Source organism: Leptinotarsa decemlineata, unplaced genomic scaffold, assembly GCF_025532065.1.
Source record: "Leptinotarsa decemlineata unplaced genomic scaffold, Ldec_3_MD MMD2_tig00001393_RagTag_RagTag, whole genome shotgun sequence".
Classification (NCBI taxonomy): Eukaryota; Metazoa; Arthropoda; class Insecta; order Coleoptera; family Chrysomelidae; genus Leptinotarsa; species Leptinotarsa decemlineata.
The window spans coordinates 6,918,107-8,071,539 of record NW_027412562.1 but is presented as its reverse complement, the minus strand read 5'-3'; the positions used below and the strand labels follow the sequence as shown (position 1 = coordinate 8,071,539).

At 34.5% G+C, this 1,153,433-nt stretch overlaps 24 protein-coding genes and 1 pseudogene across 43 annotated transcripts; 12 read left to right on the top strand and 13 right to left on the bottom strand.

The window, feature by feature from the left end:
* Window positions 1–18,527: 18,527 nt before the first annotated feature.
* LOC111506658 (uncharacterized) lies at window positions 18,528–21,234 on the bottom strand. The gene has a single exon (XM_074175944.1). It carries the CDS (start codon window positions 21,092–21,094, stop codon window positions 18,959–18,961), a length of 2,136 nt encoding a protein of 711 aa, XP_074032045.1. The 5' UTR covers window positions 21,095–21,234; the 3' UTR covers window positions 18,528–18,958.
* Window positions 21,235–24,357: 3,123 nt separating this feature from the next.
* LOC141482511 (uncharacterized) lies at window positions 24,358–25,646 on the bottom strand. The gene is made up of 4 exons (XM_074175942.1): window positions 25,106–25,646; window positions 24,861–24,914; window positions 24,670–24,774; window positions 24,358–24,562 (listed from the first exon to the last, which is right to left on the bottom strand). Exons 1-4 carry the CDS (start codon window positions 25,374–25,376, stop codon window positions 24,423–24,425), a joined length of 570 nt encoding a protein of 189 aa, XP_074032043.1. The 5' UTR covers window positions 25,377–25,646; the 3' UTR covers window positions 24,358–24,422.
* A 6,196-nt stretch (window positions 25,647–31,842) lies between these two features.
* Window positions 31,843–94,230, top strand: LOC111506660 (uncharacterized). The gene is made up of 6 exons (XM_074175945.1): window positions 31,843–31,978; window positions 55,806–55,895; window positions 60,719–60,977; window positions 65,110–65,166; window positions 86,830–87,172; window positions 93,867–94,230. The coding sequence occupies exons 1-6, from the start codon at window positions 31,858–31,860 to the stop codon at window positions 94,008–94,010; spliced, it is 1,014 nt and encodes a 337-aa protein (XP_074032046.1). The 5' UTR covers window positions 31,843–31,857; the 3' UTR covers window positions 94,011–94,230.
* A 5,769-nt stretch (window positions 94,231–99,999) lies between these two features.
* Window positions 100,000–101,375, top strand: LOC111506661 (nuclear factor NF-kappa-B p105 subunit). The gene is made up of 2 exons (XM_023161790.2): window positions 100,000–100,463; window positions 101,077–101,375. The coding sequence occupies exons 1-2, from the start codon at window positions 100,202–100,204 to the stop codon at window positions 101,352–101,354; spliced, it is 540 nt and encodes a 179-aa protein (XP_023017558.2). The 5' UTR covers window positions 100,000–100,201; the 3' UTR covers window positions 101,355–101,375.
* Window positions 101,376–104,547: 3,172 nt separating this feature from the next.
* On the bottom strand, window positions 104,548–107,826 carry LOC111506662 (uncharacterized). 3 transcript variants are annotated; one of them, XM_023161791.2, is made up of 3 exons: window positions 107,749–107,826; window positions 107,222–107,363; window positions 104,548–105,165 (listed from the first exon to the last, which is right to left on the bottom strand). In XM_023161791.2, the coding sequence occupies exons 1-3, from the start codon at window positions 107,784–107,786 to the stop codon at window positions 104,665–104,667; spliced, it is 681 nt and encodes a 226-aa protein (XP_023017559.2). In that variant the 5' UTR covers window positions 107,787–107,826; the 3' UTR covers window positions 104,548–104,664. The 3 variants fall into 3 exon arrangements, with proteins under 3 accessions (XP_023017559.2, XP_023017562.2, XP_023017561.2); XM_023161794.2 differs by lacking the exon at window positions 107,749–107,826 and adding an exon at window positions 107,444–107,583 and having other exon boundaries at window positions 107,222–107,402; XM_023161793.2 differs by lacking the exon at window positions 107,749–107,826 and having other exon boundaries at window positions 107,222–107,499.
* A 4,435-nt stretch (window positions 107,827–112,261) lies between these two features.
* On the top strand, window positions 112,262–279,528 carry LOC111506663 (mitogen-activated protein kinase kinase kinase 7). Its single transcript, XM_074175941.1, has 8 exons — window positions 112,262–112,468; window positions 112,745–113,041; window positions 113,933–114,112; window positions 126,761–127,000; window positions 133,450–133,695; window positions 137,210–137,282; window positions 253,625–253,809; window positions 272,636–279,528. The coding sequence occupies exons 1-8, from the start codon at window positions 112,388–112,390 to the stop codon at window positions 272,867–272,869; spliced, it is 1,536 nt and encodes a 511-aa protein (XP_074032042.1). The 5' UTR covers window positions 112,262–112,387; the 3' UTR covers window positions 272,870–279,528.
* On the bottom strand, window positions 279,101–280,509 carry LOC111511221 (uncharacterized). Its single transcript, XM_023167238.2, has 3 exons — window positions 280,181–280,509; window positions 279,973–280,124; window positions 279,101–279,512 (listed from the first exon to the last, which is right to left on the bottom strand). Exons 1-3 carry the CDS (start codon window positions 280,361–280,363, stop codon window positions 279,239–279,241), a joined length of 609 nt encoding a protein of 202 aa, XP_023023006.1. The 5' UTR covers window positions 280,364–280,509; the 3' UTR covers window positions 279,101–279,238.
* A 1,176-nt stretch (window positions 280,510–281,685) lies between these two features.
* On the top strand, window positions 281,686–299,170 carry flr (actin-interacting protein 1 flr). Its single transcript, XM_074175940.1, has 9 exons — window positions 281,686–281,928; window positions 282,003–282,124; window positions 282,184–282,274; window positions 288,039–288,367; window positions 292,037–292,321; window positions 292,394–292,721; window positions 296,654–297,030; window positions 298,349–298,499; window positions 298,666–299,170. The coding sequence occupies exons 1-9, from the start codon at window positions 281,913–281,915 to the stop codon at window positions 298,773–298,775; spliced, it is 1,809 nt and encodes a 602-aa protein (XP_074032041.1). The 5' UTR covers window positions 281,686–281,912; the 3' UTR covers window positions 298,776–299,170.
* A 6,887-nt stretch (window positions 299,171–306,057) lies between these two features.
* LOC111514015 (zinc finger and BTB domain-containing protein 24) lies at window positions 306,058–311,148 on the bottom strand. Its single transcript, XM_023170242.2, has 4 exons — window positions 310,886–311,148; window positions 308,753–308,923; window positions 308,111–308,348; window positions 306,058–306,385 (listed from the first exon to the last, which is right to left on the bottom strand). Exons 1-4 carry the CDS (start codon window positions 311,102–311,104, stop codon window positions 306,102–306,104), a joined length of 912 nt encoding a protein of 303 aa, XP_023026010.2. The 5' UTR covers window positions 311,105–311,148; the 3' UTR covers window positions 306,058–306,101.
* A 3,793-nt stretch (window positions 311,149–314,941) lies between these two features.
* On the bottom strand, window positions 314,942–319,630 carry sds22 (protein phosphatase 1 regulatory subunit sds22). Its single transcript, XM_023170238.2, has 5 exons — window positions 319,408–319,630; window positions 318,630–318,930; window positions 318,415–318,577; window positions 318,052–318,360; window positions 314,942–315,200 (listed from the first exon to the last, which is right to left on the bottom strand). The coding sequence occupies exons 1-5, from the start codon at window positions 319,448–319,450 to the stop codon at window positions 315,027–315,029; spliced, it is 990 nt and encodes a 329-aa protein (XP_023026006.2). The 5' UTR covers window positions 319,451–319,630; the 3' UTR covers window positions 314,942–315,026.
* Window positions 319,631–333,043: 13,413 nt separating this feature from the next.
* On the top strand, window positions 333,044–367,334 carry LOC111514014 (synaptic vesicle membrane protein VAT-1 homolog). 2 transcript variants are annotated; one of them, XR_012465569.1, is made up of 6 exons: window positions 333,044–333,271; window positions 333,327–333,518; window positions 336,259–336,469; window positions 358,458–358,706; window positions 363,817–364,057; window positions 366,913–367,051. XR_012465569.1 is itself a non-coding variant. In XM_074175939.1 (5 exons), the coding sequence occupies exons 1-5, from the start codon at window positions 333,203–333,205 to the stop codon at window positions 367,302–367,304; spliced, it is 1,113 nt and encodes a 370-aa protein (XP_074032040.1). In that variant the 5' UTR covers window positions 333,188–333,202; the 3' UTR covers window positions 367,305–367,334. The 2 variants fall into 2 exon arrangements, 1 of the variants encoding a protein (XP_074032040.1); XM_074175939.1 differs by lacking the exon at window positions 363,817–364,057 and having other exon boundaries at window positions 333,188–333,271; window positions 366,913–367,334.
* A 2,509-nt stretch (window positions 367,335–369,843) lies between these two features.
* On the top strand, window positions 369,844–371,478 carry LOC111512487 (zinc finger BED domain-containing protein 5-like). The gene has a single exon (XM_023168621.2). The coding sequence runs from the start codon at window positions 369,844–369,846 to the stop codon at window positions 371,476–371,478; it is 1,635 nt and encodes a 544-aa protein (XP_023024389.2).
* Window positions 371,479–377,662: 6,184 nt separating this feature from the next.
* eEF5 (eukaryotic translation elongation factor 5) lies at window positions 377,663–386,628 on the top strand. Of its 2 annotated transcripts, none has more exons than XM_023168617.2 (4): window positions 377,663–377,821; window positions 378,265–378,496; window positions 384,493–384,731; window positions 386,051–386,628. In XM_023168617.2, exons 1-4 carry the CDS (start codon window positions 377,771–377,773, stop codon window positions 386,090–386,092), a joined length of 564 nt encoding a protein of 187 aa, XP_023024385.1. In that variant the 5' UTR covers window positions 377,663–377,770; the 3' UTR covers window positions 386,093–386,628. The 2 variants fall into 2 exon arrangements, with proteins under 2 accessions (XP_023024385.1, XP_023024386.1); XM_023168618.2 differs by lacking the exon at window positions 377,663–377,821 and adding an exon at window positions 377,896–378,104.
* A 3,515-nt stretch (window positions 386,629–390,143) lies between these two features.
* LOC111512490 (5-taurinomethyluridine-[tRNA] synthase subunit GTPB3, mitochondrial) lies at window positions 390,144–415,873 on the bottom strand. 5 transcript variants are annotated; one of them, XM_074175936.1, is made up of 7 exons: window positions 415,659–415,736; window positions 415,024–415,572; window positions 410,887–411,063; window positions 408,899–409,122; window positions 396,448–396,730; window positions 390,706–391,192; window positions 390,144–390,648 (listed from the first exon to the last, which is right to left on the bottom strand). In XM_074175936.1, exons 2-7 carry the CDS (start codon window positions 415,139–415,141, stop codon window positions 390,396–390,398), a joined length of 1,542 nt encoding a protein of 513 aa, XP_074032037.1. In that variant the 5' UTR covers window positions 415,142–415,572; window positions 415,659–415,736; the 3' UTR covers window positions 390,144–390,395. The 5 variants fall into 5 exon arrangements, with proteins under 5 accessions (XP_074032037.1, XP_074032039.1, XP_074032038.1 ...); XM_074175938.1 differs by lacking the exon at window positions 415,024–415,572 and having other exon boundaries at window positions 415,659–415,873; XM_074175937.1 differs by lacking the exon at window positions 415,659–415,736 and having other exon boundaries at window positions 415,024–415,617.
* A 1,996-nt stretch (window positions 415,874–417,869) lies between these two features.
* LOC111512491 (uncharacterized) lies at window positions 417,870–422,423 on the top strand. Its single transcript, XM_023168626.2, has 3 exons — window positions 417,870–418,090; window positions 418,151–418,342; window positions 421,502–422,423. Exons 1-3 carry the CDS (start codon window positions 417,977–417,979, stop codon window positions 421,865–421,867), a joined length of 672 nt encoding a protein of 223 aa, XP_023024394.2. The 5' UTR covers window positions 417,870–417,976; the 3' UTR covers window positions 421,868–422,423.
* A 3,695-nt stretch (window positions 422,424–426,118) lies between these two features.
* LOC111512489 (tax1-binding protein 3 homolog) lies at window positions 426,119–427,208 on the bottom strand. Its single transcript, XM_023168623.2, has one exon. The coding sequence runs from the start codon at window positions 426,951–426,953 to the stop codon at window positions 426,597–426,599; it is 357 nt and encodes a 118-aa protein (XP_023024391.1). The 5' UTR covers window positions 426,954–427,208; the 3' UTR covers window positions 426,119–426,596.
* A 4,888-nt stretch (window positions 427,209–432,096) lies between these two features.
* Window positions 432,097–456,379, bottom strand: LOC111511000 (Myb-interacting protein 120). 2 transcript variants are annotated; one of them, XM_074175932.1, is made up of 8 exons: window positions 456,361–456,379; window positions 453,535–453,693; window positions 453,210–453,461; window positions 449,726–450,423; window positions 448,130–448,258; window positions 447,527–448,066; window positions 438,718–438,905; window positions 432,097–432,610 (listed from the first exon to the last, which is right to left on the bottom strand). In XM_074175932.1, the coding sequence occupies exons 1-8, from the start codon at window positions 456,362–456,364 to the stop codon at window positions 432,424–432,426; spliced, it is 2,157 nt and encodes a 718-aa protein (XP_074032033.1). In that variant the 5' UTR covers window positions 456,365–456,379; the 3' UTR covers window positions 432,097–432,423. The 2 variants fall into 2 exon arrangements, with proteins under 2 accessions (XP_074032033.1, XP_074032032.1); XM_074175931.1 differs by lacking the exon at window positions 456,361–456,379 and adding an exon at window positions 453,984–454,148.
* On the top strand, window positions 454,212–479,624 carry LOC111510997 (voltage-dependent anion-selective channel). 4 transcript variants are annotated; one of them, XM_023166985.2, is made up of 5 exons: window positions 454,212–454,534; window positions 471,139–471,461; window positions 476,232–476,459; window positions 477,452–477,672; window positions 479,134–479,624. In XM_023166985.2, the coding sequence occupies exons 1-5, from the start codon at window positions 454,346–454,348 to the stop codon at window positions 479,223–479,225; spliced, it is 1,053 nt and encodes a 350-aa protein (XP_023022753.2). In that variant the 5' UTR covers window positions 454,212–454,345; the 3' UTR covers window positions 479,226–479,624. The 4 variants fall into 4 exon arrangements, with proteins under 4 accessions (XP_023022753.2, XP_023022754.2, XP_023022756.2 ...); XM_023166986.2 differs by having other exon boundaries at window positions 454,266–454,534; window positions 477,464–477,672; XM_023166988.2 differs by lacking the exon at window positions 454,212–454,534 and adding an exon at window positions 458,490–458,706.
* LOC111510999 (small ribosomal subunit protein uS2-like) lies at window positions 469,012–470,041 on the top strand (annotated as a pseudogene).
* On the bottom strand, window positions 479,609–491,078 carry CSN4 (COP9 signalosome subunit 4). 2 transcript variants are annotated; one of them, XM_074175934.1, is made up of 5 exons: window positions 490,851–491,078; window positions 487,919–487,998; window positions 487,190–487,859; window positions 483,287–483,549; window positions 479,609–479,838 (listed from the first exon to the last, which is right to left on the bottom strand). In XM_074175934.1, the coding sequence occupies exons 1-5, from the start codon at window positions 490,928–490,930 to the stop codon at window positions 479,705–479,707; spliced, it is 1,227 nt and encodes a 408-aa protein (XP_074032035.1). In that variant the 5' UTR covers window positions 490,931–491,078; the 3' UTR covers window positions 479,609–479,704. The 2 variants fall into 2 exon arrangements, with proteins under 2 accessions (XP_074032035.1, XP_074032036.1); XM_074175935.1 differs by lacking the exon at window positions 490,851–491,078 and adding an exon at window positions 490,727–490,773.
* A 314-nt stretch (window positions 491,079–491,392) lies between these two features.
* LOC111511001 (PTS-dependent dihydroxyacetone kinase 1, dihydroxyacetone-binding subunit DhaK) lies at window positions 491,393–500,481 on the top strand. Its single transcript, XM_023166991.2, has 5 exons — window positions 491,393–491,754; window positions 491,808–492,605; window positions 492,706–492,921; window positions 499,673–499,943; window positions 500,071–500,481. Exons 1-5 carry the CDS (start codon window positions 491,538–491,540, stop codon window positions 500,321–500,323), a joined length of 1,755 nt encoding a protein of 584 aa, XP_023022759.1. The 5' UTR covers window positions 491,393–491,537; the 3' UTR covers window positions 500,324–500,481.
* A 20,292-nt stretch (window positions 500,482–520,773) lies between these two features.
* On the top strand, window positions 520,774–588,898 carry Swip-1 (EF-hand domain-containing protein D2 homolog Swip-1). Its single transcript, XM_074175930.1, has 3 exons — window positions 520,774–521,161; window positions 585,536–585,818; window positions 588,392–588,898. The coding sequence occupies exons 1-3, from the start codon at window positions 520,992–520,994 to the stop codon at window positions 588,527–588,529; spliced, it is 591 nt and encodes a 196-aa protein (XP_074032031.1). The 5' UTR covers window positions 520,774–520,991; the 3' UTR covers window positions 588,530–588,898.
* On the bottom strand, window positions 569,963–581,435 carry LOC111509751 (endoplasmic reticulum oxidoreductin-1-like protein). Of its 2 annotated transcripts, none has more exons than XM_023165559.2 (4): window positions 581,064–581,435; window positions 579,950–580,320; window positions 578,052–578,461; window positions 569,963–573,725 (listed from the first exon to the last, which is right to left on the bottom strand). In XM_023165559.2, the coding sequence occupies exons 1-4, from the start codon at window positions 581,286–581,288 to the stop codon at window positions 573,313–573,315; spliced, it is 1,419 nt and encodes a 472-aa protein (XP_023021327.1). In that variant the 5' UTR covers window positions 581,289–581,435; the 3' UTR covers window positions 569,963–573,312. The 2 variants fall into 2 exon arrangements, with proteins under 2 accessions (XP_023021327.1, XP_023021328.1); XM_023165560.2 differs by having other exon boundaries at window positions 578,052–578,449.
* A 433-nt stretch (window positions 588,899–589,331) lies between the features above and the next one.
* On the bottom strand, window positions 589,332–1,099,264 carry LOC111509749 (cGMP-dependent protein kinase for). 6 transcript variants are annotated; one of them, XM_074175924.1, is made up of 12 exons: window positions 1,098,743–1,099,263; window positions 1,015,391–1,015,842; window positions 988,484–988,812; window positions 971,923–971,970; window positions 738,409–738,575; window positions 606,978–607,197; window positions 601,337–601,573; window positions 601,133–601,279; window positions 595,483–595,817; window positions 594,937–595,239; window positions 592,866–593,037; window positions 589,332–590,100 (listed from the first exon to the last, which is right to left on the bottom strand). In XM_074175924.1, the coding sequence occupies exons 2-12, from the start codon at window positions 1,015,544–1,015,546 to the stop codon at window positions 589,935–589,937; spliced, it is 2,280 nt and encodes a 759-aa protein (XP_074032025.1). In that variant the 5' UTR covers window positions 1,015,547–1,015,842; window positions 1,098,743–1,099,263; the 3' UTR covers window positions 589,332–589,934. The 6 variants fall into 6 exon arrangements, with proteins under 6 accessions (XP_074032025.1, XP_074032026.1, XP_074032027.1 ...); XM_074175925.1 differs by lacking the exon at window positions 1,098,743–1,099,263 and adding an exon at window positions 1,070,639–1,070,841; XM_074175926.1 differs by lacking the exon at window positions 971,923–971,970 and having other exon boundaries at window positions 1,098,743–1,099,264.
* Window positions 1,099,265–1,122,177: 22,913 nt separating this feature from the next.
* On the bottom strand, window positions 1,122,178–1,146,068 carry LOC111514137 (uncharacterized). The gene is made up of 7 exons (XM_074175922.1): window positions 1,143,227–1,146,068; window positions 1,141,513–1,141,742; window positions 1,135,667–1,136,037; window positions 1,133,899–1,134,242; window positions 1,130,176–1,130,254; window positions 1,128,506–1,128,968; window positions 1,122,178–1,123,047 (listed from the first exon to the last, which is right to left on the bottom strand). The coding sequence occupies exons 1-7, from the start codon at window positions 1,143,512–1,143,514 to the stop codon at window positions 1,122,327–1,122,329; spliced, it is 2,496 nt and encodes an 831-aa protein (XP_074032023.1). The 5' UTR covers window positions 1,143,515–1,146,068; the 3' UTR covers window positions 1,122,178–1,122,326.
* Between the last annotated feature and the right edge of the window lie 7,365 nt (window positions 1,146,069–1,153,433).

Here is a 1,153,433-nt window from a genome sequence, read left to right as displayed (position 1 = left end):
AAATACTGTAAATGATTTCCGTGGCAACGTTAGTTTGAAACGCCTTGTCTACTTGCTTTTTATGCTACATAAGTTATCAGTATTTTAATTCCAGTTTAAAGTTCGTTAACTTCAAGTCTGACAAATGGTTACATTAACGGAAATGCATAAAATAACTGTTTTAGAAATGATTATTTACGGAGATGAAACCCGAACGCAACAGAAAGTAGCTCGCCTATTTCATGAGAAATTTCCTGATTTACCGCTCATATCTCAAGGAACAATAAGCAAAATAGAGAAGCAGTTTCGGAAGATTGGTCATGTGTGGCATATAAAAAAATAGCTGCCAATGCAATGAGTAATGAACTCAAATTAGATGTGATGCTTGAGTTTGAGGAAAACCCACATACATCAAGTAGAATATCAGCCATACATCGATAGTAAATATATTAAAAGAAAAGAAAATGCATCTCTAATAAATGATACTTACTCAGGAGTTCACGGAAGACGAACTTATTTTTGTGAACAAATGAAGGACATGTTGGATAACAATATCATCCAATTAGAAGTTTTCTAATGAGTGTACTTTGTCTCTAAACGGTCATGCTAATCGGCAAAATTGCCGCTACTGGTCAACAGAAAATCCTCACTGGATAAGAGAAGAACACAAGCAATACCGTCAAAAGGTTAATGTTTAGGCAGGAATCTACTTCTTTAACATCCATAGTTCTTTTTCGTATTAATTTACATTTGAATTGTATTGGGATTTTTTTTAATAAGTACAGTAACCGAAATAATGTATTTATTACATTTGGCTTTCACACACTGTATACTGATCGGTAGAGAATTTTGTACTCTATACATGAATGCTGTTCATTTTTCCCAAATTTCAATTTTTTGCCATTTCTGTTCAACTACAGTTGGTATGAGGTTGTCTCAAAAGTATTGTCCATGTAAAAAAAGTTATTTTGATGACACTGACAAAATATTTGAATTATTAGGTCATTTTAGAAATTTTTTTCCGTTTTAATGTCATATGTTTTGAAGCTCCATATCTCAATAAATATTCATCCTACTTAGTCGTATTTATATACTGTTTTATATAAACATATATTGTAAAACAATAGATAAGGCAAAATTGTAAAATTAATTCAGGTTGGTATACCTAAATAAGTTCAAAAAGATCTCGCAGTTGTTTCCATGTGGTGTAGAAATAATGTGTTAGAGGTAAACATCGATAAGTGTCAAATCATTACGTTCGCTGAAATTAGAAGTCCAATATTCTTTGAATATACATTGAATGAATAGCTCTTAAAAAAGAAACATTTATTCGCGATCTGGGAATTAAATTTGACAGCGAAATTAATTTCAATCTTCAAGTATCAGAAATTGTGGCAAAAAAGTCTCAAAATGATAGGTTTTGTGCTGAGAATTTCTACTGATTTTTCAATTGAAGCAAAAGAGATTTTGTATTGTACTTTCCTAAGGTCCATTCTTGAATACTGTTCGGTTATATGATTTAACTATGATTTTATAAACTGAAATTATTTTATGTTGTTATCGAAAATTTTCGCATTTTGATAAAAATGGAAATCGAAAATGAAATCTTCATAAAAGATGACCAAGATATCTTATATATTATAAATTTTGGGTTTCCTAGAAGGCGTTATGATCGGAGCGATTATTTCGATTCAATGGACAATACGTTTTTTTTTCGAAGGTTTAGGTTGACTAAGCCTAGTGTTTTACATTTATTGGAATCAGTGGAGGAAGGAATTGAATTCAGTAACGTCGTGTGAGTACAGATACCGTGTCCCAATACTTTCCATACCTTCGATATAACTTTTTCATCAGACTATTAGGTATACCTGTAACTTCATTACTTTATGAATTTTTAGGAATGATGGTGTAACTCCCGTAAACCAAATTTTACTACTCCCAGTCTATATTCTTATGGTGGACACCAAACTGCCATTTGAGATTTTGTTGGTACTCATTAAATTAAAATTTCCAGAATTGTGAAGAGGGTGACAAAGGCTATTGCTCGACTTTAACCGCAGTTCATAACTGTGCCAGAGGAAAGAGGGAGTCCCCAAACTGGGACATCATTTTATAATGTAGCTCGGTCTCCTAAAGTGTTAGGATGAGCTACTAATGGAAAACAATTTTTTTTCTATTAGGAGGACCAGATGGTGAACTATATCGCAATAGGAAATCATTTTTTTCCATTAATACCCAAATATTATGCGACCATAATCTAAAAATCAGAGATATTGCATCAATGTGGCCTGGATCTGCCCATGACCAAACAATTTTCAACAACAGCTGAATAAAGGCAAGGCTTGAAAATAATGAGTTTCCTGGCTGTATTATATTAGGTGAGTGAAGTATATTTTATATTGACCGTTTCGAAATTATTCCAGATAACTATATTCTTTTCATTTCTCTCATTCTGGGCGGTGTAATTTTAGACACAGTTCTTTATCTTGACTCACTTTTTCAGGGGATAGTGGATATACAAGTAAAAAGTAAATTCTGACCCCTTGCTTGAACCCTGCTACCAGAGCAGAACAACTCTATAATGAATCTCTCATCCGCACCTGGAATACAATAGAGAGGTAAATAGGAGTGTAGAAACGAAGGTTTCCTATAATAGCATTTGGTTCAAGGTACAGCTGCATATAAATGTTGCTGTACAGCTGTACTGCATAACCTTGCCATAGATAATGATGAGAGATTTCCACAGTTACCAAATTTCAATTTTTTGCCATTTCGGTTCAACTACAGTTGGTATGAGGTTGTCTCAAAAGTATTGTACATGTAAAAAAGTTATTTGGATGACACTGAGAAAATACTTGAATTATTAGATCATTTTAGAATTTTTTTCCATTTTAATGTCATATGTTTTGTAGCTCCATATCTCAATGAATATTCATCCTACTTAGTCGTATTTATATACTCTATACAATTACTCTGTTCATTTTACTTCCACATTCTATTTCTTGTCTCTTTTCAGCTTTAAGCGATTTTGGGATATTTTTACTTTTCGAATTCAAATTGAACCAAACCGCTGATGAAACAGCCCGAAAAATCAACTAGGAATTTGGCAATGGTGAACGCTCCGTTCGACGTTGGTTTGCGAAAATTTGTTCCGGAGATTTCAGCCTCGAATATGAGCCTCCGAGTGGTCGACCTTCAGTAATCCAGGACGAGGATTTGAGAACCTTAGTAGAGACTGGCCCATCACAAATGGTACATGGGATGACAGGAGAACTGACCGTCAGCTCTCATGAAATTTTTTAAGAATTAAAGCGTATTGGAAAGGTCAAAAAACTTGAAACGTGGGTGCCCCACTATTTAAACGATCGACAGAAATTACAACTTGTCGAGGTCTGTTCTTCTTTGTAGATCCTCTACGACAACAGAAGACCTACAGGACAGTAGTTGGACACCGAAGAGTCATCCAGGCACTACCCAAAGGCGAAAACCCATCAAAAAAAGACCATGGTCACTTTATAGTGGTCAGCGGCTGGTGTGATTCACTGTAACTTTCTGCAACCGGGCCAAACCATCACAGCATAGTCCTATCGTGAAGAAATCCTGGTCAGAGGTCCAAACCTGCTCCACGACAATGCCCGTCCGCACGTTTCACAAATCACCTTCCGAAAATTAAATGAACTGAACATCCACCATACTTCCCACACTTCTCGCCATCCGACTACCATCTTTTCAAGCATTACGATAACTTTGTCACCAGTAGAACCTTCGCCAATCAGGATCAGGCAAAAACGCCCTTCGTCTACTTCATCGAATCTCGGGCACGCAATTTTGATGCTGACGGAATCAAAGGACTTGTGCTGCAAAAGTGAACTGATTCAAATGGTGCTTATTTTGATTAAATTGAATAAGTATTCACTGAGATATTACAGTTCAAAATAGACTCATGAAAACGGACAAAACTTTTGATACAGTCTTATATATTATTCAACGAGCATATAATGATGGCTATTATTCACGAGCCGCAGGCGAGTGGCCTAAATCACCTAGAGAATAATTACCGTTATACGCGAGTAGAATACTATACTTTATACACGACTAATAAAAAAAATTTTTTGAGTTTTTTTTTCCAACAAATATTTCATACAATACATTATTGTTCATCTATACACAGTATACATACATAGTATACTATACATAGTTATCAAAAATTATAATAATCAACTAAAGCAACCTTGAATTACAGATTGTAATGAAATAAATATGTGAAAGATTTACTCTAACCTTTGTTGCTGGGTATTTATCATCAGATTGACTTTTCCGGCAATAAATTTAGTGAACTTTGGCAGCTTATCTAATTTCTGGTGGTGTTAAAAAAAAGGCATTTTCATTTTCTATATCCATTTATAGTTCGTTTTTTAACACAATTTAACATAAAATATCAAAACACTGAGAAAGCTCAGCACACAAAAGCTATTTCGATGTATGAAATGTTTCGAAAAACATGGTATGTTAAAAAACAGATTTGACACGCACGCTGGTAGCTCCTGTAGATGGTCCTTGACGGGTCCCCGGTTCGAATATGGTCTAGGAAAATTTATTTTTTTATATGTAGGTACAGAACTGAATTGAAAATATTTCGTGGATAAAATTTTAAAAACTGTGTTAGAGGTAAACATCGATAAATGTCAAATCATTACATTCGCTGAAATTAGAAGTCCAATATCCTTTGAATATACATTGAATGAATAGCTCTTGAAAGAGAAGAGAAACATTTATTCGCGATCTGGGAGTTAAATTTGATAGCGAAATTAATTTCAATCTTCAAGTATCAGAAATTGTGGCAAAAAAGTCTCAAAATGCTAGGTTTTGTGCTGAGAATTTCTACTGATTTTTCAATTGAAGCAAAAAAGATTTTGTATTGTACTTTCGTAAGGTCCATTCTTGAATACTGTTCGGTTAAATGATTTATCTATGATTTTATAACCTGAAATTATTTTATGTTGTTATCGAAAATTTTCGCATTTTGATAAAAATGGAAATCAAAATGAAATCTTCATAGAAGATGACCAAGATATCATATATATTATAAATTTTGGGTTTCCTAGAAGGCGTTATGATCGGAGCGATTATTTCAATTCAATGGACAATACGTTTTTTTTTTCGAAGGTTTAGGTTGACTAAGCCTAGTGTTTTACAATTAATGGAATGTGAGTACAGATACCGTGACCCAATACTTTCCATACCTTCGATATAACTTTTTCATCAGACTATTATACCTGTAACTTAATTACTTTAATAATTTTTAGGAATGATGGTGTAACTCCCGTAAACCAAATTTTACTACTCTCAGTCTATATTCTTATGGTGGACACCAAACTGCCATTTGAGATTTTGTTGGTACTCATTAAATTACAATTTCCAGAATTGTGAAGAGGGTGACAAAGGCTATTGCTCGAGTTTAACCGCAGTTCATAACTGTGCTAGAGGAAAGAGGGAGTCCCTAAACTGGGACATCATTTTATAATGTAGCTCGGTCTCCTAAAGTGTTAGGATGAGCTACTAATGGAAAACTTATCACAAAATATTTTTTTCTATTAGGAGGACCAGATGGTGAACTATATCGCAATAGGAAATCATTTTTTTCCATAAATACCCAAATATTATGCGACCATAATCTAAAAATCAGAGATATTGCAGCAAGGTGGCCTGGATCTGCCCATGACCAAACAATTTTTAACAACAGCTGAATAAGGGCAAGGCTTGAAAATAATGAGTTTCCTGGCTGTGTTATATTAGGTGAGTGAAGTATATTTTATATTGACTGTTTCGAAATAATTCCAGATAACTATATTCTTTTCATTTCTCTCATTCTGGGTGGTGTAATTTTAGACACAGTTCTTTATCTTGACTCACTTTTTCAGAGGATAGTTGATATACAAGTAAAAAGTAAATTCTGACCCCTTGCTTGAACCCTGCTACCAGAGCAGAACAACTCTATAATGAATCTCTCATCCGCACCTGGAATACAATAGAGAGGTAAATAGGAGTATATAAACGAAGTTTTCCTATAACAGCATTTGGTTCAAGGTACAGCTGCATATAAATGTTGCTGTACACCTGTACCACATAACCTTGCCATAGATAATGATGAGGGATTTCCACAGTTACCAGAAGATATATACGTGGAAGAGGTGAATTTTTTGATTGTGCAAGGCAATGTTGATTACATACCTACTGAGGGCGTGCCCGAGCGAAACGTTTTCAACTTCAAACAAAATCTCATTAACAATTATTTTAGACCATTATGACCATTTATGGTCATTAGCAGATAACCTGATTAATTCACTCCCTGTTAACAACACCGAAGTTACGCAATTTCCGAAAGATGTCCCAACCCCAAATACAAACACTTCTTTTTTCTGAGATCCTGTTACACCCGGTGATGTGGCTGATGCAATCAAATCTTTAAAAAATACACATACTTACGACATTCACGATTTAAACTCTCACAATATGAAGGAGACTAGGCACTTTTTGATACAACCCTTGACCGGCATTATCAATGCGTGTTACAGACCAATTTCAATCATTCAATAGAGAAAATAATTAAGATTAAGCTGACAAAGCATTTCGAAAAATACGGTCTATTGCACGGAAATCAATTTGGATTTAGGAACAAATGCTCCACAATAGGTACGATATGTAAAATTGTGGAAAATATAGTCGAAGGCCTTGAGGAGGGCAAGCATACTGCCATCACGCTGTGTGATCTGAGCAAGGCCTTCGACAGTGTATCCCATATTTTCTTGTTGAAAAAATTATCCCATTATGGTATAAGAGGACTACTGCTTAGATTTTTTGAATCGCAGAAGGTATTTGTTAACAACAGATACTCTAGTTCCAAGCCAGTTACACACGGTGTACCAGAAGGGTCAGTTCTTGGACCACTTTTGTTTATTATCTTCATCAATGGTCTGTTCTTTCATTTGTTTCCAAATAATATAGTGATGTTTGCTGATGTTGCAACACTCATAAACGCGGATAAAAATACGGAAAACTTGGAGATTATTATTGAACAGGCACAAAATCAAGCGGAGGTGTGGTATAATACCAATAATTTAAAATTAAATAGAGAAAAAACTCAAAATCTTGTTATTTCAACAAATCATAACGTTGCGGCAGGTAATGAGGTCACATTGCTTGGAATTGTTTTGGATGAAAAACTGAACTGGTCCAGGCACATAGAACAACTCAATAAGAATGTATCAAGCTATATTTATCTAATGCGACAACTAAAATAGGTTGTTAACATTAACACTCTGCTCTCGGCGTACTACTCATTGATACATTCTCAGATCACTTATGGAATTCTTCTGTGGGGGAACTCAAGCTATGCTCTGAAAATATTCGTTCTACAGAAAAAAACAATGAGGATAATTAAAATCGTTGGTGCGGACCTCAATGCTCACTGCAAGCCAATTTTCGAGAAATATTGCATCTTGCCTCTACCTTGCCTGTTTGTCTATTATGCCATGATATATATTCACAAAAAGATACATTTTTATTCGAACGTATCCGAATATCATAATCATAATACGAGATCAGCGAATCTGTTCAAAATACCTTTTTATCGACTTCACGTGTCTAGGATTAACTCAACAAAACTGCAGTTATACAACAAGTTACCAACTAGTTTGAAACAACCTCCTCTAGGATTATTCAAGAGAAAATACAAAGTGCTGTTATTAAAATATTGTTTTTATTCCATCAATGAATTTCTCAAAGCTCCTTGGAACGACAACTCCATTTGATATTGAGGTTCAGTGTGATTTTTAACAATTTTAGACAATTGTATAGTATATACTCTTTTTCTATATACTTTATATACTATGAAGGTATAAGTATATTCATGTGTTTGTGTGATGTTCCTATTTACAGTGGAAGCATTGGTCTTTCTATTTAAATTGTACACTACTTCAGTTCTTGTTTCGAAAGGTGGAACACTGACTTGGTGTATGGATATGTAACGTGGCCAATAAAGTTCTATTCTATTCTATTCTATAAATAAAAAAACGAATGTTTTATTGTTTATTACCAAAAAACTAAAAAGAAATAAAAAAATATTCTTAGGAAATAAACAACACAAATTCTTTTAACAGCTGTAAAATATCACATATATCAAAAAAGTAAACAAGAACACGAAAATAAAAAATATTCTGAGGAAATAAACAAAAAATATCATCTGAACAGTTTAGTCAAAGGATAAACTCTCTTATATCAGTTTATCACCCAAATGATACATTCAAATACTAGATTGTCAAAATATTCATAACTCCAGAAAAATTCAACATACGTAATTGACGAACTATTATTACAAGTGAAATTTTTATTTCCTAAGTTTTTTTATCTAATACTTTCTAATATAAGGAAGGTTTACTACTCATTGTAATGTTATTAAATTCAGATCACTCTCAAAAAGTTCTTTATTATTGTCACCATGGATGCAACTCAACTCTAATGCAGAATTATATAACATATCTCCTTTAAAAGAAAACCAAACTATTTTTCGTAATCCCATACTGGTATTTTGATTTAACGGTAGGTATTCAGATGACAATTGAAAAGTTAATATTAACAGCCTCGGTCCGTTGAGATTTTTTAACGGCCGGCGGCCGTTTCAAAATTTTAATATTCTTTTTGGTATCACTCTCAAGTTATTTTCGGCAGTAAATCAACACTCCTGCACATGATTCTCTCAATATTTCTAAAGAAATTTGATTTTGTTCCTCAATTTCTTCCATTTCATCCATGATCATTGTTAAAGCGAACTCGCGAACACAAAAAACTGACGTTGTTTATAAATATTTCCGTAATCCCGTAATAATCGATTTTGGTTGTTAGTCTGCCATCTGTTGTTTGGATAATCAACCAAATGGTCTCATTATATGCATTTGAATAATGATGTAGTAGTTGTTTGAAGAAAAAGAAGGTTTCCATCTAACACACTCACCAGAAGTTATTTACAATAACCTGTAACGACAAATGCTGTAACCATTGTCTCTGTAACATTGATTGAAGGCATCTAGTAAGACAATTCAGTTGAGTTTCTAATCAATAGATGGCAGACTAACAGCTAAAATCAATAAGGATTACCACTTCGGAAGTCGTCAGAGGGCACAAAAAGTCGAAAAGACGACAGTTTAGCCACAAGTATAATGCTAAACATTATACGTATGGTTTGGCACTTAAATAACTAATAAGTACCTGATAAATGAATGTACGATTTTGGTTTTTTCAAGAATATAGGAATGTAGGCTTTCACGGCTGGCGTCAATGTTTTGGTTGGTTTCAGGGTTTTGCCGTGGTATTCTTTGGATATTATCTCTAAACGTTTCTACTGCAACTGCGGGGGTATAACTATTTTGCAGGTCAGCAAATTGTTCTCTGAAGAAATTGCTCACGTAATCTTGTAGGAGGACAGAAATTCTTGCAGGTCGGGTGTGCCAGACATGAATCTCGACCAGGTTGATCATTTTCGACAGAAAAATTTTCCAACCCCCACCCAGAAGTTTCACAATTCTTAAAAAATTGAAAATAAACTGCAGGTCGCCGGAAATTTTTGCAGGTCGGTTCTGCCAGACATGAATCTCCACCAGGTTGATCATTTTTGACAAAAAAAATTCCAACCCCCCACTCTTTGAGTAGGGAAAAATTCCACATTTCTCATTAAATTGAAAATAAACCTTGCAGGTAGGAAGAAATTCTTGCAGGTCGGATCTGCCAGACATGAATCTTGACCAGGTTAATCATTTTCGACAGAAAAATTTTCCAACCCCCACCCAAAAATTTCACAATTCTTAAAAAAAAATGAAAATACATTTTGCAGGTCAGCGGAAATTTTGGCAGGTCGGGTCTTCCAGACATGAATCTCAACCAGGTTGATCATTTTTGACAAAAAAAAATCCAACCCCTCACCCTTTGAGTATGGAAAAATTCCACAATCCTCATTAAATTGAAAATAAACCTTGCACGTCGAAAGAAATTCTTGCAGGACGGGTCTGCCAGACATGAACCTCGACCAGGTTGATCATTTTTGACAAAAAAAAATTCGAAACCCCACCGTTTCAGTATTGAAAAATTCTACATTCCTCATTAAATTGAAAATAAACTTTGCAAGTCGGAAGAAATTCCTGCAGGTCGGGTCTGCCAGACATGAATCTCGACCAGGTTAATCATTTTTTACAGAAAAATTTTCCAACCCCCACCCAAAAATTTCACAATTTTTAAAAAATTGGAAATACATCTCCTAAACCAGTGTTCCTCTTTGTGGATAATTTGAGCTTGAGCACACTGAGCCCTGCTATTTCGGATTTGCTGGTTTCTCCTCGCTATGTGTGTTTCTTGAGCTCAGCAATGCGAACTTTTAATGGCCTCTTAGTTTCACCGATGTATGATTCTCCGCACTCGCAGGGTATCCGGTAAATGCAATTCTTGGAATCGCAGTTCGCGTTTGGTGGCCTGGTTTTCGTGAGGCTGTTACGTATAGTGTTACCGGATCTGAAGCAGGTGCTGATGTTATACTTGAACCCAATCCTTCTTATCCTTTCCGATAATCCTCCGATGTAAGGAAGTACAATTACCTACTGGTTGCGGCGGCTTCTCTTCCTTGTGGAGCTCTTGCTGTCTTCTAACTAAAGCCTGTTCTACCATCACTCTGGAGTAACCATTCCGTTGAAGGTTATTTTTGATTATGTCTAGTTCCTTTTCGAGACCTTCCTTTGTATTACAGAGCTCGAAAGCACGGTCTAGTAGAGTCTTGATGATTCCTCTCTTAGTCGATTGATGGTGGTTGGATTTCTGGTTCAGATACTGTCCTGTGTGAGTCGGTTTTCGATATACAGATGTTTCCCATTTAGTGTCGGGTCTCTTCACCAATACATCTAAGAAAGGCAATTCGTTGTGGACTTCCTTCTCCATTGTGCAAGTGATGAAAGGACTCACGTTGTTAATGTGCTTCAGGAAAGTGTCTAGTTCTGCATTCCCATGGTTCCATATTATAAAGGTGTCGTCTACGTATCTCAACCAGACTCGGGGCTTCTTGTGTGCTTCTTCAATGGCCTGAGTTTCAAACCACTCCATCGATATATATATATATATATATATATATATATATATATATATATATATATATATATATATATATATATATATATATATATATATATATATATATATATATATATATATATATATATATATATATATATATATATATATATATATATATATATCTAATTTGAAAACAGGCTATTGGCCTCATAAGCGCGGTGCATATATATATATATATATATATATATATATATATATATATATATATATATATATATATATATATATATATATATATACAGGGTCCTGCAACAGTGGCGCGGTGTTCCATATCTCTATATAGGAAGCAGATAGGAATCTAATTTTCTATAATATTACCTTATTGCTCGAGCTCGACAAAATAAAAATATTGGCGGACACACAGGGTGTTCGATTTTTTCTGGGCGGATCCCAACTGTGTCTTTTTAAATGGCAACCTATATTTTTTATCGCTTTTTCGGTTTCTTCATAGAAAATAAAATAAACTTTATGTATATCTGCACTTCGAAAATATTGATGGTTTTCGAGATATCTAGCATGACAGGTTTTTTTTTCCAATATTCGTCACTCAGAATATTTGAAATTATAAAGTGGTGCCAAGTCCAGTTGAAATTTTTTTTTCATCGAATATTCTACATTGGTAACTCTCTCAAACGATATATCTGAAATCGACCTGTGATATACAGGGTATGAAAAACCGCTTGCCAAATATTGTAAATGAAAATTTGCAAAATCTTCCTTATATTAAATGGAACACCCTGTATATTATTGATCCATAAGAAGCGCCAACGAAACCTCTACAAATTTCATTAAGTATTCCCTATGGCTAAGTTCAATAGTTTTTCTTAAATGAGCATTTCTTTCGAAAAATGGTCATTTTTTCAAAGCGAAATCCATTTGACGACTGATAAGAATATACGAAAGATATCTTGTTTCAATTTTGTACATTAGAAGGTGTCCAAACAAATATTTTTTAACGAAATAAATGTATGTAAAAATACCCTTTCCTTAAAATATCGCCCATTCCTAAAATTACCTGTTGCTAGATAAACAAGTTGCGAATTGCACCACAAAATGGACGTTCTTGAATAGTTACAATAATTTCAAAAATCTCGGAATTTGTGCCATATTCTTTCGGTCTAAAACAACCTTTCAGCGAATGAAATATTTATTGGAAATCAAGTAGTCTGGCAAATGACAGAACAAAATATTTGGCTGCAAATGAATATTGAAATTTTTAGTCAATCGTGAAGTTGAACTGTCGGTATAATTTCATCAGAATGTTGTTATCAAAAAGTGATTTGATTGATATGATTTTCATATTAGGTGAATCAGACAGGAATTGTTTATTGGCAAGTAGAATTTATTCTCAACGGTATCCAGATAGAAGGCATCCAGATGAAAGATCTTTCCGAAAGGTCTTGGGACGATTCGTTGAAACTGGATCTATTAATTATTCCAAACATGAGCGCATCAAGCCAGCTACTAATGAAGATAATGAATTGCAAGTTCTTCTTGCTGTTGAAAAAGATCCTAGTAGGAGTCAACGACAAATTGGGGAAATAGTGGATATAAGTGAGAGATCAGTGCAACGAGTATTGAAGAAACATCGCTTGCATCCATACCACGTTCAGTTACATCAAGAACTACTGTATGCTGATTTCGAGAAAAGAGTGAAATTTTGCAATTGGGCCATGAACAAAATTCGTCGAAACGAATATTTTTTCAATAATATTTTATGGTCGGATGAATCGACATTCCATAAAAATGGATTTGTAAATCGACATAATTACCATTATTATGCGACAGAAAATCCTCACTTATTGAGACAGGTGGATTATCAACATAGGTGGTCGATAAATGTCTGGGGAGGCATCATTGGAGAATATGTAATTGGTCCATACTTTTTTGAGGGACATATGAATGGTGCAATGTATCTCAATTTCTTACGAAATGATTTACCAGGTTTGTTAGATGATATTCCTCTTGACCTCCGCAATAGAATGTGGTTACAACATGATGGTGCACCTGCTCACTATTCGGCAGAAGTGAGAGATCATCTAAATGAAGTATTTCCCAATAAATGGATAGGACGGAATGGGCCTGTACGGTGGCCAGCTTGATCACCAGATTTGACGAAACTAGATTTTTTCTTATGGGGATACATAAAAAATATGGTTTACGTTGAGCCACCAACTTCTCCCGAAAATATGCGACTTAGAATAACGAATGCTTTTCGAAGCATTACACCAGCTGTCTTGCGCAGGGTAGAACAGTCTTTCAAACATAGACTTCAGCTCTGCATTCAAGAAAATGGAAGACATGTTGAACATATTTTATAAAAGTTTCATTATCAACCTTAATTAAACTCTCCCTTTTGTAGTTTTGTAATTTGCCAGTTGACAAATTTGAATATCTAGAACTCAAGCTCTGAATGAATATAATAACATGAAAAAAATAGTTATTTATAATGTTTCTTTCTTTTAACTTGTTTGGTTTGATATTGCACGATTTATGAGTGAAATTCTGCATCCAATGAAAAAATAATTTTCCATTTAGCAAAAAGTGATAGATACATACATTTATTTCGTTAAAAAATATTTGTTTGGACACCTTCTAATGTACAAAATTGAAACAAGATATCTTTCGTATATTTTTATCAGTCGTCAAATGGATTTCGCTTTGAAAAAATGACCATTTTTCGAAAGAAATGCTCATTTAAGAAAAACTATTGAACTTAGCCATAGGGAATACTTAATGAAATTTGTAGAGGTTTCGTTGGCGCTTCTTATGGATCAATAATATACAGGGTGTTCCATTTAATATAAGGAAGATTTTGCAAATTTTCATTTACAATATTTGGCAAGCAGTTTTTCATACCCTGTATATCACAGGTCGATTTCAGATATATCGTTTGAGAGAGTTACCAATGTAGAATATTCGACCAAAAAAAAATTTCAACTGGACTTGGCACCACTTTATAATTTCAAATATTCTGAGTGACAAATATTGGAAAAAAAAACCTGTCGTGCTAGATATCTCGAAAACCGTCAATATTTTCGAAGTGCAGATATACATAAAGTTTATTTTATTTTCTATGAAGAAACCGAAAAAGCGATAAAAAATATAGGTTGCCATTTAAAAAGACACAGTTGGGATCCGCCCAGAAAAAATCGAACACCCTGTGTGACCGCCAATATTTTTATTTTGTCGAGCTCGAGCAATAAGGTAATATTATAGAAAATTAGATTCCTATCTGCTTCCTATATAGAGATATGGAACACCGCGCCACTGTTGCAGGACCCTGTATATATATATATATATATATATATATATATATATATATATATATATATATATATATATATATATATATCGGACATAGCACTCATGAAAGTGGCAAACCATAGACACGTGTTTCGGGCTTTTGGCCCATCATCAGTATGGTGCAGCCAAGTGTAAGGATGGGCAACACTTGGTTACCAAAAGATAAAAATACAAATGCACGGAGCCACCAACAGGAGCCAACCGCACATTTGTGGTTTCAGTTGATAGATCTCGTGTTCACAAGAAAACTATCAAAATCACCACGGAGGCAGCTATAGCTACCTGCGTGACATCCGGGTCCAGGAAATTATACAAATATGAAAGTTATTGAGTGTCTTGATATATAAACAGAAGTTAATATCGGACATAGCACTCATGAAAGTGGCAAACCATAGACACGTGTTTCGAGCTTTTGGCCCATCATCAGTATGGTGCAGCCAAGTGTAAGGATGAGCAACACTTGGTTACCAAAAGATAGAAATACAAATGCACGGAGCCACCAACAGGAGCCAACCGCACATTTGTGCGGACCCGGATGTCACGCAGGTAGCTATAGCTGCCTCCGTGGTGATTTTGATAGTTTTCTTGTGAACACGAGATCTATCAACTGAAACCACAAATGTGCGGTTGGCTCCTGTTGGTGGCTCCGTGCATTTGTATTTCTATCTTTTGGTAACCAAGTGTTGCCCATCCTTACACTTGGTTGCACCATACTGATGATGGGCCAAAAGCCCGAAACACGTGTCTATGGTTTGCCACTTTCATGAGTGCTATGTCCGATATTAACTTCTGTTTATATATCAAGACACTCAATAACTTTCATATTTGTATATATATATATATATATATATATATATATATATATATATATATATAGCTTCTTCTGTGTTATTTGAAGTGCTTGTTCGACAGGAACGTTGGTGTAGAGGCTTTCCACGTCGAAACTGATCACTTGATCCTGCTCTTTGACTTCGATTTCCCCTAGTAGTTCAACAAAATGTCTTGAATTTTTCACAAAAGATGATGTTTTACCTTGCAATGGTTTAATTATTGGTAGCTAATGAACAAATGTTCCGCTCAGACCAATCATTAGCTCCAGAGATTCAGCCACTCAGCCAGGTTTTTACTAATCAAGCGAAAAACGACCGACTCCCGCCAAACGGTCATCTTCCGCTAAAACCAATGAAGCGGAAAAAGGTGATAAGTGAAAGTACTCGAATGACCTATAGTCAGATCTCGGAGGAATAAATCCAGTTATCACCCAAAGACGATTGTGGATACTAACAATCGAAACGTCGTGACGTAACTTGGTTTGGAATCCTTTAATTTTTATTTTTCATTTTTTGTTAATAATATTTTTTAATTTTCAGCTTTTATTATTATTTCAATTTTTATTTTTTGGTTTAAGCTTGTATGTTATTTCCTTGTAATTTCAGTTTTTGTTTAATAAAATTGCTATTTTCGGTTAATATTTTTATTTTTTCAGGGATTTCAAATTAATTTATATTATATATTAGACAATGGAAGTCCGAACTGATGAAATAGTTGAACCTATGCTTCCGCCATTACCCACCATCCGAGATTACCCCACTTTCCCCTAAGTATATCAATACAGTAAAACACGTCTGAAAATCACGTTAATAAAAAAGGAAAATTATCGTGATATTTCAAAAGCATGAAGTACATATTAAGAAAATTCAGGAGCTCCTTTAAGAGAATTGTAATTTGTCATTTTCGTAGTTCAAAATAAGGTAGATACATTTGATTTGAAAATTAGATTCATCTGTGAATGGATGAATAATTTCTGAACTTAAAATAAATAGTAAATCACCTTACCTTATAAATGATTAGAATAAAAAAGAAAATTGGTAACTTAAGAAACCAAATTCTCATTTGTATATACAATTTGTGCTTTAAGTTTGTAAATTTTTCTAAGAAATATTTTGAAAATAAATTGATATACAAAAAAAAATATTAATTTTTTCATAATATTCGTGGGCAAGAAAAATGTTTCTGTTTAATCGATTGAAATGAACATATTGCACATAAATCGTAAAAGTGGGATTCTGAAAGAATCGAAATGCGTCCAATGCCACAATTTGAAAAATTTTACTTTTGAGCAAATGCCTTATTCGTGTATAATAATAATATAATACCTAACATATAATAATTCTCTGATCACCTTAATAGAGTGATATAATAGAGTATTAGCACCTAAGTGTTGAACACTTTTATTGTGCAACTCTATTATATATGCAGATTTTAAATTAGTCTTATCTCAAATGATATAATGGCTCAGGATTAATATTAATACATTAGTGATAACTTCATATGCATATGTCAGTGAAGATTGTAAATGTTGCAATTAATTTATTGTTAGAAAAGTGTGATAATTATGGAAAATATATTTTTTTGATAGAACATTAAATTTCTTGAAAGTTTTATCTCTTTTATACAGGAAAGAAGAAAGTTGAATGCTTTAGGTAACACCCTGTATATTAAACATCTGTGAACTATATTTTTGCTACAGTTGGGAATTCTTAAGTAATGACGATTTGTGGCACTAATAATTCTATAGTCATATGAAGGATGATTCTGATGCTTGTATTTGTTAGCATGTAGGTATACATAGGCTATAAAAATATAGAGATCTTATGTCACCAACATCTTCAGAATACAATTATGTATGACATATAGTTTTTGTAGTGCATTTTTGTACATTCCACCCCATACTAGAATACCACAACGAAAAAGTGATTCATAAATTAATAAAAGAGATTTTTAGAAAGGATCTCTCGTAATTGGTAAAATTAATACATAAGCTATCTCACTTTATTTGTTAAAGAGTCAATATGGTTACCCCATTTTAAGTTATCATCAATTATAAATCCTGAGTACTTGATTTCTTCCACCTCTGTAATTTCTTTGTTGATATTATTAATTTTTATACTACTGAAGATTGGTATGTTAACTTATGATGTAGAGAATGCAATGTAGTGTATTTTCTTGATATTCTGGTTCAATTGGTACCTACTTTTCCAACCATCTTTTGGTAATTTCCATATCTCTTTCCAGAAGATCTCGTCTCAGTCCAGTATGACGGTATCATCCGCATATGAAATTACTTTTGCATTTGTTGATGAGGATAAGAATGCGTTAAGTAATGTATGTTGAAAAGAAAATAGCTCCAAGTACAGTGCCCCAAGGTACTCCTATTTTTATAATTTCTTGGATTACTTATGGTGTTACTCAATTTAACTATTTGTGCGAGACATTCAGTATTGTTCCTCATAGGTACTCCATAGCATTCCAGTATATGGACGAGCTTTCCACGATTCACAGTATCAAATACCTTTGCTAAATCAGGAAACACTGCGCGACATTTCTCATTAGCATCTAAATTTTCAGTAACTTCTGTTAGCACCGAGCACATTGCACCAGTGGTAGATTTACCATTTCTAAATCCAAACTACTGTTGGTGGTTGATATTGTTCGAGCCTTGAAAGTGTACTAAACGATCTTTCAAATATTTCTCAATTTTTTTTCCAAAATTATTGAGAACACTGATGGGTCTATCAGTTTCATGCCCAGATTTGTTTATGGGTGAAATAACAGATGATTTAAACTTCAATGGCACGATGTTTGTTTGGAATATGAGATTGAATATATGTACTAAAGGTGTGAGAATATATAAATGAATTTTTATAATGATATCAGTTTTAATTCCATCAATGCCTGGTGAACTACTATTTTTTGAAGAAGAGATATGTTCCATTAGTTAATTTTCCATTATTGGAGTCAGAAACATGCTATTAGTATTAGTCGAAATACTTTCAGTAATGTCAGGATCAACTGTGATATTTTTAAGCATGTCAAGTCCAATATTAATAAAATGATTATTACAGTGGTTTGCCATTATTTTTTATCACTGATAAAGTTTCCATCAATAAGGTTAATATTTGTTGGAAGGTGGTTGACAATGTTTCATGGTGAATTTCATTCGTTTGGACTAATATGATATAAAATTATTTGAAATTCCTGAAAGAACCAATAAAATTTGAATAAATGTAAAGTTTACACTTTGTTAATAAGGTCATCATTTATTCAGTCAATAAAGTATATTTTGAATTAGATTATACTGCCCTCATCAGGCTGTTAATTCATATGAGGCACATGAACTTGTAATCATGAAATAATGTCAAATATTCAGTCAATAAATATTTTGTGGTTCCTAAAAAATCTTTGATTTATTTGAATCTTCTATAGTCCACTTGTGATTTACAGTTACTGACTACTCATTACTGTTCCTGAATACAAGTTATTTTTTACAACTGTACAATGTCTCCTTCTTCTACTTGATAAAATATTAATATATTGATTTGTTAGCTTTTTCATCTAGACATACTTAATTATTGACATTAGAAAATAAACATGTAACAATATTTGTATTTACGAATTAAAAAGTCAACAATTACTAATAGTGATATTTACTTCTTTGAAATAGTCATTTCTTCTTTGTCTTCTTAGATTTTTTTCTACTATAGTCACTATCACTACTGTCTGAAGAGGTCCTTTTTCTGTTTTTCTTATTCTTTCTTCTTTCAGTTTCGCTATCACTAGAGTCACTTTCGCTGCTAGAATCACTAGAATCACTGGAAGAGCTGTCACTGCTGGATTCACTGGAAGAACTGTCAGTGCTGGAATCGCTGGAACTACTAGAGTCACTACTTTCTTTTGGTTTTCTTTTCCTTTTTCTATTATTATCTTCAATCTTACTAGGGTTTTTTTTAAGATTGTATTTTTCTTTCTGTTTTTTGTTATTCCTACTATTAGATTGTTTGGAATACTTTATTTCTGACTTATTTGCCTTTTTTCTAGCAAGGCTTGCCTTTTCATCTTTCTTCGATATCTTTTTATTTCTGTCTTCAGGCTCCGATTCTTCAGAAGGATCATGTTCTTTTCTACGAGAGCTCTCTTCAGATTTACTTTTATATCTGTCTTTATCATTTGAAGACTGATGTTTTTCTGATTTTGATTTTTCATCTCTATTTTTTAAATTGGGTGACTTGCAGGTATATTCTGCCTTACTATATCTATGATTATGACTTGATTGAGAACTTTTTTCTTTTTTTCTAGTTTCTTTAATATATGTACTGCTAGGTCTACTATGCCTAGGTGATCTAGATCGATCTCTTTTTCTACCATAGTCCTCATTTCTAGAGCGATGAGATCGATCTCTTCCATACGATTTTGACATTTCTCTCCTCTTAGGTGACATGTCTCTACCATTTCTACGGGTAGGTGATGGTGAATTATGATGCTGCTTTCTTGGAGACCTCGAACGAGATCTTGATACCCTTCTTGAGCTTTTATGTTGCGAATATTTCTCTGTCATATTATCCTTTTTCGTGTTTTTTGATACTCGTACGTCTTCTAATCGTTCTGACATATAATTAGTTCTAGAAGGCGACAATGAATAAGATTTTCTCCTTTTATTTCTGTCAAAGTAATTCACATGGTCTTTGGTGCTTATAGCATCACCTTTTCTTGATATTTCACTTCTTCCATTAGAAGAAACTTTATAGTCACCCTTGCCAATGCCCTTATTATTGTCTCTGGTTTTCCGTCCTTTGTCATCAAAATGTGTAACGCCTCTGCCTTTCCCATGCCATTTGACTTTAGAAACACTCTGACTGAAATCAACATGGATTCTTCTGTCATCTATCAAAATATTGTCCATTTTGAAATAGGCATCTTCACAGGCTTTTTCGTCTTCAAACTCGATAAAGGCATATTGAAGAGAATCATTAGTCTTCCTATCTCGTATAACTTCACATGATTTAATTTTTCCAAACCGATTGAAAATAATTTCCAAATCTTCGTCTGTAGTAACAGGATTCAGTTTGCATACGAATAAAACGTTTTCAGGGGGCGCCATTTCAGCATCAGGCAGATCACCAACTATTTCCAAAATAGTTGCTCTGGCTTTGGCTTCAAGTTCGGCTTGCATTTCGGCAATTTCACGAACGTCTTTTCCCTCGGTTTCATCTACACATTCATCTGGAGCAATTCTACCACCTTGGAGTCGTTCGGCACTAGGTGAAGGTGATCTAGAAGGGGCCTGTAGTGCCTTTGGATCAGGATATGGATCATTCAATATCACCGTATGAGTAATACGAATATCCTTGTAAGGCCTATCATCTGAATCACAAATAGCTTCATTTATAACTTCCAGGACGTCGAACCCCTCTACAACTTCACCAAATACACAATGCTTCTCGTCTAGATATGTTAAATCTTCTCCTAAGGTAATAAAAAACTGTGAACCAATCATTCTTTCCTCGTTACCCACAAAAGAGATCAATCCCATCTTGGTGTGTTTTATTCTTGGTTCGTTTTCGCCTTCAAAAAACCGCTTTGATGGGCCCTCTAACAATCCGAATAGCGATTCACCTCCACTCCGTGAACCAGTGGGGTCTCCAGTTTGGGCCATGAAACCCCGACTTACTGTATGAAACAGATTGTAGTTATAATATTTTTTCTTGCACAATTTCAAAAAATTATAGGAAGCTCTTGGTCTGTGATTCAAAAACAGATCAACTGTTATGTCCCCAGACGTTGTTTCTATCACAACAGACATCTTTTATTCTCAGAGTGTTACCAAAAAACGCGAAGTAAGTATAATTTTTGTTCAATAAACATATATGTGAAGGTTTACAATATTACGATGTACGATGAGGTTAGAATGCCACCACTACAAAAAGCACAAAACCATAAAAATAATAAAACGTCACTGTCACTGTTCATAACAAATAAATTAGGAATGACACTGTTAACTACTTATCTTCTTCTCATATTTTATTTGTCTTTGCTTCAGTGTCGTCGCCAACAGCCAACCTTATTCCGTTACGCTTGTATATCTGACGCAAATCAGTTCGCGCATACGCTCTATTCAAAATTAAATAGCACAGAACTGACACTTTGTGTACCGTTCAGATAAACACTACTGAAACTTTCAGGAATCAGGTCAATGCTCACTTTCAACCGCGCAACTCATTAAATTATACCTATTTTTCTGAATTTACAGCAGTTCATTTTTGAAAGCTGTCATCTCAACCAAATATTTCATGGCTTGAAATAATGATTTTGGAATTGGATTTATTATATGAGGGGATTACCTAAAAATAAAAAAAAATAAACATCACACGGTAATTTCATATGAATAGGTACTTATAAGAGATCAAAAGTATACATATATATTTGTTTAATATAAATAAAAATAAATATTAATTCGTTCACGTACGTAGTCAGTATAGAATTGTGAACAATAAAAAAACATTATCAAATCCCCAGTTAAATAACGAACATATTACGTTTAAATGAAATGAATAAAAACACTTTGGTCTAACTACCACTGGAAAATTTTATTTTACGACCGGTTTCGGGTTTGATACCATTATCAAGTATACAACTTGATTTATTTTTTTTATAGTTTTATACTTGATAATGAGATCAAACCCGAAACCGGTCGTAAAATAAAATTTTCTAGTGGTATTTAGTTAAAAGTGTTTTTAATAATTTCATTTAAGTGATCATTTAAGTCATTTAAGTCATCATTTAAGTCATCAATCACACATATTAGAACATATTAAGGTCCGAATATTTTGTATTCAGTGTACAGTTGTAAACAATACAATGAACTCTTGAAGGATCATTCGCGACAGGTCTAATCCATCCATTTGAATTGGAATTCGAATGTTGAGAAAAAGTTTGTTTTCGAAACTTTTGAACGTGTCCCGTTTTCGTCAATTTCAACTGCGGTAATTCTTACGCTCGAGCTACAATCGGATGAACTGTCTTTCATTTCCATTGTAATTGGTTCCATATAATTTAAAATACTCGAGACTTTCAGTTTCAAAATATTTGAGGTTATACGAATGAAAATATTTAACAATCTTCTTATTCTCTTTCATCATGTAATGTGATGGTCTCAGGTATTAAGACCATGAGGAACCTTTTTCCTGAGAATAGTACAGCAGTACCGCGAACGTGTCACGAGAGGCAGCACTAGTAGTAGGGACAAACATAAACTATTCACATATAAAACAGTGTTATTTACGTAATATTAATTTATTATTTAAAAATATAAATCTGATATAAAAAATCAATGTGTACCAGTATAATTCCAACAAAGCATTGTTGTTTTGCTAATTGTACGTCGGATAATCGATATCCGGAAGAAAACGCGTTCCATATATCATTTATAAAATCTCATATTAATGGGGTTAGAAACAGTGCCAAAATTAATAAATATTCATATGTATGAAATGAATAGTACGTTTTTCATCGTTAATTACCATTGATTAGAATGATATATAACCTCAATCGTTTATTAAATCATTTTCATTCTTTATATTTATTTAAATTTATTTCATTACCATCTACATTTGATCCATATTTCACTCGGAAATGAATCTGAAATTCACAATTATTTTCAATTTCATTTATTACAGTTTGAATCTACCGCTACTTTTTTACTAGAGTCTGTATACTAACCTGTTAATTCACATTTTTTTCAGTTACTTTTGATTTACGGCATGCAAGCCAACGTTTAATGTTACAACATTGTTATCCTTTACAGTTGCAAATTTTAGTTTTACTCTAGGAACATCTTCTTCTGTTGAAAACATTATTTTTTAATTGTACTTTACCAAATGTTTATATGAGGATTAGGCAGTGTTTGTCCCTACCGAACTTTTAGCACTGCTAGTGAGTAATTTTTCGTACTTCAGGAAAGATATTCATTGTCAGCTGTTAGCTTCGAGTGCTGTCCACTGCCTCTTCTTCGAAATTTTTTTCAATATTGATTCATCCTCATATCCACTACGTCGCTTCCGTCGAATAAATTCCGCTAGGATGACAACTTTGCTTTACTTCCTTAGGCGCAATAGACCAAGCTGTGTAGCTTCATTTATGCAATATCCAGGAATAGCTTACATTATGTTTCTTGTCGATCGGTAGCCAGGCGGTTCGACGTGGGTACTTGGTTCACTCAGTCAATCGGCCGATGTGTGAGTCGATGATCACAAAACAGCCACACATAGAACGGTAACGGCAATGTTGACGACAGAACCACTTTTCTCAGCGCCTCCAGTGTTTGGCAGCCGAACCTAAGAGATATAGCGCGAAATTCAAATAGTGACTGTTCGCATTTTACTTTTTTGTTGAAACTTTTCCTAGAGATCAATTACCCTAACACCAAACTGATATTTTTGCACTCGACGCGCGTTTCGCTAACAGGGTTAGCATCTTCAGAAGAAGAAAATTGATACAGTATCAATTTTCTTCTCCTGAAGATGCTAACCTTGATAGCAAAACGCGCGTCGAGTGCAAAAATATCAGTTTGGTGTTAGGGAGATCGATCTCTAGGAAAAGTTTCAACTGTTACACCACAGGTTCCAATCTCATCATTTATTGTTATTGTTGCTTCACTACCGGTCAGGTTTTGATTCCACAGAAATCATCTGGGAAAAACCTTGACCAATCAAAAATATCAACAAGTGAAGCAACAATAAATATGTGAACTGAATTACCTCAAATTATGATCAACCATATTTATTTTCAGTTAAATTTGTGTAAATGTGGTAATGAAACTATATGAACTCAGTTCAAAATTTATTGGAAATACGTAAACCTCAACTTACACTAATGTTTTTTCAATAAACGATTCTTTTTCTTCAAAAATTTTTCATGAGCAGACAATATAATTGGATCAATAAAATCGCTGTTTGTCTGGGTGTTCAAAAACCTAATGAATTTTTTATCTCTTCCCCTAGCAACCAAATTGACTTTTCTACACCAAAAATACAAACAGCATCTAACAATCAGATGACACAGTTTTGAATCATTGTCAAAATGATCTGGACAGTTGACTAGGTTAAAGGATAGTTGCTCCAGTATTATTTTCCTCAAAATTTGTGAAATATTTGTAAAATTACACAAACGCTTATTCTATTCCTTGTTGGTGTCCGGAAATGACTTTCTTGCTCTTGCTCAAAAGTGGAAGTTGATGGCTGGTTTATATAGCTATTATCACAGCTTCCATGACCTGAAAAATTACATGAATATATAATTTCTCTTTCTTTCTTTCATATATTGTGTAAAATTAACAAATTGGTGTGTATGATGAACATTCCAAGATTTTTCTATTCATACCTTGGGTAACACTGATAATTTCATTTCTGGAAGGTGTACCAAAACAAATTTCTTGCTCAGGTATGGAAGTGGAGGGCTGACACATGTCCTCATATTGTTCTTGGCCTATAAAATGAAATTGCAGCATTTGTATGGATTTTTTTCTATAAACTACATATATTTTGGAACTACAGTTTTACAATAATTCTTACCTGCCACAGAAGACCTACTCATTCTTGCCATACCTCTTGGTTCTTCGATAGTTTCTGAAAACATATAGAACACTATTATTCAACCACATGATAACATTTCTATTTTTCTGCAAATTCATATAGCAATACTTATGGTGCACTCGATAAGTGGTTAATCAAATTGTTTAATAATGAGAATATGATGAATAAGATATATAAACTAGAATTGCAAGATATCGAAAGGAGTAAGGATTATGCTTACTTACCAGGAAGAAATAAAACAGGTACAGCATGTCGTTTTAAACCTCTTCTGCTAGTAATTTTATCTTCAACAGCGAAATGTCTGTCACAAACTCGTGAGTTACAATAAATTGTCTCATGGGGTACATTGAAGAGTTCTTTATTGTTTATATTCTTGAGCCAAACATCGAAAACAGCGGGGTCATCTTTGGGAAACCGATGTTGACTACTCTTCCTATCCTCACAAGAAGGAACGCAGCACTTTTTTCGATATCGTTTATGTTCGGAAGTACTCATTACGATAAATAAAAATATGAAACTGACAGTACACAAGCAAAAACACAATTTCAAAAGGAAAACAGTCCCAAACCATATTTATACATTATTATCACAACAAAACTAACGGACGTCCTGCCTAATTTAAGTTCATTCTTCTTCTGTAAACAGTAATTTGAATCATGCGCGCGCAGAAGGCACGTGATTCATTACAGAAAACTGGAGAAAACCCCGATAGTGTCGCCATCCCTGGTTTGGCAGCCGCGTAACATATAACCAAGTGTTCCCATTTAACTTGCATTTCTATGTGTGGCTGTTTTGTGGTCGATGATTCAAGCCCCAGGCTGAACGCTCGATTTTCACTTGCTATCGTACACGTGTGTTACGAATCACACGTTAAATGATAAGACCTCGTTAGTCCTTAGCTCACACAAGTTTCGACTTCTGAGGGTTGTCGTTCGTAGGGGTGCGATATCTGGGTAACGGAAAAAACATATTTTAAACATATTTAAACATATTGTACTCATTGGCGCTTTCATCAGGACTGCCTTGATGAAACTCTTCCAAACCTCAACATCATTCAATCGATTTAGAAGTAATAAAACTAGACGCGTTTTGTCAACACCGTAGATTCATTGGTAATAACTATCAATGAAGCTACTGTGTTAGCGGAACCTGCCGAAATTAAAAATTTCATTTGTGAAAATTGCTTAATTATTATCATGTATAGATCAAATTTACTGAATGAAAACCCAATTACAGAATCATTATTTCAAGCTTAGAAATATGTGGTTGAGACGACAGCTTTCAAAAATTACCTGCTATAAATTTAGAAAATTAGGTACCATTTATTGGTTGAGCCCTCAGCCTTAGAGTAATAGTAAGACATAGAGTTGCCATGCCAATGCAATACAGGTGTTTAGAAACGGGTATCGTACTATCCTTTTCTGTACAATTTATTGGCGAGAGGGGGTGGCAGGTAATGAGAGGTTATGGAGAGTTTGTTTACATTTGAAGTAAATGGGACCATAAAACAGTGGCGGTTGGTTTAGATGATAATCGGAGGGATATTATATATTTATAAAATAAATCATTTCAGGTGAAAACATATTCTATTCAAATAGTTCCTACGACAGGAAATTTGATTTATTATTGATTATTGAAACAAAGCCAGTTTTTCTACCACCTACTAGATTTTTATGTATGACTTTATAATAAAGCGCGTGGTTTACTGGGTTAAAACAAGCGGTACAGTTTGTAAGGTCCGATATAAAGAATTTTCGATTAGAAATCATGAATATTTATAATTACGATTGAGGTGTGATATTATTATGTGATTTCATTCAAAATTGCTATCTAAGGGTCTTTGTGGACCGACATTATGTTTTTGTTTAATAATTCATGCTGACGAAACTACGAAAATTCATTAATGTAAATGAAAAAAACTGTATTCAAAAATGAAAAATATGTTTTTCATATGTGTGCCATAGGTCATATCCATTCTGTGATCAACAGATTAAAAAGCTTTCTGCTCAATGTTCAGTTTGTATACTAAATAGTTATTCTTGTGCAACCGGTGTTATATCTGTTATTGCTGACTTTAACAACTAACTTACGTCACCCAAAGAATATGATCTCCAAATCATTGAACAGAATACATTTTCACCTGAAATGATTTATTTTATAAATATATAATATCCCTCCGGTTATCAACTAAACCAACCGCCACTGTTTTAAGGTCCAACTTACTTCCCGTAAATAAACAAAGTTATGCTGCCTTCAAGGTATGGATGGAAAAGACCTCTCTTTTGTTACTTTGAGGTTGAGCCACAAGTCACTTACTTCACGCTTCACGGAAATGGTAATGGTCGGAGATGCTTTTGTAGTTCGTTGTGACCACCTGTAAAGGTCGCAGCAATAGTTTGTCAAACTATGAGCATGCGTAGTTGATGCCAATGCTGCCCGCTGACAACGATTTTCAGCTTCATCTATAACTTAAAATCGAAACTTAACAAACAATATGATCTCCGTTTTGGTTTTTCTTTCTTTGCACGAGGCTTTCGAGTTGCATACAGACAATATTCAATAAGAAATGACGATTGTCATTTTTTTAACCTCTTTTTGGTTGGCATATGTCAAATAATGAAATAATGTAAACCTAGTTTCGAAAACTTCATTTATAAGAATGAGATCAAAAAAACGATCATTATAACCATCAAAAATATCCCAAGAAATTTATTGCTCGGCATGTTCTCAATCAGATTCGAATTCGAAGCTGAAGGAATATTATCAAGAATGCAAATAAAGGATAAAACTGTGCTTTTTGAGACATTGAAAACTAATAAATTTGCATTACACCAATTATATAGATCATTATTGTTAGTTTTGTGTCATAATATTGTCGTCGGCAAATAAAGTAAATTTACCCTCTATATCGATGGTAGTCAAGTCGTTGATATAGAGCAGAAATAGGGTAGGTCCGAGTACTTAGCCTTGTGGTACTCCGTTAGATATGTCGGAAACATCAGATACTGTTGTATATTCAACCCTTTGACGTCTACCCTATAGATAAGATTCGAACCATTTATGAGTAATATCCTCAATGCCATAGAGATAAAGTTTTCTGAGCAGAATCTCGTGATTAACACAATCAATGGCTTTAGAGAAATCACAAAAGACTGCTGTTGTGATTTCCCCCTCTATTAATATTACTATACACATCATATAAAAATGAAAATATGGCACCATGAGCATTTTTCTTTGACTGAAATCCAAATTGTTTGGAGCTTATCATATTACCGAAATTCAAATGTTCGGTTAAACGTATTTTCACCAGTTTTTCAATAATTTTTGCTAACGATGGAATGAGATAAATTGGGCGATAGTTCGAAGGATTCTCTTGATCACCACCTTTGTAAAGAGGGATTACCATCGAAGTTTTTAAGAACGAGAGAAATGAACCCTTTAGAAATAAATGATTGATTGCCTTCGCCAATGCATTTAGGGCAGTAACAGAAATATTTTCATCGATAATTCGTCGTTTCCAAATGCCGTTTTATTTTAAAATGAACCGATTATCGCCTGTAATTCGCAAACATTAGTAGGGTATAAAATTAGTTTCTCGTAAGAAATTATATTGTGTAATTTCTCAAGGGGATCAAACGGTGAGTCAGATTTTTCAGTCAAAGTGGGGGCTATTGAACAATAATATTTATTAAGGTCATCTTGGTATTGGTATTTCTACTCGTTTATTTTTACACTTACCTCGAAAATCATTTATAATAGACCAAGTCTCTTTAGCTATATTACTTGCGTGAGTAATCCTTGTTTGATAAAATTTATATTTTGCATCGTTAATCAGTTTTTTATAATTATTTTGGTATTTTTTGACATCGTTATGAAATGCTGTGTTATTTGTGAATTTTTTAATGTAGTTAGGCGATCGTAGATTACTAGAAGAGATTTTTGTTCCTTTGCATAATTCAATGTATTTGTATGAAGATATTTTTTTGGAATTGATCGCTTTCTATTCTGTTCTTATCACATTTTTTATATAAAGATGGAGAGGTAGAAAGCCAAAAACAAATTTTTACCGAGAACAATATATAATGAATTTTTTACTATTTCTCAAAGGGAGCTTTAGGCAGCATTTTCGATAAACGCTCGAACAAGTAATGCTGCCGAACCGACTTGAAAGCATTCCATAACATTTTGGAACATTCTGGAATGTTCAGGGATAGTCTGGAACATTCGGGAAAATCAAATCCCGGAACATCCCAGATTATTGTGTAATGATCGAGATAGTTATACAGGGTGTTAATCAAGTATGTACCATACATTTAACAGACGATTCTTTAGGTAATTTCAAGACGAAATGTTCACATAAACATGGGTCCGCAAATCCTTCGTTCTCAAGATACAGGGTGTTAAAATAAAAAAAAAAAAGTTATTCGTAAATATCTTCAATATCCTTCACCTAATTTTGTTGTCATTTGGCAATTGTATTTATAACATTAAGGAGCTAATTTAGCCCGAACGCGATTCAATTTATTAAGTTCAGTGGCGTCTGGAGTGGGATTTGAACTAATATTTTTGACTTAAAAATGTACGCCACTGACTTTTGTGCAATTTTTATTATTTCTTTGGATTGAGCAATTAGAAATACAACTTTTTTGCCTCTTGAATTTTTTTCGTATCTTGCTTAGTTTTTTAAAAAAAAAGGCGACCTAATTGCATATTCCTGGACCTCACAAGGAATAATATGAGGAATTAAATGTTTTTTTTTGGAAATTATTATTTTTACAATTTTTTATTACTAATTATGTAACAATAATAACACATATTAAATATCATTAACATCTAAACTAACGAATTGCACTAAATTAAGTGTTGAAAATGGCCTCCTTCGGCTTCAATACAACCGTATATCCGCCACATCATTGAATTTCGCACTCTTTTGAAAATACCTGGCGAATTTTTCGTTATGTCACATGAATTAATGATTTTAATCCGTAAATCCTCTTCACTTTGAATAGCAGTTTTGTATACGAACGCTTTAAGGTGTCCCCAGAGAAAATAATCTAAGGGATTCATTTCGGGCGATCGAGGTGGCCATGGGTGTGGGCCTGCTCTCCCAATCCAATGATAATGGTAATTTTCATCCAAAAATTGCCAAGCCACTACACTAAAGTGTGGTGCATGCACCATCGTGCATGTACCACATACGGAATCTTTCCATGACTGGAATTTCTGCCAGTCATGGAAAGTCCAGGTAAAACAAATTCTAAAAACCTTCGGTATTCTTCTCCATTAAGTCTAGGTGAAAGAAAGTGACGCCCAATGAGATGGTCACCGACAATTCCAACCCAAATTTTAAAAGAAAACTGTTCTTGAAAATTATTTTCTATCAAAGCGTGTGGATTGTTTTCGGCCCAAATGTGATTGTTGTGGAAGTTAATAATTGAATTGCGAGAAAAACAAGTTTCATTTGTAAACAATATTCGACTAAGGAAACCTGGATTTCTACTTATTTTACCGCGTAACCAATTTCATTTAAAACAGCTTCTTCAATTTGAACTGTTGTACCGTTGCAGGCCTCCCAATGACAACCGTCGATCTTTTAAAGCTGCCTGTTTCAGAAAGTCGTGCATGGAGACGTACAAAAGTTCTTCTATTAGGCACTACACGCTGAGGAAATCTTTCATGGTAAATACGTTTTGCAGCATTCGAGTTTCCGTGAGCCATTCCATAACAGAAATACATATCTGCCATTTCACTGTTAGTGAATTGAACCATGTTTTACAAAAATGATTCGAAAAATAACCACTAAACACACTTTTTATAACAATTATAAATAAAAAGCTTATAAAGTTGACAACAACTGTCAAGTTGTTTATTAAATGCTGCAATCGTTTTCCAAAGCAACCCTTGATTATTATTTTTGGTATTTTCAGAAGAGTGCGAAATTCAATGATGCGGCAGCTAGACGGTTGTATTGAAGCCGAAAGAAGCCATTTCCAACACTCAATTTAGTGCAATTCGTTAGTGTAGATGTTAATATTATTTAATATTTGTTGTTATTGTTACATGATTAGACCCACTCACTTGAGACATACATAATTAGTAATGAAAAATTGTAAAAATAATAATTTCTAAAAGAAACATTTAATTCCCCATATTATTCCTTGTGAGGTCCAGGGATATGCAATTAGATCGACTTTTTTTTCTTAAAAACTAAGCAAGATACGAAAAAATTCGAGAGACAAAAAAGTTGTATTTCTTATTGCTTAATCCAAAGAAATAATAAAAATTGCATAAAAGTCAGTGACGTACATTTTTAAGTCAAAAATATTCGTTCAAGTCCCGCTCGAGACGCCACTGGACTTGATAAATTGAATCACGTTCGGGCTAAATTAGCTACTTAATGTTGTGAATACCATTGCCAAATTACAACAAAATTAGGTAAAGGGTATTTAAGATATTCACGAATAACTTTTTTTTTATTTTTATTTTAACACCCTGTATCTTGAGAACGAAGGATTTGCGGACCCATGTTTATATGAACATTTCGTCTCAAAATTACCTAAAGAATCGTTTGTTAAATTTATGATACATACTTAATTAACACCCTGTATTGTATTGATAGCTCTCTATCCCCCATCCACTGAAAGTTTCGCCTCATAGAAATTTGTAGTAATACAAACAGAACAATCGAGAGTACTGTAGAACTTTCCACAACATTCCAGGCGCCGCGTATGTATAGTGATTATCGTTCTATGAAGTGTAACATAACTGTTTCTCTGAAAATTAGTCTTTATTAGTCTACAAACCCTGTTTTCCATTTGTGAACCCTTCATCATGGATGTCTGCCTCGACTTCTCCAACATCCATCCCTCTACGTCTCTTGAACGAGAATGCGTAGTAGGCCGTGCCCAACAGATGAAAACGCCAGCCCGGTTTTCAGTTTTTCAGTCGTTTCCAGCACCCCAGTAGAGCACTCACGATGGGACTGCGCCAGGTCTACCTGGATCTCCTGATTGTTGCTACACTAGTTGCTTCAGCGGCTGCGATTCCCACGTCTTTGGTTGAAGAGATCAAATCCAGTGAGCTTAGGAATAACAAAGGTGAGAATTGAGTTGAATGTGTATCTTTATGCTCTGATTTGTTTTATTCCTGGGTTTGAAATTCAGTGTTATTCATATACATGGAATATTCATTATTTTTACAAAGTTTAGTGAATGCATCGCATTATACAGGCCGTTTTTTATCATGTGGTAACATTGCTACATTCTAAACCGTAACAGATACGGAGACGATTACATGGAAAAAAAGGTAACTGTCATCGGGAACAATACAACGGTCGAAGAAAATTAACGGGGACTCTCGCCCTTTTCGAGTTATGCGGGGAAAACAAAAATGCTGTTTTTGTTTTTTTTTTAATCCTTTTCATTGAGGTAATGAACTTCCTGTAGCATTTATATTTGTTCTTTTTCAAAATAGTTCTGGTGGATTTTACAGAATTCCCCATTTCGTGGGCAATTTTTCGTAAAGAATAATCTTGATGAGCATAACTTTTGTATCTGGCCAATCCTAAATTTAAAAAAAAAATGTTTTCACTATGTAAATTTTTATGTGGTAATATTTGCTTACCCATAACATTTATTTGATTCCTCACAGTTCCAGTAACAACACATTATCTTGTTTTCTTTCAGTCAAATGCACCATAGTCCCTCCTATTTCTTTCTAATCGTCTAAACATTTGGATGTTCGGAATACGACGATTCGGGTCTAGCTCAACATACATATTAATTGCCAAAAAAGGATTTCTATTTGAATTTGCATAACTAAATAGCATATCAGTCCTTTCATCATTTGAATACATCTTTGTTCATAAACGTCTGATAGTTCTCAACAGATATCAACAACGCATTCATTTTTCCTATGAATTGGGATGCTATTTGATCACACCAAATTATACAACAATCGAATTTTGACCAAAAACTAATATTCTCGTTACTTACAGGATTGAGAATTATAAAAATATTACGAATTATAATTGATTAGGGAGAAATAAGCCTTGAAAGAAAGATTACGGCAATACAAAAATTTACAAAACAAAAAAGTACGAATTTTCATTGTGTTTGGGTATCTACCTGTCGAATTTATTGGGTTGCCTGAATTATATTTTGAAGAAAACGAAACAATTTACAAAAGAAGTAACGACAGGATTGTAATTCAAAACTGTTGTCACTGCGATGATGGTAGTTATCTCAGATGAAACGCTATAAAAATATCAAATGTGATATACCCTTGGTTGATGGTGGCCATGTTGACATGAAACATTTTATCGAATATTTATTATTACATCGGCATGGTACACTTTGATTACTATAACTTTTTTTCATTTTTTGATATTCTCCGAAATAACAGTTCCATTCGAAAAACAGCATTTTTGGTTTTCCCCATATAACTCGAGAAGGGCGAGAGTCCCCGTAAAATTTCTTCCACCATTGTATTGGTCTCGATGACAGTTACCTTTTTTCTCATTTAATCGTCTTCGTGTCTGTTACGGTTTAGAATATAACAATGTTACCACATGATAAAAGAAACGGCCTGTATATTTGATTATATGCTACCCACACGGACTTAATTTTTTGGGTTTTCTCAGATTTCTTCACACACTATCACAGTAGCTTTTTCGTAGTTAATGACATATTGAAAGTTGAATTTTTACTATAATTTTATATACATATACCTATACTATATAGTAAGAGCTACCTACCCAGGTACTTCTTCGATCATGATTACCTAAAGCATATTATATCAATACTACATCAATAATAAAATGTCTACAAAGATTTAGATACATTGGTTTATAAAAAAACAAGTTCAGTAATGGTGATCTATTTTAATTTAATTCATCATTCAATGAAATTTTTGAATTTTCTAGTTTAATAATTTTCATTGCTTCCCAATACTTTAGCTTCAAACCCTTATCTTATATGTGTAAGAAACGAAATTTTCGTTAAAGATATGATTTTCTTCTATGAGATGATTTGAATATGTTGAAATCGTCTTCTTATTTACATAGTTCATATAATGTTCCTGGATGCGATTTCTAAATGATCTGCATGTTTGATCAATATATAACTTAGGACAAGTTTGACAATTTAATTTATATACTTCCTGATTTCTGGAATTTGAATATTTTGTCTTTATAATTTTTAACTATCTTTACCAACGTATTACTTTTCTATATGCAATTTTCATATCTTGTTTATTCAAAAATGGAGCCACATTTTTCTGTTGTTTGTCCAAAATATGTTGAAGCTTTATAATTTTGATTTTGATTATCTAACTTATCAGTAGGAAAAACCTTCCGAATTGCTTTTGCGTACACTTTTTTTGAGAATATTGATTTCACTTTTACAGTTTACTGCAATTTTCTTAATGATATTGAGTTCTTTATTAACATTGCCCAATCTATGAATCATGACATTATAAGATGTTATTTTGTGTTGGTACTGTTTAAATCTGTTTTTACGTTAACCAGCTGTCGCCCCCCTTACGAACGACAACTCTCAAAAGCCGAAACTTGTGCGAGCTAAGGACTAACGAGGTCTTACCTTTTAACGTGTGATTCCTAACCCGGGATGAGTAGAATTGCAATGTATAGTAATATCCGTATGTTAAGTTCAAGAAATTGATTGAGTTTGAGTTATCTGCTTCTACTCCAATAGTGAATTTACTGTTTTCATGAATTTTGTTAATATCCCTATGAAAAATATCTAATTGTTAGTTCCTGTGAAACATACCGAAACGTCATCCACATATCTATGCCAATACAAGAAATTCTTGATCAAAGGATGTTTAGGAATCACACATTAAAAGGTAAGACCTCGTTAGTCCTTAGCTCGCACAAGTTTCTCATTTTCTGAGAGTTGTCGTTTGTATAGGGGCGACAGCTGATTAACGGAAAACAGATTTGAAATAGATTTGAAACATATTAAAAATCGACTTCTCTAAGTTATCCATGAAAATTTCCGCAAGTAAGGAGCTTAACGGATTTCCCGTAATTAAACCTTTTGAAAACAAATGAACAAAATTCATGAAAACATTAAATTCACTATTGGAATAAAAGCACACAACTCAAACTCAATCAATTTCTTGGACTTAACAATTAGTAGAATGAACAACAAACTTGATTTTTCAATTTATCAGAAACCGTCCTATACGGATATTACTATACATTACGATTTTACCCATCCATATCAACACAAAGTAGCAGCTTATAATAGAATGATTCAAAGATTAGTCAATGTTCCTCTTTCAATAGATAATTTCAATAAAGAACTCAATATCATCAATCATCAAGCAAATTGCAGTAATCAATGGGTTTAAAGATGAATTAATAAACAAAATACATTCCAAAAAAGTCTACGCAAAAGCGATTCGATACGTTTTTCCTATTAATAAGTAGGATAATCAAAATTATTTTGGACAAATAACAGAAAAAAAAGCTTCATTTTTGAGGAAACGAGATATTAAAATTGCGTATAGAACATGTAATACGTTGGTAAAGTTAGTTGAAAATGATACAGACAAAACATCTGAATTCGAGAAATCGGGAGAATATAAATTGAAGTATGGAATGTGTCCTAAGGTATATATTGGTCAAACTGGCAGAACATTTAGGAATCGAATCCAGGAACATCATTCGAGCTGTGTAAATAAGAAAACAAGTCCAACATATTCACATCATCTTTTAGAAGAAAATCATATCTTTAATGAAGAATTTGAAATTTTACACATAGAAAATATAGGTTTTGTTAGGAATGCCTCACTGGCTAACAACGATATTGAAACACTTATAACACCACCAACTTTATAACATTTATTAGTCTATTCAACAACAATGTCAGTTTCAGACTGCCCCACTTAAACATATTTCAACACACAAAGGAATGTATCATCCTCTTATGTAAACTTATCAGGTGATATTCAGGGCTGTCCCATCCAGTACTCCCAACAAGATAATGTCCAGGGCTGTCCAGAGCTCTGATCCTAACGCACTCCCTAACATTCGGCCATCCTGCTACCCCATTTGGCCTCAAATGGGTTCAAACACCCATCAGAACAATCTGTAACAAACTTTCCAATGAAAACCTATATAAACAATATATTTTGTATATGTGTATGTGTCATAACTTAGTTTATTCCCTAAGTTATTATGTCCGTTGGTTTAATCCCCAACTTTTGTATATGTATGTGTGTATGTGTCATAACTTAGTTTAATCCCTAAGTTATGCATGTCTGTTGGTTTAATCCCCAACTTCTGTATGTGTCTGTTGGTTTAATCCCCAACTTCAACTCCCAGTCATGAATTTAGTTTAATCCCTAAATTATGACTGTTTTTTTTTTGTAACTCAGTTTAATCCCTGAGTTATCATTGCCGGTTGGTTTAATCCCCAACTTCAACTCCTAATCATGAATTTAGTTTCAATCCCTAAATTATGACTGGATTTTCACTCACTAATTGTCGTCTCTCACTGTGAACGGTTTGAGATGTTCCACACCGATGACTCCCTCATAACGGTTTGCGTTTTGGCACCTTTCTGACCCTAATTCTTCACATACTTTATATCTATCATTTCCTAAATTCTGTTTTATCTTGAATGGCCCTTTATATTTTTCGACTAATTTCTTACTGTTTCCATCATTTTTGAAATTAGTTACTTTTACGAGCACCAAATCTCCTCTTTTGTAAACCGGAGCTGTTTTTCGTCTCATATTGAAAATTTTATTCTGCCTTTCACGATTTTCCTCCAATCTTTTTGCAACATCCTGCCTCAATTTGGTTACGTCAATCGCTGGGGGTTCGTGGACATGAGTGACGTAGCGGTCATTCCCCAAGTTCAATTGAAACCCAACTAAAACTTCACTTGGTGTCGTCTGTATTGTTTTATTGAAGGTACTGTTGATTGCTAACTGAATTTTAGATATGTTTGTGTCCCAATCTTCTTCCTCCAAATTAGCACTCATTGTTGCGGCAGCGTCTACAATTGTCCTATTGTATCGTTCCACCTGACCATTTGCGCGAGGCATAGCTATAGAGTTTTGATAATGGCGAATACCTTGTTCATCGCAAAAATTTTTAAATTTGTTGGATGAAAATGCTTTGCCTGCATCCGATATTATACGCAGTGGTACTCCAAAAATGGCTATTAATTTACGCAATTCGTTCAGAACCGGGGACGTCTTGGTATTGGGAAGAGCACTCAGAATTGTGAACTTTGTGAACGAGTCGACCATAACAAAAATGTATTTGTTGCCGTTTCTACTTTCAATAAATGGACCAACATGATCAACATGGATTGTATGAAAAGGACGAGGACATTTATGAATGGAAAATAAAAATCCTGGCTTTTTCCCCGTGGGCATTTTATGGTACTGGCAGTGTAAGCAAGACTTAATATATTTTTTTACAAAATGTCGCATTCTAGGGAACCAATATCGTTCCTGCAACCTGTGAAGAGTTTTCTCTACAGAAAAATGTCTCAAATCATCGTGATTAGCCTTTACTATCTGCCATCGACAGTTTTTCGGAACAAGCCAACGCCGACCATACTCAGTAAGCTTGAAAACTTTTCCTGTCCTTAAATCATAATTATAAATAATATCTCTACTTACATCACCTGACTCCAAATTTTCTTTAATTTTCACAATTTCAGGATCTTTGGCTTGAACAGCCGCCAACCAATCACCTTCAGATATTTTCATAATAATATCTGTTTGTATACTTTCGCTAGTTACGCATGGATTGCGACTCAAAGCATCCACGTGAACCATTTGATTTCCCGATTTGTGAATAATTTGAAAATTATATTCCTGTAAAGAGAGGACCCATCTGCCAATGCGTGGGTTTATATTTTTTTTTTCAATTGTTCCACGAACAGCATTACAGTCAGTTCTGATGATAAATTCAGTACCCAATAAATAATGACGAAACTTTTGTAGTACGGACACTATTGCCAACAACTCTAACTCGAATGAATGAAATCTTTTCTCGCTCTCGCTTGTTTGCCGACTATAAAATGACACTGGCTGCTCTCCCTTGTCGGTTATTTGCATCAGAATGCCACCGATTCCGTCTCTACTTGCATCAGTATATACAACGGTTTGACATTTTGCATCAAAAATAATCAAAACGGGTTTATTAATCAAAATATTTTTGAAATCCTCAACAGTTTTTGAATGTGCCTCCGTCCACAGCCATTGACTATTTTTTTTAACAATTTTGTTAGTATACTAGCTTTTTGTGCAAATTTATCAATGAACTTTTTAAAGTAACTCACCAAACCGAGGAACTGACGTTATTGATGAATATTTTGTGGAGTAGGAAAATTTTGTACAGCTTTTACCTTATTGTTACCAGGACGAATACCTGATTCATCAATTTCATAGCCTAAAAAGAGTATAATGGTTTGTAGAAATGAACATTTGTCCAAATTTAACGTTAAATGATTTTCCTTTAAAATTTGGAAGACATTTTGTAAAGTTTCAATATTTTCTGCCTTAGTTTTAGTTGCAATCAAGATATCATCAAGGTATATTATAATTTTATCAAATCTTAAATTTCCAAAAATTGAATGTATAGCTTTTTGAAAAAATACGGGTGCATTACAAAGGCCAAAGGGCATACGTAAAAACTCGTAATGCCCATCCGGCGTAACAAAAGCTGTTTTTTCTATTGAATCCGGGTGCATCTGAAATTAATAGTAGCCAGATTTGAAATCAAGACTTGTGAAAAATCGGCATCCCTTCAATCTATCTATCAAATCTTCTATACAAGGGAGAGGAGATTTTTCTTTAATAGTGATTTTGTTAAGCTCTCTATAGTCGACACACAAACGTTTTTCATTATTTTTCTTATCTACCAACAAAATAGGACTAGCAAACGGAGAACTGCTTTCGCGAATTATTCCTGCTTCTAATAATTCAGACACCAACTTTCTGACTATTGGTTTTTCACTTTGTGCCAACCTATACGGATTTCGTGCAACAACTTTCGGGTGACAAAGTTGAATTTTCATCAAGAACTTTTTAATACCCTTAAGTGATTTGAGAGAAGAAGCTACACAGTCACTATTTTCACGTAACAGGTCGTTTATCTCTTGATCAGAGTGAATCGAAATTTTTAAAATATTTTCAACTTTCTCTAGAGGTTCCTGTGCATAACTGAATGTTAAGTCATTGCCTACTCTTTGGTAACTGATTGCAATGTTTTCAGTAAAATTTCTACCAACTATACACTGACAATCAACTGACAAAGAATTGATAACATAAAATCGACAAAGCAATGTTATCTGATCGATTGTTACAGAAGCCTCGACAATCTCGTCTACCTTTGTAATGTTATCTAAAAAACCTGATAATAATGTAGGAACTGATAGTTTGCACACTTTTAGTCCAAGCTCCTGTGCCAATTCATGTTCCAAAATAGAACAGTCACTACCAAAATCAATAAAAGCCAAAAGGGAAGTGTCATTGATTTTAATTTTTCGATAGAATTTATCTTTATTGGAACTCTCGATCACATTAAGTTTTTGTGGTTTTTCTATGAACTTCTCTGATTTTACCTCGGTCTGTCTTTTTTGTGAGTAACAATCGGCTTCGATATGACCTTTTCTATGACAAAAATTGCACTTCCTTATATTATAACTTCTACACTCGCTTCTTTTGTGTCCCCGTTTATTACAATGAAAGCATTTAATTTGAGTGTTTTGTATTTTTAAATTTTTATCATTCTTCCCAGTAGGTTTTGGCTGTTCTAATTTGATATTTGAAGTATTGTTATATATTTGTTTGTGACTTGGCCCTGACTCAGCATATGTTCTGTCCCTCAAATAACTTGCTAAAAGATTGAGATCTGTAATATTAGCTGCTCTCACAGCCGACGCAACCGTGTCATCCCCGATTGCGCCAACAATGAGTGACACTTTATCAGCATCTGAATAATTCGCTTTCAATGCTTCTATTTTAGCTAGGTGATCGAAATGAAAACTGTACAATGATTCCCCCTCAAATGGTTTGTGATTCGCAACTTCCATAAAAAATTTATGGGTGTTCCTAACAGACTGAAATGTGGTAGAAAGAATTTTTTTCCATTTAGCCCACGAATAATTCGCCCAACCGATTTCCGTTTGAATATAAGTTTGAAACCATTGTGATGCAGTATTTCCAAGTTTACTCAAAGCAATAGTTTTTGTTGTATTATCGTCCCATTTAAAACATGTTGCATGTTGATCCACAATACTTAACCAGTCTCTAACCGAATCAGACTTTGGGTCAAATTCACAAATTGTAGAAACATTTTTCGACTCACCTCTTTCACAAAAATCAAAATAGGTGCTTCTTACCCTGGACCTCCGACCTTTACGTTTACCCGATTTCTCTCTATGTGCTCGTCGTTTGGGTTCACTGCTGCTAGACGACTCTTCAGAACTTGATGAAGATGAAGATTCTGAGGAACTCGACCTCCTACGGCGTTTTGTTGATCGCCGTCCTGCCATCTTCAAACATTCAACGTGGAGCGTAAGAAAAAAAAACGACGTAGATCCCACTTCTGAGATGTTAGGAATGCCTCACTGGCTAACAACGATATTGAAACACTTATAACACCACCAACTTTATAACATTTATTAGTCTATTCAACAACAATGTCAGTTTCAGACTGCCCCACTTAAACATATTTCAACACACAAAGGAATGTATCATCCTCTTATGTAAACTTATCAGGTGATATTCAGGGCTGTCCCATCCAGTACTCCCAACAAGATAATGTCCAGGGCTGTCCAGAGCTCTGATCCTAACGCACTCCCTAACAGTTTGGAACTGAATCATTCGGAAGCAATGAAAATAAATAAACTTAAAAATTCAAACATTCTTATGAATGACCAACTGGATTCAAATAGATCACCATTATTGAACTTGTTTTCTACCGAGGAAGTATCGTTATTGATATAGAAGGGGGGTAATATGCTTCAGGTAATCATAATTGAAGAGGTACCTCAAGTATACAAAAGTTGGAGAGGTTTAGGTAATTTGATAGAGGTAGTCTCAATTGTAGTTGCCTGTGGTATATAAATATTAGCGTAAGAAGCAACTTGTAGTATTCAAATCACTGTTGAAGAAGCTACTGTGTTAGCGAAACATGTCGTGATATATTTCTCAAATAAAGTTTGTGGAGATCAAATCGTAAGATGTAGTTTATGAAATTTATTACTAAATTCTCGAGTTTCTCAGGTTTTCAAGCTGAAATTCTTAGGAGTTTATTGTCAATAAATTGTCAAATACTCTCCTAGCTAATACCTCGAGGGGCGTTGGAATATATCCGACAGGTGCAGTCAGCAAAACATCATTATTATTTTTTATCTGAGTCGAGCCCGATACATTGAGGAGAGCGCGCTAGCGTTATCAACCAACGACTAATCCCCACAACGTGGGGCAAGTGATCAGTGGGTCCAGGAATCATGTGTCTTGAGCAAAGGCAGTGAGCCAAGAACGACAGCCTTCTGCATTTGTCCGGCTAAGATTTTTACCTTAGTGCGGTAAGCCGGCAGTAGAGAGAGCGTTATTCCACCAAGAACTACACTAATCAGAACAACCATCTTGACAGAGAGTGTGTATAGAGTCTATAAAGTTCGAAGAGAAAATCTCGAAATTTCATCCGTTTTCCTTTTCGGAAGATAATCGTCTACCAGGAGCTGAAAACTCCACGACAAATATGTTCTTGCTCTGGTGGTCGAGACTGACTCCATCAGGCTTATCAGCTTGCACGAGTATTAGCCTGAGGGTGGAGATCAAATAGTTCCAATAAATTTGGCACTTCTCGTTTCTCACAACGGATTCAATATCCCTCGGAGCGTAGGGCAATACCGGTGTCTCGTCAATACCATAAAAGGACTGTAGATGGTGATAAAGCACTCCTAGGGCTGCGTTATGTCGATGGATATGAGCTAAGATCGCAGATGCTGGCCATGCTGCAAGTGTATTAGGATCTCAGACGCCTCGTGGCAGGTCCTGCACCTCATGGTGCAGGTCCTGCCACGCAGGAAAAAAGCCAAATGAGGGGTCTATGGTCAGTGATGAGTTTGAAATTTCTTCCGAACAGGTATGGTCGAAAGTGTTTCGCAGCCTATACAATCGCTAAAAGTTCTCTGTCAATCGTAGAGTACTTCGATTCAGCGTTGCATAGTGTTCTGGAGGCGGATGCTATGGGAAGGTCTTTTCCTATCGGTCCTTGTGAAAGAACAGCTTCTATTGCAAATGCGCTAGCATTTATCGTTAAGAGGAAAGGTTCTTCGAAGTTGGGATAAATCAAAATTGGACTAGAAGTAAGGGCTAATTTCAATTCGTTGAATGATTTCAAACATTCTGAGTCGAATTTGAATAGGGTATCTTTTTGTAGTAATTTTGTGATTGGTTTGGAAATTTTGGCAAAATTTTGTATGAAGCGTCGATAATAACCAGCTAAACCTAAAAAGGATTTGATTTCTTTTGGGTTTTTTGTTGGAGGAATTCTTGGATGCATTCAACTTTGGAGGGGTTTGGTTTAACGGCGGTTTTCGTGATTACGTGTCCAAGATAAGCGACTTCTTTCCTTAAAAATTCGCATTTGTCAGGCTGAATTTTCAAGTTGGCTTTCCTTAGTCTTTTGAATATTTCAGTCAGTCTTGAAATATGTTCGTGGATTGTTGGTGAGTATATAATGATATCATCTATATATACAAGACAGCGCTTGTTTTGGATGCCAAGGAGGATGTTATCCATCACTCTTTGGAATGTGGATGGTGCGTTCTTTAATCCAAAAGGCATACAAACGATATCATAGTGACCGTTCTCAACGGTCACTATTCTGAGACATTAGAATCTGGCAATTCTGTGACCTAGAACATGCAAATGTGAGGCAGTTTAGTTTCTACATCTAATAAATAGAGAATAATTTTTTCCTTTATGATTCAATGTGTAATGGCATCTTGATAAAGCTTGTGTATTCTTCTCATACTTTTAAATTTGATTGAGAAATTACCACTTTCAGATTATATATCGGATATCAGAATATCATGGTATAGAGCAGGGGTCTCCAAACTACGACCCGCGGGCCAAATCCGGCCCGCCAGTGTCATCAATCCGGCCCGCGACAGCCAATGATTAACTGTCATCAATCTGGCCCGCGACAGCCAATGATTACCTAATTGTTATTACTATTGCTGTGATAAGTTGAAGAAGAAAACACAGAATGATAATTATTCGGTTTTATTTACTTGCAAGGTAAAACTTAACGACAGAAATGATGACAAAGAAAACTTAACTGAAGTATCTAAGTTTATCCATATTAATAACTAACAAATAATTGAAATGAATCACAGTAAAACAAAAACACTAATGAGATTTATGTAATTGTGATTTTCCACCGACAATACTTTGTAGTTGTGGATCAATTTTACTTGTACCAATTATCAAAAGAGATTTAAGATGCTCATCGGTCAATTGAGATTTGTAAATTATTCTTCAAAGCACTCAAAGTTTCGATTGCAAAATTGACGGGAAATTCAGTCTCTGTAGTGTGGCTGAATATTTCACATGTTTCAAAATGTGTGAAACATTTTTTACGTAATTGCGATTGAAATAGTATTATTTTCTACCTGGATTTGATATTGGTGTATAAATCAGGGAGAAGCTGATTTTCTCCTTGCAATCTCAAATTCAGTTCGTTCATATGATTTGTCAAATCGACATAGAAGGCTAACTTCCACATCCATTCACTATTTTCTAAATCGGCAAAAGGGCGCTGCTTCTCATTTAAAAAAATTTCGATCTCTGCTCGAAGTTCAAAAAAGCGCTTAAGGACTTTTCCGCAACTAAGCCAGCGTACGGCAGTATGATATGGTAAATCATTTTCTCCAATCTGTTGAATAAACTCGCGGAATTGTCGGTAATTTAGCCCAGTGGATCTGATGAAGTTAACAACTGATATGACTGGTTTTAGAACTTCAGACATATCCAAATATTTTCCGCACAAGGACTGTTGATGAATGATACAATGTAAGACTAATGGTTTTGAACCACCATCATTTTCTACAGCCTTTGACACAAGTGTAACCACTCCTTTATTTTTACCATACATATTTTTGCCTCCATCAGTTGTTATAGATTTCAAATTTCTCCATCGAAGGTTCTTTTTATTAATGGCATTTTCAACTCCCTTAAAAATATCTGCTCCAGTTGTCGTACCGTGAATACTATCTATATCAAGTTCTTCATACACTTCATAGCTTTTATCTACTCCGCGAATAAAAATCAACACCTGAGCAGTATCTGACACATCCGTTAACTCATCCAATGCTAGAGAAAACCACTCATGATGTCCATTTTTGTCAGACAGTTGAGATGACATATTTTCTGTGATGTCTTGCACCCTCCGAGCCACGGAGTTTGCTGACAAACTGACACTGTTAAATAAATTTACCTTTTCGGGGCATATTTCTTCGGCAACTGCAATCAAGCATTCTTTTATCATTTCTCCATCGGTGAATGGTTTGCCACGTTTTCCGATTTCAGCAGCCACACGAAAGCTGGCGCGAGTTGCAGACTCTTGTTCAGTATTCGCTTTGGTAAACAAAGATTGCTGCGATTTGAGTCCGCGTTTCAAAGCTCCAAATTTTTCCTTCCGCAAACTTCCTGTATACTTGGAGTAACTTTGAAGATGTTTCGATTCATAGTGTCGTTTAATGTTATAGTCTTTGAGAACAGCTATGGTTTCATTACAAATTTAACATAGCGCCTTATTACTGGACTCAATCACAAAATACTGAAAGTTCCATTTTTCTTGGAACGTTCTGCATTCACTGTCGATTTTTCGCTTCTTTCACATACTAACAAATCACACATAAAAACAATAAGTCAAACCAAAATACTTTTATTGACAAGTGTTACTTTATTTCACAATAGACAGTTTCGCTTCCTTCGCCTTTCCTACGCAGACCAACTCGCAGTTGCGCCGCTAGTCTTTTTATATGCAATTATTACTGCCATTTCGAGGTTATCGGAATACACTAGCTAGAACCAGAACTTTCTCGAACCAACGTGGTAATTCCAAATATTTAATTACGCCTAATATCACCTAGCGGGTATCTGAAAAAGATAGTACATAGTACCATTACTCGCCACTAGATGTCGTTAAGTGTCACAATACACAATAATGATTGAAATGCAAAAAAAGCGTAAGTTTGCTTAGGTCACGCACTTTGCGACTATCCTAGTCTAGAAATATAGTTAAGGGCAGAAATTGGCCCTTGGAACAAACTGAAAAAATCATTATGGCATTATGGCCCGAAGGCTTCAAAGTTTGGAGACCCCTGGTATAGAATAATAAAATTTATAATATGTTGACTAATATATATATATATATATATATATATATATATATATATATATATATATATATATATATAAATATGGTAAATAAATATTATTATTATTATATTATTATTATAAAATTTGACCCTCAGACACAGCCATCAGTTTTCATCTATCTAATTTGAAAACAGGCTATTGGCCTCATAAGCGCGGTGCATATATATATATATATATATATATATATATATATATATATATATATATATATATATATATATATGTATTACTCCCTAAGTAAAAGAACTAGACCAAAGAATCAGACGCAATTGTATTCTTTCACAATTTATTTGAGGTATTTCTTTTTTGCCCACCATACTTTTTTCTCAAGACAATTACAGAAGTAGGCTATTTTCATTCCATTTGAAACTTCAACTCGAATCCTTGCATGCAACAATAGCAAATGATCAAATTTCATTTCCAATGAAAAGTTCATTATATGCATCAACAGGTATACATATCAAACCTCTCGTTTCAGCTTATGTACCTACACTTCGATCGAAAACTAATTATGGCCCGACAGATGTTTCCTGTTTGTTGTCGAAAACTAATTTTGTTGTTGCGAAGATGGATTAGCAAACACATTTATCAGCGAATATTCCCCAGTCGAATCGATATTTCACTGTGAGGTGTTATAAGTTGATTCATTTACTTTATTAGTAATGATAAAAACACACCACAAAGTATAAACAAACCGATTGCTTGCAGGTGCTAAAATTGCACTAGGGCAGAATGTCACTTTACTTTATTTGCCGAAATAATTATTGTTGTATTTGTAACGTTAACAAAATGAGGTAGTTTTGGAAGACTTTTTCATTCGATAGCAACGCATCTATAGTATAGTTCAAGTAAACAATATAGTGCAACCTACCTTCCAACAGCTCCTCTTTAATAATATAGTTAGGGAGCTAACCAATTTCGTTAGTCAATAATCATTTCTGATTAATTATATAAGAATATATAAGCATAGAGCTAGTGACGAGACTTGGGGGCAAGGGATAGTGCGACCACTGTTTGTCTGCATAAGATGACCGATAAGCTCTGATTGCTATGAAGGAACTAGCTTTTCTCAAACTCACGATAGTAAGTAGTCTCATCAGGTGTAGGAAATTGTAACTGTGTTTTTAATTTGTTCACAATTATTTAGTAACTCTTGAAGAAGGAAATGAATATTTCCGAAAGCTTGACGCAATACCCAAGGGTTTTTTCTTACTCCCTGGTATCCTCGAAATTGACTGCAACCTCACTAACAGAAATCATATATATATATATATATATATATATATATATATATATATATATATATATATATATATATATATATATATATATATATACAGGGTCCTGCAACAGTGGCGCGGTGTTCCATATCTCTATATAGGAAGCAGATAGGAATCTAATTTTCTATAATATTACCTTATTGCTCGAGCTCGACAAAATAAAAATATTGGCGGTCACACAGGGTGTTCGATTTTTTCTGGGCGGATCCCAACTGTGTCTTTTTAAATGGCAACCTATATTTTTTATCGCTTTTTCGGTTTCTTCATAGAAAATAAAATAAACTTTATGTATATCTGCACTTCGAAAATATTGATGGTTTTCGAGATATCTAGCATGACAGGTTTTTTTTCCAATATTCGTCACTCAGAATATTTGAAATTATAAAGTGGTGCCAAGTCCAGTTGAAATTTTTTTTTGGTCGAATATTCTACACTGGTAACTCTCTCAAACGATATATCTGAAATCGACCTGTGATATACAGGGTATGAAAAACCGCTTGCCAAATATTGTAAATGAAAATTTGCAAAATCTTCCTTATATTAAATGGAACACCCTGTATATTATTGATCCATAAGAAGCGCCAACGAAACCTCTACAAATTTCATTAAGTATTCCCTATGGCTAAGTTCAATAGTTTTTCTTAAATCAGCATTTCTTTCGAAAAATGGTCATTTTTTCAAAGCGAAATCCATTTGACGACTGATAAGAATATACAAAAAATACCCTTTCCTTAAAATATCGCCCATTCTTAAAATTACCTGTTGCTAGATAAACAAGTTGCGAATTACACCACAAAATGGACGTTCTTGAATAGTTACAATAATTTCAAAAATCTCGGAATTTGTGCCATATTCTTTCGGTCTAAAACAACCTTTCAGCGAATGAAATATTTATTGGAAATCAAGTAGTCTGGCAAATGACAGAACAAAATATTTGGCTGCAAATGAATATTGAAATTTTTAGTCAATCGTGAAGTTGAACTGTCGGTATAATTTCATCAGAATGTTGTTATCAAAAAGTGATTTGATTGATATGATTTTGATATTAGGTGAATCAGACAGGAATTTTTTATTGGCAAGTAGAATTTATTCTCAACGGTATCCAGATAGAAGGCATCCAGATGAAAGATCTTTCCGAAAGGTCTTGGGACGATTCGTTGAAACTGGATCTATTAATTATTCCAAACATGAGCGCATCAAGCCAGCTACTAATGAAGATAATGAATTGAAAGTTCTTCTTGCTGTTGAAGAAGATCCTAGTAGGAGTCAACGACAAATTGGGGAAATAGTGGATATAAGTGAGAGATCAGTGCAACGAGTATTGAAGAAACATCGCTTGCATCCATACCACGTTCAGTTACATCAAGAACTACTGTATGCTGATTTCGAGAAAAAGTGAGATTTTGCAATTGGGCCATGAACAAAATTCGTCGAAACGAATATTTTTTCAATAATATTTTATGGTCGGATGAATCGACATTCCATAAAAATGTATTTGTAAATCGACATAATTACCATTATTATGCGACAGAAAATCCTCACTTATTGAGACAGGTGGATTATCAACATAGGTGGTCGATAAATGTCTGGGGAGGCATCATTGGAGAATATGTAATTGGTCCATACTTTTTTGAGGGACATATGAATGGTGCAATATATCTCAATTTCTTACGAAATGATTTACCAGGTTTGTTAGATGATATTCCTCTTGACCTCCGCAATAGAATGTGGTTACAACATGATGGTGCACCTGCTCACTATTCGGCAGAAGTGAGAGATCATCTAAATGAAGTATTTCCCAATAAATGGATAGGACGGAATGGGCCTGTACGGTGGCCCGCTAGATCACCAGATTTGACGAAACTAGATTTTTTCTTATGGGGATACATAAAAAATATGGTTTACGTTGAGCCACCAACTTCTCCCGAAAATATGCGACTTAGAATAACGAATGCTTTTCGCAGCATTACACCAGCTGTCTTGCGCAGGGTAGAACAGTCTTTCAAACATAGACTTCAGCTCTGCATTCAAGAAAATGGAAGACATGTTGAACATATTTTATAAAAGTTTCATTATCAACCTTAATTAAACTCTCCCTTTTGTAGTTTTGTAATTTGCCAGTTGACAAATTTGAATATCTAGAACTCAAGCTCTGAATGAATATAATAACATGAAAAAAATAGTTATTCATAATGTTTCTTTCTTTTAACTTGTTTGGTTTGATATTGCACGATTTATGAGTGAAATTCTGCATCCAATGAAAAAATAATTTTCCATTTAGCAAAAAGTGATAGGTACATACATTTATTTCGTTAAAAAATATTTGTTTGGACACCTTCTAATGTACAAAATTGAAACAAGATATCTTTCGTATATTTTTATCAGTCGTCAAATGGATTTCGCTTTGAAAAATGACCATTTTTCGAAAAAAATGCTCATTTAAGAAAAACTATTGAACTTAGCCATAGGGAATACTTAATGAAATTTGTAGAGGTTTCGTTGGCGCTTCTTATGGATCAATAATATACATTCCATTTAATCTAAGGAAGATTTTGCAAATTTTCATTTACAATATTTGGCAAGCGGTTTTTCATACCCTGTATATCACAGGTCGATTTCAGATATATCGTTTGAGAGAGTTACCAATGTAGAATATTCGACCAAAAAAAAATTTCAACTGGACTTGGCTCCACTTTATAATTTCAAATATTCTGAGTGACGAATATTGGAAAAAAAAACCTGTCATGCTAGATATCTCGAAAACCGTCAATATTTTCGAAGTGCAGATATACATAAAGTTTATTTTATTTTCTATGAAGAAACCGAAAAAGCGATAAAAAATATAGGTTGCCATTTAAAAAGACACAGTTGGGATCCGCCCAGAAAAAATCAAACACCCTGTGTGACCGCCAATATTTTTATTTTGTCGAGCTCGAGCAATAAGGTAATATTATAGAAAATTAGATTCCTATCTGCTTCCTATATAGAGATATGGAACACCGCGCCACTGTTGCAGGACCCTGTATATATATATATATATATATATATATATATATATATATATATATATATATATATATATATATATATATATATATATATATATATATATATATATATATATATATATATATATATATATATATATATATATATATATATATATATATATATATATATAAAATAAACAGATAAGTACTCTTTGATCATGCCCATATTGATTTCAATTTAAGAGCCACCGGTAAACAGTTGTTTCAGCCTATTGGGCATCGTCAGTACTGCGGGCAGGCGGTCCTCAATTGAAGACAAAATGAGAAAAAACCAAGAAAGCACTTGATAAAAATAGCTGTGTAAACGCAAGCGAAACATAAGTGGAACCACCTATTGGTGTGACACCCAAGTCAAATTGTCAAGTTTTTATGTCGGTATTGGTGGTTTGACCAATCAACCGACAACTGCGATAGCAGAAATTGGGAAGCTAACCTGAAATGCCATCGGAAAACGAATCCACATGTTTCTAGAAATGATATGAAATCTAGAAAGGTTAATGCAGTCAAGCTGCTGGAAAATAATTCCATGAAAATCAAAAAATAAACAGATAAGTACTCTTTGATCATTCCCATATTGATTTCAATTTAAGAGCCACCGGTAGACAGCTGTTTCAGCCTATTGGGCATCGTCAGTACCAGGCAGGCGGTCCTCGATTGAAGACAAAATGAGACGTTATCCATCTTGATTTTGTTCAGGTTGAAGCCTGGCTCCCTTCCCCTTTTAACTGGTACAAAATGAGAAAAAACCAAGAAAGCACTTGATAAAAATAGCTGCGTAAACGCAAGCGAAACATAAGTGAAACCACCTATTGATGTGACACCCAAGTCAACTTGCCAAGTTTTTATATCAGTGTTGGTGGTTTGACCAATCAACCGACAACTGCGGTAGCAGAAATTTGGGAAGCTAACCTGAAATGCCATCGGAAAACGAATCCACATGTTTCTAGAAATGATATGAAATCTATATAATATATATATATATATATATATATATATATATATATATATATATATATATATATATATATATATATATATATATAATAGTACATAATAGTATATATAATAAAAATTTCGTTCATATAGGTGAGTGGGAAAGTTGGGATTCAAATAACAGCGTTGTCAAGAACTATTTATTCGCATCCAAATTTGGGATCAACTTTTGATGCTTTATAAAGCTCAGATCAGACCTTTTTTGGAGTATTGTTCTCATGTATGGAGCTCTGCCCCCAAACATACCCTGAAGTTGCTGGATTCCATCCAGAAAAAAGCCATCCGCCTGATTGGAGACGATAACATCACGTGCAACGTTGATAGTCTGGAACATCGAAGAAAGGATGGAGATTTGTCTGTCTTCTATAGATACTTTCACGGAAGGTGTTCAAGTGACTTGGCACATTGGATTCCACCAAGAGCGGTACATATCAGAAATACGCGATGGACTGTGGCGGCTCATCGTTTTGAGGTTCAACTCAGTACACTTCGAACTTCACTGTTTAAGAACTCTTTCATCTGGATTTTATGTGGAATAAACTTCCTGAGAACGTTTTTCCAAATGGATTTAATCTCCAGCGATTCAAATCCAATGTGAATCGCTACTTTCGCACAAGCACCGCTCTGAGAGCGCTTTACGTGTTTTGTCCTTAAAAAATTAAAAAATTATGGGAAATACAATTGGTGACACACGATTAAAATCAATTGATTTGTAATTTTTTTCACTTTCTACGGTGCACTATATCTAGCTGGTACTAGCATTTTTGTGGAGACTGTAAACTGTGATAGGTTAGGTAGTCGTATCAAATATGTGAATGAACAGAATGATAACCATGAAGGTGAAATTAAATATGAATTCCTTAGGAACCACAGGGTTGTGTTTGTAATTAAACGTAAAGTGTTTCGAACCAACGAGCAGCTGTTACAAAAAGAGAGACATTAATGAATTCGAGCAAACTAATAACTGATGGTTTTGATGTGGGTTCGATTGTATATGCAATATCGATCACATCGACGTTGGATTTTAATTAATTATCAGCGTGACTTGTGGAAATTTGTGGTTTTTCATGCCACGTGACATAAGTAGCAAATAAGGTGCAGTAGTGCTTTTACGCTCCTAGCAATCGTGAAAGTAATTCCTGAATTAAATTAGATTCGAATTTTGGAAACATGTTTCTGTTTATCTAGTATTTATAACGAAAAATTAGTTAGAATAAAAGCAAAAATCCTTCAGATATATTAATAAAGTATAACATGGACTGTGTTATCATGAAGTGATCCATTGTAATCATTTTTATAGATGACGTTTCCAAGCTTTGAATATTGAATTAAATAATCTCGTAATAATCACATCTTCTGCAAAATTGTGAAATGTCAAACGTATCTCCCAATTATACAATAAAAGTATGTTGTTAAGGACCGAAATTTAATACGGTTCTGCTGACAAGAACCCTCAAAATTGCATTTGTACACTCTTATATCTCAATTTGATGCTTGAAACCAGAATGGATATCGTATATCGTGTACATCGTATATCATAACTTCTTTGTTTCAGCTTATTTTTCCACTTTATTTGTCAATAATAAAAATGATAATAATAATGCAGAAGGCTATCATTTTCAGCTCATTGTGTCTGCTCAGAACACATCATTCTCGCACCCAATGATCACTAAACTCACGGTGTGGGGAGTGGCCATTGGTTTATGATGCTGATGCGCATCATCGGGCCACAGGGACAGGGTTCGACCAGCTCAACCTCCGGACAAAAAAATCATAATAATAATAATTTTCTCTTTCGCTTTTCTCAGGTCGGGTTGGCTGAAGTCAGAAACTGTGGGGGTTCATCATGGCTTACCAGGATGGTGTCTTCAACACCTTAGTCTACCGCAGTCGCGTGATGGGTATAGAGGTTCCTGACACAAGGTGCAGGGCCTGCCGCGAGGCGCCCGAGACCCTAATGCACTTGCTATCAGCATGTCAAGCATATGCGGTCTCAACCTATATCCATCGACATAACGCCGCCCTAAGAGTGCTATATTACCATCTACGGCACTCCTACTGTATTGACAAGACACCGGCGTTGTCCTACGCTCCGGGGAATATTGAATCCGTTATGGGGAACGAGAAATGCCGAATTTATTGGAACTATTTGTTCCCCACCCTCAGGCTCATACAAGCTAATGAGCCTGATGTAGTCCTTCTCGACCACCAGAGCAAAACGATATTTGTCGTGGAGTTTTCAGCTCCTGGAGAAATGAATATCATCCAGAAAAAAGGAGGAAAAACGGATAAAATATCGAGATTTTCTCTTCGAACTCCACGGACTCTATCCAGATCACTCTGTTAAGATGGTTGTTATTATTATTCGAATCTTAAAATCATACCGGCTTGCCGCACTAAGGCAGAAGTCTTAACCGCACAGATTCAGAAGGCTGTCATTCTTGGCTCACTGCGCTTGCTCAAGACACATGATTCTCGGACCCAATGATCACTTACCCCACGGTGTGGGGAGTGGTCATTGGTTGATGATGCTGGCGCGCCCTCTCGAATGTATCGGGGCTTCGGGGGATAGGACCTGACCAGCGCACACTACGGTGAAAATAATAATAATAATAATAATCATACCCCACGGTGTGGGGAGTGGTTAGTGGTTGGTAAAGCCGGCGCGTCCTCCGAATATGTCGGAACTTCGAGACCCGCAATTGTATCTGTTCTTTCACCAAAATTTTGGTAAAAGCAATGTGGAAGTGGCACTCAGACCATATGCCAGGTTATTTAATTTCCTGCTAAAGATAAAGTGGACAAGATGAAGAAATCTGGGTGCTTTTAAGCTCAAGTGTCCGGAGCGAAATAATGTTTATGTGAGACATTTTCAAACCATTCTTTGGAATGCAACCACAAGTACCCGAATCTAAGGGTTGGAAACTCAATTATTTGGAATTCTTGGAAATTCATAGGCATAAGCATTGCGGATGTAATTACTCACAGTGGTGTTTAGATATTATATAAGGGCTAACATTAACAATTATTTTCAGTTCATTGTATTAGTTTGAAAATGTCCTTATAGGAAGAAATTGTAGTAACGTTAGTAACAAAAATACAAGTGGAAAAAAAGTTTTATTTCTCATTTTTCATGAGAAATCTACAAATCTACAAATATTTGAAAAGAGTTGGAATTATTTGCTTTCTTCCTTCCTTTGGAAGATACCCACATTTTTTTGTATGAAGATGGAGAAGTAGACAGCCGAAACCTTTCCAAAACTCACTGTTATTATAATATAAATAAAGAATACTTCTTTCAACTGATACCCAAAGTATTTCCGTTAGTTCTAATTTCATTTTGAGGAATGATGACTTCTGTAAATAATGTTTGAATAATGTTTGAACAATCAGAAGTTTGAAAAAAAATAAAGCACCTGGGAAAGATGGGATAACTGCCGAAACTTTAAAACTTATAGCTAATCATATATACAAACCATTGACGCACATCATGAACCTCTCACTGAAGAATGGTATTTTTCCAAAAGCATTCAAAACGGCAATTGTAAAGCCTCTTTTCAAAACAGGATCAAAATGAAAAGTCTCAAATTATAGACCAATATCACTAATCTCAAATCTAGCAAAAATCTATGAGAAACTTTTGAAACACAGAATCACAACATTTCTTAAAAAATATGAATTGATGTCGCTATTAACCTATTAACAACTGAAATAAGTCAAGCTGTAGACAATAAACAACCTGCTCTATGCATCCTGGTGGATCTTAAAAAGGCATTCGATACTGTCTGCCATGAATTGCTTCTAAATACTTTGGAAAGTATAGGTTTTAGAGGTACTGCGTTTCAGTTATTCAAGAGTTACCTGAGTAACCGAGAACAATGTACCGAAATCAACGACTGCATAAGTTTTACCCGAGTCATTGAATTTGGTGTTCCACAAGGCACCGTCCTTGGTCCCATACTCTTCAATATATATTTGAACGACCTATTCAAATTGAATTCAGAAGGAAATGTGATGAGCTTTGCTGATGACACCGCAGTATTCTATAAAGCCAAAACTTGAGATGATTTGAAAATTTTAGTAGAACGAGACTTCGGAATTATCCTTGAATGGTTTGACGGGCAACTACTAACAGTAAATAAGGATAAAACATACTTCATTCCCTTCACTTCTTACTCCAAAAACTTACCTAATTTTGACACCATACAGATCAATCAACCTAATGAAGTTGTGAGAATTAAAAGGGCAGACAGTCATAAATACTTAGGAATTTACCTTGATTGTAACTTGAAATGGAACGTACATGTAAATTATGTAGTCAAGAAATTGAGGAGTATTCTATACAGGATGAAACACTATTCGAATATACTCACCACAAGTCAAATGAAAATATTATACTACGCGCTGATCGAGAGCCACCTCAGTTATGGAGTCATTGCTTGGGGTGCAGCCAATAAAACGTTTCTTATAAATCTGGAAAAATTGCAGAAAATGATTCTCAAAGTCATTTTTAGAAAACCGTATACTTACCCTACCGAACTATTTTTTGATGAATCGAAAATCTTGGATATTAGACAATTATATTTTGTGAGCACTGTAGTCCGCCAACATATATACAAAGCAAGCCTACAAGCCATCAGTCATCCATAACTAACACGACAAAAATCCAACATGTCGCAAGTAGCAAGACCATCAAAAAACATACTACAAAGAAGTTTTTTTTACTTAGGTCCAAAACTTTATAATGAATTACCAAAAACCCTGAAAAATATACATAACTTAAGAGTTTTCAAACGAAAAACCAAGTTATGGGTTCTCCGAATCCTCCGCCTTCGAATACATCAATATATTGATGTAAAAAATATGTATTACTCATAATATTTATTTTTTTTTTTTTTTCTCTCAAGACGTTTCACTCTGATACATAAGTTTGAATCAGACTTGGAAATGCATTATTTTTCTTGTGATCATGTGTTATTTGGGTATATGTCTAAAAATGTATAACTAATAGTTAAGCATCTCACGCTCAAGGTTTACCTTTTGTGAGTTATATTAATTTATTTGCAACGCATTATTTGCACACTAACTTTGTATAACTGTGTAACTTGTATGTGAATAAATTATTATTATTATTATTATTATTATTGCAGTAAAACGAGCTCATCCACCCAATTTGGCGAGTTCCGAAGAAAATGAAGGAATCATCCCTTACTACACTAAACCATCGGCAATAAAAAGAGGTAATGTAATATTTGTAATTCCGTTTTTTTTAATCATTCGTTATTTTCAGTATATTGTCAGTTCAATTCTCCAGATGTGTTAGTTTTCTTCTGAATCTATTTCAACAGATTCATCTAATATTTTTACAAAGGTTGTTTATAAAGGGTACGACGCAATGACTGTCGATTAGCTGTATTTTGGAAAATATTAGTATTCATATTGTGAAAATTGGCGAATATTGGATAAATAATGGCGTTTTTCCAACACTTCCGGTTATAAAAAAAGTTGATACCAACTTCATTAACTCAAATGTAACACCCTGTATATTTTTCCATTTTTGAAAACCTGGTATAATTCTAATGTGAGTTTATGCAATATAACCTATAGCAAAAATTTACCATTCGAGATATTCATTTGTTTACGAAAAAAAACTAGGTCAAACAATTGAGACAAATTACATGAATGAGCTATTATTGATTCATCAAAATACTTCATTCCATAGTCTTGTAGGTGTAATATTTCCAAAATGTTATACAAGGTAATCGGAATCGATGACTAATTGAGAATATACAAAAATGGGCCAAAACTCAGTTCTTTCAAATGGAACACCCTGTTTTGAAATTGTTTTGAGTGATTGTCATGACTCATTCCCTGTTTCAAAAATCAACCATTCACAAAATATTAATGGCAGCAATCAGAATGTCTGTTAATTTCTTGTTTGTTAAGATTTGTTGTGGTTGTGTTGTGCTAGTGGTTTATTGTAGAACTTGATGTTTTTATAATGAATCAAAATTTCATTTTATTTCCATAAGTTACACTCTGTTTTTTCAGATGTGATTTTTGTGAAATTATTTTAGTGCAAATAATAAAAATATTTTATGAATGTAGTAGAAACTACTTGAAAACTGACTTTGAAAGCCAGAATTTAATGTTTCAACTACATTTGACTAAACGTGGAAAGATACATAATTTTGCTTTTTGTAAGGATGAAAAAACTGATAGTTTTCATGTTTTGCACAAATTTATTGCAGGCTTCTTATTTTTAGGCATCTGGCATAATTCTAGTATGAATTTATTTAATAAATCTAATAGCAAAAATGGACCATTCTTAAGATATAAGTAAATATATCTTTCAAAAAGAAAACAATGCAACAAACGAGTTGAATATAATACGTAAAAGAGATATCAATGATTCATCAAAATTCTTAAATTCATCTTTTGTTTGAAGGTGATTGACGATGTTTCAGGATGAATTTCAGTCAACAATAACTAAATGGAAACAATCAATAGACCAAGGGCAATATATAGTGGCTGTATTTTTGGACCTCAAACGTGCATTCGAAACAATTGATAGCAGAATTCTTATAATGAAGCTAAAAAGCATTGGCATTGATGGTAATGTACTCGACTGGTTTATTGATTATTTGTCAAACAGAAGCCAGATCACAAATATTGACAACTATTTATCGACTCCTATATTAAATGAATTTGGTGTGCCGCAAGGAAGTGTCTTAGGACCTCTCTTGTTTCTGATATATATTAATGATAAAAGCTTTGCTCATAACTGTGATTTCATAAATTTATTTGCTGATGATACACTACTTTGCGTTACCAATAATAATCTAAATGAAGCAATTCGTAAAATGAATACATCATTGGAAACTATGACAACCTACTTGAATACAAATAAATTGAAACTCAATTCTGCTAAAACTAAGGCTATTATTCTAACTACTCCCTTCAAGTATGCTAACCTTGACATATCTGAATACCACATTAATATTGAGAACACAGAAATTGAAATCGTTACTGAATTCAAATATCTTGGTTTTATGCTTGATAACAATCTTACTTTTAATAAACATTTTTTATATACCTATAAAAAGATTTGTAAAAAATTATATTTTTTCAGTCGTATATCAGCTAGTCTCTCAGCTTTCTCTAACATTACTGTGTATAATACAATCATAAAGCCACACTTTGATTATTGTGCAAGTTTGCTCTATTCATTAGATCAAAATAAAATATCAGCTTTACAGAAACTGCAGAATAGAGGTATGCGTATAATATTAAAATGCAACCGTTATACAAATATATCATTAATGCTGGATCAGCTTCAATGGCTCTCCGTGAGAGATAGATATTATCTGAATACAATTATTTTCATTTTTAAAATTTCAAACAATCATCTCCCTACCTATTTTAATGACTTCATTGTTTTCAACTCTGATATTCATAGATATTCTACAAGAAATAATGCAAATTTTTATTTACCTAGATGCAATCTGTCAAATACTATAAAGTCCATGTTCTATAGGGGTTTGAACGATTCCAATAAATTACCGAATGATATTAAAAAAGCTCAGACTGTTAAGGAATTCAAAAAACGCCTTATCAGATTCATACAAACTGTGAAATAAATTTGATACCTATTTTATATTGTTTTGTCTTTAGCCTGTAACTACCTGTATACTTATTTTTATTTGTATTTTTTATTATTGGTCTTGTCAGAAAGTTAATAATAATAATTTTTTTTAATATTACTACATGTAATTTTGTATGTAAATTATGTTTTCCTATTTTCAATAAACTGTTATTATTATTATTACAAATTGTGAACTGAATTTGATATCAATTTTATATTTTATATTGTTTTGTCTTTAGATGAATTTATATGTAACTACCTGTATACTTATTTTTATTTGTATCTTTTAATATTGGTCTTGTCAGAAAGTCAATGTAAATTTTTTTCCTAATATTCCTACAAGTAATTTTTGTATGTATATTAGGTTTCCTATTTCAATAAAAAAACTATTAATCCCTGAAAAAACTAATAAAAAATAAAAATTAAAGAAGAAAATTGCTGAGAATAACAATTATATTACAAACAAAAATTTAAAAAATTAAGAGATTCCCAGCCAAGTTACTTCACGACGTTTCGATTGTCAGTATCCCCAATCGTCTTCGAGTGACAGTTATCACCCGAAGGAATTATTACAAGAAAGTGGATCAAAATCATCTCAGAATTTCAAAACTGCCCTGAAATATAAAGTATTCGATTTAAAAAAAAGCAAGTTCTGACCCATTCATTTATTCTATCCAACTCATTAATTTCATGGGGAATTACTCAATAGTGAAATTGGTAAAGGTAATTTCATAAACCCATACTAGAATCTTGAAAGTTCACTATTTGAAATAAGAAAATTTTGAATCGACTTCCAGTATAACTGGAAGTGTTAGTAGATATTCTAAAGATAATTATTGATTATTTGATTAAAAAACGCAAAGTAATCAATTTAAAGTAAATATTAATTCCACGATGAATTTGCATGTATAATTTGACCAATTTCACACTTAAAGAATAATAATATATTCTCTTTGTTTTCATTTGACTGCATCTTTTTGTTATAAACGAGTAGAAAGATATCTGTAAATTCAGTAACTGTAACTGTTATTCAAGCCATAATAATATTTGATGAAAATTTTTGTAAATACCGCTCCACTGTGGCTTCAATAATGTGCCATTTAAACAAATTAGATATTTGCTACATTCACAATTATAAGTTGGAACTTCCGTAATAAGAGGTACAACAGACTGATGTGTGTATTCATTTGAAATAATTTCATCTATGTATTACGAAAACTATAATATCAAACTTCAAAAGTATCATATATAACATAAGGAAAATAACAAATTTAAAAAAAACTAATGCAAAATTTGAAATATTTGATTGACGAACCGTGACGAGTAGTAGTACATCGAGTGAAAGTGGTAAGGGATGTTAAATCTATTGACAGCAAAAAATAGAGATGTTGGTATGAAGGGCATTATCGTTAATAATATATTGAGTTTGTCATATATCGCGTGCGGAGACGTGGGAATTTTGAAAGTCATATGAGAAGCATATTTGAAGTTGCAGCCACTTGTCATTGTCAAAATCTTACTGATTTTGCCAACAAAGAAAAATGAAAAATTGGTAGGATCTTCCAAAGTTATTTCAATTGATTTACTTCACTCAGATGTTTTCTGGTTGGAAATTGGTTGGGAAGAAGTATAAAATACATTATGAAATTATCTATTTTTACTCACGTTAAAGGGATGTACTAAGTGAAAAATGGGAGCTTTGCATAGACAAATTTCGAAGTTAGTGGTATGTGGAGGACAAATTACAAATGTAGTAAATGAAGTTCATAGAATAAAATATGTTTGAGTCGAAAAGTTCATGACAAGTATAGGGCGAAGGGAAAATGGCAAATAACTGTGTATTGTTTGATATACATATATTATGTAGAAAGAGAAATATGAAGAGAGACCGTTAATGGAATGATTAAAGTTCAAGAATACGTGAGATAACATACCTAGTACAATTCGTAGTTATCACGAACGAGAAAAAAATCATAAAGTTAGAAATGGCATGTGAGGGGAAGTAAAACTGTGACTTGAATTTGAGTTGATACGAGTATATCTTAGAAGACTGTCAATAAAAATTCAATATTCACATTTGACGGAAAAGGTGGGTTAGTATGTAAACAAGTCAGTTGATTTCCACAGGAAAATTATGTATACCGAAGAGTTGGTACATGCACGAATGATACGGTCTACTGAAAGTATGGAATGTTGTGAACTTGATGTTATTCATCACATAAGTTCGAAGAAATAAACAATTTTCTGAAAGCAACTCTTTATGTAGAACATCCTAAACTTAATATACATTCTGTAATTAAAAACGTGTCTATGCTTTGATGTGTCCAAACCTAATCTAACTTGATTATCCTGGCGGGCAATTCATCGAACATCGTGGATATTCAGCTAACGAAGATTGATAGACGTTTTGTTTTCCAGGGGCGAACATCGATCTGAAATCGCTGCCAGATCTCGATTGGGAAAGAGAGCAAGCCGACTTCATAAATAGAAATACTCTTCCCAACATCTCGTCAAGTCTTTTCCAATATCCTGAGAACAATTTCGATGACGATAAAACTATCGCTGAATACGAAAAAGGATATAGATACGGAACGAACAAGGAAAAACTGGATGAGGCGTTGGAAAATGCCGTATTGAAATCGGAAATCTACGAACCGACTTCAATCAACCAGTACAGGTGAGTTGTCAGTTTACTATATTGATTATAGTAAGTTCACCTCGAAATTCGAGATACCCAGCTGTAAGTCTCTAAATACTTGTATATTGACACCCTAAAAGTTGTCTCAAAACCTACATATGGTAGGGTGTAAGCAACTATTAAATTTCAAGGTCAAAGGTCACAAAAATCGGTTTTTTGCGTTTTTTTTGGAAATATCTCATTTCCTATGGGTTTTTTGCTATTTGTATTCACTATCAATATTGTAGAATACAAAATTCTCTACAAATTTTGTTTTGAAAAATTTTTTATACGGTGAACCGTTTTCGAGATAGAGGGCGGAGAGCACGCGGTCACAGCATCACTTCAGGTCAACCGGTGCCTCCGGTCGAAAACGCGCCATATATAGTTGATGAACTATCGATAAATCAATGATTATAAATATTTGTCAATTTTTATTAACTATTATATTATATTTTATCATTTTTTTCCTAACTTATCCACTTTTTATTCAGTATTAATTTATTTAACAACACTTACCTGCCCATGTAATTGCAGAATTGTTAATGAAAATATAGGAATTATATTTGAATTTTAACCTAATTAATATTTATAACTTCTTACATGATGAAAAAAAAAAACAAATAAATTATGAATTAATCTTTTTATTAAAAAATATCATTGAATACATTTATTTTTATTGAAAGTAAAGAAATGGAATAGAGGGTACAAAAACTACAATTTATAATTTTAATCATCTTCTTCCTCTTCATCGTCGTCTTCTGGCTGCTGGTAAATTTCAAACTGGTCTTCATTATCGTCTTCAACGACATTTGTCTCAAGTTCTTCCATGATTTCGGGGTCAAAGGTTCCATCTTCGTTAATGTCGCTCTGATATGGTAGAGCATTGAGACAAGCTTGCCCATTACATTGGCCACAAGCTAAAGAGCATTGCAAGCCCGCTTTCCTGCATCCGCATCGCGAACCACAACCACTCTTGCAGTTGCAGAAAATTGTATTTAGCAAATCTTCTGGAGCAGGTGGTAAAATTGTCATGATAGGCTCCAGAAAATCGTTTCGCATTGCCCAACCCCATACCTGGGACCTGGGGTTCCAAATCATGTCCTAACCAAGTTTGAACTTGATAATATACACGGTTGAAATGTTGATGAGCAGCTGCACTTGTTGGTGGAATATTTGAAAGCTGCACAGGTTTATTAAGTTTTATAGACTTGACGTAATGCATATAACGAAGATGATCGAGACTTTTCACAGATTTCGGAGCATTATAGACTGCCAATAAGGTTTGAGTTCCACTCTCTAATAATCTCTGGGCCGAACAATTTTCTTCCTCAAATGCTGCAGCTAGTTCATCCAAATTTGTCAGTTTCTCAAAAACTTTTAAAAATGATTTTTTTCCCTTTTTAAAAAGCGCAGAAGTTGTGTCACAGCCACTTAATGCGTGCAGAAATAAAATATGTTTTTTAGAATGAGGATAATTATCAAAACTTTTAGTCGAGTATATCTCCGTTTTTACATTACCTTTCCCAACTTTTTTAAAGAAAATTTCTTGTTCGTAAGACAGTGTACGCCCAATTAAAATGACAAGTAAATCAATATCTTGTCCTATTATAACTGCAGTTTTTTTAGACTTTGATTCTTCAATTGCAGTTTCAACAATAAGAACATCCGCATCATCTTTGGCTTGTTTAGTAGTAATATTTGCAGCTTGTAATTTTTCAATTAACATATTAATGAACTTATCTTTGTTATTTCGATTTGATAAGAATTTTTCTTGAGTAACTGGTACAACCATTGTTTCATCGAAACAAACTTCATACGTTTTTGAAAGTGCAGCAGATCTTCTCTGCTGCTCCATAGCTTTTACGTTCTTACTGTAGTCTGAATATTCGTCAAATACAACAATTATTTTGGAACTGTAATGCCTTTGTAAATAATTTATGTATTTATCAAAAATAATAGAAAAAGTATCTTCTCTGCTCCATACAATATGAATAGATATAGATTCAATGCATGAAGAAAATGATAAAATATAATATAATAGTTAATTAAAATTGACAAATATTTACAATCATTGATTTATCGATAGTTCATCAACTATATATGGCGCGTTTTCGACCGGAGGCACCGGTTGACCTGAAGTGATGCTGTGACCGCGCGCTCTCCGCCCTCTATCTCGAAAACGGTTCACCGTATAAAAAAATTTTTTAAACAAAATTTGTAGAGAATTTTGTATTCTACAATATTGATAATAAATACAAATAGCAAAAAACCCATAGGAAATGAGATATTTCCAAAAAAAGCGCAAAAAACCGATTTTTGTTACCTTTGACCTTGAAATTCAATAGTTGCTCACACCCTACTATATGTAGGTTTTGAGACAACTTTTAGGGTGTCAATATACAAGTATTCACAGACTTACAGCTGGGTATCTCGAATTCCGATATTCTTACCTAATTTAAGCTTAAATGACTGGATTATTACTGAAGTGTAGATTGCAAATTTTACTGGTGAAAATTTATCGAGACAGTTTCAAACCCGATTCACTCTGTCACTGCCTTCTTCTAAACAAAAAAGCTCAAATGACAAAAGAGTTAGCTCGACTGGAAGTTGAGGAATAACCTTGTGAACTTGAACAGGGTACAGCAGTCAGAGGCAGAAATATTGTGAAACACTTTTTCGAGCTTTCGAAGCTTTCATTGTCTTTTCATCAGGAACTCTATAATTATGAATGTAATTAAAAATTGGAAATCTTGAACAAAAAATCGATAATTTAGAACAGCAAGAGAAACTTACTAATATATGCCTATACGGGATGTCCGAACAAACGGATGAAGAATTACCCAGCGTTTGATTCAATTATTTAATGAAAAGGGTCAAATATATATCAAGAGGGATGACATAAGAACTGTTTTCCGCATCGGACATCAAAAACCCCAGTTTAAGCCCCGGCCAATTATCCTGAAATTCCAGCAGTATGAACACAAACTTCGGGTTATGAAAAATGTAGGGAAACTAAAAGGTTGTAATATCTTCATCGCTGAAGACCTTACCAAGAAACGTAAAACAATCCTTCTAGAAGCCAAGGCAGTGTTTGGAGAAAGAGCAGTGTTGACTTTTAAAGGACATATATATGCAAAAGTTAACGGGAGTGAGATCAGAATCAATGATATTTCTGATATCGTAAAGTATAATTCATTTGTATTTTTTTAGTAATTTCTTTCTTTTCATACACTCTGTAAATAAACCAGAGGCTTGGGGCAACTATAGTCAATGAATCTAATTGCGTCTTATCTCACTAGTCTGTAAACAATGAATCCAATTTACGAATATCCTTCATTGTTATTATCCTCTTTTATATAATAATTGACTACTTAGATGTACTCAAGGGCTGTGTGGAAAGAGAGACTCTGGTATTCGATAGTATTGTTGAAAATTTTAAAAATTTCTCAGGCAACGAATATCTTAACATATTACAATTCAACATAAGAAGAAAACTTCGATGAACTTCTGTTATATATTGAAACATTTGACACAAAGAATCTAGACGTTTTGATTCTCTCTGAAACTTGGTCAATTAACAACGTGAACAGCTTCAACATTCCACAATTTGATATAATATATAACGATTCTAAATTCAATCAGAATGATGGAGTTGTTGTATATCTCAAAACCACCATAGATTACATAACCTCAATATCATCAGGGTAGCTGTGAATTTCGGTGTGATGGAGACACCGAAGATGATTGGTTTTCATACAGTAGAGTAAGTCATTACATGACATTCAATAAAACCTATATAATCAATAAGTAGTAATTTTGTAGTATAGAGCCAGGAAAATTCGTTTCATAGTTTCATTTTTGTTTATATCATTAGAGTTCTCTAGGTTGACCGACAAGGTAATGTATTACAAACTCATAATGCTGCTGTTAATTTAGTCAAGATGCAGGATGATAGTAGTTGAGATGAATACTTTCTCTATCCTTTAAGAGTTGCGAATCATTCAGTATACTTATACTCAAGACAAGCTTTAGTGCCCTTCTCCTAATTCCCAAACCACCCACGACTTCCCACTACACAATACATCTAAGTTTCTTCATATATTCACCTTTCTCATCCTCTTAATTCCAGATACTTTGGAGCAGAAGCAGCCAAAAAGAGGAAGAGACGAGATGCGAAGAAATTAAGGTAGGCGTAATTTAAGCATGTAATTGAAATGGAAATTCAGAATCAAACGAAGTAAAGCAGATCAAATCCGGTAAACTTTTGATTGAGATTAATGATGGAAATGGTCTTTGGGTTATTGTTTTATGGCAGTTTGCTCCATATTTACCAGAGACTTAATCTGCTCACTGAATACGAAATAGGGTTTTATTGTTCGGAGTCATAGTGAATGTTTCGTGAATTATGAATGTCAATGAGGAATTAAATCTGTTCTAAGACAATGCGACCTGACATGAATGGTTTATTCATTGTCATTAACATAATATTAGTTGCTGGCTTGTGCGTAGGAGATTTTGTACTTATCCTCTGGTGTTCTGATAATTGTTGACAATTGATATGTTGATATTGATATCTTACATCGATATCCAAACAGAGACGAAGCCAAAAAAAGCCCGTAGCCTGATCATATATCAAGGTTTTGCTTATTGTTTTTTTTAATAACCATGGCGAAGTGCATCAGGAGTTTTTGCTACATAAAGTTGTATTATTCGATAAAATTCAAGTTACTTTTTGACTATTTTTGATCACTTCAACGTTTACGGTAATATTTGGAAAAAGTTGATATGTAAGACTACTTAAACCACTTATATTTTTTTATTTTTTTCTATAATGATGATTTCTCAATTATGGACTCAATTCACTAGAGAATCGGTTTTAAAGAATTAAGAGAATTTCCATCAAAATAATTTCATGTCTCAATTATCTGGAAATGACTTCATTGTTTCTCTATAATTTATGATTCATTGAATTTTCATAAAAATGTGCATTTTCCCATACTAATGAGATTCCGTAAAGTTATTTATTGTATTGATAACATTTAAAAAAGTTCAAACATATGAATTTTACCGTACTGATAAAAATTTTGTATATCTTCATGTTCTTCCCTCATTTTGGGTCATCAATACATTTCATTAAATATATTAATTAATTAGTAACCATGGTTTCGAAGAGTTATTTGGAAAATCCCCACTGGAATAGATCCCTTTCTCAATTTTCTGAGAACGGCTTATCATTACTCTATATGTTTCTGTTTTGTATATTAGGTTGTTTCAAAAATTTATTCCGTTCTTCAAATTTATTCTCCTTCAAACTGCAGTATCTCAGTCATTCAATTCATTCGAAATAAAGGCCGTCTTTGCGGGTTAAAGGGCACGACAGGAGTGAAGGTAATCGCATTGCCGACTCTTCAGCCAAGAAAGCGGCTGGACTAAGAATTTCAGGACCCAGTGGCACCTAATGGGAAATGTTCCTCAATTTGGGTTATTACAGCAAATGCAAGTTTGAACAAAATAAAGTTGAGTTTGATTCATAAGATTTTCAAATTCACTTCGAAAAGTATTCAAAAAATCGGTGTTTCAAATGTTGGGTTTCAATTTTTGAAGGGATTTGTTTCCAATTCACATATTGGCAACAGCACCTATATCAAGTTGAAATAATTTATACGTACCTAGATATTCTACTTTAAAAAAGGAAAATTATCTTTATAAATCAATAATTAAGGCAATTTATATAGAGGAAGATAGGATAGGTGCACAAAATGTCATATGTCACAGAATGTCTCGGAACTCGGAACATAAGTAAACAGAACAGCACGCAAATATGTCATCTTTGTTCGTCTCATACAGGTAACAGATTCATTGTCCTTTATTAGCTATAACCGATGTTGCCAAATGGTGATATAGAAACGAATCCCTTTAAATGTTGAATGCATTATTTCATTCTTCTTTTTTAAGTATTAAAATATTTTTTTAAAGAAAAAGGTTGAAATGATAAGTTTAAAATGCGTTGTTTTAGAGCTCTTTCATGAAAACTACTTGATTTTCGTCAGGAGGAACATTCCCCATTGCAGAACTAGTCAAATGTTACACCCACGCTCAATTCCTAAAGAGATGGGATGGAATCAAAGGATGCCATCTTGCCAGGACCACCTGGGAAGCTGGCGCCGAAAAAGTATCTGGCGATGACCAGGAAAAATCTACGCTTAACAGTAGGATTTCTGACTGGCCACTCTCAACTAAGGAAACACCTCCATGATATGGGGCTAGTGGACACACCTCTATGCAGGAAGTGTGAACAGGAAGATGAAACTGTCAGGCATGTCCTATGCGAATGTCTGAAGTTATCGTCAATAAGAGAGTCTGTGTTCAGCGAGTCTTGGCCTACACCTGCCGATATAAAGGAGATGTCTCCCAGTGAACTGTCCACCTTCCTGGAAAGGACAGGATGGACTATGACCTAGGAGGATGTACAATCGGGAGGATGTACAATGGTTCACATGTGCTGTGGGCTTACACTCACCCTCCCTACTCTACAGATACAGAATTCCAACAGCATGAAAATCGCGTATTCGGGATTCGATGAAGTCGACAAAAGCCGTCTTTGCCTGGTCCTTACCTGTGCCGCCTGCTGCGGACGCAATTTTCGGTACAATTCGTCGATTTCTTCACAACAGAACTCTGCTGTAATGATTTAGCCCGGTTGCAGAAAATTATTTAGTGAATCTACTATTCAGTAATCATGTTTTTTTGGTGAGAACTGACGCCTAGTTCTTCCACCATCCCACGCACCTTTTGTGATAGGTCAGTCTCCACCAGGATCCTCAAATCTTCGTCTTCTTGGATTACTGTAGGTCCACCACTTCGGAGCTCATCTCCGAGACTAACATCTCCGGAACTAAATATTTCAGACCAACGTCGAACAGTACGTTCATTAACACTATCATTGCCAAATGCCTGGTCAATTTATCGAGCTCTTTTGGTGGGCCATTGGTTCAATTTGCATTCGTAAGAAAAAATTGGCCCAAAATCGCTCAATGACGTCATATAGTGAAAAAATGAGCTGGAAAAAACAGCAAAACAGTAAAATAAAAAAATAACAGCATCAATGTATCTATAGAGTACAAAATTGCCTATCGATAAGTATATTCCACGACACAGTAGAATATTTATACAGTGTGTAAAAGCCAAATGGAATAAATTCATTATTTCCGTTACGGTATGTCAAATGTTAATTTCAATTTGACACTCTTCAACGTGAAAATGGCACCTCTATCTTCAACCTTCTTCGAATGATAGGAACCACCCCAATATTTTAAATTGGAAGTATAGACTTGTGATTTGTTGCTTGAAAGGTCTCTTCATTCTCTATTCAAAAATGTTATTGCTTTCAAGTTTATTGCAACAATTAAGATAAAATGTTTCAAAATCATGTGGTTATCGAAATTTGATAAAATACACTCAAAACTCATTGCAGTATACTCAAAAGTTATTTCATGTTGAGGTAATGATTATAAGAAAACGAGCAAAAACCATATCAATGTTTTTTTTAGATGATATCCTTTAAAAACTGTAAATAGTTTCCGTGGCAACGTTAGTTTAAAACGCCTTGTCAACTTCTTTTGTATGTTACAATATTACTTGTCAGTATTTTAATTTAAGTTCAAAGTTTGCATAAAATAACAGTTTTACGGAGATAAAACCCGGACATAACGTAAAGTACCTCGCCTATTTCATGATAAATTTCCTAATTCACCACCCATATCTCAAGGAACTATAAGCAAAATAGAGAAGCAGTTTCGCGAGCTTGGTAATGTGGGGCAGATAAAGAAAGCAGCTGCCAATGCAAAGATAGATTAACTCAAATTAGATGTGATGCTCGAGTTTGAGGAAAACCCACATACATCGAGTAGATAGGGATCCACTACATTCAATGTTAGCCTTACACCGATAGTAAACATATTGAAAGAAAGTAAAATGCATCCTTATAAAATGATACACTCAGGAGCTCATGGAAGACAATTTTGATAAAAGAATTTATTTTTGTGAGCAAATGATGGAAATGTTCGATAACAATATGAGTCTACTTTGCTTCTTAACGGTAATGCTAATCGGCAAAATTACCGCTACTGGTCAACGAAAAATCCTCACTGGATGATAGAAGAACACACGCAATATCCTCAAAAGGTTAATGTTTGGGCGGGGATTGTAGGAAACCAAATTATTGGTGCCTTTTTCATTGAGGGTAACTTGAATGGCGATAATCATTTGGCACTACTTCAAAATGATGTCATTCCAAGTTTAGCAAATTTATATCCTGATCCAGGAAACCCTCAAGTGCCAGTGAATAGGATATGGTTTCAGCTGGATAGAGCACCACCACATTACCAAGTTAATGTCCGGCAATACCCCGCTACAACATTTCCCAATCGGTGGATAGGGAGGCGAGGATTGATTGAATGGCCAACGCGATCACCTGATCTTTCATCATTATATTATTTTTTATGGGGATATGTAAAGAGCAATGTGTACAAAACTAAACCTTCAGAATTTAATGACTTAAAAGAACGAATAACGCTTGCGATTAGGTCGGTCACGCCTGATATGTTAAATAATGTTAGAAGACAGTTTTATTTGAGATTAGGATGTTGCCAAGACGTTTGCGGTGAACATTTTGAACACCTACTTCATTAACATCCATAGTTCTTTTTCGTATTCTACATTTCATTACGCTTTGCATTATATTTTAGTTTTTGAGTGTATTTTATCGAATTTCGGTAACCACATGCTTTTAGTTTATCTTATCTTAATTGTTGCAATAAACTTGAAAGCGATAACATTTTTGAATAGAGAATGAAGGGATCTTTCAAACGATATATCACAAACCTATACTTCCCATTCAAAAAATTGGGGGTTGTACCTGTCATTCGAAGGGGGTTGAAGGTAGGGGTAGCATTTTTACGTTGGAGAATGTCAAATTATAATTCACATTTGACATGTTTCGGGATTTTTTTAAATATGTACAGTAACCGAAATAATGAATTTATTCCATTTGGGTTTTACACACTGTATGGAGCTACAAAAACACATGATATTAAAACGGAGAAAACTTCTGAAACAACCTAGTGATTTTCATGAAAATATGTTTATTATATTAATTTGATCGTACTAACGAAGGAATTTGAAAACGTTGCTCTTTTGTGTTCTACAACTTTTACAATCACTTCGTAAAAAACACTCCATTTTCATATCAAATGTAGGTTCTCAAATTAATCTTACATTCTTTTCGCGAATAAGAGTTGTGTTTGAAAAATAAGCATAGTATTTCTTTTCCCGAGGCGCAATTTTCACATTCTCGACTTACTCACAAGTAAAGGCCAAGTAGAATCAACAGGCTGAACTCGTGACTATCAATTACCAGAGAATATCTGCTAACAAGTTCACTATGACGAGAAAACGCCGGGAACTCGGTGCGGATAAAAAGAAATAGAAAATAAATCGATTAAAGTGCGTCACTGTAGCCTGTCTCCTGTAGCAACCCGATTATGGATGTGGAGGCGTTTTCTGGACGCTCTCACTATGAACCGTAAAATTGATGGCATTTCTTATGAAACACTATCGCTTTATGGTTCTCAGTCTCCAGTGATTATGACTTTTTATATTTCAATTCATTTCCCAACTTTGAAAGAATCAATTTAATGTAATGCTTTTAAATCCAACGTTATATCTCCATCCAGACAATCCATGTTTCGACAATATGCGGAAGCAAATACTTTCAGGTAGATCCATCATGATTATCATCAATCAAAATTGATTGAGATGACAATATACACACATCGGAAAAGTCTAGGGATATTTTTATAACATACTAAATATCATAAAAATAAATGCATGAGGTCGTTTAATTTCGATTAAATTGGTACACTCGACCACCCTGTAGATTTCTATGGGTTGAACAAAGCCTGCAAAAACGGTAACTAATCTTTTATCAAGTTTTTTACAAACTGTAGGTTTTCGGCTAAAATGAATAATCTGAAAGTGTCGAGTTTGTATATTCTATGCAGTTCTTGCTCAGCAATTAAACTGGAAATATTGTGCTTTAACTTGGAACGCCATCACTTACCATTGGCTGAGATGAATGGAGCTGTAGGGCTTCTTCAAGGTGGCATGCGACAAAATGATGTAGCTCTTCGTTTAGGGGTCTCCCAAAGTGTTATCAGTCGATTGTGGCGGCGTTTCCGTGAAACTGGCAGTCCAGCCGAACAACATCCAGGGCGAGGACGCGCTACAACTGCAGTTCAAGACTGCAGTTGTAGCGCGTCCTCCACCTTTGTCGAGAGGCAATCGCGGTAGAAGATTAGAGTGGTGTCAAGAACATCAAAACTGGGATGCAAATGATTGGGCCACAGTTTTGTTTACAGACGAATCCAGATTTGGATTTCATCCATATTCTCGTCGAGTAAGACTGTGGAGACGACCTGGAAATAATGAACGTTTGAGACACGTCCAGGAAGTCCACACATACAGAGGTGGTACAGTAATGCTATGGGGCGGAATCATGATCGGCGGAAGAACCGATCTCGTTTTTCCAAATCGCTCCCTCACAGCTCGACAGTACCTCGACACCATTCTTCTACCTATCGTCCGTCCGTTTGCTGGTGCTGTTGGTGAAAACTTCCACCTAATGCACGATAATGCTCGTCCACATGTCGCGCGTCTAGTGACTGACTGGCTCACCAACTAAGGAGTTGATGTATTGCCATGGCCAGCACAATCACCGGACCTGAATCCCATCGAGCATGTGTGGGACATGCTTCAACGAAGAATTACTCCGCATATGGGGAACATTCACACAACGTTTCAATTGAAAGAGCTTTTAATCGCTGAATGGGCAAATGTACATCAACAAGACATTGACAATCTCAATTTGTCGATGCACGATAGATGTAGGGCCGTAATAAACCAGCGTGGAGGCCATACTTTGTACTGATTCCAATTTTTTTGTATTATTTTTTTTTCGGGGTGCCAAAAAAGAGCCATATTATTTTTTAGTTTTGCTTATATGCGCACTCAGTATTTTTGACCATTTAATAAATTTTGTTGTAAGTTACATTCGTTTAATAATCACCCGATCTAAAAAAAAAGTTATTGCCATTTTTAAAAATATCCCTAGACTTTTCCGATGTGTGTAATTCGTACTGCCTGATCATTCCAAAATTATAATAATAATCGTCTTTATTGTTGCTGTAGTTACATACAAATATTTAGATAAATTGCAGAGGTAGTTGCTGATATAACATAAATATTGTTTAAAAAACTAAAAGAAACCTATACTGCAACAGCCTATACTGTAACAAACTAAATTAGGGTGGATCATTGGTGGTCCTCTATATGATCATTTTGGTCATTCTAATTCATTTCTTTGTAATGTATCTACAACTGAATCTGCAAAGTTACAAAGACAATTAGAGGTTTTTTGCCTCATTGAGGAATGCCCTAATAAACAAATCTGCTTCACAAAGGAAGACTTTGAATGTGAAAAAAATTTTATTGATAACTTCAGACGTGATGCAACTGGCAGATTCATAGTAAAGCTTCCATTGCGTGATAATTATAATGAACCTGGAGATTCCGTAGCAATGGCAATACAAATATTTCAACCACTTGAACGTAAGTTTGCAAAAAATAGTTCCATCAAGGAACAGTATTGTCAGTTCATGGACGAATACTCAAGTCTTGGACACATGTCTCCCATTGCATTCGAAAATAATAACAATTTAAAATACTATCTACCCCACCATTGCATATTAAAGAAAACATTCCTTACTACGAAACTGAGCGTTGTTTTTGACGCGTCCGCAAAATCATCATCAGATAAATCTTTGAATGATATCCTTATGATTGGATCCAGAATTCAGGAGGATATTTTTTCCATAGTTTTGCGATATAGAATCCATAACACAGTTTTTTCGGCAGATATAGAGAAATGTTATCGGCAAATAAAGGTTCATCCGGATCACCAAGATTTCCAAAGAATAGTGTGGAGATCCGATCCCTCAAAGCCTCTGGCGCACTATAAATTGCATACGGTTACCTACGGTACAGGTCCGGCTTCTTACTTGGCTACGCGATGCCTAAAACAGTTAGTGATTGAAAATCAAAACAAATTTCCTTATGCTAGTAAATCAATAATTCAGAATTTCCACATGGATGACTGGCTTTCAGGTGCGAATAGTTTCGATGAAGCTCTTGCGCTTATTTGTGAAGTGAATTCAATTCTCGGTAGCGCAGGAGTTGTACTAAGGCAATGGATTTCCAACGAACCCCGTATAATAACTCATCAAAATAGCAATCAAACTAATAAAATCCAGTTGATGATTAAGGACAATCAAACTTAAAGAACGTTAGGAATTATATGGGATACAGTTCATGACAATTTCCAGTTTATAACCAAGGTTCCCGTTTATTTGAACTTCATAAAACGTAGAGTACTTTCTATCATGTCCCAAATCTTTGATCCACTTGGTCTTATTGGACCAGTTGTAACAACTACTAAGCTCATTTTACAGAAATTATGGCAATTGCGAATTCGCAATTGCCATAATTTCAGACAATTGACTGGGATCAAGAATTACCTTCTGAATTATTCAAAATGTAGTATGAATTTTATAAAAATATTTTCCTTGTGAACTCGATCAGAATTTCAAGACACATTCTTTTACAGGATGCCTGTTATGTACAAATTCATGCCTTTAGTGATGCGTCACAACTGGCTTATGGATGTTGCATATATGTCAGGTCAAAAAACTCATTTGGATATGTTTCAGTCAAGCTGGCTTGTTCCAAGTCCCGTGTTGCTTCTCTAGCTGGAGCTACTATTCCACGGCTAGAATTATGTGGTGCCCTTCTAGCTGCAAAGCTATGCCAACAGGTTATAGAATCAATCAAATTAAACATTGATTGCACTTATTATTGGTGTGATTCAACGATAGTTCTTGCATGGATAAATGCAGATGCCAGTCGTTTGAAAACATTTGTATCCAATCGAGTCGTTACTATACAGAAAATTTCTAATCAAAAAAATTGGTTTCATGTGCCAACTGAATCCAATCCCGCTGATATTATATCAAGAGGAATGAGCCCTCAGCAGATAAGTAATTGTTCCTTATAGTGGAACAGTCCTTCTTGGTTGACTGCAGAGTCTCATTTATGGCCTAAGCGTGTTGATTTTGATTTTTTAGATTTACCAGAAGTAAAGAACATCAATCTTCTCGTTACGCCTAATATTTCCGATAATATGTTGAGTCGATTTTCTTCTTTTCCAAAAATGATTCGCGTATTTGCATACATTATTCGATTCAAAGCAAATACCAGTCGAGGGTGTATTGATAAACTCATAGGTCAACTTTCTCTAAACGAGATTTCCCTGAGTACGCAAACAGTGATCAAAATTGTTCAAGGCCAAGAATTATGTGTGGAAATTGATTTGTTAAAGCGGAACAAAGCGTTCATTCTCGCAGTAAATTACGTTGCTTAAATCCATTTTTGGATGAATGTGGAATAAGAGTACGCGTACAGTTAGTACATTCTGATTTATCTTTTTCCAATAAACATCCAGTAGTGATTCCAGCAGAACATTATTTCACAACCTTATTAATTAGACATGAACATCATAAAAATTTGCATGCTGGTCCACAATCGGTTCTTTCTAGTATACACCTGCAGTATTGGCCATTGAACGGAAGACAGGTAGTGCGTAAGGTGTTGCGTAAATGTGTCAGGTGTTTTAGTGTTAAACCCATCAATAGTCACTACAAAATGGGCGATTTACCCTCTAATCGGGTAACCCCATCACGACCTTTCACAATTATTGGTGTGGATTATTGTGGTTCATATCTCATTAAAGACAGTAAATTTAGGAATAAAAAATTTATTAAATCTTACATATTCATATGCTTTTCATCAAAGGCTATGCACTTGGAACTCGTAAGCGATCTTACCTCTGAAGGATTTCTTAACGCGCTCAAACGATTTGTTTCAAAACCTGGACTATGTAGTCACATCTATTCAGACAATGCAACTAATTTTATTGGTGCCGAGAATATTCTCAACGAATCATTTGAATTCTTAGACTCTGACATTAGTAAAGATTATCTAATCCACAACAAAATAACGTGGCATCATAGTCCTCCCCGTTCTCCGCATTTTGGAGGTTTGTGGGAGTCAGCTGTTCGATTGACAAAGTATTGTAACGAATTAAATAATTAACTGTCTTAATCAAATTTATTTTTAACAATATTTCACTATCACAACTAATTTATGTACAACACTTAGTAACTAACGCTTAATTTATCTTCACAATTAGATTCCTTTCCTTAAACGCACGATTCAATTTCTAAGTACAGACTACTCTTCGGGACGGAGAGCGACGTTTTTATATCGTCAACGAACGTTCCGGATCCCTCTGCGGATTTCGGGACCCATCCGGACCTTTCGCGCTATTTCGCGATGCGTCATGCGTTTGCTGACTGGGACATCAGTCAGGGCCGGCTTCAGATTCATTACATTGCCCCCTTCTTAAAGACGTTTCGCCCCGAAATGTCATCCTTGGCGTGTGTCGATACCTGCAGAACTCTCCATATTTGCACTGTGAAGTTCGATGGAAGTAACACTCCACAGTCTTTATGCTCGGTCGTGGAAGATGGTTACCACACACCAAAATTTGGATGCCGCTGGATCTGAAGATCGTTTCCAACATGCTTCTCACAATTCTCCAGTCCAGCCTGTCGAGCCCAGAGGCTAATTTCGGGATTGCCAACTCCACGAGATTCTGGTCGAGCATCGTCTCCTTCAGTCTAGTAAGACTCCTCCAGACATCTTCATAGGACGGTTTGTCTCGAGAATGATTTTTGGTCACCAAGTAGATGTTTCTCTGGCCCTTCTTCAACTGTAGCACTCCTCCGACTTCTGGATTCTGTTCTCGTAATGTTTGAAGCTGACCGAATTTCTTGTTGAATACCACAGCGATGCCCTTGGACATTTGAAGATCCTCTGCCACGCAGTGAGCTAGGGCGTAATCAACTGGAACCTTGAAAAGGTCTCGTGGCTCTTCTCGAGTTACCCCATGTACGACCTTCTGTCCGTTCGAGTATAAGGATATGAATTGCTGGAACGTCATTTCATCCTCTGGTGGTCTGAGGGCGCGAACTTGGTCGTGATTTCCAGCATAAGGAGCCAGTCTATTAAAATGGACGACCCTAGGCTTTCCTCGAGGTGGCTTATGGATTCGGTAGACGAGGTCATTAATCTTTTTCATGATTTTGTACGGACCTTTCCACGAGTTCCGCAACTTCGGTGATAAACCACGGCGGCGCTTAGGATTGTACAGCCAAACTAGGTCGCCGATTTCGAATCCTCCAGCATTCGCCTTGATGTCATAGGCCTCCTTCATCCTATCGCTGGCACTCCGGATGTTCAGACGGACTCAGCAGTACTCAAAAATAGTGTTCCCAATAATCGCAGCACCCATGCGTCTAGATATAATCACTTGAAGCTCATGATACAGTACTTTTGGTCCAGATGAAAAAAGCATTATTTACACATTTTGCAGCAAAGGACTAAATGGCAGTATAAGTCTCCATCCAAAATAGCGATAGGGTCTGTTGTGATCCTAATGGAAGAAAACACTCCTCCTGTACTCTGGAGAATGGGACGCATTACGTTACTGCATCCAGGTGATGACGGTGTGGTGCGAGTTGTAACCGTAAAAACTACTAGTGGCGAAATGAAGCGTGCTGTCACAAAAATATGTTTATTGCCAATCGATTCTGAACTTTAAGTTAAAAATTGTGATTTGTTTTGATTGTTGATATTTCATTTGTATTTTCAATTAATCTGAAGGTTCACGACCTTTCAAGGCGGGGACATATGTTGAATTTCTTATATGATACGCCCCTATCATGTTTTATGACAACTATCATGATGACGGAAGAAGAGGATTGTCAAACAACGACAGTTTGAAATGTTGGTTTTTGTAACTCCGTAAAATATACATTCATTAAATATATGCAACAGCATTTTCAATTACCAGAACCAGCGCAGATTCGAGTGGTAGCGATAGGAGTACAAAAATAACGATACAAATACAGTCCACTTCAACAGCAAGGCACTCCAGCACCACAAGAATATACAACTCCAGTAATATTCAAATAGCAAAGTTTTCATTGAAAAATGGAAATTTATTGATGACGTTTTGAGGTCTTGTGGTGATTACTATCGATGAACATTCGAAGTTTGGGTGGAATTGTGAAAGTTTATAAAACAAATCTTAAATGAGATCCTTGTGGAACATTTTATTAAGCTCTCCTTCCTTTGATTCTAACGATATTATGAGGTCATTACTGAGTCTTAGTTTTTCTCTGTTACCATGCTGACATAAAACCTTGTTCTGGACATTATCCTAAACCCATTAAGTTATTTGTTATCTCCAGCGGTGGAACAAATCGATACATCTAACATTATTCGCCACCCGGGGACCAGTAAAAGCCTTTTCTCCATCGCTAATAGCTTCTCGATGTTTCCAGAGATATCATGTTGATAATTTAATTGATCACGTTCCGATTCTTCTCATGTATTTTCCGGTCATAGCTTTTAATTGAGCGTTGGTAGTAATGGGCATTATCTCTCGAAACTCCTAAAAATAGAGTGAAGTGCTTGTTGTTGGCACGCATAAAAATCGTTAAAACTTTTGGTCTGTTATAACACTCATTAACTAGATAGTTCAAGAACACGTTCGCTTCGATCCTACAATCAGAGCTCATTATGAATTTCGCTTCTATTTATACAGGATGTGTCTTGATAACATGGTTATGAATACTCTTACCCGTTACTTACTTATAATTGCTGGAGATTAACAACAAAAATGAATTTGAGCCACATTATATTTATATATTTTTGATTCGATGTTTCTATGGTTGTATGTTGATATATATTGTCAAGTTCAGTTGTTATATTTTACTAGAAATAAAAATTATAAAAATCCTCATAAAGTTCTCATCTTAAATATAAAGTATCTTCAAACAGGTTATGGGCCCAGGCACGTTTCAATAAAGCTGGCATATATAAGTAAAACTGTTGTTGATATGGATGTGACAAAATTCAACATAGTCAGGCTGAATGGCAATACTTACCAAATATGGAAATGCAAGGTTGAAATGCTTCTACTGAAAGAAGAACTATGGAGCATAGTCACTCAAAACCCACCTGAACAAAAGAACAGTGATTGGGATGCAAAATATGGTAAAGCGAGAGCTACAATTGGTTTACTAATCGAAGATTCACAAGTGATACATGTTAAGAATTGTAAAACAGCCAAAGAAGCCTGGGAGAATTTAAGGAAACAATATGAAAAACCAACTCTCACCAATAAAGTTTTTCTGCTGAAGCGGTTATGTAAAACAACATTACCTGAAAATGGTGACATGGAAAAGCACATGAGCATTATCGATCAGTTAGTCACATTGGGAGAAAATCTAGCAGATAATCTACAAGTAGCACTACTTTTATGCAGTCGCCCAGAAAGCTATGAAAATCTGGTAACAGCATTAGAAGGAAGGGCAGAGTGTGATCTGACTCTAGAAATGGTAAAAGGCAAATTAGTACAGGAGTATCATAGGCGGAAGGAGAATTCCACATCAACTAGTGAAATGGCTCTAAAAGTTTACAAGAAAGGGTCTGTTAAAAAGGCATTCGAGCACTGCAACTCGAAAAATGTGATATGTAATTCCTGTAAGAAAAGGAGACATATAAGAAATCGAAAAGACAATCAAATACAGCCAATGTAGTTTCTACAGATAATGAAGAAACTGAAGAAAACACTCATGTTTGCTTTAACGTTAGTGATAAAGCTCAAGCTCATGAATGGTATATAGACTCTGGAGCAAGTAGCCATATGACAAACAATAAGGATTTTTTCAAGCATTTCAAGGATTTGCTGAGTGAAGTTGAATTAGCCTACTGTAGAAAAGTTCGTTCTTATGGTGTAGGAACTGGACAGTTAACTTGTATTCTGGATGACAATAAGAAAACAGAAATCACAGTGAAGGACACCCTTTATGTACCCGAGCTCGGTACAAGTTTACATTCGGTCAGGAAATTAACACTTCTTGGATTCAAAGTCGAATTTGATAAGCAACAACTGTATCAAATCAAATGATACATTTGTTGCTCAAAGAACGCTGGTTGGTAATTTATATAAACTAAATCAGTACAATTCAGCAATGACTGTATGGGAAGGCTGTAATGACGGCTGCATTCATTTATGGCACAAAAGGTTTGGCCACCGTGATTCTACCATTATACGAGAAATTACAAATAAAAACATGGTGAATGGAATGAAAATCAAAAATTGTGGACGTTTATTGACATGTGCAACTTGCATTAAAGGTAAACTGTCAAGAAAATCATTCCCAAAGAAATCTTTGACAAAATCTACCAAAGTATTGGATTTGGTACATATACTGATGCTTGTGGTCCCATGCGTACTATAACTCCTGGAGAAAAGTATATACTCACCTTCATAGACGATTATAGTAGATATTCCATTATTTATCTTCTCAGTCAGAAATCCGAAGTATCAGAGAAACTTCAAGATTACGTCAGAATGGTCGAAAATAAATTCTGCAGAAAACCAAAAATCATCAGATCTGACAGAGGAGGCGAGTATATGAACACAGTAGTTAGGAATTTCCTGAAAAATGAAGGTATAGAAATGCAACTCACGGCGCCATATTCAAGTCAGCAGAATGGTGTAGCTGAACGAAATAATAGATATTTAACAGAGATGGTCAGGTGCATGTTATGAATACTCTTACCCGTTACTTACTTATAATAATAATAATATAATGAAATATGCTTGATTATTCAAAGAGTTAGTCTTATTGGCAAAGCAAGATTTGCGAATGAAAACACTCAAATATGTGACGATAAAAAATACATTAAAAAATGTAAATATGAATTAATATACCGGGTGATTCTCTAAGGTGGCTCACCCCCATAACTTTTTTATTATTGAAGATAGAAAAAAGAAATTTAGGAGCTGTGTATTATAGTTCAATTTAAATTTTTTGACATTTTTATTCGCTTTGCCGTACTTCCCCTTTGACCGGAAGTGTCTTCAACTTTTGATTTTTAAATGGAACATCCTATATATTTTTACTTATTCCGATCGAGAATGACATTCCAAATACAACAATACTTCATTTGTCAATATTTGATGGATAGAATCATTTTTATTCAATTTTTATTTTTTGATCTAGAATGCCATGAATCGTGTAAGTCGTTTCATTCTTGATCAAGTAACATGGGAAAACTACGACTTTGAGGCTTATGACTTCACATTCGTTTTAAAAATTACTTCACATTCGTTTTAAAAATTACTTCACAATCTCAAATATTAATTTTTCCAGTTAACTAGATTTTTTCGAATGGAAAGGGGGTGGCTCGTCGGCTTTTTGTGAAAGATCATTTTCTTACGAATAATTTGATGCCACATACTTTCACTTTATTTTCTCTGTTTTTCTAAATAATTACAAGAAACGATTATACCTAATTACAAATAATACCTGTTCGGTATACTTATGTTAGTCTAGTTATCCGTGACAAACAAGTGAAGCTGTTGTTAGGACTACCTAAACAAATAGGCTAATGAATATACTGTCACTTTTAAAAATTTATTTATTGTTTAGTTTATAATTAGATATGGCAAATTATACTAGAAAGAAGGAAATTGACATGTTGCTAATTTACGAAGAAACAAAAAAGAATGCAACTGACGCAGCTCGAATTTATGCTCAGAGGTTCCCTTATCGACACCATCCCACTCGGCATTATTTTCCAAAACTGGAAAGAAAAATGCGAAATGAACCAGAAGAAAATGTCAATAACTTCATTGTCAGTGAAGAAAAAAAAGTAGACGTGTTGGCCTAAGTTGAAGTGAATTGTGAATTGTACGGCGTCAATTCACCAAATTGTTTCTGAGTGTGATATGAGTTATTCGTCCGTTCATAAATATAATTATCGATCATTCAAGTACCAACTACACCAACATCTCTACAATAATGATCACAACCAAAGAATAACTTACTGCAACTGGTTTTTGACTAAATACAAAGAAGATGTACGTTTTTCATTTAAAATTATTTATTCAGATGAAACCCGATTCACCAACTTGGATATGTTCAATAAGAATAATAAAAGGTAGTGATCTCAAATGAATTTACATCTGATGCAAGAAGAAAATTTTCAAGAGCGATTTGGTTTCAATAGCTGGATGGGTATTATCAGAGGAAACATTTTCGACGGACAACTGACTGCGGAAAGATATATACAATTCCTTAGAAATCAAATCAATGATTTCATTGAAGATTTGCCACTGGCTACCCAAGTTGATATCAATTTTCAACAAGATGGAGCGCAGCCTGACAATTCTCAAGTCGTAAGAGAACATCTGAATGTCAGTCGGTAGCCAAGAGGTTCGGCGTGGGTGCTTTGTTCACTCACTTGAATTGACTGCCGTGTTGGTCGGTGGTTCAAGCCCTAGTCTGAACGATCGATCTTCACTTGCTACCGTCCAACCCGTGTTAGGAATCACACGTTAAAAGGTAAGACCTCGTTAATCCTTAGCTCGCACAAGTTTCGACTTCTGAGGGTTGTCGTTCGTAGGGGTGCGACAGCTGGTTAACGGAAAAACAGATTTTAAAACAGAAACACTTTCCCAGAAAAGTGGATTGTCACTTATAGACCCATTCAGTGGCCTGCGAGGTACATTCTTGAGTTGTCATATTTTTATAAATGTATTATTTCTTTTTCATATTCTAGATCACCAGATCTTACTCCGCTAGATTTTTTTTCTCTGGGGAACAATTAAAAATCAGGTTTACAATACAACATCGACTACTCGTGAAGAACTAGAGCATAAAGTGGCATTCCAGATCATCACTGAGGAACAGCTAATCAATGTGATGCGCGCAACAATTGAAAAAGTTGAACTTTGCCGTGATCAAGGAGGAGGCCATTTTGAAAATGTATAACCTTAATGGACTAATTTGGCGACTTTCTTGCAGTTATTCAGAAAAATAGAGAAAAAAAAGTGAATGTGTGTGGCATTAAATTATTTTAAAATATTCAGATAACTGGAAAAATTCATATTTTCGGCTGTGAAATAATTTTTAAAACGACTGTGAAGTCATAAGTCGTAGTTTTCCCATATTACTTGATCAAGAATGAAGCGATTTACACGAGCCATGGCATTCTAAATCAAAAAATAAAAATTGGAATAAAAATTATTATATTTATCAAATGTTGACAAGAGAAGTATTTTTGGATTTAGAATGTCATTCTCGATAGAAATAAGTAAAATATATAGGATGTTCCATTTAAAAATCGAAAGTTGGGTCATTTCCGGACAAACCGGAAGTACGGCAAAGCAAGTAAATATGTCAAAAAATTTAAATTGAACTATAATACACAACCCCCTATTTCGTTTTTCTATCTACAATAATAAAAAAGTTATAGGGGTGAGTCACCTTAGAGAATCATCCGGTATACTCAGTCCAACATTGAAATTTACCATATTTTTAAATTTTCTTCAGTTATCAATTGTTCTATATTAATAATACTTTCTCCGATAATAATTATATAATTTTCACAAAAAAATTTTGACTACTGTAGCTATCTATATAAACAAGTTATCATCTTGAAATAAAAGATGAAAGACTATAAAAAAAATATATATATATATATATATATATATATATATATATATATATATATATATATATATATATAAGTGTGTAACAAAACTTATTATTCAATCTGTAATACATACAGTAATTAGTACTGAACACTTTTTCCCAATGAGACTCCTTTTGCGTCCAGCAGTAGTCTGCGAACATTGAGAAGCTCCATCTTCCCTGGTATATTTTTTCCACTTCGAAACAAACCGAGATATGTAGATATTCATCAGTCTCTTATTAAGGTTAATTCGCAACGTGATTCATCCACCTTCTCGTCCTCGTGGTTCTGGTTCCTTTTCAATGGAAGAGCTTCATGAAGCAAGAGCCGAATCGATCCCTCTACGAAACCCTTCATCACTTGGAAGGATCGATTGCAGCTTGAGAAATGATTCTTTTGCAGATTCTGTGAAACATGTTCTTCCTTACGAATCAGTAGAGAGTTGATAATTTAGGAAACACTTGTTACATGAATAGCATTTTACAAGTGTTGTTACGAAGAATTTAAAAAACGAGGTTTTAATGATGAACGAGAAAGAAAATATTTCCTACTTATTCATCAAACTCAAACACCTGTTCATGCAGCTGCAGTTTCGTTAGAATGTATCTTTTCCTCCAATCGGTTTCCTGGAGTCTTTGAAATCCACTAGATACTCGTTAGGACAACAAGAGGATTGTTCTAAATTCATGGGGTTTTGGTTGAATACTCTTCATGAGCAAAACAATAGCAGAATTAATACTTCTGACGCTCTGGATTGAAGGATTCCGTACAGTCTATATCGACTTGTGTTTGTAAATCATTTGCTGGAAAAATCCTCACTTGACTTTGTAGTAAATGTTCAAGAGTTAGCGAAAACGTATGTGAATTTCTGGAACTTCAACTAGCGTTTCCTGATATAACTAATAACCAGTCCGTGCAAAGCTTATTGTTAAATCATCTGAAAATGGAACTTTTAACAGGTGATGATCAACTGTATCGCCAAACATACGCCAAACTAACTGACTGTTATAAGAAAACAAGTATATCTGAGGCACCAGTCAATCTAATAATAACACTGATAATCTTCAAACATGACTCAACCTCTGATGGAAACACCAAACTCTTACGAGTTTCAAAATTGATGAACACTTCAATCTAGCAGACCACTATTATAATCTATATGCAGTCATTGTTCACTATGGTTCTGGCGTTGAATCTGGTCATTATTACGCCTTGGTCAAAGACGAAACGGACTGGTTTGAGTTTGACGATAGTTATGTCACTAAGTGTTCTGGCGATGTATTGAATTCATTGGAGCGTCTGGAGATACCCTACGAAAGAGATGACATTGGCAAATCAAGATCTTCAGATGATATGGTGCTGCAGGTTTTTCCGGGCTTTCCTGCAGCTGAAAAAGCAAATGCGCCACTAGAATCTTCTTCACTCATATCTCCTAAATTTTCTGGAAAGTAGTCGAGGTGTGAATGAAAAAAATGTACCTCCAAACCCATCAGGCAACCTGAAGCTTGAAATGCTTTTAAAATTTTTTTGGCGATTTGTTTGTAGTTAGGCTCTTTTGTATTGCCTAAAATTTTATCTATGACCTCTTTGAAGGCAACCCACCCCTCTCTTTGAGAATCCGTCATGGTTGTGATGAATTGTGGATCAGCCATAAGTCGTCTAATATATGGTCCAACAAAAACACCTTTTTTCAACTTTGCCTCTGAGAGGCCTGAAAACTTTGATATCAATTATATGAAGCCATTTATATCTCTTGGAAGTGACTTTATCTCTTGGAAGTGACTTCAAATTGCTTCATCAATCCCAGCTTTATGTGAAGCGGTGGTAGAAGAAATTCATGAGGAAGCACCAAACTTCATGCAGGATGTTTTTGTTGCCAACATTATGCTATCAGAGGCCAACACTTTTTGGTGCAGTAATTTGCTCGGTCTCTACAGCCCACAGACACAAAAAGCAAAGGAATTTGGTAAACCCAGATTATTGTCCGAGCAACATACCCAATATTTTTAAATCACCGCACACTTGCCAACCGTGGTCTTCATATTTTAATTTAGAAAGAATCAATTCCAGGTTTTTGTAGATTTCTTTGAGGTGTACGGAATGACCGAGAGGAATGAAGGCACCGCCACTGTGGAACAGAACTGCCTTAAGGCTTTTTTTTGAAGCATCTATGAAAATACGTCATTGCACTGGGTCATAGTGATATTAAATGTATCCATCAAACCTTCAATATTAATACAATACACCAACTCGTTCTCTTAGGCAAAGTTGGGTACAGGGCATTCTTTATTTAAAAAATAATGATAGTTATGGCAGTAATAAAAATAAAATTGTACCCATTTATTTGTGACTTCAAGTTAGCCCAGAAAATCCTTTGCGTTTTGCAAAATAACCTGACATTCTGAAATTTTTTGAGTATTTTTCAGTTTTCAAAACACCTAAATACATAGAAATCAGTTGAAAACATCCATACAGCTTTTTGTTGCTGTGTGTATGTGTGTTGGTTTGTGGTAAATTGCGAAATTATGTTTCTCGTTAATTTCTGTAATTGTGTAAAATGTTTGTGTAAAATGTTTGTCAAATTATTGCTATCAAGTTCTTTGCAAATTTTATGTTTTTTGTGAATAGAGTTCCACCTCACCAACACTATAACTTTCGTAGGTTCTGCCGCTTCAGTGTAAATATTCGAAAGGAATACCCATTTGTCAAAAGTAATTTTTATTTTCTTTCTGTCATCTCAAAACCTACCACAAGTTATTTCACGGATTTATGTTCATAATAAAAAAAAACAACCCAAAATATATAATCGAGATTCACTAGCTATCAAATAAATTACACTTTAATTACACTTTTACTAGTTTTAACACAGAGGGCCGTGATGGAAGCAAAAGTTACAAGCAAAAAGCAATAAGCTTTAGGTTTCATTATAAACAATGCTAAGGAGAATATGTACAAGCTATATGAATTTTCCAATCGGAGACGTTTCCTATTTTGACAGTTTGACTCAACTTCAGTATTGTTTCATGCCAATGCTGAACATAGAGCTCCTCTTGTGCGATTTCTTCTTCATCTACAGTGAATTGATTCGCTATATTCTATAGTATAATTGCGTTACGGCTTCGTTGTAAAGGATTCGCGACATTATGATGGATATTGACGACATTGCTATTATTACATTTGAAAAATTATTCATGCGCGCACAAGCACAAAGTTCGTAACCTCAGTGACATCTGTCATAGCCTAACAAAGCAATGTCGACAATTTTTGATCTTTTTTCACTAATTTTTGAAATGTTTCAATAGTTATTCTGCTATTCCAGGCGTAGACAAATCCAACAAATAAAATATCACGGGAATTGCTTTAGCCGTTCCATTCTTGAATTATAAATGAAGTAACGATTTCGCGGCTTTCTTTCATATAACGAAGTTGGATAATTTTTTTCTTTGACTCTCAAAATGTTTCAATATTATTTTACTATTCCAGGCGGAGACAAATCCAGTAAAACTAAAATGATGGAAATCGATGCAGTCATTCTGTTTTTGAGTTATAAATGATGGAACTAATGTGACTCTCGACTTTGTTCAATATATAAGATACGTTTCTTCTTAATTTTTCAAATAAGTTATTCTGCTATTCTCCAATATGTCAAATTTTGATGACTGATAAAATTCGAAACTTTGACATCTCCCAACGTTTCTACAGTGTAGTATCTGATAAATATCAACCGGAAAGCAATTACTTTCCCGGCTAATATCACGCTGGACATTGAATCAAATTGCCACACTGAGATTAGTAGCAGATTCTCGCTGAAATGTCGAGTAGATCGACCAGTTTCGGGATATTGCCTCTCGCCAGTGCAGAAAAATTCCAACCCAAATAGTTCTGTGCCTAAGATTCAAAATGTACATTTCATTAATACGCCTTAAACTCTCCTCGACAGTCATCAGACTGATTTTGAATTCTCTCCTTTATCATCAAGAATAATGTTTATTCAGAAAAAAATTATCTTCATTTATATCCACTTCATGCCCTTCATTAAATGTTTCATCATTTCTGTTAGGCTGGAATCCCGAATGAAGCGAGAAGTAGACCTGAGCCCCGAAGAAATCCTGACCCTGCTTTCTCTTTACGAGAACAACCACCCACGACAGCAGCCTTCAACCGAGAACTACCGATATCCGTGGAACAGATTCGAGCCAAATCTCGACCTGGACATCAACCAAGACGATTCCCAGGATCAGGACGGAGAAAACTGGCTGGACAATCCTGTTTATCCCCACGCAACGGCGTTTGAAAAAGATCTTGGACCTAAATACATGTACGAGCCTAGTGGGCCTCAAGTGTTTGAAAACAAGGAAAAGTGGAGGGGGTTTGGCGGAGACAGCAGGAATAAGAGGTTCATGGTGAGAGATATATGATATTTAAACTAGTTGATATTCGTTTGGGAACGTCTACCCTACTATTTTAAATCCCTTGAAATATCAGAGAACACATTTTTAAACTGGTTTACCTATAAGCAATTTATTGTGTGAACCTTCATTACCACGTATTTTTTCACATCAGCTGTAATGAAACGTGTTCTTTCTATTCGTTGTCTGCAGTAACCAACGGGTTTTAATGTCTAACGTTTTGTCTGCGGTAGACATCATCAAAGGCGATGAGGCAACGAGCGAAGTGCTCAGGCTGAACTCATAGTCTTTCAAGGTTTAAGCCTACGGTGTCATTCCCTTGGCGATGGACATGGCTTCATTTCTATTGGCTGACTCAAATAGCCTCTTATTATGAGTGTAATTTATTGCAGGTAGCCAGACTTCATTGATGTTAATTCGTTTTTCTATATTTCCTCCCTCTAAAATCTTGGGTAGTAGATATCAAGCACTGGGGTCCCAAACATTAGTGTCGAATAAATCAGAAGTTTATAAAATTACTTGTGGTTCTTGCCAAAACTTTATACAGTGTCATCCCCAAAGTATGCACTATATTGAAAACTCATTTAAGGGTTTTTCGACAAAAAGTTATTCCTGATAAAAATTTGTGCATCCTCTAAAACTGAACATGCACCAACAAAATACAGATAAACACACGTAATATACGAGGAGTCTTCAAATATTTGATTTTGAGTCAAGAGTAAAGTACTCTTATTTTGGAAAATCTCGGGAAATGTTATTCAGAAAAGTTGTTCAATATTAAAAAAACATTTGGATTTGAAGTCATGGACATCTAAGTGGAGTTTTTTTTGCTTTTTTTTAAATGGGGACTACGAAAAAAAAATTGCTAAAGCTATTATCATCCTCGCAACACGGTTTTACAGCTAAAGAAAGTACCGAGACAGCCTTATGCGAATTCCAAAACAAAATAATTCAATCTTTTGATAATGAAAAACTTGTTATGGGCCTCTTCATAGACTTTTTTGAAGCATTTGACTGTTAGTCATGAGATTTTATTATCAAAATTGTCAAGGTATGGACTGAGGGGAACGCCGTATAGCTTGCTAGAATCCTATGTATCTGACAGACAGCAAATTGTTAAAATAAACAACAATAACAGTAATCCCTTAGGCATTACGCAAGGTGTCCCTCGAGGATCAATATAGGCCCCCTTCTATTCATAGTATTTGCCAATGGCCTCAAATCATACTTAACGAACACAATAAAATTATTACATGTTATGCAGACGACACAAACATTTTAATTATAGAATAATATTTAGTATCATTAAAATTATTGGATGAGACTACCTATGCTAAGATGATAACATGGTCATTGCTATAATTTAATAATTAATAAATCAAAGACTAATGCCCTGATGTTTTGTTCAAATAGTCGGGAACACCTCCAGCTTTTGTTGTATGAAAATAACAATAACGTCGTGTCTTCTTCTGAATCTATCAAATGCTAGGAATTACCTTTGATTCAAAGCTCTCATGGATTTCACATACTGATATTGTCTGCGGCAAACTTAAAAAAGGATGTTATGCACTCAAGTTTATGTCGAGTCATTGCAGTGAAAATATCCTTCTGCCTTTATACTTTGCCCACTACCAGTCTCATATGAGATACGGAATTTTAAACTGGGGAGCAAGTTCCTCTGTACAAAGAGTGTTCTTATTACAAAAATACGCAATCAGAATAATTGCAAAAGTGAGTAGAAGAGAGTTATGCAGAGAGATTTTCAAAAAATTAAATATTTTGACTGTTATGAGCACATACATCCTCGAAACGTGTTGTTTCATTTTCAAAAATAAGGCCACTTATAATGCCATCAGAACACACCATGAACATGGTACCAGACGAAAAAACCTTATTTCACCCAACCGGCATACCACCGTCCGGTATCTAAAAAACTTTGAATATATTGGATGCAATTGCTATAATTCTCTGGCAGATTACATAAAGAATGCAGCTTCCTTAATAATTTTTAAAAATCTCCTGAATAAACACTTACTCCGCAAAAACTGCTACACCATCGAAGAATTTTTTAATTAGGAAACTTGAATTTCAAATGGAATATGTAGGCAATATGCTTTTCATGTATATGCGAATTAATGTTTATTTATGTATGTAAACATGAATGTGTATTTATATTTATATTTATGTGAATATCTACAATTTTTTCAATCTGTATTGTATTATGTTGTTATATTACCTTTTGACATTTTTCACAATTTTCATGTATTTTTTTACAAGTTAATTGCTGAAATAAAGAAAAAAAAGACAGCATCCTGTATACGACGGTTTATTTTAAAAGCCTGTAATATTACAAATTACACAACTATGGTGTTAACCACGGTCAATTTTTTTGAAGAGTTAAATAATTTTTTCTAAGTTTTTGGTGCAAAGTTATTTTTATTTTTTGTTAACACCGAAAATTATACGGTATTGTAACAAGAACTCAATATTCAATAATATCAATTCACAAAACATCAAAATATAATAAGTATTTCGGAACAAACTCCTTGATTTGCTTGTCCAAAATAATTCTTATATTGGCTTCAAAAACAAAAGCATGTTTCCAAAAGAAGTATTTTACATCTCAGTATGATGTTCATCCCGAAACGTGCACAGTTCGGTTCTTCTTACACAATCCTTGACTGCATTAGTAATGTGCTTTGGTTGAATGGTCCTGACACAATTAATAATCACAGTTTTCAAATGTTATCTATCCTTAAAAAGACGATGTTTGTAAACTTCGTTCTTCAATAAACCCCGTAAGAAGAAATTCATTGGGATTAAATCATCATTTAAAAATTGTCGTATTGCTACACTATAGTGAACACTAGCTCCATCTAACTGATATCAAATTCTTTCTCTTTGTCTACGCGGCATTTGATTTGAAATTGGTAATAAGTCTTGTTGTAAAAATTGAAAATATCGGTTGGCATTAAGGTTTCCATCAATGAAAAAGGGACCAATCACATTATTATTTAACAGTCCACATAAGACATTTACCTTAAATGAGTATTGGCCCTTGTACTCTATGGTGAAATGAAGGTTTTCTAAAGCCCACCATCTACAGTTCTGTGAACTTACTATTCCATTAGTTGTAAATGTTGCTTCATCAGTCCGTAAAATATTTATTAGAAACCATGCGTTTATAATTTTGGTTTGGAAGCTTTGAATTTATTTTTTCTTGAAAATTTTTGTACAGTAGTTAGTAATAGTTACATCAAGAGAAGTTGTTATTTGTTTAATCGATGTCTTACTATTTTCAATAACACTTAAACACACTTCCTCTTTCACTTCTCTGTGTGAGGTTTTTGAAATTGTTATTAATACTGCCTGTTTCTTTAAATTTATTCAAAATAAGGGTAACTGTAGTGTGATTTACATTGTGATTAGGATGTCTAGCATTAAAAATGTCTGTAACTTGTCTGCTTGGAGTATTTTCCCCACACAACAATATAATCTCAACTTTTTCTTCCTTTGTGAGCATATTGATGTTATTTAAATATTACTCATTATAAAATGTTAACAAAAAAAGCAGTAACAATAACTACATAATGAATATTTAGCAAATATGTCACGTCAGTGTTGCCACAAGCTATCTTTTCATCGAGGTAGATTTCTGTAAGGGAGCGGGTCAGAACCGGGGTGTATCCACATTCACTTATTGATACCAATCACAGTGATGCATTGACGTATACCTAGGATTGTCGTTCTTTGTTCAATGATCAATCAATCAATCAAAAACATAAGTCACATGTCATCGAATCCAAATTTGGGATCAATGTGTTTCCAAACCATTCCTCGAAAATATTAGCTTCCATGGTCTTATGATAGTCAACATTGCAGTCCTCAAGTTTTTCTTCATATCACTTCAAAGAATTCGGAACCCATCCTTTACTTCCTCCGCAATGAACAATGATTAGTCGCGATCCTTTGTTTGCAGGCTTGTTAGGTGTACACATTCTCGAACCATCAGTCCAACCTTTCGTAACTGTGTCGTGAGTGTTATACCAAGTTTCATCCAAAAAGAAAATTGGCCGTTGTTCTTGTCTATATTTAGTTATTTGTTCTGAGTATTTGTTACGCAATTCCACTATTCTTCTGGTTTCCATAACTGTTTGACGTTTGTTTATTATTTTAAATCTAAATCCTAGTTTTTTTATCCAATTCTGAAGAGTTTTGTCACAGCAGCTCGCGTTATGGCCGGAAGTATTCTATTTCTTCCTTATGATTTCTGTTGTAGGAATCTCATTGCTTTTGTACCAGTCGTACATTGTTTTTTTCAATGATTTAATTAGATGAACATCTAAAGGTTTTGGTAATCCTGTATCACATCACGAATTATATTTCTCGTTCACACAAAAGGGTTTTTAAAAACTTTTTATTTGAACAGAGTAACAACTAATAACTATGAAATATAAGTACTGGCTATTACAAATCAATTGCACTTATTTATATATAAATTATTGCCGACTTTGCAGATATCAGCAAAATAATTGATGTCGTCTTCGGGTCATCGAACAATATCCTGCTGATGTAAGAGGTTATCGAACTGTAACATTTTACGTAGAGTTGAGAACGGAATTTCTGTCAAATCTGATGTTACTTGTAAAAGTTTCTTTCCCTCGAAACCAAACTTGAGATGTATATTCTTATATATTTACATTAAAACATACTTTCTGTGTTTTAATATTCAAATGCATCCGAATCTTATTCACTGGTATCTCTTTTTCGCATTGTTCACCATCGCTATTGAAATCACTACCCTGGAAAAAGTCTACGTTGTTATCACACTCGTTATTACTATTAGTATTCGTCCAAGGACGCCACATTTTGAACAGATAACCAAAATTTCAGGTAATTATAACTGCACCAACATCGAATTTCCACACTCAAATCGCGATCAGTTCCTGAACTGAACACGACGGCGATAACCAAAGGCCGCTTTCCCAGATTTCTATTCGTCAGCGTAACATATGACTTCTAATTTAATTTTATGACTCTTCAGCCAATCACAAAACTCGGTTAGTAAAAATTATCCAATACGAACCGCCAAGTCTCTACAGTCCACGTGGACTAGTTTGCTGCCGGTTCATTTCTATGTGTTGGTTTTTTTGGTCTTTGAGAGTGCCGACAACTTTAAGAGTGCACAATATCGGTTACTTCGACTATACATATACCTACATTTATATCACAGACTGATATTGCACATAATATAAACATTTCCATATTTACATTCTCAACTTTAACTAAAAATGTCGAATGTCATGTCACAAACATCAAATAACATTTCACACGCACAGAGCATGATCACGTCACTCGGTATCATTGGAAGAGCAGAAGAGCATTGTAGTGTAACTCAGTACTCAGTCACAGAATATCGGAACTATCGGTGTAAAATTGGGTTGTAAGACACAACCCAAGGAACCACCGCCAGCGGTGCCAGACACTCAGTCTACGCCAACTTTGCCACGGGTACTCGGCTCGTGTAACGCGGTAGATTCAAAATCAAACCTCAAATATTTGTTAATTTTTTCAATTTTCATTTTACATTCTTTTTCTTTATATCTGAGCGGGGTAGATTCACTTGAGGGGAGCGAGAGGGTGAAATTAAGTTCAAGAGGGGTAGAACTACCCCGTACGGGGTAGCTGTGGCAACAGTGTGTCACGTACTTGATGTCGAACATATGTTTGGTTTCAAAGCCAACTTAAAACACTTATTTTGGATAAGAAAATCTACAGAAAATGAATGAATTTGTTCCGGAATACCTATTTCATTTTTATGTTTTGTGATTTGTGAATGAATATTAAGTTCTTGTTACAATAATGTATAATTTTGAGTAATTATTGGTGTTAACAAAAAATAAAAATTACTTCGCACCAAAAACTTGGAAAATTATTCAACTCTTCAAAAAAATTGACCGTGGTCATCACCATAGTTGTGTAATTTGTAAAATTATAGGCTCTTAAAACGTCGTATTTATCGTTTTAGCAATTTTTTTTCGTAGTCCCCATTAAAAAAAATAAAACTTCACTTGGATGGCCATGACTTCAAATCTAGATGTATTTTCCAATGCTGAACAACTTTTTTAATTAACATTTCCCGAGATTTTTCAAAATAAGAGTACTTTACTCCTGTCTCAAAATCAAATATTTGAAGGCTCCTCGTATATTATGTGTGTTTTAATGTATTTTGTTAGTGCATGTTTACTTTTAGAGGATGCACAAATTTTTATCAGGAATAACTTTGTCGAAAAACCCTTAATAAATGAGTTTCGCATATGGTGCATACTTTGGGGATGACACTGTATACGCCAAACGGGGAGGACCTTTTCCCAAAAATAAAAGAGCAAAGTATAGTTTCTTGAATGGGGAGAGGCATGAGTCAGAGGAGCATACGTTAATTTAGAAGAGAGAGGTTTGAAACACAATCTTTTGAAATGCTTGGAAATCTTCATTGAATATTTCCCATTTCAGTAAACCTGTTTTTCTAATGTTGAAGTTGATTATTAGTTTTACGTAAAATAGGTATACTCGGGTAATTTTATTTTATTACATGCCCATTCAAATGACTATAATGATTGATTTTTGAATTTGTCATTGTGTCACTCCTTGATTTTTCCTTCATTATTTTTTTGTTCTTTTTTCCCAGGTTGCGAAGAAGAGAAACGTAGATCCAACTCACGAATTGAGATACATTAATGGTCCGAACAAAAACGATTTTTATACCCTTTCTCAGCTGCTGAGTAACCAGCGAGAACCTAATCTTCCAGTATACCATCGCTTAATTTTGTAAAAAAAAATACTGCCATATCAATATACACGACCCATTTGGTGCCCCTTTCCATCCTTAATATAATATTGTTCCCAAATCGATTATTCATTCAATTATAGGTTACAAATTGGTATATATTTTCTGAGATAATATAATGGAAGTCAGTCGGTATAATATATGCAATATATTCAATAAATGTACGTATGTATGTTGTATTAATAAATTATGCAAAAACCTCCAACAGTTGTTTTCTTTCATCATTAGTATCGAACATATTTATATTCAATTATCAAAAATAAATTTACATCTTAACGTATTAGACATATTATTATTATTTTTTCAAACCGTAGTGGTGGACGAGGAGAACTACATCAGGCTTATTAGCTTTATGAGCCTGGGGGTGGGGATTGAGTAGTTCCAATGAATTCGGCTCTTCTCGTTCCCCACAACGGATTCAATATCCCCCGGAGCGTAGGGCCTGATGCTTTGTTTCAATTTTTCCCAAATCAACTCGATTTGATTAAAAACACAAAAATATGGGGGAAGTCTCAGTATAGTGTGTCCATATACTTTTCCGTAATACTCTCAATGGTATACACTTTTTCAAATGGTTTTGTCTGTAAAACTTCAAGTAGTTGGTTTTTGGTATAGTAATCTTCAAAATACAAATATTGTTATCCATTAAAAACTTTGTATTTCATCTTTCCTCGAATTTTTATTCGGTACTTTGATGAGCTGTCGCGAATGATAGGAAGCGTTGTCAAGAACTATTACACTATTTGCATCCAAATTTGGGATCAACTTGTTTTCAAACCATTCCTCGAAAATATTATCTTCCAAGTTCTTATGATAGTCAACATTGCAGTCCTCAAGTTTTTTTCCACATAATTTCAAAGAATTTGGAACCCATCCTTTGCATCATCCGCAATGCACAATGATTAGTCGCGATCCTTTGTTTTCAGGCATATTAGGCGTACACATTGTCTAACCATCAATCGACCCTTTCGTAACTGTGTCGTGAGTGTCATAGCAAGTTTCGTCCTAATAGAAATTTTGCCGTTGTTCTTGCCTATATTTAGTTATTTGTTCTAAGTGTTTGTTACGCAATTCCATCATTCTTTTGCTTTCCAAAACTGCTTGACGTTTGTTTATTATTTTAAATCTAAATACTAATTTAGATTTTTCGTTATTCCGTTATGCCCGGAAATATTCAATTTCTTCCTTACGATATCAGTTGTAGGAATCTCATTGCTTTGGTAACAGTCGTATATTGTTATTTGCAATGATTTTATCAGATGAACATCTAAAGGTTTTGGTGATCCTGTATCACATCGCGTCTTGCGTTCATAAGGTTTGTTTTTGACTATTTTACGTACGATTGAGAGAGGAATTTCGGTCAAATCTGATGTTGCTTGTGATAGTTTGTTTCCCACGAAACCAAACTTGAGATGTAGATTCTTATATACATTGAAACATACTCTCTGTGTTTCAATATACAAATGCATCCGAATGTTATTCACTGGTATCTATTTTTCGCATTGTTCACCATCGCTATTGGAATCACTCCACTGGAAAATGTCTGTGTTGTTATCACACTCGTTATTACTATTAGTACTTGTCCAAGGACGCCACATATTGAATTCAACACTCAAATCGCGATCAGTTCCTAAACTGAACACGACGGCGATAACCATCCTCGCATTCCCCTATTTTTTTCGTCAACGTAACATGACTTCAAATTTAATTTTATGATTTTTCAGCCAATCATAAAACTCGGTTAGTAAAAAATTATCCAATACGAACCGTCAAACAGTCCACGTGGACTAGTTCACATTTCTATGTATTCGTTTTTTTTGACCTTTGAGAGTGCCCCCAACTTTAAATGTGCACAATATCGTTTACTTCGACTATACATACTCCAAACATTCGTTGTGGAATTGAAATAGATAGTTAGGGGGAGGTGGGAGAATTGTACGCACCTAAGCGAGGTTTGATCCTACTGCCACTGGATGAATATCAGAGGAAATGTGTAAATAACAATGTGTAAAATAACAATTCTATCAAGTGCTATCATCAAAAATGCTGTAGTTGTTTTTGAAAAAGGGGGTTGGTTGGTTGGGTAACAGGATCAATTTTTTCTAAAAAAAAATTGTATTCTTGCCGACGTTTCGAATTTAATTTAATTCTTCTTCAGGGCTCGAAAAGTAGTTTTTTCGTGTTGATGATAATACTATTTCAAACAACATCAGACATATTAGATACGTATTTGAAAAATAAAAATAAAAAACACATTGCAAACAACAAATTTTCGAGACAACACCAACACAAAACGACATTAAACAAACGAATGAGAAGTAGTTGTTACCTTAACCACAAAAAAAATCAAAGGTACAAAAGTGCATTTGAGCACAATTCCCCATCCTATGGGGTAATGGTGCGCTTTGGGTGGGAAATCATGCGCGTAGATTACAACAAGAAATAGTGAGAAATATTTATTATTACAACGATTTTATTAACGGTTAGGGGAGTCTTCACCGGTACACGCTGCATGGTCCCATAAGCCACAAATGACACACCTATACCATAACTCGGTTTTCCCTTGTTCCTCACAAATTCCGCATGTAACATTTAGTGGTTGTTTCTGCGGCGATGGAACATAGCTGGATCTTAGCTCGATATCATCTAACTCATCATCATCACATACGTCACTGTCACCCATGTCATCAGTTATTTCGGAAGATTCAGAGGATTCCAGTTTTCCCTTTTTTCCTTTTTTAATTTCAGGTGATTGGTCTATAAGCCTGCGTTAACTTTCTCTGGCTCCTGATATTTATCTTTTTTTTGTAGAAACTGGAAGTTGAAATGGTAAAATAAGCCTTTTCCAGTCCATCGTTATTATTCCCCCAGTTTGTGTTACTAATTCCTGTGTTTCGACTTTTGAAACTTCAACTTTTGTTTTTGAGTTACTTTTCTTGGTCGTTCCTTTTCTCTACTTGCTTTAGGAACAATTTGTTTTTTTTTCTTCTTCTCTTCAGCTTCTTTTAATATACTTTTCATAGGAGTACTCGTAAGAATTGCTTAGAACGAGAAACTATTTTTACAGTTCGTTTAGATCCTATGTTTATTTAATTTGGACGTAGACGGCAAAGAATCTTGTTCGAAGTTAGAAGTCGATAGTATATTTTCCTTTATTGATTGCGTTTTTATAATTGTAGCACATTAGTTAACTTGACTCTCTGAATTTTTTTGGAGAAGTTGGAGAATCAGAAACATTATTCAGTTCTTGATTTAATTCAGAAAATGCGGAGTCGTTTTTTGCTTCGTCTCCCGCCTCTACAACAAGTGATCTTAATTCTTGAACATGAGCAAAATCCTCTGCACTAAATTTGTTGGGGTTTAACGGAAATATTCCTGAGGAACGAAATCTGGATCCTGCTTTATCCTTGGTGGCCACTTTCAACAGCTCTTCAATATCGTACTCAGTAATGTTTCCATGACAAGTGGATGTTAGATATAGATCATATTCTGTATAAAGTGCATTCTTCAATGGGTAAAAAAAGTGAGATCAAGGGGTTGCAACCGATGCGAAGTATGAGGTGGCAGAGACACTACATGGATATGATTTGTCTCGCAGAAATCATACGTTTGTATCGATATATGGCTGGAGTGATTATCCAACACAAGTAAAACTGCATCTCATTGGTGGATTTAACATGTTTTGCAAAATGTTGTAACCAATCATAGTAAAGTTTTTCGTTTATCCACCCACTGTAGATGGCACCGACTGGACCATTTTTTTATAATGTAGCAGACATTATTTTTTTTGGGATATATTAGCATGGGTGGAATGTAGAACCCCGAGCACTCATGCAGAATACACTTATCGTCCTACTCGTCCGCCTCTAGGAGCAGCTCTTACTCTTTTTGCTCCTTTTTTACTGTAAACTTTTGGGAATTTCTTTTGGATGGTAATTATGCCTATCACATCCATATTGAAGATTCGTTTAGTTTTGAACGGTTTCTTTTTTAAAATCACTTCTAGGTTTGAAAAAAAGATAATAGATTCTTCTAAATTAAATTCTGCAATTCTGGTAAGGCTACTTTCTTCAGGATGTCTTGATCGTTATTCAAGATTTCTATTTAGATATCCGTACAGTCAATCATTACCAGGTGAACGAGTATCTTTTTAGTTGTGTTTTATGTTGTGGGCTTTGGCGAATTTAAAGGTTAACTGTCGAAGATGCTTAGGTGTTTTCCCATAAAATACTTTTCCAAGGTTGAGAATATATTGTTTTAAATCATTTTCAACCGCACTGGCGACTATTGACTTTCGACCAAGACGGTTGGTTTTAGATTCATTTTGTAATAGTTTTTTCTTAGTGTTGATTCTGGTATATTGAAGGCACTACCAACTTCTCTGTAAAACCAAATCACTTACAACAGCGAAAAAGACTTCGTTATATTTAACCAAAATACATGCATATACGCAGTTATTGGCATTTTTTTAAATGATATCAGTTTTAGAACAATCCAATTAGAATTGAAAACTTACCATTTAAATTCGTCTAGGCGTAAAATAATAACAAGATACGTTGATACATATTCATTCAAATATTGTAAACAACTAAAATGCTAGAGTCACCGTTTATAGTCCTGGCTGACCACAGGACATATACCTATGGCTAGTTGCCAACACTTGTTATAAAATACCGCGAAATTCAACTTTTTCGTAATGTGCACGGTTCCCCACCTTCCCCTATTCACAGTGACGCCACACAACTAATATTTGAAAAACTATATTGATGTAAAATTTCACTTACATATAGAACTCGATTATCCTTAAGGTGTGCTTTATCAAAATTTCGGGTTAAAAACATTATTTATTTTCGTTTCATAAAGTTGGACAAATAAAAAGTCTAAAAGCGTTTTCCCAAAAATTGATCACTCCTAAAAATATTCTATTTTCAATTTAAACCAATATAATTCATATAATTAATACATTATGCGGGTTATGATGCACTGTTTGGAGCCTTTGGTGTAGTAATGAAGATTACTGGAGTTTTTTCCCAACACCAAATCGTTATGATATCTCCCCAAACGAAAACGCCATATGGGATCGACAGAAAAGTCAATCCTCGAATATCAATGGTAAATGAGGCTCCCCAAGGAGGTCAGTTGCATAGCCAAGCTTAGACGTCAACCGCCGAATGAGATTTTTCATCTGTCTTTCACTACAAAACAACTAATTGATATCAGAGCCCATAAACGAAGCATTCGTGATTCAACTCCAGACAGTGCTGTCTCAAGCCATTGTAGGTCTCATTAATGGTAATGGGCCGAACTACGAATACTTTGTTAGACTTACTTGCGTGGTTCTTACTTGCTCATCTAAGTACTTACTCAGGCTTATTCTTTAAGAACAGTTGAGTTCAGCATTGCTTGTCTAGAACCACTGATGAAACAAAGGACGCTTCGAAAAAAGTTATGTGGTGTAGGTTCATAAAATAATTTTGTTTTTGGGCTCTGGATTCAACGAATTCAATTCAATTTTTTTGATTTTCAATGAATGATGGTCCTTAAAAAATTTCTCAGCTGATTGCACACGCAAGTTCAAAATATCTGCTCAATATGATGTAGTAAATAACTGACTTCATCCAAATTTCGAGTTTCATATTGAATTTTTGAATTTCAAATCGAAATTTCTATTCTTTAAGTCAGAATTATTGAGTAACAAATATGGTACAGGAGTAGGTACAAATATGTAGCCTTTTTGTTTTGTATAGGTATCTCTTCAACTCCAATTATTTAATGGTCGCTGATCCTCCATATTAAACCCATAAGTGGCTACAGAGCTTACAAGTTCAAAATGTTCTTCTATCGGATATTTCAACAAGTAATAAACTGTAAAGTTTCATTTTTTTTTTTAGTCCACACCGAATATTTCTTTTACGTGCGCCTTTGGAGCTGTACATATACTGATAAATTTCGCTGATAACTTTATCGTCTGCTATGCATACCGATGTATTACACTTCGGAGTTAAACCGCATGGTCTGTTAAAATATTATCAGTAAACTAACATGTTGAGTAAATATAAAGTAATAGATGATAACGAAGAAACAATATGATCTATCGGAAGAGATAACAGATAATAAATCTAATTAATTTGGGGACAGAAACAATAACATCCGACTTTTTTTAAAATATAGCGACCATGTCTCAGCACATGAAACGTGCCAACGAAAGTAATTCATTCGGGCAAACCCCTTTGCATTTGGCAGTGCGGATTCAACAGTTTAGTTTGGTTCATAATTTGATACAAAAAGGGGCAAATATTAACACAGTAGATATTTTCGACAATACACCTTTATCTCTGGCATGTATAGAGAAACCGGACCAGAAAATGGTTGCATTTCTTTTACATCGCGGAGCAGATGTTAATTTGGAAAGACGTCTACACATGGATTTATTTTTAGGTAAGAAATTTCGAATTTCAAATTAATTTGTTATTTATTCGTATTCTCAAGTACTTACTAGCTCATTCGGAGCTAACTATATAGCTGTTATTACTTTCGACAAATTCACTACACATTAAGCCACCGTGAACAGTCTTTATTTTATAATATACCTACATCGAAAAATAACATAATAGGTAATGAAAGCTAGTTCAAGCAATACAAGATGTTATTTTTCATGATATCTATAATAATGTTATAAACTATTAAGATAATGTGTTAAAAAAATACAACCGTTGTAGGTAGAGAAAACAAACTATTAATTGAGTCTTGTAAAGAATTCCAGCACACTGAATAAGTGATTCAGAATTCACCTGAAAATAAGTAAAAATTTTTCGATTGAAATCAAGACACCCACAGAGTGTCTAAGTGATATTTTCAAACAAGAAATGTCGACTTCAAACTCAAAAGAATGTGAAATCTAATGGAATTCGACTATAAACTTGAATTTTTGTTAAATTCCAGCTTCAGACTCGAAATTTCTAGAAAGAATAAATCACGTTCTTCTTTGACTAGGTATATAAAAAAAAGATCATTCATCAGGTGTGATTTTATGATTTTTTTTCTTTTTTAGAATGTGTCTTGAATTGTTATTCGATCAAACAACTAGAAATAATCAATTTACTGATTGACGAAGGCATCAATGTCAACACAACCGACAAAGTCAACAACAGGAACTGCATGCATATTGTAGCAATTACAGGGTATATACCTTTGGCCGTATTTCTTCTAGAAAAAGGAGCAATATTGAACATCAAGGACAACTTCGAAATTACTCCAATTTTGTTGGCAAAAATACATCGAAACACTGAAATATTGAAATTGTTTGAATTGCATTTGGCGAACGGATAATAAATATTATCTTCTCACAGATACGTTATTTGTTAGTGTGGAACAAAAATACATATTACAAATCAAACTAATAATGAGTCAAGTGGAGAACCTAATTAAGAAAAGTGGACCTACAAGGGTAGACAGTGAATCTTAAACTCGAATGATTTTACCAGATAGACATATTAATTGATTGTAAATGCTGACACTAAATCAAGTGCAAAAATATCAAGTTTTCATACAAATGAGTTTCCATTTCTAAGATTCCTTCAGTTATTCGAAAATTATTTCTAATTCCATATCATAATTTTGTGTAATTGACTAGCATCACAAAAATAGTATCTATATGACCACAATCAGAACTGTTAAAACTGATGATGTAAACTTTTGACAAGTCTACCTACTGATATATCGAGTGACAACGAAATCATTGTACAGTTAATGAACCCAAGTCAAGAATTTCAAGTAAAACCTTATATTTCAGACTGTTTGATATAATATAAAATTCTGTTTTCAACGATGTAACACAAATGACCAATTAATTACAAATTGACGTCGTATGAACATTTTTTCTAAATTCAATATGGCCGCAATGACGTCATCTATGGAAATATTGTCAAACAACCTGAAGTAATGAGAAACAAAAAACGATATTGGCTCAATTTAAAAAAAAAAATAGTACCGTAAAATGGGGTCCATATGTGCGACTTTTTCATGTTTTTATATGTTGTTGCGAAAATATTGTTAGAAAAAAATTAAATATATGACTGATAATTAAACGCCGCATAGTTTGCGAATGCATTACAGTACAAGGAAGTATAAAAATAATTTTAGTCATGTCCGAAACCTGTCACCCCAATAGCTGGGTTGAAAATGTGCCATATCGGTTTTCAATGCATATTCAATAGAGAAACACAACTGGCATGTTCTCACCTTTATGTTTTCCTCAATAAATATAGGGCTAAATAAATTTACACAGTTGTGTACAAAAAACATATATTCTATGAAGAATTTGTATACAAATAGAAGAGAAATGTACCTATCTCTTAAGGTTGACACAAATAAAAACCAAGCTAATAACATCAAACACAAAATAAATCAAATTTTAATGAGCAAAATATTCAAGTTACGGTAATTCAGGGACTTTGAAGATTTCTCTCTTAGATATTTGACATGGCTTGTCAATTTTTCGTTTAATGTCATCATAGGAATACCAAATCGTATCTGGTTTTCTGGGCCACTTTCAATTTCCCCAACACTTTTCCATTGCTGAAATCAAAAGGGTATGCTCAGCCACTTCTTTTACTTGTCCCGGATACAGGACAAGTGAATATGTATACATAACGAGTACATATTCACCAGCATTAACTTTGTTTTTCTGTACATTTGTGTCAGGAATTTCAATGGCTACCGTGTCTGTATCAGATCGTTCGCTCAGTTGAGGTGAATAGGGACTTTGATCGCTTTCTGCATAAGAAACATGTCCTGTACTGTCATTTTCGCTATCAGATTCGTCATCAAGTCTTGTAACCCTTTGAGGAAAATTAGGTTGCTTATGAGTCTGTCCTGATGAAATTGAAGGTTGATTCAAGCTCACTGGTAAGTTATGAATATCTTGCGGGTTGATGCGTCGGAAGCTGTGATACTTTTTCCTAGAGGAACGTTGACTCTTCTTCTTTTCTTCGTGGTCCTTGTAGACGTGATGGTCTATCTCTTCGAATTAAGGTGTTCAATAAATATTTCATCAATCAATGATTTTACAGCAGGTAAGGCTTCAACAGTATACAAGGGCAGTCTTTGTAATACTTCGTGACGATTTGCAGGAAGAATACCGCATTAGTATGCAATAGTTATTAAGGTATTATCATGATAAATGAATGGGTAATCGAAATTATCTACCTGAATGTCTCAATTTGTTCCACAAACTTCTCACCACCAAAAAGTATACAGACTTTTGGAACAAGTAGAAAATACGCGTTATTCATCAACGCCAACCTCTCAACAAATAGCGGGAACCACACAGTTCGGAATTGCGCCACAAGTTTGCAAAACTTGTACAGTTATCATAATAAAGACTGGTTCACATAACCAGAGCATAACGAGCGCACGAATTTCAAATATCTGTAGAAAGACACAATGGCCTATTTTCACCTATGCAAGCACATTTTAACCCCGATCTACGGTATTTGAAATTTTTCACAAATTTTTGTAGATACTTTAGCTTAATTTTTTGATATTCCATTATTTACTTCATACGTCACTCAAAAATCCTAAATAAAAGGTAGAACCTACTTTATAATATGATAAAGTAGGAAGCTCTGAAACTTTTACTTTTTCACTGGCACAAAAAAATAAACTGCATAGTATCAATGACATTCTTTGATAATACAAGAGGTACCAAGATGTATGTAATTTTCGTAGTGTAAGATTTTAATTCTTATTTTTTTCTTTGAAAACTTAGCAAATATCGAGTTGTTTCTCACCAAAAAATATTAACATAGATGACATATTTAATTCAGAGAAAAATGAGTTCTATGGCGACATTTCGAAATAAAATGATAGTCTGTGTTACGTCGATGAAAAGAGGATTTCATTTTCTATCAAATGGTCTAAAAATATACAGCAGGGTTCTATCTGAAATTCTCGGCTTGGGTTCGAATTATTGTCAGGCGAAATTAATTACCCTGAACTCCAGAACTTCTCTCTTTGGTTGGCCTGGGAGTCAAGTAAAGAATAACAAGAGATGATAGAGCTGTTTTCGTTAAGAACTCACATTCTTCCAACTATGGATTTAATAGTCCATTCCAATGTCAAGAATGTTAAGGGAAGCTAATACATCAGAACTTGATTTTTTTACTTAGGTACTCCTTGGAGGTCTTCAAAAAGTCTGCAGTCAATTATGTGTTCAGTCTATAGATTTATGCTTCGTATGCTTGTCAGTTTTCAGTGGTGTTAGCTATAATTGTTTTATTTAGCATTTAGTTTCTAAAGTTGCTTTTTATTTTAATAATTTCAATAAGTGTACCAATTTTGTATTTTATACATGTATATTTTACGTTTCAACTTAGGGTTCTCCCGTTTATACCGAATAAATAAATGAATGAATTTCCTGCTAAACCGAAATAGGTTGTCAATTGTTTTTCGTTACAAACTTCGCTCCAATGAACTATACTTTCGTTAACAGAAAAGGTCAAATAAAAACAAACATGCCATATATGGGATTGAAAAAATATATTACAGGACTTTTCTGAACACACAACCAAATCAATATGTCTAGGTATTATTTACGTTTTGAGATCTTCATATTTTGGATTCCCTCACTCTATCAGTTTTATTCTTGATTGTCACACCCTTCTTGAGAAACCAGCTTATCTGCATCACTGTCTTTGTGTAGAGGTGTGCCTGAGTTTTCATTTGTATCACCTTCCCCTGAATTCATTGAACCCATTTCTCCTCTACCCATATTATTTTTTTCAACTGTACCAACATCAGCTTGTTTGTTTAGATTCTCTTCAATATTTTTGACCAGTGTTCTATCTTCATCATCTGTAGCATCATTTTCATTTCCTTTTACGCCCTTACTCAACATGTCACAAGTTTCTTCATTGTTTTTATCATCAGAGTTTTCAATTGTTTTGTTATCTTTGTTCTTGTTGTTCAAATGCTGATCTGTTTCCTTTTTCTCTGAATCGGATAATTTGCCTTTTTCCTCTTTTTCATTATTACTACCACTAGTGATTGTTGATAAAAATGAAAAAGCTGAAGAAGGTGGGACTGGAGGTTTTGATAAGGCAGTAAAATTAGCAAAGGCACTCTTTTTGTTTGAATCATCCTAAAAATAAAATAATTTGCATTAGATCAAAACCAAAGTTTGAGGAATATCCATTTCCTTTTGATATTGGAAATTGGTAAGATATTCATCAGAGTAAAATTATTATCTAACTACTATATTTCAACCACTAGACTAGTTCATCTACTGAAGATGCAGTTTGGTTGGTGAAACGCAAGTCAAGGAAAATGTTGCATTTTTGTGTTTACGAGCAGTGTTTGTTGAAGGAATAATTCTACTTAATTCCTTAATTGTGATTTTGCATAGGCAAGCTACCAAAGTTGATTGGCAGTACTTAGCATTTGAATGATTTTTGCATTAACCACCAGAAACAAAGTTGAACTCAGGTATTTTCTATAATGACAAAATGTAACACAGGTTTTCTTTCCCTTCGTCATTTGTATAGGCTCCCTCACTGCATTTAATTTTCAAATATGTAGATAGCTTTACTGTTGGAATAAATATTTGATTAGACAAATCATCAGAATCTTAATGAAGAAATCAAGATAATTATTTGTTGTTTATGAAATACCTAAATACAACTCAAAGAACTCTATATAAAACATATGAACATTTTTTGTAATAATGTTTTGAATTGACTTCAAATATTTTGTAGACACTGGACATGCGAGCAACTAAAAATATTGAAGAAAACTTATATGTACCATGTTTGATTGTTCTCAAGATGTTTGACAAAATAAATTCCATAGATTCTATCAATGGAGATGAAATGAATGTAAATTTTATTTTATCAAAAAATCCAATAGGGTTGTAGATATCGCAAACTGACTAATAAAAAGTTAAAATATGAAAATTTTTGTTTTCAGTCAGCCCAATAATTAAAAAAGGATATTTTTTCCCAGAATCATTAGTTCATGAATTCTTTTCGAAAAACATGAAAACTAAAAAATGTGCTCAGAAATAATTTCAATATAAGCAGCATAATCATATTAATATCTTTACTGACAACCAATTATAGTTTGAATAACTATGTTTAGTCATCGTATTTACATAATCGGTAATCAATGTCAAAACAATTTTTTTTTAATTTTTTTTATTAGTTGGGAAAGGAGTCAAATATTTGTTCGTAGATTAACAATTTAGTTTTTTGCAAATGTTTTCGATTACATAATGCAAATTATTATAGTTTTTAATAATCTCATATTAGGTAAAAAAAAACAAAGTTTACCAGAAAAACAGGTTATCGGAACATGAAAGAGATACAAAAAAGTTGAATATTGCCAATCCAACATCCCTCATTGAACACACAAGAGAAAACAACCACAATTTTGACTTTGCAAGCCCCAATATTTTATATGTTTAACCTTTATTAGGTAAACAACAACTGTTTAGTGAGATGATCCACATTTTCAAACAAAAAAGTGTTAACACTAGAAGAGACATAGAAGGTCCGAACAGTGCTCATTTCAATTTGTTAAATCAGATTACTCAGCAGTTAATTACAAAGAAGTTTCCACCATCCTGTGTACTCTGATATCTTTCTAATCAGTTGTCTCCCTTGACAGCGTATTCATTTTTAATGTGTCTGTGGTTGTATGAGTTTCATGTAGTTAGTCCTTATTTTCCTTTGTATTCGTACCTTTGCTGTATGTTATATATGGTTATGTATATTTTTAACATGGATAAACTAATGTTTGGTAAGTCCACCTGTTAGTTTTTTCTACTAAATATGACATTAGAGCCCTGATGACGGATTTAATAAAGTCCCAAACATCGGCAAAAAACTAAATAGTTCATCTACGAAAAAATGTTTGATCCCTTTCACAATGAATAAAAAAAATTTGAAAATATTATTTGGATCACCAAACCTCACAAAGTGAAAAATTCATGATTGAAATTAATACTTTTTAGATTTTGAGACATTCCAATCTTTTCAACGCCTATCCATTATCCTTTTTTCTGGAGGAGCTTGTTGTCATTATTATAATAGTTATTATTTAGTATTTGATAATAGGTTCGGTGCTTCAAGTATTATATCAAGACATGTTGAAGATTTGTAAGATCCTCCTTTCCTGGCTACTAGAGCAAAATAACACACCTCATTCACAATAGGTTTCTTTCTTCTTGCAGTTTTTATGACCCTTTTCTTCAATTCTTCCTCTGAAGCCCTTTTGAAGGTTCCAGCGTCTTCTGGTTCCTCTTCTTTATCCCAGTTATCATGATTTAAATCACTTGTAGGTCTGCGTTTTCCAGCCATTACATAAAAAAATAAAATTAATCTAAATATACAAATAAGTGACAAAAATAAAATATACACAACCAAAAATTGAATGTTGCCTGTTTGAAAAAATTACTAGAAAGAAACCAAAAATATACTAGATCAAACATAAAAATACCAAAATATTCTTTTACGCTTTTCATTTAATTCAAATCCATATTTGACATTTGACATTATTTCATTATTAATAAAGGGCGATTGAATAGAGAACACGGATATGTCTCATTTTTAAAATATTTTGATTTCAACAATAAATCCGTGGAAACATCGTGGAACCACAACTAAAACTTCAAATTCTCAATAATACAAAATTTAAAATGAAGTATTAGACCCACCAAGAAACGTACCCTAGGCGATTTTTGGAGGACAGATGAAACGTATACATGTAGTTCTGATTTAACACGAAGAGGGCGTTTCAGTTGCCAACATTGAAGTATCCGGTGGTTTTAGGTAAAATCTGTTTTTCCGTTAACTAGCTGTCGCTTCCCCATGTACGACAACCCTCAGAAGTGAAAACTAATACGAGCTAAGGATTGTAGAGGTCTCACCTTTTAATGTGTAATTACCAGTTCTTACTGTTTAAGATATCTAAGAAACATGTCAATTATGTAAATGTTTAAAAAGATACATTCGTGTTTACTTTTCCAGACATCGTGTGGATATGCTCACAGGATCCGTTCGAAATGTTAGCTCGTTTGGTTGAAGCAACTCATAATAAAGACAAATGTTTGGTTGAATTCAAGAAGTCGCTTATATTCACACACAAATATTCCCATGCAAATACTATTCTCACCCATGTTGATCATTTTGAGGAAAATAAATCTGTACATTCTTTGATTGCTCACAAAAAAACTCGCAAACCTCAAAGAGAATGAGGAGGATTATCGAAATGTGAAGTTCACGCTTTCATATCGTTTGATTACGGTAAAATTAGATCAAAAAGATAATAAAGATGGCACTGCCACAAAATTCAATGAATTACAAAATTGAATTCCAATAAACAATATACATAATAGACAATAGACAATAATATGAAATGACGCGCTTATTCCTTGTCAACTGTCTCTTCATTTTTTCTCTTGGTACAGATCAAGATGCATAGAATATCCCTGATACTTGGTGTTATCACTTGGACCCATTCCGGCCTACGGCACTCTTGATAAAGAAATAATAAGATTACCCAATGAAAATCAATATTTTATTCACAGAGGAACTGAGTACAACTCATGTAAGGCAGCTTGACAATGTCGAATCTAGCATCATCTGTCAACATGTACAGAGTGGGTGAAACTCTGTTTTCGAACTAGATAGATGAAAACTGATGGCTGTGTCAGAGGATCCAATTTTATGACAATCTCAATGGTGAAAATCATATATCGATATTTATCATCGTTTCTGAGTTACAGCATGTTTTTCTAAAATGTTCATTTTCTAAAAGTTGCTGTAACTTTTTTCCTGTCAAAAATTTCTTATTTCTATGAAAACTTTTTTCCGCAACGCTTCCTTACGTAGAATTCAATGGTGTGAAAAATTATTCTTTCGAATGATATACCAATATTTATTGATGGAAAGCTATTTTTTAATGAAACTGTATATTTCTGATAAAAGGTTATTTCCTCTCTGGATACCTCTCGTGATACAAATTGCTTGCTGCTCCTGCAATTTTTTATAATTCTCATACTTCATTGCGAATGTGTTTGAAAATTGAACAAATAAGACCACTGATTAAAAAGCTGCTTCACTTCTCAAATCAAAATTTAGCAGCTACCAGTAAAGATTTGCATTCTATTTTATCGCCGCATCGTCCAAAGCCTACTTGATGAAAATGTGGGTTTCAAATTCAAAGTCTACATGAAAAAATCTTGAAGCTCTGTATTTCAAAGATGACTCTAGCAAAACATCAAGTGTGCTATATTTTTGGAAAGGTAATTTTGAGCTCTATTGAAATATGCATATAGAGACTTTTCGCAAGATTGCGACACAACCTAATTGATGGTGGTCAATTTGAAAAGAAAAATCCAAAATTATATGAATCAAATACGGATAAGAAGTTGGAAGAAATAGTCGTTTTAGGAGCTGTTGTGAATACTACTAAAACGTCAACGCGAAGTTTGAAAATATCGTCAGGCCTAACGTTAAGGACTAACGTTAGGAGGATTTTGAAAAGACACAAATTCAAAATTCAAGCCATACAAGACCAGAAGAGTTCATTAACTCAGACCAGGAGAATTTGAACGCCGCATGGCTTTTTGGGGGTGGTTCCTGTAAAGTTGTAACCAAGTGCGTGATTTTTCATTAAATTGTTTGGACAGATAAAGCTTATGTAAGCAGTACCGGCATTTTCAACGCCTACAATTTTTATACTTGGGCACAACAAAATCATCATATAATTGTGGAAGATTTGGATTTAGTGTGTGGGCTTCGGTTTTCAGGGGTAGAATTATCGGCACCGTTCATTTATAATAGCACTCTCACATGTCAGGAGTATTTAGATATATTAAGGTAAAATACTGAACCCCGTGTTGATGAATTGCCTCTAATGTAGCTCAGACGGAGCTTCACCTCACAACACTGTAATTGTTACCAATTTTTTGGCATCAAATTTTGCTAATTCATTTATTTACAAACTCTACAGACCATGGCCCAGTTACATAGTAGGAAAGGTAAATATCACAAATAGATTTGTTCATACAACAAAATGACGAAAGAGTTATTAAAAAAAATATTCAACAAAAGTTAAACAATTTCATACAACCTATTTCTAAAACTAGTAAAATTTTAGAAGAAGATATCACAGTCATTTTGTACATTATTATAGGCATTGCACATAGCATTTCATGGAGCATTTTGATAATAATTTGTTCTTGCCGATTCAATATAAAATATGCAAAACGATCTAGTTTCATAAGCATTGAAATTGTTTTTTGATAGAACACAGGGATCATTCACTTCACTGTGTATCATGTATCATCTGGTAAAAGTATATATGTATATTAAGTATGCAAATACTATTCTTTTCTCGAGGGTTTGAATGTTGTACTTTTCAAGTAGAACTACTTTGGATATATCAAGGTCATATTAGTTACCTGTTTCTTTGAAATGAAAATATCTCAGAAAATTGTTTTGAACTTTTTCAATGCTATACTTGTAACAGTTACATTGAGGACACTAGATAATGGAATCATATTCCAAAATGCTTTTGGAATATGATTCCAAAAGCAGCATGATACAAAGTTTTGCTTCTCTCACTCCTATTGAAATGATTAATTCTACGAGGAAAGGTATAACCTGTGTGTAGGAGAAGCTGGTATACATTTCAAACACCTTCTCTGAAGAAATATATCTCATTGTTTGTTCTTTATCATTATTATTATTATGATTGTTGAAATTTCATTTATCAGTAAAAAAAATCTGTTCTGTATAAAATCTGTTTTTCCGTTAATCAGCTGTCGCCTCCATACGAACGACAACTCTCAAAAGTTGAGAACTTGAGCGAGCTAAGGCCTAACGAGGTCTTACCTTTTAACGTGTGATTCCTAATACGGTAGTAAATATAGTATGAATTGTTATCAGTTTTATTGAAACTATGCGTTTTAATTACCTATTGCTGCGAAAAGCGTTGTCAACGTTTGATAGCTATACTACTAAAACATTTATTTCTGTTATATCGCCATATCGTCCAAAGCCTACTTCATCAAAGTGTGCGTTTCAAAGTATACATGAAAAAATCTATAAGCTCTGTATTTCAAACATCGAGTGTGCCACATTTTTGGAAAGGTAATTTCGAGCTCTGTTGAACTATACAAGAATATACAGGTTGTCTCATTGAAAAGAAAATAGTTTTCCATCAAAAACTCTATTGATGACATCTCATTTGAACAAATAAGTTTTTTACACCATTTAATTCTACGTAAAAAACTGCATTGGAAATGTTTTTATAGAAACATGAAATTGTTGACGGGAAAAAAGTTACTGCAACTTTTCGAAAATGCACATTTTCAAAAAACATGCTGTAACTCAGAAACGATGATAGATATCGATATGCGGTTTTCATCATTGAGTTTGTCATAAAATTTGACCTTCAGTAACAGCCATCAGTTTTCATCAATCTTGTTTGAAAAGAGGAGTCTCTCTTTAAAGGTGTCCAATTTGGCCCATTCTGTACACAAAGTCGGGTCAATCTTATTTTTCGCGTCGACAGTTTTGACAAAAATACTATGGTTTTTATGCATCTTTGTACTGATTATGACTATAATTATGGCTGAAGGAAATATGAATGTTCTCTCAAACAAAATAATAAATGAAAAACAAAAACACTGCATAAAAAAGTAAACTACCCCATAATCTAAAAAAGCTGTTTCATTCCGGTTATGGGTTCAAAAATGTTCGCTCCAGGACACTCTGCACTCAAACACTGCCTCAATATACGGCTCTGATAATAATTTCTACCGCTATTCAAACGATGATCGAAATAGCTGAAACATAGGCTATGTTTATAGTTTTGGGTTTTTAGTCTTGAGGTTTACTGTGTTTTAAGTTGTTAAATGGTTAATTTGTTGAGGGAAATATTTTTGTGTGATAATTATAGGTATGGACACTTGAAAAATAGGTAAAATAAATTATTTTGGCTGACTGAAAGCACAAAAAAACACGATCGTAAAAACAGCTGACAGGACTTTGTTTTTGTTTATCTTCTGGTTCAGTTCTGATATTTCCGATAGACATTGTATCTGGACGATGAATTTCCCGTTTGCACCATTGGTGGTAATTGCCAGAACCAGTGTAGTGTAATACAACACTGGCTTTAACAATGGAAAACGCTATATTGTTTCTGATGTCAACTTTGACGTTTCGACTTCTGACATTAATTTTTTGATCTTAAATTTCTAACCAAAGATTTACTAAAAAATAAATATTCTAAACTATTTATTAATAATTCGAACAATTAAAATAGTTTTATACAAATATGTGATAAAACAGTATTCGATGGCCACTACGGATCAAACTGATCATGAAAACCAATATAACGTCAGAGAAATTGATCACAATGAGATACAACAGTTAGAAGTAAGAAAATAATACATTCCAGCAAAAAAATAAGTAATTTGCAAATTCAAAAAAATCTACTCGAGCTGCTTTATGTTAGAGAATATAAACATTGAAATAATTTCAATATTTTCATTGGAATTCATTGTGTTATTCAATATCAAAAATTAGTTATATTTTTGACATGCAAAGAGTACAAAATGATAATTAGCTGTTTGGTCCCTTTTAAGAAGTATTTCAAATAGAATCTTTATTGAAAATGTCAGCTTCCAACAGTGAATGAATAATTATTTGTAGATTGTAGGAGAGGGCAGCTTTGGAGTGGTTTACAAAGGGATATGGAGTGGTACATTAGTAGCTGTAAAAAACATAACTCGTGAAGCAGAGAAAAAATCCTTTCTGATAGAAGTACGTCAACTCTCAAGAGTGGATCATGAAAACATAGTGAAATTGTATGGTGCCTGTACGAAGGGTTCACAGTTTTGTCTTGTTATGGAATATGCTGAAGGGGGTTCTTTGTTCAATGTTTTACATCGTTCGAACTTTGAATATTCCCTGGCCCATGCAATGTCTTGGGCTTATCAGTGTTCTAAGGTATGGATTCTAATTATGAAATAGCAGTTGATGTTAGTATATCATCTCTTTCTGAAAATGTATTCAAATTTCAACTAATTTTGCATATACATCATTTTTTATAATTGTATTGTATTCAAAAAACAGTTACACCATTGTTTAGGAAAGTCACAAAATATTCCCAGTATATTATATATTATATTTTTGATTAGGAATGCTTTCATTTCTTGCTTAAAAATATGATGGAATTGCAGTTGTTGATGAGAATTCAATGGTAATATATTCAGATAATACTTTATTGTAAGATTTTTACTACTCAACAGTTTACGAAACCACCTGAAGAACCTATTGTATAGTGAAAGATTTGTCCAAGTTTTGTTTGTTGAAAATTTCACAATAAAGGGTTATTTCAATATTTTCTTTCTCAAATGTTTTTCTTTCAAGTATTCAAAGTATGTAAAATATGTTTATTGTTCACTGCTTGAACAATCATTTGGGGATCCATTCCCTATATTATTTGTCGAGTGGTTTGTTAAAGGAAGATTCATCAATAATAAAATGCACCAAAATAATTGAAGAAAAATCATTTCAACATCGTTTAACTGCCAATCGGCTTCCCTCCAATGAGGGAAGACACTTATGTTTTGTGTACGCACTTGGCTCAAAGATTGGGATCTGAGTGATTTACAGAACAACCTAGTATGTGGTATAAGTCACATTGGGAGGGTTTTAAAGTCCTTTTTATCAGGTAGGACTTGAACCATTTTTCTCACAACACTACAATTTTACTAGACACTATATAGCGAAGAAAAAAACAGTTCAAATTTATCAAATTCTTTTGATTTGTAAACATTCTGCGTTAACTATCAATTTATATAATTGAGGCTTTATTTTAGTTGTTTTTATTTTCAGGGTGTACAATATTTGCATGCAATGCAACCAAAGCCGTTGATACATAGAGATTTGAAACCTCCAAATTTACTTTTGATAAACGGAGGTGTTATTCTAAAAATTTGTGATTTTGGAACTGCAGCAGATAAGAATACTTACATGACAAATAACAAGGGTTCTGCTGCATGGATGGCACCAGAGGTAAGAAAGTAGTGATAGTTCTTCGTCCATTAGTTGGAATAAGTAAATTCAAAGTTTTTAACAGGATCTGATGTAATTTAGATAGATAGATAGATAGATATTTTTATTTGTTCAAGTGTACAATACATAATACCAAGAGGGTGTAGAACATGTTAATAATAATGATAGTAATAGTTTATTGAAAATAGGAAACCTAATTTACATACAAAAATTACATGTAGAAATATTAAGAAAAAAAATTCACATTGACTTTCTGACAAGACCAATATTGAAAAATACAAATCAATATAAGTATACAGGTAGTTACATATAAATTTATCTAAAGACAAAACAATATAAAATATAAAATTGGTATCAAATTCTGTTCACAATTTGTAATAATAAAAATAACAGTTTATTGAAAATAGGAAAAACATAATTTACATACAAAATTACATATAGTTATATTAAAAAAATTATTAACTTTCTGACAAGACCAATATTAAAAAATACAAATAAAAATAAGTATACAGGTAGTTACATATAAATTTATCTAAAGACAAAACAATATAAAATATAAAATAGGTATCAAATTCAGTTCACAATTTGTATGAATCTGATAAGGCGTTTTTTGAATTCCTTAACAGTCTGAGCTTTTTTAATATCATTCGGTAATTTATTGAAATCGTTCAAACCCCTATAGAACATATACTTCATAGTACTTGACAGATTGCATCTAGGTAAATAAAAATTTGCATTATTTCTTGTAGAATATCTATGAATATCATAGTTGAAAACAATGAAGTCATTAAAATAGGTAGGGTGATGATTGTTTAAAATTTTAAAAATGAAAATCATTGTATTTAGATAATATCTATCTCTCACGGAGAGCCATTGAAGCTGATCCAGCATTAATGATATATTTGTATAACGGTTGCATTTTAATATTATACGCATACCTCTATTCTGCAGTTTCTGTAAAGCTGATATTTTATTTTGATCTAACGAATAGAGCAAACTTGCACAATAATCAAAGTGTGGCTTTATGATTGTATTATACACAGTAATGTTAGAGAAAGCTGAGAGACTAGCTGATATACGACTGAAAAAATATAATTTTTTACAAATCTTTTTATAAGTATATAAAAAATGTTTATTGAAAGTGAGATTGTTATCAAGCATAAAACCAAGATATTTGAATTCAGTAACGATATCAATTTCTGTCTTCTCAATATTTATGTGGTATTCAGATATGTCAAGGTTAGCATACTTGAAGGGAGTAGTTAGAATCATAGCCTTAGTTTTAGCAGAATTGAGTTTCAATTTATTTGTATTCAAGTAGGTTGTCATAGTTTCCAATGATGTATTTATTTTACAAATTGCTTCATTCAGATTATTATTGGTAACGCAAAGTAGTGTATCATCAGCAAATAAATTTATGAAATCACAATTATGAACAAAGCTTATATCATTAATATATATCAGAAACAAGAGAGGTCCTAATACACTTCATGGTGGCACACCAAATTCATTTAATATAGGAGTCGATAAATAGTTGTCAATCTTTGTGATCTGGCTTCTGTTTGACAAATAATCAATAAACCAATCAAGTACATTACCATCAATGCCAATGCTTTTTAGCTTCATTATAAGAATTCTTCTATCAATTGTTTTGAATGCACGCTTGAGGTCCAAAAATACAGTCACTATATATTGCCCTTGGTCTATTGATTGTTTCCATTTAGTTATTGTTAACTGAAGCGCAGATTCACATGAATGATTTTGCCTAAAGCAAAAATATACATTAGTATATTATTGACATTCAAATATCTCAATAATTGTTTATATATGACAGATTCTAGTAGTTTCTCACTTTCCGGTAATGTATTAATTGGTCGAAATTCACATGATTTTATGGAATTTGGAATTTTTTGTATTGGTACAACTTTACTAGTTTTCAAGTCATTTGGAAACTTTCCATACGAAAATTTTTTGCCAAAAAAATTATCCTATCAAATTTGTCTATTTCTAGTCATGTGTGTCGAAATAACCAATGAAACCATCATTACACTGAACATTTTTTGCCAAAAAAATTATCCTATCAAATTTGTCTATTTCTAGTCATGTGTGTCGAAATAACCAATGAAACCATCATTACACTGATAACTACCCATGGATAGTTTTCACGGGTAGTTATCACTTATGTCATGACATTGCTAAGCAACCAACACAATAAAGTTGTTTGACATTTCAGTAATTCAATTTATTTCGAAAATGTCACTTCCTCGCTTTGGTGTTCAAAATGATGCGGCAATTGACAAAATCATTGAAGAAAATACACCAAAAAATACTGTCAATAGTAAAAAATACACTTGGAAAATATTTATGGAGTTATATCATTATACGAATTGTTCTTTTAATAACTGTGTGTTCAATAAATAATTTTGTTCGAATTGCAAAAAATTTTCTCACCGAATATCCCTCGAACATTGATAAATAACTCATAATTTTATCACAACTTTCTCAAGCACGTTATTTTAGGTAACATCCCTCCGCCTTCGGCGTCGGGATGTTACCAAATAACGTGCTTTCGAAAACTGTGATAAAATTATTTCGTTAGTTATCAATGTCCTTGGGATATTATAGCTGATAAAGAACTGTTAATAAAGTGAAGTAACACATGCCCAATGACTCCAAAAGTAGTTTTAATGATTTAATAAACAGGTTATAGCTAAAAGAAGATGAAAGAAGAGAAGAGAAAACCCACGAGGGTAAATCTAATAGCTTATGAACTAAGATTACACATTAAAAGATGTTTTCACCTATGGTACATAACATTTCATAAAATTATCACATATATTGAAAAAAGTAAATTTATAGAGGACCATCTTCAAAATATTTTATTTATTGGCATTTTCTTCAGATTATTGAACAAATGATTGATAATGTTTTAACTGAAAATTCCACATTCCTTTGAACATAAGTATGTAGTCATGTTTTAGTGTTTTGGAGAGTTCATTAACTAATATTACACAGGGTAGCTATCTCCATTCGGGTTTGAAGGCTGTCGTAGTTTGGAACTGCATCCTAAAGTTTTGCCAGCACGAATGGCTGGCTTCTTCAGAGCTTTATTCATCTTGATGATTTACCGATGACTCATCAAGATGAATTAACCTCTGAAGAAGCCAGCCACTCGTGCTGGCAAAACGTTAGTATGCAGTTCCAAACTATGACGGCCTTCAAACCCGAATGGAGATACTAACACTGAAATTCTCGGCCACGAAAGCCTTAACTAATTTATCAATACACAAGGTGCTCCATTTGAAATAATCAACTTTCAGTCACTCTTTCAAGCAAACGAGAAAACTGTATTTTTTTACCACCCTGTATTGAAGTAACAGAGATTACGCTGAAGTGTGGGAAACCTCCAAGTATCACTTAACTCCAAACCAAATTTTGGTACCATAGTACTCCTCAACTCAGAGATATCAGCATTTTCAAAGGTCATGATTTCCAAAGAAAAAAATTTAAATTGATTCATATTTTGAAAACCGTAACAAATAGGTATAGGGAAATATCAAGAAAAGTTGTCGAGTAATTGTTTTAGATTCCAAAACAATATTATATACAGGGTGTTCCATTTGAAAAATGAAAGCTTTCTAATGGAAGTGGCAACACCGCATTGCCGAAAATATTTTTAGTTGGGTAGAGAATGTGCGAATATGCTATCCATTGAATTTGAATAGTGAGCCGTCATCTGGTTCACCAGAAACGTCTATCCATCCACTGTGGATCAGCGTGTATAGTCCCACCAGGGTTAGTACCTCTACCTTTGGAAATATATTTTTGCAGCTATCGGTTTATTTCATACTCAGTATGCTTATCAAGCGTCTTTTTTGGATTACGAAAATTCTGTGGGCATCTGTGGAATTTGACAAAAAAATAATTCCATATCTAACACGAGATTGGATGTATGAATGATATACAGCCTCTATGTATACTGACTAAGTGCATAGTACTACCCCGCCATATAATAGTCAACATGTTTTTCCAATGCAGTACATAAAGCATCATATAAAATCACAACAATTAAAAATTAACTGGCGATACAGTTTTTAATCTGACACAGATACTTCGTATAAATATTATTATACTTTTTCTAATTTTTTATATAAATTTCAAGATGACTTTCTCTGAATTATGTATAAAAAATCATTTGGATCCTAATTTTGATAAATGTGCAAATATGAAAAAAAGAGTATTGTACACAACCGCAAACACTTACGACACTTCACAGCCTTCACATGTATATAAAATAAAATGAATATGAATTTAGTGAGTATTCAACACAGTCATGTGCCCTTGTTTTTCATAACCCTTATATTTCTCTTTTTAATAAAAACCATTCTCACCAAACACAATTTGATGATTTTCACCATGCACTTCTATTAATAATAATATTTATTTATCCTTTGAGACGTTAACAACGTATAGGACATAAAGAAAATAAACATACATTAAGATAAAATATTTCAGTAGTTTTAAAGTATAAACATGTATAAAATATAAAGAAAAAAAACAAGATTAGTCAAAATTGGATGTATAATAAAATAATAAAATCAGGATGAAAGTCTGGACCGCAATCAGCTAAAGTCGTCTAAAAGGAATTCACTGACACTGTAATAAGCCTTAGACAGGAGCAAATTTTTAACTTCTCTTTTAAATGACATCAAACTCATGGTTTTGAAGTGATCAGGTAGGTTATTGAATAATTTTATTCCCATATATTTGGGTGACTGTTCAAATTTAGAGGATCTGTGTCTAGGAATACTTAACAATTTTCCATTTCTGGTTGAGTAACTGTGGTAAGAAGAATTTGTGTTATATTTTGTTAAATTATCGTGGATGTATAGTTAGCATTTAAATATGTAAATACAAGAGAATGGCAGGATTTGATATGATATGAAGTGCTGTTTGCACGATTCTCTCCATGGGATATCAAATAATTTTCTGATAATTTTTTTTGGGAAATAAAAACCCTATCTTTGTTGGTGGCATATCCCCAAAGAACCACATTGTAGCTTAAATGGCTGTAGACCAAGCTATAATATACGTCCAGCAAGGCATGCAAGGGCATAAAATGTTTTATTCTGGAGAGAGCATAGTACGCTTGGTTAACTTTTTTACAAGTGACTGTAATGTGTTCAGACCATCTTAAGCAATCATCCTCATAGACTCCTAGAAATTTTGTAAAATTCGTTGATACCAATTCCACCCCTTTAATATCAAAGACAGTAGAATCTTTATCAAGACCGATGGAAGAACTAAAATGGATATATTTTGTTTTATTCAACTTAACAATCAAATTGTTTAACTTGCTCCAATCTAAGAAGTGTGTTACAAAACCTTTCCGTTGATGACTTTAATTCCTCTAGGCCAGTCTAGGCTGTGTGCTGAGACCGCTAACGAGGTATCGTCAGCAAAGAGAGTGAGACTATTGTTGTTGATGTTAAAGTATTTGGGTAGATCATTGACGAATAATAGAAAGATAAGCGGTCCCAGGACAGAGCCTGGAGGAACTCCTGAACTGATTGGTTGAGGATCAGATAGTGTATCTTTTATTTTTACCAACATTGTATGGTCTGAAAGAAAATGTTTGAGCCATTGCAAAAATACACCCCTAAATCTTAGATTAAAAAGTTTGGTTTCAATAAAGTCATAAGATAGACAGTCAAATGCACGTGAGAGGTCAAAAAATATTCCTGCCACGTGCATACCATTGTCTAGGGAGTTATAGATGATTTCAGCAAAACTACAGGCAGCTGACTGTGTGGACTTGCCTTTACGAAAACCGTGCTGGCAGTCAGTGAGAACCTTAAAATTCAACAGAAAGTTAGCCATTCTCTCGTTAACTAGTTTCTCAAAAATTTTTGAGAAAATACTTAAAAGAGCAATAGGACGATAGTTAGTCATATCTGATGTTTCTTTACTTTTGTGAATGGGAATAATAATGGCCGTCTTCAAGAGTGATGGAAATTTGCCGGTTGTGATAGACTGATTGAACAGGTGAGCTAGATGCTTAGAGATCAATACCCCATTACTTTCATTCACCCATAGAATATTGAAACAATGAAAGTAAGTCAAGGATGTAACATTGTTTTTGTTAAAGAAACAATCATAACTTGCCCGCATTAAATCAATTAACTCACTGTATTAGGTATCTATCAAGAATTAGCATAGGCCTTTCAATTAATACATTGAAACTTCCATGTTGTTCATTCATAAGATCAAAGTCAGAATATTCATTCTTTATGTGGTGTTCTTTGAAATCAATATATCGAATTTCACTAGAAAGATCAGAATATTCATTCTTTGTGTGGTGTTCTTTGAAATCAATATATCGAATTTCACTAGAAAGATCAGAATATTCATTCTTTGTGTGGTGTTCTTTGAAATCAATATATCGAATTTCACTAGAAAGGGATCAGTGTCGACATATTGACTTATCGTTCCTCTTCAAGTTGTTGTTGGAACACTTTCATTCTCCCGAACTTTTGAAGGCAAAGTAAAGAAAAATGAAGGATGAAAAATCTGAAATTATCTGGAAATACCTTCAATGAACTTAACAATGAGTTCAAACAATATGGGAATCAGTTGTCTAATTCTCATATTGCTCTGAAAACAAGATACACTTCAGTACTTTATTTGACCATTTTACATACTCTAGTATATTTATGGCAAGTCACAAATACAGAAACCCTTGTTCGGAGTTACAAAGATTAAATTCAAATTCAAATTTTTTATTTGGTTCATAACAAAGCTACAGCTTTAGAACATGTCACAAAATACCATCAAATTAACATATGCCAAAAGTAAAATATAAAATCTTCAGAAGATACAGTGCAATAAAAATAATAATACAGTACATACATACAATCGTGAAAGGCATCTTTGCTCTATGGTCCCGGGAGTGAATGGAAAAAGTCATTAATACCCTATAGGGGATTTTCCGTAAGTAATGTCTTTAAATGTTTTTTGAATTTACTATAGTTCAGAGAACGTACTGTAAGAGGTAGGGCATTGTACATTTTAATATCAATAGTATCGTCCATTCTTTGTAACCAGGTTTGAGGTAAAATCAAATTATCTTTATTTCTAGTATTGTGACCGTGTATATCGGACACAACAGAGTAACTATTAATGTTTTGTTTGACATATAGTAACTTTACAAAAATTATCAGAGAGTAAAGTGTCATTATTCTCAACGTTTTAAAGATTGGTTTGTAGGAGTCTTCAAAATTAGCTCCTATGATACATCTTACAGCCCTCTTCTGAATGACGAATATAGCATTTAAATGAAACTGTGTTGCCGAGCTCCAGACAGACAAGCCATATCTAATAATGGATTTGAACAGTGCATAATAAGTAGTTATTGCAGCGGATTGGTTAATAAGTTGTTTAACTTTTCTTATAGCAAATACTGCACTATTTAGTCTATTACAAATTGTATATATATATATATATATATATATATATATATATATATATATATATATATATATATATATATATATATATATATATATATATATATATATATATGTATATATGTATATATGTATATATGTATATATGTATATATGTATATATATATATATATATATATATATATATATATATGTATATATGTATATATGTATATATGTATATATGTATATATGTATATATGTATATATATATATATATATATATATATATATATATATATATATATATATATATGTATGTATGTATATATATGATGTGTTGTTCTTCCGGGTGTTCATCCGTTGTGTACTATTCGATAGTCGACGTTTCGCCATCATCTCAGATGGCATTATCAAGACGAGTTACTGCTTCGCTTCGCTGCTCGTCTTGATAATGCCATCTGAGATGATGGCGAAACGTCGACTATCGAATAGTACACAACGGATGAACACCCGGAAGAACAACACATCATATTCTACCATCCGTGAAAACCTACATTGTAATATATATATATATATATATATATATATATATATATATATATATATATATATATATATATATATATATATATATATATATATGATGAGCTGTTTTCTCGGGTTTCGCTCCGTGTTCTGTGACATCACCAGACATCACCAGAAGATGGCAAATGAGACTTTGCCGAAACGTTGTGAAAATAATCCTTATGGGGAGAAAATACACAGAACACGGAGCGAAACCCGAGAAAACAGCTCATCATACTTTATCCGTGAGAATCTTCGAGTTAACATATATATATATATATATATATATATATATATATATATATATATATATAAAATGTATGTTCCATAATAGCCTGACATCTATATTTACACCCAGAAATTTAGTGTGCAACATGTCTAGGTCGTTTTCTACATTGTAGAATAGCCTGGATTCGAAAATGAGACTTTTGGTTTTTTTTTTTCATTGAGTATGAGCTTGTTTGTCAAGAACCAGGTTTTTGCTTGTTCCATAACTTCCCCAAGTATTGTAGCCGGACGCTCCCCTTTATTGATACTGATGCCAAATGTGGTGTCATCAGCATATATAATTGATATTTGAGGAGAACATATTTGGCAAATCGTTTATATAAATAATAAAGAGAAGGGGGCCCAATATTGATCCTTGAGGAACTCCCCTACTTATTATCTGAGGAGTGCTTCTCTGATTCCAATACAAATTACTTGAAATTGATTGGACAAGTAGGATTTGATTAGTTTCAGTGCCACTCCTCTTATTCCTTAGTACTCCATTTTCCTCAGTAGTATGTCATGATCTACACAATCAAAAGCTGCACTTAGGTCTGTGAAGATTCCCAAAAATTTTTCGTTTCTTTCAAAACTAGCTTTTATAGCACGAGTTAATGACTTGATAGCATCCAAAGTGGACATATTTTTCCTAAAACCATACTGCTGAGGACTCAGGATTTTGTTCTTATCGAAGTAATCAACTAGTTGATTAAGTATAAAGAATAGTTTCAAATATTTTTGAAAAGCAAGGCAATCATCTACAAAAAAAATCAATAAACTAAGATTTAATGAGATCTTTCACAAGACCCTGCCACGTCAATATATTCCTCAATGTTATATAAACAGTGTTTTAGAAAAAACTTTTTAATAGTAGATTTTAATTTTGTGAGGCTAAGTGACTTCAGAGATAAGTGAAGATGATTATACAAATGTAAGTTTAGTGAATTTCTCTTGCTAATTCTTAATTTCTGTCTGGGCAGATTCAATAAACTTGCGGATCTCATTCCACATTCATAAATATCACAATGTTTGTTAAATTTATCAAAGTTTTCATGAATCTCTCTCTTGTGGCATCTGAAAACACTTATGGAGTTACCTGAATGACCCCAAATCATAATAGGTTCTTTTGAACGTCATCAAGCTGACAACATTATTTAATCGTCTCAGTATATACTGTAGTTTTTCAGATATGTATTACCTAACAACATATATCTGAAAGAGTGTAAAAAGCTAAAGTCCACCACGCATTCTGTATTTATCTTAAAGGTAAATAGAAGCACCCACATTTTTAATGAACGTCAAATTGATATTGACATTTGTCTGTGTTCTATAGGGTTAGGTTAGGTCCAAAGTGAGTGGGGTCTATTCGACCCTCCACCGCAACCTGTAAAGGTGCATTGTGGGTCTCACCTATTCACACTCGACCAAATAAACCCAGCTGCTTAACGCAGTTGATTAGTTTGTATGGTGAGTGGTCTTTCAGGTCAGATGGTAAGATAGTGATTCGGTCCCCAGCGGGGACGGAAAAGTATATGCTCTGCTGTTTCATCATTAATGAGATAGTCAGATAGTCAAGGTGCAAGATTTCCACCTTAATACCCGCGACAACCTTCCCATATGATGGTTTTTGCACGTCAGTTACACCTGACGATGCCTTGGGTTCAACCGTGTAGGGCTTTTTCGCCTCTGGTTTTGGTGAATCATCACTTGAGCGCAAACGTTTGCTAACCTGCTCATGGGGGGTTTGTTCCTCCACCTGAGACAGATTCTGCGTACGCCTCTCAAGAATTTGATTCAAGGCGGTTTTATAAGGTACCCCGCTCTTGGGAAGCTGATCAACAACTTTTTTTTTTTAGGTTCAGTTATTGGATCAGGAGTTGGGGAGATGAGAAGCTCTCGTTTCTGAACTACATTTACAGGGAGGTCAGTCGGTGTCGTAAACTCGACATCCATCTCCTCTGTAGACTCATTCCTGATCTAAATTTACAGGGAGGTCAGTTAGAGTCATAAGCTCGACACCCATGTTTTCTATAGACTCAGTCAGAAAGAATTTTTAAGTTTATTCTGTCCATAAAAGTCCCACGAGTAGCTAGGGAAAGACGGTCAATCACGGCAGAGCCACAAGTGATTCTGTCATTCCCGTATTCAGCGGGGCTACGTGAAAGCAGGCATCCGATGGCCGGTTTGCTCAACTCCCACATCCCAAGCGAATGCACTCGCCAAAAATAGCATGAACAGTGGTTCAGGCAGTGAAAAATGAACTATGACAGCCAACCCGTCTCTATAGGGTTAGGTACCATTTTAAATTCTTGCTTGTTGCGATATGTTGGCATTTTTATGTGGTTGAAATAAAGAAGAGAACTCTGTGTTTTAGTTATGTGGGTGAAAAAAGCCTTTTGGTTTTCTTCTTCTTCAGCTTTGTATAAAACGGAGAACTGAATAGTTCCGTATGAAAAGTTTCTGTGTAATATAAGCCTTTGAAGACTCCTTCACAAAAATAATGTCTTCCAAAGAATATTATGATATGCTTCTAGCATAGTATAAAGATAAATTATCTTTATCTATATACTTCCAGAAATCTGATCTCATACATATTTCATTACATTTTGTTTAAATTTTGTGTAAAATTGGATTTTTCAAAGTTGGATCCTTCTATTTGATCACAATATTATTTTTGATAAAGTTTTTTATTCAAAATGAAAATTGTATAGTTCTATTCAATACAGCAGTTTAATATACTACTAAGAATGACCTCTCACTTTTGAGTTATATAACATATTTTATTAAAGAACTCAGGAGTGACAGGTCATTCTTTGAAAATTATTTTCAATTTTGAAATCAGTATAGCAATGATTGCAAAAGTGATGGAACAGTTTCAACTTTTTGTGTTCCATATGGTTCGGTTTTGGCTCCACGTTTCTATTAACCCTGTGTTGATGAAGTTGAAAATATAGATTTGATGGATGATCACTTCTCATTTGCAGGTGATCTTGTACTCCTATTTCATTCAGAAAAAAATAAAAATTCGTGGTTGAATGACCTCATTTTAACAATCAACTTAGAAAAGATAGTTTATATAATCTTCAAATGAAAAATGTGAACAACATTGAAGTGAATATTAATAAAGAATACAAATTAATTAACCAAGTTGAAAAATCATAAGTATTTTAGCACAATAATTGACAAGAATCCAAATTTTGAAAGTCATGTAAATAAAATTGAAGATTCAATTATATCACTTGTGAGAGCAGTCAGAACAATTAATTTCACAGATACTCATATGCAAATTTTAATTTGTAATGACAATTTTCTACCTCGAATTAGATATCTTATCACAATTTTATCATCCTGTACTAAAAGACAAGAAAAAATAATTCACCGTTTAATGAAAAAAGGTATAAAGGTTTTTTATCGACCTTTTTTGGGTAATTATTACCTTCCACAATCTGAAAAAATATAAAAATTATAATGGAGAACTTTATACAAGTGTAGAAGGGCAAACTTTTTAGTTTACCCCGATAAGTTACTGCGTAAAAATCAAAGTATTTTTCACAAAGAAAAATCTTCTATTTAACACTAACTTGTATTTAACAATTTCGCCTATCAAAAAAAATATTAAGAAATAATACTTATCTTTTACGTTTCGGAGGCCAAAATCTGCCCCCGTCTTCAGAAATGGATAAAAAATTCGAATATATTCGTAGTTATTCCTTTTTTGATAGCTTATTTCTTTACTTCTTCGACAGATGTATGACACTTGTATAAAGTTCTCCATTATAATTTTTATATTTTTTCAGATTGTGGAAGGTAACAATTACCCAAAAAAGGTCGATAAAAAAACTGATTTTTTCCTCCACAAAAAGTGACTTTCGTTGAATATGGTATAAAGGTCTTATTTGAAAAACTAGGATACTTCATTGCATCTTCGAAATTTGACAAAATTGCTGAATAGCCGCAAAAATAAAAAAATCTAAAACAGTTCATATATTTTCTAAGAATTTTTTTGAGGGTAATCAAATTGTAAGTAAATATTTTCGTATTATGTAGAAGTTACTTATTTTTTCTTAATAATTTTTGTTAACTTCCATATATCAGAATATGAAAGTTTCGTATAAAATAAATGAATAGAATGAAAGAATATTGTGTACTTTCTTATTAGAATCTTTTTTATTAAAGAAGTTAACCGTTGTTTTTTTAATTCATTTTGAGGTTGTTTTGAATATCTTATGGTTTACTTAAGTTTACATAACTCTCTTCGATATCAAAATTGTAGTTAGTTTTAAACTTCAAGAGAAAATGTAAATGAAACTTTTTAGAAACGTTGGATGTTCTTTGAAACCCTAACACTGATTCACTGGTATTTTTTCAGGTTTTCTCATCCTCCCATTACACAGAAAAATGTGATGTTTTCAGCTGGGGCATAATTTTATGGGAGGTCACCTCCCGAAAGAAACCATTTTACAACCAAGGAGGTACAGCATTCAGCATCATGTGGGCCGTACATAAAGGTAAAAGACCTCCTTTGTTGAGAAATTGTCCACAACCTATTGAAAATTTGATGACTTCTTGCTGGGACCACGATCCATCAAAGAGGCCTAGTATGGATGAGGTATGTATTATGATTACTTCAATTTTTCTCCTTTCACAATTTGAAAAACAAACAAAGCTAAATCAATAGAGAATTTGCTGGAGTGTGATGAAGGGCAAACTGAAAAGTTCAACCTGAAAAGTTATTGTGTAATATAAATCACTGAAGAGTTCAATTAGTCAGTAGTAACTTGTCTTATTCATAAATTTTGCCTACAAATTGGAAAAAATCAATCGAAAACATTAAATTTCTATACTTAGCTTTCTGTAGTGATCGAGATTTTTGCCGTTTTCAAAAACCAAAATTCATTTCGAATTCCTCGTCTCAAATTGTAAAAAGCTTTGATTCTCTAATTTTTTAACGAGTTTCTCCTGTGAGGATTTTTGTTTCGCTCCATATTATAGCGGGATCACCAGATGATTTTAGAATATGCTCCGTTATTCCCGATCCTGTTACCTGTCTTCTCCTTATATATTCATGATGTTCATTTTTTCTCAAATCTAGGGCTCTTTAGGTTTGACCTATATAACTTTTTTTTGACATAAACAAGGTATATTTCAAATACAATTTTTCATTTTTTTAACCGTAGTTTCGGGAATTGTTTATGTCAAAAGAGATCTCAATATGTTGGTAGTTGTTCTTACATTATATCTATAACCGATACCTCTCAATTTCTCACACAAACCGAGAAAATAAGGTATGACAGTAGTTAAGATGTATATGTATTGCTGTTAGGCTTGTGATGATTGTGGAATCTGTATATGTTGTGTATTGCTTTTATCCACTTCATTGAGAGGTCTTCCCACAAACTGCTCCGGATATGCGTTTTGCTCCAAAACCATTAATGATAGTTATTTCCTCTTTTCAGATTATTACCTGAACTGCAAACTGTCTTTAGCCTATCACACAAACATCTAAACTATATCCATCCTACAAACAAAGTAACCCAAACAAAGATAGATGATTTATCAAAGCATGATCACGGCGCACATTTGCATCTATTGGGTGAAGAAATAAACAAGTCTCCTTATGCTGGCCAATCAGATTTAACTGCAATCGGCTGGCGGAATTCATGTTACAGTGTCGGAGTCATGATTTGCGTTTTAACATGTGTGGTGTGTACAAATACGGTATTTCAAAGTTTGAAATTATACGGCTGAAGAAACTGCTTATTTGTTGGGAAAGAAAGTTTTTGGCTTTCTACTACTCCTCTTGATACAAAAAAAAAATGTGGGAATCTTCCAAAGAAAAGAAAGAAGTAATCAATTTGAAAATAAGTAACTATACATGGATGTCTAGATCATGCAAAGATCACAAACTGGAAGAAAGCCCTCCTAAAACAGCTACTTTCATATAAACATATAAACTTTTAAATGAACCCTGAATTATACAGAAGATAGTTTTCTTTGCTCAGTTTGTTTTCCAAACATTCGTTATGGAATGAAATTCAGATATCATTCACAGGAGTTCTACTTTAAATGAATGGTAACAAATTGCACTTACATGGAACACTGTCATCCTCACTGGTATACATCAATGTTTCGCCATAAGACACTTGGGGCTCTTCAGTACCAAATTGGATAACATAGAAAATACACACAATTCATTCGTGAATTACGATTTTTAATGCCACGGAATAAGTTTGATCTAATCATGTCTAAAAAAGTTTCCTATACCCAGCCGCATATCATAAAAAAAATTGGTCGTTGCTTAGTCCAACTCTGTACAAGCAGCCTTGTCTGGGAGGTCCGGTGCTTAGAGGGACAGAGTATAACTATATCTTTTTTTGACGCTAGCATAATGATAAGATTTACAGTGGAGATATCTAATAGTTTATTTTTCTTGCGATAAACAAAAGTGTTTATTAATTTTGGTTGCCATCAGTTATTTAATATTGGAAAAATTTCAATTGGACAATGAAGTCTGGAAATAAATGTTGAAAAATTAGTCATTTAATGTATGTAGACAATAGGTTAATTAAGTATTTTGTTATATAAATTTGAATAATATCTAAAATACATAAGCCTGCAATGGGTTTCAAAATGGGTTTTTTTCTTACTAACTATTTTTCTTATGCACATGCTGTCGCAGCCAAAAATTCGAGGGGTTATATTTATTAGTAACATAAGGGTGGTTTCATACCAGTCTCAAGGTTCAACAAGTCTTAAGTATTCAATTTTTTTATTTGTTACTACTGAAAGCTTACAACTTATGCACATAGTTATAAGATAGTTTTAATTGAAGGGATATATTTTTAGTTGAGATTGATTTTTGGGAAAGAAAGATAGTATTTATAAAATAATATTCCCACTGGAAATTAATAATTAGCTGCTTAAGATTTCATACGACTCTCAATATATGGTTTAAGACACTGAGCCAAGTAAATTGTTACGTCTAGATTATTATGAACACAAATATTATTAGAAAATATTATTATTACTACAATAAATATCAACAACGAAGTGGTAAGAAGCAATCAGTAAATACTTGGGGGTTAACATTGACCAAAAAATCAACTTGAACAGCCATACAAAAATGAAATGAAAGAAATGCATCATCTGAGGAAAACATTTTCGGAGTCTGACATTTAAAAAAAGAGGAATCAACAGTTAAACTGCAAATAATATATATGAAATGATCTGCCTCCCACTTTTCCTAAATAATCTCCAAAAAGCTGAAACATTTACACTAAGGAGTATTACCAAAATATGTAACTCTCAGAACATACTACACAATCCCTCAAACGCACTGCTGTATGAAACTACAAAAATGAAATCTATAAAGGAGAGACTGCCGTAGAAAACCGCTTTGCAAAAAACGAAACTAACATGGAGACCCTGCAGAGACATTTTGTAGGGAAAGAGCTGAAGGACCACCAACCAAATTTAAATAAGTACCCGGAAAAAACTCTTTGGGAAAACATCAAATCTATTATAGTCTGTTTTCCTTTTTTTTCCACAAATCTAATGTATCTCAATTCTATTATGTAAACATATGTAAAAATCGCTGTAAATATTTGTATTATTATTATTAATCACCCATCATGTTAGATATACTATTTTACTAAATAACCAACCTCAGTTTAATAATATGAAAGAAGAATTGAAAATACCAATTTCTACGTTTTGTGTATCTTTTTGTGAAAACTTGAGAAGTGCGATTTAGCACCCTTTTCTTCCTTAAAGAGAACATACACTTCTCCGCTCACTAGGGATTTTGATGAAATTGGTGGTACACAAATTGAATCAAATCGAATCAAAATATGCTTTATTACCCAAGATCTGAACATACATACCAATTACTCGATAGAACCTTGATAGAATTCGTCCACACTATAATAGGACCTCTCAACAACGAATTCTTTTACTTTCTTTCTGAATTCCTTTTCATTATACAGGGTGTAACTAAATAAGTGTAAAACATTTGAGGAGGTGATTCCTCATTGAAAAAAAGATAGGATCTTTCATATAAAGAAATTTCATTGCAGCATCTCTTGTTAAGATACATCCCCTTAAAGGGGGTACATAATATTTATATAACAATTTTTTTCACAAGCACTAAAAAGTTACAATATTAAAATTAACCTGACGTTTTGTACTACCAAAAAGACACTTAGCCAGAAATTTATTTGGTTTACCCCATGGTTGTAAGGGGTGGAAAACGCAACCCGTAAAAGTTATTTCCAATGTAACTTTTTGTCTTATTAATTGTTTACCATTTAAAAATTTATTTCTGATAGCCTGTTTCATTCTAAACAAAAAATGTCTCTTGGGTTTTTTGCCCAAAATAAACCAGATCTCAGCAAAAAATTATTTTATTCGCATTTATATCGTCATAAATGCGAAAATACGAAACTAATCTATCTAGTAGGTCGCTATTAGCGATAGTGACAATTAAATTGGTATGACGCTGTCAGTTTGTGAATTTTCGAAATTGAATTAATACTAATTGTGTGTTGTTGTTCTGTTCTCAATCTGTTACTTTAATAATTCACTTGTTATTAAAATGGCATACACAAATGAGGAAATGGCTGATATGCATTACGGTTACGGTATGTCGCAGGGGAATGGGTTAGAAGCTTCTAGAAGATATTCTGAAATGTATCCTCAACGACAGCATCCTTCACATAGAATATTTACTCGACTTCATCAACGATTACGAGAATATGGTTCATTCGACAAAAAAACGCAGGATTGTGGTCGCCATCGAGAAGTACGAACACCACAGCTTGAGGAAGCAGTACTTAATTTGATTAAAGAACAACCTACTACCAGTACTAGAAAGATTGCTTTTTTGCTAAATGTTGATCATATGACGGTATTTCGAATTTTAAAGGAACAACTCTTATACCCTTACCATCTGCAACAAGTATAGACCCTGTTACCGCGAGACTTTCTGAACCGTCTTAAATATTGCAATTGGATGCTGGAAATGATTAGAAGAAATTGTGACTTTCTGAAGACGATAGAACTCACAGAAGAATGTAGTTTTTCTCGGGACAAGATTATTAATTTTCATAATTACCACATATGGGCTATGAAAACCCTCACGCTATTGTCGAATCTAACCATCAAGAACAGTTTTCTCTTAACGTGTGGCTCCGAGTTATTGGGGATGATTCAATTGGGCCTCATTTTCTACCTCCTCGAATAAATGGTGAGGCATACGTTCAATTTTTAAGAGAAGTGCATCCAGTACTGCTGAGGAAGTTCCTTTGGGCGTCAGAAGGGATATGTTTTTATGCATGATGGGGCTCCCGCCCATTTTAGTCAAGTAGCACGTCAGCATTTAACTGAAACATATGCAAATCAGTGGATAGGTCGAGGAGGACCACATAAATAGCCCACTTGATCCCCGGATCTCAATCCTCTCGATTTCTCTATTTGGGGCCATTTTCAGCATTTGGTTTATCGTACTCCTGTTCGCGATGTAGAGGACTTAAGAAACCGCATCATTGATGCGTGCAGCTTAATCAGAGAGATTCCAGGAATATTTGAGCGAATACATGGCTCAATACGCCGAACCAAGTGTAATGTCTGAAAGTAGACATATTGAACATTTACTATGATTTTTACATATTGTGTGTTTTGTTATTAATAAATTAGTTTTGTTTATTACCCTTTCGTATTTTCGCATTCATGACGATGTATCTCTGTAGTTGTTCGTAAAATAATGTTTTGCTGCGAACTGGTTTATTTTGGGCAAAAAACCCAAAAGACTTTTTTTGTTTAGAATGAAACAGGCTATCGGAAATACATTTTTAAATGGTAAACAAATAATAAGACAAAAAGTTACATTGGAATTAAATTTTAGGGGTTGCGTTTTCCACCCCTTACAACCATTGGGTAAACCAAATAAATTACTAGCTAAGTGTCTTTTTGGTAGTACAAAATGTCAGGTTAATTTCAATATTGTAACTTTTTCATTGCTTGTGAAAAAAATTGTTGTACAAATTTCATGTACCCCCTTTAAGTAGCTGTATCTTAACAAGGGATGCTCCAATGAAGTTTCTTTATATGAAAGATCCTATCTTTTTTTCGATGAGGAATCACCTCCCTAAATGTTTTACACTTATTCAGTTACACCTTGTATATTCGCCCAAATAAAAAGACATACTATGTTTTTTTTTTGCTTCACAAATAATGGGCGGCATGAATGCCTGTACTAGCCTTGCATAAATATCTGATGTTTATTTTTTTGTAGAGGGAATACCATATTGAAACGAAATTGTGCCAATTTCCCCAGAAACAAATTCCATAACTTAAATAGGACTCAATTTGTGCAAAATAAACTGATCTTGTAATAGTAGTATCTAACTCTCTTGCAACAACTCTCACTGCATGACATCCTGCTGCTAGTCTTTCATATAAGTAGTCGACATGTGAATCAAATTTTAGATTTTCATCAATGAAAGAGCCCTAAAAATTTGTTTTTGTCCAGAGTATACTTTCTCTATGTTACATCTAAACGTGACCACATTTGTTTTGTCGATGTTGAATGATAAAAGATTGGAATCACACCACTCTTTCACCCTTCTTATGTCAACAATGATTTGATCAAGTAAATTTGAGGCGGTGTTGCTATGCCAGAGGATAGTGGTGTCTTCAGCAAAACAAATGAATTTACCACTTATGTCAACATGGACTAAGTCATTGGCATAAATGAGAAACAACATCGGTCCCAAAACGGAACCTTGTGGGATCCCACTGCCAATGAAACGTTCCTCTGATGAAATTCCATCTAATAGAACATTCTGCCGCCGATGATAAAGGTAGACACGAATTATATTATCAGAACTTATATATGTTTGGGATTAATGAGGTCTCGCTTTTCATCATGCAATCCCTAGCACGTTGTAGAATTACTACAACTAAAGTTTTGAATTTTAAATGACTAGTCGATCCTCACTCCATATTCATCAATCAAATTTGTTATAAACTCCTTAATTTTCTGAATCAAATTTGTTGCAGATTGTAGATAGAATGAAAGCAATATGTTCTCTACTACCTGGTAGCGATAAACCAATTCAACCTTCTAGTTACAATTGTGAAGAATATGACGGTTTGAAAGAAGAAGAAGAAGAGGAGGAGGAATATGATACAGAAGTTCAAGAAATTTTCAACAGTAATGTAAATACTAATGGAGATAACATTTTGAAAATTCTACCTCAACCCTCAAGTGAATTTCTCAAACCTCTTACTTTGGAATGTGATCAGGTAAATAATATTATAATTTTATTTACGGTTATCTGAAATAAAAATTTAACAGTATTCTGTAATTGAGATCAGAATTTAACTATAATAATTTTTGTTTGAAGGTGATTGACAATGTTTCATGATGAATTTCACTAGTTCGGGCTTCCATTGTCTACTATATAAAATGATTTGAAATCCCTGAAACAACACATTTCAGGTTTATTTTGGTTAATATAATTCTTATTTTCAGCTATAATAATTTTGGTAAAATTCAAGCTCATTCTTGAAACTTTGGCAAAATTGTGACCCTATTCTCGAAAATGTAATCAATTCCATCTTCAAACTTACACTTTTATTGGATTTCCTTCGAGAATTCCAACTTTACACTCAGAATTTAGTGACTTTTTTCAAAATCACTCACCCACCCCCCACCCTTCGTGATCAACCCAAAATTACAAAATAAAAATGCATATACCGCACTGTAATAATCAAAATTCTTGCGACTGTCAGATCATAGAACAAACCACATCTATAAAATACCTCGGAGTTATTTTAGATCAGCACCTAAAATGGATGAAACATATCAACTTTGGAGCAACAAGGCTCAGAGTAATTATGCACACTTTTTATGAACTAGGTGACATACTGTCAAAAAAAATCTTATAATACTCTATACCTCTCTTGTCGAATCTATAATGAAATATTCTGTTCCTCTTTGGGGTGCAAAAATGCTATTAGTGCATTACAAACTGCTCAAAACATTTTATATCTTTGAAAGAAAATAGACTATTTTCAACAAGAGAGTTATATCAAGAAACCAACATGTTAAATATTCATTCACTATACATTTATCATTGTCTAATAAGAATGTTCCATAAACGAGCAGATTTCGATTGAATTGAATTCTTTAGTAAAACGGTCACCCAGAATTCTTTTTTCTTTTATGGTCCAAAAATATTGAATGTCTTACCTTAAAATATAAAATATATAACATCCTTCAAACAATTCAAAAAAGAGGCGAAAAAGTATTGACTGAACCACTCTTGAAGTTTTCTATAGATCAAATGATGTTTGTACTTATTTTTTAACACGCTTTTATTACCTTCATCTGTATGTATGTATGTATGTATGTTTGTTTGTTTGTAACTCTCAAGCTCCGGATCTGTATTTAACAGAATTTGAATTTGACATTATTGCTTGATCTATTCGCGGGCAGATGGCGCTGTACGTAACCTCATCGATATAATTCAAAATCACTTTACATGTATTTCTTCATTTAAAAAAAGGATTTTTTATTAACACGCGTGCCTGCTGCCTTATTTGTAACGCTCATTTGCGCGCCAGCTGCCTTGGGCTTGGTAGCTGATTTTCAGGCTCCCTTTCCGGAATCGGAAAATATCAATGGTCATTTTTCTAAACAATATACGGCTGATTGATCCCAAAGTTCATATAAAATGAATATAGTTCAAAAAGACTAAAAAAACATCGACAACAAGACAAGAACATCGAAGTTAAAAGTTGAAAATGTTTTTTTTTAAATAAGCTTAAAACAATATTGAACGAAAAATACTAGTATTATTGAAGTATTATTATCACATGACACAAAGCGTAGGCGCTTTGTGTCATATGATTTTTTTGCTTGTATCTTTTTGGCAACACTGTTTTTGATAGATCACGTGTGGATCGTATCTTGTGTCATTGTCAAGCTTGTTCAGTTTAGTCTATAATTTAACCATGAATCGACTTACGAATGAACAACGCTTGCAAATTATTGAATTTTATTATCAATATTCATGCTCGGTGAAGAAAGTGCATCGTGCACTTCTTCCATTTTATGGGCAGTTTCGTCGGCCTACTGAGGGAGAAAATATTGCGGCTGTATCTGCCAGTGTTCGTGATGACCGTGAAATATCGATTCGTCGCCGTTCGCAGCAATTGGGCCTTCGTTACTCCACCACATGGATAATTTTGCAAAAGGATTTGAGTGTAAAACCTGATAAGATACAGCTAGTGCAAGAATCGAAGCCACACGACCTCCCACAACGTCCAACATTTGGTGAATGGGCGCTGGCAAAGTTGGAGGAAGATCCACATTTTTATCGAAAAATTGTGTTCAGCGACGAGGCTCATTTCTGGTTGAATGGATACGTTAACAAGCAAAATTACCGCATCTGGAGTGAAGACCAGCCACAAGCATTGCAAGAGCTACCGAAGCATCCCGAAAAAGTCACTGTTTGGTGTGGATTATGGGTCGGTGGCATCATCGGGCCGTTCTTCTTCAAAGATGACAATGGCCGGAACGTTACTGTGAATGACGAGCGGTACCGTTTGATGAGTGACAACTTTTTGTTGCCCAAAGTGGAAGAATTGGACATGCCTGACATGTGATTTCAACAAGACGGTGCCACATGTTACACGGCACGCGAAACAATGGCCCAATTAAGAGCCGCCTTCGGTGAACAGTTTATCTCACGTTTGGGACCCGTCAATTGGCCGCCTAGATCGTGCGATTTAACGCCTTTGGATTATTTCTTGTGGGGTCATGTTAAGGCTCATGTCTACAGGGATAAACCAGCAACGACTGACGCTCTGGAAGCCAATATTGAAGCATTTATACGTGAAATACTGGTCAATATGTTAGAGAGAGTGTGCCAAAATTGGACCTTGCGCATGGGCCCTCTAAAGCGGAACCGCGGATAATATTTGCATGAAATCATCTTCAAACATTAAATTATATTGATCGTTCTGTCGATTCCAATAAAAATTTCATCAATTTTCAAATTTTTTTGTGTTGTTTTGAAAATCAAATCCTATACCTCTTAGAAAATCACCCGTTACTAGTTTTTTCGTTCGTTATTTTAACTTTTTAGTTCGATGTTCTTTAAAAGCATGTTTTCAATTTTTTTAAACTATATTTATTCATTCTTTTGTTTTGTTTCTTATTGTTTCATTTTTTATTTCATCTCCATATATAGTGTAATAATGTTTATTATACAAGCTGTAAATTTTGTTTTTAAACACAGTAATTGCAAAGGCTGCTTCTCAAAAGCTTGGAACACTGTTCCGAACCAGAAAACTGTATACACCTTAACAACTTCTGATGCTTTATAAAGCTCAGATCAAACCTTCTTTGGAGTATTGTTCTCATATATGAAGCTCCACCCCTAAGCATATCCTGATGCTGCTGGATTTCATCCAGAAAAGAGCCATCCGCCTGATTGGAGACGTGAAGATCACTTTCAATCTTGATAGTCTGGAACATTGAAGAAAGGTTGGAGATTTGTCTCTCTTTTATGGATACTTTCACGGGAGTTGTTCAAGTGACTTGATTCCACCAAGATCGGTACATATCAGAACTTAAAAAAGTGTAAAGTCCCAGATAGTGAGAGATTTCAACATGTGACCAAATGAGTATGATCAGTGAATAAATGTAAATATATATTGAAGGATCCGAAACTATTTCATTTATATGAGTTGTTAAATTAACTAGATAAAATGCTGTCCATTCGATTATATAACTTTCTCATTGTTACAGGGAGCTTTGGATCTTGAACAAAGCTATGATATGCAAACAATGGCTGGTTTCGACAAAGCAGTTCCTAAAAACGGTAAGTTCTTAAGAATGCCTTTCATTTGCAACTGTGAAATACAAAAATAATGCATCAAGATGTGAGTTTCAGAGATAAGATTTCTCATAAAATAATTATGATAATGAGAGATGAAATTTATTCATGTAAAGGACAAGGCATGAGTAAACATAATTTTCTTACTGTTTGTCTTTCACGAATTCAACTGAGACATATTGAGATGAAATAAAGATTTATCCTAATATTGAAATGACGAGACACCACATGAGAAAACATCAGTTTGATTTTCAGTTTCAATTATTTCTGGATATAGGTAGCTATTATCAAATCTACTCCATCATCACTACAACTCCATCTATGTATTGATAATGTCGCCAAGTTGTAACCCGTTCAGTTCAAATCCATAGAGATCACTTCATTCCTGTGGCAACGCGAGGATAAGCCAATGCATGGGGTTCTCTTCAAAACCATTGAAGACCTTGACTTATCAATGCAGCTTCAGAACGGTGATCAGGACGGTGTCTTTAGTCTACTGCAGTCGCGTAATGTTTATATCGGTTCCTGAAACCACATGCAGAACCTTCCGCGAGGCGTTCCAGACCCTTATGCACTTGCCGTTGACATGTCCAGCATTTGCCTGTCAACCTGCAGCCAACCTGTCTCTAAAAACGCTTTATTACCATCTACGGGCCTTTTTAGGGCATTGATGAGACAGCAGTGTTACCTTATGTTCCAGGGAATATTGAATCTTTTGTGGGTAATGAGAAGTGCCGAATTTATTGAAACTATCCATTTCTCATTTTCTTTGCCTATCAGAGTAAGACAATATTCGTCTTGGAGCTTTTAACTCTTGTTGAGGCGATTACCATCCAAAAAGAGAGAGAAACTAATGAAATATTGAGATATTTTCTTTGAGACTTCAGACTCTATCCAGGTAACTTTGATAATATGGTTTTAGTGATTGTTGGAGTCCTTGGAATAATAATGCCCTCTCGAATCTCAAAGTCATGCCAACTTGCGCAGTAAAACAGAAATTTTGGAAACACAAAATCAGAAGGCTGTCTTCTTGGCTCATTGTGTCTACTCAGGACACATGATTCTCGGTCCCAATACTCACCTATCTCTTGGCGTGGGAGTGGTGATTTGTTGATGATGCTGGCATGCCCTTCGAATATATCGGTGCTTCAAGGACATGGTCTGACCAGTGCAACCTTGAAGTTTAATGACAATAATAATAATTATTATTATTTTGTGTCATAGGCATCGACTACATTGGTCATTAGACTCGTGACCTGGGTAGGCAATGTTGATAACTCCCCGAGCCACCTAGGGAGCATAATGGCTATTCGAAGTCCGTCAGCCATGTAACATGGCAGAATAATCCCAGCTTCAACTAGATACATTATCTCAAGAAAAATATCTGGTCGAGGTTAATTATTATCATTAACTTTTTTTTTCTTATTAGTCAGTGGGCTATGCTTGAAGACTGGCAGTAAACAAATCTAAAGAAATGAACTTTAAACGTTCAAGCCAGTCTCGGATATCCCAACTTAGGAAGAGGAATGAAATACTCTGAAAGAATTCCGATTTTCAATTATGGAATATTATTGATAATGGCCACTATCTTGCACAGACGAGTGGCTAATGAGCCCGAAACCGGTCTGCAAGTGTGTCCGTTCCAAAATTGAAGGTCGTCTCTTTCAATTGTATTGCCAATTGCATTAGTAGGAAAATTTTCTGTGAAGATTCCTGCACTGACGCCTGTCGGATATAATCCAACGCCCTTCGTGGTATTAGCCAGGGGAGTAGTTGCTTTCTGATAGGCGTCAGTCCATTCAACCTTCTGTGTAGGTATATCCGAGACTGGCTTGAATATTTAAAGTTCATTTCTTTAGATTTATTAACTTTTTTAGTGCAGCATAAAACTTGTATTTTCAATTGTTGCATTATAAATAGGCGAGTTCTTAAATGTTATAATCTTGTTACTTGATTCTTGACTGTTAAATAATAATCAACCGATATATTAGTTTCAAAAGATAGCAGGTTTTTTCTAACATACTATTTATAAATTGTGTAGCACCAGTTACGAAACAGATTAAATATCTTAAAGACACATTTGCTGAGAATAAAATGTAAAGACAGGTAGATTTTTAATTCAAGGGGGACATCCTTCTATCATAACCTCAACTGTCATACCTTTTCCCCCGCCCCTAGATGGGTTACGGTACCTCCCTTTTCAAATTCTAAGACACAACTCAAAACTAACATAACCGTCAACGACGTCTGCCTGTCCGTGTTCGGGTCGCATTCTTGGCAATAGCGCTTCATTGCTTAGACTATCTCTCTACCCCTGCGCATCTTCCCCGTCGTCTCACAGTAGACGCGACGCGTAATGGCTTACTGCACTGCATCAAGTTAATCTTATCGTGATAACTTTTAAATGATTCATCCAAACTACTTAGTGTTAAAGAGAAAGTTTATTAAATACTTAATAGGACAATAATATCAATTTTTATAAGATATTGACAGATTTTCTCAAATGTGTATGTAAAAAAGTTTCCAATTTAATTGTATTTATGGCTTAGTATTTTGCATTTAGTAGTTACCATATAAGAGGTAGATATATGCTATTGCGGACTTTTATTTAGAATTATTCAAGATAAACAATCTTACAGTACATTATCTGCATGTAACTCCAACTGGCTGCACATGCTACTGGCTGCACCAAGATAGCTCTCAGGGAGCAAGAATATATAACCAAAATTACACAAAACTTTTGTAAATTGTAGACTATATGTTATTAAGCTGTATTTATGTGAAGTTTCATCTAAATCCGTTCAGTCGTTTAGGCGTGAAAGAGCCACAAACAGACATACGTACATCCATCCTCACAAACTTTCACATTTATATTAGTATATATATAGATAGATAGATTCATCCATATGTTATCAATTTGTTATTGTATCTTCAACAAACATAGATATACAGTCATATTCTGAAAGATAATTGACATACACTACAAAAAGTAAAGGTTCCTGAACTGTGCCTTGAGGAACTCATAATTTCATATGATAGAGTCATATTTGTCTGTCATTTTACGACCATTCATATTATAGATTGTAACCAATTCAGTATATTATTTTGGAAACCAAATTGAATATACAAAACTACACTGAACTGTATCGAATGCCTTTGAAGCAAAAAATAGAATTGTTATGTTATTAGTGAAATTCATCGGTAATTAATGTCATATCTTTCTCTTTTTTCATTAATAACTGAATCCTTTTTGAAGTCATTGGAAGAGTGAGTACACTTGCATAAGAGACTAGTTCAAGAAATATGCAGTCGCCAGAAATACAATTCCCTTCTCGACGCGCGTTTCATCAACGAAATTGTCATCTTCAGGAGATGGAGAAACTTCGTTGGATCTCTCCCAATACCACTTTTCCTCTGTAGTCCCAGTGTTTTTATATAAGAGCAATATCAAGCTCTCCTGTAACCTTTGAAAGGACCGTGGAAACCCATATTGTAGGTTTTATTTACCACTTTTTATTACAAATCAGATGAGTCCTCCTCCTTCTGTTTATACTTGTGTTTAATTCCCCAACAAGTAGTAACCATTAGCAGCAACCATTTATAAAGCTGGGAAATTAAATGGGACAAATTGATTCGATAGTATTCTATGGAATTTGGTCGTTGAGTATGTAATACCATAAACATTAAACAATTAAAATTCATATCTGTATATTTAAGTTATATCAGATAAAGGCTCCTGTTACATTATTATTGCATCATCATTATGACTTGTGAACACTATCTGTAGGTTTTTTTTAGAGAAAACATGGAAATGAAGTATTTCAGTTCAAAATAACATCAGATATATGATGGAATCGGCCGATACTTGATGAAAATCCATAACTAACGTATTCCAAAAACACTTTATTGTGAGATTTTCACTAAATTGTTTTACAAAAACGCAACACGTGTTTCGCCATACAATGGCTTCATCTGGCGTGTCTTTCAACTAATTCTACACATTCAATACTAAATATATATATAGTTTATGGAGTACCTGAAATCAAAGTACCTGTAAACGAAGTACCTGAATTTTAAGTAGCTGATATTTTACCTGAGTTTCTAACGAATTAAATTACCTGCACTTATGTTCCATTTTCACATTTGAAAAAATATATTCAGTAACGGAGAGTTATTGAGTTCTAAGTGATCATTCAGTAAATTACCCGAATTCCTGAATCTATTGATTTCTAAATATTCTAGATGATTAAGTTTCAAACTCTTCTCTTCTAAATGTAACACCTCGTACTCATGATCCATCTTTTAGCAGAAGGACACGAGTTCAATCATGAGTACGAGGTGTTACATTTAGAAGAGAAGAGTTTGAAACTTAATCATCTAGAATGTTTAGAAATCAATAGATTCAGGTTTTAGCATCTTTTAGCAGAAGGACACGAGTTCAATCATGAGTACGAGGTGTTACATTCAGAAGAGAAGAGTTTGAAACTTAATCATCTAGAATGTTTAGAAATCAATAGATTCAGGAATTCGGGTAATTTACTGAATGATCAATTAGAACTCAATAACTCTCCGTTACTGAATATATTTTTTCAAATGTGAAAATGGAACATAAGTGCAGGTAATTTAATTCATTAGAAACTCAGGTAAAATATCAGCTACTTAAAATTCAGGTACTTCGTTTACAGGTACTTTGATTTCAGGTACTCCATAAACTATATATATATTTAGTATTGAATGTGTAGAATTAGTTGAAAGACACGCCAGATGAAGCCATTGTATGCGTTTTTGTAAAACAACTTAGTGAAAATCTCACAATAAAGTGTTTTTGGAATACGTCAAAATAACATCATAAGTTGAAATTATATTATAGGTCTGGCCTTATTGGTGTAGTATACTATCCAGTTGGACACCACCAAAGACGTTTCTTCACACTCAAAAGAAAAAGAAAAGTTCAGAAAGATCTGTACTTTTATCCGAATTGGACTTATTAGTCTATGCGAAGTGAGGTGATTAGTTTCACTTTTTTCAAAATAAACTACCTATTCGTCTGATGTCATTCTTCAACTATTAAAAATAAATTTTAATAAAAGCAAATCTAACACAAAAAGAGCTCTAGAGATTGGTCGATATTGGGGTTGTTGGACGTTCAAGGTGCAAGATTTCCACGTTGATGTCCACAGCAACCTCCTCATGAGCTATACCTGATGAAACATTTGATCCAGCCAAGCAAGGCTAGTTTGGGTGAATCGTCTTTTTTAGCGTAAGCGTTTGCTAATCTGCTCTGGGGGAGTCTATTGTCTCCCCTGATGCAGAATCTGCTTCAGCTGCTCCAGAATTTGATGAAAAGCAGTAATTATAACATATCCTGCCCTTGAGGAGGCCATTATTCGATTTCTAGCTACACCATTGAAACTTCTATTTGTTCAGGATCAAGAGAACTGAGAAGCTCTTGATTGGGCAACTGTCAACTAGGTAGATAATTCAATCACCAACATCAACTAGGTGCATCAACTAGTTTCGTTGAAATTGTTGGTAATTTGAATGGTTCTTATTTTAACCCTGTTATTCCATCGGAAGTTTACAATGTTATTCTTGGACTCAAAAATAAAAATTCCACTGGCATGGACTGTCTCTCGACAAAAATAATCAAAGCCATTTCTGAGTATATATGTGAACCACTTGTTCCTCTCTTAAAAAGAAATGATCCCTTGTTGATTGACAAATACCGACCAATAACTATGCCTAGTATGTTGAGCAAAGTAATTGAAACATGTATCTATGAACAACTACTTCCTTTCTTAACGAAACATAATGTAATTGACAAATGTCAAAATGGATTTTGCCCCGGTAGATCGACGGAAAGTGCGACTACAGCTTTCTTGAAAAATATCTCGAGAGGAATTGGCAAAGGAAAGTTTGTGGCCGCACTCTTTTTCGATTTATCAAAGGCTTTTGATTCTATAAATTCAATATACTGGCCAAGAAACTTACTGTAATTGGAATTCAAAGTAAATTTCTATCTTTCGAAAGATATACGTAGAATGGGATAATGTAAACTCGAATATGGAGTTCCACAAGGCTCAGTCTTGGGACCATTAATGTTTTACTATACATAAATGATTTACCACAACATATCGGCACTACTTCGATAGTTCTTTTTGCCGATGATACTTCTATTTCTGCAGAAGCCGACAGTCCTTTGGAACTTCAAGAAAAATTCAATGTAATAAGTAAAAATTTCTCAAAGTGGTGTCAAAGAAATAGAATTATGGTCAATACAGAAAAAACAAAAAACAGTATTGCTACAGTTTTCTTCAAGTAAATCTGTGGAACATCCTATACATGTTATTATAAATAACACGAATATATACCCTTCAGAATCCACAAAGATTTTAGGAGCTCACACTCATTGAATTGGCAATTTCAAGTCGACTATGTGAGACTTATTAGCAGTTTCTATGCCTTAATGCAGCTTAAAAAAATACTGAAGAACAACTGTTAGATGTTTACTATGCTCTTGCACAATCCAAGTAATACTGATTCATGTAGACCTGTTTTCAAGCAAAGGAAGATATTAACAGTACCTTCTATCTATATTTATAACTGTCTGCTCTTTGTGAAAAAATGCACACTCGAATTAGAAAGTAACTCCTAAATGTCATGATTACGCAACAAGGAACGGGAATTTATTCAAACTACAACAACATCGTACAAAATTATTCGAAAAGACGCCATCTCTAGCAGGTTCCAAATTTTTCAATTGTCTACCTTCCGGCCTAAAAAGTGTACATCAATTTTAGTATTTCAACGGAGAATCAGAGAATATCTGATTAAAATATTAATGAATATTTTGAATATTAACATTCGCCAATCAACAATTAATATCATGTCAGCATTATCTATTATGTACATGTATAAACACTTTTGATTGTTTATTTTAAACAAGCACGCTCATGTGTTAAATTTATGCATTTTGTAATACTGTTGTACTAATGTTTATATACATTTCATGTTTATTACCATTGACGACTTCTATATCATTGTGAAGTGATCATTTTAAGGAATAAAGATATTTATTGCATTGTAATTTCACGTAATAATAGCATTTCCTGTACTCCTGATGGAAATAAATCGTTTTTTTTGCGATTTTTTGTTGGCAAAATCATCGATGATATCGTCGTAAGTAATATTGCTAAGTAATTCTGACTCTATGCAAAAAGAGTTAAAGCGATTTTTTTTTACTCAATGCCGATCTCAGATATTTTTTACCCGTTTTAGACAAGCGAAGCTTCTCTCGCCCGAACAATTCGTCGTGGAATGTGCAATGACAAGTGAGAGAGCAAAGTTATCGGCAAAGTTTGTTGCAGGCTTCTATTAAGAAAACCGTCATGCCAAAATCTATATGGTTTCCATGATGTAGCGAAAAAAAAATCGGTCCCCTAAGTTGCCGCGCCAAAAATCTGCGGCCCTAGGCTCAATCCTACTCAGCCTGCTGGTAACTCCTCTACCGCAGAAAACAGAAGGAATGTACTACATGCTCCTCAAACGGAAAACACATTTTGTTTCAACCTGTACGGCTCTTAATAGTCATTTCTGGTTTTTCTAAGCCGGTTACATTAATCATTTTAGGAATTTTTGATACTATATTTCCTTTATAAACTGCAAACCTAACAACAAAAATGTATTATTGGAGAAGCTTTTTTATATTTCCTTTGGTCTGAATTGCCGTCTGCGTCCTATTGAGTTTCAAAATAGATTTACTGGAACCTACATAAAATAATAAAAAAACCGAGCTGGCGGTCATATTTCGCTCTTTTGTTGTGACCATGTTGTTCATTGTGTTTATTTTCGTAGACGTGACTAAACCAAGAAACGCAGCAGCGAGTCAACACGTGATTTATAATGCACCTGCTGTCATCTTTTACTCTGAATGTGTTCCGTTTGTTTTCGTTTGGTGGCTATAATGTGTCTTTAATGGATTTCTGATATGTTGTATTCCCGTGGGTGTTTTTTAAAATAAACGTTACACTAGAATGGGCACCCTTCCGAGATTTCGAAATTAAATGAGAGATTTGTGATTTGTATACTGATTGGATCTCAAACTTCGGAAAAATATCTTGTTTAAAGTTGAGTTTTCATGTTGCAGACCTTCAAACAGGCCATTAAATTCATTAAGCTGACATTTACCAGTCTCGATTTCTTGATAGATGGCAAAAAATAGATTTTTATTACTATTGAAAAATGTGTCGATTATTAGAATAGACATTTTTCATTTATACTGAACAACAAACAATGGTTTCCACTTACATGATGCACAGTTTTAAAGTTCCTTACATATAGTATTCATTCAGTACCATTGATACACTTAAAATCGATATTAAATATAACAATATGAAACAATAAATAATAAAATGACCGTAAAAAATTCAGACACATTTGAGCATTCCAAGGAGTGTTTCCTCTGTAATACTGAATATATCCAATTCACAGTTCCTCACCATTTTGTTAACGGTTTCGAGACATTGTTTAAGAGGAGACAAATAGTTTGAGACAGTCTCACGTCAGGTACAATGAAATCATTAGTATAGAGAATTTCACGGATGTAGCTCTCTACAATCGACTCTTAAGAGGAGCTCTGCGGGAAACAGAGGTCCTGACTCCTGGCAACAATGAAGAACTGGAAAGGTACACAGTATCTATCCACAACAAAATAGACACTGCCTATAAGGAATCCTGTCCAATGAGGATGGTTCAAACGCATGGCACAACCAACACATGGTGGTGCCCTGAATTGGAACACCTCAGGAAGACAGCGAGAACGACCTTTAACAAGGCAAAACGTACAAGACTCGAAGAGGACTGGGTTATATATCAAGCCAACCTCAGAGAGTTCAAAAAAGTCTGCAGACAAAAACAAAGAGAAGCCTGGAGAGCCTATTGTGAGGCAGTCGAAGACTTTCCACTAGCTTCTAGGCTACAGAAGGCACTCTCAAATGACCACCAAAAGACTATCGGCATCCTGACGAGGAAAAATGGCGACAAAGCCGCCAACCTCCAGGAGAGTGCTGAGATTCTTATGGAAACTCACTTCCCAGGTTCTGTCTTTCCTGGAACGGCGAACTGGACGGATGTACCAATAACACCCTCACAATATGACTGGCAATATGCTAGTACAGTAATTGATGAGGACAAAATAAGATGGGCTATATCGGGCTTTTCCCCCTTCAAGTCACCAGGGCCTGACGGTATAAGGCCAGCCCTACTTCAGTGGGGACTGGACACTCTTATGCCACACCTGGTTGGAATATTCAGAGCCTCTCTAGCTCTGAGGTATATTCCCAGTAAGTGGAGAGAAGTAAGAGTAGTATTTATACCCAAACCAGGTAGGATGGACTACACCCTACCAAAAGCATTCCGACCAATTAGTCTCACATCGTTTTTCTTAAAAACCATGGAGAGGCTATGTGAGCGGTACATAAGAGATGAAGTACTTGTTAACAACCCACTTCATCCAAATCAGCATGCATATACCCCGGGAAGGTCTACTGATTCTGCCCTTCACCATGTGGTTGGCAGAATCGAGAGATCATTGGACAACAAAGAATCCACCCTAGGTATATTCATAGATATTGAGGGAGCGTTTGATAAAACAACCTTTCCAACAATTACCCAGCAACTACACTCCAGGAATGTACCCCTGGTAGTAGGAGAATGGATACTCCAGATGCTCTCTAGCAGAGCAATAAGTATTAATGTAGAAGACATCACAGTTAAAGGACTGGTCATGAGGGGATGTCCACAGGGAGGGGTCTTATCACCCCTTCTCTGGAACATAGTTCTGGATACCCTAATTAATCACCTTAACAAAAATGGATTCTACACAATTGCATACGCAGATGACATAGTTATCTTGCAGACCGGCAAATTTGTAAACACACTGTGCGATAGAGCGCAGGATGGGCTCAAATTGATAGAAACATGGTGTAAGGAACACTCACTGTCGATCAATCCCAAGAAGACTGAGATGGTCCTTTTCACCAGGAAAAGAAGTTTAACGGGCTTAAAACCTCCCGAATTCTTCAAAAGCCAACTGAACTTCTCTGAAGAGGTGAAATACCTTGGTATTATCCTCGACAAGAAGCTAACATGGAACTCTCATCTACAGAGCAGAGCAAAAAGAGCATACGTGGCTTATGAGCAATGTCGGAGGACAGTGGGACGCGCATGGGGTCTTTCACCCCGTGTAGTCGCCTGGATCTACACTGCAATAATAAGACCTATGTTAACGTATGGAGCCATTGCATGGGGACCGAAAGTTCTACAAGCAACGGCCATCCAAAAATTATATCAAATACAGCGACTGGCTTGTTTAAACATCACAGGAGCCATGAGAACAACACCAACCGCGGCAATGGAATTAATCACGGGTCTGACCCCTCTGGATCTGTACGTTAAGGAGGTTGCGTTAATGGCCATGATACGATTGCACACGGCTGGTGTAAACCTAGAAGTAGGAATGGGTCGATTGAGGCTGGGCCTATGGCGGGAAGCGCTTACTGCGCAACCTCTGCTGCAGGCAACAAGTGATGCAATTGAACCCAGGTTTGTGTTTAATAAACCCTACAAAATACAAATTAAGCAGAACACAGAGTCAGATGCTACAAATGCAATACGGATTTATACAGATGGCTCAAAAACCAAAGAAGGTTCAGGATGTGGAGTGTACTCCAGATCACTAAGCCTAAGGATTAAATGGGGAATGGGAAGAAATACCAGCGTGGTTCAAACAGAACTGGCTGGTATCTCAATCGCCACAAAAGAAATAACCAAGAAAAGAATTTCTGGCAAAAACATTACAATCTGCACTGATAGCAGACAAGCACTATTAGCCTTGAACAGACACCGTGTTACTTCAGGACTAGCACTAGAGTGCCACCAAGATTTAGCCAAAGCCTCGGTAGATAATAACATTATCCTGAGGTGGGTTAAAGGGCACGAAAGGAGTAAAGGTAATCGCATTGCCGACTCTTTAGCCAAGGAAGCGGCTGGACTAAGAATTTTAGGACCAAGTGGCACCCACGGCCTGATGACATCGACAATTGCGGAACTAGTCAAATGTTACACCCATGCTCAATCTTTAAAGAGATGGGATGAAATCAAAGGATGTAATCTTGCCAGGATCACCTTGGGCGACCCTGGGAAGCTGGCGCCGAAGAAATATCTGGCGATGACCAGGAAAAATCTACGCCTTACAGTAGGATTTCTGACTGGCCACTGTCAGCTAAGGAAACACCTACATAATATGGGGCTAGTGGACACACCTCTATGCAGGATGTGTGAACAGGAAGATGAGACTGTCAGGCATATCCTGTGCGAGTGCCCGGAGTTATCGTCAATAAGAGAGTGTGTGTTCGGCGAGTCTTGGCCTACACCTGCCGATATAAAGGAGATGTCTCCCAGCGACCTGTCCACCTTCCTGGAAAGGACAGGATGGACGACGACCTAGGAGGACAACTCCTCGGGAGGATGTACAATGGGTCACATGTGGCCTAAGTGCGTGGGCTTACACTCACCCTCCCTACTCTACAGATACAGAGACAGATAGAGAATTTCAGGTACTTTCAGTCTTCTAAGAATGTTAAAAACAAAAATGACTTCCGAGGACTCACGGCGGTCTTTCAATGGTTGCATATTAAATTCTTGTAATTGGCTAGAATGCGATACCTATAAATAAAGGCCAGACATTGTGTTTTCTGGACTTTTTCTATAGTATCAGAATATAAAAAGATCTTTGAATTCCAAATGACACAACTATATTCCAGCTTAGAACGAACAATGGAGTTAAAGAGTAACAAACAAGTATCGTAATTGAATTCATGGCTAGATCTTAAGAAAAAAAAACTCTTTTTTCTATAACATCAAGATAATAAGTATTCAATGTGCCGAGAGAAAAAGAACACACTAGTAAAAATGATCCCGAGATCTTTCATCTCATTGATTATCTGTAAATTGGTGTGATTAATGAAATAGTCTTTGACAGTGGGTGACTTCCTTCATGTGAAACTAATTATTTTGCATTTAGCTTCGTTGAGAGATAGGTCAGATACTGAAAAGTAAATAGATAAATTGATGGATGTAGCCGTTACTACGTGGTAGGAAATCATAATGCAGAAAAGAGAAATGAAACTTTCTATGTTTTTTACCACCTTTATTTGTAACTATTGTTACTGCAGTTTCGTCCTATACACGTTGTATAAGACGAAACTGCAGTAACGTTAGTTACAAATAAAACTGGTAAAAAACATAAAAAGTTTTCTTCAACTAAATAGATTATTGAGATCATCTTGAAGCATATCAGAATCTTTTTCGCTTTCGATTCTTGTAAAGAACTTGAGGTCATCGGCATATAGAAGAAATTGATAATGCCCGAGAAACGTCATTAACAAATAACGCGAAAAGGAGAGGTCCCAAAATCGAGCCCTGCGGAACTCCCGAAGTAGCGGTGAGTCTCTTGTTCAGTAAGTTTTGGTGAATGAGATTTGCCAGCGAAAGATTCAGGTTGGTCAGATAGAATACCATTCAGTGGAACCTTCGTTGCATTCCAACTGAAACAAGCCACGCCAAGTCAGTCATTTGGTTTCAAGAATGTTATAAAATCGTAAAACACACCAACTTCAGTTTTCAGGGGGATACATTTTTGCATAGGATTGAACGACTTGTCAGCCACACTTTGGTTGTATTTTTTAACCTGTGGGCACATATTACAGGCTGAACTTGACATTGAAAACAAAGTAGGATAACTTTTGGAATCAAGAAAAAATCTGTTTAAAAAAATCTGTTTTTCTCTCAGAAGTTGAGAAACTTGTGCGAGCTAAGGACTAACGAGGTCTTACCTTTTAACGTGTGATTCCTAACACGGTTGCAGAATCATCCCAACTTCAACCAGACACATTCTCTCGAGAAAAATATCTGGTCGAGGCAGGAATCGAACCCACGGTCTTCCGATCGTGAGTCGGGCGCACTACCACCGCGGCCAACTCCACAACAAAATTCTCTGAAATATTTGGTTTACTGGTCATTATTTCCAAAACACTGCTACGACTGTAAATTATGGTACCATAATATGTCAGAGTAAGAAGCCCCCCCTCTCTTTTTAATTTTGCTGATAAAATTGTATGATTATTTATTTATCTTAATTACAGTCACTATTTCATTAAAATGTATTCATTTTCTGTATCGGATTATTTTCATAATAATGAAGATAACAAAGAAATAACGACTTGCTATCGTTCAACTCTTGTTAGGGATTACACGTTAAAAGGTAAGACCTCGTTAATCCTTAGCTCGCACAAGGTTAGACTTCTGAGGGTTGTCGTTCGTAGGGGTGCGACAGCTGATTAATGGAAAAACAGATTTTAAACAGAAATGACCGTGAGACTTGTTATTCATCTCGGACTATATTCCAGAGTTAAAAAAAACAGTACCTATAAAACGTGTTCTTTAAATATGAGGTAGTTATTTAAAAAAAATTGTAACCTATTAACATTATTTGAAATACATACTGACCCAAAACTTAATGAGTAATCTGTGTTGCTCCTTAGAATATTGAGAATTCCATCGCTGTTTTAAAAATAAATGATCGACGACTGAATACTGGCTATTCTAAAAATCTGATTAACTTGAGAAGAAAATATAATATTGGGGCAAAAATATGAAACTGTTATTAAATTAAACTGTTGATAGACAAAACATGAAAATTCATTTTTCCAGAGACTAGGAAGTAGTAGAAACAATGGATAGCTCCTAGCGAATAGAAACAGAAGAAAGCCAATGTTGTTGTGTTTATCAATAAATAACGTCGCACACTTCTACTGTCGTAACGACAAACATTCTAGAAATGTGCTATGAATTAGTTCCCCATCTACCACATTCTTCCGATTTGACCCCATCCGATTATTAGTTATTCCCAGATTAGGAGAAATGGCTCGGTAGTCGGTAATTTTGGTTGAGACAAGAGATCATTGCAGAAACAGAGAACTTCCAGATGTTGCATCATTCGGGGAGCAACAAAAATTTGGAGAAACGTTGGACGGAATGTATAGAACTTAAAGGTGGGAAATAAAACTAGTTTGGACGAAAAAAGTTGCATTTTTTCTAAGGCCTACTACCTATCAACCCTGTCTCGTAGCATTTAGGATAATCCAATTACACAACCTGACACCCCTCTTGACTACATGAGTGACAAGTATGTAACTGAAGAATTTCAGCTAAATGGGAACCCATCACAAGATTTCCTCGGGAAGAGTCTTTGAGAATATGTTGAAGCTTGGTATTTTCCGTTTTTTTGAATCGTAGTCTGAAAGTTAACCATGAAAACGAAGGAATTAACATCAATTAGGTCTGGCTACCTACAATAAATGATTGATTTACGGGTCTATCTCCAATAGTAATAGCAAGGTGCACCATTTGCCAATCTAGAAAATCGAGATATTGGGCTATCATCTGAATAATTAGTTTGATGGTAAGGAACCGCAAAAATTTGTGAGTTACGAGTACTTTGCTTCGGGACTCTGAAGCTTATCAAGGATACCAGATCGGAACAGTATATGTCCCCTAAAAGCATTTAAAAAAAGTGCAATTATTAATTTACTTACGGTCCAATTCGAGGGTTCTCACCCTTGTCCTAACTCTCACTTCAGCATAAGTTCATTTTTCTCTAGGAATGAGAAGAAATTTATTCTGTATAGACTCGATTCTATCAATATGCACCTGATAGAAAGGTGACCAAATAGCATAATTAAAAAAATATTTGACTAGAGCCATATACAGTAATCGGGTTGATGATAGAGATAGTTCTGAATCCTAATCGGCTTAGACCATAATTAACAGAGCATAATTACACTCGTAATGGAATAATACCTGAGACTCAAACCTTGACTGTAGTATCTACTACTTCATCGTCTGTGATTTGAACATGGTTCGGTAATTTATGGAAACGACAGTTTATATTCCTATACATAAGGGCTGAGTTCAAGGTGAATTACCAACCAATTTCGCCTATAATCAGTTTAGCCAAAATAATAAGACTTCAAAGACATGGACGATCACGTTTGTCATCACAGTTGCGGCATCCACGTGGCAGACAATTCCACATTCCCAAATATTTATGCAATTTTTTTTGGTACCTTGGGAGCTGTCAAACTTGTCCATTTAGTCCAAGTCTCCAGAAAACACTGCAGCTTTTATTCTTCGTTTATTCTTCTTTATTCTTCCATCTTCTCATGACACCCATTCCATCAGTCTCGTTCCCTATACTAGTTTGTACAGGTTCCTTGTTGGATGTTCGTCATATACTTCTGGACGTTATTTCGTACGTCCACATATTGCCTGCCTCATGTGATTCAGTGCCTCACATTCGCATAAGACGTGTAGAGCTGTTTCTATCCCTTCGTTGCATAATCTGCAGCTGAGGTCTCCGTTGTACAGCCCCATTTTATTCAGGTGTCCTCTAATCGGACAATGACCGGTTAGTAACCCTGTGATTATTCTGAGCCGATCCCTACTATATTGAAGTAGTTCTTCGGTTCTTTTCTCGGACGGTTCCCTAATGAAGGTTCTACTGTGTTTGTTGCCAGGTACTTTTGTCCAGTACTCTGTATGCTTCTTATTGTTCCATGTCTAATCTGGTTCTTACCAATGATTTTGGTACCCCCAGAGCTGGTTCAGGACCTATATATGAAGTTGATGATCCGCGTCTAGCGCATTCATCAGCTTCATCATTATAGTCGAAGTAACTGATATAGTAAGTTTAAAGATGTCGGCGAAGTCAAAGGCCAAAAAATCCAATACAAAGGAATTATGCCGCAACGAATTAGTCCACGTGGACTGAAGAATTGGCGGTTCGTATTGGATACTTTTTAGTAACCGAGTTTTATGATTGGCTGAAGAGTCATAAAATTAAATTTGAAGTCATGTCACGGTGACCAACAGAATGTAGCGATGAGTACCGCTGTTGTGTGTGTGTTATTAAAGGGGAACTGCTGGAAGGTAGGGGGCAATATATCTTTTATTTGAACTATACCTGTGATTCCTGAATGCCCTGGCACCCAATACAAAGTTAATTCGTTTCTGTTTTCAAGTTCATTAAGTTCTTCATGGCATTCCCAGACCAGTTTTGATGTCACCTTCGGGTTTGTCAGAGCCCCTAATGCGCTCTTGCTGTCTGTAAAAATATTGATCCGCTCATTTCTTCGAGGTCTCAATTTAATAAGCCTTGCACACTGCAAGGTAGCATACACTTCCGCCTGAAAGACGGATGTGTATAGTCCATCCAAAATCTTACTACCAAACACTCGTCGATCATCTAATATTTTTATATGAAAAATGCATAGAAAATATGGTGTTTAAACCTATTCGCTTTTGTTTTGTCAAGAGTTCTTGTCGCGTGAAATGAGATTGATCCAGCATTGTACAGAGGGGGCCAAATTGGACACTTTTGAGAGGAAACTCCGGTTTTCAAACTAGATAGATGAATACTGAAGGCAGTGTCTGAGGGTCACATTGTATGACAAACTTTATGGTAAAAACCGCATATCGATATCTATCATAGTTTCTGAGTTACAGTTGCTGTAACTTTTTTCCTGTCGAAGATTTGATGTTTCTATGAAAATATTTCCAAAGCAATTTTTTACGTAGAATTAAATGGTGTTAAAAACTTATTTTTTCAAATGAGATATCAATAGTTATTGATGAAAAGCTATTGTTTAATGAGACTCCTTCTATATTCCTGCCTATTTCAATAGAGCTTAAAATTAACTTTCCAAAAATGTAGCACACTTGATGTTTCGCTAGAGTCGTCTTTGAAATACAGAGCTTTTAGGTTTTTTTCATGTAGACTTTGTCACGCACACTTTGATCAAGTAGGCTTTGGACGACACGGCGATAAAACAGAAAAAACAGAAAACATTTGTTCAATAGTAGCTTTCAAATGTTGAGGAAGCTTTTCACAGCAGTAATTAAAACGCATAGTTTCAATGAAACTGATGAAAATTTATACTAGGTATATTTACTTCTAATGAATTAAACTTCAACAATAATAATGACAAAGAACAAACAATAAAATGTCTACCAGCTTCTCCTACACACAGGCGATACCTTTTCTGAACGTTTTTTGCTGAATAAATTAGTTCAACAGGAGTGAGAGAAGCAAAACTTTACATTACCGGCGCTTCCAATTCGTATATAGAATTGGTCGGCAAAATTAGATTTTCAACCTTCCCCAGAGGTAAAAGTCCATAGGCGTTAGGTCCGATGACCTGGCCGGCCAACGGTTGGGTCCTAGGTTGGCTATCCAATTATTACCACAATTTGCAGGAAAAAAATTGGAGACAAATGCAGTGTTATGAGGCAAAGCCCCGTCTTGTTGAAAATATATTTTTCTGAGCTCCGTAAGTGACTATTCATCACCAAAGGGTTCAATATTTTGCCTTGAAATTGTTAAATACCTGAGATGTTAGAGCGCTATTATAAGTGAACGGGCTGATTCTACCCCAGAAAGCACCTAAATCCAAATCTTCCTTGACTTATCTGCACCACAATAGAATAAGATTTTGTTGTGCCCAAGTATAAAAATTGTAGCTGTTAACAATGCCGGCACTGCTGTTCAAATATAATTTTACGAAAAATCACGCACTTGGTTACAACTTTCCAGGAACCACTGGCAAAAAGCCATGCGCCGTTCAAAATCTCCAGGTCTGAGTTGATGCACTCTTCTGGTCCTGTATGGCTTGAATTCGTGTTTTTTCAAAATCCTCCTAACGTTAGTTCTTAGTAGGCCTGTCGATATTATTGAATTCTGCGTTGAGTTTTTAACAGCTCCTTGAACAACTATTCCTTATACTTCTTATTCGTATTTGATTCATATAATTTTGGCCTTTTCTTTTCAAATTCATCACCATCGAGTAGGTTGTGTCGCAATCTTGCAAAAATGTCTCTGAAAGGTTGTCTTTTCTCTGGATACCTCTCTTGATACAAACTGCTTGCTGCTTCTGCATTTTCCCTGGTTTGTATAAAACAGACAATCATATCCCATTTTTCATAATTCTCATACTTCATTGCGAATGTGTTTGAAAGTTTAACAAAAACCACTAATCGAAGAGCGTCTTTACTGCTTAATTCAAAATTTGACAGCTAGTAGTACGGTTTTCACCATTATGCTTGTCATGAGCATTTTTTTTACAGTTGTGTTATACAAAGATGATTCATGGGGCAACCTGAAAAGCAAAATCGAGTTAGATTTTGAAAGTGTGTTGAAATGGTTTGACCAGAATTATCTCACAGTAAACTATGACAAGACCAAGTTTATGCCATTTGCCATCTACAAAAACAATTTACCTCAGTATGAAACGATTTTTATTCAAAGAAATGATAAAGTCGAACTTATCCATTCCACAATTCGTTTTAAATATTTGGGAATAACATTAGATCGACACTTGAGATGGGATATACACGCTCAGAATATCGTTAATACTCTAAGGTACATGCTCCCAAAATTCAAATATTTGGTGAAAATTTTAAATAATCACCATATGAAGGTTCTGTACCACGCATTAATAGAATCAAGATTACAATATGGGATATTAGGGTGGGGAGGCATAGCAGATGTCCACCTAAAAAAAATTGAAATTTTGCAAAAAAGATTCCTAAAAATAATATTCAAGAGACCGTATAGGTATCCTACAGACGAACTATATAAAGAATCGAAATGCTTCGATTTGAAACAATCTTTTTTTTTATAGCATTTTAGTTAACCTATACAGAAACAAACACGAACCGAAAACAATAGAACATAAATACACAACAAGACAAAAAAGCAACTCTGATATTCGTACGAAATCCTCAAAAAAAGCGGTAGGGCAACGATGTTATACTTACCTCGCACTTCGGCTTTTCAACTTCTTACATAAAAGTTTAAAGGATCTCATCACTCACATCAACTCTATCACTTCAATCAGAAAAAAACACATTTAATCTAGACAGAAAAGTAATTCACGATATATTAAGAGTACAGTACAATTAGTTGAAAATTAAAGGGTTATTTCCCCTATGTTGACTACAATATTGAAAAAATTATAAAATACCTCTACATCAAACAATAAAATTTATGAATAAACAGGAAAAAACCCCAGGCACAACCTTGGTTTCTGTGGGTCTCCCTGTTTATTCGTGGAAATCATCGAAGAAACTGATATTCATTATTGTACTCAGAATGATACAGAAACGTATAATCACAACAATAAGTATTAGTACTATTACATTGTTAATATAATATTGTCCAACTTAGGAGTGTTCTCTACAGTGTCACCGATAAAGTCCGAATCAAATGGGAAACTTTTTTATTTATCGTTTTATGTGAAATTTGATTTTGGCAGTAGATTTTGCTTAAGAAATGATGTCAAATGACGTCTACAAAATAGGTCACGTGATTTCCTTAACCTGTCAAAATTGACATTTAAAAAAAGAAACATCGAAAAATGACATTATTCTTCAAAATATCCAAAAATATCAAAGGATAAAAACATTTTCTTTTGTAATTTTATACCCACACACCAAGTTTCAAACCCATAATAAGTATTTTATATTTTCACTATTTTTCCGCACTCCTGCTTTTTCTACTTATCAAAATTTAAGCACACCTGTACTAAATCATTTATTTTAACTAAACTCGTCACCAAATTTCTTTTTTTGTAATATAATAATATTTTAAGAGCCTCTTTGATGTTAAAAACAAATTTTGAAAAATAAAAGTTGTCAAACTTGATGCAAAGTTCATCTAGTTTCAACGGGGCTTTCAAAACTATACAGTACTTGAGTTTTTTAATGAGCAAATGGCCTCACAATATGAATTAGAACAAAACGGAACATTAGGAAACATCATTTCGTGATTCTTGAAGCCCATTCAATAAAAGAAAAAAACTCATAGTAATTACATTTACCTACTCCGCTAACAACACTAATTTTAAAAAAACAGAATTTTTTTTTTTAACAGAAAATTTTCTTACAAAATCCTATGGACCGACGAAGCTACCTTCACATCGAACGGCGTAGTCAGTTCCCAGAATTGTAGGTGGTGGGCTCAGGAAAATCCTCATTTTGTGATAGAATGTCGGGACCAATATTCATTTAAAACAAATGTGTGGTGCGGTGTTTTAAATAATGAGGTAATGGGACCATTCTTTTTTAGACACAATTTAACTTCTCAGGATTATTTGCAATTTCTAAATACTGAGATCAGTGATATAGTGGACAATATGCCGGTTGAAATAAGACACAGTCTGTGGTATCAATGTGACGGGGCTCCTATTCATAGTTCAAGACAAGTCAAAGAGAAACTATTAGAAATGTTTAGGGGCAAAGTTATTGGGCGAAATATGGAGCAAATATGGCCGCCTAGGTCGCCAGATTTAACCCCACTAGATTTTTTCTTGTGGGGTTACTTAAAACAAATCGTTTATAAACAAAGACCTTTTCGTGACGTGAATCACCTAGAAACTGTTATTAGAAACTCTATTTTAAACATAAACCCTGTGAGTATCAGCAACTCAATAAAAGATGTATCAAGAAGGACAATTATCTGCATAGAACGCGATGGAAGACATACAGAAATGTAGTGTATTTAATGTCGTGAGTCTTTTTTTCGTGTTTTTTTGCTATTAGGTATAGGTACATGTTTATTTTCAGTTCCTTTTAATTAAGATTAAATTCCACTGTATTTTTTGTTAAAAAAACAATAAACACTCTAAGATATTGTTTCCTAATGTTCCGTTTTGTTCTAATTCATATTGTGAGGCCATTTGCTCATTAAAAAACTCAAGTATTGTATAGTTTGGAAAGCCCCGTTGAAACTAGATGAACTTTGCATCAAGTTTGACAACTTTTATTTTTCAAAATTTGTTTTTAACATCAAAGAGGCTTTCAAAATATTATTATATTACAAAAAAAGAAATTCGGTGACGAGTTTAGTTAAAATAAATGATTTAGTACAGGTGTGCTTAAATTTTGATAAGTAGAAAAAGCAGGAATGCGGAAAAATAGTGAAAATATAAAATACTTATTATGGGTTTGGAACTTGGTGTGTGGGTATAAAATTACAAAAGAAAATGTTTTTATCCTTTGATATTTTTGGATATTTTGAAGAATAATGTCATTTTTCGATGTTTCTTTTTTTAAATGTCAATTTTGACAGGTTGGCGTCTATTTTGTAGACGCCATTTGACATCATTTCTTAAGCAAAATCTACTGCCAAAATCAAATTTCACATAAAACGATAAATAAAAAAGTTTCCCATTTGATGCGGACTTTATCGGTGACACATATGCATCATCATTATTATTGTTTTACTTTATACATTTTGATATTCTGCCCACGCACAAGTTTTACTTTTGTGGGTCTTCTTTTCTTTTATTTATTCCATTCTTCTTTTATTTATTTCACTTTTGTTATATTTTTATATATATATATATATATATATATATATATATATATATATATATATATATATATATATATATATATATATATATATATATATAAATATGGTAAATAAATATTATTATTATTATATTATTATTATAAAATTTGACCCTCAGACACAGCCATCAGTTTTCATCTATCTAATTTGAAAACAGGAGTTTCCCTTTAAAAGTGTCCAATTTGGCTCACTCTGTACACATGTCTATAGATGGAACAAGAATTGTCTCCAAACGTAAATATTGGCGTGCGCTTAGCGCCTCTGTGAAGGGAATGCCTAAGTGCGTTAGATCTCCTAATTTCATAAAGAATCAAGAGTGCCGTGGATCGTGTGTTTTCGTCAAAATATTTGACATAAAAGGGGTTCAAGTTGTTACACCATGGTATATTCATCTATTCATTTTGCATTCCATGGATTTTATCGGCCATTTCTGGTATGCTTACCTCATTTGGACCGCCTAAGATGATCATCATAAAGTTGATACAACAGCTTTACAATTCAGCTTTTAGTGTTTCATTATTGATTTTGCAGGAGTACTGTTCCCATAAACATTGATTGATTCTGGTCGTTTCCTTTTTTAAAAACAAGAATCTAATGATTGCACGATATTTGAGCTTTATAAAAGGTTCAGAGAATGAGTAATAGCATGGAACCTTGAGGAATTCCACACTTAATAGTCTGCGAAATGTCTGTTACTCATCTCGATCATTTAGATATTCGTCCTTCGACGGCATTGCATCTCCAACGTGCTAGTCTAACAACGGAAACTTCCAACCCGTCCCATATAAATAGCTTCCCCGCGACCATACATCCAGACTTATATAATAACTCCACGGGCCTATAAATCGACTTTCGGCTCTGCTTCCAGGAATGCCTTATTGCTAATAAAAAACAAGTGGCACGGAGCAGTGAATCATCGGAACAGAAGGCAATGCGCCCAAAGATTTTCCGTGTCGACTATAAATACAATGGGCGATGACTGTAACATGGCACACGGCCCGACAACTGTTCAAATAAATGCCGCATGAAAATATCGCCAGCCTCGTTGTTTGAAGTGTTTCAAAAGTGACATGAAATAATGGGGACGATTTTTAAGAATGATTCAACTGGCAGAGCATATCACAATAACACATTTTCATCGGTTGGTGCGCGACGTTTGTACAAAGCATCTCGATGAAAATCGGGAAACAATTTCGCTATTTGCTGATACGGATACGGTGAAGAAAGACTTGGTATTACATTGTACATTATTATACAAATTCCCTTCGATATCCCATCAAGTTGCGGATTAGTTGCCTCGTATCTATAGTACAATTCCTTATTAGTAGGCACTAAATTCTCACAAATATTATTTCATTAAAACGAAAACATTGTTGTGCTGACAAGTTGGATCATAACATTCTTATCAATAAACTTCACCAATATGGATTTAACGATCAACTCTTAACCTTTTCCGCTCATACTTAACTGAACCTATCCTATTATCCTATTCGTAGATTATAGGGATCACAAGTCGAGTCGTTCCAATTTATTGCAAACAATGGTGTCCCTCAAGGAAGCAATTTAGCACCTCTTTTATTTTCACTCTTCATTTACGACATAGGAAATGATCTCTCTAGTAATTTCTTACTCTTTTCAGATGATTTGAAAATCTTTCGGCCCATTACATCACAGGAGGACTGCTTAATCTTACAAAAAGACCTTGACTTTTTGTAACTTTGGTGTACCGAAAATAATCTTCCCCTCGATACAAACAAATGTAAATACTCAAAATACACCCTTAAAGATAATGTTATTTCTCATGATTACTGCATAAATAACACACCTCTTCAAATAGCACTCATCAAAGGGATCTTAGTGTCACATTTGACCCTAAACTGATTTTCTCCATTCACTATGACACAATAACATGCTCAGCCAAACGGATGCTAGGGCTCATCTATCGTAACTGTAAGAACTTTCGTAGCAGAGACAGTGTTTTAACTCTTTTCAATGCGTACTTCAAATCTCGGCTGGAATATGCCTCCCTTATATGGTCACCCATATACAATGTCCACGTAAACAAAATCGAGTCTATACAAAGGCTTCATGAATTATAATACTTACAAGCTAGAAGAAGTTTACCCTGAACAAGGCATCGACAACAGAATACTAGTGAATAAATTTAATTTATTATCACTACTCTATAATTTTCATTTATAAACTAGTGAATAATCTGATTGACTGACCCGAACTACTTTCTCACTTCAACTTTCATGTTCCACGAATTAATTCTAGAAATTAACTTGACTTTTTATCTACCAAATTCTAGAACAAAGATATTAATCAAGTAACCAGTTGTTGCAATGAGCAAACGCAATCAACTCTGTGAAAATCTCGACATTTATTGTGAACCTATTGGTCGAGTTAAGAAATATGTTAAGAAACTTTTACCCTCTAATCAAAATACATGAGGCCAAATTGAAAGTTACTTTACCATGTGAGCTTACTACTACTATTATTGCTAAATTATGTTTTTTGTAATACACCTGAACTATGTTTTTACTTGTTAGCTCTACATCTGACTTATGGTTTATATATATATATATATATATATATATATATATATATATATATATATATATATATATATATATATATATATATATATGTATATATATATATGTATATATATATATATATATATATATATATATATATATATATATATATATATATATATATATATGTATATTTTATTGATGCAACTAATTTTCCTTTATTTTGAGTATTTCGATATTAAATTCTACAAAAAGGATTTGAAGCTTTATATCTTCTATTAATTATCTGCGAGCGCTTTCGACAGTTGGTAGTACTGTCATCTTCTGGCACTCCTCAAACTGCAGTTTGGTGACTTTGAAGGATTGTTTTGAGTTTGACCTTGAACGACCTTGACCTACGTCACACGACGCAGGCAAGGTGACTTTGAGGTGGTGTTGGGTTTGACCTTGAACGATCTTCATTGATTCACGCGGCTATTTGGAAGATTTAAGGAATCGGCCTTGAACGACCTTCAGATGCAAATCTTATCAGTCGAACAAATATCAATAGACGACCTTCTTACCTTTGGAGCAATGCAATAGAGAAACACTGAGTCTCGAGCTATTGCGCAAGAACTTTGACTATGTCTATCATGAGGAATGAATAACGAATACTCGATGTTATTGTTTGATTGATCGTCTTTGTTCATGGCTCTCCAGCTTTCTTCAATAACATTTCATACAAGTAGCCATCGATGAACCATTCTCAGATACTCAGTTTCTTGTGCAGAGCGAGAAACAACAACTACACTCTCTCGGATACGTTTATCATCAACGATGGTGTTTTTCTGGAATTTATATTCTTTCAACCCTTTTTCTGTTATCGATCATCGATTTGTTGGAGTGGACCGCAAATCCTATATTCAGTTTGCTGAAGGCGGATTTTTTTCATGTCGATGCTTGAACATCAGTTGCCAAAACACATCTTTGGCGGCAGGCAATAAGAGGTTTCATATTTTATTGAAGATATGAGAAAAAACGACTTGGGATAGCAGAAGCCAAATAGAATTTGAAGTTACGAAAACGCAGACCAAAGTTCCTCCAAGAAAATGTGAATGCGATGAAACTCGACATCATAATTTCGGGGCATCCAATTTCGCCAGCTACCTCATTCAATTTGTTTGATGTTAAATTAGATACCAATATCTTTCTTGGCTTACGCTACTGGCAAGCAAAGTCAACTCGACAAAAACCTGGACAATATTTCAAACTGGAAAGTTGTGCATACTTCAGCGACTTTCAATGCTTCATAAAGCTCATTTTATGGAATTCTGTCGAATATTGCTCACATGCATGGAACTCCGGTTCTAAGCATACCCTGGAGCTGCTAGATTCTAACCAGAAAAGAGCCATTGGATTGATTATAGTCCACAACATCGCAAGCAACTTTAATATTCTGAACCACAGACGGAAAGTTAGGAAATTACATAGAAGATTGGATTTCTATCTGAATTCTTAATCTCATAAAAGGTTCTCTATTTTTTTAGTACGGTTCTGCCGAACTCTAAAAACCTGATTTGGTTCCCAGCGGAGCAGGCGCAAAGTATGTGCTCTGCTGTTTCATCATTTTCCAAACAGAGGCGACGGACACTGTCTTCCGACAGTGCAAGTCACTCCTTAAGATGATTCAAACGGCAGTGACCTGTAAGAAGGCCTGTTAGACATCGTAGTTCATCCCTACTGTAGTCCAACAACTGTTTGGTACCAAGCTTCGAAGGGTGAATAAATGCCTTGGAGTGAGACAATCCTGGAAGATTCTGTATCTGTTAAGTCTTTCTATCGAGGAGAGTCGTTTTTGGCAATTTGCTACCAATTTAGACGTTGCTTGGTAGAAGCCAAGAGCTTCTAACGCCGCTTGACTGCCCGAGAATATTTTTATTGACTTATGTATGAGGTTGGATTCTTCCAATCTCTCCGCACACAATTCAATAGCTTAAATTTCCGCTTGAAATATAGTCGCATAGGTTCCTAGGCAAGTTGATATCTCTATCCTGGGCCTGCGACTGGAAACCGGCCCCAGAACCGGAAGGTGTTTTTGTTCTATCTGTGAAACAACAACTGTCTGCTCCTAATATTTCCTTCTCCCGGTGGAGCCAGTCCTCTCTACTCGGGAACAGTACTTTATAAGGCAGTTCGTAGTTGACAGTTGGAGGCATAAAGACAGAGGTCATTTCCAGAATACTGTGACTTCCAGTTTTAACCAACAGTCTGTTGCAATTGGCAATGTGCACAATATATGCAGTCCATCTAGCCGCTCTCTCCAGAAAAATATGGAGAAGAGAAAGATCTAGAAGGATCTCCATGGCCGCTGACGGTGTGGTACCTACTGATGGCCAGACTGAAGCCAGAGAGCTTCGCCTAGGCAGCATAAGTGATCATTGGTCTGACAATCATCTCATAAATCCAATGGATTTGTTTGGGACCCAAACCCCAAGTTTTACCACAATTCCTTCGACATGTCCATAGGGACAGTTCGGCTTTGTGTAAAACTTTTTCCAAGTGAGCGTTCCCGGTGAGTTTTTTATCAAGGACAATGCCAAGATATTTCACCTCCGTTCCAAATGGAATGACCTCACCATTGAGAGAAAGTGGCGATGGATCGTCCAATTTTCTCCTCCTGGTGAAGGGGATAATCACAGTTTTACTGGGGTTGACAGACATCTGCTCCTTCAGGCACCAACTGTGAACAATATCCATCGTGCTTCGGAGGACATTACAAGCTATTCTTCCAGACGTGGACCTTGCCAAGATGACAAGGTCATCTGCAGTATCCTCTTAAGTCATTTCAAGGAAGGATGTAAGGCTGATTGGTTGTACCAATTAAGGATGTGGTTCTTTCCCACCCACTTTTGGTATATATACCACCCTTGCTGCCAACCAACTGGGTGGTACTTTGAAGTAACACAATTATCAAAAATGTCTTCGTAAAATTGATATTTCAAATTATTCCCAAATATCCACTTCGTGATAAACACTGTATTGCATAAAATGATTTCTTTCGAATAACTAACACATCAACGTTTTCTACAACGCAATGTTTACACCCATCTGCTCGAAGCTGTACTCAACATATTTATATATTTCCTTTTTATTAGTAACCGACGAAATACTTTCTTCAGAGCTCCAAAGAAAACAAACGAGATATAGTATGTGTGTATACTAATTCAAATTCCGACATCCAAGAGATGAAAAGAACATAGACAAAAATTCTAAAAATACCATTTCGTCTCTCATTTATAATTCATCGATAGACCGAGTTCCAACTTCGATCATCGATTAACATTTGATAGTGTTATTTAACTTCGACTTGAATTCTCAATTTAAGAGATAAATTTAAATTTTAAGAGTTCCAAATCATATATTGTTCTCGATGAAAAAGGCAAGTTTGAGAAATTGTACTGCGATGGGGACATTCTACTTTTTCCTCGATAGTACAGAATTAATATATTGAATTTGTTAACCACTACAACTTCAGCACCATAAGTATTGAACTGCAGTGGATGTTGTTAGAATATCCTTGCCGGGTGAAGTGTCCCCGTGGAGAGTCCTCCGAAATGACGCCTCATCCTAAGTAACCAAATAATCCCGATCTTGAATCAACAGAGGAGATTAACGGCGACTAAATGACCCCAACTCTCCTCCCTGTAACATAGAATCGAGAGCAAAATCTCCTTAGTTCTCCAACTCTTGATCCTATCATAAAACCTAAGAGGCTAAGTGAAGCAGCCAGGGAGCGACTTATCGCCTCCTAAAGAGCACAATATCTCATGAATCGGACTTGCGCCAAATTCTTGAGAAGCAGAAACAGAATCTGCAACAGGAAAAGAAATAAACCACCCCTGAACAGGCCAGCAACTGCATACGCTCATACGATGATTCACCCAAACTATAAACGAAAAAGTCCTGCCTCTAAAGTATTGTCATGTATAGTTGACTTTCAGAGGCCCTTGTGTGAGTAAAGTTGGTGAGAATAACATGGTGACACCTTGAACAAGAAGGTGGTCCACGATTCCAGAGCTGTACATTCTGGTCTGAATAGCTACAGGTTACCCGTGAGAACTAGGAGAGCATCTCCTGGCTGTTGAGTGTAGTCAGCACTCCATGGGAAGGCGTCTCCATGAAATGCGTCGCAGCAGACCTATTTCTGACGAAAGTAGTCGCCAACTATCGTTCAGGTCGTCACTAGATTGTGAAAAAATCTACAACGGTATTTCTGCTTTGGACGCAATTTCGCGAAGCAGTGATCTCATCCTATTATGAAAACTGTCCACTGAGGGTCAAAAGAGATAACCGCAACTCTTCTTGGTGGAACAAAAGCCTGGAAAGTAAAAGAAAAGAAGTTCGACGACTATTCAATCGAGCTAAAGATTCAGGTAACTGGGAGCTTTATAAAACCATTCTAACGACATAGAACAAGGAAATTAGAAAGGCAAAACGGGAGTCTTGGAGGAAGTTCTGTGAGAGTATATCTGATTTACCTCGCAGCAAGAATTCACAAAATTCTCTCTAGAGAGCCGACTGCTGAAACTGGGTCGCTTAAACGACCCGATGGAACATTTACGACCTCTAGTAAAGAAACGTTAGAGCTTTTGATAGAAAACTATTTTCCTGAAAATCTGACTCTTGATAACAACAGACCGCCTATCTTCGAGGGCGCTAAACGCCCAAAAAAGAACGACTGGGACGTCGCAAAAAAAGTTATCACAGCACCGGCAGTTGAATGGGCTATCAAATCTTTTCAACCCTTCAAATCTCCTGAAGAGGATGGCGTGGAACTATATACCACCCAGTTGGTTGGCAGCAAGGGCCGGAGAGACCCACACCCCAAATCAGTACGACCAATCAGCTTTACATCCTTCCTGCTGAAAGGACTTGAGAGGATACTGGACGGACATATCAGGAGGGTAGCATTATATGCATCTCCCCTGAATAACCACCAGTATGCTTATCAAACCGGCAAATCGACAGATTCAGCATTAAACAACCTCGTTGAGAAAATCTCGCAATCCCTTGACAACAAGGAGATTGCCGTTGCTGTATTTCTTGATATTGAAGGAGCATTTGACAATGCACTACCTAAATCTATAGGATTGTCTCTGGCTAGGAAGGGTATAGAATCGACCATAACTGGCTGGATCTATGCCATGCTAGTAAACAGAACTGCAACTACGACTCTTCAAGGCGAGGCTATCAGGTTCAGGGCCACCAGGGGCTGCCCTCAAGGTGGGGTACTATCACCCCTTCTGTGGTCGCTCCTGGTGGATAGTCTGCTTGATGCCCTCGACAGAAGAAAAGTTGATCTGCAAGCTTATGCAGATGACCTTGTCATCCTGGTCTACGTCGGTAATATCCTCCAAAGCGCGTTGGACGTTGTTTACAGATGGTGCCTGAGGGAACAGATGTCTGTCAACCCCAGTAAAACTGTGTTAATCCCCTCCACCAAGAGAAGAAAATTGGACTATCTAACGCCACTTTCCCTCAATGGAGTAGTCATTTTATTTGGAACGGAGGTGAAATATCTTGGCATTGTCCTTGATGAAAGATTCACCTGGAACGCTCACTTGGAAAAAGTTTTACACAAAGTCAAACTGTCTCTATGGACATGTCAAAGGATTTGTGGTAAAACTTGGGGTTTAGATCCCAAACAAATCCATTGGATTTATATGATGATTGTCAGACCAATGATCACTTACGGTGCAATTACTTGGTGGCCGAAGACTTTACAGAAAACGGCCCAAGCGAAGCTCTCTGGCTTACAGAGACAGGCTTGTCTGGCTATCAGTGGTGCCATCAGTACCACACCGTCAGCGGCCATGGAGATCCTCTAAATCTACCTCCTCTCCACATTTTTGTGGAGAGAGAGGCTAGATGGACTGCATACAGACTTGTGCACATTGCCAATTGCACAAATCAATTCAATGCAGAGTGCAACAGACTGTTGGTTGACATTGGAAATGACATCTGACTTTATGCCTCCAATTGTCAACTACGAACTGTCTTATAAAGTAATATTCCCGAGTAGAGAGGACTGGATCCTCCGGGAGAAGGAAATATTGAGAGCAGATAGTTCACACATGGATCAAAAACACCTTCGGGTTCTGGTGCAGGTGTTTTCAGTCGCAGACCCAGGACAGAGTTATTTACCTGCCTAGGAACTTATGCTACACTCACCATACAAACTAATTGGCTTCGTTGAAAAGCACAATAAATCCTTGTTGGGTGTAGTCAGTACTCCATGGGAAGGCGTCTCCATGAAATGCGTCGCAGGAGACCTATTTCTGACGGAAGTAGCCGCCTACTAACGTTCAGGTCCTCACTAGATTGTGAAAAAACGTACAATGGTATTTCTGCTTTGAAGAGAAGTATTCCTCGTAAGGTAAATCAGGCACTCGTATAGAGCATATAATCTGTATATGCCTCGTCGCAGACTGAATAAGATTGTCAGCATTTATAAAGTGCCACTCTTTCCAGCTAACCTGGTTATTCTATTTGGTTGGAGTTGGATTAGGTATGAGCTACCACAAGGGTTGCAATAGAGGGTCGAATAGACCCACTCGCTTTGGAACCACCCACCCACCCTATGTCAATGATTTGGTTATTCCAGTGAAGGGTAAATTTAATAATATAATGAGGGTACTCTTCTAACAGCAGACCGTAAACCCAACTAAGTTATTCGTAGTAGGGAACTCCACCCAGTGGTCTGAAATAAATAGATTAGGACCTCTGATGTATTCGCTCCAGACAGTAGTGAGTAAACCCATGATAATGTGTGCATCTTTAGATTGATAGGCAAAGATGAAACAGGTGACAGTTACTAACAAACTAGAGAGGATGCAAAGAATTGCCAGTTCGGAAACAACATCTGGAATGAGAACCACACCAACAGCAGTATTGAAGACGCTCTCGAATCGTCCCCTTTTGTTGTAATGGAAGAGGTAAGAGTAGGCCAACAAAATATAATTTTTTTAATATCTGGAGGAACGAATATCAAATGAACTACATGGCACCATAGTATATTTCCGGCACTAACTTGAAGAGTAGATGATGGACAATGACCAGTCATCTCGAGTACATGCTAGGTAGAAATATCTGGTATACAGACGGGTTCAAAACCGAAAATGGGAGAGGAGCTGGGGTATATTGTGCGGGTAGAAACTTACGTTACAGCTACCCAATAGGTAAATACGCGCGAATGAACAAAAAATATTAACTTTAGGTCTCAACGAAATGATCTCTTCGATATTTTCTTAGCCAGGTTGGATTCGGAGCATTATGGAACCCAAAAGTGATATCGGCAATTATCTGGGATTGCTGTGAAGAATTGAGAAAACTGTCTGCCAGGAATACATTGATCCTATATTGGGAGAATCTGCGGGGCGACACCTCAACAAAATATGGCTGTATAGCGATGAAATAAACTGCAGGAAATGCAACAAAGGAACAGAGAGAGCTCATACGTTTAATGCGAATTTGAGGAGGGGATCACATGAGGCAAGTGATTCAGAAAAAATCCAATAGAGGAATATGACAAACATGCAACGAAGAACCTTTTCGAGTTAGTATGGGCAACAAGATTATTGGAATGGGTGTCATAAAACGGTGGAATGGAAAACTCAATAAGCCTTTGAGGCTGCAGTGTTTTCCGGAGACTATGATAAAAGGAAACGATGTCATTTTATGTTCAAAATGCAGCTTGTCAAGTGTAGAAAATGGTTTCAAAATTTGTATATGTTTCTTCCTAATAGATGCGCTTTAAAAGACGGTGAAGACGCTTAATAATAACGTAGTGTATACGCTTACATCGGAGTACGGCGGTATAGTACAGTACTACCACTAGTTTCCATCCTCTTTCGTCCTAATGCTTACTCTGCTAGGGAAAGCGCACAATTGGTATAATATCAGAACCAGTCTAATGATTTTTTTTTCAATTGCGAATAATTCATTTTCTGGAACACTTCATATAAGAAAAAAAAGGTCCTGTATGAGACATATTTTTTATCAACAAATACAAAAAAAATATTACTGGAGTTTAGTCCCAACAACAAACCGTAATTTTCAACACCTCGACACGTGTTTCAATCACCAAGTGATTATCTTCAAGAGAAAGATTGAGTTTGAAAGTTTAATCTTTCTTATGAAGATGATCTCTTGGTGATTGAAACACGTATCGAGGTGTTAAAAATAACGGTTTGGTGTTGGGATAGAACTCTAGTAATATTCATCACTACACCAAAGGTTCCAAATAGTGCGTCACAGTTTAACCTTCCTCTTGAAGATTGTCACTTGTTGATTGAAACACGTGCCGAGGTGTCAAAAATAACGGTTTGGTGTTGGGATATAACTCTAGTAATATTCATCACCACACCAAAGGTTCCAAACAGTGCGTCATAGTTTAATCTTTCTCTTGAAGATGTTCACTTGGTGATTGAAACAGGTGTCGAGGTGTTAAAAATAACGGTTTGGTGTTGGGATAGACCTCTAGTAATATTCATCACCACACCAAAGGTTCCAAACAGTGCGTCATAGTTTAATCTTTCTCTTGAAGATGTTCACTTGGTGATTGAAACAGGTGTCGAGGTGTTAAAAATAACGGTTTGGTGTTGGGATAGACCTCTAGTAATATTCATCACCACACCAAAGGTTCCAAACAGTGCATCATAGTTTAATATTTCTCTTGAAGATGTTCACTTGGTGATTGAAACAGATGTCGAGGTGTTGAAATGTTGAAAAATGTTTCGTAAGCTGTGCGAGGTTAATATTAACGAGGTCTTACCTTTCAACATGCAATTATTACCATGTTAGTAAATCAACAAATTGAAAAAAGCTGTAAACCCAAACGGGTCACTTACTTGATAATTTGAAGATTTCGTCTCTGATATTTTTTCAAAGTAATATCAACAAAACAAAGTGTAATGAACTCTATTTATTATAAAATATCTTTGTTACAGGTAAGTCTGTTCTTCTTCAATCAATCCACCTGACTAGGTAAGTGAATCTTTACATGTACACTTACATTTTTTTTAATTTGATCGCTTTCCAAAATATTCAAAAGCGGATACAGCAAAAAAAAACAAGTCACTTTGAAGATACCATTCCATTCTATTTGTAGAAAAGAAATTGGACCTGTAGCAAAATAAATCATAGATGAAAACATTAACGATTGATAGAATTTGTAAACACAAAAACAAAAGTGAAGCATACAATCTCAAGAAATCATTATGAATAATTAGCAAAATATTTTCAGCAGAATAAAGTCATTGTATGAAAATGTTGTATTGAAATGCAGGGGGGTGGAGAGACATAACTAATTACTAATTCCATATCTTTCAAGTCACTAGTGATTGTAACACAAGGAAAGATTGAATTTTTCTATCCAAAAAATATTTGAAGAGCAGTATCAAATTCCTAGGTAAATGGAAGTTAAAATACTCACTTTTTTCCTCATGTCATAAAGTGTTTTCATTTGAAAAATAAATACATTTTGGAACATTTAATTTAATTAGTAGTTTGATCCATCACTTCATATAAATTTAACCGTGTTCGAAGTTTTGGTGGAAGCATTTGTTCATATTTATTCCAAATTCGTTTTGAAGTGAACGTATTCACCATTTGCTGCTGTAAATGCATATCGAGCTTAAAAAAATATGTTTAAAACAAGGTCATCGGTCAGAAAAGTAGGATATTTTTCTGACACTTTTACTAACAGGAAGGTTGCCAAAAGTGATAGTTGTGAGCGAAATCACTCGGCTGATAATTATAATCTATTCTCTCCTAAGGAAGTTAGCAGTTTCAGTTTTTCCTAGTAGCCATTAAAAAAAGTCAAATCAACGACGTCGTGTCGATTACTTTTTTTATTATTTGAAATCAGAAAACTTTTGTATGGTATTTATACAAAAAATCAGTTATTCTTTTCAAAAAAATAAATCGAAAATTTGAGGAACACATACAATTTTATAAAAAATGTACAGCTAAAACAAAAATAGGTTTATTAGTTTCCTCTGCAAAAAACTGACCTAATATTAATATTGATTGAAGTGAAATTGACAGATGAAACTTTCAAGAGGGCGACTGGGCACCATCTGGGAAAAAAAATTAAATGGAAAGGGGGGTCTTGTGACATATCATTTTGAAGCTCCTGACGAATACTTCACAACCCTAGAATATGAAGTCAATATCTTCACCTACTACGGAACATTTAGTAATCTCCTGAAGAAGTAAATCCTGAACATTCTACTTATTCCGTCGCAAATGTTTGTGAGGTGTCTCCTTCTACTGTGTGGAAACACAGTATCCACAGGAGTAGGTATCATCCATACAAAATTAAAATGGTACACCAATTAACTGAAGATGACCCTGATCGAAGAGCAGAATTCTGCGAAATCATGACGGAAACCATTGCAAGGCATCCTACCTATCGCCACAATATTTGTTTTAGTGACGAATGTACGACACCAACCCTCACGTTTTCCGGAAAACACATACCCAATATCCAGAAAAAATTAACGTTTGGGCAGGAATATTGGGACACTTTATTTGAATATGCTGGAAACTACTGTTAACCCTCTCATCCCTGAAACCGCCGAAGCGAATCCTAATGAATTCGGTATGAATATTGTATTCTAATAAGATGGAGCACCACCACATTACTCCAGACAAGTAAGAAACTATCTGGATACTACTTTTCCCGATCGTTGGATTGGACGTCGAGGTCCTACAGAATAGCCAGCCCGCTCACCAGATTTGACACCTTGGGACTTTTTTTAACGGGGCTATTTGAAGCAAAAGGTGTACGAAACTGAGCCTGTTTCAATATTGGATACACGGCAGAGAATAATAAATATTTGTAGAGATATTGACGTTACTGTGATCGAAAATATTCGTCGTAAAATATTGGATAGGCTGTTCATATGTCAAGAAGTTCAAGGCAACCATTTCGAACATCTTCTGAACTGATCTCAAGCTTATTGCCTCATATTATGTAGTTAAATGTGAATGTATTCAGGTAATTATTAAAAGTTCCGCCATTTTGTAGTAGTTGAAGATTTCGACATAATATTCTAGGGTTGTGAAGCATTTGTCAGGAGCTTCAAAAAGATGTGTGACAAGACTCCCCCTTTCCAGATAGCGCCCAGCCGCTATCTTGAAAGACTCATCTGTCAATTTTACTTCAAAATAACGTATTCATGTATTAATTTCATTATCCCAAATTTGAATTTTTTGAGTTGACCTGTTCAAAAAATAAAAGGGGGGGGGGGCATTAAAAATGCACTGTATAGAAAATAATGGGGGTCATTCAATTGTACAATCACCTGAAATGATGTAGTTGTTGTAGTAGAGGACATTGATGTGTCAGTGGTCTTGAAAGCTTTAACATCTGATGATAAATAACATTTTCTCGTAGCTTTTGACTCACAACGCGTTCTTTCGACAAAAAAAGTCAAATCGAAACTTTGCCTATTTCACTTTACAATGCTAGAGCTCCAATAAACGGTCTTATGTACAAAATAAAAAACATAAAAACATATATACATCTCTCCCACATACAGGAGTGGGTGGTAAGGATGAGGGGTAAGAAGAAGGAAAAGTATAGGGAAAAAAGGGAGACCAAGAGGAGATTTCAATGTTGAGCCCAGGATGTTTACAATGAAAACGACACCATATAGCCCCACGGTGGGGAATGGGAAAAGTCATAATAACAATTACAACAACTCATCTGTTCTTCCTTCCTGCGGTTACGTAATGTACTACATCCACTTCTTATGATAACAGGAAGAATTATTTTGATAAAATTGAAAATAATTATTGTTGATAAATGTTAGTATTTTCAATGAAATATTGATTATAGTCTTGCAATGCCAAAAACTTTAAAATGAACTGAAATACAAACATAGCATAGTGATAGCTTCAAACAATTAAAGTAAAGTGTTTTCAGGGACATACTGAATTGCTAATTTAATCCTGAATCTTAAAACCAGCAGGTATGCACTGGACAGGGATCAAAATGAATTATTGATTGACAAATTGGTTAAGGCTTTCGCGGCCGAGATTTTCTTTGTTATAATCTTCATTCGGGTTTGAAGGCCGCCGTGGTTTGGAACTGTATCCTAACATCATCGATGGACCATCAAGATGAATAAACCTCTGAAGAAGCCAGCCACTCGTGCTGGCGAAACGTTAAGATACAGTTCCAAACCACGACGGCCTTCAAATCCGAATGAAGATTATAACATTATTGATTGACAATTTGCATACTTGATGAAAATCCATAACGTATTCAAGTAATTTTTCACGGAAAAACTCGTGAAACTGTATCACATGAATGTACGTAAGTACAGTCGATTATCGGTTTTTTTATTTTTTCATGTTGGTACATTTGTTTCGAAAAAATGTTCACAGTTTCAGATGTTAATAGTGTTTAGTTTGTTGGTGAGAAGTGTAAAAGTTTAGAGTGTTTTGTGCATGTTCGTCGATTTTCTGCTATTGAAAAAAATGGATGATAGAATTTGCATCAAATTCTGTGTAAAAAAAGGAGAATTAAGTGATCAAAACACTTGAAACGTTGACAAAGGCATACGGTGATTGTACTCTAAGTCAGGAAAAGGTTTACAAGTGGTATAAGCTTTTCACAGAAGGTCGACAAGAAGTGAATAACGATGCTCATTTGGACTCATCCAGCACATCAACAACCGATGAAAATGTTGAGAATGTGAAGAAAATTGTTATGGAGAATCGTCAAATCATTATTAGACAAGGATGCTGAGGAAGTCGGCATATCGGTTGGTTCATGCCATGCATGAGCAGCGAAGTTGGTTCCAAAATAGCTGAATTTTGAACAAAAAAATCCGTCGCATGAGCATCGCTCAGGAATTGTTGAATGACATCAACGCCGATCTAGATTTGCTTAAAAAGGTCATAACTATTGAAGTCTGATGGATATACAGGGTGTCCCAAATAAAACTCCGCGGGCAAATATCTAAAAAATGTATAAGAATATCCATATTTCGTGAAAGCAGATAATTTTGGTGTCAAAGGGTCCTCTTATTTACGTAGAGATCCGGTACTAGGCGTCATCCGTTAGGGCTTCGCGACACCGACGCCGATTTTTTTAAATGGTAACCCAGTATTTTCAATTGGTTTTTAAATTCTGCATTAAATTTTTAATTCAGTCATTTAGCACACTTGTAGTTTTTCTTGAATACTGATGAAAAAAGGAAATTTTATTGCGTATCATAAATAGGGCCATGAATAAGTCAAAATAAATGCAATAATGCATTTATCGATCTGCCAGAAGACCTGTCAGATTTGACGAAAGTGTATTCAGCTTTGTGTTGGTTTTTCGTAAAATTGAAAAATGGTTCAATTTTCAAATGCAGAAAAGTTGGATATGATATGTATTTATGACGAAGCAAAAAGGAATTCAAAAAAAGCAGTGGGAATTATACGCTAATCGGTATCCTGACAGAAAATTACCGTCAGACAAAACATTCGCTGGCTTAGCCAAATCTTTGACACGAAATGGATGTTTTAATGAACGGAAGCGAAAAAACCAAAAACGGCTACTGATGAGAATCACAGTGTTGCAGTGCTAGGTCAAAAGTTTTTGGAACCACCAGAACCACCAGACAATTAGCAATGAATTTTGACATTTCGAAATCGTCAATACAACGTATTTTGTCAAAAAACAAATTCCATCCATAAAAAAATACATTTGGTTCAAGGGCTACATCCAGGTAATAATAATCTTCATGTTTCATTTTTAATAACTAAAATATATTTCCATATTCAGGAGATGCTGATAGAAGATTGAACTTCATTGCATCATTGATCAGTTTCTGAAAAAAATATTATGGAGTGATGAAAGCCGTTTCCATAACAACGGTATAATAAACAAACCTAATTGTCACTATTGATCTGACGTGAACCCTCATTGGGTGCAAGAAACGAGATTTCAGTCTGTGTGGGGGGTTAATGTTTGGTGCGGAATCATTGATGGTTATTTGATAGGACTTAATTTTTTAAAGGAATTCTCAATGGGGAGAGGTATTTGGTTTTTCTAAATGTGTTGCCGAATCCTCTTGGAGAATTTACCAATACAAACTCGACTGAATATGTGGTTTCAACAAGATGGGCACCTCCACATAATAATAGAATGGTTACCCAATATTTGGATGATACTTTTAATGAGAAATGGATTGGAAATAAGGGTCCAATACCATGGCCAGCTCGAAGTCCAGATGTTACTCCACTAGATTTCTTTTTGTGGGGATATATCAAAGACTTAGTTTATATGCGACGTCCACAAAATGTAGAGGATTTGAAAAATAGTATCTCAAATGTTTGTGCTTCCATAACGCGAGAGACGCTTTTAGCTCTCACGAATCGGGAATTACTAAAAAGATGAATTTATTTATATTATTGATATTCTTCAGGTCTATTGGAAGCATGTTGAATAGTTTTGGACCAAAAAAAGAGACGAATATCTGCGTATGGCTGTTTATATAAATTGGTATTTGGATATTTGAGGTTTTTGAGAATCTTGTAGGTCTGGGTATATTAGTTCTGTATCTGTTAATGTTTGAGAACATCCATATTAAACAGTGGTAGCTGTACAGACATCTTACATTTAATATCTTAGTTTCCTTGTAAAGTTTTTCCGTTGAGAATCGGCAATGTTTTTTCAATATTACTTTCAGTAGCGAGTTTTGTACCGATTGTAAGTGATTCAGCGTATTGTTGAAAGTACCACCCCATACTATAATACAATATCAAAATATGGATTCTGCTAGCAAGTTTTTTCTAGAGAGCATGTCTCGGAGGTTGTAAAATTTATGCATGAGAAGTCTCATTCTTTTAATGATATGTGACACTTCATCCCATCTCAAATGGTGGTCAATAACTACACCCAAATATGTCATGGATGTTGTTTTCACAATAGTGGGACAATTACAGAATAACCGGTTTGCGCAACTAGGTTTATGTAGATACAAGTCGATATTGATTGGCTGAGTACTTGAATTCAGGGAGAGAGTCATGAATTTAGTTTTTTTGACATTCAAACTAAGTAAATTATCATTTACCCACATTAGTACTTTTTGCAATTCTATTTCTGCACTATGTAAAACATCATGCCATGTTTCACCTTTTAATATTAAAGCTGTGTTATCCGCATAGCAAACTAGGTGCTCCTGAAAATCTCTGATCTGTGTAATACTGTTTATGTAAGCAACGAACAGAATTGGTCCCAAAGCTGTTCCCTGAGACACACCGACATATATATTCAACTGCTCACTGATTCCATTACCGATTTTTACTCTCAATGCCGGCTGTGATAAGTAACTTTGCATCAACTGTAAAGCGATCCTCCGTATGCCATATCCAAATAGTATTCTCAATAGTATGTCATGAGGCATTTCGACGACGTATCCAAGGCTTCCACTGTTTATTCAACAAAATCTAGTATGGCATTTTCAGAACTTTTGTTATTTACAAATCCAAATTGCTGTTTAGTTATCACGTGATGTTTATTGAAAAAGTCCACTAATCTTTTTTTTACTGACTGGTCGAATAATTTCATGAAATTGTTAATCACCGAAATTGGTTAATAATTACTAATGACATTATGTTTGCCACTTTTATACACAGGAGTTACTCTTGAATCTTTCTACTGATGTGGAATAGTTCCGTTTTAAAAGCACAGGTTAATTACATGAACAAGTGGGTTCAGTATTTGATTATGGATGATTTTAATAAGTTTCAATGATATTCATTCCTCATTTTCCCTGATTTGATTTGATCTTTTCGTTTTGCGTTGTGGGTTTTTTGAATCTATCAAGGTTACATAAATTTGATCTTTCTGATTTCAAATAATGAAAAGAAAACGATAAATTGGAAAACATCATCAAAATTGGAGCTATTTGTGAGTACTTCCAAAGTTTGCCTGTTTTTACGTATTCCGTTCACAAACGGGTAGTATAATGGATTTTGAACAGCATCGATCATCATCAATTTAAATTTCAACAATATTTGCTGAATAATTAATAGCTTATGTAAACCGGATTTGACATTTTACTCTTAGAACTATCTGGTAAACAAACAATCTCATTGATCAAAAACGTTATTTTGGAAATCCCAAAAATTCAAAGAAAGATTAATTTAAGATTAGCATCTGGAACGAGAATGCTTTAAACCACAGGCTATTAAATCTACACGGCGTAAACATGAAACAGAAGAAGGAACTGTTCCAAGTCATGTACGAATTTATGATTTCTGGAAAGAAGGATCAATATATTGAATCTGGGAAAACGTTCAAAGTTCAAAGCGTTCCAAATAGTCGATAGGGAATTAGTATTGTAAAAGAAACAGTGTTGCCAAGAGTTCGAGGAAATATTGGTAACTGATGGCATGTTTTTGAAACAATTGTGGATATCAAAAAAAAAACAAAAAAAAAGGGAGCTGCAAGATTTCCATCCAGTAATTTTGACATACGACTGAACCAAAAACTAATCAACTACAAAATATTAATGTTTCAAGGTCAATGAATATCCTCAAACATTATAGCAGGTTGTTTCAAAAGTTTTTTCGGTTTTTATGAATCCAAGTTATATTGTAATATCTCAGTGAATACTTATCGATGAAGGTCGTTTTTGCCTTGTCCTGATTGGTGAAGGTTCTACCGATGAGAAAATTATCGAAGTGCTTGAAAAGATGGAAGTCGATTGGCGAGGGGACTGAGGAGTATGGTGGGTGAGGCAGAAATTCGAAGCTCAATGCATTTAATTATAGGGCCGTGGTTTGTGAAACTTGAGGACGGACGTTGTTGTGGAGCAGGATCGGACCTCTTCTGTTGGTACATTGTGTCGATTTCCTCACAATAGAACCCTCATGTGAAGGTTTGGCGCGGTTGCGTGGGTGGCTTATCGGTGTCCAACCACTGCCCTAAACGTCTCTTGTCGTAAAGGATCCACTTTTCATTAAACGTGACGATCCGACCCAAAAAAGGATCGTTCTGGTTGCGCAGAAACAAAGAAGAACTGACTTCGAAACGTAACAATTTCTGTCGATCGTTCAAATCGTGGGGCACCTACTTTTCGAGCTTTTTGACCTTTCCAATACGTTTTAAACCATCAAAGCCGCATGGGAGCTAATGCCCAGTTCTTCCTCCGTCCCACACGCCGTTTGTGGTGGGACAGTCTCCACCAGGATCCTCAAATCCTTGTCCTGTATTACTACAGCTCGACCACTTCGAGGCTAGAATCTTTGGAATTCAATTTCTCAAACCAATGCCGAACAGTGCGTTCATTAACATTACCTGATTAATTTTTCAGACTGTTTCGGCAGCGTTTTGGTTCAATTTGAATTCGTAAGGACAATTGGTCGAAAATCGCTCAGGGACATCATAAAGTAAGTAATAACCTGAAATGTGGCAAAAAATTGAAATTTGAAAAAAAATTACATCGTCAATGTTTAGAGTACAAAACTCTATCGATCAGTATATACCACGACATAATAGAATCAATATTTATTGAGATATGGAGCTACAAAACCACATGACATTAAAACGAAATAACCTATTAGAAAAAATAATATAAAATCAAATGCGCTGTTTCATTTATCTGTCTCATATTTTCCCAGATGAACAGTCAGGTTATAGAAGTAGTTATAGCTGCGATTAGTTTGTATGGTGAGTGCTCTTTCAGGTCAGATGGTGAGAGTACGGATCTACCGAACTCAAAGAACCCAATTCGGTCCCCAGCGGGGCAGACACAAAGTATATGCTCTGCTGTTTCATCATTTCCCAGACAGAGGCGACACACACTGTCTTCCGACAGTCCAAGTCGCTGCATATGATGACTCAAATGACAGTGACCTGTAAGAAGGCCTGTTAGACATCGTAGTTCATCCCTACTGTAGTCCAACAACTGTTTGGTATCAAGCTTCGAAGGGTGAATAAACGCCTTGGAGTGAGCCAATCCTGGAAGATTCTGCCAAAAGTCCATGAATCTTCTTGCCATCCAGATGTTCAGTGTTTGTTTGGCAAAGCCCAAAGCCATGCCAATGACAGCTTTTGGTCTGATGAAGCCGCCTGCAGCAACCTCCTTTGCAAGAGAGTCCGCAGCTTCATTGCCTTCCAGGCCAGTATGGGCAGGAATTCAGACCAGAGACAATCTGTTAAGTCTTCCTATCGAAGAGAGTCGTTTTTGGCAGTTTGCTACCAATTTAGACGTTATTCGGTAGGAGCCAAGAGCTTCCAACGCCGCTTGACTGTCCGAGAATATTTTTATTGACTTGTGTGTGAGGTTGGATTTATCCAATCTCTCCGCACACAATTCAATAGCGTAAATTTCCGCTTGAAATACAGTCGCATAAGTTCCTAGGTAGGTAGATAACTCTGTCCTGGGTCTGCGACTGAAAACACCTCTACCAGAACCGGAACGTGTCCATCTGTGAGCCAACAACTATCTGCTCTTAATATTTCCTTCTTCCGGAGGGTCCAGTCCTCGCTTCTCGGAAATAGTAGTTTATAAGGCAGTTTGTAGTTGACAGTTGGAGGCATAAAGTCATAGGTCATTTCCAGAATGCTGTGACTTCCAATGTCAACCAACAGTCTGTTGCACTCTGCATTGAATTGATTTGTGCAATTGGCAATGTGCACAAGTCTGTATGCAGTCCATCTAGCCTCTCTTTCTAGAAAAATGTGGAGAGGAGGTAGATCTAGAGGGATCTCCATGGCCGCTGACGGTGTGGTACTGATGGCACCAATGATAGCCAGACAAGCCTGTCTCTGTAATCCAGAGAGCTTCGCTTGAGCCGTTTCATGTAAAGCCTTCGGCCACCAAGCAATTGCACCATAAGTGATCATTGGTCGGACAATCATCACATAAATCCAATTGATTTGTTTGGGACCTAAACCCCAAGTTTTACCACAAATCCTTTGATATGTCCATAGAGACAGTCTGGCTTTGTATAAAACTTTTCCCAAGTGAGCGTTCCAAGTCTTTCATCAAGGACAATGCCAATTTTCTTCTCTTAGTGAAGGGGATTAACACAGTTTTGCTGGAATTGACAGACATCTGCTCCTTCAGGCACCAACTGTAAACAATGTCCAACGCGCTTTGGAGGATATTACAAGCTACTAATCCCGACGTGGACCTTGCCAGGATGACAAGGTCATCTGCATAAGCTTGCAGATCAACTTTTTTCTGTCGAGGGCATCAAGCAGAATATCCACCAGGAGCGACCACAGAAAGGGAGATAGTACCCCAACTTGAGGGCAGCCCCTGATGACCCTGAACCTGATAGCTTCGCCTTGAAGTCATAGTTGCAGTTCTGTTTACTAGCATGGCATAGATCCAGCCCGTTATAGTCGATTCTATACCCTTTCTAGCCAGAGACAATCCTATAGTGAAAAGAGAAATGAAAATTCATACAATAAACTCTAGTGTATAAGTTTGAAAATGTCCATATAGGACCAAACTGCAGTAACGTCAGTTACAGATAAAAGTGGTAATAAACATAAACTCTATTGTATAAGTTTGAGAATGTCCATATAGGACGAAACTGCAGTAACGTTAGTTACAAATAAAAGTGGTAATAAACATAGAAATTTTCATTTCTCTTTCCATTATGATCTCCTACCACGTAGTAACGGTTACATCCAACAATCCTATAGATTTAGGTAGTGCATTGTCAAATGCTCCTTCAAAATCAAGAAATACAGCAACCGCAATCTTCTTGTTGTCAAGGGATTGGGATATTTTCTCAACGAGGTTGTTTAATGCTGAATCTGTCGATTTGCTGGTTTGATAAGCATACTGGTGGTTATTCAGGGGGGATGCATATAATGCTACCCTCCTGATATGTCCGTCCAGTATCCTCTCAAGTCCTTTCAGCAGGAAGGATGTAAGGCTGATTGGTACAACTAATACTATATTTGAAAATGAAGCAACCATTTTAATTTTTTCGGATTACTCCAAAGTATTTGACACTATCAATCATAAAATACTTCAGAATTACAATTTTTTGGGTTTAGTAATATATCAGTAATGTTGTTATTCGTGTAGATATTGTTCATAATGTAGATTCATGAAATTTCTTCCACCTGGAAAGAAGTTGAAACGAGAGTTCTACTGCTTTGTCCACTGAAAACTTTGTTTTTCAGTTTACTGTTCGAAGGCATTTTCAAAGACAACAAATAACTCACAGTTCACCACACAGAATAATTTATCCACTTACTGTACCAACACGATGTTCACTACTCGACGTTAATGAGCTCTTGCCCCACTCCGTCAGCTGATCCACTACACATCCAACATTCAAAGACACAGTTAAATTTCCCAAATTCTAACAACGATTCAAACATTCATTCACAACATGAGTGATGTGATGTGCTTTTCACCAGGAAAAGAAGTTTATCAGACTTACCTCCCGAAATCTTCAAAAGCAAACTAAACTTCTCTGAAGATGTGAAATACCTTGGTACTATCCTCGACAGGAAGCTAACATGGAACTCTCACCTACAGAGTAGAGCAAAAAGAGCATATGTGGCTTATGAGCATTGTCGGAGGAAGGTGGGACCCCCATGGTATCTTTCACCCCGTGTGGTCTCCTGGATCTACACTTCAAAAATAAGACCTATGTTAACGAACGGAGCCATTGCATGGGGACCGAAAGTTCTACAAGCACCGACCATCCAAAAAGTATATTAAATACAGCGGCTGGCTTGTTTAAACATCACAAGAGCCATGAGAACAACGCCAACCGCGTCAGGCAATGAAATTAGTTACGGGTCTGACCCCTCTGGAGGTATACGTTAATTGCGTTAATGGCCATGTTACGATTGCGCACGTTTGGTGTAAACCTCGAAGTAGGAATGGGTCAATTGAGGCTGAGCCTATGGCGAGAAGCGCTTACTGCACAACCTCTGCTACAGGCAGTAATGCAATTGAATCCAGGTTTGTGTTTGATAAACCCTACAAAATACAAATATAACAGACTGCTACAAATGCAAAACGCAGGGTCTCTCACGACGAGCGTTCTTTAGGAATATGTGGAGAACGATTCAAAATAAAAACTAGAAATTGTGTGGTAGTGGGTTCTACAAAATGGCCTTCTCAACTAAAATATTTTCATCTTCCGGTCTCTTTTCATTATACCAAAAGTTGAGAGCAACTTCCTCATTTCAAATATTTTCTTACATTTTTGAATTTCTCAGCACATTTTCGGCCCACTTTGTATAACAATGCCTATACGAGATATTAATTTTTTTCTGAAAAATTTGACAGTTACGGCACCACTCCGAAAAAATTATAACTCATAGACAGTGACAGTTGAAAATGTGAAATTTCACAAAATCACACCTTAAGTAAGCATCAAGTCATGAACAGGTCCATCGAATTTTCGAAAATAATTTACAGGGTGGTCGAAATTTCCACCTAAAACATAACATCGAGAAAACTGATGAAACACGATTTTTTCAAATGGGAACCATACACCATTCTGTTATTTTTGGATACTACGAAAAAAAGGTATCAAATTCATGAAGAATGTCCTTTACCTAAAATACACCCCTGGCAAGATATATCTGATTATGGGAAATATTTGAAATGTAAATCATTCGAAGCAATACCAAACCAAGAAAGCTTTGAAAACAAATGAAGTTACAACAAATATGTCAAAATTTGATGCGATATAATTGACGTGTATTTCGTAGTTTTCTATTTGTGTGCAAAATGTCTCGTTTGGGATATTCTAATGAACATTTTCTGAATTTAATAATCATTTATTAATTATAATTATTATTTAATTTATGGTGAATGCAATGCAATAAGATAATGGATAGAACTGGTCGTGTTTTTGCAAAAAGATTTCCAAATCTACACAGATCCAATGAAAATATTCTGAAAAGACTTCTAGAAGCTGCCGTGATTTCGGATCTTTTTCGTCTGTCATCAACAAAAAAAAAACACTCGTAAACAATGGGGACATCGAAATTGTAGTTTTGACCTACTTCACAGCCTATCCAGAAAATTCGTTGAAAGACGCAGAAAAGTCACTTAGAATTTCATGTTCGTCAATAACCCGAATTTTGATCAAACATAAGTGGCGTCCCTTTTAATATCACCAGGTTCAAAATCTGAAACCTCAGGACTTACCTGCACGAGTGGAATTCTGCGAATGGTTTCTTATCAAGATACAGGAGGACCCGGAGTTCATGAAGAACATGATATGGACAGATGAAGCCAAATTTGCCAAGAAACACAACCACCATAATAGTCATTTTTGGGCAGCAGAAAATCTAAAGCTCGTTCGCCAGCGCAACTTCCAGGATTCATGGAGTTTTAATGTTTTTTGCGCTATAAAGAAAGACCGAATTTTATGTTTATATCTTTATGAAGAGAATTTGAATAGCGATAGATATAGCATATAATTAGGAATGTGGTTGGTGAATCCATAAGGTATGTTTCTGAACAATACCGTTTCAAGTTATGGCATCAGATGGATAGAGCCCCTGCACATAGTACTGATACCTTTGCTGGGTTGTTGAATGGGATGTTCGAAGATCAGTGGCTTTGCTACAATGGGCCATTTAAATTTTCTTCTCGCTCTCCAGACCTGACGCCACTGGACTTCTTCATCTGGGGATATTTCAAAGAAAATGTTTATGCGGATCCTGTGAGTGATAAAGAAAACAAGAAACGAAAAGTTCTGAGAGATTTCAATAATTTGATTCCTGACTCCATACAGAAAGCTACAAATAGTGTTATGCAAAAAAGAATATATTCTTGTTCAGAACAAAACGGCAATGTCTTTGAACATCTTTTGAAATGAACCACAATATTATTTGAATTTGAAGAAATTGAGTTGAATTCTAAAATTAAAGTAAAATCTAACCTTGAAAATATAAACAAAATAAAATTACTATATTCGATATCAATAAACAAAGATATAATTCATCTCTCTGATAGTATTTTATTTCAATCCATCCATTTTCATGTTGAGTTACCTTTTACCAACGACAGAGTTAATATTAGTTCATTTGTTTTCAAGGCCTTCTTGGTTTGGTATTGCTTTGAATGATTTACATTTCAAATATTTCCCAAAATCAGATATATCTTGCCAGGGGTGTATTTTAGGTATAGAACATTCTTCATAAATTTGATATCTTTTTTTTCGTAGTATCCAAAAATAATAGAATAGTGTATGGTTTCCATTTGAAAAAATCGTGTTTCATCAGTTCTCTCGATGTTATGTTTTAGGCGGAAATTTCGACCACCCTGTAAATTATTTTCGAAAATTCGATGGACCTGTTCATGACTTGATGCTCAAGGTGTGATTCTGTGAATTTTCACATTTTCAAGTGTTGCTGCTTCCGGTATAACAGAAAGAGACAGGAAGTTGAAAGTATTTTAGTTGAGAAGGCCAGTTTGTAGAACCCGCTACCACAAAATTTCAAGTTTTTATTTTGAATCGTTCTACATATATTCCTAACGAATGCTCGTTGTGAGAGACCCTGTATATACAGATGGCTCAAAAACCAAAGAAGGCTCAGGATGTGGAGTGTACTCCAGATCACTAAGTCTAAGGATTAAGTGGGAAATGGAAAAAAATACCAGCGTGGTCCAAACAGAACTGGCTGGTATCTCAATCGCCACAAAAGAAATAACTAGGAAAGGAATTTCTGGCAAAAACATAACAATCTGCACTTACAGCAGACAAGCCCTATCAGCCTTGAACACACAACGTGTTACCTCAGGGCTAGTATTAGAGTGCCACCAAGATTTAGCCAAAGCCTCGGTAGATAATAACATTATCCTGAGGTGGGTTAAAGGGCACGACAGGAGTAAAGGTAATCGCATTGCCAACTCTTTAGCCAAGGAAGCGGTTGGACTAAGAATTTTAGGACCCAGTGGCACCTACGGCCTGATGACTTCGACAATTGCGGAACTAGCCAAAAGTTACACCCATACTCAACCCTAAAGAGATGGGATGGAATCAAAGGATGCAATCTTGCCAGGACCACCTTGAGCGACCCTGGGAAGCTGGCGCCGAATAAATATCTGGCGATGACCAGGAAAAATCTACGCTTAACAGTAGGATTCTGACTGGCCACTGTCAACTAAGGAAATACCTCCAGAATATGGGGCTAGTGGACACACCTCTATGCAGGATGTGAGAACAGAAAGATGAGACTGTCAGGCATGTCTTATGCGAGTGCCTGGAGTTATCGTCAATAAGAGAGTGTGTGTTCGGCGAGTCTTGGCCTACACCCGCCGATATAAAGGAGATGTCTCCCAGTGACCTGTCCACCTTCCTGGAAAGGACAGGATGGACGATGACCTAGATGGACAACTCCTCGGGAGGATGTACAATGGGTCTCATGTGGCCTAAGTGCTGTGGGCTCACACTCACCCTCCCTACTCTACAGATACATGAGTGATAACATAAGTATATATAATCTCAAATGTATTTCAAAGCAGAATCATATCAATATTTATATTGTCAGGTCCAAAGACTCACATTTCATATTAAGCAAAAAGCTGCTAATGTTGTATACAGGGTGTCCCTGGACTTCCTCTTTTCCTCTCGGGAATGTATAGATGATTTCAAAGTTTTGGGGTGTGGACCATCGGGGGTAGTCCGTTCCTGACTTTGTAGCAAAACAACTGACTCCTGCATGAAAGCTCATCGACGGAATTCATTTGTTTAGTCAATTACCAAAATTTGGATGATTTTGAATATTCACTTGAAAAGTTATCAAAGAAAAACATTTTTCATTTTGTAACTTCGAGGGCCCGTAACTTGGTTACGAAGACTTTTAGGAAAAAAAGTTATATGAAGTACTGGTGATATTTTGACCCCATCTATACATTCCCGAGAGGAAAAGAGGAAGTCCAGGGACACCCTGTATAATAAAATATGAGTAAACTCTCAGATATTAATGATTGTTTTGTATCCAAATCAAAAAGAGGTAATCTCGCGGAAACAACATTCAAAAATTCACGGCAAACCTCGAAACGTGTTTCTAGCTAATTGCCTCATCAGCGCCGTGCAGCCGAGTGCAAACTTTTGTTTCTGTAACATAATATTTCAAAGAAATTTCAAAACACAATTTTACTATTACATACAAGAAAAAAATTGCAAATTTCATAGTCTAGTGGTTTACGAACAAGTGTTGCATGGAAATTTGATATTTTATCTAGTAAACATCCAGTATCGGTCAATTACATAAAAAAATCACCCCGTATAATTGCGATAGCTGACATTTTCTTTGCTATCCTTGATCTGGCAACGACCAGGAGATTTCGTTTACTCCGTCTCTCTCCTTTTAGATCGAGTGACTCAGATACCTAAATTTAGAATCGGTTTGTTTGGTTGCCCCGTGTGATTTTGTCCGTTCTTGTCGTTCTCTTGCAGGGTCGCACTTTGATTGATCGACCAACTGGATCTACGTTCGTAGCGCTATATTTGGCATATCTCGACTGTATCGTCAGTTATTTTGAAACCAGGTCACTGCAAATTGAACATGCCTGATGTTTATGTCACCTTCCGAGCGACATAATTATCCAATTGGTTCTAGAGATAAACTAACACCTGATATTCACAAAACAATTTTTCTTCAAAAAACTTTCTTTATCTTGAACCTAAAATGTTCAAATCGAGATTTAAAAAGGTCCTTATTGAAAAGCCTGCTACAAACTTCTTTCAATAATCTCCTTCATATATCGAACAAATAATATCCCGTGCAATGAAAATGCTACTGGAATATTGGAAATGGAATATTGTAGCTCCATATGGAATCCTTGTCAAGGAAAATATATATATATATATATATATATATATATATATATATATATATATATATATATATATATATATATATATATATATATATATATATACAGTGTGTCAATTTGAAAACTTCCCACCCTCAATATCTCCCTTCCAGTACATAATATGAAAAAATGGTCAGACAGGTCAACTTTATTTGCAAGGGGGACACTCTGAATGAATATTTTCAACCCTCGGGGTTCAACCCCCTAGGAGGGGTGGATGTTACCCTCAGAATTTCAAATGGAAAGGGGGGTCAAGTGGCACATCATTTTGAAGGGCATTCAATTCTCTTGCCAATGATACCTTTTTCATTAGTTTTTGATGAGCAGTTTTTGAACAATAACGTTCCAAACGAACGATGATTAGAAGTGAATAAGAATAAATGATTAAAACTCGCCCGCACTAGATGTTTGGTATTCAGGTTGGTATTCAAAACAAATGATTGTAATGGACTATTGGAAAAGGTGAGCATCGTACTAGGTAGCATCGTTCCAACCCTTGAGTAATATTCGAATTCGTGGATGTGAGAGGAATGTAGAACTACTTAGTTAACGAAATACGCATCGAGTGCAAACAAAAAATACTAAATTGCAAAAAACAAATTTCAACCATCTTGTTACGCTTTATCTGATAATATGTTCAAAATGTTGTCCATTCTGCTCTAAACAGTAATACAGTCTGTTTTCGAACTCCTCTCGAACATTTTGGAAAACTTCACCACTAATTGACCGAAATGCTGCTGTAATTCGTCCTTTGAGGTCATCCATATCAGTGGGCTGTGTTTTATAAACGACAGATTTGAGATATCCCCAAAGAAAAAAATCTAATGGAGTCAAATCCGGTGATCTCGGTGGCCACTCAATTGATCCCCTTCTGCCAATCCATCTCTCCCGGAATCGCTCGTTCAACCATTGTCGGACGGGGCGAAAATAATGAGGTGGCGCACCGTCCTGTTGGAAATGTAACAAATCTTCCTGCAACAGTAAATTACCGTGTGCATCAATTTGAGTTTCGAGCTCGTGAGTTATAAGTGGATCGATAGGTGCTTGAAGCATATCTAGGTACAGATCACCATTCAAGTTTTCTTCAAAAAATAAAGGTCCGATAATGGCATTTCCAAGAATACCAGCCCAAACATTAACTTTTTGTGGGTGTTGTGTATGTCCTTCTCGAAAATTGTGAGGGTTTTCGTCACTCCAATAGCGACAATTTTGCCTATTAACATTGCCATTCAGGAAAAATGAACATTCATCACTGAAACAGATATTGAACAAAAGATTAGGTAAAGCATTGATTCGAAGAGTCATGATTTCACAGAATTCTATTCTTCTGTCATAATCATCCTCATGGAGCTCGTGGAGAATCTGCATTTTATATGGATGAAATTTGTGCATTTTCAGTGCTTTCCTTACAGTCTCGTGTGACATTCCCGTCTGTTCTGCTACTGATCGTAAGGAGCTAGTCGGCTCTGCAGCAAATGTTCCCAACACCTCAATTTGAGCATCCTCATTCAGTACTCTGGGGTTATTCCTTTTTTTATTCTTCACCGAACCAGTTTCGGAAAACTTTGTCACCAAATCAAGCACATACCGGTGACTTATATTAAGATTTGGATTTCTTTCATTAAAAAGAGATGCCGCCCTTCGTGCGCACTTGCCCACCTCTCCATAAATAAAAATTATTTCAATTCGGTCTTGGATAGTGTAAACCATTCTTACAATTTATACACTTTCTAAGGTATCGCTGATCAGCTCAACAAATGAAACTGAAATGATAGTACTACCAAATGGCTTGAATGCGATGAACACCTTTTTTGCTCAAAAAACGATACTTTTTATAGCAGAAGTAACAAAAAAGGGATAAGAGTTTTAAATCCGATAATAAACCCAAATGAAAGTCACCGAAATCAGATAACTAATTAATGTAAATTTTTTGAGGCTTGTCTAATTTTACCCCTGATGGAAAGTTGAAAAGCTGACCCGTCATCACAAGTTTTACTTATAAGAGAGTCAATAAATTGTATTTCTTTGCATACTAACTTGATAACCAGGCATTTTAGTATAGGCCAATTCTAATTACTTCTATTAGTTTAGAACTACATTTTCGGATACTGCTGATCGGAAAATAATAAATGAGGGCACCGTCGGCAAGCGAATTGAATGCCCTTCAAAATGATGTGCCACTTGACCCCCCTTTCCATTTGAAATTCTGAGGGTAACATCCACCCCTCCTAGGGGGTTGAACCCCGAGGGTTGAAAGTATTCATTCAGAGTGTCCCCCTTGCAAATAAAGTTGACCTGTCTGACCATTTTTTCATATTATGTACTGGAAGGGAGATATTGAGGGTGGGAAGTTTTCAAATTGACACACTGTATATTGTATTGAAGCAGTACAGAAAAAGTTTCTGAAATTTCTTTACTTGAAAAAGCATGGTTCTTACTCCATAAGAGAGCATAGCTATGATTTACTCTTGGGAGAGTTCAACTATACATCACTTTAAAAATGCCACCAAATTAACGACCTAATTTTTATGTACAAAATTATACATAATCAAATCAACTCTTCTCCTTTACTTTCATCATTGGATTTTAACGTTCCTCGTATAACTTCCAGGTCACATATAACTTTTTACATTTACGTACCTAACTCACAACACCACTTTCACTGTCCTTTGGCATCTATGTGTAGAAGCTACAATAGTCTACAAAATATCGTTATATTCTTCTTACCCTTATCTCAGTTTAGGAAAGCAATATACAGGGCTATTCAAATTCGTTTCTGTACTTGGGGATCTCGTAAACGATAAGAGATTGTGTCTGTTAAATTGTGGCAAAGTTGCGTATTTTAGAGACCTATTCAATGATGTAAAAAAATCGAATTTAGCTTTTTTGGTTCTGGAGATATACAGGAAAAACCAAAAAATACCAAATTATTTTTTTATTCGCAGAAATATTGACAATCTGTCTACATTTTGCTATTGGCTCTTGATGTGGGCGATCAGAATATGTCCATGAATCTTTTATACAGGGTGTCATCTGACTTGGGCCACTCCCATCTTTGAAGTTTTAAATACGGACCTGTATTTTTTGTTTCGTCGACGTTCACTTCATACTGAGATATCATATTCAATTTTATATTTCGAGATGTTTCGGTAATATTTGATTATAATTGGGTGAATTATTCCCTTTCAAATTACGGCCCTGGAAATTGGTTGACTGAGTTAAATAAAAACACGATAGGAACTTTCACATCTCCCTATGTACCGTAGAGTTTTTTTTCGTTTTGAGGTACCTATTCATATTTTTTCCATTGCTCTGAGCATTTTCTACAATGAACTTCGAATAAGAAAATGATTATCTGAAACATATCTACAACAAAAATATATTATATGTGTTTTGATGAGCAGAAAAAGAAATGATAGCAATAATAACATCCGAAACGAACACTATAATAGTAATGAAAATTGAAATGAAGTAATTTATATACACAAAAACATTAATGGCACAATAAATGTTCGAATTGGAGTCCTTCCATTTGGAGACAAATAATGGGCCAATAAGATGGCCTGCAAGATCACCAGATCTTACTATTTTGGACTATTTTCTATAGAGGAAATTGAAAAATAGGATTCACGCTGGCAGAGACATAGAAAATGTGGAAGACTCGAGATTGAGGATTTTGAATGATTTCGCAACAATGCAGCAAATAAGTGTATTAAGTGCAATAAATAATATAAAAACCGAGTTCAAAAATGTCTTGAAATGGATGAACTCCAATTCGAACATTTATTGCGCCATTAATATTTTTGTGTATAATATACATTACTTCATTACAATTATAGTGTTCGTTTTATGGCAGACAGGCAATTTTGCCTAGGCTAATGCGGTCGATCTCGAAATTTATTCAAAAGAGCTATACGTTAAAATTTCGATACTTTGTACTCTAATTTTAAGGAAATAAAAGTTATTATATAGGGTGTTCCGTTTGAAAATGAAACTTTGATGATATTTCCGGAAAAAACAGAAATTGGAAAAAATCTCTCCTTACGTCAAAAAATGCCTGTTTGTGAGCACATTCAATATTTCGAATTTCGTAAATTAAAAAAGGGGGTATACGATGAATATATTACAGACTTACACAGACTTTCGACAACTTCAGTATAAGCCGTGAATGAAAAGTTTTTCTTCGCATTAAATATAAAAAAATCATGATGAAGAAAAGAGGATTGAAAACTTTCTATGTTTTTTTACCACTTTTATTTGTAACTGACGTTACTGACATTTCGTCCCATAAGGATATTTTCAAACTTATATTCAATGGTTTATTAGATTAGCCCTTATATAGCATCCCTGTAGTTGATAATAGAGGTATTTGGCTTGAATGAGTACCTGAATTTTGTTTACTGTTACAATGCGGATATGCTAATTTGAAAACCGGTGAGTAAACTAAATCGATTTGATAATTTAACAGGTTGCACCCGCAATGTTAATGCTTGTGAAGTTACAAGGATTCTAAATAATTGAGTTTGTAACCCTTCCTTGCATAGTGCAAAATTTTCTTATCGTTTAGATTCGGAAACTTGTGGTTCCATGCCAAGGAATGGTTCGAAAACGTCGAATCATTTTTTCCTAGTCTGAAGGACCTTTCATGTTCAGCATACTGTTTTGGGAAATTTCGACCACATTGTCCTACATAAACACTCCGGACACTTAAGCTTATAAAAAACTCCAGATTTCTCTAACTTGTCCACTTTATCTTTGGCATTGAGAAGGAAATCAGATAACCTGGCATGTGGTCTGAATGCCACTTCCACATTGTTTTTTCTGTTTTTTCACAAAGGCAGTGAAAATGCTCTGTGCAACATTGAATTGTAGGCTGCTGGACGGAAAGAATCGCTTGGGATGGTAATGTCTGTATAGCTAGGTTTTCTGAAAACATTGAACTCAAATTTATTCTGATTGTGTGTAATGGTCAGGTCTGAGAAATTTATCTGTTTCTCCATCTCTGTTACGAGTGTGAACTGAATTTTGCTATTGAGATTATTCATGAATGTCATAAATGGGTTCAGCTGTCGTGTAGTACCCAGGCGAGAATATCGTCTACATATCTGTACCCTTATTTTAGATAAATTGGATCAAGGTAAAGTAGACCATATCACTTCCTTTGAAGTTTGAACAGCTTTCGATGTGTGCCTAAATCATAGCTACCTACAGTCCAACAACAAATTTTATAAACAGGATTCAGATTTACCAATGGGCTCACCCCTTAGTCCACTTTTAGCAGACGTATTTATGAACAGCTTGGAGATCACTATAGTAAATTCCGACCTGGCTAAAAAACATATTCATTTTTGGTACAGATATGTAGACTATATTTATGACATTTATGAATAATCCTGATAGAAACATCCCGTTTACATTCGAAACAGAGATAAAGAAACAGATAAATTTCTTATACCTGACCATTACACATAGAAGAAATTTGAGTTCAATGTTTTCAGAAAACCTAGCTATACAGACATTACCATTCCAAGCGATTCTTTCCATCCAGACAGTCATAAATAATGGTTTCAACGCAGATACAATCCAGAAGTTAGAAAACAAAGCGTAAATTCACTTACAGATTAATATACCCTCAGGTCAAACAACCAGAAATCAAGATATGGGTAATTCTAACATATTTTGGAAAAAGAACAGAGATAATTGCGGGTTTCTCCAGAAAAAACAATGTGGAAGTGGCATTCAGACCACATGCCAGGTTATCTGATTTCCTTTTCAATGCCAAAGATAAAGTGGACAAGTTGGCTAAATCTGGAGTTTATAAGCTTAAGTGTCCGGAGTGTAACAGTGTTTATGTGGGACAATGTGATCGAAATTTCCAAAAACGGTATCCTGAACATGAAAGGTCCTTCAGACTGACAAAACATTATTCGGTCGACGTTTTCAAACCATTCCTTGACATGCAACCACAAGTTACCGAATCTAAACGATACGGACATTTTGCACTATGCAAGGAAGGATTATAAACTCAATTATTTAGAATCCTTGGAAATTCACAAGCATAAACAGTTCGAATGCAACCTGTTAAATGATCAATTCGATTTAGTTTACTCACCGGTTTTCAAATTATTATATCCGTATTATAACTGGTAAACAAAATTCAGGTACTCAATCAAGCCAAGTACTTCTATCATTACCTACAGAGGTGCTATATAAGGGCTAATGTAATAAACCATTGTTAGTTTATTGTCCTTATAGGACGAAACTGCAGTAACGTTAGTTACGAATAAAAGTGGAAAAAACAGAAAGTTTTCAATTCTCTTTTCTTCATCATGATTTTCTTCCACGTATCAACGGCTTCATCCATCAATTTATTATAAAAAAATCGATCCTAATTTTTGCCATGTTATTTTGTAAGTGTTACTTAAACAAAATTTACGTAAATACCGAAGGTAGCTGTAATAAATGTACCTAATTTGTTGATCCTTCGTCAGATTTCATACTTGATGAGAAAATATTTCAGAATACTGTTTTTTTTTTAGGTTTTCAATTTTTATAATTTCTTCATTTTCGTTGAGAGATATAACTTATAGAAGAAGATATGTTTAAAAATAAAGGTGAATTTCAAATTTTTTTTCGAAAAATATTCATTTATTCATCAATTTCTATTTTATTCCTTTCAAAGAAGTCACCCTTAGATATGATACACTTGTGCCAGCGTTTATGTCAATTGCCGAAGCAGTTCTGATGTGCACTTGTGGGTATGTCTTTCAGCTCTCAGCGATTCAGTTTTTATGTTCTCAATCGTCGCAAAACGCCATCCTTTCATGGGCCTTTTAATCTTGGGAACAGGAAAAAGTCGCAGATAGGGCAAATCTGGTGAATACGGTGGTTGAAGCATGATTATTGTGTTGTTTTTGGCCAAAAACTACGACCAAGCAATGAGCAGGTGCATTAACGTGATTCGTGATGCAAAAGCCACAATACCGGACATTTTCTTCGAATTGCTCCTCGCCAGCGGCGAGTCAAGATAATACCCCTTATTGACCGTACGATCATGTGGCAAGAACTTCTGATGTACTACGCCACGGTAATCGAAACAGTGAGGTTTGATCGAATGTGGGGTCCTTATTTGGTGTTGGCTCTCCTGGGCTCTTCCATTGGAATCTCTTTTACATTTCAGATAATAATTTCCCCTCACTGCTTTTATATGGACGATGTCTGCTAAGTATAATCTGTTTTCTGCCTTTTGAATTTTTTGTTGCGACTTGAAATCCTTCCAGAGAAAAAAGTCTGTGTGTTTCATTTCTTTCACGTCCACTTTTGACTTATTGGCACTTTGAACAGATTCTGAGAAATCCCTGAAATCGTATGTTTTTTTCTGTTTATTCAAAGCAGCTTCCACCTGATGGTGAAAGCTATCAGCAGACATGAATGTGTGACCGGGCACAAAGTACTGTATATCAATTTCGTCAATGCCTACTTCATCTGAATTTACGATGTATACCAGAAAACTTAGAAAACACCAATTTTTATTTTGGCTGGAGCAGTTGTCCAACCACAGAACAATACGTGGTGAATCTCTATATTTAAAAAAAATGCGTAGAAGGTACTAATAATGTCCTCCTTGTTTCGACCAGTGATACCCTCATGCCATAAACACGCAAGTGGCTTTTGATCTGATTTTTTCCCTACTGGAACGAAGCTTTCGTTATATACAATGATCCTTTTTGTGAAGATAACTTTTTTGAAACAGTCGACACGTGGCAACATAATTACTTTTTGTAAATCTGCTGTGTAAATCTGCTGAAAAACAAAGTGTGCCATCTGCAAATGACTGTTGTTGAGCATGTTCGCGATATAGATTTCGAGCTTTAGTGGCCTTATCTATGTGAATTTTCCAGTTTTGACATTGATCACAATGGAGTTGTAGATTTTCTTCTGAATGTCCATGTAATTTGAAACTCTCATGATCTTCGCATTCTTCATGGCCTAATAATGCAAACGATATACGCAAGCTCTCAAATTTCTGTCGGTACAATTCATAGGATAATTTTAAATCTGGATACTTTTCTCCAAAATCTTTGAACATTATAAAAATATTCACATCACTGGGTAGATATCTAGTCTGCGGTGCATGCTCACGACGATAATGAGATATTGTGGGATTAAAAGATTCTATATGTTGTGTAAGTAAATCATCGTGTTGGAATTTATTGCGTTTTTCATGTTTTCCGCGTTTATCTCGATTTGGCTGAAGTTTTTGACAACACTTCTGTTATCACCCGATCATTTGTTTTCTTATAACCTAGTGAGGTTAAAAAAAACACCTTACAGCTTTCGGCAGAAAAAAAAATACTTAAATGTATTTTGTTTTTTCTCAGTTTCCGCAGATTTCGGACGTCTTTTCACTGCAGAACGCTTGCAAGTATTGAATATGAATGTTCGTCTCTCTAACCAAGACAAATTCCAAAACTGCTCGTTGATTTCTGAACGTCGAGACCCAGATATATAACTGTTGCATTTCTTCTTGCACTTCTCAGGATCACATGGTAGTAATAATTTGTGATTTCTTGTTAATTTGTTCAGTTTCATACGATTTCGTGTTTCCTTATTTACATTGTATTTTTCATTCTGGTCTTTTAAAATTTCTTGGGGAGTACTTTGCAAAATTATATAATTATTGTTGGTAGTGTCGCTCTGCAGAAAGTCATTGTCTACAACAGCATTGTCCATCTGTGAGATTTCAGGATGATTTCCCGTGGCAAGTACAACTGGTAATGATTCCAACCACTGCATGATATCATCTGAAAAATGTAATTTGATGTGATATTGGTTTTGAAACTTGGTAATGACGTTCAAAAATTGAAAATAATTAAAATATTCATCGATTATTGTTGAATTTCTCAGTTACGTTTTATTATTTGAGAATAGTTTAATAATTTGTAACAACTAACCACGTTGTGTTATTTCTTGTCCTTCCTGCAGGAAAATAGCTTGCCTTTCTGTTTTCGATACTTCATGGACATCACAAGAAAGCGACGTCGGGAAAGATTCTTCCAAAACTTCAATTTCTCTCCCTTTCACCGATGAACTACTCATCATTTGTTTAGAGTCTGTATTGTAATGTGCCATAATTTTATCAATACGTCTCGACATCGTAAAGTCACTTATGAGTCCTGATAAATTAATACACCGGCGTAAACAATCAAACAAAAACTACTACTTATTTGTAACCTCCAAACAGACAGTTAACAGCGCATCGCGCCATCTCATCAACTTACTAAGCAAAAAGGCAGTAACTCACATATGCTAAGAAAGAGTGCCGTATGTACATTGCATATGCCGCACTTTTATATGATGGAATCGGCCGATACTTGATGAAAATCCATAACTAACGTATTCCAAAAACACTTTATTGTGAGATTTTCACTAAATTGTTTTACAAAAACGCAACACGTGTTTCGCCATACAATGGCTTCATCTGGCGTGTCTTTCAACTAATTCTACACATTCAATACTAAATATATATATAGTTTATGGAGTACCTGAAATCAAAGTACCTGTAAACGAAGTACCTGAATTTTAAGTAGCTGATATTTTACCTGAGTTTCTAACGAATTAAATTACCTGCACTTATGTTCCATTTTCACATTTGAAAAAATATATTCAGTAACGGAGAGTTATTGAGTTCTAATTGATCATTCAGTAAATTACCCGAATTCCTGAATCTATTGATTTCTAAACATTCTAGATGATTAAGTTTCAAACTCTTCTCTTCTAAATGTAACACCTCGTACTCATGATTGAACTCGTGTCCTTCTGCTAAAAGATGGTTTGCAAATGTGGAATTGGTCTTTCTATTTACAAAACTACTCCTATGTTCTTTAATTCGTTGGAAAAATGTTCTTCCTGTTTGCCCAATATACAGTTTTGGACAGGAGCCACAAGTCAGCTTATATACTCCTGATCTATCCGACACCAAAGTTTTGTCCTTATTGTTTTTAATAAATTTACTTAGGTTATTATTCGTTCTATAAGCTACGTTTACGCCTTCTTTCTTCAAACAGGAATATTGCCCGTTTTTTGAAGAAAGAAGGCGTAAACGTAGCTTATAGAACGAATAATAACCTAAGTAAATTTATTAAAAACAATAAGGACAAAACTTTGGTGTCGGATAGATCAGGAGTATATAAGCTGACTTGTGGCTCCTGTCCAAAACTGTATATTGGGCAAACAGGAAGAACATTTTTCCAACGAATTAAAGAACATAGGAGTAGTTTTGTAAATAGAAAGACCAATTCCACATTTGCAAACCATCTTTTAGCAGAAGGACACGAGTTCAATCATGAGTACGAGGTGTTACATTTAGAAGAGAAGAGTTTGAAACTTAATCATCTAGAATGTTTAGAAATCAATAGATTCAGGAATTCGGGTAATTTACTGAATGATCAATTAGAACTCAATAACTCTCCGTTACTGAATATATTTTTTCAAATGTGAAAATGGAACATAAGTGCAGGTAATTTAATTCGTTAGAAACTCAGGTAAAATATCAGCTACTTAAAATTCAGGTACTTCGTTTACAGGTACTTTGATTTCAGGTACTCCATAAACTATATATATATTTAGTATTGAATGTGTAGAATTAGTTGAAAGACACGCCAGATGAAGCCATTGTATGGCGAAACACGTGTTGCGTTTTTGTAAAACAATTTAGTGAAAATCTCACAATAAAGTGTTTTTGGAATATGCCGCACTTTTGTTAAATATACTGAATATACTGCTTTCGTTCCTAGTATTCACAGTGAATTTTGTACATACGGCAAACAAAATCAACGAATATTTCCACTTCTGCTGCTATATACGTAGTTTTTGCTTGGTAAAGAGGACACAAAATGTTCATATTCTACAACCATCCGAAAATTTCAAAATGACCATTTTTGTACATACGGCACTTTTGCTTAGCAGGGCAGAATATACCAACATAAAAAAAGAAATACTAATCGAAAGTAGGTACATAGCCCGCGAAATTTGAATATTCACCAAATTTTTTTAAAATGCCATTACCAACCAACTTGAAATGAAGAACATAGGAATACTTTTTTTCTGATTCACTGGTGATTGACAAGACAAGATTGGCGACAAGAAGCAAAACAGCTATTTTTCTCGGATATTTTCATTGTATCACATTCGATGAACTGAAGAAAATTCTCAAAAATATCTCTTAATCATAGCTTATGAATACCAACATACTGCCTCCGTCCGCCATGTCATAATTAGACTGATGAATCATATTTCGGACCTATAAAATGATTCATGGAAGAAAAATGAAACACAATTTCATTTATAGCCACTTGCGACCAGGACCCATCAATGATCTGTTTGTGTTGCTATCGATTTGGATGTTCCCTGCAGGTATTTTGCATGATTTTTTAATGATCTTATGTGATCGTTGCTTGAGAAAAACCCACATACTTCTACGTTAGATCTGAATGTAAAAAAACAAGAAGTTTATATTTTTTTAACAGCGTGATTCAGTTATTAGACGTCACAAATTTAGTTGGCAACCCTGGTTTTTTCATCTCTCGTAATAACTGTCATTGGGAAACAACTAGACGGTTTTGTTTGATCTTGTATGGCAGACAAGTCGAATTAATGGCTTTGTGGTACGAGATAATGACGTTGATGATAATTCACAAAAATTTTATTTCAAAAAGCAGACGCGGTCCAAGAGGGGGTTTACAGGGAACATGCCCCCCTACGTACACGTTGAATTTACAAAACCTTTACAATTCGACAATGTAACATAATTTGATAAATTATTAAATGCCTGTGATTTTCCGTATATTACGTCAGTACCAATCTTCGTAGTAAGATTGATTAATTTTTTTTATTACCGTTACTTTATAGTCAACAATGAATACTTTACTTGGTAGTTCGACAAGTTTTTTTGTCAATAGCAATATAAGAGTTGAAGATAGCATCAGATGCTATGCTACGTGAACGGGGAAATGCTGAAGACTATTTTCACGAGAAGAGAAGTCACATATACAGATGACAGTTTTTATTCCACTTCTTTAGGGACTTCCGCAGTTTGACAATTAATAACGGTCATCTTGTTAAAGACACATCTGTCAAATTAGTTTTCATTTATTCAATCTGTTCAACAACACATGCAAATAATAACATTGTTTTCTCAAAATGGGTGTTCAGTTCGAGCAACGTATCGCGATTCGCCCATTTTACAGTCGCCTTAATTGTCCTACCGAGATTACTATTCACAATGTGGTGGATAAATTTGAATCCAGTGGTTCAGTAAACGATCGATCAACACCAGTAAGTGTACGAACCGCGAGATATACCGAAAACATCGCCGTTGTCTGTGGGAAAGTGCAGGAGAATCCGAAGCAGTCGATTTCGCGTAGCTCACAAGAACTCGACCTTTCACAGGCCACAACTTGGTGAATTTTGCATCGTGACTTGGACCTGCACCCGTCCAAATTCAATTGTCCCAGGAACTGGGAGGTAAACGACCATAGAAAACGACGTGTGTTTGCAGAACGGGCGCTGGAGCAGTTAGCAACTGACCCTAATTTTCATCAAAAAATCATCTTCAGCGATGAGGCCCATTTCTGGATGACTGGGTACGTGAATGAACAAAGTTGTCGAATTTAGACGATGCCAATCCAAATGAGATCCAAGTATCCCGAAAAAGTCACTTTTTGGTGTGGATTTTAGGCTGGCGGCGTCATCGGTTTCTTTGAGAACGACGTTGGTCAGGCCATCACTGTCAACGGCAAGCACTATAAGTCAATGATTAACCAACTTCTTTCGAAGTGAATTGTATGATCTGGACACCAAGGATATGTGATTTCAACAGGACGGCGTTACGTGGCACACGACTCATGTCACATTGGATATTCTGGACGAACGATTTGAGGGCATGTTCATCTCACGTATAGGTGATGTGGACTGGCCACATAGTTCGTGCGGTTTGACCCCGTTAGACTTTTTTTGTGGGTTCTCAAACCCAACATAACCCATGCCATCGGTCAAACTCAGCCTGATTTATGCGCCAGATTCATGGAAAATTGGACGTTTCGGATGCAATACATTCAGAGAAGCCGTGGCGGAAATTTGCACGATGTTATAATGGCATCAATAGGTCTTTGAAACGAATAAACTTTTTTGATGATATCTCACACACTTTGTTTTATTTAAATTTAAAGATAGGAAGCGCTTAATGAAAGACCCTATATAATAGTAAGCACCAATGAAAATTCTAAAAATTAGAAATATTCCTATGAGTCTTTCAAATCAGAAGGTCTTGAATACGATAAAGTGTTACGAGGGCACATTGCTGAATTGAAGGTCAACTTCAAGATCACCGTCCTTGTTTAAAAACTTCTTTGGTGGAACGGTAGCCTGGTGGGTTGAGTGGGTGGTTTGCTCTACTCATTCAATCGGCCGCTGTGCGAACCGGTGGTTCGAACGGCAAGGCCGGACGATCGATTTTCACTTCCTATCGTCCAACCAGTGTTAGGAATCACACGTTAAAAGGTAAGACCTCGTTAGTTCTTAGCTCGCACAAGTTTTGAATTTTAAGAGCGGTAATCTGCGACAGCTGGTTACCGGAAAAATATATTTTAACAGACATATTCAACAGATGTCGAACAAAACTTCTAAAACCCTTCAAAAACTCTGCGGGAACGCACGGTAACCTCGATATTCAGCTCATTTTCCCCAAACTTCCAGATTTTCAACCATCCAAACCCCTCACCTGTCATTTGTTATCTGTGGAGTCAATCTTGACTTCACTAAGGATGAAATAACCCCTATGTTTTTGCCACTTTCGTTTTTAACTGACGTTGCTGCAGTTTCGTCCTATAAGGACATTTTCAAACTACAAATGATTGATTACATTAGCCCTTATACAGAGCATTCTTTAATGTCCCCCCCCCTTTTATTTTTTGAACGGGTCAATAAAAAAAATTGAAATTTGGTATAATGAAATTAATGCATGAATACTTTATTTTGAAGTGAAATTGACAGATGAAACTTTCAAGATGGCGACTGAGCGCCATCTGGAAAAAAAATTAAATGGAAAGAGGGGTCTTGTGATACATCATTTTGAAGATCCTGACAAATACTTCACAACCCTAGAATACGAAATCAATATCTTCACCTACTACAAAATGGTGGAACATTCAATAATTTCCTGAAGACAAACACATTTATATCGATATTTCTAGAAATATTCCTTTTTATCTGCCATATGACAATTCCAAAAACCCGATAAGGTTTGTTAAGTTATTTTTTGTTTATAAAAACGACAAAAAATGTCAGTACGACAATGAACATCATTGTTCAGTTAGAATATTCTCATTTAGTTTTTGGTTTTACTAGTAGAAAGGTCTCACGTCAACAATCTCTAAAATGGTCAGTTCTTGACCATTGGATGAAAAAATTGAAGCGATTTTAATTTACGGTGCGACGCGTAACTTTCACGAGACGGAATGGATTTTCAATAAACGTTTTCTGAATCGTTCTATCTGTAGAAAATGTTTGAGAGAACTTGTACCCAAATACACAACTACCGGTAGTGTACATAACAGAAAGCCCCCAGGTCATCCATCCATTCCGGAAGAACAGCAAGTGCTAATAATTGGTGAGATGGTAGTAAATCCTGAACAGTCTACTTATTCCGTCGCGAATGTTTGTGAGGTGTCTCCTACTGTGTGGAGAATTTTGAAGAGGAATAGATATCATCCATACAAAATTAAAATGGTACACCAATTAACTGAAGATGGCCCTAATCGAAGAATAGAATTATGCGAAATCAAGACGAAAACCATTGCAAGGCATCCTACCTATCTCAACAATATTTGTTTTAATGACGAGTGTACATTTTTTTAAACGGCAATGTTCACAGACAAAATTTCCGTTATTGGAGTGACACCAACCCTCACGTTTTCCGGGAAACACATACCCAATATCCAGAAAAAATTAACGTCTGGGTAGAAATATTGGAAAACCAAATTGTAGTACCTCTATTTATTGATCAAAATTCAACAGGGGAACTGTATTTGAATATGCTGGAAACTACTGTTGACCCTCTCATCACTGAAATCGTCGAAGAGAATCCTAATGAATTCAATATGGATATTGTATTCCAACAAGACGGAGCACCACCACATTACTCCAGCCAAGTAAGAAACTATTTGGATACTACTTTTCCGGTCGTTGGATTGGCCGTCGAGGTCCTACAGAATGGCCAGCCCGCTCGCTAGATTTGACACCTTTGGACTTTGTTTATGGAGCTATTTGAAGCAAAAGGTGTACGAAACTGAACCTGCTTCAATATTCGATATACGGCAGAAAATAATAAATATTTGTAGAGATATTGACGTTAGTGTGTTCGAAAATGTGAAATATCGGATAGGCTGTTCATATGTCAAGAAGTTCATGGCAACCATTTCGAGCATCTTATGAACTGACCTCGAGCTTATTACCTCATATTATGTAGTTAAATGTCAATGTATTCAGGCAATCATTAAAAGTTCCGCCATTTTGTAGTTGAGGAAGATATTGACATTATATTCTAGAGTTGTGAAACATTTGTCAGGAGATTTAAAAAGATGTATCACAAGACTCCCCATTTCCAATTAATTTTTTCACAGATGGCACCCAGTCGCCATCTTGAAGGTTTCATCTGTCAATTTCACTTCAAAATAAAGTATTCATGTACTAATTCCGTTATCCCAAATTTCAATTTTTTGAGTTAACCCGTTCATTGCATTAAAGAAATAATGCACTGTATAACACCACTGTAGGTAATAATAGAGGTACTTGGCTTAATTGAGTACCTGATTTTTGTTTACTTGTGACAATGTGGAGTGAGTAAACTAGATCAATTTGATCATTCAACAGGTTGCACCCGCAATGTTTATGCTTATGAATTTCCAAGGATTCCAAAAAGCTTAAAGTTTATAAACTGCAGATTTCTCCCAACTTGTCCACTTTATCTTTGGCATTGAAAAGGAAACCAGATCCTGGCATGTGGTCTGAATGTCACTTCTACATTGTTTTTTTCTGAACAGAGATAATTGCGAGTGAAAAACTCTGAAAAACAATATATTCATTTTATTTTAATACAGAAATAACGATCCTCCTCTACAAAAGAAATTGTGGAAAACTTTAAAGGAATTACATTTTTGAGGGAAAAAGAAAACAGAAAACCGCTGTTAATCGAAAATTATAAAATCGTTTGCTAGAGGAGACATTGTAGATAAGAGAGTTTCGACTTGAGAATAGAAATATTTATTATCAGGATCAAACTTGACTTCACGAAGGATATGCCATTGGAAAGATGTGGCAAAAAAAACAAATTTACGTGAAACATTTTTAGAAGGCTGGTCTACTGAATTAAAGTCGTGAAAAGCGACCGATTATTACCCACATTGGAAGTTTTCATGGTTTTGTTGATGTCAGTTTATTGATGTTCGAGTCAAAGCATTCTGGCGGTTACCATGAAGATGTGTTTGAAGAATATTTTGAGCAAATGTTAGACCTCATTCTACTCAACTCTGTGAGTGTGGTGCATAATGCAAGTTATCATTCCAGAAAGCTGAAAGAGTACCAACTAATGCACGGAGAAAAGCGGAAATCATTGAGTACCTTCGACAAAAAACATACCATTTGAAGAAAGTTTGGTTAATAAAGAACTGTTGTGTTCAAATGTTGTGTTCGTTTCACGGAATATGTAGTCGATGAGGTGGCACAGAAACGAAATATTATTATTCTGCCTCCGCCCCATTATCATTGAGAACTTAATCCAATTGAACTCGTTCGAGCTAAAGTAAAACGTATTATTGCAAGAAGAAACACATTTAACGTAAAAGATGTCAAAGTACATTCTACTTCTAAATCTTCATACAACGAAAATGTGGGAAACTTTCGAATGAACGAAGAAAGCAATTAATTTTAAAATAATCTCTTCACAAAGAAGTGTAGAATAGTGTATATCTTGTATAGAAGTCACTTTCAAATACAAACCAAAAGAAAAAGTTCTCTCGAAACAACTTCTTTCGTATTAACCTTTCTTTCCCCTCATAAATATACTCCTTTCACTTTAGTCAAAATACTCTTGAAGGCAGCATTTCCCAAACGTTTTTGCCTGGGGACCCACCTTTATTGTGGAATTTTTTGACTCACATTAAATAATATTAAGTATAATAATTATTAGTAATAATATTTTCATTATTATTATCGTGAAAATTCACTAATGAGGAATAAATGGAAAAGATGATATAATTGAAGATGAAATATAGAAAAAAAACTTTTAATTCAGAATCTTAAAACTAAACAATTACAAAAAATGAAAAAATGAGCCTTATATGTAATTATTGTGACTTGTGGGGCTGGTACTTATGACTTACAAAAGATTATATATCTGGGTTGAAAGTTGAAAGCTTTAAACGCAGGTCACTTTCCACGCAAAGCCCATTTCTATATTTATTTTCTAAATATACCCAAATTTGTGTGGGAGAATGCCCTCCCACACAAATTTGTGTGAGAGGGCTATGTTCGAAAGACCTGGATACTCTCCCCTAGCCTTTATCCAAAATGCGAGAAACAATGCAAAAGTATTAAGTGTTTTTAATCTGTTTCCGCGACCCACCCAAATTGCTCCCGCGACCCACCAGTGGGTCGCGACCCATAGTTTGGAAACCACTGTTTTAAGGAGTTCTTAAAAAAATTCGATAACGAGAATATGGCAAAAATGTGTTTAACATGTTATAAAAGAAGAGGACAAGTGGAAATTAAACCATTTGGTTGATGAAGCTATGGAACGTTCGTCGAAGATTTATCGGATTTACCTGGTGATAGAACACCATAATTTTGCTTATATCTAATATCTTCCTGAGTAAGCATGCCTATTTATCATCATGTAATCATTTCAAATTGAAATATTATGATAATATCAATTATATATGAATATACAAACATAGTTTAACAAATATTTTCCATTAAATATCCAAAATCACTCCGCTGCTAGTAGAAAACGAACCGAATTCTCATAAAATATTTTGTTTGCAACCCGTTTTCGATACCCGGTATAGTATTATAAACCCGCCGATATCATCTGTGACAAATCATAACGAAATCGCATAATTTTTTTGACCTCTCTGATGTCGTTTTGCATGTAACCTCCTTGATATAATTCGAACTCACTTCACATGTATTTCTTAATTTGAAAAAAAGTATATTTTTTTTATTATTGTTTCATCACGCTTCTATTAGCTTCACTTGTATGCATGTATGTTTGTTTGTTTGTAACTCTCCTTTTCATTTCATATTTATTCCGGTTTGAATGCTCGGGATCTGTATTTGACAGAATTATCGATATTATTTACTTATGATGCACTGTTTGGAACCTTTGGTGTAGTAATGAATATTACTGGAGTTTTTTCCCAACACCAAATCGTTATTTTTAACACCTCGACACGTGTTTCGATCACCAAGTGATCATCTTCAAAGAGGAAGATTAAATTAGAAACTAACGCTATTTATGCTATATAGATATTGTTTATATTTACCTAGAAATGTGCACTATTAGTATATCCGCTCGAAGACCGGCACAATGTTCATCGTTTCTGAATATACTGCTATAAATAAAATGCAAACTTTTTCTTTTTTCCTTCAAAAGCGTTTTTTATTCTTCTTGTTTACAAAAACTGTCATTCAACTATTTTTTCACATGTCAAAAGAAATACAAAGTGATTCTTATTTAAAATAAAACTCAACAGATATCCCACCCAAATAAAACAATTTTCAGGTATATAAAAATTAATTTCACAATATTGCCTATCTTAATTTATTTTTGCAATGTGTTCTTATGTAGTAATCAGTAAACCCAACAATATTATTTTAACAAGCTATATAGTATGCTCTTTGGTATAGGTCCGTCATCGTTATTCATAATATTATTGTGTTTACTTATTTCTACACTCTCATAGGCATGGTTTGGTTTTGGAATGAAATGGTTTTGTTGCAAAATACAATGGGCGACTGCTGATTTTTCAGGTTTTCCATATGCTATGTGTTCCTCATATCTTACTTTAATAGATATTTTTGTCTGTCCATAATATTTTGCATCGCAGTCCTTACATTCAATTTCGTAAATTCCAGACTTTTCCGAATTCTCGACTTTGTCTTTTGGACTTCCCAAAAGGCTCTGTAGTGTATGACTTGTTTTAAAAACCACCTTCGTACCTAGTTCCTTGAAAATCTTTCCAAAGTTCTTCGATCTAATAAATAGCGTTAGCTTCGGGTTAGTTTCTAGTTTAATCTTCCTCTTTGAAGATGATCACTTGGTGATCGAAACACGTGTCGAGGTGTTAAAAATAACGATTTGGTGTTGGAAAAAACTCCATTAATATTCATCGATAGTATTGCTTGATCTATTCGCGGGCAGATGGCCCGGTACCTAACCTCCTTGATATAATTCGAACTTACTTTATATATATTTCTTCATTCGAAAAAAGTATTTTTCTCATTAACACGCGCGCCTGCTGTCTCATTTGCTGTTCTCCTTTGCGCGCCTGATGCCTTCCTTGGGCTTGGTACCTGATTTTCAGGCTCCCCTTCGGAATCGGAAAATTTCAATGATCATTTTTCTAAACAATATAAGGCTGATTGATCCCAAAGTTTAGATAAAATAAATATGGTTTGAAAAGACTAAAAAACACGCTTATATAGCATACGAAACTAAAATATGAAAAATAATTATAGTTTAAATACATTAAAAAACACGCTTTTAAAGAACATCCAACTAAAAAGTTAAAAATATTTTTTTTAATAAGCCTAAAACAATAACGAACGGAAAAAACTAGTATTATTGTGAAAAAAGCGAGGGCGCTTTGTGCCATATTTTGGTATATCAAGCGCCCGTTGTTTTTTTCACAATAATACTAGTATGTTTCGTTCGTTATTGTTTTGAGCTTATTTTTTAAAAAATTGTTCCAAGTTTTCAGTTCGATGTTCTTTAAAAACGTTTTTTTTATAGTTGTTTTAAACTATATTTATTTTATTGCAAAACAGATTTTACATACATGTTATAGCGACGAAAACGTCCTTTAATGTTGTGTACATACACGCGGCTATCCCTTCGATGTCCCCTTCATAATTTTCTATTTTCGTCGGAAAGGTCTCTATTTTCGCCTCGCTTACGTGTGGTCAAAATCCGGACGGAAATAACGCGCTACGTAAGCCTCTCTCCGTTCATCTCCTCTTGGTCGGGATGAATAATTCTAAACATCAGAAACAGTGCAAGGAAACCAAGCAGACTACTCGATTGTGTATGTGTATTTCGTCACAACCGTAGATTTTGTATCGCGTTTCGTAAAGGCTAAGTTCTTCAAGGAATTGGAACATGTCCGTAGTGTGAAGATTTCATCGATCGATTATCGCTTGTCAATTTTATCGTTTTCGGAATGTGTGACTGCCCAATCGCGGGGGTTGTCACCTCTCACGAGGCCTACAGGAGTTGGATTATTTTCAAAGAATGCAAGACTGATAATGGTGAGTGGCTCGTTCACTACGAATGTAAAAGCTATTATTATTATTAATACTCTCTCAACTGGTGCCGAAGAAGTAGGTTTACTCCGTATTTTTACCACCGTTTCGAGTTATATTCAATACACCTTCAAGATTCGATAAGAAAAGTACATTCTCGATGAGAAGCATGCTATTCAGATAGATATTTTTCTGATATATCGAAAATACGTCATTTGAGGATCTTGCACTTTGCTCTTATCGAATCAAGATTGTAATATGAAATTTTAGGTTGAAATTCTGTTGTTTCTCTTAAAGAACTGTGAACTTTACAAAAATATTTTTTGGAAATTAAGTACTTACAAAAAGAAGAAAAGTTATCCAACTGAAAATCTGTACATTGAAATGAAAGACAACTGTATTTTTTTAATCATAATGGGACAAATTAGACACTTTTATAGGGAAACTCCTGTTTTCAAACTAGATAGATGAAAACTGATGGTTGTGTCAAATTTTATGACAAACCTAATGGTGAAAACCTCATATCGCAGTGAGTGATACTGTTTTTTCGGGCATTATGTATTTATATTAAAAATTAATGGTAAAGTAATGACACTCAAGCATTTTTAGAAAAAAATAATCATAATTATTTGTCAATATCTTTTAATTTATTGCCATGAATAGCAATTTGTAGTATTCAAATCACTGTTGATAAAGCTATACTGTGTTAGCGAAACATGTCGTGATATATTTTTCAAATAAACTTTGTGAAGATCAAATCGTGAGGTGTAGTTTATGAAAAAAGTAAGCTTAGGACGATGCGGCGATAAAACTGAATGCAAATCTTTACTGTTAGCTGTCAACTTTCGATTTAAACAGTAAAGACGCTCTTCAATTAGTAGTTTTTGTTCAATTTTCAAACACATTCGCAATGAAGTATGAGAATTATGACAAATGGGGTCTGTTTTATACAAACCGGGGAAAATGCTAAGCAGTAAGCAATTTGTATCACGAGAGGTACCCAGAAAGGAGACAACCTTTTAGAGACATGGTGGTCAATTTGAAAAAAAGACCAAAATTTTATGAATCAAATAGGTATAATGAGTTGAAAGAATTAGTCGTTTTAGAAGCTGTTGAAAATAATCCCAAGCGGCATTGAACTAACTAATTCGGCAAAATACGTCCAGAAAAGGTGTCGGCTGTGTGTAGGAGAAGCTGGTAGACATTTAGGACAGCTTCTCTGAAGAAATATATTTCATTGTTTGTTCTGTATCATTATTATTATTATTGTTAAAGTTGAATTCATTAGTAGTAAATAGTATGAATTTTCATCAGTTTTATTGAAACTATGCGTTTTAATTACTGCTGTGAAAATCTTTTTCAACATTTGATAGCTACTACTGAACAATTTATTTCTGTTTTATCGCCATGTCGTCCAAAGCCCACCACTAATATGGAAGTGTCCAATCTCCATATAGTCTTTTTCATCTAAAATTACTTTTTTAATCCTTTTCTGCCAGTCTTCTTCGGTAATATTAGATACTTCTTCAACCAGCTCTACTACCTTCTTATCAAATTTTGGAAAATAATTTTTACGCCTGACGCTTTGTTTCAAATTTCATCAAATCAACTCGGTGGAATTGAAAACACAAAAATAGGGGGGAAGTCCCAATATGGTGTGTCCATACATTTCAGCAATACTCTCAAGGACATATACCTTTTCAATTGTTTTTGTCTGTAAAACTTCAAGTAGTTGGTTTTTGGTATAGTTATCTTCGAAATACAAATTGTTATCCAATAACAAACTTTGTATTTCATCTTTCCTCGAATTTTTATTCGGTATTTTGATGAGCTTTCGTAACTGTGTCTTGAGTGTCATACCAAGTTTCGTTCAAATAGAAAATTTGCCGTTGTTCTTGTCTATATTCAGTTATTTGTTCTAAGTATTTGTTACGCAATTCCACTATTCTTCTGCTTTCCATAACTGTTTATCATTTTAAATCTAAACCCTAGTTTCTCTATCCAATTCTGAAGAGTTATGTCACAGCAGCTCACGTTATGGCCGGAAGTATTCAATTTTGTCCTTATGGTTTCAATTGTAGGTATCTCATTGCTTTTGTAATAGTCGTGTATTGTTTTTTTCAATGATTTTATTAGGTTTTTATAAGGTTTGTTTTTGACTATTTTACGTAAGTTGAGAAAGGAATTTTCGCCGACTCTTTAGCCAAGGAAGCGACTGAACTAAGAATTTTAGGACCAAGTGGCACCCACGGCCTGATGACTTCGACAATTGCGGAACTAGTCAAATGTTACACCCATGCTCAATCTTTAAAGAGATGGGATGAAATCAAAGGATGTAATCTTGCCAGGATCACCTTGGGCGACCCTGGGGAGCTGGCGCCGAAGAAATATCTGGCGATGACCAGGAAAAATCTACGCCTTACAGTAGGATTTCTGACTGGCCACTGTCAGCTAAGGAAACACCTACATAATATGGGGCTAGTGGACACACCTCTATGCAGGATGTGTGAACAGGAAGATGAGACTGTCTGGCATGTCCTGTGCGAGTGCCCGGAGTTATCGTCAATAAGAGAGTGTGTGTTCGGCGAGTCTTGGCCTACACCTGCCGATATAAAGGAGATGTTTCCCAGTGACCTGTCCACCTTCCTGGAAAGGACAGGATGGACGATGACCTAGGAGGACAACTCCTCGGGAGGATGTACAATGGGTCACATGTGGCCTAAGTGCGTGGGCTTACACTCACCCTCCCTACTCTACAGATACAGATACTATTAGTACTTGTCCAAGAACGCCTCATTTTGAACAGATAACAAAAATTTTAAGTGATTTATAACTGCACCAATATCGAACTTCAACACTCAAATCGCGATCAGTTCCTGATCTGAACATTTACAACACGACGGCTTGCATTCTATTCGTCACCGTAACATGACATAAACAGAGAATTTAATTCCAAACTTCCAAATATCAGTCTACTAAGAATATCGATCAATTTAGGTCAAATGAATATTTGTGATAAACGTCAAATTACCTAATTTTCGAAATTATTTTGTTTGCTCTTATCATTATTTTTTTGCATTAAAAATAATATTTTTGAAGTTCTTTCCTATTCTGTGATAAACTATATAGATATTAATATCATAATTTCAAAAATTATAACACTGCACCAAGATTTTCTGTAAAAATAATAATTTCTATAAAGCTGAGAGTTTTTTATTGAAGTTGGCAACTTTGCGCTAGACTGTAGTCAGTGGATTTGGCATTTACAGTGTCTACTATAATGCCAATAAAATTATAGTTGGTGCAGGCAAATCCATATTAATTCAGTTTCTTGGAAAATAGTCAAAACAATTTTCTTTGAATATAAAAACTAATTAAATGTTATTACATGATTTTCAATGTAAAGGGTTTTACAAAAACCGCGACACGTGTTTCGCTATACAATAGCTTTCTCAAGCGTAAAATGATACGTTACTTCTGAATTACACCTATTTTATACTCTAACATATCACCTACTTGTATGACTACTTTATTATAAATGAATCTACCTGAAAAGGTCAGGTATGAATTCATTAACTATATGAATAAATTAAATTTACTAAAGTACCGTAATTATACTCTACTTTTCTTACAGGAAACAGATTCAATAATGGCGAATTAGTCAGTTCAGTTTAATCGTTCATAAAATATTGAAAGTTTTTGAATTTGTTTATTTCCATACTCTCCTCTGTGGTTGAATGAGTGGCATATTTTTTCCATTCTGGAAACTATTTCTGTGATCCTTTATGCGCGCTTTGAACGTTCTTCCAGTTTGACCTATGTTAAACATCGGACATGACACACATGATAATTTATACACTCCCGCTTTTTCTGAAACTAAACTTTTATCTTTGTTATTGATAATGAGCATGCCTAAGTCGTTGGTTTTGAGAGCAATATTTACACCTTTGTCGTGCAGAAAATTTGAAATATTCGTAGTGGGTTGGCCTAAGCAGGTTGAGATTCTATAACTTTTATCCTCATCTCTTCGAAATTGGGTAAACTTCCTTCAAAGCTTGGCTGTGAATCTTTTTTTATAATAGAGAATATATTAGACTGCTATCGTATTCATTGTTGACGGCTATTTGCTTTATTATGTCCAGTTCTTTATTGAAATTCGTATCTGACAAGGGAACATTTATCAGTCTGAGGATCATACTGTTGAAAGCTGCTACTTTGTGCTGATACGGGTGGGTGGACGAATTATTAATGATAATATCTGTATGTGCTGGTTTACGATAAATTGAAAAATCATGTTTATTGTTAACTTTGGTTATTGTCAAGTCCAAAAAAATTATATAGTCGTCCTTTTCCATCTCCATGATGAATGTGATAGGATGGTGGAGAAAATTGATGAAATTCAAGAACTTGGCTGAATGCGTCAATGGACAACATATATGCAGCTTCTCTGAACTTCCTCTCAAACTAGTGTTCCTCCCTGTAGATAATCTCAGCGTAGGACCACTTGTCGTTATGTTGATGAGTCCACGCTGGGTGTTTCTCTTGTGCTCGGCAAAGCGGAGGCCATTAACTCTTAGTTACACCGATATAGGATCTGCCGCACTCACAGAGTATCCGGTGGACGCAATTCTTGGAATCGCAGTCCGCGTTTGGTAGCCTGATTTTCGTGACGCTGATACGATGGTGTTTCTGGATCTGAAGCAGGTTCTGATGTTTTACTTGGACTTCTTATCCTTTCCGACAATACTTTGACGTAGGAAAGGGCAAGCACTGGTTATGACCGCTTCTCTTCCTTGTGAGTCTCTTGCTGTCTTCTAGCCAAAATCAATTCGTTGTGGATTTCTATCTCCATTGTGAAGGTGATGGAAATGTATAGCTGTTGATGTGTTTCAGAAAGTTGTATAGTTCTGTATTCCCTTGGTTCCATACTATGAAGGTGTCGTCAACGTATCTCAACCAAACGAAATAATATTATATAATTTCAGACAATGGAAGTCATAACTAGTGAAATTCACCATGAAATATTGTCTACCACTTTCAAAGAAACATTATTGTTAGAGCAAAACATTATTTTTGGCCAAGATTTCGGGTCAAATCACCTACTGTACGCCCCATGACGAATCTCCTGTCAACGTTGACAAGAGGTGCCTGGCTAAACGCGCAAGAGTGGGAAGCAATGGTAATAATAATAATATAAATGAATATTACTGGAGTTTCTCCCAACACCAAACTGTTATTTGAACACCTCGACAAGTTTTATCTTCCTCTTGAAGATGATCACTTGGTGATCGAGACACCAAAGGTTCCAATCAGTGCATCACAAGATAATAATAATAATATACTTTATTGTCATTAAGAATAAATCTTGTGGACAAAGCTTGTGAAAAACAAATATAAATGTAAAAATAGAAATATTAATATTCAAAAATATTATCATCACTTATTGCACCAGACAATCAAACATTTATATCCAAACAAGAATATAAACAAAAATCTTATACAACCTAATTTCAAATATGCACATTATGTCACGTAAATTTATCATTATAGAACTCTTGCAAATTATAATAGGGTCTATCAGCCAAAAATGTTTTTACTCTTATTCCAAACATTTTGTTGGTCAAATTTGCATGTTTTATATCTGAACATCTTGACATTGTAATAAACAGAATTCATGACCAAATTTGTTAAAGGAATTGGCAATTTCAACGCGGTGGAACGAGTGCTATAAGAATGGCATGAAGCCTAAATTAGGGACATATTTTTGTAAATGAGACAAACCGATTCTAAAATGAACAAAGCAGTCACTGTTGAAATATTTTACTCAACAAATTTGTGTCTATACAAATAACGTAGATGGGATTCAACGAGGACGTAATACACCGTTCTGGCAGTTTTGATTCCCAAATTTATTGAAGTTACTTTTACTGCATAACATCCAGAACAAATTTTACTTTTGAGTTGTTTGATATATTCAATAAATTTGAGCTTTTTGTCAATGTGAATACCTAGAAATTTAGATTGACTCTCGTTCTTGATCACTAAGTTATCAGCAAATGACAGGTCATCAAGAGCACATCTGAATGATAAAATGTTTGTTTTGGTGATATTGAAGGATAGCAAATTAGCATCACACCACTCCTTGATTTTTTTTCATATCAGTAGCATTGTGTAAATCATTTGAGTTTTTGTTGTTCCACAATATCGTAGTGTCATCAGCGAAAAGAGTGAAATTTCCAGAAATGCTCAAATTTGCAATGTCACTTGCAAGATAGATCCTTAAACTGATCATTGTGGAACAACACACAAAATTTACCTTTTTTTTCTGCAAGTTTTGTTGTTCGCGTCATTTCTCTGCAGCCGTATTGGTGAATTTTTCTTATCATAAATGATAGAGAGAGAGAGATTGTTTGTGCCTATTTTAGTGTTTCTCATGATAATTCGAAGTTACCTGGAATCTTAATGATCAACTTTTTAAGTTTCGTGAATATTTTCAGTTCCGGGAACGCGTGTCTATTAATGAAAATATACACATAAACAGAATCTGAGTGAGGATAATCTTTAGAAAATTATGAAAACAAAGGAATCAACTTGTTTCATTCCAAGGTTATCCTGCACGTGTCCCGAAATGTGTTTTGAAATAGTGTCTAAACAACCGCCAAGCATGTTTCAAATTCAAAATTCCAAATTTTGTGGCGAAACAATTCTTATATAAAAAATTGCAATTGTCACTTCGTCGAAGATTTTCCATACGTCCACTCATAAATACGGTTTTTCATCTACTCTCGCTACAAGAAAAACGATCTGTAAATTATGTCATATTTAAAGCCCACTCACTCCCACTGGTCCGTTTAATATATAATAAATATCTTTGAGAGAACACCTGTCCGAGAGCATTCGAATAAATCGTGAAATGTCGCATATTCAAAACGAAGTTGTTGCAATGCATTTATTTGACAGTATAACAATCCACTGGAATTTTTTGCAATTTGTACCAGATCGTTAAAAACACATTAAAATTTGTTTTAGATATACATTTTCCCTGCTCTGTTAAGATGGATAAATTTTGCAATAATGGCAGATTGAGATCTCGGAGTGTATTTGCAGAATTTTTGAAGTGATAACTTCTTATTTGGGGTTGAACTGCTTCGTTACGTAACGCGTAACGGCGCAAACCTGTCTGGCTTCTCTTTCTCTCACGCATACAGCAGTGGCAGGTAAGCTCCCCCTCTCGTCGGACAGACGCTTCTCTCTCCTCTCTTCGCATGACTCGGTGTTTAGTGTGTGATAGACACACAAAAGATAATCCTCGGAACATAACAGAATTTCCTAACAGCATTTTCGACCAAACTCATTTGTCATCTACTGGCGATTTTTTTTGTTAAGTATTCGGAATTCGACCGACCTTACTCGATCTGCTCCTTACTATACAGTGTGTCCAAGATAAGGATCCTAAGCATGGGAATCTCAGTACCTGTTGGAGATACAGCTTAGGTTAAATTAGGAAAAAGTTGTGTTCTTTAAAGCTTATTTACATGCCGTTTAGAAACTTGAAGAATTTTCATGGCCTGCTGAGATATTTGGGAAAAACGAGAATTTGACAATATCAATTTTATTTTTTTCTGACTTTATTTGGAAAAATATCAAAAAACGAATAACACTTTTTCATTGGCACTTTTAAGGTACTACACGATGGTATTTTTAGATTTTATATCCGACGTTTCGTTTTCAACAAACCATCATCAACTTTATTTTTTTATATGACCCGAAACAAAAGTACACCCTGTATCTGATTCCATTTTTTATTTCGAATTCAACGATGTATCACATGCCATTGTTTTCTTTTTAGTTTAAAGGAAAATTACATTTTTTCTATTTTTAAAAAAATCTTTAAGTAGGCGTTGCAAACAAATGCTTTGACGTAAATACCTGTCACCGAGCCTGTCAAATATTATTTAATTACACGATAAAATAGTAATTGTCGTTGTTGATAGCCTGTTTGTCGAGTTGTTGTTTTTAGAGTTATTGTTACTGTTGTCGTTATTATTGTTTATTATTGAATAGATAATATTGTGTTATTATCGTCGAATATGTCGGGTGACCATTATAGCCATGAAGAAAAGTTTGACATGCTAACGTGCTACATTTTGTGCCACAAAAATACTGTAAATACAGCAGCAGTGTATCTTAATACATATCCAGAAAGAAAGCAACCATGTAAGTCCATTTTCTTAGAGCTGGCTCGAAATTTAAAAGAATATGATTCATTTAAAAAGCCTGTTTTATCTCGAAAAAAGGAATCTTCAGAAGAAGCCCAAAATGTTTTACAAGCAGTTGTTGAGAACCCTGAAATATCAACTAGGCAAATCGAAAATAATGTAGGAGTAGCCATATCCACAGCTCAATTTATTTTGCGTAAAAATAGATATCACCCCTATAAATTTAGGATTTGCCAAGGACTTAAACCAGGGGATTTCGAACGGCGTCGAAATTTTTGCGAATGGTATACACGCGCGTGTGAAGAAGATTATAATTTCCCTTCAAAAATAATATGGTCCGACGAAAGTATGGTCACTAATAATGGTATCTTCAACCGCCGCAATACGCATTACTGGGCTCAGCAAAATCCGCGTGTTAAGAAAATATCAAGACATCAAGAACGTTTTGGGTTTAATATGTGGTGTGCAATTTCAGGAACTAAAATACTAGGTCCGTTTTTTTACTATAATTCTTTGACCGCCGAACGATACCATCATTTATTGCAAAACTATGTAGAAGACTGTTTAGATAATTTACCTCTGGCACAGGTCAATAACTGTTGGTTTCAACAAGACGGTGCTCCTGCACATAATTCTAGACAAGTTCGAGAGTATCTTTCGCAGCGATTTCCTGGAAGGTGGATTGGAACCTTTAGTGAAGTGTCTTGGCCAGCGCGATCCCCTGACTTAACTCCTCTGAACTTCTTCATATGGGGTTTTGTTAAAAACCGGGTTTACCAACATTCTTTTGAAACTGAACAGCAGTTACGAGAATGTGTAACTGTCGCATTTAACAGTATTACACCAGAGATGTTACGTGATGTTTTAAGTTCTACAGTTAGAAGATCATACTTATGTTTGGAAAATAACGGAAACCTGTTTGAACACCTCCTTTGAATTAAATAAAAAATGCGTTAATTTCTTTGTTGTTTTCATTACTTTAAAAAAATCATTATTAACCTACTTAAAAATACATTTTAAAAATAGAAAAAATGCAATTTTCCCTTAAACTAAAAAGAAAACAATGGCATGTGTTACATCGTTGAATTCGTAATAAAAAATGGAATCAGATACAGGGTGTACTTTTTTTTCGGGCTATTTAAAAAAATAAAGTTGATGATGGTTTTTTGAAAACGAAACGTCGGATATAAAAACTAAAAATACCATCGTGTAGTACCTTGAAAGTACCAATGAAAAAGTGTTATTCGTTTTTTGATATCTTTTCAAATAAAGTCAGAAAAAAATAAAATTGATATTGTCAAATTCTCGTTTTTCCCAAATATCTCAGCAGGCCATGAAAATTCTTAAAGTTTCTAAACGGCATGTGAATAAGATTTAAAGAACACAACTTTTTCCTAATTTAACCTAAGCTGTATCTCCAACAGGTACTGAGATTCCCATGCTTAGGATCCTTATCTTGGACACACTGTAAAGGTAAAATAATGTTTGTTACGTATTCGGGAGCAGACTTCGCTGTAGTATTTATATTTGTTCTTTTTCAAAATATTTCTGGTGGATTTTACAGAAATCCTCATTTCGTGGGCAATTTCTCGTAAAGAACAATCTTGATTAACATAATTTTTGTAACTGGCCAATCCTAAATAAAAAAAAAAGATGTTTTCACTGTGTAAACTTGTATGTGGTAATATTTGCTTACCCATAGCATTAATTTGATTCCACACACTTCCAGTAGCCAAACATTTCCTTGTTTTCTTTCTGTCAAATGCACCATAGTCCTTCAATTTCATTCTAATTGTCTAAATATTTGGATGTTCGGAATACGATAATTCTGGTACTCAACATATATATTCCTTGCCAAAAGAGGATTTCTATTTGATTGAAATGGGTCTAGTGTTTTTTATTCATCCTAATAAAAATATGAAAGGGCCAAAGATAGGGCCCTGAGGAACTCGAGAAATATAGATGTATAAGTCTAATTGCTCATTCCCCATTGTTGCGGATATTCTTCTAAATCCGGTTGGTAATCTGGTGATAAATGGATTATAATAAAACATTGGCAGCAAAGTCTCAAACTTATGATTACATTCTGGAAATAATATTTTCTTATCGAGACAGATCTCTGTATCTGTAGAGTAGGGAGGGTGAGTGTAAGCCCACAGCACTTAGGCCACATGTGACCCATTGTACATCCTCCTGAGGAGGTCACTTGGAGACATGCCTGACAGTCTCATCTTCATGTTCACACATCCTGCATAGAGGTGTGTCCACTAGCCCCATATTATGGAGGTGTTGACAGTAGCTAGTCAGAAATCCTACTGTTGAGCGTAGATTTTTCCTGGTCATCGCCAGATATTTCTTCTGCGCCAGCTTTCCAGGGTCGCCCAAGGTGATCCTGACAAGATTGCATCCTTTGATTCCATCCCATCTCTTTAGGGATTGAGCATGGGTGTAACTTTTGGTTAGTTCCGCAATTGTCGAAGTCATAAGGCCGTAGTTGCCACTGGTGTCCTAAAACTGTCAGACCAGCCGCTTCCTTCGCTAACGAGTCGGCAATGCGATTACCTTTACTCCTGTCGTGGCCCCACCCCAGGATAATCTTATTATCTACCGAGGCTTTGGCTAAATCTTGGAGGCACTCTAGTACTAGCCCTGAGGTAATACGTTGTGTTCAAGGCTAATAGGGCTTGTCTGCTATAAGTGCAGATTGTTATATTTTTGCCAGAAATTCCTTTCCTGGTTATTTTTTTGTGGCGATTGAGATACCAGCCAGTTCTGTTTGGACCACGCTGGTATTTTTTCTCATTCCCCACTTAATCCTTACGCTTAGTGATCTGTAGTACACTCCACATCCTGAGCCTTTTTTGGTTTTTGAGCCGTCTGCATATAAAAGTATTGCATTTGTTTTGTATTTTGTAGGGTTTATTAAACACAAACCTGGGTTCAATTGCATCACTGGTTGCCTGCAGCAGAGGTTGCGCAGTAAGCGCTTCTCGCTATAGGCTCAGCCTCAATTTACCCATTCCTACTTCGAGGTTTACACCAGCCGTGCGTAATAGTAACATGGCCATTAACGCAACTTTCTTAACGTACAGGTCCGGAGGGGTCAGACCCGTAATTAATTCCATTGCCGCGGTTGGTGTTGTTCTCATGGCTCCTGTGATTTTTGAGCAAGTCAGTCGCTGTATTTGATATAAGTTTTGGATGACCGTTGCTTGTAGAACTTTCGGTCCCCATGCAAAGGCTCCGTACGTTAACATAGGTCTTATTTTATTATTGCAATGTAGATCCACAAGGGGTGAAAGATCCCATGCGAGTCCCAATGTCCTCCAACATTGCTCATAAGCCACATATGCTCTTTTTGCTTTACTCTGTTGGTGAAAATTCCATGTTGGCTTCCTGTCGAGGATAGTACCGAGGTATTTCACCTCTTCAGAGAAGTTTAGTTTGCTTTTGAAGATTTCAGGAGGTTTTAAGCCCGATAAACTTCTTTTCCTGGTGAAAAGGAACATCTCAGCAGTCTTCTTGCGATTGATCGACAGTGAGTGTTCCTTACACCATGTTTCTATTAAGTTGAGCCCATCCTGCGCTCTATCGCACAGTGTGTAGAATTGTGTAAAATCCATTATTGTTGAGGTGATTAATCAGGGTATCCAGAACTATGTTCCAGGAAAGGGATGATAAAACTCCTCCCTGTGGACATCCCCTCATGACCAGTCCTCTGGACCATGAGGGGTTGTTTTATCAAACGCTCCCTCGATATCTATGAATATACCCAGGGTGGATTCTTGTCCAATGATCTCTCGATTCTGCCAACCACATGGTGTAGGGCCGAATCAGTAGACCTTCTCGGAGTATATGTACCGCTCACATAGCCTCTCCATAGTTTTTTAGAAGAACGATGTGAGACTGATTGGTCGGAATGCTTTTGGTAAAATGTAGTCCATCCTACCTGGTTTGGGTATAAATACTACTCGTACTTCTCTCCACTTACTGGGAATATACATCAGAGCTAGAGAGGCTCTGAACAACAGGTGCGCCATAAGAATATCCAGTCCCCATTGAAGTAGGGCTGGTCTTATACCGTCAGGTCCTGGTGACTTGAAGGGAAAAAAGCTCGATATGGCCTATCTTATCTTATTGGCCTCGTCAATTACTGCAGTAGCAGATTTCCAGTCGTATTGTGAGGGTGGTGTTGGTACTTACGTCGAGTTCGTCTTTCCAGGAAAGACAAAACCTGGGGAGTGAGTTTCCATAAGAATCTCAGCACTCTCTTGGAGGTTGGCTGCTTTGTCGTCATTTTCCCTCGTCAGGATGCCGATACTCTTATGGTGGTCATTTGAGAGTGCCTTCTGTAGCGTAGAAGCTAGTGGGAAGTCTTCGATTGCCTCTCAGTAGGCTCTTCAGGCTTCTCTTTGTTTTTGTCTGTCTGCAGACTGTTTTAAACTCTCCGAGGTCACATCGACACAGATATTCGATGTCTAATATTATCAGGTCAAATCAGACCAAAAAATAGGAGTGAAGGTATAGTATGTCTCACTCTAAATGGTTTTGGCTTATCCTCTGCAATAAACTACCTAGTTTAATCCCATTGTGAAGTGTTTCACAACTTAATGGTCTAATTGGTTTTATTATAATCGTTTAGCCAAAACCATATACCGTGAAACCTACTACACAAAAATTCGAACCCAGCTCAAATTAGGTAGGATTGTTCAAAATCCAAAAATCCTCATCGATCTGATACCTGGAAAAAAATTACTTTGGGCCAAAGGACACAAAAACTGATTTTTCGCGATTTTCAGCAAACCGGTCAGTTTTGCTGAAATATAAATAAACATAAGATAAATAAGTGAAAGGTATTGGAAAGGGTTCAAAATGATAAAAGCTGTGTAAATAAAGTTTGTTTTATAACTCTCTAATACTTCTGCATCTGTTCTTCTTCTCCTTGTTCTTCTTCTTTATCCTGGGTACGAGTGAATTGCCTCAATAGTGATAAATCTCATGTTTCCTCGTTGGTATCAAACGAATCCACAACCACATTTACCACTACATCCATTTTAAGAGTTGCAAAAATTGTTTTTAGCATTTTTTTCGGCTCAGGTGGGGGTAAAGTCTTAACTGGTTCTAATGTATTGTCGACCAACTTCCAACCCCAGTCTTTTGGGTCTAGCTGATAACCAAGCCACACTTCAACTTGGTAATATAACAGTAAAAGATGTTGATGAGCAGCCGCTGAGGTTGAAGCAAGACTAGCTAATTGCACCTGTTTTTAATTTGGAGTATTTTTAAGGAAACATGCATATCGAAAATTATCTAAGCACGTAGTTTTTTTTAGGAACTCCATACATACAGAGAAGAAAGTCGATTCCGTTGGTGATAACTTCTTGTGGAGTTGAATCACTCTTTTTAAAAACTTCAGCACAATTAACTAAATCTTTAGATTTAGGTTTTTTAGATTTCATTTATGATGGTTTTTTGAACAATCCTACCAAGTTTGAGCTGGACGCGAATTTCTGTACCATCATAAATATGTCTAAATTGACCGGATAAATAGCGGCAATGGATTTGTACTCTTTTCAATAAATCACCGCTTTCATAACGAATGTTCACCTCAATCGTTTTCAAACTAGTAGGGAGTGGTAAGGACCTGTTGAATCGATGCCAGATTATTTCTGGAATAGTGATTATTAATACGATAGATTTTGCATATGGAACACATTATTCTCGAACAATCTGGCGATGTGTTTTGACGCAAAAGATTACGCGATATTACATATCAAAACATGCGAGATCTATGTATAAGAACTGAAAATCGATGATATTAATGCGATTTGAAATTTCTGACAACTCTCAGATTTAGAGTGGGCCGTGAACGATATGAAAGCGGAGATTAGATAAATGATTGAAATTAAATGAATGAAATACCAAAAAGTTATGGAAACAATGAAGTGAATGAAAAATAAAAATTTATGGCACCAAAAAAGTTATTAAAATAATACGTATATTTATTAAATAAAAAAACAGTGAGAAACGATTTAAACCATGTTATTCATGTCTTTTCGATTGTATATTTTCAAAAGCTAATATCTCACAGTTTGAAAGTATTCATAGATTAGCTCTCTTTCGATTCCATGAACTGAAGCCAATTTACCGACCTGACTGAAGGGATCCATACGTTTCGGATATCGAATAATTTGTTGTTTATTATATAAGGTACTTCTTGGAACTTTGTCTTGAACCAGTGTTCATCCCTTCGAATGGTTGTTGTTTCGGACTACTTGATATTGGTGGTAGACCCAGATTGGATTTTACAGGCCGTTTTTCATCTGATCCTAAAAGGTAAGACTTATGGTCGGTTGAATTAGACGAATTTCGTTTTTTGGCTCTACCGCCTCCATTTGGAATGATTTCGAATGATTTTTTGTCTAATAATCATCTGAAAAGGGGTTTACAAGTTGACACTGTTTACACTGATTTTCCAAAGCTTTCGACATAGTTAATCATGAGCTTTTGGTAAAAACTCTGTTTGTACGGCGTTGAAAAGCTAATATTGAAGTGGTTCGAGAGCTATCTTACGGAAAGAACGCAAACGCAAAAGAACGCAACATACCATTGCAGTTACATCGGGTATTACACAAGCATCACATTTGGGAACACTGTTGTTTAACCTTTTCACTCGCGATCTAATTCGTTACTCCCATGAAAGTAAAGCTTTGCTATTTGCTGACGATTCAAAATGTTTCAAAATAATTGAAAATGGGGCCGATACTTTTCTACAAAACGATATGGATTGCATATCTCCCTAGTGTACGCAAAATGGTATGTGTTTGAACGCATCCAAATGTCATATTCTTCGCTTTCGCTCAATCATATTCGAATATAGTTTAATAATCTGGCCTTGCATTCTGCTTTTGAAACCAGAGATCTAGGTGTAATCCTAGACTCCACACTCGGCTATAAATCACCCATTTCCGCTGTAATTCAGAAATCCATGAAGATGCGTGGCTTTATAAAAAGAAACACCTGCGATTTTACTAACATTACTGCTAATAAATTTCTTTACTTTTTCCCGGTTGAATCTCATCTCAAATATTGTTCCATAGTTTGGTCCCCCCATTAAGTTACACATAATGTGAAACTCGAGGATGTACAGCATAATTTTCTGAGATATATTGCCTTCAAGATGCGTGTATACTATGACTATGTTGCATTAGAACGCTTATTAAATATACCTTCTCTCGAAACAAGCAGAAAATATAGAGACTTAATACTTCTGTTTAAAATTGTAGTCTGGATCACAAGATTATTTTTTTATTGGAACTTCTGTCCAAGAACACCGAATATATATATGTATATATATATATACAGTGTGTCAATTTGAAAACTTCCCACCCTCAATATCTCCCTTCCAGTACATAATATGAAAAAATGGTCAGACAGGTCAACTTTATTTGCAAGGGGGACACTCTGAATGAATATTTTCAACCCTCGGGGTTCAACCCCCTAGGAGGGGTGGATGTTACCCTCAGAATTTCAAATGGAAAGGGGGGTCAAGTGGCACATCATTTTGAAGGGCATTCAATTCTCTTGCCGACGGTGCCCTCATTTATTATTTTCCGATCAGCAGTATCCGAAAATGTAGTTCTAAACTAATAGAAGTAATTAGAATTGGCCTATACTAAAATGCCTGGTTATCAAGTTAGTATGCAAAGAAATACAATTTATTGACTCTCTTATAAGTAAAACTTGTGATGACGGGTCAGCTTTTCAACTTTCCATCAGGGATAAAATTAGACAAGCCTCAAAAAATTTACATTAATTAGTTATCTGATTTCGGTGACTTTCATTTGGGTTTATTATCGGATTTAAAACTCTTATCCCTTTTTTGTTACTTCTGCTATAAAAAGTATCGTTTTTTGAGCAAAAAAGGTGTTCATCGCATTCAAGCCATTTGGTAGTACTATCATTTCAGTTTCATTTGTTGAGCTGATCAGCGATACCTTAGAAAGTGTATAAACTGTAAGAATGGTTTACACTATCCAAGACCGAATTGAAATAATTTTTATTTATGGAGAGGTGGGCAAGTGCGCACGAAGGGCGGCATCTCTTTTTAATGAAAGAAATCCAAATCTTAATATAAGTCACCGGTATGTGCTTGATTTGGTGACAAAGTTTTCCGAAACTGGTTCGGTGAAGAATAAAAAAAGGAATAACCCCAGAGTACTGAATGAGGATGCTCAAATTGAGGTGTTGGGAACATTTGCTGCAGAGCCGACTAGCTCCTTACGATCAGTAGCAGAACAGACGGGAATGTCACACGAGACTGTAAGGAAAGCACTGAAAATGCACAAATTTCATCCATATAAAATGCAGATTCTCCACGAGCTCCATGAGGATGATTATTACAGAAGAATAGAATTCTGTGAAATCATGACTCTTCGAATCAATGCTTTACCTAATCTTCTGTTCAATATCTGTTTCAGTGATGAATGTTCATTTTTCCTGAATGGCAATGTTAATAGGCAAAATTGTCGCTATTGGAGTGACAAAAACCCTCACAATTTTCGAGAAGGACATACACAACACCCACAAAAAGTTAATGTTTGGGCTGGTATTCTTGGAAATGCCATTATCGGACCTTTATTTTTTGAAGAAAACTTGAATGGTGATCTGTACCTAGATATGCTTCAAGCACCTATCGATCCACTTATAACTCACGAGCTCGAAACTCAAATTGATGCACACGGTAATTTACTGTTGCAGGAAGATTTGTTACATTTCCAACAGGACGGTGCGCCACCTCATTATTTTCGCCCCGTCCGACAATGGTTGAACGAGCGATTCCGGGAGAGATGGATTGGCAGAAGGGGATCAATTGAGTGGCCACCGAGATCACCGGATTTGACTCCATTAGATTTTTTTCTTTGGGGATATCTCAAATCTGTCGTTTATAAAACACAGCCCACTGATATGGATGACCTCAAAGGACGAATTACAGCAGCATGCCGGTCAATTAGTGGTGAAGTTTTCCAAAATGTTCGAGAGGAGTTCGAAAACAGACTGTATTACTGTTTAGAGCAGAATGGACAACATTTTGAACATATTATCAGATAAAGCGTAACAAGATGGTTGAAATTTGTTTTTTGCAATTTAGTATTTTTTGTTTGCACTCGATGCGTATTTCGTTAACTAAGTAGTTCTACATTCCTCTCACATCCACGAATTCGAATATTACTCAAGGGTTGGAACGATGCTACCTAGTACGATGCTCACCTTTTCCAATAGTCCATTACAATCATTTGTTTTGAATACCAACCTGAATACCAAACATCTAGTGCGGGCGAGTTTTAATCATTTATTCTTATTCACTTCTAATCACCGTTCGTTTGGAACGTTATTGTTCAAAAACTGCTCATCAAAAACTAATGAAAAAGGTATCATTGGCAAGAGAATTGAATGCCCTTCAAAATGATGTGCCACTTGACCCCCCTTTCCATTTGAAATTCTGAGGGTAACATCCACCCCTCCTAGGGGGTTGAACCCCGAGGGTTGAAAATATTCATTCAGAGTGTCCCCCTTGCAAATAAAGTTGACCTGTCTGACCATTTTTTCATATTATGTACTGGAAGGGAGATATTGAGGGTGGGAAGTTTTCAAATTGACACACTGTATATATATATATATATATATATATATATATATATATATATATATATATATATATATATATATATATATATATATACAAATATGAAAGTTATTGAGTGTCTTGATATAGAAACAGAAGTTAATATCGGACATAGCACTCATGAAAGTGGCAAACCATAGACACGTGTTTCGGGCTTTTGGCCCATCATCAGTATGGTGCAGCCAAGTGTAAGGATGGGCAACACTTGGTTACCAAAAGATAGAAATACAAATGCATATATATACATATATATATACAATATATATATATATATATATATATATATATATATATATATATATATATATTTATATATATATATATATATATATATATATATATATATATATATATATATATATATATATATATATATATATGTATATATATATGTATATATATATATATATATATATATATATATATATATATATATATTTATATATATATGTATATATATATATATATATATATATATATATATATATATATATATATATATATATATATATATATTTATATATATATATGTATATATATATATATATATATATATATATATATATATATATATATATACCGGGTGTCCCAGAGCTTTTAGGCCAGCAGATATCTCAGTTACCTGCAGAACAAAAATTAAAACAAAAATATGTATCATAGGAGAACACAAGCACTTTCATGCAGCATAGCAAAATCCACCCCCTGGTAAACAACCCCCAAGAAACCACCCCTAACTTTTGTTTTTCAAATGGCACGCCCATGTTTGTTTTGGTTCAACTTACAGTCTTTTTCATTTCTCGGCCAATGATGTATCATGGTAGGTAGAATGACATGCAGAATCATAGAAAATAAAAACACAAATGAAATATTAATGTTTAAGGTCATCTGTATTTTGATACATGATACTACAGAAAATGTTCAAAATGTTGGCCAGCACTTGCCACACATGCTTCAAGTCGCCGAATCAGCGCGCGAGTACAGGAAGCCCTAATCATTTCCGGAGTAACGGTATGACAAGCCTCTAAAATTTTCTGGGTTAAATCGTCAATATTCATTGGTTGTGTTTCGAAGGCAACTCGTTTCAGATATCCCCACAGGAAAAAGTCCAGTGGCGTGAGATCTGGAGAACGTGCAGGCCATCGCACAGGTCCACTATTTCCAATCCAACGGTCTCGAAAAGTATCATTGAGGAATGTAGTAACTACATTATGGTTATGTGCAGGAGCACCATCTTGTTGCCACCACATTTGTTGTCGTTCTTCAAGTGGAATATCTTCCAGGAGGGCAGGTAAACAATTTTCCAAGAAATGTAAATATCGGTGGCCCGTCAAAGTGTCTTGGAAAAAATGGGGCCCGATGAGTCGTCCATTATGTAAACCACACCACACGTTCACACCCCACATTGTTTGGAAATTGGTTTCTCTAATCCAGTGAGGGTTGTCCTGTGACCAATAGTGCATGTTATGTCGATTAACAGTACCATTATTATGGAAGCGGGATTCGTCACTCCACAAGATTTGATTGAGGATGTTTGGATTGTCATGGACTAAAACTTGAATGTGAGCAATGAATGCCGTTCGTCTTTCGAAATCGGTAGGTCTGAGTCCTTGGTGTAAATGAATTTTGAAGGGATGATACTTGTACTGTGAAAATTCTTTGCACAGATGACTTACTGATCCCAATCTCTATCGCCAATGCACGAACCGAAATATGAGGATGTGCTTCGGCGTAGGCCAACACATTTATGCAATTTTCCTCAGTTCGCACGGGAGTAGGATGTACTTGATCTGTTTTTTCTGGAAATGATCCCGTTCGCATGGTATTTTCTACATACGAAAACGTATTACGACCTGGTTGTCGACGATCAGGAAAGCGCTGCCCATACAGCCTCTCCGCAGCACGTTTATTCTTTCGGCATTCACCAAAAATTAAAAGCATATCAACGTATTCGTTGGGAGTGAAGGTAAAAGGCATTTTGATATATATATAGTACCCACTAACGTATTCAATTTTCTCGAACAATTATGATATATCGTTGGTTGAGAAATAACAAAAGCTGTCAGTAGAACGACAAACAACATGGGGTTGCCATTTGAAAAACAAAAGTTAGGGGTGGTTTCGCAGGGGTTGCTCGCGAGGGGTGGATTTTGCTCTGCTACGTGAAAGTGCTGGTGGTCTTCTATGATATACATATTTTTTTTCAATTTTTTTCTGCAGGTGACTGAGATATCTGCTGGCCTAAAAGCTCTGGGACACCCGGTATATATATATATATATATATATATATATATATATATATATATATATATATATATATAATGAATAGATAAGTACTTTTTGATCATTCCCATATTGATTTCAATCTAAGAGCCACCGGTAGACAGCTGTTTCAGCCTATTGGGCATCGTCAGTACCGGGCAGGCGGTCCTCGATTGAAGACAAAATGAGAAAAACCAAGAAAGTATTTGATAAAAATAGCTGCGTAAACGCAAGCGAAATATAAGTGGAACCACCTATTGGTGTGACACCCATGGTGTTATTCAATTCGGAACGGCGTAAAATTCGAGTGCCGCTTGTAAAAATTTCAAAAAATGGGGTTTGTTTTTTTGCAAATATCTCAAAAATTATTTGATATTTTTCAAATTTGAAAACAACGAGAGTAGGAAATTTCCCAAATAATGCCCTACCTTCCGGAACTGTAGGACCAATATTTATAATTTTCCCAGAGGGTTGAAAATACGTCTTAAAACGGGTACCCTGCTGGCTTGAGCGAGACACGCCAACTTTGGACCTTTAATGAATAAATATAATTTCAACTTATTAAATATCAAAATTAGGAATTGAAAAAATTCAGGCATCTACTGGATAAATTAATGAACAATAATCTGCAGTCAAAAATTGTTTATCATGATTCTCCATTTAATTATGTATTCCAAAAACACTTTGTTGTGAGATTTTCACTAAATTGTTTTACAAAAACGCAACACGTGTTTCGCCATACAATGGCTTCATCTGGCGTGTCTTTGAGTCTTGGCGTGTCTTGAGTTGAAAGACACGCCGGATGAAGCCATTGTATGGCGAAACACGTGTTGCGTTTTTGTAAAACAATTTAGTGAAAATCTCACAATAAAGTGTTTTTGGAATACGTTATTTATGGATTTTCATCAAGTATCGGCCGATTCCATCATATATTTAATTATGCATTGGTAATTAACAATTTGTTTTCACTTAAACAGAAACAGTGCAAATGCGATAATTGTTAAATAATAAATCTGAGTTTTTTTGAGCTATAATTAAAAGGCCTGAGAATAGTTTCTCATTGGAAAGATGATACAAATTGAAAAATAAAAAAAAACAATTCACGGGTTGAAAATTAAAAAGCTTAATTAATTATTGAAAATATTTTTTTAATATAACTATCGATCCGTTTTTTATGATCAGAAGCTATATGAAAATGATTTTTTTTATATGGTATTGTTTGAATTTGAATTTTATTAATCAAATGTGCTGTTTAAAAAATAATTTAATATTTTTTTGAAAACAATCTCTAAAACAAATTATGATTAAAAAAACGTTTCTGAAACAAATTTTTTCATTGCTTAAAACGGATTTGCCAATTAATATTTTTTTACCACCGATAGACAGCTGTTTCAGCCTATTGGGCATCGTCAGTACCGGGCAGGCGGTCCTCGATTGAAGACAAAATGAGAAAAACCAAGAAAGTACTTGATAAAAATAGCTGTGTAAACGCAAGCGAAACATAAGTCATTTGTCAAACCCACAAAAAAAATCGTATACATGTTAACTTTTATGTCAATTCTATCTTCAATTTATTGTTTTTCACTCATTTTTACTGTAAGTATGATTTGTAATATTATTCAAAGGTGAAAATATTCAAAAATCATTAAATTATAGGCCCTGAAGAAGCTTCCCATTAGAAGCGAAAGCTTGGCAAAGTAAAGCAGAGTTTGATTTTTGATTTTTTGACTGAGAGACCCTGTTAATCCATTTTACCATATATATATATATATATATATATATATATATATATATATATATATATATATATATATATATATATATATATATTTTCACTCATTTTTACTGTAAGTATGATTTGTAATATTATTCAAAGGCGAAAATATTCAAAAATCATTAAATTATAGGCCCTGAAGAAGCTTCCCATTAGAAGCGAAAGCTTGGCAAAGTAAAGCAGAGTTTGATTTTTGATTTTTTGACTGAGAGACCCTGTTAATCCATTTTACCATATATATATATATATATATATATATATATATATATATATATATATATATATACACGAAAAATATAACCTTAATTGAAATGAATGATTTTCATGTCTTTCAATAGAGGTAATAAATTTGGTTCAAATTGAAAGGGATACGTAGTATGCCGGTATTTCGTGTTCTACCTGTTTATTGTCATTACACTTTACTTCTATGAAATATAACCATTAAGAGTAAAACGATCGGTTTAGTTAGATGTAGGTACATTGATTTGTTCTTGTTTCGTCAATTCGTGATTCGTCACCTGCCCCAAAATTTCTTGTTTCGGCACCTGTACCTTTTTGACCTTTTCGGGGGTAATAATTTATTCCGCATTCGCCAACTGGGACTACTAGGGCCATAAAAGTCCTTAAACCTAAATTCTTTTCAATGCTTATTTACAATAATATTATATTAATCAATAATCTACACTAATATTATAAAGAGAAAAGATTTAATTTTTTGTTTGAATTGTATAGGCTCCGAAACTACTGGAACTGGAACTACCTAACCTAGCACAGGTGCAAAGATAGGTGACGAAACAAGAACACCTTGAGCAGGTATATTTTGCAGTTGTTTTGTTGCAGTTTTTGGCTCTCTACTACGCCATCATGATACAAAAAAATGTGGGAAACTTCCAAAGAAAATTCAATTCAATTTCCAAAAATTTACTCTATATAAAGATGTGTAGATCATGCAAAGATGTAACTTTTAGACACAAACTGAAAGAAAAAGCTCATATAAACATCTTTGTATAGAATTAATTTTTTAAAATTGATGGTGATTGCTTCCTTCCTTTCTTTGAAAGACTCCCACATTCATTTTTTGTATAAATATGGAGAAGTAGAAAGCCAAAAATTAATCTCTCCTAAAAGTATAGCCTTTTCAATTTAAACAAGATTCCTTCGGCTGGGATTTATTCAAATAAGCCAATGAATGTCCTTATGATGTCATCAATGACATGAGTATTTTCAAACTAATTCCGTGACATAAAATACTCTTCCATTTAGTATACCGCAGGAATCCCACATGGGCCCACTGCTGTTTAACTTCATTGTATCGGACATAAAGTTTGTTTTCAAATATTGAGAATTTCTTATATTTACGGATGATCTCAAACTTTATCGAGCAATTAACTGTCGGGAAGATGATGAATTCGTTCAAAAAGATCTCAAAGCGTGATGTAGAAATAATTTGTTAGGGATAAACATCGATAAGTGTCAAATCATTACGTTCGCTAAAATTAGAAGTCCAATATTCTCAATTATTCTTAAAAAAAAACATTTATTCGCAATCTGGGAGTTGAATTTGATAGCGAAATAATTTTAATCTTCAAGTATGAGAAATTGTGACAAAAATTCTTAAAATGCTAGGTTTTGTGTTGAGAATGTCTACTGATTTTCCAAATGAAACAAAAAAGATTTTATATTGTGCTTTCGTAAGATCCATTCTTGAATAAAGTTCGGTTGTATGGGACCCATACTATAATGTTAATATCGATTTGATTGAGAATGTTCAAAAGAAATTCTTAAGGAGTTGTGCTTTTCACTTTGGTATTTAACAAAATGAATATGAGTATAGTCAACTCTTAACCAAATTAAATATAAAATCATTGGAAGATAGGATAATTTCTATGAACTTGAATTTCGTCTTCAAATTAATAAATAGTGAGATGAACTGCCTAGAACTACTTTTACATTTTTCATATAATTTTTTTCCATACCAATTATGCTTTGAACAGTCCGATTCCTCGTATTCTGAAGCTGGAAATATCATAATAACTAAGATCTGTATTACTTCGGGTCTTTAAAAATCAATTGAAAAGGCTATAGCGTTTTCGAAGCTTTTCTTTACCTTACCATTTTATTTGTAAGTACCAGATTTGTTACATATTTTTCTTTGTAAGTACAAGAATTGTTTCATATTTTAGACATAAGGATTAAGTTATATTTTGTATTTCACACTTCGCTAAATGTTTTGTAAAATTGTAAATTGTAATGTAGACATCAGACATGAGCATTCAAAAATACTTTGTAGTAGTCCTGTTAAATATGTTTTCGTGAATTGGCTTCGCCGTTGAATAAATAAATAAATAAATATTGTGTAGGAATCCTGTGAATGATATCTGATTCAATTCCATGGAGTAGAGAAAAGTGTTTTTAGTATAATTCAGTGTTCATATAAAAGAATTTGTTTCGAAGGTATTTATCTTTCGTGTAATTCAATTTTTATGTGAAAGTAACTGTTTCAGGAGGATAGTTTGTGAATGAAAGTTACTACATTGCAGAATTTACAAATCAATGTACTGAAACAAGTTTACAGTGCCATATTCAATTTTCCTAGCATACTATTATTGTTTTTCGCGATGAATACATATTATTTTTGTAAAGTAACAGTACCAGTAGTATTTTTAATTCACAATTTTGCACAGATCGAATAGAAATAGACAATTTTCTTTATACTACATAGGCTAACATCATACATTGCGAGTACTTTGTGTTTTTTGTCAGATTAGGTAAATATGCTCGTTGTATATATGCTTTCAAGGAAATATTTTAGCGCCTCATACCACTAGAAAAAAAAACGTTATTTGCAAAGAGTCAGGCAACTGTTCCTCACGTCTCTAGACAATGAGGCAATTTTCATGAAATAATTTATACCCACATTTCAAACTAATAAATTTATTTTCATAAAAAAGCACTGTCAACATCAAAATTCACTGAACTAAATAAACAATATTTCTAGTATACATCACTATATGACTATATGTATAGTACCTATGTATTAAACCATGTACGAAGACACAATAAAACACTTCCACCGATTATTCACTAGCTACACTAGTCCATTGAAGTCTGGTCATGGGTGTCTACATGTCCTGGGTATCGATTGTACTGTTCTCTCCGTTCTTGGGGTAACCGCCCCTCAGCGACGTTGGAATCTTCAACAACAGGACAGTCTGTTCTTGAGCTGTACATCATTCTCTCCGCCATGGCCTGCTTTCTTTGAGCTCGTAGCTTCTGGAATTCGTTCAGCGCTTCTATTTCCCTCGAACGATCCACATTTTGCGGTTTAGGTATGATGTTGAGTTCCTCTCGTGTTTGTTGGACCGAGGAATTCTTTCTTTTCCTATACTTATTATATGCATCCATGTTAACTTTTGAAAAGGCAGTTTTCTCAACTTGAAATTGTAACTTGTACACTGAAGATTGAGATTGATATGGATAGGTTGTGTGCGACATTGCTTTTAAAGGGTAGGCTACCTGTTTCCTACCTCTCTTCTTACAATTGTTTGTGGAATTAAAAGTACACCTAAGTAATGAGCTTCTATACCTGTGTTTCTGAACTAATTTTCAATTGTTTGAAAAACTTTAATGCAACTTTCTTCTTTGTCTAATCTATGGAAAGTAGAGAGTAAAAGACAAGAGGATAGGTGTACCTACTTTAATTTACTGTTTCTACTGTACGACCAAGGTTTAAATGTATAGTTGTTGTATTTTAGATTTTATTAATAATGAAAAACTCAGAATTTCTTACTCATCATATTCGAAATAATAATCAGGATATTCCTGAACTCATAGAAATCTGAAATTTGGTATGAATGCTGCAAAAAATCATGAAATCTCTACTTTTTCTCGTCATCTCTTGAAATAGATGGGTTAAAGTTTGTATGGAGTTTCCGTAACTTTTAAAGTTATATACATAAACAATAAAAATATGTGGGAAAGAAAGGTTTCGGCTTCTTACTGCTCCATCTTGAAAGAGAAAAAAATGTGGGAATCTTCTAAAGAAAGGAAGGAAGCAATCAATTTCAAGAAAGAAACTCCATATTTTCCCAAAAATCAACCTCTCCTAAAAATATACCCCTTTCAATTTAATAATATATGTATTCCAGCACTTTTCTAATTGTCAAAAGGCCCTGAAGGCCCTGAAAATTTCCTATTTTGGGGAACTAGTAATCTCTTTTCATATCGAGAATATCAGTGGTTGTTATTGAAATATTTGCCCAGAGGCGGCGTAAGGCGCCTAAAGATATTGCACTCTTCGGCCCACGAAAGCGTATGAATGAAATATTCGTGAATATATTTATTTTTGTGATAAACTACATTATATTATGAAATTTATAAATTGAAAAATTCTCATCTTTGTCTTTATTTATTATAATAAATGAAACGTTGCATTGCAAATTGGCTCATGTCAGATTATGACAAATATGAAACAATATGGAAAGTTCCTCTGTCTATTTTTATATCATCCGAAATGAAGACATTAGTGTCAAAAAACGAAATTAGGCAATTTCGCAAGGCCTAAATTTATTGTGGGCAAGGTATATTTCGCGAGGCCCTCGGTTATAATCTAACGCCCTTCGTGGTATTAGCCAGGGGAGTAGTTGTTTTCTTTTAGGCGTCAGTCCATTAAACCTACTCTGTAGGTATATAGAGACTGGCTTGAACGTTTGAAGTTCCATTTGCTTTAGAAAGGTTTATAAAATGAAAAAAACACTTGGTTTTTTATTCATTGAGAAACATCAAAATTTTAAATAATGTACTCTTTTGGAACATCAAACAACAAAATTTCAAAAAACAACTTTGAAGCAATAAAAACATCATGTATAGGTCGAAGTTTTATTTCGATTAGTCAAATGGATGTATTGTTAACCATTATTGAATGCATAATTTCTCTTCATATTCTTGGAAACGAATTGGTAACATTTGAACAGGTCCAGCGATTTTCATGAAACGTATCTAAGAATCACCCCGACAAAATTGACTATTAAATAAAAAACCGCATCAAATTCGATCAAGTATTATAGGAACAACAGTGTCATAGAAAGACGCACAAATATATAGATACCCAAGTCAAACTTTCAACACACCTCTTTTGCGATTGCGGGTTGCAAAAATGATCTTCTTTTGGTTTTACTGAACTCCCTAATTATTGGATTGCTTTGATGCTATAATTTGCTTGGATATAACTGCCGTAGCTGAGTCTTTCTGGACCCATTGTATTTCTTGAATAATTTTTTATTATTTTTAATTTTGAAAAGTTTTTTTTAACGGAAGCAGTACTTACAGGTAATTTGAGTAAATTTCTTTCGAACCATCCTCTATAATATATTGAAGCAAATAATTATGTATTCGATGGATGAATTTGGAATAATTCGTAAGGATAAAAGTCATTGCTCTCACGTACTTGCAGGACTCTCAACAGTTTTTCAGTATTTGCTCTCCTGGAATTTTTAAGTGTTGATATAAATCTTGAATCCATATTGCTTATCACAGAATCAATCATGGTATTAAAAAATTTTTCTCATACCGGCTTTTGACAGACTGTATAACTTGATCGCTGCCTTCATAATCAAATATCCTTTTATTTTTTAATATACTTTCATTATTAAAATCTCTTAGCAAATCATAACTGCTTTTCTCAATAAACTGGCGAGCGTTAGACAAACAATTTCCTATGCGGTTTATCGATATTCTTTGATCCAGTCACAAATAATAAAGATAAGACAAAGATGAGAATTTTTCAATTTATAAATTTCATAATATAATGTAGTTTATCACAAAAATAAATATATTCACGAATATTTCTTTCATATGCTTCTGTGGGCCGAAGAGTGCAATATCTTTAGGTTGAGACTTTTCTAATGTATTAATTATAAAAAAAATCATGGCGTGTCCTTTTGGCTTTTTAAAATTTATTTTGTGTTTTAAGGCGCGAGGCCCTTTGCACCGCGAGGCCGTGGGCGGTCGCCCACGCCTTACGCCGCCTCTGGGCAAATATTTCAATAACAACCACTGATATTCTCGATATGAAAAGAGATTACTAGTTCCCCAAAATAGGAAATTTTTGTCCAATTCAACCGAACTTGTGGGTCTTACCGTTTCCGAGATAGCAATAGTGTGATCAGCTACAAAAAACGGCCTGTATATTCTAGTATTCAGGACTATCTTTCGAAAAATGGAATCAAAACTGTTTTTCTAAGATTGATATTATCAAATATTTCCTTCGCGCTTCAACTTCAGGGCCTTTTGACAATTATTAAATTGAAAGGGGTATATTTTTAGGAAAGGTTGATTTTTGGAAAAGGTTTTGGCTTTCTACTTCTCCATCTTGATGAAAATATGGAGTTTCTTGAAATTGATTGCTTCCTTCATTTCTTTGGAAGATTCCCCACATTTTTTTCTCTATCAAGATGGAGCAGTAGGAAGCCGAAACCTTTCTTTCCCACATATTTTTATTGTTTATGTATATAGCTTTAAAAGTTACGGAAACTCCATACAAACTTGAACCCATCTACTTCAAGAGATGACGAGAAAAAGTAGAGATTTCCTGATTTTTTGCAGCATTTATACCAAATTTCAGATTTCTATGAGTTCAGGAATATCCTGAGTATTATTTTGACTATGGTGAGAAAGAAATTCTGGGTTTTTCATTATTGATAAAATCTAAAATATAACAACTATACATTTAAACCTTGGTCGTTCAGTAGAAACAGTAAATTAAAGTAGGTAGTTTCTCCTCTTGTCTTTCACTCTCTACTTTCCATAGATTAGACAAAGAAGAAAGTTGCATTGAAGTTTTTCAAACAATGGATAAATAGGACTTTATTATATTCCTATCGAAAATTAGTTCAGAAACACAGGTATAGAAGCTCATTACTTAGATGTACTTTTAATTCCACAAACAATTGTAAGAAGAGAGGTAGGAAACAGGTAGCCTACCCTTTAAAAGCAATGTCGCACACAACCTATCCATATCAATCTCAATCTTCCAGTGTACAAGTTACAATTTCAAGTTGAGAAAACTGCCTTTTCAAAAGTTAACATGGAAGCACAGAATAAGTATAGGAAAAGAAAGAATTCCTCGGTCCAACAAACACGAGAGGAACTCAACATCATACCTAAACCGCAAAATGTGGATCGTTCGAGGGAAATAGAAGCGCTGAACGAATTCCAGAAGCTACGAGCTCAAAGAAAGCAGGCCATGGCGGAGAGAATGATGTACAGCTCAAGAACAGACTGTCCTCCTGTTGTTGAAGATTCCAACGTCGCTGAGGGGTTACCCCAAGAACGGAGAGAACAGTACAATCGATACCCAGGACATGTAGACACCCATGACCAGACTTCAATGGACTAGTGTCGCTATAGTGAATAATCAGTTGAAGTGTTTTATTGTGTCTTCGTACTTAATACATAGGTACTATACATATAGTCATATAGTGATGTATACTAGAAATGTTGTTTATTTAGTTCAGTGAATTTTTGACAGTGCTTTTTTTATGAAAATAAATTTATTAGTTTGAAATGTGGGTATAAATTATTTCATGAAAATTGCCTCATTGTCTAAAAACGTGAGGAATAGTTGCCTGACTCTTTGCAAAAAACGATTTTCTAGTGGTATGAGGCGCTAAAATATTTCCTTGAAAGCTTATATACAACGAGCGTATTTGCCTAATCTGACAAAAAACACAAAGTACTCGCAATGTATGATGTTAGCCTATGTAGTATAAAGAAAATTGTCTATTTCTATTCGATCTGTGCAAAATTGTGAAATAAAACTACTACTGGTACTGTTACTTTACAAAAATAATATGTATTCATCGCGAATAACAATAATAGTATGCTAGGAAAATTGAATATGGCACTGTAAACTTGTTTCAGTACATTGATTTGTAAATTCTGCAATGTATTAACTTTCAGGCACAAACTATCCTCCTGAAACAGTTACTTTCACATAAAAATTGAAAAACACGAAAAATAAATTATACTAAAAACACTTTTCTCTACTCCATGGAATTGAATAAGATATCATTCACAGGATTCCTACACAATATTTATTTATTTATTTATTCAACGGCGAAGCCAATTCACAAAAACATATTTAACAAAGTGTGGACTACTACAAAGTATTTTTGAATGCTCATGTCTGATGTCTACATTACAATTTACAATTTTACAAAACATTTAGCGAAGTGTGAAATACAAAATATAACTTAATCCTTATGTCTAAAATATGAAACAATTCTTGTACTTACAAAGAAAAATATGTAACAAATCTGGTACTTACAAATAAAATGGTAAGGTAAAGAAAAGCTTCGAAAACGCTATAGCCTTTTCAATTGATTTTTAAAGACCCGAAGTAATACAGATCTAAGATATTCCCAGCTCCAGAATACGAGGAATCGGACTGTTCAAAGTATAATTGGTATGGAAAAAAATTATATGAAAAATGTTAGGATTTCTCATATCCGTTTGTTTGATATGCAAAGTTATTAGTTGAAGTAGTTCTAGGCAGTTTATCTCACTATTTATTAATTTGAAGGCGAAACTCAAGTTCATAGAAATTATCCTATCTTCCAATTATTTTATATTTAATTTGGTTAAGAGTTGACTATACTCATATTCATTTTCTTAAATACCAAAGTGAAAAGCACAACTCCTTAAGAATTTCTTTTGAACATTCTCAATCAAATCGATATTAACATTATAGTATGGGTCCCATACAACCGAACTATATTCAAGAATGGATCTTACGAAAGCACAATATAAAATCGTTTTTGTTTTATTTAGAAAATCAGTAGACATTCTCAACACAAAACCTAGCATTTTGAGAATTTTTGTCACAATTTCTCATACTTGAAGATTAAAATTAATTTCGCTATCAAATTCAACTCCCAGATTGCGAATAAATGTTTCTTTTTTAAGAACTAATTGAGAATATTGGACTTCTAATTTTAGCGAACGTAATGATTTGACACTTATCGATGTTCACTATCAATTTAAAAAAATTAATTCTATACAAAGATGTTTATATGAGCTTTTTCTTCCAGTTTGTGTCTAAAAGTTACATCTTTGCATGCTCTACACATCTTTATACAGAGTTAATTTTTTGAAATTGAATTGAATTTTCTTTGGAAGTTTTCCACATTTTTTTGTATCATGATGGAGTAGTAGAGAGCCAAAAACTGCAACAAAACAACTGTAAAATATACCTGCTCAAGGTGTTCTTGTTTCGTCACCTCATCTTTGCACCTGCGCTAGGTTAGGTAGTTCCAGTTCCAGTAGTTTCGGAGCCTATACAATTCAAACAAAAAATCAAATCTTTCCTCTTTTTAATATTAGTGTAGATTATTGATTAATATAATATTATTGTAAATAAGCATTAAAATGAATTTAGGTTTAAGGACTTTTATGGCCCTAGTAGTCCCAGTTGACGAATGCGGAATAAATTATTACCTGCGAAAAGGTCAAAAAGGTACAGGTGCCGAAACAAGAAATTTTGGGGCAGGTGACGAATCACGAATTGACGAAACAAGAACAAATCAGTGTACCTACATCTAACTAAACCGATCGTATTACTCTTAATGGTTATATTTCATAGAAGTAAAGTGTAATGACAACAAACAGGTAGAACACGAAATACCGGCATACTACGTATCCCTTTCAATTTGAACCAAATTTATTACCTCTATTGAAAGACATGAAAATCATTCATTTCAATTAAGGTTATATTTTTCGTGTACAAATACACAGATTTGTTGTATTAGTTTTACCTCTGCATCTTTTAAAATAACCTGCATTCCTCCAGCATGTACTAATTGCTATAAGCCTTTCACTTACAAATATATTCTGTTATGTCTGTCTTTTGAAATTAAAACAAACAGCCCCCCTGCTTAGCAGCTTAAATGAAATATAGAAGAAATATCCAATGTAAGTTTTGAAAATTAATAATATTGAGAAGTCATTTTCCGAAATATGTAAGTTCTAAGGTTTTTCATTGTATCTCAATTAGTTTATAAGTTGAAATGAGTTTAAACATAAAATAACCAGGTAAGAATGATGGAGTGAAGGAGAATAAAATTTTTAAACTTCAATATAAAATATAAATGAATTTGTTTTCTCAATAAATAATCCATTGTTTGTAGTCTTTGTTACATCGTTAGAAATATATATATATATATATATATATATATATATATATATATATATATATATATACATACATACATATAGAAAAAGTTTCAATGTTTATTGAATAAACAATGAAAATTTAAATTAAAACAAAAACTTTTTTTATCAAAGAGCAAGATAAATTATGATTTAAAAAAAATAGTTCCTTAATATGAATTACAAGGTTAAAAAAAAAGTATTAATTGGAAAATCCGTTTTTAGTCTGGTTCACATGTACTCGATTTAGCTCTTTTTGGTGACATTATTCAGCCCTGTCTAAAAATTACGACCAAGGTGTCATTCGATTCGTATTGCCTAGAAAGTTTAAGGAAAGGTCCGAAAACGCGCCGATAAAAATTACAAAAGTTATAAACAATTAAGTGGAAAAAAATGGGGCTTTAGTTTTTTCTTATCTCGGAAAATTTCCAAAATTTTTGAGTTTGAGGAGTGCCTAGAATTGGCCGTTGTTCTTGTCTATTTAGTTATTTAATCTGAGTATTTGTTACGCAATTCCACTATTCTTCTGATTTCCATAACTGCTTGACGTTTGTTTATTATTTTTATTTAAATCCTAGTTTCTTTATCCAATTCTGAAGAGTTTTGTCACAGCAGCTCACGTTATGGCCGGTAGTATCTATTCAATTTCTTCCTTAATATTTCAGTTGTAGGAATCTCATTGCCTTTGTAACAGTCGTATATTATTTTTTTCAATGAGTTCATTAGATGAACATCTGAAGGTTTTGGTAATCCCGTATCACATCGCGTCTTGCGTTCATAGAGTTTGTTTTTGACTATTTCACGTTCAGTTGAGGAAGGAAGTTCGGTTAAATCCGATGTTGCTTATAATAGTTTGTTTCCCTCGAAACCAAACTTGAGATGTAGATTTTTATATACATTGTATCAATATTCAAATGCATCCGAATCTTATTCACTGGTATCTCTTTTTCGCACTTTTCACCATCGCTATTGAAATTACTACACTGGAAAAAGTCTGCTTTGTTATCATACTCGTTATAACTATTAGTACTTGCCCAAGGAACCACATTTTTAACAAATAATGAAAATTTTAAGTAATTATAACTGCACCAATATCGAATTTCAACACTCAAATCACAATCAGTTCCTGAACTAAACACGACGACGATAACCATCCCCACATTCCCCGATTTCTATTCGTCACCGTAACATGACTTCAAATTTTAATTTTATGACTCTTCAGCCAATCATAAAACTCGGTTAGTAAAAATTATCCAATATGAACCGCCAAGTCCACGTGGACTATTTCGCAGCCGGTTCATTTCTATGTATTGGTTTTTTTTTTGGCCTTTGAGAGTGCCGCCAACTTCAAGAGTACGCAATATCGTTTACTTCTACTATACCCGGGGTTTTATTCATGTGAGAAATCATAATTTCGTATTATTTTCATGTAACATCTACGGGACGCTGATGAGTACGCTGTCATTATTTATTTCAAGTTGCATAACTTTTTTAACAGTAAACTTTTGATACTTTTGATGTGAAAACCTAATTTCCACAAATTTTCCAAATAAAAAAAAGACACTTAAGACACTTCCTCAGTAAAGTTCCTGGTAATATTAGAAAAACTGAGTATATGGTGGATGTCGACAAAATAACAACTTTTTCCTATAAAATTTTCATGGAAAAATCATTCGTTTTCGAGATACAAATTGTTGAAATTTTTCAAAACCCGGTTGGTTTTTGTCATAAGTTTTTTGCAATTTTAGTTATTTGCTTCTCCAAAACATTTTATAGGAAAAATTGTTTATTTTGACGAGATTCACCACATACTTAGTTTTTGTAATTTTCTCAGCAACTTCACTTAGCGCCCTAGGAGATGCATCGATATAGAAAATTCTAAATATCTCGAAAACGATCACCTTCAGCGTTGTTGAGGAAGTGTTCATCTTTTACTTGGAAAAAGTGTGGGAATTTGGTTTTTTCATGAAAAGTATTAAAAGTATACTGTCAAAAAAGTTAAGGGCAATTTGTAATGAATAATGACAGCGGAAGCTGCGCCCTCTAGGTGTTACATGAAAATTAAAATGAAATTATGATTTTCCACGTCAAAAAAACCCCGACTACCAAATTTCGTGCAAATAACATATTTTTTGCAAAAGATATTTTTAAAAAACTAACAAAAAATTCCATTTCAACACCCTGTTTCTCCGAAACGAAGCATTTCCGGACACAAGTTTTTATAGACTTTTTTTTCTTGAAATCATGAATATTTTAACGTTTTAACGTTCTTATGTTATACCCTGTATGTTCTCAATGTGACCGGAGATCACCTCCACAACATTTCTTTTCGAAACACACTTTTGAAATGGCCTCTCACAATATTGTGCTCAATCTAATAATACAATTAATAACGTTCAGGAAAGTGAATCATCTGGGGCACTATTTTTAAAAGACGCACTAAATTTATGCCTTGGATAACCTTGTCTTTTCGAAATGTATCCCGCTAAATGTTGTTTGTGTAAATCAAAACAGGCAGCTTTTTCCGCTTTTCACAATTTTAACCGTCAGACCATTCAACCTTGTCCATAAAAATTAATTTGTTTTGTCTGCCAAAATTTGAAGTTTCACGACCTTCGATTCTTAAAACCGTATAATCGGATTTTTATATAACTTTTGAGCGGTAGAATTGTGGAAATATTCTGGAATTTTGTTGAGAACCAGAATTCAAATTGCCCCAGTAGAAAACTTTGCAAAGTACTCTTCAGTGCTTGTTCATGTAGAAAGGAAGTTTTTCGTTTATCGGAAAAATGTTGGTATTTTTATTAAACTGTTTTTCCGATGAACCAACTGTTGCCCCCCTACCAACGACAACTCTCAGATGCCGAAACTTTTTCTGAGGATTAACAAGGTCAAGCCTTTTATCGTACGATTCCTAGGACACCAACCCAACCGGCTACCGTCCGTTTTTGAAATTTTTCGATAAAAATGTGACTAAGAACCGTCAATAAGAGCTGGTGATCATGTTAACGTGATCATTAGAATAAATCAGGTTCTATAGGTATTCAGATAGTTGTACCAAATAGGGTAGTTTTCCAAGTTTACTTATCAAAATTGTATACTTGATTCAGAAAAATTATCATAATCTTTCATTTTTCTGATAGCTGGGAAACATTATTCAGTTTTCAATAGTTCAAAAATGATTTGTCCTCACTTTATATGACTTTCTCTCTTCCTCTCACTTTCTTTCTATGTGTGTGTTGTGTAAATAAATACAGGAGAATTCAGAAGTTGTGCCAAGAATAATAAAAAAAATGTATCATACATACTAGGTGTATCAAAACTAGTAAATATTTTTTTCGTGTTACATATACGAGTATTATAACACAGGGTCTTTCACAACGAGCGTTCGATAGGAATGTATGGAGAACGATTCAAAATAAAAACTTGAAATTTTGTGGTAGTGTGTTTACAAAATGGCCTTCTCAACTAAAATATTTTCAACTTCTGGTCTCTTTCCGTTATACCGGAAGTTGAGGGCAACTTCCTTATTTCAAATAGAAAACCCTGTATTTTATTACATTTTTGAATTTCTCAGCACATTTTAGGCCCACTTTATATTACAATGCCTATACCAAAATTTGTTAGTTTTCGAGATATTAATTTTTTTCTGAAAAATTTGACTGTTACTGCACCACTCCGAAAAAATCATAACTCATAGACAGTAACACTTCAAAATGTGAAATTTCACATAATCACACCTTAAGCATCAAGTCATGAACAGGTCCATCGAATTTTCGAAAATATTTTAGAGGGTGGTCGAAATTTCCACCTAAAACATAACATCGAGAAAACTGATGAAACACGATTTTTTCAAATGGAAACCATACACTATTCTATTATTTTTGAATACCACGAAAAAAAAGATATCAAATTCATGAAGAATGTCCTTTACCTAAAATACACCCCTGGCAAGATATATCCGATTTTGGGAAATATTTAAAATGTAAATCATTCGAAGCAATACCAAACCAAGAAAGCTTTGAAAACAAATGAAGTTACAACAAATATGTCAAAATTTAATGCGATATAATTGACGTGTATTTCTTAGTTTTCTATTTGTGTGCCAAATGTATCGTTTGGAGTATTCTAAAGAAGATTTTCTGAATTTAATAATCATTTATGATGAATGCAATAAAATAATGGACTGAACTTGTCGTGTTTTTGCAGAAAGATTTCCAAATCTACACAGAACCAATAAAAATATTCTGAGAGAATAAAAATATTCTGCCGTGATTTTGGATATTTTTCGTTTGTCATCAACAAAAAAAAAACTGGTAAACAATGAGGACATCGAAATTGCAGTTTTGGCCTACTTCACAGCCTATCCAGAAAATTCGTTGAAAGACGCAGAAAAGTCACTTAGAATTTCATGTTCGTCAATAAACCGGATTTTAATCAAACATAAGTGGCGTCCCTTTAAATATCACCAGGTTCAAAATCTGAATCCTCACGACTTACCTGCACGAGTGGAATTCTGCGAATGGTTTTTTATCATGATGCAGGAGGACCCTGAGTCCATGAAGAACATGATATGGACAGATGAAGCCAAATTTGCCAAGAATGGTATGTACAACCGTCATAATAGTCATTTTTGGGCAGCGCAACTTCCAGGATTCATGGAGTTTTAATGTTTTTTGCGCTATCAAGGAAGACCGAATTCAATGTTTATATCTTTAAGAAGAGAATTTGAATAGCGATAGATATTCGCATATAATTAGGAATGTGGTTGGTGAATCCATAAGGCATGTTTCGGAACAATACCGTTTCAAGTTATGGTATGAGATGGTTGGAGCCCCTGCACATAGGGGCTGCTCTCCAGACCTGATGCCACTGGACTTCTTCATCTGGGGATATATCAAAGACAATGTTTATGCGGATCCTGTGAGTTATAAAGAAAACATGAAACGAAGGGTTCTGAGAGCTTTCAATAATTTGATTCCTGACTCCATACAGAAAGCTACAAATAGTGGTATACAAAAAAGAATATATTCTTATTTTGAACAAGAATAAATAATAACATTGTGGTTGAAATGAACCACAATGTTATTTGAATTTAAAATCAAAGTAAAATCTAACCAAAAAAAATATAAACAAAATAAAATTACTCTATTCGATATCAATAAACAAAGATATAATTCACCTCTCTGATAGTATTTTATTTCAATCCATCCATTTTCACGTTGAGTTACCTTTTACCAACGACAGAGTTAATATTAGTTCATTTGTTTTCAAAGCTTTCTTGGTTTGGTATTGCTTCGAATGATTTACATTTCAAATATTTCCCAAAATCGGATATATCTTGCCAGGGGTGTATTTTAGGTATAGAACATTCTTCATGAATTTGATATCTTTTTTTCGTAGTATCCAAAAATAATAGAATAGTGTATGGTTTCCATTTGAAAAAATCATGTTTCATCAGTTTTGTCGATGTTATGTTTTAGGTGGAAATTTCGACCACACTGTAAATTATTTTCATAAATTCGATGGACCTGTTCATGACTTGATGCTTAAGGTGTGACTCTGTGAAATTTCACATTTGGAAATGTTACTTTCTATGAGTTATGATTTTTTCGGAGTGGTGCTGTGTAACTGTCAAATTTTTCAGAAAAAAATTAATATCTCGAAAACTAACAAATTTGGGTAAAGGCATTGTTCCACAAAGTGGGCCTAAAATGTGCTGAGAAATTCAAAAATGTAATAAAATACAGAGTGTTTCATTTGAAATAAGGAAGTTGCCCTCAACTTCCGGTATAACGGAAAGAGACCGGAAGTTGAAAATATTTTAGTTGAGAAGGCCATTTTGTATAACCCACTATCACAAAATTTCAAGTTTTTATTTTGAATCGTTCTTCATATATTCCTAATGAACGCTCGTCGTGAAAGACCCTGTATATTAACTCCCCTTGAAGGAACATTCAAATTAAATTTCTACCAAGGAAGTCCATTGAAAGTGCAACCTGCACTATTTTATTTATTTATTTATTCAAGGCTTCAGACCCCATTTCACTCAATACAATTTAAAAATTAAAAATAGCCACACAGAATACCCGATACAAAAGTACAGATAGAATAAAATAATTATGTATATAATAAAGCTAGTCAAATTGTAAAAATACAACCAATAATCAAATACATGTACGTATGAAAATATGTCACTTGGTTAAATGTTCTATTAGAAAGACGTTCGCAGAAACTATATATTCCACCCTGAATCAAACTGCCTCTGAAATTGAGAATGATGCAGAAGTAAAGAAATGGTGGTCCGTTTTATTTGCCGCTCTTATAGTTTGTGGTAGGAAGGGATGAAGGTACTGATCTGTTCTATAGTGTAATTAAAAAATGTTGTTGTATTTCTAGTAAATTTAGGAGAGGCTGAAAATCCGATCTTGGATAGCAATGTGGGACAATAAACAATTCCATTTATGATTTTAAAAATCTTCTATTACGGAGTGTTTCAATATGCCGATTAGCATAACCGTTAATAGACAAAGTACACTCATCAGAAAACATACCGTCTTCTAATTGAATGATATTGTTATCCAACATGTCCATCATTTGCTCACAAAAATAAGTTCTTCTATCAAAATCGTCTTCCATGAACTCCTGGGTAGGTATCATTTCATAGGGATGCATTTTATTTTCATTTGATATGTTTACTATCGATGTAAGGCTAACATTGAATGTAGTGGATGCCTGTCTACTCGATGTATGTGGGTTTTTCTCAAACTCAAGCATCACATTGCATTGATAGCTGTTTTTTATCTGCCAACATGACCAAGCTCGCGAAACTACTTCCCTATTTTGCTTATTGTTCCTATAGATACGGGCGGTACATTAGGAAATTTCTTATGAAATGGGCGAGCTATTCGTCCTGTTGCGTTCGGGTTTCATCTCCGTAACCAATCATTTGTAAAACTGTTGTTTTATGCATTTACGTTGATCTAACCATTTGTCAGACTTGAAGTTAATGATCTTTAAACTTAAATTGAAATACTGACAACTATTGTTGTAACATAAATGAAATGAATAAAAACACTTTTGTCTAAATACCACTGGAAAATTTTATCTTGTGGTTTGATTCTTGAAGATATTCGTACATTGCAGATTTTTTGTCCAAGCAGACGTGTTCACGCAGTCTTATTTCAAAATTTCTACCGATTTGGCCTGTATATACTGCAGAGCATTCGCCACACTCTATTCTATATATACCTGACTTTTTCATTCTATCCCGTTTGGGTTTTGCATTAAACAGGGTTCTACCTAAATTATTATTACTTGTGAAAGCTGTTGAAATTTTCTATTTAGAGAAATAATTTTGAATATTTTGAATACAGGCCAAACCGGTAGAAATTTTGAAATAAGACTGCGTAAACACGTCTGTTTGGACAAAAAATCGGCAATGTACGAACATCTTCAAGAATCAGACCACAAGATAAATGAAGATAACCTCAAAATCCTACATATATGTAATAAAGGGAGAAAAGTGAATCTGTTGGGGGCCATGGAAATTAACAAATCAATTAAAAACCAGAAACATATACCCCTGAACAAGCATTTTGATTTATGTAGGTCTCCTTTCTTGAATTTGAGTTCAACAACCCCTAGAATTTTCAGGATGGTATTTTAAGTTGGCATCCTGTCTCTCAAATACCTGGCCTTGCAGCATACCTGAAAATTCTATAAAATCGATGTTCCAAATTCAGATTTCAGTTTTATACTTGATAATGGGATCAAACCCGAAACCGGTCGTAAAATAAAATTTTCCAGTGGTATTTAGACAAGAGTGTTTTTATTCATTTCATTTAAGTGATCATGAATTACCATGAAGTAAACAAGTCATCAATCACACAATGTGGTAACATACAAAACAAGTTGACAAGGCTTTTCAAACTAACATTGCCACGGAAATTATTTTTAAAGGATACAACCTAAAAAGAACATTGTTGATTTTTGCTTAACTTTCTCATTATCAATACCTCAACATGAAATAAGTTTTAAATATATTGCAATAAGTTTTGAGTGTATTTTATCGAATTTCGGTAACAACATGATTTTAATGTATTTCATCTTAATTGTTGCAATAAACTTGAAAGTGAAAACATTTTTGAATAGAGAATGAAGAGACCTTCCAAACGATATATCACAAGCATAAAAATTGGGGGTTGTACCTGTCATTCGACGGGAGTTGAAGGTAGGGGTAGCATTTTTACGTTGAAATATGTCAAATTATAATTTAAATTTGACGTGTTTTGGGATTTTGTAAAATATGTACCGCAACCGGTACATATTTTATTTTGATGCATTCAAATTATCATCATAAAACTCGATATAAAAAATTGACTCATTCTTTATGGCACAGAATACATTGAATTGCCATCTTGAAAACCCCTTTGGCGGACAACATGGGGATTTTCTGGCGCCCAATGATGACTGTTGTATCTATTGAAAACTCCATTTTTTGTGAACTTGGCCTCATCTGTCCATATGATATTGTCAAGGAAATGTTCATCCTCTTGAGTCTTGACAAAAGTAACCATTCAAAGAATTCCACTCTACGAGATAAATCAGTCTCTTTCAAATGTTGGACACAGTAGAACTTATAGGGATGCCTTTATGCTTATTGAGAATTCGACAAATTGTCACGTAGGGTATACTATCTCCCTTTCAGCCTCATGCAGAGAAACATTTGGAAATGCATGAAAGTATACCAAAACTGTTATACCATTGTCATCATCATCCACTTTAGTTTTCTTACGAATGATTTTTGGACGGAAGGTTCCATTCAACCTACAGTTTATTCGGCTTCGGAAGTTGTGGATATCTTTCATGAAATAATCGGCATGTTCTACTTGCAATTATTGCACTCACCATAAATTATTAATAAATTCAAGAAATCTTCATAACTGTAACCTAATCTTGACATTATTCTATTATAATTGGTAGCTATCACAATCAGTCAAAACCACCAACAAAAGTCTGACGTTAAATAATTGGTTTATTTATTTTTCCAAAGCACACTATTGAAAAATATTAATGTGTACTGTTGTATGTTAGAGACCAATACCTCAATGTATACAAATTGTAACTTTTTCTAAGATAGGTACATACCAATTTCGAATTGACTGATCTGAGACAGTTAAAAAACTGGATCAAAAATAAATATAAATATAAAATAAAAAAAAAAAATGTTGAATATCCAAAATATGTGATGAATTCGAAAAAACGAGCAAGAAAACCACGTCAGTTTCCGTTTGAAACAGTTTATCTCGAAAACGGTTCAAAATAGAAATAGTATTATTTGAACAATGTTAATCTAAAATTGGATGTAGAGCTCAAAAATGTTGAAATATACAGGGTGTTTCATTTGAAAAAATTGAGTTCCACTCATTTTTTCATGAGATCAAAGTATCTGCATTTTTTTATGACCCTGTATGAGGCAAAAGAAAGTTCAAGATTATCAGCATTTATAAAAGTTCATGTTTGGTAAAAAAAATATCGAAATTAATTTATATCTTCTAAACGGTAATAGATAGGTATAGGGAAACAGTATATGAATTTGTTGACAAAGTGATAATGAATCATAATATGATATTATATACGGCGTGTTCCATTTGAAAAGTCAAAGAAGCCGCTACTTTAGACAACGTAGATTTATGCATACTGTGAAATTTTCAGGTTGATCCGTTAAATACTTTGTCAGAAACGACTAATTAACGCTCATCATGAAAAGCCCTATATGTGGTTCTCAGGAGTAATTCTGGATTCAAACGCGACTAATCTTAAGGATTTTCTCTGAACTTGTTCTAATATATGGATATGCTTGCATATGATGCGTTCCATACAGAAAATACCTACTCAAGATGTTATCTTACCAGAGAGCAGTACAGATTTTTTAGGCATGTAATATCAGTGAAATCTGAGGTGCATCTTATTAGGAAGCCTAGCATTTTGAGCATTAACGTGGCTGACATGTGGGACTGAAATGAAAGTGAGCTGTCTAGGAGTAAATCTATTTTTTTTATTTCTGTAACTTTACTGAGTGGAACTTTATTTATGGTATAAGAGAACGTTAAGGGGATACGTTTACGGCTAAAAAATATGGAATGTCATTTAACGTATATTGAGTTCCGTACCATTGATTGTCAATACACCAACTCGATAGTTGGTTCAGCTTGCTCTGTAGTTCTACACAGTGGTCTGGTGAATCGATTTTCTTGTAAACTTTCAAAAATGCAATTTTTATAAGAACGTCGCAAGAAATAATCTACTCTCTATTTCACCTTGGTTGATGTCATATCTTGAACACATAATAATATATATCACGATGGAAATCTAACGCCCATTATGTTTTTTGAAACTTGATTGTTCCCTAAAGCTTAATGCTGTGCCCTTTGATTATACTGTTATCCCTGAAATCAGCCCATGTAACAATTAATTAATTAAATAAATATAGTTTAAAAAACAATAACGAATGAAAAATACTAGTATTATTGTGAAAAAAACGACGGGCAATTGATATACAAAAAATTCGTCCGTTATTGTTTTAAGCTTATTTAAAAAAATATATATTTTTAATTTTTTAGTTTGATATTCTTTAAAAGCGTGTTTTTTGTTTTTTAAACTTTATTTATTTTTCATTTTTTAGTTTCGTATGCTATAAAAGCGTGTTATTTAGTCTTTTCAAACTATATTTATTTTATCTAAACTTTGGGATCAATCAGCCGTATATTGTTTACAAAAATGACCATTGATATTTTCCGATTCCGGAGAGGGAGCCTGAAAATCAGCTACCAAACCCAAGGCAGCAGGCGCGCAAAGGAGGGTTACAAATAAGGCAGCAGGCGCACGTGTTAATTAAAAATACTTTTTTCAAATGAAGAAATACATGTAAAGTGAGTTCGAATTATATCAAGGAGGTTACGTACAGCGCCATCTGCCCGCGAATAGATCAAGCAATAATATCGATAATTCTGTCAAATACAGATCCCGAGCTTGCGAGTTACAAACAAACATACATACATACAGGTGAAGCTAATAAGAGCGTGTTAAAATAGAGCACTTTTTCCAAATACCAGAAATGCAATACTATCTGCGACCAACCAAATTGGCGCCTTCCTTCAGGAGATGAAGTAATTGCCTGTCATTGTTCTTTTGAAGTGAATGCCTAAAGAAAGGATACATTTCAAAATAAATTCTTCATCAATAAAATTTAAAAACTGTTTCAATAATAATTCTTGGAATATTTTATATATATATATATATATATATATATATATATATATATATATACGGGCAAGCCTAATTCAGGTATAAGTAGTACAGTGCTATGTAGTACTTGATACAATACAGTGGATCAACAATAATAAAATTCCGAAGTAAGATAGCAAATAAATTTTTAAGAAAAAATTAAAATGTATAACAAAATGAACTAATATAATTCTTACAGGCAAGTAACACTAGACACAATACAACAACACATGCAGAGAGTATTAGATGGTTAAGTGAAGAATATGGTTTTTAAAGCGGGATACTGATATATTAAAGATTTGAATTTTGTTTTGAAGAGCCAATCTAAGAGTTCTGGGAACAAATCCGTTATATGAATAATTGAATCTGTGAAAAGAAACTTAAAACGTTTGAACCTCTCTAGTTGAACGACTGGGGACATTTAAAGATATTTTGGAGAGAAGCTCGGGACTGATACTCAGTCCGTTGATAATTTTGAATAGAAGTATTAAATCTCTACGTTTTCTGCGAGTCTCAAGAGAAGGTATGTTCAAAATGTATTCCAATGCAGTATAGTCATAGTATACACGCATCTTGAAGGCAATATATCGCTGTACGGTCTCGAGTTCCTTTTTTTGTGTAACGTAGTAAGGGCACCAAACTGTGGAACAATAATCAAGATGAGATCTAACCAGGGCAAAATAAAGAGATTTAATAGCAGTGATGTTGGTGAAATCACGAGTGGTTCTCTTTATAAAGCCAAGCATCTTCATAGATTTTTGAATTACTGCGGAATTGTGTGATTTATAGCTAAGTGTGGAGTCTAGGATCACACCTAGATCTTTGGTTTCAGTAGCAGAATGTAAGGTCCGATTATTTATACTATATTCAAAAATGATTGGGTGATGTGTTCGATGAAAGCGAAGAATTTGGCATTTGAATGCATTGAAACACATACCATTTTGCGAACACCAGTTGGATAGGCAATCTATATCGTTTTGTAGACGCAATGTATCAGCTTCACTATTAATTATTTTGAAACATTTCAAATCGTCGGCAAATAGCAAAGCTTCGCTTTCATGGAAACAGCTGATTAGATCGTTAATAAAAAGGTTGAACAACAATGGTCCCAAATGTGAACCTTGTGGAACACCCGATGTAACTGCGATGGTATGAGAATAATAATGATTAACTCTAACAATTTGTGTTCTTTCTTTCCGTAAGATAACTCTTGAGCCACTGCAATATTTCCCCATCAACACCTTATAAACAAAGTTTATGGATCAATAGCTCATGATTAACTTTGTCAAAAGCTTTGGAGAAATCACTGGAAATCAGTGTACACAGAGTCAACTTGCAAACCCTTAGACAGAGCGTCAGACAGAACATCAACGTAGGTAATTAGACCCAGTTCAGCTGACTTTTTGGATATAAATCAGAATCGTTCGGTTCCTATAATTGGGGAGCAGTCATAATAGGTAAGATAATCAAAAATGATGCTCTCAAAAACTTTAGGGATTGCGCTAAGAATAGAAATTGGACGATAATTACACAGGTCGGATTTTCGACCTGATTTATATATTGGGGTGACATATGAGGTTTTCCAATAGTCCGGGAATTTGCCAGATGATAGGGAATTATTAAATATATAGAAAAGTGGTCGAGCTAAAATAAAACTAAATGATTTAAGAAAAGTTGAAGGAATTCCATCATTTATATTTGTATACAGTCCTCAAGGCAGACAGTTCAATGACCATAGGCTACTTGCATATGTACTATTTTTGCTCAAATGGTAAGAAAATTCTTATATTTAATATTACAGTGACATGTTCACTTTCAAAGAAAATACATACTGTAACTTCTCACATCGGAACTTTCTTGTGATCGATCAACGTCACAAGTCTGCTTCCAACGTCCAATATTGGAACTTTTGCAATATGGTATCACATACCATTTGTAAACCATTTCTTTACCGAATATATTCACATAAAGAACAACTTGAATTCAATAATATTTCGAAGAGCTTAAACCAAAACGCCTTCCGAAACAAGTACATGAACAAATATTTTAGTACTGTAAGATACGACAGTATGGCTTGATAGAATCTTACCCAGTTGTTTTGCTAAGCTGAAGGTAACAAATCCACAGAAACTTTTGCACTGTATATAACCTCTTCAATTCTTAATACCCACTATATTTGACATGCGGTTGCTAAACTTACTTCTAATAATCATTTTGATTTTCTCTTTGAAAGCTTTACGAAACCGCGACAGGTGTTCCGCTTTACAATAACTTTCTCAAGCAGGATTTGGCAAAAACGTCAGTAATTTCTGAGAATTTAGTACCTACTATTTCAGAATTCTAGTATAGGTAATTATATATGTTCAATTTTGTTTCAGGTACAGCCAACACCATACAAGCCGGCGTACAGAGTTCCTCAGAAAGTAGCCACGGCAACCAAGACTTAGATAATATGTATGTTCTTCTTGATCCTCATTTGAGGCCCGCCACGCCGGACTATTCAGAACCGAAATCTGTAACTTTGTTCGAGGAACATAAACAGCTTGCCAAAGAGTACTGGAAGGTATGTATGATTTTTTTTTGTGAGAGAGTCAATGTTCTTGTTTATAACCGTCCACAACCTGAAAAATTAATATACTACCTGGGCTGAAAAGTCTCGGGTCTAACACGTAGAGGACGCTAGTCTTATTGCATTTTCCACTTTGTTACGGTTTCAAAATCACTACCTCAATTTTTAGTAAACCCCCTGTAGATTTTATAATGGAGAAAGGGAACGTCTATAAAATTTCACATAGTTTATAGTTTACTGAAGATATAACAAGTTCATTTTGTATTTTGATTTATTATGGCCCTGTATATGCCATCAGGAATATGAAACGAGTTTTCCTATCTTTGCCGGAAACGGCATATTCACAAAGTTTATTTATAACATATCTTCTTTTTTCCAAATAATTCATCTGTCTTTTATGACAGTTCATGTCAATCTATATTTCGAGACTTCTGAAAGAAAACGTCTCTTCCTTCTTTTTTGGTTTTGGATCAAATACGTGAAGAACACCGCATTTTGCGGATTTGAAAGAATGTTTCAAAGAATTTCTGAATCGAAAATTGAATTATTTCAAAGGAGATAATCAATTATCTACTGTCGTAGGATTTATGTTGGAATTACTCGAAACTTGAAGTTTACCATTGTCCCAGGTATGAACAAACATTTTGTGTTTTATTGATACGACCTACTTGCTTGCAAGAAATTATGTTCAGACATGTTCTGTTGTTATACTTGGAACCAACATCAGAACAGAATGGAACATCAGAACCTGCTTCAGATCCGGTAACACTATCCGTAGCAGCCTCACGAAAACAAGGCCACCAAACGCGGGCTGCGATTCCAAGAATTGCATTTACCAAATACCCTGTGAGTGCGAAAAATCCTATATTGGTGAAACTAAGAGGCCATTGAATGTTCGCATTGCCGAGCACAAAAAGCATACACAGCGAGGGGAAACCAACAAATCAGGAATAGCAGACCATGTTTGGACCCATCAACACAACATCGAGTGGTCCCAAGCTGAGATCTTGCACAGAGAGGAACATTGGTTTAGGAGAAAATTTTTTGCCAAAAAAATTATCCTATCAAATTTGTCTATTTCTAGTCATGTGTGTCGAAATAACCAATGAAACCATCATTACACTGATAACTACCCATGGATAGTTTTCACGGGTAGTTATCACTTATGTCATGACATTGCTAAGCAACCAACACAATAAAGTTGTTTGACATTTCAGTAATTCAATTTATTTCGAAAATGTCACTTCCTCGCTTTGGTGTTCAAAATGATGCGGCAATTGACAAAATCATTGAAGAAAATACACCAAAAAATACTGTCAATAGTAAAAAATACACTTGGAAAATATTTATGGAGTTTTGTGACGCCAGAAAATATGAATTGGATGGAAATCGTACTCTCGAAGAGCTTGCATTAATACTCAAGGATTGGGCGATTAATATGAGAAAAAAGGATAGCACAGAGTTTAAGGAGGCTACTGTTAAAACCGTATGGAATATTACAAGCAAATTATTACAAGAAAAGTATTACAAGGAGTATAATATCATGCTAGACCCCTTTAAAAGTGTTGCATTCAAACAAGCTCGGAATGCACGCGACGCAGCACGAAGAAATTTACAAACAGATCCCACTAAACGCAAAACAAGCTCAGTACCATTAACTTCAAATGAAATGAGTAAAATTATAAAATTTTGGGATGAAAATACCCCTATAGGACTCCTACGCAAATTTTATCACATAGCAGCGGTGGAATTGGCTTGGAGAGGTGGTGAAGGTGCTGCTTGCTTAGTTGATTATTTTCATATCGAAAAGGACAACAATGGATCTCCAACTAATAGGATAGAATATAATCCAATTTTCAGTAAAACCTGCCAAGGGGGTTCAAAGAACTGCGCCTCTAGCAAATGGTTAGTTCAAAATAGTGATAACAATGCTTGTCCTGTCAGATTATTCATTAAATTATTATCAAAACGAGGCACAATTATCAAGACAAATAGACTATTTTTAAGGCCAAATCGTCACTGGAAGACAGGAAGCGATAACTGGTATGACAATATGCCTCTGGGTAGAAATATAATCAACGGATGGACGAAATCTTCTGCTGAAGCAATTGGCTTGGATACGAAACAGAGGAAAATAACCAATCACTCTAATAGAGCAACTGCAGTCAGTCAACTAGCTAAGAGTGGAGTTCAAGAACAGCAATTGTTGAAAATTACTGAGCACAATAATGGAAATTCCATAAAACCTTATTTGAATATTGATCAGGAACATCATAACCAAATAATCAATAGTATGCGTGGAAACACCTATGCAGTAACCGAGGCAAATACAGCAAGATCAACGGAATATCATTATACGAATTGTTCTTTTAATAACTGTGTTCAATAAATAATTTTGTTCGAATTGCAAAAAATTTTCTCACCGAATATCCCTCGAACATTGATAAATAACTCATAATTTTATCACAACTTCCTCAAGCACGTTATTTTAGGTAACATCCCTCCGCCTTCGGCGTCGGGATGTTACCAAATAACGTGCTTTCGAAAACTGTGATAAAATTATTTCGTTAGTTATCAATGTCCTTGGGATATTATAGCTGAAAATTCAAGGAAGCCGCATACATGTTGTCCAACAACGTATTCAGCCAAGCTAGCGTAGAAATACGCAACATATGGAAACCCATCATCAAGCGAAAAATGGCCAACTCCCGCCAAAACGGTCATCTCCCACGGAACCAGTGAAGCGGAAAATGGAAAGCGGGGATAAGTGAAAGTACTCGAACAACCTATAAATATTCATCTCTCGGAGGAATCAGTCCAGTCATCACCCGAAGACGATTGTAGATACTAACAATCGAAACTTCGTGAACTAACTTGACTTGGAATCTCTCCACTTTTTATTTTTATTTTCTTTTTTCATTTCTGTAAAGTTGGCAATACGTCGATGCTAAATTTTCATTGTATTATTCATCAAGAGAATTTGTGTGCTAAATCTCTAAAAATGGATGATGTTATGAAGGTAATTGTCAAAATATTGAACTTTATTAAGTCGAAAGGTTTGAACCACCGTCAGTTTCAAGAATTTCTCAAATCCTTGAACTCAGAATATGGTGCATCCGACTTTGCATTTCTGGTAGATATAACTAGCCACTTAAATGAAGTCAATATTCGTTTACAAGGCAAATGTCAATTGATTAATGACATGTATGATCTTATTTCTGCGTTTCAAATGAAACTTGAGCTTTGGGAACAGCAGCTACGTACTAAAAACTTCGCTCATTTTCCTACACTTTCAGAGCGACCGAATATCATATCAGAGATAGCGGCTAGTCGATTCCTATATTTTAATAAGAATCGATTGCTTTTTTCTGCATTTGCAACACCATTTTCTACAGATGTAAGTTCCTTACCGGGTCATTTACAAATGGAATGTTGCGAAATGTAATGTGATGCACAACTAAAAGAGAAATTCAATCAGGTTGGCTTAGAAGAATTCTATAAACATTATTTTGATAAAGAGAAATATCCTGCGTTTTACAAACATGCTCTGTTCATGATTTCATTATTTGGTAACACTTACATGTGTGAACAACTTTTCAGTAGAATGAAGCATATTAAATCTCAAATGAGAACACGGATTACTGACGCTCATCTTGAAAATTGTTTGCGGGTAGCATCAGTCGAAGTTGATATTGATCAGCTTAGCTCTGATAAACAAAGTCAGATATCCCATTAATTTACTATTTAGTTACCTAACAGAATTATGCAGAATTAAAATGTGTTACTTAAAATATTTTGTTCGAGAATTATGCAGAAATGAAAATGTGTCACTTAATAAATTTTGTTCCTAAGTTAGAGTACATGTCAGATAACTCTCGCGTGACTGGGGTGTTTTCTGTGCTAGTTACAGTACATTTTTTTGTTCTAAGCTCTAACTAAGTTCTAATAAAAAAAATTAGTATCCGATTTTGACTGTGCGCAGACTTATGTGGCGCGCACTATACATAAAAAGTGGTAGTGCGGCCCAGGGTAAAATTCTACTTCCGAATTTTGGCCCAAATATCGACAAGGTTGCTATAGAAGGTCGCCTGTTTCCGAAAGTCATATTGATGATCAGTCAAGATGTTGAAGCCTTCCAAATATTTGATGAAATGGTGGTTTGCGACTTTTTCCATGATTTTTGATATCCCTGATAGCGAAGCAACTGGTCTATACTTATTTGGAAGATTTTTCTTGCCTTTTTGGAAATAGACTGAACGCGAGCAATCTCCCAACAAGAAGTAAAATCCCCTTTCTTGTAAGACAGGTTGAAAAGTCCGCAAAATACTGGTGCGAGTTCATTTGCGCACTTTTTTGGTGGGTGACGGGCTTCGGTTTTTCAGAGCTTTTTTGTCTCTTATTTGGGGCAATCAAAAATTTCTCCTTACTTGCATTTAAGGGAGTGAAAAATTTTTCTTAGTAAAATGGCATATAGAGTGTGTCAATTTGAAAACTTCCCACCCTCAATATCTCCCTTCCAGTACATAATATGAAAAAATGGTCAGACAGGTCAACTTTATTTGCAAGGGGGACACTCTGAATGAATATTTTCAACCCTCGGGGTTCAACCCCCTAGGAGGGGTGGATGTTACCCTCAGAATTTCAAATGGAAAGGGGGGTCAAGTGGCACATCATTTTGAAGGGCATTCAATTCGCTTGCCGACGGTGCCCTCATTTATTATTTTCCGATCAGCAGTATCCGAAAATGTAGTTCTAAACTAATAGAAGTAATTAGAATTGGCCTATACTAAAATGCCTGGTTATCAAGTTAGTATGCAAAGAAATACAATTTATTGACTCTCTTATAAGTAAAACTTGTGATGACGGGTCAGCTTTTCAACTTTCCATCAGGGGTAAAATTAGACAAGCCTCAAAAAATTTACATTAATTAGTTATCTGATTTCGGTGACTTTCATTTGGGTTTATTATCGGATTTAAAACTCTTATCCCTTTTTTGTTACTTCTGCTATAAAAAGTATCGTTTTTTGAGCAAAAAAGGTGTTCATCGCATTCAAGCCATTTGGTAGTACTATCATTTCAGTTTCATTTGTTGAGCTGATCAGCGATACCTTAGAAAGTGTATAAATTGTAAGAATGGTTTACACTATCCAAGACCGAATTGAAATAATTTTTATTTATGGAGAGGTGGGCAAGTGCGCACGAAGGGCGGCATCTCTTTTTAATGAAAGAAATCCAAATCTTAATATAAGTCACCGGTATGTGCTTGATTTGGTGACAAAGTTTTCCGAAACTGGTTCGGTGAAGAATAAAAAAAGGAATAACCCCAGAGTACTGAATGAGGATGCTCAAATTGAGGTGTTGGGAACATTTGCTGCAGAGCCGACTAGCTCCTTACGATCAGTAGCAGAACAGACGGGAATGTCACACGAGACTGTAAGGAAAGCACTGAAAATGCACAAATTTCATCCATATAAAATGCAGATTCTCCACGAGCTCCATGAGGATGATTATGACAGAAGAATAGAATTCTGTGAAATCATGACTCTTCGAATCAATGCTTTACCTAATCTTCTGTTAAATATCTGTTTCAGTGATGAATGTTCATTTTTCCTGAATGGCAATGTTAATAGGCAAAATTGTCGCTATTGGAGTGACGAAAACCCTCACAATTTTCGAGAAGGACATACACAACACCCACAAAAAGTTAATGTTTGGGCTGGTATTCTTGGAAATGCCATTATCGGACCTTTATTTTTTGAAGAAAACTTGAATGGTGATCTGTACCTAGATATGCTTCAAGCACCTATCGATCCACTTATAACTCACGAGCTCGAAACTCAAATTGATGCACACGGTAATTTACTGTTGCAGGAAGATTTGTTACATTTCCAACAGGACGGTGCGCCACCTCATTATTTTCGCCCCGTCCGACAATGGTTGAACGAGCGATTCCGGGAGAGATGGATTGGCAGAAGGGGATCAATTGAGTGGCCACCGAGATCACCGGATTTGACTCCATTAGATTTTTTTCTTTGGGGATATCTCAAATCTGTCGTTTATAAAACACAGCCCACTGATATGGATGACCTCAAAGGACGAATTACAGCAGCATGCCGGTCAATTAGTGGTGAAGTTTTCCAAAATGTTCGAGAGGAGTTCGAAAACAGACTGTATTACTGTTTAGAGCAGAATGGACAACATTTTGAACATATTATCAGATAAAGCGTAACAAGATGGTTGAAATTTGTTTTTTGCAATTTAGTATTTTTTGTTTGCACTCGATGCGTATTTCGTTAACTAAGTAGTTCTACATTCCTCTCACATCCACGAATTCGAATATTACTCAAGGGTTGGAACGATGCTACCTAGTACGATGCTCACCTTTTCCAATAGTCCATTACAATCATTTGTTTTGAATACCAACCTGAATACCAAACATCTAGTGCGGGCGAGTTTTAATCATTTATTCTTATTCACTTCTAATCACCGTTCGTTTGGAACATTATTGTTCAAAAACTGCTCATCAAAAACTCATGAAAAAGGTATCATTGGCAAGAGAATTGAATGCCCTTCAAAATGATGTGCCACTTGACCCCCCTTTCCATTTGAAATTCTGAGGGTAACATCCACCCCTCCTAGGGGGTTGAACCCCGAGGGTTGAAAATATTCATTCAGAGTATCCCCCTTGCAAATAAAGTTGACCTGTCTGACCATTTTTTCATATTATGTACTGGAAGGGAGATATTGAGGGTGGGAAGTTTTCAAATTGACACACTGTATATCATCGACATATAAAAGTGGTTTTCTAAGAATTAAAGCATTTCACAGTTTAACGGAAAGAGTTGTTTCCTTCAGAAAGTATTCTTTATATATTTGGAAAACATCCAGATGGAAAATGGTTAAACGGTCAAATTAAATGTGTGAATCGGCACCAGCTATATTGAAGTCTGATCAACAAATCGGCGCGTGAGAATTCCAATCAGTATAAACAAGCTCTACAATCCAAATAGTCTATTTACTTAGATCTTGATGATCGGCCATCATCAGATTTTGGCTTCGTTTGCTTACCTTGCGTTGAGTCATCACAGAACTAGAAAAATGTAAAATCGCTGCTACTACTACTACAAATAACATCCGAATCTAAAGAAAATAATCATTTAAGGTTACATCCATAAATATATATATATTTCAGACGAACAAATAATATGTGTTTGTTCGGAACTGATCTGTATGTTTTTAGCGAATGTTTGGGAGCTGAAGACTTTCAAGATCAATTTGCTACGATACTTATCAATTTATGAACACACTGAATCGTTACTTGATGAAAATTAATAGCACCATCCAGTCTAACTGATGAAGCTACCGTGTAGCGGAACGCGTCTTGAATAAAATGTTAGTTAAGATAAAGAAAGTTTATCCAGGTTATTACATATTTTTTTATTATTCAAAAAAAGTTGCATCGACTGCAAGGGTCATTAGCAACATGTTACATTATATTCAATTATAACAGATACAGAAAAAAAAGAACAAGAAACAAGGGTGGATTTGATTGTGGCTAAAATATATACAGTGTCACCATTAAAGTGCGCACCACTTTTTTTCGAAAAGTTTCAATGAAGTTTAACTTCGGCACTTGTTTGTGCTTATTTAACTTGAAATGATGCGGCCAACTGCGATCCACGGACAAGTGTTTGTCAAATTCAACTTTTTTTTTTTTAATTGAAAAAGTGCATTTCTAGATCGAATTTATCAAAAAGTTACTTGAAAAAGTTGTGTCTACGGCAATTTTATATCCATATGCCAAATTTTATGGAACTAGGATAAAGTTAACGTTTTGCTTATTTTTGACAGATATCCCCTTTATTTTAAAAAACAAGTTCGGTTAATTGTCATCAATTCATGTATACATAACAAACTCATCATGGAGTTTAACTTTTCTGATGAATTTGTACTTATACGGACATTTTTAGAGAGAAATTAAAAATGTGCTATAAAAATTTTAACATGACTGATGCAAAGTTTCAATCACTTGGCTATTTTCTTAAACAAACGTCAGTACCTTCAATTTTGAAAAAGCAGACACAACTCAGAAACTGCATTAGGTATTAATAAAATTACTAGAGTTGAAATTACATTAAAATTTCAATATTCAGTATTTACAGATTATTTATAAACACTAACTAGGGCGGTAAGGATGCTACATCACGTTGAATAAAATTTTTAAGTAGGTCGTGACAAACAAAATGCATGCTATGGTAGTGTCAAGTTGTTGATTTACTTGTCAAATTTTTAACAGTTATTGTTGCAATAATGTTGTCTCTTCAGGAAAGAATAGAAATAGTTTTAATATGTGGTGAGAATACACCATACCGGCAAGTAGCTAACATTTTTAATGAACGGCATCCAGGAAAAAATGTTCAACATACTACTGTGTCAAGGATAATGTCGAAATTCAGAGAAACAGGATCCGTAGCAAATCAATTTAAGAAAAAGCACACTCCAAGTAAATATGACGAGGAGGCCCAACTTAACATTTGTTTAAAAGTTATTGAACACGGGCAAACGAGCATAACCGATATTATAAAAAATACCGATTACAAGAGAGAAACTGTTAGAAAAATCTTAGAAAATCTTACAAGCCAAAATTTATTAACACATTAAAAAAACGAGATTTTGATGTCCGTTTGGGGTTTTCATTCTGGTTTCAAGGAGAAAGAGAAGAAAATGTAAAGTTTTCGTATAAAATTTTATGGACAGATGAGGCAACGTTCTCTTCAATTGGAACGGTAAGTTCTCAAAATTGCCGATGGTGGGCCCAAGAAAATCCCAATTTCACAGTTGAATGTGGTGATCAGTATTCCTTTAAAACTAATGTATGGTGTGGGATACTCAACGACCAAATAATTGGGCCATTTTTCTTTAGGGAAAATTTATCATCCGTCGGTTATCTCAACCTTTCAAATAATGAGGTTAGTGAAGTTTTAGATAATATGCCTTTAAATATTAAATACGACCTATGGTATCAGCTTGATGGCGCATCAATACATCACACGGTTGCTATAAAATAATTCCTCCAACAAATCTTCAGAGGCAAAGTTATTGGACGTAACTGGGAACATTATTGGCCACCTAGATCACCCGACTTGATGCCTTTAGACTTTTTCTTTTGGGGTTACCTGAAACAAAAAGTGACCGACGTAGACCATTTACTGACATACAACATCTGGAAAATACCATTCGCGAGTGCTGCGCAAATATAAATCCCCGATTCATTAAAAATGCAGTTACAGATGTCAATAGAAGGACCATGATTTGTATTGAACGTGGAGGACGACATACTGAAATGTAGGCTATAAGTGTTTGACAACCTCATTTAGATCAATAAGTAATTTTTTCTATCCATTTGTATTTTCTATATTATTGTTGTTTAAAATTTATAATAATAATAATAGTTCTATCGAAATTATTTGCATTTTTTTTTAGTTGCCTCTGCCTTTTCGAAATCAAAGGTTTGTTTAAGAAAATAGCCAAGTGATTGAAACTTTGCACCAGTCATGTTAAAATTTTATAGCACATTTTTAATTTCTCTCTAAAAATGTCCGTATAAGTAAAAATTTATCAGAAAAGTTAAACTCCATGATGAGTTTGTTATGTATACATGAATTGATGACAAATAACCGAACTTGTTTTTTAAAATAAAGGTTTTCGTTTTTGGTGGCAAACCTACCGAAACAACGACCGAAACCGAAACTGCATTCGGGAGTTCTCGCGCTGTGATCGGTCGTGTTCGGCGCGTTGAATTTCATACAAGCGACGAAGACATTTTGCCGCGTCCACGTGCCTCATCATGTCGCGACTCGTGACTTACTTTGTGATTTACTTTGTGTATTACATAAATATTAAGTACCTATTGTGATTTCAGTTAACAACTTGAATAAGTAATTTTATGTTTAATATTTTTGAAAAACCATTAATAATATTCGTTCAATTATTATTTTTTCTTAAATAAGGGGTTGTTATGTTGATTTGTTCTTTATCAATTAGAGAAAATGTCGAAGACTGCATAACGTTGTGATTTAGAGATAGAAAAATAAAGACTGACTGATTATAATAACATTTTCTTTATTTTTTCCTGAAAACATAATTCGGTTTCGGTCGTAAAAACCTGTTTCGGTCGGACACTATTTTACAGTTTTCGGCTAAGAATGAAGATAAGTCAGAATCTAGATGGAATGCTTGACTCTGCACTGAGAACTTTGGGCACTCAACTAAAAAATGTTTCACAGTCACTGGAATGAGAAATCTCTCGCACGTTCTTTCTTCTTTTTTCTTTCAATAAGTGTCCGTGAGTGTAGCGGGTTTGGCAATACGAAGACTGTGAGAATAACTTGTGGGATCCGGTTTGAGGTGTAATTTTCCACGATTTTATAGTGGATTTTACTTCTTCAGTTTTTATTGAGAGCTCTGCCATCTGAAATTCCAGGAATCCTTCAATAACTTTTTTAAGTAAGCTTTTTGATAGCCGTGTTCTAATTCCTTTTCAAAATCTATGTTTTGGTCTCGTAGTACTTCACGAGCTGCTTTTTCTACAAGTATGTTTCCTCTGTACCCATAAAACATTATGTTTTTAGTTTCTCTAGATATTGCATATATTGCGTCCTTGATGTTTATTAGGATTTGATTATCCCAATACATTTGTTGAATACCTAGAATAGTGCTTAGAGAATAAGTAGTGACTAAAGAATTTTGTGTGGCATGTTCTAGTGTATGCTTGAGAGTTTGAAGAATAGCGAAGAGTTCCCCATTGTAAATGCTTCTAAACTTGTTGACTTTAATCTTGTATGCCAAGTTAGGCGTCACAAAAGTGTCAGCTACTCCTAAATTCATATTTTGATAATTATATACATTGAAATATAAACAAGCAATTTCAAAGGCTGAACTACCTGAGCAGAGCTTGAGTTATAGTCATCAACCTATAAACCATATACAGTGCATTTCTGTTATGTCCCCCCTTTTATTTTTTGAACGGGTCAACTCAAAAAATTGAAATTTAGGATAATGAAATTAATGCATGAATACTTCATTTTGAAGTGAAATTGACAGATGAAACTTTCAAGATGGCGACTGGGCGCCATCTGGATAAAAAATAAATGGAAAGAGGGGTCTTGTGACACATCATTTTGAAGCTCCTGGCGAATACTTCACAACCCTAGAATATGAAGTCGATTTTCATCTACTACAAAATGGAGGAATATTTAATAATTTCCTGAAGACAAACACATTAATATCGATATTTCTAGAAATATTCCTTTTTATCTGCCATATGACAATTCCAGACACCCGATAAGGTTTTTTAAGTTATTTTTTGTTTATAAAAACGACAAAAAATATCAGTACGACAATGACATCATTGTTCAGTGAGAATATTCTCATTTAGTTTTCGGTTTTACTAGTAGAAAGGTACCACGTCAACAATTTCTAAAATAGTCAATTCTCGCCCATTGGAAGAAAAAATTGAAGCAATTTTTATTTACGGTGCGACGCGCAACTTTCACGAGACCGAAAGGATTTTCAATGAACGTTTTCCCTATCTGTAGAAAATATTTGAGGAAACTTGTTTTCATATTCACAACTACCGGTAGTGTACATAACAAAAACCCCCCAGGTAATCCGTCCATTCCGGAAGAACAGCAAGTGCAAATAATTGGTGAGATGGTAGTAAATCCTGAACAGTCTACTCATTCCGTCACGAATGTTTGTTAGGTGTCTCCTTCTACTGTGTGGAGACTTTTGAAGAGGAATAGGTATCATCTATATAAAATTAAAATGGTACACCAGTTAACTGAAAATGACCCTGATCGAAGAACAGAATTCTGCGATATCATGACGAAAACAATTGCAAGACATCCTACCTATCCCCACAATATTTGTTTTAGTGAATGTACCTTTTTTTAAACGGCAATGTTCACAGACATAATTGCCGTTATTGGAGTGTCACTAACCCTTACGTTTTCTGAGAAACACATACCCAATATCCAGAAAAAATAACATTTGGGCAGGAATATTAGGAAACCATATTGTAGAACCTCTATTCGATATGAATATTGTATTCCAACAAGATGGAGCACCACCACATTACTCCAGACAAGTAAGAAACTATTTGGATAATACTTTTCCCATTCGTTGGATTGGCCGTCGAGGTGCTACAGAATGGCCATCTCGCTCGCCAGATTTGACACCTTTGGACTTTTTTATGGGCTATTTGAAGCAAAATGTGCACAAAACTGTTGCTGCTTCAATATTGGAAATACAGCAGAGAATAATAAATATTTGTAGAGATATTGACGTTACTGTGTTCGAAAATGTTCGGCGTGAAATATCGAATAGGCTGTTCATATGTCAAGAAGTTCAAGGCAACCATTTCGAGCATCTTCTAAACTGACCTCAAGCTTATGACCTCATATTATGTAGTTAATTGTCAGTGTATTCAGGCAATTATTAAAAGTTCCTCCATTTTGTAGTAGTTGAAGATATTGACATTATATTCTAGGGTTGTGAAGCATTTGTCAGGAGCTTCAAAAAGATGTGTCACAAGAACCCCATTCCATTTAATTTTTTTCCAGATGGCGCCCAGTCGCCAACTTCACTTCAAAATAAAGTATTCATGCATTGAATTCATTATCTCAAATTTCAATTTTTTGAGTTGACCCGTTCAAAAAATAAAAGGGGTGGGCATTAAAGAAATGCACTGTGTGCATATATATATATATATATATATATATATATATATAATATATATATATATATATATATATATATATATATACAGGCTGATTCACGGTGGATGGCACATTAGACGTTTCTGGTGAACCAGACAACGGATCACTTTGAAAATTTAATGGAGGGCATATTCGGACATTCTCTAGCCAACTAAAATATTTTCGACAATGCGGTGTTGCCGCTTCTATTAGAAAGCAGTAGCAACTTTGATTTTTCAAATGGAACACTCTGTATATAATATTATTTTTGGAATCTCCAACAATTGCCCGACATCTTTTCTTGATATTTCCCTATACCTATCTGTTACCGTTTTCGAAATAAAAATTAATTTCAATTTTTTTCTTCGAAAATCATGACTTCTAAAAATGCCGATATCTTTTAGTTAAAAAGTACTATGATATCGAAATTTGGTTTGGAGTTAGGTGATACTTGGACACTTCCCACACGTCAGCCTAATCTCCGTTACTTCAATACAGGGTGGTAAAAAAATACAGTTTTTTCGTTTGCTTGAAAAAGTTGCTGAAATTTGATTATTTTAAATGCAACGCCCTGTATATTATTGAAAATTCGGAAAGCTGCTGAAATTTGCTTTCTTTCTATGTATCATACCTATACCTAACTAGTCAAGTTTCGGACTTATGAACATTTATTTGTGAAAATGTCCCTTCAGAATGGTATTTCCATTCGGTATTTGGTAAGCAGGCCATGATTACTATTTGACAGTAGCATTGTGACATTCTCCTAATAATATCGACATTTTCGTCACTTCAGAAGTTGCAAATACCTTCAAAACGATGGAACAAAACTATCCAAACGAAGTTCTTATGAATTTGTTTATTATTTTTGGATCAACTTTAAAAGCATCAAGAAACTTGCCTCGACCCGTAACTTTCGAAGACAACCAGATTAATGTCTTAGCATATTTTCACGCATTTCCCGAGTCATCGATAAGAAGTGCTGAAGAAGATTTGGGTATAAAATATTCATCAGTTCAAAGAATCTTGCGAAGACATAAAATGCATGATTATAAATTCACCAAAATTCAAGCAATGAAGCCTCAAGATCCTCAACAGAGAGTAGAATTTTGTGAAATGTTGTTGACACGCATTCAAGAAGATCCACTTTTTTAAATAAAATTATTTGGACTGATGAATCGAAATTTTCGAGAGAAAGGATTTTCAATAGAAAAAATCGTCATTATTGGTCCAGTGAAAATCCTCACGTCACAAAAGAAGCCGGATTTCAAGAAAAATTTAGTTTTAATGTCTTCTGCATGTTGATGGACAACAAATTGAGGTACGTGATATACGAGGAGTCATTAACATCCAGAAGCTACCTGAATATTTTGGAGAATACTGTAGACAGTTTCGTGGATAATCTGCCACTCGAAGATTATCGAAACTGTTGGTACCAACTAGACGGAGCTCCTGCACATTGCACAAGAGAAGTGAGCGCAAAACTGGATAGACTATTTGACGATCGGTGGATGAGGCGCTTGGGACCATGGAATTGGCCAGCGAGATCACCCGATCTCAATCCATTAGATTTTTATTTGTGGGGAATGTTTAAAGAAAAAGTTTACAAAATACCCGTGCGTTCGAGAGATGAATTGTTAGAAAGGATTGCCCAAACATTTGAAGATTTGGATCCCATTGAAATCAGATCTGCCACCACGAAAGCAGTCAACACCCGCATTTTAAAGTGCTTGGAAGTGAACGGCCAGCGATTCGAACATATTTTGAAATATTCCACATGATTGTTTTACTTTTTTATAATTATTCATATCAATATTTCCAATTTCAAGTTTCTTGGTGCTTTTTTAAAGTTTATCCAAACATATTGAAATTGTTCTGAATTCGTATAAATTTCTTGAGGTTCATTGGCGGTAGATTCGGATACATTTCATTGAACTTTCTACATGTTCTGCTGATAATTTTGTCACACTGTCCAAAAATAATAAACAAATTCATAAGAACTTCGTTTGAATAGTTTTGTTCCATCGTTTTGAAGGTATTTGCAACTTCTGAAGTGACGAAAATGTCGATATTATTAGGAGAATGTCACAACGCTACTGTCAAATAGTAATCATGGCCTGCTTACCAAATACCGAATGGAAATACCATTCTGAAGGGACATTTTCACAAATAAATGTTCATAAGTCCGAAACTTGACTAGTTAGGTATAGGTATGATACATAGAAAGAAAGCAAATTTCAGCAGCTTTCCGAATTTTCAATAATATACAGGGCGTTCCATTTAAAATAATCAAATTTCAGCAACTTTTTCAAGCAAACGAAAAACCTGTATTTTTTTACCACCCTGTATTGAAGTAACGGAGATTAGGCTGACGTGTGGGAAGTGTCCAAGTATCACCTAACTCCAAACCAAATTTCGATATCATAGTACTTCTTAACTAAAAGATATCGGCATTTTTAGAAGTCATGATTTTCGAAGAAAAAAATTGAAATTAATTTTTATTTCGAAAACGGTAACAGATAGGTATAGGGAAATATCAAGAAAAGTTGTCGGGCAATTGTTGGAGATTCCAAAAATAATATTATATACAGAGTGTTCCATTTGAAAAATCAAAGTTGCTACTGCTTTCTAATAGAAGCGGCAACACCGCATTGTCGAAAATATTTTAGTTGGCTAGAGAATGTCCGAATATGCCCTCCATTAAATTTTCAAAGTGATCCGTTGTCTGGTGTATATATATATATATATATATATATATATATATATATATATAATATATATATATATATATATATATATATATATATATATATATATATATACAGTGCATTTCAGTACCGGGCAGGCGGTCCCTGGCAAAAATCTGGCATGTAGTTTTGCCATTTTTCTGAGGCCATAACCTTTCCAGCCGATTGTTGTACTTCCGGGCGCTTTGGACGAGGTCCACCAGTGGCTCTCCACTCATCCATTGTCACGTATCGACGTAAAAATTCCGATTTGTTATGTTTAAACATGGCCAAACACTGTTCACAATTATCAAGACGTTCTTGTTTTTTGTCAACAGTGAGCTCGTACGCATTCAAATTTGAACAGAGATTTCTCATAGTCAAATGCTCATGCAATATAAAGCCAACACTGACGTGACTTCCCTTTTCGTTCATTCGAAATGATTTTGTGAATTTGTTTTGTTTTCTTCTGTTACTGCCTCATTTGGTCGTCCACTGCGTTCTGCATCATCGGCGTCTCTACGACCACGTTTTAACTCAGCAAACCAACGTTTAATTGTTGTTTCTGATGGAGCGGAGTCCTTATAACACTTTTCAAGCACTTGCTTTCCTTGAACGGTATTTTTTCCGGCAGTGTGAAATTAAAACACAAAACTGTTTTTGATCCATTGTTTTGAAAATAACAAAATTAGTATCACTCTTAGCACAATAATTCATAAACTTATGAGTTGAATATTATGAAATTTCAACAGCTTTTTTTTTAAGGTTAGTACTAACTGAAAAAGAGATGAATGCAATAAGCCTAGCGCCATCTATGTGTTAGGCACGAGACTTTTCAGCCCATGTAGTATACTGGTAATGTAAAGATAAATAGTACCTACAGATAGTGAAAATTCTAAAATCATTAAGATGGATAGACTTTTCAGTTTGTTTCTTCTTCATAGTCGTCTTTTGATTTTTAGAGAATAAAAGATATACATGCTATACATGTTTTTATAATTATTCTTTTACAACTTTTTCATTTTTCCGATATATTTTGTTCAACGTTTGTTTGAAGGTGATTGACAATGTTTCATGATGAATTTCATTAGTTCGGACTTCCATTGTCCAATATTATATAAAATGATTTAAAATCCCTGAAATAACCAATACGAATGCAAAAAATTTAAAATAATAGCTCAAAATAACCATTATATTAAGCAAAAAAAAACAAAAAACCCTGTAATGAAATACAAGTAAAAAATAGAACAATCAAACAAAAAATATGAAATAAAAGATTAAGAGATTCCAAGTCAAGTTACTTCAGGAGTTTTAATAACAACTTTCACTCTAGGAAGTGAGAATGTTGTTTGAAAGGATACAAATAATCTCAGGATCACAAATCATACAAAATTGTATACTTTCAGAGTAATAATAGTAATACTTCATTTACATAAATACAATATAAAGTTGTATAGGAAACTGTCAACACAGTAAAAAAAAAGAACAGACCTATTTTTTATTAAAAATTCTGCTAGTGTATAATAACGATTTTCTAACAGATATGCTTTCGGTGTTTGTTTAAAATTCTAAAGTTGCTTTGAAATCTTCACATATTCAGGAAAATTATTGTAAATTTTTGGACCAATGTATTCTGGTCTAGAATAAGTCATTTTCAATTTCGCAATTGGCACATGGAAATATGTATGGGATGGATTTCGTCAAAATAAACAACTTTTTTCTATAAAATGTTTAACGAAGAATGATTCGTTTTCGAAATACAGATTATTGTCAAAAGTTTTTTGCAATTTTAGTTATTTTCATCAAAAATATAGGAAAAAGTTGTTTATTTTGACGAGATCCACCACATACTTAGTTTTTGTAATGTTCTCAGCAACTTCACTTAGCGCCCTAGGAACTAAGTAATATTCATTGATATAGAAAATTGTAAATATCTCGAAAACGATCACCTCCAGCGTTGTTGAGGAAGTGTACCTTTTTTACTTGGAAAAGGTGTGGGAATTAGGTTTTTTCATGAAAAGTACCAAAAGTTTACTGTCAAAGTTAGGGCAATTTGACAGTGTACGCAGCCCCCTCTAGATGTTACATGAAAATTGATACGAAATAATGATTTCTCACGTCAAAAAAAAACCCGGGTACCGAATTTCGTGCAAATAACTTATTTTTTGCAAGAGTTATTTTCAAAAAGCGAACAAAAAAATCTAATTTCAACACCCCATATCTCCGAAACGAAGCATTTTCGGACATAAGTTCATATAGACTTTTTTTCTTAAAATTGTCTCAGGAATACGTCACTTGAATATTTTAACGTACTTTTGTTACACCCTGTGTACACATTTCGAATATAGAGACTGATGCTAGAGTTAAAATATTATAGTTTTCTAAAACTGTTTAGTGAAAATCTCACAATAAAGTATTTTTGAAAAAGGCATGTGTTCAATCTTGAATAGGATTTATTGCATTTGAAATAGAAAAGTATAAAATTCCATTTGTTTATGGAGAAGTTGCTAGTTAGTGGTAAGATTTCAACAGTGATCGTCCCTAAGGAGTAATAATTACTTTTCCGGGTTTAGTGACCACTTTTCAGGATAATTACTCATTTCAAATTTAATTTTACTATTCACTTCTAAGCTTTGTCAATGAGAAATGCTTTCTTCGATAATGAAGTATATTTTCTCATAAATAATTTATTTATATAAATAAATTTATATAAATTTTTTTGTCAGAAATATTATGTACCTCAAAACTATTATGTAAGCATATGTAAAAATCACTGCAAATATTTAAAAATTGTACAGTGGCTGAAGAACTTCGGTCGATGGCCCTTTGGTATTCACCAATAAAGATACTTATTATTATTTATTTATTTTATAACCCATATTATTATTTCAAGACAGAATGGATGTACTCCAAAGAAGATATTTTCTTTCGTGTAATTCAATATCTATATGACACAGTTGTTTCAAAAGGGTTTTTTTTCCAGTTTGTGTCTGAAAGTTACTTCTTTGCATCTACACATCTTTGTAATGACTTTATTTTGGAATAAATTGCACTCTTTTTTTCTTCGGAAGATTGGAAGATTTTTTAGAATGAAGATGGAGAAGTACAAAGCCAAAACCTTTCTTTTCCACAAATTGATCTCTCCAAAATTATACCACTATTGTTTCGCTTTTTTCTAAAATGGCTAGGCAAAAAATCTAACCGGATTGCTCTTCTTGAAAACTGTTTAGGTTGGTTGGATGTGCAACTCACTTTTGTATCGATATAACATTGAACCTTGGGATACTTCCCTAATAACTAATTCAGACAAATGATTAATTATTGCTTCTATCCTTTCAGGTTCAGACAGAATTAGTATTACTATCGCAAAAGAAAAACCAGTTACTGGCTGACGAAGAAGAAGACCAGCGGCGAAAAATGAACCTGAAAGCTTTGCAGGAGGAGAAAGAATCTTTAAGGTTAGCTAGAGACCTTCTGCTACAACAAAAAGAAAGGAATTCGGCACCTGGTAATTCATCGAGGAATTCCGGAGAAGGATGGATTTATGTTTCCCGGGAGGATGCCGGAAGTTAGCCAAAAAAAATGGTGAAATTGTGTAAAGTTGACCGTGAGTGATCTGCACTCCGAAAAAACGATTGTCGATAAACTTCAAGATGAATTAACAAGGCATAGCTGTTTTTCGAGATGTGAAATCGCAGTGTTAACTGCTTAGTGTTTATGACTGGAAAATAACGGCAAATCAAACAGTATAAACTTTTATGGCCGGAGATAACTATGGCAGAGCTATTTTCCGGGTATGTTGGCCGTGGTCTGTAGGTTTTTCTGAGTGACTACAACTGCGGTGGATATTCTCAAAAGTGATAAGTATACGGAAGAAGTGCTCAAGTTGTGATACTGAGCTGATACTGCATTAGTCGAATGTTCCTCCAGTTTTCTCCTATTCTCCCTATTGGTTAAATCAAATGACCTGATTTGTGTGCAATTCAGAACAGTTAGCCAGATTTTATTAATGTTCATTCACCCTTCCTTCCCGTTGAAACTATCTGTGTTTATAAATTTCTATTGCTACTCTGTATACTTGGATAGTCACTCTGAGTTTTGTCAAGTATTCGTGTTTCTTTGAACTAGATAACGTGAATTTGCCGAAGATCACAGTTTCTCTTGTACTTACACTTCTCTTCGTAGACCGACCCACAGCTACAAGGGTGTCGCAAAAGACTCTCTGGGGTCCGCAGCTGACCATCGATTGTCTCTGATATTCATCATTGGCCTGAATATGGTTCCACACTGGGTTTTCCAGAATTCTCCGAAGACATTTTTTGGTGATTAAGTTCCTCGTGGAGACTCAGGTTCACAGATGCATAGAGCCCTCTGAATTACAGATACCCATACTAGTGAGTTTCGTCATGATCTCCTTGTACATGATGATTTTTGTCAAATACATTGTAGGGCTGATTGGAGAAGTATTCTCAGCAGACATAACCGCTCTGTTCACTTATCATCGACGTTGTAGGTTAAACACCAGGCATAAAACCTGGAGACTGACGCCTACAAACCCAAAAAATAGCTTTGACACAATAACGGCAAATTTATACATCATAGTCGTTGTTTGAACTGTCTCGATTTCAGTCTCGGCCGTTATCTTAAGCATAATTTCAATTCTAAGACTAGTGATATGTAACATATAATAATCTGCGTCCATTCAAAAAACGTGATTTTTTTTATAAACATTGTGAGCATTTGTTGTACTACCATGAAAATAAAAAAAATCAAAACGAACACCATTAATCACCAGCTATCAACAGTCAACACAACCTTTATTTGTAGGCCATTACATAAAGTGAAGAAGTACCTGGATTTGTGGAGCAGCGGGCGTGCACATTGCTCTGACTTTGTTTTAATCATATGTAGTTTTGAAAGTTGAAATTCAGAAACTTTCAAGGTCACCAGTTAAGAACAAAAACTGTGATGCTTTTATAAAAACATACACATCTTACTTTTTCTTGATATTAAAGTCAAGACTGAAATTAAGATAGACAAGGACGATGATGTCTCAATTGGCCCTGACAAGTTGAATGACTATGGAATAGATATCGTGTGATAATGGAGGTTTACAGATTTAAAGAAATATAATTTATTCAATGTTATATAATACGGTTGTCAATAATTTTTCTTGTTCAAATTGTACTGAGAATTCAATTTATTGGTTTTTCATTCAGTTCACTGCATTGATTTTGAAAAGATTGAATTTTTCATCAATACTGTTTCACACTTAAAATCTGTTACTTTAATATGATAATATTATAGAATCAAGCAAATTGACAAATCGAAATACATTCATAATGAAGGAAAACATATTCAAAATACATCAAATTTTATCCATTTTGAAATTAACAAATTATGTGGCTAGAGTGAGATGAACGACGCGACGGCACAAATTTAAGAGATTGTTATTTTTACTTATGAATGTCATTTGTCAAGTAAATTGTTAGTTATGCAACACACCCAGCCATTGGGGTACCAAAGAAATTACTCAATTAGAAAGAAAAACAGATTTCAAATTATTGAACATACTAATAAAACGTTATATTCAAACTAGCAGGCAATTTTTTTCAACCTTCCCAGCATCGAATGGGGTGATTTCTCCAGATTGACCACTTTTGCTTGTATTCAAGTACCGTTTCAATCAACAAATATGAAAAAATTGTTAATCACTTTTCTATTTATTTAAAAATGTATGGAACAGCTAATACAATTCACCCCACGCTTTATCGGGTGTTACAGTTTTTAAATTTGAATAATCATTGTTAATCAATTTATACAATGTGAAACTCGGGAAAGGAGTTTTAGGTGAGAATTCACCCCACGCAGTATTGGGCATTCTAAAAATCACCCCAAACTGGGAAGGTCGACCACAGAACTAAAACTTTGGGTTTTAGTTCTACATATGAGGGAATTGTCCAAAATATTAATACAAATTTGATGTTTGTATTATGAAATTGGTGACTCTTCTATCTCTTCTCATTATCAACTCAAAACAATGCGCAGACATCTTTTAGAGCTATACTCTCAATTTCAGATTTTTATGGTTTACAAAAATTTTATTTGGATATTATTGAATACTCAAAGTTTTATCCTCATTTGCATTTCGTAAATTAATAAATGATTATTTTATAATTTCGTTCACTTTTTAAATTAGTTGTTAACTTTAAGTAATCACTTTTAAGTATCTATGGCTTGTTAGTTATTGACTCATACAGGATTATGTTGAACAATCTTGTTATACGATGTTATATCACGTAATAGGACTGCACCTTTTATACTAGACTTTTTTTATATTGTATAATTATTACCTTATGAATATATTTTCATGAGTGTATTCATTTGGATAATGTATTGTAAATTATGTATATTGTACTGTAAATAAACTTGAAAAATTAATTAAAGAAAGTTGTTTGTACAAATATAATTTTTTCTTTTATCAGTTTAGAGCGGTTCTCGAACTTTTTCTGTGGTGGAACCTTTTTGGAAAGCGAAATACTGGACAGAACCCAACAATAAAACGATAGTTTTTAAAAGTGTTTTCTTTATTGATAAGCATAATAAAACGATAGTATAACAGTTACTTATTACTTACATAGCAAGTATAATGATAGAAGATATTAAAATATAAAAAATCTAACTAATGGGAGGTATGAAACTGTTTTTTATTTTTCATCAGTTGGTTGATATTGGGTTTAATAGAAGACAGTTGAAGTCTCATATCAGTTTCGGTCTCCAGTCTATTGCAGTATTTTGTTTTCGTGGCTGTATAGGTTAAGAATCCTGTTTCACACAAATATGTTGTTAGGAATGCGAGAATATTCAGAGCCATTTTGGCAAGCATCGGATATTCATCACGGATTCTGCACTAACAATCGTTGAGAGGCGTCGTTTTGAACAGTGACTCCATAATTGTGTCTGATGACATTTCTACAGAGATTCATGTATCTCGCTTGACATACTTTTGGTCTCTTATAAGTTGGGTACAAAAGGATTATGAATTCAGTTTCATTTTTGTATTCTGTTCTTCGGGAAAATACTTCTCAAAAGATACGTGCGTCGAAATGAGACATTGGAGCAATTCTTCAAATACAATATCTAAAAACATTTCTGAGTCGTTATCACTAACAAAACTCACTGAGTGACGTGAAGCTTTATATTGCTCTCTTACCAACGCAAATAATTAAAAAATCCAATGTTCTTTTGAAGGCAGTTATTTTGTTACAGGCCTGAAACACTGTTATCTGTTTACCTTGCAATGATAATTTAATTCATTCAGTTGTTTAAAGATATCCGACCTAACTTCAAATAGCCTTTTGTTAAAGTTTTACCGTGAGACATCCATTGCACTCTGTATGGAGCAGCAGTTTTTTATGTTTGCTGCCATAATCTTCACACAATAATGAGAACAATCAGGATTGTAGTGGTCGTGATTTGACAAAATCAATTATTTTACAGCTTCATCAAGAACTAATTTTAGATTTGATGGCATTTGCCTCATCGCAAATGCTTGTCTATGTAGGATACAATGGCTGGAACTACAATTAGGTGCTTTATTTTGTATTCGTAGCAGTAATGCTGTTTTACAAGTCATCGCCTTCGCCCCATCTACACAAATGTCAATGCAATCGTTAAAACTCGTTATTTTCTTCAAAAAATATATTTATTTCATTAAAAATTTCTCCTCCGGTAGTGTTTATGGGCAGCGGTGAACACATAAGTATGTCTTCTTTAAAAGAACTTTCATATGGATATCTCACGATAACCAGCAAGATAGCCAAACCAGCGATATCAGTCGATTTATTCATTTGCAAGACGAATCGTGTTTTTTGTATACGTGTAACTAGTTCTTGTTTGACGTAGCTTGCCGGATCATGAATTCCTCGAGCCTTTTAGCGAATCCAAAAGACAAAGTCGAGAATTCGGAAAAGTTTGAAATTTTCGAAATTAATGTAAGGACTGTGATGCAAAATATTATGGACAGACAAAAAGATCTATTAAAATATATATAAGGAACACTTAGCACACTTAAAATATGGAAGACCTGAAAAATCAGCAGTCGCCCATCATATTTTGCAACAAAACCATTTCACAGACTTTAGTTCATTAAGATTAGTTATACAAATTAACAACAGGCATCTAGATGCCTATGAGAGTATAGAAATAAGTAAACACAATATTATGAATAACGATGGTGGACTAGTACCTAATTTTATATTATATAGCTTGTTAAAATAATATTTTAATTATTAGATTTACCTATAACATAAGGACACATTGTAAAATTAATTTAAGACTAGTAGATAAGGCAATAGCAAGTATCTTCCTCTTGAAGATGATCACTTGGTATGGGTATATTCTTATGGCATCGAAACCAAAGTATAATTGTCCCAATGGAAGAGCCCGGAGGCGTAGTGCATCAGGAATTCTTGCCACATAATCGTACGCACAATAAGGAATATTACCTTAAAGTTATGCGACGCTTGCGAGAAAAAATACGAAGAAAATGTCCGGTAATGGGGACCTAGACTAGGTCCATACTCCAGACATCTCCAGAAGATGACAAATGAGAGTGCCAAAATGTCGTGAAAATGATCAAAGGATAAAAAACACAGAACATGGAATAAAACCCAGAAAAACAAACCATCATACCTTGTCCGTGATAATACCGTCGAGTATCTTCGTTTTTTATTTCCATAAATGTAAAAGTTTTTGTATGTTATAGCATTGTATATAGACTAAGCATACAAAGGTTATAGTATTTGATAACTGGAAATGAACGCTATGTATTTGGCCCCTTGCGACTTTTTTCTGTTCCCTAGATTGAAGAGACCCATAAAACGACGGCGTTTTGCGAAGGTTGAGGAGCTAAAAACCGAATTTCTGAGAGAGTCAGGGACATACCAAAAAGTGCATATCAGAACTGCTTCGAGTATTGGAAAAAACGCTGGAGGAAAAATTGAAATTGATAAATATTTTTTAATAAAAATGAAAATTCACATTATTTTTTTGAACAAACCTCGTATATGTAATTCGAAAAACCTGACAATATACAGGATGTTATTTTGAAAAATTTTCACATTATTTCTATATGTATCACCCTGTATAGTTGAAGTATTTTCAATAACACCTCGAACTAAATTTAAAAATCGAACTATGGGAGTATTTTTGAAGTTTTTAATTGTAGCATAATTTATTTATTTCTGTGTAACTGTGTTTCAGTTTACTATTACTTCAGAGGGTTGAGTTATATCAAAATACATAGAAGCCCTAGTGTTTTGAATCAAAATTTGTCACATGTACAGCTACCGGACTGAGTCATGGCCGGTGGGAGAAATCGTATGTGCGTAGAGTTTGGGTCAGTGTATGACAAAGTATCAGGAAACTTTTGTTCGCAATTTGGATGTTTACGGCTCAAATAATCTTACTGGTAACAGATTTCTACACATCTACTGCACATCTTGAGGGAGGAGCTTGTCACCGGCCATGACTCAGTCCGGCAGCTGTATTTAATTAAGATCTTTGATTCATGGACCATAATGTGAAAATTTTCCACATAATATCAATTTATTCCCAAATGTAAACAACAATGAAAATAGAAGTCCCAACTAGACATTGCCAAGCAGTGTCACTTGAGATTAGAGTTTCTGATCAAATATTTTACGAGGTAAATAATCTCATGAGGGATATTCTATGACATTACATGTGTCACAATCTATTGCTTGATAAACTGGGATTAGCTGAGTAGGTGAAAAAAAAACATTTTCTAAATATCTTACATGTTTAGTAAATATATGAAACAGAATTGCTTTTGATGATGGTAATAATAATGCAGTGCGAGTCTTTGACAACTGATAATGAAATGGCATAAAATAACAAAAGTAGATGAAAATGATAGCACTAAATAGGTAAAGTACTACTGCTGACAGATCTTGAAAACATTTTTGAGAAAAATGAAAGTCCGGCAGTACCGCCAGGTATACTGGCTATCACAGTCCAAAGTAATGAAATTATCTGGCCGATGGCAAACAGCACAGTGAAAGGGGTGCTTTGCAGGTGCAAAGCGCAATATAAAGTAGCAACTAGTGTTCCTCCATAAGTCATTGTCAGAAAAAGCCTTTCCTTGGCAAACATACCCTTCAGGAAAGCCAGGGGCCCAAACAGAAAAAAGAAACTGAAAAAAAACAAAGTTATCATCAAAATGAGTAAGCTATCTCAATATTATATCAATCTGATTGTAAAATGTAAATGATTGTAAAAGGAAAATAAATGTTTTTAACGATAGATATTCATTTCAACAGTTTTGTCTTCTAGGGAAAAACTGAGTAAAATTTTGCAACATAATTTATTTCTTGACTTTGACTCTGTAATTTTGCCAAAAATGATGAAGACTCTAGTAAACTGATATATTCATTCAAAGGATCATTTCACCAAAGGGTTACATTGGTTAAATAAAAGTTTGCAAGGTTCTACTACCAGAAATAAGTTTCTGAAATAGATAATTTTATGACAGTTTGGATTTGAGTGGTCGTATCTTCAATAATCGATCTGTATCAAGTTTTAGATTGGATTCGTAATTAACGAACAAGATAAAGTAGGTAAAAGATATGTAAAATATCTAAAAATGGTATTACCTCAAAACGAAAAATGTACTCCCCAAGGTGAATAGAAGAGAAAACTTTCTAGCTTTGAACAGAAGAACTGGAATGTACATCAGAGACAGGGAAAAACATAGCAATCCCATGCCAAGACACAATCCAAATAGTACTATTCGTTGAAATCTCGACTGAAAAACATTTGATATAAGGCAGACTATAAGAATATGCATTTCAGTTATCTTACAAGACTAGGGCAACATTCTCTTTTCGACTCCTGATACCAAGAGCTACCTTCCTCAGTTTCTTCTTTTTTAAACCAACTGGATATATTGGGTTTTTGTATTGCTGGCATGTCCAACTTGAAGGTCTTTTTTTTATCGCTCTGTAAGAGCAAATACTCATCCAAATCTTTCTTTAAATCCGCCATTTTTCTTATTTTATAGTATGAAAAAATGTACTAAGGTGTCCAATAAATTGAATTACATTTCATTAACATGGTCAATATCAAAATTGACGTTAGTGTGAACTGAATTGACAATAAATTGACAACACAACATAAACAAATAAAGTAGGTTATGTGAACGTGACACGCAGAACACTACCAACGTAATTGTAGTAAATACTGCCAATGTTTCTCTTGGGATGTCTTTGATATAAATAATTATGGTTATTCTACCAATTTCGGTTGGAGATAAAAATACATCACCAGAGTATCGACATTAACGTTTTAACATATAGTTGCTTCATTAAATAACTTCAACGGTGACAAGTGTTCATAAGTAAATACAATTCCGTATTGAGTGAGACTAAGAAATGTGTTCAATTTTTTCCTGGATATGATGTGGAAGCTAAGAAAAAAAGGAATACTTTTTGAACATATCTTTGGGTTATTCCAATGTGAAATCAGTTAGAATCCCGATATATATGTATGAAAAATTGTTGATCCATTATTCAAAATATAATTTTGTAATGAGATAATATATGACATTTATATTTAATAAGCAATGTTACCTTTAAGTTTTAATAGGCATACTGAAAATTAGTTTCGATAATAAGAGCATTTTTTAATGTTTCACTTAACAAAAGAGGAGACATTTGATATTGTATGATTGGCAACTACAGGTGACAAAAACGATATTTGTTCTGACCTATGTTGGCAACCGTTTTCGAAGGTTCACGAGTTCACCGTTGGATCCCATAGATTCATCTATAGGTAAATCCCATGCCAGAACAAAAACACTATTTCATGAGCGTGTTTCGCTAAATAAGTTAGCATCATCAAGAAATCGCCCCCTGCTTTGATTTTGTACAATGGTTAGATTCAAAAAATACTCTCCACCACATTCAGCGGTAAATCAATTGGTAAAGCGGCTTTATCTTTCAGCCATTTCTTTTGTTCGCTGTTAAGAACCTCATTTTCAAATCAGGTGAACTCTCACATCGAAAGGAAAAAATCGGATGTCTTTCACTATTTCATTTTTTAAAATATAATAGTGAGAGACGATTATGTTTTTAAAAATATAATAGTGAGAGACATTCAATTTCCTGTTCAGTCCACCTGATTTGAAAATAGGGCTCCTGAAGTTTTGTTCACTGAGAGAACGTTAAAATACTTTTTGGTTTATATATAGCTAGTTTTTCAGAACAACTGCATGAGAAGTGTTTTACAAACCATGTGGTAAAAAAAGAAAGACACCATTTAAAGAAATGACCTCAGAGAAATGACACAACGAATGACACTATTGACTGACAGCAACAGCCGGTGGCCGGTAGTGAGAGGTGAAGTGACAGGATAAGATACTTTACATTTCCTTTTAAGGCAAACATAACCGCTACAGTGGTGATTAAGAGAAAAACTAGATTACACTCTTATCTGTTCTAAAAACTAAAAAAAGGATATAAGTGAAGTTCGAACAAACCTTGATAAAAAAAAACTTTGAAACGCTATTGTATTAAGGTTGGGATAGACTAATAAAATGTCGTACGCCTGCAGTAAGTAAAAATCTGCAACATTTCTCTTTTTTTACTGTTATCAAGGTGATGAATAATCAATTTTTGTTTTCTAGAAAACATATATGCCACCTTGCCAAAAACCCAGAGAGGACAACCGATTGTCTTAGGAGGTGATCCAAAGGGAAAACATTTTTTATATACCAATGGCAATTCTGTCATCATAAGAAATATTGAGGTAACTTGAAATTCAATTGAGTTTTATTATTATCTCTATGGTAATTATACTCTTTGTAGAATCCCGCAATATCTGAGGTTTATACGGAACACTCTTGCCAGGTGAATGTTGCCAAGTATTCTCCCAGCGGATTTTATATAGCTTCTGGAGGTGAGTGAATAACGTCATTCTATGTATATTAGAAATTTCAAACAATTTATTAGATTTTTTTTTCCAAAAGATATATGTGTTTCTGATCTGTTTACCTGCAAACAAAAATGAGAGTGAAACAGACTTTTAATCTGGTACCTCTATTATTCATTATTTCATCATTTTTGTAAATTTTCATCGAATTATACACTATGCTGATGATATCTACTAATATCAGATGATCAACTCAACCAACTCATAAAGAATAGCAGCACAGCATCCATATGGAAATGGTGCCTTGAGGACCTTCTTTTATCTTTGATATTCCAGGATTGAGTTCTCTGTCAGTTTCATAGAGAGCGACTTGTTGAATATGTTGTCTTCAGTGCAACTGATATAATTTGCTGATATCTATAAAATTAGTTGCAATTTTATTCATCATCAAATGAATAAAGCAACAAATTTTTTTGTTTGTGCTGTGTGGTAATTTGGTTTGAACAAATGTATAATAGTTTCATTATAATCATTTTATTAGAGTACAGAAAAGGATTGATAGATTTTTTATGATTTCAGTATGTTTCGTAAACGATAATTTTTCATCAATGTATAATACTAAGCATTTAATTGAATTGATATAACTTCAATTAAATTATTATCAATAAATATAGGATTGATAAAACTGTTCCATAATCTTTCAGAAATATTCATTCATGCACTTTTTGAAATTGAAATTGTTTATTGAAATAGAAAACCTAATATACGTATAAAAATTGTTCACAAATCATACTCAAATTATAAATTATAAAATAAAATAGAACTCGATACACATACAAGTAAATTACTTGATATGATCAATTCCTCTATAAACAGAGATTTTTTTTGGTAACCAAAACATAGGGTTAACTTATGTTGTTATAGATAACCTGAAATTGTTTTCATATCCGTTTTTACATCATTTTGAAATTTCTTAGTCATTCGAAAAGTAGATATTTGTTATATTATCAGTAAATAATTTAACTGTTACCATCAAAGTCAAATTTGTTAATGAAATAAAGTGTATTCAAAGAGAAAGATCAACAATACATTCTTTTGGTAACCTATATTTATTTATCTATGTAACTGTCTTGATTTTCTATGCAAAACATGTTGTTGCCCATCTTTTATACAATTAATAAACCATATAAAGATATTCTGTCTAATGTGATTTTTTTTACTTTTGAACCTTTAGATAAGAGGCAACATTTTTTCATTATAATCTGTTTGAGTTTTTGAAATGGCATCCATTGTTACTGCTGTTACTACCTCTATATTTCTAGATTTGTGGAAAACATATAAAAGATCATTATTTTAAGTTAATCTTTTATGCATCGATATTATACTTAAATTTTGAAGAGACTGATAATACCGAGATTGACCTATAGTTATGGGAATCATCTTTCATATGATTTTTATAATTGAAGTAACTATTGCAACTTTCATATTGTAAGGTATTATACCACTTTCAAAAGATTTCGAAAAAATGAAGAGTAAGTTTTGGTAAAATTTTACTTATGACAGCTTCTATAAAATTTATTTTTCTATCATCATAACTAAAAGCTTTCTTTGGAATCAAAAGTTCTATTATTTCTTCAGTTTCAGTTAAACTTGATGGAGTAAAAAGCATTTTTGAATGATTTAGGTAAAGCGCAAAAAGGCTAGTTTTGCTTTCTAATTCCTGTTCATGAATAAGGTGAATTCTCATTCTTCTCAAAAATTATTTATGTATTCATTAATTTTTATTTAGTACCTTTCAAAGTAGTCCCCATCAGGTATAATACACTTGTGCCTGTGTTTTTTCCAATCCTCGAAGCAGTTCTCATGCATTTTTTGGTATGTCCTTGAGCTCTCTCGGCGATTAGGTTTACATCTCCTCAATCGTCGCAAAGCGCCGTCATTTCATGGGTCTCGCCAATTTTGGGAACAGTAAAAAGTCGTAGGAAGCCAAATCTGGTGAATACTGTGGCTGAGGCATGATTACAGTCTGTTTTTGGCCAAAAAAGCAAGCAATAACGAGTGAGCAAATGTGTTCTCGTGATGCAAAAGCCATGAATTGTTTTTCTACAATACCGGATGTTTCCTTCGTATTGCTTCTCGCAAGCGGCGCATAACTTCAAAATAATACTCCTTATTCACTGTACGACCATCTGGCAAGAACTCCTAATGCACTACGCCATGTTAATAGAAGAAATCAATGAGCAAAACTTTGAGAATTAATCGAACTTGACGTGCTTTTTTTGGTCAGGGCTGTCATGGGCTTTTAAGCAAATCTGGATCGCCGTTGATGTCATTCAACAATTTCTGAGCAATGCTCATACGACGGTTTTTTGGTCAAAATTCAGCAATTTTGGAATGAACTTCGCTGCCACACGCTTCATTCCCAAAATTTACGAAGAAATTGCATGGCATTAGCCAACCGATATGCCGACATCCTCAGCAATTTCTCTATTAGTGATTCGACGATTCTCTATAACAATTTTCTTCAATTTCTTGATATGCTGGAGCGACCAGGGCGAGCTTCATCATTCATATCTTTTCAATTTTCTGTGAAAAGCTTATGCCACTTGTAAACATTTTTCTGACCCAAGGTACAATAACCGTATGCCACTGTCGTCAACATTTCAAGAGTTTTTGAGCACTTAATTCCATTTTGTACACAAAATTTGATGAGAATTCTCTGTTTCAATTTTTTCAATAGCAGAAATTCGGTGAACACACAAAACACTAAAAATAAAAAAATGCTAATTGAATGTACGTTTTCCGCGAAGTTTGAACATTCACCTTATTTTTTGAACAGACCTCGTATTTCCGAGAAATAATTCGGGGTATGATAAATTAACAGTTAAATATATCTGTGTTCCCAGGAATATGTGTTAGGTTAGTTGTATAAACATTATTAGAATTGTTGAATAATTCATTGTGAAATGTTTTTAAAATTATAGATGGATTTAGTAATTCAAATTTCTCAAATTAATTTTGATTTAAAGAATTGATTATTTTAGGATTATTCAGAATGCAGCTTGTGAAGTCATGATATTTTTTTAACACGCTTTTATTAGCTTAACCTGTATGTATGTATGTTTGTTTGTAACTCTCAAGCTCGGGGATCTATATTCGACAGATTTATTGACATTATTGCTTGATCTATTCGTGGGCAGATGGCGCTGTACAAAACCTCCTTGATATATCGACATTATTGCTTTTTTTGTACCTTGGGAGCTGTCTGACTTGTCCATTTAGTCCAAGTCTCCAGAAAATACTGCAGCTTATTGCGTTTATTCTCCCATCTTCTCATGACACCCATTCCATCAGTCTCGTTCCCTGTACTAGTTTGTACAGGTTCCGTGTTGGATGTTCGTCATATTCTTCTGGGCGTATTTTTGTACGTCCATATATTGCCTGCCTTCTCTGATTCAGTTCCTCACATTCGCATAAGATGTGTAGAGCTGTTTCTATCCCTTTGATGCATAATCTGCAGCTGAGGTCTCCGTTGTACAGCCCCATTTTATTCAGGTGTCCTCTAAGCGGACAATGACCGGTTAGTAACCCTGTAATTATTCTGAGCCGATCCCTACTATATTGAAGTAGTTCTTCGGTTCTTTTCTCGGACGGTTCCCTAATGAAGGTTCTACTGTGTTTGTTGCCAGGTACTTTTGTTCACTACTCTGTGTGCTTCTTATTGGTCCATGTCCTAATCTGGTTTCGTAGCAATGATTTTGGTACCCCCAGAGCTGGTTCAGGACCTATACATAAAGTTAATGATCCGCGTCTAACGCATTCATCAGCTTTATCATTCCCTGTGATTCCTGAATGCCCTGGCACCCAATACAATGTTAATTTGTTCCTATTTGCAAGTTCATTCAGTTCTTCATGGCATTCCCAGACCAGTTTTGATGTCATCTTCGGGTTTGTCAGAGCCCCTAGTGCGCTCTTGCTGTCTGTAAAAATATTGATTCGCTCATTTCTTTGAGGTCTCAATTTAATAAGCCTTGCACACTGCAAGATAGCATACACTTTCGCCTGAAAGACGTATGTGTATAGTCCTAGCGGATAGCTGTAGTTTAGATTTCTATCCACTCGGTGTATTCCAGCTCCCGTTCCATGTTTGGTCTTCAATCCATCTGTATACCAGGTGTTTTTTCCAAACATGTTTTCGGGATGACTAATGGTCTTCCACTCTTAATGGCTTATGATTTTGGCCGTGAATTTTGTGTTAAAGGTGTACTTCGGTGTCGTTTGGTTCGTGCATATATTCAATATGTGCTCCTTCCTCCGCTTGTTCCGAAATTTCTGTTCCGTCCGATCTTTTGTAGTTCGGTGAGGTTTCCAGTCTGAATTGGCCCATCCTGGCCTCCCCCATTATCACAAAGTGTAAAGGAGGTAGATTCAGGAGTGTCTCCAATGCAGCTGTTGGGGTAGTTCTCATTGCTCCCGTCATTCCCAAACATGCAAGTCTTTGCACCTTGCCTAGTTTGTTGATGGCGGTTGCCTGCTTCATCTTTGGCCACCAGATCAGAGATGAGTATGTTATCATGGGTTTAACCACCATCGTGTATAGCTAATATACTGTCTGATTTTAGCCCCCATGTTTTTCCATAGGTGCGTCTGGCGAGCATCAGTGGTACCTCCGCTTTCCTCTTTATCCTGTCCAAGTGTTGGTTCCAGGTCAGTTTGGAATCTAGGATTACTCTCAGATATTTAACCTCCCCCGACACTTGTATTTCTTCACCTCGAAGTTTTAGAGCTCCGAGACCCTCAGTTTTAGTCCTCTTAGTGAATGCTATTATGGTCGATTTGGATGGGCTTATGTTAAGTCTTTCTTCTTCGGTCCATCTTGTTATAATGTTCTGGGCCTGCTGCATGCATCCCTTCACTACATTATTGTATTTGCTCTGGACTAAGATAACTAAGTTGTCTGCATAGCCCAGTGCTTTATACCCATTATGGTCCAAGAGACATAGTAGCTCGTCCATTACAAGGTTCCATAACAGAGGTGAGTGGACAGCCCCTGAGGACAGGCTCTTGCTACCCGTGCCACGACTGTTTCCCCCAGAATGGTTGTATTTACCAATCTTCCCCTAAGCATGCAGTCTATCCACCTACAGCTTGTCTTGTCGATTATCGTACATTATTGCTTGATCTATTCGCGGGCAGATGGCGCTGTTCGTAACCTCTTTGATATAATTCGAACTCACTTTACATGTATTTCTTCATTTGAAAAAAGTATTTTTTTTATTACCACGCGCGCCTGCTGCCATATTTGTAACCCTCCTTTGCGTGCCTGCTGCCTTCCTTGGGCTTGGTAGCTGATTTTCAGGCTCCCTCTCCAGAATCGGAAAATATCAATGGTCATTTATCTAAACAATATACGGCTGATTGATCCCAAAGTTTAGGCAAAATAAATATAGTTTAAAAAGACTAAATTGTGAAAAAAGCGTGGGCGCTTTGTGTCATATTTTTTGTATATCAAGCGCCCGTCGTTTTTTTAACAATAATACTAGTATTTTTCGTTCGTTATTGTTTTAGGCTTATTTGAAAAAAATATTTTCAACTTTTTAATTCGATGTTCTTTAGAAGCGTGTTTTTTAAGCTATATTTATTAGGTAATCAGGTACTAGGTAGTTTTATCCTTCATATGCATTTTCTATTCAAATGTATAAAAGAGCTATAGTAAGTCTTTTTCAATCTAGCCCCTGCGGCATTATATTATTAAATTTAAAAATGGTAACAATGACGGCTTCTTTTACAGACCAGTCAGGAAAAGTTAGAATTTGGGACACGGTGAACAAGGAGCACATCCTCAAAAATGAATTCCATCCAATCGGAGGCCCGATTAAGGACATCGCGTGGTCTCCTGATAATCAAAGAATGGTTGTGGTTGGGGAAGGTCGCGAAAGATTCGGTCATGTATTTATGTCTGAAACTGGAACCTCAGTCGGAGAAATTTCTGGACAGTCCAAGCCGATTAACTCTTGTGACTTCAGGCCTGCAAGACCCTTCAGGGTCATAACAGGGTCTGAAGATAACACCATCGCTGTTTTTGAAGGTCCCCCGTTCAAGTTCAAGATGACTAAGCAGGTAAATATTAAATTCTTAATGTGATTCTGGCAATGGAGAGTTACAGAAATTTTTAAAATTTTCAAATTTTTTGAGTGAATGTTACGAAGACCGAAGTTCACAGACCATTTTCTTTTTTACAACAGAATGTGAATTAGCTGAAAAATTCATTAAAAATTTATTTTCAGACTCCCCTGCCATATTGATGAATATTTGATGAATATGTTATTAAGAATAATTTGATTAATTTATTTTATTTAAATGGAATGTAAGAACTATTTGAAAATCGCTTCATTTTGAATTTTGTAGGTTTGCAGTTTGAAATGACTTATACATATAAAAGAAAGTTTGGTAATGAATGTTTAACCATCCAATTAGAAATATTTATACTAATATTCTAGGGGAAAGTGGTTACCCTTCGTACACTTTTTAGATTTAATTTTTTTCTTCATGACTAATTGTTGGATTTATCAACTTTATGTACCAGAGTGTAACAAATATATTGTAGTTTATTACAAAAAAATTTGAATCTATTATGTCAAAAGGTTAAAGCGTTATAGCGATTTTTCTATGATAAGATATTTGTACGAACGTACCCCACGTACGGGGTACAATAGGTGGGGTATATATATATATATATATATATATATATATATATATATATATATATATATATATATATATATATATGTATGTCTTGAGGATTATACGACAACCGTCCTTGTATTACATCATCAATTGCTAGATTCATGGACTTTTCATCCACTTCATGAGTACACGTACCTTTTTTTTTATATTTTCGCACCATGATTCTGCAATAAAATATTAATTATAACGTTGACTCATCAAAAATATTCATTTTTTTAGAAGTAGAATATTTCATAAAAGAAAAAATATGTTATTGTGTTATTTGCACGATAATTTTAAAAGCCGATGCTACATTTTATTTCATAAAAATTAAATTTTATGTACTAGTGGTTAATATAATCTAAAAGGGAGCATTCGTACGAGTACGAATGTGCCCCCTCTCTGGCTGTCCGAATACACCCCATGCCTTTGCACAAAATTAAAATACAACTTTTATACAAATTCTAATTTGGTTTGAGAAATATAATAATTGAAGCTCAAACTAAACAATGTTAACATTAATCATTCATCACCGTTTTGTCGAAAACATAACAATTCTACTTACAGTTACGAACTGAAATTAGGTAAAAAATTTACTCACAGCCCGCAAAAACACGTTATATCTTATCAGCTGAAACGCTGTGGTGCCACTGGCGCGACACTCCGCTAGCAACATGGTGGTCGATATGTCTATGCACATAAGCAAAGATGTGTTTGTGTGCTGTTTAGTTTTTCTGTTATACCAATTGTACGAATGTGCCCCGCGTACAAATGGTGACCACTTTCCCCTACCATAATTTCCATAAATTATCCTAAAGGAATTCACAGCAATATTGTGGAGATAAGGGATGATAATTCAAATGTAATCCCATCAATTGTGTAATTTCTTGCAATACATTTCTTGAACATCTGTACAAAAAAAAATTGAAACAATTTCTTATCCATATGATATAAAGAGTGTTTCTTTCTGTAATTGTTTAGTTCTAAAAAGTATGAGATTAGTTTTAGATTCATTCAAAATTAACTTATTCGTAGTGAACCATTCTTTTGTATCATTAAACATTTCCATACTTGTTTTTACTACTTCAGGGTATGTTTCACTGTCTATAAATAAATTCATGTCATCAGCTAAGACTGTAATTTATTTATCCGTGTTTGAATGATAACGTAAATCGTTCATTTAGATGATGAATAAGAAGAGACCCTCAATGCTACCTTGGATTGTTCCTACCTATTCCGAGTAAACCATTCTTATGTATCATTAAACATTTCCATACTTGTTTTTACTACTTTAGGGTACGTTTCACTGCCTATTAATAAATCAATGTCATCAGCTAAAACTGTAATTGATTTATTCGTGTTTGAATGATAACGTAAATCGTTAATTTAGATGATGAATAAGAAGAGACTCGCAATGCTTCCTTGGGGTATTCCTTCTTTTATTGCAGCATTCTCAGATTTATTTGTTCAACCATGTTTGTTAATAGTAACTCATTGCTGACGATCAATTAGCTAAGACTCGGTCCATTTCAGTGAATTTTCTCTTATACCATATAGTTCCAGTTTTTCTATAAGTATGTCAAATGCCTTGAAGTACTAAATATTTTCTTTCCATTAAGTTTGTTATATTCAGAGTAAATTGAGATATTCCACTGTGAGTTGATCTCTCTGGTTATTTAATTATATTACATTCATATAGAAAATTTGAAACATTTTTTTTATCAAAGATACTAGAGTATTTATTTTTAATTGTATGTGATAGTTCTATAACCTCTTGAGGAGATATTGACTTTGTTAACATTGACTCAAAATTATATTCTACTGAACATTTAAAAGGAATATGTGGGAGTTTTGATATTAAATCTGGTACAATGGCAATCAAGTATTTGTTATAGTGATTCACAATTTTTACTGGATCCCCTTGCAGTTGACATTCGGATTTTCTTTTCTCTTCCCGTTGATTCAGAGCATATTGTCCACCTACATTTATTTTTATTGTCAGAATTTTTCATCCTGTTCGAATATTTATCCTCTTGAAATTTTTTCAAGCGATTATCACAGTCTTTTTTTCACCTCATTATATTGGTGCCGACTTATTTTATTATTTACTTATAAAATTAACATGGCATACAAAGAACATTTTCATTCAGCATTTCATTACTGTTGAAATATTTAATATTTTTATTTCTGGTAGTTACAGACCTGAGAGGAAAGTTTTAATTAAGTAATATGAAATTTTTCATAAAAATATTCTATTGTTGTTTGATCAACCTCAGATCAATCTAAATAATATACTTCGTCCCAAGTTAATGTACTGAGTTTATTACTAAATTCGATTATCTTATCATTAGAAAAAATTCTTTTAAAAGTATAATAATGTGAATTTTTATGTCATTTCCCAAGTTGTCCTTATGATAAAATTTGTTACTTAATCTCTTCTTGGTTTGTAAAAAATTTATTTGTCGTTTTTTCCTCTCTAATAGTTTCGTTTATTATTCTCATTCAATTATATATATATATCTTTATTTGAAATAGGAATTCCTAATATACATACAAATCTTAAAAATTATGATAAATGTGAAAAAATTGTCAATATCGCGAAATATATGAATACATCAATTATAATAGCTACTAGTAATAAAATACAAATAGATAAAAACAATTTTTATATCAATCTGTTAAAAAAAATATTCTTCAAAATAAGTGTAAAACAGTGAAACATATGAATGTGTGTGTATAAAGTTAAAAGTATTTTAAAAGCTAAAAAGAAAGAAAAGAAAGTTAAAAGAACGAAAAAAAATTAATAAATATCCAGTGACCTTATATGTTTTTTTAGCTGATATTTGAAACTATCGATAGTGACCGAGCATTTAATGTCTTGAGGGAGTTCGTTGAAATCATTCAGACCCCTGAAAAATAATGATATCATAGAATTTTTAGTTTTGGTTCTAGCTATATGAAATTCATTATTAGTCCTTGTATCATAATTTTTTATTACTCAGTTTCACCTAATATTCTTTAATAGTAAATTTATCCAAAATCTAAAACATACTTTCATTCAAGGAACATTCTCGTTTCGTGCAAGCAGTCAAATATTCACCATCGGGAAATTTATTTGCTTCTGCTGGATTTGATGGTAAAGTTTTCCTCTACGATGGTACTACTTCTGAGCTTGTGGGTGAAGTGGGCAGCCCCGCTCATTCAGGAGGAGTCTACGGAGTAGCGTGGAGTCCTGACGGAAAACAGTTGCTGACGGCCAGTGGGGACAAGACCGCCAAGCTATGGGATATCGAAACCAGAAACATTGTGTCCGAGTTTGTAATCGGAAACACTGTAGAGGATCAACAGGTGATCATTTATTCTTGAGCGTCCTTAGATAACACTCAACTGTTCTTTTCAATGAAAGTAATTATATTTCAGGTTTCCTGTCTTTGGCAAGGCAATCATCTTCTCACGGTATCCCTGAGTGGTTTCATAAACTACTTGGACGTTAATAATCCATCAAAACCTCTCAGAATAGTCAAGGGTCACAACAAACCCATAACAGCCCTCACATTGAGCGAAGATAGGTCCACTATTTTCACAGCATCCCATGACGGATTTGTTACCAAGTGGAATGCCGAAACTGGAGAAAATGACAGAGTGGAAGGTGTTGGTCATGGAAATCAGATAAACGGAATGGTGACCCATGACGGAACGTTGTATACCTGTGGGATTGATGATAGCTTGAAGCAAGTCGACATTGAGGGTATGTTATGTTCAATAATGAGTTGAGTTTTCCATCAGGTAAAGGATAATTTGAAAAATAGGCGGAAAAATAGCATTACATATTATGTGTACACAATTCTCTAAAAATGGAGTGTCAGTAAGTTGATGAGAATTTTGGTAAACTTGATTATTTTGGATTTTTTTTCCTATAAACGTTGATTTGGAAGAAGTTTATATATAACAGCTTTCCCACTGCTATTAATGAGGGTGTTAACAAATACTTTCAACTGAGGTTTAATTCATTATTTATCAGTAACTTTGGTTTGAGTTCTCAAACAATCGCGACATGAACCACAGCCACAAAATTTTTTTCATAAAATACCTCTCCAACAGGTTAAGTAAAACTACTGGTACCTGAAAAAGCATTACTTTTACAAAATCAAATCAGCCTCTTTTGACTATCAAAGCAACAAAATAATTTACAACTCATGTAACAAGTGGTCTATTCAATTTAGACCATACCTGCAGATACATAAAACAAGACTTAGAGTAACATGAAAATGGCAACATGGTTGTCTAACAAAAAATCATTCTACACCATTAGTTAAATTATAAAACAATTATGAAAAATAAAAATAATGTATGTAGATCGTATGATGAAAATATTGAGGTGGTATATTTTATTAAATCTAATAAAAACACTGAAATATTGTAATTCATAAGATGGATTTAATGCCCATGAATCCATCAAATCAGGAAATACGAAGTCTGTTGAAAAAATAAGGTGAATTTTCTTTTTTCTCAAAAAATATTTATTCATCAATTTCTATTTTGTCACCTTCAAAGTAACCCCCTTCAAATATAATACACTTTTGCCAGAGTTTTTGAATCCCTGAAGCAGTTGTTATGTGCACTTTTTGATATGTCCTTGAGGTATCTCAGTGATTCGGTTTTTATTTCCTCAATCCTCGCAAAACGCCTTAATCTTGGGAACAGAAAAAAGTCGCAAGGGGGTAAATACAGTGACTGAGGCATTATTATGGTGTTGTTTTTGTCCAAAAAATGAACAAGCAATGAGGAGTGAGCAGGTGCATTATCATGATGCAAAAGTCATGAATTGTTTTTCTACAATACCGGAAGTTTTCTTCTTATTTCCGCTAGCAAGCGCTGCAAAACTTCAAGATAATACTCCTTATTGAATGTAAGACCATGTGGCAACAGTGAGCAAAACCTTGACATGTACAGGGTCATCATTGGGTCCGAGAATTATGTGCCCTGGGCAAGCGCAGTGAGCCAAGAATGACAGCCTTCTGCATCTGTCCGGCTAAAATTTCTGTCTTAGTGCAGCAGGCCGGTATTATTTTAAGATTCTAGAGAAGAGAGGGCATTAATCCATCAAGGACTCCAATAATCAGAACAACCATCTTGACAGAGTGGTCTGGATAGAGTCTGCAGAGTTTGAAGAGAAAATCTCGATATTTTATCCATTTTTCCTCCTCTTTTCGGGCGATATTCGTCCCGCCAAGAGCTGAAAACTCCACGACAAATATCGTCTTACTCTGGTGGTTGAGAAGGACTACAACAGGCCTATTACCTTGTACGAGTCTGAGGGTGGAATGAATAGTTTCAATAAATTCGGCACTTCTCATTCCCCACAACGTATTCGATATACCCCAGAGCGTAGGGCAACACCGGTGTCTCGTCAATACCGTAAGAGTGCCGTAGATGGTAATATAGCACTCTAAGGGCCGCGTTATGTCGATGGATATAGGCCGAGACCGCATATGCTGGACATGCCGATAGCAAGTGTAATAGGGTCTCGGGAGCCCCGCGGCAGTCCCTGCACCTTGTGTCAGGAACCTCTATACCCATCACGCGACTGCGGTAGACTAAGGTGTTGAAGATGATGGCAAGCCATGATGAACCCCTCAGTTTCCGACTTCAGCCCACTCGACCTGAGGAAAGCAAAAGTCAGGCGCCAAGTCAAGGTCTCCAATGTTATTGAAGAAGACTTCATGCTTTAGCTCATTCTTGTGTTTCCGCAGAAGTGAGGTAATCTCTGCAGCTTGTATATGAGCTTTTTGCTGAACGAGTTCCAACTCGGTGACCGAGTTTCAGTGTCGCAAACTAAACCGAGTTCATCAGCTGCTCGGGCAGCTGCCCTAAAGAGAACTGTTCCAATTCTGCTCTCTCATGGTTACTGACCATGCAGAGAAGGAGATCCGAAGTCCTGACGACTTTACAGGCTGTATCCAGTACCATTCTGTCATGTAGACACTCCAAACTCAAAAGTCCATGGCCTCCCTGTTGTCGGGGGAAGTAGAACCGTGGAACGGACGATTTGGGATGCAAACTCCTATAGAGATGCATTATTTTTCGGGTCTTTACGTCGAGTTGATACAGCTCCTCCCGAATCCACTTCACTACTCCAAACGAGTAGAGTAAAATTGGAACGGCAAGCATATTTGTTGCAACAACTTTGTTCTTCCCCGACAGTTCCGATGACCAGATCTGTCAAAGTTTGTGCTGATACTTGCCGCGGGGAGAGTTTTTCACTGCTGTTACCTCTTGTGAGTGGCGTTGTTCCACCCCGAGGTAAGTATACGTCTCACCGCCATCCAAATGGTGTAGGATGCTTCCATCTACGAACTGCATATCCTCTCCGTAGTCCCCGCATCGTCCTCTTTTGAGATGGACTATTGTACATTTGTCTATCCCGAATTTCATACCGATAGCATGCGTGTACTCTTACATCACCCTCAAAGACTGATGAGATCCTTCTCTCCAGAGGCATAAAGTTTAAGATCATCCATATAAAGCAAATTATTTGGTCGAACTTGGCGTGCTTTTTTTGGTCTTGGCTCTCCTGGGTTCTTCCATTGAGACGATTGGACTTTGGTTTCGATGTCACAATCAAGTACCCATGTTTTGTCACCAGTTATGACGCTTTTATTCCTAAAATTTCCGAAAAAATTGTTTGGCATGAGCCCACCGATATGCTGACATCCTCAGTAACTCGTCTAATAGTGATTCGCTGATTCTCCATAGCAAGTTTCTTCACTTTCTCAACACTTTCATCGGTTGTTGATGTGCTGGAGAGTCCAGGTTGAGCATCGTTTTTCACATCTTCTCAACCTTCTGTGAAACTGTATATTTGTGATATTATCATGGTGACTGTATGCTTTGTCATGAGAATTGTTATTCTTGGACAATAAAGTATATTTTGATTTGATTTGATTTGATTTGAAAAGCTTATACCACTTGTAAACATTTTTCTGGTTGAGAGTACAATCACCGTATGCAACTGTCAACATTTCAAATGTTTTTGAGCACTTAATTGCATTTTTTACACAAAATGCAATGTAAATTCTTTGGTCCATTTTTTTCAATAGCAAAAAATTGCCGAACACACAAAACACTTCTTTTATGCCTCTCACCAATAAACTAAACATGCTAAACAGCTGAAACTGTGAACATGTGCCCGAAACAAGTGTACCAACATAAAAAATTCGCTAATCGAACGTACGCAGCCATCAAAATTTGAACATTCACCTTATTTTTTCAACAGACTTCATATAAAATCATTATTTTCCCAAAATTTGTCAGTCTCTGAATTAAGGGCGTGTCTCTGCCAATTAAATCCCACAGTGGAGAAGTTTTGGTTTGTCTTCACTTTTACTTTTATCTCAATTCAGATAAAATTCATGATGGTGCTCATATACCTCTCTACCTGGCCATTTTGATCTGTATAGGTAGGGAGCAGGGTAGTGATAGTCTAAATATTCCTGTATGCTCAGGTTTTTGAAAGTTTTATCAGCATCTGTGTTCATTTGTTCATTTGTAGGGTCCCAAAATGTGAGATGAATTAGAACCGTTAAAAATGTTTTATTTAGACTGTTTTAAGTGAGCCACCCTGTAGAAATAACCTTGCATCCTGATGCATTTTTCTTGTTAACTGTTTCTTATTTCTAGGGAATACTTACAAACCGCAACAGCTCAAACTAGGTTCTCAACCCAGGGGTATGGATGTGCTCAGAGAAGAGAATATCATTGTGACTGCCAGCATAAATGAACTCACGCTTTCCAAAGATAACCAGAAACTCAGTAGCTTGAAAGTTAACTACGAACCGACTTGTGTAAGCTGTTCGCCAAAAGGCCACATAGCTGTAGGAGGAGAAGTTGACAAGAAGGTACATATTTACGAGCTTCAAGGTAATAATTTGAGTCCTCTTTCGGAGTTGACTCATTTGGGAGCCGTAACGGACGTTGCATATTCACCTGACTACAAATATCTTGTGGCTTGCGATGCCTACAGAAAAGTGGTACTTTACAGTACAGAAGATTATAAGGTTAGTGTATCTGTATTGGAATGTTTCTGTTGCTTATTTCCTCTTTTCAAATTCAGCTGAAATTTAGTTTCTGTTAACGTTGAAGAAATTTCTTCAGACTTAGTATTTTATGATGAAATATAATAATAAATATCAAAGGAACAAATCAAAATTCAATGACTTCCAGTTGGATTTATTTTTTAATTCAGACCTCTTTTTTTTAATGTCTAGTGTATTCTGGAATATTTGCAATTATCGTCATATATCTCCCAGTGTTTCATATTATAGTCTACTATTGTAAATTATTGTTTCAAATTGTCTGTTAATTTTATTTAATAATTTCCTTGCTGCCTGGATTTTCAGTCGGTAAGTGAATGATGCAAAATAAATACATATTTTCTTAATTTTCAAATCGTAGAAGTATTACATCCTACCTTGCAAATCGCATGCAAGTTACTGTCTTGAGGGTGTGAGAACAAATTCAGGAGTGCTACAAGAGTCAATATTGGGTCTGCTGTACTTTTTAATGTTCATTAATAATTTATTCTGAACAGTTTAGAAAACCGCAATACTTTCCACTATACAATACCTTCCTTCATGAACATGTCCGAGAAAGTTATTGTATAGTGAAACATATGTTGCGGTTTTATAAACTCAGTGAAAATCTCACAATAAAATGTAACTTGAATACTTGCTCGATGATATCACAGACGATTTCTTCTTGATGAGTTAACAAGCTCTTTCACATGGCTATGAGCACTCCTCCTTCAAGTAGTTCATCACTGATAGATGACTTGCGGTCGTAGCAAAATAGATCAAACTTACGAAAACCAGTTTCAACCGAGTTTCGATAAGTATTATGACAACCATAATCGCTGAACGGTTTCCATCGATATTCTGAAAATAACAGTTTATTCCATCTATAGTAAGTGGGCATACTTGAAGACTGGCTTTAAATCAAATTGTCAAAAAGAACCAATCATTCAGGCCAGTCTTCCCTTGCCTACACAGTAGGTTTATGGACTGACACCTAACACAAAACGACTACTCCCCTGGCTACTACCATAAAAGGCGTTGGATTGTATCCGACAGGTGTCAGTGCAGGATTCTTCACAGAACCAATTCCTGCATATGCTTTTGGCAATTCAACTGCAGGAATCGATTTTCAATTATTAATCAGCTCCAAGTGTCCATATCGATGAGCCTATTTTATCACAAATTCTATTGATGACGCATGTGTTTTCTTTTGTTGTCTCAACTGTTTGACAATTTTTTTGTGTACTGATAATCGGATTGTTCCTCAAAAATAATATAGATTTAAAAATTTTGCTATTTTCAGCTTGCCAATAACAAAGAGTGGGGATTCCACAATGCCCGTGTCAATTGTGTGGCATGGTCTCCTGATTCTCAGCTAGTCGCTAGCGGAAGTCTTGACACCAGCATCATCATTTGGCATGTGGAAAAGCCTGCCAAACATATAATCATTAAGAGTAAGTAATATTATTAGTCAAGAGGGTGAGGGATCTGAATGAGCCCTACTGTATTGTCTCGTGAATGAATTCAGAATATTTCTACCATTGTAATTAAATTTTAGTGTGCCCGAATTCATACTTTTCACATAAAATAAGTGAAAGAAAACATTTAATTCTTTTTCAGATGCTCATGCTCAAAGCCAAATTACTAGACTGTCCTGGGTAGACAATAATACTCTTGTTTCTGTTGGGCAAGACTGCAACACTAAATTGTGGACCATTACTCCGTTTTAGTGTTCTTTATAGATACATTTTATTTATATTTTATTCATTTATTTATTTCACGCATTAATACTTGCATTTGGTACTATATCATGTGATCTATTAACATTTCTTATTTGATATCACTCACTCAAAATGATGTGCATTGCTTTAAAAACGTGATTTTTTTTATATTACAGGTTTTAAACCAAAAAATTGTTATTTTAAAATAACCTCAGTCGGTTCTGATGAAATATTTCATGAAGCCTTTTTTATCAATTCCGAAGTATTATGAAATATTTATTTTCAACACTTGTATTTTGTAATGTGAATAGTGTCTAGAGGACTGTACTAGGAGTGTTATACGAATTTACTTTTATGGAGATGCTTTATATTATTATCTATGAATTAAATTGATAACTTCATCATGGAGCCTTTAATTTTCCAGTAGACCTTCAACAATAGGAATGTTTACATCTTCGGGAAAGTGGTTGAAACCATGCATTTTAGTACCTAATCTAACTAAAAACATTCAGAAAATTATTTTACAACTAATTTAAATTATGCTATTTTCAATTCTGTTTCAAATTTGGCTCTTTACAGTTACGGGAGCAATTCCAATGCTAGGTTACTATTATTTCAATATGAACCTTCATCTACAATGAGATGAAAATGATACTATAAACATATGACATTATGCTGAATTATTGTTTCTTGACCAAAACCAGCCTGCTCACTCAGTGGTGTGGGCGTGGGAACTTTAAAGAAATGTTATATAAAATAAAGCAGCGCCACACGTTTAATACGGTTTTGTGTTGCCAAGAAACTTTCTTGAAGGGGAAAGAAATATAATTGACAATTATAAATAACAACTAATCGTAAATAATCAACACTTTATTAATGTCCAATAAAAAAAAAGATTTACTTGATATCATTTAACCAATACAAGTTGGTAACTCTGGTGGATATTTGCATTAATCTCGAGACATATCGTTCATATATGAATCTCCAAATATAGCTATAATTGGCTCACAAAATAAAACTCTTATTATTATAACATAAGAGAAAAATATTCATGTGATAATAAAATTTATATAATCAAGGAAGAACCTGCACTGGTATTTCTGGGTTTTTGCAGTATCATAGCAGCAATTCCAGCGGCAGAAATTATAGATAAACAATGGAGAAATACTCGCTTACCAGACGTATCCTTCTTGTAATATTGTATAAAAAAAAGACCAAATAGACCTCACGAATACCGATCCTACGACAATACTTTAGACCTTAGCTTGGAAGGACTTGAAGCGTTTTCCTGTTCCACCCAGACAATTTATCGTCGAGCAATGAATCGAAAGTGATCTGTGGTGCATTAAAGAAAATGGAAAATCCAAAACTAGAACCCTAAAAATTATACCATTCGAATCGTAGCATACAACACAATAAGGGAGAAGAAAGATTAATTATTTTTATTGTTTGTTTTTGCCTTACCTAGATATTAAGAGGGTTCATTTACTCAATAGTAGGTTTCCAAAATAAAATGATAAGACACAAAATTTCCTCCAGCAGAGTTCAGTGCACAAATCCATAAAAGCAGGAAATTTCCGGATTGGTATCAATATTGGAGCATCAAACTAATTCCTATATGATGATTTATATCTGCAATAATCCTCAAATCAACAGATATAACAATACCAAGTCGATGATCTCCAGTACACTCACTTATTGACTGAATGTTCTATTTTCACCATGCACCAAGAATTCCAAAATTTGTGGGACGAGTGATCAACAAACCTATTTAAAAAAAAACTCGATATTTGCTGAAAGGATTCGAGGAGACGAGAGACAACACTTGACCGTTTCTCTGTCTTTGTTGAAATCGCACCTTTCATTCGAAGGAATAGGGTAGGAGTGGCGCGAACATAGATTGTATTTGCTAGTTCGCACGGAGACCACTGAATAATATACTGGGAGATTTATAATTATATTTTTGAAAGGAAAATTATTGAATGGTAGGGAAATTTCCAACATCCGGAAATAAGTTGCTAATTATTAGGAAATTATTTATAAGAATACTGGGAAAATGGGCTGTAACAATACATAACAGAATATAACATAAGATAACATAACATTATAAAATGTTTTTCAATAAGAACAGTGTTATTGAATATAAATATATAATTTTTCTCCCTAACAACGTAAAAGTAATTAGGGAATATAAAGTTGCCTTTTTTATGTTGAAAATATATCCAGGAGTTTCAAAAATAATTTAGTTGGATTATATTTTGCAATTTGCCAAAAAACTTGATATTTTATCTGCTAACTGTTGAGTTTTCTTGTGGTTTCTCTTACATTTTTACACTTAGGTGAATGATATTGACAAAGAAAAACAGTTTTATTTCACTTGAACAATTTATCATTATATTATTGTATTGCGTTTTATATTGTATTATGTATTTAATATTTCTAATTTAGTTAAGATTTTACACATTCTTTTTTTTTTATAACAAAATTTAATTGGGACTACCCGTTGAACAAATAAATTAAAAAAATTAATGAAATAAAAATAGATGTATTAGTGAATGTGAAAATGATCTCTCGTCTGTTTGTGTGCGATAATCTCAAAAATGGCTCAACGGATGTGGTTGCGATTTTCACTAATATATTGTGGTAATCTTCACTCAACATTTGGTGTATGTAGATTGTACAAAAAATAAGGTGATTGTTCAAAATTTCGCGGGCTACATACATTCGATTAGCGATTTTTTTCATATTAGTACAAACGTCTCGTATGTCCATATGTTCACAGTTTCAACTATTCATCATGTTTAGTTTGTTGGTGAGAGGCATAAAAGTTATGGGTGTTTTACATGTTTGGCGATTTTCTGCTATCGAAAAAAACGGATCAGAGAATTTGCAACAAATTTTGTGTGAAAAAACACCCAAATAACACTTGAAATGTTGACAGTGACATACGGTGATTGTACTATGAATTTTTTTTACAAGCTTTTCACAGAAAGTCGAAAAGATGTGAATGATAACGCTCGTCCTAGACGCCCCAGCACATCACTTCATAACACTTGAAATGTTGACAGTGACATACGGTGATTGTACTATGAATTTTTTTACAAGTTTTTCACAGAAAGTCGAAAAGATGTGAATGATAACGCTCGTCCTAGACGCCCCAGCACATCAAGAAAAGATGAAAATGAAAAAAATTGTTATTGAGAATCGTCGAATCACTGTAGTATAACAATATTCAATTGAAAGTAACTCATATACAAATTGAACTGAGAGTTAACGGCAACAATGTTGAATGTTAGAACTAAATTCTTACCGGGGTTATTTTTATTGTTTATGCATCTCCATTGTAAATAATTGAAAAGTAAGATGATTCCATAAAATTTATCCCCCCGTAACAAGATAGCTTCTGCATATTTTTAGGATGTACAAGCAAATAGGTGAACCAGTTCGTTAAATACTTTGAAACATCGGTAAACTGATCAACACTTCGCAGGTCTATTATATTGCGTCCTTAAAATGCCATAACTAGTCATTCGGTTTCTTCATTATCAAACATCCTTATCTGCATAGGCGTAGTGTGTTCTGTTTCTTGTAAAGGTGACTTTGTTTTGTATTTATTAAATATATTTATTAAATATACTGTTATATTTATTAACTTTAAAATGTAAGATAGAGTTGGCCAATACTTGTTTTTCATCACATTCACACTTTATTGTGAGATAATTAGTTGACCTAGTCATTAAACTCAGACATAAATGTTCGTTAAACTCATGTATGACTGTCATTAATTAGTTCCTAGAATATTATTAGTTTCTAGGTAGATAGTAATATTTCGAAAAGTATATATAAATCACAATGTATGTAGAATTCAGTTTGTTAGTGAACACGCTTGAAAAATCTACTGTGCAGCGAAACATGTGTTGCGGATTTGTTAATCTATTCTAGTGAAAATCTCACAAAGAGTTTTTCAAAATACATCAACTTTAAAATAGTTCGTGAGGTAAGTAAACAACTGACAAATAGCTGAATAATATGATTGAATTTTTTTATTTTTATAGTACTAAGATGGATGCCATAGCAGGTCCAAGTAATGTACAAAGAAAGCAGAAGTTTATGTCGTTAGAAGAAAAACAGATTGTAGAGTGTACGAAAATTTGAAAATACACTCCGGATAGTGGAAGCTGTACGGGAATATCCGTGTCGACAATTGAACGCATTGTACGTGAAAAAAAGGTGACTGGGATTGTGCATGCTCGAAAAGTACATTGTCGTGGTAGAAAAAAATTGAATTGGACGAGTACCGAAAAATTTTGTACGCTATACCATTCATTCTTTCTTTTTTGAGAATAAAGCGCCAACCCTCGAATCCATTAGGACAATGATCTCATTCCAAAAATGAGCAAAGAGAAGTTAAGGAAAATAATAAAAGAAGATTTAAAATTTATATATGACAAACGATCCTGTAAATCTGTCTTAATAGAAAGAGAGGATATAGTCTCATGGCGACGGAGATATCTTCGCTCTATTAGAGAAATGCGTTTTGCTCACAAAAAGATTTATTATCTGGACGAAACGTGGGTGAATGCTGGTCACACAGTATCTAAGATCTGGCAAGATACTACTGTAACTAGTTATCGTCAAGCATTTGTGGACGGTTTATCAACAGGGTTACGCGGACTAACGGGTAAAGGGCAACGACTAATTGTCGCCCATATAGGTAGCGAGAGTGGCTTTTTAGACGATAGTGCACTAATTTTTTTTTCCAAAAAAACGGGGGATTATCACGAAGACATGGACGCCCAACGCTTTGAAGGATGGTTTGAATTCTTTCTTTCACGAGTCGAGCCAAATTCGGTAATAGTAATGGATAACGCTTCTTATCACAGCCGATTAGTAGAACAGCTGCCAACTATTACCACCAGAAAATCAGACATGCAGAGTTGGTTAGGATAAAAAGGAATTCCATTTTCCGAGGACATGGTTTAGGCCGAGCTTATGAGTGTCATTAAATAACATCGTGACAGATATCGCAGCATGTGGTGGATACAATAGCTCGTGCTGAAGGCATCACCATTTTGAGACTTCCTCCTTACCATTGCAAGTTAAACCTGATATAATTAATCTGGGCTCCAATTAAGGATTACGTAGCTCGTGAAAACGTGACATATAAAATTTCTGATATCCAACGTTTATTAGAACTAGCAATGGAACGGATACGGAAAGAAGATTGGGCTAATGCTGTAGCCCATATGATCAATGAAGAAGAGAAAATGTGGAGATTGGACGGGATGGAAAACACTGTTGTCGACCAAATGATAATAGATTTAAGTGTGACTGGGGATTCCTCTTCGGACGAGTCGATGGATTCTGAAACTTCATAAGCATAACATAAGTAATTATTTATTTGCTTTGTAGTTCTCTTTTTGAAGTACTGTATTAGGCATAATAAGAAAATGTAATCAGTTTTACCTTTGACACCAGGTAGCGCCACCAACTAGAACAATTTTTACGTATTTACCTATGTGTTTAAATAAATAAAAATATTATTTTGGTACACCTCTGCAGAGTTGGTAAGAGGATTATCCGTTAGTCACTTCAAGTGCGACGTTGCTAATGAATCACCTTCAATTGAAAATTGTTATAGTATATTAGAGAAGTTACTGAGGATTGCGGAAATTTTGGACATGAGGCGTGTGACAGCGAAGTTCGTTCCAAAATTGCTGAGTTTTGACCAAAAAAACCGTCGCATGAGCATCGCTCAGGAATTGTTAAATGACATTAACAGCGATCTAGATTTGCTTGAATGGGCCATAACTGCTTAGAATCATGGATGTACGGTTATGACATCGAAACCGAAGTCCAATCATCCCAATGGAAGAGCCCAGGAAATCCAAGTTCAAAGAAAGCACGCCAAGTTCGATCAAATGCCAAAGTTTTGCTCACTGTTTTCTTCGATTACCGTGGCGTAGTGCATCAAGAGTTCCTGCCACACGCACGTATAGTCAATAAAGAGTATTATCTTGAAGTTATGCGCCGCTTGCAAAAAACAATTCGAAGAAAACGTCTGGTATTATAAAAAAAAAACAATAAATGGCGTTTGCATCATGGTAATGCACCTGCTCACTCATCATTGCTTGTTCGTAATTGTTTGGCTATGGGTTTACACTCACCCTCCCCACTCTACAGATACAGAACTAAGTCACAAGCAACAGCTAGTCTTCACTATTTCTGAACATTATTTCATAGGAGGTCTCGTGGAACACATCTGATTCGACTCTACTCATTGTGGAGAGGAATCTTCTTCCGATCTGGACATTAAAAAAAGTAATTTCATCAGATTTTTCAAAAGGAAAAAATTCGGCACTGCTCAACGTCACCATGAAGAGTTGTACTTTTTTGTATAGCATTAACATTGTTTCTTATTTATAATTTGGAATTTACAGCTCACTGCGAACTATATGTCTCTGACCTTCTTCATAGACGTGCCATTGCTTTGTTGGAATTCATCAATAGAAAGAATCAATGTTTTTTGAGTCGAAATTTACTAATATATCAGTTGTGTTACTAATATATTAATGTTGTGTTGGAACTTTTTTACCGTAATACGACACCGTTCCGTCTCATGAAAGTCGTAAATAATTCGTCTAATATGGAAATACTCATACTCGGGAATATCTGTTACTAAGTGCTCTTCTAGGCCGCTTCTTTCTGGGGGTGGAAAATTTTACACCTTCGTTATTTGCAGAAATTAATTGCTCCTCTTCTTTAACCATTCTTTCAATGGTTCTTATTGAAATATCTAATACAAAATAAAAAATTGTGTTGAAATATTTATTTTTAAATTTATTTAATGTTACCTGTAGCGAAATATGTTTTATTTTTCACATTTGATGACGTATCCAACTCACATTTAACGCTTTGAAAATAATTGAACACTTTAAAAATTGTTTCACGTGCCTGACTCTTGATGACTGTTTTTTTGTTAGGCGATTAATTTTTTTGAGAATCAACACAAATTATTCAGACAATACCGAACGCCAACAGCATTGGAGGACAAGTACTGATACGCCTCTGAAGAGAGCATTTCTATGTCTTGTAAGAGCTGTACTGGGGGTTACATTAAAAATGAATTTGTGCGCATAGGGGCGGGCTCGCCATCACGTTTGGCGCTTGCTATACCTGATTCAAATATTTTGGCAATTACTACAAGAATGACGTTAAAATGGAAAGTTTTTTAATGATGAAAGGCTATCTCAGGACCAAGGTTCTTGGTACTACAGGGAAATTGAAAGACTTTTGGTTTTAACGTTTCTTTTTAATCTACACTTTTTGCTGGTATCAGGTGTCTGCCTTTTTTCGTTTCCGCGTCTGATATTCTTCAGGGTGTCGGTATGATACATGTTTTCGCAAAGCATCTCTACTTCTAGAGACATGAGCGCAAGACTGACAGGCATGAAAAGCTTCCTCATGGGTCTCCATATGAACTCGAAGATTGTACTGGTTACTGAGGTATTTTCCACATAGAAAGCACTTGCAAGTCTCTGGAGAGTCTCTTGGCGCAAATTTCTTCATCAGCGCGTATGGTTCGTCTTCAAATTTCATAGGAATGGACTCATTTATCACTGTAATCAAATCAAATGAAAATATACTTTGTCTGTGAAGATCTACACTTTTTGACAAATCCAGGGACACATAAATATAAAAATGACTTCAAACAATAATGATTAAAAATATCAGCTAGCCAATTTTTCACCTAGGTTGTAACAGAACCTTGCCTCCGCATATTTTTCAACAGAGTTTTTTTGTTTTTTTTAAGGACCAAACACAAGCACTACAGGAAAATCCTTGAGACGCTCTAAAGAGCGGTACCTGTGCGAAAGTAGCGATTCACGGTTGATTTGAATCGCTGTAGATTAAATTCATTTGGAAAAACATTTTCAGGAAGTTTATTCCACATAAACGCAGTTCTCCAAGTGAAAGAGTTCTTAAACAGTGAAGTTCGGGGTGTACTGAGTTGAACCTCAAAACGATGAGCAGCCACAGTCCGTCGCTTATTTCTGATATGTACCGCTCTTGGTGGAATCAAATGTGCTAAGTCACTTTTCCCGTGAAAGTATCTGTAGAAGAGAGACAAATCCCCCAACCTTTCTTCGATTTTCCAAACTATAAAGGTTGCAAGATAAGTTCACGTCTCCAATCAAGCGGATGTCTCTTTTCTGGATGGAATCCAGCAGCTTGAGGGTATGCTTAGGGGCGGAGCTTCATAAATGAGAACAATACTCCAAAAAAGGTCTGATCTGAACTTTATAAAGCATCAAAATTTGCTGAAGTGTGTACAGTTTTCTGGTCCGGAACAGTGTTCCAAGCTTTTGAGAAACAACCTTTGCAATTCTAGCGACATGATTGTGCCAAGACATATTATTTTTGTCCATTTTAACACTCAACTAATTTATTGAAGGAGAAAGCGGAATTATCTGTCCTGACATTATTATATCCGGTTCGGATAATTTTTTTTTTGAAAAAACCGATGCCTGAGTTTTTGTGGCATTGAATTGAACCTGGTTAGTTTCACCCCTTGTGCATATTGCCAATTGCACAAATCAATCTAATGCAGAGTACAACAGACTGCTGTGTCTGTACAACAGACACAGCATTTTAGGAATGACCTCTGACTTTATGCCTCCAACTGTCAACTACGAACTGCCTTATAAAGTACTGTTACCGAGTAGAGAGGACTGGATCCTTCGGGAGAATGAAATATTAAGAGCAGATAGTTGTTGGTTCATATTTGGATCAAAAACACTTTCAGATTCTAGTGCAGGTATTTTCAGTCGCAGACCCAGGGCAGATATATCAACCTGCCTAGGAAACTATGCGACTGTATTTCAAGCGCGAATTTATGCTATTGAATAGTTTGTGGAGAGATTGGAAGAATTCTACCTCATACACAAGTCAATATAAAATATTCTCGAGCAGTCAAGCGGCGTTGAAAGCTCTTGACTCCTACTTAGCAATGTCTAAATTGGCATCAAATTGCCAAAAACGACTCTCCTCGATAGGAAGATTTAACAGATTGTCTCTGGTCTGCATTCCTGGTCATACTGGCCTGGAAGGCTGAGGCTGCTGACTCCTTTGTTGAAGACCCTGCCAGGTCAATATATTCTTCAATGTTATAAAAAACAGTGTTAGAGAAGGAACTTTTCAATAGTAGATTTAAATTTTGAAAGACTCGGTGACTCATACTAGATTACAAAAACTATTGACTGACCAACAAGAAAATGATTACTCATCCTTATCAAAACTAAACAAGGGAACTGAGATTAAACAAAGCTATTATTCTTACTTACGCGGCATAGCCTTATCGTCAAAACAAGCCTGTGTTTTATAAGCTTCGTTAGGATTAAAATCTGGAATGGGCAGTCTGTTATCAACTTGTCTTTTTATATTGATACTTTCAGTTGTATTGCGGTCCCTGAAGTTTTGCAAATTATCACAAATTTTTATTTTTTTTTCATTCACCATTGTTTCAGTAACGCGGTCAATGTTCGTTGACGAGTCATTTCGTATATGTCTGTCATCGGGTATCTGCAAAACAAAAGTACAGTATTAAAATAGTGTTTTACATACAATGTTATTTGAAAACAACCGAGGTTAGAGTATTATTACACAGAAGTCCAATCGTGACATCACATCTTTTTGCGAACGAACAATGAGATTATTCGAATGTGGTATATATACGAGACAGCCACACATCAGTTTCAATACAACGCAAATTAGTTCGAAAGCTAAGAAATCAACAGTGGAATGAGTGCAATAATTACCTACAAGGTATAATTGTAGTATAGTGTTGTGGTTGTTAATTATTAAATAAATTTGTTACATTTGAATAACTGTACTATTTATTTATCTATTGACAACCCATGCATAGACATAACATTGGTTACTGAGGATAGTTAAAAAAACTGATGTTGAAGTATCTTTGATTTTACCTTCATATCACACAGTCCCTGAATCCTTAGCATTTTGGCAACAGACAACAAACTTGGAAGTTGTTCTTGAGATACCACACACTGACCTCTGTACACAAAAGACAAGATGGCCTTTACTTCTTCGAAACTCACATTGTGTAAAATCACGACTGGATGTGATGATTTAATCTCCTGAAAAAAATATTGGGTTCTTGCAATAAAATGAAATATTGTTAACGTGAAACGCCAGAATATGATTGAACATAAAAAAATGAAATAGACAAAATAAAATATTCACTACTGCGATTCAATCTAAACTTTTAGTCTTCAAACGAATTTTTAATAGTGAAAGTTTTTTTGACTATTGAGGAAGATAACAATTTTATGACAGTTTCTTGTTGGATAAGTAAGCAATTGTTTCATAACTCACACCTTCGAAACAATAACAGTGGACAGGACTCATAACTCACCACCTTCGAGACCAATCACAGGTGAGCAAATTCCGAACTTTACAGTCTTCAATCGCAAGTAAGTTTTAAGAATTTACCTAATTCAAAATATTCTCAAACGTCAAATTTAATCATTGAATAACTGACAAATATTACTGGAGTTTTTTTCCCACACCAAACCGTTATTTTCAACACCTCGATACGTGCGTTTCAATCACTAAATGATCATCTTCAAGAGGAAAATAAAAAACTGTTTTGATCTTCCTTACATGATATTGATACTGTTTTAATCATAGTACCTATAAGTGAAATATTCCATCGTGACATTCGCCAGAAAAGTTCTCTTTTTCCATCATATCACAGCAGTGATCATACACTATGAAGCTGTAGGAAAAACAAGAAGTTTGATTTGCAATCTAGCAGTAGAGAAAAAATTGTAGGATAAAGTTATAGGAATTGAATTATTGACATAGTTTGAAACTAAAATTTGACTGTGAGTAAAATGTTTTGAAATATGTTAAAACGATCATTCTGTTCTTCTTTGGTTTTGCGCAACTAAAACGATTCTTTTTTGGATCGGATCATCACGTCTGATGAAAAGTACGCATCCTCTACGACAAGAGGAGACCTTTAGGACAGTGCTTGGACACCGATGAGTTACCCAGGCACTTTCGAAAGACGAAAACCCACAAAAGAAAATCATGGTTACTGTACGGTGAAATCGAGAAAATATGCCAAAAATTGCAGCAGCCGGCACTCATCAACAGAAGAGGTCCGATCTTGCTCCACGACAACGTCCATCCGCACGTTTCACAAATCAACGTCCGAAAATTATACGAATTGAGCGTCGAAGTTCTGCCTTATCCACCATACTTTCCAGAACTCTCCCTAATCGACTACCATCTTTTCAAGCACTTCGACTATCATTTTTCATGATGATCGATCTTCTACCACGTAGTAACGTCTACCTTCGCCAAAATCAGGATCAAGCAAAATCGGTCTTCGTTGACTTCATCGAATTCCGAGCACACAATTTCTATGCCCACGTAATTAATCGACTATTGAATTCAATAAGTATTCAACTGCCATATTATAGTTTAAAGTAGACTTTTAAAAACGGTCAAAACTTTTGAAACAACCTAATTATTGGTTATTCCTTTTTGAATAAAATTGCAAACTGCGAATTATTCCAACAAAATTCCCAATAACATTGCAAAATTAGGTATATTCGGAGAAATGCTGTCCACAGTCTAGATTTCAAAAATCAAATTAATAAAGTAGGCATTAAAAAATATTTTCTTATAAATATCTAACAGTTGGGGTTGTCTTCCTGTTTAACCGGAATTGAAATGAGGATGGAAATATTTCCATCAGATAAAGCGAACATTTTTTGTTAACACTGCCAATTTTCAAAATTGTGCTATTTTCGGTTCCTTAGAAATAGCGTTTCTTTGCCGTGATGAGTACCCTATCTACAAAAAAAAAACAGTGAATCACACATTTCCAGAAAACCTTCCTGCGAAGGATCCAACTAAAATATTTGTAAACCCAACCACTTTCACGCAACAATAAAATTCCCTCAATGGAATGGTGATGAACCTTTTGAATAACTTTAAAAATAAACTCTCGTTCATGTCGTCCTATTTATAACATCTCAAAGCAGATGAATTCGAAATTCCGTGAAATCCGTTTACTTTTATTTTACCTGGAATAATTGGAGAAAATAAACACTGCACATGGCCAGTATAATTTTGTGAGCTTTCACTTGCCGGGATCCCACAGATAAGGTAACGTCTGTCAAAACATCACTTTCTAGAAAACAAGGCAAATTGTGTATCAACGTCGTCTCGTGATAATGCCATCTTAAAACAAATTGTTGGTCGGACATAACTATACGGTCAGTGTGTGATAAGAAAAAAAACATACTAGCCAAGTGGCCCAGAATTGTCCAGCTGGCTATTTTTAAGTTTCCTGGAGAAAGGAACAGGTGCCAGAAAATTTGTAAGCATGTATTAATTTGTTTCTCCAAAGATAGCATAAAAATAAACGTGGCAAAAAGTCAAGTGAGCAGTTAACAATAGTCTTGCGTCACCCGAATGACGCAATCAGTTTTCACTTCAATATTTGTTTCGTTGTCTTTGGATATTTTCTATATTCATAATAAAATGAAATACAATTAAAAATCCAACACTGTACTTCATCCTCACACTAGAACAGTTTTCACATACCTGAAAACTTTTCTCGACACGCGTGTTTCACCAACTAAGTACTCAGTCTTCATTACCTTATTTATGAAATAAATGCGAAAAAAAGGAGGTATATTGGTTTTACTGAAACTTTTTTCTTGTCTTTTGGAAATTCAAAGATGCCATACCCCAATTTTCACCTGAATTCAATTCGATTAGCGATATTTTATGTTAGTACACTCGTCTCAAACATATATATGTTCTCAGTTTCACTGTTTAGTAGGTATGTGCAGTTTGTTGCTGAGAGGCAAACATGTTAGAAGTATTTTACTATCGAAAAAAAATGGATCAAAATTTCTCCCAGTTTGATACAAGGTACCACGAACATGTCATTTCGGATAAAAAATCATTAATGTACGAACATCTTCAAAATTCGAAACATAAAATAGATAAAGATAATTTAAAGATCCTACATACATGCGAAAAAGGGAAAATGATGAATCTGTTGGAATCTATGGAAATAAACAGGTCAAAGAAAGATCCCAATTCTATTGTCCTCAACGAACAACTTGAATTAAACAATAGTCCTCTCCTGAACCTATAGTCCAGATCCCAAAACCTACATTATATTGAAAGCTTTGTTATGTTCATGGATTTTACAGGTATATGAAACGCAGGTACCGGATATCAGGTATATCAGATATATCAGGTATATCAAATCATTTATGCTAGAATAATATAGGTATAAATTACTCGGATTTAAATGTAATCAGTTAGTTTTGAAAATGGTATAATAGCCGAAACCGGTCAACAATAAAGAAATATAGTGGAAAATAGACAAAAGTGTGTTTTTGTAGTGTATCCTCAGTGAACATGAATTTCCACAAAATAAACAAGTCGTCAATCGAAGAAGATATATATATATATATATATATATATATATATATATATATATATATATATATTGATTGATGCAACTAATTTTCCTTTATTTTGAGTATTTCAATATTAAATTCTACAAAAAGGATTTGAAGCTTTATATCTTTATTAATTATCTGCGAGCGCTTTCGACAGTTGGTAGTACTGTCATCATCTGGCACTCTGTCATCATCTGAGGAGTGCCAAATATATATTATGTATATATATATATATATATATATATATATATATATATATATATATATATATATATATATATAATACATTTTCGAATAATTTTTTAACCAGTAATTGAGTTACTTGCATTCCTAATTTTAGTTTGTTCTGATGCATTTTCTACTTTATTCTACTCTAAAATATATTATTTAATTTCAAGAATAGGTACTGTAAGTTTCGTCATTTATTTTAATTTGTTCTCAGTAACAGATCCTCTGTTGTCATGGTATCTATATTTTCCTTGTTACTGTATTTTATTTTTGTAAAGAAATTGTAAGTATACTTTTCAACGTAAGAAATAAAATATTATTTTTAACATTTATTTACCGTATATAGGTACAATAGATAAGAGACTAAAATGAGCTGTAGCATTTTCAAGTGATGGAAAACTATATGGAATAAGGGCAATGTTTTAAAATGGTTACAATCTTATTTAAGTGACCACAGACAAAAAGTGAGAATCGTCTCAGATACTATAGTTGACAAGTCAGATATGAAAAAATAATAATATAGGAATTCCACAGGGAAGGATAACTGGGTCTATTTCATTTATCTATTTTATGATGGAAATTTCAGAAATTTTGAAGGCCCAAATCACCGATTCTTGTCAGATAACAAATTATGTTGATGAGACAAATTTTTTAATATCAGACAAACATTTTCCATATTTAATAATTAAATCAAATGAGTTGATAAATGATGTTCAAAATCGGTTGATGAAAAATAATTTAATATAGATATAGAAAAAAACAAACATTCTCTTTTTCCAAACACAATAAAAAAAATTGAATCCCGTCATCTGTAAAGATACTGAGAAATATAATTAAATAGAAACTTTTATATACAATTTTAGTCTATATTTATGAGCACCTTCATTGGCATACACATAATCTAGAAAAACCCCAATAAAATAATTTATACTACTGAAATTGTAAGCAAACATTTATTTCACTAATTTTGAAGCCTCAGTTAGATTTGGCCTAATATTTTGGAGAAGTGATACGATCATAGTTGAAATATTCAAAATTCAGAAAAGTTATTCGAAGTATTTTAAAATTGAAACACAGACAAACCTGCCGTGACATCTTTAGAAAAATCGTCATTTTATAAAGTGAGAATCACGACTATCCTCTCCACACAGTGATGATGTAATTTATACATATATAACAAATATTAGTATTGACAGAAAAACATCATAAATTTCTAATAAATGAGGAACCATATTACCAGAGCAGTGATTCCCAAAGTGGTTCAGGTGGATCCCCAGGGGTCCACGAGAGATTCGACTGAGTCTACATTGGCGTGGCCAATAAATGGGGGTTCACAATTCGTAAGCGGGGGTCCACGAAAGTTTATCTAGCTTTGATATTGAAGAACTGAAATGTTGGCTCGACTTAACCTATCAATGTGGCAGATAATACTTTAAGATGCTCGGCGACTATCACATGTTGTTCAAACGTGCAGAAAGAACGAAATACAACTGTGAGTAAATGTCAAAAAATAAAGTTGGATGGAATAACTTTTTGTATTGACCAACTTCACTATTTTGACACTCTTAGCACAATTAATTAATTAACCAATCAATTATCACTTTTCATTCGAAAACTTTCATAGTGAGATCTAATCTTCATAATTTTTGTCAAGTTTTGGAAATATAGTAGAAATGTATCTACAGGAGATCCACCGGAACCAGCAAAATTTAAAAAGTGGTCTATGATAAAAAAAGTTTGGGAACCTCTGTACTAGAGGAATATCTCAGCTAGAGCTAAGGGGCATATCTTCATTGACACTATCCCACTTTTATGTGTCTAACGTATAACGTATTTTTATGAAATAAAGATTATTATTATTATTAATGATAAAAAGATCACTATAAAACCCACATTAATCTTGTATTATTTGTATTATCAAAAAGCATTTTTGTAATACAATATATGTAACAAAGCTTGACATGCAACACCAATACCAAAATATTCAATTGCAAAGTATTCTATAATGTATGAGGAAAAATGTATTATCATTTACCGTATTTCTACAGATATTATTGCTGCCTGGGGGAATATTGTTGTTATATTACATTGTGACCTTTATATATTTTGCAAACTATTTTATTGAAGTCATCAGAGTAATGTAGGTGTGTGTATTACATTATTTATTTATGTTTGCCACTGTGTTCATATAATCAATTAATTTCTTACAACTTTTTTCGTCAAGGTTTTCAAAATAATCCTCGCATAACCTATATATCTACTTTGAGGACAAATACGTCCTTTTAAATGTTATTTTTTTGTGAAAATATGGAAACTTTCATCAATTTTGAAATAGAGAATTACAATGCAGGAACTGCAATGGCTTTGAGACAAAACCATCTTCACCATTAATAAATATGGTATATTTTTAGATGAAAAAAAAGTACAGAATACATTAATATCTAGAATATTTTTTATTTTAAATGCGGAGATGTTTGACATAACTAACAAAGTAAGCTTATAATGAAAATAGGGTTTAGCGACATAGAGTAGCATCAATTTGTGTAAGAGATGGAGCTATCATCTTCAGCTTTCGTCGGTACATGGGATCCTCTGCGATTGGGTTCTTTTCCAGATAAACTGTAGCCAACTTTTTGAGAGCAGACAGATTTTCAACAGTGGCCCAACTAGATACTTCATTATTGTTCATCTGGAAAGTAGAAAAATATTCGAGAACAACTATTTAGTTTGAAAGACTCACAAAAATTGTATTTTTTCTCCTCTTTTTCAACAGTCTGATTTTCAAGAACCTATTCACGTTTTTGTCATTGTAATAAGCACACAGAATTATGTGTAAAAAGGCTGTCAAGATTAATGTAATTTATAATGAGTAGTAACAATGGACTCATACAGGCTAATTTAGTTTTTTATTGAAAATTATATATTATAAAAGTAAATCATCTCCCAAGTATCCCACAAAATTTTCCGGTTTTTATGTCAATTAACAACTGAGCAAGAGCAATTGAAAATGTGATATCGCCCGCGGTACATCCTGACATCACACCAGGCAACGAGCTTCGAGCGGTGGCAACCAGGCCTGTAGTTGGAGATTATGAATCGCTGCCATCGTCGGATTTTGTTTCATTTGCTGACTGATTTGAAAACACCACGTGTTACATATTCACGCAGTTGATACACTGCAGTAAACAACACACAACTTGCTCTCTACGGCTTCAGTACACGTATGTATTTTGCTTATCTGCCAGCACTGGCGGCTGATGTGACGTCAAGTTTGACTACGCCCCGTTTCGGTGAACGCCACATTCAATTATTAATTTGAAGGGGAAGATAAAGAGTGAAAATTCTGATTTTTTGCAAATGTACTATTTGAAGTATAAACTTTCAAATAATGAAATAAAAAAAAATTGGTAAATGAGCCCGTTGGCAAAATCATTACAAACCATATAACTACATGGAACACCAATACTAGTTTTTATATAAAGCAATAAGAAACTAACTTCATTACATTTATTTAAAAAAATATCATTAATAGAAATGTCTGTTTCTTCATCAGAACTGACTGGAATGGTATCTTTACACTTGATCAACATACCTTCTCACATATAGAAGGCTACTCACATTTGAGTCTCTGTGTAAAGATCTCATTAACAGTGAGAGATAGAGAGTTCAGTAAATGTTGGCAAAATTAAGAAATACCAGAAGATACAAAAAAATCAATTTTATTTTGTAACTCAGTTTTTGGCAGAAACAATAATTCTGGTCTAACTTTGCCACTGATACCTTTCATAAGCTTCCAAAATATACCTTCTTCAATATTCATTTCTAAATTAAATGTCTTATTGTTTTCTAGTGAGGGAATAGTAAAGGTAATCACAAGTTATAGTACAAAGGTGGTCCCAGAAGTACCATCCTGACTTACAGATGGCAGTAGTTGTTTGAAAGATATCACTGTATTACGAAGTACACAATCTTTGAAGCATATGTTTCAAGTTTCAAGACGCTGCGTTGTTTAGTATATGTTTGGCAGCCATCAATAGCGAACGTTTGCGGTGAATTTGTGAAAATAGAGAAAATTGATCATCGTTATGTAGTACAATACTTTTATTTAAAAGACCTCGGTCCAATCAATATAAAAGCTGAACTGGATTCTACCCTGGGTGAGTCTGCTCCTTCGTTTACAACAGTAAAATATTGGGTGGCAGAGTTTGAACGAGGCCGTAAGAGCTGCAGTGGTCAACCAAATGAGGTGACGACTCCAGTGGGCGAGCTAGCAGTCTTAGTGGGCATTTCTAAAAGTGCAGTACATCATACATTACCTGAAAATGTGTACATGAGAAAGCTGTGTGCAAGATGGTTGCCGCGTTTGCTTAGATTCGCACAAAAACAGTGTCGTGAAGATGTTTCAATTGAGTGTTTAGCAAAGTTTCACAGCAACAAAGCAGAATACTTGCATGGTTTCAAAACCATGGATGAAACATAGGTCCATCACTTTACACCCGGCTCCAAAGAAGACGAAGATCAAGGAATCATCTTTTTGGATGCGCGTAGGATAATTTTCATTGACTATCTTAAAAAAGGTAAAACTATCAACGGCAAGTATTATGCGAAATTATTGCAATGTTTGAGTGCAGAACTCAAGCAAAAACGGCCGCGTTTGACTAAGAACAAAGTGTTGTTTCATCATGCACCAGCTCACAAATCGATTATCGCAATGACCAAAATTATCAAATTAAAGTTTCAATTGCTACCTCACGCACGCTATTCGCCAGATTTAGCCCCCTCGGATTACTTTCCGTTTCCAAACTTGAAAAAATGGCTCAGTGTCAAAGATTTTCAAACGATGAGGAAGTGATGTCAGCAGTAAATGGCTATTTTGAGGAGCAAGGCAGTTCTTATTATAAAAACAGTTTTGAACTAATTGAACATCGCAGGGAAAAGTGTACAGAGCTGCAAGGAGATTATGTTGAAAAATAAATATATTTTTTTTTCAACATTTTTGTGTTTTCTTTTTTGGGCCAGTTATTCCTGGGACCAAGCTCGTATATACCTCTATTGTAAATAATTTATATTATTGGTGTAACATTTTTCTTTGAAATTATTTTCTAACATCATCAGCCATATCCTATAGTATATAGACAGTAAAAATAAGTAGTCATCTGGCATGTATGCAACAGACTCATCAAGTCCCACAAACCAAACTGTCTTCTCTCGAAGTATGTTTCAACAACCAAGCTGGCTTTATCGGGAGATGAACTAAACTGTGGAGCTCTTCTCCTTGGAGCTCATTCCAACACAGCAATGAGAAGAGTGTTGCAGTTTGGTGTGTGGGGGCAGTGTTAGTTTTGGACTCATCCAACTGTTGATAAGTGGCATATCACTACTGTTTATTTATAATAAGCTTTTTTTCTGCTTGAGTCGGCCGTTACTTGATGAAGATTCATAGTAATTCCACAAACTACTTGCTTTTTCGTAGTGAATAACATACTTAAAATATGTTATTCACTATAGTTCCAGTGTAGTTAGTGAAAAGATAAACTTACCCAAAATTCTGTGAGTTCTTCTAATTCGGAAATATTTTCAATTGTTTTTATTTTATTTTGTGCAATATCCAGTGTTTCAAGCTTTTTGTTTTCAGAGAGATTCTCTATTCTTGTGATTCCATTCTCCGACAAATACAGTTCATTTAACTCCTTCAAGTTTTCCAAATTCTCAATGGCTGTTAACCTGTTACTCTGCAAACTTAAACATGTTAACTTGACTAGTGAATCCAAGTTATCAATTTTTGTGATTTTGTTTTTTCCTAGATATAAGTACTGAAGAGATGTTAAACCATCCAAATTCTCAATTTCCTGAAACTCACTCAATAAGCATTGGTGAATAATCAAAATCTCTACAAAACATACCCTTATTTTATTGTCACCCAACTCCAATAGATTCAATGCTTCCAGGTGGCTCAAATTCTGTATTTTGCTTATTCGGTTAGATGACAAAAACAGCTTTTTCAGTTTCTTCAAATTATCCAGTCCTTCAATCTCTTTAATCCTGTTGAATGATAGATCTAAAACTCTAGGAAAAAATTCAGCATATTACCAACCAGTAATGTTGACATATCTCTTACTCCAAATTTACCAAACAATCAAGATTTTCAATTGTGGTGATTTGGTTGTCATAGAGCTCCAGCTCAATTAAAGTTACCAGTGTGTGCAAATTTTCAATTTTTGTTATCAAATTCCACCGCAAATAGAGCCTCTCAATACATGTCAGTGGTTCCAAATTTTGTAGTTTATTTATTCTACCATGATTCAAATCCAACTCCAAGCAATCTGGATCTATTACCAAAATATCATTAATACTAGGGCTGACATCGTTTGAGTGAGGACTCGCTTCTACTGATGGGGGGGTTTCTCCAGAACCTGCAGCTGAAAACATTTCTTTGATTATACATTTCTAGTACATCATTCAATAATTATATTTCTCAGAAATAAACGGACTGTCGAATTAAATGGTGGTATATTTGAAGGACACTGGGCAACTAAGCATGGAGCGTCCTTATAGAGGATAAAATTCTTACTCAATGTTCACAGATAGAAACATACTATGATGGTCAAGGTTTGAATAATTGGATTTCCCCCGCGAATGACTCACTTTGCAGTTTCTCTGAGCAGTATTCCAAGAAATTGCATTTACGTGAAAAAGCACAATTGTTTTCAAGGAATGTGCTCCAGAAATTTCAAACTGAAATACGTAGTGAGAATATTGTACTTAAAGGAGACTCAATGCTGTTAAAGAACCCTTGGAATTTTTTGCGGAATTATTAATAACATTTACAAGCCACTATAGAACTTCAGAAATTGATGATATTTGAATATTTAGCATTTTAGGTTATAGGTGTTTACCTCGACCATTTACAGTCACCTCTTCATTATTAGATACAGGCATACTTAAGAATGCGGAAAGACGAAAACCCACTATTTACTTAAATCACTATACTGACGAAAAAATAAAAATTTAAAATATAGATAATGGATAATGTACTCAAAATATTGTTTTCCTTTCGAGGTATACGCGCAGTCGCAGTCACACATTCCCTTCAGTGAATTTGCGTATGTTTGTTTTTGTTCAGTCATGATCAAAACAAGGATGACAAGGAGTGCGGTGCAGGTGCCGGGGTAAAAAAGAATACATTACGAACGGTTCTAGAACATTCATTGATGAGTCCGAGAATACCTACCACAGAGAAGAGACAAAGACGGTCATTTTGTGTTCCTTTTTCGTAAACGCATGCGTCGATTTGGTTGTCTCCTCGTCATTCTCGAGCTTAGTTGTCTCCATTAGTCTGTGAGCACTGAGCAAACATAATGAGATAGGTAGTTAGTTACAAAAGGTAAGTACCTACCTAACTCGGTATACATTAAAATTATGTATCAAATATACTAATATAGATATCAATAATACCAAAGGTAAAACTGTAAAAAGGAAACTTAAGATTCTGTCACATTTCTAAATTAAGAGGTTTTGGTAAAATATCTTGTTTCATTATTTTTTCATTCGGAACCTTACTTAATTAGATCCCTCAGATTGTATTGATGTTGTTAATGAAAGTTTAACATTACATAAAATAACAAAAGTCACTTCTATTCATCCTTAGTGGACTTATTTATTTCAGAGGATATAAAATGATTATATAATATAAGCATTATTCTATTATCGTAACTTTATTTTAATTTTCTATCCAATGAATTGGATTTACAAAATGAAGTAATTTAATTTATTTCGTAAAAGCCAATTCATCATAAATAATAATAAATTGGCAACATGGTTGAATATTCTCTATCATTACTGCGAAAGTTGTTGAATGAGGTAAGATTCCCTTCACACTATAATTTTATATTTCACAGTGAGCCCACTTACTATACTAGAACGTAAGAATAATGTATTTTTATTAGTCTATATCGCTGAGAGGTCATTTTTCTCAGTGAACCAGGTTGTTTATCACTCAAAATCTTCAGTTCGGAGTTGGGACACCGAACATCAAAGGATCCGACGTTAATGTCGCTTCTCTGTGGTAGGTATTCTCGGGATGAGTGTTATTGCCAATTGAATTCATATTTTAATAGATCGAGAAAGTAACGAACAAATCTAAGGTTAAATATGGCATCATGGCAGCTATAGCTGCCGTGATGATTTTGATAGTTTTCTTGTATACACAGGATCTATCAGCTGAAACCACAAATGTGCGGTTGGCTCCTGCTGGTGGCTCCATGCATTTGTATTTCTATCTTTTGTTAATCAAGTGTTGCCCATCCTTACACTTGGCTGCACCGTGCTGATGATGGGCCAAAAGCCCGAAACACGTGTCTATGGTTTGCCACTTTCTTGAGTGTTACGTCCGATATTAACTTCTGTTTCTATATCAAGACAATTATATATTTGATGACTTTCTGTATTATTTATTCCTAATTCAAATTTCAACATAATAATTGTTCTTATGTTTGATATATCGATTAATTTTTATATCATTCTATCGACCCACCCGGCTTCGCATGAGAGTCAGATCATACTATGAATACCTATCTATGGATATATATCTAAAATATTTAAAATTGAAATTAATAGTTGTGAACATACTTTTGTTTGGGAAAATTTCAATAAAGGACATTATTATTACTTATTAAACAAGCTGATGCGACATTATGATAAAAAATGTAGACATTACGGCTAACCATCGGTTAGCCGTATTTTGGAAAATGATAGGATTCATATCGTGAAAATTGGCAAACACAGGTTTTGCAATATGCTTGATCGAATGAAAATAATGGCGTTTTTGCAACAATTCCGGTTATACCAGGAGAAAAGGTATCAACTTCCTTAATTCAATGTAAGGAGTAACATTTCCAAAATTATATACAAGGTGTTCGGAATCGATGACTGATTCTGATGAAACAAAAATGGACCAAAACTCATTTTTTTCAAATGAAACACCCAGTACCTGATTAAGGATAGTTTTGAAGTTTCGAAATGATTTGGACTCATTTTCATGGAACATTCCCTATATAAAAATCAACCGTTCACGCGATTTCAGTTTAAAACACATGCGCATGTGTACCATGAAACTAAGGGCTACGAAATCCTCATTTCGGACAGCTACAGAAAGTTTATTAAGCTATCACAATTTGCTGTCAGGGTTTTTATCAAAACCAGAATAAGTAATGAATTAAAAAATGTTTATTTCAAATGTTTCATAAAACACCGAAGATTAAAAAAAGTTGCATTATTTTTTCACACAAAATATAAAAATTATTTCAAAAAATGCTCGAATACATTTTCGTAGTTTCCAGGAGTGTGTCAACTCTCTTCATCAAATTGTTATTTACTGATGACTGATTTCATCGGCATCTAGGGTATTGAATGCCTGTGAAACTTTTCTCACTATATTCTACTTATTTATTTTTCAATCAAGCATGCTGTGCATATTTGACGTTTGTCCTAGATTCCTATTTAATAATTTTCAATAACATTTCCAAAATACAAATCATGAAATTATAAAACAATAACAAAAATTAATTGGCGCTCCCAGGCGACTTCACTGATTCCAGTAGCGCATTTGCTTTTTCAGCTGCAGCGGAAAAACCTGCAGCACCACATCATCTGAAGATCTTGATCAGCCAATGTCCTGTCTCTCATAAAAAAAAATGTGAAGTGTCTCCAGAGGCTCCAATAAATTCAATACATCGCCAGAACACTTAGTACACAACTATCGTCAAACTTAAACCTGTCCGTTTCGTCTTTGAAATTGTGCGAAAAAACATCAAGGGTTTATGGACTGGAGAAATACAAAGAATATTTCGACATTCTCTGAAAATGTTTCGATTGCTTATTTTCAAGAATTGATGGAAACTATGAAATCATCTAGCACGTTATTCAATAATGAAATCGTTGGTAAATATCAACCATAATATACATAGAAATTTTTAAATATAAGAAGCTACAAGCTTTATTGAAGCAAAAGTCTGAAGGATATGTTGAAGAGAAATCAAAACTATTTTAGCCTGAACAAATAAAAGCGTTTATAGACGAAGCGCCCGATGAAAAGTTTTTATTTACAAAAGTAGGTATCTATCTAACGTTGCATTTTTTAAAGTTTTATCATGATTACATTTTCCATTCGACTCATGCATGATAATTTTGAAAAAACGTAGTATGGTAACTCGTGGTGAAGCGGGCTAAGGCGCTAGATTTGATCCCCCTACCACTCCCGTATGTGGGAGAGATGTAAATATTGTAAATACTCCGTATGTTCGGTATTCACCTGTATGTGGCTTCAGGCATTAGACCTTAAATTTGTTAAAGAGAAATAGAGGTAATAAAGCATTTTTGATTTTGATTTTGCTAGATTTGAACTAACCTACATTATGAGACCCGGTTCGAAGCTAGTCTAGGTCGTCTTGCTTTTTAGTTCGTTTTTTCTTTTTTTTTTTCTTTTTTTTATTGTTGTATTTTTTGATTACTTTTTTTTTGTTTTAGATAGCAATGAACTACATGACCTAAAATGTGAAAATGTCAAGATATGAATAGAATCTTAACTGTTAATGTGGTAGAAATTAAAACAAAAGTCCAACGAACATTTACAATTACCGGCAAATACTACGAAATTAGTAAAAAATATATGAATCTACGGCCGAAATTTTGATCTACCCCATCTTTTTTAGTTGATTATTTTAATAGAAAATGCACAATTCAAAACACTGGTATTAATAAATTTGGTAATTCAGTGAAGCAAATAGCAACATATTTAAATCTGCCTGATCCGAATTTATATACAGGGCATTGTTTTCGAAGGACATCTGCAACCATATTAGTTTATGTCGGTGGTGATATTACTGCATTAAAACGCCATGCTAGCTGGAAATCCAATTTAGTGGCGGTAGGTTACATTGAAAATTCGGTTCAGAATAAAATCAGCATTCCTAATACAATATTGACTCTTTGAGACTAGCAATAATGAATGACATGTAAAAATTCCTTCCATTTCCAGATCAGTGGGACCTGGAATAAATTTTCAAACTGCACAATAAATAATCCTAATATTTTTAATAAATCGGGTTAATCACAATTATTATGTTCAATATAAACATAAATAGGCATATATACGAGTAATTACTGTGTTCAATACAGATATAAATATAATATTTATAGTTCTTCATTATTTATCGGGTGTAAAAAAAATAGCGTGTGCAACCAGGGCCGTCGTCATGAGGGGGAATGGGGGGGAGGCTCCCCCCTGCTTTTTCGACTTAGGAAAAAATTGAGAAAAGTTGGGAAATTTTGGCCATGAAGATAGAAAAAATAATGGTAAAAAAATGAATCAAAATTTAAAAAAATGAAAATGAGAGAAAAGAAAAGGAGAGGTAATAAAAAAAGGGAAAGAACCGGGAGAAGGTTGGGATTTCCCAAAATGCATAACTTGAAGAGAATTCTGAGTTGTTTGAAATCTTCAAAAAAGTTTAATTTCTCCCAAGTAAGATAACAGTCCTGAAGAGTCCACAAATTTTGACGTGACAATTTTACAAAATTCCCAACTTTTCGCTGTTTTTCCGACTTGGAAAAGTTGGGGAATTTCTGGCCATGAAGATAGAAAAAATAATAGTAGAAAACAATAAGCACAATATTATTTAAGTGTTGTTTCCTTTCATTTGTATTGAATATTCCTATACATGGTGGATATGGTGGAAGACCAAGGACCTTGGTCCAAAGTATAATAATTCCCATTATTATTTTTATAATCACCAACATTTATTTTTGTTTGTGCATAGCCTAATCAATCATTCGGCCAATCTTTGGATAGCTATAAATTTGGATTCCGTCCCCCCCCCCAGGTTTTTCTTTTCGCTACGGCCCTGTATGCAACTCTCTTATAATGGTCATTAATATACTCGCATAACCATGCCATAGAATAGGTATAGGAACTACACTGTGAACTGTGACCATACGAAACTCGCCTTCGGCTCAATTCGTATCTCGGTTATTGCTCGTGTTTTCAGCACATGATCGTAGATATTTCCGTTTGTGTTTTGCATTGATATTTTATATTATTTCTTTGACGTATTTTTCATCATATACCTAGTGGTACCTATATGATGAAAAAAATATGTCATATAGACATATTGGCTAACGTCTTGGAGAAAACATTGAGTCGTCGCGATCAGGATCACAAAAGCCTAGCAAAGATCAGTAAAAAGTAGTAAGACTTGATGTACTCTCTTTTTACGTCATTATCCTTTCCATTGTAGTATGTAGGGTTAAAGAGAAGATTACCCAAGATGTTATCGGGTTACTTTTGTTTTAATTATGGATTGTTGGGCGCCGACTAGCTCTGTAAATTTATGTGGAATATCAACACGACAAAATTTATTTTTGTTTAATCAAACAGCGTAAACGCCATTTCGCCGAATTATCTACTTCCCAAACCTGACTATAGGTTTGTTTTGGTTCTAACATCCGAAACTGTTTGGAAACTGCGCAAGACATGGCGCGTACAAACAAAAAATCTCAAACAGTCCGAAATAGTCTCGGACACTTGTTTAAACCAGAACGCTTTTGAGGAGACCACTGTGCCACCTATCGTATATATGAAGAGATGAAGACAAGAAAATACTATTAATCATGTCCATTTTGTTATGTAACGTATCCCTATAGTCAGTTCAAATGTTATCTACCCTCAATAATCAATTATTCAAATCAAATAAATAAAAAAACATCCTATCAAATAGCCCAAACAAATTACCACACGAATGCGCATGAGCAACGGAAACAGTTCTCAACAGTTCAGCATCGAGAGCAAGAACAATTCGGGACGGTTCAAAACAGTTTAGGATAAAAAATTTTTGGCTTTCTACTACTCCATCTGATACAAAAAAATGGATGGGAGAATCTTCCAAAGAAAGGAAGGAAGTAATCAATTTGAAAATAAGTAACTCTATACATGGATGTGTAGATCATACAAAGAAGTAACTTTCAGACACAAACTGAAAGAAAATCCTCCTGAAACAGCTACTTTCATATAAACATTGAATTACACGAAAGAAAAAAAAATTCTTTCGAAACAAATACTTCTATATGAACACTGAATTATACAGAAGATACTTTTCTCTATTCAGTTTGTATATCGAACATTTGTTGAGGAGTAAGAATCAGATATCATTCACATGAGTTCTACTTTGAATGAATGGTAATAAATTGTACTCACATGGAACACTGTCACCCTAACTGGTATACACCGTGTTTCGCCACGGTGTATACCACTTGAAAGGATCGATTGCAGCTTGAGATGATGTGGTGCTTCAGGTTTTTCCGGGTTTTTCTGGAGCTGCAAAAGCAAGTGCGCCACGGGAATAAATGAAGTCGCCCCGAAGCGCCAATTAATTTTTGTTGTTTCATAATTTCATGATTTGTATTACGTGCTCATCAATTATAAGATATACAAATTAAAAGATGAATGTTATGTTATTGCAGTACGTGAACATTTGATAATTCCAGAATTTTGGAATGAAAAAGTAGTCAGAAAGTAAAAATATATACACTACAGATTAAAATAAATAATAATAAATATTCTTATACAACACATAAATTTAGATATAAGAATGTAAAAAAATGCATAGAAAATAAAAGTAATGTAACGAATCTGAAGCCGGCCCTGACCAATATCTCAGCCAGCAAATAAACATGATACATCGCGAAAGGAATGAACTCGACAAGTCGCCGCGAAAAGTCTAGGCCATTGTCTAAGGATTCTAGGACACTACCGAAACAACTAGAGAAATGTAGCACGGTCGTTACCGATTTATAAGGCCAGCTTCTCGTCCCGAGAAGCGGGACGAGAAAGCGAATCAGAAAGCAAATCGTGCGTTTAAATAAAGAATTCGAACAGTGAAGATAAATTAAGCGTTAGTTGCTAAGTGTTGAATATAAATTAGTTGTGATAGTGAAATATTGTTAAAAATAAATTCGTTTAAGACAGTTAATTCTGTAATTCGTTACAATTGGTATCAGAAGTGGATTTTTAAAATTAATTTGTGAACGCTTGGTGGACAATCTTTGTATTACGGTGAAACTGACTATAAAACTTTCGCCCAGAGAGACTGGTGATTCAATGTGTTTCGCGAAGTGGATAGTACGGACTACGGAAACATAAACGGATAGACCTTTCTCGCGAAAAATAGACTTAATAGACTTGTGAAAATAAATAAGTGTTTTGGACTCGAATAAAATAAGTGGACGTATTCAGTTTTGTGGAAAATAGACAATAAGAGACAAAATGTGTTCGAGGAAAGTGTGCCTAGTGGACTTGAAAGTCGCCGAATTGAAGCAAGAATTGGAGGAGAGAGAGAGCTAGAGCGGAAAGAAATCAGTACTCCAAAAGAGACTGTGGGATAACTTGATTGAATCAGGAGAAGATCCCGAAACATATTTATTCGAAGTCTCTGGGGGTGATTTGAGTTCAATAATGAGCAAACTCGGTACAAACAAAAATCGGTAAGCCTTGAAAAGAAGCTTCTGGAAAATGCAAAAAGCTTGGAAGATAAATTTCTATAAAATTCGAAGAGTTGGGAAGACAAGCTTCGCGAAAATTCGGTGAGTTTAAAAGATGAACTTCAACAAAATTCAAAGTGCCTGGAGGAGAAGCTTCTAGAAAATGCAGAAAGATTAAAGAAAGAACTTTGTGGTGTGGCGAAACTACTCGAAGAAAGAATAGGTACCATCGAGACAGAGATAGACAAAATCAGAGAAGAAATCAGAGGGAAGATGAAAGATGAAATCGGGGCAGAAATGAAGAGAATGAAAGAAAAATTAGGCGATGAAATCAAAAACGGATTTGAGGCAGAAATCAGCAAGATGAAGGAAACAATTAGCAAGTTGCAAAACCAAATCGTTAATTCTGCCCACACCACAGAAAATGTTTCCGAAAACTCCATTCCAGAACTGAAAGATGTCAAAGCCAGTTATGAACCAGGAAAGCTCTCCATGAAGCCGCCCCAGTTCGACGGAAAAACTCCTTGCGCAAATTACCGCCGACCATTCGAAGCTGCGGCCAGAGCGAATAGATGGAATGCAGGAGAAAAGGCGGTAGCATCAACACTGGCGTTGCGTGGAGAAGCAACGAATATTTTGCAAACCCTCACGGCCCAACACCAGGAAGACTATGACCAACTTATAAAACATCTTGAGCTACGATATGGACAGGCACACCTAGAGCACCTTTACCATTCACAGCTGAAGAACTGCTGTCAGAAATCAGGAGAATCCCTACAGGAGTTTGAAGCCGACATTGCTCGATTGGTTTGTCTGGTATATCCTGCTACACCGGAAAATGTAATGGAGCAGTTAGCAGTTCAGGCATTCTTGAACGGACTTCGCAACCAAGAAACGAGGCAGGCCTTGACACTAGCTCATCCCAAACATCTCGTGTATGCACTGGCAAGCGCTCTGGAGTTTGAGGCTGCAAAACAATCCTGCAAGACCAAAGCAAAGTTCGAGCTATCGAGGAAGATGGACAAGTGCCTGCTAATATTGAGGCCACCATCAGAAAAGTAATGAAAGAAGTGCTGCCTGAGAACTGTGGAAAAATTGGACATGTGCGTAGCAAATGTCCAGCTTTCAAAGAATCGACACCAAATCAGGAAAACTAGAGGAGGTCGATGAGAAGGGACAATCGTCGGCCTGTGCCCAGCAAGCCCCCGTATAAAACGCATATGTTGCCGTTCTCCAACGACAAAACAAAGATGTTTTCGTAGACGGCCTCATCAACAACGAGCCTTGCACCATGCTGCTAGATACAGGTGTGACGAGAACCATTCTTCGGCTAACCTTTGCTAAAACACCGGCAATAATTGAACCGTCAAGCTGGAAGCTACACACCGCAACAGGGAAGCCAGCCACTGTACTTGTACACTGTACTGTACTTGGAGAACTACCAATTGAGTTGGTGTTGGGCAGCACAAAATTGAAACATCGTGCATTGGTAGCGGACATCGAGGACGATGCGATCATTGGAATGGACATAATGAATTCCAGAGGGCGGAGAAGAGCTGGTGCTTCATAGAAGAAAAAAAGAGACGATCAGGGTCCTGTTGGCTGAAGACGTGTGCGTACCTGAAAGGGCTGAAACCATCCTGAAGGCTCGCTTGGATGAAAGTGCGAGCAGCGGCAAGGTTCAAGCCCAAGATACACGATGAGAAAATTGGACGAGGAATCGCACTGGGGAAGACCCTGTTGCGTGTTGATAAAGTTGTGCCAGTCAGGGTCATGAATGTAAACTACTTTCCCGTAACCTTGAAGAAAGGAACCATTCTGGGGCACTGTTCGTCCATTTCCTCTGTGGTACGGAGTGTACGCAGTTCTGTTAGTCAAGCCAACAATTTGCCTAAAGAGTTAGAGAAGTTGATTGACATTTTCTCCAAGGACATACCACCAACTTACCGATCAAAACTGAGGGAGTTAGTCAAGAAGTACCAGGAGATCTTCGATATTGGAGAGAGAAAAGGCGGCAGAACGAATGTGGTTCAGCATAGAAACGACACTGGGAATGCCCGACCAATCCGGCACTAGAAGACTCCCCCTTGAGAAGAAAGAAGAGGCAGACAAGATAGTCAGCGATATGGAAAAAGAAGGAGTCATCGAACCTTCTGACAGCCCCTGGTCTTCCCCAGTCGTATTAATGAAGAAGAAGGACTACTCGACAAGATTCTGCGTGGACTATCGCCAGCTAAATAACGTGACGAAGAAAGACAGCTACCCTCTTCCAAGAATCGACGACACCCTAGACACGCTAGCCGGTTCCACAATTTTCTCGACTTTGGATTTGAAGAGTAGATATTAACAAGTTGAATTGGCCCCAGAATATCGAGAAAAGACAGCTTTCACCATCGGCACAGGATTGTGGCAGTTTACGGTTATGCCATTCGGGCTTTGTAACGCTCCAGCGACCTTCGAGAGATTGATGGAGACGGTTCTCAAAAGGCTCTCATGGAAGACGTGTCTAGTGTATCTCGACAATATAATCGTGGTCGGAAAATCGTTCGACGATCACTTGAAAAATTTGGAGGAGGTATTCATGAATCTGAGGAGTTCTGGATTGAAACTTAGTCCCAAGAAATGCCATCTGTTCCAGAAAGAAGTCCGTTACCTTGGCCACGTTGTCTCTGGTGAGGAAGTGGCGTTAGACGAACAAAGGATCATTCCTAAAAGTCATACATCAGCTTCGGATCTTCCTTTGTTTATGCACCTACTACCGCAGATATGTGCTGGGGTTTGCCAACATCGCCAAACCATTGACCCGACTTACAGAAGGACAGATTCAGTTACAGTGGTCTGAGGAATGCCAAGACTCATTCAAGAAACTGAAAAGGGCTTTGATCAACGCTCCTGTTTTGAGCTATCCCCTACTGGACGGAAAGTTCATTTTAGATACGGACGCCAGCAACGTTGGAGCTTGGAGCAGTCCTTTCTCAGATCCAGGATGGACAGGAGAAAGTTATTGGCTACTTCAGCAAAACGCTCAGTAAATCAGAGCGCAATTATTGTGTCAGCAGGGCAGAGCTGTTGGCCGTTGTCAAAGGTGTAGAGCATTTCTACAAATACGTGTATGGAAGATTTCTGTTGAGAACGGACCATGAAGCTCTCAAATGGCTTCTGCAAAAATCCCGAGGGCCAAGTGGCGCGCTGGATTGAGAGACTACAAGAATTTAACTTCGAAATAGAACATCGAGCTGGGACTAGCCATAAAAACGCAGATGTCCTGTCACGGAGCCCATACCCCGATGACTGCTCACATTGCCGACGAGCAGAACAGAAGGAAGCAGCTATTTGTAGAACTACAGCTGTAGACGACAACTGGGAGGATAATAAAATCAAGGAAGACCAAGAGGAAGACCCAGATCTTGATTTAGTCATCAAATGGAAGAAAAGTAATCGAAGACCATCGTGGCAGGAGGCAGCAGGTTATTCGCCAGCGGTTAAGTCCTACTGGACACAATGGAACTCCCTTAACTTGGAAAACGGGGTTCAGAAGCGGGTGTTGGAGTCTGAAGATGGTGGAGAAGAAAGGCGCCAGACAGTGGTACCCAGGAACAGACGACGGGAGGTGCTCAAAGAAATCCATGATGGGGTCACTGGAGGACATCTGGGAGTAACGAAGACCCTCCAGAAAGTAAGACAACGGTTTTACTGGGTTAATTGTCAAGCTGACATCAAGGACTGGTGCAGAAAATGTGCAGTAACGGACCTCGGATACGACCGAAAGCTCCAATGCGCTAGTATAACGTGGGTAGTCCTTTTGAGAGAATCGCTGTCGACATCGCCGACCCGTTCCCAGAGTCCGACCATGGGAACAAATACATCCTAGTAGCCATGGACTACTTCAGTAAGTTGGCGGAAGCTTATGCTCTGCCCAACCAGGAAGCCTTTACCGTCGCTGACGTCCTGGTAAAGGAATGGATATCTCGATTCGGTGTCCCATTGGAGCTTCATTCGGACCAGGGCAGAAATTTCAAGTCCAACCTGTTCCAAGAAATATGTAAACTGCTAGATATTCGAAAGACCAGAACCACAGCCTTACATCTACAATCCGATGGAATGGTGGAACGAATGAATAAGACCATAAACCGCCACTCGTTCAAGGTAGTCTCTGACCATCAAAGAGACTGGGACCAATACCTCCACCTGTTCTAGCTGGCTTATCGTTCGGCAGTGCACGAGTCAACCGGCCAAACCCCTGTCAGTATTATAATGGGCCGAGAGCTGCGACTTCCTTGCGACCTGAAATTTGAGACGTCGCCAGAACAAGACACTGCGGGGGAAGCTTCGGCAGAGAATGGACGACATCCATGAATGAATCCGTCTGAACATCCGGAGTGCCAGCGATAGGATGAAGAAGACCTATGACATCAAGGCAAATGCTGGAGGATTGGAAACCGGTGACCTAGTTTGGCTGTACAATCCTAAGCGACGCCGTGGCTTATCACCGAAGTTGCGGAACTCGTGGTAGGGTCCGTACAAAATCATGAAAAATATTAATGACCTCATCTACCGAATCCATTAGCCACTTCGAGGAAAGCGTAGGGTCGTCCATTTCAATAGATTGGCTCCTTATGCTGGAAATCACGACCAAGTTCGCGCCCTCTGACCACCAGAGGATGGAGTGACATTCCAGCAATTCATGTCCTTATACTCGAACGGACAGAAGGTCATACATGGGGTAACTCGAGAAGAGCCACGAGACCTTTTCAAGGTGCCAGTTGATTACGCGAGGATCTCCAAATGTCCAAGGGTATCGCTATGGTATTCAACAAGAAATTCAGTCAGCAGAACAGAATCCTGAAGTCGGAGGAGTGCTACAGTTAAAGAAGGGTCAGAAAAACGTTTTCTACTTGGTGACCAAAAAGCATTCTCGAGACAAACCATCATATGAAGATGTCTGCAGGAGTTTTACCAGACTGAGGGACACGATGCTCGACCAGAATCTCGTGGACTTGGCAATCCCTAAATTAGCCTCTGGGCTCGATAGGCTGGACTGGAGAATTGTGAGAAGCGTGTTGGAAACGATCTTCAGATCCAGTGGCATCAAGATTTTGGTGTGCGGTAACCATCTTCCACGACCCAGCATGAAGACTGTGGAGTGTTACTTCCATCGAACTTCACAGTGCAGATATAGGGAGTCCTGCAGGTATCGACACACGCCAAGAATGACATTTCGGGACGAAACGTCTTTAAGAAGGGGGCAATGTAACGCATCTGAAGCCAGCCCTGACCGATATCTCAGCCAGCATATAAGCACATGACTCATCGCGAAAGGAATGAACTCGACAAGTCGCCGCGAAAAGTTTAGGCGACTACTGAAACAAATAGAGAAATCTAGCACGGTCGTTACCGATTTATAAGGCTCACTTCTCGTCCCGAGATGGCAGTCTGTATTCAGAAAGCGAATCGTGCGTTTAAATAAAGAATTCGAACAGTGAAGACAAATTAAGCGTTAGTTGCTAAGTGTTGAAAATAAATTAGTTGTGATAGTGAAATATTGTTAAAAAAAATTTGTTCAAGACAGGTAATTCTTTAATTCGTTACAGTAAGTATCTAATTCGTAAACACTTTCAAACTATACAGTTCAGAGCCAAATCTCGAAAGTTTTTGACAAAACAAAAAAGAATCGGTTTAAACACGAGGGTATCTAGGCATGATTAAGATTAACTTGGTTTGGTTGTTTGGTATCAACCAAGATGCAAAAAATATCCCTGTTGTGATAGCTTCGACCACTTCGCCGTGTAAAATATTTTGTCAAAAACTCTCGACCTCTCATTCACAGAGACGCTCAAAAATGACACTGCTTGACAATATCAAATTAGCACTACAGTTTTCAATGTTACTCACATTTGAAAATAAATTTATATTAGGTGAAACCTTTGTCACATTATGCTCCATGAATCAAAGAGAGACTGATTTTGATTCTAGCACCATCTATCAACATGTGTACAAAGTTGAGTCAATCTCAATTCGGGAGTTTTTGACAAAACAAAATCGAATCGTGGTTTTTAATGCATCTTTGTATTGTATTCCTTGTACAATACCGACCACTTGTAAAGTAGTTTTTCTTGGTAGCTGCCAGCTTTCTACTGGAATTCCTCAATTTTAGGACTGAAAATGTATTGTTACCACCAACACTGCAAATCTGTAGTTGTAAGAGAATTTGGAGGGTATGAATCTCTGATGGTGAGTTACTCTATTAATTTATAACTAAACCTTTTTTGATATTTATTTATTGCAGGTTGAAGATTTAATACTACCAAGTTTGGATGGTAAGATTGAAGTGCTAGTTAAATATGGTGGTTTGAATTTTGCTGATCTTTACACCAGACAGGGTTTGATGGTGGATAAGCCCCTTCCATTTATACTGGGTATGGAATGTACAGGAATAATAACAGCTATTGGACCAAACTTAAGAAACACAGACTTCAAAGTAATTTACAGAACAATTACCTGCATGGTTCCAACAGTAGCATATTTTACTGAGAAGTAAAGCTTTTTATAAGACTGATATTATGATTGAACGTGGATTCACACACTGCTATTATAAATTTAGGGCATGTGCATGAATGTTCTCATTGAAAATCAGTATACTTTCCACTTAAGATAGGTGCATAATTCAAACTGGAATGAAAGTTAATTGTTTTTTATTTATTACATCCATATATCTAAATGAAAAAGATATTTTAAAATTATTCTTTATATTTCTTTACTTTACTATTTGTTTGAAAATTACAACTTTTAATCTCGAAATTTCAACTTCAATCCTGAAATTCTGACACTAATTGTTTTTTTATTATAGAAGCGTTTTCATTTTCTATCTCTTAAAGACAAAAGAACTTATTATTCTTACATTTTCATATACAAATTGGTAAACGATCTTGTTGACTCACCGAAACTACTGCCTCAAGTAGAGTTTCATGTGCCAAGAACGAGTGGTAGAACCATAGTATATACAATGGTAGAACTGAACAGTGTGTTCACCTACCAACACCAAGAACCAATATGTTATACAAATTTTCCTTATTTGCAATGTGCTATAATTAATTTCTCTAAAAAAAAATCTCCAATAATAAAAAATATGCTCAATATATTACCAAATTTACTCAAATGTACCTTAAATAATAGTACTATTGTATACTATTTTCTAAGTAATTTTGAAATATTTACAGAATTTCATAATACCCCCAAGATAATAGATCATTCATTGATTTCAGTAAATATCAGTAACTTACGGAGTAACCATAAAATTGAGGTAGTTGAACCATTTAGAAATTTTGGTCCAACCAACATTGATAAAATTAACTTAGATTTAATCTCTTGTAATTTTTTGCCAGATAGAATAAACATCGAAAAAGTAACTTTCAGACACAAACTGAAAGAAAAAGCCCTCTCAAAACAGCTATTTTCATATAAACATTGAATTACACAAAAGAAAAATACTTTTGAAACAAATACTTTTATGTGAACGCTATACGAAAAACTGTTTTCTCTATCCCTTTGTATTCTAGCAGTGAGGATGACAGTATTCCATGTGAGTAAAATTTTACTTCTTTCATTAATTATATTGATAGATAGATAGATATATTTATTTGATCATGTTATGTATAAAATACATTTATGACAAGTCTATAAAATAAAATAAACAGTAAAAATTTATAACAAGTTTACACGGTATATTAACAACTTTTTTAAAACAAAACATATTCATATTTTCAATATTGGCAGGAAGTGCATTATACAATTTAAAATCGTAGGAGTTTTTTTGTGATTTCATCAGCCTGAAACGTTGAGGTCTAATAAAATTGCTGTTACGTGTACCATGATCGTGTAAACTGCATTGCTTGGGAAACAAGGGGCTCTTTTGTGAATATCTAATAGGCTTGAGTTAACATACAAAGAAGGCACCGACATAATTTCATGAGTGATGAATGATTCACGGCAAGATTCCCTAAAACCGATTAGGCATCACTAGAATTTCCTCAAAGTAGAATACCGTAAGAAACGGGAGACTGTATGAGCGAGCAAAATACTATTTTCAGCGTAGTGAAATTTGTTATTGGTTTTAGCTGTCTAAGTAAAAATAAGGCACTCGATAGCTTACTTTTCAAACTTGAAATGTGGCTTGACCAATTTAGCCTATTGTCCAGAGTAAAACCCTATAATTTGACACACTATTGTTGAATAGAACTAGCCGATATTTGATGAAAATACATATTTAAAAACTAATTAAACATACAGTTTATTATATGATTTTCACTATAGTGAAAATTATACAATAAACTATTAATTATTTTGTTAATTATATTGTGTAAAAATCCTGTGAATGATATCTGATTCGATTCTATTAATATTATTATTATTTTCATATTTTTTCGCCTTTGAAACCTTTCCTGGACTTCCACAAATAACTAAAAACCAAAATAAAATATATTGGTCCAGCTGTTCTCAAGTTTTAGAGAGACTAACAAACAGCAATTCATTTTTATATATTAGACAAGTAAATGAATATGGGTAGAGGTCCTTCTCAGAAGCTTTAAATTTTTTTTGTGAGTTCTGCAGATGTATTTTCATTTAATGAAACACAAATCTTATAATTAATGAGACATAATTATGAAATTATATGAATAAATTTTATGATATTCAATGATGCCTGTGGATAAGAATGAGCTCTTATTTTATGTTTGCTTGGTGAAAAATTTAGAATATATGATTTCAGGAAGTAAAATTCATACTCATTTTTTTTAATATTTTGTATCACTAATTCAATGTGATTTAATGATACATATTCAGAACAAGCAACAAGAAGGAGAAAAGGGGCAACATTCACTAAAAGTTATACATATGAAAAATGAACATTCTGCCAATAACTACGTATTAATTTGACAAATAAAAAGGAGGAAACAATTATCCTACTGATTAAAACTTATAAGTATGAGCGCAGAGATATTTCTCGATATTATGTTCTTTAATTTGTTTTTGGAAGCAAATATTTTTTCTTTGAAAGATTTATTGAAAATTCTATGTCTACTGTCGCAAATACCTTTCTAGTAGAAAAAGTCCTCTCTCTCCAGTCAATTCTTCTAGATCCTGTTCTGTAAACAATTAGGACACTATTGATATTCATCAAACAATTGAATGCAATTTTTCAATATACCTGTTTCTTTTTTTAGGTGGGGCAAGCAGTAGTTTGCTATGATCACAATGGAGGCATGTTCAGAACCAAAGTACGTGTTGAACCAACCAAATGTTTTCCGCTACCAGATTTTATTAACTTTAAAATAGGGGCAGCTGTATTCGTCAATTATATCACTGCCTATTTTTCGTTGATCAGTCAGGGAAATCTCAAAGAGGGAGAGACAGTTCTGATTTTATCCTGCACAGGTAGAATTTGTTGTATATTGTAGTATTTGTACAGCTTAAGGAGTAGGCATAGAGTAACTTCCCGGAGAGTGTGTCGATAGATATTTTGAATAGTATAAATAGCGTGTTGAACGACACTAGATTATTGTGGTCTCCAAAATCGTAAACCTGATGGGTGTTATTTTAATCAAATTTTGATGGCTCGCTTAATCTGACCGATATACTCGTAATAGTTCTCATATCTTATTTCATGTACCACGACTTTTCATTCCCAATATTTCGTTTTTAGGGTTACCTAACATTTGTTGAAGTGAGCCAGAAGTTTTGGAGGCTACTTTCATGTTCAATTTTTTAAACATACAATATAATCCGTTAGTGTAACTTGGTTCATTTGGAAGAACATTCATGAATGGTAACTCCTCGCTATTTTCGATTTTATATGTAAACTTGATATTTGAGGATATGTTAACAATTGAAACAAAGCAGATAGTCGTTGATTCACAAATGGATCAAAAACACCTTCCGGTTCTGGTGCAAGTATTTTCAGTCGCAGACCCAGGACAGAGATATCAACCTGCTTAGGAACCTATGCGACTGTATTTCAAGCGGAAATTCACACTATGCAATTGTGTGCGGAGAGATTGGAAGAATTCAACCTCATACATACAAGATGGCGACATGTACAGAAACACTATCCTTTAAATGTTGTAAAAACAAACCTTTCATTCATTATATTTGCGTAAATTGCAATAGTGTGTTTCATAAAAGTTGTCTTTCAAGGTATAGAAAATTAAAAAGGTTAAGAGAAAATAAAATAATGTGTTGTTCTGAACAAACCATTGACGAATCCACCCATGATATGGAGATTAGTAGTTTGGAGAAAACGTTATTAGAACTCTGTGAAGAGAGTGAAATGAAGAATAAGCACATCAAGGAACTGAAAAAACAACATGAAATATTCGTCGAGGACGCCACAAGAAATGAAATGGAAATGAACGAGCTGATACAACAGCAAGAAAATTTAATATCTGAACTAAAACTGCAGATCCAAAAACTGAAAATCAAACAAACAAAAAAAGTTGATACCCAAACAGAGACCTGCACGCAAAAAAGAGATAAGGGAACTTCTACTGACTCATCTCTAACAAAATCCAGTGGCGTATCTAAAATAAATAACGAGAGCTGTAAGGTCTATGAAAAAAAAATAGATAGGGGAACATCAATGGATGCATCTTTATGTGAATCACGGAACCTAGTTAGTATAAACAACAATAAAGATGACCAAAGTGACTACTATGATAACCAAAGAATTGAAGAGCTTACCAAATACGAACATATTAAAAATCTAGAAGGAATGAAAGCAGCTGAAATAGATTTGAAAAAAAAATTCCTTTTTGTAGCAGGAAATTACGGACAAGACATGGCAGGTTTCCTGAGAAGACAGTTAAATAACAGATATAGTGTCCAATCATTTCTGAAGACGAATTGTATGAACAGTGAACTTATAACAACAGCAATAAATATCAGTAAGGATTTCACTAAAGCTGATGTAATCATCTGGCCAAATAATACACATGAATTTCCAATAAGGCACCTCTCTTCAATATTATCCAACACCAATCTAATAATCATAACACAGCCTTACAGATATGATATTAAATACATTAACAGCACAATATACAATAGTAATCTATCTCTCATGAAAGAAGTACTGTATAACAACTTGACCTCAACTGTAGTAGAGTGTAATAATGTACTTCAAAAGATGAATTATCACAGAGACAAAAAAATATAAAAAGAACTGGGAAATGGTATATCTGTAAATTTATCTTAAGTTTTCTTGTCCAAAAAAATACAGAAACAAAGCAAAGGAATATAACAAATGTACCCATAAACTTAGGAACGGGCGAGATGGAATTACTAGATAATGAGACTCAAGAATATGGGGAACACTCACTTGCTGCAGAACTAAAGGAAGCTGAATCAGGAAAACAACACACAGAAGATCATTTTTTATATCCTCTAGTGAGCGAATAACACCTGAACTGTGCATAGAAAGAATTAGAACATCAAATGCAGAAATTGACAAAATAATAAATCCACCGCAGAATAATGAAAACTTTCTCGGTTCTATCACCACAAAGGTTTTTACTTTAGCTCATCAAAATATGCAAGGAATCAGTAACAAATTGCTGGAATTGGAAATTTTTTTAGAAGAAAACAAGTGCGACATATTTTGTGTGTCTGAGCATTGGGCTCGTGACAATCAGGTTTCATCTCTTAGATTAGATGGTTTTAAAAATGCTAATTTTTTTTGTAGAACAAAATCATTGCATGGAGGAGTAGGCATTTATGTTAGAAATAATATAAATTTCGAAACAGTGAAAACCAAATCTGTTGAAATAGATTTTGAAGTTACAGCAATTATATGTAATTTAGGTGTATTGAACAATTGTAAGTTGAATACTTTAGTAATAGTAGTTTATAGGAGTCCAAATGGGATCTTTGACATTTTTCTAAATAATCTTGAGGAAACGATTAAAAACTTAATAGAAAAATATAAGAATCCTAATCTCATACTGTGTGGAGATTTCAATATAAATTTTATAGATGAATCCAAAAACCTCAGCTCCTTAAGAGATCTTCTTAGTTCATATAAAATCTCATCAACCATCAAGACCCCAACAAGAGCAAGTAATTGTCTGGATAATATTTGCACGAATATTGACATAGGTTTATATAATAGCAAGGTGGTTGATAATTACCTCAGTGATCATCAAAATGCCCAACTAATTCATATTGACATTAATTCTGATGAAGCCATTCAAACAACACCCCTGCACCAATTTAGAGGTCTTAATAACCAGAACAATATTGAGTACTTTTTATCATTATTACATAATGAAGATTGGGAGGATATGTATCACTGTACAGGAAACGCAAATGAAAAATTTGAGGTCTTCTTTCAAACTTTTAAACACCTTTTTGATATTGCTTTTCCTCTGAAAACTGCGAAACTAAAACATAGATTAACTCAAAAAAAACCATGGCTAACAAAAGGTTTACTAATTTCCGGCAAAAATTTGAAGAATATATATGCCCTAACTCTAACAGGAAATGAAAATTTCAAAGCCTATTATAAAAAATATAAGAAACTATACAAACATCTGTTAAATGTAGCAAAAAAAAAAGTATAATAATAGCCTGATTGCCAACTCTAAAAATAAAGCCAAAACTGCTTGGAATATAATAGGAACAAATAAAAATTCAAAGATAAGATCGAATGCCATTCAATTGAATATAGATAACAATATTGTTCAGGACACCCAGATAATAACAAATCATTTTGCTGAGTATTTTAATAGTATTCCAAAAATACTTTCAAACAATATAAAAGAACCATTATATGAACTCACACTTAAAGATTTCAATCCTTTTACTTTTTCCTTCAAACCTGCTCTAGAAACATACTTAACACGTATAATACTGGTAATGATGATATTAGCTCTAGTCTGTTGAAAAAGTGTTCAACATATATTGTTAAACCATTAACTTGTGTGATTAACAGCTCTTTGGAGGAAAGAATCTACCCTGAAATTCTGAAAGTCGGTAAAGTAAAACCCATACATAAAACAGGTGATAAAACTCAGGTTGAAAATTTCAGGCCCATCACTGTTCCCAGTGTGTTTGCAAAAGTTTATGAAAAGTGTGTGGCATACATGGTAATTTCTTTTTTTGATCTTTATAAACTCTTTAATGCAAATCAATTTGGCTTTAGAAGAGGGCGGTCAACAACGCATGCCATAATAACATTTCTTAATGAACTATATAATAATCTAGATGAAGGAAAGAGAACCCTGGGTGTTTTCTTGGATCTTAGTAAGACATTTGATTTGGTTTAACCCATAAAATCCTACTAGATAAATTAGAAAAGTATGGATTTAGGGGCATTCCATATAAATGGTTTGAAAGTTACCTGGGCAATAGAACACAATATGTTGAGATAGACAAGTTTAAGTCTATTCACCGTAATTATACCATGGGAGTGCCACAAGGTTCTATTCTGGGACCATTGCTTTATATAATATATGTCAATAATTTTGCAGGTGATGTTGTAATGTATGCAGATGATACAACCTTACTGGTAAATGGACCAAACATCTCCGCTACAGTTGACTCTGCTCATATATAAATATTGAAAGCACAGGATTGGTTCTCCAAAAATAAATTAGTTTGCAATGATAAAAAAACCTCTTTTGTAAGATTTAGTTATGCACCAAAAGGGTATGATCACAGCTTACTTTTAAAAGCATCAAATGGTTCGTTAAAACAAGTAACATCAGTTAAATTCTTGGGACTTAACCTTTCAGAAGATTGTAAGTGAAATCATCACATTCATGAAATGTGCAAAAAAATATCACCAATGTGCTATTGCCTGTATCAACTTAATAAAATTGTGGACAAATCTGTATTACTTATGTTTTATCATGCACATGTTCACTCTTTAATCTCATATAGCATATCAGCTTGGGGTTTATATAGTGAAGCGCAAAGGGTGTTTATTTTACGAAAGAGAGCTGTAAAGAACTATTCAAAATCCTAAAAATTTTAACCTTACCTTGCATTTATATTTACCAGATACTGGTGTTTGTAAAATCAGACAGACAATTGTTTGCTCCATTGAATAGAAACAAATACAGTACAAGAAATTCAACTTTATTGGAAATACCAATTCACAGACTGGCCAGGTCCGAATCAAGTCCTTTTTATATGGGTATCAAATTATTTAATAAATTGTCAACTCATGTTAGAGAAATGTCGCTGAGAGAATTCAAACATTATGTGAAACAACTTTTAATTGACAAAGCCTATTACTCTGTTGATGAGTATTTGAAAGATCCTATGTAATGTATAATTGGTTAATGCCTTCATGGGTTGATTAGAATGCCAACACAATTACCAAATGTGGCTCAGTTCATAATTATATTTAATTTTGATGTACCTACGATTTCAATCATATAATCGACTGTTTCAATCAACGGGGTTTTCTATCTATATATTTAGATTTTATTTTATTTTATCTATCATATTTATTTTTTATTGTTATTATTGACTTGTTCTATGTCATCATGTTATGATCGTTATGAACGAATAAATATTATTATTATTATTATTACACAAGTCAATATTCTACTGTATTCTAGTGTAATACACAGTGACGTCAATGTTATTGTTTAATATCTCGTAACTAAATCCGTGAAAATTTCAATAATCAAAGAAGGAACTATAAATAATTGCCTATACACATAACAAGTGTTAGGAATGCCAGTAACGATGAAAACACTTATAACACCACCTACTTTATAATATTTATTAGTCTATCCAACAACAACGTCAGTTTCAGACTGACTCACTTAAACATATTTTCCACACGAAGGAATTTATCATCCTCTTATGTAAACCTATCAGGTCACCTTCAGGGCTCTCCCATACAGTACTCCCAACAAGATAATGTCCAGGGCTGTACAAAGCACTGATCCTAACGCACTCCCTAACACAAGGGAACCTATTTCTCCAAAGTGGAGTGTATTATAAGCACTATATAACACAAGCACTTGAGAGGTCTGTGCAGGTAGATGCTATCTACACTGATTTCTCAAAAGCTTTTGATAGGGTCAGCACTTGAGAGGTCTGTGCAGGTAGATGCTATCTACACTGATTTCTCAAAAGCTTTTGATAGGGTCAGCCATAACTTATTGATAAAAAAATTATCTGCCATTGGTTTCTCCGGTAACATTCTAGATTGGATAAGCAGCTATCTAATTGGACGCTCTCAATCAGTTAGAGTGAATAGTACAGTTTCAGAGCCTCTTTTTGTAAAATCAGGTGTACCACAGGGATCAAATTGTGGCCCTTTGTTGTTTTGCCTTTTTATCAATGACATTAGCTCAAATATCACTAATTCAAAAATCTTGGTATTTGCCGATGACCTGAAAATTTTCAAGGTTGTAGAAAGTGTCCACTGGACAAAAAAAAGCTATTTTTTTACACCATATCACTCAACCAACTATGGTTATCATTCTCCTTTATCTGAAATGTTGAGACTGGGAAATAACTACTGCGATAAAGTCAATTTTTTCTGTGATAATCAAAATACTTTTAAAAAACAAGTCTGTCGCTCATTAGTCATATAAATGTATTTTATTAGTTAATACTGTCATTGTTTTTATTGTCTTTTGTTACACACATAAAGGTATTTATAATAATTAGTATAGTATTGTATAAGCTTTTATTGTTACACAATTTATTGTAAACAAATATTGGGGTTCACCCGTAAATAAATAAATTGTTATTTTTGAATTTCCTGCAAAAATGTACACAAAGGGTGAAAAGTGAGGTTAGGTACAATGGATAACAAGTGGTCCAAATGTTCAGAATTAATTGCAGAGAAAAAGTTTATACTCTGTGATAGGTGCTTGATGACCTTTCACCAAAGTGAAAAATGCCTTGGTCTTGGTGCTTCTGAACTGAGAGCTGTGAACGTCCGTAACAGATCGCTGATTTTTTTCTGTGCGGAATTTCGAAAGGCTTTCAAGAGTGTGCCCAAATTAGTAGTGGATATGAAGGTGATGAAGGAAGAACTGGCTGAAACGAAAATAGAGTTGAAGAAGGTGACTAGTGAATTGCAAATGATGAATAATCGAATAATTGATCTTGAGGCGAACAAAATCACTGCCGCAAATCCGATACATATGGAGGAGTTTTTAGCAGAAGTAGAGGAGAGAAAGTATCGAGCAATGAATGTTATAATAGCAAATATTAAGGAATCGTCCAAAACCAACCATATAGAAAGATTAAATGAGGAGAAAGAAACTGTAATGAATATTCTCAAAAATGTTAGTCTAATTGACACCAACGTAAGACTACAAAGAATCGGCAAGTTCTCAAAAGATAAATGTAGACTTCTGAATTTAACATTCAAAAACCCAGCCGATGCAAAGGGAACACTCATGATTAATAAAACACTGCACACAGTAAAGATATTGGGGGATCAAGCGGTGAAACAAAGGGAATATTATAAAGTAGTGAAAAAAAGACTTCAAGAAATTATTGAAACACGAGACAACTCGAAAACTATCAAGTACATTAACTCTATCCCTACAATAGTAGAACGACACAATGGAAGTGATGAAAAAAACCTGTGATTCCTAATGTACAATTTAACCAGCATATTGTATATGTAAATGTGGGAAGTTTAGTAGCTCATAAGACTGATATTATTCTGAATATTGTGAGTTATAATCCAGCACTGATAGTTTTAAGTGAAGCGAGAACAACTCCAGATGTTAGCAATGCTGAAATATATATATAGATAACTATAATGTAATTCGATGTGATAGTAGCAGCAGGCATACTGGAGGGGTTGTCATATATATAAGGGATAACATAGAATACAAGGTAAAAAAATCTTTGGTCAGTGAACCTAACTACTGGATTCAGTTTGTTGAAATTAAAATCAATGGAAAGAAATGATTAATAGGATGTATTTATCATTCACCTAATGAAAGCCATTCTGGGTTTCTGGACAGTTTGGAAAATATTCTTGAAAATTATTTCTATAATAAAAAGTGTACTCTGATTGGAGATTTCAATATTGATTAAAAAAAGACAGTTTTTATAGTAAAAAAGTCATAAATATATTCAACTCATTTGGAATTGATCAACTTGTTACTGATTACACCCGAGTGACAAATAACAGCAAAACTCTTATTGATTATATAAAAAAAAATCTGTTTGAAATGTAATGAATCAAATATACGAACTGCTATTGTACATGATGTAAAAAAATATCTGATCATTCTATAGTATCAGTTAACATTTTAGACTGTAGGAAAGAAATTTCAAACAAATTAATTCGTGTAAGAAATTTAAATGAAAGTATATATAAAGAAATCAATTTAGAACTTCTCTCTGTTAATTGGAACTTGAATACAACCAATGTGAATGAAATATTGGATGAAATAACAACAAAAGTTACTGTAATTGTGAACAAAATAGTACCTGAAAAGCAAATACAAATTAAGTCAAATCAATTACCATTCTATGACAGTGAACTGAAAACGTTATCAAAAGAAAAAGATATAGCTTATAAAAATTTCAAAAATTATGTGGAAATGTCTAAAACAACTAGTCAAACCAGTGAAATCACGTAATATAAAGGGAATTATGTTTGAAAATAGTAATGGTAAAAAAATATGTGATAATCAAATAGAGATTATCCATAATTTCAATGAATATTTTGTAAACAGTGTAATTGAGATAGAAAATAGTATATATTGTGAGAAATGGACACCGAATAACTATGAACCCATAAACAGTAGGTTGAGTCAATTCAAAAAAATAAACATGATAACTTTACGTGAGATAGTTTTTTCTCTTGATAAAGTAAATAAAAGTGAAATTATAAATAGTAAATTCTTAAAACAAACTTTCGATGTGCCTGGGCATATAATATTGAACTTTATAAATACTTCCTTGTGCACGGGACTGTTTCCAAACCAGTACAAAGTTAGTACAGTGACTCCAATTCCGAAAATAAATAATACAAGTGATGCAAGTAATTTTCTTCCAATAAACAGTCTTCCAACGCTAGAAAAAGTACTGGAACTGGCAGTATATGAACAACTAGTTACATACTTTAATGAAAATAATTTATTCATCGAAAATCAATCTGGTTTTCATAAGAATCACTCATGCGAAACAGCATTACAACTAACAGTCACAGAGTGGACCAAAAGTATTGATAAGAAAGAATATATTGTTGCTATATTTCTAGATTTCAAGCTTGCCTTTGAAACAATTAATAGGAAAACTTTAAACTGGTTAGATAGTTATCTTGAGCAAAGAAGTCAAAGGACTAAAATTTGTGATGTATTGTCTGATCAAATTATAAATGACATAGGTGTTCCACAAGGTAGTGTTTTGGGACCACTGCTATTCATTATTTATATAAATGATATCAACTATGTACCTGGTTCACACCATATTAATTTATTTGCTGATGATACCCTTGTATATACGGAAAACTGTGATTTAAAAGAAGCTGTACAAAATATCAATATATCTTTAAAGAACATTGAATTATATCTACAAGTGAATAAACTCAAATTGAATATCAATAAATCTAAGGCAATGATTGTTACAACAAATTCGAATCAAAGAAAGATTGATACTTACGACGTTAATATCAGCATATTCAATAATCAACTCACAATTGTAAATGAAATTAATTACCTAGGATTCATTATAGATCATCAATTAAATTTGAATAAGCATGCCGAATATACCATTAGAAAGATATGTAAGAAAATGTATTTTTTCTGTAGAATTTCAAAATCTTCATCAACCTCTGCTAGACTAACATGTTACAACTGCATAATAATGCCACACTTTGGCTACTGTGCCACACTGATGTATCTATTCAACCAAAATCAAATGGGACAGTTGCAGAAACTACAAAATCGAGGTATGAGAATCATTTTGAGATGCAACCAGTATACCCCTATTGAATCTTTGTTGAATACTTTACAATGGCAGCCAGTACATAAAAGACTATTATTTGAGCATGATTTTTATTTTCAAAATTACGAGTGGGATACAACCAGCCTATCTTTGCAGATATTTAGTTCGAAATAGTGACATTCATTCATATAACACAAGAACATGTAATACATTTTATAGATCCTGAACAAACTGTAAGAGTGGAATAAATTCATTCTACCAAATAAACCCAGCTTTTAAAGGTTTAGATAGTTTCAATAAGTTACCGGATGAAATAAAACATGTAAATTTCTTAAAAGTATTGAAAAAGTTATTATTAGAATATATCAAATTGTAATACATGACGCACTGTAAAATTATATATGTATATAAATTATTCATATATGCATAACTATATATTGTATATTAGGATTCCTAAAATAAAGTCTACTACTACAACTACTACTAATAAAAATATTCTCGGAAAGTCAAGCGGCGTTGAAAGCTCTTTTATTCTACTGAGCAACGTCTAAATTGGTGGCACATTGCCAAAAACGATTCTCCTCGATAGGAAGACTTAACAGATTATGTCTGGTCTAGGTTCCTGGCCATACTGGCCTGGAAGGCAATTAGGCTGCTGACTTCCTTGCAAAGGAGGGTGCTGCAAGCAGCTTCATGAGACCAGAACCTGTCATTGGCATCGCTTTAGGCTTTGCCAAACAAAGATTGAATACCTGGATAGCAAAAAACTGTATGGACTTCTGGCAGAATCTCCCAGGAATGGCTCACTCCAAGGCGTGTATTCACCGTTCGAAGCTTGATAATAAACAGTTGTTGGACTACAGTAGGAATGAACTACGAAGTCTAACAGGCCTGCATATGCAGAGCACATACTTTGTGCCTGCCCCGCTGGGGACCGAATCAGGTTTTTAGAGTTCGTCAGAGCCATACTCTTATTATCTGACCTGAAAGCCACTCACTATACAAACTAATCGGCTTCGTTAGGAAGCTGGGTTTATTTGGCCGAGTGTGAATAGGTGAGCCACAATAAACCCTTGCGGGTGGACAGTCGAATAAACCCACTAACTTTGGACCTAACCTAACCGCTACCTTTTATTTCTTTGTTTCAAAAATACATACATATTGGATCCAAGTCCATGGAAAGTAATCTACCTCCTGTTTTGCTTCCAATTCAAATTTGCTCATGATACATATCAGCTATAAAAGAGGACAACGAGTTTCCCATTTGTCATGCCTTCATGCTGTATGTAGAAACAGTTGTTGAACTGTAAGCAATTCTGTTCCATGTTGATTTTTTTAAGACAGCATGAAGGCACGGCAATGGGAAACCCGCTGTCCCCCTATATAGCTGATCTGTTTCATGAGCAAATTTGAATTGGAAGCAAAAGAGGAGTTGAATTACTTTCCATGGACTTGGATCCAATATGTTAATGATGTATTTGCTATTTTTGACAAAAAGAAATCTCACTTTGTTTCAACTCTTAATTGCAGTTCCCTGAATATTAGGTTTACATATAAATTTGAAAACAATGTGGAGTTAACATTCTTGGATATCGATCAGGCTAAGCGAGCCATCAAAACTCGTTTCAAAGAACACGCAGTACATATTCGATTTCGAAGACCAGGAAAATCTAGTGTCTCTCAACACGCCTTGTAAAACGGCCATAGAATGAATGGATACTTTTGAAAGTATAGACATAGCTAAGTGTGGCATGGGAACTATGAATAGTCACAAAGGTTCCATTTCAAACAGCCCACTTTTCACATTTTTATGAATAAATCTGATAAAATTTGCGGGAACTTTTACGAAAATGTTTTGCGAATATCTACTTGAAATCATTGATGTGTATTTGAAAGTGAAAGCTTACTCTGTTAGACATGAATAGAGATCACGTTGGGTTAGGTTAGGTTAGGTCCAAAGTTATTGGGTTTATTCGACCTCCACCGCATCCCGCAAGGGTTCATTGTGGCTCTCACCTATTCACACTCTACCAAATAAACCCAGCTTCTAAAGGCCTGGATAGGCGCTCCGTCATACAAATCAACTTGCTTGCGCAAACTTGAAATACACGATTTATCGCGGCGTTAGTGCTGATAAGTCGGTAGACTTATTGAATTTGCACAGACAATTGTTTGGCTTCAATGAAATCAAACCTGCCAGATGTTTTCTTGCGAGTACAGACTTGTCTTAACGGTAGTTGCAATGTGTGGCGTTTCGTGCGACGTATTAAGTCCGTCTTCTTGTGCTAGAGAGTATCCTGGTGCAGGGCGCACATAATATATGTTAAAATTAAGAAGATTATATAGTTATTCAGTTTATTAATTAGTGAGTTCAAGTATGTCGGACCTAGGGCTTATGTCGAGAGACTTCCTCACAGACTTCATTAATTTATATAGAGAAAATCCATGTCTCTGGAAGGTAAAATCCAAAGAATACTCGGACAAACACAAAAAAAATGCGGCATATGAGATACTCATACAAAAATTAAAAGAAGTAGATCCCGCTGCCAATAAAGATGCCGTAATAAAAAGAATCAATTTGTTGCGTACTTGTTTCCGGAAAGAGTCAAAGAAAACTAGAAGTGCGCAGTCGGGTATGGGCGCAGAAGACTTGTATAAGCCAAATCTCTGGTATTTTAATTTATTGATATTTTTGACTGACCAGGAGACACCGCGACAGGATGGGATGGATACTATAAATGAAAGTCCAGTAGTAGATGTAAGTATACATTCATTTATTTTAAATGGAAAGCAACAACTGTATAATGCTTTATCAGTGTTATTTTTTTATGTGTGATCAATGAATCATATTATTTTGCCAGTTTACTTGACCCTCGCCATTAAAATATCCCACATATAACTCTCTAACTTCATTAGCTTCTTGTCTGCTTAAAATACCAGGGTCAACTCGTAGCCCTGTATGAACTTCTGATTGTGTCCAATCTTCTTCGTCTAAGGACTCGGCGGGAGTATACGAATCAGAGCATTTTTTCGCAAATAGATATCTAAAACAACGCACGTCATCACCACTAAATCTATACTGTCTAATTTAAATTAATTTCTGTATGAAGAATTCTAAATCGGACAGCCAGTAAACCAAAAACATTCTCGATGATTCTGCGTGCCCTAGACAGACGATAGTTGAAAATTTTTCTTTCTCTTGTCAAATCTCGCGAGCCAAATGGTTTCATAAAATTCAGTGTTTTTAATTACACCTCCATCCGAAACGCGACCATTTGTGCCCATATGACAATAAATTGGGAAACTGACACTTTTCTTCAAATTCCCTACCAATTCTTCTCCATTCTTCTTCGCTGCTTGGAAACTGGAAAAAACAAGAATGAGGAATTAAAATACCTACGTCTTGTAAATATTTTTTTTAACATAAGAATAAGCAAATATACTTCAACACAGGCCTAAATAGCTATTATTTAAAGTATCAAAAAGTATAAAAGTCCGTTAAAAGCCATAATTAAAGTTTAGTTGCAGTAACAAACATAAAGAATTTGATGTAAATCTTTGAAGTATGAAATAAGTTGATGATTTGAATTATTTTTTTTAGGACGCCAGCCAATTCACCGAACATGAAGACAATTTCAACGACCATTCTTCATCCGAATCATCACTACGTCCTCTATCGGCCACCACATCAACATCAAATTCCAGAATTAGTGTCAAAAGAATTTGGATCGCAGCGATGAAGTTTTAAATATTGTAGCAAGTAAACTTCAAAATCAAGGAAAATAGGCAGCTTCCGGCCAATAACTTCTGGAATTGCCTTCTGAGATGACCATATTTTGCAAAATGATGATTAATGAAGCAATCTTCCAAGCACAAATGGGACAATTGAACCAGACATCAAAAATTGTAACCCAGATCGAAACAGATAGAACACCAACAACTACTGATATACACACTTTTCAGTATAATCAGGAGGTTAGTCGGCCAGTAACACTGAAGTTTTAAGATCGACACCAGAAGGACCCATGAAACCCTTACAACGCTTGGGGGGATTAAATTCAATATTTCATGGAATAGACACTTTTCAGTATGATCATGAAAGGGTTAGATCGCCCATTGGAACTGAAATTGCAAGATCGCTGGAAGCAACCAATGATCTCTCATAATTCCTTGGAGAATATTATTCAAAATACAACGTTGAAGATAATAATTGAATGAAATATAATTAGGTATAATACGTTATACTGTTTTTAATAAAATACTTTACCTTCAAATATTGATTTTTTAATTCTTCGTAAATAGCTCTGCATGTATCCGGTATAATTTCACCAAGTGCTTGACAAGATATTGCACATGAAAATTTCAAGTCAGCATAGCTTCTTCCTGATGCTAAAAAGCGTAGAGTCGCGCTGAGCCTCTCATGTGGTGATAATGCTTTTCCCATAACTGTATCCATCCTTTTGATTTGAGGTGTTACTATCTGGAGCAATTACATATAATTTTTTTCGTCCATACGTAAATAATTGAACCAATCCTCAGGTTCTAATCGAAGCTCATTTAGTAAATGTAGGTGTGATAATTCCTGTCGCTTAAGTAACCATTCTTTCGACCACTTGGAACGTTTTCTCTTATTTACTTTTTTCTTTTTTGCTATAATAGCAATAGCAGCCGCACACAATAATAGATCGTCAGCCATGTTGATTCTGGACGTTTAAATTGGTCAACAAAACGAACAAGACTAAATAGTTAGTGGTCAAATGAGGAATTCAGTCTTGCCGTACAATTTACGTTTGCGCAAGCAAGTTGATGTGCATGAGAGAGAGAGAGAGAGAGAGAAAGAACTTTATTGTCCAAAGAACATAATTCTTGTTAACAAAGTTTAGAAATACATTTATGTATGTACACATATATCTATATATATACACACACACACACATATACATATGTAACAGAAAGGGATCAATTCAAAATTAAATAAACACCTTAAAATAATAAAACCAAGTAAAATAATATAAAGTGCGTATACAAGTGATTGCAATGTTAGTCAAAATCTTCATTATAATATTCTTCTAAAGTATAAAAAGCTTTATTTAGCAAAAAACATTTTACAGCACTTCGAAAATTTTTATATGAAAAAGTGGAGCGAAGATATACTGGCAAATGATTGAACATTTTCCTTGCATTGTATATTATGCATTTTTTTATTAATGCGCTTTTAGGAATGGGTAGTGCTATTAAGTGGCTATTATGCCTAGTATTATAAGAGTTTGTTGAATCACTGGTAGTATAAAATTTTTTGTGCATCATACACACACTTTCAAGGATAAAAATGCATGTCAGAGTCAAGATTCTTTGATCAATAAACAGGGGTTTACAGCAATCTCTTGGTTTTGTCTTACAAATATATCTAACCGCTCTCTTTTGTAAGATAAACACAGACTGTAACAAGAACTGAGAAGCATTACCCCAGAAGCAAATTCCATATCTTAGGCGGGATTCTATTACCGCAAAATAGACTGTTCTTGCAGCTTGTAAGTTGAGTTCTCTGGTAATAACCCTTAAAACATAGCATCCCGAAGCCATCCTATTACATAGATTAGAGATGTGGATATCAAAGGATAGATTATTATCTACATGCAAACCCAAGAATTTACTTGATGAGACGGAGCTAATTAAAGTATTCCCTAGAAAAATTTCATTTAATATACATTTAAAGGTTAGTATGCAGGTTTTTGTGGTATTGAATGCCAATCTGTTAGCATCACACCACTTTTTAACGATGTCTAGATCAACCGATATATTATTATATAGTTCAGTATTGTCTTTTGAGTGCCAAACAATAGTAGTGTCATCAGCAAATAGAGTTATTATTCCTTTCGTATTGATGAGAGATAGGTCATTTATGAAGAGCAGGAACAGTAGTGGACCTAGTACTGATCCTTGCGGAACCCCACAAGATACCAACCGAGGTTCAGATCTCTTATTATTAACTAATACAGACTGGGTGCGATCTGACAAATAAGAATGAAACCATTTCAACGCTACATCTCTGAAACCATACATTTCCAATTTATTCAAGAGAATTTTGTGATTTACGCAGTCGAATGCCTTAGCAAGGTCACAAAACACAGCAGCAAATACTTCACCCTCATTGATACTGAAATATATTTTTTCTAGAACTGAGAACATAGCATCATTGGTGCTCCTTGATTCTTGAAAACCAAATTGGCAATTACTAAGTGAGTGGTTAGTATTGAGAAATGAGATCATTCTTTTCTTCACCAATTTTTCTATAAGCTTTGCAAGAGTTAGCAAAAGTGAAATGGGTCTTAGGTTTGTAACCAACTCGCAATCTCCTCCTTTAGATAAGGAGTTAATGATTGCGAACTTCAAACATTTTGGAAATATTCCGCTCGAGAATGAAAAATTGATGGCTTCTGCCAAGGTTGACAAAGCATTCTCTGGAATATGAAGAAGTACCTTTGCAGATATATCGTCCCATCCTGAGGTATTTTTGTTTTTTATACTTTTCAAGATGTCCATTATTTCCTCAGAATTAGTTGGTGTTAAAAAGAAAGAATGATGAAGGAACGTCTATCCCGGCCTTTAACGAAGCCGATTAGTTTGTATGGTGAATGGTCTTTCAGGTTAGATGATAAGAGTACGGCTCTTTCAAACTCTAAAAACCTGATTCGGTCCCCAGCGGGACAGGCACAAAGTATGTCTTCCGACAGTCCGAGTCTCTGCATAAGATGATTCAAATGGCAGTGACCTGTAAGAAGTCCCCCACAGACGTTCTTTTTTGACAGGATTACCCGACGTACAAAACTGTTTGGGTAATCCGGTAGGTGTGTGGCAGAAAACCGTTGTGATTGCCGGCGTTCCAAATTATCTGTTTTAATCTGATTTTTCACTACGGTTTTGAACGGGATCGTTCAAGTCGGCACGTATGTGGTAGGCAGACCGTTAGTCTGCCTGACCGTTAGTCAACCCTCAGAAGTCGAAACTTGTGCGAGCTAAGGATTAAAGAGGTCTTACCTTTTAACGTGTGACTCCTAACTCGGGGTGGACTATAGCGAGTGAAAATCAATCGTTCAAGACTAGGGCTTGAACCACCGACCAACACGGCAGTCAATTCGAGTGAGTGAACAAAGCACCTACGTCGAACCGCCTGGCTACCTACCGACGAAGTAGATTTTGAATATTAGTAGTGTGCGTATTCAGTGTATATAAAATGAGAGATTTGAGGCAATGCAGTGAACAATTTATGACGGAATTTATTGAAATGTACAGAAACTTTCCATGTCTCTGGAAAGGCAAATCGAGCGACTATGCTGACAGAGATAAAAAGAATAAGGCGTACAAGGAGATATTAACCAAGTTGACGGAAATTGATTCATCGGCAACAATATAGAAATGGTGAAAATGAGAATTGACTCGATTCGAGGAACATCTTTTTTTTTAACATGGCATATAGCTCTACAGATTTCGGGTGCGATGTGCCTCAAAGCTTGAGGAGGAGGAGGAGGTATTTCAAATCTTCGTAGCTTCTTCCGGTAGCGATAAATCTCAAAGTGGCTGTCAGACGTTCGTGGGGGTTATACTTTATCTAATGAGAGTATCCTCTTTCTTGATTAAAGGCGTTACTAACCTAAGTAGTTCTAGGTACGTGTCTTCATCCATTCTCACGTAATTAAACCAATTACCTGGTTCTAACCGCAATTCCTCCAATAAATTAACGTGAGAGAATTGTTTCCTTTTTAGAAACCACCCTTTTGCCCATTTGGAGCATTTTCTCTTAGCATATTTATCTTTTATTGCTAAAACCGTAGCTAACGCCACTGTCGTCTCCATGACAATACTGAAGGAAAACTGAACCGAGCAGTGGGTGGGCGCCACCACGGTTCGTGATTGCCCAAACAGTTTGGCACGTCGGTCTTTAGACGTCTTAGTTCATCCCTACTGTAGTCCAACAACTGTATCAAGCTTCGAAGGGTGAATAAACGCCTTGGAGTGAGCCAATCCTAGAAGATTCTGCCACAAGTCCATAAATCTTCTTGCCATCCAGGTGTTCAATCAATAGAGACCAGTTTGAGAGTTGAGAATTGTTTTTTTTTCTCCTGGATAAGCCAACTTGGTTGGTAAAATGCTTGCAGAGAAGAGTATTGCAATTTGGTAAAAGTGCTTGTTTTGTTTGTTAAAATTCGCTGTCCTGTTCAGCTTTTCAGGGTATACACATCCAGCTCCTATTTGTTTAAGGAAATTGCTCCGCTCCTTGACCTAGAGCTTGCGGTAGTTGTTTGAAAAATATCAGTGCATTACAAAGTACACAATCTATAAAGCATATGTTTCAAGTTGGGAAACGCTTCGTTGTTTAGTATAAGTTTGGCAGCCATCAATAGCGAATGTTTTTGGTGAATTTGTGAAAATGGAGAAAATTGGTCATTGTTATGTGGTACAATACTTTTATTTGGAAGGCCTCAACCCAACCAATATAAAAGCTGAACTGGATTCTACTCTGGGTGAGTTTGCTCCTTCTTTTGTAACAGTGAAATATTGGGTAGCAGAGTTCAAACGAGCCCGAACGAGCTGCCAAGACAAGCAACGCAGTGGTCGACCAAATGAGGTGACGACTCTAGAAACGGTGAAGAAAATCCACAAATCGGTACTAAATGATCATCGACTGAAAGTGGGGGAGCTCGCAGACGTAGTGGACATTTCTAAAAGTGTGGTACATCATATATTATCTAAAAATGTGTACATGAGAAAGCTGTGCGCAAGATGGGTGCCGCGTTTGCTCACACTCGCGCAAAAACAGTGTCGTGAAGATGTTTCAATTGAGTGTTTAGCGAAGTTCCACAGCAACAAAGCAGAAGTCTTGCGTCGTTTCATAACCTTGGATGAAACATGGGTCCATCACTTCACACCCGAGACAAAAGAACAATTGAAACCGTGGACTCAACAGGGAGAACCGGCTCCAAAGAATGCGATCACCCTTTCATCCGCAGGCAAGGTTGGGATGCACGTAAGATAATTTTCATTGGCTATCTTAAAAAAGGTAAAACTATCAACGACGAATATTATACGAACTTATTGCAACGTTTCGGTGCTAAGAAACAAGTAATGTCTCATCAAGACACTGCACCAGCTCACAAATCCATTATCGCAATGACCAAAATTAACGAATTAGAGTCTGAATTGCTATCTCATGCACCCTGTTTACCAGATTTAGCCCTCTCGGATTATTTCTGTTCCCAAACTTGAAAAAATGGCTGAGTATTCAGAGATTTACCAACGATGAAGAAGTGATGTCAGCAGTTAATGCATTTTTTGAGGAGCAAGACAGTTCTTATTATAAAAACGGTATCGAACTTATTGGCCGTATCTGGGAAAAGTATATAGAGCTGCATGGAGATTATGTTGAAAAATAAATAAATTTTTTTCCAAAATTTTTGGGTTTTCTTTGTTGAGCCGGGTACTTCCGGAACCACCTTCGTATAAAGTAATGAAACCTCTTGAATGAAAACTATGCTGTATAAGTGTAGAGAATGAAAATTAAAGTTTTTCATGAAAAATGATACTTTTGAATGTGTTATAAATATTAATAGGTAATAGTTGATCTATCTTTCATATTATATACACTATATTATTTATTTATTCATACATGATAATATACATTACAATGTAAAAATTTCACAGAAAATAAGTAACGATCTAAAAATATAAAAAAGGGCGCTACGGAATGTTTCTGCAGAACACACATATATACATCATAAGATACAAAATTAAAATTAAAACTTGTTACTTCCTTATATAAACAATCACCATCTTAAATTATTCAATGATTAACGAAAAAACAGATTTTTTTTAAACAGATTGTTAAAGGTTGTATGTTTGCCATAGTTTGTTTGATGGAAAGGTATATGAAATAAATGGCTGTGTCTAAGATTTCTGTTCGGAACATGAATGTTGACAGATTCAAGTAATTCAGGACAAATCATCGTTCATTGAGCAGCTTGAATACATATCATAGATGTGCGTGAATTCTTCTAGTTTGCAATAGTTTCCGCGCCATTTCTTGTAATATAATCGAATATCTACTCGTGGTACTGTATTTGAAGACCCGACTTGAGAGAACAAGCCCTCAAAAATTTATTTTGCACTCTTTCTAGAGAGTGCAAAATACATGCATATTCTAACTCAGACACCATCAGAGCTAAATAAATCCTTTTTAATGCTTCAATGGAAAAACCTGAACAATGATGTGAAATAAGACCTAGTGTTTTGGATGTTTTCACACTCATTTGGTTAATATGGTTTACAAATCTAAGTTGTTCATAAAAAATGACGCTCAAATCTTTTATAGACGATGTGTATTATAAGTGCTGATCATTTATGTTGTATGATGTATTGAATTTCCTACCAACTCTTGAGAAGATAATAAAATGGCATTTATTTACAGTAAGAAACAAGTTATTTGTAACACACTATTCATAAACTTTATCAAGATCATCTTGAAGAATTTGGTCATTGTATGACTCTATCGGTCTGAAAAGCTTCAGGTCATCCGCAAACAATAAAAATTCACTGTTCTCAAAACAGTACCACCCTTGTGGCACTTCAGATATTACTTATATATCACCCAACCGATTTTCATCCCCTAATTTTAACCTGTTGTGAACGACCAGTTAAAAAACTACCAAACTACTTTATCAAATGTTCTGTAAAACCAAAATTTCCGATCTTCTTCAATAGTTTATTGTGACTTACTCTGTCAAATGCCTTGGAAAAGTCAGTGTATATGGCATCCATATACATTCAATATTTTTTGCTCGTAGATGAGAAGATTGGAAACAGTCGACTCATTTCGAGAAAAGCCATGTTGGATATTGATCAATCTTTCTCTTCATGAAAAGTTGAGTTGATCTCAAATTAAACTGTCAAGTAATTCTGCAATAGATGACTGGCTGTACACACTTCGATAATAGACATATCAAAAATTGATTAAATTTAAACATTGTATGATACAAGCACAATTTGAAACATTACAAAAGATTTACATTAATATATAATACAATAATTGATGAAAAATGAGAAATATACTTTCTATGGTTTTTATCATTTAATATTTTTATGATGATCTCCTACTACGTAGTAACAGATACATCCGTCAATTCATTGAAACAATTCTTGATGTGGAGGCAGATAGATGAACATTGAAGTGAATGTGTGAAGAGTGAACGGATAGTCATCGATGGTTTCAGTTCAGGTAGAGTCTGAGTGCAAATGCATAACGATTTTGTAGAAGCTTTGTTTCACTTTCCAAAAAAATAAATTAATTTAAAAATACTTCATGAGGATAATTCAACCATGCAGGTATGTTGACAAATCTCAAAATTAATAAAATTTGAGATATCAACATACTCAAATTCTCCTATAAAATAATGAAAAATAAGGGTTCTATTGAGAAAATGTCTTGTCAGAATTTTAATTTCAGATTTCAATAATTTGTTTTTTTTTTTACAAATTACTGAGGAAGTTGAATAAACAAAAAAGGTTCTGTTTCACATTTTATTAAATGTGAAACATTTTGAAAACTAGGTGAGATAATATGAAGATTATATGAAACAGATCTAGAATTTGAAACTATAATAGAATATAAGGAGTTCTAATTAAAATAACGAAATGTGAACCTACCTCCGATATAAATATCTGGACTGGAGAAATCTATTTGTTGATCACCGACGTTTGAACTTTGATAAGTTCATCTCAAGGGTTCTACAATGAGAAGGAAGCGGCTGAATACAGATTAAACGTGCCAATCTATATTGTATGTTTTTTTTTAAATATCAATAGTATTTTAGTCCATCAAATGCCAATCACTAATGAAAGCGTGAGTTTTCCGTGATAAAAATGGTCAAAAAGGACAACGAACGATCATACGGAAAACAAAACGTGTAAACTTCTACAACCAGAGATAACTGGTTACAGTTCTAAATTGCTATCAAATCAATCAATTTAATAGATAGATAGCTTCACTTCCAACAGGTGTACAGCCATTTACAGCGCTTGAAGAAAATATGCTGAAAATAATAATATATTTAGATTTAATCTAATCATTGTGAAAGACATGCAAGATTGGTTATACACTACAAAAATGATCATCTGATATGTCGAAAAATTGCTCAGTATTGAAATGGCTCTATGGTTTTTTATTGGTGTAATATCACCCTTTTTAAAATAATCAAACGATAGGAACGAAGATAACTGAGACAAAAAAGTCATGCAATCTAGAGTGGCAGGTAAAAACATATATTCAGGAACTTTTATCTCATTGTAGAGCCCTAAGGATGGACTTACTAAAATCCGAAACATCGATAATAAACAAGCAGACATTTCCACTGATCCTATCCCATATTTTAAACAAATCAGTTTTTTGATCACCAAATCAATTCAGAAACAGAACCATATAATGTTTATTTTTCAGGTGGTGTTGGTTGTGCAGCCACTCAAATAGCCAAATTACTAGTGAAAGATGTCAAAGTATTTGGAGTTGGCTCAAAAGTGAAAGAAAATCAGGCTTTACAAAATGGAGTCGATGTATTTTTCTCCAGGGAAACATTTTTTGAAGACGTGACAAAATACAAATTTGATGTTATCCTTACAAATGAAGCAGGTTCAACATTCAGTTTTCTGCAGGCGTGTCTCAAACCTTTAGGCAGGATCATACTAATAGGTAAACACACTGATTCTTTTATTGTATACACAACCCATTATATATAGCGTTTACTTTCATTTATAAAATACTATAAGATACAAAAACTATTACAATAATGGAAATGAAAAAACGACGGTGACATAACACTTGTTCCAAGATAAATATAAAAGTAAAGATGAAGTACACATATATAATTTACAATTACTCAAAAAGAAAAGAATCTAATCTCGAAATCTTTTATGTATATGATATATACAGGCCGTAATATTGCTATATTCTGAACCGTAACAGATACATAAACGATTAAATGGGAAAAAAGCTAAGTATCATCGGAAACAATACAATGGTCGAAGAAAATTTACGGGGACTCCCACCCTTCTCGAGTTATTCGGGGAAAACCAAAAATACTGTTTCTCGTTTTTTTTTTTTTTTTCGAATGGAATTGTTATTTCGGAAAATATCAAAAAATGGAATAGGAAAATGTTATTGTATTCGAAGTGTACTATGACGATGTAATAATAAATATTTGATAAAACGTTTCGTGTCAACATGGCCACCATCAACTTTTTTTTAATACGGGCCTGTATTTTTCATTACAGATATTGATAAAGAGATAAATTCACAATCCAAGGGTATATCACATTTAATATTTTTATAGCGTTCCATTTGAAATAACCACCATCATCAGTGACAACAATCAAACAGAAAAACAATTTATTTTATCATGAGCTTTTGGGAAAAATGAAACCAATACGGAAAATCAAAGCTATACGGCAATCTACATTAAATGCTCGAATTGACGACCTCTTTGTTGAATGCACATAAGTTGTCGGTCCAGACAATTTCTGTGGCAATTTTTTAGCATAATAGGTGTAATACTAATACATGCATCCCACCTTTTTTGTTTGAGATGGTCGATATCTGTACTTGGTGTCGAAAAAACTTTATGCTTTATGTATCCATTCCAATCCATTTTCTTGGGAATATTGCATCTAAATGTTCCCTTAGTATTGCTGCATTATGGGGAGGAGCGCCGTTCTGGTGAAAATATTGTATTTCATGGCGGATATTCAGTGGAAATTCATCTAAGTAGCCATCGAATTCATTGAATAGAAAATGAAGATACATTTCACTATTCAAATGATCATCGTTTATTCCCACAATTCCCAACCAAAAATTTATTCCGAACCTCCGAACCTTTCTTGGAAATTGGTTTCCCTATGTAAATATTCATTTGTATTATTCCACCTATAATGGATATTTCTGTTGAACCAACCATTGTTGGTGAATTTTGATTCGTCCGTCCATATTATTTTTTTACAAATATTTCCAACTTCCCTATTTCTACGTCTTAACCACTTCGCAAATTGTACTCTCCTTCCGTAATGCCTTTCATTGAGGTGATGAACTTTGCGTATCCTGTAGCATTTATATTTGTTTTTTTTTAAATAGTTCTGGTGAATTTTACAGAAATCCTCATTTCGTGGGCAATTTCTCGTGAAGAACAATCTTGATTAGCATAATTTTTGTAACTGGTCAATCCCAGATAAAAAAAGATGTTTTCACTGTGTAAATTTTTATGTGGTAATATTTGCTTACCCATAACATTTTTTTGATTCCTCATACTTCCAGTAACCACAAATTTTCTTGTTTTCTTTCTGTCAAATGAACCATAGTCCCTCAAATTTCTTTCTAATCATCTAAACATTTGGACGATTCGGGAATAGCTCAATATACATATTCCTTGCCAAAAGAGGATTTGTATTTGATTTTGCATAACTAAATAGCATATCAGTCCTTTCATCATTTGAATACATCTTTGATATGTTCATAAACGTCTGACAGTTCTCAACAGATATCAACAACGTATTCATTTTTCTTGCCGTAGAAACCAAGCAAAGCCTACGCGTTTGAGATGGTAAATGAATTGAGATGCTATTTGATCATACCAAATTATACAACAATCGAATTTTGACCAAAAACTGGTATTTTCGTTACTTCCAGGATTGAGAATTATAAAAATATTACGAATTATAATGGATTAGGGAGAAATAAGTCTTGAAAGAAGGATTTCAGCAATACAAAAATTTTCAAAACGAAAAAGTATGGATTTTCATTGTGTTAGGGTACCTACCTGTCGAATTTATTGGATTGTCTGAAGTATATTAGACCATTGTATTGTCCCCTTTTTTCCCATTTAATCGTTTTCGTATCTGTTACGGTTTAGAATATAGCAATGTTACCACATGATAAAGACTGTAGAAGGAAACTAATTTGAAAAGTACAAGGTAGCTCAAAAAAGTGTGACATATCCAAATTGTGATTTTTTAAAGGGACCACCCTGTATTTCGTTACACTTTCGATTATGTCAGGAAAAAATGATATCATATCTCGAGCTATTGTTCTTTTATGAAAATGCTAGGTTCAATTGGAAAGTAAATAACATCAAAATAATATATAGAAATCATCCCTTCGAATTCTGACCAAGCATAAAAAGATTTTGGGCTATTTATTTTTATAAAACCTGTTTCTCAGTATTATACAGAATGTGAAAAAATCAATGTCACTTTTTTATCATTTCGGGCAAAGATAACTTTGTTATATCAAATAGAAACACCCTGTATTTTTTTGGTCTAAACAATATGAAATTCAATTATCTTTCATTTCATTTTGGGGTTCCTCACACCTAACCTTAATAGTTTTTGCTCACAAAATTCTCATTGGCAGTTGTTATACTTCACTTCATTGAAAATATCTACTGTTCACTAAAATAAAGTTATCATTTACATTCATATGCTGACAGTAGTTCATTAAACAGACTATACATTTTTTTTATTATTTAACTGTGAAAAGTAGGTGCTCGAAATTACGACCATCCTGTTGAATACAAATATCCACTCCCTCAAGAAAGACTGCTCAACATTTAATAACATTTGAGGTGTCACTCTTCGAAAAACAGCGGTTATTCTCTCCTTCATATTTTCCAGTGTTGTAGGTGGTCCAGATTGTAGAAGTGTCTTAAACCTCATTCTTCAAATATCATCTTGGGAAAAAATCGAGATAAGTCAAATTTGTTGATCTCGCTGGCCAATTTTGTAGTCCCCCCCTACCAATCCATTTCGGAGAGATTCCCGTAAAAATTTTTGACCATTCGAGTTTCCATTAAAAAAAGTGTAGTCCTATAACTTGTGTACCTATAATTCATCCCCACACGTTAACAGATCATCTATTCTGGTGATCCAGAGTGCGGAAAAAATGAGAATTCACATTACTATAATAATGGAAGTTGTTATTTAACATAGATTCATCAGCTTTTGTTTAGCTTTTGATCTTCGAAAAACCTGTTTATTAACTTGAATTCCAACATCAAAGGTGTTTTCCTGTGTACCTGCTTCATCAGACATGATTTGATTTTTAACGATATCTTCTTAACAAAGTATTCAACAAAATTTGTTTTTTTTTTGAACAAACGGTGGAGCTTTAGATGTATGGGCCGTCGGTCTATCAATCTGGCAATCAAATATATGCGGAATTACGCCTGGTTTCAATATAATTTTTCCCACTTTCATAGTTTTGATATACATGTAATTTTCTAAGTCTGTTTCAACCTAAAATTCGAAGTAGTGCTCAGAGTAAACTATAATTATTTTTATTAATCATTATCATTCATACTTATATTAAAATGATCTTCGCAACAAAAATGCGTGCCCTTCGCAGATACAAAGTCGGCCCACCGCATAGCGCGCTGCCATAACTTTCGTAACAGTGAAATAAAAATTTTGTCTGGTGCAGTTACCAAAGAATTCTTGCATTTAGGAACTTGCAATACTTGTAACGTTATTTTTTTATCATTATTCATATTCACGCAGTTGACACACTGCAATAAACAACACACAACTTGCTTTCTACAGCTTCAGCACACGTATTTAGCTTATCCGCCAGCACTCCCTTGTCGCCGAGTCGACTGATGTGACGTCAAGTTTAACCACGCCCCGTTTCGGTGAACGCCACATTCAACATTTAATTTGAGGGGGAAGATAAAGAGTGAAAATTCAGATTTTTTGCAGATGTACTATTTGAAACATAAGCTTTCAAATTATGAAATGAAAAAAATGTTAAATGAGCCCATTATGTTAGATATTTCCTCTGAGTAAATGAGCGACAATTTGAATGTATTATTTGATTTTTTTTGTTGACTCTCAAAATGAGAGATTTTCTAATTGTCTATGCTAGCAAAGTACCCATTTCAGAAATTTTTTTGTTCATTACATTAGCCATTTGCTTTTCATCTGTTAATAATTCATCTAATTCACATATTTGATAACTTTACTTTTTTTGAATGTTTCCTTTAAAAATACAGAATTATTTGTAGTAGAATACTGAAGTGATCCGTTATATTTGTACTATTGGAGGTATGATGTAATCTGAAATATTACATGAATATTTGATAAATATTTGTTCAATACAAAACTAATGACTTTTTTTGCACTGGTGTTGGATTATTTATTGTTGAGATATATCCAAATTCATTGAGAATGCTTTTGTATTCAATACTACGTTCTTTCAGAAGGTGTATATTAATGTCTTATATTATGTTTATTGAAGGTGACTAGTATAGAGAAGTTATGCCAACTTTATAATTATCATATTGTGATATTTTCATGTTCACCCATTACTTGGTGAAAATAAATAACACTATTCTGTTTATGTTAAGTATTTGGATAAATAATTAATCAAGAGTTACATCCAAGTACAAATCAATGATTTATGAAATTTATAAGCAAAAGCAAAATTTTATTTTGAAGATATTGAATAGCACATATTTCAATTGATTGAGCTTGGTGTAAAAGAGATTATTTCCAGAAAAGGGAAAAAATAAACTCAAGAATCTCAGTTTCAAAATCCAAATATCCGCATATAAATTTGTTGATTGTTTAACCGTGTGATACACTGATTGGAACCTTTGGTGTAGTAATGAATATTACTGGAAGATTAATCTTCCAGTTTAATTTTCCTCTTGAAGATGATCACTTGGTGATCGAAACACGTGTCGAGGTGTTGGGATAAAACTCCAGTAATATTCGATTGTTTTACCGATAATGAGTATAATTTTCAATTTCTTCACTAGTTTCGGATCTTCGAGAAAGCTGTGCATGGACAATTGTTCTGATTTATAATGAACACACTGGCTCACCAAGTATGGCAGAAGACAACCAATATGCTGACATCCTCAGCAACTTCTCTAATAGTGATTTGACGATTCTCCATAACAAATTTCTTCACTTTCTCAACATTTTCATCGGTTGTTGATATGCTGGGGCGTCCAGGGCGAGCGTCGTCATTCACAGCTTCTCGGCCTTCTGTGAAAAGTTTGTACCACTTGTAAACATTTTTCTGACTCAGAGTACAATCATCGTATGCCACTGTCAACATTTAATGTGTTTTTGAGCACTTAATTCCATTTTTTACACAAAATTCAATACAAATTATTTGATCCATGTTTTTAGGTAGCAAAAAACCGCCAAACACGCAAAACACTTCTAACTTTTAGACTCTTATAAACTAAACGTGTTGAACAGCTGAAACCGTGAACATATGTTCGAGACGAGTGTACCAACATAAAAAAATTAACAATCGCTAATCGAATGTACGTAGCCCGCGAAATTTGAACATTAACCTTAATTTTGGTACAGTCCACGTAAACTTTTTCGAAGATCTTATCTATCTTTGAAGGCTATTTTCAATTTTACCGTTTACGGTTATTATTTGCTTCAAACGTCACGTTCAGAAATACAGACAGTTCAAAACTCTTGCTTGAGACCTGTATACGGTGTTCGTGAAAGAGAGAGAATTTCAAAAATCCTTATTTCTGCCAGGTGATTGACTACGGAGAAGAGAAGATGATTTCATGCTGCTTCTTCATTCCATAAAATAATGATCACTAAAAAATCTTCTTATCTACACCGTAAAATTACCATTTCCTTCAGTTAATCATGATGTTAATATAAGATTTTTTTAACATTGCTTTTCTTACGAAATACTCACCTTATATGAATCTTTACCTCTAGAATTAAAATATTTGTCGTTATCGAAATTTCTCATCTTTTTCATTTTTTTCATTTTTTTCTCCTCTCGAATAAATCATGATAGAATATGTAGTAGTACTAGAATGTTGATTAGTTTAGGTCAGCATTTTTTGAGCTGAGATGAAAAACAATTCAGCGGAGATCCTATCTTCAAATGAATGAGCCTTTTGCCTGAGCATAGTACAGCAAGCGTGCCACGAGAGGCAGCACTAGTAGTAGGGACAAACATAAACTATTCACATGTAAAACGGTGTTATTTACATAATATTAATTTATTATTTAAAAATATAAATATGATATAAAAAATTATATTGTGCTAGTATAATGCCAACAAAGCATTGCTGTTTTGCGAATTGTACGTCGGATAATCGATATCCGGAAGAAAACGTGTTTTTATTACATTTATAAAATCTCATATAATTGAGGTTAGATGTAAAAAATGGATACATGCTTCGAGGAGAGTGGATTTAACAATACAAAAAATTAATAAATATTCGTATGTATGCTCTAAACATGAAATGAATAGTAAATTTTTCATAGGTAATTACCATTGATTAGAATGAGATATAACCTCAATCGTTTATTAAATTATATTCATTCTATATAATTAAATTTATTCCATTACAATCTATATTTGATTTATATTTCACTCGGAAATAAGTCTGAAATTCATGATTATTTTAAATTTTTTTATTACAGTTTGAATCTACCGCTACTCATTTACTTGAGTCTGTCTATTAATTCACTTTTTTTCCAGTTACTTTGAAATTACGGCATGCAAGCCAACGTTTTAATGTTACAACATTGTTATCCTTTTAGTTTAGTTTTGCTCCAAGAACGTTTTCTTTTGTTAAAAACATAATTTTTTCATTGTACTTTACCATATGTTTATATACTTATGATGCACTGTTTGGAACCTTTGGTGTAGTAATGAATATTACTGGAGGTTTTTCCCAACACCAAATCGTTATTTTTAACACCTCGACACCTCGAGGAATAGGCAGTGTTTGTCCCTGCCGAACTACTAGCGCTGCTAGTGAGTGATTTTTCGTACTCATAAATGATATAATTTTTAATTCACTAGGAACTTCTGTGTAAGTACGTAAGGAGAGATGTTTCGAGATTCCATTTCGAAATATTTCTTTTCTTATACATATGTATCTCTCCTCGATACAGTTTTAGACTTATTTTGATTTCCCGTATTTAAGTGTTTATGACTACGGTTCCTTATGGCAATAATCAATGTTTTTCATTCTGGCATTCAAATTATAAAACTAGATGTCGCCCTCTCCTTGATCCTCTAGAACAGGGGTTCCCAACCGTTTCAGGTGGTACGCGTGAGTGATGTGAGCAACATGCTGTTAATAGCAAATATGAATCAGCTCACGGGTCGCTAGAAAAACGAATTACCCATAACCCACCCAGTGAACGACCTGACATCTTTGTTTTTCTATTACAATGGAATTTATAATTCTTAGGTAATAAAACACTAGGAATTTTACCTCGGAATCGTCAGATAGTACAATTGGTTCACTTGGAAGGCCTTCAAAAAAGATTATTCAAAAGTGGACTGTATCAGAAATCCTTTTTCGGGAATTCCACCAAATGAATTGGAACTAAAAGAAAGTTTTATCAACCTTACAGAAGATAGTTCCATGAAAGATTATTTTAAATATGTTGATATTTTAATCTCAGGCAAACAACAACAAGTTTCGCACTAAAGACTATAAAAGTATATTTTGTATGTGATTAATTTTTTGCTGACTTTTTAATAAGTTTTTATTTGTATGTTTTTAGACCTATAGGTAATAAATAAAACTGTAAATTAATACCATTTTAATCTTTTTATTCCTCGTTTATTATAAGCATGTTATAAATAAACAAATATATAACCATTAAATATGAAGTTTTCTCAGAAATTTAAATAAAAAAGCCTTTGAACACTTTGAGAAGAGTAAATATTATACGTTTATTGAAATATTTAGGTCTGGTGGTACGCCAATATTTCTCAAAAAGTCGTCAAGTGGTACGCAAGTGCAAAAAGGTTGGGAACCCCTGCTCTAGAATATTACTTTATATTTCAATGTTTTCATCATTTCTATTATGCATGGGGAGATATAATCACTGTTATATTTCAGGAGCAAATGAAGTTGTGCAGAACGAACACAGGCTCTCAACATTCACTCTACTGAAAATGTGGTGGAATACAAAGTACATTATCCCCTCGTCCCTAATTGAAAATAATAGAGTGGTGGCCGGTTTGCATTTAGGAACACTATTGGAACAAAATCGCACTAAAATTGAAGCTGTTCTTGATATTATATGGGATAATATTAGGGAAGGCAAACTTAAACCTATTATAGATTCCGTATGGCCCATGGATGACATAATAACTGCCACCAAACAATTAGCTGAGCGGAAAAATGTGGGAAAAGTTATCATTGAAATTGAAAACTTAGGTCTAATTAACGTGAAAAATGTCTTTTATTGTGCAAAACGTGGGAGAAAGTTCTTATTTAAATCACAGTAATCAAAAATCTTTTTTGATTAAAAAATGGCGTTTTTAAAGAGTAATAAATAATATATAGTTCTGTAGTTTTTTTTATTCAAACGATTTCTTCTGTGAAACGTCCTATGACAGAAATTAGGTTTTTTTTTTATCAAGAGCTTGCCTAAAGCTATTTCATTTCTGACTAATTTCGTAGCATTACTGCTTCTGAAAGAGATGTTAACTCTAAAATATGGGAAAAAACTATTTTAATTTTTGATATAACTTTTTACAACATTACTTCAAAGAGGAAGTTTAAATTAACTTTTGTTGCTGAATGGCAAAGGGTGTATTTGACAAACTTGAATTGTCTAAAGACAGTAGATATGTTACGATTAGTTGTAAATAGTTGAATGCTAATTATTAAATTAGGACACTTTATTTGTGAAACACCCGATATATAGTTCTAGCCGACTGGGTAAGTTTTTTTTGAAAGGAAAAAAAAGAACGTGTTTTTTTTTCTTCCGTCCGCTCTGGGGCATTCGTGAGTGAAACTGAATGATAACGTTCGGAAAACTTAATTTCAGGCAAATTCTAGTTTTCCAATATGAAATTACGTCTTTTGACGGATATAAACCTGCCGTGCCTTGTTGTGATATTGTGATTGGGTAATTCTGCTGTAGAGCGATCTTACAATATCCTTATTATCGATTGGGATGAATTTTACGAATGAATTATTTATTCCGGACCGTTTTAAAACATCTCCGACAATGTTAGGGCAGTCGAGCATTGGGAGGTAAGCGTATAGTTTTGTCACTCATAATTTTTTTTGGCGCGGATGTATCGCGAAATCAATTATTTACGAGAATACCTTTTTTTTAGATGTTCTTCTCTGATATGGTAAATCGAAATTTCGCCCGGACTGTGCTACCTTTGAGAACACGTCGAACTTTTGAACTTTATTGCCTTGTACATAGCGACTAAACCGTAAATTTTCCGAAATCATATGGATGGTGGTGTTCCTATTTCGACCGTGTGGACGTGGAATTAAGAGCTTTTCAAGAATTTGCGTAGTAGCGGGCCATAGGAATCTACACATCACTAGCAGCTAGATAAAGTACCCATTAGGGTAGGATATTTATGGTGTTTTTTTTGCAGGAACCTGACATTATTGTTTACGAAAGCAATGAACCTCGCTGAATAGTTTTGTCTTCGCCTTTGTATAAGCGTTTAGTTTGTAGTATAAGTGAAGAATAAATCCGTTGAACAGGCTTATTTTGGTAAAGCAACATTCAACGTTTTTATTCTTGTTCCTTTGTCGTATTCCACCTTACTGTTTTCGCGTATCTGGATTGTTTAGTAGTTTCATTTCAGGTTTAGGCTAGTCGGTGCACAAGAAAGTACTTTGCGCCCTTGTTATCATTTTTTGTACATATTTATACTCATTTGTCGGATTTAACCCACAGTCCTTACGAGCAAGCACATTACTTGCCGTACACAAAAAAAAGGACAGAAGTGTTATTCCTAATGTTTTAGAAATAAATGTCTCTGACAGATAACATTTTTTTTTATTATTAAATTTAATGTAATAGAAATTGGCGCCCAACGCGGGGCGATTTTTTTTATTGATGTTATCAGTTTACTTGTTCATTGCTTTTGTAATCATCGTTCTGCAAAATGGATTCATCTAGATTCGTGAGAGATGAGTTGGAATAAGAATTGAACATAAGAGGCTTCTTAAATTTAGATTCTGAAACGGTACTTTCTATGCGCAAACAATTGAAAGATATAATGCAAAATGAGACTTTTGGTAGTTCGATAGCAATACTGGATACTTTGAATATAGACGTAACTCTTGAACTAGACAGTTGTAATAAGAAGGTAGTTGAGTTGGAATCTTACGTAACTTCACATGAATTCCGTTCCGTTAGTGCAACTGAATGGAGATACGTTGAAACATTTGTATTCCCGTTTGAGTAGACTTGAACCGCTAGATCAGCGTTTCCCAACCTGTGGTCCGCGGACCCCTGGGGTCCGCGAGTATATGTATGGGGGTCCGCGGTGTCTTCTCTGGACCATACATAAATCGCTCATTAAATGCAAAAGGGCCGCAAAACGAAAAATCAGCAAACCAGTTGTATTAGAAAAATGTGATCCAAGCACACGATATTTAAAAAATTAAAAAAGATGCATCCAATGATGTATAACACTATTATCAATCTATAAAAAAAAGAAGAAAAAATACATAAATTGGTTTTTCAAATTTTGTTTTGGCTCTCCTGTAAAAAAAAATATATTTGGGATTGCGTCCCTTTTGCATTTAATGAGTGAAATGCTTAATTTTTCGTAATCGCCACGCTAATTTAGCACGGCGAACGTGCGGTGAGCGAGAGCGAATGAATGATGTGAGTGAATCAAGTGCGTGCTGGCGTCGCGCCGGGCCGGGACTCTTACCGCACCGCTTGCAAATTACGCTTACACCCGCCGCCCGCGATTAGTACAATTGTTTTGATTTGTGTTGTGTTGCGTCCGAGATTAAAATAGTAAAATTACGTTTTTCAAGTTATTGTGACCTGTGAAAATGAAACGTTGGTTAAAACCAAATGACTCCGCTTTGGACGAAGCAAATGAAAAACCTTCGACTTCAAAGGTTAAACGTCGTAAGTTTTGCGACGAATACTCAACTTTCGGTTTCACAAGTACCAATTTAAACGGGGAAGACAGACCTCAGTGCGTCATATGCTACGAAGTTTTGTCAAATGAGTCGATGAAACCGGCCAAACTCCGACGTCATTTAGAAACAAAACACCAGGAATATTGTGACAAATCAAAAGCCTTTTTCAAAGTTAAAGCCTCGCAATTGGAACAAAGCAAAAAAACAATGATAAAGACTGCTACTGGGACCAATAACGAAAGTGCTGTATTAGCGTCCTACCAAGTATCTTTGCTAGTTGCAAAAACTGGTAAGCCGCACACCATTGCTGAAGACTTAATTTTACCGTGTGCTGAAATCATGGTTTCTGCTATGTTAGGTGATAAAGCTTCAAAAGAATTGGACGTTGTATCGTTATCAAACAACACAGTGAAGAGGAGAATTGATGATTTGTCGGGAAATGTTAAAGAACAGCTGATTTTCTATGTTGAAGCAAGCAGATTTTATGCTTTGCAATTAGATATGAGCACAGATATTAGCAATGATGCAAACTTGCTTGCATATGTTCGTTACGAACACAACAACAGCATAAGTGAGGATTTTTTATTTTGTTTACCTTTACCTTCGCACACTACAGGTGAAGCAATATTTGAAGTATTGAACAACTTTATGTCCGCTCATGAAATTACATGGGACAAGTGTGTGGCAGTTAGCACCGACGGTGCTCGGGCTATGACCGGGACACGAATAGGGCTGCAGGCGCGCGTGAAGAAGATGAATCCAGCTATTATCTGGCATCATTGCTGCATTCATAAGGAGACATCAGCAGCTAAAAACATGCCAGAACAATTAAAAACAGTGTTGGACGACATAGTGCAGGTGGTGAATTTTATTAAAGCTAGGCCTTTAAATTCCCGTATTTTCGGTATCATTTGTAAAGAAATGGGAAGCATTCACAAGCAGTTATTATTGCACGCTGAAGTCCGTTGGTTATCTCGTGGCAAAGTTGTGACGCGTGTTTTTGAGCTGAGAGACGAGATCAGAATGTTCTTTTTGAAGAATTCTGGACACAGCGTCAGCAAATATGCTGATCACTTCAATGACTTTGGATGGCTTACAATGGCAGTATATTTGGCTGATATATTTAGTGCCCTTAACGAGTTGAACTCAAGTCTACAAGGGAGAGATACCAACATCTTCCAAGTCGATGACAGAATTGAAACGATGCTAAAAAAACTTGACCTTTGGATAAATCGTACAGTTCAAAAAAACTATAATCACTTTCCAACACTGTCAGCGTTTTTGGAGTCCTCTGGTGAAGCAATATTGCCAACACAAGTACAAGATGAAATGGTGACACATCTCCGCACTTTGAGGTCTTCGTTTCGGGATTATCCAGTATCTGACAAAAATAAAAATTGGATATCAGACCCTTTCAACACAGATGTTTCTGATATTACTGGCTTGACAGCGGCACAGGAAAGCCAATTAATAGAAGTATCCTGTGATTCAGCATTGAAACGCAATTTCAACGAATCTTCACTATCAAGTGACAGATTATAAGGAGATATCGGACGAAGCACTGAAACATTTACTGCTTTTTTCAACCACATACCTATATGAAAAGGCATTCTCTATTCTTGTGTATACAGAAACAGATTACAAGTAAAATCTGATTTGAGATTACATCTTAGTAGCAACATCAACCCGAATATTCCTGATTTAGTTGCAAAAAAGCAACATCAACCTTCACATTAATTTTTTTTTTCATATTAATCATAATAAACAGTTATAATTACCTCCTGTATTTGTTTTTTTTTGTATCTGTAATAACTTAAATAAATACCTAATCCGTTTTTTTTGCTGTTTATTTTATTAACGGGGTCCGTGAAAACTGTGCTTGATTCCTTAAGGGTCCGTGGACTGAAAAAGGCTGGGAAACGCTGCGCTAGATGATCCTTCGAAGGCTGGCTAGGTACTATAGAAGTTTCTTTTGATCAAAAACTGCAAGGAATTGATGATAGTCCTATTACTAAGATCACACCAGTTTCCGCAAATACCACCAGTTCCAATCTGCTCACAGTTTCGAGAAAATCTACTCCTATCCATAAGTGGAATATTCAATTTACGAGAGCTCGTGGCACAATGAGCGTTTGTGCTTTTTTGGAATTAGTAGAGGAGTATTAGAATTCGCGAAGGGTTTCCGATAATGAACTTTACTATGGGGTAATTGGAAGAGCGAAAAGTTGGTACCGTTCGGTTGAGATGAAACCACTTCTTGGGGGGAGTTTGTTGACCAGTTCAAATCTGAATTTCTTCCGGATGATTTTCAGACCGATTTCTTAGAAGAAATTAGGCGTAGCAATCAAGGTGAATTTGAACCCGTTGGAGAATTTTTCGGGCGTATTTCAAATATGTTCAATAGATTACCTCACTTTTTGTCCCACTCGTGCGGTTGAATATTTTACGACGCATATAATAGAACCCTACTATATTGATAAACTAGAACATGCAGATTACTCAACAGTCAATGAACTAAAGACCCTGTGTAAGAAATTAGAATGCTCGCGGAATATATCAGTGAGGGTAAAGAATTCGGGATTCGCGAAAGGTAAAGTGAGTTTACTCGAACCTGATTTAGCTTATGAAGTTCCTTGTACCTCGGAGAACCTGGATAAGAGAGCAGGTTGAATTAGTTTCTCAAGAAATAACCAAGCAGATGTAAAAAGTATACAATGTTGGAATTGCCAGGGGGAAGGTCATAGTTTTGCCAAATTTATTGCGCCTGGGAGTTATTCTGTTATCGATGTGGAAAAAAGGGGTAACTAAGTATAAATGTGAATGTTAAAAAAACGGAACACGAGATCGCCGGTCGTCGGTCATAAGTAATCGTCTCAATCCGGGCCCTTCAGATGCGTCCTGGGAATCTTGGGTAGATTTTGTAAAGATTCGATATAAAAAGAGTCGAATCGATAGTCTTTTCAATTCACTGTATAACGATCCAAAGCTCTACCTGAAGGTTTCTATTTTCAATAAGAATTTCGTAGGTCTTTTAGATTCAAGCGCTACACAAACTGTTATCGGTAGGTCTGGTTGGTGTAAATTACAAAGTTGAAATTAGAGAAATGTAATCAAGTAGTTAAGGTAGCAAACGGATTAAATTGCGATGTACTGGGCATTGTAACTATTCTGAAGTATTAGAAGGAAAATGTAGAGTATTAAGCTGTCTTGTGATTTTAGATGTTAATACCGAAATAATTTTAGGTGTCGATTTTTGGCGTGACATGAACATTGTAACTGATTTGAGAATTTTGTTTGGGAATTTAAAGAACCATGTACAGCGGTGGATGCGTTAGAAGTTGAGTCGCTTGACGACTCCGACAGAAGACAGTTCCAGGAAATTATTGACTCGTTTTTCGAAAGCATAGGTACGGGTTTAGGTCTTGCGAAAGTTGGTGAATGAGAGAGTTGACTGTCGTGAAAATTCTTTAACAAATTAACTTCAATGTAGGCTTAGTAAATATATTAATGAAAATAGAAAAAATCAAAACAGGTCTTGATCCAGTCATAATAGTAGATATAGTAAGTCAGAATCCACCTGTTAGTCACCTAATTTCAAAAGTAGAAATGAAAAATTAAAATCAGGAAGACATCAGTCGTTAAATGATAAAGGAAGTTATGCAAATAAATCTAATCTGCGCCCGAGGAGCGCGCAGTATAATCTGAATCTGAAAATACACTTTATTGACTGAAGATGTAATAGTTTTTATTAACAAAATTGTAAACTTCACATAGGTGTGTCTTTCTATGATCTTCACATGATATTGGATTTATAAAAATATAATCAATCTGTTGGATTTCAAAATAAATATTTCAAGTTAGACAAAAATCTGTATGAAATCCATTTTCAGTTTCTATCTATCCCTATACTATACAGGAGGGGGGTATCATTTGCTACCCTGTACATAAATAACTTCAAATTTGTTTTCTTTGGGAAATCTAATACATATTTTAATCCCAATAATTTGTTTCTGAACAGTGTCTTTTGTAATTTTGAACGTTTTATGACTTGTTTATACACCAGGCTTTTACTTTAAGTAAGTTATTAGAATATAAATTACTGAGAGCCTTCATACGCCGAACATTTACTCCAAAGGGTGGTATATGAACGCACGATCTGAAATTCGGAGTAGAATGTTTCTTGCGCCCGAGAAATTTCTTGTCAAAGATATGTTTATCATTTGGGATCAGAGCTACTCACGGATCAAATACGTCCTGAGCAAATAGGGGCCTGTTTTTAACACCTAATTTAATCTCACCTCACCTGAGTTTTAGAAAAAATACTTTGAGGTCATTTAGAGCGAGAGAAAGACTTTCTATCCATGTGACAGTACACCTGATTTGAAAGAAACGTCCCAGAGCATTCCAGGTCTCAACTCGATTACATTTTCACCGTTATGAGAGCTTCACTTGTACCACAGAGATTCTCACACCTGTTTACTCATCTGTGCCCTGGCGACACTTCGATCTTAAGGAGTTAGTTTCTGTCACCTATATTCTATCTTTTTTAGCGGTGAAACCAAGTTATTTGAAATTTATCGGATTTCTAATTTAAGTTGCATTCGAGTTTACCAACGATCAGAAGAACAGTGCTTCTTTCTGTTTTACTGTTCTGCCACAAAAAAATTGTAACAGATTATGACGAAAAAATTATCTTTAGACAAAAATTTGTAAATTTAGAGAATCGCACACATTGCGAAACATTTCACGCCGAGAGGTTGGCAACACTATGTGATTTATCTTCAAAATAGATAGATAACTTATCGAATCCAACACGGAACGTATCAAAATGGTCTTCAATCAACGGTTTTGATACCTCAAAAGCATTATGTTTTTCACATATCGTATAAACAAATAAGCATCACATAACGGTCACAGAACAAAGTATCCTGTTTTTTGACCACGGAACTACAGAATACCTTACAAAAGAGCATAGAACAGGAACCATGACTTTTTTTGATAGACGAAAATTTCGAAGGTGATTATCAACAAAAACATTTTTTTTTAATTATTAGTGAACGTGATTGAATGAAAATTATGAAATGAAACTAGTTTGTTCAAAATGTTGGCCTAACAACCCTTTTGAGAAGTCTCCGTGATAATTACACAATCGAAATTAAAATAAATTATATATACGATGTTTCATATAATTTGAATCTACCACGAAAAGTGACATTAAACACCAGCATTAAAAAATCTTAGTGCTGCCAAATGAGTATTTTTTCTGTAAGGTATTCTGTGGTTCTATATCCGAGATGAAGTACTATGATGAAAATAGATTTTTCCCTCTGTAGTCATGAAATTGAAGAACTGAAATTACTTCTAAAAGTAACAAAATGAAGAGAGGTAATTCACCAATATGGTAGGTCTAAAAGTAACATTTTGTTACTGAAGTAACATCAAGAACCACATGTTCTTGCTGGCATCCTACTAACGGTGTTGAAAGACTTGTTCTCCCATCGGCAGAAACATTTGAAAACCGGATTTCAAGATGAATCAAGATTGATGTCACACTATGTCAATGAAGTAAGAAACCCTGCCCCTTGGTCAGGCGTCAAATCAAATTCATGAAACTATTATCCGTGCGTTCCATTGTTATTCTTCATTTGAATAACGATGAAATACATTCTCATACTATATAACAGGTGGCCTGAGTTTTCACGATTATATTTTTGGGAAGTTGCTCCATCTGAACTAAATGAACTAGTTTCTGGAGCACTATTGCGATGCATCACCAAATCTCCAATTGGTGTAAAAGACATTTTGATTACATTCGAACTTCATTCTTCATTTGTTCAACAACTTCACTGAAATTATATAAAAAAAATTAAGTTATACTTTTTTTAATACAAATAAAGTTAGCTTGCAATTATTGAAACTTATTGAGGCTTACGTAACCTCATTAGAACTTATTCTTCATTTTTTCAACCTTGACATTTGTAATGTTCACATGAACACCCAAAATGTTTCATAATCCTTTCCACTCGAGTTTACGACAGTAACGCTCGCAAGCAAGTGAAACGGGAAAAACTGCGGTTTTGAGCACTTAGTGGAACGCATCCTGTCACCTCAACATAGGTTAGGTTGACAAAAATCCTCTGAAGAGTGTTCATGGTTCTTCCGTGTTGTGTTTCTTTTCCGTGCCTCAATCAGTTCCGTGCTAGTACAGACTAGGCTGTAGTTTTCACTACCGTTTGACCAGGAAATCTACTTCGTTTAACACTTGACATTTCGTGTTAGGCGTTTGCCAACCGCAGTGAATGCTTTCCTCACTAATACTTTGTAGGACGACATGAGTAATCAACAATAATTTCAATTTAAAATTGCCGCCCCTAAAGTTCGACTCTTTCTACCTCCACAATTCCCCTCTTTTACCCTCTTTCTTTTTATTTCAGGAACCAAGGGACCTCCGTTCATTGTAAACGGCATACTCAGGGCTGCTCCTGGCTGTACAATTGTACGAATTGCTATTCAATTCAATATTTTTTCGTACATGCATACCACATTGACGAAAAGCATACATTTTGACTTCATTTGGTTTTGCATTGATTTCGATAGGTGTATTCCGCATGTCCGTTTGTCATAGAACTCATAGATCACGATCACGTCGATCACAAAGCACTTTATTTTCAGATCAGTCAAATGTCAAATCTATCGAAAAGCGCTGACGCTAAAAGAAAAATAAATCCACAGTGAGAAAAGACGAATTTTAGATAAATATTTATGAATAGTAGTTGGTAGTTTACTTCACCTCTCTTGATTTTTGTTTCAAGAGACTTTGTGTTGTCATTTGATTTGATACATAATATAAGCTAAAGCTAGATTTGTGAATGCAAAATTTTCAATAAATATTAAGACAAATAGTAATCAAATCAATATATTTGCAATAACCACTTCAAAATGTTCACATTTCACATACGAAGAAGTGTCTGCGCATGCGCGAATCGCTTTATTCCATCTTTGCATCATGCGGGAAGCTGTCACTTGTCAATCATTCTGATGAATGACAGGGTTGGCGACCATTGATGCTATACAATTATAGCGAAAAGCATACATTTTCATCTGTCATTTCCGTACAAAATATTTTTGCTTTGGAGCAGCACTGGGCATACTCGTTTTTGAAAATTCTTATTTTACTTCACTGCCATTGACTGTTAATAGTATAATAATACATACAGAAACATTTTCAAACACTTGATAGCCTTGGCACCTTCCATTTTCGACAATAGTCACGAATTTGTTTCATCACTTTTCAATCATCAATTCTAAGTTGAACAATTCACAAACTTTTTAGTAATTTTGCCAAACAGTTCTTAATTTCTAATAAAACTGTAAGATTTATATTTTTTGAAATTTTTAAATATTCAATTTCATTAAGTGGTTATTTCTCATTATTATAATTTATACTTATGTATTTTCTATTTTCTATTTTTCACAATTGTTGTAAATATTATGGTGTTACTTATTTTTTTACAAACCACATTTGTTGGCAGGAAGTTCCCGGTGCTTGATAAATACAAAGGAAAGTTGAGTTGATCAGATAAATATTTCTCAATGTTTGCCGACGTTATCTTTGTTTTTTTGTAAACATTTTGTTACTTCTATCACATCATGAAATCGTCATTTGAAAAATGAGTCTGTTAGTAATATAGAGTAAACCAGCTTCCTAGGGTAATTGACAATACATTGCGAAAATTTCGAATTCGAAAAGAATCAACTAGTATTACACTTTGTTTGAAGTTCCCGCCAGAGAGAGTTACTTTCGATTTCCTTAAACCGACCCGTTTATAATTCTATGCGCATGCTTTGTATACCTCTTTTGGATTACATTTCATCTTGTTCACATGTGAGTACTTTATTTTTCTTTAATAACCAAGGTAAATAAAAAATTATTACACTCGATTGTTTTGGTAGTGAACAGTGTTATCTTACAGTTTTCGTTTGAATTTTTGCTAGTTTTCAGTTTGGTTGCTCCTGTAAAAATTGTTCGGATTGTTTGACAGTGCATGATTTGGCTCTATTCGCGCCATGTTGCAATAGATTATTCGGAATATTCTTGGGAATCTTCTAAAATACAGTTGAGAATATATCTACCAAGATCATATTATTTTCTTGAAGTATTTATATAGGTAACAAACATATCGAAAACATTAGATTTACCATGAATATCGCATATATCGTTATTGTTCCAACCACATGTTCTTATGCCGCGTGGACAAGGGCTTAAGCCGGAGTTCAGTTTACGCCCAAAAAGTGAATTTGAACTAACAGTTTCTTTTATTTTTGTAGCTTGTAAGGTTGAAAACCAACATAATTAAAATGGCCGATATTGATGACACACACTTTGAGACTGGAGACTCTGGAGCCTCAGCAACTTTTCCTATGCAATGTTCAGCCTTACGTAAAAATGGTTTCGTTATGTTGAAATCCAGACCATGCAAGATCGTTGAAATGTCAACATCCAAAACTGGTAAACACGGACATGCTAAAGTACATTTGGTCGGCATCGATATCTTCTCAGGTAAGAGTTTCATTCGATAGCAATGAAGGTGGATTCCAGCACTAATCCTAAGTCCTAGAAGTCCATTTTTTCCTTATATATTGAAGAACTTATGATGTATATCATTTATTTTACAAAAGTTTTAATACAGTGTACTGTTGATAGAATGTATCACTTGTTGGTAAACTTTTTTAAAATTCAGGATTAAGAAGAGCTTGAAAACCTAAAATTTTTAAATATTACACTAATACTAAAATCAAGTGTACAATGAATGCATTTAACTAAACACATTTGGTTTGTTAGCATATAATATAATACATGGCAAAATTTCACAGCAGTAGAGAAACATTTGTCAAAACATTGATATATTGAATCTCAAAATTAAATGTAGATGGGAAAGAACAGTTTTGGCTTTCTACTTCTCAATCATGATACAAAAAATGTGGGAATCTTCCAAAGAAAGGAAGGAAGCAATCAATTCACAAAAAAAGGAACTCTACAAAGGTATGTAGGTCATGTAAAGAAGTAATTTTCAGACACGAACTGGAAGAAAAAGTCCTCTCTTTAATATAAACGTTGAAAGAAAAATACTTATATGTGAACACTGAATTATTACAAAAAACACTATTTAGTTTGTATTCCAACATTCGTTATGGAATTAGTCAGATATCATTCACAGGACATATGATTCAATTTTTAAAGAATGTTTGGAATACAATTCAAGTAACTGTTTCGAGAGGGCTTTTTCTTCTAATTGGAGTCTGAAAGGTACTTCTTTGCATGATCTACACATCTTTCTATAGAGTTACTTTTTTGAAATTGGTTTTCCTTTATATGGAAGATTCACATTTTTTTTGTATCAAAGTGGAGAAGTAGAAAGCCAAACCTTCCTTTTCCATAAATTAATTTTCGGAAAAATATACCCGATTCAATTTTTTCACGTATATTATTATTCATTAGATCAATATGAGACTTTATTTTTTTAACAATGTCGGCACCACATACTTTAATACATGTGAATTGTATTATAGTTGTGGGTAATTTTTGATATGTTCATTATATTGACTCTGGTAAGTTGATAATGGATGATTATTTCTTTCTATATATTAGTATAGTCTTATGTTAATAAACAATATTCAAACATCCATTCAAGTTCTTTTATCATGAAGTTCATTAGTGTTTCTTCAGTCTTCTTAATGCTATTCTTATCATTCTATTTCACTGTTTTCTTGATTGGTCTATTTCATTTTCATCTATATATTATCTAAACAAAAAATGAAATGTGATGTGTATTATATTTTATAATGTTCAAAGTGATTTCTTGTGATAGTTTTTGGACTGAAGTTTAATAATCAAGATTTGAAAGCTGATAGTTGGGATAATGTTCATATTCAGGAAAATTACCATTCTCCCAAGCTTGAAGGAGATATTGTATAAATAAATAGTTATTGCGGTTTTGTAAATTGGTCAACGAAAATCTCACGATGAAATGTTACTCAAATACTTATTAGAATGCATAAGGATTTGAACGTGTGCAGGCAAAATGAAAAAATGATTTGAGTGAATCCTTCATTCCATAAACAAATATGAGTTGTAAATATATCAAGTACATTTAAAAAACCAATTTTAAGCTAAACATTTCATTGGATTGGAGTTACAGAATTTCAGAGTTTGGCAAAGATTGTTCCCTGGATCCTGAAAAAGATTTTAGATTCCCTTCTTATTCTATTCCACATGAGGAAATATAAATAATCAATTAACTTTTTTTTAACCCTTGCACAAAAATTTAACTACATTGAAAAAAGTCATAACTACAAAATATTTTTCCTTACCAAATACATTTTTTAAATAAATTTTTAGTTTTTTTTTGATGAAATGATCATCAAAAACTTAACATAAATTCGGATGGTTTTTTAATGAATTTATTTATATTTGCCATAATTTTTTTTTACTTTCTAAATGAAGTTGATTAACTCAACAATTGATATGTTCATTAACAAACTACAAATTTATTTCACAATTCGGAGGATATATATCACAAGTTTTGGCTTCCTTTGTCTAAAAAGGTGTTGATATATTAAATTAAAATTATACTAAAAATAACCGAAATATTCAAGTGGAAAATAATGTCAAATAAGTAATGAAATTGTACAAATAGAATAAAAATTGTGATCATCTTCAAGAGGAAGATTAAATTCTTGAAGATGGTCACTTCATGATTGAAACATGTGTCAAGGTGTTAAAAACAAAGGTTTAGTGTTGGGATGAAACTCTAATAATATTCATTACTACACCAAAGGTTCCAAACAGTGCATTACAATGAATGAAACGTAAATTATATGCAAACAATAGAAATAGTAATGAAAAATTATAATAAGACATTAACATAAATGAGGAAAAAACAAAATGGAAATAAAGATTTCAATAAGGTAGACCACAAAATTTCGATTATTAGTATTCACAATACAGATGAAGATCATTGTAAAAACTAACAATCAAAACATTGTAAAGTAGCTTGATTTTGAATCTTTTTTTCATTTTTATTTATATTTGCATGTAATTGATATTTTACTGTCTAAAGGTCGAACCCATTTATTAATTCATTTCAATTTCATATAACAATAATGTGTTTTTTATACAAATTAGATTTCTTGCAATTTTTTATTTTCTACTTTTATTTTTTGAATTTCATTTCATTTTTTTCAATTATTTTAGATTTTACTGAATCACTAGAATAATTTGGTCCAGTTATTTTCAATACAATTTTAATATTTCATTCTTTTTAATTTAGTTTTTTCACTAATAGATTATAAATATATTGACACAATATCATTCACCAATAATAATTGTCCAGCAATGATAGACAATGAATATTTGTAAATCTGAGAAATTTCCTTTTTAATTTCTTGATTATAAAGTTTATATGTGTTCAAATAATTGGTTTAGGATTCTTTTTATATTAAATCCTTTTCCATCCAAATACTTCTACTACAGAAATAAGTTCATCTTTGGTCTTGAGATAAACTTGTGATTTTTTTTTCTGATTTGGAGAAAAATCATTATTACAGAGATAACATTTACATAACAGGGAATTCACAATTTCATTTTAAAATAAACATTCTGTACCTGATTTTGTTCAGCTTTAATGACAATATTGCTTGTTGAAGACTTGGGATCCTTACCCTAAGCATTAGGGTTTTTCAAAAGAATAATCCTTACAGGATTAAATATTTTAGAATAAACTACCTGATATTCTGAGAAATCCTTAATAGAATTTAGCAATGACATTTGAATTCTGTAGGAAGGTTGAACTTTCTTTGTTTTGAGGTTTACAAATTCAGTCAGTTTATTTCATATGTTCATACAAGAGGTTTTCGTACTCAAACAAAGAATAGTAAAAAATTTTACTTTGGCTTCTCTGGAAACGATGGAATCATTAAGAACTTGAATGTTTTGTCCTTACATAATAATCATATTTATATAGTTTGTGACATTAAAGATAACCTGAGATAAGAGGAACAATAATACAAATCAGTAAATTTATTACAAAACCCTATTCTAAATAATATACGATTTATAAACTTGTTAACCATTTCATGTTTGAAAAAAAACTTGATGAATATTGGATTACTTTTACATATCGAGCTGGTTTAGGTCAGAATGCATTTACAATTGACCATATATACATAAGGTAAAATGTGAACAGATCTTTTTCGGTTTAGTATTTGAAAAACTCTTGGATACTTCTGATTCATCTTGAAAAAAATTACTATAATTGTATTTTTTTTGGAATATCTTCACCCAAAACAACCATTTATCTGAAAAATACATCATGATTTGGTGAGGACAAATAAAAAACCATGTGATAACTCCAGGGATTGATCTTGTATTTTAAAATATTCCAAACGAGTATCTCATATTTTATTGAAATCAAAGTTTATCAGATAGAATAAATTGAATTAATGAATAAACAACTATAGTCCCATTTCGAATTTTTCTAGCATATATTTCTTCTTTTATTTTCAATATCATTTGAATGAAATTAATTTGTTATTGCTCAGTCTGAATTATATTGATTTGAGAAGTGATTCTGAAAATACTTACTTCAGAGTTACAATTTCAAATATCAAGATATTTGGAGTTTCTCATGGTACCTGTAGAGATCTCATCTTATATATCGAACAATTGGAAATACATTCCTTTTTAATTCAAATTAAAGTTCATTACCATATAGAATAAATGAAATGTAATGAATAGCTAGTGCCTCATTCAAATTTTTGGAACAAAATTTCGCAAACCAACTTCTAACAACAAGTAACTCTACAAAGGTATGTAGATCATGTAAAGAAGTAATTTTCAGACACGAACTGGAAGAAAAAGTCCTCTCTTTAATATAAACGTTGAAAGAAAAATACTTATATGTGAACACTGAATTATTACAAAAAACACTATTTAGTTTGTATTCCAACATTCGTTATGGAATTAGTCAGATATCATTCACAGGACATATGATTCAATTTTTAAAGAATGTTTGGAATACAATTCAAGTAACTGTTTCGAGAGGGCTTTTTCTTCTAATTGGAGTCTGAAAGGTACTTCTTTGCATGATCTAAGAGATATAGAGTTACTTTTTTGAAATTGGTTTTCCTTTATATGGAAGATTCACATTTTTTTTTGGATCAAAGAGGAGAAGTAGAAAGCCAAACCTTCCTTTTCCATTAATTAATTTTCTGAAAAATATACCATGTTAACCTCATGTTAACCATTTCATGTTTGAAAAAAAACTTGATGAATATTGGATTACTTTTACATATCGAGCTGGTTTAGGTCAGAATGCATTTACAATTGACCATATATACATAAGGTAAAATGTGAACAGATCTTTTTCGGTTTAGTATTTGAAAAACTCTTGGATACTTCTGATTCATCTTGAAAAAAATTACTATAATTGTATTTTTTTTGGAATATCTTCACCCAAAACAACCATTTATCTGAAAAATACATCATGATTTGGTGAGGACAAATAAAAAACCATGTGATAACTCCAGGGATTGATCTTGTATTTTAAAATATTCCAAACGAGTATCTCATATTTTATTGAAATCAAAGTTTATCAGATAGAATAAATTGAATTAATGAATAAACAACTATAGTCCCATTTCGAATTTTTCTAGCATATATTTCTTCTTTTATTTTCAATATCATTTGAATGAAATTAATTTGTTATTGCTCAGTCTGAATTATATTGATTTGAGAAGTGATTCTGAAAATACTTACTTCAGAGTTACAATTTCAAATATCAAGATATTTGGAGTTTCTCATGGTACCTGTAGAGATCTCATCTTATATATCGAACAATTGGAAATACATTCCTTTTTAATTCAAATTAAAGTTCATTACCATATAGAATAAATGAAATGTAATGAATAGCTAGTGCCTCATTCAAATTTTTGGAACAAAATTTCGCAAACCAACTTCTAACAATGCGTTCATTAACATTATTAAATGCCTGGTTAATTTTCCAGGCTCTGCTTTGGTTCAGTTTGAATTCGAAACCGCTCAAAGACATCATATTGTAGTAATTTGAAAAGAGGCAAGTTGAAATTTGGAACGAAATGAACAGCATCAATGTATATATTATATGTATATATAAATATTTATTGAGATATGGAGCTACAAAAACACATGACATTAAAACGGACAAAACTTTTGAAACAACCTAATATATAACAAAAGACATGAGGTTTCTATTCTATACTGATTTTTATATCCATGAATGTATCGAACCTAACCCCTAGTCTCCGTGTTACCTGAATATTCGTTTCTATTAATATTTGGGCGTCAAGCGAGACATATATTATATATAGTCCTTTTTTTCCACAAGCATATTGTGACTGATCATATCATGCTTACTAAAAATTGGATACATTTAATTTTTTTTTTTACAAAATCATTCACCTTGTTCTTTACACAATAATCAAAAAATATTTGTGAATAACTATTAATTTATTTCACAGGTAAAAAATATGAAGATATATGTCCCTCTACACACAACATGGACGTACCTCACGTTAAACGTGAAGATTACCAGTTGACTGATATTTCTGATGACGGATATTTATCTCTCATGTCAGACAACGGAGAACTACGTGAAGATCTCAAAGTCCCAGACGGTGAGGTAGGCGCCCAACTCAGAAATGAGTATGATGCCGGTAAAGATATACTCTGCACAGTACTGAAATCTTGCGGAGAAGAGGTGAGTTGACAAAGTCATTGTATGGATATTTTTATTTTATTATTATTTTAACATGCTTTTATTAGTTTCACATGTATGTATGTTTGTAACTCAATCTTGGGATCTGTATTTGACAGAATTGCTTGATTTATTCGCGGGCAGATGGCGCTGTTCGTAACCTCCTTGATATAATTCGAACTCACTATACATGTATTTCATTTGAAAAAAATATTTTTTTCAATAACACGCACGCCTGCTGCCTTATTTGTAACCCTCCTTTGCGCGCCTACTGCCTTGGGCTTGGTAGCTGATTTTCAAGCTCCCTCACCCGAGTCGGAAAATATCAAAGGTCATTTTTTTTTCTAAATAATATACGGCTGATTGATCCCAAACTTAATATGAAATAAATATAGCTTAAAAAGACTAAAAAACACTTTTATAGCATGAAAAACTAAAAAACATGCCTTCAAAGAACGTCGAACTGAAAAGTTGAAAATATTTTTTATTAAATAAGCTGAAAACAATAACTAACGAAAAATACTAGTATTATTGTGAAAAAAGCGTGGGCGCTTTGTTTCATATTTTTTGTATATCAAGCGCCTTCATTTTTTCCATAATGATACTAGTATATTTCGTTCATTATTGTTTTAGGCTTTTTTTTTTTAAATTTACTTTTTAGTTGGAAGTTCTTCAAAAGCGTGTTTTTTAGTTTTTTTAAACTATATTTATCTTATAATTTTTCCTAAAATGGTGAAAAAATGTATTATAATCGATGTGTTTAAATATCGTCTCCGTGTTACCTGGATATTAACACATTTTGTATTCAGGCGTCTAGTGAGACGTAAATTATAATCCATTTTTTCCACAAGCATGTATGTATTATCATACTATGCTTACTGAAAATTGGATACAATGTTATCGAAAGAATAAAGGGATTATTTTGTACCATAGTGTGAATAGAAATATGCTCAGAGGGTAGAATCAACCGTTTTAATTAGATTTTGTTTCAAACTAAAAAAATCTCTTGAATGAGTGGATCAGGTATAATACTAATTAGCTGAATCACAAATAAAAATTTAGATGCCTTATCAATAAGTGATATGGAAATTTTTAATTTAAATAATGTCGATAGAGACAACTTGGCACTGTTTAAAAATTCACATTATCTATTTTGAATTGTGTAACAAACGTTTTACTAATTTTTTTGTTTTTTTCCAACTAACTATAAATTTACTCGAGATTAGTCCATTAAGCTGGATATGTGGAGTGGATCAGTATATGTTCACATTCAGAAAGTGGTAGTTTTGGAGCCATTTCATGTTTTTGTTTTTTATTTTCAGGTGGTGATTGCAGTAAAGACAAATACTGCCTTGGATAAATAATAATGGACAGGAAAGATGGTGGGGGCTAAGATCGAACGTCATCTTGTCCAGTGGGTCCCTGCTTTATGTTATCTGAAATATATTATCGTATTGGACCATCAGTTATCAACAGCTTACTTATGTAACGCCCTATCGACTGGCAAGATGTTGATGTGGTGTATACATCTTCTGTAATTTGTTGGCTAAATTAAAATGCAAAGCTACATTTGTTCAATAAAATTAATTTAATTTTAACCCTATGTAAATTTTTTTTATCTTTTACCATCTTTTTTGGAACCACCTTTTTCTCACATCATGCTTTCGAGTATTTTTTGTATCATAGATTATGGGTTCCGTTTTTTTTTACTACTGAATAAGAATTAGGTGATTCTAGATAATTGTTGACAATTCATTGGATCAAAATAAAGTAGCATTTTTAAAGACTTGTTTTGATATTGTTTAGACTAAGTTTTAATGGAAAATTGATCGTAAACCTACCTTTATGGTTTAGCGCAATAATTTCTACTGGAATTGGTTAAATATAAAATGAAATTTCATGAAGACTTTCATTGTTCTCGTTTCCTCACTTTTTGTAAAAGGTTGATTCCTCTTTATTCTTGATAACGTCAATTTTAGTAAAGACCGTTGATTTTAAAAATGCCTTTTTAATCTGTAAAATGGCGTGAGTTGATACAATACATTTTATTTGTAAGTTGTAAATCCTAGATTGGTCATAATTCTCCTATGAGGGTTTATCCAAGGACTCCCTATATACTTACTAACATAGCCTAAATGACATACTTGAGTGAGATAAATGTGACGTGTCGTGAGCAAGTATACAAGAATTACATGAATGTCAAAATTACTCGAGTTGAAAATGAGATCCCACAGGTGAAGATAACAAACAGTACTTTTGATACAAATTAGTGATACTAATGAAGAATTATAACTCGACAGTAGAATTTTTAATGAAACAATATAACTTGCAAACTAACTTTGCCGACAATAAATACACAAATTTCATTCAGACAAGTCATCTTAAAAAAAAGGTTGTCATGGTTTGAACAAGAAACATTAGGTTACTACCCCAACGGCTATCAAGGAAATATGAATATGATCGAGAAATCCCTTATTGAACTGTCATCGATAATTTGAGGCTCGTAAAGTACAATTCCATAATAGTGGCACTAAAGTCTCAGAAATATTACATTAAAACGAAAATATTGTTGTCAAGGTTGTGATTCGATATATTTTTCCTCATCTATTGAGTTTAATTTTCGTACGCCACTGCAAGAGAGATTAAGACAAAAACGTCAATCATTTCTGAGAATTTAGTGCCTACTATTTTGGAATTATAGTGTAGATACTTGCAAACTATATCCATCAAACAAAGATAGATGCGTCATCAAACCATGGTCACCACGCACATTTGCGTGGTGAAATAAATATTGAATATTGGGTGAAATAAACAAGCGTCCTTACGCTGGCCAATCAGATTTAATTGCAATCGGCTGGCGGAATATTGAAAAAAAATTTCAGTCATTTCTTAGTGCGACTCATATAAGTAGCCTTGTCCGGGAGGTCACGTGCACTATGCATGATGTTTTGGAGCACTCCGTTGCTTGTATGGACAGAGTACAGTAAATGCTAATGCAAATAATCATTTGTTGGAAAAATATTCAATAGATTTTCTTGACATCTAATTACTTTCATAAAAAAAATATATTTCCAATCCAGTTCTATATTCTAAAAAGTTAAATACCAATAACCGCATAAAAGTATTCTAAAACAATGGCAATGTATTAGATTAAAAAACTACCGAGTGCTCTGTGTTGAGAACGAAAGTATTTCAAAGGTATCTAAAGTACCTACAGTGTACAATTTAACTCCAGTTGAAATTAAAAGAACTGTAGATTTGCGGCTGCTGGCTGCCTTTGGACGCTTGCCAGCCTTATTATCATAGAACTTCTATCTGCTATAAAATAAAAGTTTATAGATATTACATATAAGTAATATACATGGTTCTACGTTCTATGCACCCTGTTGGCTTAAATATAAGTTAGGATTTTGAATTTTTCCAGTGGATCATCTGCATTACCTTTCGAAGTATGAAAGCAAAATTGTTTTCTAAAATATTCACACATTAAAACTAATAACGTAACATTTTGTGAACACTTAAACCACTTTCTATGTAAACCATTTTGACGGCAACACTCTATCTACGCCACTTTTGATTTTTCATAAAATGAAGATATCTAACGTACTTCGGCATTCCATTCACAGCAGTAACTATAAGCACATACCAATGTTTACATTTGAAATCGATTCTTGTTTTATTATTAAAATGTGTACAAAATTGGACCAATTTCATTTTTCCCGTCGAATTTTTGACAAAACAAAAGCGAATCGGTTTAAAACCGCGCTTTCTATAGTAAACTAAAGTGTTTCAGTGATGAAAAGGAGTGCGCACTTAAAGTTGATCGATTCTCTTTTATTTATATGTTGAAAAACTGAAAGTACCAAAATAATTAAATCACTAAACACAAATTCTGAAAATCGTATTATTGGACGGGACAGAAGTCAGGTCAGATTATAATTTCGGAATTGTCAAAGAGGAAACTTCCAATTTTGTATAGCTTGGGCCTGTGTTCTGTGGTCACGAATATATTATCGCTTGTTGCTTATAATTTTTTAATTCAGTCTTGGATTCGAGATGTGACCAGATGATCACATGGAATAGTTACCGGTCTAAAAATACCATTTGAAAAACTAGTGCAGCTTTGTGTATCATTGTCTTTTTATTTGTTGATACATAAAGATATATACACTGAGTTTTACCAATAAAAACTCTATAAAAGCATAATTGTTCAAACCCTGAATCAATACTGTTGTAAATCATGCCCTAAAGAAAATAACGCCGGCCGCCACTGGTAGCCATAAATCAATTGTGACGTAGCTAAGAGCGCGCGAATGTTCGCTGCCGTTCTAGATGTAGCGAGAATAATGCTACCAGCTTCGATGGAATTCCGAGGAATGTTCCAGCGCCTTCGATTGCCAAATGTAAGCGCTATTTCCTCGCCCATCGAGACAGTCAAGTGGAAGTGACAGTGCGGTACGCGGAGCGATATAATAAGGCGATAGACATTCGAATAATAGTTGAAGTGTTTTGTTGTAGTTATTAGTTAAGTTTCATTATTATACAGTGTAGTCAATTATTGGTAAACCCACGGGGAAAAACGTAATAATACATATGATAAAAGTGTAACTGATCAATCACTGTGGGTATATGAAAAATAACTAGCAAATACGTAGCAGTCATTGTTTAGTACTACGGCAATAACTTTGAGAGAATTATGTCTCAAGCGATATCCCTCGCGTATGCTGTTGAATGTCTACCACATTTTAACAGCAAATAATTTCAAACGTGATGTTAACAAAATTAAGGATTCAAAATACCCTTATGTCGTCGCTTTGAAACATTATATGGGAAGTACTTTAAAATTAATCGTGAACCTTGATGAGGTTCTCTCATAGAGATTTGAATTTGTTACTGAACCAAATATTATTTTGTTTACTATGTGGAATAAAAAAAACTTTTGCCTTGCTAAACAATATTTCTATTATACATCTAAGACTGTGAATATATCAGAGTTATAGTCAAAGGTTATTGACAATAAAAGATTAATAATTATTTCAAAGTAATGTTTTGGTTGTTAGTGTTCTCCTTGTGTTCCTCCTTGGATTCTTGTGAGTTATAATTTTTTTTTCATTATTTTTATTATCATTTGGTTAATTCTACGAACTCACTCAAGTGTGTCATACTTTTTATTTTGCTCCTAGAAAAAATATAAGTAAAATAGAGGAAAAGCCACCTTTTATTGAAATATAAATGTTTGTTCTGTTTTCCTTATGACCTCTTAATGATTTTATTGAAATTGTAGTCTTGGAAAATGTTTTTGAAATCTGGGATTATTTTGATAATTCACCTCTCCTATATACACACCCACCATACCTGACTTAAAAACATACAAGTAAGGAAAAGTGAGAGAAAGTAAATCTAAATTAAACCCAATTAAAAGTAGTCATAAACTTTATTATCCGAGTTGTTTGAGGATTCACATCCAGATTGATTGAAATCTGAGGTCGCGGCCAACACTTATTTTCATCCAGTGCACAGGAAAATTAATAGTGGCACAAAGTATATCTTTTCATCTGTCATAAGAACAATTAATGCTCCTTCAGTTTTCTGAAGAACTGCCTTTCATGGTTCCTGTACGAAAAACCATCATTTCCGTAGTTCATAAGACAGGTTTTCCTTTTCATATTATTTGCCAATACAAAAATCCTTGAAAATAACATCCAGCAGGTGGTCAGTTGTAACATTTCCTGTTAGTTTTCCAAGGTGACGCAGTGATTTTCTCAAATACTCTGCCATCAGCACCAAATCGTGTGATTCGTTTTGGAACTCAAGATTTATTTTATCCAAAAAAATTTGCAAGCAATGTAGACAGTCAGTAAGATGTTGGCGATGTCTTATTTGATTCATACTGGGATGTTCTTCAGATGGTTCGCCGCAACTGAAAAAAAAAATAGTTTCTAATCCCAAACTAACAAAATTTTGCAAGTTTACTTACAGAATTTTTAGCTTCTCAGTCAGTCTATTGATCAGATTAGGAACGCCCTCTTCTGTTCTGCAGGACATTTTCACAAACCTTTCCTCATCTATTTCAAATTCTCTGCCAAGCATATCAGATTTGTTGAGTACCACTATACAATGCTTGTTGAAAGATATCGTGCGATCATCTTCTGATGTGTTCATTAAATCTGGGATCTTCAGTTTTTCAATATATTTTTTAATATAGTTGTCAAAGTCGGTACTCATATTTTGTTCAGTTGCTTTAGCATACTTTCCTGAATCTATGACGAGGATTACTAAATTTGATTTTCCATACATTTTCAAAGCTCTCTGAATGCCCTCTTTTTCAACAACATCTTTGGTGGTCACATTAAGACCTGCAGTATCAGCTAACACCAGAGGATACCCAGCTATATTCAATGTAACTTCCAATACATCTCTGGTAGTACCTTCAATAGGAGTTACAATCGCAGCTGGACGTTGGCCTAAACAGTAAAGGTATTCACAAAAGAGTTTAGGTCAATTTTGCCAAAAAATAAAAAATTGCGATCTACATTACTGTGAAAATTTTTTGCCAAAAAAATTATCCTATCAAATTTGTCTATTTCTAGTCATGTGTGTCGAAATAACCAATGAAACCATCATTACACTGATAACTACCCATGGATAGTTTTCACGGGTAGTTATCACTTATGCATGACATTGCTAAGCAACCAACACAATAAAGTTGTTTGACATTTCAGTAATTCAATTTATTTCGAAAATGTCACTTCCTCGCTTTGGTGTTCAAAATGATGCGGCAGGAACATCATAACTAAATAATCAATAGTATGCGTGGAAACACCTATGCAGTAATCGAGGCAAATACAGCAAGATCAACGGAATATCATTATACGAATTGTTCTTTTAATAACTGTGTGTTCAATAAATAATTTTGTTCGAATTGCAAAAAATTTTCTCACCGAATATCCCTCGAACATTGATAAATAACTCATAATTTTATCACAACTTCCTCAAGCACGTTATTTTGGGTAACATCCCTCCGCCTTCGGCGTCGGGATGTTACCAAATAACGTGCTTTCGAAAACTGTGATAAAATTATTTCGTTAGTTATCAATGTCCTTGGGATATTATAGCTGATAATCACTTAAAGTTCGTATGATTATGTAGATATGATTTAAGATTGCCTAGATCTGGACAATAATTCAATCTGCTCTGATTTGAAAAAAACAGGGGAAATTGAGTAGGACAAGACGATTCCCCCAGTTTTCCAGGGTTTTCTACTATTTCTGTGTAATATTTCTTCTGTACAATAGTTATCCCTGCCTATAAAGTGACGTGAACGTTCAGAGAATGTCAAGACAGAAAAGTAATAACTTCGCTATATATGAATGTGATGTGTTAACCTGGTCATTATTTCCAATTATCCAAAATACTAACGTCACAATAATTGGCGACAAGAAAGTAAATCGCTCATTTCAATTTTCAATCTATAGAATTCATTCAACAGGTGATAGTTTACCGTATATTACCACTGATCCTTCCTGCATTACAAGTTTGTAAGCCGCCAACCTCCAAGAGAGTGCTGAAACTCTTATGGAAACTCACTTCCCAGGTTCTGTCTTTCCTGAAACGACGAACTGGACGGATGTACCAACAACACCCTCACAATACGACTGACAATCTGCTAGTGCAGTAATTGACGAGGACAAGATAAGATGAGCCATATCGGGCTTTTCCCCCTTCAAGTCACCAGGACCTGACGGTATAAGACCAGCCCTACTTCAATGGGGACTAGACATTCTTATGCCGCACCTGGTTGGAATATTCAGAGCCTCTCTAGCTCTGAGGTATATTCCCAGTAAGTGGAGAGAAGTAAGAGTAGTATTTACACCCAAACCAGGTAGGATGGACTACACCCTACCAAAAGCATTCCGACCAATTAATCTCAAATATTTTTTTTAAACTATGGAGAGGCTATGTGAGCGGTACATAAGAGATTAAATACTAGTTCACAACCCACTTCATCCAAATCAGCATGCATATACTCCGGGAAGGTCTACTGATTCGGCCCTTCACCATGTGGTTGGCAGAATTGAGAGATATTGGACAACAAAGAATCCACCCTGGGTATATTCATAGATATCGAGGAAGCGTTTGATTAATCAACCTTTCCAAAAATTACCCAGCAACTACACTCCAGGAATGTACCCCTGGTAGTAGGAGAATGGATACTCAAGATGCTCTCTAGTAGAGAAATACGTAACAATGTAGAAGACATCACAGTGAAAGGACTGGTCATGAGGGGATGTCCACAGAGAGGGGTCTTATCACCCCTTACTGCGCAATATCTGCTGCAGGCAACCAGTGATGCAATTGAACCCAAGTTTGTGTTTAATAAACCCCACAAAATACAAATAAAACAGAACACAGAGTCAGATGCATATATACAGACGGCTCAAAAACCAAAGAAGACTCAGGATGTGGAGTGTACTCCAGATCACTAAGCCTAAGGATTAAGTGGGGAATGGGGAAAAATACCAGCTTGGTCCCAAACATAACTGGCTGTTATCTCAATCGCCACAAAAGAAATAACCAGGAAAGGAATTTCTGGCAAAAACATAACAATTTGCACTGATAGCAGACAAGCCCTATTAGCCTTGAACAGGCAACTTATAACCTCAGGGCTAGTACTAGAGTGTCACCAAGATTTAGCATAAGCCTCGGTAGATAACAGCATTATCCTGAAGTGGGTTAAAGGGTATGACAGGAGTAAAGGCAATCGCATTGCCGACTCTTTAGCCAAAGAAGCGGCTGGACTAAGAATTTTAAGACCCTGATGATTTCGACAATTGCGGAACTAGCCAAATGTTAAACCCATGCTCAATCCTTAAAGAGATGGGATGGAATCAAAGGATGCAATCTTGTCAGGATCACCTTGGACGACCCTGGGAAGCTGGCGCCGAAGAAATATCTGGCGATGTCCAGGAAAAATCTACACTTAACAGTAGGATTTCTGACTGGCCACTGTCAACTAAGGAAACACCTCCATAATATGGGGCTAGTGGACACACATCTATGCAGGAAGTGTGAACAGGAAGATGAGACTGTCAGGCATGTCCTGTGCGAGTGCCCGGAGTTATCGTCAATAAGAGAGTGTGTGTTCGGCGAGTCTTGGCCTACACCTGCCGATATAAAGGAGATGTCTCCCAGTGACCTGTCCACCTTCCTGGAAAGGACAGGATGGACGATGACCTAGGAGGACAACTCGGGAGGATGTACAATGGGTCACATGTGGCCTAAGTGATGTGGGAGTACTCTCACCCTCCCTACTCTACAGATACAGATACAAGTTTGTAAATACCTTTCTAATATCATAATTATGGATTCCCAACATTTTGCAACTTTTATGGTCGCAATTCAAGAGCGAAATCAACCGTTTCTGGCGCAATTCTTCAGCCAATTGCGATCAAATGAGCAGAAAGTTGACGTTTCTTCAAATTTTTCAAGTATCGTACCTTTCGAAAACTACGATCAACGACGAGAAAAGTTATTCTGTGATAAGGATAAAATAGCCCAGCTTCTATGTGTTTCAATCGGTTCATCACATTACAATAACAGCTCAGCTGCATTCTTAGGTCTTGTCCATTCAAAAACCTGACCTACGACGAATTGATCAAAGCTTTCAAACAAATGCTCAACTGAAGAATGGTTGTTTCTCAGCAATACTTTCCCAATATGTTTAAAAAAGTCAAAGCATAGTTGAATATGTTGCAGCTCTTCAACAAAAACTCGTAGAATGCTATTTCTCAGTGAACCGGGAATGTGACAAAGTAATTTCAGTACCTGACAGATTTTTCTGTGGATTTCGAAACGACTGGTTACAAGAACAACCAAAGCCACTGCCTTCAAAGCGAACATTGAAAGTAAAGAACTCACTCACAGAGATATGAAAGTACTAGTTTCAATATATTCGGTACCAATAAGTTATCCAGTTCACCTTCTGGATATTTTTTTAGAGCCGTTCTAAATCTCGCACCAGGTTTCAATCTCATCATTCCCAGACACGTATACGTGTTGATTATGAGGCCCTTGAAATCGATAATTTATGTATACGATTTAAAAAAGATGATCATAAAATCAATGATTGCCTCACTGACAAGACAAAACTCAAATGTGCATCACATTCGAAGAAAGGCCTTGTAGCTCGAGTATTTTAAGGTTGGAGATAAAGTAAGAAAAGCACAGATAAATAATAACATATACTGCACACTTTAGAACCACCACAAACACCCTAAGGCATACCTAGGAAATATATATTCAATAATTGGGTTTGAACTTATATACAAGAACTGTTAAAAGAATAAAGTGAATGTTGAAATTCGATTAGCAGTTCCAGCTGTTTAGCATGTTGAATTTGTTGGTGAGAGGTATAAAAGTTAGCAAGTGTTTTGCGTGTTCGGTCATTTTCTACTTTCGAAAACAATAGATAAAAAAATATGTACCAAACTTTGTGTAAAAAATGGAATTGAGTACTCAAAAAACTCTTGAAATGTTGACAGTGGCATATGGTGATTGTGCTCTGAGTCAGAAAAATGTTTACAAGTGGGATAAGCTTTTCGCAGAAGGTTGAGAAAATGTGAATGACGACGCTCGCCATGGACGCCCCAGCAAATGCGATGAAAATGTTGAGAAAATTAAGAAAATTGTTATGGAAAATCATCGAATTGCTATTAGAGAAGTTGCTGAGGATGTCGGCATATCGATTGGCTCATGCCATGTAATTTTTTCGGAAATTTTGAGCGTGAAGCGTGTGACAGCAAAGTTCGTTCCAAAGAAAAAACCATCGCATGAGCATTGCTAAGGAATTGTTGAATGCCGCCAGATTTGCTTAAAAGAGTCATAGCTAGTGACGAATTATGGATATATGGTATGACATTGAAACCAATGTCCAATCGTCCTAATGGAAGGGCCCAGAGAGGGAAAACCAAGAAAAGCACGCCAAGTTCGATCAAATGTCAACGTTTTGCTCACTGTTTTCTTGGATTACCGTGGCGCAGTGCATCAGAAGTTCTTGCCACATGGTCGAAAGGGCAATAAGGAGTATTATCTTTAAGTTATGCGCAGCTTGCGAAAAGGAATACCAAGAAAACGTCCGATATTGTGGAATCACGATAATGCACCTGCTCACTCGTCATTGCTTGTCCGTAATTTTTTGGCCAAAAACAATACCATAATCATACCTCGGTCACTGTATTCACCCGATTTGACCCCCCGCGACTTTTTCCTGTTCCTAAGATTGAAGAGACCTATGAAAGGACGGCGTTTTGCAACGATTGAGGAGATAAAATGCGAGTCACTGAGAGAGCTCAAAGACATACCAAAAATGCATATCACAACTGCTTCAAGGATCGGAAAAAAACTACTTTGAAGAAGACAGAATTGAAATTGATGAATAAATGAGAAAAATTTAAATTCACATTATTTTTTCAACAGATCTCGTAGGGTGAATTCTTTTTTCGACCATATGAAACCATATGAAAAATAACCTCGTCGTAGCTGACGAAAACAAAATGTTTCTCAGTTATTTTGAATGGCATGTACACTAATCAATTTCCAGAAATACTGAACTGTGCAAGTTTTGTTATGTGAACAGTTTGGAACTAGTGGATATAATTTCACAGAAGCTGAAAACTATAGTTAGATACTAAAGTCAATAATTTTGACATTGTACACTTACACAATAAATTGAGAAGGCTACTCTTTCCTACATTGGGCTCTCCTAAAATAACTGTCTTAACCCCTGATCTCAAAATTTCTCCTTTCCGCCCATCAGTTAAATGCTCATCGATTTCTTTCGCCAAAACTTCTACATTTTTGGTGACAGTCTGAATTATATTGTGTTCCAATGTCTCTGTTTCTTCAAAATCTATATGGGCCTCCAGGTGTGCCAAGCTATTTGTCAGTTTTCCTTTCCATCTATTGTAGAGCTTGCTGAGTGATCCTTCTGTTTGCAAAAAAGCCTAAAATATACATTTACTTTTTACTAAACATTATACAACTTTTATTCTTGGATTCTGTATTTTTTCTGCAAAAGTACACTTTTTATTAGTTCTTTCTGGGCATATAACCAAAACAAAGGTCTTTTTAATGTAGCCGTTACTACTATGGATGTAAGAGTTACTACGTGGTAGGAGATCATCATAAAAAATGAGAAATAAAGCTTTCCATGTTTTTTACCACTTTTATTTGTAACTAATATTACTGCAGTTTCGTCCTATGAGGACATTTTCAAACAATTACAACAGTTTATTGCTAGTACTGTCAGAATGTGCAACACCAAAAAAGGCACGCCAAGTTGGATCAAATGTCAAAGTTTTGCTGTTTTCTTTGATTACCGTGGCGTCGTGCATCAGGGATATTATCGGATATTTCATGAAAGAAAAAGCACACAAGACGCCATCGCAAAGCTTACTTCTTCGATATACAATGCTCTTGATACCAAGAAATGCTGTCTGGGTGTTTTCGTTGACCTAGCAAAGGCTTTCGATACGGTCAGTCATGGACTTTTGCTGGAAAAACTGGAACATCTTGGTATCAGATGAGTGGTGTTGGATTTGTTCAGAAACTTCTCAACAGGTAGGAAACAAGTTCTAGTAAATGGAATTTTGAGTTCGGAGGAGTCGGTTTCATGTGGCGTTCCTCAAGGTATGGTTTTAGGGCCTGTTTTATTTATTATTTATTTGAATTCACTATTGAGGCTGTGATTTTATATGTGGCAGAATCGTGGGATAAAGTTAAAGAATTAGCAGAACGAGATCTGCAGAAAATAACTACATGGTTCAAATGTAATTTATTGACAGTGAATGTGGAGAAAACACATATTTTACCATTTGCATCTTACGAATGAAGTTTGCCCAGATACAAAAAATATGTTTGGAGAACCAATATGTGAAACTGACAAAATCAGTGAAGTATCTGGGGATCTTCATAGATTCCTTCTTGAAATGGGATATTCATATCGAAAATCTAAAAAAGAAAGTGAGATCAATCTTTTATAAATTCTATTTATGTCGTCAAATACTAAATATCACTGAGCTCAAGATCATATATTTTGCTTTGGTCGAATCTCTGTTAGGTTATGGAATTATGGGGTGGGGCGGCGTTAGAAGGATTCACCTCCAACATTGGAAGTAGTCCAAAAATAGTTCTGAAAATAATGTCATCCAAAAAAAGGTATTTTTCAAGCGATCAGTTATTCAAAGATCTGGATGGATATCCGACAATTATATGCCAAACACTGTGTGAATTTCGTTTTGAATAACCCAGTATATTTTGAAAGGATATGTCATACTTATAGAACGAGGATAATAGTTGCTGATAATTTTAATATTCCAAAAGCCCACAAATCGGTGGGGCAGAGATATAGCAGCCAGGATATACAATGCATTGCCAGAAAACATTAGAATTAATAATAATAAAATCAGATTCAAGAAATATGTGAAAAACTGGATTCTCGGAACGGATAGAAACATTTTTCATATGATGATAGATTAAAATTAGGGGAAAGGAAAAAATTAGGGGAAAGGAAAAAATTAGGGGAAATGACTAAATTAGGGGAAAGGGAAAAAAAAAGAAAAAAAATTGAATATAAAAAACAATTACAAACATATGCATATACATATGTACATCGTTTGCCTTGTATGAGCTGAACAAAATGTCAGGTTACTGTTTCTTTTTTTTTTGGGTAAGATCCATAACTTCTGTAATTTTCAATTTATATTCATTCATTTTATCTTTTATATTATTTTTTCAATTAGTTGAATACCTCAGCGACATTCGTACATTTATTGTTTCCTGCTCTTAATAAGCTATCATGGACAGGTTAACTAGAACCTAAATGACTGCTCTGTTTTGTTTGCAATATTGTAAATTATGAAAAGTTGGTTGTATTTTGGAACTGCAAATAAATTATTATTATTATTATCTTGAAGTTATACGCCGCTTACGAGAAGCAATACGAAGAAAACGTCCGGTATTGTGGAAAAATAATTAATTTCCTTTGCATGACGATAATGCACCCGTTCACTCGTCATTGCTTGTTCGTATTCATGCCTCAGCCACCGTATTCACCAGACTTGGTCCCCTGCGACTTTTTCCTGTTTCCTAGATTGAAGAGACCCATGAACGACCGGCGTTTTGCAATGATCGAGGAGATAAAATGCGAATCACAGAGAGAGCTCAAAGACATACCAAAAAGTGCATATCACAACTGTTTCGAGGATTGGAAAAAACTCTGGCACAAATGTATAGGACAGACCTCTTATAATTTCAAATGAAAAATAAAAACCTCTGTCAATTTTGAATACGGATATTTCAGGACTTTTCAACATGTTCTAATACTTGACTCTTTATTGATAATGTAATATTATCAATGTTGCCAGTAGCACACACTTGTATGCTGCACACCCGTGCATCGAATTTCCGTGATCACTTCACTGTGTTTATATTGCCCTTGTAATATAATGTGATCTGTATATCATTTGAAATAAACATGAATCATATACATAACTTTTGGTTATCAGTTCTGAATTCTTTCATAAATTGAGAGTCACTGAATGTTGAAAAAATAATGTCAAAAATGAAAACGGTAGTTTTAAACTGAAAAAATATAATGATTTCACACGCAAATGAAAATGATTATGTAGGTGTAAATCAAGAGATCTTTTTTTGCGGAGAATAAAAACTCAAAGTGGTCTCCACAATTTATTATCACCCTCAGAAGACTTTGAGTTTTTATTCTTCGCAAATCAACTGTACTCTACCTTGAGATATAATGGACTTCTACCACAGGTTAATTTTTTTTTACTGAAAGCTCGTTTATGCTTATCCGAATATTACCTATTTTATCGCAAATCTTAAAATAACAATCGCATTGAGCGTTCATACTTTAACGGCAAAAAGTATTTTGTACTTTTTTATGATAAAAAACATATTACATTGAATACTCTCAATAATTAAGAAAATGATCATTCTTATCGGTTTTATCTTATCGGATTCCTCTTCCAGAAAGGCAATGGAGTAGAGTGGAGGGCCACAAACCAAAAAAAAACATCACTATCGCTACAACTAGCCTTTCTGCAAGAACAGGCCCTGTGAAAGAGGGGGGAATAATGGGTACAGTGTTACCGGGTCCCTTGCACTTCACTAGAGGGTCAAATGTAATATGTTTAATAAACTGGTTATAATAATAAATGTCTCAAGGTAGATGAATTAACTTCGTCTTTCTCTTTTATCTTTTCTGGGTGCAAAACCATTTAATGTCATCATTGAGGTGGGACGGTAGCCTGATGGGTTGACGTGGGGGTTTGCTCCACTCACTAAATCCACCGCTGTGCGAACCGGTGGTTCGATCCGCAAGGCCAGACGATCGATTTTCACTAACTATCGTCCCACCCGTGTAAGGAATCACACGATAAAAGGTAAAACCTCGTTGGTCCTTAGCTCGCACAAGTTTCGATTTTTGAGAGTTTTAGTTCGTAGGGGGCGACACGTGCTTAATGGAAAGAGATTTAACAGATTTAACAGCATGGCCTAAAAGTTAAAGAATGTTATAGAGAATACAGGTCCGTGTTTACAAATTCAAAGTTTGGGGTCACTCATGAAATACAACGCTCTGTAAAACATTTTTATCAAACATAAGAGAATAAATAATTCGAAAAATTTATCTCTCCCAACGTATCTACCAGAGTTGGGTCGGATACAGAAAAAAAGGATCCGAATACCGGATACGGATACAGAAAAAAAGGATCCGAATACCGGATACGGATACTTTCAATGAATCCGGATAATTTTAAAAAAATTACGGATACTTTCACCTAAAAATGTACTCGGATACAAGTATTCGGATACTTTTTTCGGATGCTTTTAGAGTTAGTTAAAATAGTGTTTTAATATATACAAGTAAAAATACTAGGGATGAATATCAAAAACAAAAAGTGATAAAAAAAGATATGAAATAAAAGGAATTCAAAAAACTGTTTATATTTATTTTGAAAACAAAGAACATTTCAGTGAAAAAAATATATTTTTAGCTTTTACCACATTGTTCGCTAGATGTGACATTTATATCTATAATAGTACCTTTGAGTTTGAATTTGCCTTCGTCAGTACCAATACCTCAAAGTGTTCATCACTTAAATTTTTTTCTCTTTGGCGTATCAATCATAGTTGCAAAAGAGAAAAGTCTTTCTACTGGTGCTGACGAAGGTAAGCATGTATTATAGTTGAGTGACACTTTTTTTAATACTGGGTATTCATGTAATACTTGTAAATTCGTTCTTTTGTATTCCAGATATCTTAATAATTCCAGCTGAATTTTTGTAGTTTTATTGCTACTTTCACTGGTACCCTCAGTACCCTGTTAGTTCATGGTACTACTACTGCCTACAATGCCTACTTCTTGGTTATCTTGGGAATCCGTGAAATCAAAAAAGTCGTCCACATTTTGATCCCCGTTTTCATCTGATTCTCTGTAAGATTCATATTCCATCTGTTTTTTTGCAACATTTATTATACATTTTTTTAATATCTTCCAAAGATTTTTTTGGATTTTTCACAATGTTATACCACTTTAGTTTAAATTTGGGAAGCAGAACTGCTGCTATAATTGGATCTTCCCATTCCAAATTTAAACTTTTTATGCACATTTTTGCTAAATGTTCTCCTCCATATTTTCATTTATTTTGGGTTTGGGCAATGAGTTTTTCATGCTCGTTAATTAAAAAAATTAGACTGGGCAACAAGTATCCAAAAGATACATTGTCTTTACCTTGTAACAAATCTAACGTTAAAGCCAAAGGTTTCATAACTAAGCAGTATTCTTCCAGATACAATAGTTCAGTTTCCTTAAAAGGTTCTAAAGATAAACTTTGTAGCAGAATTGGAAGTTTCTCTCTTACTTGCAAAATCTGCCCAACTGCATCATAAACGGAGTTCCATCTGGTTGCCCCTGGAGAACTCAGTGTTTCCCCTTAATTTTTAATTGAAATTTCATTGCTTTTTGGTTTATTGGATTTTTTCCATAACTGAGCACATTTACTAAATGCATTCTTTTCTCTTGTACGTATGGCTGGAATTGATCTAACAGTATTTTAATAATCAGTGGTGGCTATATATTATATTAAAAATATAAGGAATGGATAATTAATATGGGAATTATGAAATGGCGGTGAAAGATTTTAGAGCCTTACCTCACCCCGTTTTCGAGGATGCTGAACTTCGAGTTTGGGTGTCCCAACCCCGTAAACGGAAGAAAACAAGCCTCAAGTGGGGTCTACTGCACATTTTTGATATATGAGGCACTCTAACAACTCATTTTTCGAGGTGGCAAAGTGCTAAAATTGTATTTCACCGTTTTCAAAGATGCCCGACAAAATGCGACAAGATACGCCTGCATAAAATGGGGCTGTTTGGTCTGGTTCTCATTCATCGAATAATTTAAAAGTATCCGAAGATCGAAAAAAGTATTCGGTATTCGGATACTTACAAATTTGGCCACGGATGCGGATACTAAATACAAAATTTGAAAAACATCCGAATACAGCTTTCGAATACATATAAAGTATCCGGATACTGTATCCGAATACAGAAGTATTCGGATACTACCCAACTCTGGTATCTACACAGTAGATTTTAGTAAATGCCTGCCGGAAAATATCTACTTTTCCTGGCTAATACCACACTAATTTCATCAAAAAAAAAAATTCTACAGCTCAATAAAAGTTGCAATAACAGAGTACAAACAGTTTTTGGAAATATATTCAGTTAAACTTGTATGAAAAAATATAATGCTATTTTGATTATAGAGAGGGTGTCAACGCAGACTACGAAAATGTATTGAGAGAAGGGGGTCATATCAAATAGTTTTTGTAGCGGATTTTTCATTTCTCTTTGTTCTTGAGACTTGTGATTGATATTTACACCATAAGTTTTATTAAATTAACGTGTTTGCATTATTAAAATTCGTTATGAACATTTTACCTATCATTTCTATTTTCATTCAACATTAATCTTTTCGAATAATGGTAGACATCTCAGGTTGGATGTCGTCGAACAAAAGTTTTTATTTTTGAAAATCCCTAAGGCGCTCTCAGAGCAGTGCCTGTGCGATTCACATTGGATTTGAATCGCTGAAGGTTAAATCCATTTGGAAAAACGTTTTCAGGAAGTAAAAGTGCATTTTTATCAAAAATCGTTGCTCCGTTCGATGTTTCCCACGAGTACTTTTATTCAGAAAATTGTCTAAGTAACCTGATTTTGTTGAAAAATATCTGTCATTTCAAAGTTTTGGGGTGTGGACCATCGGCGGTAGTCGGTTCCTGACTTTGTAGCACAACAGCCGACTTCTGCATGAAAGCTCATCAAAGCAATTCATTTGTTTAGTCAATCACCAAAATTTGGCTTATTTTGAATATTATCAAAGAAAAACATTCTTCATTGTGTTACTTTGAGGGCCCGTAACTTGGTAAAGAAGGATTTTAGGAACAAAAGTTATATGAACATCCAAGAGGTATATGTGGGGCTCAATAGAGGTGAAGTGGCTGCGGCAGTATTCTGTGACTTTTCTAAGCTTTTGATTGCGTTGATCACGGAGTGCTGTTGAAAAAATTGTTTCTTTATGAGTTCAAGGAACAACCCTAAATTGTTTTCAATCTTATCTTTCGGACATAATTCAAATGGTAGAGTTACAGAACAACATTCTAGTCTGTCGAAAATAACCTGTGGAGTTCCCCAAGGATCAGTGCTCGGCCCCATTATCTATGTGAATGACTTATCTAATATCGATATACAAGGAAAGTTTACAATGTTTGCAGACGATGAAACCTCACTATGGCATGGAAATGATACAGACTCTCTGAAAAATATAATTGAGGCTGATTTAGAGAAATTCAAATATTGATGTGATTCCAATTTTTTATGTTTCAATGTGAATAAAACTCCAGAATCAAGTAATTGAAAATAAGACGTGCACCAAATTCTTGGTGCACGTCTTATGGATTGATGATACCCTGAAGTTTGATGAACATGTAAAATATCTCAACAAAATACTTGCATATGGCTGCTATGCTGTCAGGGTCATCACTAAGGAGTTGGGAATAGTAGCAGAAAAAACAAATATTTTTCTTTAGTTGAGGCTCATCTGAGGTATGGTACCGCTTTCTGGGGTTTCTGTAGCAAGCAGCTACATATATATATATATATATATATATATATATATATATATATATATATATATATATATATATATATATACAGTGTGACCCATTTAAAATGGAACCACCCCTGTAGAATGTGCATTTTTCAATCAATCTCAATTTTTTTTTATTGAAATATTAAGCATGAAAAACTGTATCTTGACACTAACTTTCACAATTTTAGTTTCATTTCCAAGGCACTCTATGGTTTTTTTTGTTTGTCAAAAACGGCAAAAGTTTATTAGGCAATTTTTGTTTTCAAATTTGACTACACCACTGGATTCGTAGTCGTTATAAATCAAAACTGTCAAATTTTCATTAAAAAATATTTGTTAACAACGAAGTTACAACAACTTCAATTTTGGAAACAAAGTATTTGTTTGTAATTTTTATTCAGATTATAGACATATTTGAGATCTGACAACACTGTCATCACCAAGAAGAACACCAGTGAATTTGTACAGTGAAAATCCGAAGTCAACAGCTCAATGCGTTCTACAGTTATAACTCCTGAAAATATGGTAATGTGAGAGATTTGTGGTGCAAGCGTTTTGTAATAAAAATCTGACTACGCCACTGGATTTGTGGATAATATTCCCTTAAAATCATTCATTTGAGTGTAGGTTACGAGAAGTGAAAATTAAAATAAAAATTGAATTGAATAACAGAAAATTAAAAGTTCATTTTCAAGTTACGCAGTAGTAGACCAAGTTCAGAATCTCATGTCATGGGATCTCCCAATTGCGCTTTTACCAAATCTTGATAGAATCTTGAAGTATTAATGGTCATACTTGTAAGCTTTTTGGAAGTTTCCCAATAATAAATAATAGTACTTTTGTAACAGCGCACCTGGAAAATCACATTTTATGAGATTCTGAACTTACTCTACCTTCTTCTATAGCTGATGAAAACAAAATGTATACAAACAAGTTTCAAAGTATTTATTCAACAATTAATTGCCATTAAGAAAAAACTGATACTAAAATAAACATTGATTTAAAACTAAACATTCAAATTTTTGTGGCTTCTACCAAACCTCCATTAAGTTCAATACATTTATCGTATCTCTTCCGAATATTGTTTACACTATTTCTTATTTGTTGAACTGTAATTTCGGCACAAGCTTGTCGTATCCTTTGCATGAGTTCAGCTCGATTCGTTGGTCTTGTTCTGTATACTTTTTGTGTCAGAATACCCCACAGAAAAAAGTCTAATATTGTTAGATCAGGCGATCTAGGTGGCCATTCAATTAAGTCACTACCTCGTCCTATCCAATGATTTGGAAACTGGTTATTTAGCCACTCTTTAACAATCCTCGAATTGTGCACGGAACAGCCGTCGAGCTGAAAATATAAATTTACTTGTTCCGCAAGAGGCATTTCATCTATTTCGTCCGATAATTGGTTATTTAGAAATTCCAAAAAATTTTGCCCGTTTATGTTTCCATCAAAAAAATATGGACCTATTATTCTATTTTGTACTATACCACACCAAACGTTAACTTTTTCGGAATATTGACTTTTACAATTTATGATCCAGTGCGGATTTTCCGTAGCCCAATACCGAGCATTTTGCGATGAAACTACCCCATTGGTGCTGAAAGAAGCTTCATCACTAAACATTATGCAGTTTAAAAAATTTCTTGTATTCAGGTACTCGCCTTGTGCCCACAAACAAAATTCCATACGTTTCACTTCATCACCTGCCTTTAAAGAGTGAAGAAATTTAGGTTTAAATGCTCTCATTTTGTTTTGTTTAAGACATCGTCGAATAGTCTCTCTCGGTAAGTTTAAATCCAAACTGGCGACTCGTAAACTTCTGTTTGGGTGGTTTCTAAAATAATCTAAAACAGCACCTTCGTTTAAATTTCTTCTTCGGTGATTATTTTTTAAAATATGTTTGCTGACTGCACAGGTTTCTTTGAATTATTTGTTAATTTTACTGACGGTGCTTCTGTCAATGGGAAGTCGATTTGGATGTCTGTGATTAAATATCCTAGCTGCTTCTCTTTCACTATGATAATTGTCCCCAGAAATTCTCACAATTTCAATTCATTCTTCTAATGATAATTGCAAAGCCATTATTAAATGCACGTAACTAACAACTATTATTTTATTTATGATTAACTGTCAAAATCACAGCCTACTGTTGATTTATTATAAAACCTTTGCATAATGAGTTCAGCTTCCTCAAATTATTGATATCTCCTCTAAAAGATTGTTTTAGCTGAGTTATGAAGAATTTACAGGGAACAATTTTTGTCCTGCTCTCTGTTTTATTATTGAATAAATGATTTCCATGCTTTAAATCAATTTGATTTTAGCGGCTATGCGGAAGAATGTACTAAGTACTGCATAACTTGAAAATGAATTTTTAATTTTCTGTTATTCTAGAATACACTTCTCGTAACCTACACTCAAATGAATGATTTTAAGGGAATATTATCCACAAATCCAGTGGCGTAGTCAGATTTTTATTACAAAACGCTTGCACCACAAATCTCTCACATTACCATATTTTCAGGAGTTATAACTGTAGAACGCATTGAGCTGTTGACTTCGGATTTTCACTGTACAAATTCACTGGTGTTCTACTTGGTGATGACAGTGTTGTCAGATCTCAAATATGTCTATAATCTGAATAAAATTTACAAACAAATACTTTGTTTCCAAAATTGAAGTTGTTGTAACTTCGTTGTTAACAAATATTTTTTAATGAAAATTTGACAGTTTTGATTTATAACGACTACGAATCCAGTGGTGTAGTCAAATTTGAAAACAAAAATTGCCTAATAAACTTTTGCCGTTTTTGACAAACAAAAAAAACCATAGAGTGCCTTGGAAATGAAACTAAAATTGTGAAAGTTAGTGTCAAGATACAATTTTTCATGCTTAATATTTCAATAAAAAAAAATTGAGATTGATTGAAAAATGCACATTCTACAGGGGTGGTTCCATTTTAAATGGGTCACACTGTGTATATATATATATATATATATATATATATATATATATATATATATATATATATATATATATATATATATATATATATATATATATATATATATATATATATATATATATATATATATTAATGATGCAACTAATTTTCCTTTATTTTCAGCACTCCTCAAACTGTTTTTATAGTAAATATCATGTGTCAATGATTGGGGTGACCATATAACACAAGTGTACTCCAGTTTATAATAAATTTAAGAATTAAAAAGTACTTTATACTTTATAATACTCATAAGTAAAGTAATGGAAAGTTATGAGGATGAAATCAAGTCTTCTGAAACATTATGCTTGTAATATTTCAGAATATGTACTGAAGTTGAAGTTTGAGGTAAAAACTGTACCTGGATCTTTGATTCCACTGACTCTTTCAATAGGAATATTTTCAATATTATACAGGGTCACCATTAAAGTGCGCACCATATGGGAAACTTTTTTTTTTTAAGTTTCAATGAAGTTTAACTTCGGCACTTGTTTGTGCTTTAAATTTAACTTAAAATGAAGCGGCCAACTGCGACCCACTGACGTTCAGTGACTGTCAAATTCAACTTTTTTTTTTTAATTGAAAAAGTGCATTTTTATATCGAATTTAACAAAAAGTTACTTGAAAAAGTTGTGTCTACGGCAATTTTATTCGTTCGGTTAATTATCATCAATTCATGTATACATAATTACTGAATATTGAAATTTTAATGTAATTTCAACTCTAGTAATTTTATTAATACTTATTGCAGTTTTTGAGTTGTGTCTGCTTTTTCAAAATTTCGAAATCAAAGGTTTGTTTAAGAAAATAGCCAAGTGATTGAAACTTTGCACCAGTCATGTTAAAATTTTTATAGCAAATTTTTAATTTCTCTCTAAAAATGACCGTATAAGTAAAAATGTATCAGAAAAGTTAAACTCCATGATGAGTTTGTTATGTATACATTAATTGATGACAATTACCGGAACTTGTTTTTTAAAATAATGGGGGATATCTGTCAAAAATGAGCAAAACGATAAATTTATCCTAGTTGCATAAAATTTGGCATATGGATATAAAATTGCCGTAGACACAACTTTTTCAAGTAAATTTTTGTTAAATTCGATCTAGAAATGCACTTTTTCAATTAATAAAAAAAAATGGATTTGACAAACACTGAATGTCAGTGGGTCGCAGTTCGCCGCATCATTTCAAGTTAAATTTAAAGCACAAACAAGTGCCGAAGTTAAACTTCATTGAAACTTTTCGAAAAAAAAGGTTCCCATATGGTGCGCACTTTAATGGTGACATTGTATGTTCGCTTGAAGGGGTTTCTTTTTCTGGTGAAGGTTAGCGTTTTACACTTGGATATATTTAACGCCAAGTAATTATCTTTGCAAAAAAACAGAAATACAATTAAATTAATTTTTAAATAAACTGATATCTTCAAATGATTCAATGGATCTGTAAATTTTCACTATAATACAAATTTTGAATACTGTATGTGATCAGATATATCATTGACAAACATAACAAAGAGCAAAGGACCAAGTATTGATTCTTGTGGTACCCCAGAGGAAATTATGAAGGTAAGTGATTTTCTTTCATTGAATTTCGCAAAATTCCCACATTAGAAAGATATGATTTCAATAAAGATGATGCATTTTTTGAAAAAGAATATTCCTGTAATTTCCTTATCCAGATATTAAGGTTTACTTTATCAATGGTATCAGACCTATAATGAATTATAAATTTTACTGAATTGTTTTTAAAACACACTCTTGATAACTAACACCATTATACACCTTAATTTGAATTCACTTTGATGTAGACACTGGAAAGAAAACTTTCTTTAGCTGAGTTTACAGTCGGAATTCATGAATCGTCAGTTTCATAAAAACTACAATTGGTGTGTAGTAGTATATAAATTACATGGAAGAGCGTACTGCATATTACCTGTCTTCTCTGTATTTCTGTTTCTGCCTGCAATAAATCAGCAAGACCTTCCACTTCAGTCAAATCAAGTTTTGCATTGAAAAATGCCCTTCGGGTGAATTCACCCGGTTCTGCAAGCCTCACTTGTGGAATAGATCCCAAAGCATTCAAAATTCCATTAACAACTGCTAATCCACCATGAACTTGCAACTCGAAACTATCTTCACCCGTGAAACTTTTGGGGCCTTGAAATATCGAAGAAAAAATATTTGGAGATACAGTAAATATCTCTAATGAAAACACTTTTCTAAGGATGCGAGATGGAGAGATTTCATTATCATTTGACATATCTTGTTCGATATTCCTATATAATGAAGATGATCAAATATGTGAAGTATATTTTGAAATAGTGAAGTGAAATGGTGAAATAGTTGGCCCATACAAATTTGCATGCGACAGAGTTGTAGCAAACGCCAAACGTGATGGCGAGACCGCCCTTATGCGAACAAACTGATTTTCAATGTAACCCCCACTATAGCTCTTGCAAGACATACAACAGATCTGTACAGAGGCGTATCATTACTTGTCCTCCAATGCTGTTGGTGTTTAGCATTGTCTGAATAATTTGTGTTTCTGCAAAAATGTTATCGCCTAACAAAAAACCAGTCATCAAGAATCAGGATAAGTGTATCATTATATAACATTTTAATGAACTGTACTACTACCTATAATGCGTCCAACTGTCAACTACGAACTGCCTTATAAAGTACTGTTCCCGAGTAGAGAGAACTGGATCCTCCGGGAGAAGGAATTATTAAGAGCAGATAATTGTTGGTTCACAGATGGATCAAAAACACCTTCCGGTTCTGGTGTTTTCAGTCGCAGACGTAGGACAGAGATATCAACCTGCCTAGGAACCTATACTACTGTATTTCAAACGGAAATTTACGCTAGTGAATTGTATGCGGATAGATTGGAAGACTCCAACCTCATACACAAGTCAATAAAAATATTCTCAGACAGTCAAGCGGCGTTGGAAGCTCTTTGTTCCTACCAAGCATCGTCTAAATTGGTATCAAATTGCCAAAAACGACTCTCCTCAATAGGAAAACTTAACAGATTGTCTCTGGTCTGAATTCCTGGCCATACTGGCCAGGGGGAAAGTCTATACTTGCACGATCGCTCGCCATCACGTTTGGCGCTTGCTGAACTTTGTTTCTACAGACATCACGAGGGTATGGAAATTCCCTCTTCATTTGAGTAATTCCAGGATGTCCTGCAGATAAGACATGTCAATAAGGGTTTCAGCATTTGATATATATAGAGACAATACTAGAACTTTCGGTTATATCTGTGACAGCCCCAACATTAAATGTATGAGCTAAAAATTAGAGTGATTTCATAACTCCTCGACTTTTAAAAATTCTAGTACACTTCAATAACGGTTCAACAACCCTAAAAACATGACGAAAGAAAAAATTCTGTAATAAGCTCGGAGATTGTGACGAAAAATTTGTTAATTAAAAACCACTATAATATTTCTCATATCGGGGTTTGTAGATCAGGGAAGTGTAGTGAAAGGGCACAGAATAAATTAGAAATGCTTGAAATTGTTGAATTTGTTGAATGACAATAGGTTTTTAAAACAGATTTGAATATTTAAAAATTGGAAAAATGGAGTGAGATCTATTGATATGACAGAAAGGTCCCATTTAAAAAAGTATGTACACTATTTTACATAATAATTATTCAACAAGTAGCAATTTGGCAACTTCTAGGTATCATATGAAGTTGTTATTAAGATACAATAACAAACTAAAAAATAGGACCCTCATTATGAAGTGAAATTTTATTTGGATGAATATAATGCCATAACATAATCATCTCCTGATGCTCACTTAGTTGGCGAAATGTGTGTCAAGAGACAGTGTTTTAGTTCTGGAATGGGAAGTGTTTTCATTAGAATGACTTTAAACAGAGGTTCCAGCTTTTCAAGCTGATAATCTCACCCGGGAACCATAAAACCAGTCCTTTATCCAAAGTTTCTTTAGTTGTAGGATGTTTTATATGTTTTAAAACAGCAGTTCTTGGTTTAGGTAAAGTATCCGAGTTTAATACCAGTTTCAAAGCTTCTCTTGCACTGCTGCCAGACACTCGAATAACTGCGACCCCACATTTTCCTTGACCTAAAAGGTAGATTTTGAAAAAATGTTTGTCTTGTTCCATGAAATATTGAAACAGTTTTATTGTAATATCCCTGATGGGTATGATAAAGTTTGAAAAAACTGTTCTTAGTAGTGAGAGAAATAAACTTACAATTTATAACCCATCCAGTTTTTCAAGAAAGGTTATAAACCCCTTTAATGACACAAAAATACTCCAGAACTCATATCCTTGTAGACTGTGCATTATCATAATATAACTATTTTGAGCATAATTGGTATGATGCAATTTTTTACTAAAAAGACTTAGTAATTGTTGTAACTGGACCAATATTCACTAATTTGTGTAAAAATATCAGGTCCTTGTTTTGTCTACGAGTTTCTAGAGTAAAGTAGTGAAGTGAAACCATTCAGTGGATAAACAGTACTACATGTAAAAAAATACTCAATTGACATGAACGTGGACAGTACAGTAGACTGGAGCTGAATATAATGATTTTCAAAATGATCATCTTATCACCCAGTAGAATTTTTTTGGAAATACCTACCTGATGACAGAGCAAACACCGTTTGTGAGGAGCTCGAACGACATAGCGTTGGTGTAAATTTTTTCCATATTCTGCAGAACTTCAACATAATAAACTTTTTTTATTATTATTTTTAAGTGATCTTAACCTCACAAATAAGTAGAGTTTTACTGTCCGAGGTTTTTCGAAATTTCGGGTTTCTAACAGTGGACGATACATTCAGTTTCAATACATTTTATTTCGTATGATTTTTCTTCTCTTCGAATTTTTTGGTAGGACTTATAGAACCCGGATTTGTTTGTGTATAATGTTTATTGACTTTATATTTGTTAGGTTAGGTTATTGTTTTTTGAATAAGTTAAATGCACAATTTGAGACAGTGTTGAGAATACTTTATATATAGGTGGTTTGAATAGGTTACTGAGAGACCAATTTGTATTTGTAGGTAGCGAGAGTGGCTTTTTAGACGATAGTGCACTGATTTTTTTATCCAAAAAAACGGGGGATTATCACGAAGACATGGACGCCCAACGCTTTGAAGGATGGTTTGAATCCCTTCTTTCACGAGTCGAGCGAAGTTCGGTAATAGTAATGGATAACGCTTCTTATCACAGCCGATTAGTAGAACAGCTGCCAATTATGACTACCAGAAAAGCAGACATGCAGAGTTGGTTAGGAGTTAGGACAAAAAGGAATTCCATTTTTCGAGGACATGGTTAAGGCCGAGCTTATGAGTTTCATTAAACAGCATCGTGACAGATATCGCCAGCATGTGGTGGATACAATGGCTCGTGCTGAAGGCATTACCATTTTGAGACTTCCCCCTTACCATTGCGAGTTAAACCCGATATAATTAATCTGGGCTCAAATTAAGGGTTACGTAGCTCGTGAAAACGTGACATAAAACTTCTGATGTTCAACGTTTATTAGAACTCCTAATGGAACGGATACGGAAAGAAGATTGGGCTAATGCTGTAGCCCATGCGATCAAGGAAGAAGAGAAAATGTGGAGATTGGACGGGATGGTAGACACTGTTATCGACCAAATACTAATAGATTTAAGTGTGACTGGAGATTCCTCTTCGGACAAGTCAATAACTTCTGAAACTTCATAAGCATAACATAGGTAATTATTTCTTTGCAGTTCTCTTTCTATATAAAAGGAACATAATAATTATTTTGTAAATTTTTCTGTTTTTTGAAGTACCTGTATTAGGCATAATAAGAAAATGTAATCAGTTTTACCATTGACACCAGGTAGCGCCACCTACTATAACAATTTTTACGTATTTACCTATGTGATTAAATAAATAAAAATATTATTTAGGTACGCCTCTGCCGAGTTGGTAAGAGGATTATCCGTTGGTCACTTCAAGTGTGATGTTGCTAATGAATCACCTTCAATTGAAAATTGTTATAGTATAGTATGGGCACTTTTTGAGTGATCTTAACGTTACAAATAAGGAAATAAGTAGAGTGATACTGTCCGAGGTTTTTCGAAATTTCAGATTTCAAACAGTGGTCAAGAAAATTTACTGGCTATTTCATTCATCGTATTATCATAGACTATATACTTCGGACAACAAGACTAGATCAGAAAGCTTGTCATCTGCAAGAGTCCAAATATTATGGATAAACAATTATTTTATTATTAGGAACCTTTAGCCTAATCCTAAAAAGTTTGTTTTTGGTAAGCAGAGTTGCATCAATCCTTACACATATGTTGATTGTAACTTTGGCTATTTTCAAAAAAACACCAGTGTGAGATTTCCACTTGACAGTTTACAAAACCGCGACCCGATACATGACGCCTAAAGATGATATTGTATAGCGAAACACGTGTCGTGATTTTGTAAATTGTCAATTGGAAATCTCACGATGAAATGTTTTTTGAATACGTTTTAATGGATTTTCATCAAGTATCGGTCAGTTCTATTATAATTCTTACCCAATTGACAGTTCCAAAAGTTGATCATGCTTGTTTATCTCACATTGAATGTTGATCAAAGTTTTTTCATTAGATCATTTTGTTTAAGTGTTCATTATTATATAGGCAAGCAAGGGGGCGCGCCATAATTGGATCTCCCTCCATCCTAAAACTTGCCTCGGGCCAACAGTGCACATTTACTCACTTCAAATGGTGACGTTTCTGACACTCACTTCTGTCGTTGAAGTATAAGCAGCGGGTTCAATTGAAATTCTTACTTTATATAGCTTTTATACAAAGGGTTATAATGAAATTCTAATGAAATCTGTAACAAATGCTAACACATATTTTATTTAACTGATATTTTCAAACAAAAATGAACTTGAATAAAATAATCAACTCTTGTAGGTACATAAACTTCTAATCTGCAAAATTGACAAATTGTCACAGTTTTAATTTTCCTACCAATATATATGTGCTATTTGTGGATAATCACAAAACAGTTTATTTTTACTAATATTGTCAAACAAAACATAAACTCAAAGAGAATAATCAACTCTTGAAGAACAAACTTTTAACATGTACTAACCAGTTATTTCAGATTAACTTTTTTTAACTATGCATTCTGAACTTAGAACTATGATAAAAATTAAATGAAAAACTGATAAGACTGTTTTGGCATGGAACAGATGAATGTATCTAATCTTTTATAATACTACTTTGATATATTATTGGATATATCGACTAAGTTATTTTATTTTTTGCAATGTCCTTTCTGTTTTGGGTTCCTCCTGTAATGGCTGATACTGATTGACTATTTCTCTCGAATTTGACAAATTATTACTGGAACTGCTACCTTCTTCAATGTTTTCTTTGCCAATATTTATCAGAGTATTGGCAACAGCATGAATATGTTTGCACAACTTAAAATTTGTTGAGTAATCAGGACAGTCACAAGAAAAAATACATATTTTGCATTTCAAACAAAATGATTTGCAATTTTTCAAGTGACAACTATTACAGTTCCTTCTGACAGAATAATGTGCATCTTGTCCAGTTCAAGATAGAACCTGCCAAATATTTTGTTTTACGCTTACTACAGCATCAAGTCCAAGCCGAGATCCATTTAAATGTCAAAAATCTAACGAACTGTTTTGGTTAGTATTGCAGACATCGTTGTTATTATCATCATATCATCATATTTATTATATACGGCATGAATATGTTTACACAAGTTTGAATGTGCCAAATGGGCAACTGCATGAATATGAATGAATACAAATAAGACAGGGAAAACAGTAAATCCTGCACTATTGAGCTACATGTAATAAACTTTTTTATATTATCAGTCGTTTGAGATACCAAACATTCTGACCAACAAAAACTATGCCTTTCCATGAAATTTGAGGACCTCTAAAATGACGTATTTTAATTCTATTAGGTTTCACCCTAAAACTTATCGTCATCTTCTGAACCATCACTATTACTGTTACAGGTAAAGGTCTCACAGTCTTCAGAACGTTTTAGTACCTATTGTATGAATTTGCTTGCATGAATTTAAATTGTTAGAATAATCTGGACAGGTACAGGAATAGATGTAAGAATAGGCATCATTTTTGTGGATAATATAATGTTCATCAGGTAGCATTTGCGATTTCACATGCCAAAGATTTTCTTGCAATTGTCAAATATCACTTCGCTGAATACTTTTACCTCTTGAATGACGACTTCTCATCATTCTTTGCTTTCGATAAGGTATTGTTTAGGCTGTATTACTTTTCAAACTGAACGGAAAATTGAAATTTGCCAAATACTTTTTTTTAACACTGGCAAACATCGGCGATGTGATTCACGAATGGATGATTTCGATTTTAAAACTATTTTCCCGCCAAGACAATAAAGGAACATTACGTTCCGTTTTTCAACATGGATTAACCAATGGGTTCACCAAAGTCAAGTCAAAAATGTTTATTGGTTCTTAATAAAATTTACAAAATATTGTGATGTGTATTGTGTTGTGTGGGGCCCTGCTATAGGCTTATGCCTCTTCACCAAAGTCGTAACTGGTTATCAGATATACTGTAAAATTGGGTGGTTATAGCGAAATATGCTTCAACGTGATCTTTATTATAGTTCTGAGTAAAAATTACCACCCAAACACTTACATTTTGTATATCTTCCACTCTTTATATGGCCGTTGCATCTCATTAGAGCGCATTCGGCCAGACTCCTCCTGTCCATAGTGAACGATGTTCTAAGGAACAGAAGTTTCTTCCGGGGGTGCAGTGGTCTTGCAATGCTGCCAACCTAAAGTTTTTCATTCACTTTTTCTTTTAACAAAAATACTTTATTTTTACTGATTGCCTCCTTCTCAAAAGGCCTTTGGATGGACCTCATCAAATCCGTCAACTTTCAGTCTGGTTATTGGCATAGGGGGGCGCCAGTCCCCTCAATTCGTCTTTCACTTCAATATTTATATGATCGTGACGTTATTTTGAATAACACCTCTCTTTTGAATCCCACTCCGATCACAACATCCACGTGCCATCTTTGAGGGCGGTCGTTATCGGCACAATCGTCCTCTATTGCGATGGAAGAGGAAGTCTAAATAATATAACAGTAATTACAATCCCATCAAGAACAGCGTGATCCAATGTTTATTTAACACGATATGGTTATTTGAATATTTGAAAAAGGATGAATTCATGAAAGATATCAATACTAGTTTCTCTAGTATGGAGTGTTCTTTAATTAAAGCGTTTGCAGAAGTCATCTAGGAATTGTGGTCAGTGGATTAATTTGATAGAGAAGTAAATACAGACTCCTTAAAAAAATCAGTTTCAAAGTTTTGCCCTTCGATACATGGGTTATACCCATCATGAAGCCCAGGAGTTCCTTCGTTATATTTTAGAAGGTTTACATGAAAACGTTAATAGAATTAATGAGAAACCTGAACCGATCTTAACGGAAATTAACGAAAAATTGAGCGGCAACGGAAAAGCACAAAAGAGACATGGCTCACATATTTGAAGATGCATAACTCGAAGAAATTGTTGATAATTTCGTTGGTTAAAATCCACGATGAAATGCGCACATTGTGGACAGTTATCAGTAACCTTTGATCCTTTCTAGGATTTGTTTCTCCCCATACCACAAACTGACCAATTAAGTTTGTCGCAATGCTTGGATTCATTCACAAGAAAAGAAACTTTGAATGGAAATGAAAAACCGACGTATTCGAGATGCAAGGAAAGAATAAAATGCATAAAGTCCCTATAAATCCATAATTTTTCCCGTTTTTTAGTAATTCATTTGAAAAGATTCTCTCCAACGGAAAGATTTAAAGACAAATTGAATGTGTCAACAAATTTGCTCTAGAAGAGAAGGATTGGACATGAGACAATGTGGCTACTTGCCGTTATAATCTATATGCATTTTCGCATCACAGTGGGGCAACTTACAGCGGGCATTACACAGCATACTGCGCAGATACCATTATACTGTCTTGTGGCACAAATACAACGATTCATACGTGTTAACAAAATCGCTTGTGTGTAAAGAAACACGTCCTCTTTTATAAAACGGATGAAACGAAATCGCACCTTGGAGATAACTAAGAGGATGTTTCTTTATGCTCCTGTTCCAATATTTTTTATATTTATATTCAAATATGTAATTGTGTACTTGATAAGTTGAACTTATATTGTTTCATTATACTTACCATATTATATTACCTGAATAAAATTTGTATCCCATCACATATACATAATAACTAGTGATTCGAAAAGGTGTTCAGTGAGCCAGTGTGATAGGTATAATATGTTGAAAACTATGCCAATGCAAAACTTTTCTGAAGATACGGAACTAACAAAAATTATAATCTCATTATAATACTCATTATAACCACAGAATGGAGATACCACTGTCACACTCATTTCGTAAGGAGAGTATTTCAACATAGAACTTTGTAGGCCCAGACTATATAAACACATAATTATAACCCTGATCGTGCCCCACATTAGACTATCTGCCAAATAACGGATCACTACCGCCAACAATTCTTCTACAACAGATACTTTATGAGATTTTTTCAATAACAAACATAATATTACGTGGAAATTTCAACAGAAAATGTCACTTTTTCTCTTTTTCCTTAAATTTTTGCAGTCACCTTGCGGCAATTGTCCATTCGAATAAATATAGTAGAAGAATAGGCAAGTTCTTAAATTCACTAAAAAAAATCGGATATACACTTTTCCTCAACCATTGGAAATGCGTTTGGGGTGGACACATAAATGAATCCATTAGATCAATCCGTGGACTCTTCAACTCATCGGTGAATTTAAGAACTCGTCTAATAATGTTGATAATTTTGAGAGCACGTGGCAACCTGGCAACGCTGCAACAACTGTCTGAGAAATAACATTATTTATTTTTAAATTATTTTGCTCGTTGCAATTGTTTATTGAATATAATAAAGCCAATGAATACCCCTGCTATGTTTTATCACAGTATTTTCAGCGGCACGACAGAAACCCAAAATCAAACAATGTGGGAGAACTTTCCTCATGTAGTGAAATTAGAACCTGACTCCAGTGTAATAAAATACACATTATTTCTAATAATATAAGAGAATCAATTCTTTCAAAATTTTCAGATTGAATTTACGGAGCCTGAAATCTGTGAACCTATAGTGCCCAAGAAGGGGAAACAGCAACAATGTAAAGTGTGTGGTAAAATATTGTCTTCTACTTCGAGCTATTATGTACATTTAAAACTACATTCGCAGAACAAACCTTACTCATGTACAGTGTGCGATGCATCATTTTGTCGAAAACCGTACTTGGAGGTAAGAATATTTGAGGCGAACAGCTTTATAGATTAACTAATGTTAGGGTAATGCTAACCCTTCTGAAAAATAGAGTTCCAGATTAGCGTGCATTCATGTATAAATGCCACTGCAAATGTAACAAATGTGAAAGACGGTTATATTTTTTCTCTTGAGGAAGGAACTATTCATTATGGACGAATCAGAGCATGAAATCCGTGTTACAAGAAAAAATTTAACAAACCTACAACTACAGTTCAATGCTGATGGCTAATGTTGCATTGCTTAATCTAAAGAGTCAGCCTAAAGAGTTCTTTACTTTAGGTGAAGTAATAAGGCATGAGAAAAAAATCACCTATTTTCAGTGAGTATATTCACATACATGTCATAACAAATGTTGGCAATCATGATTTTTTACCACTTGTAACTTGCCACTCATGCCCTGTTCATGAATCTGCATTTTATTCAATGACAATGTATCTCAATCTCATCTGTTGGTATAAGAAAAAACTTTAAATTAAAGGTAGATGCATGCACCAGTTTTTGAGCTAGTAGTAAGAAGTTGAATCATTTATTGTCAATAGTAACTTTCACATATGTATTGTAATTTTAGTCATAACAAATATTGGCTAAATATTTCCTACAACCTGAAATTTGTAACTTGATACTTGTGTATGAATCCACCTTTGATAATTGTTCGTATTTCTCGCTCAGGCTTTTTTTTTGAGAAATTTCAATTAGACTTTCATATTTTTGTCTGCTGATCATGAATCTAATATCAAAACTTGGCACACCAGTCTAATTTTGGAAATACCACTCAAAACTCACTCAGATAATAAACACTTGTAAAATGACACCTTCTTTATCTGATGATTATAATATACTTTATTGTGCATGAAATAAATCGTAGTTACAAAGCTTGAGTGATACAATATAGTATACAATGTCAAATGAAGTAAAAAAAACAATACTGTATAAAATTTTTGATAAAATTAACTGATTAAAGTAGTGAATGTATCAGAAGTATTCTCCAAGATTATAATAGGCTTTCATATATTCAATAAGGGATTTCATATTGCCCACTGACTTAACAATGTCCGTACAAATTTCGATTTGTTGAACATTACATGAAATTCTAAATTCAAAGAATGAGAACTGCAGTGTATATACAAATATCGAGGAAATTACTTTTGGATGAATACTTGAACTGGTTTTTATCTAAATTTCAGAAAAGTTCTGATCCCTAAAACCCCACCTGTATACAGCCTTTCAAAAGTGCTACAATTTGACTGATAAAAAGTTGTACATACTTGATGAACCACATTGTATAGAGTGACGATCTCAGTCATCCAAAACAAGCATTTTTCCGATCACCACAAATGCAATACTCTTATCTTGAAGTGCGTTTCACCAATCAAGTTAGCGTCTTGTTTTCTTCATCTCCTGAAGACGCCAACTTGGTTGGTGAAACGTACGTCAAGAATGGTATTGCAGGTCTAGTGATTCGGAAAAGTGCTTGTTTTGGATTTATTCTACGCCAGTTTAACCTTTTATTTTGTTATCAGTTATGTTCACAAGTTGAAATTTATTCCCTTTGAGCCAAAAAAAGACAGCAACTTTTTAGGGTCTTTTCTTTAGGCGCTTCCTATCTTCCATGACCCTGCCCGTAAATCAGGCTGAATTCGGCCGATAGCGTGGGTTATGTTGGCTTTGAGGACCGCTTTGGTTTGTGTCTTATTCGCATACACATGCGACTTGAAAAAACTCTATTAGGAAACATACTCATTCATCTAGAAATGGGCCTCAGTGCTGAAGATGATTTTTCGATGAAAATTGGTGTCAGTTACTAACACGTCATTGTCTATAACCGTTTACCTTCAGTTCCTGGGTTAGTTGAATTGTCTTCGGGTGTAGGCCCAAATCACAAAATTCGTCAAGTTGTGGTCTGAGCAACGCCGAGTTCTTGTGAGCGACGCGAAATCGACTGCCTTGGATTCTCCAGCACACTCTCCCAGACAGCGGCTATGTTTTTGGTAGATCTTGCGTTTCGTCAACGTACGGGTGTTGGTCGGTTGTTTACTGAACCAGTGAAGTCAGATTTATGCACCACATTGTGAATAGTTCTCCCAGTAGGACGATTATGCCGACCGTAAAATTGGCAATGCGCGCGGTACGTTGCCCGAACCCACTTTAATAAAACAATTTTGTTATTTGCACGTGTTTTTGAATGCAATATCCGTCCATAGTGATTTGGCAAAACACACTGAATAAATGACAACTAATTTGACAGATGTAGCTTCAAAAAGATGTCCGTTATCAATTGTCAAAGTTCGTAAGTTCTTGTTGGAAGACCCTATATATTTCACAGTTTGATCTCTTGACAATGACGGTTATTATGAGAAAATTTATTTGTAATTTCTTCGAAATTTCACTTACATAGAACACTCATCCTCAATAGCGAACATCAATGTTTCGAAACAGGATACTTGTTTTATTGCGTCTTCAACACCAATGTGGATAACATTACAAGATGAAATTCTCAATTAATTCATGAAATTATGACTTTGAGTTAAATTCATACGTGTAGTTCAATGTTTATTTGAAAGTAGTTGTTTCCAGAAGGTTTTATCTTCTAGTTCGTATCTGAAAATAACTTCCAATGCATGATCTACATATCTTTGTAGAGGGTTTATTTCGAAATTAACTGCCTTTTTGTATAATGATGGAGAAGTAAGAAGCCAAAAGTTTTTATAGTTTTTCTTACTATTCAACAACCAAAATAAATATTATTACTGTTACGAGGTGTCAGAAGCTGAGTAAAATTTTCACAATGTAATTATTATCATTAGCAGTAAAACTCAATTTTTACTATTTTAACATTGTAAACAAATCATAACAGAAATTGTAGTGAAGTGACAATATCATTTATAGAGCATTGCTTAAAAATGATTTATTTTTGTATGTATTTTTATTATGTGACAACATTTTGAATGGAGAATAACGGATCGCGGTATGCAACCTTGAAAAAGACGTCATTTCATGAGTTTTTATTACCAAAAGAGAAATCCTGAAATTTACGATTATCCGACAGTTTCAGCTTTCGAGTGGCCACATCTTCCACTTTTGAAGAAGTCCAGAGTTATTATTTTCACTTCTCAAAGTTCATTTGTTATTTTTCAGGTGCACATGCGGACACACACAGGTGAAAAACCATTTGAATGTGATATCTGCCACAAACGTTTCACACAGAAGTCGAGCCTCAATACCCATAAAAGAAATCACACTGGACTGAAGCCATATGTGTGTCAAATATGTTTCAAAAGTTTTTCTATCAAATCGTATCTGGTGGCACACGAGTATAGTCACGCAGCTGCAAACGGCATACCATGTAATATATGTCAAACAAGGTTCAACAGTCGAAGTGAATATACAACCCACATGGAATCTCACAAAACTAGGGAGTTTGAGTGCAAATACTGCCATAAGTTCTTTACCAAAGAGTCGTATCTCATTAGGCATAGGATCCGTGTTCACAATGATGATTGAATTTGTCAGGTATCCACCTGTTGGCAAGGGTTTGGATATCTACAGCAAGATGTTCGATGAAAGTGTCTCAGTTAGATTAATAAGAAATGTACATTTGTCGAAAAGAATCGAAATTCAGCATTCTTTTTTATATATTTTCATGTATTATTTACAAATAAATGTCATTTATATTCATTTATTGGAGAAACTTTCCGCTAATATTAACTACAGGCTTACATAACTGAAATGAAAACTCATTAAACTCAAGAATCATGCTTTCTGAGTAGTTAAAAAGTGGAGAGTAAAAGACTTGCAGCTGAAAACTCTAATAAGAATACTGTTTTCTTTTGATGATTCTATTATAGACAGTCTCATTAAATGACATTTACTATTTATAATGAGTGATTTTTTGATATTTATTGCCTTAATATTGTTTATGCACAACTAGACTGAAATGTTGTATTTTTTTGTTTGAATGTGATTGACATGGTTTTTGTTGGTTGGAGTTGAAACTTTTATTAAAATATGCAGAATCTGACAATAGAGAAATGAATAAAATAATAAATAATGCCAATGACATATGTGTTTGTTATTCACCGTCACTTTCATTCTAAGATATCAGATATATTTATGGATGACTTTCTATTTACTCCTGAGCCTTCAAAAATTAAGCCCAGGAGCCCTCCGAATTCTATACGAGGTAGTTCAAAGAGATAAATCGTAACAAGTTAAGACTTTCAGGTCAGGTTAGGGCTCTCAACGCTTAAAAAATATTAATATTTGACAAAAAACTACTGCTTGATTGCTCACCAAGTATCATCGATGAATATTTTTCTGCTAGCTTTCAACATGTGCTTCTATCGAAGGCTGTTCTAAGATGCAATTTTAAACATATATTCCTATATACATTTTTTATGAAGTTCATATTAATTTTCATTCTATATTCACATTGAACTGTAATTGTATGACAGATATTATTTGCAAATGATATTTTAGATCTAGATTTTTGCTTAGATTCATGATTAACTTCCCTTGTGATAGCTTCACTTTTGAGAACATTGTTCTTCAGATAATAGAGCATATCTTGATTGATAGGATGATTGGGAATAATTTGAGCATTTTGACATTTCATCATTTTTTTATTTTTCCATACTATAGATATATGTATTGTTAAGAACATACTTGGGTTTCAGAAGTCGTTCCAAAAATAACAGAAAAAAGTTTTGTTGAAGACTCATTTGAAAAGTATTTTTTGTTATGAAGATGATTGAGAGAGGTACTTAATTTATTCATTATCAAATAGAGAGTTGACTAAAAACGGTGAATTCAAACTCGAAAACAGTTTGTTCTTGTTTTCAACTGGAACACTGTATTTTTATTATACAATTCATATCCCTGTGAAATGCGCTATATAAAAGTATGGAGTTATCTACCTAGTACTTCGGGTGAGTTTTACCATGAAAACAGACAAAATATATTTGAGCAAATTTTATCGATCAAGTTGTTCGTCTCAAAAGAGCATTTTGACAGAATATTTTTTCTGGAAAAAATGAAAAGATATGTTTTCCGTTTTTATATTTAATAATGAGAAGACAGCCAAAAAGATTTTTTCCCAAAAAACTGATCTCTCCTTAAAAATTCCTATACCAATTAAATTTTTTTTCACCATTAAAAAGTAATTTGACTGAGATACTGGGTGATTCAATATTTGAAAATAATATTTTTCTTGTTTTTTCTCGGAAGTGTTAGAATCCACGTTTTATTTTTAGAGCACTTAGGCTTGAAATTTTTCGGCGTTCCTTAATAAACCTAGTTAACAATGTAAACTCTTTTGTAGATTATTTTCTCCTTGAGGATTTTCAATAATTTTTCTTCTTTTGGGATCAATAACATTTGAAGATTGAGTATCCTGGAGAGTTGATCACCTGAAAATCTATAATTTTGTCTCCAATTTATTTCAATCTGAAATTTGATCTTGAAGTTTTTGCTGGAGAAATTTTTTTTAACTTTTTTTGTTGTACTTTTCGATTCGCTACATATTTACCTATACAATTCATATTATGAGGGGCTTCTCAAGAAGAAAGCACATCTTGATTAAAATATAGTGTTCCATTCGAAGAAAAAAAATTGGTTTGGAAGTTTCGATTCACTCAGGATTTGTTTGTTTGAAGGTGGTTGATAATGTTTCATGGTGATTTTCTCTAGTTCGGACATCCAGTGTCTAATAATATGTTTCTCCGTTAACCAGGTGTCGCACCCCTACGAACGACAACCCTCAGAAGTTGAAACTTGTGCGAGCTAAGGATTAATGAAGTCTTATCTTTTAACGTGTGATTCCTAACACGACGATAATAATAATATTTATTAGTCTCAAGAAACACAATGTTTTTAGACACATCAATACAATTTCTAAAATAGATTTGAGAGGGTAAGATTTGTCAATATAGTTTTTAAAAAATGCTTGTAGATAAATTAGATTTACAAAAAAAAATACAAGTTAACAAGATAAAATTCCAATCTTATAAGACTTGACTAAAATGTTAAACCATGAGCTTTCACAAATTATAAACACATAGATAACGTATTATATATATTAAAAGTTCGGGAGGTGACCACAAAAGTGTCTCTTTCTTCTTGGATAACTTCGAAAAATTGATCAATTTCATATAAAGGATGTTTGTTTAATATTTTCTTCAATAAGTTTTTGAATCTTCTAAATGGCAAGTTACGAAATTCGGCAGATAAGGCATTGTTATAGCTTAATTCCTATATTATCTGTTCTTTTCAACTTATTAGCTTTAGGAACAAGGTTTGATTTATTTCTTGTATCATGTTAGTGTATATCCTTGTGAGCAACTTCATTCAACAAGTTTTGTTGAACAAGAAGCAGATTTTCATAGACAATAACTGAATATAGGGTCATTATTTTAAGTTTTACAAATATTGGTCGACACTTTTCATCATAATTGGCAGAGATTATGCTTCTTACTGCAGATTTTTGAATGACAAATATTCTATTAAGATGTACCTTTGATGCATTACTCCAATTGATTATACCATACCTAAGGACTGAATGAAAAAGAGAATGATATGTTACAAGTGCCGCACTTTGATTTACTATTTTTTTGATTCTTCTGATACCAAAAACCGTCTTACTAAGTTTACTACACATGTTATTTATGTGGTCTATCCATTTCAGGTTGGAATCTATTTGTACTCCCAAAAATTTGGTAGAATTTTTGTTATCTCGATTTAAGCAAATTGTTTCAAAAGTTAGAGTTTCTGTTTTTTGTTTATTGAGAATCAAGTCATTTGGTGTGAACCATGATCGAGCTTTCTATGTCAGTATCGATCATATGAGGATCATCTATTTTATATATTTTTTTGCCCAAGGTTGCATCATCTGCATACAATATAGTTTCTATGCCTGCGAGTTCATCACGTGAGGTAGGTCGTTGATATATATTAGAAACAGAAGTGGCCCCAATATTGACCCTTGTTGCACTCCTCTTAATATTTTTCTTTTTTCACCTTTGGTATTTCCTAGATCAACAATTTGATATATTTCGTTAAGGTATGACTTCATCATGTCATCCCTAACAAGTGAAAATCGATCGTTCAGACTGGGGCTTGAACCACCGACCAACACGGCAGTCAATTCGAGTGTCATAATTTTAAAATGACACTGTAAATCTAAGAAACAAGTGGAGAGGAAACAATAACTATTATCCCAAAACGGGGATAATAATGCTAAAAGTGATAAACTAAACATGGTTCATTGAATTTACACTAGAGTAGCGATATAAATATAAAAAATTAATATATAAATGTAATAAGCTTTTCATGAACTTCATGGGGTATGATTTTAATGGTTGCGGAGTTGCACTTTGCAAAACTTTTGAAGGTAGTTTATTTTATTACATTGGACTAGACCTCTATAAAATTTCTATCTATTTGTCAATTTTTTTTTGGTGTCATTGGCATCGAGTACATTGGTTATTAGCCTCGTGTCCTGGGTAGGGAATGGTAATATCTCCCCGAGCCACATAAGGAGCATCATGGCTATTCGTAGTCAGTCAGCCATATAACATCGCAAAATCATCCCAGCTTCAACTACATAAATTCTCTCGAGAAAAATATCTGGTCGAGGTTGAGATCGAACCAGAGGTCGTGAGTCAGGTGCACTACCACTGCGCCAATAATTATGTTGAATATAGTGACGAATTGGTTATTAAAGTAAATCATATATTCATTAAATGAAAATCGTTTAAATAATAATAAAAATGTATTTATTTTTTTTAAATACATATAACATACTACAACATACATATAATATACATATAACATACTACAACATACACATAACATACACAATAATTGAAGTGTAGCAGCAAAATAATGGTTCTATAAACTGTAATTGGAAAACAAAAAAGCAGGGGGTGAATTCTTGAGAAGAATATTTTGAGTGTCCAAAAGCTTTATTTCTTCAACTGTACAGTTCAAGGTTTCCATCACTTACTGTTATAACTGTGTCATCAAAAAATTAATAAGCTCAATGTTATAAAAATTATGTTGATATGAATTGTTTCAAAAGCATGTTTGAATTCTAAGAACATAATCACTTTATATTCATTTTCATCAATTAATAGCTTCCATTTGAATATAGTTTTCTAAATATTCAAATTCTACCTAAAATGAAGATTTGAAATTAAATGTCACAGAAATATTAGCCTTTCTTTCTATTTCGACTCTAAGTGGATGTAACTCCTTTACGAGCCACAAGAAGATTCAACACTGGATGTTTCTTTATATAGCTCACTGCTTTCTTATGAGTCACCATTGTGAAGTCATATCCATTACACTGAAGGATTTTGTCATGGACTCGAAGTCCAGATCTTGAAGCCGGACTATCATCGTGCACTTCTGTGACATATATTCCATTATCCGTGTAGCCCTGAGGGCTTTTGTACCAGTCCTGGTCAATACCACCACCAATTTTGAAACCACATCGCATATTTTCGCCTTCCACTTCTTTATGCAGAGTAATTGGTATACTCAAACATTCCATTGCTGTTCCTGCCTGGTGTTGGAAAGCCATTTTAGCCATTTTAGATGAGTAAAAATGTAACTTTTCAAGGGGAATTAAAACACTGTCCTGGACTTTCCTTGATTTATTTTTAATGGTAACTACCAAATTAATGACTGGTCTGGTATAGTTATCACAAATCAGACTAGCTAGATAACACAGATAAATAGATAGGTATATTATGGAATGAGTAATAATGGAATGAGTAATATAATAATGAAAACACAATGTAAATATCAGACTTCCATACGACCTTGAAAAAAGTACTCAATGATTCATACCGATTAAGGTTATGTCGATGATTCATCCCTGGTTCCAGGGGTGCAAACATAAAATTTTCACTTTTGCTGGTACCAATCTCAAAATCCCTATATAAATGCCGAAATCATCAACCTCAAATTCATAGAAAACTTTACAATAATCAATAGGACATACTGTAAACATTCAATTATATGAAAAAGAGCAAAGTAAATAATCCAGGAGGTTATTCTTCAGATGGCATGTTAGCTTTTCAAATGCAGAGAAACGGAAAACCCCTGGTAATAAACTTATGACTCCACTTTTGATAAAAAATTATTCATTTTCTGCTGACGTTAACTTGGTTAGCGAAACGCGCTTCGGAAATTTTTGTCCAAACGTGGACTGCGATTCCAAGAATTGCATTTACCATCAGATACCCTGTGAGTGCGGCAAATCTACGTCGGTGAAACTAAGAGGCCATCGAAAGTTCGTTGCCGAGTACAAAAAACACACACAGCGAGGAGAAACCATAACATCAAGTGGTCCCAAATTGAGATCATTCACAGGGAGGAAAACTGGTTTAGGAGAAAATTCAAAGAAACTGAATACATATTGTCCCACGACGCATTCAGCCAAGCTAGCGTAGATATATGTAACACATGGAAATCCATAAAAAAGCGGAAAACGGTCAACTCCCGCCAATAGGCCATCTCCTGCTAAACCGGTGAAACAAGAGGGGATAGGTGAAAGCACTCGAATGATCTATAAATAGTCATCTCTCGGAGGAATAAGTCCAGTCATCACTCGAAGACGATTGTGGATACTAACAATAGTACTTTATTTTAATTGTTCAATTTTTTGCTTGATCTTTACTTTATTGAAGTTTAATTTCAGAGTTTTTTTGCTCAATATAATTGTTATTTTCAGCTATTCTTTTCAATTTAAATTTACATTTGTTATTTCAGATATTTCATATCATATCATATTACACAATGGAACTCCGAACTAATGAAATTTATCATGAAACATTGTCAACCACCTTCAAATAAACGTTTTTTATAAGTAGATTCTGTTTTGCGCATGTTCAAATTCATCAGAGGCGGTATTTCGTATTCCATTTATATTTGACAGTTTAGTTCATAGACCATCATATCGGATAAAGGATTTCATTTGAAGCATTCTTATTTTTTTTACTCTCTATATTTAATAAGTGTCAGCTATAGGTTATGTTTGAACTATCCCATCTCAAGTTTTTTTTACTGGTTTGTGTTCATTTTATAGTTCGGATTTGGTTTGCAGTAGAATTTGCTTTGCAGTAGGTACATGTACTTTTTCTGAGTTGGCTACTCTGAGTATTTGTCATTAATGTCAATTGGCATACTGAATTGAAGTTTATATCGTCTAATTTCAAATTCCATTTTATATTTTCACTGTATTTATTTGCATAAGTATTCTCAATACTTATTAACGGCGTGAAAAGTCAACATGACAACTGACACTTATAGCACATAAACAAAGTAGCCAACTCAGAAAAAAAATCACCTAAATATACGAAGTTTATTCAGAAAAAAAGCGTGTATGCGATTTAAGGACTTTTTTTGCTTTTGTGTAATGTTATTCATATGCTTTCATTTCATTGTGTGACTTGTATTTCACTGAAATATTTCATTTTTCGGATTCTTAATTAAACACAATCTGTATCTGTGTATACTCCTATAGATTTACTTTTTCACTTTTTAGATTTATTGTGTTTAATTTAATTGCACATAACTCATATTTGATCACATTTTTCATACCCAGAATTGACGTACATAAGCCATGTCCATGTATTATATATTCAGCATATTTAGCATATTAAAGTGGCAAAAAGGTGAAAATGAATATATATTTACTTAGTAAGAAAAAAATTACAATTGAACAATAAGATAATGTTGATCGTAGGCTTTGGTGAATGTGGTATCTCAAAGCAGTGTTCTCTGAATGAAATAATTTAAATTCAACCACATTTTGAAATCATTCTCCTTTTTTTTTCACCAAATATTTATGTTGCTTTACCTGAAAATAAGGAAGAAATAATTGGAAACTTCCTCTCTCATTCTGTTTCTCCCCAAAAAAAGTTCAATATTCAACCAGATTATGATATATTTTATTAAGTAATGATCTATTGAATAGATGAATTTTGAAATTCACCGATGAGAGTTTGCTCTCTTGATTTATCTATTGTTCTATTCTGAACGTTAGCACGTTTCTGGTGGTTGAATAGATTTGTTTGAAATTTTCTTTTGAACTTAAGAACTCGCCTAGTATTCCACAACTATATAGCTGACTCTTCACTTATTTTTTAATGGATTAGTATAAGGTTTTTTGACCATTATACAATCATTGATACAATAGTATCTTTATTTCACTGTTGAAAAGCATAAATATATAATTACATACAGTAACTGACAAAAACGTAAAAATCAGAATGAACATGAATATCCAGCATTTGAACATGTCAGTTAAAAAATATAAATAAAATAAGTAAAAAAATGTTTATGTTAAACGGCTTTATTGAAAAAAAATAATGATTATTCAGAAGGTCCTAGATGTAGGTAGCAATCATCACACCACTATCCTCAGCAATCTACAGTATTGATTGAATAAAAAAATAATAAAAAGGTTGGGCGTACATATTTACTCAGGTTACGCTACGCTCAACGATTTCATTATTTTTTATCTGATCAATACCGTAGATTGCTGAGGAGAGTGGTGTGATGACTGCTACCTAGGACCTTCCAAATTATTTTTTAATTTTTAGTACATTATCTACATCATTATCTTGTTTTTTAATAAATTGAATACTTTTTTTTACTTATTTCATTTTCAAGTTTTTAGTTTCTAATTTTTATCCACCCTAATGCCATACAGTTCTCGACACGTTTTAACATTTTACCTTAACTTAGCTTAACGCTAACGACGTTGTTAGCGATACACAGTTGTTGCAATGAGCAAACTTTACAATCAACTCTGTGAAAATCTCGACATTTATTATGAACCTAATTGTCAAGTTAAGAACCACGTTAAGAAACTTTTACACTCTAGTCAAAATACATGAGCCCAAATTGAAAGTTACTTTACCATGTGAGCTTATTACTCCTACTGTATTTTTTGTAATACACCTGAACTATGTTTTTACTTGTTAGCTCTACATCTGACTTATGTTTTTTTCAATTACTCTCCTAGCTTGCTGCACACAAGTTTTTCACCTAATTTTTTGCTTAACTCTCCTAAATGTTTCCTTTTTGTTTACTCTCTTCAGGTGTTTCTAGTGGATAAATTAGTATGGTATTCATGTATATATGTATGTGTGTGTATATATACAGGGCTTTTCATGATGAGCGTTAATTAGCCGTTTCTGACAAACTATTTAACGGATCAACCTGAAAATTTCACAGTATGCATAAATCAATATGACCTACACGTCTAAAATATTTCAGACGAAGCGGCGTTGTCGCGTCTACTATAAAGTAGCGGCTTCTTTGATTTTTCAAATGGAACACCCCGTATATAATATCATATTATGATTCATTATCGCACTTTGTCAACAAATTCATATACTATTTCCCTATACCTATCTATTACCGTTTAGAAGATATAAATTAATTTCGTTTTTTACCAAACATGAACTTTTATAAATGCTGATAATCTTGAACTCTCTTGCACTAAAACGATCAAATTTGAAATGGAGTGGAGTGATACTATGAGGATCTTCACTCCGAGTCATATTTTCATTTGCCTCGTACAGGGTCTTCAAAAAATGCAGATACTTTGATCTCATGAAAAAATGAGTGGAACTCAATTTTTTCAAATGGAACACCCTGTATATTTCAACATTTTTGAGCTCTACATCCAATTTTAGATTAACTTTTTTCAGATAATACTATTTCTATTTTGAACCGTTTTCGAGATAAACTGTTTCAAACGGAAATTGACATGGTTTCCTTGTTTATCACTCATTTTTGTAAAACAGATTTCGTTTGATGTTTCTCAATTAGTCACAGATAATACAATGAAAAGATAATTATAGTAGAAGCGACAACTCCGCTTCGTCTAAAATATTTCAGGCGTGTAGGTCATATTGACTTATGCATACTGTGGAATTTTCAGGTTGATCCGTTGAATAGTTTCCGGAAACGGCTAATTAACGCTCATCATGAAAAGCCCTGTATAGGCAGGTAATAACATGCTTGCTAATGATATAAATATGTCTTGTTATTGGGATTTATTCCTGTTTAGACATTAAACAATTATTTTTTTTTAATTACCAAAATGTGTCACCCTCATAATATTCTACACAATCCCACAAATGCACTGCTTTATAGAACTACAAAAGTGAAACTTTTAAAAGAGAGACTATCAGACCTAGGAAACCGCTTTGCCAAAAATGAAACTTGGAGACCCTACAAGCAATATGTAGGGAAAGAGCTGAAGGACAACCATCCAAATTCAAATACCAGGAAAAAACTATTTGGGAAAACATCAAATCACTCTCATAATTTATATATTTTTTCAAATATACACTGGCTGCAGGACTTCGGTCGATGGCTCTTTGGTATTCACAAATAAATGACATTTATTATTATCATTTAGGAAGTAAAATCATTTTTCATGCAATTCTGTGTTATAATATAAATAGTAAATAGAACAAAAATGGATGTTTCGAAATTGAATGCAGCATAATAGTAAGCTTGTTAAGTGGGATCTGACGTAAAATGAATCTATTGAAAACCCTTTTCCTTCACCAGAACGAAATACTGTCTCTCAATGGGCGGTTTGCTAAACAACTTAGTCATCTCCTGAGATGTATATTCAATAGGACCATAAAAGTAAACAAATGATGAATGATAGAGTAGATTATGAGCGCAAGAAATAAACAAAGACGTTTTGACAGATTGAAGAGTTTACTTTATTTACGAAGGAAGAAATAATGAACGTTTGAAAAACAGCAAAATGATCAGTCCTCATATATTACAGTCCTCAAACAAGTAATTCTTATAAAATATTTTCCCTTATCATTTACAAATACATAACCTGAACACGTAGACAAATATCACCTGGCAACACTTAGATTTATTCACCAGAGGGCAGAGCAAAACGATTCCCTGGATTTCTTCATCTATTGACGGATCCCAAAGGTTTAAAATTTTGTACAGCAATTCGTGACTGTGGATCCGGTACAATCCACCAGAGGTAGATCGATAGTCCAAAATTAGCTCGAAACACGATTTGAGGAACATTCAATGATTTCTGTGAGACATCTGCCGAACTCTTCAAGTATCAACCGTTGAGTCGTTTCCTCATCTTGCATGTTTTCTTCAGCGTTGTTTGCAACCGTTAACAGACACTGAGTCGTAGCCTCAATCACATCGTCGGTGATGAAACTGATGGTCTGTTTCCTGAAAATATAGTTTCATTCATTATAAATTGGAGACTGGTTTACTGAAATGTTGAAGTATATTGGACTGACATCTGACATATTTCAACTGACATCTAGGTATGAAATGAGTGGATCTATTCGACCCCACACTGCAACCCGCAAGGGTTTATTGTGGCTCACACCTATTCAAACTCGACTAAATAAATCCATCCAAAACAATAGGCCAGACAAAAAAGACAGCAGTTTGTGATAATTTTATTCCCAACAAGCTGGATTTTTGTACAGACCTTAAATACGTCATTATAAATTAAATGTCAGAAGTAACAATCGATCTCTCTTGTACACGTTTTTTATTAGAGGTCAAAGGTAACAAATTTTTGTTTTTTGCATATATGAGGTCTGTTAAAAAATAAGGCGAATGTTCAAATTTCAGCTGCTTAGTTGTTTAGTTTGTTGGTGAAAGGCATAAAAGTTAGAAAATCCATAACGTATTCAATAGTAGGGGAGCCCATGATGCAAAATGGGGATTTACTCGAGCGTCATAGAGATATATTAGGTTGCAAAGCTTAGATGATAAGAATAAAAAAATGTTATATAATATATAACTTTTCATCGGTGGGGGAAGCGGCTATAGATTTTCAAATATGTAAAAAAATACTGTTGCATTGACATACTCGAGCGCGTCAGATATTGATAGTATCAATGTCCTACGTATTTTCAATAATGTTCGTATGTAGATCTGATCGTTTGCATGATGCGGGTAGTTGTACGTAAGGGTTAAAAGTGAAAAGAAAAAAAATTTAATCGAGCGCCTCAGATTTTCTAAGGGGTGTTAAGTGCAACAAAAAAAAGCTCTCATTCAATAATCTGACAATTTCGATCTGACGCAAACTCGCGGACATTATTATAATATGCAAAAAAATTCGCCGTTTTAAAATACTCAAGCGCGTCAGATTGAAATATATATGGTTCATCTTATTCATTTTTATGTTCTAGACGTGCTGTCTCATAATCTGACGATTATCTAGAGCGATTCGCCTAATCTGACAAAAAAAAATATATTTTTTTTAATTATTCTTAAATCATTGAACTTAAATAATTGAAAAGCTCAGGAAATAGCATGCAAATAAATAAGTGTATGTTTTTTTAAGCAGAATACTTGTATTTATAAGAAAATACTTTTTAAAAATGCTCAGAAAAATTTAATTTTTTATAATCAATTGATTAATCAATCATCATCTTCATCTGCATCATGAAACTTGGAGAGGGAAATATAAATGTATGTAATTAACTCACCCTACCTTAATCTGACGCGCGCGAGAATTTCTGATGATAAACTTTTTTTTTACTAATCTGATCCTTTATCCTTCACGGGCGGCTCATTTCTCATGGAAACATTCCCGTATCTTCCTTAATATTCGAGGTAGAACGATGAAACTCTCTGGACTGATGGAAATGCTCAAAATGCACCTACCACTTGAATGGGGTTGGCCAAAGTGATATACACTGTCCGCCACTCGCGACGGAACACCCCATTTTTACGGTAAAACATATTAGGGGGCAAAATAGTCTCAAAATTCCTTCAGATTCGATCAGGACTACCAACTTACTACGAATACACTTTTTTCCTGAAAACATTTCAGTCCTGAAAAATCCGAATTTGTCTCACTTCTAATGGAAACACCCCCGTATTTTCCGTAATATTCGAGGTGGAACGATGAAACTCTCAGGACTGATGGAAATGCTCAAAATGCACCTACCACCTGAATGGGGTTGGCCAAAGTGATATACACAGTCCGTCCACAGTAAAAATGTGGTGTTCCATCGCGAGTGGCCGCCTGTGAGGGATAAAGGATCAGATTAGTAAAATAAAATTGATCATCAGAAATTCTCGAGGCGTCAGATTAAGGTAGGGTGAGTTAATTACCTGCTAAAAAGTGTATATTCCAGTAATCTGACAATTTGAGAGTGACGTGAAGAAAGGGGAGGGCAGCAAAGTTGTAAAAAAATAACGTGATTTCGACATTGTCGAGCGTAGCTAATTTTTCATTTTGAAGGAAATGATTCAAGGCCGCGAGCCGAAATAACAAAAATTCGTCGATAAAGTTCAATGCGTGCAGCTGTGTGATACCTATATTTCCCTCTCCGAGTTTCTATTCCTCTATTCACTTTTTCTCTATCCATTACTCTCTCACTCCGTCCCCACTCTGAATTCTGTTGCCATGACGTCATCACAGCTGACCACAGAGACTCGTTCGTGATGAAGATGATGATTAATTAATCAATTGATGAATGTAGCCGTTACTACGTGGTAGGAAATCATAATGACGAAAAGAGAAATTAAACTTTCTATGTTCTTTACCACTTTTATTTGTACCTAACGTTACTGCAGTTTTGCCTACAAGGACATTTTCAAACTTATATAATATACAGTGTGTCAATTTGAAAACTTCCCACCCTCAATATCTCCCTTCCAGTACATAATATGAAAAAATGGTCAGACAGGTCAACTTTATTTGCAAGGGGGACACTCTGAATGAATATTTTCAACCCTCGGGGTTCAACCCCCTAGGAGGGGTGGATGTTACCCTCAGAATTTCAAATGGAAAGGGGGGTCAAGTGGCACATCATTTTGAAGGGCATTCAATTCTCTTGCCAATGATACCTTTTTCATTAGTTTTTGATGAGCAGTTTTTGAAAAGTAACGTTCCAAACGAACGGTGATTAGAAGTGAATAAGAATAAATGATTAAAACTCGCCCGCACTAGATGTTTGGTATTCAGGTTGGTATTCAAAACAAATGATTGTAATGGACTATTGGAAAAGGTGAGCATCGTACTAGGTAGCATCGTTCTAACCCTTGAGTAATATTCGAATTCGTGGATGTGAGAGGAATGTAGAACTACTTAGTTAACGAAATACGCATCGAGTGCAAACAAAAAATACTAAATTGCAAAAAACAAATTTCAACCATCTTGTTACGCTTTATCTGATAATATGTTCAAAATGTTGTCCATTCTGCTCTAAACAGTAATACAGTCTGTTTTCGAACTCCTCTCGAACATTTTGGAAAACTTCACCACTAATTGACCGGCATGCTGCTGTAATTCGTCCTTTGAGGTCATCCATATCAGTGGGCTGTGTTTTATAAACGACAGATTTGAGATATCCCCAAAGAAAAAAATCTAATGGAGTCAAATCCGGTGATCTCGGTGGCCACTCAATTGATCCCCTTCTGCCAATCCATCTCTCCCGGAATCGCTCGTTCAACCATTGTCGGACGGGGCGAAAATAATGAGGTGGCGCACCGTCCTGTTGGAAATGTAACAAATCTTCCTGCAACAGTAAATTACCGTGTGCATCAATTTGAGTTTCGAGCTCGTGAGTTATAAGTGGATCGATAGGTGCTTGAAGCATATCTAGGTACAGATCACCATTCAAGTTTTCTTCAAAAAATAAAGGTCCGATAATGGCATTTCCAAGAATACCAGCCCAAACATTAACTTTTTGTGGGTGTTGTGTATGTCCTTCTCGAAAATTGTGAGGGTTTTCGTCACTCCAATAGCGACAATTTTGCCTATTAACATTGCCATTCAGGAAAAATGCACATTCATCACTGAAACAGATATTGAACAGAAGATTAGGTAAAGCATTGATTCGAAGAGTCATGATTTCACAGAATTCTATTCTTCTGTCATAATCATCCTCATGGAGCTCGTGGAGAATCTGCATTTTATATGGATGAAATTTGTGCATTTTCAGTGCTTTCCTTACAGTCTCGTGTGACATTCCCGTCTGTTCTGCTACTGATCGTAAGGAGCTAGTCGGCTCTGCAGCAAATGTTCCCAACACCTCAATTTGAGCATCCTCATTCAGTACTCTGGGGTTATTCCTTTTTTTATTCTTCACCGAACCAGTTTCGGAAAACTTTGTCACCAAATCAAGCACATACCGGTGACTTATATTAAGATTTGGATTTCTTTCATTAAAAAGAGATGCCGCCCTTCGTGCGCACTTGCCCACCTCTCCATAAATAAAAATTATTTCAATTCGGTCTTGGATAATGTAAACCATTCTTACAATTTATACACTTTCTAAGGTATCGCTGATCAGCTCAACAAATGAAACTGAAATGATAGTACTACCAAATGGCTTGAATGCGATGAACACCTTTTTTGCTCAAAAAACGATACTTTTTATAGCAGAAGTAACAAAAAAGGGATAAGAGTTTTAAATCCGATAATAAACCCAAATGAAAGTCACCGAAATCAGATAACTAATTAATGTAAATTTTTTGAGGCTTGTCTAATTTTACCCCTGATGGAAAGTTGAAAAGCTGACCCGTCATCACAAGTTTTACTTATAAGAGAGTCAATAAATTGTATTTCTTTGCATACTAACTTGATAACCAGGCATTTTAGTATAGGCCAATTCTAATTACTTCTATTAGTTTAGAACTACATTTTCGGATACTGCTGATCGGAAAATAATAAATGAGGGCACCGTCGGCAAGCGAATTGAATGCCCTTCAAAATGATGTGCCACTTGACCCCCCTTTCCATTTGAAATTCTGAGGGTAACATCCACCCCTCCTAGGGGGTTGAACCCCGAGGGTTGAAAATATTCATTCAGAGTGTCCCCCTTGCAAATAAAGTTGACCTGTCTGACCATTTTTTCATATTATGTACTGGAAGGGAGATATTGAGGGTGGGAAGTTTTCAAATTGACACACTGTATAAGTTTGAAAATGTCCTTATAGGACGAAACTGCAGTAACGTTAGTTACAAAAAACATAGAAAGTTTCATTTCTCTTTTCTTCACTATTTAATCAACTGATTATAAAAAATTAATTTTTTTGAGCATTTAAAAAAAATCTTATAAATACTAGTATTCTACTTAAAAAACACAATTATTTATTTGCATGTTATTTCCTGAACTTTTCAATTAATTAAGTTCAATGAAGTAAACATTTTTTTTATATATTGTTTTTGTCAGATTAAGCGAATCCCTCTAGATAATCGTCAGATTATGAGACAGCACATCTAAAACATAAATATGAACCATATATATCTTAATCTGACGCGCTTGAGTATTTCAAAATGGCGAATTTTTTTTGCACATTATAATAATGACCCCGAATTTGCGTCAGATCGAAATCGTCAGATTAACGAATGAGAGCTTTTTTTGTTGCACTTAACACTCCCTTAGAAAATCTGACGCGCTCGATTAAATTTTTTTTTCTTTTCACTTTTAACCTTTACGTACAACCACCCACATCATACAAACGATCAGATTAACATACCAACATTATTAAAAATACGTAGGACATTTAAGCTATCAATATCTAACGCGCTCGAGTATGTCCGCCGACTATGTATAGCTACTTCCCCCACCGCTGAAAAAGTATATATTATATAACATTATATAACATGGCTAGTTCTAGTTGAGGCAATGTTGTCAGAATAAAAGAAATTTTATACTTTTATTGACAGTTTATTCATATGCCTCGTTAAAAAGAGTATTTGTTTTATTCTAGAGTTCTGTTTAATATCGTTGCAACAAACATGAAGTTGACGGTCACCTAAAAAAATACAAATCCAAGTACATTTAAAAATACATTTTAATTTTACAAAAAATACTCCAAACTGATTTGATTGTGTCTACTTCAAATACATATTAAATCAAAATATTAAAAATATGTATCATACGGGGGTAATTCAAAATTTTCTAAAAGAAAAAAAATTCGAATAGCAGGCCATGACTTTGTATCTGAACATAACTTTTCTCTTTAACATATTTCTATATTTTTTTAAATAAGGATACTTTACTCTTGAACGAACTTTATATTTTTTGGCCTATCCCGTATGGTGTTTGTCATAAAGCCATTTCAGGTACACTTGGTATAGTTTTGGAACATGCACCAACTTTTGTCAAGAATAAAATTTTCTGAGAAATCGATAATAAAAAAGTTTCCCATTTGTTGCAGACTTAGTGGACCACACTGTATATAAAACAAACGGACTTAGTTCAGAATCTTTGATAATGTCTCGTAATTTTCCAGAACAATTTTTATAAATAAATGATACATCCAAATGAAAATGTTAATCACTGGACACCTAAACTTACCTAGCCCCAGATGTGCGTCTATGACGAATATGAGAGTTATCTTTGTTGGATCCCGCTTCGCCGTCAGGCAGGGCAGGAGTGTTTGTAGCTTTTTCAGTCGTCATGTGTCTCATATTTTTCTTCTCGATAGAATCTTCAATGTTCCTACATCCTACACACTTACAGTTATTTGAACATGCGATTTTTGCCTGAAAATCACAATTTTTCATCATTGTTGTCATTTGTTGAAATATTGACAGTGACAATTTTATGATATTGAATGTGTTTCAATTGTCTTTCCAATCAATAGGGTGTTTAAAAAATTTTGTTAACTATTAATTGTTCTTTTTCAATATCAATTAAAATCGTTTAAAAAAATGTGGGTTTGGTAGTATCCCAGAATTATTGAGTACATGCCTATTTTCATTTTAAAATTATCAGTCCAAGTAATAAACACCTTTTTTGCAACAGAAACATTTTTCAACATTCTAAAAACTACTATAATAATAATAATACATCTTCATTTTTGAGTTAAAAAGCATAAGTGTATAAATACATCCAAGCAATAACTGACAAAAACGTCATAATCATAAGACCAATAACACCCATAGAAGTAATATCTATTATAAAGCAAACAAGCAAAGCAAACAAATATGACGCTAAGTGAACAGTGTTTATCGGAGCACTCCAGTAAAAATGTTAATTTTATATTTTTCTGCTGTAAGAAAAAACTATTAAATGGTTACTATGTGTGCACAAAATGTTCCGGTGTTTTTCATACCAGTTGTTCTCTATAAACCAAGCCTTTCACCCACTTAAATAACAGTACTATTATCTGTAAAACCTGCAACATCTTCAGTGAAACCGATTATGGCGTATATCTTAAAGATGAAGAAATAGATCTGAAAAGAAATCCAATAACAATTTGATACTATAACTAAGATGCGCCTCGAGCATAAATTATTTTATGATGAAGCAAATGAAATGGAGAACAATTTCCTAAGAAAAAAAACATCTGCAAAACAACATCTGCGAATTGGAATTCATAATAAAAACTCTCAGAAATAAGGAAACAAAAGGATCTAGGAGACCAGTTTTTATAGATGTCAATATCCACACAAGTGTAAATACAATTGAGAGTGAAAAAAACAGTTAAACCAAGAGTGAATGCATCAACCCAGACTACATTGTTGCCAAAGCCAAATATTTCTCCCGAAACTCCTGAGCCAAAATACGGAGTGTCGAACAAAAAAAAAATCTGTTTAAAAATCTGTTTTTTCGTTAATCAGCTGTCGCCCCTATACGAACGACAACTTTCAGAAGTTGAGAAACTTGTGCGAGCTAAGGACTAACGAGGTCTTACCTTTTAACGTGTGATTCCTAACACGGTCGAACAAAGAACGACTACATCGCAAAAACAAAAATTTAGCGAGATAAAAATGGAGTACTAACTGAATTTCTGGGTTCTTGTAAGACTAAACAAACCTTGAACACTGCATACAAGGAAACAAAGAACAGAAATAAATTGAAAGGGTATAATTTTGGGAGAGATTAATTTCTGAGGAAGAAAGTTTTTGGCTTTCTACTTCTCTATCTTGATACAAAAAATGTGGGAATCTTCCAAGGAAAGAAAGGAAGCAATCAATTTTAAAAAATTAACTCTATACAAAGATGTGTAGATCATGCAAAGAAGTAACTTTCAGACACAAACTGTAAGAAAAAGCCCTGTCGACACAGCTATTATTTTGAACATTGAATTACAGAAAAGAAAAATACTTTCGAAACAAGTACTTTTATATGAATGCTGAATTGAACGAAAAACACTTTTCTCTATTCGGTTTGTATTCCCACATTTTTTGTATGAAGATGGAGAAGTAGAAGGCCAAAAACTTTCTTTCCCAAAAACAGAAATAAAAGTTGTAATGAAAAATATCAAAAAAAAACAAAACACGAAATGGATACTGGATACTTCGTACTGGAACCTCTGGCATAAAATGAATCTATTGAAAATACTTTCCCAACACCAAAACAAAAATTCACGTTCTCTCGACGCGCGTTTCGCTAAGTTAGCGTCGGCAGGAGATTATTATGACTAATTTTTTTTACTACTATGTTAGTATTTTTTATTCGGGCAATTTATTAGTGTTAAAATAAATACAGATTCTGTTTGGGACAACAAAGAGTTAAAAAAATTCAGGCAATTAAGTGAAATGGGCATAGCAGAGTTCAAACATCATACGAACAAAATAGATTGGACACAATTTTACTTATCTGACAATCCAAATATCTTAGCTGAATTTTTGTGTGATAACATAACGCATGCGATTGAAGTAGTATTTTCTTTAAAAAAAGAAAATCAAAAAATTCATAAACCAAAGTGGTTCACAGACGATCTGAAAAAATTGAGAAATGAAGTGAAACAAAAAAATTACATTTATAAAATGACGGGGAATCCAGAATGAAAACACTCTTATATTTTAGGAAAAAAAGACTACAGAAAAAAAATAAACAAATCTAAAAGGGAGGTGTATGATAGTTTTCTCACAAATGGTAAAAATGTTGCAAAAACTGCCTGGAAAATAGTAAATGAGATCAGAGGGAAATCCACTTTCAGTAGTGAAAGCACGTGCCTTACTGCGGATGATTTCAGTGAATATAGTGCAACAATGGTTGACAATATTATTAAAACAATACCTCCCACCGATCTGAGAGGTGAGAAACATTTGAAAATTAATGTAAAAACCTCGGTATTTCTGAGACCCACAAACGAGAATGAAATTTCAACACTTTTGAGAACCTTAAAAAATAGTAGTAGTATGGATGCATAACATATCAGTGCGAAAATAATAAAACTCGTTCCTGAAATTTTAGCAGAACCTCTTGCACATCTGATAAATATTTGCCTGGTAAAGTGTGAGTTTCCATCACACATAAAACTGGGGAGAGCAACCCCTATTCTAAGGAAAGGTGATGCTAATAATTGTGACAACTACAGATTTATAACAATAACTCCTATAATCTCAAAAATAATAGAAGCTATTATCAAGGACAGAATAACGAATTTTTTAGAAAAGGGAAAACTCCTAGATGATCATCAGTATGGTTTTCGTTCTCTCAGATCAACCTCTCGAGCTATCACCGACATGGTGCTCACGATAGTCAAAAATCTTATCGTGTCATACCTAAAAGACAGACAGCAATATGTATCACTAAATAATAATAATAATTGATTTTATTGATAGGAAGAAAATACAAAGAAAAAAAAATATATCAACAAAGATATAACCCCCTATCAAATGGCAGGATTCAATTTCTGACCATGCTAGGGAGAAATAAGACATCAAAAACTATAGAAGTCAAACATGGGGTGCCTCAGGACTCAGTGCTAGGTCCCCTATTATTCATCATATACATAAACGACTTATCAACATTTATTGATACTGCTGATGTTTTTATGTATGCAGATGACTCTACTCTTTTGTTACCTCAGGGATCCGTACTTGGCCCCCTTTTATTTATTGTATACATAAATGATCTTCCTACATATATTGATACAGCAGATGTTTTTTTATATGCCGATGATGCAACTTTTGTCATAAGTAACCAACAAGTGGGGAAACTAGACCAGTTGTCATGTGAAACACTGGCAAAATGCGAAACATAGTTTAGCGCTAATGTTCTATTCTTGAACGCAAATAAGACCCAGGAAATAACCATTGCAAATAGATCCCAAATGTCTGACGGTGACAAAGAGGTGTGTCTACTAGGATTCCACCTTGACAACAAATTGAATTGGAATGGACATACAACATCATTATGTAAAAAGCTTTCAAGGTGTCGCTACGCATTGAGAGGACTAAGGAGTTTAGTTTCGAACGATGTGCTGAGGACTGCATATTTTGGCATGGCTCATTCCCACATAAACTATGGAATACTGATATTGTTGCGTCTTTATTTGTAATTTTCTGTTTTTATTACTATTATTATTGTTAGCATGGAGCGACTTCTAAGGGCGCATGCTCAAAACTCAATTGAAGTATGCTTATCTATCTAAACCATATGAATAGAGACCTACCTACGATCTCATGCTAAGTACGCTACGTGAATCGCTATTATTTTTGCTAATTACTTATTTCACCGTGTGTGCTCTAGACTCTGTGTCATCTTCGACTGTTTGGTAACTCATTTTAACTTCCCGTTTTGTTGTACAATCCAGTGAAGCTAAAGAAAGAACACTCCAAGAAAGGGCCCTTTCAGAAGCAGGGATTTGTGCTAGGAATTCGGTGAGTTCGCTTTATGCCACAATTCTTACAGTCCACTCTTGTTTTCATTTTTATTATTTTTTAAGTATTCGAAGACACGACAGATATGGAATGCTTCCTCACATGCAAGTGAAGTATTCATTATGCATAAATAGATAATTAGAGATTTAGAAAAAGTTGATTCCAGAACTCATGTTAAACCAATCTTCATAAAATGGATCATACTTACATTATCTTCCATGTATATGCTAGAAGCAGTATTGTTTGTACATAAAAATAAATATAATAGTGGCTCCAGCATTCACAATTATGATACAAAACACAAAGATATCATCAGGCTACCAAAGATGCATTATTAAAACACAGCCAAACAAACGGAGTTTCTTCCCATAAAAATATATAACACTTTGCCTAGTGAGTGGAAAGACCTTCATATCAAAGAATTGAAGTTCAAAGTAAAAAATTCACTTGTCAACCAAGGCTTCTATGAGATTGATGAGGTATTCAATTGTCAGTGGACCTAATATATGTACCTATATGTGTGTATGTGTGTATATATGTGTATTTATATTGTGAGTCATAACTATTGTGAGATTTTTTATATGTACTCTATGTATATTTTTTATATTTTCAGTATGACGTACCTAAGCAAATTTTGTTATTGCAGATATTTTCTAATGTAACAGAAATTGTAATTTGAGGTCAATAAAATTTCTTTCTTTCTTTCTTTAAAGAAATTTCATTTGAGCATTCCTTGTTAAGATACAGCCCCTTAAAAGGGGTACATAAAATTTGTATAACAATTTTTTTCACAAGCACTAAAAAAGTTACAATATTGAAATTAACCTCATGTTTTGTACTATCAAAAAGACACTTAGCCAGAAATTTATTTGGTTTACCCCATGGTTGTAAGGGGTGGAAAACGCAACCCCTAAAATTTATTTCCAATGTAACTTTTTGTCTTATTATTTGTTTACCATTTAAAAATTTATTCCCGATAGCCTGTTTTATTCTGAACAAAAAATGTCTCTTGGGTTTTTTGCCCAAAATAAACCAGTTCGCAGCAAAAAATTATTATCATTATTAATACATTATTAATTATTATCGCTATTAGCGATAGTGACAATTCAATTGGTATGACGCTGTCAGTTTGTGAATTTTTGAAATTGAATTAATACTAATTGTGTGTTGTTGTTCTGTTCCTAATTTGTTACTTTAATAATTCTTATATAATAATACTATAATAATACTTTATTAAAATGGCATACACAAATGAGGAAATGGCTGATATGCATTACGTATACGGTCTGTCGCAGGGGAATGGGTTAGAAGCTTCTAGAAGATATGCTGAAATGTATCCTCAACGGCAGCATTCTTCACATAGAATATTTTCTCGATTTCATCAACGATTACGAGAATATGGTTCATTCGACAAAAGAACGCAGGATTGTGAAGTACGAGAAGTACGAACACCACAGCTAGAGGAAGCAGTACTAATTTGATTGAAGAACAACCTACTTCCAGTACTAGAAAGATTGCTTTTCAGCTAAATGTTGATCATATGAGGGTATTTCGAATTTTAAAGGAACAACTCTTCTACCCTTACCATCTGCAACGAGTACAGGCACTGTTACCACGAGACTTTCCCAACCGTCTTGAATTTTGAAACTAACCATCAAGAACAGTTTTCTCTTAACTTGTGGCTCGGAGTTATTGGGGATGATTTAATTGGGCCTCATTTTCTACCTCCTTGATTAAATGGTGAGGCATACATTCAAGTGCAACCAGTACTGCTGGAGGAAGTTCCTTTAGGTGTCAAAAGGGATATGTTTTTTATGCATGATGGAGCTCCCGCCCATTTTAGTCAAGTAGCACGTCAGCATTTAACTGAAACATATGCAAATCAGTGGATAGGTCGAGGAGGACCACAGAACTGGCCCGCTCGATCCCCGGATCTCAATCCTCTCGATTTCTCTATTTGGGGCCATTTACAGCATTTGGTTTATCGTACTCCTGTTCGTGATGTAGAGGACTTAAGAAACCGCATCATCGATGCGTGCAGGGTACTCAGAAAGACACCAGAAATATTTGAGCGAATACATGGCTCAATGCGCCGACGTCTAGACGCATGCGTAATGTCTGAAGGTAGACATATTGAACATTTACTATGATTTCTATATGTTGTGTCTTTTGTTATTAATAAATTAGTTTTGTTTATTACCCTTTAATCGTTTAATGCAGGTACTAACTACAAAATAACAATAAATCCAGTTCGCATTTATGACAATGTATCTCTGTAGTTGTTCGTAAAATAATTTTTTGCTGCGAACTGGTTTATTATGGAAAAAAATCTCAAGAGACATTTTTTGTTTAGAATGAAACAGACTATCGGAAATAAATTTTTAAATGGTAAACAAATGATAAGACAAAAATTTACATTGGAAATAAATTTTAGGGGTTGCGTTTTCCACCCCTTACAACCATGGGGTAAACCAAATAAATTACTGGCTAAGTGTAATGATAATAATAATAATAATAATAATATTTATTTATCCTTTGAGACGTTAACAACGTATAGGACATGTCAGTACAACACGTTAAAATAGTATAAAGAAAATAAACATACATTAAGATAAAATATCTCAGTAGTTTTAAAGTATAAACATGTATAAAATATAAAGAAAAAAAAACAAGATTAGTCAAAATTGGATGTATAATAAAATAATAAAATCAGGATGAAAGTCTGGACTGCAATCAGCTAAAGTCATCTAAAAGGAATTCACTGACACTGTAATAAGCCTTAGACAGGAGCAAATTTTTAACTTCTCTTTTAAATGACATCAAACTCAAGGTTTTAAAGTGATCAGGTAGGTGATTGAATAATTTTATTCCCATATATTTGGGTGACTGTTCAAATTTAGAGGATCTGTGTCTAGGAATACTTAACAATTTTCCATTTCTGGTTCAGTAACTGTGGTAAGAAGAATTTGTGTTATATTTTGTTAAATTATCGTTGATATATAGTAAGCATTTAAATATGTAAATACAAGGGAATGGCAGGATTTGATATGATATGAAGTGCTGTTTGCACGAGTCTCTCCATGGGATATCAAATAATTTTCTGATAATTTTTTTTGGGAAATAAAAACCCTATCTTTGTTGGTGGTATATCCCCAAAGAACCACATTGTAGCTTAAATGGCTGTAGACCAAGCTATAATATACGTCCAGCAAGGCATGCAAGGGCATAAAATGTTTTATTCTGGAGAGAGCATAGTACGCTTGGTTAACTTTTTTACAAGTGACTGTAATGTGTTCAGACCATCTTAAGCAATCATCCACATAGACACCTAGAAATTTTTTAAAATTTGTTGATACCAATTCCACCCCTCTAATATCAAAGACAGTAGGCTGTTTATCAAGACCGATGGAAGAACTAAAATGGATACATTTTGTTTTATTCAAGTTAACAATCAGATTGTTTAACTTGCACCAATCTAAGAAGTGTGTTATAAACCTTTCCGTTGATGACTTTAATTCCTCTAGGCTGTGTGCTGACACCGCTAACGAGGTATCGTCAGCAAAGAGAGTGAGACTATTGTTGTTGATGTTGAAGTATTTGGGTAGATCATTGACGAATAATAGAAAGATAAGCGGTCCCAGGACAGAGCCTTGAGGAACTCCTGAACTGATTGGTTGAGGATCAGATAGTGTATCTTTTATTTTTACCAACATTGTACGGTCTGAAAGAAAATGTTTGAGCCATTGCAAAAATACACCCCTAAATTCTAGATTAAAAAGTTTGGTTTCAATAAAGTCATAAGATAGACAGTCAAATGCACGTGAGAGGTCAAAAAATATTCCTGCCACGTGCATACCATTGTCTAGGGAGTTATAGATGATTTCAGCAAAACTACAGGCAGCTGACTGTGTGGACTTGCCTTTACGAAAACCGTGCTGGCAGTCAGTAAGAATCTTAAAATTCAACAAAAAGTTAGCCATTCTCTCGTTAACTAGTTTCTCAAAGATTTTTGAGAAAATACTTAAAAGAGCGATAGGACAATAGTTAGTCACATCTGATGTTTCTTTACTCTTGTGAATGGGAATAATAATGGCCGTCTTCAAGAGTGATGGAAATTTGCCGGTTAAGATAGACTGATTGAACAGGTGATCTAGATGCTTAGAGATCTTAGTGTCTTTCTGGCAGTACAAAACATAAGGTTAATTTCAATATTGTAACTTTTTCAGTGCTTGTGAAAAAAATTGTTATACAAATTTTATGTCCACCCTTTGAGGGGCTGTATCTTAACAAGGGATGCTCAAATGAAGTTTCTTTATATGAAAGATCCTATCTTTTTTTCGATGAGGAATCACCTCCCTAAATGTTTTACACTTATTCAGTTACACCCTGTAGAAACATATTATACACCTTCATGCTTTGTCAGTAAGAATTTTATATCTTCAGGCACCAAATAATATTTCCAATTTAAATAGAAAAAATAAATAAGTCCTTTGAACGCCAAACCGCCTAACTAGACATGAACTCAGCGAAATAAAAAAATTCCCTACCTCGTAACATTCACAATAATTCTTCAAGCAACCCGATCTTTTGCAGTTGCACCCCTTTGTATGTTTCCTGACTGGCTGATCTCCGGACACATCCTTCGCCTTGCCGATCTTTGGTCTGAAAGCATGCGGATTCCGCTCCAAGCAAGCTTTGATCGCCCTGCTACGATGCTCCTCGTTCTCCAAGTTGTTGAAACAGTTCAAGCACTTGCACATGTAACAAAACTCCCCGTTGGCGAAACAGTCGCAATACAACTTGAGGCACTGGGATTTGTTGCAGTTGCAAGGCTTTCGTGGTCTCATGCCATCAGAATCGACTTCGTCTTTAGGAGCAACCGGAGAAGAACTGTCGCTGCCAGTGGAGGTAGTTTTCCCTGTAGGCGTGCTCTTTGCGGAGTTGGAAGGAACCGCTGCTTTGTTGGTCTGCGGAAGAGGCGAAATGTTCGAAGGGACGACCACCACAGGAGTATTTGATAGAGGTGAAGGAGATATCGCTACTTTTCCTGTCATCGGCTTGGGAGCTATTTTATTGACAGTTGTGGTCTGTGAAAGACATATTTTTTTTTATAAAAATGAAGCTCAACATATGAAAAAACAAAACTCTACCTTCACATCAGAGAAGACAATGTTTCCAATAGATGTCGCAGTTGAGGTTCTTAAAACTGTATTTCCTGTTGAAGTAGGTAATACGTTTGAATCTGTAGGGTTGGTTGTGACGAATTTAATGTATTGCATCTATAAAAAAAAAATTATATTACTTGATGAGCACCTGAAAATCCTTCGACACTCTCATTATCCAATGAATTTATAGCTTAGTTTCTCTCAAAGTCCCACAATTCCAACATGATTTTAGAAAAAAAAGGTCTACTACTCACAGTAGCAGAAAACTCAAATGAACCAAAATGACTGCGACATTGATTTTCAAAGCCTTGAAAACTTTAGAAACTATCAAATTTGTAACTTCTACTATCATATATTATGTTATTTTTTACATATACTCATTTGATATTGTGGTGTACTTCACCCTCAGTAATTCGTTTACGACCTATAGAGTTTGTACAGTAAATAAAAATAGTTGTTTGTTATTCTCCTATAATGAATACAATTATGTTTTAGATTTTGACAGGAAATCTTTTGAAATTGGGTGATGAAACATTATTTTTAGGATTTTGGTGAAAATTGTATGTTAACATTAGCAATCCTGTACTTAAGCTAACATATATATGTTTTACTAGTTGCATACATTTGGTTCCTAGTAAAATACTTCACTTTGCTCTCAACAGATGGCAGCACAATATGTTATTATTGAAATGTTTAAATGCAATAAATGCAAGTAGCATTAGTAGAGGACATTGCTGGTAATGACTGTTAATACCAGTTATTTTTGACAATTTGATGGAGCACTTAAATTATGAAATGAACTGAACTTCCACAAATAAATATTTCTATTTTACTAGATATAGCAATCACTGTTGGTACGGATTTCACTAGTTCGGACTTCCATTGTCTACTATATAAAATGATTTGAAATCCCTGAAACAAGTAAAAAAGAGAATAATTAAAAAAGAATAGTTGAAAATAACAATTATATTAAGCAACAATAAACCTGAAATGAAATGATAGTGAAGTAACCTACGAGTAAAAATATAATAATTGATTAAATAAAATTAAAGGAATGCAAAAAAGAAAATAATAAAAATAAAGTGTAGAGATTCCAAGTCACGTTAGTTCACGACGTTTCGATTGTTGGTATCTACAATCGTCTTCGGGTGATGACTTTTTACTTGTTTCAGGGATTTCAAATCATTTTATATAGTAGACAATGGAAGTCCGAACTAGTGAAATTCATCACGAAACATTGTCAATCACCTTCAAACAAACACTGTTGGTACGCCTCTGGTAGGTTGTTACCTATCCACTTGACTTGTCAGATGTGGCTAATTGCAGGCACTTTATGGTTTACTTTCAATACACTGAATCAATTTCAGAAATTATTCAATTTTCACTAACTCCGGACTTCAAAGTGATTTTTAACTTCACAAAGTTATTCGCGGTACTTTTAATGTGAAATATGAAATTTTTCTTTGGTAAAAAACCACTAAACCTTTAGTTTCTATCGGGACTCCGGCGATGCACGTGTGCACTTACTCCTATACTTGGCGTTTTTATTAAATAATAGCATTAAAAGTTTTGTGAACTTACCCCCCTTCCAGGTATATTTATCTGATGCAACTGTCCAGAATTGAGAGTTTGAGATCCGGCGACTTGTATGATTTGGCCCTGTGGTAGAATATTTGTATTGGAACTTGTTGCGGTTTTGAAAAGAATCTTCTGAGGACCCTTGTTAGCTGTGAGACTACTTGCCGGTAATATTTTCGCAGGTCCTTTGACAGCTCCGAGGGAAATGGTTTTGGTATTCGAACCAACAGTCACTAGTTGTGCTGTGCTAACTTGCGGCACAATTTTCAGAGTTTTTTGAGGATTCTTACTGAGCAAGACTGTTTGCTTCGGCACCGTTTGCCCCTGCTGGATTATTTTCGAATTGGGCAGTAGACCCATTTCTTGGGCCAGTTGCAAAGTAAGGGTTTTTGTAGGGGACGACATCGCAATGTTACTCCCTTGCGCCTGGACGATTTTAACAGGTTGGTCTGACTTTTGCACAACCATATAATGCTGTGGTTGCTTAGAAAAGGTTGTCAATGGTTTCGTAATGGTTTTTTGTCCAGGGGCAATAATTTTTTTCATCACCACAGGCTTCTGTGGTACAAATGATATGTTTCCTCCTTGAGTGGATATTGTTTTGAGAGTTGGTTTGAAAGTAATAGGCCGACTTATGTTCGCCAAGTTCAGTTCCTGACCTTGGGAGGATACCAGTTTAATAGTTTGACCAGGTGTTGTCCCTAAAAAAGACAGAAAAGCATTATGAATACTGTAGAATGACATATTAAAACAATTAATTTTTCCCAAAAAATGTATAAAAAAATACAATACCTATAGAAAAAATAAACAGAATATAAAAGTTGTAATAAACAAAAGTAATTTTTTGTGGACGAAATGAGAGATTTATTATGGATCTTTCTGGGATTTCCCTTTCCACTATCTGAAAAAAATAAAAACTGTATGTAATAATAAAAATGGCAAAAAATACCTGTATAAAAATTACCTCTTTAACTCTGTTGCTGTTGAAGTTTACAGCATATTCAGGCAATATCTCTCTCTTTTAGACTTAAATTGCAAAAAAATTGTGTCAAGAACCACATGAGTCAAGATTTTCTTTCTTAAGGAGAATTAGAATAAATTTAAGAACAAGAGGAGATTTTGAAATCATCATTAGAATAGGTACAATGTTGGTACAGCAGACTAGTGAAATGGATGTCAGTTAGATTATGTGAAAACATTTATGAAATGTCAAAAAACCTTAGGAATAGAGTTCTGTATTGAAATGTAAATTTCATGAAATCGCTAATGAGAACTATAAATACATACATGTAAATAAATCATAAAAAAAATAATTATTTCTCTTTGATCAATGAAAGCTAATTTTACAAATTATAATATATCTTCTGCTTTTTCGAACCACTAAACAGAATATCATAGTCCTTTTTTTCAGTTTGCGCATGCCTCTAATTTCTAGGAGAGCGTTGGAATTCTCTTCTACTTTTTTACTGCAGCATTCAATGTGGTCTGTCCGATCTGTATACATTTAAGAACTTTAACTAGAAACGCTGTTTGATTCTATGAAATGCCTCATCAATCAATGTTAATATATTCCCTAATTACTACTTTTGCTTTCAGTAGTGTTCTTTTATTAGAATGTTTTTCTTCATTTTACTCGTTTTCAGGTTAAAATTTTCTTTTTCCTCAATTTTCTTCACTTTCTTCTATCACAATTTTCTTTGTTTTCTATGGAAATTTGCAGCTTCCAAAATCATCAACTAACAAACAATTTTTATTTCAATAAAATTATCTCCCATTGATCAATTAAAGCAAATTTTACGAATAGTGAGTGTAGTAGTATATCCAATTCAAGTATCATTGTTTTCGTCAAGCTTTGATTGAAATAAATATAGAGTATAGGAGAAAAATATAAGTAGTCTTCTTTACATAAACCGAGAATGTTATTGGATTTGGATTCACTATAGCAATTGGCAAGTTGTTCCTTCATTCATCTCACCATTATAAATGAAAAAAAAACAACAGTTTAAAATTCAGTGAAGTTCAATTCATTCATAATTATCACACAAAAATATTTCAGAAATTACATTCAAGCAGACCAAAAAAGGGAAATTTGGAAACGTTGCATCTTGCATAATAGTGTAATAATTTATAATAATCTGCCAGCCAAGTTTAAAAACGTAAAATTTGTTTTAAAATTAAAAGTACTTTTGGAAAAATATTTATTACATGAATAATATTTTCACATTTGACAGTTTATCGTTGAACATATTTATATATTTTTATACATTTTTCAGTTTGAATTTCCCTATCATGAACAGCCAATGTTTCTTGGAAAAGTTGAAAAAATAAAGTTGAAAAATAAACTTGTTTCTTTGATGGTGATTTTATCATCTTTTTCCTTCTGGTGATATTTATTCAATTCACCAGACACGTTTTCACATTGAAGGACTCTCTATTCATTTCCAATGTCAATATAAAGTAAAAAATTCAATGGAAGACATTATCTCAAAAAATTTGTTCAAGAGTTCATCAGATAATTTGAAATGAAAATGCCTAATTCAATTTAAGGGTTGTACCATAATTAACCTTGACAATGAATTAATAACCACAGCCTATGTAGTAAAAAACCAGATAGTTCTTTTCATTGGAAAAATGCAAGTTTCTCTTACATTCTCCTACACGGAAGAATGTGTGAAAATCAATAATGATTCCATGCTATCTTTTCTGAGCCGCTTAATGCTTTCCCTTGTCAAGGGCTGGGAGTAGAATAATAACAATTCGAAAAGATTGGTAAGTTAATTTATGATGTTTCTACAACTTTATTCCAAATACAAAGATGTAATGCAGTTTTAATCAAGTTTTGACAAAGTTAAACAATTTGGTTTCTAAAACATCATTTTGTTCCCTCTTAGAAACATAACTCTGTTGTAGTCGCTGATTAATTTAAGATTTTTTTTTATTCAGATAGATCATATGAGAACACCAACTTTTCAAAGTAGTCATAATCTGTCCCTTCGACGTTGGTAGTTTATTGAAGTTTCCAAAAAAAAAAGACTGAAAACCAACTCCTTTGTACTGAAACATGGAGTAAGAAAGTTATCTGCTTTTCACATACAATAAACTAGAGAATCAATGAAAGGTAACAATTTGGTCGAATATCAAGTTAGTAAGATTTTAAGTGTCCGAGACTTATTTAGTGATCCCATATACCTATATGTATTTCAAAGTTACATAAAATGTTTCTCCAGTGTATTTATAAAAGATATAAAATGGGAATAATGATATCATCCTTTTTGTAACATGTTTATTTCCTAAATTCTCCATTGAAAATAATTTATATTTTGCTAAAAGAATTATAGTTGACAAATGGTCAAAATATATAGTTTTGAAAACATTTTTGAAAGATTATTAGATCTCAATAAATTGTACGATGTTTTGAAACTTAAAAAAAAATTATCAAAACTTTTCCAATTATTCAGTGATGATATACGTGTCACTTGGATTTTACCTTGCAGTAACAACAGCTGTTGGCCTCCTACTGATTTGACGGCAATAGGAACTTTTGTGGGTTTTGGAGCAATTGTTAAAGGTCTCAGAGGAGGAACGGAAGAGGTTTTCACAGTCTGATTTTGAAGCATTTGCTCAGAATATTTAATACTTTGCTGAGAATAGCCATCCGATTCGTCTTCAAAAACTTCTTCGGCTTCAACTTCTTCTTCATGTTCCATAACATCTTGGCTCTCCACAACAACTTCTTGTTCTAAATATAACAAATCAGGATTATTACTGTTTGACTATTATGTTTTCAGTGAATTTGAAAATATCTCATTTACCTCCAGTATCCATTCCATCAGTTGAGAAGGTTATTTCCTGTGGTAAGTCTGTGAGTGAGTTAAAATCTGCATTAGTCAATTCAGGAGTGTTCTCCATATCAAATGAGGCATCTTCAATTGTTAAGGTATCTACCAAAGTCGCTGTATTTTCTGCCGACCCTAAAAGTCATGAAATACTTATTTCAACCACCAAAATGTAAAATTAAATTTAAATGATGTATCTTTAACCCGTAAAAGTATGTAATGAACAGGAGAAAGTTATTACAACGAATAATAATTTATAAAAAATGAATTGGAATGGAAGCCCACAATGAAGATATTCAAAATCTGCCTTGCAATATAAAAGCAAAGCAGACGCCTATTTAAAAATGACTACAATCAGTTTGTGGAAATATTTTATTTTTAATTCTACAGATGAACCAAAATCTTTATACTTTGCTTAGACATACCTTTTTGTAAAAAGGACATAATTATTAGGGAAAAATATACTACTTTTCCTGTAATAATGAACTATTTCAAAACACCTAGTCAAATTTGACAGATCACGTGACCTAACAAGCGCTCCATGACTACCAACAATAAACTGAAAATTCCTGTTAACGGTATCCGCAATTTTGAAATTCTTCTATATCTTCTTTCCATAGCTTTTCCCCGAAAGAGAAAAGTTAAAGAAAGTACATTTCATTTAACGAATAGGTGATAAAAATATTTCAACAATTTATTTGAACAATTGAATGAACAAGAATGACATCTTGTCAGCAGTTTGGAAATGGAGGTGTCAAATTATAAAGTAATTTGTGAAACGTAAAACATGGAAAATCCATGTAAACAACATATAGAAGAAAAACACTACACCTATCCCCGAATTGCCGAAACCAATATTAAAAACGAAAATGGGAGGGCCGAAGTTAGACAGGTAGACTGCGGCAAGAAAAAAAATGGGTTCGGATTTTTACGGAAGTCTGCCGAGGACGATGAGCCTCCAAAGCCACCGTTGTTGGTAAGTGTTGTGAAAAATATCAGTTTGATGGATAAGTAATATTTGATGCGTCATATGTATATTATCAATAACAATTTTATTTGTATTTAACAGTTTCGGAATCCTTCATCACAATGAATATATTTTTTCTAATGAAAACACTTCTCCCTCACCAGAACAAAAATACTGTCCCTCGACGTGTGTTTCGTTATTCGAGGTAGCATCATCAGGAGATGACTAAAACTGAGCTGAATATTTTCTCGTCAAGTACTAACATATACGAAAATGGTTTTCTATCGATCTAATACTGAATCGGAAATATGTATCACTTAAAAAAATAGAGAATATAATCAGTCATAACGCTTTGAGTATTGAGAACATTCAACGAAGTCGAGTTATCAACGTTGTGATTCTTGGGATCTATGAAAAAAATACCTGTAACTCGCAGAATTTAACAAAGATGTAAGAAATTGAAATACCTATATCGTTTGTCCCTCACAAAAGTGACAGATACGGCGGAAAAAGTATTCTCCTACTAATTATAGTAGGTGTTTTTATTACACAAATTCATATGGAAAAATTATTCTACTAACTACTTGAGTTAGAGTAACGGTGTATATATGTTTAAATAAAGTGGAAATAAATTGAAGAATAAAAATAAATATTTGGTCTGAGACAACTATGACAAACAATAATACAAACCTCTATATTATCTAAAACATAAAAAACATCAAACTAAAATCAAAAAGTTCATCAGATTCTCAACTCAACATCGTCCTAAATGTATAGTTGTGAGTTGATGTTGAGAGTGCACAGCCACTTTCTTGAGTGCTATGTTCGATTATTAACTTGTGTATATAAACCAAGTTAGTTTATTATTTTTTATTTTTCTTTTAATGAGCATTATTTATATAAATGTTTACTATATTATTATATACTCAGTCTAAAGGTTAAATAGCATTTATCGCATTCAGAATAGACTAAATTGAGTTTCAACTACAAGAAAGGATATCATTTTTTACAAATGATAACGTATTGTAATGTGCTAATGTATGTGCTCCGAGTATATAAAGCGCAAAATATAAATGCGAGACATGTGCTGTTTACAGACGCTAGTCATATTTTGTAACACTCCATTGATTAGTGACTTTTTATTCTTGAGGAAGGTGGGAAGTGCTTCACCTTGTTATGATGCAAAGGAGAGCACTTCGACCGTTGTCGCATTGCCTTCGATAATGTCTGCTGCAGTAGCAGACGAAACGTCAGGTATCGTAACCTACAGATCAAGACTTATAAACCTGGAAACATCGGACAATTTGTAAGACCCCGGCCGTGAAAGCCTACATAACAACTACCCTGTTATCAACAGGGCCAACAGGTAAAGGGGATTCTGTGCCGTCATAATGACAGGGGTACCTGAAGTAAGTAGGTGAAGGGAATGTTGCTATGCTACAATAAAATCAATTTGAACCTGCTATTTCGAAACAGCTACAACTGTTTCGGAAAATTAGAGTTCTGCCCATTTCTGTAAAATAATGCTCAAAGCAATAAATAAAATTGAATGTTTACTACTATGAAAGTGGTAGTTTTTAGTTTTTGTGGTGGTAGTACTGCCTCCGTCTTCACACTCATGGCAGGTACAAACAATATCTGTTGAGAACAGATATATTATTCAAAATAGGGGAGGGTGAATACATTTAAATTATGTATAGGAGTACCTAATTTTTATATTGAAAAATCATCAGTGACCTCAAATAAATCTATTGAAAATAATTCTACCACCACTGAAAGTTAAATGGACATATGGAAAACTTCAAATCATGTTTAATGAAGACAAGAAAACTTACACATTTCAACTATGGAAGTCTCATAAAATTTCTGTATGCACTTACACCAGCGTTATTGGCCACCTTTAAACTTTTTACGTTGATAGACACGCTATGTCGAAACCACAGGGCGTAACTTGTGAAAGAATCTTAGAAATGATGTGTCTTCAGGTAAAATATTTTGTCAATTGCCTAATGAATTGATAATTATCCTGGACAAGGGAAGGGAGAATGTTTGCTGTTTATGAGAAGAAGAATCAATTTTATTCTCTCGGAGAGCAATAAACTTGTACAATTTGTATAGTATTTACGAAATCAATTAGAATGGCATAAAAACTAAATAGTTAACGAACGTTGATATGACTGGCATACTCTGAGTGAAAGGTAAGACATTCTTAGAAAGTCCAATAATCATTTTTATGTGGGAGGTTTTGTATGGTATTAACTAGTAAATTCCAGTTTTCGTCTTTGATATGATGGTGGACGGACGAGCCGATAACGAAAGCCATAAAAAAATGTTCCAAGGGGGGAAAAGAGAGTATTGGTATAGTTTATATTTGTCTCGAATATCTCAGTGAAAAATTCTTCAATACATTTACAATTTAATCCCAATTCAACCCTGAATTTAAATAACTTTTTCCACTCGTGATTGTTTTATGAAAATTCAGAAACCTGACTAATGTCCAACCACTTTTCTCAAACACCAGAACTGTAATACTATTTTCGATGCGCCTTTCACCAACCAAGTTGACATCTTCAGAAAACGAAGAAAACTGAAGACGCCAACTTGGTTGGTGAAATGCGCGTTGACAAGAATATTGCAGTGCTGGTGTTTGGGGAAAGTGCTTGTTATGGATTCATTCTACGCGCCAGGGGCTCCAGTTAAACCTTTAATTATTGACAACAATTATATAATGAACTGTGAATCATGACAGACAATTACTCAGAACATCTAGCTTCTTATCAACAATAACAATGAAAACCGTCCTTGGAACGTACCAAAGAAAGACAGTACCGGATACTACCAAATACTGCCTGGAGTAGGTTTTTCGGCAGAGTTTCGTGGTGGCCGTGGTAGTGGACGGACGTGCTGATAACGTCCTCCAACAAAAAAGGTACGCGGATGCCATGTGCTATCGTGAGGCTCCTTTTTGTGATGTGTTAGTCCATTTTGTGAGTGTTTTTCAAGGGCCCTCTTTATTCACGCCGGTATCAAGGCCGGGTGGTTCGGATAACCACGTAAAGGGGGCTGTATATGTGGAAAAAACCAAAAGGTCTCCCAAGCAGAAGGCGTCTTCATAAAAATCAAATTGTTTTTATGATAAAAAAGTTCGAAAAAAAATGGGTGGCAGCATTGCTCCGTGCAAGAGCGCTGCGCCCCCCGACGAAGCTCCTGTCAACCAACAGGAGGAGCATTGGTCATATGCGCCTGAAGATGGAAGCAACGACAATCCAAAATAGAGAGAGAGAGAGAGAGAGAGAGAGAGAGAGGTTTTTCAGCAGATCGGCAATTCAAAGCAGTTTTCACATCTTTGTTATGCAATCAAAATATTTTAAAACTGAAACTTATGCGTGTTTCTCATACATGTCGACGAGGGGATGTAAAAAATAATAAAAATTTGTAGAAGAGATTATTTAAGAATAAAAACCTGTTATACACAACTAATCAGTATTCAAAAGAGGGCTCCTTAATAGTAGTCTGAAATATACGAGCGTCTCGAGATAGTTGGAACTTGGTTCCCGTGGTTTGGAAGGGGGATTTAACCTCACTTATTATAATGCAATTAGTAAATTCGGTCTTTAAACTCAGAATTCAGACATTGTCTTCATTACTGCTCTACCTAACCTCCTAATCTATTTTGATCATATTCACAATTTACATTATTACGAGTTTGAGTTGGAAGTTGAAAAATATAAATTCGAGTTTAAAGTCGACTCTTCAGAGCGTTCATGCAACCATGAACAGAAAGTTAAGTTTAAATAAGTTATAACAACATCTGTCTAGATTTTCTCTCTTCAAAACTGAGAAGGCAGGTTCCAACTGCCTCGAGACGCTCTATAAGCACGTTCAAGTTTCACACATTCTCTGAAATGAATTAATGAAAGTTTTCTTCGCGTAGTCCGATTCTGATATTCTGTGAAATCATACAATACACGATCGTACATCGGACTACTACGATTCGTCGTCGGTCACGTCACTTGATCTTGATTCGTAAAATAGACGGCCTAGATCTGGTTTTGTTGCCGGTGTGGTTTGTTAAAACTCCGGAAAATTTGCGTTCTTTTTTACCAGGTCTAGTTAGTCTGTTAAAAACGAGTCGTAGTACTTCGTGCAATAGTATATTCTCGTAAACCCCCTTTCATCAAGTAGGTAAGTTCATTGATTAAATATTTTGTCATTTGTTTCACACACTTGATTGGTTTATATGGCTTTTGTGAAATGAAATTAATGTTTCTTTTTATTATCATGAAAATAAAGTGATTTTCAACATAAACTTCATCTATAAATTCAATACATTTTTACTGGACAGGTATAGGGTTTTACGATGTAGTCGGTACTTTTTTGATGTTATGTAAGATTTTGTCAATGATCCATTGATTTTCTAATATAAAACTGAATTGGAAATCGGGGTGTACAAATAATATATAGTTTTTTGAGAATTTGCATTCCAGTTCAAGTTGTGATTGATTCTATCATTTAATTTTAATTAATCTTACTTTCACCAGATATTAGAAAATTCAGCCATGTTGCCGACTTGTGACCTGGCGTGACCTGTACATTCTGGAGAGAATAGACTGATAATGGAATGGGATTTTCAAATAATTAAAAAAAAACTATAAAGCGAAGTATCGAACTCAATATTTTGACCATGAAGCTTTTTAAAAAAATCGTATTTCAACTTTTCTTAAGGCACCCCTCCCTACTTTGATTGTTCAAAATCGGTATCACATACTTCTATTATTAAATCTATGTACAGGGTGTTTCTAAAGTAAGTTGGAATATATCTGATATGGTGATTATGAAGTACATTCTAAAATAGAATTTCTAAGAATATATTAATGATTAATATATTTGCAGAAAGCGTCTGTCTAAGAAATGTAGCTCAGTTCACATGTTTTTCAGTATATTATTAGATACCTACTTTTAAGAAGCTTTAAAAATGTTTAATTGAGTATTATCAGTATATACCCGACCTGTTTCATTATTCAGGTCTGATAATATGAGACCAGATCTTTGAAAAGAGTATAGTATTCCCCCGGTATGTTCTTTTTCGATAAAAAAAGGTATAATTAGAAATTTTGAATGCCTGAAATCAGAATGTCATTTGAAAAAGCTGCTTCTTACTGGGCAGTTTTCATGTTAAGCAAAGAAAAGTTCAAATTTTGCATCCATGACCCTTCCTAGTACCACTGATGATACCTATGTTTGGTCGAAACAGTGCTGTCTGATGGTACTAGATCATGGGCATGCATCGACGGTTTTGGCTCTGAAATTATCTAGTTACCTGAAAATGTGAGCTGCAGAGAGAGAGATAGATAGCGAGGTCTCATTTGGCGGTTTGGAGAGAATTCATTACCTTTGGTAATCGTGGTTGAATGTCAATCCGATAGATGACATATTCGTTAAGTTATTGACACTTAAGTAACAAGTGAAATCGTGAAATGATTTTATTGGGCGAACCACTTATTATTAGGAACACACATAGTTGTAAACGTAACATTTGTGTAACACAATAAATGAGTAATTCTACAAAACCATTCTATTTAGGTACTTTTAAAAACTATCAAAAATTAATTTTTTTCTTGTATCAAAAGTTCTTATAGTGAATACAATATATTTCCTGTTGTTGTTTATGCCTTGTGGTTTTCTATTTTGCATTCAAATAAAAGATTAACATCGAAATATACATATTTATTTCTTTACTAGTTACTATCCACTCAATCTTGATTAATATTCGACTTGATACTCGCTTTCATCTTATGGAAATAAATAATTCGTTTTTTACTTTACCAAGTTATGAATACAGCGACAATTTAAAAATGTGATGCGGACACTGCACAAATTATATTTTCAAGGCAGTGTATTTTTTGTGATTTGATTGCATAGACTCCATAATATACAGGGTGTTTCAGAATGAGATGCTGATCTTCAAAGGTGTGAATCCTTGGGTGATTTTCAGAAGAAAAGTTCAAATGAGCCAATGTCCTCAACCTATTAACTTTTGAGCTACGTGGGGTTGAAAAAAATTGTTTTTTCATCATAACTTTAATAACTTCCTATATATGTTGATGAAATTCAGCAAACGTCCTCTAAGCATCAACAATCATTTTTTCTATGTAGATTTTAAAAAGTAGATTTTTCAAGACGAGATATTTTTGTGAAAATATTAAGTACGCCACTGATTTTTTTAGCGCTATTCATGCATGCATGATCAATATTTCATTTAATAAAAATAACCATGTGTACATTAGATTACCATCAAACTGAAATAAATAAAAAACGTGAATAGAAAATGGAAATGATTGAGTAGCTGGTGAAATTGGCCACCGTCTGAATTATGTATGCCTCAGCTCTTGTCCCCATTGCAAGGAGTTATGCGGAAAAATATTCCAACCGGAATACACGAAATAGACGGTTATTTCTTTCCATTGATCGTCGTGTACGGGAGACTGGTACTTTGCGACCGCAAGTTGCTGGTAATAGTGGTCGTAAAAAAAGATACAAATGATGATGAGCATTTAGAATTTGTCGAAGAAAACCTTGAAAACACTACAAGGATAATAGCTGCTCAATTAGATGTTGGTCACATGATGGTTTGGAGAAGATTGAACAGCAGCTTCATCCCTATCACTTCACAACCGTTCTAGAATTACTAGATGAATATTATCTTTAAAAAATGGGATTTTGCGACTGGTTCTTAACGGAAAACGATCAAAATATCAACTTCATCAATCATATTTAATTTACCTTCAATAGAAATTGCATTATGAATATCCTTCAATCATAACATTCGACGTAGATTCATCGGGTTCATCTGATGCTTATACCTAATAACTTCTTGAGTAAGGGAACCTATTTATTACTATATAAATCTTTTAAATTAAAATGTAACAATATCAATTGTACATAAATAAATAAGCATCTATTAGTTTTTACAAGTATTTTCGATTAAAATACCTAAAGGCACGCCGCTATAGGGTATAAAACGACCTGAACTATCGTGAAATATTTTGTTTGCGACCCGTTTGCGATATAAAAATAGGGTGGACCCGGTAAAGTATTATAACCCAGGCTATACCAGTTGAGGCAAATCATAACGAAACATCAAAATTTTGTTCAAGCACTTTTATAGCGCTTGTTAGCCTGATTTTTTAGAAGTCATGAGCATATTACGCGTTAATTGCTTTTTATTTGTATCATATGAAACCGTTCGCATATCGTGAAAATATTATTATTTTAAAAATCCTTTTTTTTATTCAAAATCGTTTTTATTTTTTTGGTCAAAATTTGCATGGCGGGCAAAAAATGGCTGTCGATGTGCCGCGTGTTGAATTTCATAAACATAATGTTACGTTTTCTCCGTGGGTTTCACAATAATTAACCACACTGTACAATTAAACTCAACTTCATTTCGCTAATATTCTGACGACACAGCACAAAACTCTAACTGAACTTCAAACTGATACTTAAATGTCGTCTCATTAGCACACTTCGCACTGCACTTTCCGAACTATACTTGTCTCCTCTTCGTCGTGGTAATGCTTATATATCTCGATGGAAATCTTCGGAAGCCGGTGGAACAATTCTAGAAGCTACGCGGCATCCAGAAAGATCGAGAGAAGAGAAAAACGGGGCTGAGCCTGATTTTGACAATATCGCAGTCGATCTGCTAAGACCAGCGCTATTTTGTCAGGGGACAATTTACAACAATATTCAGGAAGTTACAGAAGTTATGATGAACAAAAAATTAAAAATTTCTAATTAAAAATTTTTTTTCAACCCTGTAGCTCAATAGTTGAGAGGTTTAGTTTTATCTGAACTTTTCTTATTAAAATCACTCGAAGAATCAAACCCTTAAGGATCATAGGATCAGAGTGCTTTACTCTGATAAAATTGGGAATCGAATAGGGGAAAGTTTATTCTTCAAAAATGTATAGTTATACGAAGATCCTGTTGAATTTTGAATGTAACGTGTAACTAGAGTCAATTTCTCTTATTTACAATACATAGTCCATGTTAAGTGGAATTGGTCTGTTTGGATATCTGTCCTGGTAAATCCTCTGTCAATAATTTGTTATAAAAAGCATCTTTTAATAGTAAACCTATCAAAAACAGTGGCGTAAGAGTTCTAAATTTAATCACTAGCTCGAAATGAAAGGAGTAAAAAGTAAGAACTATGAGACAGATGGGCGAGATATTTTTCAATAATGTAGAGTTGCGTTAGGTATATCAATATTATTATTTGCGGTGCCCACTGTTATGGTCACTGGACCTAATAATCCCAATCTAGTTTGGGTCAAATAAACGCCTTATTACTTCAAATAACTGTACTAAATTTCAAACAAATGGATTTATAGATATATTTTATGAATACTGTTTTATTTAACTTAACACCCTGTATCTCAGAAACGAAGCAACTCCGGATGTATGTTCGTTTGAACTCTCAAAAAGATCTAACTAATCACTCGTGAAGTTTCGTACCGAAGTTAGGGAACACTCTGTATTTCATTTTCAAAAAAATTAAAAATATCTACGAAAAATGCTATGACTCTAGATATCAAGAATTTGCCTATAAAATTCAATTATTTGGCTAGCGCGCTGAAGACAACCGCCAGTTATACAATAAAAAGTTCCTATTATTGCGATTGCTATCCATTTGCTCTCTTCCTGGTGAAGGAGACTCACAGTTTTGTAGCGTTCTTTGGAGGATATTTTAGGTTGACCTTCCCGACACATGGTCATTAACAGTATGACAAGGTCATCTGCATACCATTATGACTGAGCACAGAAGGAGGATAATACTCCACGTTATGGCAGAACGTTATGGCTTCATCGTGAAGTAGTTATTGTTCTGTTTATAAGTATGACCTACATCCAGCCAGTTATGGTCGATTTTATATTTCAGGCAGGGCTGATCCCATCCATTGTCAAATGCTCCTTCGAAAAATTTGGCTACCTACAAGTCTTCATTGTGAAACATATGCCTTGAAATGTGTTTTCCAGCTGTCGTCGCCAAACGAACGACACTTCTCAAAAGTTGAATCTTGTGCGTGCTAAATACAAGGCCACCGCCTTGTTGTTGACAGATCAGGTGATTTTATGATGCTAAATATGCCGATTTGCCAGTTTAATAAGCATAATAGTGTTTGTTCAGGGGTAATGCATATGAAGTGACCCTCCTGATGTGTCATTTCATTATTCTCTCAAGTCCTTTCACCCCGGTTTGGAGTGTATGTCTTTGCAGTCCACTTTAGTCATATATACCACTCTTGGTGCCAACCGACTTTGTGGTATGTAATTCCATGCCAGACTTTCACTTTACAAATAAAAGTAAAAGTTTGTTTTGATTCAGGGCAGGAAATCAGGAGCGGGTCTAGGAATTCATTGAGGGAGGGGGCAGTTGAGATAAATGTTCCACTATAAATAAATATCTGTTGCGGTTTAGTAGTGGGAAAGAGTGTAGGACTGGCTAAGGCCCCGTAATGTAACATTTTCTGCGCCCAAGGTTGGGCGCGCTCCCCTTGGCTGGGGCCGGCACTGCTGAAAGTATACCATGTCTTCCAGAAGATTTGTAATGATTTAATCGTCAAGTGATTTTCTACCACTAGCTCTAACGTTTCTTGTGGTGTGTTAATGAAGTGATGCTTTTCATTCGGAATATATCAGAATGTACGAAGAACACCTTGCCCCTCCCCCTGTATCCGCCAGTGAATACAATTTCGGTCTGGCGATGTCCGAGTGGGTGTATAATCAGATCGTCATAACTTTTGGTTCAATTAACTTATAACAATGTATTATGTTGCAGATAGTAGTTTTTTCCGGATTTTTCTGCAAGTGAATTGAGTGCCGCCTTAAAGACGGATTACCACCAAACGGACAAAACCACAACAAAACAGCAACTGTGTCGATTTCGACAAAACAGAAATTTGAGTTGTCAAAATTAGAAACATTCTGAAAACTTTGTGTCGCGAGCAACTGTTTTTGACAACTACGAAATGTCCCATCGGCAGGCGGAAAGATCAAAAGCTTTCGGTGTTTTGTTGGTGTTTTTGTAAAGAGTTCTTCGCTATGTGGAAACGGTCGGCGACAACAATAATCAACTATTCAATCTGACATAATTTTATCCCTTCCATAATCTACTCGCTTTAACAATTATATCATCCAGTAATTCCAAAATCTTGTTTTTTTTTTGGTTTCTGTCCTTTCGCTCAAAAGATTCGATTATAAAAAAAAAACGCAGACTAAACAGTAACTTTGAAATAACTCAAAAACTATTGAAGTGTGTTCCATTGACAGGTACCACAACAGCAAGTGATATTCATTCTGAAATTGAGCATTTGATAGCAGAATATGAACTCGACTATAATAAACTTAGCAGCAGCACAACTAAGTATGGCGCTCCTGCCGTGGCTGGCAAACATTTGGGCGATGTAACTGAAATCTGAAAATCTGTTTGAAATCTGTTTTTCCGTTAATCAGCTGTCGCCCCCATACGAACGACAACTCTCAGAAGTTGAGAAACTTGTGCGAGCTAAGGACTAACGAGGTCTTACCTTTTAACGTGTGATTCCTAACACGGTTGCAGAATCATCCCAGCTTCAACCAGATAAATTCTCTCGAGAAAAATATCTGGTCGAGGCAGCAATCAAACTCACGGTCTTCCGATCGTGAGTCGGGCGCACTACCACCGCGGACAATTCCACAACTAAATTAAACCATAAAACATCAGGAAATTTTGTGGGATTTTACTGGAGCAGAGCACTAAATCACCAACAGTTCAGGCAGTTTTTACAAGAATTAGACGAAAAGTTTTTTGATGTCCCTTATTTCATCGAAGTTGCTTGACCCTATTCAAGTTTTCATGTCAGAAAAAGGCAACCCAATTGATTATGACAATGACTGGTGGGTTGATTGTGCCTTTCTGGTAGATATGAATAAACACTTGACTGATCTGAATATAAAGTTACAGTGTAAAAATCTGATTGTCATCCAAATGTATTTATGTATTCAAGCCTTTGAAGCAAAGTTGAGGCTGAGGAAAAATCAGGTAAAAAATCAACCTTTGGACCGATTCCCTAATTTAAAATCTTTGGCACAGTGAACCCAAAAAAATTGGATCAAAATCTGATCACGGAATTCAACAATCGTTTTGAAGACTTCCACAAAGTGAATGAAATGGAATTCCCAATTTGCAACAATCCTTTCAATTTTGAAGCTTCACATGCATCAGTTCATTTGCAAATGGAGTTGATAGATTTTCAATCGGATAGTATTTTGGGTTCACCCAAATGTGCTATAACTGACGTTATGGCATCTAGAATTTGGGTAGACCAGGTCCATGACTTTCTTTTGCAGATTTTTGGAAAGAATGGAGTCAAATATCTACTTATAACAGTTGTTGACCGCGATTTGTTTGATGAAACTCGGCTTTCTCTGGAAACTACTTTCCAACAGTGGAATATTCAGTATTCTGTGAAGCACACTATTGAATGCAGCTTCTTTATGCTGGTAAGGGTGTGTGAAGGAATTATGTATGACAATGACCATACAAGATGGTTTCCTCCACATAACTTTACCAGTATAAAGTAGCTGCATTCAATAGTATGCTTCCCAGAATATTGAATATTCCACTGTCTGAGAGTAATTTCCAGAGTTTCGTGAAACGAATCGCGGTCAACATCGGTTATAAGATAGATATTAACGACTCCTTTATTTCCAAAAGACTACGAAAGCAAACCATGTACCAGGTCTACTCAAATTCAGTATACGATAACGTCAGCTATAGGACATTGTCATATTTGGGTGAATCCACCAATAATATCGCTCGTTTTTTGAAAAAAGAATGCGAAGACGTAGCTTACAGAACTACTAATAGTATAAGTAAATTTATTTGAAACAATAAAGACAAAACTTCGATGTCGGATAGATCAGGAGTATATAGGCTACTTGTGAATCTTGCCCAAAACTATATTGGCCAAACAGGGAGAACTTTTCCCCAAAGAATTGAAGAACATAGAAGTACATAGTTTCTTAAATAGAAAGACCATTTCCACATTTGCAAACCACCATTCAGCAGAAGGACATGAGTTCACTCATGACTATGACGTATTCGATCACCAAGTGATCATCTTCAAGATGCAGATTGATCTTCCTCTTGAAGATGATCACTTGGTGATGGTGTTGGGAAGAAATCCTGTAATATTCATTACTACACCAAAGGTTCCGAACAGTGCATTACAAGTTCCACTATTCAGTTTGACAAAACCGCAATACCTTTTTCACTATATAATAGCTTCATCAAGCGTTTTACACTGACTAAATTCCACTTTAATTGGTGCTATATATAATAATTTGGATCATATGACCTTCTAACTACTTAATTTTGTTACCTGTGTTCAGGTTAAACTGATTATAAACATTTTTACACTCGAAGAAAATTTTACCAACACATCAAATGGACATGTTATTACTATAAGTAATTACCATTTCCTCATAAGAAAAAACAGTTTCGGAAGAGGGTCATTCAGTGAATCTTCAGAATTCTCAGATTTAATAATTTACAAACATGAACCTCTCATGTCCCTCTATCAAAAGATGGTTTGCAAATGTGGAATTAGTCCTCACATTTAAGAAACGACTCTATGTTCTTTTATTCTTTGGAAAAAAGGCTCTTCCCGTTGGGCCCATATAAAGTTTTGAGAAGAAAACACAAATCATCCTGATCAATAAAGTTGCTTAAATTGTTTTCCTTTTCAATAAACCAAGCGATGTTATTGTCGGGTTCATCAGAGTGTGTCAATGTCATATGACGCTTTCTTGAAGTGGGATAGACCTGGTGTATGGCTTGTTTTCGTAGTTTTTTCTGTAAAGAATGGAGTCGATAATATTTATCTTATAACCGTTGTTGGCAGCAATTTGTTTGATAAAATTCAGTTCGTTTTGTTCAATAGTCAGAAGCTTACCATTGTTGTAGAAGCTACATTATGTTGATAAGGATATATGCCAATGTACGTATGAAATGCTTTGTGAAAAGTTGCAAAATCATATTTATTATTTATTTTAGTACCTAATAGTCATGTCTAGAATATTTATTGAGTTACTTATTTCCATTTGAATGGTGAATTTTTACTAATACAGTTGGGTAAGTTTGGGTAAGTTTGTCGAATTTGTTGATTTCATTCACCCATCAATTTAATTAACCAATGGAATGCAGGCAAATGATTCAATAAATTTTCTAGACGTGAATTTTATTAAAATTAATAATTATCATGTTTTTTTCAATTTCTCACAAACCATCTTATGCGGACATTGTCATAGGTACATAATTCCTCGACACATTCATATCGATAAAAAATAGCAGCATTCAACAGTATGCTTCACGGACTATGAAATATTCCATTATCAGATAGTATTTTCGGAATGAACTGAATCTTATCAAACAAATTCCCGTCGTCACCAACGGTTACAAGGTTATCGACTCTATTCTTTCCAAAAAAACTGCGAAAACAAGCCATTTACCAGGTCTTTACGACTTCAAGAAACAATAATACGCGTCGAAAGGACAGTAATATACCAGGCCTGTTAAAAAAATAAGATGAATTTTCATTTTTATCAAAAATCATTTATTTATTCAGTTCAGCAGTTCTGATGTGCACTCTTTGGTATCCAATCAGGCGTTTGGCTTTTTTCTGGTAGGAATTCGGTAGCTTCAGGGTATGCTTAGGGGCGGAGCTCCATACATGAGAACTATATTCCAAAGGTCTGATCTGAGCTTTATAAAGCATCAAAAGTTGCTGGTGTGTACAGTTTTCTGGTTCGAAATAGTGTTCCAAAGTTTTGAGAAGCAACCAGAGACATGATTATGCCAAGACATACTGGTTTCCATTTCAACCCCCAACACACTTATCGAAGCAGAAAGTGGAATTGTCTGACCCGACATTGTTATATCCGGTTCGGAGACATTTATCTTTTTGGAGAAAACCGATGGCCGGGTTTTGTGGTATTGAATTAAACCTGGTTACTGTTTACTTCTGGATCCTTATTAAGATAAGCAACCTCCTGCTGCCGGTGAAGATGTGCATCCGCCGCCGATCGTGGAATCCAAATGGAATGACGAAACGAGTGTGCTGTCGTCAGCAAAGCAATATATTGGATTCTTGGTTTTTTGCAATAAGTTGTTGATATACAATAGAAATAGGGTTGGAGACAATACAGATCCCTGGGGAACACCAGCGTTGATGGTAAAAGTATTCGTCGACGGCCACTTGCAAGGAACGTTGCTTCAGGAAGTTGGAGAGCCATACACAAAAATGATCCGACAAGCCATAGCTTCGAAGTTTGGCCAGCAAAATTTTATGGAAAATCTTTGATCTATTCTTTTCGATAGCAGAAAATCGCTGAGCACGCAAAACACTTATTTTATGACTCTTACCAAGTAACTAAACATGCCCGTGGCATTTTCATACGTTTTTCGCAACTCAAACAAAACGTAAAGATGTTGGGAGGTGTTGATGTTCTTGCTCTCAAAGAGGATGATGTTACCAAGATGTTGGCAGCTGGAACACATCTTGGAACTGCAAATGTGGATTTCCAAATGGAACAATATATCCATTAACGACGCTCTAATGGAATTTACATTATTAATCTTCGTAAAACATGAAAAAAACTCTTGTTGGCGGCACGGGCTATTGTAGCTATAGAACACCCTAATGAAGTGATCGTCATTTCATCTCGTACTTATGGACAACGTGCTGTCCTCAAATTCGCTGCACATACTACTGCACTGCTACTTCCATAGCAGGAAGATTCACTCCTGGTGCGTTCACAAATCAGATTCAAGCTGCATTCAGAGAACCTCGTTTATTGATTGTTACTGATCCAGCCTATTACTGAAACTTCTTATGTCAACATTCCAGTTATTGATTTGTGCAATACCGATGCTCCTTTGAGATTTGTTGACATTGCTATTCCTGGCAAAAACAAGTCTCCACACAGTATTGGTCTTCTCTGGTGGCTATTAGCTCGTGAGGTCCTTCGTCTTCGAGGAACTAGTCAACACGGTACCAAGTGGGAGGTTGTAGTCGATCTATTCTTCTACAGAGAACCTGAAGAGGCAGAAAAGGAAGAACAAGCTGTCAAAGAGGATGTTGCAGCAGTTGTTGAACCCACTGAAATTTGCTGCTCCTCTAGATCCACCAGATATTGACTGGAATACCAATGAAACTGCTGACTAGGCAGCTGCTGCCCCACCAGTTGCTCCTGTAGTAGTTGGCGCAACCCCTACGTATACAGCTAGCGATACGGACGACTGGGCAGCAGAAGAACAGTGGACAGCTACAAATACTACACAGCAACCCGCTGTCACTACCTACTGGGGAAGATCCAGTGATTGGGGCAATTAAATTGTTTTTAAATAATGACGTGTGATACATGATTTTGTATCAATAAAAAAAGCTGAAACTGTGAATATATGCTTGGGACGAGTGTATCAACATAAAAAAAATTTAAAAAAACATTAATCGAATGTGCGTAGCCTGCGAAATTGAACAGACTTTGGTGAACCCATCAATAACATCGCTCGTGTTTTGAAAAGGACAAACTTGGAAGTGGCTCACCGTATAAAATAATGATTTAAGCACATTCTTAAATAACATTAAAAACAGAACTTTATTGTCGAATAGATCAGGTTCTTGCCCAAAACTTATATTGGCCCAACGGGGAAAACCTTTTCCAAAGAATAAAAGAACATATGATTAGTTTTTCAAATTTGAAGACCAATTCTATATTTGAACTATGAATTATTACATTTCGGAAAGAAAGGTTTGAAACTTAATCTTTTGGAATGCTTGGAAATTAATAGATTTAAGAATTTAGAAAATTTGACCAAAAAGAATTGAATTCTTTTTCTCTTTTGAATTTGTTTTCTAATATGGAAATTGGTAATTACTTTATTACATGTCTATTTAATGAGTTGGTCTTTTATACTGAAAACATTTTTAATTAGTTCATACCTAAACTCGGGTAAAAATTATAAGTCATTTAGTAAATCACATGACTCAGATTGTTATTGTATAAAAACGCTCGAAGTAGCTATTGTATAGCTCAGTTTTGTAAACTGTAGTGAAAATCTCAGTGTTACTTGAAAACATTGGTTATGGTTTGCAGAATATCTTATAATATTGAATTATGCAGATACACGGGTATTGCCTGAATACCTTAACATACATTATTTAGATGCCTTCATAAAAACACTTTGTAGTTTATTTCACAAGGACGCCGTTATATTCTCAGTGAATATGAAAAAAGAATCAAAGAATTGAACAAAGTTGATAAACCACCGTGTATCTTAGTTATGAAGAATCTGAGACCCATCGAGTATTTAAAACCGTCTGGGTGTCCTTGACTACACATAAAAAATGTGCATTGCCCAAAGAAACTCGATGAACAAGTTTCTCAAAAACCGAATTTGGAGAAACAAAATTTATTCAAACAATCCATTTCCATTTCATTATCTTCAGGAGCAAAATTCGCCGTATTATAATTTTTGTAACATATTTGTAATGGAAATTTTGATGTAGGAAATGTCTCCACCACCATACTCCGATTTGGGCAAAAGGGCCAAAGATGTCTTCAACAAGGGCTACCACTTCGGTCTCATCAAACTGGACTGCAAAACCAAAACCGGCGGCGGAGTGGAATTCAACACCGGCGGTACTTCCAACCAAGAATCTGGAAAGGTGTCTGGTTCCTTAGAAACCAAATACAAAGTCAAAGACTATGGACTAACGTTCACCGAAAAGTGGAACACCGACAATACTCTGGGCACTGAAATTGCTGTCCAAGATCAACTTTTGAAAGGTCTCAAGGTGTCTGGTGATGTCAGCTTTTCACCTCAAACTGGGTGAGTATATTTTTCTTGAAAACTTTCGTTACAGGAATATGTTCAGGTAGAATTACCATAAGCTGAATTAAAAACAGATTAATCAGAAGTAGTACTCATTTAATTAACTTCATTCCATACAGTGAGCACGTAACGGATAAATTCATTTTCTACGTTATTATCCATTTTCAAAAAAACCCCTGAAACACGTCGAATTATGTATTCGAAAAGACACTCTGTGACATAAAAAAAATACCCCCCTCTTTACCCTCAACGTGACAACCTCCCCCCCCAATTTTTTTAATGCAAAAGGGGGTCAAGTGATACCTCATTTTGAAGTGTATTCAATTTTTTGTACAGCCATATCTTTATTTTTAAATTTCGTGTATGCGTAAAAAAAACAATTGAATAAATTGTGTTATCTAAATCATTTATTAAAGCGGTAGCAATCAATGTGCAACTAATGGAAGTCTTCAGATCAAGTGTTCAAACTGACAGCCATTTGTTTCTTGACAATAATAAAGGCGTTGTTGAAAGTTATCAACAACATCTTGAATGGTTTCGGGAGTGATACGTTCTATTTCTTCTCTAATTCTGATTTGCAAACTTTCAATATTGTTTGGTCTATTGACGTATACTTTGGATTTTAGGTAACCCCACATAAAGTAGTCAAGCGGTGTCATGTCGGGAGAACGGGCTGGCCACTCTATGGCAACTCGTCTACCAATCCATCTGTTGGGAAAATCTTCATTCAGATATGCACGAACGTTAGCTGCAAAATGTGGTGAAGCACCATCTTGCTGTTATCAGATACTCCTATCTATTTGATTCGGAATATCATTATCTAAAAAAAGTCGTTGGAACTAAAAAATTAGTCAAAAACTCCAAGTAACGTTCTCCGGTTAATGTTTCGTTGAAAAAATATGGTTCAATTATGCGACTATTTATAATCCCTGCCCAAACATTTACTTTTCTGGGATATTGAGTGTGGGCCCCCATCATCCAATGGAGATTTTCTCGGCTCCAATATCGACAGTTCTGTCTGACGGTTCAATATAAAAAAAAAGTTGACTCGTCGGAAAACAATATATTTTTCCTAAACGAAGGATCCAGCAGACACCTGGCTTCCATTATTTCGCAAAACACAGTTCTGCGATCTGGATCGTCTTCGTTGAGTTCATGTACCAATTGTACTTCATAAGAGTGATACTTTTCACTTTTATGTCGTAATCGGCGGCAAGTTGTCGGGTAGGTTTATGGATTCTCCTCGAAGTCTACCAAAATATCCAATTTCTTCCCATCGTCAATCAATACACTCCTGCCTGGTTTTGAAGTATCTTTGACAGTCCCAAATTCACGAAATTTCGTTTTTATTCTACTAACGGTAGATTGAGAAATGTGATGATCACGATATTTATTATTGATCATTTCACTTACATTCTTCTGGGTTCTAGTTTTGTCCCCACATCCTAGTAGTATTAACACTTCTACTCTTTGACGTTCTGTCAAATGAGACATTGCTATAACTTTTAGCATATATTGTCTGAAAGTAATACTGAAAAAGAAACACAAACAACAACTGCAAAACTGTTTTTACTCAACTGTCACGGCTGACAAATAACGGTTGGTAAAAACAAAAAAAAATTGAAGGTGCATGGCATATTGTACAGCGGACGGATTCAATGGAATACCTAGGTGATACCTTTCAACACTTTGAATTTTTTGTTTCATTATGACGCATGCACAAAATTAAAAAATTAAAGATATGGCTGTACAGAAAATTGAATACCCTTCAAAATGAGGTATCACTTGACCCCCTTTTGCATTTAAACAATTGGGGGTGGTGGTTGTAACGTTGAGGGGGGTGAAGGAAGGGGGATTTTTTTATGTCACAGAGAGTGTTTTCGAATACATAATTCAACGTGTTTCAGGGTTTTTCTTGAAAATGGTTAATAACGTAGAAAATGAATTTATCCGTTACATATGGTGCTCACTGTATAAAGGATCCTTTAACCTAGCCAGTTGTTTGTAAAAGAAAAATTTTAAATTGATATAGCCACAAAGTATACTTCGAACTTTTTTCTCTATCAATTGTCAGCTTTTCTTCATGCTTTCGTATATAGGACTGTAAGTGTCCGTCAGAACATTACTGCAGTTTCATTTCACTGTCTAAATGAAACAATATTTCACTCGTTCACTCGGACAAAAACATCTCAGTAAAAAACAGCTCAAGACTAAAACATCTGACACAGAAAAATTTCAATACAAAAATATGTCAATAACGCGCTTGATATATAGAAGAAACAGGAATATGCACGGCGATCAATGAGGGAAGTACATAAAACGCTTAATTAGAGAAGTTTTCGTATGGGATTTTATTTGACAAAATGTCTTTGTCACGAAAATTTTTCGTCCTGAGCCTTTTTTTACTGAAACCTTACTGATCAGTTATTATCGGCTGAGACATTTTTTGTAGCTGAAAAATTATGAGGGTGTATCCTTTTTTGAACGAATGTTAATGGAGAAGTATAATGCCAAAAATATTTTTTATTGATAATTCATTACCATACTGTTCACGAATTGTACGCATGGTCACTTCCTTGCTCCTGATATTCTATTCTATTCTATTCTAATTCATGCACAATTAAAGGTTCGATGTTTTCCAGCATATCAAAGATGAATGTCGCCACTTAAATTGCCTGGTATGAACAAGGGACCAATTAAAGCATCGCCTAATATTCCTGCCCAAACATTCAGTTTTTCAGGATATTGAGTGTGATCTCTGAATCGATGAGGGTTCGCATCACTCCAGTACCGACAGTTTTGTTTATTTACATTACCATTCAGCATAAAAGTACATTCATCACTGAAACAAATATTTTTTAACATTCTCGGTTCAACGCGAATTATTTCAGTCATGAGTATACAAAACTCATTTCGTCGGTCTGGATCATCATCGCCTAGTTCTTGAAGAATTTGTGTTTTGTACGGGTGAAACTTATGTAATTTCAACACCTTTCTAACCGACTCATGTGAAAGTCTTGTCACTGCAGATACTTGACGTGTTGATGCAGTAGGCTCCATTGCAACATTTCCGAGGACCTCAATTTGGGTTGCTTCATTTAGTAATCTTGGGGCATTCCTTGTTTTTTTATTTTGCCCTGATCCCGTTAGTTCAACAAATACCTCATTAAATATTCAATTTAAGCCAAAGTTTCACAATTACTGATTCACCCTGTATAATTATTATTTATACCACTGGATTGCATTTTTTTATAGTCTTTTCAATGATGTATCACAAGTAGGGGTTTGCAATTTAAACTTTTTGAGTTTTGTTGGGTGGGGCCTAGGGGGTTGATGAGGGTGAGTTCTCTTTCATGTCACTTTAATTCTTCCTTACTATCCTAGAAACGGTTTCAAGCATTTTTCGATATCAGCTTTCGTTCGTGAGATATAGCCCATTGTAAATTTTAAAATTGACACACTGTATATGAGTTTGGAAGATGCACATTTCAACTTTCATTATGTAATTTTTTGTTTTTCTCGTTTACGAAAATCTTTTATCAAATTTTGGTATACTTTATGAATAGACAGTTTCTTGTATATATTATCTTTCTGTTTGTCTGGTAGAGATAAAATATAGTTCCTTTTACATAAAAGTAGTGGCATACTTGGAGACTGGCTGTAAATCAAAGTATGGAAAAAACAATTTGTTCAGGCCAGTCTCAACTTACCTACGCTGTAGGGGAATGGATATAATCCAACACCTTTCGTGGTATCAGCCAGGGGGGTAGTTGTTTTCTGATAGGTGTCAGTGCATTAACCTACAGTGAAGGTAAGTTAAGACTGGCCTGAACGAATTGTTCTTTTAGATAAATAATTAGTTCCTTTCAATTTATGGTTCAGTCAATTTAATACTGAGATCTGCTTTTTTGTATTAAACATCAATACTTTTTTTCAATTCTTTCACTGATTATTTGTGGAGTATGTCTGTGTTGAATAACAAACAAATATAACATCGAATTACAATATTTATTAGAGATGAAACAGATAGCAGTTCCAGCCAAACACCAGGTATTCGGCCAACCTTGCAGCCGAATATTTGGCATCCGGATTTTCAGCGGCTGAATATTCGGCGGAACGTTGCCATTTGGTGCAAGTCCAGAAGCACGCTAGGCGGCGCGCGAACAATAGGGATGTTGATGAGCAAAGTTAACAATTGTATCATTTATCGACTTATTGTATTGATTGCAGTGTATTTATCTTTCAGCACCTTGCGCAGTGTGTACAGCGAAAGACTTTTTTCTGAAGCTGGCCTTATTTACGGAAACAAGCGAAACCGCTTGCTACCTTTTAATGCAGAGAAATTAGTATTCATTCACCATAATTTGCTCTCAGTGCAGTATGAGTACTAATTCATTTTCACAGTTGTAGAATTATTGTGTGATCACTGATCTTATTTCTTAAGTGATACTAATTGAACAAAGCAATTATTTACCTACAATTACTTGAAAAAAAAAACGGTTTTAGGCCGGATAGGCGCTAGTTATCTGGTATTCGGCCGGATAGTATTTAGGCCGCCGGATACCGGATATAAGAGGTTAAATGCACCTGAAGGTTAATTCAATTTTAAGATTCTCACATGATTATTTCATTCAGTAGTATTGAATATTCTCATTTTTAATTAAAAAGTATAGGAAACTCCTGCAAATGTTTCACTTTCCCGTAATTTCCAAGGCCTGTGTTTAACAGATGAAGAATTATTAATTCACTCTTATATTTCATTTTCAGATACAAATCTGGTCGTGTAAAGACTGCTTTCGTCAACGAAAGAGTAGCAGCTAACGCAGACGTTGACTTGGATACAAACGGTCCCGTTGTGAGCGCATCAGCAGTTGTCGGCCATCAGGGTTGGTTGGCAGGTTACCAGGCTGCTTTCGACAGCCAAAAATCCAAACTAACTAAAAGCAATTTTGCATTGGGATTCTCTACTGGAGATTTTGTACTGCATACCAGTGTGTAAGTGATTTAGATAATATCGAATAATATTTGAAAAATGGTTATTAAATTTCGTCAATAGGAGACTTGACAAAAAACCTATTCAAAAAAATACGTCGAATCGTAAAAAAATACTGCCCTGAAACTTATATCAAGCAAAATATATTTTTTTGTTTGGAGCGACTACAGTAAATCTTCAGAAATGTCCCCAAATTCTGTTGAAAACGTGATGCTATTGGTCATGACATCAATTTCAACATGAATTCAGCACATATTTTTTTCGAAGAGTGGGAACTTTCTTGATTGAATGTTTATGGTGAAGCCATTTTCTGGGTTTGTCGGCCGTGGTCTGCAAGTTTTCATGTTTGACGTTTCGTCTACGGCTGCGTAGACATTATCGAAGGCGACGAAGCATCAACATTTAAAATTTTCGGGTTGGTATTACAACTGATATAACATGAGCAATAGCGGTACCGAAAAGGTACCGACGTTACGCCTTTGAAGACATTCAGGTGTTCGGCAGAATAGTCTGGCTACCTGCACTAAATCAATATCATGAAAAGAGCATTTTAATTCATCGAATAGAAACCAATCCACGCCTACTATCAATGGAATTAAAGTGGATACTCAGACCTTGAATATATCTGATATGAGGATAACCCAAGTGCTTCATCCATTGCTTCATCTCCTTTGATGATATCTGCTGCAGCCGTAGACAAAAATTTAGGTATTTGAACCTGCAGACTACCGTCAACAATCCCGGGAAATAACTTTGACGTACATAATATTTCATTTTGGAGTAGCGATATTTTGGGAATAGCCTTTTCAGGTATATGAAGTATATGAAGAAAAAAAAAAGATTTCAAGAAAAAATTTTCAAGTTTTTTGTTGAGATTAACACTCAGAGAATGAGTGTTTGAATGATGGTGAAGTTTTTTGCAATTCTTTGAACCTGATGGGCATATTTATTATAATAAAACACTCATTAAAGTTGAATATATTTTAATATTTAGTGAACATGACAGTGAGGACGGCCAAGAATTTGGCGGTTCCATCTATCAGAAAATCAGTCCCAAACTGGAATCCGGTATTCAACTGGCATGGTCCGCAGGCAGCAACAACACCAAGTTCGGCATTGGTGCCAAGTACGACCTTGATCAGGATGCAGCTCTTCGTGCTAAAATCAACAATGCCAGCCAGATCGGTTTGGGATACCAACAACGTTTACGTGAAGGTATGACTTTTTTATAAAATAGTAATTTTATTAAAGACACCGAGATTTTCTTATGAATCATTGTGAAGTTCTACTCAAAATTTACAAAAAATCTATTAGATGTCTGACAGGACAATAGAACTAACATTTTTCAATGGGGAATGTTCCTCTTGACGAAAATCAAGTAGTTTTCATAAAAGAGCTCTAAAACAACACATTTTAAACTTTTTCTTTAAAAAATTATTTAAATACTTAAAAAAGAGGAATGAAATAATGCATTCAACATTTAAAGGGATTCGTTTCTATTTCACCATTTGGCAACATCGGTTATAGCTAATAAAGGACAATGAATGTGTTACCTGTATGAGACAAACAAAGATGACACATTTCATAAGCGTGCTGTTCTGTTTACTTATGTTCCGAGACATTCTGCAACATTGACAATCTGTGCACCTAACCTATCTTCATCTATTGAAATAAATAACAAAACAACTGTTGTTTATGTGGCTTGTGGAGGTGATATTGAACTATAATTTATATTTTGCCTTAATTGTTGATTTATAAAGATAATTTTCCTCTTTTAAAGTAGAATATCTAGGTACGTATTGGCGCTGTTGCCAATATGTGAATTAGAAACAAATCCCTTTAAAAATTAAAACTCAACATTTGAAACATCAATTTGAATACTTTTCGAAGTGAATTTGAAAAACTCATGAATTGAACTCAACTCAATTTTGTTCAAACTTGCTTTGGCTGTAATAACCCAAATTAAGGAACATTTCCCATTATAAATTGTTTCTGCAAATCAGTATCCTCTGATTTTGAGACTTGAAGTGTTCACAAGTTTTTGTCCATTAAGAGAAAATGTCAATAAATTGTTCTCTCTAGATTTAAGAAAATGCTCTTGGACAACTATTTATTCAAGTTACTCAACAATTGCTCATACTTGGCAGTATTTTATTGTTGGCAATCATGGTTTCTGTCCGTCATATCTGACAATGTCATTAGTCAAAATAATTCAAATATTTGACATTAACGTGAGTCATTTCATTGATTAGAGCTTCTAATCAAAATTTTCAACCCAGCCACCACTTAATTTTAGTCGAATATGATAAATTTTAAACTGAACCGCAAAAATTGCATATGGCGCCATCTAATGAGGTATAGAGAAATTAAAAAATTACCATAAATTCAGTAGTGCCAATAATGAAATATAACTACCACTCGGTTCATATCGACTATGGTTAAATAATAAAACAAATTTTCCATGCTAGCATTTGTTTTCTCAGATGCTACAACTGAAGTGTCTTCAACAAATAAAGTGAAGTGCGCTTTTGTGTGTAAATAATAAATAGAATGTGCCCCCTTGGTACCATCCTAATTTTTAGATACATTAATTTATTGTTAATTGACAAACAATTATCACATTAGTTTTAATTCAACTCTTTTTTTCAATGCTTCTTATCGATTTTATATTTCCAGGTGTCACCCTTACTCTGTCCACTCTCATCGACGGGAAGAATTTCAACAATGGAGGTCACAAGATCGGGTTAGCTCTCGAACTGGAGGCTTAGTCGAAATACACCCTGTTCCATATTGTATTAGCGCCGCCACGTCTTGAAACCTGCTGTATTGTAGATATATATTTGTTTTAAAGGGACCTTTAGAATTAACTTTCCCATTTGTTCTTATTTCATTATTCAGAAATTATGGTTTTTTACACATGTATATAATTTCATTGGTAATGAACGATGTATGCTTTCTCTCCCAAAATATTTGAATATATTTAGGAGCATTTCGTTTTGCCACCACATTCATTATATGTCGATTTTTTCGAAAGGGTAACGGGCTACATTTACTTGCGTAGGTATCTCAATTAGTTTCTCGGAACTTTGGCCGTCACACCTGCAGGAAAGTATTCAAATGTGTATTGTGAACTGAAACATCAAGACAAGAATATATTATACAGTTTATTAGTTGTTTTATTCACCATTCCTATTTCAAATGAACAGAAGCAATATGAGTAATAATCAGTCTAAGAAAGGTTAATTATTTACGAGACCATTTGTTCGTCCATAACTTTCAAAATCCATTCAGGATGGTTCTTGGAGATGCTCTCGATGATAGAATTGACTTGGTAGCATAGCGACTGAATCTGTTTGTCCCACTGGGGGAGAGTCTCTCTCGCTGAAAGTGAAAAAGCATGATTTAAATATATTGCAATGAACACTAGTATATTTGCAGAGGATACATTTGTGAGCCAAAAAAACTCTGGTCAAGCTAGGACACGTTGATTGTGCCTATCTTGCCTCATATGCCAAAGCATCATTTAAGTGCTGAAGATATTTTAAATATTTTCGACTATTTTACTGAAGGAAAAACAATGGTAGACCTTTGAGGTTGTTACTGCAAATTCACCAGAGAGTGAATATAAATTAAAGCGTGTTATATTCGATAAGAGATGGTACGATTTGAAAAAACCAACATTCAAAGTACTTAGATTTACTCTGGAAGGAACCAAATTTAAAATTAATAATACGATATATAAATTGACGAAATCTCAACAATATGTTACTTTGGATAGCATCATTCTCGAAGTAGAAAGATGAGAAATAATAGATGTTGGTAGGATAAGTCTATCTGATACTGATAAGTATAGGTTTTAAATATAAGGAGGGTAACAAGAAGGCTTTGGGGAAAAAATACTGATGTACTTGAGAAAACATTGTTTTTCAAGAAAATATCATCAATTTAAATAATAACAGTTCAAATTCAAATAACAGATTTTCTTGATTTCCCCTTTTTCGAAACTTGTTGAGAAAATAATAGATAGGAGAATTTTGATGTATATTGAACAAAATGACCTATTTTATAGTAACAACAAGGTGTTTCACAAGGATCTGTTCTGGGTCCATTATTATTCTGGATTTTTATCAATGACTTGCCTGAATTCGTATTAGATTGTCACATAACTATGTATGCTGATGATTCTACAGTCACTGTTTCTGGGAAAAACGAGAATGAGTTATCAATGAGAATAAATTTAAGTATTGATGAATTTAGTAGTTGGTGTCAATGTAACAAACTGATTTCAAATAAATCTAAGTCAGTATTGATGAATTCATTTGTTAGGAGGGATTACTGTTGTAATTTATTCATTTCGAATGACATAAAAATATCTAAAGAAGTAAATTTTCTCGAACCTATTTTAGACCAGAATCTCACCTGGGATAGTCACATACAAAAAGTGTGCAGTAAACTTAATTCGGCTTATTATTCAATCAAACAGTTGAAACATTGTTTACATAAGTTTGCTTTATTAAATGTTTATTTTACGAATGCATACCCCCACATCAGTTTGAACATAATGATCTGGGGATGTGCGAAAGAATTTTCATCTCTAAGAAATGACTTTTAAGATTAATACTCAATCTGGATACTCGCCATGCTACTGTTCTGAGAGGGTCCCTTCGCACAAGAGAGACCATTTCAAAAAATCTCCATAATATAATGCCATCAATTTTTATATCAGACTGCCACTTTCTGTGGTATATATATTCTACTTCTCTGTTGTCAGCCAACTTTTGTATTGGATTGGAAATATGTTACTTTCAAATATCGGCCCCCATTCGGAAAATCAAACAAATTATAACAATCAATTTCTATTGCACACCTTTTAGGGAAAATAATTATTGCTATATGTTGCCATATGTTGATACATTAGGTAGTTTTACATCCTGACACAACTATTGTCTGAAACAATCTCAACCTTGAAGATTTGGGAAAGTGTAATGAGGAAGATATGGAAAAAGTTTTCAACTGGTGTGAATCAAACCGTCGTTTGTTTAATACTAAAAAACAATTTACTGAGATTCAAGTGCTCTTAACAAAATTTGACAAATAGTTCGGAAAAAATAGTAAATAAAACCTGTGCAAAATCTTCAGGAATTCACCCACTAAATCTAATGAACTCAAATTCGATGATAACTTAAATAGCAACACGTGTTTTGCTTTCTCAAGCATTATTTACTTTCTCAAGCATTATCAACACTTGAGAAAACTATTGTGTAACGAAACCCGTGCCGCGGATTTTGTAAATCCCTTTATAGTGAAAATCATACAATAAACTGTATTAATGAGTTTTAATATGGATTTTTATGAAGTATCGGCCAGTTCTAATCAATTAGATACAATATTAACTACAGAATTATTATATACCTCAGAAAAAGTATTGATTATAAAGAAACATTCAGACAGGTTTGGCTCCCATTAAACATACTACAATACTCGCCAAAGCAGTTATATTGAACTTGCTCTTCCTTCTAAAAACTCCATTATTCACAATGGCTATAAGATGTATAATTACCTACCTGTTGGAATTAAGAACATAGAATCATAATGATTTTAAAAAAGCAGTGGAAAAACGTTTGGTGGAAAAAGCCTATTTTAATATTGAAGATTACTTTGAATATTCCTTCTGATACGTTCACTATTTTAATATATCAAATTTATTATTAGGATTTTTATTGAGCTTTCGAATTGTATACAATTATTTGAGGTTGTTATCATTTACTGTTTTTTTTACTTCATTTGACATTGTATACTATATTGTATCAATTAAGCTAGATTGATTCTTCTAAAATTTCTGAGATAGCCAATAGGAATTTGTTATGAATTTTTTAATAAAATGTTTACATGAAAATACCTGTTTCGAGAGGGTTTTTTCTTCCAGTTTGTGCCTGAAAATTATTTCTTTCCATGATCTACACATCTTTATACAATTTTTGGAATTGATTGCTTCCTCCCTTTCTTTGAAAGATTCCCACATTTTTTTGAATCAAGATGGAGAAGTCAAAATTTTTTTTCCCAAAAATTAATCTCTCCTAAAAATATACCCTTTCAATTCAAACAAGATTTCTTTGGCTGAGATCTAATGAAATAAGCTAATAAGTGTTATTTACATACTGTCACAATGACATGTGTGGATTCTACCCATTCCGTGACAAAATCGTACTTTTATGAAAGAGTTGAGTGTTTTTTCTAATAATGTTATCCGTATGTGGTACTGAAGAACCAATAAGGCAAGTGTCTTATGGCGAAATATCAAGATGTCTACCAGTGAGGATGACAGTGTTCCATGTAAGTGAAATTTGTTTCTCTCATTAATTACATTGTTTAGAAATTCTACGAGTGATATCTGATTCAATTCCATCATGAATGTTTGGAATATAAACGGAATAGAATTTTTTTTTTCGTATAATTCAGCGTTCATATGAAAGTATTTGTTTCGAAAGTATTTTGCTTTCATGTAATTCAATGTTTATATGAAAATGGTTGTTTCAAGAGGGTTTTTTCTTCCAGTTCGTGTCTGAAAGTTACTACTTTGCATGATCTACACATCTTTAAATAGAGTTTATTTTTGAAACTGATTGCTTTTTTCCTTTCTTTGAAAGATTGCCACATTTTTTTGTATCAAGATGGAGAAGTAGAAAGCCAAAACCTTTTTTTCCCAAAAATTAATTTCTCCTAAAAATATACCCTTTCAATTTAAACAAAGAATAAAAATTTTTCGACGGCAGAATGAAATTAATGAATCAAGAACCAAACACAATTACAAATTCATTATCATACTCACTTTCGAATTGAACGATAGAGTCAATTTGGTCGATGTAACCATTCATTCTTCCTTCAGTAATCATCTGACTAGCTATTTTCTCAGCTTTGGATGGTTCAATTTCCAGCAAAGCACCCAGTTCTTCAAAACTTATGTTATTGTACAATTTGCTTGCCGATAACAAATTATGTTCAATAACTGCTCTGTCCAGAATAGTAGAACCGTCCACAGTAGAGGCTTTTTGATGAGGTTGAAGTAAGGCCTCAAAATCCTTCAATTCAGATCTGAAAATAGAATTTTATGCATTTTATTGAAGTCGAAATGAACGAAAAAGGAATAGGCTTACAATAATTCTCAAAGAGCTGTCAAATACTCTGATATGAATGAAAGTACAAAAGTCCAAAATTTGTTTTTCTGTTAAGCACCTGTTGTCCCCTTGTGAAGGACAATCCTCAGAAGTTGAAACTTCAACAATTTAAGGTTTAACGATGCACTCCTACACAGCCAATGTAAGTAAAAATATTGTTTAATCATTATTTCAATGGTCAGTATATCTATCACACATCGAGAAAAAGAAATTTTCAATTTATACTAATTATAAGGACAATAATCAAGCTGCAGAACATCGTTGTCAGACTACTTAAACATTTTCTTATTTTGATATCATTTTTGTTCTAAGTATGACAGTTCCATCAAACCAACAACAATTCCGACAATTCTCAGAAGTCAGGTTTCATTTCAATGTTTATTTGAAAAAATTTACAACTGTAAAAAATGTATTGAAACAAGCTAATAATGACGCTGATGGCCTGATAATTGAAACAGCAATAGAATAATTTAATTGCTTTCTTTCTTTGGAAATTGCCCAATTTTGTTCTATAAAGATGGAGAAGTAGAAAGCTAAATAGATTTTTCCCCAAAAAATCAATCTCTCCCAAAAATATCTCCCATTTCAACTTGTTGGGAAAATGTTCATTTGTCAATACCACTAAGTGCACAGAATCTACCACAGAAACTTCATCTGCATATCCAAAATATCAATATATTTTATTTTTACATGAATAAAGTTTGAAGAGGAGTATGGCAACAGCATTTGAATTGTTGAAAAAAATGTAATGACTCAATTGAGTGCGAAAAATTAAAAAAAAATGTTCCAAATAGAAACCAAGGAACTCTCAATTGGAACAATGTATTATAGTGTTGACGAATTTCACTCAGACTTTCAATACCCATTTTCCACTTAATAGTTGAGCTGAGAAGTTCGTAACCAAACATATAAAAAACTTTTTTCATATAGAATTTGATTTTATAATTCAATATATTTGCGTTCGAGGCATACAATATTTCGATACCATTTTTATATTAAGATTTGTGTCTAGCCTCAAAATAGGCCTCAGTTTCGACGATTAAATCCTTCATCGGCACTGAATTTCTTTCCATTCTCTTGAGGTCTGACAACAGGAAAAAGTCGCTGGGGGCCAGATCTGGAGAATACGGTGGAGGCGGAAGCAATTCGAAGGCCTATTTATGCAAGTTTGCCATTGTTTTCATTGATTTGTAACAAGGTGCATTGTCTTGATTAAATAGCACTGTTTTTTTCTTCGTATGGGACCGTATTTCCGCGATTTCGTCCTTCAAATGATGTAATAGTCGCTGTTAATGTTTTTTTTCCTTTTTGAGATAGTCTATGAATATTATACCATACGCATCCCAAAATACTGATACCATAACTTTGCCAGCTGACTCTTGCATCTTTGCACTCTTTGGAGTCGGTTCACCACGTGCAGTCCACTCAGATGACGATCGTTTTGATTCTGGTGTGAAAAAATGGAGCCATGTTCCATTCATTGACACATATCAACGCATAAATTTGGGGTTTTTCATGGTCGGACAGCTTCAAACACTGCTCAGAATCATCAATTCGTTAATGTTTTTGATATATTATGAGCTCGTTTGGCACCCCTAATATTCGTGCACGATATGATATCATTAGAGCCTCAGCTATCCCAATCAACTTGTTTTTGCGGCCGTCCAAGATTATTTTGTGGATTTTTTTATGTTTTTGTCGGTAACAGCCTCTTCGGGGCATCCACTGCGTGCATCGTCCTCGGTGCTCAATTCACCTCGTCCGAATAATGTTTTATCAACCCAAGCCATGGCTTCAACATATTTTTTTTTCGTCAAAAAGCAAAGCTTTATTAACACACGAAATTTATTTTTATACATTTTCTTCAAACGAACAAAAGTTGCTTCACTCAAAATGTTCTATCCCACAAACTAATAGTCCGATAGCTGTGTCTTTAGAAGGTTAGGGTTGACTATAAAAATTATATGGATTTAGTAGCGCCATCTGTGTACTGGCTTACGAACTTTTCAGCTCATCTAGCATACTTTACGTTCATTTAGGTATACAAATAACTGTTTTTAGTATATTAAAATTTAAAATATATTAAATGACAGTTTTCATTCATTTATCTGATGTGTTGATGAATTGAAGTCTATTGATATGTATTATTATTAATACTGAACCATTCTAATTTGAATTGTGCAAGTCCTATTTTTGAATTGTATATTGATGTTTTCTTGTTCATAGGCGTACTACGTTCCCCTTGAGTAAACAAAGGTACAATATCGAGAGGAACATTGTCAGGGACATAGCTGAAAGCAACGGGTATTCTCCAAATACTGTAGAAAAGTTGGTTAGGAAATGTAAATTTAGAGAGTATCTTCGTAAATCCTTTATCTCAAAAAAAATTTATTCAAAGTTTATCGTCCTTCCTTATGAACCAAGATACACTAACACATTCGATCCTTGAACGTAGGAGAAGCCTTCAAAACTTCTTGCTCACTTCAACAAATGTTAGGTAACCGTGAAGACAACATATTGGAAAATGAAAAGTCGGGAATATATGAAATTAATTGTGAGGACTGTGACAAAAAATATATTGGTCAAACTAAGCGGGCCATTGAAACTCGTCTCAAAGAACACATATCCGATTTCGAAGACCAGAAACATTTGTTGTCGCTCAACACGCCTTGGAAAACGGCCATAGAATAATTGAAAACTGTTTGAAATTGTTGAGATCGGTACATGACACTAGATTTTTGGATGCTTTTGAAAGTCTGGAAATAGCAAAGTGTGGCATAAGAATTATGAACAGTGACAAAGTCCCATTCAAAATAGCCCATTGTATTCCTTCTTATAAATCACTCTGTTGAAATTTGTGGGAATTTTCACGAGAAAATTTCCCGCAAATTTCTTCCTGATGAATATCAGAAAGTGAAAGTGTGTCCTATTAGATATGAATTTAGAGCTTTAGAGCTACTCATTATTTTTCATCATCTACTGAAGACGCCAACTTGGTTGGCGAAACGAGCGTTGAGAAGAGTATTGCATTTTTGCTGGGCAATGAAATGGGCCCAGACGGCAGGTTGGAAAACAATTGATAATATTTCAAAACCAATTCAAAGTTAACTTTTACCTGCTCCAAATGACTTCGGGAAACCATTCTTTGCAATTGTTAAATGGGATATAGTGAACACTATGGATGAGTTATTTTGTTTATCAATATTTACTAATTGCTAGTCTTGCTCAAATATCGAGTCAAATACACCACAGAAAAATATTCATATGATACAGATGAAAAAGTAACTGATATACATCTAGCAAGAAGAGGAAGAATAAACTGTTGAGAGTAACATTTGAATATCAATCAGATTCAAATTTTCTTGATAAAATTCATTTTAATACAACTCAATTTCAATAGATTCAGGAGAATATCTACTGAGGATACCACAGTGAAAACATTCGCTATGTACACTCTACTTTATATAGATAAAATTTTAATGATTACCTTAATATTGCTTTTGACATACTGAAAAACGTTTGTCAACAGTAACTTATTATCTTAGGGCGATACAAACCTTCGAATGATTCTCTCCAAGTACATTTTTTCCAAAACTGCTACAGCTGGTAACTGCTGACAGCGTTCATCTTTGAAGAGTGTAGCCAGCATTCTAGACCGTTGCTGGCCTGCAGATGCCAATACGGTGCAGACTAGAGCATTTCGAAGTGCGGTCATCCTTTCATCGTCATGAACTATGCTTCTGTAAGACAACTCATTGTATCGTTGAGCCGCCTCAATGAACTTTCTACGATAATCCAAAACCCTCGCGTAACAAACTTTATAATAAATTTGTAGCTGTTCGTTTCGTGATTCGGCCTGCAAAAGCGAAGCTCTATTTATAAATGATTCTGCCTGAACAGGATCATCATTTTCCAGGTATAATCTGGCAATTTTCAGGTATGTTTCGAGCTTATAATCCACAGTATACTGCTTTTGACCTGTTTCCAAAGGGATTCCAACCAATACGATGGCCGCATCTTTCCACATCTGGTTACGTTCATATATATCTGCCAAGTGTTGGCGAATGCTAGCCACTTGTTCTTCAAATGATATTACCCTGGGCTGAACTTTCTCTAACATATAGTGGGACACGGCTTTCGATACATCATCAGGTAATTTCATGAGATGCGCGCTGATTTCTGTTAATACTTGGCGAGATATAACTAAGCTGACATTTTCATTAACAACTGAAAAAAAATTAATAGTTGGTACATGTTAGTATAGTTTTTGAAATGAATATAATTACTTGCTTCGATGAATGTCTGTAAACATTCAACTAATTCAGAATCACTTCCTTTGAGTATTTCATCTAGAGCTGCTCTGTACCTGAAATATAATTATTTTTAAATTCAGAGAAAGATCCTATATTCATGACAATAATTACAAATTTTCATAATATAGAATTTATTTCCAATATGTGTTTCACTACAACTGTAGCTTCCTCGGTTGGATTAGTATTCTACACTAATTTTCAAGGCAATATATAAAAATTATCCACTTAAATTAATAGAGATGATTAAGCAGTCATAAGAACAGGTAACCAGTAGGTATAAACCAGGTAAAGATTATTGACACTAATGATTCGAATTATTCTGGTAAATTTTCCATGAAAATAAATTCAAGAGTGGTGAGAGATTAACTACTTGTTGGTAGTTAACTAGGCCCTTTGATTGTCTACATTTATGGATTTCCAAGAATTCCAGCAAGTTGAATTGGTTTTTATCAATTTAAAACTTCTTCTGTGTTCCGAGATTCTGGTTTTGAAATTTCTAGATGTTCTTCCAATATAAACTTCTGGGCATGAGCTTGTAGACAAGCTGGCACTAAAAGATAATATGACTTTCCTTCCTCACATCGTCTGTAACCCGCTTGTAAAATTACAAGAGAAGCTGGTGTTGACCACTAGAATGTAAAAACTGCGGCGGTTGAATTTTATAAAACAAGTGAAGAATACTTGGAGCAGTGGTGTCAATTCAACACAGAACTAGAAGTGTTTTAATGGGCAAATTTAACAAAGTGCCTACTCGGAAAGGGTTACAGAAAATGCTGGATTTACTGATCACGCAAGGGTTCATCGGCAGCCGCCAAGATACGAAAGTCTTTGACGAGTTTTCACTTATTTCCAACTTTGCGACAGATGAAAAAATCCCCAGCTGGAATGCCGAGAACGTTTCTACTGGAAACCGTTGGGTCGAATTATTTCAGCACTTTTGCACCAATAATCTTCATTCAACAAACTTTTCTACAATTATTGAATACGTTATGCATCCGCCTGTCTGAGTTCCACTAAAAACAAGACCCGATATTTTGAAACAAATTTGTTCAGCCGACAAATACAAAAATACGACTCAGAAGGCACCCCACCACTAGGGCTTTGGAAGTCGTGCCTACTTAACTGTTTTGGGTTATTCTGTCTTCCATAATAAAAACTTGTAAAACATTAGAAATTTTTTTTTATTATATAATTCAGCAGATGTCCCGCTCTAGCGAATAAAAATAAATGGTCACGTTATATATAACTCTTTTTGTAAGACAAATTTATCAAATGAACTAGTGGTTTCAATAGATATTTGCATATGTTTCATCAGTTTGTTAGTTATTCCGTCAGGACCTGGTGCAGTATAGTTTTTAAGTTTTGAAATTAGACCTACTATTTCATTTTATGTCACTGGTAGTATGTAAAATTATTAGTATTAAATAAGTGAATGTGATAATAGGGCTATTCACTGGACACTGTCTACTGAGAGGACATCTGAACAAAACAGGGCTGTACAACGGAGACCCTAAATGCAGGCAATGCAACAAAGGGACAGAGACAGCTCATCATATTTTATGCGAATATGAGGCATTGGATTACATGAGGCAAACTATTTATGGACAACCCAAATTATGTCCAGAAGAATATGACACATCCAGCAAGAGATCTGTACAAACTAGTACAGGGAACAAAATTATTGTAATGGGTGTCATGAAAAAACTGGGAGAAAAATACAATACATGTCAAACAGATGTCAAGAAGCAGAAAAAAATTGATAATATAATGTTATTATAATATAAAAATAGATTCATGAAAAATGAGAAATGAAACTTTCTATGTTTTTTACCACTTTTATTTGTAACTATCGTTACTGCAGTTTTGTCCTATATGGACATTTTCAAACTAATATAGGACAAAACTGCAGTAACGATAGTTACAAATAAAAATGGTCAAAAACATAGAAAGTTTCATTTCTCATTTTTTATGATGATCTCCCACCACGTAGTATCGGCTACATCAATCAATTTATTGAAAATAGATTCAATACACCACTGATAGAAATGTGGTTACATAAAATAATATATCCATCGAATCAAATTGAATGTGTTAAAAATATATGTGGATTGTTCAAAAAATAAGGCGAAAGTTCAAATTTGGTGGGCTACATAAATTTGTTCTGTGCTGAGTAGTGTTTCTTTAACCAATAGTTCTATTATTTTATTGTTGACTCCTTGTCCTCGATAAAAGAGTTGTCTGGTGTCTTTTATACCATAGTCCTTATAAAAAGAAACTATAGATTACGTTAACGTTTGTGTATATGATGTTAGAAATCTATTTATGCAAGACTTATGCATGAATCATCATTCATACCTCCCCAACCAAGAATACCATAATAATGAAAAGTATAAGGTTTTCAGATTGGCTATATTGAAAAAAAGTTCCAAAGATATTTAAACTCTGACATCAATCCTCTTATCAGTCTTATCTTTCAAACAATTTGTTTTGAGTGAAGATCCCTATCTCAGATGACGATCTAACAGAGAGCATTTAGTCATAATACACTAGTGTATGAACTAAAGAACACATAGATAGTTTTATTGTAATTCAGAGTGTTCATTATTTTCTTGTCATTTTCATATTTTAAGAATATTATTTTCAATTCCATTCAGACTTGGCCAGGGTGATATGTGTATAACACGGATAAGTCATCAGCAAATCTGATATTTCCACCACAAGTTTTAATGAGGAACATATTGTTTATGTAAAAATTAAATAGAAGTGGTCCGAATACGGTACCTTGTGGGACTCCAAGTCACATAATATATCATCAGTTTTTACTTCCTGTTTCCTACCAAACAAATAACTTTTGAGAATTTCATAAGTATATATCTATATATGTACACTATAGTTTCATACTTACTTTTCTGCTTGGTCTTTGTGAGAGCCTCCTGATACTATAACATTTTGCAACTGAACACGTAAGTTTACTGCTTTGCTCATGATTTTCTGAAGGAAAAGAAGTTTTTATGGGACTGTTTTATACTCAAAGACGAATGAGCTTTTCTGGTTCACTTTTCCAATCAAAATTGCGGACAAAATATCAAACCAAAACAAATTGAAGTGAGGTTAGGGTTGACAAGTTGACATTTGATTTTAAAATACCAGAACGACACGCAGGGTGGCCACCCAATTTTTATTTTCGTACTAATGTTTAACTTCTGTACATGCTTTGTGTGTCAATGTAAACTTTTATAAAGGAACCAAGAAATATAAGCACTCAAAATATGCATTGCAAGAGTGACATTTTATCGAATTAAATAATCTTGTTTACTTTCAATGTTGATATATTGAATACAATTTTGTAATGAATGATAAATGATCACTATAAAAATTGGCTAATACAAGAATGCTACAGTTATCTTTTAAATTCGAAATTAAAACTTCTATGTTGGTCAAATTGGTGTAAGCCTTATTTTCTCTTACAAGTTTTTTGATGTGTTAAGTTTATTTACTTTACTAACTTTTGTATTGTATTTGTAAATTTTGTTTATTTTATATAAAAATGTAAATTGAAATATTCAACGTTCAGTCAAATCTCACAATTACAATGGATTTAAAACTCTCTAGTACCTCGATAAAAAACATCGTGAGAAAAAGTTTAACGGGTCTAGTAACTTTGAATCAGGATACAGCTTTATTCGAATTTGGAAATGTAGTAGTACAAAAAAATTATTTCGATTCTAATAAAGTTAGAATTATGTCGGGGGGGCCTTATTGCATGGGAGACTTTGTTGGAATAGGGATGTTAACAGCTGCAGCACAAGGTAAACATGATTCTTGGAGAAAATTAAAAACTATTATAAATCCTTTTACATAGGAGATAACTTCGTGGCACCTTCTTCGAAAATTATTTTACGTACCCTGAGAGAACTGAGTTACAATCACGTGAAAGGAATCTTGGTAATTGTTCGTGCAAGTTCTGGAAATTTTCTCAATTTTGGCCTGGCAACGGAAAGAGCCCTGAATGATAATTTACGAGTAAAATTACTCACTGTCAGTGATGATGTTTATAACGAAAAATTACCAAAAACGTGTTCAAGAGGTCTTAGTGGCATTGTATTAATAAGCAAGATTGCAGGAGCAATGTCTGAACAAGATTTGCCTCTAACTGATATATTCATGTTTTGTAAAAAATATTTGCCTAATATCATTAGCACTGAAATGGATATAGAAGAGTACATAGAGAGTTATGTAAATAAATGTATATGCGTCACAAAATTAGGAGGAAGTAGTTCGTCAGGATCCAAAAGGATAAGATTGAGTATGAATATTACTCAGGAGGTTTGTAAGAAAGCTCTGGATCGACTATTGAAGAGAATTGATGAAGAGGAGCCAGTTGAATGTGAAACTTCTGAATCTTATTCCAAGTTGGTCATCAAAGCTGAAGATAATTTAGTCATACTCTTGAATAATAATGGTATATTGAGTAAAACCGAGGAATTTGTATATGCTAAAGAAATTATGGATGTTTTGAGTCGTTCGGGGATTCATGTACATAGATTTTATATTGGGAATTTCCTGAAATCTCCAGGAAAAAATTCTTTGTCACTCACTGTTATGAAAGTGGAAGATCAAGACGTTCTTTCTCTCCTTGATAGTCCTTGCACAGCACCAGGTGAGAGGTTACGTATTGCACACATTAAATTATACAAAGTGCTGATGATGGAGCAAGGTAATATATTCTTCTGATGTCCCTTGGTTGATTTTCTATGCAGGTTGGCGATCAGTTAATCAAGGACTGCAAGGACAGCTTTCAGTTGATACCAAAATATTGAGTGGAAATTTGAGAAGGAGGGACCGGTTGTCTCCACCAATTCGAGGCCCAAAATTGAGGGATTCTTTGGCTAATACGCTGTTGTATTCGACACAGTTTGCATGTGAAGCTTTGATATCTTGTGAAAAGCAACTCGATCTTATTGATTCAGAAAAAGGTAAAATTTGTTGCTGAATCTAAGTATTTCTGATGTAGATTAGGCAAAACTGATTTATATGCTGTATTTTTGCATCAGTGTTTTATCATCAACTTTTGCTCATTTGCTCAAATACTTAACGGGTTCAGAGAAAGCTAGTAAGTAGATGGCACTGATAATTTTCATAAACTAGAAAATTATAACAAACATATCAAAGCAACATCCATTCACTTTTGCACATGCTCAAACCAGTTATTTTAGTTGGAGGGGTTATTTCAGAAAAAAACATTTTGATTATCAAACGCTTCTCCACATAGTTTTTGTCTGACACCTTGCTATAGCAGTCCCTGTGAACAACTATATATTTTGGGGAAGATGAAGTTACAAATATTTTGTTGAAGTATCTGTTTCTCTGGGTACACTAGAATTAGAAATATGAATTTAATGATGTAGTGAAAATATGATAAGTTAACAGCCATGTACTTTTTTCATAACAACAGCTTTGATTTCCCTAAAAAGTAAACTGAAACTATTTCTGTCATCATTTACTTATAATCTCAAGATTATAAGTAAAAGTATAAGGATGACAGAATCCTATTTTCATACAGGGCAAAACTCAAAGCTGACAATATAAATGTTATTTTTCTTTCATCTACATACATGTTACAATACAAGATACTACTGCCGACATAACGAACACTTTGGTCTTTCAATGCATCAAATATTATTGGAGTAACGAGGCATGATTACAATTTCTGAATTATGCTGATCATAAGAAGGAATTGAAATCTTTGTAGAACAGATAACAAATGAATGAATTCGCTTCATATGAGCAAGAGTATTAAAAATATCACACATTCATAGTCTGATTTTCGCAAGCCATGATGGTTATTCCTCATCAAGCCTTATTTTCAGTTGAGCTATTTTTATTGAAAAGTATTTAGTGACTTTTCCACAAATAGTTACATCGTAAAAATGTACGTGTTTTAAATGGTTGATTGATTTTTTGAGAAGCTGTATAAACTTATCCTTATATTAATGATAATAATAATATTGGTCTTTATTGGGTGACATAGAATATAACAACCAAGAGGCGAAGTTCAAAACTGCAGTGTAGAACACTACAGGTGTGTTCTACAACTCAACCTTATTAGCTTAACTTACAGCAAGAGCCAAACGTGATGGCGAGCTCGCCCCCATGCGCACAAACTCATTTTCAATGTGACCCTCACTACAGCTCTTGCAAGACATACAAATGCTGTGCACAGAGGCGTGTCATTACTTGTCCTCCAATGCTGTTGGCGTTTAGCATTGTCTGAATAATTTGTGTTGTTTCTGAAAAAAATTTCGTCGCCTAACAAAAAAAATCTGTCATCTAGAGTCGGTCACGTGAAATAATTTTAAGAGTGTTCAATTATTTTCAAAGTGTTGAAAGTGAGTCGGATACGTTATCAAATGTGAAAAATAAAACATCGCTCGCTACAGGTGACATTAAATAAATTTAAAATTTAACTATATCAACACAAATCTTTATTTTATATTAGGTATTTCAATAAGAACCATTTAAAGAGTGGTTAAAGAAGGGGAGCAATTAACTTATGCAAATAACGAAGAAGTAAAATTTTCCAGCCAAGAAAGAAACGGCCTAGAAGAGCACCAGTAGCTAACATTCCCGAGTATGAGTATTCCAATATTAGACGGATTATTTACGACTTTCATAAGACGACAGGGTATCGTATTACGATAAAAAAGTGCCAACACAAAATTAATGACGTTTTGGGAATTGTGGCTTCCGAAACTTCTCTTCATAGAATTTTAAAGAAAATAGGTTTCATATGGAGAAGGACTGAAAATAATAGAAAAATTCTAATAGAGAAAATGGACATTAGAGCATTGAGAATCAAGTATTTACAAAAAATCAATTATTTTCGTAACCAACAGCGACCAAGTGTGCTTCTTGATGAAACGTATCTTCAAGTGAACATACATCTTCCCAGAACTGGACGGATGAATCAGCCAAAGGGTTATTTAACAATATTGTGAAGGGAGCAAGACCAAGACTATGCAGGAGGTGACGACATGGGTTTTATACCTGATTGTCAGTTTATATTTAAATTAGGTACAACATCAGGGGATTATCATTCAGAAATGAATTCTAAAAATTATGGTAAATGGATACAAGAAAAGTGAATCCCAAATTTACCTGTGAATTCGGTAGTCGTGAGCGATAATGCTCCATACCATAATATTCAAATTAATCCAGACCCAACACAAATTCTAGGAATGCTGACATGTTGAAGTGGCTGCACAAAAAAGCATTATGTTCACCTCTAACATGCTCAAACCCGAATTATTCGAGTTGATTAAGGTAAATTAAAAGCATCATATTAGATACAAATTTGATGAGGTTCTGCTTAAAACGGACATAACGTTTTGCGACTTCCACCCTACCATACAAATTTGAATCCCATTGAACTCATTTTGGCTACTGTCAAAAACAACGTATCCCAAAAGAATGTAACTTTCAAGTTGAATGACGAAAGCAGCACCAACACAAACAGCAGTGAAGATGAAGAAAAATTTGTATTCAGATAGTTACTGATTAAAGTTTATTTTAGGATAAGTGTATCATTATATAACATTTTAATGAACTGTACTACTACCTATAATAGTAAATAAAATATGAAAAGAAATTAGTCAAGTTCCATTTGCTACCCTAATTAAAACAAATTATAGTTACGACACTGGCCGGCAAGGGGCTTATCGTAATCCAATAGTCATTTAGTTGGGAGAGGCTATACCTGCGCGATCGCTCGCCATCAGCCGTGGCGTGTACTGTATCATGTTTGAACCGCCTTTGTAGAATGCTTTGTCACGGTAATGCGGGGCTCTGCCGTAATGGACATTTTTACGTAGCTAATCGTGGGTCCCCTCATGGACCACGAAGTAACCAAAACCCCGAACCAGAGTATAGTATAACCGCTATTGCCCAGGGTTGCCTATCCCGTAGGCCTTGATGCGGGATGTCTTCCTGCTGTCAAGGGTACCCCCACTCCTCCGCTTCTTACCCCTTCCACGGCACGGGCGTCTAGCGCCGGCTACCTGAGGGACGAATCAGCGGGGAAAAGGTTCCTAGTTTTTTTTTCAATTCCCATAATTTTACAAAATTAAAACAAAATTCAACTCAACATCAATATAAACTTTACTAATTAATTGAATTTATGAAACAGTCAGTTGACTGATAATCAAACCAGCTTGCCTTAAGGCCCCAACCTGAGTCTACAGAAGAGAATTAAGTCGACTTAACGATCCCAACTGTCCTTCCTGTAATAAAGGATAAAAAAAGAGCCACTCAGTTCTCCGACTTTTGAACTAAGTTCACAAAGGTGATGAAGGTTGGTCGTCAAACAACCCCATTCCTTCTCAAGAGCAGAAGATCCTCAGTTCTCCATCTAGGAGGCTAGGTGGTACAGATAGATAGCGACCTAACGTATCCTCGAAAGCAGGATACTTAATGAATCTGTTTTGCACCACATTCTTCAGCAGGAAAAGCAGAATCTGCATAAAAAAAAATCTTTCACTGAGCAAGTCCTGCAATAACTTGAGTCAACATAGGAAATGGACGTTGACTAAACGATTCCGACTACCCTCCATGTAATCAAGGATCAAGAGAGAGAACTCTGCTCTTTAACTGTTGTTGCCGGTTCAGATTTTCGTCGTTAGGCAGAGTATCAGCTGAATTGAAATAATACCCACCAAATGTATAGGCTTCTTTAGGGAGCTGAATTTATTGGTTCGAGTTCGAATAACTGTGAACCTCAATAAACCCTCGCGGGTTGCATTCCTTTTCGACCCTTCCTACCTGTCATGTTTGAGCAATGCTACGTTTCCGATTGTTTCATCTGATGAAGACAATGACTCCTATCTGCAAAGCAAAATGGTCTTTGAAGTCTTACTAGCAGGAAAACTATCATTCCAGTATTCCAAACAGTAATTTATATTCCAGATTGGTTGAGCAAAAGGTCGATGGGATTCTAGAAAAAACTATATGCCGAAAAATATTATCGCATTTTTCCACCCTTGTTTATTTTGGATGTTATGCTCACTCTTTCCTCATTGAAACCTATTACAAAATGTATCTACTGTTTATTTGGTAACTTCCTCAAGCTTTTGTCAATTCTGGAGCATCTGTTTTTCTCATTCTTGGATTATCCTGGATTATTCTTGTACCGTCTGTTGTTTCACTATTCTCAAGAATTCTAAGATATATGCTACAGTCGTACCTCGTTTTGGTTAATAGCTTGCGTGTTCTTAGGCCAAATTCACACATAACAGAAGTCTGGCAGAGACGCGGCTCCGACATGGCACGGACGTAGCGGAAGCGTGGCGTATGCAATGCACACAGAGGGGCGGGACATTGGCTAGAAAGGACGTCAGTAACCTGTTGGTTTTGTGGACTACAACATGGCTTTTTCAAGCAGTGACAAAGATGATGCAGACAAGTAGAATTTGGTGTATTTTATCAGCAATTTTCTGCCAGGCCTGGTCTTTGGCACTTCAATTATAATAATCAGAACTATTAAAATCAAATAAACAATGATATTTGCCAACTTCTTTGTATGTTGAAGTCAACACCATCCCACATTTTTGAGGATGAACACGGATAAACACGTGGTGGGTAATTGGCGTGTAGTGGCACTACTGCCATCAATGTCACGTCAATAATGGCCATATTTTCCATATAGTATTAAGCCTGACTTAGACCTTAAACTCGCTCGATTTGTAAATTTCATATGCAACCTAACTAGCTTTCTGTCACTATAACTCACAATTGTCTTTGTGTTAATTTCACTGACTAACAAGAAATTTACTTGTCACGGCTAAACCATTATTGATTACCATTGTGACAACTTTCTTAAAATAAAAGTTCGATTTATGATGTGTTAGATACAGCTTGTCAAAACTAGAAAGCGATTTGTAACATATCACCACCTGCGTACACTACCGGCAGAGAACGCATTAGGATAGAAAAGGATGAAATCTACAATGCGAATTGGTGCGCCTATTTGGGTTTTAGAGTAGCCTAAGAGTACAGTCCTCGAAGCAAGTATTTAATTGAATTTAAATGAGTTTGTGTTTCAGCAGTCTATATTGCTTTCAATTTCGGGTTTATTAAGATAAATAAATCCAAACAAAAATATAATTGAAATTATGATAAAAAAATTACAACGGTTCAACTCCAGACAGGTCGGAATCGCTTTTGGAGTTATCAAAATCCTCACTGATACTATCGTTATCACTATCACCTTGAACATTTATAATAATTTCGTCTATTGCGAAATCAAGAGCAAGTTCATTCGAAGCATAAAATTCTTCAAAACGTTTAGCGTGTTCGCAACGTTTTTTCCACTGCTCTTGAGAAAACGAAGTGTAGAATTCGTCACATAAACTTTCAACGGATATGAAATTATAGTCCGAATTTTTATCAGCCACGTAATGTTTCAGTGATGCTACTAATTCCATGGGGTTCAAATCTGGATGATTAGGAGGCAATCTGAGTACAATATGTACATAATTTTCCATAATCCTATAAATTTCATACAACTTGAATCGTGGTTTATGGATTTTAATAATGGAATAGAGATTAATTTTTAGCATATCATCCGTGAAATGAATATTCCGTCGTCTTAACCATTCTCTCATCTCATGTTTCCTCGAGGACATGTTTGGGCACTTTTCATACTGAACATTGTGGTATGGGGCATTGTCTAACACCAAAACGTTTTTTTTTCTAGAAGATTGGGAATTAACATTTCTTGCAACTACTTTTTGTAATTGTCGTAATTCATTTCGCTATGATAATCGCCCGATTTTTTGTTGGTTTTGAATTTCAGACATGAATTTTTCACAAATCCATTTTCTCTTCCTGCATTCACAATTCTATGTCTCTGCCATTTTGAAATTGGTTCAAGCAACCCTTCATTCAAATTATCATACCAACTCTTCTCATGTCTGTGAGAACATTTCTTCGCAATTGCCGAATCGCAGGGGTTTTCATGCGCAATTTCTATTTTTTTTTTTCGTTTTCCCCCATCTGAACCCTATTTATTTCATCACATTCCTCAGAGACTCATAAGATTTTTTGTAATCATTTTTGTCAACGAATTTTTTATGTATGCGGCGTAAGGTGGAAATTTTTTTTCAGTAATGTAATAATTGATCGAAATCATCAAAATCTGATTTTGATGTATGCTTTTGTATGTCTGTTTTTATTAGGCGTTGAAAAAGAGAATGACTCACCATTTTCAATTTTCATTTCACGAGCTATAACTTTAATGCTACCCAATCCTACACTCGCCGCTTTTGCACAACACAACGCTCTTGAACTTTTTTTCAGGTCCATGGTTATGCCATTATCAGCTTCTCGTTGCATGAAAAATAGTACATTAGCAATCACTCCTCTCGCTTAACCACTTCACCGAAGTGGACACTACAAGATTGTCGTTAAGACTGAGCTCCGATCATCTTCAAGGGTTTTCTACCACGAGCATCTTCGGATAGGTTCTAAGCCGAGATTTTGAAGTCGCTTCCTAGATTTGACAAGCTGTTTATTTAATGCAAACGTATTTCAAATGTCTATATATTTTTTTTTCTCATCAGCTAATATTTGACATAAATATTTGTTAGCCATGTTAATTATTTGTAAAAAATGAATATAATTCGCAGTCAATAAAATTTTAAGAGAATGTAATTTTTCGTTGTTCTAATGAAGGTGATGGTGATACCGGCACAAGACTGAAGCAGGCCTGCGAAGTCCTACTGAGAAGATTGAGGCAGGATAAGATAATAACAAATTATCCTTTCACGTTCTTCGAATCGTTGAGCAAGTTGTTGGAGTCGAATGTGGGTGGCACCATGGGATGCATATATAGTATCCTCTTCGAGGCAGCAGCCAAAGTTTTCAATGATTTTTCAGATACTACAGAAGTTACTCCGTTTATATGGCTGAAATCGTTCGAATCATCGGCAGATGCTCTCAAAAGGTACCATTTTGTTTAAGACGGGTGAATGAGAAACAAATATCAGTAATTATACATTAACTCCAGTAAACTTTTCATTTGGTTTGAAAGACCCAAATGAATAAAAATAGAAATCACAAATACGTTTCAGGTATGGTAATATCGAATACGGTGATGGAACTATGTACGATCCTATTTGCGCTTGCAACAGGAGCACTCGAGCAGAGCTGGAACAGGGAAATCACTTCATCTATGCATTTGGCAAGGGAGTTTCTGCAGCCGAAGAGGCTGCTCAGGCTACCAAGAGAGATAACTGGAAATACCCAGACCCTGGGGCTCACGCAGTAGGAATATGGATAAGAGCGGTATATGAAGGAGTGAAATTGAGATGCCCCATTGACTAAAAAATTGAATTGCAAATGACGATTGTGTCGAGCTTATTAAATATCATAAGAGACTGAGCATTGGTGCAAAATATATAGTGCATTAAAACTAGTATCTTCCATTTCTCATTTCAACTTTGAAACATAATCAAATCATACGAATATAGAATACCCATATTCACAGCAGTTTCATTTCAAATCATCCCACTGCTGACACCACTTTTTATTGGAAATTGAAATTGAATAACAATTCAACTGTAAAATATTGACTTTTGTAGATTTAGACTACAGTAGTACACCTGTAAAAAATATTAACTCCGTTGTTTGAACTTTATTACAAACGAAATTCATACAAATGAAAAAAATACTGCTGAAATTGAAGAAATTGGCATTTTGTTTCATACGGTACGAAATTGGTGGAATATCGACATTTTTTTTGGATAGTGACGTGATGTTAAAATATGTTTTTCCGTTAACCACCCGTGGCCCCCTACGAACTACAACCCTCAAAAGTCGAAACTTATGCGAGCTAAGGACTAACGAGTTCTTACCTTCTAACGTGTGACGATAACGGGTTGGACGATAGGAAGTGAAAATCGATCGTCTGGCCTTGCGGCACCAACCACCGGTTCACACAGCGGTCGACTGAGTGAGTCGAGCAAACCACCCACGTCAATTCACCAGGCTGCCGTCCTACTAGTAATGTAGTGGTGCAGAAGCTGTCCTGAGGTGACCGATACATGCTTTTTCATGTCCAGCATATGCGGTCTCATGGTCCATTCATCTTGGTGAAAATCATGTAAGTATCTCGAAATTTGAGATATTCAGCTATGAACTCGCAATGAACTTGCATTTTGACATCCTAATAGTATTTTCAAAAGCTACATATGGTAGGGTGTACGCAATTATTAAAATTTTCGCTATTTCTATTCGAAATCAATATTGTAGACGTTTAAATTCCCTACAACTTTTGTTTAAAAAATGTTTTATGAGTTGAATCGTTTTTGAGATAGAGGGGGAAAGCGCATTGTTAGAGCATCATTTAAGGTCAACCGGTAGTCCCGGTCAAAAACACGCCATATAAAGTTTATTACTCATTGATAAATACATAATTATTAATAATCTATCTTTTCAATAATACTTATAATCGATTCCTAAAATTAAAAATTATCAAATGACACACTTCAATTACATTTTAATTACGCCCTTAAAATTTAGTTAATTTTTTTTTATGTTTAAAATATATTTTTTGCGTCAACCAGCTGTCGCACCTATTACGAACAACAACCCTCAGAAGTCGAAACTTGTGCGAGCTAGGGACTAACGAGGTCTTACCTTTTAATGTGTTATTTCTGACACAGCATTTGAGAAACTGCCAAATTTGGATCAACTTGCAGCAGTATTTGAAAAAGAAAACTGTTTGGTTCAAAGATTATTTGGGAATGGAATTCAAATCTTGTTGACAATCCATAATGCTCCAAAATCTGTGGACAGTTTCGATCATCTTCGATATGCATAATACGTCAAGTCTACAAAACAATAAATCTGTGAAGCTACCAAATATTCCACCAACAAGAGCAGCAGCTCCCAACATTTCAATCGTGTTTATTATCAAGTTCAAACTTAGTTACGGCATGATTTGGAATCCCAAGAATGAGGTTAAATACGTAATAAATTCCTGGAACCTATCACAACAATTTTAGCACCTGCTCCAGAAGAATTGCTCAACACAATATTGTGCAACTGCAAGAATGGTTGTGGTTTGCGATGGACGCAGAAAATCAGGATTGCAGTTCTCTTTAGCTTGTGGCCAGTGTAATGGTCAAGCTTGTATCAATGCTTCACCATATCAGAGCGATGTCAATGAAGACATAATCTTTGACACCGAAATCATGGAAGACCTGGAGACAAATGTCGTTGAAGACGATAAAGAAGAGGACTTTTAAATACTACAGCGGTCGGAAAACGACGATGAAGAAGAAGAAGATTAAAAGTTGTAGTTCTTGTAATTTTCATTCAATTTTTTTAATTTCCTCAATTATAAATGAATAGAATATTTTTCAATAAAAACATCAATTGAGAATATCTATCTTTCTTTTTATATTTATTTAAGAATATATTAATATAAATTATTTATTATGAGTATGAACACTCTGTACACCTATATATCTTGAATTTATTGGAGCCTCTGGAGACACCCTACATTTTATTCTATGCAAGAGAGGACATTGGCAGATCAAGATCATCGATGATGTGGTGCTACAGGTTTTTTCATCACATTCCTCAGAGACTCATAAGATCCTTCGTAATCATTTTTGTCAAAGAATTTTTTTATGTTTTTTCATCACATCACGGGTTTTCCTGCAGCTGAAAAAGCAAATGCGCCACTGGAATCAATCAAGTCGCTCCGGAGCGCCAATTAATTTTTGTTAAACTAGTTTTATCATTTTTTGAGAAAGAAAGTTTTTGGATTTCTACTACTCCATCTTGATACAAAAAAAAGGGATGAGGGAATCTTCCAAAGAAAGGAAGGAAGTAATCAATTTGAAAATAAGTAACTCTATACATGGATGCGTAGATCATGCAAAGAAGTAACTTACAGACACAAACTGAAAGAAAGTTCTCCTGAAACAGCTACTTTCATATAAACATTGTATTACACGAAAGAAAAAAAATCTTTCGAAACAAATACTTCTATATGAACACTGAATTATACAGAAGATACTTTTCTCTACTCACTCATGAGTTCTACTTTGAATGAATGGTAATAAATTGCACTTACATGGAACACTGTCACCCTCACTGGTATACACCGATGTTTCGCCTTAAGACACTTGCCCCAAGGCTCTTCAGTACCAAATTGGATAACATCATAGAAAATACAAAAGTTAATCACTCCTAAAAATATAACCCCTTCAATTCAAATAGTTTTATCATATTTTCTCATAATGTTCCACCTAGTAGTACAGCCAACAAAACAGCGATATATTTTTTGAATCAGTCCAAATAGGTTAAATAGCTTTCTGGTATGATGAGACAGAATGAACACCTACAAAATTCAATGGGTAAGCCAAGTACGATACAAACTCGGCCAGCTCATTCCTTTCTGCAATGCTAGCTTGTATTTCTTTATAGATGTCAGCCATATTGTACCCATAATCATAAGGCTGGTCACGACATTGTCCAATATCTAAATCATCACAAATTCAAATGGAGGGTGCTGCGTAGTTCTAATCAAACATTGATGGAGAAATGATGAGTTGTCCGTTCGTCTATGCAGTGTAAATTTGGCCGCCCTCTGAACTTACCACCCGGGGCATAGCCCCCCTAGATTCTGAGGTGAACTCACTAAGATGACCGGATTACTCAGCCTACATTCATCGACATAACACGGCCCTGCTCTGTTACCACTTTCGGCACTCCTGAGGTATTGTCGAGACACCCTTGTTTCCTTATGCTCCCTAGAATTATTATATGCTTTGTAAGAAATGAGATGTGCAGAATTTTTTTCAACTATTAATTCCTTACTCAGACTGATACTATCTACTATATAAAAATGGATGTTTGTTGGTTGGTTGGTTGGTTGGTAAGTGATAAACTTCTACATCGCTCAACCGATCGTGATGAAACTTGACATGTATAAGTAATTTTCAATAAAAAAGGTTTTTAGGCTATCCATTTTTCTGTAACTCGCCACTAGATGGCCCTGTAGAACAATTTTTTAAGCACTGTTCTATGACGCTGCGCACGCCTAAGTTCGTTGATTCTGATTCTGTCAAAACATTGAAACAGCAGCGATACAGCAACAAAGTACTAGTCTCTACTAAATATAGTCCTCGTCGACCATCAAAACGAGATATTCCACGTGGAGTTATTAGCTCCAGGACAGACGAATATCGCCTGAATTAGAAGTGAAAACGGATGAAATATATCATTTTCAATTCTGCAGACTCTTCCCAGACCAGTCTGTTGAAACGGTTGTTTTGATTGTTAAGAGTCTGCCAGAGGGATCATAGTCTTATTACATTCTCTCAAGGCACACGACTCCCGGACCTTATGATTACTTTCCTCACGCTGTGAAAAGTGATCATTGGGTAGTGATGCCAGTGCGACCTCCATTGTGTGACATAATGCTAATAAAATAAAAATGTTAATTGTTTGAATAACCACACAAAAAATAAATACAAATTTTCGACATTTCCTATGATGAAGAAGTAATATATGAAAAAACATTGATCAACGCTCTTCAATCCTTCGATTCACGCCCTACTTTTCAACATCGTTTTCAGTGAAATGGAAGGTTAAAACTAGGAACTAACATTATGAGAATTTGTCACGTACCATTTATATGTAACAAATGAAATCGAAAGTGTTTTATGTAACTATCATGCAATTGCTAAACCTGATACAGATATCAATTGGTCAGTGGTGAAAATGAAAGAGAATCTACCAGGCAAATTATTCAAATAAATTTACATTTGATTAATTTTGAAAGAATAACTGGAATACCCCATCTTTGTAGTCAGAAAATTGGAATTTAATTTCTTATTGTAGTTCCATGAATAAAATAGAAATTTAATTTATATTTGAACTAATCTAATGAGTCTTAGGACCCTCCCGTAGTGTCTTGAAGGAGAATCATTGCTAATTGTATTTCTGGGAAAAAAATTTAAAATGCAGAAGGAATTATAGTCTATTTCAAAAGAGTGTAGAGTAATAAAATCTCATTAAGTATTCAAAAGCGCTACAGGGTGATCCGTCAATAAATTCTGTCACTTCCCTAGTCCGCATTGCAAAATTATGTCGTTTCATAAAGAGCAGGTAGGTATCACCCTGTTTTAAGGGATTTGTCCATTGTTATCGACGGATAAATACTGAGCCAGAGGCGCGCTAGTGGGATAATTGCCAAAAGAATATGCATTCATAAAAATTATATTGAAGGAAATAAAAATTTAATACAGCAGAACAGTGTTATTAAAAAAATATAAAATGTAACAATAAAATATATACGAACCGAAATCGGGAAATACTCACAAACACACACGAACGAACTTTACGTATTGAAACACTTGTGGGGACTTTAAATCAATTTATTCACAAAAACGACAAGAACTTTACTGGATACGTTATTACAATTTGACACTTGAACAATACTAAAACTGTGAACTTCCCTTAACGTTTAACAACACTCTATTTATACCCTAATTGAATGTTCTAGAGATTACTAGGTACAATTTTCGAGAACCTTCCGAGAAAATAATTATTCAGACTACCCTTAATTCTAAACCCTAACCTAAGCAAAAGTGTCACTGTCACTGATACACTGGTCTCTGTCCAGATTGCTTATCCCGCTACAGTATATTTACAATTCAATTAAATTATTCTACATCAGTATAGTCTTCATCCGAAGAACTGTCATCATCCCCTGGTGTTATAATTATAGGGTCAACCACCTGATCGACCAAGTTGTCCAGTTCCCACATTTTATCTTCCTCTTTTAAAACATGCTGGATTGCTTTTTGCCAGTTTTCTGATGTGATTTCCATAATGGCTTGATCAAACAATACCTTGACATCTTTCATTTTAAATGTGGTATTGTGCCTTGCAACATATCCTTTAACTTGTGCCCATATAAGTTCTATAGGATTTAATTCGCAATGATATGGCGGTAGGCGCAGCACAGTTACTTTATACTTTTCTGCTACATCTTCTACGGCATATTTCATGAAGCGAGATTTATGTTGTTTTACTATGGCTAGTAGTTCCTTCTTTACTGAATTCGTCTCAAACTGAATACCTTTATTTGACAGCCAGTTAATAATTTCTTGCTTTCTCCAAGCTGAAGTTGGTACCTTCTCTAAGCGCCTTGAATGGAAGCTTGCATTATCCATAACCACGACCGAATCAGCTGAAAGAAATTTTAACATTTCCCCGAAGTAGTCTTCGAAGACATCCGAATTCATGTCCTCATGATAATCTCCCGTCCGGCACGACTCAAAGCTTAACAAACCTTCTTTTAAAAATCCGTCTTCGCTTCCAATGTGAGCAATTATAAGCCTCTTCCCTTTTCCCGAAGGCACTTTAATACCCGTCGAAAGGCCTTCTATGAAAGCTTGGCGAGAACTTGTTATATTTTTATCTTGCCACATTTTTTTGACTATATAACCTTCGTTTATCCACGTCTCATCAAGATAAAAAATTTTCTTTTGCTCTCTGCGGTACTGCTTTATAGTTGTCAAATATTTTCGTCTCCAGCAAACAATTTCATCACTTTCCAGTAAGTGCCTTTCGATTGTGCTTTTCCCAGGCAAAATTCATACTTTTTAAAGTTTTCCATAAAAGTTTTCTGGATATCAAAGGAATATCGTTATCTTGGCTTATCTCGATAAATATTTTTTCAAGAGTGGGTATTTCCTTTTTAAAATAAAACGAATGAACTTTTCTTCGAATGTCACATTTGGTGTCTTCATCTAAGATTTTTATTGGTCTTCCTGATTTTCTCTTGCATGGACTTACCTGGCCTGAAATCTTTCTTTCTCGCAATAATTTAAAAATCGTGGACTGTCCAATTCCAGTCATTCGGGCACATCGCTCAACACTTTCTTGCACAGACAAACTAGGGTGATCGTGTTCTATGCAATCATATACATTTAAAATTATAACTTTTTCGCAAACAGATAGCGGAGAATTTTTTACACTTCTTTTCTTTGGAGTAGGTAAATGTCCCCATTTTATAACTTTTTCACTATTTCTATATCACAATATCACTGTACGTTTAATTGGTGTAGTAACAATTACTATTATAACTCGAATGTTTAAGACACCATTACAATATATTTAAACCCTTTTTCTTAATTACCTGGGTTTAATAGGTATTGCATGATTGGTGGGCAGGGTCAAAAAGGGATTATTATAATGACATGGCACCTCGGAACTAAGTGTTAACCCTTTTTTGAGAAATCATGCTCAAGTATATGAACCCAAATTGCATATTAAATAAGTTTACAAGAACCACTAAAATTAATCTTAATCTTTTTTTAAGAAATTTTACTTACCTAAATACATGTAGGTACTTAGTTTTAGACCAAATTACTTCCCAAAAATGGCCTTTTATTATTATCTATGTCTGTAATTTTTAATTTACTTTAATTATTAAGTTTAATAATCCTAAGATTTGCCTACGCCCATGGACGACAACGAAATTCAGGCAAATTTTATGACACTTCATGATTTATTACTCTACACTCTTTTGAAATAGACTATAGAAGAGTGTATAAATTGATGAATATAATTTAAAAATTATTTTTATAATATTATAAATATGGAATAATTTCAAAAATTTCGAAATCGTCGCCAAATTTATAAAACATAATACCGTCAGGCGTGTTAAATACCTTTAAAAGGAAACAAGTGTGTGTGATTTTGTGAGCTACACAGGGAAATTCTCAAAATAATTTACTACCTACTTGAATGCTTTATCATGAATGTTCTTCAAGTATTCGCCAATTCCATCACATTATCGCTAAATATATGTTGCAGACAGTGAGAGGCCATAGTAATAATGGTAGAACATGAAGATAATGATACATTAATTTTGAACAGGTGTAAACGCCCAATAACTAAAAAAATGTGGTCTAATCACAGTTTTGGAAATAGGTGTAAAAAAAGTGCAAGAGACAGGTATAAATCTAATGTTGACTCTGGGATATGAACATTCCTCATTTGAGATAGGTCCACTTATTACATCTTGAACGTTTTGTATTCGATTGTGTTAATCGTAATATCTTTTTGGAATGGGGAATGTTCCTCCTGACGAAAATCAAGTAGTTTTCATGAAAGAGCTCTAAAACAACGCATTTTAAACTAATCATTTCAACCTTTTTCTTTAAAAAATTATTTAAATACTTAAAAAAGAGGAATGAAATAATGAATTCAACATTTAAAGGGATTCGTTTCTATTTCACCATTTGGTAACATCGGTTATAGCTAATGAAGGACAATGAATCTGTTACCTGTATGAGACAAACAAAGATGACATATTTCAGAGGCGTGCTGTTCTGTTTACTTTTGTTCCGAGTTCCGAGACATTCTGTGACATATGACAATCTGTGCACCTAACCTATCTTCATCTATTGAAATAAATAACAAAACAACTGTTGTTTATGTGGCTTGTGGAGGTGGTATTGAACTATAATTTATATTTTGCCTTAATTGTTGATTTATAAAGATAATTTTCCTTTTTTAAAATAGAATATCTAGGTACGTATAAATTATTCTAGGCGCTGTTGCCAATATGTGAATTAGAAACAAATCCCTTTAAAAATTAAAACCCAACATTTGAAACATCAATTTGAATACTTTTCGAAGTGAAATTGAAAAACTCATGAATTAAACTCAACTTTATTTTGTTCAAACTTGCATTTGCTGTAATAACACAAATTGAGGAACATTCCCCATTACAGGCAACTACAGAGTAATTCAGATCGTTTTCAGTAGCGCAATATGTAGCAATGAAATATTTGTCAAGAAGGTATACTATTAGTTGAAATTCAGAGATTTGAAACAGGATTGCCACAGGGCTGGGTTCTGGGACCTGTCCTTTTCATTTATGTGACGTTGAACTGGCTCACCTCTGGTGCATATTTTTTCGTTCATATTTGATACCTCAACGGTAGTTTCAAATAAATCAAAATATATCATAGGAAAAATTATGTATCGTTGGTTTCAGTTTTCATAAACACATCAAATAGTACTAGAAAATAAATATTTTGGATTTTTTTCTTCGAAATATTAATGTCTCCCAACTACCGACAGGCATTTAGCCTGGTAAATGGTTGCCGGAAAACAACTACTTTCCTGGCTATAACCACGCTGGATATTGAATTATGTCCGACAGAAATTTATGCAAGATACCTCACAGCAGCAGGACAATACTGAAATTATTCGAGTAGATCGCTTACAGCCCGGTTTCGAAGTATTACCTCTCATCAGTGCAGGAAAGATCCTACCCAGACAGCAAAGGTTTCATATATGTAGCGGCACTCGATTAATTTCAAAGCGACTCAGTTGCATGTATGAAATCTTCGTCTAAAAGAAATATTGTTAACTAGTAACAGCTGCATCTCCGAAATTCATCTTGAATTTAGTCAGGTTGGAGCCTGGCTCCCTCACCGTGAACAACCCTAATAGCACAACTTAGACCCATGGACGTTATTCCAATGTCCTCTCCGTGCCTAGGATATACAGTTTTGGTTCAATTGACATCCTATGGACATTCTTGGGACGTACAAATGTCCTGACGATGAACATCATCTGAACGTCCGCATGGACATCATCTGCACGTCCTTCTTGGACATCTGTTGGATTAGAATGATTCATATTAGGACTACAGTTTTAGTTCAGTTGCCGTTCAATGGACGTCCTTGGGACGTTAAAGGTTATATTTGAAATAAAATTTGGATTTTTTCCGTGGATATTCTTCTGACGTTCGTTTTGGAATCAAAAGGGCACAAAAATGTGGCTGATACAATTTATCACACATGAATTAATCGACTTTTGTTTTGGCGGGCTAAACACACAATTTAGCTTTCTACTGTGGCATTACACTGGTACACTCCCAAATTCCAACTATTCTCCAAAGGACACCTCTTTGTGCTATTCCCGTGATTTTGCCCTGAGCAAGCGCAGTAAGCCAAGAATGACAGCCTTCTGCTTTGGTGCTACAAGCCGGTAAGATTTTAAGATTCGATAGTAGGGCATCATTCCACCAAGGACTCCAATAATCAGAACAACCATCTTGACAGAGTGGTTTGCATAGAGTCTGTGGAGTTCGAACAGAAAATCTCCATATTTTATCCGTTTTTTCTCTTCTTTTCGGACGATATTCGTCTCGCCAGGAGCTGAAAACTCCACGACAAATATCGTCTTACTCTGGTGGTCGAGAAGGGCTACATCAGGCTTATTAGCTTGTATGAGCCTGAGGGTTGGGAACGAATAGTTCCAATAAATTGAGCACTTCTCGTTCCCCACAACGGATTTAATATTCCCCGGAGCGTAGGGCAACACCGGTGTCTCATCAATACCGTAAGAGTGCCGTATGTCAGGAACATCTAAACCCATAACGTGACTGCGGTTGACTAAGGTGTTGAAGACACCATCCTGGTAAGCCATGATGAACCGCTCAGTTTTCGACTTCAGCCCACTCGACTTGAGGAAAGCGAAAGTCAGGCGCTTTGATAAGTCAAGGTCTCCAATGTTTTTGAAGAAGACCCCATGCATTGGCTCATCCTTGTGTTTCCGCAGAAGTGAGATGATCTCTGCGGCTTTTATCTGAGCTTTTTGCTGAACGGGTTCCAACTCGGTGACAGAGTTGTGATCACCTCGTTCAGTGTCGAAAACTATACCGAGTTCATCAGCTGCTCGGGCAGCTGCCCTAAGGAGAAATGCTCCAATTCCTGCTCTCTCATGGTCACGGACCATGCAGAGAAGGGGATTCGAAACCCTGACGACTTTACAGGCTGTATCCAGTACCATTCTGTCATGTAGATACTCCAAACTCAAAAGTCAACGGCCTCCCTGTTGTCGCGGGAAGTACAACCGTGGAACGAACGATTTGGGATACAAACTCCTATAGAGATACACCATTTTTCGAGTCTTTACGTCGAGTTGATAAGCTCCTCCCGAGTCTACTTCACTACTCCAAACGAGTAGAGTAAGATTTTAACGGCAAGCATATTTGTTGCAGCAACTCTGTTCTTTCCCGACAGTTCCGATGACCAGATCTGACGAAGTTTGTGCTGATACTTGCCACGGAGAGAGTTCTTCACTGCTGTTACCTCTTGTGAGTGGCGTTGTTTCACCCCGAGGTAAGTATACGTATCTCCGGCATCCAAATGGTGTAGGATGCTTCCTTTTAGCAGCTGCACATCCTCTCCGTAGTCCCCGCAGCGTCCTCTTTTGAGATGGACCATTGCACATTTGTCTATCCCGAATTTCATACCGATAGCATGCGTGGACTCTTCCACCACCCTCAAGAACTAATGGAGATCCTCTTTTCCAGAGGCATAACGTTTAAGATCATCCATATAAAATAAATGGGTGACCTTGTGCCTATGGTTTTCGGGTGTGCCACAGTTATACGCTCGAGTATTTCTGAGCGCAACGGATAATGGCAATAGTGAGATGCAGAAGAGAAGGGAACTGAGGGAATCATCTGAAATACATCATTATCATTATCTTTATTATTATTATTATAAATACCAAACAAATTTAAAAGTGTTAAAACCGGAGCTGTTTTTGAGAACTTCAAAAAAAACTTTGTTGATTCGACTATATTGTGGTGAAGTTATTACGAAACACCCTGTATAAGAAAATGACAAAAACCCAAGTATTTTTTTGGTTCATTATTTTCAGTATTCAAGTCATCGCATGGTGTGACTGTTGAGCAATTAGAGATATCTAGTGTTTGGTTTGATTGTGAATGCACCCACTTCCTTATATCATATATTTCAGTTATTCACATGTTTCTTTGGGAAAAGATGACTAATGTCATCCTATGATTGTACAGGAAATATCCATGATTATCGTTATTGTCATAGTATGCTGAAGCTCTGTTACAGCTCACTTCTTATCTAATAAAATTTCCCCAAAGTTGATTAAAAATAAATTCTACTGATGGAATCACATTTTCTATAGACATTTTCTATCCAACAACAAACTTATCTACATTTTATCCAAAATAAAATTTTGCTTTTTGAAAATAGTTATTTCATGAAATAGATTATACAGACTTATGATGCACTGTTTGGAACCTTTGATGTAGTAATGAATATTACTGGAGTTTTTTCCCAACACCAAATCGCTATTTTTAACACCTCTACACGTGTTTCGATTACCAAGTGATCATCTTCAAGAGGAAGATTAAACTGATCTTCCTCCACCGACAGTTACAATTACAACGTACAGAACGCGAGAAAGTGAGCTATTATAATTTTTTGATGAAAATGAAGGATTGGTATACTGTAATAATATTACGAAGCTGCTTCTAGACATGGATTTGAAAGAATACAAACCTACTGAGTGGCGTCTTTTTATTGATAGCTGTAAAAAAAGTTTAAAATGCGTCTTACTGCATAATGGAAATAAATTTGCATCAATTCCAATTGCCCATTCTACAAAACTCAAAGAAGAATATGAAAATGTCAAATTAGTTTTACAAAAAATCAATTACTCGGAGCTTCAATGGTAGATCTGTGTGAATTTGAAAATGGTTAATTTTTTGTTTGGCCTGAAAGAAATTCTTTAAAGCTAATGTAATAAAATATCCGTTGGTGAGCAGAGACAAAATTATACTTCCACCATTGCATATTAAGTTAGGAATGATAAAGCAATTCGTAAAAGCTTTGGACAAGGAAGGAGATTGTTTTAAATATATTTGTAGAACATTTCCAAAACTTAGTATGGAAAAGTTGAAAGGTGGAATATTTGATGGTCCTCAAATACGGCAATTGATGAAAGACACTGATTTTATTAAAGTTATGACTGTTCCGGAAAGTAAAGCTTGGGAAAGTTTTGTGTTGGTAGTCGAAAATTTCCTAGGTAACCATAAAGCACCAAATTATGAAGAAATTGTACAAAATATGCTGACAAACTTTTAGATTCTAGGAGCAAATATGAGTATCAAGTTACACTATCTTCGCAACCATTTGGATAAATCTCCAGATAATTTAGGAAATTATAGTGAGGAGCAGGGAGAACGGTTCCACCAGGATCTAAAAGTAATGGAAGAAAGATATCAGGGTCGATGGGATTGTCACATGGTGGCCGATTACTGCTGATCTTTAAAAAGAGATTGTCCTCTGAAAAATTATAAAAGAAAAGCTCTTAAAAGGCGTTTCATGGAAATATAACATGTTTTCGAAGTTTCCCTCTCTATTTACTTCCAAGTATCATATTTTTTTCCAAATGAAACAGATTATAAATATATCTGCTATTTTGTTTCTTGTTTTCGAATTTTTGTAATGTAAAATGAAAATAAATATTTAAAAGAAAACGAGAGCAAATCTTACAAAACCATTGATAATTTCATGAATTGTGAGTATAAATACACCCAAAATCAATCTTATATCTAGGGCAACAAAACCACTGTAGACCAGTGTAATCGACAGTCTATCAGACAAGTAGCTAGAGCGTCTGGTGTATCAGCTACTAGTGTTTTTCGGATTTCGAAAGCCTACAAATTCCATCTTTTCAAAATAAGACTAGTTAAGGTTGATCGTCGACTTCAGTTTTGTGAGGTGTTCAGCGAGAAATTGACTAATAACCCAAACCTATTATACAATACATGTTTTTCAGACGAAAGTTCTTTCATGTTGAAGGGTGAAGTGGAGCGATGTGAATCCTCATTTGGTGATGGAAATACATTCCCAAACTCCACAAAAATTGAATGTCTGGGCCGACATTCTTAGTAATCATATTGTTGAACCATTCTTCATTGAAGGTAATCTTAATGGAGACACATATTTCAATCAATTACGAGACTGTAGATCCTATGATTTCGCAAATTTTAGAAAGTGATGACAATTTATTAGAAAATGAAATAATATTCCAGCAGGATGGTGTACCCCCACATTTTGATATTTGGGTGAGACAGTTTTTCGACGAATATTTTCCAATTCCCTGTATGTCCTGCCTTGAAATATTAATCGAGTAATGCTTACACTTTCATATCAATTACAAAAAAAAATTAACCCCTTTCAATTTAAACAAGATTCCAATGGCTGGGATTTAATCAAATGAGCGAATGGAGGTCAGTACGTACTGTACGCGAGTATTTTTTTCTTATAATGTTATCCAGATTCGGTACTGAAGAGCTGATAAGGTAAGTGTCTTACGGCGAAATATCGGATGTCTACCAGTGAGGATAACAGTGTTCCATGTAAGTGAAATTTTACCTCTTCCATTTAATATATTGTGTATCAATCCTGTGAATGATATCTGATTCAATTCCATAACGAATGTTTGGAATACAAAGTGATTGGAGAAAAGTGTTTTTGATGTGAAACGTCTATAGCCGCACGTAAAACTGATTGCTGGCATGGCCACGCATGCTGTAGCGACGGGTCGCCATGCGCAAGCGACTGTGCAATTCTCTTCCCACTGGTTCGGCGTTACGCTATCTCTCTCGCCATACTGAGCTCGGATACCTATGGTGTATTCAGCTGTGTCTGCTCAGTATACATAACCTGTGTTTTACTGAATGATTATTTTTAAGATAATTAAAAATAAAATATGGCTGACAGTGATAATTTAGAAATTCAAAATAAGCAGCCTCCTGAGCTCGGGTATCTATAATGTATACAGTTGTGTTTGCTACAGTATCCATAACCTGTGTTTTACTGAATGATTTTTTTTTAAGATAATCAAGAATAAAATTAAACTACGACACACTATCAAGTCATCAGTAAGTTATTTATATTTTATAATTTATATTTTATAATTATCTGTGCATTAAGACCCCGTATATTTGGTTTGTTTCAAGGGTCAGTGAATGTAAAATCTACTCTCTTGATTGAGTAAAAGTTACACAATTTTCGTGGCATATAATATTTTTAAATTATTATTTAATTTTAATTTAATTTTTATGAAAAATAATACACTAAAACACTTACTTGAAAACTAAATTTCATAGACTAACAATTTTGTATTTCAAAATTAGCTGATTGCGAGTACCGCGCGAATGTTTTTCTTATATGTTATTAATAGAACATCAAAAAATCATTTTATTAATTGATTATCTTACGATCTTGGAATTTATTTTGAAACATTCATTATAGATATTTATAATTTAAGATCTTTAGTAATATATTACGAAAGCGTTGAAGGGCCACACAAAAATATTTTTTTTGATTTGTATAATTCTGACTTTCATCTCAGAATTCTGAGTTGCAAGTCGGAATTCTGACTTGAATCTCAGAATTCTGATTTGCAAGTCAGAATTCTGACTTGTATCTCAGAATTCTGACTTGTATCTCAGAATTCTGACTTGTATCTCAGAATTCTGGAAAAATGGGCATTTAAGAAAAACAAATGAACATCGTCGGAGTTCGCTCAGTGAAGAGATCAAAAAATGTTCTTCTCTCTGTCGAAGAAAATCCCCATGTCTCCACTAGGCAGATAGCTCGGGAACTCGAAATTAGCCAGTCTTCAGTGGCAAGAGTTCTTGTAGCTGCAAAATGTCATCCATATAAAATAACAATCCTCCAGGAACTTACTCATCCAGATAGAAGACTTCAGTTTTGCGAAAAAATGATGGACCTACTAGACAGAAATGTTGTACATAAAGAAAACTTATATTTTCTGACGAATCAACGTTTTTGTTGAATGGTGTGGTAAATCGTCAAAATTGTCGTTATTGGGCAGACAGAAACCCACACTGGATGAGCGAAGGCCACACTCAACATCCAGAAAAAGTCAATGTTTGGGCAGGGATCGTTGGTGATCGAGTTATAGGACCGATTTTCTTCCAAGAAAATCTTACTGGAGCAAGATATTTAGAATTCTTGCAGAAGGACCTAGTTCCAAATTTGGCTATTTTGTTCCCTTGTCCTATAGAAGCTGACGTGCCAAATAGAAACATCTGGTTTCAACAGGACGGCGCGCCTCCTCATTTTGCAAGACCTGTCCTTGAGTACCTGAATGATGTATATCCAGGCAGATGGATTGTCAGAAGAGGACCTTAAGAATGGCCACCTAGGTCTCCGGATTCAACACCTTTGGACTTTTTCTTATGAGGTTACATGAAGAGCAAAGATTTCAAAACCAAACCGGCAAATATTGAGGATTTAAAGGAAGGAATAAGACAGGAGTGTAGGCTAATTTCTGGTGAAGTGATCAGAAATGTTCAAAACGAGTTTCAGTTACGTTTAGGGTATTGTCAGTTAGTAAATGGACATTTTGAACACTTGTTAACGAAAGACCATTGATTTTGAATTCATTTTTTGAATTAGATAATATTTGTTGAATATCTTTCAAAGGACAAGGAGTAAAAAAATTAAATTTGGCAGGCATGTGCAACTTGTTGAAGTCATTAAAAAAAAGGTTGTCATTTAAAAAAAATTATCGATGACGTTATATCTCATATTCAAGACACACTGTATAATTTTTGTTGCATTAAAATAAGTGCACTTTAAAATACTAATCGAAGTGTCCGAGCATATTTCCGAAAGAAACAACACCTTTGATTTAGTGAATTTGTTCCATGTTAGAGACTCGCACTGTATAAAGTATCATTTATATCTTTTTTGAATATCGAGATTGCGTCAAAAAATAAATCTGCTGTAACAAGATATTCACTGGCAATCCGACAAAGTCAATAAATAGGACTATTATGACTTAGATTTGACTGAGGTGTTGGAGAAACATAAAGAACGTTGTATTATTTTTTTCAAATTAGGAGATGGCTTAGATAAAAATTTAATACAGTTAACTTTTCCATTGATCACCTTGTAAATGAAAATTAAACTGGCTATTCAGCATGTCCCCCTCGTAATGTTTTGAGGATTTTCCATTGTAGTTTTATTGGTTCATTTTCAAAAAATATTGCTTTCTAGGTCGGCATCACTAAGAAATCAATAATCGAAAAGCACATTTGTTAATAAGATATTCAATGGTTTACAGTATAAATGAAAAATATTAATTTATACCTACACTTTCAAACTCAAATACAGAACAAAATGTTTTTTTGAGAGTGATGATTGGCATCCTACCCAGAACAACATACTGTAATAAATACTGATTCAAAATACTACAATAAACACTATGGTAGGACGTTTTATCTGTTGAATAACAGATCAACTCGGACAACGATACAGGCATAAAGCTAGTTGACTACAAAGTCAGAATTCTGAGATACAAGTCAGAATTCTGACTTTCATCTCAGGGAATAATAATGATACATTCAGTATTATAAGGCAGTTTTTTGTATTTATCAAAATATGAAGATTATGAAATTTTTCTCATTGTTTGAATCGCTTCTTTCGATATAACTGGAGATACAATTGCGGTATCGCCAAAAACATATGCAGGCATTTCTTCTGCGAAGAATCCTGCACTGACACCTATTGGATACAATCTCACGCCTTTCGTAGTATTAGCCAGGGGAGTAGTTGTGTTCTGACGATCTCACTCCATTAAACTACTGTGTAGGTAAGTCAAGACTGGCACACACAAGTCACTCACACTGAGATACACACTGAGATACAAGTCAGAATTCTGAAATGCAAGTCAGAATTCTGACTTGCAAGTCAGAATTCTGAGATACAAGTCAGAATTTTGACTTGCAAGTCAGAATTCTGAGATACAAGTCAGAATTCTGACTTACAAGTCAGAATTCTGAGATGAAAGTCAGAATTATACAAATCAAAAAAAATATTTTTGTGTGGCCCTTCAACGCTTTCGTAATATATTGCAATAACTGGAAAAAAATCGTAGTATTTTATTCGTACATTACTTGTACCAAATAACTTCGATGTTTCACATCTTCCGGGCGTCCCGTGGTGGCTCACAATTTTTTTGTACAGTACAGTGTACATATAAAAGTATTTGTTTCGAAAAGACTTTGATTTCAATTTGTGTCTGAAAGGTACTTCTTTGCATAATCTACACATTGTTACCTATATAGAGTTCCCTTTTTGAAACTAATTGCATCCTTTCTTCGGAAGATTCCCACATTTTTTTATATAAAGGTGGAGAAGTAAAAAACCAAAACCTTTCTTTCCCAAAAGTCTGAAGGCTAATGGGTTCCCATTTATTGGTAGATCACCTTGTATATAATTATCTAAGTTTGCGTGTCGCGTGTTGTAACCATTATGTGTAGTAGATACTAACATTTCAGAATGCCCCCTCTGTGAATAATTAATAATAATTCACCTATTTCATTGAACCCTTTCAAGAGGGTGGGAAGTGAGAGGATGACGCAGGGGGAACATGAAAGGTGACTAATATCGCTATGAACAATTTGCATTTTATTAGTCGATGACCAAGTTGAAGTTCGGTGAGTTCAATTGTATATTTTGGAAAACTGTAGATGTCAAGTTTAGATTTAGATGTTTCCCTGATACTTTTTGTCAATCTCACTGTTATAGTTTTCATCTTCAATTCCTCCATATGATGGAATTGGCCTATACTTGATGAAAATCGACAACGTATTCAAAAAACACGTTATTGCGAGATTTTCACTAAACAGTTTTACAAAACCGCAACACATGTTTCTCCATACAATGGCTTCTTCGGGCGTGTCTTTATTAATTAAATTCTATATAGTTAATGCTTAATATATCTAATTTTACAATTTGAAGTACCTAAATATCAAGTACCTGGGTTTTACCTAGCCATTTAATGTTTTACGTGTACCTGAGTTTGTAATGAATTAAATGAACTGAGCTTATGTACCAGTTTCCACATTTGACAAAATATTTAGTAGTTATTTAATTTTATTTGGTCATTCAGTAAATACCCGAATTCTCATATCTATTTATTTGTAGACATCCTAGAAGATTGGGTTTTAAACTTACCTCTTCTAAATGTAACACGTCGTATTCATGATTGAACCCTTGTCCTTCTGCTAAAAGGTGGTTTTCAAATGTAGAATTGGTCTTTCTATTTAGGAAACTACTTCTATGTTCTTTAAATCTTTGGGAAAAAGTTCTCCCTGTTTGTCCAATATTCAGTTTTGGGCAAAAGCCACAAGTCAGCTTATATACTCCTAATCAATCCGACACCGAAGTTTTGTCTTTATTGTTTTCAATAAATTTACTTGAACTATTAGCTACGTCTGAGCATTCTTATTTCAAAAAATTGGCGATATTATAAGTGGATTCACCCAAATATGACAATGTCCTATAGCTAACGTTTTTATATTTGACATAACAAATATAAAAAATAAGGAACAACAAACTTGTCGGATTGGTGCCATTCGCTTACTCGTCTTAATAGTTTCTCCATGGGCGTAACAATATTTTTCCGAACGAGTAGAACGGTCCCGTCGAAACCACGTCGTTGGTGTCCAGATAATCGAATTCAGACCAAAAGAACTTGGTAATCATCGACCTATAGCGCTCGCCGTTGACAGTGATGGCCTGGACAAGGTCGTTCTCAAAGAAATATGGACCGATGATGACGCCAGCCCAAAATCCACACCAAACAGTCACTTTTTCGGGATGCAACGGACGATCTTGGATCTCTTGTGGATTGGTATCGTCCCAAATTCGACAATATTGTTTGTTCACGTACCATCTTCATCGCTGAAGATAATTTTTCGATGAAAATTAGGATCAGTTGCCAACTGTACCAGGATCCATTCAGCGAACACACGTCGTTGTCTATGGTCGTTTACCTTCAGTTCATGGTGATTTGGCAAAACAGATTGAATAAATGACAACTAATTTGACAGATGTATCTTCAACAAGATGACCATTATTAATTGTAAGGAGTCCCTGTTGGAAGACCCTATATAAAGGATCATTACTTCAATAATAAAAGATAAGGCAGATAAAATGTTTGACAATTTACAAACAAAAATACTTAATAAAAAAGGATTCAGACCAAAATGGTTGGAATGTAATGACGAGATGGTGGTTATATCATACTTATACGTAAACAGGGAGAAGGGATGTATCAAGGGAAGGGATGTCGTTACTGTAAAAACAATAGCAAACCGAGATAAATTAAATTTTGGTTTCTTGGAGACAAAAGGTCGAATTGAAAATCTGTAAACGGCCATCTTCTGCAGCTTGGAAAGTGACAATGAGAAAGTATTTGTTTTGTTTTTTAATATCTTCTGAAAAACCTAAAGTCAGAAATAAATCAAAACGAAACTTTCGAGTTTAGCTTCTTGTTGAATAAGTCCTGAACTAATTGGAGTTTCCTAAACTATGAAACGTCATTTAAATGAACTCTAATCCAATCGATTTTGTATCTCTCAAAGTTTTTTCTCACATTCCCTGAGAGCTCAGATGCGAGGAAAACAGATGGTCAGGAAAACACCGGGACTCATACATTTATCATCAATTGTGTCTCTCAGATATAACTTGAAAGTTTGCTGCGAAGAGAGTCGAAATTGAGTTAGTCAAATGCTTTTAACATAACCGAGGCATTTTTTTTGACACTTCAGTCTCATACTTACTGCGTATGTATGTTTGTTAAACTTCACAAAGTTCAAAAAAAGAAAACCTTCATGTTTTTAGCAATTCAACTGAAAGTAACAGTAAACCCTTATATAGTTGTTAGTCATAATTGTCATAACACTATCTCAATAAATCTAACCGTTTTCTAACAAAAATGGTTCAAATGATTACTTTTTACAAAACCATTCAGCAATCTTCCGAATTCGAATACAATTCAGCTGATCTGGCAACGTTGTCCCAGTCTTCAGGTAAAAACACGTGAGAATGCAGGGCTCCGACCACTCTCCAGTACCAACCAGCGCGTGCGCGACTTTTAAATCACGGCGTGCTTTCTTCACTGTCACTCAGACTTCGTTGTTATTTGTTCGAGGTTTGTGGTCTAGTGGTATATGGTTTGCTGGAAAACCGTTGGTCGTTCTTTATTTTGATTTGACGCTCAACGTGTGTGAAAACTCTTAAAGTCTGCACTAAATTCGCGAGTCGAGTTCATTGCTGGAGTAATCAAAATGCCTGCAGACCAAGAATTGAATCAAGTTTTGGTGAGGAGGCAAGAAATCAACGAAGCCCTCGATAATGGCAATGAGGTGAAGATAAAGTACAGGGTGGTGAATGTTTTCACGGAATTCCATGAGTTTACCAGAAAGGAAATCAAATCATACGAGGCAACCTTCAGAAAGTGAGTATTTATGCTTCTTATCGCAACGTTTGTTTACACGATAAATATAATGAGAGATAATGGTTATTATACTGTGTGTTTGTATTTCCCTAAAATGGGTCAAAAGAATCTATTGGTGTTTTCCGTTGAGTAATGAAGTCCTACCACGGTTATCAAGAAGAGCTTTGTTTTGATTTAAAGTTACATCCTGGTATGGTTTTTCAACGAAAAAACGTTTGGGGATCAAAACCTGGTATTTAACTTCTCTGTTGCATTCAAAACCTGGAAATTTTCCAAAGGAAATTTTTCTAAATGAAGACAAAACATTCAGAATATATTTTCAAATTTGAACTGGAAAAAACCATATGAAACAACTACTTCCCTTACGGATTTCAAATACATAAATATTTTTTTCCTCAGTTAATCACCAATATTAGGGATTGCTAAAATAGTTAGATTTTAGGTATCCATGTAATTCCATGTACTTCACACATTTAAAACCTATTGATACCTGAAATAATTCAATATTTATATGATTGCATACAAAGTAAATCGCTAGTAACGGTATCGACCACCGAGAGTTATTAGTGGAGGAACAGTTAAGGGTACAGTGATAAATTAACAAATTTGGGTAACGTGTACAATGTGTAACATGATGATGTTCTGAGGGAAAGTTAATAACTTTTCACGATAACAGTTATTTCCCAAGATTACCTCTTTTTCCAAATAACAAGTAAATTTTCTGGAGCTCATCTCACAAATGTTAAGTTGGGATTTTTGAAGATCATTTTTGTATTGGATGTTACATCAAAAGCTACAGCTTCAAACCATAGTTTATATATTTTGAACCAATTGAGAGAAATTATTGAAAAACCAAACCATAAAAAGAGATTTCACAAGGTTGAACAAACATTTTAAAAAATCCACAGAGCGTTCTGAAAATAGCCTACACCACTAACGTAATGAGGCATAAGTTAGTGTCACAATGTCAACGAGCAAATAAAAAGAAATCAATTCATTCGGATTCCTACGTAAAAAGTTATGACATTTTAAATAGTAGCAGAAGTATTTTGACCCTTATTGTATTATTGGGAGCCAAAAGAATACATTAACGAAGAACTAGACACCCAAAAAGGTGTCTTCCAGTCCTAAAATAGATCATAACTCTTCATTCATTACTATTTAAAATTTATATCAATCGATTCCAAATATCTCTCTCATTAGGAAAGATTTTCAAATTTAAATGCAAATTTCTGAGACAAAATTAAAACAATTCAAAGATGTTTTCTGCTTCACCCAGGCTAGTAGTAGGTATTCATTGTATTCAGAATTAATTATTCCCATAAGTGTTTAAGATAAGATAAGAAGGTATACTGATATTCATTTTGCAAATTTCGTTAAATGAAACTACTTCAATAACAACAGGAATTATTTTACCGCCGTCAATTTTTTCACATTCACACATAAGTATACCCGACGAAAAAAATCATGACACTCTAATTTTCGCTTTTTTAAACATATTATGGAAATTCCGGACATTCCTTCCGGAGACCTGATATCAGGGGGTTGAAAAACATTGAAATTTACCCTTTCATGAAAAATAATATGGTACTGAACTATACAGGGAGTTTCAACGAAAACTTGACCCACTGTAAGTCAGAAACGGGCGTAATTTTTTTCAGTGGCACGAGGGGTCGCGTTACACATTATCTGACAAGTCTTTTTGTCCCTCTATTACCTCTGTAAGTTTTTTCGAAATTGGTTCTTTCGTTATCGACGACTTAAATGTAGAACGTATTATTTAAGAAAAAACAGAAAATGTGTTTTCGTTTCATTTATTGAGGAAATCAACAAGAAACAATATCAATGGGAACAAAATCAACGAATAAATTGCCACATACAATACAGTTGACTTTCGAAAGCTTTTCTTACATTATTCAAGGTGCCCCTAGATTTGTAGGAAAAAATCCAACGATGTGAAATCAGGTGATCTAGTTGGCCTGCACCTCTTCTACAACCCCCTCTTCTAGATTTGTAGGCTTCCTACAGTAAACTTTTGACTTTGAAAGAAATTCAATAGCGTGACATCAGATGATCTAGCTGGCCATTCCACTGAACTTCTTCTACAAACCTAGAAGAGCTGCGACAGAGAATTGTTCGGGAATGCCGATTACTGATCCCGTACATCTTGAATAATATGAGAAAGCTTTCGAAAGTCGACTTATTATTGTATGGAATTAGGTGAAGGTCATTTTGAAAAAACAGAGGTAATAAACGGACAAAAGACCTGTCCAATGATGTACTATCGCTCGATCCATTATGCCGTTGCAATGAATATAGTTTAAAAAACTAAAAAACACGCTTTTGAAGAACATCGAACTGAAAAGTAAAAAATATTTTTTTAAAATAAGCTTAAAATAATAACGAACGAAAAATACTAGTATTATTGCGAAAAAAGCGACGGGCGCTTGATATACAAAAAATATGGCACAAAGCGCACACGCTTTTTTCACAATAATACTAGTAGTTTTCGTTTGTTATTGTTTTAAGCTTATTTGAAAAAAATATTTTTAACTTTTTAGTTGGATGTTCTTTAAAAGCGTGTTTTTCAGTTTTTTTAACAATATTTATTCGATATACTACATAAAAATAGTGGTAACTATTATTTGTGAGCGTAATAATTGCGATTTTTCACAATACGTAATAAGAATTAGTTCTTTAGAACACACAAGATGGTTTTAAACAGTTATAGAAATAATGTTATGATTTTTAATGTGTATGCGGAAAACTACTATTTTATTTGTGAAGAAAGGCTAATTTAGAGGCTTATTGCTGTTGATTTTTTTCGCAAAAATGAAATATATATACATTGTTCATGGATTGTTTTTTTCGTAGGGTTGATTCTATTTTGTGTTGAAAATTGATAAGTTGAATATCAAGTATAAATATATATTTAAAGGAAAGTCAGAGGAAACAAGTGGTTTACTACTGACACATGAAACTTTTTGAATCTCCGTTCCTAATCCCATATCTTGTTTGATAAAATTAGATAACCTTGGAAGTACGTGGTTTTTGTTCGACCTTCGCTATTTTCTCATAAAACTGGAATAGTAAATACTAAAAAACAAAATTGAACAATGAAATAAAGAATTGTTCAAGTTTAAAATAATTACAGAGTATTCATTATGGGGCGATATTTTTATGTCGTCCATTACGCCACAAAGCCTATTACGATATTCGATTCTTCGATGAAATTTGTAATACAAATTTTGGATTATTCATTTGTAAGATAAAAGGAATAGCGATAAAAATTTGTACATAATTATGACAAACAGCAAATAAAGTAATCTGACGAGGTTTTATTTGATCATTACGAAGCTGAATTCGAATATAACTTTTGTTACCAGGAAATTATCAAGAAAAACTTTCTAAAGTTACTCATGAGAAACTTTCAAAACATTCCGTTTTAGAAACTTGAAATTAGAATGTCCAAGAAAGTTGCCCTTTTCATACCTCATTTGAATGAAGTTTTGAAATTTAGGAAATTCCGGTCATGTATGATACATACGTTAAATTGTAAAAAATGCTATCTTATAGCAGGTGATTTTTTTTTCTGGCTCTCATCCCTCGGAGACGAAACGTCGAAGTAACAATTTGCAAACGCCACCTTGTACAACTTGAAAAGTGGCATGTTTTTTTAATAACTACGCTTTTATTAACATCCTGTATGTATGTATGTTTATTTGTTCCCGTTTGAATGATTGGGATCTGTATTTGACAGAATTATCGACATTATTGCTTCATCTTTCGCGGACAGATGGCGCTGTACGTAACCTCTTTGATATCATTCGAACTCACTTTACATGTATTTCTTCATTTGAAAAAAGTATTTTTTTTTATTAACACGCGCGCCTGCTGCTGCCTTCCTAAGGCTTGATAGCTAATTTTCAGGCTCTCTCTCCGGAATCGGAAAATATCAATGGTCATTTTTCTAAACAATATACGGGCATCGGACAGCAGGCCATGATGGTTAAACCTCTGAAGAAGCTAGCCACATTATATTCTAGGGTTGTGGAGCATTTGTCAGGAGCTTCAAAAAGATGTCACAAGACCCCCCTTTCCATTTAATTTTTTTTCCAGATGGCGCGCAGTCGCCATCTTGAAAGTGTCATCTGTCACTTCAACATAAAGTATTCATGCATTAATTTCCTTATCCCAAATTTAAATTTTTTGATTTGACCCGTTCAAAAAATAAAAGGGGGAACATTAAAAAAATGCACTGTATAGAAAAACTTACAAAGTTGAACGAAGAATATAATTATGATAAATTCTTACAAATGAAAACCAATTTCCATGTAATTCAGGGTTTATATATTTTGATATATTTTATTTTATTCTTTTATTTTTGGAAGTTGACCTTTTTTTAGTTACTCAGGTGTATAAAGAACGGCCACCTTGTATAATGTATATTAATCGGGTCTTATGAAATATGTTCGATGTGAATTGAATTGAATAAATTTCCTTCCATTTATCGAAAACATTATCAAAATCGGTCTAAAAATGAAAAAGTGTATATTGATGAAGCAGTAAAAAAGCAAAAAGGTTTTTTTATCAAAAACTTTAAAAAACTAATATCGCTTGAAAATATATCCACATCTGGGGAATCCCTTCGTTCAATTTGTCAACGAAATTATGGACCATCCTGTATATTTCCTAAAACTTTTGTTACTTTCTCCTTCTAAGAAGTTTGATTGTTTATCGAATGGCCGAGTTTTCCGACTAAACAATCGTTACCGTGAATATTATGACGTTTCCTGGAAAGCTTACTTAGTGATTCAGCGAAATTATTATTCCATCGATGAATGGTACTTTATTACTCATCATTTAAGGTGGTGTTATTGGTTTATTAATGTTTCACCGGGCTTATGGAAATTTTGCGAAGTAAGGTTCAGCATCTATTGACAACGGTCATTTGTTACTTACCGTAAGAGGGTAGGTAGCGGGTGGATGGATTTAGGGAAATAAGTACCTATAGCGGTGGTTCGTGCGTAATTATTGTGCCTCAGAGCAGAAATTACAATTTCTATCGATTTTCTATTCACCTCCGCCGGATATCCGATTTTGATGAAGGGAGAAAAAGAGGAAAATATGTTAACGAAAACGAATAACGGGTTATAGTTCAGTCACTTTAGCATAAAAAAGGGGTTAACCTCGGAATGAGAGGTAATAAGCTAAATATTTGTATATACCTTTATTATGTCGTTCTAAAAGCTGTCTCAAAAGTCTCATATTATCTCGTGTCTGTACCGGAAGTTATACGAGGACAAAGGTAAAAAAAACAGTTTTTCGCGGTTATCTCAGTTTCTATTGCTCCAATGATGATAACAATTATTATAAAAATTGTAGAGCATAAAATTTTGGATAAATTCTATTTGAACCTTTTTTTCATGCGCTCAATCGTTTTTGAGATAGAGGGCGGTAAAGGCGCAGCGTGCGTACTTAATCCAAGATCAACCGTGAATATCTGTGAATATTACCTTCAATTACCTTCAATTTGTATTATTTATCAGTACCACTTTCAGTATCAACAAATCTGTCAAAATTAATGATTGTATAAAGTCTCTGTAGATCCATTATTACTCTTCCAAAGGATAACTTCAACCAAACAGTTTGAAAGTAATCTCGAAACATATCTTCAATATGAATAAAGTCCGTATTCGACATCATTATTTGATAATAATGGCATGAGAAAAACTACGAAAGCCATGTTATATGATAATATGACACCGGTTGATATCGAATTGGATGAAAATAATGTGACGTATATATCATCGACGGTGGATTTCTTCTGCATCACGTCATTTGGAGTAAAGAGGATACTTTTTCTGTCGTTTCAGATAAATATGTTAAGTATTCACAAACACATTATGCATCAAAAACTGTTGTTGTATTTGACAGATACTCAAACTACACTAAAAACATAAAAGCAATGGAAAAGCAAAGAAGAAACGCTGCTCTTTCGAAATCTTACGAAGTTTCTTTCGACGAAACAATGATTGTGCCAATCAGCCAAGATAAGTTATTATCAAACCGATTTAATAAAAAAAACTCATTGATATGCTCATTGAAAAGTTTGAGAGCGTAAATATAACAATAAAACAAGCGAGAGATAATGCTGATGTTCTTATCATAGAAACAGCTATTGGAGAATCCAAACACGAAAAGACTGCTATCATTATTGGAGAAGACATTGATTTACTAGTTATTTTAATTGGACGCACTCAATTACATCAAGAAGACATTTTCTTTAAAAAGGCAATATGAAAACACAAATTTATTCTTCAAAAAGTTTTGACAAATATCCCATTTCAAAAAAACATATTTTAGTTCTACATGCATTCAGTGGGTGTGATACAACTTCTGCGCTATTTAAAAAAGGGAAAAAAACTTTTACTAAGTCACTAGAAAAACTTACCAACTTCGACGAACTAGCTCAAGTTTTTCTACAAGAAAATTGCCCTGTCCAACAATTATACAAAAGTGGAATTCAAATCTTACCAGCGATATTCAAGGCTTCAAAATATGATAATAATATCGATCATCTTCGATATACTCACTTCATTAAATCTACAAAACTTCATAAACCTGTCCAGTTATGTAATCATCCTCCGACAAGTGCAGCGGCCCATCAACATATAAACCGTGTCTATTACCAAGTTCAAAAATGGTTGGGGCATGATCTGGAAACCCTGGAATGGGGTTGGGTTCTTCAAAATGAATTTCTAGAGCCAATGACAACAATATTACCAGATGAATTACTTAATACTTTATTTTGTATTTGTAAAAATGGGTGTGGTCCACGGTACGGATGTAAAAAATCGGGGTTGTAATGCACTTTAGCTTGTGATCAGTGTAAAGGGCAAGCTTGCTTCAATGCTGTATCATTGCAAAGTGACAGTGAAGAAGAGAGTGCATTTGACCCTGAAATTCTGGAAGATCTGGAAACAACGATTCAGGACAACGAAGATGATGACGATGAAACAGAAATTCCTGAACGCCCAGAAGATGAAGAAGAAAGCTAATACTTTTTTTTTACATTATTAAAAATTTAAAGATTTTCACAACAATTTCATTTTAATTGTCAGAAATTTACAGCTGTTGAATAAATTAATATAAATGTAAGATATATAATAATGTGATAAGTATAAAATATTATCTAACATCAAAAAATGTATACCTTTTAAAGATAAAATACTTAATTATTTTTATATTTAAAATGTATTTTCAAAACATTAAAATGTACAATAATTTCATCAGTTTGGACTTCCATTGTCTAATATAATATAAATTGATTTGATAACCCTGAAAAAATCAAAAAAATTAACCGAAAATAACAATTTTATTGAACAAAAAACTGACATTACAAATAAATAACATTCTTCAACAACCAAACAAATAAAAATTGAAAAATATTGAAATATATGTGACATAACTTGGTTTGAAATCTTTTTATTTTTATTTTTAATTTACAAAAATATTGAAATATATGTGACATAACTTGGTTTGAAATCTTTTCATTTTTATTTTTAATTTTTTGTTAATAATAATTTTAATTTTTTCAGCTTTTATTGATATTTCAATTTTTATTTGTTTGGTTGTTGTTGTATGTTATTTCTTTATAATTTCAGTTTTTTGTTTAACAAAATTGTTATTTTCGGTTAATATTTTTGATTTTTTTTAGGATTATCAAATCAATTTATATTACATTAGATAATGAAAGTCCGAACTGATGAAATGCACCACGAAACATTGTCAACCACCTTCAAACAAATGTACAATAATTATTTCATAATGAGTTTTTAATCACACAAAGTAAGTAAGTATTATTAAATTAATATATGTGAATTGTAAAATGTTGTTAAATATAATATATCAACTGATAAATAATACAAATTATTCAAAATTGAAGGAAATATTCACGGTTGACCTTGGATTACAGAACGCACGCTGCGCGTTTACCGCCCTCTACCTCAAAAACGATTGAGCGCATGAAAAAAAGGTTAAAATAAAATGTGTCCTAAATTTTATGCTTTACAATTTTTATAATAGTTGTTAACATCATTGGAGCAATAGAAACTGAGATAACCACGAAAAACTGTTTTTTTACCTTTGACCTCGTATAACTTCCGATACAGACACGAGATTATATTAGACTTTTGAGACAGCTTTAAGAACACCATAATAAAGGTATATTCAAATATTTAGCTCATTACCTCTCACTCCGAGGTTATTCGCTTAATTTACTGGACTATTATGGGGTCCCAATATTGGAATGATGAAATTACATATACCTACTTTGAGCTTGGCCAAAACTTTGTTGTTTTTCTATGTTGATGACAATGAAGGTTTGCTCCCAAAAAATATTGATATCAGTCGATATGACCTATACTTTAGTCTGGTTCACATGTACTCGATTTAGCTCTTTTTGGTGACTTTTTCAGCCCTGTCCAAAAATTACGACCAAGGTGTTATTCGATTCGTATTTTTGCCTAGAAAGTTTAAGGAAAGGTCCGAAAACGCGCCGATAAAAATTACAAAAGTTATGAACAATTAAGTGAAAAGAATGGGGCTTTAGCTTTTTCTTAATATCTTGGAAAATTTTCAAAATTTTGGAAATTTGAAAAAATATTTCAAAAGATCAATGAATTTGCGTGAATTTATTGTGAAAAAACCGACGGGCGCTTGATATACAAAAAATATGGCACAAAGCGCCCACGCTTTTTTCCCAATAATACTAGTATTTTTCGTTCGTTATTGTTTCAAGCTTATTAAAAAAAATATTCTCAACTTCTTAGCTAGATGTTCTTCAAAAGCGTGTTTTTGAGTTTTTTTAAACTATATTTATTTTTCATTTTTTTAGTTTCGTATGCTATAAAAGCGTGTTTTTCAGACTTTTTAAACTATATTCATTTTATGTAAACTTTGGGATCAATCAGCCGTATATTGTTTAGAAAAACAGTATACGGCCTGGAGAGGGAGCCTGAAAATCAGCGACCAAGCCCACGGAAGGCAGCAGGCGCACAAGGGAGGGTTATAAGTAAGGCAGCAGGCGCGCGTGTTATGAAAAAATACTCTTTTCAAATGAAGAAATACATGTAAAGTGAGTTCGAATTATATCAAGGAGGTTACGTACAGGGCCATCTGCCCGCGAATAGATCAAACAATAATGTAGATAATTTTGTCAAATATAGATCACGAGCATTCAAACGGAAATAAATGTGAAATAAAAAGGAGAGTTACAAACAAACTAACAAACAAACAAACTAACAAACAAACATAATAAAAATATTGAAGTAATGTTCCAAAGGAACACTTCCTCCCAATGGTGAACTCCTGTTTATCATTGTAAGGACATTAATATTTCGAAATGATATCTCGAAAAATTCAGTCTCTCCCAACATTCTTAACTAGCAGGATTTGGTAAATGTCTGCTGGAAAACTACTTCCTCGATTGATACCTTAATTAATTAATAGGTTGTTTCGAAAAGTTTTGTCTTTTTTTACGAGTCCACTTCAAACAGTGAATATTTATTCAATTCACTTTTGCCGTTTTTGTCTGGTCCTAATTGGCGAAGATTCTACCAATGAGAAAGTTATTGAAGTACTTGAAAAGATGGTAGTCAATTGGCGAGAGGTCTGGGGACTATGATGGGTGACGCAGATCTTTCGACGTTCGATGCGTTTAATTTTCGGGCGGTGATTTGTGGAACGTGCGGACGGGCGTTGTTGTGGAGCAGAATCGGACCTTTTCTGTTGACCAGTGCTGCTGACGCTATTTTTGGTACATTTCGTTGATTTCCTCACATTAGGTTTACTGCTGTGATGGTTAGGCCCGGTTGCAGAAAGTTATAGTGAATCACAGCAGCTGCTGACCACCATACAGTAACCATGGTCTTTTTTTGTGGGTTTGTGCCTTTAGGAAGTGCATAGGTGGCTCATCGGTGTCCAACCACCGTCCTGAATCCTGAATCCTGTTATCGTAGGGGATACACTTTTCATCATACGTGACGATCCGATCCAAAAAAGCATTGTTTTAGTTGCTCAAAAGCAAAGAAGAACATACTTCGAAACGTGACAATTTCTGTGGATCGTTCAAATCGTGGGGCACCCTCTTTTAGAGCTTTTTTTGACATTTCCAATACGTTTTGAACCATCAAAAACCGCATGGGAGCTGATGTCCAATTCTTTCCACGCACCGTATATGATGGTGGATTCTCCAACAGAATCCGCAAATCCACGTCCGGGATTACTGTAGGTCGACCACTTCCGGGCTCATCTTCAAGGCTAAAATTACCGAAACAAAATTTCAGTGCGTTCAATAACACTGTCAATGCCAAATGCCTGGTTAATTTTTCGGGCTGTTTTGGCAGCGCTTTGCTTCAGTTTGAATTCACGGAGAAAAATTGGCCGAAAATCGCTTAACGACATAAGCTAAAGAAGAGAAAAAATAAAATTTGGAAAAAATGAACAGCATCAATGTATAGAGTACTAAATTCTTTATCGATCAGAATACACCAGGACCTAGAATAAATATTTATTGAGATATGGAGCTACAGAAACACATGACATTAAAACGGATAAAACTTTTGAAACAACCTAACATATCCGACAGACATGTGTGCAAGTTTTCTCACGGAGGAAATTTTTGCAGATGCTTCAGAACCTCGATAGACCGGTTTCGAGGTATTACCTCTCATCAGTGCAGGAAAGATCGTACCCAAATAGCAGTGTGCCTGGGAGTCGACTGACTTCAATCGTCTAAGTGGAAGATTTTTTAACTAGTTGCAGCTTCATCTCGTAAACAAAGCCTCAAAAGCAGGGCAAAAACATCCCATGTATCAATACTCTTGACAGAAATCAAAATAAGTCCAACGACTGTATCAAGGGGAGATACATACGTGTCAGAAAATAGATATTTTGAAATGCATTCTTGTAAAGTCCATCTGTTTCAACCTTCCTACACAGTAGGATCTATCCTTGACATACTCAGTCTTATTTTGATTCCTGTTTACCATTCTCCATGTTTGTCAAAATTTGGTTGACTTGATTTAGGATTAGAACTTCATAATCTGAACGATTCACTGATGCATGGATGAGGGGATGATTGTCTACAAGCAAAATGTGTAGAACTTTTTCCTGTGGTATCTCCTCTTTTATAATTCCTAATAAAGTAGTTTTAATCTACCCCGGGATTGATTATCGCTCTTTCCCAACAGCCTCCCAGGTGTAGAGCAGAGGTAGAAACAAAATAAAACTCTATATTATCGATAGCCAGTTCAGAAATTATTTTATTCAAGATCAAAATCTTCAAGAAGCTTTCTCTAGTCTTTATCAGCATCACCCAGGTGTTGACCATATTTTTCTAGAATGCGTTCCCAATAACGGTGCAGTTTCCGCGACCAACTGATACTTGCTTTGGTAATAAGTAATCCATATCTATAGAAATTGAACAAGAATTGCGGAAAAGTACCATATCTGGAATTACTGGTTGATTTCTTTCATTTTTGCACCACTGACGATGGTTCTCCACATACTGGTGCAACCCTTTGAATTAATTTTTGGGCTTCCACCTTAGTAAACCTTGGGAATCTACAATTGGCGAATGTTCAATTATTTAACTGGACGAATTTTCTGAATCTGAACTGTTTTTCTGTTCCTTAGTGAATTGATTTCGTCTCAAAATTCTCCGATCTGAACACATTTCAACCAAATTTTCTCTTTTATCTCCATTTTTTAATGATATACAGTACATTTCTTTAACGTTCCCCCTTTTCTTTTTTGAACGGGTCAACTCAAAAAGTTAAAATTTGGGATAATGAAATTAATGCATGAATCCTTCATTTTGAAGTGAAATTGACAGATGAAACTTTCAAGATGGCGACTGGGCGCCATCTGGGAAAAAAATTAAATGGAAAGGGGGGGTCTTGTGACACATCTTTTAAAAGCTCCTAACAAATGCTTCACAACTCTAGATTATAATGTTAATATCTGAAACTACTACAAAATGGCGGAACTTTTAATAATTGCCTGAATACATTGATATTTAAGGACATAATATGAGGTAATAAGCTTAAGGTCAGTTCAGAAGATGCTCGAAATGGTTGCCTTGAACTTCTTGACAGATGAACAGCCTATCCGATATTTCACACAGTAGGTAACGTCAGTATCTCTACAAATATTTATTATTCTCTGCCGTATATACAATAATGAAGCAGGTTCAGTTTCGTACACCTTTTGCTTCAAATAGCCCCATAAAAAAAGTCCAAAGGTGTCAAATCTGGCGAGCGGTCTGGCCATTTTGTAGGACCTCGATGGCCAATCCGACGACCGGGAAAAGTAGTATCCAAATAGTGTCTTACTTGTCTGGAGTAATGTGATGGTGCTCCATCTTGTTGGAATACAATATCCATATCGAATTCATTAGGATTCGCTTCGACGATGTCAACAAATAGAGGTCCTACAGTATGGTTTCCCAATATTCCTGCCCAATCGTTAATTTTCTCTGGATATTGGTTATGTGTTTCCCGGAAAACGTGAGGGTTGGTGTCACTCCAATAACGGCAGTTTTTGTCTGTGAACATTGTCGCTAAAAAAAATGTAAATTCGTCACTTAAACAAATATTGTGGAGGGTAGGATGCCTTGCAATCGTTTCCGTCATGATTTCGCAGAATTCTGTTCTTCGATCAGGGTCACATTCATTTAATTGGTGTACTATTTTACTTTTGTATGGATGATACCAATTCCTCTTCAAAAGTCTCCACTCAGTAGAAGGAGACACCTCACAAACATTCGCGACGGAATAAGTAGACTGTTCAGGATTTACTACCATCCCACCAATTTTCCTCAAATATTTTCTACAGCTAGGACGATTCGGAAAACTTCATTGAAAATCATTTCGGTCTCGTGAAAGTTGCGCGTCGCATCGTAAATAAAGATCGCTACAATTTTTTCTTCCAATCGACGAGAATTGACCATTTTAGAGATTGTTGATGTGATACCTTTCTACTAGTAAAACTGAAAACTAAATGAGAATATTCTAACTGAGCAATGATGTTCATTGTCGTACTGACATTTTTTGTCGTTTTCATAGACCAAAAATAACTTAACAAACCCTATCGAGTTGTTGGAATTGCCATATGGCAGATAAAAAGGAATATTTCTCGAATATTTCAAATTAATGTGTTTTATTAAATGTTCTGCCATTTTGTAGTAGGTGAAGATATTGACTTCATATTCTAGGGTTGTGAAGTATTCGTCAGGAGCTTCAAAATGATGTGTCGCAAGACCCCCCTTTCCACTGAAAGTTTCATCTGTCAATTTCACTTCAAAATGAAGTATTCATGCATTAATTTCATTATCCCAAATTTCAATTTTTTTTGTTGACCCGTTCAAATAATAAAAGTGGGGGGAGGGGCATTAAAGAAATGCATTGTAGACAAAACTCCAGGATATTGCATCGCTGGAAGTAACTTCAACCATGCTTTGGATATGAGTAAACTGGCCATTTTTTTTCAACTCAAAACGGGACGTCCATATATAACATACCTATGTATGTATGTATGTATGGTCCATGCAGTATGGACCATACTCCATAATGTATCGACTCATTAAAGCACCTTTTAATAGCAATAATAATAATTCGTCTTTATTATTTCCATTATTAACAGTTTTATACAAAATTTTTCATTACAGGAAACTAAAAGGCGAAGTTCAGTTTATTTTCATCTGAGGGCGAAAAAAAACAACCTGTTCTTCCACTTAACCTCGGCAGTGGTTAATGTGACAGTAATTATCAAATTATATGCAACATATTATATTTTTAGTCGTATTTATATTTTTCGGAGGAACAAATTTGCTTCAATAAAGATGGTGATGATTTTAAATAAGAGTGAAATTCTTGGCACGTTTTGTTTATATTGACCTTCGTTATCAACATCGCCTTCAGAACTGAAACCTGCAAGTGATTTTTTTTCAGACGTTCACAATCTATTTATTAAAGGAAATATTCTCTTTACTGGATCATTTGTACCAGGTAGACATAAAATATATTCAATTAAAATACAAAAATTTTCATGTTGCAGATTGTTGGTGGGAAATTGTTTGAATACTTTCATCCAACGAGTTTCTGTGTGAACTTTCAAATCATTTCAGTCTGTAATTTTTTGTAGAGTTACGTAGTTTATAATTAATGAAAAAACTTTCTTTAGTACTGTCAATATATCCCTTTCCAATCAATACATCCAGTGCTTTTTGTATATCTTCCCACGCAGGTACTTTTCTTAAATCTGCCCAATAAAATATCTCCATTTCTCTAGTAAGAAAGTTAGTCCATTCTTCCAAATATTCACGACTTGTTTTATAAAATTCTGTAGCTGTTCTTTTCACAAAATCTTCATAAATATCATCTCTCAGTTTTATGATTAAAATACGAACAGTAAATGGAAGAAACTGATTGGTTTCTTTCTGAATCAAATTCTGAATGAGTTGATTGATTTCGATATAGTTTGACCTTCAACCTTCAAAACAGCTTGGCGAAAACTTGCTGACTAAGCGTGTAAAAAACAAAGCCATAATTCACATGTAGGATCTTCAAAAAAGTATTTTATTGATTTGGGACATTTTTCAATGCTCAAAAAATAATTCTTTAACGGCTGGTACATTTTCAAAACTCTTTCCAAAGCAGGCATCAGCGCAAGCCAGCGAGATTTGCTGTAGCCGAGCATTTGGTGATGTTCTATTTCAGCTTCAGCGCAAAATTCCTTTAGAGCTTCTACTCCAACCGTATAAATATAAAAAAATTAATGTATTTTTATAATAATGCTTTCGTAATCTAAAGGTAGGCCGTCTGCAGCAGATTTTGTATCGTTATGAATTATATGGGCTCCACATCCGATACCTATCAACGGTTTTTTTAGAGATGATTTTAGAAAACGGGACTATTTTACTTTCCAGATCATTATTTGGGGACAACGGGACAGATAGTCGAAAAAAGGGACAGTCCCGTTCAAAACGGGACGTCTGGTCACTTCAGATATGAGTGTCACACAAACAAATCAGTTACTGTTCACACCGGTATCAACTGGTATCCTCATTAGAATGATTTATTTGTTTCCTTCTAATACAGACTGTTTTTACACCTTGCCCATATCATTACAGGAGGCCCCTCTCTACGTTTTGATGAATAATTTCAATTAGACCTCCACCTAGAATGTAATATGACTGCACAATTTTATCGGTTTGCCTGAATGAAACTATTTTCAAAACTTTCGCAGAACTTTTGCAATAGATAAACCTTTATCGTGAGTGTATAATTATTTTCCAACATTTATCGATGTTGGCCGACTTTGCCTTGTTTAATTGAAATAGAAATACGCAACCCTGACTAAGCGATATTTATGTAACCCATTGAACCCAATAAAAGTTGTTTAGTACCACTTTCGCAGCCAACCAATCAATCAATTGTATCGGAATCATTTAACCCAAAGGACGATAAAGCGACTTGTTTTGCGTATCCTTTAAATTTCAGTTTACAGAGTGGAATTGATACACAACCTCTTTATTCGGGAAAATTATGTTTGAATGTGCATGACAATGTTTCTTGGTGAATGTGACAGAGAATCCAATGACTGTCCTTCGAGAAAAACTGAAAAGCTTCCTCATCAATGACTTCATCTCAATAATTTTCAAAAGGAATGTTGGCGCTTGGTACTCCTTTTCTATAAATGTGGTAACAAAAATTAAAATACTAAAGAACTGGGAACGTTAACAGTGATCTTCAACAGAATGGTTACTCCAGAAATGTGGTGAAAAAAACCTTGGTTAGAAGACAACAAATTTCCCGCAAGGGGACAGTCAGAAGACTGACGAAGATGGGGTCTAGGAAGGCAGGTGGGTAGATCCAAAGTGACTGGGCCTGTTCGACTCTCCACTGGAATTCGCGAGGGTTTATTGTGGCTCACACCCATTCAAACTCAACAAAATGAATCCAGCTTCTCAATTCAACTCATTAGTTTATTTGGTGGGTGATCACGTTAGCTAGCAACAGTGAGGCCGTGATAAACACTGTAAATGTGATCCAAACCACGGAGGGACTGACCAGTGTGTGCGCTCTGATGCTACCTACCTGCCTACAGGTGATACATTACAGGAAGACGTCCTTTCATGGCTGCAGGGTTCTAACTGCACCTACCGGCGAGGTGCAGTTAGTCACAGGTAAGCTGTAGCTATCCAGGCCAGAATGTGAAGCTCTGGAAACATACCTGTATAACATTTAAGTCTGTTCAAGAGCCGAGAACACCATCTATAGTGGCCTCATAAAAAGTAAGCCACTAAACGCGAATGGCGATTTCAAGAATTGCATTCAACAGGCACCTTGCAAGTCATATATCGAAGAGAAACTAAAAGTCACTTGAAAGTCCATATAGGCGAGCAATAGAAAAACATTCAGCGGGGAGAAACCAGCAAATCAAGAATTGTGGAGCATGTTCGGACCTACATCTACCAAATTAAATTCAAGTGGTCCAAAGCTGAAATCATCCACAGGAAGGAACACTGGTTCAGAAGAATATTCAGAGAAGCTGCAGAAATGTTGAACGACATTCAGCTCTGCTACGACATTTAGCTCTGCTAGTGTGGAGGCCCGTAATTTGGAGATACTAAAAAATGAAAGTGTTGAGTTGCTAGGTGCCAAATCTTTTTCGAATATTTGTATCTTTCTCTCTTTTTTCATCAATACTATTAGTTATTTTTTTATTTTCATCGCTTATATATTATCGACATTTCACCTCATAATAATTTGTTTTTCTTTACCAATGAAAATTCACATATTTTTGCATTTCATATATATGTTTATTTCTTCAACTAACTCATTTGAATATTTCAGGCCTGGTGTTTTTAGTGTTACGATATTTTTATATTTCTTTTTTTCCCATTAACACATTTTTTGAAAATGGTGGCTTGTAAGATCGTACTCTATTAAAATATTAAAAACTTTCAGCATCATTTTGTTACAAAAGTTTTACATTAGATATACCCTATTACTAAAATAGTGAGTGTTTTTCACCCTACTCATAACTTTTGGATTTTTTTTACCAAATACTATATAAAGCAATTTAAAGACATCAAAACCTTAAAATTGGAAAGTAAAAATACGCAGAACGCTTACCAACGCATTGTTTTGATATAATTTTGTGCGCGAAAGATAGTAGTGGAAATTTGTGATATTCGATCACTTTCTGATTCTACAGAAAATTAAAAATTCCATCTTGAAGTTCTACCTCAATTTCATTGACAAAACTTATGTGTTTGATACAAATCTAAGATGGACTTTACTTTTTGGGTATCCAAGCAAAATAAATCAAGGTGCGACAAATCTGGTGATCGCGTAGGCTATTCAATGCTGCCTCTATTACCAAACCAGTGGCATGGAAACTGTTTGTGATAGAGGTCGTTTGGTGTTTCAACAGGATAATTCTCTTCCACATTTTGCTTTCATTGTTCATCAGTAGTTCGACCATATTTTCCACAGCATTAGATTGAAAGAAGATGCAACATCGTCGCCACATTCGTCGCCCCTTGATTTCTTTGTAGAAATAACTAAAAAGTAGAACAAACCAGCGTCTCAGAAGATTTGCATCAAAGAATTGAATTGAAGGAATCAGGTAGTTATTTTACCTAAACGTCATGTTTCTAGATTTTTTTTTCAGTTTTTATTTTTGTAAGCTAACCACCTCATCCTGTATAGGCAGTTAATAAAATATAATCTATTCCATTCGTATATATATATTCACTCACTGGAATCATTAACACCCAGATCGTTTAGCAGAGTGTGATTTTTGTTTGATCTTCGACGTTGAAGCCGATGAGATAATTCCATAAGATAAACTAAAGTGCGATAAACAAAGCGGCATCGTTGGTAAATATTTAAACGGACGTGGCTCTCTTGGATAAAGTGCACATATGTGCTTTATTCGGTTTGTGTGCATTAGCTTCTGTATTTTGTAAGCGTCAGAGATTTTTCCTGAAATAATGCCGTCAAAACCTTAACCTTACTCTTGGATTCTACATTTGCATATTCCGTGAATTTTAATGAAACAAAAACTTGAAATTCTCTCATCCTGTGAATTTGATAAACATGAATCTGATTATAAACTCCTCTCGCCCAGTAATCTCATTTACTAAAACGAAAAGTAACACTCTCAATGCGCACAGTGATAGCTAGAAGAGAAAGGTCAGCAAGTTCCGACCTTCTGCTTGAAGGCTCGCCTAGTTAATTGATGAAGGTGTTTACGACAGATCGTCATCTTCGAACTACATATACCGGGTGACCAAATCGTACCATAACGGAAATTATCCAAGATGTGGTTTTTCTCGAAGAATGAATTGTCTCACCATGTCGATTACAGTAACTACACAAGAAACGGGCATGCTTCTGTTTCGACAACAGCATCACTGTTGCACAGAAATAATCAAATATGTGTATCTTGATGGTAACCAGTCAACCACAATGTCAAAAACTTCCGGGTGCCGCAGGGTTCACTCCTGGGGTCACTGTTTTGAAATTTATATTAGTGAAACTAATATCGGTGAAACTCAATTATTCCTTTTGTTAGCCAACTATAACAATTACCAAGATATTACACACCCTTTCCTTGGCGGAAAGGAAAACCGGTTGTCTGGAATTTCACATGCGTCGAAACTTTGGCTCCTTGTCACGTTCCTTCGACTTCTGTATCCAGCGGTGCAGCAGCTTCATTAGCGGAATTGTCAAAAACACGGAAATACAGTTATTTGGGGGATAATTTCATTTTGTATGCAATACAAATCTAAACATTTGGTACCTTAGGCCCCCAAGCATTGGAGTTCATTCGTGAAATCGGCATTAGGATATCCAAAGAGACGAATGACCCAAGAGCTACCTCTTTCTTGATTCACAAAATTAGCATTCTGATTCAAAGAGGAAATGCAGCTTCATGTTTAGGTACAATTCCTCAATCAAAAACCCTAGTGAATTACCAATGTTTCCCTTGAACAAAATATATCGGCATGTACAGACAGTGTAAGAACTGGAGTTGTGCAGTTTGGTGGAAGACTCGCAGCAAAACGGTAAAATTTTGACAGAAAAGGAAGTTGGAACTCAAAATAATGCTAAATTTGGTCCTCAGGCAGAGCCCTCACAGTCCCCAAAAGAACTAATATCTAATTCAGTTTTGAGCAGTTTTGCTTCGAATTCGTCATCCTACCAGTCCAATGAAGGGGTGAATCATCGTATCCGTGTTTACTCAGAAGAAGATAGTAGTGGCAAACGTAGTTGCAACAATAGATCGGTGATACATTCTTCAATGGGTTCAATGGGTTAAAAAATCTTGGAAACACCTGTTTCATGAACAGTATAATCCAATGTTTATCAAACACAGTATGGTTGCTGGAATACCTAAAAAAGGATACATACATGGAAGATATCAATACTAGTATTTCTAGTATGAAAGGTGGTTTAATCAAAGCGTTCGCAGAAGTTATCAAGGAATTGCGGTCAAAAGATTCATCTGATAGAGTAATCAACACAGTCTACTTCAAAAATCAGTAGTCAGTAGTACTTAATTTCCATAAAAATCTATTGTCCGGTCAATTTAGACATTCCAAGCAACCTAAATTCCCACCAAGCTGAAAGTCAGTAAGATTGTTCAAAATGTGATCAAAAATAAAATTTGAAAGTTCCCCATCTTTCCTCCGCATGGAAAAAATTTTATTCAAGGTCAAAGGTCAAAAAAATGAGTTCGCGATTTTCAGCAAAACGGTAAGTTTTATCATAAAAATACTTCAGACAAAAATTATAGACCATATAATTATCTACAAAAAATGTATCAATACTTTTTTCCTACGAGCCACCGTTTTTGAGATATAACGATTCAAAAAGTTGTAAAAGTTGTAATCGTCATAATATGCACACTTTTCCACGCCACCTATGAGGTAGTGTACTTAGCTCGTTTTTTTTTAACGTGATTTACCCAGCAGGCCTGTTCCATGGGTCAGTTGTGATCCTGTTTAATTTGAAACTATTGCAAAATAATGGATACTAACAGAGATTGGAAAGATAAAAGCAATTTAAGTTGAAAAAAAGTAGTGAAATTTAATCGTACGAGTCGTAACTTTCAAATTCTTCTTGTTTTTCTTCATCATCATCCTGAGTACATGTAAACTGCGTTAATAGCGATGTATCACATGTTGCCTCGTTGGAATCAAACGGATCCTCCACTGTTGGTGATTCAATATTAGAGCACGACCGGCCTTGACAATGACAAAACAGTCCGGCTTTTTTGCAAACACATTTAGCACTGCACCCCTTTTTGAAGTTGCAAAAAATGTGTTCAGCAGTTTTTCCGGTGGAAGTAAAGTTTGGACTGGTTCTAATGAATTGTTGACCAACTTCCAACCCCATTCTGTAGGGTCTAGCTGATAACCAAGCCACACTTGAACTTGGTAATATACACGAAAAAGATGTTGATGAGCAGTAACTGAGGTTGGAGGACGACAAGGTAATTGTACATGTTTTTTACTTTTTGTATTTTTAACGAAACATGCATATCCAAAGTCTATCCAAATCCAAGATAGAGTAAAACAAAACAAAACCGAAGCGTGATGTTCACGTGATCGCCCAGTGTCAGATGGAAAGGGCAGCGTTCATTGGTGAATTCGCCTTCTTGGTACGAGTTCGGTACCAGCACAGAGTTGTAATCAGTCGTTTGCGTGTTTGTGTGGCGTGCGTTATAGTGTATTGTTTAAAATTGTTTTCTACGATGTCCAGTACAGACACTGCTGATGACACTGTGTGCTATCCTCTGAGTCCAGCCAGGAAACGATCCAAAAAAAGATATTTGAGTGTTGAGATGAAAGAAGTGATTTTAAATGTGTTTAAGAAAGAGATGGAAGAAATTGAGACATCGACTGTCGACGAAGTCGTATCGAAAGTTTCCGATAAAATTGGAGTGTTGCGCTTCGATTCACAATGTTTTACGGGAATATAAACAAAATCATACATTTTCCAAACCGAATACAAATCAGAATCGTCTAACCATTATAAAATCAATAGATGAGCTAATAAACATGCAATCAGGAGGAAAGTGCATGAGTACTTTTTCAGTAATGAAATACCCACGATAGACAAAATACTCACAGAAATAAATGAAGATGTTCTATTGCCAAGTTTTAAGCGGTCAACATTCCATAAAGTATCGAAACATTTGAATTTTGTATGGAAAAAACGAGGGCGCAATTGTCTATTATTGGATAGAGAGGAAATTGTGTTATGGAGGAGAGAGTATTAGACCAAAATTAAATATTATAGGGAAAAACAGAGAACAATTTATTATATGGATGAAACCTGGGTTAATGCTGGTCATACTACCCCTAAAGTATGGGTCGATGAAACTGTGACCTCATCTAGGAGGGCCTTTCTAGATGGACTATCCACCGGATTAACAAATCCATCAGGTAAACTTATATTTATATTAAGACCTGCCTCAATCTCAATATATAAAAAGTAACCCTCGTATTTGTTTGATTCACTTACATACCTCTTCATAATTTCAGGTAAAGGAAAACGGCTTACTTTTTGTCACATCGGCAATGAGATTGGGTTTGTTGCTGAAGGGCTGTGGTGTTCCGAGTCGAAGGAAACTGGATATTATCACGAAGAAATGAACGGTGAATCTTTCGAACAGTGGTTTTCCAGAGTTCTACCCCATCTGGAGGATAATGCTGTGATTGTAATGGACAATGCACCTTATCATTCGCGACGGTTAGAGAAGATTCCGACAACGTCTTCAAAGAAGGTTGAAATCCAAAATTCGCTGCGATCAAAGAATATTAGCTTTAAAGACTCAATGCTAAGAGTACAGCTACTAAAAATTGTCAAGGAGCGCAAGCTTGAATACCAAAAATATATAGTCGATGAGATGGCAGCAGGCCAAAACAAAATTGTCCTTCGCCTGCCTCCATACCACTGCGAGCTCAACCCCATCGAGTTAATATGGGCGGATGTGAAGAATTTTGTAGCTCAGCATAACACCATGTTCAAATTTGCAGATCTCAAAGTACTTTTTGATGAGGCTTTGAAAAGAGTCACAGCGGAGAAATGGGAGAAGTGTGTTCGGCATGTTATATCGGAAGTCGAGACAAAGATGTGGAAGCTTGATAAAATAATAGAGGCACAAATCGAGCCACTGATAATTCAGATTGGTGAGGATGACACTACTGATGAAGAGACAAATTCATCCAGTTGAAAAATTTTGATTAATATTCCTTTTGATTTTACATAAAATAAAAATTATCAATAAAGAATAATTACGTATCTTTTCATATAATGCTTGAGTGCGCAGTGAAAAATCCAATGAAAATCTTTTTATATTACACATATTATCTGCATTTTTCCCGTTAAACTGCAAAACTTGTGCATTTCACTCGTTATTATAAAAAAGTTTTTCTAAGTATGGTATAGCATTTGCGATCAACAAGATGTTGGTTCTGAATACGACCCTGGCCATTCCTTGGGATTTTCAATATCACGTGCGTAGGGCATGTCAATGTTTACATCCACTCTATCTTGGATTTGAATTTGCTTTATACTTATCTAAGCAGGTAATTTTTTTAGGAGCTACGTACATAGAAAGAAGAAAACAAATGCCGTTAGTGATCATTTCTTGTCGAGTTGAATTACTATTTTTAAAAACTTCAGCACATTGATCTAAATTTTGTTTTTCAAACATTTTGAAAACTGTTATTTTACCCCTCCTGTAAAATGCAGATGTCGTATTACAGTCAGTTATTGCGTGTAAAAATAGTGCTTCTTTCATGCCGCTTCCTTGCATAATATGACCGATTGCTCCCAGAAAGGACATCAGTAGATGAAATCCTCGGCTGCGGCTGATACAATTTCTCGAGCTTTAGCGTACAGGGGCTGGTCGAAAGTCATGATGCATACAGTGTGGCCATATCGTTTTGCATTCTCTATTGAGTCTATTGCACAAAGTAAAGTCGTATAGATAGTATTATAGTTACTGGCTGGTTGGTGAACAAACGGTAAAAATGAAATTTGTGATTTAAAGTAATTTATATGATTATTTGTTAAACGTTCAATAAAACCATTCCAACCAGGTAAAGACGCATTTTTCCATTTCCCATAAAACCATACTGCATCAGCTTTTTGAGGAAAGATACCGTTTCAGTTCCATAAACAAAATCTTCAACATTTAATTTACTGTAACCTACTACACCGTCATTTTGATAGATCTGTATCGTCACATGAGCTTTTGCTTTGAAATATTTTGCTGAAAGAGCTTCTTTTATTCGTGGCATTGGCTCTTCTAGTAAAACTGAGTTGTTTGGAGTAACAATTTGAATAATACCCATTATGTGGAGTCTGTTATTGCCGTCGAGCGTATTCACAATAATATCAGCATTATGTATATTTTATATTATAAGTGTAAGTTACAATTACTGATAGGAAAATATTTTAACATATATTACAACTACAGAGATGTATAAATGTGGCGTACTCATGCATATTATGACGATTACAATTTTTACAACTTTTTGAATCGTTATATCTCAAAAACGGTGGCTCGTGGGAACAAAAGTATTGATACATTTTTTGTTGATAATTTTATGATCTACTATTTTTGTCTGAAGTATTTTTATGATGAAACTCACCGTTTTGCTGAAAATCGCGAAAAACTCATTTTATTGACCGTTGACCTTGAATAATTTTTTAAAAATTTTTAATCATATTTTAAACAATCTTACTGATTTTCAGCTTGGTGTGAAGTTAGGTAGCTTCACTCTTATTTTTTGGTCTAATTTTGATCAAGGCAATCACCTGAACCAATGGTAAGGCTGAAATTATGGGAAACATACAATTATATTTTTCTCACTTGGGTTCCTCTGTGTTCATATCACCGACTGCAAATTAACCATGAATTATGATAATGTAATCGAAAGAATTTTCAAGAAATCTCGAATTAAATCCGTATAATTCAACTTCATTGGTGAAAGGATTACCAATAATTTACTCGTCCTTCCGGACTGATAAAAATTCACAATACTTTCTCCATAAAAGTTGTTTTTAATGTAATTGTTACATCGACACTTAGCCGTCAATGAACGTGGTACATATAAAGATTCAGTAGTTTTCATTAACCGCAATCTCATAAGGAGTTCCTAGGAAGCGAGTGCAGAAGCCTATTGTTAACCGCACTTTCATTTTACTTTCTTACACCTTTTTCGGAAGTTGCTCGGAGGGTATTGACATGGATGTATTGATGAAACAAGTGGAGGTCGAAGATCACAATAGAAGAAATTGAAAACTATTTGAATATTTTATATTGCGACAGCATTCATTTTTTTAATCAACCATTGTGTTGAAAACTCTCGTGGGACTCTTTTGCAAGAAAGTAGAACGAACATTTTATCAATCGATGCTTTAGTGTTGCGAGGACAGTGTTTTGAATAAAATAAATAAAGTTTAAAGAAGCAACAAATGCGCTTTTAAAAAACATCGAACTAAAAAGTTAAAAAAAAAAAATGAGCTTAAAACAATAATGAACAAAAAATACTAGTGTTATTGTGAAAAAAACGACGGGCGCTTGATATACAAAAAATATGGCACAAAGCGCCCACGCTTTTTTCACAATAATACCAGTATTTTTGGTTCGTTATTGTTTTAAGCTTAAAAAAAAGATTCTCAACTTTGTAGTTCGATGTTCTTCAAAAGCGTGTTTTTTAGTTTTTTAAACTATTTATTTTTCATTATTTAGTTTCGTATGTTATAAAAGCGTGTTTTTTAGTCTTTTTAAACTATATTTATTTTATCCAAACTTTGGGATCAATCAGCCGTATATTGTTTAGAAAAATGACCATTGACATTTTCTGATTCCGGAGAGGGGGCCTGAAAATCAGCTACCAAGCCCAAGGCAGCAGGCGCGCAAAGAAGGTTTACAAATAAGGCAGCAGGTGCGCGTGTCAATGAAAAAAATACTTTTTGTAAATGAAGAAATACATGTAGAGTGAGTTTGAATTATATCAAGAACGTTACCTACAACGCCATCTGCCCGCGAATAGATCTAGCAATAATATAGATAATTCTGTCAAATACAGATCCCTAGCTTGAGAGTTACAAGCAAACAAACAAACATACATGCATATAGTTCAAGTAAACGATATAGTGCAACCTACCTTCCAAGAGCTCCCCTTTAATAATATAGTTATGGAGCTAACTGATTTCGTTATTCAATAATCATTTCTGATTATATAAGAATCACAATACTTCTGAGTACTACTTACATATATAAACAATCAATCCCTTCCAAAACACTTCACTTACTTTCTTCGAAAGTTTCCGATAATTCCTCTTCCATATTCTCTGTTTCCCTATCACTGTCGTCATTTAAATCAATAATGAATTTTATTTCTGACCGGGATATTATAAGCTTATATCGTCATAGTTACGCTATCAATAAAGAGGGTCATAACTCCCTTGGGACATTATAGATTTTATAATTCCCTCTACCTTTCACAAGTAAAAATAAATAGAAATGAAAACTGAACCATATTTTATTTATTCACGTCATTACAAATAATAAATGTACAATTTTGAAATGTTCCCTGAAAATTACTTCCGCCACTGGAAACAATTTCTTCTTTTGTATGGCTGGAGCTTCTGTTCACTACAGTCGAGGTACCTGCCTCTTCTGATGACAAAGTAGACAACATACGCGCCGTTGTATTTCTCAATTCGATGAAAATTCCTTACCAGTTCTTGAAAATATGCCAGAAATACAGTTTCAGTGACATCTTTTGGCATAACATTTTTCCGTGTCAGCCAGTCCAGATATATCTTGTATTCTTTTTGGTATACGGCTTCACTTTTCGATGGAATTAATGATTCTCTTGCTTGTTCAGCTTTTTTCAAAATATCCTCCATTATATTTGGGGTAGAAAACACATTTTCACCGCAAACACAGCTTGATAACAAAGTTCTGTTTATAAACAAGTAACATAGCAACAACCTAGCAACAAGAAAACTCTACTATAATCAACAGTACCTGATTCAAATATACCGGGAAGGTAATGAATTGGTACATTTTTCCGTTTCAAAAATGAACAAAATTTTATTGAAATCGGTCAGAAATAAAATTATCTATGTACCACGGGAATTATTGAGCCTTAATAACCTCAGGCAATTGCTGTCCCTCGGGCCAGAGGCCCTCGGGACGCAAACTTTGCCATCAGTAATTAAGGCCCTCCTAATTCCCTTGATACATAAATAACTATTATTTCTGACCGGGATATTATAAGCTTATATCGTCATAGTTACGCTATCAATAAAGAGGGTCATAACTCCCTTGGGACATTATAGATTTTATAATTCCCTCTATGCCAGAAATACAGTTTCAGTGACATCTTTTGGCATAACATTTTTCCGTGTCAGCCAGTCCAGATATATCTTGTATTCTTTTTGGTATACGGCTTCACTTTTCGATGGAATTAATGATTCTCTTGCTTGTTCAGCTTTTTTCAAAATATCCTCCATTATATTTGGGGTAGAAAACACATTTTCACCGCAAACACAGCTTGATAACAAAGTTCTGTTTATAAACAAGTAACATAGCAACAACCTAGCAACAAGAAAACTCTACTATAATCAACGGTACCTGATTCAAATATACCGGGAAGGTAATGAATTGGTACATTTTTCCGTTTCAAAAATGAACAAAATTTTATTGAAATCGGTCAGAAATAAAATTATCTATGTACCACGGGAATTAATGAGCCTTAATAACCTCAGGCAATTGCTGTCCCTCGGGCCAGAGGCCCTCGGGACGCAAACTTTGCCATCGGTAATTAAGGCCCTCCTAATTCCCTTGATACATAAATAACTATATTTCCACCATTAATATGGAAGTGTCCAATCTCTCCATATAGTCTTTTTCAACTAAAATTACTTTTTTAATCTTTTTCTGCTAGTCTTCTTCGGTAATTTTAATAATTCTTTAATTAGCTCTATTACCTTTTTATCAAATTTTGGAAAATTATTTTTACGGCTGATGGTTTTCCCAAATCAACTCGATGGGATTGAAAACACAAAAATAGGGGGGAAGTCTCAATATGGTGGGTCCATACTTTTCAGCAATACTCTCAAGGGCATACACTTTTTCAAATGTTTTTGTCTGTAAAACTTCAATTAGTTGGTTTTTGGTATAGTAATCTTCAAAATACAAATTGTTATCCATTAAAAAACTTTGTATTTCATCCTTCCTCGAATTTTTTTTCGGTACTTTGACCTGTCGCAAATGATAGGAAGCGTTGTCAAGAATTATTTATTACACTATTCAAATCCAAATTTGGGATCAATGTGTTTTCAAACCATTCCCCAAAAATATTAGCTTTCATGTTCTTATGATAGTCAACATAGCAGTCCTCAAGGATTTTTCCACATTATTTCAAAGAATTCGGAACTCAGGCGTGTTAGGCGTACACATTCTCGAGCCATCAGTCCACCCTTTCGTGACTGTGTCGTGAGTGTTATACCAAGTTTCGTCCAAATAGAACATTTGCCGTTGTTCTTGTCTATATTCAGTTATTTGTTCTAAGTATTTGATACGCAATTCTACTATTCATCTGCTTTCCATAACTGATTCTTGACGTTTGTTTATTATTTTAAATCTAAATCCTAGTTTCTTTATCCAGATCTAAAGAGTTTTGTCACACCAGCTCACGTTATGGCCGGAAGTCCTTCCTTCCTTATGATTTCAGTTGTAGGAATCTAATTGCTTTTGTAACAGTCGTATATTGTTTTTTTTTCAATGATTTCATTAGAGGAACTTCTAAAGGTTTTGGTAATCCCGTATCACATCGCGTCTTGTGTTCATCAGGTTTGTTTTTGACTATTTTACGTACAGTTGAGAAAGGAATTTCGGTGAAATCTGATGTTGCTGGTAATAGTTTGTTTCCCTCGAAACCAAACTTTAGATGTAGATTCTTATATACATTGAAACATACTATTGGATTCACTACACTGGAAAAAGTCTGCGTTGTTATGACACTCGTTATAACTATTAGTACGTGTCCAAGGACGCCACATTTTAAACAGATAACAAAAATTTTTAATAATTATAACTGCACCAATATCGAATTTCGACACTCAAATCGCGATCAGTTCCTGAACTGGACATTGACAACACGACGGCTCGTATTCTATTCGTCACCGTAACATGACTTCAAATTTAATTTTATGACTCTTCAGCCAATCATAAAACACGTGGACTAGTTGGCAGCGGCTTTATTTTATTTTTTGTTTTTTTGGCCTTTGAGCGCGCCGATAGCTTTACCTATGCACTATACCGGTTACTTCGACTATACATACAAAATTGTGTTGAAATAAAAAAGAGTGGCACCGTCACTGCAAAAGTGAGATATTTATGTTGCATTTCGATTGTTATATTTAGGGCTCGCTGTTCCGTGAAGATGCACAAACCTATAACAGGGGTCCCACAAAAAAAAACACCCACAACTCGAACCATGCAACGAAAACATATCAATAAACGTTTTATTAGGTTGTTTCGAAAGCTTTGTCAGTTTTTATGAGTTTACTTCACACTGTAATATCTCAGTGAATCGTCCCAAGTCGATTAATTCCGTTAGCATAAAAATTATGTGCTCGGGATTCGATTAGGTCGAAGAAGGTTTTTAAAATCTGTTTGAAATCTGTCTGTTTAAAATCTGTTTTTCCGTTAACCAGCTGTCGCACCCCTACGAACGACATCCCTCAGAAGTCGAAACTTGTGCGAGCTAAGGATTAACGAGGTCTTACCTGTTAACGTGTGATTCCTAACACGGGTTGGACGATAGCAAGTGAAGATCGATCGTTCAGATTAGGGCTTGAACCATCGACCAACACGGCAGTCAATTCGAGTGAGTGAACAAAGCACCCACGCCGAACCGCTTGGCTATCGACCGTAATATTAACACGAAGGAACTACTTTTTGAGCCCTGAAGAAGAATTTAATTGACTTCGAAACGTTGGCAAGAAAACAACTGTTTTTTTAAAGAAAAAAGTGATCCTGTTACCCAACCAGCCTTTTTCAGAAAAATTATTGGATCATTAAGCTAGTTGAACCAAAAAATCACAGGTTACCCCTGCATAGTCTGTCAAACTGTTGAATGCAACATTACTTCTATATGACTGTTTAGGGCAATGTGGGCAATTCATTTACCTGAGAATATTTTATTAAAACAACGATAAGAATAAAATAAAAAAAACAATAAAAATTAATTGGCGCTCCGGGGCGACTTCATAGATTCCAGTGGCGCATTTGCTTTTTCAGCTGCAGGAAAACCCGGAAAAACCTGCAGCACCACATCATCTGAAGATCTTGATCTAACAATGTCCTTCCTCTCTCTTATAAAACAAAATGTAGGGTGTCTCCAGAGACTCCAATAAATTCAATGCATCGCCAGAACACTTCGTGACACGACTATCGTCAATCTTGAACCAGTCCGTTTCGTCTTTGACCAAGACGTAATAATGACCAAATTCAACGCCAGAACCACAGTGAACAATGACTGCATGAATATTATAATAGTGGTCTGCTAGGTTGAAATGTTCATCTATTTCGAACCTTCCAAAGAGTTTCTTGCTTCCGTTAGAGGTTACGTCTTGTTTGAAAATCATCAGTGTTATTATTAGATTGACTGGTGCCTCAGCTATAATTGTTTCCTCATAACAGTCAGTTAGTTTGGCGCATGTTTGACAATACAGTCGATCATCACCTGTTAAAAATTCCATTTTCATATGATTTAACAATAAGCTTTGCACGGACTGGTTATTAGTCATATTAGGAAAAGCTAGATGAAGTTCCAGAAATTCACATAAGTTTTAGGTACTTCTTGAACATTTACCACAAAGTACCACAAGTGAGGATTTTTCCAGCAATAGATTTACAAACACAAGACGAGATGGGCTGTACGGAAACATTTAGTCCAGAGCGGTCAGGAGTATTGATTTTGCTATTGTTTTGCTCACGAAGAGTATTCAACAAGAACCCCAAGAATTCGGAACAATTTAATATTTTTTGACAATTTTAGTAACAATGAGAGTTTGGAACTGAATAGATTTCGAATTATTTACAAAAAAAAAAGAAATGGAAAAATACTGAAGTTTACATTACTCAAAACTTTCAAAATTTGTTTTTTTTATAAACGACAACCCTCAGCCAGTACCATAGAAATGTATTAAATAAATTAATAAAATTAGAAATTTTCATACTGTGGTTGCGAAGTCATCTCGTGACTTGATCAGTGTGAATGAGGAAATTTTCCTAACTTTCACCGTGAACCTGAATCTAGAATATATCGTGAATTATAAATTAAAATACCAACAGGCGTAACATACGAAGAGAGTGAATAATACATATTATTCTTGAATTAATCTTCTGCCAGTAATTAAGTTTAACTGTTTTTGAAGTGCGGGTATACAGTGGGACTGAACGGTTTTTTTTTTCGAAGGAAAAGAAGATATTTTAATGATCAGTACTTTACAACATACTAACACAATAATTCAACATTTTCGACAGAAATGTAACTGATATGACGTCAACTGGTTATTCGTACCTTGACATCAAAACCTATAAATACATAATTTGAAAGATATCAAATGGTAAATCGAACGAAATAATGCCGATGTTATGAAATGGCGATAAAAGAAAAAAACGTAAGTTATGTGGGTGTTTGAATTATATCTTCTCTTGTCGTTAACGATATGGGGACACTAGTTATTGTCCACGGCTACGGCCGCGTAGAATTTGCTTTGTCACATCAAGTTTCGTGAAAGACCATTTTAAATAAATAGTTACAATATTTTTTTCATTAACCCCAAACTTCAGGTTTCCAACTTCAAAACTGACGAAATTCAATACAACCTTTAAACCTCTATTTTCCCCTTGGGGTGGAAATTCCTAATTCCCTGTCTTGATGCTTATTAACGCTGTACAAAGAACCTACCTGCTTATTCTAGGTTCAGTTGCTTCGGCTGTACGTTAATATAAGAGTGTCAGTCAATCAATAAGTACCCATTTATACAATATTGTATAGCATCAGCAAAAAAAAACTGAAAGGATCAGAATGAAATGCATAGATAATCTTACTAATTCTACTCCTATTTATATTATAAATACGTGAAGTTTGTGAGGATAGATGAATGTAATGTATGTATTTACATTTTATACTTTTTCACGTCTAAACAGCTCAACGGTTTCGAATGTAAATTGGCATATATATATAGATCATGACCTGGAATAACACATAGGGTAGTTTTACACGGTAACGCGGGTAAAACAGCGGGGAACAGCTATTATTGTATAAGTGGATACCTATCGATTTACTGACTCTCTTATATTAACGTATAGCTGAAGCTACTGAACCTAGAATCTTGAAATATGCAGGTAGGTTCTTTGTATAGCGTAAGTAAGCATCAAGAAAGGGAATCAGGAATTTCCACCCCCAAGGGGGAAAATAGCGTTTCAAAGATTGTATTGAATTTCGTCAGTTTTCAAGTTGGACATTTGTCTTATTATCTCATCATCACCAGTCTGGTTTATTTTGAAATTGATTGCTTTCTTCTTTTCTCTGGAAGATTCCCATATTTTTTGTATAAAGATCCAAAAAGCCGAAACCTTTCTTTCTCAGATATCATTGACTATTAGAGATAGGAAAAACCAATCATTGTACCCCTGAAGATGCTGACTCTTCGTGAAGGTGAAACGTTGGTAAGCGAAGTACCTAAGAGGAGATGATGATTTGACCAGTGTAATAATGATAATAATACTACGTCGACATTTATTAAAATCGTCACAAAAACGTGAGACATAACAAATTAATTTATAAAAGTGCCTCACAAACACAAAAAAAAATATAGTGAATATATAATGTAATATGAACCCTCTCATCAACTTACATATTTAGCAACACTGTAAAAGGAACCTTTAATCAGAAATGCTTTCAAAGTTTGTTTGAAATTCTTTTCTACATCTTCCCTTTTCATGAAATCGATAAAATATTTGAAAAGCTTCGCCCCCACGTAGGGTGGACTGTTCTCATATATATTAGTTGAATGTTTTTTCAACCTAATAAAATCAACATTTCTTGAAAGGTATGCATGAAAATCTGACTTGCGGAGATGATTGAGTAAATATACTTCGGGCTATCGGCGTTTGCAGCAAGTGTTGTGTCGTCTGTATATTGAATTATTCGGGTTGTATTTATATGTTCTGTCATAGCAGTGATGAAGAGCAGGAAAATGATAGGTCTCAAGATGGATCCCCGAGGAACTCCATAGTCGTTACCATATGGTTGTGATTGAAAGCTATCATATTTCACGCACATCTTTCTGAGAGTCAGATATATTACATCTTATACACGCATTTCTCAAACACCTTACACATTACCGTGGGCAATGTTGAAAATGTAACTGTAAAATACGAACTAAAATAAATGGACTCGATGATTTCTTGTTACTTTTGTGCCACTTCTGTCATTAACTGAATCAATTGGAATGAGTTCCTGTCTATAAACATGAGTCATCCTCTATGGTGCAAATAGTTCACATGGCTTAGTACTAAGGCAACTTCTTAGATACTCCCCATTCTTGAACGTGAACAGGAGATGGTATAAACATGTATTCTGAAGATGTAACTATAGGACTATTGGCCACATATACCCACTGTCCTATCATTCCTTCCGCCTTTTGTAGGGCGTTGCAGAGGAAACTGGTTAATGTCAATCTTGTTTGTTAAAGATTTACTCTTCATGTGTGGTGTTTAAGTACCGTAATTAACATTTGAATTTTGAGAATGAGCGAGAGCAATATTTTTCATTTTTTCATGTCATTGAGGAAAATGGCACTGAAAGAGATTTTTCATCATTCTTTTCGGATACTTGTGCATCGCTGGATAAAAATATGAGACAGAGAATCAGAACTGAAAGAACTGCATGAAGTCCAATTTCGTTGTTAATACTGATCATTTTAATGATCAGTATGAATAAGGTCAATGCATAATTGGAAAACAAGTTTCGTCTTCACCGTCAAGTTTTTGCAAATTATTATGTTATAAATGATGAAATACTATATTTTCTGGTCAATACCTTTCACATATTTCAGTGCTAGTCAAAAGTACTGTGAAGTTGGGGTAACAAACTGGGTGGAACACATACCATGGCTAAACTGAACGATTTGACACTTGGTGTTACCAAAAAATGAAACTGAAATGTTATAAAATTTTATTATTTAAAACCTCATTGGCGCATATAATTAGGATCAGTCGTCTTCACAGCGATTACAAAGTGGACTGAGCATTCATTTATATCGACTTACTGTGAAAATTACTAAAACGTGATTTAAAATGCCAGGTGTTAGTATAAATTATATCTCACTCCCTGGATAGGGTTTGTTGTTCCTGATCTTTGAGCTATTACTCACCATGAATATTTATTTTCTTTGTTCGGTAGTTTATTCAACTCAATTTCATTATAACATTATTCACCACATTTAAATTCTCCTTTACACAACTTTATAATCATTTTCGTCAAATATTTAGTTTTGTACCCGTTTAAATCAACAAATATAGTTGAACTTGTCTGTTATAATTGTTTTGTTTAGTCGTTGTCACGGTGATGGTACATCAAGGATTTCATAGAATTTTATTAACAAGTGTTTGACTTCCTTATTACGAAACATGAAAGAAAAAACAGAAATTTCGGAGAATCACTGTTTATGAACTTTATTTAGGATACAAAATAATTTTCTGTTTCAACTGATATTTATAAAAATAATAGAAGTTAAAATAAGAAGAGGTATAGACAGTTTTTGCTATTTCCTCAATATCTCTAGAATCAGAGCTGAATATTTATGATTTGCTTTTACCAACAAATAATTTTCCTGAATATGAAATTTTCACTCCCTCTGGCTGGTTTTGAAATCCCCTATAGTTTGAAAAATACCTATACTATATCGAGATATTATTTTACATGTTAAAATTTATGTAATTTAAGTTTTTTTTTCAAATTAAACCTGGAAGGTCCTGTTCGGCAGAAACTGTAGATTTGCGACTTCAACACATACAATTGTTTAAATTGAAAGGGTATATTTTTAGGAGAGATTAATTTTTGGTAAAGAAAGTTTTTGACATTCTACTTTTCCATCTTGATACAATAAATGTGAGAATCTTTTAAAGAAAGGAAGGAAGCAATCAAAAAAGTATCTTTCAGACATAAACTGGAAGAAAAAAACCCCTCGAAACAGCTATTTTCATATAAACATTGAATTGCTCGAAACAAATACTTTTATATGAACACTGAATTATACGAAAAACATTATTTCTATTCCGTTGTTTGTATTCCAAACATTCGTAATGGAATTGAATCAGATACCATTCATAATATTCCTACACAATATAATCAACGGAAGAAGCAAATTTCACTCACACGGAACATTGTCATCTTCCCTGGTAGACATCTTGATGTTTCGCCATAAGACACTTGCCTTGTTGGCTCTTCAGTACCAAATACGGATGACATTATAAGAAAAAACACTCAATTCGTTCAAGATGGAAAAGTAGAAAGCCAAAAACCTTTATTTTCCATATAATTGTTATTCTCTCACACATCAGAAATATAACTCAGAAGGAGAACTATACTGTATAGTTCATCTCCTGACGACGACAACGCGCGTCCAGAAGAGTGTTGCAGTTCGGGTCTGGGTGAGCACTGTTTTTGTTGAATTTGAGACCAAATATTCCATATTCTATCTTCAATTAATTGTAATCTGGGTGAATCTTCTTTCAACTAGGTAGTACTTCAATTTTCTAGAAAAATAAATAAATTTTGAAAATTCTGGATTTTAGACATTTGAGTGAAAAACGGGGATACCTGAGAACAGGTCAAAAATTCATTTTTTATGGAGTTAATATTGATATTTTGAAGCTCTGCAGGAAGGGATATTATGGTGTCCTCACCTACATTTTAAAAGATTATTACTGAAGTTTTTTCCCCTTGGACTAAGCCAGTAACCTTAGCCGAACAAATGCGGAAGGATGTCATTCATGGCTCACTGCGCTTACTCAGGGCACATGATTCTGGGACCCAGTGATTACTCAATCCACAGGAAAGTGGTCATTGGTTGATAATGGCTGGTCAGTAACTCACTAGAAACTTACTCTGTGTTAGAGAAAAAAAATCTATATAAAATACTAGAGTTAATACAATAGTTATTCAAATCAAAAGTTACAATAGATTTTAGAAGATAATGTATATCCACAAGTAAAAGTATTAGTTACAATATTGAATTTAGAATATAAATTACGATTGTTTGAAGGTGGTTGACAATGTTTCGTGGTGTATTTCATCAGTTCGGACTTCCATTGTCTAATATAATATAAATTGATTTGAAATCCCTGATTAAAATTGATAAGATTAACCGAAAATAACAATTTTATTAAATAAAAAACTGAAATTACAAAGAAATAACATACAAGCAACAACCAAAAAAATAAAAAATTCAAATATCAAATAAAGCTGAAGAAAAAAATATTATTGATTTTTTTTTATTTTTCAATTTTCAGATTTAATTAATATTTGAATTTTTTATTTATTATTATTAACAAAAAGTGTTTTTTAATTTTCAGCTTTAATTAATATTTGAATTTTTAATTTTTTTGGTTGTTGCTTGTATGTTATTTCTTTGTACTTTCAGTAATCTTTTTAATTTTTTTCAGGGATTTCAAATCAATTTATATTATATTAAACAATGGAAGTCCGAACTGATGAAATATAAATTACGATATTTATGACCTTATCAAAAAAATAGTGGAACTAAGTATATATAAATAAATTGAACGGATTGCCAATTTAATATTTTTCATTATTATTCTTATGAAAAATCAGACTCTACACCCAACAATCAAGTAGAAAAAATTTTCTTTGCATCTTATTTTTAGTATTATTACGTTTTTCGAAAATATATCAACCGTTCTGATAACAATATACCTTTCTCTCTCTCTCTCTCTAACCACAATAAAGTATTAATTCTATCTTTGCAAGTAGGTATTCAATTTTTCCACAGCTTCCTCAACAGGTATACCACTCAACCCCTTTTTATGATTCCCTTCTTAGAAACTATTCAATGCAGATACTACTATAATTTTAGTGGTCCTTATTTTCTGTCAGTATAAACGAAATAGAATATTTTTCCTACCTGTACTCTGTACAACAGGTCATTGCTAAGTCAATTTGTATGGGCATGCTTTGTTAGTTTCGAAAGAGAATATTATTTATTCGCTTTTTATTTCCTTGTTTGATGAAATTATGTCCGTTGTATAACGGAAATCCTTTGAACATATCAGTACACTCGGTATCATTGAACTTTTGCGTTGAAAGCTTATCAATGTCTTCCGTGATATATTTATATTGTCATGGTCAAATTGAAACGTAGAAGAATAATAGATGTGTATCTTATTGCTATTAAAAGGATAGGGAGCTACGGATACAATTGGAGCTAACTGATTCATTTCAACTTGAAAACTCCAAACAAAGTCAAGTGCTTAATCCTCTGCAAAAAAAGTACTTTTCTGAAAAAAATTGGTATTCGAATCAGAATATTCATGTCATGTGAATTGAAATATTGGTGTAACTTTCATAGCTGTGATAAAATATTATACAGTGCTAGTCAAAAGTCCCCTCCCCCCCTCGTATCTTTTGAACGGGTATACTTCTAATAATGAAATTTGGAGGGTGGAAATAAACGGATGTAGGCTTCTTAACTGGTCATAACAGGTGACGCAATAGTCATAAATGACGTCACAAGGCCACTGTGACCAAAAATTTTAAATGGGACCCTATGGCAAGTGACAGCTCGTTTGAAAGGTATTGAAAATACCTATTCAGTCATACCAATTTTGTTTGGGTTTCGGCTGATTTTGATTGATAAATTGAAGAAATACGAAAATTATAGTTTCGCATTTAATTAATAAAGATTTAAGAACCAGTTCTTATAATAAGTGTTCAAAATGTGCTCCATCTACTTCCTGGCAGTAATGCATCTTATTGCTAAACTCTTGTCGTACTCGTCCCAGTGTGTCAGCGGAAATTGCCCTACATTCTTCAACAATTCGTTGTTCCAGAATGGCAATACTGTCAGGTGCTGTAGCGTAAACCTTAGATTTCAAGTACCCCCATAGAAAAAAATCTAATGGTGTAAGGTCCGGTGACCGAGCTGGCCATTCGATCGAACCTCGTCGTCCAATCCATCTACCACGATATTCTTCATCTAGGTAACGTCTTACTGCAACGTAATAGTGTGCAGGAGCACCATCTTGTTGAAACGTTATTTCCAAGTTGTCGAATTCATCTGGATTATCTTCTAGAATTTCAAGAATTAACGCCTCAATATCAGTTTGTAACATCTCCAGATACAATTCACCGGTTAAGTTAGCATTGAGAAAAAGAGGCCCAACTATGTGGTTTCCCAAAATACCTGCCCAAACATTTACTTTTTCTGGAAATTGAGTATGTTTTTCACGAAAGATGTGAGGATTTGTGTCACTCCAATACCTCACATTTTGAGTGTTAACATTTCCATTGAGAAAGAAAGTACTTTCGTCACTAAAACAAATTGTCTGTATGTAGCCTGGTTGTTGGTTCATTTTATCGGACATAGTTTCACAGAATTCTAGTCTTCGGTCGGGGTCATCATCTGAAAGTTGGTGCACCATTTTTAATTTGTATGGATGAAATTTGTTTTTAGCCAACACCCTATGTACTGTCCTTTGACTGACTCCACAGATAGACGCAACTTGGGCTGTGGAAGAAGTAGGGTTCACTACCATTTCTCCAAGTATGTCAATTTTTTTGTCATCACTAATTGTTGGTCGACCAGATCGTTTGGCATCTTGAACACTACCTGATGCTTTAAGCTTCCGAAGAAGCTCCCTCAAATAAACCCTCGATATAGGGCGATCGGGGTACCTCTCATTAAACAGTCGTTCCGCTGCATGGAAATTGTTTCTACATTCACCAATTATTAAGATAGCTGCTACTTTGTCGGCTAAAGTACGTACCATTTTGCCTATGTAAACACTTAAACGTCTCGTTAAACAATAGCTTAGGTAAATTTTCAAGGTATAAACACTTTTGACAAGTAGATAATTCAAACACGTCAACCTTTTTGACAATGAACCAGAGACGCACTTTAAAATCTTTATTAATTAAATGCCAAACAATAATTTTCGTATTTCTTCAATTTATCAATCAAAATCAGCCGAAACCCAAACAAAATTGGTATGACTGAATAGGTATTTTCAATACCTTTCAAACGAGCTGTCACTTGCCATTCACTTAAAATTTTTGGTCACAGTGGCCTTGTGACGTCATTTATGACTATTGCGTCACCTGTTATGACCAGTTAAGAAGCCTACATCCGTTTATTTCCACCTTCCAAATTTCATTATTATAAGTATACCCGTTCCAAAGATACGAGGGGGGGAAGGGACTTTTGACTAGCACTGTATGTATTGTTCATCATGAAATTCTCTAGGAAACAATCCCTTTTTTTGTAAAAGTCATCGATTTAAAATCATTTCGTGTTATAGATATAATAATAATGTCATTTTTTCAAGATTGAAAACAACTACAATACAAGTACAAATTATATAAATAAATAACTGATAATCGAAAAGTAACTCTATACTTGTGGTAATACAAGGATAAAAATACATAAAATAAAAAAATAGATATAAACAATCTCCAAGTGATCCATTTCAAGAGGAAAATTAAAATCAGTTTGATCTTCCTCTTGAAGATGATCACTTGGTCATTGAAAACACGTGTCGAGGTGTTAAAAATAACGGATTGGTGTTGGGATAGAACCATAGTAATATTCATTACTACACCAAAGGTTCCAAACAGTACATCACAAATAAACAATCTAACAAAAGTCTAAATAATTTTCATTTTTGTTTAAACATACATACACTTTACACATTTGCTTACACACCTCGACATCCTATACACATAATCAGACGCACACATTCAATACACAGATATATACATAGTACAATAACTTGAACAAATCAGATTTCAAAAAATTATTGATTTTTTCATTCCGTAACACTAGTAAAAGCACAGTTTGCTGCCGGACATTTTTTTACTGTTTCTAGGTAATTTGGGTCTGCTGAATCCAAAAATGCCACCAGATTTGCTCCATCAGATCGTTTTCAGAAAACAGACAACAGATCACATTTCTAACATATAGGGCAATTTAACGCAGCACTACCTACATATATATAGTGCTGCTACCCATCAAATAAACGAAACACGAATAAAAAGTAAGTTATTTATTGTACAACAATATACTTACAAAAATAAAAAGTAAGATATTTATTGTACAACAATATACTTACAAAAATCATTATCTGCCAAAAAACTTAACTTTTCATGTAACCTAACCCGCATCGCAGCACAAATCTGTTATTTGGCGTCACCTAAAAACTTCCTACATATGATTTTCTTGCAAAGGCTTTAAAAGGACGGTCCCTTTGAAGACTCCAGCAGTAATCCGTCATCATGTGAGTGTCCCATCTTCCTTGATACCTCTCTTCCATCGTTTTGATATCTTGGTGGAAGCGTTCCCCTTGTTCCTCACTAAGGTCACCAAGATTTTCTGGAAAACGGTCTAAGTGGCTGTGGAGGTAATGAATGTTGATACTCATATGACAGCCGTGTTTGTTAAAATTGTTGAACATTTCTTCCACTAAATCCCGGTAATTTTTCGATTTATTGATTCCAAGAAAATTTTCCACAACTTTCACAAAAGAGCACAATACATTACTCTCAATTTCAGTCATCGATTCTGTAAAATGCGAATCTTTTTATAAGTTGTCGTGTTTGAGGCTCATCAAATATTCCGGCTTTCAATTTTTTTTTACTAAGTGCAGGGAATTTACTGGGCAAGTATTCAAAACAAGGACGATTCTGGTCTAGGGCCTTTAAAAATTGTGTCATTAGCCCTAGTTTAATATATAACGGAGGTAATATTATTTTCTCTCGGTCGACCAATGCTTCGTTAACTGCGTTAGCTTCTCCTTGAACTAAAGCATCTCTGGATCGCCATTTTCTTCTACTCCAGTGTCCTTAGCGCTGCTATCCGAAAGACACAGGAAACAAAGATATTTTGTATAATAATAATAGCTTTATTGTCCAACAGTTACCCATTTACAGGACAATATAAAATTTTATTCACAATACTTAACTATAAACCAAAAATGAAATGAACAAAAAAGAAAAACTAATTCTAATTACCTACTTCAAGTACATGTTAGCAATTCTAATAATGTTATGAAGGTTAGTGAAGAATAAATCACCATGGGCACAAATGCTATTGAAATTTGTGCACATAACATGTATTGGGGAATTGAGCATAATGTTAGTTCTTGCTCTGAGAGGTCTGAAATGGATTGAGATCGTGAAGCTGGCCGTGGTACATTGAAGTTAATTTGTTCAAGAATTTTAAGGCAGTCAACTCTCTCATTCACTATCTTGAATAAAAATATGAGCGACGCACATTTTCTGCGATGCTCTAAACTAAAAAGTTCCAAACGTTTATATATGACATCATTACTGATACCTCTCTTAAGAACCATCTATTCTGAAAATTAGAAATTTACAAAACTTTCTTTGATTAATTTTTGTGAAAAAAAGGTTTCTACTTCTACATTTTTCTTCAAAAATTGTGGGAATCTTCCAAAGAAAGGAAAGAAGCAATTAATTTAAAAAAATGTCTTTACGAAGATGTTCATATTATCATTTTCTGGTATAAAGATAGAAGTAGAAAGCCAAAACGTTTCTTTCACAAAAAATAATCTCTCCTGAAAATATACCCCTTTCAATTTAAATACAATTTATATTTTCAGAAAAAGTTAATGAACTTATTTCATTGTCAAATATGTACTAATGGATTGTGCAGTTTTAAGAAGATTTGGATTTTTAAATAAATAATAGTAATCCATCAAAATCTACTGGAGAAACCCTAAATTTCAGTCGATGTTTGCCCTGTATCAGGATAAAAGAAGAACATTCATTTAATCTTCCCTCTATCCTTTATTAGCTCCCTTTATATTTTTTGAAAAGGGTGCTCATGTTAAACCAGGTAAAATATTCCGGCGGTATCTTTGGGTCATTGGGAATTGTTTAAAATTTAAGGTGATGCTTTCAACACCAATCATTAGTTTACTTGCTATCTCCCCTGCACACCAATAAACAAAGTAAATTACATCAGATGAGACTTCCTTTTCTGTCATTAACTCTTCTACTTGGTAATGTAGTTTGTAGATTAACATTTTACGCCAGCCGAATTAGCTCAAAAAGGGGCCAGCAACGCAAACATTTTTACTGGAAATTTGATTTTGTACAACTTTGTTAATCACAATTTTTCTCGAAGAATTGAAAATAAACGTGATAAAACAACGATAAAATTTTACCCCCTCATTTTCTCGGGTATATTTATACCCGAAAAAATAGAAAAATGTCGATCCGACGAAAAAATTTATAGAGACCAAAATTGTAGGAAATTCGATTACATACATTGTTTATCACAATTTTTCTCGTAAAAATAAATTCACCCCATCTTTTCGGAAATAAATTGAAAAATATTGATCCCCGAAAAAATTGATGATATCCAAAATTGTAGGAAATTGAATTTCAAACAACTTTTGGTAAAACTATTTTTCGTGTAAAATTGAAATGAAATGAGTTATTCAATGTACAAAAATCAATCCTTAAATTGAAGATGGCGGATAACGCAACGGGTATGGTACTACGGGACTTAAATTTAGACTGCCAATGACCCCCCGCAAAAAATTTTGAAATAAAATTGGCAGTAGAAATGCTTGCGTTTGCAAAACCTAATTCGACTCGGTTATTCAACAAATTTTTTGTTTACACTCAAAAATGAACAGCATTTATCAAGGTAGAAATATGTGGACTTTATCGAGCAACCTATGACTGTGTGATAAGAGTGGTATTAATATGACCAATGCGGTAACATTTAGTACTTTTGTTTTGTTTTTCTGACTAACTGATGAATGAATGTTGAGGTGATTTCATTTTCGACACTAATGAAGAAATTAATCTACAGCTGGTTTTGTTTATCGTTCCTAATGATTTCGGTAGGATGCTCAGTTTTGATAAATTGCTAGTTTTTTTTTTTCGTGCTGACCTATTATATAATTTTGAATGAATTATTATAGTTTAGGAAGAATGGTATATATGTTTGGACGTTGTTAGCAGTGGACTAAAAAAAGCTCCGGGACACAACTTTTCTTCCTTCTTTTTTCATGCTTAGTATAGATCCACTGTTTCTTACTTGGTAGTAGGTCTTTAATGAAATCCTCATTTTGTTTACATATATGGACACAAAGTGTCTTGTAGGTAGGCACAATTTAAAAATACGACAAATTATTGACCAATTGGACTTCTCAGTGGTTTATATTAATTACACAGTTAATTTTTCTTGGTAAAGTTTTCAGTTTACTTTTTATAACACTTCAACAGATTTTTGTTGATTTGGTTTAATTTTCCAGATTGTGGAAGGTTAAAAAACCCAGAAAAAACAACAAAATTGAAATTTTGAAGAAAATAAACAGCATCAATGTATAGAGTAGAAAATTCTCTATCGAACAGTATACTCGGAACTCATTCGATAGTAATTAATAAACTTGACACTATCCCCCAGGAGCTTGGTATGTGCACTTTCCTGCAAGAATCGGATTGATCCAGTATTTTTTGTTTTTTTTTTGCCTCCGTTTCTTTACATAGTAAGGATTATCTAATAGTAATATTAATTTGTACACATCCATTTCAATAGCCCGTAGCTGGGGACATTCAACTGGTAACTGAAGGCCGAGAGTCGGCTCCAATGGTCGGTCTTTCGGTCTATTGCTGACAGTCTATTATTTGGCCGTATAACAGCCAAATGATTGTTCGGCCGAATGCGGTTCCAATGGACGAAATAAACTTTGTTGACACGATATAATCTTGAATAGTATTACGAACAAAACCAACTTATTCAAATTTTTTGGTATACACATATTAATTCCAGTCCATGACACCCGAATTGATGATTATAAACTTTCAATGGCATTGGATATTTGCTGCTCAATGTTGTGTGTCTGCTCACTTTTATCCGATTTTGGAATGTCTACGTCGTTCTTATTGAACCATTCAACATCGTGGTCCTCTAAATCTTGAATAATGCACATCAGTTCATTAGCACGACAAGCAGCCACTCTTATAGGCCTAACTTTGACATCAGTGTGCGTGCTTACTTTTTTATGGATCTTCTCGATGTGACAATTTAGTGACTTGTCGGAAGCATGATAAATACCATACGTTTTGCATGTTTGACTTGATAGCTTCAACTTTACCGTCGGACGAAAATAATCATGTGGCATTTGCAGAAAATCTTTGAGTGAAGCATTTAAGCGTAGAGCTAAATTTACTGGAAGATTGAGAAATTGCCCTCCATCATTCAAAACCAAGTCATCAACTGTTTGTTTTACTTTTATTGGTGGTGGAAAAAACCTGTTGTCTAGAAATCTAAATAGGCTACTTCTTCGACATCATTCTATGTTTCTACATTTTACAATTTGAAGCAAGTATTGGCTTTCACGCACAAGTTCTGTAGACCATTTACTGTCTGGGAAATCAGGAAGATCTTTGCCCGGCACAACTTGATAGCCATCAATTTCCATTGAGCTCCATACTTCAGCTAACACATTTCCTGCAAACTCGAAATTTGATGTTTCTAGATGTTCATTAATCGTAACGCCACGTTTATCCAAATGAGACCCAAAATGATCATGAGGCAATATCAAACCAGCCAGTTCACGACTAAGAGGAGCCATTCTGAGCTCTACTCTGTTATACGCACTTCTGCTATGAGCATTGGTAGCTTAAAACAATGCATCGAGATCATGTCGTTTTCAAACATTGACAATGTTTGGGTTGCCATATGTATAAAAAAGTAAATAACTACTGCTGACGTAATCACCATCTAGACACCCGCCCCCCATGTCATCAAAAATAAGCAAAGCAAAGACCCCCTATAGTGCTTACGTAAACTACTGATCTTTTCTGAATGTTTTATTTGAAAAATACTTCGAATTGCCAATGAAATAATTATGTAGTCATCAATAATTTGACCACAACAAACAACAAAACATACTCCGTATTTATTCAAATATTACCGCAATTTTTCATATCCATTCTGTTCATTACATTCTACGATCAATATCAAAGTTGAAATGACTGACGCAAGTGGAAAATCCTGACTGATAAATTGTTATTTGAACAATGTTTCTTGGACGATTGAGGTTGTAACCGTCGATTGTTGAAATATTTTGATTTATGCATCATACATTTATTTATTTGGCTTGCTATTAGTTTTTTAAAATTATCATTTATTTGTCGAACGAATCTAGATAAGGATTTAAAATAAATACAAAACACCCGAAAACATTCTGAAAAATCGAAAATAGGAAACATAATTTTCAGACACTCTTCTGGCTAAGTGAAATAAGATTTTTTTTATATTACTGAACATTCAGTAAGGTAGTTAACTTTTGAAAACGAGGCGTTTGTATCGTATCAAAGAATGGAGAAAGGAAGTCTTTCAATCCAAACCCAACCGCAAAAATACGTCTCCACGGCTGTATAAAAATACAGCGGATACAGGTTGACAGTCTACATGTGAATATCGTATGACCATCTAGGGGGAAATCTGCCTCGGATTCCTTTAATGCAAACTACCTACACTTCGCGCACAGTCGAAAGTATTCTCTATTCAAAACTCAAAAAAAATGAATGCTTGCAAAAATGTGTGTTGGAAAAACTAATATATTTTTTCTGACTTTTAAATTGTTACATTAGCCCAGTCGAATTATGATTCGACAAGTTAAATTGCCTACCATTTTGGTCCCTTTCAGTTTTTTCGTAGGACCCGTTATTTTTTCATTTATACCTGAGAAAATGTAAGGATGAACCTTGAGTATTTTATTATCGCATTTATTATTGATGTTGTTTTCGTATTATTATTTTTTTTGTTGATTGCCTTAAATTTGATGTATCGATATAGTAATTTCAAAAATACGACTTTAATCTCAAAATTACAACTTTTAACTCGAGATTAAAGTCGTGATTTTGAATATTTCGAGATCAAAAAGGAAATTTTCGAGTTTAAAGTCGTAATTTAGAAATTACGAGATTAAAATCAATATGTCAATTTTCAAGTCGCAATTTCGAGTTTCAAGTTGTAATTTCGAATTTAAAGTCATAACTTCGAGTTTAAAGTCGAAATTTCGAGATTAAAATCGAAATATCCGACTCCAAGTTCCGACTTTAAATTCAAAATTACGACTTGAAACTCGAAATTGCGACTTTAACACTGAAATTTCGATTTCAATCTCGTGATTTCAAAATTACCACTTTTATCTCGTAATTTCGAAATTACGACTTTAAACTCCAAATTTCGACTTTATTGTTGAAATTTCAACTGTTAATTCGAAATCACGAGATAATAAAGTCGTGATTTTGAAATTACGAGATTAAAATGAAAATTTCCAGTTTGAAGTCGTAATTTCTAAATCACGAGATTGAAGTCATAATTTTTAAATTACGAGATTAAAATCGAAATTTCAATTTTAAAGTCGCAATTTAGAGTTTCAATTCATAATTTCGACTTTAAACTGGAAGTTACGACTTTAAATTCGAAATTACGAGTTGAAACTCGAAATTGCGACTTTAAAATTGAAATTTCGATTTCAATATCACGACTTCAATCTCGTAATTTCGACTTTAAACTCCAAATTTCGACTTTAAACTCCAAATTTCGACTTTAATGTTGAAATTTCAAAACTTAATTCAAAATTATGATATCAAAGTCGTAACTTTGAAATTATGAGATTAAAATAAAAATTTCGATTTCAAAGTCGTAATTTCGAAATTTCCAGATTAAATAATGATAATAAGCTTTATTGTCCAAGTTACCCATTTATAGGACAGTATAAAATTATATTCACAATGCTAAAATAACAAAGAGAAGTGAATGAAGGAAAAAACAATTCTTATTACCTAAATTAAGTACATGTTTGTAACTCTATTGAGATTATGTTGGTTTGTGGAGAATACGAGTATATAACAATAGGAAAAAATACTATTAAAATTCATACACATGACCATATATTGAAGAATTGAGCATTACATTCTTGCTCTGAGAGGTCTTAAAATGGACTGAGATCGTGAAACAGGCCGTGTATGTTAAAGTTAATTTGTTCCAAAATTTTAGGACAGTCCACTCTCATTTCTGTGATGTTCTAAACTGAAAAGTTAATATATTTCATCATTATTAATACCTCTATCAGGGTAAGAACCATCTATTCAGAAAATTTCGAGATTGAAGTCGAAATTTCGAGTTTAAAGTCGTAATTTAGAGTTTAAAGTCGTAGTTATCAAAAAACGAACAATAAAAATATGTGGCCTTTCTGCACTTCCATATTAAACTTGTTTTTTATTTATTTCCTTTTATACACAATATACAATACAATAAGTATTGTAGAATAATGATTAGTTTCACTATTTTCATTTGGATTATAACTAAATTCTCGAAGGTCTCCTACTGACTATTTTACTTCAACCATGTGTGTCGTAAAGTATTCCGCTGTTATGATTGGTTTTGTAAACATACCCATTCATTTTTCTCTGATTTTTATGACGTCTAGAAAAGCAAACATATGCGATAACAGCACTCCATACTTGAAATAATTCTCGGCAGCACGTGTTTTACCACACACGGTTTTTTGCTATTTTAATAGGTTTAAAAATAATTGCAGTCTGAATAGCCTTTACCTACCTAACCCAGTTTTTTTTTTATGAAACAATCAATTTATGCTGGTGGTATTCTATTCTTGTCTATCGTGAAACCACATAGGAGTTTAGTCAATTTAAAAACTGTCTTGAAACGCCGTTTCACTTTTTATTGGAACAATTGATGGATGAATTTTTTGAATAAATTAAAAACGTTTGTTTGTTTGTTTGTTTGGTTGACAAAATGTTTCATGATGAATTTCACTAGTTCGGACTTCCATTGTCTACTATATAAAATTATTTGAAATCCCTGAAACAACTAAAACTGGACTGATTCCTCCGAGAGATGACTATTTATAGGTCGTTCGAGTACTTTCACTGATCCCCGCTTTCCATTTTCCGCTTCACTGGTTCCGTGGGAGATGACCGTTTTGGCGGGAGTCATCACCCGAAGTCGATTGTAGATACTAACAATCGAAACGTCGTGAACTAACGTGACTTGGAATCTCTCCACTTTTTATTTTTATTTTCTTTTTTCATTTCTTTATTTTTATTTATTCAATTGTTCTATTTTTACTTGTATTTTATTTCACTATTATTTCATTTCAGGTTTATTGTGGTTAATATAATTGTTATTTTCAGCTATTTATTTTCAATTCTTCTTTTTTAGTTGTTTCAGGGATTTCAAATCATTTTATATAGTAGACAATAGAAGTCCGAACTAGTGAAATAAAAAACGATTGTTCACAAAATTTGTTCAATTTTAAATGACACTTGATTTTATATACATGAATTAATTTGTTTGATGAAAAGTTCTGAGCAGTTATGATATAGATTCATTGTTTGAAAGTAAATTTTTGTCATACATACCTTTTTTTCTCAACTATCAACATATCTACTACAATTTCTGCGAAACATGAATAAAACTATTTGTTGATAATTATAGTCACATGAATTGAAACGATAGTTTATATTTTTAATTCGGCGCTGGCGTCGATCGGATTCTTGCAGAAGCTGAACTTTTAGATCTGGCAATAGGCCTTTTCCTCACAAAACGAGCGCAAGCGTAGCTGCCATATTGAAATGGCGGTAATTCAAAACATTTGTACTGTTTTAATCAACAATGGCTGGGCAAGGAATATTATCTCTACAAACGAATAACTTATTGGAAAAAAATATTTATGGTGCTTCACTTGTTTATAATTCAGTTGAGGCTCATAATTGTGAACAATTAAAAAGGTGGTTAAAATGTCATGGGCGTCCGCAAAAAGAAAAAAAAAGAAGAGCTGATTGAGAGGTTAGTATGTGTTGGTTTTGAATGATTTGCATCGTGTATCACTTTTACATACTCCATAACAACACCGTTTTGTTCCTTTTCGTACAGATAACATAATTATAATGGAGTATAAAAATTTTTTCTGATAATTTTGACTTACTACTTTTTTTTCACTTTTTTTAAATTCATATTTTAATTTTTAAAACACGAGTTGCGGTCTCTTTTACATGGTTGTTTACAAAAAACAGTACGAAAAAGATGGCTGATACTGATGCATGTGCACAAAAAAATTTTGTGATAAAAAGAGCTATTTGTCTAATGATCGTACCACAATATTCCGTCCGACCGCAGCGCCTAATAAAAATTATCGACAATCAATTTAATTCATGTATCAGCTAAAGGCAACAGTCAAAACAATTCATTTTCACAAAATACTAATAGAAAGTAAAACGACGTGGCACGCCGTTTTGGTCTCTGGTATTTTGGTTTGTAAGCTAATAGAGTGTTTTAAGATCAATGAAAAAAGGAATGTTTGAATACATTTTATTCATATACATATATATTTGATTATGAAAATAAAATATATTGAATCCATATAAAAATAATTAAAGACAATGAGGTACTAGTAGAGTAAAATATATTTTGAATCAATTAGGTAAGTAAATATGTACATGTACATCCACAAAGCTCAACAATAAATATAAAATAATATATAAATTTTCCAGTTGTTAAAAATAGAAAGTAAGGTAGAGAAAATTATTATTTTAATAATCATCACAATTTATAAAAATAAAATTGATGGAAATTGTTAACTATCAAATATTTTCATTGTTCAACATGAATATCTTTTAAGTACTGGACAAATTTTTTTGACATAAATTAGTGATAGTTTTGCCATTATTGCTTCTTTGTGCAATAAAAATTGTTTAATAACATTTCCTCAAAATGGAAATTGACTATTTCAACAATAAAAAATTGATGCAATAATGCCAAGTATCTTCAAGTTTAATGAAAAAGGTGTCGAATATGAAGCTGTAGCAGATTTGGATAAAATTTTTAGGGAAGTTTAAAATACTTCAAAACCGAGAAAATTAAAATTTTAGGGCGGAAACATTTCAAATGTTATTTTTCAGAAAAGTTTATTTTAGGGTTCAGACACAGGCGTAGCATAAGGCTTAAATTTTTCTCTAAAAAATGACGACAATTACCTTGAGAATCGTATAATAAATCTGTAAAATGTAAGCAGTGTTGCCAGATTTCAAAATAAATCTGAGATGTACATTACATCCGTCAACCATACATTTTTTAAATTGTATATAACTTCAATTGAATAATAATGAAATATAATATTTCCAATGGATCACATATTTGAGAGTATGTACAGCTTGTCAAATCTAGGAAGAGACGTGAGAATTGCTGCTGTCTCTCTCTTTAGCTAGTACCGTATTAGTGAAAGAGAGAGAACAGACATTCTCAAGTCTCTTCCTATATTTGACAAGCTGTATCTCCCTGTTGAGGTATATTCAACGACTATGCCTTTAAATGTGACACACCTGAATTTTTTGGACCACAATGTAATATAACAGAATGTTCAGTAAAAAAAGTTGTTTGGCAATCTTCAGGAGATGAAGTAGAATTTCTAACTCTAAACCTAGCCTCTATTTATATCTAACAGGGTACACTTTCACTATTAGATGCATCAATAATTACGGGTAGAAATTCACAGGGAATTTTCTCGCGAAAGTTCCCGCTAATTTTTAACAGTTCGATTCATATTATGGTAAATAATGGGCTGTTTGGAATTAGTCACTGTTCATATTTTTCATGCCACACTTATTTCCAGACTTTTAAAAGCATTCAAAAATAGTTGCCATTAATTCTATGGCCATTTTCTAAGGTATGTTGAGAAAAACTAGATTTTTTGGTCTCCAAAATCGGATATGTGCTGCGTGTTTAGATTCGTTCTACCTTTTGCTATAGGTCCATATTTGGTTATTGACACATTTTCAAAAAACACACTTTAATGTGAGATTTACACTTGAAAGTTTACGAAACCTCGACATGTGTTTTCGTTTTAAGATAACATCTTCCGGTGTCACAATACTGTTTGTAAAATTGTGTGTCGTGCTTTTATAGTAATTTGAATCATTATGAATATTACTACCTGCCAAATTTCTACATGATTAATTCATTACCTAAACTATTTACCAATCTAAGAACAACTCATATGACTCGAGAATAAAGAATATACTTTTTAACTGAGCTATCAATTTTACCTACTTTAAGGATCTGTCCTAATCACCAATTTCCCCCCTGCGAACTGAATTCAATAAAAGGGAACGATTTAAATCAATTTGATAATCGAGCAGAAATCCCGATTTACTACTATTGATTTCTAAACATTCCAAACGCCATACTCATGCCCCTCTGTCGAAAGATGATTCGCAAATGTTGAATTGGTTTTTCCATTCAAAAAACTACTACGCTTTTCAATTCTTTTGGAAAATTTTCTTTCAGTTTGTCCGATATCAAATTTTGGATAAGAACCATAAGTCAACTTGTATACTCCCGATATATCCGACACTGAAGTTTTATCTTTATTGTTTGTGATGAATTTACTGAAATTATTATTTGTTCTGTAGGCTACGTCCAATTCTTTGTTTTTTAAAAAAAACGAGCAAAATAAGTTAGAGTTACATAATGTTTAGTATCATTCTTTGAAACTGGATAGACCTGGTTCAGAGCTTGTTTGTGTAATTTTTTAGAAAAAATTGAGTCAGTAATATCCACTTTGTAACCATTGCTGACAACAATATGTTTTATGAAATAGTCTGTGAATCATACTATAGAATGCTGCTACTTTATGTTGATATGGATGTTCTTAAGACAGTTTATTGTGAGATATTCACTAAACAGTTTACAAAAACCCAACACTTGTTTCCCTATACAATAGCTTCTTCGGGCCATAGCTTCACGTGTAAAAACTCACACTAGAAACCTACTCCCAAGTATCACTAATTTTTCATGAACTGCTGGAAGCTAGCTTTGCGATTTTTCGAAAGATATATCCAGTTTTTAGAATACGCAGTACTGTTTCATTTCATTGAAAACATGCATACTTTCGTTCTCAAATAACAACGTAGGTACAACCCAAAAATAGAATAAATTAATTTAAATAATAAAAAAATCTAATATTTCATCCAAGCAAAAAAAATTGTTTTAAGGTGTTTCCTGAAGCTTCCCTGAAAATTTCAGCATCATCATCTACACCTCTGCCTGGTATTGTTTAATGGGAAATAGATATTCATCATAGAAAAAAAACAAAACAAGCAACTCTCTCCTCAACGCACGTTTCACCAAGTAATTTGGTGTACCTAGGTAGTGAACTAGATTAGTTCAAGAGGAGATGAGATAGATTACTTCATCTCCTGATGACCCAACGTGTTTGGGAAATGCGCATCGAGAAACGTGTTACAGTTCTGGTGTTTGTGAACAGTGCTTGTTCGGGACTTAATCTAAGAAATACTGAAGTAATTCAAATGATTTACTTCTCCTCAATGTGAAGCTCTAGAATCTATCTAAAATTGGAATTCAAATCATGAAGTATAATCTTGGAATGACATAATATGTAAAAGTTAGAATTCAATTAAAACTTGTGTCAATTGCAGGTTTTTCAGTATTAATTCAAAACCAAGTGTACTTTACCTTCACAATTATTTTCAATGTTATCACCCGTCAAGCCCAAAATTTCACTATAAGTATTAATTAATAAACGTCCATAAAAGAAATCGATACCGGATTTCTTTATATATAAATATACTCTTTCTAAAAAGTCTATCACATAGAAGGAGGTACACGAAAAAAATCAACGCAATCACGCTATCTCAACATCTGCCTAAAATCGTCCAGCTTATACACACTATTCGACAATCTACCGAATGCATTTAACAACGAAACGATTTCGTTCCTGTGCAGCTGAAATTCTTTTTTGTTGTGAGAGTCGAGCGACACGTGATACTCGAACTTATCGAATTTACCGCTGAACAGAATTTTGAGGGCCGTGCCCAATCCCTGCGTCTGCAATTTACCCCAAAGACGACATTTGTCGCAACCGACACAATCCATAATCCTGGTTATGTTTCGGAAGTGCTGTTTGAACTCGTACTTGAGTTTCTCTGCCTGCTGCCTGTTTCTGAACATGGTGGTCTCGTCGAAATGATCCGGAAATGACTTGATCACTTTGAGTAAGTCTTTCATAGCCATTTGAGTGTCCCAGTCTTCGGAGTCATTACCTTAAAATAAAAATTTTCTTTGCTCAATTATCTGATCTTTTTGATGATACATAATGAATGACTACACATACACACTTTTTTCAACAAGTCGTTTCTAATCTTTCTCTTGAAATAAGTGACAAAACAATAAATAAGAATGATTTCAAGAATTGACTACAACTGATTTGTCGATTTTTCCAAGGCCAACGAAAACTATCAGAGTCTTAAGGTCAGCTGAGGACCCCAGAGAGCATTTAGCAATAACAAGAAAAGAAAGATTGTTACCCGTCTTTTTTCTGTAAGTGAAAGGCTCTGATCGCATAACTAGATCTACACCAAAGGAGTATCCCACATGAAAGATGACAGTGAAAAAGTGAATGATACGAAATGAGAAATGTTTTATGGCTCAATGCTTTTTTCAACTGGCGAAGTAGAAAAAACTGTGTCGAGAGTTTTCTCAGAGATGGTCAATATGTGATTCCCATCGAAGGGACTCATCTATTATACCTAATAATTTAACTTGAGCTTTGATTGTTACCCTGGTATTAGAAGATATAGTTATCTTCTGAGTTTTTTCCGTTTAGTTTCAGTTTGTTGGATGTAAACCAGTATTCTGCTTTGTATTCGGTTTCTTTGGCATTTACAAGTAAATTTGAGATATCAGAATTTGATTGTAACATTGTGGTGTCGTCGGCAAAGCAGATTACCGTACTGGGTAAAAGGTAATAGAATAAATCATTTATATAGATTACAAAAAGGGATGGACCCAAGATGGATCCCTGAGGTATTCCATTATTCATAGACCTTTCATCTGATGAGTTACCATTTATGTATTCTGCCTGCCTTCTAGATGAGAGATAAGACTATAAGAATTTTAAAGCTGATCCTCTGATACTATAAAATTAAAGTTTCCCTATTAGTAAATGATGGTTTACGCAGTCAAAAGCTTTGCTCAGATCCCACAATGTACCGTATGGTCTCCATTTTCTACGTTTCTAATCACCTGTTGGATGACTTCAAGCACTGCCTCGGTGGTGGATCTATTTCTGATGAATCCAAATTGATGTTCATGTAGAATATTGTGTTTATTCAGTAATAGCATTAGTCTCCCTTTGTTGTTACAAACAAACAAAACAACATACATACATATACATACATACATATATATATATATATATATATATATATATATATATATATATATATATATATATATATATATATATATATATATATGAAAACGTGATGAAATAAAGGAGGCATTCACATTACCTCAATCGAAGATACAGTATCAATCAATCAAACATTCATTGAATCAGTTTTCCTTCACAATCACATTAGACAAAAAAAATATATCATCATAAAATACTGGCTGATTCAACAGATCAAACAAACATAAAAAACGTCAATATAAGACATAAAACATACATTAAAAAAGTTAATAATCTACAATTAAATTAGGATTCAAGGAGAAAGTCATCCACAGAGTAGTATGCTTTTTGCAATAGAACAATCTTGAGTCGCCTTTTAAAGACATTGATATTTAAGGATTTAATCTCCTTACTAAGCTTATTATATAGCTTAACCCCACAGCACATGGGGTGATTCTTTGATACTGTCAATCTACTATACGGTTGATGTAGTTTCTAGGAAAACTAAAGTGTTATCATTTAAATGGGACATCGACAAAATACAACTAGATAATGATACACTTATGAAATCTGATAATTACAGATTCCTAGGTGTTGTATTGGACCATAATTTAAAGTTTGATGAGCATATTATGGCAATGGCAGAGAAATTGTCATCTGGGTGTTATGCTATCAGAGTTATTAGAAATGACATCGGTTATCTTATTGCTAGAAAAGCCTACTTTGCTCTCCTGGAATCTCACATCAGATATGGGATAGCATTTTGGGGAGCCTGCTCACAAGCGTTGTTCTCAATGATCTTTAAGCTACAAAAGAGAGCAATGAGATACTTATGCCATGTTAATCACCAAACTTCATGTAAACCCTTATTTACATCTCAGAGGATACTCACGTTAAAATCAATTTTCGTGCTAGAATCAACTAGTTTAGTTCATAAGCATAAACTACATTTATTAAAATCTGACACTGCACGTAATACTAGGGCAAATGGCCAATATATACCTTTATCAGTCCCCAGAACCACCCAATACCAAAATTCAATTGTTTACAATGGTACGAAAATGTTCAACCATCTACCGAAGCAAATTAAAAATATTCATAGCACTCCGAAATTCAGAAGGGCTGTAAAAAAATTTTTAATAACAAGACCGTTTCATGATTTGAGGGAATTTTTTGAACAAAATTTTGAATAGCTGTGACAGCAGTACAAAATATGTCGTATCTATGTCTCTCACTAAATAGTTTTAAAGGTAGGTGTGTATGTATGACTATATATGTATGTACATATTAACTGTATTAAGAAATCAAACATTTTATAAAATTATTATATGTGTGTACATGGGTCTATGTATGTGTATATGTGTGTATATGTATATGTCTGTGTGTGTATATATATGTGTATGTGTGTATATATATGTATATATATATATATATATATATATATATATATATATATATATATATATATATATATATATATGTATATGTATATATATTATTTTAATGTTTTTATCATCTGACAATTCTTTCCTGTTTTGTATTTATAACCAATTAATATAGAATAAATTAGGGAAAACTGTTTTTATTTCTATTCTACTGTATTGTTGCGAAAATATTTTATAGAAACATGAGTGTATATATACATTAAGTACATCCACTTTTAACATCCGACAATCCATATTGGTTTGCATAATTTTAATTTCATTTAATTATCACGACTTCCTGCTCATTTTAAGCAGTTAGGATTTATGTACTATTATATTTAGGAGCTTTGTCAATAAGAATTCTATTCTTCAGATAATAAAGCATGCTTTGATTTGATTTGATATATATTCGGTGTTCACTTGAAGATGCACCAACCAGAATTCTGATTACCTTTTCTGAATAACAAAAACTTCATCAGCTTTAGCTGATAAGCTCCACTGTTCAAGACCATGGGAAATTACTGACTGAATTAAACTGTGGTATAAAAGCTTGAGAAAATCAAGAGACACTGTTTGTTTTAACCGACGAACTAAATATATATGTTTACTGAGCTTCAGTTTGACACTATCAACAAGGAACTTCCAGGTAAGTTCATTAACAATATCAACACCTAACAATTTAGTACAATAAACTTGATGTAAAGTTTCATTATTTAATCTAACCAAATAGCTTTTATCAATTGTTTTATTTTTAGTAACAAAGTTGAGCATTTGAGATTTAGCAGAATTTAGCAGCAGGCCATTTATAGAACACCACTAAGAAATTTGATCAGTTGCTTCATTAGCTTTGAGAATTACTTTGAGCATAGTCCCCACATATACTAAGATGTTAGTAATACTCGTGAGAACTGATAAAACTCAAAATAACTATCCAATAGTAAATGGAGAGGCAATAGAAACTGAAAAACACAGGGACAATTACAAATGAAAAAAAGAGGCAATGAACATTAATATAATCTGGCAACCTGTTATTGATTGTACAAGAGAAACTAAGTCAAGCCCACCAATAATAATATTGTATAAGACAACATATTACTGAACATAACGTTTAAGTAAAGCTCAATGGCTAATAGAAAGCTGTGTTTTTTAATAGCTCCAAACATCCTCAATTGATACTGCTAAATATTATTAATGGATGGCTGGTAGATGAATGTGTAAAATTATATTCGTTACATAAATACTAAATACGGATCAACACTATGAGTTTGAATAGACAATACAGATTATGCAGAGTTAATCACTCAGGTGGTATTACATTTGAAAAATGTACTATATATGACTAACAAAAAATATTTTTCTCCCTAGGATAAAACTCTTCAATGACTTGTTTGCAATCAACAAGTGTTCATAAAAATCCCAATCTCTTATCTAGTTTGTTTACTTAAACAAGTCATAAAATTGGGACAGTTCCCACTGGTGATACCAAAGGGTTTTCTAATCTTCTAATAGAAAAGATAATGAAAATTATCAACAGAATAAATGATTGAGATAACCCGTAATCTTTTTTCCACCAAATATAATTTTTCAATGATAATTGGTAACCATATCCGAAAACATTATCTTCAAAACAATTTCATTACTGAAGATCAGATAACGAAATATTTGCACTGTCAAAAGTAACCGAAAATTCAAACTGTTGCCTAAAACAATACAACAAACAGCATGGACAATATTTGTTTTCGAATCTAAAAATAATATTCCACATTACTTACCAGTATAATATTCCTCACTCTCCAAATAAGGCGCCACCTTAGCAAGTGCTCTCAGCTCAACTAGATACACAAAATACAAGTTTCTCAACCAGTTGGGACCCTCTCCGTTGGTCATTTCAGGCGAAAATCTCTTCTGGAACTCCACCAGATTCGGCCCCCATTTTCCTTTAGGGTCAGCGAGACTCAAACCTTCTGACAGCAAATAGTTTGCACACAAGTGCGTATTGATGCTGGCATGTAACCCTGATACGACCCTATAGAAAACCCTTTGTTCAAGACAGAGTTCGTTCAGCTTGCCACTCTGTATGTAGGAGTTGAAATCAAATGATCGCTTCGGTCGGAAACAGTTTTCGAGGTAGATGCTTTTCCATATTCGTTGAGCTGACACGCCTGCATATCTGTAAGCAAAACTTCACAACAATTAATTTTTACTTCCTACTATTAATAGTAGAAACTATCATATTTTTTCAGAAAGTTATTATATTACAAAATTTTTTAACTATCATGGTGAAGTTTTGCTATCACAGTAGCTTTTTCATAGTGAATAATATATTGAAAACTAATTCTGGTCAGTATGTTATTCACCACAAAGAAGCTACTGTGATAGCGAAAAAGTCGTGATATTTTTGTGTGAAGATCAAATCGTAAGGTGTAGTTTATGAAATTACTATGGATCTTCATCAAGTAACGGGTGAGTCAATCAGAAAACTAATATAGTTGTATCCTAATTTCTGAAGATGATAATGATCCTAAGAAAACTGATGCAGGTGAAAATGCCATCTTGGTTTCTCTTGAAGATATTTCTAATGATTCCTTATTAAATTTTTTATTATTAATACATCAACTATATCTCCATTATTCCAACAAATATAGCAAATATAATCAATGCCTCTAAATAAGAGAACAATCATAATATTGTTGAAAGTTTCTTATTTGAATAGTTGCATATGCGGTAGCATAAAAAATTTCAAGTTTTTCAGCATTTTTTTTAGAGTTACTTGACAACTACACTAAGTGATCTTATTTTCAGCATTTTTCGTGAATGAATATTTCAATTATGAAGTTTTATCTACTTTATTTAGGAGCATCTTTTGAATTTCATAAACTACATCTCACGATTTGATCCCCACAAACTTTGTGGAGATCAAATCGTATGGTGTAGTTTATATTACTATGAATCTTCATCAAGTAACGGTCAAATAAATCAGAAAAAAAGCATCTTTTGAACTTCATAAGAAACATAAAACAATCTTCAGTGAAGTTACTAGCACTATATGTATTACCATGTTTGATGAACTAAAATTTGAAAATTAAAACTACTCATGATAATAATTTTGAAAAATCCGACTAAGAACTTTTTAGAGATGCGTTTCCCTACACAGTCAATTCGTTAGTTGAACTGGTTGAACACTTTTGAAACAGTTAATAAATTGGTTCATGGCCCACAGTTCCAATAAATGAGGTATTTATAATAACTTCTTTCTTGTAATTACCAGTTATTTTATATAAGTTCATAGAAATATTCATTAAATTGTTTATTAAGCAAAAAAAACAGCCATTACACTTCTGACTTTCAGTTGAAATACAAATATTTTACATAATAAATAATTAAAGTAAATGACACCTTTAACAGGGCACTGAACTGTCCAGTGAGTAATTCTGTTTTGAATGTGTATCATAAAAAATGGAAATTTTCTGGGTAATTTTTTGTAAAAATGTATTTGTCCTTTCATTATGGAATGGACATTATCATCAACTAAAAGTTTACTAATCTCAAGACATTGAATGGATTATAAGATATTCAATAAGATGTGTCACCAGTGAAAAATATACGGACAGATCTACAAAATTGTCTAATGTGTTGCAATTACAGTTGAATAATGAATGAATAAACGTACCCGGTATATCTCTCCGGATTCAGTAACAAATCGACATATTCAGCCTCCTCGTCGTTCTCATCTATAGCGCAAAAGTTATCGAGGGCATCATCGTATGCATCCCAGAGTTGCATATCTTTTTGAGTTTTTTCAGAAAGCGTCTTATTTAAATAATCTAACTCATTGTGATGTGAAGTGCAGTCTTCGTTCTGTTGTTCAGAATATTTGTCACTGGGTGTGGTTTCTATGTGATCCTTCGGAAACCCATTATTTTTTTCAGTTTCTTTCATTCCTATAGGGATTTCATCTGCAGAGCACGCCTCCACATGACAGAAGCGCATTGCGCATTTGCTGTCGTCTGACCAAAACGGACATGGTCTTTTCAGGTTTACCTACAAAAAGGCAATAAAAGTATGTGTATTTCTTGATATCTGAAGTATTTCAAATAGATGTAGATATATGAAAAAAAAAATTAATCTGAAGAAACAATTTCAACTGCCATCTTCATGACATATTCATTTTGAAAATTCAATATCATCTCTAATTTTGTCCGTAGAAGAATGTTTTTTGAAATATAACATTTTCCAAACATATTCAATTCTCCAAACCAATTATTAGATTCAAAATAAATTCCATGACACTCTCCTGAAACTCAAAATTAAGGCTTTGTTTTATCATTCTCTGCATAGGATAAAAATCTTTTAAAAACACTTGTTTAGAATTATGGTTACAGCTCATCAAATATTCATTTACATCTAAAACAAGCTACAAATGAAGAAAATTTAGGATTTTTAGCTCTCTTTTTTGAATATTGGTGACTTTCTTGAGCCATAAGTACACGTAAAATTTTATCAATTTCGTGGCAGTAAGTTTCCCTGAACAAAACTCCAATGTGTTTATAGTATAAGCCCTTAATATTATCCACACAAATAAATATTTCATCGGCAAATAAATTGTCAATATTAGTTTTTAATCAATTTTCATGACAATATTAATGACAACGTAAACCTGCCAATTCACTGACTAACCATATGAATGTACAATATCTTCCCAAGTTTTTGGTGAAATTGCAATTGTTTACACAAAGGCAAATAGTAATTAAAAGGAGATAAGCATCACTAATTATCAATTTTACCTTGTAAAATCTAAAATAGTCCTTCAGCAACAAGCTTTTGAGCCTTGGATATATTTTCACGTTATTGAAGTAGTCAACCGTATCGATGTTGCAGGTACATTCATCAATTTTTCCGGATAATTGACAAAAGCAATCATCCTGTTTGTCTACCTTGAAGTAGGCCAAGCACTGGTTGATCACCAACACACTAATAAACACGTTCAAAATACTTCGGTGGATCATCATTGGATTTGATTATGATCATCGCGACAGAGAAATTTAGGAAATTGTGGCAAATTAACCGGTTTTAACTCATATTTATACTATTTCATTAACAAACAGTAAATGTACACGTGTGATCAGCTGTAGAACTGTCAGAATTTCACAGTTAGGTTAGAGTTGGAATTTCTATTGGTGTGAAATTAACTGGAACGCGGCGTTGCCGTCTTCAGAATAATATCGGAGGCCTACCAACATTTTGATATTTGTTTGTAGGTTTCGATTTGTAGGTAAGTTGTAAGTCACCGTAGATTTGACATCGCTGAATCGGTCCGTATGCAGGGTTGCCAGTATGTTACAATTGTAATAAATTTATTACTTTTCGTTGGTTACATTATATTTTTGCTAAAAACATTTCCAAGAAGTTATTTGGGAAGGTACATGCAATACTTACAATAATGATTTCAAATCTGAGGTGAAACGGGTTTTAAACTCGAATATGGAGGACAATTTTGAGAGTTACAGATATTTTTGAACAGTTTGAAAAGCAATCTTCCAAGTTTACAATTATTTGAAAAAAGGAACAAGGTGATTCCCAAAATGTCATACCAACAAAGGGAATATATTTTTATTCAAATATATCATTAAACAAAAAATATATAAATTCATTGAGATGAATTGACTTTTCACTTAATTTTATTCAAAGGCAGTAAACTTTTTGGGCCAAATTAATAATTATTTGTCCTCCGTATACCTTTTATGTAAAAAAACGGTTAGATGGTACCGTACGATTTTTTCATTTGGCAACACTGTCGATGATTGTGTGGTGCAAGGTGCATGCATTTCTCTACTTTCACGGAGAAAAACCACCCGATGAGTCAATATCAATCTTTGATACGTGAAATTTATCACGTCCGAAAAATGGGTCAAATTTTTAATTCGTTTGATTATAGGATTAACACAAAGTTTAACAATAAATTATAAAGGAGGATGGGGGCGTTAAGAAAATATGTTACAAAACATTTTTATTATTCTTCTAAATTTAGAGTTTATGAAAAAAAAAATTGTAAAATGCTTGTTCATATCAAATTTTGAATGACAATTAGGAGCATAGATTCAAAAAAATAATAAATTCTACGAAGTAAAAACAATTGATTTCCTCTTGAAATTTAAGCTTATTCAGCCCTACACAAGAGTATGATTACTTTGCCAAATTTCTTGAACAGCTTGAACAGAACAGTAAAAAATTCGGATTTCTCATATCCTTAAAATATTTTTTCAAAGTACAATAGTTCGTAAACTGATGTTTCACATATTTAATCAACTTTACAGGTAGGTATAATTGACGTTAAATGAATCTATTGAAAACACTTTATTTTGCGTATACCTACTCCGTTGAAGGGAAAAATTATAAAAAGAAAAGAAAATCTCCTTTCGGCATGTTCGTAATCCATACCTAACTGAATTTGAATTTAACACACCATAAACATAATAACCCTGAAAAAAAATCCCAAGTCTGTTTCTTTCTTTTTTTTCGTTTCCTAAGGCAAAGTACTAGAATCAACCTATTATAAGAAGGCACCATGAGGTTTGTGTTTAATTTAGTTATAATGAGAAGATACTGAAGACATTTCTGATTTTTTTTACGTGGAAATTTATAGTCGATTAATATGTAAAATCACTGTAGCTGGTTGGTTTGACGTGGTTGGTTTGCTCCACTCACTCAATCGACCGCTGTGTGAACCGGTGATTCGAACTGAAAGACCGGACGATCGATTTTCACTTTCTATCGTCTAACCCGTGCTAGGAATTACACGTTAAAAGGTAAGACCTCGTTAGTCCTTAGCTGGCACAAGTTTCGACTTTTGAGAGTTGTCGGGTTACGGAAAAACAGATTTTGATTTTTTTTTTAAATTTCAAACAGATCGGTAATTTCTTCGTAAATAATTCATATCGCTAATAAATTGTGTTTGTGCATATGTGTTTTATTTCTTTTTTCCTGGATATTTCAAAATAAAAAAACCATTCAACGAAAGTCATTTTTTGTGGAGGAAAATGAGTTTTTTTATCCACCTTTTTTAGGAATTTCTAGCTTCCACAATCTGAAAAATATGAAAATTATAATGGAGAACTTTATACAAGTATAGAAAGGGCAAACTTTTCAGTTTACCCCGATAGGTTAGGTCCAAAGTGACTGGTTTTGGTGAATCATCACTTGAGCGCAAACAATTGCTAAACTGCTCATGGGGGGTTTATTCCTCCACCTGAGGCAGATTCTGCGTACGCTGCTCAAGAATTTGGGGCAAGGCGGTGTCATAAGGTACCCCTCTCTTGAGGAGACGACTCAGTCGTTTCCTGGCTACACCACCAAACCTTCTTTTTAGGTTCAGTTATTGGACCCGGAGTTGGAGAGTTGAGAAGCTCTCGCTCCTGATCTAAATTTACAGGGAGGTCAGTTGGAGTCGTAAACTAGACATCCATCTCCTTTGTAGGCTCGCTCCTGAACTAAATTTACAGAAAGTCAGTTGGAGTCGTAAACTCGACATCCATCTCCTCTGTAGACTCTCTCCTGAATCAAATTTACCGGGAGGTCCGTTGGAGTCGTAAACTCGACAGCTGATAGGCTCAGTGTTATTTATCCTCTAGGCACGGATACACACCCCTTAGGATTAAGCCATCGTTGGGATGCCATTCCAGAACCACAAGTGATTCTGTCATTCCCGTATCCTTAAATTAATGGGAAGGTGGTTAAATAACTTCTTGCTATTGAAAATAATAGAATTTTGTGTAAGGGCTAGAGAAGGTGTGGGAAGGGAAACGGAGTAAGACTGACGTGTACCTACTATAAGTTGAGGTGTTACTAAATTGATTTTTATATTTTTTGTGGATAAGACACACTGTTTCCAAAATAAAAAGACAAACTAAGGTTAAAATTTTTTGCTTCACAAATAATGGGCGGCATGAATCCCTTTAGCTAGCCTTGCATAAATATCTGATGGATCTTTTTTGTAGAGAGAATACCATATTGTAACGAAATTTTGCACAATTTCCCCAGAAACAAATTCCATAACGAAAATATGACTCAATTTGTGCAAAATAAACTGATCTTGTGATAGTAGTGTCTCTTGCAACAACTCTCACTGCTTGACATCCTGCTGCTAGTCTTTTACATAAGTAGTCGACATGGAAATCAAATTTTAGATTTTCATCAAAGAGCCTTACAAATTAGTTTTTCACCAAATTTTCAATTTTTACATTTTCCAAGTGTACTTCCCCTATGTTACATCTAAACGTGACCACATTTGTTTTATCGATGTTGAATGATAAAAGATTGGAATCACACCACTCTTTAACCCTTCTTATGTCGACGAAGATTTGATCAAGTAAATTGGAGGCGGTATTGCTATGCCAGAGGATAGTGGTGTCGTCAGCGAACTATGTGAATTTACCACTTATGTCAACATGGACTAAGTCATTGACATAAATGAGAAATAACACCGGTCACAAACGTCAGAGACGTTCGCTGTCTGTTAAAAAAATGAGGTGAATTTTCATTTTCTCATCAAATATTTATTTATTCATCAGGTTATATTTTGCCTCCTTCAAAGTAGTCCCCCTCAGATAGAAATCTGTGCTAGCGATTTTGGAATGTCCTTAGACTCTCTCTGCGATTCAGTTTTTATCTTCCAATCGTCGCAAAACGCCGTCCTTTCATGGGTCTCTTCAATCTTTGGGAAAAGTTACAGGGGATCAAACCTGGTGAATACGATGGCCGAGTCATAATTACGGTATTTTGGTATTGTTTTTGGCCAAAAAATTACGAATAAGCAATAATAATATAATAATAATAATGACTTTATTCATGAAAAAGAATAATTATAATCATACAAACAAATAATAGCTATGTTGAATAAAGTAAAATGGCAATAAGTGCCAATGACGAATGAGAAAGACGAATTGCGTTACCTTGATGCAAAAATCATGAATTGTTTTTCCACAATACCTGACGTTTTCTTCAAATTGTATGTATATCTCATGAACGTATAGGCAAACACTACCTATTCGGGCTTTTATTGTAAGTCCATAGGATATCCTTCGGAACTAAATTGAACGTCCACCGTATAAATATCCGCAATATCCAGAATGCAACTCCAGCGAATATCCATCGCATGTACGTGTGTTTTCTGAGGATGGACGATATTCTGCTCATGTATTTCTCGCCGATTGCTCGTTCATTTCTAAATAGCCAGCTACTTAGTACATCTTTGTTACAGATTCAACACGAACAAAGACGGTTACTTGAGTATCGACGAGCTGAAAAGAATGATGGAAGTACTGGGAGCTCCACAAACCCACCTTGGACTGAAAGCCATGATGAAAGAAGTTGATGAAGATAGAGACAACCGCCTGTCTTTTCACGAATTTATGTTGGTCTTCCGCAAAGCTCGAGCTGGTGAACTGGATGAAGACTCTGGTTTGGGGCAGCTGGCCAAATTGACAGAAATCGATGTTGAAAAAGTCGGCGTTAACGGAGCTAAAGATTTCTTTGAGGCGAAGGTAGGGATAAATTTGAATTGGAGAAAGGTGAAAGTGGCGCAATTCACATGCTTGATTTCATACAAATAAAGTTATTTCTTTTAAATAATAGGAACTTTGCAAAGTATCAAGTTCTCATCTTGGTTCTTCACATTTTATCTTCAATCGTGGACTGCCTGCCCGGTACTGGCTCTTGAGTTGAAATCAAATTGGGAATGATCAGAATAGTACTCATCTATTTATCTTTTGATTTTTTCTAAAATTTTGATCATTCCCAATTTGATTTCAACTTAAGAGCCACCGGTAGACAGCTGTTTCAGCCTGTTGGGGATCATCAATACCGGGCAGGCAGTTCTCAACTGAAGACAAAATGTGAAGAAGCAAGAAGAGCACTTGATAAAAATAACTGCATAAACGCCAGCAAGACATGAGTAGAATCACCTATTGGTGTGACACCCAAGTTAATTTGCCGAATTTGGTCGGTGTTGGTTGGTTAAACATGAGCTAAAGCCAACTAGAATCTCATAACGCAAATAATAAGTTGCATTTTAAATTGAAGAATTCATTAATTGCCGCCATATAAGGCCCTCACATTCAGCCGGGATTCAACGATTCAGCAATTATGATGAACTTGGATTAAGTCTACCCTGCAGCCTGCACTAATCCCTAAGCTAGAGAATTAGTTTGCACAAATATTTGATTAAAAATTTACTTTATGTGCGATTTTTAAGGCAAAGTCCTTTACACAACCATCTATATTAACATTTATATCATTCTCTATGGCAAGAATGGCTAAATTTGTTAGTCTAAAGATGGACATAGTGTGGTTTGCCGCTTCTTTTGCATCCCAACTTACCCTTTTGCTTGGCACCTACGTAACATTGCGCGCGGGTTTTTGAATATCTAAGTATTTTATTACATTTTCCAAATTAATAAACTGGCGCTTCCTGCCGCCCACTTTTATCCGTAACTAATTTTCTTACAGCAGTTTTGTCCTATAAGGACATTTTCAAACAATTACAATTACAGTTTATGAATGTGGACTTCTGTTATTAGACCTTTGTAAAGCTTTTTGATACAGACAATCATGAAATTTTGTTGAACAAATTATTTGATATTGGTATCAGAGGTAAAGCGTTTTTATTGTTTCAAAATCACTCAAGTGATAGGAAGCAATGTGTCTTTGGAAAATAAGAATAGTTCATTAAAAACTTTTTTTGTGGAGTACCGCAGGGATCTATATTGGGATCTTGACTCTTTCTCATTTATATAAATTCCATTTCGAAGTTACTGCTTTCTGGAAAATAAGTACTATTTGCTGATGATAAAACTTTAATCTATTGCAATGAAGATTCAAATACACCAAAAATGGAAGCCGATTCAAAACAAATAGAGATTTGGCTTAACATACACAAATTGACTTTTAATTTAGAAAAATTGTCATTTATGTTCATTGATAAAAAGCCATGTAAGACAATTTAGTTTATTGTCGATATACAACGAAATTGAAAGATTTACTAGCGTCCAGTTTTTAGGTTTACATATAGATTAAACTCTTTCGTGGAATATCAATGTCATTCGAAAAAAGCTAGCTCCAATAATTGGAATCCTATATAAAATATGAAACTGATTTCTTTGAAGCATCTGAAGCGAATTTACTTCATAGTCATTCATTCAAAATTAGGGTATTTAATTAGTATTTGGGGAACTGCTTTGAATACAAGTTTGAAACTATCAAAAAGTTTACTGAATAAAGCTATTGAATGCATTTTTCATCTACCTTTCTTAGAACCAACTAAGAATTTATATAAACCAAAGGGTTTACTCGATATCGATTCTATTTATAAATTAAAAAATATGCTCCTTTCTGCAATTTGTTATAAAAAAATAAAAAACACTTCACTATAAAATTTATAGAACATAGGAATTTACATGGTCATCAAACAAGATAAGTTCATCTGTTAACAAAAAATCTTAAATTTATATTTTCCAGAAAATCTATATTTTACAAAGGAATAATTCCATATAATGAATTACCAAATGAGGTTAAACAATTTCCAACACAAAAAAAATCAAAATAGCATTAAAAATCTATTTGTTTTATTAATTTACATAATCATATTTGTTTGTTTTTTTTGTTATTAATTAGGCCAGTTCTGAAATAGCTCTCTTTGAATTTATATATTTATATATTTATATATTTATGTATTAATATTTCTTATATTAATAAAATCCCCTGTAGAAACCATTGTACTTTCTTGGGAATAAATAAACAAATAAAAAAAATGCACACAATAATTGCATTGGCCATACTCTATATCTTTGATCCTTCTTAAAAGACGATAGAAAATGTCTTCCTCCAATATTCTAATCAAACATTTCAATTTGTACAAATGCAAAAGTCACTGTATTGAAAATAATTCAACTGCACTTTCAATATTGCACTACATATTTTTGAGCAAAATTTTATTGTTACAGAAGTTTCAGATGTATAAAAGAGATTCTGATAAGCAGACATATTAAGATGATTTAATGTTTATAAGTCTATGGAAGTCAATACCAAAAAATTATAATTCACCTCCTATATTTTTCAGATTGTGGAACTTTCAAAGAAAAGCAAATTTGAAAATGAAATAAAACAAGAGCAAGAGGAAAGGAAGCGTGAAGAAGAGGAGAGAGCACTGAGAAGACAACAATTCCTCCAGAAAGCAGCAGTTTTCAGAGTTAACTGATTGCATTTCTCTATGACTGATATCATTTTTATTCCATTGATTTTTTTAAGTAGGTCATTAAGTTAATTGGTAAACTATTAAGAATTCTGTAAATAGTGACATGAAGAAACTTACCTGTATCACTTTTATTTTTAGTGTTTCCGTCACTTCTATTCTTCCATGACTATTTTGAATATTTCAGTGACAAATGCACATTTACTTTTGAATATTCTTGTATATAGGGTTAATCTAGCAGTCAATTATTTTTGATAGCTTATAGTGTTAACTTAATGTTTACCATTTTACATATTGGATTGTGATAGTATTTTTGTAAATGTGATGTGTAAATTACAATCATTCAATAAATAAAATCGTATTTTGTTTTGAAAATTGGAACATAATTCTTCTCAAAACATTGGAAGGTATGTGATAACATCGTTCATTTTGGTAAACCACATGAAAACTGTGTGAGTTTTTTAAAGTAATTTTTTTTCAAATTACGATAATTCTAATATCTCAAAACGATTGAAAATATGAAACTAAACTAAAAAACCTGAAGTATATTTTCTTTCAACTGAATATGTCAAACTATTCGAAATTGATTTTTATATTTTATTTTCCAAAGCATAACCGATTAAAAGCTCCTTTAACATCATCTTACATTTGAGCGTTCACATTCTAACACCCTGTCTATCAGCTGTATTTTTAACCAAATACAGACATCAAACACACGATCACAAACAAGAAAACTAGTACTACCTTGGCTAAAAGAGCAGCATTTTCAGTTTCAAAATACTAGACAATCAATGAAAAAAAAAAACAATTCAATTGAGCTTATTTATTGCCATCAATTACATTTATTCACAGTTTATCAGCAAAAAACATAATTGTAATTCAAAAAATATACATTGATAAAGTGGGGTAACTTTCATTAAAATATTTACAAAAAAAGTGTCAGAAATTAAAGATAAAAAGTTATTTCATAAAATTTGAATTGAATTGTTGAAATGTCACTAAAGATTTTTCAAGGCCACACTTTCAAGCAACTCATACATGATTAATTAGTTACTGTCATGTTCCAAAAAATAAAATGAATGATATCAAAAATTGATCCCTAACCTACATGTTACTAAGAGTATTGGCACTTTAGGGTGAATAATTTACAATATAAAAATATATCTTAGACATGTACTTCCATAAATAGACAATCATATCTTTAAAAATAACACAGTAACAATAAAATATTCAAAAAGTAACCTGCAATAATTATTTGCATATCATTTGTAAGGCACTTTGCGGTTTCCGACACAAATTAGAATTTTCGGATGTTCTAAACTACAAAAACTTGGGGTGTTTTTATGTCGCATGAACTGTAACGTTCTTAAGTTTGAATATCAAAAGGAAATTAGAAAATCTGCATCAAAAATTAAAAATTATTGTCCCAACCGGAATTGTCATCAGGTGGAGGCACGTTTTCGTCGGGCGGATAGTTATCAAAGTTCGATGTATCTGTGACGTTTTGAACTCTGGGCAGGATTGGTGGAGTGAGCGTTCGACTGAGAAGTCCTTCCCAATTGAATCCATCAAACCACCTGAAAATTCAACATAAATAAAGACTCAGTTTCATGACACACACAAACAAACACATTAGAAAACTAAACAAGAATATATATAATGGCACTCTACATTCAGATACTTAATAGTGTTGAATATATTTCAACACGCTTTTATTAGCTTCACTTTGTTTATTACTGGAGTTTTTTCCAACACCAAATTGTTATTTTTAACACCTTGACACGTGTTTCGATCACCAAGTGATCATCTTTAAGAGGAACATAAAACAGTTTTATCTTCCTCTTGAAGATGATCACTTGGTGATCGAAACACGTGTCGAGGTGTTAAAAATAACGATTTGGTGTTGGGAAAAAACTCCAGTAATATTCATCAATACACCAAAGGTTCCAAACAGTACATCATAAGTTCACTTTGTTTGTTTGTAACCGACTCCTTTGGACTCTATTTTGACTAATTTTAAACGGACAGATTTATTTTAAACTTTGTTATCAAGAGTCGGTGACAATACAATAATTTCATACATTCATCTCATTATCCTGATCAGGATAGCCAGGATTAAATAATATCGATTGATCCATTGGCCGAGTGGTTTAATGCGCAAGTCTTAATGGCACAATGCAACAGCCTCACCATTGTTATAAATACTTGAGGAGCTGTTTGCCAGATTGGATCTATAACAAAAATTAAATTTAAAGCATTCCAAGCTCTTTTAAAACAAAATTATTATTTTAGTAAATAGATTTATTCTGATTTCAGACTTATTAAAATTCATTTGTTACATCAAGCCATAGGACTTATTATTTGAACACAATCTTAAATTAGTTTCAAATTATTTTTCATTTTTCAGTTAATGTTGCTATTAAAGCATGTTTTTTTAGTTTTTTAAACTATTATTTGCCTTAATTCTTGAATCAATGTTCAAATAACTATAAAATTTCATGGGTTTCTTCTATATTCGAATCTGGTAGCAAAAGTGATATGAATAGTTACAGGGCTATTTCAGTTCTTTCTACTAGTAGAAGATCCGAACCTAAATCGACCTTCACCGAGCTGATAATAGAATGAATTATATTTTATGATGAATTTAGTAGGTATATTAGAAAATATGTTAAAAATGGGTTCGCTAAAAAAATCCTGGACAGACTATTTTCAATTATTTTTTGAAAAATGATTTTTAACTAAATTTTGCAACATCAAGATAATAATAAAATTTTTGTCCTTACTTGAAGTATAAAACGTATAGAATGTGCAGCCGTTGGGTTGTCTATTATTTACCTGGGTGAACTACTGGTTTGTCAGGTATTTCATTCTATTATCAGTTCGGTGAAGGTCGATTTAGGTTCGGATCTTAGACTATACTTTATCAAAAAGCATTGAAAAGTTTATGAATGATATGTTTATAGATTATTTAGAGTCAATAAATTATTTGCTATCAGGTGAATATGGCTTTCATACATGATACTGTAGTAGTAATGAATTTCATTTCTGATATTCAACAATGAGATAAAAAGAAAGATTTAATGGCTACATCCATCAATTTATTGATATAAGCATCTTTGTTTCGAAATCAATCACTTCCTTCCTTTCTTTAGAAGTCTCCCACATTTTTTTTTTAATAAACATGGAGAATTAGAAAGCCAAAACATTTATTTCCCAAAAATGAATCTCTCCTAAAAATATGCCCCTTTTAATTTGAATTAGATAGAGTAATAGAATGTATAATATTTTCTTTCGAATTTGGCATTTGGCACAGTTAATATAATTTTATAAAAAAAAAATAATTAACAAATAAATAGAAATGGCATTAGACGAATTATTATGAATGGTTTGAAAATTATACATTCAACAGGAAAAATGCCATTTCACTGAAAACTATCATTTGCAGAATACTACAAGGCCCTATTTTGTGTCCTGTTTCATTTTTTACTTACATAAATTCTGTTTCGAAATTATTGTTAAATATGCTTGAAATAAAAAAAGTAAATCGATACTAGATTTCAAAAAAATGTTGAAAACGGTTTTGTTTAATTCATTTTTTTCAAATTTATATGGCTACAATTCTTCTTTGACAGTTTCTTTCATCTCTTCGGTTATTTTCAAAATTTAGTTCACATTTATTATTTAGTTTCAATTTTATAATTTCTGTATATATGAACATGTAATGTGTCTGGGCATAATAAACATAAAAAGGTCAAGTCGATTTTGATCAATAGCAAAAAAGTACAAAAAGAATGATCATTCTCCTTTATAGCCATTGGAATATAGTTTATTGATGAGCTGTTGGCAACAAAATGACAGATTCACGTAACAATTACAAAAGTTTTGAGTTTTTTCATTATTTTTTTAAATTTTTCTTGGATTTCTAGTGAATAGTAATAATAATGATAATTTTCTCAGGAAACTATTACAGCTTATGTTAGGAAAATACAAAGTATAATAATTTAAACTAAACAAGAAAAACAAACATTTTTATTTTGAAAAAAGAAAACTGTGAACGATCAAATCAGAAATGTTAAAAAAATAAGAGAATTATTTGTATATCAAATTCAGAATGTTTTTGAATATTTTTTGAACCAGCAAATATTTATATGTTTTTAAGGAAATGAATTATATGTTAATTCTCTTATGAAAAACTATTTTTGTTCCAAACTGGTTTTTCAGACTAAGGGATGTCAAAGAAGTTTTTAGGTAGGTATGATGATCATAACTAGGAAAAAAATGTTTAAACACTCCAATAAGCATTGAATACTCTTCTTTATTGAAAACATATTATAGTACTTACTTGTGCTTTTGAATATCACTGATACCTCCTTTTTGATATCCTAATCTTTCAGCAGGATTGTCCCTACATAATCTTTTTATGAGAGCTTGGGCATTCCTTGTTATCGATCTAGGGAAATCAATACCATCTATTCCTTTCAATATGATGTTGTAAGTCTTCATTGGATCAGAACCTTTGAAAAAAAAGACAGATAAAATATCCAGTAACAAAAAAAACTATACTTTTCTTGTAGTATTGATAGACCAAAGTATGTCTTCACTGAATATTCATTAAGTGAACAAAAAAGCAATTGTTTAAATTCATTGTTGAAATTGTTGAATGTCAAGATTGCTAATACAAAAGCAATAAAAGTAACTTTTTTGTGATTATACTTAGTGATACGAACATCCTGTAATGATTCGTTTTTAAATGAAATATTTTGAAATAACTATACACAGTTGTCCTTCATTATTTGCAACCCCTTTTTTGCCTGGCTATCTCTGGTGCCATCAGCGGCCATGGAAATCCTTCTAGAAGTACCTACCTCTTCTTAACATCATTATGGAAAGAGAGGTAAGTAGTATTATCTTGAAGTTATACACGAGAAGCAATACAAAGAAAATGTCTGGTACTGTGGAAAAACAATTCATGGCTTCTGCACGTGCTTACTTGACATTGCTTGTTCGTAACTTTTTGGCCAAAAACAAGACTGTAATCATTTCTCAGCCACCGTTTTCACAAGATTTGACACCCTGCGACTTTTTCCTGTTCCCATGATTGAAAAGACTTATGAGAGGACGGCGTTTTGCGACGATTGAAGAGATGAAAACTGAATCACTGAGTCAGCTCAAGGTCATACAAAAAAATACATGTCCGAACTGCTTTGAGGATTGGAAGAAACGCTGGTACAAGTGTATTATATCTGAAGGGAACTACTCTGAAGGGGACGAAATAGAAATTGGTGAAAAAATATTTTTTGAGAAAAATTAAAATTCACCTTATTTTTCGAACTTACCTCGTACAAGTAGGTACGTTACATATAAAATAATTAAAGTAAATAACAGCTTCAATAGGGCACTGAAGTATCCAGTGAGTAATTCTGTTTTGAATGTGTATCATGAAAAATGGTAATTTTAGGGATGATAACTTATATGTAAAAATGTATTCATCATTGTGCAATAAACATTTTCATATTTCGTATACCTATAGTGAAAGATACAGTGCAGAAATAATTAACAACTTGTCAAGTCAAGTCAACTTCGTCTCTGATTTGATTGTGGAGAGATTGGAAGAAACCCAACTTCACACATAAATCAATAAAAAATATTCTCGCCTTAGCAAGCAACGTTCAAGTTGGTAGTGAACTATCAAAAAAACTCTCTCTATAAGCTTGTAATGTAATTAAGCTGCTGATTTTATGATTATGGAGGGCGCTGCAAGCGCTAAAAATATGAATGGAGTTGAACGCCCTGCTGAAATCACAAAAGATATCAACTGGGCACTCACCTGTCTCTAGAAAATTAATAGTTTTTTTGTGTAAAATTATCAGGTGCAGTGTTAGTCAACGTCTTTCGGTAGAAATCATGCACATTCTCAGAAAACACACCCAATAATGTCAACAGTCTTTCCAGAAAAGCCTACTCAAAAATTTTAGAAGAGCAATAACGGGTCTGTAGTTCTCCACTGAAAGTTTGTTCGATTTTTTATTGATTTATACAACTTTGCCAAGCTTCAGATTACTTATAGAACACCCTGTAAGAAATGAAAGATTAATCAGGTAATTCACTGACTCAATGATGTAACTGAGTGACTTATTTTAAAATTCCAGTAGTTGATCCCATCTGACCTGAAAGATCACTCGCTAAATAAGTTATTCGGCTTCATTAGGGGCTGGATTTGCTTGGAAGGTTGAACTGACCCAGTAACTTCGAATCTATCAACCAAGATATGTGTAAAGTTTCTGCAGGGAAACTACTAACTACATTGGGTGGGGTTAGGTTAGGTTATGTTAGGTTATCTACCAAGATATCTGTAAAGTTTCCGCAGGGAAACTACTTACTACATTGGGTGGGGACAAAAAACATATCCTTACCAGTAAAAGGTGGTGTACCGGTCAACAGTTCAAACATCAAAACACCCAAGGACCAATAATCGGCACTAATGTCATGACCTTTGTTCAAAATAACCTCCGGGGCGACATATTCAGGCGTTCCACAGAAGGTCCATGTTTTGCGACCAGTTTGTAGTTTTTTGGCAAATCCAAAATCAACTAATTTGACGTAACCACGAATGTCCAGCAACAGGTTCTCTGGTTTCAAGTCTCTGTATATTATATTCCTTGAATGCAAGTAATCGAATGCTTCTACTACGCAGGCAGTGTAAAATTTCGTTGTTGCTGAAACGAAAAAGAGAAATATTACTAGTGAAAATTACAATCTAGTAAGTTATAATGCCTGAAGTATATAATACAGCTCTTTGAGTTTTACTTTTGGGCTCTTTTGAGTTTCACTTTCGCTTTCTAAAAATTATGTCAAACACACTGAGAAAATGTATCATCATATATGTTCCTAATGTTCACTTTGAACAGTATATAAGGTTAGGTTAATTAGGTTGATATCGTGGTAATAAAAAAACTCACCGTCATCGAAATGTCCTTTGTCTCTCAAAACGGTCCAGAGTTCACCTCCCAGACAGCTCTCCATCAACATGTACAAATATTTGGCATCTTTGAAGGTCTTAAATAACTTAACAATAAAATCACAATTCGCTTCTCCCATAATTTCCTTCTCCGACATGATATGTTGCTGTTGTCGCGTTTCGACGATTTGAGCCTTCTTCATTTGTTTCAGGGCGTACGACTTCGATGGTCTACCGTTTATTTGTACCAGTTCCACTCTACCGAATCCACCTACTCCCAAGGTTGTCAGTATCTTCAGGTCCGACAGAGTAACGTTGTCGTATTCCGAATTGACCCTTGAGAAAAAATTTAAAAAATGTGAATAATAAAGTCTTGGTTTAATAGTAATTTGATAAAATAATGAAAATTGTGAAAAACTAAAAAATAACTAAGTCAAACATAGGTGAAGAAACCATGGAAAAAATAGAGAATGAATTTTATCAACAAACATTACTTATTCAATTAACTCTTGATAAAAAGCCATGTATTGTAACAACTGTTAATCACAATTGTTCATGACATATTTCAAAGGCATTACTGATGAGGTGTTTTTTTTTCAGTATTTATACTTTATCAGTTATTCGTTAATCATTTCTAAAAAACAAACCATGAAAATATACCAGCTGTGAAAAGTATAATATTATGATTCGCCAGATTTTTGCTCATAATATAGACTCTGATAGTGTTGAAATGAGAACGGTGATAAATATGGGCAAAAAGTACCTACACTATTTTTTTTATAAAGTTTCAAGTTTGGCCCTAGATGGATTACAGGAATGAAGATCTGTCATGGATGAACCAAAAAAACCTTCAGAAGGGCATGGAAATCAGATATATGGGACAAATTAAAAAGGTTCCTAACAGAATATAATGAGGAAATGTTACGAGAGATTCGTGGAGAAGGTTGAGCAGACTTGGTGCGAAAGTAGCGATTCACGTTCATTCCACATAAACGCAGTTCTTCAAATGAAACAGATCTTAAAGACTGAAGTTCGAGGTGTACTGAGTTGAACCTCAAAACAGTGAGCAGCCACAGTCTGTCATGTATTTCTTGGTGGAATCAAATGTGCCACTTGAACACCTCCCGTGAAAGTACCTACAAAATAGAGATAAATCTTCAACCCTTTTTCGATGTTCCAGACTATCAAGGTTGAAAGTGATGTTCATGTCTCCAGTCAGGCAGATGGCTCTTTTCTGAACGGAATCACAATACTATAAAGAAGGTCCGATCAGAGCTTTATAAAGCATCAGAAGTTGCTGAGGTATGTAGTTTTCTGGTTCAGTACAATGTTCCAAGCTTTTGAGAAGCATATATGGTGTCCATTTTAACCCCCAACAAACTTATCAAAACAGAAAGCGGAATTGTCTGTCCTGACCTCATTTCATCCGGTTCGGAGACATTTATCTTTTTGGAGGAAATCGATGCCTGGGTTTTCGTTGTATTGCATTGGATTTGGTTACTTTCATCCCCATTCGAAATCACCTTTAAATCCTCATTAAGATAAACAACCTCCTGCTACCGGAGAAGATATGCATCTGCAGCCGATATCCTGGAATCCAAATGGAATGACGAGACAAATAAATCACAGATCTAAAGTCAGAGTCCTGGAGAAAATCAAAACTGAAGACCACTAAAAGGGAGGACTGGTGGATTGTGAAGAAATCAGCTGAGTCGGATGAGTCAACTCATTTTATTAACCATATAAGTCGCTGGGACTAGACTACATTTATGCGGCAAAAACGACCGAAACCTCATTTTCAAAAACTTTGTATTCAACAATTTCTGGATCTAGGATAATATCAAGATCAAGGGGACAGCCTAATATATTTTATACAAATGTGAGTGTGAGGCAATAGATCACTAACTTGGACAATACAAATTATGTCCAATATAGTGTGACAAATATCTAACAAAGGACGTGTACAAACTAGTACACAACATAGAACTTTATTGTTGGAAGAGGGAGACTTGAAGGAAATGAATAAGTAAAAATAAGTATGAATTGAAAGGGTTACTTTTTTAGGAGAGGCTAATTTTTGGTGAAGAAAGTTTTTGGCTTTCTACTTCTTCATCTCTATATAACACAAAGTGGGAATCTTCCAAAGAAGGAATAAAGCGATCAATTTCAATTTGTATTAGGATGAAGAAGTAGAAATCCAAAAACTTTCTTTTCCAAAAATGGGTAATAAGGAAAGAAACAACAAATACTGTATTTTTTTCAAGAAAGGTTGGTTGGGTGATAGAATAAATTTTTCTTAAAAATCAATTGTTTTCTTGCCAACGTTTCGAATTTAATTAAATTCTTCTTCGAGGCTCGAAAAGGAAATTCTTCGTGTTGAAAATATAACAATTTTGAAAACATCAGACATATTAGTTACATAATAAAAATAAAAAACAGTAAAATAAAAAATTTTCGAGACAGCACTATGTATTTAATATGTTTGATATTTTCAAAATAGTTATATTTTCAACACGAAGAAACTCCTTTTCGAGCCCTGAAGAAGAATTGTTACAATCTAAGAACAATATCGTTTATAACAAAATGTTGATACCACGGCCATAGCGAAAAGAAAAACCAGAGGGGGGAGGGGATCCACAACTCCCAAATTTCGAAAAAATGAAAGCCTAGGAATTAGTTACTACTATAGTATATTAATTTTCTTACTGAGCTATCCAAAGATTGGCTGAATGCTTGTGCCCGTTAGGGTATGCACAAACAAAAATAAATTTTGATAATTATAAAAATAATAATGGAAATTATTCTAATTTGGACCTAGCTCCTTGGTCTTCCACCATATCCACCATGTATAGGAATATTCAATACAAATGAAAGGAAACAACACTTAAATAATATTGTGCTTATTGTTTTCTACTATTACACAACACAACAAAAAAATATTTTTTGAATGTTTCCTACACTAAATTAGTCAATTTCTACTAATTTTGGGGTGATAAAAACGAAAATAACAATGAAAAATTTTTATTAGCTCTGGTTTTTGAGATACACAGTACTTAATCTTAAAGAGTAGTTATACTATATGTGAAAAGTGAAAGTACATAAAACAATATTGTTATGTTTCTTTTAGAATATTTTAAGTACAAAATTAATAAAAAAAAAACATTATTCTTAGTGTTTTGACAAATAAAAGAAGTTTGTACCACCAAATTTCAATTAAGTCCATCCGATTCATTGTAAGATCGCTGTCGTTTAGCTTGTCTTTTATAAAACACTTCTGGAGCATCCCTACACACAGACCAGCAGTAGTCTGCAAGCATTGCTTCATTCCAACGGCCCTGATATCTCTGTTCCATTAAGGCAATGTCTTGATGGAATCTTTCTCCATGTTCGTCACTCACAGCTCCACAGTTTTGTGGGAAGAAATTAAGATGAGAGTGAAGAAAATGAATTTTTAAGGACATGTTGCATCCAAGTTGGTGGTAAGCTTGAAGAAGCTCTTTAACCAATGCTGTGAAGTTATCATCTCTTTTGTTACCTAAAAACCCATGTACAACCCCCTTAAAGGCTTCCCAGGCTCTTTTTTCATTTCCTGTTAAAATCATGTCAAAAGCAGGATCATTTACGATTTCACGGATTTGAGGCCCAATAAAGATGCCTTCCTTGACTTTAGCATCACTCAACCTGGGAAACTTTGCTCTCAAGTACTTAAAAGCTTGTCCTTCCTGGTCCATGGCCTTCACAAAGTTTTTCATTAGTCCCAACTTAATATGTAATGGGGGAAGGAGAACATCCTTCCCACATCCTGTCCCACAGACACAAAAAACAACAGTACTTGGTGAACCCTAATTGCATTCCTAGGAGTATAGCAATGACTTTCAGATCACCACAGATGTGCCACTTGTGTTGTTCATATTTGATTGATTGGAGAAGTGTTTTCATATTTATATACGTTTCCTTCATGTGAACTGCATGACCTATAGGAATAGAGGGTAGCTGATTTCCATTATGCAGAAGTACAGCTTTTAAGCTTAGTTTTGAAGAGTCTATAAACAGTCTCCATTCAGATGGAGTGTGATCCAAATTCAAGCAGTCCATCAAACCATTAACATCAGAACAAACGACGAGGTTTTCTTTTTTCTCAAAAAAAGGAAGCAAATCTTTTTGACGCTGTCTGTACTGAGATATTTTCACATCATGTTTTAGAAGATTCCACTGTTGTAGTCTTGACCCTAACAGCTCAGCCTTTTCCTTAGACAAGCGAAGATCTCTTATAAGGTCACTCAACTCTGCTTGACTAATTCTGTGCGGATCACTAGACCTATCGCTTACCTCAAAATCAGGGTCATAGGATGTAGAAGGATGGGTTGCTCCTTCTAAACAGTCTTCATCACCTTCCTCTAAAATTTCATAGTTTTGGGGTGGAGAAGGGACTGGCAAATTGTCTGAGTGTGGTACAGGCCGAAGAATATACATATATATAATATAATGATACTATATCTTGAAAACAAGAGCTAATATATAATTTTTATGGTCACTTTCGGTTTTAACACGTGGAAATACATTAAAATCATTTAACTTCAACCCCGAAACAAAAACTTTGTTGTGTTGTGTTATTTTTTCTATCTTCACGGCCCGAAATTTCCCAACTTTTCTAAGTCGAAAAAACAGCGAAAAATTGGGAATTTCGTCACTTAAAAATTTGTGGACTGTTCTCTTACTTGGAAGAAACTGAACTTTTGTGAAGTATTCAAACAACTCAGAATTTCAAAGTATGGGATCTCCAAGTTATGCATGTTGGGAAATCCCGACCTTCTCCTGGTTCTTTCCCTTTTCTTATTACCTCTTCTTTTCTTTTCTCCCATTTTTATATTTTCATTTTTATTCATTTTTTACAATTTTTTTTTTCAATCTTCACGGCCCAAAATTTCCCAACTTTTTCCCAAGTCGAAAAAGCAGGGGGGAAGGCTCCCCCCCATCCCCACCATGGCGACGGCCCTGGTTGATACGTCTAGTGGCTTTGGGATCTGGGACTATTAGTATTTTGACTTTTTCTAAATTTTTACACTTTTTTGCAAAGTTTCAGTATTTTCATTGCCAAAAACTAACGATTCAACAATCTGTTAGTGATAGGAGGTGCACCTACTTCATCTACTAATGATAAATGAAATATAATCTAAGATGGTGCATATACTGATAATTATAGGTTAGGTATATTTTATGATATTGCTCAAGCTACTTCGTTTTATCAAGTGATATGCAAGGTCGAAATTAGCCTAACTATAATAGTGACATGTAACATTGAACGTACATTTAGTACGTTGAAAATGTATCACGACGTGGAATCAGTCAATGATGGGAGACGAAAAATAGAAGGGGCTACTTAATTCATTGACAATGTCATGAACAATTAAGGGCAACAATCTACACACCTTGAGTTTTTACTTGAACACTGACTTGAAAAAAATATTTCTTAATGTTTCTCTGCATATGATATGAAGAAGCAAGTACATTCTTGCTTCCTTTGCCAGCACCCGTTGCGTCTACAAATAATACTTACCGCTACTTCCTGGAAGGCGTGAAAGTCAAGTCATCACTATGAATCTATTACAGTTTTTGAAAGTAGGAAGAACAGAAATACTTGAGAAACTCACCTTCTTCTGTCCACCTGTTCATCCTTGTACTTCGTTCTGATTTCATCCAAGTTCGATATGAGTTGGTTGAAGGTATCTCTATCGATAACAAGCGTTGAAACTCCTTCAGGATCATCCACTATGACGTTGGCCGTTCTCAAGTCATCGCTGTTGAAAAATAACCCGTGAATAAAAGTTTTTAACGCAAAATCGATTGGATCTCACCCTTGCAGCGCCTTTTCCCCGAAGAAATCTCCTTTCGAGAGGTGCCTGATGAATTTCTCTTCGTTGGAATCCGGCATCCTCATAGTGACTTTGACCCTTCCTTTGCTGATGATGAAGAAGGTGTCACCTCGAGCGCCTTGCCTGATGATGTAGTCTCCATTGGCGTATACCGTTTCCTCCAAAACGTCGGAAATTTTGATCAGGGTATCTTCAGGGAGGGTTTTGAATATTGGAACACTGAAAATAGATGAAAGAGTGAATTTCGTCTGATATGACAGATCAAGGAACGTTTTGGTGTTTTGTTATGGATATTATTCAACCCAGATGTTTTTATACGTTTTCAATGGTTTTAACAGCTTCGATAGTTTAATTGGTACATTGAAGGAAAAAGAATATATTTTTAATCTTCTTTGGATCACTGCTGCAAAGAAAAATGTAGTTATCAACTTTTTCACTTCCCCCAATTGTTTAAAACATTTTTTTTCTGTGACGGGAAAAAGTTTGACATTTTATCTCTGACAGGTAACAAAATGTCACTTTTCATGAAATTATTTTTTCCCGGTCCCTGTGAAAAAACTGAGTACTCTTTTCACAGTATATATATATATATATATATATATATATATATATATATATATATATATATATATATATATATATATATATACACACATCGGAAAAGTCTAGGGATATTTTTAAAAATGGCAATAATTTTTTCGCTTTAGGGAAAAAAAAGTTGACGAGTGATTATTAAACAAATGTAACTTACAACAAAATTTAAAATGGTCAAAAATACTGAGTGCGCATATAAGCAAAACTAAAAAAAAATATGGCTCTTCTTTGGCACCCCGAAAAAAAATCATAATACAAAAAAAATTGGAATCAGTACAAAGTTTGGCCTCCACGCTGGTTTATTACGGCCCTACATCTATCGTGCATCGACAAAATGAGATTGTCAATGTCTTGTTGAGGTACATTTGCCCATTCAGCGATTAAAAGCTCTCTCAATTGAAACGTTATGTGAATGTTCCCCATATGCGGAGTAATTCTTCGTTGAAGCATGTCCCACACATGCTCGATGGGATTCAGGTCCGGTGATTGTGCTGGCCATGGCAATACATCAACTCCTTCGTTGGTGAGCCAGTCAGTCACTAGACGCGCGACATATGGACGAGCATTATCGTGCATTAGGTGGAAGTTTTCACCAACAGCACCAGCAAACGGACGGACGATAGGTAGAAGAATGGTGTCGAGGTACTGTCGAGCTGTGAGGGAGCGATTTGGCGGTTCTGCCGCCGATCATGATTCCGCCCCATAGCATTACTGTACCATCTCTGTATGTGTGGACTTCCTGAACGTGTCTCAAACGTTCATTATTTCCAGGTCGTCTCCACAGTCTTACTCGACGAGAATCTGGATGAAATCCAAATCTGGATTCGTCTGTAAACAAAACTGTGGCCCAATCATTTGCATCCCAGTTTTGATGTTCTTGACACCACTCTAATCTTCTACCGCGATTGCCTCTCGACAAAGGTGGACATCTAAGTGGCCTTCTGTTGTGGAGATCTGCTTCATGCAGTCGATTTCTGACAGTATCACGACCAATGGTTACCTGGTGCGTCTGCTGCAACACGTTAACCAACTTAGGTGCTGTGATTGTCGGTTGTCTTCTTGCGGTTAAGACCAAAAATCGGTCTTGAACTGCAATTGTAGCGCGTCCTCGCCCTGGATGTTGTTCGGCTGGACTGCCAGTTTCACGGAAACGCCGCCACAATCGACTGATAACACTTTGGGAGACCCCCAAACGAAGAGTTACATCATTTTGTCGCATGCCACCTTGAAGAAGCCCTACAGCTCTATTCATCTCAGCCAATGGTAAGTGATGGCGTTCCATGTTAAAGCACAATATTTCCAGTTTAATTGCTGAGCAAGAACTGCATAGAATGTACAAACTCGACACTTTCAGATTATTCATTTTAGCCGAAAACCTACAGTTTGTAAAAAACTTGATAAAAGATTAGTTACCGTTTTTGCAGGCTTTGTTCAACCCATAGAAATCTACAGGGTGGTCGAGTGTACCAATTTAATCGAAATTAAACGACCTCATGCATTTATTTTTATGATATTTAGTATGTTATAAAAATATCCCTAGACTTTTCCGATGTGTATATATATATATATATATATATATATATATATATATGTATATGTATATATATATATATATATATATATATATATATATATATATATATATATATATATATATATATATATATATATATATATATATACTTACAAATCACGGATTTGAGAAGTATAAATAAATTTAAGCAAGACATCGAAAACATTTCAATAGATTTAGAACCATGTAGTGGTAGTGATTATTTGAACCAAACGGAATTATATGTGGTGGTTGTATGTTTGAAAAAATATGTTTTTTTTGTTAACCAGCTATCGCTCCCCTACGAACGACAACTCTCAGAAGTCATAACTTGTGCGAGCAAAGGACTAACGAGGTCTTACCTTTCAACGTGTGATTCCTAACACGGGTTGGACGATAACAAGTGAAAATCGAGCAACCTGGGGCTTGAACTATCGACTCACACATAGGCCGATTGACTGAGTGAACAAAGCACCCACGTCGAACCGACCGGCTACCGTCGAACCCGTATGCTAGTAGATTCATATAAATTTTGATTTTTTTTTGACATCATTTCATTCTATGTTGTTTGTGTACAAGCTGTGATAGTCAGAATATCTTTAAAAAAAGATTATTATTATTATTAAACTGATGTTGGGATGGGTATCTGTATCTGTAGAGTAGAGAGGGTGTAGAGAGTGTAGGCCCACAGCACTTAGGCCACATGTGACCCATTGTACATCCTCCCGTGGAGTTGTCCTCCTAGGTCATCGTCCATCCTGTCCTTTCCAGGAAGGTGGACAGGTCACTGGAAAACATCTCCATTATATCGGCAGGTGTAGGCCAAGACTCGCCAAACACACTCTTGCATCCTTTGATATCATCCCATCTCTTTAGGGATTGAGCATGGGTGTGACGTTTGGCTAGTTCCGCAATTGTCGAAGTCATCAGGCCGTAGGTGCCACTGGGTCCTGAAATTCTTAGTTCAGCCGCTTACTTGGCTAAAGAATCGGCAATGCGATTACCTTAATTTCTGTCGTGTCCTTTAACCCACCTCAGGATAATGTTATTATCTACTGAGGCTTTAGCTAAATCTTGGTGACACTCTAGTACTATTCCTGAGGGGTAACACGTTGTCTGTTTAGAGCTAATAGGGCTTGTCTGCCATCAGTGCAGATTGTTATGTTTCTGCCCGAAATTCGTTTCCTGGTAATTTCTTTTGTGGCGATTGAGATACCAGCCAGTTCTGTTGGAACCACGCTGGTATTTTTCCCATTCCCCACTTAATCCTGAGGCTAAGTGATCTGGAGTACACTCCATATCTTGAGCCTTATTTGGTTTTTTGAGCCTTCTGTATATATGCGTATTGTATTTGCAGCATCTGACTCTGTGTTGTTTTATTTGTATTTTGTAGGGTTTATTGAACACAAACCTGAGTTCAATTGCATAACTGGTTGCCTGCAGCAGAGGTTGCGCAGTGAGCGCTACTCGCCATAGGCTCAGCCTCAGTTGACCCATTCCTACTTCGAGGTTTACACCAGCCGTGCGCAATCGTAACATGACCATTAACGCAATCTCCTTAACGTACAGGTCCAGAGGTGTCAGACTAGTAATCAATTCCATTGCCGCGGTTGGTGTTGTTCTCATGGCTCCTGTGATGTTCAAACAAGCCAGTCGCTGTATTTGATATAATTTTTGGATAGCCGTTGCTTGTAGAACTTTCGTCCCCGTGCAATGGCTCCGTACGTTAACATAGGTCTTATTATGTAGATCCAGGTGACTACACGGGGTGATAGACCCCATGCGCCTCCCACTGTTCTCCGGCATTGTTCATAAGCCACATAATATGCTCTTTTCGCTCTACTCTGTAGGTGAGAGTTCCATGTTAGCTTCTTGTTGAGAATAGTACCAAGGTGTTTCCATCTTCAGAGAAGTTTAGTTTGCTTTTGAAGATTTCGGGAGGTTTTAAGCCCGATAAACTTCTTTTCCTGGTGAAAAAGACCATCTCAGTCTTCTTGGGATTGATCAACAGTGAGTGTTCTTTACACCATGATTCTATTAATTTGAGCCCATCTTGCTCTCTACCGCACAGTGTGTTCAAAAATTTGCCGGTCTGCATGATAACTATATCATCTGCATATGCAATTGTGTACAATCCATTATTGTTGAGGTGATTAATGGGGGTATCCAGAACTATGTTCCAAAGAAGGGGTGATAAGACCCCTCCCTGTGGACATCTCCTCATGACCAGTTCTCTCTTTGTGATGTCTTCTACATTGATACTTATTGCTCTACAAGAGAGCATCTTGAGTATCCATTCTCCTACTACCAGGGGTACATTCCAGGAGTGTAGTTGCTGGGTAATTGTTAGAGAGGTTGTTTCATCAAACGCTCCCTCGATATCTATGAATATACCCAGGGTGGATTCTTTGTTGTCCAATATCTCTCAATTCTGCCAACCACATGGTGAAGGGCCGAATCAGTAGACCTTCCCGGAGTATATGCATGCTGATTCATGAAGTGGATTGTGAACTAGTATTTCATCTCTTATGTACCGCTCACATAGCCTCTCCGTAGTTTTTAAAAAGAACGATGTGAGATTAATTAGTCGGAATGCTTTTGGTAATGTGTAGTCTCTCCTACCTGGTTTGGGTATAAATACTACTTGTATTTATCCACTTACTGGGAATATACCTCAGAGCTTTGATAAGTTTTTTTATAATTCCATTTATGCACTGTTTGATTTCATTTTTTATTGTTGTAGATATTTTCGAAAAAGGAAATAATAAAAAAACAAAAATGTATCGATTATTTACACGTTCAGCAATACTAGCGTACAAAATATTTTTTTGCTGACGAATTCAAATGAATAAAGGAAGATACAATTGTTTTCTTCGATAACAAAATAAAAGAATAAAAAATCCACTACAATCCACAATAAATAAAATTTGGTAAAAACTCAGCAAAGAAATTTCGTACAACCCCAGTCACTTAACGCTAAGTAAACGCAGCAACCGGATTTGAAAAAACGATTTTGCGAATTGTTGAACTAAGCGACCCCTTTAGCTCCCTCTGAATCTGAGTGCAATCAATTATCCAAACAAGAGCGAATGAATGCAAACAATGACTGTTTTGTCATCTTTTACTTATAGAAGAAATGGATCCCATATAAAATGATGTGTTTTATATCATATTTTACCAATGGGCATGTATAATCATTAGTCGCATTAGCTGGAATTTTAATTTTCTATTATTTCATGAAATGCAGTGATTTCTATAATTGAAGAATTTCTGAAAATAAATACTACATACGATCATATTCTTGAAAAAAAAGACAAAAAGCCTTTTCCTAACTTTCGAACATCAACGTCAACAACACGACTTATATACTAAAATCAATCAGGAAAAACAGTACCTATATTGTGTTATGCTGGTTAAATTAGATACCAATAGAATTTCTAAATTGATGTATATTATTACTACAACAGATTATCTTACCTCTTCAAGAAGTCTGTATATTCTGCTTGCCTGATGAGTCCGGTCCTCATCATAATGGTCTGGAAACATTGTCTCTCGATGGCCCATAATTTACAGTCGGTGTGAGCTTTGATAGTGGCAGTTCTCTGGCAATTGTAAAGTATGGCTAATTCTCCCAAAACTTTACCGGCATCTAGGATACTTAGGAACTTGTTCTCTCTCGAAACCTCGACTCTACCCTCTGAAACAAAAAAGTTTCTATTGAACCAGAACTTCTTCATTTTGATGTTGGTTGTCAGATGCATCTGGTTGACAGTTAATTCATTGTGACACGGAGACAATCGAATATACTTTTCAGTGAGTTAGAGCTTCTTAGGTTTGTTATGGTAAGTGTTCAGTTCACGAAAAAAAAAACACGTCTTCATCTGAGATTAACACTCATCCTAAAAAATAGGTTTGGCTTAAGGGTAGTACTTATAATTTAATAATATGTTATACTCAGCTCAACAAATCACCTATTATTAAATTTCTATTCCCGATTTTGGACGGCCGATTTTGTACCGGTCGTCCAAATTCCAATAGTGAACCACATGTGAGAACGGGTTTTTTACCGACCATTCCAGTCTCGAATGCTCGGTGAAATTGTAGTTACTACGCATTAACTTCGTTTTGGTAGTGCGTGCTAATTACGACAACAAAGCAAATGATTGTTTGACCGATAAAAATCCGGTGAGTGTGCAAGCACCCGCTACCAATAAAATATCGGCCGATTTTATACTGGCCGTCCAAAATCGGTGTGTGTGCAACTAGCGTAACGCTAATTGCACACACACTTGCAACTGATTGACCGATAAAAATCCGGTGAATGTGCAAGCACCCGCTACCAATAAAATATCGGCCGATTTTATACTGGCCGTCCAAAATCGGTGTGTGTGCAATTAGCGTAACGCTAATTGCACACACACTTGCAACTGATTGTTTGACCGATGAACATCCGGTGTGTGTGCAGGCACCCGCTACCAATAAAATATCGGCCGATTTTATACTGGCCGTCCAAAATCAGTGTGTGCAACTAGCGTAAGCGGTGACGCGATGTCGAAGCCGATCCGAACTTGCTTCCTACATTCTTACACATTTTTTATTTTCATTAGGTTTTAGAGATTGGACAGGTTCGTAGATATCGGGGGATATCGATATTGTCGAGTGGCGAGAGTTTTGTGAATAATTATGGAAGAGTGCAGTGGTTAAGGTTTTGCCGAAAAAAAGTAATATTATCTACTGAGTTTAGAGACTTGCGTGGAATCAATATTTTGCCAGCATTATCAAAAGTTTTAGAAAAGGCAATGGAATTGCAGTTAAGAGAATATCTTGAGAGAAACTCATTGGTGCCAAATATACAGCCTGAATTCAGGAATGGTCATAGTTGTACAGCTGCACTCCTACATATTAGTGATGACATAATGAGAGCAACGGATCAGGGTAAGTGTACGATATTGGTTCTCCTCGATTTCAGCAGAGCATTCGATACCTTGAATCATAAACTCTTACTAAATATCTTACATTATATGGGGTTATCTGATAACGCTGTCAAACTTATGGGCAATTATCTGGAAGGTAGAAAGCAGCACGTTTGGTTAGATTCTCAAGTGTCGAATGATCTAGAACTGAAGGCAGGAGTACCACAAGGATCAGTTTTAGGTCCATTGCTCTTTACTATTTACTCGTCAACCTTGCTGAGAAAATTTGAAACCTGTAATGTACATCTTTATGCGGACGGCACTCAATTTTATCACAGTTTTCATCCAGAAGATGTCAAAGAAGCCTGTGGAATCATAGACTCTGATATTAGACACTTTATTGAACTAGCAACTTCACACTCGCTATTTATTAACACAGAAAAATCTAAAGTTATCATTTTCGGGCCAAAAATCAATAGGAGTAAAATCATCAATTCAGTTGAAATTCACATAAATGCAGATACACTTCATGTTGTTGATGAAGCCAGAAACCTTGGTGTTTTATTTGATTCTCATATGAGGTTTGAAAAACACCAACAAACTCATTCAACGAGCCTATGCCTCCCTCAAACTGATATATGGTAATAGACACTGCCTATCAATTGAATTTAAAAAAATGTTGTGTGAGACAAAAAATTCAGAAAGTCCAGAATTCTTGTTTGAGACTTATATACGGAATAAGAAGAAGAAACAGAATATCTCACAACCTCAAGGAAGTTGGATGGCTAAATATGAAGAATAGGAGAAAACTACATGCTTCCTGCCTCTATCATGAGATTCTCTTATATAAAATCCCTTTGTATCTACATAGCAAAGTGACGTTCCGAACCGATGTTCATAATATTAACATCAGATTTAAAGGCTCTTTAACACCTCCCATTTTCACAACTCAGTTATTCGAACGCTCTTTCAGTTACCAGATAGCTAATCAATGCGATTCCTGGACTTTTAAAAAAACTGCCACCCTCTCAGTTTAAAATCAAATTGAAATTACATCTTCTTCAAAATCAATAACATGATGAACGTTTCACCATTCCGCTTTTCTATCTTCTTCTATTTTTTTTCCTCTTTGAGCGATTCCTGACCAATAATAGTTTGCTTAGTTTTGTATCATCGCCAGTCACTGATCTTTATTCATGTATTCATATAATTATGTTGATGCTATAGGTACTTCTTTAATACCCATGCAGATACTTTTTTAGGTTAAGTGGAAGAACACTTTAGCAGTTATTTGCATAGCTGCGAAAATTGATCTTTGCCTGTTACTATAACTTCATATATGTAGTTAAAACTTGATATTGTTATTTTTTTTGTGCAGTTGTAGTAATAAAGACGATTATTATTATTAATTGTTAAACAATTAAAGTTTGGAATCACTTTTATGAAGATTTATAGGTAAGTGAAGGATATTAATACAGTATTAGAATACTCCTGTTTATCCACGTACCACTGTCCTGAAATGCATGCGCCCTCATCATACCGTCTACTATTGCTTCGATTTGTGAGATCCAAAATGTAAAAGTACCTATATAGTTATGTTGTTCAATATAGAATACCAAAGAATACTATGTATTATAATGACTCGTTATAGGGGATTTGAATCACTTCAGAACAGCAACTTTTAACTTATAGGTAGATAGTATTTTATAGAGTTCTTGAAAAATACCTATTAAAATAAAACTCACGAAACATTCACATTTTTCAAAAATATTCAGAGCTCAACTTAGTGGTGCCATTTTTCGAGGCGTAAAGCGGGTGCTGTTTTAAATTTTTTCATCTCTGGTTTGGTCAATGCGTCAACTCGTTATCCGATGTATTGTATATGTTTATCATAAGCATATACATTGCAGGTATATTAATTGTTTGCTCCTTTTCAGAAAACAAAATTGATTTGAAAAACAACAAAAACTTGGCCGAAGATATGATAAAAGAATTAATACCGTGTATAGTTACTTCACGATGTTTCGATGACTAGTCAGTCATCACACGAAGACGATTGTGGATACTAACAATCGAAATGTTCAAATCAGATTTTTTTTTGCCTAGAAACAAGACCGTAATCATGCATCAGCCACCGTATTCACCAGATTTAGCCCATGTGATTTTTTCCTGTTCCCAAAAATGAAGATACCCATAAGAGAGATGGAGTTTTGCGACGAATCAGGAGATAACCGAATCGCTGAAAAAGCTCAACAACATACCAAAAGTGTATATAAGAACTGATTCGAGGATTGGCAAAAACTACTTTGAAGGTAACAAAATGAAAATTGATAAATAAATACATGTTTATCGAGAAAGAATAAAAAGTCACCTTTTTCTTTAAAGAGGCAGCCTAATTGTTCCTTCAAGATCTACAATTTACTATACATTGTATTCAAAAAACACTTTGTGAGATTTTCACTAAACATTTTTACAAAAACGCAATACGTGTTGCGCAACGCAACGTCTCACAATAAAGTGTTTTTTGAATACGTTAGTTATGGATTTTCATCAAGTATCGGCCAACTTCATCATTTACTATATACCATCAAATTGTGTATTTTTAACTCGGACTGAAGATATTTTTCGCGAGATATCGGTACGAGGCGTTATTTTTCCTTTATGTTCAATAAAGTGTCTAGTCTTGGCGGATACGCTCAATTGACGTGCCTCCTTAACATTTCCGGGTACGTCCCTATTAACTAGGATTTGTGAACTTCCGTTCTGCAGTCTGAACAAACACAAAACAAACATTCGGACTGAAAAGTATAGTTTGGCCTGAATCACTTCTTTGTTTTTTATACATAGATGAAAGTTATTAAAACGATTATTAATCTATTGGAAACACTTTTTCCTTGTCAGGACAAGAATACTGTCTCTCGACGAGGGTTTCGCTACCAAGTGAGCATCATCAGGAGATGTTGATTTACCTAAATGATTAACTCAGATTACATTACAAGATTACTAGTCATAGAGGAGCTGGATTTAATTTTGGACATTTGTGAAATGATAAAATACTTTACTCTGTGTCCTAATAGTGAATATTGATAAATTCTCATTCTGAATGAAAAACGCCAGCAGAGTGCTCAAAAACAATAATGTAAATTATTGTAAATTTGTTATGATTTGGTATGGACAGGTTTTCTATACTTTACCAGCTCCACCCTATTTTTTTAAACAAAAGATTTTGTAAGCTTTCGGCTATTTCATATCTGCAGGGTAATTCATTGGAAATGCTTGTTAAAACTAGTAAGAGAGAGTACGACGTGTTTGAGAACCTGAGAGTCTTGGGTCTTCAAAGGGAATTGGTATAGCGAAGGAGAAATAACGCCAAAATGACTCCAGCTAGACTGGTCAAGGAAAAAGCTTTACTTCCCTATGTTGAAAAAATTACAGACCAGATTGGAAGAATCTCAGAGAAATACGATGTGAAACCAATATTTAGGCCAAAAAAACCATCACACAAAGTCTAAGGTCAGCTAAGGGCCCTGGCTAACCTAGCAACACCTAGGATATTCCGGATTCCTTTTAACTGCAAGTAGGTCTACATTGGAACCACGAAAAGAAATGTGAGAATAGTCGAAGTAAACGAAATTGTGAACATTTAAAGTTGGCGGCACTCTCAAAGGCCAAAAAACCAATACATAGAAATGAACCGGCTGCGAAATAGTTCACGTGGACTGCAGAATTGGCGGTTTGTATTGTATACTTTCTACTAATCGAGTTTTATGATTGGCTGAAGAGTCATGAAATTAAATTTGAAGTCATATTCAGTTCAGGAACTGATCGCGATTTGAGTGTTGAAATTCGATATTGGTGCAGTTATAATGACTTAAAATTTGTGTTATCTGTTTAAAATATGGCGTCTTTGGACAAGTACTAATAGTAATAACGAGTCTGATAAAAACGCAGACTTTTTCCAGTGTAGTGATTCCAATAGCGATGGTGAACAATGCGAGAAAGAGATACCAGTGAATAAGATTCGAAAGCATTGGAACATTGAAACACAGAGAGTATGTTTCAATGTATATAAGAATCTACATCTAAAGTTTGGTTTCGCGGTAAACAAACTATTACAAGCAACATCAGATTTGACCGAAATTCCTTTCTCAACTGTACGTAAAATAGTCAAGAATAAACTTATGAACGCAAGACGCGATTTGATATGGGATTACCAAAACCTTTAGATGTTCATCTAATAAAATCATTAAAAAAAACAATATGCGACTGTTACGAAAGCAATGAGATAAATACTTCCGGCCATAATGTGAGCTGTTGTGACAAAACTCTTCAGAATTGGATAAAGAAACTAAGATTTAGATTCAAAATAATAAACAAACGTCAAGCAGTAATGGAAAGCAAAAGAATAGTGGAATTGAGTAACACATACTTAGAACAAATAACTAAATATAGACAAGAACAACGGCAAATTTTCTATTTGGACGAAACTTGGTATGACACTCACGACACAGTTACGAAAGGGTGAACTGATGGTTCCATAATGTGTACGCCTAACATGCCTGCAAACAAAGGTTCGCAACTAAGCATTGTACATTGCGGAGGAAGTAAAGGATGGGTTCTGAATTCTTAGAAGTTATGGGAAAAAAAATTTGAGGACTGCAATGTTGACTATCATAAGAACATGGAAGCTAATATTTTCGGGGAATGGTTTGAAAACACATTGATCCCAAATTTGGATGCGAATAGTGCAAAAGTTCTTAACAACGCTTTCTATTTTTCGCGGCAGCTCATCAAAGCACCGAATAGAAATGAAATATTGAAGTTCATTAATGGATACAAATTTGTATTTTCAAGATTACTATACCAAAAACTAACTACTTGAACTTTTACAGTCAAAAACATTTGAAAAAGTGTATGCCCTTGAGAGTATAGCTGAAAAGTATAGACACACCATACTAAGACTATCCCCCTATTTTTGTGTTTTCAATCACATCGAGTTGATTTGGGGAAAATTGAAACAAAGTATCAGGCGTAAAAATAATTTTCCAAAATTTGATAAGGAAGTAATCTGTTTCAAAATCTGTTTTTCCGTTAATCAGAACTAATTAAAGAAGAAGTATCTAATATTACCGAAAAACACTGCCAGAAAAGGATTAAAAGAAGTAATTTTAGTTGAAAAAGACTATATGGAGATTGGACACTTTCATAATAATGGTACAAATAAAATCATTATTCATTTAAATGGCAACAATGATAGTGAACAGAGAATACGGAAGAGAAATTATCAGAAGCTTTAGTGAAGTGGTTTTGAAGCGATCGATTGTATATGTGTATATATATATATATATATATATACATATATATATATATATATATATATATATATATATATATATATATATATATATATATATATATATATATATATATTTGTATGAAATGTCGACTCGGATAATTCGACAAATCAACTGTAGCTGAACATGTTCTCAACAAAAGACGTACTCACATTATCCCATTCGAAGATACATTAATACTACCCAAGAGTATATGGAGAGGCAATAGAAATTCAAAAACACAGGGGTAATGTCACTAGAGAATAAGAGGCAATGAACATCAATAAAATTTGGCTAGCTGCCTTTCAGATACACAAACAAGGTCAGGTAATCGAATTGAGAGAAACCAAGCCCCGCCCACTAATAATAATATAAAACGAGCATTGCAGTTAACGTGTTCGGAACGGAAACAACTGAAGCACCGACTCAAGCACTGCGACCGTTCCCACATACTTTTTGATAATGTCTACCGTAGTAGTGTACGAAACGTCAGGCATAAAAACTGCAGACCACGGCTAAAAATCCGAAAAATAGAAATTATCTCCGGTCGTAAAAGTTTGCATTCTTTTATCTCATGGAGTGCCTGATTTATGCAAGTCAGTTGTGCAGGTTTGTGATAAATTAGAAAGTATTGAAAATTTTATTCGAAAGTAAAAACAATTTCGGGTGGTTGAAAAAACCTATTAATTATTAATATTAGTATTCCATATTTTCGTTACTCACCGTATACATACAACTATAAAACGTCTTTAGAGATTTTTTGTCTCATAATACATTTTTCACTTTTCAACCGATGCAATTATATAAGTATATGGAACAGTTACCTGAAAATGATTTATTATTCTGCAGCTCAAGGTATAATAGACTATAGAGATATTTACGCTAGAAATATTTTACGAGTTTCGGAACTGAAAAATCAAAAATATTAATAAACACTTATCCAATAGTCCGGTGTCTATAAAGTCATCCATTCAATAGTGGAACAAACACGGCAAGCAATGGAGCCACCACTGAGTTCAAAAGTGTCACCAACTCATTAGAAAAACATAGTATGTAATAATCAAATAATCAACATTCTTAACATTCTGACCCCTCGATTCAATGACAGCTGAATTACTTTCTCTAAATAAAAAACACCACGCTTTCTTACATCGAATCAGAGTGAAACAACATCCTAATTTTACATAAACGTTGACCTTCGACATCCGATAGGAAGTAAGTACATCCAGTCCATATATAACCGCCAGATTGCGTGAAAGCCTCTACGACCTCTGACTTGTTATAATGGTTAATATACATAACTGAGTATAACACATTAGTTGTTATATAAGAAGTTTATAATCAAATAATACGAGGGTTGCCTTTTATATTTCGGGATTAGAGAACAAAAACAAATATTAATCATCGAAAATAACTTTATTGTTTTTCAAAATATTCCCCATGAAGATCTATACACTTTTGCATGCGTTTGAACCAATTGTCGAAGCACTTTTGCCACTCTCATTGAGGTATCTCCAAAACACGCATTCTTAATGCAGCAACCGCTTCTTCAGGTGTCGAAAAACTTCGACCTCTCAATTTGTTTTTTTACGTGCGGGAGTAAAAAGAAGTCATTCGGTGCCAAGTCAGTATTATACGGCGGATGACTCATCAAATCGATGTTTTGGGTGATCAAAATGCAGTTGTTTGAGCCGATGTGTGAGAGCTCGCATTGTCGTGGTGAAGAGTGATCCGTCTTCGGCGGTTGGTTTTCCTGATTTCTTGGAAGACAAATGGCAAACAAATGGTTGTGTACCACTCAGAATTGACTGTTCTGCGTTGTTCTAGTGGTACGGTTGGGACATGTCCGGTTTTTCCGAAAAAACAGGCGACCATTTGCTTGGAAGTGCATCGTGCTCGAGCAACTTTTTTTGGATTTGGCTCTTCTTGATTCATCACCTGTCACGATGTCATAGACGTGTTTCGAAGCACCGCGATCGTATTTTTTGAGCATTTCCTTCGATCAATCGACACGAGCCTTTTTTTGAGCGATTGACAAATTGTGTGGGATCCAACGCGAACAAATTGTTTTGACAGTTGAATGTTTATGCAATATTAAATGTATCCTGGTCCCACTAATATCTAAGGTTGTCTCAATCTCACGATAGGTCACATGACGATCTTGCAATATCAGTTCGTGTACAGCATCAATGGTTTTCGGAACAACAACTGATTTTGGACGACCTTCACGAAATTCGTCTTGGAGTAAACTACGACCACGATGCAATTCACCATACCATCGATAAAAACTGGTCCTTGATGGAGCTTCATCGCCAAAAAGTGAATTAAGTTCATCCATGCACTGTTGCTGAGTTAATCCACGTCGAAAGTTGTAAAAAATAATCGCACGAAAATGTTCACGATTCAATTCCATTTCTGGGCCGAGATGAATTTTTAAGTTACTGTAAATAACACAAATGCACATAAAAGGCAACCTATCGTATTATTAATAAATATCTTTAAGGAAAATAAGGTTTTTGGCTTTCTACTTCTCCAATAGTTCAAAATAAACTCTGCACCAAGATGTGTAAATCATGCATTTTCAATTTCATATGAACATTGAATTTTACGAAAATCAGTTTTTCTCATTCAGTTTGCACCTTAAACATTCGTTATGGTATTGAATCAGATATCAATCACGGAAACGCTACACAATATAACATACAGGGCGTTCCAACGAAAACTTGACCTCACCTGTAAGTCAGAAACGGACGTATAATCGAAAATTTCAAAGAAGTCGTCAATTTTTATTTCTAGAGGGACTATTTCTGATAGTTTCTGATAGTTCATACCCGTAACTTAACCCCCCCGTGGTCAGCAACTACCCCCCTATTTTTTTCAATGGCATAGGGGGTCGAGTGATACATCAGTTGAGAGGTCTTTTGTCCCTCTATCACTTCTGTAATTTTTTTCGAAATTGGTTCATTCACTGAGAAATTGAATGTTGAACGTTTTATTTCAGAAAAAAACAAAAAATTTGCTTCCGCTCATTGCATTGAGGAAATCGACAAAAGTAATATCAATCAACGGATAAAGTGTTCAAAATGACCTCCATCTAGTTCCATACAAGATGTCCGTAGTCAGAAATCGGCATTCCCGAACAATTCTCTGTCGCAGGTCTTCTAGATTTGTAGAATTTATTTAATTAGTTGTAAACGCCTTTAAATGTACGACAGTGTTATTTTCTTCGGCACTGGTAGTTTTTGTTGATTCTAGTTGTCGCAGAACAAAAAGTAGATAGTTGGCCACTGTCACTTCTTCACGAATTGTTATTCAACCTACTGCAACCTATTATCGAAATAATGAATGTTCTAAAGCTGCAGCAAGAATTTATAATACGCATCATCCAGACCACAACGTGAGCCATCAAAATGCTAAACAGACCTGAATGACAACTAATCTGACAAATGTAGCTTCAACAAGATGGCTCTATATTAGGAAACTTCCAACGTGAAAAAAAATCAAAAATAAATATAGTTTAAAAAAACTAAAATACACGCTTTTAAAGAACATCGAAGTAAAAAGTTGAAAATACTTTTTTTTTAATGAGCTTAAAACAATAACGAACGAAAAATACTAGTATTATTGTAAAAAAAGCGACGGGAGCTTGATATACAAAAAATATGGCACAAAGCATCCACGCTTTTTTCACAATAATACTAGTATTTTTCGTTCGTTGCTTTTAGCTTATTAAAAAAAATATTTTTAACTTTTCAGTTCGATGTTTTTTAAAAGCGTGTTTTTTAGTTTTTTAAACAATATTTATTTTTCATTTTTTAGTTTCGTATGATGTAGAAGCGTGTTTTTTTAGTTTTTTTAAACTATATTTATTTTATCTGAACTTTGGGATCAATCAGCCGTATACTGTTTAGAAAAATGACCGTTGATATTTTCCGATTCCGGAGAGAAAGCTTGAAAATCAGCTATCAAGTTCAAGAAAGACAGCAGGCGCGCAAAGGAGGGTTACAAATAAGGCAGCAGGCGTGCGTGTTAATAAAAAAAAAACACTTTTTTCAAATGAAGAAATACATGTAAAGTGAGTTCGAATTATATCAAGGAGATTACGTATAGTGCCATCTGTCCGCGAATAGATCAAGCAATAATGTCGATAATTCTGTGAAATACAGATCCCGAGCATTCAAACGGGAATAAATATGAAATGAAAAGAAGAGTTATAGTAGGGGAGCCCACAATGCAAAATGGGAATTTACTCGAGCGTCATAGAGACATATCAGGTTGCAAAGCTTAGATGATAAGAAGAAAAAAATGTTATATAATATATACCTTTTTATCGGTGGCAGAAGCGGCTATAAATTCTTAAATATGTAAAAAAATACTGTTGCATGGACATACTCGAGCGCGTCAGATATTGATAGCATCAATGTCCTAAGTATTTTTGATAATGTTCGTATGGTAATCTGATCGTTTGCATGATGCAGGTGGTTGTAGGTTGTAGGTTTAAAAGTGAAAAAGAAAAAAAAATATCGAGCGCGTCAGATTTTCGAAGGGGGTGTTGAGTGCAACAAAAAAAACTTCTCATTCAATAATCTGACGATTTCGATCTGACGCAAACTCGCGGCAATTATTATAATGTGCAAAACAAATTCGCCATTTTTAAATACTCAAGTGCATCAGATTAAGATATATATCGTCCATCTTCATGTTCTAGATGTGCTGTCTCATAATCTGACGATTATCTAGAGGGATTCGCCTAATCTGACAAAAAAAATTTTGACTTAATTAATTGAAAAGTTCAGGAAATAGCATGCAAATAAATAAGTGTATGTTTTTCAAGTAAAATACTTGTATTTTTGGGAAAATAATGTTAAAAAAATGCTCAAAAAATTTAATTTTTCATAATCAATTGATTAATCAGTCATCATCTTCATCACGAACGAATCTCTGTGATCAGCTGTGATGGCGTCATGGCAACATAATTCAGAGTGGGGACGGAGAGAGAAATAGATAGAGAAAAAGTGAATAAGGAATAGAAACTCGGAGAGGGAAATATAGGTATCACACAGCTGCACGCATTAAACTTTATCGACGAATTTTTGTTATTTCGGCTTGCGGAAATCGTCAGAATATATATTTTTCGTTATCCTTGAATTATTTCCTTCAAAATAAAAAAAAATTAGCTACGCCCGAGAATGTCGAAATGACGTTATTTTTTTACAACTTTGTTGCCCTCCCCTTTCTTTACGTCACTCTTAAACCGTCAGATTACTAGAATATACACTTTTTAGCATGTAATTAACTCACCCTACCTTAATCTTTTATCCTTCACGGGCGGCCTTATATATGGGGCTCATATTTGGTGGAGGTACTTTACCGGGTGCAAGGTATCCCTCTGTATATTAATCTGCCGCGCTTTAGTAAATCCCGAAATCCTCGCTTGGGCTCCCTTATTATTACAAACAAACAAACATACATACATACAGGCGAAGCTAATAAAAGCGTGTTAATTAAAATTAAAAAAATTACACAACTTAATTTTGTATTTATCATACTTTTTTTCAGCGTATGATGCACAAATTGATGCCGCGTGTGCCCCACGTGTATGAAATCCGTCAAGAGAAAAATGTACTTAGCCGCTATAAAATGCAGTAGGTATCACACGAGAGGAAACATCCATATAACCTAATGCACTTTTCTTGTTCTCGGGTACTTCGGAATGCCACATGCCTGATCCACGGCATCAAAAGCCGATTATCGGCTGTGATCAATTTCTCTTTTTTATTTAACGTTTAATAGAAAAGTTCGGCAAGGAGAAATTAGCAATTTTCAAGTCCTGGTAGCGTGCGTTGAATAAACTATGCGTTGACCTATGCCATCTGCTTTCTACAATCTCTGCAAAACAATTGCTTGACCGCACAATCGATGATACCGTGTCGTAATTCGCCTTATGAATGAATCGATATGATAGTAAAACAATCAAGGAAAGTGAAAATAACTTTCAACAAATCAGATAAGTGTGGGTATAAGCAATTTACGTTACATATAATTGAATTTGCATTAGCGATGCTGCAATTGCCATTCAATTGAACTGAGAACATTTCAAGAGAAAGTTTCATCTTTAATATTGAAAAAATAATAGAAATGCAGTTAAGATCACTTCCTTTCATCATTGTAAATCGTGAAACAAAGACTCCTACGCCTTGCAGGAACTTTCAAACACAAAGATGGACGGGTTCACTTGAGTTCAATTTTCCGTCTTCATCTAAATCACTCGATAGTTGACAAATCAATATGAAATAAAATATTGAAAATTATGCCGAAAACTGTATTTTCCTGTTACATATACTTTTCAACATTTAACTTTTTTTCGCACCAATCTATTGAATCGAGGTAGGCTCGAATTCAATCCCTATAAATGTAAATAGAAAAAATAATCGCTTCTGTCGGTAACGTCTCGATCGAGAAATAATGTTTTAATTAACTTAGCAAGCTGAAAAAACACCAAGTTGCAAAATCCCTCGGGGTCAATGTAAATTGAATCGTTTATAATTTCACAAATGTAGATGGTAGGAAAATTAAATAATCAGTTTTATCCACTGTAATCGCATTTATATTAATCGAGTATGGCATTTCGTGTGCGTTATAGCGAAGCAGAAATAATTTTATTCGACAGGATAACGAATATTTTAATTAAATTCAGTAATTTATAACGTTGCTGCTTTATACGAGTATACGAACAGATGTAATGATAATAAACTGATGAAACTATACATCACACAATGTATTGTTATTTACTTCATGACGACGGAATTGGTTACTTCGAATGTTCTGGACAGACCCATTTATCAGATTAGTTTCAACTTCGCTGAACTTTGAAACGAAACATTTCATTATAAGTTCTCATTACCAGAATTCTTTTTTCATGTACGTTTTCGAAAGTCCTCTCATGTTCATACACTCTCTTTGACAGTCATCTATAGGTCTGACCTATAGATGACTGTCATGTTCGGTACGATATAGTAAGATCAATGAATCTTTAGAAATGCGTCATCAATTTTTGCATCTGAAATAAGTTTGCGATGTAACGTATAAGATGGAGTTGGCTGATGCTTGATGAAAATCCATAGGTATGCATGTAACATTTTGTGATATTTTAGGTTAGGTTAGTTAGGACATTTTCACTGAACCATGCTGACATTGACATACTACTTGGTGGTGGCTTACAGAATGAATAAGAATTTCAGCAAATTTATTCAAATAGATTAGCAATAAATAAGTTCACTTGTGGTTCTTGTCCGAAAATGTATATTGGACAAACGGGAAGAATCTTTTTCCAAAGAATAACGGAACATAAGTAGGGAGCTAATGACTGAATGCGACGACTACTTACACATTTTCAAACCATCTTTTGGCAGAATAGCATGAGCTTAGTTACGACAATGACGTATCGCATTTGGAAGAAAAAGGTTTGAAACTCAAACTTTTCGGAATGCTTGGGAATTATTGAACTTAAGGATTCTGAAACTTTACGGAATGACAAAAAGGAATCGAATTTTTTTCCTTTATTGAATCTGTCTTTCAAGGACAAAACGCAAGCACAACAGGAAAATTCTTACGGCATTCTAAGAGCGGTGCCTGTGTGAAAGTAGCGATTCACATTGGATTTGAATCGTTAGAGAATAAATCCATTTGGAAAAATATTTATTCCACATACACTCAGTTCTCCAAATGAAAGAGTTCTTGAACAGTGAAGTTCGATGTGTACTGAGTAGAACCTCAAAATGACGAGCAGTCATGTCTTGCATTTCTAATATGTAACGCTCTTGGTGGAATCAAATGTGCCAAGTCACTTGAACACCTCCCGTGAAAAAATCGAGCTTTAGGGTATGCTTAGGGGCGGAGCTCCATACATGAGAACAATACTCCAAAGAAGGTCTGATCTGATCTTTATATCAAAAGTTGCTGAGATGTGTACAGTTTTCTGGTTCGGAACAGTGTTCTAAGCTTTTGAGAAGCATCCTTTGCAATTACAGCGACATGATTGTGCCAAGACATATTGGTGTCCATTTCAACCCTCACCAAACATTTCGAAGCAGAAAGAGGAATTGTCTATCCTAACATTATCATATCCGGTTCAGAGACATTTATCTTTTTGAGAAAAACCGATCCCTGGGTATTTATGGCATTGAAATGAACCTGGTTACTTTCATCCCAATTCGAAATCACTTCCAGGTCCTCATAAGGATATACAACCTCCTGCTGCCGGTGAAGATGTGCATCCGCTGCCGATGTCCTGGAGTGACGAGACAAGTGTGCTGTCATCAGCAAAGCAATATATTGGATTCTTGGTTTTTTCCAATAACTCGTTGATATAGTATCATTTGACATTAAAGTATATATCAGTATATAAAGAGAGTTGGAGACAATATGGATCCCTGGGAAGCACCAGCGTTAATGGTAAAAGTATCCGAGAGATATCCATCGACGGCCACCTGCAGGAAGCGTCCTTTCAGGAAGCTGGAGTGCCATACACAAAAATGTTCTGACAAGCCATAGCATCGAAGTTTGGCCAGCAAACTCCCATTCTACACACGGTCAAAGGCCTTAGAAATGTAATGAATGTCAAATGGTTTGTTGCCAAGTGTACGTGGAATACAAGTTTGCCGTAGCTGAAGAGATTTCTGGATTTTCAAAAGTGGATTTGGGCTCATCCAGGTCAATAGTTTTGTTGAAGTTGTTGATGACTATGAAAAAACTAACGGAATTCAACGGAACTTTTTTTTTGTGATACCGGCAAGTCGATTTTGGTTTTCAATAAATAGTGTAATAGACTGTTGGATTTTGTGATGAGAGCGTCCAAGAAAGAGAGTGGATTATTATTTTTGATCTACCCTATAAAGTTTTTGTCAAATTAGATGGAATACATGTAGAATATTGTTTGTGGTTTTGTCATCGGCAAAACGTCAAGAAATAATTCGAATAGACGACGGTCTGAAAAACCCCGAATCAACAACAGTTTCAAAAGATGGCCGCGAAAGCCTTAACCATCATATGCCGAATATAACACATAACCATATAACAAATCCGCCATCTACATATCCAACCTAACACGCAGACCTGAGGTCAAATGTCTCAATGGATCTGATTTCTAAATCTCTTATGTATGGGTTAACAAGACTGGGAAAGGAAATAGAGCCCATGTGAGCACCGACGAGTATGGGTAAGAATTGGTAATTTCTCTTTGAATATAACCCGTAAACATGCCATGCCTCAAAATTGACATAAAAAATACCAAGACCACTGCCTTAGTAAAAACTCTCCCTACTGAAGTGATAGCGATGCTATTGATATTAATAGTTCCTGGCTGCCTTGACAAACGTAAAGAATCACTAAGATTTCCCATTTCACGAGCGAGAGCTTCTCAACTCTCCAACTCCTGATCCAATAACTGAACCTAAAATAAAAGTTTGGTGGTGCAGCCACCTCCTCAAGTCATCTCCTCATCTCCTCAAGAGTCATCTCCTCAAGAGCGGGGTACCTTATAAAACCGCCTTGCACCAAATTTTTGAGCGGCGTACGCCGAGTCTGTCTCAGGTGAAGGAATAAACCCCCCACGAGAAGGTTAGCAAACGTTTGCGCTCAAGTGATGATTCACCAAAACCAGAGGCGAAAAAGTCCTGCACGGTTGAATCTAAGGCATCGTCAGGTGTAGCTGACGTGCAAAAACCCTCATATGGTAAGGTTGTCGCAGGTATCAAGGTGGGAATCTTGCACCTTGACCATCCGACTACCTCATTAACGATGAAACAGCAGAGCATATACTTTGTGCCTGCCCCGCTGGGGACCGAATCAGGTTTTTACGGTTCGGCATAGCCGTACTCTCACCATCTGACCTGGAAGACCACTCACCATACAAACTAATCGGCTTCATTAAGAAGCTGGGTTTATTTGGCCGAGTGTGAATAGGTGTGAGCCACAATAAACCCCTATGGGTTGCGGTGGAGGGTCGAATAGACCCTCTCACTTTGGACCTAACCCAACCTAAGATTTCCCATATCACGGGTCTTCCAACATGAACTTCCAAACTTTAACAATTGATACCGGTCATTTTATTGAAGCTACATCTGTCAAATTAGTTGTCATTTATTCAATCTGTTTTTCAAATCACTAAGGACGGATATAGCATTCAACAACACGTGAAAATAATAACATTGTTTTATCAAATGGGTGTTTTGTTTGGGTCCACTGGTTCAGTAAACGATCGACCAACACCAGTACGTGTATGAAACGCGAGATCTGCCGAAAACATCGCCGCTGTCTGTGAGAGTGTGCAGGCGAATCCGAGACAGTCGATTTCGCGTCGCTTACAAAAACTGGCTTTTCGCATGACTCCATGTCATGGTTTGTGGCTTATTCGCATAAGGCAGAACTCTTAGCCGCACAGATGCAGAAGGCTGTCATTCTTGGCTCACTGCGATTGCTCAGGGCACATGATTTTCGGAACCAATGGGAGTGGCCATTGGTTGATAATGCTAGCGCGCCCTCCCGAATGTATCGGGGCTTCGGGGGATAGGGCCTGACCAGCGCACACTACGGTGAAAAAAAAATAATAGGAGCTGAAAACTCCACGATATTTGTCGTGGAGTTTTCAGCTCCTGGCTAGACGAATATCGTCACAAAAGAGGATAAAAATCGGATAATATATCGAGATTTTCTCTTCGAACTCCGCAGACTATCCAGGTCACTCTGTCAAGATGGTTGTTCTGATTATTGGTGTCCTTGGTGGAATGATATCCTCTCTACTCTCGAATCTTAAAATCATACCGGCTTGCCGCACTAAGGCAGAAATCTTAGCCGCAGAGATGCAGAAGGCTGTCATTCTTGGCTCACTGCGTTTGCCCAGGGCACATGATTCTCGGACCCAATGATCACTTACCCCACGGTGTGGGGAGTGGTCATTGGTTGATAATGCTGGCGCGCCCCCCCAAATGTATCGGGGCTTCGGGGGATAGGGCCTGACCAGCGCACACCACGGTGATAATAATAATAGCTTTATTCATACATAAATATATTAAATATTACAATAATTTGAAACAGTGACAATAAGAAATGCAGTAGAAACAAAGACAGAGAAACCCACCAAAACCGAAGTTGTGCGTGGGACTCCTACTACGAAATGCATAATTAATGATCTGAATTGAGAAACAATACAATTATTTGTAATATAGCGTACTGTATATATAAAATAGTTAGAAGTATATAAAAGATTATTATGAACATAAATATAACATAAAATTACGGTACTTTGATAGGTATATTGGAGTGAGAAGTGCAAATGTGCAACGGTATAAAAGGACAGTATAACATATTTTGAAATTAGGCTAAACTATTGTCGTCTTAATTTTTCATAAGAATGTTATGAACGATGTCCCTATTAATATTAAGTACATACTTTTTGAATATGTTTTTGAGTTGTTTAATATTATTTATTTGTAAATGTAGGTCTTGTTCATGGCCGGTAAGAAGTTGAAGATTTTCACACTGTGGGATTTGTATGAGTGGATGGATTTTTTTGTTGCGTTCACTTGTACATCACCCTTTGATTTAAAACGAGTATTATAATCGTGTCTAATTGGTCGAAGTGTCATTTTGTTTTTGTAGATATACAGATATCGAGTAGCTTCGAGTCAATTAAGATTTGATCAGAAGCATAGTCTTTTTTTGTGGTACATGATTTTAAGTATTTTTCTCTGTAGTACTTCAGCCTTAAGGTACTATGGCGTAGTATATTGTTTTAAGGTGATTGATATCGAGGATAGGTAACAAGTATTTACATTTATGAAGTATACATCTTAGCGATTTCGAGATCTGGTTAATATGTTCATTCCACGTGAGATGAGGATCTATTGTAACTCCCAGGTATTTAATTTAGTCTGCTCGTGAAATTTCTATGTTTTTTTGTGATCATTCAGTATTAGTTTATCATAGTTTGACAAATGACTTTCGTAGCTTGCGAACGGCAGGAACTTGGTTTTTTCAAAGTTAATCGTGAGTGACTTGTGATCGAATCAATCTTTTAATGTAACGATTTGATTTTCAAGTTTGGTTTTTAAACTACTCCAATTTCCGTCGGTGTAAAGTATGACCGTGTCATCAGCAAAACTGTAAATTGAACCATCTATTTCCATAGTTAGTAGGCTGTTAATATATATTGAGAAGAGCATGGGTGCAATCACAGTTCCCTGTGATATACCATAGATAATCATCAGCAAAACTGAAAATTGAACCATCTATTTCCATAGTTAGTAGGCTGTTAATATATATTAAGAAGAGCATGGGCCCAAAAACAGTTCCCTGTGGTATACCATAGATAATTTCCTTTGAGCTGACAGTGTTATTTATTTTAACCATTTGTTTTCTACCAACCAAATAACTTCTGAAAAGTTGTGAAGTTTTTCCACATCAATAGGTTTTTCAAACGAATAAAAAATTACGATGATATCGCACAGACTCTTTGTTTTACTTCAATTCAAAGATACGAAGCACTTGATGAAAGAACCTATACTTGGAAATATCATCACGTGATTGTTCTGCGGAAGTTCGATATTCACGGAACACCCTGTACAGCTCTGCCGACTCTCAGGCTTGCTTCAGACGTTTAATTTGGCGAGGCAGGGCGAACATGACCGTACATGTTATATGAAAACTGCTTTTTTCCAAAGCGTGGGCTCATTTCATCTCAAGATAATTACCAATGAATTCGTCTACAGATTTATGACCTTGACGGCACCACCATTTATTGTTTGGTGCTAACATTCTCACTGCAAGGACCAGTTTTGTTTTCGGTTCAACGCTTAGTGGGCAGAGATAATGTTACGAAGCTGAATACAGTAGATGATGGTAATAATAATAATGATACATTTGCTTTCCAATAGGTATATACCTAGTAAGAGAAAAATGTAATGGTTTGAGACTCAACATATAGAAAATTGAGGAGAGAGAAGAAATATATGAATGCATCAAGTGCGGTTTTGTCCGTAAATATCAAATATGGAATTTGAGTTATCAATTTTAATATTACTCGAGGTATAGTTGTAACATGTTAGTATACATCTGGGGTACCACAAGGTTCTAATCTTGGACCTATTTAATTTTTAATTTTTATTCATGATTTGGCAACCTCTTTGAATATTCCTAGCCTACTATTTGCAGACGACCTGAAACTATATTATAAAATAGTCGACATTATTGACTGCCAACGAATTATATGTAATTATGAATTATATGTAATCCAAACTTTGGTGTAATAATAATCGTCTACAACTGAACGTATCCAAATGTGAAATAATATCATTTACAACAAAAAAGTGAACTTTAATATACGATTATTCAATCAACACTACAGTCAACCGCGTGCACGAGATGAAAGATCTTGGTATAACATACGACAGTAAATTAACATTTACAACGCATATAAGGAATATGACTGCTGATGCAAATAGGATGTTTGGATTGATTTACAGAAATGGCAAATAATTCAAAAGTATTGTCATCTCAAAATTGCTATATTTTGCGTATACCAGATCTAAGTTAGAGTATGGCTCTGTTTTATGGAGTCCAGTCCAGAGTTATTCCTTCATAAATTACTAAACAATAATATTGACGGTACGGTTCTTTTATTCGAGATCAATTTCTTAGTACCAAGAAGTGAAGGTCGACACAATCTGAAATTCTATTGCGAAGCATCACGCACAAATGTTATGCTATTCGTCACCGTAACATGACTTCAAATTTAATTTTATGACTCTTCAGCCAATAATAAAACTCGGTTAGTAAAAATTATCCAATACGAACTGCCAATTCTTCAGTCCACGTGGTCTAGTTGGCATCGGCTTCATTTCTATGTATTGGTTTTTTGGCCTTCGAGAGCGCCGACACCTTTAAGTATGCACAATACCGTTTACTTGGACTATACCTGTTACGATGATAAGCTTCATATATGAATATATCATGTGTTTCTCATTCTAATGGCTACTTCAACTTTTCATTGAGGTGTACTATTTGTTATACAGGGACAGTAAAAAAATTATGAATTTGGGAATTTGTCATCATATAACTAAAGCAATGTATGAAATATTGAGCTGAAACTTGGTATATAGGGATTTGAAATATGCCCGAATCGATAAAAAATGCCTAATGGCCCTTCTCGAAATTTAGACCCATTGAGCAGGTCATAGTAGGTCTTGAATATAAGAAAAATCTATATCTATCAACATCTTTGAATAGAGCTCATGGAGTACTGTAATTTGAAATTTCTATTTTTCAAAATGGGTTCTAAAATAACACGGTGTTGCGGTTTGAAATCGCACACACTGTATATAATAGTTAACTCAGAAAATATGAATTGAAATATGCAGTTTTTTAATATTTAAAATTGTTTTCACATTTCATTCTATTCCAAACAAAGACCATCCATTAAGGAATTGAATTTCCTAACAAAAACCAATTCAGATTGTTTTTTATAAAAATTATTTCGTTTTTGAAGTACAGTTAAACAAAAAACGAAAAAGTTTACACAGTTCTCAAAGATCCATGTCCAAATCCAATGCACATTAGACTTATTTTCCAAGCCTCCGATAGTTTGTTTGAGTAGTATCAGCCTCAAGTACCTACTCGTACTAATATAATACTGGTTATAAATTCATGCCTTGGTAAGCAAATGAATCTTCGTTTGATAATATAATTGGTATCCCAGAGCTATAACATGCAGACGTAAATCAAACCGTTGCCGTGAAATGAAAAAATAACTGAAACCTACGTAAGTGACTCGAGAGGCAGATTTGATCCAAGTAAATGTGAGCAAAGAATAAGATTAGCACGTTGTAGTTGAAAATATCCCTTTCATTCATCAACCGAAGATGGTAGTGAGTTAGTTTAGTATGATATAATCTGCGGTTCCATCTTGATATCAAAAGAAGGAACTAGGGTAAATAATTACCTACATTTTCAGAACTCTTCGTTTTATCACCAAAAATATAACAAGTTTATTTACAATTAGACCTCTGGAAGACACTTTTGCAAGGTTTGGAAACCCACAAACACCCGTGTCTGATAATGGAAACCAATTCTGGAGTAAACAATTCAAATATTTATGGAGGGAAAGTGGTATTGAACACACAAAAACAGTATCCTACTTGCCTCCCTCAATCGAACTGACAAGCTGAACGAGTTGTTGACACATTCAAGAGGGCTCTGAAGAAAATCAAAAGGGAAGGACAGGTCAGTCAAAACCAAGCAAGGAATCGCAAGTTGATACACTCATACTTAGAAAACTTAGAACAGTCTTTTTACTACCGACTCAAGAACCAGACTTTCACAATAATGATGGAGACCATTATTGCAATCTACCATCTATTGTGAGGTTCATCGCAAAAATATATATATATATATATATATATATATATATATATATATATATATATATATAAATATATATATATAAATAATTCCACGAAAATCAAAAAATGAATAGATAAGTACCTTCTTGATCATTCTCACATTGATTTCAATTCAAGAGCCACCGGTAGACAGCTGTTTCAGCCTATTGGGCATCGTCAGTACCAGTCTGGTTGAAAAAACCAGACATCACCAGAAGATGGCAAATTAGACTTTACCGAAACGTTGTGAAAATAATCCTTATGGGGATAAAATACACAGAACACGGAGCGAAACCCGAGAAAACAGCTCATCATACTTTATCCGTGAGAATCTTCGTACACTCCTAAGCAGTTACCCTGCTTAGGATTTATTACATTGTTAAAATGTTTCTCCCTTGAAGGCAAAATCGACCTGTTTAAACATTTTCTTCAGAGCTGCGCATTTTTCATAAGACATGAGGATAATTTGAAAAATGCTAATTTTTTATGCAAATTATTAAATTGATAGTATCTCGGAAACTAATCGACGAAATTTTAAAAATCGAGCACTGCTGTTTAGAGGAATAATATGTCTTTGAAATTTAATATAAATCAACCCTTATTGCTATTTAAAAAAATTTAGGGGGTAGCTACCCTATGTAAGGGATGCATGTAATTTGGTTCATTAGAATGTAGAAATTTATCTCTCTTGAAAACAAAATCGACTTGTCTCAGGAATTTTGCAAGAAACATTCTGCTACAATTCTACTGAATTTCTATTATATATATATATATATATATATATATATATATATATATATATATATATTATTATATATGAAAAACCCGGAAAAACCTGCAGCACCACATCATCTGAAGATCTTGATCTGCCAATATCCTCTCTCATAAAACAAAATGTAGGGTGTCTCCAGAGGCTCCAATAGATGCAATACATCGCCAGAACACTTCGTGACACGACTATCGTCAAACTTAAATCAGTCCGTTTCGTCTTTGACCAAGGCGTAATGACCAAAATTCAACGCCAGAACCACAGTGAACAATGACTGCATGAATATTATAATAGTGGTCTGCTAGATTGAAATTTTCATCTATTTCGAACCTTCCAAAAGGTTTCTTGCTTCAGTCAGAGGTTGAGTCTTGTTTGAAGATCAGTGTTATTATTAGATTGACTGGTGCCTCAAATATACTTGTTTCCTTATAACAGTCAGTTAGTTTCCATTTTCAGATGGATAAATAAATGACTGTCTGTCTGTCTGTCCCTATAAGATTATCAATCATTTTATAGATATGCTTTTTTGATATAATATCCCAGTTCTTCATAAAGAAGTGCCTTTCCCTTCATCAATCGCCACTTCAAAGGTCATGGACACAGCATTCTACGAATATATCTTTTACGTCATACCTCAAACTTTTTGCAAATACATGCAGATTTGCAAATTCCATTTGCATTATTAATAAACCAAGTATATTTGTTTGCGTTATCCGAATTCGTTTAAAACTTTTACCAACTCAGCAAGTGATAGAAATCGACTTCCTAGAACTCAACTTGCGTACTAGAGCATGTGTTCGTGTCAAGTATTTCAATGAATATAACTGCAAGATCCCATTTACCAAGTACATTATGGTCTCATTTCTAGAGTAACAACATTGCCCGCATTATCGTTCAAGGCGTTTTATTTTCTTTCAATTAATGGTAATACAAGCAGCCTACTGCAGCGTTGTGAAGATAGTGAGATCAAAAAAAGACATGAATAGAAGCCAAGAATAAAGAAATCACCATTATATTGAAAATCTATGTCTATTGAACAAGTAACATGATTCATAAGCTTCAAATGAACCGAGATGAAAATTGACGATCATCAATAATCATTAGGAAGCAAAGAATGGCATTATATTCCAGCGGAAATGTTATTTTGAAAGCACAACTTAGAAAACTCTATAGAATACCGTAGGTAGTTCTTTGAAAGACATTTTCTGTGGAGAACTCTATAGTTTCTACTGTTTTTTGTGTATACAATAAAGAATCTGCTGAAGGGCAAACCGAAAAGGGTACCCCTGAAACGTAATATAAACTACTGGAAAGTACAATTAGTCAGTAACTTGTCGTATTCACAAATTTTGCCTACAAATTGAAGAAATTAAATATCATTGCTTGGCTTTCTTAATTGGTCAAAAATGTGGAACGCTTCAGAATTTTGTGTAATTTCATAATAATAATAATAATAATCTTTATTCAATCTTTACAGATAACATACAGCATAATATAGGATACGTCACAAATAAAAAAAAACGTGTGATGATAGACAAATTTACAATCAACAATATTAAAATATCACAATTTAATAGATTTGTTCACATATACATGAAAACATGTATAACATTTATATTCATACATATGAGCAAACACATTTTTATTTTGCATCAAGAAATTCTTTGATACTGTAGTAACATTTATCTTGCAAATATACTTTCAATTTTGATTTGAAGAAATGTTTATTCTGTTGCTCTCTCAGGTTTGCGGGAAGATGATTGAAAAACTTTATACCTCTATATTAGGGGCATCTTTCATAGAATGATGAGCTGTGTGTGTGCAAGAATTCTGATGATGTCTCCGTTTCTAGTTGGGTAACCATGGCAAAGAGAAACTTTTTGATACATCTCAACATGTTGCATAAATAACATTATACATTTGAAAATATAAATACATGGAACTGTTAAAATTTTATATTTTTGAAAATATGGTCGACACGATTCATCTGGTTTTAGATTGAAAATGAATCGAATAATTCTTTTTTGGGAAACAAATATTCTGTTTGATGTTATAGGATATGTTGCAGTAGATTAGAGCATAATACACATTGATTAGTGGATTCGTATTGAACATATTTTTTAATTGCAATATAGCATAGTAACCTGTGTTAACTTTTTTGCTTATGGCATCAATATTATTTTCCCAACTCATTCCACTATCTATATGTATAAGTTCCAAGGAATTTCGTAACGTCAGAAAGATGAATAGTGCTATTTTTGACAACCACTTGAATATCAGTCACAGATCTCCACCTAGAATGGAAATGCATTCACTATCAAAAAATTTCTTTCACACCAATTCATGAATTCTCCTGCTAAATTATTTAGTTTTTTTGTAAGTCTTCAGGACTATCTACATCAATGGCCAATGTAGTATCATCTGCATAGAGAACTACTGAATTTGAACTGATATAGTCAGGTAGATCGTTTATGAATAAAAAAAGCGGCCCCAAGATCGATCCCTGAGGAATTCTCCGGTCCATCTCATAATATTCAGATGTATGCTCTCCGATTTTAACTGATATTTTCCTGAAGCGCATGTATGACATCAGCCATGACAAGAAATTTCCACGAAAACCAAGAGAATATAATTTACTTTCGATTATCTCCAGGTCAATAATGTCGATTGCCTTCGACAAGTCGAAGAAAATCTTTCATCTTTCAAATTTTAGAAGGTTATTTACCCCAAAAAACAAGTGGAAAGTACCGTAGGTGGGTTATATAATTTCTTCGAAGATACGTTAAAAAATGTGGCATTTTGTGTCACGCTTCTGATCTTTCATGTTATTTGCTCCTAAAACCTTAATTTTTTTTATTTTTGAGCAGCTCAGCATGTGATAGGAAAAACTCTACATATAATTTTATATCTCCTTTTATCCATATACCCACGCAATTATCATTTTATCAGAAGTTATTCTTTGTTTTTCTTGGTAATTTTTTGCAATACCTATTGGAACTGAAAACCTTCAAACATGAAAGAATATATTACAGGTTAGGTTAGGTCCAAAGTGAATTGGTCTATTCGACCCTCCACCGCAACCCGCAAGGGTTTATTGTGGTTGACACCTATTCACAGTCGACCAAATAAACCCACATTCTTAACGAAGCCGATTAGTTTGTATGGTGAGTGATCTTTCACGTCAGATGGTAAGAGTAAGACTCTGCCGAAGTCTAAAAATCTGAGTCTGTCCCCAGCGGGGCAGGCACAAAGTATGTGCTCTGCTATTTCATAATTTTTTCAAACAGAGGTGACACACACTGTCTTCCGACAGTCGGAGTCTCTGCATACTATGATGATTCAAATGACAGTGTAAGAAGGCCTGTTAGACATCGTGGGTCCTCCCTACTATAGTCCAACAACTGTTTAGTATCAAGCTTCGAAGAGTGAATAAACGCCTTGGAGCATGTGACTTCCATCTTGAATTCAGTTAACCAAACATTTCACATTTGAATGCTATGTTCAAATCTGGTAATTAGTAGGTATACGTTTAGATAACTGAACCATTATCAGTCTTTTTCCTTCTGAACTCTTGATATATTCAGGAATACATACGTGGTCTGTTCAGAAAATAAGGTGAATTTTCATTTTTCTAAAATAAAATTAATCTATTTATCAATTTATATTTCGTCCCCTCAAAGTAGGGGATATGCACTTTTTGGTATATCCTTGAGCTCTCTCGGCCATGATCTCTACAATCAACGCAATACGCCTTTCTTTAATGAGTCTCTTCAATCTTGGGAGCAAATCTTGGGAGCAAGAAATACTGGGAGCAAGAAAAAGTTACAGGGGAGCAAATCTGATGAATATGGTGGATGAGGCATGACTACGAAGTTGATTTTGGCCAAAAAATTACGAACAAGCAATGCCGAGTGATTACGTGCATTATCCTGATGCAAAAGCCAATAATTGTTCTTCCATAATACCGGACGTTTTCGTCGTATTGCTTCTCGCAAACTTCAAGATAATACTTTTTTACAGACCTTTTTAACAGGCCTCGTATGTAATATCATTCAATCTGACCAAAGCAGCAATGTAATGTTCTGGTGTTTCTTGTTCCTTATTAATAATCCAGAATTTCGAAGCGGTTACTATTTATTTACACGCTTTATATTAGCTTGACATGTATGTATGTATGTTTGTTTGCAACTCCCAAGCTCGGGATCTGAATTGACAGAATTATCGACACTTCGAAACAAATTTTACAACTGTCCGCCCTCTGTTGGAGACTTACTGTATCTCAGTATTACTATAGAATTTAAAACCTCAAACTTTATTATGTTGTTTGAGAAGAATTTCACATTCGTGCGCCGTCCGTTAAAGATTTATAATACTATTTTTTGGGAAAGAAAGTTTTTGGCTTTCTACTACTCCATCTGATACAAAAAAAGGGGATGAGAGAATCTTCCAAAGAAAGGAAGGAAGTAATCAATTTGAAAATAAGTAACTCTATACATGGATGTGTAGATCATGCAAAGAAGTAACTTTCAGACACAAACTGAAAGAAAGTCCTCCTGAAACAGCTACTTTCATATAAACATTGAATTACACGAAAGAAAAATTCTTTCGAAACAAATACTTCTATATGAACACTGAATTATACAGAAGATACTTTTCTCTATTCAGTTTGTATTTCAAACATTTGTTGTGGAATAAGAATCAGATATCATTCACATGAGTTCTACTTTGAATGAATGGTAATAAATTGTACTCACATAGAACACTGTCACCCTCACTGGTATACACCGATGTTTCGCCTTAAGACACTTGCCCCAAGACTCTTCAGTACCAAATTGGATAACATTATAGAAAATACACACAATTAATTCATGAATTACGATTTTGAATGTCACGGAATAAGCTTGATCTGCTTATGTCACCGATGACATCGTAATGACATTCATTCACCTATTTGATTTAATCCCAGCCAAGAGGAATCTTATTTGAATTGAAGGGGTTATATTTTTAGGAGTGATTAATTTTTGGGAAAGAATAATACTAGTTACTAGAAGTTAAAAATTTATTTTTGACAATAAATCGGACTAAAATGTTAAAAATATTTTTTTTTAAGTAAGCTTAAAACAATAACGAATAACGAAGAAAGTTTGGGCGCTTTGTGCCATATTTTTTGTATATCAAGTGCCCGTCGCTTTTTTCACAATAACCCTAGTATTTTTCGTTCGTTATTGTTTTAACCTTATTAAAAAAAATTTCAACTTTTTAGTTCGATGTTCTTTAAAAGTGTGTTTTTTAGATTTTTAAAACTATATTTATTTTTCTAATTAGGAAGTAATCAAGATTTTCCTTTCTCAAAACCTCTTTGATTACCAATTTCGAAATTGAAGATCGTATTATTACAAGTATTAATTACTTCTTGATTACCTATTACCTTCTTCTGTTCTTGTATGCTAAGTCCTGCAGATTTCCTATCCAATGACAAAGTGATCAACATACTTGAACAAGAAGTTGTAAATAGACCAGCGGGTTGTAAATGTATACTTAACGTACATATACACTTCCAGTTCAATACCATTTCATTTATAAATAGTCGTTCATGGTCAGTTAATTTCGAAGCTATTAATTATACGTTACAATCAATACTTCAATAATAATAAAAGTACAATTGCAAAATTCTAATAAGGAAAAGTTAATTTGAAATATAGAACGACAAATTTAGGAAGATGATTGCCTATCAAGAATCAGTTTACAGTTATATCAAAATTATTTATGTTGAAATAAAACACTTAACATGTTCAATTTACGTAAAACCTTTACACGTTCACCTGAAAAATTTGTATTTTCACAACTAGACAATGATAGGAATTTGCTGAATCACTGTTATTCAAACAAGTGAAATTGTAATTGTTCATTATACATTGTGCAATGTTTTCAATCGATAATGTTCACACGTTACAGGTATTATTAGATCAACAAATAAGAAAATATTCCTAATTATAACTTTATTTTTCAAAGCACCGGCAAACCGAGTAAACTTGATTTTCTCCAGATATTTGTTGTTTCAATTCTAACGGTCTCTACTGCTAAGTCTCAAAAGGATTGGTTTTGTATTAGAGGAAGATGAATCGCTGTAATTTCTGTGATTGCGATGATGGTTGTTCAGTTTTTATACCACTGTATCAAAACGATTATTCCAAAAAGTCTTCGACTACCAGCGAATAGTTAGCGTGAGTTCTACACATTGATTCAACTAACTGCTATCGCAGTGGGTGTGATGTGTGTTAACTGCGTATCGTACGATCAATGTGAGCTGATTCCTGTAAGAGCTTCCACACACAACTGGCCTCCTGGACTTTTGGAACAAATGTTGTTGATTCTATTATTCCAATTCAGTTTCTGGTCCATTATCACGACCAAGTCACTTTTTTTTTCAATTGGAACAGTAAAAAGTATTTCTTTCAAAGAAGATCATAGGTTGCTTTGAAATGTTTATCTTCATGCCAACAGCTTCATGTTCCACAAGACAAACACAATTTTTTTAACGAAGAAATCAAATTTCTTGGCCTTTCAACGGCATCATTCGTTTGATTATATTATTGCGAAGATGAACTATTTTTAATCAAGAAAATATAATATCATCTCAAAATCTACCGCCTATTTGAAGAGAAAAATAAACTGTTTCAAATGGAAATTAATAGCAATTTGATCTGAAAACATATTGCTTGTTTGAATTCAAAACTGTATCCCTTCAAATAACTCAATTCTTTTATAACAAGTATTTTGTGAATCTATATACAAAACTATATTATGATCGACTGAACATAACAGGAATTTTGTATAAAATGAACAAGAACAGGATTTCTTTTGAAGAAGTATTTCATTCATTTCAGTTTGAAAAAAACTGTTTTATTTGAACATAGACATTATTGAAAATAATTCAAATTTAGTATTATGAGAAACTAACAATGTAGAACAGTGTTCGCGTACGCGCCAATATGGTTTGGAAAGTTGGTGTGTTGTGATTTTAGGGAAAAAGTGTTTTATGTGTCTCTAGGTAGTGCAATTCTTTTCCGATTATTTTGTATCTACCATAATGGAACAGATTTTACACGACTCTGGAGTCTTACACAGTTAGAAGATATTTTCATGGGTAAGTATTATAATTGGATAACATTGAGGCGTTTGGGTTACTTGAGAAAGAAACTCCGCTATATCAGTAAGTACTGCGTTGTATACCTGGTACCGAAGAGAAAGTGGTGAACTTTGACTGCAACTCTTAATTTTGCCCTCATTTTGCGAAAATTATATCACTGCTTCACACATGTTTGCCGAGCTCTGCAAGTGTATATTAATTTGAACTGAAAAATCCTCCACGTTGATTCACATTTGCCAATTTCTTGTTTTGAACATATATTTTATCTTGTTTTAAATAAGTGCATTTTCTCTAAATAATATTTGATTTTCTCTTAGACCGAATTCATTTTTTATTGAACGAGGGAGGTAGTTTCGACAATAAATGATAATACAAAAAATACCAAAATAGGCACCAGTAGGTATAAAAAGCACCTACATGTGACAGCCACTTTCTGATTTTAATATGTAAATGTTTGTTGAATTCCGAAATGTCTTTACTTTCTATAATTACTCACTAGAGGAAAAATCAGAATTTCCAAAAACGTGAATACAGTGAATGTTTTTATTCAAATAGCGAATCATATACCTTAAGTATGTTTGTATGATCATGAGTTAAATTTTTTAAATAGAACATTTTATATTTTCCATTGATCCTCTAATAATACTCACACTTTGAATTCCAATAACGGTTCCAAAATTATTATTTAGAAAGGCAATTTTTTTGTAAAGACTTCTGTCCACGTCAAAGGGATTTGAGGTACGTCTTTTGAATTGATTATTTATTTCTGATAAAGGAATGTTTGACCACCTTTCAACTTAATAGGAATCGTATGTTAAACAAGACCTCAGACAAGTTTAAAATTTTGAGGGTTGTCGTTCGTATGCGGACAACAATTGGGTTAATTAACGGAATAAACCCACTCATACAGTTTTTTATAAAAAAAAATATTGTATTTTTTGATTAAGTGGCAGCTGTTTTCATAGTTTTACCTGTCTAGATATTTGAAATAGTGGCTAACGATGATGTGCTGATTTCTTCCTTCGTTTCAGAATCCAAGCGATGTTCCGGCAATTGTGGATAAACAAAAGCAGAATGCAGAACTTGATAGACGATAGTGATTTTTTTTAATGTTATTTACCAGAATGACATCTAGTTTTAAAAACTTCATTTGTGTAAAATCACTAATAAATCAATTCATTTTCTTGTCCGAGTTGTAATGTTTATAGGCTTCGATTTTATTTATTTTTTTATTAATTTGTAATTTGTGAAGAATATGACACTTTTTTTGTATGTTTTCGGATTGAATATTTATTTCTTATTATTTATTTGTATAACTGAATGGTCTCTCAATAGTGTGCGGATGGAATATGACAATTAAGGAAAGATTAGCAAAGAAAATTTAGTTGTCTATTACGTTTTGTTTTTCATCATATGCTTTTTCAGGATGATATTTATGATTTGCAATTGCTTCAAATAAACCAATCATATAATATATAATTTATTATTTAATTTCTTCCCTTACCACTTATATATGTTCATATTATAGATGAGATACTTTGGATTCAAGTAACTAAAGACATCCATATGAGAGACACAGTTTATAAACAGAAGCGTAAGTTCATCTGTGATGAAGTAAATGAGTTTATTTGATTTATACAAATGAAACCGTTTGAATGAAAAACGCTTCTCTTCAAAGGAAAACAATTTATTTCTTCTACGGAGATATTTAAATAGAGTTCCATTCTTTCAAAACCCAAAAAAGTTTTGCTTCGATATTAATTTTGCTCACATTAAAGAATGCATACTTACTTCTCTTGGGCTAATGTGATGATTTCTATTGAAATGTATGCACAACTTGGTGGAATATTTTTTTTACTTGAAATAAGCGTTTATTCAGTCCATTTGAATTAATGATTCAAATTCAACTTGAGATAATATATTTCTTCATGAATATAGGAGAGTAAGATCTCTTTAAATTGAGATAATGTTCTTTACTTTGAGATTTTAATTTTACTGTGTATTAATGCATATTTTCTTCGCAGACTAGTAACATTGAAAGATTGTTTATCAGTTTGCTGAAGAGTTCGTAGGCTAGCATATAAAAAAATGTTTTGCCTTCAAGGACGATATAACGATTATAGTCTTACAATTTTTCGATACCATTTTTCTAGTACGATTTGTATTTACATTCAAAATAGCTTTCAATTTTGACGATTGCACGATTAACTTTTCATCAGCGCTAAATTTCTTTCCAGCTAGCATTCTTTCGAGGTCTGGGAACAGAAGAAAGTCGCTGGGGACCAGACCTGGAGAATACGGTGTATGCGGAAGCAATTTGAAGCCCAATTTATGAACTTTTGCCATCGTTTTCATTGATTTGTAGGATTTCGTCCTTCAAAAGCTCCAATAACGATATGTAAAAGTCGCTGTTGATGGCTTTTCCCTGTTAAAAATAGTCTTTGCACGCTTTGGAGTCGGTTCACTATCGATGCATAAATTCTAGTTTTTAATGGTGGAACAGCTTCAAACATTGCTCAGAATAATCAATTCTTTCTTGTTTTTAGTCGATTGTAAGCTCGCGCGGCACTCACTTTGAAGAGAGCTTTTGCATACCCAAATATTCATGCCCGATATCGTCAACACATTCCTCTGATATCTTCAGAGCCTCAGCTGTCTCGATCAATTTCACTTTGCGGTTATCCAAAATTATTTTGTGAACTTTTTTGTTCTGATAGTAAGCGTACCACCAGTTTCGTTAACATTGTTTCAGAGTTCAGAGTGCACCAACCTGATCAATGACATATGTTTGATTCGATATTCTACAGAGGTAATGATGGATTCATCGAAAGTGTTGTCGAAGACTCTATCTACGTTGAATATTACTGGAGTTTTTTCCCAACACCAAATCGTTATTTTTACACCTCGATACGTGTTTCGATCACCAAGTGATCATCTTCAAGAGGAAGATAAAACTGGAAACTTCGCAAAACAAAAGCTATATATGCTATACAGAGATCCATACAGTAAACCATACAGGTATACCACCCATACAGGTATACCACCCTTAATTAATTTTACAATTGGCCTTAACTATTATTTTACAATATGTCCTTATGTATGTTTAAATGTTACAGCTATATATAAAACAATTTTCAGCTATATAAAATTGATTTCACAATATTGCCTATTTAAATATATTTACAATGTGTCTTTTGTAGTAATCAGTAAACCCAACAATATTATTTTAACAAGTTATATAATAATAATAATATATTTATTCATCATATGTACATGTTACATAAAAAATAGGGTTTACATCTTAAAATTAACGACGAACAAATTTAAAATCCACTGAGGGTTTAAAACCCTGTGTGTGGTTGAAAAATAAAATACAAGTGCAATAGTATGCTATTTGGTATTGGCCCGTTATCGTTATTTATAATATATAAATAAACATAAACATAAAATAAGTAAACATAATAATATTATGAATAACGATAACGGACCAATACCAAATAGCATACTATATAGCTTGTTAAAATAATATTGTTGGGTTTACTGATTACTACAAAAGACACATTGTAAATATATTTAGATAGGCAATATTGTGAAATTAATTTTATATAGCTGAAAATTGTTTTATATATAGCTGTAACATTTAAACATACATAAGGACATATTGTAATATAATAGATAAGGTCAATTGTAAAATTAATTTAGGGTGGTATACCTGTATGGGTGGTACACCTGGATGGTTTACCTGTATGAATATCTGTATAGCATAAATAGCTTCAGTTTTGTGAAGTTTTCAGTTTTATCTTCATCTTGAAGATGATCACTTGGAGATCGAAACACGTGTCGAGGTGTAAAAATAACGATTTGGTGTTAGGATAAAACTCCAGTAATATTCATTACTACACCAAAGGTTCCAAACAGTACATCATAAGTCTATCTATGTTCAAGAAGGCATGAAAAGCCATATATTTCGCCATGCAAGTCTTTTCAATACATTCAACAAAGCACTATGAAATCAACACAAGTCTGAAGCCTCGAATATCAAAAATAAACGAGTGTTCTCTGGTCGAAAATCATTAAAAGATATGTCCCGAAGGGTGATTTTTATAGATATACAGGTCTATACTAATACGGTATTATAAATGTGAAAGTTTGTGAGGGTGGATAAATGTATGTATGTATGTTTGTGGGTCTTTTACGCATAAACGACTGAACGGATTCAGATGAAACTTTACATAAATACAGCTTGTACATCAGAATAACATATACAAAGGTTTTGTGTGATTTGATGTACAGTAAGATTGTTTATCTTTAATAGTTCTAAATAAAAGTCCGCGATAGCATATATCTCTACCTCTTATGTGGTAGCCTCTATATGCAAAATACTGAGCCATAAATACAATTAGATACTTTTTTTTACAATGCACATTTTAGAATATCTGTCAATTTTTCATAAAAATTGTCACAATTGTCGTTTCAAGTAGTTAATATAGATAAACTTTGTCTTTTACATCAAGTAATTTGGACGGATCGTTTGAAAGTTATCACGATGAGATTAACTTGACACAACGCAGTGAGCCATTATGCGTCGCGTCTACTGTAAGACGATGCGCATGGGTAGAGGGGCGATCTAAGCAATGAAACGCCATCGCCAAGAACACGACCCGAACGCGGGCAGACGTGAGACATATGAATTATTTTTGTGTCGAGTTTCATATTTGTGTTCTATTTTCCTTAATTCATGTTTATTATTATGTTGTCTTATTACAGTTTTGAGAAAGTAGAGTTTTCTGATGTCTAGAATTGATGTTTCTTTATATAATGAGTCGATCGGGTAAGTTCTTTTTTTGAGGTGGATAATTTTCAATACTGATTTTTGTGCTTGTTCTAGGTATTTCAGAAAAGTTGTGTTTGCTGCTCCCTAAGCAATTATTCCGAATGTGAGGTGGGTTTCGAACAATGCATAGTATAGCATTCGCATCTGGGCTGTTTGTAGGTATGGTCTCACGTATTTTAATCTATATGAAAAGAATCGTAGTTTTTTGACTAAGTAATCAATATATGTGCATCCCATAAGTCAGGGATTAAGAACACAGACGCAATGCATTTTTGTGATGATGAATAGTAAAAATAATTTATTTATTTTATTTATTTAATTGATACACAAAAATACAGAAAATAATAATAAAAATACTAATGAAGAGACAGATATGAAGATAGTAATTATACATAAAGTAAAGATTGTGTATAAAAATAGCATCTAAGTGAGTTAATAGTTGTGTAATTCTAATTAATATAAAATTTCACTTGTGTACAGGGAGTGAGAAAACCAATTTAGTGGCAGTGTATCTATTAGTGTTCTAATATTTCAATAAATTCAAAGTAATTTTCGAAGATAGATTTTTTCATTCTATACAGAGGGATGACAAATATTTTATTGAATTTTGAAGTGGGTAGCTCGTACTGCTACCCACTTCAAAATTCAACTGCGTCGTTGTACTTCTAGTAATATAAAGTTTAGGAACATAATTATGTAATGATTTATGAAGAAAAGAGAAATGAAACTTTTATTTCTAATTAACGTTACAGCAGTTTCGTCCTATACGGACATTTTCAAACTTATATAATAAACTAACAATAGTTCATTACATTAGCCCTTATATACCACCCCTGTAGGTACTAATAGTTATCAATAATTGATACCAGAATTTACAGTTTACAATGCGGATGTGCCAATTTAAAAACGGGTGAGTAAACTAAATTGGCACATCCACATTGATACTAAGGAATTCTGAATATATAAGAATAATGTTATATGATCTTATTTTCTTCAAGATTATTTTCAGAATATAGTTCAGTTTTTGCAAGGAACTCTTATTCATTGTTTCCCACACCAGAATACCATAAAGAAAAAGTGATTCACCTAGAGATTTATAAATTAATTATAAAATAGTCCTAAACAAGTTACTCAATAAGCTGGCTTCGATTGTAAAAACATTTCAGAAGGACTCCTTGTCCAATCGGCTGGTGCTTATAATAGCAGGGCATTTTTGGTTTCGATCTAAATCATTATGGCAGGATAATACCAGCGAGGCATTGCACGAAAATTACCCCCTTTTCGCTTCTTAGCGTTGGCTTTTTCATTTCAAGATAATCACAGATGAATTCGGCCCCAGATTTATAACCTTGGCGACGTATTATACATTGTTCGGTCATTACAGTCTCACAGAACCAGTTCGGTTTTTGGTTCGGAACAGACAGGAAATACGGTAGTTATTTGCTGACAAAACGAATTGAGATTTTATCGATGAAACGATCTCATATATGACGCAAGTTTATTAATAATATCGTATCAAGGACATGAGAAGACGTTTATGACTTGTGGTATGGCTGTGAATTCAAGACGAATATGACATGAAACATTTGAGACATGAAATAAACATTTGAGGTATGACACGAATATGACATGAAACTTACGAGTATAATATGAAGCTTACGAATATGACATGAAAGTTACAAATTCAATATGAAACTTACGGTAGTTGTTTGCTGACGAAACGAATTGATATTTTATTGGTGGATTGATCTCATCTATTAATGCAAATTCATTAATAATATCGTATCAAGGGCATGAGAAGGCTTTTATGACTTGTATGGATTTGAAATCAAGACGAATGTGACATTTGAGACCTGAAACATTTGAGAATTGAGATTTTATCGATGAATCGATCTCATATATTACGAAAGTTTATTAATAATATCGTATCAAGGACATGAGAAGGCGTTTATAACTCATGGTATGGATTTGAATTCAAGACGAATTTGACATGAAAGCTTTGGGATATGAAATAAACATTCGACGCACGAAATATTTGAGACATAAAACATTTGAGACGAATATGACATGAAACCGAATATGATATGAAGCTAACGAACATGACATTAAAATTACGAATTCAATATGACACTTACGATAGTTCTTTGCTGAAAAAACGAAATGAGATTTCATCGAAATTTTATTTGATATTATTTACCAGGAGTATGAGAATGCGTTTATTTATGTCTTGTGGCGAATATTTGAATTTGACATGAAACCTTTCAGGAATGAAACATTTGAGATATGAAACTCACGAATATGATATGAAACTTACGGTAGTTATTTGCTGAAGAAAACGAAATGAGACTTCATACAAAGAGTATGAGAAGGCATTCATTGCCTTCGCTCATTGCCAAATATGTTTCGAGAGGAATATGACATTTGAGATGAATATGACATAAAACATATGATATCAAGCTTAAGGTAGTCATTTGCTGACAAAACGAATCGAGTTTTTATCGATTAATCAATCTCATATTGTTACTACGAAAGTTTGAGAATGATGATTTCGTATAAAAGGCAAAATAAGGCGTTTATGGCCTGAGACGAATTGAGGGTATCAGCTTATGTGAATTACGATACAAAATTGGAAAATTCGTACACTGTGAAAATTTTTGCAATAAAAAAACAATATTTCATTCATGTGTTCTACAATGTAGAAAATAAACTTTAAATTGAATCAAACCCATCAATTTATTTTATCAAACAATTCAAAAAATATAAAAGCTTGTCGTGAGAAAAAAATGTAATTTTTTTCTTAGGATTACTTATGTCACGATCAAATTACATATTGTATTCTTGTTCATCTGTACAGGTGAATCCCGCGTTGAACTTTTATATCATATACATTTTGTAATGTGGTACACTGATATAGCAGTGTTTGCAAATTGAAACTAATATTGTGAGTTTGGCCATGTGTGATCAAATTTTCAACATATTTTATTCGAAACATGGCTAGTGTTGTTGAGGTATAATTAATGGAGATGGAATAGATTCGAATTAACAACTTAGAGAGTATTGCAAGTAGACTACTTATATTTATAAACATTTTTCCTTCAACATTAAAAACTACTCATATCATGTTGGTACTCAAAAATTTGTCTATGATCAATTATTGTTATATTCTTATTTATTTTATTCGCAGGTGAATCCGGCGTTAAACATGTATATCATATTGATGGTATAATATAGTAATTAAATGGGATTGAAATAATTCAAAGTTTATTTTCTTTTTTTACAGCACGTGAATGATATCAAAAATCATGGAGAAAGTCTTGAACCACCATATAATAATATAATAATGATAATAATAATAATAATAAAGCCTGTAAAGTCGTCAGGAGTTCGGATCCCCTTCTCTGCATGATCCGTGACCATGAGAGAGCAGGAATTGGAGCATCATGGCTTGCCAGGATGACGTCTTCAACACCTTAGTCTACCGCAGTCGCGTGATGGGTATAGAGGTTCCTGACACAAGGTGCAGGGCCTGCCGCGAGGCGCCCGAGACCCCAATGCACTTGCTATCAGCATGTCCAGCATATGCGGTCTCGGCCGATATCCATCGACATCGGCCATCGGCCCTAAAAGTGCTATATTACCATCTACGGCACTCTTACGGTATTGACGAGACACCGGTGTTGCCCTACGCTCCGGGGGATATTGAATCCGTTGTGGGAAACGAGAAGTGCCGAATTTATTGGAACTATTCGTTCCCCACCCTCAGGCTCATACAAGCTAATAAGCCTGATGTAGTCCTTCTCGACCACCAGACTAAAACGATATTTGTCGTGGAGTTTTCAGCTCCTGGCGAGACGAATATCGTCAGAAAAGAGGAGGAAAAACGGATAAAGTGTCGAGATTTTCTCTTCGAACTCCGCAGACTCTATCCAGATCAGTCTGTCAAGATGGTCGTTCTGATTGTTGGAGTCCTTGGTGGAATGATGTCTTCTCTACTCTCGAATCTCAAAATCATACCGGCTTGCCGCACTAAGGCAGAAATCTTAGCCGCACAGATGCAGAGGGCTGTCATTCTTGGCTCACTGCGTTTGCTCAGGGCACATGATTCTCGGACCCAATGATCACTTACCCCACGGTGTGGGGAGTGGTCATTGGTTGATTATGCTGGCGCGCCCTCCCGAATGTATCGGGGCTTCGGGGGATAGGGCGTGACCAGCGCACACTACGGTGAAAAAAAAAATAATAATAGGTCTTCATTTCCCACATATACAATACAATTAAGGCTTCAATATTTTGAGAGATCATCAGCATGGCTTTTGGAAACCCATATTTGGAATAACGCAATCGAGAAACATGGAGAATCAAGAGCAGTTGCGTTTGATATTTCTGAAGCTTTTGACTGAGGGTTTGCCGGCCAAACTTCGATGCTATGGATTGTGTGCGTGTGGCTCTTCAGCTTCCTGAAAGAATATTCCCTGCAAGTGGCCGTCGATGGATATGTCTCGAATACTTTCACCATCAACGCTGGTGTTCCCCAGGGATCCATATTGTCTATAACCCTCTTTTTATTGTAAATCAACTACTTATTGGAAAAAAAACAAGAATCCAATATATTGCTTTGCTGACGACAACACACTTGTTTCGATATTCCATTTGGTCTCCAGGACATCGGCTACGGAGGCATATCATCACCGGCAGCATGAGGTTGCATTTATTATTGAGGATCAATTCCTTGCTACAAAAACCTAGGCATCGGTTTTCTCCAAGAACAGAAATGTCTCCGAACCGGAGATCAGTCGGCCATCTTGTTCTCTCCCATTTTCATTTTTCCACTTTGAACTCTTTCATTTGTTATTCATATCATCCAATATGAGTTTACCGTATTGGATTCAGAGCGACGTCATCTATTTTTCGTATTCTTTTCAGCAAATCCTTTCATTTCACACCCATAAAAAAACTAGTCAGTCATCTTAAGAGGTCCGCCATTTTAGATGTACGGACACTTCGTCCATTGTTTTTCGTTCATTGCGTTTCATTTGATACACATATCATAGGGGTTACTGTGGAAATGATAAGTCTCCATTTTGTAACATCCGCCATATTGGACTGATATGGCGGCATTTTGATAATCGTGCATTGTTACGCGAACCAAAAGGTAGTGCCAAATTCCAACTGACTTGCATGTTTGGATTTCAGATACCCTAATAGGTGAAAGTAAAAAGTTTTGTGATAATAATACGGGTATTTCACGATTATCTAGTTGCCACATTTATAAAACGCCATCTGATGGTTGATTTATAGAAATATTTAAAGCAACTCTCGTACAGGTCGAAATAAATGACGATTCATATTTTAACAAAAGATTTGAACACGGTCGTGATTAAGGTATCACTCCTAAGTAATACTTTCTCAAAATACTGTTCAATTATTCTACAGTCACGAGTACAGATTTACTACCAAGCAGTTGATCATGAACCTTTCTGAAACGATTATTATGAAAACGGTTTCATTCACAGTTATTTTTAAAGTACAACACAGAAAATTCGTCGGCGTATCGTAATCATTATTCTCTTTTTATAGTGAACGTATTCAACGTTAATTCATTCCATTTCTGTCGCATTCACAACGTGAACATTTTCGGTAATGGTCACTTTCCGATTCTCAGAGAATACAAATTTCATCGAAAGTTTGCAAATCAGAATCTACAGGAAGTGTTCGATGTAATGGTGAATGTTTTTTTGCAATAGTACTACGGTGTAAAGTCATGTGAGGCATATGAATTGATTGAATATCGTGTTGTGTAACAGTTGGCTTGGGTTACTTTTAATGATTCGGACCACTCCATATTGAAAAAAAAAATTGAAAATGTTAATCCAACAAAAATATTGAATCAGTCTTTAGTGTTAACAAAATTCCAGTACTTTAACAAATTTTAATGATTTTTTAATAACTGGAAAGATATTGTTTTTGGAACCTCCCGTGAGAAGTCTGTGATCGAAAAACATCATTTTTTACGCACTGTTTTAAGATTCTTTTCAAAGATATTTACGCCCCAATTGTGACATCTAACGAAATCAAAAACCCCATAGTTGGGTTAAATTAGGGAATAGAATAGAATAGAATAGAATAGAATAGAATAGGATAGGATAGGATAGGATAGAATAGGAATAGAATAGAATAGAATAGAATAGAATAGGAATAGAATGGAATGGAATGGAATAGAATAGAATAGAATAGAATAGAATAGAATAGAATAGAATAGAATGGAATAGAATAGAATGGAATGGAATGGAATGGAATGGAATGGAATGGAATGGAATGGAATGGAATGGAATGGAATGGAATGGAATGGAATGGAATGGAATGGAATGGAATGGAATGGAATGGAATGGAATGGAATGGAATGGAATGGAATGGAATGGAATGGAATGGAATGGAATGGAATGGAATGGAATGGAATGGAATGGAATGGAATGGAATGGAATGGAATGGAATGGAATGGAATGGAATGGAATGGAATGGAATGGAATGGAATGGAATGGAATGGAATAGAATAGAATAGAATAGAATAGAATAGAATAGAATAGAATAGAATAGAATAGAATAGAATAGAATAGAATAGAATAGAATAGAATAGAATAGAATAGAATAGAATAGAAGGAAAAGTATGTAAACAAAGCATTCAACTATGAAATAGTTTTTTGTCACAAAAACTCAACACAAGCGATCACATTGTCAGGAAATAATAAACAAGTACATGAAAGTAATGATTGCATTGTCAATTTGAGACCGTCTCAAGAATCCACAAAAGAATTATTGCATTTTCATGAGAGAAATGTTGATCTTATGATATCATTCCAGACATTTTGAAGGTGGTGTCAATGCAGTTGCCCCTGTTAAGGCAGACCCAACTAGAATATACACATTTATAAGCCATAAGTAAAAAAATAATTGGAGAATTCTGGAGATAAACTACGTGAAACCCTTATTTAGGCCGAAGAAAAGTCAGAGTGTTTGAGGTCAGCTAAAGACACCAGAGAGCCATTAGCAACGTTTGGGGTAGGGGAGACAATTGTGACAATATTAGGATTAGATTTTTCTTTAAACAACTACTGTGCACGGGCATAAATGGCACCTTTACTTGAGTTGAACATCTAGCTTTTATTTACTGTATAATATCTATGTATGTTGTGAATTTTGAAACCAGAAAATGCATATTGTACTCACCTGAAAAATGTTACAATTGTACCCACCGAGGGGACAGTTGTAACACAGGAAAGTGGCAATTGTATCTGAAATACCGTCATTATACATGACGAAGCTTATGTTTTTATTGAAAATAGCGATAGTCACTTTCAAATTATTTATTGTTATTCGCAAACAATTGAAACCTTCAATCACTATCGTTTTTTTATGTCATTTTCCGTTCCTTTCGATTTTGGTTTGATTTTTTCGTTTTTATTTTCTTCAACTTTTTTTTCACTACTTTTTCTTCAGAATCCCTTTTTATTTTTACAGCCTGCGCTTTTAGTTTTCTTAATGCTTCTCCTTCTAGCAATTGTTTTTCTGGGGTATCTATTAGAATTGCACTATTTTTTGTTCTTCTTTTTCTATTTTTTTTAGTTACAGTAGCTTTTGGAAGTGGTCAAATCGTTTCCAAAACTTAAAAGAATCATTGAGCTGGCATTTTGGCGAACCAGAATCAGACTTAGAGGTAGGAACTGGAATAGCAATATTTCCAATGGTCTCGTTTTGATTTGGTGTTTTTTTGTGGCATCAGAAGTTTATCAGAAACAGAAAAGGGCGCATATTCATCATCTCTGAAAATATCCCTATTAAACGGGGTAGTTGCTTCAGGAAAAGCTTCTGCGACAATCCCTGGTAGATCATAAATTGTCATTGTCTGACCGGGATGACACCAATTGTCCATAGCTAGGTTTACGTAGTGCTCAAATGGGCCATACCCCTCCCGATAGTTTTTATAAATAGATGAGAGTCATGGTTGTTAAGTGGGAGTAACAGTTTTTTTTTTTGGTTGGCCTAACATGATCTATGAAATGTTTCATAAAGACTAAAAATGTCTCCTCATTAACCCACCCCGAGCCGTTGGCCTCGCCTACACATCCTGGTGGACCATTATTTATAAAAAATAGCTGAAATTTCTTGCGAGGGAAAACATATGTTCAATTCATTGTTTTTCACTCATTTTTACTGCCCTGAAGAAGCTTCCCATCAGAAGCGAAAGCTTGGCAAAGTAGACCAGAGTTTTGATTTTTTGACTGAGAGACCTTGTTAATCTTTACAAGTTTATTATCTCAGTCGAAAAACTTCACAAGCCAACTTGGGTGTCACACCAATAGGTGGTTCCCCTTATGTCTTGCAATGATTTTTATCAAGTATTCTTCTTGGTCCTACAGATTTTGTCTTCAATCGAGGACCGCCTGCCCGGTACTGACGATGCTCAACAGGCTGAAATAGCTGTCTACCGGTGGCTCTTAAATTGAATTCCATATGGGAATGATCGGAATACTACTCATATATTTATCTTTTTATTTTCATGGTATTATTTTCCAGCAGCTTGACTATATCAACTTTTATATATTACTAGTACTATGTTGCTATATCGCTGCTGTTCCAATGTTTTGGCAGAATCAGAATCAAGGAACTTAGGCGTGCGCAGCGTTTTATAACAGTGTTTTCAAAAAATTGTTCTACAGCGCTATCTAGTGGCGAGTTACAGAAAAATTGATAACCTAAAAACCTTCTCTATGAAAAAACATGTCAAGTTTCATCACGATCGCTCGACCGATCAACAACAACAACAACAAACATCCATTTATATATATATATGATGATCCTTACATGAGATGTACAACATGAATCCTAACCTTAATGTAGTTATACATGAAAATCAGAGTTTCACAATAATTTTCCACACTGTATTTGCACACCCCGATGGGAATATGCAACACCATGTAATATTGATGTACCGTGTTATTGAACAAAAAAACCCCGATCGAAAAACTTGAATGTGAAGGGTCAAAGGTCATCGTGTGATTCACGTTTCTTCCGACACTTCGAGGTATTATTGGTTAGTTCATTGTTGTCGTAAGTTATACTGAAATAAGATTCCAGGTACATTTGATCTCGGAGCAATAAAATACCATTTAATGTTATTGGAGATTTAATATCCTTCTGTTAGATTGCTTTTCAGGAGTTGAGTTATAAAACATGTAGTGACCTTTTTGAGCTCAAAATAAATAGAACTAAACACATGTTGGTGTCAATGCTACCAAATATATCGCTACGAGTAACCTTTAGTGCATTAGTCATTACTTTTGCCTTAGTTTATTCTCAAATTTTCCCTTTAGATCTTCTTCTTTTTCACTACTTCACGAAGAAAGCTTTTTTTTTCATTCGTATCCACACGACTGTAAGCCTGTCGCTTACAGTAAAACACACGTAATATACAAGAAGCCTTGAATAAAAGCATTAAAAAATACATCTAGATTTGAAGTCATGGCCATCTAAGCGAAGTATTATTTTTTTACCCATTTTTTTGAAATGTGGACTACGAAAAATGAAAATTTGCTAAAACGATAAATAGACAACATCCTGTATACGACAGTTTATTTTGGAAGCTTGTAATATTACAAATTACACAACTATGGTGTTAACCACGGTCATTTTTTTGAAGAGTAAAATAATTTTCGAAGTTTTTCGTGCATAGTTATTTTTATTTTTTGTTGACACCGAAAATTACTCAAAATTATACTGTATTGTAACAAGAACTTAATATTCAATGATATCAAATCACACAACGTCAAAATAAAATAGATATTTCGGAACAAACTCATTGATTTTCTGGAGACTTTCTTGTCCAAAATAATTTTCCAAAATAATCTCCAGTAAATCAATGAGTTTGTTCCAAAATACCTATTTTATTATAATGTTTTGTGATTTGATATAATTGAATAATAAGTTCTTGTTACAATACTACACAATTTTGAGTAATTTTCAGTGATAACAAAAAATAAAAATAACTTTGCCGCACCAAAAACTTTGAAAATCATTTTACTTTTCAAAACAATTGGTTAACACCATAGTTGTGTAATTTGTAATATTACAGACTTTTAAAATGAACCGTCGCATACAGGATGCTGTCTATTTATCGTTTTAGCAAAATTTTTTTTCGTAGTCCCCATTTAAAAAATTGGGTGAAAAAAATAAAACTTCACTCAGATGGTCATGACTTCAAATCTAGATGTATTTGTTAATGCTGAACAACTTTTCTAAATAACATTTCCCGAAAATTTTCAAAATAAGAGTACTTTACTCTTGTCTCAAAATCAAACATTTGAAGGGTCCTCGTAAATTAAGTGTGTTTTACCGTATTTCGTTGGTGCATGTTCAGTTTTAGGAGATGCACAAACTTTTATCAAGAATAACTTTTTGTTGAAAAACCCTTATTAAATAAGTTTTCCATATGGTGCATACTTTGGGAATGACACTGTATGACAAAAACTAACCATGTTTTGAAAAATTTCAGCAATTTGTATCTTGAAAACGAATGATTTCTCGATAAACATTTCATAGGAAAAAGTTCTATATGTCTTTACTGTCAAAAAAGTTACAACAATTTGAAATAAATAATGACAACGTACGCAGCGAAAATATGATTTCCCACGTCAAAAAACCCGGATACCAAATTTAAAAAAAATTAAGAAATTCAACACCCTCTATCTCCGAAACGAAACACTTCCGGACACAAGTTAATAAAGACTTTTTTCTTTAGATTGTCTTAGGAATACATCACTTGAATATTTTAACGTACTTATCTTACACCCTGTATATCGTTTGTGAATTTGTATTGTTTTATACATCTGAAAGATCAATAAAAGATCTATTTTATCTATCTTATCTTAATTTATCGGGGTGAACTAAAAAGCTTCCATTACGATGTTAAGTTTTTCAAATTGTGGAGGTAAAAAACCGGAAAGAGCGATAGAAAAGTCGATTTTCTCCACAATAAGTAAATGATAGTGTAAAATCTACACATAAAATACAGAGCGAATTGATAGCTAAACAATAATTTTTCAGTCAAGCACGACCGCCGTAACCGATACTTCATCACCATATATAAAGCAACACTAATGACAGAATATCAAAGTATCCTTTCAGTTTCATTCACCATACCAAACAAAATAAATGAAAAAGTGATAAATGCATCCTGGCATGACCGGTGTTAATGTTTAAGTAGCCTTCGGCTATCGAAGATAAATAAAGAAGAATATACACTCAATGACAAACAGTTCCTTTGTTTGCTTTCGAAATAATCGAGTTTAGTAGCGTAACAGAGTGGAAGCAAAAAGTGATATTTATGTTGACTCATTTTCAACCATAATCTACCCCTGTTGGTGAATTTTCATTATAATCTAAGATCCGAATTAGAAAAGACCTTCATCCATCCGGTTAACTGATGGAAACTATTTCATTTGAAATACAGTAAATAAAAAATAAATCGATAGTTGGTTGGCTGAAAAAATCTTGGTCAGACTGATTAACTACATATATTGATATATCCTCCGAAATGAAACTGATAAATTCTTCATTATATTTATTTACCAATCAAGTCACGCTTTGATAATACGAGGTATGGTAACCAATAAAATCGAATGACGCTTCAATATATAAATTTTTTTAATTTTTTTCGAAAAACGCCAACTTTGATAAACAATTTTTGAAACTTTCATCGTTAAAATCAATTACAATGTCGTCTCAGTCACAAAAAACACTTTATAGTAATTTTTTATCACAATATATTGACAATAAATAACGAAGTAGCATATTGTCTTAGTTACACCAAAAATAGCAAACAGTTTCTCTTTAATCCGATTGAAGCACCATGCAATCCGGGACGGTTCGCTCGGAAATGGAGAAAAATCGTATTTACCATTCTTAATTCTATTAACTTTTTAGTACATTTCGAACCAGAATTCACATTGTTCCCAGAACTGAAAAATGTGTAGCCCTGTAGTTATTCTGAGCCGATTCAATTTCAACTGAAGAATCTTTTATTGTTGCATCTGAACGGTTCGAAGAAAGATATGGAGAGCTTCCCGGAATGTATTTCGATAACGATACAAATTCTACGATTTTCAACGAACTGAAAAATTATGACATTCATACAAAATTTTCAGGTTATGTTTCGAATGTAACGAAAATATTAGTTCGGCAGTACAAAAATAACTGCATATGCCTGAAAAAGTTATGATACTCCTGATTTCCCGAAAAAACGTCAACCAAGTCACCGATAAATATTGGCGGTTACCCGTTGCTATAATTTTTCTTATTGATGTGTTGTGAAAGAAAACGACAGAATGTCATTGTCGCTCATTCTAACCGCTTCTCCGCATTTTGGTATAGTATAATACTTTCAGGAAAAGATGTATTTTTTGGTATCTGAATACCAGATATATGAGATATGATTGAAAAGAGTTCTCCGTTTAACAAAATTCCCAACTGAACGACTATTCTCATTGAAAACCGAGATATTCTGTAGCTTTCTCCATCCGTGATAGAATTTTGTTAGTTACCCTTGAGATTTGCAGCGCCACCTTACGGCAATTATTCTGATGACTAATGCTTAGTTGAAATAAAAGTAAAGAAGAAGAAGAACTGAATTTCATACGGGTACAACTGTCAAAATATTCGGGGGATAATTGTCGCATGGTGGCGGTGCTTACCTCAAGGAAAAACAAAGTGACAAGAAGTGACAGTTTGTATTGACATTTCTGGATGGAAATCATATCGAAAGAAAGTATTGTTGACGGAAAACATCTGTTATTCGAAAGATAATACTAGATCCGTAGATAGAGAATCGGCCTACAGAAAGAGTAAATGGTACGTGCAATTGTAAAGCAGACCAGTTTTGGACAATTCTTTGGGAATGCATGAACATACATATATACAAAGTGTTTAATGTACTTGGAGTAAAATAATCTCCGAGGAAGTATAAAAACATAAACCTGTTGTTTGATTTGCCGATTTAGAGTTTAGTTTCACATTTCTCTGCTAGTTTCGAATCTTAGAAGACAACACTGTGCACATGTGGTAACTACAACGGTTCACTAAACTATACCTTTTGGATTCACTAATCATTATAAAGAATTGATTAACACATTTCTGTGAAAAAATATTTCAAAAGTATAATGTTACAAAGAACATTTGAATGTTTATGACTGCGGCTACTCATGGCAATAATCAATGTTTTTCTTAATCTTGATGTTCAATTTATAACACTAGATGTCGCTCATTCCGTGCTCATCCAGAATATGGAATGGAAGAATATTTTTGATGGTGTTCAACACTTTACAAAAATAAACTTCGCCCTTTATTTTCATTGATATTTAGGATAGTTTTCAGTATTTTTGATCTATTTTTTTGTATATATTTATTTGAAAGTAATAAAGACGATTATTATTATTCTTATTATATGCTCGAAAACAATATATGGCAAGGTCTCGTCCGCCAATAAGCGTATACGCCCAAATGCAACTCCATAAAATTAAAATTGACAAAGATTATACGTTGCAAATCATAAAACGTCCTACACCTGAAACTGCGAACGGTTCGATGCTTCGCGGCCAAGCCCCTAAAACTCCGGAATACATGTTTTACTTATCTAGATTGCATTCTACTTTGCCAACATCAAACAATGGTCATATGGGCGTGGGCTGAAACCGTGCTTCGAATATACAGATCGAAAAAAGTATGTTACGGACCATTTACATTTTACAGACATTTTCTACAAGTAAAACGATATGCCGTAGTTCAACTATTTGACACTATTTATATTTATATACTAGGATAACTACATGAATAGAGTAATATAAAGAGTGAAATGAGTTTCTGTTTCAGGATTTCATTATCACAGTATGATTGAGTTTGAAATCAGTTCATAATTACTGACATTTTTTAAGAAGAAGAGGAAAATCTTCATAGATTGCTCCTTCCACTGAACGGCGGTTGGAAGACTCGTGTTGGATTCTTATCGACTAAAAACCTCTCCTCCTTCTAACAGCTTCCTCCCACCGAATCAGCTACTCTCTATTATGAAGCGCATTGCTCGATATGTGATATTTCTGCTCTCTTCATTGACAATGGGTTTCCTCATTATATTCTCTGATACGAAAACCCCTGCAAGCTCTATGAATTCTCGCCTAATGTCTTCCCACTTGACTCGGTAGAACAACGTCATCCCGGAGGCCACAATATGGACATTCATCAGATTCCACCTTCTTACTAACATACAGGTACTTTCTGAAACACCATGTCCTGATATCGCCTGCGTGAGATAGTAATCCACCTCTTCGTGTGTCCTCTCTTTCCAATCTTTTATATTTGGTTATAAGTAATATGTCCACCTTCCATAACTGTCGTTATCCCATTTGGCTTCTCATCCACTTGCTAAACTTTCCTTGGTTTTGCTTGTAGCTGTTCCCAGGTTCCTCTCCCGCCTTTCTTTTATGAGAAATGCAATGGGAGAAACTCCAACTATCACCCCCGCCGCTTCTGCTGATACATTTCTGTAAACACAGAAAATTCTCAAGGTCATTTTCCTTTGCAAACTTGTCAGTTTCGATAGTAGTTTTTGTTCTCCACAACTGTATACCAGGCAGGTGCTGCATATACAATCTGAGAATGGGTCACACTCAAAAGTACCCTTCTTTTGGAGGAACGTGGTCTATATATTCGGAAGGAGACCTGAAAGAGCTGTTAGCGTTTTTTCTACTTTACAGATAACTTTGTTCATATGCTTGGCGAAGATAAATTTTGTATCGAGCCGTATTGCGTTGTCAAGCAATCTTCATATCTTCAGGAGTGCATTTTTCCCAATATTGTCCTGAAAACTGTTACATCCTTTAAGTTGATTTCCGTTATCCTTGAACTCTTGTTGTCATATACCTTTCAGCTTTGAAACCTTTCGTGAAATTTCCATTTCCTGATCAAGGCAATTGATTATATGAAAGTATTATTTTCAGAAGACTTCAGAACATTTTTCACGAAGATGTAAAAGGAACAGATATATGGAACTTAAAGCAGATTCTCCTATCCAAATTTCAGAAGAGAAAATACTGGACAATCAATCAATCTCAAGACTACATAAAATACATCTATGTCATATTGAATAAATAATAATGTATAGTGAATGTGGAGAAGAAGATTTATATCATGATGAAGATGGAAAAAGACGAAAAAGTCATTTCTCTGAACATAATGGTTACCATGTTTTTGATAACTTAAACCGATCCATATGGATCGGGTTTTGAACAAAAAACTCCACTACCCAGGTCAAAAATTTGCAATCTAGATTTTCTCGAACCGAAATTGAAACTTATAGAGGAAGTGAACATGAAAAAATAATATATGAGGCTCTCCATCGTTTATTTCAAGAGATGCGGACAAAACGAATTACTTCTACTTCAAAGTATTGTGCATAAGAACTATTTTCTACCCAACAAAGAAACAAAGATTGTCTGAGAAGACCAAAAAATAGTAGCAATTTTATTGCAAGTTTTAGTACTATCTAAATCTCATCATCTCACCAATAACTTATTCTTAGTTCATGTGATTCGAGCATTTTATCAAATCCTCATCAATTTTTAAACTTCTATGGAAGTGAAAAATGAAATAACTATGCTTTTTGAAACAAGCGTTCAATTCGTAATCCAACGGTGAATAGCACTATTTCGAATAACCAATGGTCCCATCAGTGGTAGCAGGCTGAACCATTCAACTATCCTGAGGACAAGCCATCTATATATAGGAACAGAAGAGTCAATCCACGACGAAAGGCCAAACAAGGTTTCCCAACAAGGTCAGTTGGAAAGCCAAACTTCCATATCGACAACTGAAAGAGATTCCCCTTCTATATTTCACTGCAGCTGTCACCGAAAGCCACAAGATTTACTTGTGATAAAACACCAGACAGTGTTGTTTCGACCCGTCAAACTCTCATCAGTAATGCTAGGCTGAACCGTTCAACTGTCCTAAAAAAGACAAATCTGAAAGTGAAGGAGATGAAATCACCCCTACATCATTTATGTATCACTTAGGTCTTGTAGTTGATGTTTCTAAGGTAATATTTTAATGACGTCTGACAAATGTGAACAGATGAATATTAATTTTTATTCACTCAACTATCCTTAAAGAACAAACCTGAGTGAAGGTGATGACATCAAAGCTGTCAAAGCTGTTCCAAGCTTTGACATCGACAACCGAATGAGATTCGTCCTCTGTCATTCACTGTAGGTTTCACTGCAAGTAAACTAGTTGAAACCAGAGCTCAACACTACTCTTTTCCAGGCTTGTCTTCTGAGGAGAACTGAGTCCAGTAAAAATTTGGTTATTCAGTGATGACACCTATTGTGTGCAGAAACAGTTCTGGCTGCTGTTGGATCGTTGCTATTGAATGGTTCTCTTGCGTTAGTAGTAGAATTTAGACATGGAGCAAAAATATCTAGAAAGAACTGATAAGCCGAAGATTAGAACAGTTCACTCCTAATTATCTGCCTGTTTAGTTCTTCACTTTAGTCGTCTCTTGATTTGCATTTGTTGTGATTTTTGGCACTGGAATCATTTCCATCGTTCTGTTGATTTTTGCTCACTGTTGATGGTAGTCTAAGATGTTACAGCATTACAAATATTCAAGAATCTGATGATATTGATAGTTTTCTCCATTTGAAATGTTACATTTAAAGTAAAGCAACCTGTCAGAAGATAAGCCCAGAGTCAGCCATGACCCATGCTGAAAGATTCATTAATAGAAAGGCATCACTATTGTTCAATGGAGGCCTTGGACATCATTTATCTATACGTCTCTTCCCAACAGCAAAAAATCTTCAATCTTTCTTTCCACACCTTAGATTGACTTAAGAAGTCTCAATTTTTTCAATTATTCAACTTAGAAATTTGCAACGCTACATTAATTTTTTCTCAGGTCAGAAGGTTGATCCTTCATTCCTCATTGTAAAGTCTCTGTCTACTTTCAAGACAGCCTGGTGGAATTATACTGTTTCGTGAAATAGTTTTACGTTTGTTATAGTTCAACAAAGCAGTGATGATAATTCTTCAACTAGCTTCTTTGATTCAATTTGCGAGATTCATATTCCCAGGAAAATTATATCCAATCCTCCACTGCATCTAATCCTGATCATCTTTTGACTAGCATTACAGAGTGAAGACATCCCGTCGTAATTATACGTTCTTGTTACGGATTACATTAGATCTATAATTACGAGCAAAATGAATCGTTTGATAAATTCTGTGAAACCAACTTATTAACTCTTGATTACGATGTATTTCACGTCTTCTGTCGAAACCAGGTTAATCTTCATGAAATTAGGAAAAAAAAATTGTTGGATAGGAGTACAACAATTATACAATGCGTTGAACCGTTGTCGAGATGTAGGTCAGTTTTCCGAGATATACAACTGGATAGTGTGCATACGTATTGCTGATTAGAGAGGATTCTAAATATAGAAGCGAGTTTTTCCACCTGATGAGGAAGTGTGAGCGTTTTCTACAGGGAGATTAACATTGTAGGAGTTTCGGAAAATGAATTGGTGAAAATCATTATTGATTATTTCACAGCGATGAAACGCTTCTTCTCAACACCGATAAAACTGACAGCCATGACATTAACATCTAGGTGTAATTATTCTTGGATGATATTATTAGGAAATGAATATTAAAAGGAAATAAATATTTCGAAATCAATTTCGAAATATTAATCTCTCCCAACTACCTACACAGTACGGTCTGGTAAACGTCTGTCCGAAAACAACTACTTCCCCGGCTAATACCACGCTGGATATTGAATTATATCAGACAGACATTTATGCAAGATTTCTCACAGAGGCTAGTCACGCAGATGTTCCTCGTTCATTCAGCAGCAGGACCATGGTGAAGTTATTTAAGTAGATCACCTGCAGACCGCGGTTTCGAGGTATTACCTCTCGTCAGTACAGGAAAGATCCTACCCAGACAGCAAAGGTGTCATATATGTAGCGGAGCCGTGTTGAAATCAATCGAGACCCAGACAGTTTGCTGTCTGTGTAGGATCTTTCCTGTACTAACTAGACATAACAGCTCGAAATCGCGGTCTGCGAGACTAGCTATGAGGAATCTTGCATAATAATAATAATGATAATATTTATTCAGTTGGATCATCTATAGATGACATTGACTATGTCAAAACGTGTACAAATACAAAATTAAAAATACAAACTGCCTGCACTTTGAGGCACAATATACAATTTACATAGATAATATAATAAAATATATAATATTCAAAATTTGAAATAATCTGCTACTTATGCAACAGTATTGTTATTAAAATCGGCCTAAAATGTTGGACATGTATGTAATATATAATAGTCAACCAAAAATCTCCCTAAAATGTTACACATGTTAGAAATTATCATCCATGTAATCTTTGAGAAAATAAAAGGATTTATCCACGAGCAACTCTTTGATTTGATAGTTATACTGTTTTAGAGCCAGATTTTTTATTGTACTTGGAAGTTTATTGGGACATGATTCAGATGCAACTAATCTGTGTGTTGGCACTTTCAACTGTAGGGAATTTCTAGTATTATAATTCTTATAACCATTAAGAGTAGTTTGCAACTTGTCCTTCTAGTAACTCCTGCTATATACCTTATGGTTCTTTTTTGAATTTTGAGTATTCTGGAATAATCACTACATGCTCCCCAAGCTATAATACCATAGGAAATGTTACAATGAAAGTATGCATGGTAGTACATTAATAAGAGTGATCTATTTACATTCCAGCGAAGTTGTTATCTGCCTGATATAATTCAATATCCAGCGTGGTATTAGCCGGGGAAGTAGTTGTTTTCCGACAGACGTTCACCAAACCCTACCGTGTAGGTAGTTGGGAGAGATTAATATTTCGAAATCGATTTCAAAATTCTTATTTCCTTATACGTATGTATCTCTCCTAGATAGTTTTTACTTTTGATAAAAATTAAAACTTTGCATAAATGCTTCAACAGAAATTCACAGGTTCAATTTCATATTATGATTATGACAGCTAGATGTTAACTTCACTAAGACAATTCCGAAGATAATGTAAACATGTTTAAAAACTATATGGTTGAAATATGTTTTTCTGTTAACCAGCTGTCGCACCTCTACGAACGACAACCCTTAGAAGTCGAAAAGTACGAGCTAAGGACTAACGAGGTGTTAACTTTTAACGTGTGATTCCTAACACCAATACAATGAACAGATAAAAGAGACCGAAATAAAAACGAATTGTCACACTTCACTGATTCACATAACCTCAAGAAAATAAGACAATAAACCTTCAATTCAAACTGCATCGTTATTAAACGGTTTTATTTCGCTTGCCCTGTTTGTTTGGGTCAAATTTAGTAATTGAAGTTTGATTCCCTTCCTGTTGACACATTCATCTGATATTTGGTACACACATTTAGTTTTGATGACAATACAATTTAATAAATTACGTATTATTGTAAATCCAAGATGGCCGCAGTTATAAAATGGCGGATAACATATTATTTCACAACTACCTCAATATGGGTAGCAAATGACAGGGCTTGACTAGTTGAATAGTAGTATATTTTGCAAAAGATGCATATTCAAGATAGCCGCAGCTACAAAATGGCGGATTACGTATTACCTTGTAATACTGAGGCACTAAATGAGCTAAACAGAATGAGAAGAATTGAAAAATCAGATATTAAAGACATAAAAATAAAATAAGTAAAAAAAAATCAATTTATGTTTAACGGTTTTTTTGAAAAAAGATAATAATGATGTAGATAATGTACTAAAAAATAATTCGAAAGGTCCAAGGTAACAGTCATCTTACCACTCTCCTCAGAAATCTAGGATACTGATCAGATAAAAAAAATTGTAAAATCGTTGGGTGTAGTATTTACATATTTACTCAGGTTACGCTACGCCCAACGAGTTTAATAATTGTTTTATCTGATCAATACTATAGATTGCTGAGGAGAATGGTGTGATGACTGCCATCTAGGACCTTCCAAATTTCATTTTTTTATTTTGGTACATTATCTATATCACTATTATTTCAATAAAACCGTTTACCATAAATATTTTTTTAATTATTTTATTTGAAGAACAAAGAATTGGACGTAGCCATGAGACTGAACATTAATTTGAGTGAATTCATTTAAAACAATGATGATAAAACTTCAGTAACGAATAGATCGGTACTATACAAGATGACTTGTGGTTCTTGTCCAAAATTTTATATCGGAAAAACTGAAAGAACTTTTTCCAAAAGAGTAAAAGAGCACAGAAGTAGTATTTTGAATGGAAAGACCAATTCAACATTTGCGAATAATTTTTCGATAAAGGAGCACTAGTTCAATCACGATTATGACGTATTGAATTTGGAAGAGAAAGGTTCAAAACTCGAATAAATTTGAATTGTTTTCCTTTATTGATTTCTGTTTGCACGGAGGAAATTGTAGATTAGTAAAGATATTAAAATTAGGTAAAATGGTAGCTCAAGTAAAAATTGTATTCATTAATATCCAGTCTTATGAGTTTTTCCTAGTTAATGAATTTATCATGTAGGAATTTGGCAGGTAGTGATGTTCATAATGAAAAAAAAATACTATAAATGTACAACACAGTATTGTGACGTCCGAAGATGCTACCGTATAGCGAAACACGTGTCGCGGTTTTGTTAACTTTCAGGTGGAAATCCCACATTGAAGTGTGGGATTTTCATCAAGTATTGATCAGATGGTCAGTTCTATTTTATTTTTTAAAGAAACAACTTCCATTTGAACATTGAATAACGCTAAAGAAAATATATTCTCTAAATAACTACTTTCACCTGAACATCGAATTTTTCGAAGTTTCCCAGATTTTTGTGTATAAATATGGGGGAGTGAAAAGCTACAAAACTTTCCTTTATTTTTTATTTCGTTAAGGGCCTCTCAAATTCATGAAATGTTTGTAACTTCTGTAGTTTAGTACAAAAAAAATAAGACACTTCAAATTATTCGGACTTTACAAAAGAAACATACTTATTATTACATATTTTTGTTTTAGCACATAGTTGCTACATGAAAGTTAGACTGACCGAAATCTCGGGTGAAAGTTCTAGAATTCAAACACAACAATATGAGTTTAGTTTCAGTAACTGGTGATCAAATATTATTAATTATCTACGTTAGTATTACAGTTTATTTATTGCTCGTATTTCTGCATAGCATATCTATTTTGATTTTTTAGTTTGCGCACAAAACCTGTTACACTTTTTTTCTTTAACCATGTCCTGGTCAGTTCCTGACGTAAGCGACTTTCGCAATGAAGGCAAGGTCATTATTTCACCGAATATTCAGTTGGGTGGATATGTAGGTAGTAATTTATTATATACGTTACTCAATACCAGTGATCAAAACAATATAATTGTAGGAACACTAATAGGAATAAATGCTGACAGTATTATTGTTAACTATTGTCGGTATATCCGGATTCATTCTATATATTGTTGAGAAAAGAGTACTGTTATCACCTTGTTTAATTTATATAATTAGAGTTAGAAACCGCAAATTTGGAAATTAAGATTCCGTGCTTCTAATTGTTTTAAATCTAAAAACAAGCACTTTTATTAATCACCAGATTGGTAAAAGCGCGCTTCACCAACCTCCTTCAGGAGCTGAAGATGAACCCTCGCTAAACAACGAGAAGGCTTTTTCTTCCAGTTTGTATCTGAAAGTTACTTCTTTGGATGTTCTTCACATCTTTGTAAAGAGCATATTTTGGAATTAATTGTTTCATTCCTTTCGTTGAAAGTAGAAAGTCAAAAACTTTCATTCCCAAAAATTAATCTCGTTTAAAAATATACCCTTTTCAATTAAAAAATAATATGTTATTATTCAATTATACATTTATTCATTTTTTTTACAAGTACTCAAATTAAACTTCCAACCGAAATCACTTTTCATCATCTTGAAGCTGACGTTTCAACGAAAAAAAAAAGTTTTATATATTGAAGAAATCATATTTCGATGGTTTCAATTATTAAATTGAAATTGAAGGCTTTTTTCTTTAAAAAATAATGAACAATTTGAAAAAATTATTAAAAAACTTGGATTTTTTGGAATGTTGCAACTTTTCAATAAATTTCAAGTATATCGAATCATTTTTGTAGGAGAGACAACTCAAAAATAAAACATTGTTTTTTTTACGTTTTACTTGGAAATTTTTAGGTTATGTCAAAAAATAGCCATTACAGAAGTTGTAAATTTTTTATTCTCTACAACCTTCACCTTCAACTTTCCTTGATAAATGCCCTGTTTGGCCGGAATTATAAAAAACTATAATTTTAAACCGCCTACAACCCCTTTAATGATCTTGGAGTGGAGTCTACGGGTACTTGTTTTCTAATTTCTTGAAATATTTTCTACGCTTTCTGACTATCTTTATCTCGAAACTACTCTCTCCTCTTTTATGCATTTTGAGGAGATATCTATTCCGCACTAGTTCTTTTCTAAATCTCATAATTATTATTTCAACTAATACTTCACAGTAATATTTAGTTGACTCTGTCCGACACAATTGGCTTATGTGCAGCAGATGTGTTCAATCATTGTGAACACTTACGTCATCCTAATTTTCGAGTTTATTAAAAGATCCGGGTTCAACTTTGTAGTGCCACACTTAACACTCATTCAAAATTGATTATTGTTTATAAAATTCTTAGCAATATATGAATTTTGTATCTTCAATCCGTAGTATTCCGTGCTGATATATTCAATACTTTACAGAGAAATTATACTTTTTGATTGTATAACTGTGTGATAAATGAAACAAAATCAGTGTCAACGAACCTTAACAGTGATGTATTTACATATTGTCTGATTACTCGGATTAGAAGTCTCAAAACTTGGGAGTCCTGAATTCAATAAATTCAATTAGCTCATTACGATTTTCGTCCCGAAGTGGTCGACCTACAGTAATCCAGGAACGAGGATTTGAGGATGCTGGTGGAGACTGACCCATCACAAACTGAGCGTCAGCATGACCACATTTTATTTGAGAAATCTACCTAGAGTGTCATTGAAAACCTACTGAAATCTACTGCAATATATTTGAAGAGCACCAACATAGTGAAAATTTGAGTTTTGGACCACTAGGTGGCGATTGTAAAGACATTTGAATAGCATGACTCATTATAGAAGGCCTTGACCTTCTTACGGGTATGGGCCAATGGACGTGGTCTAATACTTGAAGTAGCAAGTTGCTTTATAGTTGGTTCTTTGTTGTTGGTTATTTTGAACACTTGAACTATTTCAAGTATTAGATTTCAAGCTTCAAAAACAGAAATGTTTCCCAGTTTGAAATGAAACTTTGAATTCTTTGAAAACGAAAAGTGAAATGAGGTTATGTATTATTATCTTCTTCTTCCTTTATTCGGAGGTTGGAAGCATTCCGGAAATGGATGTTTTATGATCTGTATCCAATTTGTGTTCTGTGTATCGAAGCGGGCAGAACATAGAAACAATGAATTCATGTCATCTATCAGCGAAAATTCATATAATGCAATTTTTCAATTAGTGTTGAAAATCTACCAAAAAAGCAGAAATCTACCAAAAAAGTAGAAATTTACCGCATGTGGTCAACCCTGCTGAGCGTCAGCTCTCTTGCGATCGACAGAAGTTCTCACGTTTTTCTTTGCTTTTGCGCAACCAAAAGGATCCTTTTTTCGATCAGATCGTCACGTTCAGGACAGTGATTGGACACCGATGAGCCATCCAAGCACTTCCCAAAGGCAAAAGCCCACTAAAAAGACCATGGTTACTGTGTCCGCAGCTGGTGTGATCCATCATAATTTTCTGCAACCGGGCCAAACCATCATAGCAGAGTACAACTGCGTACGCAGTTGCGTACGCCGGCACTGGTTAACAGAAGAGGTCAGATCCTGCTCCACAACAACGTCTGTCCGTACGTTTCACAAATCACGGTCCGAAAATTGAAAGAATTGAGCGTCGAAGTTCTGTCTCACCCACCATACTCCCCAGGCCTCTCGCCAATTGGCTACCATCTTTTCAAGTACTTTGATAACTTTCTCAGCGGTGGAACTTTCGCCAATCAGGCAAAACCAGACAAAAACGACCTTCGTCGATTTTATCGAATCTCGAGCACGCATTTTTGTGCTGACGGAATTAATCGACTTGTGTTACGTTGGTAAAATTGCACTGATTCAAATGGCGCTTACTTCGATTGAATTGAATATGTAGATATTTACTGAAATATTACAGTTTAAAGTAAACTCATAAAAACGGACAAAACTTTTGAAACAAATTAATGTTATAAACTGTTTGACCTGAAACTGATGATTTTTGGTACGTAGACCCACACTATACGAACGAGTGAATCCTATGTTACTATTGACACTATTCTAGTTGATCGTATCATTCAGCTTGATGGTTACCACAATAATTATTTCCACTATGGGATTTGACCTGAATAGTAAGAGCTCGCTTTCCTCAAGCATATTAATTTAAGGACACCACATCATATGATCCTTACAACTTTCGTCGATTAACCATCTGCTGAGAAATCAGATGATGACATTATATATTCTCTGAAAACACTTTGTGTGGTGTCACTGAACCTCTTATCCAATTTGTAAAGTTTCAGAAAAGTTTGCACATTATATAAGTGGTTTTATAATTTCTTCAATATGCATTGCAAAAATTGTCGTGTTGCAATTTAAATGTTCTTTTTTAGGTCGAATATAAATGTTAACATCATTAAACTGTGATTTGGCTTCATTTAGATGCTTAGAACTGCAAGATTACATAACAATATGGAAAAACTTTAAACGTCTTTATTCAAATGGATCATTCACACATGCATTATTCACGTAAAATTGAATCAGGGAATGTTTCATCAAATATCATCAAATATCAAATCAATGAAGTCGCCACGGAGCGCCAATTAATTTTTGTTGTTTCATAATTTCATAATTTGTATTAATTTCTTCTTCAATTATAAAAATTGTTATATTTCAACTTATTATTTGAGACCATACATAGTTTATAATCATTCTGGTTTCTTTCAGTTCATATAATAAGTTGAATATTTGACTTGATAATTGACTATAAACTGGATATTTTTGAATCGAATTTCCCAAATACATTCGATTTGTTGACATGCATTTTTCTCGTACCTGCCTTTCGAAAACCCCGCAGCATCAGGAGCATATAATGTTTTTCTTTTCATCTTAGACACCGATTCCTATGCTCTTAGACGCAAGTTGCCTCTGTCTTTTTGTTGCACTGCCTGTAGCTGAGGTTTACGTTACACAACACTATTTTGTTCAGGTGCCCTGTAATAGTTTCCAGCGGGCAGCCATGTGATTATTTGGAGCCTATGCTAGCTCTGTTGCAGTAATTCTTTAGTTTATTCCTCAAAAGATTCCTCTATGAAAGTTCATCTAGTAATATTTATTTTCCTTTCTGATCAAGTTTCTGACCTGATCCAGAACCAAAGTACTTCTACAGCTGGTTAAAGGGTCTTCCCACAAGGACTTCTGAACTTTGACAATTGATGTTAAAGCTACATCTTGTGTTGCACTGTTTGGGACCTTTGGTGTAGTAATGAATATTACTGGAGTTTTATCCCAACATTAAACCGTTATTTTTAAAACCTCGACACGTGTTTCAATAACCAAGTGAATATCTTCAAGAGGAAGATTAATCTTCCTCTCGAATGATGTTATAATTTAGTTCGGAAATTATTTGTAATAAACTTTATTTGGGTGAATACATAACTGGCAATATTATAAATTTTATTTACAAAAATGAGAAGTTGAAAAAAATTACAAAATTGAAGAAACCAAAAATTGAACTTTCCTTCGGTTATCTTAAAGGCGCGATTTTGTTCCATCCTTTACATAAAAGAGGACGTATGCTTCTCCACTCACAAGTGACTTTGGTGAAATTGGTGACACGTGTGAATCGTTGTATTTGTGCCACGCGCTAGTATACGGGTGTCTGCAGTATGATGTATAATGTCCTCTGTTAGTAGTCCCACTGTGATTTAAAAGTGCATATAGATTATAACAAGTAGCCACATTTTCTCCTGCAAAATTGTCCATATCCAATCTTTCTAGAAGAAATTCGATAACATCATTCAATTTGCCTCTACTTTCCGTTGGAGAGAATCTTTTTAAATGTATTACTAAAATATAGGGAAACTTGTGGATTGATAGGGACTTTATGCATTTTCTCCTTTCCTTGCATTTCGAACACTTCGGTTTTTCAATTCCATCCAAAGTTTCTTCTCTTGTAAAATAATCTAAGCATTGCCACAAACTCAATTGGTCGGTTCTTTATGTGTTATAATTCACACATAATGGCATCAATCGGTCTTTCAATCGAATAAAACATTTCAATGATATCTCACACACACATTGTTTTATTTAAATTTAAAGATAGGAACCGCCTTTATATAATAATAATAAACGCTTTTATTGACTCTACAAAAAGTAACGCCAAAGGGCAGAGTTCTATCCCTAACCGAAGAAAGGGTTTGTTTTTCCATTCAACCCCCAAACAAATTTTTGTTTGTGTGAAATATTTTTCTATTATTGAGTTCATGGAAGAATGGTTTGTTGAATTTTCCAAATACGAGGAAAACCTATGAAATCTTGGGAGACCTCAATAAAGACAGTCTACGGAATGATAATAACACTGTCAAGATACTACCTGTAGACAAAGTTAATGTTATTGTTGTGGTGACTAAAAAGTATAAAGAAATACAGTTTAAGGTTCACCGAAGGGCAAAAAAAGATGTTCTCACAGATCTGGAAATTTAATGTTCCTTAGAACTGAAGCAATACTTACTTCAAATATTGTACTACTACTGACTCTCAAACATTATATAACACTTCTTTGATTGACGACTTGTATATTTTGTGGAAATTCATGTTCACTGAGGATACACTACAAAAGTTTTGAAAATGGTGTATTAGCCGAAACTAGTCAACAATAAAGAAATATCTTGGAAAATGGAAAAAGTGTATTTTTGTAGTGTATCCTCATTATATAACACTCTATTATTTAAGTAAATGAAACATTAAATCGGCATTAAAATAACCAATCGGTGGGGCTGGATTCTAAGTTTGTGAAAGAAGTTGCTCAATTTATAAGAAGTTGCTAGCTTGGTAAAATTAAATTGAATAAGTATCTATTTTACAACTTTTACAACTTAGCTGTATTAGATCAAATGGCCAAACGTTCTTCGAACAAATTCTAATAGACCATTGAAAGTACAATCCATAAAATATTTCTAATATTTCTGCAAATCAAGAAGCTGGTAGAAATAGCCTCTTTTCAGTATTGGATCACGAACATTATGATTTTTTAGATTCTGGTCTTAACTATAAGTCCACAGTGAAAACTAAAGAAGAGAACAGGGTATGCAGCTCGTTCGGCAATCGATGTTGAAGTATGCTTTGGGAGTCTCGTTTATCATTGACATTCGTGGTTGATTATTCTGTCAATCTCATAGATGGCATCTCCGAGAGAAGAGATGCCATAGCCTTTTCTAACTCATCCTTGTCTTTTGAAGATAGTTGTGTCTAACAGTGGACGTTATTCAGCCTAGAACCACTAAAGAGACCTATGAATAATCGAAACAGCTTTTGATGTTGTATCAGGAATGATTTGTGGATTCTGGTTTCAACTAAGAAACTACAGCCAAAAAGAGAATTCAGAATTTTCGGTTTTTCGCGTATATTTCAGGGACCAAGAGAGCCAGAGTCATTTTTCAATATCAATCAACAGTAGTCGAGAATAATGTAATCTACTCTCAAACTCTTACCATTTTAGCCCCGTGTGACTATCTAATATTTAACATACCTTTCTTCCCTTTTTCAGTAACTTCCTCCAGCACACTATTGCAATCCGAATCATAACACTCCGGCAAAATATTTCCGGTCCTCCTCTTTCTCATCGCGTAAGTATGCACGGGCACAATCAACTTAGGTCTGGGGATAACAAAATCGTTCGATTCACCACCGCCACCCTTGCGTGACGTAGGTGATGTCTTTTCGCGTATTTTCAGCTGCTGTGTCACTACTTTGTGTTTTGGAATTGAACCGTTTTTGTATAAACTATGGTACACTTCCTTGTAATCACTGTCCGTGGAAGCGGAAGAAGACTTGGCAGAGCACCGATCACCGGAAGAAGACGAAGAGGGGTAGATGTTTTTTGGAGGAAGACGTTGTCTAGGTTTTTCGGAGTGTTCGTAGTATCCGCTGTCTGTCCTGGTCAAAGATGATGTTTGCTTCGACTTTTCCTCGTCCACTTTCACGATATACTTGTTCTGATCGTCTATCCATGTGCTTACTCTCTCCTGAGTAACCTCCTCAGAGTCCGAAGATCCTTTGGAGGTTTTTCGTAGAGCCTCGATCAACTCTGGTAAAGGGTTTGTTGTGATTCTAGTACTGTCCTTACCTATTTCTGTACTCACTTCGTCAAATCTCACAGACTTTTTCATGTGTTTTTGTAGATCTTCTATCACAGTGTTGAACTGTTTGGTATTTTGGGAAGGCATCAAGAGTTTCTTCCTAGGTTTAGGCTTCGGAACTGACTGAGCGTCCAATTTCAGCTGCTTATTAGACTGCGAAGGAAAGAAGTACTTGTTCACCTCGTTGTCCAGGTTCCTCGAATTTTTCGAGTTAATCTTTGACAAACACTTGTCACTATGATACTTCAGCCTCATGCTGTCTTTTCCAGTCTTACTTTTCACAGGCACGGCGTAAAGATCTTCCCCTTCTTTGTTGATCTCATCCAGAATGTTCTGATACTGACCTAGCCTACTGGATATGGTTCCCTCTAAGCTCTTGTGGCTGTATTTGTCCCAAGAATTTGAAGCAGAACTATGATTCGATAGAGATTTCTGTGTATCTTCCCAGTTGGCCTCATACTGCTGACTTCTGACCTTATTCGAGATGTCCATCTCCAGCCAGGCTGGATCGTTGATCACAGCTTTCCCTGGATAGTGTTTTATCTTCATTTTGACGGAATGAACTAGCTTGATTGGAAATCAAATGACACTGCACAATACAGACAAAATCGATTTCGCTTTCAAAGTCATTTTCTATTTCCTCGGTCTTGCTCTATTTATCTGAAAACAATGACTATTAGGGATATTTGCACATATTCGTATATAATGTAATGAGGCATAGCTGATTGTATTCCATTGACCTGTTTCGCAAAGTAGAACTGATTTTATTTCTCGGGTGTTAACGATTACAATGCACGGATTATGTTGAGCTTGGCTGGTTAATAATAATGCATTAAAAATTAATTGTGGTTTATGAAGAACATAGTTACATCATAGAGTTTATATGGATATACGTTAAAAATGATGTTGCTGGAGAAGAAGTGGATTGGTGAAAAAAAATGATTAAAACGAATATTCCTGTAGAAGTCCATGAAACAACAAGGTAAGAACTGTGCGAAGATGAAAGTTCAAACAAAACTTCAAGGTAGCCGCGTGTAATGGGGTGGGAATCAAGATTGTTTAGCAGGTTCGAGTTCATTCGAGGTCAAAGTCACCTTGTCAACAATATGGGGGTGAATGAAGATCATTCAAGGTCAAACCCAAAGCACTACTCCAAAGTCACTTCGCCTGCGCCGTGTGACGTCGGTCAAGGTCGTTCAAGGTCAAACTCAAAACACTTCCTCCACCCTGGCTACGTCATGCGACGTATGTAGAGGCTATTTCAAGGTTGAAAGTGGTGGGGGGAGGTTCTGAAATCGGCTTAAGCCAACTAACCAGATATAATATATAGTAATGGTGGAATAGTATATGGTGAATAGAAAAATGTGATGATCGCATAATTTGATGTTCATATAAAAGTAGTTGTTTCGAAAGTACTTTTTCAGTTTTTATCTGAACATGATCTACACATCTTTGGAAAGAGTTTATTTTGAACTTAATTGCTTTCTTCCTTCTTCCGGAAGTTTCTCACATTTTTTGTATATAGTTGGGAAAATTAAAAGTCAGATAAAAGTTTTTTCCCAAGTTAAAAAATTTAAAGTTGAGAATTAGGAGGTCAACGTTGAAAATTCGAATTTAAAGTATGAGATTGTTAGGAATTTCTTGGTCGAGTTGTTACCGAAGTGGTTTTTTGTTAGTTTTCTGGAATTTCATTTCTATATTCTGTTATTCTGTTGCATCTAGTTCTACCAAGAAAAAAAAAGTTGGGAATACTTTTTCACTTGCTATCGTCCAACCCGTGTTAAGAATCACACGTTAAAAGGTAAGACCTCGTTAGTCCTTAGCTCACACAAGTTTCGACTTCCAAGGGTTGTCGTTCGTAGGGGTGCGACATCTGGTTAACGAAAAAAGAAGTGAAACGGAAATAGTTTGGTATCGTACTTGGAACTGCAAGGTCAAAATTGATAGTTTGAAGTGTGAATTTTGAATTCAAATTCGAAATTACGCATTGAAGTCGGATTCACTAGATCAAAGTCGAAAGAACGATTTTGAGGTCGAAATTGAAAAATCAAAGCATAATATAAGGGTTCAAGGATTAAAAAAAATGTTTGAATTCCATTTTTGAATTCCATTCTTATAAGGCTCATTTAAAATATACAATATATCAAAATATCAATGTTTGAAAAGTTTAGTATTCACTGAATTCTATTTTTCATTCATCAGTATCTACTGTAACTTGTAATTTGTTTCAAGTAAAAATTGATTGATGAACATTATTTCAATAAAAGTTTTAGGGTTGAGGAAAGTTATTACTTTCTTTAAAAAAGGTAATGACTGAAACTGCTGATTTTAGTATCAACATCAACACTGACCTTTCAGAAAAAAGAATAGTTTGAATATTCCCACATCAAATATCAAATTGAGATACCCAAACTACCATGGCTCAACTAGTTTTCAGAGAACCATATTTAGTATAAGCCTCGCCCATCAACAAAAAGTGAAATTAATACATCTGGTGGTTGTACCACTTATCAGTATATTTTTAATGATTTCAATACAATTTTGTGAAATAGAAAGTTTTCTAGTATGCTATTCAGGATTTATTGACAGAAGTGAACATTTAATGAGAAAAATGATTGACATATTGATAAAAAGGCTTCAATAACAGGAATGCCTATGTTTTCTAAGAATAAATTTTCATGCGGAAATCATTAAAATAATGATCAATCCTTTCCCAGAAATGATATAACAAAATAATTTTAACTTATCGACCAGTAAATATAGTTGAGGACATTAGGAAGGTATGGAATTAGATTCAACTTCAAATCAAGGTGGACATTGGTCAGGAAATCCTTGAGACCGCATATTTATCTAGTTCAGTGAGTAATTACGTTTTATTATTGACGAATGTTACTTCATATCCGTATTGACTTAATAATTTTCTGCCTGGCAAAAACTGACAAAACCGGAAATTTGAGCAAGCATTCCAAGAATAGACAAAATACAAAATTCTGTGATTTTCAGCCAACGTTTTTAATATTTAGTGTATCTTGAGAAATCATTACAGTTTTTTCTAGACCCAACAAATTCTACAAACTTTTTTCGTTTTCTTGGTACATGAATGAAAGATTTTAATCAAATTCATTTTTAGTCTCCTAATATCAGAATGCCTTTTAGAAGTAAATCAAGTATGAAGGATATACATACTTCGAAATTTAGCCCAGAAATGTGAAGGAGTTTTTATTAAAATCCAAGTGGAGATTTATCCAACTTTCAGTAATACTTCTCATCATGAATGTTGCCTAGATATTCCAAAACATGGAATATAAATTTTGAATAAAAATACAGAGTGATCTATTGAGAACGTAATGGCAGAACTGTCATGAAGGGGAAAAACTTCCAACTCCAAGCATTTACAAGATATGCAGATTTGAAATGCAATCGATATGTTTTACTTTATTTTGTGGCAGCCGTTTTGTGACTGCCACCATATTGGATTTACAATGATACAGAATTCATTAAATTATATTGTCATTAAAACTAAATGTGTGTACCAAATTTCGACTTTTCTCTCGAAATTTTGTCTTTAAACTCGAAATTTCGAGTTTAAATATGTGGCCCTTCTGCGCTTCCGTAATGAACAAACGGGGCAAGCTAAATAAAACTGTTTGAAAAGAAAAAATGGTTGGTTTATTGTGTCTGTAGACTCAATACAACCGGAAATAATAGCTTGTTGAAGGTTTTTATAAGTCTCTAGCATTAAAACTAAGCAAACTATGTCCTAAATAATGTAGATTCCTATTTTTTTCGGCAACAAACAATGTGAAAATCACCACACCAATTGAAAATTGGGGTGATGTTTTACCAATCGCTTTACGTATTTTCCGGAAGTTTGACCCGTTCACAGGGCTTACTTAAAAAAAAACTGAACTTGAAGTGAAGAGAGCATTTTTGTAATTTCGAAAAAAAATCGCCTTCCCCTCAAAATATCTCAAAAACTATCAATGACAAGTATATTGGAGGACGAATATACATTATACTCATATTTTGGGTATCATTATTAGTTTTACAAATATGCTCTTTTCACTTCGAAGTGTATACCGGTCAAACCTTTAGAACATATTATATAGAGTGGTGGTAATTGGGGTGTGGTTTTCCCATTTTTTTGTCTCCTTCATTTTCGTCATAAGTCGTTCAGTTCTGAAAAAAAGGTTTATGTATTTCCTGCCAAAAATGTATTGCTTTTTTATTACTCCACGTTAGAACTTTCATTTTGGCGTTCGACGAATAAGATCCAAACTTCAACAAGCTTTTATTCTTTTGTATTTGGTCTACTGACACCATATACACGCAATTTCATTGGCTACTCTTAAGCTACATTTTTACTAGAAATGAAACTTTTTGACAAAATTCTTATTTTTTGCAAAGCAAGGGTTTATTGGTTGAAAAATTGACGGAATTGAGTCAAAAAGTATCGACGTTCAGAAAAAATCTGCTTAGAATTAGTCAATCTATATATTTCCGAAATTATTCTCGATGAAAAATTTTCCACCCTTGAGAAGGGGTGTCATCCGTCCTCAGGATAAAAGAAAACCGATACAGAGTCAATTTTGAAGTAGAGGATAGGTGAGGTGAAGCTAAATCCAACTTTTCATAAACATCGGCGGTGTTTGGCGAAATTGTACTACTATTCAGAATTCTCTGTCCATAACTTACACAAAAGCTTCTAATTCTGCAACCAGTTTGGTTATAATATCCATTACTAGATGATAGACTGAAGAAAAACAATTTTATGGTTAACGGTGTTGAAGAAAATGAATGAATATTAGTTATTCTCGTTCTGAATTCTGTTGTTTCTGATGAAATAGGTCGTACCGGGAAATTGAATAGTTCTACGAGTGAAAAATGAGGCCATAAATCTTGATAAGCGCTTATAATAAATTGAAAAGAGTTATTACAATCATTATCTACTCTAGATTCATCTCTTATTGGAATGGCAATACTGACATCAACAGATTCCCACAGACGATAGATGATAAAAAATGCATACCGACAAACATTTACATAAACAGAACCGAGATTACCTCAATTAGTTAACTCGATCAAAATGAACCGTGGGACTTTAGAGACAGACACTCGGTGTACAAAAAAAAGAGTATGCTATGCGTATTAGAAGAAATTGAATTGATGGTTGCTGGTCGATCTAATTAATGGCTCATTTACTATAGAACAGAGAACTAACTCAGCAGATAGTGGGATCGTTAAATGATTTTGAAATTAGTGATTTGTTTATTAATTCTGATAAAGTTATCGGGTATGTCTTATGAATCAATTAGCAAAATTTCCAGAAATAACTGATACATTAGACTCAAGAATAGTGAATAGAATGAATACAAAAGCTGTACTAGTTTGCTTCAAATATATTCATGGATAAATGAAAACCTTTCAAAGTACCAGAAACAATTTAATTCTCTAGCCGATATTGAAACGTTTATTTATTCACACTGTCATATGTATGTCGAAATAAACGATAACTGTGCACTCTTGAAGTTGGCGGCACTCTCAAACGGTCAAAAAAACCAATACATAGAAATGAATCGGCAGCGAACTAGTCCACGTGGATTGCAGACTTGGCGGTTCGTATTGGATAATTTTTACTAACCGAGTATTATGATTCTACATATTTACATATCAAGTTTAGTTTCGAGGGAAACAAACTATTACAAGCAACATCAAATTCAACCAAAATTGCTTTCTAAACTATACGTAAAATAGTCAAAAATAAACCTTATGAACGCAAGACGCGATGTGATACACGATTACTAAAACCTTCAGATGTTGATCTGATAAAATCATTGAAAAAACAATATACGACTGTCACAAAAGCAATGAGATTCCTACAACTGAAATCATATGGAATAAATTGAATACGTCCGGCCATAACGTGAGCTGCTGTTACAAAACTCTTCAGAATTGCATGAAGAAACCAGGATTCATATTTAAAATAATAAACAAACGTCAAGCAGTTATGGAAAGCCAAAGAACAAGAACAACGGCAAATTTTCTATTTGGACGAAACTTGGTAAGACACTCACGACATAGTTACGAAAGGGTGGACTGATGGTTCGTGAATGTGTACGTCTAACATGCCTGTAAACAAAGGATCGCGACTAATCATTGTGCATTGCGGAGAAAGTAAAGGATGGGTTCCGAAATCCTTGAAATTATGTGGAAAAAAACTTGAGGACAGCAATGTTGACTATCATAATAACATGAAAGCTAATATTTTTGAGGAATGGTTTGAAAACACATTGATCCCAAATTTGGATGCGAATACTGTAATAGTTCTTGACAACGCTTTCTATCATTTGCGACAGCTCATCAAAGTACCGAATAAAAATTCGAGGAAAGATGAAATACAAAGTTTTTTATTGGATAACAATTTGTATTTTGAAGATTACTATAACAAAAACCAAATACTTGAAGTTTTACAGACAAAAGAATTTGAAAAAGTATACGCCCTTGAGAGTATTTCTGAAAAGTATGGACACACCATACTAGATTTCACTCCTATTTTTGTGTTTTCAATCCCATCGAGTTGATTTGGGGAAAATTGACACAAATCATCAGGCGTAAAAATAATTTTCTAAAATTTTATAACAACGTAATAGAGCTAATTAGAGAAGAAGTATCTAATATTACCGAAGAAGTCGGGCAAAAAAGGAATAAAATAGTAATTTCAGTTGAAAAAGACTATATGGAGATTAGACTCTTTAATATTATTGGTGGAAATAAATTCATTATTGAATTAAATAACGACAGTGATAGTGAAAGAGAGAATATGGAAGAAGAATTATCAGAAGCTTTCGAAGAAAGTTAGTGAAGTGTTTTTGAAGTGATCGATTGTATATATGTGAGTAAGTAGTATTCGGAAGTATTTGTTTGTTATTTGAATCCCTACTATCCCATTCTCCTATATAAACGAAATATTAATCCCAATATCCATTCTGTTTTGAAGAAAACAATATTAAGATGAATATCTATAGTAACTTGTGGGTACCACACGGAACTCTTCTTTGAGTCATTCTTCAGGGAATATACGCGAATGGATTATTTATGATACCTGGTCAGCACATGGCACTCATATTTTTACGAAAGAAAGATCTAAATCAAGGAAAAATTGGTTTGATTATATACAAGTCATTGTTGAATGCTGAGAAAATAAATTTTTACTGTTTAGTAGTTCATTCTCTTTCAGGTTTTTAACATATAACTTCAAAAATAAACCTAGGTGACATAACTGATTTTCAATTGAACAAAAATACGTAAACATTGACAGTTTGGAACACTTTTTTAAAAGAGAAACAATGACCGGAGTTTTTCGATTGCAAAAACGAGATCAACTCTGAAGAGTGCATTCTTCATTCTACCAAAGAGGAATTGATAACCCTATCCTTTTGAGCCAATTTGATATTATATAATTACGTCGACTCTTCGTTACAGTCGAATTTCTGTATGATTTAATGAATAATAACATCTCTTGTGCTCCGCTTCTACTCAAAAACAGTTTTCAACTCCAGATACAAGAAAACATTGTATTGTCACAGTACTACAACAAATTCTGATATCAGAACTCCAGTAAATATAATGTGTTATAATTTTAATCAAGTAACAGATGGTCTGAACAGTCCCGGGCCTAAAAAACGCGTTTTTTTGTTCAAAATTGGCTTTATTCATCAACGTAATTTCCATCAAGGGGCACACAATCATTGCAGGGCCGGTCTAACATTTCAATGCCACTTTTGTAGAATGATTTATCTTTTGTCACAAAATAGGCCTCAGTTTCAGTAATAACCTCTTCATTAGAGCGAATTTTTTTATCGGTGAGCATTTTTTGAGGTTTGCGAACAGCCAGTAGTCGCTGGGAGCCAAATCTGGCGAATACGGTGGATGCATGTAATTTTGCTATTGTTTCGATTGACTTGTGACACGCTACGTTGTCTTGATGAAACTATTTTTTTTTGCTATATGCGATCGTTTATTGGCAATTTCGGTGTTCAAACGCTTCAATAACGCTATATAATGTTCACTGTTGATGGTATTTTCCTCCTCAAGGTAGTCGATGAATATTACACCACGCACATCCCAAAATACCGAGATCATAACCTTTCCAAGCGATTGCTGTGCTTTCGGGAGCTTTGGACGAGCTTCACCAGTCACTCAGATGACGATAGTTTTGATTCCGGTGTGAAGTGATGGATCCATGTTTTATCCATTGTCACATATCGACGCAAAAATTCCGGTTTGCTATGTTTAAACATGGTCAAACACTGCTCAGAATAATAATATGCTATATTATCATTTGCGGCACTCGTACGGTATTGACAAGAGACCGGTGTTGTTCTACGCTCCGGGGGATATTGAATCCGTTGTGGGGAACGAGAAGGACTGAATTTATTGGAACTATTTGTTCACCACTCTCAGGCTCATACAAGCTAATACGCTTGATGTAGTCCTTCTCGATCACCAGAGCAGGACGATATTTGTCGCGGAGTTTTCAGCCAATAGCGAGACAAATATCGTCCGAAAAGAGGAGGAAAAACGGATAAAATATCGAGATTTTCTCTTCGAACTCCGCAGACTCTATCCAGACCACTCTGTCAAAATGGTTGTTCTGATTATTGGAGTCCTTGGTGGAATGATGCCCTACCTACTCTAAAATCTTGAAATTATACCGGCTTGCCGCACTAAGGCAGGAATCTTAGCCGGACAGATTCAGAAGGCTGTCATTCTTGGCTCACTGCTCTTGCTGAGGACACATGATTCTCGGACCCAATGATCACTTACCCCACGGTGTGGGGAGTGGTCGTTGGTTGATAATGCTGGCGCGCCCTCCCGAATGGATCGGGGCTTCAGGGGATAGGGTCTGACCATCGCAAACTACGGATAAAAAAAATAAATGCTTTCATTGAGAGGTTACTCAGTACAAACAGTACTAACATAAAAATGGCGGAATTCAATATCTGCACATTTTTACCCAACAAAAGTAGAGGGTAAAATATTATCGTTGTATTATCACGTTTATTTTCAAGTTGAGTAGAAAATTTTTAATGAAAAAGTTGTTTTAAATAAAATTTCCTACAGTTTTGGTCCTGGTCAATTTTTTCGTAGAATCGATATTTTTCGATTCACACCCGAGAAATGTAGGTGGATAAAATCTTTCCACTGTATCATCACGTTTATTAAAATATTATACTAATAAAAAATAATTTTTTCAATTACGAAAGCTATATTGTTAAAAAAACTGAATATTTAGATCCCTCTTTACCGTAAGCGTACGTCCCAAAAATATGAACCTTAAAAAAATCGGCTTAATAGAATACTTATGTTCACCCCCATATCTTCTGAGGTATAAACCGCGGTGGTATAGTGCGTCCGACTCACGATCGGAAGGTCGTGTGTTCGATTCCCGCCTCGACCAGATATTTTTCTCGAAAGAATTTATCTGGTTGAAGCTGGAATGATTCTGCAACCGTGTTAGGAATCATACGTTAAAAGGTAAGACCTCGTTAGTCCTTAGCTCGCACAAGTTTCTCAACTTCTGAGAGTTGTCGTTCGTATAGGGGCGGCAGCTGATTAACGGAAAAACAGATTTTAAACCGATTTTTTACTACGAAATTGTAGAAAATTTAATTTCCTACATCTTCGTTCATTACACTTTTTCTCGTAGAATTGACAATGAGCGTGATAATACAATGATAAGATTTTACCCCCTTCTTTTATAAATTTAAAACTATGGATCCTACAAAAAATTGATATGAACCAAAATTGTGGGAAATCTGATTTTGAAACACATTGTTCATTACAATCTCGTAAAATTGAAAATAAACGAAACGAAATTGACCTCCTCTTTTCGGATACAAATCGAAAAATATCGATCCTAGTAAAAAATTGAAAAGAACCAAAACTGTAGAAAAATAATTTTTGAACAGCTTCCGTTATATGTATTTTTCGTGTAAAGTTGAAAATAAACAGGTTATGCAATAAACAAAAAACACTTGAATTCAAGATGGCGGATAACGCAACGGGTCTGGTATCTCGAGAACTTAAATTTAGACTGCCAATCCCCCCCCCAAATTCTGGAAGGAAATAGTCTGTAAAAACATTTGCGTTGTCAAATCCTTATACGGCTGGGCAATGTCGATTGAAATTTCAATAATTGTTGGTTTCGACAAATGAAATGTCCACATATGGAGTACCATTAAATAAAATGTTTATGATTCCTGATGCAACATAAATTACTTACAAAATAGAGTTATTGCGAAATTCAATCGATTCAATGATATTACGTGGTAGAAATGACAGAAAACGAACGAAACAAGAGTTATATTCACAAAAAAAATATTAATTGAAAGACTTGTTACAATCCAAATAGAAATGAAAGTTGAGAATATTAATAAAAACCTAAATATTCTTCCTTCTTTGGCGAGTCAATTCCAAGATTTCGATGAAAAACGCATTTTCAAGAGTTAATTGATTCCTTAAGAGATGGAAGCAAGCAAGCGGAATACAAATTGTGCTTTTTATACATACACAGAAGACTGATTTTTATATGAATTGGTGATCAGGAAAACGTGTCTCTAGAAGAAGTAAAGAGAAGGGAAATCGGATCCGTCGATAAAAATTCGTAAATATAAATAGACTTCTGACGAAATCGAATGAAAAAAAGGTGACACATATATCGCAACTTGATTTGCATGGTTCAGAGATCAGATATATCACGTTTTCCATCAGATTTGATATTAGCATGTAAAAACAGTGTTATATTCATCATGAGTAGACCTCGATCTATAATAACTAGTATCTCTATGAAAGTGATTATAAATAAAATGAAATATCGGTAATTTATATTTCATTCAATGTCCAGCCAACGCAAACAAGAGAATGTGAAATGTAAAATATATGACGGGTCATAATTTTTAACAAACAGCAACTCAAACTGTGAAAAATTGATAGATAGTTGTTTCTCTCAGAACCATTTCAATTTTGAATTTAGTGAGAAATGGAAAATAATGAGACGAGACCACCAGAGGGAAGTTGCGCTATCTATTAAATAATTTGTTATATACGCTGATATAAATGAAATGCTGTGACACACATTGTAAAACAAACACATACATATTAAAATATAAGTAAAAAATAGAAATAGATAAATAAACAAAATGTTACGATATATACGTCACAATGACAGTGATCTGACATTAACAACTTCAAGTATAAATTCATCTACTGTGTAGAAACCTTTTTCTGATAGATACCTACACTTTCAACAGTTTTTTAAACACTTGAGGTGGCAGTGTCTTTATTTCGCATGACAGTATATTAAATATACGGATACCAGCAAACATTTATACTTTGCATGACGGTGTTTTTGGGTAATGAGCATTTGGTTATTCCTAGTATGATAATTATAGACTTCCAATCTCGACTCTAGTTGTCTTCTATTTTCATGCATATACGTCAATGTTTTTAGAATGAACAAACAGGCAACAGCTACTATTTTATTTTGACGAAAAATGTATTTACATGACGTTCTGTAATCTAGATTAAAAATTAGCCTCAGTAATGCTTTCTGTTTTATGAAAATTCTGTCCACCTCAGTTGCTAAACCCCAGACAGCAATGTTGTTGTAAATAATGGATTGAAACTTAGCGAAATAAACTGATATCAGTGCCTTAGTATCTAATTTATTCTTAAGGGATTTAATGAGATAATACGATTGGTTCAATTTCTTGGATATGAACTCTATATGTTCTTGCCAAGTGAAATGTGAGTCCATTATTGTTCCTAAGAATTTTGTTGTTGAGCTTGTTAATGCCAAGGATTCATTCATCATGTAGGCCTCGAGATGAATTTGCAAATTCCATGCAGACAGTTTTTCTCAGGTTAACTATAAGTCTATTCCTGTAACGCCAGTCGTCAAATTCGTGTAGGACTGAGTTTACAAGGTTATGCATTTCTTCCGTTGTTTTACTTGAAAGAATAATGGAAATGTCTTCTGCGTAAAGGTACTAAGGTGTAATTTAAGAAAGTACTATAAATCTTTTTTTTGAGGACAAAACACAAGCACTACAGAAACATCCTTAAGGCGCTCTCATAGCGGTGCCTGTGCGAAAGTAGCGATACACATTGGATTTGAATCGCCAGGGATTAAATCCATTTGGAAAAACGTTCTCCAGAAGTTTATTCCACATAAACGCAGTTCTCCAGATGAAAGAGCAGCCACAGTCCCTCGCGTATTTCTGATATGTAACGCTCTCGGTGGAATTAAATGTGCCAAGTCACTTGAACACTTCCCGTGAAAGTATTTATAGAAGAGGGATAAATCTCTAACCTTTCTTCGATGTTTGAGACTATCAAGGTTGCAAGTGATGTTCGCGTTTCCAATCAGGCGGATGGCTCCTTTATGGATGGAATCCAGCAGCTTCTGGTTATGCTTAGGGGCGGAACTCCATACATGATAAAATAATCGATAAAAAAAATAGAAGACCCAGGTAATACTCAAATCCTGGTACAATCATCTTTGAAGAACTGATTCAAATTGAGCGTTCAATGGATCGAATTTGATATTTTTGAAAATTCAATATGAATCGACTTCCATTTTATGAAAAATGTGGAGGTTTGAAATACAAATTGGCAAAAAAATACAAATCTTGGCATCAGATTTGAGGGAGTAGTTATTACCAATAATGACATTAGCGGAATTGTTCTTACGTGTACTTTTCCTCATATGAATGTTATTATCAATTCAGTTTGGATTTTAATGACTTGCCCTGAGATTCTTGAGGTCAAGTATGTTTTTTTTAAATGTGTCATCAATTATCAAGGCTTAATATACTACTGTCAACAATCCTTATCAATTGAAGAATTATTTACATGAATACTGATAGTAGGAAATTCGACATTAGACATAAATATTTAAAAACTGAAACAAAATCCATAGTGAAAGGAACCCTAAGAATGATATACCTACTCGTTTTTATGGTTTGTTCGAACTTCAATACAAACGAACCTTGACAAATCACGCATCACACAATTTTGATAGATATCTCAACATTCACTTCATATCAATAATATTAGACTGTGGAACTTATTCTGTCTATTTCAATTGTCAGAATCACGTTTTTTCATTTGAATTGTGTTGTCTGCTTCTATACTTTCTGAAATTTTGTTTAGGATAGCTACTCGTATTGATTAGTTGACAAATTGATTTTCAAATAGAGATGACTAACCAGGAAGGAAAAAATAGTGGAATGAATATTGGTTACTTCCGGTACGAATGTTCGTTGTGGTATCAGCCAAGGAAGTAGTTGTTTTTCTTCAGGCATTTGCTATAGCCTACTTTGTAGCTATACTGGAGAGAAATGAAGCAGATTCATTTGGTGTCAAAAATATGAGAAAATTCAATTTCATTTCGAAATATGGTTTTAGGTATGGTATGTTTCACTCTAAATGGTATTGGCTTATCAACTGCAACGAACAACATGTTTTAATCCCATTGTCTAGTGTGATATTTATTTATTTACGGGTGAACCCCAATATTTGTTTACAATAAATTGTGTAACAATAAAAACTTATACTATACTATACTAATTATTATAAATACCTTCATGTGTGTAACAAAAGACAATAAAAACAATGACAGTATTAACTAATAAAATACATTTATATGACTAATAAGCGAGAGACTTGTTTTTTAAAAGTATTTTGATTATCACAGAAAAAATTGACTTTATCACAGTAGTTATTTCCCAGTCTCAACATTTCAGATAAAGGAGAATGATAACGATAGTTGGTTGAGTGATATGGTGTGATTTTCTTCTCTTTATGTGATTCGGGTTTTACAACTTAAAGGTCTAATTGGTTTCATTATAATCGTTTAGCCAATACCATATACTGTAAAACCTACTATTACTTGTTTTTGGTTTAAATTTTGAATTTCAATCGTGAATTTTGATCAAATGATTCAAATCGTTCGAATATTCCTTAGGCTTTAACCACGACTTCTTACGTAAGTCAGGTATGCCATTAATTTTACTATGAACTTTGAAATCAGTAAAGGAAGCCCTTCAACAGGAAATGTTTACAAACGCAAGAAACCACAATAGTTATTAACGCAGAGAAACCCAGAATGCAAACTATATGGTGATGAATGTGAAGCTCTGATTAACACACGTAATAAGAATTACAACCTCTTTAAATCTTTTGTTCAAATGATATTGTTTGAAATGTCTCGATTGTCTGAAAATGTTGCCAGAACGATTATAAGCGTATCATGTCTATGTTTTCCAATGAATACTGGAAAATGTAATACGACGATAGTTTTAGCCTTGTAGGAATCATATCGCCATACTTTTAACAGACAGGAATATTCTTAAGCTGTGTTGTATGATTTGCTGGGTGGGAACTGTTTGAAATAACAATAAACAGTGTGGACATTGGACAAACGTCTAGATTTTTGTCAAGACGCATAATGTCACACAGTAGTGATGTAACGTTTAATTTTTCACTTAACTGATTTTTAGTCCATTTGCAAGGCAATGTGATCAGAATGTAACTCCCTTGTGTTAATTTATATTGATGAACTTGTAATATGCCATTTATGTAATAAAATATTTTCACAGATATACCTCTACACAGTTTGCAGCAGTCTATTGGATGTGCCCTAGGATTAATTTTATTTCATAAATGTTTGAGACCGATTCAATATGTGTTTTCATTTATAAATTTCAGGGTTGAAAAGTCATAATACATAATAATATACCTTGAACGAAATCTGAAGTAATGTCAAAAATCAATAATTGAATGTTATATTCTTGCCTTTCTGTTTCTGGCGTTTATCAGAGAACGACGTATTGATTATTTATAAAGTTTTTTCTGCAAATAATCACATCTTCATAGTTTCGACCAACGTTTAAGGTAGATATACTTAATATGCATTTTGGAAATTAATATCAAGAAATATTGAGTAATTATTTGAATTTGATTTTTTGTTGACATATATTGAATGAGAGGTCATTTTTTTTACAACACTTTTTCTTTTTTTTGTGATATAGTTCTGCCAGATGAATAGATTTATTGGAGAATAAATAAATTCAGATAAATACATTTATTGATGAATAAGTAAATTCAGATGGAGAAATTTAGATAAATAAATTTACATGAATAAATTTATTAAAGAAAATTTACTGAAGTAAATACATTTATTGGAGATAGTAAAAGTAATTGAGTCTGACAATTCCTTGGATAGGAATTTGCGAATCAGATAATTATTAAGGAGACAACTCAACTTGCTGCACAAGTAGATTTATTGAAGAGATAAATTTATCTTCTGGATAAATTTATATTTGTTTGAAGACCGCCTGAAGGGGCATACTTTTGTGGTAACACATTTACTGGCTGAATTAAGCACAGGACAGGTGGATGGACTACTGGACTGCCAACTTTGGAGAGGACGAGTCAATTCTATTCTACCGTAGCTGAGTCAACTTTGGGTCATTGTGGAATCTATAACAACTGTATTAACGAGATTACTGTAAGGTTAAATGCATTTAACTGAAGGTAAGGTACTGTAACTAGTTATTCTTTTGACCAAGGAACCAGCGTTTATATTATTGCACAACGTTGCTAATTCAGTTCATTAAATTTTTGAAAATATTTATTGATGTTATTTATTATTTGGAGATAGCTTTTATCTACAGAGACTGGTATCGAAAAGGATTATTACTAACTATTTATTGTTCATTAACTGCTGTAGATGGCGCCCTAGTAAGATCTCTATATCTTATTCTTTTTGATACCACCCAAAAGGACAAATAGCTTTTGTCCTAAAGATCCACGCCCTTGCCTCTGCATGCTAGAGCTGGCTGTATCCATCGTGGCATATAAAATTTAAAGGAAACGATGTGGTTGAAAAATACTCCACGAATTTTAGAACATCTGCATTGAATACTACTTCCATAAGAGACTGAAAATGATAGTGTGAACATAAGCATTGACTTGAGTTATCATACTATAATCTAGTCTATAACTGCATCTTGAAACTTGAAAAAACTGAATTTACAACACTTCCTAATTGTATTTTATTTTTTTAGCTTTCAAGTAATCACCTAATTTTGAAACTATGGCTCTTCTGTGAGTTGACAAATTTCCTCTTTTCATCCACCTGCACACCATGCAATTGTTATGAATCAATATTATGAATTTTCTCACATTTAAAAGGTATAAAGTTTGCTCATAGTATGTTAGATACTCGTGGTAATTGTTTCAATTTAGTGACTAATGATTAGCCAATAATGGACAATACTTTAAATAAGAAGGAACTCGATTATTCCAGTTATTCACTAGATGCAAATCCAAGATGGCCGCAGCTACAAAATGGCGGATTACATATTACCGAGTAATACCGAGTAATGAACTAAACAGTATGAGAATAATTGAGGAACGGAATAATAAATTAAAAACTTGAAAATAGAATAAGTAAAAAACATTTTTTAATGTTGAACAGTTTTATTGAAAAAAAAAGATAATAAAGATGTTGATAATGTACTAAAAACTAAAAAATAATTCGGGCGTTCGACGTAGCGTAACCTGAGTAAATATGTGAATATATGCCCATCAAATTCATTATTTTTTTACCTGATCAATACCCTAGATCTCTGAGGTGAGTGGTGTGATGATTGCTACCTAGGACCTGCCGAATTATTTTTTAGTTTCCAATTCATTATCTACAACTACAATAAAACCGTTTAATATAATTTTTTTATTATATAATTTAAAATTATTTTCATGTAGCTTCTGATCATTAAAAAACGGATCAATAGTGATGAAAAAAATATATTTCCTAAGTAACGTAAGTTAATTGTGGATGACGAATTGAAAAATTACAATTTTTTAATTTTTTCAAAGGGATCTATTCTGAGACCTTTAGAAAATAATCCCAAAAAATATAATAAAAAAATCGCAGACAATTGCAGAACCAGCCAAACGTCAACCCATGTTCATAGATGGAACCAAAGGATGTCAGGATCACCCTGGGCGATCCTGGGAAGCTGGGGCCGAAGAAGTATCTGGCGATGACCATGAAAAACCTATGCTTAAGAGTAGGATTTCTGACTGGCCACTTTCAACTAAGGAAACACCTTCATAATATGGGGCTAGTGTGACCAGGAAGATGATACTGTCAGGCATGTCCTATGCGAGTGTCCTGAGTTATCGTCAATAAGAGACTGTGTGTTCGGCGAGTCTTGGCGTACACCTGCCGATATAAAGGAGATGTCTCCCATTGACCTGTCCACCTTCCTGAAAAGGACAGGACGATGACCTAGGAGGACAACTCCTCGGGAGGATGTACAATGGGTCACATGTAGCCTGAGTGCTAATGCATAATCAACTGGAAAATCACAATGACATTTTTTTGACCGCGAATTTATTGTTCATTCATTTATCCAGTAGGTGCCTAGATTTTTTCAACTCCTTAATTCTGATTATCGATAAGTTTTTTTTGTATAATACTCACATAGTCTATTCGTTCATAAACAATTTATAAATAAATGACAAATAAATTAATGAGTTGAAATAATATTTTTTCATTAAAGGTCCAAGTTGGCGTGTCTCACGCAAGCCAGAATACCCGTTTCAGGACTTTTTTTTTGGATACTTGATGGAAATCCATATTAAAAAAAAATATCGATAGAGGTTATTCTATGATTTTCACTCATAAGCATAACTGTGCTTGAAGAATCTATTGTATAGCGAAACACGTGTCGCGGTTTTTGTAAAACCCTTACAGTGAAAATCATAGAATAAACTCTATCGATTAGTTTTTTTTAATTTCCCCATCTTTTTCATTTTTCTCAACTTGGAAAAATGTCAACGAGTTTTTGAAATATTTGCAAAAAGCCAAACCCCATTTTTTCAGTTACTGTCTATAACTTTTGTAATTTTTGCAAGCGGAATCTGATTTTTTCAAAAGTCATCTACCTACATGCTATTCGGAATCCAATAATACCTCGTTTATATTTTTTGACTAAATTTCGAAAGTCACTGACTGCTGTTGTTTCCTGTACTGCAACCTAGTTAGGGTTACTATCTCCCATCATCAAACAGTCTACCAATACAATAATTATAATAACCAGATGTCTTTCTTTTCACTTTCCATCTCAGGATAAGTATCAGTTCAAGCGTCATTTCATTTCATTCCTATTTTAAAATAGACACCTGTTAATATTCACGACATCCAACAACTGTCTGATTTCAATTGAAATTTGAGTAGCGATGCAAAGTGACTAGCTCAAATTGCTACTAGATAAAACCATTTGTAATTCCTGAGATGTCTGCCGTGAGATACATTTCCGTTAACTGAATTACGTGCAATTAACATCGGTTCGTTTCGTATTTACAGTTTTCCATTGAAATGAGCAATCAACATCGGTACAATACATTTCCGTACAATTCGAAAACAATGTTAAAGATAAATCTATCATCGTGAAAATAATCGTTCTGGCTTACTACGACATTTGCTATGAATAAAAGAAAACAATGGAGTTGTAAAGAACAACCGTTCAATGATAATCGCAACGTAATCTTTCAATAGGAATTTCAGTTTTTCTACGAGTATTTATAGTTGTACCAGTAGAGCAACAATTACATAATGAAATCGTTTATTTTTTAGTTTTCTGAGAATGCCATGAATATTGAATTTCAGATATTTTACAAACCCCATCAATATAGAACCATCAACAATACTTTTATCTTTTCAGAATTAATGTATCTACATGTGCATGTCTTCAATGTCCCCCCCTTTTATTTTTTGAACGGGTCAAGTCAAAAAATTTAAATTTGGGATAATGAAATTAATGCATTAATACTTTATTTTGAAGTGAAATTGACAGATGAAATTTTCAAGATGGCGACTAGGAGCCATCTGGGAAAAAATTAAATGTTGAGGGGGGTCTTGTGACACACCTCTTTGAAGCTCCTGACAAATGCTTCACAACCCTAGAATACAATGTCAATATCTTCAACTACTACAAAATAGCGGAACTTTCAATAATTGCCTGAGTACATTGACATGTAACTACATAATATGAGGTAATACGCTTGAGGTCAGTTCAGAAGATGCTCGAAATGGTTGCCTTGAACTTCTTGACATATGAACAGCCTATCCGATATTTCACGCCGAACATTTTTGAACACGGAGCGTCAATATCTCCACAAATATGTAATATTCTCTGCCGTATATCCAATATTGAAGCAGTTTCGGTTTCGTACACCTTTTGTTTCAAATAGCCCCATAAAAAAAGTCCAAAGGTGTCAAATCTGGCGAGCGGGCTGGCCATTCTGTAGGACCTCGACGGCCAATCCAACGACGGGGAAAAGTAGTATCCAACTTGTTTCTTACTTGTCTGGAGTAATGCGATGGTGCTCCATCTTGTTGAAATAATCCATATCGAAATCATTAGGATTCGCTTCGACGATTTCAGTAATGAGAGAGTCAATAGTAGTTTCCAGCATATTCAAATACAGTTCCCCTATTGAATTTTGATCAATAAATTGAGGTTCTACAATATTGTTTCCCAATATTCCTGCCCAAACGTTAATTTTTTCAGGATTTAGGTATGTGTTTCCCGGAAAATGTGAGGGTTGGTGTCACTCCAATGAGGGCAATTTTGTCTATGAACATTGCCGATTAAAAAATGCTCGTTCGTCACTAAAACAAATATTGTGGAGATGGGTAGGATGCCTTGCAATGGTTTCCGTCATGATTTCGCAGAATTCTGTTCTTCGATTAGGGTCATCTTCAGTTAATTGGTTTACCATTTTAATTTTGTATGGATGACATCTATACCTCTTTAAAAGTCTTCACACAGTAGAAGAAGACACCTCACAAACATCCTCACCAATTATTTGCACTTGCTGTTCTTCCGGAATGAACGGAAAATCTGGGGGCTTTCTGTTATGTAGACTACCGGTAGTGGTGAATTTGGATACAAGTTCCCTCAAATATTTTCTACAGATAGGACGATTCAGAAAACATTCATCGAAAATCCTTTCGGTCTCGTAAAAGTTACGAATCGCACCGTAAATAACAATTGCTTCAATTTTTTCTTCCAATGGACGAGAATTAACCATTTTAGAGATTGCTGATGTGGTACCTTTCTACTAGTAAAACCGATAACTGAACAATGATGTTCATTGTCGTACTAATATTTTTTGTCGTTTTTATAAACAAAAAATAACTTAACAAACCTTATCGGGTTGTTGGAATTGCCAAATGGCAGATAAAAATGAATATTTCTAGAAATATCGATATTAATGTGTTTGTCTTCAGGAAATTATTAAATGTTCTGCCATTTTGTAGTAGGTGAAGATATTGACTTCATATTCTAGGGTTGTGAAGTATTCGTCAGGAACTTCAAAGACCCCACTTTCCATTTGATTTTTTTCCAGATGGCGCCCAGTCGCCATCTTGAAAGTTTCGTCTGTCAATTTCACTTCAAAATAAAGTATTCATGCATTAATTTCATTATCCAGAATGTCATCATTATAACTTTTAATTCTTGTTAAATATAAATTATGGCAAGAATTTATATTTTGATGATAATTCCATATTATTATCAGATTGAATCTGTTTGTGAAGTCTTTTCTTTTGAAAAATATATTGTCGGATTTTCGAGTTGTTCCAGTTTGGATGAGTGGAAGCTTTCTCCACTTCAAGAGGAATAAAGAAAAGTCACCGCGAAATGGATTACATCATAAAACTATACTATATAGGTTTCACATAGGTTTGTAATATCGACGAAAATCATGATATACTACAAGAAAAACTACAAATATGAAAATAAAAAAAGTTAATACTACTGCTAGTATTCAAATGAAGGAAAACCCCGGTGAAATCAATTACCAAGGAAAAACCTGAATTCCAAAGTACCTACAATAAAAAGTGACTTATTTCCAATTTCTCACATATTTAAACAATTCAGAATCATTCCGTTGGGTCTGGAATGACTGTTATTTATTTTGATACTAGCGATCCAACTGGGTTTCGAACAGGTAGCAGAACGAATGTTTACATTTCATTTCTCTTCTGGGCATCGGCAATGTAGAGTACCCGTCGTTGCTGATGCTATCTCTAGGAAAAGATGGGAAACTATAAAAAAACTCCATTTCAACAATAATTTGAATCTCCCAAGAAATAGAAATGATTCAGATCGGGTCACATCATTCAAGCTGAGACCGGTAATAGATCTGCTGTTAGAAACCAAGATAAACCCCAAATGCTTTGTGTTGATGAACAAATAGTCCCGTATATAAGGGGATGTCTTCATTGAAGCAATATAATCCCAAAAAACCAAACAAATGGGGATACAAAATTTTTGTTTTATGCGACAGAGTAGGTTTGATCCATAATTTTGAAATATATACAAGTAAAATACCTGCAGCAATAGGTAAGAAAGATATTAGTGCAAGTGCCAAAAACAATCTTCTCTATTTTGACAATTGGTTCACTTCAATTCCTCTTTCGACTATTCTTCACCAAAGCGTCATATTTTCGTTATTTTCCAAGAAGAAAGTTCACGAAAGATAAAATCATGAAGAAGAACGGTAGATGGGCATATGAGGAATATGAATCAATAGTTGAAAATACTAAAGTACATGCTTTGAAGTGGTACGATAATAAAAGTGTTTGCCTAGTCAATACGTTTGTGGGGCCAAACCCGCCGACATAGTCCAAAGGTTCGACAGAAAATCCAAAACGAGAATAGATGTACTTGATGGTACTCGAAAATATTCTTCCACTTAGTCAACATGGTTCTTGTGAGTGGATGGGTGATATAGGGCCGATATGATGAGAGAAGAATTGGAATCCAAAGATATTTTGAATTCATTGACCTTCCGAAGCGAAGTTGCTGAAGCTCTTTGTCTTATTTGTCAGTCAGCAACTGAAAATTTATAAAAAACATTCCTGTGATAACTTCATTTTATTAGCAGAAAATAGAGCAAAAACATGCTGGCAAATAATTAATTTTGAAAGTAATAAAACTATCAACCCGTCACCGGATATCGGCATTTCTCCCGACAAATTCAATGATTTTTATGTTCAGATTGCTGACACTATAATAAAAACCTCACCTGATGTGTCAGATACTGACATATTGAACTTCAAAAACTATCCGGTACCATGTAACTCTGTTTTTATTAGTCCAGTTACCAAAATTGAAGTCTCAGATGTTATCAAATCGTTGAGTAACTCAAAATGTCTCGATGCCAATGAATTGAATAGCATTATCATCAAAGAGACTTGCAGTGTAATTTCACTGCCACTTACGGAATTGATTAATTTAATTTTCACTACTGGTATTATTCCTTTATTTAAAAAAGGTGAGAATTCTCTTATCGAAAATTATCGTCCAATCTCGATCATAAGTATTTTTGCAGAAATTGTGGAGAAAATCCTTAAACAACGACTATATTAGTACTTTGAAAAACAAATTTTTTTTAATGGATGTCAATTTGGCTTCCGTAGAGAGCGGTCAACAATACAAGCTATTCTTAAATTGGTCAGTGATGTGATCGAAGGCTTTGGACAGGGTATTCACACAGTAATTACGCTTTGCGATCTGTCCAAGGCCTTCGACTGCGTCTCTCACGACATTTTGATTGAAAAACTTCATTACTATGGAATCAGGGGCATTCCTCTTTCACTTAAATAATCCTACCTGAAAAATCGTCATCAAGCCGTATCTATTAATTATATTACATCAGATTTCAAACTAGTAAAACATGGTGTACCTCAAGGGTCCGTATTGGGTCCACTTTTGTTTATCATTTACGTGAATGACATTTCATCTTTCATGAACCCCTTCAAAACTGTTACCTTTGCAGATGATACAACCTTCATCTATTCACATAGAGAGTCATCAGAACTCTCTGAAGTATCTGAACAGGTAGAAGATAAAGCCACAACTTGGTTCTCAGCTAACCGTTTCAAGTTAAACTCAGAAAAAACTCAAAAATTATGTTTTTCTACTAGTAATACTTCATCAGGTATAAATACAGTCAAATTATTGGGTACTTAGTACTTGGTACTTGGAGTACTTAGACAGTACTCTCACCTGGTCTCACCATATCGACCAACTGAAAAGTAAATTATCTAGAACTCTTTTTTTTTAAGACAACTTAAAGAAATTACCAGTTATGATATCCTTAAAATGACATATTTTTCACTTTTTCACTCGCATATAACCTATACTATACTTTGGGGTAACTCGACTAATGCCTTGCAAATCTTTAAACTTCAGAAAAAAGCTATCAGAATTTTAAGTAATGCCGGTTACAGAGATCATTGTCAACATCTTTTCTTAAAACTGAAAATAATGCCGCTACCAACTTTATTTTTGTACAGTGTCTTGATAGAAATACACAAAAACATGGACTATTTGACAAAACAATCAGATATACATGATTATAACACCAGAAATGCAAACAGAATTCGTACCAATCGGTACCGTTTCAGTGAGAGCCAGAAAAATACCTTAGATTATAGTCTTTACAATTACTTAACAGAAGATTTGAAGAACCTTAGTATAACCAAATTTAAAAGAACATTAAAGGCTTATCTTTTGAGATTTTGCTTTTATTCTGTCAGTGAATATGTCACCCATTTTCGAAATCTGTGATATATGTATGTTATATACAATCATTAATTTTTATTAATCTTTTAAAACATTTTATCAATCTATTGATGTATCCTGAACGACTTGCTACAAACATTTATACTAATGTAACGTAGTTAATAAACTTTATTTATTTATGAATAAAGAAAATTCCAGATGAAAAAGAGGAAGACGAGTTCGAATATAGAGAGAGATTTTTAAGAAAAATAAATATAGTTCAAAAAAATAAAAAAAAAGGTTTTTAAGAACATCGAACTGAAAAGTTAAAAACATTTTTTTAAAATAAGCTTAAAACAATAACAAAAGAAAAATACTAGTATTATTGTGAAAAAAGCGATGAGCGCTTGATTTACAAAAAATATGGCACAAAGCGCCCACGCTTTTTTCACAAAAATACCTATTAATATTTTTCGTTCGTTATTGTTTTAAGCTTATTTAAAAAAATATTTTTAAATATTTTTCAGTACGATGTTCTTCAAAAGCGTGTTTTTTAGTTTTTTAAACTGTATTTATTTTTCATTTATTAGTTTCGTATGCAATAAAATCGTGTTTTTTAGTATTTTCAAACTATATTTATCTTATCTAAACTTTGGGATCAATCAGCCGTATATTGTTTAGAAAAATGACCATTGATATTTTCCGACTCCGGAGACGGAGTCTGAAAATCAGCTACCAAGCCCAAAGCAGCAGGCGCGCAAAGAAGGGTTACAAATAAGGCAGCAGGCGCGCTTGGAAAAAAAATATTTTTTTGAAAAGAAGAAGTACCACGAATTATATCAAGAGGTTACGTACATCTGCTCGCGAATAGATCAAGCAATAATGTCGATAACTCTGTCAAATACAGATCTCGAGCTTAAGAGTTATAAACAAACAAACAAACATATATACATACATACATACATACAGGTGAAGCTAATAAAAGCTTGATTTAAAAAAAGGGGGACCAACAACGCCAATTCCTCAATTCGACATACGAACTGATAAATTCGATCATTTGCCATGTCAAAAGCCAAATGTAAAAAGCCTCGCTGTGGCTTGAAAACACATTTTTGTCAAAATGATAGAAATTGCTTTGCTGATTTTCACATTCAATTAACAATTGTTCCCAATACGGAACAAATTGATTTTTTTTTTTTTGAAAAATGAAAATAAAATTTTTTGATTTTGTAATACTGTTTTTATGCTCATTTTCTATGCATTTTTGGCTCAAATTTTTTTTGCCCGAACCACTCAATGACTGGTTAAATTGAATACGTATTCACTTTGATTTTACAGATAAAAGCAGACTCGTAAAACGAACAAAACTTCTGCTTTGAAGTACCTTTTTTGGAGTCACTTTTCGATTGAAGTCTAACATTCCACTGAGTTTGGCATATCCTGTATGCACGCGCATTTCAGGAAATTATCTATTGTTCACGAAACAAACTCCATTGCATCTGCATTCCTATCACGTATTCAGATGACGAGTCGGGCGAGTCCTCTTCGATACAGGATAACTTCGTAATGAATGTTCATTGTTGTCGCATTTTTTATCTCGGATTCCTATAACGACTGAACTAATAGTTGTCCGAGCATAGCGAAGGTCCTTAGCAACAACACGAAACCGACTTCCTAACATAACTTTTGCATTTGCCATTTCAATAAATGTACTTTCACTTTCGAACGTAGAAGCGGAGGTGGGCAGTCGCTAATCAACGATATCGACAAAGTTAGTGACACTGAAATTATTCATGGTGGTGTTACTGTGTCGCACTAGATTAAGAATATACAGAACCTTCCAACAGTAACTTGAACTGTTGAAAACATTCAAGACCACGTCATGTATGTATATATGAATTTCATGTTATATGAACTTCATACTCGAAACTTCACCCCCAAAAGGTTTCTTGACCCTCCGTTACCCCCATAATCTGTATATGATCTACTCGATTGATTTCAACGAGAGTCTACTACTAAAAGGAATTCAAAATTAGCTATACTCCCCCAGTTATCGAATTTATGAACTAGAAACAAATACATTGTTCATCTTAGTATTATGTTCACCAGTTTTTTTAACTATCAATACCTACTATATTATAGTAGGTATTATAATCTTTTATCCACTCAAACTATATCCATCACGCATAGCAAAAAAAATTGAAACCCTTGATGACCTTAGGCCTGTTAACATCAATTAGATATAGGGACAACCTAAAAAAAATATTAAATAAACGATATACCGAAGAACTACATGTAGAATATAAAAATTATAGAAATTATCTCAACAATTTGATAAAATTGCATAAAAATAACCACTACATAATCAAGATTCACGAGGCTCAACAGAAGTATCGAAAAATCTGGCAAAATTTTAACAAAATGATGAACAAAGGTACGAAACAGAAAGATAAATATAACATTACAAATAAAAATGGTCAAAAAATCGTTAGTGGCAAGGAGAAATCAAACTACTTTAATACTTTCTTTGCGGGTATACGAAAACAGATGGAAAATAAAATCGATAAACATGATATTATACCGAAAATTGAATCCAATATCACAAAGTCATTAGGATAATATCTACATTAAAAAACTACAGCTCTTCAGGTTCTGATAGCATAACTGTCTTGTTTATAAAAATGCATCACTTACTTCTATTGAGTCCTCTCTGTCATATCATTAATTTATGCTTTATGAAAGGAAACATACCAGCCGCTTTCAAAGAATCGATAACAACCCCAGTTTTCAAATCAGGTGACAGAAAACTTGCAACAAATTACAGACCGATAACCATTATCAATAACTTTGCCAATATTCTCGAAAAGTGCTTGAAAAATAGGCTAGTTGATTTTTTAGAACAAAATAATATTTTATTTGAAGGTCAATTTGGTTTCATAGACTTTGAACATTTCATTAAAACAACGATAAAAATAAAAATTAATTGGCGCTCCGGGCGACTTCATTGATTCCAGTGGCGCATTTGCTTTTTCAGCTGCAGGAAAACCAGGAAAAACCTGCAGCACCACATCATCTGAAGATCTTGATCTAATAATGTCCTCCCTCTTATAAAACAAAATGTAGGGTGTCTCCAGAGGCTGCAATAAATTCAATGCATCGCCAGAACACTTCGTGACACGACTATCGTCAAACTTAAACCAGTCCGTTTCGTCTTTGACCAAGGCGTAATAATGACCAAATTCAACGCCAGAACCACAGTGAACAATGACTGCATGAATATTATAACAGTGGTCTGCTAGGTTGAAATGTTCATCTATTTCGAACCTTCGTTAATAAATAGCAAGAATAAAATGGGGTCTAGGACCGACCCCTGAGGAACTCCGTGTACAATTTTTCCGGTATTAGAAGAGTTTTTTGACTTCTACCAGTAATATAAGATCTGAATCATTCTAAAGCTGTTCCCCGGATTCCATAATGGAAGAGATTTTGCAGCAGGATTTCATGTTCCACGCAATCAAATGCCTCAGAAAATACCGCCGCCACTTTTTTATCATTTAGGGTCGTGCAGACGGTTTCGAGAAAATGAAAGATGGCGTCATTCGTGTTTTTTGTGTCAGAAGCCAAACTGCACTGGAGCTATAATTTTTTATTTTTCAAGAAACCCACTATCATATTTTTGACTAGTTTTTCAATGATTTTTGATAACGTTGATAAAATTGAGATCGGTCTGAAATTGCTGGGGTCATCAATGGCACCTCCTTTGTAAAGCGACACACCACATACTACCAAAGAAAAGAATAATTGTTTAGAAGTTTCAATTAAATTTTCGATCAAATTAAAATTATTTATATATATTTTCTTATTATCAAAAGTTACTCATTTTTATTAACTCCCTTATATTATTTCACAAAAAGTTTCTGAATCCCAAGAGTCGATTTCGCAAACTATGTCGTAGCTTTCTTGTTCGTTTTTCCACGATTCTCAAACTAAGAAAGGGTCATCGACCAATGAAAGCGATTCGTCGGCCGTATGTTATTTCCATTTCAACAACCCATGCATCACGTCTCTGGGAGCTCTTGTTGATAATTTCACAGATTAAATAAATACATAGAACAGGCTTCCGGGTCTTTATGTGCTCGTTTCGAAGTCTCGTTTCAAGACCGTCTGATTCTTGGCCAATGAGTGGTATTTTCTGGCGATGGATTTTTTTCCAATGTGAACCATCGGTTACATCATTACAAACTATATAATTGTATCTATCGAAATGAGGAAGAAAAAAGCGACTATTATAATTAGCCGAATCGCATATATAGTCTCCATAGCGGTTAATGTTTAGTTATCGAAAAAATATTGAATAATTACAGTGCAAGGATTATCTTAAATAGACCAAAGTTACAAGAAAAGTCTATTGATATGATGATATTTCTTATAAGACAGCAATCATTACTTCTTTTACTTTTTTTCAAAGAATCAGTTTCAGTTACTCATGAACACGTTTGACATGACAAGTGATTTCTATTTAAGTTCGGTCAAATCCCTCTCATAAGAATTAGAATTGTGTAGAGTTGAAATAGTGTGCGATAAATACTTTCCAGCTAACAAATGAGATTGAAGCATACGATGACAAACTGAAAAACGATACAGTGTCACCATTAAAGTGCGCACCATATGGGAAACTTTTTTTTCGAAAAGTTTCAATGAAGTTTAACTTCGGCACTTGTTTGTGCTTCAAATTTAACTTAAAATGATGCGGCCAACTGCGACCCACTGACGTTCAGTATTTGTCAAATTCAACTTTTTTTTTATTGAAAAAGTGCATTTCTAGATCGAATTCAACAAAAAGTTACTTGAAAAAGTTGTGTCTACGGCAATTGTATATCCATTAGAATTATAGTCTAGTACATACTAGACTATAATTCTAATATACAACAATAGTAGGTATAGTCGAAGTAAACGATACTGTGAACCCTTAAAGGCACCCTTAAAGGCCAAAAAAACCAAAACGTAGAAATGAACTGGCATAGAACTAGTCCACTTATCGGTTCGTATTGGATAATTTTTACTAACCGAATGAGAATGAAAACACACTTACTTTATCCGATGAATGTAAATTTTTAGGACTCACGCTAGATAATTATCTGAATTGGAAGAGTCATTGTAATAAACTGATATTGAAACTAAGTTTTGTTTCGTATCTGATACGAAATCTTAAGCCGATATTAACCACCGATATTAACAGTTAGTAAATTATTACTATGCATATATAGAATCTAGAATCATATATGGCGTTTGCCTTTGGGGAAGCTTTCATTAGCTCCAAATGTATTCATTGCCCAAAAAAGATTATACGAATTTCAGCAGGCGTTAATCAGAGAACCTCCTGCAGAAATTTATGAAAACATTTAAAAATTCTAATTTTCCCAGATATTTTCATTTTTGACATGTGTGTATTCATGCACACCAATAGGCCTTACTTGGGGCTAAAACTTCATAACAAACTGCTCGAATCATTGAAAACTACTGGTAGAATTCAGGTTTTCAAAATCACCCTTGAAAGGTTTTTATTAGATAATAATTTTTATACCAGAGATGAATTTCTCAATCTTCTATAATTTTATTTCTCTATGGCATTAACTTAATGCATGAATAATGAAGCTTTCATATTTTCTATGTTTGGTTTAATTTTACTTCAAGTATTATTTTATGTATGTACAAAATGATATTTGACCTATATCCTATAACTTTGTAAGTTCTACACTTTTAATAAAACATTCCTATTTACTCGGAGAATTATGGACAGAAAATCAATCTAAATAAAACTTTGGCCTTATGCATAGGGTCTCAAAGACGAATAGTAGAAACTCAGTGTAACTTTAGGCTCACTCTCGATAACGCAGTCATTGACTGGGAAGACAGTGCTAAAAATCTTGGCGTAACCATAGATAGCTCTGCTTTCTATGAACAAATATTTTCAAAGCATCATTCTTCAAACTCAAATCGCTATATAAATTCAAGTATCAGTTATCAGAAAAAATGAAACTCATGTTAGTTAAAACTCTTATTTACCCCCATATCGAGTAGGTATTGTTGTTCGGTGTATTACAATTTTTTGCCGCAATATAATAAACAGAAGTTACAACGTATACAAAATGCTTGCATGCGATTCGTATGCTGTATACCATATGATGAACATGTCACACCATTTTTGTTAAAAATGAAGGAGCTGAATGTCAAGTACAGAGTACAATATTTGATAAAAAAATTTTCTGATATACATATGGTCAATCTGAGAATCAACTCATTCAACATACCTAGGCACCGTACTTCCAGATTTCAAGGCTGTTTTTCTTATATAACCCCTTCTTATCTGAATGAAATTTTACTCCGTTCGAATCATAATATTAATTAATTTAAGAAAGAAATAAAATCACAGATGCTTACTGCTCAGTGGTAATTCAAAAAATTTTAAATCCAACCTATATTAGTGCAATGAAATTGTTAAATTGGCCAAAATAATGTTAAGAATATTAAGAGTTATTGGCAACTATATGATCTATTAATTTTTTCTCTTCTCTATCATTGTTATAATAGTAAATAAGAATTTTTATGATTATTTTCTTACACTCACTGTATAATTTTTGGGAGGAATGGAAGATAGCCTTTGACTAACCCTTTTTCTTTTATGTATAAATGTATTTTTTATGGATAATAAACGATAGTATTATTATGATATTTCATTTGATTTTTATTTGTAAGTGAAATTTTACCTCTTTCATTTACTATATTGTGTGGCGATCCTGTAAATGATATCTGACTCGGATTTTTGGATTACAAATTGAATAGAGAAATTCAGTGTTCACATGAAAGTAGCTGTTTCGAGAGGGCTCTTTCTTCCAGTTTGTGTCTGAAAGTTACTTATTTGCATGATCTACACATCTTTGTATAGAGTAAATTTTCTGAAATTGATTACTTTCTTCCTTTTTTGGAAGACAGAGAAGTAGAAAGCCAAGACAATCACTTCACAAAAATTAACCTCTTCTAAAAATATACCCCCTACAATTTAAACAAATCTAGTTCCTCAGAAACCGTTATTCTTTTCTTAACTTTTTTTCAAAACAAAAACTGACATTCCACAACAATCAAAGCTATTTTAAATAACTTCTCATTGCAAATAAAATATGTTTTATTTCATCCAAAGACGTTCGTTCATTCATTCACTCATTCATTAATACGCATCGTTTGTTCAATGCATCGCTTCGATTAAAATCCATTGGAAATCTTGAACTCGCATGAAATCTGAATCAAGATCTTCGTCATAACCTAGTTAAGCGACAAAAGGAACAAATGATCCAACACTGGAGTGGAACACGCCGTAAATCAGCTGCCAGAGATTTAATGATAGCGTGTGATACGCTTCTCTAACGATAGTGTGACAATTGTTTAATATGATACAATGTCTCCGGCTGCAACAAAGAATTGGGTAGGGCATTGTTTGGGTGTGAATTTGTTAATGAATATTAATAGCAACGGTAAGTCGTGGTCAGCTCCCCCCCTGACGTCCTTGTTTTTCAATCTTACATATACTTTATTGCACTAGGTACATATTTTGCTTTGTGTGTATTATAACAAACTAGCGCCACTACCCTTACGCTACGCAACACGTTTTTCGTTATATAATAGCTTTTTCAGGCGTGTCTATATGTGTGTAGACACACAATAAACTATGGAAAGCAGAAGCGATAGTGAGTTTGAAAATGTGCCTCACGAAATTTCCGAAGCAGCAGCTGCTCCTACAGCACAACTATTGCCTGAAAAATGAAAGTCCAGGTACAAATACAAATCAAAACACAACAAGACTTAACATTCAATATACTACACAATACACTACACATTCCTAGAAACAATGAAACTCCTCGATAAGGACAAATACAAATCACAACACAACAAGACCTAACACTCAATATACTACACAATACAATACACATTTCTAGAAACAATTAAACTAGAGAGAGAAACTCCAACACATGTAACCCAAATACCGGCAAATTTAAAGAGACACCGGAAGACAGGAGAGGACAAATACCTGAACTAAGGCGTTCTAACCGTATAAAAGAACAAACAAGAAGTTAAAACGTTCAGGTTGAGTAGAGCCTTGAAGATGATAGCACAGCCTGCTATCGAAAGCGCTCGTATATAATAAGTGAAAGTTGTTGAAGCTTCAAATCATTTTTGTAAACAAATGTGAATATAAATATAAATATATATATATATATATATATATATATATATATATATATACGAAGGTTATCGAGTGTCTTGATATAGATACAGAAATTATTAATCGCACATAGCACTCAAGAAAGTGGCAAACCATAGACACGTGTTTCGGGCTGTTGGCCCATCATCAGTATGGTGCAGGCAAGTGTCAGGATGGGCAACACTTGGTTACCAAAAGATATACAAAAGCACGGAGCCACCAGCAGGAGCCAGTCGCACATTTGTAAGCACAAGATCTATTAGATCTATGTGCTATATATATATATATATATATATATATATATATATATATATATATATATATATATATATATATATATATATATATATATATATATAGTTTGTAAGCACAAGATCTATTAGATCTATGTGCTATATATATATATATATATATATATATATATATATATATATATATATATATATATATATATAGTTTGAGGAGTGCCAGATGATGACAGTACTACCAACTGTCGAAAGCGCTCGCTGATAATATTGAAATACTTAAAATAAAGGAAAATTAGTTGCATCAATCAAAAAATAAATAAAAATAATAATATATATATATATATATATATATATATATATATATATATATATATATATATATATATATATATATATATAACAGAAGAATTAGTGACTGGGTTAACTATAAATCGGTACAATTTGTGAGGTTGCAGTCAATAGCTGGGCTGTTACAAAGAAAACTCTTTGTTATATGTCAAGCTTTCGGTATATTTCATACCTTCGTCAGGACAACTACAATAATGAGATTATATATCTTGTAAAAAATATATACATATGGAGAACTTACTAACGTGAGAATAAAATATAAAATGGTTCAAAAACAGATAGAAAAAACATGAAATTCTGAATAATACTCGAATTACTAGACCTTATATTTTCTTTATCATATTTCAGTAGGTATGTGTAAATTTTGCTGAGACTATCAATATCAGTTCTTTTATTCATTGAATGTTCTTCGGTATTGATATGTATCATTTCCAAAAATATTCTTTTAGTTGTATTAATTTCTCTATCTAAAATATTTGGGTTCTCAAAATTCATTTTATGATCCTCCGAATTAACATGTTCTGTTAATGCACAAGAATTAACATTTCGTCTACAGTTGCTTTTATGGGAAGTGATGCGACTACTCGGAGGTCTAGATGTTTGTCCTATATATGTTTTAGAACAATCCATACAAGAAATTTTGTATGCTGAATTGGATTTTTGTTTATTTGAAATTGGATGTCTCAGTTTACTGTATAATTTAGATATAGTAGTGACATTTGTTTTGGATATTTTGAGGTTATTATTTCGGAATACATTAATTAATTTTGGTGTCAATTCTTGAATATATGGGAGCGATTTATATATGAATGAAGGTATAACGTTGTTGTGTTCAACTTCTTCATTATTTTGAAAGTTTGTTCTTTCACAAAATAAAATTCTGTTTACTAAAGATTTAGGATAAGAATTTTGGATCAGAATTTTACTGAAATTAGACAAACTTTTGTTTCGTAAATCGGGATGGGTAATTTAGATGATTCTGTTTTTAATGATTTTATTAAATTGATTTTCATTTTAAAATGCAAATGCGCCACTGGAATCAATGAAGTCGCCCCGGAACACCAATTAATTTTTGTTATTTCATGATTTGTATTACTGAAAATATATTTGCAGAAACTGTAGAAAACTCATTGCAATTTTTTATTGCATAAAATTTATGAATTTCACTTCCGAAAACTAGACTTATTTGCCATTCAAAACGTATTTCCCAAACACAAAATATTCAAAATTATCTGTATGAATTCTTATTTTAAAATATAATCTATAATTTTTATAATTTCGTAAGATGAAATTTCAAATACTAATAATTTAATCATGTACTCTGTACTAATATTTCCATACGGCTTCCACATTCAACGACTGCCTATAATAATAATAGGCAGTCGTTGATTATTTCCTCAGGTTTTTGCTGTAGATTAATAATAATGAAAAAATTTTATTATCAAGTCTAGATTGTCAACATATACAAGTACAATATATACAAGTACATATTTCTATTTTATTCATTCCTTCACTGATTCAAAACTTTTGTTGAACAATTAGGTAGACTGATATGACCAGAAAAACACATGATATTTTCATAGTGAATAATTATGTGCTTTTTCAACTAACTGTCTTCCGTACCTGAACGACAGCCCTCATATGTCTAATGCAAAATAAGAATTACCGATGTAATCAATATGTGATTTCAAACATCCAAAAGAGTTGATAATTTGTGTTCTTAGAAAAATAAATTGAACATTTGACAAATGTTCATTTACCCAAGACTGTCTTTTTTTCAATTAATACAATCGTAGGGAAATTGTAAACTATAGTATTAAGAATTTACGAAATTAAATGTAAAGACTGCGATGCAAAATATTATGGACAGACAAAATTATAAGATATAAGGATAAGATATAAGGAATATTTAGCACACTTAAAATATGGAAGACCAGAAAAATCAGCAGTCGCCCATCATATTTTGCATCAAAACCATTCCATAGACTTCAGTTCATTAGGATTAGTTAGACAAGTTAACAACAACAGGCATCCAGATGCCTACGAGAGTGTAGAAATAAGTAAACATAATATTATGAATAACGATGGTGAACCAATACCTAATAGTATACTATATAGCTTGTTAAAATAATATTTTAATTATTAGATTTACCTGACTTATTACATAAGGACACATTGCGAAAATTAATTCAAGACACTTAAGACACAGCTACCTAGAAGAAGTATTTATGGTATAAATAAGGATAACTTTGTAAGTATGACTAGTTTGATCTTCCTCTTGAAGATGATCACTTGGTGATCGAAACACGTGTCGAGATGTTAAAATAACGGTTTGGGGTTGGAAAAAAACTCCAAACAGTGCATCACAAGAATGGTAGAGCCCTTCTTCTATACATACTTCAACAACTCGAAGAATTTAATGGATAGACAGAGAAGGAAATTCTCATTTGTTGAATTTACTTCCTAATATAATTAGAGAAAACATTCTGGCTGGTAGGCCAAGGTTGAAGAAAAATTGTATATAGTAGCAAGCGTTTCATCTGCTACGGCGACAGACATCTTCAGTGGTATATATGAGTTGACTGTAAGAATAAAGGTCTACCAGTCTGGATGTTTTTCTTTCTAATCGTGACTCCGGCCGTAAAAAGCTATGTTCTTTTAGTATAATGTTTGCTCATGAATGAAGTTTTTCTCAATGTAAAGGATATACTAGATTAAATATTGATGTAGGATCGCATTCCTTCCAGTCTTCTGTAATTTTCTGAGCGATCACGACTATACCATTTTCAAAAAAAAAATTAAATTAAAGGTAGTTTACTTTATGACACGACCTGAGCAATTGAGATGAATTGTCAATTAAGAAATTCCCAAAATAGATATGCATATTTAAAGTTCAACTCTCACACCACAATATACATACGTGTTTTGATATTCCTGCGGATATTTACCAAAGACACACGTTAGACAAAACAAATATAACATAATCTTGTTGAAATGTTCAATCGCTTATGCAAACAAAGAAATAATGAAATTATTCATTACCTTTGTGTGTTTCTATTAAATTTTGTCATTTCCGTTTTTCACCACAGAAATGCGGTTCTGAAATTGCAGTCTTTCTATCCATTACGTAATGGAAAAAAATCTAGCCATAATTCGCGTCGCGCTGATTGGTTTCTTGAAAAACGAATAAAATTGTGAACACAATATATCAATCCTGAACATGATATTCTACAGAAAAACAGGTTTCATTATTTCATTGCCACAAACATTATAGAAATTAAGTTTTTTTTTATGGATAATCTATGCAATATGTTAACTGCTTGGAGGCATTAAATGACGCTGAATTGGTGGAATGTAATAATAATAACAATAAAGGGCATTATTTGTTATGTGCAAATAAAACACTGTTAATTCTGTACCATATATCGAAATGAAAATAAAGATTTCATCGGGAAGAGAAAAAAACTTACTAGGAACCTTCCGAAAGACAACTAATTCCCTGGTTAATACCAAAATGGACATTGAGTTATACTCGACTGACATTTTCGCAAGATACGTCACAGAGATTAGTCCTGCAGATGTTCATTCACTAGCAGGTCAACGCTGAAATCAATCTAGTGAGTGTCATATTAGCCAGGAAGTAGTTGGGAGACGTGAATTTCTCAAAATGAATTGGAAACATTCGTATTTTTAGTACTCCTAGCTCTCATTGAGAAAATATTATTCTTCCATATGCAAAATAGTTTGTTGAAAACGAAGATTTTCACATTCGTGTTGCATATGGCACTTAATATACACCAACTGACGCTTGATTTTAAGCGCTTGACATCGTTTGATAAAAAATTATGGATTGAAAGCATTTTAAAATACATCAGCAATCAAAATGTCACTGCATATGTGGAAAATGGGAAATATTGAAGGAAATAAACGTGTGCGTCTCGGGACACCCGACAGAAAAAGATGTTAGCCAATGTCTAACAGGCCTTTTTATTGGTCACTGTCATTTGAATCATCATATGCAGAGACTCGGACTGCCGAAAGACAGTGTGTGTCGCCTCTGTTTGGAAAATGATGAAACAGCAGAGCATATACTTTGTGCCTGCTCCGCTGGGGACCGAATCAGTCGATTAGAAATCATGAATATTTATAATTACGATTGAGGTTTGATATTATTATGTGATTTCATTTCAAATTGGTATCTAGGGGTCTTTGTGGACCGACATTATGTTTTTATTTTCAATAATTTATCATAACGAATTCTATAATTACAAAAAATCATTAATGTAAATGAAAAAACTGTATTCAAAAATGGAAAATATGTTTTTCGTGTGCCATAGGTCATATCCATTCTGTGATCAACAGATTGAAAAGCTTTCTGCTCAATGTTCAGTTTGCATACTAAATAGTTATTCTTGTGCAACCGCTGTTATATCTGTTATTGCTCACTTAACAACTAGCTTACGTCACACGAAGAATATGATCTCCATTGTGGTTTTTCTTTCTTTGCGCGAGGCTTTCGAGTTGCATACAGACAATATTCAATTAGAAATGACAGTTGGCATTTTTTTCCCCTCTTTTTGGTTGGGATATGTCAAATAATGAAATAATGTAAACCTAATTTCAAAAACTTCATTTATAAGAATAAGATAAAAAAAACGATTACAAACATCAAAAATATCCCCTTTCATAATATCGGCCCAAAAAGAACCCTAGATACCAATTTGAAATGAAATCACATAATAATATCAAACCTCAATCGTAATTATAAATATTCATGATTTCTAATCGAAAATTCAATATATCAGACCCCACAAACCGTACCGCTTGTTTATCAAATCTGAGAATAAATCACTTTTGAAATTAACATTTAGCATTGTTATCTGTCTGTTTTTAAAAATCTGTTTTTCCGTTAACCAACTGTCGTACCCCTACGAACGACAACCCTCAGAAGTCGAAACTTGTGCGAGCTAAGGATTACCGAGGTCTTACCTTTTAACGTGTGATTCCTAACACGGAATGAATTAGTGCATTTGAAATAATTTAATTTTAAGCCAGTAAACCACGCGCTTTATTATAAAGCCATACATTAATAAAAATCTAGTAGGTGATAGGAAAACTGGCCCATTTCCATAATTATTAATAATAGATCAGATTTTCTGTAGGAACTATTTGAACAGAATACATTTTCACCTGAAATGATTTATTTTATAAATATATAATATCCCTCCAGTTATCAACTAAACCAACCGCCACTGTTTTATGGTCCAACCTATTTCCCGGAAAAGGAAAAGTATGGAAAAGGCCTCTCTATGTTACTCTGAGGGTCGAATAGACCCACTTACTTTGGACCTAACCTAACTCTACATTCATAGAATATTGAAGCATTCGACGGTTTTTATGGTCAAAATTCAGCATACGCTTCATGCCCAAAATTTCCGAATTCGAATTTTCGACAATTCTCACTAAACATTTTTTTCACTTTCTCAACATTTTCACCGGTTGTTGATGTGCTGGGGCGTCCAGGGCGAGCGCCGTCATTCACATCTTCTTGGCCTCACGTGAAAAGCTTGTTCCATTAGTAAACATGTTTGTGGCTCATAGTGCAATCACTGTATGCCACTGTCAACATCCCAAGTATTTTTGAACAATTTATTATACAAAATCTGATGCAAATATTTTGATCCATTTTTTCACTTTTCACTTTCAACTGTTTTGTCTCTCACCAACAAAATAAAATATTAGTCAGCTGAAACTGTGAACATATGTTCGAGACGAAAGTACCAACATAAAAAAAAAGAGGCACGCTAATCGATTGTGAGTAGCCCGTGAAGTTTGAACACTCACCTTATTTTTTGAACAGATCTCGTACATCGCATATGACATGATCAGTGACACCATCAAAAACCCCAAATTATTCAAAACGACTAGTCATGGTTAAATCTTATTCATATAACTCTGACTCAAGAAGCATTTCTTGAAATATCCGAATATTGCAGAAACAAATAATTTTACTGGTGTTAATATTTGCGAAAGAAATCATAATACTCTTCATTTCACATATTATCCAACTTGGATTACCCGATAAAATTTCTTGATACGCACTTATATAACACCAGTAACTTTATTATCATAATTTACCCAGTAATTAACAGAATTGGGTCGCCGGCAATCAACGAAGCAGGAATTTGTATTTCACATTTATGACAAGAGGTTATCGCAATAAAATCCTTAACGACCAATGTTTATTGATTCCTTAATTGTTGTCGATTTTTACGCCCAACATACAATGGACAATTAATTATCCATTGATGTACAGTGAAAAATAGTTTATTGTATATTGTTTGATTTTACAGAGCACTTTATTGTTAAAGCGGATGATGAAAATAATTTTTAGAAACTATTAACCTCCTTGAAACAAATAAAAATGCGGAAAAGAAAGGGAGCGTAACAATGAAAACTTTCGGAGTCAACTCATCAAAGCTTTATTGTTTTAGAAAACTACATGATAATTTCTGTATCTGTCCAGGAAATATGCAGGAATGATATGCCGAGAATTCCACTAAAGTTTTTCAATCAGCGGGTATGAGTATTACAACTAGTGGATAATCTACCTATTTCATACGGAGTTCCACAAGATTCAGTTCTAGGACCGTTTTAATGTACAATTTATGTATATTAGGTATTTGTTGATGCATATGTATAAGCTCTAGAAGCCAGCATGATGAGCTCATGGAAAAATCAGAGAGAAAGACAGAAAATGAAACGAAGTGGTTTTGAAATAAAATAAAAACCATTGAAGCTCAAACACTGTTATTGGTCACTTAGGATACACTATAAAAACACACGATAGTTTTATATTTGTTGACTATAGTTTCGATCATTACACCATTTTCAAAACTAGATTACATTCAATTCTGAGTATTTATACCTACACTGCCTATACCTATCATAAATAATTTGATACCTACATTGTATATACCTGGGATAACCTCAATTAATAGCAGCATATCGATGAACAAAACCAAAATTTTGATAAAACGTAGGTTTTGGGAACTGGGTTGTAGGCCTATTGTTTAGATCAAGTTGTTCGTTGAGAATAATAGAATTGGGAATTTTCTTTGACTTGTTTATTTCTATATATAGATCCAACAAGTTCATCATTTTTCCTTTTTCGCATGTGTGGAGGAATTTTAAATTATCTTTATCTATTTTATGTTTCGAATTTTGAAGATGTTCATACTTCAATGATTTTTTTATCCGAAACGACATGTTCATTGTACTTTATATCAAAATTTATACCAGTTTGGCCTGTATATATGGTGGGGCATTCACCACATTCTATTCGATATATACCAGATCTCTTCCCTTTGTCTAATTTAGGTTTGGCAATAAATAATCTGTTTTCTGAGTTTCCGTTAGATGTGTAGGATGTTTGTAGATTGAATTTTGAAAGATAATTTTCAATATTCTCGGATATTCTACCTGCATAATTGTAAAATATTTGTGTTCTGTTATTGTCAATCTATTCGTTTTACACAATATAAACTGACAGCATTACTTTTAAGACAACTCATGACAGTGACGAACACAGAAACTTGTTGAAATGGTAGGTATATTTTCCATTCATTCACCTGGACTATACATTATTTAAAGGTTAATTTCATTTAACTGCAATTCTGTTTTTATTTAACAGTCTTGAGAATACTACACTTGTAACCCATTTCAACTGGTTTCATAATGTTAGAAATATATGAATAACCAATTACTTGAGATTCAGATGATATATACGTATGAGCATAATGCCACATTTAGTATGGAAAAAAGTATCTTCAATTGACTCTTTTGCAAAAATTTTTTTTCAAATTTAGATCTCTTCAACATATTGTCTGGAAGAATAAAAAAATAATTTCAATAACATTGAAAGAGCTATCGTTCATTATCTAAACAAAAATTGCCTCTATACTAACATTTACAATAAAATCGTAATGAAGTTATCGATGATTGTTTTAACTATCGATTACTATCATATATTCGGAGTTTCGCAAGAGTTTTCAGTCAGTTTTTTATAGGTTTCATTCATTTATATGTACGTTCATATATTTGAATCTACAACTTCATAAAATATATATTTAGGGCGTTTCTGTATAAATATCACTAGTTTACGACTGTAATGCCAAAGGCTGTTCTTTGTTAATTTTTGGTGCCTAAATGTGAAAATGATGGTAAAAATTTCCACGTAAGATTTTTGAATTGATTTTTTTCACAAAAATTTAATGAACACGACATTCCAAACTTGCTTTTCCCCGAAATTGAGGAAATTGTTTAAAATCTGGCAACACAGCGGCTCTGCACATATTCGAATCTGCTTCCACTGTATATGAGACTTATAACGCCGCTTCTAGAACGTCAGATTCTCGAACTTTCCAGAAAATACCAGAAATACGGAACCACTATAAAAGTAGCAGGTTGACAATCGGATCATCAATATTGGTTTAACGCGAGTGAGTTAGTATTAGAGAAGCGAGATGAGCCAACTCGCCAATATTAAGAGCATTATATTAGTATTATCTTAGTATTTTAATAAATCAGAATTTTCGCAACGACTTCTCTCTCAGGGTGTCCTGTGCACTTGTCTGTAGTGCTTGTACATGTTATTAATTTAGAGAAAAGTTAACAGAAAGCGACAATTTTGTCTCAAAAAAATGAAGTTATCATATTTGGTGGATTCACTTTGTTATTAAACAGTAAAGTTTCAATAAATGATAACAGTGACTATCACTGATTGCTAGTCAGATTTTTGTTTTCGAAAATGAATTCAATTAAGTCTAACTAGTTGTAGAAAATACTATCTGCAGGCATGAGTTTGTAACACAAAATAGTGCAAAAATCTTTGGATAACTTTATATTTTTCAAAATAGGATTTTGTTGAACACCAAGCGCCTCTTTATGAAAAGTTGGTCGAGATAAAGATTAATGAGGTCTTACTTTGTACGTTGCGATTCCTAATATGGATTTTGTAATAGACATTTGGATTACTTACTTAATTATTATGACTGACTGTGGGGTCAAAATTCACATCATTATCAACAAATAAGAATCGGTAATGAATTTATAGATATTTTTGGCCATATGAAAAACATATAAACAGTAATTTTACAGGAATTTACAATAATGAATAAATTCTGTTTAAAATCTATTTTTCCGTTAATCAGCTGCCGCTCCCATACGAATGACAACTCTCAGAAGTTGAGAAACTTGTGCGAGCTAAGGACTAACGAGGTCTTACCTTTTAATGTGTGATTCCTAACACGTTGAAAGGTGAATGAATAAATTACTTCTGATTATGACTTTCAATCCACTGAAATATCGTTACAAATATTAATGGGAGTGAAAGCACTTCTTATATTGTCATGAATTCACAGAAATAGCGACGTTATTTTAAAATTCCTATTTGAATCGCATGTGATTTTCATACACTATATTACCATTTATTGAAATTTACTGAAATGCGAGACAGTATCGTATTCATCGAATTAGCAAATGGCTTGCATAATACCAATGACATTTTTATGATTTTATTTCTATCAATTACGTCAAATTCAACAAGGTGAACAAGAAGCTGAATTTTGATTACTATGTTATAATTTTTGCATCCCATTCTAATTACTAGAGGTCACTTGACAGAACTGACATTGGTTTTTTTTAAAGAAAGGTTTTTTTATTTTATAGACAAGTCATATATCGTCACAAATACATTAAAAGTTTTTGCTCAGGAAAAGATTCAGAAGAAATTTGGATACAGCCATAGATTTTCTTTTAGAAAAGTTAGATCTGCAATGTCGGCATCGTTGAAAAGACAACTGTAGTAATCTTTGGTATTGAATAGGAGAACCACTGCTTGCCACTCAATTAACATCGAATTTAATTCCATTTTAACCTATAAGATACATTTTTATATATTTTTGCTTGTCACCAAGAATGCAATGGTAAACATTTTAAATTGATAGCATTGAAGATACGCTACTCCAGGTGCGCGTTTGTTGAAAGTTAGTGTGACGTCACGGGATATATACGATTATCGGTATAGCGTCTGAAGCAGGACTGAACTGTTATAAAGCGAAATATTTGATGATTGAGGTTCACGGTTATGGAATGTTTCAATGAGAATATAGACTGTGTTTTTATGAAAGTTCATGGTTGAACCCGTTTCTGAAATTCAATTACACAAATTAAATTTTTTTAGCAATGTGAAATGAAAATGAAGAGATATATTTGGGTGTATTGGTTTGCTCAGGTGATAAGTAAAGTTTTGTCCATCCTATTCATTGATGAGTATAAATTCATTCATTTTATTATTACTTTGAAATACGAGCGTTGTAATTTCATTAAAATGATGCTAGCAACAAAAACATCTACCTAACTAGATTTTTCACATACAATTTGTTTAGGGGATTTCGGGTTAAATAAGTAGGTACACCAATACTTTCTTGGGACTTTCCTTTTCTCCATACTTCCATAATATAGGCAGATAAATTCAAATAACCAATGAATAATTGATCCTTCACACTGCTTATACAAAAACAACTAAAACTGATGAAGATTAATAGCAGGCTCCGCATTTCGTATATCTGGTGACGTCACGCTCTCTTTTGCTAACCGCTTCTTTGAGGCTATTTCATTTTCGGAATAAAAAAAGGAAAAAAGAACCTATTGAAATTCAAATTTGAAAAATACATATATAATCCTTTATACATGCCTTAATGCCCACAGAATTTTGGAATGATGAGTCCCGAATTGATCATTATCATAATAAAACAATTGTCATAGCAGTAGGAGTGACTGGGTCATAGAATAAATACACATCATTCTTGGAATCATCTTTTGGTACCTTTTGACAGGTATCTGAAATACAATTGGTGTATGTCCATACAGAACCATATTTAACATTATACTCTAGTACTAGGAAGGATGGGAAACTGTTGATAAAATGAAATATTCACAATTACCATAAATAATTGCGTATAAAAAAATTCCCGCGACGATAATCGTCTCACCCGGAACTGAAAAATGGATAACGAATTTTGTTTTACTTTGATGGTCGACGAGGATAGGAAATTGAGTAGTTATCATAAATTTGGCACTCATCCTCCACAATGGATTCAGTATTCACTGGGTATTAGACAACATCAGTGTCTCGTCAATACCGTGATACTGTCAAAAATGGAAATATAGCCTTCATGTCAATGTATATATGAATATGGAGAGCGCATCATCAAGTACCTACCAATAGACCAAGGTATCAAAGACAGCATCTTTGCAGACTATGATAGTACCCTTGATCATTAAGCTTACTCAGGTCATCTTATCTGAAGACAGTAGAGGAGAGGTTCTCGGATATACTGAAGAATTCAAACTGAAAAGTCCACTACCTTCTAATTTCCGAGACAAGTATAACAAGATAAGTATAAAGCAAACTCGTATAGAGATGCATCATTTTGAGACTGTTCACGTTGATTTGGTAAAGCATTCGTTGTGTCCACTTACTCTGCTCCAAAGAAATACAGTGATATTGCAACAAGTGGTACATATGGTACCTCTTCTACAGTTTCAAGGACCATATCTGTCAGAGGAGGTGCTACTTTGCAATTATCTATAGTGAGTACCGTTGTTACATACCAAGAAAGAAGCATAGTACTCTCCGATGTATGGTAGTTTCATCTAGGAGCTTCTATTTGTTAATTCTTTTTTAGGATGTACCGTTGCATTTTCATCTATCCCAAATTCCATACTATTAAGATCCACCAACTTCTAATTTCGGGATGAGTATAACAACGAATCAGCCGATTTCGAAAGCAAACTCCTATAAAGATGCATCCTTTTGAAAGTGTCCACGTCAATTTGGTGAAGCACTTCTCGTGTCCACTTACTGTGCTTCAAAGAAGTAGAGTAATATCACAACAGCTGGTACATAAGCAGCAGCAGTTTTGTTTCTCTTTTTCAGTTCCAATGAACAGATCTGTCAGAGCTGGTGCTACCTGCCATGAAGAGTGATCTTTGCAGCAATTACCAGTAAGTACCGTTGTGCCACACCAAGAAAGAATTACTCTATAGTTCTCTCGGGTGTATGGTAGTTCTATCTTAGATCTTCTATTTGTTTATTCTATCTTAAGACGTACCGTTGCATTTTTATCTATCCCATATTCCACACCACCAAGATTCAATGAAGATTCTTTTTCATGAAGTATAAATTTCAAGATCATCCAAATAAAATAAATGGATAACCTCATTGTTATCATAATATGATTCAAGGATATCCTAACATAATCAGTAGCACTGATCACATGGCGTAACATAGATAAAAGTAATTGTGGGAATATAGAATAAGGTCCTTCACCTGACATAAAATTAAGTTGCATTACGCGAGGTTGTTATGAAAAGGTGTTTAACGTAAACAAAAACAGATGAAACTAATAAAATAACAGATCAGCCACATGTCAGTAATTAACAAAGAACAAGTTACTAACGTAATTCGCATAATAAAATGGATTACTGAAATCTTAGGAGTGTGCCTAACGTATGGTCTCACTGGCATCCTGAATCGGATGATAATAAAAATAGATGGAATTTTATTACGATTCTATTAAAGAATACGACATAATCGTGTGGTCTTTGAGTAAAAATAAAAATTAAATGAAATAACAAATCAGCCATATGTCTTAGTAATTAACGAAGAACAAGTTACAAACGTAATTCGCGTAAAACGGATTACAGAAATATTAGCAGTGTGTCTAACGTATGGTCTCACTTGCATCCTAAATCGGATAATAAAAATAGAAGGAATTTCAATATGTTTCTATGAAAAAATACGACATAATCGTGTAGAGTGAGTAAAAATAAAAACTAAGTTAACAATTCTAGTTAAATACATTCAAACACTTATATTTTGTTTCGTATGCATTATTCATATAAGTTTATAAACTAGAAAAGTAATATTCCGATTGATCAGAAAAAACATTCAATCTCACGGACTGGATTACTCTTCAGGTATTTTTTGCAGATTTTCCTTCAGAATACTGATTCTGCTCCAGAAAGTACACAAAATTTCTTTGAGGACGGCCCATATGAGAAACTACCAAGGAACCCAATGCCTAAGATGGTTTCAAAAGTGTAAAACGCATTCAAGAAGTGTCAACATTTGATTACACCGGCTTTGAACAGGAGTCTTCAGAATTCTGATCCTACAGTCACTATTGACAATATACGGTTTGAGAACCGTATTAGTTCCTCTACTCATGAAGTTGCTGATTGGCAAACCAAACAGCTCGAAACTCCCTCAATTACATAATTTCATAGAGAAGGTCAAGGATGTAGGTACTGTTGCGAGATGAAGATTTTAGTATCATTTTTTGATGTATCCCCTGATAAATTAGTGCAGTTATTTTTTGGTTCGTTTCAGTTTCAAAATCTCTTATAGATGGATAGATACACTTAGTTTGTTTTTTCCACACCTGTACATACTTCTCCATCCAATTATTATATAATTTTCCAGATTGCGGAAAAACCCAAAAACACACAATCATTAGTCTAAGAAGAAAACACTTTTTATAAGTATTCGAAGAATTTAAGATAGATAAATAAGATCCCTACTCACTTCTTTAAGACGGAGAGGCTTCAACTCATCTCTCGCTTCCAGAAAACAAAACTAATAATCAATTAGATTGATTTATTGACTCGATAGAAAAATAATACTTCAGGCCTGTTCTATGACCTAAGTCCAGCCTTCCATACTATTGATCATCAGCTACTACTTTTTAAACTCAAGGGTATTTGGAGTATCACTCATGATTGGGATGCATTATATCTTCAGAATCACCAACAAACTACATGACAGAAGGAATGAGGTCGGATACGAAACAAATTGAATTAGGAGTATCACAAGGTTCTACATCGGGGCCTATATTTTTCATTATAATTATAAACGATTTGAGCAGCTTCTTATACTATAATGTACGTAGAAGGCACCAATTTCATAATGACTTGCCGGCATATCAAAGAACTTGTATCAACTAGCAACGAAGCTTCTGCACAGCTCAAAAATTACTGTGGTGACAACGGTCTCTCATTGAATGCTACAAAAACGTATTATATACATTTTTTTATAGACAAATGTGGTTAACGATCGCGATCTCTACTTACACGTAGATGAAAAGTCAGTCCAGAGCAGAGATACCGTGAAGTTTCGTGGAGTAGTCCTGGATATGAAGTAGATGTGGATCCTCACATCGCAACAGTGTGTTCAAAATCGAGCAGTGAATGTCAGAAACAGGGTATCGCTGGAGAAAATGAGGCTGATCTAATTGGACTGACTCCGTCAATACTGCAACATGGATTGATATTTTGGGGTTTCTCATCTCACCTTGAGAGGGTTTTCATTTCCAAAAAGAAAACTTTTAGAGCTATATTCTAAGCTCACCCCCCGAGACTACTGCAGCGCATTATTGAAGGAACTTGAAGTTTTACCCTAAACCTGAATTTATATGAACCATTCTCAAGGTTATCAACCTGTGAAAGTTCTCCCGATTATATTGGAATCAAATGTTTCAATAAAAAAAAAAAGTTTGGAAAACTAAGTACACTCAATCAATACCTGTTATAGTGTGAATCAATTTCTAGAAGTCTGATATAAATAAGTGAATTTTCATTTTTTATTTTGTAATGTTTTTATAATTTTAGATAAAAGTCTAATTGTTACATGTGATAGTTGGAGTTGAATTTTCCGTAACTAGTTTTAGTTTTTTGACAAGTCAGACACAGTTCATACAGGGTGTCCATTCTTGATATTATCTGTATACATTTTGTAGACGAAGTAGAAATTCTAAAATGGTTTCCTGTGTCCTACTGCACAATCTATTATTATTATTATCATTCTACTTCAAGGCATTGGCCTCCTGCTGAAACAAACTGTGAAATAAGTCGCGAAGTATCGCCTCTGGACCCACCAACAACAACATTCGTGCAAAACCAAACCCGCGTATTGTTGAGAAACAAAAGAAAACGCCGCGCTCACTTTGCGAAACGACCATTTACCTTGAAAGGAAAAACGAAAGCAATTCGAACGAAGAAATCAAATCGGCTATGCCTCTTAACGCTAAACAGGCCACTGTCGAAACTTACGCAAATCGAACTAAATCCTAGAAGTAACTGGAAACGTCTTCGAATCGTCACCGACAGGCCGATATTTCTGTTGTACTTTTTTGTTTTTCGATGACGGAACTACATTGCAGAAGCACGAGGTTTTTCGAGAAGGCGAACAACTGCCTGCGCGCACAGCCGCGATGCTCGATTGAGACTGAAACGATGCCGCGACTCCTGCTGGCTGCAGGAAAGAAAAGAGTAGACAGGAAAGTTAGATTCTCGCTGGACATAGCCGTGTGGCCGAAGAAGACTATTAGTCCAGTTCCCAAGTGCCATTTTATCGAAAATCTGTCCTCCAAGTTCGAAAATCATGATCGAGGTGTAATATCGGAGAGACCTCTTGAAAATGTTTTGAAACTTTAGAAGAAAATCACGCAAAAATTACAAAAATTACATATCACTAATTATAGGGGAATTTCCATAATATGCGCACCGGCAAAATGGGCATGCTATGGAAAATGATACTGGCAAAGACTGATCGAGTTAGGGGTATATTATACGTATCAAGCCTAATCGGTCTCAAGATCTCTTTATATTTGCAGAAAAAAGAACAATTCGAAAAGCAAGAATTTAAATTGGCCGCGTGTCTGTTCACCAATAAAATTTGATCGTGTCTAGAGCGGAGTTGCCAAGTGTATTGGTTTTTAATATCCAATCACAGATCTGATGATCCAATTTGACAGATGCCATTTTTATTATTGTTGTCAACTCGGTGTGAATACAACTATTACAATTATCTAATTAAAAAGGTTTTTTCTGTAAAAGGTAGGTCTCGGCGGGTGCCTATTTTGCTGCATATTCCGTGGCATTAGTTTACATTCCGAAAAATATTTTTTTAGGTTATTTTTGGATTGAATTTTAGCATTACTACCACCAAAAAGGTTGATATATGTTTTATACCTAGTTGTAAAAACAGATCATCCATACCAGACCAAAAGTTTTTCAGTGTTCCAAAAAACGAAACTCAAGAGATCTATGGTTTTCTTCAGTTGGCCGAGCTAAAATAAAAATTAAATCAAAACATTCCATCCTTTGATAAAAGACAAAGTCTGAAATGAATGTCATACAAATAAAAGGGACCTACTAAATATACCACCTACCGTTTCAATTTTTCATTCTTCATTTCGGTACCAAAGTATTGCAAATTTTTCAAGTAAAATTCATTGATCATTTCAAAATCGACTTTTGGTAAGGTGTCGGAGTCAGCTTTAACAAAACTAGGCTCAACATTCATTTTGAAATTATTTTGACGAAAATATGAAGTTATGTGTGGAAACCATTGACATTAGAAAGAGCACATTGTCGCATACACTACAGAGGGCGCTGGCTGACTGAATGACAATATGGTTAATATACCAGTAACATTGAATTTTTTATTTTTGGTGGGTGGCATGAATGCATAATTGATTTATTTTATTAGGGTTCATGAGCATTCGAAAACCATCTGAAAATACAGATCGTTTAATTGTATCTAGAATCATATTTAGATATAACTTGTACTATATCAGTTATCAAGGCAAATATTATTGTCCAATTTTTTGCTTGATTCGAGGATTTGAGCGATCTTATTATTGAATATTTATTTTTTTGCTGGCTTTAAAGAAATGAATGAATAATTACAGAAAATTTTAATTGATCATTCATTTTCTCAGGAAAATAGAGTACCCATAACACAATTTATTGGTTTATTAATGTATGTCATATCGGATCTATTCTTCTTGTTTTTGCAACATTGAGTTTTAACTTTTTCTTAGCTGACAGTTCGAGTAGTAACAATTCGTTTTTTCATCGAGTTTAGTTTGTATGTGTTTTAAAAGTTTTTAAAACAGATATATTTGAATATTAATATGGTTCATTCTTGTGCTGATTTCAATTGTGTGGAAAGGCACAAGAAAACAGAAAGCGCATTGGTTTTAATAGGTGAGTTATTTCATATAATAAGTTTAGTTTCCCAAAAGATAAAATGATGACAAAAAATGGGTGAAAAATTAATATTTTTGCAAAAAATTCAAATGCTTTTCATTTTACTTCACTAAATTTTATTATATGGTTAATGGTATTACCTCAGAAGCTTTTGTTGGATCAGTTCGATTATAATCAATTTTGTCAATACTTGACCTCATTCAACCTTCCTCTCAAGTTTTGGAAGATTCAACAGATTAAATTTAGTAGCAATATTAGAAACAGGTATGTATATAGGAATCGTCTTTTTTTAATAATTTGTAGTTGTACAGATTGAGGATTGTAGAATAAATTGAATATTTGATTCTTCAATCCAGTTTGCTATATTTTTTGATTTTCGTAACTGTATATTATTAAATAATGCATAAAATCATAGTTTAGGTAAATATTTTGTGATCTTTCGACTTTGTATACTGATTTTAGGTATATAACTTATTTCCAAACATGATTTTTCGTGTACATTTTATTCCATGTGGAATTTTTTTTATTAATTGAAAGGTTAACGGGTTCATATACACTTCCATAATTGAATTGATAATTATAGGCTTCGTGAATTTTACAATTTGGCAATGTTGATTATTTCTATTGTTCCTATTGGTCAATAGAAATTTTAATAGAAATTCTATCAAGTGAACTATAAACCAAAAATCATGAAACAAGCCCATTGTTTGAGCAAATCCTATATAACAAAATTTATTTTCATGCTCAAGATACTATTGATGAGTGGCAACATGGTTTTGTCAATGAAAAATCTATAAATACTAATTTATTCCTATTCACCAATGATGTTTACAAAACTTTTGAGAATGAACAGCAACTCAATACGATTTATACAAATTTCTCGAAAACTTTCGATAAAGTTGATCATGACATATTGCTTTCAAACCTCAACAAAATTGGTATCAACCATGGTTTTATCAATAATTATCTCCAGAATCGTGACTTTGTAGTCGGATATAATGGTATATACTCTGATACCTTTGAAATCAACTCGGGTGTCCCACAGGGATCAGACTTGGGGTCTTTGCTATTTGTTTTATTTATCACTGATCTAACATCAAGTTTACATTTTTCTAAAGGGCTTCATTTTGCAGATGATTTCAGATGCTTTAAAGAAATTCAAACCGTCAGAGATTGTGTTGCAGTACAAAAAGACATTGATAGAATATAATTGGATGATAGAAAATAAATTTTTTGGGAAAGAAAGTTTTTGGCTTCCTACTACTCCATCTGATACAAAAAAAGGGGATGAGAGAATCTTCCAAAGAAAGGAAGGAAGTAATCAATTTGAATATGAGTAATTCTATACATGGATGTGTAGATCATGCAAAGAAGAAACTTTCAGACACAAACTGAAAGAAAGTCCTCCTGAAACAGCTACTTTCATATAAACATTGAATCACACGAAAGAAAAAAATTCTTTCGAAACAAATACTTCTATATGAACACTGAATTATACAGAAGATACTTTTCTCTACTCAGTTTGTATTTCAAACATTTGTTGTGGAATAAGAATCAGATATCATTCACAAAAGTTCTACTTTGAATGAATGGTAATAAATTGCCCTTACATGAAACACTGTCACCCTCAGTGGTATACACCGATGTTTCGCCTTAACACACTTGCCCCAAGGCTCTTCAGTACCCAATTGGATAACATTATAGAAAATACACACACTTCATTCATGAATTACGATTTTGAATGTCACGGAATAAGCTTGATCTGCTTATGTCATCGATGACATCGTAGTTACATTCATTCACCTATTTGATTTAATTCCAGCCAAGAGGAATCTTATTTGAATTGAAGGGGTTATATTTTTAGGAGTGATTAATTTTTTGGGAAAGAAAGTTTTTGGCTTTCTACTACTCCATCTGATACAAAAAAAGGGGATGAGAGAATCTTCCAAAGAAAGGAAGGAAGTAATCAATTTGAATATAAGTAACTCTATACATGGATGTGTAGATCATGCAAAGAAGCAACTTTCAGACACAAACTGAAAAAAAGTCCTTTTGAAACAGCTACTTTCATATAAACATTGAATTACACGAAAGAAAATTTTTTTTTCGAAAGAAATACTTCTATATGAACACTGAATTATACAGAAGATACTTTTCTCTACTCAGTTTGTATTTCAAACATTTGTTGTGGAATAAGAATCAGATATCATTCACGAGAGTTCTACTTTGAATGAATGGTGATAAATTGTACTCACATGGAACACTGTCACCCTCACTGGTATACACCGTGTTTCGCCTTAAGACACTTGCCCTAAGGCTCTTCAGTACCAAATTGGATAACATTATAGAAAATACACTCAATTCATTCACGCATTACGATTTTTTAATGTCACGGAATTAGCTTGATCTGCTTATGTCATCGATGACATCGTAATGACATTCATTACCTATTTATATATAAAAAAAATATATGTATAACCCGTTCAATTCAGAAAATAAATTATACTTCAATATTGATAAATGTGATATCGTTACTTTTTCTTTGCGAGAAAAATCCATGCAATTTAGTTACACAAATGGAGAGTTTCTTTAACAGAAAAAATGAAGTGAAAGATCTTGGCATTTAAATTTGTAAAAGGGCTAACAAAATTTTGGGATTTATTAAGTTCTAACTATTCGTTTGTGAACGTATTCACGATGAAACACTTTATATCACACTTGTAAGGCCAATATTAAAATTTGGTTCGCTCATTTGGAAAAAATACAAAATAGGTTACTCAGATATCTATACTATAAAAAAACATTGTTAGCCGGATCACACAAAAGTAAGATCAATGAATTTGAGGCAGCATGTCAAAATATCATCTCTTTATATTAGTCGGGATGCAACACAAAAAATGTTTTTATACAAGGTAAGTAACAACAATATTACAGATATAAACATACTCGAACTCATTGATTTTAATATTCCTCAGTATCCTACAAGAAGTCCAATCCTCTTTAAACTACCCAAGGCAAGTAAGAAAATAACTGCTCTGAGTCCTCTCTAAACCATGCTTCCGTAAAGCAAATGAAATTAATGTTTTATTAAAAAATTTTGATTTCAGTTATTCCTTCTCAGGTTTCAGATATGATGTTACTAGTTATTTATTACAAATATAACTGTGATCGTAGAAAATAAGTTTGAAAATAAATCTTTCAGTGTATATGTGTAGAAGTAAGCTCACACAATTAATTTGTAATAAGAATTTCCATGTAATTAGGCTGTTAAATCTGATTGGAAAATAAAATAAAATAAAATGTCATCTTTTCATAATGAAATGGTATGGTATGAGAAATGAGATAAATATGTTTTCGAATGAAAAATAGAAAGATATCTATAGAAAACTGCATCGATTGTTGTTCCATGTCTTGTGGTAGGTTGTTTTCGGTTATTATTGATTAGTAGTTCTGATTCATCTTGTAGAAAGTTCACCAAGAGCTGTTTATTTTCGGACGCGAATTTAACATTGAAATCTGCGGCTAAAATTAGTGTCAACGTATGATAGTTTTCTCCTAATTCTTCAGAACCTACTCGACGGTAAATGTGTGGTCGTACCTCTCTCTCTCTCTCTTGCCCCTATAGTAATACACGAAACGTAGCTTATTTCCCAAATCAAACGCGCGTAAAGAAGTTTCACTTAAACAATTTCAGAAACTATTTGAGCGATTTGAAATATAAAAAAATTCTCAGAGCAAAAAATTTACTAAAAAAAGTCCCACTTCACCTCTGGAACGCTTTAACTAATAAGTTAAATTATTTTTAAATAAACATAAAATAATAACGAACGAAAAATACTAGAATTATTGTGAAAAAAGCGACGGGCGCTTTTTTCACAATAATATACTAGCATATAATAGAATATAATAGTATTTTTCGTTCGTTATTGTTTTAAGCTTACTAAAAAAATATTTTTAACTTTTTAGTTCGATGTTCTTCAAAAGCGTGTTCTTTATTTTTTTAAACTATATTCATTTTTCATTTTTAGTTTCGTATGCTATATAAGCGTGATTTTCAGTCTTCTTAAACTATATTTATTTTATCTAAACTTTGGGATCAATCAGCCGTATATCTAATATATAAAAACGTTTGATTGGTTGGTTGGTAAGTGATAAACTTCTACATCACTCAACCGATCGTGATGAAACTTGACATGTATAAGTAATTTTTCATAGAGAAGGTTTATAGGCTATACAATTTTCTGTAACTCGCTACTAGATGGCGCTGTAGAACATTTTTTTTGAAAGCAATGTTCTGTAACGCTGCGCCCGCCTAAGTTCGTTGATTCTGATTCTGTCAAAACATTGAAACAGCAGCGACACAGCAACGTAGTACTAGTTGTTAATGAAAATGATCATTGATATTTTCCGATTCCGGAGACGGAGTCTGAAAATCATCTTCCAAGCCCAAGGCAGTAGGCGCGCAAAGGAGGGTTACAAATGAGGCAGCAATAAAAAAATATTTTTTTCAAATGAAGAAATAGTGCCCGCCAATATATCAAGCAATAATGTCAATATATCAAGGATCTTACGTGCAGCGCCATCTGCCCGCGAATAGATCAAGCAATAATGTCGATAATTCTGTCAAATACAGATTCCGAGCTTGAGAGTTACAGATAAACAAACAAACAAACAAACGTAGGCCGTTCAGAGCTCTACGTTCTTCCTTGCTGATGTTAGATGTTGGAACTGGTTCTCGATCCAACTGTTCTCTAATTTTCCATCTGAACTCTTCTACCTCGGTCTGGTCAATAAGGGAACTGGTGGATTCCATTGCAGTATTGACCAGACCGAGGCAGAAGAGTTCAGATGGAAAATTAGAGAACAGTTGGATCAAGAACCAGTTCCAACATCTAACATCAGCAAGGAAGAACGTAGAGCTCTGAACGGCCTACGTAGAGACAACACCATCAAGATCCTACCTGCAGATAAAGGAAACGCTACTGTGGTAATGGATACCGTTCTCTACGAACAGAAGATTGAAGAGGTTCTGCAGAAGGGACGATACACAAAGATCGTACGGGACCCTACTGCATCAATCGAAACGAAGTTGTACCAGATTTTGAAAAAACACCAAGTCTATTTTTCGGACAAGGAAAGATCATGGCTAACACCGCACCACAGTAAGCCCCCTCACTTGTATGGTCTACCCAAAATCCACAAGAAGGACGTTCCGCTTAGACCGATCATCAGCTCCAGAGATTCGGCTACTCAAAACTTGTCTAGATTTTTACTTCCCTTAATACAACCATTACAAGGAAAAACATCGTCTTTTGTGAAGAATTCAAGGCATTTTGTCGAACTACTAGGGTCAATTGAGGTTACACAGAAAGATCAACTAATTAGTTTCGACGTGGAAAGCCTTTACACCAACGTTCCGGTCGAAGAAGCACTCCAAATCATACAGAGAAAGCTATCCGAAGATGGGAACCTGAAAGAGAGAACGAATCTACCTATAGAAGTAATTATGGAATTACTAGGATGCTGTGTACGAAACTGTTATTTCCAACTGAAGGACGAATTCTTTACACAAGATGAGGGACTGCCAATGGGATCGCCACTTTCACCAGTCATAGCCAACATATATATGGAGTGGTTTGAAACTCTGGCCATTGAAGAAGCCCACAAGAAACCTCGAGTCTGGTTGAGATATGTTGACGACACCTTCATAATATAGAACCATGGGAAGACTGAACTAGACACCTTCCTGAAACACATCAACAGCGTGAGACCTTCCATCACTTTCACAATGGAGAAGGAAATCCACAACGAAGTGCCATTCTTAGACGTTTTGGTGAAGAGGACCGACACTAAGTGAGAAACATCTGTATACCGAAAACCCACTCATACGGGACAGTATCTGAACCACGAATCCAACCACCATCAATCGACAAAAAGACTCTATTAGACCGTGCTTTTGGGCTCTGTAATACAAAGGAAGGTCTCGAGAAGGAACTAGACATCATCAAAAATGATCTTCAGCGGAATGGATACTCCAAAGCGATGGTAGAAAAGACTTTGGCTAAAAGACAGCAGGAGCCTCGCAAGGAAGAGAAGCCGTCACAACCAGTGCTTGCACTTCCCTACATCAGAGGATTATCGGAGAGGATAAGAAGAATTGGTTCCAAGTACAACATCAGAACCTGTTTCAGATCCGGTAACACTATCCGTAGCAGCCTCACGAAAACCAGGCCCCCAAACGCGGACTGCGATTCCAAGAATTGCATTTACCGGATACCCTGTGAGTGCGGAAAATCGTATATTGGTGAAACTAAGAGGCCATTGAATATTCGCATTGCCGAGCACAAGAAGCACACACAGCGAGGAGAAACCAACAAATCAGGAATAGCAGACCATGTTTGGACCCATCAACACAACATCGAGTGGTCCCAAGCTGAGATCTTGCACAGAGAGGAACATTGGTTTAGGAGAAAATTTAAGGAAGCCGCATACATGTTGTCCAACAACGTATTGAGCCAGGCCAGCGTAGAAATACGAAACATATGGAAACCCATCATCAAACGAAAAATGGCCAAATCCCGCCAAAACGGTCATCTCTCACGGAATCAGTGGAGCGGAGAGAAATGGAAATGGAATGGAATGGAAAGCAGAGAAAGTGAAAGTATTTCAACGACCTATAAAATAGTCATCTCTCGGAGGAATCAGTTCAGTCATCACCCGAAGACGATTGTAGATACCAACAATCGAAACGTCGTGAACTAACGTGACTTGGAATCTCTACACTTTTTTATTATTTTCTTTTTTCATTCCTTTAATTTTTATATTTTTACTTTAGGTTATTTCACTATCATTTCATTCCAGGTTTATTTTTGCTTAATATAATTGTTATTTTCAGCTATTCTTTTTTAATTATTCTTTTTTACTTGTTTCAGGGATTTCAAATCATTTTATATAGTAGACAATGGAAGTCCGAACTAGTGAAATTCATCACGAAACATTGTCAATCACCTTCAAACATGCAAGGAGATATTAAACATCTCAAGATCAACGTTACTATTGGCTAATCGTAAGATTCTTGGAATGCAGTCATTGAATGTGTGGTTCAAAATATTAAATGGTACATAAAAGTTTTGTTGCTGTCGAGTTGAGCGGTTTTGAATATGTAGATAAATTTTTTCTAGGAGTTCAGCACAACTGAATTTGCTGTTAATAACATCGAAAAGTAGTGTCAGATCACTCTGTTTCCTTCTAGTTTTCAGGGAGAGGGAGTTTTAAATCATCTGCAAATAATAGTGCATTGGTGTGCCAGAAGCAATGAATAATGTAGTTATTAAATAAATTGAATAATAAGGGACCAAGGTGTGACCTCTGAAGAACACCAGAGGTTACTTCGAATAACGTGGAGTAGTGATAATTTGCTCTAACCATTTGAGTTCTATTCGTGAGATAACTACTAATCCACTCCAGTAGTACCCCACCTACACCATATCTGTTGAGATTTTGGAGTATGATTTTTTAATATGAATATTCAGTGAAAAAAAATGTAATAAATACATTTTCGGTATTTTATCAAAGATATATTCCAAAAAAAAAATGTTTTTGTCTCTTGCATTTGTTTATAACCATTTTTTCAACAATATGAGAGAACAAAAATATTATTATGTAGCTTTTGTTTTTTTTATGGAAAAACATGGTAGTAGGACTAATGATAACTTTTTGCTGCTTTATTCGATTGTTATTAAAAAGTGCTGTATACATATTTTCATAAGCGAATTATTGTTTTTTCGTGTGTCTACCACTTTCACAATTATACGTAATGAATATATAGTACATATATTTTTGGGAAAGAAAGTTTTTGGCTTTCTACTACTCCATCTTTACACAAAAAAAATGGATGAGAGAATCTTCCAAAGAAAGGAAGGAAGTAATCAATTTGAAAATAAGTAACTCTATACATGGATGTGTAGATCATGCAAAGAAGTAACTTTCAGACACAAACTGAAAGAAAGTCCTCCTGAAACAGCTTCTTTCATATAAACATTGAATTACACGAAAGAAAAAATTCTTTCGAAACGAATACTTCTATATGAACACTGAATTATACAGATGATACTTTTCTCTGCTCAGTTTGAACATGAGTTCTACTTTGAATGAATGGTAATAAATTCATTCCCAAAAATTAATCACTCCTAAAAATATTACCCCTTCAATTCATATATATTATAGTATGGTTTCATAAATTTTGCTAGTACATTTTAGTGATGCCAGACTTTTTAAAGGGGTTTTCCTGCACTTTGAGATTTTTTTCAAAATTCCGATATCTCAATTCGCTTTTGAGATATTTGCAAAAAACTTTTTACTTCATTCACACAATTGTTTATTATAACTTTTGCAATTTTGTCGGCTCTTCTTCGAAACTTCCGAATTGAATGACACCTTGAATAAATGTCATTTGTTAACTGGACTAACAGGCGAGTTGCCTAAGAAGACTGACCTAGCAAAAGCGAGTCAAGATAACGATTTTGGCTAATTCGTATGTTTGGGATAGTGGAATTTCTGTTTGATTAAAGAGCCGGATAACTGCTGAAGGAGAAATCACAGGATGTAGAAATTGGGAGCAGATCTCTGTGAAATGAATAGTTATTAACTATAGTAGGAAGACTCCGGGGGAGTCTTCCTACTAGTCTAGCCTAGTCGTGCATTCATGACAATACTCTATCGAATTTCAAAACTTCAATCGACATCAAAAAGGGAGGATGGACCTTATTGATCGTATGCATACTCTTTGCTTGCATGGTACAATCAACATAAATGCATCTAATAATAGTTCACCCATCACTTTCTCTTATAAATATATACCTAATCTTGGAAATTTATCATAAAACTTTTTCATAATGAACAAAATATCAAAATATGCCAAAAAAATATCAAAACTATCAAGAATTTGAATACCAAATTGATAGATGAAACGGATACTACAAAAAAGTCAAATGTGATTTATAACACTCCTTGTAACAATTGTAATTTGGATTATGTTGGAACAACATTTAGAATTCTCAAAGATAGAATAACTTCACATTAAAGTGATATAAAGCTCAATAGGAAATCATGTGCATTATCGCAACATTCTATTGAAACAGGACATGAACCAAATTACTCCAATATCAAAGTTTTACATTCAGAAAAAACATTTCCCAACGCCTTTTCCTTGAAATGGTTGAAATCAACAAGTCTTCTGATTGTATGAATAAGAGAACTGACATTGATAATCTCAGCAGTATATACAGCAACTTATTGGAACTGAACCAAAAAACACAATGATAATAATGAAAATTGAATCAATCAACTCTCCCTTCAGATTCTCAAATCATCATTCCCATTGAAAAAGGACATTTATGTGAAGGTATGACATTTGTCAAACCAAAAAAAATCCATCAATGTTTAACTTTCTTTCGTCGATTTATATGTTCAATTCATTGTTTTCTACTCATTTTTACTGTAAGTATGATTTGTAATTTTATTCATTGGCAACAAAAAACCCACAACTCAATAAATTATAGGCCCTGAAAAAGCTTCCCACTAGAAGCGAAAGCTTCTAATGGGAAGCTTTCAGATGGTATCTTGAGGTTGCCGTCAAGGTCAATGATGAAAACTCTTTGCTAGTTTGTCAAGCTTTCGGAAATGTTTATTTCCTTCTTCAGGACAACTGAAAAGATGATTGTAAAAATATATGTATAAAACGTTACAGATATAACTTACTCAACATGAGATTAATATAAAAAATTAGCAGCAAATCGAAACGAAAAATATTTTGAAAATTAATTTTGACATGAATCAATAAATGACAAGTATTTGTTGATAACATAAAAATGATAATTTGTTTTACATCAGTTATATACTGGTAGAATCAGCATTACTATTTCTTCTTCGATTATCATTATCTAATTTAAACAAATAAGTATAAATTTGACTGAGACTGAGTTAGTTCTTTTATTCATGGATTTTAATTCTTCCTTTATGTGTATCATTTCTAGAAAAGAACGTTTGTAGGAATTTTGTTCAATTTCTAAAATACTAGCATTAGTATAGTCCATTTGGTGGGATACTGAATTTACATGTTCTGATAATGCACACGATGAAACATTTCTTCTGCAATCACTTTTATGAGACGAAATTCGACCTTTTAGAAGTCCTGAGGTCTTTCCAATATACACTTTATCACAATCGTTGCAAGGTATCTTATAAACGATATTATAATTTTTATCAGTATTAACACGTGTTTTTAATTTTGAAAAGAATTTATTTGTTGTTTCAACATTCTTGTGAGTAATTCTGAGATTTGTTTTCTTCAGAACATTAATTAATTTTGAAGTTAAATCTTTTACGTATGGAAGGCTACGGAATTTTTTGTTTGGATCTTGGTTTTCTTGGTTTGTATTAGAGGTTGTCTGAATTAAATTTGTTTTAGTACTAAAAAGTAAAGTGTTTACAAGTTTTCTGGATATGAGTTTTCAATAAGAATTCTCTTTAAAGTAATAAGGCAATCATCTTTAAATATGGAGTTTATGGTATAAATAACTCTTTTTTTCAGGTTATTATTCATGTTCAATTTCATTTTAGTTGGATGATATGAATGACAATTGATGAATCTATTACTAGAAATAGATTTCCTGTACCACTTACTTATTATAACATTTTCTTCTGTTCTTATAAGAGTCATATCCAAAAATGGAACACTTCTATAAATCTCTTTTTCTACAGTAGAAAGAATAAGATCATCAACATATCTTTTCATAAAAGGTATATCAAAATTCAGTTTAAGAATTGTTTCTCTCAATAATTCGTCTAGTACATAACTGGACAAAATTGGAGAGATACTAGATCCCATCGGTGTGCCAAAAATTTGTTTATAATATTGTCCTTCACAATTAAAATATGTAGAATCGAAAATGAATTCCAAAATCTCCATGAATATATCAATACAAAAATACAATATTTAGAGATATCATTCCATTTTCCTTTTAAGGACTGATTTTACTAATTCTTTGGGAAGATGATATAAATATAAATTTTTTTTTGTCAGGTTTAGATTTTTGTCATATATATGATTTATACAATTATTTTTTCTTTACGTTCAAAGTTTCAAATTAACATTTGTTCACAAAAAGAATTTGAAGCTTTAACAATTTCTAATTATTATATACGAGCGCTTTCGATAGCAGACTGTGCTATCATCTTCATGGCTCTACTCAAACTGAACATTTTATATTCTTGTTTGTTCGTTTATATGGTACAGGTATTTGTTTTCTCCTTTCATCCGGATCCCTCTTTAATTGCTGATATGTCTTGACACAATCATTTCGTTGGAATTGCAAAAGAAACTTCTCAAAAACTTGGAACAGAAGTATGGAACACTGTTCCGAACCAGAAAACTGTATACATCTCGGCTACTTTTGATGCTTTATAAAGCTCAGATCGGACCTTCTCATGTATGGAGTTCCGCATCCAGGCATACCCTGAAACTGCTGGATTCATCCAGTAAAGAGCCATCCGCCTGATAATCTGGATAATCTGGAAAATCGAAAAGTCGGGGGATTTGTTTCTCTTCTATAAATACTTTGACTTGAAGTGTTCAAGTGCCTTGGCACATTTGATTTTACATATCAGAAATACGTGACGGACTGTGGATGCTCATCGTTTCGAGGTTCAACTCAGTACATCTCGAACTTCACTTTTCAAGAACTCTTTCATTTGGAGAACTGGGTTTATGTGGCATAAACTTCCTGAGAACGTTTTTCCAAATCGATTTAATCTCCAGCGATTCCAATCCAATGTGAATCGCTACTTTTGCACAGGCACCGCTCTTAGAGCGTCTAAGAGATTTTCCTGTAGTGCTTGTGTTTTGTAATTAGAAGAAAAATACATGAAAGATCAAGTCACGATAAATGCTAATAAATGTTCGTCCTCCCAAAACATTCTGGTTCGTTTGAAGTAGATATTGAATATGGATACTTTTCATCGCAAGTTAGTTTATGTTTTAGTTCTGCTTCCACCTCGTAGTTTCTTAGAAAGTCCACAATTATTAAATATTCAACTTCACGAATTATTCTGGCTAAAACATACATTAACGACTAAGCCAGTAGGTGTTAATGATAATTCATCAGCGTTCTCGCTAAAATGAAAAATGACTCACTTAATTTATACTCGATACAAATCGCTCGAAAGTGAAAGTCAAAACCAACTCCACTTTCAAGACTGAAGTGCTAACCAGTCACAAAAGATCAAGGTTGTTAGGAATATGTTGCATTTTTTTATCTAAGAAAATGTTAAATCGCTGTCGTTATTTCAAAATTATATAACTTCATGTAAACTTTGAATAGAATCGACCCCTGATAAATGAAAATAAATGAAATAGCTATATCGGTGGTGACCTAATCGGCACATTCGTTTTATAATAGTGTCGCATAATTCTTGTGATTGTTCTGCGTAATAGTAATGAATAACAATTGCAACATTCTGATCAGTTTCATTAAGGCGTGTATTTTATGTTAACAATAGAACATGTCAAAAGTCAAAACGGATTCTGAATACAAGTGTGAATAAAATGGGTCGTGTAAATTTACGATGGAGGAAATAACATACAGTGCATTTCTTTAATGTCCACCCTTTCATTTTTTGAACGGGTCAACTCAAAAAATTAATGCATGATTACTTTATTTTGAAGTGCAATTGACAGATGAAACTTTTAAGATGGCGACTGGGCGCCATCTGGGAAAAAAAATTTAATGGAAAGGGGGGGTCTTGTGATACATCATTTTGAAGCTCCTGGCGAATACTTCACAACCCTAGAATATGAAGTCAATCCTACTATAAATTGCGGAACATTTAATAATTTCCTGAATACAAACACAATAATATCGATATTTCTTCCATATGGCAATTTCAACAACCCGATAAGGTTTGTTGAGTTATTTTTTGTTTATAAAAACGACAAAAAATGTCAGTACGACAATGAACATCATTGTTCAGTTGGAATATTCTCATTTAGTTTTCGGTTTTACTAGTAGAAAGGTACCACGTCAACAATCTCTAAAATGGTCAATTCTAGTCCATTGGAAGAAAAAATTGAAGCGATTTTTATTTAAGGTGCGACGCGTAACTTTCACAAGAACGAAAGGATTTTCAATGAACAATTTCTGAATCGTCCTATTTATAGAAAATATTTGAGGGAACTTGTATCCAAATTCACAACTACCGGTAGTGTACATAACAAAAAGCCCTCAGGTCATCCGTCCATTCCAACGCGAATGTTTTGTGAGGTGTCTACTGTGTGGAGACTTTTGAAGAGGAATATGTATCATCCATATAAAATTGAAATGGTACACCAAATAACTGAAGATGACCCTGACCGAAGAACAAAATTCTGCGAAATCATGACGGAAACCATTGCAATCCACAATATTTGTTTTAGTGACGAATGTACATTTTTTTAAACTGCAATGTTCACAGACATAATTGTTGTGAACACCAACCCTCACTTTTTCTGGGAAACACATACCCAATATCCAGAAAAGTTAACGTTTGGGCAGGAATACTAGGAAACCATATTGTAGGACCTCTATTTATTGATCAAAATTCAACAGGGGAACTATATTTGAATATGCTGGAAACTACTGTTAACCTTCTCATCACTGAAATCGTCGAAGCGAATCCTAATGAATTCAATATGGATATTGTATTCCAACAAGATGGAGCACCACCACCACATTACTCCGAACAAGTAAAAAACTATTCAGATACTACTTTCCCCGGTCGTTGGATTGGCCGTCGAGGTCCTACAGAATGGCCAGCCCGCTCACCAGATTTGACACCTTTGGACTTTTTTTACGGGGCTATTTGAAACGAACGGTGTACAAAACTGAACCTGCTTCAATATTGGATATACGGCAGATATATTTACGTTACTGTGTTCAAAAATGTTCGGCGTGAAATATTGGATAGGCTGTTCATATGTCAAGAAGTTCAAGGCAACCATTTCGAGCATTTTCTGAACAGACCTAAAGCTTATTACCTCATATTATGTAGTTGAATATCAATGTATTCAGACAACTATTGAAAGCTCCGCCATTTTGTTGTAGTTGAAGATATTGACATTATATTCTAGGGTTGTGAAGACCCCCTTTCCATTCAATTCTTTTTTTCCAGATGGCGCCCAGTCGCCAACTTGAAAGTTTCATCTGTCAATTTCACTTCAAAATAAAGTATTCGTGCATCAATTTCATTATCCCAAATTTAATTTTTTTTGAGTTAATCTGTTCAAAAAATAAAAGAGGGGGGGGACATTAAAGAAATGCACTGTATATGTGCATATTATGTTACATATAAATGCAAACCCAAAGTGTTTATGTGGTATTTGTTAAACTAATAATGATCGATCGTTTCACTCTGTTCAAAAATAGTTGTCCATCATTTGTACGAAATGAAAAATTACTCAAATTTTCGAAGGTTCTCTTTACCATCGATCAGTGTGTGAACCTCTTGTAAGTATACCAGCCTCAGGCTGCGGGCACGACAATAGCGACGGCCGAGCGGTGGTGAGGCGACGCGACGGCGGAACGGTGGCGACGCATACATAAACATCGACACTATGGGTGACGCGCACGAAACGAGCGGTGCATTCAGCTCCAATACAAAAATATAACATTTATTGAAAAATAATATTTTTGAGACAGATCAGCTTTTGAGTTTTTGGCTTCTCACTTCTCTATAAATAAATACAGCGTGGGGATCTTCCGAAGAAAAGAGGAAAGACCTGAAAACATCAACGAATACTCCAACTTTTTTTAAGATACAAACAGAAGAGAAAATCCACCCGAAACATGTACTCTCAATTGTTCATATTATACCATCTTTCATTGTTTTTTTGTATCCAACATGAATTTCTATACGTGACCTACGCATGTCTTTGTATGTATTGATATTATCATTTTTTTCCTTCTTTGGAGGAAACCAACACATTTTTTCTAAAAAAAACTACTTCTCATCAACAAATGAAATTCCTGAAGCTGAAATTAAATTATTTAGTGCATGGAATCCAAAAATAAGCACTTTTCTCAATTACCAGAAATGCACTACTCTTATCGACGCGCGTTTCACAAACATAGTTAGCGTTTTTAGGAGACGGAGAAAACTCGACAACAGAGGTTCAAGTTTTACCTTTTATTGGTGTAGGAAACTTTTTTGAAATAAGTCAGTATGATTGGACTCTTCCTGTGATAGAAATTAGTTCAGTATTTTGCAAAAGGATCAATTTTAAAGTTTTCCAAAAAAAACTTTAGATTGTCACATGGAGATTGAGAGATCATCTTATAAGAAAAATTTCACATCAATGCTCTTTCACGTTGTGTATCATTCCCGTGAATAATATCTGCTTCAATTCCATTGAAAATGCTTTTGCGGATTTCAGATCCTTTCAATCATTAAATCTGTGATCTGAAATGAAAAAAATTCATAATCATCTCATTTGTCGTTGATCTCATCATCTCTGTCAACCTTATCACTAATTTCTTTAGTCTACTCTGTTGTTCCAAATTCTCTTTGGCTGCACTCTTTATTCCCATCAGTTTTGTTTCACATCCTTTTTCTATCTCTTTGTCCTCTGCATTGTCCTGTAGATGTCCAAATGATTTTCTCTGACCCACACAATTTTGATCAACTTTCTAATATGGCAGTTATTTTCTGCCAATTCATCATACTCCTAATATTTCATTAAAAACGTTTCCGATTTTGTTCTCTCCTTGTGTTGATTTGTATTTGTAGTTTCATGTACTTTATCGAGGTTTCCAATGTTTCATTATTACAACTTTTGTTTTATTTATGTTCGATATCAAGTTCTGTTTTGAGAGTACCTTATTCTAAGTTTGTTTATCTTCTGGGCAGAAATGCCTGGTACACAGACGGTTGGAACATACTGTAAAATATCCTTCCTTCTTCCAGGCGTTGAATCTATACTCAGTGACATGTGACATGACTCTCAGAAATTAAATACACCAAAAAGCTCAATATATCAATCCTGAACCAGCAGTGGGGATACGAAAATCTTTGGTACCTATTCTCACTATACCCAAAATTATCATATCTACTATTAAGATTTGATCATCCACGCGGAACTGGCATTCAGCCCCACTTTTTTTTCTGATTGAAAAACATACCGCAGAAAAAATATATTGAACTATAGAATAATTATGAATATTGCGAATATTATGATGTTTTTGTAGTAATTTTAGATTGTATAACGGTTTTATTTCATGGAAAATCAATGACTATTCCCGTGAAAAATACTATATTGAGAATTGATAAAAAACTTCCTGAACTTGAAATTAAAAAAAAATAACTTTGTTCGTTGAGAGGTAGGGTCGACACATAAAAGCATTTTGATTTATTTCATTTCAAATTTGTAAAAAAATACATTTTATAAAAACTAGAAACAAATAATCAGAGTCCATTCGAAGTAATAATCATTAGTAAATTTGTTCATTACCTACAGCTAAATAAATAAGTAAAACAAGGATAAAAGAAGTGAGTTAGATTATTTCTCAGTGCGGGTAATTGCTGATTCTGAAAAAGATTTACCTACCCGCAGACCACTTCAAATAAAAATGTGAAATGAATTCTTCTGTGGACAATAACAGCTTTTCATGGACAGGCACATATCGATTTTATCTCACATCACTTTCGAGGTACGCAACTCAGTTTACAGCAGTGTAATGTTGGTTATCTACTCGATCGCAAAAATTAATGTCTGCAGCACAAGAAGTTAAATTCAACATTCAACGTTGAACAGTTTGTCTACTGTTACAGAGATGGCGCATGCTTGAAGAACTGACCTCTTTTAGCCACATGCTTTCACACATCTAGTCAAAAGGTGGCGGCATGTTACAATGTGTTTTATAATATAAAATCTTCAAACTTTTATTGAAGATGCGTTTCGTTACACGGTAGTTTCATCAGTTGAACTGGAAACTTGAAACTAAAGCAATGATCTAGTAATCAATACGCTAATATATGAATAGTACTGTAACATTATTAACAAGAGGGTGCAACATTTTTCATGCTTAGATACAGTTGGGTCGACGAAATAATATACAGGCGTCATTAACTGACCATATATAAGTGAAAATTGGTGTACATTTCAGGCGTTTCATGATTTGCAACACTGATAGTTAACATATAGTACCTATATTGAAAACGTGTGTATTATTGTGATTTAAATAGTAATTTTTCAATTACTCATTGTCATCAAAAGAACAATATCAACCTTACGACACTAGATGTGGATGTTATATGACCAAAACAGTAAATTATTTCATTCAACTCATTTGGATTTGAAATTTTTCAATTACAGTTACAGTCATTTTCCGTCTTCTTCTTAATATGATGTGTCAAATATCAGTGTTGCCAATCATGAAACGCCTCAAAACTGTAAAACCATTTTTACATGAATAAGGTCTTTATGATGCACTGTTTGGAACCTTTGGTGTAGTAATGAATATTACTGGAGTTCCTTCCCAACACCAAATCGTTATTTTTAACACCTCGACACGTGTTTTGATCACCAAGTGATCTTCTTCAAAGACGAAGATTAAAACTAGAAACTAATGCGAGCTAACACTATTTATGCTATTTATCCCATACAGATAAACTATCCAAGGAAGTCCAAAATACAAAGTCGAGAATTTGGAAAAGTCTGGAATTTACGAAATTGAATGTAAGGACTACGATGCAAAATATTATGGAGACAAAAAGATCTATTAAAGTAAGATATACGGAGCACATATTATACTTAAAATATGAAAAATTTAAATTAATTTTTATATAGCTGAAAATTGTTTTATATAAACAAATATTGCAAAATAATAGATAAGGCAAAATTGGCATAAATAGGGTTAGCTCGCATTAGTTTCTAGTTTCTACTCCAGTAATATTCATGAATAAGGGCAATTTACTATAATCGATAAGAAATGGTTGTTGGCAATTGGCAACATATGATTCATGATTCATATAATTTCTCCAAACAGACATCTGAAAATTCATAGGTAAGTTTCAGCAATCTTTCACAATCACCAAAAATTGTATTATCTGTAATACCCCTCTAATTATCACTGAAGATTTTGTTACTAATACGCAGTTCACACTGAAGTTTTTTGTGTCCAAAGGAGCGCCATTGTGTTTAGCGAACAACTATGTCGGTAACGATAAAAATATAAAAGACTCACCTTCTAAAACATAAACAGTACTGCCAACATCCCCCTCCTGAATAATGATGCTCCCCGTTTTGTATTCTTCAGGGTACATGCAATCCACGATCTCCCTTATCTGTGTCAGTTCCAGATTCTTCATAAAATCGTTGTCGAGTATGGCTGATTTTATCAGTTCACGGGAACTGAAAGAAAAAGTTTTCGATGAAGGATTTTATTGGATATGAATTATATAATGGATACTCTGGCTCGTTAATTGATGAATATCAAATATGTTTTATTTAAAACAGCCTTTGGGCGTTTGAAATAAAATTTATTATGAAAATTCCATAGTTATTATCATGTATTAATTATAATGAGAATCGAGGAAATTTGACAAGGAATTTAAATTGTATTACTTTTAGATTATTTTCTTTCAATTTCAGCTTGGGTAAAGCTCTCTGTATTTTGGATCATAATTCCCAGTTTCAAAAATGCATATGAATCAAGTAAATAATGGATAATATATACATGCATATTTTTATATAATAGCTGAAAAAATTAATGCGCCACTGGAATCAAAGAAGTCGCCCCGGATCGCCAATTAATTATTGTTGTTGTTTTATAATTAATTTCATGATTTGTATTTTAGTGTAATGTCTGTCATCCATCTAAATGAAACACCTTCAAGGTTCATTCAACTATATTTTCCAATTTAAAAATACCAAATCACAGAGCCCTGTCCAAGGACGTCACAGATAACTTATTATACAGTATTATAGTGCAGGCACATTTCTACTGACATTACATTTAGAATAATTGGAAAATGAATAGTTTTTTGTACAACTGTCCTGTTTTCATAATAGTTGAATTTAATATTTCTATAAAAACACATTTCGACATCTCTTGTCAGTAAACTATTTTCATGTTATCGCGTTTGCTGTGAAGTGGCCGTGTCAGGTGACGCTACATCACCTGGTTACCAACAAACAGTATTGTTTACAGCTCAAGCGTTTCATTTAAAGTTACATTTATAGTTCTTGCTGGTGTTTATTGTCTTGCATAGTGAAAAACAATAGTGAGAAATTGTGTGTTCCTGACGATATTGAAGAAGCTGCAAAAGGAGCTTCAACTGAAGTGTTACCAAAAAATCGGCTCAGCAGTACGACAGTACTGTGGAGCAACTTTGTGGAGCAAGTTTTCAATGATGAAGTCGAGTGCGCTCGTTAAAAATAGTGTTAATACAAGCAAATATTTTAAGGTAATAGCATTCTTAAAGAAAAATGAAAGTTATAGGCCCAAAAATTAAAAACTCTTATGTTAGAACAAGTTCAGATGTTTATAAATGGGGCACCAGATGAGAAATATTTGATGATAAAAGTTACTACTATTTTCGGAATATATGAAGCCTGCCGACGTGAACAGCTGTGCCATTTATTGATAGAAGACATGAAATTAATGGATACATCATTGTTTGTTCAAGTTCCAAATACAAAAACGAAAATAGGTCGTTCTTTATGCATTGTTGGAAAAAGTATTGACATGACAGTTGTACAAAAACGTATTTTTCAGAACTCTGCATTATTAGTTCGAAGAAAATTGTTGCATATTTGTGAGTACGGCCGTACATACTTATGTACAAACAGACAACTCTGTATCATCATGTTCTCAATAAAATAGCACTCATTTGCATACAGGGTCTATTTATAAGACAGATGGATATAAATTCCTAGTATAGAATGATTTGTTTATGTTTGTCATCGCAATAGTCTTATAGGGTTTATACTTTCGATAGGTTGAAATTTGTTCATTAAACATATTATACTACTAAACATACTATAAAGTAATTCTACGTTTACTAACTCAAAACATTTGGTTTTTTAATTCACTTTGTTGAATAAGACAAATAACACAAGCAGATCAGCTTGAGAGGGAATCAATTATGGCAGAACGAAATGGAAGAAGACAAACAGAAAATTTTAATATTGCGAGAGGAACATTTTGAAGTTTTATCTCAAGGTAATTCACACTGAATCATCGAATTTCATATTTGTTTTCTGAGAATTCTTCCCAATCACGTAATATTTTCTGATCATGAACAGACCTTTTTTATTGATTTCCATAAGTTATTTGAAAACATAACGCTATTAATTCTTGTCTTATTGCTCATATTTTTGACAATCAGAAGCTTTTACCAAGTAAGTAAGTAAAGTAAGTAATTTTATTCATTTCATGTCATTCAATAATTCAGTTACATGATTTGATTTTCCTGCGATTTACAATTCAAATTGTTATTAATAAAATCCTATCATAGAACCATGTATTAGACAACCTAAGCTAGGCTTGTGTCGTGGCTGTTATAGACTGATATTAGTTGTGTTATATAATATATAATAAAATAAATACATAAAAGCTAAAATAGGTCGTTTGGTTATATATTACTGTCTACCTTACTAGGTTTAAAACCGCAGTTGGAGAATGATGGCTAGAGGGAGGTAATAAGAAGAGAGAGAGCAGGTAATTTAGCTCAAACATTTTCAAAGATATCCTGCAATTGATCATAATGATTTCTGACGAAAACTTTCAATTCCTTCTTTAATTTACAGTAATTATTAATATTCTCTATATGGAGTGGCAGCTTATTGTATAATTTCGGGGCTAAATAAGTTACAAATTTCTGGTTATGACTCAATCTACAGCGTGGTATTGTAATTGCTTGGTTGGAGGTCATTCGCGTATTATATTTATGTGTAATGATGTTAGTGGGGTTACTACAAATCCATAATAAACATTTATAAGCGTATAATTTTCTGACTTTGAACATACCACTTTGTTCGTAGAGTAACTCTGTGGAATATCTGCTATCCTTCTTCAAGGCGATTTTGATCAGTGTGTTTTGTATTATGTCAAGATTCTGTAGTGATGTTCTGAATAAGCCATCTCATAAGATGCAGTATCTAATCATCTACTCCACCAAGGCACCGTACACCGTCTCTACTGAAGATACTTCTTAGTTGGTAAAATTTTCGAATTAGTTTGCGGAGTTTTTTACTATGTAGAAACTGGTCGATCATGACGCCTAAATATCTGATAGTATTTGTTTTACATATTCGGGAACATCCACAGTTTTGGTTTTCTGTACACGTATATTTGTGCATCGTAATAAAGTTTTCGTCAGGTTGGTCTTTTCTTGTTGAAACATAGTTTTATCTATGTTGAGACTACATAGATTATTACTTAGCCAGTTATATATCGTTTTCATTACTTTGTTTGCGTTTTTATATGTTTCATTTCAAGTTTATCCTACAAATACTATAGCAGTATCATCGGCGTAGGATAATAGTTTCCCTTTGAAATTGCTGATAATTAAAAATATTGTTTACATAGAGCAAAAATAAAATAGGGCCTATTACTGTTCCCTGAGGTACGCCCATGCTGACGGGTAGGGGATTACTATATGAATCATTGATTTTTACTATCTGAATTCTGTTAGATAAGTAATCTTTGAAAATTTCGACAGGCATTCCTCTAACTCCAATGTCCTATAACCGCTGAAAGAGGATATCCTAATTGACGGTGTCGAATGCCTTGGCTAAGTCTAAAAATACAGTGATGCATTTTTTCCTGATCCTAAAAACTATTGAAAACATTGTTTACCAATTCAAAAACGGTTCCTTCAGTCGATACATTTTCTTTGAATCCATATTGTGATTTGGAGAGAACAACCTCATTATCGTTTTAAACCTAAACGATATGCAAATTCGAAAAAAACTTGAATCCAATAAATCATGACAGCTTATTCATCATAGGTACTAAATAACTGGCATAGTGATAATGTCAACTAGATAAATGTCTGTTGTAGAGCCGGACACATATTTACATAATCTCTAAATGATTATGCATTTGTCATCGGTATATGAAAGCAAAACTTCCAAGCAATTATTCATACGAGCCGAGCGCTTTATTTATCTATGATTTATCATATGTGGCTCTGATATCAATGTATTCAAATGTCACAATTAGCATCACTCTCAAAATTAGTCTTATTCTCAGACAATCTCATTGAATTTGACAGAATTAATGTAAGCCTGGCAAAATGTGTGTGACATAATTTTGTTACTTTTCTGATTGAGTCGAACTCAATCAACTTCGTGCACTTGACAATTAGTAGAATGAACAACAAAGATGATTTTTCAATTTATCATAAACCTTCTCATACGGATTTAACTATTCATTACGATTCTAACCATCCGTACCAACACAAACAGCATCTTATACATGATTCATAGAGTAAAACTAATTAATACAGTTCATTTAATTTTTTTAAAATTATTATTCTGGCATCGACTGCTGAGGTCATTAGCCATTTTGTAGTATACGATATCTGTTTATACTTTGTTAAAAAAGTCTGTTGCTTTCAGAAAGTTCAAAACATTTCTTATAGTTTTGGTACCGAGGCAAGTTCTGATATTATCCGGTAAGTTATATCGTTGTCGATCGGCTTCAAACTGGTGGCATTCTAAGAGAAGGTGTTTAACCGTCATCAAAGTTTGGCAATTTTCGCAGGATGATTGTCTTTGTCTTCTCAGTATAGAGGATGTTAAGTTCGTATGTCCTATCCTAAGTCGCGTTATTATGACTTGTTCTCTTCTCGTTAGCCCTTGTGGAAGTCTCATGGCTGCAATATCAGGTTTGATATCTTTCAATTTTGAATCGTTGTTTGTCCATTCGTGTTGCCATGTGTTAAGTATTGAGTTTTTTATGATTTTTTTTTGTGTCATTTGGACATTATATTCAGATCGACATTATTCTCAGTTGCAGCTCTTGCTGTAGTGTCAGCTTTCTCATTACCGTCAATTCCTATATGACTAGGAACCCAACTCATCAGTGTTAAGATTCTTTGAACCAGCGGATGTTTACTGAAAGAGTTTTCAATTGCTTGAATAGAACTCAGCGAGTCTGTGCAAAGGATGTATGAATGAAAGTTACATAAGTCCATGTATAGCAATGCTTGCCAAATTGCATATAGTTCTGCTGTGAAAACACTCGCTTGATTCGGTAAGGTCCAGAAGTGGGTTGATCCTAAACATGCGAAAGCACTTCCAGTTCCTTGCTCATTCTTCGATCCATCCGTGTACACTATATGGCTCTATTTGGGTATGTTTCAATTATTCTTTTCAATTCAGCCCTGATCACCGCTGGGTTGATTTCCTCTTTGTTGAATACAGAACAATCTAAGTTGCTTTCAATCGGTTTCATTTTCCATGGGGGAGACTCGCAGAATCCTAAACATATATTGTACAATAATAGATAAGGCAAAATTGTAAAATTAGTTTAGGTTGGTATACCTGTCCGGGTGGTACACCTGGATATTTTACCTGTATGGGATACCTATATAGCATAAATAGGGTTAGCTTCGCATTAATTTTTAGTTTTAATCTTCCTCTTTGAAGATGATCACTTGGTGATCAAAACACGTGTCGAGGTGTTAAAAATAAAGATTTGGTGTTGGGAAAAAACTCCAGTAATACTCATTACTACATCAAAGGTTTCAAACAGTACATCATAAGTAAAAGTTACTTCTGAATTACAACTATTTGATACTCTAACATATTACCTACTTGTATGCCTACTTTCTAATTAATAAATTTACCTGAAAAGGTCAGGTAAGAATTCATTAACTACATGAATACATTTTTCGAAAGTTTCATAAATATACTCAACTATTTTCACCTAGAAATGTACAGATTCCATAATGGCGAATTATTTAATTCAGGTTGATGGTTCATAAGTTTTTGAATTTGTTTATTTCCATACTCTCTAACAGGTTAAGTTTTAACCCTGTCTTCTGAAAATTAAGGGGCTTGAATTCATGGTTGAACTCATGTCCCTCTGTGACTAAATGGGTGGCATATGTGGAGTTTATTTTTCCATTCTGGAAACTATCTTTGTGCTCCTTTATGCGGGCTTTGAACGTTCTTTCAGTTTGACCTATATAAAACATCGAACATGGCCCACATAATAATTTATACATTCCCGATTTTTCTGTAACTGAACTTTTATCTTTGTTATTCTTAATGTGCATGCCTAAGTTGTTGGTTTTGAAAGCAATATTTACACCTTTGTTGTGCAGAAAAACTTTATTATTTGTAGTGGGTTCTAAGTAGGTTGAGGTTCTATAACTTTTATCCTCTTCTCTTCGTATTGGGTAAACTTCCTTCGAAGCTTGGCTGTATACCTTTTTTGAAAATAAAGAATGTATTAGACTGTATCGTAATCATTGTTGGCTGCTATTTGTTTCATTATTTTATATTCAGTTCTTTATTGAAATTCGCCTCTGACAAGGGAACATTTATCAATCTGTGGATCATACTGTAGACAGCTGCTACTTTGTGCTGATACGGGTAGGTGGACGAATTATGAATGATAATATCTGTATGTGCCGGTTCACGATAAATTGAAAAAACATGTTTGTTGTGGACGTTTGTTATTGTCAAGTCCAAAAAATTTGTAGAGTCGTCCTTTTCCATCTCCATTGTGAATATGATAGAAGGGTGGAGACAATTGATGAAATTCAAAAACTTAGTCAACTGTTTGTTCGTTCCTGTGAAAAATACCAGGATATCATCCACATATCTATACCAATACACGAAACTTCTTACCAGTGGGTCACAGTATATTTTTCTCTGCAAATCGTCAATGAAAATTTCTGCCAGAATAAGACTAAGTGGGTTTTCCATTATGAGACCTCTACAAGATGAGTAAAAAATTTCATTGAATGTTCATAGATTAGTCAAAGTTCCCTTTTCAATAGTTTTTTTCAATGAAAAACTCAATATAATTGAGCAAATTGCAGTAAATAATGGATTTGAAGCTGAATTAATAGACAAAATAGTTTCCAAAAAAGTCTACGCAAAAGCAAATAGGGAGGTTTTTCCTACTGATGAGTTAGATAATCAAAATCAAAATTATGAAGCTGTATCATATTTTGAACAAACAACAGAAAAAGTTGCTTCATTTTTGAATAAATGAGATATTAAACTTGCATATAGAACAGGTAATACGTTGGGAAAGTTGAAAGTTGGGAAAGTTGAAAATAATAAAAAGAAAACATAAATTCCAGAAATCAGGAGTATATAAATTGAATTGTTAAACTTGTCCTAAGGTATATATTGTCCAAACTGGCTGAACATTTAGGAATCGCATCCAGGAGCATCATATGAGCTATGTAAATAAGAAAACAAGTTACAAGTATTCAAATCTTCTTTTAAGAAGAAAATCATATCTTTAACGGAGATTTCCAAATTTTACACACTTCAGGAATGAAGGTTTGGAGCTAAACTATTTGAAAGCAATGGAAATTAATAAACTTAAAAATTCAAACATATCACAAAATGACCAATTGGATTTAAATAGATCACCATTACTAAACTTGTTTTCTTAGAGACCGACGTATCTTAGTCTTCATGGACATTGTATTATTGATGTGTGATTGGCAGTGAAAGTTTACATTTGTTGATGTATGCATTATTGAAGTTGTCACAGTACCTATGCATCGTGACTCACGGTCGATGGTAGGTTACACGTTTCTGGAAAACGCATAGCATGATTTTTCTGAAAATTTCACCTCTCACATTTCCTTACCTGTTCTATCGATCTAAAATATTTTCAGTATTGCGGCGTTGCCAATTCTAGCAAAAAGTCCTAGCAACTTAATTTTTTTAAATGGAACACCCCATATATTAATACATTTTTGGAATCGCTCTGGTATTTTAATACTTTTTTGTTAATACTGTCCTATACCTATCTCTATCTGTTTTCGAGATAAAAAATAAATTGTGCTAAATATGGTCCAAAACATAGCCTTAATTGAAATTAAGTACATCAGTACTCTTAATTCATGAAAAGTTGATATTTTGATGATAGTTTGGATAAACTCGAAATATTCAAATAACACCAAGAAATCGACTCCATATCATACAGGGCGTGCTAAAATTACTATTATTTCCATTGCGCATAAAAGTAGTCGAAAGTTCATTTTATCAAATGAACTCCTGTATATTACTCGGTGAATTGAAAGATGGTGAAAAATGCTTCAAGATGATATATCATGTCCCTATACCTAAATCGTCAAGTTTTCTCAATAAAATCGCTTCTTTTAGAAACATTATTTTTTTTTAGAATTTGGATTTAGGAAGCAGTGGAATTATCAAGCTTATAGCAGTTCGGTTACTTTTATAAGTAATTTACAAAGAGTTATCGACGGTGTTTCGAATCATCTTCCAAAATGAATGCAAATATCGATTATTCAAACGAAGTTTTTATGAAATTATTTATTATACACGGACAGTGTGATCAAATCATTGCCAGAACTTGTAGAAAATTCAACCAAATGTATCCTGAATCATCACCAATAAACGAGAGGAAGTTTGTAAGATTACAAAATAATTTACTTAACTATGGCTCCATGTTAAAAGCGCCTTCAACATTACCAAAATCTGTTACTTCAAATGAGGACAATACTATTAACGTTTTGGCATATTTTTATGCATATCCAGAAGCTTCCATTCGCAGTGCAGAAAAATATTCAGGTGTATCACATGCTTCAGTACAAGGAATTTTGAAAAATCACGGAATGCATCCGTATAAATTTACCAAAGTTCAAACTCTAAAAGCAGAAGACTTCGAACGTAGAATGCATTTTTGTGAATCCCTTTTGATTCATACACAGGAAGATCGGGAATTTTCGTCAAAAATAATTTGGAGCGACGAATCAAAATTTACGAGGGATGGTATTTTCAATAGAAAGAATAAACATTTTTGGGCTGATCATAATCCTCATGTTACAAAAGAAATGGGTTTTCAAGAAAAATTTGACCTGAATGTTTTCTGTATTCTGAAGAACAATAAAATTAGCTTTTTTATTTATGAAGACACACTGAATGCAGAGAGATATCTCCAAATATTAAGGACGACTGTAACCGATTTTCTTGAAAATTTGCCTTTAGAGGAATATAGGAATTCGTGGTTTCAACTGGACGGAGCGCCAACTCATTCCATCCAGGAAGTTTCCAGGAAACTTGACGAACTCTTCGACGATCGTTGGTTTAGGCGTTTAGGGCCGTGGAATTGGCCATCGAGATCACCCGATCTCACGCCACTTGGCTTTTTTTATGGAGTGTTTTAAAAGAAAGGGTATACAGTACTCCAGTGCCTACCAAAGAAGAATTGCGACGGCGAATACTGCGGAGTATTGAAGATCTGGATCCCCAGGAAATTGAAAAAGCAACCACAAGTCGCGTACAAAAAACATTTTAAAGTGTTTAGAATGTAATGGACAACATTTTCAGCATTTATTGTGAAAATGTGACATTTTGTTTACAATTTTGTAATTTTGAATCATCCTATTCTGTTATTGTCTGTACTTTCACATGTTTAAGCCCGCAAAATCTTACTTTTTACCTAGAAATGACTGATTTTTGGTACAGTTGTTCCCTGGAAACTTTGAGCCATAGTTAAGGAAATTATTTTGTAACCTTACAAACTTCCTCTCGTTCATTGGTGATGATTCAGGATACATTTGGTTGAATTTTTTTACACGTTCTGACAATGATTTGATCACTTTGTTCATGTGTATAATAAATAATTCCATAAGAACTTCGTTTGAATAATCGATATTTACATTCATTTTGGAAGATGATTCGAAACACCGTCGATAACTCTTTGTAAATTACTTATAAAAGTAACCGAATTGCTATAAGCTTGATAATTCCACTGCTACCTAAATCCAAATTCTAAAAAAAAAAAAATAATGTTTCTAGAAGAAGCGACTTTATTGAGAAAACTTGACGATTTAGGTATAGGGACATGATATATCTTCTTGAAGCATTTTTCACCATCTTTCAATTCACCGAGTAATATATAGGAGGTTCATTTGAAAAATGAACTTTCGACTACTTTTATGCGCAATGGAAATAATAGTAATTTTAGCACGCCCTGTATGATATGGAGTCGATTTCTTGGTGTTATTTGAATATTTCGAGTTTGTCCAAACTATCATCAAAATATCAACTTTTCATGTATTGAGAGTACTGATGTACTTAATTTCAATTAAGGCTATGTTTTGGACCATATTTAGCACAATTTATTTTTTATCTCGAAAACAGATAGAGATAGGTATAGGACATTATTAAAGAAAAGTATTAAAATATCAGAGCGATTCCAAAAATGTAATTATATACGGGGTGTTCCATTAAAAAAATATAATTGCTAGGTCTTTTTGATAGAAGTGGCAACGCCGAAAATATTTTAGATCGATAGAACAAGTAAGGAAATATGAGAGGTGAAATTTTCAGAAAAATCATGCTTTGCGTTTTCCAGAAACGTCTAACCTACCATCGACCGTGAGTCACGCTGTATACTACATTGTTTGGGGTTCTGGTCACCGGTTTTACGACATGATGGTTGGAAGATTTCGTTTATATTGGCTAGACTAATTAATTGATAGATATATTTTTGCGAGCCGGTAGCCAGATTTTATTTATGTCAATAAGCCCGGTTGAATTTGTTTCCATATTTTTTAAATTTATCGCCTCTCTATGTGATTTTGGATAATTACTCTGGAACTGATAAATAATTTGAGGACATTCTCTGAGGGCCCATTCGGCTGTTGATTTGTTAGTCTCCCGGCGTGACAATTTCTGTTGTGTTTAGGAAACCGAGTAGGAGATAATCTCCTACTTCTGACATTTCGTGATTCCACTGTATCCCAATTTAGAACTCCTTAGAACTCCGATGTTGCTAAAGGCTCTTTAAGATTCTTACTTGATCAGATAGAGATTCTGATAAGTTTTTATTGGTCTGGGTAACTATTTCATTAGTGAATGAATAATACTGGAGTTTTATCCCAACACCAAACAGTTATTTTAACACCCCGACAGTATTATGAATAATACTGGAGTTTTATCCCAACACCAAACAGTTATTTTAACACCCCGACAGGTGTTTCGATCACCAAGTGATCATCTTCATCTTGAAGATGAAGATGATCATCTTCATCTTGAAGATGATCATTGCTAAGGTGTGTATAGTTTTCTAGTTCGGAACAGTGCTTCAAGCCATAGATCGAAGTTTTGCCAGCAAACCCAAGCACAACAGCTCTTGATTCTCTATGTTTCTCGATTGCGTTATTCCAAATATAAATGAAATACGATATAAATTCGCCTGTTGATCTTTGTTTTTGAAAACCGTATTGATGATCGCTCAAGATGTTGAAACCTTCCAAATATTTGAGAATATGATGCTTTAAGAATTTCTACATGTTCTTTGATATCACTGATAGCAAAGCGATTGGTCTATAGTTATTTGGAAGATTTTTTTTGCTTTGTTTGGGAATAGGCTGAACGCGAGCAATATTCCAACAAGAAGAGAAACACGTTTCTTGTAAGGTCTGTTGAAAAGTCTGCAAAATACTGGTGCAAGTTCATTTGCGCACTTTATAGGTACGATGCAGTATCCGCATCAGGGCCAGACGTAACCTTGCGAATATATGATATTCAGAAATATCTCAATCGAGATTTATTGGGATACTAAGAAATTTTCAATTGGAATCGAAACATCATTCTCAATAGTAGCATTTTCATTGAAATCGAAAAAGAATACGTGAAGTATGTTTGATACACCTAGCAACATCAAGTAAGTCAGGTGTCTCGGTTGCCGGCCCTGTTGTCTCATGTCAAGGCATAACATATTTCAACAATGAATTTCTACTGTTGAAAATCAGTCTTCATATTAGTCGAACATTGTGTCTTGAATAATTGTACTTTTAACAAATGTTTCTGTTGAAAACTGTCGTTATTCAATTAAAAAAATTGATTTAATTTGAGAATTCATATTTTGTTTTAATATCGATGCATTTAGCTGCGAATATTTCAGGAAATGATCTTTACAAATACAAATCGACCCAAAACAGATAAATTATTTTATTTTTCTATTATTTAGTCTAGAAACTGCCCGTGGATTAGGCCTACTGGGGATACCAGATAAAAAAACGCGCCTCCATACTCTACCTCATAGGTGGTGGGTCAAAAATAGTTTAATGATAGCATTTATTTATTTTATTTTTATTTATTTATTGATTATCCGTTTGACATATAAGTATGTATAGGATTTGTCCAGCAATGAAGAACACATGAAAACGCAGTGTCCGTATCAATATAAAAACACTCTAAAATTAACACATATTATAAAATACAATACAAAAGAAAACTATTTTATAATATAAAAAATTCATCTAGGTTATAAAAACAACTATCAATTAAATACTTTTTCAGATTTAGGGTAAATTCATGAATTTTATTGAGCTCCTTAATGTCTTTTGGTACCTCATTAAAGATATTTGGGCCCATCACATAAGGTGAATTAGAAGTAACCTTATATTTACAATACTGTATGTGGAAGTTATATTTTTGACGAGTATTCCTACTATGTATAATTTCATTGGTGATAAATTTATGTTTGTTTTTAAAGACAAAAATTGACAATTCGAATATATACATGCTGACAAAAGTTAAAATGTTAAATTGTCGAAATAACCTTCTGCAAGAGGTCCTTTTCTAATTTATATCTGTTCATTTTCTTATAAATGGGAATTACCCTTCCAATTTTAAGAGACTTCGGAAATGACCCAGTAAGAAATGATAGGTTCACTAAAAATGTGAATGGTTCTATAATTGCAGGAAGGCATTTCTTGGGTAGAATTATTGGGACTTCATCATATCCAGATGAATATTTATTCTTAACTTTATTGCTTAAGAGGCAGAGAAGTTCCCCCGGTATGAAAGGTTTGAGAAAAAATGAATTTTTATTCTTATTCATAATGCATAGAAATGTTAAGACGATAATAAATTGTATGAATAAAAAAATCTATAGATAGAAAAGTAAGCCTAACATTTTGTTTTTATTTTATCCCTATGAGCATTCGGGAATCTGGTCAAGTTTGGAGCGCTGTAGATAAATAAAAATAAAATTGAACAACTTTATAGTGGAAATTGTTCGTTGAAAAACCCTCTACAAAATTGCTGTGATGTCATTTCATTGTAAAATGAACTGGAAAAAAGTTATAACCTCCAAAAGGAAACTTGTTACGAAATTTTCACTTATTTGGGTTTATAACTTTTTTGTTGGTCACTTGACGATAAAAAGTGATGAAAATAAAATTGTAGAAAATTTAATTTGCTACATTTTATGTTTGATTGAATTTTCTGTAGGATTGCTAGTTAACGAGATACAGCGCGAAAACCCTTGGCACCCCTTTTTCCAAAGTGGCGGCCGGGGGACAAAGGTGGTGAGCCCACAAACTTGAACTTGAGCTTCTACTGACTCCCCCTACACACTGAAAAAATTAAATTGCGTTCTCTGAAAAACGCAACCCTAAATGTAACTTTTCCATGGACTAGATGTCTATTACTTAAACTGAATTTTTGTTAATTTGGTGCAATACTAAACGAGCAAATAGGAATATGCTGGTCGTTCTCATGGTATCGTTAGAAAATGGAAATTTATGGACCAAATTTTGAGGTCTTTCGATGAAACTACCATTATCTATAATACGTCATTCAAAATCAATGTATGTCAAATATCAATTTCACTTTGTGAACAAGACTAATATTTTGACTGCTCAATTGTCCCAAACAGAATTGTTTGAAGAAATACAACATCTAAGATGAAGTGCTACATTCAGCGCTCTGCACGGTTTTGCAGACAGCCCATTTGGAAGCCCTAAAAGTGGTAGCGAATTCAGTGGCTAATAACAAGTATCATATGAAATACCGCCATTCGTCACCTGAAGGCGGTCATTAGGCGGTTTATCTGAAGGTGGATCGGTGGAAGGCATTCGACATTCGACATCAACACTTTGCGTTACCACTTTTTTACATAATACTGTAATAAATACAGATTGCCGGTATTAAGTAATTATTGCGATTTTTCATTCGAAATGCGGCCAGTTATGGTTCTTGAAAAAGTAGGGAGTTAATGTCAATGAAATTTAGAAGGTAGCCTCTAGGCAAAATTCGAAATGATAATAGTAATGGTCACGATTTGAGTAACGTGAAGGCAAAACGATTTTCATATTTCACGCTGTGTGGTGATGTAAATGGTAATTGAATATGTACTAATATGCAGAACTGATATGAAAATATCAATTACAAATTATCTAGATTGGGATAATTACATCATCGGAGTGCATGGTGATTAGTTGTTTTTTGCTAGTATACAGGATATTCCAAATTTTGGTTACTGTCGTAGAAAAAGCATTATCATTGATAATGTCACCCTTGTCATTACTCTAAATTTTGAACATTACAATACTAATATCAGAAATCTGAAAATTGTGACATTAACATCAATGTGCCTCTTTTGTAAAAAAAATTATCAACATTCAATTTTCAATTGTGAAACTCAGATAACTTGTAAGTATTATCCTTTTTTTCTATTGTATTTCATTTTAGCGTCCTAACGAAGTCTCTATTCAGAAACGAAAGCTTGGCGATTTGTGAAATAGAGTAAGTTTGTTTTTTGAACGTGTTTGACTGAAAGTATTGTTATACAGTGTGACCCATTTTTAAAGGAAACACCCCCCTAAGATTTGAAGTTGTAAATCGATTTTAATAATTTTTTTTAATGTCAAGTACTAAAAGGTCTACCTTGGGACAAAATTTGAAACGTTTATTAAAGTTTCAGGGCATACTACGATATTTTTTCTTAGTTGAAAATGGATATTTTTTATTAGCGATTTTTTCATTGAAAAAATCACTACGCCACTGAATTCAGAGTGCCTCTAATTAGGTGTTACCAAAATTTCATGAAATAATATTCATTATTAACAAAATTATGACAACTCAAAAATTCGAAAACTCAGACAGCTAACAGTCACAATAATCATTTTTTTATGATTTCAACAATAAAGTGCCGCCAGATGAAAAAAAAAAACAAATAGCGTTAATATTTTTAATGAAAATAACGGAATTACATTCACACAATTCAATTAACAATGAAGCAAAAAATTTTAATAAACGTAACTAATAACTAATTATTGAAATGTTTCGATTCAGTGCAACAATTAATTCTAACTCATATTCTAGTAGCCTCTACTAATCCACCACGTATTTCGATACATGTGTCGTAGCGCTTACGAATGTTTCTGATTACGTTCCTTAGTTCTTGAGGGCTAATATCTGCACATACCTGTCGAATTCTTGCACAAAGTTCATTTCTATCTCTTGAGCGGTTTTTGTAAACCTTTTGTGTGAGAAGTCCCCAGAGAAAAAAGTCCAAAACTGTGAGGTCTGGAGATCTGGGTGGCCACTCTATAAACGGACTACAACGGCCTATCCATCGGTTTGGAAAATGTTCGTTAAGCCATTGCCTCACAGCTCTGGCATAATGAACTGAATACCCATCTAACTAGACAATTAAATTTGATCGTTCATTGATTGGCAGCTCGTGAATAGCATCCAAAAAATCTGTGTTTAAAAATTCTAGAAACCTCTGCGCATTAATGTTTTCCTCAAAAAAAAAAGGATCAATAATTCGTTCGTTCAATATCCCAGCCCTGACGTTGATTTTTTGAGAATACTGGCTTTTACAGTTCCAGTTAGGATTATCCGCTGCCCAATAGCGACAATTCTGTGATGACACTACTTCATTTGTAGTGAAAGTGGCTTCGTCGGTATATAAAATATTTTTTAGGAAATTTCTATTGTTTAAATATTCCCCTTGGGCCCATAAACAATATTCCAGGCGTCTTACTTCGTCGTCTTCTTGAAGCGTGTGTAAAAATTTTGACTTGAAAGGTTTAATATTCTTCGCCTTGAGCCATCTCCGAATAGTTTCTCGTGGAATATTCAAATCTAAAGTGGCATTCCTTATACTGGCAATAGGATTATTTCCGAAATAATCTAAAATGATTTGATCATTCCTGTCATTCCTGTTTCGTCTTTGTACAGGATTACTTTTTAACATCATTTTTGATACTGCACCAGTTTCATTGAATATTTTATTTATTTTATTTACCGTACCGCAGCTAATACGAGGACGATCTGGATGTCTCTCATTAAATACTCTACAAACCTCTCTAGCACTTCTAACGTCATCTCCCGAAAGGCGTACAATTTCAATTTTATCTCTTACGCTCAATCTTGCAGCCATGACACAAAATAATTCGAAAAACTGTAAGGTGAATATTGTTGACAATAGTACACTTAAATCTTTCACAAGTGTCAAACTGTAATATCATTTCCATTGCAACTAAGATTCAAATTGAAATATTAGGTCTTAGATTTAGTTAATTTGCGTGAAAACTTGAATGTAATTCCGTTATTTTTATTAAAAATATTTGCGCTATTTGTTTTTTTTTCATCTGGCGACACTTTATTGTTGAAATCATAAAAAAAATATTCTCATGGCTATATCTGTTGATATAGGGTGTTTTTTGTAACTGTTAGCTGTGTGAGTTTTCGAATTTTTGAGTTGTCATAACTTTGTTAATAATGAATATTTTTTCATGAAATTTTGGTCACACCTGTTTAGAGACACTTTGAATCCAGTGGCGTAGTGATTTTTTCAATAAAAAAATCGCTAATAAAAAAACCCGATTTTCGACTAAGAAAAAATATCGTAGTATGTCCTGAAACTTTAATAAACATTTCAAATTTTGTCCCAAGGTAGACCTTTTAGTACTTGACATTTCAAAATAAAAATTATTGAAATCGGTTTACAACTTCAAATTTTAGGGAGGTGTTTCCATTAAAAATGGGTCACACTGTATATATAGAAGGTAGGGACTAACAGGACTGAAAGTCCTGTTAGTTTCTAAGTAAGTGGCTTATTAAAATTGTTATTTTTCAACTACTTTTTTACAGATTTTTTCAGGGATTTCAAATAAATTTATATCGGATTATATTACTTTACGGATCTTTCAAACACCTCAGTTGTGACGTATTTGTGCATATTTGCAGATACTGATTCGAAACTTGTTCTTGTATCTCAAATTTATGTGAATAAATAAATCTGTCATAAATCACTTGGTCATCGACACTTACCTCATACTTTTGGGAATCTTTTTGATGTGCAAATCATTCTCCTCCCGACTCAGAGGCTCAGCACTGATGGCCTGTCTCTTGATCCTCGGCTCCGCCACAAGCCTCACCCTCGTATTCTCGACCCCCGGGCCTGGCCAAAACTCACCCCCCAAATCGATCTGCTTCGTGATGATTTTCTGGGTGATGGGTCTCACGACCTGCCTGAACTTGTCAATCTCGTTCTGGAGATGTTTGATGAGTCCGTCCTTCTTTTCCAACTCCCTCTCGAGCTCGATGATTTTTTCCTCTCTGGATTTCAACTCACGGTTCTTCTCCTCCATAAGGCGCTTCATGGAAGACACCATTTCCGTCTCGCTTGGAGACATATCGTTCTCGATGACGGTCGCCTCCGTGTCGATTTTGTTTCGATGAAGGATCTTCGTGATGAAGGTGTAGCAACTCATTTGGTTTTAATTGGAAAGTTTCATCTTAGAACACTTTGGATGGCGTAGATGGAACTGGTCGGTCGTTAAATTCACCGTTTTCTTTGCTGGGAATTTTTGAAGATCAGTAATATTCGAATAGATGGTAATTTATCTTTGGCCTTGTGATTATCGAACGTTCACATAATTTGCAATAGTTTATTTAGAAATGTACAATGGCGCTCAAGGGTCGTATTATAGATAATCAACAGTTTGAACTGTCGATTATATATAATGACAATTTGAAGTGCCTACATTTCGAACCGTATTATAGTTAATCGTCAGTTTGAGCTGTTAATTGCAGATAATTGAGTTTGAACTCTCTATGAGAGCTAATCGACAGTTTGAATTATTGAATACAGATTTTCGAGTTTGAACTGTCGATTATGGCTAACTGACATTCTGAACTGTCGATTATGGCTAATCGACATTTTGAACTGTCGATTATACAGGGTCCTGCAACAGTGGCGCGGTGTTCCATATCTCAATTTAGGAAACAAATAGGAATCTAAATTTCTATAATATTATCTCATTGCTCGAGCTCGACAAAATGAAAATATTGGCGGTCACACAGGGTGTTCAATTTTTTATGTATATCTTCATTTCGAAAATATTGACGGTTTTCGAGATATCTAGCATGACAGGTTTTTTTTCCAATATTCGTCACTTAGAATATTTGCCATTTGGAAAAAAACAGTTGGGATCCGCTCAGAAACACCCTGTGTGACTGCCAATATTTTTATTTTGTCGAGCTCGAGTAATAAGGTAATATTCTAGAAATTTACATTCCTATCTGTTTCCTACATAGAGAAATGGAACACCGCGCCACTGTTGCAGGACACTGTATATAATGATGATTGGAATTATCGACATTTGAAACTGTAGATTATAGTTAATCGTCAGTAACGGCTGTCAATTACAGATAATCTACAGTTTGAACAGTTGAATACTGATTATAGAGTTTAAACTCTATAATCAGTATTTTTAACTGTCGATTATGACAATCTGAACTACAGATTATAGTTAACCGTTAGTTTGGGGTGTCTATTACAGCTAATCGATAGTTTCAACTGTCCATTACAGTTCATCGACAGTATGAACTGTTGAATACAGATTATCGAATTTGAACTGTTGATTATAGCTAATCGACATTTTGAACTGTCCAAGTTTTGAACTGTAGATTATGCTAAATCGTCAGTTTGAGCTGTCAATTACAGATAATCGACAGTTTGAACTGTTGAATACAGATTATCGAGTTCGAACTGTCGATTATGGTTAATGGAAATTTTTAACCGTCGATTATGGCTAATCGACATTTGGACTATTGATTACATATAATGACACTTAGAATGGTCGACATTTCGAATTATACATTATAGTTGATCGTTAGTTTGAGCTGTCAATTACAGCTAATCGACAGTTTTAACTGTTGAATTCAGATTATCGAGGTTGTACTCTCCAGTATGGGTAATCGACAATTTGAACTATCGATTATATACAGGGTCCTGCAACAGTGGCGCGGTGTTCCATATCTCTATATAGGAAGCAGATAGGAATCTAATTTTCTATAATATTACCTTATTGCTCGAGCTCGACAAAATAAAAATATTGGCGGTCACACAGGGTGTTCGATTTTTTCTGGGCGGATCCCAACTGTGTCTTTTTAAATGGCAACCTATATTTTTTATCGCTTTTTCGGTTTCTTCATAGAAAATAAAATAAACTTTATGTATATCTGCACTTCGAAAATATTGATGGTTTTCGAGATATCTAGCATGACAGGTTTTTTTTTCCAATATTCATCACTCAGAATATTTGAAATTATAAAGTGGTGCCAAGTCCAGTTGAAATTTGTTTTTGGTCGAATATTCTACATTGGTAACTCTCTCAAACGATATATCTGAAATCGACCTGTGATATACAGGGTATGAAAAACCGCTTTCCAAATATTGTAAATGAAAATTTGCAAAATCTTCCTTATATTAAATGGAACACCCTGTATATTATTGATCCATAAGAAGCGCCAACGAAACCTCTACAAATTTTATTAAGTATTCCCTATGGCTAAGTTCAATAGTTTTTCTTAAATGAGCATTTCTTTCGAAAAATGGTCATTTTTTCAAAGCGAAATCCATTTGACGACTGATAAGAATATACAAAAAATACCCTTTCCTTAAAATATCGCCCATTCCTAAAATTACCTGTTGCTAGATAAACAAGTTGCGAATTACACCACAAAATGGACGTTCTTGAATAGTTACAATAATTTCAAAAATCTCGGAATTTGTGCCATATTCTTTCGGTCTAAAACAACCTTTCAGCGAATGAAATATTTATTGGAAATTAAGTAGTCTGGCAAATGACAGAACAAAATATTTGGCTGCAAATGAATATTGAAATTTTTAGTCAATCGTGAAGTTGAACTGTCGGTATAATTTCATCAGAATGTTGTTATCAAAAAGTGATTTGATTGATATGATTTTCATATTAGGTGAATCAGACAGGAATTGTTTATTGGCAAGTAGAATTTATTCTCAACGGTATCCAGATAGAAGGCATCCAGATGAAAGATCTTTCCGAAAGGTCTTGGGACGATTCGTTGAAACTGGATCTATTAATTATTCCAAACATGAGCGCATCAAGCCAGCTACTAATGAAGATAATGAATTGCAAGTTCTTCTTGCTGTTGAAGAAGATCCTAGTAGGAGTCAACGACAAATTGGGGAAATAGTGGATATAAGTGAGAGATCAGTGCAACGAGTATTGAAGAAACATCGCTTGCATCCATACCACGTTCAGTTACATCAAGAACTACTGTATGCTGATTTCGAGAAAAGAGTGAGATTTTGCAATTGGGCCATGAACAAAATTCGTCGAAACGAATATTTTTTCAATAATATTTTATGGTCGGATGAATCGACATTCCATGAAAATGGATTTGTAAATCGACATAATTACCATTATTATGCGACAGAAAATCCTCACTTATTGAGACAGGTGGATTATCAACATAGGTGGTCGATAAATGTCTGGGGAGGCATCATTGGAGAATATGTAATTGGTCCATACTTTTTTGAGGGACATATGAATGGTGCAATGTATCTCAATTTCTTACGAAATGATTTACCAGGTTTGTTAGATGATATTCCTCTTGACCTCCGCAATAGAATGTGGTTACAACATGATGGTGCACCTGCTCACTATTCGGCAGAAGTGAGAGATCATCTAAATGAAGTATTTCCCAATAAATGGATAGGACGGAATGGGCCTGTACGGTGGCCCGCTAGATCACCAGATTTGACGAAACTAGATTTTTTCTTATGGGGATACATAAAAAATATGGTTTACGTTGAGCCACCAACTTCTCCCGAAAATATGCGACTTAGAATAACGAATGCTTTTCGCAGCATCACACCAGCTGTCTTGCGCAGGGTAGAACAGTCTTTCAAACATAGACTTCAGCTCTGCATTCAAGAAAATGGAAGACATGTTGAACATATTTTATAAAAGTTTCATTATCAACCTTAATTAAACTCTCCCTTTTGTAGTTTTGTAATTTGCCAGTTGACAAATTTGAATATCTAGAACTCAAGCTCTGAATGAATATAATAACATGAAAAAAATAGTTATTTATAATGTTTCTTTCTTTTAACTTGTTTGGTTTGATATTGCACGATTTATGAGTGAAATTCTGCATCCAATGAAAAAATAATTTTCCATTTAGCAAAAAGTGATAGGTACATACATTTATTTCGTTAGAAAATATTTGTTTGGACACCTTCTAATGTACAAAATTGAAACAAGATATCTTTCGTATATTTTTATCAGTCGTCAAATGGATTTCGCTTTGAAAAAATGACCATTTTTCGAAAGAAATGCTCATTTAAGAAAAACTATTGAACTTAGCCATAGGGAATACTTAATGAAATTTGTAGAGGTTTCGTTGGCGCTTCTTATGGATCAATAATATACAGGGTGTTCCATTTAATATAAGGAAGATTTTGCAAATTTTCATTTACAATATTTGGCAAGCGGTTTTTCATACCCTGTATATCACAGGTCGATTTCAGATATATCGTTTGAGAGAGTTACCAATGTAGAATATTCGACCAAAAAAAAAATTTCAACTGGACTTGGCACCACTTTATAATTTCAAATATTCTGAGTGACGAATATTGGAAAAAAAAACCTGTCATGCTAGATATCTCGAAAACCATCAATATTTTCGAAGTGCAGATATACATAAAGTTCATTTTATTTTCTATGAAGAAACCGAAAAAGCGATAAAAAATATAGGTTGCCATTTAAAAAGACACAGTTGGGATCCGCCCAGAAAAAATCGAACACCCTGTGTGACCGCCAATATTTTTATTTTGTCGAGCTCGAGCAATAAGGTAATATTATAGAAAATTAGATTCCTATCTGCTTCCTATATAGAGATATGGAACACCGCGCCACTGTTGCAGGACCCTGTATAATGAAAATTTGAAGAGTCGACATTTCGAACCGTCGATTACAGTTTAAACTGTCGATTATAGCTGACCGACAGATGGAACTGTTGAATACAGATTATCGAGTTTGAACTGTCGATTATGGCTAATCGACATTTTGACTTGCGATTATATAGAATGACAATTTGAATTGTCGACATTATTAACTATAGATTATAGTTAATCGTCAATTTGACCTGTCGATTACAGTTTATCGACAGTTTGATCTATCGATTCTAGCTAATCGACAGTTTGAACTGTTGAATACAGATTATCGAGGTTTGAACTGCCGATTATGGCTAATTGACATGTCGAACCGTCGGTTATAGCTGATTCTGTTTGAAATGTCCATTATGGCTAATCGACATGATTATGTATAATGTCAATTTCTATTGTCGACATTTTGAATTGTAGATTGCATTTAATTGTTAGTTTGAGCTGTCAATTATAGATAATCGACAGTTTGAACTGTTGAATACAGATTATCGAGGTTTGAACTGCCGATTATGGCTAATCGACATGTCGAACTGTCGGTTATAGCTGATTCTGTTTGAAATGTCGATTATGGCTAATCGACATGATTATGTATAATGTCAATTTCTATTGTCGACATTTTGAACTGTAGATTACATTTAATTGTCAGTTTGAGCTGTAAATTATAGATAATCGACAGTTTGATCTGTTGAATATAGATTATCGAGGTTTGAACTGTCGATTATGGCTAATCGACATTTTAAACTGTCGATTATATAAGGACAATTTGAATTGTCGACATTCTGAACTGTAGATTGATTATAGTTAATCGTCAGTCTGACCTGTCAATTACTGCTAATCGACAGTTTGAACTGTCGACAATTTGAACTATCGACAGTTTGAACTGTCGCTTCAGCTAATCGACAGTTGTCCCTGTCGATAATAGATTATTATACGTGTCATTATAAGTGAGAGATCTTTAGTTCTCCTTCTGTAAATTTGTGCCAGATTTATTATGAGTATATGATAGAAATACCACAATATAGACACCAGAAAGACAAAGAATGTCAAGTTTCTTGAAGAGACTTGATTACTGCAGTGCGGTGCATTTCCTATGCTGCGAATAATTCGTTTTTACGCAATGAATATATCTTTAGCTGTTGGAGATATATCCCAAACTATGATTGGGAAACTAATTCCAGATGTAATTTGGACATGATGAAAAATTACTGTTCATAACATTTAATAACATTTGAAGTTCAGTGAGCTGGTGAGACTTTTGTGAAGTATTTTGAAACTAAGACAGTTGTCAGGAAAGTTGTTTTAGAGTTGCAATTTTAATGAAGCTGAGAAGAATAGGATAACGTCATCGGCATTTAATCAAGTGAATGCGACAGGTAAAACTGTTTAGAGGTCATTTATATAAATGATAAGTAACACAGAAGCCAAGATGGACCCTTGAGGTACACGAATATCATTTCTTATATTTTAACCCTCTGTATTCTGTCTTCGAGAAAAGTACTGAACCACTCATAGGCTTTCACTCAAATTCCGTTCCACTATAGTTTATTGAGTAACTTTATAGGTACTTTTATGGACGAAAATGGGTACCTACATGGAAACTGTCAAAGAAATTTAAACACATTTCGAAATATACATATAAGTTTATACCGATATTGAAATTTTTAGTTTCATTTTGAAAATAGTAAAACATGAATTTCTGAAAAAAGTGTCTTTCATTAACTATAATTTTTCCTTCAAGCTCTTTTACGAACTTTGAACAATCTAAACAATTCACATATAAAATTTTCTAGCAGTTAGTTAAAGATAAATTGAGTGGACATTAGAACCGCAATTATTATTATATAATCGTAAAAACTTCTATCAGATAAAAAAAAATTGGAACGACAACTATAAAAGTTTTGCAACTACACTCGTAGTAGTAACTATAGTTAAAAATCACCCCTCGTACAACCGATACTTTTTTAACGACAAAAAATCGACGCCACAATCTCTTTTTTGCCTTTGATACGCCACGAATGGCATATTCCACGACTATAACATCCGCGTGCTATTTTTAGTGGATTCGTCCTTTCAACAACACGATTTCAATTTTATTATCGCCCGCGCCGCTCGTTGCGGCTGGCGGTCGAGATGAGAGAGATTTTGGTGGCTTCTAAGTGAATGCCAGTAAAAACATGACACAGCCAATTTCCAAAATACCCTTTTAATTGAAGGCGTGTCGAGAAGGCCTCCAAAATAAAAATAAAATATTCACTTTATCGATTATTCTTCGAATCGAAGGCCAAGCAAAAAATTCAACGGTAGCTTCCAGTCTCGTTAAAACTGCCAGTTGTTTCTTTCGCACGAGATACGATAATTTGGATGGGTCTTGATTAACTGGTTGAATAAAAAAAAATTGTAAGACGGCTAATAGTACTTGTCGCCTTATTCGACGGCATGTTCTCAATGTTGAATGATGATGGCCCTGTGATATTTCATTACGAAAAAAACCAAATCAACTATCGAGTCTAGGGATAAAACTGAAACACTCAAATGTAGATTTTTTTGATCATAGTATTTTTTTAAATCTATTCTTACAAATGCGAAAGTCGCTGACTTATCACTCATTCATTCATCTCTGTTTATCCGTACTGGTAAGTCATAGGACATTTGGTATATAGTGGCTTCAACGTGAGAATAAAATATAAAATGGTTCAAAAACAGATAGAAAAACATTAAATAATGACAGTTGATAAAAGTTTTTGGCTGACAATGTCAAGTGGAAAAATTCTGAATGATACTTGACATTGTCAGCCATAAACTTTTATCAACTGTCATTATTTAATGTTTCTCTATCTGTTTTTGAACCATTTTATATTTTATTCTCACGTTAGTAAGTTCTCCATATTTATATATTTTTTACAAGATATATAATCTTATTATTGTAGTTGTCCTGACGAAGGCATTCTTATCTTCATGGGAAGAATACTTTTGTAATTCAGATATAATTTTGCTCTCATACTGTTAACATCAATTTTTGTTAATAAAATTAATTTTTAAAAAAGGACTTTGACATCCGAAAGTTATATTTGGCGCAGTCGGTAGGATACTCGAAATTGAACGTATCGAACGTGCAGTTTTCGTTTCAACGATTTATCGGGTATCGAACTTGTTGTTTTGTCTTGTGGAGGTGTTTGTGAAGGAGTGGCTCTTCAAACCTCAAGAAACCCAATCCATCGTGGACCTTTAGCTACCCTCAACAGGCAGATCATCGGGGAGTGGAACAGAATCGTCCAGTCTCGCAAGGAAGTCTTTCTGGAAATCAAAAATCGAGGAACCAGTCGTCTACCTTATAAAGGATGCTCAAAGTTCTTACAATTTTAATGTAAGTCGTATTTTTAAATGTCTATTGATAACTTATCTCAAATTCTTGGAAAGTTAAATTTGAATAACGAAAACCCTTCAGCTGACTCTTCAGTTTCTTTGCCTAATTCTTCTAGTAGTTCAAATATAATAATGGCTAATCAATTCAACTCAGAATACCTTAGGTGTGTGCCTGAATTCGACGGCAACCCTAATGATTTAAATAGATATCTAGCAGTTTGTGATTCAATAATTAATACTTTTTATAATGTGGCTGAGCCGACAAGCTTTCAAAATGTTTATTTGCTGAACTGTCTCATTTCAAAATTATCAGGCAATGCTAAAGTAGTAGCCAATATACAGAATGTTTCAAATTGGAGAGAACTCAAAGATACATTAACCAGAAACTTTGCCGATCAAAGGGATGAAACTTGCCTAAACAGAGACATGGTTATGCTTAGGCAATCCCCTAATGAAAAGCCTCAACAGTTCTATGATAGGTGTTTAAATATATTGAACCTATTGTGCAATTATATCGACGTTCACGAAATCACACAAGAATCTAAAAGGTGTAAAAGAGATTTATATAGCAATTTGGCATTGAAAACCTTTCTTTCTGGGCTCAAGGAACCCTTGGGTACTACAATACGTTGTATGCAACCCAAATCTCTCAGTGAAGCATTGCAGTTTGTTTTACAGGAAGACAATGTACATTACTTCCAAAATTTCTCAAATAAGAATACATTTAGACCAAACTTTCAACCTTCTAGAACACCAATTCAGATCAGACAGCCAAATTCTTCTCCTGTCAATAATTATAGTACACCAAATAACTTTTTCAGACAGCAAAATCAATTTCCTTCACAACCAATACCAATTCAGCCACGAGCACCAAGCCAACCCCAAAAATTCTTTACCAACGCGCAAGTTTTTAGACAACCATTTCAAAACAGAAATGTTTTCAGGCCCAATCAGAATCAGAACTTCTCAAAACCTACACCCATGAGTGTATCCACCAGAAATACATATCAAACAAATAAACCAGTTCCAATGAGTGTTTCGACAAGAAACGCCCCTAATTATCGATCAGGTCCCTCAAACTCATTTCAAAACCAACCCCAAAGAAATTTTATATCAGAGGAATTATTTAATACGGTAGTTAGTGACACTCAAAATGAACCAAATTATAGCGAACACGAATATTACGCTGAAGAAGATTATAACGAACATTATGACGAATTTCTATACTGCGAAAATGAAAATCAGGAAAGTAACTTTGACAATTCCGAGGTAAATTTTCAGGAAATGCCAACCACGAACAATCAAACCTAGTTCCGCAAATCATTTCTTTCAATAATTCTAGTTCTAGCGAATTATCATATATAACATTTCCGGAATATGACGCAAAATTTCTCATTGATTCAGGCTCCACGAAATCTTTTATAGATCCAGAAATTCCTCAAAAACTGTTTCCAAATCGAATTAAATACGACCCGTTTATTGTTTCCACAGTTTTCCAAAAATCAGCTCATAAATATAGCGCATCTATGCCCGCTTCAAAATTATTCAATTTGCCACAACAAAAACATTTAAAATTTTTCCTTTTCAAATTTCATGACATTTTCAAAGGATTAATTGGTCTTGACAATTTAAAACTTTTACAAGCTAACCTAGATTTTGGTAATGGCTATCTTATCACTCCTTATGCGAAAATAAAACTGAAGTTTCAAAAAACAAAAAGCGATCTCAATTTAATTACGATTGCTCCAAGATCTGAGCAAGTGATACAGGTCAAAACATCAATTCAGAATGGTGAAATAATAATACCTCACCAACGCTTCCATAATTGTGAATTGCCAGAGTGTCTTACTGTTGCAAATAAAGGTAGAGCTCTCACTACAATTTTGAACAACACCACCAAACCAGTAACCCTGAATTTTTCAGAACCAATCGCTGTTGAAAAATTTGATAAGAACGAAATTCAAAAAATCGATTTTCATAATTTTGATGATTCCCCTAAGCAAAATTTAGATTTTTCAAAAATTCGATGTGACCATTTGAATGACGAGGAAAGATCTAAGATACTTTCGCTGTGCAAAGAATTCTCTGACATATTTTATTATGAAAATACCCCGCTGACTTTTACGAGCCGTGTAAAGCACCAAATTAGAACATCTGATGAAATACCGGTGTATACAAAATCATACCGGTACCCATTCATACACAAGCAAGAAGTCGAAAATCAGATCAAAAAAATGCTCGACCAGAAAATTATTCGGCCAAGCAATTCTCCTTGGTCATCGCCTATTTGGGTGGTACCCAAAAAGGTCGATGCTTCTGGGAAGCAAAAATGGAGGGTTGTTGTTGACTATCGCAAGCTCAATGAGAAAACGATAGATGACAAATACCCTTTACCTAACATCACAGATCTTCTGGACAAACTGGGAAAATGCCAGTATTTCACAACACTCGACCTGGCCAGTGGCTTCCATCAAATTGAAATGGAAGAGGACGATATTGAAAAAACAGCTTTCAATACGGAACATGGCCATTATGAGTACCTGAGAATGCCATTTGGTTTGAAAAACGCGCCAGCTACCTTTCAGCGCGTAATGGATAATATCCTTCGTGGTATCCAGAACGAAAAGTGCTTGGTATACCTCGACGATATTATTATCTTCTCGACTTCCCTCCAAGAACACCTTGAGAGCCTTAAATCTGTCTTCAACAGGCTGAGAAGCTCAAACTTCAAAATTCAGCTGGATAAATCGGAATTCCTACGAAAGGAAGTAGCCTATCTGGGACACGTCGTGACTCCCGAAGGTGTCAAGCCGAATCCAGATAAAATCACAGCCATCAAAAATTTCCCCGTCCCAAAAACAACCAAACAGATCAAAGGATTCTTGGGTTTGTTAGGTTACTATCGACGCTTTATCAATAATTTCGCTAGACTAACGAAACCATTAACCAAATGCCTGAAGAAAGGCGCAAAAATTGAACATAATGCAGAGTTTTTGGAATGTTTCAATACCTGCAAAAACCTGTTAATCAATGATCCGATTTTGCAGTACCCCGACTTTTCTAAACCTTTTAATCTTACCACGGACGCAAGTAAATTCGCCCTAGGAGCTGTCCTTTCTCAAGGCCCTATAGGCCAAGACCTTCCAGTTGCATACGCATCTCGGACCCTGAATGACTCTGAGCAAAATTACTCAGTCATTGAGAAAGAGCTTCTCGCGATCGTATGGGCTACCAAATACTTCCGCCCATATCTCTTTGGACGAAAGTTCAATATAGTCACTGACCACAAACCCCTTCAGTGGTTATTCTCTCTGAAGGACCCCAACTCAAAATTGCTGAGATGGCGGATCAAACTAGAGGAATACGATTATACCATAATCTACAAAAAAGGCAAGTTGAACACCAACGCCGATGCTTTATCCCGTGTCGAAATCCACACTAAGGACACCAAAACCTTTTGGGAGGAATTGGATGACATACTAGACGAATCACAACGTCTAACAAATCAAGGTGTCACTTTCAGTGGTCAAGGAAACCCAGTAAGTCGTTGCCTTGAAACCCCGGATTATCAACCCTCTTCCGATATTTTGATTATTGGAGAACCCAATCTGGACACTGAATATTCCCCCATCATGATTCCTCCTAACGAAATGCATGTAAATAATACGGACAACGAGTTACCTCCGAAAAGTCACACAGAAAATGACAATCTTTCTTTACAAGTTCAACCTGATACCGAACGTACAGGAGATGAACCCCTACCAGAACCCAGAATACACGAAGACAATGAATTACCTTCCACAGGTAATGGAAGAAATGACATTTCTTCACCATTGCAACTTAATATCGAACAAATAGAAGATGAACCCCTACCAGAACGCGAAAACCTTGAAGATGACACCATTCACTCAAATGCTGAACAGAACCCTGTTGTAACAATTCCAATAGCGCAGTGTGCCGTGAACCTAGGGCTCAATCAGTTGATTGTAAGCTCAGTTCTCCATTCTCCGGCCAAACCTAAAACCACCATTCTGTTCGAGAAAAAGATGAGAATTCATGTACAAATATCGCAAAATAATACAGAAAACGATATCTTGAATTTTATCAAAGAATATGTCGCCCCAGGAGTGCAGTACCATGTCTATTTTGAAAACCCCGAACTTTATGAACCATTTTCGGCAACAATTCAAAAATATTTCAAGTGGCCCTCTATAAAATTCAAAAGGTGTACCAAAAAGCTTCTGGACGTTACAAAAAAGGAAGACGTTCAAGAAATTATCAAAAACCACCATGAAGGTAAGTCAAACCACCGCGGTGTTGACGAAACTTTCGCAAGAATTAAGGAAAAACATTACTGGCCGAACATAAAAGAAACCATTCAAACATATATTAATCAATGCCTTATTTGCCAACAAAGCAAATATGAGCGAAACCCCATCAAAATGAAGCTCAACATCACCCCTACAGCAACCAAACCTTTCGAAATCGTACATATGGATACATTCACTATCGAAAGTAGAAAATTCCTCACAATCATAGACAGTTTTTCAAAGTACGCACAGGCATACCTAGTCAACTCCTTGACAGGTACGGAAATAGCCGACAACCTCATTCAATTTTTTTCTCATCATGGTATCCCCAAACGAATTATCGTTGACAACGGTACCGAATTCAATAACTTTCTCATTTCGGAACTCCTGGCTTTACACAAAGTCGAAGTTCATTTCACATCACCACACCATCCTCAATCCAATGGAATGATAGAACGGTTCCATTCTACCATTCTAGAACACATTCGTCTACTCAACACTAGAGGATTTTTGAAAACCCCTCCAAAAATGAAAATGTTGTACGCAATTTTGGCATACAACCACTCTATACATTCGGTCACAAAACTCAAGCCAATTGACATCATAAGTGGTCACATTTCAACCAATGATCCTTTCAATATTGATATTGATCGGAAATTACTAAATGATTACACCAATGATCACAAGGAACGATCGAAACTCCTCTATTCCAAAATAAACTCGGATCTAATAAAGCAAAAGGAAAAGATAGTAGAACGAGAAAATAAAAAACGCGATGATCCCATTGTATTCAAAACCAAACAAAAAGTTTACGTGAAAAAACATATTAGGCAGAAGGATGCAAATAAATTTCAAAAACCAACTCAAATCAAAACGGTCGATCATACAATGAAAACAGTTTCTACAGAAAACCAACAAAAAATTCACATGGACAATTTAAAACGTCCCCTCAAAAAATACCCATCTCCCATTAAAAATTGATTAATTTTTCAGATCATCTGGAACTCTCGGACTCCAGGAAAATATATCTAAACAAAACCTAAAGAACAATCCAGGACTTATTCCTCTCAAACTTGGAACAGCCAAAGTCGAAACGCACGCATATTCACTTTTTCATTATTATGATTTAAATCCAATAATCGTGGAGGTAAATAAACTGAAATTCCATTCAAAAAATGTAAGGACACTTGTAGGCAGTCACAAAGACTACTCATGGGACACATCTAACTATTTAAAAATATTAGAATTTTCGGAAAAGGAGGTGACTGATAGACTCAACAATATTTTACCACATCCACTTAGAACAAAGCGCGGTCTTATAAACGGAATTGGATCCATTTTCAAGTCGATCACAGGAAATTTAGATTCCAACGATGGTGAAAAATATGACCGCCTGATCAAAGAATTACAAGATAATCAAACTAATCTAGTAACGAATATCAAAAAGCAAAACTCACTCTCAATCTCATTAATTGATCAATTCAATAGTACAGTTCAGCAAGTGAAACATAACGAAAGGCTTTTGGAATCAAAAATTAATCAAATAGCAAAAATTGTTGAAAATCAAACGTATAAAGAAAACTCTATGTTTATTAAAGACATCTTGAATCAGATAATCAATACATTTGAAATCATAAATTCAATTTTGCAAGATGTTGAAAACTCAATACAATTTTCTAGACTGAACATTCTTCATCCTAGTATTATAAAAACAAAAGATTTGTTCAAAGAACTGCAAAAATTGAATAAAATTGTTGAGAAAGACCAACTACCAATTGAAATAAGTTTCGAGAATACTTTGCTTTATGAAAAAATTATTAGCCTCAAAAGCTATATATCAAATTTCAGAATAACCTATATCTTGCATATTCCAATTACCCATCCATCAAATTTCGATTACTATCACCTATTTTCTATTCCGATATTAACTAAGGGTCAGTTTAAGGCTGTTATACCTCAAAACAAATATTTGACAAAAAACGAAAAATTGTATGCATTCTTGAGCGATCCTTGTTTGGAGATCTCCCATCGAACCTATATCTGCCCATCCACCAACATCAGAGAGCTGACAGAAGACAATCCATGCGAAATCCAGCTACTCAATGTCCAGAACACCTCCACTTGTAAGCAGACTGTCATACATTTATCGAGACCAGCCATTAGACAACTAGACAACTCCAACAAATGGGTTGTCCTCCTACCGGCTCAACAAACTACCAAACTCAAGTGCCAGAACCAGAACGAAATCGAGAACCTACTACCTGGAAGTTATCTATTCGACATTCCAATTGGATGCCAGTTATCCTGTGGCAACCAAATCATAACCAACGATCACCAAGTTACCAATAGTGAACCAATCATCTTACCAGACTTGGAAGAAGGGAAGCCAGAGCCACCCAAATCAATAGGGATCCAACTTGATGACCTGAACCTGGACGAACTTCATTCAATAAAAACTGCAATAATGGAAAACGAACCGATTATATCTTTCAAAGACGTAGCACATATCCCAAGTTTTTGGACGATGTTTATCTACTTGGTCCTAGTATCAATCTGTTTGTACCTACTGCACAAGAAGATTGGCTTCAGAGGGTGCAAAACCAATGGACCATCCAAACCAAGTCAGGATATCGAGATGTCTAGGGTTCAACTTCCTCGCTGACCCTCCTACGTTGAATCTTCGGGGGGAGGAATTATATCGCCCGTTCCCATGTGAACCGCTGACCATGCTGAAGCAGAATCTCGCGATTCTGGGAAACTGATGTGCAAGCATTCTTATCTTCATGGGAAGAATACTTTTGTAATTCAGATATAATTTTGCTCTCATACTGTTAACATCAATTTTTGTTAATAAAATTAATTTTTAAAAAAGGACTTTGACATCCGAAAGTTATATTTCGTGTTTCTGGCTATTGACCTCATCAGCGCGGTGCAGCCAAGTGTAAATTTGTTTAATTTTTGATTTATATCATGCACACTCGATAAAATCTCTATATATATATATATATATATATATATATATATATATATATATATATATATATAGAAAGGTTAATGCAGTCAAGCTGCTGGAAAATAATTCCATGAAAATAAAAAAATAAATAGAAAAAGTACTTTTTGATCATTCCCATATTCATTTCAGTAAAAGAGCCACCGGTAGACAGCTGTTTCAGCCTATTGGGCATCGTCAGTACCGGGCAGGCGGTCCTCGATTGAAGACAAAATGTGAAAAACCAAGAATAGTCAAGCTGCCAAGTTTTTTATGTCAGTGTTGGTGGTTTGACCGATGGCATTTCACTCAAAGTTCAGTTTGATCTTCCTCTTGAAGACGATCGCTTGGTGATAGAAACACGTGTCGAGGTGTTAAAATAAAGATTTTTTTACTACTCCAAAGGTCCAGTGTGAGTCTGGACGTTACTTCTTTCCATGATCTACACATCTATGTATAGAGTTACTTCTTTTGAATTTGATTGCTTCCTTCCTTTCTTTGGAAAATTCCCACATTTTTCAGTAACAAGATGAAGTAGTAGAAAGCCAAAAGTTTCTTTTCCAAAAAAACCTAATAATTTTGCTAGATTTGTTAAATTAGTTGCTTTTTTAATCCAATCGCAGAGAAATTGGTATCGTTACATTCACCAAAATATTTGTTTCCGATCCAGCTTTTCAAAAATGATCGCCATTCGTGAGACAGTAATCACACAAAAATGTAGTTTGCGATTATGATTTTCTGTCATCACTTCAAGCCGTCGTAGCTACCTAGACACAATGTTGAAAGTCACTCTAAAAAGATGATGTAGATGTAGAAATTTTTTAATATGTAACATTCTGTCGGATATAATTCAATATCCAGCATGGTATTAGCAAGGGGAAGTAGTTGTTTTCCGACAAAACCTACAGTGTAGGTAGTTGGGAGAGATGAATCTATTTCTGACATTAGGTATATTTGGTGATGCTACAAAATGGTTCAGTTTTCAAGTAGGAGGATTGAAAATATGACCCTCTATTTCCTTTGACATTCGAAATTTCCACTGCAAAATGAACGTTATTCAGTTGTTGGCATTCTGCAAAAAATGTTGACGCTAGAAAATATTCTTCATGATATAAATATAGTTTAAAAAACTAAAAATTACGCTTTTAAAGAACATGGAACTAAAAAGTTAAAAAAAAAAAATTAAATAATCTTAAAACAATAACGAACGAAAAATACTTGTATTATTATGAAAAAAGCGACAGGCGCTTGGTATACAAAAAATATGACACAAAGTGCCATAAATAAAACTACTATTTTTTGTTCGTTATTGTTTCAAGCTTTTTTAAAAAATATTTTTAGTTCGATGTTCTTTAAAAGCGTGTTTTTTAGTTTTTCAAACTTTTTTTTTCATTTTTTAGTTTCGTATGCTATGAAAGCGTGTTTTTTAGTCTTTTTAAACTATATTCATTTTATCTAAACTCTGGGATCAATCAGCCGTATATTGTTTAGAAAAATGACCATTGATATTTTCCGATTTCGGAGAGAGAGCCTGAAAGTCAGCTACCAAGCCCAAGGTGAATACTTTTTTCAAATGAAGAAATATATGTAAAGTGAGTTCCCAATTATATACAGCGACATCTGCCCGCGAATATATCAAGCAATAAAGTCGATAATTCTGTCAAATACAGATCCCGAGCTTGAGAGATACAAACAAACAAACATACATAAATACAGGTGAAGCTGATAAAAGCGTGTTAATAATAAAATACTAGTTTTTGAGCGAGTCACTTGAAATTAACATCATAGAGTGTGCTGGAGGTTCATAATTCTTCATATCTCCTTCAGGCAGAGGTTGGTATCCCATACAATTTTGGTGATGCAACAATATCCGTTCTATTGGAAATATGATTCCATTATTTCGAAAAAAAAGTACATAATTCCAAACCAAATCATTTACTACTTAACAAAGATTTGCATCATAAAATTCGCGTTCAGTAAAATAAAAACTTCTTCACACCAGTGTAACTATTGTTTGTGTTGTCATTGATGAAAAAGCATCATCTGCGAATCTCTCTGAATTCATTATTTCTCAGGATTCTGCCTGTTCTTATGTTCATTCAATGCTATTTAACAATAATATTCGGGATTCTTCGTGTGGAAAGCATTTCAAAACCGGCGTGACTGAAAAACGCGATGCCCTCGAAATATTCAACAGTTTATTCAAGGTTTCCGATACCATCAGCGCTTGAGGAATGACATAATGCCATGTAATTATAACTTGCTTGCGAATGATTATCGAAGAATTATTTCCTGGAAGGAATAATTTTTCAGTCGAACACGTGGCCGACTTTGTAAAGAGATAAGAAATGATTATTTTCTTTCAACCGCAAAACTTTTACTGAAGAATGTGTGTTAGAAGATCCCTCGCCGAGCCTCACGCACACGGGCGTACAATCAATGCGTTGCAAATTATCTGAACGTTGTTGATATTAAATGTTTTTCACAAGTCAATTTTTTCACTAATGACCATTTTCCCACATAATTTTTTGAAACGGCATCGACGTTAATGAAAAAGTTTGATTCAGGTTCTACCCACCTTCTACTTCGAAGTTGATCCTGTACATAGGGTTGCTTTCAACCTGGGAGTGGTTTCATTGAAAATGAATTTGAGTCACCTGAATAACAATTTTTTATAAGACAAAACACAAGCACTATAGGAAAATTCTTGAGGTGCTCTGAGAGCGGTGCCTGTGCGAAAGTAACGATTCACGATAGATTTGAATCGCTGAAGATAAAATTCATTTGGAAAAACGTAGTGAGGAAGTTTATTCCACACTAACGCAGTTCTTCATATGAAAGAGTTCTTGAACAGTGAAGTTCGAGGTGTACTGAGTTAAATGTCAAAACGATGAGCAGCCACAGTCCGCCGCGTATTTCTGATATGTACCGATCTTGGTGGAATCAAATGTGAAGTGAAGTTGACAGATAATTCAACAGATTTGTTTCAGTAATTTTTTTTCAAACGGCAATATTTCGTTATTTTGCAGTTATTGGAGTGACACCAACCCTCACGTTTTCCAGGAAATACATATTCAATATCAAGAAAAAATTAACGTTTGGGCAGGAATATTGGGCAACCATCTTGTAGGACCTCTATTTATTGATCCAAATTTAACAGGGGAACTGTATTTGAATATGTTGGAAACTACTGTTGACCCTCTCATCACTGAAATCTTCGAAGCGAATCGTAATGAATTCGATATGGATATTGTATTCCAACAAGATGGAGCACCACTACATTACTCCAGAAAAGTAAGAAACTGTTTGGATACTACTTTTCCCGGTCGTTGGATTGGCCGTCGGGGTCCTACAGAATGGCCAGCCCGCTCGCCAGATTTGACACCTTTGGACTTTTTTATGGGGCTATTTGAAGCAAAAGGTGCACGAAACTGAACCTGCTTCAATATTGGATATACGACAGAGAATAATGAATATGTCAAGAAGTTCAAGGCAACCATTTCGAGCATCTTCTGAATTGACCTCAAGCTTATTACCTGATATTATGTAGTTAAATGTTAATGTATTGAGGCAATTATTGAAAGTTCCGCCAATTCAATCGAAATAAGCGTTATTTGAATCAGTGCACTTTTGGCAACGTAAAACAAGTCGATTAAATCCGACGGCCTGAATATTGTTTGCTCGAGATTCAATGAAGTCGACGAAGACCGTTTTGGCCTGGTCCTGATTGGCGAAGGTTCTACCGGTGAGAAAGTTATCGAAGCGCTTGAAAAAATGATAGTCAATTGGCGAGAGGTCTGGGGAGTATAGTGGGTAAGGCAGAACTTCGACATCTAATTTGTTATATTTTCTGACGGTGATTTGTGAAACGTTCGGACGGGCGTTGTCGTGGAGGCCGCTGAGATGGTTTGGACCGGCTGCAGAAAGTTGTAGTCAATCACACAAGCCGCTGACCAGCATACATTCTTTCTTTCTTTGATGTGTTTTCGCCTTTGGGAGTGCCTTGGTGGCTCATCGGTGTCATGTCGTCTTCTGTTGTCGTAGAGTAAGTATCCACATTTCATCACACGTGATGATCCGATCCCAAAAAGGATAGTTTTGGTTGTGTAAAAGCAAAGAAGAACAGATAACGAAACGTAACAATGTCTGTCGATTTTCCAAATCTTGGGGCACCAACTATCAAAAAACCGTTTGTGATGAGTCAGTCTGTACCAGGATCCTCAAATCCTCGTACTGGATTACTGTAGGTCGACCACTTTGGGGCTCATCTTCGAGGCTAAAATCTTCGGAACGAAATTTCGCAAACCAATGGCAAACAGTGCGTTCATTAACACTATTATTGCCAAATACCTGGTTAATTTATTGGTCTGTTTTGGCAGGGCTTCGGTTCAATTTGAATTCGTAGAGAAAAATTGGCCGAAAACCACTTAGAGGAAATGAGGCAAAAAATTGAAATTCAAAAAAAATTAATAGCATCAATGTACAGGTTACAAAATTATCTAACAATCAGTATATACCACGACACAGTAAAATGAAAATGTATTGAGATGCAGAGCTACAAAAACACATGACATTGAAATTGACAAAACTTTAAAAAAACAATCTAATATTATCGTGTTAGCAGTTCTTCTATCAGTTCTAATTCACCACAATAGCTGCGAACACACTTGAAAACACACGCGAACCGTTACGGTTCATAATCTGAAAATGAAAACGATACCACTGTTCGTGTTTTTGATAGCAATTAGATACAATCTCCCGACAGGTTTTTCGACGTTGTCTATCCCCGAGTACGGAATACTATTAATATTGATGCCGTGTCCTTCAATTCACGTCAGATCATTTCAAAATGGACATTAATAATATCTGTCCTCGATTACGTTCCTGGGCGGTAAAGTGGCGTGGAAACAGTTCTAATCACCGCAGAGATATATGATCACGCAAGTAAGACAGTCCAGTTGTTAAGTAACATGCCTAAAGTTCTGAAAGTGAATTTCGATTTGGAGAAACTTGATTGAAAAAAATTATGCAAGATCTACGATTGCTTCTGGGGCAATGAAGTATTGACAAAATTGTAACTGCCTTAAAAATTAAATGTCACAAGGCTTTGAGTATATTATTCAGATTGGTATTAACATACTGCCTATCTATTATAATAGTGTCGATTTTAAAAGATGTTTTTCCGTTAACCATCTGTCGTACCCCTACGAACGACAACCCTCAAAAGTCTAAACTTGTGCGAGCTAAGGATTAACGAGGTCTTACCTTTTTAACGTGTGATTCCTAATATATTCTTTAGAAATTATGTAGAAGAATAAAACTATCCCACGTCCCAAATAATGGAAATTTCCTCTTCAATGAAATTATATGGATTCCACAAATGTTCAACTCATTTTGATGTCAATGTCCACTTAATCAATGCACTGGAGAGGGAAGAACAAGGAAATGGACAGATATATCAAAGTATCAATAAAATATGGAGAAATGTACATCAATGGTAGGTAATTGAGAGATGTCATAATAAATAGGACCAAAACATATTACACAAATAACATTGAAAAACAAAAGAAAAAACGTAAGTAATCCAGGGTAATCCAGAACAATCAACTCTCAACCGATATCTCTATCACTCGGAGTACCGCAAGGTTCAGTCTTGGAACCTGTACTATTTCGAATATATATATAGATAAACTTAACGCATCTGTTCCTGATAAAAAAGTGTGTGAAATTTGCTGATGACGTTGGCATGATTATAAAAGGCTCCGACAAAATGAGTATACAACAGAAATGCGAGCAAACAATGAAATCTTTGAACTGGTGGTTTTACAGTAACTCGCTTGTTCTTAATTCAGATAAAACAGTAATTATTCAATTTTGTAATTATCAAAAAATTCTTGACCCACTATATATTGATGTGGATAACCAACTGCTTCCATTGTCGAAAAGTACCAAATGTTTGGGTGTTGAAATTGACAAAAACCTCAATTTTAAATAACATTGTGATGGAATCATAGAAAATTTGCATTCTTAAGCATTCAAGCTACAAAATCTCAGCTATATTATCAGTCTAGATCAACTGAAAATTTTATACTACTAGTACTATGTTGCTGTATCGCTGCTGTTCCAATGTTTTGACAGAATCAGAACCAACCAACCAACCAACCAACCGACCAACAAACATCCATTTTTATATAGTAGAGATGCTGAAATGGAGTCGAGGTTGCGCTATGGTGTCCGTTTCTGGGGTTGGTCAACCAATTCAGGTGAAGCTTTTTTGCTCAGAAGAATATTTGCTCAGAAGAATATAATCAGAAGTATCACTGGCATAAGTTACATTGAGTCGTGCAAACCTTTCTTTAAAAAATTAGAAATACTGACTTTACCCTGCTTGTACATAATGAAAATTTGCGTCTACGTTTGTTTTTCAAAATAAAAGTCGATTTTCGTTAATAGCCTCTACTCATACAATTAACACCAGACAAAAAAATTATATCAAGTTCCGCTAGAAAACAGAAACTTTTCCAGATGTTTCCATATCTATGTATGGCAAACGGGTGTTATTATACTTCTAAATATTCCACAAACAACAATTTTAAGTTTGAAATTAGAGTGCCCTGAGTAGACGATTGGACGCAATGAGACAAGAATAATAGCCCTTTACAACAATCCGGTATCATTCTGAGGTTGGAGGTAGGGAAGGCTTTCTATACGCTTGCTTTCTGTGATCAGACCCGGAAATACTAGCCTGGAAAGTCAAGATGAATCTCCTCGTCTCCGACTTTACCTATGTCTTGGATGTTGTTGAAGAAAACCATGTGCATTGGCTGGCACCTACCTTCTCAAGCACGAACCAAGCAGAAAAGAGGATCCGACCGACAGCCATCTTGGTTTCGGACAGGTTGGATCCTGGCTCCATCACCCTTTGGACTGATGCTCGTCAGGCAAACGGGTCAAGACTGATTTATGGGATGACGGCATGAATGTTCTCAGATATCAGTACCGCCCTTCACGCTACCTGGCTGGGGTGTTTGGATGAAGATATTGTTCATCATAAAACGGGGGACATGAGGGCCTCACTCGACAGAGTGTCTGGGCCTTCTATATCGGAAGAGGAAAGAGGATTCGAATATATAATCACCTTAAAATGGTGTTTAGATTATCTTCGTTGTAACTTCAAAATATTTAGTATAACTGGAACGGTGAGCAAAATTATCCCTTACTCGTTCTCGAAATCCGTGCACTCTTCTGAAACCCTCAGACAGAAATATTTTTGCTCAGAGAGAACGTGATTTTTAATGCAGTCTATGTAAAACTAGACAGATTAAAGGTATTATGAAACTTTATAGAAGAATGGAAGGCAAAAAAAGTTTGTAAAAGAAGAGGAAGCAATATATAAATGTTCAACAAAGGGGTCAGAAGCAATCACTCTAGAACACACTCTTACTGCAACTCTGGTGAGTTCTCTATATTAGCTCAGTTGAACAGTGCATTTCACTATTTATTTTGGAACCTCATCAAACCACTTAATCGAATTGGAACAAAAGCAAATGGAAAAATTACTTCATTTCAGCAAAGTTCTGAAATGGTTTCCAAAAATTTTTCGAATTGTCCAATAATTTTTTTTAAGGACAAAACACAAGCACTACAGAAAAACCTTTAAGGTGCTCTTAGAGCGATGCCTATGCGAAAGTAGTGATTCACATTGGATTTGAATCGCTGGAGATTAAATCCTTTTTGGAAAAACGTCCTCATGAAGTTTATTCCATATTCTTAAACAGTGAAGTTCGAGGTGCACTGAGTTGAATCTAGAAACGATGAACAGCCACAGTCCGTCGCGTATTTCTGATATGTACCGCTCTTGGTGAAATCATATGTGCTAAGTCACTTCAACACTTTCCGTGAAAATATCTATAGAATATGTATGTTCCATACTATCAAGATTGCAAGTTCGCAGCTCCAATCAGGTGGATGACTCTTTTCTGGACGGAATCCAGCAGCTTCAGGGTATGTTTGGGGGCGAAGCTCCATACATGAGAACAATACTCTAATAGAAGGTCTGATCTGATCTTTATAAAGCATCAAAAGTTGCTGAGGTGTGTACAATTTTCTGGTTCAGAACAGTGTTTCTGCTTTTGAGGAGCAGCCTTTGCAGTTCCAGCGACATGATTGTGCCAAGACATTATATCTATAGAGTATTCCAATGTTTATCAAACACGAGATACATATTGGCATATTTGAAAAAGTATGAATATATGAAAGATCTCAATACTAGTATTTCGAGTATGGAGGATGCTTTAATCAAGGCGTTCGCAGAAGTCATCAAGAAATTGTAGTCAGAAGATTTATCTGATAAAGTAGTGAATACAGTCTCCTCAAAAAGTTAGATTCAAAGGTTTGCCCCTGGATTCATTGGGGATGTTTATCAAGACGCCCAGGAGTTCCTTCGTTATCTTCAAGAAGATAACGAGATTTACGAAAAATTATGCTTTGTTGGTCAATTGAAATTAACGATGGAATGCACACACTGAGAACACTCATCAGTAACCTTTGATCCTTTCTGGGATTTCTCTCTGCCAATACCACAGAGAACTGACAATTGAGTTTGTCGCAATGTTTGGATTCTCTCACAAGGCAAGAAACTTTGAGATGCAAGGAATGGAGAAAATATACAAATTCCCTATCAATTTATAATTTTTCCCGTATTTTAGTAATTCATATGAAAAGATTCTCCCCAACGGAAATATTTTGAGGCAAATCAAATTCTGTCATCGAATTTCCTCTAGAAGGATTGAATATCAGCAATTTTGCAGCAGACAATGTGGCTTGTCGTTACAATCTATAGCACTTTCGAATCAATGTGGGACTACTTACAGCGGGTATTACACAGCATACTGCAGACACCCTTATACTGGCACGTGGTACAAATACAACGATTCACACGTGGGGCCAATTTCACCAAAATCGCTTGTGAGTGGAGAGAAAGGAATACGTCCTCATTCAAAAAAAGGGTAAAACAAAACCGCACCTTTGAGATTACTGAGAAGATGTTTCTTCATACTGTACCAATGGATTTGATATTTGTATTCAAATATGTTAACAACTTATAATGTGTTTGCATTAATAATTAATTGAACTCAATTGTTGATGTGACATATTGAATTGGAATGTACTGTTCCTCCTTCAGCCATAAGATGAAAACTGTGACAGTGATGAGGTCCCACTGTCTGCTTGAGTCTGTAGTATTGAAGTTCTTCAATACCACAGGAAACGTTCTAACAGAAAGTTGGCGCTAGGACTGTTGGTTAAGGTTGAGAAGTGGGGGGTACTCATGAATGTTCTTCAAGAAGTAGGAAACCGCGAAGTGTTTTTCACGATAACATTCAAGTTTCCTTAATGTATTGGCGGAACTTCATCTTCATTTATCAAATTTACTGGTGCAAGCCTCTACTGCCATAGCATCAGTTGCCTCTGTAACCATACTTGCCAGCTTTTGTGGTTCCATTCCAACACCATTCTCCTACCCAGACATACAAAAAAAGTGAAAGATCTATCATTTTGTTGGATCAGCAAGTAGGAGATACGTAACCTCAATCTTGACCTCTAGCTTCATGCATCTACCTGGTGTTTAAAGCTACCTCTTGATGGAACAGTCTTTTCAAAATTTTCGTTAGAATTGTATTAGTCAACAGTAGGAAAAGTTCCATTTTCCTTTACTTTGCCTCCGATCCTTGATTCCAGAGGATTGGCTATAATGTTCATTGGTTCGCATTGTGGGCATCGATTGTTGACTCTACTGAAGGACTAGCCTCACAGACCCAGGCCTGGCACCAGAGTTGAATGAATCACCAAAGATTTTATATATTAGTTGGTGGTTCCTACTTTATTTCTTCACCACTGTGCTCTCGTCTGAATCAAAAAGGATATTCAAATTCTTTGTTTCGAATCAAAATGATTTCACAAGCTATTGAATACTCTCTGCATTATTTGGCATTGTTGTAATTCATCAAATGCCATTTGCAAACTAATTTATAGTTTGCGTACTCATTTCAGTAGTTTCGACAAATGAAATCCTTAGCGCAAACCAATAAACATTCTCGGAACGTCATTCTTAGATTGCAAGAAACTATATGTCATGCTAATTGACATGATCGTATGCATGATACGTAGCTGGATATGGTCAATTTGAGTCGATAACGATTGGACTTTTGATCACCGTCGAGTACGATCGCAAATTCAACGTTGCGATCTTGATTTCCAATTCTTGCGTATCATTAACCTCCTTGTCGCATCAGTTGAAATAATTATGTCGAGTGAAGATTTCATTAAAAGAGTTGTTGGAAGGAATGTAACGACTACTAAGCTCCATAATAATTCCTTTGAGAAACATGTACAAATGAGAATATGTCAGATGTAAATCAATCAATATTCGTCGAAGTACTAAACAGAGAGATAAACAAAATGATACGCAAGTAGGAACATATACCACTGTCGAGAAAGAGATAACGAGGATTTGACATGCTTGATAGAATCCTCGAGAAAAATGGTACTGCAATCTATAAATTTGGTTGGAACTTGCTAAAAAGGCTAACTTCATATCGTCTCATTACAACATGAGGGTTAGGTTAGGTCCAAAGTGAGTGGGTCTATTCGACCTCTACCACAGCCCACAATGATTTATTGTGGCTCACACCTATTCACACTCGACCAAATGGACCCAGCTTCTTAGCGAAGCCGATTAGTTTGTATGGTGAGTGGTCTTTCAGGTCAAGGCAAAGTGTGTGCTCTGCTGTGCTCATTTTCCAAACAGAGGCGACACACATTGTCTTCCGACAGTCCGAGTCTCTGCATATGATGATTCAAATGACAGTGACCTGTAAGAAGGCCTGTTAGATATCGCAGTTCATCCCTACTGTAGTCCAACAACTGTTTGGTATCAATCTTCGAAGGGTGAGTAAACGCCTTGGAGTGAGCCAATCCTGGAAGATTTTGCCAGAGCTTCATAAATTTTCTTGCCATCCAGGTGTTCAATCTTTGTTTGGCAAAGCCAAAAGCGATGCCAATGACAGGTTCTGGTCCAATGAAGCTGGTTGCAGCACCCTTCTTTGCAAGGGAGTCAGCAGCATAATTGCTTTTCAGGCCAGTATGGCCAGGAATCCAGACCAGAGACAATCCGTTAAGTCTTCCTATCGAGGAGAGTCGTTTTTGAAATTTGCTACTAATTTAGACGTTGCTCGGTAGAAGCCAAGAGCTTCCAACACCGCTTGACTGTACAATAATATTTTATTGACTTGTGTATGAGGTTGGATTCTTCCAATGTCTCCGCACACAATTCGATAGCGTAAATTTCCGCTTGAAATACAGTCACATAGGTTACTAAGCAGATATATATCTCTGTCCTGGGTCTCCGACTGAAAACACCTGCACCGGAACCGGAAGGTGTTTTTCATTCATCTGTGAACCAACAACTATCTGCTCTTAATATTTCCTTCTCCCGGAGGATCCAGTCCTCTGTACTCGGGAACAGTAACAATGTGATGATTAGATTAAATCACTCAGTCTTTATTGAAGGTGCTAGAACAAAGCCAGTTTCATTTGGATACATTTTGAAGCTATGGAGCAAATCCGACATTGAATTCAAACCAAATACTATGAGGCATCTACTAGACTGATTTCACTATTCTTTTTTTCTGTAGGAATGAATAAAATATAGAGTGTGTCATTGAAAAATGAGGCAGATGAAAATATTTTTCATGTCTTCATCGGACAACTGATCGGACTGATACAGTCAACATTCAAGAAAATGATTCCACGACTCGAGGTCCTGTAGATGAGTCAGTTTGACCCCACTCAGAGCAGAGCATGCCAAATTTACCAAAGCTGGAATGCCGAAAAAAAGGCATTTCTGGTTTCATTTACTGAGAATGGGGAGTATGAACTTGAGGTCCAAGTTTCAAACGGATATCAGCTGATACTAGACAAAGAAATAGAGGAATTGGGCAAGATAATCAAAACAAAAATGACTTTAAAAAATGTTATAGATAATTGAAGTCACAGTACAATCCTCATAAGCAGATGATAATTTGGAAATACATGGGATTTACTTTGAAGGTGGTTGAGTTTCAAGGTGAATTTCATTAGTTCGGACTTCCATTGTCTAATAAGATATAATATGATTCGAAATCCCTGGAAAAATTTAATTAAAATTGAAAATCAAAATGAGTAGCTGAAAATAACAATTTTAATAAGCCATAAAAACACTGAAATGAAATTACAATACAATAAAATTGAGCAAAAAATTGAAAACTGAAGAAATAAAATGATACAAAAACAGAAGATTTCAAGGCAAGTTACATCACGAAGTTTCGATTGTTAGTATCCACAATCGTCTTCATCACCTAAATGCGAATTTTTTAATATTTTTTTATTTTTGTGTTTACTAATGGAGATAGGACAAAGACATTTCAAGTCTTTTTTGTTCTCCTTTTAGTAATGAACAAATAAGATTTCAAACAAATGCTCTAACCTATTATTTATCAAATTTTTTGACAATTTTTTACTAAAATACCCGCTAAATCTGTTTTTATGGCTTTTATTGGATCCGTAAGATTGAGGATGGATAAAAACTGAAACTTGTTTGAAAGTGGTTGACAATGTGGTGTATTTCATCAGTTGGGACTTCCATTGTCTAATACAATATAAATTAATTTGATAACCCTGAAAAAATCAAAAAGATTAACCAAAAATAACAATTTTATTAACCAAAAAACTGAAATTACAAAGAAATAACTGTTATCGGGTGATAACAGTCATCACCCGAAGACGATTGTGGATACTAACAATCGAAATGTTGTGACATAACTTGGTTTGAAATCTTTTAATTTTTATTTTTTCATTTTTTGTTAATAATATTTTCAATTTTTAATTTTTTTCAATTTTCTCGGCTTTTATTAATACTTAAATTTTTATTTGTTTGGTTGTTGTTGTATGTTATTTCTTTGTAATTTCAGTTATCACCCGAAGACGATTGTGGATACTAACAATCGAAAAATTTTTCATTTTTTGTTAATATTTAAATTTTTTTAAATTTTTTCAATTTTTTCAGCTTTTATCAATACTTCAATTTTTATTTGTTTGGTTATTGTTGTATGTTATTTCTTTGTAATTTCAGTTTTTTGGTTAATAAAATTGCTATTTTCGGTTGACATATTTGATTTTGTTCAGGGTTATCAAATCAATTTATATTATATTAGACAATGGAAGTCCGAACTGATGTAATGAAATTATGTATCTGCCTAAAAAAACGACAGGTAAATTAGCTCCTGATGAGCTATTGCAACTAGTTCACTGCTCAAAAGATTGTTCGAAAAGATGCGGATGTAGAAAGACCGGGCTTCCAAATTCGTCTCTCTGTAAACATTGTAAAGGTGATAATTGCTTGAATAGTGAAAAGTATACGACTGAAGATGATAGTGACGATTTGAACGATAATAATCTTCCTACCAGTCCATTTGAAGCTGATGAAGACACTGATGATGAATGTAGTTCAGCTGCAAATCCATTTTTGGTTAAGGAGTACGTCGAAACATTACTGGAGGATGTACAAGACGAAGAAATTGCAACCGGAATACAAGAGAAAGAAGTAGAAGAAAGAGAACTGAAGAAGATTGCGGGTCACCACCACGAAAGAGTTCAAAGAGATTATCAAGAAAAAAATATTTTTTTAATATTTTAAATCTGTAATGAATTATAAAAATTATACTTTATTTTATAATGGTCTCATTTAACAATTTTTTTTAATTTCATTATTAGAAAGTTTATGTTTCAAATAGTACACCTGCAAAAAATCTTAATTTTCACTCTTTATCTTCCCCCTCAAGTTAATTGATGAATGTGGCGTTCAACGAAACGGGGCTTGACGTCACATCAGTCGACTCGCTGACAAGAGAGTGCTGGCGGATAAACGTAATACATGTGCTAATGAATATCAATAATGATAAAAAAAGACGTTACAAGTATTACATCGTTCCTTAATGCAAGAATTCTTCGATAACTGCACCAGACAAAATTTTTATTTCACTGCCAAGTAACTTATAATCACGAAAGTTATGGCAGCGCGCTATGCGGAGGGCCGACTTTGTATCTGCCAAGGGGGTGCATTTCTGTTGTGAAGATCATTTTAATATAAATATGAATGATAATGCTTGATAAAAAAATTATAGTTTACTCTGAGCACTACTTTGAATTTTAGGTAAAAAGACTTAGAAAATCACATGTATATCAAAACTATGAAAGTGGGAAACATTATATTGAAACCAGGCGTAATTCCGCATATATTTCATTGCCAGATTGATAGATCGACGGCCCATACATCTAAATCTCCACCGTTTGTTCAAAAAAAGAAAAAACAATTTTTTTTAAATATTTGTAACGAAGATATCGCTGAAAATCAAAGCATGTCTGATGAAGCAGGTACACAAGAAAAGACCTTTGATGTGTTGGAATTCAAGCTAATAAACAGGTTTTTCGAAGATCAAAAGCTACACAGACCGTAAATATTATATACCACCGAAAAAGAAATCGTTCCAAAGAAGTAGAAAATACAGAGAGTATTGGAAAAAATTATGACCAAGTTCCCTCGAGGACAGTGAGAGTTCGAGTACATAAGACATGACTTCTGTTGTACATCATCAGATTCTACTTTGTCTGGAATATTTGCTCAAAACTGGAATTCGAAAAACCATATTGAGTTAAGGTCTATTTAGGTCATGGAGAAAAATCCGAAATTTGTTCTTGGAATCACAAGGGATTCTTTATTTATCATAGAACTTTTGTTTAAAAAATGCCAGTTACCCAGAATTGATATATACATTACTTTGAAAAAAATTAAATTGAATTGACGATAGCAGCGATTCATAATCTCCAACTACAGGTCCGGTTGCCACCGCTCGAAGCTTTTTGCCTGGTGTGACGTCACGATGTACCGCGGGCGATCTCACATTTTCAATTGCTCTTGCTCAGTTGTTGATTGACATATAAACCGGAAAATTTCGTGGGATACTTGGGAGGTGATTTACTTTCATAATATATAATTTTCAATAAAAAACTAAATTAGCCTGAAAGAGCCCATTACCTGTAGTTAGAGCCGTTGTTTGAAATGTTATTTGTTTATCATTAAAAGGAGAACAAAAAGAAAAAAAAAAGACAAAAAGAAGTGTCTTTGTAGCATTTCGAATAGTTTATGAGTTATAAAGATTTGAAAGCCATAAAAAACAGATTTAGGGAGTATTTTAGTAAACAATTGTCAAAAATTTTTATAAATAATAGGGTAAAGACATATGTTTAAAATCCTATGTGTTGATTACTAAAAGAAGAACAAAAAAGACTCGAAGGGTCTTTGTCCTATCTCCATTAGTTTATGAATTATTTCGATAACAATAAAATTTATGAAAGCTATTGGGCTATCCTAAAAAATTTGAACAAGAAGGCAAATGATAAACAAACTAATAGTAGAAGGCCAATGACATCGTAGTCGACGCCTTTAAACCACAAAAAAAAATAAAAAAATAACTGATTGAGAATCATTAGGAATTGCCAAAAGCAGAAATAAAAAAATATTAAAAAAAATGTACAAAATGGAGAAACAATTTTTACAGATAAAGTGACAAATGGTTGTTTTTGTTTTTTTTTGAAGTATTTATAAAAATATATCGTAAACATAATTTTTTCAAAACAAAATGTTTATTAAATAAATAAAGAAATTATAAATTTTGTTTTTGAAAATCATATTATTCATCACTGATGAAAATCCCTCCAAAAAAATATTAAATATCTTATGAACAATACATTTGTCTATAACCATTGTTTAAACAAATACAGCTGACAGTTATGGAAAATCATTTTTATTTTACTTTAAACGATGAGAATACGAATAAATTTTAATATTGAAAAAAATTGTCATTGCCTTAATTGAATTTTTCACCTTTTAACTTCATTGATTATAAATAACAAAGTAGAAAAATTAAAATTTTTTAATTTTTCCAATGGGAATCATTTTGAAGGCTTTCAAGAAAAGCTTCAAGAAGTGAAGTAAATTTAAGGTTTTCAGTTTAAAAATGATCAGGGTAACTTGTAACTTGTATATATATATATATATATATATATATATATATATATATATATATATATATATATATATATAGTATTCATATTTAAATATTCACAGAAAAAATTCGTTTTCCATGAATTTTCGTTTATTCAAGTGTCTAGTAATGATATTCAACGAATTAAAATAATGTTTATTGTTCAAAGGATCACAAGTAGATGCATTTTCGAGCAAAATTATAAAGAGTAGTTTCGAAGAAATTGGACATGTGTGGTGTCATTTTGTCAACACCTGTTAAAAAATGGTAGTTTTCCAGATGATCTAAAAACAAGTACAGTTACGCCTATCGAAAAAGTTCCAAACACAAAAAAATGTGATGAATATCGACCAATTAACAGTTTACCTTGCGCCGAAAAACTGTTAGTATCAGTAGTATATCAACAACTGTTGAAATATTTCAATAAAAAAAACATACTTTTCACAAACCAATCTGGTTTTAGAGCCAGACATTCATGCGAATCCGCACTTCAACTTAGAGTTACTGAATGAAAAGATAAAATGAGGAAAGGCATGAACACTGTAGCAGTATTTTTAGATTTTAAACGTGCGTTTGAAATGGTTAATCGTGAAATATTAAAAAATATGGCATTAAAGGAAAAGTACTTGATTGGATCAGTTTACCTCACAGAAAGGAAGCAGGTAACCAAAATCAATGAATTTGTATCAACAGCAATAAGCTTAGACCACGGGGTTCCGCAGGGAAGTATTTTGGGGACATTACTATTCTTAATTTACATTAATGATATCAGCAAATGTAATGAATGCGGATATGAACATTATTTCGCTGATGAAATCGGCGGTTATTGATAAAGATATAGATAAAGCTATTAAAAAAATTAATGAAGCATTGCGTAATATTGCTATATATTTAAAAACTAATAAATTGAAGCTAAATGTAAACAAAACAAAGGCTATGATACTTACTACACCGTTTAAATGCAGAGATTTAGATTTAAATCAAATTGAAATAAAAAATGATAAAATTGAGCTCATTACTGAATTCAAATATCTAGGATTCATGTTAGACAATCATCTATCAATGAATAACCATTTCACCTACATACAGAAACAAATTTTGAAGAAATTATATTTTTTCACAAGATGTATCCCAACACTTAACTATGCAATCACGAATAACTGTATATAAGACAAATATACAACCACATTTTGAATATTGTCCCACTCTTCTATACACAAGTGATTTGAATAAAATGAGAACACTACAAAAACTGATCAGTGAAACTCTCACTCGAATACCTGATGGATTTTCATTAAGTATCGGCAAATTCCATCATATATTATTTATGTTCAATGCGAACGCCTTTGGTTATTTTCATATTCTTATCGAACTAAAATCCTGAACTGTAATAACAACACGCTTCCTTTCAAAATTATCGATAATGCTGATTCGCATGTGCGATAATTTGGCCGAAACCAAATGCATACTGGCAAACATAATTATCTGACCGTGAATTAAAAAAAATGTGTATACACGCGGGCGGACCTCCTCATTACGCCAGATTCATGGGCGTATTTATGTCCCGCTCTTGCATTTCGAGCCGAAAATGGCCCCAAACAACAACCAATTATGCAAACAATAAGGCAGTAAATTAAACGCTGTGTAATAAAGCACGGTAGTCGGTCATCTTAATCATCATAAATCTGAAACAGGTGCAGTGAAAGTCCTGCAAAGACGTAAAACGCGATAAAACCGTATCGGATACGAATTGAATGATTCAGAAAAATGTCATGTTTTCATCAATGTCAGTCAAGTCTTTCAATAAAGTTCTTTTGAAGGCGCGGTATATCCCTGATTTTATCATTTCACGAAACTGGGCTCAATTCTCTTGCCATCAATAATAATAATGTTTATTCATAGAAAATATACATAAACAAAAATATTATTTTTAAGGTTTATGCAGTGCATTTCGAGATGGCGACTGGGCGCCATTTGGAAAAAAAATTAAATAGAAAGAGGAGTCTTGTGATACATCATTTTGAAGCTCCTGATGAATACTTCACAACCCTAGAATATGAAGTCAATATCTTCACCTACTACAAAATGGCGGAACATTTAATAATTTTCTGAAGACAAACACAATAATATCGATATTTCTAGAAATATTATTTTTTAGCTGCCACATGACAATTCCAACAACCCGATAAGATTTGTTGAGTTATTTTTTGTTTATAAAAATGACACAAAATGTCAGTACGACAATGAATATCATTGTTCAGTTAGAATATTCTCATTTCCTTTCTGGTTTTAGTAGTAGAAAGTTACCACGTCAATAATCTCTAAAATGGTCAATTCTCGTCCATTGGAAGAAAAAATTGAAGGGATTTTTTTACGGTGCGACGCGTAACTTTCACGAGACGTTTTCCGAATTGTCCTATCTGTAGAAAATATTTGAGGGAACTTGTATCCAAATTCACAACTACCTTTATAGTACATATCAAAAAGCCCCCAGGTCATCCGTCCATTACGGAAGAATAGAAAGTGCAAATAATTGCTGAGATGGTAGTGAATCCTGAACAGTCTACTTATTCCGTCGCGAATGTTTGTGAGGAGTCTCCTTCTACTGTGTGGATACTTTTGAAGAGAAATCGGTATCATTCATACAAAATTAAAATAGTACACCAATTAACTGAAGATGACCCTGATTGAAGAACAGAATTCTGCGAAATCATGACGGAAACCATTGCAAGGCATCCTACCTATCTCCACAATATTTGTTTTAGTGACTATTGTAAATTTTTTTAAACGGGAATGTTCACAGACAAAATTGCCGTTATTGGAGTCACACCAACCCTCACGTGTTCCGGGAAACACATACCCAATATCCAGAAAAAAATAAAGTTTATGCAGGAATACTGGGAAACCATATTGTAGGATCTGTATTTATTTATCAAAATTTAACAGGGGAACTGTATTTGAATATGTTGGAAACTACGGTTGACCCTCCCATCACTGAAATCGTCGAAGCGAATCCTAATGAATTCGATATGGATATTGTATTCCAACAAGATGGAGCACCACCACATTACTCCAGACAAGTAAGAAACTATTCGGATACTACTTTTCCCGATCGTAGGATTGGCCAGCCCGCCAGCCCGCCAGATTTGACACCTTTGGACTTTTTTTATGGGGCTATTTGAAGCTTCAATATTGGATATACGGCAGAGAATAATAAATATTTGTAGAGATATTGACGTTACTGTGTTCGGCGTGAAATATCGGATAGGCTGTTCATATGTCATGAAGTTCAAGGCAACCATTTCGAGCATCTTCTGATTTGACCTCAAGCTACTTACCTCATATTATGTAATTAAATATCAATGCATTCAGGCAATTATTAAAAGTTCCGCCATTTTGTAGTAGTTGAAGATATTATATTATAGGGTTGTGAAGCATTAGTCAGGAGCTTCAAAAATATGTATCACAAGACCCCCCTTTTCATTTAATTTTTTTTCCCAGATGGCGCCTAGTCACCATCTTGAAAGTTTCACTGTCAATTTCATTTCAAAATAAAGTATTCATGCATTAATTCTATTATCCCAAATTTCAATTATTTTAGTTGACCCGTTCAAAAAATAAAAGGGGGGTATATTAAAGAAACGCACCGTATATATAGAAACTAATTTAAAATTCGACGTCGATAATTTGAATACCTGTACCTACAAACTTAAATTATCTCAAAAGTGAGGATTAGACTAATTGGGTATAGTCTATAAGAAGTGAATTCGTTGGTACTTTCTTTGTATGGCATGGGCGGCGTGTTATAATTTACGAGGTCCAATCATTTTTTTTATGAGGGAGTTTTTATACAGGGTGGGGCACCGAAAACGAAACAGATCGAATATCTTCAACACATGTTTTCTTTAAAAAAATGCAAAAACACGTCGATTTGTAATTCAAGGGGACATCTTTCTATCATGATCTCACCTGTCATACCTTTCCCCCCACCCCTCGGTCACTATCACCCAAACAATTTGAATAGGGAAAGTAGTAAGTGTGACACATCATTAAAAAGGTAATTAATTCCATAAAGAATTTAGCCATTACAATTTTCGTAAATACCGGTTTGTTATGTTTAAATACGGCCAGAATCATCAAGTCCTTCTTGTTTTTGGTCAACAGTGAGCTCGCGCAGAACCCACTTTGAACAGAGTTTTCTCATAGTCGAATGCTCATGCAATATAAAACCAACACTTTCTTCTGATATCTTTACAATATCGGCTAACTCAGGCAACTTCACTTTTCGATCATTCAAAACGATTTTGTGGATTTTTTTTGTTTTCTGGTGTTACTGCCTTATTTGGACATCCATGCACTGCGATTTACATCATCGGTGTCTCTACGACCAGGTTTGAATCCAGCAAATCAACGTTTAATTGTTGTTTATGATGGAGCGGAGTCCTTATAACACTTTTCAAGCCACTGCTTCGCTCGAACGGTATTTTTCCCATCAAGAAGCAGTGTAAAATTAAAACAAGAAATTGGTTTTCATCCATTGTTTTTAAAATAACAAAACTTGTGTCACTTTTTGCACAATAACTCATAAACTTATGAGTAGAATATCGTGAAATTTTACCAGCTTTCTTTTGAAGCTCATGCTTGTTTGCTCTCATTTTATTGCTAAATAACAATCAACAACAATAAAAATGGAAATTTATCGATAAAATTTTGAGATCTTAGTGTTATTTTCGATAAAAATATAATACGGATGTCACATACATTACCATAAAATGTGCTAGGGGCTAACATATTTCTGGTAAAATCTACTATACTTTTTCCTTGGTACACATAGACTTTTGTTATTGGAGTGATGTAATAGAATGATGTTCAGAAAAACAAAAGTGCTAATAAAATTACAAAGTCAAATATTGAGACATATGATCGAATAATTGCGATAATTTTTTCGTGTGCACTATTTGAAAGAGAGTAATTTTCCATGTCAATATTCATTGGAACCACAGCTCACATCTTTTTCAAAATTTGTTCTCTTCTACCCAATAAAAAATACAATATAAACCGCTCACTGTCGTGTCATTGGTTCTTCAAATAAAGAAAGCAACTTCACGTTTGTCTCCTGTATCTCAACGCATGATGACGGTTTGTTTTTTGTTTGGATGTAACAATTTTTATATCTGCATTACAATGAACATAAATTCGTGTTAATTTATGATAATATTGAGTGAAACGAGAATAATTATCATCACTTTAGCGAGCCTTCTGAGAGGTGCCATTCATAATTAGAAGTGTTTCCAAAATGCAGAATGAATTGGATAGCAATTTTTCTGCTAATATTATTTTCATTACAACGGTTAATTTTTAGCTGTACCAAAAATTTATTACTGAATTCTATATTAGCTTTACTAATATTTTTGATTCCAATCATTGAAGGTAAATTACGTTCATACTGAAAAATTGTAGAAATAGTATAACTTTCCAACACAATTGACAAGCAAGTTATTATTTTTATAGCGGGATTTGCAGTAAAAAGTCTCTCAAAACTTCGTCTTCTACTTCAGTGCATTAAGAGCTTGTATTCTAATATTGCTTCAATATAGGTTAAAGACAAGGGTTATTCGATTTATACCTCTAAAAGTGTTGTTAAAATTTGTGAATGAGGAATGTTCCTTAATTTGGATTATTACAGCAAATGCAAGTTTGAACAAAATAAAGTTGAGTTTAATTCATGAGTTTTTCAAATTTTTAAAGGGATTTGTTTCTGATTCACATATTGGTAACAGCGCCTATATCAAGTTGAAATAATTTATACATACCTAGATATTCTACTTTAAAAAAGGAAAATTATCTTTATAAATCAACAATTAAGGCAAAATATAAATTATAGTTCAATACCACCTCCACAAGCCACATAAACAACAGTTGTTTTGTTATTTATTTATATAGAGGCAGATAGGTTAGGTGCACAAAATGTCATATGTCACAGAATGTCTCGGAACTCGAAACATAAGTAAACAGAACAGCACGCCTCTGAAATATGTCATCTTTGTTTGTATCATACAGGTAACAGATTCATTGTCCTTTATTAGCTATAACCGATGTTGCCAAATGGTGAAATAGAAACGAATTCCTTTAAATGTTGAATGCATTATTTCATTCCTCTTTAAGTATTTAAATATTTTTTTAAAGAAAAAGGTTGGAATGATAAGTTTAAAATGCGTTGTTTTAGAGCTCTTTTATGAAAACTACTTGATTTTCGTAAGGAGGAACATTCCCCATCACGTCAAAAAGTGTGTTGGATAAATTTCGATCCAAATAAACGAAAAATTTTGTATTAGATTCTCGAAATTTACTTTCCTGAAACAAACCACCTAGCAGAATCAATATGAGCTATTTGTAAAAAAATATACAGTATGTCAAAGCCAAATGCCATAAATTTATTATTTTGGTTACGGTTTGGTTTGGTATGTTTTAACAAAATTCCGAAACACGTCAAATCTAAATTAAAATGTGACATACTTCAACGGAAAAATGCTATTTCTACCTTCAACCCCTGTCGAATGACAGGTACAACCCGCAATTTTTCAAATGGGAAGTATAGGCTTGTGATATATCGTTTGAAAGGTCTTTTCATTCATTCAAGTTTATTGCAACAATTAAGATAAAATAAATAAAAATCACGTTGTTATCGAATTTCGATAAAATACACTCAAAACTTATTGTAATATACTCAGAACATATTTCATGTTGAGGTATTGATAATAAGAAAATAAGCAATAACTATAGCAATGTTCTTTTTAGATGACATCCTTTAAAAAACTCTAAATAATTTCCGTGGCAACGTTAGTTCAAAACGCCTTGTCAACTTGTTTTGTATGTAACACCATTAGTTGTTAGCATTTAAATTTAAGTTTAAAGTCAGTTAACTTCAAGTCTGAGAAATGGTTAGATTAACGGAAATGCATGAAATATCAGTTTTACGAATGATTGCTAACCGAGATAAAACCCGAATACAACAGGAAGTAGATTGTCTATTTTATGAGAATTTTCTTAATTTGCCGCCCATAACCCAAGGAACAATAAGCAAAATATAGAAGCAGTTTCGCGAGCTTGGTCATGTGGAGCAGTTAAAAGAAGCAGCTGCTAATGCAATGAGTGATGAACCAAAATTAGATGTGATAGTAAATATAATAAAAGAAAATAAAATGCATCGAATTTCGGTAACCACATAATTTTAATTTATTTTATCTCAATTGTTGCAATAAACTTGACAGCGATAACATTTTTGAATAGAGGATGAAGAGACCTTTCCCTTTAAAAAACTGGGGGTTGTATCTGTCATTCCTATGGAGTTGGAGGTAGGGGTGGCATTTTTAAGCTGAATAATGTCAAATTATAATTTACATTTGACGTGTTTCGGGATTTTTTTTAAATATGTTCAGTAACCGAAATAATGAATTCATTCCGTTTGGCTTTTACACATTCTATAGACATAAGATTCCATTTTACAGCAAAGCAAACCAATTTGAATGAAACAAAAACACAGCTCCATAATTAATTAATTAATTTCAAGGGACAATAATTGTTTACATTTGTTCAAGTGAATACTTAATATATCGAATATAAAACCTATATTTGCCATAGATATGTATTGATAAAAAATAATCAAGGTGTTATTGTCTTTATACGATTTTCATCAAGATTCAATCCATAACTATGCATACGATTCTATAGTTGTATTTGAACTAAATGTATGTACGGATCTGACACACATTCCATTGGTTTCTACTTCCATGCCTTTTCTTCTTCTTTTCTTCATTGTGGGTATATTGTGCATATCAAAACTATCAATAAAAGAGTTTGAGTTATTTTGAAGAAAAGACAAAAATATGCTCTTTTCACTTCAAGCTATTTTTTTTTAATTTTGAACTGGTCAAACTTCTACAGCATACTTCCATTATTGATTGATTTTAGTGATTTTTATGAGAAATGAAAACAATGATTTTTTTCAGGCACTTCGATTCCATTAATTTTCCCCAAAAAATTAAAAAAAATAGTTTTTTATTTATTTCACGTTGAAACTGTCAATATTGGCATTTCAAGAATAAGAACCAACTTTCAACAACATGATTATATTTTCACTCATAGATTTTTTCAAAAAATACTTACTTTTAATTTAATAAGCTTTTCAAAATTTTATATAAAAACGTGATGAAGTAATTTTGTTATTAACTTGATTGGGTATGAAATACTGATAAATTTCGTAATGACTTACTCTCCACTTGCAAGTTATTTCGCTTCCAATTAAAATGGTACCAGATCTTGTAGTGAATCTCTGCTGCCGCGGTCAAGATGAAACATGTTGAATGAATGGAACAATGGGCAATAAATGTCATTTCGGAAAGGGAATAAAATAATACCGCGATTGCAGAATGTTGATCAAGTGTCCGAACGCAATTTAACCGTTGAGCAAGTGTAGACAGGAAAACATATTAGGTGAATCGGTTGTTTCAAAAGTTTTGTCCGTAAAGTTTTGCCATACGTTTCTGTAGCTCCATATCTCAATAAATATTCATTCTACTTTGTCGTGGTGTGTAACGTACGATAGAAAATATTGTACTTTATACTGTGATGCTGATAATTTTTTTACAAATTTAAATTTTTTGCCTCTTTTCAGCTTATTTATATAATGTCATTGAGCGATTTTTGGCCAATCTTTGGGTTCATGCGTTAATGCAAATTTATTATCTGTGTTCGTTTTAATTAAACATGAAATACTAATATTACCTTCCTTATTTTGGAAACAGAGCGAGTCTCATAGAAAAAAAAACATAAGTTATTGTTACTTGAAAAATATAACAGTATTTGAATAAATAATGAACTAACTCCAGCTGTAGGGTATATTGAATCGAATTTTAGAAAAAACTCTCAGGAAGTATACATCTGTGGGTTTGGTATACTGTTAAATCAACATATTTATATTCATTTTACTTTTTCAAATGTTGAATACTACTGGAGTTTTTTCCCAACACCAAACCGTTATTTCAACACCTCGACAAGTGTTTCGATCATCAAGTGATCATCTTCGAAAGGAAGATCAAACTAAACATACTTATAATATTAGCCTTATTTATATCATAGATACCTCTTCTAGGTATAGTCGAAGTAACCGATATAGTAATTCTTGAAGCTTCGGCGAACTCAAAGGCCAAAAAACCAATACAAAGGAAAAATGCCGCTACGAATTAGTCCCCGTGGACTGAAGAATTGGCGCTTCGTATTGGATAATTTTTACTAACCGAGTTTATGATTGGCTGAAGAGTCATAAAATTAAATTTGAAGTCATGTTACGGTGACCAATAGAATGTGAGGATGGTTAGAAGAGTCGTGTTGTCAATGTTCAGTTCAGGAACTGATCGCGATTTGAGTGTTGAAATTCGATATTGGAGCAGTTATAATTACTTAAAATTTTTATTTGTTTAAAATATGCGTCCTTGGACAAGTACTAATATTAATAACGTGTGTGACAACAACGCAGTCTTTTTCCTGTGTAGGATTCCAATAGCGCTGGTGAACAATGCGAAAAAGAGATGCCAGTGAATAAGATTCGGATGCATTTGAATATTGAAACACAGAAAGTATGTTTCAATGTATATAAGAATCTACATATCAAGTTTCGTTTCGAGGGAAAAAAACTATTACAAGCAACATCAGATTTGACCGAAATGGCTTTCTCAACTGTACGTAAAATAGTTAAAAACAAACCTTATGAACGCAAGAAGCGATTTGATGCGGGATTACCAAATAGATGTTCATCAAATAAAATCATTAAAAAAACAATAAACGACTGGTTCAAAAGCAATGACTTTCCTACAATTGAAATCATAAGGAACAAATTGAATACTTCCGGCCATAACGTGAGCTGCTGTGACAAAACTCTTCAGAATTGGATAAAGAAACTAGGATTCAGATTTAAAATAATAAACAAACGTCAAGCAGTTATGGAAAGCAGAAGAATAGTGGAATTGCGTAACAAATACTTAGAACAAATAACTAAATATAGACAAGAACAACGGCAGATTTTCTATTTGGACGAAACTTGGTATGACACTCACGACACAGTTACGAAAGGGTGGACTGATGGTTCGAGGATGTGTACACCTAACAAGTCTGCAAACAAAGAATCGCGACTAATCATTGTGCATTGCGGAGGATGTAAAGGATGGGTTCCGAATTCTTTGAAATTATGTGGAAAAAATTTGAAGACTGCAATGTTGACTATCATAAGAACATGAAAGCTAATATTTTTCAGGAATGGTTTGAAAACACATTGATCCCAAATTTGGATGAGAATAGTGTAATAGTTCTTGACAACGTGTATGCCCTTGAGAGTATTGCTGAAAAGTATGGACACACCATATTGAGACTTCCCCCCTATTTTTGTGTTTTCAATCCCATCAAGTTGATTTGGGGAAAATTGAAACAAAGCATCAGGCGTAAAAATACTTTTCCAAAATTTGATAAGAAGGTGATGGAGCTAGTTAAAGAAGAAGTATCCAATCATCACACTTATTATCGTGGCCGATGAACATTTCTGCGACGTAAGTATGACAGTATATTTCTTCAATAAGTGTATTCCCACAAAAATTCGAACATATTATTTTCTATCAGAAGGAAATGATAAGCCAATTCAAGGCCCAAGCCCTTAAACCGTCCTCCTACCCCCACTTGTTTTATCAATAAACTACGAACTGGTGAGATCGCCTAATAATCCTAGAGGATATTCACTTATTGAACAAAAGTATTTTTTGTGAAACAAATCAGGTTTCAATAGATCTTCCTGGGAAATTCTATAATCTTAAATAGGCGAATGAATGTCATAACGATTTCATCAATGACATAAGTAGGTCACTTATTCCGTGAAATCAAAAATCGTAATTCATGAATGAATGTGTGTACTTTCTATTATGTTATCCAACTTGATACGGGAAGTGTCTTACGACGAAACATCGATGTCTACCAGTGAGGATGACAGTGTTCCATGTAAGTGCAATTTGTTACAATACATTCAAAGAGAACTCCTGTGGATGATATCTGATTTTATTCCACAACGAATGTTTGGAATACAAACTGAGTACAGAAAAGTATCTTCTGTATAATTCAGTGTTCATATAAAAGTATTTGTTTCGAACGATTTTTTTTTGTATAATTCAATGTTTATATGAAAGTAGCTGTTTTAGGAGGGCTTTCTTCCAGTTTGTGTCTGAAAGTTACTTCTTTGCATGATCTACACATCCATGTACTTATTTTCAAATTGATTACTTCCTTCCTTTTTTGGAAGATTCCCACAATTTTTTTTATCAATATGGAGTAGTAGAAAGCCAAAAACTTTCCCAAAAAAAATGTAATGTAGAACTTCATGCAAGTGGAGAAAGGTCAAACTTTTTAGGTTTCTGGCCAAACTTCTATGCGATGGCTTGTCGGATCATTTTCGTGTATGGCTTACTGAAAGAACGTTTCCTGCAAGTGGCCGACGATGGATACCTCTCTAATACTTTCACCATCAACGGTGGTATTGTCTCCAACCCTTTTTTTATTGTATATCAACGACTTATTGGGAAAAATCAAAAATATATTGCTTTGCTGACGACAGTACACTTGTCTCGTCATTCCATTTGGATTCCAGGACATTGGCTACGGAGGTACATCTTCGGCAGCAGGAGGTTGAATATCTTGATGAGGAGTAATTTCGAATTGGGGTGGAAGTAACCAGGTTCAATTCAATACCACAAAAACCTACGCATCGATTTTCTCCAAGAAAATAAATGTCTCCGAACAGATAGTTCCACTTTCTGCTTTAATAAGTTTGTTGTGAGTTAAAATGGACACCAATATGTCTTAGCACTATCGTGTCACTTGAATTGCAAAGTTTGCTTTTCAAAAGCTTGGAACACCCTTCCGAATCAGAAAACTGTACACACATCAGCAACTTTTGATGCTTTATAAAGCTCAGCTCAGACATTAATTGGAGTATTGTTCTCATGTTCAGTCTGGATTTCGCCCTCTATATAGCACTACTACGGCTCTGAGTCTCGTCACTGACGACATATTCAAATCACTTGATGAAGGAAATTTCACATGTCTCTTAATGCTTGATTACAGTAAAGCCTTCGATACCTTGGATCCTTCTTTATTGTCCATAAAACTCAAGTGCTTTGGTTTCACCGATAATGCAGTGTCACTTATGAATAGCTATCTCTCCGGAAGGACCCAATCAACTTACCTTGATGGTAACCAATCAACAATAATATCAAGAAAATTTGGTGTACCGCAAGGTTCAGTTCTGGGACCGCTCCTTTTTGCAATTTATATTAGTGACTTCCATGAATTTGTTATTTTTGGTAAAATACATCACTACGGCGATGATACTCAATTGTATAGTTCATTCAGCTTTAAAGATATTACACCTGCTAATGAGAATATTAACAGAAACCTCAAAACTCTATATGATGTATCCTGTGCACATAATCTTACTATCAATCCAAAGAAATCCCAGGTCATGTTATTTGGTCCCAAAAGTAAAAGAAATATTGTGTGTGAGTCATTGTCGATCCGTGTCAACAATAACATAATACCTTTCGTGAATGAATGTAAAAATCTAGGCTTGTGGTTAAATACAGACATGAGATTCACGAATCATGTGAACCATCTGTGTAAAACGTCATTCAATGTATTAAGACAACTTTATCCAAGTAGACACCTTTTATCAAAAAGTCTGAAGTTGAATCTCTGTGAAACACTTATTTTTTCAAGATTATCTTACTGCGATTGTTTCTACCGACCCGCCTTACAACAATTAGATGTGATGCGACTCCAGCGAATACAAAATAGTTGTGTCAGATTTTCCTACGGTATCCGAAAGTATGATCACATAAGTCCGTCCTTTCGAGATTCTGGCTGGCTTTCACTCAAATATCTAAGAGCAATGCATTTGCTTAGTTTCACGCATAGAATTCTTGTTTCGGGATATCTGCCTTACTTACGTGAAAGACTAGTTGCACTATCACACAGTGGCACTTCTCGTAATAGACATACTTTGCTCATTCCCAGGCATTCCACAGCAATATTTACTCGAAGTTTCTCCTACAATGCGGCAAAATTGTATAACACCATCCCTACAGACTTTAAAGAAAGTTCATTGAGAAACTTTAGAAAAGGTTGAAAGACATGTTTCTTACACGACAGTGATAGGGCACGACATTATGTATAGAGTTCCGTCCCCAAACATACCCTGAAGTTGCTGGATTGGAGACGCGAACATCACGTGCAACTTTGATAGCCTGGAGTGCCTTAAGGATTTTTCTGTAGTTCTTGTGTTTTGTCTTCGAAAAAGAAAAGTTCACCCCGATAAATTACTGTGTGATTTCAAAGTATTTTTCACAAAAATGTTCTATTTATCAGTAACTCGTTAATAATTCTGCCTATAAAAAAAACTAAGAACTCATACATTTCGGAGGCTAAAATCTACTTCCGTCTTTAGATTTGAAAAAAATCAAAGCTTTATTTTCAAACGTTCTCGACTTAGAATAGAATAGAATACAAATTTATTCTGTAAGCCAAAAAAGATTGGATAGAACATGTCAAAAAATAGTACAATACAATCAAACACAAATAATAATGAGGGTAATAACTTAATATATAAAAATAGTGCAACTACCTTTGAATGGAATTAAATATTGGAAACAGATTGCTGGTAGTTTGAAAATTCATCAATACTGTAGAAACAGTTTTTTGCAGAGAAACAATTTCAATTGTCTTTTAAATTCTGAAGGACTTTTAATTGATTTAAAATCAGTCGGTATTTTATTATATAAGTCACCACCTGCGTATAGAGGCGATTTTTTATAGAGAGACAAATTACATTTAGCAATGCGGAGGTTTGAATTATTTCGAGTGGAATAATTGTGAAATTCTGCATTTGTTTTCAAATTACTTTTGTTGTTATGGATATAACTCAATAATTTATATAGATATATTCCCACTACTGGTGACGTCATGTTCTTTTCTTCAATCCGATTTTTCATTCATTATCATTATTATACCATTATTTTTCACGCCGACGTATTTTGAGACACGTGTGTACACATTGAAGAATCACAGGCCAAAACGATAGAGCCTCGTTGAACTGTCATGTTTTTAATGACGCATTTTGAGACACCCTGTACACATTGCCGTCATGTTTTTTTCTTTAATCCGATTTTTCTTTCATTATTATTATATCATTATTTTCCACACTGACGTATTTGAATCACCCCGTACATGTTTTTTTCTCAAACGATGAGACACCCTGTACACATTGAGGAATCTCACGACAAAACGATAAAGCCTCGTTAAACTGTCATGTCTTTTAAATGACGTATTTTGAGACACCCTGTACACATTGACGTCATGTTTCTTTCCTTAATCCGATTTTTCGTTCATTATTATTATTATATCATTATTTTCTACGCTGACGTATTTGAGTCACCCCGTAAATGTTTTTTCTCAAACGATGAGACATCCTGTACACATTGAGGAATCACACGACAAAATGATAGAGCCTCGTTAAACTGTCATGCCTTTCAAATGACGTATTTTGAGACACCCTGTACACATTGACGTCATGTTTTTTTCTTTTAAACCGATTTTTCGTTCATTATTATTATTATATCATTATTTTCCACGCTGACGTATTTGAGTCACCCCGTACATGTTTTTTTCTCAAACGATGAGACACCCTGTACACATTGAGGAATCACACGACAAAACGATAGAGCCTCGTTTAAATGTCATGTCTTTTAAATGACGTATTTTGAGAAACCCTGTACATATTGACGTCATGTTTTTTTCTCTATTTCGATTTTTCGTTAATTATTATTATTGTATCATTATTTTCCACGCTGACGTATTTTAGACACCCCGTACATGTTTTTTTCTTGAACGATGAGACAGCCATGTTTTTTTTTCTTTAACGCCCACTCCCCCATTTCCCAACTAACACGAAAAGACGCATCTGACGTATTTTGAAATGTCATTGCTGAATACCTCCATTGCCCCCCCATTTTCAAACGTTTCCCATTGGGATCACACGCTAAAACGTTAGGCCCCCACCTGGCATGTTTTTTTCCTAAATGCGACACCCTGTACACATTGAAGAATCACACGTCAAAACCATAGAGCTTCGTTAAACTTTTTTTTAAATGACGTATTTTGAGACACCCTGTACACATTGACGTCATGTTTCTTTCCTTAATCCGATGTTTCGTTCATTATTATTATTATATCATTATTTTTCACGCTGACGTATTTGAGTCACCCCGTACATGTTTTTTTTCTCAAACAATGAGACATCCTGTACACATTGAGGAATCACACGACAAAATGATAGAGCCTCGTTAAACTGTCATGCCTTTCAAATGACGTATTTTGAGACACCCTGTACACATTGACGTCATGTTTTTTTCTTTTAAACCGATTTTTCGTTCATTATTATAATTATATCATTATTTTCCACGCTGACGTATTTGAGTCACCCCGTAAATGTTTTTTTCTCAAACGATGAGACATCCTGTACACATTGAGGAATCACACGACAAAACGATAGAGCCTCGTTAAACTGTCATGTCTTTTAAATGACGTATTTTGAGACACCCTGTACATATTGACGTCATGTTTTTTTCTCTATTCCGATTTTTCGTTCATTATTATTATTGTATCATTATTTTCCACGCTGACGTATTTTAGACACCCCGTACATGTTTTTTTATTGAACGATGAGACACCCTGTATGACAGCCATGTTTTGTTTTTCTTTAACGCCCACTCCCCCATTTCCCAACTAACACGAAAAGACGCATCTGACGTATTTTGAAATGTCATTGCTGAATACCTCCATTGCCCCCCCATTTTCAAACGTTTCCCATTGGGATCACACGCTAAAACGTTAGGCCCCCACCTGGCATGTTTTTTTTCCTAAATGAGACATCCTGTACACATTGAAGAATCACACGTCAAAACCATAGAGCCTCGTTAAACTTTTTTTTAAATGACGTATTTTGAGACACCCTGTACATATTGACGTCATGTTTTTTTCTTTAATCCGATTTTTCATTCATTATTATTATTATACCATTATTTTTCGCGCCGACGTACATGTTTTTTTTTCTTAACGATGAGACACCCTGTATGGCAGCCATGTTTTTTTCTTTAACGTCCGTGGCCATGTTTTTTCTTCAATCCGATTTTACAATCATTATTATTATTATACTATTATTTTTCATGCTGACGTATTTGAGACACCCCGTACATGTTTTTTCTTAAACGATGAGACGCCCTGTATGGCAGCGATGTTTTTTTTCTTAAGTCCGATTTTTCATTCATTATTATTATTATATCAACATTTTCCTCGCTGACGTATTTGAGACACCCCGTACATGTTTTTTCTTAAACGATGAGACACTCTGTATGAAAAACATGTTATTTTTGTAATTCCACCGCGCTCTTATCTATCAAATGAATTTACTCGATGCTCATTCCATCCTTCTATGCGTCGATCACGTCGCACACGTCTCTTTCCCACTCACTACCGTAAGTACGTCCTCTAGGGAATACGCCATAGAAGCCCTGTAGCCCTTATATTGTTTTTAATAAATGAGCCCCTACAAGTTTCTGTTGGCTTCAGTCTGAAAATTGTTCTTTGGCCCCAGACAATTATGTTGTAGGCAATCTTAGAATAAAATAATGCGTAGTACACATTTATCAGATACTCCTTGTCTAAATCATATTTTAATGTATTAATGGCGAAGCATGATGAACTCAATTGAGAACATAATTTATTTATATGTGGAGTCCAAGCAATGAGTTCATGGTGACTCATAGAAATTTTGTTTCATTGCTTATTTTCAGCTCATGATTATGTGAATTTTGATATTTTTTGAATCGATTTAATTTGTTTAAGATTTAAATAACATACATACGGTCTTATCATAATTAATAATTAGCCTGTTTCTGACACATATGTCAAAGAAGTTTTGGTTTTCACATTTGAAAACTCCTTTGACATCTGTTTATGACGTTTACAAATGAAGCGAACCAGCAAAGAGTGAAAATCCTCATAAACGTTTTTTTAAGGACAAAACACAAGTACTACGCGTAGTTTAATCTTCCTCTTTGAAGATGATCACTTGGTGATCGAAACACGTGTCGAGGTGTTAAAAATAACGATTTGGTGTTGGGAAAAACTCCAGTAATATTCATATGGAACATTATTTAAAACAGGGTTACTTGCAAATACAGGTACATATCAAAAATATGCACCGCTCTTGGAGCGTCTAAGGCATCTCGTCCACTGAGAGCAAAAAGCTGCGAACTGCGAAGCAACGAATTCGTTGCTCAATATTCGTCCGGATTCGTAGTAAGCGAGATGGTTCTGAACGGGTAATTCATTTGTTCTGATGAAGAATTTTTTGCTTTGAAATTATCACTTTCGATTCATCGTCGTATCAGACATTTACGCAAAAAGAAAGGAGTTCGGTGAGTTTTCTCATTCGTGGCACGATCTTCAAATCGACGATGACAACAACTTTTCCTATTTTCGAATGAGAAAGGACCTCATTTCAATACATTATTGTAACAATTTTCGCACTAGATCGCAATCAAATCCCGGCAGAACGGGATCGGTTCGCAATTCGAACCTGAAGAACGATACGGGCCAAGTGGACGCGGCCTCCTACCGATCCATGTGTTTGGATCATTCGTACGTTGTCGTGCGAATTCTGGCGAATTGATTTCGCAACTTATCGCAGCTTTCAGCTCCCAGTAGACGAGAGGCCTAAGACGTTCCAAGAGCGGTGCATATTTTTAATATGTACCTGTATTTGCAAGTAACCTTGTTTTAAATTGTGTTCCATATATTGATTTTATTATATATCAATCTATGGTAAATTTTCGTTATGTGGACACCCGGCGATTTTGAAAAAATTTTTGACTGTACTTACATATTTTGATGCGTAGATTACGAATCCGAAAGAAAAAAGCGGCGCTCTCCCTTATTTAAAAAGTTACGGCCCTTCAAAGTTCAGAAAAGGGCAACTTTTCAGCCTTCTTTTTCACTAAATAAACTATTTAAAAACACAAGCATTTATTCACTAGGTCATCTTTACACCTTATTCCTCTTTCTTTAACACTTTTCACTTCAATAATCAACATTTTTCTTATAAAAAACTTAATTTAAAAACGAATGCTTCTCCTGGTGACATTATTCTATTTTTAGGTTAGTTACTAGTGACATTTCAGAAAAAAGCGGTTGGTATTTGCCGTCGCCTACTATTTCAAATTCGTAATACACCACCAAAAACCAATTTACGATCTAAAGAATGAAGGTAAAAAACATTTGAATTACTTCAGGAATATGGACTGCATCAGTCGTACCAACCATATCATTAACCTTAAAAACGTAAAATACAGTGATATGTAACCAAAAAGCAGCTCCGTACATTTTTTAACATTTTTATAAGAAAAATGTTGATTATTGAAGTTAAAAGTGTTAAAGAAGGAGGAATAAGGTGTAAAGGTGACCTAGTGAATAAATGCTTGTGTTTTTAAATAGTTCATTTAGTGAAAAAGAAGGCTGAAAAGTTGCCCTTTTCTGAACTTTGAAGGGCCGTAACTTTTTAAATAAGGGAGAGCGTCGCTTTTTTCTTTCGGATTCGTAATCTACGCATCAAAATATGTAAGTACAGTCAAAAATTTTTTTCAAAATCGCCGGGTGTCCACATAACGAAAATTTACCCAATCTATATTTTCAAATGAGCTCCGGTTTTTATTGTTGTTTTATTAATACATGGGAGAACTCCTAATTCAAGACAGAACAAAAGAAATTATCAATATCAATTTGAGAATTAATCGATCTTCAGACTACCATGGAATGCTGATTCAAACAAAAAGATATTCTTATTATCACGATGAATCTCTGAATTGAACCAGTGATTTTTTTATAACTGATCTCAAAACTTCAAAATTATTATACAATGAAAGCGCGAACAAAAAGAAACTATATCCAAACAAGCGTCAATTCTGGCTATCTTTCACGCTGCAATTACATTTTTCCAGGAATTCACTCCGATTCGAATCGCTTCACAACAATTCTATAATTATAAACGCGGAATAGACCAGTGGATGAGTCTAATCTCCGCAGTAGCCAAACAGTCTGAGAAACACATTCCCACATCAAGTAAATGGTCGTTAAAATTAGTCATTATGTTTGCTGCCAATTTTTTGCATTATCCCCGACTTGTCTGCCAATAACCACGAAACTAACGAATTGAGCAACAACACCCACCATCAAAGTTTCCGTATATACAGAGTTGGCACACACTGATCAATTTGTATTACAAAAACATCAGCAGATATCAAACCGTGTCTGAAGACTCTATCGAGGGAAAATACATACGTACTAGAAAATAAATATTCCTTCATCTCTCCCAACTACCTACAACGTGGGTTCTGATAAATGCCTGCCGGAAAATACTTTCCAGGCTAATACGACGCTGGACATTGAATTATAACTGACATACATTCATGCACCTCACACAAGTTAGCAGATGTTTCCAGTTCATCCAGCAGCAGGACCATACTGAAATTATTCGAGTAGATCATACACAAGAACAGTGCTGAAAACACAGATATCTTTTCGAAAAATTCATGAAAACCATTTTATTTTTCGGAAGTATATCCAACCGGAATTAGAGAAGAATATGTAAAAAACCTTCATTTTGCAATAATATTATAACATTAGAATAACATATTTTCATGTTTTCGCAATGTATATTTTGGTCACGAATATTCTAGAAGTATTTGATACGGTGGATTACAACTTTATTAGCGTTTTCGTATAGAATAGCAGTTGGGGAATCTTCCAAAGAAAAAAAGTTATTCCTTATAAAAAGTTCTACTAGGATTGAAACCTAAAATACAACCATCGCGGTCAGTTATAAAAACGTTTGTATTTTGCTAGACTGTAAAGTTGATCACAATTAATAATCATGTTCATATATGCAATTGCATTAATTTACAATTGAAAAATGAGGTTTTGTTATCTCTCATCAATGTTCTTACTCTTTAATTAATTTCAATTTTCTCAATTTCAATGACAAATATTCCTTTCTGTTTCTAAAGTGTGTTGAACTATTTTTCAAACAAAATAATAACAGTTCAATTTTCGTTATTACTATAGAAATAAGTTTTGAGAAATAGAAAAAATGTAAATTAAAGCAATCGATTTTCAATTATTTTATCGGTAACAATTTTCAATATTGGTAAAAATAGTACTTTACTGACAAAGTTTCAAAAAGTTCCATGTATATAAGACCAACGAGAGAAAATTAGACCATATAATCCTTGAAAAATGGTAAATCTCCAGGACATGACAATATAAAGGGACATGACAAGGACATGCAAGACCTCTCACTTACATTTTCAATAAGTACCTTGAGAAAGAATATTTTCCAGAGGAATTGAAAACTTCTGTGGTAAAGCTCATTTCCAAAAATGTTGATATGACAGAAGCAAACAATTATCGACCGATGTCACTAATCACCAACCTAGCCAAAATATTTGGGAACATTTTGAAAAATAGACTTTCCAGTTACCTTAGCTATCCGATATGCTATACGATGGCTTCAAAGAAAATAAATCAACGCAGGATGCTTTTGTCGAATTAAACAACTCTGTATATGAAGCCTTAGATGAGAGCAAACCTCGTTTTTGTAGACCTTGCAAAGACATTCGATACCGTGAGTCACACGTTATTACTTACAACACTGGAAAACATTGGAATAAGAAACAATTGCCTAAAATTCTTTGAAATATATTTCCAAAATCGAATGCAATATGTCAAAATAAATGAGAGTTCTATTGATTGCAAAGTAATACAGTGTGGCGTACCTCAAGGTACAGTTGTGGGACAGATGCTTTTCTCGATCTACATAATTGACCTTTTCATAACCCAAAGTGAAGACAGAATAATCAGTTTCACTGATGACACTGTCGTCTTTCACAAAGGTGAAACTTGAACTGAATTGAAATATGAAAAGAAAAATGACTTTTCTATGATCAAAGATTATTTTAATCATCGACTCATGACTATAAACATCCACAAAACATTCTTCATTCCTTTCACGATCTATTAAACCAACAAGCCAAATTTTCAATAACTTTTACTGAAAAGCGATCTAAAAATATATTCGACGAAGCAAATGAAGGCCTGAGACCAATCAGTCTCATGTTATTCGCGTTGAAAACGCTAGAAACACTACTTGACAGGCATATTAGGGACGTATCACTGGCTATCAGACCATTACATCGAGACCAATATGCATATAGGACAGGTAACAGAAAGAGTAGAACATACTTACATAAACAAAGAAGTACTTTTAGCTGCTTTCTTGGACATTGAGGGCGCATTTGGCAATTCGTCGATAGAATCGATCATCCAGGCGTCGAGGAGATGAGGGATCGACAAGACAAGCTGTTGGTGGATAGACTGCATGGTTAGGGAAATATTGGTAAATACAACCAGTATGAGGGAAATAGTCGTGTCAAGGGAAGCACGGGGTTATCCCCACTGTTATGGAACCTTGTAATGGACTAGCTATTATGTCTCCTGGACCACAATGGGTATAAATCACCGGGCTATGCAGACGACTTAGTCATCTTAGTCCAGGGTAAATACAATAATGTAGTGAAGGGATGCATGCGGCAGGCCCTGAATATTATAACAAGATGGACCGAAGAAGAAGGGCTTAAAATAAGCCCATCAAAATCACCAAGAGGACTAAAACGGAGGGTCTCGGACCTCTAAAACTTCGAGGTGAAGTAATACAAGTGTCGGGGGAGGTTAAATATCTGGGAGTAATTCTAGATTACACACTGACCTGGAACCAACACTTGGACAGGATAAAAAGGAAAGCGGAGGTAGCACTGATGCTCGCCAGATGCACCCATAGAAAAACATAGGGACTGAAACCATACATACATTGGCTATACATGATTGTGGTTAAAACCATGATCGCTTTCAACAAACTAGGCAAGGTGCAAAGACTTGCATGTTTGGGAATGACGGGAGCAATGAGAACTACCCCAACAGCTGCATTAGAGACACTCCTGAATCTACCTTTTTTACACTATGTGATAATGGGGGAGGCCAGGATGGGCCAATTCAGACTGGAAAATTCACCGAACTACAACAGATCGGACCGAACAGAGATTTCGGAACATGTAGAGGAGCACAGATTGAATATGTGCACGGACCAGATGACACCTTTAACACAAACTTCACGGCCAAAATCATAAGCCGTGAAGAGTGGACGACCATTAGTCATCCCGAAAACATGTTTGGAAAAAACATCTGGTATACAGATGGATCGAAGACCAAACATGGAACGTGAGCGAGTTTGCTGAGCAGATAAAAATTTATACTACAGTTGCGTCTTTCAGGCGGAAGTGTATGCTATCTTGCAGTGTTCAAGGCTTATTAAACTGAGACCTCAAAGAAATGAGCGGGTCAATATTTTAACAGACAGCAAGAGCGCACTAGGGGCTTTGACAAACCCGAAGGTGACATCAAAACTGGTCTGGGAATGCCATGAAGCACTGAATGAACTTGCAAACAGGAACAAATTAACTTTGTACTGGGTGCCAGGGCATTCAGGAATCACAAGTAATGATTTAGCTGATGAATGCGCTAGACACGGATCATCAACTTCATATATAGGTCCTGAACCAGCTCTGGGGGTACCAAAATTATTGGTACAAAACCAGATTAGGACATGGACCAATAAGAAGCACACAGAGTACTGGACAAAAGTATCTGACAACAAACACAGTAGAACCTTCAATAGAAAACCGTCCGAGAAAAGAACCGAAAAACTACTTCAATATAGTAGGGATCGGCTCAGAATAACCACAGGGTTACTAACCGGTCATTGTCCGCTTAGAGGACACCTGAATAAAATGGGGCTGTACAACGAAGACCTCAGCTGCAGATTATGCAACGAAGGGATAGAAATAGCTCTACACATCTTATGAGAGTGTGGGGCACTGAATCACAGGAGACAGGCAATATGGACGTACAAAAATACGTCCAGAAGAATATGACGAACATCCATCACGCAACCTTTACAAACTAGTACAGGGAACGAAACTGATGGAATGGGTGTCATGAGAAGTTGGGAGAACAAACGCAATAAGTCTAAGAGGCTGCAGTGTTTTCTGGAGACTTGGACTGAATGGACAAGTCAGACAGCTCCCAAGGAACCAAAAAAAAACAAATGAAATATTGAAGAATAATGATTGACATCCACCTCCGTTGGGATAGACATGTAAACTTTGTTTTGAAAACACTGCGCATTGTGCTCTACAAATTCAAATTAATGAATAACATATTGAGCCTCAAACAGAAAAATATTATTTACTTCAGTTTGATGGAGAACCACCTCACTTATGGACTTCTCGTATGGGGAGGAATATCCAAAACTCATCTCCATCCATTATAAGTTATGCAGATGCCTTTTCTCAAACTTATTCTGTTGAAAGATTTGAGATTTCTAATTGATCGTCTTCATCAAGAAAGCGGCATGTTAGACAACTTTATTTCAAAAATAGCAACATCAGGCAACACCAAAATAGGAAAGACCTAATATGTTTTCTTTCTTTATTTAGAAACATATTAAGTTACTGAAAATTGTATACATTTCCTATGATTTATGATCAACCTCACTAACAAGTGAACACCTCAGTGAGTAAGTCATTGTGTTTATTTTGTCTTGTAAATATTTGTTCTGTACTGATTTTACTTGTATTGGCGAAATAAATGTTATTCCATTCTATTCTATTTGAACTTAAGAGGAAAATTTCAGATGTTTATCGGCGATACTACAATAATATACATTGAAGGAAGTTGACATGAACATGATTATAATAGGATGGATGAGCTTAATATAATAACGTAATGTGCAACAGAAAAAATGGACACATATACAAATTTTCTTTGGTTTATACAATGATAAGAAATACCTACTTTCATTCAGTGAAAAAGTACGCGTAACATTAAAGTTGGAATTTTGAATTCAATACTAGAAAATAAATAGTTCGAAGTAAAATATCGGAATATTCATCTTTCCTAAGTACCTACACCGTAGGTTCTGGTACTTTCCCGGCTAACAGCACGCTGGATTATGTCCGACAGACATTTATGCAAGGTACCTCACAGAGGTTAGCCTCGCAGATGTTTCTCGTTGATCCAGCAGCCGAACCATGCTGAAATCAGTCGAGTGGATCACCTAAAGACCGGTTTCGTGGTACTACCTCTCATCATCAGTGCAGGAAAGATCTGATCCAAACAGCGAAGTGCGTGGGACTCGATTAATTTCAACTTGGCTCAACTGCATGTATGAAACCTTGTCCAAGAGACACATCCCGAAACGTAGTATTAGCCGGGAAAGTAGTTGTTTTTCGGTAGGCATTTACCAAAACCTACGGTGTAGATAGTTGGGAGAGATGAATATCTCTCCCAACTATATCAACAAAAAATTCAGAACAAATATGGGACAAAAATCAGTAAAAAATAATGGTATAGAATATTATGATAAATTACATTTGACAAATTTCCCAAGTTTTTCTATTTACTGATCTCTTAGTTTTACTCAACATTCAAGCTAGACATTTTCCTTTTCAAAAAATTGAGAAAGACAAACATGATCTGACCAGCATTCGAAATTAAGATAAACAAACACCAAAGAGTCTAACAAACTACAACTGAAAACTTCAACTTTTCAACTCACTGATAACATAAGTTCAATAGATTTTTCGTTTTGCGTGGTATTTTTATCGCGGGATCGATGATTTCTTTCTAAATATACTGGCAAAAGCTATACTTCACGTATGATTATGGAAAAACATTCTTCAGGAGGTACTTTTTTTATAAATGCCGACTGTATTAGATAGATGTTCTTATTGAAATACAAATACTACTTGTAAATGTGATTGTATTATCAACGTGTGCTAATGTTATATTAATAATATTGTGATTCAATTTCGTGGATAATTTAAGATATGAAACATTTGACCAAGGGGTGAAAATCTGAAAAAAATCACCGCTATCCTGATGAAAGATCTTTCAGTAAAAACGTAAATCTAGTCTTCTGAATGATTTCTGCGGACATTTTTCACTACCCTACAGTTTATCTAAAAATCAGGGAAATATCTGTTATGCTCAAACAAAAGACCTGGTAATCAAATGGTCACCATTTCCACAATTCCTTTCGTGAAAACTTCATAACAATCACATCTAACAAGCCAGGTTAAACGATAACACTGAAACTACTCGTAATTGCAACAATTAGCAGAACTCGTTCGATACCAAACTCCAATTAATAAAGAACAAGGCCACAGATAAATTACACTATGAACCATCCAAACACTGTGAAAAAAATTACCAGATGCGCGGATCGCGTTTTCAAAACACAACAATAGTTTTCCTAGAAGAATTCACAGCGAAAAACACGAGAATGTCTACGAAAATAAGCGCTATTACTGGAGAAGCACTTTGTGTTTATGGAAATTGTTTTTTTACCGGGGATTTCGGCGAGATCAGAGCGACTCCGTTCGTGGTTTGCCGTAAACTAACTTGCGTTCGTCCGAGTGGAATTGCTAGAATGAAAACTATATACTAATGTAAGAGTAGTTGTTTACAGCTGATTCTCGGCCTCCCCCCACCACTATGACGTATTAATTGCTTTTTTTATTGGTTGTTGTTTGGTGAAGTTTTTTTTGTTGTGCAGTGAAGTCAAGGCGTTGTGACCTTGAAGTGTCTGGTGCATGGATCGTTCAGATTTTTTTTTTTCATATGAGATTTTGTGTGTTTATGTGTGTGTGTAGGAGAATGCACGGTACAGGGTTTCATCATGTGCTTGTTTGTCTATGTACAAACATACGTCTGCATACTTCGAAGATCCTCCAAGTAATAAATGCTCCATCGGTGTTAGGGCACCAAGTTAGTAGTGGAGTGACGTCACAGTAATAACCGTTCAACGGCTAGAGAGCGACATGTTCACTCCACGACGTGTGGCAGAGTAATGCGTATTCATCGGTCTGCCCTCACCTCTCCTGAAGCGATGAAGGTTCGCTCTAGCCCCGCTATCGATGGTGACACAACGGCAGCCGAGGACTGTTTGCCTAGCGTCTACCCTCTCCGAGACCGCAACGACCACTGCTTGCTCGTACCGGCAACTGTTATCGCATCAAGTTGGGAGATGGGCTTGGCTGTGACGTCAGGCATCTCTAGTGGATAGCAACTAGCAATGTGAATCTTTCACGGTTTCATGGTGGGGGTGACTCACACTGTTTAATATAAAAGAAATGCCTGGCACACTATGAAATCAGTAGACGAATATATCTGCAGCAGTTAGCAATTGGTAGAGTGTTATTCAGTTCGTAATAGAAGGAAGACGGTGAGTGTATTTGTCTGTTGGAAATTGTTTATATTTTCATATATATTTTCATCATGTCCGTTTCAAAAGTAGACTTGAATAAAATTAATAATTTGATTGTACAGGAGGTTGAAATACTAGAGCAAAAGGCCTTATCATCATTGCCAATTGATGAAGTGTACATAATTAAAAATATGTCAACTTATTCTACACGATTTGGTAAATCAATTTTATTAACTTTGCAAGATGTGAGCAATGATAAATTATTTAAAACATGGCTACCAAAACGTATTTCGTTGCAATTCAGTGATGACGATATATCTTGTATCAACTCATCAGGTGGTAAATATACGATGATGTATTTAGGACAGAGCCAACAAAGTTTTGCTGGCATGAAAACGCGATCTCTAGTCAAATTCAATATGATTGAATAATAGTAATAATTTATAGTGAATTTCTTTAGGTCATAGCTTACAAAGTTTTTTTTGGTGTGAAAACGATAACTCTAGTCAAATTCAATATGATTGAATAATAATAGTAATTATAATGAATTTCTTATTGTTTTATTAATATTCATATATTAGATGATAATTATATGGAAATATAAACATTACTAACTTAGTTGAATACACTCACTTTATAACTACAAGTAAAATGGGAATGTGAGTATTATATCACTGAAAAATTGGAGGTTGCTTATTGTTTTTTTTTTTTGTTCGATTTCAGTTCCACCATTTAAAGATGTGGATGCAGTACGCAAGTCAAGATTGGGTCGATATTGTAGATCTCAAATCATCGGTTCAACATTTGTCGTCTAAATTGAAGGTGTTGGGTGATGGAGCCGAACATGCAAGCGTTTATGATATGAGTGTATGCTATGATGAAAAACAAATCGAATTATGCCTTCGTGATGCTGAGAACTATTGGAGTGGTGCAGAAGTTTGCAACAAATTTTTGGATAATGAATTGGAATTGTGGCAACTTTGTGAGGTTATGATTGAACTGAACCTAAGAAGATTCCTGTATAGCCTCCAACCATACTTGCCAGAATGGATTATTCATCACTTTGAATTGAATGATGAAAATCGAGAGGAAATTGAAGATGGTCGCGAAAATGATGATTATGAGGAAGAAGTTATTTTAGATAGTCTGTATGTTCCTGTGAATCATAAATAATGTCAAATAAAAAACTTTGTATTATTTTCATGTTTTATTTATTTAAATCTGATGAAATACAATAGAAAATGATTACAAAACAATAAATATGATATAAAATACAATACATGATATAAGTCAGTTACAAATAAAAAAAAAAGATCATAAAACAGTACATGATAGAGTGAAAAAAAGTGTCAATATCTGCTATGAACTGAACCATCCAATGCATTGTATGTTAAAACTGTATCATGCAAAATTAATGCATATACTTTAGTGTTGTCTGGAAACTTGGTCTTCCTCGTCTCAAACTCAATCTTTATATCAATAGTTGATGATTTTGTTGCATTCGGTTGATGGGAACAATCGATGACGAATAGTGGATTCTCTCTAAATTGTCCAATGTCCATCAGAGGTTCACTCATATCTTTATCATAATAACTTCGCTGGAAACTCTCAAAAGCATAATAAGCAGGAGCATCAAGTTTTTTATCGAAATTCAAATTCCAACGCTCATATGGATAAACTTCAGAATTCAAAAGTGATACTTGCATGTGTTGCACATGAGATTGCATATGTTTGGGAAAAGTTGCCTAAGCATCTGCAAGATGACATCGATATAATGAAACATAGATATTGTTATGAGCACCACCACCACGATCAAAATTCAGAATCGGATGTTAATGACGGTCCTATACCTCGGAAATCTATGTGTTGTATTTGTAATATAGAGGATGTGAATATTGGTATCAATAAAAATGATACTTATTACAATACAACACCTTCCAAAAAGTGTAAATTGTCTCAAATGTGCTGTTGCTGTGTACAATAATAAATTGAAATGTGTTTCAAAATATTCATCAGTCATGTCACGAAAGTTCGAGCTACAAGCTGTCGGGACAAGTGTCTTGAGTGCGGATTTTTTTCCACCAATTGAATTGGATAGGAACAGTCGTTATGGATTAGGACTTTTGGGATTCTATGGATGCAATACAATCAATAATATAACTGAAGCTAATAACTTAGTTAGTTTTAGAATCAGTAATGACAACTCATCGATACCCCAAAAGTTGACAATTGAAATTCCATGTGGTGCTTATGAAATAGAAGAGATCAATGCCGTCATACAGAAACATATCATGTTCAGATTGTTTCATGATAAAAAACCAAATGATGTCGTTGCAGATGATATTTTCTATCTACACGCCAATAATAATACATTCAAATGTGAAATGCGATCCAAATATGAAATTGATCTGACACATCCAAATTCAATAGCAGAAATGATGGGGTTCGCTCATGAAATATTTCCACCAAATCAGATACATGAATCATCATTACCAATAAACATTACAACTGTGAGACTTATCCGCTTAGATTGCAATATAATATCTGGTTCATATATAAATGGTGAAGAATCCCACATTCTTTTCTCATTCGATATTGATGTTGAACCTGGCTACAATCTTACTAAAGAACCACACAGTATTATATATATGCCTGTCAGTCCAGAAGGTCGTCAATTGATTCACAACATTACAGTGCGTATTTTGGATGAAAAAAATAACCTTATCGATTTTGGAAGTGAAGAAGAGATTTTCATTATTTTGGAATTGAAGAAAATCGAATAACTGTTGTTATGGGTTTCATTTATAATAGACAAAATCGCATTGAACAATCCCAAACGAGTTGCACTATCAAAAAGAAAGGTGTGCATAAAAAGAAGCTCATTCCACAAGTGTATGCTAAACAGTTAGCACATAACGCTCTGTCTGTGAGTGATCTTAAATTTTTGAAATCGATTGGATTGAAAGTGAGAAAATAACAATGGTGCTCGAAACAAACAATGAAAAGTTGAATATATTCAATGAACCAGTGCTCGATCATTCTCTCATAAGTTTACATGAGCACACATATAAGCCCTATGGATCACCGCTATTCAGGAATTCGGATGAAATCAGAATTGCAATCAATAATCAAGATGTTATACTAGATATTGCCGAGAGCTTCATTTACATAGAAGGTAAATTCACCCCCAAAGATGTAGCGAAAACATGTTATCTCTCGAATAATGCAATTGCATTTCTCTTTGACGAAATTCGTTATGAAATGGGAGGTGAACAAGTGGCTGTTGTTAGAAAACCTGGGATAACATCTACAATGAAAACCATGATATCATTTGGACAATCTCATGCTAACACATTATTGACATCTGGTTGGGGACTTTCACAATTGAAGCAAGATATCTTGGATACAAACAGTCATGTTTTTAGTGGAAAACTACCACTGAAATATTTGATGGGTTTTGCTGAAGATTACAACAAAAGTATCTTGAATGCCAAACAGGAATTGATTTTGATTATCGCTCGATCATTCAAAAACTCATATATAGGTGAGGTTGATGCTGATTTGGAAATAAATAAAATCGAATGGAAAATAAGGCATATTGTACCAGATGATAAACACAAGCTCAAACTTTTGAGTAGAATAAACAAAAGCGGTCTGAATGCCAAAATCAAGTTGGCGTATCGTATGTGGGACCTCTATGAACTACCATCATTACGTGGGACTTCTTCAGACATATGGGCCATCAAAACAACTAACGCATTGGAAACTCCTCGTTTTGTCATCATCGCATTCCAAAGTACTACCACATCTGAAGATAGAACACAAGATATTACAAAATTCACAACTGCTGATATCAATAGTATTCGAGTATACTTGAATTCTGAAGTTTATCCATATGAGCGTTGGAATTTGAATTTCGATAAAAAACTTGATGCTCCTGCTTATTATGCTTTTGAGAGTTTCCAGCGAAGTTATTATGATAAAGATATGAGTGAACCTCTGATGGACATTGGACAATTTAGAGAGAATCCACTATTCGTCATCGATTGTTCCCATCAACCGAATGCAACAAAATCATCAACTATTGATATAAAGATTGAGTTTGAGACGAGGAAGACCAAGTTTCCAGACAACACTAAAGTATATGCATTAATTTTGCATGATACAGTTTTAACATACAATGCATTGGATGGTTCAGTTCATAGCAGATATTGACACTTTTTTTCACTCTATCATGTACTGTTTTATGATCTTTTTTTTTTATTTGTAACTGACTTATATCATGTATTGTATTTTATATCATATTTATTGTTTTGTAATCATTTTCTATTGTATTTCATCAGATTTAAATAAATAAAACATGAAAATAATACAAAGTTTTTTATTTGACATTATTTATGATTCACAGGAACATACAGACTATCTAAAATAACTTCTTCCTCATAATCATCATTTTCGCGACCATCTTCAATTTCCTCTCGATTTTCATCATTCAATTCAAAGTGATGAATAATCCATTCTGGCAAGTATGGTTGGAGGCTATACAGGAATCTTCTTAGGTTCAGTTCAATCATAACCTCACAAAGTTGCCACAATTCCAATTCATTATCCAAAAATTTGTTGCAAACTTCTGCACCACTCCAATAGTTCTCAGCATCACGAAGGCATAATTCGATTTGTTTTTCATCATAGCATACACTCATATCATAAACGCTTGCATGTTCGGCTCCATCACCCAACACCTTCAATTTAGACGACAAATGTTGAACCGATGATTTGAGATCTACAATATCGACCCAATCTTGACTTGCGTACTGCATCCACATCTTTAAATGGTGGAACTGAAATCGAACAAAAAAAAAAAACAATAAGCAACCTCCAATTTTTCAGTGATATAATACTCACATTCCCATTTTACTTGTAGTTATAAAGTGAGTGTATTCAACTAAGTTAGTAATGTTTATATTTCCATATAATTATCATCTAATATATGAATATTAATAAAACAATAAGAAATTCATTATAATTACTATTATTATTCAATCATATTGAATTTGACTAGAGTTATCGTTTTCACACCAAAAAAAACTTTGTAAGCTATGACCTAAAGAAATTCACTATAAATTATTACTATTATTCAATCATATTGAATTTGACTAGAGATCGCGTTTTCATGCCAGCAAAACTTTGTTGGCTCTGTCCTAAATACATCATCGTATATTTACCACCTGATGAGTTGATACAAGATATATCGTCATCACTGAATTGCAACGAAATACGTTTTGGTAGCCATGTTTTAAATAATTTATCATTGCTCACATCTTGCAAAGTTAATAAAATTGATTTACCAAATCGTGTAGAATAAGTTGACATATTTTTAATTATGTACACTTCATCAATTGGCAATGATGATAAGGCCTTTTGCTCTAGTATTTCAACCTCCTGTACAATCAAATTATTAATTTTATTCAAGTCTACTTTTGAAACGGACATGATGAAAATATATATGAAAATATAAACAATTTCCAACAGACAAATACACTCACCGTCTTCCTTCTATTACGAACTGAATAACACTCTACCAATTGCTAACTGCTGCAGATATATTCGTCTACTGATTTCATAGTGTGCCAGGCATTTCTTTTATATTAAACAGTGTGAGTCACCCCCACCATGAAACCGTGAAAGATTCACATTGCTAGTTGCTATCCACTAGAGATGCCTGACGTCACAGCCAAGCCCATCTCCCAACTTGATGCGATAACAGTTGCCGGTACGAGCAAGCAGTGGTCGTTGCGGTCTCGGAGAGGGTAGACGCTAGGCAAACAGTCCTCGGCTGCCGTTGTGTCACCATCGATAGCGGGGCTAGAGCGAACCTTCATCGCTTCAGGAGAGGTGAGGGCAGACCGATGAATACGCATTACTCTGCCACACGTCGTGGAGTGAACATGTCGCTCTCTAGCCGTTGAACGGTTATTACTGTGACGTCACTCCACTACTAACTTGGTGCCCTAACACCGATGGAGCATTTATTACTTGGAGGATCTTCGAAGTATGCAGACGTATGTTTGTACATAGACAAACAAGCACATGATGAAACCCTGTACCGTGCATTCTCCTACACACACACATAAACACACAAAATCTCATATGAAAAAAAAAAATCTGAACGATCCATGCACCAGACACTTCAAGGTCACAACGCCTTGACTTCACTGCACAACAAAAAAAACTTCACCAAACAACAACCAATAAAAAAAGCAATTAATACGTCATAGTGGTGGGGGGAGGCCGAGAATCAGCTGTAAACAACTACTTGTAAGTAAAGTCAACTTTGAGCACTACCTAACCGGGCGTGTGGAGGTGGATTTTCGCTAATACTATTCTTTTTTCGGTTTAACATATATTTGTCAACGGGTCGTCAGTAATTTTATTCCAAGTTTTTTTTGTAGTCTACTTCACAAGCGCTACTTCGCAAAATTTTAGTTCACGATCACAGAAAATTAGAATCAAGGTATTATTCGAATCGTGGTTTCACTCCTGATTCAGGATTTATACCAAGGTGCGTAAACGAATGGTATAAACAAGTTACAAACAATTCAGTTGAACAAAAGGAGAACTATCAGTTTTTGCGTATGTCTCAAAATCTACTGATCATATTCAAAATATAAAAACAAATTTTGAAAAAGAGGAAATTTTCTTGAAGAAGCCCTTTAGTACATTCGCTATTACATTACATTACGGTACATCAAAGAAAGCAACATAGTCGTCTCAAACAAGTGGCACTGCAATTCATTCACAAAGTCACGGAGATATTTCTACTCGTTATGCCCCTTGAGGACGCCGCTAACGAGCCATTAAAATAGTGACTTGTGACAAAAGGCGGTCGACACTTTTTCTCATATTGCGTCGAAGATAGTATTAATAGGCGTCCTATGATGCGAAGATAATTAAAATATCGTGAAAACTGATTTTGTTTGAATATTTTATTTCGAGAAAGACAATTAATATTTAAAATAGTTTTTTATTTGGGATTGTTACCTTCTATAGACCTATGAAATAATCAGAATATTGAATTCAAAAATAAATACAAATGTAGAAAGGGCATTGAATTATTGCATATGATAAATCAGCTTTTTGAAAAAAACATTATTTTGTTAGTGACTTAAAATTATGAATATTTGAATATTGAAATAAATATGTATCATCTGGTGACGTTTTAAAGACTAGCCATTTTCTTTATTCAACCTGTTCAAATCAAAATATTATCATTTCTAGTTATAATTCTAGTTATCATTTCTAGTTATAATTAATTTGATATTATTATCTTTATTATATCTTCCATAATCTAGTTATTCTTATATCAGGAAAAACACTGTCTTCAGGAATAACCGATAAAACTTTATTTAACGTAGATATTTCGTTTTTTATGTAAAAAATGTACTGTTCTCCTAATAGAAATCTTGACTTATGAATTTTTTGTTTTTCTTGATTTCCTTAGGGATTCTAATAGAAATCGAGGAATGCGGGGATGGTTATCGCCGTCGTGTTCATTTGTTTAAAATGTGGCGTTCTTGAACAAGTACCAGTAATAACGGTGTGTGATAACAACGCAGACTTTTTCCAGTGTAGTGATTCCAATAGTGATGGAAAACAATGTGAAAAAGAGATTCCAGTGAATGAGATTCGGATGAATTCGAATACTGAAACACACTATTACAAACATCAGATTTGACCGAAATTCCTTTCTCAACTGTAAGTAAAATAGTCATAACGCATGAACGCAAGACGCGATGTGACAAAACTTTTCAGAATTGGATAAAGAAACTAGGATTTAGATTTAAAATAATAAACAAACGTCAAGCAGTTATGGAAAGCAGAAGAACAAGAACAACGGCAAATTTTCTATTTGGACGAAACTTAATAAGACACTCACGACACAGTTACGAAAGGGTGGACTGATGGTTCGAGAATGTGTGCGCCTAACATGCCTGCAAACAAAGGATCGCGACTAATCATTGTGCATTGCGGAGGAAGTAAAGGATGGGTTTCGAATTCTTTGAAATTATGTGGAAAAAAACTTGAGGACTGCAATGTTGACTGTCATAAGAACATGGAAGCTAATATTTTCGACGAATGGTTTGAAAACACATTGATACCAAATTCCGATGGAAATAGTGTAATTGTTCTTGACAACGCTTTCTATCATTCGCGACAGTTCATCAAAGTACCGAATGAAAATTCAAGGAAAAATGAAATACAAAGTTTTCTAATGGATAATAATTTGTATTTCGATGATCGCTATACCAAAAAATAAATTGAAGTTTTGCAGACAAAAACATTTGAAAAAGGTTATGCCCTTGAGAGTATTGCTGAAAAGTATGGACACACTATACTGAGACTTATTCCCTATTTTTGTGTTTTCAATCCAATTGAGTTGATTTGGGGAAAATTGAAACAAAGCATCAGACGTGAAAATAATTTTCCAAAATTTGATAAGAAGATAATAGAGCTAATTGAAGAAGAAGTATCTAATATTACCGAAGAAGACTGGCAGAGAAGAAATGGACATATTTTCACCTTTGTCGTAGTTGATCTGTTATTTTGTATGTTATGAATGAGATTTTTCAAGAATACATTTTGTATATTCATTCATTCAATTCGTTGAGAGTAAATGATTTGAATGCACAACGCCTATAGTATTAATATGTATAGATATATTGCTGTAGATTCTCTCATTTCTGGACAGACTATAGCTCCCGGAGCTATAGCACCAGTACTTATAAATTGGTGCTATGTGGTGAGATTAATGTGGTGAGAATAAAAATGGGTGATTCGGCTCGCGCACGCATGACTAACGAAAAAAATCGTCATTTAAAAATTATTTCATTTCATAAAACGCTATTGTTAATCAACTTTTATTTATATCTGCCAGAAAATAGTGACATTGAGGAACCATGTTTCAAATTGAATTGAATTTTGGAACTTCCATTTTTTTAAGACAAAACAACAATGCAACTTTTGAAAAAAAATTCTGGCTTTTCACTTCTCTGCATTTTCATACCAAACGAAGGAAGAAACCAATTGGAGTTCAAAATAAACGATTTACATAGGTTTGTATATCATGTATAGAAGTTACTTTAAGATAAAAACTGGAAGAAAAAGCCCTCCTGTAACAACTACTTTCACATGAACATTGCATCACACGAAAGAAAAAGTACTTTAGAAAAAACTACTTTCATATGAATTTTGGATTATACAAAAATTAGTTTTAACTTTTCAGTGTGTACTCTAAACATTCTTTATGGAGTTGAACCAGATATCATTCACAGGAACGCTACACAATATAGCACGCTGTCTGTTCAGAGAATAAGGTGAATTTTCATGTTTCTCAAAAAAATTTTGTTTTTCGTCAATTTCTAATTCGTCCCCTTCAAAGTAGATTTTGGTTTTTTAATTCTCCATCTTTATACAAAAAAAAAATATATCTTTTTCAGATGGTAGGAGGTGGAAATTACAAAAAAATAAATAAAAAATGTTGTTTTTCGGTGCGCGCCCCGCTAACCAACTCAGCATCTCCTGATGAAGCTAACTTGATTAGCGAAACGTATATATATCGAGAGACGGAACTTTTGTTCTGTGGTAAAAGTGATTTCAATAGGGAAATGACACTGTTTTTCATATGTTAAGTTTTCCTTCTTCAACATTTTTATCACTTTCATATACTTGTAAAAGATAAAAGTTTTTCGTCCATAATTTCTATTTGGATTTTCCTATCAATTGCATTACAACAATTTTTCAAAGTATCCTTTTTTTGGTTGAAATTATTTCTCCTATATCTGTTTGTCTTTCTTTGATTTCATTCGAGTATTTTTTCACAATTAATGTTAGAATTTCCCTGTTGTCTCAGTAAATAAAATGTCACTGACCCTCAAAGCGTCTGTTTTCTGGATCTCGAATTTTAAATCAACATGTGTGCTAAATTGAAAGTTATGATATATATATGAAAGTTATATATTATGGCAGAGAAGTTTCACGTCTCCGGTCTGAAAAATAATCTAAAGATAAAAATTAGCTATATCGGTAATGAATTTCAGTAGTCTCGAATAGACGATCTACTAGTATGTGAATGTAAATTGTTTTGAAAGAGTATTCAAAGAAGGCATTGACTTCAACATAGTTGAAGGTAAGTTCAAGGTCAAATTTTGGATTTATTTGATGCTATTGCCAAAAAAATTTCGAAACTGAAGTAGAATTGAAAATATATAATGATGACCTTGAATTCGACTTTCACAAGAAATAATAGGTTTATGTTATGCAAATGAATTTGAGTGCCCAAAAAAACTCGAAATGTTGGCACTGGCATACGGTGATTGTGATCTGAGTCAGAAAAATGCTTACAAATGGTGTTTTACAGAAGTTCGAGAATATGTGAATGACGACGGTCGCCCTGGACGCTCAAACACATCAACAACCGATTGTTGTCATTGTTGAATGACGTCAACGGCAATCCAGATTCACTTGAAAGGGTCATAACAAGTGACGAATCATGGGTATATGGTTATAATATCGAAACCAGAGTCCAATCGTCCAAATGGAGTAGCCCAGTAAAAGCAGGCCAAACTCGATCAAAGGTTTTGCTCAGTGTTTCATTCGATTACCGTGGCCACCGTATTCGCCAGATTTGGCCTTCTGCAACTATTTCATATTCTCAAGATTGAAGAGGCACATGAGAGGACAACGTTTTGCGACGACTGAGGAGATAAAAACCGAATCGCTGAGCTCAAGGACATACCAAAAAGTGTATATAATAATAGTAATGAGAGAGAAAAATGAAAACACTTTGTATTTGATGTGCACATGCCTTTTGGTTCAGGTCACGAATTTGCATTCGCATCTGCTCTTCCACAAATGCCGAAAATGTATAAAAATAAAATATTTTACTAGAGCTTAAAGAAAAGAAAAGAAGAAAGAAAAAAAAGAGAATGTAATTTATAGATACAGAGATAAATGAATAGCTAAAACCTTTCTCAGGATTCTCGCCGCGGACCTAGTTATTCTGAATGCTGAACAGATGCTGTTTAAACATACTTTTAAAACAGTTTCTGACATGTTAAAACAATTGTTTTCCCATTTGTGGAAATAATTTATTGTGGAGGAGATATTATAGAAAAAAGATCGTTTGAATATTTCCTTTTTATGTACAGGAATCTTTAACACTATATTTTTACGCAAATGCAGGTTATGGACGTCTGTTCTATAAGACAAATGTTCATGCAAGTAGGGAGGATTCCTACGTGGTCTATTCAACCACTGCAAGTCTGTTAATTAGTGTGAAATTCTGGACCTTCTTCTGATACCAAATATTACCCTAATGCAAGAGTTTTAAACTTTTTGTATGCGACACCTGTCGTTCTTGTCTAAACATGAATGATAAACAGCGTCACAGTGGTTGAAATGAGATAAAACTAATGAATCACATAGCTTTTTGTTGACATCTACATCCAAATATTGTCTATGAGGATAATGAGTTTCAATGATGAATCAGCAATTTTAAGTTTGTAGGTTACATGTACATGAAATCTTAGTTTACGATTTGAAATCAACCCCAAATTTTTTTGGTTACGGACTGAGTTGTATTTCAGTCTCCCATTTTCAAGCTGTAGTTTTTTACTTCTTCCCTGATGCTATCACTTCCAAAGATAATAGCTATTGATTGGTTTGGATTGATTTTCAACATATGGTCAGTAGGCACTTTTAAAATTGTATTTAGATCAAAATTTATATGGGTTACTGCTTGACCTTTATCTGAAGGTTTGAAAGATGAATATATTTGACAGTCATCTGTATGAAGGTGATATTTGCAAGACTTCAACTTCTTGATAAATGTGTCAGTATAGAGGGTATAAGAAAGTGGACCTGAAATGCTGCTTCGAGGATTGAAAAAAACGCTGACACAAGTGTATTTATTATATCTGAGGGAGACCACTTCGGAGGGGACAAAATATAAATTGGTGAATAAATATTTTTTGAGAAAAATGAAAATTCACGTTATACCATTATGTTACCTCTCAGAATAGAAAGAAACCGTGTAAAAAGTCGGACTATTGAAGAAACATACTGTATTATTTGTTGGAACGAGTCATTTTTTTACAGGTTGAGCTGAAAATTATCTCATATGTGAAATATGGAAGGTCTACTGATTCGGCCCTTGATCATGTGGTTGGCAGAATCGAGAGATCATTGGACAACAAAGAATCCACCCTGGGTATATATTCATAGATATCAACGGAGTGTTTGATAAAACAACCTTTCCAACATTTACCCAGCAACTACACTCCTGGAATGTACCCCTGGTAGTAGGAGAATGGATACTCAAGATGCTCTCTAGTAGAGCAATAAGTATCAATGTAGAAGACATTGCAGTGAAAGGACTGGTCATGAGGGGATGTCCACAGGGAGGGGTTTTATCACCCCTTCTCTGAAACATAGTTCTGGATACCCTGGTTAATGACCTCAACAAAAATGGATTCTACACAATTGCATACGCAGATAGTCATCTTGCAGACCGGCAAATATGTAAACACACTGTGCGATAGAGCGCAGGATGGGCTCAAATTAATAGAAACATGGTGTAAGGAATACTCACTGTCGATCAATCCTAAGAAGACTGAGACGGTCCTTTTCACCACGAAAAAAAGTTTATCGGGCTCAAAACCTACTAAAATCTTCAAAAGCTAAAAGAGCATATGTGGCTTATGAGCAATGTTGGAGGACAGTGGGACGCGCATAGGGTCTTTCACCCCGTGTGGTCACCTGGATATATACTGCAACAATAAGACCTATGTAAACGTATGGAGCCATTGCATGGGGACCGAAAGTTCTACGAGCAAACTAAACTTCTCTGAAGAGGTGAAATACCTTGGTAATATCCTCGACAGGAACTCTAACCTATAGAATAGAGCTAAAAGAGCATATGTGGTCCCCATGCATATGTGCATGGGGACCGAAAGTTCTACCAGCAACTGCCATCCAAAAATTATATCAAATACAGCGACTGGCTTGTTAATAGATCACAGGGGCCATGAAAACAACACCAACCGCGGCAATGGAATTAATTACGGGTCTAACCCCTCTGGACCAGTACGTTGAGGAGGTTGCGTTAATGGCCACGGTACGATTGCGCACGGCTGATGTAAATCCCGAAGTAGGAATGGGTCAATTGAGGCTGGGCCTATGGCGCAAAGCGCTTACTGCGCAACCTCTGCTGCAGGCAACCAGTGATGCAACTGAACCCAGGTTTGTGTTAATAAACCCTACAATATACAAATTAAACATACACAGACTCAGATATACTACAAATGCAATACGCATATATACAGACAACTCAAAAACAAAGAAGGGATGTGGAGTGTACTCCAGATCACTAAGCCTAAGGATTGAGTGGGGAATGGGAAGAAATACCAGCGTGGTCCAAACAGAACCGGCTGGTTTTACAATGGCCACAAAAGAAATAACCAGGCGAATTTCTGGCAAAAACATAATAATCTGCACTGACAGCAGACAAGCCCTATTAGTCTTGAACAGACAACGTATAACCTCAGGGCTAGTACTAAAGTGTAACCAAGATTTAGCCAAGGCCTCGGTAGATAATAACATTATCCCGAGGTGGGTTAAAGGGCACGACAGAAGTAAAGGTAATCGCATTGCCGATTTTTAGCCAAGGAAGCACCTGGACTGAGAATTTTAGGACTCAGTGGCACCTACGGCCTGATGACTTCGACAATTGCGGAACCAGGGTGCAATCTTGCCAGGATCACCTTGGGCAACCCTGAGAAGCTGGCGCCGAAGAAATATCTGGCGATGATCAGGAAAAATCTACGCTTAACAGTAGGATTTCTGACTCGCCACTGTCAACTTGGAAACACCTCTATGATATGGGGCTAGTGGACACACCTCTATGCAGGATGTGTGAACAGGAAGATGAGACTGTCAGGCATGTCCTATTCGAGTGCCCGGAATCATCGTCAATAAGAGAATGTGTGTTTGGCAAGTCTTGGCCTACACCTGCCGATATAAAGGAGATGTTTCCCAGTGACCTGTCCACTTTCCCGGAAAGGGCAGGGACGATGGCCTAGGAGGACAACTCTTCGGAAGGATGTACAATGGGTCACATGTGGCTTGAGTGCTGTGGGCTTACACTCACCCTCCCTACTCTACAGATACAAATACAGATGGATTCCACTAGAAAACTTCACTGAAAATTGCATTGAAACGCAGGTCCGCTTTTAGGTTCACCCTGTAATTTGTAATATCAATTGATGGTATTTCCATTCAATGAAAATGACATTTAAATTTAATTCATATCAAACAAAAAAACGTGAAGTAATAATTCGATGAAACCTCTAAACAGGAAGATATCAAGAACGTTATCAAAAAAAAAATGTTAACAACCAAATCAAAGTTGTACAGGATATCCCATTGAATAATCTACCAACCGACAGCTTGATAACAATAACACAGTTAGTCTACCGAATATTCAACGTTAATTATTGTAAAAGTTTACAATGTTTCAGTCATGAACACTCATGATGAACACTCAGAAAATATTATCAGATCTTCGTGTATGGATGAACCATTACAAATCAAGTTATTGCCTTCCAGTCATGGATTTTCCACAACACAACTATAACTGTCACACTATAATGATCTATTCATGAATATCCGTTACGCATATTCATTTCTATGAATATTACTTACTGAAAATTTGGATTTCCAAAGATTCTAAACAGGTTGATACTTACCAATGTGTTCACTCTCAATTTTAGGTGTGATTGGTACATGTAGGTACTCACCTGAAACAAACAAAAATATATTAATATAAATTGGTATTGTAATATTCTGAATGGAATTTAAACAAATATATCGAATGAAATTATACAAAACTTTATAATTTTAACTTATAACTTTATAACAAGAATGGAAATCATGGCATTTAGTGCCCAATAGAGGTCAAGTTGGGAATCTCATGAAATTTGCAATTTTTGGATATCTAATCTGTCATCTATTGAAATTCCACAGTTGTCTACTTTCAAATTTATCGTGTCATGTTTAATAATATTCTAAACAACTTGATATGTGAAAAAATTGGCAGAAACTTGATGAAAACCCATAACGTATTCAAGTAACAACTTGTTGTTTCGAAAGGGTTTCCGTTTTTATGAGTCTACTTCAAACTTTCTCTCTCTCTCTCTCTATTTTAGATGGTCGTTGCTTCCTATCTTCAGGCGCATATGACCAATGCTCCTCCTGTTGGTTAACAGGAGCTTCGTCGGGGGGCGCACAAAGCAATGCTGCCACCCATTTTTTTCTAACTTTTTATAATAAAAAACACTAGTTTTTTTGACATAAAAACAATTTGATTTTTCGAAGTCGCCTCCTACTTGGGAGACCTTTTGGTAATTTTTCACATATATAGCCCCCTTTACGTGGTTATCCAAACCACCCCGGCCTGGATACCGGCGTGAATAAAGGGGGCCACTTATTCATCACTTTTTAGACACTCCACATTTCAATTTTAATACAACACAAAACGGAGCTCCACGATAGCACATGGCATCCGCGTACCTTCTTTGTGGACGGACGTTATCAGCACGTCCGTCCACTACCACGGCCACCATGGAACTCGTCTACTTCAAACTGAATACTCATTTACTTTAGTCGAACTAAGTCCCATTTGACTCAGTGCACTTTTGCCAAAGTTACACAAGTTGATTAAATCCGTCTGCAGAGAAACTGTTTTTTTTTAAACGAAACACAAGCACTACAGGAAAATCCTTAAGGCGCTCTTAGAGCGGTGTCTGTGCGAAAGTAGCGATTCAAATTGCATTTGAATCGCTAGCGATTAAATCCATTTAAAAAAACGTTCTCAGGAAGTTTATTTCACATAAACGCGGTTCCCCAGATGAACGAGTTGTTAAACAGTGAAGTTCGAGGTGTACTGAGTTAATCCTCGAAACGATGAGCAGCCACAGTCCGTCGAGTATTTCTGATATGTATCTGTCTTGGTGGAATCAAATGTGCCAAGTCACTTGAACACTTCCCGTGAAAGTATATCTATAGAAGAGAGACAAATCCCCAACCTTTCTTCGATGCTCCAGACTATCAAGGTTGAAAGTGATGTTGGCGTCTCCAATCAGGCGGATGGCTCCTGTGTGTACAGTTTTCTGGTTCGGAACAGTGTTCCAGGCTTTTGAGAAGCAGCTTTTGCAATTCCAGCGATATGATTGTGCCAAAATATATTGGTGTCCATTTTAACCCCCATCAAACTTATCGAAGCAGAAAGCAGAATTGTCTGACCTGACATTATTATATCTGGTTCGATGTCAACAAAGGCAGTTTTTGGTCCTGATTGATGTAGGTTTTCCGGTGAGAAAGAAGTGCTTGAAAGGATGGTAGTCGGTTGGCGGTTGCGCAAAAGCAAAGAAGAACAGACTTCGAAACGTGAAAATTTCTGTGGGACAACCACTTTTCAAATTCTTCGACCTTTTCAATACGTTTTAATAAATCAAAAACCGCATGGGAGTAACGCCCGGTTCTTCCGCGATCTGTTTCCACCAGGGTTGTCATGAAATTCTCGTCCTGATTACTGCAGGTCGACCACTTCGGGGCTCATCTTCGAGGCTAAAATCTCTGGAACGAAATTTCGCAAACCATATCAACTATCACTATCAAAGGTAATCACATTGCCGACTCTTTAACCAAGGAAGCGGCTGGACTAAGAATTTTAGGACCCAGTGACACCTACGGCTTCGACAATTCTACTTCGACAATTGCGGGACTAGCCAACGTCACCCCCATGCTTAATACCTGAAGAGATGGGATGGAATCAAAGGATAAAATCTTGCCAGGATCACCCTGGGCGACCCTGAGAAGCTGACGCCGTAGAAATATCTGGCGATGACCAGGAAAAATCTACGCTCAACAGTAGGATTTCTGACTGGTCACTATCAACTAAAGAAACACCTCCATAATATGGGGCTAGTTGACACATCTCTATGCAGAATATGCGAACAGTAAGATGGAACTCTCATGCGTGTCCTATGCGAATGTTCGGCGAGTCTTGGCCTACACCTGCCAATATAAAGGAGATGTCTCCTTATGACCTGCCCACCTTCCTGGAAAGGACAGAATGGACGATGACCTAGGAGGATATCCAATGGGTCACATGTGGCCTGAGTGCTGTGGGCCTACACTCCCCCTCCCTACTCTACAGATACACACCACTATCATTACCAATGGCCTGGTCGGTTTTTATGACTGTTTCGGTAGGCTTTAGTTGAATTTGAATTTACAGAGAAAAATTGGCCGAAAATCGCATAACAACATAACCTAGTATTAAGCTAAAAAGAGGCAAAAAGTTAAAATTTGGAAAAAATGAACAGCATCAATGTATAGTACAAAATTCTTTACATGAGTTTATACCACGACACAGTAGAGTACATCTTTATTGACATATGGAACTATAAAAACCTATGACATTCAAACGGACGAAACTTTATAAACAACCCAATATAAAAACGAAACACTACCATATATTTTTCAAGCGTGTTATTAACACGTCTATGCTAAAGTATTGCGGTTTCGTAAACTGTTCAGAGAAAATCTCACAATAAACTCAAGCTACAATTCATCATCATTTAGTTTTGAAATGAGGTTATTTTGTGAGCATTGTGTCTATCAAATCTTTGACATCGTTCATCAAACCTCTGATATGTCCATTCATTTGTGAGCGTTAAAGCAGTCATAGTTCTAGCGTTGTACTTAATTCAATGGCTTATTTTTACATGCAAGTTACACTGCGTGTGAATTTGCTTCTCTCTCATGTGGGTATTTAAATTTGTATATTTGTCCATTGAGAACATTTTCACCTGTACTGTGGGGGCATTTACACCTATCCTGCATGGTCGTTTACACCTGAAGTGTGTCGGAGTTTGTACCTGTCCTGTGTTTATATCGGTCCCGTGTCTTATGCTAGCACTACACTGTCAATCCAACACAAAACCTCTTAACTGAACTTCAGACTACTACTCAAATGTCTATCGCCTTATCAACTCACTCCGTATCGCACTTTCAACTAGACTTCCTCTACTGCCCGTTGATAGTGCCTTTATATCTCGATGGAAGTCTTCAGAAGCCGATAGAAATATTTTGGAAGCGACGCGTCACCTGGAGGGATCAAGAAACACAAGTGGGATTGTTGGCGACCTTGGCCAAGTCACAGTAGGGGATATTTTACAATATTCAATATTTTCACCTATTCTGCATGGTATTTACTCTTGTGTGGACGTTTATATACAGGGTGAGGCACCGAAAACGATACTAATCGAATATCTTCAAAACACATGTTTTTTGAAAAAAAAAATTCGAAAACACGTCGATTTGTTACCCAAGAGGAACATCTTTCTATCATAACCTCAACTGTCATATCTGTCTTCCCACCCCTCGGTCACTATCACCCAAACAATTTGAATAGGAAAGTAGTGAGTATGACATATTATTGAAAAAATAATTTAATAAGGAATTCGGCCATGTCAATTTTCGCTACCTAACTTTCTATTTTTTCGCCCTCTTGGCAAAAAAAAAACTGTTCCGTATTCCAAATTATGATACTTCATTTCCAAGCAACATAAATTCGGTGACAATGCCAAGGGAAAAAATAAAATGGCGGCTCCACAATGACGGACAAGATTTACAGTTATGGTCCTACTTGAATCATAGCCTATACGTGTTCATCATCAGCTAATTATTTAAAATTCTACAATAAAAGAAGAACAACATAACAATAGCTGATACAATGAAGTATAAAATACTTACATGGAGAAGAAAATATTTTATGATGAAAATAAAATTATCACATGTTAACAATGAAATAAAATGGTCACAACCTTAAAAAATATTTTTTTCGTTATTATTGAAATGTTATTGTGACCATTTTGTTACATTGTTAACATGTGACAATTTTCTTTTCTCTATAAAAGATTTTCTTGTCCATGTAAGTGTTTTAAACTTCATTATATCAACTATTGTTATGTTGTTCTTCCGTGTTAGGAATCACACGTTAAAAGGTAAGACCTCGTTAGTCCTTAGCTCGCACAAGTTTCTTAACTTCTGAGAGTTGTCGTTCGTATGGGGGCGGCAGCTGATTAACGAAAAAACAGATTTTAAACAGATTTTTATTATAGAATTTTAAATAATTAGCTGATGATGAACCTCTATAGCTTCGAAACATCTACTGAATGATGGTTTTACCGTTCTAACATCTGATGGTGATATTGAATTGTGGAGACAACTTTGAGTTTTTATTCTTCGCAAATCTACTGGACTCCACTTTGAGATATAATGGACTTCTACCAGAGGTTTATTTCCATTATATTGTTAACACTCCTCTATATGAATATTACTGGAGTTTTATCCCAACACCAAACCGTTATTTTTACACCTTGACATGTGTTTCGATCACCAAGTGATCATCTTCAAGAGGAAGATCAAACAGTTTGATCTTGGTGTTGGGAAAAACTCCAGTAATACTCATTACTACACCCAAGGTTCCAAACAGTGCATCACAAGTCCTCTATATAGCAGACTTACCAGTATTTTGTGATTATTCTTACGATCTTATGATGCACCTATTGGACCAAATACAGCTTAACATCATCCTTGTCACCATGTTCTCTACTATTAGCTTTTGGAGGTAAAAAAAATATTTTTCAATTATCGTTAAAAAAAATAGTTTATCTATTCAAATTGAAAATCAAAAGACTCTATGAAAAGCACTTTATAATTCGACCATGGAAATATTCAATGAACCAAACTAGCAGAAATATCTCTGTTAGTGTCAGTGAACCCACTTCTCGTGCTAAAAACAAAGGTCATTTTTTCGGCTCGAATTATTCATAGGTCAAAGAAATCGCATGTTACTATCGCGGGACAATTAATCAAGTACCATGTGGAGAAGGAATAAATCAGGTTTTGCATAAGTTTCAAATCTTGAAAAAGTGATTGTCAAATGTACATGATGTACATTTGCAGTAATCATCGAAGAAGCTGATATAGAGTAAATTTAACTTCTGAATTCAACCAGGCCCTGGTGTGAAATTGAGAATAGATAATGTAAAATTATATAACGATGATTTTCTTTGAATGCGGTTATTCAAATGAGGATGATTATTTTAAAACATTCATGAATAGCAGTCTCATTCTCAATTATTTCCTCCAAAAATTGCGAAAATGTATTGAACATGTTATGAACAAAAGAAAACATGTGGAAATTAGACCATTTAGTTAAGGAAATTGTAGAACCTCTAATCATAATATTCGACGAATTATCGAATTCATCTGACGATAACACACCATACTGTTTTCTTGCATCTGATATATTTTAAAAAAAGCATGCATTTTGATTAGTGTGTGAATATTTAAAATTAAAATGTTAATTAAAGAAAGAAACATAGTTTTTAGTTTCAACAAGTATTTTTACATAAAGACCCGAACGCACGCCCCTGCATGTATAAAACGACCCGAACGCTCATGATTTTTTTTATTTGCGACTCGTTTGTGATATAAACATAGGGTGGACCCGGCAAAGTATTATAAACCTGCCTATATTTTTTTTCAGCATTCTATTTGCTTTTTTATCAATGTATCTACCTATGTAAAGATAGATAGACAAATAGATAGATCTTAGTAGTTGTTTACAGCTGATTCTCGGCCTCCCCCCACCACTATGACGTATTAATTGCTTTTTTTATTGGTTGTTGTTTGGTGAAGTTTTTTTGTTGTGCAGTGAAGTCAAGGCATTGTGACCTTGAAGTGTCTGGTGCATGGATCGTTCAGATTTTTTTTTCATATGAGATTTTGTGTGTTTATGTGTGTGTGTAGGAGAATGCACGGTACAGGGTTTCATCATGTGCTTGTTTGTCTATGTACAAACATACGTCTGCATACTTCGAAGATCCTCCAAGTAATAAATGCTCCATCGGTGTTAGGGCACCAAGTTAGTAGTGGAGTGACGTCACAGCAATAACCGTTCAACGGCTAGAGAGCGACATGTTCACTCCACGACGTGTGGCAGAGTAATGCGTATTCATCGGTCTGCCCTCACCTCTCCTGAAGCGATGAAGGTTCGCTCTAGCCCCGCTATCGATGGTGACACAACGGCAGCCGAGGACTGTTTGCCTAGCGTCTACCCTCTCCGAGACCGCAACGACCACTGCTTGCTCGTATATCGACATCTGTTATCGCATTCAGTTGGGAGGTAATCTTGGCGCATGTAGTTGAGAAGTGGGGTTGGCTATGACGTCTTGACGGGTCCTATCAGAGTGTATTTAAGAAGCGTACGAGTGTTGGCTATGTCAGTTTACATCAAGTGAGTTAGTGAGAACTATTATATAAAATGTATTCCTGTGACTGTGGTAAATCTTTCACTCGTAGTGATAATCTTCGTCGGCATCAGCTCCAGAGTTGCCAAGGAGGGCCTGCAGTGAAACGGGTGAGAGTGGATAATGCAACACCTATGTATACGTGCAATTGTTGTAATGTGACAATTCCTATGAGCCAAGTGAATTCTCACCGAAGAACCATGAGTCATAAAAATAATGCATGTGTTCAATTGTCTGACGGTGTTCAAATTATAACGAATGCATTCAATTGCCGCATTGCTACATACAGGGTGGAGAGTTCGATTGTAACCAGTGACTACATTTCATTTTTCAATAAGATTAGGCAGAAGGTCATTGAATTACTGGAATCAGCCATCAGGATCCATAAAAGCATCAAGGTGAATATGGAAGTTTTTGGGAATTATATTCTTCAGACTGATGATTCGAGGGACACGAAGTCATTTAATTCCCAAAATAAAATAGTGGACCAATCTTCAGATTTGAATGCTGTTTTTGATGGATTCCGTGATGTAATTGTGGCACAAACGACTGAGTTCCAGGATCGTGACTCAGGTATTTATTTTTTAAAAATTTCAATAAGATTGAATAGTAATATTTTTTTTTTTTATAATTCAGGTTGGACTTGTGAAAAAATATTGTTTCTCGAGGTCAACATTAATAAATACAGTCCACTGGAAGGACGTTCATATGTGAAGCTGCCTCAATGTATTCAATGGAAGAAAGCTGTTGTGAATGTTCGTAATGAAGATCAATATTGTTTTGCTTGGGCTATAACATCAGCATTATATCCTGCAGATAGTCGAGTGTCCGAACTTACGTCATATCCACATTTTTCCACTGTTTTAGATGTCACAGGTATGGATTTTCCGGTTAAAGTTAATAATAAGAGTATCGAAATATTCGAAGATAGGAATGATATTTCAATTAATGTTTACGGTTTAGAGAGTACATTTGAGAAGGGTAAAATGAAGTATGAAGTGATTGGTCCATTGCGATACTCACAGAGAAGACTCCGGAGACATGTCAATTTGTTGTTTATAACTGATGACTCCGGTAATGGTCACTATTGTTGGATCAAAGATCTTTCAAGATTAGTTTCTAATCAACTATCAGCTCATAGACAGAAAAAATATTTTTGTGACGGATGTTTGATATATTTTTCTGATGAGAGATTGCTTTTACGTCATAATATGTATGATTGTAATCACATTAGTACCACAACACCAACTACTAATTTAAAGATCAATAAATATGGTAGAATGGTTGCGGAAAATAAACTAATGTTTGAAAACTTTGAGAGGCAAATGAGGGTGCCATTTGTAGTGTATGCTGATTTTGAATCAGTGCTTAAACCGATTCATGTGAATGAGCCAAATCCTGGAAGTTCATACACGATTAAAACATTCAAACATGCCCCATATTCATTTGCTTATTTGATAAAGTGTTCATATAATGATGATTTGACAAAATTTGTTACATATAGGGGTGTAGATGCAGCTCAGAAATTTGTGAGTAGCATTGAAGATGATTTGAAAGAGATACATGAAAATCATCTCAGAAACCCTAAACCAATGGATACACAAACTGTCGAAGAAGAAGAACAGTTTGTTGCAGCCAGAACTTGTGGTATATGTAATAAAGCATTTACTGATGGTGACGTCAAAGTAAGAGATCATTGTCATGTCACAGGAAAGAAAAGATCACATGCCGCTCACTCGAAATGTAATTTAAATTTCAAAATACCAAACTTCATACCTATCATTTTTCATAATTTAAGTGGTTATGATTGTCATTTATTCATAAAAGAATTGTATAGGAATAAAGAGAAAGTTGATGTTATCCCGCAAACTAAAGAGAAATATATATCTTTCACGAAGCATCTCTTTACACACAGCTATACCGATAAAGATGGTGTGGTTAGGAAGAATTATCTCAAAATGAGATTTATCGATAGTTATAAATTTATGACTAATTCGTTGGAGAAGTTGGGTGCAAACTTGACCTCCGATCAATGTTTGGAGATGCACAAACATTTCCCACAAATTGAGAAATTCAATTTGATGAGACAGAAAGGTGTATTTCCATATAGTTTTGTTGATGACATTGACAAATTGAATTATCCATTACTTCCGACAAAAAATCAGTTTTATGACACACTCAATTGTGAACATATATCGGAAACTGATTATGATAGGGCTAGAAAAGTTTGGAATTTATTCGAGTGTCAGAATTTGGGGGAATACTCTGATTTGTATTTGAAGTCGGATGTATTGCTATTATGTGATATTTTTGAAAACTTCCGCACCACAAGTTTAGAGATATATAACTTAGATCCGGCACAATATTACACTGCACCTGGATTATCATGGGATGCCATGTTGAAGTTCACTAATGTTGAATTGGAATTACTAACTGACATTGATATGATTCACTTTTTTCAAAAAGGTATACGAGGTGGAATTAGTCAATGTAGCGAGAGGAAACATATAGCAAATAATAGATTTTTACCCAATTATAATCCCAACGAACCTTCCACATTCATTACATATTTAGATGCAACAAATCTATACGGTCACAGTATGTCACAACCTCTACCAACAAGTGAATTTACATGGTTGACACCAAATGAAATTCTTAATCTCGATGTGATGGATGTGAGTACTGATAGTCCGTATGGGTATGTATTTGAAGTGGACATTCATTATCCACAAGAGTTGCATGATAAACATTCTGACCTTCCATTTTTAGTCGAAAAAATAATACCACCTCGTACACAATCGAAAATTCCCAAATTAATTCCAAATTTGAATGATAAAAGAAAATATATTGTTCATTATAGGAATCTACAGCAAGCTGTCAAAAATGGATTGATTGTAATGAATACACATAGAGTATTGAAATTCAAACAATCATGCTGGATGAAACCCTATATAGATCTTAATACTGAAATGCGTAATAGGTCTAACAACAAATCTGTTAAAGATTTCTATAAACTAATGAATAATGCGGTGTATGGAAAGACAATGGAGAATGTAGATAATCGAATTGATGTTAGACTCGTTACACATTGGGAAAATATAAAGAAAAATATAGGTGCCAGCACTCTCATAGCCAAACCAAATTTCAAAAATTGTTCAATTTTCACTGATAATTTCGTTGCCATTCAATTGGGTAGAGTGAAGGTTCATTACGATAAACCATTATATTTGGGATTTTCCATATTAGAATTATCTAAAACAGTCATGTATGACTTTTTCTATGGATGCATCAAACAACACTTTGATGAAAATGTCTCTTTACTTTACACAGATACCGACTCGCTCATTCTTAAAGTAAACACAGAAAATTTTTATGAATTCATAAAAACTAACATAAGTAGATTTGATACATCCAATTACAGTATAGTTAACCAATTCAATATTCCAGTAACAAGTTCAGTCTTGGGTAACTTCAAAGATGAATTTCCAAATGATCCAATCATGAGTTTTTATGGTACAGGTGCTAAAGCATATTATGTGAAATCTGTTGATGGTGAATTTAAGAAAGCCAAAGGGGTTAAACGATCTGTAATAAAGAATGAATTGACATGCGAAGATTATCAAAAAATCGTCGAACAAGGTGGTATGATATTCAGAAAGATGAATTCATTTAGAAGCGTGTTACATGATATGTATACTGAATTAAAAAATAAAGTTGCATTATCATATCACGATGATAAACGATTTATCATTCCGAATACTACCCACACTCTTCCTTGGGGTCATAATGATATTGAATTTTATGAAAACGATCCAAATGAGAACATTCGTTGGATAAGTAATATTATTCAACAATCACAATCTCAGGAGACTCCATTGGATCAATTGATTAATTTATTATCTGCCGAGATCAATGATTGAAATATCATTCAATATCTTCAAAACCGGAAAATTCAATATTGATATTTATGTAGCCATTTATAATTAATAATATATGATAGAAGTAATGTGATATTAATGTATTATGTATGTATGTATATGTATTACTGTAATGAATATAAAATGATTAAAATTTTATTTGTATTATTTCTATTTCCCTAATCAATTACTGCAATATATAGTATAATGTAAATGACAGAAATATCAGTTTGAAGAGAATCATCGTAGAGTGCACAATGTCTAAAACAATCGATAAGTTTGGTAGAAAAAGAAAATGGGGTGGTAATGTCATTCGAGGTCCTCCTGGGAATGGTTTTAAATTAACAAAAGATGGTCATTATGACATGCAAAGGAAAATATTGAAAAATACAAGTGAACCAATTGACAAGAGTGATTGTGTAACTGTATCATATCTTGAGGGGGAAATTAATGGAGCAAAGGAAGTTATACTTCTAGCCCTACAAGCTGCAATACAATCCACAATAGGCAATATTGCTCGGGACGCCCGGCAAGCATTTAACGATAAAATTGCAGAGGCTCGGATAACTTTCACTCGTAAATTTGACAAACTTACAAGTGATGTAGACATAAAAATGTCTGACATAACAGCGTCTACAAATAAAAAATTTGATGCTATGTCAAACATAACAGGGACTACAATGAAAAAGTATGATGTACTGGAACAGAGAGTTGAAGTATTGGAGAAAAACCATAAAGAAGTTTTGGAGAGAAACTATAAAGTCAGGCCATCATCATCAGGTGGACTGGGATATCCAGGACTGAACATTAATCCAAATCATAGAATAATACAACCAAAACCAAAACCAACTCCTAACGAGGGAATACATTCACCATGTTGGTTCCATTAATACATCATCAGTTGGTTTTGGTTTTGGTTGTATTATTCTATGATTTGGATTAATGTTCAGTCCTGGATATCCCAGTCCACCTGATGATGATGGCCTGACTTTATAGTTTCTCTCCAAAACTTCTTTATGGTTTTTCTCCAATACTTCAACTCTCTGTTCCAGTACATCATACTTTTTCATTGTAGTCCCTGTTATGTTTGACATAGCATCAAATTTTTTATTTGTAGACGCTGTTATGTCAGACATTTTTATGTCTACATCACTTGTAAGTTTGTCAAATTTACGAGTGAAAGTTATCCGAGCCTCTGCAATTTTATCGTTAAATGCTTGCCGGGCGTCCCGAGCAATATTGCCTATTGTGGATTGTATTGCAGCTTGTAGGGCTAGAAGTATAACTTCCTTTGCTCCATTAATTTCCCCTCAAGATATGATACAGTTACACAATCACTCTTGTCAATTGGTTCACTTGTATTTTTCAATATTTTCCTTTGCATGTCATAATGACCATCTTTTGTTAATTTAAAACCATTCCCAGGAGGACCTCGAATGACATTACCACCCCATTTTCTTTTTCTACCAAACTTATCGATTGTTTTAGACATTGTGCACTCTACGATGATTCTCTTCAAACTGATATTTCTGTCATTTACATTATACTATATATTGCAGTAATTGATTAGGGAAATAGAAATAATACAAATAAAATTTTAATCATTTTATATTCATTACAGTAATACATATACATACATACATAATACATTAATATCACATTACTTCTATCATATATTATTAATTATAAATGGCTACATAAATATCAATATTGAATTTTCCGGTTTTGAAGATATTGAATGATATTTCAATCATTGATCTCGGCAGATAATAAATTAATCAATTGATCCAATGGAGTCTCCTGAGATTGTGATTGTTGAATAATATTACTTATCCAACGAATGTTCTCATTTGGATCGTTTTCATAAAATTCAATATCATTATGACCCCAAGGAAGAGTGTGGGTAGTATTCGGAATGATAAATCGTTTATCATCGTGATATGATAATGCAACTTTATTTTTTAATTCAGTATACATATCATGTAACACGCTTCTAAATGAATTCATCTTTCTGAATATCATACCACCTTGTTCGACGATTTTTTGATAATCTTCGCATGTCAATTCATTCTTTATTACAGATCGTTTAACCCCTTTGGCTTTCTTAAATTCACCATCAACAGATTTCACATAATATGCTTTAGCACCTGTACCATAAAAACTCATGATTGGATCATTTGGAAATTCATCTTTGAAGTTACCCAAGACTGAACTTGTTACTGGAATATTGAATTGGTTAACTATACTGTAATTGGATGTATCAAATCTACTTATGTTAGTTTTTATGAATTCATAAAAATTTTCTGTGTTTACTTTAAGAATGAGCGAGTCGGTATCTGTGTAAAGTAAAGAGACATTTTCATCAAAGTGTTGTTTGATGCATCCATAGAAAAAGTCATACATGACTGTTTTAGATAATTCTAATATGGAAAATCCCAAATATAATGGTTTATCGTAATGAACCTTCACTCTACCCAATTGAATGGCAACGAAATTATCAGTGAAAATTGAACAATTTTTGAAATTTGGTTTGGCTATGAGAGTGCTGGCACCTATATTTTTCTTTATATTTTCCCAATGTGTAACGAGTCTAACATCAATTCGATTATCTACATTCTCCATTGTCTTTCCATACACCGCATTATTCATTAGTTTATAGAAATCTTTAACAGATTTGTTGTTAGACCTATTACGCATTTCAGTATTAAGATCTATATAGGGTTTCATCCAGCATGATTGTTTGAATTTCAATACTCTATGTGTATTCATTACAATCAATCCATTTTTGACAGCTTGCTGTAGATTCCTATAATGAACAATATATTTTCTTTTATCATTCAAATTTGGAATTAATTTGGGAATTTTCGATTGTGTACGAGGTGGTATTATTTTTTCGACTAAAAATGGAAGGTCAGAATGTTTATCATGCAACTCTTGTGGATAATGAATGTCCACTTCAAATACATACCCATACGGACTATCAGTACTCACATCCATCACATCGAGATTAAGAATTTCATTTGGTGTCAACCATGTAAATTCACTTGTTGGTAGAGGTTGTGACATACTGTGACCGTATAGATTTGTTGCATCTAAATATGTAATGAATGTGGAAGGTTCGTTGGGATTATAATTGGGTAAAAATCTATTATTTGCTATATGTTTCCTCTCGCTACATTGACTAATTCCACCTCGTATACCTTTTTGAAAAAAGTGAATCATATCAATGTCAGTTAGTAATTCCAATTCAACATTAGTGAACTTCAACATGGCATCCCATGATAATCCAGGTGCAGTGTAATATTGTGCCGGATCTAAGTTATATATCTCTAAACTTGTGGTGCGGAAGTTTTCAAAAATATCACATAATAGCAATACATCCGACTTCAAATACAAATCAGAGTATTCCCCCAAATTCTGACACTCGAATAAATTCCAAACTTTTCTAGCCCTATCATAATCAGTTTCCGATATATGTTCACAATTGAGTGTGTCATAAAACTGATTTTTTGTCGGAAGTAATGGATAATTCAATTTGTCAATGTCATCAACAAAACTATATGGAAATACACCTTTCTGTCTCATCAAATTGAATTTCTCAATTTGTGGGAAATGTTTGTGCATCTCCAAACATTGATCGGAGGTCAAGTTTGCACCCAACTTCTCCAACGAATTAGTCATAAATTTATAACTATCGATAAATCTCATTTTGAGATAATTCTTCCTAACCACACCATCTTTATCGGTATAGCTGTGTGTAAAGAGATGCTTCGTGAAAGATATATATTTCTCTTTAGTTTGCGGGATAACATCAACTTTCTCTTTATTCCTATACAATTCTTTTATGAATAAATGACAATCATAACCACTTAAATTATGAAAAATGATAGGTATGAAGTTTGGTATTTTGAAATTTAAATTACATTTCGAGTGAGCGGCATGTGATCTTTTCTTTCCTGTGACATGACAATGATCTCTTACTTTGACGTCACCATCAGTAAATGCTTTATTACATATACCACAAGTTCTGGCTGCAACAAACTGTTCTTCTTCTTCGACAGTTTGTGTATCCATTGGTTTAGGGTTTCTGAGATGATTTTCATGTATCTCTTTCAAATCATCTTCAATGCTACTCACAAATTTCTGAGCTGCATCTACACCCCTATATGTAACAAATTTTGTCAAATCATCATTATATGAACACTTTATCAAATAAGCAAATGAATATGGGGCATGTTTGAATGTTTTAATCGTGTATGAACTTCCAGGATTTGGCTCATTCACATGAATCGGTTTAAGCACTGATTCAAAATCAGCATACACTACAAATGGCACCCTCATTTGCCTCTCAAAGTTTTCAAACATTAGTTTATTTTCCGCAACCATTCTACCATATTTATTGATCTTTAAATTAGTAGTTGGTGTTGTGGTACTAATGTGATTACAATCATACATATTATGACGTAAAAGCAATCTCTCATCAGAAAAATATATCAAACATCCGTCACAAAAATATTTTTTCTGTCTATGAGCTGATAGTTGATTAGAAACTAATCTTGAAAGATCTTTGATCCAACAATAGTGACCATTACCGGAGTCATCAGTTATAAACAACAAATTGACATGTCTCCGGAGTCTTCTCTGTGAGTATCGCAATGGACCAATCACTTCATACTTCATTTTACCCTTCTCAAATGTACTCTCTAAACCGTAAACATTAATTGAAATATCATTCCTATCTTCGAATATTTCGATACTCTTATTATTAACTTTAACCGGAAAATCCATACCTGTGACATCTAAAACAGTGGAAAAATGTGGATATGACGTAAGTTCGGACACTCGACTATCTGCAGGATATAATGCTGATGTTATAGCCCAAGCAAAACAATATTGATCTTCATTACGAACATTCACAACAGCTTTCTTCCATTGAATACATTGAGGCAGCTTCACATATGAACGTCCTTCCAGTGGACTGTATTTATTAATGTTGACCTCGAGAAACAATATTTTTTCACAAGTCCAACCTGAATTATAAAAAAAAAAAATATTACTATTCAATCTTATTGAAATTTTTAAAAAATAAATACCTGAGTCACGATCCTGGAACTCAGTCGTTTGTGCCACAATTACATCACGGAATCCATCAAAAACAGCATTCAAATCTGAAGATTGGTCCACTATTTTATTTTGGGAATTAAATGACTTCGTGTCCCTCGAATCATCAGTCTGAAGAATATAATTCCCAAAAACTTCCATATTCACCTTGATGCTTTTATGGATCCTGATGGCTGATTCCAGTAATTCAATGACCTTCTGCCTAATCTTATTGAAAAATGAAATGTAGTCACTGGTTACAATCGAACTCTCCACCCTGTATGTAGCAATGCGGCAATTGAATGCATTCGTTATAATTTGAACACCGTCAGACAATTGAACACATGCATTATTTTTATGACTCATGGTTCTTCGGTGAGAATTCACTTGGCTCATAGGAATTGTCACATTACAACAATTGCACGTATACATAGGTGTTGCATTATCCACTCTCACCCGTTTCACTGCAGGCCCTCCTTGGCAACTCTGGAGCTGATGCCGACGAAGATTATCACTACGAGTGAAAGATTTACCACAGTCACAGGAATACATTTTATATAATAGTTCTCACTAACTCACTTGATGTAAACTGACATAGCCAACACTCGTACGCTTCTTAAATACACTCTGATAGGACCCGTCAAGACGTCATAGCCAACCCCACTTCTCAACTACATGCGCCAAGATTACCTCCCAACTGAATGCGATAACAGATGTCGATATACGAGCAAGCAGTGGTCGTTGCGGTCTCGGAGAGGGTAGACGCTAGGCAAACAGTCCTCGGCTGCCGTTGTGTCACCATCGATAGCGGGGCTAGAGCGAACCTTCATCGCTTCAGGAGAGGTGAGGGCAGACCGATGAATACGCATTACTCTGCCACACGTCGTGGAGTGAACATGTCGCTCTCTAGCCGTTGAACGGTTATTGCTGTGACGTCACTCCACTACTAACTTGGTGCCCTAACACCGATGGAGCATTTATTACTTGGAGGATCTTCGAAGTATGCAGACGTATGTTTGTACATAGACAAACAAGCACATGATGAAACCCTGTACCGTGCATTCTCCTACACACACACATAAACACACAAAATCTCATATGAAAAAAAAATCTGAACGATCCATGCACCAGACACTTCAAGGTCACAATGCCTTGACTTCACTGCACAACAAAAAAACTTCACCAAACAACAACCAATAAAAAAAGCAATTAATACGTCATAGTGGTGGGGGGAGGCCGAGAATCAGCTGTAAACAACTACTGATCTTTTCTGTCTAAAATGTAATACAATTTGACGACAAAGGGTGTCATGAAGGTGGTTGACAATGTTTCGTGGTGTATTTCATCAGTTCGGACTTTCATTGTCTAATATAATATAAATTGATTTGAAATCCCTGAAAAATTGTTATTTTCAGTTAATCTATTTAATGTTTTCGAGGATTTCCAATCAATTTATATTATATTATATATTATTATATTTTTTTTTTTTTTCACCGTAGTGTGCGCTGGTCAGGCCCTATCCCCCGAAGCCCCGATAATTCGGGAGGGCGCGCCAGCATAATCAACCAATGACCACTCCCCACGCCGTGGGGTAAGTGATCATTGGGTCCGAGAATCGTGTGCCCTGAGCAAACGCAGTGAGCCAAGAATGACAGCCTTCTGCATCTGTGCGGCTAAGATTTCTGCCTTAGTGCGGCAAGCCGGTATGATTTTGAGATTCGAGAATAGAGAAGACATCATTCCACCAAGGACTCCAATAATCAGAACGACCATCTTGACAGAGTGATCTGGATAGAGTCTGCGGAATTCGAAGAGAAAATCTCGATATTTTATCCGTTTTTCCTCCTCTTTTCTGACGATATTCGTCTCGCCAGGAGCTGAAAACTCCACGACAAATATCGTTTTGGTCTGATGGTCGAGAAGGACTACATCAGGCTTATTAGCTTGTATGAGCCTGAGGGTGGGGAACGAATAGTTCCAATAAATTCGGCACTTCTCGTTCCCCACAACGGATTCAATATCCCCCGGAGCGTAGGGCAACACCGGTGTCTCGTCCATACCGTAAGAGTGCCGTAGATGGTAATATAGCACTCTTAGGGCCGCGTTATGTCGATGTATATAGGCCGAGACCGCATATGCTGGACATGCTGATAGCAAGTGCATTAGGGTCTCGGGCGCCTCGCGGCAGGCCCTGCACCTTGTGTCAGGAACCTCTATACCCATCACGCGACTGCGGTAGACTAAGGTGTTGAAGACACCATCCTGGCAAGCCATGATGAACCCCTCAGTTTCCGACTTCAGCCCACTCGACCTGAGAAAAGCGAACGTCAGGCGCTTTGATAAGCCAAGGTTTTCAATGTTATTGAAGAAGACCCCATGCATTGGCTTATCTCTGTGTCTTCGCAGAAGTAAGGTGATCTCTGCGGCTTTTATCTGAGCTTTTTGCTGAACGGGTTCCAACTCGGTGACAGAGTTGTAGTCACCTCGTTCAGAGTCGAAAACTATACCGAGTTCATCAGCTGCTCGAGCAGCTGCCCTAAGGAGAAATGCTCCAATTCCTGCTCTCTCATGGTCACGGACCATGCACAGAAGGGGATCCGAACTCCTGACGACTTTACAGGCTGTATCCAGTACCATTCTGTCATGTAGACACTCCAAACTCAAAAGTCCACGACCTCCCTGTTGTCGGGGGAAGTATAACCGTGGAACGGACGATTTGGGATGCAAACTCCTATAGAGATGCATCATTTTTCGGGTCCTTACGTCGAGTTGATACAGCTCCTCCCGAGTCCACTTCACTACTCCAAACGAGTAGAGTAAGATTGGAACGGCAAGCATATTTGTTGCAGCTACTTTGTTCTTCCCCGACAGTTCCGATGACCAGATCTGTCGAAGTTTGTGCTGATACTTGCCGCGGAGAGAGTTTTTCACTGCAGTTACCTCTTGTGAGTGGCGTTGTTCCACCCCGAGGTAAGTATACGTCTCTCCGGCATCCAGATGGTGTAGGATGCTTCCATCTACGAGCTGCACATCCTCTCCGTAGTCCCCGCATCGTCCTCTTTTGAGATGAACCATTGCACATTTGTCTATCCCGAATTTCATACCGATAGCATGCGTGTACTCTTCCACCACCCTCAAGGACTGATGGAGATCCTTCTCTCCAGAGGCATAAACTTTAAGATCATCCATATAAAACAAATGGGTGACCTTGTGCCTCCGGTTTCCGGGAGTGCCACAGTTATACCCTCGAGTCTTTCTGAGCGCAACGGATAATGGCAGTAGTGAGATGCAGAATAGAAGGGGGCTGAGGGAATCACCCTGAAATACACCCCTTCTGAAAGTGACCCACCTTGTTTGAACTCTTGCTTGACCAGATGTTATGGTGAAGCGAGTTCGCCAAAGTGGTATCAGTTGTTCAATGCATCTCACTATGTTGTCGGGTACCGCAAGGCATCTGAGCAAATGCAAGATGAGCTCATGCGAAATTGTATCAAATGCCTTACGGTAATCGATCCAGGCCATAGAGAGGTTACGCTTATATTGTATCGAGTCCTGCGTTACACACCTATCGATGAGCAGGTTCTCTTTACATCCAGCGACTCCTCTCTTCGACCCTCTCTGCTCATATATCCGTTCGAACACTCGGTCAACTGCGGTGAGTATTCGTGTGTATAAGATGCTTGTAAACAACTTATAACACGAATTCAAGCATGTTATCGGTCTGTAATTCTTAGGAATCGACAAATCTCCGCTTTTGGGGATAAGAACGGTCCGCCCCTCGACAAACCAATCCGGAATCGGCTGCTCTCCATCGAGCCATGAGTTGAAAACTCTGGCCAGATGGCGGTGGGTACTTGGTAGTTTTTTCCACCAATAAGTGTTCAGCCCATCTGGACCTGGAGCAGCAAAGTTCTTGGAACCAACGAGGGCCCTTCGAACGTCATCCGGGGTTATTGGGTTGCGCAGTTCATTGGGCTCAGGCTGTCGAAGCTCTCTGTTGAAAGCTTCGAACTGCGCTAGGGCTGGAGTGTCTAAGTTGAGTGGCTGCGGGTGTTCATAGATATCTTTCCAGAAGGATTCCACCTGATCAGCGGTCGGCGGATTATCCACAACACGTGGAGGCTCTTGGAATAAGCGGGAAGGTTTCTCGCGGAACCTAAGGTTTTCCACGATACTTCTCGCTCGCCTCACTAGTGACTTCTTAGCAGCCACTAGCATTCGTATCCTATCAAGGCAGTGCTGTTTGGTGGTCAGCAGCACGCCTTGGCTTAAAGTGTGATGGATACGTCGTAGATTGGCGGCTATTCGCCGCACTGCGGGCGTGAAAGGCCTGTTGGCTGCCCTGTAATCCATCACACATTGGATACGAGATGCGTGTTGTCTCGCCGACGTGATTTTAGCTTTCATCTTGTGTACACGCCGTTCAATCTTCCGAACCGCAAGGCCGGGATTTCGTCCTTCCGATTCGGAAAGCGATTGGACGACGTTATACACGGCGGTGTTGATTTGCCAGATGTCAGCCTCTTCTGTTAGAACACTATGAACCTCCGCATCCAAACGAGCCAGTTCTTGTGGCTTCAGGGGCTTGATCCTGTGGAGCGCCCTGCGTGTTCTGATTGTCGTTTCCATTGGTGGTATGGTGCGAGTCTCCTCTCCAGCCGTGCCAACGGGTGGTAGAACTGCCACTTCTACCACTTCGTTAGCAGGTTGGGAAGGAGCTATATAGCCCTGCCGCCGAAGATAGGATACGTAATCCCTAAGGTTTTGGGCGGAAAAGGCGGCATGCTCCGGATGTGTTTCACACCACAGAGCATGCAATCTCGCCATGTACCCTCTTCGCGCGGGCTCACTACTCTCGTAGCAATGCATAAGGCTATCTCTTAGCTCATGCGTCCACTCAAAACGTCCGTTTTCATTGCCAGGGTTGTCATCAGTAGGCAAATCATCGTTTTGGGCCCCACCACCTTGCCTCTGACCCCTCCGAACGGGTCGATTGTGGGGGCCCCTTCCTTGATTATTGGGAACCAAGTGTTGGGTCCACCGGGTGGTTAGCCCTGTGGACCCACGGCCGGCACCGGAGGAAGAATAGAGTTCTCCTTCCCGGGTGCGCCTGGGCTGCCGGTCCGGTTTTGCACCAGTTGCTCGGGTAAGTGGTGTCGCAACTCACCAAAGGCCAGGGTGTTAGTGGCCATCCCTGCTTATTATATTATATTATTATATTATATTATTATATTATTTTATATATTATATTAGACAATGGAAGCCCGAACAAGATTCTTTACTGATTTTATAAATTTTTCAAGTTCATTAATTGATGTAATATGTTTGGGTAGATGATTATATATTATATACTTCTATAGATTTGAGACTGCCTGGTCAAAGATGATGTGGGCAGTGGAAGAACAAGTTGTTTATCGCTACGCGTAGACCTTTCTGTATGGCTTTCAAACTTTTCTTAATGTTTCTGAAGTAAGCAGACAGTCTCTAGAATGAATATTTCAAATGTTGTTAATATTTTGTTTCTGCAGAAAAGTAGCCTACATGAGTCACGTATCTTCAATTTCATTATTATTCTCAAAGCTCTTTTCTGGATAACGAATATACTCCGCATCAAAATCTGGTTGTCTGAGCCCCAGAAAGGAATTTCATACCGGAGATGACTCCCCGTAACTGAATAGTATGCATTTATTGCTGCTGAAAATCCGAGTTCACGAGATATGGACATTTATGGCTAAGCAACCAGCCATTTAAATTTCCTTCTATGAATAATGGACCAATAATTGCATCTCTTCGGGGTATTGCGTATGCTTTTTTCAAACTTGTAAAAATATGACTAGATCTCGACTCAGTTAATAAAACTGCCATTCGATTGACAGCCCTGCAGAATCACATTTATATGTAGACATTAACAAGATGGTTATAAGAGATATTATTTTTGATGTTAAGAAGATGTTCAAGTGCAACTCATCTGGAAGAAATTAGTCGGTGTTTCCGTGAAATGAAATGAGTTAGATATTGGAGAGATATACTTCAGTTACATGGTCCAGAGCAAAGTAATTAGCTTATTCGTGATAGTATATTAAATATCACATATCAATAGGAAATTATATTTGGTATGGATTTCAATTTATTTTTCGATTCTGCGAACGCGTAGAAGAGCCACTAATTACTTTTAAAAAACCTAAATTCGGGATAACAGTTGAAATTTAATAAAAGTCCAAGTTTAAACTCAGAATTTAACAAAATTCCGAGTTCAAAGTCAGAAAAAAAAAATCTTTTTTAAAATCTGTTTTTCCGTTAATCAGCTGCCGCCCCCATACGAACGACAACTCTCAGAAGTTGAGAAACTTGTGCGAGCTAAGGACTAACGAGGTCTTACCTTTTAACGTGTGATTCCTAACACGGTTGCAGAATCATTCCAGCTTCAACCAGATAAATTCTCTCTGGTCGAGGCGGGAATCGAACACACGACCTTCCGATCGTGAGTCGGACGCACTACCACCGCGGCCAATAACCAAATCAATAGTCACTGACCATATATTCGTATACAACTTCTGCTACATCTTACAAAGTTGAATATGTGAGAATATGATATACAGTGTGTAACAACGAAAACTTAACAGAGCCGTTTTTGAATAGAAAAAGTAAGATTTTTAAAAAAAGCTCGGATACGTCAATTTTCAATTAAAGGGGGACACCTTTTAGACTAATCAGATTTTTTGTACTACGCACCCCCTCGGAGGGGTGCGTCCGACGACCCTTATTTAGATAGGGAAAGTAGGTCGAATGGCACCTTGTTTCAAAGGTCTTTCGAATACCTTTACAACTCTGTTGAAAGAAAATTTTTGTAACGATTAGTTTTCGAGATAATTTGAAGTTAAAATTGCCATGTTAATAATACATTAGACAGACGACTCGGTAACTTGTATGCCTAAATAAAATTTTTTTCGAGCAGTTCTTCTTATCAGTTTTTTGTTAAATAAAATCCCTTTTTTTAATCAATACCCACTCCTCTTCTTCCAGTTTTCATTAGTACATCGTTCGATTGTTTTGTTTAAACGGGTCGTGTATTGTTATTTGTTCAAAAATGCCTTACACTACTGCTGAAAGGGTTTCAGTTATTGCTTTATTTTTTGGCAACGACCAAAATGCTAAAAGAACATCAAGTTTATTTAACGAGCAACACCCTGGTAAACACCTAAGCAGAAATCACGTTCTGGATTTGGTCTCAATTTTCAGGGAGACAGGTTCGGTTTTAAATAAGAAAAGAGATGTTCAGAGAAGGGTAGTTAATGACGATAATGCGTTTGGAGTGATTGGTCAAGACATCGCCAATCCCAGGTTAAGTACCAGAGGTTTATCAGCAATGGTCGGAATGAGCCATATGAGCGCATGGAGAATCCTTAAAAACCACAAATTTCATCTTTACAAAATTAAACTTGTTCTCAATGTTGTGCTCAATGAGGATGATTTTGACCGAAGACAGGAGTTTTGTGAGGGCATGAGTGAGAGATTAATGCAAAATCCCGGGCTGCTTTATAACATCTGTTTTTCGGACGAAAGCTCATTTTATTTAAATGGTTGCGTGAACCGTCACAATTGCCGTTATTGGTCGGATGAAAACCCAAGACAATACGCAGAAATACATACCCAACATCCCCAAAAGTTGAATGTCTGGGCCGAAATATTAGGCAATCATATTATAGGTCCATTTTTCATTGATGGAAATTTAACCGGTGATCCTTATTTACAACTTCTTGAAGAGGCAATACAACCTCGTACAGTTGAAATAATTGAACAGGATCCAAGATGTCGAGATGAATTTATCCATTTTGAACAAGACGGTGCACCACCCCATTATGCCTAGCAGGTTCGAAATTTTTTGAATAATCACTTTGAAGGACAATGGATAGGCAGAAGAGGTCCAATTGAATGGCCAGCACACGATCACCAGATTTAACACCACTGGACTACGTTTTGTGGGGATATTTAAAGTCTAAAGTTTATGCTACACAGCCAGCCAATTTGGATGAATTACGTCGTAGAATTATTGATGAATACCGAGCTATAACTCCTGAGATATTGAATAATGTAAGAGCAAAATTCGAACAAAGTCTTTATTGTTGCATGGAGCAAAACGGCGCACATTTTGAACATTTTCTCTAAATTTCCTAAGTGAGTTACCCTTATCAGGTGTTACTTTTTTTGTGTGTGCTTTAAAAACAATTATTGGGATTTATTAAACCTAAAACAGTTTTTTAAACTTTTCTGTGTCATCAGCATTCAAGGAAATCAGCAGGTTGTATTCGTTGTGTAGGTAAGTTTTTAGTATGATTCACTTTTTTATCGGAAGCATAAAATATCCACGTCAAAAGGCAACCTTCATAAGGAGGTGCCACTCAATTTACCTAAAATGTAAGGGTGGTAACCAACCCCTTCCCCCGAAAAAATTTCCTCGTAATAAAAAAATAATTCTTACTTTTTTATGAAATCAAATGGACACGTATTAGCAGGTTGTCATAAAAAGCAAAAATTTATTTTTTTTATGAAAGTTCTGAACGTAAATTGTACCTTGAAAACAATTTGATTTATTTTAAAAAGAGTTGAACTCCATAAAAATACCTTTAAATCTTCAAAATATCTCGAAAACTAATCGTTACATAAATTTTCTTTTAACAGAGATGTAAAGGTATTCGAAAGACGTTCAAAACAAGGTGCCACTCGACCTACTTTCCCTATCTAAATAAGGGTCGTCGGACGCACCCCTCTGAGGGGCTGCGTACTACAAAAAATCTGATTAGTCTGAAAGGTGTCCCCCTTTAATTAGAAATCGATGTGTTTTTTTAAAACGCTTTTTTTAAAAATCCTTTTTATATTCAAAAACGGCTCTGATAAGTTTTCGTTGTTACACACTGTTTTATGCTGTAGTTGTTTTACTATTAATATACTATTTCACGGATTGATATGCTGTGAATGTTGTACAGTAATACATTACTGAAATATTTCAACAGAAAGTCTGGGGAGAGGAAATTCACTGGATCTGGAAAGTATTGAATGGAACTGTCCTGTGAGAGACATCTGGTGTTGGATCAGGAATGCTTTGTTTTTGGGCACTGATAACCTGATAACCGTTTAGGTGAAAACAACAGTCGTCGGATCTTGTACTCCAGTTTTGTTTATTTGCGTGCTCATTTAAATAAAACGTGCACTCGTCACTAAAAAACATATTTGATGAGCCGAGGTTTTACGATAATTCAAGCTGTCATAATTTCACAAAATTCAATTCTTCTGTCGGGGTTATCGTCATTAAGTTTTTGAAGAATTTGCATTTCATATGGATGAAATTTATTTAATTTAAGTACTTTCTTTACAGATTCGCGAATTAATCCGGTTGCTGTAGCTGCCTGATGAGTCGCCTGATGAGATTGCAAACTCTCCGACTACTTCAATTTGCGTTGCTTTATCCAGTGTTCTTGGTCGATCCCTTTTTTTATTTGTGACAGTACCAGTTTTTTGAAATTTTACTCCTAATTGGCGAATGTACACGTGACTAACTATTCTCTCCAGTTCCCTCTGGTTAAATACTATAGTTGTTCTTAACAAACACTGATATTTTCTACAATAAATGAAAATCATTTCCACACCCTCAGCTGTGTTGCACACCATTGTTGCAGATAAAAATTCCGTTTCACGTGTATAACGTATTTGAATAAAAATCAAATGTATTTTTTTAAGGACAAAACACAAGCACTACAGGAAAATCCTTAAGGCATTCTCAGGGCGGTGCCTGTGCAAAAGTAGTGTAGAAGTGTGTATAGTTATCTGATTTGAAACAATGTTCCAAGCTTTTTGAAAGTAAGAGTATCGTTTCCCGTCTCAAAGTAAAATTGAAATACAAAAATGCCCCTCAAAAACGAATATTTCAAACACCTTTTTTTGTTACTTTTACGTATCAACTAATTCAAATTTTTTTCAGATACAAATAAACAAAAATGGTACAGATGTAATATTATTGCCACAATGGTAATATGAATATTTTTAAACATTTTTTAAATTACCTAATGATAGAAAATAATATTTCAATTTGAATAAATAGTGTTTTTTTAATAAACCAAAACCATTGAATAACATTTCTCAAGAGCTTTAAGATAAGGCATCAGAAGTTGGTGGTTGCTATTTAAAAATATGAAGTTGGGGGCTGGGGGCAAGGGGGTAGGTGGAAAGTTAGTTATTACATTATTTTGTTTCCTCCTCCCCCTTATTATGGAAGTTGTTTTCAGCGATATCTCATATTTTATTCGGTTGCTCAGATACATCTATTGTAAGTTTTCAAATTGACACCCTGTACAACTGGGAGTTTAATGCGCTGTAGTTAGTTGACCCGTCAACTCAAAAAATTGAAATTTGAGATGATGAAATCATCTTTGAAGTGAAATTGACAGATGAAACGTTCAAGATGGCGACTAAAAAAAAATTGAATGGAAAGGGGGGTCTTGTGACATATCTATTTGAAGCTCCTGACAAATGATTCATAACTCTAGAATATAATATCATATATCTTCAACTACTACCTAAATGGCAGAACTTTTAATAATTGCATGAATACATTGACATTTAACTACATAATATGAGGTACTAAGCTTGAGGTCAGTTCAGAAGATGCTCGAAATTGTTGCCTTCAACTTCTTGACATATGTACAGGCTATCCGATATTTCACGCCGAACATTTTCGAACACAGCAATGTCAATATCCCTACAAATATTTATTATTCTTTGCCGTATATCCAATATTGAAGCAGGTTCAGTTTCGTACATCTTTTGCTTCAAATAGCCCCATAAAAAATGTCCAAAGGTGTCAAATCTGGCGATCGGGCTGGCCATACTGTAGGACCTCGACGTCCAATCCAACGATCGGGAAAAGTAGTATCCAAATAGTTTCTTACTTGTCTGGAGTGATGTGGAGCTCCATCTTGTTGGAATACAATATCCATATCGAATTCATTAGGATTCGCTTCGACAATTTCAGTGATGAGAGGGTCAACAGTAGTTTCCAGCATATTTAAATACAGTTCCCCTGTTGAATTTTGATCAATAAATAGAGGTCCTACAATATGGTTTCCCAATATTCCTGCCCTGAAGTTAATTTTTTCTTAATATTGGGTATGTGTCTCACGGAAAATGAGAGGGTTGGTGTAACTCCAATTTTTTATAAACAAAAAATAACTCAACAAACCTTATCGGGTTGTTGGAATTGCCATATGGCAGATAAAAAGGAATATTTCTAAAAATATCGATAATAATCTGTTTGTCTTCAGGAAATTATTAAATGTTCCGCTATTTTGTAGTAGGTGAAGATATTGACTTCATATTCTATGGTTGTGAAGTATTCGTCAGGAACTTCAAACTGATGTGTCAGTCGCCATCTTGAAAGTTTCATCTGTCAATTCACTTCAAAATAAAGTATTCATGCATTGATTTCATTATCCCAAGTTTCAATTTTTTGAGTTGACCCGTTGAAAAAATAAAAGGGGGGGACATTAAATAAATGCACTGTATAAGCATGGACGATGACCTTAGAGTTATGACTATAACACGAACTGAATTAATTCGCCTGTTGTATCAGCGATATTCCATCTTCTGAAAAAAGCAAACGGGGCGTTTTCATACAATTAATTTTTCTGAGATTATTATCCAGATCAACGAGGCGTCCATACCTAAATGTAATCAACACCGCGAAAGTTCGATCAGATGATTAATACATGCGATCCGTGCCAACATTAAAATGCATATAGAACTTCAGCCGAGCGTGTGATTTCTACGGGATTCCACTGGCAGGCGCATGCCAAAAATATATGCTAATTGAATTTATTTTTTTATAGGCGAAGCAGCGTGGACGTAAATTACTGAAATGCCAATTAAAGCCTTCTCGGGAGGTCGTTTAATTTACGCAATTTCAGGTGAAGTGTAATGCAGCTTAAGCCGTGTCTTTTTTTTATTTTCGAGTTTTTTGAAGTAATGTTTCGTGGAACTTGTAAAAGTCAAGACGGAAATTTGCATAAAACTTATCTTTCAAATCAACATTACGGATATCGAAAACTTTTACGGCTTCAGTATTCCAACGTCTTTTGCAGAAATATTTCCAGGGTGGTCCAAACCATAACACCAAAAAAATTACCCACATCTAGAGGTGTGCAAACAATAATAATACATTATTATTATGTTTTCCAAAGGGTAAGCTGGTCAGGCCCTACCTCCGAAGCTTCGACACCTTAGTCTTCCGCAGTAGCGTGATAGGTAATGAGATTCCTGACACAAGATGCAGGGCCTGCCGCGAGGCGTCTTACCCTTGTTGTCCAGCATATGCGGCCTAAGCCTATATCCATCGACATAATGTGCCCTGAGAGTGATTTACGTAGGCAATGAGTAGGGCCGAATTTATGAGAACCATTCATTCCCCACACTCAGTCTCAGATGGATGGGAGTTTTTCTCACCATCAGAGCAAGACGATTTTTTTCCGAGAGAAGAAGAGAAAACGGAATTAATATCAAGATTTTCCTCTTCAAACTCCGCAGATTCCAATCAGACCATTTTGTTAGGTTGTTGTGATTATTGGAGATCTTGGTATAATGCTGCCTTCTCTACTCTCGAATCTTAATTTCACGACATACGATGGGCAAAGAACGTCTTGGCTCACTGCGCTTGACTAGAGCATATGATTCGCGGAAATAATGATCATTTATACCACGGTGTGGAGAGTGGTCACTGGTTGAAAATGCTGGCGCGCATTGTTATGTTATTTTTTAGAAAATTAAAGGTGGAGTTCAGTTTTTTTTTCAGCAAGCGATGATTGAAGCAGACTATTCTTCCTCTTAACCTTAAAAAACTCTGGAAATATGTATGGGTTAGCAAATAAAACAATAATATGTTTTGATTGGCTTCCGGGTTTTGCCGTGGTATTCTTTGGTTATAATCTACAAACGTTTCAACTACAACAGTCATCTTCAGTGGCGTGAAGTGAAGATGATAGTTCAAGGATAGGCAGTTTGAGTTAAAATGTTATTTCTGAAGTATCTATTCAATATATTGACAATTTGTAGATGAGAAATTAGTCGATGATACTTTGAATTTTGATATTCGTAGAAGCTTAAAGTCATTTGGAATAGAATTATACTAATTACGAATTCAGTAACTGAATGCTCCCTTGAAAAATTTTTTGAATGTGGACGTTTTTAAACCTTATATTATCAATTGTGGATATCATTACGATAAGATAATTTTCTACTCATATAGGCTTTAAAAACACTTAATACATGAACAAGACTGAGGCCTTTGCCTGTTTTTTTTTCTGATTGATTCCGTGGTTACTTGATGGAGATCCATAGTAATTTCACGATCTACAGCTAACAATTTGATATTCTCAAACTATATTTTCAAAAAATATATCACGACATATTTCGCTCTCACAGTATATTTTTCGTAGTGAATGATATGCTGAAGCCCTTGGGGCGAGAGCTCATTAACATCGAGGAACTCGAGCAGGTAACATCGTGTTAGTGCAGTAAGTGGAAAAATCATTTTTTGTGATGAACTGTGAATAATTTGTTGTCTTTGAAAGTGCTTTCCAAAAGTACACTAAAAAACAACGTTTTGAGATTTATGCAAGCGAAAGCAACGGCAGATGGAATGAGAATTTCTCTTACGGAGGTAAAATGAAATGACAATAAAAAGTGAAATTATAACCAATATTGTATTCATTTTGAATCAGATCAGAGATGAAAAAAATAGAAGAGGGGAAGAAAAAACATTTTAAACTCCAAATGAAAAGGGTTGCAACAAAAAGTATCTACCTGTTACGTTTCATAATCATTTCTAGTAACTATGCATTCAATTATTTATCAATTATCGGTTGTGAACTTATCACTTTTTTCCTAATTCATTTATCTTTAACGAATAATAATAATAATAAATGGGCTTTATTCATTGACATAAATTGTTTATATAGAAGAAGTAAATACAAAAATCAATGAAACCTGGGGGATGGCATGTTTATATAGAAATATAAAAATAATTACCTAGTATACATTGGTAAATGAGTAATTCATGAATCTTTGTGAGACTAAAACAAAACAAAGGTTATAAATTCCAAAGTGAATATTAAACATCTATTTAGCTTAAATAAGGTAAAATATAGCAAAACATACACAAAGGTGAGACAAGGGAAAAATCATATGAGCAAGGCATGATAATATTATCTATCCAGAAGACTTCAGATATGTTTTCAACTTTTTCTTGAAATTATATATGGAGTAGTGTCTAAATTCACTGGGCAAAGCATTATATTGTTTGATAAAGTTGTAAATGAAACTACGAGAAAAGCAGGCTGTAGATGAGGAATTTATGTGTATTGATGAGTAGGTGGAGCTGCCAGGTTTTAGCAATCGGTAACCAACCTGACTCCTCGAACTTGGGGATATATGGTCGAATTTTCTCACACCATAAGAAAGACGAATGCAATTGTTTTGTATTTTTTGTAAGTCATTTACATCAGTTTGTATCAAAGCAGGCCCGTAGATTATATCGCAATATGCTAATCTAGACAATATGAGGGTTTCGCAAAGTTTCAACTTCAATTTGGAAGTCATAATATCTCTACTTTGACAGTTGACGTAAGATACTGTATGAGCTACGACAAAGTGAATTTATATGTTTGTGAAATCTCAGATCATCATCTAGCCATAAATCCAAGTTCTTGCTTTCTGTAATTGTTTGTAGTAAGTCTTGTCCAAGTTGGATTTCAATTATTCCTTCAATTTCCCGTCTTTTGTGTTTCGGGCCAAAAAGTATCAGCTGAGATTTTTCAGAACTAAATTTCAGGTTATGGGCTATAGATAGATCCAGTAACTTTTGTAGATCGCTGTTAAGTTTTTCCATTGCCACCTGCCAGTTACTTGGAGGAAATCGATAATATAACTGAGTGTCCTCTGCATAATGATGAACTGTGCAATGATCAATTATTTTATGGAAGTCAGATATATATATATATATATATATATATATATATATATATATATATATATATATATATATAGAGAGAGAGAGAGAGAGAGAGAGAGAGAGAACATAATTGGGCTAAGGATAGAACCCTGAGGTACTTCATAATCAACAGGTAAAGCACTAGAACACTTTCCATCCAGACATACTGACTGAGTCCGATTTCTGAGGTAACTTTTCAAAAGATTTACAGTCCCTTCGCACTAAATCCGAGAAATGACATTTTCCTACGCAGAATATTGTGGTCTAATGTATCGAATGCTTTACCGTAGTCCAAGAGTACTATGGCAGTTACTTCATTATTATCAGTTGCTTTGAATAAATCTTGGGTGATGTTGACGAGAGCGGTGGTGGTGCTATAGAATGTACGAAATCCAGATTGAACATTTGTTATTAGGACAAAATGGTTTAGACTTTCACGGCTGAGGTTTCCAGTGTCATTGTTTTTCGAGTTTGAAAGTCGTCTTCAGAGGTTTAACCATCATGGATTGCTGTCCGATGACTACCTTTAAGGCTTCGTAAAGCGTATTTAGGTCTTGTCAGGTAATCAGTTGTATTTGTTCCTGTATTTGTACCTTAATTTGTACCTGTATTCGTACCTGCACTTGAACCTGGAACATTAACAATCTTGCTGCCTGTTGTCCTGTTCGTTATTCTCGAATTCCTCAAAATGTCCTTAGCCTCAGGTCGGCTAAAGACAAAAGAGACTCATCAGCAGCAGGGGTCTATCGCATTTCGTGCACTTGTGGAAAGGTATATATCGGAACCACCAAACGATCGATGGAAACAAGACTGAAAGAGCATGAAAGGGACTGCAGACAAGGCCAAACAGACAACTCAGCTATGGCAGAACACGCACTGAGTGAAGGGGACCACAGAATTTTGTTTGAAAATACAGAACTAATTTCCCCCAACCGGGGATACCATAGCCGACTGGTACGGGAGGCAATAGAGATCCACAAACACACGGATAATTTTAACAGAAAAGAAGAAGCGGTGAACCTCAATCAAATATGGAACCCCATTTTAAGGAATTCGAGAATAACGAACAGGACAACAGGCAGCAAGATTGTTAATGTTCCAGGTTCAAGTGCAGGTACGAATACAGGAACAAATACAACTGATTACCTGACAAGGCATAAATACGCTTTTACGAAGCCTAAAAGAGAGTCATTGGACAGCAATCCATGATGGTTAAACCTCTCAAGAAGCTAGCCACTCGCGCCAGCGAAACGTCAGGAAGAAATTCCAAAAATCCACGGCTTTCAAACTCGAAAAACAGTGACACTGAATTTGTTATTGAATTATTATTGTAAACAAAAGAATCAATTTGATCTTTCAGAATCCGCTCGAACACCTTAGATAGGATAGGCAGTTTGCTAATTGGTCTCAAATGAAATAATTCAGTTGGATTTTCACATTTTGGCAAAGGGAGTACAATTGCATGTTTAGATATGCATGTTAGAGGAATAGAATATGTGTCTGATGTGGTTGATAAGATAATTTTCAATATACTTTAACATAATTAGAGAAATGTTGTCAGATCCAGCATAGTTACTTTTCATACCACTGATGTATTGTTGAGTCTGGAGTGGTGTCACTCTGCGAAAATTCAAAGTAGGTCCATTATAGGTCTGAGTATATCTTTCAATAAGTGTTTCATGATGATAAGATTTTACAGGATGAATAATATTTGGGAAGTGGAAATTCATTTGATTCAGATCCGATAAATCCGCGAAAAAGTTAGGGCTGTGTTTATTTTTCAAAATTTCAAGTTTTCTTAGAGTACTCCAGATCAAACTGGAATTTCCGTTTCTCGAAACAAATTCTAAATAGGCTTTTTTTTCACGTCGGTGGTGAAAAATTCTACCATTGCATCTACAGTTTCGAAGTGAAAGATTCTATCCCAATCAAAGAGGTGGAGATCATTGAAAAAATCATCTTGGTTGAAATTTCGGAAATCTCGTTAGTAAACTGTTTTGTATTTTGATGTTGTTTCCAGTGATATAATTTCACAAGTACTTGCAAGATGTACGACGTACGTATCGATTATATTTGCAATAAAATATCACTCATTATCTTTCATTTATTTTCCATCTGCACAAAAGAAAGAATTGGGGTTCCCATTTTCTACTGGTATACGTGTTCTTTTCCGATTCTACTTCCTGATAGAAGTTGGACAATTACCATATCTCTTTAACGTCTCAGAGGCACAGCTGGATTTGCCAAGCTGTACTAAAAATGGTGCTCTTTTACATAAATTTAGTCCGACCTTAATATCGTGTTCAGTTCTACAGTAAGGACTTTTTACGCCCGGACTGTATAATTTAGGTTTGATACGTGAATATTCCATAGATCTTCGTGTTGTTCATGCAGAACGCGATATCGCTGAGAGCAACTCTGCCTGAAAAATGGACGGTACAAAGTCAGAATAGATTTACCGATTATTATCCGGATATACACAAAGGGAACACACCTGTTGAGAATGGATTTGAAGAGATACAACATGACTGTAATGATATTATATTTATAGGTACGGTGACGGCATTCCATTGATGTTGGGGCGATCAAAAGAACACATATTTCTATGTCAGTTATATAACGTAATATGCTGGTATCTCATTTAGATGTACACTATTATTATGTATGAAGTAATTCTGAATAGCCTTGATGTTGTTTCGTATAATGGACGTTCGATTAATAGAACTCATGAATACAATATCGTGCATTAATTCAGTAATTTCTGTGAACGTGTTGGGGGCGAAGTTCTCATAAAAAACGCAGATGTCAGTTATGAAGTGTACACGAGTAAATTGTATGCAGACCCAGGTAGCTACTGGGTAAAAACAAAAAACAAACTATATTTTGGAAGCATGACAGATGGTGAATCGTTTCAGAAAGACTGTTTACCTAGAGCTGCAAGTTTTCGGGATACTTGTACGAGCAACATAGGTATAGTCGAAGTAAACGGTATTGTACCCACTTCAAAGGCCAAAAAAACCAAAACATAGAAATGAACCGGCTACGAACTAGTCCACGCGGACTGTAGACTTGGCGGTTCGTATTGGATAATTTTTACTAACCAGTTTTATGATTGGATGGAGAGTCATAAAATTAAATTTGAAGTCATGTTACAGTGACGGATAGAAATCGGGGAATGCGGGGATGGTTATCGCCGTCGTGTTCAGTTCAGGAACTGATCGCGATTTGATTGTTGACATTCGATATTGGTGCAGTTATAATTACTTAAAATTTTTGTTATCTGTTTGAAATGTGGCGTCATTGGACAAGTACTACTAGTGATAACGAGTGTGATAACAACGCAGACTTTTTTCAGTATAGTGATTCCAATAGCGATGGTGAACAATGCCAAAAAGAGATATCAGTGAATAAGATTCGGATGCATTTGAATATTGAAACACAGACAATACATTTCAATGTATATAAGAATCTGCATCGCAAGTTTGGTTTCGAGGGATACAAACTATTACAAGCAACATCAGATTTGACCGAAATTCCTTTCTCAACTGTAGGTGAAATAGTCAAAAACAAACCTTATGAACGCAAGACGCGATGTGATACAGGATTGCCAAAACATTTAGATGTTCATCTAATAAAATCATAAAAAAAACAATATACGACTGTTACAAAAGCAATGAGATTCCTACAATTGAAATCATAAGGAAGAAATTGAATACTTCCGGCCATAACGTGACCTGCTGTGACAAAACTCTTCAGAATTGGATGAAGAAACTAGGATTTAGCAGTTATGGAAAGCAGAAGAATAATGGAATTGCGTAACTAATACTTAGAACAAATAACTAAATATAGACAAGAAAAACGGCAAATTTTCTATTTGGAAAATACTTGGTATGACACTCACAACACAGTTACGAAAGGGTGGACTGATGGTTCGAAAATGTATACGCCTAACATGCCTGCTAAGAAAGGATCGCGACTAATCATTGTGCATTGCGGGGGAAGTGAATGATGGGTTCCGAATTCTTTGAAAGTATGTGGAAAAAAACATGAGGACTGCAATGTTAACTATCATAAGAACATGTAAGCTAATATTTTCGAGGAATGGTTTGAAAACACATTGATCCCAAATTTGGATGCGAATAGTGTAATAGTTCGTGACAACGCTTCCTATCATTCGTGACAGCTCATCAAAGTACCGAATGAAAATTCGAGAGAAGATGAAATACAAAGTTTTTTAATGGACAAAAATTTGTATTGTGAAGATTACTATAGCAAAAACCAACTATTTGAAGTTTTACAGACGCACCATACTGAAACAAAGCATCAGACGTAAAAATAATTTTCCAAAATTTGATAAGAAGGTAATAGAGCTAATTACAAAAAAGGTATATAATATTACCGAAGAAGACTGCCAGAAAAGGATCAAAAAAGTAATTATAGTTGAAAAAGACTATATGGAGATTGGACACTTCCATATTAATGGTGGAAATAAATTCATTATTGATTTAAATGACGACAGTGATAGTGAAACAGAAAATATGGAAGAGGAATTGTCAGAAGCTTTCGAAGAATGTTAAAGTGTTTTTGAAGCGATCGATTGTATAAATATATGTGAGTAAGTAGTAATCAGAAGTATTTTCAATTATCACCCTGTTATTTGAATCCTTACTTTCCCAATCACCCATATTAACGAAATATTATTGTATACATTCTTATTATATACATATTATTTAGTTATTGTGGTTCTTATATAATCAAAAATGATTATTAGAATAACGAAATTAGTTAGCTCCCTAATTATATTCTTAAGGGGAAGCTGATGGAAGGTAGGTTGCACTTTATCGTTTACTTGAACGATATCTAATAATACAGGATTACATGGATTAATCATCAATTTCATTTTTTACACACGGACCTCTAGTTTTTTTCATCAATATTTTTAGCCACTGTAATGACAAATTCAGCTATTCATTGAAAAACATGTGTTTCCAGATCCAGATGTTTTTCTGATCATCACTGTATGACCATACAATTTCCGATCAGAGCTACCCCAAAAAAGTAGGGACTAATATTTTTTTGGGTCCAGAACTCAAAGATATACATAAACTCCACATATTGGTTCAACATGTAATATACCAACAAGTAACAAATTGGAAAAAAATTATGTCAAAATACTCTCAACCATTTTTGGAAAAGAAAGTTTTTGGCTTTCTACTTCTCCCTATTTCCCAAAAATCAACCTCTCCTAAAATATAACCGTTTCAATTTACCCCTAACCATCTACGACGTCTCATTAAATGTTCTAATTACCGTCATCGTTCCTAAAATACATATTCGCTTTTGCATGGCAATTTTTCAGCATTTGTGGAGTTAACAAAAAAACAGATTTTTTCAATAGATAACCATGCAAGTCCCTTTTATTGCTTCTTTCAATTTGTTGATATTGCCAAAAACTAAGGCGAATACCGTGTCTTTAATGAAACCCCACAATGAAAACTTCAGAAGGATCAAGTCGGGTGAACGAATAATTATTCACGTAGTATACAAATAAACATATGCTGATAGTTCATGGCTTCCCGTAAACAAATCAATTTATTTCAGTACTCTCATAAATATTTTCACCACCATTTTATTTAACTGAAAAAATCAGAACAGTTCTTCCACATTTATAGAAAAGACGCTGTATCTGACTTCTAAGATATTTGTTTCTACAGTATAAAAAAAAGTTCATGATAAAATCTAATCAAAGAAAAGTCGCATTGCTAATTGGATTTTATCAGATTATAAAAAACATTGAAAGTCCATCTGCCGTTTTTATATCATTTGAAATGGAGGCGGTAGAGCCAAAAACCAAAAATAGACAATTCTAGATTTTGGCGGATATTTCAAAAACAATCACTGATATTCTCGGTCTGAAAAGAGAGTATTTTTTTTTCCTAAAATAGAAAACTTTTGTCCAATTCAACAGACCTTGTAGGTCTTACTGATTCCGAGATAGCAATAAAGAGATCAGTTGAAAAAACGTCCTGTATATGGAAAACCGTTTGCAAGTCGATTAATATCAACTGGGCATGTGAAACAGAAAATCTTACCTATAGTAGGTTTGAAAGGAAAGTCATGAAAATTTACATATGTCACTGTTCCTATTATGTTGAGAATTGTCTCTCTTACAGAAAATTCCCCTCAGATTCACCCTAGTTTTCAAAATAATTCTGAATGTATTTTTGATGATTTTGTATAGAAAAATTTAAATTTCCTGGTAGTTAGTATATAAAAGAAAATACATGAATTTCTTTATAACTTGCACCCCAAAAAATGAAGAATGAACTGAAAGTCATGTTTATACCTGAGATATATTATTCAGTAAAATAATATTTTGCTGATAGACTTCCAGATAACTGATATATGTAAGGAAATGTTCTTTACCTTGGAAAATAGGGGTTTTGGTTTTCTACCTCTCCATCTTGGAACAAAAAAATGTGGGAATCCAAAAAAGTAAGAATGTAATTAACTTAAAAAATAAACTTTATTAAAAGATGTGTAGTTCGTGTAAAGAAGTAAGTTTTAGACAAAAAAAGCAAGAAAAAACCCATTCAAAACATTCACTTTCATATAAACACTAATTAACACAAAAAAAACTTTGAAACAACTACATTCATATGAATTATACAACAAAAACTGGTTTCTATCCAGTTAGTTTCAAACATTCGTTATGGAATCGAATCATATAGATATCATTGACGGGATTGCTATACAATATAGCACATGAAAGAGGTAAAATTTCACTTACATGGAACATTGTCATCTTGAATGACGGACATCTGATGTTTCGGAATAAGACACTCGCCTTATTGGCTCTTTAGCACCGATCTGTATAATATTACAAGATGAAAGACTCAATTCATTCATAACATTACGACTTCATGGCAAGGTGAGTTAAATCTACTCATGTCATCGTTAACAAAATGCAAAGACATTCGTCCGCTCATTTGATTCAATACCAGCCATAGGAATCTTGTTTAAATTGAAATGGGTATATTTTTCAGAGTTAATTTTTGGGAAAGGAAGGTTTTGGCTTTCTACTACTCCACGTACGGACGGGTGTTGTGTGTTGACATGTGCCGGCTGTTTCTGACGCAATTTTGGTACAGAAAACGGCCCAAGCGACGCTCTCTGGCTTAGAGAGACAGGCTTGTCTGGCCATCAGTGGTGTCATCAGTACCACACCGGCAGCGGCCATGGAGATCCTTCTAGATCTACCTTTTATCCACATTTTTCTAGAGAGAGAGGCTAGATGTACTGCATATAGACTTGTACACATTTCCAATTGCACAAATCAATTTAATGCAGAGTTCAAGTGGAAATTTACGCTATCGAATTATGTGCGGAGAGATTGGAGATTCTCGGAGAGTCAAGCGACGTTGGAAGCTCTTGGCTCCTACCGAGCAATGCCTAAATTGGTAGCAAATTGCCAAAAACGACTCTTCTCGATAAGAAGACTTAACGAATTGTCTCTGGTCTGCATTCCTGACCATACTGGCCTGGAAGGCAATAAGGCTGTTGACTCCCTTGCAAAGGAGGGTGCTGCAAGCAGTTTCATCGCACCAGAACCTGTCAATGGCATCGCTTTAGGCTTTGCCAAACAAACATTGATCACCTGGATGGCAAGAAGATTCATGGACTTCTGGTAGAATCTTCCAGAATTGGCTCACTCCAAGGCGTTTACTCACCATTCGAAGCTTTTTATCAAACAGTTTTTGGACTACAGTAGGTATGAACTACGATGTCTAACAGGCCTTCTTACAGGTCACTTTCATTTGAATCATCATATGCAGAAACTCGGACTGTCGGAAGAGAGTGTGTGTCGCCTCTGTTTGGAAAATATTGAAACAACAGAGCACATACTTTGTGCCTGCCCCGCTGGGGACCGAAGCTGGGATTATGTGGTAGAGTGTGAATAGGTATGAGCCACAATAAACCCTTGCGGGTTGCGGTGGAGGGTCGAATAAACTCACTCACTTTGGACCTAACCGAACCTATGAATATTACTGGAGTTTTTCCCAACACCAAACCGTTATTTCAACACCTCGACACGTGTTTCGATCACCAAGTGATCATCTTCAAGAGGAAGATCAAAAAAATCTTTTGATCGCATGAGCATCGCTCAGGAATTATTGAATGAAGTCAACGGCGGTCCAGATTTACTTAAAAGGGTCATTCCTGGTAACGCATCATGGGTATATGGTTATGACATCGAAACCAAAGTCCAATCGTCTCAATGGAAGAGTCAAAATAGAAAAAACAGACCAAATTTCATCAAATGTGAAGGTTTTCCTAGGTCTTCGGTTACCGTAGCGTTGTGCATCAGGAGTTCTTGCCACATGGTCGTATGGTCAATAAGTTATCTAGGAGTAATGCGCCGCTTTTGAGAAACAATACGAAGAAAACGTACGGTAATATGGCTTTTGTATTACGATAATGCACCTGTTTGGTCGTAATTATTTTTGCCAAAAACAACACCGTAATCATGCCTCAGCCACCGTATTCACTAGATTTGTATCCCTACGACTTTTTATTTTTCCCAAGATTGAAGAGATCCACGAAAGGAAGATGTTTTGCGACGATTGAGGAGATAAAACCCAATATTTTTTGAGAAAAATGAAAATTCACCTCATTTTTTCAACAGAATATAGTGAAACACGGTGACGGTTTTGTAAAAATTTCAGTGAGAATCTAATGATAAATTGTTACTCGAATTCGTTACCCATTTCACAATTTTATATAGAATAAAACTATGTTTTCGTTTCGTTTAATTTCAACGTTGCTTTACAATTGAAATTTTCGAATAAGTATATTATTCGAACAATTTCGAAGTCTATACACCCAAGTATCACAGAAAAGTGGGTTATCTTCTGCAAATAGATATGTTAATAAGTTCAATTATAATTCTCACCAAGGCATTATCTCAACCAGTATGGAATAAATTGGGAAATTTATGACTGGCAGAATGGCAATCGGACATTAAAATGTCTGAAATACAGGTCAAAGAATACTTTATAATCTTTAAGTATGTTATTAAGCTAAAAACTATTTCGAAACGTAATGAGTATTGTTGATCAGGAGTTGAAAAGCTAATTACTGTAAATCAAATGCAGGTTTGAGAGTAAACAATAATTGGCTAGGGAAATGATTTTGCAATTATTCCTCTTTAGCTGAAGTGATCTTGTTCATTACAAATGGGTGGTTTTTCCGTCCCAAAGGATCAAATGACTGATGTTTTGGATGGCCAACGGAAATCGTTCAAACTGAGGAAGTACAACGAAAAACCACTGACCCATTTTCAATTACAACCCTATTCATAAAATATTCAGGTGAATGATGTTGAATTGTTATATTATATTTTTGGGAAAGAATGGTTTTGGATTTCTAACATCTTTTTATGGGCATTTGTACTTCTTTTGGTAAACATGTGTTGCTTGCTCATCCTTGCATTTGGCTGCACCATATTGAAATTTATGTATGTTTTTATCAATGTCAAGCAAAAAATCATAGATTCCGCTGCGGTGGGCAAAATCTGACCTTCTATTACGGCAGTTCTCTTATCGTAAAATTGATGACATTTTCAAGAAACAATATTTCAGTCTCGTTTTTTTTTAAATTGGCAATATTTCAGTTGAGTTGTAGTTCATAATATTACCTTTTTTGAGACTGTTGGAGACTCTTCTATCAGCAATCCGAAGTCCGGGTTGAACCGCGTCTGGTGTTTTTAGTTGTTCAACGTTTTGGTTTCGACTTTGAAGCCACTTTCAAGAAACTATGACTACACTGGTTTCTGCAAGGATCTCAATCTCTCTACTCCTAAGCGTCAACCGTGGGCCTATGTTATAATCATCTTCAGTTCAAACAGGTTGGATTCTAGCTCCCTTACTCTTGCAACTGGCGTTTGTAAGAAGGACAAATGGGTCATGACTGAATGATGGTGGCGGTAAGAGAGTCCTCAAACATCAGTACCTCCCTGGGGAGACACCAACGAAGTGAACCGCATTCTGAAGAGCACGATATAAGATAAATATCCAAAACCAACAATCAAATTTCCATATTCCTACGAACACCCGAGGACAAGATACCCAATGAAGCACAGGATATATACGAAATACCATGTTTCACCTGCTCCAGAACTTTCATCGGCAAGACCAACAGAAGAGTCTCTAACAGAGCCAAAGAACATGAGCATGTTCTCCGTGTATTCATACACTGTAATGTAATATGTAATGTAATAGGCATATACTCCTTGTTGCCGGACTCCACCATCATCCCACATCAAACAACTAATGAGTAACTGGTAAAAGAGATATTCACTGTTCAAAATTTTACTACCGAAGTTTCTATGACCCAAAACATTAATAGTTTTTCAATGTACACGACAAATTTCTCAAAACTTTACTGCTTTCAAGTTCTGAGCCTTACACTGAAGATATTTGAAAATTCAGCTTATGAACTGTTGTTCAATTGATGTTAAGGATATTTTGATTAATACGAATCATGTGAACTGAATCATTTTGGCACTAGATCACATTTTAGTATCCGTGCAAGTATTCTCATTGAAACTGCAAATAAATTTCCTTCCACAGTTCTCTTTGACTGTCTGAATACTCAATGGGTTTGGTAGAGAGCAAGTCTTCAAGCGCTTGTAATTGCCAAATTGGATTTTTATTCCCGCCCCGGCCGCAAATTAAACATATACTTTCGAGAACAGGTTCTTCGGAGTGTTACCGAACCTGATATTAATAACTTATGGCGGATAATGTTACACATAAAGAATAATCATGGTCACGAAGAATGATATAATGATAGTCGTAAAGCATTTTGGTAAATAGGTAAAATTGCAAAATGGAGGATTTCAGGTACTTGTTTATGATCACCTTGACCACACGTATGTACGAGACCATGGTTGATAAACAAAGTATGAACGAAAAAGGTCGTTTCGGGTCCGACAATTACGGTTTTGTACGTGAACGAGGCGGAAAAATACAAAATTTTTGTTTTCATGGTTATTAGTATGAATATCACCAGCAAGGAAGTTTTTTCGTTCATTTCATTCAGCCTTTTTTTCAGATGACTTCCAAACTTTTACCCTTAAGGAAGCAACTTAGCACCTCTTATATTCTCACTCTTCATTAACGACATAGGAAATAATCTCTCTAGTAATTTCTTACTCTTTGCAGATGATTTGAAAATCTTTCGGCCCATTACATCAGAGGAGAACTGCTTAATCTTACAAAAAGACCTTGATTTTTTGTACCTTTTGTGTACCAAAAATATTCTTCCCCTCGATACAAACAAATGTAAATACTCAGAATACACCCTTGAACATAATGTTATTTCTCATGATTACTGCATAAATAACACACCTCTTCAAATAAGGACTCATCAAAAGGAGTCGGTGTCACATTTGACCCTAAACTGAGTTTCTCCATTCACACACACGAATTGATTCTAGAAATGAACTGACTTTTTATGTACCAAATTCTAGAACAAACATAAGTCACCAGTTGTTGCGATGAGCAAACTCTACAATCAACTCTGTGAAAATCTCGACATTTATTATGAACCTATTGGTCAAGTTAAGAACTATGTTGAGAAACGTTCACACCCTAGTCAAAAAAAAAGAGCCTAACTTGAAAGTTATTCTACCATGTGAGCTTATTACACTACTACTGTAATACAGCTGAATTATGTTTTTTGTAATACACCTGAACTATGTCTTTACTTGTTAGCTCTAAGTCTGACTTATGTTTTTTTTATCAATTACTCTCCTACCTTGCTGCACACCTAATTTTTTGCTTAACTCTCCTAAATGAATTCATGAATCCATGTTGATAGACAGAAATTATATGTCTCGTTGACAAGTAGATGCGGTTGTACAAAATTATCTCGAATAATTTGGCTCCAATATTCAAGAGAGATATTGGCCTATAATTATCAATCAGATACTTGGCATCTGATTTGTGTACAGGACACACCTTAGCCACTCTCCAAATATCGGAAAATATGGAAGATCTTAGTATAGAGTTGAATACAGTTTTCAGGGGACGCACTAAGACCCTATACAGTCTTTGAATAGAAATGAGGGAATGTTATCTGGTCCAGTTGTAAATTTATTTTTTAATTTTTTTGCTGCCTCAAAGATTTCACGTTCACTTATAGGTTCAGAAGTTATATCTACAGATATATTGTGACTGGGACTAAGATCCACAATCTCTTCGTTGATTTCATTAGATTGGTATGCAGTTTTGAAAAAGTTAATGAACGCATTTACTATACTTTCAGGATTATCATAAACTTCTTTCCCATATTTCATGATACTTGGAAGTCTAGATGTATTATTTTTCCGATGAACAAATGTCCAAAAAATTTTGAAATGCTTCTTTACTTTTTTGTTTAAAATTAAGTCTCAAACGTTTAAATTCCTCAAAAAATATATTACTTCTTGTTTTTTGTACTTATAATAAAATAATAAAATAGATATAAAACTGTAACATGCTTGCTAATGATATATGTCTTGTTATTGGGATTTATTCCTGTTTAGACATTAAACAATTTTTTTTTCATCTCAATGAAGCAACATCTGTCAAATTACTTGTCATTTATTCAGTATATTTTGCCAAATCATCATAGACACGTGCAAATGATTGAATTATTTTATCAAAACCGGTGTTCTGTTCCGGCAACGTACCGCGCGTTCCGCTCATTTTACGGTCGCCAGAATCATCCTACCGAAAGAACTATTCGCAATGCAGTGGATAAATCTGAGTCCACTGATTTAGTAAACGATAGAATAGCACCTGGGAGTCGACGAAACGCAAGATCTTCGGAAAAAATCGCTGTTGTCTGTGAGAATGTGCAGGAGAATCCGAGGAAGTCGATTTCGCATCACTCACGATTCGGTCTTTCGCAAAGAACAACATGGAGAATTTTTCGTCATGACTGCAGCCGTACAAAATTCAACTGACCCAGGAACTGAAGGTAAACGACCATAGACAACGGCGTGTGTTCGCCCTAGAGCAGATTGCAACTTTTCCTAATTTTCTGGTGTATGTCTCAAAGCCTCAAAGCCAACATAACCCATGACATTGGTCAAATTCAGCCTTATTTATACGCCAGCCCTATATATAGTTCATAACCTTCATCTCAGTGAAGAGATGTGATGAATGTGAAATTTGCCACGTCCAATTGTATGTTCCTCCTCACTGTGACTTGATATGCGTCAAGGAATTGCCCCCAGGAAATGAGAGCAATTTTAATCTAATAACTAGTCAAGAGATTTCATCGAGCAGAGGAATAATGAGTTTTCTCTTCTCAATGTGGAATTCCTAGTTCGGATTTATCATAACCAATGGTGGCAAACATGTAGAAAAATTCTCAATACAAAGCTAGCTCACGGAAAAGTAAGTTCAAATGTTGTACTAGTCTATTCGAAAAATAAAAATTATAACGAAAATTTTTTGCCAAAAAAATTATCCTATCAAATTTGTCTATTTCTAGTCATGTGTGTCGAAATAACCAATGAAACCATCATTACACTGATAACTACCCATGGATAGTTTTCACGGGTAGTTATCACTTATGTCATGACATTGCTAAGCAACCAACACAATAAAGTTGTTTGACATTTCAGTAATTCAATTTATTTCGAAAATGTCACTTCCTCGCTTTGGTGTTCAAAATGATGCGGCAATTGACAAAATCATTGAAGAAAATACACCAAAAAATACTGTCAATAGTAAAAAATACACTTGGAAAATATTTAGCAAGATCAACGGAATATCATTATACGAATTGTTCTTTTAATAACTGTGTATTCAATAAATAATTTTGTTCGAATTGCAAAAAATTTTCTCACCGAATATCCCTCGAACATTGATAAATAACTCATAATTTTATCACAACTTCCTCAAGCACGTTATTTTAGGTAACATCCCTCCGCCTTCAGCGTCGGGATGTTACCAAATAACGTGCTTTCGAAAACTGTGATAAAATTATTTCGTTAGTTATCAATGTCCTTGGGATATTATAGCTGATAATAAACGGAAGTTTTTCAACTGTTATCTACATGGTCGGTCGGTGCTTTGTTCACACACTCAATCGTCCTCCGTGGTGGTTTATGGTTCAAGCCGCAGGCTGAACGATCAATTTTCACTTTCTATCGTCCAACCCGTGTTAGGAATTACAAGTTAAAAGGTAAGACCTTGTTAGTCCTTAGGTCGCATAAGTTTCGACTTTTGAGATATGTCGTTCGTGGGACTGCGACTGCTGGTTAACGGAAAAAAATATTAACATATTTACACTATTATTATCAACTTTGAGATATATCATAAAAAGGCTAATGTGTGATAAATGGTGGTGAAACTGAAGCCAGTCTACCAAAATGAAAGTATATCGCTGATTACTAAAAAGACTAAAAAAGTCACCATTAACAGCAAAGAAGATATAAATACAAATACTGTTTGCCACAATAAATTTACTGTAAAGGAGAGCGAGAATCATCAAGTAGGTGCTGCAGAAACTTCAATCATATTGATGAGATATTAAATCCAAACTGAGGAATCAGAATTGTCACGTGCTTGGGAAGTACTAGTTTTTACGTCTCGAACAACCTCTGAATTAACTTGGTGTCAAATTAGGTTTGAAGGATTCAACCACCTAACACCAGTTCCTAACAGGAGTCAGTCGATATGCAATCCATAAGCATCTAAACAAACTACATGACTCAATAAATTGATGGACGTAGCCGTTACTACGTGGTAGGAAATCATAATGAAGAAAAGGGAATTGAAACTTTCTATGTTTTTAACACTTTTATTTGTAACTGACGTTACTGCAGTTTCGTCCTATAGGACGAAATTGGCTTTTCTGAACCACCAAAGTTCAATTTTGATCAGGGCAGAGTTAGTGATTCGAAGAGCTGTTACAGTTCCATGTATCATTTCAAAATAAAATACCAACACACGTTTAATATTTCAGTATATTCATTCTAATATTCCACAAAATATAAACCAATAAATGAATTGAATTCGATAGTGGAAATAAGTACAATTACTCTGTATAATAAATTTATAGCAATCACCCTGTATTATTATTCATTTCTTCAGTTGATCATTTCTTGAGTCAAATTCCATGCTCTTTAGGGTAATCAGATAAGTTCGATATTGGAACAAAAATCCTAATATTCAAGGGAACGAAAAAAGGTTCACTATTGATTCCTATCAAGCCAGAAGTTTTGGTTATCTTTTCCGGAGCAGGTGTTCGACCTCAACACATTTGTGGATTCTAGAAACCAAACTAACACGAATAAATATTATTTTAATTGTTATCTGAAGGTATAACATATCCACTGTCTTGGGGTTATTTGTAATATACCTCGGTTTTCATAATCAAATCTATCTGTATCTGTAGAGTAGGGAGGGTGAGTGTAAGCCCACAGCACCTAGGCACCATGTGACCCATTGTACATCCTCCCGAGGAGTTGTCCTCCTAGGTCATCGTCCATCCTGTCCTTTCCAGGTACCTGGACAGGTCACTTGGAGACATCTCCTTTATATCGGCAGGTGTAGGCCAAGACTCGCCGAACACACACTCTCCTATTGACGATAACTCCGGGCTCTCGCATAGGACCTGCCTAACAGTCTCATCTTCCTGTTCACACATCCTGCATAGAGGTGTGTCCACTAGCCCCATATTATGGAGGTGTTTTCTTAGTTGAGAGTGGCGAGTCAGAAATCCTACTGTTAAGCGTAGATCTTTCCTGGTCATCGCCAGATATTTGTTCGGCGCCAGCTTTGCAGGGTCGCCCAGGGTGATCTTGGTACGATTGCATGCTTTGATTCCATCCCATCTCTTTAGGAATTGAGCATGGGTGTAACATTTGGCTAGTTCCGCAATTGTCGAAGTCATCAGACCGTAGGTGTCACTGGGTCCTAAAATTCTTAGTCCAGCCGCTTCCTTGGCTAAAGAGTCGGCAATGCGATTACCTTTACTCCCGTCGTGCCCTTCAACCCTCCTCAGGATGATGTTATTACCTACCGAGGCTTTGCCTAAATCTTGATGGCATGTTCGTACTAGCCGTGAGGTAACACGTTGTCTGTTCAAGGCTTGTCTGCTGTCAGTGCAGATTGTTATATTTTTGCCAGAAGTTCCTCTTCTGGTTATTTATTTTGTGACGATTGAGATACCAGCCAGTTCTGTTTGGAACACGCTGGTATTTATTCCTATTCCCCACTTTATCCTTAGGCTTAGTGATCTGGTGTACACTCCACATCCTGAACCTTCTTTGGTTTTTGAGCCGTCTGTATATATGCGTATTGCATTTGTAGCATCTGACTCTGTGTTCTGTTTTATTTGTATTGTGTAGGGTTTATTAAACACAAACCTGGGTTCAATTACATCACTGGTCCCTTGCGCTTCTCGCCATAGGCTTAGCCTCAATTGACCCATTCCTACTTCGAGGTTTACACCAGTCGTGCCCAATCGTAACATGGCCATTAATGCAACCTCCTCAACGTACAGGTCCAGAGGGGTCAGACCCACAATTAAATCTAATAAGGCCATCTATCACCTACGGTAAGGATCCTCTTATCGAGTATAAACAAACGGATATGCTAGTTTGACTTAATTCTCCTTTCAGGCCTTTTTATTTCCACTCTCAATCGTCCTCATTCCGCCTCCGACAACCTACACAAGAGAAATCTTCCTCATTCTGCCTCCGGAAGTCTACAACAGAAATTATCCTGTAGTGTCATCATTGTTGGAAGGGTGACATTTATACATCTTCAGGAGCAGGCTATCTTTGGGAATCAGTAGTACTATTTGGCTGAACCACTTAAGAAGAACCTTTAACGTATTGTTGGTATATTGCCTTGGATATTTGTACACTACATGACAAATAAGATCTTTCCTCCTATATTCGTACCAGAAATAGAACCCAGAACCAAACTGAATCTGTCAGTCAATAAAGGGTATAAATTGGATGCTGATGGAAAAACCGTGATCAATTCATAAGTTTGCGACCAACCAAAACTATACTTCTGGGCCACAACCTTGTAGTGATCACCTTTACATCCGTCTACTTTGTCGAACGGATCATATTATACAATTCTCAGTTGTAATTTTTTTTATCTAGCATCCCTCTCCGATGAGCTTCGGCATTCGAATTCCAGATTCAAGAATGTAACACCCTTTTCTACTGAGATCAAGGTATGTTACAGAGCATCAAATGATTGTTGGAGATATCAAATGAAGAACCTGACAGTAGAACTTTCTTGGAAGTCTTTTCAAGAGATCGATACATTATTCTATTGTATATTATCAAGAAATGAAATAGTAATTGAGATATTGATAGCTACCGGATACTAAGAGTAATTAATTCCACAACAAAAAATATATCTAATGTAGATTATTGAGAATAACGAAAATGATTACAGTTATTCTTCTGTTGAATTTCAAATTATAGTTATTGAAAAGGTATCACACCTAAATTATTGAACATATCCTGTATTAAAAAGTTTTATCACATACTTTATCACAGAGTGTACACTGAAGAGGCGCTATAAATAAACCGGGCTATCTTTTATTGAGTTCAATGTGGTCCATTATGTATAATTGGCGACGTCTGTGTTAGTTAACAATAGGATTTGTTTGCTGTGAAAGGTTTTGGGAGCACATATTTTAGAAGCTACTAGTATTTTTCTATTTGTTTTTATAGAATAGAATATATAGAATAGAATATTTCAAAGAAAACGCCAATTTTCATTTCTAGGGGGACTAATTCTGATATAGAAATCATACTCGAAACTTCACCCCCTATGGTTAGCAACTACCACCCCTGTTTTCTCCAATAGCATGGGGGGTTGAGTGATACATCATTTGAAAGGTCTTTTGTCCCTCTATCACTACTGTAATTTTTTATAAATTGGTCATTCCTTATTGAAAAATTAAATGTTGAACGTTTTATTCAAGATAAGACAGAAAATTCGCTGTCACTCATTTTATTGAGGAAATCAACAAAAGTAATATCAATGGCAACACAATCATTCGATAGAGTATCCAAAATGACCTCCATCTAGTTCCATACAATAATACAGTCTACTTTCGAAAGCGTTCTTTACAATATTGAAGTTGTCCAGAGTCAGAAATCGGCATTCCCGAACAATTCTCTGTCGCAGGTCGCAGGTCTTCTATATTTGTAGAATTCATTTAATTAGTGGTAAACGTTTTGTAATGAACTACACTGCTAGTTTTTTTTGCACTGGTAATTTTTGTTGAATCTAGTTGTCGCAGAATAAAAAGTATATAGTTGGCCACGGTCACGAATTATTATTCAGTCATCTTTGTTCACTGTGTTCCAACATGACTTATTCTACTAAAGAAAGAATGGAAATTTTTGCAACTTATAATCGAAATAATGAATGTGCTAAAGCTGTTGCAAGAATTTATAATACGAATTATTTTTTTATAAGTTCCGAACTTCAGTTTCTGTTCACAACAGAAAAAATGAAGTGTTAGAAATGATGGAGTTGAAGTTGCAGTTTAAGGACATGTACAAATGGATAATCGACAACCTATCTATCAGACAAGTAGCTAGAGCGTCTGGTGTATCCAGCTACTAGTGTTTTTCGGATTTTGAAAGCCTACAAATTCCATCCTTTCAAAATAAAGCTAGATTAGGAATTAAACGAAGGTGATCCTAATCGTCGACTTCAGTTTTGAGAGGTGTTCAGCGAGTAATTGACCAATAACCCAAACCTATTATACAATAAATGTTTTTTAGACCAAAGTTCTTTCATTTTTCATAAACTACATCTCACGATTGGATCTTCATCAAGTAACGGCCGAATTAATCAGAAAAAAAATCTTTCATGTTGAATGGTGAAGTGAATAGACATAATTGTCGTTACGGGAGCGATGTAAATGCTCATTTGGAGATGAAAACATATTCACAAACTTCACAAAAGTTGAATTTCTGGGCCGGAATTTTTGGTAATTATATTGTTGGACCATTCTTCATTGAAGTTAATCTCAATGGAGACACATATTTAAATATATTACAAGACTGGGTAGATCCTATGATTACAACAAATTTTAGAAAATGATGACAATTGAGTAGAAAATGAAACAACACTCCAGCAGGATGGTGCACCTCCACATTTTGATGTTCGGGTGAGAGAGTTTTTGAACGAACGTTTTCCAATGCATTGGATCGGCGGAAGGGGTCCAGTGGAGTGGCCAGCTAGATCACCTGATCAGACACCGATGAACTTCTTTCTGTGGGGACACCTGAAGTCAATAGTGTACTCTACTAAGCCTACAAATCTAGAAGACCTGCGATAGAGAATTGTTCGAGAATGCCGATTGTTGACCCGGATATGTTGAATAATGTACAGAACGCTCTTGAGAGTAGACTGTATTATTGTATGGAACTACGTGGAGGTCATTTTGAACAATTTATCCGCTGATTTTGTTTCCACTGATATTATTTGTTGTTGATTTCCTCATTATAATGAACGACAGAAAATTTTCTGTTTTTTCTTAAAGAAATTTCTCAATAACGAATGAACCAATTTCGAAAAACAATTAAAGAGGTAATAGAGGGGCAAAATACCTTTCAAATGATGTATCACTCGACCCCATGCCATTTATAAAAATAAGGGGGTAGTTGTGACCGCAGGGGGGTGAAGTTACAGGTATGATTTTCATATCAGAATTAGTCTCCCGAGAAATAAAAATTGAAGTGTTCTTGGAAAATTTCGATTACATGGTTGGATATGATTACAATCATTATACCAGGGCAATGAAATCATTTTATTTGGCGCCATTCACTTGTTTGTTACAAGAAAAATTTGTAATTTGTAATAGGTCATTAGAGCTAATATTTCTAACAATAAAACAACTAATAGTCTCATTCAGTTCAACCAGAAATGAACCTAAGTCAATAATTTTGATTTGACTCGCTCAGAGAGTTCCAGAAGGGTTTTATAATTGAGACTCGCTGACCAATTGGCTTTTCTGAACCACCAAAGTAAAATGATAAGTTTCGACTATGATGAGATATAGTTAGAAGCGGGTGAAAGTTTGATCAGGGCAGAGTTAGTGATTTCAAGAGCTGTTACGGTTCCATGTATCATTTTAAAATAAAATACCAACACACGTTTAATATTTCAGTATATTCATTCTGATATTCCACAAAATATAAACCAATAAATGAATTTCATTCGATAGAGGAAATAAGTACAATTACTGTGTATAATCAATTTATAGCAATCACCCCGTATTATTATTATTAATTCATTCAGTTGATCATTTCTTGTGTCGAATTCCATGCTCTTTAGGGTAATCAGATAAGTTCGATATTGGAAAAAAGTCCTAATATTCAAGGGAACAAAAAAAGGTTCACTATTGATTCCTATCAAGCAGAAGTTTTGGTTATCTTTTCCTGAGCAGGTGTTTGAGCTCAACACATTTGTGGATTCTAGAAACCAAACTAACACGGGTAGGATTACAGGTTACAGGAAGTTACAGGTATGATTTTCATATCAGAATTCGTCTCCCGAGAAATAAAAATTGAAGTGTTCTTGTAAAATTTCGATTACACGGTTGGATATGATTACAATCATTATACCAGGGCAATGAAATCATTATATTTGGCGCCATTCACTTGTTTGTTGGAAGAAAAATTTGTAATTTGTAATAGGTCATCAGAGCTAATATTTCTAACAATAAAACAACTAATAGTCTCATTCAGTTTAACCAGAAATTAACCCAAGTCAATAATTTTGATTTGAACACAAGTGATAATTTTTTTTCAAAATGGCGGCGTAAAATCATTTTCTCCTAATTTAATATGGCGGTACTATGAGGTCATCTATTGAAATATTGTCAAACAACTTAATGTAGCAACTAATGAAGCGAAAAAGAAAGAAATAATAAAAATTATTTCTGATACCACTTCAAAAGGTGACAATTTCTCAAAAACATTTTGCTGGCATGGGATGTTGACTAAGAAGTATTCATGAAGCCCTTGAAATTTTCTCTATAATAGTCCGTGAATTTGAAAATTATGCCAGAACCGTTTTGCGAACTTTTGTAGTGAATTATCTTCGTAGATGTCTGTAGATTGTACTTTCTAGGGATCCCTACAAAAAAATAAACGGCTGATATATCTGGTAAACGAGGAGGTCTACCTGAGTTGCATCTGCATCCAATTCAGTGCTGAGAAAAATGTTGCTTCAAACACTGTGGAACATTCGAGCATAATGCGGATGCCTACTCACAATTAGTACCATACCGCTATTGGTCTGATTGGAACCCAAATTTTCCACAAAGTGCATACATAGCAACCGAAAATGTATATAGACTGACATTTTTTTGGTAACGGACTAGTAGGTCCATATTTTTCTACCTGTCACTTCACTAGCGCTGTTTCCCTACGAAATAATGTCGGTGATTCCTTGATTCAACAGAACGTACATAACTCACCTTGACTGCTCGTTAGTATTAGGGTCAATATTTTTTACGGCATTACACTGAGGAAAGACGTAGCACTGACTCTCTTCCACGGTCACCAGATTTGTCGTTTATTGATGTAGAATTATTATGGATGGTTGGACATCAAAACGTTTATAGATTGAGTAGTATGTGATCAATTGAAGATAATTGAATTGTAATTTGAACTGATGGAGAAAATTTTGAAGCTTACTACTTCAAAGTTTTGGGGTGAATCTCACGCTCGTTTGGTAGTGAAGGTGAAAAAGTTCGCCAGAAAAAAGTGTCCTACTTCAATTTGAGCTTGACGAGTTTTCTTTCTTGAATCTTCTGAACGCAATTTCCGGTAACGCCTGTTTCGTTTAATAACCCTATATTACTAATCGCATTGCACAGAAGCAAAGATAAAATCGCTGGCAATTTATTAATCTTCTAACAAGTAATATCCGGGGTATCTGGTCATTCCGTTGGTTATTAATCTGAGCAATGGGCGTGCCGATTTCAAGTGAGAAACGACGATATTTGCATGCTATCATTGCAATCGGGGATAATCTCCAGTGCACAATCACGCCTAGCAAAGCGGTAATATTCTTAATTTGCGCGTATAGTGTTTCTGACAGGTAGCAAAACAAGTCAGATGTCCGCTGAAGATAAACACAGAAACCACGACACCTTTGATTTCCTCCGCGAATAATTAAATGAGGAAGATTAATAGTAAAAAACATTTTTGAAAATCAGCTTTCATTAACACGCTCTAAAACTAAGTTCAAAATTGATTCAAACCCATCAGTTTATTACGTTACATAATGTATATGACATAAAAACTTTTATTTGAAGGTGATTGACAATGTTTCATGATAAATTTCATTACTTCGGACTTCCATTGTCTGATATTATATGAAATGATGTGAAATCCCTGAAAGAACTAATAAAAAAGAAGAATGAATAACGAATATCTGAAAATAACAATTATTTTATGCAAAAAAGCTGAAATGAAATGATAGTGAAATAAAATACAAGTAAAAATAGAACAATTGAACAGAAAATAAAAATCAAATGATAAAAAGTAAAGAGATTCCAAGCCAGATTACTTCACGACGTTTCGATTGTTAGTATCCACAATCGTCTTCGGGTGAAGACTGGACTAATTCCAGTTCATCTCCCGGAGGAATTAGTCCAGTCATCAATCGAAAACGATTGTGGATATTAACAATCGGAACGTTGTGAACTAACGTATTTTGGAATCTCTTGACTTTTTATTTTTATTTTTTGATTATCATTTTTTGTTCAATTGTCCTATTTTTACTTGAATTTTATTTCACTATCATTTAATTTCAGGTTTTTTTGCCTAATATAATTGTCATTTTCAGTTATTCATTTTTAATTATTCTTTCTTATTAGTTCTTTCAGGGATTTTAAATCATTTTATATATTAGACAATGGACGTCGGAACTAATGAAAATACACATTTTTTAAAATTGTTTATGTGAAGATCAAGTAACATATTGTATTCTTATTTGACTACACAGGTGAATCTCACGATAAATTTTTAAATTATAAAAATTGTGTAATGTAATACAGAGGTTTCCAACCTTTTTTTGGCGTACCACCAAACCTAAATATTAATATTCACTATAATATTCACTTTTCTAAAAGTGTGCAAATATTTTTTGAAACCAACACATACAAACAGATACCTTAACGCAAAATCCCACTATTATCCAGCACAAACCAACTCCATTTTCAATTATCTCATGCACAGATCTATCAACAACCTCCACAACAAACCATAAGAGCTGGCTCAACTCAAATCAGCCCTTGTTCAAAATGGATCCACATACCATCAAATTGACAGATCCATCCGTCGTCAACAAACTTCTCCATCCAGTCCCAGAGATAATGATAATAATAAATGGTCTTTATTTTTATATTGACGTAGTTTATCTTATGCTTCCACTACCAAAAGACATCCACCTTCCCCACAAGGCTTCCCTACATTGAATGTAGTACTGACAAAATTGGACGAATTCTCAAAAAACAGGACACAAAAACGATATTCATCGCCAACAATCAAACTTTCACATTCCTCCGTTCCTCCAAGGACAAAATTGGTAATGAATCCCAGGGTACATGTAGGTCAGACCAACAGACATGTGACAAGTAGAGTATACTAACATCAACTTGCTGTCCGCAAAGAAAGACCCATCCTCAGCCCTATCCAAACATCATCGAACCCGAATGAAGATCGTAACTATGAATATAGACGTTGTGAGCACTAAGACCATCGCCACAGCGAAAACACTACAAGCGCGGATAATTCGCGAGGTCATCGAAATCGAGAACCGATCTTCCTGCCTGAACAAACGTTACGACGGTCAGAGACTTGAATATTCCTGGAAACCCCAAATTTTTCGATATTCACCCCCACCAAGACGTCCGGTGATGGTAATCACCAGAAGCTCCGCCCACGTATTTCCACTTCAGTAGCATCCGCCAGTATAATTATCACCGAACACCCTTCAATACCTCACTTCAATCTAAGGAGTAGAAAGATGGAGACCTCAGAGAGAATCCTGGTAGGCAGATTGAGGCCCCGGCGTCAAGACACATCAATTCCTCGAAAATGGATCCAAAATCGGAGCCAAATTTTCTTCTATTTCATTCGTTTCTATTATTTTCTCACAGCTGAATATGCCGCCATTCATCCTATTCCACCTGAGGTTAGGATTGTCACCATGTTTGACTCAGTGAATGGTCTTCCAGTACCCACCAAGTAGTTATAGGGGGCTCTACCCCATCTGGAGTATGCGAGCAGAGTGTGCTCGACATCATCATGTTCCCCGCAGTAAGGACATTCGCCTGTTTCTGCTCTCGATCGATCGCATAAGCACCTATGCGCAGAGATTGCCTGTGTCAAATAGTAATCGACTTCACCGTTCGGCCTTTCGATCCATTCTTGGATACCTATGTAGAAGACAGCTGCATCGGCAAAAAAACTGATTATGTCTCCTTCAGAAGATAACTGAATGGAAAACAAGGCCCCAACATAGTTCTATGTGAAACGCATAATTAACTTTTCGGGGGTTGCTGAGTTCACCATTGACTTCAATATACTGTAATCATTCATACATAGACCTTTATCAATTCAAAACAGTTTTCTTCCCTGAAACTAATTTGTTGTACTGAGAAGATCCACATGACTCACCGTATCTGTACCACTACACTCACCTTCTGTAGAGAAGGTGAGTGTAGGCCACCAGCACTTGGGCCACATGTGACCCATTGTACATCCTCCCGAGGAGTTGTCCTCCTAGGTCATCGTCCATCCTGTCCTTTCCAGGAAGGTGGACAGGTCACTAGGAGACATCTTTATATCCGCAGGTGTAGGCCAAAACTCGCCGAACACACACTCTCTTATTGAAACTCCGGACACTCGCATAGGACATGCCTGACATTTTCACCTTCCTGTTCACACATCCTGCAGAGAGGTGTGTCCACTAGCCCCGTATTATGGAGGTGTTTCCTTGGTTGACATTGGCCAATCAAAAATCCTACTGTTAAGCGTAGATTTTTCCTGGTCATCGCCAGATATTTCTTCGACGCTAGCTTCCCAGGGTAGCCCAAGGTGATCCTGGCAAGATTGCATCCTTTGATTTCATCGCATCTCTTTAGGGATTAAGCATGGGTGTAACGTTTGGCTAGATCCACAATTGTCGAAGTCATCAGGCCGTAGGTGCCACTGGGTCCTAAAATTCTTAGTTCAGTCGTTTCCTTGGCTAAAGAGTCGGCAATGCGAGTACCTTTACTCCTGTCGTGCCCTTTAATCCACCTCAGGATGATGTTATCATCTACCGAGGCTTTGGCATAGTGGTGTCACTCTAGTACTAGCTCTGAGGTAACACGTTGTCTATTCAAGGCTGATAAGGCTTGTCTGCTATCAGTGCAGATTGTTATGTTTTTGCCAGTTCCTTTCCTTATTATTTCTTTTGTGGCGATTGAGATACCAGCCAGTTCTGTTTGAACCAATCGTGATCTGGAGTGCACTCCACATCCTGAGCCTTCTTTGGTTTTTAAGCCGTCTGTATATATGCGTATTGTATTTGTAGCATCTGACTCTGTGTTCTGTTTTATTTGCATTTTGTAGGATTTATTAAACACAAACCTGGATTCGATTGCATCACTGGTTGCCTGCAGCAGAGGTTGCGCAGTGAGCGCTTCTCGCCATAGGCTCAACCTCTTCCTACTTCGAGGTTTACACCATCCATGCGCAATCGTAACATGACCTTTAACGCAACCTCCTTAGCGTACAGGTCCAGAGGGGTCAGACCAGTAATTAATTCCATTGCCGCTGTTGGCGTTGTTCTCTTAGCTCCAGTGATGTTTAAACAAGCCAATCGTGGTATTTGATATAATTTTTGGGTGGCCGTTGCTTGTAGAACTTTCGATCCCCAATAGCTCCGTACGTTAACATAGATCTTATTATTGCAGTGTAGATCCAGGTGACCACATGGGGTGAAAGACCCCATGCGCGTCCAACTATCCTCTGACATTGCTCATAAGCCACATATGCTCTTTTTGCTCTAGTCTGTAGGTGAGAGTTCCATGTTAGCTTCCTGTCGAGAATAGTACCTCTTCTGATAAGTTTAGTTTGCTGTTGGAGATTTTGGGAGGTTTCAAGCCCAATAAACTTCTTTTCCTGGTGAAAAGAACCATCTCAGTCTTCTTGGGATTGATCGATAGTGAGTGTTCCTTACACCATGTTTCTATTAATTTGAGCCCATCCTGCGCTCTATCGCACAGTGTGTTCACAAATCTGCCGGTCTGCATAATAACTATGTCTTCTGCATATACAATTGTATAGAATCCATTATTGTTGAGATGATTAATCAGGGTATCCTGATTCACCCGATCAAATCAGCGAAGATGCATTTCTAAGGTTTTTTGCCACTGAGAGCTTTACATGTTCTTTAACTCAGGTAAGCGATTGTATCTTGCGTTGATCTGTCTTTCATAAATCCGTACTATTCATTAAATCGGTATAAGTAAGGGCTTACTCTTGTTTGTATTATTGTTTCGGATATTTTTGGCAATACAGACATGAGAAATATAGGTCTTTAAGAACTGGGGTCTATTTTGTCTACAGCTACAATAACAGCTACTTTTATTAGTTTTGTCAAATGCGTACTAGTTAGTGGCAAAGCAGACTTGATGAATTATACTACTTCCTTCATTATTTTGGCAGTGGAATCATCTATCCCTGAAGCCGTATTATTCTGCGAGTTTTTTTATTTTACTTTCTATTTCAATTTCATCCGTTGAAGACATCACTATCGAATTGGAAAAACGCTAAGTACTTTGCACATTTATTTCTGATGGAAATGAACATGATGATCATTTTCTTGTTTGCAGCATAAGCTTCCAAAAGGTTTCACCTTGTTTGATGCATAAGCTTTCAAATGTTTCCACCTTGATATCTTATTGAAATGTTAAAATAATTCGCCTCATTGAATATAACACCATAGTCCAATGCAAACTTCTGTATGCAGCTTAATCCCGGCTCACATATTGCTACAAACAGTAATTTGAAATCCTCAATAAGGCGATTCGCCTTGAGAATTTCAATTATTATCGAATCGTAATCTCACAATCTAATTGAAAATCTCGGCACAGACCGCGTTATGGCTATAATAATAATTAATCTCACTTTTCTCGTCGTCCCGTTAAGTGTATATCACTTAACTTTGACTGTTCTAGGAATATTTAAGCAATTACAGCTAACTATTTCCAACTGACTGACAATTTGAAGAATGCTCGTGATTCCATCCCTAATCAAACATGTGTGATTTCGATTATCTTCAATGAACTTTTCCATTCAATTGAATCTCGTACTGCATGAATATTTCAATTTATATTCACTCGACAACTGAGCAACGAGAAGGTATGTGAGCACACAGTTATTAATGTATTACTGACATTATAGAATGTTCGCATATTCAAAAACATAGGCTTCCACGATCGGAATCATGATCAAAGAGAACAAAATTCGAATTGATAGACCAAGGTCAAATGAAACCATGAAGTACCAAAGTTCATCTCACGTCACCACTACATTTTTCAACGAAATAACTGTTTTTATGGAGTCGCCATGAAAAGTCATCTCAGTGCTGTTGTTGCAAATTTTTACATTGAAGTTTTCAAGATGAAAGCGCTCATCACCACTCGATTAAAACCTACCTATTGGTTTCTGTACGTTGATGACACTTCTGTTATTTGTAGCCGTAGGAAATAAACATTAGAACAGTTTGTACACCACATCAACTTCATTCAACTTCGCATCCAGTTTATCATGTAAAAAGAAAACGAAGGAAAGATATTCTTTTTTGAATAAACTGGTTAACAGAAAAACTGACGGAAAAGTAGGTCAACCAATTTATAGCGAAACTACTCATATTGATCGGCATTTCCACCAAGAAATTCGTCATCTTGGACAAGCTTTTCAGGCCAATGGGTTTACAGTGCAAGACATCAAACGCATAAGGCTGTCGCCTCATACAACCAGAGAAATCTGTATTCGCAGAATATGTCCTGACATAAACAGACTGCCTTGTACAACGCCTTACCAAGCTCAACTTCACAGAGAGATCATTGAGATCTGTAAGCACCTATAAGCAACAAATTTGATAGAACGTCGTTTTACTGTTCAAGCAGCAACATACCTGTTAACAACTTGGACCAGTCGGAATAACCAAGTGAAAGAGCTGACCAATCAGAACCACTTCGCAAAAAGAGTGGCCCAATATGTATTCGCAGCAGATGTGCTGACATAAACAGACCATGTAATAAAATTTGAAGAAAAAACTGTTCTGTCTTGTACAACGCATTAACACGCTAAACTTCACAGATAGACCATTGAAATCTGTAAGCATCTATAATATAATCAACAATTTCAGCAGAACGTGGCAGCATACCTGTTAACAACTTGTACCAGTCGGAATAACCAAGTGAAATAGCAGACCAATCAGAACCACTTCGCAAAAAAGTGGCCCAATTTTCACTCGCAGAACATGTCCTGGCATAAACAGACTATGTAATGAAATATGAAGAAAAGGATGTTCTGTCTTGTACAACGCATTACCACGTTAAACTTCACAGAGATACCATTGAGATCTGTAAGCACCTATAAGCAACACTTTTAACAGAATATGGTTTTAGTGTTCAAGCAGCAACATACCTGTTAACAACTTGGACCAATCGGAATAACCAAGTGAAAGAGAAGACCAATCAGAACCACTTCGCAAAAAACGTGGCCCAATATGTATTCGCAACAGATGTCCTGGCATAAACAGACCATGTAATAAAATATGAAGAAAAAAACTGTTCTGTCTTGTACAACGCATTACCACGTTGAACTTCACAGAGATACCATTGAGATCTGTAAGCACCTATAAGCAACAGTTTTAACAGAATATTGTTTTAGTGTTCAAGCAGCAACATACCTGTTAACAACTTGGACCAGTCGGAATAACCAAGTGGAAGAGCAGACCAATCAGAACCACTTCGCAAAAAAAGTGGCCCAATATGTATTCGCAGCAGATGTCCTGACATAAACAGACCATGTAATAAAATATGAAGAAAAAACTGTTCTGTCTTGTACAACGCATTACCACGTTAAACTTCACAGACAGACCATTGAAATCTGTAAACATCTATAATCAACAAATCCAGCAGGACGTGGCAGCATACCTGTTAACAACTTGGACCAGTCGGAATAACCAAGTGGAAGAGCAGACCAATCAGAACCTTTTCGCAAAAAAGTGGCCCAATCTTCACTCGCAGAACATGTCCTGGCATAAACAGACCATGTAATAAAATATGAAGAAAAAGATGTTCTGTCTTGTACAACGCATTACTACGCTAAACATCACAGAGATACCATTGAGATCTGTAAGCACCTATAAGCAACAGTTTTAACAGAACGTGGTTTTAGTGTTCAAGCACCAACATACCTGTTAACAACTTGGACCAATCGGAATAACCAAGTGGAAGAGAAGACCAATCAGAACCACTTCGCAAAAAACGTGGCCCAATATGTATTCGCAGCAGATGTCCTGGCATAAACAGACCATGTAATAAAATATGAAGAAAAAACTGTTCTGTCTTGTACAACGCATTACCACGTTGAACTTCACAGAGATACCATTGAGATCTGTAAGCACCTATAAGCAACAGTTTTAACAGAATATTGTTTTAGTGTTCAAGCAGCAACATACTTGTTAACAACTTGGACCAGTCGGAATAACCAAGTGGAAGAGCAGACCAATCAGAACCACTTCGCAAAAAAAGTGGCCCAATATGTATTCGCAGCAGATGTCCTGACATAAACATACCATGTAATAAAATATGAAGAAAAAACTGTTCTGTCTTGTACAACGCATTACCACGTTAAACTTCACAGATAGACCATTGAAATCTGTAAACATCTATAATCAACAATTCCAGCAGGACGTGGCAGCATACCTGTTAACAACTTGGACCAGTCGGAATAACCAAGTGAAATAGCAGACCAATCAGAACCACTTCGCAAAAAAGTGGCCCAATTTTCACTCGCAGAACATGTCCTGGCATAAACAGACTATGTAATGAAATATGAAGAAAAGGATGTTCTGTCTTGTACAACGCATTACCACGTTAAACTTCACAGAGATACCATTGAGATCTGTAAGCACCTATAAGCAACAGTTTTAACAGAACGTGGTTTTAGTGTTCAAGCACCAACATACCTGTTAACAACTTGGACCAATCGGAATAACCAAGTGAAAGAGCAGACCAATCAGAACCTTTTCGCAAAAAAGTGGCCCAATCTTCACTCGCAGAACATGTCCTGGCATAAACAGACCATGTAATAAAATATGAAGAAAAAGATGTTCAGGCTTGTACAACGCATTACCACGCTAAACTTTACAGAGATACCATTGAGATCTGTAAGCACCTATAAGCAACAGTTTTAACAGAACGTGGTTTTAGTGTTCAAGCACCAACATACCTGTTAACAACTTGGACCAATCGGAATAACCAAGTGAAAGAGCAGACCAATCAGAACCTTTTCGCAAAAAAGTGGTCCAATCTTCACTCGCAGAACATGTCCTATAAGCAACAGTTTTAACAGAATATGGTTTTAGTGTTCAAGCAGCAACATACCTGTTAACAACTTGGACTAGTCGGAATAACCAAGTGAAAGAGCAGACCAATCAGAACCACTTCGCAAAAATGTGGCCCAATCTTCATTCGCAGAACATGTCCTGACATAAACAGACAGCATACCTGTTAACAACACAGAATAACCAAGTGAAAGAGCAGACCAACCAGAAACACCTCGCAAAAGAGTGACCCAATCAGGAGTGGGTGTTCGCATTCTACATCCGTTGAGCTGTTTAGGCGTGAAAAAAACGTAAATACATACATTACACTCATCCATTCCCACAAACTGTATGCATTTATATTATTAGTAGCAGTAGGATTGCCAATGTATTTCATTCTAATCCTTTCAGTTTTTTTTGCTGATGATATTCAATATTCAGTATGAGTGGGTATCTATTGATTGACTGACACTCTTATATTAATGCACTGCCGAAGCTACTGAACATAGAATCCTGAAATATGCAGGAAGGTTCTTTGTATAGCGTAAATAGGCATCAAGAGAATCAGAAATTTCCTCCCCCAAGAGGAAAAAAATTGGGGTTCAAAGATTGCATTGAATTTCGTCAGTTTTGAAGTTGGAAACCTGAAGTTTTGGGTTAACATTGTAACTATTTGTTTAAAATGGTCTTCCACGAAACTTAATGTGACAAACCAAATTCTACGCTGGCGAAGCCGCGGGTAACAACTAGTCACTTGTAAAATAGTCAAACAGGAAAATAAAGGGTTTGATTTATCCAGGAGTTGAAGATGGGGGTGATTTTTGCTTCCACTCAAGGCCTTGGTCGATCCTAACAAATAAATTAATTTGTATCGGAACTGACGCTTTTGTCCAACTCTCTCAACAAAACAACCGAGTTTCTCAAATAATACATAATTACCGATCATATACGCCATTCCTCGTCTCAAGGGAAATAGCCGAAGGTGTTCATTCGGCCACTCCCCTCGATAATTCAAAATGACCTTTTCCGTTCGGGGCCAGGGCACCGAAAAGGCTCGCACTTGAGCCTGATTGAATTTGAATAATCCGAACGCCGTAAAATGGCCAATTGATTTCGAAAGACTGTAATTTCGAGTATTTGCGTGCACTCCCGTACGGAATTTAATACGCACTTGGTATGTTAATTCGACGGGAAACGTTGCCTCCTAAAAGAAATTTATGGAAATGAACGTTCTGAAGTGTTGTTGATTTACTCGAGGGTCGTTATAAATTGCGGTGAATTTATGATGAAAGACACGAAAGGATTTTTGTGATGCTTTTCGCGAGAAGCAAATGTACCGAGCATCTATTTCTGGTTATGAAGTCCATCTCAACATTTATGCTGGATGCATAAATATTTCTCAAGTGTATATTAAACATTACCATAGTATTTTTCCGAATAAAATCAATACTTTTATGGGGGTTTTTCGGAAGAGCAATTTTGTTGAACATCGTCTCTCTATATTGTTATTAGGTAAGTTAATATACAGTGTGATCAAACACAAGTAGGTTAATGGACAGAAAACAACTATTTCCTTGGCTAATACCATGAAAGGCGTTAAATTATATCTAACAGGTGTCAGTGCAGAAATATTCACAGAAGTATTTCCTTAATATGCTGTTGGCGATACAACTGCTGCATTAGAGTTTCAATTATAAGAACGGGCACACTTGCAGACCGGTTTCGGGCTGTTTGGCCTCTCGTCAATGCAAAGTAGTGGCCATCATCAACCTAAAGTTGATGATATTCAATAATTGAAAATCTAATTCCTTTCAGAGTATCATTCCCCTAACCAAGCTGAAGCGAATGACAAACAACAAATTTGTCATCGCTCCATCTGGTAAACAAGGTACTAACCAACCGCATATTCAAAATTCTCCCAATCGTATAAGGGAAGAAACCTACACATATATTTAGTGGGCATACTTGAAAAATGGCTGTATATCAAATTAAATAAAAGAACAATTTGCTCAGGCCAGTCTCGACTTACCTACACTATAGATTAATGGTCTGACACCTATTAGAAAATAACTATTCCCCTGACTAATACCACGAATATTTCTGCGCTGACACCTGTTGGATATAATCCAACGCCCTTCGTGGTATTAGCCAGGAAAATAGTAGTTTTCTGATAGGTGTCACGCCATTAGGTAAGTCGAGACTGGCCTGAACAAATTGTTATATTAGTTAATTTGATTTACAGTCTTCCAGTGTGCCCACCAAATACCGGGTGTCCACATTTTAAGTGACCGGCAATATCTGGTTTGTTGAAGGAGATACACAAAAATGTTTCATACAAAAGTTTTAGGAGTTCATGAGAGCTATATTTTGATATAATTTTTAAATATACAGGGTGTTTGGTGTAGGTGCTACAGACCAAAATTCCATTTTTTAAAATAGAACGCCCTGTATATCATTACATATTCAGATGCTACGTTAAATTCTGATATCATTTCATGTTTGGTTTTTGAAATTCGGTTACGGCGTTGTTGAGTTATTGCACTTTTCCTTAAATATAAAGTTTCAAAAAAACTTATTTACTCGTACACGAATCCAGTCTATATCTTTTATTAAATTGAACTAGACTACTACTGAATACAAACAATTATTCTCACCTCTACGATACCATATCGATATCAGTTGAATATAATATTGAAATTCTTGAGAATGTGACTAACTTGAGGGAGAATTGCTTTATATTGCACAATTTCATCAAGTAGCTTATGCTTGTTGATGCCATAGTAACAAATGTTGTTGAATTATATCTACTTGTCAGTTCGATTCAGTGATTCTTTGCAAAACAGTAACTGTGTTCTTTGTGCGAAAACTCCAGTATGCCTTTCGCGTTTAGTCCAAGTGATTGCATTGATATGTTATTAATTTTTGGGGAATGTCAGAAAAACTGCCGTCAAGCACAACGCCTATACCAAGAACATTTACCAGACAGACCCATTCCGTCACGAATGACTTTTTTGAGAGTTGTAGAAAAATTGCGAACTGGATCATTTCCTTCTACTATAAAGCATCGTTATCATACGAGATCTGTTAAAACTGAAGATTTAGAGATCAATGTGTTGGCTTATATTATTATTCATCCACATGTTTCTATCCGTACTCTTGCAGAAGTCGGTGTGAGTAAATCTAATGTACAGAGAATTCTGAAAGAAAATAAATACCACCGATTCAAAATTCAGTTGGTACAAGGTTTGAAACCCACAGACTTTGAACGACGACTTGAAATCATTGCTTGTATTCAGGTAATATTACCTATTATTAATGTATGGTGTGGATTGTTCAAGGGTCCAATTCGGTGGCCGGCTCGTTCCCCAGATTTATCACCGCTTGATTTTTTCCTATGGGGTTATTTAAAAGATATTGTTTTCACTAGTCCCCCTTTGAATGTGGATGATCTGAAAATGAAAATTCGACTAGCGTGCAGTGATATTATGCCTGATATTATAAGAGCGACTTGTACGAGAGAAGTGATTTGACGTTTCGAAGCCTGTATAATATCTAATGGGCATCACTTTGAACAATTTTTATGACTTATTTCTAGGTACCTACCATTCTTATGAAATGATTTATCAAGTTATATTATTTACGTTGTTATTAATCAAAGATTTGTTTTCGAATACACCTCTTTCAATTTTGCAATTGTTTCATATTCAAAATGATTCCTGACTGAATTCCACAACTCAAAATTGAAACCATTACTTCGAACACCCAAAATTTTGACTAATTTTCATGTGATCTGATGCAGAGAGAATAATTGTATGAGATATTTTAAAAAATAATAGTCGTTCTCAAGACTTTACATTTTAAGCAATAACTCAACAACACCGTAACCGAATTTCAAAAACCAAACATGAAATGATATCAGAATTTAACGTAGCATCTGAATATGTAATGATATACAGGGCGTTCTATTTTAAAAAATGGAATTTTGGTCTGTAGCACCTACACTAAACACCCTGTATATTTAAAAATTATATCAAAATATAGCTCTCATGAACTCCTAAAACTTTTGTATGAAACACTTTTGTGTATCTCCTTCAACAAACCAGATATTGCCTGTCACATAAAATGTGGGACACCCGGTATATGTGAAACTTTGTGAATATTACTGGTTCGATCCCCTATTGTCTAATATGATCAGAAATGTAGAAAAGAACGAATCAAATTAGAATGAATAGCTGAAATATTAATAATATATTCTCAAGCATATCAGCTGCAGAATTAAACGCCATCTGGTATGCTTTGCCTATACTGATTGAGCTCTCTGCAGGCTAAGGAGAACAATTTTTCAGAAGATCCACTTGTTCAACACTAAATTGTATTGACCAACTGAATGACAGAAAAAATAAATACTTTATTTGGTCTCCGGGACTCGTCAGAATCCCTGGAAATGAAGCAGCTGATAACGCAGCCCGTCAAGCAGCAGGTACAACCTCGATGACATACCGATTCGATCCAATGACCTCTGAAGAATAGTGAAACTAAACATGACTGGCAATCAGAATGGGAAACTCAAAGCTGTCAAACCCAAAGTAGACAAAACAAATTCTTTATGCAGATTGACACGACATGAACAAGTGATCATAACCCGCTTGAAAATAGGCATACCCGTCTCACTACATCATACATATTACGGGGCGATAGACCAGAAATATGCAACATCTAGAATAGAATACAAACGGTTCATCACTTCTTAATCGAATGTCAAGTTCACGAACAACTTAGACAGATACTGGATATGCCTAAGACACTAGAAGAATGCGTATTGAATGATGTAACCCGAGTCAAAAATACAATAAAAGATAAGAGATGAAAACGACCACAGAGTAAAAATAAATAAAAATAAGCAAATGAGCTCTGTGATACGAAAGAAGTCTCGAGAACGAACTAGGCATCAGCAAACAAGATCTTCAACGAAATAGATACTCCAAAGTGATGGTGGAACAGACTTTGGCTAGAGGACATCAAGCGCCTTGTTAAGAAGAAAAGTCGCCACAACCTGTGCATGCCCTTCCCTATGCCAGAGGATTGTCGGAAAGGATAAGAAGGATTGAGTCCAAATACAGCATCAGAACCTGTTTCAGATTTGGAAATACCATCCGTAGCAGCCCCACGAAAACTATGCCACCAACGCGGACTATGACTCTTAAAATTGCATTCACCGGATACCCTGTGAGTGCGACAAATCCTATATCGCTGATACTAAAAGGCCATTGAAAGTCCGCATTGCCGAGCACAAGAGAGACACACAGCGAGGAGAAACCAGCAAATCGGGAATAGCAGGGTATGTTTGGATTCATCAACATCAAAAACAACAGGGATGAAAACTGGTTTGAGAGGAAGTTCGAAGAAGCTGCCTATATGTTGTCCAACGACGCATTCAGCCAAGCTAGCGTAGAGATAAGCAACATATGGAAACCTGTAATCAAGCGGAAAACAGTCAATTCCCACTGAACCGATCAAACGGAGAGAGGGAACAGGAGGTAGGTGAAAGCGCTCGAATAACCTAGATATAGTCATGTCCAGAAGAAATATTCCAGTGATCAAGCGAAGACGATTGTCGATATTAACAATCAAAACGTCGTGAAGTAATTTGGTTTTAAATCTTTTGAATTTACTACTTTTTCATTTTGTTTTTTTCAATTGTTAGCTTTCTTATTATTTCATTATTATATTGTTATTTATTCGTTTTTTTTTTATTTTTATTCTTTTTTCTCTGTGCATGGTCATTTTCATCTTTTATTTCGATTTTTTTATTATATTGTATTTTCAATTCATGTTTAATTGCTCATATGAAATTGATATTTCTATTTCAATTTTTTGTTCTTTCATAGATTTCAAATTATATTAGAATTATCAGATTATATTAGAATCACAAGGATCAGTTTTGGGACCAAATTTGAGCATTTCTGGAAGTTTTATTTTTTTCGCTGATGACACGACGATATTGTGGAACAACAAAAACTCAAATGATATACACAATGCAATATCTACTGATATGAAAAAAATCAAGGAGTGGTGTGATGCTAATTTGCTATCCTTCAATATCACTAAAACAGACATTCTATCATTCAGATGTGCTCTTGACTTGTCATTCGGTGATAACTTGGTGATCAGGAACGAGACTCAATCTAAATTTCTAGGTATTCACATTGACAACAGCTCAAATTTATTGAGCATATTAAACAACTTAAAAGTAAAATTTGTTCTGGATGTTATGCAGTCAGAGTAAGTTCAATAAATTTGGGAATCAAAACTGCCAGAACGGTGTATTACGCCCTCGTTAAATCCCACACACGTTATGGAATACCGTTTTGGGGAGTATGCAATAGGGAATGTTCCTCCTGACGAAAATCAAGTAGTTTTCATAAAAGAGCTCTAAAACAACGCATTTTAAACTCATCATTTCAACCTTTTTCTTTAAAAAATTATTTATATACTTAAAAAAGAGGAATGAAATAATGCATTCAACATTCAAAGGGATTCGTTTCTATTTCACCATTTGGCAACATCGGTTATAGCTAATGAAGGACAATGAATTTGTTACATGTATGATGGCATATTTCAGAGGCGTGCTGCTCTGTTTACTTATGTTCCGAGTTCCGAGACATTCTGTAACATATGACATTTTGTGCACCTAACGTATTTTCCTCTATATAAATAAATAACAAAACAACTGTTGTTTATGTGGCATGTGGAGGTGATATTGAACTATAATTTATATTTTGCTTCAATTGTTGATTTATAAAGATAATTTTCCTTTTTCAAAGTAGAATATCTAGGTCACCTGAACTCTGATCTAACATTCTAGGCGCTGTTGCCAATATGTGAATAAGAAACAAATCCCTTTGGAAATTAAAACCCCACATTTGAAACATCAATTTGAATACTTTTCGAGAAACTCATGAATTGAACTCAACTTTATTTTGTTCAAACTTGCATTTGCTGTAATAACCCAAATTGAGGGACATTCCCCCATCAGCACTTCTGTCTGTATTAGTACTGCAGAAACGGGCTATCAGGTATATGTATATAATTAAACCTCGTGATTCATGCAGACACAAATTCGCTGAACAAAATATTTTATCAGTGATTGCTTTGTTCATTTTGGAAACGGTTTGCCTCATTTACAAAAATATGTCCCTATTTGAGGCTTCACGCCATTCTTATAGCACCCGTTCTACCGCGTTGAAATTGACAATTCCTTTAACAAATTTGGTCAGAAATTATATTTATTACAATGGGGTCAAGATGTTAAACACTTGCCCTCAGATATAAGATAGGCAAATTTGTCCAACAAAAGGTTAAGAATAAGAGTAAAAACATTTCTGGCTGACAAACCCTTTTATAATTTGCAAGAGTTCTATAATGATAAATTTACGAACAAAATGTTCATATTTGAATTCAGGTTATATAAGATTTTTGTTTATATTCTTGTTTGGATTTAAATGTTTGTCTGTTTCAATGGGTGCGTTTATTTATGTTATATTATATGTTTATAAGTCTATTATATAAGTGTTGATAATATTTTCAAACAAGTCTGTACACAGCCATGTTGAGACAAAATTTTGATATTGAACTATAGTGTATGTTCTAACTTTACTTTTTTGTATCTGTTTTTATATTCACTTTTTATATTTCTATACTTACAATTGTATGTAATTTTCACAAGCTTTTTCCACAAGATTTATTCTTAATGACAATAAGTATATTATTATTTGACAATGGAAGTCCGAACAAGTAAAATTCACCATGAAACATTGTCAACCACTTTCAAACAAATAATCAATTTCATTTCTCATCTGAAATTGCTCTGTAAATGGAAAGTTACTGTTAGCCAATATATACTTTATAATTATTATCATTGTCCTTTGGAGTCTTAGTTGAACCTCAGATTTGAAAACATTCCTGTTGATTGGAAGAGCTACAGAGTAGCATTTCCTGCTTCCCAGTTGAACTTCGTTCTTTATTATCTTAAAAGCCTGCAATCCAAAGACTTAGTGTTCAATTCAATTCAAATATACTTTATTGTCTGAAGAATGAATTCTTATTGACAAAGCCTTCTGCGAAATATAAATAACATATACCTGAAATCACAAAAGTAAAATCACTAAATGTAAGTGATAACATGAACTGAAAAGAGACATGTAAATAATAACAAACGTTCAGGATATAAGAACATGGTCAATAAAATCAAATAAATCAATTTAAACTAAATTGAATAAAATCAAATCAATAAAATACCGTAGATATTACAGTTAGTCTTCTCAATTAAAATTATCATCGTAGAATTCTGCTAAGCTATAATAAGGTCTCACAGAAAGCAAGTCTTTCAACTCTTTCTTAAGAGCTCTAAGGTCATTTATGGTTCTTATAGCTTGAGGAATGTGATTGAACATTTTGAGATCGTTGTAAATAATGGAATCTTTAACTAGGGTCGAAGAAGGCAGCGGTAATTTAAAGATGAATATTTGCCTGGTTTGATACAATGGCGCGTCCAAATTGTTAAACAATACCCTATTTTTGAAGAGAAGGCAGATTGTCTCATATTATGACCACAGTTAGGATTCTGTTAGAGGCAAAAAGAGGTCGACAAGAGTCCCTAGGCTTGGATTTCCATATGCATCGTATTGCACGTTTTTGTATTAGTAATACTAGAATAGAATAGAATAGAATTTATTGTTTCATTCAAATAAATAGATATAATATATGAGCACAGAGAATATAGCGCACCAAAATTACAGTACGTTATGATATTTTGGAATAATGATATATGTGATATAGTTTAATTTACATATATAAATATGCTTTTTGTGTACAGTAAATACAACGCACCACGATGTGTGTAATATTACAATCTGAGCAAACAAATATAACAAAACAATAATACAAATTACTACAGAGCAAGCTCGTGTGTAGCAAACAGTAATTCCGTAATATTAAATATGTCTCTAGTGCAACGTTTGTAAGTGTTATGTGTCGCGTAATACAGGACTATGAACTCAGACATAATTATTTGCAACAGAATTTAAGAAAAAAAAATTAGTAAAAAAAGGCTGAAAAAAAAGATGTGGGGTAGTGATGTGTCGGTAGACAGTAGTTGAATATAAAGTGTGTGAGTTTGAAAATGTGACTACAACTTTTTATTGTATTGGATGATATAACAATTGCAACAACTGGTTGGAATTCTCAACGATCCACAGTGTTATTTTTGATTTGAAGGAATTGAGAAACTTAATATCCCTAATTGATTTATTTACAATATTGTACAATTTTTTACCGAGATAATTAAAACTGTATCTCGTCAACTTATAGTTAAAGGATGGAACTTGTATATTTATATTAGACAGAGCTCTAGTTGTGACACTATCATAAGATAATGCATTAGACGGACTTCGAGTTTTGTGGGTAAATATCAATAAGTTCTTGAGGTACAGTTCTTTGACTGTTAGGACTCTGAACTCTTTGAAAAGAAGATTAGATGGATATCTTCTAGGTTTCCGAAGGCAGATCTTGATAATGTATTTCTGTGCTGTAACCAATGGTTCCATAATTGTTTTATATGCCGATCCACATGCTATTATGCAGTACAGCAGTAAGCTCTGTGTGATAGCATAGTACACTGTTTTAAGAGTTACAGTATTCAGTATATTTCTCAGTAAATGAAATTTATAGATGGTTTTTCTTATTTTTGAGACCAGATTAGATATATGCACTTTCCAGGTTAGTTTATGGTCAATTATTATTCCCAGATACTTGGAGTTCTCGACATAGCTGATATTATGTTTGTTGATATTAATGTTTTGTAGGTTATTATTACTACTGTTTTTGAAAGGAATTGCTACTGTTTTGACATTATTCAAAGTAAGCAAATTATTATTCAGCCATTTGCTGACAGACAAGATATTTTGGTTTGTTCGGTTGATAACTTCAGGCCAAGAATTCCCCACAAAGGTAATCGCTGTATCATCGGCATAAGCAGTGATATTTCCCTGAATATCTAAAGATAACATATCGTTCAGATAAATAACAAATAAAATGGGACCCAAAACCGTACCTTGAGGAACTCCATAGGAAACAGTTTTGTATCCACTCATCTCACCGTACACCCTAGTACATTGGATACGATCGGAAAGAAAACTTTTCATGAGATCATGTCCTGGGCCTCTTATTCCATAACTATATAACTTGTTCAGTAGCTTATAGTGGCTCACGGTGTCAAAGGCTCTCTTTAAATCAAGCCATACCGTCAAAACTTTTTTGGATCTATCGATATTTTTGCAAATGTTTTCCATAAGTTAAGTTACTGCATAGTTCGAACCAACACCTTTTATAAATCCAAATTGTGATTTATTTATTATTTTATATTTATTTAAAAAATCATAAAGTCGATACGCTAAACATTTTTCAAACAGTTTCGAGAATACAGAAGTGAGAGATATTGATCGATAACACAACACAACAAAGTTTTTGTTTCGGGGTTGAAATTAGATGATTTTAATGTATTTCCACGTGTTAAAACCGAAAGTGACCATAAAAATTATATATTAGCTCTTGTTTTCAAGATATAGTATCATTATATTATATATATGTATATTGAGTTTTCAACAAATGAAATATTTCATCACCAACAGTTGGTACACATGTTTGTTTACATAACACCCCTCTCATCAGCTGTTCTTAAGTAGTAAACATAACCTATGTGAGTTTGTCAATTGTACGCACGTGGTTGCTATTGAAATTATCGTGTGAAGTTGATTTTTAAATTAATTTAAGTGCTGATCTGAAATGCCTCGAAAGTGTGTGAATTCTGTCGATAGCTTTTGCTATATATGTGGTGAAATAACATTTAAGGCTCAGAAACGTAAAATGACACCTATCGTTAAGACAGCCTATGAACATTATTTTGGTGTGAAAGTTGGGGACCAAGATAAATCATGGGCTCCTCATATATGTTGTAATTCTTGTTCCGTCATATTGCGAGAGTGGCTGAAAAATAAAAACCGGGCAATGGCTTTTGCAGTACCTATGGTTTGGCGTGAGCCTACCAATCATACAGACGACTGTTATTTCTGCCTAACTCCTCCCATTAAGCAAGGTTTATCTATGAAGAAAAGAGGAACGGTTAAATACCCTAATCTCCCATCTGCTCTTCGGCCTGTACCACACTCAGACAATTTGCCAGTCCATTCTCCACCCCAAAACTATGAAATTTTAGAGGAAGGTGATGAAGACTGTTTAGAAGGAGCAACCCATCCTTCTACATCCTATGACCCTGATTTTGAGGTAAGCGATAGGTCTAGTGATCCGCACAGAATTAGTCAAGCAGAGTTGAGTGACCTTATAAGAGATCTTCGCTTGTCTAAGGAAAAGGCTGAGCTGTTAGGGTCAAGACTACAACAGTGGAATCTTCTAAAACATGATGTGAAAATATCTCAGTACAGACAGCGTCAAAAAGATTTGCTTCCTTTTTTTGAGAAAAAAGAAAACCTCGTAGTTTGTTCTGATGTTAATGGTTTGATGGACTGCTTGAATTTGGATCACACTCCATCTGAATGGAGACTGTTTATAGACTCTTCAAAACTAAGCTTAAAAGCTGTACTTCTGCATAATGGAAATCAGCTACCCTCTATTCCTATAGGTCATGCAGTTCACAGGAAGGAAACGTATATAAATATGAAAACACTTCTCCAATCAATCACATGGCACATCTGTGGTGATCTGAAAGTCATTGCTATACTCCTAGGAATGCAATTAGGGTTCACCAAGTACTGTTGTTTTTTGTGTCTGTGGGACAGTCGGGATAGAAAATCTCACTATAAAAAAATGAACTGGCCTACACGAGACCTTAACCCTAATGAGAAAAATGTAGTTTACGAGCCTCTTGTAGATCCTAAGGATGTTCTCCTTCCTCCATTACATATTAAGTTGGGACTAATGAAAAACTTTGTGAAGGCCACGGACCAGGAAGGACAAGCTTTTAAGTACTTGAGAGCAAAGTTTCCCAGGTTGAGTGATGCTAAAGTCAAGGAAGGCATCTTTATTGGGCCTCAAATCCGTGAAATCGTAAATGATCCTGCTTTTGACATGATTTTAACAGGAAATGAAAAAAGAGCCTGGGAAGCCTTTAAGGGGGTTGTACATGGGTTTTTAGGTAACAAAAGAGATGATAACTTCACAGCATTGGTTAAAGAGCTTCTTCAAGCTTACCACCAACTTGGATGCAACATGTCCTTAAAAATTCATTTTCTTCACTCTCATCTTAATTTCTTCCCACAAAACTGTGGAGCTGTGAATGACGAACATGGAGAAAGATTCCATCAAGACATTGCCCTAATGGAACAGAGATATCAGGGCCGTTGGAATGAAGCAATGCTTGCAGACTACTGCTGGTCTGTGTGTAGGGATGCTCCAGAAGTGTTTTATAAAAGACAAGCTAAACGACAGCGATCTTACAATGAATCGGATAGACTTAATTGAAATTTGGTGGTACAAACTTCTTTTATTTGTCAAAACACTAAGAATAATGTTTTTTTTTATTAATTTTGTACTTAAAATATTCTAAAAGAAACATAACAATATTGTTTTATGTACTTTCACTTTTCACGTATAGTATAACTACTCTTTAAGATTAAGTACTGTGTATCTCAAAAACCAGAGCTAATAAAAATTTTTCATTGTTATTTTCGTTTCTATCACCCCAAAATTAGTAGAAATTGACTAATTTAGTGTAGGAAACATTCAAAAAATATTTTTTTGTTGTGTTGTGATCATTGTTTATGTCTGTTTTGTCACCCCCCTTTAATACTGGCGTAATCACTGACACTTTCAGCGCCTTGGGGAAAACCCCCTTTTCCATGCAGGAGTAATATATATGAAGCAGTGGGATAGTTATGTCATTTTTTAATAATTTCAATATTTTCACCGTGATATTATCTTCCCCTGGGGAGGAATTTGTTCTCATTAGAGTTATATGATTGAAGGCATGTGGTAGAACAGACACCCCAAAAGCAAATACCATAACAAAGATGGGATTCAAAAAGGGAATGATAAACCATTTTAGCTTCTGCAGATACGAGCTCAAATGCAGTTACTCGTATTGCATAACATCCAGAGGAGAGCTTCGATTTCAAAGTATCTACATGTTTGTTGAATTTTAAATTGTTGTCCAAGCATGTCATGAATAATAATAAAGGCTATTATTATTATTATTAAACATAATTTTTGCAATATCCAATGAAATCCATGTCCCAATTATAAGTGAAAATGTTCAAAAACATAAATAAGTAACTTCACGTTTTTTATTCCACGTATAATATTCAATCACGTTTATATGTCTTACGCGAATTCCATACCGGCCACCTTTCCTGGAAAATTAATTTCGATATTAATCTGATGTCGGCGTGCTAACATTGCAAAAATGTTGCCCGTACCGAGGCGAATCAAAATAAAAAGTATCAGAACACGAGGCATGTTTCAAATAAGATGTCGGTTTTATTCACGTCACATGCTCAATCAGATATGCAAATGGGGAGCCACCTTCTCAGATGATTGTGCTTAATTCGAATGGTACACGGGGGAGTTGAGTTGCTTCAAGTTTCAAAAACCAGTCGCTTCAGGACATCTAATTAATATGAACACAGACTTTTATCTGGAGGACATTCAGGTAAGTTTTTTTTCAATATTAATTTATCTGTACATTTAATTAAGCTTGCCCACACATTGCCTGTCGTAAATTGATAATTATCTGAAGCCGTTCATTGGATACAGTTTGAATTTTTAGCGAGAAAACAAAATAGGCAATGGAGTGCGGCATATTAACCAGACACGAGTTTCATCAGTTCATTATTATTGATCGGAATAGATCACATGACCATAAATCTGTCTAAACGTATGGTGGTTTGTGATTAGGAAGTTGGTTATAAACTTATTCTTCTAACGTGACGTGAGTTCTCTTGTGTTCAAGTAGTTAAAAAACGTGTTGATGTCGTCTAGGTTATTTATTTATTTATTTAGTCATTTATTTGTGAACCCAAATACAGAATAGGGAAAAACGGTGGCATTTACAAATATAATTTGTAAATCTATATTATATTAATAATAATGGCTTTTATTGATGGTTCCATACAATTACAATCAATCAAATGGCATGATTCAATATCTGCGTATGAAAAATCATCGCAGATATTGCTCTTCCATCCAACCGTATGAACAAAATAGAATGAAAAAACGGTATGCTATCAAGAGTAGTGCAAAGTATATACATCGAAATTGAAATAAATATATATATATATATATATATATATATATATATATATATATATATATATATATATATATATATATATATATATATTTTGAGCTTCGAGAAAGGTTGATTGATTTTCGACCTTTCCAATTCGTTTCAAACCATCAAAAACAGCATGGGAACTGACGCCCAGTTTTGTCACCATCCCACGCACCGTTTGTGATGGGTCAGTCTTCACCAGGGTCCTTAAATAGGTCATACGCATGTAATATAAAATAGCTCATTTTAATTTTTTTCCTAATCTATTTTGATATCAGATCAATGTAAATGGGTTCACATGACTATATACTTTAGAAATTTTAAATATTTCATAATTGAAATTGTAAAAATTACGAGACAGATTCAAATTAGGTAAAACGCAACGGGATTGGTAGGATCTTAGGATGACGTCAAAGTCCATGTCAACAACATTTATTTACATGCTGTTCTGTACTATTCTATTATTGTTTGTTCGTCTAATTAGAGTTTTGCAAACAGTTATTTGGCTATTAACATTTTATCATTACTGTGAACGTCCCAGAAAATAAATACAATGACTGAAGCCGAATTTGTTATGGCACAATCTGACAATTTGCCGAGAATAGATGTCTTCATGATGACAAGTTTTTTCGCAAATCATCCCGATTTCACTTCAGCTGAGATAAGAGGCGTAAAAGCTGCAAGGTATTTGAATAATTATTGTATATAAGTATCTTTAATTTCAGCTTTTCGTTCAGTTTTCTAGTTATTTGCTTACTAACATTGAGAAAGTGTACATAACCTAAAATGATGTAGTGAAAAATTTGTTTAAGAAAATGTTTACAATCACTTCTTATTCTAACCTGATAATATTTGTGTTTTTAGGTCCGAAAGATATTCTTATGGCGATTCAGCTATTGGATATGTTCAAATAAATAGGGAAGCAAACATATGTGTAGTGAAAGCTCGTATTACTCCCGAACATAATGTTAGGTAGTAGTTCAAAAGCCAAACCTGCTCCATCTGCCAATACTCGAAGCCTTCTGCCAACTCTAATGAACCATAGCAAAAGCATCGGTCACATGGAAAGTCACCTCATGATATACTACAAGGAAAAAAGCAGCGTAGAAAAATTATCCATTCATCATTTAGTAAATACACTACCAAATAAACCGGCTAACGCCACAGAGTTCATCAACTATTGCAGGAGTATGATGGACACATCATCTTGCAATGAAGCTAATCTAGCTACAATTGATCAGAATGACTGTCCGCTGTGGCATGAGCTACGGTATGTTAGGATTACTGCTTCGAAGATGCATGAAGCAGCACACTGCAAAGTTTTCGAAGGCATTTTATGGGAAAGTATAATGGTAGCAATTAAATTAAAGGACACAGAGGCGATGAAAAGAGGGCGTTTGCTAGAGAAAACATTATTGAAAGAAGTCGAAAAAAAAATGAAACTAAAAATTAATGGGTGTGGTTTGATCTTGAACCCTAATTATCCCGTATTTGGTGCATCTCCTGATGGTGAGAGTATTGATTACAGTATTGAAATCAAATGTCCATCATATGAGAAAGCCATGAGTAGATATGTTTCAAAAGATGTTATATCCCCAAAATATATGGCTCAGGTCCAAATGCAGATGTATTTTTCAATAAAAAAAATGGCTTTTCTGTGTTGCACATCATGATTATGAAATATCAAAGGAAGTAGACATTTATATTGTAAATTATGATGAGAACTATTGTGCAAATATTTTGGAAAAAAGCATGCTCTTCTGGAGTAATGCTACTTTTCCTATTTTTTCCTATTATATTCCTATTATATGTAAAAATATCAAATAAATCATAGTATGAGGAGCAAGTTGAAATTTTAGTTGTCAGTTAGCCAAGTTACTTGTAACCTATATTCATTCTATTTGGAGTTTGTACATTGAAAATAAGGTAAGTACCTTCTGAGTGTGCCACACCAATATGAATACAAATAAAACACTTGAAAATGTTATTTATTTTTTATTAAAACGTTTTGCATGTTGATTATGCCACATGCTATTACTATTACTTCATCTACTATCGGAACTAAGCCGTGTTGTACACATGCATGAGGCAACAACATATGAAATTCTCTCAACCTGTTTATTACATGCTCTACATGAATTCTTAATGGTGCTATTCTTTTGGACTGCTTCACCCATGTTTTGTACTTGCTGTAGAACACTGAAGGAGGCCGAATAAGGGTACATTTTTTATTTTCTATCAAATGAGACAAGTCTTTGAAGCCTCTGTCTGCTATAACAGCTGTGTTTGGAGGTAAACAAACATTCTAGATAGCCACAATTTTCTACCATAATGATGTCAGAAGCCCTTCCACCATATCCTTCTGAAATAAAATAGACTAACTCATCTGGAGAACAAGAAATAAGGTATTTCAGAGTATTACATTTCTTATATTGTAATCATGACTGAGACTGGTGGATTGCATTGGACGGTTTTTCAATTTTTATTTCTAAGCAATCTATAATTGAAACAACTTTAGAATACCGTGCTCTGAAAGCGATAGGTAAATTTTTAACTATGTCAGATGGTTTAGGCTACACAATTAACTCCCTCATTTTTTCTGCTAGAACAATTACTGTTTTCGAAAATATTCCACATATAGTGCTCTGTGTATAGCCAAATTGTATAGCTAATATGCCAAATGATTCATTTAACTTTATTTTCTTCAAGGTTATTAAAATGTCAATAGTGGGAACTGGGATATTATCACTTAATAGTTTTATCAAATGGTAACTATCTTTAGGCCGTCCTAACATCATTTTAGGCTCTTTTTCCACAGCGGTCAATGTTGCACTACGCATTACATTTTGAAATTGTCCGTCCTTGTTATCTTGATACCAACTCGTTTCGGAAGAAGTAGTTTCTTGTTCATACTCACTAGAGATTGATGAAGATTGCGATGTAATAGATAAATCGTCTGTTGGTTTTGTATCTGGGAATAACTTCCTTTTCATACCGGCAATCTGGGCGGTTTTAATAGGTGAAGTTGATGTGTTTTTAACTGGTACTAGAAACGGTGATAATGCTACATTTTTTGTTTTAGGACCAACAGTGACACCTTTGCTTCTATATTTTATTGTCGTTGGCTTCATTGTGTTAACTTGAACGGCTTTGTCACAAGCAAGGCTTTTATTTTCTGTTGAGAAAACGACGTGTGAAGATGAACTAGGACCAGCTTCACAATAATGTATTTCTCTGGTGATTGTTTTATCTGCTGTATCCACAGGACCTACACATAAATTAGTTTCTTCCATAACTTCTCTGGGAACAGCTTCTGAAGCAATCTAAGTCTTTGTCTTTTGAGAGCAGCCTCCCTCACAGGTTTTGGCCTATTTACTTTCTGACACTGACATTTGTGGGGCACAATATCTTTACGTAGACATAACAGGTACCCCTTGTTGTTTATTCATTATTTGGTACTGAATGAAGTTCTCTGTATCAATTTCTACCTGAAAATGAAGAATAACAGCAGTCAGAAAGGTTTTATATTCGAGAAGTAAATATGTTTATTAGTGTTTTAGACTATGACACTAAATATAAATATACCTATGTAAATATAAAAATACTTACATCAAAGTGATCTTCACAACAGTATAAGCAGCTAGTTGCAGACAGTTTTGGGTTCTTGAAGTCGTCCCTTTTTATAGCTTTACACCACTTTAATCGAATGTTTGCATTCCTCGGCACAAGAAAAAATACTTTTTGAGGAGCAGTTTTCGTTGTATTGTTGCACTTTGGAACTATGCAGTACTTATAAACTGATTTTCCACTACTTTCCATCTTTTATTTATTGAAATTATCAAGTAATACAATATAAAATCAACTATGTTCACTTCTCTGTGCTTTGGATCGCTTTGTTGACATGTACTTTGACGTCACATATTCCCGCCAAATGGTAGACCGTTTGAATTGAATTTGGTAAACAATTTTATAAATTTTTTTCTGACTAATTATTCATGTTTTTGGCATTATATCTCATGTTTCCAGTATTTGTAAGCATTATATAATCGATTAGAACAATTAGAAAAAAATATGCATGTGACCTATTCTCGTCCTGAATTACTTGTAGGTCAACAACTTCAAGGCTTACCTTCGAGGCTACAATCTACGTAACAAAATTTTGCAAACGAACGTCTAACAGTGCGTTCATTTTTCCTAGTATTGTCAAATGGCTGGTTAATTTTTCGGACTATTTCGGCAGCGCTTTGGTTCAATTTGAAATCTTACGAATTCATATTGTCGCTTAACGGCATCATAGTGGCTCTCAAAAGAGTCAAAAAGTTATAATTTTGAAAAAATGAACAGCAGCAATGCAAAAATAATAAAATTTTCTATCGATCAATATACAGTGTGTAGAAGCCATATGAAAATTCATTATTTGGGTTACTGTACATATTAAAAAAAAACCAAAACACGTCAAATGTAAATTATAATTTGACATTCTTCAACGTTAAAATGGCACCCCTACCTTCAACCCCCTTCGAGTGACAGGTCCAACCCCCCAATTTTTTAAATGGGAAGTATAGGTTTGTGATATATCGTTTGAAAGGTCTCTTCATTCTCTATTCAAAAATGTTATTGCTCTCAAGTTCATTGCAATAATCAAGATAAAATAAATTAAAATCGTGTGGGTACCGAAATTCCATAAAATACAATAAAAAACTAAAATGTAATGCAAAACGTAATGAAATTAGAATGCGAAACAGAACTATGTATGTTAACGAAGTAGATATTCAAAATGTTCACCGCGAACGTCTTGGCACCCTAATCGCAAGTGTTATTCGTTCTTTTAATTCATTGTAATCTCGAGGTTTAGTTTTGTACACATTGCTCTTTACAAATCCCCATAAAGAGAAATCTAATGATGGAAGATCAGGTGATCGCGCTGGCCATTCGATTGACCCTCGTCTCCCTATCCACCGATTAGGAAATGTTGAATCAAAGTATTGCTGGACATTAACTAGGTAATGTGGTGGTGCTCCATCCTGCTGAAACCATATCGTATTCACTGGAACTTAAGGGTTTCCTGGATCAGGATACAAATTTGCTAAACTTGGTATGACATCATTTTGAAGTAGTGCCAAATAGTTATCGCCATTCAAGTTGCCCTTAATGAAAAAGGGACCAATGATATGGTTTCACACAATCCCTGCTCAAACATTAACCTTTTGAGGGTGGGTATTGCGTGTGTTCTTCTCTCATCCAGTGAGGATTTTGCGTTGACCAGTAGCAGCAATTTTGCCGATTAGCATGACCGTTAAGAGACAAAGTACACTCACCAGAAAACATAACGTCTTCTAATTAGATGATATTGGCATCCAACATGTCCATCATTTGCTCACAAAAATATTTTTTTTTCATCAAAATCGTCTTTCATGAGCTCCTGAGTAGGTATCATTTTATAAGGATGCATTTTACTTTCTTTTAATATGTTTACTCAAACTCAAGCATCACATCTAATTTGAGTTCACCACTCATTATATTGGCACCTCCTTTTTTATCTGTCCCACATGACCAATCTCGCGAAACTGCTTCTCTATTTTGTTTATTGTTTCTTGAGATATGGACGGTAAATTAGGAAATTTTTAATGAAATAGACGAGCTACTTCCTGTTGTATTCGGGTTTTATCTCCGTAACGAATCATTTGTAAACCTGCTATTTAATGCATTTCCGTTAATCTAACCATTCGTCAGACTTGAAATTAACGAACTTCAAACTTAAATTGAAATACTGACAACTAATGTTGTGACATACAAAACAAGTTGTCAAGGCGTTTTAAACTAACGTTGCCACGGAAATTATTTACAGTTTTTTAAAGGATACATCTAAAAAGAACATTGCTATGATACTTGCTTACTTTCTTATTATCAATACCCCAACATGAAATAAGTTTTGAGTGTATTGTAATAAGTTTTGAGTGTATTCTATCGAATTTCGGTAACCACATGATTTTAATTTATTTTATCCCAATTGTGTTGTTATACACTCAAAAGCGATAACATTTTTGAATAGAGAATGAAGAGACCTTTTAAATGATATATCACAAGCCAATACTTCCCATTTAAAAAATTGGGGGTTGTACCTGTCATTTGATGGGGATTGAAGGTAGGGGTAACATTTTTCCGTTGAAGTATTTCAAATTATAATTCAAATTTGACGTCTTTGGGGATTTTGTTAAAATATGTACCATAACCGAAATAATGAAATTATTCCATTTGGATTTACACACTGCATACCTAAACACAGTAGAATGGATTTTTATTGAGATATGGAACTACATAAACAGATGACAATAAAACAGACAAAACTACGCTCTGTTCATTTGAGCAAAGTAGTGCTCCAAAACATTATCATGCATAGTGCAAGTGATCTTCCAGACAAGGCTGCTTGTACAGAGTCGCACTAAGGAACAACCGGTTTGTTTTTTTATAATATGCAGCTGGTATGTGAAAATGTTTTAGGTGGAGTGTAGGAACACAAATAAGCAGTTTCTTCAGCCGTATCAGTACTTGAAATTTTAAAAATTTTAAACTTCAAAATACCGTTAATATACATTCCATAAGCGTTCGAACGTAACTCTGACACTGTACAATAATTTCTCAAGCCGATTGCAGTTAAGTCTAATGGGCCAGTGTGAGGAGGCTTGTTTATTTCACCTAATAGATAAAAATGTGTGTGGCGATGATACTGTGATCACGTATCTATCTTTGTTTGGGTTGCTTGTTCGCTGAATAGATATAGTTTACATAATACTTCTCAAGGTACGCGCATATTGTGAGAAATCTAATGTTTCCTCTTGAATTCGACAAGCTGTTTCTGGTCTCTTGTTATTTCCGAAAATAGAAATTTCATTCCTCCACACCTGAGTTTTATAAAATCAACATGAACTACTTCAAAGTACTGAAAAAGGTGCATTTTCCTTTTCATTAAACCCATCTACTTACATTTATTCATGTGGCGAAATGGGGCTTGTGTCACCATAAATTTCGTATTTTACGTGCGTCGTCAATGGAATTAACATTTCCGATTTTTCATCTCGCTAGTTATCGTAATATGCATGTGTAATCCGACGTTTCTTCGATTTAATTGCCGGAGTGCACAGAAGCAGTTTCAAGCTGTTCGCAGCAAGGTGCATTTGTCGGAATTCAGAGATGAAATATGCAAAAGTTATGTAACTAGTAGAAATGTAATTTGTCGAGCTGACTTTGTTGATGAATTATCAGCTTTCAGTATACGGAATAGCGAATATGCACAGAACGAAAAACTTACCTAATTATAATGTAAATCAACATTAGAATGATGTATTTGGACATCAATTTTTAACCGATGCTCTAAATGATTGACATAAGGTACAGTTCTTGATTGTTTAATAAAAAGCATAAATAGCTTAAATACCACGTTCATTGAAACAATCATCATGAACATCGACTGTTGATCATAATATTAACGCTTTTTTGTTCATTAACCAATGATTCAATTCCTTATGGCAATAATATAAACATCTATTTTATGACCCAGAGTTCATTGTTTAATTAGTGATCAGCATTGGCCCAACGTTCAAAAGAATAATTTGTTACATGGCCTAAAATAATTCTTCTATCATCAAGACAGCGCTGGTATTGATGTTTTCTTGCTACATTGATTAATCAAAATTATTCCTTATTACTAAAATTTAAACCTGTATTTTATTACTGAAAATAACAACTTTTGATCACTGGTGAACATTGATTCAATGTTCAAGAGCATTATGATAATGCTCCTGGACATTCGTTATTGATATTCTAAATGTATAGGGTGTTGCAAAAATTAGATTAGATTACACTTTTTCCCTGCTATATAATGGTGTTTTCAGATTTGCTATCCGACGTTTCGTCTTCCAGCCACCATCATCTACTTTATTTTTTCTTATGGGCGCTTCATTGAATTCTTTCTGTTTTGAAGAGAACTGGATTTCACCTTCTCAATGATGTATCATAAGTTATCATTCTTTTTAGAAAATTTGGAGATATTGGAAAAAATTAATCCTTATCATAATAGGCTTTGACTTTGATGTTTCTAAATTTGACTTTCAATTTGTTACATTCAATGACATTTTGTTATTGTACAAGTCATTGAATTTTTGGTGAAAAATGGTTTTCACGAATGAAGAAAAAAGAGATATGATACAAATTCATTACAATTACGATAGAAACAGTGTTAGTTAGGACATTGGAAATGTATTTAAACTTGTATCCCGAAAGACGACAACCACATCGAACTATGTTTAAGTTATTGGATCAAAATCTAACCGAGTTTGGTTCATTTGAAAAGCCGAGGGAAAAAAACGGAGACACTAAAGAAAATTTGATAAATGAGGTCTGTATGAAGTAAGTTAGACATTGTGTCCTTTTCAATAAAAATTAATAATTTGCAGATAAACATGAACCCAGGGAAATCTACACATCAAATTTACTCCGAAACGAATATTCAGGTGATCCCAAAAGGCGATTAGAATTTTGTAATTGGCTAATAAGAAGACCTGATTTTCCCGTTTTCCTAGAAAATGTAATTTGGACAGATGAAAGTACTTTTACGAATTGTGGGATATTCAACCGAAATAACGAACAGATTTGGAGGATAAACAACCCCAGGCAGTTCCGAGAAATTTGACTTCAAGTAAGATTTAGTATTAACATGTGGGAAGGAATTTACAAAGATAGAGGAATTTACAAAGATAAAATTTTGGGTCTTCATTTATTTGACGGAATTCTGGATGGAGGAACCTATCACCAGTTTTTAATGTCGAATTTCGAAGGCTATTTGGATGGTGCTTCACCGCACACTACCAGACGAGTATCTAATTACAGAACGGTTTGGTGATGAATGGATAGGAAATAATGGGTCGGTGAGGTGGCCAGCAAGGTCTCCAGACTTAAGTGTCATGGATACATTCCTAAAGGGGTACCCTGAAAAAGAGAGTTTATGGTCAGAGGGAATATCGAAATATTGAGGACCTTCAACACAGCATTGTTATTAATCGTGCAGTGAATAATATATAAAGAAGGGCACAGTTGTGTTATCATGAACAAGGCCAGCATTTTCAGCATTTGGTGTGATTGACGTTTGTCTTTACATTTTAGTTACTTATTGTTATTTGTTTCAAAGTTCTATTTTCATTGAAAAGGACACAATATCTAATTTACCTCATGCATACCTCATTTATCAAATTTTGATTGTTGATTCTGTCTCCGTATTTTTTCATTGGCTTTTCAAACGAACCAAACTCGGTGAGATTTTGATCCAATAACTTGAATATAGTTCCATGTGGTTGTCGTCTTTCGGGATACAAATTTGAATATATTTCCGATGTCCTAATACTATTTATATCGTATTTGTGATTTTTCAAAGAGAATTAGGGTCAATTGCCAACTGCCCCAGAGCCCATTCAGCTAACACACGCCGTTGTCTATGATCTTTCACCTTCAATTCCTGGGTCAGTTGAATTTTGTACGGGTGCAGGCTCAGGTCACGACGCAAAATTCGCCTAGGTGTGGTCTGGGAAATTCTGAGTTCTTATGAGCGACGAGAAAACGACTGCCTTCGATTCACCTGCACTCTCTCACAGACAGCAGTGATGTTGTCGGTAGATCTTGCGTTTGGCCGACGTACGGGTGTTGGTCGACTGTTGGTTTACTGAACTAGTGGACTCAAATTTATTCACGACATTGCGGATAGTCCTCTCGATAGTACGATTATGGCGACCGCAAAATGTGCGAAGCGCGCGCTACTTTGCCCGAACAGACACCATTTTGATTAAACAATTTTATTATTTGCACGTGTTGTTGCATGCTCTATCCGTCCATGGTGAGTTGGCAAAACAGACTGAATAAATGACAACTTATTTGACAGATGTGTAGCTTCGTTATCAATTATCAAAGTTCGGAAGTCCCCGTTGAAAGACCGTATACAATTAAATAAAATCATCCTCTTCATAGTTTTAATAGTTACTCCGCTACTCCAGATGGAGACAATTCCAACAAATCAAAACTTATGCAAATCATGCAAATCGGTCCAGTAATTCTGGAGTTATAAATGATAAACTTCATTTCCATTTGTGGAGAAAATAGAAACTTTCAGAGTATTTTTCGAAATCAATGTTTGCATTTGCAACCCGAAAACAGCCGAAGAAAGCAACGGAGTTACAGAAGGTCCAGGAAAATCACGATTCTCAACCAATTAATTAAAGCACACCAGCGGTTCAACGAACTAGATATAGAATAAAGTTTCTACCGCCCAGACCTCAAACACACTCAATGAAGAACAATTGTTGAAATGGCTTTCGACTGTTTTAAAGGCTATTAAAGTAATCATACGATATAAATCTATTTCAAAAATGACATAAGTGCCACGCAGGCACAATCCGAGCCGTAAATTTGTCACAACAGTGATTAAATCGTATATAACGCTCGGTTATTATTTATCTGCTGAACGAAAATATTCCAAGAGAAAATATGTGGTTTTACTTATCATTCAACTGCACCAGTTGGGTTTTTATGGTAAATAATCATAAGGGAAAATATAAATAAACGTCAAAAATTATTGAATTTCACTAGTTCGGTCTTCCATTGTCTACTATATAAATGATTTGAAATCCCTGAAACAACTAAAAAAAAATAATAAAAAATGAATAGCTGAAAAAAACAATTATATTGAGCAAAATAAACCTGAAATAAAATAATAGTGAAATAAACTACAAGTAAAAATAGAACAATTTAATAAAAAAAAAATTGAGGAATGAAGAAAGAAAGATAAAAAGTGGAGAGATTCCTAGTCACGTTAGTTCACGACGTTTCGATTGTTAGTATCTACAATCGTCTTCGGTTGATGACTGGACTGATTCCTCCGAGAGATGACTATGTATAGGTTGTTCGAGTACTTTCACTTATCCCCGCTTTCCATTTTCCGCTTCACAACAACAATGTTCCTCTCTGTGCACAGAGAGGAACATTGGTTTAGGAGAAAATTCAAGGAAGCCGCATAATTGTTGTCCAACAACGTATTCAGCCAAGCCAGCGTAGAAATACGCAACATATGGAAACCCATCATCAAGCGAAAAATGGCCAACTCCTGTCAAAACGGTCATCTCCCACAGAACCAGTGAAGCGGAAAATGGAAAGCGGGGATGAGTGAAAGTACTCGAACGACCTATAAATAGTCATCTCTCGGAGGAATCAGTCCAGTCATCACCCGAAGACGTTTGTAGATACTAACAATCGAAACGTCGTGAACTAACGTGACTTGGAGTCTCTCCACTTTTTATTTTTATTTTCTTTCTTTATTCCTTAATTTTTATTTTTTTTTATTTATTCAATTGTTCTATGTTTACTTGTAGTTTATTTCACTATTATTTCATTTCAGGTTTATTTTGCTTGATATAATTGTTATTTTCAGCTATTCATTTTCAATTATTCTTTTTTAGTTGTTTCAGGGATTTCAAATCATTTTATATAGTAGACAATGGAAGTCCGAACTAGTGAAATTCATCATGAAACATTGTCAATCACCTTCAAACAAACATCAAAAATTATTGATATCTTTTTTGAGCTCGAACAATCTATTGATATCATTGAAATCGAATTTTTGGTAGAGCGGCGCTCTCCCTTATTTACAAAGTTACGGCCCTTCAAAGTTCAGAAAAGTGCCAAATAAGGAGAAATAATGTGTAAAGGTGACCTAGTGAATAAATGCTTGTGTTTTTAAATAGTTTATCTCGTGAGAAAGAAGGCTGAAAATTTGTCCTTTTCTGAACTTTGAAGGGCCGTAACTTTGTTAATAAGGAAGAGCGCCCCTTTTTTCTTTCGGATCCATAATCTACGCACAAAATACGTAAGTACACTCAAAAATGTTTTCAAAATCACCGGGTGCCCTCAAAACGAATATTTACCGGATCTTTTATGAGTTTCATAAAATGCCTAGATAGTGGGGTTCTACAAAGAACAGTTTTACGTTCCCCCCTATTTCTTATCTACATAAATGACTGGATACGCCAAATAACTGGCCTTTATACGCAAATTTTTGATACCTTGAGTTACAACATTGCAATTTTCGTAGAAATCTCTATTTCTGTGATTCTGATGGCCTCCCTCTGATGATTGAATATTATTATCAAGATACACATAAACATTTTTTTAAATCAATTCGGAATTTTTGTTTATTAAAATTATTTAAAGCATTCGGTAGCTCATTGTAAAATTCTATACCTTTATAATAAATAGAATTTAGCCCAATATTTGTTTTCATTTTCATTAATTTTAGATTGCCTGAATATCTTAACGGATGGCTGTGTTGGTCACCATTGATTTTGGAAGTCAGATTTGAGGTATTCAAAAAACACTTAGTGAGATTTTCAGTAAACAGTTTTACAAAAATGCAACACGTGTTTCACCATACAGTGGCTTCTTCGGGCGAAACACGTGTTGCGTTTTTGTGAAACGGTTTGGTGAAAATCTCACAATAGAGTGTCGGGCGGAAAAAAGACACGCCAGAAGAAGCCATTGTATGGCGAAACAGGTGTTACGTTTTTGTAAAACTGTTTAGTGAAAATCTTAGAATGAATTGTTTTGTGAATACGTTGATTATGGATTTTAAACAAATATCGGCTAATTCCATCATATAGGTATATCAGATTTGAGGTTTTGAACTTATTTTTGAAGTAGTGAATGAAGGTACATAATTAGAATTTTTGTGAGGATGACAAATCCAATAGTTTTTTTGGTTTATACAAGTTGACTGCAGGCTCCTTGTAGTTTAACTCGAATATACACTTTATATAAATTTTCTGAAGTTTTTTAACTGGTTCCTCCTATAAGGAATATACCTAATACTGATATAATAAATTGAATTTTGGAATATACTAATGAACCATCGAATGCAAGGATAACTGGGAAAATCCTGGGACCTCGTCGAATAGAAATGGAAACGAGGTCACACAGACCTCTACACCATTGCTATAGAATGAACCGGTCACTATTCTTACTTCATCTTATCCACTGCGGTTGCAAAAAAGCTACAATAGAGCCTGTACATGCAGAAAGTCAGATAATGGTGGTTCAGCTGGTGGAGGTGGTTGAAGCTAGTGACATGAAAGTCACTAAGGATGGAATAACTGAAGAAGCCTCATCCTTCCAAAGGATGCAGACTTTGCGATGACTAAGGTGAGATACTATGAATATTCTAATATACCTGTTCGTTCCAATAATCTGTTCTTGTGCGTGACACCTTCAACTAACGGGTAGAGTTATAATTTTCATCTCAACTTGCATATCTGCTAGGTACACCTGGTTCATCAAGAAGTATTTTCAAAAGAATACACATTTTGAAAGTTGCCTTCGAATTTTTGAATGAGTGAAGATATCATAAAACGTCCAATTAGAAGGTTCTGTGTCTGTAGAGTATGGAGGGTGAGTGTAGGCCCGCAGCACTTAAGCCACATGTGACCCATTGTGCATCCTCCCGAGGAGTTGTCCTAGGTCATCGTCCATCGTGTAGGCCAAGATTCACCGAACATACACTCTATTATTGACGGTAATTCCGGACATTCGCATAGGACATGCCTGACAGTGTCGTCTTCCGGTTTACACATCCTGCATAGTCCACTAGCCCCATATTTTGGAGTTGTTTCCTTAGTTAACAGTGGCCAGTCAGAAATCCTACTATGAAGCGTAGATTTTTCCTAGTCATCGCCAGATATTTCTTCGGCGCCAGCTTCCCAGAGTCGCCCAGATGATCCTGGCAATGTTGCATCCTTTGATTTCATCCCATTTCTTTAGAAATTGAGCATGCCGTTTGGCTAGTTCTGCAATTGTCGAAGTCATCAGGCCGTAGGTGCCACTGGGTCTTGAAATTCTCAGTCCAGTCGCTTCCTTGGCTAAAAAGTCGGCAATGTGATAACCTTTACTCCTGTCGTGCCCCTTAATCCACCTCAGGATAATGTTTTCAACCAAGGCTTTGGCTAAATCTTGGTGGCACTCTAGTACTATCCCTGATGTAACACGTTGTCTGTTCAAGGCTAATACGGCTTGTCTGCTGCCAGTGCAGATCGTTATGTTTTTGCCAGAAATTCCTTTCCTGGTTATTTTTTGTGGCGATTGAGATACCAGCCAGTTCTGTTTGAACCACGCTGGTATTTTTCCCATTCCCCACTTAATCCTTAGGCTTAGTGATCTGGAGTACACTCCACATCCTAAGCCTTCTTTGGTTTTTGAGCCATCTTTATATACGCGTATTGCATTTGTAGCATCTGACTCTGTGTTCTGTTTTATTTGTATCATATGTATATGGGTTCAATTGCATCACTGGTTGCCTGCAACAGAGGTTGCGTAGTAAGCGCTTCTCGCCATAGGCTCAGCCTCAATAGATCAATTCCTATTTCGAGCTTTACACCAGCTGTGCGCAATCGTAACATGGCCATTAAAGCAACCTCCTTAACGTACAGGTCCAGAGGGGTCAGATCAGTAATTAATTCCATTGCCGCGGTTGGTGTTGTTCTCATGGGTCCTGTGATGTTTAAATAAGACAAGCGCTGAATTTGATATAATTTTTGAATAGCCGTTGCTTGTAGAACTTTCGGTCCCCATGCAATGACTCCACACGTTAACATTGGTCTTATTATTGCAGTGTAGAACCAGGTGACCACACGGGGTGAAAGACACCATGCGCGTTCCACTGTCCTCCGACATTGCTCAAATATTGTCACATTGTGGAAACGATATGTGATAATTTCTGTCGATCGTTCAAATCGCGGGACACCTACTTTTCGAGCTTCGTGACTTTTCCAATACGTTTAAAACCAAGAAAAACCGCAAGGGAGCTGACGCCCAGTTCCCACGCACCGTTAGTGAAAGATCAGTTTCCATCAGGATCCTCAAATCCTCGTACTGACATCCTTGATTACTGTAGATCGATACTTTGGAGCGCATCTTCGAGGCTAAAATCTCCGAAACAAAATTTCGCAAACCAATGTCGAATAATGCGTTCATTAACATTATCATTGCCAAATGTATGGTTAATTTCTTGGGCTATTTCAGTAGCACTTTGGTTCATTTTGAATCCATAGAGAAAAATTGGTCGAAAAGGGTCAAAAATTTTAAATTTGAAAAAAATTCTTAGCATCAATGTCTAGAGTGAAAAAAGTCTCTATCGATCAGTATACACCATGATGAAGAAGGGTGAATATTTATTGAGATACAGATGTTATTAAGACTGACAAAACTTTTGAAACAGCCTAATGATTCACCTATAATTCAAACAGTGTTCATTTGAGTCGGTGTTATATCTACGGGTCAAGTATATAAACTGAGGTGCTTGCTTGATTCAGAATTCAATTCTGTATAACCCTTGTTCTGTAGCTTTTTTCATTTGGATGAATACTTCACGATCTACAGAAACTGGAAAATCACTATTTCATATATTGAACATTTATTTATCATATCGCAATATGAAACTGAAAGTAGTTCTCCTATCTCAATAGGCTGTCAGAACTGTATGTTAAAGAACGTATACAGAAATTAACTTCTTCTTTGATAATTATCAAAGATAAAAACTTTGACTCTTATCTTCTTGGTCCTTTAACAGATCACATTGTTACTGAACTCTAGTAAAACTAAATATACAACATTTCACACTCATAAAAACTCAAACATACCGACACTCAACGGTAATTTAATTAATAGTACCATTGATGCAATAACAGATGTTGAATTTCTAGGAGTATTCTTTGATTCCACACTGTCTTTAGAACTCTCTGTATTAAATTATGTAAAATTCTGAATTCTAAATGTTATCAATTGAGAAACCTAAAAAGTGCATTAAGTTTGGACCATCTCCTAAAATTTTACCATGCTGAAATTCAGTCCAGAATTTCTTATGGAATGTTTGTACGTGGAAACACTTCAGCTGCACATAGTGTGTTCCTATGTCAGCAGCGTATCCTAAGATGTCTCGTGGGCTGTCCACCTGACCATTCATGTCGAAACATTTTTAAAAAACATAAAATAATAACAGTCAGTGGCATATTAATTCTTGAACTGTTGACATTATGTACATTGTAATCAAAATACCTTCAAAAGGAACTGTAACAAGCATACTCACAATACCAGGGAAAAAAAACTTTCAGGTACCCTTCAGGCACCTGGAATTATCCAAAAAATCACCAAATACTTTTAGTATTTAGTTTGTTCCTGTACAATTCACTTCTAGTCCAGGCAGCTTGTGTTTTTTGCGGAAAGTTTTGCAAGAGTTTTGAAAACTGCTTCTGAATAGTATTTTGGGCTGCTGAACACGAATCTGAGGTTTGCCAACAAAATGTTTCAAGGGAAATATGTTTTTTTTTGCAATAATTGTGAAAAAAGTCGACCTAGTTTTGGTTTTTTGCGAATAACTCGAAAACTACGCAATTTGTGTAGAGAGGTTACCTATACAGAAAGATAGAGAATAAAATTTCCCACATTTTATGATCATATTTTTTTTTCTACGGTCAACCGTTAGGCCACGTGAGAACGCTAAAAGGGGGGAAAACCCCCCAAAATTCCTAAAATCGGGATTTTTGGCGATTTGTCGCGGGGAACGCCTTTGCTAACCTCAAAGTCGAAGAGTTTGCCAACACATATTTTAAAGCTAAAACTAAAAAATGTTTTTGTCGATCTAGGTCCTTATACAACAAAAGAAGTTAGTAGCAATTTAGCTTTAATTTAGTTATAACGGTTATATTTAATAGATTATCTTTTTTTTCTGATTGATTTGGCCGTTACTTGATGAAGATCCATAGTGATTTCACAAACTACACCTAAACGATTTGATCTCCACAAAATATATCACAACATGTTTCGTTAAACATTAGCTTTTTCAAGTGATTAATACATCAACTTATCCTTACATTCATATTTATACACTACAGGTAACCATAATTGAGACTACCTATAAGAAATTACCTAAACCTCTACATCTCGTACGTGCTCAATTATGATTACCTAAAGCATATTGCCTCACATCTACATCAATAATAATTCTTTCTCGGTTTTTAAGAAAACAAGTTCAATAATGGTGATCTTTTCAAATCTAGTTGGTCGTTCATTAGAATGTTTGAATTTTTAAGTTTATTAATTTCCATTTTTCCAAATGATTCAGTTTCAAACCTTTATTTTCAATGTGCAAAATTTCGAACTCTTCATTAAAGATGTGATTTTCTTCTAGAAGATGATTGGAATATGTTGAATTTGTTTTCTTATTTACATAGCTCTTATGATGTTCCTGGATTCGATTCCTAAATGTCCTGCCAGTTTGACCAATATATACCTTAGGGCACGTTCCACACTTTAATTTATATACTCCTGATTTCTCGAATTTGGATGTTTTATCCTTTATTTTTTTTTGCTAGTTAAAAATAATAAGGAATTTTAATTTAATGTTTGTATGTTTTTATGACTGATAACATTTGTAAATGTAAGACCTTTTTATAATTTTACACGTGTTATATTATCTTCCCCTGTGTATGTATGTATGTTTGTTTGTAACTCTCAAGCTCGGGATCTGTATTTGACAGAATTATCGACATCATTGTTTGATCTATTCGCGGGCAGATGGCGCTGTACGTAACCTCTTTGATATATCGACATTATTGCTTGTCTATTCGCAGGCAGATGGCGCTGTGGGTAACCTCCTTGATATATCGACATTATTTCTTGATCTATTCGCGGGTAGATGTCGCTGTACGGAACCTCCTTGTATAATTCGAACTCACTTTCCGGAATCGGAAAATATTAATGGTCATTTATCTAAACAATATACGGCTGATTGATCCCAAAATTTGGATGAAATAAATATAGTTTGAAATGACTAAGAAACACGCTTCTATAGCACACGAAACTAAAAAAATTAAATATATTGTATTGTATGAACTTTGGGAATTATACTTTAGTCGGTTCTTTTTAAAAGTTATTTCAAGAGAAGTTTCCAAATAATTACTCAATTACTACATGATCATAGGAATGGAGAAACCTTGTAAACCAAAAAAAAAACGATAATGAATAACGGTTTCATTAAAATGATCGAAATCAACTCGCAACAACATAAAACTGTAGTATCCACGTCATAAATAATACATTAAGCAAGGTTGAAAGTTCCGCCTTCAGAAAAATATATAATATATTAGAAAGTAGCCCAGTGACCAGTATAGAGGTTATAAAATACCAACATTTTTTTCAATGGACACTAATTTTCAGGGCAAAATACCAAAGATATACAAACAGGTCAAAATTCAAAAATAAAAGTGCAATAAATTACTGTCAACACAGATTGATGATTAAAATAGCGACATGCTTGATGAGATGTCATTATGGTGATTGATGATTTGGGTAACAATCATGGTAATTATTGTTTGAGAATCGGATTATTATTGTTTCAAAGTGAAAACGAATTTAAAATTCAAGAGGAGAGAAATATTTACGTACAAAGGTATGTTGGAGTTTTCTCTTCGAATTAATTACATTGATTTCAAGTGTATTTTTATTGTTTGAAGGTGATTGGAAATTATTGTATTTTTTATTCATTCATTATTTATTATTGAATGTTTCACTTGTTAAAAGGAACAGTGGAAAAAAAAATCTTCCCATATACAATAACAAGAAAAATGTTAGAAACAAAGAAATACATGGAGGGGGATAAAATATTAGATAAAATTCATCCAAATCTATCCAAGTTCTATCTTTCATTTCAGTGATTTTCAGTGATTTCAGAATTTAATTTCTTCATCATCAATTTTCAAAGTGATTTCATGGAGGTTTGATTTGATTGATATATATATATATATATATATATATATATATATATATATATATATATATATATATATATATATATATATATATATATATATATGTGTGTATGTGTGTGTGTGTGTGTGTGTGTGTGTATACGTATAGTTATTGTGATTCTTATATAATTAGAAATGATTATTAAATAACGAAATTAGTTAGCTCCCCAACTGAATTATTAAAGGGGACTGTTGGAAGGTAGGTTACACTATATCGTTTACTTGAACTATACCCTCTTTCAAATTCCATCGGACACATTCTATTTACCTTCTCTGACTAATATATTCCGACTGGTCTATTCCTGAATGATCGAGATAATTCATTTGTCCAGCTATTTTTAGAATTAATTGTTCCAAGGTTATACGTGACGAATTTATTAATTTCTTTAAACAAAGCCACTCCACACGTCAGTTTGTATACGCTGTCCAAAATTGATAACGGGATTCAAGCTTTACTTCATCCGCTGATGCTGATCGATATCGGCACCGATATCTCAATGTATACGGACAGAATTGATGGAGTTGTCAATGAAAAACTGACATAAATGGTACGGTTTGCTTTTAAAATTGTATTGTATTAATAATTTTAATTCTTGGTTATCGTCACCATGACAATTTTCAGCGGTGTAATCATGAGTAAATTACTATTTTATCTGCAAAGTCGAATGACTTTCCGGAACATGTCAGATTTCAAGAATAATTCTTCAGGTATCCCACAGTTTTACTTTTACTCCTGACTCTCTACAGCAAAGCGAAAATATCATTGATAAGGATTTTAATCAATTCGTTAATGTATCGGAAAAACATGCCCTGGAGGTTAATCATTCCAAATGCTTTGTGATTATATTTGGAATAAATTGATGACACTTTTTTACCGGTTGTAAATCAGGTTAAAAATCTAGGAACTCAAATTCAAAAAACATACTTCAACATTGATTCAAAGAGCATTTGGGAATATGAAAGTATTATACCCTCAGAGGCATGTCTTAAGCCTAAAAACCAAATTACTCATTTGTGATTCGCTGATACTATCTATTTTCATCCATTGTGACGTAGTGTATCATTATTTTCTGAATAAAAATGAGCAACAACGAATTCAAAGAGTTCAAAACTTTTGTTTGAGATTTTCGTACAGTATCAAGAAAAGAGAACCGATTTCTCATACACTTAAAAAAGCCAAGTGACTGAAAATATACGATAGACGGACTCTTCATTCTTCCCAGATGGCGCGACTGGGCGCCACTGGAAAAGGGGGTCGTGTGACACATCATTTTGAAGCTCCTGAGCAATACTTCACAACCCTAGAATATAATGTAAATACATTCAACTACTTGAGGTCAGATAGGAAGATGCTTGAAATGGTTGCCTTGAACTTGTTGACATATGAACAGCCTGACTTCTGCCAATATTTTAAAATCTAATTATAAATTGCGACAATCTGTACTATATTTTGAAGTGAAAATTAAATGAAATATCACTATTCAGGTTCAAAATGACTACACCTATATTTTGTAAGATTGATTTTTATTATTATATTTATCTGAATTGAAAGCTTTCAACAGATGAAAATTTAGAATCTTCTTTCAGAACACTCTATACAACACCCATTAATAACTTCTGAAATTTATGGCTTCGGCGAAATTTTTAAAAAACAGGAATTGGTTCTCGAAACCGGCATTTATTATAATTTGCAGTTAATAAAAGCCAATAAAAGTACTGACTTGATTGATGAGAATCCAATTTTCAGGAGCGATTGCGCCATAAAAAATAAACTCCATTAAATTAATGACAGGTTATTACCTAATTTTTATAGCCTCACGCCCAAATTTTTCGAAAAAACATTGGTAACAAGTATCAAGGCTCGTTTATCTCAACACACTTGAAGTCATAGACGTGCTGCCACGACAAAAGGGTTGCATTAAATCCTTTCTATTTGCAATTGATATTTTATTATAAATATTAAATGAGCATGACACAAAGCCTTATTATCGGACCACGTTAGCCCTAATTTATTCAACAATTTCAAAATCAACAACTGAACCGACTGAAATGAAATATAATTGCCTTTTCAATGATTGTTCTCCAGATAGAGGTGTATCCGTGGTCCAAGAAGAAGTATAGTCAGTCTGTTGACCAAAAAAAAAGGAATCTTCAATAAAATACAAAATTTATTTTTATATATTACAAAATCAAAAATTGTAATGAAATACCATAACAATGAACCAAAATACTTATAATGAAGAAAAGAGAATTGAAAATTACAATTTTTTTACCACTGCAGTAACTAACGTTACTGCAGATTCGTCCTATAAGGACATTTTCAAACTTATACATTAAACTAACAATGATTGATTACATTCGCCTCTTATATAACACCACTGTAGGTAATAATAAAGGTACTTAACTTGAGTGAGTACTTGAATTTTGTTTACTAGTTACAATGCGGATATGCTAATTTGAAAACGGGTGAGTAAACTAAATCGATTTGATCATTTAACAGGTTACAACCGCAATGTTTATGCTTGTGAATTTCCAAGGATTTCAAAAAATTGAGTTTATAACATTTCCTTGCATAGTGTTAATATTCCGTGGTTGCATGCCAAGGAATGGTTTGAAAATGTCGAATCATTTTTACCTAATCTGAAGGACCTTTCATGTTGAGCATACCGTTTTTGGAAATGTTGAGCACATTGTCCCACATAAACACTATTACACTCCGGACACTTAAGCTTATAAACTTCAGATTTCTTCAAATTGTTTCTTTATCTTTGGCATTGAAAAGGAAATCAGATAACCTAGCATGTGGTCTGAATGCCACTTCCACATTGATTTTTCTGAAGAAACTTGCAATTGCGGGTTTCTTGCAGTAACGTTAGTTACAAATAAAAGTGGTAAAAAACAAAGGATGCATACATGGAAGATATCAATACTAGTATTTCTAGTATGAAAGGTGTTTTAGTCAAATCGTTCGCAGAAGTTATCAAGGAATTATGGTCAGAAGATTCATCTGATAGAGTAATTAACACAATCTACTTCAAAAATCAGATTCAAAGATTTGCCCCTCGATACATAGGTTCTGCCCATCAAGACGACCACGAATTCCTTCGATATCTTCTGGAAGGTTTACATGAGGACCTCAACAAAATTACTGAGAAACCTGAACCAATCTTAACTGAGATTGACGAAAAATTGAGCGATAACGGAAAAGCACAGGAGTCCTGGCAGAGATATTTGAATATGAACAACTCCAAGATTGTAGACTATTTCGTCGGTCAATTAAAATCCACTATAAAGTGCACACACTGTGGACACTCATCAGTAATCTTTGATTCTTTCTGGGATTTATCCCTTCCCATACCACAAAGATCTGGCCAAGTGAGTTTGTCACATTGCTTGGATTCTTTCACAAGAGAGGAAACTCTGGATGGAGATGAAAAACCAATATGTTCGAGGTTCAAGCAAAGGAGAAAATGTACAAAGTCCTTATCAATCTATAAGTTTCCCCGTATTTTAGTAATTCATTTGAAAAGATTCTCTCCGACGGAAAGGTTCAGAGGCAAATTGAATGTTTCCATTGACTTTTCTTCAGATGGATTAGATATGAGCAGTTATGCAGCAGACAATGTGGCACCTTATCGTTATAATCTATATGCACTTTCAAATCACAGTGGGACTACTTACAACGGACATTACACAGCATATTGCAGACACCCATATAGTGGCACATGGCATGAATACAACGATTCACACGTGTTCCCAATTTCGCCAAAATCAATTGTGAGCAATGAGGCATATGTCCTCTTTTATGAACAGGAGGGAACGAGGCAGCACTTTGATGTGTTTTTTTTCCTTTCCTTTGTTTTTTTCTTTCTTTTTTTTATAATCTTAGTTCTTTGAATTGATTTGTATTTCTAGTTGTGTCATAATTATTATAAAAGAAAGTTTCACTTCTTTTTTATTCATTATGATTTCCTACTATGTAGTAACGGCTACATCCATCAATTTATTGAAAATAGTCTATTTTTTAAGCAGCTGAGAAACACATCATTTTCAAGTGGCTGTTCCATAAGTGTTCATATTTAAATTTGAACATTCAATGTTGTTGCATGATTTGATATAACAAATCTCAAAAGACTTCAATTTTGCTTCAATTATATACTTTTTTCACTAGAAGAATATGAATAAATGATAAAGCCCTTGTGCCTTGATAAGTGTTGTAATTAGTGAATTTCACTTAAGTCTGTGCATGAATTGAAATGGCCACTTCATTTTTTCTCTAGTAAAACGAATGAGTAAACGTGCCTTTTCTGGTGACGAAGATTATTAATTGTGCCTATTGATGAAAACTACAGCGACAGCTGATTAACGGAAAAACAGATTTTAAACAGATTTTTAAACTTGCAATTAAACGAAAAGTATATAGTCCTCTTATTTCAATAATAATAATAATAATTCATTTTCGCCAGTTGGGTATAATATGTACATATGGTAAGTCAATAAAAAACAGAAAGCATACTATTCCACTAATTAGACTTGTTAGAAAAATAATAAAAGACTAGACTAAATTATCGTTCAGGTATTCCTGTCGACTATAATAAAACCTATCAATAAGCAAAGATTTAACACGGTTAAAGAACGTATTTTCAGATTTCAAAGTTTCAATCGAAGTTGGTTGGTAGTTTATTATACAGAATGATTCCATTATGAAGGGGTGATGTTTGGAACTTGGCTGTCTTGTGGGAGGGTATTCTCAATTGATTGACATGACCAGTATAAAAATTGTGATAGAATCCATTAGATGAGTTATAAGATTTTTTCTGACAATGACGACACATTTGAAAATATACAGTGCTGGGACAGACAACAGTTTCATTCTTATGAATATTGGTTTAGAAATTTAAAGATATTCCATATTAAAAATTAGTCTCCAAAAATATTTCTGCCCTATGAATACCAAAAAAATGCCAAAAATACATTATTGAGTTTCTTGCAGCGCCATCAATGTGATGATTCATCCACAATTGTTTCCAAAGATGTTATTTCACGTGACATATCTATTTCATCAACAGAGAACCACTACATCTTGGATATTACTTTTCCTGTTACAGGTGTTCAAGACTAGGCGATTGCATTCACACCAAGAAGAGAATTCATCGATAATGCTACTAATTTTGGCTACCACGTTTTCCATAGTATTTTCAGTGACTGTACCAGTGGTGTCATCTGCCAAAATCGTTATGTGACAGTCCCTCACGTATTCAGGCGAATCATTGATAAATATAATTAATAATAGTGGTCCTTAAACTGAGCCCTGAGGAACGCCCAGTTCAACCGTATTCGCATCTGACAAGGTGCCTCCATATTTGACTGATATGCAACGCCCCTTCATATAGTAGCTTAGTCATCTCAATACATTGTTAGGGAGACCAAGACTGATCGACTTATAAGATTGAATTTTCCATGACAAATAGTCGAATGCCTTAGGCTTAGAACACACTTATAACAAAGTTACCGGCATATTCATCTTATTTCAAGAAAGAAATACCGACCTTTGATAAAATAATGGGAGAAGTATGAGAAAAGTATAGGCAGAAATAATTGTGGAAAACTTTAGAAAAATTAAATTTCATCTTGGAAGAACAAAAGAGAAAGTCTCTCCTTATCGAAAATGGTTAAATTATTTGCTGAAGGCGACATTAACTAAGGCAGAGCCCGTGGGTTAGGCTACCTATCGAGCGCGTCCACAGGTGGCGGATAGGGAAACGGCCAGGGGACTGGAGGCCCTGTCCGGGAAGCCAATGCGGCCTTACGGACGGGGTCGCCAGACTCCTGGTCACTGGCAGAAATAAGTAGGGCAAGGCAAACTGAAACTCCCCAAAAACCTTTGCAAAACATGCCACCGTGGACCAGCCTACCCAAGCTAATATGTAAGGAATCGTGCCGACAGCTGAATGGCCTCATTGTAATCATAGTAATGCGGGGCTCTGCAAGAGGTGACCAACTCTTTCCTTGCTACTCGTGTGAACACACATGAATGAAACAAACACAAAAACAGAATCAACAAAAACAAAAACCAATCCCAAGGCTGGACAGAAGTGCTCACCTCAATCTAAGGTGGTGGCTGGGGATGAAATGTCCACCACAATATACGGCTTGGAAGGAGGCTGGACACAGCAGATCACCTCGTGATGTAATACAAAGGCCAAGGCGTAAGCGCATTTGCGGCGCCGAGGCCAAAATGAGAAGAGAGCGAAAGAGGCAGGAGTAGCAGCAACTATAAGTGCACCCTCCTCCTCCCCCACTCCACCTCCAGAAGCAAGGGTACTTCCTGCGGCGGGCGCCAAGAGCTCCGCCTTGAACAAAGGCATGAACCGGCTGCCCCTGCAGGAAAGTTCCCTCATTTGTACACCTCCATGGAGGGAACCCCAAGAAGGTTGAAGAAGCCTCGCAACGACAGTAATGTCGCTGCACCTTCCAGAACCTTCGCGAAAGCCACCGTGAGACACCTCAAGGTTGCCAAAGAGAGTGTGTGTTCGGCGAGTTTTGGCTTACACCTGCCGATATAAAGGAGATGTCTCCTAGTGACCTGTCAAGCTTCCGGGAAAGGACAGGATGGACGATGACCTAGGAGGACAACTCCTCGGGAGAATGTACAATGGGTCACATGTGGGCTAAGTGCTGTGGGTCTACACTCACCCTCCCTACTCTAAAGATACAGAACTGAGGCGGATGAGAGAATATCGACGTGAGAATAGTAAAATTTAAATCTGAAGGAAACTTGGTTTACAAAAGAAATATCGTTAGAAAGATATGACAAGACAAAAACATCAAAGCATTTTCAGAAAGCTGGTCTTCCGGATTGAAGTTGCCTTCTGGAAAAAGAAAGCGACTGATCATTACCCCCACATTGGAACTGGGTCCTTGAAAAATGTCGATTCCAAAATATGGCGGAAAAGTATTGAACGTGTTACGAAGGAAGTAGACATGTGATAAGTAGACAATTTAGTTGAGGAAATTACATCTTTCCGTTGAGGAAATTGTAGAACCTCCAGTCATGAAATCCGATGGAAATTCATTGAATGTATTAGATGATCACGCCATAATTTTTGCTTATGCCTAATATGTTCTCAAATAAGCATATCTAATTATTATTAGTGAATATTTTGAATTGCAATCCTCGTGGTTCTGGTTCCCTTTCAGTGGAAAAGCTTAATGAAGCAAGAGCTGAATCGATCCCTCTACGAAACCCTTCATCACTTGGAAGGATCGATTGCAACTTGAGAAATGGTTCTTTTGCAGATTCTGTGAAACATGTTATTTCTTACGAATCAGTAGAGAGTTGTCCTGAAAATCTTGAGAAGAAAATTGGATAAGACAATTTAGGAAACACTTGCTACATGAATAGCATTTTGCAAGTGTTGTTTATGACGAAGAATTTCAAGAAAGAGTTATTCACGATAAACGAGAACGAAATAGTTTCCTACTTATTCACCAAACTCAAACACCTGTTCATGCAGCTGCAGTTTCGTAAGAATGTATCATCTTTCCCACCAACCGATATCCTGAAGTCTTTGAAGTCCACTAGATACTCATTGGAACAACAAGAGGATTGTTTCGAATTCTAGGGGTTCTTGTTGAATACTCTTCGTGGGTAAAAAAATAGTAGAATCAATACTACTCCTGGTCGCTCTGGATTGAATGATTCCGTACAGTTAATCTTGTCTTGTGTTTGTAAATCTGTTGCTGGAGAAATCCTCATCTGTTTACTTTGTAGTAAATATTCAAAAGGTAAAAACAACGTATGTGAATTTCTGGAACTTGAACTAGCGTTTTCTAATATGACTAATAACCAGTCCGTGCAAAACTTATTGTTAAATCATCTGAAAATGAAAATTTCAACAGGTGAAGATCGACTGTATTGCCAAACATGCTCCAAACTAACTGACTGTTATAAAAAAACAAGTATGGCTGAGGCACCAGTCAATCTAATAATAACACTGATGATCTTCAAACATGACTCAACCTCTGACGGAAGACCAAACTCTTACGAAGGTTCGAAATGGATGAGCACTTCAATCTAGCAGACCACTATTATAATCTTCTTGCAGTCATTGTTCAGTGTTGTTCTGGCGTTGAATCTGGTCATTATTACGCCTTGGTCAAAGACGAAACGGACTGGTTTACGTTTGACGATAGTCGTTTCACGTAGTGTTCAGGCGATGTATTGAATTTATTGGAGCCTCTGTAGACACCCTACATTTTGTTTTATGAAAGAGAGGACATTGGCAAATCAAGATCTTTCATTCAATATATATATATATATATATATATATATATATATATATATATATATATATATATAATCTATTTATATATGTATATAATATCGAGAAAGGTTATTGCAGGTTGAAAGGTTTATGAGGTACTTTTCTTGGTTATTCACATATTGTCTTCAATCGAGGATCGCCTGCCCGGTACTGACGATGCCCAATAGGTTGAAACAGCTGTCTACCGGTGGCTGGGTTACATTACTTTTGGATTATGCTTGATTTGACCTCCAAAAATCGACGGTTAAGTGAAACTCATCCTCGAATTCAGCTCAGGTGGTAAAATTAACCAGGTTCATCTTCGAACCTGCCTTGTACAACATTCAATCTTATTTGAAATAAGCACAAAATATGAACTAATATTGATAATGTAACTGGTCTGTAAAGTTATAAATGCATTAGTACACTAGTGCAGAAATCTAGACCCAAAACTGAACCTTGTAGCACTCAGAAAGAAATATTATTTACATTGAGAGCTAGACAAATTCAACTACCATCGCACGCTCATGAACAATCTGGTGAATATATTCATTGATGAAATAGTTAAAATTCAGTCGGCGTGCGGAATAAGGAGGCCATGGCTTGTGCAAATTATTGTTGTACCGAGTGAGGTCGAACTGCTGGTCTCGCTCGCGATATTGGCCACCTATTCGCCAATCAACGTCTAGCAACCGGTGAAATGCCAATTCGCTCATGATTGATGACGAACAATAGCGAACGGTCAGGGTTTATTGCATGGATACGTGATTATTCCGAAATTAAGGTGGACTTTCTCACATGCCGGTTCCTTAACACATACTTGTTCGAATGACTTTATAATAAATGTATAAAGCGAACACAAGTAATGTGACTTTTCAAAGCTGATAAAAATGTGAATCAAATCCAATGTAATGTTTGTGGCACTCACTTGAGCCTTGAACGTCCTGAATGATATTATGGAACTACGGCAGAACTTCCATTATTTCATCAGTTCGGACTTCCATTGTCTAATATAATATAAATTGATTTGAAATCCCTGAAAAAATAGATTAACCGAAAATAACGATTTTATTAAACAAAAACTGAGATTACAAAGAAACAACATACAAGCAGCAACCAAAAAAAATAATTGAAATATTAATAAAAGCTGAAAATTAAAAATATTAATAAATATCATTAACAAAAAATGAAAAATAAAAATTGAAAATTAAAAGATTCCAAACCAATTTATGTAACGAAGTTTCGATTGTTAGTATCCACAATCGTCTTCGGGTGATAACTGAGTTATCACCCGTCGTGACATAACTTGGTTTGAAATCTTTTAATTTTGTAACTTTCATTTCTTGTTAATAGTTTTTTTAATTTTTATATTTTCATCTTTTATTAATATTTCAATTAGTTTTTTTGGTAGTTGCTTGTATGTTATTTCTTTGATACTTCAGTTTTTGTTTAATAAATTTGTTATTTTCGGTTGATCTTTTTAATTTTTTTTTCAGGGATTTCAAATCAATTTATATTATATTAGACAATGGAAGTCCGAACTGATGAAATACACCACGAAACATTATCAACCACCTTCAAACAAGAATTTCCATTAGTTTCCATTCTACATCCTATTGATCAATTTATATTCTTACTCCGGCACTTATACGTGCATTTCTCCAATGTCTCCCCCCCTTTTATTTCTTGAACAGGTCAACTCAAAAAATCAAAATTTGGGATAGGTAATGAAATTAATGCATGAATATTTTATTTTGAAGTGAAATTGACAGATGCAACTTTCAAGATGGCGACTGGGCGCCTATCCGATATTTCACGCCGAACATTTTCGAACACAGTAACGTCCATATTTCTACAAATATTTATTATTCTCTGCCGTATAACCAATATTGAAGCAGGTTCAGTTTCGTACACCTTTTGTTTCAAATATCTCCTAACAAAGTCCAAAGGTGTCAAATCTGGCGAGCGGGCTGGTCATTCTGTAGGACCTCGACGGCCAATCCAACTACCGGGAAAAGTAGAATCCAAATAGTTTCTTACTTGTCTGAGTGATGTGGTGGTGCTCCATCTTGTTGGAATACAATATCCATATCGAAATCATTAGGATTCGCTTCGACGATTTCAGTGATGAGAGGGTCAACAGTAGTTTCCAGCATATTCAAATACAGTTCCCCTGTTTAATTTTGATCAATAAATAAAGGTCCTACAATATGGTTACCCAATATTTCTGCCCAAACGGTAATTTTTTCTGGATTTTGGGTACGTGTTTCCCGGAAAACGTGAGGGTTGGTGTCACTCCAATAACGGTAATTTCGTCTGTGAACATTCCCGTTAAAAAAATGTTGGAATTGCCATTTGGCAGATAAAAAGGAAAATTTCTAGAAATATCGATATTAATGTGTTTGTCTTCAGGAAATTATTAAATGTTCCGCCATTTTGTAGTAGGTGAAGATATTGACTTCATATTTTAGGGTTGTGAAGTATTCGTCAGGAGCTTCAAAATGATGTGTCACAAGACCCCCACAAGACCCCAGATGACGCCCAGTCGCCATCTTGAAAGTTTCACTTCAAAATAAAGTATTAATGCAATAATTTCATTAACACAAATTTCAATTTTTTGAGTTGACCCGTTCAAAAATTAAAAGAGGTGGACATTAAAGAAATGCACTATATATACAGAAACTAATTTTCTATCGTTAACATCTTCTTGTTCGTCTGACTGCTTTCAAACAGTTCAACTCAATACTGTTATACGACGGACAATTCGCTAAAAAAGTTAGCATCATCAGGAAATGACTGGAACTACCTAATTTTACCAGAAGAGAATATTTCCTCTTGACGCGCGATTCGTTAACCAAGTGAGCATCATCAGGAGATGACTAGAACTACGTAGTTCTAGACCTAGACCGTAGTGTGTTCTGGTGTGGAAAACGTGTTTTAGTGATTTTTGTCCAGTACGTTATAACATTCATTCGCTTATTTATTTCAATCCCAGCCACAGGAATTTCGTTCAAATTGAAAGAAGTACAGAAAAGTACAGGTCATTTTCAACGCTCGTATCAAATACTTTTTCGATAACGGTAAGATTTGTTATAGATTTATGATAAAATATAATGGAAGGGTCAGTTTTATTTGAAATAAAGGTTTTTCTTCGAAAATAGGGCTTAACTAATTCCATTCAGAGAAAATCGAGGAATTCCCTTGACTGTATAAAAAAATAGTAATGGTCGGAAATATTTGAAGAGAACATGATATGTTTGATGAAGGAGTTCCATGTACTCAGCAAGTAGACGATAAGTCTCAGCCAAAAATAGTTTTGGCTCCTCTGGTCATTGTTTAGTTGAGCTCGATTCGGTAGCTTAAATAATATTTTATAATATATGCCCGAGTAATTTCAGCAGCGGATTGGTATCTTCAGCACAGAGCCCAATAGTCCTGGACTATCTTTCAATCGTGTTTACCATTTTAATAGGATTTCTCGGAACGCGTTTCCCGCCGGCAAGTGCAACTTGGGCATTCCGGTTTCGTCAGTCGTCAGCGTTCTCACAAACAGCCGACTAAACAAGAATACCTAGCAAATAATCTGTACATAACACAACGGCCCGAGAGAAGAACGTCCAATTCTCATCAAGAACTCGCTGCCTAACGTTTGTCGACTGTGATCAGTGAAAAATGAAAAAGTTCATCGTTTTGTTGGTGTTCCTAGCGCTGAGTGTTGCCGTACTGGCGGACTCCTGGAATGTGATGACCAGACAGGACTGCAAATATAGTTGCGATGCGGAATGCAGGAAAATGCATAAGCAAGGAGAATGCATCAATCAAGGAGGGCTGTTCCCGAAGTACGCCGAGTGTCACTGCTGGTAGGATTGGAGATGGACTGAGCAACGCACAAGTGAAAAGGAAGCCAACATTGATAGTAACTATTGACCCATGGAAGTAAATTTGCTTTATACAATTTTTCAATAAAATATTATATTCTAAAGTTGCTTCATTTCTATTAGATATTGAACAAAATAGTTCAATCTTGCGTATGCAATAATAGGTAGACATGATGTGTATGTCAGAATATTATTTTGTTTTCTGGGAAAGATTTTTTTTAAAGGTTTACGAAACGTGTTTTGCTGAGCAATAGCTTTCTTAAGCAGAAAAAATAAGTAAGTGTTGATTCGGATTTTCATCAATACATTTTCATTCAATACTTAATTATTTCGTAGAGTTAGTCAAATAAGGATGGAAAAGGAAAAGTGTTGAGAGTTTGTTGAATTCAAAACAACACCGTATCCTAGACGATTCAGATACTGATAATGGAAATGTGAAACTTGATTTGAAATCGTTTTTTATTCAAATTGAGGGTTTATTTTTATGAGAGATCAATTTTGGCTTTCTACTTGTCCATCTTTATAAAGAAGGGAAAGCAATCAATTTCAGAAAATTAACTCCATACAAAGAAATATAGAAAATGTGAATAAGTAACTTTCAGACACAAACTTTCATATAAACATTGAAGAAAAAAATTATCGAAACAACCACCTTCATATGAACATTGAAGTATACGAAAACATTTTTTTCAATTCAGCTTGTACTCCAAACATTCATTATGGAATTGAATCAGATATCATTCAGAGGATTCCTACACAATCTGAAACAGCTACTTTCAGCAGTGCTATTTCTCCCAGTTTGTGTCTGGAAGTAACTTCTTTGCATGATCTACACATCTATGTAAAGGCCGGGACACACCTGTCATACACTTTTCAGATCCAATTCCCATCACACAGTCGGACGAGACTTTAATCCGAATAGAGTAGTTGAGTTTTTTGATTTCTTTAAATTATTATAATATGTGTGATTGATGACTTGTTTACTTTATGGTAATTCATGATCACTTAAATGAAATGAATAAAAACACTTTTGCCTAAATACCACTGGAAAATTTTTTATTTTACGACCGGTTTCGGGTATGATCCCATTATCTAGTATAAAACTGAAATCTGAATTTGGAACATCGATTTTATTAGAATTTTCAGGTATGCTGCAAGGACAGGTATTTGAGAGACAGGATGCTAACTTAAAATACCATCCTGAAAATTTTAGGGGTTGTTAAACTCATAAATTCAAGAGAGGAGACCTACATAAATCAAGTTGCTCGTTTAGGGGTATGTGTTTCTGGTTTTAAATTGATTTTTTTAAATCCATGGCCTCCAACAGATTTATTTTTCTTCCTGCATTACATATATGTAGGATTCTGAGGTTATCTTCATTTATCTTATGGTTTGATTCTTGAAGATGTTCGTACATTGCCGATTTTTGTCCAAACAGACGTGTTCACGCAGTCTTATTTCAAAATGTCTACCGGTTTGGCCTGTATATACTGCGGAGCATTCGCCACACTCTATTCTATATATACCTGACTTTTTCATTTTATCCCGTTTGGGTTTTGCATTAAACAGGGTTCTACCTAAATTATTATTACTTGTGAAAGCTGTTGAAATTTTCTATTTAGAAAAATAATTTTGAATATTATCTGAAAGTTTACCTGAGTAATTGATGCTACTGTACTTGATTATATTGTGTTCTCAACAGTTTGGGTATAATTCACTCGTAAGTGTTTTGTGAGATTTACCTGATATTATATTTTCTATTAGGGAAATTGGTATCTGATTGTTCACTGCAATTTGCTTGATTATTTTTATTTCATCTTGGAAATTTTTTCCCGGTAAAGGGATTGTGAAAGTTCTGTGTATCATCGACCTAAACGCGACCAAAATTTTATTTTGTATGAAACAAATAGCTTCCAGTGAAGAAGTTAATATTTATGTTACCTGCAAATCAAATTCAGAAATTTAGAATTGAAGGTAGATTTTTCAGCCCAGAAAGATTGAGTTGTTTTTTTTAATTACTTCACTACAATAAACTCTGAATGTAAGTGGATTATATAAAATGGTTTCGAAAGATCTCTGTACAAAAAATATAACAGATCTAATTTTTTATTCATCTCGGAACGATGAGATGGAGAAGTATTGTTGTTTCAACCTATATACAGTGCGAACGTAAATAGTTCCCCTTTCAACTTCTGAACGAGGCAAAATATTGAAGTCATATATGGAAGTTTGTATGAAATTGAATGATTTTTACAACTTTTTTATAAAATCAAACAATGGTGTGACATCACTTGAGGCAGAGAGGTTGCTATCAATTTTTCTTCCAAATAGAATAACGGGACGTGTGACCCGTCGCTTGAAACGAATTTCAGTTCTCTCTTCAATGACCTTTACTGTTTTGGATTTGGATAACCGGTTGCGGAGTTATTGGTGTCTTAATTGGAGACTGGAAAAAATAATACTTCTTAACTTTGAAACTAAAGAAAGACACAGGTTACACAAATTTTGTAATGTGAAAGAGAAAGAAATCCGGTTAATTTCAATTCTTATAAATTTGTAAAAATTGTTCGCGCTAGTTCTTCGGAGAAAAAAACAAAAGCAATACAGGAACTGTACCCTCCCAAGTGAGCAGCTAGTGTTAAGCTGTGTTTGGCTACCAATTTCATGAACCTTATCCGTATAATGTATATTGAAACGACATTTCAGTTCAATACCTTACTGTAGGATCGAGACAGGTAAGAAATGTAAATGAGTTCGATTGTAACAGACAACGAATTTATGAAACCAGAGTTTTATTTCACATATTTGAATCGAACAAAATGCAAGTTTAGTTGAAAAGTAATGGTAGGGGAGCCCAAGCGGGGATTTCGGGATTTACTGAAGCGCGGCAGATTAATATACAGGGGGATACCTTGTACCCGATTAAGTACCTCCACCAAATATGAGCCCCATATATAAGGCCGCCTGTGAGGGATAAAGGATCAGATTAGTAAAAAAAAATTGATCATCAGAAATTCTCGAGCGCGTCAGATTAAGGTAGGGTGAGTTATATACATGCTAAAAAGTGTATATTCCAGTAATCTGACAATTTGAGAGTGACGTAAAAAAAGGGGAGGGCAGCAAAGTTGTAAAAAAAAACGTCATCTCGACATTCTCGAGCGTAGCTTTTTTTTTTGAAGAAAATCATTCAAGGATATAGAAAAATATATAATCTGACGATTTCCGCAAGCCAAAATAGCAAAAATTCGTTGAGAAAGTTTAATGGGTGCAGCTTCGTGATGCCTATATTTCACTCTCCGTGTTTCTATTACTTTTTCACTTTTTCTTCTATCTATTACTCTCACTCCGTCTCCACTCTGAATTCTGTTGCCATGACGCCATCACAGCTGATCACAGAGGCTCGCTCGTGATGAAGATGATGATTAATTAATCAATTGATTGATGGATGTAGCCGTTACTACGTGGTAGGAAATCATAATGAAGAAAAGAGAAATGAAACTTTCTATGTTTTTACCACTTTTATTTGTAACTAATGGTACTGCAGTTTCGTCCTATAAGGACATTTTCAAACTTATATATTGTATAAGTAATTGCAGTAACATTAGTTACAAATGAAAGTGATAAAAAACAAAGGAAGTTTCATTTCTCTTTTCTTCATTAATTAATCAATTAATTATAAAAAACTAATTTTTTTGAACATTATTTTAAATTATTATTTTATAAATACAAATAATCTACTTAAAAAACATACACTTATTTATTTGCATGCTATTTCCTGAGCTTTTCATTATGTTCAATGATTAAAAAAAAAAAACAAAAAAATATTTTTTGTCAGATTAGGCGAATCCCTCTAGATAATCGTCAGATTATGAGACAGCACATCTAAAACATAAAGATGAACCATATATATCTTAATCTGACGCACTTGAGTATTTCAAAATGACTTTTTTTTGCACATTATAATAATGGCTGCGAGTTTACGTTAGATCGAAATCGTAAGATTATTGAATGAGAGCTTTTTTTGGTACACTAAATGCCCCCTTAGAAAATCTGACGCGCTCGAGTATGTCCGTGCAACAGTTTTTTTTACATATTTAATAATCTATAGCACCTTCCCCCACCGATGAAAAGGTATTTATTATATAACATTTCTTTCTTTTTCTTCTTATCAACTAAGCTTTGTAACCTAATAGGTCTCTATGACGCTCGGGTAAATCCCCATTCTGCATCGTGGGCTCCCCTGCTATAAATACAGTCCACTAAAATCAATCCAAGTCATTAGAATATTTATTTACGCCGGGGCCAACCATAATTTTCATGAGGCAGAAATGATGTTCATCGCGAGATTTCCTAATAATGCGATTTGCGAAAACATTTCAGGAATCTGGCTGAAAAACTGAAAGTGTAGCTAGAGCTAGAGGAGCTGGAAGAAAACCTATCTTAGACGAGAAACATATGTTGCGCCTGTAGTAAACAACCACTGTCAAGAATTACCTCAGAAGACAAAAGTTTCAGCCCTATAAACTGAAGATGTCACATGAAATAAATGAAGACGACTCTGGCAGCAGATTTCATTTTTGTGAGATGACGTTCAAAATGTTTGGTTCCAAACCGAAACTGCATAAAAAGTATTCATTTGGGGCAGACATATTTTTTGAGAACGTCACAATTAAACTCCTGAGAAAATAAATGAATGTCTGAGAAGAAATATAGTGAAATCATTATGTTGGATCCCATATATCCAGAGGAAAATATAACTGGTGGATTATATTTGGAAGCCCAGATACATTCAGGAGGGCGCACTAGCATTATTAATCAACGACCACTCTCCACACCGTTAAGTAGGTGATCATTGGGTCCGACAATTATATGTCCTAAGCACGGGCAGTGAGCCAAAAATGAGAGTCTTCTGCAAGGACTCTAAAAATCAGAACAACCATCTTGACAGAGTGGTCTGCATAGAGTCTGCGGAGTTCCAAGAGAAAATCTCAATGTTTCATTCGTTTTCCCTCCTCCTTTCGGACGATATTCGTCTCGTCAGGCTTATCAGGTTGTATGGGCCTGAGGGTTAGGAACGAGTAGTTCAAATGAATTCAGCACTTCTTGTTCACCACAACGGTTTCAATATCCTCCAGAGGGTAAAGCAACACCGGTATCTCGTAAGTACCGTGAAAGTGTCATCTATGAGGAGTCCCTCAGTATCACACTTCAGCCCACTACACCTGAGGAGAGCGAAGGTTAGATGCTTTGGTAAGCCAAGGTCTTCAATGTTGTTGAAGAAGACCTCATGCACTGGCTTATGCTTGTGTTGCCGCAGGAGTTAAGGGATCTCTGCGGCTTTTATATGGGCCTTTTGCTGAACGGGTTCCAACTCGGTGACAAAGTTGTGATCATCTCGTTCAGTGTCGAAAATTAACCCGAGTTCACCAACTGAAAAAATAGTTGGTAACATAACAAAACACACATTTTTCACAAAAAAAAAAATAAAAACTTCCCAAATTATTAGTTTGTGATGTTTAAATATATTATTTTCAGCGTTCAAGGTTGCTTCTTCGTCAATAGGCCCTGTTTCAAAGTTGTTAATACAAAATGTAAGCAGACAAAACGCTGTAGTTCCAGGAGTCCCCAGAAGCTTCAGCTCAGTTTTCAACCAGTACACAGTGAGCAAGCCTTCGTTACTAAGCCCTCTTCCTCCAGTAAATACAGATACGACAACAAGAACCATGACCAAATTCTCATTCAGGAAAGGGAAGCGGAAATCCGTGAAGACAGTTCTGGATAGATTCTGTAGAGTAAATTGGGTAATATGGATTCGAAACAAATGTGGTCGTAAAAAACGTTTATGGAGAAAAACTTCTGCTAGGAAGCGACTACTCAGACAACATGTTTTTTTCAATATCCAGCAGAGTTATATGTTGGATAAAATGGTGGGACCCTACTGGCGTAAACCTAAATACTATAGCGATGATCCTTATGAACCCTATCACACTCGACAAGAATTTAGTTTGGCATCACTGAAGCCTTAGTTCACTCCTGAGCAGTAGGATATAATTTGTACTTTGCTCGGTCAGCTGCCCTAAGAGAAATGTTCCCTCATGATCACGGACCATGCAGAGAAGGGGATCCGAACGCCTGACGATTTTACGGGCTCCATCCAGCACCACAGTGTCATGTAGACACTCCAAACGGCATGTTGTCGGAGAAAGTACAACCGTGGAACGGACGATTTGGGATGATTGTTGTTATTATTCCCACATCTTTTCCACATTATTTTTTTGTATGAAGGTGGAGAAGTAGAAAAATTTACCTCTGTCAATGCATACCGTAATTTATTCCGTTTTACAAAAATTTTGTCCGACTCTGATATCGAAAGTCAAAAAGGTACATAACACATGGATCAATAAGTCCCGAGACTAACAATGAAAACAACATTTTTTTTACAAATTTTTTTTTATTCATCAACATAATCTCCTTTTAGGGTGATACAATGGTTCCAACGCTTTTCCAATTTTTCAATACCATGTTTATAAAAAAATGTATATTTCGCTTCAAAATAAGTTTCAGTTTCAGCGATGACCTCCTCATTTGAGCCAAATCTTTTTCCCTGTAGCATTTTTTTAAGATCAGCAAAGAGCCAGTAGTCACTGGGGGCTAAATCTGGTGAGTATGGGGGGTGGGGAAGCAGATCAAAGCCCAATTCGTTTAATTTTGCCATTGTTTTCATCGACCTGTGGCAAGGTGCATTGTCTTGGTGAAAAAGGATTTTTTTTCTCTGCATGTGCGGTCGTTTTTTTGCGATTTCCTCCTTCAAACGTACCAGTAAGTCAATATAATAATCACTGTTGATCGATTTACCTTTCTCGAGGTAGTCAAAGAAAATCACGCCATGCGCATCCCAAAAAACTGACGCCATCACTTTGCCAGCTGACTGCTGCGTTTTCGGACGTTTCGGACGGCTTTCGCCAGCTGTGCGCCACTCAGATGACTGCCGCTTTGACTCTGGAGTGTAGTGATGTATCCATGTTTCGTCCATGGTCACGTAACGACGCAAGAAATCTTTTTTGTTGCGAGTAAATAGCGATAAACAGCTTTCTGAATCATCGACTCGTTGCTGTTTTTGTTCCATCGAAAGCAATCGCGGCACCCACTTAGAAAAAACCTTTTTCATGCTCAATTTTTCATGAAGGATAGTAAATACACTTCCATATGATATCTGTGTCATCTCAGCAATCTCACGGAGCTTCACTTTACGATCTTTCATTACAATTTTTGTCACTTCACTCACATTTTGCTTCCACAGGTCTACCCGAGCGTTCTGCGTCATTTGTGTCGGTACGACCACGTTTAAACTCGGCAAACCACCGACAAATCGTTGCTTTTGATGGACAAGAGTCCGTTTACATTTTTCAATCCATTCTTTCGCTTGCACGGTGTTTTTACCCATTAAAAAACAATGTTTTATCAGAACACGAAACTCGGTTTTTTCCATTTTTTAAACAAACTACAAAACGACTTTACTCTAACCTCGATAACTCAGCTGTTTCTGGTCCGATCGACTTAAAATTTCGACACGTTTCAAGCAAAGGTTAGTACTCTAGAAAGACGTGGTTACTGGTTTACTAAGAGCGCCATCTCTGGGTTAGTCTCGGGACTTATTGATCCATGTAGTATATATTTGAAGATTTATACTAGAAGATACTGACATAAATAATATTGTGATCATCAACCTCTTGACCTGTAGCACTGATAAGATAACCTTTGATGAAGCAAAAATCCACACACGAAGTACTAATTTGATGCTCTGGTTTTTCCAATCTTTGTTATTCTGTACAGAGTTTCTATATAACAAACAGTTCTTGAGACTACCGTCCAATTCACAACAAGAAGAAGTAGTAATACGGTCGCTGCTGAACAAAAGTTTATCGAAGAAAAATACCGGCGTGAAAAGTGAAAAATGAAGAATTTCATCATTCTTTTGGTACTCCTGTCATTGAGTGTTGCGGTGTTTGCAGGCTGGAATATCATGACCAAACAAGACTGCGAGTGGAAGTGCGACAGCGAATGCCACCTCATAAAAAAGAGAGGGGAGTGTATTGATCAAGGAGGCCTTTTCCCGAGGTATGCCGATTGTCATTGCTTCTAGAGAGGAATGGTCCGAAGTACTACTAGTAGCAGGGACAATTAAAAGAGGATTAAATATGTTGAATGTCTTGAACAAAAAGTAATATGTCCGATGTGTTTTCATAAATAAACAACTTGCTTCATTTATCTTTGTAATATTTCTGAAGTTAACTGCCTTAGATAGAGTAGAGTAGAGTTTTATTTAACTATGTTACGTATAAATACATTTATGGCGAGTCACAGTACATAAAAAAATTGCAATAAAAATGAAATATTAAACACATTCAAGGGATACATACGAAAAACACATTGAAATTAGTATTTGATAATAATTATTGGATGACCAAATAATCATTTGATACTAAAAGATAATATATTATGGGTATTTTAATGAACATGCTTGGTTCAAATATTCCATTATACAATGTGTTTTCTAACAACGGTACGAAACTTCAGAGAGAGTTGAGTTTCATCAAACAAATCTCGGTCAATAACGGTTATAAGGTAGATATCATAGACTCTATTATTTCCAAAAAAAAATATAAAAGCAAACCATGCACCAGGTCTACGCGAACTCAAGACGCGATAACGTCAATTATAGGAAGGATATTGTCATATTTGGGTGATCCCACCAATAATATGGCCCATTTTTGAAAAAAAGAATGCGCAAACGTAGCTTACAGAACGAATAATAGTCTAAGCAAATTTATTAAAAACAATAAAGACAAAACTTCGGTGTCGAATAGATAATCAGTATAAGAAGTATCAGTATATTGGCCAAACAAGGAGAACATTTTCCTCAAGAATTAGAGCATAGAAGTAATTTTGTAATTGGGGGGGACCAATTTCACATTTGCAAACCACCTTTCAGCAGAAGGACATCAGTTAAATCATGAATACGACGTGTTACATTTAGAAGAGAAAAATTCGAAACTCAATCTTCTATAGATTGAAGTATTCAGGTAATTTACTGAATGATCAATTACTAAATATTTGTTCAAATGTGGAAACTGGGACAAAAGCTCAGGCAGTTTAATCCATGACAAACTCAGATACTTGAAATGTAGGTATAGTCGAAGTAAACGATACTGTGCACTCTTAATGTTGGCGGCACTCTCAAAAGCCAAAAAAATCAATACATAGAAATGAACCGGCAGCGAACTAGTCGACGTGGACTGTAGACTTGGCGGTTCGTATTTCAAGAATCGGCCAATTCCATCATATAATGGCATATGATTTCATATTGTCTCATGATTATAAAAAAGAGGATTGAAAGGAAAGGATTTTTCTCTTGGTGATTTCACAATAGATAATTATTGTATGATTATAAAGTATGATGAGGTGAGAAATAGAAAAAGAAACTCATCAATTTTAATGTTTTGACCGCTACGTTAACCTTCTTGTTGACTCAATCGAATTGTTCTGATGTGTTTATTTTGCAAGTTTGCCAAATTTTGATTCGACAAATTAATAATATAGTCTGGGTCACAAGATCCTCTAGCAACTTTTTGAAAAATTTCAAGAGGGGCTTGAAAAAATTGCAAAAGTTATAAAAAATTTAGAAAAAAAGGGGGTTTGGTTTTTTGCAAATATCTCGGAAAATATTAAAGATATCCTAAATTTGAAATGAAATTCTCAAAGAGGAGGGAATGTACTAAAAGAATGTCCTACCTCCAGGAACTCTATCACTAATATTTATAATTTCAATTTAGAGGCGAAAAAAGCGCTAAAAGCAATAAAAATTATTTTAATCCATTGAATATCATTATTGAGAAAAAAAAATTCAAATGCCTTCTAGAAACTTGAATAAACGAAAATCCATGAAAAAAATATTTTTCCGTGATTATTTCATTAGATATACTTTGTTTAACTAACTGGTTTATACAAGTTTCAAATTTACATGAAAACCCTGATAATTTTCAAACTGAAACCCTCAAATGTTGTTCACTTCTTGGAGCTTTTCTTGAAAGCCTTCAAAAAAGATTCCGGTTGGAAAAATTAAAAAAATCAATTAAAGCAATGATTTTTTTTAATATTTACATTTATTCGTATTCTTATTATTCAAAGTTACATAAAAATGAGTTTTCATAATTTTTAGCTCAATTTGTTTAAAAAAAATTTTATAACCAAATGTATTGTTTATAAGATATTTAAATTTTTTTGGAGATTTTTATCAGTGATGAATTAATTTTTACCATATTTTTTTTAAATACTACAAAAAACAAAAAACAACCATGTGTCACTTTTTGTGATAAACAATTTTTCTCTATTTTTTACAAATTTTTAAATCTAAAAAAAGAACTTTTCATCAAATTTCAATGACTCCATTTGGATTTTGTGGAAAAACTACACATTTAATATGGCTCTACCATGAAGAAAACGTATCTGGAATAAATAAATCATGGTCAAAACTAAGGAGCGGTGAAATTCATAAAAAATGGAAAGAATTCTATTTAGAAAATCTGTTTCCTATATTTTCTTACGATATTTCGAGAAATAACTTTACTTTCGGAATTGTTTAGGAAAAATATTCAAAATTTGACAAATAATGCGAATCACGTGACTACCATTTTTTGATAATTTTTCATCTCAATCGAAGCAAATACTTATACCAAAGTCAAATATCTCTCAAACTGAAAGTTTGCTCTTTCCACACTTATATAATTCTACTACAATTTTTATATATTGTGAAAAATGAACCCCAAAAACGTCGATCAAACTCTGCTTTCCTGGATAAAAACATCTTCAAATTTCAAATGATATAACAGTTTTTTCGTTTCCAAATTATTTCAAAGAAGAAAGATTCTTCGTTTTCATAATTCACCATAATCGAATAATAACCTTGAGTGATTTTATAAACAAAATTTTTTCTCTGGAACTGGTTTTGAATAATCGAGTAGCCTTTTATTCTCCATTTCAAAACGATAAAAAAAAAGATACATTCGAACGAGTTTAGTGTACAAAACGGACTTCCCTGCCATCTCTTTCATATGAATGGACACTCACTATTCTGGTTTTTCCCGTCTTAATATTCCCATGATGCTTATTTTCAATCAGGAGTTTCCAACACATCGTCTATATAACAAACAACCAGTCATCGTTACCGTCCAATTCAAATCAAGAACTCGCTGTTAACGTACGGTTTAACAAAAGTTAATCGCAAGAAATACCGGTGCGATCAGTGAAAATGAAACAGTTCATCGTTCTCTTAGTTTTTCTAGCACTGAGAGTGGCTGTGCTGGCAGACTCGTGGACTACCATGAGCAGAGACGACTGCAGATGGAGTTGTGAAACCAGATGCATCGAACTGAATCAACAAGCAGAATGTATCAATCAAGGAGACCTTTTTCCGAGGTATGCCGATTGCCACTGCTTTTAGAAGACCGTCCTGGAAGATTTTTTTGTCTAAAGCTAGAGGACCCTCCGTAAAAGTGGAGAAGATATATATGGAAATCAATCTTGCCTAAGTACTGCCTAAGTGAAATTCATCTGCGACTTTTTTAATTAAAATACATGAATATGAAAACATTGCTATTTCCGTTTACATATAAAATAAAATAATTTTGCTTCGAGTATTTCATTTTGTCTTTTTATTCTTTTAAATAATACAATGCTCTTGCTTCTATTAGATATATGTGTTCAATGAACAATAAATCTACGACTTGTTTAATGAAAACATATGAATGTATAATATGTTGTTTTATTTTACGTATCAGATGAAATTATTTTAATTTGTCGGGAATAAAAGTTTTTGGCATTCTACTAGTCCATCTATTACTCCCAAAAATTATTCACTCCTAAAAATATAACCCCTCTCAATTTAAACAAGATTTCTTTGGCTGGGATATAAGCAAATGAATGAGATTACGATATCATTGATGACATGAATGAATCAAATTCATTCCATGACATAGAGTCGAAATGCATGAATGAATTGTGTGTTTTTTTCTTACAATGTTATCCAGATTGGTACTTAAGACACTCAGGCAAGTGTCTTACAGCGAAACATCGATTTCTATCAGTGAGGATGACAGTGTTCCATGTAAGTGAAATGTTCACCTTTCATTTAGTATATTGTGTAGGAATCCTGTGAATGATATCTGATTCAATTCCATAACGAATGTTTGGCATACAAACCGAGTAGAGGAAAGTATGTTTTGTATAATTCAATGTTCATATGAAAATATTTATTTTGAAAGAATTTTTATTTCATGTAATTCAATGTTTATATGAAAGTAGCTGTTTCAGGAGGGATTTTTCTTCCAGTTTTTCTTCTTTTCATGATCTATACATCTATATATAGAGTTACTTCTTTTGAAATTGATTGCTTCCTTCATTTTTTTTAAAAATTCCCACATTTTTTTGTATCAAGATGGAGTAGTGTAAAGCCAAAAAGTTTCTTCCCCAGAAATTGATAACCCCTAAAAGTATAATCCTTCCAATTTATTTTAATTTAAATATTTCATTTTGTGTTTTTCTCCCTTTAAATAATGCAAACTCATCTACGACTTCTTTATTCAAAATATATATGATAATTTAACAATGCTGTCGTTTTCGTTTACATATACGATAAAATGATTTCAATTCGAATATTTTACTGTCCCTTTCTTTTTGAATAATGCAATTCTTTAGCTCATATTATACGTTAAATAAGCAAAAACTCATCCATTTCTTTTTTAACGAAAACATAAGGTTTTAAGTGTTTGCTTTTACACATAACCTAAAATGATTTTGAATAAAATATTTCAATTTTGTAAAAAAAAAATAATATAGTTCACTCTATGATTCTCATCATGAAGGGTTTCTCAAAAACCTCGACAGGTATGAATTCATTAACTATAGTCTGGTTCACATGTACTCGATTTAGCTCTTTTTGGTGACATTTTTCAGCCCTGTCCAAAAATTACGACCAAGGTGTCATTCGATTCGTATTTTTGCCTAGAAAGTTTAAGGAAAGATCCGAAAACGCGCCGACAAAAATTACAAAAGTTGTAAACAATTAAGTGAAAAAAAAATGTTATAAAAAAATAATTTCTTCTGATAAACTCTCTTTAGCGGCAGCGCATGCCGTAACAGCCGCGCATAACCCTATTTTCAACGACAAATTAAAATTATAAATAATGGAGATAGAGTTTCGGGAGTCAGGACTTTTTTATTGGAAATTTCCTCCTCTTTAACGAGCTTTTTTCAAAATTGTGTAAATATTGATATTTTTTGAGTTATTAACGAAAAACTAAATACCATTTTTTTAAATCTTATTTTGTTACTAACAATTGCAATTTTTTACCTGCACCAAAATCCTTCAAAGATATTTTTCTAGAGGTGATTCCGAATCGAATGAGCTATCGCTCATATTTTCAGGACCTCTGTTTTTCATGTTTTTGAACTTGTTGATTAGACTACGGGTTATTTTTCAAAACGCAAAATTGTATAATTAAAACGGGTTGATGATTGTAGCCATTACTACGTGGTAGCAGATCATTATGAAAAATAACAACAGTAACATTAGTTACAAATAAAAGTGGTAAAAAAACATAGGAAGTTTTATTTCTCATTCTTTCATAATAAATGGTTTTGGGGTAATATCACTTTTACTATTCTTTTTAATTTCCATAGATGCTTCAAAAAGAAGGAGCCTCAAAAAAAAGAAGCCTGTCATTGTGGCATAGAAGCCACAATGACAGTTTCTATGCCTCCATTTCTGTCGGTCATTCCGAACACATCAAGGAAACCTACAAGAACCTGGAATTGATTCTTTGCAAAATGAAAAATAAATACCACGATTGGCAAGTTTGCGGTGATTTGAAAATCTTGGACATGTTGGCGAAAAGAACGTCCTGCAAGAAGCTTTGATGCCTCCTCATAAAGTTCTTCCATCACCGCTTCACATAAAGCTGAGATTGATTAAGCAACGTTTCCAAGCCTCTCAGATACAAAGTGGAAGGCAGATGTTTTCGTTAACCAGATATCAGACGGCTTATTACTGATCTACAATTCATCATAACCATGAAGGATGTTCAAAGAGAAGATTGCCTTGAAACAGGTCATAGAGGAATTTTCAGGCAATGAAGAAGACCCTAATTACAAACCAATCGCCAGAAGAATGTTAAAAGTATTTCAAGCTTTAGGTTGCCTAATGAGTTTAGCAGTACATTTTCTTCATTCCCACCTCAACTACTTCCCAGAAAATTTAGAAGATATAAGTGAAGAGCAAGGTGAACGATTTCACCAAGATATTAGGAAAATGGAAACAAGATACTAGGAAAATAAATGTGCTTCAGTAGCTGTATAGTAGGGAAGGTAAGTGTAGGCCCACAGCACTTACGACACATGTGACTCATTGTACATCCTCCCGAGGAGTTGTCCTCCTAGGTCATCGTCCATCCTGTCCTTTCCAGGAAGGTGGACAGGTCGCTGGGAGACATCTCCTTTATATCGGCAGGTGTAGGCCAAGACTCGCCGAACACACACTCTCTTATTGGCGATAACTCCGGACACTCGCATAGAACATGCCTGACAGTTTCATCTTCCTGTTCATACATCCTGCTTAGAGGCGTGTCCACTAGCCCCATATTATGAAGGTGTTTCCTTAGTTGACAGTGGCCATCCCATCTCTTTAGGGATTGAGTATGGTGTGACGTTTGGCTAGTTCCGCAATTGTCGAAGTCATCAGGCCGTAGGTGTCACTGGGTCCTAAAATTCTTATTCAGCTAAAGAGTCGGCAATGCGATTACCTTTACTCCTGTCGTGTCCTTACCCCCCTCAGGTAAACGTTATTATCTACCGAGGCTTTAGATAAATCTTGGTGGCACTCTAGTACTAGTAACAGGTAACACATTGTCTGTTCAAGGCTTATAAGGCTTGACTACTATCAGTACAGATTGTTATGTTTTTGCCAGAAATTCCTGTCCTGGTTATTTCTTTTGTAGCGATTGAGATACCAGACAGTTCTGTTTGAAACATTCTGGTATTTTTCCCATTCCCCACTTAATCTTTAGGCTTAGTGATATGGAGTACAATCCACATCCTGAGCCTGTGAATTACATACATAATATTTACAAAAAAAAAACAAAACAGCTCTCAATATTTTTTCTGCAGACTTGTGCAATGAATGATATTCCATTCATGTGGCGGAATTGATACATTCAAAGCTTTTGCCATTGTAATATGAGAAGATAGGCTTCTACGGCGGGAGTCAAAAACAGAGACAAGTAAATTCGGGCTGGTAGGCCGTTTTATCTGATATTGGGACAGGTATCTTCAGTGGTATGACTTGACTTCGAGAGACATTACCTTCGTCCTCGACACATTATGACTGAAGATGTCTGTAGAAATAGTATTACTGAAATTTTCAGTCAACCATGGTCTACTAGCTCGAATATTGCTCTCTTCAATATTTTGTCATCAAACCATCACCACAAACGAATGTATATCAATCGATAGATAATTACACGATTTTACAAGTCATTGTCCAAACCAATTCATCTAGCGTAATGACTGAGCAAGTGAGCATTGCTTAATTGCTGCAATTCTATTAATTAATGCCTATTAGTACATCATAAATTTTGCGGTTGCATTTGCTCGCAGTGGAGTTGAGAGTAACAGAGTCGATATAGAGATGGATATCTATCTGCATCGTTTAGTAACACCTAATAGAATATTTATAAGTCGCGGATTGAATGAAACGCAATTTTAATTGCTTATTTATTATCAATATTGCGATCTGGTCACGACAAACCTTGAAGTTGTAATTCGATTGAATTTATCTCGTTTTGAATTTCGCCTAGAGGAACACAATGGAAATATTGAACCGAAGAATACATTACTGTCGAATATATCTCTTATGATCAGAATGACGATTCCTTAATAAAGTTACACAAGCTAAGTATTCATTGTGCCACGCAGGAAACAGGGTTGGCCTCGCTTATTTTCTTTAAATGAAAAACTATCAAACCACCTTTGCCAAAACAGTGAATCAAATTTTGGAGTGCAGCCAATATCTCGGTTATTTCAAGAGGGAAGAAAGATAATTTGAAAATATGCTGCTAGAGTAACGAACAAAATACAGAGTAATAAAGCCGCTGCCAACTAGTCCACGTGAACTGAAGAATTGGCGGTTCGTATTCGATAATTTTTACTAGAAGTTTTATGATTGGCTGAAGAGTCATAAAATTAAATTTGAAGTCATGTTACGGTGACGAATGGAATACGAGGATGGTTATAACAGTCGTGTTATCAATGTTCAGTTCAGGAATTGATCGCGATTTGAGTGTTGAAATTCGATATTCCTTTCTCAACTGTACGTAAAATAGTCAAAAACAAACCTTATGAACGCAAGACGCGATGTGATACGGAATTACCAAAACCTTTAGATGTTCAACTAATAAAATCATTGAATAAACAATATATGACTTACACACTCGATAACATTTATATCTTCGAACAGAAGACTGAATAAAATAAGTAGAAAAAATGTTTTTGTAGAACTATCATTAAAAGTTACTTTCTTAATGGTTGTCAAGAGTATTGAAAGATTATGTTTATAAAGTAGTGTGTTGAAAATATTATTAACACTAGTGTCAAAAGTATTTTTAACGTGATTTTTTTCGACCAAATAGCAATAAACAAAAAATAATTATTCAATTTTCAAGAAAATTTCATTGTGAATATTAGATCTAGATACAAATGAATTTTGTTATAAATGTATTAAATACATTAATTACATTATTATTATTATTTATGAACATTAAAATGAAAAGTGCAATTAGAACTGCTAATATTAATACCTTGCGATGTTGAAGAGCCTTGTAATATATTCGAACTATCTGAGTTGACAATTTTATGGGCATTGACATTTAATTCTTGAAGTGAAGAGGATGATGCTGTAACGTTGGAGCTAACTGTTGGGATTATTCTTTCAGCAATAGCCTTTTTATAAGAATTGGATTGATCGATGTAACCCTCAGCTACTGTTGTATACTTCCATCCTCCGTGCTTCTTAATATGTGTTATATTTGCTCCTAATTCTGCTAACAAAAAAGCACAAGACCTTCTGAAACAGTGACCTTTATATTCCTTTGGCTCCGGGAGATTCAGAAAATCAGCAATGGTAGAGGGCATTTTCTCAAACGTGTTTATACCAACTGAGTTGGCACTGCATTTATAATTTGAATATTTCAGAAAAAAACGTTAATGATTGATATTGATAATAGAAGACCGTAATACAACATATTTATCAATATAGTTAATGTTTTTTCCAACAATGCAGAAAGAATCACCTATTTTGGATTTTTTGGCGCATTTGGAATTTGAACAATCAATGATTTATCCATTAATTCAATGTCTTCAATTAATAAATGGCACAGCTCTTCACGCCGGCAGTCTCCATATATTCCGAAAATAGAAGCAACTTTTATCATCAAATATTTTTCATCGTAGATGATTTACATTTTCTCTCAATTCAATTATCTCTTATGAAAACGTACGTATATATTATTTGTAATAATAAATCACTCATTATTTGTCAATCATTTTCCACCTGCACAAAAAAAATAATTGGGGCGAAATTTATTTAAGCTCGAATTCTTTCCCCGATTGTACTTCCTGATAAAATTTGGTAGTGAAGAGTTACCATATCTCTTTATCTTTCGAAAATCTTGAACGCACAGTTAGATTTGTCAAGCTGTTCTACTTTAGTAATATCCACCCCTTAGCAGTAATCTCCAATTATTTTTTCTTGAATAGAACCCTCTACTTTTTGAATTATGAATTCAATTTTTACTCTATTCTGGGTACAGAAATATGCAAATCACTGCAGTTCGTATAACAGGTTGTCCCCAATTTTGGAGAAGCAGCTAATATCGCGATTTTGGCGACCGATGAAAAAATGATTCAAAATAAGGCTTCAGTACCTTCATTTCACTTTATTTCTTTTCACTGCTTCATCACATACATTGTAGTTTGCGTAACCGCACCAGCGGTTGCACAAATTACAAAACGTTGCGTAAGTTCCTTGTGTAAGACAAACGCTTTTATCTCTGGTGTGAGACTGCAACCGGCTATTTTGTTTATCAAATTATCTCAATTCTCAGATTAGGTTCTGTACACAGTGTATTTCAGGTCACCACACAAAAAAGTCTGCAAATATGTCAAGGAATACACACTTGGTAATAGACTAAATGTAAAATGATTGATAATGGCCCAAGAAAACATTCCTGAGGTACTCCGAAATGTTGAATATCTTATTTGAATTATGAATGATTTTTTTTCGATCTCGTTGACAGTCATGTAAGGATACTAATTTTATTCAAGAAATGATTTCTTAATGTAACTGCTTTTGTGTAAGTATCCTCCATACACCCATTCAGTCAATAAGTGTTGAGGTGTGAACACTATGAAATATTCATGAATATTATAATTGATATTCACGTTTGTCGTAACGGATGATTGAAATTCGTCACAAGTTACTAATTCGCTCTCATAAATATTGATAATGGAAAACATTTTTGTTGATACTGAGATTTCGTACTATTGAAGTAAAGAAATATATTTACTTACGATCATGCCGTGGAAAGTTTGACTCACCTGGAACAAAATAAAGTGTTAGTATACAGTGCGCTTCATAATTGAATGCTGACCCATAAGGGCGATAATATTCAGGTAATTTTGAGAAAAACACTTCATATGAACATCATTTCTCCCCTAATATCTTCGATATCGATTTGGTTTCTTTTTCAATTTTGGTATATGCAAAGTATACATAAAAATACATTTTCCATAGTGAAGGTTTCCTTAATTTTCATCACTGGGGTTCCTGATAACATGCCTTGCTAATAAAACACACATGGAGGTTGTTCAAAAAACTAAACTTTTTTTATTTCATACATTCCTTTTTACATTTGGCAAAGTGTGTTAAATCCTAATAGATGTCGTTTGTAGTAACTTAAAATTATTATTTCGATAATAACTTTAACACCTCCACTTATCAAAATAATCTAAACTTCAAAAAAAAATACATGAAAACATATACAGCCATCAAACAATACCAAAAAGAGAATAGCATAATAAACAATCATATTTTTGAATATATCAAACAATAGTATGAATACCTAGCTTTTTAACAAAATATGTCACGCCTTGTATTTCTCATTGACTAATTAAGTCAATTTGTAGACGATTTCTAGTTGTTCCACAACTTGGCGTGAGGGTGGCTACTAGGGATTATAGAAAGAGCATAGCTCCCAGGGTAGGCCGCCAACTTTTAAACAGTGAAGAAGGGCGTGGGTAAGATGGAGGGTAGAGCGCCACCCGCTTTATCAACCCTGGAGCTTATATAGCATACAAAACAAAAACGGGAAATTTATTCTAAACGGTAACCAATGGAATCAAACTCAAATCCAGTTAAATATCTATAATTCCTTTCCCTAACATCTACACCTTTCTCAGTTGGTTCCAAACTTGTTAACAAATCCCTTGATTTATCTGTCAGTTCATAAATTGTATCAACCGTCATTATAGGACTCCCCCTACAATACTGGCAGGAAGTCTTGAGCTCCTGAGGCCACAAAGTGTCAAATGTGAGAAGATTTCACTTTTCTAATTGTAAACAATACCAAAATGTTCATATGATATAAATTATAGTACAACTATAGCACAAATGTTTCAACTCCAAGGGGACCGTAATGAACACAGGCTCCCCAAGGAAGAAAGGAGGATGTCTCTTCAATACTTGAGACGTTGCTGTTTTGAAGTTATACTTTACCTTAGATATAGCTATATTGCCAGCTTACAGTAGGTTGAGGGAATGAATTCATCTACATAGGCATAAAAGCATATATCTTACACTTTTGGGCAGGTTTGAAGAATATAAATCTTTGATGAGATAATCAATCAAACATCAAAAATCTAGTCACTGATAAGTTATTTGTCCCTATCTTAATAGCTGAGCTTATCTGTGTGTGTGTCTCCCTCGAGGTGGCTTGAAGAACAAGAATGGTTTTAGAGTTCCAAACTTAGGTCTGTAGTGTTCTGTCGGTACAACAATTGTGATCGGCTCAACAGCGGGTAACTACTGCTACTACTGTATTAGGCATTCATGCAAGGATGTCTAGTCTTACAGCAATACTAACACCAGGAAATGGTATCCAGATAAAAGAAAGCCTAAAATGAAACAATTCATAATAGATGGAAACGGTTCACTGGAAGTGATGTCCAGGACGATACGTCTGGACAGAATGATCAAGCTCATTCTCTGAATGTATGAGTTATCTCGTTGATGAATATCCACTCACTTTTAATGTCGTGTGACCTATAGGTTTACTTTTGTCCCAAGAAGCCAAGATTCAAATCAGTATAAGATTCTGTTCACCATAAGAAATTGAATCCAACAAGTGAGTTGAATGTTTTACCAGCATCCAAATGCCAAGAATAAAACAATTTCCTATTCTTATAAAAGATGATCTTACTTTATTAATCCGAAAAATCAAGAAGTTTGGACATGAATTCCAAAATTAGCAAATGGCTACCAGAAGTACCACAAACAATTTTGAATCCCCGGCAGTAAGACATTCATGGAACCAAAGTCGTCAATTCACCGTTCCCTCAGAGCACAGAATCCTTAAGAGATTCGAATATAATTAATGCGTTCGAATATATCCTTGTATAGTTGTTTATCAGTGAATGAGAACTAAAGGAATGACGAGGTATTAAAATATCCCAAAACCTTCATGGAAGTATTCATTTCAGGTTTAAATAGTCATCGACCTTAAAACAGAACAAATGACAAAATGAAATCGTAAAAAATAGTTATGTTTTACGCTACTTAACCCTTTCCTAAGAATGTCGGCAGGCATTTCAGATGTTGGCAGATGAACTACTTTTATAAGTTTGTTAGCAACTGCTTCTCTAACAAAATGGTGGCGAACATCAATATGCTTTGTTCGCTTGTGAAACAATGGGTTTTCTGTCAACTTCTGTCTCTGGCGTAACACATAGATGGCGCTAGTCTTATCGCATTCACCGCTTTTTCAGTTAGTACTAACCTTCGAAAGAAAGCTGTTGAAGTTTCATGATATTTCATTTCATAATAAGTGTGTGAGTTTTTGTACTAACAGTGACACTACTTTTGTTATTTTCAAAACAACGGATTAAAATCAATTTCGTGTTTCAATTCTACACTGCTTCTTGATGGGAAAAATACCGTTCAAGCGAAGCAATGGTTTAAAATTTGTTATAAGGAGTCCACTTCATCAGAAATAACAATTGAACGTGGGTTTGCTGACTTCAGACGTGGTCGTAGAGACACCGATGATGCAGAACACAGTGGACGTCCAATGAGGCAGTAACAGAAGAAAACAAAAAAAATGTAACAAAATTGTTTTGAATGATCGAAAAGCGAAGTAAAGATACCAAAAGAAAGTGTTGGCTTTATATTTCATGAGCATTTGACAATGAGAAAGCTCTGTTCAAAGTGGATGCCGCGCGAGCTCACTGTTGACCAAAAACAAGAACGTCATTACGATTCTGAGCATGTTCAAACATAGGGTAATTCGAGGAGAGATGGGCAGTGAGGTGAGATGGGCACAATATCCTCAAGCGGTTATTTAAAGAACTATTAACATTTCGTCCGCTGCTAGTTGGAGGAGCAGGCGCGGCCATTGTTGTAGAGTCGTTTTATAAGTCGTTGTGTCTATATTTTTATATTATTTACGAAACACTGTCAAGGTAAGGTCTCAAAATTTTTCGCTCATATTTTTAAAGATGTGTTACATTTTCGTTTTTACTGTTTTTTGAATAAATATGCTTTGGCATAACTAGGATGGGGCTGGATAATAATGTTAAATGCACTGGAGTCGCTTAACGAACATGTAAACCGTATGGCCGAGGTGCCCATCTCTCCTCAACAAAAAGGAGAGATGGGCATTAAAGGCACAAGGATAGTTGGGCAGGTGCCCATCTATCCTCGATAACTGAGTTAGATTATATTCTGATATTTTTCTATTAGATGCCAACTGTGTATGTTCGGAAGGGAAACACACAAGCTTCCTAAACCGAGGAATCTCTGCAGGAGGCCATTGCCAAAGTAAGAGACGGACAGAAGGTGCTTGCTATTGCAAAATTATATAGCATCCCCAGAACTACATTACAGAACAGACTTGAAAGTGGAATAAAATCAAAAGGTTCATTAGGGCCGCCTAGTCAACTAGGCGCAGAAGTGAAAACGAAAACTGTCAACTATATCGAAAAATTACAAGCGAGAGGGTTCGCACCAGACCGAAGGGCTGTGCGTGAAATGGCCTTCAGGATTGCGCAGGCACTTCAAATTAAAACTTCCTTCAGTGAGGATACTGGTCTTGTAGGTTTTCCCTGGTTTAATTCGTTTATGCGCAGAAAACCAAGTTTAAGAATAAGGCAGGCGGAGGGCGAGCTAAAAGATAAGGCTCTAAAAAAAGAAATGAGACAGAAGGAAGTTGAGGAAAGAAAAAGAAAGAGAGCTTTTAACAAAGGAATTAAACAAAAGGAAGTTGAAGAAAAAGAGAGGGATAGAGCTTTGAAGAGAGAAATTCAGAAAAAGCAAGCGATGGAGAAAGGAAATAAAGAGAAGATATGGAGAAGAAAACTTTCTTATCAGTACGACGAGTCTGAATGTGATGAGGCCATTTCGTTACATGACGACGGTACTGACGAATGGGACGAAGAAGTTGAGGAAGTTAAAGAAGATGACCAAAAGAGTTGCAAGAGGGCACGTTTGTGGTAGTCAGAGTTTCTGGAAAAATGGCCTACCGTTTGTTCGTTGCCAAAATAATTTGTAAAAGTTCAGAAGGCTTGGAAGTCAAATTTTATAAAAGAGTAGAGATGTTAATGAAATTTAAGGAAACCGACGAGACGAATTATGCAGATGAAGAGGACCTTGTCATAGTGCTGTCAAATCCGATCGAGGCAAGCCCAGCAAGATATCAGAACATGATAGGTTTTAGTAACGATTTATCTGAATTTTCTATGTTCTTGGGTAACTTGTTTCTTTTAATAAAACAGCCTAGCACATTTAGGCCTCATTTTGAATTGTTCTTTGGTTAATTCTCTTTCATTATACCTATACCTGATACATACATTGCCTTTCGATATTTTGCCTATTCGAAAACTAGAGGAATACAATTCAATTGAATTAGGTAGAAATTGTGATTTCCAGCGAAAAAATCACAAAAAATTGTCGCTTAATGTAACTTAAAGCTATGCCCATCTCTCCTTACCGGTAAATTTCTTGGTGCCCAACTCTCCTCGCAAGGCGAGGAGAGATGGACAAAGACAAGGGCGAGAATTTTTCCTAATAGATCCCAAATAAATCCATTTCGACGTAACTGTTGCACTACATTGTGTGTTATAATCTCTATACTAACGTGTTTCAACAGAGGTTAGCAAATAGTCTGCATACTAACGGTGACACTATTCGTTTTTCAAAACTGTGCCCATCTCTCCTCGAATTACCCTAACAAACCAGAATTTTTGCGTGTGACAATGGATGAAACCAGGATATATCATTTCACTCCGGAATCAAAACGATCGTCATCAGAGTGGAGAGCAACTGGTGAAACTCGTCCAAAGTGCCCGAAAATAATCGGCTGGAGAGGGTATGGCCTCGGTATTTTAGGATGTACGTGGTATAATATCCATAGACTATCTCTAGAAGGGAAATACAATCAACGGCCTCATTTGATAAAAAGGTTGCTTCATCAAGACAATGCACAATGTCATAAATCAATGAAAACGTTGGCAAAATTGCATGATATGGGCTTCGAATTGCTTCGTCATTTACCATGTTCGCCAGATTTGGCTCCCAGCGACTACTGGCTGTCCGCAAACCTTAAAAATATGCTCACCATCAAAGAATTTCGCTTGAAAGAAGAGGTTATTGCAAAAACTGGGGCTTATTTTGAGGCGACAGATAAATCGTTCTACAAAAGTGGTATTGAAATGTCAGAGCGGCGCTGGAATGATTGTGCGGCTCTTGATGGACATTACGTTGATGAATGAAGTCAATTTTGCCAGAGGCCCGAGACTTTTCAGTCCAGATGTTATTATTGATGAAGATGAGCCCAGAAATGGTCGGCCCACTGTAATCCAGGCGAGGATTTGGGGACTCTGGTGGTGACTGACCCATCACAAACGGTGGAAGTAAACTCCCATGTGGTTTAAATCGTATTGGGAAGGTCAAAACGCTCAAAAAACTGGTGTCCCACGATTTGAACCATAGACATAAATTTTCACGTTTTGGTTGCTTTTGCGCAACCAAAACGATCAGTTTTTGGATCAGATCATCACGTGTGATAATCTGATCGCCCAGAGGCGAAACCCACCAAAAAAATCATGGACACTGCATGGTGGTCAGTGCCTGGTGTGATTCACTATAACTTACTGTAACCGAACCAAACCATCACACCAGAGTCTTATTGAGAGGAAATCAACGAAATGTACCGAAAATTGTGTCAGTAGCACCTGGCACTGGTCAACAGAAGAGGTCCAATCCTTTTTCACAGCGCCCGCCCGCACGTTTCAAAAATCACTACCCGAAAATTTAACGAAGTTCTGTTTCACCCACCATACTTCCTAGACCTCTTGCCAACCGACTACCATCTTTTCAAGCACTTCAATAACTCCCTCATCAGTAGGCAGGCACCAGGAGCGGGCAAAAAGTTTTGGGGTGAGACAATTTTGGCAAGAAAAATCAATCAGTCAGAAATCAGTCAGGAAACTAGTAGGCGGAGTCAAGGCAGTACAGAATTTAGAGTAACAGAAGAAGCCAAGCGCCTGGCTGAGCCTGCACCTTTCATATATTATAAATGGGAAATTTTACAATACTAAAAATGTTATTATTATCGTCTGAATAGGCAATTACAACAGGGTATTGAAAAGAATAATGAGAAGATATATTGTCAAATATTTACTAGCACTCAACCCGGGGCCACATTGCAGGATGCTATATGGTCGCTTGAAGGGAGGATGGTAAAGGTGGATGGTGGAGGGGCAATGCATACTGGACGCAGTGAAATGAAGCCAATATCCAAGTGACAGCGAAAAAGTAACAATCATGCCTCCCTCTAAAATTGAGAAAAAAAATTCATATTCGAGAATTATAGTGGAAAATAGTGTAATAAAAAAACCGTGGGTGCATACTTACAATTTGAGGCGTCAACAGGATGGAGAATTCGTGAGAGTTTACAAAAAAATTACGCTGACAAATTTTATTCGTATTTAACTTCAACGAACTTCTGAGAAGCTATATCAACAGCGTCGTCAAAATTTTTGCATTTTTCCTTAATGGGTCTGCTGGGTCCCAAATTGCCCTTCTTTGGACACAGAACTCATTACGCTTTCCTCCATAGCTAGGCTACCCGGCTGGAATATCAAACACGACTGATTAGGTTGAATAGAGGCCTGGCGTACCTTCGGATGGTTTCTGGAGGTTAGATGGTAGTGGGGAGTCACTGTGGCTACCGTCGTTCTGTTACTCACGTTTATAAATAGCAGGATGTTCGCCAGGCAGATATCTACCATCCACCATCCTACCAACTTTCCTACAGTGCGGCCCTAGCCTTACGGTAGAAAAGATTGAAATTCTCATAATTCAAGATAATATGAGCCTGCAACTGTTGCCTTTTTTAATCTGTCTGCACAATTGTACTATCATATTGAAGTGACGACCAAATGCAGGCCCTCCAGCCATGGAATTTTCAACCTAAGTCCATCAAAAGTAACCATCAATCCTAATTCTAAATTATTTCTAGCGACTAGAATATAGGCGATTTACAAATTATTGGCTAAAAATGAGGTAATAAATTTAATAATTCTAAAATACAAATCATGAAATTATAAAACAACAACAAAAATTGATTGGTGCTCCGGGGCGACTTCATTGATTCCAGTGACGCATTTGCTTTTTCAGCTGCAGTAAAACCCGGAAAAAGCTGCAGCCATATCATCTGAAGATTTTGAACTGCCAATATCCTCTCTTTCATAAAACAAAATGTAGGGTGTCTCCAGAGGCTCCACTAAATTCAATGCATCGCCAGAACACTTAGTAACACGACTATCGACAAACTTAAACCGTTCCGTTTCATCTTTGACCAAGGCGTCAAAGTCAACGCCAGAACCACAGTGAACAATGACTGCCAGAAGAGTATAATAGTGGTCTACTAGATTGAAATGTTCATCTATTTCGAAACTTTGTAAGAGTTTGGTGCTTCCGTCAGAGGTTGAGTCATGTTTGAAGATCATCAGTGTCATTATTAGATTGACTGGTGCCTCAGCTATACTTATTTTCTTATAACAGTCAGTTAGTTTGGCCTATGTTTGGCAATACTGTCAATCATCACCTGTTAAAAGTTCCATTTTCAGATGATTCAACAATAAGCTTTGCATGGACTGGTTATTAGTCATATTAGCAAACGCTAGTTGAAGTTACAGAAATTCACATAAGTTTTTGCTATCTCTTGAACATTTACTACAAAGTAAACAAGTAAGAAGTTTTCCAGCAAAAGATTTTCAAACACAAAACGAGATAGACTGTACGGAATCATTCAATCCAGAGCGGTAAGGAGTATTGACTCTGCTATTGTTTTGATCATCAAGAGTATTCAACAAGAACCTCCAGAATTCGGAACAATCCTCTTGTCCTAACGAATATCTAGTAGACTTCAAAGACTCCAGGAAATCGGTTGTAGGGAAAGATGACACATTCTTACGAAACTGCAGCTGCATGAACAGGTGTTTGAGTTTGGCGAATAGGTAAGAAACATTCTCGTTCTCGTTCATCATTAAAACCTCGTTCTTGAAATTCTGCGCCATGAACAACACTTTGTGAACTGCTCTTCATGTAGCAAATGTTTCCTAAATCATCCAATCCAATTTTCTTCTCAAGATCTTCAGGACAACTCTTTACTGATTCGTAAGAAAGAACATGTTTCACAGAATCTGCATACTAACCATTTTTCAAGCTGCAATCGATCCTTCCAAGTGATGAAGGGTTTCGTAGAGGGATCGATTCGGCTCTTGCTTCATGAAGCTCTTCCACTGGAAAGGAACCAGAACCACGAGGACTACAACTCATATTTTAGGGGCAAGAATGACTTAATTCCATTGAATGAACCTCAAAAGAAGACGGTGGATCAGTCACTTGCGAATTAACCTTGATAGGAGACTGATGAATATCCACATATCTCGGAAGGTTCCCAAGAGATTTTAGTTCCGTACTGAAATGAGGGCAATGCATGATTTCATCAAAATTATGTGAAGGAGGAATAGTTCCAAAAACCGAAGCAGCATTATCAGGTTAAATAGCAATACTAATTATTTCTATAAAAAAAGGTAGAACGGTCATCTTTCGTTGCTTGGCCTATTCTTCTTCCAATTTCAGAATAATATATATATATATATATATATATATATATATATATATATATATATATATATATATATATATATATATATATATATATATATATATATATATATATATATATATATATAAAGCGACTAGTCTTCACTGACTAGTTAAGGAGAAATACGGAATGATGTTGGGGATGCAGTCAAAATTGCTGGGTTGTTGTTTAAAGAATACTTTTTGTTATATGGTCGAGCTTTCGAGAATGTTTATTCCCTTTATCAAGACATTAACTTAAGGTTATAGTAAAAAGTCGAAAGTTTCACTGAGAAACACATTAAATTTATATGGTTTAAAGAAAATATATATATAAAACTTATTCAGAAGTAACATTTAGAAGATTTGAAATTTTAAATTTTATTTTAACGGCCATGCATGGCACTTACTAGTGGCGTGGTAGCAACTAGTTGCTACCTATTTTCTATTTCCTATTTTCGGCAAACAAGTGTTGCCCATCTTTACACTTGACTGCACCGCGCTGATGAGGCCAATAGCCAGAAACACGTGTCCGCGGTTTGCCCCCATTTTTGGAGTGTTGTGTCCACAAATTGCTTAATTTTTGATATATATATATATATATATATATATATATATATATATATATATATATATATATATATATATATATATATATATATATATATATATATGTGTTAACAAAGTTAACAAGGACAATACTATGAGCATTAAAAAACTTTTACCGGGGAAAAAAATGTTTTTATTCGTAGTGTCTGTTCAAAAGTTGAAACTAAAATCCTAAGCGGCTTTGCAGATATTAGCGGAGAAAACATCCTATATATCAGAAGTGAAGCAGTTGCAAAGCTATGTTCATATGATGAATTTTTCTTGAAATCATCCAAGGATATCATAAAAGAAGAGTATAGCATACAACCAGCGTTTTTACGAGATTTTCATCAAGAACTACTACCATTGAAGAGTACAGGTACGTTTAGAATAAAATGTTGATTTTTGTATATACGGAACTGTTGTAATTTTGTTCGAAACTTCTAGACGAAGTCTAGAGATAATCTAGACGGCTTTGAAATGGCATCTTTTCAAACACCCATGTCTTCCAAATATTTCGGATAACATCCACTTGCTTGAAAGTGAAAGTAAAAAGTACCGGGAAAAAAGCCCTAATAAAGAATCTACTGCGTTTTCCTAAAATGACACATTTCCTAAAAAGGTTCTGTTTCGTTTTCGTTTGGCCAGTGGGCAGAATTCTAATAATAAGTATTTTCATTTTTTTACCATCTTTCTTAGGATTTTCTTTAATTCAAACAAAAGAAATGAAATTATCTCAATTTTTCTTCATAAATATTTCTATTTTAAATGAAAAAGGAATTATCTTTATTTTTCTCCATGAATATTTTCATTTCAAATCCAAAGGGAATATTTTTAGGAGAGATGAGTGTTTTGAAACGAACTATTTTTGACTTTTGGAGAAATACCGCCTTAAAAAAATGTGGGAAACTTCTAAAATAAATAAGAAAGATCTACAATAAAAACTCTTTACAAAAATAAAGTATAGATATACATGAAAATTGAATTGAAATAAGAGTAAAATTTGGACATTGAATTATACATAACCTTATATATGAGAGAGCATTGTTACAAAATGCCACCTGAATCGAATATTACTATTCTTTAACGTGTACCTCGAAGTTTCGGAACAAGTCTTTTGTTTTATCTCCCTACCAGCACGGTTTTTGGTTGTGAAACCAAATATGTTCTTCATAATATGTCACCGTGAAAAACAAATCTGCTCTTGTCACGATGAGAGTTCTATGACCAAAAACATTCATGCAATTAGTTACTTCAATAAATTCCAGCCATTTCATTGAAATTGAAAAAGGAAAATTTTCAGTAGAGATTGGTTTTTTGGAAAAAAACTTTTTGGATTTCTATTTCTCCATCATTAATCTTCATTTAACATTATTTGTCGCATTTCTGCATTTCCTGTTATAATACGGGAAAGAAGGAAGCCAAACAGTTTCCCTCCCAAAACACGTTCATTGCTAAAAGTGGTGGTGTGGTAATATACAGATGTTTTTGACATTGGTGGAGGAGCTACGTGGATAAACCTATCTTTTTCACGTAAAAATAATAGAAGAATCGATTACTCTTCTAGAAATTGTGATACATACAAGGGTGTGACTATTTAAAAGTTACGAAGACATGTAGGTGGCGCCTCCTATAATCAAGTGTCAAACTAAAATCAAATTTGAATTTCTCATATGAATAAGTCCCCAAATACCAGTTTTTGTCCAAATGTTGAAAAATTCATCCACAAAAATTCAAAATAAAAATAAAAATAAATTTTCAATACTCTGTATCTCAAAAATGGAGGCCTTGCAGACCCATGCATATATGAAACTCTTACCTTATAACTAACTGGGGAATCGTCCTATAAAATACCGGACACTTATTACATAACACCCTGTATATAAAAAAAAACGATTGGAATCGAAACAAATCTCATTAAATAGAAACCTACAGCTGATAAGTATATGTGATATGAAGGCTTTGGACTGACAGAAAGAATAATTTTGAATTATTTATTCACTACACTAGCTTATTTTTTTTGTTACGAATCACACCAATTACATTAGAGGAGTGACATTTTAATTACAGGACATGTTAGAATTACCTTCAGAAGTCATTAACAGTGTGAATAAAAAAAATGCATTCCGTCAAGCGAAAAAAAAATAAACAGAAAAACCCTGTGCTGGTATTGCTTGATTTTTTTTATAAAGAAGAGAACTATATACAAATTGTAATTACAATAAACTATAAATTATGACTTAATCGGCATTGAGATAACTGTATTGCATGTATTCCATCAATTTTTGTTAACACATATGAGAGGAGGTGGTAAAAAAATGGATCAAAAAATTAGTCGGCTAAATTCGGATTATTCAAGTAAAATTTATTGATTGAATGAGGTCCTCACATTTTGCACACTCGCTTTCCTCCAGAGCCCGGTCTACTGGAAAATATACTTATAATAAAAATAATCGTCTTTGTTTTCTAGCTGTAGTTACATACAAATATATACATAAATTACAGAGCTAGCTACAGTTCATTACATTTTAAACTGGCCACCCTGAATAACTTTTGGTACAATGATTTTCAGGAAAAATAAAAAAAACAGATCATCAATAATACAGGAGGCCACATTTTGATATATTCATTCTATAGAGAAATATGGAAGCAATAAATCAGAAAAAGAGATTTTTTATTCATTCTTGAATCAAAATCTGATGACTGGAAAAATGTCTATAGTGAATGTTCAAAAACGTTTCCACCAACTTCCATACAATGATACAAACGAGCTTCCATTGCCTCCCTCACATGGTTGAGAATCTCGGGAGTTACTTCTCTGCAATGCCTCAAGACATTCTCATACATACATACATACACTTTAGACTTCAAATCTCCCCATAGAAAGAACTCTACAGGAGTGAGATCGAGAGACCTTTGTGGCTATTCTGTAGCACCTCTTCTACCAATCCAGAGACCAGGAAAATGATTATCCAAAAATTGTTGCAGTGATGAGTCCAACGTGCCCTAAAACTGCGGTACAAATAGCTTCAGCATTTTTTATTGTTAACAGATGCAGTTTCCATAAATTTGTTCAATAATTGCGAAACGTATTTGTGTCATACATCTCTTTCAGGATGATTATCATTGAACATAACTCTAGCACTATTTCCATTCTGGTAGTACAAGAACTCGCAAAAACTGGAACACCGATTGTTACTTCACCTGGTAGGTAATCGTTATTGAAGAATGAGACAAACACAAAATGAAGGGAATATCAAATTCAAATTTAACTAGGCAAAATAAGACTTTTTTGAAGTATACTTCACAAAAAACATATGAAACCTAGGTAACAGATAGCACAGAACTTCATACAGGTTTTCAACTCAAATAATTTTTAGCTTCCAAAGTATGAGCTTCAGACCATAATCTATTCTACTTTGTTGAAATCTGTTCATCATGAAACATTTGATAAAACAGAACAGTTGATCTATTTGATACTACTGTTTGATAATATTGTTGAGGTGTTTTTTAATTTTTCCTGAAAATAATTGTTTCAAAAGTTATTCAGGGTGGCTCCTTTTCAACTCAAATAATTTGCAGCTCCCGAAAAATAAGCTTCAGATCATATGTTTTATACTTTGTTGAAATTTACTCATCATGTAGTATCTGATAATGCGAAACAATATTGATTCATTTAAAAAAAAATTGGTGACATGCTCTGGGGGTGCAACAGGGTAAGTAACATCAAATGTGAATATGTCAAAATGTGTTCCTCTGTATACTGTGGTTGACGTGTTTTTTTATTTTTCCTGCAAATCATTGTACCAAAAGTTCAAGGTGGCTTGTTTTGAATGTAATGCACTGTATATAGTAACTTTTATTTCAGAAGAAGCAACTGTTAATTCAAATACTGATGTATGGTATACTACTCCCTAGAGGTAGTCGGCTTATTATCCTGATTTAAATCCACATGACTTTCTATGGGGATACTTAACAACTCTCATATGTATGGGGGCGGCAGCTGATCAACGGAAAAACAGATTTTTTTTTAAACAGATTTGAACTTAGACCAGTAAGGATATAAAATCAAGAATTACTCATCGAATATTTTAGCGAAATAAACATTATTTATAACTGAAGTTATCCACAGGTAACAGTTGAACTTCTTAAGTTAAACTGGCACGATTCTCTGGTTTTTATCTCATGTCGATATTTTTACCGTTCTGAAGTAAGCACGAGGAAAGGATACTCCTATGAATAACATCATGTTTGTGGTTACTATCGGAATTCAAGATTCAAATAACTCACTAATTATTCATCCATAACCTCGAACTATAAATACAGTGATTAATGTGATTAGGAGAATGAAAAGTTGCGTTATGGTTTAACTATAGAAATAAATCCAATCTATTTAATTTATGTTATTTATTATACATGGAACCATCGAAAGTCACACCTAGAATTCTATAAATAACCTCGAGTTTTGTTGGTTACAGAATGCTGCAACTTGTAAAAATAGTCTCGATCAAGCCATGTTTACTAGTTGTAGTAAATATTAATTAGATGGCGCTAGTTTCACTAGTTATGAAGATTTTCAAAGAAAGTATTTTTTTAATCGCCAAGATAGATTGAAACCTTAGTGTTTTATAATACTTAGTTCCCGCGTCGTCCTCAAAAGAGGAAGACGCGAGGACTACGGAGAGGATGTGCATCCCACATCATCTGGATGCCGGAGAGACGTATAACGTTACCTCCGGGGTGGAACAACGCTACTCACAAGAGGTAACAGCAGTAAAGAACTCCCTCCGAGGCAAGTATCAGCACAAACTCCGACAGATCTGGTCATCGGAACTGTCGGGAAAGAAACAAGTTGCTGCAACAAATATGCTTGCCGTTCCAATGTTACTCTACCCGTTTGTAGTACTGAAGTAGACTCGGAAGGAGCTGTATCAACTCGAAAATGATGCATCTCTATAGGAGTTTGCATCCCAAAGCGTTCGGTCCACGGTTGTACTTCCCCCGACAACAAGGAGGCCGTGGAAGGTCTGGAATTGGAGCATTTCTCTTTAGGGCAGCTGCTCGAGCAGCCGGTAAATTCGGGTTAGTTTTCGTGGTGGTCACGACTCTGTCACCGAGTTGGAACCCGTTCAGCAAAAGACGCACATAAAAGCCGCCATGCATGGGGTATTCCTTAACAACATTGAAGACTTCGACCTATCAAAGCACCTGATCTTTGCTTTCCTCAGGTCCAGTGGGTCGAAATCGTTCTGCCAGGGATGGTGTCTATAATGTCCACCGCAGTCGCGTGATGGGTATAGAGATCAATATGTTCAGCATATGCGGACTCAGCTTATACCCATCGACATAACACTTTATCACCACCTAATGTACTTTCACATTATTGACGAGACACCGGTGTTGCCCTACGAGCAACATTGAATACACTGTGGTGAACTAGAAGTGCCGAATTTATTGGAACTGTTTGTTCGTCGCCCGCAGGCTCATATAAGCTAAGAAGCCTGATATCGTTTCTTTGGCCATCAGAGCAAGACGATATTTGTCGTGGAGTTTTCAGCAACTGGCGAGACGATTATCACCCGAAAAGAGATTTTCCCTTCGAACTCCACAGACTCTATCCAGACCACTTTGTCACGATGGTTGTTTTGACTTTTGGAGTCTTTGTTGAAATGATGCCCTTTCTTCTCTCGGATGCCCTCTCTCATGCCGGATTGCCGCACTAAGGCAGAAATCCTAGCTCGACAAATGCAGAAGACAGACATTATTGGCTCACTGCGCTTACTCAGGGCACATAATTCTCGGACCCAATGATCACTTGCCCCACGGTGTGGGGAGTTGTCATTTGATTGATAATGCTGGCGCGCCCTCCCGAATGTATCGAGGCTTTCTGGGGTTAGGACCCGACCGGCGCAACCGTAGGGAAAAATAATATAATAATAAATCTTCATTGGTGCGTCCACACAAGCAAATTAATGTTAAATGCAAAAAAGATTATCAAGATAAATGCAAACTATAGGTTGATCAGACCATGATAACCATTTGGCATTGATTGTTTGTTGATCGAATTGGCAAATGCGCATAGCAATAATAATTTTGTGGCTATTTTTCACAAACATAATCTATGTAGGTTTGCTAGGATAACTTTGAATCCAAATATACCCCTGGAAGTTTGACAGGGTCCTGGTTCTTTTTTATGGTGATGTTCCGGAGAGTGAATGCAATATCTACGGTTTTAGCATTTAGTTTCAGACGTTAACAGAATCATTTGAGACATGGTGCCTCATCATAAAAGTCCAGTTTTCTGACCAAAATTTCAGGGCTACCACATTCAAATGCCTTGGTTAGATCTATCAGGATAATAATACCAGTGATATCGTTAGACTGAAAAAAATGATAAAACATATTTTACCAGCTTGTTTATTGCATGGGCAGTAGGAAAGACTTGATCTGAAACCATAGTGAGCTTGTGCGAAGTATTGATTCAATTCAAGATGATCTACTAATTGAGGTGAGAGCAGTACGTTTTCCCTAAAAACTACTTACCCATTAACGAAACCAACCCAAAGTAAATAAAGAAAATAACGTTCAGTTGATGATCTGCTATGAACTTCCATGAGGAGAATCCAGACATAATTGGAACTTTGGAAATTTGATTCGATTTTAAAGAAAGACCATAGTGCCACTGAATTTCCAGATTTTCAAATTTTATTACTACAAAGGTTTATACAGGGAATTATTTATACAAGAAATTTTCATCCATAAATTTATATTTTTGTGGCTATCTACTACTCCATCTTGATACACAAGATTATGGTACTCTTTGAAAGAAAGCCAGGAAGCAATTAATTTTGAAAGAAGTAACTCTTCACATAAATGTGTAAATCATGCAAAGAAGTAACATCCAGACACAAACTGGAAAAAAAGCCCTCCTGAAACAACTACTTTCATATAAACATTGAATTATACGAAAGAAAAATTCTTTAGAAACAAATACTTTTATGTAAACACTGAATTATACAAAAAACACTTTTCTCTACTCAGTTCGTATTCCAAACATTCGTTATGATAATAATAACTTTATTCACAACGTATACAGATTAGAGTACGATTAAAACAAAATATGTGAACAAATTGGTTTGGCGATAAGAGCAGAGCTCTTGTTTCGCAAGAAGTTATAAAGAATACGAAGTACATAAATATTTGTATAAAAGTATGGCCTTCATGGAGTAGAAACTACAAAACTATTAAATTTTGTGAATTTGGTGTTATAGTTAAGCAAATTATATTTCGGCTTGAGGTAAAATAGTCCGATTAAATACTAGACATTGAATCAGATATCATTCACAGGATTCCTATACAATATACTAAATGAAGCGTAAAAATTTCACTTACATGGAACACTGTCATCCTCACTGGTAGACATCGATGTTTCATCGTAAGAGACTTGCCTTAAGGCTCGCTCTTCAGTACTAATCTGGATAACAGTATAAGAAAACACAAAATTCCAACCAAACAACTAAATCCAACTAAAGGAATTTTTTTTTTCGTGTAAGTTTATATGAAAGTAGCTGTTTCAGGAGAGCTTTTTCTTCCAGTTTGTGTCTGAAACTTGATTCTCTGCAAGATCTACACATATTTGTTGTATAGACTTACTTTTTTTTAATCTGGTTGCTTCTTTCCTTTCTTTGGAAGATTTCCACATTTTTTGTATCAAGATGGAGTAGTAGAAAGCCAAAAACTTTATTTCCCAAAAATTGATCACTTTTAAAAATATAACCCTTTCCATATAAATATATTACTACAAAGGGAGCTATTTCAGTTAATTATTAACAAAAAAAACAAACAAATATAATTATGTTGATTGTTTTGTGAACAGGAATGAATTCAGTTTCAGACACTAACTAATGAAGGCTGGAGACATCTATGAATTCCAAAAGTCGCAGTTTGGAACAATTATTATCACACACCACATACGAACCAGCCCCAAAATTACAAATAATTGTCCAAATCTCCAACTTATGAATCATCATGTAAAAATATTACACTCGATAACAATTTATTTCCAAACGTAAACACTAAAATGTCATCTTTTTAATCGAAGAAAAATATTTTATATAAATATTAGAATGTCGAAAAATAAATCACGACTGGCCAGACTATGATTGATTGAAAAATCAAGTGACTATTTTTGAACATTCCAATTGAATTTTTTCATGAACAAATTTTTTACCAATCGAATATACACAACTGCGGTAGATAATCCCAAATCCGCAAAATAGTTTTCACCCAGTACTGATATAGCGTTCATTACAATAATAATAGTTTCCAATAATTTTCCAGACAACAAAACTATTATAATTACACAAATGTTAGTTTCGGAAGAAAGAAAATGTGAGTAGAATTTGAAAAAGGTATTCTTGATGATTGTAGAATAAGTGAAATGCCTCAATTTAGCCCATATTTCCCACAATACATAGTTACCTTGAACCTTTTCTTGGATGAATCTTTCGGCATCTGCTTGTTGAAATCCTATTCGATTAATAAATAAATGAATGAATTAATGAAGAAATAACTAAACGAAGGTTATAAAAATGAATTACTTGTAAGTAGAAGTCATCTGGTGTTAGTACAGATTATTCTGGTTTCGGGGAAAAATATAATTGTTGAATTTCTTTATGAAATTGTTGAATTTCCTAAATTTAATAAAATATCATGACTACACTGTTGATGGACGCAAATTCAACTTGATGAATAATAGTTTGAAAAACTAAAAAATACGCTTTAATAGCAACACAAACTAAAAAATATTTCGAAACTAATTTAAGATTGTGTTCAACGTCGATGAATAGGTCAGATGGATTGATGTAACTGGTGACTTTTAATAAGTCTGAAATCAGAATAAATCTATTCCCAAAAAAAAATTTGTGGGATGCTTTAAATTATATTTTTATTAGGGCTCCAATCTGGCAAATAGCTAACCAAGTGCTTAATCATAACAATGAATATTTAGCAACCCACGCTTTTTTACAAAGAAATGATTTTTTTTGTAAAGAGATTTCAGACTTATCAAAAGCCCTCAGTTATATCAAGGCATAGGACGATATTGAACACATTCTTAAATTAGTTTCGAATCATTTTTTATTTTTCAGTTTGTGTTGCTATTAAAGCGTATTTTTTTAGGTTTTTCTTAACCATTACCTATTCATTTGCAACTTTTTAGTTTGGCTTGCTTTTTTAAGTCCATTTGTTTAAATATTTTTATATCATATATTATATTAATTATTACATTATATATTATATTATATTTTATATTATATCGAGTCCAAAGGAGTCGGTTATAAACAAGAGGGTTTGCAAAAAAGGCATGGAAGTTTAAGTTATAAGACGTAGGAGATATATATTTGGAAAAATAATTTCAATAATTCAATTCAATAATTCAATAATTTTGTCAATACCGTAAGAGTGCCGTAGATGGTAATATAGCACTCTGTCGCGTTATGTCGATGGATATAGGCCAAGACCGCAAATGATGGACATGCTGATAACAAGTGCATTAGGGTTTCGGGCGCCTCGCGGCAGGCCCTGCACTTTGTGTCAGGAACCTCTATACCCATCATGCGACTGCGGTAGACACCATCCTGGCAAGCCATGATGAACCCCTCAGTTTCCGACTTCAGCCCACTCGACCTGAGGATAAGCCAAGGTCACCACTGTTATTGAAGAAGCCCCATGCATTGGTTTATCCTTATTATTAATATTATTATTAGCATACGTGTGTAAATTCAATTCTCAAATTAATTAAGAAATCCTAACTGTCTCCTTTATAAGCAAAAACTAAACCTCCAAGGCGTAATCCTCAATTGATAATACGTGAATTATGCCTACGCCAATGGCAATCTAGTTAGTGACTTGTAGATAGTTAGACTAATTAATGTCCAACACGTTCCATTTTGCCCTAGACAATCTGTCATCGAGAACGTTTAGCGAATTTAGCACCAGTTTAACACCTTACAAAGCACACACTTCTAGATCTATGACTCTATCTGAGTGTTTTAGATCGGGTTTCAACGTTAATTAAAACATTTGAATTACTCTATATGCAGGTGCGATACATTTTCATTAGGAGTATGTGCTAGTGTTCTTACTGGGATATCTAAATTAGATGGAAGTTTTCACAAGTATTGAAAGAAAGTCTCAATATTATCTGAAAGCAGTGCCTGTGCGATTTAGATTGGATTTCAATTGGTTTAGAGGTACATTGATTCAGGAAATAAAATGTTCTCAACGGAATGTTTTTTTCTGCTACCGTCCGGAAAGTATCTATTTTCCGGACACTTTTAGTTTAAGAAAGTAGCATTTTTCCGGCCCAGTCCGGGAAATACATAATTCCCGTAACAATTTCTGTCGATCGCAAGAGAGCTGACGCTCAGTTTGTGACGGGCCAGTCTCCACCAGAGTCCTCAAATTTTCGTCCTGATTTACTGTAGGTCGAATCGTGGGTCTGACTACCTATCGGGCGCGTCGCCAGGTGGCGGATAGGGAAAAGGGCAGAGGACTGAGAGCCCTATCCGGGAAGTCGATGTGGCCTTACGAATGGGGTCGCCGGACTCCTGGTCAGTGGCAGAAATAGGTAGGATGAGGAGAACCAAAACTCCTCAAAAGCCTTTGCGAAACATGACACCCAAGCTGAGGTGTAAGGAATCGTGCCGACCTCTGAATGGCCGTAGGGTGATATGCGGTTACGAACAATCCCCTTGGGGAACCAGGCGAAACCTCGTTGTAATCAGCCTTCCTCTGCTAATAGGCCAGTCATTTTAGGGGGTGCGCCAAAGCAGTAAATTTGTATAAACTTTGTATTTTGGCATATTACATTATAATTTGAATCTAATCTATAGTAATTATTCTTTAATAAATCAAAATTATTAGAAAAATAATAGAATTTTAAATAATATTTTTATTAAAGAATCTCATTTGATACATTTATGAATGTCAAAATTAAAAATTTCAATTTTTAATTTCCATTTTCTTCTATTTCATCGTCGTCGTCTTCTCGCAGCTGTGAAAATTCAAGGACGTTATCATCTTTATTGTCATCTTCACCCAGATTCGTTTCCAATTCTTTCATGATTTCTGGATCAAAGGACCTATCTTCGTTAACATCGGTCTCATATGATACAGCACTGAGACAAGCTTGCCCATTACACTGGCACAAGCTAAAGAGCATTGCAACCCCGCTTTCCTGCATCCACATCTTGAACCACAACCACTTTTGCAGTTACAGAATATCATATTGAGTAACTCATCTGGAGCAGGTGGTAAAATGGTCATGATAGGTTCTAGCAATCCGTTACGCATTGTCCAACCCCATTCCTGGGGTTCCAAATCATGTCCTAACCAAGTTTGAACTAGGTAATAAACACGATTAAAATGTTGGTGAGCTTCTCCACTTATTGGTGGGATATTTGATAACTGCACAAGTTCATTGAGGTTTGTTAGCTTGACATATTGTGCATAACGAAGATGATCGAAAGTATCTACAAGAGCATTATAAACAGCTAATGAAGTTTGCAATCCACTATCAAATAATCTTTCAACCGGGCAGTTTTCTTCTTCAAATGCTGCAGCAAGTTCATCCAAACTAGATAGTTTCTCGAATGTTCTTAAAAACGTTTTTTTTCCTTTTTTAAAGAGCGCAGAAGTCGTATCACAGCCGCTTCAAGCGTGAAGGAACAAAATGTGTTTTTTAGAACTTGAATATTTGTCGAAACTCTTAGGGGAGTATATTTCCGTTTTCACATTTGCTCTGCCAACTTTTTCAAAGAAAATTTCTTGTTCAAGAAATAGTGTACGCCCAATTAAAATCACAAGTGAATCAATATCTTCACCGCCTATAATTGCTGTTCTTTGACGTTTAGATTCTTCAATAGCTGTCTCAATAATGAGAACATCCACATCATCCCTGTCCTGTTTAGTGGTGATGTCAACAGCTTCTAATTTTTCAATAAGCATAGTAATCAGCTTTTCTTTATTTTTGCTATTTGATAGAAATTTTTCTTGGCTAATTGGTACAATCATGGTTTTGTCAATACAAACTTCGTATGTTTTTAAAATTGCAGCCATTCTTTGCTGCTTTCATGTTTTTACAAAACAACGATAAAAATAAAAACAACAATAAAAATTAATTGGCGCTCCGGGGCGACTTCATTGATTCCAGTGGCGCATTTACTTTTTCAGCTTCAGGAAAATCCGGAAAAACCTGCAGCACCACATCATCTGAGTATCCATCAAATACAACAATAATCTTTGATTGATTGATTTGATAATCTTTGAAGTATATCCCTAAATGACTTTTTGAAATACAGGAATAAATTGTATTATTGAATTCATAGATCGGTTCATTAATGAAAAAAATATTCAAATATAATGTATTCGTTAATAAAAAATGAAAATTATTTATAATTATTTATTGAGTAATGATTTATAAACCTTAAATGAGCTGATTTCGATCGGAACAACCAGTTAATTTCAAATAATATTTAATCTGCGCTCGCGCTGCCCTCTATCTCAAAAACGATTCAACGTATGAAAAACTGTTCGAAACAAAAGTTGTAGATAATTTAATTTTCTACTTTTATTGATAATGAATACAATTAGCATAAAACCCATTGGAAACGAGATATTGGCAAAAAACGTACAAAAAGTTGGTTTTTGTGACTTTTGTCCCCCACTTTTTGAAGTTTCGGCTTTCGAATCAAATGTGAATTTTGATAATACTTTAATGATGCCAAAATACAAAGTTTATACAAATTTACAGCTGGGTATGTCAACTTTCTGAAATACACGCCTGAATCGACCTAAAATGACTGGACAATAATGCGGGGCTCTACCAGAGTGATCAATTCTTCCCCTGCTACTCGTGGGAACACACAAACCAATCCCGAGGCTAGAGAGAAATGCTCACCTCAATCTATGACGGTGGCTGGGAATGAACAGAAATGCCCACCCCAATCTACTGCTCGAAATGGAGCTGGCGATAGAGGCAGGAGTGGCAGCAAATATAAGTGCACCCTCCTCCTCTCCCACTCCACCTCCAACAGTAAGGGCACTTCCTGTGGCTGGCGCCAAGAGCTCCACCTTGAATAAAGGCAAGGAACCGGCTGCCACTGCAGGAAAGCTCCCTCACTTGTGCACCTCCACGGAGGGAACTCCAAGAAGGTTGAAGAAGCCGCCCAACGATAGTAATGTCGCTGCACCTTCCATAACCTTCACGAAGGCCGGCGTGAGACACCTCAAGGTTGCCAAAGAGAGTGGGTGTTCGGCGAGTCTTGGCCTTCAGCTGCCGATATAAAGGAGATGTCTCCTAGTGACCTGTCCACCTTCCTGGAAAGGACAGAATGGACGATGACCTAGGAGGACAACTCCTCGGGAGGATGTACAATTGGTCACATGTGGCCGAAGTGCTGTGAGTCTACACTCACCCTCCCTACTCTACAGATACAGATACTGTAGGTCGAACACTTCGGAGCTCATCTTCGAGGCTATAATATTCGGAACGAAATTTCGCAAACCAACATCGAACACTGCGTTCATCATCACTGTCAAATGCCTGGATAATTTTAGGGCTGTTTCGGCAGCGCTTTGGTGCAATTTGAATTCGTATAGAAAAATTGACCGAAAATGAACATCATCAATGACAAGGATACACAATTCTCTATCGATCAGTATAAACCACGACACAGTAGAATAAGTATTCTTTGAGGTATGGAACTACAAAAACTCATGACATTGAAACAGACAAAACTTTTGAAACAACCTAATATTTGTAGTACTTAGTGAAGGAGAGTTTTAAAAATAACATCCTGTGAGTGTATTGATGAAAAAATCATGATTTGAAAAATCATCAAGAGTTTCATATATAGAAAAAGACTCAGGAATGCGCTCGCAATTGAAAAATGGCATTGAAAATATGCAATGCACATTTAGCCAGCACGTTTTCTGCCGCTGATAAAAGTAATTGAAAGTTTATTTTGAACCGCATAGTTCAAATGATTATGCCTAGAACGTAACTATTATTTCCTGAACTAAAAATAGAGCGACCTGCACCGATGTCAACAACAATGTTAATCATGAAACAATGTGACCTCGGAATAATACCTATTAACATATACTCGCATGTGAGGTTTTCGGAGTTTTCATAACTCTAGATACACTAGTTAACAGCCAATTTCCGACTGTAATGCCGAAGGCAGTTCTTAATTAATTTTTGGTCCCTAAATGCAAAAATGATAGTAAAAGTTTTATAAAACGTAAGATTTTTGAGTTATGATTTTTTTTTACAAAACTTTAATGAATACGACATTCCAAATTTGCTTTTCCCTAAATTGTTTGAGGAAATTGTTTAAAATCTGGCAACATAGCGTCTAAAACAAGTTTGAAAGCCGTTCTGCTCCATAATGGTAACAAAACTCCCTCTAGCTGCCATGAAGAAAACACGAAATTATGTCACTTATTCTAAATGCAATAAGTTATAATACGTATAAGTGGCAAATATGTGGTGACCTAAAAGTCATGGGACTATTATTAGGTCTTCAGGGCGGATATACGAAGTTTTGCTGTTTTCTTTGCTTTTGAAACAGTAGGGCAACACAGAGCTATTATCAAGTAAAAGACTGGCCTCCGAGAGATACATATATTCCAGGTCGAGCTAACGTGAAGAATATACCTCTTGTTAATCCTAAAAACGTTTTATTACTTCCATTACACATTACTCTGGAAAATGTTGTGAAAGCATTAGACAAAGAAGGTGATGCGTTTAAATATCTTAAACACGTTTTTCCAAAATTAAGTGATACAAAGCTCAAAGAACGTATATTTGTTGGATCACAAATTAGAAAAGTACTAAGTGATGTGGAATTGGCCGCGGTGGTAGTGCGCCCGACTCACGATTGGAATACCGTGGGTTCGATTCCCGTCTCGACCAGATATTTTTCTCGAGATAATTTATCTGGTTGAAGCTGGAATGATTCTGCAACCGTGTTAGGAATCACACGTTGAAAGATAAGACCTCGTTAGTCCATAGCTCGCACAAGTTTCTCAACTTCTGAGAGTTGTCGTTCGTATGGGGGCGACAGCTGATTAACGGAAAAACAGATTTTAAAACAGGACAGCTGCGTGGATTTCTTTTAAAATAATTGTTTCGGAGTTTTTAGGAATAAGAAAGTAGAAAATTACGAAACACTTGTAGAAGAACTACATGAAAACTATTGCAGAATGGGATGTCGCATGTCTCTCAAAATCCATTTTTTGCACTCCCATTTGAGTTTTTCACCAGAAAATTTGGGTGCTGTCAGTGACGAACTAGGGAAAAGGTTCCACCAAGACATACTGACAATGGATCAAATGTTACCAAGGCAGACGGGATGCAGCAATGATGGGGATTATTGTTAGTTCCTTATGAGGGAAAACGATGAAACATATAAACTAAAGTCAACATTTGCAAAAAGGTTATGCACAAAAGACTTGATTTGAATGTTTTTTCATGTGTATTGTAAATGAAGTCTGTTATTCTCAAAATATATTGTTATTTTTCTTGTTTTGATCTTCCCTATAATATGCGAAAATTTTTTATAAAATAAAAATAACTATAACTCAAAATCTTTACGTGATGGGAAATTTTTGAAATCGCAGTCAGGATGCTTTTAACTCTCATGTATAGTCATTATAGTATTAGTCGCAATTTTTTTTTCTTATTTGTTGGCTAGTGATATTATTGAAAATTATAACTCCTCACAGAATATATGAAATACTCGTAATGACCGTTAATCAGCCCCTTTTCCAGATCAATATGCAATTTTCAAAAAGTACGATCATGGTTACTTTTAATTAATTGGTTCCATTATTTTCTTCCACTCCTCCCGAGAAAATAATCTGCCGCTCAAATATCTCAAGATGTATTTGTTTTAGCTGCATTACAAAAAAAAATATCAAACATATCAAAATATATTTTCCTAGCCTCTTATCAACAAAGAAACAATTTCAAAATGCAGTTCAATTCACAGTATTAACAAAAATTTTCAGGGAACAGAAATGAAAGTAATAATGGAATAGAAGAATAAATGAGACTCCAAATGGGCTGGTCTTTACATACACTATTATCACATGCGATGTTGAGAATATTTTTCTTTGGTTTGACGTTCGACTTATTGATAGTTTGTGTTGTTTTTAATTTTCGGCAACCAAGTGTTGCTCGCGGCCAATAGCTAAAAGACATGTGTCCGCTGTTGCGTCAATTCTTCCCTTTTATGATTCAATGCCTACATGGATCCTAGAAATTCTAGGTATCCTAACTAGAACCATGAATGTACAGTCGACTCCTTTCGGCAACCAAGCGATGCCCATGTTTGCCGATAGCCGGAAACAGCTGTCCGCGGTTAGCCCCCCCTTTTATAGAGTGCTATTCCATCAATTTTCTTCTTTTATGATTCAAATCATGCAAACTCTACAACATCTTTTCTATATTTACATTCAGGATCCGGAAGTTACGCAGGTAGCTGTAGCTGCCTACGTGGTAATGTTGGGAGAATCCTAGAAATTCTAGGTCTCCTAAGTAGAACCACAAATGTGCAGTAGACTTCTGTTGTTCATTCCGTTGATTTGTGTTGTTTCCAAATTTCGGCAACCAAGTGTTACCCATCTTTGCGCTTGGCTGCACCGCGTTGATGGGGTCTATAGCCAGAAACACGTGTTAGCGGTTTGCTTTCCTTTTCTGAAGTGCTGTTGCGTCAATTTTCCTCCTTTATGATTCAACTCATGCACTCTACAACATCTTTTCTATATTTACATTCAGGATCCGGAAGTTACGCAGGTAGCTGTAGCTGCCTACGAGGTAATGTTGAGTGAATCCTAGAAATTGTAGGTCTCCTAAGTAGAACCACAAATGTGCAGTAGACTTCTGTTGTTCATTCCGCTGATTTGACTTGTTTCCAAATTTCGGCAAACAAGTGTTACCCATCTTTGCACTTGGCTGCACCGCGCTGATGAGGTCTATAGCCAGAAACACGTGTTTACGGTTTGATATTCTTTTCTAGAGTGCTGTTCGGTCAATTTTTCTCCTTTATGATTCAAATCATGCACACTCTACAACATCTTTTCGATATTTACCTACATCCAGGACCCGGAAGTCACGCAGGTAGCTGTAGCTGCCTACGTGATAATGTTGGGAGAATCCTAGAAATTCTAGGTCTCCTAACTATAATTACAACTGTGCAGTGGACTCCTGTTGTTCATTCCGTTCATTTGTGTTGTTTCCAAATTTTGGCAACCAAGTGTTACCCACCTTTACACTTGGCTGCACCGCGTTGATGAGATCAATAGCCAGAAACACGTGTCCGCGGTTTGCACCCCTTTTTCTAGGATGCTGCTGCGTCAATTCTCTTCGTTGATAAACTTTTCGCGATATTCTGAAAAATAACCGCACTCTTTGATTTCATTTTCAAAATCCCAAATGATGATTCACATTATGATTCCATTTAAAAAATTTAAAATAATGATTTACAGAATTTCAAATAATGATCCACATTATTTGAAAATTTGTAAATGAAATTAGAGTGGGGTTATTTCCAAAAATATTGCAAAAAATCTGTTGCGAACTTAGATTCAACGCAACACACATGAAACATTTCAGTTTCGACAAAGCTTTTTTCCTGAAATCATTTAAAAAAATTGCGCCATCTGAATATATTTTTCTAGAATATACAAGAAAAATTATTAAAATTTAGTCACATATGACGTTTATTTTTTTCTGAACCTTCATAAAATATCAATTTTGTGCCTAATTATATAACAAAGTGAAAGAAAAAAAAAATTAAAATGTGTTTTTGACAGATTTTCTTTCTAATATCTAATGCATCGAATTGTAAATAGTACTAAGCGTTGAAAATAGGAACCCAGTTGTTTTACGGCGAAACACAAGCGCTACAGGAAAATCTTTAAGGCGTTCTAAAAGCGGTGCCTGTGCGAAAGTTGTGATTCACATTGGCTTTCAATCGCTAGAGATGGAATCCAGTTGGACAAACGTTTTAAAACAGTGAAGTTCGAAGTGTACTTAGTTGAACCTTAAAACATTATGCAGCCACAGTGACCAGTGACCTTTCAAAGAAGCAAAACCGGCCCGTGAATCCTTTTCACGATTCGGAGGGTGGAAGTAACAAGGCTAACAGTGAAAGTCCTTCCTTCGGAATAAAAATCGACTAATACGAGTAACTTTTTCCTGAGAACCAAATAAAAAAAACCTGTCTTGTTTTGTTTCCAATGGCCCACCCTGTAGAAATGAATAAGTAATAATTTCCGATACAAGCATGGTGGCCTATTTCAAATGGCCACCCCATATAAATTCTATTCATACCATTACAACTTCGATAACAATGAAAGTTCAATAATGATCAAAGTGAGCCGAAAGCGGAAATTTATTGAAGAGAATACGAGACTAGAATTATTAAGAGCATGGACAAATCACCTTTATTAACATTTCCTGCAGTTGTTCGAACGTTTGGGCATTTCCCGAGTAAATATAATTAATTTAAGGAAGCCAAATGATTGTTCATCTAATCCCATTTTGTTGATTTGAAGCCATGCCAACTAATTTCCAGCTGGTTAATGTTTCCTCAAGCGAAACCATCTTTCGACAAATACCTAGGTAGTTAAAAAGTCGAAATATGTGTGAGCTGAGACTGATCAATTTAAATGGCATTTGAACAGCACATATGTATATTACATTCACTTAGAGTGTGCCATACAACCCAGCCAAGTTCAGTTTCAAACTGGGACACGTTTTTTATTTATTTATAATTTTTATGCAAAGAAACTGCCAGATTTAGTGTTTTCTCCATGAGAAAATTTACTTTTCAAATATTTTCAAAACTAACAGAAGTACTTCTTTCTGTTTTTAGGAAGATATCTGTTTTATTGAATGTTAAAAATAAAGATAGTTATTTATTTATGAAACATTCATTTGTATATCTGCCTGTTTCAAAGCAAAACCTTCCAATATTTCAAAAGGTATTCATCTTGAACATTCGAATAATTACAACACGTATTTATTTAAAAACAAAGTATAGTTCAAGTAAACGATATAGTGCAAACTATCTTCCAACAGCTCCCCTTTAATGATATAGTTAGGGAGCTAACTAGTTTCAAAAACACTTCACTAACTTTCTTCGAAAGCTTCTGATAATTCCTCGTCCATATTCTCTGTATCACTATCACTGTTGTCATTTGAATCAATAATGAATTTCCACCATTGATATGGAAGTGTCCAATCTCCATATAGTCTTTTTCAACTAATCCTTTTCTGCCAGCCTTTTTAGGTAATATTAGATAACTCTATTTCAATTAGCTCTATTACCTTCTTATCAAATTTTGGAAAATTATTTTTACGCCTGATGCTTTGTTCCAATTTTCCCCAAATCAACTCGATGGGATTGGAAACACAAAAATAGGGGGAACTCTCAGTATTGTGTGTTCATACTTTTCAGAAATACTATCAAGGGCATACACTTTTTCAAATGTTTTTGTCTGTAAAACTTCAAGTAGTTGGTTTTTGGTATAGTTATCTCCAGATTACAAATTGTTATCCATTAAAAAACTTTGTATTTCATCTTTCCTCGAATTTTTATTTGGTACTTTGATGAGCTGTCGCGAAAGATAGGAAGCGTTGTCAGGAACTATTATATTGGCATCCAAATTTGGGATCAATGTGTTTTCAAACCATTCCTCGAAAATATTAGCTTCCATGTTCTTATGATAGTCAACATTGCAGTCATCAAGTTTCTTTTCACATAATTTCAAAGAATTCGGAACCTATTTTTTACTTCCTCCGCAATGCACAATGATTAGTCGCGATCTTTTGTTTGCAGGCATATTAGGCGTACACATTCTCGAACCATCAGTCCACGCTTTCGTAACTATGTCATGAGTGTCATACCAAGAAAATTTTTCGCAATTCCACTATTCTTCTTCTTTTCATAACTGCATGACGTTTGTTTATTATTTTAAATATAAATCCTGGTTTCTTTATCCAATTCTGAAGAGTTCTGAGACAGCAGCTCACGTTATGGCGGGAAGTATTCAATTTCCTTCTTATGATTTCAGTTGTAGGAATTTCATTGCTTTTGTAACAGTCGTATATTGTTTTGTTCAATGATTTTATTAGAAGAATATCTGAAGGTTTTGGTAATCCTGTATCACATCGTGTCTTGCGTTCATAAGGTTGAAACATACTCTCTGTGTTTCAATATTTAAATGCATCCGAATCTCATTCACTGGAATCTCTTTTTCGCATTGTTCATCATTGCTATTGGCATCACTACACTGGAAAAAGTCTGAGTTGTTATCACAAGTATTAATACTTGTCCAAGGACGCCACATTTTGAACAGAAAACAAAAATTGTAAGTAATTATAACTGCACCAATATCGAATTTCAACACTCAAATCGCGATCAGTTCCTGGACTGAACACGATGGCGATAACCATCCCCGCATTCCCGATTTCTATTCGTCACTGTAACATGACTTCAAATTTAATTTTATGACTCTTCTGATAATCATAAAACTCGGTTAGTAAAAATTATCCAATACGAACCGCCAAATCTACAGTCCTCGTGGACTAGTTCGCTGCCGGTTCATTTCTATGTATTTGTTTTTTTTTGCCTTTGAGAGTGACGCCAACTTAAATGTGTACAATATCGTTTACTTCGACTATAACTATTGCATTTATTGTAATGTTGGCATTTCAATACTCCACATCTTCTGAAGGAGTCGAAAACGAAACAGTAATGTACAGCTTATCCAAAGCCCACTTGCAGTATCACTCAATTCCACGCTTAGAGGAATGAATAGTTTGCAATGATTTATGTATTAAATCTTGTCCCATCACAAGGTTGACGTGTTTTTAGAATTTTGTAATATGTTCTTGCGGTACGATTTTGATGGCCCGCTCTGAATATAGTAGATCATTCAGTCATATAGTACTGATTTATATAACCAGAAAAAAAAAAGAGTCAAAGGTCAGAAATCGATCGCAAACAATGTCGAAAGTGATACCGTCGGAATTAAATTTTTCATTGTATTTAATTCAGAGAGATTGGTCAAGGTAAAAATGGAAGTTTCGCATCTTCACTTCATTTCCAACTTTTATTTGTTTCATCGAGTCATTTATAGATTTTTTTAGAGGAGTTAAGGAATGTTAATGACTACGTGAGTCATATGATTGCACTTTCATGTGCCTAGAATCATGTTGCTTGCTTCTTGAGATCTGAGATTCAAGAGTTTCAATTTGAAATTTAAAATTTGAGACTTAATTTTCATTCTTCAGAATTTGGATTCGTGATTTTATCGTGAAATTAAGTTCAAGTCCATAGCTTGAAAAATTCACCCGCGTAGATCCGCGGATATGGGGATAGAAAGTAGGATACTGTACTTCTGGATAATGTACTGTTCTGATGAGGTAAGAAATATTAAAATCGTTTTACTAGTTCCACAGAATACCGATTTTAGCTAATCCATTTGACATCGTACGACTAGATAGAAAAATAAATTATTCACACTATTTTTTTTGTGACAACCATTCTGAACGGCTTACGGGAATATGAACTAGTAAAGCAATATTTGATGACGGAACTTCTGAAAAACAATATTTTAGTCACCACAAAATGGAACGATATAAAATACTGTAGGATAGTTCTGAGCGACTTCAGTAGCTTCCACTCTAGTGGAAATTAACTACTAATAACGAGGTACCGGTCTAACTGAATTAGTAAACCGGATGTGAACAACAAATTTGTTTTGAGAATAGTTTGTACCGTTGATATTATGTCCGTTCGATGGAAGCATTCACATTTATTTGTAAGGATTGCCGACATCAAAATTGGAAAACCCTTATTGCTGATTGGGTAAGACAATATAAACTTGATTATAGCGAATGAATTGCACGTTTACGAGAAAGATAATGGAGACAATAAAATAATAGGAATGGCGAGAAATTCACTTTCGACTGAATCTTTTGCGCCAAATCGTCGTTCTATGAATAATTTTGAACGAGACGGTCTAACAATCAACATATGAAATAGGCTTTTTACTCTAGAGTAGAAATCGATCACTAGAGATGTCATTGCGTTGAGAAGAACCGTTGATAGAATGTGAAACTGGGAAAATGATGTTGTAACGAAATTGATAATACGCACATATATCTGCCACATTTTATAATTCATAACCCCAACAAACCAAATAAGATGGGATTAGTATTTGTTGCCGTTGAAAAATCCTATGGGTCCAGTTTGAATGAAAATTTGATGGCAGGGTTAGATTTTCTGCAATCACTTGTTGCCATACAGTGGAACTTTCGAAATCGGCGGTATAGATTTTGTGGAGAAGTCCACGATATGTTTCATAGGGTTGGTATCAGAAAAGGAAACAAATTCGCACAGCCATTACTCTAGAACTTGGGGAAAGACAGAGATCCAAATAAATATGAAATGCCGGTCACAACATGTGGCGCAACATGTTCTCCTGTGTGAAAAACTTTGTTCTCCTATGTGAAAAGCTTCAATTTCCAATAATTTGCAATATTAATTTTAATCTCCAGTAATTTCCAATGATTTTAACGTGTTGGGAATCACATGTTGAAAGGTAAGACCTCGTTAGTCCTTATCTCGCATAAGTATTCACTTTTGAAAGTTATCGTTCGCGACAGCTGGTTTTTTCAACAGATCCTGATACCTAAGGACCAATAGTCGAACATTATACGTTGATTTGAGAGACACGAAAGAAAAATCTTTGAAAACTATTCAAGATGTTCGCAACATACAAAAAATTGCATAGTTCTAATTCGTGACTTGGATGACGAATTCATTACTAACTAGAGAAAAATTTAACAAAATACTGTTGTCCAGTTCGATAAATATCCACGAATCATCAATGAGCATGCTGTTAGAACTCTGGTGGATTCTGAACAGAAATGACATTTAATTTAAACTAAATCGAAAAAACTCCGATTCGTGATGAAACAGTAGCAAAAAAGTGTCCCGAAATCGATATCATTATTTAGCTCATGAAGACTCATTGTTTGCTTTTCTATCAGAAGAAAGGTATTGATGCAGGATATATTGCATTACGGAATAGAATGAGACGATTATGAACTCTAAAGTTTTTTAGAAAACTTGGAGAAGATGGTGAAAGGTCTTTAGAAAATGTTAGCTGTTTCTTAGTATTTCAATGTTTTTTCTTACCTTTTCTGAAATTTATTGCCTTTTTTTATTTCATTGCGTTTTATGCACTTTTGTGCATTTCCTTGAGATTTTTGCACTTTTGTTTTTTCTTGGGTATTTTGCGTTTTTTCTGTTTTTGTGTTGTCTTTGGATGTCTTGTGTTGTCTATAAGTGTTTTGGTCTTTGTGTGTTTTGTTTTATGGCCTTTTTTGCATCTTTAGCGTTTTTCGTATTTCTTGCATTTTTTCAGGTATTTGAGTATGAGTATTTTTTGTTTTTTTGTGTTGTCTATGGGTGTTCTGTATTCTTTGCTGTGTGTTATGTATTGTATTTAGCTTTTAAATTTTTCCATTTTTTTTTAATTTTCTGTGTATTTCTCGTTTTTTTTTGTTTTTGTGTTGTTTGTATGCGTTTATTTGTGTTTTATCCTTTTTTTGTTTTTCTCTGTTTTCGAATTTTGCGTGTTTTGTTTTTTATGTGCTATGTGTGTGCGTTATTTGTGTTTCATCCTTTTTTGGCGTTTCAGAAGATTTTTGCATTTTTGCATTTTCTGTGTTTCTTGCATTCATGCGTTTTTAGCGGTTTTTTCGTATTTTCTGTGTCTTTTGTATTTTATGTGTTGTCTATGGGTGTTCTGTATTCTTTGCTGTGTGTTACGTGTTGTATGTGGCTTTTTAATTTTTCCATTTTTTGAGTTTTTGATTTTTTTCGTTTTGTGTATTTTTCGTTTTCTTTTGTTTTTGAATTTTCCATGTTTTGTTTTTTATGTGCTATGTGTGTGCGTTTATTTGTGTTTCATCCTTTTTTGGCGTTTCAGAAGATTTTTGCATTTTTGCATTTTCTGTGTTTTTTGCATTGATGCGTTTTTAGCGGTTTTTTCGTATTTTTTGTGCCGTTTGTATTTTATGTGTTGTCTATGGGTGTTCTGTATTCTTTGCTGTGTGTTATGTGTTGTATGTGGCTTTTTAATTTTTCTATTTTTTGAGTTTTTGATTTTTTTCTTTTTGTGTATTTTTCGTTTTCTTTTGTTTTTGAATTTTCCGTGTTTTGTTTTTTTATGTGTTATGTGTATGCGTTTATTTGTGTTTTGTCCTTTTTTGGCGTTTCAGAACATTTTTGCTTACTTGCATTTTTGCATTTTTGGTTTCTTGCATTCATGTGTTTTTAGCGGTTTTTTCGTATTTTCTGTGTCTTTTGTATTTCATGTGTATTTTATATTTTATGTGTTGTCTATAGGTGTTCTGTGTTCTTTGCTATGTGTTATGTGTTCTTTTTACATTTTTTGTTATTTTTGTCGGTTTTGAAGTTTTTGCATTTTTAAGGTTTTTTTGAGCTTTCTGTGTACTCTTCGGTTTTTTGTTTTTTTAAAGTTTGATTTTGATTTTTGTGTTGTGTGGTTTGTATAATGTGATGCGTATGCGTTTATTTATGTTTTACCTTTTTTATGCGTTTCGAAAAATTTTTGCATTTCTAAGGTTTTTTATTTTCAGTATTTTTTCATTCTTTGCGTTTTTTCAAGGTTTTCGCATGCATGCGTTTTCAGCGGTTTTATTTCGTGTTTTGTGCTATGCGCGCTTTTTTGGTTATTAATTTTTTGCATTTATTTGAGTTTTTGTTCGTTTTAACTTTTTTACTTGTAGAACAAGTGGATGTTATATAAGTCTTTTGTATCGCGTCGTTGATTTATGTAGTGTGCTAAACATTAAGAGCCCCAGATGTGTTCCCTGGGAGACACCTGAGGGTCGTTGAAATACAAAATACGTTCATCAATCGATCATTACCTTTCGTCTTTGGGATGCGTCTCGAACGTTTGCTTGCTCAATTCCATGATGGACGTCTCGCTCTGCGGCTCAGCCGAAATACCCGCGCGCTGCTTCCTCGGCCTGAGCCGATTGTTCAACGCGACCGATTTCGGGCTGGTCGGGTTGTGCATCTTGAACACGCTTTGGAACTTGTCGAGCTGCGATCGCAAATTCAATATTTCGGTGTCGCGCTGTTCCAACGCACTCTGCAGTTCGCGCACTTTCGCATCGCGGAGTACTTCGCGGTCGATTTCCTGCAGCTGCCGCGTCAACCTCTCGATCTCCTCATCCTTCTGGGCTATCAGAGCCTGGAACAAAATTAAATCATTACAGAGCAGATTCTTGAAAAAAATAATAATGGAGCAATTCAAAATAAAGCGCTACACCATCTGGTGTCGATTTTGGGAACTATAGTCTGTTCAGAAATTAGAGAAACAACAACAGTATATTCATACAGTGTGTCAATTTGAAAACTTCCCACCCTCAATATCTCCCTTCCAGTACATAATATGAAAAAATGGTCAGACAGGTCAACTTTATTTGCAAGGGGGACACTCTGAATGAATATTTTCAACCCTCGGGGTTCAACCCCCTAGGAGGGGTGGATGTTACCCTCAGAATTTCAAATGGAAAGGGGGGTCAAGTGGCACATCATTTTGAAGGGCATTCAATTCTCTTGCCAATGATACCTTTTTCATTAGTTTTTGATGAGCAGTTTTTGAAAAATAACGTTCCAAACGAACGGTGATTAGAAGTGAATAAGAATAAATGATTAAAACTCGCCCGCACTAGATGTTTGGTATTCAGGTTGGTATTCAAAACAAATGATTGTAATGGACTATTGGAAAAGGTGAGCATCGTACTAGGTAGCATCGTTCCAACCCTTGAGTAATATTCGAATTCGTGGATGTGAGAGGAATGTAGAACTACTTAGTTAACGAAATACGCATCGAGTGCAAACAAAAAATACTAAATTGCAAAAAACAAATTTCAACCATCTTGTTACGCTTTATCTGATAATATGTTCAAAATGTTGTCTATTCTGCTCTAAACAGTAATACAGTCTGTTTTCGAACTCCTCTCGAACATTTTGGAAAACTTCACCACTAATTGACCGGCATGCTGCTGTAATTCGTCCTTTGAGGTCATCCATATCAGTGGGCTGTGTTTTATAAACGACAGATTTGAGATATCCCCAAAGAAAAAATCTAATGGAGTCAAATCCGGTGATCTCGGTGGCCACTCAATTGATCCCCTTCTGCCAATCCATCTCTCCCGGAATCGCTCGTTCAACCATTGTCGGACGGGGCGAAAATAATGAGGTGGCGCACCGTCCTGTTGGAAATGTAACAAATCTTCCTGCAACAGTAAATTACCGTGTGCATCAATTTGAGTTTCGAGCTCGTGAGTTATAAGTGGATCGATAGGTGCTTGAAGCATATCTAGGTACAGATCACCATTCAAGTTTTCTTCAAAAAATAAAGGTCCGATAATGGCATTTCCAAGAATACCAGCCCAAACATTAACTTTTTGTGGGTGTTGTGTATGTCCTTCTCGAAAATTGTGAGGGTTTTCGTCACTCCAATAGCGACAATTTTGCCTATTAACATTGCCATTCAGGAAAAATGAACATTCATCACTGAAACAGATATTGAACAGAAGATTAGGTAAAGCATTGATTCGAAGAGTCATGATTTCACAGAATTCTATTCTTCTGTCATAATCATCCTCATGGAGCTCGTGATGAAATTTGTGCATTTTCAGTGCTTTCCTTACAGTCTCGTGTGACATTCCCGTCTGTTCTGCTACTGATCGTAAGGAGCTAGTCGGCTCTGCAGCAAATGTTCCCAACACCTCAATTTGAGCATCCTCATTCAGTACTCTGGGGTTATTCCTTTTTTTATTCTTCACCGAACCAGTTTCGGAAAACTTTGTCACCAAATCAAGCACATACCGGTGACTTATATTAAGATTTGGATTTCTTTCATTAAAAAGAGATGCCGCCCTTCGTGCGCACTTGCCCACCTCTTCATAAATAAAAATTATTTCAATTCGGTCTTGGATAGTGTAAACCATTCTTACAATTTATACACTTTCTAAGGTATCGCTGATCAGCTCAACAAATGAAACTGAAATGATAGTACTACCAAATGGCTTGAATGCGATGAACACCTTTTTTGCTCAAAAAACGATACTTTTTATAGCAGAAGTAACAAAAAAGGGATAAGAGTTTTAAATCCGATAATAAACCCAAATGAAAGTCACCGAAATCAGATAACTAATTAATGTAAATTTTTTGAGGCTTGTCTAATTTTACCCCTGATGGAAAGTTGAAAAGCTGACCCGTCATCACAAGTTTTACTTATAAGAGAGTCAATAAATTGTATTTCTTTGCATACTAACTTGATAACCAGGCATTTTAGTATAGGCCAATTCTAATTACTTCTATTAGTTTAGAACTACATTTTCGGATACTGCTGATCGGAAAATAATAAATGAGGGCACCGTCGGCAAGCGAATTGAATGCCCTTCAAAATGATGTGCCACTTGACCCCCCTTTCCATTTGAAATTCTGAGGGTAACATCCACCCCTCCTAGGGGGTTGAACCCCGAGGGTTGAAAATATTCATTCAGAGTGTCCCCCTTGCAAATAAAGTTGACCTGTCTGACCATTTTTTCATATTATGTACTGGAAGGGAGATATTGAGGGTGGGAAGTTTTCAAATTGACACACTGTATATATTAGTACCGTAGGCGCACTGCATTCTAAACTTTTACTCTCAAAAGTTATTCTTGAAAAATCTCAGTCATAACAAACAAAATAACAAATCAACGACAATAAATGTGAAAATATGTCCAATTAAATATTTAGTTGAAGAGGATTGAAAAACATTATTTTTTGAAGGCGGTATAAATGGATAATCCTTTGAATTATACCGTCAACAGACACACTGCACCCATCAATAGGACCGACTTGGCTTTTTCCATGGAAAGAAAATGTTATATTATTTTCTGTTGGGAGTTTAAAGGCCCATGGTAGAGGGGTTATTCTTAGTGATATTCTTCAGTTTACTTCGAGAGCGCGTTGAATAAAAAAGCTTTATAACATGGAAGCTAATTGTTCGGGAACCGTGAAGCGTCCGAAACTGTCAGCATTAAATATATCAGAATCAGAATATGCTTTATTGTCGAAAGAATACAATTCTTGTTGACAAAGTCAGTTGTCGTACATGGATGTATGTTAAAATATAGTTAAAATAACACAGGATCTGATCAAATTAGAGTAAATATGGTACATATATATATATATATATATATATATATATATATATATATATATATATATATATATATATATATATATATATATAAACCTTCACACTACCTCTGAATCTATTATAATTCTTGATTTCCCTAATTCTTGCTGGAAGGTAGTTGTATATTTTCAAGCCGTTATATATAATAGAGTTCTTTACGAGGCGACTTTTGGGTATAGGCAACATAAGAGTCGAGTTTTGGGAAGATCGAGTATTGTAAGACGATGACGCTCCTTTACATAGATCACGGTGCTTATGAATCAAACAAGATGTTTCCAATATAAAAATAGAGATCACTGTGAGGATTTGGTGATTTTTAAAGTATAAGTAAAAACAATTGTTATGAATGTTTATGATTCTTTAAGAATACAATATCCGCACTGAATGAAAAGTAAGGAGGAAGTAGTACGAAAATACGCGAGTATGACCGGTGTTGATAGATCGACAATTTTTAGAATTCTTAAGAAAACACCAGCTTTTTGGAGCCGAAAGTACCCACTGAGGCAGAAAGTGTTTAGTTATCGACAAAGAAGTCAAGAATACTATTAGGAGAACGGTACACTGTTTCACATAAAAAAACGAAATACCTACATTAAATAAAGTTTTGTCAGTTTTTCCTGATATAACCAGAACTAGATTATGGAACATATTACAAAAGCTGAACTTCACTTTTGGAAAATGAGATAGAAAGAGCATGTTTACAGAAAAATCAGAGATTGTAGAATGCAATGCAAAGCTGATCGCCGTTCAACCCGAAATTCTGATGTTTCGAAGACTTTATCCATCTTCATTATCAAACCTACGATCGATTTGATATTATCAGAGTCAATAATAATAATGATTGATTTACATCAAAAGACGAAATCTAACTCCAAGATATAATGGTTTGATATAAATAGGTTGGAAGAAGAAAATGTCTTTAAAACGTCACCAGATGATACATATTTATTTTTATATGCAAAATTTTATAAAAGGTACTGACAAATTCTTTCAAAAAGCTAATTTATCATCTGCAGTAATTGTTTGCCCTTTCTACATTTCGACGGCGGAAACGCAGGACCTCGTAACTGACAAAATTCTCAAAAATGAGTTATTTTATGTTTTGTCTTTAGAATAAGTAGCGGCATCTATCAATCAAAGATGGTAGCTGATAAGATTCTAGAACGGCTGAAAATGAAGAAAACATTACCTCGTAATATTTTCGCGCTATTTTGTCTATGCAATACCTCGTAACTTGTATTCCAACGTGCGTAAGGGTGCAACGTGATAGTGGTGTGCATGAAATATTGCTTTTACGAGTTGATTTTGTTGACATATTATAACTTTACACTTTCAGATATATCAAAAGTAAGTAAGAAAAGTTTATTTAAAAATTTTGTTATTATTTTCCTTCAGTGTCGGCTAAAATATATTATTACAATTTCAGGTTGAAGATACGAGGTCCTGTCTTAGGTTGCTTGAATTTTCAATACCTCGTAACTGTTCAACAACAGAATTAAATGACATTTTTTATTTTATTGGTAGGTTGAGTAGTTGATTATTCGTCGTATTTAATATTATACAATGCTATGTTTTGTAATATTGAATAGATATTTTATTTCAGGCTGAAACTAGAGGATTTTGCGGGGGATTTTCTAGTATACAAGGGTCATGCTGAACCGGACGAGAAAACTTGTTGAGTTGGCCAGAAGAAAGGCGGAGGATGAGGAAAACGAACGCAGTGAGAAAACAACATCGACTCCCGAGCTCTTGAGACCAACTCAAATCAATATTTTAGAAGATGCACTAAGCCCTGAGGATGTGGAGCATCTGATAAACAACGCCGAAATTATTTTTGAAGACAATACTTCTATATATTATGAATGTTTGAATCAACCTAACGTGAACGACAGCAACGAAGTAGACCTAATTAGTACGAGTAACGAAGATCCGCCTAATGATATTCCATTCCAAGTTACACAAAACAATCTTGATTTGAATATTGCTATGATTTTTCAATCTCAAGAAACTGTTGAAGATATTAGCGCATTAGTTGAAAAACCACATGTTGATTATAAAACACTTGAAACTGCAGAAGAAATAAACAATAACGAAACGATAAAAAGCACTGAACAGTACCAGCCGCAAGAAGATTCTGATAATAGTAGTTATGAAGATACCAGTGACCATAGTGATGAAGGAAATAAAGATAAGAAAAGAAAAGTAGTCAAAGGAGGAAACAAAAGACACATGAATAAGAAGTTACGAATGAGCGGACAAAATTATTTGGGATTCAGGAAACCTAAGAACCAAAATAACACATTTCACGATACACCTAGGGAAGAAAGGCGCCTTAAACCTCGTTGTAACTGCAAAAAAGTGATTAGGAGAAAGTGCCAGGAAGTTTCTGAGCAAAACAGAGAGAAAATCTTCTCAAAATTTTGGTCGCAAATGAATTGGGATCAACGCAGGACTTTTGTAGCAAATACCGTCAGAATAGGCGAGAGAAGAAGGCATATTGAGTCAGAATCTAGGCGATCAATCACATTACACTATAACTTGGTCGTGAATAATGTGGTCTTGCCTGTATGCAAGACAATGTATTTGAATACACCATCTTTAGGGGAATGGTCTGTAAGATCTTGGGCTATAAAGGCAGAAGAAGGTATTAGTTCCAGTACAGAGTTAGAGGCGGCCTCAAGACCAAAACGTAGGGACATTTTTGAGAAAGACAGAGACTTTCTAAAATTGTTTTTGACCGAATTGAATAAATTGCCATCTCACTATTGTCGAAAGACTACAGACAGATTGTATTTGGAGCAAATATTTCAATCATGGGTTGACGTGTACAAGATTTACGAGAAACGTTGCGAGGATGAAAACTATAAAGTTCTTTCTCTAAAATTATTCAAGAATGTGGTAAACCAGATGAAGATTTCTCTGTTCCAACCTCGCAAAGATCAATGCGACATTTGTTTTATGTATAAAAATGGCAATGTCGAAAAAGAAAATTATGACAAACATATTTCGAAGAAAAATTTGGCAAGATTAGAAAAAGAAAAAGACAAGGAGAAGGCACTGGAAGGAGAATGTCATGTGATAACCATGGATGTTCAAGCAGTGAAGTTGTCGCCACAGATACCTGCAAGCGCACTTTATTATAAGACGAAACTGTGCTGCCACAATTTTACTTTGTATAACTTAGCTACAAAAAGAGTTGTTTGCTACTGGTTCAACGAGACTGAAGCAGACGGCCAAGCTTCAACCTATGCTTCTTTTTTGCTAGAGTATCTAGAGGGGGAATTCCTGAAAAATGACAAGTTGCCTATCATCATATATTCGGACGGATGCACTGCCCAAAATAGAAATGCAATACTTTCTAATGCTTTACTCTACCTAGCGGACAAATTCACAGTATCAATTGTTCAAAAATTTCTTGAGAAAGGACACACTCAAATGGAGTGTGACTCAGTTCACAGTGTGATAGAAAAACGATTGAAAAACAAAGAAATTTACTTACCTAGTGATTACTTGAAAATAACCAAGGAGGCTAGACGAGCACAGCCATATGAAGCAAGAAATAGAAACTTTGACTTTTTCAAAAACTTTGGAGAAAAAAGTTTGATGAAGTATAAATCTATTAGACCTACAAGGACGAGTGACTCTAATTACCTAGTTACCGATATTCGCGCACTCCAGTATGAAGAAGGAAAAATTTTCTACAAAGTCGACTTTGGCGAAGATTTTCAGGAAATTCCAATCCGGCCGAGTAAAGTTGACTTCGAATCTATCATGTTTCCTCGTCTATACAGCTCCAGGAATCCAATAACAAAAACTAAATTCGACCATCTCCAGGCAATAAAAAATTGTCTTCCGCGTGACTGTTGGGAATTTTACGATTGTTTACCATACAGTACCAAAGAAAAATAGAGCAATTCTAAGAAAGAGAAATAGTACATTGTAAGAAAAGTGATAGATTTGATCTCTTCATAATTCTATTTTATATTTAGGTGCTTTTAGTATATCTGCAGTCCTAAAAAAATAATTATGATTTTAGGCTTTCAATGTTACAGTAGAACCAGGTCGCCTGGTGACTGCTTGAGCATCATGTAACCACGTTTTCTAAGAAATTTTTCCAATTTTAAGTGTTTATTTATACGGTAAATCGGGTTACCAGGTGGCTAAGGGTTTGTAGATCATCATGTGACTGGTTATTACGTTGGATGTTCATATTAATTTTAATTATAAGACAATATTGCAAGTACATTCTTCAGTGTATTAAAGTTGTTTCATATAAATATTTCAAGATTGACATCAACTCGTAAGTGAATTTTCAGCAAAAGCATTACCACGTAACTACCCTCATTTATCTAAAAGTCAAAACTACTATGAAAATTAATTGCTCATTCCGTTTTTCCAACAAAAAGTAATCCTAATTCACGAGATAATTAATACAACACGTCTTGAATGTGAAGCTGTACGGTTTTTTGGCTCTCCTTTAAAATCATCACATTGTCACTTACGAGTTCCTGCGTTTCCGACGTCGATTTGTGTTTATTTTTAAATTAATTATTCTGATTATTTTATAGATCTGTAGAAGGTAACAATCCTAAATAAAAAACTATTTCAAATATAAATTGTCCTCAAAATAAAATATTTGAACAAAATTAGTTTTCACGATATTTCAATTATTTTCGCATCATACAGAATATATCACTGGAAAATTCATGTTAATACCCTCAGTCCGACGCCTATTTTAATACCTACTATATTTAACGCAACCGACCGGTCGGTAGCCGGTCGGTTCGAAGTGGGTACTTTGTTCACTCACTTAAATCGACCGCCGGGTTGGTCGGTGGTTATCGTCCAACCCGTGTTAGGAATCACACCTTAAAAGGTAAGACCTCGTTAGTACTTAGCCCGCACAAGTTCCAACTTCTGAGGGTTGTCGTTCGTAGGGGTGCGACAGCTGGTTAACGGAAAAACAGGTTTTTTTAAACAGCGTCGGCCGCCTCTTCTAAAGTTCTTTGTCGCAAGCCAGTATTTTAATGATTCCTTAGCGGCGTCCTCAAGGGGCATAGCGGGTAGACATATCTCAGTGACTTTGTGGATGAATTGCAGTGCCACTTGCTTGAGACGACTAAGTTGCTTTCTTTGATGTACCGGCTTGTTTGCATTCTTGAAACTACTACAACTTTATTCATCTTTTTACTTCAACTCATGGGTACATTGCCAATGAAATGCTCGATCAAATAAAAAATTGATAGCAAATGGAAACTTGCAATCAAGGCTTTCTGACATATCAATAACAATATCATTATGTTTGTACAAGTATTCTTAGTAAAAATGCAAAAAAAATTCCGGGAAAAAAAATTGGTGACCCGTCAAATTTTGGATATTTTTTTATTTTAATTGTGGGGGTGCTAGGGGTCCTGTGGAGGCCCCAGGGCAATAGCTCCGCCTACCCTCCTCTAAATCAGGTCCTGATAGTAGTACTTACAGGTAAGTTCTTAGTATCGTGTCTGGCATGAAATACATAATCAAATGCCAATTAAATAACTTTGCTAGCTGAGAAATCATTAACCACTTACATAATGCTGTTGGGCCATGAGAGAATACGAAGTATGCTGTGACACAAGAACATATTCTCAACACAATATTTCGCCGCTACACACCTGAAAAGCAAGCACTGCTTGCCGTGCGGCCTGTGGTATCTATCTCGAAACAATGGTATTCCTATCACACAATATAATACATTATTTTTCCTGAGACTTTTTTACAAGCATGGAAATCGCCATATACACACTAAAGATTGGAGTTGAAAAATATCATGTGATAAAATATGGAACATACATAAAAAAATTAAATCAATAGTAGATGTAGGAGATGATTATATAAAAACAATTTAAAAAAATACATAGTATAAACAGTAGAATATAAACAAGCAAACAATCGTGATGTCAAGCAGCCAGATCAGTTTGAAAATATTCAACAAGTGAATAAAAGGCATTTTTGTAAAGAATATTTTTAACGCTATTTTTGAAATTAATGGGATTTGAAATTTTCTCAATGAATGTTGGAAGTTTATTAAATATTTTTACAGACATAACATGAGGTCCGTTTTATACAGATGTTAATTTGTGTACAGGAACTATCAGTTCAGTAAATAACAGTAAATAACTTCTTACAAGAATCACCATATTTTTCAAAACACAAGGTTCTTAGTATCTTTTTTGAGCAATCAACAGACCATTCAATTTGCTGCTGTTACCGTAGCAAACTAAGCAATAATTTAGACTTGAGTGAACATAGTCATAGTAGTAACTTAATAAAATATCTATAGGGACAGAATACCTGAGATTCCAAATGACGAAACAATGCTTGGATAATTTTATAGAAATAGAGTCAATATGATCATTCCAGGATAATTGGGAATCAATGTTCAACCCTAAGAATTTGACTGATTTTTTCTGCACAATAGATTTAGTATTAGCTCTGACTAATATACTGCAGTCCATTTCTCTAAGCGTGAAAACAACGGTATTAAATTTATTGCTATTCAGTACGAGGCCGTTTCTGGCGCAGTAATTAAGCATATTAGCAACTGCAATATCAGCCTGGTCAGATAACCCTTCACAAGAAGAACTCAGCAAACTGTACAGTACAATGTTGTTGATTAATATTAGAGATGTCATTGACGAATAAGAGAAAGAGAGTAGGACCCAGGACACTACCTTGGGGAACACCTGTTAATATTTTACGATTTTCAGAATGATATATTCCAGATTTGAGCCTAACAGATTGAGCCTAACAGATTGTGATCTTCCAGTCAGATAAGTCTTAATCCATTTTGGACTTTGGCCGCGAATTCCAGTATCATAAAGTTTATCGAGGAGAAGTTGATGGTTGATGGTATCAAATGCACGTGAAAAATCAAATAGAATACTGATCGATTTTTCGGAGTAGAATTTGTCAGTGTCAAACTCACTGTTGTTGAGATATACGAAGTCCCTAGATTCACATGGCAGTAAGGTTTTGAAATAATACATGTTTTAGTCATTGAACGCTCGATTGAGAGTGTAGTAGGGCTCATCAATAGAGCAGGATTTAATTGAAGGTTTAATAATTTGGAGTGCATGGTCAGAAAAATCAGGATGAATGACAATAGAGGGAATTTGGCAAGAGGTGGACGAGAAAATATTATCGACTGTAGACATACTGCTTCCCTGTATTCTCATGTAGTCAAAAATACATTGATTCAATCCATATGAAGCGAGAAGATTGCGAAGGTACTTTGCGTTTCTGTCATTGGAATTTAGGTGAAAGTTGAAAGTGAAGTCACCACAGATAAATGCCATTGATTGATATTTCATAGACAATGATGGCGTGAATAAAATCGACTTCAGAGCATTTGTACATAATTAAGTTAACAATTTTCAATTTTTTCAAATGAGAATCGTTACTAGAGAAAAAAATTTGAAACCTTTTTTGTAGATTGACGAAATATAGATTTTTTCGCTAGATGCGGTAGTTTTCGAGTTATTTGTAAAAAGTGCGAAAGAGGCACCTTTGGCATCCCTCCCCCCCGAAACTCTACTCTTACCTCTACCTAGTAAACTGCCCAGACTGCTCTTTCCTACATCAGTACTAATTTTGGTTTCTGCACTATTTTTTTAGGGACTTTGCATTCGTTGGTAGGACTTTATTACCACTAATAAACTTAAACCAGCAATATTTGGTATTGGATCCATGAATGCAACAATTTTGGGTACTCGATTCATCTAGGTTAGGTAATTTGTAGAAAATACAATTACCAACCGATATCTCGGGGTGGATTTATGAAAAATTTAACTGGTTTCATAAAATAAAAGAAAGAGTTGATTGAGAGTAGGGCAGTTTTAAAATAATGTGACGTTGCTCTGTTGTGCAACTTATATGTTCTTTATACGTATAAACTTGTTTAGTTCTTGAAAATCTAGGTTATCTTCTCCATTGTTTTCAAATATGAATACAAAATTGAAAAATATTTGGAATATTACTTGTTCTCAGTTTTATTGGTAGAAAGGTATGACGGTATGAAAGCACTAACGAAAAATCTATAGTCGTCATATCGGAAAGTCTAGCGGGTCATTCTAAGGGACCAGGTTTGACCATCTAGCGGTTTATCATCTATCCACTTTCCACCCAGCCTGTCGTAATGAAGAGGTACCTCATCTTGCTGGAACGTAACATCAGTTGAAAACTTATTTTGGTTGGTCAATTATCCAAACCGGTAGACAAGAAGATGTGATCCCTTAGAATAGCCCACTTAATCACCTGACATGACAGCTCTAATGTTTTTTGAGGAGATGAGATACATATCCATAATTCCTTCAGTTCGTTTCAGAACTTGTGGATTGAAAATAGATGTTTGCAACTAAAGTATATGCATATCAAAGTTTTGGTGTAGAAACAATTGGCATTATGATCAAATCAGTAGAAGAAGTATCTGGTTGGTTAATTCAACGAAAAAATCGAAATAAGTAGCTACTTCTTTTATTCATGACTTTATTTTATTTGCCGTATCAGTGAAATTCGATTTTCAATAGATTTTGTATTGACACAATACAGGGTGTAACTAAATTAGTGTAAAACATTTATGAAGGTGATTACTCATCGAAAAAAAGATAGGATATTTCATATAAAGAAATTTCATTGGAGCATCCCTTGTTAAGATACAGCCTCTTAAAGGGGGTACATAAAATTTGTATAACAATTTTTTCACAAGCACTAAAAAAGTTACGATATTGAAATTAACCTGACGTTTTGTACTACCAAAAAGACACTTAGCCAAAAATTTATTTGGTTTACCCCACGGTTGTAAGGGGTGGAAAACGCAACCCCTTAAATTTATTTCCAATGTAACTTTTTGTCTCATTATTTGTTTACCATTTAAAAATTTATTTCCGATAGCCTGTTTCATTCTAAACAAAAAATGTCTCTTGGGTTTTTTGCCCAAAATAAACCTGTTCGCAGCAAAAAATTATTTTTCGAACAACTACAGAGATACATCGTCATAAATGCGAAAACTAATCTATCTAGTAGGTCGCTATTAGCGATAGTGACAATTAAATTGGTATGACGCTGAAATTGAATTAATACTAATTGTGTGTTGTTGTTCTGTTCTTAATTTGTTACTTTAATAATTCACTTATTATTAAAATGGCATACACAAATGAGGAAATGGTTGATATGCATTACGTTTACGGTCTGTCGCAGGGGAATGGGTTAGAAGCTTCTAGAAGATATGCTGAAATGTATCCTCAACGGTAGCATCCTTCACATAGAATATTTGCTCGACTTCATCAACGATTACGAGAATATGGTTCATTCGACAAATGAACGCAGGATTGTGGTCGCCATTGAGAAGTACGAACACCACAGCTTGAGGAAGCAGTACTTAATTTGATTGAAGAACAACCTACTACCAGTACTAGAAAGATTGCTTTCCAGCTAAATGTTGATCGTATGACGATATTTCGAATTTTAAAGCAACAACTCTCATACCCTTACCATCTGCAACGAATACAGGCATTGTTACCGCAAGACTTTCCGAACCGTTTTGAATTTTGCAATTGGATGATGGAAATGATTAGAATAAATTGTGACTTTCTGAAGACGATAGAATTCACAGACGAATGTAATTTTTTCGAGACAAGATTATTAATTTTCATAATTACCACATATGGGCTGATGAAAACCCTCACGCTATTGGCGAAACTGACCATCAAGAACAGTTTTCTCTTTACGTGTGGCTCGGAGTTATTGGGGATGATTTAATTGGGTCTCATTTTCTACCTCCTCGATTAAATGGTGAGGCATACGTTCAATTTTCAAGAGAAGTGCAGCCAGTACTGCTGGAGGAAGTTCCTTTGAGCGTCAGAAGGGATGGGGCTCCCGCCTATTTTAGTCACGTAGCACGTCAGCATTTAACTGAAACATATGCAAATCAGTGGATAGGTCAAGGAGGACCACAGAACTGGCCCGCTCGATTCCCGGATCTCAATCCTCTCGATTTTTCTATTTGGGGCCATTTACAGCATTTGGTTTATCGTACTCCTGTTCGCGATGTAGGGGACTTAAGAAACCGCATTATCGATGCGTGCAGGGTAATCAGAGAGACTCCAGGAATATTTGAGCGAATACGTGGCTCAATGCGCCGACGTCTAGACGCATGCGTAATGTCTGAAGGTAGACATATTGAACATTTACTATGATTTCTACATGTTGTGTGTTTTGTTATTAATAAATTAGTTTTGTTTATTACCCTTCAATCGTTTAATGTAGGTACTAACTACAAAATAACAATAAATCCAATTCGCATTTATGACGATGTATCTCTGCAGTTGTTCGTAAAATAATTTTTTGCTGCGAATTGGTTTATTTTGGGCAAAAAACGTTAAGTGTCTTTTTGGTAGTACAAAACGTCAGGTTAATATCAATATTGTAACTTTTTCAGTGCTTGTGAAAAAATTGTTATACAAAATGTACCCCCTTTAAGAGGCTGTATCTTAACAATGAAGTTTCTTATATGAAAGATCCTATCTTTTTTTCGATGAGGAATCACCTCCTTGAATGTTTTACACTTATTCAGTTACACCCTGTATAATCCAAAACGACGTTTTTTTGTAATGAACGGTAGCGGTTTTCACTATTATATTGTAGTCAGCTTCACTTGATATTAAGTGTTTGATTTATTTCAATGGGCTCATACATTAAAAAAGTTATGTCAATTCAAAAACTCACATAAAATAAAAAATACCATATAAATATGTTCAGTTGATTAGGCAAAAAGTTTTGTTGGCTGTATTTATAATTGATTAATAATTTTTTTCACATTTTCACCAGAAGAATAGAAGAAAATTTTGTTACTTAATAATAAAATTATAATTTGTGATAGAACTTTTTGAAGAATAGATGATATCTAGAAATAAAAGATTGAACCAGAATCAGTTGCTTTACTCAATATTCCTGAAAGGACAAAAAATCCCCAAATAGTATTACAAAAATATTCTTGAAAGGAAGTTTAATCGTCCCTTGTTTGTCTATGACTCAAGTTAACAATGCTCGGAACGATAGTTGTGGAAAACAATCTTTACCGCGTAGAAGTTTGTGGAAGAATGTTACATCATTTCGGAAACATTTACTTTTAAGTGAAAAAAATGGAACGTTCTTACTATAATGCCTTCAACTTGGAAAGCCCCGTTTAATTTTGATATTTTATTATCTACTAGTTTTGAACTTATTTACTTCAAAAATACTTTGTGGTTTGAATATGAAGGACTTTTTGAACTGAGGTATACTGAAGAACTGACCCTATAGTATGATCTTATAGCACAGTATGATACTGACCTTATAGTATGACCTTATAATATAGAAGGTACTGCTGTAGGTTTCAACTTACTGATAAGATATATTTTGAGAGTATGAAACATAGAAATATGATTTGGGAAAGAAAATTTTATTTCAAAAATAAGTAAAGAACATCAATCTTGTCAAGTCAAAAATTTACATTTTGATTATAAACTTCCATTATTTCTTATGTGAACTAATAACTAATAAAATATTAAAAAATATTAAAAATAAGACTGGGTTTCTTTTGACTTCAGTTGATATTGCCTACAATATCGCAAAATATACTTAGATTTTGGATTCCTTGAATAAGTAGCAACCTGAATTTCACTAATTCATGGAAATGAACTCTTATTTATTTTTATTTCCTCAATTGTATTAGTGAATTCATCAGACACATATTGATAGATACTCGTATTACAATTATCATTAAAATCATCTATTTAGTATGACAGAAGTATCAATAAAACACTTTACGAGATAAGCTAATTTCATCTAACAAAACTTTCAAAGACGATATCATTCACCGCAAAAATGTTTTTGAAGATAAAGCATAACCTATAGATTCTGAGAAAAAATCAATTCAGTAAATATTCAACAAAACAAACAGCAATAACAACCTCAATCATCAGCAGAACCTCTATAACTATAATCATAACTTCTACAACAGTCTACATCTGTGAATGTGATATCATACTTTCCCGATCTTTCTGAAAAATAAGATGGATCAGTTGCAAATTTGATTTTCCAACAGTTTTCAGAATTCGAAGTGATGAAAGATCTTAATAATAATAACAATACAATTATTTATCGAGAGTAACTATTAAAACTCGTCAACGATGTAGCAATTTCTCTCAATGAGATATTTTTTCAATTGTCTTTTGAATATGCAGATATTAATTGAGTCCTTAATAGAAGCATCTAGCTTGTTATATAGTTTGGGTCCAAGGTATAGGTGACTCTTCTGATACAGAGAGGTTCAGTGGGGAGGAGCTATTAGCAACCCTCTAGCTCTAGTTGCATAATGGGTGGTTTTGTTGGTTTGCCCTAAATTTTTTTCTATTCTTATAAGCGTAAAGACACATCTCATATATATAAAGACCAGCAACTGTGAGTATTTCCAGCTCTTTGAATGAGTTTCTGCATGAGTGTCGCAATTATTTTGACTGCGCGCTTTTGTGAAATGAATACTCGTTCAGCTGAGGAGCTCATACCCCAATTCAAGATTCCATATATTTTGAGAGTTTCAGTGGTGTTCTGCATCGAGAATTTTACTAATGCTGTTTTGCTGATATTTAGTGCTAACTGATTTTCATCAGCCCATTTTATTATTTTCTCATATATGGATTCTGTCATTTCTACAAGTGCTAATGTATTATGATCAGTGACCAGAAATTTGTATCATCTGGATATTTAGGAATTGTATCAAGTTGTTCCCATAAATAAGAAACAGCAGTGGTCCGAGTATAGACCCCTGTGGAACCCCTTGCTTGCAGGCCAAGGACTGACTGGGAACACCTTGGGTTCTCACTGTTTGTGGCCTGTTTTCTAGATAGGACGTCATCCGATCTTGGGCAACCCTACGAACCCCATAGCGATGTATTTTCTGGATTAGTGATCAACACAGTCAAATGCCCTAGAAAAATCGATAAACAAACCACAAATTTAGTTTGCTATCCAAGGCTGTTACTATGTGTTGTATGAAATCATACAAAGCTGTTTCCGTGCTTTTATTTTACATGAAACCGTGCTGGTTTGTCGGAAGAAGTCCATTTTTGAGAAAAAATGATAGAAACTGATTTTTAATATTCATTTCGTATGACTTGGATATACTAGAACTTCTCTATAGTTCTCAAAGCTATTTGAGTTTCCTTTTTTGAAGATTGCATATTTTATTTTTTTAGGGAACATTCCTCGCATGGAAAGATTTATCAGAGTGTAAGGGAGTAGACTATTTCTTCCATGTACGACTCCCGAATCAGAAGAACAAAAATCATATGATGAGACTTTTGAAGCATCAAAAATACCGAATCAAAAATAGCATAGACGGAAAGTAGAATTGAAATGATATGAAAATATTCTGAAAAGATTTACGACATAAAAAGAAAACTGATAGAAGCTCATTCTGATGGAAACACTTTTCTCACATCAGAGCAAGATTACTGTCTTTCAACAAATGTTTCGCTAAACAAATTAGCAAAATCAGAAGATGACTAACACTGGATCTTACAGTACGAACCATCACCTTCCATGATTACTTGTATCAGTTATTGTATCATTTTGTTGTCGTATCGCAGTTCCTAGTAATTATAAAGTAAGAGAGCAAACAACGGGTTGTTTGGAATAAGACCTTTGTCACTGGTCATAGATCTCAGTCAAAATGTTTCGATTTCCGAACTTTTTAATGTAGACGTCTATGTCTCAACCATTTCAAGCATTTCTCATTCATTCTATGCTCGTTTTCCAAGACACAGTAAGCTACCCTAGACTTACCTGGTCTACGAAACAGAATGTGTGAAATGTATTCCCTGAAACGAGTTATTATGGTCTGCTTAGTTTGACCAACATCTATTTGTAGCAAAACTCACAGCTTATTTCATCCAATCAATTTTATAATTGCAAAACATTTTGGACAACTTGAGTAATGTGCACAGCTACATCAGTGTTTCAATTTAAAAAAAATTCTGAATATTTAACCTCATAAGTTAGAACCTGATATATATTTTTGAGATAATTTTGGAGTTCCCTATTCAATTGAAAAATGTCTTAGTTGTTATAATATCCGGAGCATATTATTTTCTATAATTCACACATTGAAATAAGTAGCCGTGATACCAGAAGGATTCAATTTCTTACCTTGAGAAGTCTTTGTTTCTTTAATAGCGAACTACATGTGACCCCCATTCGTCAGGTGGGAGCAACCCGTCAAAAACAAGTTAAAATCAATTGTTTCTCTATATCGAATAATATATATTTTTAGAGAGTTTATCTGAAGTGAATGCGATAGCACTGAGTAACACACTGATGATAAAAACCAAGAAATAATTGGAAGATCGAGATTACTCGATATATCATTGAATTATGAACAAACTGAAGTGGTTTATACTAATAATAAAAGCAAATGTATTTGGCACATTCATCGTGAGTGGCAGAACGACTCGACTGATATTTAAAAACTATCTGAAACATGTGTAGACCGTGTTTTTGTGTATATGTGAAAGGAGGGTAATATACGGTGTGGAGAGAAATGCAGTGATTCATTTGAACAGAAATCAGTTCATTCATGGAATATCATCAGATAAAATAAAATCCACTTTCGGAAAGGAATCCAAAAATATGAGTTATCCTTCCTACATGGTTGAAATTAAAAGTAATTTTCCAAAACAAATAAAGAAAACTTTCATAGATTTTTCCCTTCAAACCAATAAAATGATAAAAAAATTGAAGACTACCCTACCAAAAAAGAGTTTTGCAATGATGAAACGTTTTTATCCAAGAGCGATAAAACGTCTAATTAATCTTGAATCATACATGAAGGAAGGGAAGGGGATGTTGCATTTTTTATCAGGAACCTTTTCAGAGCTACTTTAATACAGAACATCCTCAATCAAACAATTGAACAAGTCTGGCTTACAAGAAGTAAACAGATATGGAAAGATTTGAATATTTACCATAAAAAATTCTCAAATCCATTCTAGATCACTTACTGACAGTCGAAGATATCAACAAATTTTTTGGAGGTATATCCAACTCCAACTCTTCCCCTGATGTTGAAATTATGAATTTTTTTCTGGTAATAATATAAACAATCCCAACTTCTCCTACAAAGTTACTGATGACGATGAAATCTATAAGTTTATTCTGAACATGAAGTCGAATGCTATAGGACCTGATGAGATAAGCATTATAATGTTGCTGTACTGCTGGCCCACAATCCTTCCACATATCACTCACTTATTCAATCATTGCATATCGACTAATTCCTATCCATCCATCTGGAAGCAAGCAAACGTTCTTCCGTTGACCAAAAATTCTAACCCCGAAATTTTAGGCGATCTCCGGCCAATTCGCATCTTACGTGCGCTCTCGAAAGTTTTAAAAAAAATATCGAACTTGCAGACGCCTGATTATCTGAATGACTTCGATATATTACCTGAGTGTCAATCAGGGTTCAGACCTGACCACAGTTGTACGACTGCCCTCCTGATAGTTATATATGATGTGCACAGATCTATTGATTATAACAAACTAATCTTCTGATATTATTGGACTATTCCAAGGCGTTCGATCGCATACACCATGAACTCCTCTTTGCTATGTTGGGCTACCTAGGGTTTTCAATACATGCTGTAGCGCTACTTAAAAGTTACCTTTGCAATCGTTTTCAAAGAGTTGTGTATAATAACGAAAAATTTGATTTAATACAAATTAAAAACGGTGTTCTTCAAGGTTCAATAGTGGGCCCTCTCTTGTTCGTTTTATACACATCTCAATTTCATAGGTCACCAATTCGCAACCATGCATTGTTATGCCGACGATACTGAGCTGAACAAGGAATTCAACGAAAATTCAATTAACGACGCTCTATATCAAATTAATAGCGATCTCGATATGTTATTATCCTTCTCAACTGAATATTGCCTATCTGTTATTGCATCTACATCTAATGTCATGCTCTTTGGTAGAACAGCGGCGAGAAATCGTTGTTCTGGCCTCATAAATATTGTAATTGATGGAACAGAACTTTCCTTGAAAGAAGTTACAAAAAACTATCTTGTCAACAGTCTTCGTTTTGAAGCACACATTCTGCAAATTCTGAAACGGGGTTATGCAAATTTCACATGTCAACTACGCAGAATTTTGAAGAGTGACAGTTTCAGAATCCAAAAGCTCCAGAATGCATGCATTAGACTCATGAAGGGTACGAGGAAACGAGAACACATTCCCAATCTGTTCGGAGATGTGGGTTGCTTGAATATGGAATCCAGACGAACATTTCTTTCTGCAACATTTTTTCAAAAACTTTTTAAAACAAAAAAACCCTCTTATCTTTTCGAAAAAATATCTTTTAGAACTGGCGTACACCATCTTGACTAGAGATTCAGGACACATTTAACAATACCACAATATAAAACGGATACCTATTGAATATAAACATCTACCATTAGGAAGCTTCAAACGAAAGATAAAAAAATATCTTCTCACAATAAATAGATCCAACTAATCGAATTATGTCGAAATCAATCAACCTTTCTCCAAGCTCAAAAAAAATATATATATTTTGTATTTCAATTTCGCTGTATATACTATTGCATTGTTCTTGATAGCATACTGTTTTTTTTTTCTTTTGTTCTCATGGTTGGTTGGAAGCAACGATTATGGACATACAGGATTGCTTACTTACATATATCGCCACGTTGAACAATTGCCGAGCAGATGTGACGTAACATTGGTGACACTTTTAGTAGCTGCCATAAGACCGTGTGTTATTTTACCATTTTTTGAGGATTATTTTCAGACAGTATTACATTGTTTTTGTATATTTTGATTAAAATTTTACTTAACTATACCAAATACGTTTTTGAAACATTGAGTTTGTTATTGTGAAAGTCGTATTTTTTGTGCCTTTGAACATTTTTTAAACTGGTGTAGCGAGTAGACGCCATATGAGACTCTGTTATTTTCTTACGTTTTGAGGTTTGTTTTTTGCCATAGTGAAACTTTTTTTTGTTTTTTGAACATTTTAAAATTAAATTAAGGTAAAAATTGGAAATATTTACATTTTTGTAAGTAATAGCAATAATTGTCTAACCATCAAATAACATTGCAATTTTTAGTTGAAATGTCTGGTCGTATTTGTGCAGTGTCAACTTGCAAAAGCAATCAGTTGACTTTAAAGAAAAGTGGTGTTACTGATGTAACATTTCACTCTTTTCCTATTGCTAAGGATATGATTTCTACAACTTTGCAAAGAGAATGGATTCGTCGTTGCAAAAAAGGGGATAAATTCACTCTCAAATATGGATTTGTTTGTTCTAAAATTTTTTCAGAAAATGATTATGAACGAGACCTTGAAAATAATTGTTAGGTGAAAACTTATTCTATTCATTTACTGCATAAAATAAATGTTTTTTTATAGGTTTGCTTTTGCGTCGTAAATTAAAAAAATCTGCAAAAAGAGAGAAGATTTTCCTTTAAATATTATTTTTGAACTTTGCAAGCTGAGAACAATTGTCAGAATGAAATATAATGACTCAAAGGCTGACGAAAATAGGTCACTTGAAAAAAATTTAAACAATTTTCATACTAGAAAAAAAAATCGAAAATTAAATAAAGTAATACATTAGTCCTTCAAATTTATTTTTCTACATTCATGCATAAAAAATAACTCAAATATATTTAGTGGATGAAGTAATTCCTTCTTGCTCTAATGTAGTATTATAATATATTTGATTGTGGATTTGTCAATTTCATCATTTATGGAACAAAGTTTAAGTTAAATTATTCTATCTACATTTCTCATTTTCTTAATGAAAAGTAAAAACCGTATCATGTATTTTCTGTCAGATAAATAAAAAAAGTTGTTACAACTATAAAAAATGTATTACTTACATATCTTTTTGATTATCAAGCGTTTATTATAAAAGATGGAATAAAAAGTAAAAAAAAAATTTAGATAATATTATTATCTAAAACAAAGTTCATAACAAAATTTTTGTGGGAGTTACAGTTTTCACGAAAATAATAAAAAACTGATGAAAACTCTGACTTTTAAGAAGAGCAAAATAGCTCGCCCTATCATCCACAAAAGAAAAATTTTTACTTAGGACTGATCCATTTATATTAGGTATTCAATCCTATATAAAAATAATATTTTAATAAGGGATTTACCTGAAATTTTGTTTATTTTAATTTTAAAGTGTAGTACCGAATCAATCCAGAGTAACCACTGTTACGTCACGAGACCACGTGACGTGTCTAACAAAATCGCAAAAGTAAGCAATCCTGTATGTTCATAATCGTTGGGTTGAAAGAGCAATATCTGTGGTGATTTATCATACGCAGATATTTATCCTGCAATTTGATTGGTTGTAAATGTAGGGAACCATCAATAAAATCCATTACTATTATTATTAACTCTTGGGGTCCAGTTATACATCATTCTCCCAATGTCAATTACTGTCACTGTCCTAATCAAATTGAACCAATGAAATCAAATATTCGAATATAATTGTGACTAAATATCAAAACTTGCCATGAATATGTATTCAAAGAAATTCACAGGTTTGATTTGATATTATGATTATGACACTCGCTACACCCTAACTCTACTGAGATTTCACAAAAACATTCACAACGAGAGAATTAGGGATAAACTTTTTGCCAATCCCAACGGGTCTAGATCCTTCTGGTCGGTAGCTGAAGCTGTTAATCAAAAGTTCACAAAAACCTCTATTCCACCACTAACACAAGCGGATGGTTCGATTGCAATAACAGCTATAAAGAGAGCAAATTTACTGGCTGGACAATTTGCGTCCCACTCCACAGTTGATTTTCTGGAAAAGGCACCACCCACTATTCCCACACTAGAATCCACAATGCCGGAAATTACTTTTCGACAAGGTCTAGTCAGGCGAATTCTGAAACAGCTCAATATCAACAAGGCGTCTGGTCCTCATGAAGTGCCCGTCATCGTTCTCAAAAAGTGCACCAATGAACTCGCACCAGTATTTTACAAACTTTCAAACCTTTCTGACAAGGAAGGGGTTTTTAATTCTTGTTGGAAAATTGCTTGCGTTCAGCCTGTTCCCAAAAAGAGCAAGAAAAATCTTCCAAATAACTATAGACCAGTAGCTTTGCTATCAGTAACAAATATTTGAAACGCTTCAACATCTTGAGCGATCATCAACATGCCTTTTGGAATAACGGAACCGAGAAACATGATGAGTCAAGAGCTGTTGAGTTTGATATTTCTAAGGCCTTTGACCCTGTGTGGCATGAGGATTTGCTGGCCAAACTTTGATGCTATGGCTTGTCGGATCATTTTTGTGTATGACTCTCCAGCTTCCTGAAAGAACGTTTCCTGCAAGTGGCCGTCGATGAATATATCTCGAATACTTTTACTATCCACGCTGGTGTTCCCAAGGGATCCATATTGTCTCCAATCCTCTTTGGAGCGATACTGCTGTATCAGTAAGCAAAAAACCTCTGCCCTTATCAATGATGAATGAGGCTTCTGAATGGGGTCCGCTACAGAGAAAGATAGAAGACAAATCTCCTACATCGACTGCAACTAAATATGTCATGAATATTACTGGAGTTTTGACACAACACTTCAATCTTCCCCTCGAAGATGATCACTTTGATTGAAACACGTGTCGAGATGTTAAAAATAACAGTTTGGTGTTGGGATTAAACTCCAGTAATATTCATTATTACAGCAAAGGTTCCAAACAGTGCATTACAAGTAAATATGTCATGTAAACCACGATCATCAGCAGATTCACACTCGAACTTCCTGGAGTATGAAAACAAATCAAAGTAATCCTTGGATCTAAATTTCTTCGATAAACGAACTGTTCAGATTATTGACCTTCCTTCGCGTATCAGACAAATCTTGATGTGTTGAAAACTACCCGCAAATCTGAATAAATACAGGTCAACATCATTTTGGCAGCGAGCCCAGACTTTGAATTTCCGTTAGTGATCTGGTGTACTAACTATATGATCCACACCTGTGGAAATTAAACTATTTTAAAATTCAAATTAGATATCTCAAACGACACTCAGATGAGAATAGGTTCCATAAATGTTATTGACCTCATTCGATAAAATGATATTTTTTATAGCTCATCTGTAGATCTAATGGGTAGATGATATTTGTATTAAATCTTTTTAGTAGACCAATCTCTAATTTACGTTACACTATTAATTTATATTTCACTATGTAAGAAATTAACAAAAAATAAATAATAATTGCACAAAGAAACTTTCCCTCGGTTATCTTAAAAGTGCGACTTTGTTCCATCCTTTACATAAAAGAGGACGTATGCTTCTCCACTCACAAGCGACTTTGGTGAAATTGGTGACACGTGTGAATCGTTGTATTTGTGCCACGCGCCAGTATACGGGTGTCTGCAGTATGCTGTAATAATGTCCTCTGTTAGTAGTCCCACTGTGATTTAAAAGTGCATATAGATTATAACAAGTAGCCACATTTTCTCCTGCAAAATTGTCCATATCCAATCCTTCTAGAGGAAATTCGATGACATCATTCAATTTGCCTCTACTTTCCGTTGGAGAGAATCTTTTTAAATGTATTACTAAAATATAGGAAAACTTGTGGATTGATAGGGACTTTATGCATTTTCTCCTTTCCTTGCATTTCGAACACGTCGGTTTTTCAATTCCATCCAAAGTTTCTTCTCTTGTAAAATAATCTAAGCATGACTCTTGTGCATTTCCGCTGTCGCTCAATTTTTCGTCAATCTCCGTTAAGATTGGTTTAGGTAACACTCGTTACTATTCTTTTTGAGTTGAGCTGAAGTTGAAACTATTTACAGGCACGTTGTACCCACAAACACTCTCCCCAGTAGACAAGTTGTCAAATATAGGGTGTAAGGAGAACGTGTTTGTTAGAACTCGTTTTTATGAGGTTATGGGGTCTCCTTCAACAACATGGAGGGCATCGGCTCATCGAAGCACCTGACATTTACTTTCCTTCTTTTGCTTTTTCCTCTTTTTTGAGAAAAATTCACAACAGAAATTGACAATATCCAACATGAATGTACACATATATATGAGAAGAGAAAAGAAAGTATGAAAAGGGAAGGCAAGGGAAGAGAAGAGAAAAAAAGGATAGAAAGGAAAGGGAATTGAAAGAAAATTAGGGTAGTAAGATGGGTAGGGTGAGGGAAAGGGGATTACGGGAGGGAAGGAAGGGGTATGGATGGGAAAGAAAGGAAGTCGAAGGGAAAAGGGGGATGGTAGAGGTGGAGGAGGGGATTGGCCGAGAGAAGAGGGTGGGGAAGAAATATATTCGGATTTATCTTACAATTGAAAAAAGGATTTCCGCTTTTTCCAGCCCGAGGTAGTCTTCCGAATATTCAATTCAAACTAGGAGCAAAAAAAACATTGTTCAATAAGGTAATGAATGAAGCAGCCTAAAATGAGGCCAGAATTATTGCCAATTGAAAATTTCGATTCGGTGATCTAGTAGAACCCACTGAAATGTGGAAATAGAAGCCCAAAATGAGGCAGAGTTTATTGGTTTGACTCAAGAAAATGTTTACAGGAAAATCATTAAGGCAGTGCCTGTACGAGAGTAGCGATTCACATTGGATTTGAATCGCTGGAGATTAAATGCATTTGGAAAAACGTTCCCAGAAAGTTTATTCCATATAAACGCAGTTCTCCAAACGAAAGACTTCTTAAACAGTAGATTTTGAGGTGTACTGAGTTGAACCTCGAAAGGATATGCAGCCACAATCCGTCGCGAATTTCTGATATGTACCGCTCTTGGTGGAATCAAAAGTGCCAAGTCACGTATACTTCCCGTGAAAGTTTCTATAGAAGAGAGACGAATTCCCAACCTTTCTTCGATGTTCCAGACTATCAAGGTTGCAAGTGATGTTCACGCCTCCAATCAGGCGGATGGCTATTTTCTGGATGGAATTCAGCAGTTTCAGGGTATGCTAAGGGGGAGCTCCATTCATGAGAACAATACTCCAAAAAAGGTCTGATCTGAGCTTAATGGGGCATCAAAAGTTGCTGGGATGTGTACAGTTTTCTGGTTCGGAACAGTGTTCCAAGCTTTTGAGAAGCAACTCTTGCACATCCAGCGATGGTTGTGCCAAGACATTGCTGTCCATTACAACCTCCAACGAACTTATCGCAGCAGAAAGCAGAAGTGTCTATCCTGTCTGGATTTTTGAGGCATTGAATCGAACCTGGTTGGTCACCCCAATTCGAAATCACTTCTAGATCCTCATTAAGATATGCAACCAGCGGATGTGCTGGAATACAAATGGAATGACGAGACAAGTGTGCTGTTGTCAGCAGAGCAATATATTGGATTTTTCGTTTTTTTCAATAATAAGTCGTTGATATACAATAAAAAGACGGTTGGATACAATATGGATTACTGGGGAACACCAGCCTTGATGGTAAGAGTATTCGACAGATATACATCGGCGGTCACTTGCAGGGAACGCCCTTTCAGGAAACTGTGAGCCATACACGACAAGCCATAGCATCGAAGTTTGGCCAGCTAACCCTCATGACACACAAGGTGAAAGGCTTTAGAAATATCAAGCATAACAGCTCTTGACTCTCCATGTTTCTTGATTGCGTTATTTCAAATATGGGATATACTGATGTCTTTATTAGTGATCACCTAACTGACATTTCTTCCACACTAATACCAAGAGGATGAATTGTTCTTCTTATCGGAGAAATTTACATTAGTCCAAAATCTAATATAAGTCTGTAGATTTAAAATTTAAATGGGTACGCTCCAAATGTAAATGGTGTTGCAAAAACCATTTCAGCTTTCATTTCCTCAGCTTTTGGAACTATCACGAAATTTTAAAGTTAGCGTTTGTTAGTACCTAATATACTGGAAATGAAATGATACCGTTAGTCATAAATGTTGTTTATCTGGTCAATTTAGACGTCCGAGGGTGCAAAAATTCGCACCCAGCTCAAAGTTAATAGTATTGTTCAAAACACTATCATAAACAAAATCTAAAAAATCCTCATCGATCCGATACCCGTAAAAAATTTACTCTGGGTTGAAGATTACAAAAACTGCGTTGTTATCACACTCGTTATTACTATTAGTACTTGTCCAAGGACGCCACATTTTAAACAGATAACAAAAATTTTAAGTAATTATAACTGCACCAATATCGGATTTCAACACTCAAATCGCGATCAGTTCCTGAACTGAACACGACGGCGATAACCTTCCCCGATTTCTATTCGTCACCGTAACATGACTTCAAATTTAATTTTATGACTTCCCAGCCAATCGTAAAACTCGGTTAGTAAAAAATATCCAATACGAACCGCCAAGTCTACAGTCCACGCAGATTAGTTCGCTGCCGGTTTAGTTTTTTTGACCTTTAAGAGTGCCGTCAACTTTAAATATGCACAATATCATTTACTTCGATTATACAGTGAACCACTTCCCACCTACCTGCAACTCCTCCAGATGGTCCATCTTCGACACGTGGTTGTCCGCGGTAACGATGAGGGCGTGCGGGACTGTGCCCTGCACCTGGGGAGCTTCCTCGTCTGCGGCAGAATTATTCAGCCGGGACGAGAAGCACAACGTACCGAAACACACGCGCATATATCGGCTTGAAGCGATCGCTGACCACCGATATCTCTCCCACAGGATACGTGTCTGGACCGGAGCCAAGAACGTGTGGAGACCTTTGTTTATTCTCGGGTTTTTTTTTTTCTATTTATTTGTTTATCGTTATCGACGCGATTGTCGCAGATTCGCGCTCGACACTGCCGTATTGTTTATCGTTCTACTATATTTTTTCTCAATTGGTACTCGAAATTTATCGGTTTGAGATAGGTGAGGGGTTCAGGAGTTGATTTGCCCGCATTGTTTGCTCCGCCATGACGTCGGCAGGTGACCTGGAAAAAAGAAAAAAAAAATGTTACAAATATTGACTTTTCGAATGTTGTTTGGTAGAGACGGCTTTGAACTAGTTTCTAGGACTTCTTCTTATAGGTGAAGGTTTCACGAAAGGGTTCATGGAAATAATTTGGGGTTATGTTATTGTAGAAATTTGCCAAATCTCACAAAATTATAAAAAAAAACTGAACAATCACACCATTACCTTTTCGATAATTCATCGATATCAATAAAGAGATAACAGATTGTTTCAGCAGGGAGTCATAACTTTACTTCGATTACTGTAATTATTGATAATGATATGATTGATACCCTGCAGCAAGGAAGGAGGTGTTGAAAAATCCTTTGTCGAGTGAGATTCAGGTTGAGAATGTCGAAACTAGACTATGACTATAAAAATGCGAACAAAAAAAATACATATTGTAAAGGGAAACTCCTCTTTTTGAACTAGATCCATGAAAAGTGATGGCTGTGTCTGAGGGTCAAATTTTATGACAAACTTAATGGTGAAAACCGCATATCGATATCTATCGTTTCTGAGTAACAGCATATTTTTTAGAAAATGTGCATTTTTGAAGAGTTGCTGTAACTTTTTCCCCGTAAAAAAATTCTTGTTTTTATGAAAACATTTCCTTAGCACTTTTTTACGTAGAATTCAATGGTGTGGAAAACTTATTTTTTCAGAAAAATGGTTGGTTCAATTTTCAGGATCAATTTTTTCTTTAAAAAACAATTGTTTTCTTCTTCGACTTTAATTATATTCTTTCTCAGGGCTCAAAAAGTAGTTTTTTCGTGTTGATATTACTATTTTAAAAACCATCAGGCATATTAGATGCATATTTAAAAAAATATATAAAACATTGCAACAACCAGATTTCCGAGACAACGCCAACAAAAAAGACATAAAACAAACGTTTGTTGCAATGTTTTTTATTTTTTGAATAAGTATTCAATATGTCAGATGGTTTTTAAAATTGTAATATTATCAACACAAAAAACTACTTTTCGAGCCCTGAAGAAAAATTTAATCAAATTTGAAACGTCGGCAAGAAAACAATGTTTTTTTTTAATTGATCCTGTTATCCAACCATTTTTCAGAAAAATTATTGGATCACTAAGCTAGTTAACTCATTTTCTCAAATGGTTATTGATGAAAAACTAATTTTTCAATGAGACACCCTGTATATTCCTGCATAATTCAATAATTCAAAATAATTTTCCAAGAATGTAGCACATTTAATGTTTTGCTAGAGTCATCTTGGAAACACAGAGCTTTTAGATTTTTTCATGTAGACTTTGAATTGCACACTTTGATCCAGTAGGCTTTGGACGATGGTATCTGTTAAATATCGATTTAAGCAGTAATAACGCTTTTGAATCAGTGGTTTTTGTTTAATTTTCAAACACATTCGCAATGAAGTATGAGAATTATGAAAAATGGTATATGATGGTCTGTTTTATACTTTCATACTTTGGACGATGTGGCGATAAAACAGAAATTGTTTAGTAGCAGCTATCAAATGTTGAGAACGCTATTTACAGCAGTAATTAAAACACAGTTTCAATAAAACTGATAACAATTTGTTCTATATATATATATATATATATATATATATATATATATATATATATATATATATATATATATATATATATATATATATGTATATATATAGGGTGTTTGGTAGCTGGGTGCAAACCTTCAAGGGGTGATACACTAGTTCATGTAGAACATATTCATACAAACATTTTTATTTTCTAGCGCGTTTTTTATTTTTAAGGGAACTTTTACGATTCTTAGTACAAAAACCCAAAATTGGTCAATTAAATGCTAATAACTTCGAATCTTAACAGAAATGTCCGGTTTTTTAAATTTATTTTAGTAGTCTTATGTGTCCCCAATCGTACTAAAGTAGTTTGAAGAACCAGTGTGTCCAAAAAAGTTATGTACAGAGCATTTAAACTTTACAAAAAGAAAAAGAAAATAAAAAATCTGACCTTTGATGCCAATTCTTTTGAGGTATCATTTACCTAGCTAAGTCTTAAACTTTTTTAATTAGGGTACCTGAACCAGTTAAAGGTCGTAAATATGGATTTTTGTGGAATTAAAGAAAAAAATGTTTTGTACTGTAAAAATTTATTGTTGGTGTTCAAAATGTCCTCCACCATTGCGTATACACTTTCTACAACGATTTCGTACTTCAGTTGTGGTTACTTTCATTTGCATTTCCTGTTTCATAATTTCAAACGCTGCCTCTATTCGCTGAAGTAATTCTTCTCTCGTGGTGATTTCTGTTGTGTATACGAGTTCTTTCACCCGACCCCACACAAAAAATCCAACGGAGTCAGGTCGGGCGATCTGGCAGGCCAGGGGATGGGTCCGTCTCTCCCGATCCAGTTGCCAGGAAAACAGCGGTTCGGATGTTCGCGGACACTTACAGCCCAATGTGCAGGGCATCCATCTTGCTGAAATGTGATCGGCCTGTCCGTGTCCAATATTGGACTTCGGCATCATAGAGTAACATTGGCAAGTGGTTTATCATGAATTCGAGGTAATTTTGTCCATTCAAATTGTCAGGCAAAATGTGTGGGCCAACCAATGTGCGTCCGATGACCCCAGCCCACACATTTATTGAAAATTGTCTTTGTAAAGAAATCTGAAACAAAAATCCGTCTCGCCGGATCCGTTTCCTCCAAGCCTTGCACACCCGTGCCGTGAAATAGATATTTCTTTTCGTTGTGCATCGTATTCCACACTTTCCATATCGAAAGGTTTGAATCTCTCGCTACAACTCTGATGCTGGTGGTAGGATCCGCTTCGAAGGCTGCGAGAATTTGCTCCTCAACATTGACATTATGTCTTCCTGGATTTACTGCAGGTTCGGCATGATGAATACCAGATTCAGACAGCCTACGATATGTGTTGGAAAACACACGGACGTTAGGCACCCTGCAATAAAATAACTCTACACCTCTCGAAGCGAAGCAGTAACTCGTCTTGATAATGCCATCTGAGATGATGGCGAAACGTCGACTATCGAATAGTACCCAACGGATGAACACCCGGAAGAACAACACATCATATATATATATATATATATATATATATATATATATATATATATATATATATATATATATATATATATATACAGTGTGACCCATTTAAAATGGAACCACCCCTGTAAAATGTGCATTTTTCAATCAATCTCAATTTTTTTTTATTGAAATATTAAGCATGAAAAACTGTATCTTGACACTAACTTTCACAATTTTAGTTTCATTTCCAAGGCACTCTATGGTTTTTTTTGTTTGTCAAAAACGGCAAAAGTTTATTAGGCAATTTTTGTTTTCAAATTTGACTACACCACTGGATTCGTAGTCGTTATAAATCAAAACTGTCAAATTTTCATTAAAAAATATTTGTTAACAACGAAGTTACAACAACTTCAATTTTGGAAACAAAGTATTTGTTTGTAATTTTTATTCAGATTATAGACATATTTGAGATCTGACAACACTGTCATCACCAAGTAGAACACCAGTGAATTTGTACAGTGAAAATCCGAAGTCAACAGCTCAATGCGTTCTACAGTTATAACTCCTGAAAATATGGTAATGTGAGATATTTGTGGTGCAAGCGTTTTGTAATAAAAATCTGACTACGCCACTGGATTTGTGGATAATATTCCCTTAAAATCATTCATTTGAGTGTAGGTTACGAGAAGTGTATTCTAGAATAACAGAAAATTAAAAATTCATTTTCAAGTTATGCAGTACTTAGTACATTCTTCCGCATAGCCGCTAAAATCAAATTGATTTAAAGCATGGAAATCATTTATTCAATAATAAAACAGAGAGCAGGACAAAAATTGTTCCCTGTAAATTCTTCATAACTCAGCTAAAACAATCTTTTAGAGGAGATATCAATAATTTGAGGAAGCTGAACTCATTATGCAAAGGTTTTATAATAAATCAACAGTAGGCTGTGATTTTGACAGTTAATCATAAATAAAATAATAGTTGTTAGTTACGTGCATTTAATAATGGCTTTACAATTATCATTAGAAGAAAGAATTGAAATTGTGAGAATTTCTGGGGACAATTATCATAGTGAAAGAGAAGCAGCTAGGATATTTAATCACAGACATCCAAATCAACTTACCATTGACAGAAGCACCGTCAGTAAAATTAACAAAACATTTAAAGAAACCGGTGCAGTCAGCAAACATATTTTAAAAAATAATCACCGAAGAAGAAATTTAAACGAAGGTGCTGTTTTAGATTATTTTAGAAACCACCCAAACAGAAGTTTACGAGTCGCCAGTTTGGATTTAAACTTACCGAGAGAGACTATTCGACGATGTCTTAAACAAAACAAAATGAGAGCATTTAAACCTAAATTTTTTCACTCTTTAAAGGCAGGTGATGAAGTGAAACGTATGGAATTTTGTTTGTGGGCACAAGGCGAGTACCTGAATACAAGAAATTTTTTAAACTGCATAATGTTTAGTGATGAAGCTTCTTTCAGCACCAATGGGGTAGTTTCATCGCAAAATGCTCGGTATTGGGCTACGGAAAATCCGCACTGGATCATAAATTGTAAAAGTCAATATTCCGAAAAAGTTAACGTTTGGTGTGGTATAGTACAAAATAGAATAATAGGTCCATATTTTTTTGATGGAAACATAAACGGGCAAAATTTTTTGGAATTTCTAAATAACCAATTATCGGACGAAATAGATGAAATGCCTCTTGCGGAACAAGTAAATTTATATTTTCAGCTCGACGGCTGTTCCGTGCACAATTCGAGGATTGTTAAAGAGTGGCTAAATAACCAGTTTCCAAATCATTGGATAGGACGAGGTAGTGACTTAATTGAATGGCCACCTAGATCGCCTGATCTAAAAATATTAGACTTTTTTCTGTGGGGTATTCTGACACAAAAAGTATACAGAACAAGACCAACGAATCGAGCTGAACTCATGCAAAGGATACGACAAGCTTGTGCCGAAATTACAGTTCAACAAATAAGAAATAGTGTAAACAATATTCGGAAGAGATACGATAAATGTATTGAACTTAATGGAGGTTTGGTAGAAGCCACAAAAATTTGAATGTTTAGTTTTAAATCAATGTTTATTTTAGTATCAGTTTTTTCTTAATGGCAATTAATTGTTGAATAAATACTTTGAAACTTGTTTGTATACATTTTGTTTTCATCAGCTATAGAAGAAGGTAGAGTAAGTTCAGAATCTCATAAAATGTGATTTTCCAGGTGCGCTGTTACAAAAGTACTATTATTTATTATTGGGAAACTTCCAAAAAGCTTACAAGTATGACCATTAATACTTCAAGATTCTATCAAGATTTGGTAAAAGCGCAATTGGGAGATCCCATGACATGAGATTCTGAACTTGGTCTACTACTGCGTAACTTGAAAATGAACTTTTAATTTTCTGTTATTCAATTATTCAATTTTTATTTTAATTTTCACTTCTCGTAACCTACACTCAAATGAATGATTTTAAGGGAATATTATCCACAAATCCAGTGGCGTAGTCAGATTTTTATTACAAAACGCTTGCACCACAAATCTCTCACATTACCATATTTTCAGGAGTTATAACTGTAGAACGCATTGAGCTGTTGACTTCGGATTTTCACTGTACAAATTCACTGGTGTTCTACTTGGTGATGACAGTGTTGTCAGATCTCAAATATGTCTATAATCTGAATAAAAATTACAAACAAACACTTTGTTTCCAAAATTGAAGTTGTTGTAACTTCGTTGTTAACAAATATTTTTTAATGAAAATTTGACAGTTTTGATTTATAACGACTACGAATCCAGTGGTGTAGTCAAATTTGAAAACACAAATTGCCTAATGAACTTTTGCCGTTTTTGACAAACAAAAAAAACCATAGAGTGCCTTGGAAATGAAACTAAAATTGTGAAAGTTAGTGTCAAGATACAGTTTTTCATGCTTAATATTTCAATAAAAAAAAATTGAGATTGATTGAAAAATGCACATTCTACAGGGGTGGTTCCATTTTAAATGGGTCACACTGTATATATATATATATACTACTAATAAATGAAACCTCAACAATGATAATAATAATGATGAAGAACAATTAATGCACTATATTTCTTCAAAAAAGTGTTCGAAATGTCATCAGCTTCTTCTACACACAGGCGACACCTGGGGAGGAGCATCGCATCGTGCCACCAATGGAGTCAATCAGAACACGCAGTGCGCTCCACAGAATTAGGCCACTGGCTTGTTTGGATTCAGAGGTTCATTTCTTCTAACAAAAGAGGCTGACATCTGGCAAATCAACACAGCCGTTTATAGCGTCGTCCAATCGCTTTCCGAATCGGAAGGACGAAATCCCGACCTTGCGATTCAAACACAAGATGAAGGCTAAGATCTCGTCGGCGAGACAACACTCGTCTCGTATCCAACGTGTGATGGATTACAGGACGGCCAACAGGCCTTTCACGCCCGCAGTGCGGCGAATAACCGCCAAACTACGACGTATCCATCACACTTCAAGTCAAGGCGTGCTGCTGACCACCAAACACCACTGCCTTGCTTGACACCTTCTCGCTTATTCCAAAAACCTCCACGTGTTGTGGATAATAAGCCGACCGCTGATCAGGTGGAATCCTTCTGGAAGGATATCTATGAACACCCGCAGCCACTGAACTTAGACACTCCAGCCCTAGCGCAGTTCGAAGCTTTCGACATCCTGAGCTCAATGAACTGCGCAACCCGGAGAGCCCTTGTGGATTCCAAGAACTTTGCTGCTCCAGGCCCAGATGAGCTGAACACTTATTGGTGGAAAAAATTAACAAGTACCCACCGCCAGGCCAGAGTTTGTAACTCATGGCTGGACGGAGAGCAGCCGATTCCGGATTGGTTTGTCGGGGGACGGGCCTTTCTCATCCCCAAAAGCGGAGATTTGTCTATTCCTAAGAATAACTGACCGATAACATGCTTGAATTCGTGTTATAAGTTGTTTACAAGTATCTTATACACACGAATACTCACCGCAGTTGACCGAGTGTTCGAACGGATATATGAGCAGAGAGGGTCGAAGAGAGGAGTCGCTGGATGTAAAGAGAACCTGCTCATCGATAGATGTGTAACGCAGGACTCGATACAATAGAAGAGTAACCTCTCTATGGCCTGGATCGATCACCGTAACGCTAGTTGCACACACACCGATTTTGGACGGCCGACTTTGTACCGGTCGTCCAAATTCCAATAGTAAACCACATGTGGGAACGGGACCTGGCACACACGCCGACCGATGATCGTCGCCGGTAAAATACCGGTGAGCGTACATGACTAAATACACTCTTGCATACTCACCGGTTTTTACCGACGATTCCAGTCTCGAATGCTCGGTGAAATTGTAGTCACTACGCATTAACTTCGTTTTGGTAGTGCGTGCTAATTACGACAACAAAGCAAATGATTGTTTGACCGATAAAAATCCGGTGAGTGTGCAAGCACCCGCTACCAATAAAATATCGGCCGATTTTATACTGGCCGTCCAAAATCGGTGTGTGTGCAACTAGCGTAACACTAGTGGCCGGTACGGCAGTACCGGCCACTGTATCGCCGGTACTGCCGGCGATACAGTGGCAGTGGACGGCTGCTCACCGGTATTTTACCGGCGACGATCACCGGTCGGCGTGTGTGCCAGGTCTCGTTCCTACATGTGGTTCACTATTGGAATTTGGACGACCGGTACTAAGTCGGCCGTCCAAAATCGGTGTGTGTGTGCAACTAGCGTAAGGCACAATATCGCCTGAGCTCTTGCAGTTGCTCAGGTGCCATTTCAAAAGAGGACGATGCGGTGACTACGAAGAGGATGTGCAGCTCGTAGATGAAACAACGCCACATACAAGAGGTAACAGCAGTGAAGAACTCTCTCCGCGGCAAGTATCAGCACAAACTTCGACAGATTTGTTCATCGAGACTGTCGGGGAAGAACAAAGTTACTGCAACAAATATGCTTGCCGTTCCAATCTTACTCTACTCGTTTGGAGTAGTAAAGTGAACTCGGGAGGATAATGCATCCATATAAGAGTTTGCATCCCAAATCGTTCGTTCCACGGTTGTACTTCCCCCGACAACAGGGAGGTCGTGGACTTTTGAGTTTAGAGAGTCTACATGGCAGTCGTCAGGAGTTCGGATCCACTTCTCTGCATGGTCCGTCATCATGAGAGAGCAGGAATTGGAGCATTTCTCTTTAGGGCAGCTGCCCCAGCAGCTGATGAACTCGGATTAGTTTTTGACACTGAACGAGGTGACCACAACTCTTTCACCGAGTTGGAACCCGTTCAGCAAAAAGCTTATATTAAAGCCGCAGAGATCACCTCACTTCTGCGGTAACACTATATGGGGTCTTCTTCAATAACATAGAAAACCTTGGCTTATCAAAGCGTCTGACTTTCGCTTTCCTCAGGTCGAGTGGGCTAAAGTCGAAAACTGAGGAGTTCATCGTGGCTTGCCAGGATGGTGTCTTCAACACCTTAGTCTACAGCAGTCGCGTGATGGGTATAGAGGTTCCTGACACAAGGTGCAGGGCCTTCCACGAAGCGCCCGAGACCCTAATGCACTTGCTACAGCATGTTCAGCATATGCGGTCTCAGCCTATATACATCAACATAACGCGGCCCTAGGAGTGCTATATTACCATCTACGGGACTCTTACGGTATTGACGAGAAACCGGTGTTCCTCGACGCTCCGTGGGATATTGAATCCGTTGTGGGAAACGAGAAGTGCTGAATTTATTGGAACTACTCGTTCCCCACCCCGAGGTTCATAGAAGCTAATAAGCCTGATGTAGTCCTTCTCGACCACCAGAGTACGACGATGTGTCGTGGAGCTGTCAGCTCCTGGCGAGACGAATATCTTCCTGAAAGAGGAGGAAAAACGATTAAAACATCGAGATGATTTTCTCTTCGAACTCCGCAGACTCTATCCAGACCCTCTGTCAAGATGGTTGTTCTGATTATTGGAGTCCTTGGTGAAATGATGCCCTCTCTACTCTCGAATCTTAAAATCATACTGGCTTGTCGCACTAAGGCAGAAATCTTAGCCGGACCTATGCAGAAAGCTGTCATTCTTGGCTCACTGCGCTTACTCAGGGCACATGATTCTCGGACCCAATGATCACTTACCCCACGGTGTGGGGAGTGGTCGTTGGTTGATAATGCTGGAGCGCCCTCCCGAATGTATTGGGGTTTCGGGGGTTGACCAGCGAATACTACGGTGAAAAATAATTATAATGATAATCGAATTTTTTGCCAGAAAATTACGAACATATACATATAAATACATAAACATATGATGAAGACAAAAAAAAAACAAAATATGCATGTCTGACAAAAGGCCAGAGTTCGTGCTTTCTCAGCAAGAGTTGAGAAGCAGCGCTCTTCCACTCAACCTACAATTTAATTCCAACACATGGTTTGATAAGTACATCTTAAAATTTCTACTTACTTCAGGTTAAAAAGCTGTATAGAAATTAATCCATAGATAGTTAAATAATAGAAGAAAAGAAGAAAAAACAAATGCTGAGATGAAAAATAAATAATCTTTTCTAATAGAAATATTCATGCGGCCCTGCAAATATATTCAGACACAAAAAGGTAATAATAATTATATTGTTCAAAGTTACATTGATAATATAACCACAGTAATAAACTATTTAAAACATTTAAGGTTCAAACCATCTGCTAGAATCTGTTTAATTTTTTCTTTGAACAGAATGAATTGACATGTTTCATTTCATTGATGATATCATTGTAAAGGATGGCTATATTATACGAAAATGATGATTTGAACAACGAGGTTTGATGTTTCGGGATTGAAATATTAGTTTTATAACGTACATTGATATTGTGCTGGTCATGTCTGAATTTAACCTTATAATACAAATATGAAGGTTTTTTCATTGTAAAGATTTTATGATAAAGGATCCCCCACACCGGCGCGAAACATTCGCTGCCGCAGCGGACGCGAACTTTCCGCTGCGGAAAATTTTCTAGCGTCGCGGCAGCGGAACATGTTTGCCCACACCGACGCGGCAGTATTTTTGCCGCCGCAGTCTTGGATCTTCCGTGATTATTTATACATTCCACTTGAAATTATTTTCTGAAAATATTTATCGTTAACATATTGCAATGTCTTCGTCTGATTCTGATGAAGAAGAATGTCTGTTATTATTAGCACTTGCTGACACTGAAAATAATAGGTACCTAAGTAGGTACATTTTTATGATAATAATAATATTACTGGCATTTTTTTATTTCAGAAGAAAAAAGAAAAGGAAATGGTTTCATGAAATTAATAAACTTCGTAATGAATGTGGCGAGTATCAGACTTTGATGCCTCAGTTACGTGTAGATGAGAAGAGATTTTACATCTATTTTAGAATGATGCCAAACTCGTTTGAGAAAATTTCAAACTTTGTTAAAGAACACATACGGAAGGCCGATACCAACTATCGTGGAGCCATACCTGCTGAGGAACGTTTAGCAATTACTCTAAGGTAAGAAATAACATTACATACTGCCAACATAAGTGCTTTAATAGAATAAATTTTCCTTATTTATCTACTAAAATATTTGGAGCATAATTAGTAAAATAATTAGTGAGTGATGATTCCCTGTCACTCTGATTTATAAACTGCGTTGTTCCAGAAGAAGTATCTTGAAATTGAATGAATGTAGAGTTATTAGCGTCACCAGGAGTCGTGGGGGAAAGTAGCGGTGTGGACATATTACTAACTCGGGAAGAACATCTAGTATTTGGATGGAGAACCAAAAAGCCACCTGCTTTTTCTTTCTCATATTGTAATTCTGGTTTTGCCATCAATTGAGCAAGTCTTAATTTTGCTTCTATTTGTATTCGTGGTGAAAACGTTTTGACTGTTGTTGCATATCCTGAAAAAATCAAATCAATAGCATCAGCTTTTTTTTCTTTCCCTGAAGAATGTTTTTCCTTTAGGTAGGAAAGAACTGTGTCAGTAGCAGAAGGAGACTTGGTGGTTTCACTCGATCTTTTTACGCGCTTTGGATTAGAGCTTCAAGAGTTATCTTTAGATAATGTTGAATTATCATTAGGCAATGAAATTTCTTCCGTGTCTGGATGAGTCATACCGTCTTGGATCTCTAGTTCATCTCGGGGAGTTTTGCTAATAACAGGTGACTCTGATCTCTCATAAATCTGAGTACTAGCAGGCACATTAAGCGTCAGTATTTTTTTCACTTGTAACATATGTTATGTTGGTAACGGTGTTTGCAAAAGTCATATAAGAATGAAGGAACTCCATCAGCTTCGCCCATTGACATTTATATAGCTTTTGTTTAGCACTTTGACCTGTGGTAGTTTCTAACGACTTCAAGTACTTTGCATAACTATCTCTTAAATTATTCCACTTTTTCTTTAATTCTTCCCCTAGAAATAAAAAGATGAGGTATAAAATACATTCGCATCCACAACTTTTTTAATTTTACGTTGAAATGGAAGGAAAAAAAATCATGAAATACCTATATGTAGATAGTGAGTAGATAAGCGATAATATGATACATGGCAGAAAAATAGCACTAATATTCTCTTTTAGGTTTTTGGCAACTGGCGACAGTTACTACACTATTGGCCATAGCTACAGGATAGGATTTTCAACTGTTGGTGTTATTGTTCGAAAAGTATGTCAAGCAATTTGCGAAAGAATGGGAGAAATTAATTTACCAGAACCATCCACTGAAATGTAGAAAGAATCTGCAAAAAAATTTGAACTGATATGGAATTTTCCAAAATACATTGGTAGTATAAACGGAAAACATGTTACGATAAAATGTCCACAGAAATCTGGATCGAATTATTTTTGTTACCTACATAAATTTTCAATTGTCCTTATGGCCATTGTAGATGCTGACTATAAATTTACGTGTATTGTCATTGGGGGATATGGAAAAAATAGTGATGGGGGAATTTTTGAAGCTTCCAATATGGGTCAAAGATTTGAAGTAGGACTTATGAATGTCCCGAACGCTAAACCACTTCCTGGACAAGATCTTCCATGTCCTTACGTTCTAATCGGAGACGAAGCATTTGCTTTCAACCCGTACCTGATGAGACCTTACCCATATCGACAGTCACGTAGGGTTGTTGAAAATGCATTTGGGATTTTAGCACAAAAATATTTTACAGACCAATTGAGTTGTCTGTAGAAAATGGTATTTTAATAGTAAATACAGCTTGCATCTTGCATAACTTTTTTAGAACAGAAAAGAGTGATGATAGATATTTTGAAGATTTGGAACCTCCACAACCAGGTTCAAATGTATTTCAAGACCTACTTAAAGATCCACGACGTGCAGTTTCCTTGGCATTTGAAACACGTGGAAAGTTCGTAAATTTGTTTAATATCTAGGTATATTTTCATTGCAAAGGAAAAGTCTTAAAATATATGTAATAATAAACTCACCTGTTTCTCCCAAATCTAACCCTATACTGTCCCAAATTTGTCTTTTTTTCTTACATTTTTATATTCATCATGCGAAAGATCATAAATAATTGGATATTTTTTTACTATTTCGATCAGCTTCTCCGTTGAAAACACCATTTTCACAACAAACAGACTGGCGAATCAATAGCGGCAGCGAAAAAAACTCTACAAGCTGCGTTGGAGCTAAACGACGCTGCACTACCGCGGTCGTTGCGAAATTCGCATCGCCCAGTATGAATACATGCCGGTGTCTTTTGTTCCGCTGCGGTTCCATGTCCGCTGCGGCAGCGAATGTTTCGCGCCGGTGTGGGGGATCCTTAAAGGCTGCAATTTATCTGTTTGATAGCCAACCATGTTTCGAAAGATGGGTTGACACATGTTCCCGTCTTCGTAACCCACATATTGAACGCACACACGAGTATCGAATCAATTGAATACGTCGACTGTCGGAACTAATGATAGCCTGTTTAAAATCTGTTTTCCGTTAACCAGCTGTCGCACCCCTACGAACGACAACCCTCAGAAGTTAAAACTTGTGCGAGCTAAGGACTAACTCTTACCTTTTAACGTGTGATTCCTAACACGGGTTGGACGATAGCAAGTGAAAATCGATCGTTCAGCCTGGGCTTGAAGCGCCACCGATTAACACGGGGATCGATTTGAGTGAGTGAACAAAGCACCCACGTCAAACCGACCAGCTACCGACCAACCGTAAATACAATCAGCAAAATTTTATTTTGAAAAACCTAGAGACTCGCATAAGGTGATTTTGCTCTTTTTGGATAGTATATTTCTATTGGTCTAAATCAACTTAAAACTGCAAAAGGCATTTCTCATAAGTTTAAAAATTTGTTTATTAAATCTCATATCTGTGTCTAAAATTACACCAAGACTTTTCTCAGAATCGCTGAACATTAGTGGGTTTCCATCAATTGGCAGCGAGATTTGGCCCGAGATCCGAGTTCGGACCGATTTTTTCCAAATTTATCTTTCCACATGCATATTGCGTATCAGTCCTGATTTTTTTGGCGAATTAATTACTTCAATAGGAATGAGAGAAGCAAAACTTTGATGACTGCCTCTTACAACTCCTGTTTAGAATTAAAAAAAAATCCCAGAGGTAAAAGTTCATAAGCGTTAGGTCCATGACCTGGCCGGCCAACGGTTAGGTCCTTGGTTGGTCAGCCAATTCCGAGTATTTGCAGCCAAAAAATTGGTGACAATTGCAGTGTCGTGAGGAGAAGCCCCGTCTTGTTGAAGGTATATTTTTCTGAGCTCCATTAGTGGGAATTCATCAACAAAGGGTTCAATATTGTGCCTTAAAATTTCTAAATAATTCTGAGATTTGAGAGTGCCATCATAAATGAACGAGCCGATAATTCCACCCCTGAAAGAATCTGCCCACATACTAATTTCAAATCTTCCTTGACTCCTCTGTTCCACAATAGAATGAGGCAAGCTTTGTTTGTCCAAATACAAATTAACGAATAATCACGCACTTGGTTACAACTTTCCAGGAACCATTGGCAAAAATGCGGCGTTCAAAATCGAAATGAAATCAGTTATATTTTCGTGTACCCTATATTATTTCTCCGGTATCATTCCCTTTACATTTTCTTGACATAAATGAGTGTCTTTTCTATATCGCTCCACACCTCAATTGAAATTGTGTGAGAGAAATGAGTATGAAACGAGTTTTTCTCGAGGTTTTTCTGTTAACCAGCTGTCGTCACCAGTTGAACCGAAACCCTCACAAGAAATGTGCATGCCAAGGATGAACCAGGTCTTATCTTTCAACGTAAGATACCTAGCACAAGAAAGCAGCAGCAGAACGAAAATAAAATATTCCTGAATCTTATAGTTGTTTTGAAGTTGCTTTTTCTATAATTTCAAACCCATATTTATAAATGAAAATAAACGAAAAATGTACTTAACCATTACAAAAAATAACAATGAACAAATTTGCAATTTTCTACAAACCATCGTACACGGACATTATAATACATAATTCCTCCACACACCCTTACTAGCATAAAGTTGCTGCATTCAATAGTATGCTTCACAGGTCATTGAATATGCGACTGCCTGAGAGTAATTTCCAGAGAGAGCTGAGTTTGATCAAACAAATCGCGGTTAACAACGGTTATAAGATAGATATTATTGACTCCATTCTTTCCAAAAAACTACAAAAGCAAGCACCTGTGGCTCTTGTCCAAAACTGAATATTGGCCAAACAGGGAGAACATTTTACCAAAGAATTAAAGAGCATAGAAGTAGTTTTGTGAATAGAAAGACCAATTCCACATTTGCAAACAAACCTTTTAGCAGAAGGATATGAGTTCAATCATGAATACAATGCATTACATTCAGAAGAGATAAGTTTTAAACTCAATTTTCTAGAATGTTTAAAAATCCATAGATTCAATAATTCGGGTAATTTACTGAATGATCAATTAAAATTGAATAACTCCCCGTTATTGAATATTTTTCAAATGTGGAAACTGGGACATAAGCACAAGTAATTTAATTCATTACAAACTTAGATAAAAATCAGGTACTCGAAATGTAGGTACTTCAAATTGTAGAATACGTAGGTTAGGTTAGGTTAGATCTGAAGTGAGTGGGTCTACTCGACCCTCCACCGCAACCCGCTAGGGTTTATTGTGGTTCACACATATTCAAATTCGACCAAATAAACCCAGCTTCTCAACGAAGCTGATTAGTTTGTATGGTGATCAGATGGTGAAGGTTTATGTTGCATTGAATGTGTAGAATTAGCTAGTTAAGACACACCCAAAGAAACCATTGTATGGCGAAACACGTGTTGCGTTTTTGTAAAATCGTTTAGTGAAAATCTCAAAATAAAGTGTTTTTTGAATACATAGTTGAAAAAATTTAGTATCTGCAGAATATTTTTTACTTGAAAAATTAAATAATTATTTTTTTATGTTAAACGGTTTTATTGAAAAAAAAATAAGATTGGTAACTAAGAAATAATTCGGAGAGTCCTAGGTAGCAGTCATCACACTACTCTCCTCAGTAACCTACGGTATTGATCAGGTAAAAAAATAATAAAATCTTTGGGCGTAGCGTAACCTAACCTGAGTAAAATACTGTGCCCAACGTTTTATACCTTTTTATCTGATCAATTGCTAAGGAGAGCGGTGTGATGACTGCTACCTAGGACCTTTCGAATTGTTTTTCTGTTTATCTACATATTCTTTTCAATAAAAACGTTCAATACAGAATTTTTTTTCACTTATTTTATTTTCAAGTTTTTAGTTCTTAATTTTGTTGCTCAATCATTCTCATTCTGTTTAGTTTATTTAGTGCCTCAGTATTACAAGGTAATATGTAATCCGTCATTTTGTTTCTGCGGCCATTTCGAATTTGCATCTTTTTCGAAGTGTACTGTTATTCTATGTAATCCGCCATTTTGTGGCTGCGGTCATCTTGAATTTACAATGATACAGAATTCATTGAATTGTATCGTCATCAAAACTAGATGTGTGTACCAAATTTCAGACCAATTTGTCAACAAAAAGGGGTCAAACTTCAATTACCTACTAAATTTGATATGAACAAAATAAAAGCATTTAATTAATTACTTGACTCGAAACCAGTTTTATTGAAAAGTGAAAGAACAAATACAAATGGAAGTTCTTTCCAAATTTACAAAAATGGAAAATATTTGAAAATGCTATCGTACAGTGAAACTGGGAGAGGTGAATTTTTCAAATCACATTCGAAATATTTGTTTTCCCACGATATATTTATTGCCTGATTAAAAACGGGGCAAATTCATTTGACTAAATAAAGTATCGAATAATTTTCGATGATCTGACAATAATTGATAAGAGTTATTTCACATGGAACACATTCAATTAAATAACGTAGATACCATCAACATGAAATATTTTCACTCTATGCGTTTTATTTAATAAACAAGTCATCAGTATTGCTTTGTATATATAAATTATTAGCGTATGTTGGCAATCGGATTAGCTATTGAAAACACTGGTAGTGATATCTGACACATGATACTGGAACAACAATACAAATCCCGACCGTGTATCTTAATGTTCACAAGATTGAATAAGAGTTGTTTAAACATAGCATTAAAACCAAACGGTAAACAAACAAAGCAAATATTTGTTTGTGGAAATAATAACATTTGTGAATGTGTCGATGCCGATGTTGTTAAGTAGAAGAAATATGACCATTGGGATCGATATGAAGATTGCAGCAAAAAATTGTCGGATATAATAAAAATATATATAATAATATATATAATAAATATTTCGTTTAGAAAATGAGTGGGAAAGCAACAAGGCAACAGGGAAAATAACAGGGTGATAATTTAAAATTCTTCTAAATACTACTTATATATATATATATATATATATATATATATATATATATATATATATATATATATATATATATACATATATATATATATATATATATATATATATATATATATATATATATATATATATATATATATATATATATATATATATATATATATATATATATATATGGTGTCCCACATTTTATGTGACAAGCAATATCTGGTTTGTTGAAGGAGATACACAAAAATGTTTCATACAAAAGTTTTAGGAGTTCATGAGAGCTATATTTTGATATAATTTTTTAATATACAGGGTGTTTGGTGTAGGTGCTACAGACCAAAATTCCACTTTTTTAAATAGAACGCCCTGTATATCATTACATATTCAGATGCTACGTTAAATTCTGATATCATTTCATGTTTGGTTTTTGAAATTCGGTTACGGCGTTGTTGAGTTATTGCTTAAAATGTAAAGTCTTGAGAACGACTTATTTTTTAAAATATCTCGTACATTTATTCTCTCTGCATCAGATCACATGAAAATTAGTCAAAATTTTGGATGTTCGAAGTAATGGTTTCAATTTTGAGTTGTCGAATTCAGTCAGGAATCATTTTGAATATGAAACAATTGCGAAATTGAAAGAGGTGTATTCGAAAACAAATCTTTAATTAATAACAATGTAAATATTATAACTTGATAAATCATTTCATAAGAATGGTAGGTACCTAGAAATAAGTCATAAAAATTGTTCAAAGTGATGCCCATTAGATATTATACAGGCTTCGAAACGTCGAATCACTTCTCTCGTACAAGTCGCTCTTATAATATCAGGCGTAATATCACTGCACGCTAGTCGAATTTTCATTTTCAGATCATCCACATTCAAAGGGGGAGTAGTGAAAACAATATCTTTTAAATAACCCCATAGGAAAAAATCAGGCGGTGATAAATCTGGGGAACGAGCCTGCCACCAAATTGGACCCTTATTACCAATCCATCTATTTGGGTACGTTCTATCCAGATATTCAGTAACAACCTGTGAATTGTGAGGAGGAGCACCATCTTGTTGCCACCAAATTCCTTGTCGTTCTGCTATGGGAATATCTTCCATCAACTGGATCAAATCATTTTCTAGAAAATGTAAATATCGCAATCCATTGAGATTTTCATTGAAAAAGTAAGGTCCTATGATGCGGCCATTGAACAATCCACACCATACATTAATACCCCAAGTAGTTTGAAAATTACTTTCGCGGACCCAGTGGGGATTTTCTTGAGACCAATAGTGACTGTTATGTCGATTCACAACTCCATTATTGTGGAATCGCGATTCATCGCTCCACAAAATTTGACTGAATATGTTAGGACTTTCATGTAATATTACCTGAATACAAGCAATGAATTCAAGTCGTCGTTCAAAGTCCGTGGGTTTGAAACCTTGTACCAACTGAATTTTGAATGGGTGGTATTTATTTTCTTTCAGAATTCTCTGTACATTAGATTTACTCACACCGACTTCTTCTGCAAGAGTACGGATAGAAACATGTGGATGAATAATAATATAAGCCAACACATTGATCTCTAAATCTTCAGTTCTAACAGATCTCGTATGATGACGATGCTTTATAGTAGAAGGAAATGACCCAGTTCGCAATTTTTCTACAACTCTCGAAAAAGTCATTCGTGACGGGATGGGTCTGTCTGGAAAACGTTCTTGGTATAGACGTTGTGCTTGACGGCAGTTTTTCTGACATTCCCCAAAAATTAATAACATATCAATGCAATCACTTGGACTAAACGCGAAAGGCATACTGGAGTTTTCGCACAGAGAACACAGTTACTGTTTTGCAAAGAATCACTGAATCGAACTGACAAGTAGATACAATTCAACAACATTTGTTACTATGGCATCAACAAGCATAAGCTACTTGATGAAATTGTGCAATTCACCCTCAAGTTAGTCACATTCTCAAGAATTTCAATATTATATTCAACTGATATCGATATCGTATCGTAGAGGTGAGAATAATGGTTTGTATTCAGTAGTAGTCTAGTTCAATTTAATAAAAGATATAGACTGGATTCGTATACGAGTAAATAAGTTTTTTTGAAACTTTATATTTAAGGAAAAGTGCAATAACTCAACAACGCCGTAACCGAATTTCAAAAACCAAACATGAAATGATATCAGAATTTAACGTAGCATCTGAATATGTAATGATATACAGGGCGTTCTATTTTAAAAAATGGAATTTTGGTCTGTAGCACCTACACCAAACACCCTGTATATTTAAAAATTATATCAAAATATAGCTCTCATGAACTCCTATATATATATATATATATATATATAATATATATATATATATATATATATATATATATATATATATATATATATATATATATATATATATATAAGGAAGAAAGAGAGAAAAAGAAAGAGATAGGGCACTGCATAAGTTCGAAAGAACTAATAGTAAAATAGATTTCGAAAGTTACAAGGAGCTAAGAAACTATACTCTTTCTGTAACTAGATGTGAGAAAAAAGCTTACCTGAATCAAGTGTTCCAAATGAAAGATTCTAAAACCTCTTGGAAAACTCTGAAAAACCTAAGTGTATGCTCAGGCCGTAAAAACTCTATTCCTGAATATTTAGCTAACCCTAATGATTTGAACAATTATTTTTCTACCTTTCTGCAGAACGTATCCAATATTTGTGATAATAAAATTGATTTTTATAACAACTCAGTTCATGATCCCTCAATCAAATTTTCATTTAAACTGATAACCGTCGAAGAAGAACACATTTTTACATAGTATCCGTACTAATGCTTTTGGAGTTGATAATATAAATGCAAAAATGTTAAAGTATTGTAGCCCTTTTATCGATCGATACATTGGCCACATAATTAATTGCTGCATTGAAAAATCTTACTTTCCAGTGCTATGGAAAACCTCTGTTGGTATACCGATCCCAAAAAAAAGTAACCCCAAGGACTTTTCTGATTTGAGAATTATTAGTCTGCTTCCTGCAATATCAAAGATTTATGAAAAATTTCTATATTCCCAAATTTATGATTATTTTACTTCAAATAACTTACTTCCTGATTGCCAGTGTGGCTTCAGACCGGGTAGAAACTGCATGTGATCAAGGCTTATCTAGCACATTGATACTGCTTGATTTTTCCAAAGCATTCGATACTATTAATCATGAGCTGCTTTGTGCTAAATTAAGGTTTTATGGCTTTGATGAATCTTCAGTATTTCTTATATGGAATTACTTTTTAAGGCGTTCTCAAAAAATATCAAATAATGGATCATATTCATCTACGGTTGACATACTTTCGGGAGTCCTCCAAGGGTCTATATTGGGACCTCTTCTTTTCATTATATACACAGCTGATATTCTAAAGAATATTCATAATTATAAAGTGCAGGCTTTTGCTGATGATACACAGGTATATATCAGTTTTCGTACCGAAAATCTAGATATCACTGAAGATATTATAAACAATGAATTGAATAAAATAAAAGAAATATTCAATGAGCACAACTTAAAGATCAATCCAGACAAATCTCAAGTACTATATTTTGGAAACAGATATAATGAAATTCTTTTAAAAAATAATATGACACTGAAAATTGATAATAATATACTCAAAGCTAGTGATTCCGCTAGGAATCTTGGTTTAGTTATGGATACAGACTTACGTTTCTCTCAACATATAAGTAATCTCGTCAGTAAAGCGTTTTTATCCCTCAAACTGATCTATAGTAATCGACACGTTTCAAGTATTAAAATGAAAAGAACCTTGTGTGAGTGTCTAGTTTTGAGTCATTTCAACTATTGCGATTTCATTTATGGTCCCTGTTTAACTAAAGATGATAGTAATCGGATACAAAAAGTGCAGAATAGTTGTTGCAGACTAATTTATGGAATACAAAAATATGACTCCATCTCCCATAAACTCAAAGAGTGCAACTGGCTGAACATGGAGAATAGACAGCAACTCCTCTTGGGTTCATCCACACATGGACTCCTGAACAAGTCCAACCCACCAGCTCTGTTGCATAAATTCATTCCACGTTCTAGAATACATTCAAAAAATGTCAGAAACAGATCTGCCCTGACCATGCCCCAGCACAAAACTGCGATATTTCAACGATCTTTTATTTTCAACTCCATTCGAATGTACAATCTTCTTCCTAACCAATTCAAGTTATATAACATAAATAAATTCAAATATAAATTTAAGAACTATTTATTACTCACACAATGATGTAATATAGCAAATTCTGATAATTTACATTTTACCTTTTAATTGACTGCAATTATTCAGGCTAGTAAGTTTTCAATAATGTATATGTGATGGTGATTAACCTGTATAACTTATTTATGTTTACTGCGCCACTCAATTATTTTTGTAATCCACTAAGTACAGCCATTTACTAAAATTATCGTTTACCTAACCTGTGAACTTCCTTTTTCAAATCGGGGTTCAAACCCCTGTTGGTTGAGTAGAATAGCTCTGAGCTAGACTTCGCCGTTTATTATTATATATAATTATATTTTATTATTATATATATATATATAATAATAAAATATTTTATTATTATATATATATATATATATATATATATATATATATATATATATATATATATATATATATATATATATATACCGTGTGACACAGACTTATGGCACATCCCCCTTTTTTTCTTTATTCTTTCACCTATTTTTAAGGAACTATTAATATTGATAATGCTTACAAAGAGGCAATTTTTGACGTAATTTGAGATTTTTTTCAACTTCCGATTTTTCCGGAAATCTTATCAACGTTTAATTTTTAAATAGAACACCCTGTATATTATTACAGTTTTGAAATCTACACAATTTTCCGAATCCAATGATACCCTATAGGTACTTAATATTTTAAGTGTTAAGACGCTCGGTTTATTTTCGCAATTTAATAAAGGTAAGTTAATGAGGTGGCTATGAATTACAAACAACTTTTGACATTTCTATAAACTGACATTGTTTGTTACTTACTGAACACATTGTTTTCAATCGGATTTCTAACAGAAATAAGTTAAAAATGCTACAAGTGTATAACAAAAACGAGAAAGTAGATATGCTATTGATTTATGGGGAATGTCGGCAAAATGCAGTTGCGGCTCACCGGTTATACTCGGAGCAATCCCGCACGACAATGTCCGGGTAGAAATTATTTCAAGCGTCTTGAAGAGGAGTTCAGACGTGAGCCTGATCATAATGAGAGTAATGAAAATTTTATTATATCTGAAGAAATGGAAATAAATGTCCTCATGAGGTTGGAAATCGATAAAACAGAATCTCTCAGGCTGCTGGCTTTTGAGTTCGATATCAGTCGTGAAAGTGTAAGAGGAATTGTAAAAAAACACAAGTATCGATCTTTCAAATATCAACTTCACCAACATCTGTATGACGCCGATAGCATAAGAAGGGTGGAATATTGCAGATGGGTTCTACACAATAATGTGCAGCCCAATAATAAGTATTTGAAAACAATTGTATTCTCAGATGAGTCAAGATTCACCAATCTTGGTTTCTTTAATAGACAGAATACCCGATATTGGGCACAACAAAATCAGACTTTGTTTCAGCAGGGAAATTTCCAAAAACGTTTTGGATTCAATTTCTGGCTGGGATTAGTAGAGGTTAGGATAATTAGCCCCATATATGATGGTCCTTTGAGTGGTGATAGATACCTAGGTTTTCTCAGAAATGAAATTGAAGGATATTTAGAAGATTTACCCCTTAATCTGGCAAATCGACTGTTTTTTCAACAGGATGGAGCACCTCCCCATAATTGTAGGATAGTGACGGAGTACCTTCGTGATAGATTTGGGGAGCAATGGGTTGGAACAGATTATCCTATTGGTGGCCTGCTAGATCACCCGACTTAACCCCGTTGGACTTTTTCATTTGGGTTCACTTGAAGAATATTGTCTATCGTCCAACCCGTGTTAGGAATCACACGACAAAAGGTAAGACCTCGTTAATTTTTAGCTCGCACAAGTTTCGACTTCTGAGAGTTGTCGTTCGTAGGGGAGCGACAGCTGGTTAACGGAAAAACAGATTTTTTTACGCAACTTCCCCAACAACCCGCGAGGACCTGGAAGTACGAGTAAGACAAGCCATTCAGAATATAACGCCTCAACAATTGGCCAGTGTAATTCAATATACTGCGAAACGAGCTCGAAAATGCCTGGATGTTAACGGTCTACATTTCGAACAGCTGTTATGATTTATTTGTGTATTTTAAAAGAGTTTTGTTTCTTAAATGAATTTCAATACGAGAAAATGAGTATCTGAGTTTTATTCCATACAATGATGTTGATTTAATTGTGTTGACTTAATTGAAATAATATTAATTCTTTTCACGTTCATGTCCCTCTAGATCTAAAAATGAATCAAGCGTCTTAACACTTAAAATATCAATAATATAATAATAAATTATAATATAGAATATAATAATATGCAGGGTGTTCTATTTGAAAATTAAACGTTGATAAGATTTCCGGAAAAACCGGAAGTTGAAAAAATCTCACATTACGTCAAAAAGTGCCTCTTTGTAAGCATAATCAATATTAATAGTTCCGTAAAAATAGGTGAAAGAATAAAGAAAAAAAGGGGGGTGTACCATAAGTCTGTGTCACACGGTATATATATATATATATATATATATATATATATATATATATATATATATATATATATATATATATATATATATATATATATATATATATATATATATACTGATAATTTCCCTTCCATATTCTCTGTTTCACTATCACTGTCGTCATTTGAATCGATAATGAATTTATTTTCAACATTAATATGCTAGTGTCCAATCTCCAGTCTTTTTTAACTAAAGTTACTTTTTTAATCCTTTTCTGCCAGTCTTCTTCGGTAATATTAGATACTCCTTCTTTAACTACTTCTATCACTTTCTTAGCAAATTTTGGAAAATTATTTTTACGCCTGATGCTTTGTTTCAACACAAAAATAGGTGGAAGTCTCAGTATGGTGTGTATCCATAGTTTTCAGCAATACTCTCAAGGGCATACACTCTTTCAAATGTTTTTGTCTGTTGAACTTGACGTAGTTGGTTTTTGGTGTAGTAATCGTCAAAATACAATTTGTTATCCATTAAAAAACTTTGTATTTCATCCTCGAATTTTTATTCGGTACTTTGATGAGCTGTCGCGAATGATAGGAAATGTTTTCGAAAATTATTACACTATTCGCATCCAAATTTGGGATCAATGTGTTTTCAAACCATTCCTCAAAAATATTAGCTTCCATGTTCTTATGATAGGCAAAATTGCAGCCCTCAAGTTATTTTCCACATAATTTCGAAGAATTCGGAACTCATCCTTTACTTTCTCCGCAATGCACAATGATTAGTCACGATCCTTTGTTTGCAAGCATGTTAGGCGTACAGCCTACCCTTTCGTAACTGTGTCGTGAGTGTCATACCAATTTTTGTCCAAATAGAAAATTCGCCGTTGTTCTTGTCTATATTTAGTTATTTGTTCTAAGTATTCCACTATTCTTCCATTATTCTTCTGCTTTCCATAACTGTTTGACGCTTGTTTATTATTTCAAATCTAAATCCTAGTTTCTTTATCCCATTCTGAAGAGTTTTGTCACAGCAGCTCACGTTATGGCCGGAAGTATTCAATGTTTTCCTTATGATTTCGGTTGTAGGACCCTCATTGCTTTTGTAACAGTCGTATATTGTTTTTTCAATGATTTTATTAGATTAAAATCTGAAGGTTTTGGTAATCATGTATCACATCGCGTCTTGCGTTCATAAGGTTAGTTTTTGACTATTTTACGTACAGTTGAGAAAGGAATTTCGGTCAAAGTTGCCGAAACCAAACTTGAGATGTAGAATCTTATATACAATGAAACATACTCTCTCTGTTTAAATATTCAAATGCATCCGAATCTTATTCACTGGTATTCCTTTTTCGCATTGTTCACCATCGCTATTGGAATCACTACACTGAAAAAAGTCTGCACACTCGTTATTACTATTAGTACTTGCCCAAGGACGCCACATTTTAAACAGATAACAAAAATTTCAAGTAATTATAACTGTACCAATATAGAATTTCAACACTCAAATCGCGATCAGTTCCTGAACTGAACATTGACAACACGACGGCTATAACCATCCTCTCATTCTATTCGTCACCGTAACATGACTTCAAATTAAATTTCATGACTCTTCAGCCAATCATAAAACTCGGTTAGTAAAAATTATCCAATACGAACCGCCAATTCTACAGTCTACGTGGACTAGTTAGCAGCCGGTTCATTTCTATGTGTGTTATTGATAATTTTTGTCTAAATACCAAATGGTAAACTCATAAATGAATTTATTAATTCAACATCCCCTAGAATTTTCAGCTTGAAATTCTAAAAGTTGGCATCTTGGTTCGCCCAACTACCTGTCTCTCAAATACCTGTCCTTGCAGCATACCTGGAAAGTCTAATATAAACGACATTTCAAACTTCAGATTTCAGTTTTATAGTTGATAATGGGGTCAAACCCGAAACCAGTCGTATAAATAAAATCTATCAGTGGTATTTAGAAAAAAGTACTTTTTTATTCATTTCATTCAAGTCTTTTTTATGTATTCGTTTTTTCAGACTTTGAGAGTACCGGCAACTTTAAGTGTGCACAATGTCCTTTACTTCGACTGTAACCCAAATATATTCAAGTTTAAATGCAAATAATTGTCTATCAGTTCAAAATCATATCAACAGTGATCTCAGATCAAAAAATCGCCTAGCAGCTGGGGACCGAATAAGATTTTCAGCGTTTGGCAGAGCCGTACTCTTACCATATGACCTGAAACCACAAAAACTAATCGGCTTCGTTAAAAAGCTGGGATTATTTGGTCGACAGTAAATAGGTGTGAGCCACAATAAACCTTTGCGGGTTACGCTACTCACTCTGGACCTAACCTAACCTATTCACGCTATTTGAGAATCAATTTCATTCAACAGCCAGGATGAATTATTAAATAAACACGTTAGTTATAAATGATTTACTATTTTATAGGTTTTGATAATGGGGAATGTTCCTCCTGACGACGAAAATCAAGAAGTTTTCAAAAAAGAGCTTTAAACAACGCATTTTCAACTCATCATTTTAACCGTTTTCTTCAAAAAATTATTTAAATAAGTACTTAAAAAAGAGGAATGATATAATGCATTCAACATTTAAAGGGATTCGTTTCTATTTCACCATTTGGCAACATCGGTTATAGCTAATGAAGGACAATGAATCTGTTACCTGTATGAGACAAACAAAGATGACATATTTCAGAGGCGTGCTGTTTTGTTCACTTATGTTCCGAGTTCCGAGACATTCTGTTACATATAACATTTTGCGCACCTAACCTATCTTCCTTTATATAAATAAATAACAAAACAACTGTTGTTTATGTGGCTTGTGGAGGTGGTATTGAAGTATAATTTATATTTTGCCTTAATTGTTGATTTATAAAGATAATTTTCCTTTTATAAAGTAGAATATCTAGGTAACCTGAACTCGGATCTAACATTCTAGACGCTGTTGCCAATATGTGAATTAGAAACAAATCCCTTTAAAAATTAAAACCTAACATTTGAAACATCAATTTGAATACTTTTCGAAGTGAATTTGAAAAACTCATAAATTAAACTCAACTTTATTTTGTTCAAACTTGCATTTGGTGTAATAACCCAAATTGAGGAAAATTCCGCATTGCTGTATTATTTTACATTTTGTATTTTACGATTCAATTATACAACTACGGTTGAGTGTAAGAATAGCCTCAGGCTAAACTTTGCCTAGTTTGTGTGCAGAAAGGAAATAAAGACGACTTATTATCATTATTATACAAAAAATAACTTGTGGTTCTGATCACAAAATTGACATTTATCAATGTGTGCACCGTGTACGACGCCACTGATAATTTGGATAACTCAACACAGGTCTGTTCACATGACGTTCAATAGTGCTAACTTCCTTTTTTGCATCGTCAGGCTATATCAATCGGTCGTGAGTTATAAATATGTAAATAATATTAATTCGATACCAGCATTTTTTGCGTATTAATTTCGTTTGGTATAATAAGTGCCATAAAAATATCCACCTCAGATTACCTGCCACGGAACCGTTCCGAATGGATGAATACAAAACACCTGAGTAATGTCTCGCGTTTCCTCTTTGGCTCATGAATTATCAAGTTACATCTGGTCTACAGAATGGTTATTCAAATTTGGTTCCTTAGAAAAAAGTAGTTGTTAGTTCTTCATGAATTTTGTTTGGAATGCCCTCGCTTTTATAAAGGATGATAACTTCCTGCGAGGGCGAATGATTTAAATAAGCAAGGAAGTGGGTCGAATTGTCGAATGATGGAGAAGAAGAAAGCCAAAAATCTTTTTCCCAAAAACTAATCTCTCTTGAAAATATTCCAATTTCAGTTCATACATGGGTTAAAAAAAGTGATGGATGTAGCCGTTAACTACGTGGTAGGTAGGAAATCATAATGAAGAAAAGAGAAATTAACCTTTCTATGTTTTTACCACTTTTATTGTAACTAATGTTTCGTCTCATACGGACATTTTCAAACTTATAAAATATACTTATTGTATAAGTTAATAAACGGACATTTTTAAACTTATACAATATACGTATTGTATAAGTTATTATACAATAATATACTTATTGGATATTGTATTGTAACTTATACTTATTGTATGAATTATTATACAATAATATACTTATTGTAGAAGTTTGAAAATGTCCGTATAAGACGAAACATCAGTTACAAATAAAAGTGGTCAAAAACATAAAAGGTTAATTTCTCTTTTCTTCATGTTGAAAAAAGTGTCTAACACATACAGTGTGTAAAAGCCAAATGGAATAAATTAATTATTTCCGTGATGTATTTCATTAGGGACGATGAACTTCGCCCTTTATTTCAATTGTGAATTGAATATATAACTTATATTGTGTTTTTGTTTTGGTTATGAAATAATGAAGGCGATATTATTATTATTATTATTATTATTATTTCGGTTACTGTACATATTAAAAAAAAACAGAAACACGTCAACTGTGAATTATAATTTGACAGTCTTCAACGTGAAAATGTTACCCCTACCTTCAACCCCCTTCGAATGACAGGTACAACCCTTAGTTTTTCAAATGGGGGTCTCTTCATTCTCTATTCAAAAATGTTATCGCTTTCAAGTTTATTGCAACAATTAGGATAGAATAAATTGAAATCACGTGGTTACCGAAATTCGATAAAATACACTCAAAAAAATTGTGATGCAAAACGTAATGAAATGTAGAATACGAAAAAAAACTATGGATGTTAACGAAGTAGATGTTCAAAATGATGACCGCGAACGTCTTGACAACATCCAAATCTCAAATAAAACTGACTTCTAACATTATTTAACATATGAGGCGTAACCGACCTAATCGCAAGCGTTATTCGTTCTTTCAAGTCATTCAAATCTGGAGGTTTAGTTTTGTACACATTGCCCTTTACATATCCCCATAAAAATAAATCTAATGATAGAATATCAGGTGATCGCGCTGGCCATTCAATCGATCTTCATCTCCCTATCCACCGATTGGGAAATGTTGTATTGTCGGACATTAACTTGGTAATGTGGTAGTGCTCCATCCTGCTGAAACCATATCGTATTCACTGAAACTTGGGGGTTTCCTGGATCAGGATATAAATTTGCTAAACTTGGAATGACATCATTCCAAGTAGTGCCAAATAGTAGTGCCATTCAAGTTGTCCTCAATGAAAAAGGGACCAATGATATGGTTTCCTACAATCCCTGCCTAACGTTAACCTTCTGAGGGTATTGCGTGTGTTCTTCTCTCATCCAGTGAGGATTTTCCGTCGACCAGTAGCGGCAATTTTGCCGATTAGCATGACCGTTAAGAGACAAAGTACACTCATCAGAAAACACGCCTTCTAATTGGATGATATTGTTATCCAACATGTCCATCATTTGCTCACAAAAATTAATTCTTCTATCGAAATCGTCTTCCATGAGCTCCTGAGTAGGTATCATTTTATAGGGATGCATTTTATTTTCTTTCAATATGTTTATTATCGGTGTATAGCTAACATTGAATGTAACATGTAAACATGATAAATCATGGTTACAAAGCTTAAAAATAGTACAAAATAATACATATTAAATATTAAAATCAGTACAAGGTGTGTGTACACACACACCAACAGACACACACATGCATAGTACATACATTAGAAACACACTAAAGTTCTAAGCCTGAGTCAATTTTTAAAAGAGAGAATATATACATACATATATATATATATATATATATATATATATATATATATATATATATATATATATATATATATATACATATATATATACACACATATATACACATATATACATATACACGTATATCAATCTGGATAACAATGTGTGAAATTATGAATCATATACCTAAACCACAATATCGCTTTACGAATATTTAAAAATGAATTATTACTAAGAATTATGGAGTATGAATAGTACAACTATGATAGCGTGTCACTGAAATATTCCTCAAGGTGGTAATACGGTCTAACAACCAAAATATTTTTTACAGCTTTTCTGAACTGCTTAAGAGGTATAATGTCTTTAACTTCATCAGGTAAATGATTGAATATTTTGCATCCATTGTAAATGAATGAATCTTTAAATAAAGTGGAAGTCGGTCTCGGAAGTTTAATATTATTGCCTTGTCTAGTATTGTAATGAACTTGGGGTGACCCAAATCTGTCAATATGTTTCTTTATTAATGTGACAGTTTCAAAAATGAATAAAGCCATTACTGTTAGAATTCCGAATTGTTTGAATAAAGGTTTGCAAGAGTCGCGATAATTAGCTTTGGACATATATCGTATAGCACGTTTCTGTAAAACCAGAATACTATTAAAGAGATAACTACTGCAGCTTCCCCAGAATGCAATACCGTAGCGCAAGCGGGATTCGATTAAAGAATAATAAATCAATTTTGCCGATTGCAAATCTAATTCCTTGGCTACCAATTTAACAGCAAAACACCCAGATGATATGTTTTTCCTTAATGCTAAAATATGTTCATCAAATTTTAGCTTACCATCAATAAATAGTCCTAAGTATTTAGTATATCCCTTACTTTCAATGCTACTTACTCCAATATTGATATCATTAAGCGTACATTTGAAAGTAATTAGATTTGTTTTTTTAATATTAAAAGAAAGTATATTACACTCACACCATTTGGAAATTTTGGATATATCTTCAATGATTATTTTATTTAAATTCTGGAGAGACGGACTGTGCCAGATGATGGTAGTATCATCGGCGAATAATGTGAATCTACCGGAAATATGTAAACTTGTCAAATCATTTATATATAATAGAAAAAGAACTGGACCTAGGACAGACCCTTGTGGAACGCCAGATCTAATTGTTTCTAATGAGGAAGATTCTGTAGACTTGACAATTTGATTTCTATTTAATAAATAGGACTCAATCCACTGGTATGAAAGTCCCCTAAAACCATAATAGTTCAGCTTCTGCAGCAGTATTCTATGATCAACACAATCGAAAGCCTTGGAGAAATCACAGAACACTGCCGCAACTACTTCACCCTCATTGATTTCAGTATAGATATCATATAGTAGGTTAAAAACGGCATCGATTGTATTTTTATTATTTTGGAAACCAAATTGTGAATTGCTGATGATATTATGTTTGTTGAGAAAGTTTATGATTCTTACTTTCACCAATTTTTCAATGAGCTTAGCAATAGCAGGAATAAGTGCGATTGGACGATAGTTAGAGGGATCGTTAGGGTCACCTCCTTTATGTAATGGTACTATTACTGACGTTTTCAATTGTTCAGGAAATATTCCAGTGTTGAAAGATTGGTTTATCAGGTGAACGAGTGTTTCAAGTGCTTCATCAGGAAGGTTCTCAATAATACTTATGGAGATTTCATCAATCCCAGTTGTTTTTTTATTTTTGATTATAGATACCACTTATTGTTTGAAGGTGATTGACAATGTTTCGTGATGAATTTCACTAGTTCGGACTTCCATTGTCTATTATATAAAATGATTTGAAATCCCTGAAACAAGTAAAAAAGAATAATTAAAAAAGAATAGTTGAAAATAACAATTATATTAAGCAACAATAAACCTGAAATGAAATGATAGTAAAATAACCTACGAGTAAAAATATAATAATTGAATAAATAAAAATTAAAGGAATGCAAAAAAAATAATAAAAATAAAAAAGTGTAGAGATTCCAAGTCACGTTAGTTCACGACGTTTCGATTGTTGGTATCTACAATCGTCTTCGGGTGATGACTGGACTGATTCCTCCGAGAGATGACTATTTTATAGGTCGTTGAAATACTTTCACTTTCTCTACTTTTCATTTTCCGCTTCACTGATTCCGTGAGAGATGACCGATTTGGCGGGAGTTGGTCATTTCTCGTTTGATGATGGGTTTCCATATGTTTCGTATATCTACGCTGGCCTGGCTGAATACGTTGTTGGACAACATGTATGCGGCTTCCTTAAATTTTCTCCTGAACCAATGTTCCTCTCTGTGCAAGATCTCAGCTTGGGACCACTCGATGTTGTGTTGATGGGACCCATCAACACAACATCGAGTGGTCCCAAGCTGAGATCTTGCACAGAGAGGAACATTGGTTCAGGAGAAAATTTAAGGAAGCCGCATACATGTTGTCCAACAACGTATTCAGCCAGGCCAGCGTAGATATACGAAACATATGGAAACCCATCATCAAACGAGAAATGACCAACTCCCGCCAAATCGGTCATCTCTCACGGAATCAGTGAAGCGGAAAATGAAAAGTAGAGAAAGTGAAAGTATTTCAACGACCTATAAAATAGTCATCTCTCGGAGGAATCAGTCCAGTCATCACCCGAAGACGATTGTAGATACCAACAATCGAAACGTCGTGAACTAACGTGACTTGGAATCTCTACACTTTTTTATTTTTATTATTTTTTTTTGCATTCCTTTAATTTTTATTTATTCAATTATTATATTTTTACTCGTAGGTTATTTTACTATCATTTCATTTCAGGTTTATTGTTGCTTAATATAATTGTTATTTTCAACTATTCTTTTTTAATTATTCTTTTTTACTTGTTTCAGGGATTTCAAATCATTTTATATAATAGACAATGGAAGTCCGAACTAGTGAAATTCATAGATACCACTTGTTTTAGTTCTTGAAGTTCCGTTTCATGCAAGACAAAGGTTTCTACTACTTTGAATCGTTCAAAATTCTCTAGGGGATCATCATTTGATGTTATGTTTTTTTTTATATTACCAGCGACTGAGCAGAAATAATTATTCAAAGTATTAGGTGAAATAGGTAGATTATTATTTCTAGCCGATTTTCCTCTAAGTTCGTTAATTATTTTCCAAGTTTCAACGGTTTTATTATCCGATTCGATTATTTTATTTTTATAATGGCACTGTTTAGCCTGTTTAATTATTTTCCTATAAATATTTCGATACTGAGAGAAATAGTTGTGAAAACTTTCATCTTTGGTATATTTTCTTAAATAATGCAAGCAACGCAAATTTTTTTCTGATATTTTAATACCTTTAGTAATCCAAATTTTTTTCTTCTTAGTTTTAATTTTTCGAACTGGAAATGATTCGTTGAAGACATATAAAAGGGAGTTATGGAATTCTGAGAACTGAATATTTTCATGGAGTGAAAGAATTTTTCCCCAGTCGATGTTTGAACATTTTTTATGAAAATTACTGTAATTACTTACTTTATGTGGGTTTCCATCAAACTCAAGCATCACATCTAATTTGAGTTCATCACTCATTGCTTTGGCAACTGCTTTATTATCTGCCCAACATGACAACGCACGCGAAACTGCTTCTCTATTTTGCTTATTGTTCCTTGAGATATGGACGGAAAATTAGGAAATTTCTCATGAAATAGGCGAGCTACGACTGTTGTGTTCGGGTTTATTCTCGTAACCAATTATTTGTGAAACTGTTATTTTATGGTTTTCCGTTAATCCAACTATTTGGCAGACTTTAAGTTAACGAACTTTAAACTTGAATGGGCTCATTTAACAAGGATACCGGCTGGTTAAATATGAACGACAGGAGAGTGTTACATGCTACAACTTTGTTTCACAAAATAATTAATAGTGAAGTGCCGTCTTACTTACACCAGACTTGGCAGACTTTAAGTTAACGAACTTTAAACTTGAATGGGCTCATTTAACATTTTTTTTTATTTCATAATTTGAAAGTTTATGTTTCATATAGTACATCTGCAAAAAATCTTAATGTTCACTCTTTATCTTCCCCCTCAAATTAATTGTTGAATGTGGCGTTCGCCGAAACGGGGCGTGGTCAAGCTTGACGTCACATCAGTCGACTCGGCGACAAGGAAGTGCTGGCGGATTAGCGAAATACGTGTGCTAAAGCCGTAGAAAGCAAGTTGTGTGTTGTTTACTGCAGTATGTTAACTGCGTGAATATGAATAATGATAAAAAATAAAGTTACAAGTATTGCATCGTTCCTAAATGCAATAATTCTTTGGTAACTGCACCAGACAAAATTTTTATTTCACTATTACGAAAGTTATGGCAGCGCTCTATGCGGAAGGCCGACTTTGTATCTGCCAAGGGGACGCATTTTTGTTGCGAAGATCATTTTAATGTAAGTATGAATGATAATGATTAAAAAAAAATTATAGTCACTCTGAGCACTACTTTGAATTTTAGGTTGAAAAAGACTTAGAAAATTACATGTATATCAAAACTATGAAAGTGGGAAAAATTATATTGAAACCAGGCGTAATTCCGCATATTTTGACTTGACATTCGAAAGCCAGGTTAATCAGTTTATTCGGCGTGCATATTATTCACTCAAAATTATATATAGACACCGAAATTTCCTACCCATGAAGGTGAAGGCGAATTTGTGCGAATCATTAGTTTTATCTATATTCAATTATGCTGATGTTTTGTATGGTCCATGTTTAACCAACCAATTCAAGAAAAAGATACAAAAAGTTCAGAATTCCTGCCTACGGTTAATTTTTGGTATAAGAAGAAGAGAAAGAATATCACATAAACTGAAGGATACCGGCTGGTTAAATATGAACGACAGGAGAGTGTTACATGCTACAACTTTGTTTCACAAAATAATTAATAGTAAAGTGCCGTCTTACTTACACCAGAAAATCACTTTTAGAACTGATGTGCATAATATTAATGTAAGGTATAAAGGCCGACTACCTCCACCATCCTTTCGCACAGAGTTCTTTAGAAGGAGTTTCAGCTACCAGATCTGTGCAATTTATAATGACATTCCCGAGCCCATGAAACGAGATGACTTCAATCATTTTAATATCAATTTCAAACGATTCTTATTATCTTCAAACTATTAATGACCCAATAGCTACCTACCTATTACAAATTTATAAATAGTCATAATATTTTAAGATATTTAAAAATTCTCTTTGTTTATTCCTTTGCGTACTAGGCGACATTTTTGAGGTTAAGTGGAAGAGCAATTGAATGATGACTTGTCATCATGTAAATTGAACTTCGCCTTTTGTCTTCTTATAATAAATGAACTGTACATGATTAATTTAATTTGAATGTATTAGAAGATAATAAAGACGGTATTATTTTTTTTTTTTTTTTTTTTTCACCGTAGTGTGCGCTGGTCAGGCCCTATCCCCCGAAGCCCCGACACATTCGGGAGGGCGCGCCAGCATAATCAACCAATGACCACTCCCCACACCGTGGGGTAAGTGATCATTGGGTCCGAGAATCATGTGCCCTGAGCAAACGCAGTGAGCCAAGAATGACAGCCTTCTGCATCTGTGCGGCTAAGATTTCTGCCTTAGTGCGGCAAGCCGGTATGATTTTTAGATTCGAGAGTAGAGAAGACATCATTCCACCAAGGACTCCAATAATCAGAACGACCATCTTGACAGAGTGATCTGGATAGAGTCTGCGGAGTTCGAAGAGAAAATCTCGATATTTTATCCGTTTTTCCTCCTCTTTTCTGACGATATTCGTCTCGCCAGGAGCTGAAAACTCCACGACAAATATCGTTTTGGTCTGGTGGTCGAGAAGGACTACATCAGGCTTATTAGCTTGTATGAGCCTGAGGGTGGGGAACGAATAGTTCCAATAAATTCGGCACTTCTCGTTCCCCACAACGGATTCAATATCCCCCGGAGCGTAGGGCAACACCGGTGTCTCGTCAATACCGTAAGAGTGCCGTAGATGGTAATATAGCACTCTTAGGGCCGCGTTATGTCGATGGATATAGGCTGAGACCGCATATGCTGGACATGCTGATAGCAAGTGCATTAGGGTCTCGGGCGCCTCGCGGCAGGTCCTGCACCTTGTGTCAGGAACCTCTATACCCATCACGCGACTGCGGTAGACTAAGGTGTTGAAGACACCATCCTGGCAAGCCATGATGAACCCCTCAGTTTCCGACTTCAGCCCACTCGACCTGAGAAAAGCGAACGTCAGGCGCTTTGATAAGCCAAGGTCTTCAATGTTATTGAAGAAGACCCCATGCATTGGCTTATCCCTGTGTCTCCGCAGAAGTAAGGTGATCTCTGCGGCTTTTATCTGAGCTTTTTGCTGAACGGGTTCCAACTCGGTGACAGAGTTGTAGTCACCTCGTTCAGAGTCGAAAACTATACCGAGTTCATCAGCTGCTCGAGCAGCTGCCCTAAGGAGAAATGCTCCAATTCCTGCTCTCTCATGGTCACGGACCATGCACAGAAAGGGATCCGAACTCCTGACGACTTTACAGGCTGTATCCAGTACCATTCTGTCATGTAGACACTCCAAACTCAAAAGTCCACGACCTCCCTGTTGTCGGGGGAAGTATAACCGTGGAACGGACGATTTGGGATGCAAACTCCTATAGAGATGCATCATTTTTCGGGTCCTTACGTCGAGTTGATACAGCTCTTCCCAAGTCCACTTCACTACTCCAAACGAGTAGAGTAAGATTGGAACGGCAAGCATATTTGTTGCAGCTACTTTGTTCTTCCCCGACAGTTCCGATGACCAGATCTGTCGAAGTTTGTGCTGATACTTGCCGCGGAGAGAGTTTTTCACTGCAGTTACCTCTTGTGAGTGGCGTTGTTCCACCCCGAGGTAAGTATACGTCTCTCCGGCATCCAGATGGTGTAGGATGCTTCCATCTACGAGCTGCACATCCTCTCAAGACGGTATTATTATTATTATTATTATTATTATTATTATTATTATTATTGCCAGACTGATAGACCGACGGCCCATACATCTAAATCTCCACCGTTTGTTGAAAAAAAGGAAAAAAAATTGTTAAATATTTGTAACGAGGATATCGCTAAAAATCAAAGCATGTCTGATGAAGCAGGTACACAGGAAACGACCTTTGATGTTGGAATTCAAGTTAATGAACAGGTTTTTCGAAGATCAAAAGCTAAACAGACCGTAAATATTATATACCACCGAAAAAAAAGTCGTTCTAAAGACAGAAAATACAGAAAGTATTGGAAAAAATTACTACTAAGTTCTCCCGAAGACAGTGAGAGTTTGAGTACATCAGACATGACATGTCAACAATAGATTAAAAAGCGGACAAATTAATTTGCAGGTAGTGGTTCCACTAGTTAATTACCGAAAAATCAATTAGAATAATCATGATTTAACAAAGAAAGTCCACATCGGACCAAAAAACTTTAGGTATATAAACAGCTAACCCTTATCTTTAGATTCAGTATCAATTCGCTTCTCCTGAAGATGCTAACCTTGTTAGCGAAACGCGCGTCGAGTGCAAAAATATCAGTTTGGTGTTAGGGTAATTGATCTATAGAAAAAGTTTTCAACTTTTACACCAAAAGTTCCAATCTCATCGTTTGAACCGATTTTTTTGAAAATCTTAGGGTTTTTGGGTACTTTCATGAATATGGCTTTCTGGAGACCTTTTGAAACAAATGATAACATTACGTGTGAGAAATGTGTGTCAATCGACAGGGATCCGGAATTTGAAAATAAGGACTTACATGTTCAAGTTCAGCGAAAAATTTTAAATATTCATGAATGCTTGATTCGGCGAACAATTTATGGTATATACCAAACAAATGAAGTACCAACCTTAGAAATGATACTCGACTATCCCGAAAGCAATTACAAATTTTAGAAACTCTACGAGATGTCTTATTGTTATTTCATGCGAAATCATGACATGGAAATACCCGAAAAGATTCCAACGAAAAAGGTATTACTGGCGACCATGAAACAACGTAATTTCAAAAAAGAGTATATTTTTGATTCGATGTGTGACACGTGGTCATATTCTCTTACGTTTGCCTCCATACTATTGTGTGTTCAATCCAATTGAAATAGTTTGGACCACAATGAAAAAAAGCTTGCGGAAATGTAATCAGTCACCGACTTTGAATGCTGTAGTGCTTGACAATATAAGGCGAGTGGTGAATGAAGTAGGTAATAGTGATGTGTGGAAGAACTGTGTGGCCCACGTTATAAAAGAAGAGAACAAATATTATGTGCAAAGTTCCATAAATCCCATCGTTATTCAACCCGATGATGATTCCACCTCATCCGAATATAGCGAAGAAGAATTTTGATTTTTCTAGCAATTTTGTTGGCTTCTATTATTTTGTAAATATATGTTTGACGAGAATTCGGTGTGATTATATGTGTTTTCATTGTGGAATTGAAAGTGAGGTCTGCGATGCAAAATATTATGGACAGACAAAAAGATCTATTAAAATAAGATATAAGGAACACTTAGCACACTCACAATAAGGAAGACCATAAAAAATTTGCAGTCGCCCAACATATTTCGCAACAGTTCATTAAGATTAGTTTGACAAGTTAACAACAACGGACATTTAGATGTCTATGAGAATTTAGAAATTAGTAAACATAATATTATGAATAACGATGGTGGACCAATATCTAATAGTATACTATACAGGGTCTTTCACGACGAGCGTTCGTTAGAAATATATGGAGAACGATTCAAAATAAAAACTTGAAATTTTGTGGTAGTGGGTTTTACAAAATGGCCTTCTCAACTAAAATATTTTCAACTTCCGATCTCTTTCCGTTAAACCGGAAGTTGTGGGCAACTTCCTCATTTCAAATGGAACACCCTGTATTTTATTACATTTTTGAATTTCTCAGCACATTTTAGGCCCACTTTGTATAACAATGCCTATACCCAAATTTGTTAGTTTTTGAGAAAAAATCATAACTCATAGATAGTAACAGTTGAAAATTTGAAATTGCACAGAATCACATCTTCAGCATCAAAGCATGAACAGGTCCATCGAATTTTCGAAAATAATTTACAGGGTGGTCGAAATTTCCACCTAAAACATAACATCGAGAAAACTGATGAAACACGATTTTTTCAAATGGAAACCATACACTATTCTATTATTTTTGGATACTACCAAAAAAAGATATCAAATTCATGAAGAATGTCCTATACCCAAAATACAGAAGACTTTTTGTCCAATAGATTCTCCACCAAAGTAATCGTTTCATTCGGAGGGATACTGGGAAATAGATTATTTACATCGAATGAAATCAATTTGGCATTATCCGGGAGTGTAATATCTTGAATTTCATTGATCAAATGGTATGAATTCCTCAAACTGAATTTTGATTTGAAATTGGTGTGGTTTTGAATAATTGCAATGAGTTTTTCGGATATTTTAACTGAAGGAGCTGTGACGAAAGAAACTACCGGTCTTATCGGGTAGTTATCTTTGTGTAATTTAACCAATGGGTTCAGTGGTTGTGGGTTCATGACTAACGATCGGAATCTTTCCTTTTCATCCATGACACAATGAATATTTTTCAAAGTTTCCTTGACTTCTTTCTGATATAAATGGGTGGGGTCGTTTCTGAGACTATCGTACATGCCAGCATTTAGAAAGTCTAAAGCCTTCTCCACATATTCTTCTTTTTCCATGGCTATGACCGTTTTTCCTTTATCAGGTCGCGTAAAAACAATGTTATCTACTGCCGATTTCTCTTTTATGGATTTCACTAGTTTCAATTCCGAATTGAACCTACCTTCATGCATCTTTTCAGATTTAAAAATTCCTGCAGCAATATGTTTATTGGCGTAGCACGTCCCCACCAACGCGATATCTGTATCAATTCCTAAAACTTCTAAATTTGTCGAATTTATGTTGGTTTAATATTGTAATTGGGACCTTTTTCTAATAGATGAGTTTCCTGTTCTGTGAAACTTATGTTCGTGAGATTGACAAATTTGTCAAAGAACATATGTTGTGAAAATAGTTCACTGTGTTTGTCCTTTTTCTTTTTCTTCTTCTTCGGTGGCTTGCTCCGACTTAAAACATCTAATTTTTTTCTCTGGGTTAAAAACTTCTTATGTATAATACCATTAACTTTATCACGAATATCCGAGTCTAGGACTTGAAATTCAATGTAGTGGAGTTTACCCAACAGTTGTGTGTGAACTACTTTAAGATAGATGCTAGCAACGTCTCTTTTGCTGTACTATATCTTTCTCTCCATTTTTATGAAGAAGCTATTGTATAGCGAAACACATGTCGCGGTTTTTGTAAAACTCTTATAGTGAAAATGATACAATAAACTGTATTGATTAGCTTTTTTATTGTTCAGTTTGATATTCCTCTTGAAGTTGATCACTTGGTGATCTAAACACGTGTCGCGGTGTTAAAATAACGGTTTGGTGTTGGGATGAAAACTACAGTAATATTCATTACTACTCCAAAAGTGCCAAACGGTGCATCACAAGTTGTTTGTGATGCACTGTTTCTTGTGTTCAATTCATAAACTTATAATCTATCTGACACCACAGCCTCTAGCTTTTATGATTGGCTTCTTTCCATAATTTTGAACTGAAATAATTCTCCAGATGCCAAGTACCTACTCTAAGTAACCAAATTCAAGGTTCTTGTCTCCACCAACCTCGAACCAATAGCTCGAAGAGGTTTCCTTCCTCCCGTTTTTCTGTGTCTGCCTTGGTGGCTTTTCATTCAAAACGAGTTCGGTTCAAATTATTCCATAATTAAATATCGCCCGTTCGATCAGAGCAATTATCTGGTGAAGTGACCACTGACGAATCATTTTGCTTCTACATTAATTAAACATCGAAAAGGAACATGATGCGAATTTAAAATTTATTGCTAGGCGTACCGTGCACACTTTATCACCGATTTCACCGAAGTCGTTGTCAAATTAAACCGAAAATACCTATCAAGCGGACAGCGATAAGTTATGTGATCTCGGTTATGATTTATATTGCGTTCAAAAAAACTCATTAATACTGTAATATTGTAAAAAACCCAACAGTACATCCTTCTATACTGTGTTTTCTTATAGTAATATTTTTTTCAAATAAGCTTAAAACAATAACGAACGAAAAATACTATTATTATTGTGAATACAGCGACGGGCGCTTGATATAAAAAACTATGGCACAAAACTTATTTGAAAGAAATTTAACTTTTTACCTCGATGTTCTATAAAAGCGTGTTTTTTAGTTTTTTAAACTTTATTTATTTTTCATTTTTAGTTTCATATGCTATAAAAGCGTGTTTTTTTTAAACTATATTTATTTTATCTAAACTTTGGATGAATCAGCCGTATATTGTTTAGAAAAATGACCATTGATATTTTCCGATTCCAAAGAGGGAGCCTGAAAATCAGCTACCAAACCCAAGGCAGCAGGCGCGCAAAGGAGGGTTAAGAATAACGCAGCAGGCGCGCGTGTTAATAAAAAACTACTTTTTCCAAATGAAAAAATACATGAAAAGTGAGTTCGAATTATATCAAGGAAATTACGTACAGCGCCATCTGCCCGCGAATAGATCAAACGATTATATGTCGATAATTCTGTCAAATACAGATCCCAAGCTTGAGAGTTACAAGCAAACAAACAAACAAACAAACATACATACATACATATATACAAACATGCATACATACATACAGGTGAAGCTAATTAAAACGAGTTCAAATGTAATAAATGCTCATTACATTCATTACATTCATTACATTCAAGTTTCGTGATTTCGTTATGATTTTCTACATCATGTATAAGCGGAATTAAAATACTTTACCGGGTCCATCCTTAATTTGCATCGCAAACAAAATATGTTATGAGCCTTCAAGTCGTTTTGTACCTGCAGTGGCGTGCTTTAGGATATGAATAAAAACATTGTTGAAACTAAAAATTATGTTTACTTATTCACATACAATGAATATCGTCATAATAAGGAAACATTATAATGGGTTGTCTTCAGACAAAACCGATGAATATTCGTCGAATGTTATAATTGAAGGTTTCAGAATTTCCTCCAATTTCCACATATTGTCCTCTTCTTCCATAACATGTTCAGAGTGGGCCAAACTGGACAATTTCAAAGGGAAACTCCTGTTTTCAAACTAGATAGATGAAAGCTGATGGTTGTGTATGAGGATCAACTTTTATGACAAACTCAATGAAGAGCGTGTTTTTCGAAAATGTGCATTTTCGAAAAGCTGTAACTTTTTTTCTGTCAATGTAGCACACTTGATGTTTCAGATACAGGGCTTTTAGCTTTTTCCATGTAGACTTTGAAACGCACACTTTGATCAAGTAAGCTTTGGACGACGCGGCGATAAAACAGAAATAAATTGTTCAGTAGTAGCTAACAAATGTTGAGGAAGTTATTCACAGCAGTAATTAAAACGCATAGTTTCAATAAAACTGGTAACAATTTATACTATACTTATTATTAATAAATGAAACTTCAACAATAATAATAATAACGATAAAGAACAAACAATGGAATATATTTCTTCAGAGAAGGTGTTCGAAATGTCTACCAGCTTTCCTTACACACAGGCGACACCTTTTCTGAACGTTTTTTTGCCGAAATAATTAGTTCCATAGGAGCGAGAGATGCAAAACTTTGCATTATTGCCGCCTCCAATTAGTATCTGGAATTGGTAGGCAATTTAAAAATAACATCGTTCAACCTTCACCAGAGGTAAACGTTCATAGGCGTTAGGCCCGGTGACCTAGACTGCCAACGGTTGGGTACTCCAATCATTATCAAAATTTGCAGCCAAAAAATTGATGACAATTGCAGTGTTGTGAGGCAAAGCCTCGTCTTCTTAAAGATTTATTTTTCTGAGCTCCATTTGTGGCAAGTCTACAGAGGAGATGGATGTCGAGCTTACGACTCCAACTGATCTCCCTGTAAATTTAGATCAGGAGCGAGAGCTTCTCAACTATCCAACTCCTGATCCAATAACTGAACCTGAATAAAAAGGTTTGGTCGTGCAGCCAGGAAACGACTGAGTCGTCTCACAAACCTCCCATGAGCAGGCTAGCAAACGTTTGCGCTCAAGTGATGATTCACCAAAACCGAAAGGCAAAAAAGCCCTGAACGGTTGAATCTTTGAGTCTAAGGCATCGTCAAGTGTAGCTGACGTGCAAAAACCCTTGTATGGGAAGTTGTCGCGGGTATCGAGGTGGGACTCTTGCACCTTGAATCTAAGGCATCGTCAGGTGTAGCTGACGTGCAAAAACCCTTGTATGGGAAGTTGTCGCGGGTATCGAGATGGGACTCTTGCACCTTGAATCTAAGGCAACATCAGGTGTAGCTGACGTGCAAAAACCCTTGTATGGGAAGTTGTCGCGGGTATCAAGGTGTGAATCTTGCACCTTGACTATTCGACTACCTCATTAACGATGAAACAGCAGAGCATATACTTTGTGCCTGCCCCGCTGGGGACCGAATCAGGTTTTTACAGTTTGGCAGAGCCGTACTCTTACCATTTGATCTGAAAGACCACTCACCATACAAACTAATTGGCTTCGTTAAAGAGCTGGGTTTATTTGACTTCCTTGACTTCTCTGTCCCACAATAGAATGAGGATTTTATTTTGCCCAAGTATAAGAATTGTAGCGGTTGAAAATGCCGGCACTGCTCACATAAGCTTCGGCTGTCCAAATACAATTGAACAAAAAATCATGCACTTGGTTACAATTTTCCAGGAACCACTGGCAAAAAGCCATGCGGCGTTCAAAATCTCCTGGTCTGAGTTGATGGACTCTTCTGGTTCTGTATGGCTTGAATTTGTGTTTTCAAAGTCTTCCTAACGTTAGTTCTTGGTAAGCTAGTTGATATTTTCAAATTTCGCGTTGACGTTTTGGGACTATTCTCAACGGCTCCTAAAACGACTATTTCTTCCAACTCCTCATCCCTATTTGATTCATATAATTTTAGCGTTTTCTTTTCAAATTGACCACCATCAATTAGGTGGTGTCAGAATCTTGCGATACTGTCTCTGAAAGGTTGTCTTTTCTCTTGATACTTTCGTGATACAAATTGCTTGCTTTTCTGCATTTTCCCCGGTTTATATAAAACCATATCCCATTTTTCGTAAGTCTCATACTTCATTGCGAATGTGTTGGAAAATTAAACAAAAACCACAAATTGGAAAACGTCACTACTGCTTAAATCAATATTTAACAGATACTATCGTCCAAAGCCTACTTGATTAAAGTGTGCGTTTGAAAGTCTACATGAAAAAACCTAAAAGCTCTGTATTTGAAAAATGACTCTAGCAAAACATCAGGTGTGCTACATTTTTGAAAAGGTAATTTTAAGCTCTATTGAAAAATGCAAGAATATACAGGGTGTCTTATTTCTTATTGAAATAGTTTGCTATCAATAACGATTTATATAATAATAATATATTCATTTCAAATAGGCATCCTAATATACAAAAACATTTTAAAATTGGATAGACAAAGTCACAGTCCAACTTCATAACACTAAAATATGTATGCTCGGAATTATCCAAGCATTCAATAAATAGAAAAAATAATAATGTGAATTACAAATACTAGGTATATAAGTTAATATAATATCAACGTTAATGTGGATGTTGTATCTTCAAATGACTAAGTCCTTTTTTGAATGTCATAATAGATTCACTTTGTTTTATCTCAAGCGAGAGATTAGGTTAGGTTAGGTTCCAACATTGTTGTAGTTGGCGTATATTTATTAAATCTAAAAATTAGGAGCATGCCTCTATTCTGTAGTTTTTGCAATGTAGACAAACAATTTGCATCAAGTTGTGATAGTAAAGTTGGGCAGTAATCGAAATGTGGTTGAATGATTGGTTTGAAAACTATAATGTAAGTCGTTAAACGGTAAGCAACTGTTTACACGGCCAAAGAAAAATAGTTTTTAGCAATTTTATTGCGAATATAATTTATATGTTTTTTCATATTCAGTGGTTGATCCACGATGAACCCCAAATATTTGAATTCCTCGACAATTTCAATTTTTTGATTGTAAATATTCATACTTATAGACGTTTTGTCAATTAAATTATGTTTATGTTTTATTGTTATTATCATTGCCTTCGCTTCATTGACATTGAGCTTGAGTTTATTAATGTTGAGGAATTCAGATATTCTGATCATAATATCATTAATTATATTGATAGCTGTTTGTAATTCAGATTCACTCACTGTAATCAGAGTATCATCTGCGAATAGACTGATGAATTAACATCCATTAATGAAGTTGATGTCATTAATGTACAGTACAAACAAAAGCGGGCCCAAGACGCTACCTTGAGGTACACCATTATTGACACCTTTTAGGTTTGAATATGTCCCGTTAATTTGAAAAAAATAATTTTTCACGCCATTGCGATCTACGTAAAAAGTGCTTTGGAAATAATTTTGATAAGAAAAAGGTTTCAATAACAGAAACAATGATAGATATGCGGTTTCACCATCAAGTTTGTCACAAAATGTGGCTCTCGAACACAGCCATCAGTTTTCATCTATCTAGTTTTGAAACAGAAGTTTCCCTTTAGAAGTGTCCAATTTGGCCCACTCTGTACATATATCATAGCTACCATGAGCAAATTGTTATTTTTGTAGGATTGAATAATGATACAAATAATGTACATACATAAAGTTAGTATCACCAGTTTTAAGCCACGTTTAACATAATAAAAGAATATTACGTGCTTGCTGATTAGATCTTTATAATATTGACAACAGTGCATGTCTAACGCACACTAAACATTGATCGCCTGTCCGACGAGAGAGGAGGAGCGTGCCTTCCGCTGACGTATGCTGTTACGCGTTAGGTAACGAAGCGGTTCACCCTCCCATAAGAAGTTATCACTTCAAAAAGTGTTTTTGTATAATTGCTTGTAGTTGTTTCGAAAGTATTTTTTCTTTCGTGTAATTAGATGTTCATATGAAAGTCGTTGTTTCGAAAGAGGTTTTTCTTCCAGTTTGTGTCTGAAAGTTATTTCTTTGTATGAACTACGCCTAGAGTTTGTCATGAAAATAATTGCTCTCTTCCTTCAACCTTTTGTTCAACCTTTTCTGTGATCTTCAGAAATGAAAAATAAGGTAGACATGTTCAGGTACATTCAGTCTGTAGAAAAAAGCATTTACTTTCGCTTCGGGTCATACCGTATCTACTGAGTAATAAATTGGAAACTACCATTCAAATATTATTATCTTCTCATAATTTCGAGTTTCCATAATAAACAACTTTGGTAGTTATCAACAAATTCAATGAAGTTTATTGGATATACTTGAATGTTCGCCATGAAAGAAAAGGAAAATACCTAATTTTGTATGTTGTTAATGATGTAAACATTTTACCAAAATATTAAGTTAACTGCAAAAACGATAATAATTACACTCATTTAACGATAATGTTTATGTTTTAGTGTGATCAATTATCACCCTGGGACTATTTATATAGCCTGATTGAGTTTGGAAAATCTCAATTATACAGTTTGGTAATATGCTGTTACACGGATGAGGTTGGGTTGAAACTCTCAACTCATTGAATTTTCTGTCGATAACACTGTTTTGACACTGGTTATGGCGATTATTCGTATTGCAAAAAGTTTCTATATAAATTATTATTGAATCTATTTTAATTCACAAGAGCTTTTTTAGCGTCTATCAAACTGCACGAAGTTTACTCACCTGTGAAATACATTGATTGCAACACAATGTTATTTGATCAACTGGTCAACTTTGTCCTTCTGGTCTGAAATAATAAATCTACTAGCAAGCATTGATATTGAAATATAAGAATGTAAAATGTCAATGACAATAAAATTTCGACTCTTATGTGGAACTAGCGATCCGCCCCGGCTCCACACGGATGCAAAGCTGATACTAAATATGCATGCATGAACGCATGCGATCGCTGCTAATCATAAAGCTCTTTAGAGTGAAGCGCGGCCTTCAACGCGCTGTTTTGTGCGGCTCCCGGCCGGTACCGTCGCAACCGCTATGCCCCTGCATTTTAAATATGTAATATCTTCGAAAATATTCATTTGAAGGGCCATAATTGTCCATATTGAAGACACAATGTATTTCAAGGTATATAAATAATTGGATAAGGATTAATGCTGTATTAATGTATTTCAAGGTATATACTTAATTGGATAAGGATTAATGCTGTATTGCTTAAACTCGCTTCGTAAATAAGCTATTAGTTCTCTAGAATATAAAATGGTTACTGTGAGTTATACCTCCATTAAGTTAGCAAGGCAACTTACAGTAAAATTATTGAAATATACTTTTTTAATTGTCGAATAATTGTCGAGAATTTATCGTGAAAGGAAAATAATTGTCGCGCATCTCCTTTTTTTTATAAGGGGTAGCCCTGCAAACTTAACTAGCACAGCACTTGTAGTAAAATCTTTAATATAACTGAATTATTAAAACTTTCGTTACTAGTATTTGTCGAATAATCGTCGTAACCCAATCCATATCAAAAAATTTCCTGGAACGTATTTTTTTGGAAAATATTGCGTTTTATGTGTCATACCTTGTACTATATGGATATTTTGAACCATAACGCAACACCGCAACATGCGTATTTGATTTCTTCATATATTTTTTTAAAGGATCGCCAGTGAAAAGTGCTAAAATAAATTTGTAATGTATCTACGTGGAAATTATCAATACATTTTTTTGTTTCATCAATTTTTGTAATCCTATAATCATGTCGAATATTTTTTGCAATTAGCAACCTATTGACCAATTGTATCTCTTTCGACAATCGTTTATAAATAAATAAAGATTAATCAAAAACAAAAGTATTGTTCAATTGTCGAAACAGCAGAATTAATATATCGTATGTAGGTATATTAAAGAAGAATTATGAATTTCTCCCAGCAGGCAAAGTGATCTGTTTTTCTGTTAATTATTTTTTTTACAAAAGACAACTTATTGATCAATTGTCGTATCTCTTTCAACAATTGTTTATGAATGAAAAACAATTGTCGCTGTTCAACATTTTTTTTAAATAGATGGCTCTGCTAACTTCTTATAAAGTTAGCACGATCATCCCAGTACAGGTCTGAATAATTCTCAAATGTTTTTTTATGTTGTTTTTAATATTTGTCGAGTAATTGTCGTATCTCATTCGACAATTGTTTATGAAGGAAAAACAATTGTCGCTCTTTAACTTTTTTTTAAATAGGTGGCTCTGCTAACTCTTTAATATAATCCACTTTTTCAACAGGAATACATACGACATATCAATTCTGATATTTCAACAATTCATCAATACTTTACTTTCTGAATATCTCTAGAAAAAAACTAATGAACGAATAAGATAGTTTGATTGCGGCGTTGCCTCTAGCGCAAACTATTCTAAAAATATAACGTACAGAAAAATACATTCTTTATCGTTTTCTCACACGAAGAACGTTACGGCAATTGCTCGATGAATATTAATAGCGATATTTGAGTATTATTGAGACCTGTACAGGGGTGACCCTGCTAACTTTATATCAAGTTAGCAGAGCCACCTATTTGAAAAACATAATAAAAATAAAAATTGTATAAATCAATAACTTTTTCTTTGAAGTCAAAGATTATGAAATCATCATACCCATTGAAAAATTACATTTATGTGAAAGTATGACATTTGTCAAACCCAAAGTAATCTTATACATGTTTAAGTTTCTTCGTCAATATATATGTTCAATTTATTGAACATTTTTACTGTAAGTATGATTTGTAATATTTTTTAATGGCGAAAAAACTCACAACTCAATAAATTATAGGCCCTGAAGAAGCTTCCCATTAGAAGCGAAAACTTGGCTGAGCAGAGTTTTGATTTTTGTTTTTTGACTGAGAGACCCCGTTAATTCATTTCACTATATATATATATATATATATATATATATATATATATATATAATATAATATTCACTTTTCTTCTAGGCATTCTAGAAGAGTGCCTAGAAGATGACAGCACAACCAGCTGTCGAAAGCGCTCGCAGATAAACAAATAGAAGTCATAGAGCTCCAAATCCTTTTTATAACATACCTTAATAGTAAAATACTGAAAATAAAGGAAACCAATTTATATATGTATATTTATATATATATATATATATATATATATATATATATATATATATATATATATATATATATATATATATATAAATATATATTTCTTTTGAATTTTTGAATTACTCTATCAAAAAACCCGCATCAAAATCTGTTGCGTAGTTTTGAAGATCTAAGCATACACAGGGTCGTTCGGTTAATAAGGAGTATTATTTTGAAGTGATACGCCACTTGCGAGAAACAATACGAAGAAAACGTCCGGTATTGTGATAAAACAATTCATGACTTTCGCAACACGACATTGCTCTCACTTATTCGTAATTTTTTGTCCAAAAACAACACTGTAACCATGCCTAAGCCACCTTATTCACCAGATTTGGCCCTTTGCAACTTTTTCCTATTCCCAAGATTGAAAAGACCCAAAAAAAGACAGCATTTTGCGACGATTAAGAAGATGAAAACCGAATCACTGAGAGAGCTCGTGGACGTACCAAAAGTGCATATCAGAACTGCGACGACGATTGAAAAAAACGCTGGCACAAGTGTATTATATCTGAGGAGGACTAGTACTTTGAAGGAAACAAAATGAAAATTGTTGAATGAATAAGTATTTTTTGTAAAAAATGGAAATTCGCCTCATTTTTTGAGCAGACAGCGATACTAAAGAATGAACATATATTATCATATCGCACGTAAGAACTATCATTATCAAACAGTATTGCCATATTTTTATGAGCTGGGCGGTGATGACGCGCTATATTTTCCCCTTAATACAATTTAGAACTAACCCATAATGTTCTTGCTCAGATAATTTTTCCCTTGAAAAAATTTACAATATCCATTCTAGTCCTATATCCACTCTTTTAGATCCCACTATGAATGTGTAAATTTCAAAGCATTTCCAATCCTTACCGATCAATCATTGTCACTAATTGTGTCTAATACTCATATCAAAATTCAAGAATAATATAAGTGTTGACTTAATTTCGGAATCTCATTTTGTTGTGAATATCGACACATATCTGTGATTGATTGGATCAACTTGAAAACCTGTATTAAACGAATCAAGTTTTGACGATCTGGATACGCCTTAATAACAATGAAATGCTCGACAATCCATATACGTTGATGTAATTACCAGAAAAATGTTTCGAAATTACTCCTAACCACGCCGTTACAAATTTTGGAATTTCACTGAAAAAACTGACAACAATGAAGGTGCAGTAAACTGACATTGTTGAAATTTTTTTAACCGATTACGTGAATTTTACTCGCATTGCTAAAACGTCACCATAATGAAACCGAAAGGAATTTAATGCAATGTTTGCACTTCACTCAACATTGAATCTGAGATGAGATGCAGTTACAGAGCCTTAAAATTGAAAAACTTGAAGACAGAAGCACCGATATGTATAAGCTGTATAGGGTGTTTTTTTTATTGTCATTAATTTCAGGTGGTCCTAACTTACTTCGTTTAGGAGTACCTAACTCAAATAATTTCGCTGATTTTAATTTCAACCTGTCTTACAAGAAACGAGGTTTTTCTTCATGTTAGAATGTTGCTCGTTTTCAGCCTCTTTCCAAAGGAAAAACTACATACCATAGACCAGTCGCTTTGCTATCAGTTATATCAAAAATCATGGAGAAACCCGTGAATGGTTCTTCAGCTTCTGGAAAAAACGTTTCCTGCATGTAACCTTCGATTGATGTCTCTCAAAATACTTTTATCATCAACACTGGTGTTCCCGGGGATCCACATTGTCTCCAACCCTCTTTATATTGTATATCAACGACTTATTGTAAAAAACCAATCCAATACAGAGTGTAAAATAAGTACGTTAAAATATTCAAGTGACGTATTCCTGAGACAATTTTAAGAAAAAAAGTCTATATGAACTTGTGTCCGAAAATGCTTTGTTTCGGAGATTCGAAATTGAATTGAAATTGAATTTTTTATTCGCTTTTTGAAAATAACTCTTGCAAAAAGTAAGTTATATGCACGAAATTCGGTACCCGGGGTTTTTTGACGTGGGAAATCATAATTTCATATTAATTTTTATGTAACATCTAGGGGGCGCTGCGTATGCTGTCATTATTTATTTCAAATTGCCCTAACTTTTTTGACAGTAAACTTTTGGTACTTTTCATGAAAAACCTAATTCCCACAGTTTTTCCAAGCAAAAAAGGTACACCTCCTCAACAACGCTGGAAGTGATCGTTTTCGAGATATTTACAATTTTCTATATCGATGCATATTATTTTATAGCCAAATTTGATTTCAATAATTTTTGTGATTCTCCGCTTGCAAATTAAGTTAATTAAATCGAGTAGGCTATGAAAGTTCATTTATAAAAATTGAAGTTCGCTGTCACATTTTCAACTATCAATTGACAAATTCACAGTTTGGAGTTTATAAAGTGATTTTTTGGTACCATGCTGGACTTCACGAATGCTGAAATGGCTGATATGGTTTTTGCATACGGCTATGCTGACGAAAATTCAAGCGAGGCCAGACGCATCTATCAGGAAATGTATCCTCAACGCGTGACTCCTTGTGCAGCGACATTTGCGAATCTTTTCCGGCGACTTTCCGAATCTGTAAGTTTTGAAACAAATTCTGCAGTAGGACGGCCACGGACTACACGAAATTAGTGAACATCCAAAGACAAGTACAAGAAAAATTAGTCAAACTTTAAATGTGAGTCACATGACAGTTTACAGAATTTTAAAGGAACAGCAATTATATCCTTATCATATTCAGCGTGTCCAGGTACTTTACGCTATATGTGATTTCCAACCACGTATCGAATTTGCTCAATGGCTTCAAAGAAAAGTCGAACAACATCCGCAAATTTTATCGAAAATCCTCTTCACATATAAGGCTAATTGTCCAAGAAATGGTATCATGAACCTCCATAACAACCACACCTGGGCGGAAGATAACCCTCATGCGATAACGCAAACTCATTCACAAGACAGATTCTCTTTTAATGTATGGGTAGGCATAATTGGGGATTATTTAATTGGGCCCTATTTTCTCCCCTTACGTTTGAATGTAGATGCTTACCTACATTTTTTGGACCACGAGCTTCCCCAACTTATGGAAGATGTTCCCATTGGTGTCCGAAATCATTGGATAATTGGATAATTTTTACTAACCGAGTTTTATGATTGGTTGAAGAGTCATAAAATTTAATTTGAAGTCATGTTACGGTGACGAATAGAATGCGAGGATGGTTTTAGCCGTCGTGTCGTCAATATTCAGTTCAGTGGCGGGACTCTGATAAGTAGAAATGTATTTTAGAATCGAAATGTGACGTCAAAGTCGAAATCTCGGTACTATGATGTCAATTTCTAAAGTAATCCCCCTTCCCCGTCAACGCCGATAGAATCGCTTCCAAACGAAATTCTAGAGCTTGCGAATTCTATGCTCGTATGTGTGACAGAAAGAGATAAGTAATAAATGAAGGATATAGGCAGATAGACTGTGGTATAGGTTATGGTGTGTCATAACATAACTCAATTATTCAAAAAGTTAGTACCTAATAAGTTTTCATCATTATTTTAATGAAATGGAAAAGAAAAATAAAATGCGAGTGACTCAAGATCACTGGCGAGTTTTTTTAGATTTCGCCGAAACTCACTCCGAAGTAGTCACCAACAAGTTCAGTTCCCATTTACAAGGAAAACAAAAAAATAAATTACTTTGGGAATGGCTGGCACTAAAATTAAATAGTTTAGGACAGGGCAAACGGTCTGTGGAAGAATGGAAAAAAACGCTGGCAGACTGGAAATCCAAAACAAAACTAAAAAGCAGTAAAAATGCCAAAAATTTAATTCAAACTGGTGGAGGGCCTTCATGTGTGGTACCGCTGACCTCTTTTGAAGAGAGATTACTGTCTCTCATGGGAAGAACTGGAACATTGGGGGACGGATCTGTGGCAGAGAAAGGTATGATACCACCAATATATAACTCTGAAATATAGGTAATAATTTTTTTTAGGAATCAAAAGGAAATTTTCTGAACCATTGGATAAACCTGGGAGTGCCAAAATAGATTTCTACCATCACATTTTAGAAACGAATTGAAGCGATTTTAATTCGATAATTCTATTCATCAGAGTCCGAATGCAGTAACTGATCGCAATTTGAGTGTTGAAATTCGATATTGGTGCAGTTATAATTACTTAAATTTTTGTTATCTGTTTAAAATGTGGCGTCCTTGGACAAGTACTGATAGTAATAACGAATGTGATAATAACGCAGACTTTTTCCAGTGTAGTGGTTCCAATAGCGATGGTGAACAATGCGAAAAAGAGATACCAGTGAATGACATGTATTTGAATATTGAAACACAGAGAGTATGTTTCAATATATAAGAATCGACATCTCAATTTTGGTTTCGAGGAAAACAAGCTAGTACAAGCAACATCAGATCTGACCGAAATTCCTTTCTCAACTCTACGTAAAATAATCAAAAACATACCTTATGAACGCAAGACGCGATGTAATAAAGGATTACCAAATCCTTTACATGTTCATCTAATAAAATCGTTAAAAAAACAACATACGACTGTTACAAAAGCAATGAGATTCCTACAACTGAAATCATGTGGGAGAAATTGAATACTTTCGGCCATAACGTGAACTGCTGTGAAGAAGAATAGTGAAATAGCGTAAAAAATATTTAGAACAAGTAATTGAATATAGACAAGAATAACAGAAAATTTTCTATTTGGATGAAACTTGGTATGACACTCACGATACAGTTACGAAAGGGTGGACTGATGGTTCGAGAATGGGTACGCCTAACATACCTGCAAATAAAGGATCGCGACTAATTATTGTGCATTGCGGAGGGAATAAAGGATGGGTTCCGAATTATTTGAAATTATGTGGAAAAAAACTGCAGGACTACAATGTTGACTATCATAAGAACATGGAAGCCAATATTTTCGAGGAATGGTTTGAAAACACATTGATCCCAAATATGGATGCGAATAGTATAATAGTTCTTGACGACGCTTCCTATCATTCGTGACAGCTCATCAAAGTACCGAATAAAAATTCGAGAAAAGATGAAATACAAAGTTTTTCAATGGATAACAATTTGTAATTTGAAGATTACTATATCAAAAAACCAACTACTCGAAGTTTTACAGACAAAAACATTTGAAAAAGTGTATTCCCTTGAGAGTATTGCTAAAAAGTATGAAAATTGAAACAAAGCATCAGGCGTAAAAATAATTTTCCAAAATTTGATAAGAAGGTAATAGTACTAATTAAAGAAGAAGTATCTGATATTACCGAAGAAGACTGGCAGAAAAGGATTAAAAAAGTAATTTTAATTGAAAAAGACTATATAGAGATTGAACACTTCCATATTATAATTGGAAAAGAATTTATTATTATTTGAATGACGACAGTGATAGTGAAACAGAGAATGTGGAAGAGGAATTATCAGAAGCTTTCGAAGAACGTTAGATCGATTATATATATATATATATATACATACATATATATATATATATTATATATATATATATATATATATATATATATATATATATATATATGGAACCAACAAATAATGGGGCTAAGCAGCAAATGAAAGAGTACTCTTTAAAGTTTGTCCAAGCTTTCGGAAATTTAATAAATTGTTTCCATCATCAGGGATGAACTTTTTGAGGATGTTTCATACGATGGTTATGTAAAATATTGGACACAACATGATGGATGAACATTGATACAATACATTTATAAAACTGGTTAAAGGATGTCTAATATTGGATAAAATATTTGTGAAAAACGTTACAGTTTAAAATTAATTTGAAGGAAGAATAATGTCACATGTCGAAATTTCACAAAACATTAATTATTTATTAAATTAATCAATTAATTAATTAATTAATTAATTAATATATACGTATATATATATATATATATATATATATATATATATATATATATATATATATATATATATATATATAATATATAATAGCCTTCAGCTGAGAATATTTCAGTGAATAATCTTTACAAATACTACTTCACTTTTACATTTTCTCCGATTCATCATTGGACATTTATGCCAATTATTTTAAACTCAGACTTAGTTATTTTTCAGCAATACCAGTCAAGCAACCAGCAATTGAAAAAAGCACTAGTTCTACGGACTCTTTATTAGTTGTTGCTAAAGCTAAATAACAAAATTTTTCGTCATAAAATAAATTTTTATCGATAAGTTCGTGTGAAAAACTGACTAATTTCAGAGCCGCACTGTAAATTGACCATTAATTTTGGAATAGAAACATACTTAGGAAGCACATCGTATTGTTAGTACCATTATCCACAATTCCAAAAATGCGCTGATACCACAATCACAAAACAACCATCACAGCACTAACGGAACGTCAAGAAATCAAAAACGTCATGAAATCAATTTATATCCGACATGGTTCGTCGCGTACCTGAAACTGATGGTCACCACGATTGATACGTGTATTGCCGGTGATTTTTAAATTACTGCTCGCTTAACACAAAACGGTTCATTGCAAAAGTGAACTTGATCTCCCCCGATTACATGAATCGGTTGACAGAGGCCAAAGCTCTAGCCCAAACTGAACTTTGGTGTTATCTCTCAAGGATTTATTTGTTTGTATCATGTTTGGTTCTTGGCAGATGATTTGTTGAAGATAAGTGTCTATAAATTCAGGGCGAAGCACGAAAGTTCTTTATTAAAGTGGTTTGAATATTCTATGGAGCTATGACAGTTGTGTTTTACAAAGTTTAACTATAATATTGGTTGTGTGAAAGCTATTCTTCGAGTTTTTTGGCCGTGATCTACAGGTTTTTATTCCTGTCGTTTCGTCTACCACTGCGGGAAACATTTTCAAAGGCGATGTAGTAATGGTTGCAGTACCCGAATTGGTGCTCTCGTTGTTACCATCGCATTTACTACGAAGCTAGTATTTGAGTCTAGTTCTATATTATTACTAGTTGTTGCCCGCAGCTTCGCCCGAGTAGAATCTGGTTTGTCACATTAAGTTTCGTGACTGACGAAATTCAATACAATATTTGAACCCCAATTGTTCCCCCTTGGAGATGGAAATTCCTGATTCCCTTTCTTGATGCTTATTTACGCTATACAAAGAACCTACCTGCATATTTCAAGATTCTAGGTTCAGTAGCTTCGGCTGTACGTTAATATACGAACGGGAAACAGCTAGTAATTTATATTTTTACTTTAAAATACAGTAACTGAAAAAATGCCAACTGCACTAAGTGATGAATAGCTTCGAGAATCGAATTATGTTACCTATGAAGAAATTCGCAAAACTAATACAACGTCAACGACGTCTGCCGGGTTGGAGTCGCCTTCTTGGCGATGGAGCTTCATTGTTTAGACCGCCCCTCTACCCCCGCGCATCATCCCCCATCTTCTTACAGTAGACGCGAAGCGTAATGGGTTACTGAGTTGCGTCAAGTTAATCTTATCGTGATAACTTTCAAACGATTCGTCTAAATTAATTAGTGTAAAAGACAAAGTTTATCTACATTAAATACTTAAAACGACAATTGTATCAATTTTTATAAAAATTTGGCAGATATTCTAAAATGTGCAATGTAAAAAAAGTATCCAATTCAATTGTCTGATCGTTTTTATTGCTCACAATATTGGTTTCATGTCGTGATTCTCTAAGACTTTCCCAATCCGGTCTGTAACATTTTTAACACGGGAAATGTTGACCATTGGTCAACATTGGTCCATTTTTCAAATGGAACACCCCGTATATAATATCATATTATGATTCATTATCACTTTGTCAACAAATTCATATACTATTTCCCTATACCTATCTATTACCGTTTAGAAGATATAAATTAATTTCGATATTTTTTTTACCAAACATGAACTTTTATAAATGCTGATAATCTTGAACTCTCTTGCACTAAAACGATCAATTTGAAATGGAGTGGAGTGATACTATGAGGATACTATGCAGATACTTTGATCTCATGAAAAAATGAGTGGAACTCAATTTTTTTACATGTGACACCCTGTATATTTCAACATTTTTGAGCTCTACATCCAATTTTAGATAATACTATTTCCATTTTGAACCGTTTTCGAGATAAACTGTTTCAAACGGAAATTGACATGGTTTTCTTGTTCATCACTCATTTTTGTAAAACAGATTTCGTTTGATGTTTCTCAATTAGTCACAGATAATACAATGAAAAGATAATTATTAAAATACACTTCAACCATCGAATGAAACTTCTCTTCAAACAATAGTTTTATTAACGCTGAAACACGAACTGAAAATAATAAACCCATAAATTAATGAGTTAATTTAATCGTCAGTGTATTTCAGAATATGTTCAAACACATCTCCACCTCTACTTAAACAAACATGTAATCTCTTCAAAAGATTGTCATGTGTAGCGCTTCTGATCAAGTCTGGAGTCAAACTATTGAAAGCAGTTGTAATTCTCGATTTCATATCTTCCACTGTTGTTATTGGAGTAGAGTAAACCATATTTTTAATGAAACCCCACACGAAATAATCCAATGGATTGCCATCTGGTGTTCTAGGAGGCCAACGAAAAGGTCCATTATTACCAATCCATCTGTCTTCGAATATTTCGGTTAAAGCTTCGCTAACTGAATGAGAATTATGGGGTGGAGCACCATCCATTCGGTACCATACACGTTCTCTTCCTGGTCTATTATTTAAAATCATTTGAATTCCATTCCTCAGTAAATCTTCATATTTTGATGCATTCAAATTATCATCATAAAACTGGATATAAAAAATTGACTCATTCTTTATGGCACAAAATACATTGAATTGCCATCTTTCTTGAAAATCCCTTTGGCGGACAACATGGGGATTTTCTGGCTCCCAATAATGACTGTTGTGTCTATTGAAAACTCCATTTTTTGTGAACTTGGCCTCATCTGTCCATATGATATTGTCAAGGAAATGTTCATCCTCTTGAGTCTTGACAAGTAACCATTCAAAGAATTCCACTCTACGAGGTAAATCGGTCTCTTTCAAATGTTGGACACAGTAGAACTTATAGGGATGCCATTTATGCTTATTAAGAATTCGACAAATTGTCACGTAGGGTATACCTATCTCCCTTTCAGCCTCGTGCAGAGAAGCATTTGGAAATGCATGAAAGTATCCCAAAACTGTTATACCATTGTCATCATCATCCACTTTAGTCTTCTTACGAATGATTTTTGGACGGAAGGTTCCATTCAACCTACAGTTTTTTAGTAGTCGATTTATCACATTATTATTCGGCTTCGGAAGTTGTGGATATCTTTCATGAAATACTACTTGCAATTCTATTGCATTCAACATAAATTATTAATAAATTCAAGAAATCTTCATTACTGTAACCTAATCTTGACATTATTCTATTATAATTGGTAGCTATCACAATCAGTCAAAACCACCAACGAAAGTCTGACGTTAAATAATTGGTTTATTTATTTTTCCAAAGCACACTATTAAAAAATATGAATGTGTACTGTTGTACGTTAGAGACCAATACCTCAATGTATAAAAATTATAACTTTTTCTAAGGTAGGTACATACCAATTTCGAATTGACTGATCTGAGACAGTTAAAAAACTGAATCAAAAAGAAATATTACTAAGTATAAAAAAAATGTTCAATATCCAAAATAAGTGATGAATTCAAAAAAACGAGCAAGAAAACCACGTCAGTTTCCGTTTGAAACAGTTTATCTCGAAAACGGTTCATAATAGAAATAGTATTATCTGAACAAAGTTAATCTAAAATTGGATGTAGAGCTCAAAAATGTTGGAATATACAGGGTGTTCCATTTGAAAAAATTGAGTTCCACTCATTTTTTCATGAGATCAAAGTATCTGACTCGGAGTGAAGATGCTCATAGTATCACTCCACTCCATTTCAAATTTGATCGTTTTAGTACAAGAGAGTTCAAGATTATCAGCATTTATAAAAGTTCATGTTTGGTAAAAAAAATATCGAAATTAATTTATATCTTCTAAACGGTAATAGATAGGTATAGGGAAATAGTATATGAATTTGTTGACAAAGTGATAATGAATCATAACATGATATTATATACGGGGTGTTCCATTTGAAAGTAGTAGAAGCCACTACTTTATAGTAGAAGCGACAACGCCGCTTCGTCTACAATATTTTAGGCGTGTAGGTCATATTGACTTATGCATACTGTGGAATTTTCAGGTTGATCCGTTGAATAGTTTGCCAGAAACGGCTAATTAACGCTCATCATGAAAAGCCCTGTATATCCCTAGTCCTACAATAAAAGTTATTTTCGTTTTCCTATGTGAAACATAAAGTAAATTGAAAATGTATTTTTCGAAATATATCAACTTTATCATCTAGAATACATGAAAAAATAATCAACACATAAAAAAAGAAAAAAATTATTTTCATCTGACTCATCAGACAAATATTCATCATTGTCGCTGCCAGCATCACTCTCATCTTCATCAGTATCTTCTTCGTTTTGTTCGTCTGTGATATCTAAATCTGTAATAACATGAATAAATTAATGAGTCGCCGAATAATAAAAAAATTAATTTCAAAAATAATTATAGGTTACCTGGCAATTCATATCCTACAATTTTTTTTATTACTTCTTCATTTCCATTTTTTGATTTATAGCCTTTTTCAAATAGCATATACCGTCCTCTATTGATGTCATTTTTTGTCTTTAAGAAAATGATGAATGAAGTATGTACACAAAAATTGCGGGATTAAAAAAAATGGATAATTTTTAATAGACTGTTACACGAAAGGAGATCGTCATCAAGTAAAAAAAACAACAAATTGTAGTCTCAAGTGTCTAGTTTTCGGATGCAACCAAAAAAAATCATTATCATTTACGGTTTCAAAGTAATTCAAAGAGAACTACAGAAATAAAAAAAAAATCACAAATTTAGCTTCTCTTAAAAATGATCCACGGATATGAAATTTTTTTTCGCAATTTCACCTCATTGATTTTTCAGAAAATTTAATACCATTGAATTTGCGTTTTTGGAAAATTGTGTACGATAATTTGCCACGGATATAGCGTCCATCAAAGAAAAAAAGCCATTTTGAGCTTTGACAATTTTTTAAAAAACCAAATTGAATGGTATTAAATTTTATAAGAAATCAATCAGGTGAGATTTTAAAAAAAAAAAAACAAATTTGAGATCCGTGGACTTTTTTGAGAGAAGCTTAATTTGTGAATTTTTTTTCTTTCTATAGTTCTTTCTGAATTACTTCGAAACCGTGGAAGATAAAAATTTTTCATGATAACATCCAAAAACTACACACTTGGGACAACAATTTGTTTTTTTTTTACTCTACGACAATACTTTTACTGTACGAATATGAGGAGCACGCGGTAAAATTAACTACTGTATTAAATATATATCCATTATACTCCAAATTTTTTAGAAAAATATGTAAAATATAATGCACTTCATAAAATGATTGTTTGAATAATATAGATATAATTTAATCATGGAAATGCTCGAATGTTTTTTACATAATTACGTGAAAATTTTTACTTGATAAATTATTTTTCATATATTTTAAAAATGAAAAAATATTCAATCGACTTACCTTTCATAACACAAATATTTTGATTTCACTCTAAATTCTTTATAGCAAGAGAAATAATACCCGATTTTGTCGTCATTCCAATTTTCCGGTAGTTACAATATTTGTGTTCATGATGCTTTCCATCAAATAGAAAAGTTCGACAAGGAAGCCAAATATCTTCAGTGAATTTCTTGATTTCTTCGCGTTTCTCTCGAAAGCGAGGGTTGTGAAATGTAGAGAATAAATCGATTTTTATATTTATGAATTTCGAATTCCATTGGAGGATCGGCAAAACGTACCACGCAATTTGTAGGACAACGTGGGTGTTAAATTATATAATTGTTAACTAACTGACCAAATAAAATTCAGCTGGTTAGTAATTATTTTTCATGACCTCGTTAATAATACATGTTGGAAAGGGGGGACCTCTTCGATAAAATCTGGAATTTTTTAGGACAAATGATTTTTCGGCTAATATAAATAATTATTTTGCGAATTTAAAAAAAACAGTCAGTAATAAATTTTTTATTATCGTCAAACCAACATATTATATACCTGCTCCTCCTCTTAGTTACCACAATCGAGCATTTTCGTGAAGGAAACTGTTGGGCGTCTCATTGAAACGAAGCTACTCACGAAAACTCAACTTAATAGTAATTATTTTTACATCTGGTATTTGTACTACAACTTTGGAGTGTCGGACCAGAAAAACGTACCACGCAATTTGTAGGACAACGTGGGTGTTAAATTATATAAATATTAACTAACTGACCAAATAAAATTTAGCTGGTTAATAACTATATTTCATGTCTTTGTAAATAGTACATGTTGCAAAGGGGAGACTTCTTTGATAAAATCGAGCATTTTGTAGGACAACTATTTTTTCGGCTAATTCAGATAATTATTTTCAGAATTATATGAAAAAAAACCAGTTAGTAATAAAATTTTGACAACCGCCAAATCAACAAATTACATTCTTATTACCCCTGTTAGCTACCACTTACGAAATTTTTGTACTGACAAATATTGGGCGTCTTGTCAAAATGAAGCTACTCACGGAAAATTAGCTTGTTGTAATAAATAACGAAAAAGGGCGAGGCATCCCGGACTATAACTAATTAGATTAGTGAAGAACTAATAATAGCAAACGAACAAAATCTCGAAATAACGAACAAGGATATGTTTCGAAAATAAAACCAATTTTGATTTCATCATACGAGGAAAACACCCAAAATGCTAATCGAAGAGTTATTGTTACAATAAATCAGGCACATGTTCTCGCATATCTGCATATTCTTTCCGAGAAGGCGCCATTCAAGGTCGAATAGCTGCTCCATAGGCAGTTTGGAGTTATTTTTAGAAAAGTTGTTCCCCATGCTGTAGTACTGTTTATGCAATCCACTTATCGCCGGGGATATTATAATAGTAACTGCCAAAGCCATTTATTTCTCTTTCTCGAACTCAAATTTTCATTCGATTCAAGAACCAACTAATGATTCGAATTATTTCGTCGGAACTGCGGAGTGATCGATATTGGAAATTTCATGGTCAGCCTTTAATCCTTGTTCCATGAAGATTGTGGGATTAAATATTCCACAATATTGTTTTTGAAAGATGTTTCACGTTCTCGCCTCTTCTAATATTCAGACTTGTAGGACCGCAAAACCGTTTAAGAGTTATTTTTTAGTCCTAATTTTGGGCTGATTTTGTACTCGATTTCCTTTCGAATCTTTTCTTTTTTATTCAACGGAGATATCGGGGATCCTTTCAACTTAACGCCAAACTGATAGAATTCATTCCGACACCAAAACAAATGTTCATTTTTTATCCGTCTTTTGCCTTGAGAGCAAGTGAAACAACCACATTGTCTGCTCATTCACATATTCAATTCAATTCAATTCATTCATTGGTTTTACAGATTACAGCAAAAGTAATATAAAACACGTCACAAATTACATATATAGGTAGACATTTCACATTTGAAACTGACAATTTTGAAAATATAGTAAGTTAATTGAAATATATTATTGAATGAAAGTATCCAATTAGCTGGAATAAAATTCTTCAGTATCATAAAACATTTTCGACAACAGAAAAGTTTTGAGATGCTTTCTGAATTTGAAGTCAGTAGTTTCCTTTTTAATTGATTCCGGAAGCTTATTGTAAATTCTTACGTCATTGGAGATAGGTTCTCTGAGAGTTACATTCAAATTATTTCTAGGTGTTTTTAGATGGTGGTTAAATCTAGTTGAATAACTGTGATCATTACTATGAGTGCTAATGCTTTTTTTATTTTTAAAAATGTAGCAAGATATTTCTAGAATATACAAGCAAGAGAGGGGAAGTATTTTCAGATTGTCAAATAGTGGTCTGCATGATTCTCTCTGACTTCTATTCAATAAAGTTCTAATGCATTTTTTCTGCAGTACAAATAATTTCCGAGCTGCTGATGATGAACCCCATAATAAGATTCCATATGTGAGTCGTGACTGAATTTCAGCATATTAAATTTTTTTTAGTACGGACAAGTTAAGAACTCTGGTATATTTTGCTGTTTAGTTTGGACACTGTTTCTCTGATATGGAATTCCCAATCTAAAGTGTCACTCATAATTATACCTAAAAATTTTATATTTCGCATTGTTTTAGTTTTACTTCTCCCATTTTAATTTCTATGTTTTCAATCCTCTCTTATTCAGAGTGAAATATTGAATAATTTGTTTTACCAGAATTGACATATAATTTGTTTGTTGAGAACTAAAGTATAATTCTTGTCATTAATCAATAATCGACAGATCATCTGCGTAAAGTGTTAATTTGTATTAATTTAGGTATTTAACAATATCTGCTATATATAAAGAGAACAATATAGGTGCAAGGACACTGCCCTGCGGTACCCCTACATTTAACGATATCAAATCTGAGCAGTGTATGCTGTTTTGTTCATCATCCTTAATGTGAGATATCTGTACATATTATTTTCTACCATCAAGATAAGACCGAAACCATTGATGTGTATTTCCTCTGATTCCATAAATCCAAAGCTTTTCTAATAATCAATCGTGTGGAACACAATCAAACGCTTTGCTCAGATCGCAGTATATTCCAATTGGACATCTTTTTTCGTCTAATTCTTTTAATATGTCTATATATGTTTCTGTTGTTGCTGTTGTGGTTGATTTGGATTTCCTGAATCCATGTTGTTCATCTGGTATCAGATTAAATCTCACAATGAAAGAGGTCAACCTCTCTAACACACAATACTCAAATAGTTTCGCAAACACTGATGTAAGAGACAATGTTCTATAGTTTTCTGGTAAATTCTTTGATTCTTTTTTATATAAGGGGATCACCTTCGCTACTTTTAAGGACTCTTGGAAAATCCCTGTTTCTATCGAGGAATTCTTGATTAAACAAAATGGTTCAACTAAGTCTTCCGCAAATTCTTTAATTATATTATTAGGCAGGCCATCAGGGCCAGAAGAACGCTTGTTTTTAAGTTTTGTAAAAATATCTTTAATTTCTGATTCTGTAAATGAGAGTACCACTATTGAATTCATTATATTTCTCTGAGTAGGGGCAACATTCCCTCCTATATCTAGTACTATAACTTTCTGTGGTGCATCAATGAAAAAATTATTGAAGGTGTTTGCTACAGTTACAGGTGAAGTGATCGCTTCATTTTCATGTATCAGCTTAATGTTAGGCTTAGACTTGGATTTACCTTTCGGTTCATTTATGATAGACCAGAAAGTTTTACTTTTGTTTTCAGAGTTCTGAATTATGTTACCATAGTGATAACGTTTACATTTTTCCAAAATTTGTTGGTGATTACGTTTTCTGACTTTATAGTATTCGCCTAGTATTGGATACTTTTTCTGAAGGATATATAGATCTTTAAGCTGTGCACTTGACTGTTTCAATTCGTCAGTTTCCCGAATCTTCAAAACTGGATTTGATTTTTGAGTTTGTATTGGAAATGCATTAAAAAAGTGATTTTGAACAATGCTTTCAAATGTTTTGTATTTGTCATTACAAGTTTCATAGTTATATAGTACATCCTAGTTTTCCTCTTTTAGTAGTTGGGAAAATTTTTGTTTGATCTTTCTGCCAAGTTTCTACTTAACTTTATGTTTTTCCTGTCAACATATGAGTTGTGATTCACTTTTACTGTGATATATCTATGATTTGAGAGAGGAGTGTCCTTGACACAGCTCTCTGCCTCAATATATGAGAAAATATTATCAATTCTAGTGCAAAATTGTGCAGTTACTCGAGTATCTTGTTCTACAATATTATAAAGTCCATATTGGGAAAAAATATCTAATACTTCCTCTCTCTCACGGGATAATGTTTTAAAATATATATTGAAATCTCCTTTAATCCACAAACAAACATTTACTGCAAAAATTGTATCTAGTAACTCTTGGAGTTTGACGCAGAAGTTCCCTGTAGGCGATCTATATATAGTAATAATTCTGTGACAAAAATTCACATTTTTGTATTCACAACCACAGTATTCAAAGTCATTCTCTACATTCAAGTTACTGATGAGCCAGAGAGCAGTTTCCAATCCATTTTTCGCCCACAGAGCAGTTCTGCCACCCTTATATATCTTGCGGCAATAAGAATGAATCACATGATAGCCATTAATTGGGAAATTACTTACTTCAAATTCTTTTAGCTATGTTTCTGTGAACGTGATAAACATAGGATTTTCATTGTTCACTTCTACTTCTAGTAATTCTGCTTATTGTTATTACTTTGTACATTCAAATAAAGAATAAGATTTAATTTATAGTCTATATCAGGGGTCTCCAAATTACGGCCCGCAGGCCAAATCCGGCCCGCCAGTGTCATCAATCCGGCCCGCGACAGCCAATGATTTACTGTCATCAATCTGGCCCGCGACAGCCAATGATTACCTAATTGTTGTTACTATTGCTGTGATAAGTTGAAGAAAAAACACAGAATGATAATTACCCGGTTTTATTTACTTGCAAGGTAAAACTTAACGACAGAAATGATGACAAAGAAAACTTAACTTAAGTATCTAAGTTTAAGCATATTAATAACTAACAAATAATTGAAATGAATCACAGTAAAACAAAAACACTAATGAGATTCATGTAATTGTGATTTTCCACCGACAATACTTTGTAGTTGTGGATCAATTTTACTTGTACCAATTATCAAAAGAGATTTAAGATGCTCATCGGTTAATTGAGATCTGTAAACATTCTTTGTGTACTCCATCTTGGAAAACGTTTTCTCACACAATAAGTAGTACCAAAAACAGAAAACAACCCACGAGCAAATTTATGCAAATTATCAAATTGTTCCAGTGGTAGACTCTTATAAAATTCCAAAGATGAATTTTGATATTTGTTCTTAAGCATATCACTGCACCGTAAATCAATAATTTCCATTTGGACTTCCGGAGCCGGGGTTTCAATGTCAGAATCAAAATGATTTTGAAAAAGCTTAATTTCATTCGCAATGACATCAAAATCTGAAAAACGAGTATCAAAATTTATCTTCAAAGCACTCAAAGTTTCGATTGCAAAATTGACGGGAAATTCAGTCTCTGTAGTGTGGCTGAATATTTCACATGTTTCAAAATGTGTGAAACATTTTTCACGTAATTGCGATTGAAATAGTATTATTTTCTACCTGAAGGATTTGATATTGGTGTATAAATCAGGAAGAAGCTGATTTCCTCCTTGCAATCTCAAATTCAGTTCGTTCATATGATTTGTCAAATCGGCATAGAAGGCTAACTTCCACATCCATTCACTATTTTCCAAATCGGCAAAAGGGCGCTGCTTCTCATTTAAAAAAAATTCGATCTCTGCTCAAAGTTCAAAAAAGCGGACTTTTCCGCAACTAAGCCAGAGTACGGCAGTATGATATGGTAAATGATTTTCTCCAATCTGTTGAATAAACTCGCGGAATTGTCGGTGATTCAGCCCAGTGGATCTGATGAAGTTAACAACTGATATGACTGGTTTTAGAACTTCAGACATATCCAAACATTTTCCGCACAAGGACTGTTAATGAATGATACAATATAAGACTAATGGTTTTGAAACACCATCATTTTCTACAGCCTTTGACACAAGTGCAACCACTCCTTTATTTTTACCATACATATTTTTGCCTCCATCAGTTGTTATAGATTTCAAATTTTTCCATCGAAGGTTCTTTTTATTAATGGTGTTTTCACGTTTTCACGTGCCGTGAATACTATCAATATCAAGAAGTTCTTCATACACTTCATAGCTTTTATCTACTCCGCGAATAAAAATCAACACCTGAGCAGTATCAGACACATCCGTTGACTCATCCAATGCTAGAGAAAACCACTCATGATGTCCATTTTTGTCAGACAGTTGAGATGATATATTTTCTGCGATGTCTTGCACCCTCCAAGCCACGGTGTTTGCTGACAAACTGACACTTTTAAATAAATCTACCTTTTCGGGGCATATTTCTTCGGCTACTGCAATCAAGCATTCTTTTATCATTTCTTCATCATTTTGAACTTATATTTTGTATTGAAACAAATGGGCTTGAAATAGCAAGTCAAAGTGAAAAGTGGAAAATAAATAATAGTTTAAAGAACTAAAAAACACGCTTTGATAGCAACACAAACACAACATAGACAATAAGTTCTATGACTTGTTGTAACTAATGACTTTCAATAAGTCTGAAATCAGAATAAAACTATTTACAAAAAAATTAATTTTGTTGTAAGAAAGCGTGGAGTGCTAAATATCCATGGTTATAAATACCTAATTAGGAGCTGTTTGCCAAATTGAACCCAGAATAAAAATATAATTTAAAACATTCCACGCTTTTTTACAACAATATTTAATTTTTTTGTGAATAGATTTATTGTTATTCAAGACTTATTTAATAGTCATTAGTTACATCAAGCCATAGGACTCATTATCGATGTTGAATACAATCTTAAATTAGTTTCATTTATTATTTGTGTTGCTTTCAAAGCGTATTTTTTAGTTTTTGAAACTCTTAGTTATAAGGTCTGAATTATCAAATATGACAAATAACTAATGACCTGTATAAATTGCGATTAATACCCCATCAAGGTAAAAAAAACTCCGTTTTCAATTTTGTAACCACGTTACAAAATTGAAAACGGAGTTTTTTGTCATTTGTGGTTGTGACTAGCTACACCCATACTTATAATCCTTCTCAGAATACATCAAGCCAACCTCATTATCGATGTTGAAAACAATTTTAAATTAGTTTCAAATTAGTTTTCATTTTTTAGTTTTTATTTCTAAACTCTTGTTTATAAGTTCTGAACCATTAAATACGAAAAATAACTAATGAACTATATAAATTGCGATTAACACCTCCAGAAAGATAAAAAAAACTCTTTTCAATTTTGTAACTTAGTTTGTGATTTGTGATTGTAAGCTACACATAGTCTAATCAAAAAGTTCAAAAATATGAAAAATAGAGATAAAGGTCCTAAAAATATAAGCGATAGCTCATTCGATTCGGAATCACCTCTAGAAAAATGTTTTCGAAGGATTTTGGTGCAGGTAAAAAATTGCAATTGTTATTAACAAAACAAGATTAAAAAAAAGTTATTTAGTTTTTCGTTAATAACTGAAAAAATATTATTATATAAGCAATTTTGAAAAAAGCTCGTTAAAGAGGAGGAAATTTTCGATAAAAAAGTCCCAAATCTCGAAGCTCGTATCTCCACTATACCTCCGCTATAGAGAGTTTATAAAAAAAAAAAAAATTTATAACATAAAATGTCATTTTAAAAATTTGAACAAATATATATATATATATGAAATATCTAAAAATTGTTGATGATTTTTTTTCAATTGATATTTAGCTATTGTCTGTTTTCACATTAAACAGTGGCAGTTATTAACATAGGATATGAATTTTTTACATAATTTGTTCATTTAATTGTTTCAAACAAATAAAGAAATTCAATATTTTTGAAAATTTTTTTTGCTAGTTTGTTGTCTAGAGATAATTATGGTTTTTCAAAAATAATTTCTTAATTTTAATTTTTAATTGTTTATATTTCGATTGTTTAAATAATCAGTTAAGAAATAATTTTGCTTTTAAAAATCATAATTTACACTTTCAAATAGTTTGGCAAAAAATTTATTTATTATTTAATTGTTTATTAGTTTAACAATTTGTTATAAACAAATATTGACCAACGTTATATTTTTTATGAAGCATAGAAAAATTATAAAAACAGCTATATATATATATATATATATATATATATATATATATATATATATATATATATATATATATATATATATAAAAGTGCCATAAATTTTTTTTATTTATATATAATAAATTGTTAAACTAATAAACAATTAAATAATAAAAAAAAATTGCCAAACTATTTAAAAGTGTGAATAATGATTTTTAAAAGCAAAATTATTTCTTGACTGATTATTTAAACAATCGAAATATAAGAAAATTGATTTTAAACAATTAAAAATTAAAATTAAGAAAATTTTTTTTTTCTTTCAAATCATTATTAACTATCTCTAGACAACAAAATAGCAAAAAAAAAACATTAAAAAAAATATTGTCACTATTTGTTTAAAACAATTCAATAAACAAATTACGCAAAAAATTCATATCGTATGTTGATAACTGCCATTGTTTAATGTGAAAACAGGCATAACTAAATATTAAAAAAAATGTTATCAACAATTTTTCGATATTTCATTTTGCAATAGTTATAAAAAATCATAATTAACAAATTAATAAATTCTTATGAACTTTTATCGCAGGATCATGAAGTATATATATATATATATATATATATATATATATATATATATATATATATATATCAAAAGGGCTCCACGAAGTTTAAAATTTATAGGCCAATTATTTATACCTTTTATCCCATTATTTATGCCAACGGAGATTGAGAAAAAATTTGTTAGTTAACAATTGAATAACTTTTTAAAAAATGGTGATAAAACTTTTTTTCTACGGAATTCGATTCATTCAAGTGTTAGGATAATACTAGATTTTTTTCAAATTTTTAAAATGATATTTTATGTTATAAAAAAATTATATCTTTTGATAAACTCTCTTTAGCGGCAGCGCGGCAATGCCGTAATAGCCGCGCGGGACCCTATTTTCAACGTCAAATTAAAATTATAAATAATGGAGACAGAGTTTCGAAAGTCGGGACTTTTTTATCGGAAATTTCCTCCTCTTTAACAAGCTTTTCTCAAAATTGCTTAAATATTAATATTTTTTGAGTTATTAACGAAAAACTAAATACCATTTTTTTTAATCTCATTTAGTTAATAACAATTGTAATTTTTTACCTGCACCAAAATCCTTCAAAAACATTTTCCTAGGGGTGATTTCGAATCGAATGAGCTATCGCTCATATTTTTAGGACCTTTATCTCTATTTTTTATGAATTTGAAGTTGTTGATTAGACTACCATACTTATAATCATTTTCAGAATACTGTTATTCATAAATGTGGTAACAGTTAAGTTCAAACAATCAAAACTACAAATCATAATGATACGTGGAGAACTTTCATTATCAGTGTAATCTCTGACACCGTGTCGACTAAGCTCAATGTAATCAAGTGCATGAAATACTCGATGAAATATAGAATGAATTCAACGGTTCGATGCATAACCATAAGAAGCTATAATTATCCTGATTATTAGAACTATTACCTCCTAATTTGTACTGAGAGTTCGAGGTAACTACTCCATTACATACTTGAAATCAGCAATATTTGGATTTGGAATGCTGCTACGTTTCAACCGTGTCACACTCTCAATAAATGAAAATAAATAACTCAACATTAGCCAACTACCTTGATTGAATTATTCCAGGAGTATAAAAATGGAAAATCAAAAAGAGTAATTATGGTTGTTTTTGATATTTGTGCACAAAGACCTGTGACGGACATCAATAGATATCACGTCAACAGAACTGCGACGAAACCAAAATAGAAATTATTTGATTTTAATAAAATGAAAATGTATTTAAAATTTCACACACCATGATCGGAAGATCAACTACCAAAAAATCATATATATTTTTTCGGTCCCTTATTTTGTGAATGAAGTTATATTATTATTATTAAACCTATATAACAAATTCCATTCCTATCAGCCAACTAGGTCTGATCAAATCAGCTACCAAGCAAAGCACATGAATATTGTAAGTGGGATCTTGCCGAAACGTCGTGCAATGCCAAAGACGAACGGCTGTACATCAATAATATACAGTGTGTAAAAGCCAAATGAAATAAATTAATTATTTCGGTTAATGTAATATTTAAAAAAACCCGAAACACGTCAAATGTAAATCATAATTTAACATTCTCCAACGTAAACCCCCTTCGAATGACAGGTACAACCTCAAATTTTTTAAATGGGAAGGTTTGTGATATATCGTTTGAAAGGTATCTTCATTCTCTATTCAAAAATGTTATCGCTTTCAAGTTTATTGCAACACTTAAGAAAAAATAAATTAAAGTCATGTGGTTAACGAAATTCGATAAAATACACTCAAAAACTAAAATGTAATGACAAACGTAATTAAATGTAGAATACGAAAAAGAACTATGGATGTTAAAGAAGTAGATGTTCAAAATGTTCACCGCGAACGTCTTGGCAACATCCTAATCTTAAATAAAACTGTCTTCTAACATTATTTGACATATCAGTCGTGACCGACCTAATCGCAAGTGTTATTCGTTTCTTTAAGTCATTCAAATCTGAAGGTTTACTTTTGTACACGTTGCTTTTTACATATCACCATAAAAAAATCTAATCATGAAAATACAGGTGATCCCTATCCACCGATTGGGAAATGTTGTATCGAGGTATTGTCGGACATTAACTTGGTAATGTAGTGCTCCATCCTGCTGAAACCATTACCTATTCACTGAAACTAGAGGGTTTCGTGGATAAGGATATAAATTTGCTAAACTTGGAATGACATCATTTTGAATTAGTGCCAAATTATTATCGCCATTAAAGTTGCCCTCAATGAAAAACAGACCAATGATATGTTTTCCTACAATCCCTGCCCAAACATTAACCTTCTGAGAGTATTGCGTGTGTTCTTCTCTCATCCAGTGAGGATTTTCCGTTGACCAATAGCGGCAATTTTTCCGATTATCATGGGTTTTCCTCAATCTCAAGCATCACATCTAATTTGAGTTCATCACTCATTGCATTGGAAGCTGCTTTTTTTATCTGCCTCACATGACCAAGCTCCCGAAATTGCTTCTCTATTTTGCTTATTGTTCCTTGAGATATGGGCGGTAAATTAGGAAATTTCTCATGAAATAGGCAAACTACTTCCTGTCGTGTTCGGGTTTTATCTCCGTAACCAATTATTTGTAACCCTGTTGTTTCATGCATATCCGTTCATCTAACCATTTGTCAGACTTGAAGTTAACGAACTTTAAACTTGAAATAAAATACTGGCAACTGATGTTGTAACATACAAAACAGGTTGATAAGGCGTTTTAAACTAACTTTGCCACGGAAATTTTCTTCAGTTTTTCAAAGGATACCATCTAAAAAGAACATCGCTATGGTTTTTGTTTACTTTCTTATTATCGATATCTCAACATGAAATAAGTTTTGAGTGTATTTATCGATACAATATAGAGAAAATAGGTACCTTGATCAAGCGTATCCATACTGATTATTTTTTCACTGAAATCACGTTAAACATAAAAAAATGCAACTGAACCATGTTGAAATATGGGTCACATCAAGTGACAGTATTCGTTTGATTGTTATCACATCTCTCCTGTAGAACTATCTGGATTGAGAATGCAGCTAAATGACATCATATACAACTATCTGCTTTGGACCCCAACGCTAGCTCTTAACAATAAAGTTTGTAATTTTGATCTATGACCAGCTTTTTGGACTCCAATACCAGTATGTGCGTCGCTCTAACATTTCAATCTCACTTTGGTAAAACAATGTACTTTTTGCCTCAAAATAGGCCTCAGTTTCAGCAATAACCTCTTCATTCGAGCGAATTTTTTTGAGGTCTGCGAACAGTTAGTAGTCGCTGGGAGCCAAGTCTGGCGAATATGGTATATGCGGGAGTAATTCAAAGCCCATTTAATGCACTTTTGCCATCGTTTTCATTGATTTGTGATACTGTGCACTGTCTTGATAAAGCAGCACTTTCTTTTTCTTCAAATGGGGTCGTTTTTCCCCAATTCGGCCTTCAAATGCTACAATAACGCTATATAATATTCACTGTTGATGGTATTTCCTTTCTCAAGATAGTTGATGAATATTACACCACGCACATCCCAACATATCGAGACCATAACCTTTCCACCCGATTGTTGTTCATTCGGGCGCTTTGGTTCCGGAGTGAAGTGATAGATCCATGTTTCATCCACTGTCACATATTGATGCAAAAAATCCGATATTGGAAAGCAAAACTCCTAATTACTTGTTCAGATTAATTAGTAAGCGATCTGATAATCATTCTATCAATTTAAGAAAAGATACATTTACCATTCCATATCATGTTACTACCAAATTTGAGGGATGTTTTTCTTACTTTGGACCGAAGTATCTAAATAATTTATTACCGTATTTCATTTGTCTATATAACAATTCAATAAAACTTTTAAAATTAATTTCTTAGATGTTCAAAAATGATTGTAATCTTTTATATTACCTCCATAATAGTTTTTTTTATATTATTTTTGTGTCTATTGTAACTATTACTTATAGTCTTACTGTATGCTTATTTTTTTTCTTAATTGTGGGGCGGGTGGAAGATAGCCTCCGGCTAACCCTTTTCCCTTTGTGTATAACAATAAACGTTATTATTATTATTGTTTTTTTTTTTTCACCGTAGTGTGCGCTGGTCAGGCCCTATCCCCCGAAGCCCCGATACATTCGGGAGGGCGCGCCAGCATAATCAACCAATGACCACTCCCCACACCGTGGGGTAAGTGATCATTGGGTCCGAGAATCATGTGCCCTGAGCAAACGCAGAACGACCATCTTGACAGAGTGATCTGGATAGAGTCTGCGGAGTTCGAAGAGAAAATCTCGATATTTTATCCGTTTTTCCTCCTCTTTTCCGACGATATTCGTCTCGCCAGGAGCTGAAAACTCCACTACAAATATCGTTTTAGTCTGGTGGTCGAGAAGGACTACATCAGGCTTATTGGCTTGTATGAGCCTGAGGGTGGGGAACGAATAGTTCCAATAAATTCGGCACTTCTCGTTCCCCACAACGGATTCAATATCCCCCGGAGCGTAGGACAACAGCGGTGTCTCGTCAATACCGTAAGAGTGCCGTAGATGATAATATAGCACTCTTAGGGCCGCGTTATGTCCATGGATATAGGCCGAGACCGCATATGCTGGACATGCTGATAGCAAGTGCATTAGGGTCTCGGGCGCCACGCGGCAGGCCCTGCACCTTGTGTCAGGAACCTGTGTACCCATCACGCGACTGCGGTAGACTAAGGTGTTGAAGACACCATTCTGGCAAGCCATGATGAACCCCTCAGTTTCCAACTTCAGCTCACTCGACCTGAGAAAAGCGAAGGTCAGGCGCTTTGATAAGCCAAGGTCTACAATGTTATTGATTATTATTAATATTATTATTATTATTTTTTTTTCACCGTAGTGTGCGCTGGTCAGGCCCTATCCCCCGAAGCCCCGATGCATTCGGGAGGGCGCGCCAGCATAATCAACCAATGACCACTCTCCACACCGTGGGGTAAGTGATCATTGGGTCCGAGAGTCATGTGCCCTGAGCAAACGCAGTGAGCCAAGAATGGCAGCCTTCTGCATGTGTGCGGCTAAGATTTCTGCCTTAGTGCGGCAAGCCGGTATAATTTTGAGATTCGAGAGTAGAGAAGACATCATTCCACCAAGGACTCCAATAATCAGAACGACCATCTTGACAGAGTGATCTGGATAGAGTCTGCGGAGTTCGAAGAGAAAATCTCGATATTTTATCCGTTTTTCCTCCTCTTTTCTGACGATATTCGTCTCGCCAGGAGCTGAAAATTCCACGACAAATATCGTTTTGGTCTGGTGGTCGAGAAGGACTACATCAGGCTTATTAGCTTATATGAGCCTGAGGGTGGGGAACGAATAGTTCCAATAAATTCGACACTTCTCGTTCCCCACAACGGATTCAATATCCCCGGAGCGTAGGGCAACACCGGTGTCTCGTCAATACCGTAAGAGTGCCGTATATGATAATATAGCACTCTTAGGGCCGCGTTATGTCGATGGATATAGGCCGAGACCGCATATGCTGGACATGCTGATAGCAAGTGCATTAGGGTCTCGGCCGCCTCGCGGCAGGCCCTGCACCTTGTGTCAGGAACCTCTATACCCATCACGCGACTGCGGTAGACTTAGGTGTTGAAGACACCATCCTGGCAAGCCATGATGAACCCCTCAGTTTCCGACTTCAGCCCACTCGACCTGAGAAAAGCGAAGGTCAGGCGCTTTGATAAGCCAAGGTCTTCAATGTTATTGAAGAAGACCCCATGCATCGGCTTATCCCTGTGTCTCCGCAGAAGTAATGTGATCTCTGCGGCTTTTATCTGAGCTTTTTGCTAAACGGGTTCCAACTCGGTGACAGAGTTGTAGTCACCTCGTTCAGAGTCGAAAACTATACCGAGTTCATCAGCTGCTCGAGCAGCTGCCCTAAGGAGAAATGCTCCAATTCCTGCTCTCTCATGGTCACGGACCATGCAGAGAAGGGGATCCGAACTCCTGACAACTTTACAGGTTGTATCCAGTACCATTATGTCATGTAGACACTCCAAACTCAAAAGTCCACGACCTCCCTGTTGTCGGGGGAAGTACAACCGTGGAACGGACGATTTGGGATGCAAACTCCTATAGAGATGCATCATTTTTCGGGTCCTTACGTCGAGTTGATAGATACAGCTCCTCCCGAGTCCACTTCACTACTCCAAACGAGTAGAGTAAGATTGGAACGGCAAGCATATTTGTTGCAGCAACTTTGTTCTTCCCCGACAGCTCCGATGACTAGATCTGTCGAAGTTTGTGCTGATACTTGCCGCGGAGAGAGTTTTTCACTGCAGTTACCTCTTGTGAGTGGCGTTGTTCCACCCCGAGGTGAGTATACGTCTCTCCGGCATCCCCGCATCGTCCTCTTTTGAGATGAACCATTGCACATTTGTCTATCCCGAATTTCATACCGATAGCATGCGTGTACTCTTCCACCACCCTCAAGGACTGATGGAGATCCTTCTCTCCAGAGGCATAAAGTTTAAGATCATCCATATAAAACAGATGGGTGACCTTGTGCCTCCGGTTTCCGGGGGTGCCACAGTTATACCCTCGAGTGTTTCTGAGCGCAACGGATAATGGCAATAGTGAGATGCAGAATAGAAGGGGACTGAGGGAATCACCCTGAAATACACCCCTTCTGAAAGTGACCCACCCTGTTTGGACTCTTGCTTGACCAGATGTTATGGTGAAGCAAGTTCGCCAAAGTGGTATCGGTTGTTCAATGCATCTCACTATGTTGTCGGGTACCGCAAGGCATCTGAGCAAATGCAAGATGAGCTCATGCGAAATTGTATCAAATGCCTTACGGTAATCGGTAATGCCTTACGGTATTATTATTATTATTATTTGTTACGTTTAAACACGGTCAAATACTGCTCAGAATCATCTAGATATTCTTGTTTTTGAGCTTTCTCATAGTCAAATGCGCAGGCAATATTTATTTATTCATTTTTAATACAATACTCAACAGGACATAGCTCAATTACACAGCAGAAAATAACAGAGTATAATAAATACATCACAACATAAAGTCAACACGTTCTTTTTTAACTTTCCAGTGTCAGCTGAATCATGCAACTTCACTCTTCGATCATTTGAAACAATTTCAGGATTTTTTTTGTATTCTGGTGTTACTGCCTCATTTGGACGTCCACTGCAATCTGCATCATCGGCGTCTCTACGACTACGTCTGAAGTCAGCAAACCAACGTTTAATTGTTGTTTTTGATGGAGCGGAGTTTTTATAACACTTTTCAATCCATTGCTTCACATGAGCGGTATTTTCTCTATCAAGAAGCAGTGTAAAATTAAGACACAAAATTGTTTTTGATCCATTTTTTTTTGAAAATAACAAAAGTCACTTTTAGCACAATAATTCACAAACTTATGACTTAAATATCATGAAACTTCAAAAGCTTACTTTCGAAGGTTAGAAAGAGCGGTGAATGCAATAAGACTATCGCCATCTATGTGTTAGGCCCGAGACTGTTCAGCCCATGTAGTATAAAAGTTGGAGTGAAGAACTAGTTTTCAGTATGCTATTCACTGCTAAAAAGGTACTGTGATAGCTTAACACGTGATACTTTTGGAAATAAAGTTTGTCAAGATCAAATCGTTGCCGGTGTAGTTTGGAAAATTACTATGGATCTTCATCAAGTAACGGCCGAGTCAATTAAGAAAAAAATGTAGGGTCAACCGGGGCTATTATGATACAAATTGACAAACAATATTAACCCAAAAACTAAACACATTTGAACCATACAAAAAATATCTTAATATGTATTTTGAGCATCTTTATACTACTAAGTGAGTGAGAAAGTTGTATTTTGTAGGGGAAAGTGAGAAATCAAAATAAAAGTGTGTATTATACACAAAGCAGGGGCTAAAGTGATACAGCGGTGTAGGTCAGTGAATATTAGCAATGGAAAGATAAGGGGGCTATTGTTATATAGCCCATGGCCTAGTCTGTCACCAGTTTTTTTTTTTTCATTTTTTTTTATCAACTGTTTCGGAGTTATGGGGGTTTGAATGTTGACATGTACCGACACTCAAATGATTTTCTGGATGTAACAAGGTAAAAATCTAGTTTATTAAACTTCTAAATGCTTGTACTGTGTACATACAAAACAAACTGGTGTTGGTGCCTCTGGAAAAAATACCTTTAGAAGTTAATTCTTCAAGTAACACTTTTCAGAAAAACAAAATTCAGTGATTTTTAATCACAAGCTTTGAGTTTCTTCCTAATAGTTAAGAGCACTTCAATCATTTAAAATATGAAATAATAATTAAACTTTGAATATCAGCATAAACTAGGTTATGTACATTACCTACCTTTTTCTTTTTTGCTCTTTATTGAATGTTGTAATTTTTGAATGTAAGAGGGAGAAGGAGCTCCCCCCTTCGCCCAGGCTGGAGTTCTGGCAAAAGTTCTATGATAGCAGAAGAGTCAACAACAGACAAGTCTTCTGATTCTTTTCAGTAGAAGGTGGTAGTTGATGGAGTTTTTCCCTGACTCTTGTGAACTTCACTTGAGGATCAGTTTCAAAAAAATTGGTGATATGTCCAACAAAATGTAGCACAGATTTATCAAATGGAAATTTTACTACAACCCAATCATTCACCTGAGGGTTGTAAATTATTGGACTGTCTTGTTGGGCAATGAGAGCTTCAAATTCACGTTCCTCTTGTCCTTCCATTTCAGTTATTTAACACAAGTCTTCCAAATCGCAATCACTCTCATCTTGACATATAACAGCATCTTATCATCAATATCAGAGTCAGTATCGAGCCACGGGTCCCTCCTTTTACACTGTTTCTTTTTACACACCATTTCACTTGGACCTTTTCCTACGTCAATGTTTTCAATCAAGGTGTTGGCAGGACTTTTTGTTTTTTAGTTACTGGAATTAGACCTATTTTTAAGTTTTTTTTCACCTTTAGGATTAGTTTCTTTTTCTCGAAACCTCGTCTCTTTTTCAGCCTCCATCCACTCATCTCTAGTAATTACTTTCGCTCTTGTGTCTAGACGCCTTCTAGTTTGTTTCTTTCTAGTTGTTTCATTGATTTTTTGCAAAAGCAGGGATTCAAAACTCCCAGGATAAATTGAACAAGTGGAAGAAGCCCTAGAAGTTGAGGGCAGGTCTACATTTAGGCCTACTTGTAATCGCCGAGAGGGAGTGAAAGAATGAGATGTACTCGTAGAACTCAACACTGACACTTGAGGTTCCGTGCTAACCTCATCGTGTTGTTGTTGAATCTGCTTGTTTGACTGTTCTATTTAATATTTTGCTAACTTCTCAGGATCAAAGCGATCATATGAGCACAAACCAACAAATGCAAAACCAGACTTTATATTTTCAGCTGGCAAATCATCATACCATCGAGCACACAGAAATCCACAAACTCACCTTATCCTAATTTTCTCTGATTTTGTCTGAACCACTGAAGAATTGATAGATCCCAGTTATACTTCAGTGTTTTGAAACATGTTTTCTCAAGAAGCTGCAAGATATCAGTAGTGTGTGACGGTAGTTTAATTATCAAAACTTGATTTTCTTTGGCATATTTGGCATTTTCAATATCAAGATGAGTATCACAATATCTCCTTGTTGTGTATCATAATAGCCCCTTTGGCTGTATCATATTAGCCCCCCAAATTTAAAATGTAATAGCTTTAAAATTGACCTATTTCAAATTTGAAAGCAGAAAAATGGTAATTGAACTTTCCTCAACCCAATACTATATGTAGAGTAAACTGAAGTTAAATGATAAGTATCTGGTGACAAAAGTTTTGATTTGCCGCAGAAAAGTTTTTCACCCAAAAAAATTCATAACTTTGCATTTCAATTTTTAATGTGACTAAATATTTAATTTGAACCCTTTGTATTTCTGACATAATAATATACTATGTATCCCTTATGTATGTTTATTACTCATAATTTAGTTATATTTTTTTTCATATCACATTAGCACCGGTTGAACCTAATGGTGCAATTATTCTTCTGAACATTCCCACTTTTCTGCAAAAAATTCTGGATACTTCTAGTAACAAAAACCGAGGATAAGCTTAGTTATTGCCATCATTAAACACAACCGTGAAAAATAAACAATATACCTAAATATATGCGGTGGATATTCTAATAGCACACAAATGCCATGTGTTTTGTGTATGTTATCACTGCAAACAAAAATAACCCGTCATATGTGTCTCTATGCGGAGGAAGCATAAACTAGACAACAAATAGGATTTGGTTTCAAGGTTGAATGAGCTTATCGAAATGACGGAAATTCGAAGTTCGAATGAATTTATTTACTGATATCTGATGATCAGTATAATTGAATGAAATTATAAAAGTTGAAACTGCGAAAAAATTTTGTTTGAGTCGAAAATATATACAGTATATTCCATTTGAAAAAAGTCACCCTAAATAACTTCTGGTATAATGATTTGCAGGAAAAATAAAAAAACACGTCAACCATAGTATACAGGGGCACACATTTTGACATATTCACATTTGATGTTACTTCCTCTATCGCACCCCCAGAGCATGTCAACAATTTTTTTTAATGAATCACCCTACATTGTTTCGCATTATCAGATGCTTCATGGTCTGAAGCTTATGGTCCGGAGCTACAAATTATTTGAGTTAAAAACGAGCCACCCTGAATAACTTTTGGAACAATTATTTTCAGGAAAAATAAAAAAATACCACACACATTTTAACAAATTCACATTTGATCTAACTTTCCCAATCGCACCCCCAGAGAATGTCACCATTTTTTTTGTAAAAGGATCAATTATTTTGCATTATCAGATGTTCCTTGATGAACAGATTTCAACAAAGTAGAATACATTATAGTCTGCAGTTCATAGTTTGGAAGCTAAACATTATCTGAGTTGGAAACGAACCACCCTGAATGAACTTCTGTACAATCTGTTACCTAGGTTTCATAGGTGTTTTTGTGAAGTATTCTTCAAAAAAGTCTTATTTTGCCTAGTTAAGTTTGAATTCGATATTCCCATCAATTTGTATTTGGCTAATTCTACAATAACGATTACCTACCAGGTGAAGTTACAATTGGTGTTTCTGCTTTTGTGAATTCTTGAGAAGCAATGGTTTATAAGTTTCGAGAACGGATTGAAATAGTGAGTTTATACTACCAGAATGGATATAGTGCCTGAGCTGCTGTCCGTATGTTCAATGATAATGATCCAGGAAGAAATGTACGACACAAATACGTTTCGGAATTATTGAACAAATTTATGCAAACTGGATCTGTTAGCAATAAAAAGCATAATCGTTCAGGAGTTGTCAACGATGAAGCTTGTATTGCAGTTTCAGGGCACGTTGGACTAATGGAAAATTCGCAATATCTTACTAAGTTATCTCGAGAATCAGGAATCGTTCGTACATATGTTTTCAGCAGTGACGGCTCGTGCATTGGAGAACAGGGGAGGCTTAAGTCATATGGACTATATATACACAGAAAAGCCCGCTTGCCCGCTTTGCTTAATACTAAAGTTAGGGCATGGACATGACAATGCGTAAAAAGTGCATGAGGAGCTATGGACTTTATTTTAGTTTGTAAACCATTTGAATGGCCGGCCATGACCGTAGCCCCATCATAGGTTGACGCAATTAACTTATGCCTAAAATTGTAGGTGTCACACGTACGAATTAAAAAAATAATCAAATCGTCAGCTGTGCGCCCACATGAAACATCATGAAAACCCATAAAACGTTCTACCACATTACCATCTTTGACATATATAAAAACGATTGAAAGTTGTGATGTACAGGTAATATCGGTAGTGGTAGTTTCATCAATTTCCCATGCAAAAAAAGAAACATTTTCAATCACCTTGCTTATAGTTTCCTTAATAATGTATGCCACACTGTCTATAAAGCTCATTTTGGATGGTTTTTGAGGTGCCCGAAAAAACGCTACCATTTAAAAAAGTGCCAAATTGTGAATCATATCTGCCCCATAACACGAGGTAAATTTTTTGAATCGGAGTATCCTATTTTAGACCACGTTTGGTATTCGGTTTGTACGGAAAATAAAACACAGGGCCAACAAAAAAGTTTTTCTCGTTTAATGGAGCCGGTTAACCAATCGCATTTATCCTACCAACTAATATTAAATCCTCGATTTTGTCGATTATCTGACGATTTAATTGAAATCAAATTTGGTTGAGGCCTTCCCAGAGTTTTAATAATGTAAAATTTATTATCATAAAATAAAGACTTGAAATTATTTGTCAGCAACCAATCGACTATATCGTCAGATATTTTAATTTCGTCCAACTTATCCATAATAAATGAAAAAAAAAACTTACCGAAAAGTGAAAACTTGAAAACACCTTGAAATTGAAAGAAAATAATTTAAAAACTCATTGAAAATATTACCAAAAAGCACTGCTATAATATAATACTGTCTGTTTTATACACAAATAACAAATATTATCAAGAACTAAAACGATTTACCGGAATATTTTTTAGTCCCGGTCCGTCATAGTATCCGTCCGAATAATTAAATAAAAAACAAACGCAGCCGCTGTACACTAACGGAGATCAATTGGAGGCTAGCCTCCTCTGATGCTATAATTTCTGCAACTGAAATTACAAATCGGGACGTATGTCGCTGGTTGGATCGGTCTCGTGGAGCCTGTGTTTTTTAAAGCGCTCGGAGGCTTGGCTCCCTTGCAACGTGTGGCATTTATTATTTCGGGTTGATAGTTTATTCGTTATTCGTTCATGGGCGGTGCGTTTGAGTTTTGTTGATGCAGGATTCAGTGTGGTACGTACTACGTAGTGAGTGATAGTGTTTTTTCGGGCATATTATGTATTTATATTAAAAATTAATGGTAAAGTAATGATACTCAAGCATTTTTAGAAAAAAATAATCATAATTATTTGTCAATATCTTTTAATTTATTGCGATGAATAGCCTCAAATTTTATGGGAAGGCTAAGCCTCCCTTGCCTCCTCTGACGAGTCGCCGCTGGTTTTCACGATCCTTCATAAGTACATCCATATAAGATTAGACTAGTTCATGATTTGAACGAAGATGATTTCGATAGACGTATCGAGTTTTGTGGAAGTCTCCCTGAACGGATCAACTTGCATCAGAATTTCTTTCATAAAATTTGTTTTTCGGATGAATGTACGTTTAGTTTGAATGGAGAGGTTAATCGGCAAAATTTTCGATATTGGAGTGATACGAATCCTCATTTATACCGTCAAATTCATACCAAACGACCTCAAAAACTGAATGTTTAGGCAGGAATTTTAGGTGACCACTTCATAGAACCTTTTTTTACCGAGGATAATTTGACAAGTGATAAATATTTGGATATGTTGGAGAATCGAATGATACCGTGCATCAATAGGGCAACTGAGGATGATATAAATTTATTCGAAAACGAAATAGTTTTTCAGCAGGATGGTGCACCTCCTCATTATGCAGCTCCAGTTCGACAATTTTAGATGATTATTTTCCTGGTCGCTTCGAAGGGCGAATCCTATGAACTTGATCTTGCTGTTGAGTAAATCAAAATGAACTAAATCAAAAGCTTCACTTTGATCAAGCAGTACTTAAATGGTGACTTTTGATTGATCTCTGAATCTCGCAAGATCGTCGATTACTTTCAAGAGGGCAATCTGTGTTCCGTGTTTTTTGACTGCAGACTGCTCGTACGGGAGTATTCGATTTTCTTCAAGGAAAGCTCTTATTTGACGAGAAACATTTTTCTCGAATATTTTAGAGAATGAGAGCAAAATGCTGATAGGGCAATCTTTCATGCAACAATTGTGTCCACATAATCAGGGATTCATTTATTTGATTCGATTTATATTTCACCCAGATACCAACAGGGACATTTCAAATACATTTATGAACTGCCGCTAAGCATTTGAAAAGTGCGTCTAATTACAAAAATCTTACCTTATTCCTGGATGTAAACAGTACTGCACAGCATACTTCAAAACACTTGAAATTTAAATTGGAATGGAATTAAAGTAAGTAATATTTGAAACAAAACACTGCACTATGCTACGTTCCAAATGAGGCCAAAAGTGTCTTTACATTCAGCTAAAATAAATCAAGGAATAAATCAAAAATTAATATTTTCAACACTACTCGAGGACTGTCAAAAATTTTCAACAAAAAAGTTAAGTAAGCACTGCGAAATGATTGTTATTCAGTAACAGGGTTCATTTCTTGACATTATATTTTATCATTTATTCAAGACAAACTCTCAGGCATGTACACGTGCTTCTTGTTTCCGAACTTCACACACTTCATAACAAAACTTCGTCTACAGTTCCATTACCTAAACTGAAACTAGGTACTGAAAACAAACTCGAGTTTTTTCCACAATTGTCATTTCATTCACCATTTCACATTTTCCGCGTGATAAATGTTTTTGTTTAGAAGATGAGCACAAACACTACCGGCCGCAGAATGTTTAACGGGCTAGACGAACGTAGTCGAGAGTCGTCGGTCATCACAGCGATGCCAGATGCAAAGATATTTCTATAATTTTGAAGAAAGCTAATGAAAAGGCAGCAAAGACCAATCTCTCAATATGAAAAACAAAAGCAAATGATATCTGGAAAACATGGAATATAAAATCCAAAAATAAATGACGAACTTAAAAAAAAATAACTAAGGAATGACGAAATCGCAATTTTAATCTCCGGATTCACATATGGAGTCATTTTATCTTCTCAAAACTGTTATACAGTGTGATTGGGTGAAAGCAAGTCATTCTATGTTATAGTTTATATAGAAACGTGTAGAACTACCAGTCACATATTACTTTTCATTGTCAATTTATTGATTTGTCAAATGACAGTTTAACTTCTACAAGTCAGTTTTTTCAATGATTTCATGTGTGAATAAAAAGATGAACATCAAATAAAGCTTATTTGTCCAGAAATGTCAACATGAATATTCAAAAATAATACAGAAAGGCACTAATTATAATATTTGGTCAATTGTCACTACTTGAGTGAGATTAACAGTCTTAAATGTCTGTAGAAAACCAAGCACATTTGTGTCATCTGACTCATTTCTGGAAAAATAAGCCAACTTGAATCAGCGCAGTTGAACATTTGTGAATTCCAACAAATCCAAAAATTTTTCATCAAATTGTCTAGGGGATTGAGAAATTATCATTTGGCAACGCTGTCGCTCTTCGCGGATAAGTTTGAAAACATGCGGTCACTCCCCGTTGTTCGTTGTACTATCACGCGTACATTCTGCGCAACAAGTGGTCTGGATTTGGATTTGTTAATTGAATGGATGCGATCGGATGATTTCTATTGTGATTTGCAGCGAGGATCTCAGAGTGCGCTGACCATTGTGAAAAATGAGGAAAAAAGTGAATGGATAGTAGAGGCAGAGCCGTCTTTGGAAATGCAGGTGTCTTGTGTGAGCGGTGTATGAAACTTTGGGGCCCTTCAAAAAGGCCAGCAAAACCCGTTAATAGTAACACAATAATAATTATAAAAAAGTGAATGAAGAAGATGCGGAATATGTGTGGTTAAAATGTTTTATTTCGTAAGAGTACTTACATAGGCAAAGGAAAAAAGTAGAATAAAAATTTGTTTTGACAATTCGAAATAAAGTATACATGCATAATCCGGTCAATCCAGACATTGGAAGGTACATAAATTTACAACGCAATTTGCAAACGCGTGTAATTGTTTCAAACATAGTTAAAAATAAGATTTTAAAATTCCGAATGATTGCTATGTCTGGAAAAAAAATTATTCGAGGTCAAAGGTCAAAAATCTCGGAAAAAAATTTGTTTTTCGTGATTTTCAGGAAAACGGTAAGTTTTATCATAAAATAACCTCAGATAAAAATTGTAGATCAAAATTGTCTACAAAAAATGTATCAATACTTCGTTTTCTTAGAGCCACCGTTTCTGAGATACGACGAGTCAAAAAGTTATAAAAGTTGTAATCGTCATTATATGCACATGTTTCCACGCCACCTTTGGTGTACTTAGCGCATTTTTTTTAACGTGGTTTCCCCAGTAGGCCTATTCCACATGTCTGTTGTGATTCTGTCAAAATGAAAACTTGCATAATAAAATATATAAGGAAGGGTTGGAAATTATAAAATCTTCTTCTTGTCGTTCTTCTTCTTGGTCTTCTTCTTCTTCTTGATCTTCTTCTTCTTCTTGTTCTTCTTCTTCTTGATGTTCATCCTGGGTGTAGGTAATCTGCGACAAGAGTGATGTATCGCATGTTCCTCGTTGGTATCAAATGAATCCTCCACTATTGGTGATTCAGCATTAGAACATGACTGGCCTTGACAATGTGTACATGCCAGAGAACACAACAGTCCAACTTTTTTACAACCACATTTAGCACTGCATCCCTTTTTACAGTTGCAGAAAATTGTGTTTTGCAGTTTTTTTGGCGCTGGTGGGAGTAAAGTCTGAATAGGTTCTAATGCATTGTCGACCTACTTCCAACCCCAGTCTTTTGGGTCTAGCTGATAACCAAGCCACACTTGAACTTGGTAATATACCCGGAAAAGATGTTGATGAGCAGCAACTGAGGTTGGAGGAAGACAAGCTAATTGCACCTGTTTCTTATTTTTAGTGTTTTTTTCGAAACATGCATATCGATACTTATCTAAGAAGGTGGTTTTTTTCAGAGCTTTGTACATAGAAAGAAGAAACTGAATTCCGTTGGTGATAATTCATACTTTTCAGCAATACTCTCAACGGCATACACTTTTTCAAATGTTTTTGTCTGTTGAGCTTCAAGTAGTTAGTTTTTGGTATAGTAATCTTCGAAATACAAATTGTTATTTATTAAAAAAACATTGTACTCATTCCATCTTTCCTCGAATTTTCATTCGGTACTTTGATGAGATGTCACGAACGACTGGAAGCGTTGTCAAGAACTATTACACTATTCGCATCCAAATTTCAGATCGATTTGTTTTCAAACCATTCCTCAAAATATTGGCTTCTATGTTCTTATGATAGTCAACGTTGCAGTCCTCAAGTTTTCCACATAATTTCAAAGAATTCGGAACCCATCCTTCACTTCTTCCGCAATGCACAATAATTTGTCGCGATCCTTTGTTTGCAGGCATGTTAGGCGTACATATTCTCGAACCATCAGTCCACCCTTTCGTAACTGTGTCGTGAGTGTCATACCAAAAATCGTTCAAATAGAAAATTTGCCGTTGTTCTTGTCTATATTCAATTATTTGTTCTAAGTATTTGTTACGCAATTCCACAATTCTCTGCTTTCCATAACTGATTGACGTTTTTCTATTATTTTGAATCTAAATCTCAGTTTCTTCTTTCAATTCTGAAATGTTTCGTCACAGCAGCTCACGTTATGGCTGGAAGTATTTAATTTCTTCCTTATGATTTCAGTTATAGGAATCTCATTGCTTTATAAGTCGTATATTGTTTTTTCAATGATTTTATTAGATAAACATCTAAATGTTTTGTTAATACTCACTCACATCGCATCTTGCGTTCATGAGGTTTGTTTTTGACACTTTTAAGTACAGTTGAGAAAGGAATTTGAGTCAAATCTGATGTTGATTGTAATAGTTGATTCAATCATACTCTCTGTGTTTCAATATTCAAATGCAACCGAATCTTATTCACTGGTATCTCTTTTTCGCATTATTCACCATCGCTATTGGAGTCACTACACTGGAAAAAGCCTACGTTGTTATCACACTCGTTTTTACTATTAGTACTTGTCCGAAGACGCCACATTTCAAACAGATTACAAACATTTTAAGTTATTATAACTGCACCAATATCGAATTTCAACACTCAAATCGTGATCAGTTCCTGAACTGAACACGACGGCGATAACCATCCCCGCATTCCTCAATTTCTATTCATCACTGTAACATGACCTCAAATTTAATTTTATGATTCTTCAGCCAATCATAAAATTTGGTTAGTAAAAATTATCCAGTACAAGTCGCCAATTCTATAGCCCACGTGCACAGCCGGTTCATTTCTATGTATTGGGATTTATGGCCATTGAGAGTGCCGCCAACTTTGAATGTGCACAATATCGTTTACTTCGACTATACTTATATTTGATTCATGATCAGAAAAAAATAAATTTATGAAATGACAATAAAAAATTGTCACCACTCAGTATTGAAATATTGTTTCATTTTGTTTTCACGTTATTGGATAGGTACTACATTTTTTCCTTCCCCAATCACTTAGAATTTTCAGTACTTCCCTGTAAGTATATGTATGCGGACGAAAAATTCTGGCGACATGCAATGCACGTACCTGCTTTTTCAATCATGGAAGGATCCTAGTGCATAGTCGGCGAGAAGCTGTAGGCGCCAACAGGTTGACGCTCTCTGTTTTTTCTCATTTTGCAATAACTTCTGTGTTGGCTCATTATTGACTCATACTGAATGACGGCTGCATCGTGGTACTGATTTTACCAGTTTTTACAGTGAGGTGAAGAAACCTATGAAACGACCCTCAGTTGTGCGAGATGAATAAGTATACAGGGTGTTGAGGAAAATATCAACAAATTATGTGTACTGATTCCTGATTGCGCTGTACTGCAGGTGAAGAAGTTTGTGTAAACCTGAGAGTTTTCATAATATGCAAACGTTTCAGAAATTAATAGACATAATCCTTTTACAAAACCTATAGTCCTTTCATAATTTGTCGATAGCACAAAATGAGGGCCCAAGTCATAAAACGGTCGTGAAACTCGTAAAATCATAGGCGGAGGTTCCTGAGGTGTTTATTCATTAAATATAAAGCTTCAGTTTATATTCGAAACTTGCCTTGAAAGGGTGAAGTTGTTACGAACGAAAATAATTTTTGGTTTAGTACCTTTTTTAATCGCATTTAATTTACGGCTCGTTGGTGTTTCGGCGTCTACGACAGTAATTAACGTCTCTAATATTTATTTTGCGAATTTTGTGCAGTGCGTGAGTAACTTTTTTTCATATTCCTACAAACATATACGTACCTTTCGTTCCTGCTTGTTTTGTTTGATTGCTTGCGATGGCTTCGTCATCATCATCAACATCATCAAGTTTTACACCGGTACTGTTGCGTAGTCAGTAAGTCTGTCTATTCACCAAGAGAGAAGACTATTGTTTTGAACGTTCACGATGCTCTGGTTTCTCAGAATCCCACAAACACTGTTCAGAACATAAGCCAGAGTTGTGCCAATATGACGGGCGTAGGGGAGTCAACAATATATAGGTTCCTATCAGAAAAAAAAAGGGATAGCTAACCCAAATTCAAACGAATACTTAAAGAGGGGGAGAAAACCTATTGAAATTGATGAATTTGCCAAAAATGGTATTCGAAGGAAAATTCACGAATTTTTTTACAAAAAAGAAATACCCAACTTAAACAAAATTTTACAAGAAGTTAGAGACGACCCGGATTTGCCTCATGTCGGACGAACCAAATTGTGGCAAGTTTTAAAAGAATTAAATTTCCGGTGGGAGAAATCAGACCGAAAATCACTTTTGATTGACCGGGAAGAGATAATATGTTGGAGAAGAAAGTATCTAAGATCTATACGAAAATTTCGGGCTGAAGGAAGGCCAATTTACTATCAGGACGAAACGTGGGTAAACGCAGGTCATACTCTCACAAAAATTTGGACAGATAAAAATATATCAAGCTCCAGGCAAGCCTTTATGGAAGGTTGGTCTACTGGTATTTCCCCACCCTCTGGTAAAGGCAGTAGATTGATAGTTTCTCACATTGGCAGTGAAAAAGGATTTGCTAAGAATGGTTTGTTGGAATTTGAATCCAAAAGCACAAAAGACTATCACGAGGATTTGACAGCTGATGTTTTCGAAGAGTATTTTGAGCAGATGACTGAACATATACCACCAAACTCAATTATAGTATTAGATAATGCACCTTATCATTCACGACTAGTTGAAAGACTTCCAACGACTGCGTGGAAGAAACAGGATATCATTGACTGGCTGCGGAATAAGTCCCTGCCTGGTTAAAGCAGAACTTTTAAAAATTGCCCGGCAACACAAATCTAAGAAATACGTAGTTGACAAAATGGCGGAAAGACGAAAATTATTAACCTGCAAGACGACTCGGATTCCGAAGATGATCCTGTTTATTTTGAATTTGAATAGTTTTGTAAGTAATCGTAGTTTATATCATTTAAAAATAGGTATTAATTAAATAAATGTATATTTTACAAATTGCAAGTAACTTATTATTTTTGAATAAAACAAAGAAATTTTTTAAAAATAAAAATACAGTTTACAGTACCTACAGTTTAAGAATATTAATATATTTATTTATTTAAAGTAACTAATGTTTTAATCATATACTCTACGACACTGGTCACTCATTTCCACTCAAAATACCTACATAATCGGATTAAAAGTTTTATAGCTGTATTGTATTTCTTCAGATACAAGGTGGGTTAGTCGAAAACATCTTTGCCAGTTTTAGTTTGGTTTTTGTTATTATATCATATTAGCTGTCCTCTCTGTATTTCAGTTCTCTAATAAGGGTCAAACTTGCAGTGAGCTATCAACAAATTATGAACGGACTATAGGTCCTCAGATTCCGGTAGGTTTTCCTGAATCTTAGCCTTGAATAAAGGACCTTGAAAAAATGTCTATCGCTCATACTTTGAATTCCGACAGCAAAAATGTCTGTGATCTCATATCTCAGAAAACTTCTTAGCTATAGTTCATTTTTGAAAGAGGTGCAGTAATAAAAGTTCAGTATATATGCAAAACCTTACATGATGTTCCGCTTATATCAACATTTTTTCTACTTATTTTCTATAGAAAATGTGTATTTTTTGTCTCGACGCAGTAAATTAAACCTTTATTTAAATGATTTCATGGATCTGCCAATTCGATTGTTTTGTCAAAAACGTGCGATTGTCAAATTATTCCCTCCCGAACCAACTACTGTCATACAGGGTGTTTCAAATTTGAGCCTCACCACTGGGATCTCAGAGACTATAAGAGATACGAAGATGGTTGAATTGAGACAAAGTTACGCATTTACCTGACTAACAATATGCCGTTGAAAAAGTTCTGAAATTCCGAGTATATCCGGAGATATCCGGAAAAAACAGAAATTTCGGAAAATGGTTTTCATTTTTTTCTGACTTAATTTTTCGAAGGATTCGAAAATGAATTGCTCTTCCATATTGCGACCTTTTCCCTGCTGTTTTCAGATTTGCTATCCGACGTTTCGTCTACAGATCACCATCATCAACTTTATTTTTTCTTATGGGCGCTATATTGGATTCTTTCTATTTTGAATAGAACCAGATTTTACCTTTTCAATGATGTATCATAAGTTATCATTCTTTTTCGAAAAATTGGAGATATTGAAAAAAATTAATTCTTGTCATAATAGGCTTTGACTTTGATGTTTCAAATTGTTACACCCAATGATTTTGTTATTGTACAACTCATTGAATTTTTTGAGAAAAATGGCTTTCACGAATGAAGAAAAAAGAGATATGATACAAATTTATTACAAATTCGATAGAAACAGTGTTAGGACACCGGAAATGTATCTAAACTTGTATCCCGAAAGACGCAACCACACAGAACTATATTCAAGTAATTGGATCAAATTCTCACCGAGTTTGGTTCGTTTGAAAAGCCAATGAAACCGACCGGGGACCGAATCAACAATCAAAATTTGATAAATAAGGTGTGTATGAGGTAAATTAGACGTATCCGTTTCAATGAAAATAGAACTCTGAACAAATAACAATAATTAACTAAAATGTAAAGACAAAATTTAATCACAGCAAATGCTCAAAATGCTGCCCTTGTTCATGGTAACACAACTGTACCCTTTTTCGAATATTATTCACTGCACGAATAATTTCCCTCCTCCGCAATCTTCCTAACTCTCTAACAATGTTGTGTTGAAGGTTGTCAATATTTTGATATTCCCTCTGACCATAAACTTTATTTTTCAGTGAACCCCATAAGAATGTTTCCATAACACTTAAGTCTGGAGACGTTGCTGGCCACCTCACCGGCCCATTATTCCCTATCCATTTTTATCACCAAACCTTTCAGTCAGGTAATTAGATATTCATCTGGTAATGTGCGGTTGAGCATCATCATGTTGAAACCAAAGTTGTTATAGTTAGCCAAAGGTAGATCATCGAAATAGTCTTTGAAAATCGACATTGAAGACTTCATTCAGAATTCCGTCAAATAAATGAGGACCCAAAATTATATATTTATAAATTCCTGTCCACACGTTAATACTAAATCGTACTTGAGGTCGAATTTCTCGGAACTACCTGGGGTTGTTTATGCTCCAAATGAGTTCGTTACTTCGGTTGAATATCCCCAATTCGTAAAAGTGCTTTCATCTGTCCAAATTACATTTTCCTGGAAAACAGGAAAATCAGGTCTTCTTATTAGCCAATTACAAAATTCTAATCACCTTGTGGGATCACCTGGGTGCAATTTTTTAGATATGTGTATTTTGTAATATTTTAAACAGCTTTTTTTGAGATGTCTTCAAGCACTTGTATGACAAATATTCATTTTGGACAAAATTTGACGTGTAAATTTCCCCGTGTTTATGTTTATGTGCAAATTATTAATTTTTATTGAAAAGGACACAATGTCTAACTTACCTCATTTACCAAACTTTCTTCAGTTTTCTGGTTCATTGTGTTTCCGTATTTTTTCCTCGGCTTTTCAAATGAACCAAACTCGATGAGATTTTGATCCAATAACTTGAACATAGTTTGATGTGGTTGTCGTCTTTCGGGATACAAGTTTAAATACATTTCCGATGTCTTAACACTGTTTCTATCATATTTGTAATAAATTTGTATCATATCTCTTTTTTCTTCGTTCGTGAAAAACTCAATGACTTGTACAATAACAAAATGTCATTGAGAATAAGAAATTGAAAGTCGAATTTGTGGAAGTGCAATTTATTTTGGAATCCTTCGAAGAATAAAGCCAGAAAAAATAAAAACCATTTTCCGAAATTTCTGTTTTTTTCCGGATATCTTCGAATATACTCGAAATTTCAGAACTTTCTCAACGGCATATTGTTAGTCAGATAAATACGCAACTTTGCTCCAATTTAATCATCTTCGCATCTCTCATAATTTCCGAGATCCCAATTGTGAGGATCAAATTTGAAACAGTCTGTATAATAGTATATGAAAGATGTGAAATTTCACTTTCTTGGAACACTACCATCCTCAGTGGTGGACATCCGATGTTTCGGAATAAGACACTTTCCTATTGCCTCTTCAGCACAAATCTGAAGATAACCTTACAGGATGAAGCACTCCATTCATTAAAGAAATCATTTCACGAATGAGTTAAACTTACTCAAGTCACAGATTTCAGAACGTAATGCCATTCATTCGCTCATTTGATTTAATCCCAGCCATAGGAATCTTGTTCAAATAGAAAGGGGTATATTTTCATAAAAGATTAATTTTTGAGAACGAAAGGTTTTGGATATCTATTTCTCCATATTCTTACAAAAAATTTTGGGAATCTTCCAAAGAGATGATAAACTCATTTCAAAATAAGGTCTTCAAAAAAAGAAAACGATCAATTCCAAAATCAACCCTCTATTCGAGGGTTTGTTAGCTCAAGCCTAAAAAGACCACTGGTCTAGATGACATTCCAGCTTTCATTCTGAAAGATTGTGCACTTGTGCTTGCTCGTCCTCTATCTATACTAACTAATATCTGCTTAAGATCAGCTACAATAACAAGGATCTGGAAATCATCGAAAGTCTGTCCCATTTTCAAGAAAGGAGATAGACGAGATACTCTATTATTTGCAACTTTGCAAAGGTTTTTAAGATTCTGCTGGAGCGAATTATATATCGGTATGTTAGTTGCAATATAAGTATAAACCAACACGGTTTTATGAAAAATCGTTCAACGTTCACCAATCTTCTGACTGTAACCCAACATATTGCTGAATCTATTGACAATAGGGCCCAAACTGATGTTATTTACACATACTTTTCGAAGGCCTTCGACAGGTTTGGCCATGGCATTCTACTGAACAAACTAGTAGCCTTTGGATTATCTCCAACCTTAATCGCCCTCTTTCAGTCCTATCTACGGGATCGAAAACAATATGTTCAGCTCAATGTTTTCAAATCTATCGAATATAGTAGAATATAGGTTCAAATCTGGGACCGTTGCTCTTCAATATATTCATTATTTATATTGCAGATGTTATAGATGTGTTTTTCCTTTTATATGCCGATAATCTAAAACTATACTGCCTCGTTGAGAACATAGATGATTGTGTGAACCTCTCAGCAAACGTAGGACGGGTTGTAGAATGGTGTTATCGAAATAACTTGTCGCTGAACCCGGATAAATGTGAGGTCATGTCCTACAGTTTGAAAACGAATATCTTGATCTTCAATTATTCAATAGATAACGTTTCCCTGGTGAGACCAGAAACATTTACTGATCTTGGCGTCACATTTGACACTGCACTATCATTTAATAGGCATATCGATAATGTTGTAACCTCTTCCTGTCGTTTGTACGGATTAATTGCACGTAACAGTAGTGATTTCAAAGAAACTTCTACCTTAAAAACTTGCTTATGCTTTCATAAGATCAAAGTTAGAATACGCGTCAGTTGTGTGGAGCCCCTTTTATCAATATCACATTGATAGAATAGAAGCAACCCACTCTGAATTGCTACAAAAGATAAGTTTTGCAGTCTCGAAAAAAGGCGTGAATATTATAGTGTTGCACTAACCTATAAAATTATCAAAAGCATAGTTGACTGCCCAACATCACTGGAAACGTTTAATATTTGCATTCCTAGAATCTGTTCCAGACACCCGAGTATTTTCTATATAAAAACATCTCGCACAAATGTTCTGGAGAATTCTCCGATCCATACCATGTGTAAAATGACAAATTCTGTTGGCGATAATTTAGATAGGTATATTTAGTTGCAATTTGTCAAATATAAAATCCCACTTCCTAAAATAATTGTGTTTACACATCCTGAAGCAGAAGAGATTCAGGTCCTCGCTAGGAGAAAGGCCTCTGAAGGCTGCCAGAGATGTAAGTCGTGGAGTCTTTCTTAACATATACTGAGTTTTGTTATATTTGGCGATGTATTCACTGAGACCGTATATGGGATGGGCATCAGTAGTTTTCATCTGGTGCATTTCGATGTTGTCTGCCACCTTGCTTCCCCACACTATGCTGCAATGTCATCGGTTCAATACTCTTCAGACTTATGTTCATGTATATTGGTTAAATTTGAGAGTTTTTTTCAACTTTTTTGGTGCTGATCCAGCTGGGAATGTCACTGGTGGTTTTTTAGCCCCTTGATATTGCACTCTTTCATTATTTTGGAAACACGTAGTATCTTAGCACAAGGTTCCACAATATTTTCTACAGTTCTACTGCCATTTCAATCTTTTAACAACAATTTTATAGATAGAATTTGAACTTCTGTCGTAAATGAATCTAACAGAGCATTTTTTCTACACCAAAGCAAAAACACTGTCTTTCGACTCGCATTTCTCTAGCCAAGTTAGAGAAACGCGAGTCGAGAGTCAGTATTTTGTTCAGGTGTGAAAAAACGTTCTTTTCGTCTTCAAAACCGAATGAAGAGAGTAACACTGAAGAGGTTATTGCTGAAACTGAGGCCTATTTTGAGGCAAAAGATAAATCGTTTTCTTTCTTAGACCCGGGACTTTTCAGCCCATGTATAAGTTGGCGATAAAATTTTAAATTTAACTGTTTGCACTAAATCGAATATGAATCATAACTGTAAGACGTTAATGCCGTTATATTATTTCAAGGACAGATTACAACTGAAAGCATATCAACCAAATTCTTTCCGGTTGATTGGTTCATAACCACACCTATTGTATATTTGTGGTTTGCCGAGAAATATTTGATATGTATTAAGGGATAATTTATTTTACTAAAAGTAGCAGCACAAAACCATGAAATTGTATCGATAAACTTTTTTTTTTAACGAAAACTCTTATTTAGGAATACCATGGCAATCAGAATGACAAAACCGTGTCATGAGTGGTTTTATCTATCGCTGGTTGCTCGATTGGTATGGCTGGCTTAAAAATAATAAAGTTTGAGTTTAGAAAATGGGCATCAAGTTCAGAACATTTTTAGGTAGAGATTATTTTCAGATATATCATCGACTGAAGACTTCGATATTAGAAAAATCACGTAAAGACATGCCTGAAGAATATGCTGTATAACGAAACACGTGTTGCGTTTTCATAAAAGTGTATTGCGAATATCTCACAATGGAGTATTTCTTAAACAATAAAAAACAATTTTAATAATGAGACATAGATGTTAATTTCATGGCTGTCAGTTTTGTTGAAAGAAATACCGTGAGTATGTGCTTGGAATAGCAGGCATTAATCAAAATATTAGATGTTCACAATTGCCAAGAAAGAATAATTATTGAAAATTTTGGGGCAATCGTAAACATCATGTTTGTGTTGATATCAGTCCTGTGTAACTTTATAGGGGGTATTTGTGAACAGAACAAAATCGTTGAGATTTCGTTCTTCAACTGATGATATTTCAAGTAATGTTTACAATTACCCCAAGGACATTGAAATAAAATAAAATACTTAGTAGGAGATGAATTTATTCTACTCGTACAAGTACAAAGGTTTAAATAGGCAATTTTATAAAGTTTCTTCGAAAACGTTCACTTTTCCGAGAAATGAGTAAATCATTTTACGTCCCACAAATTCCGTACTGGGTGTAGGAAGATAAACAACCACTTCATCAACTGTAGTGTAAGTTATGTTCATCTCGTTTCAACACCGTTTCACCGTCATCCTCATCTTTCTTTTGAACCAGGCAAACATATCTATATTCAATAGATCTCTTGCCTATTTCAACAAATTTGGCTAGAATAAAAGTATCTTCCTGTAAGTCGTCCCACTTCACTTCTCCATAAACCACATATTCTAATTATTTTGAGGATTTTTCAATTATCAACGTGATCAGTGGTAAATCTTCGTCGTCTCTCTCATATTCTTCGAATAAATGTACCTCTTCCTCATGTTCAGTATCAGATGGTGTGAATTTTAGGGTTTTTTCCCCTTATTTTGGTTACTTTGCCCTGTTTCATTTTTTGAGACTGCTTGGCCACATTTCCTTTATTCTTCTTTTTTTCACAGCTTCTTCAAGTTTTCTCAAAACTTCTCCGTGAGTACACTGCCTCAAACGTGAAACGACTTTTCTTGGAGGGGCACTTGCAGCAACATCTAATGGAGTGGGATTATTACATGCTTCCTGTAGCTTTTGAGTGAATATCTGAAGAATACGATTCGAAAAATGGTGTTGGTATTGTTGAGATACAACTTGTAAATTTGAAGTCATCGCCGGTAGAGTCTTATTTGGGTATGGTCCAAGAATAGAACCAGAACAAAGGTTCCCGTATTAGGTTCAATATGTTCAGCAGAAGATTGAATTCCCACGGATACAGATTTAATATTCTGCTTGTACTTTTTCAGTTTCATGGGATCAAAGAACTCTTCAGAAAAGTGTGTTTACAATTCCACCAAACAATAAGAAGTGTTCACAATTTCTCCAAAAATCCGTTTACCATTACCCCTACTTTTATTAAAGTGGGGTAATTGTAAACACACGTGAACTGTCCAATCCGTGAAATATAACCTCAAAATGTGCCAACAAGCCATTAGTTGAATTAAATCAATACAAATACATATATGACATAGCTTACCTTGACTAATTTCAACTTTTTTTTTTGTGAAACAATGCGATCAGTTCGAAACTGCTCGACAACTTTTCATACAGCAAGAACGAAAATAATTTTTTTCAGCTAAACCCGTAGCACCAACAATCGGTATAAACAGTCGATTGGTTGCAGTGTCTCTGTCGTCGCTCGGTAACATTCGTAGGCGGGTAGGCGCCAAATTCGAATGATATTAAATGTGTTTGCAATTGCCCTGTTCACGTTTACCCCAACTAACCCTAAATGTTTTTACAAAAAAATGTATTTTGTGGGAAGAGTGGGATGCTTAAAATTATATTTTTGTTATGGCTCCAATCTGAAAAATAGCTCCCAACGAAGTAATTATAACAATGGATATTTATCACCCCACGCTTTTTTATAATAAAATAAGTTTTTTTGTAAATAGATTTATTCTGATTTCAGACTCATTTGAAGCCATTAGTTACATCAAGCCATAGGACTTATCGATGTTGAATATAATCTTAAATTTTTAGTTTTTTCAACTATTATTTTGATCTGAATAATGAGAAATTTCACCAAGGGCATTTGTTTGAAAGTACAATTATTATCGAATACATAAAAAAAGTACGTAAATGACAAAACTCGTATTAGTTCATTGTTCAAATCTATCGTGCCTTGACTTGAGATCCCAGAACCGGCACTCGATATGCATTAACTATATGTCCTGTATTCGTGATGTTTTGCATTGGTTGGTATTGCTACTACACGTACCCATACACTACACTACACTACAAATACCCATTGATAACTCCTTTTGAATAAATTTTGAAATCAAAATATCTGATACTTTTACAAACATTTTTCAGCTTCGTCAGCTATGTTTTATTTTTAAGCTTTTACTACAATTCTGTTATCGTATTTTTTGTCTACTGTTATCAACAATATTACAGATGAATATCTTCATTCAAATCTTCAAAATACAATTCAACTGTGAGAAGTATTTGCCTATTGCCAATGTTGGCAGTACCTATACGAGTCAACGATAAACAAGCAAATATTCATGATAATCAATCTTCACTTTCAATACGGACCTCGTAATCACATAACAAATCAATAAAACTAGAGCAGAAGTTTTGACAAAAAAATATGGAACAAGGTTTTTGGTTCCAAATTATACAAACGAAATAATGTGGTCAATTAGCGGAGATAAGAAACATGTTTAGACGTTATTGTGTCCTAGAACATTTATATAAACAGAAATTTACCAAAACATACACGATTTAGCATTCAAATTTATGGAAATATGCTCAACAGTATTTCATAAATGCTTGTTAACTTCCAGTAAGTCCATTTTTTTTTCTAAGGTTGAAAAATTTGTAGAGACAAGGTGAAGTTGATATATGATAATAAGATATTACAAACTATGGGACAATTGAATTGACCTACATTTTTTGCGTTCAGGGTAAAAAAACAATGGGTATTGTTTCTATCGTGATGATATTTGTATGTCCTCAACGGACGTCATTTTTTGATAATAATGATAATAACTACTGAAAAGTACTGATCTCAAGAAATTCGGAAACAGGCAAGTTTTCCATACGGAAAGTGCAAACTTATACGCTATTTGTTCAAAAAATAAGGTGAATTTCAATTTCAATTTTTTTTTATTTAAAAGGAAAAACACCGCATCAACCACTAGGGTTATTAGCGGTTACAGTAGGTACATTAAATTTTGTTAGAGATGCCAACATTTTCCAAACACCTATAAAGGGAAGTAAAGTTCGTAACATCCAATGCATTGGTGAGGTCGCTTGGTAATCCGAAATATTGTCTTTCTTCATTGAAAGCTGGGCAATCAAAGATGAAATGTTCAACACTCATCGTCACACTGCAGGTATCACAAATGCGAGGCTCTTCATGCTTCAGGAGATGTAGATGGGTAAATTTCGTATGTCCAATTCTCAGGCGTGTAAGTAAAACTTGCTGTCTGCGGGTGAGAGGTCGGTAATTTTGAGTGACTAGATTCGGATTAATGGCTCTGAGTTTATTATTATATAGGGATTGCCACGTCTTGATAGGGCACTCGTTGGATCTCTCGACAGTTGGGGTTTGAAATGGCCTCTCGAGCTTCTGAATCGGCCCTTTCATTACCCGTTATTTCCATATGAGAAGGAATCCAAAAGTAAATACTTCTTAATTAATTAATCACTTTCTACTTTGTCACTTTCAACTTGTACCAGCGTTTTTCCCAATACTAGAAGCATTTCTGATATATGTTTATCTCCTCAATCTTGGGAACAGAAAAAAGTCGCAGGAGACCAAATCTGGTGAATACAGTGGCTGTGGCATGATCAGGATGTTGTTTTCGCACAAAAGTTACAAACAAGCAATGGCGAATGAGCGGGTTTATTATGGTAATGCGAAAGCCATAAATTGTTTTTTCACAATTCCACGTATTGCTTCTCGCAAGCGGGGCATAACTTTGAATAAATACTCCTTATTGACCATGTTGATCGAACTTGACATGCTTTTTATGGTCTTGGCTCTTCTGGGCTCTTCCATTGGGACGATTGGACTTCGGTTTCGATGTCATAACCATATACCCATGGTTCGTCACCAGTTATGGCCCTTTCAAGCAAATCTGGATCTAGAATAAAGAAAATACTTTTGTCTAGTTTCTACTGTGTTTATTTATTTGTTACGACCGGTTACGGCTTATAAGGCCATTTTCAAGTAACTACCACAAATTGTCAAGTTGCGTGTTAAATAGTTTGGACAGGTATCTGCTCTAGGTACCTGACCTAACACGTTACCAATATTACAATATGTCCCGATTACCAACTATTGGATGGATCCTAAAATTCCTAAATTCAAAAGGGGCGAGCAGCATAGATCTAGTTGGTCGTTGAGCTTTATGAACTTGGGGTCCTTGTACAATTTATTTATTTCCAACGCTTCCAATAAATTCATCTCCCTTCCTTTGTTACATGTATGAAGAATTTTCATGTTTCCTTTATTTATTGTATGGTTTATTGTATTGACAATTTGTGGTAGTTACTTGAAAATGGCCTTATAAGCCGAAACCGGTCGTAACGAATAAATAAACACAGTAGAAACTAGACAAAAATATTTTCTTTATTATATATTCAACATGAATTTCTACAAAATAAATAAGTCATAAATCGAACGAGTCAAATCTGGATCGCCGTGGACACCATTCAACATTTTCTGAGCGATGCTCATACGAAAGTTTTTTGGTCAAAATTCAGCAATTTTGGAACGAGTGTCGTCATTCACATCTTCTCGACCTTCAGTGAAAAGCTTGTATCGCTAATGAATATTTTTCTGAATAAGAGTACAATCACTATATGCCACTGTCAACATGTCAAGTGGTTTTGAGCACTTAATTCCATGTTTTACAAAAAATTTTATGCAAATTCTTTGGTCCTTTTCGATATCAGAAAATCGCCGAACACGCAAAATACTTCCAACTTCTATCTCTCTCACCAACAAAATAAAAATGCTAAACAGCTGAAGCGGTGAAAATATGTTCGAGACTAGTGTACCAACATAAAAAATCGTTAATCGAATGTACGTAGCCCGCGAAATTTGAACATTCATCTTATTTTTTTAACAGTCCTACACATACAAATTAATGCAAAAAATGTGTACATATTTCTGACTAATGGAATATAAAACACAAATAGTATCACACAAAATGTAAAGAATTCCTGAAGAAATGAACTTTAAACGTTCAAGCCAGTCAGTAGGTTGAATGGATTGACGCCTATCAGAAAACAACTACTTCCCTGGCTAATACCACGAAGGGCGTTGGATTATATACGACAGGCGTCAGTGCAGGAATCTTCACAAAAAAATTCCTGCATATGCAATTGGCAATACAACTGAAAGAGTCGACCTTCAAATCTGGAACGGGCACACTTGCAGACCGGTTTCGGGCTACTGAGCCACTCGTCAGTGCAACATAGTGGCCATCATCGACCTTAAGTCAATGATATTCCATAATTGACAATTGTAATTCTTTCCAAGTATTTCATTCCTCTTCCTAAATTGGAGCGAACAAAATGTCACTCCATCTAGTGGACGAGGTACTAACCAACTGCATATTCGAAATTTACCCGATTCCTCTGAATAGGGAAGAAAAACTTTCTTATCAGTCTGTGGGATATGACTGATGTGCTGAGTTTTTATAGTACGTTTCTCAATAAATAATGGTGATCATTAGATATTTATAGTATAGCTAATGCCTATATAATGCCTATGGGGCATTCTAGAATATAGGTCCATGAGCCTCATAGCAATTATGGAATCTAGGTTTACTATGAATATCTAATGAGCACCTAATTAGCGCTTTATGCTCTTGCCATTATTTATTGAGAAACGTATTATAAAAATTCAGTACATCAGTCATGGTGGTTTTCAGGTCAATGAGCCCCATAGAACACCCAACAAGAAGACCCAATCTCAGAAATAAAATTCCAGAGGAAAAAGAAATCGACCTCAAAACAATGCGATACATTCCCGAAGGCAGTTCTTAAAACGGCAAACTCTTCAATTTTCTTTGTTTATTTTTTAACTATGTCATTGAACGATACGCTTGTGTTAATGGTGGAATTGTGGATTTTGTAAAGTTTTGATTAACAGCTTCAGCTACCGACCAGAAGGATCTAAACTCATTGGCATTGGCAAGCAGTTTATCCCTAATTCTCTGATTGTGAAGTTCTTTGCATTAATTTATTCTAAGTTTGCAGCTGCTGCGAGCATTAACAAACCCAGTTCGGTTTTCTTTCGGCACTAGGATGTTTGTGCCACTGCCGCACACAAAAATGTGGCCACTGCCACATTTTTGGAGGCGACAGCTTGCTCGTAATCTTTGTTGAACCAAAATTTGCCGTTAGAAGTTCGTTTTATTGAAAAAGGAATATATGCATCCATGGATGATACAATATCTTCAGTGACTCCAAAAGCACAAGTCGATGTATCATTAGAGCTGAAAAAAACATCTAGCCTCTCATCTTTTTCCTTAGGTGCGTTTGGCCACCTTCTTTGAAAACTCCGCATCTTTGTTTATATTTATATCATTAAAACTCGCCTATGAAAACATTATTTTATTCAACAATTGAAACATCTTATACTAACAGAAGGTTAGTGAAAGAGAAACAAAGTAATACACAAAATATATTACAGATAAAAACTTACTCTCAGCAGAGTATGAATACACTGAATGAACTAACGAATTATTGAAAAAAAATATTGATAGATAGGTATATTTATTTGATCATGTTATGTATAAAATACATTTATGACAAGTCAGAAAAACAAATAGGTGCAAGGTACAAAGTTTTCTATAAAATTAAATTAACAGTAAAAATTTGTAACAAGTTTACAGGGTACATTATAACATATTCAAATTGAGTGTGGAGGTTCGGCGAGCATCTTCCTTGAGTCAGAAGTGTGTCTACGCACATGTTCTAAATATTCTGAAGTGGAATAAAAACAGTTTTTGTATATTTTTTATAACTTTTTTAAAACAAAACATTCATATTTTTAATATTGGCAGGAAGTTTTTTTGTGATTTCATCAGCCTGAAACGTTGCGAGGGAAACAAGGGGCTCTTTTGTGAATATCTAATAGGCTTAAGTAAACATACAAAGAAGGTACCAACATAATTTCATGAGTGATGAATGATTCACGGCAAAAATCTCTGAAACTGATTCCAGCAAGAATTCTCAGAGCTTTTTTCTGTAATATAAAAATGCATTGGGCATCACTAGAATTCCCCAAAGTAGAACACCGTAAGAAATGTGATACTGTATGAGCGAACAAAATACTATTTTCAACATAGTGAAATTTGTTATTGGTTTCAGCTGTCTAAGTGAAAATAAGGTACTCGATAGCTTACTTTTCAAATATGAAATGTGCTTGACCAATTTAGCCTATTGTTCAGAGTAAAACCCAATAATTTGACACACTGGAATTCAGGTAATGGCAAAGCCATAGAAACAATCATGTTTTGTGATTTTTCCTTATTCATCATGAGTTTGTTGACACTGAACCAGTGCTCCGCTTTTTCTTGTATTTCCATAGACTTATCAACAAGAGCTGAATAATTCATAGAAGAGTATATCAAGGATGTATCGTCAGCAAATAGTACACTGTGACATGGCTTCATATAGTTGTAAAAATTATTGATGTAAATAACGAACAAAAGCGGGCCCAAAACCGATCCCTGCGGTACACTTAGGTCAATCGGCCTCAGCTCAGAAAATTTATTGTTATAAAAAAACTCTCTGGAAATGATTATTCAGGAGAGTTTCAATCAAACCCAAAGAATTACCTGTTACACCATAATATGACAGTTTTTCGAGTAAAATGCTGTGGGAAACACAGTCAAAGGCCTTTGACAGGTCCAATACTGTGACCCCCACAACCTTTCTTGTCTCAAGTCCCTCAACTATGCCTCTGACAACACTCATAGTAGCATTGGTGGTAGAACAGTTTTCACGAAAACCAAATTGATAACTGCAAAAAAAATTGTTGATTTCGAAATATTTGGCGAGTCTTTTCTTAATTAATTTTTCGATGATTTTTGAAAAGAGACTTATAATAGAAATAGATCTGTAGTTATCGACAATCTCTTTGTTACCTTTCTTGTGGAGAGGTATCACTTTTGAATATTTGAAGATGTAAGGAAAATTTCTGATTTAAAGATTAGATTTATCAAATTGGTAAATGGGACAAGAATAATATCCTGAGTTTCCTTAATAATTCGACTATTTATTCCATTGATATCCAGACAAGCTGAATTTTTCAAAGATGTAATGATATTTTGTACTTCACCACATGTAACATGAGTTAAAAAGAATGAAAAGCCAGGAGAGGGAAAATTTCTAAAGTTAACCAATTCAGAGACAAGCAGATTAGGTAGGGATTTTACGATATTGGCGGCTATACTTGAGAAAATATTATTAAAGACATTTTCAGTTAATTTCTCTGAGAAACACCTTTGTCTAGTCTTCTATTGGAATAATAAATAAGTAAATACCTAAATAAATGATCTTGACTAGTTGTGAAAGCTATTTTTCGTAGTACAAATCCTTAGAACCGACATAAAACGTCATTTGAAGTAATATTTTGGCAGTAAAAAAAAGTAACATTTACTTAAAAATGATTCATACTTCGCCAACTCAAAATTGAGTCAATTTTACAGATTTCAAGCGCTCTATTTTCCACAACCTAACATCTGATCAATTATTGATGTGAAAGTTAAGTATATGAATACTTGAGTATGAGTGAGGTTACATTATGAAGATTATATTCTTGAAAACACATTGCTGTTTCATATCCAACTAATATAACAGTCCCTTTAGCTACACTCAATGAGAAAATATACAACATAATTCTAAAATTCATAATTAAATCTAAAATATCAATATAAAACGTAGTAACCCGATTGATTTGAAAATTGAGTGGCAAAATAATCTCCGTTTTGATGCCAGGGGGAGGTTAAAAAAAACACATTGCATTATTTTCTTTTTAAATATAATTTTGGCAAAATGGCCTAGGTCTGGTGGCCGAATGATCTTGGATTATATCTAACATAAGCTATATAGGTTTATTTATTTATTTATTAACGGGTAACACCCAATTAAGTTCAAGAGATTTCACAATAAATTATATGAAAACTACAAATAATTACATCTAACTTACTTGCTAAAAGTAAAACTAATTTATTAATAAAGAATAACGGCGAGAAAATAAATTTACTGAATTGAAATATTAATTAAATAAATGAATGATTAAGATATGGAAAATTCAATAATTGAGGATGTTTATATTTATTACCACTTATAATTTATTTCTGAGCGAGCGTAATGCAAACTTAAATTTTGTTTCGTTCAATGAAAAGAAGTCCAGATCTACTGTATTACCACCAATAGCAACTCTTGACAGGGGAGAATGTTTACCGTAGTTACAACGATGAAAATCTATTGCAAATGTTTCTGTATTCCTTGTCAGTTTCCACTCTACGACTACTTAGCTTCATTATATCTGCAACCCTACGAATATCATCTAATGAATGATCCTTCAGGGGCATTTTTAACTTGAACGCCAACAATTTAAGAAATTTGTTTTGTACCCGTTCAATGTTAAGTGCAGGACTTTCATAGGTGGGTGACCAAATGGAACTGCAATAATCTAAGACTGATCTTACCAGGGTGAAATACAGCATTTTTATACATTCAATATTAGAGAAGTCCTTGGAAGTACAACAAATGAAGCCTAGCATTTTTGTTGCTTTGTTTATAGTTTATAATATAATTATAATGTTAATGAAAGTCCAGTTTTTTATTCATCACTACTCCTGAATCAGTTACAAATTTGACACATGTTAAAAGTTCTCCTGATATGTAGTAATCATAGTTTACAGGTGTAGGTACTCGATAGTACGTCATACATTTACATTTATTCACGTTGAGATTCATTTCATTTTATGAACACCATTCAGTAAATCTGTTTGTAATACTAAGCAATCAGCTGGTGTTTGAATTTTCTTAAACATTTTTAAATCATCTGCAAAAAGTAAGATGAATAGAATAGAAATAGAATTTATTCATCATTAAAGATTTTACAATTGCATATCAGTATATTTTAAGTTAACTCTGATATCATTAATAAAAATGTTGAAAAGAAACAGCCCCAGATGGCTTCCTTGTGGTACACCTGATAAAACATTAATTTCGTGAGATATGAATTCCTTGACTTTTACATATTGAGATCTGTTACTAATATAGCTTATCTGCCATTCCAATAGTTTTCCACAAAATCCAATTGCTTTCAATTTCTCACATAAAATTCACTGATTCACTGTGTCAAATGCTTCGGAAAAGTCAGTATAGATGTAAATCGGCAGTTTCTCAATAAAATATTTGGTATTCCACCCGGATCAGGACCAGCAAATTATAAAGCACGAGATTGTTGGCCCTTTGTTTTCATTCCTCTGCTTCATTAACTAAATCAAAGTTTAATATGTTTTTGTTATTGCTGACATTTTGCGTAGTTGGCATGGAGGTCAGGAGTTTTTCCAGGCTTTCTTGGAGTTTTCTGAAATTTTGTTCAAGTGTTTCTATTTGATTTTTCAATGCCGGGAAAGGATCAGACCTTCTTGACAGATTGTACAGAACTATTTTAGTACTTTTTTATTCTTCAATTGCATACATTTTACTTCAAATGCCATAACATTCACAGAATTCCTCGGTAGTAATTTTCTTTTGACATATCATGCAATCCATCCTAATGATTAATTTATTCGATGGGATTAATTGATCCATCCCGTACAACTAACAAGATACTTATTGGAACCAAAAACATAAACAAAAAGAGAAAAAACTTTGTAATGTTTTTTGTCACAAACACTTTGTACACTAATAATAATTGAATTAATTACAAATTGCCGTTCAACACGTGATTTTTAGAAAAATCTATTGTTACGGTTGGATAGATGATCACTTTTGCTGCAATTTGGTATCAATTCTAAGAAAAACTGTTAACTTTTCACTTTAAAAATTGACTTTGAATGGGAGCATAAACTAACTCCACTCACTCCACTGAATGTGGTTACAAAATATGTTACGTATATAGAGACAAGGAGCAAATACAGTTGTTGTAAACTTCAAGTTCGCATCGAGATTCACACTAGGCATAGTTCAGCAATAAAGAAAGTCAGAAAACCCTTCTGCTCAGCAGGTTCCACACCCTAGTCACACCTCTGCAGATATTTCCCAAACAAATTGGAGATATCTTTCAAGAGCGCTTTTGTGTGCTTCAGTTCGAATAACTTCCGAAACATTTCCGATCTCAAACTGTCATCGATATCAAAAGTCAGGGCGAATCTGACAGTATTCTCCCTGAGTTGATGTAGCCCTGCCTCTAGAGACCACTGATAGAAGCCGCTTATATTGTGTGACTTCATCACATAACAACTGATCCACCCACAGAGGCAGGTGTACAGCTCCGTCAGCAGAAAGCGATCTGACAGTTGGAGAACGTCCAATAGGTCCTCGACTCTGTACTCTTCGAATGTTGGGCGCTCAAGCAAGTTTAGAACCCGTTGAAATGTTTCGGAGTCAACGTCGGGAAGTTTTACCTCATCCTTAACGTTTTCTCTAAAGCGCCCACTGAACAGAGTGAGAAAATACTCTGATTTTTTCATCAAGAGTTCATGGCTGGCATAAATCAATAAGCCGTCGTCCAGCCTGAAGGTGGCCAATCCCGATGCTCGTGTGTCTTGTGTCGTTGTTGACAATTGGTCATTCAGCATATCCTCCAGTATCCTGTGTTTTGGAATACCAAGTCTCTCCCTGGCTAGAAAGCAAATCGATGAGATAGCTGTCTCCCTATATTCGTTATCTTGCTCTATGAGTTCCAGAATGATGAGTTCTCCACATGTTACCATTAAATGGAGAAAGTCTTCCTTTCTGGAAAATTATAGTTAGAGTTAATTCATTTGGTTGACTCTATCAGTACAGAGATCAAGATGAAAGTGGGATGTTGATGATTAGAAAAAATTAATCTTCTTGAAAAATGTTGGCAGAAAATATTAAGTTTTTCATTTGGACTTCTTAAATTTCTCAATAAATCAAGTCTGCAATCATATACCAAATATTTTATTATTTTGATTTGCCGCCCTGGCCCTGTGCACCCCTTCCTAACTGGGGCGATTGATGTACAAACAAAGATAAGTGTTTTTTCAAAAATTATTCATGTAATATTTGTGAACAAAAGGGTCATTTACCAAAAATTTGTAGACGTAATAGAAATAATTTTTTGCAGGATGATGCAAATTATTCAGAATTAGATGTAGGTGAGGTATTTGAATCAATGTTTACTATAACCTTAAAACTAAAACAATATGATCCAATTTCTTTGGAAGTTTCAATTAATGGCAGGGTATTTTTATCCGAACTGGAAACAAGGGCCTCAGTTTCAGTAGTTTCCAATGTATTTTGGCAAAAATATCTGAACCGTTTTATGTTAAACTCTACAAATAAAACTTTGTCTAGTTATAATGGATCGACAATAAAGCCGATAGGTTATATCTATGTAAATCACAAATTTTATTAAATTATTTATCATTGACCAAGGGGGGCCACAACTGTTGGGTCGAGATTTTTTAAATTTATTTAAGCTTTCGATTAATAATTTGAATGAAACGAATTTAGAGAAAGTTGACAGTGAAAATATGAAAAAAAGTACTTATGAAAAAATTTCCTTAAGGACTAAGGAGTTTAGTTTCGAACAATGTGCTGAGAATTGCATATTTTGGCATGGTTCATTGCCACATAAACTATGAAATACCGATGTGGGGTGCCCCCTCAACATGCAAGTGAAGTATTCATTATCCAAAAAAAAGATAATAGGAGATTTAGTAAAAGTTGATTCCAGAACCCATGCTAAACCAATCTTTATAAAATGGGTCATACTTACATTACCTTCCATTTATATGTTAGAAGCAATATTGTTTGTACATAAAAATGAATCTAATAGTGGATACAGGATTCACAATCATGATACAAAACACAAAGACATCATCAGGCTACCGAAAATGCATTATCAAAACACAGCCAAACAAACGGAGTTTTTTGTATGAGTTTATTGTATAAGTTTGAAAATGTCAGTGTAGGACGAAACTGCAGTAACGTTAGTTACAAATAAAAGTGGTAAAAAACATAGAAAGTTTCATTTCTCTTTTCTTCAAAACGGAGTTTCTTCCCATAAAAATATATAACACTTTGCCTAGTGAGTGGAAAGACCTTCATATAAAAGAATTGAAGTTCAAAGTAAAAAGTTCACTTATTGCCCAAGTTGTCTAAAAGATTGATGAGGTATTCAATTGTCAGTGGTTCTAATATATGTGCATATGACTGTGTATATGTGTGTGTATATATGCGTATATATATATAAAGTTGAGAATCTTAGCGACTGGATTGATTGACCCATTGAGCGACCCATTGATTGGAAACAAATTGCTGATGAAACAACAAAGGATTTGGAAATACAGGAGGTATTCAGGCATATAAGACTGGGATAGCCAAAATCACTGAAACTATAGTTGAAACAATATTCTAAGTTTAAAAACAGATTTTCTGTTAATGATGTTTAGGTTGTTTGATAATGTGTCATAAGGCTGTCATTCCAGCCTCTCTTAGGGGTATTTTTTTGAAAACCTCTCATTCAACGCATTTGGACATGGTTACATGTGAAAGCTTTGCTCGTTCTAATGTATTGGGGCTTCACATGAATTCAGATAATGAAAATATGATAAAAAGCTGTGAATATTGTATAAAGACTCAAAATTCTCCTTCAAAATCTCCATTACACACTTGGGAATTTCCAGAGAAACTGGTATAGGGTACATATTGACTATGCAGGTCCTTTTTTTTCAAAAATATTATATTTTAGTGTTAATCGACGCATATAGCAAGTGGCCAGAAGCTATTATATTTATTATTACTGATACTATCAGTCTTTTAAGAGAATTTTTTTCCAGATTTGGTTTACCAAATAATTTGGTTTCTTATAATGCAAAATATTTCAAATCGTAGGAATTTCAGATATTTTTAAGAAAAAATTGTATTAATTTTAGGGAAATTCCACCATTCTACCCTGAGTCCAATGGATAAGCTGAAAACTTTGTAAAAGCGATAAAGAAAGCTTTGTTGAAAATTTTAAACAAAGGTAATTTAAAACAATTGAATTCAGTTTTAAATAATTTTTTGCTTTCCTATAGAATAACACCTCATTGCAAAACAGATGTATCTCTAAATAGAAATCCTAGATCTGTTTTGGATTTTGTACATAAAAATGATGTGAATACAAATTGTAAATATAAGTTAGATAATGATGTAAAAAATAGGTTTGAAAGGAAACAGGAAAAACAAAAATATAATAATTGAGGAAGAACAAATAGAGAATATTTAGTTAATGAAACCGTAGCTGTGAGGGATTATAGAAATCAAAATAAACCTAGCTGGATTAAGGGTATTATAAAAAAGAAAGTTGGTTCAAAAACATATTTTGTTATATACCTACTTTAGATAAAACTTGGCGTATGCATGTGATTCAAATCATTGACTACAATTTCTCTATAAAAAGTAGTGTTCAGACAGACCTTTTGTGAAAGAGAAAAAAGTGCAACTAATGTATCTGATATCCTATTTACATGCGGTGGGGAACACCGCATGTAAATAGGAACACCTATTTACATGCGGTGTTCCCCACCGCATGTAAATAGGATATCAACAAGTATGGAGTAGATGTTGAGTTGTCTTTGAGGAATGACGTTTAATACGCAAATAAACCATTCAAAGTAGTGTTAGTTGTTTTGCTCAACTTCCCCAATTCCAAGACATCACAGTTACTCTTGTATTCAGAGAAACGTTACGTCTCCCCAAGACTTTCGCCTGAGTTTCTTTTGGATTCACTCGGATCTTCCAGTCCAGATACCAGCGTTCAATGCTTGTTGCACGTAGATGACCCCCAACTCACGACCTATGGAAGAGGCGAGGAGATCGGTATCATAGGCGTAAAAGAAAACCTTCACGTGGTCGAACCTGGGAAGGTCGCTCACGTAAAGGCTATACAGTAGTGGAAACAGCACATCCCCCTTGTGGCACTCCAGCTAGGACAGGATTCCTTCAATTCGGACCTGAAATGTTCTGCCTTTCAGAAAGGACTTAATCCACCGGACCAGGCCGCGAGGCAGGTCGAAAGGGAGCAATTTGTGCAGAAGGCTTTCCTGCCAGACTTAGTCGAAGTGCTTTGAAATGTCAAGAAGGACAATATACTGTCTTTCTGTTATTCAACTCAGATATGGAGTTCTCGAACAGTCTCGGGGTCTGTAGTTCGATGGAGTCTACCCTTCTGAAGCCGAATTGTTCGTCAGGCAGAAGATTTCTGTCTTCAACTTCTTCTGTCAGCCTTTGCAGCACAACACGTTCAGCCAACTTGGCCCTTGAGCACAGCAGACTAATTGGAAGATGATTCTGGTAAGAAACGGGTTCTGGTGCTGTTTCGGGATCATGATGATCACGGCATGCTCCCACTTTTGGAGGAAGTATCTGACGGCGGTTAAACTGTTAATGATGTTTAGCAGATATCTGATAATGTTCTCAAGGAGCTGCTTCAACAACCTATTGTTGATTGAATCAACTCCCGGAGTCTTCTGGGGCTTGAAGGCTCTTATGTATCCCTTAGTTCTTCCTCCGAAGCTGGACGGATCACGTCGTCATCATTTTCCCTGAGGATTCGCCGAACCCGGTATTCCAGTCTGATATCGCAGTCAATATCATCGTTAAGTTGGAACTGAAGCTCCATTTATGTCTGCAAAGACCAACGCTTTCTCAGCGGGGAGTAGCAGATTCTTTCTCGCACCGAGCACGGTAGTTCGCAGTGTTCACGTCCTTGCAGTTGTTGCACTTTGGCGGGTCAATACGTGGTTTTTTGCATTCACCTGAAAGATGTCTGCCGGCGCACTTGACACAAATGGGGACTGCCAGACAATTACGCTGGCTACGTTGCAAATCTCTGGCAGCGGTGACACTACCCTGCCAACGTTTTTTGATGTTGTGGTTCAACTCTTACTTTGACATTGACATGTTTTTCTAATTCTGGCTCACTTGAACCAAAACCAGAGGTAGCGGATGGCTTCCTCGCATCATCCTGGTGACAGATGATGGTTGTAAGCCTTTTTCGATAAGAGCATCGTCAATGTCAGAGGACACTAGATGATCAGGTACTCCTCTGAAAACTACTCCAATCGTCTGCCTTCGGAGGGGTGTACGTCCTAGGGAGGGTGTACGTGTGGCGGGAAAACTTTTCCCTAACCAACAGTTTAGACATATTTCGGTAGTCTTCCGCTGACGAAGCCTGCACCTGAATGCCGTTTGCCAAGTTGACCGCCTTGGAAAAATTGGATTTTCTCAAAAGTTTCCAACTTGGAAGATTCCATTGTTAACAATTCAGATTCAGAATTGTTATTCCGGGTGTCGCCTCAGAGTTTTATCGCTCTTTTAGCCGATTTTTTCAAAACATCAGGTTTGGTTAGAGAGGATAAAACTCTTCCGGAAGTCTACGCTTTTTGTTGGCCGCTTCCTGTGGCCTGATCGAAGCGGTTCTGTCCTTTAGATGTTCGGAGTGGTTTGAGCCGGCTGAAGTATTTTTGGAGGTCTCGTTCCGCGACGGATCTTCGAGAAGCTCCTTGACTCCTTGCAGAATATAAGAGGGTTCTCGAACCGCCGCCCCGGGATTACCCTTCAACAGTACTGATGGACTCGGACCCAGGCGATCAAGTAAATGGCATATAATCCCAATCACTTCCCTCCTGCCCCTGGCAGTCTAGCAGCTCCTCCACACTGCTACTAAAAATCTCCCCCTCGAAGACTCGCAAGGGTTGGCGGATGATAAATCTTGTTCAAGTCTGAATACACTTACCAGAAGGCTTGGAACGTATTTTCACAGCACAACAAACGCACACACTATATGAGGGAGAGATTACACCTGCCGAATTGCTGATCATCCACCAGAAATCTGTGCTTATGTGGAAAAACACACAAGAAAGTACAAAAACATCCTTATTGATCGGTTGCTAGGGACGCTTATGTATCATTTGTATTGTTGTGTGCACTGAAATATAACTGGATACTTACAGTTACCCCCACAATTTACAGATTATAGATTTTTCAAATTGAGACCTTTGCATATGATCACTTGAAATGTTGATCACTATCAAAACATGCCTCAGCCTCTGCGCTCAAACAGCAAAGAAATATCTTTCACACAAATGTTTTCTGAATCTTTAGGTATATCTTCTGTTTTCGAAAAGTTCGAGACATTAAACACTTATTTTTCTTTGGAATGAATCACAAAAATACTTACTTCACTATGTATGGAATTACCAAAGCAGCCTGGGTTCTCATATTTTTGTCTCCTTTCATCAAAGCATGTTCGAAACTTCCATGGGCTGGCTCTGAATTTGTTACGTAAAAAAAGCACTGTAGAAGTTTGTCAGCCCAATTCTCACGAGAGCGGGAGAACACGTAATTGACCGGGGTCGACAGTTCATAAATTTGCTCAATAATATTGGCCTGGATCAAAGAGGCAAGGTGGGCAGGACATTTGAGAATTTCGTTCCAATAATCTACGATTCTCATCGGGTAGGAATGCCCGTGTCTAAAATACAGGATACTCTGCATCATGAGAAGGACCAATTCTTGTGAGCCGAGTTGAGGATTGGCGGGATCGATTCTGCGGTAGTTTGAGATGAGTTTTGTTGTAACACTGATGAGAATTTCCCTCATACATGCTATCCCATGACGAAAACCACCGAGGAATAATCCATCTAAAAAGAATATATTTGAACGGCACATTCGTCATATTTCTTAATTATTTTCATTTCAATAACGGTGCTTGAAGATTTTGTAGTAAATTAACCCAAAATATCTTTCCCAGTATTAATCATCATTCAAACACTCTGTAATTGAAATCTTATTTTTAAAAAGAAATAATCAAACTTTCTTGACTGTTGAATTCAACTGTTAAAGAAAATCAATGCGGAAGTCGATAAATGTCTTCCAAGTAAAGCCCTCAATAGATAGAAAGAATATTAAATTGATTTTTGATCGAGAGAGTATAATTTGATAGATTTCACTAATCAAGAAATGAATTTCGAGTGGAAGGTAAAACTGAAACATGACTTTAATGAATCCAGAACACCGCAGATGGAATCCAGATTTGCAACACCTCTGTATCCAAGTTGGCGTCATCAGGAGATGAACTATGTTGTAATTTATTTGTGCGGGAGCAATATTTGAGATGAAATTTGAGCAGTACTACAGTGTCTTGTTTGCATTTTGTAATGGGAATATATTTTTTGAAAGGTTTGTTTTTTGAGTTGGTAGAAATTGAAAGTTATGTGCTCGGTATATTGATGATACAATATGTAAATGGAAAAAGAAAACAATTTCGAGTTGTTTTTTGTTCTGATATGTTAAGGCGGAATATCATGTCAGTTCTCACTTCTTTCAGTTTCAACAATGTATCGATTACTGAGCTGAAGCAATACTCATTCCAATATTCCTAATCACTTATGAACACCGCACCGAACACCGTTATTATGGTTAATTAATGAAACTATAAGGAATTCAATTTTTTCCAAAAGGCAGATTCTTTGAAAACAATTATTATAATTGCTCTCAAAACAAATTATTAGTTTTCAAACCAAAAATAATAATTTTTTCGTGTTTGCACTTCATCTCCTGGGAAAGCCAACTTAGTTTGTGAAACGTGCATCGAAAAGTGAATGGCAGTTCTGGTGTTTGGGAACAGTGCTTGTCTTGGATGTATTCTACGCCAGAGCTTCCAGTTATATCATTCTAAATGATTCCCTTAACTAAAAAGTCAATCATCGAATATTTTTCGAAGTTCTCTGGACATTCCATTATTTTTTTGTATATGAGTCGACAACCATAATTATTACCTCTCACTACCCACTACTTTTTTGAAATAGTCAAATTAGTATTATAAAAATGTTAAGTGAATTTACTAACCCATGACCCATGCAGGTTCGTCTCGTACTCCCTCAAGCCAAGTATCTTCGTCATATTGATTTGTCGCAGATTCATCGAGCTAGAAAAATAATAAATGAAAATAATGTTTCAAAAACATATACATAATACAAAAGTATTGAAGAACGATATATCGTATTCAGGGCTTCTTAATTTTTTTCATTCACGTTACATTCACGTTTTAGAATTCGTTTAGAAACACACAAGAACCTTAAATTTAGAAATAGCACAAAGAGTTGTAAAATTTCAGGCGAATAACGCCTGAACTGAAAGAATTAGAACATCAAATGCAGAAATTGACAAAATATAAAATCCACCGCAGAATAATGAAAACTTTCTCGGTTCTATCACCACAAAGGTTTTTACTTTAGCTCATCAAAATATGCAAGGAATCAGTAACAAATTGCTGGAATTGGAATTTTTTTTAGAAGAAAACAAGTGTGACATATTTTGTGTGTCTGAGCATTGGGCTCGTGACAATCAGGTTTCATCTCTTAGATTAGATGGTTTTAAAAATGCTAATTTTACTTGTAGAACAAAATCATTGCATGGAGGAGTAGGCATTTATGTTAGAAATAATATAAATTTCGAAACAGTGAAAACCAAATCTGTTGAAATAGATTTTGAAGTTACAGCAATTAGATGTAATTTAGGTGTATTGAACAATTGTAAGTTGAATACTTTAGTAATAGTAGTTTATAGGAGTCCAAATGGGATCTTTGACATTTTTCTAAATAATCTTGAGGAAACGATTAAGAACTTAATAGAAAAATATAAAAATCCTAATCTCATACTGTGTGGAGATTTCAATATAAATTTTATAGATGAATCCAAAAACCTCAGCTCCTTAAGAGATCTTCTTAGTTCATATAATATCTCATCAACCATCAACACTCCAACAAGAGCAAGTAATCGTCTGGATAATATTTGCACGAATATTGACATAGGTTTATATAATAGCAAGGTGGTTGATAATTACCTCAGTGATCATCAAAATGCCCAACTAATTCATATTGACATTAATTCTGATGAAGCCATTCAAACAACACCCCTGCACCAATTTAGAGATCTTAATAACCAGTACAATATTGAGTACTTTTTATCATTATTACATAATGAAGATTGGGAGGATATGTATCACTGTACAGGAAACGCAAATGAAAAATTTGAGGTCTTCTTTCAAACTTTTAAACACCTTTTTGATATTGCTTTTCCTCTGAAAACTGCGAAACTAAAACATAGATTAACTCAAAAAAAAACATGGCTAACAAAAGGTTTACTAATTTCCGGCAAAAATTTGAAGAATATATATGCCCTAACTCTAACAGGAAATGAAAATTTCAAAGCCTATTATAAAAAATATAAGAAACAATACAAACATCTGTTAAATGTAGCAAAAAAAAAGTATAATAATAGCCTGATTGCCAACTCTAAAAATAAAGCCAAAACTGCTTGGAATATAATAGGAACCAATAAAAATTCAAAGATGAGATCGAATACCATTCAATTGAATATAGATAACAATATTGTTCAGGACACCCAGATAATAACAAATCATTTTGCTGAGTATTTTAATAGTATTCCAACAATACTTTCGAACAATATAAAAGAACCATTATATGAACTCACACTTAAAGATTTCAATCCTTTTACTTTTTCCTTCAAACCTGCTCTAGAAACAGATATAACACGTATAATAAGTAATCTAAAAACTACACATACTACTGGTAATGATGATATTAGCTCTTGTCTGTTAAAAAAGTGTTCAACATATATTGTTAAACCATTAACTTGTGTGATTAACAGCTCTTTGGAGGAAGGAATCTACCCTGAAATTCTGAAAGTCGGTAAAATAAAACCCATACATAAAACAGGTGATAAAACTCAGGTTGAAAATTTCAGGCCCATCACTGTTCCCAGTGTGTTTGCAAAAGTTTATGAAAAGTGTGTGGCACACATGGTAATTTCTTTTTTTGATCTTCATAAACTCTTTAATGCAAATCAATTTGGCTTTAGAAGAGTGCGGTCAACAATGCATGCCATAATAACATTTCTTAATGAACTATATAATAATCTAGATGAAGGAAAGAGAACCCTGGGTGTTTTCTTGGATCTTAGTAAGGCATTTGATTTGGTTAACCATAAAATCCTACTAGATAAATTAGAAAAGTATGGATTTAGGGGCATTCCATATAAATGGTTTGAAAGTGACCTGGGCAATAGAACACAATATGTGAGATAGACAAGTTTAAGTCTATTCACCGTAATTATACCATGGGAGTGCCACAAGGTTCTATTCTGGAACCATTGCTTTATATAATATATGTCAATGATTTTGCAGGTGATGTTGTAATGTATGCAGATGATACAACCTTACTGGTAAATGGACCAAACATCTCCGCCACAGTTGACTCTGCTCATATAGAAATATTGAAAGCACAGGATTGGTTCTCCAAAAATAAATTAGTTTGCAATGATAAAAAATCCTCTTTTGTAAGATTTAGTTATGCACCAAAAGGGTATGATCACAGCTTACTTTTAAAAGCATCAAATGGTTCGTTAAAACAAGTAACATCAGTTAAATTCTTGGGACTTAACCTCTCAGAAGATTGTAAGTGGAATCATCACATTCATGAAATGTGCAAAAAAATATCACCAATGTGCTATTGCCTGTATCAACTTAATAAAATTGTGGACAAATCTGTATTACTTATGTTTTATCATGCACATGTTCACTCTTTAATCTCATATAGCATATCAGCTTGGGGTTTATCTAGTGAAGCGCAAAGGGTGTTTATTTTACAAAAGAGAGCTGTCAGAAATATTCAAAGAGTAAGTAGACGCACGAGATGTAAAGAACTATTCAAAATCCTAAAAATTTCAACCTTACCTTGCATTTATATTTACCAGATACTGATGTTTGTAAAATCAGACAGACAATTGTTTGCTCCATTGAATAGAAACAAATACAGTACAAGAAATTCAACTTTATTGGAAATACCAATTCACAGACTGGCCAGGACCGAATCAAGTCCTTTTTATATGGGTATCAAATTATTTAATAAACTGTCACCTCATGTTAGAGAAATGTCGCTGAGAGAATTCAAACAGTATGTGAAACAACTTTTAATTGACAAAGCCTATTACTCTGTTGATGAGTATTTGAAAGATCCTATGTAATGTATAATTGGTTAATGCCTTCATGGGTTGATTAGAATGCCAACACAATTACCAAATGTGGCTCAGTTCATAATTATATTTAATTTTGATGTACCTACAGTTTCAATCATATAATCGACTGTTTCAATCAACGGGGTTTTCTATCTATCTATTTAGATTTTATTTTATTTCATCTATCATATTTATTTTTTATTTTTATTATTGACTTGTTCTATGTCATCATGTTATGATCGTTATGAACGAATAAATATTATTATTATTATTATTACAGTAAAAAGGATTAACGGGGTCTCTCAGTCAAAAAATCAAAAATCAACTCTGCTCTACTTTGCCAAGCTTTCACTTCTAATGGGAAGCTTCTTCAGGGCAGTAAAAAAGAGTGAAAAACAATGAATTGAACATAAAATTGTGAAAGTTAAACAACATGTATGACATTTGTCATTTGTCAAAACCAAAAAATCCTATTCCTTTTTCAAAGAACATTTTAGATAATAATTACTGTTATACTTGTAAGTGATAACCTACCCTCATTATGTCATGGCCCAGACGACTAAGTAGCAAAGAAACATCCACAAGTTTGAACTTCAGATCATTCGGAATTCCCAGGGCACGACGCAGACTATTCATCAAACATGGAATAATATTGCAGTCTAATTGATCTTTCATAAACTCTACACAATTCCAACAGTCGAAAGTTGTGACAATGGAGAAGAGGCACCTCATTTCCCTACGGGTAGTATAGTTAAGTGTTTCCATGACTTTGAGCAATACCTTGATGCACTGCCTGCGTTCTTCCAAATTATGTTTGAAAGGGTGAGAAATGATGGTACAGAGACTCTCGATGTAAATTAGACATTCACATGTTACTTCTGTAATAAAAAAAATCGTTAGAGGAACAGCAATATATCAAGTCGGGGTTCTAATAAATATTAATTTCATCAACAGATATGATTCAGTATATCTATGAAAATATCGTCCGCGCCTTTGACACCATCAATCCATACTTCTTGAAGATAAAATTAGAAGCAATGAGCATTCGAGATCCCATACAGTCTTTCATTTTATCATACATGAACGGTAGAAACCTAAAAGTTGAGGCCAATAAAGAACTTTCAAAGGAAAAAATATTTCCCTTGGAACTCCTCAAGGTGGAGTATTGGGTCCTCTGCTGTTTTTATTGTATATCAATGACCTACCTCTCCACATTAACAAAAGACAAGTCTTCATTTATGCAGATGATTAAACAATTATATTAACTGCTAACGATACATTTGACTTGAATGATATATAACTAGTAGTGAAGAACTGCACTCAATGGTGTGAGAGAAATCACCTCATTAATAATATGGAAAAAAAGTGCCTTATCCAATTCAGTAGTCCTCAAAAACACTTCAACAACATGAAGTTCAACTTAGGCTACACTGATATCTTAGCATCAGAAAGCACAAAATTCCTTGGTATGGAGCTGGATTTCAAATTAACTTTCAACAACCAAATTGAACTTTCATAGAAACCACTTGAATAACATGTATTACGCTCTTGTCTACATGGCAATCAGCTGTAATATCATTACATGGGGTAGGTCAACTGAAGTATCACGAGTGTTCATTATACAAAGACGATTTATAAGACTCATTTTTAGCATGGATTACAATGAATCTTGTAGAAATACTTTCAAACAGGAAAATATTCTAACGTTCCCTGTGTTTACTTAATATAAGTTCACTCCTTTTATTCAATGACTAAATACATTGAGTTGAATATTAGAACTACATCCAATGACCGATAGACAAATTTTCTACACTTTTAATTTGTTTTATATGTACATTTTATTTTATATTTTCAACAAATTTTGTAAATAGGTGGCATCCAAGTATCGACTTATATTTGTATGTGTATGCTCCATCAATTATTTAATGTTTTATGTGTAAATACCTGACTATTCAAACTATTATATTTATGGAGATTAATAAAATTATCTATCTATCTAAATATATGACAAAAAGTACCAACATTTTAATGTGTATACTGTTTCTTTCTTGACTTGTAAAAGCACGATGTGTATTATTACCAATGAAATTGATTAATTGGCGAATCTGAGTGAAAACAACGTAATTCTAGATGGAAAACTCAGGAGCCCTAGTGCTTGTGTCATTTTGAACGAACAACAGTTTTGTAAACAATAATTTAAAAAAATGTATAGTAGTGATATTTTCAGTCCATTATTTAAAATTGAATTGGATTCAGTAACGATCTGAAATTCTACTTAAGAGAAAAATGTTCATTCACTTACTTCTCAAATCTGAAGTCGACAATTTATTGTTGAGAATATCAAATATTCCCCAAATCGGCAGTTCACGCTCATTTGTAGAGTCCAAAAAGTTTCGAACAATTTCCACTGTATGTTTTGGCGACAGAAGCAAAACTTTTGTCAGAAACGTTGAGCAATTTTCTCCTTCGATGTTCTTCGTATTGGAAAAAATATTGTAACTGTTGTTGAAGCCAGAAAAGTATCGCAACGCTTCGATGATTTCCTTCAAAAAATACTCCTTGGCGCCGGTCTTTTCCCACTCCGCGGTGACCTTCATGAATACAGAGCACAGAACATTCATCGCCTTAAAGGGTCCGAAGAGAGCCGAAACCGTTTGGGGTTTCAAAAGATATCTGGAATCATTAATAAATATTTGAAGAATAAAAAGATGCAATTTATTAGCTTGACTCACCTAAAAAAATCAAACATATAAGGAAGGGGTATGTGTTTGCAGGAGAAATTAGATTTTGGGAAATAAGAAGAAAATCAAAAACAATAAAAGAAAAAGAAGCTTTTTCCCCAGTAGAATGTATACAGTAGAATGCGGATATAACGACCTTCAAGGGACCGGATATACTATGTCGGACTAACCGGACAACGCACAAAACGGATTAATTTTGTGGTAGTCATGTGTACATGAAACTAACCTTGAGTTAACATTATCGTCTGTAAACGGATAGTCGTTATAAGCGGAGTCTTTATATATGAATTATACTGTATAAGTATATAAGTAATCTTTATATACCGGACGAATTGAATATAATAAATCAAATCAATAGTAAGATGATATGACCTGGAGATTTCAGGAAGAACTATCCTCCCAAAGTTTCAATCTTCTTCAATTCCAAAAACGTGAAAGCCTTTCTTTCGAAACTATAACAGCTGATGATTATTTTCAGACATATTAGCAATCAGGTCTAATGTTTGTCAGTAGTAAAAACTAATTTTCAGTATATTTGATCTGAATTGTTGGAAAAAGTATCATAAAAACACCGTTTAGTTGATTTGGCCGAAACTGCTTCACTATATTTATAGTTTCTGAAATATTTTTCATAAATCAAAAATTTCAATTATGACCAATCACAAACTAATTTAATATTGAATAACTTTTTTCGAGATCAATTGCCCTAACACCAAACTGATATTTTTGCACTCGACGCGCGTTTCGCCAACAAAATTAGCATCCTCAGGAGAAGAAAATTGCGTCGAGTGCAAAAATATCAGTTTGGTGTTAGGGCAATTGATTTCGAAAAAAGTTATTCAACTTTCACACCAAAGGTTCCAATCTCATCGTTATTACTTTAATATTGCTGAACCAGTTTTCATGTGACAGCAATATTTTACTCCTTATCCTCTGTGTCAAATTTTAAACTAGTGTAAACTATCAATTGTAACTACTGTATAAAAATGTTGCCAAAAATACAATTCTATTCCCATTGTTCAATTATTCTTTTAAAAATCTTACTCTTAATGCATTTTAGGTTTTAATAAAATTAATTTAAGAAGATATGCATAAAAACTAAAATAATCATTCCCTTCAGAAGGCTACTTGAGGTATTGAGATACAATGAACGTCAAAATGATTGGGAATAATTGAATATATCTTTCGATTGTAAAGCAATTTCTTTAATTTGGTACATTTGAATCATATACTGATCGTGATACTAGTTTCTGGTACTACCAGTTAGCCTGAAATGTTATAATTATTTTTATTTGACCGGGTAAACCTGCATGTATTTCTTTCATAAAAAATCAATGAGAAATTGCATTGCCAATAGACAATAGAATTTGACTATTCTGAATCTCGAAGATAAGTTTTTGAAAAAATGAAAATTCGCACCAATATAGTAAAATAATCAAAAAATAATGAATTTGTAAAAAACAAAATATCTGAAATTCCTATATTTTTTTTTTACTTATCCTACATTATGTCAGTATTTTTTATAACTTTTCCAAATCAACAACACTGGTTATATAGTAATTCTCGGTATTTTCACTTATTACCAAAATAAGGTAATATTTTTATTTCTACAAGATTTTCTCATGATACTAAAAAATAGTATTGTTTATAGAAATCGTCGACTGATGAAGTTTTTCTGCAGAAAGTTCTTTTAGTTATGCACCTAATTTTAATATAAAATTTTTATCAAAAAAATATGATAGAAACTGATCTATATTTGACGAAAATCCCTTATAACATATTCAAAATACACACTTCAATTTGAGATTTTAACCTGATAGTGTGCAAAACTGTGGTTTTGAAAACTTTCAAGTTCAAATCTCACATTAAGGTGTGTTTTTTGATTACATTTCCATTTCAGGACAAAACCAATCAGTCAGACCAGAGAACTCCAAAAAATATTTTTTTCTTTTCTTTATTTAAAAAAAAATAGGTAACCCTAATATACATATATATCCCAATTAAATCAACGGTGTATATATACAACATTAGACACACAAACACAAAAAAAAGAAATACAATGCAGCAATAATATACGAAAATCACAATTTTAAAAATAGAATTAATAGAATTAGTAGAATTACAAAAATTACAAGAATTGCTTTCAGTACATTATCTATTTCATCTTAATAAGTTCTTTCAATTTTTTTTTAAACAAATTTAACGATGATGATGTTTTAATGAAGTCTGGTAGTTTATTAAATTCTTGGAAACCTTTGAAAAATGAAGAGTTCATAGTACTGCGATAAGCAGTGCTGCTAATGTGAATGTCATTTTTACCCCGAGTGTTATAAGTGTGAATGTTTCTATTCAATATTATAAATGTATGAAAGTAATCAGGAGCCAGGTTATTCAATATTTTATATACAAAAATCATTGTGAAATAATACAATCTTTTTTCGACTGAGAACCAATTAAGCGTTGCTAACATAGATCTTATGGGGGTGGGACGATTACTTCTCAGAATTATTCTCATGCCACGATTTTGAAGTTTTTGTAGCATATTCAGCTTAGTAAGATCAAACAAAAACAGGGCTGATGAGCAATAATCAAAATGCGGCTGAATAATTGAATTATATACCGTGATTTTTGTTTCGGTTGATAATTCCTGGGCTATACGAGAGAAAAAATACAGTTTTTTTGAAATTTTTTGATGAATATAATTGAAATGGGTATTGAAGTTCAGAAAGTTATCCAACTGGAAGCCCAAATACTTGATATTCGATACAATTTCAATTTGTTCATTATTGATGTTTAGGTTAAGGCTATTAATATTAATGGTATCATATCTGTATTTACTTGTGAATATCATAGCCTGACTTTTAGACACATTCAATTTTAATTTATTCAAACTCAAATACTTGCTAATTGATTGTAAAACATTATTCATTTTTTGAATAGCCGTATCTAGGCAGACGTCACTACAAGCAATTAAGGTATCATCAGCAAAGAGGTTAATGAATTCGCATTCCATAAAGAGGTTAATATCATTAATGTATAATAGAAACAATAATGGGCCCAAAACACTTCCCTGTGGAATGCCAACATCATTATCTAACTCAGACGAAACTTCAGACTTGAAACGTACCCTTTGGCTACGTTGCTGGAGGTAGTTATTTAGCCATTGGTATACCTTGCCCCTTATCCCATATTGCTTGAGTTTATCCAACAATATTTTACGATCAATGGTTTCGAATGCTCTCTTCAGATCAAGGAACACAGTAATTACATATTTCTTATTATCCAATTGAGTTTTTATATGGCATAAAGTTAATTGTAACGCGGACTCGCATGAAAACTGTTTTCGAAATCCTGACTGATTATTCATTAAAATACAATTTGACTCAACATGATGTAATAACTGATCGTATACAGCCACTTCGAGTAATTTTTCGATAGGTGGTAATGTATTGATTGGGCGAAATTCATCAGCTTTATTGGTGTTAGGAACTTTTTGAATTGGTATAATAGTGTTAATTTTCAAACTTTGTGGAATTTCACCAGTAGTTAACGATGTATTAACGAAATTTAGAATAGCATGTCCTATAGTTTCAAATATCTCCTTTAGCATCCTACAGTTCAATATTTCATGAATAGAAAATTTATTGTTCATGCCGCGGATTATTTTTCGTAAGTGAGGAATTGTGAGTACTTCAAATTTATTGAATGGCATGTATATATTATTATTTAAGTTGGTCCAGTCTTCATTAATATTTATACTATGAACTATACTGTGAATGCTTTCAATAAAGTAGTGATTAAAACTTTGTGCTATTTTTAAGTTGTCTTTTATAGTTTTTTGCCCATCTAATGTATCAAAAATTATATTGAGTGGAGTTCAGATCATTTTTAGTAACTAATTTTTTTAGTGTTTTCCACATTTCTTTTGGATTGTTTCTGAATATATCAATCTTATCAAAATAGTACTGCCTTTTCTTTACTTTCAGAAGGTTTGTCACCTCATTTCTAAACCGTTTGAAAATTTGCCATTTACTTTGAGTTTCATCATTAGAGTTATTTCGGAAATCTCTGTAAGCTCTGTCCCTTAATTGAATTTTATCAAATACTTCATAATCGAACCATGGAATATTTGACTTATATCGACACTGTTCTATAGGCGCCATATCGTTGATTACTTTTTCACATTTTTCCAAGAGATCGGGATAAATAATTTCAACATTAGCGGAGTCCAAATTGAAAGTTTGCATCATAAGACTAATTTTAATATTATCTAAATTTTTAACATTAAGTTTTCTGAATTGCTTCACATTAACTTCAAATTTGATGCTATTAATTGAATTGACTGATATTATCGAGTGATCAGTGATTTTGGGGCAATTATGAACTTCAGTTTTTAAATTATTGACATTACTCAAGACATAATCAACTAGTGTTTCGCTAGTATTTGTAACTCGGGTGGGATCATTTACACATTGTTCAATTCCATATGATAGTAGAAGGTTTTTCATTTTTTCACCATAAAAAGAATTAATAAGCAGATCTATATTAAAATCTCCAACCACAATGCAATTTTTATTCGAAGTGAACAGACTATCGCAAATAGATTCCAAATCCTCAATAAATTTTGCATTAGAACTTGATGGTGAATGATACAAACATCCAACAAAATAAATTTTCGTAATGAAGTCAATTCTTAATATTATGCCCCAATAGTTATCTTGTAGTTTGAATGTTTTGAATACAGAATAATGAATGTCATTTCTAATATACAAAATAACACCACCCGTAAATCTACTATTAGAGTCACAGCGAACATAATTATAATTATTAATGCAAATTTCGTTATCTTCAATATCTATGGTAGTTCTGGTTTCACTCAGTAAAATGAGCTTAGGACAGTAGCAGGCAATACATTCTTGAATTTGATCACGATTTTTTACAATGCTTTGAGCATTAAAATAGATAATATCTGAATTATATAGTATATTAGGGCTTACTGACCATTTTTTAGATCCTGTTTATCTACAATAGTTGGTTTATTGTTTATAAATTTAATTGTTTTATTATTGTAACCATTTTCAATCATATTTTTCAGATTTTCCTTAATGAGTTGAAAATATGCACGCTGTGCCTTAGTTTGATCCCCATATATTCTGATACTGGGAATATCACAAAAATGTTTATTTTTCAAGATGAACTTTGCATCATCTGATGATTTTAAAATAACTTTTATGGGTCTAATTTTATTAGCAGTATACTTTCCCAGCCTGAACATTTTCAACTGGCTCTTATCAATATTGTTGAAGTACATTTCATCCAAAACAATCAAGGTTCCTTCAAAGAAAATTAAAAATTTATAACTCAAAATATGGAATAATTATTATTCTATGCTTCCTATAATTCTTACCTAAAAAGCAGTAACGTCCTGTTAGGAGTAGTTTTAGAACAATCTTTACTCACAGCCATTTCCAAAAACACCAAAGAACGTTTCACAAATTCTGGATATCTAGTGATGATTATGTGAGCATACTCCTCTTTTGCTTTACACATAATTGCAAGAATGTAGAATATTCCCTCATTGATTTTAGTTTCTTCTGGATATCGCCACATCAATTTGGTTAATGATATAAAAATGTTCTTGAAATTTGAAAAAATCAAATTAATCATCGAGTATACTCAAGAAACTCAGTTTATAATATAATATTCATTTTAAATTATTATTCTGAAATATTTCAGTGTCATTATTTTTCGAGTTTGAAAGCCGTGGATTTTTGGAATTTCTTCCTGACGTTTCGCTGGCGCGGGTGGCTAGCTTCTTCAGAGGTTTAACCATCATGACTTGCTGTCCAATGACTATTTTTTAAGCTTTGTAAAGCGTATTTATGCCTTGTCAGGTAATCAGTTGTATTTGTACTTTTACTTGTCCCTGCACTTGAACCTGGAACATTAACAATCTTGCTGCCTGTTGTCATTCTGTTTGTTATTCTCAAATTCCTTAAAATGGAATATGGAACCCCATTTTAACAGCAAGCCATGATGGTTAACCTCTAAAGAAGCTAGCCACTCTCGCCAGCGAAACGTCAGGAAGAAATTCCAAAAATCCACGGCTTTCAAACTCGAAAAATAATGACACTGAAAATCTCAGCCGCAAAAGTCTAAACCATTTGGTCTGAAATATTTATTTTCCAAAAACTAACCTAATCAAATATTTTGGTAAAGTAAAATTTGGACAAATTCAAGTAGCCAATATGTTAAATGACGTATAGAGAAAAGTCAATATCATCGAATGGCAGATACTTGATAAATATTAATGTTACAATTTATTTATTTTGGTTTACCATATAGATGCATAAAAGAGGAAAGTCAAACTTTGCTATATTATAAACCATATCATATACGAAGACGATTAAATGGGAAAAAAGGTAACTGTCATCGGGAACAATACAATAGTCAAAGAAAATTTACGGGGACTCTCGCCCTTCTAGAGTTATACAGGGAAAAACAAAAAAGCTGTTTTTCATTTTTTTCGAATGGAGTTGTTATTTCGGAGAATATAACAAAATGGAAAAGGAAAATGTTACTGTATTCAAAGTGTACTATGACGATGTAATAATAAATATTCAATGAAACTTTTCGTGCCACCATGGTCACAATCAACTTTTTTTTAAATATGGACCTGCCTTTTTATTACAGATATTGATAAAGCGATAAATTCACAATCCAAGGGTATATCACATTTGTACATACAAAGCAATGTTTGGTTCGTAAAAATTGTCAATGGCTCAAACCCTAATTTAATTGAAATACAAGAGAGATTGAGAATAAAGTGTTTTTTCAATTATTAAAAATCAGAAAAATACATGACGAAACTTTATAAAATTAAGTTTCATTCTGAAATTTTCACTAAACAATTAGCTGCTATTTCAATAAATTACACATTTTTCTAAAAACTACTGGACTGAAATATTTCAATTCTGCTCTCGACAGATAATATGTGCAACAGTTTTTCAAAGGGTAGCATTTTATTGATTCCCTTCATCTACTTTTTGGCTATTTCACGAGATTTCATTTTAAAATTTGCTACATAGTTAAAAAAAAAGGGAAATAAAACAAGTACTTACTGAACTTTCCATACTTTCTAGCTCATCCATCATATTACTAAAATCCATGACACAATGTATGATGCTCAAAGAAACATAGATTATACTCTTCTCATTCGTTTCTAACGCCTCCAGTACGAATTTCAAGCAATTCATCTCTTTAAACTCCCAAAATTCTGGGGGACATTTTAAACGGTTTTGAATAGCCGTTAATAATTTGAAAAGGTTTGTAGTTTGTGTCCTCTTATGTTTCCTTTTCATTACCTGAATGAGTTCAGTGAAACTTCTCGTTTCAAATTTTTCTGTCATTTCTTACTCAAAATATTATTTCACTGCCGTAATACTTGTTAATTCAACTTTAAATATGAAATTTTCAAATTTGGTGAAAACACTAATCACTTTCATTCGGCAATAACCTTGGATTTTATCGAATTGAATTGATTTGATTGAACAGTAAATGCTGTCTTCTTCTTCTTCTCGTTTTTTATGGTCTTAGCCACTTCCTTTCGGCGCAGTAGACCAGTCTCCTCCTATTGCAGAACGGATGTTATGCAATAGTCGCTTCGTCCGGAGACGTAGTATGTCTTGCTTAACGCAAACTGCGTCTTTATGTTGTTGATATACATTTTTTTATCAAATCCGTAATTGTTTGTGCTCACAGGTGGTTTATTTTTGATTTAGGGGTATCTGGGATTTTAACAGCTTTAATTAGGAATATTTGGGATATTAGGAAAATTAACCTTCTCATTTTTCTTTATACCTGTATGTGGTTGTTAACCATATACTTAATCAAATCTTTGCAAATTCTGTAGTTTAAGTTTTTCAGTACTGTATTTCATGTTCAAAGGGGCTGATATTCCATTTTGAATCATTTTTTGATGAAGATCTTGTCCAGGGATAGTGTTGATGGGACACTCTAAAAATTAATGGGTAATTGTTTCTAGTTGTCCACATTCACAGTTTGGGCTGTTACTACTCCCAATTTTAAATAAATGATATTTACAACTACAGTGACCTGTTCTCATCCTGATGATGCTGGTAATATGCCTTCGATCTATATTCGGTATTTTCGTATACCATGGTTTTGAAGGATATTCGGATTGAACCCTAAAATACATCTTCCCTTTGTTTTGTATCTCATTTTTCCATTGTTTATAAAATTTTGAATTAATTGTTTGTTTTAAATATGAGATGAAATTCTTTTTATCTAACTTAATATCCAGTGAAATATTTAGAGATGTACCAATTTTTGCCAAAGTATCCGCTTTTTCATTACCTTCGATCTGTTGATGTCCGGGTATCCAAGTTATTTTAAAAGTAATGTCATTTTGTAAGGCTAGTCTTATTCTGTCTTTGATAATTAATGTAATGTAATCGCAATGTATTGCGATTATATTAATACATTTTATATTCTTTTTATTGCATACATACCCCAATACTTTCATGTATTGCTAAAATTTCCGCGTCACATATACTTATATGCTCATTCAGTCTAGCTGAAAAGGCATAATCAATCCCAAGAATGTTAATACCTATTCCCACTTCATTATTCTATTTAGATGCATCTGTAAATACAAATGAGTATTCTTCCTTTAATTTCTCAACGAATAATCTAAAGTTGTTTTTATTTCCGGTATCAGTTTTTTTAAGCTTTGAATCTATTATTTCAATTTCTTGAATGTATGTATCATATTCGAAACTAAAACTCGGTATTACCTTACTTTTATATACAATATTTTCAAAATTAATACATTTTTTATATGCTTCTATTGGAGGCTGGATTAATTTGAATATTATGGTATGGAGCATTATCGCTCACGACTACCGAATTCACAGGTAAACTTGGGAGTAACTTTTGTAACCATTAACCATAATTTTTAGAATTTATTTCTGAATAATAATACACTGATGTTGTGTCTGATTTAAATATAAGCCAAATTTTAGGTATAAAGCCCATGTCACCTCCTGCATGGACAATTAGTCTTGGTCCCATCGCAACTTCGCACCTCAGCAACTTCTGATGCTTTATAAAGCTAAGATCAGACCTTCTTTGAAGTATTGTTCTCATGTATGGAGCTCTGCTCCTAAACATACCCTGAAGTTGCTGGATTCAATCCAGAAAAGAGCAATCCGACTGATTGGAGACGCGAACATCACTTGCAACCTTGATAGTCTGGAACATGAAAGATAGGTTGAAGTTTTGTCTCTCTTCTTTATAAACTTTTACGACTTTCAAGTGACTCGCGGCACATTTGATTCCACCAAGAGCGGTACATATCAGAAATACGCGACGGACTGTGCCTGCTCATCGTTATGAGGTTCAACTCAGTACACCTCGAACTTCACTGTTGAAGAACTCTTTCATCTAAAGAACTGCGTTTATGTGAAATAAACTTCCTGAGAACTTTTTTCCAAATGGATTTAATCTCCAGCGATTCAAATCCAATGTGAATCGCTACTTTCGCACAGGCACCGCTATGTGAGCGCCTTAAGGATTTTATTGTAGTGCTTGTGTTTTATCCTTAATTTTTTTATAATTCTTTAGTTGTTTCATCCTTCCAGTTCTTGGAAGATATATATGTCCAGTATGAAGGTATGTTCCCACAAGAAACAAAATGGGTAATGTTCCTCAATTTGGGTTATTACAGCAAATGCAAGTTTGAACAAAATAAAGTTGAGTTCAATTCATAAGTTTTTCAAATTCACTTCGAAAAGTATTCAAATTGATGTTTCAAATGTTGGGTTTTAATTTTTAAAGGGATTTGTTTCTAATTCACATATTGGCAACAGCGCCTATATCAAGTTGAAATAATTTAAACGTACCTAGATATTCTACTCTTAAAAAGGAAAATTACCTTTATGAATCAACAATTAAGGCAAAATATAAATTATAGCTCAATGCCACCTCCACAAGTCACATAAACAACAGTTGTTTTGTTATTTAAAAAATCAGAAAATGAACTGAATGATATCCAGATATGGTTTGATCACAACCTTCTGAGTCTGAATGTGAAAAAAACTAAATTTATTACATTCACCCTATTACAGAACGATCAACCTGGAAATAACATAATCCATATACATGACAGAGACTGTGTACTAATACAACAAATTGCAAATGTGCTGTTATAGAAAGAACGAAAATGATTGAGTATCTGGGAGTTATAGTGGATCGGCATATTAGGTGGGATGACCACATAAGCTATGTTGTAAAACATAAAAAATTCTATGAATTGAGAAACTTTCTGGAATACAAAAATTTGATCATCATATACCAGTCTTTGGCAGAATCTGTAAAAAGATACTGTATTGCTGCCAATTGGGTGGTACATTTAACAATTCTCTCAATACCCTCCAAATATCTCAAAATACAATCTTGAAAATATTATTCAAAAAACCTAAAATATACTCTACCGAATGTCTGTACCTATAAGGAAACGCAGTTACTGAAAACAAGAGAACTCTATATCCACCAATGTTTAACTTGGGTGTACACAAACAAACTCACACTTCAATCAACAAACGAAGAAAAACAAACAAGATTTGTTCCTAGTTCTTCCATAAACATACCAACATTTAATAAAAGTCACACACAGAGATGTATTTTCTATCACGGTCCAAAATTATTCAATCTTCTTCCAGTTAACATAAGAAACAATTCCAATCTCAATACATTCAAAAAATCAATCAAAACATTCATTATGTTCAATACTGAACTTCTCGATTTATTCGGCTAAACATAAATGATTTTCAGCAAGCTCTTCATCATTCCCAATGTTCAACAATTCTGTAAATTAATCGAAATGTGTATATATAGATATATATTAATTGATAATTGAATACTCTGAGTGGTAGATGGAAAGCGCAACACAAGTACGTTAGTTACTTAGGTGCATATATATAAATGATGACCTATAAATAAATCTTGAAAATCTTGAATTCATTTATATAGAGGAAGATAGGTTAGGTCATATGTCACAGAATGTCTCGGAACTCGGAACATAAGTAAACAGAATAGCACGCCTCTGAAATATGCCATCTTTGTTTGTCTCATACAGGTAACAAATTCATTGTCCTTTATTAGCTATAACCGATGTTGCGACATGGTGAAATAGAAACGAATCCCTTTAAATGTTGAATGCATTATTTCATTACTCTTTTTTAAGTATTCAAATAATTTTTTGAAGAAAAAGGTTGAAATGTTAAGTTTAAAATGTGTTGATTCAGAGCTCTTTTATGAAAACTACTTGATTTTCGTCAGGAGGAACATTCCTCATTGGTCGCTGTTGGTTAGGAAAATAATTGTTTTTTTATCACTCAATCCTCAATGCTCTAATATCCATTTCCTCTGTCAAAACTTTTCCATTATTTTCAGTCCTTCTCCATTTGAAACCTATTTTTCTCAAAATCATACGAAGAGGTGTTTGAAAAGCCATAATTCCCAAAACGTCATTAATTTTGTGTTGGAACTTTTTTACCGTAATACGACATCCTTACGTCTTATGAAAGTCGTAAATAATCCGTCTGATATTGAAATACTCATACTCGGGAAAATCAGTTACTGGTGCTCTTCTAGGCCGCTTCTTTCTTGCGGTGGAAAATTTTACTTTTCCGTTATTTGCAGAAATTAATTGCTCACCCTCTTCAACCACTCTTTCAGTGGTTTTTATTAAAATACTCAATACAAAATAAAGATTTGTGTAGAAATAGTGATTTTTTAAATTTATTTAATGTTTCCTGTAGCGAGAGATGTTTTATTTTTCACATTTGATAACGTTTCCGACTCACATTTAACACATTGAAAATAATTGAACACTTCAAAAACATCATTTCACGTGGCTGACTGTTGATTTTTTCATTAGGCGATGACTCCTTTTCAGGAACAATAGAAATTATTCATTCTTTTTAGTCAGTGGGCTATGCTTGAATACTGGCAGTAAACAAATCTAAAGAAATGAACTTTAAACGTTCAAGTCATTAGCGGATATACCTACACAATAGGTTGAATGGACTGACGCCTATCAGAAAACAACTACAAACAACTACTCCCGTGGCTAATACCATGAAGGTCGTTGGTCGTTGCATATGCAATTGGCAATACAACTGACAGTGCCCGTTCCAGAATTGAAGGTCGACTCTTTCAGTTGTATTGCCAATTGCATATGCAGGAAATTTTCTGTGGAGATTCCTGCACTGACGCCTGTCGGATATAATCCAACGCACTTCGTGTATTAGCCAGGGGAGAGTAGACACATTATTCAGACAATGCCAAACGCCAACAGCATTGGAGGACAAGTAATGGTACGCCTCTGTACAGAGCATTCTTGTGTCTTGAGCTGTAGTTAGGAGTTACATTGAAAATGAGTTTGTGTGCATGGGAACGGGCACGCCATCAAGTTTAGCGCTTGCTGTAATTAATATGATCAAATAGATTAGATATAAAATCATTTAGTAATTCTGGCTGAACGAAAAATCATATAGTTCTGTACGTTTAACTTGATTCATTAACAGATTTGAAATTACTGACTGAAAATAATTTTGTTTGGGCAGTTTCAAATCTATTAATAGTATTGATTTTTATGAAATTCGTAATATCAACTAATGTACCACACGAAAAAACTGGTTCGTAAGCTCATTCACTACGTAAAAGAAAACCCATAGAAAGTGATTGGCGAACGTAAGTCTCAGCTTCGTTCAGGATCTATGCCTGAGGTATATGAATAATGAATAAAGTTATCGTTTAGTTCATATTTTTGATGGGGTACGGCACGGCGAAATGAAATTTGCATTTGTAAGAGATATGGCGAGATCAAAGCTGGCTGGTCCCGCGTGCTTTCCCACTCTTCCCTTCCTTTCTCTATTCATACGAACTTTTCCGCCCTCGTTTTCCGTTAATCCATTCTAGTGCAGTTCATTTTTCACAAGTTGGCTTGACATCGGCCGAAAGAGTCGTCCATTTTTGGCCGAGTGGACGCCGTTCATCGTCAAACGTCGAATTATGAAGATAACAGCAATGAAATTGGTTGCGTTCTTGAATGAGTATTCTTTTTGAATAAATTTCATGGAAATACTCTCATATTCTTTTATGTTTGTTGTAATTACTACATATATGATATAAGACAAACTCAAATTATACAAGTCTGCAACAAAAATGTTGTCTTGATGTTTTTAACTGATTTCTAAGTCTTCAGATGTTCTAAAAAGTAAAGAAATACTCAGAAAATTCCAGAACGTTAGGTTATTTTACAAGACGCAAAATTGTATTATGAAAAAGAGGTTATTGGGCAAACTTGAAGTGATAAATAAACAGGTACAACTTCATTTTCATTACTGTTTTTAAATGTATACACGCCATAACTATCATTACTTTCTAAATAAAGAACGCCTTGTGTAAGTTAATTTTGTAATTTTGTAACCTGAAAGTGCACAATCCGATAATATGGAAAAGGGCTGCGATACAATTACGTATTTGTAATGCACTGTTTGAAACCTTTGGTGTAGTAATGAATATTAATGGAGTTTTATCCCAACACCGAACAGTTATTTCTAACACTTCGACGTGTGTTTCGATCACCAAGTGATCATCTTCAAGAGGAAGATTAAACTAAATCTACATACAATGTTGTCCTTATTTATACCATAGATACCTCTGCTAGGTACCTGCGTCTTAATTGTTTAAAAATTAATTTTACAATGTTGCCTTATCTAGTAGTCAGGTGAGTTTGATAACTAAAATATTCATTTCATTAGTTCAGACTTCCATTGTCCAATATGATGTAAATTGATTTGAACTCCCTGAAAGAATCTGTAAGAAATTTATAGGATTCGCTGAAAAATAACAATTATATGAAGCAAAAAAACTGAAATTACAATGAAATAAAATACAAGCAACAACCAAAAAATCAAAAAATTGAACTATTATCACGAGATGAAAATTAAAAAATTATTAACAAGAAATGAAAAATAAAAAAATTTAAGATATCAAACCAAGTTACTTCACGACGTTTCGATTGTTCGTATCCACAATCGTCTTCGGGTGATAACTGAATCCTGTCTCCGCTTCATCGGTTTTAGCGGAAGCTGACTGTTTGGCGGGAGTTGGTCGTATGTTCCGCTTGTTTAGAGGTTTCCATATGTTGCGTATCTCTACGCTAGCTTGTCTAAATGTGTTGTTGGAAAACATAATGCGGCTTCTTTGAATTTTCTCCTAAAACAGTTTTTTCCTTGTGGATGATTTCAGCTTGAGCCCACTTGATGTTATGTTGATGAGTCCAAACATGCTCTGCTATTCCGGATTTGCTGGTTTCTCCTCGCTGTGTGTGTTTATTGTGCTCGGCAATGCGAACTTTCAATGACCTCTTAGTTTCATCGATGTATGATTCTCTGCACTCGCAGGGTATCCGGTAAATGCAATTCTTGAATTCGCAGTCCGCGTTTGGTGGCCTTGATTTTGTAAGACTGCTACGGATAGTGTTCCCAGATCTGAAGCAGGTTCCGATGTTATACTTGGACTCAATCCTTCTTAACATTTCCGACAATCTTCTGATGTAGGGAAGTACAAATCCTGGTTGTGGCGGGTTCTTTTCCTTGTGGAGCTCTTGCTGTCTTCTAGCTAAAGCCTGTTCCGCCATCACTTTGGAGTAACCATTCCGTTGAAGGTCATTTTTGATAATGCCTAGTTCCTTTTCGATACCTTCCTTTGTATTACAGAGCCCGAAAGCACGGTCTAGTAGAGTCTTGATGATTCCTGTCTTAGTCGATTGATGATGGTTGGATTCCTGGTTCAGATACTGTCCTGTTAGAGTGGCCTTTTGATATACAGATGTTTCCCATTTAGTGTCGGTTCTCTTCACCAATGCGTCTAAGAATGGCAATTCTTTGTGGACTTCCTTTTTCATTGAGAAAGTGATGGAAAGACTTACGTTGTTAATGTGCTTCAGGAAGGTGTCCAATTCTGCATTCCCATGGTTCCATATTATGAAGGTGTCGTCCACATATCTCAACCAGATTTGGGGCTTCTTGTGGGCTTCTTCAATGGCCAGAGTATCAGTCAGTTTGTTCTATCTTTCAGGACCTCATCTTCGGATAGCTTCCTCTGTATGATTTGAAGCGCTTCTTCGACAGGGACGTTGGTGTAGAAGATTTCCACGTCGAAACTGATCAGTTGATCCTGCTCCTTGACTTCGATTGTCCCTAGTAGTTCAACAAAATGCCTTGAATTTTTCACAAAGGATGATGTTTTTCCTTGCAGTGGTTCAATTATTGGTGGTACAATTCTGGACAAGTTCTGAATAGCGGAATCTCTGGAGCTAATGATCGGTCTGAGCGGAACATCCTTCTTGTGGATTTTGGGTAGTCCATACAAGTGAAGGGGCTTACTGTGGTGCGGTGTTAGCGATGATCTCTTTTTTTCCGAAAAATAGACTTGGTGGTTTTTCAACGTCTGGTACAAATTCCTTTTAATTGATGCAGTAGGGTCCCTCACGATCTTTGGGTATTTTCCGTTCTGAAGCACCTCTTCGATCTTCTGTTCGTAGAGATCAGTATCCATCACAATAGTAGCATTTTCTTTATCTGCAGGTAAAATCTTGATGGTGTTGTCACTTCGTAGCCTGTCCAGCGCTCTTCGTTCTTCATTGCTGATGTTAGATGTTGGAACTAGTTCTCGATCAGCTGTTCTCTGATTTTTCATCTGAATTCTTCTGCGGCGATCTGATCAATAAAGGAACTGGTAAATTCTATTGCAGTTGTGGGCACAGATGTTGGTGCAAGGATTCCTCTATGTTCGTGAGCGGGCGGAGACTCATGTTGATGACGTTGGCGGCATTACAGTTGTCCTGTTTTTGGTTTGAATTTGCCCATTGTTTTCCCACCAACTACTCAATATCAAAGTTACAAAGTTACAAAGCCGAGTTACTTGACGAAGTTAGATGTATCACCAATATTCTTTTCGATTTCAATGAAATTCAGAATAACGTTTCCATTTGAATTGAAAATGTCTCATTATACTAATAAGTTTCGATTACGATTTTGAGATTTCAGATTGTTGGTACTCAAGGTGTAGTTAGGGCCTAGTCACTGTCATAATCATAATATCTGATCAAACCTGTGAATTTTTGTAAAAGCATTTATGCTTTGAAAAGTTCTGGGTAATAATCAGTCACAATCATATTCGAATATTTCATTAAATTGGTTCAATTTGATGAGAACAACATGAATTGGTAATGTCATGGCTATAAGTTTTATCGCTGTTGGAAATAAGCTACTAAACTAAACATTCCAAAACTTCGTTTTGGCAGTCTAGCCTTCAGTTTTGTCATTATTTCTTCACCTATTATATAATGAAGTAATATATTTTCAATCCTCGGTGAGAAATATCTTTCGACTCAAATGAACCGTATCCTATTCTCGATAAAGCCGAGAAGAAAAACTGATTCCGGAATATACTGATGACGAGACCATTTCATTTCTTTCTTTGTTCCGGAATGAAAGAAAAGAAGAATCAATATAATCCACAGTCAAGACAAATAAGCGTTCCGCGCGAATTCCTTAACTTAATCAGTGAACCCTCTAATTCGTTTACCATCTCACGATAACAAATATTTCCAATAAGAGTCTAATTTCGTTCTTCCCGTTCCATCATTTCCCGCTCGTTGGGAACACCAAGATTCGTCATCTTTGATGTGTTGAAAATGTGGCGAAGAAACACGTGGAAAAGTACCAGAAAACCTACCATTTATACAGGCTGATTCACGGTGGATGGCACATTAGACGTTTCTGGTGAACCAGACAACGGATCACTTTGAAAATTTAATGGAGGGCATATTCGGACATTCTCTAGCCAACTAAAATATTTTCGACAATGCGGTGTTGCCGCGTTGTGACATTCTCCTAATAATATCGACATTTTCGTCACTTCAGAAGTTGCAAATACCTTCAAAACGATGGAACAAAACTATTCAAACGAAGTTCTTATGAATTTGTTTATTATTTTTGGACAGTGTGACAAAATTATCAGCAGAACATGTAGAAAGTTCAATGAAATGTATCCGAATCTACCGCCAATGAACCTCAAGAAATTTATACGAATTCAGAACAATTTCAATGCATTTGGATCAACTTTAAAAGCACCAAGAAACTTGCCTCGACCCGTAACTTTCGAAGACAACCAGATTAATGTCTTAGCATATTTTCACGCATTTCCCGAGTCATCGATAAGAAGTGCTGA

Bases quoted from the DNA above. Each gene is read 5' to 3' on its own strand.
- LOC111506658 (XM_074175944.1), bottom strand. From the start codon at position 21,094: ATGTCTGTTGTGATAGAAACAACGTCTGGGGACATAACAGTTGATCTG.
- LOC141482511 (XM_074175942.1), bottom strand. From the start codon at position 25,376: ATGAGTACTTCCGAACATAAACGATATCGAAAAAAGTGCTGCGTTCCT. The intron at 24,775-24,860 runs GTAAGAATTATT...TTCATTTTATAG, and splicing joins GAGTAGGTCTTCTGTGGCAG to GCCAAGAACAATATGAGGAC. The intron at 24,563-24,669 runs GTATGAATAGAA...GTAATTTTTCAG, and splicing joins AATTATCAGTGTTACCCAAG to GTCATGGAAGCTGTGATAAT.
- LOC111506660 (XM_074175945.1), top strand. From the start codon at position 31,858: ATGGGACTGCGCCAGGTCTACCTGGATCTCCTGATTGTTGCTACACTA. The intron at 31,979-55,805 runs GTGAGAATTGAG...TTATTATTGCAG, and splicing joins TGAGCTTAGGAATAACAAAG to TAAAACGAGCTCATCCACCC. The intron at 87,173-93,866 runs GTGAGAGATATA...CTTTTTTCCCAG, and splicing joins GCAGGAATAAGAGGTTCATG to GTTGCGAAGAAGAGAAACGT.
- LOC111506661 (XM_023161790.2), top strand. From the start codon at position 100,202: ATGTCTCAGCACATGAAACGTGCCAACGAAAGTAATTCATTCGGGCAA. The intron at 100,464-101,076 runs GTAAGAAATTTC...TTTCTTTTTTAG, and splicing joins ACACATGGATTTATTTTTAG to AATGTGTCTTGAATTGTTAT.
- LOC111506662 (XM_023161791.2), bottom strand. From the start codon at position 107,786: ATGTATACGTTTCATCTGTCCTCCAAAAATCGCCTAGG. The intron at 107,364-107,748 runs GTACGTTTCTTG...TGGAAAACGCAG, and splicing joins TCCTCCAAAAATCGCCTAGG to ACCTACAAGTGATTTAAATC. The intron at 105,166-107,221 runs GTGTGTTATTTT...TTTTATTTTTAG, and splicing joins AGAAACCTATTGTGAATGAG to GATGATTCAAACAAAAAGAG.
- LOC111506663 (XM_074175941.1), top strand. From the start codon at position 112,388: ATGGCCACTACGGATCAAACTGATCATGAAAACCAATATAACGTCAGA. The intron at 112,469-112,744 runs GTAAGAAAATAA...AATTATTTGTAG, and splicing joins ATGAGATACAACAGTTAGAA to ATTGTAGGAGAGGGCAGCTT. The intron at 253,810-272,635 runs GTATGTATGATT...CTATCCTTTCAG, and splicing joins TTGCCAAAGAGTACTGGAAG to GTTCAGACAGAATTAGTATT.
- LOC111511221 (XM_023167238.2), bottom strand. From the start codon at position 280,363: ATGGCGGATTTAAAGAAAGATTTGGATGAGTATTTGCTCTTACAGAGC. The intron at 280,125-280,180 runs GTAAGATAACTG...AATGTTTTTCAG, and splicing joins GAGAATGTTGCCCTAGTCTT to TCGAGATTTCAACGAATAGT. The intron at 279,513-279,972 runs GTAATACCATTT...GTTTTTTTTCAG, and splicing joins AGTACATTTTTCGTTTTGAG to TTTCTTTTTTCTGTTTGGGC.
- flr (XM_074175940.1), top strand. The intron at 288,368-292,036 runs GTAAATATTAAA...CTTTCATTCAAG, and splicing joins AGTTCAAGATGACTAAGCAG to GAACATTCTCGTTTCGTGCA. The intron at 297,031-298,348 runs GTTAGTGTATCT...TGCTATTTTCAG, and splicing joins ACAGTACAGAAGATTATAAG to CTTGCCAATAACAAAGAGTG.
- LOC111514015 (XM_023170242.2), bottom strand. From the start codon at position 311,104: ATGTTTTTTTTCTTATCACACACTGACCGTATAGTTATGTCCGACCAA. The intron at 308,349-308,752 runs GTAAAATCAAAG...TTTGTTTTGCAG, and splicing joins AGGGACTGTGTGATATGAAG to ATACCCGATGACAGACATAT. The intron at 306,386-308,110 runs GTAAGTAAGAAT...ATTTGATTACAG, and splicing joins TGACGATAAGGCTATGCCGC to TGATAAATGAGTCCATTCCT.
- sds22 (XM_023170238.2), bottom strand. From the start codon at position 319,450: ATGCCTGTATCTAATAATGAAGAGGTGACTGTAAATGGTCGAG. The intron at 318,361-318,414 runs GTATGTTTTGTA...AGTGAGTTTCAG, and splicing joins TGGGTGACAATAAAATAAGG to GAAATTGAGAATTTGGATGG. The intron at 315,201-318,051 runs GTAAGTTTATCT...TCTACTTTCCAG, and splicing joins AAGAACTCACAGAATTTTGG to ATGAACAATAATGAAGTATC.
- LOC111514014 (XM_074175939.1), top strand. From the start codon at position 333,203: ATGTATTGTTACCACCAACACTGCAAATCTGTAGTTGTAAGAGAATTT. The intron at 333,519-336,258 runs GTAATTTACAGA...TTCTTTTTTTAG, and splicing joins TAAGAAACACAGACTTCAAA to GTGGGGCAAGCAGTAGTTTG. The intron at 358,707-366,912 runs GTAAACACACTG...GTTATATTTCAG, and splicing joins AGGCAGGATCATACTAATAG to GAGCAAATGAAGTTGTGCAG.
- LOC111512487 (XM_023168621.2), top strand. From the start codon at position 369,844: ATGAAACGTTGGTTAAAACCAAATGACTCCGCTTTGGACGAAGCAAAT.
- eEF5 (XM_023168617.2), top strand. From the start codon at position 377,771: ATGCGCATGCTTTGTATACCTCTTTTGGATTACATTTCATCTTGTTCA. The intron at 377,822-378,264 runs GTGAGTACTTTA...TTATTTTTGTAG, and splicing joins ACATTTCATCTTGTTCACAT to CTTGTAAGGTTGAAAACCAA. The intron at 384,732-386,050 runs GTGAGTTGACAA...TTTTATTTTCAG, and splicing joins TGAAATCTTGCGGAGAAGAG to GTGGTGATTGCAGTAAAGAC.
- LOC111512490 (XM_074175936.1), bottom strand. From the start codon at position 415,141: ATGCTACCTGATGAACATTATATTATCCACAAAAATGATGCCTATTCT. The intron at 411,064-415,023 runs GTACTAAAACGT...TCTACCTTTTAG, and splicing joins CAAGCAAATTCATACAATAG to GTCAAGGAAAATGTGGGGTC. The intron at 391,193-396,447 runs GTAAGTGTACAA...TTTACTGTTTAG, and splicing joins TAGCCTTCTCAATTTATTGT to GCCAACGTCCAGCTGCGATT.
- LOC111512491 (XM_023168626.2), top strand. From the start codon at position 417,977: ATGAATACCCCTGCTATGTTTTATCACAGTATTTTCAGCGGCACGACA. The intron at 418,091-418,150 runs GTAATAAAATAC...CAAAATTTTCAG, and splicing joins AATTAGAACCTGACTCCAGT to ATTGAATTTACGGAGCCTGA. The intron at 418,343-421,501 runs GTAAGAATATTT...GTTATTTTTCAG, and splicing joins GTCGAAAACCGTACTTGGAG to GTGCACATGCGGACACACAC.
- LOC111512489 (XM_023168623.2), bottom strand. From the start codon at position 426,953: ATGGCTAAAATGGCTTTCCAACACCAGGCAGGAACAGCAATGGAATGT.
- LOC111511000 (XM_074175931.1), bottom strand. The intron at 438,906-447,526 runs GTAGGGAATTTT...TGTGATTTTCAG, and splicing joins ATTATTGTGAATGTTACGAG to GCAAAAATCGCATGTTCAAA. The intron at 432,611-438,717 runs GTAAGTTTAGGT...CTATATTTTCAG, and splicing joins AGACGCACATCTGGGGCTAG to GAAACAGACCATCAGTTTCA.
- LOC111510997 (XM_023166985.2), top strand. From the start codon at position 454,346: ATGGAAAATCCATGTAAACAACATATAGAAGAAAAACACTACACCTAT. The intron at 471,462-476,231 runs GTGAGTATATTT...TTTCATTTTCAG, and splicing joins AGCTTTTCACCTCAAACTGG to ATACAAATCTGGTCGTGTAA. The intron at 476,460-477,451 runs GTAAGTGATTTA...TTTAATATTTAG, and splicing joins TTTGTACTGCATACCAGTGT to TGAACATGACAGTGAGGACG.
- CSN4 (XM_074175934.1), bottom strand. From the start codon at position 490,930: ATGAGCAAAGCAGTAAACTTACGTGTTCAGTTGCAAAATGTTATAGTA. The intron at 487,999-490,850 runs GTAAGTATGAAA...ATTATATTTCAG, and splicing joins CACAAAGACCAAGCAGAAAA to GTACAGAGCAGCTCTAGATG. The intron at 487,860-487,918 runs GTAATTATATTC...ATTTTTTTTCAG, and splicing joins ACAGACATTCATCGAAGCAA to TTGTTAATGAAAATGTCAGC.
- LOC111511001 (XM_023166991.2), top strand. From the start codon at position 491,538: ATGGATTTAAAACTCTCTAGTACCTCGATAAAAAACATCGTGAGAAAA. The intron at 492,606-492,705 runs GTGAGAGGTTAC...TTTTCTATGCAG, and splicing joins TAGTCCTTGCACAGCACCAG to GTTGGCGATCAGTTAATCAA. The intron at 499,944-500,070 runs GTACCATTTTGT...AATACGTTTCAG, and splicing joins TCGGCAGATGCTCTCAAAAG to GTATGGTAATATCGAATACG.
- Swip-1 (XM_074175930.1), top strand. From the start codon at position 520,992: ATGCCTGCAGACCAAGAATTGAATCAAGTTTTGGTGAGGAGGCAAGAA. The intron at 521,162-585,535 runs GTGAGTATTTAT...TCTTTGTTACAG, and splicing joins TACGAGGCAACCTTCAGAAA to ATTCAACACGAACAAAGACG. The intron at 585,819-588,391 runs GTAGGGATAAAT...TATATTTTTCAG, and splicing joins AAGATTTCTTTGAGGCGAAG to ATTGTGGAACTTTCAAAGAA.
- LOC111509751 (XM_023165559.2), bottom strand. From the start codon at position 581,288: ATGATGATCCACCGAAGTATTTTGAACGTGTTTATTAGTGTGTTGGTG. The intron at 580,321-581,063 runs GTAAAATTGATA...GCCTTTTTGTAG, and splicing joins ACTATTTTAGATTTTACAAG to GTAAACCTGAAAAGACCATG. The intron at 573,726-578,051 runs GTAAGTAATGTG...TTTTATTTTAAG, and splicing joins GAGTGAGGAATATTATACTG to GTAATGACTCCGAAGACTGG.
- LOC111509749 (XM_074175923.1), bottom strand. From the start codon at position 671,057: ATGAAGATAAAACACTATCCAGGGAAAGCTGTGATCAACGATCCAGCC. The intron at 595,240-595,482 runs GTGAGTTTTTTT...TTTTCGTTTCAG, and splicing joins CAAAGGACATTTCGATGACG to CAACAACGAAATTTTACACT. The intron at 590,101-592,865 runs GTAAGTACTATA...TTGAATTTTCAG, and splicing joins AGTGATATTCAAAAGCACAA to GTGGTTTGATGGATTCAATT.
- LOC111514137 (XM_074175922.1), bottom strand. From the start codon at position 1,143,514: ATGACAGAAAAATTTGAAACGAGAAGTTTCACTGAACTCATTCAGGTA. The intron at 1,141,743-1,143,226 runs GTAAGTACTTGT...TCAAATTTCAAG, and splicing joins TAGAAAGTATGGAAAGTTCA to AACATTTTTATATCATTAAC. The intron at 1,136,038-1,141,512 runs GTAAGAATTATA...TAATGATTCCAG, and splicing joins AGGACGTTACTGCTTTTTAG to ATATCTTTTGAAACCCCAAA.